The sequence below is a fragment of the Schistocerca piceifrons genome, chromosome X (assembly GCF_021461385.2).
Source record: "Schistocerca piceifrons isolate TAMUIC-IGC-003096 chromosome X, iqSchPice1.1, whole genome shotgun sequence".
Lineage (NCBI taxonomy): Eukaryota > Metazoa > Arthropoda > Insecta > Orthoptera > Acrididae > Schistocerca > Schistocerca piceifrons.
In genome coordinates, this window is record NC_060149.1 from 537,751,780 (window position 1) to 538,905,212 (window position 1,153,433).

Genomic DNA, 1,153,433 nt, shown 5'->3' on the forward strand with positions numbered 1-1,153,433 from the left:
ACCCCAAGATGTGTGGGCCAGGAGGTGGAGAGCGTTAACTTCTGCTTCTATGTAGTCTTCAGCTGGCCAATATGGCGCAGGCATGTCAGCTTTCTATTAAAAATAAGGCCCAAGAAACGGGACTGTGCTACAACATTTAAGAACTGGTTGCCTAAATAAAGTTTTGGATCGGGGTGTACTATAGGTAGACGACAAAAATGCATCGCTTTGGAGGGAGAAAACTGGAAGCCACGGGAGACAGCCCACGCAGAGATCCGTCAGATGGCGCTCAGCAGCCGCTACCAAGTGGGAGCTGCACCAGATGCAAAAATCGTTGACGTAAAACGTCTGGGTAACCACAGACCCAACGGAGATTACAAGTACATTCATAGTTATGAGGAAGCATGTGAAACTTAATACAGAACCCTTTGGGATACCATTCTCCTGAATCAGACGTGTGCTGAGTGAAGTGCTAACTCGAAGCTGGAAGAGCGGGTGGGATAAAAACTCGAAAATATAAATCGGAAGGGGGGCCGGAAAAGCCCCAGCCATGGAGTGTAACTAAAATGTGATGGCGCCAAGCCATATCGTATGCCTTGTGTAGGTCAAAGAAGACCGTGACAAGGTGCCAGCAGCTAGTAAAAGCATATCGGATTCCAGTTTCCAATGTGAATAAATGATCGCTTGGAAAGCGTCCTTCCCGGAAGCCACAATGATAGGGGGACAAAACCCCCGAGATTCGAGTACCAGACATAATCGGAAGCTAACCACCTCTCAAGAAGTTTACAAAGTACGCTCGTCAGGATAATTGGGCGGTAGCTGCCGAGAGACGTTAGCTTAACCCCAAGCTCAAGGACGGGGCTAACTGTACAGTCTCGCCATTGAAGGGAAGACATCCATGAGCGAAATGCATTTGAAGACCCTGAGTGGATATTGCCTCTGTGTAATGTACAAGTGTTGGAACATCTGGTTGCGGATGGAATCCAGATCTGGGGCCGTGTCATGTGACGATGCAAGAGCCTGTAAGAATTCATATTCAGTGAAGGGTTCATTATAGGGTTCAGCTTTGTGGGAGTTGAAACAGAGGGACTCGTTCTACTCTGCATTTCTGCTGGAGAAAGGTAGCAGGATAGGAAGAAGATGCTGATGTTGTCGCAAAGTGTGCCAGTGGATCAGTATGCATAGCAACATGGAGGCTAAGGCCCTGGACAATTGACTGTCGCTGGATGTCCAGAAGGCTACAGAGCTTGCACCAAACCTGCGATGAAGAGGCATACGTCCCCAGAGAGGAAACATAGCGCTGCCAGCATTCCTTTTTACTCCACTTAATAATGTAACGAGCCTTAGAACGGAGATGTTTAAAAGCGAGAAGGTTGGTCTGTGAAGGGTGTCATTTAAATCGCTGCAGCGCCCGTTGGCGGTCCTAGATAGCGACTGCTACGTCCTTGATCCATCACGGTACCTGTCGACGACGAGAGGTACCTGTGGATAGGGTGACAGCAGTGCCAACAGCATGAAGAATAGTGGCAGAGATGCCCTGCACGACCGCATCAATGAAGTTCGAGAGAGAGGTGTTGAGTTGCACAGCAGATGTATATAAAGGCCAACTGGCACTGCAGAATGCCCAACGTGGGGGCCTGTCTGCCTGGCGGCGGCAGGGGAATGATACAATCACCAGAAAGTGGTCACAGCCACAGAGATCATCATGGGGTGACCAATGTAGAGAAGCCCCGAGTGCAGGGGAGGAGATTGTAAGACTGATGGCGATAAAGGTGCATGAGCAGCATTAAAATCGGTAGGGGAACCGTCATTGAGGAGAGACAAATCAAAGTCTGTAATAAGTTGGTCAGGTAGAACACCCCTACCTGATGAAGTGGCATTCCCTCACAGTGGATGATGTGCATATATGTCCCCAAGGAGGAGATAGGGGGCGGGAGTTGCTGATTAGTGTAGACAGTTCAACATAAGAAGTGGCCTACCTGGAGGGAGGTAGACATTGCAAGATTCATCTGCACTCTAACTGCTATCGCTTCAAGGGTGGTATGAAATGGTAGCCAGTCACTAATGACATCAGCGTGAAACAAAGAGCAGGCCCCTCCAGGCACTATCTCAGAGCCAGAACTTCTCTGACAGAACGCTCGAGAACCACGAAACATTGGAGAGTGGTCGTCACAAAAGTGCGTTTCTTGAGGAGCAAGACAGAATGAAGAGTAGGAGGAAACAAGGCATTGTATTTCCAGGAGGTGACGAAAATGTCACTCGGTCGGCGGTCGTCACCAACGAGAATAGGAAAAAAATCCATAATAACTGGGTCTGGTTCGGGATGAGGACGAGGGGGCAAAGGCCCCCGGGAAGACAGGCAAGCTTCATCTTTTGAGTTGCACTGCCTCTTCTTCTCTCTTGGAGGGAGGGAGGAGGTGTTATCAGTAAGGGAATAGGTGGCTCAGGATCAGGAAGAGAGAGAGTGGCTTTGGGGCCCTCAGAGTCTGGGTCTCTCGTTTGACTCGAGGGTGCAAGCTTCCTGTCCTGAGAATGCCAGGGAGGGGTGTTCCGTGAGAGAGCCTGATCTCTAGCAGGAGCCAGAGAAGAGGATGTCTTCCCTGGCTGAGGAGGAGGAGGAGGAGGAGGAGGAGAAGGTGGAGGTGGAGAAGGAGGAGGGGGAGAAGTTCCTGAAGGGGAATGGACAGGAGCCGCTGCACGTGAGGAAAGGGAAGGGGGCCAGGGTGAGAAGGGGAAGACATAACTGAGGCAAAGATAAAGGAGAGATTTACAGGGTGAAGTCTGTCAAACTTCTTCTGGGCTTCAAAGTAGCTGAAACTGTCAAGAATCTGTATTTCCTGAATTCTTTTTTCCTTCATTTATACTGGACACTCCGGTGTGCGGAGAGTATGGAGATCAGAGCAGTTAACAGAGTTTGGCGGTGAGGTGCAAGGGATCCCCACATGAACAGGACGGCCAGTCACCACAGTCGGGAGTGGTATCACATTGCGAGGACATATGGCTAAAATTGAGACAACAGAGGCGACACATGAGAGGTGGAAGTACGGTTTCACATCGCATCTTTACACTATTTCCTCGACTTTCTCAGGCAGTGTATCTCTATAAAAATACCACGATGTTCCTTATGGTATTTCTAGACATGCCGAACGAAATGAACTCCACGTTGTTCCAGAGAAGCCCTAGGTTCACCATTGGACTGGAGGAGAAGGTCCCTATGGAAAATTACACCCTGTGTCAGATTGAGAGACTTGTGAGAAGTGATAGTCACAGGGGTGTCTCCTAAATGGTTGCAGGCACAGAGGGAGGCTCACTGACTGGCAGAAGTTGTCTTTATAAGTAGAGAACCAGATCTATTCTTGCTTACCGACTCAACTTAACCAAACTTGTCCTCAATATGTTCCACAAAGAAAAGGGGTTTGGTGGCAGCAAAAGTCTCCCCGTCAGTCCTGGTACAGACCTGGACCTGTGGAAAGCCGGCAGGCCTGGCGCTCCTTCCAGGGGGGTAGGTAAGGAAGGTAAGGTCACAAGGACAGAAACAGGAACTGAGACAGAACTATGTCGAGGAAGAGAGGCGGCTGCAGAGAAGAAGCAGCGAGAGAGTTTAACACGTTTGATATGCCAAGCGTCCGCCCTGTTACCACCCCTTCCGAACAGGAGCTCGCCATGTGGGCGCCACCCAGCCACAGCAACAGCCGCCTGCCAGGTCGGTCGTTGCTGGGAGTTCCGATGTCCCAAAAAGATGGGCAACCACTCGTAGGCCTGCACAATGCGTTCACAGTACCGGTACCAGCAGTGTGACCCTTGTGGTGTCAGGGGGCTCAGCCAGATGGGTACATAGCAGCCCCACCACACAGACTGGCTACTGAGCTGGTGACCTAACAAGGAGGAGAAGGGGTATGGCGGGGATGGAGGGAAAGGGGAAAAAAGGAAGAGGGAGAGCAGGAGGAGGAGGAGGGAGAAAGGAACCGACGCCAGAGACGCTAAGGACGGAGTTCTTCCCCATCTGGCTCACACTACAGATTTCAAATTTAGAGATGAAGGTCAAACCACTGAGGGGGATCAAAAAAGAAAAACCAAAAAGGAGGAGGAAATGCAACCAACCAAAATCACAAGATGAAGCAAAGTCATGAGAATAGCTGGGCTGACATAAAGAAGAACACCATGAAAGGGAAATTAAGGGACAAAGGGAAAGGAATAAGGACAGGGAAGGAAAAGGAAGTGGAAGGTAAAGTAGCCCAAAAAAGAATACAGGCTGCAATAGTTCTGGGACCCGTGCACCCCTAACGCGTACCCGAAAAAGAGCTGTGCGCCCCCCTCCCCCAGCAAAATTTAACTGCTGTCAGGTACTGTGAGGAGATCTTGGCATCTCATGTGCAGTTGTTGCGAGCTGCTGTGGGCCCAGACTTCGTATTGATGGACAATAATGCTCGACATCACAGAGCACCGGTGGTTGATATTTTTTTGGAAATTGAAGATTTTGCACGCATGGGGTGGCCTGTTCGCTCTCCCGATTTGACGGCTGCATCATGTCAGCATCCACCAATCACTGTCCAAGACTTGTGAGCAGCTCTGCAGGAAGTATGGGCGTTATTGCCTCAACACAATATTGATGACTTTGTTCACAGCATGTCCGGTCGTTGTCAAGCCTGTATTGGTGCCAGAGGTGATCATGCCCCATACTGAGCAGATTAACCAGTTGTCAGAATGTGTGTGCAAATCCGTTAAGTTGGAAAAAACGAAGAATATTTCTGTCTACCTGGACTGAGCGGCTGGTCCCGGCGGAGGCTCGAATCCTCCCTCGGGTAGGGGTGTGTGTGTGTTTGTCCTTAGGATAATTTAGGTTAAGTACTGTGTAAGCTTAGGGGCTGATGACCTTAGCAGATAAGTCCCATAAGATTTCACACACATTTGAACATGTGGAGGTGGCCTTGCCTGCGGCTATCGAGCGTACGGGGTGCAGTCGTCTGCAAGTAGTTGTTCACGTCGGTACCAATGATGCCTGTCGCTTGGGTTCTGATGCGACCCTCACTGCTGGCCTCGCACGCGGGGTGCAAGCAGAGCTCTCTATCTGCAGCACCGTTCCCAGAGTGGATCGAGGTCCTTTAGTTTGGAGCCGAGTGGAGACTTGCGCTATTGGGCGGGGAATTGTAGGACGCCCCTAGATAGGTCAGGGGTGCACTACACAAAGGAAGCGGCTACTCGGGTAGCAGAGTACTTGTAGCGTGCACATGGGGTTTTTTTAGGCTAGGCAGTAGTGCGAGGTGTCCTGATGAACACTCACCAGTCGACGTGCAGGCAGGGGAATCAGGACGCTCTCAGTGTAAATACACTTCAGCTATCAAGATATTAGCAGTAAATTTTTAGAGTGTTCGGAATAAAGTTCCTGAATTTACTGCCCTCCAGGAAGCGTGTGGCGCGCAAATTATTCTCGGGACTGAGACCTGGCTGAACCCTGAGATAGGAAGTTCTGAAATATTTAGTGAGGGTTGGAACGTGTATCGGAAAGACAGATTAGACACCGTAGGTGATGGTGTCTTCATTGCAGTTGACAAAAATATTGTGTCTACTGAGATCGAAGTAGAGTGTGATTGTGAAGTTATCTGGACACGTTTAACAGGGCTAGGGGAAATAAAGTTAATTGTGAGGTGTTATTACCGGCCACAGGTTCCACCGTGACAGTTCTAGAATCATTCAAAGGGAGTCTACATTCTGTATCGCAGAAGTACCCGGATCATTCAATATTAGTCGGAGGCGACTTCAACCTACCTAGTATAGACTGGGACGTCTATGAATTCATTACAGGTCGTACAGACAAGGAGCAGCTAAATCGAAGTATTTTGGATCTGGTAGCCACGAACAGACCAGACCTCATCGACGGTGTCAGTGTTGAGACAGGGATTAGTGATCATGATGTTGTCATTACGACTATGGTTACGAAAGTTAAAAAGTAGGTCAAGAAGGCTAGGAGAGTATTCTTACTAGAAAGAGTAGATAAGCAGTCGTTAGCATCCCACTTAGTAAATGAATCGACTTCATTTACTTCCGGTACGATGGACGTGGAAGAATTATGGGCAAATTTTAAACACATTGTAAATCACGCATTGGACAAGCATGTGCCGAAAAAGTGGGTTACGGACGAAAAGACCCATCGTGGTTTAACGGCGCAATTCGGAGAATGCTCAGGAAGCAAAGGCAGTTACACTCGCGGTACAAGAAAGATCGGGAGAATGAGGACAGGCAAAAGTTAGTAGAGATTCGTGCTGCTGTAAAAAGAGCGATGCGCGAAGCATTCAACCACTCCCACCTTCATACCTTAGCAAACCTTGACATCGGTTTGTTGCAGGATTCTCGAACATATTCTCAGTTCGAATATAATGAATTTCCTTGAGACAGAGAAGTTGCTGTCCATGCATCAGCACGGCTTTAGAAAGCATCGCTCCTGCGAAACGCAACTCGCCCTTTTTTCACATGATATTTTGCGAACCATGGATGAAGGGTATCAGACGGATGCCATATTCCATGACTTCCGGAAAGCGTTTGACTCGGTGCCCCACTGCAGAATCCTAACTAAGGTACGAGCATATGGGATTGGTTCCCAAGTATGTGAGTGGCTCGAAGACTTTTTAAGTAATAGAACCCAGTACGTTGTCCTCGATGGTGAGTGTTCATCGGAGGTGAGGGTATCATCTGGAGTGTGGTAGGTCTGCTGTTGTTTTCTATCTACATAAACGATCTTTTGGATAGGGTGGATAGCAATGTGCGGCTGTTTGCTGACGATGCTGTGGTGTACGGGAAGGTGTCGTCGTTGTGTGACTGTAGGAGGATACAAGATGACTTGGACAGGATTTGTGATTGGTGTAAAGAATGGCAGCTAACTCTAAATATAGATAAATGTAAATTAATGCAGATGAATAGGAAAAAGAATCCCGTAATGTTTGAGTACTCCATTAGTAGTGTAGCGCTTGACACAGTCACGTCGATTAAATATTTGGGCGTAACATTGCAGAGCGATATGAAGTGGGACAAGCATGTAATGGCAGTTGTGGGGAAGGCGGATAGTCGACTTCGGTTCATTGGTATAATTTTGGGAAGATGTGGATCATCTGTAAAGGAGACCGCATATAAAACACTAATACGACCTATTCTTGAGTACTGCTGCAGCGTTTGGGATCCCTATCAGGTCGGATTGAGGGAGGACATAGAAGCAATTCAGAGGCGGGCTGCTAGATTTGTTACTGGTAGGTTTCATCATCACGCGAGTGTTACGGAAATGCTTCAGGAACTCGGGTGGGAGTCTCTAGAGGAAAGGAGGCGTTCTTTTCGTGAATCGCTACTGAGGAAATTCAGAGAACCAGCATTTGAGGCTCACTGCAGTACAATTTTACTACCGCCAACTTACATTTCGCGGAAAGACCACAAAGATAAGAGAGATTAGGGCTCGTACAGAGGCATACAGGCAGTCATTTTTCCCTCGTTCTATTTGGGAGTGGTACAAGGAGAGAAGATGCTAGTTGTGGTAAGAGGTACCCTCCACCACGCACCGTATGGTGGATTGCGCAGTAGGTATGTAGATGTAGATGTAGATCTGTCTACCGTTATGCATGTTGCAGTTGATTATCATGTTGTAGTTGATTACGTTATGCATTCTTTACATTATTTTTACTTTACTATCACCTGTTTATATTGATTTGTGACAAAATAAACGCAACCTTGCAAAATTTCCGTATGTTGCTTTAATTTTGGACACCAGTTATAAAAGTTAGGTTATGAAACAAAAAAAAACAAAAAAAGGGATTAGATTGGTTAGGAACGGACGAATGCCACATCTCAGTTTCAGAATTCATCTTTTGAGAAAAAGACTCCCTGCGAATATTCTAGCAATGAAACTGTCATAAAACACGCACGCACACACACACACACACACACACACACACACACACACACACACACTGGGTGGAATGGTATATGGGAAAGGGCAAAAAATTGCATGCTAATCAATACTTAAATCTCTGAAGAGAAAAATACAGCTAAAAGGCAAGCCACTTCCAAATAGCCTGATCGGCACTGAAAACCAGAGTGACACTGAGACCAAACCAATCACAAACGTAACTACGTCACTTGCACAAGAAGAATCGTGACAACCATTTTGAAAATAGACATTAAAAATAAAGAAACCATCTCTAATCGTACTACACATTACTAAGAATTACACAAATATTCTTAGAACGATTAGTTCTACAACGAAAGGATCTTAGAAAACCGCAACTGGAAGTGGAAACTGAATTCTTTACTTCACAGAAGATTACCGCGTGTTCCATATATGCTGAAACGTGATCAAATGCAACTCTACACCGGTGAAATAAATGTCATAGACTGTCTACAGAGACGACCCAGAGACAACAGCAATACATTTAAGAGATGACAGCCATGTGGACATTAAAATGTATAACATTAATTACGAGGGACATTTCATAAAAAATGCTCAAGTTGGTATTACTGTGGATTATTTGATGCAAAAACAATGGATATTACGTCAGATATAGATGGGAGCTTGAGGAAGAAGTCCGTGTTTTTGTATTTTCTCTGTGTACTCTAACATAAAGTTGGTGAGAGCTAGAAACGGACGCGGCAGTAGTCTCGGGTACTGTGACTGTTGAAGAACAGAGGTCGTACAGCAATATCGAAACTTTACACGGTAAAAACCCGACAGCGATCCGCAGTGCGTTACGTGAAGCTTGTTGTGATTTAACAGTGAACCATCGATACAGTTTCACTTTAGGTTAATCAATTTCGTGGTGGTCGTGTGAGCATAGACGATAATCCAAGACCTGGAAGGTCAAAAACGATCACAGTGCGACTTGTGAGGACCTCTCTGAAGCCACGAGAATTCTCACAACATGAATTTTTCGTATTCTGACAAATGATTTGAAGAAGAGAAAAATTTCTGTGGGATGGGTCCCATACTGTTTAATTGCGAAGAGAAGCAGAAACGCCTGGACATTGCAACCTTGTTCAAACAACGATTCGACTGTGAAGGTCAAGGATTCTTATGTCGAATTGTCGCTATTGGTTAAATATGGATGAGAAACTTTGAACCGGAGTTGAAATCACAGTCCAAGGAATGGAGAGCTTCCGATTCTCGATGCCCAAAAAAATTTCGACGCGCTCAATCAAAACTCAAGGAAATGATGGTTTTTGCTTATGATCACCAAGGAATCATCATGGCAGAGTCCTGTGTGTAACAAGTGTTAGTGCAGTGTATTAACGCAACGCCATGCAAAACCTGCGCAGAAAAATGCACAAAACCCGATCGCAGTTGCTCGAGGCTGAGCCACTCATTATTCATTCTCCACGACAATGCTCGCCCGCATATCGGCAGTCTTGCAGCCCAAAAAATCCGCAAATACGGATGGGAAGTGTTTCCACATGCCGCCTGCAGATCGGACGTTAGTCCGCCAGGCTTCGGCTTGTTCTCGAATTTGAAAAAAACCTATGCGTGGACGTCGTTATCTTTCTCTGGAAGCGTTTTCTACCACCATTTCCAAAAACATTCGACAGATGGACAGAAGTGGTGTCCTAGATGGAATAATAGAGCTTCCGAGACGTTGTGGTTCACTCGTTGAGAAGCAGGGAGACTATTTCGAAGGACTGAAACGAGACATCGGAATAATACTGCGTAAGAAAGAAAAATGAATGAACATTATTTATGAACTGTTCCTCATAACATCAAATTAAGAATGTTATAGGCAGTCACATTTTCAACCATAATGTGTGGCTCCTGTGTAAGTACTCATCACATAACTTGGCCGCAGAAGATAACCATGGAACCACCGCAACCGCAACGGACTTATCTGCTCAGATTAATTTCTATAACTGATAAAAGAAAGCCGGCCGCGGTGGTCTCGCGGTTCTAGGCGCTCAGTCCGGAACCGCGCGACTGCTACGGTCGCAGGTTCGAATCCTGCCTTGGGCATGGATGTGTGTGATGTCCTTAGGTTAGTTAGGTTTAAGTAGTTCTAAGTTCTAGGGGACTGATGGCCTTAGAAGTTAAGTCCCATAGTGCTCAGAGCCATTTGAACCATAAAAGAAAGGTCGACAGTTCGATTAAAATCTCCATGGAAATTAGGAAAGAAAATAAATTCCACGGTGATTAAGGTTTTCGACTATGTCTCAAAATATCGTCAGTTCGTGACTGCACAAGAGTGTTTCAGGAACATAATGGTACGTTAGTTATGAGGAAAATATAGACACTTTTGATCAAAATATCACTTTCATTCAAAACAGACTAGCTCTTTTCATTTTGTTACGTTTACTGAAACCATTTACACCATTAGGCATGCCAATGTTTACACCCTTGTTATGAGGAAACATTTCAACAACTAAAACAATTTAAAAGTTTGATGACGATTAAAAACAAACTGCACTCCTTAGAAACATTAACTTTACTTGCATTCTAAATATAATCCTTCATACACTCTCTCTTTTGTGCTGGAAAAACCTTCGGAAACAAAAAATTTACGACACTCACATTATTACCTGGCGAAGCGAACTGGAGACAGCGGCTTCGTGCTTACACTTGAGAAAAAGGGAGAAGGTGTGGGGAGAAGTATAGTCGGATCAATGTATTAAGATCCCTAATAGCTCGCAGAGCTGATGCCAAGTTTCAACTGCGAAGCGTTACGTTATTGGTTGAGGCAGTCCCGCGAAGGTGCAGTGCCCAGCCCACAGCAACTAACCCGTCAGGGATCAATTCACGCCGACTCCACTACAGTAGCAGCGTTCACTCCAGAACTAGGTGAAGCGATGTCACACGCTGCATGTCTATATATCGAAACCTGTTCAGTGTCACTTTTGTTTCACCATATTCTTCGCACACTATCGCTGTGACCACATTTATTCACAATATGATGTGCATAAATCCAATCTCTTTCATACGTGACTACACGTTTATGCAGTTGCCTTTTAAAGGAAAATCCCATAGACTAATTTCTTTCCATAATTTTCTTGCCATGAAGCTGCACCACAATAGCTGTGAAGTTCTTACAAAGTTGGTATTTGTATGTATTGTCCATAAGATTGCGGAAAGTGTTGCAACTAAAACATTTCTAAGTATTGTCAGTGGCATATTTACACTGCCTTATAAAAAAAAGTGAAGCGCCCATAGGGCTCAAGAAAACGAAATGATACTTCACAGGTGGAGAGAGCATGTGATGCTATTGGAGTGATACAAAACTGAGTCAAATTTACAAAGAGCTTAGCAGTCCGAGCCCACTTATCAGAATGGCGTTGCAGCCCCTCTGGCTTGGATGCTTGCACTGATTCGGCTGGGAAGGGTGTCATAAGGCCGTTGTATCCTCTCCTAAGGTAAGCTGTGCAACAACAGTTTTAACTGTCCATGATATCCTGCGACGAAGTTGATATTAGGGCTCATCCCACACATGTCCTTTGGGGGACAGATCTGGAGATCTTGCTGGATATGGGAGTTCTTCAACATCACGCAGACAATTCATAGAGACAAGTGCCACGGGTGAACGAGCCTTGTATTGTTGAAAAATTGCAACACTATGTTGTCACATGCCTAAATAAAATAGCTTCTCAAATCAGCCGGCCGGTGTGGCCGTGCGGTTCTAAGCGCGTCAGTTTGGAACCGCGTGACCGCTACGGTCGCAGGTTCGAATCCTACCTCGGGCATGGATGTGTGTGATGTCCTTAGGTTAGTTAGGTTTAAGTAGTTCTAAGTTCTAGGGGACTGATGACCTCAGTAGTTAAGTCCCATAGTACTCAGAGCCATTTGAACCATTTTTCTCAAATCATGCGGCTGTTTGGCGATTTTCCTTGGTAAATATTATGAAATTCTTGTTACTTTTCGTGTGATACTTTGTATTAAAATAGTAGTAAACTTGCAATGATAATAGTTTTCGTCAGTAAATGCTGACTTGATAGCCATTTAAAAACTTGTCTCAAGGACAACGAAGCCTAATTAATTGAACTTTAAACCTTTTATTCAAGTCATTAGAATACTGAATGTCCGATCTTTTCTTACGAACCTACAGATGCTGCCTACAAGCTCGAGTTATGCGGCTTTTGTTTGGTAGGTATTGAGCCGTTGTTTCTTCAACGCTGCTTTTCATCAACTAAACCAATACCTATCGACACAGAGTGAAGAGGTGGACTCCATGAAGACTATCGAGATAGGTGGACTGAAATTTCTCCACCTAAACCCCAAACTCGGACTTTTAGTTTGAACTGTGATGTGAAGTAGGTACAGAAGGTTAAGTAAGGGAAGAAACCGCCCCGTCGCAATGTCATCATGATTTCTTACCGTATTCTTCTTGGTCGCACAGAATTTTGAACGTACGGAGCTTAGAACGACATACTTTAATAGAGGTCATAATTTAACTTAATTTATTTTCCGCCACACTGGTAATACTCCATTATTTACGCGATAGTGACATATAAGAAATGAAAAATAACTCTAAAAATTGACAGTGTCGTGCTTTCCAGTTATTGCTAACTTTCTATTAGACGTTGCAGGTGTTGAAAATGCTGTCAAAATACTGTAGCAGGAGGTTTCAATTTATGGCTGTTTTATGACTTTCGTTGATTGTAAGTATAGCGTCGTAGGAATGCATCGCTGCAGTATTCCGTCGACGTCCTGACTGACGATAACGCAGTTTTCATACTCGAGATGTAGCGCTGGTATGTCAGGATGGATGCCTCATCTGTTGGTACGGCAGGAATTCCTTTTTGCGTACTTCAAAGTAAAATTATACATGCTGAAAAAGTTGGCCAAGCAGTCAGTGGTGGCAATGCGCCAAAGTAGGCTGTGTTCAGCAAACCCCTGGCGGAAACTATCTGCTATGTGATGAGAAGCTGGACAAGGAAAAAGATAATGGCAATCAGATGTGAGGAAAACGAAGACAGTAGCAGAAGATGTGAAGGCAAAGCCAATTACGTGGTGAACCAGGAAGAAGGAGCAACACTCAGTAAAGCTGTCGGGTGCTCGATCAGACTTTGGAGATCTATGTGATGTTCAAAAAATGGTTGAAATGGCTCTGAGCACTATGGGACTTAACATCTATGGTCATCAGTCCCCTAGAACTTAGAACTACTTAAACCTAACTAACCTAAGGACATCACACAACACGGAATCATCACGAGGCAGGGAAAATCCCTGACCCCGCCGGGAATCGAACCCGGGAACCCGGGCGTGGGAAGTGAGAACGCTACCGCACGACCACGAGCTGCGGACTCTATGTGATGTCCCATGTTTTCTGTTGTTGAAGGTGTCCATTGCGACCACGAATTGGAGGCATCTCTTTGTGCGTAAGCGCGAGAGACGTTCCAAAAGTGAAACCCTCGGCCCTGAGGTAAACAATAAAGGCGTCGACTTAAACGTATAAGGGGTGATAAAATGTTTCCGTTCGAAGGCCGAACAGTCCAGGATCGGCATGCCAATCAGGCAAAATCGCAGCGACCATTGAGGCAGGCATCCCACCGACGCACCAGGTTGAAAATACCCGTTCAATAAAACACCGTGTCCTGCTGCGTGAGGAAATCCGTAACTGTCTGCGGTACATCCTTATCCGACATGAATCGTCGACCGTTGAAGGCCTCTTTTAAGGCATCGAAGGTGTGATAATCGCGTGGGGGCAAACCAGGACTATAGGACGGGTGCTCGAGTGTCCCACACTGTAGTTGGCGTTACGAAATTTGCGATGTGGGACTTGCGTTGTCATGAAGCAGCAGCGCTCTTGCACCGAACTTGGCACACAATTCCACAACGGTGGTTTTCGATAGACATGTTGCCCCATACACATTCTTCATTATCAGATGGATTTCTACCGGTTTTTCTCCTCCGGCAGCTAAGAAAAAAATAACAGCACGTTGGTTTTGTTTGCAGGCATTTGGTAATAACTTCGCCGTAGTTCACGTTTCCGCGTTCAGCGCACGCGCACAGGAAAGACACGAATGCCACACTAATTCCTTGCCTACATGTCGGTGTTTATATACCTGCATCAGAGTCGCGCTAAGTTGCATATATGCTGCACGAACGCCCTCAAACGGAAACTATTTGAGCGCCTCTTACAGAATGGAAGACATCGGACTTTATTAGGTTTAAACAGTAAACATACAAGGGACGTTATACAAGCTCCTGGCCTGACGCAGAGTGATCAATTTGGGGTGTGATCAAGTTTCAGAAACGAACGTTAGCCGCCAGTATGTGACAGTCGTTTAAACAACCAATTGTTAAGACATCTCTGAAATATTTCTAAAGCTGAATTACTAACTGTGATTATAAGGTGAATTTCAACGATTCGACAATATCGTAAGAGCACTGTAGCTCCTGCTTAATTCATTCATTCATTCAGTATGTAATGATCAGCCAGGGCCACCCCTAGACGGACATTCCTTACACTTCTGTAGTTGTCTTCACCGTCACCGACCGTCACCGTGTCTTCGCTGACGTTCTCTGTCTCAAAGTCGCCGTCACTTCCTATGCCATCTTGCGTGTTGTTGCTATCGTTAACTTATGTCGTCGCTGACATCGCCGCCTGTGCCGTTTGCCCCCATGTTCACTGTTGTTCTTGTTTCCTGAGTTTCCCATTTTCCTCATTTATCTCGCTCCTACTAGGCCTTCCCCTTAAATTTGACAACGGCCAAGACAAATGCCTTTTCCATTGCAGTTGCTGCACCAATAGTGTGCCTCAAAATTCTACTACCACCACCAACTGCACTTCAACTGCATCAGTTAAAGACATCTCAATTGCATCATCACATTCACACGATCCTTATCAGCACCGACTTTAATATAATCATTTTCGTCATCTTGGCAGACTGACCATACAACAGGAAAGACATCTTGCTGCACTAAGTTCTGTCTCACAGTCGAACCAACATCCTTACACTTTTGCTCAAGAAAAAATCTCTGTTACTACCTAGCATTAACTACCCCTCCCCACAGAAAAACAATGACCTCGAACCATTCCTCCTCTTTCGTTTCGGTGGTTAAGAAGTGGGCTGTGGAATTCGAGTATGGACTTGTATCCACTGAAAATGATGAGCGCTCAGTACGTCCGCAAGCCTGCACGGTCCGTGAAATTGAGGCAAAAAATCGCAATACTGTACTCTGGTGAAGGTAAGCGACGTTGTTAAGATCTTAATAGGTTGCTCGACCACGCTGTACATGAAATTCGGAGCTAGAGAGAATATTTCACTTAACAATGAATGCTGCAACAATCAACCTTCGATAAAACACACTCTCAAGGATATACTAACTTAACACGTTCTCAAGAGTGTACTAACTTTGTAAAATGCAGTTCCACTAAGTTCCTTCGACGCTCCGAGACAGCAAACAAGTGGATTTATCCCTTGTCATGGCTAACTTTGTTTGGATTTCTGGGTAGGAGAGTGGTCATAAGTCACCTTTACAGTGGCTGGGTCGTCAACGGGGAGAACTAGACTGAAAAACCTAAGGGAAAGTTTTGAGGCTAAAAATCCACGTCCTGTAGAGAAGAAAGTTTTCCTCCAAATAATACATCCTCGTGTGAGCCTCTGAACGTTACCTCAGAACTGAGTGTTGTTCTCACACATATTCAGCAGAGCTGCCTTCTATAAACTACATTTTCTTCCAAAACCTGGACAAAGGGCTTTTGGAGGGAAATTACTTCAAACAATGATGTCGAAAACTAGACCTTACGCTTATTTTCCATAGTAGGACGACGTTGCTATGTCGTAAGAAGCACGTATTTCATTTCTCAGTTATAAACGTTTTAGACGTTATCATATTACGGACAGATCGCGAGTTTAGTCGTGTTCCGCGCGCAATTCGTTAAGGATAGATCTCGTTATTCTGTGTACAGTGTATGTAGATCCCATCTGTTGTGATATATTTTAACTACTTTGTCTATTTAGGTGTTTACAACAGTAGTCAATGAATAAAACTTGATTCCCTTGTACCTTTTGCTTGTTAAGCATGTTGACTGTATTTTGATATTTCAGAGAGTTACTATTTTGGTCCTGAAGTTCGTCGTGTTTTTACAGATAGCGCTATTCAGAAAACGGAAGTAAATGAACGAATCTAAAATAGTTTCGGATATTTTTGAGCTTGATTATTCAGATGTTCCTAGAGAAAATGAAGATGTAGATGATAGCATCAATGAATGTTTTTTTCATTCTCAGAACTATTCCAGCGACAGTGAAATGATCAGATTTGTAAAAAAGCGTAAAGTAGCGGTGTTTTCAAGTGATTCCGACAGTAACGATGATGGTAATTCTATTTGTGAAAATGACTCGTTTTGTCATATTGTTACTCCTTTTGAGACGGCACTCGTGTCTCACTCGGTCACTGGCTATGCCATTGCACGTGTGACACTTGGACGCCGTCTCGAATGTGTTGACTACCAGCACAGGTCTCGCTGGTGGTCGGAAATCCTGGTACGAAACACCTGTTAATTTTTATCACATGCGAATCAGCGGTAGCAAATTGCGTGTTTCTAAGTTCCACACTGTCACGGAACTGGCGGAGAAATGGAACGCTTTGAAGAATCAATAGAGTGCATACTGCTCTAGTAACAAAACCTAGCGATGCGTGGCTGCCAACAAAATGCGACTTTAGGAGAGGCCATCCTACATCAGAACTGTAGAGGCAACAAGGCAACGAAATATTTCTCAATGTGCAGAGCGTCTTTGACAAAATGGCCTTCTATTACAATTTTCTTGTAAGGACAATTAATTTTTTGTGATAGTCACAGCGCATCCTTTAGCGTTACAAAAAGGTCCATCGCGCATTTTTATAACTACGAAGCACTCCAGACAAAATTTCTTTCTCTGTTTAGATCTTTTGCCCTAAATATAAACTCTCAGCCACTGGTTCTATGACTTAAGTCGATAGACTTAAATAAATACAGTTATAGCTGACTATTGGACTTTTCATTCAGTTTTGTATTTTAATAGTTTTAATACCTGTTTTTAAACAACTATTGTACTGTATGATGTCAATTAGTCATTTATAACTATTTTAGCCGTGGCTGCCCCAGGTTTAAAACAATCGTCTATGACTTAATTGGTAATTTGTGTTACTTGCTATTGAAATTTTTCCTTATACTTAATTGCAGTGTTACTGTAATTGTAGTTCAAGCCTACTTTCAAACTTACGCTTATTATGTTCTACCATTCGTTGCTGGAGCTTCTCTGTATTAAGGACAATCCGACCAGGTTTATTGGTTAAAAGAAACTGGTTCAGATATGTTCCATTTACACGTACCTCTTCTTCGTGTTCTCGGTGTAAGGATCCCAAAACTTCCTCTACAAAAGATGAAAATGGTTTTGGTGATACGGAATCTCCTTGCCTGGGCCTTCTTTCTTTTGTGGATTTCTTACAATCCTAATGAAGTCTAATGGAACTAAAAACGAAACCTACCACATTTTATCAAATGATGATAAAAACTACATAAAATATGACGGTCGTAAACCATTTTGTAAATGTAATTTATCATACATGCGGAACATACAGAGAAAAACAGATGAAAGACTAAAAAGAAGACACTGATAAGGTAGGAAGTCATACATTTAGACTGCGAGAATTTATATAACAATAGCAAAATTTACTATGTTAAACCAGTAGCTTAGATAATGTCGACAGAAGATGGGTAGATATCTTAAAAAGTACTAATGCAAGTGGCACGAAAGAAAATTCTGCGTATAAACATGCCCCCACCAACTACACCAAAGTTCGAGCAGAAAGGAGGTATTAGCAATTATATGTGCAGTACTTGTACGGGATGAGGTTTCTTTTGGTAACAGACCAGAAATCGTGAAGCCCTTTTTAGTTTTATTTCTTCCTTACCAGACCGAATGACGTAACAACCACAGAGGTGTGGTTCGTTTCTTAGTTACTATACATATACGATCCAGTAAACGTTAACGAGCCGTCATTTTCACGCTACTGCAATATCTCGCCTTATAAAAAGCCCTAATCCCGAGCTTCACGGGCAGGAGGTTTTGTGTTGGTCGTTATATGAAGCAGCCTGTCATGCACTTCAAGAACTGCCAATAACAGCACGGATAGTTGCTACATATTTCTCAAAAGGTTCCGACGTTACGAAACGTCCTACGTTGGGTGCAAAACGGTTAGCGACGCCACGTAACTACTCGTATGGGTTCCACGTGCAAAGCTTATTTTTCGCTTAAGTAGCGGTTGTCAGTTACACAAGGGGATCTTCTGACGACTGACCGAGCGAAGTGGCGCAGTGGTTAGCACTCTGGATTCGCATTCGGGAGGGTGGACATCCAGATTTAGGTGTTTCGGGGTTTTCGTAAGTCGCTTAAGGAAAATGCTGGATACTGTCTTTGTAAGGAAACCTCCTAATTCCCTCCCACCCCCTTTTTTCCCCAACCGAAGCTTGTACACCGTCTGTGATGACTTCGTCCTTCAACTTTTCTGTAGAGAAGGAGAATGATACACACCGTGTGGTGACTTCGTCCACGCTTCGTAAGAAAGTACTTGCACTACTGAATATTGAACACTTGTGTATCTCCAGAAAGAAAACAGTAGCATGACGCCATGCTTATTAGCCTACTATAGACAGGGACATTCACAGATGAGTCATAACATGACCACCTGCTTAATGGCGTCTTGGTACACTCTTGGAACGGAATATAGGAGTAATTCTGCGTGTCCTTGGTAGGTATTCGGAGGTAGGCTGCACCAGATGTCTACGCTAAGGTCACGTAATTCCCGCAAATTACAGGCTGGTGCTGTGCATGTGGAGCTGGCGCTCCATAGAGTCCCAGATGTGTTCCATTAGGCTCAGATCAGGCGAATTTTGTGGCCAAGACATCAGCGCGAGAACACGATCATGCTCCTCAAACCACTGTTGCACCATTATGGCCTTCTGACATGGACTGTTATCCCGATTGAAGCTGCCATAAAGCATGAAAGAATGCAGTCGGCCTGCAATAATCTTCACTAGTCCATAGCTGTCATGGTGTCTTCGGTTACTAACATAGGTACCATTGAAACCGAGGTGAATGTCACTCATACCATAACACTGCCCCCACCGGCCTCTTTCTGTGGCGCAGCATTTTTCGAGCAACCGTTCGCGTTGGTGACGACGTTTCCAGACACAATCGTTGACCTAGTGTAACAGGGTCTGTGATTCATCCGACCAGGCGACACGTTTCCATTGAAACACGTTTTGCTGCCCACTGCAATCATAATTGACGATATCATTGGGCCAACATGCGAATATACGGGGCCACATGGTCAACAATGTATGCGTTATATATCGCCGCCTATCCTGCTTTACAGAGTGGGCAAGCCTCCTACATCCACGTTGTGTGATTAGGTGTGGACGTCCAACAACTTGTCGCCTGCTCGTGGTTCCTTCAGCCACTTCCTCACGACAGTAGCACGCGAACAGTTGACCAGCTTCGCCGTTTTGTAATTACTCGTTCCCAGTTGCTGCGCCCTAACAATCTGTCCTCTGTCACAGTCGTATGTGTTATGCAACTTTACCAAGCGGCATTCATTCTAGCGGTGGGCATTCTGTTAGGCTCATCAGTGTGCAACGCCTGGTAAGGGTGTGCCAGCAGTGTTCAGAGCAGCAAGCAGCTCCACATAAAGTATGTCCACATTCTGTTTCACAATGAAAAATGGTAACAGTGGTAGATTCATTTTCCAAATTAACCTACGCATGCAAACTACAGTCAGTAGTAGTAGTAATCGTGGATGAAGCTGAGTCCGATGCCAGCACCTCTGTACATTTGGAAATGTCACGAGATGCACGCAGCGGTCCAGCGTCTTGGCCGTAGTGGGGACCCTTCTCAAGAGTACGCTGAAACCTCGTGCTCAAACTGCCTAAACCTATTTGTGATAGATGATGCCCTTGTTGCGTGCTTGGTGTCCACGGAAAGTCACACCTTTACCGGCGATGGTACTGGATGTATAGCTGTTCAAATCAGAGATGGGGGATCCACTCCTGAACTAATTCATAGAGTTGAATCTTTCAAAGGAGTGAACAATCAGTGATTCAGAAAAAAAGAACGGTAGCTCCAAACGTTTCCCACAGCGGAGAGAGAGAGAGAGAGAGTCGGAGCAGACCAGTGGGGCCTCTGCTGGTCAGAGCACACTGCACACCACACAACACAGCCAGCGCCGGCCTCTACCCTGCTTCTGCCTTGGCTGCCTGCATTGTGCAGTGCCCCATTGGATATTGTGTTTCACACATGCCGTGCCGTCTCTGTGCTTCCTCTGCCGCGTGCAGTGTCTGGCGCACCTGAACTCCGTCAGCGATCGTTGCAGTCGCACGTCCTGCCCTCTGGGCAGTTGATGCGAGCAACATGACAGAGAGCCTCCTAGCGGAGAACATAAGAACTACTTGCAACAACCTGCTCGCAAGAGAACGGACGATTTGTCTCCGAGCGGGTGAGTGGTGGCCGTTCACCGCTCCCCCCACCCTCGGAACTCGCCCGCTCAACGCTCACCCCACCGTTCTCGACTCTGCCAGAGCGTTGAGCAAAGCAACTCAGGTGTCACTCTGGTCTCTGGGGTCTTAGCTCGCGCAGTAATACAGCTCGCGGCTCGACCTGCTTGACTCAGCGCCTCTGCATCGGAGTTAGTCTCTACTAGATATTGTTCTTCGTAGTAATACCGTTATGTATATTACATAATTATGTTATGTATACATCATTTGTTTTTATTTTATTTTTATTTGTTTAAACTGATCAGATTAGGTTCCTGATGGCTCCTCTTACTATAGGATTTTTTATTATGGTCACTCGAATTTACACTTTAATTACGAGCGAACCGATAAATGTATAGCAAAAGTGATACACCAATTTTTCCTTGTTTTATTCTGCGGAAGGCTATATGCAGCACTTTGGTCTTACAGTCAAATTTATATATTTTTTTCTTATTGTAGTACGGATTTTGCGATTTCAGGCGTCTTTGGAAGGAAATGTTCACTTTAAAAATATATGGCTTGCGATGTATTTGTACGAGGTTAATGAAGTTTTAATACATTATAGCCAAATATATTGTTAATGTAAATCTCAAGTTACAACATTTTCCGATCACCCAAAAAACCACGATAGTGCAAAATAAATCAATAATCAAAAACTTTGTCATATCGTGGAAATTTCAATAAACAATACAAAATTCTTACTCTTTATCTGTGTTACTTCAAAATAGGATCAAATAAGATCAGAATACAGGTATAGTACTGGAATAAACCAAGTTTAAAGGGCAATGTGCCTTCCATTTATTTTCTGTTGTGAATGAGTGGTGAGTCATGAAAAAGAGCCAATTCATTTCAGGGAGTGAACAGTTCTGATCCGATCTCTGAAAAGAACAGTTTTGCCCATCTCTTGTTCAAATATGAAGCAAGCATTTCGTGAGAAGCCGCGGACTGCAATGGTTTTTTCATCTCAGATCTGAAAATCCTTACTAATATTTTTGCCTCTCCATCTGATTGTAGGTGAAAAGATTCTATTAGGAGGTTGTGAATACAATGTGAAGAGCGAAAATCCATAAACGTTGTGAGGTAAACTGTAGCCAGTCTGTAACTATTGCGCTGGCCGATGTGGCTGAGCGGTTCTAGGCGCTTCAGTCCGGAACAGCGAGCCTGCTACGGTCTCTGGTTCGAACCCTCCCTCGGGTATGGATGTGTGTGATGTCTTAGGTTAGTTAGGTTTAAATATTTCCTAAGTCTAGGGGACTGATGACTTCAGATGTTAAGTCCCATAGTGCTTGGAGCCATTTGATTTTTTTGTAAATATTGCTTTCCTATTAAGCCTTTATGAAATGGCATTTCCTAAGAATTCTAGTCAATAACTAACTACTGGTCTATTTCACTGCAATGGTGGTGGTGTGGTGATGGTGGTGGTGGTGGTGGTGGTGGTGGTGGTGATATGTCTAGAGTGTTTAACAGCGAGGTCATTAGCTCCCTCATTCAGTTAATTGGATACGGATGTGTTCTTTCGTGAGAAATATACCTAAAAAGGTAAAGTATAAAATGTAATTCTCAGTTACAAAATACACGAACTGTAGCTACAATATAGCTAAAATAATGTAGCAGAGAACTGTGCCTGGTTGATCACTGGAGAAACGGAAGATGAAACAATCACCCTGGAAATACATTAAAATCTTCTACCTAAGAAACTACTGACAAGGTTGGACAACACAGAATCTGAAAAAAACGCATATCACATTCGATTCATCGTCTCCTAAAACAAAGAATGTCGGTCAGCTGGTAATCTGGATGCATCTCTCAAAGCTTGGTATAAAATGCATTCTATTAATATGTGATATACATATAACTGTACATCACAAGCACTGCACACTACTGGAATCCACGCGTTAGAGGACAGTGCCCTGTCGGGAGACCCGTTTCGAGTGCTTCCTCCCGCCGCAGTGGCCGGAAGGAGGAACTCCATGGCCGTGTAGTTTGTTCCATCTACAGTAGCTTGTTGTTCCTCAACCCTAACCACTCCTCCTCCCACAGACGCGTGATCCTGTGCTTCAGTAGCGATGCAACTTTATGTACAAGGGCAGTACGATCGGAAATTGTATTTTCCGAGCCAGCCGGGGTGGCTGAGCGGTTCTAGGCGCTATAGTCTGGAACCGCGCGACCGCTGCGGTCGCAGGTTCGAATCCTGCCTCGGGCAGGGATGAATGTGATGTCCTTAGGTTAGTTAGGTTTAAGTAATTCTAAGTTCTAGGGGACTGATGACCTCAGAAGTTAAGTCCCATAGTGCTCAGAGCCATTTGAACCATTTTTCTGTATTTTCCGAGCAGGCATTCTTTTAGCTGCTGTATCTGCTGCTTCATTACACTGAATTCCCATGTGCCCTAGTATCCAGCAGAATGACACCTTTTACTGCAGTCGTAGAGAAGTACATATTTAATATGTCAATCTAATCAGATAAGATCCCCACATTGCAGAGTAGTGACTTGGTATTAGAAGCAATCTTTAAAATTCGTATACCATATAACTGTGCAAATGGGTTGTGAGAGTAGTTGACCATTTCCAAACTTTTATTAATTTAGTTTTCATAAGAACAGCAGTAACGAGCGCAGTGTCCCACTGTGCTACAAAGGATCAATCTCAAACCCAACACTATTAGGCATTTAGGCCTACCGTTCAATGAGATTATAATTTATGCTTGTCTCTGCGCTTTGTATGAAAATTTAATTGACATGTTGTGTAATGAAGACGGTACTATGTGGGCCGATATTACTATGAACTATCTGAGTTGTGTATAGGTCATGATTGTAATTTTACCCGATTTGAAAACTAAATTGTTTTGGATTACAACATCTACCTGAATTTGCGCATCAAATTCTGCTCTGCAGGCCGTCTACTGCGGGATATCCGGTAGTAGTTTTTTCTACCCTCTAAAACTTTCGCATTTGCACACACACTAGCGGTAAGCGCTAAGAATTTACAGAAGCCAATTATTCACAGAGACCTGCACTACTGGCAGGCGTCAATGTGATGTAGTCTGGCGCCACGTTAACCACAAGTAATCAGTCGATTGGAAAAAGAGTATACCGCGCATGTTACTCGCTGATGGTACCTTTCTGTAGCGAAATAACGTCCTTGGACCCCTCAGAATGTCCTCGATAAGCCCCTGAGATACGAGAAATTGGAGCACAAACATTACCGATTAGCACAGGTTTTTGACACCTGAAGAGCACCACTTCAGTATATGCTACCTTTGGGCTGTAGATCTTTCATCTGTATGAAATAGTATGTTTATAATGGTTGAAACATTGTTACACAAACTTAGCCCAATAATGTGGACGCCTTAAAAATCATACTCTATAAATTCTGCAATATGCACCATAATCGGAATGTTTTATGCAATTCACTTTGTTTGGGTGACCTCTGAATACTTCCCGTCACACGTGCATGTAGGTGCTTGCTCTATGCAGACTGCAATAATTCTTAGTGTTCAGCTCTCTTGGTAATCGTAACGTTAGAAAACCTGAGCGAACGCTTAACAGCATCAACACCCTACTGGTTGCGTGAAATTGGGCACACAAATAAAGTACAATCCCAATGTGACATCATACTTACTTTCCATTTTGGATATGTGGAGCACAGAAACCTGACAGTCCACTTTGATCCAGACGTTTTCCTTGTATTACGAAAAATCGCAGGCTGACAAAAGGAACATGATGACAAGCATCAATTACGATGAAAGGTTGGATTGGTAGTCAAATTCTGATAGAATTTGTTTCTTCACCTAAATATTTGGAACTAGACACGAAATACATATGTGTCCTCATATGAAAGAAATTGATTTTAAGCCAGTGTTTCTTTCTAGAGATATTGCTGACTCATAAGATTTTCCTGTTATTTTTCTCACTTTCAAAATAACGAAAAATAAACGTTTCGAAGACTTTTTTTTTGCAAGAAACCTCACACTTTTCAATGGTAGGCGTTCCTTATTGCTTTTATTACGTCTCCACCATGAAGAAGTGTGACTTCCCCAACAATATAATACTTTGTAACGGGGAAATTTGTTGTTCCTATTTGCCGTCTTGGTCTCAGTGCCAACTCTTTGTAACAGATCCTTAGTCAGTAAAACCTTCTATTGGTAGTTCTCCCAACGCTGAAGTCATATAATCTTCTAGGGATATTTGATTTTCACATTTTCCTCGCTATATATTTCTCCTAGAACGCTCGCTTCTCTAATGTTCAACTGAGTTACATACGAGTTCTGGCAATGATAAGATGACTGTTTATGTATATTGTATCCAAGATATTAAGCAAGATAAAGTCAAAAATGTTACTGCATTTTGCCCTCAAGATATTTACAAAGATAAACGGCAATTACAGTGACAGAAGCAAATGTTGTGCGATGAAGTAATACTGTAGCACCGATGTATGGATGAAGCAGTAAGCAGTCTATGGTATTAATCTACAGGCACCGATAAAAGCGCACTTTATGAACCTTCTACCAACTGTGAAGGAGCGAATGCGAACAGGCTGGTTGACATCTGCTAATAAAGCGAAAACAGGGCCAAACAGCAGTCAATTCACAAAATATGCATGATTTAGTTGTATGTAATTAACACAAGTAGAAATGCGCACTCTTTCCTGAGGAAAACTTTTTGGATACAGGGCTGCCGAAACCTCAAGCACCATTCGCATAAACAGTGGCAATCTTCGTTAACGTAGAACCTAGAATAATGTAGGAGAAAAATTGCAGAAGCTTGGCTTCATACGATTTACAATAGATCCGCATGCGATATCGTCTGTAAGAGATCCAGTGGTGAGCATAGTAGCTTTTCTTGCCCTTTATTTCAATCGATAACAGTTTGTTTTCTTGTTTAATTCATCAGAACGGTAACCTACTGTCCGTGACGGTGTGAACGGACTTCTTGGTCCTCAGGTTATTTTGTTGTTTTCAAGCTTCCCCCAGAGCCATATTTCGCATGTCCATATTTGTAGACTTCCGCGTAGTCCGCTAATGTCGGCACACAGCGCCGAGAGCTGCTTCTTGAATCAGTCCATTCACAGTACTGCTATTGTTATACGTAGTAAAATTACTATTCTGGTCCAATGGAGAAACATATACCATTATCGGAATGTGGAACATAAAATGACTTACGGATGTAAAAATAATTTGTGTCCTACAAACGATCAAAAATACGTGAGAGACGAATCTGAATGTTGTAGCTGCCGTCCACGTGCTAACTCAATAAAAATATAGATCAGTGCTGCGAGTTAGAAGCAGAAAGATCAAGTCGTTTGACGTCATCAGACTCAAATGTTTAACACTATGTGGTAGAACCGTTTAAGTACCGCAACGATCATTAAAAGTTGTCAAATAATTTCTATGAGTTTCAAGACGTATGCCGTAACAGACGGACTGAACTGTAGAGGGCTCTTCCAACATGAGAAACTAACAGAATACTCGATAAACTAGTCTGTGTTATTGTATTCCTAATCGCTAAGAATACTTTGCTATAAATTGGCAATAACGTAAGGTATTCTTTCCTACTAATTACTGTCAGACTTGTACACAACTAAAGAACAAAAGCGTAGAACAATATATGCGTAGAATTTCCTGTTTATCTTACTTGCTTCTGCAGGTGATCATTCGAGTAATGCACTATTCAAAGGTAACTATATGTGAAATCCGATTACTTCTCAAATTACATGCGCGCTGTTCTTGGAGGAACTGGGAATAGTAGTTCTCTTCACAGCAATGTTTTCTCGCAAGCATCTGCCTATTCATTTCCCGAAGGATCTGCCTCTATAATCACTGGAGCTGTTAAACCTGAAGAACTTGACATTTATCAGGAAAAATTTTTTTTCTGTTAGAAGAAATGAACATTTTTCTGGCGTTGAAGTCAGTGCAGCATTAAAGGAAAATCGTAGGTGTGTTCTCCCACATACTTTATTCTGCTCTGTAGAGACATCGCCTGTTTTGAATGTTACGGTGTGTACTGGATGTCTACTTCTCAGCAACATTACTGTGCGGATTGGCGTTCTCTTCCCGTGTAGTATGTCACTGGCGTTGCATTTAAAAGTTGATTAAGGACGTTTGCATAAGGGCAGGTTAATTTTTATTTGAAGGCAGTGTTGCACCGTCAGGGAAATCAATTCGACACCGTAACATATACTTTTTGCAGAGCCCTGCGCAGACTGTGAACAAAAAGAGCCAGCTGATTACATCTCCCCGTCTCGGGATCGATTTCCTGCAGCCCCGTTGGCTCGCTCCCAAACTGCCCACAGCGAACCAGGGATTTCCTGCGGAAATGTTTACGATAGGATACTTGCACACACTTTGTGCTGACATTTTGGGACTGTCCTGTTACTGAAAAAGGTGAACGAAGACCGGTCCTTCTTTTGACCTTGGAGAACATAGGTTGATTGTCGGTCTAAATATAATTTTTAGGTAATTTCGAGCAACATGGCCTACTAGCAAGGTATAATCTGGGCGTGATTCTCGAGTATACAGACACCTGTATTCTAACATGAAGGCTTTGTTTAATTATTAATTCGTATCATTCAGAACCGAAATGTAACTGCCGCAACCAGCTCTCATCCCCAGTGCAGTTTCAAGTTGGCGGCTGCCATTCTAAATAAAAATGTGTCCTAACAATTAACATATACAACAGCTGGTAACTAAAGATTACTGTTTGTTAGATGAAATAGCTTCATCTAGTTTTAGATGTCATAATGTTATCAGTAGCCAAAAATGGTTATGTTTGGACTAAATAAATGTTACAATTTTCAAAGTAGCAAACTTCCACTTGCGTCTCGAGCAATGGACGAACTCTAGGAATCCACTTTCTTTTGCTAACTTTTGACCAAATTGGCATTGGGCTGACGAACCCCATGAAGACGGCTCTATGTGTCTGCATTCCGGGATGTGTGACAAATGTATACAGCGTGTATCTCCTACGAGCCGTCAGGTACATTTTCTCTATTGTTTCGGCAGATACTTGAAATATTGTTTTTACAACGTGTAGGCGGACTAACCCCAAACAAAAACTGTTCATCACATGTTTCATGCGACGCCCAGCGTCGATGGAAAGCGTCAGTTTCTTTCCAGTTACAAACAAAATAATTTTTAAAGTTAAATTTTACGTGCCCTTTCGGCAGATCAGTCCCAAATTAGTCTAATGTGATATTCTTTTTTCCAATATGTATTAACAGGAACAGTAAAACACGAGGAATAATGAGTACACCAGCAGGGACAGCACCGCTTTGGCCCGCGTTGACTGCTACCGCCATGCAGAAGCGCGCTGCTTGGTCGCTGCTGGAGTACTGGTTGTTCTTCGTGTTTTACTGTCACTGTTAATGTGTGTGTGTAAAACTAATATCGCACTACACTAATATGGTAGCGCTCTATCTAATGGGCGTGTAAACTTTTCTATCAAAAATCATTTTCTTGAAATGGGGAAACAAACAGACGAATTACGTCGACACTGGGCTCGTATGAAAATCGTGATAAGTAGGATTTGTCTCGGCTGACACCAGGTGACGTTGCAAAAATGAAATTTTTAATATTTTTCGAAACACTAAAGAGAATTCGCCCGGCGACCCGTAGGAGAGGCACCCGGTATATCGATATCAAGTAAGCTATTAAGGTTTTTGCCCCTGGCGAAACTGAATTGTATAAACGGATACTTGCATCATAGAAATGTTAAGAAGATAACAAATACGGCAGTTGTTAAAGATGACTTAACACTGAAACTAGCGTAGAGTCACCAGAATTCCCCTGAAAATTATGCTACTCATTCTTCTCACGTGATCTGAATTTAAAAAAAAATGTATGACCATCTTCTAGGTTGGAAAACATGTTCTCTATTTCAGTTCGTAATTACAATGTACCGGACATAGAATATTTTTATTTCTCTTCTGCCAGAGAAAGTAACCGAGAATTTCTAGGAATCAGCTTCAATCTTAGACTTGGAACATGCGTAACCGAAGAAGACCAAGGACGTGAAATAGACCCTGATGTACAAGTATTTCCCGGAAACTATTCTCTTCAAATCTCCGTCTCATTTATATCAGAAGTTTCTTGAATTAATTTTTAAAGTGTAGACAATGATTTATGCGATTACTTGACGACAGTTACCTCGAAGAAGATAAAAATATTTTTCTTCCTAACTGACATGTGACTCTGTTGTTTCGATGTTGTTGCTTTTTATTCTCCCGTGATATGTAGAGAAACTTAACTTCTAATTTTAAGAGAATCTTCTGAGTCACGTGCGCTAGTACTCACGACATAGGCTTTTCAAAAACCCTTCAGAGAACCATACAGGTTTTCGTCTGTAACTCTACTTTATATGCTCTTGTGCTATTCACAATGTCCTGCTGTTACACCATCATAAAAATGATATAGAAAACGAAAACTTGCGAACATTTTGTCAGTACGTTAGTAGTTCATGAGCCTAGTGTTGACTATGTAGTGGAATGTACACACAGATAACAGTTCAAAAAGATGACAATAGAAATGCGAGAAAGACAACCAGACACGTGCAAAACACAACAGTATCGACTACAGTTACAATGCACCACTCCTGTATGATACATTGGCAATAACAACGAATAAAATTACCGTTGTCTTCTATTTGTGGATGGGTCGTAGTCTTCTGAAGTCAAACTGCATACCAGAGTCTGTTCTTTTTAACAGTTTGCCACTCACTATCTGAGGATTTTGCTGCTGACATCAACTTCTAATGAGCAAAACCATGGCGTTCTTTAAAGCTGCTGAGCGCTAATGTAAAGCTGTCTGGCAGAGAGTACTTACCCGTGCGATTGCTGGCTGCTACTGCTGCTGACTGCTGATAGCTGGCTGCCGGTTGCTGGTACCGGTGCTGACCTGCGGGCGACCAAGCGACGACTGCACGCGGTCGCACTGCCGCGTGCCACTCGCCACCCACGCAAATCAATGGAATAGCCACAGTGGCGCCTCCGGCCGGCCGACTCCACAACTATCAGACAGCAAGACGCTTTCACTTTCGTCTGTTTCGAACGTGTTGTTCAACCTGCCTACTCACCAACTACAATTGATCCCTGCCTTATTGCAACTACCAGTGAGATGGGGAAGTAAGAGATTGCTTGCGTCCTTCTGCATTGTAACTCTACATTTCTCACTTGAGTGTTTCCCACAGGGCGCACAGAACCACTTGCAGACTATTTATCGACCGTTCCACTCTAGAACAGCACGTGAGAAGAATGAATATCCAAATCTATCCGTGCGAGCTCTGATTTCTCTTATTTTATCACGACTGTCATTTCTCCCTATGTATAAGATGCAGTCAAATAAAAACGAGACAGATGGGAAAAAAGTAAGTAAACTGTTAATTATTTCAGGATAATCGTCGTAAGTATGACTACATTTATCCCATTGTGAGACAAGACGATATATGCCTTCCTGGGAAATGTCTACATTTGTCAACGGAACCATGTTTGTATCCAAGCGTGCACCTCTTCGTCCAAAGCAAATAGGCGAACATGAGTGTCTTTCTTCGGAGCTCTAAAAATATGGAAACGCATGTGGAAAGATGGGAACTGTATGGAGGACGTGCAAGGGCCGGCCCACATGTTGCCAAAGTTGTATCGAATACGCTTCTGAACTTTCGGTGGGAAGCCTTTACACATACAGTTCCTATCTTTCCCCACGCGACTTCCATATTTTTGGAACCCTGAAGAAAAACATTTGTGGCCGCCGATTTGCTTCGGACGAAGAAGTGCGGGCCTGGGTATAATCAAGGTTCCGTAGGAAAGCGCAATTTTTCCCATGATGGCATTGACCGTCTTGTCTCGCACTAAGGTACGTGGATTAACAGTTATGGCTGTTACTTTTGAAATATTAAACAATTTAGGCCTTTTCTTCCATCTGTCTCGTTTTCATTTGACTACCTCTGATAGATGGGAGTCAACAAAATATTTTAGCATTTGAAGGAGAAAGTTGGTGACTTAAATTTCGAGAAATGATGTAGCTCCAACGAAAAACACCTTTGTTTTACTGAATACCATCATAACTCGCATATCATATGCGTGACACTCTCCCCTGTCTACCGTGACCTGCCTTTGAACTTTTTCGATGTCTTTCGCCAAACCTGTCTGGAAAGGCTATTATAACGCGCAGTAGTACTTCAGAAGAGGACGGAAAAACGTAGCTTAGGCAGTCTCTTTAACAGATTTGTTACACCTTTTAATGTTCTACCAACAAAATGCCAGATTTAGTTCACCTTCCCTCAGCATTTTCTACGTAAGGGTGCCAGTTTAAGTTGGTCGTAATTGTAATCCCTAAGTATTTAATTCAATCGACAACTTTTAAATTCATGTGGTCTATAGTATGACGGAAATTTAATACATTTTTAAAACTCATGCAGAGGCCTCACACTTTTCATTGTTCAGGGTCAATTTCCACTTTTGCAACCATACAAATATCTTGTAAAAATTATTTTGTAATTCGTTTTGATCTTCTGATGAGTGTACTAGATATTAAATGACGGTATAATCTTGAAGCAACCTCAAATGGTCTAAGTCATTTATGTAGACTAAGGACAACAGAGGACCCATAATGCTACCTTGATAAACCATAGGTATACCTTCGTTTCACTAGATGACTTTCCGACACCTTTGAGTGAAGCGAAAGGCTTTTCTATAATGTCATCAGACAGAAAAGGGTTATAATCTTATAGGGGTGTTTTAAAGTAGGAGAAGAAAGAGGGGATACTCTTTTGGTCCACTACTTCTCTAGGTATGAAAAATGATTAAAATATTTTTCTGATTTATTTTCCGATGACATAAATGTCTTTGATAAAGATGTACAGTTTAATGCAAATGATTTATGAAACAGAGTTGCGGTTAAAAAAAATTAAGAGAGAACAGAAGGCGTAATGTGTCTGATAGAGAATTTTAGTAAAAGTGACATTTTATTGTCATAGTCAGTGAAGCTAAACACTTTGAGTTATTCGTATTTCCGAATGGATTTTTCCATTAACAAATATTAATTGTAGAAAGGGAAACAGAAGTCAGAATGGTCTGAGGTGACACTTCTCGAAGTTAGTGCAGGCTGACGTTCAAGTATCTCGGAAAATCTAAGTCTGCAATTCCCTTGTGAAATTGGCGATTAAAATTTATTTAACTTGAGGAATCACTCTGCGTACATCATACATAGCAACTATTGGTAATGGATAACGCTTCCTTAATCACTGTGCAGAAATATGTATACTATTCTGAAGGGCACATTATAATTGGTCTTCAAGCTTTATTGAAATATGTGATTGATGAACATTACATTTTCAAATTGAATTTGTAGGTTGTGAGTCATCCGATAACTGAATACGTCTGTATCTGATAATACCACGGAGTTTTTAGAAAATATAACATAAATCTCATTTTATGTAACTCGCCATTGAACCACCCGGGCTTGGAGTATTTTCCGTTAGTCTCTGAAAGAAAACGCGTATCCCATCTACACATCTTCAATTAAGACAGACTCCGTCCTTCAAAACATCGTTGGAGAACAGACTGTCATCTTCAACCAATCTTCCTTCTCCTTACTCAATAGTAAAATATTCTTCATATGTTCCATTTCTCGCGAAACAACGGTCGTCTTACTAACAATTCTTCAATTTCGGACAGTTCAACATTTCTTGCATTGTATGAGCGCTTTCCATATCCACAGTCAATTAATTTTGTTAAGTTCCTGAAATTGTAGTACTACTACAGACTGTGTCCCAAGTGTTTTCGAAGCTCTGTTATTCGTAGTTAGTTTTTATTTCTACAGTTGTCAACTTGGAATGAAACGTGGTATTTGATTCATATATATATCTACATGTAGAAATGGCATGACCTGTTGTGTAATGAAACATTATTAGAGCTCCATTCTTATATCTGTTCACCGATTTCTAATCTCAGTCACTATAACATGCGATTATCAGTACAGAAACACTGTTCCAAATGACTTCGCTATCTTGACGTTAAAACCTACAATTGGCAAGAGGGTGCTAACAGTCACACAGTGGACCCATCTGGATTTGTGTCAATCGTCCACATTTTCCCTGTGCAATCATTAAAAGAGCTGGTATCAAGAACTCTGAGAGATGTGTAATTCTGTAGTTGTGCCGAACGATATTCGAAATATGGTCTGTTCCACTGGTAAACTCATTTTCTGCAAGCATGCATGGCGTGATACTTTCAGTAGTTGTAATAATTCACCTCATATCTGTCACTACGTATTTATGGACAGGGCATGGCGTACTCTTTGTCGTGGACAAAACAAGAGAGGAAAAAGTCAAACACCGAGAGATCCGTCAAACACGGTGGTCCATGGGTGACGAATCCATCGACCTTGCAGGTGTCACTTTATGTAATTTGAGACGTTTGAATATCAACGTGTTATAACTCAACCTTGTTGTACAACCGATATTCCAGCACGTACGGATACACTTCTCTTTTGACAGCTCACTCAACGAATAAATGAACTGTGTAACAAGGAATCACTTGAGTGCAAAGTCGCAAATTCAATCTTTAGTAAGGCTCATTTGAAAGTGTTACGTTAACAATTATGACAGGAAAAATATTAGCTGTTAACGACTCACCATTTGCATCAGGAGGACAACAGAACATGAGTCTCTGGGAGGTGCAGAGATCAACCTTCAATGGGATGTAAGTATTACACTTCATAAAATGGACATCGTCAACATTCAAGAAACGTTCAAACCAAACCGTTAACTTGCACCATGAACATCGAGTAAAAAATATGACGTCACAGTGACCACAGAGGCTCACAGCATTAAGATCAAAGGTGGACACTTAAGGAGTTACAAATCGTGTTAGGTATCCACTCTTAATGAACGCATGTAGAATCACATTGGTGTATCGGGGTGATGAGAGCTGGTGGAATTGTAGTGCTTCGAGAATTTCGGGGTAAATTCTAGAAACACTTCGTTCTCCACCGTCTCGAACACCTGATATTTTAATGGCAAGGGTGAAAGAGCCTTTTTACTGCGCCACACATGTCGGTGTGTGCAGGAGGGACAGCAGTCACGAGGAGCCAGGAGCTGCGTCAGACGAGCAGCCCCGACAAGTGGTTACCAGCAGCGCCTTGCAATTTAATCAAAAAGTCTAACAGTGTTTGTATAATGTTGCGTGTTTTGTGGTGTCATGAGGATTATTACAGAGAAAGGTGAAGCGTGTGTTATATAGAGACTCTTACTTCATGTTCTGGCTCTGCATGAGGAAGAACGTGTGTAGGTGTATGAGTGTTTAGTCGATTCTAACATTTATCTTCGAACCAGTTGGCTTGCTGGAGTTTGTACAGAATAATTGTCGCTTTGGGATGAGGGTAGCAAATATATTGTGGTTGAAATCACAAGAGTCTACGAGTACTTGATTTATTTCAAGAATAGAGAGTTGGTTAATATTATTCCCTTTAACTTGATACTGTCTTCGGAGAAGAATTAAACGGTGAGAGCGACGTAGCTGATGACCCAAAGAAGAGGATCGGCTGCACGCACAATGTGTAAGTCAACTGGAAGAGGCGTGTGAGTCGTGCAACCCAACACCGCACTGTCTCTTGTCGTCCAAGAAAGTGTCAGAGAATGTGAAGGCATACAGCCGAATGCGAAACAGTCTGTGGTGGAGCTTATCGTGGAACTGGCAATCCTTTGAGGCACAATTGCAGGTGTTGTGATAATATGTTTTATAAGCACGGAAAAAACAGATATCCAAAGACTGAATTTGTCCAGTGGTTCCAGGTGGTATCAACTGCCACGTCACACACTTTTCAGGATGGATAGTTTCCTTTAAAGGACTATGACTTTTATGCGCAGACCAGAAATCAAGCAAAAGCAAGTTATTTTACCAGCTGTTGGCCAAAACCAGTGATCATGACTTAGTTGTACTTCTCTTACGCCCATTCTCCCACTCTTGCTTGTTTTGACGTAAATATTCCGTACTGTCCTTGCAAGATCGCGCATACGAGAAAGAATCGTAGGGGGCAGAGCATCTCTAACTTCTCGCAGCACAATAAATAACTTTCCAGTCAATTAAGCATCCAGATTAAAAGTCGGCATAACTGTACAGAATGCGTGAAGGCATTGATGTTAGCTGGTCTTGATTCAACTATCTTGGTACCTCTAACTTCTAGGGTTCCTTTCATATGCATATCCTCTTCAAATCCCGATTGGTCAGAACTGAAAACAAATTCCTTACCGAACGATGGGATAAGTTTGTTTACCTCTTCTACAAAATTTCGGGCTGAATCCGCAGTTTGCTGTGCATCGTCAGGTTGGCGCTTTGTTTGAAATTTCGTTATCTTACGTCTTCCAATTTTATTCTACTGTTTCAAGTTTTATAACCATCCACTCCCTCCCTTGAAATCACAGTAATCTACGTCACGCGCAATTTGATGCACATGACGTAATAGGTCACTATCATGCACATCCTGTAAACTGTATCAAGCATTCTTGAAACGCTCAAACGTCTGTTTTTGTAACAAGTGCGCCCTGTCCTCCCTTGAACATCCGTAGTTTTTCTTCTGCAGTACACGGTCGTATTGCTGCGTACTTATTTGAAATCTGATAGCAATTGTTTCTTTACTATGCTACGGGTAATCTTCCAAGTACGTAATTATATTTAATAGCCGCTCCTTGGGCAACAATTGCCCTTTACTACGTTTCTCTGTAGACGGGATTTGTGGCTCCCTGACCAACATGGATGATGAACAACACGGCTCAGCACCTGTTTCAATATCACTTTCCCTTGTTAAGCACGTATCGTCATCATTGTACTCCTCGTGTGCATTGTCCACACAGTTGAGCGTATACAACACAACACTTTCCACTGAGTAGCTTGCAGAAACGCTAATATTTCATCTGCCATTTCTTTCTCACCCAGCGAAATTCCTTGGGTTCCTATCCCACGAAATGTCAACTTCGGGAACTGTCGTTGTAGATTTAATGTAATGATTGCTTTGTTTATCGTTGCCATGGCTCTGCTTTGTGTCAACACCACTGACACTGCAGTGCTGTTGAGAGCTACTCGTTCACCAAGCCGTTCAACTACGTTCCGTAACCTCATGCTGTGCTCACCATTGAATACCTCCAGTGCCACCCTCTCTTGCTATTAGCAACCAATATTGTGGTTGCATGGTAGACAGTAAGTGGGGCGTCGAATGTCGTAAACATCAGAGGTCTTTTGCGACGTCGCACTCAAGGGGCTCGTTGTATACTAAACGCATTTGCTTCATGACTGTCTCTTTCGATCTCAATGACAGCTCGGATATCACAGTATATCTCTTGACGGTAGTAACTGCGTATGTTGACTGGTTCCCAGACTGTAGGAAACTTTCGTATACTTTATCGACAGTATCTTCACAGCCTCTGTCTGCTTTTTTAATTTTTTTTTATTTTTTTTATGGCAGTTAGGTCTACATTGCATGTGCCCAAGATGCTCATCCTACTTTCGAAGTGACGTCGCAAGGGCATCATGGCGTCCATATCGCCCTCTAAATGTCCACAAATCCGCAACAACACTGCTTCTTCTCTTCCTGTGTATTCACATACGATCGGTTGAAAACGTTGCATTACTAAAAGCACTGTGGACGTTATATGCTGTCACCATACCAATTTACGTAAAGAATCGCCACTGAACCTACTAGATCAAAAACAGTAGCACTTCTTGTAAAGCAAATGTCTGTTCAATCTTCGTACTGAAGACTGCATAGTAGAACCAACAACAGTGCTGACAACAGGTTCAGTCAATATCCAAACTGGCTGTAACCTTAGCGGAATTCGCTCTCAAAACACATTTGAATGAAACCCATCCTCATTATCAACCAAGTACAATTCTGTCTGCTAAAAAGTAACGTAATATATTTAATGACATAAAGGGAATCAATAACCGACACAACCATGCGCTACCTATTGCCACATTCCGACCCAAGAAACATTATTAAACAAAACTTAAACGGAGCTCGCCTCGCAAGTCATTCACATTCGACTGAGCGTAGGATTGCACTAACATACAACGAGAGTACAGCCAGTGGGCAATCAGAAACCGCCCGTTCCTCTCCAAATAGTCACGGTTCCTGCTAGTTATATCAAATTTTAGCAAAGCTTGCTGTCTCAAATACGTCAGTCATAACGCAGGTATCTATTTAATGATGTTTTGGATAGCGTACAACATTTGTCATTTCAATTTATTAACATTTCTAGAAAACTGGTCTCTGATACGATGCTTTGTTTGGTGAATGAATTTTTGCGCTGGATAATGTTTGGAGTTTCTTATTTGTGTCAGAGATTCGCCATTTAACAGATCTGGCGTTCCTTCTCTAGAACGTTAATCTTTTTGAACGAAGGAAAGTGTTGTCAGCTTGAACGACTGGTCTCCTGTTACGAGAACTTTGCTGGGCGGACTGGTTAACGAAACCACCTTGTAGCAATAATTCATGTAGTGTCCATCTCGTCATAATGCTCCGTACACCGACAGTCTTGTTCTACTGCGCCACCTTACGCAGCATTTGCTGAAATAACCTGTCTCCTGACCGACAGCCACAGTGAAAAGGTCCGAACCAATCTCTAACATCCAACAAACATTTGTCGCCGTCAAACACGTCCGGAAACAATTACTTTTCGGCAGCTTTCCAGGCTACTGCAAGTGGTGGAGCACGTTCTCTGTCGCTTGAGAAGGGTTTATTCCTGTTTGACTGTGCTCTAGCTGTAAACGATGTGTTCTATAAAATCATAATTCAAGTGTTCGATGGCACTTATTCTGTAATATTTTTATATCATGTTTCATCTGTGTATTAAAAGTATGTGCTTCGTGAACGTACTATCATTATCGTAAGTATGCTAATGACTTGAATTGTGTTCCGCTCGAATTGTATGCATGCAAATAACGTAACTTTCCTGCAGGACCTCTAAACTCTTTCCGATACAGTCGTTTGACTGTACAAACTGGGTTCTACAAGAGACCACTTGAGGAGACTGCTCTGTACGGCTATCAACCCAAATGTCAATTAATACCACGATAATGCAAATATCAGGAAACACGTTATTAGAGATCGCACAGTTTTTAACCATTATAAACTCCAATTTAGTGCAATAGAAGACTAATCAAAAAGCAAGCTACAACGTGAAATTACGTGATGAATGTTTTTGTAATAGACAGGAAAATGGGACTCCTATCCAGCAAGTATGGTCCCAGTTAATTATCCACGAAAGAGCTTACGTATGATTTCAGTCACAAGTAACAAAGTGTGCGCATGTTGAAACGACATGAAGTAAAGTTTGCGTTGCACGCGGATTAGAAACCAGTACCTAATCGAATTGTTAACTAAGCACACTCAAATGTCAGATATCGAACTTTTTTCAACAGTGGCAAGATGACAAACTGAAATGAGGAGGTGGAAAAGGTTTGCCTTGCCGAGATTCGAAGCTGGAACCTACCGCAGTCGTTTCCTAGTCACGGTTAGGCCTTAAATATCGGTTTATTTCACCAGTAGCGAGCTGTGCGCATGTCTGAACTGGAAGTAACGGGACAAAAAGTTCTACTTCTGACTAGGAGTCCCGACAGGTGCCTATCATTTCTGTTGACAACACACGAAGAGAGTAGGATATCACTGATGGCTCCGCCAAATATCGCATATGTTAGCACTTTTTGGTGCCAGCTTTCATGTAATCTCAATGTCTGGGTTTTCCTGGAATTTCCTCTTTTTCCCCCTGTCCCTAACCCTCTACCCGTGGCCAACTGCGTTATGTGCCTTTGTCGACGTCATTGTGCTGCTGCCAACCGCTGTGCGGCCGCGGGGCACTGACGTGTCGGCAAATGATGTGCAAAATGTGAAGCAGCAAGGGCATTTTATGAAATAGACGAGAGTTTGGCTGGCATTTATCCTCAGCGGCTTTTGTAATCGAGCAAGCGTGAGCAATTCAAATAGGGCTCCACCAAAAATAAAGTAAGTGTTTATTAGCTGAAATAGTGGTACGATTCTGGTTTCGGCTGGAGCATTTTTTTATATTTGACGCACACCAGAGGGGTCGTGCCGCGACGCCAGTCTCCATTCGACGTACTTGCGTCATCAACAATATTTCCACGGAGTCTGCCACTCCACGTGCCTCAAAAAATGGTTCAAATGGCTCTGAGCACTATGGGACTTAACATCTATGGTCATCAGTCCCCTAGAACTTAGAACTACTTAAACCTAACTATCCTAAGGACATCACACAACACCCAGCCATCACGTGGCAGAGAAAATCCCTGACCCCGCCGGGAATCGAACCCGGGAACCCGGGCGTGGGAAACGAGAACGCTACCGCACGACCACGAGATGCAGGCCCCAAAAGTAGTCACCAAGTCTTTGATGTACATCCAAAGAACTGGGGTAGTCTGCACAGACAGCGTGTACAAAGCTACCAGATTTTAAAGTCCACTGAAATACTGTTAATAAGTTATTCTGTGGATAATAAATCCAGTCAATGTTCGGCATTTGGTCTGTCAAATCGAAGTCAGTTTCATTCCACGAATATTTTCCGGTATTTGCGGAGCTCTTTACGACTCGCGCCAGGGTCAAACTTCAAGAAATTTTAAGCAACACGGGATTCCGCGCAAAGTTCAGTCCCCGACTCCACGACAGACTTTAATTTTCGTAATTCGATTGCGTGAGCGTAATAATTTGCTGTCTGTAATTCGTATTTTTGAAAGGATGGAATGCTGGAAGCAGCAGCGATCGGGCGGGCATAATAAGAAGAAAACTATCAGTAAGTACAGTGATCAGTCAGAATATTATGACCACCTACTTAATAGTCGGTATGTCCACCTTTGGCACGGATAACAGCGGCGACGCATCGTAGCATGGTAGTAATGAGACCTTGATAGTTTGCTGGAGCGAGCTGGCACCACATCTACACACACAAGTCACCTAATTCCCGTAAATTTCGGGAAGGGGAGTGATGAGGTATGACGACACGTTAGTTCACATCCCAGATGTGTTCTATCGGGTTCAGATCTGGTGAGTTGGGGTGGAGGGGGGCAGCACATCAATTGGAACCCGCCACTGTATTCCTCGAACCTTTCCATTGCACTCCTCGCCTTGTGACATGGGGCATTATATTGTTGAAAACTGCCACTGCCGTCGGGAAACATGATCGTCATCAAAAGGTGTACTTGGTCTGCAACCAGTGTAACATGCTCCTTGGCTGTCTTAGTGCCTTCCACGAGCTCCATTGTACCCATGGATGCCCACGTGAATGTTCGCCAGAGCATAACGGAGCCGCCGCCAGTATGTCTCCGTCCCGCGGTACAGTTGTCAAGGAGCTTTTCCCCTGGAAGACGATGGATTCGCTCCGTCCCATCGGCATGATGAAAAAGGTATCGGGATTCATCAAACCATGCAACGTTCGGCCACTGCGCCAACGTCCAATGCCGATGTTCACGTGCCCGTTTCTGTCATAGTTGCCGATGTCGTGGTGTTAACGTTGGCACGTGCATGGGTCGTCGGCTGCGGAAGACCATCGTTAGGAGTGTTCGATGCACTGTGTGTTCTGACACACTTGTGCTCTGCCCAGGATTAAAGTCTAATGTTAGTTCAGCCACAGATAGCCACCTGTCCTGTTTTACCAGTCTGCCCAGCCTACGACGTCCGAAATCTGTAGTGAGTGGGAGCCGCCTAACCCCACGACGTGTGGACGTGGTTTTACCTTGGTTTTGCCACGTGTTAAAGACACCCAACACAGCAATCCTCGAACACCCCACAAATAGTGCTGTTTCGAAAACGCTAGTGCCTAGCTTCCAGGCCATCACAATCGCCGTCGGTCAAACTCACAAGGGAACCTCCCCATCGCACCCCCCTCAGATTTAGTTATAAGATGGCACAGTGGATAGGCCGTGATAAACTGAACACAGATCAATTGAGAAAACAGGAAGAAGTTGTGTGGAACTGTGAAAAAATAAGCAAAATATACAAACTGAGTAGTCCACGGGTCAAATAGGTAACATCATGCACAATGTGAGCTCAGGAGCGCCGTGGTCCCGTGGTAGCGTGAGCAGCTGCTGACCGAGAGGTCCTTGGTTCAAGCCTTCCCTGGAGTGAAAATTTCACTTTATTTATTTTTGCATAGTTATTATCTGTCCGTTCGTTCATTGACGTCTCTGTTCACTGTAATAAGTTTAGTGTCTGTGTTTTGCGACCGCATCGCAGAACCGTGCGATTAGTAGACGAAAGGACGTGCCTCTCCAATGGGAACTGAAAACATTTGATCGCAAGGTCATAGGTCAACCTATTCCTCCACAGGAAAACACATCTGATATATTCTATACGACACTGGTGACGGCATGTGCACCACATGACAGGAATATGTTGTCGACCCACCTAACTTGTACACTTGGCGATTCTTCTACCTTGCCCGATTTAGGTTTTCTTGTGGATGTGATAATCACTCTCAAAAAGGTGATGAAAACATAAGAGTTTGTCACATAAACTGAAAATGAAAAATAAAGATTTTCACCCAATGGAAGATTTGAACCAAGGACCTTTCGTTCCGCAGCTGCCCACGTTACCACAAGACCATGGCACTACTACGATCTTACTGTGCTTGATGGTCTATATGTTACCATGAACTACTCAGTTTGTATATTTTGCTTATTTTTTCTCAGTTCCACACAACTTCTTCCTGTTTTCTCAATTGATCTGTGTTCAGTTTTTCAAGGCCTATCCACTGTGCCAACTTATAACTAAATCTGAGGGGGGTGCGATGGGGAGGTTCCCTTGTCAGATAGATCGCGCCCCTTCCCCATTCTACACACGGACAGCACGCTCACGTGCACCGTGCGTGCGTCTGACTAGCAGTCATTCCTTGGCAGGTGACGCTGCTATCCTGGATGGGTTTGTATTGATTACAGACCTGTGGTCAATGTCTTGGCTGATCAGTGTATTTTGTCCATCCATTTCTAATTATTATTAGACTGTCCAGTTGCATTAAATGGCGACCCTTCAAAAGTCTGTATCAATAACTTTTGCAGCGCGAGACGTGAAGGAAGTGTATTAGTGATGGTTCAAATGGCTCTGAGCACTATGGGACTTAACATCTGAGGTCATCAGTCCTCTAGAAATTAGAACTACTTAAACCTAACTAACCTAAGGACACCACACACATCCATTCCCGAGGCAGGATTCGAACCTACGGCCGCAGCGGTCGCGCGGTTCCATACTGAAGCGCCTAGAACCGCTCGGCCACACCGGCCGGCTGTATTAGTGATGTTCTGGAAGGTACCCGACAGGGATATGGACCCATGTGATCTCCAGTGCCGTGGCCAGCTTCCCTAGGTGGTCCCTCAGACTCTCGATTGCATTGAAATCCGAGGAGTTTGGTGGTCAAGGGTGTACGGTAAACTCATCCTAGTGCTGTTTGAATCACGCACATACACTGCGAATTGTGTGACATGTTGCTCTGTCCCGCTGCTAGATGACATCGTGCCGCGGAAGTAACCAACTGCATGTAGCGGTGGACATGATCCCCAGGGAGAGATGCATACTTGTGTTAATCCATTTTGCTTTCCAGAACGACGAGATCACCCAGAGAATTCCACGGAAACATTTCCCAGACCATTACATTCCCACCTGGATGCAGGGTGTTTGCTGCGATTTGTAACCTTCATAGCCAACAAACAGCAGCCAGTGTATGACCAGCCAACTGCTGCGCAGGCCCATACGTAGCAACGTCCGTTGACCGTTCATTGAGAAGATACTTTTGGTAGCTGCTTGTTTCATCTGTGCGGTCCGTTATTCGACAGTTGCACGTATATTCACACATACACATATCTGCAGTTGTCGTTCACCACTGTCATCTATGGCCTGTGGTGCATCACATATGCCTTGGTGTCGGTTCTGAATAGCTCCGTTTTGCCAAGCACGGTATACTTTAATCACGGCGGCATGAGAAGAGTTTCCAAACTTAGCAAATTCGCAAAGGTTTCCACCCTTGGCCCGAAAGCCAATGATCACGCCCTCTTGGACGCCAGATAAATCACTCCAGTCCCACATTACGTCAACGAGTGCAATTTTTCTCTGCATACCCCCGACAACCTTTACAAAGAGTGTTCAGAAGTTCCCGTTACAAACTTCTAGGACTTCTAGAGGAGACTGAGTACATAATGATTTGAATTAGAGACCATGTTCGGAAACGTACCGTTTCCGCGCTACAGTCATTTGAAAACGAGTTGGTAACGCGACACTTGTATAAGTAATTGATTAGGTGTGACCCAATACATCACTTGTTCTACAGTTCCACTCCTTAATAGCCTAATAAATTACTCGTGTACTCGTTGATGGATTCTCTCCAACGTGAAGCAGTCTGTACTCTTTTCAGTTCGGGTGTGCAGCGTCTCCTTGGAGCACAACCGTCACTCCTGCTGACGGTGAAGATACCCTTCCTCGAAGCCTTTGCGTAATTGTGGCGAAAAGTTTGCGAAGGAGTCGGACGTTGTCGAGAACGATCTTGATAAAGGCGACGAGCAGCTCTTCTACACACATCAAAAAAAGTTTGGCATCACCCCGGTTCTCAGATCTCCTGGAGATAGACATTGACTGTAGATATTGTATCACAGACACAGTCCCTTTCACTGTTCAGAGATGTCACCACACCCGCCCAAAGATGTAAACAATCATGCATGAGCAGCGCCTATTAGATGGAAGGGGTCCGGCAGCCGATCAGTTCCAGTCATTTAACCAGGAAGAAGGTACGCGGCTCGTGTTGTCTGTAGTTCAACCATTCCTAGACGGTCAGTACCGCGGTTTGATCGCGTCCGCATTGTTGCTTTGTGCTAGGAAGGGCTCTCAACAACGGAAGTGTCCAAGCGTCTCGGAGTGAACCAAAGCGATGTTGTTCGGACATGGAGGGGATACAGAGAGACAGCAACTGTCGAAGACATGCCTCACTCAGGCCGCCCAAGGGCTACTACTGCAGTCGATGACCGCTACCTACGGATTATGACTCGGAGGAAATCTTACAGCAACGCCACCGTGCTGAATAATGCTTTTCCTGCAGCAACAAGACGTCGTGTTACGACTCAAACTGTGCGCAATAGGCTGCATGATGCGCAACTTCACTTCCGACGTCCATGGCGAGGTCCATCTTTGCAACCCCGACACCATGCAGCGCGGTACATATGCGCCCAACAACATGCCCAATGGACCGCTTAGGATTGGCATCACGTTCTCTTCACCGATGAGTGTCGCATATGCCTTCAACCAGACAATCGTCGGAGACGTGTTTGGAGGCAACCTGGTCAGGCTGAACGCCTAAGACACACTGTCCAGCGAGTGCAGCAATGTGGAGACCCTCTGCTGTTTTGGTGTGGCATTATGTGGGGCCGACGTACGCCGCTAGTGGTCATGGAAGGCGCCGTAACGGCTTACGTTACGTGAATGCCATCCTCCGACCGATAGTGCAACCATATCGGCACCATATTGGCGAGGCATTCGTCTTCATGGACGACAATTCACGTCCCCATCCTGCACGTCTTGTGAATGACTTCCTTCAGGATAACGACATAGCTCGACTAGAGAGGCCAGCATGTTCTCCAGACATGAAATCTATCGAACATGCCTGGGATTGATTGAAAAGGGGTGTTTATGGACTGTTTATGGACGACGTGATCCACCAACCATTCTGAGGGATCTACGCCGAATCGCCGTTGCAGAGTGGGACAATCTGTAGCAACAGTGCCTTGATGAACTTGTGGGTAGTATGCCACGACGAATATACGTATGCATCAATACTAGAGGATGTGCTACTGGGTATTAGAGGTGTCGGTGTGTACAGCAATCTGGACCACCACCTCTGAAGCTGTCGCTGTATGGTGGTACAACATGCAATGTGTGACTTTCATGAGCAATGAAAAGGGCGGAAATGATGTATAATTTGATCTCTATTTCAATTTTCTGTACTGGTTTCGGAATTCTCGGAACCGAGGTGATGCAAAACTTTTTTTGATGTTTGTATTACCGTGATCTTCGCCGTTCGGAAAGATCTTGTAGGTGTGTTCTACAAACGTGTACTCAGTCATGTTGCTCTAACACATTCAGACTCGTGAATGCGTCTCGAAACAGGATAGACGTCAAATGACATCAGTCGATCCGAAGTAACCTCCTCCCACCATGACTACCCTTTTGCATACCCGTCTAGCAAACATGTTTTTAAACGGCAGTGGCACGGGATCGGTACGTTTCCGGACGTAGGTTCCTGTTCAAAATATTATGTACTCACTTCCCTATACAAGTCCTAGAAGTTTATAATGGGAATCTCCGAACACTCTGCTACCCTTCACTGCTAGTGCTGCCACGTGCCGTCTCTGAGTGGTTGTTGCACCCTGACGTCGGAGATAGGCGGTGGTTAAATTAATGTTACTGGAAGCTGTGTTATCATTATGTGTGTGTGTGTGTGTGTGTGTGTGTGTGTGTGTGTGTGTGTGTGTGTGTGTGTGTGTGTGTGCGTGCGTGTCATAATACTTAGGTATTATTATTGTTACAGACCGTGATCCAATGCTGGCCGAGGACACTCTGGTCTTCCACAACCTACTATTGCCTTAACCACCATCACATCAGCAGCACTCACTGTCCACACCTGAACTGGGAATGTTAGAAGAAACAGAGAAGATCCAAAGAAGAGCTGCGTGTTTCTTTACGTTTTCATCTGGTAAGCAGGAGAGCATCACAGAGATAATCAGCCAACTCCAGCGGCAGACGATGCAAGAGACGCGTTCTGCATCACGATGTACTTTATTGTTAACCCTTTGCTGCATGATTTTCACTGCAGTGGACGTCTTTTAATAATCACTTCTCTGGCTTTTTCAGTGTGTCATGAGGCTGCAAAAGCATGAAGCACCAGTAGGGAGTGTCCACTGTAGTGGACTGTATGCATTTGCACCCTCACGACTTATTTAAACGCCTAAGAAGCAACCATTAACAGCTGTCCACTGTAGTGGAAGCTATGCGCCAGACGGTTAAAGTGCCGAGAGCGTACATTCCTAGAAAGGTCAACAAAATATATTGCTTCCTCCTAAGTAGCCGCGCGGAATTAGCCGAGCGGTCTAGGCGCTGCTGTCATGGACTGTGCAGCTGGTCCCGGCGGAGGTTCTAGTCCTCCCTCGGGCATGGTTGTGTGTTTAGGTCAAGTAGTGTGTAAGCTTAGGAACTGATGACCTTAGCAGTTAAGTCCCATAAGATTTCACACACATTTGAACATTTTGATTTGAACCTCCTAAATACATCTCGCGAATAGACCGTGAAAATAAAATTAGAGAACACACGGAAACTTGGCCATTATTCCTCCCGCGAACTATTCGTGACTGAAGCAGGAAAGGGGGAAGTGACAGTATTACACGAAGTATTCTCCAGCACACATCACGAGGTGGCTTGCGGAGTAAAGACGTAGATGTATTCTGTGGTGTCACCGCCAGACACCACACTTGCTAGGTGGTAGCTTAAATCGGCCGCGGTCCATTTAGTACATGTCGGACCCGCGTGTCGCCACTGTGTGATCGCAGACCGAGCGCCACCACAAGGCAGGTCTGGGGATACGGACGAGGACTCGCCCCAGTTGTACGACGACATTGCTAGCGACTATACGGACGAAGCCTTTCCTCTCATTTGCCGAGAGACAGTTAGAATAGCCTTCAGCTAAGTCCATACCTACGACCTAGCAAGGCGCCATTAGCCTTACATAGTTTGATAGTTATCGTATAAATGTCTCAAGAAGAACGTTGTAAACCAACAAAGAATTAAAGTTAAGTATTCGAGGAGCTGCATACTTTTCTTATTAGCATTCAATAGTTATCCTGTTCCAGACTTCACGCCAGTCGGCGTGTGTGTACGCGTGCCTTTCTTTCGGTTACCCGTCACTGTGGACTGGCTGCCTTAACAGTCCACATCATATTCATGGTACGTATGGGACTATCCGTGCAATTTGAGTTCGTAGAGAGAAAGATGATGACTGAATACAACCCATCACATACGCCTATTAACATCTGTAAGTTAAGTGGTGAGGCAACAACTGTCGATATGTATGGAGAGAAAGTACTCGAAGTAAAATCTAAAGATGCGGTCATAAACATTAAACATTCAGGCATCGTGAATTTAAACGGCATGTACAATGCTTTACTGACTACGACAGGCAGATGAGCCACTGTATCCTAATATTAGAGGTGCATATTGTGACTTTAGTGGCTATTTGCGTGAGCACGGTGTGAATATAAATCAATTAGAGCAGTGTATAAATACTTGTATTCATGTAGCAGCAAGATATGCTTCTGAAAACCCTGTAGGCATAAAATATATGGAAGTTGAGCCGCGCGTGGTAGCTGCGGGGTTTAGGGCGCCTTGCCACGGTGCGCGCGGCTCCCCCCGTCGGAGGTTCGAGTCCTTCCTCGAGCATGGGTGTGTGTGTTGTCCTTAGCATAAGTTAGTTTAGGTTAAGTAGTGTGTAAGCCTAGGGACCGGTGACGGCCGCAGTTTGGTCCTATAGGAACTTACCACAAATTTCCAAATTATGGAAACTGAATTTACTGAAGGCCTATGTATGTTGCACCTACAGACCTGAATACGTTTCGGGCTGAATTCAAGGCACATAATAGAAAACGATTATCCGGATAGTACTGAAAAACTGGATGACTGTGACGATGTAAATGTGCAGGGTGTTACAAAACTATACCGGCAAACTTCAAGGGGTCGTAAAGGGTGTCTTGAGGAAAAATTTAGGGTAACAGCCCGTGTCTGGAAACGTCATCCAACGACTCTAAGAGTGACAAAGTTATAGGCCCCGGTGCCTGCAGTTAGGCCGACCCTTCGGCAGTGGGTGTGACTATGTGGCTTTTTGCGCTGACGGCCCGTAGGCGGAACGTCTCGCAATGTTGTACGGTACTTAGTGATCGTGACTGAATGCCACGATTCCCGTAGGAGGAGATCGAGCTAGCTGCCGCATAGATAAGCCTTGTCTCCTGTGAACGTGATGCTCTGCTCCCTTGGTGGATGTCAGTTTGAGGCATAGGTTTACATACACAGTTTGCTGTTCTCCTGGAACCTAAAATCTCCAACGTTTTTCTGTATAGAAGAGAAAAGTAAACGGCAGATGGAAACCAGTGTCCAGAAGCGTCATCCACAGAGTCAATAGAGCACCATTATCAAGGGAGACAAGGCCTGTTCGTGCAGCAGTTAGCTCCATTTTCTCCACTGGCGATTGTGGCATTCAGCCGCGATCACTAAATAATTATTCCGCGTATAGTCCATCAGTGTACAAAGTCACGTTTTCTTCCGAAAGGAGGGCCTAGTGGGAGGCGCCGGTGTCTATAACTCCGTCGTTCTGTAGCATTATTGGATGATGTTTCTGGACATAGGTTTTTTGTTCCTCAAGACACCCTCTAAAGCAACTCTAAATTTTTCCGTGTTATTTTGTAACACTCTATACAGGGTGTAACAGTAAGAGCGTGCAAAAATGTAACAGGACATAGAGAGTCCTCCACTGAACAGTTTGAGGTAGGCAACCTGGCGGTCAGAGAAGCCAGCTTATCTAGCTGCCGCATAGATAAGTCTTGTCTCCTGTGAACGTGATGCTCTGCTCCCTTGGTGGATGTCAGTTTGAGGCATAGGTTTACGTACACAGTTTGTTGTTCTCCTGGAACCTAAAATCTCCAACGTTTTTCTGTATAGAAGAGAAAAGTAAACGGCAGATGGAAACCCGTGTCTACACTTTGTCTAGCATTAGTGTTTTCCGGCTTATTTACAACTGACATGCGTACGTGTTTACATGTACTGAGCTGTTTATTTATATGTACATTCTTTATTTCCTGCAAGGAAACAAGGAGGACGAGCCCGATTATTAGAAAGTCATGATACAGTGTTTGTTTACTTTACTTGTCCATAAGGCGGCTCTGTTGTGTCGTATTTACATTGCCCCATGACACAACGTGCTATGAATCAACGACAGACCCACTCATTACTCAGTGCTATTCACAGACGTACAGTACAATACCATGAAGTAGCTCCAGTTCAATTTTGCAGAACTCACCGACATGCGCCTTGTGTATGGAGGAGTACGTTGCAATGCTCTCGAAGCTGAAAGGCTGAACAGGAAACGATTTCCGAACAGCCATCATCCGTCACGATGAGTGTTTATTTCTCTCGATCGACGTATACGGTAGACTGCTTCACTGTAAGGAAGAAACGAGGGACCTGGCAGCGTGAGGACCACTCGCACACCCGCTTCTGAAGAGGAGGTGCTGGAATGTGTTGCAATGGACCCCACTGCAAATACTCGTCGTAGTGCACATGAAATGGGCGCTGCACACACTAGCGTGTGGTGAGTACACCACGAGCAATAATTACACCCATATCACCCACAACTAGTCCATGCAATGCTTGTGACTGACGTTGCACCAAGGGTTGCAATGTGTCAGTGGTTGCTCCAACAATGGACTGATTGACCATATTTCGTCCAAATCGTGTTGTTTACTGACGAAGCCTACTTTGATCGTGATGGTATTTCTAACAACAGGAATAGACATGTGTGGGATGAGGAAAATCCTCACGCTGTAGAGGAGTCTCACTCTGAAGAATATTTTGCTGTGAATTCTTGGACCGGCATTGTAGGCGACAATCTCACTGGGCCATATCTTCTACCTGGCCGTCTGAATGGCCACCTGTACTTGAGGTTCGTGCAAAGAGTTCTGCCAGAGTTGTTGGAGAACGTACCCTTGCCTGTTCGTGAGAAGATGTGGATACAACACGACAGTGCACTGCCTCACTTCAGTGTGGATGTCCGCAACCATCTGAATGCTGTGTTTCCTGGTCGCTGGATTGGAAGTGGAGGTCCTATTCCACGGCCTGCGAGGTCACCTGACTTGAATCCCCTTGATTCTTTCCTATAGGGATATCTAAAGACACTTGTATATGAGACCCCAGTGGATACGGAGATGGAATTAGTCGCCAGAACTGTACCTGCCTGTGATGTGGTTCGAAACCTGCAAGGGATATTTGTCAGGGTGCGTCAGGAACATGTTCACCGATGTCATACTTGCATTGAGGTTGATGGCCGTCAATTTCAGCACATTTTGTAAGCTACAGTACAAATGATATGTTCATTGTGCCAATGACGGTATTTGCCGTAAACTGTAACCAACGTAAATAAAAAAGTAAGCAGTGACGTTATTATACTCTTATTCTCTTCTTAAGCTGGCTTCTCCGATCCCAGGTTCCCGCCCTCAAATTGTTGAGTGGAGTATTCTATGTCCTGTTAAGCTTTTGCATGCTCTTATGGAAACATCCTGTATATGTGTAACCAGGAAATGTTCAACAAAATAAATTATTCTTATTTGTTTTCACCTTACCCTATGAACAATAATTTTCTTAGTGAAATAATCAGGATATTTTATAAATAATGATACAGATATCAAACTTTCAAAGCTGTTCACAAACAATTTTTGATAATTATTCCATTAACAATAATTTTTTTCAAAAATCTGTTGCTTGTATGCGGAGATACATTTTCATGCTTAATACTTAGAGAGGAAGAGAAGAAATCTAAAACACTACTATTCCACACACAATTCATTGCTTTTGTATCATTTTTCTCCATATACAGTTGCGTCTTTCGAAACAATATCGCTTATTTGCAGGAGGAAGACTCTGAAGTTCTACTACTGTGGATTTTATGTACAATCCAATGTCTTTTTATCATTGTAATTTTTTCTGTATATACAGTTTCAATCGTATACAGTATTTACACTGTAGGGAGGGACTAGCAGCAACAGGTGAAGGAAAACCGCACACGAACACAGTGTGTGTGTGTGTGTGTGTGTGTGTGTGTGTGTGTGTGGGCGCACATAGTACACATAACACATAGAATCTTTTTTTGTAACAAGCACGCACAGTGTTAAATTATTCACCCATACGCATACATTCGACTACAAACGATTCATCTAACTATTCCATATACATTCATACATTCACACTCTATAAATATACATCCACATATTCAGTCACCCTCGAACCAATAGTGTGAGAACGGGTGGACTCGATCTCCTCCACACAGACGAATAGTTTGTCCTCAGACACGACAGGCTACTGTGCAGTGTGCTCTTCATGAAAAAAAAAGACTACTTCACACACCACATGCGGAGAAACATCTGCACGTTCAATGCACAGGCATACCTTGTAGTCTTCAGTCACGAAAGCCTGTGAGGTCGCAAGATACACACCCTCAGTTCACCTTTTGGTGGCACCTACATCCATACTGTACGCATATATTATGAATCTGAGCCCGAAAAACTCCACAATATTCATCAGGCCGATAACGTTATTCGGAGGCATAATGTCATAAGGATTATCAGCCGCATATTCAGACGTGTAGAATTCCTCGCGATTATATGTAATTACGAGGGCTCTTCGTTTATTAAGGCCCAGTAGGCCGGGAAATGGAAACCACAGCCAAAATCCGATGAAGCTTTGCACAAATGTGTTGGACAGTGTCTCTAGCATGCCTGTCGATTGCGTCACGTCGCTCTTTTCAATTCTGAGCGCTCAGTGTGACACGTCAAGTATGAGTGACTTCTGACAGATTACGCCTGATTTTATGCATCCCACATAACGTAACTGTCATGCTTGTCATTCTTTATGACAATTCTCCACCGCATACTGCAGAGGCAATGGAAAAAATCCTGCAGCGATTCTGATGGTTCAAATGGCTCTGAGCACTATGGGACTTAACTTCTCAGGTCATCAGTCCCCTACAACTTGGAACTACTTAAACCTAACTAACCTAAGGAAATCACACACATTCATGCCCAAGGCAGGATTCGAACCTGCGACCGTAGCGGTCGCGCGGTTCCAGACTGGAGCGCCTAGAACCGCTCGGCCACCCCGGCCGGCCGTTTCTGATGGGAAGAGTTTGATCACCCTCCATATAGCCTCCACTTGGCTCGCTCTGAGGTTAATCTCTGCCCACATGAACCGTTGGCTATGAAGACAACATTTTGGCACAGACATCGAGCTGCAGATCAGCGCAGAGAATGAGCTGAAAGCACAGACGGTTGTCTGCTATTACGAGGGTATTGGAAAGATGGTACAACGCTACGATACATGTCTATATGGGAGTGGGGACTATTTAGAGAAGTAGCTGGAAGCTGTAGGTAGCTGTTGCCAATTATAAGTTTCTGATTTGCAACGTGGTTTCCATTTCGCGACCGCTCGAACATAAATGAATAGTCTTCGTGCATCATACGGATCGCAGGCTTTTACGTATTTCATGAAACTGTCCGCATACAGATAAAGTAACTTGGGATCAGTGAAGTTTGGTTTAGCGAACTCATAGTGGAATCGGTACATGTGGAGTGTGTAGAGGTCCAGAACACACATGTCGATATATAGTGCAGCTTTGTGAGCTCTACTGAAATCTCAGTTATCTCCACTGAAGATCGTAGCTCACCTAAAATTTGGCCTGGTGAAGTAATCTCTTGCGCCATAATGCCAATCCCATTGATAAAGTAAATGAATTTCGAAGTGGTTTCTAACATTGTCCATGGTTTTGCTGAAAACAGAATTAGTCATTAATTTATAAAAATTATTTTCAAAATCACACGTCGTGAGAGACCGCTTTTCAATATCAACATCAATATACTTCTTCAGCCAGGATGCTGCTTGAAAGAAATGGCACGGGTGATTCTAATAATTCGCATCCCCAATCTGAGTTATTGCTGGAGGTTTCTGTAACGTAGACTGTGTCTCTGTTTATCCTCTAGTGTTGTCGTCAGCTTGGGGAAGGAACCATTTTGCGCTACTTTGGGCTCTGGACACAGCGACAAGTCACTGGGCGCGTCATGCAACCGATCGGTATATGCCAGGTCTGCCAACAACGCATATCCCTGACAAGAATCCGCAAAAATACCTCGGATCTCTTTTTCCAGTATGGCGTCTTTCTCTTTGGACAGCCATAAGAACCCTCCAAACACCATAGATTGAGGCACCTGTAGAGATTCTTTATATTCAATTAAAGTATGTAACTCAAATCTTCAGATGGCCTGTGCTCTTCCTCACTCAGTTATTTGCTTTGGCATTCCTGTGCAATCACTGGTAAGGCCTACCACGAATCCTAGTCCGCAGCTCGTGGTCGTGCGGTAGCGTTCTCGCTTCCCGCGCCCGGGTTCCCGGGTTCGATTCCCGGCGGGGTTAGGGATTTTCTCTGCCTCGTGATGACTGGGTGTTGTGTGATGTCCTTAGGTTAGTTAGGTTTAAGTAGTTCTAAGTTCTAGGGGACTGATGACAATTGATGTTAAGTCCCATAGTGCTCAGAGCCATTTGAACCATTTGAACCACGAATCCTACGTTCGAAAATTGCAACATATCAACATCGGTCAACCGTTTGATGTTGATGCGTGTATTTTTTAAACATTATGTCCTGCGAAAGCCCTGGCATAGTGTAATACAGGGCAGAATCTAAAGTGTACATGTCCATGCATGCACTTGAAGTTTCTCCAAAATGTTTGTGAGCAGGTGTATATCTGTGTCCATACATCCCTCTAAGCATTCACCATGAGCCTATACAGTGCCTATGAGTTTGCTGATGAATGCTGTTATATTGGGCAACATTTTTACATGTTGCCTCTCCGTTGAAACAGCTACTCGCAGGGAAAGACCCCCTTCTTCACCACAAGCTGAAACTTAAAAACGCCGGGATGTGTGGCTCTAGTGATATGCATATCCTCTAGACGCAATGTCTCAGCAAATAACTGGAGAGATACGTGCATGAATCGTAATGAATCCAAGAAGTATAGTGTTATTCTTGACACGATTAGGTTGGAGAACGAAATGTAATTCTCTAGGTTGTTGGCGACAGAAAGTGCAACCAGCCATCCTTTAACAAAAACATTGTCAAATCCAGGTTAATATGCCGACTCTGTAAAGACACTGGATAAAGCCAAGAAAAAGAAGACGAAGAAGAAGACTCATTGTGTCGATTGTTCCCGCATCTTTCTCCAGATGTATAGTTCTTAATGTCTAAGAACTGACATTGAAGTCTGAGAGTTACTTCAATCTTTAACGACGCTTTCTTATTTTTATTTTTATTTTAGGTTGACAGATCTCCCAATATAATTCGAAATAGTAAATCACGAGAGGAATCATTGTAGACATCTCTGGGATTTTTTTTTGGTCAATTTAGTGGTGTAGCGAGAAAGGAATACACCCCGTGTTTCGTGAAGTATTTTAAAGAAATCACAATTTGGTGTTCGAACTTTTGTATCGGCACTGCTTGTTGAACTGTGACGGTTCACAACAACACAGTGATTAAGTCGAGTCTCTAGCAAGAGTCTATGTTCACATTCAAATTCCGCTATGAGAACTTGCAACCGACACTGGGACGTTTCCAATTTGAAACAGAATGAAACTATATAACTGCTGAGCAAGAAACAATCTTTCTGATTCCAGTAATCGTCTACGTGACTTAACGTATGTAACGGCTACACACGGCCGTTATAGGTTCAGTTACGACTAAACTACTTCTTCTTCCTCTAGAAAGGGCGAACTATATCCCCACAGACGTCGCGTCAGTACTCTCGGCATTAACGGTGTGTATCCGGTGTCCACGTGCCGCCATCATCTGTAACAGAGAAATTAGAAGAATTGTCAAATAGTAGCAAAGCTCAACAAGGCAATATAGATAAAGTACACGAATTGTCGAAAAAGATTACGAACCATGGTCAACCAATAGACCTGAGTCAAATTACCTAAGGAATTACAGTTTGAAACAGAAAACCAGTATGATTTAGTCTGGAAGGAGGTCCAAGAACAATTTGAAGAGGTAGACGATACAATGAAACGTATAGAGGAACAGTCTACCCGAAAGTTCGAAGAAATACATAATCATATCTCAGATACACGAAATCGCGTAGAGATATTAGAGCATAATAATTTTAATGAAGTTACTTGCGGCGAAAACGCTTTAACTAGTTTAGAGGAACACCTACATGAAATAGATGAAGCAAAGGTACATGAGAAACTTGAATTCAATAGCACTATCACCAGTTCTTTGGACGATATTGTAGTACACAAGAAAGAATTCCTAAAGTTCATACCAGATGGTTCAATGCACCTGGTAGAATTTTTGAAGCAGCTTAAGGAATTGTCGGCCAAAGGTTGGGCAGATACTACGTAAATTAAACTTATTGTTAAACATTTACAACAGGAAGTCGTCGATTGGAGGTCCAGTTACTAGTATAAGTTAAATACATTACTATTAATTTGAAACAGCATTAAAAGAGAATTTCTATCTCCTAGTGAGCTTACTAAAGTCTATTCCATCGTCAATTTCATTATGAAATATATTTATGCTATAGCGAATACATTAGTGGAGAAATAATTTTTTATTTTGGCGTACGTCAGGAAGGTACACTTACTAGTAAAGATATTCGTCACTATCGTAAAGTTAAATTTTATGGTAATAAGTGTGGAAATACAAATAAATATTTAACGGAAGCTTTAAGCTGTAATGAGTTTTCTAAGGAAGATGTCAGCTTTGACTGTTGTGTAGCTTACGAAAGTATAGCTATGAGTAGAAATACAGGAATATAGACTAGTTGTAAGCTTTGTTGCAGAAAGAATATGAGTTTGCACGAATATATGGATGGATTATTAAGTTATGGACATATTTACGTCAATTGCCAAGTCATTTTCTGTTAGTAGAGAGATTTACATTTATTGATAGGAGACATTGTGTGATGTCAGGCAGCCCACGTTATGTAAATGTGCTGTATGTAGTGCACATTGAGTGCACATCGAATCATTACGTATGAGGTGTTACATAATGCGTTTCAGAACGTAAAAGACTTGTTTACTCTGTGAGTTGATTACTATAATCATTAAGTATTCGTTATTATACACTAAACAGCCAAAGAAACTGGTACACCTGCCTAATATCGTGTGGGCACTCGCGAGCAGTCAGTAGTGCCGCAACACGACGTGGCATGGACTCGACTAATGTCTAAAGTAGTGCTGGAGGGAACTAACATCATGAATCCTGGAGGGCTGTCCACAAATCCCTAAGAGTACGAGGGAATGGAGATCTCTTCTGAACGGCACGTTGCAACACGTCCCAGACATGTTCAATAATGTTCATGTCTGGGAAGTTTGGTGGCCAGCGGAAGTTTAAATTCAGAAGACTGTTCCTGGAGCCACAATGTAGCAATGCTGAAAGTGTGGGGTGTCGCATTGTCGTGCTGGATTTGCCGAAGTCCACAGGAATGCACAATGGACATGAATGGATGCTGGTGATCAGACACGATGCTTACGTACATGTCACCCGTCACAGCCGTATCTAGACGTATCAGACGTCCCATGTTACTCCAACTGCACACGTCCCACACCATTACAGAGCCTCCACCAGCTTGAACATTCCCCTGTCAACATGCAGGGTCCGTGGATCCGTGAGGTTGTCTCCATACCCTTACACGTCCATCCACTCGGTACAATTTGAGACGAGGCTCGTCCGACCAGACAACATGTTTCCAGTCATCTACTGTCGAATGTCGGTGTTGACGGTCCCAGGTGAGGCGTAAAGCTTTGTGTCGTGCAGTCATCATGGGCACCTGAGTGGACCTTCGGCTCAGGAAGCCCATATCGATGATATTTCGTTGAATGATTCGCACGCTGACGCTTGTTGATGGCCCAGCATCGAAATCTGCAGCCATTTGCTGAAGGGTTGCACCTCTGTCACGGTGAACGATTCTCTTCAGTCGTCGTTGGTCTCGTTCTTGCAGGATCTTTTTCCGCCCGCAGCGATGCCGGAGATTTGATGTTTTACCGGATTCCTGATATTCACGGTACACTCTGAAATGCTCGTAAGGGGAAATCCCCACTTCATTGCTACCTCGAATATGCTGTGTCCCATCGCTCGTGCGCCGATTACAACACCACGTTCAAACTCACTTAAATCTTGATAACCTGCCATTGTAGCAGCAGCAACCGATCTAACAACTTCGCCAGACACTTGTCTTATATAAGCGTTGCCGACAGCAGCGCCGTATTCTGCATGATTACATATCTTTGCATTTGAATACGCGTGTCTATAGAAGTTTCTTTGGCGCTTCAGTGTAATTACTAACCTGAGGTGAAGTTAACCTTATCTAATATTTTATTGGTTCTTGAATAGAAGGAAATGCAAAATTTAACGTATTTGCGTAACGTAGGTAATGTTATGATGTGTCATTTATTGTAGTTTGCTGTGGCAAAAACCTTAACGCTAAAGATAACCGTTGGTTAAGTAATAGTTCATCAGATTAACATTGAACAAATTTCTCACAGGCGATAAAGCGATGCTACGTCATAAATTAGTGTTCATTTAATTGAAGATGAATATTAAATAAATTATAAAAGTGCTATAAAGTATTTCAGTGGAGTGTAAGGTACACTAAGCTATATTTAAAATACAGACGTGTTAAAGAAGTTTAGCTCTCAGTAGAATCTGCTACTTTTGCAGATTAGGTCGGTTGACGAACGCCAGGTTCCGAGCTAACTGTTTCATTACCTCGTATTTAATTTTCCATGGAACGGTTTCTTCCTCATCAACTACCCTATTGCCTATGGTTTAAATGTATGACTAACATACATCTGCAATGAAGATATATACTTCATTTGAGTGTATTAAATGTAATTTTCTATGTTTGTTCGTCGAATTTTATACGTTCCTTCCTACACATGGAAAATGGTCTGGTTTCCCTAACCATTTGTATTGGAGCTAGGAAATATACAACATACTGTACTATGAATTCGTTAAGTACGTAGGCACTTACTTGAAAATACATACATTTTACAGCGGTGAGATGCTATAGACTGACGACTATATAAAACTGATTACTACTGACGATACGATTGACGTGTCACCACCTGATCTCTTCTTGCTGTCCATAGGGATGGTGTAGAAATCTGTCTTTAAGGGGGGGGGGGGGGTTGTCTCTTTTTCATCTTCAATCCTAAAACGCGTTTTATTGTTTGTCATTTTCTTTCTTCTCCAACAGGAGCACCAGTTCTATTTTCCCTGTTTCCATGTTCCTGCCTTTCTATCGTTGAAACCCTTCTTTTACCCATACCATATTCTGGTAATTACAACCTATTTTCACAGGTAACGCCTAGAGACGAGACAGTAACACAGAATAGACATAGACAATTTTTTTGACACATAGACGAACATGGCGTTGAAGTTATGATAATGCCAAAATGTTAGTGACGTCAGTGAAATAGAGGGAGAAGGAAGGTCCAACAGTACCACAGAAATTGAAAATTGACTCACGTACAAGTATGCGAGCATGCAACGGATTCGCCGTTATTGCAATAGATGGCAGTAGCAGTATTCCAGAGAAAACAGCGTTAATGACATGATATACAAATGGAAATGGAGTCCCATGCTTCTTGACAGGCCGTAGGGGAACGATGCCGTACTAGTCAAGGCCCTAATGGAGGTGGTTTGCCGTTGTTTTCCTCCGACAGTAATGGGGATGAATGTTGATGATGAAGACACCCAGTCATCTCGGGTCTGGTGAAAATCCCTGACTCCGCCGGGAATCGAAACCGGGACCCTCTGCTCGAGAAGCGAGAACGCTTCCGCCAGACCACGAGACCACGAGGAAAGAAATTTAACTAAAAGATTATCTTCGGTGAGCACACTAGCTTGTCAAATATTTATGTAAGTAAGAAAAGGGAGATAGCTACAGACATTACGTGTTTTACCGTAAAGTGGAAAAATTTGGGAGCTATTAAATGAAGGTTTTGTAAATAGAAATTGATAAAAAGATTAAACAGAAATTAATAACAACTGTAGAAAGGTTCTCAGCAGGAAATGAGAAGCTACCACATCACATACAGGGTGGGGCAAATAAAAGTGGCCCGGACGAGTGCATACCATTTGTGACAGCACTAACGAGCGAGGAAGAGACCGACAGTTACTTCCAACAGGATGGAGCAACTGCCCGTAGAGGCGCCCGAACCTTTGAGCACATGTACATAATCTTCACGCCTGACAGTTAGCAGATGTCAGTCTAGTCGCGGCCCTAGCTGGCCATCCATTTCATCTGATCTATCAGTGTGCGATTACGTTGTATGGGGTGCCCTCTAGTCTTAGGTGTATCGCAAAAACGCTCATTGTCTTCAAGAACTGCAGCAGAATATTTCGGACAAGATCGCAGCAATTCCAGCAGTCCAGCTTCGATCCGCTTTCGGCAACTTACTGACCAGAGCCCAAAAGTTTCAAGAGATGAACATCTGCTATAGTCAGGTCAGTGCTGTATTTCCTCCTCTCTGCTGTGTGTCTTTGTACACTGGAACTCTGCTCTCCGGGCCGCTTTTATTTGCCACATCCTGTATATATAGCCAGTATTTGTTCATGTAATAGAAAGCAAAATTAACAAATTGAAGGAAACTATCTCTGTATTTTCGACTAGTTCTTCACGGTTTTAAAGTGAGCGTTTTATAAGCATATTAATAATAATAAACACATCAAAATATTACTATCTAGTAACAGCAAATAAGGTTTTAATGAACTGCCTGTAGTTATGATTGCGCGGGATTAGCCGAGCGGTCTTAGGCGCTGCAGTCATGGACTGTGCGGCTGGTCCCGGCGGAGGTTCGAGTCCTCCCTCGGGCATGGGTGCGTGTGTTTGTCCTTAGGATAATTTAGGTTAAGTAGAGGGTAAGCTTAGGGACTGATGACCTTAGCAGTTAAGTCCCATAAGATTTAACACACATTTTTTTGTAGTTAAGATCAAGCGTATATGAGAGAAGCATAATATAGAGGAAAAATATAATATAGAAGAAAAGTAAAAGTACAGTAAGAGTAATAGAAAGGAAGGAGGGTGGAAACATATGTTTTAAGTAACCGGGTAAAAGTTAAACAGAAACAGACTATGGACAAACTTCGGTGTCGACAGAGGCTGTGCATCCAGTTATAATTTTTAGGGTTGAATGGACCCAATCTTATGCATTGAAGTGAGGTAGATAGACGGCGGGGGGTTAGGGGGAGGGATGGGGATGGTCTTATCCGTGGTTAGATAAACCCATAGAACGATTGATCTGTACTGTTTTTGTATAAAGATATAAAAGTAGAGACACTCACATTGCAAAAAGGACACTGTAACTAGGCATTGTCTGTCGAAAGAAAGAGGTGTAAACGTTCCTGCTATAAGGATAGTAAACTGTAATGTGACGATGAGTCGCGCTAATGAAGTAGCCTCCAAAATAGTCAAAAGCAAATAGACTTACCTGGGAAAGAATTAATGTTTTAAATATTGGTTCCGTACATGTTGAGATACCCCAAATCTGAGATCTGAAGTCGTGGAATGCAGTACAGAGTAACTAACGTAGCAGCATGCATCTCCTTACGATAGAGAAACGTTAATCTGGTTCCATCTAAATATAGCTGAAAAACTACGTGATTTCGAAATAATCACGTATGATCATCCTTCACTGGGAATATTAAAGCCCTGATAGAGAATGATCGATTGTAACAAGAACTTCGAAAACGTGTGTTTTTACATCAATGAAATATAGTATGAGCCGAATAAATAGCTATAGAGAGAAATATACTAAGAGTCGTCTACTAGTTGATAATAAGTGAAACAACTTCATACTAAAATAAATATTTACTATTATTTTTGACAGGCTATGTTAAGAAAAACACAAATGATTAAAGAGATGTGATGCTATTTTCCAACTAACCTTGAATATTTCAAGTTAATATACAAAAATGGAAAGGCACGCTATGAGACTTAACCATGATAAACCGAACTGTAACCGATTAAAAATGATTCAACAGAGGAACATGTTCGCCCATGTGATATGTTGTGAAATAATGCTTATTTTTGTTAGACCTTAAATTAAGGAAAAATAATCATTTGATGAAACTTTTATATCATAAAAAATTGTAATTAGTTATGCAAGTTGAGTTTCACGACATCTTTCGCCGAAGTGGAGGTATCTGTAGGGTAACATGAGATTCTTCGAAAAAACATGTCCCATTATCATATTTTAGACTAATAAAGGACCTTCGTGAGTGTTAAAAAGGTGTTTTAAGCAGTTAGTAAGTGTGAGACGGCCGACTCTGCGCGTCCTTTGTGGTGTATGTGCAGATCCGCGGAAAGAGAAGTGAACTCCAAACATCGGCAAGGCACAGCAGCGACTGCGCGTCTCCCCCTGCTTCGAATGGCCGTTTATGTTTTGAAGTCACGGCTTGACGGTGGTTTGGAACTCACGGAGAAAAGAGGCTCTGGCGACAATAGCCAGGTCCAGAATCAGAAGGAAAGAGTTTGCAACTTGTTGACTATTCTATCATAACATGTTCGAATGAGAGCCGCTGTTACAAGCCTAACTACAAGAGAGTAGAAGCAGAGCGATCTGTATACCCCTAAGTATGAGAGGAGCAGAATATAGAAGAGCTTTTTAAAAGTGGATACGTCATTTCGTAGCGAGTTGGGGTAGTTTTGTAGTGGTGGCACAAGAGGCAACACCGTGTTACTAGAGAAGGCCGAAATGCACGCGTTTTAGCTCACGCAGGCGGGCGTGAGGAGCGAAGGACTATACTGACGTGAGGTCTGGGACATGACAAGGAATTAGAATTCAGAAAGCGGACGGAACTAGTTTGATACTTAACTTTAATCCATTAATGATGAACGTCGCTCTTGACGGTACATGAGTCACAATATTATCTGTTCAGAAGACGTAGTAACTGAATATGGCGCCTTGCTATGTCGTAGCAAATGACGTAGCTGAAGGCTATGCTAAACTGTCGTCTCTGCAAATGAGAGCGTCTGTAGTCAGTGAACCATCGCTAACAAAGTCGGCTGTACCACTGGGGCGAGTGCTTGGGAGTCTCTCTAGACTAGACCTGCCGTGTGGCGGCGCTCGGTCTGCAATCACTGATAGTGGCGACACGCGGGTCCGACGTATACTAACGGACCGCGGCCGATTTAAAGGCTACCACCTAGCAAGTGTGGTGTCTGGCGGTGACACCACATTCCTCCCCCGCAAATCGACGGACGGTTGTGGTATAAGGCCTCCGCCCGCCGTGGGGAGGACCCCATGTTGACGTATGCGACGAGGTGGGGAGCCTAACAACAGGCGAGGCTGTGCCACCCGCACCCTGCCATTCGGATTGCGGGGACCTAGGAAACGCCTGAAAACCTGCTCCAGGGTGCACGCCAAAATGCGGTGTATGCGCCCGTAGAGAGACAGGAGGGGCCGAAGGGTCGATCTCCATCGGGCCGGGGCACCCGACGGGCGAAGACGACATATGGTCCGGAGCGGGCAAGAGTTCCATGTAGGAGGACAATTGGTCCCGTGGAGCGATCGGCGGCGCGTGACCCAAGGGGGCGCCCGACGGCTGCAGCGACGCGTCCACTGCGGTCGTCGCCGGCGGGAGAACAGGCGGCGGCGGCGGCGCGTCGCCATGGGGCAAAATGGAAGGCAGCGTCGGTAACACCTGAGGCTGAGGCGAGCCAGTAGATGGGTCCCCGGGGCGCTGACTGGACGACACCGTCGCTGAAAGCAGACGGGGAGTGGCAGATCCCGTGCGACGACAGAGGCGCAGCTGATTGAGATGCCGGCGCACCTCACCAGAGGCCCCCAAAACCAGATACATAGCGCGTCCGAGACAGCGAAGAATGCGCCCTTCGAGTCAACGCCGTGAACCTCGATAGTGGCGGTAGCAGACAACGTCGTCTGGGGCAAAAGCAGGTGTCTGCCGCTGCACAGGAACCTGATGCGGCGGATGTAGCAAAGACATCAAGGTTCGATGAGGGCGACCGTGGAGCAACTCAGCCGGCGAGCGACCATCCCCGGGGCTCAGAGGGATACGAGGACAAAAAGAGCAATAATGCGTCCTCCCGAGAATGCGACTCTTTCAGCTTCAACATCTGTGACTTGAAAGTCCTGACAAATCGTTCAGCGGCACCGTTTGACTGTGGCGAAAACGGCGCGGACGTCAGATGTTGAATACCATTGGCCTTGCAGAATGACTGAAATTCTGCGGACATGAATTGTGAGCCATTGTCGGAAATAATTGTCTGTGGAAGACCTTCAATGCAAATGATATCAGATAACGCTTGGATGGTGGCAGATGATGTCGTGGAAGACATCCGGACACAAAAGGAAAATTACTGAATGAATCTATCACAACAAACCATCGAGCATTCCAGAATGGACCAGCAAAATCGATGTGTAAGCGTTGCCAAGGGAAAGTTGCTTTTGGTTATGCAAAGAATTTCCGCGGTGGTGCTGATTGTTGTTCTGCACACACCATGCAAGAAGAGCACATATTCGTAATCGCGGCATCGATTCCGAACCAAGTACAGTGCTGACGAGCAAGTTGTTTCGTTCTCACTATACCCCAATGTCCGTGGTGGAGAAGCTTTAAGACAGAGGACTGTAACGAACGTGGTACCACCACCCTGGACTGATCATTATCAGAACGCAACAGCAAAACACGACGGCGAATTAAAAGTCTCTCCTTGCGAGCAAAAAATCGGCGAACCAACGGTTTCCCGATCTGTGACTTTGACAAGGGCCATTGCGTAGCAACAAAACGCAGAACGGTAGCAAGGACAGGGTCGGCAGTTGTGGCTGTAGCTACACGACGAAAATCAATCGGAAACTATTCGACCACGTCATCGGTTTCCGACTCAATGAACATGCAAGCAAGTTCGGAGGAATCGAATGCCCTATCCTCAGCAACAGGCAAACGGGACAACGCATCGGCATTTCCGTGCTTAGCAGTGGACCGATACAAGATATCGTAGCGCTACTACGAGAGGAAAATAGACCAGCGAATGAATTTCTGCGCTGTACGTGGAGGTACATGCTTGTTCGGATGAAAAAGCGATGTCAGAGGTTTGTGGTCTGTGATTATGGTAAAGTGACGACCATACAAGAAGTCATGAAACTTTGTAACACCGAATACGAGAGCCAATGCTTCTTTCTCGATCTGTGAATAATTTCTTTGCTCAGACGAGAGCAATTTGGACGCAAAGGCAATAGGGCGATCGTGCGAGTCATCTTTGTGCGCAAACACAGCACCGATCCCGAAATCCGACGCATCCACCATCAACAAAAGGGGCTTCTGGGGATCGAACGGCGTAAGGCAAGTATTGGAAAGCAACGCCGATTTCAACTGGCGAAAGATGCGTTCACGTTACATCGTCCAGACGAACGGAGCACCTTTACGGCGTAAGCGATGAAGCGGAGCTGAAATGTAAGTGGCATGCGGCACATATCGGTGATAATAGTTGATTTATCCCATCCTCGTCGCCATTGTAGTGGTGGCAGAAGAGCCAACACCGTGTTACTAGAGGAGGCCGAAATGCACGCGTTTTAGCTCACGCAGGCGGGCGTGAGGAGCGAAGGACTATACTGACGTGAGGTCTGAAACATGACAAGGAATTAGAATTCAGAAAGCGGACGGAATTAGTGTGATACTTAACTTTGATCCATTAATGATGAACGTCGCTCTTGACGGTACATGCGTCAGATTAACGAAAATCTTGTCACCATTGAATTTCGCAGACTAAATGCCGTCAAACCAAACGTGGCTGGAATGGGGATTTTAGATATTTCGAAAATGCTCGTATTTAATTCTCATTGTGGATATATACTGGACAAATTCCCGCCAAATTGTGTGAAACTGTGCTACTCAGACACTGACAGCCCCATATACCACATCAAAACTACAAACATATATAAGAATATCAGGAGTGATGTTCGTACAAGGTTTGATACTTCGAGGTCAAAGATAAACAGAATGAGTAGTCTATCGCAGAATTTATAGGCCTCCACGCACAAATATATGCGTTTGAGACCGAATCTGGATGCATAATGCGCAGAGCAAATGGTATAAAACAAATAGATGAACCATCCAAGCTTACAGGCAGAGCGTCCTGGATTCAGAAATTAAAAAAACTGAGAATCTTGTCATGCACTCGATGCAGTATGTTGTCTCGACTATAAATCAGCTTGAAACCTATTTATCTGACCAAGGTGACAAACGGTATCTACTTATCGATAAGCTACATACACTGACAAAAAAAGAATCACAGTACCAAGGAGGAGTTGTACGACATAAATGAAAGTTGACAGATGAGTTTGTACATCTGCAAGATGATGTCTACTCAAATATCACGCCAGTACCATAAGCGGCTGGTACCGCCGCTATGACTATGCAAATCAGGTTTGCTTTAAATAAAAGCTATAACGGTCGTGAGTGTTAGTTATCTTTGAGATTGGACGTGGTGAGTTGATGTTAGTGAAGAATGCCTTTAAGGTGACAAAGACGCCATGACAGGGATCTAGCCCCTGTACATGACTCCTGGCTGCGGTGGACACGAAAATGTGCGGTCACAAGAAGACCGAGCTTTGGGCACGGCCACTTGGCATTATTGAGAGGGAAGACCATCGTGTCAGCTTATGGTTCTGTCGCATGGTACTCTATCTGCAACAGCAATTCGTGCAGCAGTTGCCACCACGTTGACACAACGAAGTGTTCAAATCGGTTACTTCAAGAACAGCTCCAAGCCAGACTTTCTGTAGCGTGCATTCCACTTATCCCCAACTTCGGTAGTGTCAAGCGAGATCTCAATGGAGAGCAAGGTGAAGGTCTCTTGTGTTTTCTGATGTAAGCTGATTCTGCCTTCGGTGCCAGTGATGGTCGTGTGTTGATTAGAAGGATGCCACTCGAGTGCCTGCAACCAAACTCTCTGCACACTAGACACTGGACTTACCGCCTGTACGTATGGGCTGGGGAGCATTTCTCGTGACAGCAGCAGCTCTCTCGTGGCACCCTGACAGCAAATTAGTGCGTCTATCTGGTGATTCGACCTGTTGCGCTGCCAGTTATGAACAACATTCCAGGGGGTGTTTTTGAACAGAACAACGCTCGGCCACCTACCGCTGTTGTAACCCGACATGTTCTACAGTGTATCGACATGTTTCCATCGCCTGCCCGAACACATATGGGACCTCATCTGACGACAATTCCAGCATCATCCACAACCAGCATTTTCCGCCGCTGTATTGACAGACCAAGTGCAACGGGCATGGAACGCTATCCCACAAAGTGACGTTGTGCACCTGTACAACACAATGCATGCAGGTTTGCATTCTTAGTTTTCAACATTTTGGTGGTTGCATTGGTTATTAATGTATCAGCATTTCACATTTACAGTGGCTTATCTTGTGGTTACATTAACCTGCGATCTTGCAATGTTAATCACTTAAACATGTTACCCAGAGAAATGTAGACCCGAAATTTCATTGCTCTACATCAATTCCTTTTTGGTGTTGCCATTTTTTCCGCCAGTGTATAATGGCCTGGAGACATTACCGAATCAAAAATAATGATGATTCTAAATAATTGGTTGGTTTTTATTTAAAAAATGTAAATACTTGGATAAAGATGATTGTACATACGTGTAAAATACCAGATAGTTCATGTTGTGATAATATAAATACTTGAGAGATGCATAAACTGTTAATACCTGAAAAATGGTGATTTGCATATAATAAACCCGACCGATTTGTTGTAAAATGTAAATCCGTAAAAAATATAATGTGAATATTATAATAACGTAAATAATGGATCTATATGAAAAAAATTGTATGAAAAAACTTGTTTTAGCATAAACTTTATTTGTAGCGTACTTTTTCTGTACGAGTTTTATTTTCTACTACCTCTATACTTAATTTCCTTCTCGCAATGTATGCGAGTGACACTGTCTCTCAGATGGTCTGCATCTTATCAGGATAGGTGAGACGTGCAGATATAATGCCCCCTCTCTTCCTTTCCACTGGACCTTCCTCTCTCTCTCTCTCTCTCTCTCTCTCTCTCTCTCTCTCCCTCCCCCTCCTCCGCGCTTCGCAACACGCAACAGCAGGTGGCGACGTTATTTTAATAACGAGACATAGATGTGCACAAACAATATGTGAGATTAGGTTTAATGATTAAATATTTTAATTTATATGACGAGACAGTGCAGAGAGTATTTTCATGGGAAACTAGTTGCAGTTTCTGGGAAAACTGACAAGAATTGATTACGGATCACACGTATGTTTAAGGTGTAACGTATATATGACGTATGAAATAAGAGGTATAATTGCTTATGCGTCATTTTATGTATGTAAATGTTATGTTAAGAGGTGTGTGTGTAGGTAAATAACGCATTTCTTTGATCTTGGCTGCACTTTAATGTAAAGTGAAAGGTAACAGAGAAAAATGAGTACTTTTTCACAAGTGTGTTTAAGAAGTGCAATATTTTTGACGTATAACACACAGAGAGAACACAAAGAGTATAGAATCTTTTGATCTACAAACACGTCATTTCTACGTATCTGATACCTATCTTTGGTCTTTGAGTCCTTTGAATATTGCGCCAGAGGTACGTATGAGCATAATTCAGACCTTTACTTCACTTTAATATAGAGATAGAGGTATGTAACATTCATGGGTGTGTGTGTTTGTCCTTAGGATAATTTAGGTTAGGTAGTATGTAAGCTTAGGGACTGATGACCTTAACAGTTAAGTCCCATAAGACTTCACGCACATTTGAACATATGTAACATTCACGGAAGTAATGGATATATCTTTGACTTTAAACTGAGTGTTACGAAGTTTTTACTACGCGTACTACGCTCTGATTCGTTGGAAAAAGAGACAGGGAGGGGTATAAAGTACACAAGTGTTCCGATTCCATCATCTCTTGCATTTTTAATACAGGACTACGATTTCTTGGACATGCGAAGAGGAAGGTGGCGTGACTCTTATGTTTACTCAGAAGTAATGCAACTGATTTAATTTTTACGCATCATTTTAATACTACACTCTGATTGGTTGGAGATAGAGGGACATGGGGTATAAAGCACTCAATTTCTTGGACATGCGAAGAGGAAGGTGGCGTGACTCTATGTTTACACAGAAGTAATGCAACTGATTTAATTTTTACGCATCATCATTTCAAGGAGAAAAGTGCTGGGAGGAGGGATTGTGCTTTTCATTTCCAATTATTGATTGAATGACTGACGATGTCGTATGTTCAAGGTCATTGATGGTGCCATGCATAATCTTCAGGATTAGGTGATAGCCAAGAATGACATTTCAAGGTCAAAGTAGATCAGCTTGTCCACAGCATTACTATTGTCATTGGTGCTCTACACCTAATCAGTGAACTGGAAGTTGTGAATGTTCCAAAAAAGAGAGGCCTCAAGCTCAAGAAGAACTACAATGAATTATTGAAAAAAAGAGAAACAAAAGAGTTATATTCTTAAGTTTGTATTCATATATCACTGTAAGTTTCGAGAGGATAAAATATGTGTTTATCAAAGAATAAGGAGTTGTAAAAGAAAATTTGATTTTCACGTAATATTTGCTTCAGAAATATTGTACATTTTAGTGGTATAGCTTAACCTGTTAAAGTTAATACAAAAAGTTTACTAATTAAGTTTAAAGCAATTCAGCCGCGCTGGGTAGCCGCGCTGTCTCAGGCTCCTTGTCTCGGCTCGCGCGTCTCTCCTCGTCGGAGGTTGGAATCCTCCCTCGAGCATGGATGTGTCTGTGTGTGTGTGTGTGTGTGTGTGTGTGTGTGTGTGTGTGTTGTACTTGGCGTAAGTTAGTTTAAGTTAGATTAAGAAGTGTGTAAGCCTACGTACCAATGACCTCATCTTACCGCAAATTTCCAATTTTTAAAGTAATTCGTTAATCAACTTCAGTGTAATATTTCTTGAGATAAAAGGTAAAAGAGTTTTATGTGACTATTTCTTTTCAAATGTAAGACCCTAGGAGACTGTTTTCCCAATTTCTATTAAGTCAAATCTGCACACAACTCATTTTTTGTGCTATGGAATCATAAAAAAGAAAGAAGTTAGCTAAAGCTTGAAAACTGTAAGCCATCTTAATCGAGATATTCGATTTCTTGTAGGGCGTAATTTTAATATACTGCTTGAGAAAGCGTCAGTTTTTATGAATGGTTTATAACATTAAATAGTGCATGTAAATTATTTCTTGTAGAAAAATTATATAATATTATGCAAATTTAAACATGACAAAGCAGATAGATGTTGTTTGTTCTTGTAGTCTTCAGCCTGAAAACTGCTTTGATGCAGCTCTCCATGCTCATCTGTCCTGTACAAGCCTTTTCACCTCTGAATAACTACTGCAGCCTACATGCTTCTGAATCTGTTTACTGTATTCATCGACCCGGCGGTTCTAGGCGTTTCAGTCCGGAACCGCGCGACTGCTACGGTCGCAGGTTCGAATCCTGCATCGCGCATGGATGTGTGTGATGTCCTTAGGGTAGTTAGGTTTAAGTAGTTCCAAGTTCTAGGGGACTGATGACCATTGACCATAGATGTTAAGTCTCATAGTGCTCAGAGCCATTTTGTATTCATCGCTGTCTCCCCCTAAGAATTCCCCCCCGCCAACACTAAATTGGTGATCCCTTGATGTCTCAAAATGTGTCCTATCAACCGATCCCTTCTTTTGGTCAGGTTGTACCACAAACTTCTTGTCTCCTCGATTCTAATCAGTACTTCCTCATTAGTTACGTGATATACTAATCTAATCTTCAACGTTCTTCTGTAGTACCACATTCTGAAAGAATCTATTCTCATTCTGTCTAAATCGTTTATCGTCCATCTTTCACTTCCACACGTGGGTACACTCCAGACAACCGCCTTCAGAAAACACTTCCTAGCACTTATCTTTATATTCGATGTTAACAAATTTCTATTCTTCCGAAATGCTTTTTTTCTTGTCATTGCAAGTACAAGAAAGATAAGCTGATCCAAACATTAAATATTCAGACCATGATCAAAAGCTCTTCGATAAGAAAGCTAGAAGCATTTCGGGGAATCTAGTTAGTATGAATGAATACCAGGTACCACAGAAAAGTCAGAAAAAGATTTATCAAGGAAAGCAGCTGGCGTGAGCGAGTCACAAGAAGAACTGCCAACGAAAGTAGTTAGCACTGAGTCCCAGAAACGTATTTCAGTGAAGGTGGAAATTATTTCAGAGCACTACGTAAAGTTAGAAGCAACTGAGGAAATTCTGACATCAAAATTTAAGTATCATGTACAAAGTTTGGGCGAAAAGTTTCAGGAAATTGAACCCGCGATGGAGGAGAAATTTGACAAGTGTGCAGAGCAAAAATACGAGCAGTTAATGAAAGTGTTCGACAAAAAGTTCAAGAAATGATGCAAAGTACACGGTAAAACATTCTCCAAATGCATGAAGGCACAAGTCGAGGCATTACATGATGATTTTCAGGAGGAGTTTGAAGATTACAAGGTAAGAAGGGACGTGCGCTTTGCATAAGTTAATAGAACGCATATAGACGCACTTTAAAACGAAAGAGAGAACCGCATTCTCAAATTATCAGCAAAATCGGGTAGGCTGCAGAAAAGCATTGCATAGAAATTGAAAATTGTCAAAGATGCAATCACAGGTAATATGGGCAATATAAAACGAGCTGTCAGTGAAATTAAACCTTAAGAGAGAGAAATAGGTACCGCAACGCATAAGTTGACGATTCGATAGTTCAAGATATCAGATTTGAAGTAAATCGGTTGAGGTTGCAGGTAAAAACTGCCATAAATAGTGAAAATGTTGCATGAACTACCACTAGTATGAGGTCGGAGCTACTTGTGATGACATACTTGCTGGGGAGCAGTATGTTACGGCATCATCAATTTTGCACATTTGTACCCAGAAGACTAGAAGTACACCCAATGGTTCAGTAAAAGCTTTTCGCAATATATTGCCACGAAACTGGACTGAAAATCAAGAGATTGGATTGGTCGGAGCTTATATGCAAGCACATACGACATTATGGGCAACAAAAGCCGCCGACATATATGAAACATATGACGAATTCGAGTGGTCTCCTATAGTATCACTTCATAACCTGAATATCGCTTTCGCTGCGAGAGCGCAGCATTGTAAATAACATCATTGGCTTGTTGGCGTTCAGTGATTTTTAACACACCTGAGTATTCGGTGACTTTATTAATAATTTTTTTCTGATAGTAGACTTGACTGCGGAAGGACGTATTTTCAAAGGACTTCTATTGTTAAAAAGGAAACGACAGCCGCCATTTCTGCGAGATATAAGAAAATATTAATTTTTGTCAGTATACGCTCTTGATAGATACTGTAATAGTTGAGCACTGAGAAGAACGTTTTTATGAAATAATAGTTGTTACCTTAAAAAAAAAATTTTGATTTTTGAAGTGAATATTATGCTCATCTTTCCTCTCCTAGTAATTACGATACAAAGCGCAAGCAAGCAGAAGACTTAGGATTTTGAATGCTAGGTAGTACTGTACGATCCCTGTTTAATATCACAGTCTTTTGAAGTGAACAGATTCTCTTTTGTGAAAAGCGAAAGTTTGTGGAACTTTCCCTACCGACACAGACTACCATAGTTGTTCAGAATCGTATCCGTCTGACTTGATCTTCAATTTTTCAGAGCTATATTACGACGCAGATCTCGAAAAGATGTTTATTACGATGGCTACTAAGAAGAACTTCAACCTTGAGTGCGCTCGATTGCACTCCACAGACGCCACGCATTACTGAAAAATTAATAATTTACATTTTTTTCAGGCAAGAAGACAGTAATTAAGATCCACAGCACTAAATATTTAATTTTTGATGAAAAACTCAGTTTCAATTTTCAAATAAAAAAGTACAACCAAAGGACAAATTTACTTAAATCATTTAATACTAGGAAGCAAAGAGGACCTAGTAAGAGTAGGGCACAGTAGTTACAATTAATTTTGCAGCGGAAAGTTTCGAGGCTGCCTGTCTGTTTGTTCTTTTTACTCCTATCAGGAATACTTAATAATTTTTCTAGTGGCCAAGGGAGGGTCTTTAGACTCCCTAAAGTCATATTGATCACACGGAATTCAGAGAAGCTCCAAAGGCGACTTTAAATCCTGAAACACACAACTTGAGGCCAGGAATACTTCGTAGAGACTTTTAAAGGTATTTGAATAAATCAAAGTAGTTGGACCAGTATATGACGCGAGTCGATATTTTGGGACTCCTCAGTGGGACACGCTCTTTTTAAATTATGGAAAAGTTACTAAATGTACCGGTAACTGATCTGGAAGAATTTTTGCCGTTCTTAATAGCGTAGATAATCTCACTGGACGGACTAATAACCATCGTATGAAAATACAAGGGTTGCTTAGTTAGGAGCACTGAATATATGTTACTAAGTGGATATGAGTCTTCACTCTTGATTTTAGTCATGGCAGTGAAGTAGTATGTATGTACCAATTGATTTTAAGGAGTAAGCGTCGTAAAATGGTTTGGTATGAAGGAGGCATCCATTGACAGAGAGTGGCTATCATATGTAGATGTGCCCATGAGCATACCACGAGTGCAGTTGGGCAGAATGTTGGTGTATCATTGTGAACTCTCTGACATGTCTATCAGGAATGGTGTTACACTCACAGTCATGTAACATGGAATTAGATTAGTGGTCGTAAAAAGATCCTAACCGATAGGGTCTGGAGACGCCATGACAATGACAAGCAGTTTGAAACCAGACAGAAATTGTTGCTTTCAGTGAATGCAGCTCCATATCAAACAGTTTCCGAACGAACTCTACAAAGATTATCTACATACAATGGATTGGGTACATCGAGTGACTGACGGCGTAATGAGGCATTAACCCGCAGTTCGCAGTGTACGGAGGGCTGAGGTGGTCCTGCTATGTTTAGGTGTTGTTTTCAACCTATTACTTGGTCTCACTCATCCAAGTTACCGTTAACATGAATCAGTAAATTTATTTCCAGCACTCTCGGTGATCAAGTGTTGGGTTCTCTTCCACGCGTTTCTGATGAACTGTGGACGCTCCCGTCTTTCAAGACGACATCGATCGTGTTCAGTGAGTTGCACGGATTCTTTCCTGGTTTGATGAACAGTAAGGCACCACTTCGTACCTCGAATGGCTCGATAAACCATCCAATCTTTATAACATAGAAAATGGTTGGTATTATTTGGAACAGTGAATGAAACATAGCAATCAACATCTTCACAGGTCACTAGCTTTACGGTATCCAGTCGTGAGTTAATGGCTTCAGCTGGCTATTACATACATGATGTAACATTTAAACTCAGTTTCGCTGCGAATTGAGGCCATTATCAAAGCTAAAGGCTGTGTTACATGGTATTTGCGTGATGTCTCCTCGCGGTGGCTACTTTTATGTCCTGTGTGATTATAGTGGAGGAACATCGCAGAACATCAAATTGATGAAACTCTTGAGCGATGCGAAATGACATCAGTAAAGTTGGAAACAGTAGAAACACAGTAACCACAATGTCGAACGATGGAAATACATGCCGTGAGAACGGGAAGGGATACATACTAGAGACGACTATACACGTCAATAATGCATAAGACAATACGAGGCATTGGCAATCGTGATATGACAATACCTATCAGCGAAAATATAGAACTGGAAATCACTTGAGGGATAGACAGAGAAGACACCATGTAATAGCGACAATTACAACTAGCAACAATGAGAGTACATCATTGAGAACCAACAAGAATGGACCAGTGCTAAAAGGATTCAAAAGCTACAGACGGATGTGTATGAGGGAAGGGAGAGGGGGGCGGCGTGAGGGAGCGTAGGAACAGGAAGCAAGGTCTGCCCACTGACTCAGAGCACAACTCAGGGCGATGCATGGGAAAATCCGCGCCTACGTCATGCAATGCAGACACCGTACTTGCACTCACATACCAATTAATCCTTCAAGTTGCACTGACAGTGCCATACTAGCTGTGAGCTGCTACCTATTACGCAAGTACGAAAGTAAAAATTGATGTAAGGCAGGGGCATAACAATAGCTAACAAAATGGTTCAAATGGCTCTGAGCACTATGGGACTTAACACCTAAGGTCATCAGTCCCCTAGAACTTAGAACTTCGTAAACCTAACTAACCTAAGGACATCACACACATCCATGCCCGAGGCAGGATTCGAACCTGCGAATGTAGGAGTCGCGCAGTTGCGGACTGAAGCGCCTAGAACCGCTCGGCCACAGCGGCCGGCAAAAGCTAACAGGAATCGTGAAATGAAAATCAACAGATTCATGCTAAATGGTGGTGCTTGTTGCTAGTCATTCCCAATAAGCTCTCACAAACAATTCGACATCAAAAGAGCCAAAGCAGGACGGGAAAGCTCGTTCAGCTTCGGAAATTAGTTAATGGGTGAAATTTCCTATTTGGGAAGCATTCATTTTTACTCGTTCATCATTTCTTTTTATCAAATTGTGCACGCTACATGGATTTTACACAGCTCGTTTCTACGTGAAATAATGGGACCCAACGGGAAAAAAAAGGCGGGGGGAGGGGGGGGGGGGAGTAAAACTCACATTAGTCAGGCGACCAGACTGGCCAGTGATCGTAAGCCAGGTAGAGAGAGAGGCCAGAGCAGGCTGAATGGAAGAACGGATTAAGGAAACTGTTTACAACCTAGCGTGTGCCAGTGTGCCACCCGAGTCGTCATTCACTTTCGAAGGAAGCTAGTAGACGTAGCAAGTACAATGTCTTCGTTTTTAGTTGGTTTATAGAAAATAATATATATTTGTGTGGACATTAATAAATCCTTGATGAAGAAGCACACATAATTGATCTGAAGATCATTCCCATCGAAAAAGGTGATCAGTTTTTCATAAGTCAATAGCTGAAAGGGTGCCAAAATTTATGCATGGAATCAATCATCAGTTATTTGATGAAGAATTTTTGAGACAGTACAGGCAACCATTTAAAAAAATGTATAATGTGTTTTAATTCCATGAGCACCATGTAGGCACTAAAATTTTAAGGTTTGTATTACCCCATATGAACATTCGGAGGAAGGCAAAGGCAAACCACCTCCACTAGGACCTTGCCTAATACGGCGGTGTGGGTGTCCCGTATCGTCCTCAACGCTCCTCGGAGTATGGGACATCATCATCATCATATGAACATTCACTACAATTGTGTGGTTTTTGAGTGAGCATGTACTTAATAGTACATTGTTATTGCATTCTGTCCCTCACACAGACATTTGTAATTTTGTAACGTTTTTAACATCTGTAAAAGTTTTATTGCAATTTTACAACTGGTTTCGTTATTTACTTGTTCATGGCAGCTGCTTTTTGTATGCTTTATCCATGTCGTACTTGCTGATTAACTTTTAATATTACCGGTGTTTACCACAATACTGCTTAGCTAGTAAGTGCAGTAAGCATCATAGTATTGGAAGTGATTCGGATGGCCCATATTACATGTTCAATAATTTTAATTTTCATTACATTTTAATTTTAATCTAACAATCCATCTTACGCAGCATAGGGTAATCAGTCCCATATTAGACTTGTCTGTAACTTAAGATACTAGCGCCATCTGTTGTGCTTTCGTTCTACTAACGCGACTTATATGCGGCTATTCGTCGTTTACTAATTTTAATGCGGTTAGACCGCCGAGCTGTTTGGCATCAAGGCCAATGTAATATGCGCGTAGCTCAACGCTATGCTCTAGTTGCTACTATAAAATTTCAAAGATAATTGTAATTTTTCATTGGTTTCCTTTACCAGTTTGACAGAATTTGTTTCCTTCGTGGCTGTAAGTTGATTTCCGAAATTTTTCCGTCTAGATTCCGACAGTTCCTTTTAATTATTCTATCGACCGGATTTTCGTCCAGACGGTTTTATGTGTGTGTGGTTGAAACAGACCTCTGGTAGCGGCACAGTGAACTTCAGTTGACAGTTTTATGTGAGTATTGCTCTCTGTTTTAATTAAATTATTGGTGCAGCTTAGAAGCATGCCTTATAGTGTTCGTAGGATAGTTATTTAATTAGCATACTTTTTCTTTTAGATTATCTGATGATGCCTAACCACAGCGAAACGCGTTATTTTTAAATAAAAATAATTTGGAGATCGCGACTGTTTTATTTTCAGTGTAACTATGAAAATCGGTTGCTGCTATTAGTCATCTAACGATGGAGTGGAATGAATACCACTATTTATACTTCAATCATCTCACTAACGAGATTCAGTTTTCTTTCAAATTGTTTGAGATTCGGAGACAAGTGGACTAGTCCTACCATATGTGATATGGATAATTTTACAAATATCCGATATTTCTGGAACAGTTTTTCCGCACGCTGCAAAGAGTACTGCAGACCATCAGTCGATTGCACCACTGATGAGTAGCTTTTCGGATTCTGAGTTCGCTGCAAATTCCGGATGTATTTTCTTAATAAAACAAGAAGAAACACCATCCGAATTGGCCTTGAAGACCCAATGGCACCGACATGCCGCCGTGCCATCCTCAGTCCTGCGGCATCGCCAGACGTGGATACGAAGGGGCATGTGAAGCCTGACAGTGCCTAACATCGGTGATCTGGCGAGAACCGGTCTTACCACTGCGGCAAGTCCGTCAGCAATAAACCGGAATAGTACAGCCTAAAACTTGTGTTCATCCCTAAATATTTGGTCACAGGAATACCGTACGTAGGGAAAAACATATAGTTAGTGAAAGGACTACCGAAACCAATTTACGGCTCTAATTCAAACGTAGCCATAGATAATTGGTTTACATTGTTCGCTCTTTTGTCGGAGAGGTTGACTCATGGTATAACTATGATTGGAACAGTACGAAGGAACAAACAAGAAATTCTCATGAAGCTCCTCAGACTAAACTACATCAGTATCTACAACAATGTTGCTCTTTCACTCTAATAACTCTAATACAAAACAACAGTTGATATCATTTCACCAAACAAAAGTAAAATTTACTTCGTATTTCTTCTTTATGGCATTTCGATTCCCCCCCCCCTCTCCCACAGAGGGGGCGGGGCGGGCTGGCAGCAGCGTAATAGACCGCTCTACAGCCTACATAAAAGTTGAAAAACAAAGAATAAAAGCAGATGATAAAACGGTGACATTGTAAAAAACTGTAAAATGGCGGAAAGTTATGGGATTTAAAACATAAAAACACGACGTTGAAGATGACTCACAGTAAGTAGACAGACACAATTAAAAAAAAAAAAAGAAAAACCACGGCGACAGTCTGGTTTCTGTTCGCACGAGATAAAAACACAACTAGCTACAGTATGGTGGCAGTTCACAACCCTGACAGGGGACACACAACACTGAACATTCACTTTAAACAGCACTTTAGAGGCGAAACGGCGGCAGATGGTGGCAGGGGGATTACCCGGACCAATGAGGGGGAAAAAGGGGGAGGCGAGGAAAAGGGGGGAGCCAATGGAGGGAGAGGAGATAGAAAAAAGGGGGCAGGGTGGATGCAGAAAGGATTGGGGAAGGCAGTGGAGGAGAAAGCAAAAGGACTTGGGGGAGAGAAGGAACTCAGAGAGAGGGTAGGTGGGGAAAAAACAGGATGGAAGGGGGGTGAGGGAACTCAGGAAAAGGACAAAGGGAGGGAGGGGGAGGTGAGGATCAGAGTTGATAGAAGGGATAAATGGAGGGAAAGAGGGCATCATCCGGGAGGGGAAGTTGATGGAAGCCACCTCGGGAAAATGGTTCAAATGATTCTAAGCACTATGGGACTTAACATCTGAGGTCATCAGTCTCCCAGACAGAACTATTTAAACCTAACTAACCTAAAGACATCACACACATCCATGCCCGAGGCAGAATTCGAACCTGCGATCGTAACAGCAGCGCGGTTCCGGACTGAAGTGCCTAGAACTGGCCACAAAGGCAGGCACCTCGGGAAAGGAGATGAAAGGTGTAGAGGTGGAAAATGAAATGAGCATACGGCATTGTGGCCAGGAGTCCCCCAGTAGGAGGGAGTTCGGCCGCCGAGGGCAAGTACTTATTGCATTCGACGCCACATTGGGCGACTTGCACGCCGGAGATGGGGATGAAATGATGATGATTACAACACAACACCCAGTCCCTGAGCGGAGAAGGACTGCAAGGAAGGAGGGAGGGCAGTGTTTGAGATGTCAGTTGGTAACGCGGTCGTGGCTGGGAGCAGTGCTCCGTTTGGTGCGGAGTGTGAGGCTGATGTCCAGGTGTAGTGATGGGAGCGTTAAGTTCAGATAGTGGTGTGTGGCCCAAGTACTGGAAGCTAGGAGCAAGGGGAGGAGTGGAGGTATCCGTACATTCCATAACGTCGGGGAAGAGGGATTAATCAAATTGGGGATCATCTGGAATGGAAAAGACATTGGATAGGTGGGAGGCAAAGTGGTTGGCCTTATTGAGGTTGTCAGGAAAGAGATGGTCATCAAGGAGGAGAGGGTACTGCGGGGTGGGGCGGTCGTAGGTGGTGCAGTTGAGTGGCGTGAAGTCTGAAGACGGCGGTGGGGCGACAGCTAAGGGTGAGGGAGAGGTGGGGGACGTGATAGCCGAGAACGACGCAGCATTGGGGGGGGGGGGGGGCAGGGAGGGAAGAGAGGTTTGGGGGGGGGGGGGGTAGATGAGCTCAATGTGATGGTGGTTGGAGCAGCTGAGGGGGAGGTGAAAGTGATGGAGGTGGTGGGTTGGGACATGGTGGTGGTGTGCAAGTGGTGGGTGAAGACGGTGACTGTGGGGACGGCGACGGCAGCAAGGACGAGAAACGGCGGCGGCTGCGGCGGCGAAGGACGGTGGCGGCGTTGGAGCCGTCAGCTACAGGGGGCGGGAGCCCCTCCGGCAGGCGACGAAGGCGGTAAGGCGAATGCCTCCAGGCAGCGGCTGGACGACGACGGCAAAAGGAGGGTGGGCCAGGATCCGCGGGTGGCTACGGCGACGACGACGGCGGAAGCGGCGAGCACCGGGCGGCGGCGATGGCGGACGGACGACAGTGACCGGCCGGCAGGCAGGCAGATAGGCAGACGGACAGTAACAGCAACAGGCGCCTCGAAATCGTTGATTGCACCCTGAGGGTAGCCTTGGCTCTGTTATCTGTCGACTTCGATGTGTTCTTCGTATCTTCAACTATGCATTACATGCTAGCTATTTCTCAAACTGTGATAAAGAAAAAGGAAAAAGAAACACAGAAGCACTAAATATTACAATGAAACCAAACGTGGGGTCGACTCATTTCACCAAATGTGCAAGAATTTTCCGTGCAGCTCACGACGCTGCCCTTTAGCTGTATTTTATGGGTTACTGAATGCAAATGGAATTACCGTGAAGTGACAGGTCATGACATAGCGCTATGCACATATACAGATGGCGGTAGTATCGCGTACACAAGGTATAAAAGGACAGGGCATTGGCGGAGCTGTCATTTGTACTCAGGTGATTCATGTGAAAAGGTTCCCGAAGTGATTATGGTCGTACAACGGGAATTGACAGACCTTCAACACAGAATGGTAGTTGGAGCTAAGAGCATGGGAAATTCCGTTTCGGAAATCGTTAGGAAATTCAATATTCCGAAATCAAGAGTGTGTCGAAAATACCAAATTTCAGACATTATCTCACACAACGGACAACGCAGTGGCCGACTGCCTTCACTGAACGACGGAGAGAAACGGTGTTTGCGTGATAATGGACAAGCAACACTGCGTAAGCTAACCGCAAAAATGAATGTGGTGCGTACGCGAACATATCCGTTAGGACAGTGTGGTGAAATTTGGCGTTGATGGGCTATGTTAGCAGACAACCGACGCAAGTGCTTTTGCTAGCAACACGACATCGCCTACAGCGTCTCTCCTGGGCTCGTGATCATATTGGATTGATTCTAGACAACTGGAGAACCGTGGTCTAGTCAAATGAGTTCGGATTGCAGTTGGTAAAAGCTGATTGTAGGGTTCGAGTGTGGCGCAGACCCCAGGAAGCCATGGACCCAAGTTGTCAGCAAGTCACAGTGCAAGCTGGCGGTGGCTCCATAATGGTGTGGGCTGTGTTTGCGTGGGATGAAGTGGGTCCTTTGGTCCAATTGAACCACTCATTGAGTGGAAATGGGTACGTCCGGCTACTTGGAGACCATTTGCAGCCATTTATGGACTTCATGTTCCCAAACAACGATGGAATTTTAATGGATGACAATGTGCCATGTCCCAGGGCCACAATTGTTTCAATTGGTTTGTAGAACAATCCGGACGATTCGAGAGAATGATTTCACCACCAAGATCGCCCCACATGAACCCCATCGAACATTTATGAAACATAATCGAGAGGCCAGTTCGTGCACAAAATCCTGTTCCGACAATACTTCCGCAGTTATGGGCGTCTATACAGCATGGCTTAATATTTCTGCAAGGAACTTCTAAAGACTTGTTGAATCCACGCCTCGTCGAGTTGCTCCTCTACGCCAGGTAAAAGGAGGTCCAGCACGATATTAGTAGGTATCCCATGACTTTTTTCACCTCATTGTAATACGTATGTAATATGGCAATATGTATGTGCAGTTCGAGGAGTGAAATTACCTGGAAGACTGCAGTTTCTTCACAAACTTGGGCTTTATTTAGCAGAAGAACTTATGCTTCGGAGATCGACCATCAGGAATTTTCCAAATGGCCTGTGCATGACGAGACAATCTGTACTGAAGGAAAATAATTCTTTGCCGGTTAACTTATTGAAGGAAGACAAGAAATCACTAGATTTTTGAAGCAGCCCGTCACGAATTCCTCTACTGTGCCAAGCTTTTCATCTCACAGTAGCACTTGCAACCCACGTCGTCAGTTACAAGTATGTGCTGGATGTAGTCAAATATTTGTCTTCCTCTACAGTTTTTAGTCTCTACAGCTCCTTCTAGTACCGTGGAAGTTATTCCCTGATGTCTTAACAGATGTCCTATCATCCTGTCCCTTCATCTTGTCAATCTTTCCTGTATACAGTGTCCTCTCGATTATTCGCAGTAACTGGGAACTTGAAAACCGTGGATAATCGAATTCCGCGGATAAGCCGCAATTAAAGTACACGATAATATATTAGAATCGTTCAGAAAAAAAATAATTACAATGTCATAATTAAAATCACCTAACTAATGTGTGAGAATACAGTACTTGAAAGAAGAGAGTAAAAGCCTATTCATATTACACTACACTACTTTGAAACAAAATAGTCTTGAATTGATTTGTGTCTGAGTGAGATAGCTTGTATTTTACGTAGGAAACGACGAATTTTATGCAACACCAACTTTTCAGAGAGGTAGCATCTTCTTGCTGTTCCAGGCATTCCAGTAACCCCTCGACCAGTTGAAGTACTGATGCATGACTAATTATTGTTTCTGGAATTCGAGGAATGTTGTCAGCTTCGCCACTGACATTCACCTCCCCGGAATCCCCTTGTACTCGTTGAACAATAGCACTGTCACTCAGCATCTCATGACCTGGCTCAGTGCGGACCACGTCGAACCATTCAGGGATATTTCCTTTGTCAACAGTTTCACACACTAGAGTACTTTGCAAAAGAACAGCTAACGTTACTAATGGGCAGTCTTCTTCGTCATTGGAATCACTGTTTTCATAATTTTAATGATTAATGTTTTTCCATGACTTGCCTATGGTTGATTGTTTTATCTTGCTCCTCGCCTTCGCTTCTTCATAATTGTGTGTAGTACAGTCAATTGTTTCCCAAATGTGTAAAGATTTTTGCCCTCGTCCATACGTTTTTGTAGTAGATTTCCTCTATAAATTTTCTTCATGACGGCAATGACACCCTGATCCATTGGCTGACTTATGGCTGTCACATTAGGGGGTAAATATTTTACAAATATCACCCCATCACTGGATTTCTTCACTTAAGATAGCAGTGTCATACCGAATCTTATCATTGGTATCCTATCACTTTAAATTTTAATCCCAATCTTGAACCTTTCTTTTATTTTTGTCATTTTTTCTTCGACGTATGGAACAGTAGGGGCAAAAAACTCCATCCCTGTCTTACACACTTTCTAATCCAAGCACTTCGTTCTTGGTCTTCCAGTCCTAGTGTTCCCTTCTGGTTCTTGTAGCCGGCCGGGGTGGCCGAGCGGATCTAGGCGCTACAGTCTGGAACCGCGCGACCGCTACGGTCGCAGGTTCAAATCCTGCCTCGGGCATGGATGTGTGTCATGTCCTTAGGTTAGTTAGGTTTAAGTAGTTCTAAGTTCTAGGGGATTGATGACCTCAGCAGTTAAGTTCCATAGTGCTCAGAGCCATTTGACCCATTTTTTTGCTTCTTGTGCATATTGTGCATTACCCATCTTTCCCCATAGCTTACCCCAATTTTTCTCAGAATTTCAGACATCTTGCACCATTTGACGCTGTCATACGCTTTTTTCAGGCCGACAGATCCTATGAACGTCGCTTGATTTTTCTTCAGTCTTGCGTCCTTTATCAACCGCAATGTCAGAACTGCGTCTCTGCTGCCTTTACGTTTCCTAAAGCCAAATTGATCCTTATCTAACAGACCCTCGAATTTCTTTTCCATTCTTCTGTATATTGTTCTTGTCAGCAACTTGGATGGACGAGATGTGAAGCTGATTGTGCGATAATTGTCGCACTTGCCGGCACTTGCTATCTTCAGAAATGTGTGGATGATGTTTTCCCCGAAGTCTGATGATATATCGCCAGTCTCACACATTCTACATACCAACGTGAATAGTCGTATTGTTGCCACTTCCCGTGATTATTTTAGAAATTATGATGGAATATTATCTATCCCTTTTGCCTTATTTAATATTACGTCGTCCAAAGCTCTTTCAAATTCTGACTCTAATACTGGGTCCCTTTTCTCTTTCCTGTCGGCTCTTGTTTCTTCTTCTATCACGTCATCAGCCAACTCCTCTCTCTCATAGAGGCCTTCAACGTACTCTTTTCACCTATCTGCTCTTTTCTCTACATTTAAAAGTCGAACTCCCATTGCACTCTTAATGTTAACGCCCTTGCTTTTAATTTCTCCAAGGGTTGTTTTGGCTGTTCTATATGCTGAGTCAGTCCATCCGACAATCATTTCTTTCAGATTTCATCACATTTCTCATGTATCTATTTCGCCTTAGTTTTCCTGCACTTTCTGTTTATTTCATTCCTAAATGACTTGTATTTCTGTATTCCTGAATTTCTCTGAACATTTTTGTACTTTCTTCTTTCGTCGATCACCTGAAGTGTTTCATGTGCTACCCTTGGTTTACTTGCAGTTACCTTCCTTGTACCTATGTTTTTCTTTGCAGCCGCTCTGGTTGCCCTTTTCAGAGAAGTCCATCCTCTTCAGCTCAACTGCCTACTCAGCTATTCATTATTGCAGTATCTATAGCCTCAGAGAACTTCAAGCGTTTCTCTTCATTCCTTAGTACTTCCGTATCCCAAAGCTTCATCTTTAGTAAATTGTGATCTGAGTCTATATCTGCTCCCGGGTACGCCTTACAATCCAATATCTGATTTGGGAATCTCTATCTAACCACGGTGTATTATAACTGGTATCTTCCGGCCTTTTCCAAGTAGACCTATACCTCCTTCTCTTGTGATTCTTGAACTGGGTATTCGGTATTACTAGCTGAAATTTATTACAGCACTCAATCTTTCTTCTCTCTCATTCTTACTACCAAACCCATATTCTCCCGTAACTCTTTCTTCTGCTCTTTCCCCTACAACTACATTCCAATCTCCCATGACTTTTATATTTTGATCTCTCTTTACATACTGAATTACCCTTTCAATACCGTCATATACTTTCCCTAGCTCTTCATCTTCTGCTTGTGACTCAGCATGTATAACTGAACTATTGTTGCCGATGTTGGTTTGCTGTCGATTCTGATGAGAACAACCCTACCACTAAACTGTTCATGGTGGTGACCGTAGGGAATTTATATATAAAAATAATTGCATGTCATAAACTACTGTAATTTGCATTTAAATTGCAGTAAAACCAAAACTGCTTTGCCAGATGTTTCTGATTTTTGTCCTACAACGAACGTTGATATTAGTTACATGGGGTTTAATTTCCAACACCCTGTACCATTGCGCCGGCCGGAGTGGCCGAGCGGTTCTATGCGCTACAGTCTGGAACCGCGCGACCGCTACGGTCGCAGATTCGAATCCTGCCTCGGGCATGGCAGTGTGTAATGTCCTTAGGTTAGTTAGGTTTAAGTAGATCCAAGTTCTAGTGGACTGATGACATCAGAAGTTAAGTCCCGTAGTGCTCAGAGCCATTTGGACCATTTGTTAAAAACTAGTCGTTAATTAGCGCAGATGAAATCTAAAAGACTACCACAAAAACCTTGCCATGTGATGAGTGTGTGTTCTACAGATGATCAAAACAACAAAGAGATAACCAGACTTCTCTATTTGTTGCCCAGAAGAAGTACATATTACATACATCTTAATCTTTGTAGAAGTTATGTAATTATAAAAACGTTATAAATTACTAGTTATGGACGCTGAATGGAATACGCATAGAACCATAAGACAAGATTTCGAGAACAGTTTGAAACAGAACGAGAACAGGTGATCCCAATGAGAAAACCGAACAACTCGATAATGAATTAGGAATAGTGGAACTTGAACAAAGAAACGAGTGGCTACCCGAAAGAGACCATCTGGACGAGATCTAGGTGGAAGTGAGGAACGCAGGTACTAGAACGAGGAACGACTCCGACCGAACGAGGTCGGCCACAGTGAACAGGGGACGATCGTTCCAGGAACGACAGCGGCCATGACTGAAGTGAACCGCGAACATCCTTTCCTTAGAAGTCGCCCCTTGGTGGTTACTTTCACTTTCATGAACCATTGCTTTCGACCCGTTTGTACATGAACGATTCATCTCTAGCCATTAGTAAAGCTTATTTTATGGTAATAAAAATAATGATTAAAATTTTGAACATTTATTTACATACACTGTCTGACCCTCAATGACTGTTTGAGTGGCACCAGGTAATAATATGTGCGTACCGAGGGGTTGGGTTGTAGTGTTAGTGATTCATTTGTCACAGTCATCGGCCATCAGAGGCGCTGAAAATGCCTGTCAAACACCCTCTGTATCCTTTGTTTTGACTATGCAGGCGGTAATTGCGCTGACTTCAGAGATGAACAATGTTTTAAACATTCGATCTGGGGTACAATAGGCTAACCAGACATCCAGGTTTTCCTGGGACAGTCCAGTTTTTCACATAAATGTCCTGGTGTCCCGAGAAAATCATTTGGGACATATAATTGTCCCGGTTTTCAATCGAGGAACAAAATGCTTTCAATAATATTTTTGATTTAATTAAATATTTTTGAAAAGCAAGTTTCCTAGAAGTAGAAAATTATGGAAATATATATTTTCACCGCATTTAGCTTAACACGTCTCATGCCTAAATGAAAGAGTAAGAGGTGTGTTGAAAAGAAAAGCAGGTATTATCTACCCACGCCTCTAACTTGCCGACCTTCCACTTTCTCGCCCTCGACAAAAGTAAAAACAAACCCAAAAGAGATATAAAGGAGCATCAGTTAACTTGAATCATTTCTCCTAACGGGACTGCAGCCATATGCAAGTTAATTTTGTGGAGAATATGAACGATGCGGCGTGTGTTAGTAGTGCTTATTGAATATTCTTTGTCAGGCATGCGCGCTTGCCTTAACAGTCTGAAATCTTAAATTTTAGTGCGAAATGTATAATTTGTATCTGATTACTGATCAGTAATATTACATGGTTTTTGAATTAACAATTTGTACCTAAGTAACTAAACATTGCCAGGGTATTACAATGAAGACCCACATATTACTCGCTTTTATTTCTGAAGAAAATAATGTTATTTATGTGTCATGTACCTACATTTGACTTTCCAATTTACAAAATAAAGGTACATTCTCGCTATGTGTTTTTCAGCTGCTGCGTCGTCACGCATGTCAAAATGTTCGCATTGTCCGAGCACTGGTGTTCGATTGAACACCATCCACTGAAGAAATATGGGCACATTGCTATGTCACCAAGGACAATTTGGAACCGCTTGCTTACAGCAAAACTAGCATTACATGTGTCTCTGACCAGCCTACCACTGACACTACTACATCGCCAAGCACGGCTACTCTGACATCGTGAAAGAATCGACCGGAGTGTATTCGCCCACGACACACACTTCAAATCCTAGGCTTCATGCTGTGGGGACTTTCAGTTACAACTCATGGTCCCATTTGGTGTTTATGTTGGGTAAAGTAACCAGTGCCCACTACATTGCACAGGTTGATATCTCCGAGCTACTGCTAATTCTTCGACAGGAAGGTGATGTGCTTTTTCAGCATGACAGTGTACGCCCACATATGGCTCTGTGACGCAACGTACTCTTTCTGGTGTACAGCAACTGCCCTGGCCAGGCAAGCAAGATCACCAAATATTTCGCACACTGAATAAATGCAGGACATGGTGGAGTAGGAACTTACCTGTTTTCTATAGAGCTTGCAGCGGAATTGCAACAAGAGGTGCAAGATGCTTAGGACAATCTATCGCAGGATGTCATTTGACATGCGAAAATTCACGCCCTCGTCGTCACCAGAGAGAGAGGGGGGGAGGGAGGGGGAGAGGCTGTACACTATGTATCGATGTATCTATTTGGGCACTCTTTACTGTGATATATGTGTTTCATTTGGTCGGAATTTGTCATCATATCCTCCACAATGATGAACTACCTGTTACATTGCTTTTCAGTTAATGACCTTGTCCTTGAGGGTGTTGCAATTTTTTTTTTCAGCTGTGTATGTAATGCTGAATTGTAAGTACACATAAATCGCCCAGAGTCAGTTTCATTATGTTCTTAATCTATGCATAATTCTTATTAGCGTCGATACTGTCCTAGGCAGCAGCACTGATAATTATTTCGCGTACTGCGAATCCCACGACACCGTCGCACCTCCAGTAATCTTCTTCCAGTTGTTGGAGCTTCCTACAGTGCCACTCCCAGTCATCAGTAGTTACTAACAGAAGGGATTCAGTGGGAACATTAAACAGATTATCACTGGGCATTTCCCCTGAAACGTTGCCTCTCCTTAGCCATTCGTCGACCACGTACGGCTTTTTGGCATGTCTAGGTTCTCAAATTAAAGACAGGGAAACCTGTTTCCTCACGCTCTCATTGCAGGCAACACACATCTTTTAGACATTGCAACATCTTCGCTTTTATATCATACCTTGTGGGTGTTTTGTCTTCTTGTCTATTATGATATGGAGCGTTGCCCATCACAGTGACCGTCTTTGTTGAGAACCGTATTAGAAACAACATTTCAAAGTTTTCGGAATGCATCTGACCATGGTGGATTTAGCCCAGAAATTTAGTTGGGCCTTCCTAACGAACCTCTTTCTCGATCCAACGTTTCCAGTAATAAGTCTTTTATGGGAGGTTCCCCATCCCATAACGCCGAGAACATCATCCTTCGGCCAACATTTCACAACCTTCATATTACTGTCTGTGCAAGTTTAATCGAGATAAAATATTTCTACGGCTGCTTCCCTAATACGTTTCATTTCTCCAATGAAACAAGACCGCCAGTCCAGTGTCCACGCTCTAGCAATAAAGACGTCTTGTTTTGCACTTTTTCCGTTTGAATCCTATGGACAAAAAATATTCTTCAGAGATATAACACCACAAGTGCAGTTAATAATTTTGCCGAAGATTGGTCGAAGTTTCCGCCGAGTGAGAGCAACCTACTCCTGTCGAATTATCCAACTGAATTCTTCCAGTAGACCTTGGCCAAAGTGGAAGAGAATTAAAGACAATAAGTCAGGAAGTAGGCCTGCATTCTACGCAGAATGTGTAGTTACAACTAACAAGGAGAGGTTTCCAGGGTCAAACACGGTTAATGATTGCAGGGTGTGATACAATATCCGAGACCTTGAGCCACACAACAGCATGTGTGGTATCAAGAAGTCGATTCTATCTCTGGGGATCTCTCGTTGTAAGAGAAAGATTACCAGGAGTTCGTACAATAAATAAAGAAATAAATACAGAAATAAAATGACAATTTTGAAATAATCAAAGATGATGGCGGTTTCAAAACACTGTCAAACTGAAAAATGTGAATTGTAATTTACCTCTTTTTGACGTTAGTTTCTGGTGATTGTCTAGAATTACCTTTGCAAAAATTCTGAATTATTTACACCGAGATGAAACTTGCTCTTGTGTACGTCACTGTCCATCTTATCAGCTGAGAGAGAGGCTGGAGCAACTCTTTATTATTGCTCACTTCCTCGCAAAATTCAGCAACATTGTCAATTTACTACCCCTTCTCCTTTTCCGAGGAAAGGAACTAGCATTTGGCACTGCCCGTGATGGGCCGGAGCCACTTCGTCACTCATCGAGAGCTGTATCAATTTGCGACGCAATACAGCACGGCACAAAAATCAATTCGCATTGGCTACATATACAATGTTCTGTGTTATATCACTGAGGTTGGCAACGACTGAACACAAGAAACGAGTGGGCCAAGTTTGACCAAATTCTACCGGCTTCTGTAGTTCCAGAACTAGGGAGACCTCGTTCATCTCTTTGCGAACAGACTATAGGTAAGGGCAAAAGAATAATAATAAATCTATTGCACTAGCGTAATTAGAAAAAGACAGAATATGAACTAAGAAGGTAACGAACATGTACCCAGCGAATCAGACGAAGCAGTTGTAAGTAGGCTGTTTATATTTTCTTATTGGCAACGTTACGTAGCGCTCTGTATGAAAATCACTGGCTGTGCTGTGTGCAGTCTGTGGCTAGTTTGCATTGTTGCCTGCCATTGTAGTGTTGGGCAACTGGATGTGAACAGCGCGTAGCGTTGCGCAGTTGGAGGTGAGCCGCCTGCAGTGGTGGATATGGGGAGAGAAATGGGGGAGTTTTGAAATTTGTAAGACTTGCATTGTTGTCTGCCATTGTAGTGTTGGGCAGCTGGATGTGAACAGCGCGTAGCGTTGCGCAGTTAGAGGTGAGCCGCCAGCAGTGGTGGATGTGGGGAGAGAAATGGCGGAGTTTTGAAATTTGTAAGACTGGATGTCATGAACTGCTATGTATATTATGATTTTTCAAACCTATTAAGGTAAATACATTGTTTGTTCTCTATCAAAATATTTCATTTGCTAACTATGCCTATCAGTAGTTAGTGCCTTCAGTAGTTTGAATCTTTTATTTAGCTGGCAGTAGTGGCGCTCGCTATATTGCAGTAGTTCGAGTAACGAAGATTTTTGTGAGGTAAGTGATTTGTGAAAGGTATAGGTTAATGTTAGTCAGGGCCATTCTTTGCAGGGATTTTTGAAAGTCAGATTGCGTTGCGCTAAAAATATTGTGTGTCAGTTTAGTGTTGATCAGAATAGGTAAAGAGCGAAATGTCTGAGTGCGTTCAGTTCTGCTCAGCTGTTTGAAAAACAAATAATGTAAGAGATTTATCAGCACAGTAATTCAATAATTTTTCTAAGGGAACGTTTCACAGTCAGCTACGGAAGTCATCATAACAAATTAAATGCTTGTAGCTGTTTTCGACACAAGAGTGGAAGAGAATTTGAGTGTTCTTTATGCCGACTTATTTCACAGCATAAAGAAAAGAGAGGGGGTCTTGATCTTACCGGTATGTGTCGTGAAACTGATCGGAACCGTTGGACATAGGGCGAAGGTAGTTGTCTTGCAAACCTGTACAGACTTGGTATTGAATGACAAGTGGGTGGACCATTCCATTTTGGTAGTCTGAAATTTGTTGGCACTACATTTTCTGACTTGAGTTTTTACTGAAAAAGGGTGCACAGGCCGAATTTTCGACTGGAAAGATACATATATGCGTTGAAAGAGAAGCAATTGAGGATAATTTACTGAGAACCAACACCACACATGGTAGGTTCTGGGATCAGCTCAAAGTACGAGTAGCAGATTATGAAGTACATTTTGAACAAGGGGCAACAATGAACGTAAGGACACCAGTCCACACCAAGTAAATGAATCATATTATTTAAATGCAACATGCAACATAGAATTGAAAAGTAACCTGTGTAGACATAACTAAAAAATTTGATTGAAGTTTCACGAAGCTTTTCCCCCTTTTTAACCTATACCTAGCGTCAATGGACTGAATTAAACAATCAAATGCAATTTCCTGGCAGATTCAGGAGTTAGAAAAAGCCCTGTTTCTAAATACTATAGGAAAGAAAACTCACTGGAGCGGTCCAATACAGAACTAAACATGTTCATGAGATTATACTACATACTAAAAGCAATGAAGGTGGTTTGACAATTTATACCATTTTGAAGAAATTATGACCAATTGACTGCACTCGTCAATGAACTATACACCTCACAAATTAATGGACGAAACCTGTCCCAAAAAGTAACTGTGTTGGACTTCCGCTGAAAAAAAGTCAGAGCAGCTGACATCACACTAAAAAAACGACCGAATGAAAGAAACATTTATTTTGACAGAATGCATAATGTTGAAACGTTTTTATCATGTTGTATCTTAAGGACGTGTTGAGTGACTTTATTCATATTAGGATTCGAAAAGTTTTAACAGTTAGGAAAAGGAGAGAAAAAACAGTCACGCTGAGACAATGATTAAATACGCATATATCTTTATATTTTTCTAGCGTGTTAGAGATAGTTAGACAACTACTGTATTTGACTGAATTTTCATTTACAACTTCCCTTAGGAAAAATGTATAGTTTGATTAGTAATTTAGTTGTTTAGGTGTACACTACCGGTCAGAAGTCATCGATCACGTATCAAAACTATGGATTTGTGTTTAAAATAGGGATTTAATTTCGATTATTCTGTGAAGATTGGTTTGGTTGTTTGCGGGAGGAGACCAGACAGCGAGGCCATTGGTCTCATCGGATTAGGGAAGGATGGGGAAGGAAGTCAGTCGTGCCCTTTCAAAGGAACCATCCTGGCATTTGCCTGGAGTGATTTAGGGAAATCACGGAAAACCTAAATCAGGATGCCCGGACGCGGTATTGAACCGTCGTCCTCCCCAATGGTGTGCTAACCACTACGCCACCTCGCTCGGTATTCTGTGAAGACTAAGCGCCTCTGTTGTGTATTTAAATGGTTGTTCGCATAGAAGGGCGCTGCAGAGTATCCACAACAATGCTGACGTGCCTTTAACTAAGAAGGTTTCGCTCAAATAGGTGTCGTTCACACTGCTGCATCTGTAGCAATCAGTTCGCCTTAATTTGCAGTACCCTGTGTGCATCTTGCAGTGTGTTTTTATACCTGACCAAGTTTATACCATATTACCTCTTAATGGGACGGTAGCAGGAGACTGGAATTGAAAAACGTGCTGTAATTGTAGCTCTGTATCAGTAGCAACATAAGTTGGCGTAGCCCAATTTGCAGTGGTGTAAGCATTACATTGGTAGAAGCAATCAGAGGCGAATGCCCCGGCCCCAGGTAACATATACAGGGAAAATCAGTTCATATTCGTACAAAGTAAACGTCAGAGGACTCGTTATGCACCTGAAATTCACAAGGAAGTTAATAGTATTTAAACAGCTACAATCTCTGTCTGAACAGTGCAACAGAGTCTTCGTGAACAACTTTTAAAGGGGTTGATGGCGGTCAAAAATCTTTTATCAAGCAAGCAAAATAAAGTGAAAAGTTTGTAATGGGCATAGCAATATTAATGTGGAGCGTACAGCAATGGTCCAAGGTGTTATTCGCTTACGAACCTAAATATGAAATATTTCGAAGCCATCTTCGAATGTGTATTCGTCGACTTCGTGAAGATTGTATGAAGAGTCAGTATGTGATGGCAACGGTGAAGCATGGTGGAGGGCCGGTCATTATGCGAGAATGTTTTTCGGGTGATAAAGTCGGTAATGTAACCAGAATTAATGCATCATTGAAGGAGGAAGAATGTCAAATCAAAATGTTCAAAATGTTCAAATGTGTATGAAATCTTATGGGACTTAACTGCTAAGGTCATCAGTCCCTAAGCTTACACACTACTTAACCTAAACTATCCTAAGAACAAACACACACACCCATGCCCGAGGGAGGACTCGAACCTCCGCCGGGACCAGCCGCACAGTCCATGACTGCAGCGCCTAAGACCGCTCGGCTAATCCCGCGCGGCAGGAAGAATATCACAGGATACTGTTCAACAATGCAGTTCCACTTGGCAAGAGATTTATTGGGCGTGGATATGCTCTGCAGCGGGACAATGACCCCAAACAAGCTTCTAAACGGAGCAGAGTCCGACCCCTTAGCTGAGTGGTCACCGCGTCTGACTGCCATGCAGCGAGCCCGGGTGCGATTTCCGACCGGCACGATTTTCTCTACTCGCAGGCTGGCTATTGTGTTGTCCTCATCATCATCGACTCGCAAGTCGCCCAATGTAGCGTCAACTGAAAAGATTTGCACCTGGAGGCCTAACTTCACCAGGTGGGGTCTCCCGGCCATCAGTGCCATAGATCATCACCTTCGTCATCATCATTATCAATTGACCATAAGGTATGTGAATAGAACAGGAAAATGTGGTGAACTGAAAAATATGATTCGGCCAAGTTAGTCACCTGTCTTAAATTCCATTGAATTCATGGCTGATGGGATGAACATGATAGGGAGGTCAGAAAACTGAGGTCATCGAATGTTGGAGAATTATGGAATAATTTACAGACGCGTTGGACTGCAATATATGCAAAAACACCACAAAATCTTATCTGCAGAATGTTAAGATTTTGTGCACCTGTTCTGAGAGCAAAACCTGGATGCTTTGTAGAGGCTAAAATCTAAACCACATTGTATTGTATTTAATGATACAGAGAGAAAGCATTTATTTTGTTGGTCTATTTGTACGATGTGTTTGTATGTACATTGAAATAAAGTATATAGTTTTTACAATGGGTGATCGAAAACTTTTGACCGGTAGTATAATAGTATTTTCTATCATAGATAGGCTTCACCAATGACTGGATGCAATCTCATTATTGGTTTCTTTATTTCCTGAGATAAACTGCAAGTGTCAGGTGTAACTGTGAGATGTAATCGTTATGTTAACGTATAGTTAGGGAAGTAAAAACAGTAGTGAGATGGATCCAAAACTTGACTGTAGTCCGTCATGTAGAAGGAAATGCTTTAAGTCAGATATGTGTTAGTTTAGTAATGTTTTCTTTCGTTTGTTATTAGTGACTAGTATTTGGTTAGGAAAGCGAGTTACAGTTTCAAGTGCTACATACACAGAAACTATGGAGGTGTAATCTGAACTATTGGTGCGACGTCAACATAAAAATAGCGTCTGCTAGGAGGCGGTTCGAATTTTACGAAATGGTGGTGGACCAAATAAATGGTGTCTCGCGTGTTTGATGGTAGACTGCTCGGATTTCTGTTTATGACTGTGGAACCGTGTTTTGATGATTCTCTTGACATATACGAGACGATCTGCACCCCTAAGATAACTACTTATTTTGACTCACGCGAAAAGGTTCTCATTATTAATTGCTGATTTTGTTATTTCCTTGGATGATGAACTATATATGACGAGAGATTTTGTATTTCATAATGTCAGTTTTCAGTTTCAGGAAGTAGACCACCGTCAATGATTTATCGACAGTTCATACACTTCTGTAATTGTTTCATGTTCACATTCCTCATGAGGTGAACCCAGTACGACGTTGCAACAGGGAAGCCACGATCCGTCTGATCCAGTACATAAATATATACTACATGCTACGGACAGCTTGGGTCGATGCTCGCCTACGATATGGCTTCTGGAGGCCTCGTTTTATGTCGGTAGTAGTGTAACGATCCAAGGAGACCACGAGTCCCTTCTATCAGTATACTCAGAAAACATCCCGAAATAGCTTGGGAGTTTGCGTTTAACCAGTATAGAAGCATGTTACAGAACTAATACAATTCTTTTTCAAACAAAGAAAACACAACTCAAGCAAATACACTATAAATCGAAGAGTGGAAATGGAAAATAAGCTAAGTGCCGAATCTCACATTTGTCAGGAGGACCAGAAAACAATGGATCCCTGCTTGTACATAACTTATTTCTGTCCAGAAAAACTGAGAAAGTATTCTGATACCACATAATTATTCTACCCACCTCACCACTTTCTAAGTTTCATACAAGGAAACTGAATGGTTCTAATTGTCAGTACGAATGTTGTTGTTTCAAATTCCATTAACACAGAGGCACTACGTTTTGTTTGTGATAATAAACTACAGAAATACAGCAGCAAAATTTCAACTAATAAAACTGTAGTCATTAAAAATGTTTCTCGTTTCTTTTAAATGTTGTCAAGAGAATAACAAAAATAAATCGAAGGAAAAATCTCTCGGTATTGACTTCTCTTCCTTACACAATCCGATTACTGTGATCAGATGTTGGAAAGTTTGTTGTAAGGCTTCCTCTGCTGTTGAAGAAGTAATGGCAACATAATCAGTTTCAAACTGATAAACATGGCTGGACTTTCAGATGAAGTACATCAGGGCAACCATCTTCCATGATGTTTCATCCTTTGAACAGAATGACATTTTTCCGTTCTTCTGTTTCAGAGAAAAAGTATTTATATATGTAGCTATTTGAGATGGGTGAGTGTGGGACACTTTGATCACGCTGCATTTGGAGATCTTGCACGCTTGCATTGGCAACACTGCTTCAGCAGTATATCATTACTCAAAAAAGTCAGTTATATGCATTGGAATGGATTTATAGCTTTACCTGATTCGACAGGCTTCTGTAAATCTTGCGGCACAAAGGTCTTGCTTATCTTTCTTCGTTTCTCTATCATCGTAAAATCTCTGTCGCAGTTCAAAAAGCTGTGCCCATTCACTATAAACATGTGTGTTTTCTGCTCAAACCATTCCATGCTAAATGGAGGAGATTTTGACCAACTGCACCTGGAACTCCATTGAGAAGCACTGCTTGGCGCATGGACCATGCGCCATCTAGTAATAAATGTTGAAAACATTTTCTCTGCGATTTCGCGCTTGGAAAAAACGTAGTGACACCTTCGGGACACCTTCAGGCTACCGAAAACACGATAACACTGAAAACATGTTTTGTGAAAAAAATGGCAGTTTGACCGTTTTTCATTTCTGCTCTTCAGTTAATTCTTCTAAGTGATTTATACAATAGTTGGCGGCTCTGTAATGCTACCTACACCCCCTCCCCCCTAATTCGTTTAGTTTCATAATGTACGCCAAAATTCCTATTTATTTCGTGTTGACGTATTTTGTTACTCATTGCTTGACCATTTATATCTCGCTCAGACCTCAATTTCATTTGCTATTAAAAGCAGAGGAAGAAGAAACGACAGAAGAAGGTTATCTAAAATGTTGAATCTACCTCTCTGCAACCAAGGGTCAGACTGGCAGGAAGTCCGAAAAACCTGTAAGAATCTGTGCAATGCTTATCAGACAACTGCGAAGAAAGAAATACGAGAGTGAATTCACAAAATATCTACCGAATCGCCTACATGATTTCATGATAGTATTTTATATTATTTAATATTTCACTCCAATTTTGATAGATTCAGATTCGCAGCACAGCAACAAAGATATAATATGTCTGCTTGCTCCAGTGAAGGGCCACAGAAAAGTAAATCATTTTCGACAATAAATGCCACTGTCACTCAAAACTAACTACAAATATTAGAAAAAAAAACTAATTGGCTGATCTGGTCCATCAATAATTCTGTTAGTTGTAATTGTCCATGCTCTACATGCATCATCTGTTGCGAAAACTTATTGTTTACTCTTATGTATGTCGTCAGGCATGCAGACACCCTAAATATGTGTTTGTTTGATATGAGTTCTGTCAGAGTCTGTGATCCAGTGGAATGTAAGGCCCCTCCTTTATAACCTGTTCAGTGAACGAGGAATGTGTGCGGTGTGATATAAATCTAGCTAAAAAATAAAGAAAAACATAGAATTTTTTCATATTCTAGGGTTTCGCTAGTTTTTCTATGCCCATCGAATATTGGGCCGGAGGTCATGGTCCTGAAACAGTCTATAAAAAATTAACTCTTCAGTAGGTTATACATATAGTTTGCTTCTTTTAATTAAGACAAGCTTAGTAAATCGCTCGACTACATACACTGCTCGTCATTAAAACTGCACCACCTCCGTGTGAGACTTAACAATTTACGTAGCTTTGAGGTAAATAATGAAGATTATAGGTGATCGGAATATAGTTTACAATCTTTTCTCGGTTTTGGATGATTGGAAGATTTAGTTGCACAGCTGGCAGCTTCTGTGTATTCTTATTACCCCAGTAGACAAATTGTAAAATAATGTTGAACATTACACAGCAACTATTCTGTAAGCTGTCTGATAGTATACACCATACAGAATTATTTGACACAGAGTACAGTGGAGCACATTGTAAATACCGTTTTCGGCATTTAATAAACATAGACAGTTTGCCACAGGTCAAACACATAATCTAATCTGTAGTTATTAATCGTAACTTGCCGTCTGGTAATACCACATTCTTTAATCAAGGAAGACATAAAAGTATCTTGAAGATGCATATCCTAGCAGTTTTCAAATTCGATAGGACGGTTACCAATATATTCCTTCACTCCTGGGATTGTCAGATGACATACAAGTTTGTTGTATATCTTTAGTCTACAACTGGAGGTCACGAATTTTAAATTGTCTATTCTGTCTTATCATTGTTCACAGTCACATTTTTTATTCCAATCTTGCCGGAGTCACCGCGGTTGCCACGACTTGTGGGCAACCGAAGCACATAAATTAAATGAGAGCTCAAAGTTTAATTATATTCTCCAGTATGGAGTAGAACTAGGCACATCATGGTGTTGGCAAACAAACCACCAGCCAATCTGGAGGGTTAATATAGTCGAGCAGTGATGGAACAGAGTCCAAGAAATCATTAGGACAGAGTGAGAAAGTAGAGACGCCAAGCTGTGCCGAGAGCTAGTACCAGAGCCAACCGACACTCTGGTTTTGTCCCTGACCAGCGCCTGATTCCTCCACCACTCAGTCAGCTGGCCGGTCAGCATGCTTTATCACAACAAACCCCATTTATGCTGATGTGATGGTTGGGCCTAGACCATAGGTACTGTCTGAGATAATTTAAGAGTGAAGTAATGTTTTTTAAATCCATACATATTATAAAAAAAGAATGTACGTATATATGTGCATGTTCCACACGTCCCTCTAAAGCACTAGATCGATTTCAACCAAACTTGGTACATTTATTACTTACTGTCCGGAAAGGATCGCTGTGTGGGTACGAACCACCTACCTATCAACGGGGTGGGGTGGGGCTGAAAAAGTAGTATAACCCATGACGCGCGACTAGCCAGACTTCATTCATCCAGTATTTGAGAATGAGAACGCATAGTGACTTGCAACAAACTTTACAAATAATTTGAAACCTTTACGAAACTTTTTCTCGCAGTTTGCTGTTCATGCAGTAAAACTACTGTGTAAATCATTACGTTTTAATTTTTTACTTCTTTACTAGCGACTATATTCGCGACACATTTTTGCAGAGAGTATTCAGTTGTACCGCTAAACGTACGAGCAAAATTACATCACTGTATAGCATAAACACTGAGATGCATGAAAAAATGTCTCATCATTCACGAAGTTTAAATTTATGGCTCCTTTGCTACTGTCTCTATTAGCAACCCTTTTGCAGACAGCATTCACATGTGCCACTGAATGTACCTACAAAAATGCTATTTTACGGCAAATAGCTCGGGAGAAATGATGTCATAAACACTAATCTGCGTGAAAACGAAACTGCAGGGCGAAATTGGCTAGCGATACAGATAGACTATGTGTACAAATACGTGTGCAATATTTTAAATATATGTGTCACGTGCATATGCAGGTAAACTCAGGTGTAAAACGCTCCTCGTTAACTGCTGGATCGATTACAACCAAACGTTGTACACATATGTGACATATGTTTATGCGGGTAAACTCAGGTATAAAACACTCCTCGTTAACTGCTGGATAGATTACAACCAAACGTTCTGCATATATGTGACATGTGCTTGTGCGGGTAAACTCATGTGTAAAACGCTCCTCGTTAACTGCTGGATCGATTTCAACCAAACGTTGTACACATACAGTGTACTATCTGGACAGAAATGTCATTTGGATAAGAACCAGCAACTTCCTACTGAGGTGGGGGTGATAATATGGAGACAGAAAAGGATGGGAGGAGATGGACAGAGAAAAGTAAGGATAACACAGACACAGATAGAGGGACAAGGAGATGGACAAAGAAAGAGGAATGGGGAAATGGACAAAAGGGATGATGATGAGGTGTATAGAGAGAGGGGAGAGGAGGTAATGGACAGAGAATGAAAAGAGGAGGAGTGGACAGATGGAGGGAGAAGGAAAAGATGGATAAAGAGAGAGGGAGGAAGACGTGGAGAGGGAGAGGGGGAGAAGGAAGTAGACAGAGAAAGGGAAGAGGATGAAATGGACAGAGAGAGTGGGAAGATGGAGATGGACAGTGAGAGGGGAATGAGGAGATGGACAGACAGAGGGAGAAGAGGAGATGAACAAAGAGAGGGGGAGAAGCAAATATGCAAAGAGGGGGGGAAAGGAGATGGGTAAAGAAAGTGGGGAGGAGGTGGACTTAGAGTGGGGAGGAGGACAGTGGCAGAGTGGAAAGTGACAGATGGATGGGGGGGGGGAGGGAGGGAGCGAGCAGATGGACACAGAAAGGAAAGAGGAGGAGATGTACATAGGGAGGAGGAGGAGGAAGAGAGAGAGAGAGATGAACAGTGTGAGGAGATGGACACAACAAGAGAAAGGAGATGGACAGAGAGTGGTGAGAGAAGGAGATGGACAAAGAGAGGGAAGGAGGAGATGGATTGAGGGTAGAGTAGCAGATGGATAGAGAAAAGGAAGAGGAGGAAACGGACAGGGAGAGGAAGAGGAGAAGACAGGGATGAGGTTGCCACTGAGAGGAGGGAGAAGGAGGTGGTCAGAGAGATGTGGGAGGAGAAGATGGCCACAGATATGGGGAAGAGGAGATTGACAAAGAGAGAGGGAGGAGGAGATGGACACAGGGGGAAGGAGCAGATGGACAAAAGGGAGAGAAGTAGATAGACAGAGAGAGGGGGAAGAATGTATGGTCAGAGAGAGGTTGAAGGAGGAGATGGACTGATAGAAGACTGGAACACGCATATACCCAGACAAAGCCAGGCACTCAGCTAGTTAACAATAAAAATAATCCCAGTACTTCCTAGACTGGTCCTTCCTTCTTCCGTGGAAAACGTTAATATAGGTCCGAAACTGAGGGTTCTGTGGAAGACAAGCTTCCCTGTTGACGACTTTAAATCTAGGGGTGACTAGTTAAGGGAAAAGGTAGGAAACTGGCAGTGGCAATGGCGAGAAGTATGACCCTGACCGTCTAAATTATTCCAGCAACTAACCGCTGTTGTCGCAGGAGTTCCTTCCAGAGATATCGTATGATAACTCAACGTTGTATAAAAATGAGGATGAGCCCTGAAGAAGTCTTGAAAAGTAATAAAGAACATAGTAAGTAACACGAACATATTTCAACTAGCGTGGCACACAACGAGAGTGGGTAACGTAGCTATCACAAGAAAAATATATATTAATTTTGAGTGGTGGTCATAAGCGCTTAACAAAAGGAATGCAAACGAAATGAGTGTGATCAGCTACTGGTGAGGCGGTCTTACTACCCTATCTACAAGAAAGGGGGAGGGGAATGCCAGTAGAAAGACGATGGAATACAGGATAGATCGTAGCATGAAGACGAAACTGAAAAAATGCCATAATTGTGGTCACTACCCCCACAGCTCATAAGCTATGAGATCCTGGGCAATGACATAGAATTCATATACGAAAGAGAACTAAAATTACAGTAAGAATTATTAAAGATGACATAGCACAGTCCTTCGACCGCAATGTGAATGAGTGTTTGGAGCATAAGGCACATCAGAAGGGTACCAGGGGTGGGACTTTTTACATCTTTTAATGTTTTGGGAAGTACTGGATCAACATAAATTACTCCCAGTAGTGGTGCCAGATGACCGGCTGTGTTCAGTATTCACAAGCAATGTAAGGATGTAAGGACCAAAACAAAATATGGTCCCTCATAAGATGAGGAGAATTTGTTTGTCTTTCCCTATTTTATATCAGGATTTCTAAGTACGACCCAGTCCACCTGGCGGTAAGAAAGCTAGGTGGTATCTTTATTACTCCACGCCAGCTGCTTAGCACTGGCTATGGAATAATTCTGTTGCACATTTCTTCAAATATATTTCCGTCTTCCGAGTAGTCCTTTGACCTTACTTGAATCGGCATCCAGTGATAATTTATCTAATTCAAAAGGAGAACTCACTTTTCAGCCATATTCAACCTCATGAGGTGAGTGCCAATCGATTCATGAATGCGACTGTTATAGGCAGAGCAACAAGAAAGCATCGTTGTGACTGTCTTGTGTCTGTCTGACATTTGCTTTAGAATCAATATGGTTGGTTCTCCATTTCTTAAACCTCAAAAGCTCGCAAACTGGCACAAATAGAGTAGACATAAAATTTGTTCTTTGGTCTGAAGGGCAAAACTAAATTTGTAACAAAAGGTTCGTTACTGTGTCGGGTGTCACGTCAGTGACTGGTACCAAGAATAGATTAACAAGAGAAGTGATGCATAATTCACAATATATATTTGTTCTCTTGCAATTTTTGTGGAAAGCGTACAAGGATGTCCATGGCTAATATCTCAAATGATCCAGAGCCCGTTGGCAGAAATTGTAGTGGAACTCAGGGTTTAGTCTGTTGTGCTCTCTGTGCACAAGAATTGTAAGCGTAAATGTAATTTTCAATATTTCATAGGTTGCCCTGTCACCAGTACCTCGTCAATATAGTTATGCTTTTTTAGCTTGCTTCCTTCTATAACAAGCTTCAATTCTGTCATCAGATTGCGCAATAATATGATTCTGGAGCACTTTTGGAGTAGCAACCAACTCCCTTGTGGAGTTTTATGATACATGATAGCATCTTCTGATACAGATTTTTGAAAAGTAGCGAATTACTGGCATTCTGTAACTCGTTCTTGCACTTCCTAAAACTTGGCAATAAATACATCAATTGCTTGTAACACACAATCTTTATGCTTAGGTTATCGCCATTTTGATACATCTTGCTAGACTTCTGGTGAACCTCATAACCATATCCTCTCAACTCTAAGGCCCATCACGTCTCTCATCTTCTTGGGTCTTTTAAATTTAAAAATGTGATTAGGCAGTATGATGGATGCTACTGTGAATCATCTACCATAGCGGGAGCATTTGAAATAACATGGAACACCTAAGCTAACAACTATTTCTTTGTTGTACTATAACTGATTTCCGCTTTGTTTAGCCTGTGTGATGCGTAACCTCTTGGTTTCCACCCACATGCTGGAGTACATACTGGACAGTGATATGCAGTATCCAGATTATGCTATGTGGTGCTCTAGATTAGATCATGCAATAAGGACCTAGGGGTGGCTCACAAGGGGCGGCACCCAGCAGCCTTCTAGGTTTAGGAGACGTAACTGGAAGTGATGTCATGATTATATGGTGAGAACTGTCGCCATTTTGGAGCTTTAGAGCATATAACAAGCTTTGATAGCTGCATCTGTTATGTACTTCAAGGTAAATCAAAGTCTCAACATGACTTCCTCTAAATTTTTTAAATCCTTCAGCTATTAGAGAAGAAGATGAGACCAAATGACGAATGATTCGGTTTGTGGTTATCACTGGAGTACCGGGACAATCATGTTACTAACGCGAGTGACATAATATACACAGAAAATGCCACACTCCTTAGCAAGAAAAAATAATGTGAACCTATAGTGATTATAGAACCATTTTGTGATACCGTTATGATGGTTAAAATAAGTGACCAAGTGGGCTGCTAAGAACAGTTAGAGAAGGGAAGGTCCGTTATACGGAATAAGAAAACGTGCGGTAGATTTCTCCTACACAGGAATGACAATGCAACAACAACAGGGATATTGGAAAAAATGGCAAGAAATCATTGGAAACCATTTCGAGGAAAAATAACAGTCTTGTGACTATATCATATAAAGAGGAGTTGCCTGTCATTAAAATGGCTGTAATAATGGATGAGCTGGCTCAGATATTGCAGCAGCTTTCTGTAAACAACAGTTATCTTATGGATCTTAATATAATATAGGTTGTCCTGGAATTTTTAACAAAATGGAGATATTTGATTACCTGACATCAAACACGGCTATGGCGTGCAATATATAACGTTATCATATGTCATATCACAAGCCTAGGAGTGAACCAAGATGTTACCAATTTTGATTTTATAAAGTACCCTGATACGTGTATACGAGAAACTTTAATACCTTGCATGTCTAAAGAACATGGTATTACCAGACTGGAAGCTGCAATTCATAATTACAGATTAAATGATGTGTTTGGGGCTATGGGTGACTATCTATGTGTATTAAAAGGCAACAAACAGTATTTACAATGTGCTCCGCTGTACTGTATGCCAATTACTTCTATTTAGTGTAAACGATTGGATAGTTTACAGAACAATTGCTGTGTAGTGTTTATCAGTGTTTTATAATTTATCTACTGGGGTAATAAGAACATACAGATGTCGACAGCTATTCAAGTAAACCTTCCAGACAATCAAGACAGAGAAAAGCTAATACTGCGTTCTGTTTGCCTATAGTTTAATTATTTACCTGTAAACTATGTGGAAATTGTTAACGAAGACTCTCACGAAAATGATATCAGTATTATACGCGGGCGAGTCAAATAAAAACCTTAAATTTGTAATAACAAATCGAAATTTCGCGCCGTTATCCTGTAAGTTGGTAAGCGTGCTATATACAGCGTGCAGAATTGCTTGTAGTTGGCAGCATAGTGCAGATGCACACATACCGTCGCAGTATCAGTATAAAGGTGGCCACCCCACTTGCGACTATCACCAGGGAAGAAGAGCGTTCTGTTATTCGGTTTTTGCGTAGTGAAGGTGTGAAACCTATTGAAATTCATCGACGAATGAAGGTTCAATACGGTGATGCATGTTTGCCACAGCAGCAAGTCTACGAATGGAGTAGGAAGTTCGCATTTGGTGTGACTTCAGTGGAAGATGCTCCTCGTCCAGGTCAGGCACAACGAGTTGTGACTCCATAGAACATTGCAGCAGTTGAAGCCATAGTGAAGGAAAACCGCCGAGTGACACTGAATGACATTGCAGCATGTTTACAGATTAGTCATGGGTCAGCACACCACATTGTGCGTGATGTGCTCCAGTTTCACAAAGTGTCTGCAAGATGGGTGCCACGGCAGCTGACTCCTGAAATGAGATAACGACGTGTTGATGCTTGTGAAGAACTTCTTCGGCGCTTTGAACGAGAAGGTGATTGCTTCCTTGCAAGAATCGTTACTGGGGACGAAACCTGGGTTCACCTCCACCAACCGGAAACGAAAACCAAAGAAGTTTCGAACAAAACCAACAGCAGGTAAGGTTATGCTGACTCTCGTTTGGGACGAAATAGCCGTCATTTTGGAGCATTACATGCCTAGAGGGACCACTATCACCAGTGCGTCATACACAGATCTCCTAAAAAATCATTTGCGGCCTGCAATCAAATCAAAGCGACGTGGAGTGCTGTCAGCAGGTGTCCTATTGCAACATGACAATGCAAGGCCCCACACTGCCCGTACAACAGTTGCAACAATCACAGACCGTCATTTTGAGTGTCTTCCTCATCCACCATACTCACCAGACCTTGCCCCAAGTGATTTCCGTATGTTTGGACCGCTCAAAGACGCAATGGGAGGAAAGAAGTTCCGTTCTGATGAAGATGTACGCTACACGGTGCATGAGTGGTTGTGCGGACTACCAAAAGAATTTTTTTCTAAAGGAATTTATGCACTTTGTAAGCACTGGATGACTTGCATTGAGCGTTGGGGAGATTATGTTGAAAAGTGATACAGCTTTGTACCACTTCCGCACAATAAATAATATTTAAAAAAACATTTAAGGTTTTCATTTGGCTCACCCCCCGTACATAAGTGCTGTATTAAAGCTGGATAAACATATTGTTCTGAAATATTGGTATTAGCAATTTATAAATAGTTGTAACAAATAATACTATTCCCTATGCTTTAAGAAAAAGAGTAAATGTATCGAATAAATTTAAGCCATTCACCTTTAGAGAAATTACTCCTATAAGTGTAAAAAATGCGTTACATTTCTGTCTAATATAACTGGCACTAGAAGATGTAAAGTCAAAAACGCCAAATGGAGTATCTGGCAAAATCAGCTGCCATGAAGGAAGAATATAAAGTGCTATAGCAAAACAACAAACCATTGCCGATGGCCATGCAAGGCTTACAAATAACTTCAGACATAGTTCATGGAAAAATCTGGAGTACAACATTTACAGTAAATAAGTGGCCATACATTGGAGTACTCACAGGGAATTGTGGATTCAAGGACATGTATTACGCAAGAACATATGAAAAAATATCTGTTTATAAATCTCCGTTCCCATTTGAATTTGTTTAAAAACGGTTGTTACATTATATCTATAAGTGGTGAATTGGACATTGTGGATCTAGCAACAGAAAATCCGTTTGCAGAGTTCTAAATTCAAATCCCACAAGAATGTAGAGATGAGTGGGCAACATGTACCCAAGAGGTTATGGAAAGCTTTAAAAATAGTGTATGTAGCACAGTAAATAAAACCCAAAATTAAAATTCCCAAATGTTCTTAGCCGGTGAAAGCGTTTATATGTTGTTTGATTTATGATGCAAGCACTGTGTCCAGCATTGGGCAGGTTCCAGTACCGGGAATCTCTGATCGTCACTTTGTGGGGCGGTGGGTGGAATTAATTTTAATAATAAACGTTTTGTTTTTTTTCTCGGCCGATTAGCCATATGTGAGGCGGCGGGTGGAATTATATGTTGTTATTTAAATGTTTTGTTTTTCCCAGCCAATTAGCCATATGTGGGGTGGCGGGTGGAATATATGTTGCTATTTAAATGTAGAATGTAAAGTAGAAAAGATGCATTTCCAGGCCAATTAACCATATGTGGGACAGCGGGTGGAATTAATTGTTGCTAAATGTTCCTATGATTTATGCAGTCTTTTGCCGTTCTCAACACTGGCTCACTAACTACAATATTGGCAACCAGAAAGTGATTAGCAAAACGTGAAGCCTGTAATTAGAATTCCTAGTGCCCACTTCATCTGAGAAATACACTTCTAGTTACAGCTTCTAGCTCTGAGGAATTAGGAGATTGTCCGGGTTTCATAATCAAAAACGATTCTCTAAAAATGTTCACTATATTCTGAAAGTCACACACCAAAAAGAATCCACACAATCCAACTAACAGAGCAGTTCAGAGTCTAATGCGCTGATACAACTATAACTGTTCAAATTAAATGTTTAAGTGAATGCTCGCCATATTTTGATGATAATGTTCATCAAACGCCACGCTAAATAATGGTAGAATGTCTGTCCCGCGACGGCACATGAAAATACGACATACGAAAACTGAAGATAGATCATTAACGTCATCCCAGAATTAACACTTCACTCGAAAACGATTTCATGGTTACACGTATCCCGAGTAACTTATTACGGCATCCGAGGTTGTTTATAGCAATGATACCGACGCGACGCGACTCCCGGCACAGGTGGTGTGCTATTCAGCGTCTGGAGAGAAGCTCTCTCTTAAGCAACATTATCACTCAAAATTTAAGCAAAATCGATTAAACACTTTGGCATACATATTGCCTTGCTGTCTCGCGCAGCGTTCTTATATATAAAGCCGCGGTGCGGACGGCTAAGGGAACGCCTGATCAATTCCGCTCTCCCGACTAGCCACTGGACTAGTAATGCACCATTTTAAGTTATCGAATAAATCATTGCTTCCTTTGCTGATGGCCGATGAAGCCCTCAATTTAAATGTGCAATCAGCACACAGGTAAGTAATCATAATAAAAGTCTGACGTGGCTAAGTCAAATATTTTGGGCGAGAGAATTAATTTAACTACACTACACGCAGTAGACGAGCTCTGAACTTGCTCTTTGGAGTTACGCTATAGCTATAGTTTTATAGTTGTTCTGTTGAAACTTCTCACATCTTTATGATTATAGCGAATCTCCCTTCGACTTAAATTTAAACATCCTAGCCTTATTTATTCGCCTACTTAATCTATCTTGCTTCCTTAATTTTTAAGACAAAAACCAGAAAATCATGAATTTCAACAAAAATTTTAATTTGTGAGATCCAGAATACTGTTTCTACTAAATTATTATGCAAAAGGAATCTAAATACAAATTTTTAAGTTTCTAGCTCTTTTCTGTTGCGCCAATGATTTTTACAGAACAACGTCCAAATTTCGAAAATGGTTAAAGTTGTTGAACTGACATTCAACACATATTGATTTAGTATTACTCCTGACATGCTAGAAACGTTTCAGGTTGTTTACTTGATTTTTAAAGTATTGCGCAACAGTTATGACGTCAGAGCTAGTTACAGCGGACTAGGCTGGCACATAATGGAAAGACTGATGTGAATTTTGTACGGCGTGAGTAGGCTGCTTCCCTACAACTTGCACGGCGTTCTGATCATCGGACTCCAGGAAGTGATGTTTTCATTTTAGCCTAATTAACATGAGTTAGGAGCGACCTTAGAATTCCGAGAAAACAGTTGCGTCATTTAGCAGTTTACACTAGGTAATAAATAATGTTGATAACTCGATTGTTCAGTTCACAGTCCGATCCTTGCTGCCTACAGCTTCCACTACAAGTCAGTCTAAATGGGTATTACTGGCAGTTATCGTCTTGACAATACGCAGCTGTTCAGCGCATCGCCAGCTCCAGTCAATCTGAAGATAGCCTACTGTATGTGCCGAAACCGGTCACTTTAAATAAATTATATTTTAGGATCATGACTGTTTCTTTATAAGTGATCTTCATAAGCAATATCTAGGCGAACTCAGACTTCTCTTATTTTCTTACGATGATAATTTCTGCCTATGTAGGTGGGCGCCCACAAAATATTGTGGTATTCGGAGGAGAAAGTTGGAGATAAAAATTTTCTGAAAAGATCTCGCCCCATTAAAAAGCGCCTTTAATTTATTGCTTGCCATCCCAACTCGCGTAATCACACTCGTGACGTTCGATCCTCTATTTTGTGATACTACAAAACGAACTGCCCGTTTTTGAACTTTTTTGATGTCCTTCGTCAATCCTATGTTGTTGAGAATCCCATACCATTCAGTGATGCCCCAGCAGAGGACGGACAGCGTACTGTAGGCGGTATATTTAGGGGAAATGTTGCATCTTCCAAGTATTCCGCCAGTAAAACGCAGCTTTCAGTTCGCCTTACCCGCAATAGTATCCATCCGATCGTCCCAGTTTCAGTTGTACATAATTGTTATTCCCAGGTTTTTAGTTGAATTGAAGGCTTTACATTTGTGATTTATCGTACAACCGTAACTTAACGGACTCCTTTTAGAACTCACATGGATAACCTCACACTTTTCATTATTTAGAGTCAATCGCACGTTTTCGCACCATACAGATATCTTGTCTAACTTATTTTGCAATTGGTTTTTACCTTCTGGTGACTTTAATAGACGGTAAATAACGGTATCATCTGGGAACAGCAGGCCGGAGTGGCCGTGAGGTTCTGGGCGCTACAGTCTGGAACCGAGCGACCGCTACGGTCGCAGGTTCGAATCCTGCCTCGGGCATGGATGTGTGTGATGTCCTTAGGTTAGTTAGGTTTAATTAGTTCTAAGTTCTAGGCGACTGATGACCTCAGAAGTTAATCGCATAGTGCTCAGAGCCGTTTGAACCATCTGGGAACAACCTAAGAGGGCAGCTCGGATTTTCTCCTAAATCATTTATGTAGATATAGGACAGCCGAGGGCCTATAAAACTTTTTTTGGGGAGCACCAAATATCACTTCCGTTTCATTCGATGAATTTCCGTCAAGTACTGCAAACTGTGACCTTTATGACAGGAAATCACGAATCCTGTCACACAACTGACGTATACTTCATAGGCTCGCAGTTTGATTAGAAGCGGCTTGTGAGGAATGGTATCAAAAGTCCTCTGGAAATCTAGGAATATGGAATCCGTCTGCCACTCCTTACTCCGTGAGAATAAGGGCTAGTTGTGTTGCACAAGAACGATATTTTCTGAATCCGTGCTGACCGTGTGTCAATAGATCGTTTTCTTCGATGTAATTCGTAATGTTTTAACATAGTATTGGTTCCAAACTCTTACCGCAAATTGACATCAATCATATGGTTCTGTAATTCTGTAGTTACTCCTACTTCCTTTCTTGAGTATTGGATTTACCTGCACAACTTTCCAGTCTTTAGGTACAGATCATTCGTCGAGCGAGCGATTGTATATGATGGCTAGGAATTGAGCTACTCTGTCAGCATACTCAGAACGGAATTTAATTAGTATACGAAATGGACAGAAATTCTTGCCTTTACTAAGTGATTTGACTTGCTCGCTACACCGAGGATACCTATATCTAAATTACTGTAAGATGGCATAGCAATGGTCAGATATCGAACAAGCAGAGCAAGATGTTGGAGCAGTTGTCAGATATCGAACAGCGAGAACAAGATAACAGCGCAGGAGTCAGGGTACGAACTATGAGGGCAACACGGCGGTGTAGGGACGCAGCGAACGAACTATTATACCTTATAAACGCTGTGTGCACACACATAAGTGTGTGTGTGTGTGTGTGTGTGTGTGTGTGTGTGTGTGTTTCTATGTGTAAATACACACAACACACATAACGCAGCCCTCTTCGATGCAGCCCTGCCCTGCATATACATTATGTGATCAAAAGTATCCGGACACCTGGCTGAAAATGACTTACAAGTTCGTCGCGTCCTCCATCGGTAATGCTATAATTCAGTGCTGTGTTGGCCCACCCTTAGCCTTGATGACAGCTTCCAATCTCGCAGGCATACGTTCAATCAGGTGCTGGAAGGTTTCTTGAGGAATGGCAGCCTATTCTTCACATAGTCACTCCACACAACGTTTTTCCACTGTTCAGTCGTCCAATGTTTACACTCTTTACACCAAGCGAGGCGTCGTTTGGCATTTACCGGCATGATGTGTGTCTTACGTATGAGCAGCCGCTCGACCATGAAATCCACGTTTTCTCACCTCCCGCCCAACTGTCATAGTAGTTGCAGTGGATCCTGATGCAGTTTGGAATTCCTGTGTGATGGTCTGGATAGATGTCTGCCTATTACACATTACGACCCTCTTCAACTGTGGCGGTCTCTAGCAGTCAACAGACGAGGTCGGCCTGTACGCTTTCGTGCTGTACGTGTCCCTTCACGTTTCCACTTCACTATCACATCGGAAATAGTGGACTTAGGGATGTTTAGGGGTGTGCAAATCTCGCGTACAGACGTGTGACACAAATGACGCCCAATCGCCTGACGACGTTCGAAGTCCGTGAGTTTCGCGGAATGCCCCACTCTTCCCTCTCACGATGTCTAATGACTACTGAGGTCGCTGATATAAAGTACCTGGCAGTATGTCGTAGCAAAATGCACTTAATATGAAAAAAGTATGTTTTTGAGGATGTCCGGATACTTTTGATCACATAGTGTGTAAGCAACCTAGAAGTCAAAGGTCTCCATGCACAGGCTTTGAAATTAACAAATCCTCTTCTCAAATAAGTGTTAACAATAGCAAAAACTTTTGAAATGTCAGATGCAGCTTAATACTATTTCGAGGAAAGCAACGTGTGTTTTTCCTCTCCCCCCCCCCAGACCCCCCCCCAACCCCCCACGAACCATGGACCTTGCCGTTGGTGGGGAGGCTTGCGTGCCTCAATGATACAGATAGCCGTACCGTAGGTGCAACCACAACTGAGGGGTATCTGTTGAGAGGCCAGACAAACGAGTGGTTCCTAAAGAGGGGCAGCAGCCCTTTCAGTAGTTGCAGGGGCAACAGTCTGGATGATTGACTGATATGGCCTTGTAACACTAACCAAAATGGCCTTGCTGTTCTGGTACTGCGAACGGCTGAAAGCAAGGGGAAACTACAGCCGTAATTTTTCCCGAGGGCACGCAGCTTTACTGTATAATTAAATGATGATGGCATCCTCTTGGGTAAAATATTCCGGAGGTAAAATAGTCCCCCATTCGGATCTCCAGGCGGGGACTACTCAAGAGGACGTTGTTATCAGGAGAAAGAAAACTGGCGTTCTACGGATCGGAGCGTGGAATGTCAGATCCCTTAATCGGGCTGGTAGGTTAGAAAATTTAAAAAGGGAAATGGATAGGTTAACGTTAGATATAGTGGGAGTTAGTGAAGTTCGGTGCCAGGAGGAACAAGACCTTTGGTCTGGTGAATACAGGCTTATAAATACAAAATCACATAGGGGTAATGCAGGAGTAGGTTTAATAATGAATAAAAAAATAGGAGTACGGGTAAGCTACTATAAACAGCATAGTGGACGCATTATTGTGGCCAAGATAAACACGAAGCCCACGCCTACAGTAGTACAAGTTTATATGCCAACTAGCTCTGCAGATGATGAAGAAATTGATGAAATGTATGATGAGATAAAAGAAAATATACAGGTAGTGAAGGAAGACGAAAATTTAGTAGTCATGGGTGACTGGAATTCAACAGTAGGAAAAAGGAGAGAAGGAAACATAGTAGGTGAATATGGATTGGGGCTAATAAATGAAAGAGGAACCCGACTGGTAGAATTTTGCACAGAGCATAACTTAATCATAGCTAACTCTTGGTTTAAGAATCATGAAAGAAGGTTGTATACATAGAGGAACCCTGGAGATACTAAAAGGTATCAGATAGTTTATATAATGGTAAGACAGAGATTTAGGAACCAGGTTTTAAATTGTAAGACATTTCCAGGGGCAGATGTGGACTCTGACCACAATCTATTTGTTATGAACTGTAGATTAAAACTGAAGAAACTGCAAAAAGGTGGGAATTTCAGGAGATGGGACCTGGATAAACTGAAAGAACCAGAGGTTGTACAGAGTTTCAGGGAGAGCATAAGGGAACAATTGACAGGAATGGGGGAAAGAAATACAGTAGAAGAAGAATGGGTAGCTTTGAGGGATGAAATAGTGAAGGCAGCAGAGGATCAAATAGGTAAAAAGACGAGGGTTAGTAGAAACCCTTGGGTAACAGAAGAAATATTGAATTTAATTGATGAAAGAAGAAAATATAAAAATGCAGTAAATGAAGCAGGCAAAAAGGAATACAAACGTCTCAAAAATGAGATCGACAGGAAGTGCAAAATGGCTAAGCAGGGATGGCTAGAGGACAAATGTAAGATTGTAGAGGCTTATCTCACTAGGGGTAAGATAGATACTGCCTACAGGAAAATTAAAGAGACCTTAGGAGAAAGGAGAGCCACTTGCATGAATATCAAGAGCTTTGATGGAAACCCAGTTCTAAGCAAAGAAGGGAAAGCAGAAAGGTGGAAGGAGTATATAGGTCTATACAAGAGCGATGTACTTGAGGACAATATTATGGAAATGGAAGAGGATGTAGATGAAGATGAAATGGGAAATATGATACTGCGTGAAGAGTTTGACAGAGCACTGATAGACCTGAGCCAAAACAAGGCCCCTGGAGTAGACAACATTCCATTAGAACTACTGACAGCCTTGGGAGAGCCAGTCCTGACAAAACTCTACCATCTGGTTAGCAAGATGTATGAGACAGGCGAAATACCCTCAGACTTCAAGAAGAATATAGTAATTCCATTCCCAAAGAAAGTAGGTGTTTGCAAGTAGGCTGTTTAGGTTTTCTTATTGGTAACGCCACGTAGCGCTCTGTATGAAAATCACTGGCTGTGCTGTGTGCAGTCTGTGGCTAGTTTGCATTGTTGTCTGCTATTGTAGTGTTGGGCAGATGGATGTGAACAGCGCGTAGCGTTGAGCAGTTAGTGTGAGCCCCAGCAGTGGTGGATGTGGGGAGAGAAATGGCGGAGTTTTGAAATTTGTAAGACTGGATGTCATGAACTGCTATATACACTCCTGGAAATGGAAAAAAGAACACATTGACACCGGTGTGTCAGACCCACCATACTTGCTCCGGACACTGCGAGAGGGCTGTACAAGCAATGATCACACGCACGGCACAGCGGACACACCAGGAAACGCGGTGTTGGCCGTCGAATGGCGCTAGCTGCGCAGCATTTGTGCACCGCCGCCGTCAGTGTCAGCCAGTTTGCCGTGGCATACGGAGCTCCATCGCAGTCTTTAACACTGGTAGCATGCCGCGACAGCGTGGACGTGAACCGTATGTGCAGTTGACGGACTTTGAGCGAGAGCGTATAGTGGGCATGCGGGAGGCCGGGTGGACGTACCGCCGAATTGCTCAACACGTGGGGCGTGAGGTCTCCACAGTACATCGATGTTGTCGCCAGTGGTCGGCGGAAGGTGCACGTGCCCGTCGACCTGGGACCGGACCGCAGCGACGCACGGATGCACGCCAAGACCGTAGGATCCTACGCAGTGCCGTAGGGGACCGCACCGCCACTTCCCAGCAAATTAGGGACACTGTTGCTCCTGGGGTATCGGCGAGGACCATTCGCAACCATCTCCATGAAGCTGGGCTACGGTCCCGCACACCGTTAGGCCGTCTTCCGCTCACGCCCCAACATCGTGCAGCCCGCCTCCACTGGTGTCGCGACAGGCGTGAATGGAGGGACGAATGGAGATGTGTCGTCTTCAGTGATGAGAGTCGCTTCTGCCTTGGTGCCAATGATGGTCGTATGCGTGTTTGGCGCCGTGCAGGTGAGCGCCACAGTCAGGACTGCATACGACCGAGGCACACAGGGCCAACACCCGGCATCATGGTGTGGGGAGCAATCTCCTACACTGGCCGTACACCACTGGTGATCGTCGAGGGGACACTGAATAGTGCACGGTACATCCAAACCGTCATCGAACCCATCGTTCTACCATTCCTAGACCGGCAAGGGAACTTGCTGTTCCAACAGGACAATGCACGTCCGCATGTATCCCGTGCCACCCAACGTGCTCTAGAAGGTGTAAGTCAACTACCCTGGCCAGCAAGATCTCCGGATCTGTCCCCCATTGAGCATGTTTGGGACTGGATGAAGCGTCGTCTCACACGGTATGCACGTCCAGCACGAACGCTGGTCCAACTGAGGCGCCAGGTGGAAATGGCATGGCAAGCCGTTCCACAGGACTACATCCAGCATCTCTACGATCATCTCCATGGGAGAATAGCAGCCTGCATTGCTGCGAAAGGTGGATATACACTGTACCAGTGCCGACATTGTGCATGCTCTGTTGCCTGTGTCTATGTGCCTGTGGTTCTGTCAGTGTGATCATGTGATGTATCTGACCCCAGGAATGTGTCAATAAAGTTTCCCCTTCCTGGGACAATGAATTCACGGTGTTCTTATTTCAATTTCCAGGAGTGTATATTATGACTTTTGATGACTATTAAGGTAAATACATTGTTTGTTCTCTTTTAAAATCTTTCATTTGCTAACTATGCCTATCAGTAGTTAGTGCCTTCTGTAGTTTGAATCTTTTATTTAGCTGGCAGTAGTGGCTCTCGCTGTATTGCAGTAGTTCGAGTAACGAAGATTTTTGGTGAGGTAATTGATTTGTGAAAGGTATAGGTTAATATTGGTCAGGGCCATTATTTTGTAGGGATTTTTGAAAGTCAGATTGCGTTGCGCTAAAAATATTGTGTGTCAGTTTAAGCACAGTTATGTATAATTTTTCTAAGGGGACGTTTCATATGTCGACCCTTAGCCGAGGATACCTCACTGGAATCTTCTGATTTTTTCTTGTAGTTTGTGTAATTAGTGTAGCTTTTGTTTATCGCTAGCGCGTAATCATAGAGAGAATTTCCTTTGTAGTTGCAGTCTTTCATTGTTGTACAGTAAAACAGTTGTGGCATGCATGTAGATTTGCACGAAGTATTTCTCAGCTGCGCTTGCAATTAACGAGATATTATTTTCAGTGCTATGTTAATGTGTTTTCATATTTTGCTCTTCAAATTGTGCTTTTCTGTGTTGTCGTGTGAAATATTGTGATAATTCTGGCGTGTGAAAAACGTAACACTAGGCTCCAAAGTAAACTGAGAAATAATAGTGACGACGAGCGTAGCTTATCAGCACCACTGTGTATTGAATTAACAGATATTCAAAGTAGTAATTTGGTAATTGTGCATAGGGAAATAGAGCGGGCGACAAATCATGGCATAGACAGTGAAACAAATAGTGAACAGGGAAGCATTATCGATCGCCGGTCGGCAACAGCTCGCCTCAGGAATCCGAAATAACAGGGCACAATCTTGGAAATACTGTAGATTCAGATTTTGCGTCCTCGCCGTTTTCTCAAATAAGTCAAGACACATTTCCTGCTTTTCAAAATGCGAATATTGCCGGTTCAAATGCATTGCCGAATAGCACTGAGGAACATGTTTCAGACACCAGTGCATTGTTATTACAATTAATGCAACAAATGGGACAAAAGCTTCAAAAGTTAGACACAATGGAACAACACCAGAGACAAACACAGCAACAGTTAGACACAATGGAACAAAATCAGAGACAAACACAGCAAAAGCTTCATAAGTTAGACACCACACTTGAACAAACACGTGAAGATTTAATTACTGAGTTACATAACATTGAATCGAAATGTCAAAAAGTCTGTAATGACGTAAAAACACAAATTTGTGAGCATTTTCAACCTATTTTTTCGCGGCATGAAAATGCATTACAGAATCACGAAGCAGCCATAAAGGAACTGCAAACCATTGTTCATGAAAATCATGAGACCTTGTGGGCTAAAATTGACTCAGTTGCATCTACCGATTCGGCTACGCAACTTGCAAAAACTCAGGAAAACTTAAAGGACATAGTAGATTCGATTTCAACACAAATGGCCACTCTGAAACTTGGTTCAGGAAAACACACTGAGGAAATGTGTTCACTATCGAAGAAAGTAGCCGAACTTTCGGATCAGTTCTCTAACTTATCTACAAAGGTAGATGATGATCTGAATGACACAAAACCCGTAGCCTTCACTGACACAGAAGAGTATGAACAAATTAGAAAATTCAAACAAAATCAAATCAATACACAGTACAAAAGAGAAATCCGGGAAGTACAAGATCAGTTGACACAGGTAATACAAAAATTGCATATTTCAGAGGACACTCGCGCTCCAACACGGGAAGAGGAACTTAAAAATACGGAAAAGCCACAAAATAATAACACAGGGCATTTCGGAAATTATTAAAGAAATTGGCAAGGTGCACCGAATTTTGAGGTGGAACCGCCGACACGACGTAACAATGACCGACATGCGACTCGCCGACACGATGATTTTGACTATAAGCTGTTCATTACTATACGTAAATTTAAAACATTTAAGAATTCTAGCAACGACATTCATTCAAAAGCGTGGCTTCAACAATTCTCTCATTGTATATATGGTTCTCGGGCGAGACGTCGGATGTTATAGTGTAAACTCCACAATATTTCGTCAGCGCAACTGGCCGACATCTTCAGGTGCGACGAACACACTGCTAAGGCAGGACCAGGGGCCCCTATTTATGCCAGTTTTAGGCAGGAAGTGCGCATGCGTGGAGGCGCCAAATTCGATGGCCAATAGCGACGATATCAGCTGGTAGCTGGAAGGACAGTAACGCCATCTACAGGATGAAGAACCAAATACTTCGGCGCACGCGCGGAGGCTGCCGCCGCTGCTCTGCGCTGCCATCGGCCGCCCCAGCAGCGGCGGCAGCCTCCGCGCGTGCGCCGAAGTATTTGGTTCTTCATCCTGTAGGTGGCGTTACTGTCCTTCCAGCTACCAGCTGATATCGTCGCTATTGGCCATCGAATTTGGCGCCTCCACGCATGCGCACTTCCTGCCTAAAACTGGCATAAATAGGGGCCCCTGGTCCTGCCTTAGCAGTGTTTTCGTCGCACCTGAAGATGTCGGCCAGTTGCGCTGACGAAATATTGTGGAGTTTACACTATGACATCCGACGTCTCACCCGAGAACCATATGTACAACAAGTCCGTCGGGAAAGCCTCAAGCAACACAATTCTCTCATTGTTTCCCCCCCAACTGGTCATTAGAGCACAGATTAGAATTTGTGTGTGGCTATTTGGAGAATGAACCAGCTGTAAGAATGCGATCGGTCATTCACGATTGCCACAGTGAAGGAGAATTTTATCATGCCTTCCTCTCAGCATATTGGTCTCAAGCTACACAAGACCGAGTAAAACATAGCATCATCATGATGAAACATTCCAACAATCTGAATTTTCCAGTCTTGTGAAATATTTTGAAGACATGTTGCACAAGAATCAGTATCTTTCAAACCCATACAACCCCTCAGAACTCATCCGCATTTGCTTAATCAAATTACCTGAACATTTGCGACATATTATTTTGGCAGGACGTTGCAAAGACGATATTGAAGTTTTTCAGGGACTCTTACAAGAATTAGAAATTGACACAGACAGTCACGGGATGCGAAAACAGGAAAACAATCACTACAGGTCACATCCGTCACAATTCCGTGACGACAGAAACAATAACTGGACACGACAAGTATATTCTTACAACGCAAATCGTGACCAAAACGGACACCACCCATATGACAACCACTGGCAGAGTAATAATAGTTATAGAGAAAGATCGCATTTCCATAGTAATGAATATGACAGAGATTACCATAGAAACAGACAATATGGGAACAAAAACAATTATTATCAAGGGAGACAGAATAACTTCAGACGCAACAGTTCAGCGCACAGTTACAATTCAGGAAGAAATTCCCCGCCACGTGACCGGCAAGAACGAAACTATGGAATCTACCGACATGACGACAGACGATATAATCGTAACGACAGACCTGAATTGCATCAGAACTGGCGAGCTTCAAACAGGGCAGGGCCTTCTCATCAAGGTGAATTTGTAGAAGTTAGGTCTCCTAATCCCAATAACGATGCGCGCCAACAAAGAGATAGCAGACAATGACTCGCACCGCAGGCAGCCACGTGCGCCGGCTGCCTCAGAGAAAAATAACATAGACGTTAACATTGAGAAAAATTCCAGTATTCTTTATCGACGTATACCGCATGATAATTGCGTTCAGGTTGAAACTCTGCGTACTAGGAAGAGTAAAGGTTTACACCACATTTCACATGTAAAACCGTTTATTGAAAGATAATCTGCTTTTTAACTTTCTCTTTGCCATATAACCTTTCTCTTTACATTACTAGTATGCTTTGTCAGACTTAGAATCTGTTAACATGCAACAATGTTTTGAAGTTCACTATCCAGTCTAGAACCTAGGGAACATATTTAGACAGTATTTACGAGTGCATTGTTATAGTGAACAGACGACACAGTGTTATTGTGTGTGTACATTCTTGCTTGTTAGTTGCATGATTACGTAACGACTATAAGGCTGACATACCTAGAACATGCACCACTACTGCTAATGAGATTTTAATGGAACATTTTGGTTTACTTGAAAATACATTCTGGATTTAAAGTACTTTCTGTGAGATACCAGATGACACAGTGGTTAGTTTATTTGACAGCTACACGATTATATCACGACGCTACTAATATGTGACACAACTTACATCGTTGCTTTTGCGGTGTTTCTGTTTTATATCTGCACAGTTTTTCTGAATTATTCTGGAAAGTAAAACAAGTTTTAGTAGTAACTTTTGTGGTATAGCTACAATGAGATAGCTTTTTCCATAGCACAACAATACGTTACATTATAGTACTTTCTTGATCACGGTAAGGTACGTAATAACTACGATATCTATACGCAAAGCATTTCACTTTCGTTTATGATGAGGTAAGTACATTGACTCCAGCAGAACTTTGCTTACAGAGGACGATAACTACGACACTTCTACAGAATTCTCTTACAGCAAGATGCACATTTAGCAGTACAGGACACGCATTTGAGTGATTAATTTTGTACTTAACCCATTTATTTTTCAAGATTTTTGAATTACAAAGAAAGTTTTCCGTGATACATTTCATTCCATTGCTGTAATCTGTAACACCTGAGGCTATAATTACATTAATCCTCAGGGGGGTACACGCTTACTTTGTGTACCATGTGTTTGGCAAGCACAAGGAGCCCTAGCTAATATGGTATTTGCTTATACAACTTTACACATCGGTACCATATTTCTCTAACACACAAATTACACAGCTATCTGATCATTTAACTGAGAGATAAACATTTTTCTTACTACATCAGTGACACATGTTTACGCAGTTACAGTTGGATAACTTCACACTTATGAAACTGTATTTTGTCTGTACTTTGTGAACTGTTCATATTTTTTCGGAACCATTGTGATACTATGAGAGCTTTGAATGATGTATTTGGTATGGGATCATGATTTTTAAAGTACGTTTGAGGTAGATAACACTTTTGAAATGAGCAGAGAATTTTTTTTTAGGTTTTAAAGTTATTAGAGGAAGCTATGACGATTTTGAGATTTGACTGAGGTGTTATGATGTTATTTTTACGACGACGATGTGTATTATGCTGTTGAGGTATGTTTATGATCAATAAGCTGATGTTATATGAGGAATTTGATTATGCTACGTATTTATTAAGATGAAATATTGAAGGAGTGTCGACGAATATGTATATGTGTAATAAGGTAAGGAATAATGAGTAGTGGTTAGGGACTCTGGTTTGCGAAAAAGGTTGTTGGAAACCAAGAATCGTACTTTAAGAGTTATGAAATGTGTGTAAATGTGCGAATGTATCACAATGCCGACGAAAACTTTTTCAACACTGTTATATTCATAGGATTTTGTTTCTACACATTTGCAACGCAAATTCTCAACCTATGAAATTTTTTTATATGAGACTGCCTCTTTAGTGGGAACTGCTGTCGTAAATATTTCGGTAAGGAAGCTAAGTAACCCAGGTGGCGCCCAGCTGTGCCAGTCGCCTGGAAAAAAAAAGCCATTAGTGTGCGCTTTTCAGAAGCACAGGTGGAGAAAAAAGGAGGCCATTATCCTCGCTATTGATATTTCTTTGTTGAAAGCATCGCAAATAGGGCACCCTCAAACTTGAAAACATGTTATTACACTGTGAAGCTCGTAATTTATGATATTTACTAAAATGCCTAATGAAATGAAGAGAAACATTTTACATCTGTTGCCTTTGTAGTTGAGAGATTGCTCATTTTGTTTAATATCTGGTTTCCAGCTGTGTTGCAGCATTGGTTTTATAAAATAAACTTAAATGCATCTGCTAATGTGAACACTTTCTGTCAACAGATCTATTAAATAATTATTTTCTGATCCACATTCTTCGAAAAAGGAGCTCTTGGAATGGAAAGAACAATAAGAAGGGACTAATAACAGTAACTGCATATATAATTTTCTTTTCAAGTACTTGGTAATTTTTTGTAGAATTAGTTTTTGTGGTGCACCACTTTAATTTCATAGACATTAAGATGTGGATAGACATTTCCCTTATCTGCATTGTTGTCTTTAGTGTACTATTTTTTCTGCTTGAGCTTTGTCATGTTTAGGTATAAGTTATTGCATTTGCTGCTGCTGTGTGCCAGGCATATTGCTACTAAATTTAACTTTGTATTACTCTGTTAAGCCAGTTTTACTACTGATTTATTTTTCTTGTTGCTGCACATTGGCTCATATTACTTGTAATGTTGCATTTTATCTGTTGATTTAGATTTACTGCTGCTTGCTTTGCAAATTGGCATTTTTTGTCATTGCTGTTTGCGTTAATTGTTTTGTGCTGCTGCATTGCCTCGTTCCTTAAAAATGGTTCAAATGGCTCTGAGCACTATGGGACTCAACTGCTGCGGTCATTAGTCCCCTAGAACTTAGAACTAGTTAAACCTAACTAACCTAAGGACATCACAAACATCCATGCCCGAGGCAGGATTCGAACCTGCGACCGTAGCGGTCTTGCGGTTCCAGACTGCAGCGCCTTTAACCGCACGGCCACTTTGGCCGGCTCCTCGTTCCTTAGTTTAGCATTTGAGCTCAGTAGATTTAAGTTAGCTTAAGAGGGGTAGACTATATAAGAAACTAACTATGATGGATTGGAAGAAATGCATTGAGAAGCTATAAGAAAATGGTTTGGCCAAAAAAGTAGTGTACAGTGGAGAAAAACTATTTTTGAAAGAGGATGTGAACAGAATATAGAAAGCATTCTTGGATAGGATTTTTTTTTTTTTTTTGGCTGGAGCAAATGTCGACATAAGAGGGACGATCTATGGAATGAAGTTTTGGGTTGGACTGCAGTACCAAATGTTACACTGAAAACAAACCCTGTCCTTTCCTTTTGTGTTATCCCACTATGTGTTTGTGTACCCTTGTGTATATGTTTTCTTCCTGTCTCTGTGTAGTTTCATAGAATTTTTTCTTCTTCTAATACTAAGCTACATTCACTATGATGAGGAATACTGTTATCCTCAAATATAATTGGCATTAATAATATGTTATTTACCTTGTAAATATGCTTAGACATTATTTATTCTGTTTTGTTTTAATGCTCATGTGTAAAGTTGATGTTTCGAAAGTTATTCTGATCTTTTATGTATGTAATCATGTCATAATTCCTGTAACACTGATGTATATGTTATTTCGATTCTTTTGTAAAGCTTGTACTACAAATATTATCTGTATTGTTATGTTCTTTAATGATGTATTTTGTACCTTTGTTATTGTATTCTTATGTTATAAAATTGTAATTGATACCAGTTCATGAAATTAAGTAACTTGTAAGTTACATTTCACAGCACACGTTTCTGTTGGTCATAGTATATGGACAATATGTGAGAAGTAGGGACTCATAGTGTTTGCACGTGTGTTAATAATTCAGCAAGGGACTGGATAACAGCATTGCTGGTTCTAAGGACAATTAAAAAAAAATTTTTTTTGTGAGTGCACAAGTGGTGGTTTATGGACTTGCTATATTGTCCGCAAGACTCTTCGATGGTGATTGTGCACCTGCACAGTCGCAACAGATGGTTGCTGGCTGTCTCTACAAGGACTACAGTGGGTCTGCATCTTCGATGATTCACCAATACCATTATTTCTACAAGGACTGCAGTGGGTCTGCACCTCTGGTAGCCCACCAATACCATAATCTCTACCAGGACTACAGTGGGTCTGCTCTGTGATGACCTACCTACCAATACTCTTCAAAATTTCGACTGACTCTGCTGTGGGTTTGCTCTGTTGTGGTCCGTTACCTGTCTGCATGTCAAGAGTCAGCACTGTCTTTCTGTTGGAAGGACAACACTACTTCTTCAAGATTGCATGGAAATCCACTACTTCCATGTGCATTTTCTTTTACTGCTCAGACTTTGAGAAAAAAAAAACTGCAATTTTACTGTGATGGATGATCAGGACTGTCTTTATGGACTGTGAGAAAATTTTAGCTTTTGACCAACATTGTATCAATAAGTGTGTGCATTTGATTTCTTTATTATTGTAATTGTGAAAAAGTTTAACAAATATGCATTGGCCCATGCCCAAAAAATTTTGTAAAGTTTTTTGTGGGGAGCATGCGGGTTATGTAAGTAGGCTGTTTAGGTTTTCTTATTGCAACGCCACGTTGCGCTCTGTATGAAAATCACTCGCTGTGCTGTGTGCAGTCTGTGGCTAGTTTACATTGTTGTCTGCCATTGTAATGTTGGGCAGATGGATGTGAACAGCGCGTAGCGTTGCGCAGTTGGAGGTGAGCCGCCAGCAGTGGTGGATGTGGGGAGAGAAATGGCGGAGTTTTGAAATTTGTAAGACTGGATGTCATGAACTGCTATATATATTATGACTTTTGATGACTATCAAGGTAAAATTCCATTCCCAAATAAAGCAGGTGTTGACAGATGTGAAAATTACCGAATTATCAGTTTCATAAGTCACAGCTGCAAAATACTAACTCGAATTCTTTACAGACAAATGGAAAAACTGATAGAAGCCGACCTCGGGGAAGATCAGTTTGGATTCCGTAGAAATGTTGGAACACGTGAGGCAATACTGACCCTACGACTTATCTTAGAAGAAAGATTAAGGAAAGGCAAACCTACGTTTCTAGCATTTGTAGACTTCGAGAAAGCTTTTGACAATGTTCAAATTCTGAAGGTGGCAGGGGTAAAATACAGGGAGCGAAAGGCTATTTACAATTTGTACACAAACCAGATGGCAGTTATAAGAGTGGAGGGGTATGAAAGGGAAGCAGTGGTTGGGAAGGGAGTGAGACAGGGTTGTAGCCTATCCCCGATGTTATTCAATCTGTATATTGAGCAAGCAATAAAGGAAACAAAAGAAAAGTTCGGAGTAGGTATTAAAATCCATGGAGAAGAAATAAAAACTTTGAGGTTCGCCGATGACATTGTAATTCTGTCAGAGACAGCAAAGCACTTGGAAGAGCAGTTGAATGGAATGGACAGTGTCTTGAATGGAGGGTATAAGAAGAACATCAACAAAAGCAAAACGACGATAATGGAATGTAGTCGAATTAAGTCAGGTGATGCTGAGGGAATTAGATTAGGAAATGAGACACTTAAAGTAGTAAAGGAGTTTTGCTATTTGGGGAACATAATAACTGGTGATGGTCGAAGTAGAGAAGATATAAAATGTAGACTGGCAATGGCAAGGAAAGCGTTTCTGAAGAAGAAAAATTTGATAACATTGAGTATAGATTTAAGTGTCAGGAAGTCGTTTCTGAAAGTATCCATATGGGGTGTAGCCATGTATGGAAGTGAAACGTGGATGATAAATATTTTAGACAAGAAGAGAATAGAAGCTTTAGAAATGTGGTGCTACAGAAAAATGCTGAAGATTAAATGGGTAGATCACATAACTAATGAGGAGGTATTGAATAGAGTTGGGGAGAAGAGGAGCTTGTGGCACAACTTGACTAGAAGAAGGGATCGGTTGGTAGGACATCTTCTGAGACATCGATGGATCACCAATTTAGTACTGGAGGGCAGCGTGGAGGGTAAAAATCGTAGAGGGAGACCAAGAGATGAATACACTAAGCAGATTCAGAAGGATGTAGGCTGCAGTAGGTACTGGGAGATGAAGATGATTGCACAGGATAGAGTAGCATGCAGAGCTGCATCAAACCAGTCTCAGGACTGAAGACCACAACAACAACAACGTGTGATTTATACCACATTTAAAATATCAAATGCAGGGCAGAAAATTTTTGATGAAATTGAGGCAGATACTGTGGGATCAGCTCTCCCATACGGGCCACGGTAAACGTGATCGGAACTCATCCATTTCATCTTCGTTCTCCAATTCGGAATTCAAATCCGGGCGCCGATTTTAGGACACACTACAGAATACATCTGAGTAGCGGCACGTATTTGACTCACAGACATCATTAGTCTCTCAACCACCAAGCCTCACTTTAACAGGAGGGAGCGGTATCCAGTGTGCCCAGATTGTTTTGCTGACAATGCGTGCACTCAGTGTGCGTATAGGGAAACCCACTGTGCGCAATGCTGTAAACAAAGACATGTGTTAGAAGTTTGAAAAGGTGACGCTACAAGAGAACAGCATCTTATGAACGTATGCCTATAGTCCCAGACACTACAACAAAATTCACTAATACGATATTGCAGTGCCTATGTTCCTATAGTCCCAGATACTACAACAAAATGCGTTAATACGATATTGGTGTGCATGCATGTCCAAAGGAACAGGTACTGCGGCGACTACAGCTGTCATGAATTATGATGCGATGTTTCTTTGGATTCCAATATACGGCTGATGGTTGTCCATACTCTCAACTGCGAATACATTTAATGTATTTCATAATGGCTGTAGTCACCGCATTGCCTGCATCTTTGGACATGCATGCATGACCAAAGGAACATAGTACTGTAATTCGGAATAACACAGGCACTGTAATATGATATTTCTCCACCGATACCGGACAAGCGACTTCCAAGTAAAATATCTCGCCTGTGTGGGAATGTACATAATGGACTTATGAGTACAGGTTGTAGACACATGGTTGACGACATATGGAAGTTGGGGTCTGGCCGTGAGTCGTGCTCGGATAGCTTAATGGCGCCAGCACGGTAGCTCAGCGTGTTCGGTCAGAGGGTTAGCTGCCCTCTGTAAAATTAAAATAAAAATAAAAATAAAAAAAAGAGTGAGCGGATCAACGAAGAACCTGAACGGGTGTCATCGGACGGCCCCTCCGATCAAATTCAACGAACAATTTAGAACAAAATGAGATTAAAAGCAAATGGTAGGGCGACCGCTCGGGATAAGCGGAAAATCAGGGTGCGGCGAGTCCCAGTCCGACACAAAATTTTTGCTGTCGCCATTCCACTATGCAGCTGATAGTTGTCCATATTGGCAATTGCGAATACTTTGCATGTATAAAATGCATTAAACTGCAAGTACAAATGTGCGAATTCCTTGAAGAGCAAGGAAAGTACTTAGGTCAGCTACTGAGGCAAAACGGACTTTAGCGACATGTAGAAGCCACAGAAAAATCAAAATTCCCAAGAACTTATAATTCCTTTAGTTTTTTCTCAGAAAATTGAGTTATTGTACAAAATATATACCACCTGCCGTCAGATCTCCAGATGCCTTAACAATCTACGCATACAACTGGAAAATGTGACTGACTGCAGCAGTGTCAGGAGAATTTTCTTTAGTTTTATCCATATTTTTCAGCTGCGAAATGTAACTGTACTCAATACACGTGAAGTATGAATAAAAACTCCTTCAGTCACAATTTTTTCCTGTTTTATTTTATTACACGATGCATTTTGGACCCTATGATCATCAGGTTCAAATAGTCTTATTATATAATTTCGATTTGATCTTGACTGAGGTGAGATGTATGTTACTGTCATGAGAAGTTTAGATGTTAGGTTTTCGAGAATCAGCTGCGTAAAATATGGCGAGAAACAATGAAGAAACAGTTAAAAACTTAGCGAGCAATCAAGGAAGAACATTCCTTGGGTCGGAAGAGGACCTGCATGTGCCGAGCAAGGTTGTGAGGAAATGGAACAACCCACTGAGGTTCAATAGCCGTGTTAGAAAGTTGCTACGAAAGCAAAGAAAACATAATCATATTTAAGCAAATCAAAATGATGTAGAAAAACAAAAGCAGAACGAAACCAAACTGTGACTGAAGAGAGCAAATTTAGCCAACCGATCGCACCAAAAATCCTACCAAGTTTCGATCGTATGTAAGTCAATAAATGGAATGAAATCATCTACTCAGTCGCTCAGTGACCATACTGGCACCGAGAGAGAAGACTGGAATACTTAATTTGGTCTGAAATTGTCTCGCTGCAGAAGATCTTAGTACGATTCCTGCTTTCAGTCATCGCACGAACACGGAAACGGCAGATATTCAGATGAGCGCTCGGTGAAAAGTAAGAAATAATTCTATCATCAGTTTATCGGAAGTCACTAGAGTAACGAAGGTTTTGAAGCCACTGGAGAAAATCGCAGGTCATTCCCGTTTTCAGGAAAGGTCTTCGGGAAAATGTATATAATTTTGGGCCTATATCGCCGACATCATTCTGTGTTAGAATAATGGAACAAATTTGATTCTCAAGCATTATGATGTTTCTGGACGACAAAAATCTATTCTACAAAAATAAACATTATTTTCGCAGAGAGCTTGAGATATTGTGACAATCAACTCACGCTGCTCGTGCATGAGATCAAATGGTTAAAATTACTCAAAGCACTATGGAATTTAACATCTGAGGTCATCAGTCCTCTAGACTTAGAACTACTTAAACCTAAGTAACCTAAGGACATCACATACATCCATGCCCGAGGGAGGATTCGAACTTGCGACTGTAGCAGCAGAGCGTTTCCGGACTGAAGCGCCTAGAACCGCTCTGTCACAGCGGCCGGCTGCATGAGATCCAGAGCGCCGTAGACATAGGCACCCAGGTTGATGCCGTGTTCCTTAACTCCTGGAAGGCATTCGATATAGTTCCGCACTGTCGTTTTCTAACATTCTGCGTGGTGTTTATTTGTTCTGAGTCGTGTCTCCCTACCACTTTCGCGCAACGACGCTCTGAGCGTGTTTTTTAGGGAATTGACTAGTTTGAACCTGGGACCTGTTGCTGATAAGGAGGCGCCAGACCACATATGACATGTAGAGTTCACAAGAGTTCAGTGAGACTAGCGATGATATAATCAAATACTTAATGATTTCAGCGTCAGCTCCACTGCAGTCCCTGTAAAAAATCTTAATACTAACTAAATTTAGTGGAAGGGGTTCAAGGCTTTCCTATTTTTAGTTAGCTGGTAAAATAATGTCGGAAAAGCAGTTAAGATTACCACTGGAATTTTTATTCTACTCAAAAAACATTGTTTATAAATTGCACTATTGGGAAAAGGAAATATTTTAATACAGAATGACAAAAACCAACTGCGTTCAACAAAAATGTGAACGAATATTCCCTTAATGGGTTTCCAAGTTCTATAATGGATCGAAGGGTGACCTATGCCATATCACATCTATAATCTAGGTTTAAGTTAACTTTCATAAAAGAGAAAACTATCAAAATGGTCTACAGTGACCCTCAATTATCTTTAATTACTTATTTAACTTGTCGTAAATTACAGTGGCTGATGTGGCTTCTCAATAATTATATGACAGAAAAATCATCGCGTTTCAGATTTTAACTTCCCGTAGCAAATGTGAATACCACGAAGTTTAATTGACAATCGACACGAGTATTACGCAAAAAGGGGATGTAACAGATGAGACTTCTGCAGTTTTGAGTGAAGCCTTATGCGCTCTTATGCTGCATCGCGTACGTTCATTACCTTGTCGATGGTTAGGCAGCGTCATGGGTCGGCGGGCGGCGCAGCTCCACACACCTCGCCGTCTCGGAAGCAATGCTCACGAACTTCTCTTTACTACAATATACTGAAATGGGTTTAATAAAAAGGTATCTGGCTGTGTTTTCAACTGACCAATCAGGGTCTCAATGTTAACCTTAAGCTCCGCCTACAAAAATTCTGTCTATCCAATGAGAAACGTTATACTTTTCGTGGTGGGGCAATGTTTTTAATGTTTGCAACATAACAGAGACGCATATAGTCTCACGCTAAAACTTGCAGCTGGTGTGGCCCTTTTAGCGTTATCGTAAGATCTATACTGTTCTTCTGGAGGGCTCTATCTTTTAACATGGCTGGGGGCTGCTCTTGGCGATGGGCCGGCAATGTGGGTGTCCGTCCCCTATCGTAGGGCCTCCTAGCCTACACGGCTCTGCTCTTGGCTTCTGTTCTCGTTTTTCCCCTAGGAACTGATTCTGTTTCACGATGGGAAGGTAGGACATGCATTTAGGTGTTCTTGTGTTAGTCTGTGGTATTCCATTTGCTCACTCATTGATCGTATTACTTTGGTTAATTTAATGTCAGGATTTATTCGGAGTTACGTGACATACTGCCGGATTTGCTATCATGTCAGGGTTTTCATGGAAGGTGTTAGATTTGCCTGACACCTTACAGTTTGAAGAAAAAAACGCACTAGTTAACAGAACACACACATTGCTCCATTGCTCATAACGGGATGAAATCGGCAGATGTAAAGGCAATTTTGGGAGTACCCAAAGAAGTGTTCACAATATACATAAATAATCTAACAGACAATGTGTAATCAGACGACCCTGTTGTCTGTAGGAAGGTTGTGAAACTAATCTGCATTAGTAATGATTTGAGATCCTAAGGAAAGAAGTACCTCACAAAATAAAAAAAAAAGAACAAACATGAAATACTGAAGTTAATTATGTGGGATTTTTATTGACATCGTTTGGAAGACTGAGAGAACAATTCACCTTTTCAAAAATCGAGAAATAGCTAGTGAACTCTACATCCAATATATGCAAACAACGACATTAACGCGAGCTGCTCGGAGTATGGACTCCAAGATATGAAACTAACACGCCATGCTATAGCAAAAAGTTACACATCTTGAAACTGCGAAGTCAGTGAATGTTAATAGGCACGGGAAGACTCCCAGGGAACGAATCATCAGTATTTAAATCACTCTGCACTCAGATCAAACTCTCTTTGGAGGGTCGGCAGGATGCTTACAGCCAATGAGACGAAAGTATATGTGCCTCGAAGCATGAAAATAGAAGTTAAGTTTCCCTGATATGGCGTTCAAATATGCACAGACCATTTCTAAGGTTGGTACGGAGTTTGAACGGTCTCGTGCTATTGGTTGACGAAGCATGCAGTATCTGAAAGGGCAGGCAATACGTAAGACTGGACGAACAGAAATACTGTTGAGATGATACGAAATTTCTCACGTTTCATGGGAACGGAAAGACAGGATTCCTGTTGACATCTATGCCAAACAGAAACTTCTTATTCTACATCACAGATGGGCACTTGGAGGCTAACGCACCGTTGCAGCCGCACATCAGGAGTTAACTCCGGCAAACCGCAGCTTCAGAATACGCCAAACAGGCCCTGGGAACAACCCCAGGATGTCACCCAACTCTCAAGCGATGTTTTTCTGTTGTACATGACAGTGACTACGGGTGGTCCCAGATTCCGCTTCCTTGGATGAGAACCTTTCAGCCGCCATCCAACAGTCTGCATCGCACGCTTTAACTTAAGAAATAAATGTAACTAAACTCTACAGATTTTGTGTATACAAACTGAAGCGGCGATTGAAAATTTGTAAGCGGCGATTGGAAATTTGTACGAAAGCCGGGAATCTAACCTAGGTGTGCTGCTTACTAAGCAGGTGCGTTAGCCGCTAAGCCATTTTGGCACAGTAGTTCGCACAGCTGCATGGATTATCCTTGCACGCCTCCCTCCTGGATCTAAATTTCCCCTTACACTGGGGCTCTGTATATACTGGGATAGCACTTCAGCATCGAATTTAAATGGGGGATCATGCCTGAGACCCAGGTGCAGGTACTTGTACAAATGAAATGACACAATTTCAGAGACTTTACTGGTCTCATACAGATACGATTTTATCTATATAGACTGAAGCGGCGAGTGATAATTTGTACCAAGGCCGGAAATCGAACCCGGTTCTCGTGTGCACTAGGCAAGTGCGTTAGCCACTAAGCCACAATGGCACAGCAGTTCACACAAATGCACAGATTACCCTGGCGCTCCGCTCTCCTCGATCCAAATTCTCACTGCCGCCCCTTGGAACAAATTTTCACTCACCGCTTCAGTCTATATACATAAAATCATATCTGTATGAGACCAGTAAAGTCTCTGAAATTGTGTCATAACATTTGTATAAACTCGTACAGAATTGCGATGTAATGTGTATCAGTTATGTTACAGATGCAATGACAGAAGTCTGTAGCGATACGCGGAAAGACCTGCAGAGGACTGACCAGATCGGTTTGACGGAGGAGATAGAGAAGATCCAAAGAAGAGCGGCGCGTTTCGTCACAGTGTTATTTGGTAACCGTGATAGCGTTACGGAGATGTTTAATAAACTCAAGTGGCAGACTCTGCAAGAGAGGCGCTCTGCATCGCGGTGTAGCTTGCTCGCCAGGTTTCGAGAGGGTGCGTTTCTGGATGAGGTATCGAATATATTGCTTCCCCCTACTTATACCTCCCGAGGAGATCACGAATGTAAAATTAGAGAGATTAGAGCGCGCACGGAGGCTTTCAGGCAGTCGTTCTTCCCGCGAACCATACGCGACTGTAACAGGAAAGGGACATAATGACAGTGGCACGTAAAGTGCCCTCCGCCACACACCGTTGGGTGGCTTGCGGAGTATAAATGTAGATGTAGATGTAGACAATTGTCAGTTACCTCTCAGTGTAAATAAATGGAACTTAATCCGCAGAACCTGGCAAGGATATCCATTACTATTCGGTTACAGTACTGAAGACAAATCACTCTAAACAGTAACAAATATAAAATAAGTAAAAGTAAACGAGAAACCTTAAGAGATATGACCACATAAAAATAGTTGTAGGAAAATCAGCTGCCAGCATGAGATTCATTGGAAGAATCTCAAGAAAATGTCATTCATCAACGACAGAAGTGGCCTACAAAACACACGTTCGACCAATTCTTGCATACTGGTCGTCAGGCTGACACCCTTACCGTATTGGATAATTAGAAAAGATAGAGAAGATACTAACAAGAGAGATACATTTCGTCACTAGTTCGATTAGTAAGCAAGAGAGAGTTACAGAGGTCATCAACAAACTCAAGTGGTAAACGTAACAAGAGCAATTTTCATGTGCATTACGGAGCACTATACAATTAAAAATCCGAGGGCATACGTTCCTGGAAGAGTCAAGCAACATATAACTTTTTCCAATGCAGCTTTTGCGAATGGAATGGGAAATGAGGGGAAACCATAGTGGCTCCAGAAATACCTTCCGTCACACAGCGTAACGTGGCTTACTGAGTGTTGATACAGACATAGATTAAGAAATAATGGGATTAGAGTGTTGACTACTCGTCTAAGTGTCGCTGCCGCGACTTTAAGAACTGCTGATGGCTACAAAGCAGAAACCGGCTTTCACTTCGCATAAAAAATAATGGACTATTATTTCGGCTTTTAGTCCTACACGCCGTTGTTTTTTAGTTAATCTACATAGCAGTATCCTTTGGTCATCTAGTCTGAGTGCCCATAAGCTGCACTCAAACAAATATAATGGATGATTTTTAATGTGTCGTAATCCTGATTTTCGGACTCGGGTTTACGTCCCGTTCCACATTCTAATGAAACTACTAATCGTTCATGCAGAATACATTATTTCGCGAAAAAAATCATTATTTTGATATTGTAAAATGTTTTATTTTACTCTGTAGGTACAGATTCTTATAAAAACGCAACTAAATCCTGTAGTATAATTAGCATATATCAAAGTTGATTCTGAAAGTTGACCCTTACAGCACAACACGGAAAACGTCCCCATGTATATCAGCGCCATTCCTTTACTGCATTTACAAGCACAACGCCGGTTTTATAGCCTGCTATCGGTGTAGGTAATTCACGACCTATTTTGTTGGCTTGACTCGTTTTTATCAGATCGAGTCGTGTACCTTCGCTTTAAATCCAATCCATTCAGTACTGAATTAATCCTTAACCGTTTAAGCAACAAGAAATGTCAGCGAAAGCCCTTTATACATACACATGAAATGAGTGGATAGATCCCATCAAATTAATGATGTTTATGAAAGCAGATGGTTATATTTTGAACCAATCAAATGTTTATTAAATAATGTTCGCCCATATGTCAATCTTGGCCTCACATGAACTGCAGATTCAAATGCAAAATAGTTAATCAATAATTAATAAATGCAGTGCAAACAGAGCACCAAATACAGAAATACTTGAGAGAAAAGTTCATTTAACTGCTCATGATTTTACAAAAATCAACCGTACACATTCCAAGCCCACAGTTTACCACAATCAACTGTAACATAAACTAGAATTTGTTGTTCTGAATAACCAATGTAAAAAACGTGCAACAAGTCAATCACGCACGACCATAAATAGTAATTGCAGCAAATAATTACATTTCACAGCTGTCTCAGACCCCGTAGACAAAGTTCAAGTTCTTAAAGTGACGCAGAAACAATCACTGGAAAAAAGTCAAATAATCTAAGTCCTCAGAAAATTTGAACTATTGAATTCGTACACACAAAAATTACTCCAAGTTCAATATAAAGTTAGAGTACGCGACTTACCCGACCTCTTGACTGCACAGCCACGCGACAGATTCAGTAACTACGACCGACAAACACACAGTTGTGTGTAATTAGCTAAAGCTAACACACATAAAATAATAGGAAATAGAGAAAATTGCTGTGGTCATTTTGCCACCTCTCACTAAAATAACACAATATTGAACGGAATATAAACAAATTTCGCAAAACATGTTATTATCCAGATTTACAATGTGACAAAATTATCGTAAAATTGTAAATGGTTCAAATGGCTCTGAGCACTATGGGACTCAACTTCTCAGGTCATTAGTCCCCTAGAACATAGAACTAGTTAAACCTAACTAACCTAAGGACATCACACACATCCATGCCCGAGGTAGGATTCGAACCTGCGACCGTAGCGGTCTCGCGGTTCCAGACTGCAGCGCATAGAACCGCACAGCCACTTCGGCCGGCTGCAAAATTATAAATACATATGAAATAGTAAATTTCAGATCTCGCAAGGACCTAGGAAACTCGTGCAGTCTGCATATTATGTGTAACTGTGGAAAATTTATACAATGATTAGCCAAAACATTATGACCAGTGCCCACCGCGACGCTGGATGCCGCCTGGTGGCGTTGCGGGCACGTCACTCAGTAACAAAAGTAGGTAAGCGGAGCAGACACAGACGGGGCATCACCCTAGCGAAGATGTGGGCTGCAAATGGGGAGTCCGCAGCTCGTGGTCGTGCGGTAGCGTTCTCGCTTCCCACGCCCGGGTTCCCGGGTTCGATTCCCGGTGGGGTCAGGGATTTTCTCTGCCTCGTGATGACTGGGTGTTGTGTGCTGTCCTTAGGTTAGTTAGGTTTAAGTAGTTCTAAGTTCCAGCGGACTGATGACCATAGCTGTTAAGTCCCATAGTGCTCAGAGCCATTTTTTTGCAAATGGGGAAATAAATCGAGATCAGCTTCTTTGACAAAGGGCAGATTATTATTACGCAGAGCCTGTGAACGAGTATCTCGAAAATGGCGAAGCTGGTCGAATGTTCACGTGCTACTGTCGTGAGCACCTACAGAAAGAGGCAGGACACTGAAACTACCATTACGCGCTAAGTGGATGGACGTCCACGACTCTTCACAGAACGTGGACTTGGGAGGCTTGTCTGCTGCGTAAAGCAGGATACATCTACATCCAAATCTGCGTGATCACTCTGCTATTCACAATAAAGTGCCTGGCAGAGGGTTCAATGAACCACCTTCAAGCTGTCTCTCTAGCGTTCCACTCTCGAACAGCGCGCGGGAAAAATAAGCACTTAAATTTTTCTGTGCGAGCCCTGAGTTCTCTTATTTTATCGTGTTGATCATACCTCCCTATGAAGATGGGTGCCAACAGAATGTCTTCGCAATCGGAGGAGAAAACAAAAGATTGAAATTTCATGAGAAGATCGCGTTGCAACAAAAAACGACTTTGTTTCATTGATTGGCATTCCAATTCATGTATCATGTATTTGGCACTATATCCCCTATTTCGCGATAATTCAAAACCAGCTGCCCTTCTTTGAAATTTTTCGATGTCATCCGTCAGTGTAACCTGATGTGGATCTTACACCGCACAGTACTCCAGGATAGGGCGAACAAGCGTGGTGTAAGCAGTCTCTTTAGTAGACTTGTTGCACCTTCTAAGTATTTTGCCAATGAATCGCAGTCTTTGGTTTGCTCTACCCACAACATTATCTATGTGATCTTTCCAATTTAGGTTATTTGTATTTCTAATCCCCAAGCCCCAAGTATTTAGTTGAATTTACAGACTTCAGATTCGTGTGACTTATCGCGTAATGGAAATTTAGCGGATTTCTTTTAGCTGGCTCCGAGCACTATGGGACTTAACATCTGAGGTCATCAGTCTTTCTTTTAGTACTCTCGTGTTTAACTTCACACTTTTCTTTATTGAGGGTCAATTGCACTTTTCGCAACATACAGATATCTTATCTAAATCATTTTGCAGTTCGTTTTGGTCATTTGATGACTTTACAAGACGGTAAATGTCAGCATCATCTGCAAACAATCTAAGAGGGCTACTCAGATTGTCTTCTATGTCGTTAATATGGATCAGAAACAATAGAGGGCCTATAACACTTCCCTGGGGAACGCCATATATTACTTCTGTTTTACTCGATGACTTTCCGTCTATTACTACGAACGGTGAATACTCTGACAGGAAAGCACGAATCCAGTCGCACAACTGAGTACTCCATAGGTACGCAGTTTGGTTAGAAGTCGCTTGCGAGGAACAGTGTCAAAAGCCTTCTGGAAATCTAAAAAATATGGAATCAATTTGATATCCCCTGTCGATAGCACTCATTACTTCGTGGTGATTTGTGGCTTCTGCCGAAAGAGCACAATGCTGGTTGTAATCAACCCCCTCCTTCCTTCTTCCATCTATTGTCCACATTAAACAATGCCCAGTCCAAGTAATTAATAATTATGAAGATTTGAGGGAAGTGAATATTACAATAAAAATTCAAGTTTACTTAGCTTGTCATGTAGACATGGCTCCAGTTCTTCTTGTCTAGGAGTCTGATTCTTGAAGCTGAAAATCTAACTTCAGATCCTCACAGTTGGTTTGAACTAAATAAATTAGAAGACTGTTGTAGAAGAAGTTTTTACGTAAATATGTTTTCCGCTGATACTCTCACATTTTGGTATATCATACAGTGTTTTGATTTTTCGCTTTAACAAAACCGAAATTACGTTGTTCGCACCTACTATACAAAAATACGTCGATCACATCAGAGGTAAACTTACAGCTCTCACACTCTGCGGAAATAACAACATTCCAAAGGATTTACAATTTTTCTTAACAAATGAATTCCTATTGGTTTTCGTTACATTAGTAATTTCGATTATTTTTTCATAAATGAATCCAGAAATAAACACAGTAAACAGTACAGGTCGTAATTCCAAATGTTTCTAAAAAGAAAGTTAACTGTATATTCAGAACTAGTACTTAATGATTATAACATCAAAACTAAAATATTTTCATAAATTTTAGCTTAAAATATAGTATACTGTGTATAAAATTATATGAAAGTTTTGAGAAAAGCAACTGAGGTAATATTAACCTGACCAAAACTCGAAAAATAATACTAGTATCGACAACCAATGTTGAGGAAAAGTAATGCTCGATGAGGATGTCTCATTACAATATCCCCCTCATATAATGTGGAAACAAGGTGTTTACAATATTTTGTGACTCACTGTAAAGTTTGTCAAACGGTGTTCAAAATGACGCCAAAAGATGGAGTACAGATTGTCAAAGTTAAAATCCAAAGTTACAATAAAATTTCAGGTTGTATGATCATCACTTCCCTATGAACGTAAGTACAGGCTAGCTTACAAAAACCTGCAAAAGATATAGAAGGAAATACATAGCATCTAACAAATTTCTGATTAAAACAGAGTTCTTCTTGCTTACAATTTGTCTATAGTCCAAATAAGTGTGGAATCTGAGTATTGAAATGGAAAAATTAACATATAGTTACAATTTCCAGAATTATGGACAAAATTCACGTGAAGTTGCTGTAACATATCTAGCTTCATACAGAATGGTCTAACATAGTGTAACCTTTTAGTCTCTTTCACCATTGCAATGAGCTTTAAATGTCGATTAATGTAAGTAAAATGAGTAATAAAATATTATAGAAACACGTTACTATAATAACCAAATGTAAATGTACATAATCCAAAAGTGAAACATTGTTCCTAAAAATGTAGTAAATACCGCAAGTGTAAGCATATTAACCATCATAAAGTAGAATTCATATGCATAGACGTATTTGATACCTAACATATTAATTACAAGAATATAGATTACACCAGTTTATAGGTCTCATTAACCAATATACTTAAGACTGATTGACCTCGATGAGTGTGAGTAACAGGCTGTTAATTAAAAATAAAGTTATGCCAGAAACACTGCTTCAAATCAGCAACTGAAGAAGCAAGTACAATTTTAGTGCAATATAGGATTAGATTAATGTGTTACAGAACATAATTACAATGATCCCAAAACCAAAATCTTAACATATTACAGAAAATGTGAGAAAAATATCTGCTATACAAGCCAAAATCTTGAACTTTTTAAGTTTTCACATTGCTGTGCTGAACACAACAAATCATCAGTCACAGAACATCAACTTTTCACAGCATTATATCCAAGTCAAACAAGATTTAAAGTTACATAATATACTGGGAAGTTAATTCTCCTACTTGGAAAAACATACGTCATTGTGGAATAACACTGTCCATAGCAGTGACTTCTTTTCTAAACAAATAGTTCCTTGAAATTTATATAAATACAAGAATTTTGCATATAGGATAATTTCTTGGCTAACAATTTACAAATTTCAGTCACAAGACTGATGTAATTGACAGATGCTTGAGTACATTACGCAGTACCTATTATCTCTTGAAAGTCGACTGGACCAATAAGGTTGCAGCCATACTGGTGTGTGGGAGTGGATCCACCCACATCTTTCATTTTCCTCCCTAGATTTCTTATCACACGCTCCAGCAGATAGATAACTTCCTGTCTAGCTTTCACGTCGAATGCTGAAACATTGTTTTATGTAGTAAGTATGCTGTTCAATACCTCCCTCACATCACATGGCATATGTTTTGCCTATCTATATTAAAAAAATAAGTATCCAGGGTTTATGTCAGAATGGATTAAAAAGTGTTCTGACATATGGTACATTAATAAATAGAGCTAAATGCAACAAAAAATGAACTATTAAGGTAATACACACATATACACTAAAGATATCTCAAAGTAACATTCACTTGGCAATTAGCAGATTAAAAGAAATTATGTATTCAAGCAAGACAAGTTGGAATGCACTGACACACCATCCAACAAATGCCTACAAAATGAGGTATGGACCATAGTCCACGATGTACTGACATAGGAATTCTGTGTTTAACATACACATGTGTTTGGTTTGCACATATGAAATTTCAAGATACTATTCTTAATATTTGCAGTACTTATGAATAAAAGGTGTCTTCACTCAGTTTACCATAACACCTATGACTTTACCCAAAAGGATACCTGACAAATTAAATCACTTTCCGCGGAGTACACAATAATAATAACAGTAATAATAACAGTAATAATAACAGTAATAATAACAATAATAATAATAATATCTAACGCTAATAGCACTCTAAAATCAAAAATCTATCAGTAAATATTTAATGGCACTGTCACATTTCAAAACTGTAAAAGGTCTACCCATTTAGTCACATGGCATATATGTATCAAAATCTAAAGCACAAATCTATTACATGACAGAATTATATAGTTATATGGACCAGCAAATATGGTGCGGCATAGACGTAAACTCAGTCAATAGACAAGACAGAACTTCAAAAATCACATACTACATTCCTGACAAAGGAGAAAGGAAAAAATTAGATACGTATTGATCACGTCTATAAGCTTTCAGTTCAGTGAAACTGCGTAATCTGGACAACTTCTTAGATTTAGGATACACAATTCTGTATAGATTAGGACGCTGATTTTCAAGAATTTCGAATGGTGTTACATAAATATCGAAGAATTTCTTTATCTCAGATGTCAACACTTTAGATTTCCCTTTGGCTTTCACCAACACAGGATATCCTACCTCAACCTTAGAAAATCTGCCTTTAACATCATGTCTCTGCTTTATCCTATCCCTCTGATTTTTTATCACCTCCCTGACACACTCTTCTCTCTCTTGGGGTGACAGGATTTTGCATGATGGACACTCAATATTCTCAGAACCAAAGTTAGCTGGTCTGCGATTAAACATGGTTTCAAATGGTGAACAACCTGTTGAAGAATGTTGTAAGCTGTTCATAATATCCTCAAAACCACTTACATAATATATACAACTCGTATGATTCTTCCTAAAATATGCTCTAAACAGTCTTCCAGTTTCTCTCATATATCTTTCCACAGGATTGCTCGACAGATGGTACACAGATGAAATATGCCTTATTTCTGCATGATCAACAAAGTCTTTCCAAGCTTGTGATGTAAACTGAGAACCACTGTCAGATAAAATTATTTTAGGAATACCCAACTGATGAAAATATGTATTTTCGAACTTAGCAATCGTTTGCTTATTTGTAGCTTTCTTGACAGTAAACAGCCTTATGAACTTCGAAAATGCGTCAACCACCACAAAAACATAACAAGATCCATTCTTAGACTTAGGCAAAGGTCCATAGACGTCCACAGACACGAGGTCTAGGTTACTATTAGGCGGTATGCTTTGAATTTGACCTCTACTTGTCTAGCTACTTACCTTCACTCTTTGACATCTGTTACAGCTGGCATTCTTCTTCAAAAGTTCACACAGTCATGAAGCATTCAAAGCTTGGCTGCTACAAAATTTTATATAGGAACCAGTTAACAAAAAAAATATTTAAGCTGCTTTTTGTTGCGAGGAGTAGGAAAATTAGCAATAGCATCAGGTTTCTCTTTGTCAGGTGCAATTCCTTTCTTAGATATAACATGGCCTAAAAATTTTACTTCTGCCGCACCAAATTTACACTTACCTATTTTCAAAATCGTATCTCCTGTTTCCAATTTTGAAAAAAAATCTCTTAACAGATCCAAATGTTGTACTCAAGTCTTTTCAGTGACCAAAATGTCATCAACATACACAGTTAATTTTGAACTCACTTCACTTCCCAAGACAGAATCCAGAGCTCTTATGAATTCAGCTACAGATACATTTAGCTCAAACGGTACCATACAGTTCTGAAAACACTTACCTCCAAACAGAAATGTAGTATACTTTCTATAATTAATTTCAAGTGGAATCTGGTTAAATCCGGAGGTCAAGTCCAAACTGCTCATGAACTGTACATAATCAGATTTCTGTAACAGCTCGTCCATGTTCTCACGCTGGTCATTCTCTCTGATAAGAAACGTATTAAGATGTCTAGAGTCCAAAACAATTCTCACTCCATCATGTATCTTATTTACCACAACCAAAGGATTATTGTAAGCATGTCTACTTCTCTCAATTACTCCCCACGTTTCCATTTTCTGAATTTCTTTCTCCACATATTTTTTGAAAATGATATACTATATGGCTTGAGAAAGAAAGGTTGATGATATTTGAGGTGAAGCATGCACTGACAGCCTTTCACTTCCTGGTCTTTCACTGAACACATTTCTAAACTCCAATAAGAAATCCCTAAGTTGTTCCTTTTGTTGTTCATTAAGAGTTTTAGGTTCCCTCAGTTTAGAATCTACTACACTTTCAAAATCGTCATCCACAGTCTCATCAGAATTTAAATCGTCATAAATCATTTGGTACTCACATTGGTTGACAATGGTTCGCAAATAGTTACAATTTTTTCCCTCAGTTTAAAATACAGAAATTTGGTTTTCACATAAGTATTACTTTTAGGTTCCAAAATACACAATTCTTTAGTATTCCATCCAAAACAAGCCTCAACTTTCACTATCGAATCCATACTGAGAATTATATTTCCTTCCAGAGTAGGGATCACTAAGCAACCATTTTCAAAGGTCTTGTCTTCTGTACTAATAGTTAAAAGTACCTGAGATTTTACCAATTTGCTTTGCTTACCTGTAGCTTCTCTATCTTTACACCTATAATGGGCATTTCCGCAAAATTCTTACTATTCTCGATCTTGTCTCTAAATTGTTCACATATACCACAAATCAGGCTCCCTGTATCAAACAGTTGCCTTCCCACTGACCAATCTAAATTTTAATGTAAGGACACCCAAAATCTGAATCATCCTCTCTGTTGTCAGAGACCTTCAATTTCATCAAATGCTCCATCCACACTGTCTTCACAAGGTTTTATCAACTTTACAGGTATCATAACGTTACTTTCATTACTCCTGTTGTCATGTAAGGATTGAACACAGTGAATAGATTCCATGGCACAACTACTGTTTGGATCATTACCCTGCAAGACATTATTGAAAATCTGTTTTGACAAGACTGGTATTCCATGACCCCCACTTACTGCATCACATACATTACTTACCTTACCTGTACTGTCAACATAATTTACAAATAGCTCTGACACTTCATTATGCTTAAACTCCCCAAATACCTGGTGCTCATCATTATCATATTCCTCCAAAATTACTTCATCAGCATCACTGACAATCAAGTCCCATCTCCATCAAAGTCACATACGTCACTTACATACATCTGCAATAAGCCACCAGTCTCAGACTTACCAACCACAGTTAGTTCACAGCTCTCATTCACATCTACATCAAAAACATCACCTAGTTCAGACCCAGTATAGTTATCACCTGATTTACATACATTAACACCTCTGTTTTCCGCCCAAGAGAAGAAATCATTAGTACATACTACACCAAAATTCTCATTACTCTCGCACTATGGTTTGTGATTGGCACTTACATTACCATAATTAAACATAGTATCCCAAAACTGTTTATCAAAACATAAATGAGGAATCTAATATTCCCTCTGTTCAATTTCAGATACATGTGCCATATCACTGTTGCTAGTGATTAATTGCAAGTGTAACTTAGTGGTCCTGTGCTTGTTATGTTTCCTCGCCCCAAAACGGCGGACCTTCCTTGAGGCGAACTGCCGTTTCACGAGTAGTTCCTTTTGTGATGGTTTCTTTTGTTAAAATGCTCTTGGTTATTACCATTATTCCTATCCTGCCGCCGTTCAGAATTTCTCTCTATTGACACTTTGGTCCTGATGGAAGTTACCGTTATCTCTGTTCTGTTGTGATATCTATCATTCCTATTGTTATGGTACATACTTCTTTTTACTGCCCTATAAAGCTTGTCAACATATCGTAAAAGCTGTTCAAAACAATCGTCAGGTCCGTACTCCAAATCACACTGCAATCTTTCTGTTGATCTCCTTTTAAGTCCATCAATCAAGGTCATTTCGTCTAATGATTTGTCAAGTAATTTTTTAAGTTGGTTCTTACAAAACTCTTTAAAACTGCCCTCCTATAATTAGGACCATTAAAAAATTCACTTTTGTTTTTCTCCTGTTCAGCTTCCTTCCAAAATTTACTTAAAATCTTTCCTCGAACTCCGGTCTGTTTCCCACTGACTTAAATTTAAATTAACCCATGATAGAGCTTCGCCTTCAAGAAATCTTTTAACAGATTTAATTTTTTGATTGTCAATCATGCCTGACATAAATCTATCCCTGCAGTGGTGCAGAAAATCCACTGGATGTACATTATCTGACGGAAAACTTTTGATAGGAACGTTGGACCACGCAGTACCATTGTGTGCACACAGGTTTTTGCTTATTCAACTTTCCTGAACAGCTGAAATTTTTTAATCTAAAACAGCTACATTAGTTTCTACATTTAAAATTTTTTGGTTGAAATTGGTGACATTTTGTTGGGTGGTAGCTTCCAACTCATACAGTTTTTCCGCTACGGCCTTCTGTTCAACTCTGACGTCATCAATATTCTTTAATTGTTTCGCTGACTCAGCTGCAAACTCATTTTCTAAAACAATAAATTTATTTTCTAAATCATCAACTTTTTCATTCACACTTTTTAACCCACCTGGCAACCCACTTTTTAACTCTGAAACTTGATTACTAAGTTGACCTATCTGATCTTGTACCTTGTCCATTTTACTATTGTTTTCAGTTTTCGAATCGTTTAATTGTCCTTGTAGTGAAGTTTGTAGATGGTTTCGCCTTTCATTATTTTTAGTTAACTGATCACTGGCTGTACTAAATTTGCTATTGTTATCCGTCTTCATTTCCTCTAGTTTTACCAAAATTAACTCCAAAACATCAGTCTTAACAGTCTAGGATTTCACTTGGCTCAAACATGTCCTGACTGGATCCTGCAGCTTCCGTTATCTACCTCACTTTTGCTTTCGTTCCTATTCATTTTGTTAACAAGTACACGAGTCCACAAACCAGTTACCTTCACGAGTAGTTTGTGCTTATCTTTCCGTTTTGATGTCCCTGGTTGTAGTTGTAAGGTCCTCCTCACTCTCATTAGATCCGGTCCACCATTATTGGCAGTGCATCGTCACTGTTGGTATAAAGATCCTTTGTGGGCAGCCTTCAGTTTTGCTCCATGTGATCGAAAATTTATTCCTACATAAATTTCAAAAATCAACGTAATAAAACAACTTCTGCAACAGAGAAACTTCATTATTAGTCATTTAATCACGAACGACGCCCACACTTGCAATCTCCCCCCTCCTTCCTTCTTCCATCTATTGTCCACACTAAGCAATGCCCAGTCCAAGTATTAATAATTATGAATATTTGAGAAGAGTGAATGTTACAACATACTTTCAAGTTTTCTTAGCTTGTCATGTTGATATGGCTCCAGTTTTTCTTTTCTAGGGGTCTGATTCTTGAAGCTGAAAATCTAACGTCGGGTCCTCACGTGTGGTTTGAAGTAAATAAATTGGAATATTGTTGTTGCAGACGTTTTTACTGATTTTCTCACATTTTAGTATATCATACAGTATTTTGATTTTTCACTTTAACAAAGCCGAAATTACATTGTTCGCAACTACTATACAAAAATACGTCCGATTACATCAGAGGTAAACTTACTACTCTCAGACTCTGTGGAAATAACAACATTCCAAAGGGTTTACAACTTTTCTTAACAAATGAATCCTTACTAGTTTTCGTTACATTAGTAATTTCGATTACTTTTTCAGAAATGAATCCAGAAGTAAACACAGTGAACAGTACAGGATTGCTTAATTAATAATAGAAATTTTAGCTGTGCAAATAATTCGTAATTCCAAATGTTTCAATAAAAAAAATAATATTAACTGTACATTCAGAACTAGTACGTCTCGATTTTAATTTCAAAACTGAAATGTTTTATAAAGTAGTTCTTTTTCGTAAATTTTAGCTTGAAATATACTGTATGCAAAATTATATGAAAGTTTTCAGAATAGCAACTGAGATAATATTGACCTGTTCAAAATTCGAAAAATAATAGTGGTATCGACAACTAATGTTGGGAAAAAGTAACGCTAAATGAGGATGTCCCGTTACATGGTGTGTTTCGGAGCACATCGCTCATAGTACACTGTTGAACATGGAGCTCGTCAGCAGAGCACACCTACGTGTTCAGATGTTGACACAACGAAATCGTCAATTACGATTGCAATGAGCACGGGACCATCGGGGTTCTACCGCCGATCAATGGAGACGTGTCGGCTCTTCGGGTGAATCATATTTTTGCTACACTAGGTCAATGGTCGCCCCCACAAACGCCGTTATCGAGGTGAACGACGGCTCGGAACGTGCAGCGTGTCACAGACGCAGTCTGGTGGGAGCAGTAGTTTGCTGTTGGGAGACATTCTGCCGCGCTTGTATGAGACCTGTCATAGTAATCCAAGACACGCTGACAGCTGCGAATCACCTACATCCCCTCATGCTTGATGTCTTCCCCATTAGCGATGTCAGCTTTCTGCAGTACAATTGTCCGTGTCTCGGAGCCATAACTGTGCCACAGCGATTTGGGCAGCATTATAGTGAACTCACGTTGATGTTTCGGAAACCAAATTCTCCTGATGTAAATACTATGGACTCCATCTGGGCCACCATCAGGCGCCATCACCGCGTACACGTATCAGCGGCCCGTTATTTACGAGAATTCCATTACCGTGCGCAGGCATCTATTGACACATATCTTCACAAATCTGCCAACAATCTGCCGAATCCCTGATACGCAGAATCAGTGATGCATTTCGTTCCAAAGACAAACAAGCTATTAAGCAGGTGATCATAATGTTTTGGCTCATTTGCACATAAATTTTTAATAAGCTCACCTGTAGTTATTTATACACACACACATGATTTGAATTGTAGCTTCTTGTGATGTTTCTTGACATCTTCAACTTTAATTTTAAACTTCATATAATCTTATTGCTCCAGTAATTCAGTCATTATAAATTTTACAATCTGTCAGGATCAAAAAAATTTCTTAATATTAGTCCTAGAATTATGATTAAAGAAATTTACAATGGTCTCGTCTCATCGCCGTAGTTCTTCTGGTGTACTTTTTTGTACTTTTTTCTGTATCATGAAACTAATATCCATCTTTCATTTCAACCATGTTAGCCGCCATTCTGTCGTCTTCAGCCTTTAGCCAAGCCAGCACACTCCGACTTAGGGAAAAATCTACATCCAGCTCTCGGGCACATGCATTCTTCACATTCCTCACGTGATCGGCTAGCCACTGTAAACTGTCGGAACACCACAGCTCTTACTCTGTGAGTCGGCCTTTCATAATGAAAATCATCTCCAACTTCATACTGCGGTTGATTGGAATAAGAAGTTGCAGCAGTGGCTGTTGTTATAATACAGTTTGTATCATATTGCCTACTTACGCCATAACTAGAGCTATAACATTTGTAGCGAATGAATCAGCTTGAGTAATAAGCAGGAATCATACATATACTTAGACACAGAATTAAACATAATAGATATATCTAACCTACGTCTAAATGGGTCTCTAATAATAACAGATCAGTTTCTGGGATTATTAAGGGCAATAACTGCCGATGTACCTCTTAACCGACAATATTTCAACATTGAAGCTTTTAGATTGTTTATTCTTTGCAACATTCTCACACGCAACATTGCACTGTAACTGTGTGCCGCTGATGATCGCTGGTGTTATGTGGTGACACCAGATGACTGACCAGTCCCCTGCGTGCAGGCTTCATCATTGTGTTATTACTCCTTCTTCACGCGCCACTTTGTACAGTCTATGTAACATCTCCCCAGCCACACTATATCCTATTAAATATTTAAACAAACTATCCCAGTGAGAGATCGTTCATTTTATTGATCCCATTACTACCCACTGTTCATGCTAGTTCAACCCTTTCCTTGCGCACCTTGTGTCCATTGTAGTTAGTTCTTCAAAGGTATTCATCAAGGCAACAATAAAAGGTAAAACTTTCTGAAGATTAAATTATTATCAAGATTCAACTCCAAATCTCAACCCCATATACCAGGATCAAGCAACAGGTGCCTTTCCTCATCCCACACTTTCTCAATAGCACCTTTTCGAGAAATCTTACAAATCTCATGCTTCCACACATACATCACTAACGAATTCCCCCAAAATTTTCGCTTATGGTATAAATTCACACATATAAGTATTGCTTATGCAGACTAAATTATTCACGTTATACTCTGTCCCTGCGCTCATTCAGGGGAAACTTTGACATTTCGCTAAATTTCAGCAATGCAGATCGTATTCTACAACATATATTCTGCACATCATAACCTCAAAAATCGGTTACAACTAAATATAATAAAACAAACAGATTTTAGTAGCCCACGAGTGAGGGGCCACTATGGTGTAGAGGTTGAGATGTGGCACGATGTGTAGATGGTGCTGCTACCCAGTGCTGGCTAGGAAAACAGCTGGAAGAAAAAATAATTTTATTCAACTTGTGAGGCTGCAGATACGTACACTCAGGCGTGTAGCGTGGAGTCCCCACTGTGACGGTTGCAGAAGCTGGCTGACAGCTGCGTGGCTAGCTGTGACATCTGCGCACAGCGATGCTGACACTTGTTTAACACACCTAGTAACACGTCCCCAAGTTTGCACAGCGTGGCATTATGTGGTAACTGCCAGCGGCGCGTACATCTGCCAGAATTCTCGTGGAGACCGTCAGGGCCCGGGAGGAGAGCTCGCCCCATTGGCTAAAGGTCGAGAACTCGCCTCAGGGTTGGTGTGAAAGCAACTGCACCACCCCAGACATGAACTGGTGCCCTCCAAGGAAGAAGTTCGACTGCTGTTGAAGACAGACTGGAAGCTGCTCATCTATTGCACATCTCTAAGTCTCCAGGGGTGTGCTTAGTACTAGCAGCGGGTCTGGTCTGGATAGCAGTCCAAACCGGCGATGGCTGCTTGTTAGCCCATAATTTGGTGGTGACTTTCAAAGCCTTCGCATCGTGGTGTGTGCCGGCATTCTGTGCATATCTCTGCTAAAATCGACAAGCATTTATACTGGTTAATGGCCCTTTTGTTACCCTGATACAATGCTTCTTACCACTTACGAGTCGAGACCTTCGTGGCTCAACAATGTAATAACACTCTGGTGCACCCGACAGCTGCACTGCACTTTTGCTATATTCCCAGCATTGGGTGAACAGACCTGCTAATGAAATCGGCATTCCAATGCCTCGCCACCCATCAGCTACCCATACTTTCCAACACAGCCAAAGCAGAGTTGCTATTTCGACAGTAGCATCAAAAAACTAACGGTGCGGCTACATACCTTCCTACTTTGCTAAGATCTGGTTCCCAGGTCTCGACCCATGACTGGTCTGCAAAAAAAGACTCCACTTACGTGGCCACAACATTCATTACTTACAGTTTCTTCTTAGCACTATTTAGCTTGAACCACAAGCTTCAGAAGCTGTACACTACTCTATAGCTCTAGCCCATCGTCTGTTAGCTTTTCACATATTATTATGTCACTCTCCACTCTCATTACTAACTACCAACATGCATTAACCCCGTTAAAGAAAGATATAACAACTACTAACATCGTTTCTCACTCACAGTGCTACCACAGCTCTTATCCATTCGAGTTACCAACAGTGCTCGTTCCAACAATCAACTCAGAGCGCGATGTCCTTTGAGTTTTGCACATTCTTAATCTTAGAATAGACATTTCTTGTCACGAAACTTACACTTATCCCGAACTTTCTGTACTCCACATTCCTACTTTACTTAGTAAACCAATCAAGTGATATTTGATGCACTGGAGAGTTAAAGTTGCTGCATGTCAGATCAGAGAAGTTGAGAATAAAAGTCATGACTGTGCTGCACCAAGTAGTGTAGTGGGGGCACGGCAAGTACAACATCGGAAAGATGAATAGATGAGTGCTTTTTGCTAAGCAAGAGAATGTGGTTCTCACTGCTGGACGCACACGAACTGTAATTTGTGATTGAACCCAACAGCACCTCACACCATAAGGTCTCGAGTTGTCTTGTGCGAACACTGACACTGTGATACCGCTCCCCCTGTCTGCGACAAACCTAAATGCGGCCATTACTTTCAAACAAACGGGACCTGGATTCGTCTGAGAACATTATCTGATGCCATTCCTGTCTCCAGTGACATCGTTCCATACACCATTGCCGTCTAGCATGTTTCTGGCGGTCGTCAATGATAGGCAGAGAAGTGGATGACGCACACATAAACCACGCCGTAATAAACGGCGGCGGACTGTCACCCCTGATAACGTACGATGTGTTACACTGTTCCACTGTTTCACAGTGCCGAGGAGGACGCAGATTTGTCCTGCAATGCCATTGGGATGAGGTGACCATCTTCTCGAGGGGATGGTCTGGGTGGTGCGATCTGACTAACCTTGTCATGTTCTACAGCCTTCCGTGAACAATTCCGGACAAATCAGCTGCACTACCAGAACAACGAACAGCAATTTCCCGGATAGATGCAGCACATTCTCTCATGCCAACAACGCGCCCTCTTTCAAACTCACTGATTTGACAGTACGGCTCCCGCATACGTCTGTGAGGCATCCTGCACGTCTGTTGAAGCCGCCCTGATCCATTTCCTTCGGTTTATAGCGATAACAACGAGAGCAGCAGGCACATTTTACCGGTAGGTGCTGTTGCGCTGCGATATAGATGTTGACCTTGAACCTGCGTGCAGACATTGTTCAAATGATGTTGACCTTGAACCTGCGTGCAGACATTGTTCAAATGACATATATATATGAGAGAGAGACAGGATTGGACGAGAGAGACCAAATATGTTACATACCATCATTACCATCGTAATCAGGTTCCTGAGATGGTGTGGTTAAATCACCCCTGTTTACAGGGATTGTCCATAAATCATCCTCATTCAAAAATCATACAACAACGACATTCGATAAGAGAAGTGTGATAAACATACACGCACAGGGGTACAATAGAATGTAGCTGCTACTTACATGTAAGATCTTCCTCTGTAGCATATTACATTCACAGGGCAAGCATGTCTTCTTCATACCAGATGGATGACATGCAATTCCCACATTCACACTGTTGAAAGGAGAGCACTTGCTGCAGCTGCTGCTGTTCCTGCTGCTGAATCTTTTTATAATGATGAAGAGGCTGGCAACATAAATGCCACAATCAGGCTGAGGTGATATATAGGCTGCTAGCTTGTCTTATATAACCAAGGTTAGGGGAATGGTAGTTCGGGTAAATTTCAGCCAGTAGTGTTGCTGCTTTCAGTAATGATCAACGTGTGACACCGTGGCACCTTGAGCTGAGTGATTTTTTGGGGGATGCCGTGACTGCTCAGAGAGTATGAATACGATGAGATGGCAGATTGTTTTAAAACAAATCAGTTACTTATCGCGCTATTTAATAGTAGTTTTTTGCTATCTGATTTATATATGAAACAAATCATCTTATTATTCATACTGTGGGAGTGCAATCGAGGACACCCATATTTCTTCAGATTTCTAACAGCGCTGTTCTTGTAAATATCACTTGTCCATAACAATTTACCATTACCTTTCATGTAAACAATAGAGTTAATACGATCAGTACCACAAAGTGTTGTTCAAATGGTTCAAATGGCTCTGAGCACTATGGGACTTAAGTGTTGGTGTCATCAGTTCCCTAGAACTTAGAACTACTTAAACCCAACTAACCTAAGGACATCACACACATCCATGCCCGAGGCAGGATTTGAACCTGCGACCGTAGCGGTCGCGCGGCTCCAGACTGGAGCGCCTAGAACCGCTCGGCCACTCTGGCCGGCACAAAGTGTTGTCACCATAGCTTCGAAAATCATCCTGTCTGCGTCCCAGTACACTCAATAAAAATGGCAAATTAACTATAGTACATTCTTATGTGTGTTGATGCATTTTATAGTTCTAAAAGGTTTCTTGAAGCAACAACCTTAGATAATGTTGGGATAACTCATCCCTTGGTCGTGAAGGCGATGAAGGCAGTATCTTCAAATACGAAGTGTCCATATTCAGCAAGGAAGCTTGTAGTTTGAAGCATCATCTTGAAGTTATTTGGACATTATAATGCATTATACAACTGTCTGCACGATTTCTGTAACTAGTGTGTAGTTAATGGTGTGTTCATGGAGTGTTAACGCAAATGTGTTTGCGTTTTGTGGCTTCAGCTTGAATATGGACAGCAATCAGTCCACTCTTCAAGTTTCATTCCGTTTCGAGCGTGTTATATCGATAATTGGAGCTAACTTCTTAAGTTCGTTTGAACTGAGCGAACACCCTTCAGTCTGAAACTTCCTGGCAGATTAAAACTGTGTGCCGGACCGAGACTCGAACTCGGGACCTTTGCCTTTCACGGGCAAGCGCTCTACCGACTGAGCTACCCAAGCATGGCTCACGCCCCGTCCTCACAGCTTTACTTCTGCCAGTACTTCTGCCAGAACACTATCCTATTTTGGATTTTTTAATTTCCTGTCATTTTATACACTGGCATTTCCTATGAATACAGTGGAGAGGAGGGGGGGAGGAGAAACATGGAAAAATTGCATGCCATCATTGGTGACATGACAGGGGAGGGATAAATCTGACAAGGGTGAAGATTGTGTTTGGACTGGTACAGCTACTCTACTAATTCTTCCAGATCATCCTTACAGTTCTGATTTGCACCCTCTGACTACCATCTTTTCGCCTGCGTTAAGCGGCAGATACGAGACCTACACTATGAGTCAGCGGACGATGTTCGGCAAGCAGTGTATTAGTGTCTTTAGGAAGCTGGGTTGGATTTCTACCATAATTTTTTTTCTAATGTGGAGAACTATAGGAAAATGGTGTTGGAAAGTGACAAGAATGTAGAAAAAACTATTTACTTGGTTCACCAAAACAAAACAAAAATAATAGTTGCTCAATATTTTCAGTACAGTTCCGGTAATTTAAGACGGATGGCAACTGTTTTATTATCAACTGTGTTGTTGTTCCTTGTATAATATGAACGTTATTTGGGAATTAATTTCTTATGTAAGTATGCTTGTGATACTGTTGTGAAGGACAGAATGATGGGATATTATTCTGGGGAATACAGGAGCAGGATTAGATTCAAAAAGGAACTAATAGGGGGTGAAATGAAGTCACATTTATGAAGAGAATTAAGAGATGTAAACATGTCTTGTCTCAGGTGTTCATCTTGTAGTGGCACCCTTATTTTGTGAGCGCTACTGAGGAAATAGCTACGCTGCTATGGCTGTATAGAAAGTGTATATCGACAGAGCACTGATGAGCTGTGTTTAACAACCTTTAATTGCGCTCTGTGAAGTATTTTGTATAAACAGATGAATGATTTTTTTATGTCTCCCTTGCTGCAGTGAAGGAGACACACTTCTGTTTTACCTCTAGTTACGACTAGACGCCTTTTCCATTACAGATGCGATAACCATTTTTTAATGTATAACATTGAAGTAAATATCGTAAAATATATTGAAGTTAATTCAGTCAGCTGTTCTAATAATTTAATTAACATAAATCACCACTATATTATATACTTATTCATGTTTCCTATTCTGATTTAGATTGTCTATGGGACTGTCGCCATATGCCGATAACAAAGGCATACATTTGGCCAATAGATATTCTCAGTGCTGTTAACACAAATTGCACGCTCAAAATATGTAAGAATCTCGTCTTCTGGAACGTTTAGTTCGGGGATTTCAAATTCCGATGCCTTCAAATTACTGAATAATTATTTCAGTTTCAAATAACACGGTCACGCAGACCTTTGTTAAGCAGGCAATGGCGTAACTGCTAATATATTCTTAATTAGATTACTGTTCATTCGAGCTAGTCCCACACACTTACGCCGTTGTATAAGTAAGGTGCTTCTTAACTACTGATCCTCTCATTTGAGCTAAATTTTATTGCACTCACCAATTCAAAAATCCAGTATCCAATAACTAAACCTTTCACGGGATCGTTGGGTGTAAATCATTGCCCTCTTTTCATGTCATTCTTCCTTAGCAAAAGAGCAGATATAAACTGACGAAATACGCAAGGGAGGAAGAAAGAGTTATAAATTGACGATACCTTGCCAGAACACTATGCTAAATTATATAAGTATTTTTTCTGTTCTATGACCAGTACGTCACTGAAATTATGCTCTATGCTAGGTGAGTGTTTTTCTCTTTCATGAGCAATACGTCATCAAGATTTCTGAGCCACTATCGATGAGTCGGAGTACAAAAGAAAGAGGGGAAAGAAATAGCTTCAGACCGGCCCATGAAATTAGCGGACTTCATTTCCGCAGTTCTCTATAATCGCGGTAAGACAGCAAACTTTCACATAAGAATATATCTTTCATAGATGCACGTTATTTAACATTTATTACAAGTTTATGTCCAGTACCTAATTATTCAGTCTTACAAAATAGAACTTCAATTATTTTCAGTTTAATTGTTGTGTTGTAAATTTTAAAATGACTGCATCTTGGCAGTAGTAATATGTAATGGCCAAGAAGCCAGACTCGATTGTTGTTGGACATAAATATAATTATCAACAAAGGTGCTTAATGTGAAAGATATTTCAAATCACTTGTAGAGATTTTTCTACATCCATAGTTTCAAAAATTTTACAGTAGAATTTTATTTCGATTCTTACGTATGACGAAGATAGGAAAATTTTATAGTGGCTGCGGAAGACAATGCCGATTTACCGATAGGCAATGGCATCGAGTCAGGTAATTTGGTTGAAAAAAATGTTGAACAAATTCTCCGTTCAGAACCTGAACGAATGTCAAGTTCTGAACAGGAAGAAACAGAAATTTTGAACAGTAATCTCATGCACGCACAAATCCATGCCGAAAGCGAGCAGCATGGAGACAGTGTCTTGGTAGACACGTCTCCTTGCACGCAAAGTGCACAAATTACACAGCCCCCACAAGTCGATATAATGGCAAACCTGCAATAGACGTTTGAGAAATTACGAGCAGATAACAACACTGAAAATCAATGTAAATACTTTAAAATCTGTATTGAAAACCTAATTAACTACTCTGATCGATAAAAAGTTAAATGAAAGAAGAAAAGATCTTGCCCCAAAACAACAAGTAGATGATATCCGTACAGAATTACAGACGCACTCCGATGACACAAAAACGTTAAATACAAATTTCGGTAATCTGCATTCTGCAATGTACCACTGTAGGTAAAGAAATCACACAATTACAGAATGTATGTAAGGATCTCCCAGCAACACTACACAACCTTAGTAAAAATCAGAATAAGCTAAGAAATACTGTGAAAAATATGGGAACCCGTACAGAAAAAATGTTGCTGGCAAACAGTAGAGTCAGTTATAACAACAGATTAGTGTGTATTGTCGAACCGTCACAGACAGTTACACTGCTTAGAGCGAAAGAAAAGACGCCGAACTAGCGGAAAAGGTGAACCAAGATTTGAATAAAATAGTCACGGGGAACATCATTGGAATCACAGGAAAACCTAACAATATCAGCGAAAATTTTCAAAAGAAATTTTCTCAGATCAGGGATGTATTACAAAAAGACTTAGCCAAATGGCGCGATGAAGTACACACGCGGTTTAACACAATACACATCGAACTGTCTGTGGCTAGGGAATATATGCCTAATGCATCACGTAGAATTCGCCAAACATTTGGCAACAGTCCAAATCGCGGGGAGTATAAGTCAGATTCTAGTGACGAGGCTGGCACAAATGAAGTCCCTCCGCCATGCAGATATTACAAAATGGACACAAACCCCACACTTTCTATATTATTACTGAAGGAAAGTGTGATAATGCATCGGCAATTCCAAATCTACTATCCACAGAAAGAACTCCGCACCCTCTGATTTTTATAAAATCTTTCCCGGAGTATTACCCACCACCCGGACAGGGTATCAAAAGATTCTGTTCGTGGTTGGCTATGTCCAGGGTGGCGGAGTCATATAGGCAATTGAAACGACTGAAACACACGAAACATATACGTAATTTGAAAACGAGTTCTTAAAAGAAATATTGGTCCACATGTATACAGCAACGCCTGAGGAAACAGGATCGAACCGGTTTCACATAAAGACTTGATAAGAATCCTTAAAGGGTAGGTACCCGTTAGCATAGGTAAAGATTTTCTGTACCCTCCTGAAGACGACCTGAATCAGTTTATGATCACCCTCGATACAATTGATCTGATACACGAGGATATGAGAGCCAGTTATAATCAACATAACATGAATAATAAGAATGGGTCCTTGCAGCCAGGCCAGCCGAGATATGGCAACAACAACGGTGGGCCGGCAAAGGCACCGGGGGCACAGTCCGTGATGTCAACGCCCACGTCACCAAGCTATGACGGCCAGCCTACCGATCAACGACCGCGAAACAACTTTAAAAACAAAAAGAAGTTTAATAACAGATACCACACTGGGTATCAGGGCAGTGACAACAGTCAGTACTGTGCCAACCAAAACTCACATTACTGGAACAGGCGAAAGCAGACCGTGAATATGAGTAACTTTCCGCAAAACAATAGTAACAATAGTCCGAAAGCCGTCATATGCCGGATGCGTCAAGTGACTATGTTAACTGGGTGCTGCATGCGCAACAAAGAGATTTCATAAATATAGTAGGGGTTACAAATGAGCAGACGCCATCCGATGAGCAGTGTGCGTCGACAAACAAGCACCGACCACATTAAGTCCTCGAATGTCGGTCGTAACACGGTCTGGGGAAACAGAACAAGTAAAAACAAACCTACTTAGATGCAGCGATGGTATTGACATGAGGGACGAATTCACACAGAAGTCACACACGTGTCAACATCTACATCTACATCTACGTCCATACTCCGCAAGCCACCTGACGGTGTGTGGCGGAGGGTACCTTCAGTACCTCTATCGGTTCTCCCTTCTATTCCAGTCTCGTATTGTTCGTGGAAAGAAGGACTGTCGGTATGCCTCTGTGTGGGCTCTAATCTCTCTGGTTTTATCCTCATGGTCTCTTCGCGAGATATACGCAGGAGGGAGCAATATACTGCTTGACTCTTCGGTGAAGGTATGTTCTCTAAACTTCAATAAAAGCCCGTACCGAGCTACTGAGCGTCTCTCCTGCAGAGTCTTCCACTGCAGTTTATCTATCATCTCCGTAACGCTTTCGCGATTACTAAATGATCCTGTAACGAAGCGCGCTGCTCTCCGTTGGATCTTCTCTATCTCTTCTATCAACCCTATCTGGTACGGATCCCACACTGCTGAGCAGTATTCAAGCAGTGGGCGAACAAGCGTACTGTAACCTACTTCCTTTGTTTTCGGATTGCATTTCCTTAGGATTCTTCCAATGAATCTCAGTCTGGCATCTGCTTTACCGACGATCAACATTATATGATCATTCCATTTTAAATCACTCCTAATGCGTACTCCCAGATAATTTATGGTATTAACTGCTTCCAGTTGCTGACCTGCTATTTTGTAGCTAAATGATAAAGGATCTATCTTTCTGTATATTCGCAGCACATTACACTTGTCTACATTGAGATTCAATTGCCATTCCCTGCACCATGCGTCAATTCGCTGCAGATCCTCCTGCATTTCAATACAATTTTCCATTGTTACAACCTCTCGGTACACCACAGCATCATCTGCAAAAAGCCTCAGTGAACTTCCGATGTCATCCACCAGGTCATTTATGTATATTGTGAATAGCAACGGTCCTATGACACTCCCCTGCGGCACACCTGAAATCACTCTTACTTCGGAAGACTTCTCTCCATTGAGAATAACATGCTGCGTCCTGTTATCTAGGAACTCCTCAATCCAATCACACAATTGGTCTGATAGTCCATATGCTCTTACTTTGTTCATTAAACGACTGTGGGGAACTGTATCGAACGCCTTGCGGAAGTCAAGAAACACGGCATCTACCTGTGAACCCGTGTCTATGGCCCTCTGAGTCTCGTGGACGAATAGCGCGAGCTGGGTTTCACATGACCGTCTTTTTCGAAACCCATGCTGATTCCTACAGAGTAGATTTCTAGTCTCCAGAAAAGTCATTATACTCGAACACAATACGTGTTCCAAAATTCTGCAACTGATCGACGTTAGAGATATAGGTCTATAGTTCTGCACATCTGTTCGACGTCCCTTCTTGAAAACGGGGATGACCTGTGCCCTTTTCCAATCCTTTGGAACGCTACGCTCTTCTAGAGACCTACGGTACACCGCTGCAAGAAGGGGGGCAAGTTCCTTCGCGTACTCTGTGTAAAATTGAACTGGTATCCCATCAGGTCCAGAGGCCTTTCCTCTTTTGAGCGATTTTAATTGTTTCTCTATCCCTCTGTCGTCTATTTCGATATCTACCATTTTGTCATCTGTGCGACAATCTAGAGAAGGAACTACAGTGCAATCTTCCTCTGTGAAACAACTTTGGAAAAAGACATTTAGTATTTCGGCCTTTAGTCTGTCATCCTCTGTTTCAGTACCATTTTGGTCACAGAGTCTCTGGACATTTTGTTTTGATCCACCTACCGCTTTGACATAAGACCAAAATTTCTTAGGATTTTCTGCCAAGTCAGTACATAGAACTTTACTTTCGAATTCATTGAACGCCTCTCGCATAGCCCTCCTCACACTACATTTCGCTTCGTGTAATTTTTGTTTGTCTGCAAGGCTTTGGCTATGTTTATGTTTGCTGTGAAGTTCCCTTTGCTTCCGCAGCAGTTTTCTAACTCGGTTGTTGTACCACGGTGGCTCTTTCCCATCTCTTACGATCTTGCTTGGCACATACTCATCTAACGCATAATGTACGACGGTTTTGAACTTCGTCCACTGATCCTCAACACTATCTGTACTTGAGACAAAACTTTTGTGTTGAGCCAACAGGTACTCTGAAATCTGCTTTTTGTCACTTTTTCTAAACAGAAAAATCTTCCTACCCTTTTTAATATTCCTATTTACGGCTGAAATCATCGATGCCGTAACCGCTTTATGATCGCTGATTCCCTGTTCTGCGTTAACTTTTTCAAATAGTTCGGGTCTGTTTGTCACCAGAAGGTCTAATATGTTATCCCCACGAGTCGGTTCTCTGTTTAACTGCTCAAGGTAGTTTTCAGATAAAGCACTTAAAAAAATTTCACTGGATTCTTTGTCCCTGCCACCCGTTATGAACGTTTGAGTCTCCCAGTCTATATCTGGCAAATTAAAATCTCCACCCAGAACTATAACATGGTGGGGAAATCTACTCGAAATATTTTCCAAATTATCCTTCAGGTGCTCAGCCACAACAGCTGTTGAGCCAGGGGGCCTATAGAGACATCCAATTACCATGTCTGAGCCTTCTTTAACCGTGACCTTCACCCAAATCATTTCACATTTCGGATCTCCGTCAATTTCCTTCGATACTATTGCACTTCTTATCGCTATAAACACGCCTCCCCCTTCACTGTTCAGCCTGTCTCTACGGTATACATTCCAATCTGAGTTTAGGATTTCATTACTGTTTACGTCTGGTTTCAGCCAACTTTCTGTCCCTAGTACTATATGGGCATTGTGACCGTTTATTAATGAGAGCAGTTCTGGGACCTTTCTATAGACGCTCCTGCAGTTTACTATTAGCACATTAATATTGTTATTCCCTGTTGCATTTTGCCTACTCCTACCTTGCCGCGTCTCAGGAGGCGTCTTGTCGGGCCATAAGATACAAATGGCAGTACAGGCTAAAATAAAGGGTAATTACAGACAAAATACCTACTACTATAGTTCTCGTCACAGGCGCGACGACAATTGTGTCTCACAAACATATTTCAAAAGAATAGGGGAAGCCAAAAAAATCCTATACTCCCAGGACAAGGTTGCAAAGTCTCAGATGCTGTTTGTGCAAAAGCTGTATTAGTGAAATGGCAGACACAGGCGGACATAATAATAGGGGATGGAGTTGTACTGTTCGTATCCCTAGTAATAAGCAGTCTCACTGTGGAATGCCTCTTCGACATTTAATGTTTTAGAGAAAAGGACGCACTGATCGACTTTTACAAAGTAAAATTCTTTTTGATGCACGGGAGTAGACAAATAAAAGCTGATTTATTGATGTAAGAGCAGGAATTTTCATTGCAGCACTTATACAGTCCTTGGTCCTTATCTTTTAGATAAAGTAACTGTATATGTTGATGACATTCTCATTGCTACTGAAACATGATCAGAACATGTTGACGTACTTGACAGAATTGTAGATAGATTTTTCAAAATCGGTGTTACACCTAACTTAATAAAACTTTTAGGGCATATATTTCTCCAGCAGGCACCAAACATGATCCCAGTAAGTTAGTTGCCATATGAAACTTTCCCCATCCTACAACGAAACGGCAATTAGAAACATTTTTAGGCTTAAATTCATTTTTTGTCCTTTCGTTCGTAAACAACTACTAAACAGCTCGTCACTTTTGAAACTCTGGAAAAAGAATGCCATTTGGTGTTGGACGGATGCCTGTAAAAAAGATTTTGAGGCTATAAAGTATGCCTTAGTAAATTCAAATCTTTAATGCCATTCAAATATGAATTTAGATTTTTGTATAGTGACTGATGCTTCATTACATGGTCTTGCAGCTTGTCTGTTCAAAGTAAACACAATAGACTCAAACAAGAGGTCAACATTATTAGTTTTGCTAGTAGAACACTTTCAGAGCGTGAACGTTCATATTTGACTTAGCTGTCCTATGGGCCTTCAAAATTTCAACTATTACATCAGGGATAAGCATATATGTATGTACTGTGCCCACCAAGCTCTATGTTTTGTACTTACATGCAAATTACTACATGCATGAATTGCTACGTGGATTGCTACCCTTCAAGAATACTCAGTTGAAATTGCACATATGCCAGAAAAGGACATTATCACATCAGATGGACTCTCTAGATTACTCTAAGGTCTCAACGATTTAAATGACATTTCAGAACAGATTACAGACCATAGAATTTTGTTAGTGAAAGACATACACTACTGTCAGTATTATTTAGACATGTGCAAAGACATGGCAGAACTACAAAACCCAGATGATAGATGGCGCACTGTAAAAACACGACTTATTCACAACACCTCTGAAAATGTAAAAGCGCAATATAAGATTCATGATGTATTATTTTATTCAAGAAATCCTAAGAAAAACAACTGGTGTGTGTGTATTCCTGGTTGTTGTAAACGTTCTTTAGTATGGCACACTCACTATTTGTGGGGCCACTATGCAGCAGATATATGCCTAAGAATACTCAACAGGTATTGTTACTTTCCAAACATGCATAGGGTCATACACATCCATACCACGGATGCAGTCCCAGCTAGACATGGCAGTAGTAGTATTTATGACGTGTTCAAAAAGCAAGTTAAATTATGTCCATTAAAGTCAGCAATAGCATTTGCCATAATAACTAGATTCTCACAGCACTGTCTACCAATGATAGGAAAACCCGACAAAATTCTCACAGAATATGCTATAAATTTCACTTGTAAAAAGTTAAGAGATTTTCAAAAGGAACAAGGCATTAAAAACATCCTTATCTCAAAATTCCATCAACAGAGCAATTCCGCAGGAAGAATTCTACAAGAATTTAACAGATTTATACGTATCTATGCTAGTTCACATCATTATAAATGGATAGACTTCATCGAGGCTTTTGAGGAAACAGTAAAAAATTTACCCATATGCAATACACCATATAAGTATTGGGACAAGGGGGACATGCGCATACTCTGCACTGTTGCCAGATGTATCCAAAATGGTGGTGATGACGTCATCCAAGATGGCGGCCATGACTTTATTCAAGATGGCGGCTTTTGATGGGAAGTTTGAATTTTGGTAGGAAGGTAGGTCAATTGGGCTACCTTGACTAACCTAACCCCCTCCCCCAGAAAATGGCGGGAAGTTTAAATTCCATAAGGACAATGTAGCCTCTATTAATGTAAGAAAATGGCGGGAAGATAGGTCAATTAGGCTAACTCCACTAACCCAAGTCATCTGACCACCACCTCTTCCTAGAGACTGGCACTAAATTTGAATTTTTGCAGTAAAGAAAGGTCACTTGAGCTATCTCTACTAACCTAAGATAATGACGAGAAAGAAAGTGTAGTTGGGCTACTTCCACTAACCTAAGTCATCCGACCACCAACTCTTCGTAGGGATTGGCGGGAAATTTGAATTTTGGTGGTAAAGAAAGGTCACTTGGGCTATCTTTACTAACCTAAGAAAATGGCGGGAAAGAAAGGGCACTTGGACTACCTTTAGTCATCCGACCGCGACCTTGTCCTAGGAAATGGCGGGGAAAGTGTGTCATGAATTGACCTACGTGTTTCTTCAAACAGAACTGCTGTAAAAAACTAAAATGTTGTTCTATGACGTACATTAGTTTAGTAGATTAAAGAAAAGGTAATATCTCTAGCCTAAGAACAAACTGGAGCTGTAATTTCGAGTTATTTAAAGAGGCTTGCCGGCCGCGGTGGCCGAGCTTTTCTAGGCGTTCAGTCCGGAACCGTTCGACTGCTGCCCTGCAGAAATGTCGTTCTGCTTTGAGCAAACAAAAATGGGCTATTTTCCTATGCTGAAAACATGATTCGGATTGTTTTTGTTCTAGATGATTATAACATTGCCGGCCGTAGTGGACGTGCGGTTCTAGGCGCTACAGTCTGGAACCGAGCGACCGCTAAAGTCGCAGGTTCCAATCCTGCCTCGGGTGTGGATGTGTGTGATGTCCTTAGGTTAGTTAGGTTTAAGTAGTTCTAAGTTCTAGGGGACTGATGACCACAGATGTTAAGTCCCATAGTGCTCAGAGCGATTTGAACCATTTTTAAAGAGGTTTTCTGAGTAATGTGAAAAGACGATTTTATGTATTTCGGAAACTTTTAAAAAGTACAACTTGAAGGAATGACTAGCACAGAAGCTAGAATTTTTCATTTGAAAGAATACCTTGTGTGCGCACGTGCGGTAAACTTTGTGTGTAAATTTTGTTTACATGAACACAGTCTAAATTTAGCCCAATGTGATGCGATGTTTTGTCTGTTAGTTAACCTTGAATAGTTATTAATGACTTAGTGACGGACATTCATTTGGAATACGCTCGTTGTGAACACATTTCTAAAAATGCTAAAACAGAGATTGCGCATTTGGCACAGTCGCTATCCGTTAAATAAACAAGCACAAAGTTTCTTGTCTTATCTTTAAATAGTGACATACAGGAATGACCTGTAACCTTATAGAAACAAAATGACGAGCTATGCTCGAAAAGACCCACTCGTTGAAAACTGACGTGTAAACGATGTGTATAAGCAATATCTGAAAAACCAGTGTAAATCAATATGTAATTATGAAACTACTAAGATCAGTAAAAGCCGTAAACTTAAAACGGTGGGTTCCGCAGTGATGCAAGTCATATCGTGAAGAGAGAAAATACAGTGTGCATGGTTTTAAACCTCCACGTCGGACTTCATGGACGGGAAACGCGTATGTCAAGAATAGACTCTTGAAAGAACAACGTGTTAAATGTGAACATAAATATTAAACAAACAGGGCAGTACTCAATCAAACGCAGACACATGCTAAGTGTTGTATTGGGCAATCTTCATCGAACTACAGTGCCGATGCAGCCGCAGTGAAAAGACATTGAATTTCACTTTTCGAATCACGAACCAGCGACGCTACAATGCCAGCAGCAACTCTCGTCATTTGTCGATGCTGCGTGGGCGTGTGTGGCGGTATTTCAAATAAACACTCAAAGTAAGATCACGGACACAGCAAATGAACATAACTCTCAGGACACTAAAAGTGCGGGACGGAAAACTTCGTACTCCCTAGCACTAACAGCTGTGCAATGCAACGATAATTTAAAAATGTTTCAAGTTACCCTATGTACTGTGTTTTATGTTCACTACAAGGAGAAAACAACGACGATAGAGAAACGAAATCTAATTTTAGCAAAAGCATATTGACTACATCACACCTTAAAGACATATAAGCGGACCCTCGGAAAATTTACAGTAGTTATATATATATATGTTCTATATTACAGAAAATCTATAATTATTTGTGTATGTACGTATTTTAAATGTAAATGATAGTGTGTGCTTTTGTCAAAGGGATGCCAAACCCCTGATACTCCTCTATATCGTTTCAGGTACACGGCTGCCTGAAAATTTTCCCGCTACCATTTGCTGCTGCAACTGAGGTAATGCTGAGGCGCTCCAGACTTCTCGCCAGCGACTCGCAACAACTTTGGCCAACCGGAGTGCAACTTATACGTTCGTGGCGACGAACTATTGTCTCAGACGCTGATGAAATAGGACACTACAGGGGAATAAGGAACTGTTAAATTTTGCGAACGTCAATTAATGTGAAAACTTAGGTTTAAAAGTGCAAAGACCTTTTTTCGAAAGAAAGGCTACTCAAAAAACATAATGTATTTATGTATATTTGTGCCTTAACTTGCAATGTTTATGTTTTATCTTCATGTTATTTGAATCTAATTAATACGAAATAAGTTCTATCGAGAAACATGAACTGTGAAATGTCACCATCTGGTGCGGAGAAACTAAAAGACTCATGAACGAAACAAAGACCGATGCATATGGCCGAATGGTGCTTACAAAACGATATATGTACTGTCACCGCCATTCGAGGGGCATTTGTAACACTCCCATCTCTATAGAGCAGCGATGAACAGTGTTTAAGAACCCTTAATTACGTTCTATGATGTATTTTGTTTAGATAAATGAATGATTTTTTTTACGTCTCCTTCGCTGCCGCGATGGACACACTTCTCTTTTACCTCTAGTTCTGACTAGACGCCTTTTCCATTGCAGGGGAAGTAACCATTTTTTAACGTGTAACATTGACGTAAATATTCTTATTTAAGTTAATTCAGTAGGTTCTTCTAATAATTTAATTACTATTATTCACCACTATATTAATTAATTATCCATGTTTGTTATTACAGCTTTAGATTGCCTGTGGGACTATCGCCATATGTCGATAACAAAGAGATGCATTTGGCCATCAGAAATTGTCAGTGCTGTTAGCACAAATTGCAGGGCCAAAATATGTAAGAACCTCGTCTTCTCGAACGTTTAGTTAGGTGATTTCAAAGTCCAATGTCTTAAAATTATTCTGTCATTATTGCAGTTTCAAATAAGACGGACACTCATCTCTTTGTTAAACAGGTAACGGCATAACTGCTATTATTTTGTTTATTATATTACAGAACTTCCAGCTAGTTCCACGCACTTAAGCCGTTGCGCAAGCAAGATACTTCTCTACAAATGACCCTCCCATTTGAGCTAAATTTTATTGCACTCACTAATTCCGAAATCCAATATCCAATCACTGAACCTTTCACGAGATCGTAGGGTAAAAATAATTACCCTCTTCTCATGTCAAAAATTGTGTGTGAATACCTAAGGGACCAAACTGCTCAAGCCATCGGTCCCTAGACTTACACACTACCTAAACTAACTTATGCTAAGACAAACACACACACCCATGCCCCAGGGCGGGGGGGGGGGGGGGGGGGGGGGGGGAGGCTCGGACGTCCGGCGGGAGGGGCCGCGCAATCCGTGACATGGCGCCTCTAACAGCGCGTCCACTACGCGCGGTCTCGTTTCATGTCGTCCCGCCTTAGTAAAAGAACAGGTATAAACTGAAGAAATGTGCGAGGGAGGAAGAAACAGTTATAAAAGACATGTGCAGCTGATGGCCGCTGAGGCTTTGGTATGCCAATTTCACCAGCAGGCTTGATAACTCATTAGTTAGGCCGCCCCATCTCGCAATCCTGGTGATACAGAAGAAGTGCAGTGCAGCTGTGGGATGGGCCAAGGTACTGAGTCGTGGGAGGTGTTCCTTCACACACGGCTGTAAGCCTTCCTTCAGCAAAATGAAAGGGGCGTTAACCAATATGAATACTAGTTGATTTTAACAGATATATAAGCAGTCTAGTAGCACCACTACTTTAGGGCCACAACAGTCGCCACCAAGTTACGGGCTAACAATCAGCTGACGCCGTCTCCTCCAGACCAGCTTCCAGTAATAAGTCGACCACCAGTGGACTTAGCGATGTGCTACAGATAAGTCACTTTCAGGCTCCCTTCTGCAACAGCTCAACTTCTAACCTCTGCCTTGGAGGGCAGCGGTTCATGTGCTGGCCAGTGAGGCCACCTGCACACTGACACTGGGGCGAGTATTTCAGCATCTGTCATTGTCACCCATTGGTGCTAGCTCTTCTTCCACATCCTGATGGTGTCCACGAAACTTTTGGCAGTCGTATGTGCCACTGGCACTTTCCACATACAATCCATTACTCAAACTGTGTCACACATTGCTGAGCAGGCTAAACAAGTGTTAGTATCGCTGGGCACGGATGTTGCAGCCAGCCACACTTGTAGCACAAGTTGAATAATTTTTTTACCGTCCATCTGTGTTTTGCTAGCAACCACAGGCCAGCAGGGCGAACACCACCGTTTCCAGCCCCTCCTCCCCCCTCTACTGCAACACAACAACTTCACCATAGGGGGCACCTCACCCCACGGCCCTTGTCTGGCAACTGGTGCCAGCAGAGTCGACTTCCACATAGTAGGAGGGCGAACCACAACATGAAGAATCATCACGTGGTGGATGACTGGACAAATTATTCGTGTTTTTGGTTGGCTTCCTGTTTTCGTGTGTAGAAAACATGTGTTCTAGGCCAGAACTTCACAGAAATTTGGGGATGACGTTAGTATGGATATCAGAACTAGCTGATGTTTCTCATTTCCATGGTAATACTAGAAAGCGATGTTTGCAACCCGTGTGATGTAGTGAATGTAATTTGCTAGGTCTTTCAGCACTGTGTACTGATTTAATAGATGCAGCGTGTTTTAACTGCCATACATGTAGCCATGTGGCTAGACAATGCATAGTGTTGGCATGTTTCATGATGATACATATGTTGTAACTGATGTACCATAGTGTATAAGCTACGGCGGATTGTTGTTCAGTTTTACTTAGTGTGTGTTGGAGATTAACGTTCGGCAATGACAGCTGCTAAAATACAGGGTGTCACTAGGCAAAAGGCTATGCTGTTATTGCTTAATGAGGTAGCACAATTAAGGATGGATAAAACAGAATTATTGGGGCAGCTTCCAGCTATGTGTCACTATTGGCATTAACGAACCATCTCCAATTTGATCATTCTCTTTTCCACAAATCAAGCTAAGAATAAAATGTCTTTCTTGGATGATCTGCAATTAGCAGCTGAGATTGGATGGTGGCCACACGATCAGTTAGTGCAAACAGCAAAGTTAAGGATGTAAGGGGAAGCAAAAGCCTATGTCAGCTGCACAAAGAGGTTAAGAAAGGCTCAGATGTCTAATGAGTTGAAATAAGGACTCCTGAAAAGGTGTAAGAAACGAAACAGCACGAGGTTTTTCCGCAGGGAGTTGAGTATTTTAGCGAAGAAGGACAGTGAGAGGTGGAATATTTTGCACACAAAATGCATAACGATTGCGTGCGAGAAGGGGGAGAATGATGAGGCGGAAAGAGCTGTACTCCAGGGAGCCGAACATAGGGCTTTATATACCTTTCTGAGGGACCTGCCACCCTATCTGTTAGGAGCGTTAGGACGGGTACTAAGAAAGGCGTGTACTCTGCTTTCAGAGTGGCTACTGAATTGGAGAAAGTTGATACCGAAACGGGAATACGTGATAAGTGAAAGGATTTTTCCGTTAACTTAAAGTGCTGTAGACGTGGACGAACAGAGCACTCCAGAGGCAATGTTGGCCGTCTCAGCATAGTAGGTGTGGTGTGGTTCGATACCATCAATGCGACTGTTTGTGCAGTAAGAACATGCAAGCGGGAAATGAACAAGTGATAAACTCAGGAGGGCACCCACATCCACTGAGGTGTGTTGACGATAAATTTTGATGCTACATGTGTGTATGCAGAGGCGGCGTGTGGCGTAGTGGGAGTTCTGTGAGGGAAGAACCACAAGTTTTTGTTGGACACAGTGGCTCATGTGTCTGCGGCAAGTGTGAATCTTGTACGTCAGTGGCGATTGAACCCACCGCACTAGAATTTGTGTAGGGTTGTTCACAGTAATGTAGATTCTTTAGATTCAGCAACATTGTGTTTTCATGTTAAAGCAGAATATTTTAAACAACATGTAGAAGTTTTGCCTTGTGTAAGCAAAGGTTACTGTATGATCCTAGGGTTAGACGTTCTGATAACAAGTCATGCCAAAACTGAACTTAGGTGACGTGTGGTTAAGCTTAGATGGACAACATTCCAACCAGGGGAAACTGTCGCCGAACTGCAGACAACAACACTAAGGCTTAGTTTGCGTAATATTGTACCACAAGGCACCTGGGTGAATATGGATTAAGACTGGCCTGTTAACATTTGGTGTATGGTAGAGCCACTTGCAGAAATTTATGTATGGGATGCAACACTTTTCTTTGTTAGAAAAAGTATTGTACACATACGGGGGAATGGTGACGGGAAAAGACTACCCAGAAATATAGATAATTTTAGGGTCGATGAGGTAAAGCAGACCAAGCACTTGTTAGTAGCTAATCTGGATATCCTAGATGAGGATGATTGAGACACGCCAAGTGTGCACTGTGATCAGACACTGTCTGCCAGACAGCTTCTTTATGTAACTAGGTAGAACTTCTAATAGGAACAAAAAGAGTTGAAATGGAGAAACTGTAAGTAGAGTTTGTGGATTTGTTTTCCCTCAAAGTCCATTGCCTGCAACATCGAATTCCTACAGGGAGTGAAGCACCAGTACACCGTAAACTGCATCGTATATCTCGATATTTACAACTAGTTACGAAAGATTCTACTAACCAGAAGTTAGCAGATTGGATAACCGAGCACAGTAGTCCATGGGGAGCCGCTGTAGTGGTTGTGCTAAACAAATCACCAGGTGGGTCTAGAAATATAGTTTCTGCTATTTATTTAGCGTATGGCATCTAAAGAGTAAAGTTGCACACATACTATTAATTAATGTAATAAACTAATTACAAATGTATTATTAAATGATTGATTGCAAACAACAATATGCGAAAGATTAGGGAGACAGCCACTGCAGCTATTACAGGTCCACGTCTAAGCAGGTCACCCACTGAACCGCACGTGGAGTAGCATTCATGGTATCCCTCCATTCTCCTCCAAACCTCCTCCTAGGGCACTCGAAGATCAGGTGAGGGATTGTTTGTTCTTCTGCACCATAGTTGCATCGTGGGTCATCAGTGAGTTCCCATTTGTGGAGAATGGTCTTACACCTGCCGTGGTTAGTCCTCACACGATTAAGTCTGCACCAAGTTCTTCTGGGCATTTGCATTCCTTCCACCGGCATCGAAGGATCAAAATCAGTGATGAGAGGACGGTGATTAATGAGCGACCAGTATTGCCTCCTTTCCTATGCTATGTCGTACCTTTCTGGTAATTTGAGGACTTCGTCTTCCCATATAGGTTTCCTGGATTTTAGGCGGGTAGTTCGTAGATGGTCCAATATTTTTCGGATAGGTATATCTTCAGAGATAGAGGGGTCATTAATTTTCTTCCATTCTCAGATAGCTGCTTGTTGCCTTCTGAGGGAGGGAGGAGCTATATTGCAAAGGGCATGAAGTGGAGTTGATTGCAGAGTTCCTGAGACAATCCTCATGGTGGTATTAAGCTGGACATCTATTTTCTTCGTGTGTGTGCCCTTGTGCGAGACCGGGGCGCAGTATTCTGCCACCGAGTAAACAAGAGATTGTGCTGCGGTGCGTAGGGTGTTAGCTTGAGCTCTCCAAGAGGTTCCAGTCAGCATTCTTAATATGTTATCTCGAATTTTTATCTTTTGACGGTATTTCTAGGTGTTTTTTATAGGTTAGTGGCCGGTCAAGAGCGATTCCTAGATATTTTGAATGGCTATTGTGCGTCAATCGCTCATTGCAGAATGTTACTTGTAACTCTCGTCTTCCCTCATGATTGTTCAGGTGGAATACGCATACCTCTGTTTTATCTGGATTTGGGCAGAGCCTCCATTTCGTATAATACTGGTTAAGAAGTTGAAGGTCCGTTGACAGAGTAGCTTCCCCCTTTTCGAATGTCTTGCTCTGAGTGGCTATTGCAATGTCATCTCCATAGCAGAATTTTTGCGATTTAGTTGCTGGCATGTCACTCGTGTATAGGTTGAAGAGAAGGGGAGCCAACACTGATCCCTGTGGGAGCCCATTGTTTATTGAGTAGGATTTACTCGTAGATTGACCTACTTTCACTCTGAAGTAGCGATTTTTAACTTGTTTTCCAGGAGCTTAGTTGTCTTGCGGCAAGGGATCGCTTTTTTCAGCTTGAGTATGACTCCGTCTAGCCAGATGGTATCATAGGCGGCCGAGAGGTCCACAAAAGCCACACGGGTTTTTTGGACCCTTTGAAGGCCTGACTCAGTGTATGAGGTTAAGGCAAAGACTTGTTCACAGCAGCTCCGTTTGTACCTAAATCCTGCCTGGTCTGCGGGAATTAGTCTGTCTATGGAGTCAAATGTTCTGTTGTACAGCAGTATTTCTAATACCTTGTAGCAAATGCTCAATAGGGCTATTGGTCGATAGCTAGCTGGGTCATCCTGTGGCTTTCCTGGTTTTAAGATTACGAGGATTTTGGCTATCTTGAACTTATAGGGGACCCGGCTGGTGTTCATGATGTCACAGTAGAATTGTCTAAGCCATACACGGGCGGAGGAGCTCAGGTGTCTGATGAATTCAGGGAATATTCCGTCTAGACCGGCGGCTTTTCTCAGTTTAAGAGATTTTATCGCGTTATTCATTTCCAAGTCTGTGAACGGAATAGAGAAATCCGTATGTTCTTCGAGTTGTCTATCGATAGTTTTAATCTCTGCTTTAATCTCTTTCTGTAAGATATCATCTACTGGGACATTTCCCGCCCGTCGTTTTATCTGTAGTGCTACTTGTGAAGGAGATATTTTAGGGTTGTTATTGATTAGGGGTGTTACTGTTCCCAACTGGCGTAAGAGAGACCATGCCTTCCTGCTAGATCGGGTGAAGCTCAGGTTTGTTGTATGTTCCCATCTTTCCCTTCTGCCTTCATTTATGGCGTTTAGTATCTGGTTTCCTATGTCAGGATCTCCAGTTCTTTGGAATTCGTTTCTGCTATGACTATAGACATCTTAAGAGTAAGACAGTGACAGACATGTATCTGACACCAAACATCAATCTCGACAACTTGGGACAGTGCAATACTTCCTTACCATGGATCTATAGAGTGGGTACCATGAGATATAGGTATTTCATGAGGACTGACAGAAGACGGCATTCTAGATCTCCCGGTGTCCCTATCAATATAGAAGGATGGCATTCAGGTTTAAAAAAAGTGCGTCAGCAACATTTTGGTGTTTGTTGGATGGGGTTCTAAGAGGGCTGAAACCATGACAATGTCCTTGATTGCATATTTGTTTTTGCAAAGGATATGATGGAGCATATGCAACGGTTGCAACAGATTTTTAAAAGGTTATGTGCAGCACATTTTACGTTAAGTACTGAAAAGTGTCATTTTACTTTGGAGAAGGTTTCATGCTTCAAGTAGCGCCGGGGTGAAAACGAACACGAGGTTGGTAAAGGAAGTGCACGATTTTCCAGTTGCTAGGAATAGTAAGTAGCCGCAATCATTTTTCGGCTTGTCAGATTGTTATTATTAAAGTTTTAAGTTTTGTAAAAAGGTTTGCAGATGTGGTGAGGCCATTTATCCAGCTATTAAAGAAAGGAGTAATGTTTGAGTTGGCAAAGGAATGCCATGGGGCATTTGACAAATTGAAGAGAGCATTATCACCGTGTCCACTGTTAGTGTTTCTGGACTATGAGGAAGAGTTTGTGCTTTCATCTGATGCCTGCAATCCGTTGTTGATGACCGTTTTGAGTCACATGGTGTTCGGTGATGAACATCCTGTAGCCTACGCTTCTCGACACTTGAACAGATCTGAGACAAACACGACAGAAAAGTATATGCTAAGTGTGACACGTGGGGTTACATATTTTCGGTGTTATTAATTCTGAACGAAATTTAAGGTGATAACTGACCATGGAGATCTTAAAAGGGTGTTATGGTTAGATGAGCATCCTAGTTACCTCGCGAGCTGGCTATTAAGATTGACTGAATTCGAATATGAGGTTGTACATAAGCCTAGTAAGAAACAGGGATGGTTTAAGCAGAAAGGTAGCGACAATATAGGCACTGACACTGCCTACAAGCTACATGTGACACAGTCACACTGTCTGTTATGCGCCCACGTGCAGCAGCAACAGCTAAGTTGTAGGAAGAAATTCTGAAGGAAGGACACGATCACATGCTGCCTATGCATGGATGCTGTAGAACAATGTATAGGAGAGTAGAGGAATGCTGATGGTGGAAGGTAAGGCAGGAAGTATTGGACCATCATGTAAGAAACTATATACACTATGTGATCAAAAGTATCCAGACACATCCAAAAACATACGTTTTGCCAGGGACACGTACAGCACAAATGCGTACAGGCCGACCTCGTCTGTTGACTGACAGAGACCGCCGACAGTTGAAGAGGGTCGTAATGTGTAACAGTCAGACATCTATCCAGACCATCACACCGGAGTTCCAGACTGCGTCAGGATCCACTGCAAGTACTATGACAGTTAGGCGGGAGGCGAGAAAACTTGGATTTCACGGTCAAGCGGCTGCTCATAAGCCACACATCACGCCGGTAAATGCCAAACGACGTCTCGCTTGGTGTAAGGAGCGTAAACATTGGACGATTGAACAGTCGAAAAATGTTGTGTATAGTCACTAATCACGGTACACAAAGTGGCGAACCGATGGCAGGGTGTGGGTATGGCGAATGCCTGGTGAACGTCATCTGTCAGCGTGTGTAGCGCCAACAGTAAAATTCGCAGGCGGTGGTGTTATGGTGTGGTTGTGTTTTTCATGGAGGGGGCCTGCATCCCTTGTTGTTTTGCGTGCCACTAACAGCTCAGGGTACATTTATGTTTTAAGCACGTTCTTGCTTCCTACTATTGAAGAGCATTTCGGGGATGGCGATTGCATCTTTCAACATGATCGAACACCTGTTCATAATGCACGCCGTTTCGGGGAGTGGTTACAAGACAATAACATCCCTGTAATGGACTTGCCTCAACAGAGTTCTCACCTGAATCCTATAGAGAACCTTTGGGATGTTTTGGAACGCCGACTTCGTGCCAGGCCTCACCGACCAACATCGAAACCTGTCCTCAGCGCAGCACACCGTGAAGAATGAGCTGCCATTCCCCAAGAAACCTTCCAGCACCTGATTGAACGTATGCCTGCGAGAGTGGAAGCTGTCATCAAGGCAAAGGGTGCGTCAAGACAATACTGAATTCCAGCATTACCGATTGAGGGAGTCACGAACTTGTAAGTCATTTTCAGACAGGTGTCGGGTTACTTTTGATCACTTTGTGTACATCGTGTGCAGTGAGCAGATATGAGCCATATGCTAGTGCCATAGCAAAGGCTGCCAGAGGCGACTGAAACTTTTCAATTGATTGCAATGGATATCTTTGTACCATTTAACCAGACCGTACAGGGAACCTTTTTGTATTAGCTATTATTGATCACTTTTCTAGGTATGTTGAAATGAACACCTCTCCTAAACAACAAGCAGCAATAATGGTGCAATCATTAGTCAACAGCTGGTTGCTCACATTTGGTGTGTCAGAAATGATAACCAAGGAACAAGAGACGTATTTTATGACATATTTGATGAAACAAATTTGTCATTTGCTACAAGTTTAAAAACTAAGAATTAGTCCGCCACATCTGCAAACTAATGGTAAGATAGAGTGTGCGCATCGTACTACTGGTAGGATGTTCAGTCACTACATAATCTCACACCGTAATGACTAGTACTTGCATTTAACATTTCTTGTGACAGCATATAATTCGAAGGCCCATACTAGTAGTTGTCTATCTTGGTATGAGGTGGTTTATGGAAGGAAAATGCCCTCACTGTTTAACAAGGTCAGGCCGGCCAGAGTGGCCGAGCGGTTCTAGGCGCTACAGTCTGGAACCGCGCGACCGCTACGGTCGCAGGTTCGAATCCTGCCTCGAGCATGGATGTATGTGATGTCCTTAGGTTAGTTAGGTTTAAGTAGTTCTAAGTTGTAGGGGACTGATGACCTCAGAAGTTATGTCCCATAGTGCTCAGAGCCAAGTGAACCATTTTTTTTTTTACAAGGTCAGATTGAAAATTGGCAAGGGTAGTAAATATGTTAAGCACTTTGTCAAAACCTTGACAGAGATAAAGAAGCGTGTTTGAGTGGGGGGGGGGGGATGAGAGGGGGGCAAACACCAAAGTCCTGGAACGCCAAGAGCAGGTAGGGAATCGCACGAGGAAACTACCGCAATATAGCACACAATGGGTAATGTTATCGAAAAATTATATTCCGAAGAGTAAGACTATTATATTAGGTTGAGAGGCACCCACATGCCTTGCTCATATTGTGGCATCAAGCAGTCAGGCCTGCATGATGAGTGGTCTGCCAAGCGAGTGGATTCATTCTTATTTATCGAGTAACATGAACTCTCGTACTCACAATTTAGTTACAAATTATCCTCCCGTATGAATAATATGCAACGGCAACACGCATCTGACTATCAGTAATTTACAGAACTCTGACTGTTCACTACGCACTGGCAATACCACATTTTCTTTCCTTTTTATTTAACGGCTTTTATCAACACGTGGCCATCGCACTGAATATGAGTGGCGCACACATTATAAATTCTGGATATCATGACAACATACAATTCGAAGGAAAAGGCCACCAATCTTTTCCTTTTCACTATCTTATTTATTCCGATAATTTCTATAACCTAAACACACAAATTCTGTAACCTACAACTATAACACATGAGAAATTCCGCCCAGTGGGCATGGCTTAACATTGGTGATTCTCTACCTTATGGTCTCGTAATTATTTAACGCTACAGTGCACTTTCTGGACAGGATGGTGGATCTTTTATTATTTCTCACACTTCGACTCTCACAATCATCATCACGAAACTTTCCTCCAGACCGAGCAGTACAAAAGGAACACGCATAACCCACTAATCTTTTGAAACTACCTCGCTAGTCTCCCATGCAAACCACACATACCCAAATTACATGACATACACCACACTACAATATGAAATACTACACAGGGAATAGTCACAACATTATCACTTTCAGCTTTCCCACTTCAATTAATATTTATCCCAGTTTCACACGACACAGCCCCACTTCGTAATTCTACTTTCCCACTGTGAACTCTGGAGATATATGCACGTCTTCCTGTGCAATGCAAGCCAAGTGGCGTTGCCGGATAGACGGCCGACTCACCTTGCTTCTCTCTCAGAGTTTGAATCTAGCGTCACACGGAATCATATCACGCAAAGTAATATTAAGAACGTATTCATCACACACGCGAGTCCTCAACTGATACCATGGACGAGTACTTCTCTTTATCTTTTGTCTCATACACAGTTTGAGACACACACAGTACTCACCACGTGGAAGTACTCGTCTCTAATTTCAAGTCCTGCACACGCCATTTCTTAAATATTTCAACTTATGGTATACACGCTATTTCTTAAATATTTCAACTTATTGTACACACGCTAGTAATTCAGCTTAAGTTAGCACACGGAAGTATTTCAACTTATTCCTACACGTGGTTTCATTGTGACCATCGGTCACTTCCGAAGATTACTACGATCCCATTAATATTACCTGCCTGACATTTAATTCTCCCCACAAAAGTTCCTGAAATAGAGAAATTATTATTTCAAACTACTCTTAAATATTCCACATGCATACCATATCTCCACTCTTTTGTCTTTACGGAGCACAACTAAGACAGGTCTTAACAGCACAAGATCCAGCGGCAGAGTCCTGAAACATGGCCGTTCTTCAGGTCATCTCGCACCTCTGTCGAGGTGGGGGAAGACCATGCTACCGTATTGGTCAGCCACATTTCAGGCGCTCAAAGCTCCGGTAAGTTTCATCTCTTTGGTTCCACCAAAGGTGGCCAAAGGATCGTCTCAAAGATGATCATATGTTCACATTCACTATCTGCAGTTAGCAGACGACCATACATTCATTCATTTCACAGATCTCACCAAACTGGATGTAGGGATTTATTTTGTGGGAGTGCACATGTGACCAATTAAATAAATAAATTGTCATTCTTACCCACACAGGTATCCGGCTTCGCTGTATTAATTGAAACTGAGTTATTAGAAGAAATGTGTTGTTCTGGCAAAAATAATGAAGTATGTTGTACCTAGTTTCATTGTCGGGCGGTACTGTACCCTTTCACCACCGGCTACCCATGCAGAAAAAAATGGCACGGTACTATCCTTGCAATGCGAGGGTAGTTCCGAACATTTTTTTAAGAAAACTGTATTAGAACAAACGTAGCAAGTCATCAAAATAACCAGGAGGACACCTTAGCCCCTGGTGACCTCAAATAGACGACCAAATGGTGTTACTTTACCAAATTATTGACACAGTTGTTGCATCATTGTACTCTCCACAATTGGGAGTAACGTACACATACAAATTTACATCAATCCAAATGACAAATAAAACATTACATCATACAAATAAAAAATTATGGTGAGATAAAAATTTGCTTAGTTACCAGGATCTCCGTTATTTTTAGGAGTAATCCAAACTTCAATAATTCTAAAACAAATAAAAAAATACTAATTGTACTCATGAAATTTTAAATAGCTCACCGTCCAAACATAGAACAAGTAATCTGACATTCATAAATTGCGTTGTAATAATCTTTACACGGCAATGTCTAAATACAAAACAAAATCAACAAAAGAAAAAAATTGCATACACTAGTTACACATAGAAGTCAGGCTCCATATCAGTACTCTAAAATATACATCAAACCTACAGAGAAATAAAACTGAGAAGAAAAACAATGAAATATACCAGAAGTTACATACTGGTTACGTAATATACACTCCTGGAAATTGAAATAAGAACACCGTGAATTCATTGTCCCAGGAAGGGGAAACTTTATTGACACATTCCTGGGGTCAGATACATCACATGATCACACTGACAGAACCACAGGCACATAGACACAGGCAACAGAGCATGCACAATGTCGGCACTAGTACAGTGTATATCCACCTTTCGCAGCAATGCAGGCTGCTGTTCTCCCATGGAGACGATCGTAGAGATGCTGGATGTAGTCCTGTGGAACGGCTTGCCATGCCATTTCCACCTGGCGCCTCAGTTGGACCAGCGTTCGTGCTGGACGTGCAGACCGCGTGAGACGACGCTTCATCCAGTCCCAAACATGCTCAATGGGGAACAGATCCGGAGATCTTGCTGGCCAGGGTAGTTGACTTACACCTTCTAGAGCACGTTGGGTGGCACGGGATACATGCGGACGTGCATTGTCCTGTTGGAACAGCAACTTCCCTTGCCGGTCTAGGAATGGTAGAACGATGGGTTCGATGACGGTTTGGATGTACCGTGCACTATTCAGTGTCCCCTCGACGATCACCAGTGGTGTACGGCCAGTGTAGGAGATCGCTCCCCACATCATGATGCCGGGTGTTGGCCCTGTGTGCCTCGGTCGTATGCAGTCCTGATTGTGGCGCTCACCTGCACGGCGCCAAACACGCATACGACCATCATTGGCACCAAGGCAGAAGCGACTCTCATCGCTGAAGACGACACGTCTCCATTCGTCCCTCCATTCACGCCTGTCGCGACACCACTGGAGGCGGGCTGCACGATGTTGGGGCGTGAGCGGAAGACGGCTTAACGGTGTGCGGGACCGTAGCCCAGCTTCATGGAGACGGTTACGAATGGTCCTCGCCGATACCCCAGGAGCAACAGTGTCCCTAATTTGCTGGGAAGTGGCGGTGCGGTCCCCTACGGCACTGGGTAGGATCCTACGGTCTTGGCGTGCATCCGTGCGTCGCTGCGGTCCGGTCCCAGGTCGACGGGCACGTGCACCTTCCGCCGACCACTGGCGACAACATCGATGTACTGTGGAGACCTCACGCCCCACGTGTTGAGCAATTCGGCGGTACGTCCACCCGGCCTCCCGCATGCCCACTATACGCCCTCGCTCAAAGTCCGTCAACTCCACATACGGTTCACGTCCACGCTGTCGCGGCATGCTACCAGTGTTAAAGACTGCGATGGAGCTCCGTATGCCACGGCAAACTGGCTGACACTGACGGCGGCGGTGTACAAATGCTGCGCAGCTAGCGCCATTCGACGGCCAACACCGCGGTTCCTGGTGTGTCCGCTGTGCCGTGCGTGTGATCATTGCTTGTACAGCCCTCTCGCAGTGTCCGGAGCAAGTATGGTGGGTCTGACACACCGGTGTCAATGTGTTCTTTTTTCCATTTCCAGGAGTGTAGTTCATCTAAGACACCATGTCATACCTCGTTAACTATCATCACTTAAGCAATTGCCACCACTACTCGGCTGTGAGTTTAACCTTATCCTTGTTCACCAGTACAAATACCTGCTGATGAGCCAGTCAGTCCATCAACTTTGATCAATACACGCAGTAAATAGTTTAGCAATAAGTGCTTGAATCCACCAGTAGCTCTCGTATCTTACTCTACTGCTCATTCCTCTGTTGTTACACATTTGGAAGACAAGAACTTGCATTTCGACAAACCGTCGTTACACTTTAATGTGAAATATCACCACTGTGATAATGAAAATAAGTGGCTTCAGTCAACACACCAACAAGATCATTACTGTCCACAACATCAAAATGCATCAATTAATTCCGATATTTGTTGTGCAGTGCAAACTCTTGTCCCCTGTGACAACCTTACTGACCAATGCAACAAGAGCCGCTACGTTAGTATTACACCACTGGCTAATAATTAAAGCATCATTGTACCAAATATTCTAATAAACATGTTACGTGTACTTGATAACCCAGAACAAACAAAAAAAACACACTAACTATTCTAAACACAAATGTTAATAAAATACAATTACACTTGCTGTCCCTTCAGGTATGAAACATATAAAAAAATTTACACAATTACAAGTACAAATACATTATTCCCTATCTTGCGAGTCACACGGAATCATTTCATTCTGTGATTTTCTTGGGGTCAAAAAAGTTGTTGACATGGTTCCCTAGAAACACTGTCTCGGTGTCAAAGCTCTCCCATGGTTACTCGGACGAAAGTCTTTAAGTCACTCAAATCGGCATTTTGAACACGCACTGAACAGTAAACTGTATTTCACATTAAACACAAATGTCATAGTCACTCTCAGAGTACCATCCACACGAATCTGGTCGTCCAAAAATGGCCCTACAACTACTATTACCCACGGTTCTGTCCTTTCAGTTCATGGTGTAATTAAAAGTCGTAAGTTCCAACAAACAGCACTTATTCCCGCACCAATTAAAGAAATGTCTCCTACTACAAATGCAAATGTCAATGTCCCACTTTAGTTTATTGTGTTCATACAATAATTAGTCACCAAATGACAACTGTCCTCTTTAAGTATACCAAGCGTCCCACATGCAATTCACAAAGCACACTTAACAAGTCACTGCCAAAAGTTTATGGATCCCACGGTTCAGTGGTCAAGACAAAACAAAACTATCGCTCTGTCTGCTAAAGACAAAATCTTTTCCACCACTCACAACAAGGAAACACCAGTCCTTCACTTTCCACCTTATGGAGACATACGAGCAGTCATCTTGTTTCACAGCTCCACAGTCCAGTACTAGTTAATAGTTGCTGGTAAAAAATGCTCGCCGGGCTCTGCCGCGCGTCGTTCATTCTGCCGTGGCGCCGCCGCGCGAGCCGTTCAGCAGAAGAAACCACCCGCTGTTGCCTCCGCGGGATACTTTCCCCAGTCGTAAGGATGGTGGAACTTATGAATGGCCAGTGGTACGTGCGTGTCGCCCCAGGCCGTTGACCTGCTGTAGCGGGCGCGTGGAGTGTACCCCGACCGGCAGTGGCATCCTACCGCAGTGAAAATATTAGAAACTGTTTATTCTAAAACTACAATATACAGTGAACCTTTGTGCTTGTGAGAGACTGAAATTAATACCCCTTGAAAGTGTTCTAACAAAAAAAAAAAAAAAAAAGAGAAATAATCTACACAGCTCACAATTACCTACCACATGTTGTTAAATAGTAAACTACTTTAACATCCTAACACAATAAACATTTTAGAAACTGATGACTCTAAATCTACAACGTACACTGCACCTTTGTGCTTGTGACAGACTGAAATTAGTATCTCTTTATTTATTTTACCTTGTTATTTTATATAACAACATTTCTAGGACATGTATGAACCATCCACATGATGTTAGATCCTGACCTGCCATCGAGGTTCATCCAAATCAAACAATAAAGCACAATAATGTTTTAGTTATGGATCAGTAGCATCCCCTTTACAGGAGTGTGCGCATTGATCACACTACTCTACGACTCTCACTCACCAGACATCACATTTTCCTTCTCATTCAATCCATTAATACAGTAACAGAATAGGTCTAGAAGTCAGCTAACCTTAACACCACCACACTCACGACAACATACCATACCTTTGCTCCCTTATACTCAACCACATAACACATGAAGCAGTTTCGGAGATAGCATTCCAGTCTCCAAATTCGTCCTTTCACTCTGGCACCTCTCTCCATCGGCTTACCTCTGCATTCACTTTACCGATTATTCATCCTGCTAAATATCAACTTAGAATTGCGATATTTCATCTAAGAACAAAAAATACACAAATTATTCATCCTGCAAAAATAACTGTACACATTCGTGGTACCGTTTTGATTAGTTATACTGGTACCAGGCTTCAACAACAACAAAAAATATTATTTTTGCCAAATTGCAAATGTTATGATAAGAATTACATTTACACTTATATTACATCTTATGTCAGTATTCCACAAAGTTCACCATCTGGATCTCATACTCCCTTTATGTCCCTTCACGCTGTGCAGTTGTCCTCATCTCGTCATTTGTATTTCGGCTCTCCGTCTGTCCACTACATCATTTCCTTGTTTTCCTTCGCCATTGGCATCAATCTCTATTGCAGCATACACAGGCCTCTCTGTAACATACATCTAAGACATCTCCACATTATTAATTCTACTCACCTTTATTTACCACTGTTTCATCACGTCGAATCTCTCTTTATTAATCACACTGCTTCACGTCGCTTCTCTCCTTAAATATCACTTCTATCAATTACTATTTATCACGTCGCTTCTCTCACTATCTACCATCTTTATCCTCTCATTACTCATCACGTCGTTTCTGCTTGATCCTTATTCATATGACAAAAAATACGTACATACACCACTCTGTCGACTCCTGTTCATGACTCATTCGACCAGTCTATTCCGTCATACTTCCTGACATCCCGCCTGAAAATTCTTATGTTCGATTTGACCCTGCACCACGTTACACACCACAAATAAATACACTGACTATCTACCATAAATTGCCTACTTTCGATCTATCCATAACTTTTCCATAATTTGATGTTAGAAATGTGACGAAGCCCACACGATTGTTTTCCCTTGATCGTCTCAATTGTGACAATGATTGTCCTGTCGTGAACGCAATGACTGCCTATCCTCTCTTCGCCCATCATTTTGATTTTCCCTTCTTCTTCCATCTCTGTCCCATCTTCTATTTTCCCGGTTTGACGGTCGATATTCCCATGAATTCTGTCCCCTATTTCCTTGCCATCTTCCATTCCTGTCATTCCTCTGATTCCATGCTCTCCTGCCATTCTGATAGTTTCTGCCATTCCTATCCTCGACTCTGTCTGACCTATGAGTCGTGTCTCCGTTCACAATGTTCCTCTCATTACTCAGTTCCTGTAACAAGTGCTGAAATGACGCAGAATCGTCTAAGCCTCTGCCTGCTATCGCTATATCTCTGCGCAATCTCACTGGCAACTTCGTTATACAGATCCTAATGAGCTCCCCAGGTTGGTATGGCACATCCAAATACCTATTTCGTCTCAGCATTTCCTGATAGCACGCCACTGGATCTCTTATACTACCTTCGTTACAATTTGGCATCATCAATATGCTTTGCTTAACCTGGTCCTGCTAACTTTTCGGCCAGAAGTCATTTAAAAACTGGTCACAAAATATCTTGTAGCTACTACAGTCTTTAATAACTTCCTGCATTTTTGCTCCAGCCTCGTCCCTCAAATGGTTACACACAAACTTCATTTTGAGGAGTGGTCCCCACGATGCAGGTAATGAATCTTGAAATTGAGACAGCCACAGACATGGATGTTGGTAGTCATCAGGATCCGGAAAACAAGTGAACTTTTGTACCGACACGAAGTGCCTCCTATAGTCTTCTTCCGCATTTATGTTTTCCGACCTTGGGCTATACCCAGTTGGGTTTGCCACCTGTTTTATCCGACACAACCGATCTTCTAACTCTCTGAGTTCGTCTTCCTCTTTCTGCCTATTTTCTTTTTTTGAATTTATCTCACTCTCCCTCTGCAATCTACCTGGTGGTGTGTCACCTCCGCTACTGCATGCTAATTGCAACTGTGCTAGTTCTTCCCTATGTTTCCTATTTATTTCTAATTGCGCCTCTTTAAACTGTAATAGTGATTGTTTCTCTTCCAGCTCGGCATAAACCTCTCGCTGCGTACTGTCAGAGCCTGTCTCGCCTCTTATACTGACCTTTTCTACATCTGCACTAATTGTATTCATTCTGACCACTACCTCCGCAACTTCATCCCAGTATTTATTTAGCGCCCCTTCCTGCCGGGTGACTTGAGCTTCCACGCTGTCTAATGCCCCTTGTTTATCTGCAAGTAAGTCCTCCACTATTTCTTTGATTCGCTCATCCGGCAACATGTCCCTACGTTCTGTAATATCGCTCTATTGCACTTATTCGTCCCTCCAAATTATTGGCTTTTTCTTTCACGGCGTCACATACTTGCTTCAACACACCCAGATTCTTCTCCCCCTCGTCTAACCGATTATTATCTGCGGACAGACGCTCATCGATAACTGAGAGTAGCTTCCTCATTGCCTCTTTATTTCCCTTATCCATTGCCACCAATCTTTCCTTATTATCTTTATCCATCACTTCCAATCTTTCCTTATTCTCCCTATCTCTCTCCTTATTATCTCTATCCATCCTCTTCACCAAGGGTAGCTTCACTTTCACTGCATACCTGACCTAGTCCCGGCTCGCCCGCGTCGTCGGGAAAAGCCCCCGTTTGTGGACAAAGCCCGCCGTATAAAAGATCACCTAGCCGCCGTCCGCTGAACGATTCAGCCCATTCCGAGTGTTTGTCGTTCTCGCTCATTAACCCATGGTCAACAGCTACTTCCTGCTGCACTGCTACGTTCACCCTAGAATCACTATTCTCCATGCTGACTACACTTTTCGACTGCGACCTAGTTACTACGGTATTTACGCAACAAAAATTATACAACAATCTTCCAGCCTTGTGCGATATAGTAATTAATTACATAAAAAAAATAAAAGATCCTCACCAATCCAGAAAGAAATTGCAAACAAAAAAAATTTTTACTTCTTAGCGCTATCACAATATATTCCATCAAATAAATTTTCTTAACAGCAAACCCTAACAGCAAAATATCCTGGCAGGGTCGAAATTATGAGAGGCACCCACATGCCTTGCTCATACTGTGGCATCAAGCAGTCAGGCCTGCAAGATGAGTGGTCTGCCAAGCGAGTGGATTCATTCTTATTTATCGAGTAACATGAACTCTCGTACTCACAATTTAGTTACAAATTATCCTCCCGTATGAATAATATGCAACAGCAACACGCATCTGACTATCAGTAATTTACAGAACTCTGACTGTTCACTACGCACTGGCAATACCACATTTTCTTTCCTTTTTATTTAACGGCTTTTATCAACACGCGGCCATCGCACTGAATATGAGTGGCGCACACATTATAAATTCTGGATATCATGACAACATACAATTCGAAGGAAAAGGCCACCAATCTTTTCCTTTTCACTATCTTATTTATTCCGATAATTTCTATAACCTAAACACACAAATTCTATAAACTACAACTATAACACATGAGAAATTCCGCCCAGTGGGCATGGCTTAACATTGGTGATTCTCTACCTTATGGTCTCGTAATTATTTAACGCTACAGTGCACTTTCTGGACAGGATGGTGGATCTTTTATTACTTCTCACACTTCGACTCTCACAATCATCATCACGAAACTTTCCTCCAGACCGAACAGTACAAAAGGAACACGCATAACCCACTAATCTTTTGAAACTACCTCGCTAGTCTCCCATGCAAACCACACATACCCAAATTACATGACATACACCACACTACAATATGAAATACTACACAGGGAATAGTCACAACATTATCACTTTCAGCTTTCCCACTTCAATTAATATTTATCCCAGTTTCACACGACACTGCCCCACTTCGTAATTCTACTTTCCTACTGTGAACTCTGGAGATATATGCACGTCTTCCTGTGCAATGCAAGCCAAGTGGCGTTGCTGGATAGATGGCCGACTCACCTTGCTTCTCTCTCAGAGTTTGAATCTAGCGTCACACGGAATCATATCACGCAAAGTAATATTAAGAACGTATTCATCACACACGCGAGTCCTCAACTGATACCATGGACGAGTACTTCTCTTTATCTTTTGTCTCATACACAGTTTGAGACACACACAGTACTCACCACATGGAAGTACTCGTCTCTAATTTCAAGTCCTGCACACGCCATTTCTTAAATATTTCAACTTATGGTATACACGCTATTTCTTAAATATTTCAACTTATTGTACACATGCTAGTAATTCAGCTTAACTTAAGCACACGGAAGTATTTCAACTTATAGCTACACATGGTTTCATTGTGAGCGTTGGTCACTTCCGAAGATTATTACGATCCCGTTAATATTACCTGCCTGACATTTAATTCTCCCCACAAAAGTTCCTGAAATAGAGAAATTATTATTTCAAACTACTCTTAAATATTCCACATGCATACCATATCTCCACTCTTTTGTCTTTACGGAGCACAACTAACACAGGTCTTAACAGCACAAGATCCAGCGGCAGAGTCCTGAAACATGGCCGTTCTTCAGGTCGCGCTCAAAGCTCCGATAAGTTTCATCTCTTTGGTTCCACCAAAGGTGGCCAAAGGATCGTCTCAAAGATGATCATATGTTCACATTCACTATCTGCGGTTAGCAGACGACCATACATTCATTCATTTCACAGATCTCACCAAACTGGATGTAGGGATTTATTTTGTGGGAGTGCACATGTGATCAATTAAATAAATAAATTGTCATTCTTTCCCACACAGGTATTCCGGCTTCGCTGTATTAATTGAAACTGAGTTATTAGAAAAAAATGTGTTGTTCTGACAAAAATAATGAAGTATGTTGTACCTATTTTCAATGTCGAGCGGTACTGTACCCTTTCAAGGTAACTCAAACGATGTCATCAGTTAACGTCAAACATCAGTCATTGACTTCAGCAACAATACGATAATCATGGACCAAGAGACGAATTTTATGACATATTTGATGGAACAAATATGGACAAAAATGGATGTCTGTGACGTTTCGAGGTACTCTAGATACACTGGCGTAAGTATCGCCATCTTCCAGGGAGAAATTGAGGGCAGAAGGGAGAAGGAAGAGTGCAATAATATTGTGCGAACTGCACTCGAAACTCCATATGGATTGAGGTCAAGGAAGTAGTAAAGGATATTTAATATTGGGTATTGTGTTGTGTACTATTGGGGGGCTAAGTTGTAAAAGAAATTCAGACCTCAGCCGCAATCGGGCAGTGAAAAAAGTCCAGTGGGGACAAGGGAAAATTTATGCCAGACCGGGACTCGAATTGTAGGTTTAATTTCGTTATACAATTGTGTAATTTTCAGGAAACTAATGTGTTGCTACGTGTCAAAATTTTGTTATGTGGGTTTGGAGGATACGTCTCCTTGCGTGTTGTGAGCGAAGTTTTGTAGTTTTATGTTAACTGAATCTTCCGTCGGTTCTTGGTACAATTAGAATTAGAGCTAGACTGTGAGCTAGATGTTTGTTAATTGCTTCCCCATCCACTGTCTGTAGCAGATGGTGTACATTACCATGTCTAGGAGAGGTATCACAGATTGTAGCCAAAGCACTGAAAGCCTGCAAGTATAGGCTTTCCTACAATGTGAAAAACACGACAGCCCAGTATATTTTCAATAGCAATGATAAGATCCAGTTATTAGCCAATAGCGGGGTATACAAAATTGCCTGTTCTGAGTATGACAAGTTTTACAATAGCCAGTCAGGCAGAAACATATCAACTAGATTGGCTGAAAACGAACACAGGCGGAGGTTGCAAAATTCTGACTCTGCATTTGCTGAGCATGTATTGAGTGAGGGTCACAACTACCAGCCAGCGTCCTATGTCCTTCACTTAGCAAAATGGTTCAAATGGCTCTGAGCACTATGGGACTTAACTACTGTGGTCATCAGTCCCCTAGAACTTAGAACTACTTAAACCTAACTAACCTAAGGACATCACACACATCCATGCCCGAGGCAGGATTCGAACCTGCGACCGTAGCGGTCGCGCGGTTCCAGGCTGTAGCGCCTATAACCGCACGGCCTTCGCTCAGCAAACAAAGGCCATAAAATCAGCCTGCTGGAAGACCTGGAAATTAACAAACATCTAGCTCACAGTCCAGATCTAATTCTAAACAACCAGACACAGCTCACATTTACCTTCTCCTAAACTTCACATAATTATCTCTGTTTTTCATTACTCCCACACTGTCTGTTCCTTCATATTCCCATTTTCCTGTATTCATTAAGTTCTTTTATTTTATTGATATTGTCTATGTAGTCCATATAAACTGTAGTTTCAATTGTTAAGGCTTTCTTCTAACTGGTACTTGTATTACTTTCCATGTTTAATACCTCTTGTAGTCGTCTCATCAAATATTGTATATTTTACTTGGTGCATTTATTTAATGCAAACTGTTACAGAGTCAGGGTTTTGAGTATAATGTTGGTGTTATTCCTGTTTGCTCCTTTTCTATTTGCGTAATGTTCAGCCTTTTTTACCTTTTAAAATGCAGTACCACTACATTCTCAGAGATTGCCTTTACGGTATGTTCCATCACACTCCTCCATTTTCCTGTATTTATTAATTTCTGTGTATCTTATTGATATTGCTTAAGTTTCTTATCTATTCCGTAGTTTCATTGATAATTCTGTCTTCTTTTAATTGGTTTGTGTATCACTCTTCATGTTTTATACCTCCTGAAGTAACCTTGTCAACTACTAACTTTCATTTTATTTTGTTAGGTTTGTTTATTAATAGAAACTGTTATGTAGACATGCTGTTCCCGTTTTGTGTTAAAGTTTTTTACTGTCTATTCTGTTTTATTTTTATTTATTTACTTTTCAATTTTTTTACTTTTAGATTGCACTATCACAACACTGTCAAAGATGTTACTTACTGTATATTTATGCTGCAATGTAAACATGTAACTTCTCTTGCAATGTTGTTTACAAACACTAACTTCTTTGGTGACAATACTCAGTAAATGTCTGACGATGGCCTTGTAAGCCGAAAACCGGTTAGGATAATGAAAGTAATACTGTAGAACAAAAGCAAACGAATGCTTTTCATTTATTATTGCAGTTTTGTTTTTGATGTATATTATTTAGGCATTTGAGTGTGTCTTTCTGTTTCTATTGGGTGGTAGACGTTTTCAAAGTGAGGAGGGAGAATGACGATCTCACTGGTGCCAGGTTGCCGCATGTCACGGTAGAGAAGAGGAGAATACCAGTCATGATTGTGCTGCACCTCTCTCCAAGTAATGGATTAGGGGCACTGCAAGTACAACCATTGGAAAGATGAAAAGATGAGTGGTTTTTGCTAGGCAAAAGAATGTGGTTCTCACCAGTCATCGTTGGATGCAGGAACTAACTTTAAATGGATGGAAGATGTATAATGAGATGAGAAGGTTGGATTTCAGAGAGAGGCAGAAAATACGGTATTTAAAGAGATATCATGCGAGTACAGTAAGATGCTTGTGTCTTATGAGCGGTAATGGGTGCAGACGCAGCATACAGTGGAAGTGGTATTGCAAAACTTGCGTCGACGCAGGAGAGGTTGGTTAGAAGGTAAGGAGAGAATAAACTGAAAACGAGATTCGGGACTGCAGACGTTTATGGCATCTGGGAGGTAACTAGTACCATGGAGAGAGTGTTCATACAATGTACCTAGTCGTTCCCAATCTGACATTATCGCTTCTACATCATCCTTTCGAATCGTGAGTAACTTTTCCTGAACTGCTACAGGTAGTTTATATATGATTCATGATACTATCGCCTCTGTCTTGATTAGTTCGTCTACGTACATGTTTCTTTCATGATAACCTTGGAACTTCTGTCATTTCTGGCCATGCCCTCTGTCGAACCTTCTGCCTTGGTATACGATATTTCGAACATCCTTCTGCTTTCGTGAAGCACCTTATGCTTACACTCCTCTTCCCTGTACAGTCTGTCAAAATGTTCATCGTAAGACCAACCTTACCTCTAAGCTCCTGTTTTACTTCAGTGATTTCAGAGTGGCCTTCTCAGAACGTTTTGAATAATCTTCGACCTTTTAGTCTAAATGAGCAATGAGCACGTCAATCTTTTGATTACACTCACCCATTTTCTTGGTTCAAATGGCTCTGAGCACTATGGGACTTAACTTCTGAGATCACCAGTCCCCTAGAACTTAGAACTACTTAAACCTAACTAACCTACGGACATCACACACATCCATGCCCGATGCAGGATTCGAACCTGCTACCGTAGCGGTCGCGCGGTTCCTGACTGTAGCGCCTAGAACTGCTCGGCCACTCCGGCCCGCCCCATTTTCTTTATACCTTACTAATTTTGTCAGTCTTTGCCGGAAGACTTGTTACACTGGTCTATTTTACTAGCGCTCTCTTCAAAGCCCTTCTTCAGCACTTTCATTAATATTGTGAACATTTCAGACTACGTTCTTCTCGTGTGGGTGTGCCCCGGATACGCGACGATTCGGCACCTGGACTACCTATTTCTATTGACAAACTATAGCCCCCTACACCAGAATCTCTCGACATTTCACTGCTGCTCTCTTAGGCTTTCCCTTCTATCGGATTATTTAACGAATTTACATCTGCATCCCTTATCGTCGCAGCTACGTTGATCTCATTATCTGACATCTTGCACAAAAATCTGTCACGCAAACAAGAAAAGAAAATATAATTGGAAAACAAAATCGCAGCAGTCCTCTTACACAGTGCACAAAACAGAACAATAAGTCCGTTTGCAACGCTGTATCTCTTCAACGGCCGGCCGGAGTGGCCGAGCGGTTAAAGGTGCTACAGTCTGGAACCGCACGACCACTACGGTCGCAGGTTCGAATCCTGCCTCGGGCATGGATGTGTGTGATGTCCTTAGGTTAGTTAGGTCTAGTAGTTTTAAGTTCTAGGGGACTTATGACCACAGCAGTTGAGTCCCATAGTGCTCAGAGCCATTTGAACCAATCTCTTCAACGCCGCATTTTGTACTGAGAAGTACACCAGACTTATGAAGAATCAAATGATAAAGAACTTATATCTACACAATGGATTCAATTCCGATTTAGCATTGTGTTAACAAACCTGTGTGGGCTACTAAGCAGAGACGCTCAACAACGTTTTCTTTGTTATAATAACTGACTGACAAATGACAGAATAAAATACTAGTATTATAAGTTGCCTCTACTAGACTCAGTTACCACTATTTGCATTTTAATTAAACTGTCGAAACAAGATTTGTATAACCAGTCAGTTACGCTCTGGTGCTTCAATTGCGCAAGGGTGCGCAGCGCTACGTAACACATGTTGTCTGCTGAGCGGCGTACGTAGCCCTGACGTCACATCAGCTCATGGCGCCAGCACTGCCACCCGTTGGCCATTCCAGTAGTTATTAGCTTTGCTGATAGGTGCCGGTCGCGTCGCAGGTGACAGGGCATGCTATAGTAGACTTTCTCAACACGGGTTCTTTGCACCGCTCTCCGTCACAGGATCACGGTAACTTAAAAACTCCTTTGTCCGTCCGCACCGCGCACAGTCTGTCTGATGGCACACAGCAATACGAAATACGTTCGCTGTTTGTACAAAGTTTTTCACAGTTTCAGTTTAAATAATCGACACCTCATCGTCGGAGATCACAAGTCCTGGTGTGCGGTATATATTTTTTGCAGAAGTACTCGCTAAACACAGATATTGAGGCTAGATATTTAACGATTGCGTGCCTAAACGCGACGTACCTAATTTTCCTGTGGTGGGTGCTCTTCTCTCCTTACACTGTCTTCGATGTGCCCTGTAATGATGATTATTTAACACGGTGCAAAGCCACTCACACAAATAATACCAACTTAGTCTGGTAGAGATCAGTATATTGTGTTAAAAACACACACTCACACTCACACACACACACACACACACACACACACACACACACACGGTTGAGCTACAGTGTTCATAATCAACATTATTCTACAACTGATGTACTCAGTATCTGCATTCCAATCGCGTAATGCGTGTGACGTTCTAAGGTTGTTGTTGAAGTAATACTATCCAATTAAGATATATGCAACACACAACACGCAAGAAATTCGCTGCTCAGAAAGGAGTTTTATAAGTTGACGAAAGCAACAGTTCTTTCCGCAGTACTATACAAATTCTTCGTTCATTAAACGATCGTGAGCGCGACCGAATAGCGACTCGGATGTTTCAAAAAGTTGGTATGCATTACCCGAAGCGAGAAAGAACCTACGCTCATGATACTCACACAGTCCAACCACACATATTCCTTTCACTTGGAATTTGTAACTAGAGTAAATCCAATCCACGATATCTTCCCGACACGACAGACGAGATCGAAAATCGTCACCTTTTGGATAAACATTAGTACTGAGCAGTGAACACTGATATTAAGTGTACAACTTAGCGTGACAAACATTTTTAATTACATTACAATAACTTGAGAGATGCATGGTGCAGCCATCGCATCAACACAGCAAAATACACGAGTTCCACGATAATTAAGCTACGACAAGTCATGAATAAATAAAGGCAACGTCGTTCATTCAAAAGTTATTTCTACTTTGTAATGTACAGAACGCCGAGCGGCATATGGTATCGATGGAGTCGGTGACAGAGATTTAAATACAGTCAAAGAAGTCTGCATTTATTGAAGTGATAATGTTTACCTTGGGGACTTCATGAAAAGAGATCTTAACCGAAACGCTGGTCTCATGGACAACATAAAATGGCTCTGACCACTATGGGACTTAACAGCTGTGGTCATCGGTCCCCTAGAACTTAGAACTACTTAAACCTAACAAACCTAAGGACATCACACACATCCATGCCCGAGGCAGGATTCGAACCTCCGACCGTAGCAGTCGCGCGGTTCCGGACCGCGCGCCTAGAACCGCGAGACCACCGCGGCCGGCATGGACAACATAGGTGATTGGCGAAAGTTAAAGATATTTGAAGGGAACAGCGACATTTTTAGGGTAAATTAGGATAATAGTGGGAGAGCAGAACCTGTATGCTATGTAGCAGAATCAAACTAGAAGAGCTAGAACGAGACAGTCGCAAAACACAAGAGAGCGACAACAGAGACAGATGAGGCAGAAAGAGAGGCAGAGGCAGATTACGTAAACTAAAGCACTGGACAGAGAAAATCACAAGCTTCCCTGACCAGAGAGACGAGCTAGACAGTCACGTGGCCTCTCTCCCACACCTATAGTTTGCTCACTGAAAGGCTATTGGATGGGCCGTGTTTTCGTAGCGACTCTATACTGCCTTTGGGCATTGGTTCATCGATTCAGCGCTCATGCAGAGGCACTAGTACTCGGAAAAAGCACCTCGATACTGGAGAAACAAGAAATGGTACAAAATAGTTGAATATGAGGGATCCACTTATAGAATTACAATCTGGGTTGGTACCGTAACAGGACACAGGAGGCTTTCAGGGCTTACAATATTAAAAAACATCAGAAGAACCGTTCAGACCTACGGCTGCCATAGTTTGCTCTAACAGTACTTCCGGGTTTTGCCACAACAGCTAAAGGAAAACCTGGATCTCTTCAGCACCACTCCCGCTCCCGCCCCGTGCTATTTGTAGCAAATGTTTCATCCTTCGAAATTTAGCGAAACAATCCATCTCCTCCTTTTTTTCCTTATTGTTGTTTCTTCCCACTTTCCCTATACTGCGGGGGTGGGGGGGGGGGGGGCTGCCAGCGTTACAAAAGTCTTATAAAATATAAATAAGGGCATTAAACAATCCATCTCCTCCTTTTTTTCCTTATTGTTGTTTCTTCCCACTTTCCCTATACTGCGGGGGTGGAGGGGGCTGCCAGCGTTACAAAAGTCTTATAAAATATAAATAAGGGCATTACAACGAGGTTTATGGATGCAAAACGTATTTTTTTTTAGTTTATAAAAAGACGATTGTATGATGGACTTAACAAAACTACTTAGTTTTTTTTTAATTTACGTATTTAGAAAAGAAATAAATAGTCTAAAATGTAAAGACGAAAACACAAAATAGACATCTAAAAACCGGTAAAAATAATTGCGACATTCTTTAAAAGAAACACTGCACTTGCAGTAAATAGCTGAAGGAACCGCAGTGGATTAAAATTTGTGCTATCTTAATCGTTGGGTGCTCTGTAGCGAGAAAAGGTGTGGGTGGATACATATAAGACAATGGGTCGTATCTGGAAATGAAGATAGGTAGTGGGATGGACAGCGATAAGGTGGAAGGGAAGAAAGAGTCTGGTGCATGGGTAGAGACATGGTATCAGAAGCGGAAGTGAAGATGGAGATGGGAACCATGATGTGGAGTAGAAAAGGTGAGAAGGAATTATAGTTGGTTTTACGGATAAATTTCGGAGCGAGTTTTACTCTGTGGGAGAGGGAGTCGGTTGAAGTTACATTGGAATAAGGTACGCATGGTTTGTAGGTTTAGGGGTGGTGGGATCTATTTGTAAAGGTGCAGCAGTACACCACTATTGGTGATCAGAAATAATGGAGTTATAGAGTCAAATTTGCGGATAACATAGGATCTGCAGAGGTTGCGACACTATCTGCGTAAAACTTAATTAAGTCAATTTAATGCTGGGCCCTCCTGTTGTTAGCCTTTGATCGAGAAGTGGCGGCTCTGGTCACGGAAACGGACTACGGCCGGGGGACCGGTGTGCTGACAACATGCCCCTCGAGAACCGTATCCAGGGACGACTATCAGCTTTGGATGACATGGCGGTCGGTGGTATAACATTATAAAAACATCGATGGTCAGTGGCAGACGACATCATAGAGGCTCTTTGAAATAGTGCAAAGATACTATTTCCACATGTTGGTTATTTTCCTAGGATATCAGTATGCTTACATAGTGTATTCATGCACCATATGTCTTACAAGAATTTTCCATAGAATTAAAATACAATAGTTATATTTTCTCGGGAACAGTGACACATAGCCATAAAAATAGTTTTAGAATGTCAGAATGTGGGAAAGTTGTAGAGATCTTCGTTATTTTGGACGGACTACTTTGTGTGTCGGAATTCGGTGGAAGCAGCGCAAGTGGTGAAGGGCCCAGACACATGTTACATGGGGTCTTTACCGTTGGCGCAGCGCTGGTAAGGTTCTATGGGACCAAACTGCCGAGACCATCGGTCGGCAGCGCTGGAGTGTGGAGGTGACCACTTAACTGGAATAAAGTAATATGTTTTAAAACAGATTTTTTATTTAGCCCAGCCAGCTGCATTAAGTGAAAAAATATCACGTATCGCTAGTATTGGCAAGATGCTAAGCGAAATCGTCCCTAGAGAGAACAATAAGTTAACAGAAGACAACGACGAGATTTTTTGTAGTGAGCAGGGCCGTTTAGCGTTACAGTGGGTTGCGATGGGCCTTCCGAAACATATTCGGACACAGAGTTTCTGCATCTGTTCGGAGCGACGCAGCTTTTACTACCTAAAAATTTAAAATAAAACTATAGACTGATTACTGACAACTGGTCAGAATCCCATTATCTGCTAGGTTGGAACACAGGCGCAGGTTTTAAACCACTAACGCTACTAAAAGTAATTCAAATTTTCTCAATTCAAATTTCATTGTCCACTCAATACACATTATAGTACTCTGCTGATCAACACAAGCTATTGTGCAGCAATAAATGATATGACTCAAGCTACCTATGGTAGGTAACAACGCACTATAAACATAATAAATTAATAAACTAGCTGGACAAACACCAGATTGTGCTCGCAGCTACGAATTATGATAAACTATCCTTACTCAAAGCTAGCTAAGCGACACAGCGATGGATTGTTCTGTAGGTCGATTTGAATTTCCATAAACGTTGCCAATAATTGCTGTGGCACACTGATTGTGCCAGAAACTAAGTCGATAACTGCACAAAATTCGTCAGAGCCCTCACGGAACGCGAAATATTTTCAAACACCTAACTCGTGACGAGACCACCTCTCAAACCGATGGTCTTCAACTCCCAAATTCAGACCGCCAGCCGTCGAGGCTCCGAGAGACATACAGACAGGCCACGAGAGCCTGTTTGAAAGCCTCTGTCACCTCAACCAGAAACTAAAGCTTCCTCTAACTCTCTGCGCATCCCACCTGCGAAAAATGCACCAAATGACGTCACACGGGTCCCTCATGTAGAAATTTACGACTTCTTATACATATATTTCGTACACTGAGGTGACAGAAGTCACGGGATAGCGGTATGCAAATGTACACATGGTGGCAATATCGTGTACACATGATATAAAAAGGCAGTGCATTGGCGAAGCTGTCATTTGTACTTAGGCGGCTCATGTGAAAAGGTTTCCGACATGATTATGACCGCTTGACTGTGATTAATAGACTTTGAAAGGGGAATGGTGGTTGGAGCTAGACGCATGGGATATTCCATTTCAGAAATCATTAGCGAATTCAATATTCCGAGATGCACAGTGTCGAGACTGTGTTGAGAATACCAAATTTCAGGCATTACCTCTCACCACAGACAACGCAGGGGACGATGCCCTCCACTTAACGACCGAGAGCAGTGGTGTTTGCGTAGAGTTGTCAGTGCTAACAGACAAGCAACACTGATTAAGATAACCGCAGAAATCGATGTGGTGCGTACGACGAACGTATCCTTTAGGACAGTGGGGCGAAATTTAGCTATGGCAGCAGAGTACCAGACGACCGAGGCAAGTGCCTATGCTAACACGACGACATCGCCTGCAGCGCCTCTCCTGTGCTCGTGATCGTATCGGGTGGGCGCTAGGCGACTGGAAAACCGTGGCCTGGTGAAATGAGTTCGGATTTCAGTTGGTAATAGCTGATGATAGGATTCGAGTGTGGCACAGACCCCAAGAAACCACGGTTCAAGTTGTCAACAAGCCACTGTGTAAGCTGATGGTGGCTCCATAATGATGTCGGCTGCATTTACATGGGTCCTCTGGTCGAACTGAATCGATCATTGGACTGTCTTCGGCTACTTGGAGACCATTTGCAGCCATTGATGGACTTCACGTTCCCAAACAACGATGGAATTTTTATGGATGACAATGTGCGATGTTACAGGGCCACAATTGTTCGCGATTGGTTTGAAGAACATTCTGGACAATTTCAGCGAATGAGTTCGCCGTCCTAGATCGCCCAAAATGAATCCCATCGAACATTTATGGGACATAATCGAGATGTCAGTTCGTGCAAAATATCCTGCACCGGCTACATTTCCGAAATTATGGATGCCTATAGAGGCACCATGGTGCAATATTTCTGGAACGCACTTCCAACGACTTGCTGATTCCATGTCACGTCGAGTTGCTGCACTAGACCGGGCAAAAGGAGGTACGACACGATGTGTTGAGGTGTTCCATGACTTTTGTCATCTCAGCGTGTTTCGCTCGTAAATCAGAGTTTAATCATTCACAATTTGAGCTTTCTTGGCGGTTTTTTTTGTTTTTTGTTGTTTAGTTAACAATTACAAATCGTGTATCATTTTCGTGAGATTTTTTCTTCGCTTACCATGGCTCTATTTAGAATTTATGTATCATTGAGGAAATTTGAACTACTAGCAAAAGTATGTACATTTAAAGTTAAACAATAAAAATAGTTAATAGGACATAATAATCTTACAATCAGAATACTGTATGTACTTTCTAGTATTCACTGCCAATACATGTTACCATGTAGCTGCCTTCGTACATAAGTTACGATGAATTTAATCACTTTCCAATTAAATTGATTCTTTCACCTTAACTATTAGATGTGTTTATCACATAATTAACTCTGTCGACATGGCTCATCAAAAGCAAGAATTTCATTACTCAACCACTTTGGTGCCATGATTACATTAATAGTTATAAATTACCAAGTGCACATGTTATAAGTAAATCTATTTCTCTCTGTAACTTCATTTTCATAAAACACTCAGATGATATTTGTATATTATCAGATGAGTAATTAAACCGTCTTTCATATGACACCTCGTGGATCTGCACAAACGCAGATGATAACAAAGCAACTGAGACTTTCCGACGGCCACTAGTTGCTATTGTCACAGGCTCACGAAAAAAACCAACACGAGGTCCGCGCTTCGTCTGAAACCACGCAGACGGACAAATTGGCGACCATGCGGCGTGAGTCCTTAACGGCTTCCAGCTGAAAGAAGATGCCCTCGGCCAGCGGCCAGAGGCAGCCCGCGTGACCCCCTTCCCTTGCATGCCACCTGCGCGTGTAATTCAAACGCCGCGCCCGACCAAATTGCATTCCAACAGGCCTACACAGATGTGCTTTGTCCTGTTACAAGGTGCTCGATGTGAGAGAGGAGGCTTAGTAATTTGATGCGATGATAGGGGATCCGTGTGGGGGATAGTAAACGAATGCAGAAAGCAAAGCGGAATGCATGACGTTCAAGAATTTGGTGGGACTGATAAAACTTGGGAGGAGCGAATATCTATGCGTTTGCATAGGAGAGGTTGTATTGAATCAAGGTTTTGTTGGCTTGGAGGATACTAGTTTTAGTCTACTTTGGGCTTTCTGTTGAACGATTAGTAGATGTAATTTCCATGTTGGTCGGCAGTCATGTGTTAATCTGAGGTAATTCAGTGTGTTGGTTAATTGGATAGGATGGTTGTAAACGGAGAGGTAGAAATAAAGTCGCAACGGTGTTGAAAACCATTCATGTATATCTGGAAAATACGACACACTTAGTTTTAAATCGTTTAATACCAGATATTTGTTAGAGTGGTAATTTCAATGAGCGTAACGGAAAAAAATTTATCAAGAATGTTGCAATGGGTCTTTTACTTCTTAGATACATTCCATAGTTAAAATATAGAAATAGATTGTTGTTCGATATGTAACTCCAAAACCTGTGTAGACAATATTTGAAATATTAGGAACACAAAGTACATTATAAGAAAAAATTGTCAAACATCAACCTCATATGGGCCACTGCATATGATAGCAAAATATAAAGAAACAAGTTTCATTGCAAATGCGCAACAACGAAGAAATCACCATTTAATCTCTGGAACAAACATAAATATACACTACTGGCCATTAAAATTGCTACACCACGAAGATGACGTGCTACAGACGCGAAAATTAACCGACAGGAAGAAGATGCTGTGATATGCAAACGATTAGCTTTTCAAAGCATTCACACAAGGTTGGCGCCGGTGGTGACACCCACAACGTGCTGACATGAGGAAAGTTTCCAACCGATTTCTCATACACAAACAGCAGTTGACCGGCGTTGCCTGGTGAAACGTTGTTGTGATGCCTCGTGTAAGGAGGAGAAATGCGTACCATCACGTTTTCGACTTCGATAAAGGTCGGATTGTAGCCTATCGCGATTGCGGTTTATCGTATCGCGACATTGCTGCTCGCGTTGGTCGAGATCCAATGACTGTTAACAGAATATGGAATCGGTGGGTTCAGGAGGGTAATACGGAACGCCGTGCTGGATCCCAACGGCTTCGTATCACTAGCAGTCGAGATGACAGGCATCTTATCCGCATGGCTGTAACGAATCGTGCAGCCACGTCTCGATCCCTGAGTCAATAGATGGGGACGTTTGCAAGACAAAAACCATCTGCACGAACAATTCGACGACGTTTCAGCAGCATGGACTATCAGCTTGGAGACCATGGCTGTGGTTACTCTTGACGCTGCATCACAGACAGGAGCGCCTGCGATGGTGTACTCAACGACGAACCTGGGTGCACGAATGGCAAAACGTCATTTTTTCGGATGAATCCAGGTTATGTTTACAGTATCATAATGGTCGCACCTGTACACGACATCCAAGCTCTGTTTGACTCAATGCCCATGCGTATCAAGGCCGTTATTACGGCCAGAGGTGGTTGTTCTGGGTACTGATTTCTCAGGATCTATGCACCCAAATTGCGTGAAAATGTAATGACATGTCAGTTCTAGTGTAATATATTTTTCCAATGAATACCTGTTTATCATCTGCATTTCTTCTTGGAGTAGCAATTTTAATGGCCAGTAGTGTACTTTCTGGTAGTCTCTTAACAATATATTAATCAGCCTCGTCTTCTCACAATGATCAGAATGTTTCGATTGCCTGTGGTTCCACCCATCCCATGCACCTGAGGTTCGACCGCACATCGAACAGTTTTTCAGTTGTACCTGGAGACAGTCTGTTTCGTAATGGAGTGAGAATTCGTCCGTGTGTTGACCAATTACGCTCACTTGCTGCTGAGGAAGGTGGCACATTAAAAATTCCAGAAGCAAGTGAACATGGAGGTTTTTTAGTTCATAAACCTTCCCACCATACAGAAGGAGATTTGTGTTTTGCTGCTGCCCATAAAACATTCTGTTGGAAAAGGCATTCGGCTGTCCAAAATGACGTCAAATTTTCCATAATGACTCCACTGTCATATCTCAATACTTCACTCATTGTTGCGATGAAGTCTGGAGCCAGTTTTTCCCCGTCTGATTGATTTTACTCCTTGACACGTGAGTCCAAGATAATTAGCGCGGCATGAACAGCTTTACATGCATACTTGCGCTTCACGGTCTCAGCATCTTTAATGGAAGATTTGTCCCCTGTAGAAAGTGTATTACATTCTAGGAGCTCTGCGTCTGCTTCCCTAGAAATGCTGTTAAAGTGTTCATGTACATACTATAGTACAGCATTATCGGCTTGAACCTTGCGTATGGCTTCTGGCACTGGTCACAAGAGACGCCATACGTCACTAAATTGCTCCCATATTTCGTCTGCTAACATCAGCTCCTTTACTTTTAAGTAAACTCTCCACACAAATCACCATAACTGTTCATCGGGTTGGTGATAGAAGTTTCATTGTAACAGAGGTATGAAGTATTTCTCTTTCTTCTTTGTTTTCAATAAAACATAGGGGATACGACGTTTCTTTAAAAAATCACTATTTTCTTCGCTAGATGGAAGTACACTTCCAGCATTCTCAGTGACACGTGTCCTTTATTGGAAGATAAAATATATGTGGTGCACAGCCTATGCCGTCAGGCAGCAGCAGCCGACCGAGACACAAGCGGCAGCAGCGAAGTAACCGATTTTGTGACATTTTACGAGTTTCTAACCAGGAGCGAATTATATAGTTCCATCTGTGTGTTTAGCTAGTTTAGCTTCTTGAATTTTTGCGGGTTAATTTAGTATTTAATAGACAATATTACAAGTTCCTATTCAACAGTGAATTTTTTAGTCTCACCTGAGTGCACTGATAGTTTAGATTTTCAATTTCTGCTTCTTAATCTAATTTATCAGACACAGTTCTTGCCTTTTCGTCAGTGTCTACAATAGAGTTCCGCAGCGCGTGTGTTGATTGTCCTTGTTTGTCTGTGTAGTGTAGTTTTCCACGGTCTTTACTATGGATAGGGACTGTGATAGCTGAGTGCGGATGCGAGCCGACACGAGTTGACACTTCACACTCAGCTCCACACTGAAATGGCTTCTGTTACACAGCTTGAAGCTGCAGTGGATGGGCATCACTGTTGTGAGTTGGCCATGAGGATCCAACGGATGTCCAACATGACTAACGAGTCCGCCGATTGGTCCGCACCAGTGGCCAGTTCGGTTACAGCTCGCACTAAGGTTAACCACTTACCTGTGGTCGAATGAGAGGTCACCTCGGGGCGTGGCAGGCGGCAAAAGTCTTCCCATGGGGCCGAACACAAGAGCTCCCCAGTTAGTCTGACAAACAGGTCCCAGGTGATGTCTGTGGCTGACACTGTCCTTCTGCCAGTTGCAGTCACTTGTCCTGTTTCCGAGGAAACCTCTCAGCCTCCAAGATCTGGGCAGTCACAGAGGGTGGGGTTATTGATAGTTGGGAGCTCCAATTTTGGACACGTTATGGGACCCTTAGGGACATGGCTGCCATGGAGGGGGGCAAAACTAATGTGTGCCCCGTGTACATACCAGGTGGAGTTATTCCAGACGTGGAACGCGTCCTTTCGGATTCCATGAAGAGAACTGGGTGCAGTCATCTCAAGTGGTGGTGCACATTGGTACCAGTGACGTGCATTTCCTTGGATTGGAAGAGATTCTCTCTGATTCGAGCGGCTATCAGAAGTGGTAAGGGCTGTCAGTCTTCATTGCGAGATGATAGCAGAGCTCACCATTTGCAGTACAGTCGAGACGACCGATTGCGGTCTTTTGGTACAGGGCCGAGTGGAGAGTTTGACTCAGACGGTTCTGCGAACGTGCAGGCTACAGATTCCTCGACTTTCGTCACGGTGATGAGATTTTGGGTTCCACAAAGTAGGTCAGGAGACGATTACACACAGGAGGCAGCTACACGGGTAGCAAGGGTTTTGTGGCGTGGACTGGGCGGTTTTTTGGGTTAGAGCGTCTTGGGTAAACACAAAAAGGGCTTCAGCCTGAAAGGGTGCAGGTCGAACACAGGAAGAAAGTAGATACAGAAAACATCGGTATAACAGTTGTAAATTGTCGTAGCTATGTTGGGAAAGTACCAGAGCTCCAACCGCTAATAGAAAGCCCTGAAGCTCGAATCGTTACGGGCACTGAAAACTGGCTAAAGCCGGAGATAAGTTCAACCGAAATTTTTGCGAAGGGTCTAACACTGTTCAGAAAGGATAGGATAACCACACTTGTTAGTGGCGTGTTTGTTGCTGTTAAAAGTAATCTTGTAGCGAAACTGAAGTGGATAGCTCTTGTGAGTTAATGTGGGTAGAGGTCATTCTAGGCAACCGAAATAAAATAATAATTTGATCCATATGCCGACCTCCAGACCCAGATGATACAGTTGCTGAATGGTTCAAAGAAAACTTGAGTCTAATTTCAAACACGTACCCGACTTATGCAATTATAGTTGTTGGTGACTTCAATTAACCCTCGATATGTTGGCGACAATACATGTTAAAATCTGGAGGGACGCATAAAACATCATCCGAAACTGTGCTAAACGCATTCTCTGAAAATTTTTTCGAGCAGTTAATTCATGAGCCCAGTCGAATAAGTAAGCCAGTGTGAAAACACAATTGACCTCTTAGCAACAAATAATCCTGAGCTAACAACGAGCATCGAAACGGATACAGGGATTAGTGAACACCGAGTTGTCGTGGCGACACTGAATATCGTAAGTCCCAAATCCACCAAAAATAAATGAAAGATATGTCTCTTCGGAAAAGCAGATAAAAATTCGCTTGATGCCTTTCTAAGAGACAATCTCCATTCCTTCCAAATTAACAATGTAAATGTAGATCAGAAGTGGCTTGAATTCAATTAAATAGAATCGACAGCAGCTGAGAGATTTATACCAAATAAATTAACAAACGACGGAGCTGATCCCCCTTGGTGCACAAAACGGGTCAAAATACTGTTGCAGAAACAATGAAAGAATCATGCCAAATTTAAACGAACGAAAAATCCCCACGACTGGCGACCTTTACAGAAGCTCGAAATGTAGCGCGGACTTCAGTGCGAGGTGCTTATAATACTTTCCACAACGAAACTTTGTCTCAAAACCTGGATGATAATCCAAAGAGATTCTGGTCGTATATAAAGTATGCTACTGTAAAGACACAATCAATGCCTTCTGTGCGCGATATCAATGGAAATGCTATCGACACTGCTGCTAAAGCAGAGATACTAAACAGAGCCTTCCGAAATTCCTTCATCAAACAAGACGAAGTAAATTTCCAGAATTCGGATCAAGAACAGCTGTCAACATAAAGTAACTTCGAAGTAGATAACCTCGGTGTAGTGAAGCAACAAAAATCACTTTAAAAAAGCAAGTCTTCCGGTCCAGACTATATATCAGTTAGGTTCATTTCAGAGTATGATGAAGCCATAGCTCCATACTTAAGAATCAAATGTAATCGCTCGCTCGAAGGAAGATCCGTTCTAAAAGACTAGAAAGTTGCACAGGTCACACAAATATTCAAGAAAGGCAATAGGAGTAATCCACTAAATTACTGGTCCATACTGTTGCCGAGTGGTTCTAGGTGCTTTAGTCTGGAACCGCGTGACCGCTATGGTCGCAGGTTCGAATCCTGCTTCGGGCATGAATGCGTGTGATGTCCTTAGGTTAGTTAGGTTTAAGTAGTTCTAAGTTCTAGGGGACTGATGATCCCAGATGTTACGTCCCATAGTGCTCAGAGCCATTTGAATTTGAATTTGAACTGGTCCATATCATTAACGTCGATATGCAGCAAGATTTTGGAACATACACATATTGTTTTCGAAGATTATGAATTACCTCGAAGAGAGCGGTCTATTGACACATAGTCACCACGGACTCGTAAAACATCGTTCTTGTGAAACGCAATTGTCTCTTTACTGTTGAGTGCCACTGGCAAGGGATTTCAAATTTATTCCGTATTTTTAGATTTCCAGAAGGGTTTTGATACTCTAACTCACAACCGGCTTGTAATCAAAGTGCCTGCTTATGGAACATCGTCTCAGTTATGCGACTGCATTCGTCATTACTTGTCAGAGAGGTCACAGTTCGTAGTAATTGAAGGAAAGTCATAGAGTACTACACAAGTGTTTTCTGGCGTTCCCCAAGGTAGGGTCACATGCCCTCTGTTGTTCTTCATCAATATAAATGATTTAGGAGGTAATCTGAGCAGTCTTGGTTGTTGCAGATGATCCTGTCGTTTATCATATAGTAAAGTCAGCAGAAGATCAAAACCACTTAGAAAACTATTTAGAAAAGATATCTGCATGGTGCGAAATATGGCAATTTAACTTAAATAATGAAAAGTGTGATGTCATTCACATGAGTGCCAAAAGCAAACCGTTCAACTTTAGTTACAAGATAAATCAAACAAATCAATAGGCCGTAAATTCAACTACATACCTAGGAAATATAATAACCAACAACTAAAATTGGAAAGAACACATAGAAAGTGTCGTTCGAAAGGCGAACAAAAGACTGCGATTTATTGGCAGGACACTTAGAAGATGCAACAGATCTACTGAAGAGACTGCCTACACTTACGTTTGTCCGTCCTCTTTAGGAGTACTGCTGCGCCGTGTGTGATCCTTACCAGATAGGATTAACGGTGTTAATAGATAAAGTGCAAAGAAGAGCAGCACGTTTTGTATTATCGCGAAATAGGGCCGTGAGCGTCACGGACATGATACAGGATTTGGGGTGGAGATAATTAAAACAATGGCGTTTCTCGTTGCGGCGGAATCTTCTCAAGAAATTTCAATCACCAACTTTCTCCTCGGAATATGCAAATATTTTGTTGACGCCGACCTACAAAGGGGGAAACGATCGTCATAATAAAGGAAATCAAAGCTCTCACGGAAAGATATAGGTGTTCGTTCTCTCCGCGCACTGTTCGAAAGTGGAAAAATAGAGAACTGCTGTGAAGGTGATTCGATGAACCCTCTGCCAGACACTCAAGTGTGATGTACAGAGTACCCATGTAAATGTAGACGTATATCTGTGTATATAGCTCTACTGTTATTTTCCATGCAGCACGCTTACTTCGCGCTTGTCTGTGGCCAGTGCTACGAACCTCTCTGCTTCTGTTTCACTAATAAATTCAATTAATTGCGAAGCAATATACTGTGAGGTTTCCCTTTCCTCACCAGGTGGTATACGTTTATAGAATACTGGCTGAGATGCTATCACGATAAAGTTCACGACGTTATTTCCTGAGACATCAGTCCATCTATCCGAAATCAATGCAAGAACTGTTGAACAATCCAACGTCTTTGTGACAAATGTCTTCACACGATGATATGCGGCAGGAAGCAAATATGTGTTAATCAGATGATGAAGAAGTTCGTAGCCAGGCCGTATATTCTGAAATGCTTCCCACCAATATTTTTAATTCAGTATAGACAGTGTAGCAGTTGAAGATCATACAGCCCCAGCAATGGTTTTGTCTAAGTCACTATGAATTGCTTGATTGGTTTCCTTATGCCCGGATTAAGACGGTTGTGGTGAATCTGTCATAAGTTATTCACTGAGGGAAGAACCAGGAAGAATTTATAATAGTGTAGATGAAGACTCCGCCCTTGATATTTCAATGTTCTGCATTCCATATTTTGTTGACGTATTTAGCTTTTCTTCCTCTTTACCTGCGAAGCAACATTCGAAGCTACCCGTTTAACAGACTGTGGGAGAAGATCGCAACTCATGAGATGTTCTTTTACTTGAGACGACAGGTCGTTACAGTTTCACAGCACTTATACGTTGCCTCTGTCTTACCATTAACTTGTCTTACACCGAAGAGATTCCATACCTTTTATCGAAGACACATTCCACTATCTAAACTGTCCTGTTTGTTTGTGTAAGACAGCTCAGGGTAACGTCAACTCAGACGTGTCAGCACCGTCTGGCTTTATATAGATATGTAGACTGTGACCCTAGTTCTCTTCTAGGTGTTTTCGGAGTCATTCCGTTCATTCCAGTATGAGAGCCCCTGATGCGTATGCAGTACACGTTGCTGTATGATATAGCAGATTGCATGACAAGCGAGGTGAAAAGAATCATTCCTACCATTCTTACACTGTCTTAAATGGGATAAAACAACACGTTTATCAATTCAACGACATTAAACTGTAATTTTTAAACCTCTAGGTAGAAATCACGGAGGCGGAAGTTGCGGTTGGTTCTTTCTATTATTAGTGCTGGGTTTTGGAAAGGCTGACCTTGAGGAGCCATTGGTTACACCAGGAGGTACACTGATTGAGGTGGATTTGAAGGGCTCTTTGGGTGTGTGTAGGGTAGAGGGCGAGGAAATTGGTGACATTAGCATACCGAAGCAGAGGGATTGATGGAGATGGTTTGTTCACATCGGCAGTGTAAAAGACGTCCGGGGACGAGAGAAGACGAAGCCTTGTGGCACACCTATAGTGGGATGGAAGATATAAGATTTGTTACTCTTAAAAGTGAAAAGGATGAGCGATCAGGCAGAAAGATGCGATAAGAGGGACATAGTTAGCTGAGTGTGAATAAAGTTGGAGTTTGGATACACAACCACAATGCCGTACATGGTCATAGGTCCTTCGAACCCGGCAACCGTCCATTTCGTCAATAAACTGTCTTAAAAACGGTTTATCTTATTTTACAGAATGTGTAATCCTCGGTAATAAAACTGACTTTATTCAGGAAAACATATCATTTATCGCAAGTCAAATTAATTGCTTTTCTTTATTAACATTGGAATCCTACGCGGCTAATGCTTGTCAGGGGTCTTTTGGACCCGTTAGCAAACAAGCCATCTTTTGAATAGTTTATTTAGTCTTGGTCTGAATGACAATTTATGGTTACAAGATTACCGACGATTAACAGTTCGGCACACCCACATTCATCATTGAAAAGTCAGAAGTACTGCAAAAACTATAAGAGAGTACTGTTTTGAGAATTAGCCTATGTGTATTTCTTTCTCCCAGAATTGTTACAGGTGAACACAAAATTTAGCTTCATGAACAGAATTATGTAAGATTCTTTCATCCTTTACTTAGAACATAAATTATGTATTATCTGTTAGAAACAAAAGAACATCACCTGAAGTCAACACATGTGATCAGAATTTTGAATCATCAATTCCTGAGTGGCTTGAAGATGAAGCTCTCTTTGATCACGTAGATGACAGTGATTTAGACGCTGACGATCACCACGATAATGAATCCGCGTCTTCTAGCATTACAAGTAAAGACAGACTACAGCCAAGGCGATTTCTTTAATGGTCGTAATGGAGCTCAGTGGAAAAAAAACCGCGACCATGCAGCAGAATTCGAGTACACAGTATCATGAAAATTCCGCCTGAACCAGCAACAGGTAATGTCATCGTCACTCTAAGAATGTATGGGACTCCTTTATCTCGCAAATGTGTTACAGGAGAACGTGTATGGTGTTAATTTAGCAGCTAGGTGCATTGCTAGTATTAAGAAAAACATTGGCAGAATGTTATGTCTGAAGAAATGAATGCATTTTTAGGCTCGGCTCAGACAAACAAATCAGTGTTGCTCCTATTACAGTAAAGGCAGTAAGAAAGCCACAGGGAGGAACCTCGACAAATATTACAATGGATAATTTTTTCACAAGTGTCCCGTTATTTGAAGAACTATTGCAGAAATTATTACAGCAATGGGAACTTTGAGACAAAACAACAAGGAAATTTCACTAGAAATGAAGGCTTCCACGTTCAGAGATGTTTCATCATCATCTTCCTTCAAAGACAATTTGACAACTGTACGTTATGTACCAAAAGAACAAAAGTATCATACTACTCAGTCTATGCACTAAGTACTACCGTAAATAATTTTTTCAGAAACTAAATCAGATTTGATTCTCTTGACAAGAAGGCACGTACATAAAAATGCAAAAGACCATCAAAACGACTGTCATCTGACATATGGACAAATTTAATAAATATTGATGAAGCATCCATAAATATTTGGTGTGTATTTCCGCAGCAAAGTCCCAACTACTAGGAACTCAAATCTAATAAAAGGATGATTTTTCTCAAAGAACAAGGACAAGAAACGATAGGGCCTCGTACAGAGTAGAGATTCAACAACCCACGTCTCCAAAAGAATATTCTACAAGCCGTGGCACGCTGTAGAATTACTCTTCAACAGCTGAAGAGTGTGGGAACTGGATGATCGCCAAAATGATATGACAGAGAAAGGTATCAAACAGGCAGCAAATGCACAACAAACAACCAATATTTGAAAAAAACATAGTGTAATTACTTGTAAGGTGAGTAATTTTCATTCGGTGTAAGTCTAGTGAACCTGAAAACTTATTGTTTAATCTTAGAAAAACTTTTGAGATTTCATCTTAACTCCCAAACATTCCTGTTAAAATCACACTCGTAAATACATACCTCATCCATTGACTTGCCAGTTTCAGTTACGCCTCATTTTCCAGTTCCAGTGGCTAAAAAAATCGCTGTTTTCGGTAAGCAACGATGTTTCATCATGGTCGATAATGGGATGTCTCCAATACGTACGGATGTCTTATGGATGTTTTACTGTACTATGCAGGATTTGTCATGGCTCCTTATTGAAAATGATCAGTGGCGGCTACTATGAGAGTAGAACTAAGTGTAAGGAGACCTCAGCTTCCCATTACCTAGGTGAACAGAAGAGTCGATCTGAAATACAATGATCACAGGAGACTAGTTGGAAAAGAGATGCAAGTTTGAGAATCACTGGAAGAACCTTACGAAACTTAAACTCATCCATGAAGAAGTGGCTTACAAAACACGACCGATCCTTAGCACTACTTATCAGACTGGAATTATTATCACGTTGAATTAATAGAAGAAACAGAGAAAATACAACCAAGAGCGGCGAGTTCGTTTAGTAAGTGCGATACCGTTACGAAGATGTTCAAGAGACTTCAGTGGCAGACACTTAAAGACAAGCAAGGGTTTCACTGAAAAGCGCATTGCTACAATTTCTAGAGCGTACGATCTAGGACCCTCCCACATCCGTCTTGCAAAATAACTACGACGAGAATATAACAGAAATTAGAAGTTTACGGACAGTCGCTCATCACACACGCTGTTCCCGTGTTGAACAGGCAGGGGGGAAATGCTAACTTTCCTCTGCCACACACCTTACGGTAGCTAACGGAGTACAGAGACTGATGTACATGTAGAAGAGTGCCCTCGTCAATACGTAGAGAAGTGCAGACATGTCGGTTGTTCGTAGGACGATTACTTTTCACATTATATGTAAACTATCGAACCCGGCAATGCTTCGAAAATCCTAAATATGCATGGGAATTGGATGTACGTCCTAATCTCCGTCTCCCCCATCTCTCTGTGAATCTCCTCCTCCTTCCTCTCTTTGTTCGTCTCCTCCTCCAACCCTGATTCTCTGCCCATCACCTCCTCCTCCTCTCTCTCTTTCTCTCTGTCATTCTCCTTGTCCACCTCCTCTCTGTTCACTTCCTCTTTTCCCCTCTCTATGTTCATGATGGATCCAACACCTGGAGAAGTCTCTCTCATATTCCAAATCACATCAAATACTGACGAATCGATTCCACAGACCGAACGTGAGGAGAGGGGCTAGTGTAATTGGTTAATACAAATCATAAAAAAATGCACGGAAGTATGTTTTTTAACACAAACCTACGTTTTTTAAATGGAACCCCGTTAGTTTTGTTAGCACATCTGAACATATAAACAAATACGTAATCAGTGCCGTTTGTTGTATTGTAAAATGTTAGTTACATCCGGAGATATTGTAACCTAAAGTTGACGCTTGAGTACCACTCCTCCGCTGTTCAATCGTGTGTATTGGAGAGCACCGAATTGCGTAGGGATCCAAAGGGAACGGTGATGGACCTTAGGTACAGAAGAGACTGGAACAGCACATTACGTCCACATGCTAACACCTTTTTATTGGCCTTTTTCACTGACGCACATGTACATTACCATGAGGGGTGAGGTACACGTTCGACGGGCGTTTCATAGGACGTGGAGGACGCATAAATCGGCCAGCCCGTTATCCTGATCTTACACCTCTGGACTTCTTTCTGTGGGATACGTTAAAGGAGAATGTGTACCGTGGTGTGCCTACAACCCCATATATATACATACGCTTAAAAATATAGTGACTGTCCAAATTTTATTAGAGTATAGTGTGAAAATATGAAATAAATCGATAAAAAACTTTTCGAGTTTTTGCTAACAACGTTTCCTCTTTATATAATACATATATATCCACATACAATAAATATTTAAGAAATATGTACCCTATGCCCCTCCTAACGTTTATTAGACTAACGTATAAAAACCTAAAGCAAATCGCTTAAAAACTTCCAAGATTTTTGACGGTTTCCCTTTAAAGATTATACATATTTTTATATACCATGTATATTTTCAAAATATTTAGTCCTTGTCTCTCCGAACATTTAGTAGAATATTGCGTAAGAAGTTGAGGTAAATCGCTCAAGCACTTTTCGAGGTTTTTTGGAACAACATTAAACAACAATGATTCAAATGGCACTGAGCTCTATGTGACTTAACTGCTGAGGTCATCAGTTCCCTAGGACTTAAAACTACTTAAACATAACTAACCTAAGGACATCACAGACATCCATGCCCGAGGCAGGATTCGAGCCTGCGACCGTAGCGGTTGCGCGGATCCAGACTGTAACGCCTAGAACCGCTCGGCCACTCTGGTCGGCCATTAAACAACACCATATGTTTATTTAGTATTTTAGACATATTACGTATATTAAAATATATATATAGCCTATGTCTGCCCAGATGTTTACTAGAGTATCATGTAAAAATATGAAGTAAATCAGTCATGGAGCTTCTCTTCATTTAGAAGTGTAGAATGTTACGTATATTTATATAACGTATATATTTTAGAAAATGTAGCCTATGCCTGTTCGAACGCTTATTAGAGTATTGAGTAAATATTTGACGTAAATAGGTGAAGAACTTTCTAATATTTTTGGTAAAAACCTTTCCCCTTTGTACTGTATATGTTTATATTTATATACCCTATAAATTAAAAAATTGTGGAGTCTATATTCGTCAGAATGTTTATTACAGTATCGTGCAAAAATCCGGAGTAACGGTCGAGAACTTATCGAGTTTTTCGGTAACAATGATAAACTACAATATGTCTATGTATAGTAGTATAGATGACCTAGTAGATAATGTCGGAAGATCCATGAGGATATTCACAGATGATGCTGTTTTATATGGTGATGTCGCGACGATAGAAAACTGTAGCGAAATACAGGAATACCTGCAGAGCATCGACGCTTGGTGCAGGGAGTGGCAATGAGATCTCAAACATAAACAAATACATAGACAGAAAAACCCTCTATGGTTTGATTACACGCTTGCAGAACAGCCACTGGAAGCAGTTACTTCCACAAAATGTCTAGTAGTATGCGTACGGAGCGTTTTAAGGTGGAACGACCGCACAAAACTAGCCGCAGGAATGGCGGATATCACACTAAGATTCCTTGGCAGAATCCTTAGGAAATGTAGTCCGTCAACAAAGGAGGTAGCTTATAAAACCGTCGTTCGACCAATACTTGAAAATTGCTCGTTAGTATGGAAACCGTGCGAGACAGATTTATAGAGGAAATAAAGAAGATCCAATGAAGAGCAGCCCACTTCTCTACAGTTTCGTATAGTAAGTACGAAGCGTCCTGGAGATGCCAGTCCAACCCCAGTGGCAGACGCTGCAAGAGACGTGCTCTGCATCACAGTTTGATTTACAAAATGGCTCTAAGCACTGTGGGACTTAACATCTTAGGTCATCAGTCCCCTAGACTTAGTACTAATTAAACCTATCCAACCTAAGGACTTTACACACAACCATGCCCGAGGCAGGGTTCGAACCTGCGGCCGTAGCAGCAGCGCGGTTCCAGACTGAAGCGCCTAGAACAGCTCGGTCACAGAGTTTGATTTACAGTTAAGGTTCTGAGAGCGTACGTTTCTAGAAGAATGTACCAGTATCTTGCTTCTTCCAACGTATATCCTGCGTAAAGACCATCTAGATAAAATTAGAGAGATTCGAGCCCACACGGAGGCTTACCAGCAGTCGTTCTTCCCGCGAACCATACGCGACTGGAACACGAAAACGGAGAAGTACACTCGTACACAAAGCAGTCTCCGCCACACACCGTAAGGTGGCTTGCAGGGTGTAGATGTAGATGCAGATGTAGAAGGTACGGTATAGCCCACCGTCGTAATTGGCCGTTGCCAACTGTCAGTATACATCATTTATTCTCACAACAGCGATTGCACCCTTAAGGCCGTTATCAAGTGGTATACTCACAGAACACCAAAATATGAGAAGTGCAAGACCCTTGTTACGATATGGAGACAGAGAAGGACAGCTGCGTTCCTAATTTCCTGGCAGTGAACTTTGAATATTAGAAAATATGGCGGGAAAATAAGTATTTTTAATTCGAAATATGTGATTTAGATGACAGTATTTTCCATTTATACTTTGGGGAAGGGGGCTTATGTTCTAGTAGTAAACTGCTTTCCTGGGAACGGAAAGGTTTTTTTAGCTTTGCAAAGCAATGCATTCTAGAAATCTCAGTCAAAAACTAAGATTAACTTCTCTTAGCTGGAGCTCAGAGTCATTTAAAATTTTGTAAATGACTTCGTGGCCGTCTTTTGACTGTAATATTACTTATTTCGAAAATCACAGATAGCAATTTCGACTGTGTGACCTTTATCAAGTGGAAATAACTGCACCTCAAAATCATCTGTATTACATGACAGAGGAGTTGGTTTCGTGGCATGTTTACGACTTTTTGTGTGTGTTGCACTCTTTGAATTGGACTTGGAATATATTGCTTGTACTCTAATTATTTTTGCACGCATCTATAATACTGCGTCGAGTAAATGATTCTAAGTTTGGTTTTGTTTCGTAAAAAACAGAAGCTTGATTCGTCGCATAGTGTTCTGTAGGCACGTATACATTTGTTTCTACTTACGAATCGTGTGTGAACTACTCAGGCTACATGCGTTGTAAGTATATTGTTCGTATTCAATGGATGGAGATTAAGAGGATTACCAAAAACCGTTTGACACGGTCCCCCACTGCAGACTGTTAATGAAGATACGACGAGCCTATGGAATATGTGAGTGGCTCGAAAACGTCTTAAGTAATAGGAACCATTACATTGTCCTCGACAGTTAGTTCAAATGGCTCTGAGCACTATGCGACTTAACTTCTGCGGTCATGAGTCGCCTAGAACTTAGAACTAATTAAACCTAAGGACATCACACACATCCATGCCCGAGGCAGGATTCGAACCTGCGACCGTAGCGGCCGCTCGGTTCCAGACTGTAGCGCCTTTAACCGCTTGGCCACCACGGCCGGCCGACAGTTAGTGTTCATAGACAAGGGGATCGTCAGGAGTGCCCCAGCGAAGTGTGACAGTACCGCAGGAGTGACCCAGCGAAGTGTGACAGTACCGCAGGAGTGCCCCAGCGAAGTGTGACAGTACCGCTATCATTCTCCATATACTCGTACATAACCGATATGACGGCCAGGATGAACAGCAATCTGCGGCTGCCTGCTTACGGTGCAGTCGTGTATGGGAAGATGATGTTGAGTGTCTGTAAGAGGTTACAAGATGACTTGAACAAACTTTCCAGAAATTGTGATGCACGGTAGCTAGCTCTAAATGGAGAAAAATTAAGTTAATGTAGATGAGTAGGAAAAACAATCCCGTAATGTTCGAATACAGCATTAGCAGTGTGCTGCTTGATACAGTCAGATCGGTTAAATATGTAGGCGTAACATTGCAAAGCAATATGAAATGGAACGAGCATGTAAGGGCTGTAGTGAGAAAGGTGAATCTACATCTACATCTACATCTACATTTACATTTATACTTCGCAAGCCACCCAACGGTGTGTGGCGGAGGGCACTTTACGTGCCACTGTCATTACCTCCCTTTCCTGTTCCAGTCGCGTATGGTTCGCGGGAAGAACGACTGTCTGAAAGCCTCCGTGCGCGCTCTAATCTCTCTAATTTTACATTCGTGATCTCCTCGGAGGTATAAGTAGGGGGAAGCAATATATTCGATACCTCATCCAGAAACGCACCCTCTCGAAACCTGGCGAGCAAGCTACACCGCGATGCAGAGCGCCTCTCTTGCAGAGTCTGCCACTTGAGTTTATTAAACATCTCCGTAACACTATCACGGTTACCAAATAACCCTGTGACGAAACGCGCCGCTCTTCTTTGGATCTTCTCTATCTCCTCCGTCAGACCGATCTGGTACGGATCCCACACTGATGAGCAATACTCAAGTATAGGTCGAACGAGTGTTTTGTAAGCCACCTCCTTTGTTGATGGACTACATTTTCTAAGCACTCTCCCAATGAATCTCAACCTGGTACCCGCCTTACCAACAATTAATTTTATATGATCATTCCACTTAAAATCGTTCCGCACGCATACTCCCAGATATTTTACAGCAGTAACTGCTACCAGTGTTTGTTCCGCTATCATATAATCATACAATAAAGGATCCTTCTTTCTATGTATTCGCAATACATTACATTTGTCTATGTTAAGGGTCAGTTGCCACTCCCTGCACCAAGTGCCTATCCGCTGCAGATCTTCCTGCATTTCGCTACAATTTTCTAATGCTGCAACTTCTCTGTATACTACAGCATCATCCGCGAAAAGCCGCATGGAACTTCCGACACTATCTACTAGGTCATTTATATATATTGTGAAAAGCAATGGTCCCATAACACTCCCCTGTGGCACGCCAGAGGTTACTTTAACGTCTGTAGACGTCTCTCCATTGATAACAACATGCTGTGTTCTGTTTGCTAAAAACTCTTCAATCCAGCCACACAGCTGGTCTGATATTCCGTAGGCTCTTACTTTGTTTATCAGGCGACAGTGCGGAACTGTATCGAACGCCTTCCGGAAGTCAAGAAAAATAGCATCTACCTGGGAGCCTGTATCTAATATTTTCTGGGTCTCATGAACAAATAAAGCGAGTTGGGTCTCACACGATCGCTGTTTCCGGAATCCATGTTGATTCCTACATAGTAGATTCTGGGTTTCCAAAAACGACATGATACTCGAGCAAAAAACATGTTCTAAAATTCTACAACAGATCGACGTCAGAGATATAGGTCTATAGTTTTGTGCATCTGCTCGACGACCCTTCTTGAAGACTGGGACTATCTGTGCTCTTTTCCAATCATTTGGAACCCTCCGTTCCTCTAGAGACTTGCGGTACACGGCTGTTAGAAGGGGGGCAAGTTCTTTCGCGTACTCTGTGTAGAATCGAATTGGTATCCCGTCAGGTCCAGTGGACTTTCCTCTATTGAGTGATTCCAGTTGCTTTTCTATTCCTTGGACACTTATTTCGATGTCAGCCATTTTTTCGTTTGTGCGAGGATTTAGAGAAGGAACTGCAGTGCGGTCTTCCTCTGTGAAACAGCTTTGGAAAAAGGTGTTTAGTATTTCAGCTTTACGCGTGTCATCCTCTGTTTCAATGCCATCATCATCCCGTAGTGTCTGAATATGCTGTTTCGAGCCACTTACTGATTTAACGTAAGACCAGAACTTCCTAGGATTTTCTGTCAAGTCGGTACATAGAATTTTACTTTCGAATTCACTGAACGCTTCACGCATAGCCCTCCTTACGCTAACTTTGACATCGTTTAGCTTCTGTTTGTCTGAGAGGTTTTGGCTGCGTTTAAACTTGGAGTGGAGCTCTCTTTGCTTTCGCAGTAGTTTCCTAACTTTGTTGTTGTACCACGGTGGGTTTTTCCCGTCCCTCACAGTTTTACTCGGCACGTGCCTGTCTAAAACGCATTTTACGATTGCCTTGAACTTTTTCCATAAACACTCAACATTATCAGTGTCGGAACAGAAATTTTCGTTTTGATCTGTTAGGTAGTCTGAAATCTGCCTTCTATTACTCTTGCTAAACAGATAAACCTTCCTCCCTTTTTTTATATTCCTATTAACTTCCATATTCAGGAATGCTGCAACGGCCTTATGATCACTGATTCCCTGCTCTGTACATACAGAGTCGAAAAGTTCGGGTCTGTTTGTTATCGGTAGGTCCAAGATGTTATCTCCACGAGTCGGTTCTCTGTTTAATTGCTTGAGGTAATTTTCGGATAGTGCACCCAGTATAATGTCACTCGATGCTCTGTCCCTACCACCCGTCCTAAACATCTGAGTGTCCCAGTCTATATCTGGTAAATTGAAATCTCCACCTAAGACTATAACATGCTGAGAAAATTTATGTGAAATGTATTCCAAATTTTCTCTCAGTTGTTCTGCCACTAATGCTGCTGAGTCGGGAGGTCGGTAAAAGGAGCCAAGTATTAACCTAGTTCGGTTGTTGAGTGTAACCTCCACCCATAATAATTCACAGGAACTATCCACTTCTACTTCACTACAGGATAAACTACTACTAACAGCGACGAACACTCCACCACCGGTTGCATGCAATCTATCCTTTCTAAACACCGTCTGTACCTTTGTAAAAATTTCGGCAAAATTTATCTCTTGCTTAAGCCAGCTTTCTGTGCCTATAACGATTTCAGCTTCGGTGCTTTCTATCAGCGCTTGAAGTTCTGGTACTTTACCAACGCAGCTTCGACAGTTGACAATTACAATACCGATTGCTGCTTGGTCCCCGCATGTCCTGACTTTGCCCCGCACCCGTTGAGGCTGTTGCCCTTTCTGTACTTGCCCAAGGCCATCTAACCTAAAAAACCGCCCAGCCCACGCCACACAACCCCTGCTACCCGTGTAGCCGCTTGTTGCGTGTAGTGGACTCCTGACCTATCCAGCGGAACCCGAAACCCCACCACCCTATGGCGCAAGTCGAGGAATCTGCAACCCACACGGTCGCAGAACCGTCTCAGCTTCTGATTCAGACCCTCCACTCGGCTCTGTACCAAAGGTCCGCAGTCAGTCCTGTCGACGATGCTGCAGATGGTGAGCTCTGCTTTCATCCCGCTAGCGAGACTGGCAGTCTTCACCAAATCAGATAGCCGCCGGAAGCCAGAGAGGATTTCCTCCGATCCATAGCGACACACATCATTGGTGCCGACATGAGCGACCACCTGCAGATGGGTGCACCCTGTACCCTTCATTGCATCCGGAAGGACCCTTTCCACATCTGGAATGACTCCCCCCGGTATGCACACGGAGTGCACATTGGTTTTCTTCCCCTCTCTTGCTGCCATTTCCCTAAGGGGCCCCATTACCCGCCTGACGTTCGAGCTCCCAGCTACCAGTAAGCCCACCCTCTGCGACTGCCCGGATCTTGTAGACTGAGGGGCAACCTCTGGAACAGGACAAGCAGCCATGTCAGGCCGAAGATCAGTATCAGCCTGAGACAGAGCCTGAAACCGGTTCGTCAGACAAACTGGAGAGGCTTTCTGTTCAGCCCTCCGGAATGTCTTTCGCCCCCTGCCACACCTTGAGACGACCTCCCACTCTACCACAGGTGAGGGATCAGCCTCAATGCGGGCAGTATCCCGGGCAACCACAGTCGTAGTCCGATCAGGGGATGCGTGGGACGAGCTGGCCGTCCCCGACAAACCCCCATCCGGACCCCCACAGTGATGCCCATTGGCAACAGCCTCAAGCTGTGTGACCGAAGCCAACACTGCCTGAAGCTGGGAGCGAAGGGATGCCAACTTAGCCTGCATCCGAACACAGCAGTTGCAGTCCCTATCCATGCTAAAAACTGTTTTGCAAAGAACGTCTGAACTAATCTACAGAGAGCGCAAACAAATCAACAAAATTTAAACGGTTATTAAAATACAAGATTGCCTAGTAAATGCAGTAATGCTGCTACTTGCGCACTGCTGACACTGCTCGGCGGCGGAAGGAGACTACGCGAATTTACACTATTCAGGTACTAAAACGCGATGCTACACTCTCAAATACTATAATACGCCAGAAATTTATGAATTAAACAATGCAAGTACCAAAAACACGCAAAGAAATTAAGAATTAAACTATGTAACAAATGAGTGAGCTAGGAGTATACGACTTGCTGCTCAGCTGCTTATCCAACGGCGTCAGGGAGCACTTCGGTGTATTGGGAGAGTTTTAGGAAAGTGTGGTTCATCTGTGAAGGTGACCGCATATGCAACACTACTGCGACCCATTCTCGAGTACAGCTCGAGCGTTTGGGATCCCCTTCAGGCCGTATTAAAGGAAGACATCGAAGGAATTCAGAGGGGGGCTGCTAGATTTGTTACTGGTAGGTTCGATCAGCTCCAAGTATTACGGAGATGCTTCGAGAACTCAAAGGGTAGTGCCTGTAGGGAGGGTGGCGTTCTTTTAGAAGAATGCTATGAAATAATTTAGAGAACCGGCATCTGAAGCTGACTGCAGAATGATTCTACTACCTCCAACGTACATTTCGCGTAAGGACCACGAACATAAGATAGAGTAATTAAGGTTCGTATGATGGCATATAGACTATTGTTTGTCCCTAGCTCTATTTTCGAGTGGAACAGAAAGGGAAATGACTGGTTGTGGTGAAACGTATCCTCCACCACGCACCATACGGTGGCTTGCGAAGTATGTATGTAGACGTAGATGTAGAAGTATTTTAGTTTCCATTCGTTTTTCGTACTTTGTCGTGTTTAGAGGAGAGCTCACTGTTAGGAGTTTTTGACAGAGTTGCTATTCAACATTATTACATCTTGTTACGGAGTTAGTATGTATTTGCGCTTTTATTAGTGCTGCTACTTGCCACTGAGTAATGCCTTGTAGTTTTAGTGACAAAGGTATCCTCTCTTGCATGTGCCGAATCCGCAAGAGTAGTTACGCAAATGTGTTCAGGCGTTATTAACAGATGTTACGAACAATGCATCTGAACAGAAATCGTTTTACTACAACCATCCCCACTCAAATGAAAATTGAAAACCAAATAATACACACTCCCATCCTTTCGTCATTGGATCTACTAGTGAATTCTGTATAACTAGAGTTTACTAAATGCAATAGCTTCTTTGCGGTGGGACTACGTACATACTACACTGAAGTGCCAAAGAAACTGGTTTAGGCGTGTGTATTCAGATACAGAAGTACGTAACAGGCAGAATACGGCGATACGGTCGGCAACGCCTACGTAAGACAAAAAGTGTCTGACGTAGTTGTTAGATCGGTTACTGCTGCTACAATGGCACGTTATCAAGATTTAAGTGAGTCTGAACGTGGTGTTGTAGTCGGCGCACGAGCGATGAGACACAGCGTCTCCGAGGTAGCGATGAAGTGGGGATTTTCCCGTATGACCATTTCACTAGTGAACAGTGAATATCAGTAATCTGGTAAAACATCAGATCTCCGAGCGGATGGACATGTAGGGCAGTGGTATCAAGAGGAGTGGGAAGGAGAGAGATGGCGAGGGAAAAGGAGATGGGTGCTTTGATGTGTAATGTAATAGGTGGGGAAGAGTTATAGTTTGAAGGACGGATAAATATCAGGATGGATCTCAGTGTCTGGGAGAGGTAGTCGGTTTAAGTTGCGTTGGGATGGGATATGGAAGGTGTGTAGCTGCAGGGACCGTAATATGTGTGTGCAAAGGCGCGGCAGCACACCGGGATTTGTTATCAGATGGAAATCAATGGTGTTATCGGATTCCAGTTTGAGGATAGTGTACAAGATGTGGAGGTGTACGATGAGGGGAAGGAGGAGTGGGAATTTTATAAAATGGCAGACAATTCATTGAGGGAAAGTAAACGGATATGGAAAGCGAGACGTAATGCATACGCTCCAGGATTTGGAGGGACTTATAGAACTTTGGTAAGGCAGATATCCATGCAACATTAGCGTAGGAGAAGATACGTTGTATCCAAATGTTGTAGATGTGGAGGATTGATAAGATAGAAGTCATGGAGAACGAAGGTGATAGTGGTCCGTCCTATAATTACTGCTTTGGTTTTGGCGAGTTTGATCTTAAAGAGCCATTCGTTGCACCACAAGGTGAACTGATTGAAGTAGATTTGGAGGGATCTTTCAGCCACTTTTACTTGCCACATATCGGCAGGCCAAGAGCTTTCTTCGAAGAAGTGCATATACAGGTGTTTCTGTGCTCACAGGTCACCCATAGAACGTGTCTGTCATATTCTTCATAAACAACTCATTAGTTCTGCTCGTCCAGTAACCAATCTTAATAAACCACTGGCCATTAAAATTGCAACACCGTGAAAGTGGAACGCATTAAACGTCAACCTGGGTTGAAGCGTAGTATGCGCTTGGATATGCAAATGATTAGCACTTCAGCTCATCCGTAGAAAGCGGGTTGGTTTGTAAAAAGATCGTGTTATGCTTTGTGTAAAAGGGAGAAACATCCTACCATCATGTATCGGAATTTAGCAGTGGCAGGATTGTCACCTATGGAGACTGTAGTTTATCGTTCAGTGATATTGCTCGTTTCGTTCGCTTAGATCCCACAACTGTCATTCGAATATGGAGTAGGTGGGTTCAGGAGTGCCATACTCAATGCTATGCGCGATCTCAATGTCCCCAAGCGCCTAGCGCTCGAGAGGACAGATATATTGTTCACTAGCCGTGAAGGACTGTACAGCCAGTTTATACACCTTGAGTCAGGAAATGGGCTTCTTTGATGAAACTGTCACAAGTATCCACACGGACAGTGTGACGATATCTGGAGCACCACAGACTGGCGAACATTGTTGTGGCTTTACGACCTGCCAACCTAATTTGCGAACTACCACCTGGGTAGGGAACTTGAATGCACGACCGGATTAATATAAATGTTTATGTATCAATAATCATCGGTTCAGAGACTGATCGCGCATCAGTGCAAAACGGATCATATTTTTGATCATAACAAGTTTATACAGTTCTCTGCATACTTGTTAACTACATCAAAAGTAAAAAGAGAAAACGTTTAAAATAAGCTAAACAACAGTAACAATTCACCTTTAAAAGTCAGTTGTTAATCTAACTATAAAATCAACTGTAATGCAGTGGCAATTAGATTTATTTCGTAACACTATCTAGTAGCTAATTCCACAAAAGCCACTGATATGTCCAACACAATAAAAATAAAAATTCAGTGCCACGATCCGCATTGTCTGTCTTCACTTACCTCTAAGATTTTAATGTTCATAAATGTGACCTTAAATGTACAAATACTAAATACCGTTGTAGACTAGACTCGAGAGAATTTTCATTTCTGGAATTCTTCGGCAGTACATGGCCATATGCTGTCCCAAAACTAAGTTACACTACTTCCGAAATGTTGTTGTTCTTGTTGTTGTCTTCATTCCGAAGACTGGTTTAATGCAGCTCTCATGCTACTCTCTCCTGTACGAGACACTTCATCTCCGAATAACTCCTGCAAGCTACATCTTCCTGAATCTGCTTACTGTATTCATCACTTTGGTCTCCCACTACGATTTTTTACCCCCACTTCCCCTCCAGTACTGAATTAGTGACACCTTGATGTCTCAGAATGTGTCCTATCAACCGGCCCCTTGTTTTGGTCATGTTGAGCCAAAAATTTCTTATCTCCTCAGTTCTATGCAGTACTTCCTCATTAGTTACGCGATCGACCCATCTAATCTTCAGCATTCTTCTGTAGCAACATATTTTGAAAGGTTCTATTCTTTTTTTTATCCAAACTGTTTATCGTCCGCGTTTCACTTCCATAGATGGCTACACTCCATACAAATACCTTCGGAAAAGAATTCCTAACACTTTAATCTGTATTCGATTTTTTAAAAAATTCTCTCCTTCAGAAATGATTTCCCTACCAATGCCAGTGCACATGTTATATCCTCTCTACTTTGGCCATCATCAGTTATTTTGCTGCCCAAATAGCAAACACATCTAATACTTCAAGTGTCTTTTCTCCTAATCCAACTCCCTTAGCATCACCTGATCTAATTCGATTACATTCCATTCTCCTTGTTTTGCTTTCGCTGATGTTTATATTGCATGCTCCTTTTGCTGATGTTTGTATTATATCCTTCTTTTAAGACGATGTCCATTGCGTTCAACAGCTCTTCCAAGGCCTTTGCGGTCTCTGGCAGAATTATAATGTCATCGGCAAACCTCAGAGCTTTTATTTCTTCTCCCTCAGCGTTAATTCTGACCCCAAATTTCACTTTGGTTTCCTTAACTGCTTATTCAATGTGTGTTGTAAATGACATCGGGGATAGGCTACAAACTTGTCTCAATCCCTTTTCAACCACTGTCTCCCTTTCACGCCCCTCGACTCTTATAACTGCCGCCCGGTTTCTGTACAAGTTGTAAATAGCCTTTCATTCTGTATGTTTTACACCTGCTACCTTCAGAACTTCACGGAGAGTATTCGAGTCAACATTCTCATAAACTTTCTCTAAGTCTACAAATTTTACAAACATAGGTTTGCCTTTCCTTAATCTACGTTCTGAGATAAGTCTTTGGGTCAGTATTGCCTCGCGTGTTCCTACATTTCCCCGGAATCCAAAGTGATCTTCCCACAGGTCTGCTTCTACCAGTGTTTCCATTCTTCTGTAAATAATTCATGTTAGTATTTTGTAACCATGAATTATTAAACTGATAGTTCGGTAATTACCACACCTGCCATTCACTGCTTTCTTTGGAATTGGAGTTACTAATTCTTCTTGAAGTCTGAAGGTATTTAACCTGTCTCATACATCTTGCGCACCAGATGGAACAGTGTTGTCGTGGCTGGCTTTGCCAAGCCTATCAGTAGCTCTGACATAGTATCGTCTTGCCCAGGGGCGTTGTCTCGACTTAGATCTTCCAGAGCTTTGTTTAATTCTTCTCTCAGTACCATATCTCCCATATCATCTTCACCGGTGTTCACTCCCTTTCTGTAAGATTCCTTTCAAGTTCATCTCCCTTGTAAAACCTTCTATATGTATTCCTTCCACCTTTCAGCTTTCCCTTCTTTGCTTAGGAATGGTTTATGATCTGATCTCTTGATATTCATACAGCTGCGTCTCTTTTCCCCAAAGACCTCTTTAATTTTCTTGTAGGAGATATCTGTCTGTCCCCTAGTGAAATATGGTTCTAAATCCTTCATCTGTCCTCTAGCCATTCCTCCTTAGCAATTCTGCGCTTCATGTTAGTCTCATTTTTTAAAACGTTTGATTCCCTTTCGCCTGCGTCATTTAATGTGTTTTTATATTTTCTCCTTTCGTCAATTAAATTCAGTGTCTCTTGTGTTGTGCAAGGATTTCTACTAGGCCTTGTCTTTTTACCTACTTGATCATCTGCTGTCGTCACTATTTCATCTCTTCTGAATTACGCGATTTGAAACCCTAGATCCTTCGTCTTCTGCATCTAACCATGAAGTCCGTACGCTATGTGACCTTCCTCCTCGGGGTCTCGACACTAAGTCTCCATCAACACTGCTAGCTTGATTGCCAAGGACTGCGGCAGTCACCAAATTAAATACGAATAGATTTGCTGAAAGTAAACTCAAACGTAAATCATAATAACACCAAGCGCTTTATATTTTAACAATTTATTCCCAGCAGAAGTTAAGTTATACTTCTGCCACATCAGCTACTTTACAATTATACATCATTTAGTCATTATACAACTATTACAGTAAGTCAACGATTTGAAAAGAACATATCTAAATCTAATGTAATGACACTTGGTACTCCTGTAATTTAGTACTGTGCTGTTTTATTAACACAAATATTTCAGCAACCAAATTCAACACGTAATGTGCACATTCTTTACATTAAAGTAGGGGTGCGCGGAAAAAATGTAAACAAGATAACTTATGAAACTTCCTGGCAGATTAAAACTCTGTGCCCAACCGAGACTCGAACTCGGGACCTTTGCCTTTCGCGGGCAAGTGCTCTACCATCTGAGCTACCGAAGCACGACTCACGCCCGGTGCTCACAGCTCTTCAAGATAACTTATTTTGCATGCTTTGGTGTGTGCGTTTGTAAACTTCATATGATGAAATTTCCTCCTCAGTCGGTTCCGGTGAGAGCTGCATCTCCACGCTAGTGAATATATTTCGCTGCCTGCTCGCTTTCCTCGCGAACAGGCGCAGCTCGACTGGAGCGGTAGCTGCTCCGGCCGCAAGATAACTCATACCACTCTATTGTACGCCAGAGAGCGTTCGGTATAACAGCATGCCTTTCAGGTATTCCCTTACTGCAAATACCTCAGTCCCTTTCTGCAGTCTTTTTAAAGGGAACCACAAATTACCTTTCTAATGACAGAAGCAGCACAAGTTCCAACTTGTTCTAACCAAATGTTATCTATTCAACTTTCTTGCCGGAATTCCGTAAATTACTGAAGCTCCAATCACAGGAGTTCCTCAAGAAACTTTATCCCGGCAAAAAAGCGTTTTGGAACATCATTCTTCACTCTGAATTCATACTGGGGAATTTTCAAGTTAAGTTAAAATAAATGCAGGAGTTTCAGCTGTAATCCCTAAGTTTCACTTGACGTGGCAGCAGGGAGAGATGACCCAACGTACACGTCACCTTTTACGACAAGTCCCCGTTCTTAGTACAGTAGTGCAATGGAAGTAAGAGTTTGTAGAGGCTCCAAGTTAATTGGATGTTGTCAGGTTTCATTCATTATTGTCATACGGGAGCATCACATGGCGTGATAGTGCTGGGTGCCAATGAGTACACGTCACTATGTCCTTTGCTTCGAACGGTCCATAATTTGAGGCATAGTCGTTTCATTTGTGGTGTGGCTGTGTCCTATCTTCTAGGTCTCCATGACGTTATCTTTCAACAGGGTAATGCAAGACAGCATACTGCTCTGCTATCCTGGTTCAAATCAATACAGGTTTTCGACTCTTGCCCTAGTCAGCATGTTCTCCACATCCTTCACCCAATGAAAACACCAGCCAGGTCAGAGACGTCGTTGCTGCCAGAGGTGGCAGTTCTGTGAACAAAATTTCGCACTGTTTATACCCCAAATCACCTATATGTTTAACCGTATATGCTTCCTACTGTAATGTGTATGCACAATAACTAAAATTTCATTATTTACTACCATCCTTGGTGCTCCAGTTTTAATAGCAAAGTGTACACTTCACAGATCCGCATACAAACCGCATGACAGAAGACTCCCACCTCATGACATTAGAACTCTGAGGCAGAGATAATTAATTATGTATAATTCTTGCCATTTGTGCATCGTGATGTATCTGATCGGTGTTATAAACATCATCTGACTCACAAGTAGCATTTCTTACAAATTCAGTTTTCACAAACGTTAGGGAACATAAGACCACAAGTAGTGGTCCTTTACTGAACTTGATCTACATGCAGAAGAGAGATTAAATAAAACCCATCCAGACCAGCAGTGCACCTGCAGCTACAGAGAATAACGTATGATGCGTTTTATACGAGATCGTTTTTTAGGTCTGATAAATCGAAATGGGGAACGTCAAGCCGATAACAGCATTTAATTTCCGTGGAGTTTGGCGTTGCCGCCTGTTTCGCTCGTCTCCTCGTTATTCTGTTATCTTTCCAATTTGCTGGAAACCTGGTACGCGGATGTAACCTTTCAATTTTGTTGCGAGTTCGACAAAGTTATTAAAACGAGATGGATCTCAGGATGGTAAGGGTACAGTGCAGCCACTGATAATGCTTTGCTGCAATCAAATTAGTTTCGGTAACAAGACATTCAACAACATATTGTTCAATATATCATCGGGAAAATAATTTCTCCCCCCTCCTCCCCCTCCGCCTCCCTTCACCAACAAAAAATATACGGTGCTACTTTATTATTGGTAGTATTTTAACTTATCTTCATTTATAAAGTATTTAATTCATGATTTTGGACGTTTATAAAGTTTTCTAGTTCTCGGGGAAACTTTGTCACTTACATATTTGTCTGACTGTATATCAGTAGTTACTTATGCTACGATATGAAACCCTCAAAATTAATTTTCCAATATATGTCGGTAAAAACTTGTGAAACACAATATCACTTTCATTTTAAGTTATTCATGTATTTATGTTTGATTTACAATCCATATCCGATTAACAACTTAACATAAAGCCGATAACTTCAGAAATATTTACTCTAATTTTACAATACTGTTATTACCAGTCAGTGTCATAAAACTCTAAAAGAATTTACATTTGGGAAATATAAACATCAAATTGGAAATATTGTTAAACTTAAAACCAGAAGTTGCCTACCTAGTAGCTTGATCTATAGAACTTTTCAGAAGCTTCCATAACGATGCATAAGGTATATACCATTCTTACCTGGTGCCAATTGCGTCAGACTCGTTCTGCATCGGAGAGAGTGAACATGATGTGAAGGTCTTTGACTTGTTGTGGTTAGAAAGACAACAGGTCTCTTCTTAACTTTTATGTGCATTCCGAGTTTATATTTTCCTTGTGATTTTGAGCAATATATATATATATATATATATATATATATATATATATATATATATATATATATATATATATATATACATCTACATTTATACTCCGCAAGCCACCCAACGGTGTGTGGCGGAGGGCACTTTACGTGCCACTGTCATTACCTCCCTTTCCTGTTCCAGTCGCGTATGGTTCGCGGGAAGAACGACTGTCTGAAAGCCTCCGTGCGCGCTCTAATCTCTCTAATTTTACAATCGTGATCTCCTCGGGAGGTATAAGTAGAGGGAAGCAATATATTCGATACCTCATCCAGAAACGCACCCTCTCGAAACCTGGCGAGCAAGCTACACCGCGATGCAGAGCGCCTCTCTTGCAGAGTCTGCCACTTGAGTTTATTAAACATCTCCGTAACACTATCACGGTTACCAAATAACCCTGTGACGAAACGCGCCGCTCTTCTTTGGATCTTCTCTATCTCCTCCGTCAGACCGATCTGGTACGGATCCCACACTGATGAGCAATACTCAAGTATAGGTCGAACGAGTGTTTTGTAAGCCACCTCCTTTGTTGATGGACTACATTTTCTAAGCACTCTCCCAATGAATCTCAACCTGGTACCCGCCTTACCAACAATTAATTTTATATGATCATTCCACTTAAAATCGTTCCGCACGCATACTCCCAGATATTTTACAGAAGTAACTGCTACCAGTGTTTGTTCCGCTATCATATAATCATACAATAAAGGATCCTTCTTTCTATGTATTCGCAATACATTACATTTGTCTATGTTAAGGGTCAGTTGCCACTCCCTGCACCAAGTGCCTATCCGCTGCAGATCTTCCTGCATTTCGCTACAATTTTCTAATGCTGCAACTTCTCTGTATACTACAGCATCATCCGCGAAAAGCCGCATGGAACTTCCGACACTATCTACTAGGTCATTTATATATATTGTGAAAAGCAATGGTCCCATAACACTCCCCTGTGGCACGCCAGAGGTTACTTTAACGTCTGTAGACGTCTCTCCATTGATAACAACATGCTGTGTTCTGTTTGCTAAAAACTCTTCAATCCAGCCACACAGCTGGTCTGATATTCCGTAGGCTCTTACTTTGTTTATCAGGCGACAGTGCGGAACTGTATCGAACGCCTTCCGGAAGTCAAGAAAAATAGCATCTACCTGGGAGCCTGTATCTAATATTTTCTGGGTCTCATGAACAAATAAAGCGAGTTGGGTCTCACACGATCGCTGTTTCCGGAATCCATGTTGATTCCTACATAGTAGATTCTGGGTTTCCAAAAACGACATGATACTCGAGCAATAAACATGTTCTAAAATTCTACAACAGATCGACGTCAGAGATATAGGTCTATAGTTTTGCGCATCTGCTCGACGACCCTTCTTGAAGACTGGGACTATTTGTGCTCTTTTCCAATCATTTGGAACCTTCCGTTCCTCTAGAGACTTGCGGTACACGGCTGTTAGAAGGGGGGCAAGTTCTTTCGCGTACTCTGTGTAGAATCGAATTGGTATCCCGTCAGGTCCAGTGGACTTTCCTCTATTGAGTGATTCCAGTTGCTTTTCTATTCCTTGGACACTTATTTCGATGTCAGCCATTTTTTCGTTTGTGCGAAGATTTAGAGAAGGAACTGCAGTGCGGTCTTCCTCTGTGAAACAGCTTTGGAAAAAGGTGTTTAGTATTTCAGCTTTACGCGTGTCATCCTCTGTTTCAATGCCATCATCATCCCGTAGTGTCTGAATATGCTGTTTCGAGCCACTTACTGATTTAACGTAAGACCAGAACTTCCTAGGATTTTCTGTCAAGTCGGTACATAGAATTTTACTTTCGAATTCACTGAACGCTTCACGCATAGCCCTCCTTACGCTAACTTTGACATCGTTTAGCTTCTGTTTGTCTGAGAGGTTTTGGCTGCGTTTAAACTTGGAGTGGAGCTCTCTTTGCTTTCGCAGTAGTTTCCTAACTTTGTTGTTGTACCACGGTGGGTTTTTCCCGTCCCTCACAGTTTTACTCGGCACGTACCTGTCTAAAACGCATTTTACGATTGCCTTGAACTTTTTCCATAAACACTCAACATATATATATATCCTATGACGTCCGCGCAGACCAAACGCAATGAACATTACCGAGAAAAAGATGGATAGAGCGTCTGCCATGTAAACAGGAGATCCCGGGTTCGAGTCCCGGTCGGGGCACACATTTTCAACTGTCCCCGTTGACTTATATCAACGCCTGTATGCAGCTAGGTGTATTCATTTCATTGTAATTTTGTTTGTGACTATGGATTGATTAATGTTAAATGGAAATAATGATCATTATCTGGGAAAAAGTTATTAGGTTTCTGCCAGGGCACTTCAACAACACAGGATCTAATGAGTTGTATTCAGACTATGCTGTTATCATCACTCCTGGGTACTAATTCAATTTGAAAATTAAGTAATAAATAATAATATGTGTGAAATTTGTGCAGATTCCGCTCTTGAACTTTATCGAAGATCATTGCACATGAAGTGTTTTACACTTAAAAGCAGTGTCATTCGAAATTTATATTTTCGATGTTGAGAATTAAGGGAAGATCGTTATAAGCTCTATAATTCCATAGACAAACCGGAATTCACTGACACACAGAATATCTCGTCAATTGACTATAAATAATAAATAACTGAAGACTAAGCCCGGATTGCTCTACATATTCATTAGAAACCTACCGGCAGCTGGTGACTACGGTATTGAACTCTGCAGCTGATATCCACCTGGATGGCATTGGATCAAGATTGGAATTGCATGGGGGGGAGGGGGGATATATAACTATGGTGTAGAGTTTCCTGAAACAGAAATGAGTTTTGAGTTTCTTACAATATTATAGAAACATTGTCTTTGGCCTATATAATATTCTACACTCTTCCGACCAGAAAGAATTACTCGATTGAATCCATACTCGATGGATGTAAGTGACAGGTAAATGTGGGCCACCCGTATCTATCCCATGGTTCGCAGGTGGCCAGTTTGTGGCCCGCGGTGATTTCTGGGAACACGACATGTAACCCACAGAATTTTTATCGAAATCCTAAAGTAACACATCTAACACAGGTGATAGGGAATTCAGATCATGATGAAAGAAAAACTAGATATTTATGACATCAACTGTGACTTTCTAAAGCGCCATCATGTACAATAACAATCGCTAGTTCATTGTTGAATGCTCGTTAGCCCACGAAAATAAGACGTTAGGGATCTAACTCTTATACAGTCATTGGCTATAACGACAAAGCAGCTTTCAGACTGAAATTGTTCAAAAAATGGCTCTGAGCACTATGGGACTTAACTTCTGAGGTCATCAGTCCCCTAGAACTTAGAACTACTTAAACCTAACTAACCTAAGGACATCACACACATACATGCCCGAGGCAGGATTCGAACCTGCGTCCGTAGCGGTCGCGCGGTTACCGACTGTAGCGCCTAGAACCACTCAGCCACCCCGGCCGGCACTGAAATTGTTGTCTGATGCCGTAGTTTTAATTTTGTTAAGTTACGGAAAGTTTTGTTTTCGACTGTCTTTCGTGTTCGTGTTAAAGTTAGCTGATTATCGCTTCTGAATGTAGGTAGAAGAAAAGAAACGTTTCCGAGGAAGGTAGATGATTTCAGGTCACGTGTTCACATCAGTGTTTCGTTGCTGAACTGCTGTTTTAATTTGCAACGAAACAGTTTCATTTCACAAGAAACATAATATCAAGTGACATTATTACAAGAAACATGCTTCATCTATACCAATGACAAAACTGTAAAACCTTTGTGTCTGTCTGTTTGAATACATTAATCTCCAAAACTACTAGACGAATTTTCATGAGATTTTTACAAGTAACTTCAACATACTTTGGGGCAAAATTAACTTGAGCGTATTTTGGAACAACATATAGGCTTTATTTCAACAAAATCGGATCACGGAAGGAAAATATTGTGTTTTAAAGTTTTATCAAAAACCGTCATTTCTGTCTGTTTGTCCATTTGAACACACTACTCAACAAAACTACTAGCCGAATTTTCATATGGTTTCTCAGGTATTTTCAGCATATTTTGGAGCAAAATTAATTGTTCATTCTATCAATATCGACAGTGTAGTAAACCAAAGAACCAAGAGATGGCGGCTGTTAGTGTTTTTTAACTCAGTGACAGATGTATTTTCGGAAGTTTACGTCAGTGGCAGAATTAAGCACCACAATCTTATCTTTACGAATACACACTAACAGCGAATTTACTTGTCTAATATATATAGGGTTACTGATTTCGATCTTTTTATTAAAAACTTAACGATACTGCTTTGCATCTTTCTATAGGTTTTATGTTCTTTACTAGGAAAAACGAATTTATTACGTTTGCTTCGTGATTTAGGTGCCCACTCATTACATTTTTATTTCGTTTTGTTTATAAATAAAAATGCCTCAAAAACGATGGAGTTTTATGAATATCCAGGACGACTAAAACATGAGGACTGTGAGGTCTTAAGAATACAGTGAAGGTCGTGTGGGGAAATTACGCAGGCGAGCGAGTTTTTATACCCCAAATCCCGCTTATTTCTCGAAATTTACCATTTCGCTTTAAACGTGTACAAGTCCTAGTGCGCTTACGTTATGTCATGACCATAAGAAAGCACGAGGACAGATTATGCGTTTTGCGGGCGTGGACCTTATTGTCAGTTGCTTTTCACACAGCCACCTCTACGTGGCTCTGTCCCTTATTATGGAAGCAAACAAGCCCTCCGTTCACGGCCCCAAAACTACCATTTCAACCGTTGCACACAAAGAAGCTTTGTACATCGAAAATAAATTCCACACGTTTGAAGTCTTGGGAACAGCTACAAATAAGTACACGGGCAAAGCCAGGTTTCTAAAGTAATCTTGTGATAAATCTAATGGCCATTTTTGTGAAAACAAAGTGTTCGGACTTTGCTTTTCTAAACAGCAATTACTCATTAAAATGAGGGTTCCCAAACTTTTCCGCTGACGGCACACTTTTATAATCTTGGTACTTCGATGGAATGCCTCGTTTTCTTTAGATTAGTAGCATTAATAATTTTTTAAAACTGTGTAATACTTGTTTTATTCGGTGGTTACTTTAACTTTAAAACGTAATTAGTAACACAGAAATGATAATAAAATCTTTGAAAAATAAGAATATTGGAAAAGAAACAGCCAGGTTATTAATAGTCCTTCCTGGAGCACTGACTCACTTTCCGCGGGACGCCACCGTTCCACGGAATACAGTATGAGAAACCTTGCTTCAAGAAAACGACTCGCTCGTCAAAGCGAGTAATGTCGTTGCAAAAATTATTCCAAAGGAATCAAAACCATTTCCAGATTGTGAGTTTGTCAAAGATTCCTTTGAAAGCGTTGCTGATGCTTTATAACCCGCCAAAAAAGCGCAATTTACTACGAGGGCGTGCTGAAAAGTAATACCTCCAGATTTCTTATTTTGTTCTCAATATCGGTTGAGCTATTATATGTCATACATGTTACTCGGGCGACTTTCCCGTTTCTCTAATGCAGGCTGCAACTTGAGGCCTCCGAATTGTAGCGTGTAACATGGTGTTTATCAGGAGAAACAGAACTGGCGTTCTACGGATCGGATCGCGGAATGTCAGCTCCCTTAATCGGGCAGGTAGGTCGAAAAATTTAAAAAGGGAAATGGATAGATTAAAGTTAGGTATGCGAGAGGTAGTGAAGTTGGGTGGCAGGAGGATGATGATCATGATGATATTCGGTTTGTGGGGCGCTCAACTGCTCGGTCATCAGCGCCCGTGCAAAGTCCCAATTTTTTACACAGTCCAATTTTTTCCACAGTCCAATCTAGCCGCAGTCACAAATGATGATGATTATGATGAAACGATAAGGACAACACAAACACCCAGTCTCCGGGCAGAGAAAATCCCCAACCCGGCCGGCAGTCGAACCCGGGACCCCGTGATCCAGATGCAGCAACGCTAGCGGCGGCAGGAGGAACAGAACTTCTGGTCAGGTGAATACTGAGTTATAAATACAAAATCAAATAAGGGTACGCAGGAGTAGTAGTAGTAGTAGTAGTAGTAGTAGTACAAAAATAGGAACGCGGACAAGCTACTACGAACAGCCTAGTGAACGTATTATTGTAGGCAGGACATACACGAAGCCCACACCCACCGCAGCAGTACAAGTTTATATGCCAACTATCTCCGCAGACGAGTAGGAGATTGAGGGAATGTATGATGAAATAAAAGAAATTATTCAGGTAGTTAAGGGAGCCAAAAATTTAATAGTCATGGGCGACTACAATTCGATAGTGGGAAAAGGAAGAGCAATTGATGAATATGGACTCGAGGAAAGGAATGGAAGAGGAAGCCGCGTGGTAGAATTTTGCACAGAGCATAACTTAATCATAGCCAACACTTTGTCTAAGAGTCATGAGAGAAGGCTGTACACGTGGAACAAACCTGGAGACACCAGAAGGTTTCACGTTTATTATATAGTGGTTAGACAGAGATTTAGGAACCAGATTTTAAATTGTAAGACATTTCAGAGGCAGATGTGGACACTGATCACAATTTATCGGCCGGCCGGTGTGGCCGAGTGGCTCTAGGCGCTTCAGTCCGGAACCACGCGATCGCTACGGTCGCAGGTTCGAATCCTGCCTCGGGCATGGATGTGTGTGATGTCCTTAGGTTAGTTAGGTTTAAGTTTTAGGGGACTGATGACCTCAGATGTTAAGCCCCATACTGCTCAGAGCCATTTGAACCATTTTTGAACAATGTATTGGTTATGAACTGCAAAATAAAACTGAATAAACTGCAAAAAGGTAGCCATTTAAGGGTATGAGACATGTATAATATCAAGAGCTCAAATGGAAAACCAGTCCTAAGCAAAGAAGGGAAAGAAGAAAGGTAGAAGGAGTATATAGAGGGTTTATACAACGGAGATGTACTTGAGAGCAATATTATGGAAATGAAGAGGACGTAGAGGAAGATGAGAAGAGATATGATACTGCTTGAAGAATTTGACAAAGCACTGAAAGACATGAGTCGAAACAAGTCCCTGGGAGTAGACAACATTCCGTTAGAGCTGCTGATAGCACTGCGAGAGTCAGCCATGACAAAACTCTTCCATTTGGTGAGCAAGATGTATGAGACAGGCGAAATGTCCTCAGACTTCAAGAAGAATGTAATAATCCCAATTCCAAAGAAAACAGGTGCTGACAGGTGTGAAAATTACAGAACTATCAGTTTAATAAGTCACGGCTGCAAAATACTAACACGAAACCTTTACAGCAGAATGAAGAAACTGGTATAAACCGACCTCGGGGTAGATGACATTGGATTCCGGAGAAGTGTAGGAACATGCGAGGCAGTACTGACCCTACGACTTCTCATAGAAGATAAGTTAAGGAAAGGCAAACCCATGTTTATAGCTTTTGTAGGCATAGAGAAAGCTTTTGACAATGTTGACTGGAATACTCTGTTTCAAATTCTAAAGGTGGCAGGAGTAAAATACAGGGAGCGAAAGGACATTTACAATTTCCGAAACCGGATGGCAGTTATAAAAGTCGAGGGGCATGAAATGGAAGCAGTGGTTGAGAAGGGAGTGAGACAGGGTTGTATCCTGTCCCCGATGCTGTTCAATCTGCATACTGAGCAAGCAGTAAAGGAAACAAAAGAAAAATTTGGGGTAGGAATTAAAGTCCAGGGAGAAGAAATAAAAACGTTGAGGTTTGCCGATGATATTGTAATTCTGTCAGAGACAGCAACAGACATGGAAGAGCAGCTGAAAGGAATGGACAGTATGTTGTAAGGAGGATATAAGATGAACATCAACAAAAGCAAAACAAGAATAATGCAATGTAGCCGAGTTAAAAGGAGTTCGAACGCCCTATCCCGACAATGTTAGATTTAGTGAGTTGGCTTCCCTGTATTTCGGCAATCATTGTAGTCATTGACATGAAATTGTTGCAAGACATTGAACTGTATGTTCTGAGTCTACTGAACTACAATAGTTGCATTTCAGCCACTGCTTTCGGAAATACAATTTTTTAATTACACTGTTAAAATTCTGTGTACTTTTTTGTACGTAATCCTAAATAATTTTAATTATACATAATATTATGTTCTTCTTTTAGTTCAGTAGACTCAGGCTATGTATGTTATCACTCCCTGAAAATTTGAATACTCTACTCGAAGTGGTTTCTGAGATTTAGGGGAAAATGCAAGAGAAACTGTAAATCTTCAGAAACGGCTTCTAACTTTTCAAAAGACTGTAACTCACTTAACATATGTTTAATTTTTTATTTTTAGTCACTCAGAATCACGCTGCACCTTACTGTATTTCATCCTCTTGATCTTTTCCGAAGTTTTTTCTTCTTTTCTTCTTCCTGGACTCCTTAGTGGCCAACTGTGCTGCATACTCTGCTTTATCAATGCGAACCTTGTCCATCCGTTCAAATTCTCTGATGCAGTTTACTCCATGATTAATTCCCATATGCTGTAGCACTCTCACCCTACCAATGTTGTCATAATTAAAAGCAATAACAGCATCACTAACCCCCCACTTCAGTGTCTTCATTCTAACAAAAACATTTTTGGTAAGCGAGCCCATATGAGATTATTGAACGACTCATTGGCATTTTGAGTTGACCATGCAGACACTTTTTCAGTAATTCAGGAGTTACCTGGTCTCTGTAAATAGGTTTTATGATATCCATGTCTGCTACTGGGATGGAATGTTTATGGCTGTATGAACTGTTTGAGTACTCGGTATTGCGGTAATTGCACCATGAATCAGGTTCAGGAGGGCAAAGGTGGTGTGCTGGTTTGTCATCAGGTGACAGTCTGTGGAAGAAGGTAGCCCATACTGCCTGCTTCATTTTCAACAAATCCTCAGTATTACGTCTAATGGCCATCCCATAATACTGCTGCAGTTCATCAATCATCATGTCTATCAGCCTGCCTCTTATGGTTTAAGGGGGGTAGGACGTCAAACGGGACGTCTTGGAGCAGGAGAGACACCACAGGACATTTTAATTTCCACTGTCTATACTTTTAAAAATAAATTCATACAACTTTGTCAGAATGACCAGAAAGGATACAGGATTTACACTTATAGTGGTGGAAGTTCGAAAATATAAGAAAATAATTTTTTTTACATTTGTATTTCACCTTTTTTTCACCTACCATTGGCTGCATTTGTTGCTATAGGTACACATTTCTTCATAAGTAATAGAGATTCTTCGATGAATTTTGCACAGCATACAAACCATACTTACAGGTGTATGAAACTCTTGAATTTTCCAAATATATTAATAACTATGGTAAAAATTGAGATAATTAACTATACAATTTGAGTTTTTTCTAAACATGAAGGTTAAAAATATAACAGCACATTCATTTTTTCATAAATTAAATAACTTCTAGAGTTTCATACACCTGTAAGTATGGTTTGTATACTGTGCAAAATTCATCGAAGAATCTCTCTTACTTATGAAGAAAAGTGTACCTATAGCAACAAACGCAGCCAATAGAAATGAAAAAATGATGAACTTTCACACGTAAAAAAAACTATTTTGTTATGTTTTTGAACTTTCACTGCTATGATTGTGAAACCTGAATCCTTCCTGGTCATGCTGACAAAGTTTTATGAATTTATTCGTAAAAGTATAGACAGTGGAAATTAAAATGTCTTGTGGTGTCTCTCCTGCTCCAAGACGGCCCGTTTGACGTCCTACCCCCCTTAATCATCAGAAAATTTCTTGTCTCTCAAACTTTGTTCAAATGGTTCAAATGGCTCTGAGCACTGTGGGACTTAACTACTGAGGTCAACAGTCCCCTAGAACTTAGAACTACTTAAACCTAACTAACCTAAGGACACCACACACATCCATGCCCGAGGCAGGATTCGAAACTGCGACCGTAGCGGTCACGCGGTTCCAAACTGACGCGCTTAGAACCGCACGGCCACACCGGCCGGCTCAAACTTTGTTTCAACTTCCTCAACCTGGTGCTCTTCTGGACATGACTTTTATAACACACCAACTCACAGCCTTCTGTATAAAAAATTACCCATTTTATTAGATCTTTAAGTAATGCACGTTAAAATTTTAATATTTGCAATCGGTGTATATTATATTTAAAAAATAAAATAAAATACTTCCCATGTGAGTTAATAAGTGATATATATATATATATCATTTTATTCGGAAAACTGCAAATTTTGCAATGAGATAAAAATCCGAAAATGTGGAAAAAAATCCCTTTCTTACTCCCCTTAAATCAGGTGATGCTGAGGGAATTCGATTAGGAAATGAGACACTTAAAGTAGTAAATGAGTTTTGCTATTTGAGATGCAAAATAACTGACGACGGTCGAAGGAAGAATGCTGAAGACTAGATGGGTAGATCACGTAACTAACGAGGAGGTACTGAATAGAATTGGAGAGAAGAGAAATTCATGGTACAACCTGACTAAAAAAAGGCATAGGTTGAGACACAATCTGAGGCATCAAGGTATCACTCGTTTAGTACTGGAGGGAAGGGTGGGGGTCAAAAATTGTAGAGGGGGAGTAAGAGATGAATACAGTAAGTAGATTCAGACGGATGTAGGTTGCAGTAATTACTCGGAGACGAAGAGGCTTACACAGGATAGAGTGCATGAAGAGCTGCATCAAACCAGTCTTTGGACAGAAGACCAAAAAACAACATGGTGGTGTGTAACGTAACCATGTAAGTGCGTGAGAAGCAGAGTGCAGTAATCGAGTTTATAATAGCAGTTGAAGTCCATAGGGGAACGAAATCTGTGTACGGGGATGATTCTATCGACATCGTTAATGTGCGAGGTTGGGTTGTTTGTGCTCGTAATGTAGGAAACGGTTGTGCTAACAGAGCTCGGGGTGGCGGCCATGTACGGTATCCGACGACATTCGTCGGACTCGACTTAATCAATGCATCAGAGAAAATCGTCGGATAAGTGTAGCATATTATGATAGCGTGTACAAGCCATCATTGCAGAACTGCGGTACAAAAAACTGGGTGTATTGTGGTTCCCTTAAGTGTTAACTCCTGACATGAAACAGAAGAGATTGGACATTTGTCAGCAATATCAACAACATTGTAGCAGGTGATGAAAACAGTATTCACCATTTTGATCCCGAGAACAAGAGTGTATCAATGGAGCTCCACTACAAAGAATCACCGACACCAAAAAAGTTCAAGATAATGCCATCAGCAGGCTGCATCAAACCAGTGTTCACAGCGTTCTGGGAAGTTAAAGGTGTGTTGCATTTGGGATTCATGCCTAAAAGCACCACCACAATCTCTACAAGGTACTGTGAGACCCTCAGAAAACTAAAAGCACGAATTCGAAGAGTTTTTCCACACATGCGACACCCTCTCCTGCAGCATGACAAGGCCAGACCGCATGCGAGCTCTGCGGCAAGTGCAACAATACGACGCCATGGGTTGACTGTAACCGATCGTCCTCCGTGTAGTCCCTACTTGGCCACATCTGGTTTCTATCTGTTTACAGAAATTAAAGAACACTTTCGAGGACTTCACTTTGATAGTGATGAAGCGGTGCAAGCAGAGGTGAGGCTTTGCCTCCGTCAACAAAATCGAACACTCTGCAGTGACGGTATCAACAAACTGGTTTGTTGTTGGCAGAAATTCGTTGGTCGCCAGATTTCCTATGTTGAGAAATAAATATGTAGACTTGAAGAATAAAGATATAGGATGTTAATTAAGTTTGTTTTATTTAAAAAAAAGCTTTAAGAAATTTCACATGACAAAATTCTAAGGTATTGCTTTTCAGCACTCCTTCGTAAATTAAGGTAATTGCTACACACTGCAGCTCGCTGTCTTGATCAATTAGTGATCAGTGTTGAGAACACTCTAAAACGGCAAACCACTGAATTTTATCCACACTGAAGAGACAAAGAAACTGGTACACCTGCCTAATATCGTGTAGGGACCCCGCGAGCATACAAGAGTGTCGCAACACGACGTGGCATGGACTCGACTAACGTCTGAAGCAGTGCTGGAGGAAACTGAAACCATTAATCTTGCAGGACTATCCATAAATTCGTAAGAGTACGGCGGGGTGGAGATCTCTTCTGAACAGCACATTACAAGACATTCCAGATATGCTCAATAACGTTCATGTCTGGGGAGTTGGGGGCCAGCGAAAGTGCTTAAACTCAGAAGGTGTTCCTGGAGCCACTCTGTAGCAATTGTGGATTTGTCGGGTGTCACATTGTCCTGCTGGAATTACCTAAGTCCGTCGGAATGCACAATGGACATGAATGGATGCGGGTGATCAGACAGGCTGCTTACGTAAGTGTCACCTGTCAGAGTCGTATCTAGACGTATCAGGGGTCCCATGTCACTCCAGCTACATATGCCCCACACTATTACAGAGCATCCACCAGCTTGAACATTCCCCTGTCGACATGCAGGGTCCGTGGATTCATGAGGTTGTCTCCATATCCTTACACGTCCATCCACTCGATAGAATTTGAAATGAGGCTCGTCCAACCAGGCAACATGTTTCCAGTCATCTACAGTCTAATGTCGGTGTTGACGGGCCCAGGTGAGGCGTAAAGCTTTGTGTCGTGCAGTCATCAAAGACGCATGACTGGTTCTTCGGCTCCGGAAGCCCTATCGATGATATTTCGTTGAATGGTTCGCACGCTGACACTTGTTGATGGCCCACCATTGAAATCTGCAGCCATTTTCGGAAGGGTTGAATCTCTGTCACGGTGAACGATTCTCTTCAGTCGTTGTTGGTCTCGTTCTTGCAGGATCTTTTTCCACCCGCAGCGATGTCGAAGATTTTATATTTTACCGGATTCCTGATAGTCACGGTACACTCAGAAATGGTCGTACGGGGAAATCCCCACTTCATTGACACCTCGGAGATTCTGAGTCCCTTCTCTCGTTCGCTGACTGCAACATCACGTTCCAATTCAGTTAAATGTTGATAACCTGCCACTGTGGCAGCAGTAACCGATCTAACAACTGCACCATACACTTGTTGTCTTATACAGGCGTTGCCGACCGTAGCACCGTATTCTGCCTGTTTGCATATCTCTGTATTTGAATACAAATGCCCATAAAGGAAGAATTTTGGTGCTCTAGTCCACCATAAATGCACGAAAAAAGCAAATGATGTAATGAAGAGTGTTACTTGAACAATAAGTAGGCTTGATTTGGATATTACAAATCTGTGAGCAGGAACAATTGACGGAGCTCTTTTATTTGCAGGAAAGCGGGATGTACTAGTGAAATTACTCCATACAGAACCAGCTAAGGCGAAAAATTGTTCGTAATAAAGTATTACTGGTTAATTAACGAAGAGAAATTGTGTACTAACTCTTTAAATTTTTTTTAAGGTTGAACAACAAGTATACTTTAAATTTAGATAAAGTCTTCAAACTTGCCACTAAAACAGTGAATTTCACTCATATTCATATTTTGTCACAGAGAGACTTCCATAACTTTTTACAGATTTTCGATTCAGAGTGAGTAGACGTTGTTTATGATACCAAAAAAAGTGGTTCAAATGGCTCTAAGCTATGGGGGTTAACATCTGAGGTCATCAGTCCCCTAAAGTTAGAACTACTTACACCTAACTAACTTAAGGACATAACGCACATCCATGCCCGAGGTAGGATTCGAACCTGCGACCGTAGCAGCAGCGCGGTTCCGGACTGAAGTGCCTAGAACCGCTCGGCCACAGCGGCCCGCTTATGATGCCGACATCAGGTGGCTTATCCTCGGCAAGATGTTGAACTGTCAAAGCGAGTGTTTGATTTCTAAGGTGAAATACTAACATTCATGACGGAAAAGCGAAAACCTGTTGCTGAATTTGAAGACGCAAAATGGATATGTCATTTTGATTGGTAGGTATATTATCCCACTTGAACGAACTAAACGTTCATCTTCAGTGGAAAGGTCAGTTATTGATTACTACGTATGATCATGTGAAGGCATTCGAAATAAAATTACGAGTTTGGGAATCACAAATAGAAAATAACAGTTCAGTGCATTTTTCTTGCCTGCAGAAACGTAATAATAAAAATTCTAAAAGTATTTAATCATATGTCACCTAAGAGTCCAATTAAATAGTGGATTTCATACGTCCAATACAATATAGCAAGCATCAGCCGCTTTTCTTCCCCTCTCTCCATAAACGTTGATGAAGCGTCCGAGAATATACAGATTGAATTTGTCAATTTTAAGTGCGATTCAGAGCTGAAACACAAGTTCAGCAGGGCCGTTCGTTTTCCATCACTAGTTTGGTAGCATACTGCATGATAAAAAAAACTGAGCGCCCAGAAAACATCGTCGGATATACGTACATACCATCGGCAGGTACGTAAATGATTAGTATTTCAATTCTCTGTGACAGGTAGAACGGCCACCAGAGTGAATTAGTGTTGTCCGTGATAAGTGTTGCTACGAGACGTATAGGGGATATTAGAGGCGCGATTAGCGTCGGATGTTGGGTGAACACTGAACGATACGGATATGCCGCTTACTCAAATGAGACAGCGTTATCAACAAGTGAGAGTTTGAAGTATATCAACTGGTCGAATAATGCAGTATCCAAATTTGTTGGGCATTCGGATGTGACAGTGGCCCAATGTTGGACTGTCTAGGAACGTAAGGCAGGCATACTCGCCGTCACTGTTCCGCTCGAGCACGTCTGGCCACCACAAGGGATAATCGCTGTACTGTGCACCGAGCAGATCGAAATGCCTTCAGATCTGCAACTGACGTATAGGAATAAGTAATGGACTTCCTGCTACATTCTGTGTAATCCCAAACCATTGATCAAAGACTAGCAACAGCTGGACTAGGGAATTGCCATTCTATGTGTACGCTACCGGTAACACCACAAACGACTACTTTTGGATTGGTGCTATGACCAGAGAACTATGGAATGCCGTCGCATTGTGTTTAGCTATAGCATGAGATTATACACCACCCCGTATGTCTATCATCGGTGAGTATGGCGAGAGCAAGTGCTTTTTTGCAATGAAACATTTAAGTAAGTAACGAGATCCCGTATCATTGATAGTCCTCTGGAGAGTTCACTTCGATTTATCACTACAAGTATCAAACCCGATATTGGGACCTTTGCTCGAGACATCAGTTCCAAGTCTGTAATTGTCAACAAAAAGTCATTATAGTTTACTTAGCTTCTTCCTAGTACTTTTTGTTGAGTTAGACTCAGTAGTAATCATTTAATTTAAATTTGTTCTCTCCTAGTCAGAGCATGAACTGACAGAAGAAGCTTCTCTCACGTAGGCTACAAAATTTTGCCACACCTCTCCAGTCTCTTCATTTAGTTGTTTTGAAATCACAAATATCCTTAAGATCACCAACTGGTCCTGATAATAATTTTTTACATTGATGAACCAAAATACTACGACCCCTGTCCACCGCGACATTGAGTGCCACCTGATGGCGTTGCGGACGCTTGACACGGTAAGGAATATACAGGGTGGTTATAATGAAAGTGCAGCTACTCTCAGAGGCCCAGTGTGAGCTGTAAGTAGCGTATGGCAGCGAAATTGGTAGAAATGCTTATGCGTTAATGCGGAACTGATTTACACTGGATAAAATTGATTCCAGTTTTGACCACCTGATGAAAACCTGGCGCTGCGAATGCAAGAAAGACGTATAGAAATATTCCTGTATGTCACGTATTAGGAACTGGACGTGGGTAGGAAAGGTCAAACAAGCGAGAAAGGATCAATGTTGATTTTATTATTAAACGCCACTTACACAATTTGTTCAATATGAGCACCGGAGACGCCCACGAGATGCTGCATACTTCAAACGACGTGATCAACAGTTGCTTGTAACAGTTTCGTTGGAATCTGAGCCACGTGTTCCTGTACACTGGCCTTCTGATCAGGTAGAGACATAATGTGTTCTTGGTAAATGCATTCGTTTAGATATCTCTAGAGCCAAAAGTCATGGATTCAGATCAGGTGATCTTGCAGGCTTTGCATCTGGAAAACCTCTGGCGATAACACGTTCGTGGTAGGTTGCATTAAGCAGATCTTCCACTGGGCGAGCGACATAAGGTATTATCCCATTTTGAATGAAACAAGTGGTTTCCACACAACAGTGCTCTTCCAAAACATGCTGTACAAGGGTGTCTCGATAACCTGCAGATGTCAAGGTACACCTAACAGGACTTCTGTGTATATTTTCTTCAAAGAAGGAAAGACCAGAATAAAGGTGCCTGTGAATTCACAGCACACAGTCACATACACCGTGATAAATGGCTCTTTGTACACAACACGCTGTTTAACAGTATTCAAAATTCGGCGGTTCTGTATATTCACTGCACCCTGGAGCGTAAAACGTGCCTCTTCACTTCACAGTGTCGGAAAACGTAAATCAAATTCAGAACTTTGCTGGATATCTTGAGGTTTCAGTTTCTGCACCGTCTGGATCTCGTACGGGTACCAGTGTAATATAGACCACAAACCCTTCCGTGCTGTTGACCACGGGATGGACAATTCTCGAGATCCTGCACGAGCACTAGCACTAACCGGGACACAAGCTGCATGACCAGTTACAGGAAGAGCAACCTAGTCAATAACATCCCCATCCAGGAGCCACACCAAGTTCACCCGTGTTTTCGAGCTTCATTATCTTCTTCTTTAAACCATTTAATGGCGTTGGGCCTCTCCTCAGATCTTTCAGTCAGCGATGCTCTTTCAATGCAACACTGAAATTGTTCCCGTTCACATAAAACAGTTTCACTGACAGCGCACTGTCTCTCGGCTCGTAACCATAATGTTCACTCACGTTATGACTTGTCAAATGACAGCGTGTATGTCATACTGCCATACAAACAATGCAAACAATGCACAGCGCCAGACTTGCACCTGGTGGCCAAAACTGAAACTAATGTTTTCAAGCGTAAATCGGCTCCGAACTAGCGCATTACGAAGTTTCGTAGTCATACGATAACACGAGGGTTATTCGGAAAGTGAGGAACGATCGGTCTCGAAATGGAAACCACAGTGAAAATCCAATGAAGTTTTGCACAGGTCTGTTGGGTAGAGTCTCTAGTATGCCCGCCGAACGCGTTACGTCGTTCTTTTTAGTTCTGAGCACACAGGGAGCACATAAAGATACCTAGAACAATAGTGTCTCCCGCCAAGTACGATAGCCTGATGAGAAATTTCGCCTGAAGCTATGCAGCTAACATTACATAACTGTCGTGCGGCTTCTTCTTCAAGACAATTCTTAGCCGCATTCTGCAGGTGCAAAGAATATGCTCCTGCATCGTTTTCAATTGGAAATGTTTCATTACCCACAATAAAGGCCGTAATTGTCTCCCTCTGAATTTCATCTCTGCTCATCTCTGCTCACATGAACGGCTGGCTATAAAGACAACATTTTGGCACAGACAACGAGCTGTAGGCCAGCGTAGAGAACTGGCGGAAAGCACTGGTGCCTGCCTTCTATAACTAGGTTACTGAAAAGTTGGTACAACGCTACGACAAACATCTAAGTCGGATCGGCGACTATGGAGATAATTAGCTGGAAGTTGTAGCTAACTGCTGCAAATAAAACAGCTTTGATTTTCACTGTGATTTCCATTTCGCGACCTATCGTTCCTTACTTTCCGAATAGCCCTCGTATTACAAGCGACACTGGACGTCCGTGAGTAGCTGCATTTCAGTTGTAACCAGCCGGTATGCAAGCGGGTCAGAAACAAATGGGGAATCATTCTAGCAAGATACGGGCCGCAAGTAGGGAAATCCACTGACATAACCGACTTTGGCAAAGAGCAGATTTTTATGGACCATCACCTGGGAACGAGCATCACAGAAACGGCGAAGCTGCTCGGTCGTTCGTCTTCTACTGTCGTGGGGATCTGTGGAAAGTGGCTGAAGGACAGTAAGCGACAAGCTGTTGAACGTTCACGCTTCATCACAGAAAGAGTCGGTAGGAGGCTTTTCTGCTCTGTAAAGGTTGGTAGGTGGAGATCTGTGACAGACCTAACGACAGTACAGTGCTCGTGCATGTACCAGTGTTTCGGAGGACACCGTTCAGCGCACATTGTTGAACATGGGCCTCCGCAGCAGAGATCCTTTACGCGTTCTCACGTTGGCCCAACATCATTAATTGCGATTGCAGTGGACACACGACCATCGGGATTCGACCGTGTATCAATGTAAATGTGTCGTCTGATCAGATAAATCACGTTTTTTGTTAGTTTAGTGTCCAGATACGCCATCATCCCGGCGAAGGCTGGTTGAAACATGCGTCACACCACACTATATATACCGCATGTCTCTCCTAAGAGTCATCAGGAGCATTTTCTCAGGAGTTTCGGCAGATGTGTGCAGTTTCGTTTTTACATTGTGTAGCTGGAGTCATCTCAAACAATTACTGCTCGTCACGTCTTTCATGCGACGCCCAGTGTCAACAGAGAGTATAGGTTTTTTCCAATTACAAACAAAATTATTTTTAATTCGGAATTATACGTGTCCATTCGATAGAGCTCTCCTAAATTAGTCTGGTCCGATATTCGTTTTATCGATACATATTAATAGGAACAGCAAAACACGAAGAACAACCAGCAGTCCAGCAGCGATTGAGTAGCGTTGCATGCTTGGCGGTAGCAGTCAGTGTGGGTCAGGGCAGTGCTGTCGCTGCTGGAGTACTGTTTATTCTTCGACTTTTACTGTCGCTGTTAATATATATTCAAAAAACGAATATCGCACCAGACTAATCTTGGACTGATCTGTAGAATGTGCAGGTAAAATTCCATTTCAATAATAATTTTGTTTCTAAAGAGAAACAAACCGACGGTTTCCGGCTACACTGGACATCGGATGACAGACATGATGAGCACTATTTTCGTTATCTGCACCTGGCAGAGTTTGAATGAGGCCTCATTGCGGGTCTCCAGTCCGTTGGACAAGCAGAAGGCGGACTAGAAAATTACTGAAATCCCTTATCAATTGCATTCAACACTTCGTGTGAGTAAAGAGCTAGTTGTGTTCCACAAGAATTATGTTTTATAAATCCGTTTGGACTGCGTGTCAGTAGACCGTTCTCTCCGAGGAAATTCATAATGTTCGAACACAATATATGCTCCAAAATCTTGCTGCATATCGATGTTCAGGACACGGGCCAGTAATTTAATGGATTACTCCTATTGTTTTTCTTGAATATTGGTGTGAACTGTGCAACTTTCCGGTGTTTGGGTACGGATCTTTCGTCCAGCGAGCTGTTATATATGATTGTTCAGTATGGAACTACTGCATCAGCGTACACTGAAAAGAGCCTAGTTGATATACGATCTGGATCGGACGACTTTTAATTAGGTGATTTAAGTTGCTTCACTACTCCGAGGATATACACTTCTAAGTTACTTATGTCCGCAGCTGTTCTTGGTTCGAATTCTGGAACTTTTTTTCCTCTTATCTGATGAAGGAATTTCAGAAGTCTGTGTTTAGTAACTCTGCTTTAGCAGCACTGTAATCGATAATGCAAGGTGGGGCAAGTAAAAGTGGCCCGGACGCGTCCGTACGATTGGACGGACACACACACCAGCTATACGTCCGCCACGTGATCCACAAATTTTCAGAGCGTAGTGTGGGCTGTGTCAGTCTGAGTGGAGCCGAGCACAGGGGAGGATGGTACTCACAGTGGAGCAGTGGGTTTTCGTTGCGGAAAGTCGCGTGACAACAAAGTCGTGGAAACGGTGTGGTCAGTTGTTTGCTGAGAAGTTTAATGGTGTCAAAGTACCACGCAAGGCTTAGTCCGAAAATGCCGTCAGACGGGATCTGTTTTGAACAAATCAAAACACATTCCGAAACATGCCCACATACCAGAAAATCTGGTTGCAATTCACCAAAAAATGCTTCAGAGTCTTACCAAATCATCCGACACGTCGATCATGCGGAAGAATACTCTGCCTGGAGCTGCACATGCATCCCTACCGAGTGTCTGTTGTTCATGCATTAAAACCAGCAGATGGTCCTCAGCTACTCCGGTTTTGTGAGTGTCTGTTCACTGAGATAACAGTGAAGGGCTTGGACATGTTCTTTGTGTCTAATGAAGCCTGGTTTCACCTGAGTGGTTATGTCAACTCAGAGAATCGCAGGTTCTGGGCAGCGGAGAGTAATCATAACTTCCATGAAACATCATTGCGTGATCAGAGCCACTTTTATCTGCCCTACCTTGTATTTCCACTGCTAATGCGCAGATAAGGTATTGATCGCGTCTTGCCGTTATGATAATTCACATAAGACCAGAATGTCCTTGGATTTCCTGCCAGGTTTCGAGACAAAGTTTCGTTGTGGAAACTATTATAAGCACCTCGCACTGAAGTCCGCGCTAATTTTCGATATTTTCTAAAGGATCGTCAATCTTGGGGATTTTGCGTTCGTTTAAGTTTGGCGTCCTTTTTCCGTTATTTCCTCAACAGTGTTATGACCTTTTTTGTGTATTGGAGATCAGCTCCGTTGTTTGTTAATTTATTTGGTATAAATCTCTCAATTTTTGACGATACTATCTGCCTGAATTCAAGCCACATCTGGTCTACACATACATTGTTAGTTTGGAAGGAGTGGAGATTGTCTCTTAGGAAGGCGTGAAGCGAATTTTTATCTGATTTTCCGAATAGACATATTTTTCGTTTATTTTTGGTGGATTTGGGGGTAACGATATTCAGTGTCGAGACGACAACGCTGTGTTCACTAATCCCTGTATCCGTTTTGAAGCTCGTTATTAGCTTAGGATTATTTTTTGCGAAGAGGTCAAGCTTGTTTTCACAACCGTTTGCTATTCGAGTGGCTCATGAACTAACTGTTCGAAATAATTATCAAAGAATGCGTTTAGCACAATTTCGGATGATGTTTTATACGAACCTCCGGATTTAAACATACTTTTTAGTTTTTCGTACTAGTGACGTCAAAGTGCACCATACGGCACCAGGTAGTGTGTGTTTCATGATGTTTTCTTGTTATCTTTTCTACCTTTGATGGTGTTGTTTGTAATATTACAGTTTTGTAATTTTAATTTTGTCGCCTGGTTTTCATTTTCTAAATTAGACATGAATATTGCCCGCAGGGCACATCGAAACCTTTAGTTGTGAATTAAGAAACTGTGTTCCAGACGGGGTTTCTTTGTCTGTTATAACAATTGAGATCTTAGATCCTGAGACATGGCGTCATTTATGAGACACTTCACTGTTACGTTTCTTGCTTCTCCCTTCGACTTCTATAAGGACTTTTCCATTGGAACTTCAAGCTGAACACTTCTGCGTGCCGGCCGGTGTGGCCGTGCGGTTCTAGGCGCGTCAGTCTGGATCCGCGAGACCGCTACGGTCGCAGGTTCGAATCCTGCCTCGGGAATGGATGTGTGTGATGTCCTTAGGTTAGTTAGGTTTAAGTAGTTTTAAGTTCTAGGGGACTGATGACCTCAGCTGTTAAGTCCCATAGTGCTCAGAGCCATTTTGAACCACTTCTGCGTGAGTGTTCGGGGCAGCCGTTAGTGAGACATGTGTTAGCTTATGAGATCCCTCTAGGTCCAGCAGACAACTCACAGATGCCAGTCCTTGTCGACACACAGGGGCACCACAATCGCCGCCCTTGGCTAGTAATAAAATTAACTAACGCATCCAACTGGAAGTCTGCCCGTCAATGTTCCGAGTTTGAACAGTGCACAGATTTATCACCTGACGAACCCGACCATTCATCAATAACATGATAATATTGTTATTAAATATTGATTTGATACAACAAAATTTCGGCCATTTGAAAATTTGGGAAGTAATCTGTGCTGGATTGTGGTGTTCTGAAATGGGCAACCTTAATATGATTCAGTCGTCATTTAAATACCATGTACTTACATTTCATTATTGCAACTAATATACTTCATGTTACTTACAGTGCATGTCTTTAATTACGTATTCATTAATTAAAATTTATTAATAATATCCCAAATTCATCCGGTAAAACACACAACTGGTTACTAATATCTCCCCGCCGTGGAGTTGGAGGCAAGGCAAGAAAACCTAACTCAGCCATTTTCTTCAGTACTCTTGCGCACTCACTTACACTTTGTTAGTGGCAGATTTGGTGATACCACTTACGAAGGATAAATAAAATAATAAATAGCGTTATGTGATTGTTGTGGCCTTCCGTCCAAAGACTGGTTCCTTAGAGCTCACCAGACTATCCTATACCGTCCAAGCCTGTTCACCACTGTATAACTATTGCACTCTACACCCATTTGTCAGTGCTTGGTGTAGACAAGCCTTGGTCTCCCTCTACAATCCCCGCCCACACACACACACACACACACACACACACACACACACACACACACACACAGAAATTGTATATGTGTGTGTGTGTGTGTGTGTGTGTGTGTGTGTGTGTGTGTGTGGGCGGGGATTGTAGAGGGAGACCAAGGCTTGTCTACACCAAGCACTGACAAATGGGTGTAGAGTGCAATAGTTATACAGTGGTGAACAGGCTTGGACGGTATAGGATAGTCTGGTGAGCTGTAAGGAACCAGTCTTTGGACAGAAGGCCACAACAATCACATAACGCTATTTATTATTTTATTTATCCTTCGTAAGTGGTATCACCAAATCTGCCACTAACAAAGTGTAAGTGATTGCGCAAGAATACTGAAGAAAATGGCTGAGTTAGGTTTTCTTGCCTTGCCTCCAGCTCCATGGCGGGGAGATATTAGTAACCAGTTGTGTGATTTACCATCTTTGGGATGGTACATATAGTTTCTGGCTAGGGGGTCTGTAGGCAGTCGGTCGGTTGTTGCGGACGAGGGAAGTTATCTCCGCGCGGTGCAGTCGGCTGGGTCCGTTGGCAGCCCCTGCGCCGTGTCGGAGCGTGTGTGGAACTGTGTGGTGGTTCACCGACCCAGAACTTCAAAGTTGAGTAGTGGTTTCAACTACCCAAGCAACGTCCTTTCATGATGTGATGGTTCGTTTCGGTGGTTTGCTGTTGGGGAGGTTTTCCTGCGAGCAACACCGAGTATTTCTACTGCTGAAATTTAGCCGCCATGCGGTGCAATTACCTATTTTGGTTGACTACAATTCGAGTGCACCAGTGGAATTTTCTGCCTTGTGGCCGTTAGTGTTCTGGTTACCTGCCCTGGACACTGACGTAAATTCAGGCAGTGTTGTTTTGGGTGAAGTTACCTATATTACCATGTTTCAAATTAAAATGTACCAGCGGAATTTTTGTGCCTAGTGGCCGTTAGTGTTCCGGTTACCTGCCCTGGCCACTAACGTAATTGTAGGCAGCGTCCTTTCCTCACCTGTTGTCGCTGTCCAACATGGTGTGCAATTTTGACAGCTAATACATACTCCATTGTTGATTATGACGTTTGTAACCTTGTCTGTTTGAGTTCTCATGTACTGATTGATGGGAAGCAAGTCGTTGTGTAGGTCGGTCGGTGGCTGTCCCCTGGTTGGGTTCCGACAAATCAAGTGTAGTTAAGCTCACTACCTGTCTCGCCTAAGTGAACGAAGGCAGACCGACCTCCCTGGAGGCTTCTGAGTGCCACCGGTGCTTAATTATCTGTTTTTAAAATTTAAGGCTTATGGTTATTTTTATCCTTTTTTCTTAACATTTTTGCAAAATTAATTCTTTAATTTATCTTTCAAGCTTAAACATTGTGGCCTTCTGCCTTTAAAAGATTATGGTAATATATCTTGAAATTTTGAAACTTAATTGTGGCCTTCAGCCTTTGGTATTGCACCTTGCATATGTTTATTCTATCTACTTTGCTGTGATGTTTTTTTAATTATTTTATTGCTGTCTTAAGTGGACTTTTATCTTGTTGATTTATTAAGATTTCGTGTTTGGAGGCCTTCAGCCGTGAAAGAGTTGCAAACAGTTAAGGTCCGGCTATGTGCCGCTTTGTTTGTAAAAGTGTTATTAAATTAAGATAAATTACAATTAGAAGGTGAAACTGGCCCCACCCTTATTTAGCCCTTTCCACAATCCTAACTACCTGTTCTGCCCAGCGGGTTTAGCGGGCGTATCAAGTACCTTCTCATTACATATGCAGTCTGCCCATTCAGTATTCGGTAGTCTCCTATAGCACCACATTTCAAACACTTCTACTCTATTTTGTATAAACTACACTCCTGGAAATGGAAAAAAGAACACATTGACACCGGTGTGTCAGACCCACCATACTTGCTCCGGACACTGCGAGAGGGCTGTACAAGCAATGATCACACGCACGGCACAGCGGACACACCAGGAACCGCGGTGTTGGCCGTCGAATGGCGCTAGCTGCGCAGCATTTGTGCACCGCCGCCGTCAGTGTCAGCCAGTTTGCCGTGGCATACGGAGCTCCATCGCAGTCTTTAACACTGGTAGCATGCCGCGACAGCGTGGACGTGAACCGTATGTGCAGTTGACGGACTTTGAGCGAGGGCGTATAGTGGGCATGCGGGAGGCCGGGTGGACGTACCGCCGAATTGCTCAACACGTGGGGCGTGAGGTCTCCACAGTACATCGATGTTGTCGCCAGTGGTCGGCGGAAGGTGCACGTGCCCGTCGACCTGGGACCGGACCGCAGCGACGCACGGATGCACGCCAAGACCGTAGCATCCTACGCAGTGCCGTAGGGGACCGCACCGCCACTTCCCAGCAAATTAGGGACACTGTTGCTCCTGGGGTATCGGCGAGGACCATTCGCAACCGTCTCCATGAAGCTGGGCTACGGTCCCGCACACCGTTAGGCCGTCTTCCGCTCACGCCCCAACATCGTGCAGCCCGCCTCCAGCGGTGTCGCGACAGGCGTGAATGGAGGGACGAATGGGGACGTGTCGTCTTCAGCGATGAGAGTCGCTTCTGCCTTGGTGCCAATGATGGTCGTATGCGTGTTTGGCGCCGTGCAGGTGAGCGCCACAATCAGGACTGCATACGACCGAGGCACACAGGGCCAACACCCGGCATCATGGTGTGGGAAGCGATCTCCTACACTGGCCGTACACCACTGGTGATCGTCGAGGGGACACTGAATAGTGCACGGTACATCCAAACCGTCATCGAACCCATCGTTCTACCATTCCTAGATCGGCAAGGGAACTTGCTGTTCCAACAGGACAATGCACGTCCGCATGTATCCCGTGCCACCCAACGTGCTCTAGAAGGTGTAAGTCAACTACCCTGGCCAGCAAGATCTCCGGATCTGTCCCCCATTGAGCATGTTTGGGACTGGACGAAGCGTCGTCTCACGCGGTCTGCACGTCAAGCACGAACGCTGGTCAAACTGAGGCGCCAGGTGGAAATGGCATGGCAAGCCGTTCCACAGGACTACATCCAGCATCTCTACGATCGTCTCCATGGGAGAATAGCAGCCTGCATTGCTGCGAAAGGTGGATATACACTGTACTAGTGCCGACATTGTGCATGCTCTGTTGCCTGTGTCTATGTGCCTGTGGTTCTGTCAGTGTGATCATGTGATGTATCTGACCCCAGGAATGTGTCAATAAAGTTTCCCCTTCCTGGGACAATGAATTCACGGTGTTCTTATTTCAATTTCCAGGAGTGTATTTATCATTCACGTTTCACTTCCGCAAAAGGCTACACTCCAGAGAAATAACTTCAGGAAAGACTTCCTGAAGTTCAAATTTATATATGGTGTTAAATAACGTCTCTTTTTCAGAAAAGCTTCTCTAGCATTTTGTGTTCTCTGTACTTGGACCATCATCAGTTGCATTGTTGCTCAAATAGCAAAACTCATCTACTACTTTTAGTGTCTCATTTCTTTATCTAAGTCTCTTGGCATCGCCTGATTTAATTCGACTACATTCCACTACCCATGTCTCACTTTTGTTGATGATCGTCTTGCGACCCCTTCTCAAGACACTCTCCATTCCGTTCAACTAATTTTCCAGCTCCTTTACACTCTCTGACAGAACGAAAATATCGGGGAAGGGGGGGGGGCTCAAAGTTTTTATTTCTTCTTGCAGAATCTTAATTCCCTTTTCAAATTTCTCCTTGTTTTCTTTCAGTTACCTCAACGTAAAGATTAAATAACATCTAGGATAGGCTATAACCCTGTCTCACTTTCTTCTCAATTACTCCTGTCCTTTCATGTAATTCGACTCCCATAAACGTAGATCTGTCTTATTTCAGTCTATCTTCAAAAGTAAGTCGTAGTAGGTCGGCGCTGCCTCGCGTGTTCCTATATTTCTCCGGCACACAAAGTTATCTTCACCAAAGGTGACTTCTGTCAGTTCCCTTTCATAGCTTGCTCAGTGTACAAATTATGTTACAATCGTAGATGTGTCTTACTTCAGTCTATCTTCAAATGTAAGTCGTAGGCTCAGCATTGCCTCGCGGGTTAGTACATTTCACCGGAACACGAATTTATCTTCCTCAAGGTCAGCCTCAGTCATTTTTTTCTACGTTTCTATAAATAATTTGCAACCATGATTTATGAGTCCGACAGTTCGGCAATATTCACACCTATCTTCGTTGAAATGGGAGTTAATATATTCATCTTTAAATCTAAGAGTATTTCGGTCTTGTCATACAACTTGTATACCAGGTGGAATAGATTTGTCATCGTATGTTCCCCCAAAGATCTCAGTAATTCTGAGGGACTGTCGTCGTATCCAGGTGCGTTGTTTCGACTTCGGTCTCTCACCGCTCTAAATGGCTCTGAGCACTATGGGACTCAACTGCTGAGGTCATTAGTCCCCTAGAACTTAGAACTAGTTAAACCTAACTAACATAAGGACATCACAAACATCCATGCCCGAGGCTGGATTCGAACCTGCGACCGTAGCGGTCTTGCGGTTCCAGACTGCAGCGCCTTTAACCGCACGGCCACTTCGGCCGGCTCTCACCGCTCTATCGACATTTTCTCGTAGTGTCGCAATCCCTCATTTCATCCGCATCCATCTCCTCTTCCGTTTCCATAAAATAGTTCTCAAGTTATTTCCCTCACACAACCGTCCTGTATATTCTTTCCATCTTTCAGCCTTCACTTCTTTGTTTAGCACTGGCTAACCATATGAGCTACTAATGTTCATACTGGAGCTTCTCTTTTCTCCAAACTCTTCTGTAGATGGCATCAATATTTCCCACAGTCACCCATACTTCGACAGCTTTGCATTTCCTGTTTAGCTTATTCTTCTTTGCCATTTTGCACATTCTGTCAATATCATTTTGTAAACGCTTGTATTTCCTTTTGTCTGCAACATTTACCGCATTTTTATATTAATTACTTTCGTCATTTAAATTCAGTATCTTAATTATTTCGTTAAAAGTATCCGGATACCTCGCTGAAAATGAATTACAAGTTCGTCCCATGCTAGAATTCAATGTGGTGGTGGCCCACGTTTAGCCTTGATGACAGCTTCCAATCTCGCAGGCATACGTTCAATCAGGCGTTGGAAGATTTCCCGGGGAATGGCAGCCCATTCTTCACGGAGTGCTGCACTGAGGAGAGGTATCGATGACGGTCGGTGAGGTCTGTCAGGAAGTCGGCGTTCCAAAACATCCCAAGAGTGTTCTGTAGGATTCAGGTCAGGACTCTTGCAGGCCAGTCCATTGCAGGGACGTTACTGTCGTGTAACCTCTCCGCCAAAGGCCGTGCATTGTGAACGGATGCTCAATCGTGTTGAAAGATGCAGTCGCCATCCCCGAATTCCTCTTCAACAGTGGGAAGCAGGAAGGTGCTTAAAGCATCAATGCAGGACTGTGCTGTGATAGTGCCACGCAAAACAACAAGGGATGCAAGTTCCCTCCAAGAAAAACACGACCACACCATAAGACCACAGCCTCCGAATTTTATTGTAGGCACTATACACGCTGGCAGATGACGTTTACCGGACATTCGCCATACCCACACCCTGCCATCGGGTCGCCACATTGTGTACCGTGATTCGTCACTCTACACAACGTCTTTCCACTATTGAATCGTCTAATGTTCACGCTCCTTAAACTAAGCGAGGCGTCGTTTGGCATTTACCAGCGTGATGGGTGGCTTATGAGCAGCCGCTCGACCATGAAATACAAATTTTCTCACCTCCTGCCTAACTGTCATAGTACTTTTCAGTGGATCCTGATGCAATTTGGAATTCCTGTGTGATGGTCTGGATAGATGTCTGCCTATTACGCATTACGACTCTCTTCAACTGTCGGCAGTCTCTGTCAGTCAACAGACGAGGTCGGCCTGTACGCTTTTGTGCTGTACGTGTCCCTTCTTATTTACACTTCACTATCACATCGGAAACAGTGGACCTAGGGATCTGTAGGAGTGTGGAAATCTCGCGTACAGACGTACGACACAAGTGACGCTCTATCACCAGATCACGTTCGAAGTCCGTGATTTCCGCGGAGCGCCCGATTCTGCTCTCTCACGATGTCTAATGACTACTCAGGTCGCTGATATGGAGTACCTGGCAGCAGGTGGCACTACAATGCACCTAATATGAAAAACGTATGTTTTTTGGGGTGTCCGGATACTTTTGGTCACATATTGTCTGTTTCCTCTAACGGACAATTTCTTTTAACTATGTGATCCTCTGCTATCTCCATTATCTCATATATAAAAGGTACTCATTTTTCTTCTATTGTGTTCCTCTCTCCTGTTTCAGTCCAATGTTACCTAACGGTTCAAGTCCTAATAAGAAATGGTTCTTTCAGTTTATCTAGATCCCTTCTCCTTAATTTCCTACAATCATACAATTTCTCGAGTTTTAATCTGCAATTCATAACCAATAAGTTACGGTCACAAATCACGTCTAACCTTGGAAATGTTGTGCGGCTTATATCTGACTTTGAGATCTCTCTGAATATACAAATATTTAGAGACATTTCTCGTACAAACTGCATAATGTTGGTTCCTGGACTAATACCGGTAACAGTCAGCTTATATACTTATGAACTAACTAATGATTTGAAAACGTCAAAAAATTCCTTTTAGACCTTGCTTGAATCTACGATAAATGACTATACTTATCTACTTTACATTGTGCACTGAAAACAAATTCAGACTCAAATAACATTTGAAAAACAAACTACTGAAAACCATTACACTATCGGTCGATTCTCTTTTCCTAGTGCACGATCTACTCATGGACTTTATATGGTTTTCGTCTACGCACTTGTCCGTGGCGAAGTCGAGATTTTATCTGCGCGTAAAACATGCGTTTACATGTTTTGTTCCTAATTATAGAGGGAGAACGAAACTCATATGGGGGTAGTTCAGCTCCTCAGCTTACGATCCATCCCAAGTATTTAGATCTACGTCTGTACTGTTCAAGGACTTTTTGAGCTGATCTTAGTAGCACCTTAAGTGAGCTCCATAAACTCTTCTGTCAGCACTAAAACAATTAATGAATATTTATCCAAGCAGTTTAACAACCCTTACACGCTGGACGTGAAAATGCATTTATGTGAGTGATGGCTTCTAAACAGGTCAGCCGAATTTTCGATATTACTGTGCATTAATTTACACTGTCTTCCACTTTCATTTTCACAATAGACGAAAGCTTCGTCTGATTACTGCTCTTTTGTTAAGATAATGATGCGGTAGATAGTGGTGGCAACCGGTAATCATATTTGTTCATGTGCGCCAGTAACAGCTTACGGAGAGACTGAAATATTGCAACTTGAGTTTTTACACGCTACAACGTTATCACCCGGCATATGCAGTGCTTCTACCAACTGAAAGTAGTCTTTTGCAATGGTGTACAGGCGGATTTTGAAGTACATGCTTCTATCCGAAGTAGCCTTCCTTCATTCCGCACATCACACATCTACATGCTTCTACACATATTTGGCATCGTGTCGTTCTCTCTCTCTCTCTCTCTCTCTCTCTCACACACACACACACACACACACACACACACACACACACACACCTACACAGTGGTTAAGACAGCTGACACGTATTTGAGTGAAATGACCTTTAGATCCACATACCCGCCTTCCTGGTGTCCGTTTCTGTGTTTTCTATAAATGACTTAGGCTAATGCCGTGATGACACCTCACTCGCTGTCCAATCGAGACAGTACTAGCACCAGAAGTTTCTCATTTAAAATGCGCAATCGCTTTCTTGCTAATGTCCTCAAACGAATAACGGTCAGAGCGGAAGCCGTAGAGGTCGTCGACGCCACTGGCGATGTCCCGGCTTCTGCACTTGATCGGTTTCGCAAGCCGTGACAGCGACACGTGCTCTACATGGGCCCATGTGATCCCAGGAATAACCTAGTCATCTGAACGACAAACTCCCTACTGGAACTCCGTGGGTCGCTGTTTGCTAGTTCCGCCGCCGCAGCCTCAAACAGAATGACGCTACACACTTCGAAGCAGACTTGTGTCAGTACTTTAGCGCCATCATGACTGGGTTTACTTCCATGCATGTCTGAAAGGACAGACATTGTTGACGATCCCCAGCTGTACGAAATATTTCTCAATTTATTCGCTGACAGCGAATTCCTTGACATCAGCTGTATTAGGTATTGATCTACTACCCAATACAATATAAAGATGACATATAGACGTTTGAGTTGATCCGAGTAGCGTGCACTGATAGAAGAAGTTATTAATGTGACTGGTCGCAATGAGCGGGAAATCAGGGTCCGAGTCCCGATCCTGCACATATTGTCTTATGTCACTTTTGGGTAGCAGAACCATACCTAAGACGACTGATTTCAAGGAATTCGCAATCAGCGAATAAATTTCGAAACAGCGGTTTTTTTTACCTCAAACTGTAAGCTATATTGAAGAACAACTACTTAGAAGGTGATGAGACGCTGTCCTCCGTGCGAAGATTGATTTGGTAATCACAGAGCTTTAATAGGAAACATGGTCCTCCTGAACGTGATATGTCCATGCCTTCTTCTAATCTATGAACTGACTCTCCCACAAGGTTACAGGGAGGCTTTTAGTTTTACGTGGACTCCGAGGTACAAAGCACCAAATTATTACCAAAATCTAACAACGCTGATACTGAAAACTTGACCTTAGTATTTGTATTTGTAGTCTGACACTTAGGCACAGAGCAAATCGTTACAATTTCGACTAGAAATGTTTACAAGGCCTGCACCTTAGCTCCACATTTTCTTGTTTATATGATAGTTCGCCCTGGATGAAACAGAATTGTTTTCTCTGTACTGTAACATCTACTACTAAAAATGTCTTTAATTTAAAGTACTTTTGTGACAAAATGTACGTATAAACTGCAAATTACTCTAATGAAAGGATTTAGGGTACTATATTTTACATTAAGTGTTGTGGGATGTTAGTTTCCACTGTGAAGTTATTGCCTAACTGACCTGTGATTGTCAACGCGATTGGTTTTGCGTGAGTTCATGCTTACACACTACATGACAAAAAGCATCCAAATACTCCTGTGCAATGAGAGAATTACCAACAGATACCACGAGAGGCGGACCCGTCGGTGTAAAAGGAGGCGGGAGGTATTGTGTTGTCACCAGAGAAGCAGTAACAACAGGAATTATGTGTCAGGAGATCTCAGTGGAAACGTACAGCAAGAAAGCTTTGAGATTTAAGCTTAGTAACAGTAAGATGGACGTGATACTTTGTATCAACATTGTTCTATTCCTTTGACAATGGCGAAATGACAAAACACGTAAGGAAGAAGAAAACAAATATTTTGTGGTCAAGACGAGAGTTTCAGTATAAGAGCCCAGTAACTTTGAACGTGGACTAATCATTGGATGTCACCTGATTAACAACTCCATGCGGGGCGTTTCAGCCCTTCTAATGCTGTCCTAAACCGAGAAGAGACAGGCCTCAAGTACTGATGAACAGATACCATCGAGCATTGCGGAGGGTGATCCTAAAACATTGCATGCAGTCAACGGAAGGAATTACTCGTGAGTTCCAGAGTGCTACCGACAGTACATCTAACACAATTACTGTGCGTAGAGAGTCAAATAGAATGGGATACAATGATCGGGCAGCTTATCACAAATTACTCATTTGTGTAATCAGTGTTAGGCGACACTTGAGGTGGCGCCAGTGAATAAGCGAACATTGGATGATGGAAAAGAGTTATTTCGAGTGATGAGTCATGTTATATCCTAAGGCCACCTGATGGAAGCGTCTGGCATTGACGAATGCATGGAGAAAATTACCTGCCATCAGGTACAGTGCCAACAGTGAAGTACGGAGCAGGTACTGGTATGGTATGAGGGTGTTTTTCGTGACTATGGCGTGGTCTTCTTGTTGCGTTTAAGGAAACGCTAAATGCATCTTTGGGATGCGTTACAACGACTGCTTCCAACTCATTCTCTTCTTTCGGCTCTTGTGGAAAACTGGGCTGCCGTTCTCCAAAGACATGTAGACACCTCACTGAAAGTGAGGCGAAAAGTGGACACGTCCCCTATTAATGTTCACTAATATACGTCTGGACTCTTTTGATCAGATAGTAAAAAATGCATTATGTACGTCGAAATTGTGACAGTATATTTTGACACAGACTTACATTTTAATAACTACTTCTTAAAAATGAAATGTGTGTGAAATCGTATGGGACTTAACTGCTAAGGTCATCAGTCCCTAAGCTTACACTCTACTTAACCTAAATTATCCTAAGGACAAATACACACACCCATGCCTGAGGGAGGACTCTAACCTCCGCCGGGACCAGCCGCACAGTCCACGACTGCAGCACTTTTGACCACTCGGCTAATCCCGCTCGGTACTTCAACTTATTTTTGTTACTTTTTCTCTTAATTCGGTTGCCGGCCGCGGTGGTCTCGCGGTTCTAGGCGCGCAGTCCGGAACCGCGCGACTGCTACGGTCGCAGGTTCGAATCCTGCCTCGGGCATGGATGTGTGTGATGTCCTTAGGTTAGTTAGGTTTAAGTAGTTCTAAGTTCTAGGGGACTGATGACCACAGCTGTTAAGTCCCATAGTGCTCAGAGCCAACCATCTTAATTCGGTTGCAATGATAACCACAATTATGATGTCTACTCGAAGATCAGTTGCTTCGGTTTTCTGTGCACCGAGAAGATATTTCTAAAATATGACTACAGACAGTCCCACATGAGTGTAAGTGTATGTATGCTAGAGGAAAAAACAGTTTTGTTTTTTCATTGAAAAATTTATGTGCAAAGTTGCAAAAATGTGATAATCTTCAGACGTTGAAAATGAGCAATTTTTAAAAACTTATTGTACTATGTATATCTCACATTGAATTGTTCACTTATCTCTGTACAGATGTTAACATCAATTTTGGCATGTGAACTGACAATGTGAGTACAGGGTCACTGTGGGTTCTGGCCAAATGTTGCTCACATCAGCATTAGCCATTCCTTGACTTCTGACATCTTTGCATCTGTCCATGTGCATTGAAGCCATGACATCATGGTTCCCAGAATTCTGACATCAACCATCTAGCCATGTGCACCAAGGCAATGATATCATGTCATTGCTCTGTGAGAGCTATCCTCACACCCCACCTCCACTTCCCAGCTTCCTAACCCCCCAACCCCTCACCTGACGTGATCCTGACCCCACACCCATGCTTGTCATGGAATTAATTTGCATGCAGTGCAGTTTTACCACTGCTGTATTGTTGTGAATTGGAAGCTGGTGGAGCCTAACATTGTGAAGACACCCATATTTTACACACATGTTTGATGACTGCCTACATTGCCAAGAGCCTCATTGCACGTTGTTATAAGTAATATACAGAGGTTAGGCAAAATAATGTGAACACCTGTATTTACTTGGGAACAGTTTATTAATAAGGGGTTGGACCCCCATTTGCCCATAATACAGCTGCGATTCTTCGAGGAATACTGGCATATAATGATTGCATAGTCTCCAGTGGAATGTTATGCCACTCTTCGATAAGAACTTCTTCTAACTCATGTAGTGATGAGGGAGACGGAAATCTGCTCAGGGGTATGCGCTCCAATGCCACCCACAAGTTTTCGATAATGCTCAACTCTCAGGACTGTGCTGGCCAGGGTAGATGCTGCAGTTCAGTTGCATGCTCCTCATACCACGATTTTACTGCCCTGGTTGTGTGAATGGCTGCATTATCGTCCTGAAATATGGCATCATTGTTGGAGAACAACATTTGAATCATGGGGCGCACCTGATCACCTAAAATGTTCACATAATCGTTGGCTGTAACACGGCCTTTGAGAGTAAAGATGGGACCAGCAGAATACCATGATATGGCTGTCCACACCAATCCACTTCCACCTCCATGCTTAACTGTAGGAATCAAGAAATCAGGATTTTAGGCTTCTTTTGGCGTTATCGAGATGTAAACCCGGCCAGATGTTGGAAATAAAGAAAACGTTGAATCATTGGACCATATGGCGTGTCTCCACTGATCAGCTGTCCAGGATTTACTCCTGACCCCATGTTTTACGCTTCTTTGCGTTGGTTGTCGTCACTAATGGTTTCGGTATAGCAGGTTGTCCATGAACATTCGCTTTAACGTTGACTCAATGGACCATATGATGTGTCTCCACTGATCAGCTGTCCAAACGGTTCAAATGGCTCTGAGCACTATGGGACTTAACTGCTGAGGTCATCAGTCCCCTAGAACTTAGAACTACTTAAACCTAACGAACCTACGGACATCACACACACCCATGCCCGCGGCAGGATTCGAACCTGCGACCGTAGCGGTCGCACGGTTCCAGACTGTAGCGCCTAGAAACGCTCGGCCACTCCGGCCGGCATCAGCTGTCCAGGATTCATACTCCTGACACCATGTTTTACGCTTCTTTGCGTTGGTTGTCGTTATTAATAGTTTCGGTATAGCAGCTTGTCCATGAACATTCGTTTTTTTTTTTTTTTGAGTTCTCGGCGGACAGTGTCGATAGATATGGGGCCTCAAAGTTGGCTATTGAGTTCTGCAGTCACTTTAGCCGCCATAGTTTTGTATTGTTTTGACACAGTTCGTGTTAGCGTACTGCAATCTATGTCATTTAGTTTTGATTTGCGCCCACTATTATGTTTACACGATGAAGTCTTTCCATGTTTTGTGCAGGCTGTCATGACTGTTGAAACAGTTGCTCTTGAAACATTCAATAAGTTAGCTTTCTTGGTTACTGATGCTCCCGCTAATCGGACCCCCACAATCTGCCCTCTTTGGAACTCTGTTAGATCTTTCACTGCACGTCGGCCTCGACCTCTGCATGCAAATGCGAAGCGTGCACTAGTCGTAAACAATCTTCACTGATGCCTTCTCCGTATTGAACACGCACAGTTCAGCGCAAATCGTGCCTTAGCTGCATAGTTGACCGTCAAACACAACCATCCCATTACTACCACTGTTCAGATTATATTACCTATCCCCTGTGTTTGATATTTGTAGACACATAGAGCAAACAGCAGAAACTATAAATGAACAGCTATTAATGTCAGATCGAATCACATGACATATGTAGTGACTGTCATTGCACTATCACGGTGAACATAGCTAGCCAGGATGCTCTACAGAAATGTACAATTACATTAACCACAATGATGTTTTACATACTGTCAACAAAGACACGACATTCATTAGCACTTGCCGAATAATACAGTAGCTTGTACACATTGCAAACTTCACACATAATTGTCACAATACATAACAGATGCAGGATTGCTGTCATTTCTTCACTCCTGTATGCATTTCCAGGACTCATGGGTTCAGTTCACGAGATGACTGCACAGAAAAAAAAGATTTATCAAGTCTATTGTTGTGAACATCTATCACAGAATTGTACTCAAAGCTTTATACATTAAGAATGGAAAGGCATAATAGCAAAGGATCATATGACTCTAGACAAGAGGAATATCGTTCAACAAGTAATGTATTATAATTGTTACAGTTCATGGACGCTGACGTTTCACCTGAAGAAACCAACGGGGATTGTCAACAGACCAATAGTGCATATTTCGGTGGTTTAGCTGGCCATGATTGGTAAATGTGGCTTCATCCTTAAACAAGATACATGATACGTCTGGAATATTCTGTATTAACGGCGGCCATGTACAGAAGTTAACACGATTCTAATAATTATTTCCATGCAGTTCTTGGAGAGAAATGTGACAGGGTGGAACTCATGTCGATGGTGAAGATGTAGGACACTTGCCTGAATCGTGCCGCTTCCTTCTCTGATAAAACGGTAACCAACGTGCGGATTAACTGCACCAGCGTCAAGAACATTGATTTCTTCCTCTTCTGTCGTCACTTGTTTCCTTCTGTTATGTTTTCTATGTGTTACTCCACCACTTTAACATAACTGTTTGAGGAGGTTGATAAATAGCTTCCGAGATAGTTGACGCCTATTGGGATATCTTGCCGCATACACCGTACAAGAACGAACTGCATTCCTCCTATAATCTCTATACACAATGAACATGACGGCTTTTTCTGCATTGGTAAACCCCATCGTCCACTCACGACCTACTGCTTGGACTGTCACACACTAACTGCCTAGCAAGACGCAATGCAATCAAAGTAAACAAGCATAACAACATCGTACCTAGGAACTGCATAGGTTGAATGACACAAACAAGTGTCGGCGTGGGAACTTTTCAAAATACGATACCTCGTAAACGACACCTGCATTCTAACAAACACCACTGACATTCTAATTTTCCGCACTTTTAGTTTGTCAATGTCAACAGGCATTGTTCCAATTAAAAAAATGTGTATATGTGCACAAAAGGTAAACTTTCTAAGTATTAATACAATCTGTTTATTTGCTAACTATACGAGCTTCTGACTACCAATCCATTTTTTGGAGACCGGACATCAATAGCACTTTCCATTTCCCAAATACTTGCGGTGGAGGCCGGCCGGTGTGTCCAAGCGGTTAAAGGCGCTTCAGTCTGGAACCGCGCGACCGCTACGGTCGCAGGTTCGAATCCTGCCTCGGGCATGGATGTGTGTGATGTCCTTAGGTTAGTTAGGTTTAAGTAGTTCTAAGTTCTAGGGGACTGATGACCTTAGATGTTAAGTCCCATAGTGCTCAGAGCCATTTGAACCATTTGAACTTGCGGTGGAAGTTGTAGGTGATTCATCCTGTATATGTGTCGCACAAAGTTTGGTCAAGAGGAATCACGGTTAAAAAATGGCTCTGAGCACTATGGGATTTAACATTTGTGGTCATCAGTCCCCTAGAACTTAGAAGTACTTAAACCTAACTAACCTAAGGACATCACACACATCCATGCCCGAGGCAGGATTCGAACCTGCGACCGTAGCGGTCACGCGATTCCAAACTGAAGCGCCTAGAACCGCACGGCCACGCCGGCCGGCGAATCACGGTTAAGCTCCGTAGCGTCGTCTATCTTATTGTTACGTAAAACGGCGCAACCTGCCATGAAAGTTCCACTTGGCAATGTTTACACCGCAACGGGCTATTCCGTCTGCCTTGCTTATCAGTTTTAGTTCATTTCTCCGATACTTCTACGAAAATTTTCAATGCCAACATTTACAAACGTGATATCATTCTTCTCACCTTTCAAAGAGCTTGCGAATGCTCTTTAAGATAAAATTGCTCCTTTTAAAGAAGTACTTGTTTCAGTAACACGGTTGAAACAAGAATTAAGTGGATTAAACGTGCAGCAAAATTACGTGTCCCTCTATGTACTACTACATAAAGCAAATCACATTTCGGAATTCTGAACGGTTCAGGGAATAAAAGAGGTGCATGTTTCGGTGATTCATCTTGTATAAGTAATGTGAAGGCTTCGTGAAGCTATTTGTCGATGATAACGTTGTTTGTGAGGAAGCTCCGAGGTCGGTAGCCGCGTGGTCTAGGGCGTCTTGTCACAGTCCACATGGCTCCCCCCGTCGCAGGTTCGGGTCCACCCTTGGGTTGGGCCTGGGTGCCTGTGTCGTCCTTAGGGAAAGTTAGTTTAAGTTAGATTAAATAGTGTGTAAGCTTAGGGACTGATGACCTCAGCAGTTTGGTCCCAGAAGACCTTACCACAAATTTCCAATTTTTTTATAAGGAAGTCGCAACGCTGGGAAATTGTAGCGAAATCCGAGAAGACTTTACAGAGAATCGGCGCTTAGTGCAGCGACTATCAGTCTGCCCTCAATACAAACAAACGTAACGTATTGAACATAAAGAGAGAGAAAGTCTCATTATTGTTCGATCACAGTACTGACGATCAAGCACTGGAACACTCACAGCCTTAGGAGTACGTGTCCGGAGCGAGTTTATTAACTAGGGAAGAGTGTTGTACCTTGGAACAATTTTCGGATAGAAGTTTAATAGAAGTTTAATAAATTTTTTATTCCATTTTAAATGATGGCACACACTTTTTGTGCACTGCAGTTTTTTACAGCAATTACAAAAATTACTCCAGAAAAGGAAGGTTTTTCCGAATGTGAAAAATGTTTCGTGGTAGGGTGTACAACATGATCATATACCTTGGAACATATATTCTATTGAAATTTAAAAGTGTTGTGATCGAGAAAATTTTGTCAACACTGTATATTTAACAATCTATCTGTTACACACACTAGTAAGTAGAAACATATCTGAACTGGTTGCAAGTTAAATGCATTTTGAAACAAAAACTATTGGATACTAACGGAAATTTTCGTTTCCAAAACAGATAAAATTGTTAAGATATTAACAAAATTTAGTTCACTTGCAAATATGACATGTTCAATGATAGAAGACGTCCTTCTGTTTCGAGATACAAGATGATGCAAGAACGACGAACTATGTCTTAAACGTCCTCAAATTACATAACTATTTTTGAAAAATGTACTGAACTTTACTCACCATGCAATTCAGTAACTGACTAATTAACAATACACTATGTGATCAAAAGTATCCGGACACCTGGCTGAAAATGACTTACAAGTTCATGGCGCCCTCCATCGGTAATGCTGGAACTCAATATGGTGTTCGCCCACCCTTAGCCTTGATGACAGCTTCCACTTTCCCAGGCATACGTTCAGTCAAGTGCTGCAAAGTTTATTGGGGAATAGCAGCCTACTCGTCACGGAGTGCTGCACTGAGAAGAGTTACCGATGTCGGTCGGTGAGGCCTGGCACGAAGTCGGCTTTCCAAAACATCCCAAAGGTTTTGTATAGGATTCAGATCAGGACTCTATGAAGGCCAGTCCATTACATGTTATTGTCGTGTATTCACTCCGCCACAGGCCGTGCGTTATGAACAGGTGTTCGATCGCCCCGAAAGATGCAGTCGCCATCCCCGAATTGCTCTTCAACAGTTAGAAACAAGAAGGTGCTTAAAACATCAGCGTTTGCCTGTGCTGTGATAGTGGCACGCAAAACAACAAGGGATGCAAGCCCCCTCCATGAAAAACACGACACCACCATAACACCACCGCCTCCGAATTTTACTGTTGGCACTACACACGCTGGTAGACGACGTTCACCGGGCATTCGCCATGCCCATACCCTGCCACCGTATCGCCACATTGTGTACCGTGATTCGTCACTCCACACAACATTTTTCCACTGTTCAGTCGTCCAGTGTCTCCGCTCCTTACACCAAGCGAGGCGTCGTTTGACATTTACCGACGTGATGTATGGCTTATGAAATTCAAGTTTTCTCACCTCCCGTCTGTCTGTCATAGTACTTGCAATGGATCCTGACGCAGTTTGGAATTCCCGTTTGACGGTCTGGGTAGATGTCTGCCTATTACACATTACGACCCTCTTCAACTGTCAGCGGTCTCTCTCAGTCAACAGTCGAGGTCGGCCTGTACGCTTTTGTGCTGTATGTGTCTCTTCACGTTTCCAGTTCACTATCACATCGCAAACAGTAGACACAGGGCTGTTTATGAATGTGGAAATCTCCCTTACAGGCGTATGACAGAAGTGATATCCAAACACCTGACGACGTTCGAAGTCCGTGAGTTCCACTGAGCGCCCGATTCTTCGCTCTCACGATGTCTAATGACTACTGAGATTTCTGATATGGAGTACCTGCCAGTAGGTGGCAGCACAATACACCTAATATGAAAAACGTATGTTTCTGGGGGTGTCCGGATACTTTTGATCTCATAGTGTATCTTCAAAATAATATATTACACAGCACTTAAATGTGCAGTACTCAGAATATAAGGGGCTTTCAAATGAAAACTGGATGGATGGAAAAAAGGTAAGTAACATTTTTATTGTTCAAAAGTAATCGCCATATCTATTAATACAGTCATCCCACTGTGAGACGAGACGGTGGATGCCTTCATGGAAGAATGTTTGCTGTTGCGTACGGAACCACAGTTGTACCCATGCGTGCACCTCTTCCTCCGAAGTACATTTTCGCTACAAATGTCTTTCTTCAGGGCTCCAAACATATGGAAATCTCATGGGGAGTGATCGGGACTGTATGGAGGAACTCCCAGTGAAACTTCTGGGCGGGTCCACATGTTGCCATGTTTGTTTGGACCACGGCGCAGAAGTTTCGCAGGAAAGCCCTTACACATCCTCTGCACAGTCTCGATTCCTCCCCATGTGATTTCCATACTTTTGGAGCACTGAACGAAGACTTTCGTGGTCGTCGACTTGTTTCGGACGAAGAGCTGCGCGTCTGCGTATAATTATGGTTCCGCAGACAACTGCAGACATTTTTCCAAGAAGCCATTGACCGTCTTGTCTCACAATTGGACAAATATATTTACAATAATGGCGATTACTTTTGAAATGAAGAACAGTTTACTTACTTTTTCCATCTGTCTCGTTTTCATCTGAGTGCTCCTTATATTTACAGATTCATCAGACATCGGAAACTTATGTCTCACAACATAAAGAACAGTAGAAAAAGCCGGAAACTGCACATGGTGGCCGCTAGTGCGCAGTTCTTCATGTAATTCTACAATCAGTCACTAAATTGAAGTGTCGACCAGGAAATATGACGTGTTCCTAGGTACAGCACTCCCCCTACAACACAGACTGACTGAGAATATCTCAAAGAAATGTAATTCACATACGAAAGAGGCAGCTTAATAATCCTTCATTCGACTGATTCCTGTGCACTACTCGAGATTCATGATCCCTTACAGTTTGAACGTTAGAAAAGTAGAGAATATCCACAGAAGAACAGACCATATCACCGCAGGTGTGTGTAGTAAGCTCCAGGGTATCACGGTAATTATCATCAAACTCTAGAGGCACACACTGTAAGTGAGGCATCGGAGACTGTTAAAATAACGTCCCAAAATGATCAAGCAAAACATTAATTTTTCCCAAACACATATTTGTGAAATGACCACGTCGGTAAAGTCAGAAAACGTCGAGCATTTGCTGACAGTCGTTCATACGGCACACAATTCGCAAATGGAACTGTAAACGAGGAACTGATGCTGCACCCCAATTATCCAACAATGTAGGGCCTAACATATTTTGCCAAGTACAAATACGAATGTAAATAGAGTAGTCTTTCTAACACTTATTGTACTCTCGAACGCATTGCGATTCTATAGCAATGGATTTATTAAACAACACAACATGCGCTACTGGAGAGGCAGTAACGCCCGCTGGATAGAGCACACCTCTTCCCAGAAGCAAGTACGTGCAGATAAGAGGTATGGCTGTATGGAAAAGTGAGTGACAACCTCGTTTGTCCTAATTTTTATTGATACTTGTGGGGCAGGAATATTTTAGTCCCACTCCAGTCCAGCTCTATAACCTACGTCATCATACGGTCGGCACTTCTCAGGGCCAAACAAAACGAACATAATGCTCAGAGACCTTGCTGCATCCAAAGCAGAAGGCGATAATAACAAAAGGAAAGAAGAAAAAGCTGGAGCTGCTCGGGCTGCCTGCAGTACGGTATCTTCGATCGCGCCCCCGGCCAAATGAGCTGTCGCGCGACCTGGCAGCCCGCCAACAGATGCCGTTACTGCAGCTTCTCTCCCTTGTCCTCGCATGCGCGACGCGGTCTGATGCACTTGTTATTCGTATTTCTGGTTGATGTATGAGGCTCTTCTGTTAAATTAATTGTAGCGCTAACGACTTTTGTTTTTTCTCTAGCATGTAATACTTCTCATCGGGATATACAGGGTGTTACAAAAAGGTACGGCCAAACTTTCAGGAAACATTCCTCACACACAAAGAAAGAAAATATGTTATGTGGACATGTGTCCGGAAACGTTTACTTTCCATGTTAGAGCTCATTTTATCACTTCTCTTCAAATCACATTAATCATGGAATGGAAACACACAGCAACAGAACGTACCAGCGTGACTTCAAACACTTTGTTACAGGAAATGTTCAAAATGTCCTCCGTTAGCGAGGATACATGCATCCACCCTCCGTCGCATGGAATCCCTGATGCGCTGATGCAGCCCTGGAGAATGGCGTATTGTATCACAGCCGTCCACAATAGGAGCACGAAGAGTCTCTACATTTGGTACCGGGGTTGCGTAGACAAGAGCTTTCAAATGCCCCCATAAATGAAAGTCAAGAGGGTTGAGGTCAGGAGAGCGTGGAGGCCATGGAATTGGTCCGCCTCTACCAGTCCATCGGTCACCGAATCTGTTGTTGAGAAGCGTACGAACACTTCGACTGAAATGTGCAGGAGCTCCATCGTGCATGAACCACATGTTGTGTCGTACTTGTAAAGGAACGTGTTCTAGCAGCACAGGTAGAGTATCCCGTATGAAATCATGATAACGTGCTCCATTGAGCGTAGGTGGAAGAACATGGGGCCCAATCAAGACATCACCAACAATGGCTGCCCAAACGTTCACAGAAAATATGTGTCGATGACGTGATTGCACAATTGCGTGCGGATTCTCGTCAGCCCACACATCTTGATTGTGAAAATTTACAATTTGATCACGTTGGAATGAAGCCTCATCCGTAAAGAGAACATTTGCACTGAAATGAGGATTGACTCATTGTTGGATGAACCATTCGCAGAAGTGTACCCGTGGAGGCCAATCAGCTGCTGATAGTGCCTGCACACGCTGTACACGATACGGAAACAACTGGTTCTCCCGTAGTACTCTCCATACAGTGACGTGGTCAACGTTACCTTGTACAGCAGCTACTTCTCTGACGCTGACATTAGGGTTATCGTCAACTGCACGAAGAATTGCCTCGTCCATTGCAGGTGTCCTCGTCGTTCTAGGTCTTCCCCAGTCGCGAGTCATAGGCTGGAATGTTCCGTGCTCCCTAATACGCCGATCAATTGCTTCGAACGTCTTCCTGTCGGGACACCTTCGTTCTGGAAATCTGTCTCGATACAAACGTACCGCGCCACGGCTATTGCCCCGTGCTAATCCATACATCAAATGGGCATCTGCCAACTCCGCATTTGTAAACACTGCACTGACTGCAAAACCACGTTCGTGATGAACACTAACTTGTTGTTGCTACGTACTTACGTGCTTGATGCAGTACTGTAGAGCAATGAGTCGCATGTCAACACAAGCACCGAAGTCAACATTACCTTCCTTCAATTGGGCCAACTGTGCTCTAACATGGAAATTAGGCGTTTGCGGACACATGTCCACATAACATCTTTTCTTTATTTGCGTGTGAGTAATGTTTCCTGAAAGTTTGGCCGTACCTTTTTGTAACACCCTGTATGACCTTGTTCTCTTGAGAAGATATATGTTTATACTAAATATACAAACTGCGGGTTACATGAAATGTATTTAAAAGGACAGATGTCACAGAGATATAGGTCTAACCACATTAATCAAAACACCTAAATATTTCACAATATGCTCAAGCCATAGAAACTAAATGATAGGGAAAGGACCTTACTCAAAAGTGCTAGTTTTTTAATGTAAGGTTAATAAACGCAATTGTATTATCTAGCGAGACACTGAAGCAACTGTTTCCTTTTACATAAAATCAGCGAAGTCTCTGTTGATATACAACAGACCGATAGAAAAAGAATAATAGTCACGTTAGAACCATGAACAAAATGAGGAGCCCGAGATTGCCAGCAAAGCACAGTGTAAGCTGTTTTAGATTATTTTGACGAGTAAACTGAACTGAAACTCCAATGTGGCATCGAACTCTGATCACACCAGTTTTCATATATTTTGCGTAAAGTTTCACTGTAGACCTTCATATTTGCTACATGGCACCACTATATTCCATAAAACTATAGAATGTCATTACAAACGGTGCTTCATCCTGTTCAGAAAAAAATGAACTCTGACGCTTCAATATATTGCTACATACAAATGTTAAAATGTGCTGACTTCTGACTGTACATCAGTGACGAAGTCTGGAATTTGCACCCAATTCCCCAACTGGACGTCAACTGGGTGACGACAGATGGCTTTTTCAGGTGAATCACGTTTTATACTCCATCGTGGTGTGTACTGCTTGAAACGCCTGAAAGTATACACACCCCAACAGTTATGGTCTTGCGAATGTTTTCGTAGCATTCCCTGGGCGTTCTTCTCATTCTGGAAGGCACAATGGATCAACACAATTATGCATCTATCTTTGGGAACCATGCCCATCGCTACCTGCACCTTTTTTTTTCCTTGGCACCAGCAGGGCAATGGTACATGTTCCACAGCTCGGAGCGTACGTGCGTGGTTCGAAGAGCACGAGAATGAATTATCCGTAATCACATGGCCACCGAACTTCCCAGATTGAAGCCCAATCCGGAATCTGTGGAACCACCTCGACTGGGCTGTTCGCGTCATGAATCCTCAACCGAGAAACCTATCGCAGCTGGCCATGGCATTGGAGTCGGCCTGGTTCCAGATACTTCACATCCTTGTCGGTACCTTCCGGAACCTCTCTGATTCTTTTTCTGCACGTCTCGCAGCGTTCCGCTCTCCAAAAGGTGGTTATTGAGCCTTTTGACAGGTGGTCCCATTAATGTGACTGGACAGTGTATAAACTTCGTTTTCATAAATTGAATCGATTGTGAAATACTTGGAATCCACACCAACATATATGAAGACTACTTTTTTTGAACCTCCGATCGGTCGCAAAATTAAAACCATAGTGGAAACTTGGCGAAGCTTTGCGCAGATGTGTCGTGTAGTATACTATGCCCATCTATTGCGTCGCGTCGCACTTTTCAGTTCTGAGCAAATGGGAGCACGTAAAAAAGCCCTAAAATTACTGTCTCCCGCTAAATGCGAAGTCCACATAACTTAATTGTCATGTGTTTCCTTCTTCATGACAATTCTCGGACGACAATGCACATACAACGAAGAAGCTCCTGCAGCGTTTCCCATGGGAAGCGTTTGATCACCCACCATACAGCCCTGACTTGGCACCCTCGGATTTTCATCTCTTCACTTACATGAACCGCTAGCTATGAGGGCAGGATTTTGGAGCAGAGAACGAACTGCCGATCAGGATAGGGAATTGGCGGAGTGACGACGGTATTGTAAAGTTGATACCACGCTATGACAAATGTCTAATTCGGAGCGGCGACTATGTAGAGAAGTAGCTGGAAGGCGTAGCCAAGTGTTGCAAATAAAACATACTTGTTTTTCACTGTGGTTTCCATTTCGCCACCAATTGGAGGCTTCGTACTCCGCAAGCAACTATACCGTGTATGGTGGGGCGTACCTCCTACCAATATTATCGGTTTTCTGTTGTACTCCATTTGCGTATGCCTTTGCACATGCTCTAATATTACTTAGCTTATTGCCATGATTCCTACGCAAGAAACTGGATAGCGACAGCACAATGGTCGACTCTAAATTTTCCCAATGAGGTTTCGCGAGAGCCATGTCGCCTTTCCTCCAAAATTCCCATTTAAGTTCGCTGAACACATCTGCCACACTTCAGTTTGTGCTTTAGCGACCGTTTATGATCCCATCAGCGCATCACTGAATTAGTTCGATGTCTGTTGTCAGTCCTACTTGATAAAGATATCAAACACTGAAAAAGGCCAATGTTGGGGCGTAGATGATTCACTCTGCATATATTAGGAAGCGATCAGATTGTTCTAGGTCGAAAACACCCCTGAAGCTACAGCATCATAGCATCCCAGACATACTTAAATTTACCGTACGTTTTTTAACGCCAGAGGACAGTCCTATACACGAAAGCAACCACTGGTGAGCTTTTCCCCTAATTCCTAAGATTCCATCTGGTTATTATTAAGGCGCAGCTACTCAAGGAGGTCCAGTGTGGGCTATAATTATCATATGACAGCAATACCATGGCATTTCCCATAACGGGCATTACCAAGAGAGGTGGATAGGGTGCCTAACAATTCCTCCAAAGTTTTCAGCTTAGTTGGCGAAGACAGGCTTTATGGTCTTCTCAAAATAAATCCCGTTAAGTATCCGAAAATTAGTATCAACCGTCTTAAAGCCTTAAACCGACAGGAAGCAAAAATATTTCTTAACCATTTGAGAGCTGTGATGATAAAATTTGCTTTCACGCCGGATCGTATTTTTAACATTGACTAAACAGGAGTTACAACTATCCAAGACCCTGGAAAAGTGGTTAGCACTAGAGGCTGTGGTTAGTTGGGAAGGAGGGGAAATAATAATCGTGATTTTCTTCATGAATGTTTCGTGGGGCTATATTCTGCCTATGTTTATATTCCTCCGAAACAGAGTATCGCCAGATATGCAGAAGGATGGCCCTCCATGTGCGTTGTATAGTTGTTCCCATAATGGTTGGTCAAACCAAGATTTATTCGATATTTGGCTTAAGCACTTCATTCACCACTCAAAGGCTAATGTAGAAATTAAAGTGGTTTTCTTATTGGACAAGCATGGTGGTCATGTCACCCTACAGTCGTTTCATTTTTGTCGTGATAATGGCATATTTATGCTCTGCATCCCACCACACACGTCTCATCGGCTTCAGCCGCTGGACATCTCATTGTATTCACCTTTGAAATCTGCCTTTCGACGTAAATGTGATATAAAAATCAAGTCCAGCTACCTACAGAAAATAACACCGTATGATATTTCTGTTTATTTAACACTGCGTATTCCAAAGTAAACACTGTTATACATATTGTTTCTACGTTCCACCAAACAACAAATTTTCCTATGAACCCAGATATATTCACAGATAAAAATTATTTGCCTGGTGAAACCATCCTGCAACGTGATGAAATTCCAGAAATAGCCGTAGAAAGTGATGAGCCAGTGAGCACATCATCTGCGAGCAACACGAAGTCGAATTACTCGGCTCATTCAGCACTCTGTTTGGCAAGTAAGACATCCACATCAATGTCCAGTAGTAATGTGGCTCCAGTGACTCAACCCAAAGAAACTCTTGATATCATTCTCAATCAAAATGTACGTATAATTCAAGTTTTGAAGAGTTAATCCGCATACCATCTTCAGAAGGACAAAACGGTGCAAAGAATGAAAAAGGAAGACCCAAACAACATTCATAAATTTTGAACGTAAATCCTCAAAAGAAAAAAAACTGGAGGACGAACTACTAAACAAGAAGTCCGTTAAGGAACGTAGGCCGAAAGAGACAAAGCAAAAGAAACCAACAAAGACCATGAAAACTCAGAAACGCAAACGTAATTCGAAGTTTGGTTCAGATACTGAAGCCGGCCTTTGTGGCCGAGCGGTTCTAGGTGCTTCTGTCCGGAACCGCGCTGCTGCTACGGTCGCAGGTTCGAATCCTGATGTGTGATGTCCTTAGGTTAGTTAGGTTTAAGTAGTTCTAAGTGTTGGGGACTCATGACCTCAGATGTTAAGCCCATAGTGCTTAGAGCCATTTGAACCATCAGATACTGAAGACAGTGATATGAACATAAATGGAGATGAAATGTGTGATGATGATGAACTTAATGATTTGCAGGGCAACGAACATGAAGATATGTGCTTCGTTTGCGGAGAGATTGGGCAAAACGGCGAAGAGTGGTACAGACGTACAGGCTGTTCGCTTTGTAGCCATTCTCTTTGGAGTGAGGCTAATTCAGCTGTAAACTATTTTTATGGCATTTTCTTCAAGAAATAGTAGGCCTAAACTTAAGTTTAAATCAAAAAATTGACTGAAATGTTTGTTTCCCTCAGATAGGCTGAACGCATTGTTAACTGTTCAGTTAATTTTTTTGCAAGGCTTATTTACTTATTAATATTTAAACTATTATAACCACTATACTCTTAGTTTTTAAGATGTTTTTATCGGTTAATAATTTTTTTGAAAGCCATAAATTTAGTAGTTTTACCCTAACAGTTACAGATTAGTCAGATATTTAAGTCTTCTTGTTAAAATGATTACCATTGGTATTATTTATAAGAATTTTTAACTAAATCGATAAAAATATGTATATAATAATTAAATTTCAGCATTTCCCATATAAAATACATCGGACGAATATATGATAGGTATCACACAACGGGTAGGAGTGTTATTGTTTTGCAAATTCTGTGCTGGGGGACAGAACTTATGCAACACTTGATTTTTGACCACAGGCAGTTGGATATATTTATCTGTCGTTTGTCGCAAAATTTTCAGATGGATACATTCTATCTGAGTGATAAATTACCTTAAAAAAAGTGATCGAAGCTTCCCAATTGTCCTCTACTACCGACTTTATGACTACCGTAAAAAAATATAAAAAATACAGATTTCTTTCATCGTTGTTTTTATCCTTAACATACTTTTTAAAGAGATATTGATGTGCAAGTGAGACCAGAAACTCGAAATACTGAATACGACTTTCAATGGGGAAAGCGACATCTGCTACTGAGACTTAAATTTTTAGGTTAAGTGTAACTGAAAAGTTAAAAATATATGGACTCTGGTAGAAGAATTAAAAAAAACAATAAATATTTTTTTCAGAATTTTAAAGTATGGTTCAAATGGCTCTGAGCACTATGGGACTTAACTTCTGAGGTCATCAGTCCCCTAGAACTTAGAACTACTTAAACGTAACCAACCTAAGGACATCACACACATCCATGCCCGAAGCAGGATTCGAACCTGCGACCGTAGCGGTCGCGCAGTTCCAGACTGTAGCGCCTAGAACCGCTCGGCCACTCCGGCCGGCATTTGAAAATATAAAGCAACGGACTAAACCACAATACTTTTAAGTGGCGGCCACAAAGTAACCCCCCACCATTTAGTAAATGTGACGGTTAACCGATTAATGCTGGAAAATAATTAGCTGCAAATTTTGACGATAAGGTGCAAGGCTGGCGCTGTGCCTCATTTGTATGACGGAATAAATCCACCCTGTGATTGGATAAGTCATAACGTGAGTGAACATATGGCCATAGAGAAGAGAAACCGTGTGCTGTTAATAAAACTGTTTTATGTGAACGGGAGCAGTTACAGTGTTGTTTTGAGAGGATATCGCTGACTGAAATGTCTGCGGAGATGGCCGATGTCATTAAATGGTTTAAAGAAAAGGATAACGAAATTCGAAAACAGGGATGAGCTTGGTGTGGCACCTGGAAGAGGAAGGCGTTATATCCCGGTGGAAGTTATTGACAAAGTTCTGTTGCTGAAACTGATCATGCAGCACGTGCCCCGGGTAATACACTCCTGGAAATTGAAATAAGAACACCGTGAATTCATTGTCCCAGGAAGGGGAAACTTTATTGACACATTCCTGGGGTCAGATACATCACATGATCACACTGACAGAACCACAGGCACATAGACACAGGCAACAGAGCATGCACAATGTCGGCACTAGTACAGTGTATATGCACCTTTCGCAGCAATGCAGGCTGCTATTCTCCCATGGAGACGATCGTAGAGATGCTGGATGTAGTACTGTGGAACGGCTTGCCATGCCATTTCCACCTGGCGCCTCAGTTGGACCAGCGTTCGTGCTGGACGTGCAGACCGTGTGAGACGACGCTTCATCCAGTCCCAAACATGCTCAATGGGGGACAGATCCGGAGATCTTGCTGACCAGGGTAGTTGACTTACACCTTCTAGAGCACGTTGGGTGGCACGGGATACATGCGGACGTGCATTGTTCTGTTGGAACAGCAAGTTCCCTTGCCGGTCTAGGAATGGTAGAACGATGGGTTCGATGACGGTTTGGATGTACCGTGCACTATTCAGTGTCCCCTCGACGATCACCAGTGGTGTACGGCCAGTGTAGGAGATCGCTCCCCACACCATGATGCCGGGTGTTGGCCCTGTGTGCCTCGGTCGTATGCAGTCCTGATTGTGGCGCTCACCTGCACGGCGCCAAACACGCATACGACCATCATTGGCACCAAGGCAGAAGCGACTCTCATCGCTGAAGACGACACGTCTCCATTCGTCCCTCCATTCACGCCTGTCGCGACACCACTGGAGGCGGGCTGCACGATGTTGGGGCGTGAGCGGAAGACGGCCTAACGGTGTGCGGGACCGTAGCCCAGCTTCATGGAGACGGTTGCGAATGGTCCTCGCCGATACCCCAGGAGCAACAGTGTCCCTAATTTGCTGGGAAGTGGCGGTGCGGTCCCCTACGGCACTGCGTAGGATCCTACGGTCTTGGCGTGCATCCGTGCGTCGCTGCGGTCCGGTCCCAGGTCGACGGGCACGTGCACCTTCCGCCGACCACTGGCGACAACATCGATGTACTGTGGAGACCTCACGCCCCACGTGTTGAGCAATTCGGCGGTACGTCCACCCGGCCTCCCGCATGCCCACTATACGCCCTCGCTCAAAGTCCGTCAACTGCACATACGGTTCACGTCCACGCTGTCGCGGCATGCTACCAGTGTTAAAGACTGCGATGGAGCTCCGTATGCCACGGCAAACTGGCTGACACTGACGGCGGCGGTGCACAAATGCTGCGCAGCTAGCGCCATTCGACGGCCAACACCGCGGTTCCTGGTGTGTCCGCTGTGCCGTGCGTGTGATCATTGCTTGTACAGCCCTCTCGCAGTGTCCGGAGCAAGTATGGTGGGTCTGACACCGATGTCAATTTGTTCTTTTTTCCATTTCCAGGAGTGTATTAGTTCTCGTGCAGTGTCACGAGAACTGTGCATCCCATGGTCAACAGCACGAAAATTTTTGTACTTTACTCTGGTGCCAGTGCAAGATGCAGAAGATGCAAAACCTGAAACCTTCTTATCCGCAGCAACGTTCCGAATTTGCTCTTCGCTTTCGGGCACGGATCGAAGTTCATGAGATGAGGTCGGGCAATGTTCTGTGACGATGTACATCTTACACTACAGAGTGCAGTGAATACACAAAAATGCCGAACTTGGGGTACTGTTAAACCGCGTGTGGTGCACAAAGAGCCACTGCACTCGCCTTATGTGACTGCGTGGTGGTGTGGATTCACAAGCACTATTACATTCGGTCCGTTCTTCTTCGAAGAGAATACGCCGGGAGGCTATCAGGTGTAGCGTGACGTCTGCACGTTATCGAGAACTCGTTGTACAGCGTTTGATTCCTGCTTTGGAAGAGCGCAACTGCGTGGAAACCACTGTTTTTATGCACGACAGGGCACACCTCCTGTCGCTTGCCCAGTGAAATAACGTGTTATCTCCTGGGGTTTTCCAGATGAATAGCCTACAATGTTACCCGATCGGAATAAATGTGACATTTGGTTGTGGGAGTATCTAAGAGAACGCTTTTACGTTTGGTCTCCACGTAATCCGAATGCCAGTATACAGAAACATGTTGCTCAAATTCCATTGGAACTGCTGCGAGCAACTGCTGATCACGTCGTTTTACGGATGCAGCGTCCCGTCGACGCCACTGGTGCTCATACTGAACATATTTTGTAAGCGGTGGTTGATAATAAAATCAACATTGTGCCCTTCTCACTTCTTTGACCAGTTCTGCCCACACACTGGATCTCTGTGAGTAGCTGAACTTTAATTATAACCACCCAGTATATGGCCGAGCGATTCTAGGCGCTTCAGTCTGGAACCGCGCGACCGCTACGGTCGCAGGTTCGAATCCTGCCTTGGCCATGGATGTGTCTAATGTCCTGAGGTTAGTTAGGTTTAAGTAGTTCTAAGTTCTAGGGGACTGATGACCTCAAATGTTAAGTCCCATAGTGCTCAGAGCCATTTGAACCACCCAGTATAATTATGGAAATGTGACTTTGCCTTGAGCAAATAGAAATTCCTCTTTTTTAACACCCAAACATGTTTTGCTGAAGTATTACCATCTTCTGTGGATTCTCTTAGGATTGCATACTGGTGTCTACGTGGTCGTCTGACATTGCGATATGACTGATATTTTTCTCCAGTTTGTCACTTTTTGTTGATTTCGCCTCTTTCCTATATAGGTGTGTAAATCGTGCTTCCTAACACCAAATGTGTCACTGTTTATCAGATATTGATAAGAAGAATAAGATATTTGCTTGCTATAAATCATCTTAAACGATTAATCATGTTATTTTATGCTTATAACATTCTTTTTCCTCATGAAATTTAATATTTTTTACAAAAGTGGGAATGAAATTCAGACAAAATGAAAGCCCTTTAAAACATTCCATTTGAGTCATGTGATGCCTGTGACGTCACTGGCTAGCACGCTGTTCCCACTGTCGTAAAGACACATTCACAGTCATGTCTTGTTTTCGCATTTATGTTTCGGAAAATGAATTGCAAATAGTGTTTAGTACCATATTGTACAAATATATCCATAAAAGAGCTTGAAAAAACGTTTTTGAGTGTTCCAAAAAATGAGAAGGTTTATAAAATATGGTTGCAGCACGCTCGTGTGTCAGAATTCTAATGCAATTTTCGCATGATCGATCTTTCTCCAAAGCAAATTCTTCGGTTAATACGACTGTGATGTTAATACTTTTATTCGTAATACTGCTATATCAGAGCTGTAAATTCTATAACGTATTATATTTTAATGTCAATTTCTATTTATTAGCTTCATTTTACATCTGTTCAATTTGAGATTAATCATAAGGAACTGTATTTCATGCGTAATGTAGCTCTTATGCTGAAACCATTTAACAATTTCAGACCACATTAATCTTTCCAAACAAGTCGTGAGGACAATAATTTGCCACTTCCAACTGTCTACGTTAAGCTATAAGTGTGTATGACTTTTATAAAGAGATAAATTGAACACTGCTTGGAACCTACAAGGAAATGTAGTAAGGCCAGGATATTACGGTAAAATGAACGTTGGTCCTTCCTAAGTACTTTCAAATCACAGTGTTTCAGCAGGAATTAAGTTTGCAGTACTACAACAGATACTTTAAAGTTCTGCTGTATCAACTGCATGTTTTATAGATATAATTTCCCGTTGGTTTAAATTAATGAACTGGAGGAACAGAAAATCTGTAGTTTGTAAAGCTATTGAAGGCAAAAACGATAACGCTCTGCAGCTCCCCGCGATTGATCTTACGCCGTCAGAAAATTTGAAAATTAAGAAAAGTGGTACCCGGAAAACAGTAGTAGTTCTGGCAACAACGACAGCGGTTAACAATCAGAGTTATTTTCTGAATTAAAAATTTTTCGCTATGTTTTATTGTGCAGGCTTTCACAAGTTGCCCTGGGAAACCTTTTGAGCGACGTTCGAGCAAATAATCAAGTTTAAGGCATTTGCTGCTGTGTCACAGTACTTTCATCCCAATTGCCATGCACGTTTCTTATTTGCAGAACATAAAAATTCGATTTGTTCTGAGAAGAACGAAGATACCATACATGCATAAAATTTTGGAAGGTTTCCACTATCAGCTTTCATAAAATTCCTTTCCACTGTTACTTAAAACCTGTAAATGCGTTCTCCATCACTAAACAAATAAACTGCTTCCAGAAAAAGTACGGAAAGAATACAAGTAACTTTGGCTAAAGCTCCCATAAAACAGGTATAGCTTTGTCTTACTCCTAGCCTGTGACGTCGCCAGACCTTCAGCCAATAACAGAGAATTTTCGATCATGTGACCAAGTCTTGAAATTTAATGATTTTCAAGTTTTAATTATATAAAAGTTAAAGACACTTTTTGAGAATATTGACCGAAAATACTATCTGAATGTTATAATCATCCAGAACAAAAACAATCCGATTCATGTTTTTAGCATAGGAAAATAGCCTATTTTTGTTTACTCAAAGCAGAACGACATTTCTGTAGGGTGTTCAGAAATTCCCGTTACAAACTTCTAGGTGAGTGAGTACATGAGATTTTGAATAGGAACCTATGTCCTGGAACATCTTCCAACAACGCTACAGAGCGTCAAAGTTATAGGCGCCGGTGCCTGTAAATGTATGTACACACACACACACACAGAGTGATTGCGTGGTGAAAGTTAGAGATTTTCTAGGGTGATGGATAAGGATAGATGTATCAGTTTCATGTAAGAACCCCTGCAATGGAAACGACGGAGTCGAAACTTATAAGCGAAAGCGTTCTGATACCTCTGATGGAATGCATGCACTCGTACTGTTTTTGCCAAGATTATAGGGCAGGCAACTTTCAGAGGTGGTAGTATGGACCAAAAAAAATAAAAAAAATGTGTGGTAATCATAGGCTCTAAATGCATATTTAAGAGCAGTGAGCACTTGCTCAATAGAGGAGACCTGTTCCACAGTAGTGAAGATGAACAATTGCTCTTAGCTCCTCAGGTATGCATTTAAGAGCCCATGTTTACTCGACATTTTTTCCTTGTTTGGTCTGTACTTCCACAAATGAAAGTTGCCTATCCTACAATGCGAGCAAAAACACTACCAGTACATGTATTCCACTGTCAGATGCAACAGAGCCGTTTTCACTTATAACTTCGACTCTTTCGTTTCCGGTGTCCTTACGTCAATGGTACCTTTATCCTCCTCCATAACCTAGAAAGTTTGTAACATCGTCACGGAATCACCCTGTGTATACATACATGTACAGTCGCTCTGTAGCATCGCTGAATGACGTTTCCGGACATGGGTTCCTATTCAAAATATTATGTACTCATTCCCCTCTACAAGTACTAGAAGTTTGTAACGAGAATTTCCGAACGCTCTGTACAGTTATTTACAAGGTAGCAAACACGTCCATAAGAGAGCTTCGACCATAATATCAGTAATTTCGTACTGTTGCAACTTACGCCAATGTACAGCACGGTTGACACAGTAAGATGTGTTTGTTTAAGTCTCAGTTTATCATATTTTCCCCTCGCAGTGCTTCTCACGCTAAAGGCGAGTTGCTCTTTCCTTAAACCGTACTCCGATCTACTTTACCTGTGGAGCTGGCAGTGACATTATCATTTGCGGCCGCGTATCATCAGTGCGGGTGAGGAAGGTCACGTGCGGTTCGGAAACGGGAGCACGAGTGCGGGCGAGAGGTGAGGAGGGAGCCGGGAGCGGGCGGCCCGGAACGGGGTCGCTGCGGCAGCGCTGGGCGCCGGGATCAATGTCGTCATGTCGTCTCCAGGCAACGCGCCGCACCGCATCCCGCAGCCCGCAGCCCGCAGCACGCGCGGCCGCGCCTGCGCCTGCGCCCGGCTGCGCCTCTCTGCATGCCAAATATATCTGCACAGCTCTGCTCCTCTCGCAGCTTCCTCGACTACCTATCTCAGAAATGGCGCTAACGCCTGTACGAAGCTTCTCTCAAAGGATTACCACGGATTCATAAAAATCTATTCGTGTGAAACACGGCCTGTTTTATTGATATACGACATTTTACAGACAATAGATGCATTTAAAAATACAGATTCCGTCTTCCTAGGTTTCCGAAAGGGCTTCCGCACTCTACCATAACTTCTACTAACAACCTAGATACGAACGAATGGAGTATCTTCACAAAAATATGAATGGCTAGAGAAATATTTAATTGATAAAACCCAGTCAGCTATAATGGACGACGAATATTCCACAGAAAGAACTTCGGCACTTCAGTACATAAGGTACACATTACAAACTGAGGTCACAAAAGTCATGGGGTGGCGATGTGCATATATACAGAGGGCGATAGTAGCGCGTACACAAGGTATGAAAGAGCACTGTATTGCTGTTATTTGTACACAGATAATTCATGTGGAAAGGTTACCGACGTGATTATGGCCGCACAAACTTTGAACACAGAATGGTAGTTCGGTAGTTGGAGCTGGAAGCACGGTATTCTCCATTTCGGAGTCGTCAGGCTTCACATCACATCGATAAACCATAATCTTTACTTTCTCATGGAGGGTATCCCCTTCAAAGGCCAGGATAAAGGCACCAGTATCAATGGGATTATCCTTAGGACCCTTCTGAACACGCCGAACAAAGTGAACACCCCGCCGTCCGAGATTGTCCCGAAGTTCCTCATCAGTTTGAAGGATGAGGTCCCTGTGAAAAATCACACTTTGAACCATATTTAGAGACTGGTGGGGGGTAATGGACACAGTAATTGTGCCAAGATGGGTACAGGCACGAAGGGCCGCAGACTGGGCAGCTGAAGCAGTTTTGATCAGCAACTAACCCGACCGCATGTTGCTCAGGGAGTCCACTTCGCCATACTTCTCTTCAATGTGTCCCACAAAGAATAAAGTTTTGGTATTGGTGAAAGTATCCCCATCAGTGGTGGTGCAAACCAGATAGCGGTGGAAAGGTTTCGCCCCTAACCGACGGGCCTGACCCTCTTCCCAGGGGGTAGCCATGGAAGGGAAGGCCGAAGGGGCAAGAGAAGCAACACTCGAAGCATCAGTTCCACGCAGAGAGACGGCCGCAGAAGAACGGCCAGAGTTCTGGACCCGTATGCGTTTCATTTGCATAGCGTCCGCCCTGATACCACCCACTCTGATCAGGGGCTCTCCTCGCGGGCACCAACCAGCCACAGCAAGGGCCGTCTGGCACGGCGGCCATTGCCGGGAGTTCCGATGCTCCAGGATGACGAGCAACCACTCCAAGGCATGCATGAGGAGGTCATAGCTCAGGTATCAGATGTGTGATCCCTGTGTGTTCAGGGGGCTCAACCAAAAGGGTACATAGCGACCCCACCACATGGGCTGGCTACCGTGCTGGCTATGTACCCTAGCATCAGACAACAACGTGAGAGAAAAGGTGGAATGTACTAGGAGGGCACACGTCGGAGACACTATGTAAGGTGCTCTTCCCCAAATGGCTCACACTACGGAGGAGAAATTTAGTAATGGAGGTCAAACCCCATAGGGGGACCAGGGAGTGCCAAAAGGAGGAGGTGATTACGCAACAAAGCCAAATTGGAAAATCCAGGAGGATAGCGGGGGCCAACATAAGCAAGGACATCAAGAGAGGGAGAGGAGAGGGCGAGGGGGAAGGAGCAAGGAGGGGAAGCGGAAGGAAATGCAGCCCTGGAAAGAAGGAGGGCTGCAATAGCTCGGGACCCCGTGCTCGCCACGCACGTATCCACGAAAGAGTTGTGGCCCCCCCGTGGGGGAGCTGAAATTTGGTATTATCGGCACATTCTTGATACTATGGATCCCGGAATACCGAATTCCTTCACGATCTCCGAAATTGAATGCCCCATGTGACAAACTGCTGTGTCTAGGAATCCTGCATACACAGTTCGCTAGACAAACAATCAACCAACTCGTATTAATGGCCGGCCAGTATGGCCGAGCGGATCTAGGCGCTACAGTCTGGAACCGCGCGACCGATACGGTCGCAGGTTCGAATCCTGCCTCGGGCGTGGATGTGTGTGATGTCTTTAGGTTAGTTGGATTTAAGTAGTTCTAAGTTCTAGGGGACTGATGACCTCAGATGTCCCATAGTGCTCAGAGCCATTTTTTACATATTAATGACTTTTATTATAACAAGACAAGATACAGTTATTTAACTTTGATAGATATGCCGCAAGCCAAGGGCGACATACAAAATGATCAGGCTTCTTCAGAATAAACCAAAACAAGTGTAGAGAGTACTAATGATAGAGACATAATGGGTCGGCTAACGAAGTGGCTAACGTTGAAGCTGTTGTTGAAGTGGGCTGCCACCAGTCAAGCGCGGCGCAGTATTATCTTCACATAGGGGTCGTTGCTGTTGCGTTGTCGTCCTGGAGGGAGGTCGGTCAGCGTGCGTTTCGCTGATCTCTTCTTACATGACAAGATGTAGAAGGTGTCGGCCACTGCGCCGTGGGAGGGTCCAGCTCCATCGGTAGGACGAGAGGAGACGGAAGAGGCGAAGGCTCCGTCTCCATGGAGTCGTCCTGCGGTGTCGTCATGACACCCTCTAGCGGCTGCTGTGGCCGCGCCGCCCTCGGGATCCGTGAATCTGGGGGAGAGATACAGAACGATCACCTTCCACATGACAGTGGCTAAATTGACTGTGATGTCGGCGCTGCATTCCGTCTGGGCCTGAAATGAGATACATGTATGCGCCAAGTCAACGAAGGATTTCGCCTCGCGCCCACCATCTGATGCAGCCAAAAACCCTGTAAAACACAATATCATGCGGCCCAAAGCGATACTTGCGGCCTTCCTTCGGCATCGGATGCTGAGGAGGGTGGAGCAGGAAGAGCAGCGTCCGATGGCGGCGTCCGTGAAGCAATTTCACCGGCGATGGTCCATCTCGTGAATGCCAACAATAGGAGGCGACAAACATTTGCAATACTTGCGCCTTGGTGTGTGCGGTGCGAAGTTTGGCCATCTGCTGCTTGAAGGTTCTGACAAAACGTTCCGCTTCACCGTTTGACTGTGGACTGAACGGTGCACTAGTTAGATGCTGAATGCCATTGCGTTCACAGAATGTTTCAGATTCATTTGACGTGAACTCAGGGCCGTTGTCCGACACTATGACTTCAGGCAGACCTTCAACGCAAAAAATACAGGACAAAAATTGAACTGTTCATTGGCACAGCTGTAAGAGTCTACCACAATCAGCCAACGAATGTTCCGAAAAAGACCCACAAAGTCGATGTGCACACGTTGCCATGGTGATTGCAACGAAGGCCAAGCAGAGAATTTTTGCTTACTGATTTTTCATACATGCGTGACACTGACGTCATCTGCTTTATTTGGATGTCCATACCCTGCCAAGTACAGTTTCGATGCGCATACTGTTTCGTACGAACAATTCCCCTGTGTCCTTGGGGAAGTAACTGCAATACTTGTTGAAAAGATTTGCGGATCAACACACGTGACTGTCCACTGTCACTTTGCACAAGAATCACACCGTTCTGTATAGCGAGGCTATGCCGACGTGAAAAGTATCGGCGCACTACAGAGTTCTTTATGCTATGCAGTGAGCAAGGCCAAGATGTGCGAATGTATTTTAGCAAAATGTTCAAATCTGAATCAGCTTCCGTGGCCTGTGCAATTTTCCTATAGGTCAGAGGAAAGGACTGAAGCAATTCAGAATCGTGAGCATCGATGTGACAACAAGATACAGCAGAAGCGTCAAAGTCTGTATCAGGGCCAATCGGAAGACGTGACGTTGCGTCCGCATTACCTTGTTGAGCAGTCAGACGATACACAATCTCGTACTAGTATTGAGACAACAATAAAGCCCATCTTTGCCATTTTGGGGCAGTTCGTACAGGAACCGGCTTCATCGGATGAAACAAGAACTGCAGTGGCTTGTGATCCGTTAGCAAGTAGAATTTTCTGCCATACAAATAGTGGTGGAATTTGGTGACACCATACACAATAGCCGACGCCTCTCTCTATTTGTGAATAGTTACACTGAGCTTTGGACAGCACTTTTGATGCGAAAGCAACTGACCTGTCTTTATCACCGAATCTGTGCGAAAGCACTACACCGATTCCGGAAGCGGAAGCGTCAACCTGCTATACAACTGGTTTGTCAGAATCAAAGTGAACCAAGCATCGATCACTCAACAATGCATCTTTAAGTTTGTGAAAAGCTTCTTGGCACTTATCCGTCCAAACAAAGGGGACGTTCTTGCAACGCAAGCGATGCAATGGAGCTGCAATTTGTGCAGCATTCCGTATGAATCGAATATAATAGTTCATTTTTCCTAAAACTGACGGCAACTCTGTGATATTGCGAGGAACTGGCAGTTCACGTATGGCTAACAAATGTGACTGAAGAGGACATGACCAAGACACTGCAACTCAGGTTTAAAAAAAATAAAAATAAAAAAAACACTTGTCGAGTCTACACTTTAGTCCTGCATCAGATAACTAATGAAAAAAGCATGCAAATTTGCAATGTGTTATTCAGGTGTATGACCTGCTACGGCGATATCGTCCCAATAGTTTGAACAGTTCGGTACTTGAGCAGACAGTTATTCCAAATACCGTTGGAAACTGGCGGGTGCAAGCACTGTCAAAAGGCAAACACAAATATTTAAACGAGCCCAAATGTGTGTTCAGGGCAACACACACGGTTTGAGATTCTTCATCTAGTGGTGTCTGAAGATATGCACCACGCAAATCAGTTTTTGAGAAGTAGCGAGCAGCGCCTAATCTGTCCATGAGATCCTCTGGGCGTCGCAATGGATATGTATCAATCACAGTTTGTGGGTTCACTGTAGACAAAGTGAACACAGAGGCGAATGCGACCTGAAGGTTTGGGGAGCGAAACCACTGGACTTGCCCACTGGCTAGTTTGTATGTGTGCAATAGCTCCGCTATCTTGCAATTCTTTAAGTTCAGCAGCCACATTGTCCCGTAATGCAATGGGAATAGTTCTGGCCCGGCAAAGTTTAGGACGGGTATTATCCTTCATAGTAATATGTGCAACAAAATTGTTAGCCTTGCCTAAACTTACAGAAAAGAGTTCAGGGAATTCTTTCAGCAAGCTAGCTACACTGTCTTTGGCATTGAATGCAGTCACTGACAAAACATTGTCCTGAGTCTGAGAGCCAAATAAATCAAACGAATCAAGGCCAAATGTGTTCTCACAATCGCGTGATTGTAGTAACACAGGCATAGCAGGCAAAGTAAATTTTCCGAGGATGGGAATGTCTAGTCCATTGTAAGCCGTCAGGTGCGTGCTTGTTTTAAACAGGCGTGGGGAGCCTAACAGTTCATATGTGTGGCGATTCAGCAACGTAAAAGAGACACCCGTGTCCAACTGAAATTTCGCACTTTTGCCACTAAGATGCAAATGAACAACATGTTTGTTGGACTGGTGTAGCATTGGAGAAACAGTTTGCTTGCTAGTTTTGTTAATGCCTGCAGCAGGCTTTGAATACACTGAATTAATTACATGGGCCTTGTGACTAGATTTCGGAGAGTGGGCGGAATTCTTATGTTTGTTCCGTTGCCAACATACGGATTCAACGTGACCTACCTTGCCACAAGCGTAACACTGTGCCTGTCTGGACGGGCAGTCTTGGAGTTCGTGCCGTGAACAGCACCGAGGACGTGACTTAATTCTGTTCACTGATGTAGCCGCCTCTTTAGAGAACTGTTTACGCAGATTGGCACGCGCGTACTGTTGTTGCCTAGTGGGCCGATCGTGACCAGGGGACGACTCAACCCAACAAATTGGTGGCTGATCCAATTTATCTGCCACTACGGCACCTGAATCATACTGATCTAGAATTTGCACTACGTGATGAAATGATGGATTTGACTGTTTCAGAATCTGATCTCTAAGGTTGACATCAGTTACACTGTACACGATCGCATCACGCAACATAACATCTGAATATAAAGCACCACAAGCGCATTTGAATTTTCATCTCCTCGCCATACCCTGCAAATCTGTTACCCACTCGCGATAAGTTTGTTCTGACCTTCTCTTGCAACGAAAGAATTGGTACCTAGCTGCTACCACATTCACTTTTTGGTCGTAATAATTAGTTAGAGAACCGATAACCCGATCATAGGAAAGTTCACTTGGAGTGGCGTTAGGGAACAATTTCTGAATGAGGCGAAAGACTGCACTTCCTACTGTTGATAGGAAGTAATGTAGTGTCACAATACTTGATACTTTGTGAGCAATGATGTGAGCTTCATACTGTTGCAACCACTAGAGTCTTTCCTCTTCTTTTTCGTTAAACCGGCGAAAAGGCGGTATGGCACTCGGAGCTATAGTTGATGCATTTTGGTCTGTTGGGCGCGCTGCGATGGTCGCTTGGTTGGCCAGTAACTGCTGTTCCGTGTTTAGAAGGGTTGCAAACTGCTGCGTCTGAAACTGAAACATCTATGTTAGCTGCTTAGAATCTTTCGCTTGCAGCTGAGGCGCCTGACCAGAGGGTGGGAGAGGTGGGTTGCTCGTTTTGGAACAGGCAAATGTAATAAACAGACAATGCAAACAATAAAAATAAGCACGCAAGCAAAGAAAATTTCTGCAACGCCTACATGAAAACACTGAATAGAAAAATCACTATAAGAGACAGCAAAACACAAAAGCCCCCGCCAAAACAAAACAGAGACAATCTGTGGCAGCTGACGGCTCAGGGTTCGAACGTTAACAGCATGTTACTATGTTATTTGGACATCTTCGTCACCATGTTATTCTTACACCCCATTCTTGTAGCCATGTTGTGTCTCGGAATCTTGCATAGTCGATTCGCTAGCGAAGGAATCAAACAACCCGTATTAATAAGTTTTATTATAACGAGACAAGATACTGTTACTTAACTTTCATAGTTGTGTCGCAAGCAAAGGGCGACGTGCAAAATAATCAGTCTTCTTCAGAACAGACGAACACAAGTCTGTGCTATGTAAAGGGTATACAAATGATAGAGGCTACGACGTGTCGGCCAGCGAAGTGGCTGAAGTCGAAGCTGTTATCGAAGTGGGCTATCACCAGTCGTCTTCACGTAGGGGCCGCTGCTGTCACGTTGTCATCCTGGAGGGAGGTCAGTCAGCATGCGTTTGCCTGACCTCTTCTCACAGCCGTCTCTTCTCTTTCGTTTCCAACTGGCGTGCCGTAACACTAACTCCAACTACCATTCCCATCGTGCGGCAATAATCACGTCGGAAACCTTTTCATATGAATCACCTGAGTACAAATGACAGCTCTACCAATGCAGTGCTCTTTTATACCTTGTGTACGCGATACTACCGCCACTTGTATACGTGCTAATTCCATGACCTTCGTCACCTCAGTGTAAATGAATCTGGGTAAAAATTAGGAGCTATATGAAATGGAACGATCACGTAAAATCTGTTTTATGGATGGCTTAGATCTGTTGGAAGTGTTCTGATAAAGTGGGGTGCATCCGTACACGAAATCGCACACATGATGCTTATGAGACCATTTCTAGAGTTTTGGTCTAGTGTTTGATGTCTTTGTAAGGCAGGATGACAACATACATGTAACCACTTCGGAGACGCGTTGCAAGAATTGTCGTAGGCACCCCATACGAAAGAGTGACAACCATGCCCGTGGAACCTAAATGGAAAACATAGGAATACAGGCTATGTAGTTCTCGCGATGCTCTGTTGGATAAATTGAGAGAACTTGTATTCCACGAAGACTGAGCGACAATTATGTTGCCATTGAAATGTATCTTGCGTGGGGACCATGAGAATAAGACAGATTGGAGACATAAAGAGGTGTTTAGGCGGTCATTTTTCTCTCACTTAACAGGGGAATTAAATGGAAAAGAAATTCGACAACATACGACCGATGTACCCTATGCCATGCACAGCACAGTGACTTGAGGAGTAAATCTGTAGACGTGGATGTTGAACAGGAAAACGTTACGTTTCCTGCAGCGCTCACACTCCCACTTACCGAACAAGGTACAAATCTTCGTTTCCTCTCAGGGTTTACCGTCCCGTCGACGTCGAGGTCAATGCAGAACGAGCATAAGCACCAACTGAGGAAGGGTAGGAAAGGAAATCGACTGTGCTTTTTCGAAGGATTCATCCCGGAAATTGCCTTGAACAGTTTAAGTAAACCACGGTAAATCGAAATCTGAATGGCAGCACGGAGATTTGAAACGCCTTTCTCCAGAATGCGTATCCACGACGCCAACTCACGGGGTTTTTGTGTTGTTGTCCTAACCCGTCTGCTGCAGCTGGAATAAATCAATCCCTTAATCAACACTCAATGTACAGGATGAGACCGAACTCTGCCTACAGATTTCCAGAGCCTGTTCAGGCTCTTTTGATACAAGTAAGCTCAGATGGATAGAGCGTCTGGCATGTAAGCAGGAGATCACGGGTTCGAGTCCCGGTCGGGGCACACATTTTCAGCTGTCCACATCGAGGTATATCAACAACACCAGTCGGCAGCTGGGGTTTTCGGTTAGTCATCATTTATTCCAGGGAAAAGCTGCACGGTCATCAACAGTAACTGTTCTTTCGAGAACAAGTTACTGTCTTCGTATATATAGTTAAAGGCTACCCAGCCACTGACCTTCGTCTGTGCGAATGCGCACAGGTTGCCCAAACTCTTACGGGAATCGCCAAAGCGTGCGCGAGTAATGAGTGGTTGGGCAAATGTCTATAAGGTACAATACATATGTAGAATTGTGGAGAGTTGGGAATGTGAGTCTCACGGGAAGCGTGCAAGGGATAATTCCCTGCAGTCGCGCTATTCATCTGTGTCCTCGGTGGCTCAGAGGGATAGAGCGTCTGCCACGTAAGCAGAAGCTCCCGGTCAGGGCACACATTTTCAGCTGTCCACATCGAGGTATATCGACAACACCAGTCGGAAGCTGAGGTTTTCAGTTAGTCATCATTTAAGCCTCTTTCTCCAATGGCTCTGAACGAAATAACATGTATTATTTTTGCAATCGCATTGCCCTGCCGGTACCCAAGTTGTCCTAGATAAGGTGTTTTCTCTCTAACTTACAAAATAACAGATGAAAGGAGAATTTATTTAGGGACGTAAACGTAGGGAACGTTACAGTTTCTGCAGAGTAATGAACATAGATTGTTCATTTATTTTCTTGAAAGTTGTAATTTTTTAAATACACTCCTGGAAATGGAAAAAAGAACACATTGACACTGGTGTGTCAGACCCACCATACTTGCTCCAGACACTGCGAGAGGGCTGTACAAGCAATGATCACACGCACGGCACAGGGGACACACCAGGAACCGCGGTGTTGGCCGTCGAATGGCGCTAGCTGCGCAGCATTTGTGCACCGCCGCCGTCAGTGTCAGCCAGTTTGCCGTGGCATATGGAGCTCCATCGCAGTCTTTAACACTGGTAGCATGCCGCGACAACGTGGACGTGAACCGTATGTGCAGTTGACGGACTTTGAGCGAGGGCGTATAGTGGGCATGCGGGAGGCCGGGTGGACGTACCGCCGAATTGCTCAACACGTGGGGCGTGAGGTCTCCACAGTACATCGATGTTGTCGCCAGTGGTCGGCGGAAGGTGCACGTGCCCGTCGACCTGTGACCGGACCGCAGCGACGCACGGATGCACGCCAAGACCGTAGGATCCTACGCAGTGCCGTAGGGGACCGCACCGCCACTTCCCAGCAAATTAGGGACACTGTTGCTCCTGGGGTATCGGCGAGGACCATTCGCAACCGTCTCCATGAAGCTGGGCTACGGTCCCGCACACCGTTAGGCCGTCTTCCGCTCACGCCCCAACATCGTGCAGCCCGCCTCCAGTGGTGTCGCGACAGGCGTGAATGGAGGGACGATTGGAGACGTGTCGTCTTCAGCGATGAGAGTCCCTTCTGCCTTGGTGCCAATGATGGTCGTATGCGTGTTTGGCGCCGTGCAGGTGAGCGCCACAATCAGGACTGCATACGACCGAGGCACACAGGGCCAACACCCGGCATCATGGTGTGGGGAGCGATCTCCTACACTGGCCGTACACCACTGGTGATCGTCGAGGGGACACTGAATAGTGCACGGTACATCCAAACCGTCATCGAACTCATCGTTCTACCATTCCTAGACCGGCAAGGGAACTTGCTGTTCCAACAGGACAATGCACGTCCGCATGTATCCCGTGCCACCCAACGTGCTCTAGAAGGTGTAAGTCAACTACCCTGGCCAGCAAGATCTCCGGATCTGTCCCCCATTGAGCATGTTTGGGAGTGGATGAAGCGTCGTCTCACGCGGTCTGCACGTCCAGCACGAACGCTGGTCCAACTGAGGCGCCAGGTGGAAATGGCATGGCAAGCCGTTCCACAGGACTACATCCAGCATCTCTACGATCGTCTCCATGGGAGAATAGCAGCCTGCATTGCTGCGAAAGGTGGATATACACTGTACTAGTGCCGACATTGTGCATGCTCTGTTGCCTGTGTCTATGTGCCTGTGGTTCTGTCAGTGTGATCATGTGATGTATCTGACCCCAGGAATGTGTCAATAAAGTTTCCCCTTCCTGGGACAATGAATTCACGGTGTTCTTATTTCAATTTCCAGGAGTGTAGAAAATTATTTTTCTATAGCGTGCCTGATGTATTTAAATCAGCTATGTACAAATAACTTTAAATTAAATTTCTATCAGTTTTAGTTAGGAAGCTACAAATGTTCAAAGCTTTAGTAGTGGAGGCAAAATGCCTTGCATAACTGGCTATATTCAGATGCATGTTCTGGTGGCAGAATGTTCATTTAAGTGAAGTGCTAAAACGAACTCCAGTTTTCTTTGACACACAACTCATTGCGTCTTCTAAACGATCTCTGCCGCGCGGGGTAGCCGAGCGGCCTGAGGCCCCTTGTCACGGTCCGCGCGGCTCCCCTCGTCGGAGGTTCGAGTCCTTCGTAGGGCATGGGTGTGTGTGTGTGTGTGTGTGAGTTGTCCTTAGCGTAAGTTAGTTTAAGTTAGATTAAGTAGTGTGTAAGCTTAGGGACCTATGACCTCAGCAGTTTGGTCCCATAAGACCTTACCACAAATTTCCAAATTTAAAAAAAAAATCTAAAAGATCTGTGGCCGAGATGTAAAGTTGCTGGTATCAGTGAGCAACAAGCTCTACCAAACGCTTCCACATCACCATCTCCTCCCGATCTTCGTCTCTTACCATCGTGTTTTCTCAAACTATTTGTTTCTTGAAGTCGTTGTTCAGCACATACGAACTTATTGGGTAATTGAGTTCTTGAAACATGATAACTCTTGGCACAATCCATGGTTGCTTCATTGGCGTCATGTCGGCTTTCGTCGAGCATCAGCAACATGTCAACGTGCCCGATAAATGTGTTTGCCATTACACTGATATGACAAAAGCCACGGGATACTTCCTAATATCGCGTCTGACCACCTTTCGTCCAGCGTAGTGCAGCAACTCGATGGGCCAAGGACTCAACAATTCGCTGGAAGTCTCCTGCAGAAATATTGAGCCATGCTGCCTATATAGCCGTCCATAATGACGAACGGATTCCCGGCGCAGGATATTGTGCTCGAACTGACCTGCCGATTATGTCCCATGAATGTTCAGTGGGATTCATTTCGCGCGATCTGAATGGCAAAATCATTCATTTAAATTGTCCAAATGTTCAACAAAGCAATCGGGAACAATTGTGGCCCGGTGCCATGACATCGTTATTTGGGAGCATGAAGTCCATGATCGACTACGAATGGTCTCCAAGTAGCTGAACATAACCATTTCCAGTGAATAATCTTTTCAGTCGAGCCAGAGGACCCAGTCTGTTCCATGTAAACACAACCCACACCATTATGAAGCCACCACCAACTTGCACAGTGCCTTGTTGTCAACTTGGGTCCATGGTTTCGTGGAGTTTGCGCCACATTCAAACCCTACCATCAGCTCTTTCGAACTGAAATTGGGACTCATCTGACCAGGCCACGGTATTCCAGTCGTCTGGGGTCCAACCCATATGGTCACAAGCCCAGGAGAGGCTCTGCAGGCTATGTCGTGCTGTTAACATAGGCACTCGCGTCGGTCATCTGCTGCCTTAGCCCACTGACGCCAAATTTCACCACACTGTCCTAAAGGTTACGTTCGTCGTACTCATTTGTGTCGTTATTTCACGCAGTGCTGCTTACCTGTTAGCGACTGACAACTCATGCAAACGCCGCTGCTCTCGGTCGTTAAGTGAAGGTGTCGGCCACTGCGTTGTCCGAGATATTGCCTGACATTTGGTATTCTCTTGACACCCTTGACACAGTGAATCTCGGAAAGTTGAATTTCCCAACGATTTCGAAAATGGTATGTCCCATGTCTCTAGCTCCAAACACCATTCCACGTTCAAAATCTGTTAATTTCCATCGCCCGGCTATAATCACATCGAAAATCTCTTCATATGAATCAACTGAGTGCAAATGAGAGCCCCACCCATGCACTCCCGTTTTGTATCTTGTGTACGCGATACTACCGCTATATGTATATCGCTATATGTATATCGCTATCCCATGACTATTGTCATATCAGTGTATTTCTTGTCAATATCCGAGGCAGATCGAGCGTCGTTTCTTTATGCATTTCGACCTGCGTTGTGTACGGCAGTCAAAGGACACATTCTACGATTCAACAGAACATGACTTCAAAATCAAATGGTTCAAATGGCTCTAAGCACTATGGGACTTAATACCTGAGGTCATCAGCCCCTAGACTTAGAACAACTTAAACCTAAGGACATCACACACATCCATGCTCGAGGCAGGATTCGAACTTGTGACCGTAGCAGCAGCGCGGTTCCGGACTGAATCGCCTAAAACCGCTCGGCCACAGCTGCCGGCCAACATGACTTCAAACAAGGGCATCGAGGAAACTTGTTGGTCCATGACAACAGCAAGTTTAACCTCGCCCACAGGTCGCTGAAAAGATGCACTCAGTTGTGTACTCAGGAAAATTGGGACTCTTTGAAACACTTACTTAAATTAACATTCTGCCACCAGAACATCCATCTGATCACAGCTAATTACGTACAGCATATCGCATCCACCCATAAAACTTTGAACGTTTTCAGCTCCCTCACTGAAATAGATAGAAATTTGATTTACGTTGTTATGTAAAGGTTTTATTTAAATACATCAGCTAAATGATGGAAAAAATAATGTTATACTTAAAGAATTATAACTCGTTACTGCTGTTGTGCCACAGGAAGATAGACTAGGCGAAATTAATATCTTTTTTAAGTTTTCCCCAGCCAGCACTGAGCCACGGGAAGGCAGCCTCAACCACAGTTTTGCAGCTGGAATGTCAGACAGGCACGAGAGCCGATATCGCAACATCATGGCGCACACAACCCAGGTCATTGCCTCACATCTCTTGAGTGAGAGGTATCACCAATTCAGTAGGGTGACCTCACTGTGGAAGGACCATAACCTCATTTTGACAGCGCTGCAGGGTGCTGTAAGAAGGCGTAAATGCTACACAAGAACGCCTTTCAACCTGCTGATATTGCAGAAAAGCAACATGAAGCGCTGAAAGCCATCGTTGAGACACCGAGATACAGTGAAGACTGAAGACGGACGAGGAAAACGAAGCAAACTGATGGTGCTTGACGCACTGTCACCCTATCGCTGTACTTGGGAGGCGCGCTAGCTCCTGTTGCCCCTGACTCCAATCTGTGAGCTGTCTTTGGCGTCCAGGATCTTACTCAGTTGAAAAGGCCATGCCATAAATACGCACCACCATCTCCCTCCCGTACAGAGCTGCTGAAAGCTGGCTGGGTCACACCCTATGAGATCCTAGAGTGTACTTCAGTCAAAAGCGTAGTCGAGCTGTTGGTTATCGGCTCAGCACGAGCAACGCCTGTAGCCAGCTGGGCGGGCTACCCTGCACAGCGCCGAGCTGCTGTGTGACCCGCCGTGACCTCACGAGCGCGACTGCTGGCAAGGGAAACCCTCCAACGCACTCCCTTCAGATTAAGTGCCAAAATGGCAGAGTGGATAGTCCATTAATAGCTTGACACAGATCAAGCATGAAAACTGGAAGAAGATGCACTGAATTTTGAAAAGAGAAGCAAAATATAAACAGGGGACAGTCCAAGGATAACAAGGATAAGATGAGCAACATCTAGGGTGTTGCAAGAGGAATGGCGTCGTAGCTATGTGGACCCGGTGTTGGACCACAGAGCAGGAGATCTGTGTTCAAACCACCTTCGTATCTTTTTTTTCCTTTACAAATTTATGAACTACCTATCAGTCCAGCCATTGACGTATCTGTTCTCCTTCTGCACCTTTGGCAATTGTCATACAATATACTCGATATAGAATATGAGTCTTGCGGTGAGAATATACACACATCAAAAAAAGTTTTGCAACACCCCGGTTCCCAGATCTCCTGGCAATAGACGTTGACTGTGGATATTGTATCGCAGACACAGTCCCTTTGACTGCTCAGAGATGTCACTAAATCCGCCCAAAGATGAAAACTACCATGCATGAGCAGCGCCTATTAGAAGGAGAGGGTCCGACAGCCGATCAGATCCAGTCATTCCACCGGGAATGAGGTACACGGCTCGTGTTGTCTATAGTTCAGCCATGCCTAGACAGTCAATACCGCGGTTCTATTGCGTCAACATTGTTACTTTGTGCCAGGAGGGGCTCTCAACAAGAGAAGTGTCCACGCGTCTCGGAGTGAACCAAAGCGATGTTTTTCGGACATGGATGAGATACAGAGCGACAGGAACTGTCGATGACATGCCTCGCTCAGGCCATCCAAGGGCTGCCACTGCAGTGGATGACCGCTACCTACGGATTATGGTTCGGAGGAGCCCTGACAGCAACGCCACCTTGTTGAATAATGCTTTTCGTGCAGCGACAGGACGTCGTGTTACGTCTCAAACTCTGCGCAGTAGGCTACATGATGCGCAACTTCACTCTCGAAGTAAATGGCGAAATCCATCTTTGCAACCACGACACCAAGCAGCGCGGTACAGATGGGCCCAACAACATCCCGCTCAGGATTGGCATCATGTTCTCTTCACCGATGAGTGTCGCATATGCCTTCAACCAGACAATCGTCGGAGACGTGTTTGGAGGTAACCCGGTCAGGCTTAACGCCTTATACACACTGCCCAGCGAATGCACCAACGTGGAGGTTCCCTGCTGTTTCGGGTACCATCATGTGGGGCCGACGTAAGCCGCTGGTGGCCATGGAAGGCGCCGTAACGGCTGTACGATACGTGAATGCCATCCTCTGACCGATCGTGCAACCATATCGGCATTCGTCTTCATGGACGACAATTCGCGCCCCCGTCGTGCACATCTTGTGAATGACTTCCTTCAGGATAACGACATCGCTCGACTAGAATGGCCAGCATGTTCTCCAGACATAAACCCTATCGAACATGCCTGGAATAGATTGAAAAGGGCTGTTTATGGACGACGTCATCCACCAACCACTCTGAGGGATCTACGCCGATCGCCATTGAGGAGTTGGACAATCTGGACCAACAGTGCCTTGGTGAACTTCTGGATAGTATACCACCATGAATACAGGCATGCATCAATGCAAGAGGACGTGCTATTGGGTATTAGAGGTAACGGTGTGTACAACAGTCTGGACCACCAGCTCTGAAGGTCTCGCTGTGTGGTGGTACAATATGCAATGTTTGGTTTTCATGTGCAATAAAAAGGGCGGAAATGGTGTTTATATTGATCTCTATTCCAATTTTCTGTACAGGTTGCGGAACTCTCGGAACCGAGGTGATGCAAAACTTTTTTTGATGTGTGTATTACCGTCGGAAGTAAGTGTAATGTAGAGCCAGAGCAGGCAAGATGCCGCATGGACCTCTCACAAAATAAAAACAACAAATAAACGGGTGGGAACTATGTTACAACAAACCAATCGACGAGTCAAAACTTCCAAAACGGAACGTAAAAGTCGTAACATATGGTACTTTCTTGGAACAAACACGACGTACACTATGTGATCAAAAGTATCCTGGCACCCCCAAAAACATACGATTTTCATATTAGGTGCATTGTGCTGAAACCTATTGCCAGGTACTCCATATCAGCGAGCTCAGTAGCCATTAGACATCGTGAGAGGGCAGAATGGGGTGCTCTGCGGAGCTCACAGACTTCGAACGTGGTCAGGTGATTGGGTGTCCCTTGTGTCATACGTCTGTACACGAGATTTCCACAATCCTAAACATCCCCAGATCCTCTGTATCCGATGTGATAGTGAAGTGGAAACGTGAAGGGACACGTGCAGCATAAAAACGACAGGCCGACCTCATCTGTTGACTGACAGAGACTGCCAACTGTTGAAGAGGGTCGTAATGTGTAATAGGCAGACATCTATCCAGACCATCACACGGGAATTCCAAACTGCATCAGGATCCACTGCAAGCACTATGACAGTAAGGTGGGAGCTGAGAAAACTTGGATTTCATGGTCGAGCGGCTGCTCATAAGCACACATCACGCCGATAAATGCCAAACGACGTCTCGCTTGGTGTAAGGAGCGTAAACATTGGACAACTTAAAAGTGGAAAAAACGTTGTGTGGAGTGACAAATCACGGTACACAATTTGGCGATCCTATGGCAGGGTGTGGGTATGGCCAATGTACGGTGAACGCCATCTGCCAGCGTGCGTAGTGCCAACAGTAGATTTCGGAGGCGATGATTTTATGGTGTGGTTGTGTTTTTCATCTAGGGAGCTTGCAGCCCTCGTTTTTTGGCGTTGCAGTATCACAACACAGGCCTACATTGATGTTTTAAGGACCTTCTTGCTTAGCACTGTTGAGGAGCAATTCGGGTATGGCGATTTCATCTTTCAACAAGGTCGAGCACCTATTCATAATGCACGGCCTGTGGCGGAGTGGTTACACGACAGTAACATCTCTGTAATGGACTGCCCTGCATAGAGTCTTGACCTGAATTCTACAGAACACCTTTGGGATTTTTTGGAACGCCGACTTCGTGCCAGGCCTCACCGACCACATTGATACGAGTCCTCAGTACAGCACTCCGTGAAGAATGGGATGTCATTGCCCAAGAAACCTTCCAGCACCTGATTCAACGTATGCCTGCGAGAGAGTGGAAGCTGTCATCAACTCTAAGGGTGGCACAAAACCATATTGAATTACAGCATTACCGATGGAGGGCGCGACGAACTTTTAAATCATTTTCAGCCAGGTGTCCGGATACTATTGATCACATAGTGCACGTACATATGGAGGTCCCTTTCTTCACTGTTTGAAACGAATGTTACATCACGACACAGACACAAATTTATATACAGCGAACAGTGACGTCAATGACCAGACGGACAGTTCACAATATTGTGGGAAAAAGAGAGAGAGAGATACGAGCGAGATCTGAACACGGATGCGCCGGCCGTTGTGGCTGAGCGGTTCTAGGCGCTACGGTCGCAAGTTCGAATCCTGCTTCGGGCATGGCTGTGTTTGATGTCCTTAGGTTAGTTAGGTTTAAGTAGTTCTAAGTTCTAAGGGACTGATGACCTCAGATGTTAAGTCCCATAGCGCTCAGAGTCATTTGAACACGTTTGCCCCCGTCGCAGTCTAACACCGTGACCACGTAACCACGACGCCAGGGCTGTTCAAATTCGCTCGATGTTACTTATCTTCAGCTTGGACCGTTCACTGTTTATATTTTTGTTTCTTTTATCACGGTTCAGTACACCTTCTTCCTATTTTCATACTAGATCTGTGTTCAGTTTTTGACGGGCTATCCACTGGGACATCTTGCCATTAAATCTGAGAGGGGTACGATGGGGCGTTCCCTTGTGAGTAAGTGTGTCAGCACGTACCACTGTGCGTGCCGTGTCTAGAGCCCCCTCACTGCTGCCACGGAGAAGACAATTCAATTGTAAAATACCAAATTTGCTAATACTGTCACGATAGCGCCTACGGTACCTCACAGCCCTCCTCACCGCGCTCCACGTTTCGTCGTCCTGAATCCTCAAGGGCCATAGCCTACAGTATAGCTTGCACGTTTCGTCATCCTGAATCCTCAAGGGCCATAGCCTACAGTATAGCTTGTACTTCTCTGGAATGTATTATTTTATCCATAATGCATCTCATGAACTCTGCGGCCGTAAATGATTGTTGGTGCATAACATAGCCAGTCACAAACACTTCTAAAATGCCTTACTTCTTTGCCATAGCTAGTTTCGGGCATTCGTGCCTGTCTTTTAACTTTTCAAATCACGTTAAAATTTTCATCAGCAGCACGTCGTCAACTCCAGCACTGCACAAGAATATTTGAATATATGGCGCCATTTTGTAAGCTGTTTTGGTAGTAAAATCAATCTAAAGTTCCTGCATTTACGTAGTTTTAAGCTGACACAGTTGTACACTCTTACGTATCTTCCATGGATAGTGCTTTGTGTTGCTATGGTCTTATGCTTTTTCAGGACTGTGTATAAGCTGTTGCAGTGGAAACAACACACATATTCTGACTAAATAAATGTGACACGTAAAACACGTCACATAATCTACATCTACATCGTACTCCGGGATCCACCTAATGGCAATGTTGCCAGATGCCCTCATTTCAGCGGACATGCCCTCAATTTAGACGTTTAATGTAGAGTCCGCATATATATTTGAGATTTTTGCTAACGTCCACATTTTCGAGTTTTGGAAATGAAGATATTTTGATTTCTGTTTTCATCTCGTATCGTCGATAATTTATATAGTTTTTACTTCGGTCCAAGAATTACATAATTTGTTATTAGCTTAAAATTGATGTGTTACGCTCAGAAAACTGAAAATATCGGTTTATATTGCGTAAAAATTATGTTTCCATCTTTTTAGGTGGTCCAAGGATAGCTGTGATGTCTATGCGCTCTTTGTTTTGTGTGATACACGTGTTTTTAGCGAACTTGTTGATCATCCAGCTGTATCTTCTCTTTCCGTATTCATCTTACTGGGTAAGTTTCGTGATTTTCAAAATATAACACAGAAATATAGTTCAGTTTTGTAAGTGAAGATTTTTTCATGAGGTAGCTGAACAATGCGTTTTAATCATTCTTTCTTTCACTTTTGTGTAAGATAATTTCTCATTATGCCAAAGAGGAAATGTGGATTTACGTATAAACTCCGAGAAAAATATCTGAGCTTTCGCCCTGGAAGTGTTCAACGGGAGGCACAATGCATGATTTGTTGCCCAGGGACCTATGTATCTGTAGCAAATCATGGCACCACCGATCTGGATGTGCATATGGAAACAAAAAAAAAAAAAAAAAAAAAAAAAAAAAAACATTAAGTGTGTCAGAGATGCAAGTTGGTCAGGTAAAATGAGCAATATTTTTTACAAAACTCTGGGCTGAACTGGAAGTAAGTGCTGCTGAAGGATCTCTTGCTTACCATACTGTGTTTCACCATAGCAGCTATAAATCTATGAACTGTACCAGGGGGCTGTTGAGAGAAATTTTCCGTGACTCACCCATATCATCAAAAATCTCGTGTGGACGTACCAAAAATGAAGCAATAGTGAATTCAGTTCTAGTACCTCATTCTGTGGAATGCATCACGAAAAATCTGGAGTGCATTCCTTTGGTGGTGTCTCGACAGATGCTAGGAACCATGCGAATATTAATATGATCCCCATTATAATTCGTTACTCTGATCACAGGACTGGAGGGCTGCAAATTAAATATTTTTATATAGAAAATAGACCAAATGAAACTGCAGAAACTATTTCAATATGTATCACTGATACACTTGAAACGTCCCCTTTGAAAAATTATGTATGACTGTCCTGGTAAACTTCTACGTTATTTGATTTTCAATGAGCTGAGCAAAACTGAACGTACTCAGACATTTCTCTCTTTACTTATTCTGATCATCACTTGACTAATACACAATATTTTTAGAGCAACGCAATCTGACTTTCAACAATCCCTACAAAAGAATGGCCCAGACTAACAATAACCTATACCTTTCATGAATCACTTACCCCACAAAAAACTTCGTTACTCGAACTACTGCAATACAGCGAGCGCCAGTACTGCCAGCTAAATAAAAGATTCTAACTACTGAAGGCACAAACTGCTGATTGGCATAGTTAGCAAATGAAAGATTTTTATAGAGAACAAACAATGTATTTACCTTAATAGTGTTCAAAAGTCATAATATATATAATTTTGTGACATCCAATTAAACAAATTTCCTTTTTCTGACGGACACACGTCCAGATCATCCGCTCAAAACTCTGGCATATCTCTCCCCACATCACCACTGCTGGCGGCTCACCTCCAACTGCACAACGCTACGCGCTGTTCACATCCAACTGCCCAACACTACGCAAGCAAATAGTCCAACAATGAGTCCAACCAGCCACAGACTGCACACAGCGCAGTCAGCGATTTTCATGCAGAGCACTAAGTGGCGTTACCAACATAAAAATCTAAACAGCCTACTTACATAGCCTCCATGTTCCCCACAACAAATTTTTGGGTAGTGGCCAATACTTATTTGCTAATTTTTTTGTAATAACGCCAATAAATACATCAAATGCACACAGTTATTGATAGACTGTTGGTCAAAAGCGAAAATTGTCCTCACGGTCCATAAAGACAGTCCTGATCATTCATCACAGTAGTAAAAAGTACGAGCAGCAAAAGAAAATGCATACGGAAATAGTGGATTTCCATGCAGTCTTGAAGAAGTAGTGTTGTCCTTCTAACAGAAAGACAGTGCTGACTCTTGACATGCAGACAGGTAATGGGCCACAACAGAGCAAACCCACAGCAGAGTCAGTCGAAGTTTTGAAGAATATTGGTAGATAGGTCATCACAGAGCAGACCCACAGTATTTATTGTAGAGATAATGGTATTCATGGGCCACCAAAGGTGCAGACCCACTGTAATCCTTCTAGAGATGGCCAGCAGCCATCCATTGTGACTGTGCAGTTGCACAATCACCATCGAAGAGTCTTGCGAATAATATAGGAAGTCCATAAACCACCACTTGTGCATTCACAAACTTTTTGGAATGTCCTTAGAACCAGCAATGCTGTTAACCATTCCCTTGCTGAATTATCAACACATGTGCGCGCACTAACAGTCCTTTTTTTTTAACTTCTCATGTATTGTGCATACACTATGACCAACAGAAACGTTGCAGTAACCCTGCTATAGACTTAATTTGAAGAACTGGTGTCTATACAATTACAAATATACGACATAAGAATGCAATTATAACGGTACAGAAAACATCACTAAAGATCATAATAATACAGATAACATTTGTAGTAATACAGGCTTCACAAAAGAATGGAAATAAACAGTGTTATAGGAATTATGACATAAGTAAATAAATATATAAATGGGAATAGCTTTCGGAACATTAACTTCACACATGAGCATTAAAAACAGAACAGAATAAATAATGTCTAAAAATCTTTACAAAGTGAATAACATATTATTAACGCAAATTATATTTGAGGATAACAGTATTCCTAATCATGGTGAATGTAGCTTAGTATTAGAAGAGAAAAAATTCTATGAAACAGCACACAGAGACAGGAAGAACACAAATACACAAGGATACACAAACACATAGCGGAATAACGCAAAGAGAAAGGACAGGGTTTGTTTGTTTGTTTTCAGTATAATATTAGGTACTGCAGTCCAACCCAAATTTCATTCCACAGATCTTTCCTTTTATCTCAACATTTGTTCTCGCAAAAAAAAATCCTATCTAAACATGCTTTCTGTATTTATATGTTCACATATTTCTTACCTCATTATTTGTTTTTCATCATTTTTTCCAAGAAAATCCTACCTAAACCTGTTGTCTCTAAACCTTACATTTTTGTTCATATCCTCTTTCAAAATAATTATTCTTCATTGTGCACTACTTTTTTGACCAAACCTTTTTTTATAGCTTCTCAATGCATTTTATCAATGCTTGTCAATGCATTTCAAGTTCGAAATATTATTTTCGTTAAAAAATGTAGGCAATAACCAAAGAGCAACCTTTGTCAGATTTAGCTATTAAAGAAGAAGCTTCTTTAAGTTCGTTATTAACAGATTTAACCAACTTCCTATCGTTATGCGTAACATTTTGAACACAGGCTGTGTTTTTACTGAGAATATTAGCTACGTCAAAGACAATTCTAGTTTGACATGAATTATGCATTTTATACAATCAAGACCAATTTTTAATTCGACAAGCATCATTTCTATCACATTTTTGTCTGCCAAGTTTGGCATGACATTGTACTTTAGGCCTTTTTCAAGTAAAAGAGTTTCATTCTGTGTACAAATAATGTTAGTCTTATTTAAGACTCTTTTTTAAATATGTGACTGCTTTTCTTTAAAGTACTTTGAGAACGTTTTTCAGCAGGAAACAGACAAAACAGTTTACTAATCTTCTTTTGGTGCTTACGCAATATGCCTTGTTTTCAAATTTCTAAATGTTCGTTAATCTGTATCCAGAAATCGCCAACGTTAAAATTGTAATTAATACGGAAGAAATTTGTGAGCTTTAAATATAGATAATATGCCTCTTCATTGAGAACATCTTTTCTAGCATATAGCTTTTTAACACGATCAGAAATGAGATATTTAACTACAGGTCTGAAAACCTTGAGATCTTTCTTACAATTTGCGAAATTAATATAGGCTTTTACATAATTAGGGACTAGCCCCCTTTTTCCACATTGCGTATTAAACTGAATGGCCATACCTGTACTTAGCAGTATCTTCTTTATATCCTTATATTTAGAGGCAGCCTTAGTTGCTTGGGCAGGTAGAAATGTTTTTCGTAAAGAAACAAATACCGATCAGATCGTACTTGTGTCTTCCATGCATGCACTATCTCATAAAAACGCTTTGTTTCACTCTGCTATTCATAGAGCTACTTCTATTCCACTCTCGAAAGAAAAATTTGATGGAGAAATTAATTTAATCAAAACGATAGCAGTTAATAAGGAATATGAACCTGGCATAGTGGATGACAGCCTTAAAAAGAAAACTGTTAAAGAGTTACTGCACGCGGCACCTCTATCATTGAATCCAAGCTCAAGAAGTTTTTTTTCTATTCCTTTCTTGAGGTCCATCTACTATCAAATTCGATGCCTTCTTAGTATGAATACAACTGTGATGTCGCCTTTCGACCAATAATAGTTTGAAAAAAAATGTTATTCATAATTTAAAATCGACTCGTTTCGCTTTGGAAAGTTCTGGTGTCTATAAGATTTTCTGCGACACCTGCTCTCCTCACTACATAGGACAAATAGGACCTGCCTTTGCAGTCAGCTACAAAGAACATGTTTTAAGAAAAAATGGCACTAGCACCCAAAATTCGTCTTTTGTCGATAACCTTCTGATTACAGGTCGCGCACCTAAAGCTGTTCACGGCATCAACATTTTGCACACCGAGAAGAAAGGGAGTAGATTAGATATACTCGAAGAATTAGACATTTTGAAACACGTTTCTCGAAATGGAGGCCTCATACTTAGTGAGCAGCTACAATTACGTAATAAAAACTTCTCCAACGGTATAAAGCCGTTACTTGATATTTGATTTCGTATTACCTCGTGCAGTTACCGAAATGTTTTTTGTATCTAAGTCGACTCTGTTTATTAAATGTTTTATATTGGCTGCATCTCATGGTATATCGTTTTTCTACACGCTGAGACACTCGGCCCCCTTTGTAATTCTATGCTGGCCGATGTGGCCGAGCGGTTCTAGGCGGCTTCAGTCCGGAACCGCGCTGCTGCTACGGTCGCAGGTTCGAATCCTGCCTCCGGCATGGATGTGTGTGATGTCCTTAGGTTAGTTAAGTTTAAGTAGTTCCAAGTCGAGGGGACTGATGACCTCAGATGTTAAGTCCCATAGTGCTTAGAGCTATTTGAACCATTTTGTAATTCTATGATGGCGTTTTCAGCCTTTAAACTGTACTTCTAAGCTCTTATGTAGCCAAAATGTTACCATATCTGCTGCTGTCAGATAAAGTATTGCCTTTTATTTCATGTATTAAATAATGTTCGTCATAATATTCGTCTATCTATATTTTGAATGTTAAGTTAGTTAGTATTTGCGGCTTCTAGATGGCATTCTTGGTGTAATGTTCACCTGCCCGCAATTGCTAACGCGGGCGCCTCATTCTGATGCTACCTGTAGCTTGACATGTGTGAGCAGCCCATAGTGGCTTCCCTTCCACGTATTCTACTTCAAAAATTTTGTGACTAAAGCTTTATCGCTTGATATTTATTTTACACGTGACATGTAAGTACTGTTTCTTTCTTGTACTGTTAGTCAGTACTTACAGTTACATAAACAAAATTTTCTCATAACTTTTGCGCATATGTTATAGGCCAGTTTGAATGTTTTACTTCTGATGAAGGCACTCATAGTAGTGCCGAAACCAGGGCAAAATACTTAATTTTTGCGACCGAGGGCTGTTATTGCTTTAATTCTACTTCGTAAACGGTTGCTGACTACGGTGCCGTGTTTAAAACTTTAAAAATTTATTGTTGCGTCTGCTAGACGAGTATGTTAACAAGCTCATATCGTACACTCGCTTGAAGAAGCGTATTTTGCACTACGTAAATGCTTCAACAAGTTACGAATCCATATATTTTAATGACATGGAGAGGTGCATTAGGAAGGTGTTGAAAATATGTGTATCTTTTCAAAAGCCATAGACCGGTGCTCATTGCTCATCATTCACCAACGTAACCCACAATGCCAAAGGGTTTGCGTGAAAACACCACCTAGGATCATTTCGGCCCTATTCTGTGTTCGCGTAGTGATCACAAGTACATTTTAGTTCCTGTCGAGGTCACTTGAAAGTTTGTGACGCTCAGAACACTGAGAAACGCCATAGGGAGAACAGTAACTGGGGCTTTCAATAAGCATTTTCTACATGGAGTCAGACGAGTGAAGAAAATTATGACTGACAATGGACCAAAATCCCTCTCTCTGGGATATCTATACAGCAAGCAAGAAAATACGAACGATTTACGTATCACGCTGTCACCTGGCGTCTAGCGCCAGTGAAATGTCCTGAGATGACCATTTGACAAACTTTCGGGATATCATCAGTAGTCTGCCTCGTGAAACAACAGGGATGGCGCCAAGACTTGTACTCATGAATCAGCGTTCCATCGACAGAATAAGGTAGAGAGTTGACTGCGTATCTCTCCGATGCAAACGTCATCAGGAAATAATGCACTTGGCACTAGAACAAATCACGGAAATGGCTAAGAAACGCAAAGAAAACCAGCAAGGCGCTATAAGACAAATCCATTTCGCAGTAGGTGATAAAGTTTTACTGAAGATAATGAAATGATCGAGCAAGAGCAAGTTTTTGAGTCATAAATTGTTTTACATCTGTTGTGGATTGTAACGAGTTAGAAAGATAAGACACAACAACGTAGTAGTGATCGAAGCTCTCACGAGTCACACATCAAAGGGACAGCAACATATTTGACACCTCAAAAGATTTATTGGGTAAGCGACGATAAAGACCAAACAACAAGTCTCACAACTGTGGGCACGTGTACGATGAAAAATTAGGGAGGGTGATACGGTGTAGCTTTGCATTTGGACGAGTTCCCTGTAAATTTAAACCGTTGAAACAGTATGAAATATGGGGAAGGATGATAGCATTGGACAAGACATAGGATAAGTTAACCTATCATTCGAACCTATAAGTTAACCTATCATTTGAATCTTGTATTTTTGTTTTAGGAGCCAGTAGCGGAAAGCACTGTCCGATAACTGCCGGTAGCATTTTAGCACCGAGCTTTTTATCTTTTTCTAGACGTGATGGAGAGCCGAGTCTGTGAAGATTTTCTAAAATTGTGTTTCAAGTAAGCAGTTGCAAGGGATACTGAACAATGAAATAGGAAAGGATAGAATCATGACTCGCCACATCACGTAAATGTATGTGATTCCGATCAACTGATAGTGCGGGACTTTTATGTGTACTGTGTTGATATTGTATGCAGAGGATGCGACTATCATCTGAAGGAAGTACTTAATACTAATACTGAACAAAGAGAGGTGCAGTTCACAGACGTAATGATTTGCTAAAGGATAGTATATCTTGAAATTAGGGGAAATGTAAGGTCACAAGTTCAAATATGGAAACAATCTACGTAACTGTATAACTGTTGTAGTGAATATCAAAATAGAGTGTTTTGTGTGCTTTTGTACTGTTCAACATATTTTATGGTTGTGTGTCTTACGTATGTTTCAGAAAGGTCATCCAAGGAATAGAATGACCAACATGTTCTCAGAATTCAAGGGAACTAAAGGATAAAATGGTTCAAATGGCTCTAAGCACTATGGGACTTAACATCTGAGGTCATCAGTCCCCTAGACTTAGAAACTACTTAAACCTAACTAACCTAAGGACATCCCACACATCCATGCCCGAGGCAGGATTCGAACCTGAGTCCGTAGCCGCAGCGCGGTTCCGGACTGAAGCGCCTAGAACCGCTCGGTCACAACAGCCGGCAACTAAAGGATAACAGCGTATTCGTAGAAGAGAGGAAATTCTATCGCCAAGTAATGGAGTACATCTGCACACGCTATCTGCACAGAAGTTAGTCACATCACATGTCAATAGCTATCATAACCTGCATGATCAGCAAGGCAGAGAGGATTCCGATAAGTGTCTGCGGAAACCTCAGAGACTATTGAAATTTACATGTAATGTGTATTAACTGCATGTACACGAACTTATGGCCATGCAGAAATAAAAATTTGTTGTTGTTGTCCGGTGTTCGATTATATAGGGTAGTTAAAATTTAACTTGTACCTCTATGTTCATCCGTGAAAGCCATATTTATGTGTTAATTATTAATTCAATTGTTCATTTTCAAGAGATCAAGTAACCTGATTATTCAAATTGTTTACTTTTAAGAGTCATGGAACCAAGATGTTCTTGTAAAACATACGCTTTACAACCTTAATGATCAGCAGTTTTTACAGGCGGAAGAGCCAAGATATGCAATTGTTCATTTTTGAGAGGCCAAGGAGCTGTAATGTATTTGTAATATAACTGTAAGCTGCCAGTTATTAATTTTTATAGGAAGGACCATTAAATGTTATGGTGCTCATGCGAATTTTATTTTCGTATTTCTAATGCCCCTATGTAACACTGTTTGAGGGCAAAACCATTGACTTGGCCAACGTCATGTGCACGAGAAGACGAGATGGTTCACCGTGAAGGCAGCTGCCCAGAGGGAGCGAGACGACCTTGACACACTGTCGCTGGAAGAGGACGGGTGTCCTACTGAGCGGTTCCTGCCGAGGGGTGCCGCCAACATCACACCAGCTGGGGTCTCCGCTCAAGGGCGTCTACCAGTTTCAGCAGGTGGCTCTCACCACCCGTGCCAGCGCTGGCAGTCACACCGGCTCAACATGTGACCAGGCAGCCTACAGTCATTCCCCGAGACCGCCACGAGAGGAGCTTGCTGCTAATCCAACTTGGGATAGCCATGTTGGCAGCGGACGGTCTGTCAAGAAGCGACGCCTCAGAGATCAACTTATCCTCATCCATAAAATAAAAGATCAGAGAGGCTGTAAGTCGAACTGAGTCCTTAGCGAAACTGTGTGTGGGGTCTGCACATGGAACTACTTATGAATTATTACTGTGTTTCCTACACAAGGACATGCTATGCAATTTGACCAATATTCATAATAAGAGTAAATGAAACAGATCAACTGACACCTCACACATGAAATTCTCATAGAGATGAAAGTTATCATTCCAATATTTTTATTACTATCAGCGACGTCGCCCACGAGCTGGAAGATACTACTTGCAGAATGCTTTTTTTTAGCGTTGATATAGTTCGCTAACTTCTTCTTTTAACACAATGGACATGAAGCATGCTCGATAAAGACAGCAGCTCTTGATTCTCATTGTGCTATCATGTTCAAAAGCATTCGAAAGGCCTGAATTGTGTTCTGGCTGATTCGTATGCGTCCCATATAACGTAATTGTCTTGTAAGTCGTCTGCTCTCTTTCCTATGCAGTCGATAGAATATACAAATTAATTGAAAGTGTTGTTAATAAAAATTCTCTATTTAAACTATCGACATTTTTCACTGGCATTATCCTGATCGAATCTCAGCACATACCTTTCATAGTTACTACAAGAGCCACTAGAGAAATCTGAGCTGTATAATTATCAATCCAGATTCAAATGATTACCGCGATAATGCAGATGTCAGAGAACACGTTATTAGAGATGACGCAGCCTTTACCGCTTGTAAACTCAAATATATTACAATAAATAACTAACAATAAATAACTACAATAAATAACTACTTTCAACCTGAAATTATATGAGGAAATTTTTTGTAGTGGACTGGGACTCGATACTATAACCCAGCAACTATTGTTCCTGTTAACTAACCACAAAGACCTTAAATATTGTTTCAGACACAAGCAACAAGGAGTGCGCATGTCTGAATTCTAAATGGCGTGACAAAGTTTTCTGTTGGACGGGGATTCGAACCAAGCACCTAATCTGATAGTTAACTAAGAACAATGACATGTTAGATATTGAAAGTTTACACCGAAACTTAAATGACAAAACGGAAAAGTTTTGCCTTACCGGCATTTGAACCAAGCAACTGTCGTCGGTGTTTTCTAGTCACGAATAGACGTTAAACATCGGTTTCTTTCAGCAGTAGCGAGATGAGCAAATTTCGGAACAGGAACTAACGTGATGAAAAGTTGTGTGCTGACAGGGAGGGGAACACTGCACATATCACTGTCGTTGGCTGTACACAAAGATGCGTCGGCTATCGATTTCTTTTACACCAGTAACGAGGAGTGGTATGTTTTAACGATAAATGATATGACGAAAAGTCATTTTTCTAACTATGGTACGAATCCAGCTCCAATAGTTATTATTGACAACGCCTGGCGAAGTATTAAAAGTCAATTATTTTTAACCTGTAGTTCGGTGTGCGCATGCTACAACTTGAAATGACACAATGAAAAGTTTTGAGCACGAACTGGATTAGAGACCAGACACGCGTCTTTTGTGGAGACCTTGAGGATTTGGGAATCTTGGAGAAACAACGAAACGATCGAAGGGTTTAAATCCCTGAAAGGGAGATCAGAGTCCCAGTCCAACACTAGTATTTTCAACACCTCATTTTCAAATGCAATAAGAATTAAATACCCTGTGACCTTACAAGTCGTCTGGCTCATTTAATAAAATAATATTTCTCGTGTAGCAAGGTTTACTGGTGACAGTTTCAACTTACCGCGACTTCCTTCTCTGGCCCAGCCTACACCGACTATCCTTCAGCAAGTAGCGATATGACATCATATTTAATATGTATTTGTAAACACATTGCAGCCACAACTCGTTCTACTGGTGGTACCAGAGGTGAAGAGCGTCTGTTAGGACTTGCTGAAAATGGTTGGCTGATGTGTGAATCGAATCCAGTTGTTAAGCACACAAAGCTAGAATCTTTCCAACAGACAACCAAACTACACAGATCGTTGCTTCTTGGTTTTGTCGCAAAGAAGTACGCTCCACACTGAAAGAGTATTCTGATTCCATGGAGGCTGATTACAGCTTGTTCAAAATTTTATTTTCTTGTTCGTCAACATCGATATTGAGTAGCTGATTTGATTTCCCAATGCTAACTTATGACTTGATTTTGTTATCACTGAAATGAAATCACGTAACAGCCATCTGTACGAACTGGCAACCAGGTGGGAATCGAAAATATTTGCAGGAAGATTTTCTGTCCACAGAAACTTGTGTGCTGGTGTATGTAGCTCTGGTTTAGTGGTAAATCAAGCGCAGGATATACGCAGATGACTGATATCGAGCACACCCTCTTATTTACTTTTTTAAACAGATCGTACTCTCATATAGTTGAGTAAGTAAGGTCATAATGATCCTTTCTCCTGCAGCACGTTATACGAAGGATAGTACGTGTGTAATCCACCAGGATAAAGTTTTCTTTAAAAAGTAGGTTACTAATTAGGTTTGTGGAGGTTTTTTTTGGCGTCATGCAAGTTTCTTTAAGTATATCTATCAATTGCAATTTTTTATTTAAGTTTCTAAATTGTCCTTAGGTGCCTTTCTGAAAATTGCGTATTTGAGGGTTGTGAGCATTATTGTTTAAGCGTCTGAAAATAGGAAGTGAAACTGGAAAAACTCTGACTTTTGTTCTGACATTTTGATCTCTTTGAATTTAATAGAGGACTGCAAGCAGTGGACGCAGCGCCAAATATTAGGGTCGTATATGGGTTGAATGCATAGCGGAAATCACGCCAGAAATAGTTTTCGCTTTTCAAGTAAGATCGTTTGGTCTTATGTGAGTTATTCACCACTTTCAAGAAGACCAAACATTTCGAAGAATGACGCTTTTGTGGTTTACCGACGTGTTCCGCCCAATTACTCGCATATGTCATAAACTGAGACCTTTTAATCATTTTCATACACGTATAGTCAGTGGGGAATGTGAGGTGAAAATGAACGTACCGTCGACTACGACACCATTAACGACGAAGCAGTAGCAACGAAAGGGAAATATGGTGAAGGAAATCGACTGTGTTCTTTCAAAGGAACGATTTCAGTACTTGCCATTAACGGAAAACGTAACTCAGGATGATCAGAAAGTGATTTGAACTACTATGCGTTAACTTCTTGAAAAGAAAATTATATCTGAAGCTTAGGTCAGTATATGTTTTCATAATGCAACGTTACGCATCTGGTGGCAAAAAGAAGGTGTTTTGTTTCAAGAACTGCATTCCAAGGGTGAGTCATCGCAGTTGTAATCTATTACCAACAACTGCGACGCTTTGTAGTCGCAACATACGAAAAGCTGCCAAGGAAACTGCAACGAGTACTGCTACTGTACGAGAACGACCGTCTACACTGGTGATGTTACGCATAATCCCCCCACGTTACCCCATGCGGAGACTGTATTGCCGCGAACAAAGTTTTCAGGCGAAGCGTGCGGCGACACGAAAAAATTAGAAGCACAAAGAATTTGAAGACTTTAGAGGTGGGGGCGCTAGCCCCTTAACGTCCAGTTCGTCCATGGACTCCACCATGGCCGGAACCGTGCGACTGCTACGGTCGCAGGTTCGAATCCTGCCTCGGGCATGGATGTGTGTGATGTCCTTAGGTTAGTTAGGTTTAAGTACTTCTAAGTTCTAGGGGACTGATGACCTCCGATGTATACAGATGAAATTCCCTTGCTTAAGGAAACCTTGGATGTCTTTTGTCATCTCTCTGGAGCCTTCATTAACGAAAGGAAATGCAGTATGTTGAATTTACGGGGCTTTGCTGAAGCTGCGATCCCATGGGCCATTAATCGTTAGATGTCATCTGTCATTGTTGCGCTATGAAAATGGCTACGCTCTATTGGAGATTGGTTATCGATAAAATACAAGGGGTGATCCTCAAGCATGAGCGCCACTCCCTTGCATTACTTCAGAAATTCGGGATCTTAGCTACCTATGTTTTGTGGAAAGCGTATTACGTCACACAAATTTTTCCGCTTCCCGCAACGGTAGCCCGTAATGTAAAGTGATTACTTGGACGATTTCTATGGAAACATCACATTTTTCGAGTACGATATAAAGTGATGTTAGGCCCCTTCCTCTTGGAAGGTTGGGGCTTCCTGACATACAGGCGAAGGCTTCGGTATTATTTATGTGGGGTACTGTCTTAACATGTACTCCAGTCGCTCATTTGATCACGTCTCGACTGTTTTCCTGTCACCGGCTAGTCAGTTTAACTCCCCCTGTCGATGTTGGCCGGCCTAAACACTTTGTCTGCTCTCTACTTAGCTTACTGAGCTTTATTTAAGTTTCCATATCAAACCATTAAGGAAATCTCAATACTACCATTTCACTGTTAGTGTGCTCTGGAACTAAAGGCGAAAATTCTAAGAATTTGTGACATTTCATTGTCAAAACATATTTTTCAACTTATACCGATACCCGCCACTTGACCTGGTGAGTTTTAATTCATTGGTATTAGAACAATGAATATTTTTATAGCGTTTTTCGTTGGTTTATTGAATATATCAGAAAAACATAAGAGAGAAATGAATCATCAACAATATATTCCCTCACATTAAATACATCAGTTTGATGATGCTCAGGCAGTTTCTGGATTCCCTGACGGCAGAAAGCCACTGCCTTAGAGATAAAGATGTCATCAATCCGAGTATCAAGTGCATTTTCTTCCACAAGAAAAATTTCTTGATGCTTCTACGTTTAGAATGGAGAAAGGTAAACGTTTAAAGATGATAGATAAGAAAAATAAATGTGGTAGAGATTGATTTCTAGCCAAGATTCTGGAAATCACCAGAGTGCAGACGGGCGTTCTCGTACTGTAGCAATACTTGGTTGCAGTTTCCTGGGTCATTTTTCGTACGCTGCGACCGCAAGGCGTCTCAGTTGTTCTCAACAGGTGCCAGTTGCGAAGAACACACCCCTGGAATGCTTACTGTTCTTAAAACAAAAATACCTTTTTTTGCTACCAGATGCACATCGTTATATTATGAGGACATACATAGACCTTAGCTTCAGGTATTTTCTTTTTAGGAAATTGATGCATGATGATTCAAATCCCCGTCTAGCCATTCTAATTTAGGTTTTCGTTATTTCCTTGAATCGATTAAGCCAAATGCTGAGGTCTTTCCTAGGATAGGACACAGTCAATTTCTCTCTACATCTTTCCATCTTTCCCAATTATAGCTTTTGCCTCATATATAATGATTTAGTAGTACCTGGGATATTTAACCTTAAGCTTCTTTTCTTTCATTTTCACCTTATATTGCTCATTGAACGCAAATCTCTCACGAATGTGAAATGGTCACAGTTCATCACAATTGTCAGTAATCGAGTGGAACATATTGCTAAACAATAGAAACAGCATTCATCAAAACCAGTCGATCTTCTGGAATTTGGCGAATAATTCACGTCGAACGATCCTACTTGAAATCAAAAAACTACTCTCTTACATGATTTCTGCTATGGACTTATCCCATACACTGCACAAATGTTTACAGCTTTCTCCGCTGTCTGCAGACCACTACTAAATAAAAAAGAACAAAATTTCACAAATATTAGACTTTTTTCCTGTATTGCACTGCAGTTAATAGAACTGAAAACAATGGTCCTGATTACATTGAAGTATGCAGCATTCAGTATCTCACCACAATATCAATTTAGAACCTCGAATTAAAAGTGACCATTGGTAAATATACTTGTAGCAATCTCCATGACAACATGCCAAATAAAATCTCAACGAACCAACCTATTTTTTTTTAGGTAAATTCTGCCCTGATGCTGCATGAGAAAAGGTCACTACGCCCTTGCTTACGCAATAATATGAGACTAAATTCTGCTTAAAAAAAGTACGTAAGAGTGTGTTCTCAGCATCTGCGCCACATTTATCATTAGACCATAATTATTTACACCAGAACAGAAGCTCAAGTTGAAAGCAACACTAGCTACAGACACTTCCGCAACCTTCCACAAAACCTAACTGCTCGCTTCTGAATTGTTTCGATACCTTCCTTCAATCCGACCTGGTACGGATCACCAACAATCGAGCAGTACTCAAGATCGGGTCGCACCAGCGTACAGCTGGAAGGTATATGATATTATTTCAGTGGTTACAAAATTAAGAGAACAGTACGTATTGGGTAGCCAAGGCGCATAGTGAATATCGATGCGGGTGAACAACGAAAGGAATGTTTTGTACAGGCTTTTTAATTAATATCCAGGGAGTCATAATTCTCATTCAATGTGGAGCATTGCTCATGGCAGTATCATAGCAGACAATAACAGACCCATCTCACCTCTTGTAATCTCAGTTGAACAATTTATGGTTGTACCGTGGTGCCAATCCCACATTAAACACAACATCTGTTCGCATCTACGTCTACATCTACATAGATAATCCGCAAACCACCGTACGCTGCGTAGCGGAGGGTACCTTTAACCGCTACTTGTCATTTCCGTTCCTATTCCACTCGCAAATAGAGCGAGGGAAAAACGGCTGTCTGTGTGCCCCCGTATGAGCCCTAATTTATCGTATCTTGTCTTCGTGATCCCTACGCGCAGTGTATGTTGGAGGCAGTAGAATCGTTCGGCAGTTAGCTTTGAATGCCAGTTCTCTAAATTTCCTCAATAGTGTTTCTCGAAAAGAACGTCGCCTTCCCTCCAGGGATTCCTATTTGAGTTCCCGAAGCATCTCCGTAACAGTTACCTGTTGTTCTAACCTACCAATAACAAATCTAACAGCTCGCTTCTGAACTGCTTCGATACATTCCTTCAGTCTGACCTGGTACGGATCTCCAACAATCGCGCAGTACTCAAGAATGGACCGCACCAGTGATCTATGTGCGGTCTCATTTACAGGTGAACTACTCTTTTCTAAAATTCTCCCAACAAATCGAAGTAGACCATTCGCCTTTACTAATAAGTTCTCACATGCTCGTTCCGCCTAATATCGCTTTCCAACGTTACGTACAGACATTTAAACGACTTTACTGTGTCAAGTAAGACACTAATAATGCTGTATTGGAACATTACAGGTTTGATCTTCCTACTCATTCTCATTAACTTACATTTATCCAGAATTAGAGCTAACTGCCATTCATCACACCAACTGAAAAATTTTGTCTAAGCCATCTTGTACCTTTCTACAGTCACTCAGCTTCGACACCTTACCGCAGAACACGGAATCGTCAGCAGACAACCGCAGATTGCTACCCACCCTGTCCACCAAATCATTTATGCATATAGAGAACAACAGTGGTTCCATCACACTTCCTAGGGGCACTCCTGACGATACCTTTGCCACTGATGAACACTCACCGTCGGGGACAACATACTGGGTTCTATTATGTAAGAAGTCCTCGAGTCACTCAAATATATGTGAACTTATTCCACGTGCTCGTACCTTCATTAATAGCCTGCAATGGAGCACCGTGTCAGATGATTTCCGGAAATCTAGAAATATGGAATCCGCCTGTTGCCCTTCGCCCACTGTTCACAGTATATCACGTGAGAAAAGAGCAAGCTGAGTTTTGCATGAGCGAAGCTTCTAATACCATACTGATTCGTGCACATAGGCTTCTAAGTCTCAAGAAAGTTTATTACATTCGAACTGAGAATATGTTCAAGGATTCTGCTGCAAACAGGAAGTAGGGCAGATATAGGCGCACTCAGATACAGTAGTGGCTGTCGCAGAGAAGATGCGCTGCGGTTGAGTTGCTGTTGCCTTGTCAGGGCTGCAACCCGCAACACTCTGCTGCGTGGCTTGGGCTAGATCGTAAGGAGCCTGTCACAGTAATGTATACACTGAAGAGCCAAAGGAACTGGTACGCCTGCCTAGTATCGTGCAGGACGCTGCGAGCATGCAAAAGAGCAGCAACACGACGTGATACGGACTCGACTAATGTCTGAAGTAGGGCTGGAGGAAACTGACTCAGGGATGTCCACACATCCGTAAGAGTACGAGGGGGTGGAGATCTCTTCTAAACAGTAAGTTGCAAGACATCCCAGATATGTTCAATAATCTTTACGTCTGGGGAGTTTGTTAGGCAAAGGAAGTATTTAAACTCAGAAGAGTATGCCGGGAGACACTCTGTAGCAATTATGGCCGTGTGGGGTAGCGCATTGTCTTACTGGAATTGCCCAAGTCCGTCGGAATGGCTCAAATGGCTCCAAACACTATGCGACTTAACATCTGAGGTCGTCAGTCCCGTAGACTTAGAACTACTTAAACCTAGCTAACCTAAGGACATCACACACATCCATGCCCGAGGCAGGATTCGAACCTGCGACCGTAGAAGCAGCGCGGTTCCGGACTGAAGCGCCTAGAACCGCTCGGCCACAGCGGCCGGCCAGACTGAATGCACAACGTACGTGAATGGATGCAGGTGTTCAGACAGGATGCTTACGTACGTGTCAGCCGTCAGAGTCGTATCTAGACGTATCAGGGGTCTCATATCATTCGAATTGCACAGCCGCTACGCCATTACAGAGATTCCATCAAATTGAACAGTCCCCTGCTGACACGCAGGGTCTATGGATTCATGAGGTTGTCTCCCTACCCGTACACGCCCATCCTCTCGATACAATTTGAGACGAGGCTCGACCGGCCAGGCAACAGGTTTCCAGTCATCAACAGTCCAATGTCGGTGTTGACGGGACCAGGTGAGTCGTAAAGCTTTGTGTCGTGCAGTCATGAAAGGTACATGCTTGGGCCTTCGGCTCCGAAAGCGGTATCGATGATGTTTCGTTGAATGGTTCCCACGCTGACACTAGTTGATGGCCCAGCATTCAAATCTGAAGCTTTTGCGAAAGGGTTCACTTTTGTCAAGTTGAACGATTCTCTTCAGTCGATCTTGATCCTGTTCTGGCAGGATTGTTTTCCGGCCACAGCGATGCCGGAGATCTGATGTTTTAGGGGATTCCTGATGTTCACGGCACGCTCGTGAAATGGTCGTAAGGGAAACTCCCCACTCCATCGCTACCTCGGAGATGCTGGGTCCCAGCGCTCGTGAATTCTTAAAAGAAGTCACACTGACGCAGGTTAGCTAATAGTGTGCCGTCAGGTTTCATAACTCCATCCATATGAAGCTCCCACAAGCGATAAAGACGAAATAAATCTACATAATCGTACAAACCACTAGTATTTTGTGGACCTGAATGCATGCTTTTCCATTCTTCTTTTATCAGCATAGTAATCTTAAATGGGATTCTCTCTGAGCATCTTCTGTAATCTCTGCAGTAGTTTCAAAACAGCTGAGTAGCGTGTCTTTTGATCTGTCTTTTACACACACAGTCATTGGGCGGGTTAGGGTGCAAGGGACTCATTTAGCTGAGGTGGCAATAGCCGTACCTGAGGATCTATTTGGGCAGTGAGCGACCGAGTTGCTAAAGGTTCCGCACGTGTGGCCCCAGCTCATTGTCGGAGAATGCTTTGCAAACCGGTGCGTTTTCTATATCTGTGGGTGCTGTCTAACCACCGTAACGATATTTTCTTTTATCTCACAGGATAGAGAATGTATTTTGCTTATTATTGTGATATAAACTGCTGATTTAATTGTTTGGTATCATGATAAATTCTTTGCGATGAACCACTGGATATGCTTCAGGCTGGATACGTCTTCTTTCCTCTTTGAAAAGCTACAGGTATATTTTGTTTCTATTCTGTGTTAACTGTTGAGTCACTAATTCGATTTTGTGATACTTCCTTTTTATGTTGAAAAACTTGGGTGTTTATCCAGCTGGGAGTCACCTATATTGAATATACACTGAAGCGCCCAAGAAACTGGTATAGGCTTGCGTATTCAAATAGAGAGATAGGTAAAAATGTAGTATACGGCGCTACGGTCGGCAACCCCTATATAAGACAACAAGTGTCTCGTGCAGTTGTTATATCGGTTAGTGCTGCTACAATGGCAGGTTATCAAGATTTAAGTGAGTTTGACCGTGGTGTTAAAGTCGGCGCCGGCTAGTGTGGCCGAGCGATTCTAGGCGCTTCAGTCTGCAACCGCGCGACCGCTACCGTCGCAGGTTCGAATCCTGCCTCGGGCATGGGTGTGTATGATGTTCTAAAGTCTAGGGGACTGATACCTCAGATGTTAAGCCCCATAGTGCTCAGAGCCATTTGAACCATTTTTGATTTGTTGTAGTCGGCGCTCGAGCGATGGGACACAGCACCTCCGAGGTAGCGATGAATTTTCCCGTACGACCATTTCACGAGTGTACCGTGAGTATCAGGAATTTGCTAAAACGTCGAATCTCCGAGATCGCTACGGCTGGAAAAAGATCCTGCAAGAACGGGACCAACGACGACTGAATAGAACTGTTCAACGTGACAGAAGTGCAACCCTTCCGCAAATTTCTGCACATTGCAATGCTGGTCCATCAACAAAAGTGTCAGCGTGCGAACCATTCAACGAAACGTCGTCGATATGGGCTTCCAGAGTCGAAGGCCCACACATGTATCCCGGATGACTGCAAGACACAAATCTTTTCGCCTCGCCTGGTCCCGAGATTTTATTAGTGATGACTGGCGACATGTTGCCTGGTCGGACGAGCCTCGTTTCTAGTTGTATCGAGCGGATGGGCGTGTACGGGTATGGAGACAGCCTCATGAATCCATGGACGCTGCTTGTCAGCAGAGAACTGTTCAATCTGGTGGACTCTCTGTAATGGTGTGCGGCGTGTGCAGTTGAAGTGATATGGGACCCTTGACACACCTAGTAACGACTCTGACAGGTAACACGTACGTGAGCGTCCTGTCTGATCACCTGCATCCATTCATGTCCATTGTGTATTCCGACGGATTTTGGTAATTCCAGCAGGACAATGCGACATCCCACACGTCCATATTTGCTAAAGAGTGGCTCCAGGAACACTCTTCTGAGTTTAAACACTTCCGCTGGCCACCAAACTCCCCAGACACGAAAATTATTGAGCACATCTGGAATGACTTGCAACGTACTGTTGAGAAGAGATCTCCACCCCGTCGAACTCTTTCGGATTTATGGACAGCCCTGCAGAATCCATGGTGTCAGTCCCCTCCAGAACTACTTCATACTTTATCGAGTCCATGTCACGCCGTGACAGCCGCTTTGGCCAAGCGGTTCTAGGCGCTTCAGTCTGGAATCGCGCTGCTGCTACGGTCGCAGGTTCGCATCCTGCTTCAGGCATGGATATGTGTGATGTCCTTAGGCTAGTTAGGTTTGAATAGATCTAAGTCTAGGGGACTGATGACCTCAGATGTTAAGGCCCATAGCGCTTAGAGCCATTTGAACCATTTTTTTTTTTTTGTCACGCCGTGTTTCGACATTTCTACGTGCTCGCGGGGCCCTACACGATGTTAGGCAGGTGTACCAGTTTATTTGGCTCTTCAGTGACTGATTGGCTGAAAAATAGCATTTTATCACACAGAGAATATATGAAGAACTTTGAACTAGCAGAGTTGATTGAAATTTTTGGAAGTCATGAAATGAAAAGTCATGGATACATACATGTATATATGTTAAATGAACGATATCGAGATTGTCCTGGAGGGAAATTAAAATAAGAATGCGGAGCACAGTATACAGGGGACAATTAACTAGAAAAGTTGCAAAATCGACAAATAACACCGCTGCATCTGTGACCGTTGGTGACTGGGAGAAGTTTGATGAAAATTTTCCCAAGACAGATAACGTGTTTTGTGAAAATAGTAAAGTAATATGTGAAACGATGGACGCCATTATCATGTAATACCACCTCTAACCCTTAAAAGTTGCTTAAAATCCGCGGGGATAGTCGTCATCAAGTTTTTTCGGGTATACCATATTCAGCCGAAGCCGCTCTTTGATCATTAGATCCGGTACGGCTACTAATTGTTGATGCTACATTTCACTCACAGTTCCAAATAATCCCAAATCATTTCTGTGGGATTAAGATCGAGTGATGCTGGTACGATCTGCAGGTGAGGAAGCCAGGTGTCCACCATAGATTAGGCTCTTCGTAGAAAAGCAGATGGATTAAAGTAAAATTCTTTATTGATGCAATGAACTGGAGTGGAGACAGCAGCGTGCGCCTTCATACGGTGAGTGCAACTTGGCATCGACCCTCAGCGTCTTCGTATCTGGTGTAGTGGAGGCTACCGTGACTATAACCCTCTTAAAACGCTAGTAGGAGACGCGATGACGATATAACATGGTAGCAGTCAGCTGGTGCATTCTAGAGATCGTAACGGAGCAAGGAAGGGTCTAATGTTAAGGGTTGCATGTATCATAAATCAAGGTGCCACTATTACCTCAGTGCTAGTCTTACTTCCTTCCTTCCTTTCCACTACAGTTCCGCGATTATGACGAGTTTCGTCACATGAAACACAAAATAAGCTCTGCGATATTGAAGGAGAAATTGCGATAACCTTTGTATCTCGGTAGTGCAGTGGACAACGCAAGTGCCCCGTAAGCAGGAGATCCCAGGTTCGACTCCCGGTCTAGGACACATTTCCACTTGTAGCCTCTGATGCCGCAAAAACTTCTGGGGCAGTTGATAGAAGTAGTCCTTTTCCTTTTCTTTCACCTCACTTCTCCTTCAGTTTACATAATATGAGTCACAGCTGCGGTTTCCGCGTGGTGTCTGTTCTTTTGGACATGTCCGAAAGAATAGACGCCACGCATTTATATAACTGATTCTCCTCGATGGGCAATGAATCCACCACATTTAGTGTGTATGCACAATTACTTCCAACCTCTTGCGGGAATCTTAAAACAGCGAGCACGGAGGACATGTACAGGGAATGCGGATAGGTGGTGATAGGTGAGACTGTAGGGTCGGCCAAGAGGCTTGCCGAGATAGTCCGCGCAGGTGCGGTAAACACTGTGTCACAGTGGCCCAATTGTTAACGCAACTGCCCTGTAAGCAGAAAATCACAGGTTCACGTTCCGGTTCACTCGTCGCCGCTGATGCCATACAATGTCCTGATGCTGCTGCTATCAATAGTCCCTTACTCTTCCTTTCCTTTCTCCTCTCTCCTGCTTCAGTTTATATAATATGTATCACAGCTGCGGATTCTGCTTGGTGTCTGTTCTTTCGGCCATGTCCGACAGAACAGACACCATGCACTCATATAAACTGTATGGTTTGCGAGAAAAATAAAGCCGCTGAGAGCACAAAATCACGTTAACCATATCGTCACGTGTGTCGACAGTGCTGTGTCTCGTGACGATCAATGTTTCGTCTGTGATTTCTTTTACTAAAATGATGTGGAACGAGTCAGTTTATGGGCTATGTATTAATGATCATTGTTAACATCAATGAAGATATCATTATTTTTAGTCATACTCATGGAACTACACGTTAATTGTTTTTATTATTTACTGGATACTAGTTTCAAGTAAAAATTCATCAATGGAATAGGAGTCGTCCGTGAGAAATGATTTTAAATTAGATTTAAAACTTTCTTCGCTTCCTGTCGGACATGTTCTTGGGTACATAATCAAAAATTTTTCTTGCTGCATGTTGAACTCCTCTCTGAGCCAATGGCAGCTTTAACAATGTGTAATAAAGGACATTTACCCCCTAGTGTTGTAAGTATGTACATCACTGTACTTTTCAAATTGTGGTGGATTATTTATGACGAATTTCAGTACTGAATGAACTCTGAGGTGACAAAAGTCATGGGATAACGATATACACATATTAAGATGGTGTTATTATAGCGTACACAAGATATAAAAGGGCAGTGCATTGGAAAAGCTGTCATTTGTATTCAGGTGATTCGTGTGAAAACGTTTCCGACGTATGGCCGCACGACGGAAATCAACAGACTCTGAAGGCGGAATGGTGGTTGGAGTTAGACGCATGGGACATTCCGTTCCATTATTCCTAGATCCACAGTGTCAAGAGTGTATCGATAATACCGCATTTCGGGCATTGCCTCGCACCACGGACAACTCAGTAGCAGGCGGCCTTCACTTAATAACCAAGAGCAGCGGCATATGCACAGAGTTGTCAGTGCTAACAGCCGAGTAACACTGCGTGAAGTAACCGCAGAAATCAGTGTGGGACATAGAGCGAACGTATCCGTTAGGACAATGCAGTGAAATCTGGCGTTAATGGGCTGTGACACAGAAAACCGGCGCGAGTGCCTTTGATAGCAGCACGACATCGCCTGTGGTGCATTTCCTGGGCTCGTGACAATGTCGGTTCAGCCCTAGACGACTGGAAAACCGTGATCTGGTCAGCTGAGTCCTGCTTTCAGCTGGTAAGAGCTGATGGTAGGTTCGAGTTGGCGCAGACCCCACGAAGCCATGGACCCAAGTTGTCAACAAGTCACTGTGCAAGCTGGCGGCGGCTCCGTAATAGAATGGGCTGCGTTTACATGGAATGAACTGGGTCCTCTGATACAAATGAACCGATGATTGACTGGAAATGGTTATGTTCGGCTACTTGGAGACCATCTGCAGCCGTTCATGGTAATGATTTTCCCAAACAATGATGAAATTTTTGTGGATGACAATGTTCCATGTCACCGAGCCACAATTACTCGAAATTGATTTGAAGGACATTCTGGAGGATTCGTGCGGATGTTTTGGCCACCCAGAACACCCGACATTAATCCTATCGAACATTTATGAGACCTAATCGAAAGGTCAGTCAGTGCACAAAATCCCACAATGGTAATCCTTTCGTAATCACGTACGGCTGTAGACACATCATGGCTCAGTATTTCTACTGGGGTCTCCCAACGACTTGTTATGCCCATACCATGTCGAGTTTCTGCACTGCACTGGGCAAAAGTAGGCCCGACACTATATTAGGAGGTATCCTATGATGTTTGTTTCCTGAGTGTAAGTATTATGACGGCGTAGTTAAAATACCTAGCGCCTTGAAGAGGTACCTACATGACGTCCATTGGTGAACACCACATATATTTCTACTGCTCGCATTTATGCAATCAATACTTTCTTTCTAAGTGATGAGCTACACCAGAAAATTATTCCGTGGTATATTAATGAGTGAAAATATGCAGAATATGTCAAGAGGGTAGCCGGCCCGTGTGGCCGTGCGGTTCTAGGCGCTTCAGTCTGGAACCGCATGACCGCTACGGTCGCAGGTTCGAATCCTGCCTCGGGCATGGATGTGTGTGATGTCCTTAGGTTAGTTAGGTTTAAGTAGTTCTAAGTTCTAGGGGACTGATGACCACAGATGTTAAGTCCCATAGTGCTGAGAGCCATTTGAACCATGTGTCAAGAGGTTGATACGTTTATTTCCGAGGTTAGCAATTGTTCGAAGAGCAACGTAGCTTAAATTAATTGTTTGAGATGCTCAGTAATATGTTTCTTTCAGTTCAAGTTTTCATCAATATATACATCCAAAAATTTGGAGCATTCTACCCTACTTACTGACTGCTGCTCATGTGCTACATCATTTCTTGGTATGACTGTGTTGTACAGAATTGGACGTAATGTGTCTTTTGTTTCTTCAAAATCTAAGGAGAGTCCATTTTCAGAGAACCACTTAATAATTCTTCGGAAAATATCATTTACCAACTCCTCTGTTATTTTCTGTTTAATGGGATCTATTACAACAATAGTATCGCCTGCAAAAAGTACCGGACCAATTTTGCTTGTTGACTGTTAAGTGGAACATCATTCACACATATAAGGAATATGTTTGACCACTGTGGGACACCGACTGTGAGTTTTCCTCAGTCACTAAAATTTTCTACCTTCCTGACATTGTCTGAATTATTAAGAACAACATTTTGCTTTCCGTTTGTCAAGTATGAGTCAAACTAGCTGTGCGTAAGGCTATCATTTCCATAAAACATGAGTTTTTCTAGTAGAGTATCATGATCTACACAGTCAAACGCCTTTGAAAGATCAGAAAAATTACCACCTAGCGACATATTACTATTTGAGATTTGTACTATTTGATGACTGAATGTGTAAATAGCATTCTTAGTGGAACAACTCTTATGGGATCCAAACTGTGATATGCTAAGTAACTTGTTCCCACTTAAGTGTGCAACCGCTATTGAGTACATTGCTTTTTCGCATATTTTGAAAAAAGGTGTCAGTAAGGAAACTGGATGATAATTGTTAGTGTCTGTCTTGTCACCTTTGTTGCGAAGTGGTTTAATAACTGCATATTTTAACCTGCCTGGAAAAATTCTCTGCGACAGTGATGCATTGTATATATGACTAAAAACATTATTTATTAAGTTGGAACAATCTTTCAGAATTCTGTTTGAAATTCTATGAACCCCACATGAGCCTTTGTTTTTTAGAACGTTTATATTTGTATTAAATTCAGTGAACGATGTTGGTGCTAGTTCTAGCTTCTTGAAGTTTTATGGGATGAAGTTTTTAATATACTCTCTTGCTCCTTCAGCTGAAGCACTTAATCCTATATTTGTTGGTATGTTTAGAAAGTGATCGTTAAAAGTGCATGCGACTTGAGAATTATCAGTCACAATGTTTACATTTAGTTTAATCGTTACACTGTCTGGCTGTCCAGTCACCTCCATACAGGGTAGCCACCCAAGAGTGTTGTATCTGTAGTGATGAGCAATCCCTCTCCGAATTTACTTAAGGTCTCACAGCGGCCTTCGCAGGCCAAATTATTCTCTCCCCTTGTCCAGAAAGAGATCTCTCTTATTATCGACATTATTTGTTTGTATCAGGACATGTATGTCTCTGGACATTTTAATGACTTTTCTTAAAATACTACAGATGTTTTTGTAGTGTGCAAGTAATATCGGATCCTGACTTACTTTAGGCTTTAAATTTCCAGTTTCCCCCTTCCTCTTACATGAGATTTTAATTCCCTTAGTTATCCACAGCTTACTTTTTTGTGGATCATCTGAATAATTTTTTAGTAAAGCAACTTTCAAATATTGACACAAATGTAGTATGGAATAAATTCAATATGACATTAGCATCTCTATCTACATATATCCCATACCACCCCTTTTAAATTATTCTTAAAATATTCTATCCTGTTCTCGTTAATAAGCCTCACCGCTTTGTATGAACCTGCCTCTGAGTTGTATGGTGTCCTGCGGTATATTTCCATTAATTGTGCAACAAGATCAGACAGTCCATTAGCAACTGGATACACATTAATTATTTCCATATGAGCACTGTCTGCAAACATGCTGTCAGTCAGTGTCCTACTATTTTGCTGTACACGAGTTGAAAAACTGAAACACACAAATAATAATTCTAGTTCATTATTCCTGTCCATATTTTTCAAAAATCTACATTGAAATTTCCACAAACTAATAACTGTTTCTTTTTATCTGAAAGGTGGCTCAATAATGCCTCTACATTGTTGTCCAAAATTAAACCAACGAACGGGAATTTTTCAAGGTTGCGTTTATTTTGCTACAAAACAGTATAAACAGGTGATAGAAAAATACACTAAAGAGCCAGAGAAACAGGTACACCTGCCAAATATCGTGTAGGGCCCCCGCGAGCCTGCAGAAGTGCCGCAACACGACGTGGCATGGACTCGACTAATATCTGAAGTAGAGCTGGAGGGAAATGACACCATGAATCCTGCAGGACTGTCCATAAATCCGTAAGAGTATGAGGGGGTGGAGATCTCTTCGAAACAGTAAGTTGCAAGACATCCCAGATATGCTCAATAACGTTTCCTTCTGGGGAGTTTGTTAGCCAGTGGAAGTGTTCAAACTCAGAAGAGTGTTCCTGGAGCCACTCCGTCGCAATTCTGGACGTGTGGGGCGTCGCATTGTCCTGCTGGAATTTCTCAAGTCCGTCGGAATGCACAGTTGACATGAATGGATGCAGGTGATCAGACGAGCGGTCTCAGGCGCTGCAGTCATGGACTGAGTGGCTGGTCCCGGCGGAGGTTCGAGTCCTCCCTCGGGCATGGGTGTGTGTGTTTGTCCTTAGGATAATTTAGGTTACGTAGTGTGTAAGCTTAGGGACTGATGACCTTAGCTGTTAAGTCCCATAAGATTTCACACACACATCAGGTGATCAGATAGGATGCCTACGTACGTGTCACCTGTCCGAGTCGTATCTAGACGTATCAGGGATCCCATATAACTCCCACTGTACACGCCCGACACCATTACAGAGCCTCCACCAGCTTGAACAGTCCCCTGCTGACATGCAGTGTCCATGGGTTCATGAGATTGTCTCCTTCCCCTTACACGTCCATCCGATTGATACAATTTGAAACGAGAATAGTTCGACCAGGCAACATGTTTCCAGTCATCAGCAGTCCAACGTAGGTGTTGACGGGCCCAGGCGAGGCGTAAAACTTTGCGTCGTGCAATCATCAAGGGTATAAGAGTGGGCCTTCGGTTCCGGAAGCCCATATCGACGACGTTTCGTTGAATGGTTCGCACGCTGACACTTTTGTTGATGGGCCAGCATTGAAATGTGTAGAAATTTGCGGAAGGGTTGCACTTTGTCACGTTGAACCGTTCTCTGCAGTAGGTCGTGGTCCCGTTCTTGCAGAATCTTTTTCCGGACGCAACGATGTCGGAGATTTGATGTTTTAGCGGATTTCTGATATTCACGGCACTCTTGTGAAATGGTCGTACAGGAAAATCCCCACTTCATTGCTACCTCGCAGGTGCTGTGTCCCATTGCTCGTTCGCCGACTATAACATCACCTTCAAACTCACCTAAATCTTAATACCTGCCATTGTAGCAGTAGTAACCGATCTAACAACTGCGCCAGATACTTGTTGTCTTGTATAGGCGTTACCGACCGCAGCGCCGTAATCTGCCTGTTTACATATCTCTGTATAAAATACACATATCTGTACCAGTTTCTTTGGCTCTTCAGTGAAGAAACAGTGTAATGAATACAAAACGTGAAAAGCTGCAACATGCATAACGGTAGACAAAAATGGCCTTCGTTTTTTCCAACTTAACAGATTCGCACACACTTCCCAGCAACTGGAAAATGTGCTCAGTATGTGGTGTAACCACCTCTGGCAGCAATTCAGTCCTGACAATGACGGAGCATGCCGTGAATGATATCATCAGTATCACGTTGAGGCAACGACGCCCATTCTTCCTGCAGAATTGCCTCATGTTGAGGCAATAAGGCACATTCCTCTTGCTCGAAAGTCTTGGACAGTGTTTGGTGGATGATGACGTGAAGCAAGCTGTCTCCTTAGTACATCCCACACATCTTCTATGGAATTCAAATCGGGAGAGCTAGCAGGCAACGCCATGTGTGCAATATCTTCCTTTTACAGGAAAACATCAACCACCCATGCTCTATGAGGTCCAGCATTATCGGCCATCAATACGACGTCTGGGCCCATAGCACCTCTCAACAAGCGTACGTGAGGTCCCATGATCTCGTCACGATACCTAAAAGCAGTTAAGCCTTGCCGATTGAATCGTAAAATTTAGTACAGAGGTGTTAGAATGGATGGCCGGCCGCGGTCGCCGAGCGGTTCTAGGCGCTTCAGTCTGGAACCGCGTGACTGCTACAGTCGCAGGTTCGAATCCTGCCTAGGGCACGGATGTATGTGATGTCCTTCGGTTAGTTAGGTTTAAGCAGTTCTAAGTTCTAGGGGACTGATGACCTCAGATGTTAAGTTCCATAGTGCTCAGAGCCATTTGAACCTTTTTTTTTTTTAATGACAAAAATCAGATGTCGGCAATATCGGGTACAAAAGGTATAAAAGGGCAGTGCATTGGCGAAGCTGTCATTTGTACTCGAGTGATTCATGTGAAAAGGATTCCAACGTGGTTATGGCCTCACGGCGAGAATTAACAGACTGAACGCGGAGTGGTAGTTGGACATGGGACATTCCATTTCGGAAATCGTTACGGATTTCAGTATTCCGAGATCCACAGTGTCAAGAGTGTACCGAGAATACCACATTTCAGGCATTACTTCTCGCCATGGGCAACGCAGCGACCTATGGCCTTCACTTAACGACCGAGAGCAGCGGCGTTTGCGTGGAGTTGTCAGTGTTCACAGACAAGCAACACTGCGTGAAATAACCACGGAAATCAACTTGGGATGCACGACGAACGGATCCGTTAAGACAGTGCGGCGAAATTTGACGTTAATGGGCCTTTGCTAACAGTACGACGCCGCCAGCAACGTCTCTCCTAGGCTCGTGACCATATCGGTTGGACCCTATACTACTGGAAAACCAAGGCTTCGTAAGATGAGTCCCGATTTCATTTGGTAAGAGCTGATGGTAGGGTTCGAGAGTAGCGCAGACCCCACGAAGCCATGGACCCAAGTTGTCAATAAGGCACTGTGCAAGCTGGTGGTGGCTCCACAATGGTGTGGGATGTGTTTACATGGAGTGAACTGGGTCCTGGTTATATTCGGCTACTTTTAGACTATTTGTAGCCACTCATGGACTTTATGTTCCAAAACAACCGCGGAATTTTTATAGATGACAGTGCGCTATGTCCCCGAGTCATAGTTGTTCGCGACTGGTTTGAAGAACGTTCTGGACAATTGGAGCGAATGATTTGGCCACCCAGATCGTCAGATGTGAATATTTACGGGAAATAATCTAGTGGTCACTTCGTGCACAAAATCCCACGCTGGCAACACTTTTGTAATTATGGACGGCTATAGAGGCAGTATGGCTCAATATTTCTTCAGAGGACTTGCAACGACTTGGTGGATCCGTGCCACGTCGAGTTGCTGCCCTGCGGCGGGGGTAAGGAGGTCCGAGATGGTATTAGCAGGTATCTCATGACTTTTGTCACCTCAGTGTAATTGCAGCGCAGACCTGCCTTCGGATATTGGGTAGAAGTATCTGCCCTTACTTGTGATGCCGTTGTTCTCACACTTTAGTCCCATACATGAAACGTGACTGAACTTTGCATGAATACAACAATACTCCGGAAGGAAACGTTACCCCGTTAATTAATGAACGGACTAGACTGGTGATAACAAATATATTTTTGTGGCCTTTGTCCTCCAATTAGGTTGGTGTACTTAAGTTACAACTTTCCTGTAAAACTGAGAACAGCGCTCATCAGAATTCATGGAGCTTGAGAGACCGAAACTAATTCCGACTGACAAATCAAATATGTCCTACCGCATTAGCTACTCACACATACCACTAAAATCAATATGCTGCTCTGTTAGGCGTGAACCGCCAGCATAGTAGTGGATCTGCTGGCAAACACGATTTCTCCAAGGCACCAAATACCCTAATCCCACAGTCATGACCAGACGACGATCAGTGACAGTCTATCGCAACGCTGAGACAGTACACAGACAATCAACATCGTCCAACTAACCGACTTGTGATTGAGTGATGATGTAAGACGCGCGATAATTTTTTTTTCATTTAATCTATCTCCATCCAAGTCTGTAAGTATCATCACCATCCAGTCCGCCCCCGGTAGCTGAGTGGTCAGTGCGACGGACTGTCCATCTTAAGGGCCCGGGTTCGATTCCCGGCTGGGTCGAAGATTTTCTCCGCTCAGGGACTGGGTGTTGTGATGTCTTAATCATCATCATCATTTCATCCCCACGTCAAATCGAAAGACTTGTACCGGGCAGGCGGTCTACCCGACGGGAGGCCCTCGTCACACGCCATTATTATTATCACCATCCAAATGTACTTTGAAGCATCAATTAAATGCACTGCCCACACGACTGTATGTATTCAGACTTAGACAACATCAAATGAACAGATATAAAGCTAATGAAGTAACTAAGGTAGACTGCCATCTGATATAGATCTTACGTTAGTCAAGCCCCGACGCATTCTCCTCTGTACAGTGGTCTATCACCCCTACTTATAACATTTTGGACATCTGTGACGTCAGATAGTCCACTTTACTAATAATTATCCTACCGAAATTGTAGCGTCCTACGTTGGTTCTTCCAGTGGAAACTATAGTGGACTTACTCTTACAAAATTTGCTTTTCAGGTGGGCTACTTTTCTTTCCGTGGCCCTCAATTACTTGGAGTCTTCCACCTGCTTGTTGCTGAGGGGTGTCTGCTCCCGCAAATTGTGTCCAACTTTTACTTTTTGCACCTTCATATTCTTACTCCAGCTTCCCAAAAACTGTCCGCCAACACGCTCTATACATCGCTATAATGACTTAGCGTCCTTCGGTGCTCTGTCGCTCCGCCTCGCAACGATGAATGGTTCCGGCCTCCACGTGCTATCATGAATTCTGATTTCAGTACTTAATTGAAATTGAAATATCTTGTCATCTAAAACTCTGATCACCATGCGATTTTCACATTACGCTCTTTAATAAACGACTAATCGCATACAAATTCTATTCCAACCTCTTTCTCCTGTTACTCAACTGCTATGATTCCAGAGCTAAGTGCATGAGCAATTAGTCAGATCAGTAAGTGTATCTACCACTGCTACGTCTCAAATGCATTTCCACATTATTCAGAAATATGAAAGTATTCGAATGAAATCAGGTGATGTTGAAGAAATTAGATTAGGAATGACACTGTAAAAGTCGTAGATGAATTCTGCTATTAGGACAGTATAATAACTGATGATGACCTAAGAAGGTAGGACCCGCCAGGGTAGCCGAGAGCGCTAACGCGCTGCTTCCTGGACGCGGGTAGGCTCGCCGGCCCCGGATCGAGTCCACCCGGCGGTTTAACGACGAGGGCCGATGTGCCGGCCAGCCTGGATGTGGTTTTTAGACGGTTTTCCACATCCCACTAGGTGAATACCGGGCTGGTCCACATGTGTCGCCTCCGTTACACGGCTCGCAGATATCTGAACACTTTCGCACTATTCCATGGATTACACTCGACGCAGACAGTTGGGGTACACTAATGCCATCCCGGGGGGTACAGGGTGACTGCAGGAAGGGCATCCGATTAACGATGGCTGACATTGCGGGACAAGGCTCAAGCGATAGATAGATGGCCGAAGAAGATAGGATAAAATTGCGGGCTAGCAATAACAAGAAATGAGTTTTGGAACAAATATATTTTGACATCTAATATAAATTTAAGTTTTAGGGAGTCTTTTCTGAAGGTGTTTGTGCTGGATGTAGGTTTATGTGGAAGAGAAATTCGGTCGATGAGCAGTTCAGATAAAAAGAATATAGAAGCTATTGAAATGTGGGGCTACAGAAGAATTCTGAAGATAAGACGGATAGATCGAATTACTAATGAGAAGTAACTAAATAGAATTACAGATAAAGGAAATTTATAGGACGACTTGATGAAAAGCAGGGATCAGTTGACAGTACATATCCTAAGGGAGCTATGGTTAATCAATTTGGTACTGGTGGGAAGTGTGTCCGGAGGCAGGATGGTTCTAAAACTTATCAAGGGAGACCTAGCATTGAATACAATAAGAAGATTCAAATGGATGTAGTTCATAGTAATTATTCAGAGATAATGAGGCTTGCACAGGATAGACTAGCGTGAAGAGTTGTGTAAAACCAGTCATCGAAGTAAAGTCCACAACAACAACAACAATCGAGTTAGAATAGAACAACGGTTACTCACAAGGAATTTTGCAAACAAAAGTTACAAACTAAAGATTAAAAAAGCTCTTTCATAAGAATGAACAGTTACGAGAGGCTAATTCTATCTTTTACTGTAGTGTATATTTGGCAGTAACCTGAGACCCTCTCTGTCAAATGTTTCAAGAAGTATATTGGCAGTCTATCTCTTTCCCAAGGCCCGTGCGGAACTATGGAGAATTCCTTGGTGGTGGTCGGTAGACTGCGCCCCAGACATGTCCTGCAGCGCTGACAACGTTGGACAGTCCGAGTTGTCGGTATTTTCACCTGTTGAGATATTCGTGGACATGAGAAGCAAGATATGGGAAGTCATTAGCATCCACGAAGAAGAAGTCTGGACTACGAGTGCATTGGAAAACTCGCACAGGTATTACAGTAGTTCATGTCCGTAGCTCTGAGCATCAACAGAATTCTTCCAACCACGAACGTAAGTACGAGTATGACGCTTCGCACACACATTCAATGCCATTACACCTCACTGTCGGCCCCCTGCACCCCTCTTCCTCATATGATGTCCCTGTTATTGCACTGACCACCACTCTTCGTCCACATAAATGTGAATCCCTTTATATACTTGCTCCATTTATTCCTCGTCAGATCTCGATGTTTCCGACTCTGCGTAAACGTGTTTATCTATGCTGCCGTTGTCGAAACAAACTCTTCCGGAAGTCTGAGTAACAGACCAAGACTTATATGCTTTTGCTACACAGCTTATAAGGAAATTATAGCTCCTGAGCCAAAGGGAAACTTCTGACACTCTTGCATTCTTCTTTAATTTTTGTTCTCCTAATTAAAATGGAATAAAACCTATTTTTCGTGGCATACGCGTTTCGCATATATTATTTGAAAGGCAACATCAATGGCTTGCAGTGTATAAGTTTTTTTGTTCACACTATTTTGTTTCACATACTGGATATTCTTCAATGAGGTTACCAACAGTTCTGACACCTTCTGATTTTCTATGACGTGCTACTAGTTAAAATTTATGCTTACAATTTTCGTATATGCTGCTGTACATGTGTCCTTGTTCCGGTTTTACAGCTGTTCTTCTGCATACTGCCCTCGAAATTCCATTTGCACAGCACTAGGAATAAATACTCAGTCACTTCATATTTTTGGTGTTATAGTCAACTATTGAATGTTATTGCCAACTATCTAATATGTGTCTCTGATCTCTCTCTCTCTCTCTCTCTCTCTCTCTCTCTCTCTCTGTGTGTGTGTGTGTGTGTGTGTGTGTGTGTGTGTGTTCTAGTATTGTTAGGTGCATATAAGGGTACTGTTTCTTTATTTTTAGTTTTTTATCTTATCATTCAAAAAATGGTTCAAATGGCTCTGAGCACTATGGGACTTAGCATCTTAGGTCATCAGTCCCCTATAACTTAGAACTACTTAAACCTAACTAATCTAAGGAGATCACACACATCCATGCCCGAGGCAGGATTCGAACCTGTGACCGTATACCTTATCATTTCTTCTGTTAGGTTTAGCACACAATTTGTGGTGATATGTGACTGGTCGTTTGTCACTCGTTTGTTCTCTGCAGTGGTTTTCTGGATGTGGTATTTTTCCTGCATTGAGTTGAGACATTTATTGTGATTATTTATTCTGATGATTTTCATACCTTGTTCTAAGTTGGTAGGATTATGTTTGGGGAATGTGGAGTGGTTTGTTTCATACTCCCAGTGCTTGTGTGTTCTTTGTAAGATGCTTTAAAATTCCTGCATGTTATGCCTTTGTGTAATTTATGACAAATTTGACTTTCAAGTTTGTATACTCTTGGTCCATGGAACTTGTCCCTACTTGAATATTAGTTGGCTTAAGTTTGTCGGAAGAGTTTATAAAGTTTTGTTATATGCAAGTCCTGTTTCTTTAGTACATTTGCCACTGTGTGTGTTAATTTATGTGTGTAAGTCATAGTATACAATGTACTTTGTTCCTGTGTGCTGTTGTCAAAGTGTATGGGCGTTGTGTCCATTCGCAAAGCACTTAAAACACCGTAACCATAATGCCACCAACTTACATCAAGACATGAAAAACTTCAGAATCAATAACCACAACAAACGCCTTATTCCATTTCAGGAATACCACCACATCCAGAAAACCATTGCATAAAACAAACAAGTGATGAACAACCAGACACATATCAACGTAACTTCTCTGTTAAACTTAAAAAAATTATAGGGTAAGGAAATCAAAATGTATAAAAATAAAAAGACGTATCCATACAGACACGTAACTATGCTAAAACAAATTCAAACACACGCACACACACACACACACACACACACACACACACACACACATACATACATACATACACTTGCAGATTACAGATCTCACAAACACACATTCAACAGTTGGCGACAACGTCTAAAACATAAAATGAAGAGATGAAGTGACTGAATGTTGATTTATTAGTGCAGTACAAATGAAATCACGAATGGCAGTAGGCAGAAGAACAACACTAAAACCAGAACAACAACATATGTAAAGCTGCATCAACGAAATTTGTAAGCAAAAATTTGGAATTTTATTTCGCAACAGAAGATTAGAAAATGTCAGATTGTTTATAACCGCAATGTAAAATGTCGAATATGTAGAAAAAATATTATAAAAATAAATTGCATAATTTCAGGTCAGCGATGATGCCTTTCAGATTATAAAGGTGAAACGTGTATGTCATGAAAAATCCGTTTTATTCAGTTGTAATTGAACAGAAATAAAGTGATAATTATGATGGCCAGCGGTCCTAGGCGCTTCAGTTTGGAACCGCGCGACCGCTACGGTCGCAGGTTCGAATCCTGCCACGGGCATGGACGTGTGTGTCGTCCTTGGGTTAGTTAGGTTTAAGTAGTTATAAGTTCTAGGGGACTGATGACCTCAGATGTTAAGTCCCATAGTGCTCAGAGCCATTTGAACCATTTTTTGATAGTTATGAGCATAACACCTGGATTTCTTTGCACAGTTAAGTCCAGATACCGTTCCTACGTTGACAGTTCACTCTTTCTCAGCCTTACACTGGCCTTAGATGAACATTTCCTACACCTCGAGACAGTTGCCTGGTTTATCCGACACAGGGAGCCAAGAAAGCGTTATCTAGGTCATAGCACAGGAGGTGTTTCAGTCCAGATACCGCTCCTACGTTGACAGTTCACTCTTTCTCAGCCTTACACTGGCCTTAGATGAACATTTCCTACACCTCGAGACAGTTGCCTGGTTTATCCGACACAGAGAGCCAAGAAAGCGTTATCTAGGTCATAGCACAGGAAGTGTTTCAGTCACCATACTCGTACCACGAGCGGCGCGCAACGCAATTTTCATGCTCCGCTGGCGACAACCTCTGCCGCAGAAGCGGTTAAACGCGGCGCCACACATGCGGAATTCTCGGGGCACAAAGGAAGAGCCCGCAGATGCGTCGATGAGTTCTCGCCAGATGGCGGCGCCTTCAACCGGATATGAACACAGTGCATCGTATCGAGCCACCCTGGGAAAAACGCATATTCGCCGTTCACTAGCTCGATACAGTGGAAAATGATTTCTCACTCGTAATCAGTGTTGCTGTTTTTGTAGTTCCGTCAAGTGGCAGTACGCTTATAAAAAGGAGAAGAAACCGAGAAGATGAACGGCGGATGGTATCACTTAATTGAAACAGAGAAAACTAAGTATTTACTAGTGAATAGTGAAATTCTGTTCATAACTTGCTTTTTAAACTTAAATTTATTGTTTCATTAATGTTTCGAGTGTATTTTCGAATGATGTTGAAATTTGTTATTCTTACTGGAGGTATAGTAACAGTTAATAATGACTAACGGTACAGATACCATGGAAATGTTCGTTTTTATTTCAAGCCACTAGTTTGGTCAGAATCGACTTTTCAAACGTGGCCCTCTCGAACTGGACTCATGGCGTCTTGGCGTAGGCAACCATAGCGTATGACTTCATTTGTAAATACAGAGCAATTCTAAAATAATGATAGGTTGATTCTTGGCAAAGTCTACGGGGATTAAGTGAAAAGGAAATATTTGCTATCTCACAAAACATTCGCGAGAAGAGTAACTGTGAATGATTATTCAGTGACTGCTCTGATCGTGCCAGGAAGGCGTATGGAAACAACATGCACGTAATATAAATTGACAAGTCATCGGTGAGCCCTCAGCTGCCTATCGCAATGCAAAAACTGCAGAACCTAATCCAGTCAAAACCATTTGCCTACTGACACCTAACGACTTGCACTCCAGGACCATGTGCGCTACAAATTCTCACTATCATTCATGAGCAGCAGAGTCAACCGTTGCATGTGGATGGTCATTTGGCCACGGGTACGCATCAAACATTGAATACTGCACCCTCTGTCCAGAAAATCTGTCTATTTTCCACCACAACTCCCAGGCAGAAGCTGAAGTTCACCCATGCATGCTTAGCGTCCGAATCCGTAGTCCGCAGTAAAGTATAGACAAGAGTGAAGCAAAGACCCAAAACAAGTGCCCCCAAATTTGTTATTCCACGTAAAGCCAACTTCGCCAATCAGAAGGCTCCACCAGACGTTGACCAATAAAATTATTTTTACAAACTGTTAAATTCTGCTTCTGGGGAAAGTTTATTACTTCTGCTAGCGGACTGTCTTCCTGTGTGCAAAAATCTGATAAGCTTCCAGCCCAACTCCTACTCTCTCATATTTCTTAAGAACAACCAATGAATTACTTCTGCACTGTTCCAGAAAAAAACTGTCCTATCTCCACCTAGAGTCACCTCTGTCTGATGCAGTTCCACTCTCACAGGGGACAGGAAAATATTTGAACAAAGCAGAGCTGCATAACTTCTCGCAATAAAAACAGAGACCACTGTCTTATGGCTGTCCCCTCTCTCCCTTCCCTTCTTGGATGATGTTGGTCGGAAAAAAGTAACTCCGTGAAACTGTGCTTTGTAAAACGGCAATTTATTTTGCACCGTTAATACTCATCTCATGGTTTGTTATTCAAGCTTATTAGCTAGTGACTAGGACTGCACATCACGCCAGCCATAGTTGTCGGATAACTCGTGGCGGCCGTCTGTATGGCGCCCTGCCGTGAATAGACGTAGGTCTACCTATAGCTACAGGACGAGACGCTCGCACCTGACTCCTCGCGGCCTATCTTTTGAAAGTACTCACACTCAGTGTTCCTTCCTCTCACGCCTAACCGCTCTCCTCGGTCTCGTCGTCGATCTTGCCGCAACGATGCCGCACCTTGGCTGCAAATTTCATCTCCAACATGTGACAATCTTACTTTCCTTACATCCTTATATTACGCTATCAAATTTACAAACATTAAACAAATTTTTTATATGACTTTACAAAAACTATCGTTAATTGTATCATAAATTAGCTCCCCCTTTTTTATTTAACTTAATTCTACTATAAGATAAAGGTCATGGTTTCCTCATCGTCTTCGTGATGGATAGTAAGAGTGAGATTGATGGTCATGACGGTTAGTATATTTGTAACTACAGGTATATTATGTTGTTTTGAAAACTTCGCACCTTGACTCCGACTTCAGCTTCTTTTTCTATACAATCTCTTCTTTTTGTCCTTAGCTGTAACAGAACCTCAAAATACACTTTTTATTTTTTGTTACTGCCCTTCAAAAACCGTCTTTATTGATCTGTTGTATTGTTTTTAATTTCGAACTTCTTCCTATTTTTTCGATCGCAAACTTTTACATTCCTATCTTCTCTCATTGTACTGTTCCATATAGAAACCTTTTCTGGTGAATGTAACATTCTACTGCTCTACCACCTTCCACGAAATAACATGTTTCTTGCTTATCTTAATATTTCAATTCTCTTTCCTAATAGTTACCTCCTAACGACTTCTTATACGTATTTCCCTCATATTTTTATTTCAGTATCAGATTGTGGTATCTTCCACAAATCCAATATGCTTCACATATTCCCCAAAATATCTCTTCAATTATTTGTTCACCGTCCTTGACGGAACAAAAAGAAGATAAAATGCCTATCTCCTTCCCCCTTAATAATCTATTTCCTACCTACTTCTTCACTTCTTTTCTTCTACACAAATCAACTTTCTCCTCCTTCACTCTACGTCTTTAAGAGAGAATCTACTATTATTTCGTTAAACTATCCACATGCTTATCTCTATTTTTCTTCTTACGTTCTGTTCTTTCCCCAAAACACATTTCGTTTGCAGAAGAGTTACCTTACTTGTTACTTTCCTGTCTTTTCATCATCATTATTATTTTACCTCCTTACAAAATTTATTTTATTTAATTAATCGAGATAAGTACAAGTTAAAAGTTTTACTTGTGTGCATTTTGCTCTCTTCCCTATTTTTTTGATTTTTCACTTCTAACTAGGTATCACTATTGGTGTTATCAATGGTGCTTTATCCTCATGGCATATTATTACTTTCTCCGTTTCGTATACACGCGCTACATCTTCTACAGTTTGGTCATCATCATCAATTTTTGTCCTACTGTCTATATTCACCGTTTCTGTCTCCTGTTCCTCACCATCGTAGGTCGATTCCCAGTCAATTGAATCCCAGCCTGCTGATGTCTGTATTCGATCTCTCCTTAGACCTACTTCAAAATCTGGCTTATCAAAACTAAGTCTATTTACATGTTTGATTATACAATTAACTTCATTGTTCAATCGAATTACTTGTGGCTGGTCTTCTTTCCTTCCATCTCGTCAATTTTGTCTTTTACCTGGGTTTAGTGGCCTCACCTCGACTTCCTCTATCGGTGCATTTCTCATGTTTTGACCCGCTGAAGCTTGATTTTCCCAACCTTTCTGCCTTCTGGCCATTCCATTTCCATCTGAATAACCTGGATTTTGCTGCTGAAAGCCTGTAAACCTTCCGCCTTCGTTTGCACGGAGATTGTATCTCCGATCATAGTTACCACCGTAGTTTCTAGGACCAAATCCCCCATTATAATTCCTCGGTCCCCCGAAGCCATAAATGTTATTTGCCCTCTGTGCGTTACCAAAACCATAGTTGTTATTGTTCTCAAATGTTCAAATGTGTGGGAAATCTTATGGGACTTAACTGCTAAGGTCATCAGTCCCTAAGCTTACACACTACTTAACCTAAATTATCCTAAGGACAAACACACACACACCCATGCCCGAGGGAGGACTCGAACCTCCGCCGGGACCAGCCGCATATTGTTCTCCCATGGGCGACTACCACTCCTTCCAAAACCATCACCTTTCCCTCCGTTACTATTACCATTGGAGTTATTATTAAAACCTGATCGGTTACTGTTACTCCCCCTACTAGTGTTGTCTCTGATTGTGCGTTGTTTTTTTGCGTCATCTTCACTAAATAATACTTCAAGTCCTCTTAACATTCCTTTAAATGCTTGTATGTTATCTCCTGCCCTACCAACCAATGACTGCTGATAACGTAACGGTAACTTCATTGTGCACATCTGTATCAGTTCCCCATCACTGTATGGATTATCTAAACACTGATTTTTCTTTGTCATATCTTTGAAAAATCTAACGGGTTTCTTTCCTCCGGAATTTTCGAACAACTCTTTCTCCAACAACTCATACATCATCCTGTTTTGCGTTTCTGTCGAACAGGAACGCACCAAGAATGCAGTTTTAAATTGTTCATATGAATGACAGTTCGCCGCTACTCTTTGCATGGTTTCCACTATTGCTCCGTCCATATGCCCACAAATGGAGTCAAGTTTATGGCTAAGCGACCAGTGCTCTGGTAAACCTATCTGAAATTGACTCATGAACGTGCGTGGATGTAAGCCGTTCCCGCTTTCTTTGTAATGTTGGAATTTTCTGACTGTCAAAAAGTGATTATTGTCAAATTTTTCTCTTCCCCCATACGGCGTTTGAGTTTCCACAACATTACTCGTTTCTTTCAATTGTGTCATATTCTCTTGTACTCGTTCTACCACATTTCGACCTTGAGTTGACATATTTATGTCCCATTTAGCATCGTATCTATGCAGTGGTGTGCAGTTGTCTACATCGTACCGTTCCTCGTGATCGGACTGAAAGATTCGTTTACATTTCCCGTTACTGGTTCCGTGTTTTGCCTTTCTATTAGATTTACATGGGCTTGCGGTCTGTAACCTGTTGTGCTGTAACTCGGCAATTGTGGAATTGGTAGATGTGTCGTCGCAATCTGCTCCGCTCTCGCGTCACCCGCGTACTTTTGAAGGGTCGGCTGCCGCTCTGCCGGAATGCGCGCGTCTACCGTTTCTCGCTCCCATGTCAGGTGTGACCGCACGTTACCTACTTCTCTCCCCTGTGTTAACTGTTCCTTTCCTATTTGTTTTTGTTTCGCTTCGGTGATTACTGACGCAACCTCCTGTGAATAAACGACTGGAATTTCATGACGTTTTTATGTTCCCGCTACTGCTACAGAAGATGCTTTACATTGACGAAGCGCTACCTTTGAAACCAATTTACCCGTTAAAAACCTGCGTAGCAGTGACATGTAAATAATTTTCCTCAGAAAAAAACACCTAACCACACTATATATTTCGCTTTCCCTGAGAGCCAAGGGAGGGCCGCTCTTCCCTCCCTCCCTACTGCCTCTCTTGCCGACTGGTATGGGTGACATTGCTAGCGGATATTCGCTGCTTATAGAAATTTCAAACTTGAAGCGCATTAAAATAACAGGCGACACGAAAATAAATTTTCCCGATGTTTCCACAGCTCTGACACTTTCGTTTATCATTTTTTGTACAGTTCTCTTGCTGACACGTGCTTCTGCAGTTCGCTCTTGAGCCTTCATAATGCGAAAAGTAGGAGTTTCGCTTTCAAATTCACATTTTAAAAAGTTGTAGTACGGAAATTTTATGAGAAGATCCTCCCGCAACAAAAAATGCCTTTTTTTTATGACTACCACCAGAATTCGCCTATCATATTCGCGGAACTCTCTCCTCTATTTCGCGATAATACAAAACGAGCTGCCTTTCTTTGAACTTTTTCGATGTCCTCCGTCAATTCTATCTTATGTGGATCTCACACCGGATAGCAATATTCCAGAGTTCTGCCAATAAATCGCAGTCTCTGGTTTGTTCTCCCCTCAACATTATCTGTGTGATGGTTCCAGTTTAAGTTATTCGTAGTAACGACTGAGTATTTAGTTGAATTTACAGCCTTTAGATTTGTGTGTTTTATCCTGTAATCGAAATTTGGCGGATTCTTTTTAATATTCGTTGGATTACTTCACACTGTTCATTATTTAGAGTCAACTGCCACTTTATACACCATCTTGTTTAAATAATTTTGCAATGTGTTTTGATCGTAAATGACTTTATAAGACGGTAAATCACAGCATCATCTGCAAACAATCTGAGGGCTCTCAGATTATCTTCTAACTCGTTTATGTAGTTCAGGAACAGCAGTGTGCCTATAACTTTTCCCTGGGGAACGCCAGATATCACTTTTGTTTTACTCGATGATTTTCCGTCGGTTTCTCGTACCTTCCTGACAGGTAATCACGAATCCATTCGCACAACACAGACGATACTCCATAGACATGCTATTTGATTAGAAGTCGCTTGTGAGGAACTTCACGTTCATTGCCGTCACGTGGCACATTTATTTGGAAATGGCAGTATAACATTTATAGACACACATTCACAGCTATACTGCTACAAGAAAGTAACATCGACAACTGAATGAATAATTCAGTTACTCTGAGAATCAAACTGCTCTGTCGCGAAGTATGGCAACAGCGCAGCATGCGGAAGGGAGATTCTCACGGTCCTGTTTGTAGCTCGCGGCTAGCTTATTGTCTGCTAGTAGTTAATGGAGGGGGATGCTCCGAATCGCTGAAAATTGGGCCGCCTTCCTACATGAAGCGAACTTTAGTGTCAGATTATAAACTATCTATGCTTTTCTCAACTGTTTCTATCTCTATTTCGTATTTCTATTTTCTTTTAATCTCATCAGATTATCTCACCCTTATATTTTTCACTCTACGTTTGTGCATCTTTGTTGCCTAAACATACAAACAAAGCGTTCTGTCCGCGTTCGACTGTGCGTATGATGCCGTTGGTTCATTGTCCATCACAATCACTTCAGGCAATCCTTCCAGGCAAAAAAATCGACGACAGAGTCTGAAGGGTACAGCACGTCGTAATCGAGGATATGGGAATCACAAAAGGAATCTTGCTGAAAGCATCAGTGATAATAAGCCAACAGGTATTTCAATAAGGGCCCACAAAATCCAAATGTAACCGCTGCCACGTTTCCCCAGGGTTAGGGCTGTCAAAGAACTGTTGAGTTGGGGCTGACTAATGTTCTGCACATGCTTGACACTGTGACGTCATCCACTCATTGAGCAAATCCATCCCCTACCACCTACAATCTCATTGTGCCAATTGTCTGGTTCGAACAATGACCCAATAACCTTAGTAGAGCAAGCAAAGCACGTGTTGTTGAAGAGCTTAGTGAATTACCACCAGCGACTGGTCATTGTCAGTCAGCAAGAAAATCACCCCCTTTCGGACTGTGAGGATGTGCCGATGGGCAAAGTATCGGGCCTCCCACACGCGGGAATATGATCTGTTGCTCCTCTTGACAATGAGCTCGTGGTCGTGCGGTAGCGTTCTCGCTTCCCACGCCCGGGTTCCCGGGTTCGATTCCCGGCGGGGTCAGGGATTTTCTCTGCCTCGTGATGACTGGGTGTTGTGTGCTGTCCATAGGTTAGTTAGGTTTAAGTAGTTCTAAGTTCTAGGGGACTGATGAGCATAGATGTTAAGTCCCATAGTGCTCAGAGCCATTTGAACCACCTCCGTGGCGGCCGGTGCCCTCTCCGCTGTGATAGTCTAAAAGGGAACCCCTTGAGTGCGAGGTTGCAAGTTCAGTCTTTAGTATGTCTCATTTGAAAATTTTATGTAAACAATTATGACAGGAAAAATATTAGCTCCTAATGACTCACCATCCGCTTCAGAAGGCGGCAGAAAATAACTCTCCAGGAGATGCAGAGATCAACCGCCCATGGGACGTATGTATTACACTTCACCAAATGGACATCATCGACATTCAAGAAATGTTCAAAACAAACCGTTAATTTGCAGCATGAAAACTGAATGGAATAAGACACGCGACAGTGATCACAAAGGTTTGGACCATTAATAGGCGATCTCCTTGGGAGTTACCAACAGTGCAGGGCGTCCAGCTAGCTATCCTCTTTTAAAAATTGCATATAGAATCATACTGATTAAACGGGGCGATGAGAACTGACGGGATGTGGTGGCATGCAACCTAATGTGAAACACTTTGTCGTGGAGCCTATCGTCAAACTGGGTATCTTTTAACGTGTAGTTGCAGATAGTGCGATAATATGTTTTATAGCCACGGAAAAAACAAACATCCAGAGGCTGAATTTGTCCAGTAGTTCCACGTGGTATGAAATGAAATGTCACACACTTTTCAGGACGGATAGTTTGCTCTAAATGAGCATGACTTTATACACAGACCAGGAATCAAGCAAAAGCATGTTATTTTAACAAGCTATTGGCCATAAACGGTGCTCGTAACATAGTAGTAGTTCTTTTACGCCCATTTTCCCACTCTTGCTTGCTGTGACGTGAACATTCCTTACTGTCCCTGCAAGATCACGCACATAAGGAAGAATCGTAGGGGACAGAGCACCTCCAAATTCTCACAGAATTTCCCAGCCAATTTACCATCCAGATTAACAGTCGGCATAATTGTATCCGAATGCGTTAAGGCGTTGATATTAGTTGATCTTGATATATCTCTCTTGGTACCTTTAATTTCCAGGGTTCCTTTCATATGCATTTCATCTTCAAATCCTGACTGGTCTCAGTTGAAAACAAATTCCTTACTGAACAATGGGATAAGTTTGTTTACCTCATCTAAGAATTTTCGGGCCGGCCGAAGTGGCCGTGCGGTTCTAGGCGCTACAGTCGGGAACCGAGCGACCGCTACGGTCGCAGGTTCGAATCCTGTCTCGGGCATGGATGTGTGTGATGTCCTTAGGTTAGTTAGGTTTAATTAGTTCTAAGTTCTAGGCGACTGATGACCTCAGAAGTTAAGTCGCATAGTGCTCAGAGCCATTTGAACCATAAGAATTTTCGGCCCGAACCCGCAATTTGCTGTACATCGTCAAATTGATGCTTTGTCAGAAGTTTCTTTATCTTACGTCTTCCAACATGGAGTACTGTTTGAAGTTATGCAGCCATCCTCTGCTTCCCTTGAAATCATTATAATCAATGTCGCGCGCAATTTTATGTGCATGACGTAGTAGATCACTATCATGCTCATCCTGTAAACAGTATTGAGCATCTTTGAAACCTACAAACGCCAGTTTTTGCGGCAAGTGCGCCTTGTCCTCCTTTGAATATCTGTAGTTTTTCTTATGCACTACAGGGTCATATTGCTGCTGACTTACTCATAATCGGTTCATAATTGTTCTTTTACTACGCTGCGGATGATCTTCCAAGTGCGTAATTGTGTTTAGTACCCGCTCCTTGGACAACTATTGTCGTTTACTACGTTTCGCTGGAGACGGGATATGTGGCTACCTGTACCACAAGGGTGACCAACTACATGGCTCGACACCTGTTTCAGTATGGCTTTCACTTTTTAAGTACACATCGTCATCATTGTATGTAACACCACACATCCCACCTACGCCCCGTAGCTCATGCTGCGCTCACCATTGGACACCTCCAATCCCGCTTGTTATTAGCAGCCAATATAGTGGTTGCATGGTAGGCAATATGTGGGGCCTTCGAATGCCGTAAACATCATTGGCTTTTTGCAACCTCTGACTCAATGCATTCCTTGTAATTATCACGCGCGGGATTAGCCGAGCGGTCCGAGGGGCTGCAGTCATGGACTGTGCGGCTGGTCCCGGCGGAGGTTCGAGTCCTCCCTCGGGCATGGGTGTGTGTGTTTGTCCTTAGGATAATTTAGGTTAAGTAGTGTGTAAGCTTAGGGACTGATGATCTTAGCAGTCAAGTCCCATAAGATTTCACATACATTCTTTCTTTTTTTTTTTTTGTAGTTATCACATTAACGATTTGGTCTTCTTCAATTTGTTTGACAGCGGCAAGCGATAGGAGCGGAGCACTATTTTTCAGCTGCTAGGCAACTCCATCTTTTTGATCCAGAGTCCAGGCAGTTTGCTGCGGCGACATCAGAATCAAATTCAATTGCGTAAACTGCGTGATCCTGCAGCAGACTTTGTTCTTGCAGATTCTGTGCCTACCCAGTTCTCAAAGCCCCCGCCATTTTCAGCCCCGTGGGATCCTGCGCCATCGGTGCAGGACCAGGAACCGATGAATTTGGCCATCCCATCGTACCCGTCGTAATGCCTAAGGCCTCTGTCGGCAGGGATGGGCCGGCCGCCCAAGAAGCCACTGTAGACACCTCTCCAGCCGTCGCGTCCCACTTCTCCTTAGCTGGAAGCGTGCCCTGCAGTCGGTTTTTCGGCTGGTGTTTCCGATCGGTCGCAAGGCCTATGCCGGGGCTCAGCTTCAGCTCCTGTCTCCTTATTGCCACCTACATCTTACTCTCCAGCCTCGTCGTCAAGGCAATCGCCACTACACGACGACGAGGAGGAGGTTTGGCGGGGAGGTGTGTGTTATCGTTGCAGTCGATACCACCGGAGGTGGCGCCCGGCGACAATTGGCAACACATCGCAGGAATCCCGCGGACGCCGATAGCGGTCGCGCAAGACACGCCGCGGCCGATGATGCGCGTGCCGGGTTCGGACTCCACCGGCTGCTGACAAGAGTACCCTCTGAGGACTGGATAAAGGACTACCCCGCGGCAACTAAAGTTCCGTTCAGTTGGCCGTGGGCTGGAAAACAGATTACATCGTGTCCTGCCTTGTAGATTGTGTGCTTTTATGATGATGTATTTTGCTGATTTGAATTGTACTTCAGGACTGACTCAAGTTAAGTACAGATACATTCACCGACTATTGATGGGGATTAATTATTTGCCCTCGTGGAGATCTCTGAGGGCGACAGTTCGCTGTTCTGAGACTCCTGGCGACCTGTCTTAATATGCCGGTATTCCACGGCGGGGTACCACATTTAGAAGTAAGAAAGGACCCAAAGGCCCTAATCTTACCAGATTAATTGATTACATTAATTAACAAATATCTCAGAGGAACAATAGTTCCGTTCAGTTGGCCGTGCGCTGGAGAACAGATTACATCGTGTCCTGCCTTGCAGACTGTGTGTTTTATGATGATGTGTCTTGCTGCTCTGAGCATATAATATTTTGCTACTGGTATACAGTAACAAATCGTGCCATGAGCAAACAATGGTGGGCGCCAATTATGCAGTGATGATTTTTTTAATTATGTTTAATTTATTGTTATTTAACTTCCCTTGAGTTCGGAATTTTCTGGAATGTAAATATGTTATATTACAATGACTTATTTTCACAACAAGCTGTCTGTACCACGGTCATAAACTTCGGTTGCCCTTCACAAGTCGCTGTTACAAAACAATTATTATACAAGAGCAAGCATTGCCTGCCGGGGGAGCGACTATTAAACTATGTTTTTGAAAACAGCCACAAGTTTAAACTGTATATTCCGATGATTCTGTTGTTCATTTGAAGAACGAAACCGGTAAATAAAAAATACAAACTGCGACTTATGGCTGTTTTCAAAAACTTAATTATTATACATCCATGTCTACATAAAAACAATAATTACTCCGCTATATTGATGAAAGTATGTCAGGGTCGTTCCCACACTTTTTAGTTTTTTTCTACGCACGAGGAGAACAAGGTAAGTACCATCACCGATTTCCCAGGAACTTCGCACAGTGGAAGAGGAGTGCAAATAAACGAATACTTGTCTCGGCTTATCTGCAGATACGCGTCTGTTTCTGAAAAAGCGACGTCAACATTTTCCTAGGTATTGTTGAGGTTCTATACGTGTCTTTTCCCGGGTGATATTCTCATGCGAGTCCGTGCGTCGGCGGTTAGCGTAGTGGCTCATTACTTCTACGTTCCCTGTTCGAAACCCAATTATAGTTTTTATTTATTTTAACTGTTTCCATTTATCTTCTCATGTCCGTAGAAGGTTACTACACGGATGTTTCTTATCAAATTAGGGGATACAAGGGCGTTGCATTAGTTGTAAAATTACAACTGGATTTCACAGTGTCATACATTTATATATATATTTGCGAATGAGTCCATTAGGACTACGCAAAGTACTTAGTGGCGTGCATTTGCCTTTCTTTGTGCCCATACTTCTTTCATTCTTTTGCTGTGGGCTCCTTTTCTTTCTTGAGACCACGTTGTTCCAGTCTTCTTCTTTGCTTTCTCCTCTTTGTCAACTTGCCACTGGTGAATTTTGGATCTGAAAACTTCCATGTTTTGGGTATCCTCTGGTGTAATTCAAACATTTATTATATAATATGTATGTTTGGTATATTGAAGGGTAGAAATCTGTTTAAACTCTCGTAGTCTGATATTTCATTCTCACACCAATTTTTGTCTTTTATTCATATGTTTATTCTTCAGAAAGATTTTCTGCATTCCCCTGAATGATACCGATTGTAGATACATTCGAAACACAGATGTTCCGAAAACCACGACCATCGTGCGAAGGTAGGTTTGCCACAATGACATATCTTCGTATGAATCTCACGCAAGAAACAAAGATCGTCAACATTTCTGAAGCCAGCCATGCATAACGGATCACTTTTCCGAAAGCTGGCACTTGCAATTGATTATGAATCAAGGTACATTGCAAGAATTTCACCGAAAACAATTTCAAATAACTTTTTCTTTTTTTTTAATTCATTCATCTGACATACAATTAGTAGGCAAATAAGGGCAACGTTATATCAATATACAGAGGAAAACATTCGTGTAGTAAACTTGTACAGACATGGGTACATAAATGAAAAACAAAAATAACAGTAATAGTCGGGTTTCGAACATGGATCGCAAAGTTAAAAAGCCGCCACGCTAACCACTGTGCGAGCATTTCAACAGAGGACATAAAGTACATAAAGTACATAAAGTACTTTGAAAGTAGGCCCTACCTCGGAAACTTTGTCTTTTTTCAGAAACGGTCGAGTATCTACGGATAAGCCGAGACACGTCTTCGCTTACTTTGACCCCACTTCCACTGAGCGAAGTTTCTGGGCAATCAGGTTATGGTACCTGCAGTGTTCTCCTCGTCAGAAGTAATCGGAACATTTGCAAGCAGACTGAAAGGTAAGTGCTTGACTGCATTTTGTAACGAGACTGCATAAATTGTCTTGAACTAAATTAACCTACAACTTTTTGTCCATTGTTCGTTACTGTAGTGACTGGTGTGTCATTTGGGATGCAGGCGGGCGGTGGATGGTCAAATATCGATGTCAGTGATATCTCCTGCTGATTTTTCTTGTTGTTGGTTTTGTATGACATCACAATCTGCATAGGATGACGATAGTTTCGCATCAGTTGTGAGTGCCACGTAAGGACTATAACTCTCCCAGCATTATACTGAGATTATTATCAGCGTGTCCATTTTCTGACTGGCCAGCTGATGTTCATGCCAATCGAATTATTCAACAGTAACATAACTGATGCGCACCTCCCTGTTTTTCCAGGATACGGTATGACCGCACACAAATCGCCAATAAAGTTTATAGAGGAAAGCATTCCTTTTGTTACCGCAAGTTACATATTCTCTGATACCTACAAATTATATTTTCCACAGCTTTTCTTTTCTTTTTCATTTTGTAGTGTAAGTTTCCGAACCAAAGGTCCTTACACCCAACTATATAACCATATGGTATAATTAGCAGAACACCATTAGAATGGAGAAAAATATTTACGATGGAGGCAATAAAAACCGCACATCATGACAAGGTATAGATGAGTGTAAAAACACTAGTTTTAACTTTTGTGTCACAAGGACTAGGTCAAAATTAAATTGTAAATAATGGTTGGTTTACAAGGATACTTATGTAAGCACTGGACAAAATACAGTTTGTATTTTCTCACTGTTTTCCGACGTAATTCACTGCACAACTTGTTTCGACATACATGTAAACATACTTAATACAAGATGGCGGACTTGCTACTTGTGAGTCAGTATCGATTATCGAGATTTTTTATCGATATTATTGGTGCTGACGGATTTGTAGTCTTTTATTTACATTGGCACATTGAGTTAGAACTGGCTTAAGACTGATACAGTCTTGGTAAATGTGACAAATCAGCAGTAGCAACTCACATTAAAGACACAGGCCACCCTTGGAAAATCGAAGACAATCTCGAAATTTTACACACAATAGGAAAAAGTAAAAGAATGGATATCAGGGAAGCCGGCCGTTGTGGAAGAGTGGTTCTAGGCGCTTCAGTCCGGAACCGCGCGACCGCTACGGTCGCAGGTTCGAATCCTGCCTCGGACATGGATGTGTGTGATGTCCTTAGGTTAGTTAGGTATAAGTAGTTCTAAGTTCTAGGGGAGTGATGACCTCAGATGTTAAGTCCCATAGTGCTCAGAGCCATTTGAACCATTTTTGATGTCATGGAAGAAATGGGAATTTTCATTCATAATACAAAACATGGAGATAACGTTCTTGATGAGATAACCGAATTCAAAAACTCAGAATTCTTCAACAGGGGGCTCCCAACGACTTGCGAGTCCATGCCACGTCGGGTTGCTGCAGTATGCCGGGCAAAAGGACAAAAGGAGTTCTGACTCGATATTGGGAGTGTCCCATGAATTTTGTCGCCTTATTGTACATAGTGACTATAAAAATAAAAATACATTATTTACCGTTTACAATACCACAACATTACAATTTACAACACTACAAGCATTATTTACAATGATGTGTGATCTGTACCATGCATAAAAATGTGAAAACGATGGTTATGCCGTTGTATGTTGTATGTAGAGTTCTAAAACTACTATAGGCTACCGTAGACTGTTACAAGTAAGCGTAAGTTAAGGTAGTTTTACAAATATCTTTGGTCAGTTAAGATCGCAACCGCATTACCTTTATGTTAGGTATGTTGCACACCTGTCGTGTGTTACCTCATTTCCATCGCTTTGTTTGTGTATCAGTGTCTTTCCAGACATCCGTAGAAACTGGACGCAATGAACCGTCTAGAAACTCAGTAAAGATACGTAAGGACAGTGTAACATATGCAATATTTTTGTTCTACACAGCTATCCTCCAATCTGCTACTTAAAACATACAGTATTTACGGAAAAATAGAAGTTGGCGATATTTAATTCAAGTTGTATTCGAAAGTTGTTGATTTGTAACGGGAAACAAAAGGATGTTGTAGTACAAATTAAAAAATACGGATTTATCATATAGCACTATGAAACACAATTTCCTAAAAAAAAGATGAAATTTAAAATAACACAAATCAAAAACATATCAAACATTGCTTCAGTACTTCGTTCAACTTTTATAAAATACGTTTCTGTTATTCATAAATAACTTCCACACTTCTCAACAATAACAGGAAACTCTTGGCTTTGATCATGATGAACAACGTTCTACTGAGTAAAAAAAAAAAGAAACAAAAAAAATAATATAACTTTTTATGTTTGTGCATGTAAACTGTACTTCCACGAAAACTAATTGCTTTGACTACATAAAAGCACAGAAGTGACGCAATCAACTAATTTTTATTACTTATAAAATGCAAATTATAATTTGTAAATATATAGAATACGTAATTTTCACTGAACGATGTGCGGCTCCAGTTATGAGCAAAACAAACAAACAGAAAACAAACAAAAAACAAAGAGAAGCCGTCGGCTCTCAGTTTCTCTGTCACACATTCATTTACGTTTCTTTCCCAACCAATGTTACCAATACTATAGCTAATTTTACTATTCACTACGTCATTTACGTATTGTACCAAAACAACCGAATCGTAGTTTTGTATTACCGACGTGGTAACAGTACCAGGTTAGTATGTTTATGTTTGTGCTGGTGACTGATATCATACGTGGATAGTGGACGAATGAGTATGTTGATTGGGTAAGGAGGTTTGGTGTAAAAGCTTTCAGATATGGAAAGTATCTCATCTAAAACAGCTTCAATTTGTAATTCATTGTGAACCGTTCGATCATTTTATACTATTCACAGTTTCTTATTCTGGACAATCTGAAGTTTGTTGAGATGCGTAGACGCTACATGTCTCGATTGTGGCAGGAATACAACATGGCTGGTTGTATTATCGACTTATAAAGTAGTTGACTGTTTTTCCTACTTACTGACGACATTCTTTTTATTAAGGAATATAAGGCAGCTAATACACTGTTTGCTTTATTCGCTGCGTCAGTTATATTTTTCTCAAAGTTAAGACTTTTTCCAAATGAACTCCAAGATATCTGGCGGAGTCAGTCCAAGGAATGCTTTCAATGAATGACAACAATGGAGTCTTTTTTTTTATATAACGTAGCCTGGCTTTTACCCCCATTTATTTGGACCAGCCATTCCGTAAACCACTTTTCAAGCACCGGTACAGACTGTTGGAGTTAGACATGAATGATCGGTACGTTGCTGACGGCGTAAAAAATAACTGTATCATCGGCGAAGGAAGCTCTGATTTTCTGGATGCACCTACATCTACATCTACATCTACATGGATACTCTGGAAATCACACTTAAGTGCCTGGAAAAGATTTCATCGAACCACCTTCACAATAATTCCCTATTATTCCACTCTCGAGCAGCGCGCAGAAAACGAACACCTATATCTTTCCGTGCGAGCTCTGATTTCCTTTATTTTATTATGATGATCGTTTCTCCATATGTAGGTTGGCGTCAACAATACTTTCACATTCGTTGGAGAAAGTTGGTGATTAAATTTAGTGAGAAGATCCCGTCGCAACAAAAAACGCCTTTGTTCTAATGGTGTCCATCCCAAATCCCGTATCATGTCTGTGAAACTCTCTCCCCTATTTAGCAATAATATAAAACGTGCTACTCTTCTTGGAACTTTCTCAATGTACTCCGTTAATCCTACCTGGTAAGACCCCACACAGCGCAGCAGTACTCCAAAAGAAGATGGACAAGATTAGTGTAGGCAGTCTCTTTAGTAAATCTGTTACATTATCTAAGTGTTCTGCCAATAAAACGCAGTCTTTAGTTTACCTTCCCCACAACATTTTCTATGTGTTCTTTCCAATTTAAATTGTTCGTAATTGTAATTCCCAGCTATTACGTTGAATTTACTGCCTTTAGATTAGACTGATCTACCGTGTAACCGAAGTATGCAAGTCTAGTATGTCGAATAAATACGAGGGCTATCCACAAAGTACATTACGTTTTGGAATTAAAAATAAATAAAGTATTGGAATTTTTTTTATTATATAAAGATGAAAGCCACCCTTCAGTACTACTTTTCTAGATAGTTGCCATTTAAATTAAGGCACTTATCGTAGCGATGGACGAGCTTGGAAATTCCTTCGTCGTAAAATTCGGCCGCCTGCGCCATCAACCACGTGGTTACATCTTCTTGAAGCTGTGCGTCGTCATCAAAACGCTGCATAGCCAACCACTTCCTCATTGCTGGGAATAAGTGGAAGTCGCTCGGTGCCAGGTCGGGACTGTACGGTGGATGAGGAAACAACTCCCACTTAAAAGATTCGAGAACTTCACGAGTGGCATTTGCCGTGTGGGCCCGGGCGTTGTCGTGAATCAGCAAGATCTTTGAGCCCAACTTTCCCCTGCGCTTGTTTTGTATTGCTGTTCTGAGGTTGTGCAGAGTTTGGCAATGCCTTTGAGAGTTTATTGTAGTGCCTCTTTCCAGGAAATCCACAAAAATCGTGTTTCTACCGGGTTACTGATTAACCATGTGGTTGAAGACGCAGGCGGCGGAATTTTACGACGAAGGAATTTCCAAGCTCATCCATCGCTACGATAAGTGCCTTAACTTAAATGGCAACTATGTAGAAAGGTAGTATTTAAGTGTGGCTTTCATCTGTATATAATAAAAAAATTCCAATACTTTATTTATTTTTAATTACAAAACGTAATGTACTTTGTGGATAGCCCTCGTATATATTAAACAGTGTACATTGTGATACGCTAACGATTATAAGGTAGGCATAAGAAGCAGTCTCACCGATGAGTACACTAAAAGTACAATCTTTAAGATACGAACTAATTAATCTGAGAACATAGCCGGGACATCTAATTTTATTAACTTGTACAGTAAACCATTATGCCATACGCTATCGAAGGCTTGAGCAATGTCCTGTGCTCGCTTTCACTAGGCGCAACAACGGTAGTGGAGCTGAATGTTTCGGATGAAATCCGAACTGGGTATTTGGTAGAATAGCTTTGTCGCTGGATGTTTTGTGAAGTCAAATAAGTATGATCCGTTCAATTACTTTCGAAATGGATGAAAAGAGACTAATTGGCTTGTAATTAATTTTGGATACGTATGATCTTTGTTTGTTTTATCATGCTTACACTGACTGGGAAAATTCCTTAGTTTTAACATTGAATTAACTATGGTCACTACCAATCTTGGGATACTGGGAGTTCAGTTTCTTAACATTGTGTTGCTTATTCCATCAGTACCGTGGGATTTACTTGATTTCGGTTGAGACAGAACTTCGTTAATTTTCTGCACATGAATGTAATCGATGCGCTCATTATCGTCATCGATGTGATGGGCGACAGTATCATTAATAGCAACAATGTCGTATGGATTTAAGGGTGCAATATTTGAAATAAAGGATGATGCAATTTCTTTTGCCACATCCTGTGCTGCTTCTCTTGGTGAAGTAGCGATAGTAGTGATGGGATAACGATTAGCTTACGTAGAAGATTTCGAGTGACGCTCCAGACTAAATATGAACCTGGGTGTTTCATTTTGAGTCTATAGTGCTATGTGTCGTTTGCACATTGCTCTGTCTTGTGGCTGAGTTCGCTAGTTAGCCTATTTAATTCTTTTTTTAATGCTGAACCACGCGTCCATTGCCAGAGTTTCCGTGTATAGTTCTCAGTTTTCTTTAACCGTTGAAACTCAGAAGGAAATTCAGGGACATAATTTGTGTGACGGAAGGGGCAAAAATTGCTGAGGTTAGCCGCTGCGATTAAAAGATCTGTAAATAATACAACTTGCAGTTCTGGCTCTTCGATGGTTTGTATATAGGGGGGCAACATCAATCATAGTTTCAGTTTGTTGCTTATATAGGGTGGCTCAGGAGGAATGGTCAATATTCAGGGATATGACAGAGACGACCACTCGAAGCAAGAAGTCTAGTGAACGCACACCATAAGAGCTATGATCAATTCTTCGTCTTTGATATTGTGAAGCAAGTCTCTTCTAATGTAAGCTCTTTGCTTTCCATATTTTGAGAGATGATAGTATGAGCCAAAACAAGGGGAAACTGTCCAATAAATATCGGATCGAAAGTGCATACCTTAGGAGCTATGTGCACTTGTTCACATTCGCTACTGTGAAACCCATCTCTTTTACTTAACGGGTCGTCTTAGCTCTTAAATCATGCAGATTAGACCCCATATTTGCTATACCTTTTCGCTTAGAATGATCGTTCATGTCATATCCCTGCATACTGACCATTCCTCCTGGGATACCCTGTATAGTTCCCAGTTAATATTCCTGTGTGTCTGAAATATATCTCTGACTGGCGACGTTACCCCAAACAGATATTAATACCGAGTTATGACCAGAAGAACGTGCGGTAGCGTTTGGGTTCGATTCCCGGCGGGGTCAGGGATTTTCTCTGCCTCGTGATGACTGGGTGTTCTGTGGTGTCCTTCGGTTAGTTAGGTTGAAGTAGTTCTAAGTTCTAGGGGAGTGATGACAAAAGATGTTAAGTCCCATAGTGCTCAGAGCCATTTGAACCATTTTATGACCAGAATTTAGCGTACAAAAGGGTATTTACATTGATAAGGTTTGGAAAATTTTTATATAGCACAACATCCAGAATGTCCGATAAGAAAACAGTATTTGTAGGACAATAAGTTGGTTCATCTGGTGAAATAGTATCTAGATTGGAGTTACTGTAGTAGGTAAACAAGACATTCCTGTCTGGGTTGATGTTCCTTGAATGCCACATGAGACGTCTAGAATTCAGTTCACCTGCTACTATAACGGGTTCATAGTCCACTATGACACTAGTGAGATCACCCGGTAGAAATTTCCTTTGGATAGCTGACACACAGACTAACTTTATGTCACCGTGAAACGTTTGTACCTTTACAGCAGTTACTTCTAGGTTGACTGTCTGAGGTAACAGAATTTCCCACAGGTGTATATTTTGCCGGTCTAGTACGGCTGTGCCGCCACATCGTCGAAGTTGTATGTTAGTGCAATAGTGTTTAAATCGTGGTAACTTGAAAGTTCGTGAATGAGTTTCATTGTGTAAGATTACGTCAGGTAAGATTTCATTAATGAAAAGTTTTAGTTCAGGAACTTTGTTTACTTGCCGTTTGCGTACCAGGAAATGACTTTAGGGTTTCTACTGCAACAATATTTACCGTTTAAGATTCCTGATGTTAACGTATTTTGTGGTGAATTTATTTTGGCTGCTAGGCTTATACAGAACCAATTTAATAGATCTTTTACTCTGGAGTGCACTAACGTTTGTAAAAGCTTTATTAATTTGGGCATTACATCTCTATAATCTTTAGGCGGAGACATTGAAGAGTGTAACAGTTCCAGAGAGCGCAAGTTTGGCCGTGGTATTTGCTGGTTAACTTATCGTCGCGGGAGAGTGTCTGTCACTATGTCTGCATGTGGTGCACTCTTCCTGGAGAAAGAGATGTAACATGGTTGGACAGTTGGAACGGGTGCGTCTTGTTTGTCACTGGCGGCTGTTTGTGTCAGCGGGGCTGGCCACGGCTGCGCAAAATGTGTTTACTCGGCGGCGCTGGCGTGAGCGTATTTGCTGATAAACAACGCAACGTTTGAATTATGTGGCTGGCTTCCGCAACAGTTAATACAAGAGGCTGGAGCTTCTCCACTGGATTACTTACGAAGTCATTGCCTTCGATTCCTTCCATAGTTTTTCTACGCTTTGCTGTTGTATTGCACATGCGCCGGCGCGTAGTTATTTAGACATCCTGGCGGCGTGCTCCATCTAGCGATGGAATGAACAACCTTTTAGTGAACGATGTGCACCATACGGCTGCAAGCCTCGGACTCTGACACGAGTGTCCAGTCCCCCGTTGGTCGGAACTGCAGTCGTCTCGTCACCTTCTTGTGACCATATCCTAGCCATTAGCGGAATCGATACAGTGACAAATGTGAACTAACATCTAATCCAGGTACTAGTCAACTTTTTACCTGTGCGTTTCAAGTCCATCAGTCTATGCTCTGATTTGTAGTAATCAAAGAAATTGTTCAGGAATCTATTCAAATTTTCACAATGCATACTACAGTCGAAAACGTGGATCTGGGTTTCTTTTAGGGCGAATGTCCTCGAACTTTTACAGCAGTGTTGCGGTTGTATGCTGAAAGATATCTTGGATAGTGCCAAGCCCTTACTGTCTGTATTTGCAAACCTTATTAAAAACTCTCGAGCAAATTAAAGTGGGAAAATAAAATACACGAACATAAAAGACCAGTAACTGATAAGAGAAATGCGACTAATATTTTAGCAGCAGTAACACGCATTCAACATGCCACCGTGAGGTGGTTTCAATGCGTGAGTGGGAAGTGCCGAAGGAGTATTATGTGAATACTATATGCCAAACCTTTTCATTCTTTTCACATTTCGCTTCGTGGTAATGATTTTCAGAATCGCATACACTGAGGTGATAAAAGTCATGGGAAACATCCTAATATCGTGTCCAACCTCTTTTTACCCCGCGTACTACAGCAACTCGACGTTGCATGGACTGTTGGAAGTCCCCTGCAGAAATGCTGTCTATATAATCGTGCATAAATGCGAAAGTGTTGCCGGTGCAGGATTTTGTGCACGAACAGACCTCTCGATTATGTCGCATAAAGTTTGATGGGATTCATGTCGAGAATCTGTGTGGCCAAATCTTTAACTCAGATTGCACAGAATGATCTGACATGGCGCATTGTCATCTATAAAAATTCCATCGTTGTTTGGGAACATGGAGTCCATGGTCTCCAAGTAGCTGAACAGAACCATTTCCAGTCAGCGATCGGTTCAGATGAACCAGAGGACCCTGTTCATTCCATTAAACACAACCCACATCCTTATGAAGCCATCACCACCTTGCACAGTGCCTTGTTGACAACTTGGGTCCATTGCTTCGTGGGGTCTGCGCCACACTCCAACTCTACTATCAGCTCTTACCAACTAAAATTGGGACTCATTTCATCAGGTCACAGTTTTCCACTCATCTATAATCCAACCAACACGATCACGAGCCCAGGAGAAGCGCTGCAGACGGTGTCGTGCTTTTAGCAAAGGCACTCGCGTCGGTCGTCCGCTATCATAGCACATTAACGCCAAATCTAGCCGCTCTGTTCTAAGAGATACGTTCGTCGTGCGTCCCTCACTGATTTCACGCAGTCTTGCTTGTTTGTGAGAACTGACAACTCTACACAAACGCCGCTGCTCTCGGTATGTAAGTGAAGGCCGTCGGCCACTGAGTTGTCCGTGGTGAGAGGTAATGCCTGAAATGTGGTATTCTCGGCATACTCTTGACACTGTGTATTTCGAAATATTGAATTCCCCAACGATTTCCGAAATGGAATGTCCCATGCGTCTAGCTGCAGCCACCATTCCGCGTTCAGTCCGTTAATTCCCGCCGTATGACCGTCCATAATCAGGTCGGAATCCTGTTCACATGAATCACTTGAGTACAAAAGACAGCTCCGCAAATGCACTGACCTTTTATACATTGTGTACGTGATACTATCGCCATCTGTTTAAGTCTATGTCACTATCCCGTGACTTTCGTCACCCCAATGTAAAGTTCTTCATATGGTGTCTACGATAACTGCAAAGTTCAGCGATGTTCCTGTGCATGATTTTTTTGAGGATGAAATACCGTTGACAAACCAAGGGCAAACCAGTCCTCGCAGTATGCAATAGCGTACAGTTAAAAATTCACTTTGTAAGAGAGAAAGCCGGGCGGTGTGGCCGAGTGGTTCTAGGCGCTTCAGTCTGGAACCGCGCGACCGCTACGATCGCAGGTTTGAATCCTGCCTCGGGCATGGATGTGTGTGATGTCCTTAGGTTTAAGTAGTTCTAAGTTCTAGGGGACTGATGACCTCAGACGTTAAGTCCCATAATGCTCAGAGCCATTTGAACCATTTTTGTAAGAGAGAAATGAATAAAAAGCGAACTTGATCCGTCAACGTGTGATGCGGGTTATTGACGACTCGCATCATTGGACCCGGTTTTATTTGTGGTATTCTAAATAGCCACAATTATCTATAGTGCCTAACAGATATATTGCCAAAGTTATTCTAAGACATCTCACTAGACATAAGGCAATCTATGTTGTACCAACGGAAAGAAGGTCTCGCCCATTCCGCACAGATAATTACAGATATTCTTAACAGAGCATCTGGAAGTCGTTGGATCGGTTGTTCGAGAAACACAGAGAGGCCTACAGGCTCACCAGATTTAATACTTGTGTACTATGGGGACGATTACAGCAAGAAATCTACAAGAAAACGTCAACGACTTCCGAAGCCGTGAAATATCGTATAACGCGGGCTTGTGCTGCGATAAATCCAGAAGAAATTCAGAGTACAGTATTGTCTGTCCGGATCACTTTACAGCATGTAGCAGTGCTCAAGTTCAATATTTTGAGTACTTGGTATGACGGTCATAACAGCAAACACTCTAAACGTAGTTGAGTTGCGAGTTACCTTACTTTTGATAGATTAGGGCACACATTTGTGGGACCTCTTCTCCTGATAGCGGGACTGTTGTTTACGGAACAGTTATCTTGTTACTATTTGGTCAAGTTCCACGCATGTTAAGTAGTCGAAGTCCTCTTTGAAAGCACTTTTTAATTCCACAGGCAAAAGTATAATATATTTCTATTAAAAACATATTCAGTGTCATAATTCAGCAGCTATAAACTTCAAATTTACGTTAGGAAATTCGCTATGTTGTCGGCTATAGCTTAGCGAAAACCGCGTCTCGATATATGAAGTTCTCCACCAAAGTAGGTAGTATCTCCACCAAAGAAGGTAGTGAATCACAATTTCATAAATTTTCAGGAAGTAAAAGTTGTTTTCCTTTGGTACTATTTATTTGTATATTTTATTATGTATCATCAAGTGATACAATATGTATTGTAGAACAGCGGTGTGTATTTAGCATATTTTGCCGTACTTAAAAAGTTATCTTAATTTTTACGGAGCCTTCCATGTAAGAACGCTACATATCCTGTAAAAACAGTTTGAAACAACGTTTTACGTAAAAAAAATATTAATTTCCTGTTACAGTGGTAGAAATAATGCAATTTATTAATAAAATATACTATCTGACATACTGTAATAATAAATGTATTTATTTAATTAACTTCCAGACTTTAAAAAGTCTATTTCTGTATAGGCCAAGAAACAACAACAACAAAGGAAAACGTTAAACAGAGAAAAAATAAATTGATTTCTTCTGTCAGAACGTAAGTTACATCAAGATATTTACGCATACCCAACAAGGCCTTCATTATCCCGGACGATAGAGGACGAAGCTCTTTATACAACAAAGGATGCACCAACAATTAACCCACAATCGTATTCACTTAGCTCCGACATGATGCACTCACAACTACACAGAAAACTGTTATGATCACGATTGACACTTGCAACGTATAGAGGAGATTGCACAGGCAGGGATATTAATTTGAGGTTGATTTTCTCTGTTGTTCTGAGTAGAGAATAACATACCCATGGTTGAATGACATTGTGACTAAGACGCAGATACAATGCATTTGGATCATTTGCATCAACATTCAACCGTGTAAACTAGTAATTTTCAGGTTTGGGTCAGACTTCACAGTTACTCCAAGGAAAGTCACAGCTGCAAAATAATTCTGGCTAATTTCCTTTGCAATGAAAGGTGCACTTAAACAGGCTTCAGACACTACATAGTTCTACAGACGTGTTCAAATTATTGGACTAAAGGATTATTTTTGCTACTCTTAAATTTTCTGGTGTAAAATAGGAGAGAAAAGTGTAATAATTGATTTGTTTTAATAGTTTTATTGATTCCACGAAACTTCCCTTCCATGTAACTCACAGATCGTGAATTTTTCACAGTTGGTGACATTTGTCATTTTCCCTCGAAATCGTGGTGAGGTTAGTTGTCTGTGTACATGCTTTGAAACTGTATTTGCAGTAATGTTTTATGTTTCTGAAGTGTACTTCAGCTTGTTATCTATTCTGTCAGCTTCTTGCGACAACCGGCCGGAGTGGCCGTGCGGTTCTAGGCGCTACAGTCTATAACCGGGCGACCGCTACGGTCGCAGGTTCGAATCCTGCCCCGGGCATGGATGTGTATGATGTCCTTAGGTTAGTTAGGTTTAAGTAGTTCTAAGTTCTAGGCGACTGATGACCTCAGAAGTTAAGTCGCATAGTGCTCAGAGCCATTTGAACCAATATTTCTTGCGACATTAACAAGACATTATATACTATAGCTCGTGAACTTGCGTGTTTTTAGCTATTGGAATATGGGTCAAATGGCTCTGAGCACTATGGGACTCAACTGCTGAGGCCATTAGTCCCCTAGAACTTAGAACTAGTTAAACCTAACTAACCTAAGGACATCACAAACAACCATGCCCGAGGCGGGATTCGAACCTGCGACCGTAGCGGTCTTGCGGTTCCAGACTGCAGCGCCTTTAACCGCACGGCCACTTCGGCCGGCGCTATTGGAATAAATCGTGGAGTTTCCAAAGAAAGTGAGATTATGGGGAAGACAAAAGATATTTCACATTGGGAAGATTTGGCTGTGATAGCACTTCTTGCTGAAAATCGTTATACACAGCAAGAAATTGCTAACAGAATGAGAATACCACAGAAAACTGTCAGCAGAATCAAACTTTCAGTGCAGAAAGGTGGTGAATACAAGCCAAACAGGAAACGAAAATGTGGACGTAAAAGAAAAATCAGTCCTAGAACAATGAGAAGAATTACAAACATGGCAACAGTGAACCGTAAACTTACTTCTACAGACGTGAGCCATCAGCTGAAAGGTTTTGGTGTTGAAGTTTCACATGTGACAGTGAGGAGGAGGCTGTTTGTATGTGGTTTAAAGGCATGCCGACCAAGGAAGGAACGGAAAATCACACCTGCCAAGAAAACCAAAAGATTGCAATGGGCTAAACAACTTCAGGAGTGGACAAGTGAGGATTGGGGTAAGGTATGTGCAATAACATAATAAATTAAGTGGGTATGATATCTAAAGTTAGGAGTTTTGGCTTGAAATTGTGATCTGTAATGTTTTTTGATACTGCAGAAATGCACATTTGAAGTCTGGGACTGTTGAGGTCTCCTTTGCTACTATTCTCAACTTTTCTAACTTGCAATTTTGTACACATACTTCAGGTATGCCTCAGTGATGAATCTGTATTCACTGTGATGGAAGAAAGCAGACAATATGTTCGTCGCAGACCTGGAGAACAGTTCAAAGCTGAGTGAGTGCTGCAATGTTTCAAGCATCCAACCTCCGTTATGGTCTGGAGTTTGATGTCCGTGAAAGATCCTAGCAGATTACACATTGTTAAAGGGACAATGAGGCAAGTACAATATAAAGAAATCTTTGAAAAGGAACTTTTCCCCCAAATAAATGAGTCGGTTCCTAATAAAGATGCCATTTTTATGCTTGATGGGGCAGCTTGCCACAAAGACAAAAGTGTTCCCAAGCACTAAGAAGAAAAGCAACTGAAAGTGTTGCTCTGACCAGGGAATAGCCCTGATATGAACCCAAATGAAAATTTATGGGCTATTGTGAAACAGAGGATAAGGAAATTTACAATAACCACCAAAAAAGACCCCATGGAGAAACTAAAACCTGGTACCATGACAATGATATTAAAATATCATGATGACAATGATATTAAAATATCACGTGAACGTTTAATAAAAACTGTGCCCAAAAATGTTGGTTAAGAACAAAGGCATACTTACAAATTATTGAATGTACAAATACAATCTGTATGTGGACGTAAACGTGTAATAAATGTAAAGTTTTGGAAAAATGTCTTAAGTGTAGTAATTTGAACACGTCAGTTAATGGAAAAGTGCGATCCCACGGCAGAAAGCTATGCCCCGAAACGATAAACTTACGCTCTACTGTTCTAAAATATCCTATCAGACCAAGCAAATTATTCAAGTGTACGTTCTTACATGTACAACTTTTGATGTGTTTTTCGGCACTCTTTAGCAGCTTTAGAAATAAAAAACTTTCCACTGTTTTCTTGACATTCTGCTTCCAGCTTGAGGGATCAGTTTTCCTTCCCATGCTTTTCTATAACGATAAAATATCCTTTGTAGTGAAACTTACTTCACTCAAGTCGATCATTTCATTGATATACAACGGTCTTCCAGGATGGTCAACTTTTAAAACTATACGAACAGCTTAACTTGTAACAGAATGAAAGACATAAGTTGCTATGGTAGCATATCTCATGTGATCATTTTATTCTACTGAAAACTTCGCCAAAAATGTGACACATAGTCATCTTTGAAGAATAACTTCGTATCTGCTCTTCCGGATGCACTATGCTGGGTTGCATGTCTTAACTATCTCACCTTATATAGCAGCGTCTCTCACATGCGGGAAGTCACGCGCGTGTAAAGTTAGTTGCAGAGAGTGTTTGCACGGTGTATTGGTCCAATTCGGCTTAATTCGCCTCAACTCAGATTTTGTGGTGAAGTTGCCATGGTGCACTGCCGAGTGCGTTGATAGACAGCCTATTGAACACTTAAATAGATAAGCAAATGACAATTACCCGAGTAAAGGAACAATCTGCTCCGAGAAAAAGCAAAGTTTTCCCAAATTCCGTTTAAACCGGAGGGGGAACTTACTTATTTGTTTGTTAGTTGTAACTATAAAAGCTAATGTCTAATCTCCGGTGCAGTAATCCACTATCGAAAGATCCTACAGCAAATTGCATTCAGAAAAGTATATTGAAGTCATAGGGGATGCCAGAGAAGAAGAACTGAGGAACTTACAAACTCTTTCAGGTGAGAATTCTGTATCCACAAATGAGTTTCGTACCAGTACTTTAGCATGTTTATTTTGATTAAAAGTCCAGCGAAACTAGTTAAAGTTTATTTCTATTCCTCTCAAATGTGTTTTCGTTTTCGTTTGTATTATTCTTAACACAATCTTTTATCACTAGTTTACGATGAAGTTGATGAAGGGTGCTGCGAAAGGACTGTTGGAGCTAGTTATAAAGTTGGTTTACGTTTAACAAGAGCGGGGCAGCCTTTTGTGGAAGGGCCATTAATAAAGAATATTTTGCTGGAGGTAACAGAGACAGTGAATCCCACATTAGCTCCCGCATGCAGCATAATGCCACTTTCCAGTGTGACACCTCAGCTAATCAGCAATATTGCCCGAAATTTGCATGAATACTTGGCAGCCAAAATAGAAAACCTCCTAGCGTACTCTATCACACATGATGTGTCCACGAATATTAGCGACACGGCTCAGTTAGCTATTTTTTATTTTTTATTTTTTTTTGCGTGGCGTGGACGGACGACGACCTATATGTAACGGAAGAGCTCCTGGATGTGATTTCGATGAAGGACACTGCAACAGGGGCCGTCGAAAGGGCATCTGAAGGAATAGGACCCGAAGTAATAGGACCCACTTGGGGAAAGCCGTGTTCCGTAACCACAGCCCGGGTGCCAGCAACGCGCGATAATGTAAAAGGGTTTATTGGTCTTTTGCGGAAAGTGCTTAACATGCTGAATTTACCTTACGTTCACTGTCTTGAACACCAAGAGGCTCTTTCTGCAAGACGTGATGAACTTAACGGTGCGTATCGCGGACTACTATGTTTTTTCTCACGAGCTCATTCATCGTCACTTCAAAGAATTTTTGATTTCTTTTGAAGAGGAGTACCCAGATATCCCCTACCATGGTGAGGTACGCTGGTTCGCCAAAGGTAAAAATGTTTTCCTGAGTTTTCCGACTACGCCACGCCGTGCTTCAATCTTTGGAGGGTAAAGCACGTCCGGAACCACTTTCTCATCACCTTGAATGGGTAGCTTATTTTTAGTGGATATTGTGGCTCTTCTAAAACTCCAAAAAGAAAATAATATCATCATCGAAATCGACGGAAAAATAAAAGATATTCAACGTAAACTTCAGCTCCTCAATAACAAACTTTCAGAAAAATGTATACAATACTTTTCTGATCTAGGTGAGCCTAATAATAAGGCATCCTGATATTTAGGAATGCTTTATTCAAACGCTACAATGATTTTGTTAGACAGCATCTGTGCGGGAAGTGGACGCGCCTTTAAAAATACATCGAGGTGCTCCAATTCCTTGAAAATTAGTTTAGCTACCAATTCCAGGTAATGTACCGGGATATCATGAACAACAAAATAAGGTCGATTTTATAAAATGTACAAGTGTAACATTATATTAAAAACAATAGTCCATAGTAACTGTTTCTTAAAATATATCACCTTTTAGTAATACAAAGCAATTTTATACATCAGTACAACGAAAAACAACCAAAGTTGCAAATTTAAATTTTTTTCTTTATTTGATGACTAATTTCGGAGCAGAACCTATTTTCAAATCATCCAGACAGTCAGAATGGTATTTCCAAAAATACAAAATCCATCTCAAAAATACACACATCAAAAACAGTTTTGCATCACCCCGGTTCCCAGAACTTCTGAAGATAGATGTTTACTGTGGATATTATATCACAGACAGTCCCTTTGACTGTTCAGAGATGTCACTAAACCCGCCCAATTATGTAAACAACCATGCGTGAGCAGCGCCTATTAGACGGAGGGGGTCCGACAGCCAAACAGTTCCAGTCATTCTACCAGGAAATAGGTACACGGCTTGTGTTGTGTGTAGTTAAACCATGCCTAGACGGTCAACACCGCGGTTCGATCGCGTCCGCATTCTTACTTTGTGACAGGAAGGGCTCTCTACAAGGGCTGAATGGTTCAAATGGCTCTGAGCACTATGGGACTTAACATCTGTGGTCATCAGTCCCCTAGAACTTAGAACTACTTGAACCTAACTAACTTAAGGACATCACACACATCCATGCCCGAGGCAGGATTCGAACCTGCGACCGTAGCAGTCGCGCGCTTCCGGACTGAGCGCCTAGAACCGCTAGACCACCGCGGCCGGCCTCTCAACAAGGGAAGTGTCCAGGCGTCTCTGAGTGAACCAAAGTCATGTTCTTCGGACATGGAGGAGATACAGAGAGACAGGAACTGTCGATGACATGCCTCGCTCAGGCCGCCCAAGGTCTACTACTGCAGTGGATGACCGCTACCTACAGATTACGGCTCGGAGGAACCCTGAAAACAACGCCACCATGTTGAGTAATGCTTTTCGTGCAGCCACAGTGCGTCGTGTTACCACTTAAACTGTGCGAAATAGACTGCATGGTGCGCAACTTCACTCCCGACGTCCTTGGCGAGTTCCATCTTTGCAACCACGACACCATGCAGCGCAGTACAGATGGGCCCAACAACATGCCGAATGGACCGCTCAGGATTCGCATCACGTTCTCTTCACCGATGAGTGTCGCATATGCCTTCAACTAGACAATCGTCGGAGACGTGTGTGAAGGCATCGCGGTCAGGCTGAATGCCTTGGACAAACTGTGCAGCAAGGTGGAATTTCCCTGACGTTTTGGGGTGGCATTATGTGGGGCCGACGTACGCCGCTGGTGGTCATGGAAGTAGCCGTAACGGCTGTGCGATACGTGAATACCATCCTCCGAACGATAGTGCAACCATATCGGCAGCATATTGCCGAAGCTTTCGTCTTCGAGGACGACAATTCACGCCCCCATCGTGAATATCTTGTGAATGACATCCTTCAGGATAACGACATAGCTCGACTAGAATGGCTTGCATATTCTCCATACATGAACCCTATCGAACATACCAGGGATAGTCTGAAAAGGGCTGTTTATGGACGACATGATCCACCAACCAGTCTGAGGGATCTTCGCCGAATCGTCGTTGAGGAGTTGGACAATCTGGATATCTGGACCAACAGTCCCCTGATGAGCTTGTGGATAGTATGCCACGACGAATACAGGCATGCATCAGTGCAAGAGGCCGTGCTACTAGGTACTAGAGGTACCGGTGTGTACAGCAATCTGGACCACCACCTCTGAAGGTGTCGCTGTATGGTGATACAACATGCAATGTGTGGTTTTCATGAGCAATAAAAAAGGGCGGAAATGATGTTTATGCTGATCTCTATTTCAGTTTTCTGTACAGGTTCCGACTCTCGGAACCGAGGTGAAGCAAAACTTTTTTTGAAGTGTGTATATCATCATCATCATCATCAGCCAAGTCAATCATTAGATGATGTGGCCTCTTCGAGTTGTGGATTCAGGTAGGCTTTCAGAAGTCTTCTCCAGGTGGGACGGTTTGGGCAGTTCTCTGCCAGGTGTTACCAGCGATCTTCTTGATGTCTTTGTCCCATCTGTCTGGTGGTCTTCCTCTAGGCCTCTGCTGCTCTCTCGGACTCCACTCCAGTACTAGCTTCGTCCATCTGTTGTATTTCCTTTTTGCAACGTGGCCAGCCCACTGCCATTTCAAGGAACCTACTCTTTCTAAGATGTCAATAACCTTCGTCACAGACCGGATGTCATTTGCCCTTTTCCTGTCCTTTCTTGTATAGCCCAGCATTGATCTCTCCATGGCTCTCTGTGCTGTCCTAAGTTTCCCCTTTGTGAATAAGTTCAGTGTCCATGTCTCGCAGCCATACGTCATCAAAGGAAGAATGCATTGATCAAATACTGCTTTCTTCAGATTTACTGGCATTTTTGATCTGAATACTTTTGAATTCTTCCCAAATATGTATTATAAAATGCAAATGCAGATATCTGCATACAGATATTTTTGGAAACGCTATTTTGATTATCTGATATGAAAATGGGCCCCGCCCCGGAGCTAGTCATAAAGTAAATAAAAAAGTGACATTTGCAAGTTACCTGTTTTTTAGTTGTAGTGATTAACGAAAGTTGCTGACCTGCAATTATTCCAGCATGCGGTAAGTTCGTGACTTTATACCTTACTTTTATTTCTTAACTTTCGGTTTTATTTTTGGTACACTAAATTACTAACTTGCAGCCAACAGCTGATGTGTTTGTAAAGCTCTTTTCGGTAGCAACTGAAAGTGCGTCACCCGATTTACATTTCAAACTAATCGATTTGCTAACCGATGATCACCGAAATAGTTTATTTTACTGTACCAAACGTTTACTCGATTTCTACCAGAAATTATCGAAGGAAGAATTTCCCAAACTGCACAGAGAAACAACGAAAATTATTTCTATGTTATGTTCCACATGTGTACGTGAAAGGTTCTTTCTGTTCTTTCTTGTACGAAAACTAAATTGCGTGGAAGTATTTCTGACTGTAATTTAAAACATGCTGTGAGAATTGCTGTCGGCCGATCCCTTGTTCCAGACCTTACTAGCATTTAATGCAAATGAAAAAAGGAAGTTTTGGAAAAGGTCGAGATAGGTGAAGCAAGTGAGACAAACGTAAGGAAAGAGAGAGACAGAGCTATTGCGCGATGTTAAGGAGTGGGGATTTGCACCGTCGGCAACATAGCGAAGCCGTCTTCCACAAACTGCGCTCTGCGATGCGCTGGTGAAAACACCTTCAGAGGTTCAAATGGTTCAAATGGCTCTGAGCAATATGGGACTTAACATCTGTGGTCATCAGTCCCCTAGAACTTAGAACTACTTAAACCTAACTAACCTAAGGACATCACACACATATATGCCCGAGGCAGGATTCGAACCTGCGACCGCAGCAGTCGTGCGGTTCCAGACTGTACCGCCTAGAACCGCACGGCCACACCGGCCGGCCCTTCAGAGGTCCTGCTCTGTTTTATGTACTACGGCCCTACCCGGCTTTCCACAAGTAACAACGGCCACACGACTTGCCTGGCGTAGCAGTAATAATTTATAGACAGAACGTGTTTATAAATATTAAATAGGAAAATTTCCTGATGTTCAGCTAAATTCTACCTATTTGGATACGAACTAGCTTTCTGCATCTTCCACCATCTTCAGGTGACACAGATATTACTTACACAGAACATGTAAAAATTATGTCATGTAGAGTATTTACATACGACAGCATTACATTTTTTATCACGTAGAAATACACTGAAGAGCCAAAGAAACTGGTATACCTGTCTAATGTCGTGTAGGACCCCTGCGAACACGCAAAAGTGTCGCAACACGACGTGGCATGGACTCGACTAATGTCTGAAGTAGTGATGCAGGGCAGTCCATAAATCCGTAAGCGTATGAGGGGTTGCAGAGCAAGGCATAGCAGATATGCTCAATAATGTTCATGTCTGGAGAGTTTGGTGGCCAGCCAAAGTGTTTAAACTCAGAAGAGTGTTCCTGAAGGAACTCTGTAACAATTCTGGACGTGTGGGGTGTCGCATTGTCCTTCCGCACGCACAATGGACATGAATGGATGCAGGTGATCAGACAGGATGCTTAGTACGTGTCACCTGTCAGAGTGGTATCTAGACGTATCCAGGGTCCCACATCACTCACCCCCACACCATTACAGAGCATCCACCAGCCTGAACAACCTCCTGCTAACATTCAAGTCCTTTCTCTGCCTCGTGATGACTGGGTGTTGTGTGATGTCCTTAGGTTAGTTAGGTTTAAGTAGTTCTAAGTTCTAGGGGACTGATGACCATAGATGTTAAGTCCCATAGTGCTCAGAGCCATTTGAACCATTTTTGAACATTCAGGTCCATGGATTTATGAGGTTGTCTCCATACCTGTACACGTCAATGCGCTCGATACAAATTGAAACGACACTCGTCCGACCAGGCAACATATTTCCAGTCATTAACAGACCAATTACGGTGTTGGTGGGCCCAGGTGAGGCGTAAAGCTTTGCGTCGTGCAGTCATCAAGAGTACACGAGTGGGCCTTCGGCTCCGAAAGCCCATATCGATGATGTTTCGTTGAATCGTTCGCACGCTGACACTTGTTGATGGCCCAGCATTGAAATCTGCAGCATTTGCGAAAGGGTTGCACTTCTGTCACGTTGAACGATTCTTTTCAGTTGGTATTGGTCCTGTTCTGGCAGGATCTTTTTACGGTTGCAGCGATGTTGGAGATTTGATGTTTTACCGGATTCCTGATAGTCACGGTACACTCGTGAAATCGTCGTACGGAAAATTCCTCACTTCATCGCTTCCTCGTAGATGCTGTATCCCATCGCTCGTGCACCGACTATAACACCCACGTTCAGACTCACTTAAAGCTTGATAATCTGCCATTGTAGCAGCAGTAACCGACCTAACAGCTGCGCAGACACTTATTTTCTTATATAGGCGTTTCCGACTGCAGCGATGTCTTCCGCCAGTTTACATATCACTGTATAGGCATGCCTATACCAGTTTCTTTGGCGTTCCAGTGTAATTACGTTAACCGAAAAAAAGGAAACGAAGTTTTTCGTACAGGTACATTTAACAATTGAAAAAAAGTAATTTTGAACATGCAATTTCAATGTATTATTTATAACTGAAACTTCATTTCAAAGCTCGGAGAAAGGAAATTTAGTTTGATCATTTAACACTAAGCTGGCACTCTGTGACTTACGTTCGTTGATTACCAGTATTTCCAGCAGGGTCATCTTCCTACTTTTCTTTACAGAATATAAAACTTCTCTTTTTTTTTTTTGTTAAAAGATGATCGGCAAAGGTTGAACATTTCTTTCTTTATATCCAGCTTCTCTAATGTTCAGATAACTTAATTACCGCAGCTTTACCTGACTGACCAATAGTGCTTGCATGCAATTTTACATGCACCACTCTGCGTCAAACGTTGCCGATTGTCTTTATTATTGGTTAAAAATTCTGATATGCTGTTGGTGTGTCCGCAGCTCGTGGTCGTGCGGTAGCGTTCTCGCTTCCCACGCCCGGGTTCCCGGGTTCGATTCCCGGCGGGGTCAGGGATTTTCTCTGCCTCGTGATGACTGGGTGTTGTGTGCTGTCCTTAGGTTAGTTAGGTTTAAGTAGTTCTAAGTTCTAGGGGACTGATGACCATAGATGTTAAGTCCCATAGTGATCAGAGCCATTTGAACCATTTTTTTTTTTTTTTTTTTTTTTTGCTGTTGGTGTTATCCGAGGGCGACTGAAAAGTAATGCCTCCGATTTTTCTATGTGGAAACTCTGAAAGATTTTTAAATAAAACAAACGTCATTAACATTTCACATCTTCATTCTTCATGTCTACATATTTTTTTCTCAACACAGCCACCCTGGGGAAGAACACATTTCTCCTGACGAGGGATCAGTTTGTTGATACCGTTGCTGTAAACTGTCTGACTTTGTTGACGGAACCACAACCTGCCTGCACTGTTTTATCATTATCAAAGTGTTGTCCTCGAAGGTGTTCTTCAAGACGGAGGACGATCGATGATAGTCAACCCAAGACGTCGGACTGTAGCAGATGTCGCAGAGCTCGTGTGTGGTACGGCGTTGTCATGCTGAAGGAGTGTGTGTTTCAGAAAATGTAAAAGTACTTTTATGTTGGATAATGAATAAATTATACTGTATTGTTTTAAACGATTGTTTTATTTTTGACATTATTCTCCTTCTCATCCTCTTACACGGTTCAGGTAAGTATTTATTATACACTGTCTATGCGATTCGCTGAGTATTGGACTTATAATTCTTGAAATGCTCTCAACCATTTCTGTCACCAACAGCCTGCACACAGAGACCCACACGAGCCTCTGTGTATGTAGTAAGTGGTCACTCGTCTAATATGTGAACTGAGGTGGGTACCTGTTGCAGAAAATAGCAAAAATTGCGAGCCTTGTGCACCACGGTCAGAGCCAGAAAGCGATCGCCGCTATCGCTCTCTGGTTTCAGACAGAGGACGGCTCCTGGCCGGTGCAAGCCGCAGCTCGTTGAAGTTATCAATTCGTGGGTATAGAGCGTGTCAGCCGCTAACCGCCACAGCCTCGTGAGTGGCAATGCGGGGATATATTCCACGAGTAACCATGCGACAGATAAATGTGTTGCATTCAGAGCACCAGTTGCATGGCAGCCTACACATGCCCTAGAATTTCATATGCCGAGCACCTGCGCTGTTATATAACAATGCCGACGCTGGAGGCGAAAAATAATATTCTATGGAACACAGGATTTGCTCACGGCACTTCCTTGATAGTGCTGCCACAATGAGGCAAATGGTTAAGCTATTCCTTAGCTGAGGACAGGTCCTGGCTCACCCGCGCCTATGCAGACACAGGTGTTGGGTTGGGTTGATTTCGGGGGAAGAGACCAAACTGCGAGGTCATCGGTCTCATCAGATTAGGGAAGGATGGGGAAGGAAGTCGGCCGTGCCCTTTCAAAGGAACCATCCCGGTATTTGCCTGAAGCGATTTAGGGAAATCACGGAAAACCTAAATCAGGATGGCCGGACGCGAGATTGAATCGTCGTCCTTCCGAATGCGAGTCCAGTGTGCTAACCACTGCGCCACCTCGTTCGGTATGCAGACACAGGAATCGAGTTGTATATGTAGCAATAAGCGTTCCTGGAATAGAAGGCGCTCGCGTGTATAAAGAGGCGCTTCCGAACAGGATCTCATTCGGGTCTTGTCCGTGACAGGTGTCCCTTTCTTGCGATAGTGCGTTAGACTGGCTAAAGCTAGTCTTTGATGGTTCTCGCTTGCATTCCTGTCCCTCAGTCTCCACTGAGTAGCATGTTTCAAAATACCCACCTCCCATCTGCTGTTACCTCTATCCTTCTTCATCCCAAGACCCCTTCAAGCGCCATGGAGCACTGTGTTGCCTCTGCTGACGACGACGATAGTGTCGCAGATAAGTATCCCAGAATGACGTCTAACGACACAGGTGAGGTCTGGTTTCAGGCAGAGCCGTCTGAAAGTAGCTGTAATCTAAAAAAATAAAAAATAAAAAAAACTGCGTATACGCTTGAGTGACTGGGATATGTGCTGGACCGCCACTGGCGCCATTTGAGAAACTGGTGCCTAGTTCTTCTATTAAGATTCCTGTCAGACAAGTCTGATGTCTCCACAGTTTTAACAGTGTGCTGGTATATAGTGCCACCGCTCGATCACGAACATAAGCAAGACTATGTCCACCCCTACTAAGAGGGAGGGTAAGGGCGTCATATCTTACTGTAAATAGTAGACCTGCACTCACAAAGGAACCAAACGCCACCAGTATTCGTCGTGCTGTCATCACCGACATTGGGAGTACTTGAGAAAAGTGCAAAACTCGTGACGCCAGGTAGAGGTTAACAATATGAGACCCGTTGGATCATGTCTAATGCCCGTATGATGTAGCACACTCTTATAGCTGTACGCTGGTGTGCGACATATGTCGTTGGGAAAAACAATACCTAGGTGGTTCATATGGCTCTGAGCACTATGGGACTTAACTACTGAGGTCATCATTCCCCTAGAACTTAGAACTACTTAAACCTAACTAACCTAAGGACATCACACACATCCATGCCCGAAGCAGGGTTCGAACCTGCGACCGTAGCGACCACGCGGTTCCAAACTGACGCGCTTAGAACCGCACGGCCACACCGACCGGCCAATACCTAGGCATTTCAAGTTATCCATGAGCCGTAAAGGTACTAGACATTCTTCCAGTAGACCAACACCAATATTCATCACTACGGACTTGTCCATATTTAGAGACTGCCAGGGGCCGCTCCATATTTGTGTATTCAATCTAAAGCCACAGTCATATCGTTTTCATCCCATACTATCAGCACCAGGCCATCCGCATATGACCTGCACGTACATATGTATCCTCGCAAAGTCAGTCGTGTCAATCGTTGTCGTAGGCTGTAAAATAACAGGCTGCAAAATAACGGATAGAGAGCCAGTGCATATAATGCCGTTAATAAGGGACATCCTTGCCTGACCAATCTCGCTACGACGAGAGATTTTCTCGTGCGTCCACCGACGAGGACTTTGGAGGAGGCATTGCTGAGTAGCCGCGTCACGACAGTGATAAATGGTCGTGGAAATCGCATGTGCGTCAGGACTTCTGCAAGATTTGTGTGTTACTCTATCAAAGGCTTGGTCAAAATCTATTGACGCTAATGCTGCACGAAAGCGGCACGGTTTTGCTCGGGCGAACAAATCACGATATTCAACAAGCCCCGTCTGCATGTTGTTATCTCCGCCGAGCGAAGTTTGACTGAGTGAGACCACTTGGCGCAATACTCTTCGGAGGCGTGCTGCTAATAATCTGGTGACTATTTTAAAGTCGCAGTTAAGGAGCGTCAGTCGTCAGTATTCCCGTATCCGTGTACCACCCGAGGGTTTGTGTATCGGAATAATCAGCTCCTCCACAAAAGCCGGCGGTAAGGGCACGTCAGGAGACATTAATTCGCGGCAGATAGTAGTCCATCGTGACGCTATAACATAGCTAAAGGTCCTGCAGAATTCCAGAGGCGGCAATCTGGTCCTGGCGATTTCTTCACCGATCCTCTACCAATGGTCTCCATCACTTACTCGTCTGTAATCCCCTCCATCAGGTGTGCTTCGCTTCTGGTTCCATGGTGCCTAAAATCGTACGTGTAACTTCGTTAATGGCCGCCATATCGGTGTCCGTTAAGGTATAAAGTTGAGTGTACTGTTCTACAAAGGTATTGCCTATTTCTTGTTGTGATGTTAGGTGTCTGCCATCATCCGTGTCCACGGTGTGTACTAGGACTCTTCGTCGTCTTTGCTTTCGTTGATGATGTGATACATCAATGGGCGTTCTCCTGCAACCCTCTGTCTGTACCGGACGATGCATAGATGTTGGGTCGTACGTCAAGTACTGTCATTGCTAATCCCCGCTCCGACAGTAGATACGGTACATCCTCTGCCATGATGCCTTCCGTAAGAAGTATTGCTATGCAGCTGCTGATTTCGGAGGCGTACATGACAGGAAATTCATCAACGCATACTTCTTGTAGGACGACGATGTCGATGTCCGCTGCTTGTAGCATATCTTTGAGTAACGACATCATAGTCTGCGACCGTATGTTATTGATATTGATAAAAGGAAACCGATATGCTTTTCTTCGTTCCGTCGCATATACATCGGCCATGGGAACTTACGCCGTCTGCTGTTGTACTGGCACGTTACGTGATCCTGCCCTGCCTGCCGTCGTTGGTTATAAGGTTAACTTTAGTGGGGCGCCGCCCCGGAGGTATCGCCTGTTGCGACTGTCGGTGAGTCCCCTTCTCAGTCATCAGCCCAGTCTCCTTGGGACAAGTCTTCCCTCGGCCGGGGATCGCCAGGGCCGTCTCTCTGTGTCTCCTCTTCTACTACCTGGAAGTGGCAGTGGACTGCTGGTTGCCGTGTGTTGTAAAATTTTTGAGGTCTTTCTTGATGTATGCTGCTGTCGTCGGTGGTGTTCTGGATGAGGAGTCTCAGGACCCTCTGTGAGGTGGCCGTCCTCCTCTGTCGTTCCTTGATCGTCGTCCTGCGTACGTATTAAAGAGCCGTCCGACGGGGTTAGACGTCGTTTCTTGCGCCGTTTCGGAGACGATTGCTTACGCTTGTGCGTTTCTGTACCTGAATATGGGCGAGTGTCTCTGTCGCCACTGCAGTCTGACACGAAGGCAGTCGTTGGCACTATTTGACTGTCGATGACCATTTGCTCTTCCGATCTCTGTGTTGGTGGTATCGGTCTGTGCCGCTCAGTGGGGGCGTCGCTGCCGTCATCATGCTCGCGTCGTCATCCGCCATCGTCGGCTTTTCGACTGGCCTGTCAAGCTGGTGGGAGATGCACTGTTCAGTGGGGCGTCCTTCCGGAACACATTTGCATATGTGAGAAGGAGAGACGTCGCCATAGGTGTTGCTACAGCTTCACCTCCAGGTATTTGTACAATTCTTCGAGTGAGACACGCTGAGCGAACGTGACCTTCCTCACCATGACCTGGGCAAGTTTTCAGCTGACCGTCGTAAACGACTATCACTCTGCAGCCTCCAGTTGTGAGATGAGATGGCACATCTTTTGATAGCACGATCCGAATAGTCGCACACCATTAAGTACCGCGTTATCCGTTTTTCTGCTATGTGACTAAGTACCCGACCATAGGATCGTAGTGCGTTAACCACGATCTCAGCCGGAACCTCAAATGGTAGCTCAAATACTCTGACAGTTCTTAATCCAAGCTCCGCATGATCAATAGCTACCGTTCCGACATGGCTGTCAGAATGTTTAAATTTCAGTCCATGTTTATGGTCGCGTACTGTCTTGTCACACACCGTGTCGTTGATCAGTTTGACGTAGACCACACTTCTTGTAATGGAGAAGTGGATGCCAATCATACTTTGAGGTTCAATCTTAATTTCTCCACGTATAAATAGTTCTACTTGAAATGCCTTCGGTAGTGCAAATTCATTATTAAAGCGATCTTGATAGTAGACTGTCGGTACGAATAAGCCATTCTAGTTCGAAAGTGCAAGTACTAGCGAAGGGTAATACGAAGTAAACAACCGCGTGAGCGCGAAGCTCCGTCCGAGCCCCACGACTGCGGAAAGTGTATCATTACACTATACAGCCCTTCCAACCATTTGGCTATTCGTGCAAGACTCAGGACCAGACCCTAATTTCTTTGTGGCGTCAACCACGCATCTACGACCTGGACTCGTACATCCATTACGTATACTCCCATACATATCAGACATTGTAGTTTGAAAGTCGCTTGTCGGTATCGGCAGAGAGATACGATACTGCAGTGCCTGTGTTATTCTGATTACGATGCAAAGTTCCTCTGGACATGCATGCATACATGCATGCAAGCGACTTACAAAGTACAACGTCTGACCTGTACGGGAATATACATAATGTATGTACGAGTCCAGGTCGTAGACACATGGTTGACGACATGTAGAAATTAGGGTCTACCTGTGAGTTGTGCACGGATAGCCGAATGGCATGGCGACCGCTCGCGATAAGCGGGAAATCCGGGTTCGAATCCTGGTCCGTCACAAATTTCCATTGTCGTCATTCCATTCTACAGCTGATGGTTGTCATTATTCGCAATTGGGAATGCATTTCATGTATTTCATAACGGCTGTAGTCGCGGCAGTGCCTGTTCCTTTGGACATGCATGCATGTCCAAAGAAACTTTGCATCATAACCAGAATAACACAGGCACTGCAATATCGTATTTCTCTGCCGATACCGCGCAAGCGACTTTCAAAGTACAACGTCTGACCTGTACACTAATAATGGATATACGTGGCCGGCCAGGGTGGCCGAGCCGTTCTAGGCGCTGGAACCGCGCGACCGCTATGGTCGCAGGTTCGAATCCTGCCTCGGGCATGGATGTGTGTGACATCCTTAGGGTAGTTAGGTTTAAGTAGTTCTAAATCTAGGGGACTGATGACCTCAGAAGTTAAGTCCCATAGTGCTCATAGCCATTTGAACAATTTTTTGGATATACATGTCCAGGTCTTAGACGTATGGTTGACGACATATGGTTGTTTGCGTCTGGCCGTGAGTCGTGCACGGGTAGCTAAATTCTAAGGCGACAGCTTGCGATAAGGGGAAAATCCGGGTTCGAGTCCTGGTCCGGCACAAATTCTCATTGTCATCATTCCATTCTACAGCTGATGATTGTCATTATTCGCCATTCCAAATACATTTCATGTGCATTATGGCAAAGTGGTCATCAACGTGGCCGAAAAATGGGCCACGTTTACAACGTACCCAGCCCTCAAAGGGGTACGACAGATTAAAATTGAGTTGACAAAGTACGTGCCGCCCCACCTCGTCATCGGCAACTGCAGGACGATTATTATATACGATGGACAACCACGCACTTGTTCCGGTTGCGGCCAAGAAGAACACGTCAGATCGGCATGACTACAATGCCGACTAGCTCAAATTCCTGCAGTTGAATCTGTGACTCCTTCAGGAGGTTGCATGGACGGCTGCCCCATCCGAAGTGGACCACACTCGTCATAGAGATGCACCTGACAGGACGATCTTGGTAGAGTCAGAAGTGCTGGACCTGTCCACTATGATGGTGCCCACTCCAGAAGACAATCAACAGCCAGCCTTGCAGGAGGGATGGATGAGAAGATGACGCATGGGTGGTGCCGACTGCAGCCGTTCTTCCCAACAACAGAGCAGTCGAAAAGATCCGCCTCCATCTGGATATTGAAACACACGTCTGCAAACAGCATTCCTCTCGAAGACACAAGAAATGGCGGTGTCCTCTGTTAGACGACTGCGTGCTGCTAACGTCTGAAAAGGACTGTGGGCAGCCTGACAGCGGTACAGAGGTCACACTAGCACCACACACAGTAGATCGCATTGACAACGGATTCATTCGTTCCGATCCCTCTGTAAGGCAGGATGGCATGGAGCTTTCCGCTGCAGACTACCAACCTGTAGTGACGACGAAGCCCGTTCCGAGAGCCGCAGGTGAGATATCCCATCAATAGTTGATGGAACCTCATGGCGACTGGGCAGACGATTGTGAAAAAGGCTTACTGTATGTCGTGTCAGACACCATGCGAGGGATTTCATCTCATCAGTGTTAATCCCTTGCTACGATCAGTGACTGCGAAGAGGGATAGACTTCAAACTTATCGTTTTGCGACTATTAACACTAACACTATATTGATGTGCACTAAATTACCCTTGCTTCAGGACGTGCTAAACGCTGCTGCCAACGATATAGCCTTTCTCCAGGAAATATATGCTGGCAAGTTCCCAGTCATGTACGGCTGTGACACACGCGTGTCTCACACCTCTGCCACAGGCAGCGGTGTCACTATACTCCTGCAGGAAGGAACAGTGGTGGACGACATTCACTATCTCCCATGGGCTCGAGGAATGGCACTCACAATGTAGGGTATAAGGCTTACCTACATCTACATAGGTACTCCGCAAGCCACCGTACGGTGCGTGGAGGAGAGTATCCTGTACCACTACTTATCACCTCCTTTCCTGTTCCACTCGCAAATAGTGTGCTGGCGTACACCTTCTCCAGCACACCAGCCAGCACTAAGAAACATTGTATAGCAGGCGCTGAACTAGGCGCGCCTATGACAAGACGAAGAAACTCTCCCACGCCACGTGCCGATAACGCCCCCTGGGCAGCGTGTATATAGGCCGCCGCCGACGACCGTACTCAACCTCTCAATCAGTACCTCAGTACGTCGCATCGGGACTCAGTTCGTATTGCACCTCAATACGTTGCACTGTACTCTAGTCTTCCACAGGGATAGTTGTCGCCTCACACCTTAGCTAGCTGTGAGGAAACGTTATTAATTGTATATAGCTGTGATATGGACACGGACAAGATTCAAGAATTAGTACCTGTTATCTTATTGATGTTAACCACAGAATTTCAGATTGGATATCATTGAAGTTAAGTACTCAATTGGTCCCTGTAATAAAGTGTATCTTAAACCTATGTGCATTTTGTGTTGTAGTGAGAGGAAACCAACCACCCGCATATCATACCACCCTCTTCTCATCCAGCCAGTAACCACAAAATATTACGAGAGGGCACAGCCACAACAAATAGAGCGAGGGAAAAAAGGCTATCTACATGTCTACATGTCTCCATGTTGTTGTTGTTGTGGTCTTCAGTCCTGAGACTGGTTTGATGCAGCTTTCCATGCTACTCTATCCCGTGCAAGCTTCTTCATCTCCCAGTACCTACTGCAACCCAAATCCTTCTGAATCGGTTTGGTGTATTCATCTCTAGGTCTCCCTCTACGATTTTTACCTTCCACGCTGCCCATCGTCCTCAAAATGTCTTCCACGAATGGCATCCTTTAATGGCCCAAACAAGTGGAAGTCTGAGGGGGGTAGGTCAGGGATGTAGGGTGGATGGGGTAGCACTGTCCAACCCTGTTTTGCGATGTGTTCAGCAGTCCTCAGACTTGTGTGGGACCGAGTGTTATCGTGTTGTAACAAAACATCTCTTGGGTTGCTGTGGCATTGAAGTCGCTGGAAGCGCATCTTGAGTTTTGTAAATATGTTGGCATATGCTTCTGAATAGGCATCACATCAATGAGAATCACACCTTCACAGTCACAGAACACAGTGATCATGACCTTACCGGCAGAAGCAGTTGCTTTGAATTTTTTCTTCTGTGGGGAGTGAGAATGGCGCCATTCCATCGACTCTCGTTTTCTTTCGGTCTCAAAATGGTGAACCCAGGTTTCATCACCTGTCACAGTCTGGGACAAGAAGGCCTCCCCCTCAGCTTAAAAACGTTGCAACAAATCAAGAAAAATGTTTTTTTCTGTGCAGTTTGTGATCCACCGTTAGACGCTGCGGGATCCATGTTGCACACACTTTTGAATATCCAAGAGTGCAGAAAATTGCATCCACACAGGGGCGATTCTAGAAGTCGGTCAAGGGATAGGCTAATGGGAGGGGGAGGGTGTTTGGGGGCATGGAATATCGCTTAACAAAAGGAGACTTCCCTTGTTGAGAGGCCGGCCGCGGTGGTCTAGCGGTTCTAGGCGCTCAGTCCGGAACCGCGCGACTGCTACGGTCGCAGGTTCGAATCTTGCCTCGGGCATGGATGTGTGTGATGTCCTTGGGTTAGTTAGGTTTAAGTAGTTCTACATTCTAGGGGACTGATGACCTCAGATGTTAAGTCCCATAGTGCTCAGAGCCATTTGAACCCTCCCCTTGCCACCACCCCTGCATGCACACTGCCTTTGCTGATTGACAGATGCAGCGCCAACTGCCGAATCGTAATGCGTCTGTCCTCGCGAATGACAACATCAGCTCGCTGCAACATGTCAGGTGTGACAGCTGTGGACGGTCTCCCTGACCGCTGCAAATCGTTTAACTCCGCCGAACCACCTTCTGATGACCTCACCCTCCATGCCCAGCGACTAACTGTACTTCTGTCATAGCAGATGCTTCATAGACTTTGCACGAGTGTTTGAGAATATTTCCCACAGTCTCTTCTCTGCAGTGAGAAATTCAATTATGGCTCGTTGTTTGTAACGTGCATCACCTACAAACGCCATTTTCAAACTGTTCTGCAGCTACGCTATCTGCCGGAAGTGATGGAAACTTGGCGCGCTTACTCAAAAGACTTCAAACAATACATACGTAAGGTTTCGCATTCTTAGTGTTGTTTTCGACTGAGAAAAAAAATGCGGTGCATTATTTTCTGGGCAATCCTGGTATATAGAGAACAACAGAGGCCTTCTCACACTTTCCTGGGGCACTCTTGACGATATGCTTGTCTCCGATGAATACTCGCCACCTAGGACAATATACTGGGTTGCATTATTTAAGAAGTCTTCGAGTCACTCACATATCAGCGAACTTATTCCATAAGCTTGTATCTTCATTAACAGCCTACAATGGGGCACCGTGTCAAATGCTTTCCAGAAATATGGAATCTGCCTATTGGACTTCATCCATAGTCCTCAGAATATCATGTGAGAAAATGGCAAGCTGAGTTTCGTACAAGCGATGCTTTCTAAAAACATGCTGATTCGCGGACATAAGCTTCTCAGTCTCAAGGAAGTTTATTATATTCGAAATGAGAATATGATCAAGGATTCTGCAGCAGTATCTACATACATTCCGACATGGATAGATGTCGCGAACGTCCACATCGCTTTGAGGGAGAAGTTGCGCCGCTCTTCGAAGGTCGCCATGACTATTTAGTTTTCAGATGTGCCTTGAGTTGCATCCTGGCATTCAAAGATCAGTTTCTTCGACATAATCTATGCCTGGAACTTTTGACACTAATCCGGGATCTGCAGATGGTGGACACTTCAGAAAATATTCATGGACATCAAAAATGGTTCAAATGGCTCTGAGCACTGTGGGACTTAACTTCTGAGGTCATCAGTCCCATAGAACTTAGAACTACTTAAACCTAACTAACCTAAGGTCATCACACACATCCATGCCCGAAGCAGGATTCGAACCTGCGACCGTAGCGGTCACGCGGTTCCCGACTGAAGCGCCTAGAACCGCACGGCCACACCGGCCGGCTATTCATGGACATCAACCTGGATTCACACAGTCCACGAATCACTCTTCCAGTCGCATTTATCGGATTTACATTTCACATACTTCCGCCAGTGAGACACAGGATGCAAAATTGTGGCTTGCAGCCTTCTTGGACCACTCAGCGTACTTATGTGCCATCACCCTTCGTGGACAACGAGTGTGGAAAAGCTGCAGTCACTGGAAGTTAAACGTCGTACACCTGGCTTTCACGGACTGTCACCAAACCATCGAGGATACGTGGAATTCGTGTGAAATCCGTCTCCGTTTTTATCCTATGAAGGTCCGTTGGTGGTTGGACTTCGCCAGACCTGCCCTAAGACGAACGTTGATTAACAATGGTTGAGGCACGCAGTTGGGTGCAGACATGCCCCTGATATCTGCTACAAGGTACTGCGGGACTGTGATATTATGGCGCCATCTCTGGAACGACAAACAGCGACTCACCCTGCTAAGGCTCAAATCACCGCCCACACGCAAAGCCACCTAAAGGGGGCGGTAGTCCGATCGCGGATGAAGGGTAGGACAGCAAGTTGAAGCCCGTATATGTTCCACGTACTTCGTGAACATAAACGACGCTGAAATGGCGCTGATACACTCATTCGAAATGAAGGGCGGTCGTCGCCTCTTCTCACAATACGACACAGGCACCACATTGCACGACTATTATTCCCAGGTTTATTTAGCTCAAATTACTGATCCAACGGTATTGCAGACGTTTCTCAGACGATTTACGGCATCACTACCCTGACAATGGTGGTAGCTTTGCTGGAACAAATTTCGGAAGAAGAAGCGATAGATACCATTGGTAAAGGGGGCGGCAAACAAATCTCCGGGCCCTGACGGCCTCCCCTTAGATTTTTACCAGACCTTTCAACATTTGTTAGCCACCCTATGGGCGGACATCTGTCACGAACTACGATCTACAGACGTGCCATTCCCTGGATACTTCTGGAAGGGATGATTATACCAATTCACAAACCATCTCACAGATACAGGATTACCACCCACTGATGATCCTGATTTGTGATATCAAGACTTTTTCTGTACTGTTGGCGACATGCATACCTCAGACCCTTACACCAAGTTGTTTCACCCAGTAAAACGTCGCTAGGAAATGACAACATTCAAACAGCGCTCAGTGAATACCGTGAATTGATCACACTGGCGAGGGGATGCTATCTGAAGTGTGCATCAGCGTCAGTTGATTTTAGTCAAGCCTTCTATCGGGTGGATCATTACTATTTTTGAAATAGTTCTCTGACATATGCGTTACCTGTGGTCATTTATCACTGTCGTCATGGAACTCCTACGTGACGCGAACTCTAAGATGATCGTCAACGGACGAACAACGCCGCCCCCTCACGATTTCTAGATGGGTATGCGAAGGCTGCCCTGTGTCTGCATTGCTCTATGCCAGTGGTTGGCAAACTGCGGCTCGCGAGCCGTATGGCTCTTGGACCTGTTGAGTTTGGCTCTTTCAAAAGAAATTAAAACAGTGAAAGCTACAACAATCGAAATGTCTTGGAACATAAGCAACCAGCAATAAAATTGTTTCAGCTTTATCAACAGCGGTTGTCGAGTCTTGGAACACAAATAATACAGCGCCAATTTCACTTTTTGTATGATTTATTTCATCTGCAAGTTCTAAACAAGAACTTTTGGGATTATAGCCACACAAAGATGCAACACGCAGGGAGGATACAGAAAATACTGTAACTGTGTGCATTGAAAAATATCGTATTCCACTCTATAAAACTGCCTCAGTTTCAACAGATGAGGTGATAAGTATGACCAGCGTAAGAAATAGGTTTGAAGATAGTTACTTACCATTACTTTGTGTACAGACATTTCCAGAAGAAATTCGCCAAGTTATGAAGTTCGTAACTAAAACTACCAACTCCATTGAAGCTAAACCTCCTAGTCATGGCCAATTTAAAGAATTTTTAGTTGAAATGGAGAGAGAGAACACAGGTGTTCTGCTGTGTATGGAGGTGTATTGGTCATCAAGAGGAAACGTTTTGAAATGTCTCGCTACCTTATTAATTTCTTTTGAGAACCAAAGGTTTCAAACTTAAACTATACGGGTAGGTTAACTTAAACAGAGTATTCCTAAGTTGGCCTTCGATAAAAGCGTTCTCAGTCTGATTGAGGTATGTTCGCTGAGATCGGCTCCTTTCCAACCTTTTCTCAAGGTTACCAAGAGATATGATTTCCTTGCCTGATACAGCTGATGTCAAAAACATAAGCAATTGTAACAAAATTTCCAAAAGATTTTGTTTCTTTACTTAAGGATTTGCATTAATTCTTTTAATTGTTTCCCTTTTGTCACATGCAAACTGCTCTCATTTACTCTATTGGAGGATTACAAGACACTTCCTATCCCGATCGCTGCATGCCTTGTTCATTACCTTCCACAAATATATTTGGTTCTCATATATAACTTTAAATTCGGCAATTAACTTTCTAGAGCACTGAGTCATATCACGATTCTTAGTATTCACTACTCATGTGAAGACGAGAAACATTAGACTGAACAAAGACAAGTCCAACATATTCCACGCAACTTTGCTCGATATCTGACTTTTCTCATAATCGACTTCCAGTCCGTGATTGTTTTATCTGTGAGACATAGTTGCTTTGCTCGTCGTCTGCTGAGTGAATTGTTCCGATGGCTGTCTGTGGTCGATGGTGATGTGTGGTTGTATGTAAAGTGGGCGTGTAAATGTTGTTGCTTATGAACAGCTGTGTGTTGTGAAATGCTTGAGTGGGAAGCAATTTTAATGTGATTCTGCTGTCAGTTCATATGTGTTGAAATAAAATGGCAACTTCAACAGGAGATAAAACTGTTAACAAAGTAGCATTATGTTCCGCAATTTTTGCTGGATTTGCTTATGTGGGATATTCTGTTGTACGCACAGCTTTTTGTCGGAAACTTGGACGACGTGATGGTGATGGTGAGTACAACGCCTGTGTATGTAGTTAGTTTTTGATTCGTATTATATTTACAGACGCTGCTGTTACCGGCATTTCATTTAATAAGTTTCATAATTTGACCTATATAACGCGGAACTGTCCTGAGGTTTTCTTTTAGTATAGCCGCATAATTTTATTCTTCAGGTTATTGTTAAAGACATGCGAATACTCCAGTGGAAAGGTTTTAATATGTGATGGGATGTGTATGGGGAAGGTGCTGTCTCCAATCTTTACCAAACCTATGTAGGTTAAACGCTAGCATTTTTTTTTTTTTTTATTTTATGTAAGTTTACGTTTTAAAACAATGTTAATGGAAGGCGCGCAGCAACTAACTTTGTACAATATGTGGCATGTTTTGTTGTATGATACGACTCAATAACTCGCACATTAATTAGTTGTGTTATTGTCCAACACCTGCTGGGCATTACTATAAACGAGTTTAGTTCCAAGCTACTGTATTTGAATATATTGTCATTGGTAGTAGTGGAACAGCATACAATAATTATCAAATAAATCATGTGCAATCATTATGTATATGGTGCTGAGCACATATTGATTGCAGTGTAAATATGAACTTGTTTTATAGAGTTACCTAGTAAGACAACAAGTGTTGCTTGCACTTTAGTTATTTAGCTATGCAAACAGCTCAAGAGCTGCTTTGACAGTTTGCCCTTGCTATTATGAACTTTAAGTTTTTAATCATAGAACACTACATTCATTTGCAAAATATTGACCCTTATCGGTCATAATTAGGAACCGAAAGCCTTTTTAATGCACTCTAATTGGGAAATTTCAGTACCAGTGTACTATGACATTCTTCTCTGTAAATTGTTAATTCACCCACAATTTCTACCATCACAATGTTACATTCGTTTTAATATAAAGCATAATAATTTTAAGAAACAAAGATTAGACATTTCAGTTTCTTTCTCCTTTCACTGTACTGATATTAAAAGAAAATCAGAGTAACTGTCTTGAGTTTGAGATATGAAGACTTCACACCTTCATGAAAGAAGGAAACTAAATTCAAGTTTAGTCAGTCAAATACTGTTCCTTGTGTGTGTTTTCTTGGCATTGAACACAACTAGGTCCAGTTATGGTGTCAGTGCCCCAGCTGTATAGTGACTGCTAACCTACACTCTTTCCATTAATTATGTTCTGCCCACAACTTCTTGCATGAAGTATATAACACTCCTCATTCACCTCACCTCGTCTAGTGTCACTCAGTAATGTACTAAATGAGTTATTTTTGTCTTCCTATTTTATAACTCTGGCCTGTCATTCTGTTATTGGCAGTTAATATGATGGCTGTTCTAAGGTATTATACTTTTGTTAACTGTGTCTGTCGCATCTCTTTAAAGGTCTTAAGATTGGTATTTAAGACAGTAAAACTTGCATGTCATGATTCATTGGTCATTGTGTGACTAGTTTACTCTTCCTTGTCTTAATACTATGAAATTTTGAACTGAAGTAAATGACTATCGTAAAACATGCATAGTTTTCCAAGCCAGTGAGAAAAAATATGATGGCAATGGTCAGTTAGTTAAAGAAATATGGTAATCAGTCACTTTTTAACATTTTATTTTCCTGTGGTGCATTTCAAACTTGTGGCAACACTACCTAGAGAACAAGGTTTTAAAACTCCCTCATAAGTTGACAATAACATCATGTGCCTCAGGCAAAGAGGTCACCACATGAAATATGGTTGCATTCATGCATTTGTTGGAGGTTTAAGTTGATTGCTAAATCATACTATTCTTCTGTGTTTCATGATAGCTGCTAATGTATATACTATCTTTAGCAGTTGGGTGTTAATATCTAGTGTTGCACAATTGTTGTGTTCCTTGGTGTTGGTAATTATGACAAACATATTTTTTTGAGTAGATTTTCTTTGCGCGGAGCAAACACAACAAAAGCTTTTGCAAATGTCAGAAATAATAGTACAATAGTAATTGCACTTTCAAAATATGTTACATATTACAATTGTTGCATCTTATGTTTATTACCTTAGAGCTGGTATTCTACTGCTTAATATCACAAGTAGTGTCTTAAAATTCATTGCATGAAATAAACATAATTTTTTATCAGAAAAGATTTTAATTTTGTGTTAAAATAATTGCCCTTACACTTTCTTAGGGAGTTTGGTAGTTTGTTAAATCAAATCAACCCAGTGATGTATCAACTTCAATCTTCCATTTTTAATTTTGTTCTTTTCTTAAAGTAGTTTTATTTCATTATGGTGGTGAAGTCAATTAGATCACCGTGCGTAATCACTTGAACTGGCTGTTGTATAACAAATGTGTATGAAGAATATATTGTTACATATTTGTGCTGCACAAATCATTTTTGACATTATTTGCTGTGGCGTATCCCATGTAGGGTCTATAAGTCTGATTCATCAGCTGTGCATAATTCAATTCCATAGTTAAGAAAGGACTTCTGTAGTATATTATTGCAAGTGTTTGACTAGGAACTATCTTTGCAAGTTGGCTGTAATATTTCCATGTGCAAAATGGTTTGTTTGGCAACCATAGATTTTCATCTATGTACATACCCAGAAATTTACTACTACCAGTGTCTGTTGCCAATATTATGTGTGATGATGTTGCAAGTACTGCCTGTTTTAAATAGCAATACTTAAGATTTGGTGACATTCACCACAAGTATTTTATTAGCTAGTTCTGTTATCCCACTAGTAGCAGCACATTGTGGCTCCTTACATTCTTTTCCATAGATTAAGGTTGAGTTGTCATCTACATAACTTATAATAAGAGAGTTCATGGGTTATTCTGCAGTGTCATTAATAATGCCTAGGCCTATATATGAGGAAAGGAGAAGACTGTAGTACTACCCATTGTTTGTTACCCATGATGTCATCAAGATGGCGCCCGCCTCTATTTGAAGTGTATACAAATGGCAGATGTGATGTGACGTTTTACATGTGTGAACAGACAGAAATAAAGCAGAAAATATTTAACTGCAGAAAGAATGAAACTAATGGGACACCCACAGGAACTATGCTGTTATGGGTGGGGACAAACTAAATAAAGAACAATCCTCATAATGAAGACATGACACTTCACATACGCTGCAATCAGTCCAAACAACTGTAAGAATTTAGTTGTGGTCAACATGCCATCCCTTATTGTGACATGCAGCAACCTACTTGTGAACTACCATTTTCATATCCATGAAAAAAGGAACGTAATATTAAATCTCCAACCACACTAACAGTTTCAAATTTCAGAATTAATCTATTGCCCATGACTTTCTGCATCGCTCTAACTCACTAACAAACCACAACTAATACCTTAAATCTTATTCTTGCAAACAGCACTAAAGCAGTCCAATGAATTACTAACAACATTCTCAAACAAATTAAAAACATGGACATACCACACTAGAGAATGCCACTGCAAAATTCAAGTCGCTCTCTGCCAACACATTCTGTTTCATGTTCGCCACATCATCTAGGACGTCACAGAACATAATAATGAGTTAAAGCAGATGGGTGGTACTGTGAACTTCAGTTGACTTAAGGAAGGGAAAGGGACTTAGAACTGAGTTCTGAGGTAGATGGTGTGCTACTGTTTCAGTAATGGATTGAAAGTTTTTAGTTTTACCATTTAATTTGCAAGTCAGTCAAGTGCATTGCTCGTGACTCAACAGTTATGTTGCTATAAGTTCCTTGGTTGAATCTCCAGAATGGCATGACTTCGGTTTCTTAGAGGTAACGGATGAGTTCTAGTGTTGAAAGCTTTTGTCAGATCTAATGTTGGTCAGTAGTTGGAGACTTCTGGCTGACTTCCCTTTCTGTACACTGGTTTCATAGCAGTCATTTTTAGAACATTTGGATATGTCTCTAATGCTGCAGTTAATCAAGTGCATAGTCTTACCATAGTAACTGCACTGGATATGCCACCCCATCCAGGTAATTTTTTTCTATTTAGTTTATGTATTACCTAGCGTATTTCATGTACATACACCTTCATAAATTCAAACTCAGCAGATTGATTGGGGTGTCTTGGAGTCTCAACCTGTACATCTATAATGTGAGTCAGTTGGCCACTAAGGGTAGTGAAATAGTTATTAATGTCTTACATATAATATTTGGGTTTTCCACAATGTTAGTACCATGTCCTAAGCTGATTGGTTTCATGTTCATCATCTTGGGCCTTCACAGTATATGGCAGTTAGCTCCCAGGATATTTTACTTTTGTTAATGCTTTGAAAAATCTGCTTCTGTGGCTAGCAATTTAAGTTTTAAAAGTTATCTTTGCCTGATTGTGTTTTTCCTTAAAAATCTGCAGAGAAATAGCTTTATGAAGCAGCTATAGATCACGCATACTCTGCCTGAGTCTAATAATACTTTGTGGGTGTTTGTATGGCATTACTTACATTGTCGAAATGTTTAACTACTTTCTGGATTTCAGTGAAAGGGGAGTTTTGGTCCTAATATCTGAACAGGGTGCAATAGAACTCATTCCATGTGTCATCAGACTCATTCACTTGGTACACAGAGTTCCACTTCTCCACTACCAGTTTGTACTAGAAAGCACTAACATATTATCTGTTCAGAATTTATTTCTGTAGAACACTTTTTGTTGCTTTTGGCACAGTTGAATTTATATAGGCCTATCTATCTCTAGACAAAAATAGCAAGAATAAAGAAAATTTAAGTTCATGTAATTTTCCTTATTTATAACATTTCTGCTGGTTATAGCATAATCTGTTGGAGCATGTGTCCATTACTCTAGTGTCTGAACTTGTATGTAAAAGATTGTTTGAGCTTAATACACTGGTGAGCTTCAAGTTCACTATACTGTTTGAAGAGAGATCTATGTTAAAATCGCCACATATAGTAAGGCCATAAGGACCAGCCTGGCTGGCAACACTATTAAGCCCACCCAAAAGGCACATTACATCAGCATGTGGTGGGCAACACAGCCTAATCTTTTTATATTTAGGTAACTTAACACGCGTCTCAAAAATTAGATGAGATGGGCAGGAAGTGTAAAATGGCTAAAGGACAAATGTAAGGATGTAGAAGCATATATCTATAGAGGTAAGATAGGTAATGCCTACAGGAAAATGAAGAGAGACCAATTGGAGAAAAGAGAACCACCTGTATGAATATCAAGAGCTCAGATGGAAAACAAGTCCTAAGGAAAGAAGGGAAAGCAGAAAGGTGGAAAGAGTATATAGAGGGTTTATACAAGGACAAGGCACTTGAGGGCAGTATTATGGAAATGGAAGAGGGTTTAGATGAAATGGGAGATATGATACTGCGTGAAGTACTTGACAGAGTTGAAACAAGGCCCCAGAAGTAGACAACATCCCACTAGAACTTCTGATAGCCTTGGGAGCGCCAGCCATGGTAAAACTTTTCCATCTTGTAAGGAAGATGTATGAGACAGGCGAAATACCTTCAGACTTCAAGAAGAATATAATAATTCCAATCCCAAGGAAAGCAGGTGTTGACATGTGTGAAAATTACCGAACTATCAGTTTAATTGGTCATAGTTCCAAAATTCTACCACGAATTCTTTACAAACGAATGGAGAAACTGGTAGAAACCAATCTCTGGGAAGATCAGTTTGGATTCCGTAGAAGTGTAGGAACACTCGAGGCAACGCTGACCCTACAGCTTCTCTTAGAAGGTAGGTTAAGGAAAGCTAAAGCTAGATTTCTAGCATTTGTAGACTTGGAGAAAGCTTTTAACAAAGTTGACTGGAATACTCTCTTTCAAATTCTGAAGGGGCCAGGGGTAAAATACAGGGATCGAAAGGCTATTTACAATTTGTACAGAAACCAGATGGCAGTTATAAGAGTCGAGGGGCACGAAAGGGAATCAGTGGTTGGGAAGGGAGTGAGACAGGGTTGTAACCTATTCCAGATATTATTCAATCTGTATATTGAGCAACCAGTAGAGGAAACAAAAGGAAAATTCGGAGTAGGAATTAAAATCCATGGAGAAGAAAAAAACTTTGAGGTTCGCCGATGACATTTTAATTCTGTCAGAGACAGCAAAGGACCTGGAAGAGCAACTGAGCAGAACGGACAGTGTCTTTAAAGGAGGATATAAGATGAACATCAACCAAAGCAAAACGAGGATACTGGAATGTAGTTGAATTAAATCATGTGGTGCTGAATGAATTAGATTAGGAAATGAGCCACTTAAAGTAGTAGATGAGCTTTGCTATTTGGGGAAAAAATAACTTACGATGGTTGAAGTAGAGAGGATATAGATTTAAGCGTTAGGAAAACTTTTCTGAAAGTACTTGTATGGAGTGTAGCCACATATGGAAGCGAAATATGGACAGTAAACAGTGTTGACAAGAAGCTTTCAAAATGGTGCTACAGAAGAACGCTGAAGATTAGATGGGTAGATCACATAACTAATGAGGTGGTACTGAATAGAATTGGGGAGGGGAGGCATTTGTGTCACAACTTGACTAGAAGACGAGATTGGTTGGTAGGACACTTTCTGAGGCATCGAGATAACCAGTTTAGTATTGTAGGGGAGCATGGAGGGTAAAAAATCATGGAGGGAGACCAAGAGATGAATACACTAAGCAGGTTCAGAAGGATGTAGATTGCAGTAGTTATTGGGAGATGAAGAGCCTTGCACAGGATAGAGTAGCATGGAGAGCTGCATCAAACCAGTCTCTGGACTGAAGACCACAACAAAAACAATAACAACAACTTAAGACTATTACCGTGGAGCACAATGCCTATCACTTCAGTTGATCCTTCTTTGTTGTGATGATCAAGAAATTTCTGCATATTTACTAACATACATTGCCACACCACCACCCTTATGGCACTGTCTGCAATCACTGATTGCAAATAAGTAACCTTTGAATCTGCATTATATTATTTCACTGAAGTTTAGTCCATGTGCACCTAGTACTGACACATGTAGTTAGTGTTCCTTCACAAATATTTGCAATAAGTCTAATTTTTTTGTGAGATATTCCACATTTAATCTTTGAGGACCCTTCTTGTTGATTTGCCATTTTGCACACCACACATTTACAGAAGTTTTAATTTTTACAATATGTGATTGTATTAACTGGATCTTAAGTACTGTGTTGCAATGACTGGCCACTTAGTGCATAGCATGACATTTCTTCAAGTGATTATGACTCGAGCACACCAGATCTACATCACTGAAAACTATTGTGATGACCAAAAAAAGTTTTGTGGTTGAAGTCCAAGGCAATTGGATCCTCCTTCGTACTAACATTTTTCGTACAGTTCACCTAACTGGGAAAATAGCTGGTCTTTCCCTTCCTTCTTATTTGCAGTCTATGCTCTGTGTTTTTTCATCATAGTCCATTTTCTTTTGGCCCAGCTAATGTACATTGTTCAATGTATCCCAAAACTTTTTTGATCTCAGAATTGTGAAATTGTAGTGCTTCGCTTACAGTTGATCAGTGTGACAGATCATATCATGCTGACATGTTTATGATGATTACATTTGTGTTAAATACTTGTGGCAATAAGTTTTGGAAACATTGCAGGTTTGTCTTGCTTTCATTTTTATATACACTAGCTGATCAAAAGTATCCAGGCATATGTTGGTGGGCAGTGATGTGGAATGTGTCCAACCTTCACCTTTATGATGGCTTGAACTATGCTGGGGGCACTTTCAATGAGGTGAGGTGAGGTGTCTGAATGTCTGTGGAGGAATGACAGCCCATTCTTCCCCAAGAGCTGAAACCAGGGAAGGTAGTGGTGTAAGACACGGAGGTCTAGAGTGAAGTCACATTGTATCATGTAACTCATCCGAAACGTGTCCCATTGTGTTAAGGTTGGGATTCCTGGCAGGCTAATCCATTTCAGGATTGTTACTGTCCACAAGCCATTGCTTCACAGAGGCTGCTATATGACAGGGTGCACTGTCATGCTGATACAGTCAATTTGTGCAAACAGTTCCTCTTACGTACTGACTACTGTAAAAAGTGTTAGCATTTCATTAACTGCAGTGAGGGGTCCATGAAAAATGTCCCCATACTATAACTCTTCCTCTTTCTCCTCCCCTATGCCTCCCTCCTTCCCCTTCCCGCTCACATCACTGTTGGCACTACACATGATGGCAGGTAAAGTTCTCCAAGCACTTGCCATACCCTAACCCTTCCATCAGACTGAAACAGGATATAGAAGGTTTCATTTCTCATAGTCACTCGTTTTCAGTTATACACTGTCCAGTGGCATCACCCTTTACACCATCTCAGTTTTCACTTAGCATCAACTAGAGAAATATGTAGTGTTTGAGGAGCTGCTCGACAATTGTACCCTATTTTGTTTTCAACTCTCTGCACACATTACCTGCGCTAGCTGGACATCTGATAGCACTTTGGAATTTACGAGTTATTCCTTTCACTAATGACACATAATTTCTTTTTTTGCCTCTACCCTCTGCAATGCTTGATGGTCTCCATCTGTTAGTACATGATGTCTGCTTGGTCTTAGTTTAGCTGTGGTTGTCTGTTCACATTTCCACTTCACTTCACTGTCACATCACCAGTAGTCGACATGGGCAGGTTTAGAATTGTTGTAATGTTCCGAAGGAACTTGTTACTCATCTGACATTCAATAACTATTCCACTTTCAAAACCATTGAGCTTTCCAGATCAACCCATTCTGCTGTTATTGTTTCTCTATTGATAACACCTTACTCCCCACCTCCTTTTACATTGGCAGGTCCGCCTCCCGTCACATGTAGAGGTCAATTCTGCATTACATAGTGTCCGGATACTTTCAATGAGGTAGTGTAAATTATTGTGACCTCTTATAATCACAGCATGATCATATTTTTTTTAGTTAACTTCACCACATTTTTATAGAATCCTGTGACTTTCACAAGGACAATTTTGCTAATCCACTAAGAAGTAAAAAGTTTAAACATTATGCTTAATACAATTTTGGTAAACATTTTTGGAATACAGTGATCAATAGATTATTATATTTTGACTAAAGTTCAGTCTTGATCACACCATTTATGTTTCAATGACATATGTAACCGTTTTCGGTTATTTTTACATAACCATCATCAGACCTGTGGATTAATTTTAGGAAATACTAGAAACCAATCTATAATAAAATGAAAGTGTCTAAAAAAATTTTTTTAACAAGATAAAATAAAATTAATTATACCCATGGCTCCCTTAGGATGGTCGGCGGAGCTCTCCTCAGCTGCTACGAAGTCAACTGATGGTTATGAGTGCTGAGCACGAGCTTAAATACGCAGAGGCTCCGCCTACTTCCTGTCACACTACTTCATAACTGCCAATCAGCGTTCATAATATGACGCCATCGTCAAAGTATAAAAATAGGAAATACACTAATAACATAAAATTGATTCATTTAAAATGTCTGATTAACAGATAGTTAGTATGTGTACAGCTTATTTATATTTTAGATAAAAACGGTAAACTACGATGTGTAGTAGTTGTGCCCTCTATAGGCAATCTGAATACTATTACAGTGTCAGTTACATCAAAGATGTGAAAGTCCTTGGAGTTGTGGTATATATCGATTATACCGAGTCGCCTAAATCACAATTGCATCTTTGTTGGATGTTGCAGAATCGTCTTACTTTAACTGTAATTTTCATAGTAATATTCTTTATAGCAGTAGGGTAGCAGCCAAGAGTATGTTCCGCATTATGTATGTCTGAATAACTGATGAGACCGCTGATTAAATTTTTAGAACTCATCGATCTAATAGTTTTTATAATAATCAATGTCAATTTAATAAAATTTTTTTATATGTTGTACAGCATATTTTACATACATAGCTTTTGCCATGGGTATAACTAATCTTATATTTTAAAACAAAAGAGTAGGTGCTTTTATTATAAAATTTTGTCAAAAAGGTCGTAAAAATATTTTTTGCGAAAATCTAATTGTTCATTGAGCAGCATTGATGATTTGGTTTTCAAATGAGCATATATCTCGATTTCTCCTCTGATACTCATAAGTAAGCCTTTATTTGCATAATGAAGAACTTGTAAATTCTGCTCTACTGTCCCCTCAGCATGATTATTGAATACTATATGATGGCCGAATACAGACTTTGTTCATGAGGTACTTGACGTATGTTCTTTGTACCTTACTGCAAAATTTCGACCTGTTTGGCCGATGTATATTTTCTCACAGTCTCTACATTGGATCTTGTACACTCCTGATCTGGTGAATTTTCCATTATTTTTATTTACAGTATGTCTTAATTTTTTTTGTAAAGTATTGTCAGTTGTAAATGCTATTGTTATTCCAGAATTTTTGAATAAATTAGTAATTCTATCTGATATGTTTCCCATATATGTCATCTTCATGTATTTTGGATTACCTATTAGTGGAGTACTTTGTGATTGGTGCACTTTATTAAAAATGATATCTACCTGTTGTGTGTCGAAAGAGTTGGTTTTTGCAATTTGTTTTAAGATGGTCATTCCCTTTCTGATCTCATTAGCTTCTAGCAGTAATTTTAGTATTCGGTGTATCATAGACTTAAAAAATGCTTTTTTATACTTGTCAGGATGACATGATGTGGCATTAATAATAACATGAGTGGTTGTAGGTTTCCTGTATATGGTGAAGAAATGTTTCCCATTGTTATTAGTTATAGTGAGATCTAGGTAGTTAATAGATTTTCGATTTTCATGTTCAACCGTAAATTGTAACTTTGGATGCATAGAGTTTAATTTTATAACAAGCTTCTCAATTTCATCTTTTGAACCATTATATAGCAATAATGTATCATCTACATATCGCTTGTAATATATGATTTTATTTGCAATATCAGGGTTATTTTTCAGGAATTGCTTCTCAATGTGGTTCACGAAAATATCTGCAACTGTCCCAGCCAAAGAATTGCCCATTGCTAAGCCATCTTTCTGGCAATAGATTTTAGTATTAAAAGAGAAATAATTGTAATCTAAAGTGCATTCAAGCAGTTCTATAAATTCGATTATTTCGTCTTTAGTCATATTTTTGTATTGTACTAAGTTATCCCTAATTATATTAATCATCTCACTAATGGGTATATTTGTATACAAATTTTTAATATCTAATGAGGCGAATCTTGCACTAGTTGGAATGTCTATATTGTGGATTTGTTGTGCTAGTTCATAACTGTTTTTGATACTGAAATTGCTGTCATATATATAGAATGCTTCCAAAATTTTATTAAGTTTCATATTTAGTTTATATGAAGGATTACTTTTGTAGTTGACAATAGGTCGTATAGATTTCTCTTTTTTATGCAGTTTAATCTGTGATCTTAATTTAGGTATTTGGGGGTTCATATTTTTCATCATATTCTTTTCTTCAGGGGTCAAGAGGTGAATATTTTCATCGACTAATTTCTTGATCTTTATCTGGAACTTTGGAGTGGGGTCTTTATTTACTTCGATGATCCCATTTTCATTAAAAAATGAGAGTGTTTTAAATATATAATCGTCTTCTTTAATAATAACAAGGGTATTTCCTTTGTCGTCCTTTACTACAATTTCTTTCTCTGCTAGTAGTTTATTATTGATATTGTTAAGTGTTTTATCTTCAGTTTTTCTATGCAGTTTATTTTTCTCTTTTAGAATTAAATCTTTCGTTTTTAGGGCTATCTTACATGCTTCGGGTTTATTTATTTTCGATATTTTGCTTGTTGCTATAACATCAGCAATTATGTGTTTAACATTCGTATTATTTAGTGGGGGAGTTAGGTTATATTTTAAGCCTTTGTCAAGTAGCGACATTTCGGACTTTGTGAACTGAATATCTGTAAGATTCATTGTCCTTGGATAAAATTGATGTATATTGTTGACCTTTTCTAAAAGCTTATTTTATTGTTTAGCTATGAGTAAATCAATTTTTCCCTGATGTCTTTGGGTAATCGCTTTACGTAAAAAGTCTATTTTCTCATCAGGCAATTGGAAATTACAAAAGCTTTAGAAATATTAGAACCAAAATTATGAAACTTGGTATGAAAATAAAATTTAATAAAACGTGCCTCATGGAACATATCATACCAAAATATGCTATAATCAATATCCAATCCAAATCTAGTAATGTAACATATGTACACCAAAAGAGCAGTGTCTTATGGATTAAATCTGAAATTAGAGAAGCTTTTAAGATAAAAGATCTTTTAAATGTCGAAATGTATAGTCTGCATTTATTGCTAAGTAATGAACTCTCACCTTTGATTTTTTCTATTTTACTAAGCAGCACTGATGAGAAAATAGACTTTTTACGTAAAGCGATTACCCAAAGACATCAGAGAAAAATTGATTTACTCATAGCTAAACAACAAAATAAGCTTTTAGAAAAGGTCAACAATTTACATCAATTTTATCCAAGGACAATGAATCTTACAGATATTCAGTTCACAAAGTCCGAAATGTCGCTACTTGACAAAGGCTTAAAATATAACCTAACTCCCCCACTAAATAATACGAATGTTAAACACATAATTGCTGATGTTATAGCAACAAGCAAAATATCGAAAATAAATAAACCCGAAGCATGTAAGATAGCCCTAAAAACGAAAGATTTAATTCTAAAAGAGAAAAATAAACTGCATAGAAAAACTGAAGATAAAACACTTAACAATACCAATAATAAACTACTAGCAGAGAAAGAAATTGTAGTAAAGGACGACAAAGGAAATACCCTTGTTATTAATAAAGAAGATGATTATATATTTAAAACACTCATTTTTTAATGAAAATGGGATCGTCGAAGTAAATAAAGACCCCACTCCAAAGTTCCAGATAAAGATCAAGAAATTAGTCGATGAAAATATTCACCTCTTGATCCCTGAAGAAAAGAATATGATGAAAAATATGAACCCCCAAATACCTAAATTAAGATCACAGATTAAACTGCATAAAAAAGAGAAATCTATACGACCTATTGTCAACTACAAAAGTAGTCCTTCATATAAACTAAATATGAAACTTAATAAAATTTTGGAAGCATTCTATATATATGACAGCAATTTCAGTATCAAAAACAGTTATGAACTAGCACAACAAATCCGCAATATAGACATTCCAACTAGTGCAAGATTCGCCTCATTAGATATTAAAAATTTGTATACAAATATACCCATTAATGAGACGATTAATATAATTAGGGATAACTTAGTACAATACAAAAATATGACTAAAGACGAAATAATCGAATTTATAGAACTGCTTGAATGCACTTTAGATTACAATTATTTCTCTTTTAATGCTAAAATCTATTGCCAGAAAGATGGCTTAGCAATGGGCAATTCTTTGGCTGGGACAGTTGCAGATATTTTCGTGAACCACATTGAGACGCAATTCCTGAAAAATAACCCTGATATTGCAAATAAAATCATATATTACAAGCGATATGTAGATGATACATTATTGCTATATAATGGTTCAAAAGATGAAATTGAGAAGCTTGCTATAAAATTAAACTCTATGCATCTGAAGTTACAATTTACGGTTGAGCATGAAAATCGAAAATCTATTAACTACCTAGATCTCACCATAACTAATAACAATGGGAAACATTTCTTCACCATATACAGGAAACCTACAACCACTGATATTATTAATGCCACATCATGTCATCCTGACAAGTATAAAAAAGCATTTTTTAAGTCTATGATACACTGAATACTAAAATTACCGCTAGAAGCTAATGAGATCAGAAAGGAAATGACCATCTTAAAACAAATTGCAAAAACCAACTCTTTCGACACACAACAGGTAGATATCATTTTTAATAAAGTGCAATAATCACAAAGTACTCCACTAATAGGTAATACAAAATATATGATGATGACATATATGGGAAACATATCAGATAGAATTACTAATTTATTCAAAAATTCTGGAATAACAATAGCATTTACAACTGACAATACTTTACAAAAAAAATTAAGACATACTGTAAGTAAAAATAATGGAAAATTTACCAGATCAGGAGTGTACAAGATCCAATGTAGAGACTGTGAGAAAATATACATCGGCCAAACAGGTCGAAATTTTGCAGTAAGGTACAAAGAACATACGTCGAGTACCTCATGAACAAAGTCTGTATTCGGCCACCATATAGTATTCAATAATCATGCTGAGGGGACAGTAGAGCAGAATTTACAAGTTCTTCATTATGCAAATAAAGGCTTACTTATGAGTATCAGAGAAGAAATCGAGATATATGCTCATTTGAAAACCAAATCATCAATGCTGCTCAATGAACAATTAGATTTTCGCAAAAAATATTTTTACGACCTTTTTGACAAAATTTTATAATAAAAGCACCTACTCTTTTGTTTTAAAATATAAGATTAGTTATACCCATGGCAAAAGCTATGTATGTAAAATATGCTGTACAACATATAAAAAAATTTTATTAAATTGACATTGATTATTATAAAAACTATTAGATCGATGAGTTCTAAAAATTTAATCAGCGGTCTCATCAGTTATTCAGACATACATAATGCGGAACATACTCTTGGCTGCTACCCTACTGCTATAAAGAATATTACTATGAAAATTACAGTTAAAGTAAGACGATTCTGCAACATCCAACAAAGATGCAATTGTGATTTAGGCGACTCGGTATAATCGATATATACCACAACTCCAAGGACTTTCACATCTTTGATGTAACTGACACTGTAATAGTATTCAGATTGCCTATAGAGGGCACAACTACTACACATTGTAGTTTACCGTTTTTATCTAAAATATAAATAAGCTGTACACATACTAACTATCTGTTAATCAGACATTTTAAATGAATCAATTTTATGTTATTAGTGTATTTCCTATTTTTATACTTTGACGATGGCGTCATATTATGAACGCTGATTGGCAGTTATGAAGTAGTGTGACAGGAAGTAGGCGGAGCCTCTGCGTATTTAAGCTCGTGCTCAGCACTCATAACCATCAGTTGACTTCGTAGCAGCTGAGGAGAGCTCCGCCGACCATCCTAAGGGAGCCATGGGTATAATTAATTTTATTTTATCTTGTTAAAAAAATTTTTTTAGACACTTTCATTTTATTATAGATTGGTTTCTAGTATTTCCTAAAATTAATCCACAGGTCTGATGATGGTTATGTAAAAATAACCGAAACCGGTTACATATGCATTGAAACATAAATGGTGTGATCAAGACTGAACTTTAGTCAAAAAATTTTGCTTAATAATTACTGTAAAATAAAAATTACAAGGTGAAGCAATTATTAAACAATATATAACTGGAAACTGTTTAAAAATGTTTTATTTTAAACTGTGAAATTAAAATGAGCTGTACATAATTTTATATAGTATAATTTCACTGCCACCTATAAGAAGATATTGCATTTATGCCTACTTACTTAACCTGCAGCAGGTAGTATATATAGAAAAAGTTTTGCTCTGTGTATTTGGCTATCATTTGTGGTAGCTTCACTGAAGAGTAAGCTGTCTGATGTTACCAGCTGTGGTTGTTCCCATCAGTTTTTCACATTTATGAATGTTGTATTTGTATTGTGTGTTCCACGAGGTGTCAAATGGGCTGTTTTGCAATTCCATTACCTGATGTGTAATTTTTATATTGTGAAAGAAGTTCTGCTACTTATTCATAGATATATGTCCCACAGTTCTGATAGCTTAATTGGCATATACCCAGTGTCTTAATTTTGGTGCATGCTTCTTAACCGTCATTTTGTAACTACTTCATATTCTCCTTACATAGTGTACTTTGTGTAGTGTTTTTATATGTTGAAGTGTTACTTGTTTGTCATTTCATTTTTATTGTTTTATCTTCTGTTGGCGTGTACTGTAACTGTGTGTGCATAGTTGTTGGTGTTAGTTTTAGGGGTGACTGATGTATCGATACTTTTGTTTCTGTTTTATTTTTAGTAGTGCTATGGCTTTTTGCATGTGACTTTTAAACTGAATTGCAGTTACTGTGTCAGCAAATAGGCAGAATGTAATAGTTACCGGCCTGATAAGAACACCCAGTATATAGTTCTCTTGATGTCTTGGTTAGAGATTCTCATGTATATCATAGCTTTATTATATTTGTCTTAAGATTTTAGTTATTATTCCCCTCATTGTTTTGGGGGGGGGGGTTTAAGTGGATGTGAATCACTTACATGATGTTTGTAGCAATGAAAACTACTTTTCATATATATATTATTTTATGCCCATTTGTGTAAATGAAATCATACTTGTAATATGTAGGAGCTTTTTGTGCAATGAACCTAACCCAGTAAAACCATAAATTTGAAATGGTACTAGTAATTATCTTCTTATTCATGCATTAGATATTAACAAGCTTTGCCAGTAGTATGCATGCCTGTAATAAAGGGTAATTACTAAGTGAAAAAATGAAATTCCATTTGAAATTTACTGTTTCTTATGAAGTTTGCTTCTTGCTATTGTTTCCAAAAGGATGATACTGAAGGAGTGCTCAGACTGTTTTCTTTGCTATGAACAGTGTGTTCAGCTAATTCACCGGTGTAGCCTATCTGTAATCGCCTAACGTAGCCTGTTTGTTGTCGAAGTTGTTGCTTATGGTGTTTTGGTTTTTAATTTCATGTCATCATTGAGCAGCATATCTATTGTTGTTGTTGGTTTGGTCTTCAGTCAGAAGACTGGTGTGATGCAGTTCCCAATCCTGTGTGGGCCTCTTCATCTCTGAATAACTACTGCAGACTACATACTTCTGAATCTGTTTACTGTATTGATCTCTTCGTCTCCCTCTACAATTTTTGCCCCCCCCCCCCCTCCTCCTCCTCCTCCTCCTCCTCCTCCTCACACTTGCCTCAAATACTAAATGGGTGATCCCTTTATGTCCCAGAATGTGTCCTATCAACTGATCCTATGTTTTGGTCAAGTTGTGTCACAATTTTTTTTTTGTCTCCCAAGTTCTGTTCAGTACCTGCTTATTAATTACATGACCTGTCCGTCTAATCTTCAACATTCATCTGAGCTCCACATTTCAAAAGCTTCTGTTCTCCTTTTGTCGAAACAGTTTATCAGCCATGTTTCATTTCCAAACATGTCTACACTCCAGACAAATACCTCCAGAAAAGACTTTCTAACACTTAAATCTATATTCACTATTAACAAATTCCTCTTCTTCAGAAATTCTTTTCTTGCCATTGCCAATCTTCATTTTATATCCCCTCTACTTCAATCTTCATCAGTTATTTTGCTGCCCAAATTACAAAACTCCCCTACTACTTTAAGTGTCTCGTTTCCTAATCTAATTCCCTTACCATCACCTGAATCAATTTGACTACTTTCCATTATCAATGTTTTGTTTTTGTGGATGGTCATCTTATATCCTCGTTTCAATACACTGTCCATTCTGTTCAATTGCCCTTCCTAGTCCTTCGCTGTCTTTGACAGAATTATAATATCATCATCAAACCTCACAGTTTTTATTCCTTCTCCCTGAGTGTTAATTCCTACCCCAAATTTGTCTTTATTTTCCTTAACTCCTTATTCAATGTACATTTTAAATATCATCAAAGATAGGCTACAACCCCCCCCTCCTCCCCCCCCCCTCCCTCTCTCTCTCTCTCTCTCTCTCTCTCTCTCTCTCTCTCTCTCTCTCTCTCTCTCTCTCTCTCTCTCTCTCTCTCCTCCCCACTCCCTCCCCTCAACCACTACTTCCCTTTCATGCTCCTTAACTCTTATAGCTGCCATCTGGTTTCTGTACAAGTTGTAAATAGCCTTGTGCTCCCTGTGTTTTACCTCTGCTATCTTCAGAATTTCAGAGAGTATTCTGGTCAACATTGTCAAAAACTTTCTCTAAGTCTACAAATGCTATAAACATAGGTTTGCCTTTCCTGAACCTGTCATCTAAGTTAAGTCGTAGGGTCAGTATTGTCTAGTGTGTTCCTACATTTCTCTGGAATCCAACTGATCCTCCCTGAGGTCAGCTTCTACCAGTTTTTCCCCTTCTTTTGTAGAGAATAGGTGCTAGTATTTTGCAATCATGTCATATTAAACTGGTAGTTCGATAATTTTCACTCCTGTCAGCAACTGATTTCTTTGGAATTGCAATTATTACATTCTTCTTGAAGTCTGAGGGTATTTCACCAGTCTCAAAACTTTGGTTCAATGATGCTCATAATTTACAACTGATACAATATATTTAAAAAAAAAAACTTTATTTTAGCAGTAGAAAAATGTAGTTCTCAGTAATTTCATTTATATCAATCGGGTCATGATAGTGAAATTTAGTGCCAAATAGTTATCATTCAGCCAGCATTTGTGCAACAACTTTGCCAGATACTTATTTAGTGCTAGTGCTGTAAACTGATGTGTGTATTATGCCTAAATGGTAAGGCTTTGTCCTGTAGATGGTGTTGCGTGTGCCAATTTTCAGACAGTTCAGTGCAGTGCAGTGACATAGCTCTTGTTAATTTGTTGGCAGAATTTTAAATTCAGCATTGTCTTGAATGAAAAATAGCCCACAGTTGCACTAAATTATGTTTATTTTAAACCTTGACCATGGTTTCTGCTATAATAATATAGCCTCCTTCAGACATCCTAAAAGTGATCAGAATAACATCTAGACCAGTAATACAATCTACACAAAAGCTTCAAAATTAGTTACGTGATAACATATTACATACACACTAATAAATGAAAAATGTCTTAGCTTAGTGGCTGCGTCAAGACCAATAAAGTAACTTCAACAGACATAAGCCTGTTTTGAACATAAGGAAAATTACATATGGGCACCGTGTGTCCTCCACCACTACCACTGTTATACTGGGCACACAGTTGTCAAATGTGCTGCACCACAGGTGACACTCACCACAGTGAGATACGTCACACCGTTTATCAGGCAACTAGTCAATATGTATGACAATTAATTAATAACAACCCTACATGTGCAAATTATGGACCATATACTATTAATACGAATGTTCAACAGATGAAATACTTTTGCATGCAATCATTAGAGTAGTAAAACATTAACAATTTCATATAACAAAGTTTGTCATATCACTATTTGATGCGTGAATCAGAAACAAGACTCTTATATGCAAATGTAACTTCAGCTTACATTATACCCTCTAATAGCTTAGCAATTAGAGCATATAATCTAGTTGAAGTTATATTTTCATATGAGAGTCTCGTACATTATACGCTCTATAGCTCGTTTCTGAATCGTGCATCAAATAGTGATACGACAAACTTTGTTATATGAAATTGTTAATGTTCTATCACTCTAATGATCGTATGCAACAGTATTTCATCTGTTGCACATTTTTATTAACAGTATATGGTCCATCATTTGCACATGTAGGCTTATTATTAATTTGTCATCAATATTGACTAATTGCGTGATAAACGATGTGACATATCTCACTGTGGTGAGCACCACCTATAGTGCACGAGGGCACGGGGTGCAGCACATTTGACAACTGTGTGCCCAGTATAACAGTGGTAGTGGTGGAGGACATACGGTGTCATATGTAATTTTCCTTATGTTCAAAACAGGCTTATATCTGTTGAAGTTATTTTATTGGTCTTGCAGCAGCTGCTGGGCTAAGACATTTTTCATTTATTATTGTGTATGTAATATGTTATCACTTACCCAATTTTGAAGTTTTTGTGTGGATTGTATTACTGGTCTAGATGTTATTTTGATCATTCTTAGGACTTCTGAAGAAGACTATATTATTATAGCAGAAACCATGGTCAAGGTTTAAAATAAACACAATTTAGTGCAACTGTGGGCTGTTTTTCATTCGAAGCAATTTTTAACGGTTGCTGTTGTCGCTTCAATGACGATCAGGAAAGGCTATTAGTTGGCTCCCACAGTGTGTGATTCATAGCAATTCATGTAAGGTTTAGGGCATAAAGGATTTTCCATATCCAAATGCAGCACATACTTTTTATGACAACCTTATGTGTTACTACTGCTGCTTGGTCTTTCCACAAAGAACTGTTTTGTAAAGGACGTGTCTTCTCTGTTAGGTGTGGTGTAACACACAGTAGAAAATAAAAATCTTGTGCCCATTGTAAATATTGTCCTTTGTCATTTAGACTAGAGCTTACAGTCCTGAAAATGCAATGGATGGATGAAATAGTTGTAAGTCATATAGAACACTCAACTGAATACTTTTTGATGAGCTGAAGACAGACTAATTAGGTATTAAGAATCTCATTTAAAGAGGCAAAACAATTGTCACAGTCTGATAAGACAAAACCAAATATAAGTTTCCATTAAGAGAAAGGAGGAAGAAAATAATTCAATACCAGCAAGTTGATGGGCTTCACAGGCAACAAAACAAGCCCCTCTGACACACTTTCTTTCCCCCCGTGCCAATTATTGCAATTACTAATTTTTGTAAAAGCATTCGACAAGTTTTGCTACATGTCTTTCGTGTTGCAGCTGCTTGAATAACCATTTTCCAAAACTTTTTTTTTTAGAATTTCAGGTCATTGTACACAATGCTTGTAAGTGGTGGTGGTGGTGGTGGTGGTGGTGGTGGTGGTGGTGGTGGTGAAGGTGCTGCTGGTGATGGTGCTGCTGGTGATGTATTCGCTACAATGACTGTTTGCCAATAGTGACAATAGTTCCACTTGATAATTTCTGCAGACCAGTGAGGCCTTCCATATCTTGCCGTTTGCATATGTAACACGCTGCATGCGTCGCAAGATTTCGTGTCTCGTCTTGATTTTTTATGCATGTGTGACAGGCAGCGACTGTTGTATCTTCAATAAATATACCGTGGTAATAAAACGGGGAGGGGGAGGGGAGAGAGGGAGGACCGCCGCGGCTGTGCTATTCGATATACCGTACGTGCCTCGAGGGTCGTACCAAATGGCGATCACTTCCGGCAGCTGTCTTCTTTGACTGGGTACGGGTTTGGAGAGCCTCGAGTCCCTGAGCTGGGGAGTGTCATGTCAGAAAGAACAGACACCACGCATTCATGTAACTGGTTCGTCTCGAAGGGCGATGAATCCACAACCTTCAGTGTGGATGCACATCATCGGTCGGCTTTCGGCGCCAATCTAAAATAAGTGAGCATGGAGGACATGGACTGCGGATAGGTGGCGCTCGTTGGGAATGTGAGTCGGCCGGAGAGGTTGAGATTGTGCATTTGCGATGAGAAACTGCTGGGAGTCCCGGTCCGGCAAAAATTTTCGCTCGTTGGCGCTGCTTCCCTATGCAGCTGATCTCAGTTCCTTCCCTTCCCTTCCCTCTTCAGTTTACATAATCTACAAATTGTGCTCAGTGTGTTGTACCGGTAGAAAATCGCAGCACTCCCAGCCTCTGTAAGGCTATCGTAAATTGTAGGGATATAATTCACATGGGCTCTGCTGAACTGCAGAAAGATGGGGAAATGGAAGGCGGACAGAAGTTGGAATAGCGACTAAGAGTGAATGGCGAATTGCTGTAGACTGACACTTTCATCCCAACTTCCAATTCGCCGAACCTGCCAGAATACATCAGGACCGGATTTATTTGACCGCAGATAAGACCTTACGTATCCATTTCGATGCGGTGCTACAAGTGTCAGGAAAGGTACGGCACACCATAATACAGTGTATAATGGCTAGGTAACATGTGGCAAATTCAGGACGGACGTCTATCAAGCAGGACCATGGCTTTAAAGGCCAGACTTCTGTATAAACTGCTCAGGTAATTGCGCTACTTGGAGCAGGAATAGCGTGGTGTTTTAACAGAAAATTCTAGAAATTACAGTGATCAAGATAACTCATGATGTCGTCGTCTTCTTCTTCTCCACCCCGATGACTGGTCTGACACAGCTCGCCGCGCTACTCTATCCTGCGTAACCTCTTCATCTATTTGAACTTGCTTAGTGTACTCATCTCTGTCTGCCTTTGCAATTCTTACAGCCCACACTTCTCTCCAGTACTGAATTGACAATTCCCTGATGTCCTATCAACCGATCCCTCCTTTTAGTGAAGTTGTACAATAAATGTACTTTTCCCCAATTCGATTGTATATAGTCTCATTTGTACCAGGGCGCCAGAGTTGTTCGGTGTGTCAGGGAAGAGATGCCACTGCTACAGTCGTTTAAGAGATATACCCGTATAATCTTCAGCATTTTGCTGTAGCACCACATTTCAAAGACTTCCGTACTCTTCATGTCTTAACTGCTTATCGTCCACGTTTTAATTCGGTACAAGGCCACACTCTAGACAAATACTTACTTAAGTTTGTACTCGATGGTGACAAAGTTCTCTTCTTCAGAAACGCTTTTCTTGGCATTCTACATTTCATATTCCCTTTACTTTGGCGTTAATAAGTTATTTTACTGCATAAGTAGCTAAACTCATTTGCTTTTAGTGTCCTTTCCTAACCTGATACCCTCAGTATCCCCTGATTTAATTCGACAAGATTCCATTACCATTGTTTTGCTTTTGTTGATGTTCATCTTACATCCTGCTTTCAAGAAACTGTCAATTCCGTTCAACTGCACTTCAAATCCCTTTGCTATCTCTGACAGTATTACAATGTTATCGACAAACCACAAAGTTTTTACTACTTCTCCCTGAACTTTCATTCCCTTTCCAAATTTATCCTTGCTTTCCATCACAGTTTTCACCATATACAGATTGTATAGCATCAGGGATGGGCTGCAATCTCATCTCACTACCCTCTCAACCACTGCTTCCCCTCTATGTCTTGTAACTGCCGTCTGATTTCGGTACAAGCAGTGTATAACCTTTCGCTCAGAATATTTTACCCCTACAACATCGAGAAATTTAAAGAGCGTATTTCAGGCGACAACATTGTCAATTCTCAGTATGTCGAGGCATAAGACGGTTTAAGGCCCTGCAACCTATTTTCTCAACTTCCTTGTTTACACTTTGACAATAGCTGTAGTCAAAGACAGAGCTACCAAGAAAACGCAGGCAGTAGATACTGGCATATGCACATGGAAATACACATGCAATAACGCGTATGTTATTAATCCTGAATATTTCAGCAAATGGCGATACCAAGCTGCAGAGACTACCTTCAGCCACAAAGCTGAATGCACAAAGCATATCGCCTGTTCGCATCACAATAGAAGGCGACGTGTACGCCCAAAATCAAAAGAAATCCGGCGCAAAACTATAGCAAAGGAAAAGGTTAGTGTTAATGAACGAAGATAATTCTGAAATGGAGCTGGGTCAGAACCCGTTATAGAGGGAAGACTGTGCGCCCGCTTAGTGACGTCACGAACAGTCTGTTGCCGGTTCCCACAGTCCGTTTGGCCACAGCAATAGACTGCAAAGGGATCCGGACGTCGAAAATTCGTAAAGAAATGTGATATACCTCTCATCAATTACAAGATTTCCTTTCGTAAATGACTCAGTTCTTTTGTCTAACTTATTTCTGTATACTTTTTAGCCCCGACCTAAAAAACATCAGAACTCTCAAATGGATGAACCCATTTGATTGTAGTTTAAAATAAAAAAGTTTTTTTAATGGGGATTGTCACGACTTGTTTGATGAGAGTCTTGGTTAGCCGTTCAAAGATCGTCACTGATACAAAGTAAAAGTGTTTGCCGCCAGTGTGCTCTTTTCCAACACCATTCCTTAACTGCAACTGCCACATCATTCGCTGTAGTATAAATTGTACATCTCGAAAAGACCTACCTAAACCGCCTGCAACAGTATGTATATCTTATGGCTGCCCACCATTAATCATTCTTCCGTTTTGTAGTTGCTGTGAAAGACGACTTTAATGACAAAAATTTTGATTGAAAGCCACCCGACAAAGATACTCGTATGCTCCTGTGGACTTTTTTTTCTTTTAAATTTTCAATTAAATATTGCATCATTTTGACGCGCAGGTCTAATGGTGTGGGGAACGTTTTGCAAAATGGCACACTGGCGGCTATCATTTCACGGACTTTAACTATTAATGGCGCTGCTTATTCCTTATGTTACTGAAAGTAGCAAAATCTGTTTTAAAACCTGGTCAGAGAATATACCCGTAAATTAAAAAAGAAACAAAAAGTGGGCAAGTAGTGGTCGAGTTTTAAAAGCACCTCTGTAGAGGGGTGCTGGTAATAAGCAGTTGTATGAGTCGTTTTGAAAACGAACACCTGCCACGGGAGGAATGATCTACATATGTTTATAGTCCACCATTCAGCAAACTCGTATTGATGCTTTTTTAATTTGAAGAAATTTCTCCTGGTAATAGTTTCGAAATGAAATGCAGTTGTAATAAAGGATTGATATGATTTCTCTTCACAGTTTGTGCACCTTTCCCTAACTTTTTTCCAATACAAAAAAAAAGGAAAAATCTCACTGGCTCAAGGTGAGTATGTAATGTTATTGCCAGAAAGTTTCAGTAGGCCATTACAAATTTCAGTGGATTTTCTTTAAGATAACTAAATTTCAATCAGTGTATTCAAATGATATTAGGTCTCAAAATACACATCAGGTTAGAATTTACGTGCTCTAAACTGAATACCTTTGAAGAAAGAATGTTCTCATTTTTAAAACTGGACTAAGAAATATATACTTTTGAAACAAACTGTTTGTGTGAATTACATTTCAACTACAAAGTTAGCTTTAGTTTCATGACCTGTGATGAAATGAACATTAAAAATAAACACCCACATTTGGGCTGCACTGGTCAGTGTAGATACTTCTTTCATAAGTTGGGGGATGGGGGTGGTGTTTCATCTATTGCAATACATCATCAGATAATCATCCCAAAATACACTCCTGGAAATGGAAAAAAGGACACATTGACACCGGTGAGTCAGACCCACCATACTTGCTCCGGACACTGCGAGAGGGCTGTACAAGCAATGATCACACGCACGGCACAGCGGACACATCAGGAACCGCGGTGTTGGCCGTCGAATGGCGCTAGCTGCGCAGCATTTGTGCACCGCCACCGTCAGTGTCAGCCAGTTTCCCGTGGCATACGGAGCTCCATCGCAGTCTTTAACACTGGTAGCATGCCGCGACAGCGTGGACGTGAACCGTATGTGCAGTTGACGGACTTTGAGCAAGGGCGTATAGTGGGCATGCGGGAGGCCGGGTGGACGTACCGCCGAATTGCTCAACACGTGGGTCGTGAGGTCTCCACAGTACATCGATGTTGTCGCCAGTGGTCGGCGGAAGGTGCACGTGCCCGTCGACCTGGGACCAGACCGCAGCGACGCACGGATGCACGCCAAGACCGTAGGATCCTACGCAGTGCCGTAGGGGACCGCACCGCCACTTCCCAGCAAATTAGGGACACTGTTGCTCCTGGGGTATCGGCGAGGACCATTCGCAACCGTCTCCATGAAGCTGGGCTACGGTGCCGCACACCGTTAGGCCGTCTTCCGCTCACGCCCCAACATCGTGCAGCCCGCCTCCAGTGGTGTCGCGACAGGCGTGAATGGAGGGACGAATGGAGACGTGTCGTCTTCAGCGATGAGAGTCGCTTCTGCCTTGGTGCCACTGATGGTCGTATGCGTGTTTGGCGCCGTGCAGGTGAGCACCACAATCAGGACTGCATACGACCGAGGCACACAGGGCCAACACCCGGCATCATGGTGTGGGGAGCGATCTCCCACACTGGCCGTACACCACTGGTGATCGTCGAGGGGACACTGAATAGTGCACGGTACATCCAAACCGTCATCGAACCCATCGTTCTACCATTCCTAGACCGGCAAGGGAACTTGCTGTTCCAACAGGACAATGCACGTCCGCATGTATCCCGTGCCACCCAACGTGCTCTAGAAGGTGTAAGTCAACTACCCTGGCCAGCAAGATCTCCGGATCTGTCCCCCATTGAGCATGTTTGGGACTGGATGAAGCGTCGTCTCACGCGGTCTGCACGTCCAGCACGAACGCTGGTCCAACTGAGGCGCCAGGTGGAAATGGCATGGCAAGCCATTCCACAGGACTACATCCAGCATCTCTACGATCGTCTCCATGGGAGAATAGCAGCCTGCATTGCTGCGAAAGGTGGATATACACTGTACTAGTGCCGACATTGTGCATGCTCTGTTGCCTGTGTCTATGTGCCTGTGGTTCTGTCAGTGTGATCATGTGATGTATCTGACCCCAGGAATGTGTCAATAAAGTTTCCCCTTCCTGGGACAATGAATTCACGGTGTTCTTATTTCAATTTCCAGGAGTGTATATTCTGGTAAACTATCAGAAACTGTTTCATTGAAACTCAAGTTGCATCTACTTACCATTCTGATACAAAATAATGCAATTGAAAGTAGAAAAATTTGGTGTATGAATTTATTTATTTATTTTCCATATATCCTTGTCAATAATCACTAACCATGGAATGAGAAAAATTTTAGATTATAGTGGTTTACAATGCAAAATTACAGATGTACAGCATGAATACTATGTAGGTACAAACTAAAACTTACGGACATTAAGTCAAAATATGAAGAATAAGCACATTGTTGAGACAAGTTTCACAATTTTAATAATAATAAATGGTGGACAACATTAATTAATAAACAGCTATTTTATAATCTCCAAGATAGCAGTAGAAGCTCTTTAAGTAACTGGAACATTAAAGGAATGCAAATAAAACACTGCAGTATACAGTTTTGTGTAGGAAAGCACTGTAGTAGAAAATGGCAATGCATTTAGACATTATAGTAGATCACCCTGTAAATTGCAACTATTTACTCTCTTTAAGCGTATGTTACATGGCAAAAATGTGTCAAGTGGTATTGGAATATGCTCAGTAATGCAAAAGTTGGATCTGGACACATTACTTAGATTAGATGAGTGAAAAGCAATTGTGATAGGCTTAAGCTTTTTCAGTATTCTTTTTATAAACAAAGATATTCCAAAAGCCAACAGGAGGGCCTATCTGCCAGTAAGAAAGCACTTTATGGCACAGAGCAAGCATCTATTTAAAGAGCTGAATCATTAGTCAGCCTGAGGATTAGTGGCACTGAATAGTGCTTCCCATAAAAGTGAAAGCTGTTAGTCAATTACATTACTGTTAGAGGAGACATGCCCATCATCATCCACAAAGAAGGCCAGCTTCTCCATTTGTAATGGTAGTAAAATATTCACAAACATGATCTACAGAAGAAAATGTAGAGTGAAAAACAGTTATAACAGCTGCAGAAAAAGTAGTAATCTCAGAAGAAAAAGAGTAAATTGTCACATCTGCACTCATAACAATGACATTAGTAGAAAACAGAGGAAACAAATACAATGCCTGCACCCCATTTGAAGGAATTTTTTATCCAAGAAGAGGAAGCCACCACATTAAGTAAAACTAGATTCTTAACAGTCTTTCAGCAAAATGTGAAAGCATTATAAATTAGTATTCAACTACTAGATACAGAATAAGAATTGCAAACACTAGTTCAGTTGTATTTATCACTGATGACTGGTGCAAAGGAAAGTATATGAAGTTGTATTTTTAACCCTAAACTCAAAGTTGGTTGTTCATGTATTTATATGAGGACAGGTATTTTAATCAAACATAGAAACTCCCATATTGCATTAAGTGGAAGTAAACATTTCGAGTCATCTGTTTATATAATGGAATGTAGGTTGGATGTACTGATACCCTAGTAATAATTGATTTTTTTAAACTCAGAATGTAGGCAAGGTATCTAGCCCAGAAATTAACACACTCATCTGCAGTGATGTAAAAAATCTGTGCAAGGGATCAGGTGAAGTTAGTAATATCTACAAAATATTTTGTTGAGTTGTGACATCTCATCTTCACACGCAAACAGCCAAACTAGAGCAAGGAAATCATCTTCTCCAATTAAGGGCCATGTGTCAACAGTATTGTCAGGCATTAGAAAAAAGTTACGTTGAGAATACTAATTTGAATACATTAGGTCATCTCAGAATGAAATATATGAAAGTTTAAATCCCCGTTAAAACATGGAGAGTGGGACAAAGTGGGGGCAGAAGTGTGAACAAAATGCTTCTTAAATTCATGTCAGTATTTAAACTATACTTTGAATAAGCAGTACCCAAAAGGCTGCATTCGACTGGAGCATAAGAAAGAAAAATATCGGTGATCAACAGTTTGAAAAATCCTATGAAACACTTAGCGAGACAGCAGGAACAGTTATTGACTGCAAAAGCAAATAAGTTTGGAATATTGCCAAATAGTAAACACCAAATGTCAGGCAGCAACATCTGAATTCACAAATAAGGAACAATTATATTTAAATAAACCACCCAAAGCAATTATTGAATTGTATGTCATCACTGCAGGACTGGAAAGAAATTACAGGAGAAATCTCCAGACACCAGGATCAGATATCAAACAAAATTTTGCTGTATCCAACAACATAGAAAGATGTGGCATATGTAGTATGATAATTTAAGAAAACCCACATGACTAAATGAAATCAAAGTTTGTGTACTTAAGGGGAGCTGGAACGCTCTACCCCAACAATGTTAAGTTTAGTGACTTTGCTTCCCGTATTTCATAAACCACTGTAGCTATTGATGTGAAACTCTTGCAGGACATTAAACTCAATGGTCTGAGTATACTGGACTGCAATAATTGCTTTTCAGCCACTGATTGCGGAAGTACAATTTTTTAATTACACGGTTTTGTGGACACCAGTCCCCACTTCTCAGCCGGAGAATTGCAAGTTGTCTTCAGCTCCTGTCGCTAGGAAGGGGTCTCTCTCTTCCCAGGTTTCTGTTAATGGGAAAGATGACACCTGCCAGTGACTGAAGTGCCCAAAAGCAGCTGGTCATAGGGCTTCACAATCATCCTCAGTCCCGTAGACTGAATCAGTGAAGCCCTCACAGCCAGAGAAATCCAAGGAGCAGCGAGAAAAGTCCAGAAATAAGACCCTTAAGACCAATGAAATTGTGGTGGCACCCACACCACCACTACCTACAAGCTCTGCGTCTGGGAATAAGGTGGAGATTCTGGCATCTGCTGAGGACCTAGATCTCACTGGACCCTCAGACACAATAGATATAAACTGCTCAGGGAATAAGTCGGTGGCAGCAGAGGAACCTGAGGCATAAACTGCCTCATTGAATGTTCCATGCCTTCCCAGTCCCACGATGTCATCCTCTAGTGAAATTGCGGCGGTTTTTTTCCACTGCCTGACTGAGCTACGGCAACTTAAGTTTTATACCTGCTTTCTGCATTGCCCTCCAGGAAACATGGTTCCCGGCCATGCGGACCCCTGCCCTCTGTGGCTATAAGGGATATTACAGGAACCATAGTGACTATAATCGAGTGTCAGGTGGAGTTTGCATTTATGCCCTAAACTCAGTCTGTAGTGAAACTGTGTCCCTGCAAACACCTCTTGAAGCTGTGGCTGTCAAAATAAGGATGACACAGGAAATAACTGTCTGCATTGTATATGTTCTTCCAGATGGTACAGTACCCCTGAATGTATTAGCTGTACTGATCGATTAACTCCATGAACCTTTCCTACTTTTGGGAGATTTTAATGCCCATAACCCCTTGTAGGGTGGTACCGCGCTTACTGGTCGAGGCAGAGATGTCTAAACTTTACTGTCTGAGTTTGACCTCTGCCTCTTAAATACTGGGGCTGCCACACATTTCAGTGTGGCTCATGGAAGTTACTCTGCCATTGATTTATCAGTTTGCAGCCCAGGACTTCTCCCATCTATCCACTGGAGAGCACATGACCTGTGTGGTAGTGACCACTGCCCCGTTGTCAGGCCCACAGATGCCTATCCAGATGGGCTTTAAACAAGGCAGACTGGGAAACTCACCTCTGCAGTCACCATTAACTCTCCCCCACATCGATCTGATGGTTGAGCAGGCGAGTACAACAATCGTTACTGTGGTGGAAAACACAATCCCTTTGAGTTTTACCTACCGACGCAAACGCAGTTGCTGAGCACTTAACTCGAGCCTCTGCATCTGAGAACTACCCCCTAGCCTTTCGCACCCTCAAACCGCGGATGGAAAGGAATATGCTTTCTTTCACTACACGCCCCAGTGAACCCTATAACACCACATTTACAGAGTTGGACCTCCTCAGTGCCCTTCCACATTGCCCCGACACAGTGGCCCAGGTCAGGGCTTACAATTGCAGTTTGTGTGCAATTCCCTCTCTCCGAACAGGAGTCCTCGTCTTTACCACCTACACTTGAGATTTATTCATCAACACCTCCATGGAGTACACCTAGGCTGCGGCTTCACCTAGACCTTTCACATGGTCCTAAGAACTAAGTTAACCCTGTGACTCTCCACTGTCACTTCCTCTCGATTCTCGACATATAGTGGGGCCAGGAAGTGGTTTACACTGATGGCTCGATTGTTGATGGTCACTAATTTTGCATATGTCCATGGAGGACATATAGAACAGCACTCCCCCGTAGGGGGCCGACAGTCCCTTTCTTTTGTGGGTATGGGTGTGGCATGCATGGGGTCCCAAGCTGTTGTAGCCTCCTTCCTTTTTCCAGACTGCATTCCCGTCCCTGTTCCTCTTCTTCCCTGTCCGTGCTCCTTCCTCCCTGCCCCCTCCTTTCCCTCCTGGTGGATTTCTTTATACTGACCTGGCTATCCTCCCGGCTTTGTTTTGGTATGTGCTATTGTTTGGTTTGCTGTTTCCATCTGCGTTTTTGGTCCCCTTGGGGTTTGACCTCCATTTCCAACATTTTCCGTTCAGTGTGAGCCATTTGGGGATGAACTCCCAACCTAGTTTCGATGGTGTAGGCTCCTCTCCCCCTTCGCTGCCTTTTTCTCTTGCACCCTGGTCCCCTTCCTTCTAGGTCACCAGCACGGCAGCCAGTTCATGTGGTGGGACTGTTAAGTACACACTTGGCTGAGCCCCCCGACAACACAGGGATCACACTGCTAGTACCTGAGCTGTTAACGTCTCATATATGCCAAGGAGTCGAAGCTCATCACTTTGGGGCATTAGAACTCCCGGTAATGGCTGCCGTGCCAGGCGGCTCTTGCTGGTGCCCACGGGGCAAGCCCCCAGTCAGAGTGGGTGGTACTAGGGCGGACACCTTGCACATGAAGCGACAAAAGCTTCAACATCCTGGGCATTCTGTGGTCGTTTCTAAGAGTGATAGAAGACATGACACTCTCTGATCCTTCAGCCTTCCCCTCCCTGGTCACTCCCTGGGAAGAGGGTCAAGCTCGCCGGCTTAGGTTGAAACCTTTCCCTCAGTACATGGTTTGTACCAGGACATATGGTGAAGGTTTTGCCACAACCAAGCCTTTGTTTTTCGTGGAGACAATTGAAGATAAGTATGGCAAAGTGGAGTCCATGAGTAAAATGTAGTCCCGTTCTTTGCTCATAAAGAAATCGTCTGCTGCCCAGTCTGAAGCTTGTGACCATCTGTCGCACCCCCCACTCTTTGAACTCTGTACAGGGCATCATTTTCCACCGGGATCTTCTTCTCCAAGCAGATGAGGAGCTCCGTGCAAACCTCGAGCAGCAAGGAGTCCGATTTATCCACCATGTACAGCAATGCCCTAAAAACAGTCACCTTTATCGTGGCCTTTGAGGGGGATACCCTCCCAGAGAAGGTAAAGGTGATGGGCTATTGGTGTGGTGTAAAACCTTGCATTCCACCACCGAAGAGATGCTTTAAATGCTTACCGTTTGGACACATGTCTTCCTGCTGCACCAATGATCCCTCTGCGGTGACTGTGGGTGCCCTCTCCATGAGGGAAGTGCCTGTGTTCCCCCACGAGTGTGTGTAAATTGTAATGCACATCATCCTCCACACTTGCCAGCATGCCCGGTGTATGTGAAAGTACGTCGGATTCAAGAGTTCAAGACTTTAGATCTACTTACCTACAGCGAGGCTTGTCAAACGTATGACCGGCTCCATCTCGTGCCCATAAGTTCTACTTTTGCTTCAGTTATGTTTATTCCCACTCCTCTTCCCAGCCCCACCCCCATGTGCCTCACTCTCCCACCAGAGAAGCGCTCCACTTCTTCGGTAGCCGCTGGTACTGGAGCTCGCTCCCTCCCTGGGCTCCTCTTCCCGGCAACCCCCTGAAAGGCAATCTGCAGCTCCACATCAACCTCGCGATCTGCAGACTGTGGGCGCCAAGATTGCCAGGTGTAATTCCATGCCCGACCTCGCTGCTGTCTGCCCTTCTCTTCCTTCACAAGAGAAGAAGCAGAAACACAAGGGCAAGGCCCCTCCAGTACCACCTTCCTCTCCTCCAGCCAATGAACCAACAGTGTCTGACCCCACCTGTATGGACATTACCCCATTCTTATCGGGGACGCATTGCGACTCAGCGGTGTGACCGGCTCTGGCCATTTGGACTCCACCATTAGAATCCTGTAGTGGAACTGTAATGGCTATTCGCATCACCTCACGGAGTTGCAGCCCCCTTCTTTCCTCCCACTCTGCTGCTTTCATTGCTCTCCAGGAGACCCATTCTTTCAATTCTTACTCACCCACCCTTCATGGGATCCATGCTTTCTGTCTAAACTGAATTGGCCCTTGTGGGCTTCTGGTGGTGTCTTGATCTTGGTCTGCCAGGACATTGTTAGTAAATGTGTTCCCTTCCATACCACTCTGGAAGCAATTGCTGTCAGGGTCCATCTGGCCACTCCAATCACAATCTGTAATCTCTACCTGCCACGTGACAGGCTGACCACATCCCTTGCCCTAACCACCCTTCTTCAAAAACTCCCTCTTCTATGGGACCACAACCCTCTTTGGGGTACTCACACGACTACTGACCTGGGCAGGACAGTTGAAGCTGTTCTGGCAGGGCTTTACCTGTCTTCTAAACACCGGCACTCCCACACACTTTAGTGTGGCACACAGCACTTTCTCTGCCATTGATCTCTCCATCTGCAGGCCTGGTCTTCTTCCTCCATTCAGTGAGGTGACCACAATGAATTATGTGACAGCAATCATTACCCAATTGTTTTGGCCTTCCTTCAGTATACCTCACTCCATCACCCTCCCAGGGGGGCCTTCTCTGCTACCATCCCCCCTGTACTACCACGCAGTATTATTGATGAGTCTACACAGACTGACTGCCGCCATTTTTTCTGCAGCTGTTTTGGCCATCCCTCCTTCCTCGGGTTCCCCCGTCGGAAGATGGTCCCTTGCTGGACTCTGGAAACTGCTGCGGCCATTAAAGATCGCCAACGTTGTCTTCAACGCTTCAAGCAGCACCCTTTTACTGCTCTCCTCCTGGTATCTAAACGATTCCTCACCCTGGCCTGTTACGTAATCAGATTTCGGAAACGGATTTGCTGGGAACAATATGTGGCTGCCATAGTACCACAGACCCCTCTTCGCAAGTCTGGGTGAAACTGTCGATTTTTGGCCATCGTCCTCCCACAGACGTTTTAGGAATTTCTGTGCATGGTGTTGTCCTTACCCATCCAGACATTGTCACAGAGCATTTCGCTCAACATTTTGCCCAAGCCTCTGAATCGACTCAGTATCCGCCCACATTCCTCAATCTGAAAGAGCACTCGGAACGACTGTGTCTTTCATTTCTTGCTGCTTGGCACCTTATAATGCCCCATTTAGCAAGTAAGAATTCGCTTATGGAGATCTACTTCTCTGAAACTGATCTGCATTCAGTATTACGCTGCAAGGTTTTGTGCATTTGGGAGACGGAATGGCATAACCTCAGTATGCACAACAAGCTGCATGCTATTAAGGAAACAATGAATGTATGGAAGACCTTCGTGCGTGCCTCTCGTGGGGTCTCTGTGGTTTGTTTTTTATTACTCTGAGAACAACTTATGCAAACTGTGCTATAGCAGACTCCACTTCTTTCACAAACAAGGTTAATTTGATTAATTATAGTTCCCATTCTTCCAGAAATGGAAGGCAAGAGTGAAATTAGTCTACAGGTTGGTTTAAATGGGGGAGGGAAAGGGGGAAATGGACCAAACTAATAAGAGGTCATCGGTCCTTTGTTCTGAAGGAAGTAACGGCACTAGGGTGAGAATGAGACAACACAAAACAGAATGGAAAGAAAAACCACAACAACGACTGAAGGGCAAGAAAACCACAAAGACACGAGAAACAGGTAGAAGAGTTTACCATGGCTGGCTGAACAGGTGGATAAAAAGGAAAAGCCAGCCACTCTGCATCACATGAAAGCCTCCACCCTGAAAGCACTAGGGTGGAGGATATGCAAGGACAAAGGCCATGTGCTAAAACCTAGAGCAAATGATAACTCACCCTGACGAATAAAACTTAAAACTAAAGCTGCTGTTGAGGCAGTGCTGGGAAAGTTAAAAGTCCGCTACAGAGCAGCTAAAAGTGGACAGTCCAGGAAGAGATGGGTGACCGTCATTTGTTAGCCACAGCGCCACACAGGTGGGTCCTTGCAATGGAGGAGGTAACCATGCATTAGCCATATCCAGCAGGAAAGTGACAAACATGGCACTTTCCTGGCTTTGTCAAAGGCATATGGCATGTTGGGCTACATAACTTTATTACACTAATTAGAAATACTATGAATAAGATGTGCAGCAAAGGTGTGGTTTAAGTCATACTTGAAAAACCAAGTGAAATGATTTTTAGGTTTCACATACTATAAAACGACTACTATTGGACTTCTCTGCCAACCACCCCCCGCTGCCCCAGTATGTATTGTTCGCCACCCCAACTTCAATTGAGAAAGAATTAATGTAAGATTCTTTATATTAGATTAATACCTTCTATAAAAATTTCAAGTTAGGCTATCACTGTTGATAGCTGTTAGCAACTGTGTTAAAATATTTATACAAACTCTCAGCCATAAGGTGCAATTTGGTAAGTTTTATTGTTTGACTAGTTTCAGATTAACCTAAGCAGTTCAGAAGCATTTGTTGATGGGGAAGTACTGCTGATAAGTTTTATATTAATGATTTAAAGAGAATGTAAGTTAAAGTTTCAAAATTAAGAGTTTGCAGTTTTCACTGAGTGTTTTTTGAAATTTTCTTCATTGACCTCTTTGGAGTAGTTATTTAAAAATATGTTGACACTAACCCAAACAACACTGTCTGAGATGAATGTCCATTGCAGTGAATCCAATCAAATAAGTAGTTTTCTTCCAGAGTAGCAATTGCTACTGCACAGGATGGCATGTTTATTCTTGCAGGCAAGAAAAATCTAGTGTTCTTTGAGAAGTTTGCTGATGACAATATAAGTGTAGACAAGCATTTAAAATAGTGTCTGATGGGTATTTTAGTCCACCATGGTAAAGTCTTTATATCAAACTAGAATGTTCGTTTATTGACAACTCCTTTTCAATCAATCTTCAGGCAACTCTCTCACTTCAGCTTAATTACTACATGAGTATGGCAGCCTGCAATGAAAGTTAAAGACATTGCAGCATCTTTCACTGAAAGAACATCTACATTTACGTTGACTTATGTGTGTTTCTTCAACTTCAGAAAACAATTTTTTTATGGCCCCTACTGTGATATTGCCATAGGAAGGAGAACCTTAAACTAAAGTATTATACTATGAATGCAAAGTGTTTTTTTTTTTTTTTTTTTTTTTGTTTTTTTTGCTTCATAGACTTGTCACAAGCATTGTATCGGGAACCTGCAAGCTGTCTATACTTTCCGAAACACTGCTCAAGCACATCTGTTTGAAGCTTGGCTGTCAGTAAATAGCTCATACATACTCTTCGGTACAATATCGAGCAATTTCTACAATGGCATATGTTGTATGCTGAATAGCAAAAAATGTTTCTTTTGTGAGAAATGCAGGTGACAGACCCTTTGCTTTCCACACATCTAGCATGTCTAGAAAATCTAGAAAAAATGCATAGAAACACTACCAGCTGTCACTGGATTCATATAAGGATTCTGCTTATGTTTCCCTTTAAACACTGATTTCACATTCATGACATCTAACCATTTTGTTATTTAAATGTATTCCACTGTTGGTGGCCCATGTCTTAAATTTATCACTAGCTACCTCAAAGCCCTCTGACATATCAATTGAGTATCTGCAACACCAGTTTGATGGTCTGTTTCTCTAATGATTTAGGACCTTTTAGGACAAAGTGATTTGAGAGAAAATGTGTGACAATATTTTACTAAATAACTGGAATCTATGTTAAATCTATTTCAGCATTTTAAAAGAAGCTACAGAAAACATTTTCTTCCACTTCTTTTCTAACTATAAACTGAGGATAAAATATCTTTACTAACTTTTTTGGTTCAACCACACATTTCTGATGCATTTAGCATTGTGTACAGCAGCAATTAAAAAGAAAAATGGGTGATTAGGTCAGATGGACATTTAAAAACAATATGAACAGCCTTATCCACAGAAAACATGGACAGTTTTGCTATTGATTTTGCTGCTGTCAGTTACAACACAAAAAACCATATATCCTACTAGTTCAAGGCCATTTATTATGGCCAGCTGCACATTGTATAATAAATTAGCTGAAATGGTTTTTACTGATAAAATATGAACAACATCCCTGTATTCAGACTTGACACGCTACAACATAAATATAAATGGCGAATTTGCAGCATGTTCAGAGTTATATGACATGCCTGAAATGCTGCCTCCTCTGTATTCCAAGTAAGAATTTCGATGAATTTCATCTACACTCAAAACTGCATTGTTCTTCAAGTACTGAAATTTGTATTGCACATGACAGGAAATTACTTACCCCAAGCCTTTCATGAGATGGACTCACATTAAATCTGCTGCAGATCCTACACAGAGTGCTTAGATGTTGCATTTTCATTAATGAACTGCTACATAAAAATTTATAAGCCAACAGTATCAAAATGTAGAACTAAACCTATAATTAAATTTCTTGACATTTATAAGACCAACTTTTTCATATATAAAGTCTAATGTCTTCTTTTCACACTACTGTACACCATCTTTCAGCACTCTTAGACTGTCTTTTACTATGTCTACAATACTGTCTATACAAGTTTGAGTGCCCACAATCTGTCACTGAAAACTCTTGCAGTACACTGAGTGTCATGGATATTAATTATAATTAGAGGAAAAGACCTTCATCCTAATGTCTTAATTTGCACATCTTTCTTAAATAACGAATGATGTAAATTACTATGGAATGTGCAATGAATGGTGCTGGTTTTCTTGTTATCTACAAAAATCACTTTTTCCAATGAAACCACTCTTAGGACAATTTCACTTCCTTGGCATGTACATCAACTCTAAGGAACTGAAGCTGAAAGTGTCGTCATAGTCCTCTTGGGAAGCTAAACGATATTTTACTGCTGCAGCTAACTGCTCATTTTCAAGCCTCTGCTTTTTCTCCTCTGGCTCTTCACATCTGCTCTCTTCGTTTGAAAGTTAGGAAGGACAATTTGGGAGTAGGGTTGGAACTGCATCTGGTCTCAAACATGGTTTTGAAAGGGTGGTGCACCCTTCTTTCCAGTTCTTTCATACACAATTTGTGTTTCCCAGATATCATCCTTGTGAAAGTAAACATGATATACTTGTAATTAAAAATGAATAAAAATGAAAAAGTGCCTACAGATGAATGTAATGACAACACTAATAGTGTGAAAACAATATAGGCATATAAAGTTAATTTTGAGTTGTAAAATACAAAGAGACTCCCAACTCAAATGCAGAGAAATACGTGATAAATGTGGCCATGCCACAGTAACTCCATAAAACAGTAATACTAAAACATCACAACACATGCAGTCACACATCATGGCAACAAGCTCTTTAACACATGGTGAAATTAAGAAAATATTTGCCCCATCAATAATTGACTAATGTGTGTAGCAGAATTTAATAACAGTGATAATTTTTTTGTAATTTTGCCTTTATGCTTATATTTACTAGAGGGTTGGGATTTTTGCTTAATCTGTTGCTCTATTAAAAGTCCTCACACACACAGGTGTGGCCCATAGAAGCAACTTTGAAACAGAGTAACAGAATAATTCCAAGTAATTCCCAGGTTGTGTGTATCCTGTAGAACTATGAAATACTTAGTGGTCGTGCTTTTTATGAGATAGTCTGTTTTGTTTCTGTGTTTTAGCTGCTATTCTTAGTAGAAATATCAGATCATAACTTACATAACAACTGACAATATAATTAAGCTAATACATTGCCAGTTATGTACTACCCAGTAGGCTAAACATGAGAACACAGTTGTATCAAGTACTTTAGTTGTGTATCTAGAAGACAGGAGTGTAGGCCACTGGCATGTATCTGTAATTCCAGACCCAGAAAGTAAGAATTTGTAAAATACACAAGTACTTTAATTTTTGAATGTGTTTTCGCAGTTTCTTCCTTTGCATTTTCTGATGGGCTATTAATCCATTCATGTACCTATTCATTTCTCCTTTCTATGATTTTAAAGCAGAAAGTTTATTTGTGCATTGTAGAGTCTGAAGCTTAGTATATTCACTAATAGTAACATTCCCTGCATTGAACTTCAAGTAACTATCAATAATTTATGAAAATAAGCGAATGAGACACTTTTCACTTAATATTCAATTTCAGGGTATACCACAGCTTGTTTTTTAACAGGCAACTTCCTGAAGACTTTTACAGCAGGAAAAAAATACAGAACTAAATATTAAAACCAGAATACATCAAAACAAGCCTGTATCTTATGTGCATTTACTTAATCATAAACAGACTTATCCCAAACAACAAACAGCAGAAAGGGAAAGATATACTGAGGTATTAAACTACCTTAAGTATGACTGTGCTTGGGCTATACTGCTTGAACCTGCGGAATACAGAATTCATAACCTCTTAAGAAATAAACAAAAATACTCACCCTTTAACTTAGAGTTGCTTCATCTTCCGGAATTTTAAACAGTTACTTTTGGTCCACCGTCATAATTTCCTCTACAATTCGGCACAGAGCAACGAAATGGCATTTTGCAAGCAACTAAATTTTCACAGGCAAGAAAAACAGATCACCAGTTTGGTGCGCAGAAAGTAAACAACCAAATCACGTACACCGAAGCAGGAACACAATTCACTATAATAGTAAACTGACGTGAAACTCGCCGCATGACTGTTCGCGAGCACTGTTCCATGAAACTGTTGAAGACTTTTTAGACTACATGTGTAGCAATGTTGTGACGTCACGCACAACGTGTACAGGCTTTCTTTTACAGGGGGAAAGGGGGGGGGGGGTTGCTGGCTGGATGCGTGTCTCCTCTCACTGTCCAAAGCGTGTCATGAAGAAAAAAGAAAAACATCTCATTAATGGCTACTCTACCGCAGTGGAATGTGAATAGATTAAAAGCATACGTGGACAGTAACACTTTTAATATAGGATAAGCCATTGTGCCATTCCATACAAGGCACGCATTTCAAACCTTCAGACAACGGTGTGTTTAAAGGCGACACCGTCCACGAAGAATGATCACGAAAGGGCCACGGGTTGAGTTGCACTATTTGCCCCACCATACATTCCATTCTCCACTTGTTAGCCTCGCCACCCACCTTCAAGCAGTAACTGTTGAGGTTTACACACCATTAAGAACAACTGTGCTACCACTGTATGTTGTATCTCATGAACGCGTCTATAATGAGGCCAGTGGGGAGCTCATACACCAACTCACCCACCCCCTTTCTCTACCTCAGAGACTGGAGTGCACATCACATGCTGTGGGGCTCTACACACACTTGCCCTGGGGTCGAGTTGTAGCCATGTCCCTCTTGTCTAATGAAGGCTGCATATTTAACACAAGGAATGCGACACACTCCAGCTATGAAACCGGAACATCGGCAGCCTTTGAATTATCATTTTGCTCTTCTCTCATGTATGGAAAGATCGTGATCGCACAGTTCCTTTCTAAGTATTACGCGTTTCAAAATTTCATCCTCAGACAGAAACTGTGGGATAAAGTGAACAAAGGAATTAACGATAGCAAATATATACATAACTGACATACGTATGCAGATTACTGATTCACGTACAGAATGTTCAGTTAATATCATAATTATATTTAAACCTAATTTCAGTAACAGGCTCACGAAAGTGAGCACATAGACTTAGCATAATACAGGTCTATCTCATACAGGCGTATTGGACAGTGCCGTTGTCTGTTCGAAGACAACCAGTGCCAAACTATGGCGCTTAAGCTATCTAAGGAGTAAACAGAGACCGGTAGGTGGCGCTTGCATCGACTATAGAAATAAAATCAAAGAGTAAGGCAACAAAGAAACTATAGATAACTGCGAACTACATGTTAGAACATGGAGAACAACTTGACAAAGATACATTTATGCTGGTGATATAGAGAAGCAGCTCATATTAACAATAGATAAAATTTAAATTGCTTGAAATGTTCGTCGTAACATCGTGAACGACGTAACAGAGATACTCGTTAGTCAAAGTCAATAATCAATATATAATAGCTGATATACAATAGAACCATGTAGGTAAGCTTAGCTGAGCGGCAACAACTTGAATTAAAATAGAAGCTAATATTACAGTTAAATGAAACAAAATATTAATAAAAGCATAATAGTATAATACAGTACCATGTAAAGGTCTAGCTTGAGAATGCAGAGTTAGGATCATTAGTTGTCCAAAGTTGATGCGTTGTCATGCATAACGCAGAATAGCGGTCATACTGTTTCGAAAATAATGGATACCGTTTGTACATTCGTTATACGTAACGTAATGTAATGCAAACGTATATAATAGTATGGAAATGCAGAATTATGTAACAAAAAATCAGCTCTTAGAACTAGTAGTCAACCCAAACGTTCACACTGTTAACCAAAATGTGATACAACTATATTCAAGACGGGAAGTTATAGGAGGAAGAGAGTGGTATTTAACGTCCCGTCGACATCAAGGTCATTAGAGACGAGCGCAAGCCCGGATTAGGGAAGGAGCCACCCCGGAATTTACTGGAAGCGATTTAGGGAAATCCCGGGAAAATGTCCGGACGTGGGTTATAACCGTCGTCCTCCCGAAAGCGAGCCCAGGGTGGTAACCACTGCCCCACCTCGCTCGGTACGGGAAGTAAAATTTATTGTGCCCAATGTGAAACCCACGGAGTGGAAGCATACGAGTGTTGCGATGATAAAATGGTAAAAATCGAGTCAAGTGGATAGCATGAAGTACTAATGTTAGCGCAATACAAAGTACCGATGCGATACTCAGCGTCTTTAATTAATGGAGCAGCACAGCAAGGCAGATACAGCAGTATGGTGACGGCTTGCGAGAACAGTGGCGCCATCTCTAGGGGCGGAGAGAATCTACAGAGGAAGCCTGGCGAGATAGCCACATCAGAACGGCCCCTGAAAATGGTGGCACCATCTAACAAGGCCGAAGATAACTAACGAACATTCAGCTGTAATGGTTGCACCCTATATAGCTCACGAAGAACAGATGATTATGTCAAATCCAAGCAATGTCAGAACAAGTGGATCGAGTCCAAAATACATTTCGTATTGTGTTTTCAAATAAATCTAAGAACCATTTCCTGCTGTGAACTACTCCTGCTCATTTAGTAACAGATGCGATTGACAGATTCGATGTATATGTACACGTACTTGAAAAAAGAACCCCCCCCCCCCCAAAAAAAAAGAAAACGCAACACGCAAGGAAGTATCCGAATGTGATGCAAATCACTAAATGTGATGTACATGTATAGACAAACGTATGGTTACAATTTCGGAAGAATTGGATGATTTATTCAAGAAAAATAACTTCACAAATTGAGCAAGTCAGTTAACGCGTTGGTCCACTGCATAAGGGTCATAGGTGGACCTGTGCGTTATTGACTTGCTTTGAGAAGAATTCGTCATTAAAGGTAAAAGCATTGAAAGACAAGGACAGTTGTAGTAAGTCAGTTAATTCCACAACCTCACCCTGGGGAAGCATATTATGGGCCACTAAATTCTGTCTAATTATATCAATATTCATTAATTTTCGTACATGAGTACAAGTTGACAATATCCAGTGAAGCTAAACGGGTACCATCTGGGACATGAATGGTTTTGATTTTGTCCATCAATTCATAGGCTTTTTCTTACACAAAACGACTCTCGAAAAGTATAAGGTTCATTTAATTTTTTCTTTTAAAAATCTATTAAGTTTATAATTGGAGCTGTTACCACCTACCACGCAAGGGGGCCTGGGTTCCGATTCCCGGCAGGGGACTGGGTGTTGTGTGTCCTTTATTATCATTGACATGGTGGTCGCCGAAGTGGCGTCAACTGAAAGGACTTGCAATACGGCGGCCGAACCCCGAAGGGGATATCCCGGACAATAAGTGCCATACGATCATTTCATTTTAGGGCTGGATTAACAGCCGGTCTTATTAGCAATATTTCCGTATGTAACTTCACCTGAGATCTAAGATTTGGTATTTTTAGGCTCATCATAATAAAGCTTTTCTTCTCAAAATTCACTTGCTTGTACCCTGGCAGAGATTTTTGTCAATCACTTGGGATGCAAATTTTTTGAATCCCATTCAGACTTCGAACCAAAATTTAAATCATATAATCGTTACGTAGATGACGTATTGTATGAAGAATTTGATGGGGACATTTCCAATTTCTTTGCCCACTTTAGCTCCATGCACTCTAACATTGAATTCACTTTTGAAGTGGAAGTGAACGATGCATTAAATTACTTAGATCTGTCTATTACAAGGAAAGTCAATAACCTTCTTTTCAGAGTATTTCTTAAACTTTCTTGCACCTATGTTGCAATTAATAAAGATTCATCTCATCGTAGCACCTACTAATGGGCGTACTTTCGCTCCATGACACATAAGACTTTCCAGTTACATATGAAACTAGAGGCCATTGTTCAAGTAGGTGTAGCAAATGGGTATAAGGCTAGAAGGATTCGTAAACTATTTTATTCTATAGAGAAGAAGAAATCCAAAGTATTAAAAGAAGAGGATAAGAAACATCCCTTTGTTAGTCTAACCTACAATGATCTCCGCTGTGAAAAAATTGCGAAAGTTATGAAAAAACTAATGTCTGTGTTTCGTTTAAAGCCAGAGGCAATTTACACGTGTGCTTAAAGGATGACATAGAACAGAAACCAAGAAGTATTTTTGGTAATCCAGGTGTATGTAAGATACAATGTGGTAATTGCTATAATTTCTATATTAGTAAGACTAATACAGAAAGGCCGGCCGAAGTGGCCGTGCGGCTCTAGGCGCTACAGTCTGGAACCGAGCGACCGCTACGGTCGCAGGTTCGAATCCTGCCGCGGGCATGGATGTGTGTGATGTCCTTAGGTTAGTTAGGTTTAGTTAGTTCTAAGTTCTAGGCAACTGATGACCTCAGAAGTTAAGTCGCATAGTGCTCAGAGCCATTTGAACTAATACAGAAAGAATTTATATCCCACTAACGGTAGCGCTCTGGGACAGCATTTAAAAACGAAGTAGCTAGTTGCCGATAGCTGATAGGCTTGAGGTTTTGCACGTCGCGTCTCATAGTCTATAAGGCATTTTGGAAGAATTTGAAATACATACACATCGAATTTGTAAGTCGCATCTGTTACTTAATAGCAGGCGTATTTCAGTAGGAACAGGTTCTTAGATTTATTAGAAAACATTATGCGAAGTGTATCTCGGACTCGACCCAGTTGTTCTAACATTTCTTAGATCAGCCATAATAAACTAGTGTTCGTGAGCTATATGCGATGTGGCCATTACAGTTGAATGTTCGCTAGTTATCTTCCGCCCTATTAGATGGTGCCATAATTTTCATGGGCCATTCTAATGTGGCTATCTGGTAAGAGGCTTCCTCTGTAGATTCTCTCCGCTGCAATGTATGGGGCCGCTGTTCTCTCCGGCTGTCACAATGATGTACGTGCCTCGCTGTGCAGGTCCGCTACGCATCGCATCGGTACTTTGCATTTCGTTAATATTAGTACGTCATACTATCTATTTTACTTACTTTACCGTTTTATCGCAACACGCGTATGCTCCCATTCCATGGATTTCAAATTATGGGCACAATAAATTTAACTTTCCGTCTTGAATACAGTTCACCACATTGTGGTTAACTTGATGGACGTTTGGGGTTAACTACCAGTTCCAAGAGCTGACTTTTTGATACGTATAATTCTGCATTTCCATACTGATGTATACGTTCGCTTTACATTACATTACATATAACAACATGTACAAACAGAATCCATTGCTTCCGAAATAGAATGACTACATTCAGCATCACGCATGACAGGGTATCAGGTTTAGACAACTAATGATCCTAACTCTGCATCCTCAACCACGATATACATGGATTTTTTTTTTTTTTTTTTTTTTTTTTTTTTTTTTTTTTTTTTTTTTTTTTTGCGTGTCCTGGCGCATCTACTTCAAGCTAGACTGTTACCGGTCCTGTATTATACTATTATGTTTTTTAAACATTTTTCTTCTTAATTTTAATATTACCTTCTATTTTAATTCAAGATGTTGCCATTCAGCTAGGTGGTTCTATTGTATGTCAGCTATTACATGTTCTACTGTTGTAATGTGACTACAGTTGGTCATGTTCGTGTAACATTTTAGCTTGTGATGGCTGTAGACTTATTCTTTCACTACTTTTATTTTAGTTTTGATTTATGTCGGTTTTATGTTTACATTTTACTACACCAGTTAGTCGCTGCAAATATGTATTCTGTTCTGGTTACTGCTTTAACTAACGAGTATGATTTCTGCGTACAGTTAATCTTTTATTTTATTTCTATGGTTACTGCAAGCGCCACCTACAGGCCTCTGTTTGGTTCTTAGATAGCGTAATCGCCACAGTCAATTTGGCGCTGGTTGTTTTCGAGGCCGGCCGAAGTGGCCGTGCGGTTAAAGGCGCTGCAGTCTGGAACCGCAAGACCGCTACGGTCGCAGGTTCGAATCCTGCCTCGGGCATGGATGTTTGTGATGTCCTTAGGTTAGTTAGGTTTAACTAGTTCTAAGTTCTAGGGGACTAATGACCTCAGCAGTTGAGTCCCATAGTGCTCAGAGCCATTTGAACCATTTTGTTTCCGAACAAACAAAGGCACTGTCAAACACGCCTGTATGAGATGAGACTTGTATTATATTCAGTCTATGTGCTCACTTACGTGGGCTGTTACTAAAGTTTGGTTTAAATGTATGATATTAATTGAATATTGTGTACATGGATCACTAATATGCATACTTATGTTAGTATGTTGTATTTGCTATCGTTAATTCCTTTGTACACTTTGTCCCACAGCCTCTGTCCGAGGATAAAATTTTGAAACGCTTAACGCTTAGTAAAGAATTGTGCGATAAAGCTCTTTCCGTATTTAAAAGTTGTGCCAAGTCTGCATATAGTCGCCTGCCTCTACCATATACGTATTTCTCCACCAAGTAACAGGATTTTGCTCTCCTGCAGTAGCTGATATTTTCCTTAGGCATTGGTGAGGGAGTTAAACTCAAGTGACCATTTTTCAGTTTGGATCCATTTAACAGATTTATTAATGCTTTACGACAACCTAACTGTACTCCAACAGAAATTCACCATCTACAATATGGTCTCAGAGCATAGAAGTACTCCTATGCTCTGTGGGCATGGTGGAACATGTAATTTTGTCATTCGCTGGAACATGTAATAATGTCATTCACAGGGCTACTGATGTCTGTATGCCGAAGACGTGTGTTAAACCTGGCTGACGGGGCAAGGAATGTCATTTAGTTATCTGGGACAGGCGGGCGGCATTGACCACCTACTGACAGCAGCTTCTGCATAGATCAGGCAAAATCTCGGCACATTGTCAGACAGGGCAAAAATCAGTCTTGCTAAGTATTTTTACAATGTAATAAACGTTTCAAACTATCAGCAGAGGTATGGGAGACGATGAGAAGCTTCAGTGTCAAAGGCAATGCGTACGCCGTAGTGTCCATATAGGACAATGGTGCTCTAAGAATTAGCCGTATCCCAGACAATGACGAAATACTTCGAATACATTAGGTCTAATATCAATCAAGATGACGCATTCCAACGAAGGAGGGAATTAGCATCACGCACATATTTGGACTGTAGCTCCAGTAACAATGAAGAGTACAACCGTCCCTCTTCTATGGAGAAGTTAAAGCATACCTGTGGCTCGCTATCCAAGTCTAGAGGCACACCGGCCGCGGTGGTCTCGCGGTTCTAGGCGCTCAGTCCGGAACCGCGCGACTGCTACGGTCGCAGGTTCGAATCCTGCCTCGGGCATGGATGTGTGTGATGTCCTTAGGTTAGTTAGGTTTAAGTAGTTCTAAATTCTAGGGGACTGATGACCACAGATGTTAAGTCCCATAGTGCTCAGAGCCATTTGAACCATTTTCTAGAGGCACGCAAAGTGCGCTATGACACATAGCGACTTTTAAATATTGAGTCGAAGAACTACCTTCTCACGCTTTTTAACAAAGCCTGGTCTGAGAGACAATACCCTGTTTCTCGGAGGGAAATAATGATATCCCCCTCCAGGATTCCGGAGGGATGACAGCAGCCCAAGTAATTATCCCAGTGTGGCACTTACCAGTTGTCTAAGGAAGAAATTGTAACGAATGATCACCAGCTTATCCTGAACCGTAGCAGGGGGACACTAATCTTAGTTTTAAGGAATCTGTTAAGTTACTGCGCTTCATCTCGAGAAATCCACCTGGTTGCCACACGCGAAGCGTCTCAAAGCAAAAACTAGGAAGGATCTAAACATCATGTGCTTTAGTGTTAGTTACTGAGGGGCAGAATAGTTCTCCCTTTTATTATTTTGCAGTACCTTTGCTTGGTTGCGGCTGGGCCGTGTCTACAGTGTATATGGTTCGGTAGGATCATCCCAATTAATGACTCTGTACTCTGTGCACCATGAAAGAATTAGAGTAGCGACATAAGCCTTCAGTAGAAGCACTATACCCATCGTCTTTCTTAAGACCGGGGAACCGCACCTGTATATGCGCATATCGCTATCTCATGACTTTTGTCACCGCAGTGTATACCCAGCAGACAGATTTATCCAAAACACACAAGGGAGGGAAGTATCTATTTTGCTGGGTAGCGGACCACGTGGTGAGTCTTGGGAAATGAACAAGCTGACACGACAGCAAGGAGCGCATGCAAGAACAGTAATAAACTGTCCCATGCTGCCCCTTTGGGTATTATTGTCTCGTTGTCGAGGCGAAGAGTTATATGCTAGTGGTAGAATGTGTGGCTGGAGATCCATGCTGAATATCGATCTAGTCACACTGATGTAAAGAAATGCCTTAACACAGTTGAAAATCTCACACTCAGATACCCCCTTGGCCGGGAGATCCCACCAGTATGCGCTCTTTATGGCGCACTAGTGTCGGTCTGCCACATTTTACACGTTTGCGTTTTATATTCTGACAAAAGAGCAGCAGGTTTTCTGTCTAACGCTTTATCCCCTGTTTTAAATAACCATGAGACGAGTGTAGAAAAAGTTTAAACATTTTCTGTACCAGGAATCCAGCACGTATTATTTTGTATATAATTTCAATGTATTTCATAGTGTCTTGTTCATCTATTTGTGAGTCATTGATAGATTATTTCAATCAGATTTACAATTGTGAATGTGTGCCCATTTCCTTTTTAATATTTATTGTTAAAATAAGACTTAGGTTTTTATTTTAGCACTTTTTCAACCATATGTAGAACTATCATGTCAGTGTGTGATTAATTTGTGTGGGGAACCCTCAAGTCTAAGGCGTATCGCAACAACCCTCATAGTCTTCAAGAACTGCAGCAGAACATTTCGGATGGCACTGCAGCGATTCCAGCAGTCCAGCTTCGATTCGTCTTCAGCATCTTGCTGACCAGGGCCCAAATTGCCAAGAAATGAGTGGTGATCATTTTCAACATCTGCTACAGTCAGATTAGTATTGTATATCCTTTCCTCTGCTGTTTTTCTTTGTACGCTCGATCTCTGTTCTCCGGGCCACTTTTATTTGCCCCATCCTGTATTTCTGTGTGGCAGTTTTGTAGGTATATCAGCAGTTTATAGGTTGTGTAATCAGATTTCAGAAGTGTTCGTCTATTTCTCAGTGACTTGTATATATATCGCTTAATCGTGTTATGTTTATAACAAGTTATAAGGTTTATGAATTATTCCCTCTGTTTTCGTAAGAAATAAAATATAAATGGGAGAAACTGAGATGGAACAGACTTAAGCCTCTTCATTAAAATCTAAGTGTGTGTTCTATTGATGACACGCAGAGCGCACCCAACTCCACAGACAAAATTTTCAGAAGCTGTTAAAGCATATATTCCTAATATTTGGTATAAGACCCCCGTGGTCTCTGGTTACTCGTTACAGAGTAATTATATTTCGTTTGATTTATACCCTATTTATTTTTGTATGTTTACTGCACTGAAAGTATCTGGACAACAGTGGAAACGTCGATGCTATGCGGTGTGTGTCTTGTTTGGAAACAGTTATTCCATTCTTGCTGTCGCCAACAGTAACAGATACGAAAGTAGGTCGCTCTTCCGTTGCATTCAGTGAACCCATACATGATGTGAATACCGACCAACTCTTTATCAGTAAACCTGTCCATAGTACTTACTATCACTGTTAGTGTTCTACCAGTACTGCCGGAAAAACAAACTCATGAAACCGAAAAATTAATATGCCTACTTTTAAGTCAATATTTCGCTTTAGATCATATTTCACCGGAGTGTTATCGATGTGCGGTATAACAAAGACTGTGTAGAGCGTGCATTCGAAAGGTCTGTGCCGTCAAGGAGAGGACAGCACCGTGCTAAAACGTTCTTTGCTCGTTAGCGCTGCATTCAGGTCGCCACGAGCACGCCCTAGATGCTCGCTGCAGGCAGGCACATTTCTGCCCTCTTGTTCATTCCTTTGGCTCAGCGAATAACGCCGAGGCAACGTAGCCCAGCTCTCCGTCTCAGATCCTACACGCAAATGATGCAGAATGGTACAGGTAGAAAATGCTACTCGTCTAGACATGCAAAAGCTACAGTTCAGTAGGATCCCTAGGATCACTGAGATATTACACTCCCTTCTAGGCTCGTGCTGGACAAAACTGTCCGCGTACAAGCAAATTTAGTCTAATAACAGCACACACAGAGGCTTTCTAGTTACGCGAATTGAAGGAGAAATAACGATTAACTTGGTACGATGGTAAGTACCCTCTGCCGAGCGCTTCACAGTTGTTTACACAGTATGGATGTAGAAGCGTCTCGGTTCTGCCACCATCTTTCGATGTACGGTAACCCATCTACAAGATCTCTCTGTCGACAGGAATTAGCAGATATTAGGACGGGAAAAATGTGAATGGAAAAATAACCTACACAAAGCTGTTCTGGGTGAGCAGACTGTAGTATTTGGTGGGGATGGCGATGCAGTCGTCCTGTGATTTCTCAAGACGTCTTAACACGTAACCACTGGATAATAGTCTTTGGGACTCAAATTGGTCGTGAGATTTAAAATAACAATAAAAGTGCAACTGGTGCTGTCATTTTATTCCAAAGCAGAACATTTGCTTAGTTCCACATTTGAAGTTACTCTGCGCGATATTAAATTACTACTGTTGTATTTCTCTCACGGGATCTATTACACTACACACTTTTTAAAAATCCAATTTTTCTACTTCCCTCCCCCTCCCCCCCCCCCCTCTCTCTCTCTCTCTCTCTCTCTCTCTCTCTCTCTCTCTCTCTCTCTCTCACACACACACACACACATAGCCATAACGTATCTCAGCACATGGTCGGTCTTCATTCTTGTGGTTAATTCCCAATACTGTGAATTCCTGAACGATCAAGAAGCCAAATTAACTTACGACGTAACCACTAATGGTGCTGTGGGACCCACGGAAATCTGAGCTGTAAAGGCGCGTCCACACTGCGGCGCTCGTCAAAGTCAGCAAAGCCACAACATGCAATTTCAGTCGCCGCATATACCTTTGTCTATACTCTGTTCATAATAGGAATAAACCTGAAGTAAACATTACGCCATGTATTCTTTCGCGTTTGTTTGAATGTCATTCGATTTCGTTTCACGTGGAGCGGAAGCCAAGCTGTGAGCAGTACAGTCGAGTACGACCATAAGAATACTTTTTATGCTGTGTTATGCGCACATAGACTGCGCGATAACGCGGGACAACGGCTTTACCGGCGCATTAAACTTTGATAGCACTGGCCAGCCAGCGGTCCAACTAATCTGCAATGGTGTGAGCAGTTGCAGTTCAGACGTAAAAAAAGAGACGAGCAAAGAAACAATATAGCTTCGAAAATCTCCAGCGCTACCGCGCGCTTCTCATCTGACCAGTTGGAAAGCATAAATTGCCCTCGTTCTCACCGTACATAGTAATATTCTAGTTTCAAATAAGAGTGATGATGAAAAGTTCTAACTTAAACAAAGTGTAATTTTTCTGAGCGAGCTGTGTGTGATGCCAAAGCGTACTGCTGAATACTGAAGTCAGTGAAGATATTAATTACTGTCAGTCGTCAGGTAATCTCTTAGCTCCTTCCATATCCGAATTCGAGAAATACGTTTCTGTTCTGGAACTGTCATCTGCTACGTTGATAACGACTCAGTCAACAACAGAAACTACGAAGCCAACCAGGCGCCGCGTTTTATCCTCTTGTTTTATGACTTGCCATTCTGTATCCCGCCAGCGATCGGCAGTGACATGTGAAAAAGCTGCGTGTGTTAGTTCCAGTATGTCTGGCAGCTTAACAGCCTTGTTATTTCTCGGGCCAAATCCCTTAACGTGGCTGAGTTAGGTCCATATTGTAATGGTACAGTGGCAAATGTAAAAATGCAGCATTTGTATGGTATGCTCGATGCTGTGAAAATGATTGTTTTCCATGTTTCTACGACACTTACTGGATCTGTGGTATAAAACAGTGGACATAGTCCAAAAAAGAGTATTTGGTTTTTCATTTTTGCCTTAAAAAATTAAATTGTTGTGTTTTCTTAATTTAAGCAACATTTATTAACAGTTTTTCATAAAATATGGATGATTAAGAATTTATATTTGAAACGAAAGCAGGAATTTCGCGTGCAATATCGGTATGCAATTAAAAACAAGAAGACGTGCATTATTTATTAAAAAATGATGACTGATTTTACAATTACGAGGTGTAAGTATTTCAAATTGAATGAGAAAAAAAGACTCAGACAAAACTTGAAACTGCAAACCATGAACTGCACTAAATTTGCGTCCTGCTACGCTACCGTCAGAGCTAGACCTACGTGATGATTTTGTGTCTCAATTTTATGTAATACAGTCCCTTAAAAAATTTCAAAGCCGACCATTTCTGTAAATTCATGAAAAACATTAAGGATACAGGGTACTTATAAATGGTGGAAAAATCGAATTTTTTAATGACTTTATTAAATTCTATAGTTTTTCCTGATTACATTGATACATACATTATCGGGTTTCAAATGAAAAATGACCTATATACAGGGTGTTACAAAAAGGTACGGTCAAACTTTCAGGAAACATTCCTCAGACACAAATAAAGAAAAGATGTTATGTGGACATGTGTCCGGAAAGGCTTAATTTCCACGTTAGAGCTCATTTTAGTTTCGTCAGTATGTACTGTACTTCCTCGATTCACCGCCAGTTGGCCCAATTGAAGGAAGGTAATGTTGACTTCGGTGCTTCTGTTGACGTGCGACTCATTGCTCTACAGTACTAGCATCAAGCACATCAGTACGTAGCATCAACAGGTTAGTGTTCATCACGAACGTGGTTTTGCAGTCAGTGCAATGTTTACAAATGCGGAGTTGGCAGATGCCCATTTGATGTATGGATTAGCACGGGGCAATAGCCGCGGCGCGGTACGTTTGTATCGAGACAGATTTCTAGAACGAAGGTGTCCCGACAGGAAGACGTTCGAAGCAATTGATCGGCGTCTTAGGGAGCACGGAACATTCCAGCCTATGATTCGCGACTGGGGAAGACCTAGAACGACGAGGACACCTGCAATGGACGAGTCAATTCTTCGTGCAGTTGACGATAACCCTAATGTCAGCGTCAGAGAAGTTGCTGCTGTACAAGGTAACGTTGACCACGTCACTGTATGGAGAGTGCTACGGGAGAACCAGTTGTTTCCGTACCATGTACAGCGTGTGCAGGCACTATCAGCAGCTGATTGGCCTTCACGGGTACACTTCTGGAATGGTTCATCCAACAATGTGTCAATCCTCATTTCCGTGCAAATCTTCTCTTTACGGATGAGGCTTCATTCCAACGTGATCAAATTGTAAATTTTCACAATCAACGTGTGTGGGCTGACTAGAACCCGCACGCAATTGTGCAATCACGTCATCAACACAGATTTTCTGTGAACGTTTGGGCAGGTATTGTTGGTGATGTCTTGATTGGTCCCCATGTTCTTCCACCTACGCTCAGTGGAGCACGTTATCATGATTTCATACGGGATACTCTACCTGTGCTGCTAGAACATGTGCCTTTACAAGTACAGCCGGCCGGAGTGGCCGAGCGATTCTAGGCCTACAGTCTGGAACCGCGCGACCGCTACGGTCGCAGGTTCGAATCCTGCCTCGGGCATGAATGTGTGTGATGTCCTTAGGTTAGTTAGGTTTAAGTAGTTCTAAGTTCTAGGGGACTGATGACCAAAGCAGTTAGGTCCCATAGTGCTCAGAGCCATTTGAACCTTTACAAGTACGACATAACATGTGGTTCATGCACGATAGAGCTCTTGCACATTTCAGTCGAAGTGTTCGTACGCTTCTCAACAACAGATTCGGCGACCGATGGATTGGTAGAGGCGGACCAATTCCATGGCCTCCACGCTCTTCTGACCTCAATCCTCTTGACTTCCATTTATGGGGGCATTTGAAAGCTCTTGTCTACGCAACCCCGGTATCAAATGTAGAGACTCTTCGTGCTCGTATTGTGGACGGCTGTGATACAATACGCCATTCTCCAGGGCTGCATCAGCGCATCAGGGATTCCATGCGACGGAGGGTGGATGCATGTATCCTCGTTAACGGAGGACATTTTGAACATTTCCTGTAACAAAGTGTTTGAAGTCACGCTGGTACGTTCTGTTGCTGTGTGTTTCCATTCCATGATTAATGTGATTTGAAGAGAAGTAATAAAATGAGCTCCAACATGGAAAGTAAGCGTTTCCAGACACATGTCCACATAACATATTTTCTGTCTTTGTGTGTTAGGAATGTTTCCTGAAAGTTTGGCCGTACCTTTTTGTAACACCCTGTATACCAAATTCTAAAGTTACGGTCATGTATGCTGCCACACCCCCTTTATTTCTGTTACAGAAACCAGTAACATTTCGAAAAGAACTATTTCTAGCGATTATACATATGGTACATTGTATATTTTGATAACAGTGCAGGTTTCTAGTGTCTGTAAATGATTCTTTGCTAGTATTTACTTTTGTTTCGCTGAAGTAGTTTGTTCACGTGTTACTGAATGTTTGTTGCCGAAGTCCTACATATATTTGTGGAAGTCCATATCCTTTAGTGTGCAATAAATACCAACTATACCACGCACCAAGAAATTTAATAAAAGGAAATTCCGTGGTAACCAGTTCACAAACAAAGCAAGCCACACTGTTGAAAGTAGCCTATGTATCAGTTCTTCAGGGAAGAAACTCCGACATGGCACGCCTCCTGGTGATTCAAATCTTTGTGTTAACAGTGACGCCGTTTGTAGTGGATTTGTTGTTGTTGATCTGGGAATCTTATCTTCTTTGATAAAGGATGTGGCGAAATGTAAACAATGTGACGGTGTAGGCTGTCTGGAAATAACTGAACAACAAAAGAGCAGGAAGGGCTTAGCGTCAAAATTAGATGTTCTGTATAGATCCTGCAATAAATCTACCTCGAAAATGACTTAAAACATTGTGCATAATTCATATGATGTGAATTTGAAGTTAGTATATGCAATGCGTGCAATAGGAAAACGAAAAAAAGGCTGCTCTAACGTTTTGTGGTTTAATGGACCTTCCTCCTACTCCCAGTAGGTTCAGCAAGTACATAAAAATACTTTTAGGTGCCTTGACGGTTGCGTCTAAAGCATCTATGAAACGTGCAGTAGAAGAAACTGTTAATATTAGTGGAACCAGGGACTTTGCTGTTGCACTTGATGGGACATGGCAACGTCGAGGACATCGTTCCTCGAATGGTGTTGTAAGTGCTACTTATCTGGAGAATGGAAAAGTTGTTGATGTTGAGTGCTTATCTACGTATTGCCACACCTGCCATGGTAACACTGAAGGACATATTGAACATCAAGAATTATGATGGTTACAGTGGAGGTATGGAGTGTGATGGAGCTCTAAAAATATTTCGGAGGTCGGTGCACGTTTATAACGTTAGATATACGAAGTACCTAGGCGTTGGGGACTCTTAAGCTTTCGATAAAACCTTGGTGACAAAACTGGAGTGTTGTGGACATGTGCAAAAGAAGATGGGTGCTAGATTGAGGAAGCTATGAAGGGAACTGAAAGGAAAGTTGCTGTCTATTGGAAAATCTCTGTCTGGGCGAGGCAAATTAACAGAAACTGAAATAGACCTTCTTCAGAGTTATTATGGACTGACCATTAGACGAACTGCACCACTGAATAATGTTACAGCAATGGGAAAAACTGTATGGGCCACCTACTTTCGTAAGTTGTCCACAGATGACCACCCTGTTCACGGACTTTGCCATAAAGGAGCAGATTCCTGGTGTGGTTACCAAAAAGCAAAATAAAGTGACCAAATATACCGTCATAAGCATTCTCTTCCTGAGCCTGTTATGAATGAAATAAAACCAATTTTTAGAGACGTGAGTGACCCTGTTTTGCTTAGTAAATGTCTTAATGGGGACACTCAGAATACAAATGGAAGTTTCATCCATTGCATATGGGAAAGATTAACCAAGAATGTTTTTGTAGGACTAAATACATTAAAAGATGGTTACTAGACGCAGTGATATGTTTATGTGGTGGAGTGATAGGAAGGTTGGAAGTGCTGAGAAATTTAAGCATAAAATGTGGCTCTAATATGGAAGATCAATTGATTGCGTGTGACAGACAACGGGTGCATGAAGCTGAAAAATTGACTCTACAAGTTACCAAAGAAGCAAGAAGTGCTAAAAGGAATGCCAAGAGGAAGCTCGAAGATGAAGAAATGCTGCACGATAAAGACTATGCTTCAGGAATGTTCTGAGGCACAGTTTAATTGGACTCATATCTTCATTCGCAATTTTCCGCAAGTTGTATTTTTCAGAATTCAGGTACAAATATGTCCTAAAGCGTATAAAGCACTGGTCTAATTTTTTTCTGTAACTTGCAATAGTCCATACTTATGTAGTAGACCTAAGCTCTATTGCAGAATCAACTAAGTTGTATAAAAAATAACATTTTTATTAGGAAAAAAATTATAAAAATTAAAATGTAAGATGTGGTATTTTTATCCTTGTAATACATATAATCTGTCTAAAACTTTCTACAAAATGGCAAAGGAAGAGAGAAAGAATAGTTCGACATGATAAGAACAGACTTTCAAATGAGGAAGTAAGACAGCGATACCAAGATCGTCACTGGCTCGCTTTTTGTCAACAGAGGCCCTAGACAATGTAGAAGGAATGTGGACACAGTTGAAGGAAGTGGTTATCCAGAGTGCAAAGGAAGAACTGGGACGACTACCTATACCCAAAAACAAACCATGGTTTGATGATGAATGCCAATCGGCTGTTAAAGATAGAATGGAGAAGAGATTAGAGTGGTTAAATCACATGTCGGAAGATACACAAGCAACATACTCAGAAGTGAGACGACTGACAAAGACAGGCTCATTAGAAGGAGAAAAGATAATATGGGAAGAAACTATTGGTGGCAGTTGAGGAATCGAAGAACACACCGCACTCTTTTTCGAGTTAGCAGGTTTTGTTCGAGGCAATTATAAACAGCAAACTTTAATCCTAACAGATGAAGAAGGGAATGTGGTACCTTCTATGGAGCAAGCAGATCAATGTGAAAGGCATTTCAGAAAATTGATAGATGTAGAAACTCCAGAAGAAAGTACAGAACAGGAATGGGAGTTAAATACAGAGGAAGAAGTAGTACCTGAACCTCCAATGGAAGAGATAAGGACAAGTGTAGAGTCACTTAAAAACAAGAAAGCGCCACGTGGTAGTGGTATTAGTGCAGAACTGATTAGAAACGGATGGGCAGTTTTATTGGAGACGCTAAGACAGCTTATTGTCAAAATCTGGTCATCAGAGGAGATCCCGGTTGAATGGAAGAGAGCAATTATATGCCCAATTTTTAAAAACGGAGATGCTACAAAAGTAGACAGGTATCGAGGAATCTCGCTACTAGAGATGTGTTATAAAGTCTTAATCTCGCTGTTACTTAGTCGCATGAAACCAGCTCTTCAAGAGATCACAGGATCATATCAATGTGGATTCATGGCAGGACGTTCAACCATAGATCACATCTTTACGCTACGACAGCTATTGGAAAAGTACTACAAATCTGATAGAGAATTACACCTCATATTTATTGATTTACGACAGGCCTATGACAGCATTAATCGGGCGGTTATTATGGAGGATAATGCGGGGGTTGGGAATCACAAGAAAATACATCAAAGTGATTGAAGCATGTTATCCAGGCACAAGCTGCCAAGTATGGATTGGAAACAAAATGTCAGAGCCTTTCACTGTTCAACACGGTTTGAGACAAAGAGGTCCTTTGTCCCCAGTGCTATTCAACATTGCATTGGAAAAGGTACGACGTGAATTTGGTAATGACGGGGAGACGGATATGATTGGAACTGACACGGTCTTGGCCTTTGCCGATGATGTGGTGATTATGGGAGACTCACTTAATCAGATAGTGTCTGACACCACTAGGTTCATGAAAGAGGCAAGCAAAGTGGGATTAGTTGTCAACGACGAGAAAACCAAACATATGATCATCTCACGCCCACTATCAATATGACAGACATAATTTTGAACGAGTAGAGAAATTTAAGTACCTGGGATCGATTCTATCTAATAAAAGCGAGGTTGAGAAAGAGATTCAACAGAGAATAATTAATGCTAGTCGCGCTTTCTTTAATCTCAATAACTTATTCAAGTCACGCTTGGTCTCACAAAACAGCAAGCTCAAACTTTACATGGCACTGGTAAAACCGGTTCTGTTATATGGCTGCGAGACATGGGCTACTTCACAAACACTTGAAGAGCGCATTTGCGCATTTGAAAGGAAAGTGCTCAGAAAGATCTATGGGCCTACATTCAACAGAGAAAATGGAAGATGGGAAAGGAGGCAAAAAGAGGACGTGTACCAACGTTTTGGGAAAGCTGACGTTGGTAGGACCGTCAGAGGACGACGACTTCAGTGGTTGAGACATGTCTTAAGAACTGGAGAATCTATCCCCAACCGAGTGTTCAATTCCCAGCTGATTGGAAGACGTCCAATAGATCGTCCAAGGACTAGGTAAAGATAGAAAGATAGAGTGATGAGGGCGTTACGGAAGGTAGAACCAACAGCATCCCTGGAAGATACAATGGCTAGAAGAAAGTGGAACAACATCTGCCGGAAATACCTGCAACTGTGGTCAGGACAATGCTCCTTCCTGTCTCTTTGATTGTGTTATTGATCTTCGTGTAGTGTGTTGTCCTGGTTTGCAATATTTCTTTTGCTCTCTGTCATGGGCCTTTATGGCCTGTTATGTACAATAAATGATGATTAACATACATAATAGGTGGGATTAAATAGGTCTAGTACCTCAGTCATCATGTCATGCATATCTTGTAAAATTTGGTCCCCTTCAAATATGTAACATTGGATTAAATCGTACCTCAATTTGAAGAAGCATTTTGGCAGAAAAATTGCATCAGTTTCTTTGTAATTTTTTTAAAATAGCCCTAAGCAGATTCAAAAATATTCAAAATACTTCTAATTTGTCTAGAAAGTGTGCTGCATTGCCTGATATCAACAAAAAATCTGTAAAACATATACATTATAAACAGTGCCTGAAAGAAATAGGTGTCGAGTTTTACATAATATTGAGCCGGAAAAGTACCCTGTATCCTTAAGAACAACATATTTCTCGGCTCTTTTTAACCATGTTCCACACGCGTGTTTCACTACGGAACAGTACGCAGTCTCAGCCATTTTCATTCTGCGTATTAACAGCGCGACAATCAGAGTACAACAGTGCAGAGGCTGTGACTGTACACGATTTTTTAAATAAAAGCTACTTAGCTAAAGCGTGACTAAGAAATACATTGATGCCTGTTAATACATTTGAATATCTTAAAGTTTCATTTAACGTAACTTAGTAATAACGTATCTCATACACAAGTAGGACCTACTTCCAAGAGCGTAACAACACCACTGTACGTATACTACGGTTTGTAACCAATCATCGTGTATGTGTTTGTTTACATCAGGTTTATTCTTATGATAAACTGAGTAGAAGTCGAGCTCGATTTGAAACGAGTTATATTAGGAAAGATTTAATACTGGAGGACTTTTACGAGTTAAATCGTTAGTTCTCATATTAGAAACATACATGCTGAGCACTGTCAAACAAATTATAGAACAGTCAAATCTTCTCTACAGTCACACTGAATGTTGTTGACTTCAGTATGGGCCCATCTTGCAAGATTAAACCTTGATCTGCTCATTTCCACTGTCAACCTATTCAGAGTCTCTAAGTCGGCCTCTCGCCACTGTCGCCGGGAGGTAACGTTGCAAACGGGCTTTTTCAGATGTAGTTCTAAGTTCCTTCTGTGTCTTTAAGAAACTCTACCTTGGCTTCTGTCGTTGTGGGTTCTATTCATTCACATACAGGTGTGGGTTCTTTCTTGTTACACCTTCCTTCCTTCATAGCAATAATTTCTCTTCAAATAGAAGGTGGTGCTGTTCGTGATGGATAACAGACCGTCGACGGTATTTGTGAGGGCATTTTCTACTCACTCAAAGGTTGTTCTTTGGCTAGCTAGAGCACTGTCAGCAGCATACAAAAAACTCGTGGCATTTAGGGCTATAGATTGGTATTTTATATAACTGAACAGAGCTGGTGCAAGAACTCGTAAGACCATTTTTGTACAGTCTCAATTTAGGCCCATACTCGTTCTCAGATATGCAAACTCCCCCTTTTTTTCAGTCTGTTACCGAGTTTAGGTGTCGTGTGGTATAGAAGTAAAATACCGTGTTCTTTCTCTAGTAAAAGTTAAGACCAAACCTGAAGCCAAAATGCCGTTTTTGAATTCTGTCATTTCTATCAAGTAGGTTGTATCCTCATTTTGTTTCGTTGAATATCCTATTCGTGTTTCCTTGGTCTCTGTATGTTAACAACTGTGAGGTAGCTCACAATAAACAACGGCACATTTTCCAGTGCCTCCAGAGACACTTATATCACATACGTCCTAAGATATTCACTATGACTTGATGTGCTTGATGTCACCATATGTTTTAAGCCGTGATCTCTAAACCACACAATTTTTTTTTTTTTTTTTTTTGTCATCAGTCTACTGACTGGTTTGATGCGGCCCGCCACGAATTCCTTTCCTGTGCTAACCTCTTCATCTCAGAGTAGCACTTGCAACCTACGTCCTCAATTATTTGCTCGACGTATTCCAATCTCTGTCTTCCTCTACAGTTTTTGCCCTCTACAGCTCCCTCTAGTACCATGGAAGTCATTCCCTCATGTCTTAGCAGATGTCCTATCATCCTGTCCCTTCTCCTTATCAGTGTTTTCCACATATTCCTTTCCTCTCCGATTCTGCGTAGAACCTCCTCATTCCTTACCTTATCAGTCCACCTAATTTTCAACATTCGTCTATAGCACCACATCTCAAATGCTTCGATTCTCTTCTGTTCCGGTTTTCCCACAGTCCATGTTTCACTACCATACAATGCTGTACTCCAGACGTACATCCTCTGAAATTTCTTCCTCAAATTAAGGCCGGTATTTGATATTGGTAGACTTCTCTTGGTCAGAAATGCCTTTTTTGCCATAGCGAGTTTGCTTTTGATGTCCTCCTTGCTCCATCCGTCATTGGTTGTTTTACTGCCTAGGTAGCAGAATTCCTTAACTTCATTGACTTCGTGACCATCAATCCTGATGTTAAGTTTCTCGCTGTTCTCATTTCTACTACTTCTCATTACCTTCGTCTTTCTCCGATTTACTCTCAAACCATACTGTGTACTCATTAGACTGTTCATTCCGTTCAGCAGATCATTTAATTCTTCTTCACTTTCACTCAGGATAGCAATGTCATCAGCGAATCGTATCATTGATATCCTTTCACCTTGTATTTTAATTCCACTCCTGAACCTTTCTTTTATTTCCATCATTGCTTCCTCGATGTACAGATTGAAGAGTAGGGGCGAAAGGCTACAGCCTTGCCTTACACCCCTCTTAATACGAGCACTTCGTTCTTGATCGTCCACTCTTATTATCCCCTCTTGGTTGCTGTACATATTGTATATGACCCGTCTCTCCCTATAGCTTACCCTACTTTTTTCAGAATCTCGAACAGCTTGCACCATTTTATATTGTCGAACGCTTTTTCCAGGTCGACAAATCCTATGAAAGTGTCTTGATTTTTCTTTAGCCTTGCTTCCATTATTAGCCGTAATGTCAGAATTGCCTCTCTCGTCCCTTTACTTTTCCTAAAGCCAAACTGATCGTCACTTAGCGCATTCTCAATTTTCTTTTCCATTCTTCTGTATATTATTCTTGTAAGCAGCTTCGATGCATGAGCTGTTAAGCTGATTGTGCGATAATTCTCACACTTTTCAGCTCTTGCCGTCTTCGGAAATGTGTGGATGATGCTTTTCCGAAAGTCAAATGGTATATCGCCAGACTCATATATTCTACACACCAACTTGAATAGTCGCTTTGTTGCCACTTCCCCCAATGATTTTTGAAATTCTGATGGAATGTTATGTATCCCTTCTGCCGTATTTGACCGTAAGTCCTCCAAAGCTCTTTTAAATTCCGATTCTAATACTGGATCCCCTATCTCTTCTAAATCGACTCCTGTTTCTTCTTCCATCACATCAGACAAATCTTCACCCTCATAGAGGCTTTCAATGTATTCTTTCCACCTATCTGCTCTCTCCTCTGCATTTAACAGTGGAATTTCCGTTGCACTCTTAATGTTACCACCGTTGCTTTTAATGTCACCAAAGGTTGCTTTGACTTTCCTGTATGCTGAGTCTGTCCTTCCGACAATCATATCTTTTTCGATGTCTTCACATTTTTCCTGCAGCCATTTCGTCTTAGCTTCCCTGCACTTCCTATTTATTTCATTCCTCAGCGACTTGTATTTCTGTATTCCTGATCTTCCCGGAACGTGTTTGTACTTCCTCCCTTCATCAATCAACTGAAGTATTTCTTCTGTTACCCATGGTTTCTTCGTAGCTACCTTCTTTGTACCTATATGTTTTCCTTCCCAACTTCTGTGATGGCCCTTTTTAGAGATGTCCATTCCTCTTCAACTGTACTGCCTACTGCGCTATTCCTTATTGCTGTATCTATAGCGTTAGAGAACTTCAAACGTATCTCGTCATTCCTTAGTACTTCCGTATCCCACTTCTTTGCGTATTTATTCTTCCTGACTAATGTCTTGAACTTCAGCATACTCTTCATCACTACTATATTGTGATCTGAGTCTCTATCTGCTCCTGGGTACGCCTTACAATCCAGTATCTGATTTCGGAATCTCTTGTCTGACCATGATGTAATCTAATTGAAATCTTCCCGTATCTCCCGGCCTTTTCCAAGTATACCTCCTCCTCTTGTGATTCTTGAACAGGGTATTCGCTATTACTAGCTGAAACTTGTTACAGAACTCAATTAGTCTTTCTCCTCCTTCATTCCTTGTCCCAAATCCATATTCTCCTGTAACCTTTTCTTCTACTCCTTCCCCTACAACTGCATTGCAGTCGCCCATGACTATTAGATTTTCGTCCCACTTTACATACTGCATTACCCTTCCAATATCCTCATACACTTTCTCTGTCTGTTCATCTTCAGCTTGCGACGTCGGCATGTATACCTGAACTATCGTTGTCGGTGTTGGTCTGCTGTCGATTCTGATTAGAACAACCCGGTCACTGAACTGTTCACAGTAACACACCCTCTGCCCTACCTTCCTATTCATAACGAATCCTACACCTGTTATACCATTTTCTGCTGCTGTTGATATTACCCGATACTCATCTGACCAGAAATCCTTGTCTTCCTTCCACTTCACTTCACTGACCCCTACTATATCTAGATTGAGCTTTTGCATTTCCCTTTTCAGATTTTCTAGTATCCCTACCACGTTCAAGCTTCTGACATTCCACGCCCCGACTCGTAGAACGTTATCCTTTCGTAGATTATTCAATCTTTTTCTCATGGTAACACTATATAGCTCTCTAATTCTACTTTTGTGATAATGACTGAACCAGGCCTTAAATAATTTAGGTTCTTGTTTTGGTAATTCCACTTTTGCAGCTTCTAGTAGCATTTTTCCGAACATTTATAAATATTACATACATATTCCTCAAGCCACTGTAAAATTCATAGGGTAGGATGCCTCAAATCAGTATTAGTGACTTTCCATCGTATTCCATTTGCGTATGAAACGAAGGCAAAAACCTTTATGCCACTATACACGGCTAATCCTTCTTATACTCGTGATTGCTAGTCGAAGGATGCCATGGTGGCAGTAGGATTGTCATAGTCTTCGCTGAAGATTAGCTCCCTAAATTTTCTAACGGGGTTTCGCGAGCAGAACATCACATTCGTCCAAAATCTTCTTAAATCTCTCTGAAATACTTATACTTTCGCTTTATTGACCTGTTAAAATCTTAATAGTACGCCTTTGTATTGGTTGTTGTTTGCTGTCATGGATGCTTGATAAGGAATCCAAATGCAAGACAGTTGTATAGAATCGGTCGCACTAAAGTCTTGGATACGTTTCTCGTGACAGATGCACCATTCTCTCCCAATATCTCTTAAGTTTAGGTCTTGCTTTTGCCTGTTTTCTCTCGATCATCCCATTTCGTACTGCTTCGTAGTAGAAAGCGATGCGACAAGTCTCCAGAATTTTCCCAATGATCTTGTGATAGGGTATTATCGGGCTCCTCTTTGTTATGGACATTATCTTGCGTTTTTCCACATTACAGGGAGCAGCTTGAGTACACCAAGTGTATAAAAGACTATAGTGTTACTGACAAAAATGCTTTCTTCTAATTCTTTTTACAGTGTGATATAGCTCTTTCTTTGTTTTTATCAGTAGTAAAATTCGGGAAGTAGCTAGCAAAGAAAGGAAAAGAAAATCTTTGAGGTTGCTATAATAATGGAATAAGTAATGGAGCGAATCCTTTTCAGTAATGGTGTATAAAATGCTGTAGATGAGGAATACTCAAATTCCGCTTTTCACCACTGGCTCATTGCTAAACAGCCCATACAAGTCATTCTTTTAAAAACTACCTGTATATGTTTCTGCATGTACGTGCGTATCAGATTGATTATAGTGGCGATTGTTCAACATATTATAAAGCTGAACTACAGTGGAGTTCGGAAGCTCCTGTCTCTGCTCTTGTTTTCAGTTATCATATTGCTCCTACTTTTATCCACAGGAGACACTCAACCTTTTGAGTACATAAGCGAGTCTCGCAGAACCTTTTGAGTTTCTGCAGTACTACTCTCGTTTAAGTTTATTGTCTGACCGACCTACTTCTCCGTTCAATTGGCTGACGGGCCTGGGGTTCCCGAGCTCGGTGTATATTTGCCACATGGGTGGACTGTTGAAGTGAAACAATCATTAGCGAGCAACCTCCGGGAAATCTGCGTCGCCTCTGTTGTATGAGATTTACCTGGGCAAGTGCAGCTCTGCTATAATGGATTGTATAGAGCCCTAGCTGAAGATGAGAACAACGTAATCTTCAATCCCAAAACTGAAAGCATTGCCAACAGAAATCGTACATTGTCAGGGGAAAAAATACCCAAGCGAACAAGATAGCTTAAGTAGGTAGGTAGGTACGTAGGTAGTCATCGTCATCATCTTCCCTTCTCCCCAGTCAAATTTCTCCTAAAAATGTAATAGGATATATTCTGTAATACTTACCATATGCAACCAGGTTCATGTAGATTTCAATGTTATCCAGTAAATCATTTATATTTACTGTGAAGGGGAATGGTCCTATAATAAATCTGGCCTATGTGCTGTGACTGACTAGCAACCACTCTAATCGAAGCGGCTTTTCCTCACTGTGAGACTTGTAATTACCACATTCATTGACTTACAGGGAAGTCATTAATCCACTTTTTGAGCGGATGTTTGAGACAGGCAGCATATACCAAAACATTTGGGATCTGAATACAAGAATGACTTGCGGTATTAGGAGAGGCAGGTGTTTACATTCTGAACTGGATATGGTACATATCACCACCTGGCGGTGAAATAGTCCAGTCCATTTTCAGAAATGACACAAGAAACTGTGTACCTCTTATAAAGCTTCTAACCATATTTTAAAGGAATGTCAGTATTTTATTGTTGTAAGAATTTGTTATGTGAAAATTCTTAAACCTGTTTAAATAAAACAAAGCTTGTTAACATTTTGCATCTTTATGCTTTGTGTCTTGCTTATTTGCAGCTCTCTGCTATTTGAAGACTCAGAACTGTAGTGTGTAACAAGTCATTGTGTAACGTAACTATGCATGAGGAGATCACGAATGTAAAATTAGAGAAATTAGAGCGCGCACGGAGGCTTTCAGACAGTCGTTCTTCCCGCGAACCATACGCGACTGGAACAGGAAAGGGAGATAATGACAGTGGCACGTAAAGTGCCCTCCGCCACACACCGTTGGGTGGCTTGCGGAGTATAAATGTAGATGTAGATGTAGATGTAGAAACAGCGTGCTGTAATTGAGCTTTGAATTCAGAGAGTTTGTCCGCACTTTTTTTGAAGCACCCTCTTCTTCAGCATGACAATGCAGAAAATTAACCATCAGTATTACTCTTATAAATGTTAACAATTTTAATTGTAATGGTATTGAAAAATATATATGAAAGTGTATAATATCTGTAGAACTGGTCATATATTGTAGATTTGAAGAAATTGTCAATACTGGGGCTCAAGTAATTAGAGTGCGAGGAAAGCAAACAAAATGGTACACTAGTGATCAAAGAGGCATTGTAGTAGCAATATTATTTTTTTATGAATCTTTTATTTATTGGATTCATATGTAAGATTTGCCATCTAGTGTCTGTATGAACCTTGTAAGCTGCTACATAAAAATTGTATCGTAATACAATCTCTGTTGCTACATAAATTGCAGCATAATATATTAAACATCTACTTCAAATTAAGCTTTATAAATTGCTTCTATGAAATTAAATGAAACCTACATTTAATGTCTAATTATACTTGTTATCTCTAATGTGTCCTTGTATCAGCAGACACAGATGTGTACATCCAGAGCACACACAGCTGAACTGCTCCTGTTAACTGCATCCTCCATCATCCCTGACACACAAAATCTCCTCAGCTACATTATCTAATGATACAGGGCTGGAAAAAATATGGAAACACCAAAAACACAACACAACACTGTGCCTAATATGGTGTATGTAAGAAAACCATTGGCATTCAAAACAATTCCAGTTTTCTCAAAATGGATAGAGGTCCTGTTGGTCTTCAGTGGAATCTTACACCACTCTTCCTGCTAAGTAGTTGTAAGTTCAGGTAATGAGGATGGAAGTGAATAGTGATCATGTATCCTTTTCTCGAAAGTAGACCACAAAGACTCAGTGGTATTGAGATCTGGTAATTGATAGCCAGGGGAGATAGGACAGTTCATCCTTCTGCTCAGAAACCCATTTCTAGATGGTGTGAGTGGTGTTTGAACATTCCCTCTGTCGTCTTGGAACACAGCATCACCATTTGGGAACAAACATTGTATCATGGGATGGACCTGGTCAGCCAGAATGGGCACGTAATCCTTGGCAGTAATGCAGCATTTCAGAGCAACAACAAGGCGCGTGGAATCTCAGTTCATCACCAAACCTCTGCCATTTTCACTCTTGTGAAATAAATTTGGCCAGAAGTTGAACAGTGTGCAACAAAACTCATCTAATTAAATGAATTTCTTCTGTTGCTCCATAGTCCAATTTTTATGGCTTCAGCACCACAGTATCCTTTTACAGGCATTTGAATCATTGACGAGTGGTTTAGGAATTGCAGCTCGCCCTGGACGACATTCAGTTCTGGATTGACTGTTACAGTTATCGTCCTCTTATTTTTCGTCACAATCCTCTTCATTGATAATCCATCTTTCGCCAGTGTTGTGATTAGCAAATGCTGTTTTATCCACTTTCCCTCTATGGGGTATAGTTTTTTGTTTACAGAAGTATCCGCCACGTGAACACTAGCAATTTTCTTACATTCAAAATCACGTAGCTCTGTCATAATGTACTCACAACTACACAAAACACTATTCTCACAATGACTGACACTTGCAACTTATTGAGGACTTTGCACGGGTACCATTCATGGTCACATACAACAGCATAATCCACATCTACATTTATGCTCAAGCATGCATTTCTCGCAGTGTTTCCATATTTTTGTCCAATCCCTGTGTCTAATTCCTAATTTCTACTAATTCTTATAAAATATTTTTCATAATCTGGTCTGTCCATTTTGTTTTAATTTAATTTATTAATGTTGCAGTGTGAAAGGAAATCACTTTTGTGTCCAGATCTTAACAGCAGATATTTTTATCAACTATTACATATCTGAGTCTCACGTCATGGTATCAGCACAAGAAATGTGTAAAGCAAGAGCAACGCTGAACTGGCACTTCATTATACATATCTCCTATGTGCTGCTTCCCTGATGTGATTTTACCTAAATATTTCCAGTCACTTTAACAGTTTACAAAATAAAATATTGTTACTTCAGTTTGTTTCTTGGGCATGCATAGTGTGTCAGACCAGTGAAGCACTCTCTGTTTGTTCACATAGCTGACACACATCAATAGATTTTTATTGATAACGCAAATTGTTTAGTAAATTAATATGCTTTGGGTGGTTAGCCATGCGGTCTAACACACTGCTTTCCGGGTGGGAAGGCGTGCCGGTCCCCGGCACGAATCCGCCCGGCAGATTACTGTCGAGGTCCAGTGTGCCGGCCAGTGCGTGGATGGTTTTTAATGCAGTTTTCCATCTATCTCGGCGAATGCAGGCTGGTTCCCCTTATTCCGCCTCAGTTACACTATGTCGACGATTGTTGCGCAAACACTTTCTCCACGTACACATACATCATAATTACTCTACCACGCAAACATTGGGGTTACACTCGTCTGGTGTGAGACCTTCCCAGTGGGGGTCCATTGGGGGCCGAACCGCTCTGGGGCGGCGGTGGGGTGAATGCACTGCTGTAGCCTGTTGTGGGGCTGTAAATCACAGAGTGCTACGGCGGGGACGAAGCCTCTACGTCGTTTCTAGGTCCCCAGTTCCATACAATACAATATGCTTTGGGTAATTTTATGGTGTTCAGCTGAGTTATTGATAACTACCTTTACAGTATATGAATACAATTTATCATCCGTTGTAGGGCATTTGTCGTTAGCCATCCTGTAAATTGGTGTGGACAGAATGCTGCTGCAGGCACATTAAATTTCTCATTGGTCTGAGAAAGGGGTCTCGTCAGTTGGAGACAAGGATGTATGCAGAGTGAGGCAGCGATACGGGCCACTCCAGATACATCCAGGATCAGTAAATATATCGAGGTATGCTTCTCATAAAACTATTGTGGAAAATGAGGGGAATTTTCTGATGTACATAAATAATTTTTAACTTTTACAGCTGCCAAATTGATGCATATTGTTTTTTCTTGTAATGGAAATATATACAGGGTGTTACAAAAAGGTACGGTCAAACTTTCAGGAAACATTCCTCAGACACAAATAAAGGAAAGATGTTATGTGAACATGTGTCCGGAAACGCTTAATTTCCATGTTAGAGCTCATTTTAGTTTCGACAGTATGTACTGTACTACCTCGATTCACCGCCAGTTGGCCCAATTGAAGGAAGGTAATGTTGACTTCGGTGCTTGTGTTGACATGCGACTCATTGCTCTACAGTACTAGCATCAAGCACATCAGTAGGTAGCATCAACAGGTTAGTGTTCATCACAAACGTGGTTTTGCAGTCAGTGCAATGTTTACAAATGCGGAGTTGGCAGATGCCCATTTGATGTATGGATTAGCACGGGGCAATAGCCGTGGCGCGGTACGTTTGTATCGGGACAGATTTCCAGAACGAAGGTGTCCCGACAGGAAGACGTTCAAAGCAATTGATCGGCGTCTTAGGGAGCACGGAACATTCCAGCCTATGACTCGCGACTGGGGAAGACCTAGAACGACGAGGACACCTGCAATGGACGAGTCAATTCTTCGTGCAGTTGACGATAACCCTAATGTCAGCGTCAGAGAAGTTGCTGCTGTACAAGGTAACGTTGACCACGTCACTGTATGGAGAGTGCTACGGGAGAACCAGTTGTTTCCATACCTTGTACAGTGTGTGCAGGCACTATCAGCAGCTGATTGGCCTGCACGGGTACACTTCTGCGAATGGTTCATCCAACAATGTGTCAATCCTCATTTTAGTGCAAATGTTCTCTTTACGGATGAGGCTTCATTCCAACGTGATCAAATTGTAAATTTTCACACTCAACATGTGTGGGCTGACGAGAATCCGCACGCAATTGTGCAATCACGTCATCAACACAGATTTTCTGTGAACGTTTGGGCAGGTATTGTTGGTGATGTCTTGATTGGGCCCCATGTTCTTCCACCTACGCTCAATGGTGCACGTTGTTATGATTTCATACGGGATACTCTACCTGTGCTGCTAGAACATGTGCCTTTACAAGTACGACACAACATGTGGTTCATGCACGATGGAGCTCCTGCACATTTCAGTCGAAGTGTTCGTACGCTTCTCAACAACAGATTCGGTGACCGATTGATTGGTAGAGGCGGACCAATTCCCTGGCCTCCACGCTCTCCTGACCGCAATCCTCTTGACTTTCATTTATGGGGGCATTTGAAAGCTCTTGTCTACGCAACCCCGGTATCAAATGTAGAGACTCTTCGTGCTCGTATTGTGGCAACACCTTCTGATACACAGGCCTCACGGCGGAACTCTGACGTCATCAGCGCTAGGCTAACATCTGCCGCTGCAAGACAGCCTGTGCGCTAGAGCCGATGAACGTGTATTTCTTTCGTGAAACCATAGCAAATTCACTGATCGTTAAATTTGCACTTTACAGAGAAATTGTGCCGCCCTTGTATGATATCGCGCGCAATGTGGCACACTGATCACAACACAGTGTGATCTCCTTCTGTTGTGTTTAAAATCGTATGCAAAATCTGACTTACTTGTTAAGAAAAACGTCGCTACAGAAACCTAGATCCATTAGTCAGTAAATGACACTAACGGAGATACTTCGTAACAGTTAACAGACAGCATGACGAAATTATTGTAGTGATCATAAGTTTATTACTGGGGCAAAAATGTAATTCACTGCGGCATGAATGGCTCATCAATGATCGCATAGATATTGGAGATATTGTCACAGTGAGAAGTTTAATTACAAACGCTCATTTAGCCAATGCAAAAGCGTGAAATAACTCATTTGTGGTGTACATTGAAGAACATAATGTATAAACCTACTCAAAGAACTGGTTATTTTAACCACTGCTTCCCAGTATATTTATTCCTTAATGCAATCTGTTGCAAACAATATGTCTCTACTTCCAACCAATAGCTCAATACATAGTACCAATACTAGGAATAAGAACAATCTACATAAAGACCTAAAATCACTTACCTTGGTCCAATATTCAGGAATACATATTTTCAATAAATTACCAGCAACCATTAAAAACTTGATTTAAGATAAAGCACAGGTTGAAAAGCTTCTTGGTAGGTAACTCCTTTTGTACTCTATAGATGAATTTTTTAACAGGGACTGTTAGAACAGCTGAAGTAAAAATGTCTGTCAGATTTAAGCTCTGACAGCACTTGGCCACAACAGTCAATATTAGGTAATTTGTGTATGAGATATTTAGTAAAAGTGTATAATTATGTTTCGTTCTGACTGTGTACATTCTGTAGAAAATGATTCAAATGGCTCTGAGCACTATGGGACTTAACATCTGAGGTCATCAGTCCCCTAGAACTTAGAACTATTTAAACCTAACCAACCTAAGGACATCACACACATCCATGCCTGAGGCAGTATTCGAACCTGCGGCCGTAGCATTCTGTAGATATTAGCAGTTTCAGTTTATTGTTAAGTATCTGGATATCTTGACAATCTACTGGCAAAATGATCAGGGAAGCGAGTATTATATTAAAGTGTCCTATGTTTTTATGTTATATCTTCTGACATGTCCCACACCCATGAGACTCATATCATCTTTGAGTCTACAGTACAAAAACTGAATCTACTCTAACCTTTAACCCACAAAGCAAAATCAGGGATTTTGTAAGTTTGACACCTTTGTCTGTCTCTCTCATCAAAACTCTCAAATATTTAACAGAATATTCTTGATAATGATATGACATCATTGTAAATAGAATATAGGCCTAATTTTATGCACATTCATTTTAAGCAATGCAGCTACACACATCAAGTAGAGAAAAGTAGGAATTAGGAGAGAATGACAAATGTAAATGTTTGTTAACCTGTCACAAAATTTATTCTAAACTACTTTTTCATTTTACTGCCAATATGGCTGTCATTAATTTTTTTAACATAATTATTGAGAAATATATTACATGCTACTTTTACTACAGACTGAAGAATTTTGTCATCAGTGTGATCTACCTGACTACAAGAAAATTCCCTTAGGAAAAAGTCTTCCCTTTCAATTACATCAACAGCTAATCTTATAACTAGATTTCTCTGGGATGTACATCTCATGAAAGAGAGCTCATGTTCTCCAGACACCAAGTTTTTAACAATCAAATAAGTGAAAATAACAGCATTAATGACCTCATTATTAGGGCAATACAATCCGCCTCTATATACGTTTCTTAGAAGTCCATAGCTTTCATCACTTTCTATTACTGATAATGGTTTATCAAGCACTAAGTACGTTTTACATGTTTCACACCTCAGCTTCTTAAGAACAGCTCTGGCACAGTATCCTGACAAGTATGTGAAAACAGGCAAGTATTCCTGAACAGACTGAACTTGTTCTTCACTGAAATCCATTATGCTCTGAAAGTTTGATGGTGGTGGTAAGGTAATATCATCTACACAATCACTTTCAAAAGAATCTAAATCCATGCCAACTTCACCAAGAGCAGAGGATGAAATTTTCAAGGAAAACAGAGTCTGAATTCTTAGCTTGGATTCAATTTCAAATACCTGTCTCATTTAATTAAGTCATTTAAATGGTTTATAGTTAAAGGGAACTTTCTTGTACCAAGTTTTGAGATTACACTTTTACCCTCATATAAATACATGCTCAGGTCAGTAGTCACCACAACAGAACACAAAAGTGTAGGAATACCTTTGACGTCTATTAGAACAAAAGTTATTGAACTTTCTGACTTTATCAGATGCCAGTCATTAGGCAGCTTGATACCCTCTAAACACTTAACAAAACCATTAAAGTCCACAAAATGTCTTTCCTGTTCATACTGAGCATGAGTTGCTACACTCGCTGCAATAGCTATTTCTAAGTCTCTATTTTCCAGACGCTTTCGTCTCTCATCTCCACTTTCCCTCGAACAAGAAGCTGACGAAAGATACTTCGGACAGTTAGGCAGAATGGATGGTATGGCTCCTGTTTTAAGGCGAGGTTTTGGAAGTGGCACAGAATATTTCTTCCCTGTGGAACTGTCGAAATATTCACTGTGTTTCAGAATGAGGTCTTCAGTGAAGTGGAGCTCGCAGACCTTGAAATAATGAGAAAATCTTTTATGAGCTACATGTAATAATCCCGAGGGGGTACTAATGCTAACACATGGGATTAGTGTCAGTTATCTTCAGATCAAATCGATTATTGTTCACTCGGTATTTTCAGGTTAAAAGGCTAAAGCTATTCTTGCATAAGTAAATCACAGTTTTCAAGTGACTCAGTAATGTATGTAATGCAGTTGATCTTCTAGAGAAGGACATCAAGTCAATCGAATTCAGCTGTTAATGAACATCCGAAGAGCGTGCTACTTAAATATGTGATTAGTTGCTCCCGCTCTCTAAATTAAAGAACACACACCCTGAGACAATCTAACTGAATTGTAAAGAACCTGAGCTTACCTTCGAATTCTGTGTAACCTGGAAATTTTCACGATGTATTGCAGATATCCATTTCTGCTGTAGTTCAGTGCTTTTAGGAAAAGAAAACACCGCTACTCGTGGCTTATTTTCGTAATTTCCTCTACAACGTGGAACACAACACTTATACACCATTTCGAACGATTAAATCAAATCTCAGAGTTAAACGGAGATGTAATTTCGACGAATCAACCACTATACTTTGAAAGTAAACAGAACACAAGTTTTGTTTCCCGGGTAGGTTAGCCAACATAAACACAGAATTTCGAATTGCTTATAAAGGTAAATCCATACAAATTAAGCACAGCATCTCACGGTGCAGATTTCTTATCGCATATTGCTTTGTAAACGGTGCTACTTTTTCTTGCAGTGCTTCATATACTCATTTTCAATTAAACGAACAATGTATTCTACCGGTGCCTTTTGTTGCATAGTTGGTATGGCTATTAGATCCAGTTTTGGCCACCAGCAGCGCTAGTTGTAGCAAAATCTGTCTTTTCACCACTGGCCTAGTGAAAGTGACGTCACATGGCCTACTCGTCTTGGCTGGGAGGCTTGTATGTTAGAAGGTGTTGATTGTGGACGGCTGTGATACAATACGCCATTCTCCAGGGCTGCATCAGCGCATCAGGGATTCCATGCGACGGAGGGTGGATGCATGTATCCTCGCTAACGGAGGACATTTTGAACATTTCCTGTAACAAAGTGTTTGAAGTCACGCTGGTACGTTCTGTTGCTGTGTGTTTCCATTCCATGATTAATGTGATTTGAAGAGAAGTAATAAAATGAGCTCTAACATGGAAAGTAAGCGTTTCCGGACACATATCCACATAACATATTTTCTTTCTTTGTGTGTGAGGAATGTTTCCTGAAAGTTTGGTCGTACCTTTTTGTAACACCCTGTATATTTGTGACATTGGAAAGAGCTTTTGAAGAGGACATAAACAATGTAGCACATCTATAACTTGTTCAAATAGTGGCAATACGACAATGCCACAAATCACTGCCCCATCATCAGAAGACAAGATCCCACATTGAATCCCAGGGGGCTCACATCTCTTTTGTGAGAATATCCATGCCCACCACAGGGCCCGAGCCCTTGCAGTACCAGTTCCCTTTCAGTGCTGCAAGTCTGTGTTTCTATTACTCTTTTTTCTCGATCTGCCTTTCCATTGGATGGTCTTCTCGATGCCGATCATAGTTAGATTTGGTTTATGATTTTGGACATTGATTTTCTCTGTTACAGCTGTTACTACAACTTTTCAAGTACTTAATTTAAATAATTGTTACTACAAAAATGCTTATACTATATCTACTTCTACTACAATAAAGTCCTTTACATATTACCCCACTACTTAATAATACTGTTTTTACTACAGGATCGGTTCTGTGTTGTTCATTTATTTTGGCATGTTTAAATTGTAAATGGTTGTTTCCACTACTGCATCCACCCTCATCCTGCCCCGCTCAACAGCCATTCTCTGCTGGATTCCTTGGGCATGGGGCAGAACTTTAACAGCGTTTTCAGTACAGAAAACGATTCTACAATTCACTGTTATGTCTTAAAACCACACTTCTGTGATCACTGCACCAATGCAATGTAAATTCTTGAGAAACTATTTCATTCAGTGGTGCTGACCTCAATTGTCGTCTTTCCATTTGCGAAGTATGATGTCTAGCTGAGATGGCAGCGTTCTGATGTGTGTTTTAATGCCTCATGAAGTCTTTGTTGGCTTCCTGGATACTGCTGCTGCAGTATCATCCAAGATGCACCAAGTCGACTCACTGCTCAGTTCTGCTTTGGGATCCAGGATCCTTAATACCTGATAGCCATTACCCACCACGTCTTTGTAGAATGCACAGTCCCACATTGTGTGCTCTGGAGTGCCCACGCTGCCGCAGGCGCAACTGTCATTCATCGGTCTTGTGTATAGATACAACACATCTTATGTTAGGGAGAAATTCGTACGATTTCCTGCCTGTGCCGGAAGTGACCCATTCATTCTGCCTTACTTGTAACATGCGATCGTGTATTAACTTTCTGGTATTGGCCTCAGTTACAAGTATTATTCGTGCTTTCATTTGATTACCTTTCTTTAACCAACAAAGGGCGCCCCTTTTCCTAATTTCCAAGTCGAATGGTCATATCCTACAATTACTAACAATGCTTCATTTGGCGTTGTGCAGTAGGCATCCATTAATCTTAGTGACATTCCTCATTGAATTCTTATCACTAATGAGGCTGGCTTCACAAGTGGTAATCAATGAGCCCAAACGCACATACCACATTGTACGACTGATGCTAATATAGTTTGGTGGTATACTTTGATTGTTTTCAAGTGAAGCCGAAATTGCCTATTTCCATTGGTTACAATTTTGTTTATCCTCTTTGTACCTTGCATGTCTGCCTCCTCTATGTGATGTGCAAAGTTAAGGCGTTGGCCCCATAGTTATCTCATTACTTCTTGTCATTCTTACATTATTTTTTATTTTGGGACTTCTTCCTAGGTCCCCTTTCAGCAGGAGGTATGTAGTTTTATGACATAATAGTGACAATTTGACACTTCAACAGCATCCTTAATGTTCATGTAGTGCAATATTACATTTTTCTTCTATAATTCTTCTAGAGTCACCACTTAACAGTGAATAGCAAATGGAACCATTCCACTCACATTATCGCTGTCATGTAACTTCTGTAGTATGAGCTCCAGTGCTGCATCCCAAAACTTAGGACCACACACTGATCCTTGCAGGCAGTCTTTTGTTATTGTCTTCGTTATTTCCTTTTCTGGGCACATTAAAGCTGCATGTCTCCATGGCAACAGTCTCTCAGGCTGTTGTACAGCTCCTCGGGACACTCCAACTCCCTAAGGTGACCAAAGAAATCCGTCCGCCATAGGTTATGGGAAGTCCAGCAGTATCAGTCATAATTGCTAGAGAGTATGTAGAATGAATAACTGTCACTACCGAGATCGCATTATTAATTGTGTCTTCAGCTGACTAGTCTCTTCTAAACCCATACTGGTGAGTGCTCATCCCGTGTAGAAGTAATCTCTTGCATATTAGTTTTTCACATATTTTGTCGACAACATTCAAAAGAAAAATTGGTTTGTAGCATTTGGCTGTCGTCGGATCCTTGTGTTGTCCTTTACTAATTATCAACACTTAAGCACTCTTCCACAGTGTATAGACTCTTCCTTGGGAGAGACACTCGTTGTACAGTTCACACAAGTAAATATCTAATTGATCACATAAGCGTTGTTTCACTTCAGCAGGGATCCCATTCAGTCCTGGAGATGGTTTCTTTTCCAGTCTTAAAATTATTTCCTTAATCTCTTCTCGACCGTAGGGGTTCACAAGTTTATTGTTTCTATAGGCTTCCCATAATATTTTTCGCAACCCTTCCTGAACTTCTTTCTCGCCTTCCCCTCCGTCATCAGGAAACAGTGTTTCCATCAGCATGGCAGCTGACTGTTCCCAATGTATGTTACCGTCCCATCAGTCCTTTTAGCGTGGATAAGACTGTTGGCGACCGTCTTTTCTCGCAGGCTATCGTGTATGGTATACCGCAGGGATTGGCTTCTAAGTTAGTCTGTACGAATTACTTCCATCAGTTAATTTTTGTTTTCCATAACGCTTCCTTAAAACGTTGTTTCACGTATCTGTATTTCTGTAGCTTTCGAATTCTTTCTTCTTGGGTCATGTTACTCTGGTGTAGCTTCCTGACTCATCTTGCGTCACATCTTAATTTCTGAAGCGCCTTTGTCCAGATGCACAGTACTCCTCTAGAAGGACTTCTCCTGATAGTTATCATCGCCTGCGTTACTCTTTGTAGCCTCAGTCAGTTTTTCCACTTTAACAGTGACATCATTACCCAGCGATGAACTTCCCAGACACTGAAAACCCTTCTCAGTTCTTCCCAGTTGGAATTTCTTGATGTTGTATTACGACTTCAAGTACATGTTTTCTGTGGTGTTTTGGAGTTCTCTTCCAGTGATTTGACGTTGCTCCAACACTCCTTTCGTAGGTTGGCGGATTGTGAGGTTTATTAAATATCTCTTGCTTGAATTCCAAAATGGCTTCATCTAGTTGCCTTCCACAGTCATCATTCAGGCAGCTATGCTTCAGTATTGAAACCGCATTTGCGCCAATGGAGTACACAACAGGCTTAATTCTTCTTAAGTGACTAATACTCTTTAGCCTTACGAAATGCTTGTCGATATTATCACTAAATTGAAAATACACTGCGGAAAAAAGCGAAACACCAAAAAACTATTTAATGTAGAATAATGAATTTTCGGGAATACGTTTGTCTAGGTAACTTATAGAAGAGATCAACATTGCAAGATCAAAGGTCAAAGTAAGCATGAGATAAGCCATTGCAAATGTGAAATACTGGTACATTAATAACTGGTGTAACCGCCAGAGTGTTGAATGCAAGAATGCAAACGTGCATGCTTTGTAGTGTACAGGTGCCGGATGTCAGTTTGTGGCATGGAGCTCCATGCCTGTTGCACTTGGTCGGTCAATACAGGGATGGCTAATGCTGTTTGCGGATGATGCTGGAGTTGTCGTATGCTGATGTCCCGTATGTGTTTGACTGGAGACAGACTTGGTGATCGAGCAGACGAAGGCAACATGTCGACACTCTGTAGAGCATGTTGCGTTACAACATTGGTGTATGCGCGAGCGTTATCCTGTTGGAAAACACTCCCTGGAATGCTGTTGATGAATGGCAGCACAACAGGTTGAATCACCAGACTTACATACAGTTTTGCGGTCAGGTTGCATGGGATTACCATGAGAGTGCTCCTGCTGACATACGAAATCACATCCTAGATTACAGCTCCAGGTATAGATCCAGTGCGTCTAGCACGCAAACAGGTTGGTTGCAGGCCCTCAACTGGCCTACTCCTAACAAACACACGGCCATTACTGACAACGAATCAGAACCAACTTTCATAAGGAAACACAACAGACCTCCACCTGCTCTCCAATGAGCTCTCGCTTGACACCACTGAAGTCGGAAATGGCGGTCGTTTGGTGTCAGTGGAGTGCACGCTACAAGTTTTCTGGCTCGGAGCTGTCCTTGAAGTAACGTATTTGTAACTGTTCATTGTCTCACTGTATCGCCAACTGTTGCTCAGATAGCTGCTGCAGATACAGTGTGATTGCCAGAACCATACGCTAAACATCTCTCTCGGTAGTACCACGTGACCGTCCGGAGCTCCATCTCCCTGCAGCGGTAAATTATCGTGACCACCGCTGCCAGCAATCGTGTGCAGTAGTTACATTCCTGCCAAGTCTTTACGCAGTATCACAGAACAAACATCCAGCTTCTCATAGTGTTATAACACGACCTTGTTAAAACTCAGTGATGTGTTGATAATGGCGTCTTTGTCGCATTAAAGGCATTCGTGACTAAGATCAACTCACCACGTCCAATCTCAAAGGTAACTAACGCTCAAGATCGTTACAGCGTGTATTTAAAACAAACCTGATTTCCATCCCCGTAGTGGCGCTAGTAGCGCCACTATTATGCGACTGGTGAGCAATTGGAATAGATATCATCTTCCAGATGTGGAAACAACTTTCGTTTATGCCGCCCAACTCCTTCTTGGTGTTGCGATTTTTCTCCTCCAGTGTACATGGAAACCAGGATGCAACTCTCCTCTCTGGTTAACATATCCTGTTCTGAACTGTACTGTGATAAAAAGCACATTCGGCGTGAAGTCTTGTAGCCTCATTAATACACTTGCCACTTCTCATGGCATTAAGCTGTCCTATTTTTGTCTCCGTTAAAAAAATAGTATATCCTACTGGCCTGCCGTAATTTGGCCACCTTACGGCGAAATATTAAATTTGCTGACACGCTGCTGCCCCTTCACCTTCTCCGATGCAAGGGGCGCATGGTTTCCCTTGTTTCGTGTCCCAGCCTGGCTCCTGCCCATTGCCACCATTTTTAATTCTTCATTACATTCGTCGTTGGTTTACTTTCTTGTCGTCGTTCTCTTTCTGGAGACTTTATCAACTTGTCTAAGTCGCTAGTTCTTTCGTGGTAATGGATGGGGAGGAAATGCCGGTCAGATGCAGAGGGTGCATCTTCCATGGCGCAACGTGTCCCTGGGGCTATCTGTAGCCCTTTTTCCTATGTGAGGTACAAATTTTGTGGAGCTTTGTTACTTGGCAGTGACACATCACACGAAAGTTACTTTCGTCCATCAGTTTCGCACACCATTGTACATAAGGTGTCTCATTCATACATTTGAAACGTCTCCTTAAAAAAATTATACAAGACTGTGCTTATCCTGACACACAATATTTTTAGCGCAACGCAATCTGACTTTCAATAATCCCTACAAAAGAGTGGCCCTGACTAACATTAACCTATACGTTTCACAAACCGCTTACCTCACAAAAATCTTGGTTACTCGAACTACTGCAATACAGCGAGCGCCACTACTGTCAGCTAAATAAACTACGGAAGGCACTAACTACTGATAGGCATAGTTAGCAAATGAAAGATTTTGATAGAGAAGAAACAATGTATTTACCTTAATAGTGTTCAAAGGTCATAATATATATAGCAGTTCATGACATCCAGTCTTACAAATTTCAAAACTCCGCCATTTCTCTCCCCACATCCACCACTGCTGGCGGCTCACCTCCAACTGCACAGCGCTACGCGCTGTTAACATCCAACTGCCCAACACTACAATGGCAGACAACAATGCAAACTAGCCACAGACTGCACACAGCACAGCCAGTGATTTACACACAGAGCGCTACGTGGCGTTACCTATATAAAAACCTAAACAGCCTACTTACATAGCACCTAAACAGCCTACTTACATAGCCCCCATGCTCCCCACAAAAAATTTTACAAATTGTTTTGGGCAGTGGCCAATACAGATTTGAAAAAAAATTTCATAATTACAATAACAAAGAAATCAAATGCACCCACTTATTGATACAATGTTGGTCAAAAGCTAAAATTTTCTCACAGTCCATAAAGACAGTCCTGATCGTTCATACAGTAAAATAGCAATGTTTTTCTCGAAGTCTGAGCAGTAGAAGAAAATGCACACGGAAGTAGTGGATTTTCATGCAATCTTGAAGAAGTAGTGTTGTCCTTCCAACAGAAAGACAGTGCTGACTCTTGACATGCAGACAGGTATTGGTCCACAACAGAGCAAACCCACAGCAGAGTCAGTCGAAATTTTGAAGAGTATTGGTAGGTAGGTCATCACAGAGCAGACCCACTGTAGTCCTGGTAGAGATTACGGTATTGGTGGGCCACCAGAGGTGCAGACCCACTGCAGTCCTTGTAGAAATAATGGTACTGGTGAGTCATCAAAGTTGTAGACCCACTGTAGTCCTTGTAGAGATGGCCAGCAGCCATCTGTTGTGACTGTGCAGGTGCACAATCACCATTGAAGAGTCTTGCGGATAATATAGCAAGTCCATAACCACCACTTATGCACTCACAAAGTTTTTGAAATGTCCTTAGAACCAGCAATGCTGTTAACCAGTCCCTTGCTGAATTATCAACACACGTCCAAACCGTAACAGTCCCTACTTCTCACATATTGTCCATATACTATGACCAACAGAAACGTGTGCAGTGAAATGTAACTTACAAGTTACTTAATTTGATGTACTGGTGTCAATTACAATTTGATAACATAAGAATACAATAACAAAGGTACAAAATACATCGTTAAAGAACATAACAATACAGATAACATTTGTAGTACAGGCTTTACAAAAGAATCGAAATAAACAGATACATCAGTGTTACAGGAATTATGACATAAGTACATTCATAAAGATCAGAATAACTTTTGAAACATCAACTTCACACATGAGCATTAAAACAAAACAGAATAAATAATGTCTAAACATCTTTACAAAGTAAATAACATAGCATTAGAAAATTTCTACAACATAACTCTCATCAGCTAAACACATAAAGACAGGAAGAACACAAATATACAAGAGTACACAAACACATAGCGGAATAACAGAAAGGGAAAGGACAGGGTTTGTTTTACTGCAGTACCTTGCAAACAAAACTTTCTTTACATCTTGGAGATCTCCCTTCGCTGTTCATTATTTCAAAAAGTGCTATCTATACCTGCTTTCTGTACGTTTTTTGTAAAACTTCTCAATGCACTTCTTCCAATTCATCGCAACTCATTCTCATATAGAGTCTACCCCCTCTTAAGCTAACTTAAATCTACTTCACTCAGATGCTAAACTAAGGGACGAGGCAATGCAGCAGCATAAAACAATTAATACAAACAGCAATTAAAAAAATGGAAATTGTCAAAGTAAGCAACAATATTACAACTAATATGAGCCAATGTGCAGCAACAAGAAAAATAAATCAGTAGTAAAACTAGCTTAACAGAGCAATACAAAGTGAAATTTAGTAGCACTATGCCTGGCAAACAGCAGCAGCAAATGCAATAACTTATATCTGAACATGACATGGCTCAAGCAGAAAAAATATTACACTAAAGACAACAATGCAGACAAGGGAAATGTATATTCACATCTTAATGTCTATGTAATTGAAGTGGTGCACCACAAGAAGTTATTCTACCAAAAAAATTGCCAAGCAGTTGAAAAGAAAATTCTGTATGCAATTCCTGGGAAGGGAAATGTCTTTTTATGCTCCTTCGTTTTTTTTAATAGATCATAAAATTATTTACTGGATCTGTAGGCATAAAATATTTATATTAGTACATCTATTAAATTTTGTTTTAACCAATGCTGCCGTGCAACTAGAAACTAGATATTAAACAAAATGAGTAAATAAATACATAAAGCAAGCCATATGGCATTTCTCTCAACTAGCAAGACAATAGCCGTGAAATGTTTCTCATCGTTTCATTAGGCATTTTAGTAAATATCATAAGTTAAGAGCTCCACAGTATAATCATATGTTTTCAAGTTTGAGCGTGTCGTATTTGCGATGCTTTCTACAAAGGAATGTCAATAGCGAGGATAATGGCCTCTTTTTTTTCCACCTGTGCCTCTGAAAGGCACACACTAATGGCTTTTTTCCAGGCGACTCTCGCGCAGTTGCCCAAGACGCATTACGTGCAGGTGGTCACTTAACTTTCTTACGGAAATATTTACGACAGCAGTTTCCGCTACAGTGACAGTCTCATATAAAAATATTTCACAGGTCAAGAATTTGTGTTACCAATCTGTAGAAACAAAATCCTATTGATATAACAGAGTCCAAAAAATTTTCGTCGGCATTGTAATACATTCACGCATTTACATACATTTCATAACTCTTAAAGTACGATTCTTGGTTTCCAACAACCTTTTTCACAAACCAGAGTCCCTAACCACTACTCATTATTCCTTACTTTATTATACATTTACATATCGTCGACACTTCTACAATATTTCATCATAACAGATACGTAGCATAATCAAATAACCCATATAGCATCAGCTTATTGATCATAAACATACCGCAACAGCATAATACACATAGTCATCGTAATAATAACATCATAACACCTCAGTCAACTCTCAAAATCGTCGTAGCTTCCTCCAATAATTTCAAAACCTAAAAAAAATTCTCTGCTCATTTCAATAGTGTCATCTACTTCAAACGTACTTTAAAATCATGATCCCATACCAAATACGTCATTCAAAGCTCTTGTAATATCATAATGGTTTCAAAAAAATATGAACATTTCACAAAGTACAGACAAAATACAATTTCATAAGTGTGAAGTTATCCAATTGTGTAATTACGTAAACATCTGTCACTGATGTAGTAAAATAAATATTTGTCTCTCTCAGTTAAATGATCAGATAGCTGTGTAATTTGTGTGTTAGAGAAATATGGTACCGATGTGTAAAGTTGTATAAGCAAATGCCATATTAGCTAGGGCTCCTTGTGCTTGCCAAACACATGGTACACAAAGCAGGCATGTACCCCCCTGAGGATTAATGTAATTATACCCTCGGGTGTTACAGATTACAGCAATGGAATGAAATGTATCACGGAAAACCTTTGTATCATTGTACTTCAAATATCTTTAAAAATAAATGATTTAAGTACAAAATTAATCACTCAAATACGTGTCCTGTAGCGCTAAATGTGCGTCTTGCTGTAAGATAATCTCTGTGGAAGTGTCGTAGTTATTGTCCTCCGAAAGCTAAGTTCTGCAGATCATGATAAACAAAAGTGAAATGCTTTGCGTATAGATATCTTAGTTATTACGCTTATTGCCATGATAAAGAAAGTACTGTGCTGTAACGTATTGTTGTGCTACGGAAAAGGCTGTCTCATTGTAGCTATACCACAAAAATTACTACTAAAACATGTTTTTACTTTCCTGAATAATTCAGAAAATCTGTGCAGATATAAAACAGATACAGCGCAAAAGCAATAATATAAATTGTGTCACTCATTAGTAACGTCGTGATATAATCGTGTAGCTGTCACATAAACTAACCACGGTGTCATCTGGTATCTCACAGAAAGTACTTTAAATCCAGAATGTATTTTCAAGTAAACCAAAATGCTGCATTAAAATCTCATTAGCAGTACTGGTAAATGCTCTAAGTATGTGAGCCTTATAGTCGTTACGTAATCGTGCAACTATCAAGCAAGAATGTACACAGTACACACACAATAACACTGTGTCGTCTGTTCACAATAACAATGCATTCGTAATTTCTGTTTAAATAAGTTCTCTTGGTTCTTGACTGGATATTTAACTTCAAACATTGTTGCATGTTAACAGATTCTAAGTCTGACAAAGCATACTAGTAATGTAAAGTGAAAAGTTATATGGCAAAGACAAAGTTAAAAAGCAGATTATCTTTCAATAAATGGTTTTACATGTGAAATGTGGTGTAAACCTTTACTCTTCCTAGTAGGCAGAGTTTCAACTTCAACACAATTATCATGTGGTATACGTCGGATTCTGTAAGGTCCATTGTAAACTAGAAAGAATTTGTGACTCAAGTGTTTCTTCTTATGTGACAATGAATGAGCTTTAATGAGAACTTTCTGACCAATATATAATTTCTTTGCATTTGCTTTACCGTGTAGTTTTCTCGTTTTGTCTGCTGCAGATTTTATATTTATAATAGCCAAATCAGTTATGTCTTTGTGTCGAAGTTTACGTGTATTCGGGAAAGGTACAAGCTCTCTGATTCTGTTCGGTGGTTCTTCATTCTTCAGTACAAGAGTAGGTGGTAAAGCAGTGGAGTCATGAGGCATTTCATTCAGCACGTTTTGAAATAAGTGTAAATATCTGTCCCAATGCTGATGCTTTCTGTGACAATAAAGTCTGCAAGGCTTATTGATTTCTTTCATAATCCGTTCGGAGGGGTTACAATGTGGTGAGTACAATGAAATAAAAACAGGTTTGATTTTATGATTCCGAAGCATGCGTGACCAAACAGCAGATCTGAATTGCGGTCCGTTATCTGAAATGACTTTACTAACGTGTCCAACTTCACGTAAGAAATTTTTAACAAAGGCGTTGGATACAGACCGTCCAGTGGCTTTACGTAACGGAGTGAAAGAAACAAATTTTGAAGTAAGTTCAACAGCGACTAGAACGTACGAAAATCCATTCGATGTTCTGACAAGGGATCCCAAGAGATCAACAGCAGCAAATTCTTTTAATTTAGAAGGAATAATAGGAAACAACGGAGCACGATGTGAGATAGTAGATGGTTTCACCTTTTGACAAAGTTTACAAACAGACAAGACTCTTCGAATTCTCTTTTCCATATTGTTAAAATAACATGTCGTTCGAAGAATATGATAACATTTTCGTGGACCAAAATCTGCGTAGCTGAAATGAATGTACCAAATGAGCTTATTAACAAAATCGTCTGGAATGCAAAGTACCCATAGCTTGTCATCAACAGTGCAGCGTTTGAAGAGTATGTTGTTTCTAACCAGGTAATAATGCCGAATCTGAGTGTGTGTCTTTTCATACCATTTACTTTTGATGTCTTTCCAAATCGGATCTTTATCTTGTTCATGAGCAATGTCCTTTAAAGATGTGGAGATGAAGTTTTCAAACGCGACTTTCTGAATGTAAAGAATACTGAAATTTTTCTCGAGGTTGCCTTCTGTGTTACTTTTCTCAAGCCCAGCCGGTGCGCGTGACAGTGCGTCCGCAACACTGTTCTCCTTGCCGGGAATGCAGACTATTGTGAAGCGGAATTCTTGCAGAAATAATGCCCAACGTTTTAACCTGTCATGATTTAATTTTGAAGACATAAGAAATTGTAATGCACGATGATCACTGTATACTTTTACGTGCTTACCAGAAAAAAAGAAACGAAATTTGTTAAATGCCCAAACGATAGCTAAAGCTTCTAATTCAGTAACGGAATAATTTTTTTCAGATTTTGTTAGCACTCGGCTAGCGAAAGCAATGGTTTTCTGAACGGGAGTGTCATTTTCTATGGCTTCTTGAAATAAATTGGCACCAAGACCGACTTTAGAAGAATCCGTACTAAGGCAGAAATCTTGTGACAGATCTGGATGAGCTAGTATTGGCGCGTTAAGTAGCGATTCTTTCAAAGAATTGAATTCCAACTGTGCTTGTTCGTCCCAGTTCCAAATAGTATTTTTTCCAGTGAGAGAACAAAGTTTTGGTGTAACAAGAATTTGCATATTCAGAAAACGGCGGTAAAAATTTACGAGACCTAGAAAACTGCGGACCTGTTTTTTTGTGGATGGAACTGGAATGGCTCTGATTGCTTTTAACTTTTCGGGATCCGGCTGAATGCCTTCAGAAGAAATAATATGTCCCAAAAACTTCACCTTTGTCCTACCGAACTCAGATTTTTCGAAGTTAACTGTAATTCCAGATTCTGCAAAAATATGTAACACGCTGTTGAGGATGCGATTATGTTGTTCCCATGAGGCTTCTGCTATCAGAATATCGTCCACATATAAGGTGACGTGACGTTTTAAGAACTCAGATAATATGGAATTTAGCCCGCGTATGAATGCTGCCAAAGAAATGTTGAAACCAAAAGGAAGCTTCCGAAACTGATAACAAACGCCGAAACAAAGGAAAGCTGTGTATTTTCTACATTCTGGATGAAGTTCGATCTGATAAAAGCTGGATCTGAGATCAATAGAAGACAACACTTTTACGCCATTAAAATTTTGAAGAAGTTCTTCCATCGTTTGCGGCCTGTCTGTTTCAGGAATGATGATAGTATTGATTTGTCTCGAATCTAAGACAAGTCTGATCGATCCATTTTTCTTCTCAACAACATGTAATGGATTGTTGTATGAGCTTACTGCAGGCTCAATAATGCCTTCGTCAAGCATAGATTGTATTTCTGTTCTAACACGGTCCCTATAATGTGCTGGAATTACGTATGGTCTAACACAAAATTTAGTATGCTCACGAACACGAAATTGGTATTGAAATCCCTTGATTGTTCCTGTTTTGTGAGTAAAAACTGTGGCATGTGCTTGTAAAATCTCAAAAAGGTCCTGCCTATCAATGTCATTACAGTTCTCAATTGTTTGAATTTTATTCTGAATTAACTCATCAGTATCAAATACGCCGTCGATATCATCCCTGTCAGTACTTGCAGAGTGATTGTTAGTGACTAGTTCCGCAGAAAATTCCGAACTGTTGTCTAACAGAAGGTAAAGCCGATTAATTTCCTCGTCATGGTTTGAGAGCCAATCTTCAAATTTCAAAGCTATTGACTTGCCTTCTTTCTCTAAACTTATTTCAGCATCATGAAAGTTTAAGATTGCTTTGTATTCATTCAAAAAGTCTACTCCCAGTATAATTTCCGTCGACAATAATGGAACCATAAGAAAGTTCATAGAGAAGCTGTGGCTTTGACAAAAGAATTCTAAATTGGTTTGTTGGCGTACATCTATACTTTTTCCAATGATTGCACCTTGTAATTTAATCTTACGTAACGGAAGTGTGGGGCAATCGTTCGATTTGTTGGATTTGCTAAAAGCTGTTTCACTAATTACTGAAATGGGACTGCCAGAGTCAAGTACTGCCGTAAATTTTATGTCATTTACAGTAATGTGAATCACAGGATATGCAATGTTGTTATGTTTTACGTCGTGTTCCTGGAGTAAGATGTCCCTAATGTCTTCCATTTTTATGTAATCACTAGCTACGGCAGCTGCGTCGTCAGTTTCATAAGTACGTTTTGTGGCTGCCAGCGGTATGAGTCATTGCCTAGTGTGTCTTTGTTGGCGCGCGTCGTTATTGGGATTTGGAGACCTAACTTCGACAAATTCACCTTGTCGAGAGGGCCCTGCCCTGTTTAAATCCCGCCAGTTCTGATGCAATTCAGGTCTGTTGTTACGATCATATCGTCTGTCGTCATGTCGGTAGATTCCATAGTTTCTTTCTTGTCGGTCACGTGGTGGAGAATTTCTCCCTGAATCGTAACTGTGCACTGGACCGTTGCGTCTAAAGTTATTGTGTCGCCCTTGATAATAATTATTTTGGTTCCAATATTGTCTGTTTCTCTGATTGTCTCTGTGATAGTCATTACCGTGGAGAGGTGATCTTTCCCTGTAATTATTACTACTCTGCCAACGGTTGTCATACGGGTGGTGTCTGTTTTGGTCACGATTTGTGTTGTGAGAATAGCCTTGTTGTGTCCAGTTATTATTTCTTTCATCGCGGAATTGCGGCGGATGTGACCTGTAATTGTTGTGCTCCTGCTTTCGCGTTCCGCGATTGTCAGTGTCAATTTCCAGTTCTTTTAACAGTCCCTGAAAAGCTTCAATGTCGTCTTTGCAACATCCTGCTAAAATAATATGTCGTAAATGTTCAGGCAGTTTGATTAAGCAAATGCGGATGAGTTATGAGAGGCTGTATGGGTTTGAAAGATACTGATTCTTATGCAACATGTCTTCAAAATATTTCATAAGACTGGAAAATTCAGATTGTTCGAAACGCTTCATCATTATGATGCTATGTTTTACTCGGTCTTGTGTAGCTTGAGACCAATACGCTGAGAGGAAGGAATGATAAAATTCTCCTTCACTGTGACAATCGTGAATGACCGATCGTATTCTTACAGCTGGTTCATTCTCTAAGTAGCCACACACAAATTCTAACCTGTGCTCCAATGACCAGTAGGAAGGAAAAAAATGAAAGAATTGATGAAGCCATGCTTGTGGATGAATGTCGTTGTCAGAATTCTTAAATGTTTTGAATTTACGTGTAGTAATGAACAGCTTATAGTCGAAATCATCGTGTCGGCGAGTCGCACATCGCTCATTGTTACTTCGTTTCGGCGGTTCCATCTCAAAATCCAATGCGCCTTACCAATTTCTTTCATAATTTCCGAAGTGTCCTGTGTTATTATTTTGTGGTTGTTCCGTATTTCTAAGTCCCTCTTCCCGTGTTGGAGTGCGAGTGTCCTCTGAAATATGTAATTTTTGTATTACTTGTGCCAACTGATCTTGTACTTCCCGGATTTCTCTTTTGTGTTGCGTATTAATTTGATTCTGATTTTGTTTGAATATTCTAATTTGTTCATACTGTGTCAGTGAAGGCTACGGGTCTTGTGTCGTTCAGATCATCATCTACCTTTGTAGATAAGTTAGTGAACTGATCCGAAAGTTCGGCTACTTTCTCCGATAGTGTACTTATTTCCTCAGTGTGTTTTTCTGAACCAAATTTTCAGAGTATCTACTGTGTCCTTTAAGTTTTCCTGAGTTTTTGCAAGTTGCGTAACCGAATCGGTAGATGCAACTGAGTCAATTTTAGCTTGCAAGGTCTCATGATTTTCATGAACAATAGTTTGTAGTTCTTTTATGGCTGCTTCGTGATTCTGTAATGCATTTTCATGACGCGAAAAAATAGGTTAGAAATGCTCACAAATTTGTGTTTTTACGTCATTACAGACTTTTTGACATTTCGATTCGATTTTATTTAACTCAGTAGTTAAATCTTCACATGTTTGTTCAAGCGTGGTCTGAAGATTTTGTTCCATTGCGTCTAACTGTTGCTGTGTTTGTCTCTGGTGTTGTTCCATTGTGTCTAACTTTTGAAGATTTTGTCCCATTTGTTTCTGATTTTGTTCAAGCGTTGTGTCTAACTTTTGTAGCCTTTGTCCCATTTGTAGCGTTGACTTTAATAACAATGCACTGGTGTCTGAAACATGTTCCTCAGTGCTTTTCGGCAGTGAAGTTGCACCGGCAACATTCACATTTTGACAAGCAGAAAATGTGTCTTGACTTACTTGAGAAAACGGTGAGGACCCAAAACCTGAATCTACAGTATTTGCAAGATTGTGTCCTGTCATTTCGGATTCCTGAGGCGAGCTGTTGCCGAGCGATCGATCGATAATGCTTCCCTGTTCACTAATTGTTTCACTGCCTACGCCATTGTTTGCCGCCCGCTCCATTTCCCTATGCACAATTACCAAATTACTATGTTGAACATTAGTTAATTCATTACACGGTGGCGCTGACACACTGCTTTCGTCTTCACTGTCATTTCTCAGTTTACTTTGGAGCCTAGTATTACGTTTTTCACACGCCATAATTGTCACAATATTTCACACTATAACACAGAGAAGCACAATTTGAAGAGCAAAATAAGATAACATAGCAGTAGAAATAATGTCTACTTAATTGCAAGCGCAGCTGCGAAATACTTGGTGCAAATCTACATGCATGTCACAACTGTTTTACTGTACAACAATGAAAAACTACAATTACAAAGGAAATTCTCTCTATGATTACGCGCTAGCAATAAACAAAGGCTACACTAATTACACAAACTACAAGAATAAAATCAGAAGATTCCAGTGAGGCATCGTCGGCTAAGGGTCGACATATGAAACGTCCCCTTTTGAAAAATTATACAAGACTGTGCTTATCCTGACACACAATATTTTTAGCGCAACGCAATCTGACTTTCAATAATCCCCACAAAAGAGTGGCCCTGACTAACATTAACCTATACGTTTCACAAACCGCTTACCTCACAAAAATCTTGGTTACTCGAACTACTGCAATACAGCGAGCGCCACTACTGTCAGCTAAATAAACTACGGAAGGCACAAACTACTGATAGGTGTAGTTAGCAAATGAAAGATTTTGATAGAGAAGAAACAATGTGTTTACCTTAATAGTGTTCAAAGGTCATAATATATATAGCAGTTCGTGACATCCAGTCTTACAAATTTCAAAACTCCGCCATTTCTCTCCCCACATCCACCACTGCTGGCGGCTCACCTCCAACTGCACAGCGCTATGCGCTGTTAACATCCAACTGCCCAGCACTACAATGGCAGACAACAATGCAAACTAGCCACAGACTGCACCAGCACAGCCAGTGATTTACATACAGAGCGCTACGTGGAGTTACCCATATAAAAACCTAAACAGCCTACTTATATAGCACCTAAACAGCCTACTTACACATTCAGTTGTGTTTCCATTATTCATATAAAACCCAATTGCTTGGATCTTGCCCTCTCTTACAGTCATTCTTTGTCGAAGCAAAATGACATGTTTTTATGAAATATTTCTATTGCTTGTAAAAGATGTGTGAGCTGTGTTAAGGCATATAGTTGGATGTGATCCACGTGCATAAGGTGACATAACTGACAGCTTAACTCGTTGGCAATTTTGCTGTCAAGACAATATCAGGTTCAAACATATATTGATGGAGGTGGGTTGATTGTTAAATAGAACGGTAGCGGGCTTAAGCTTTCCACTTGAAATATGCCTCTCTTGATCTTACATTTCTCTATTGTTATTGTTTCTCGCCATTTTGGAGTAGATGTGTCTTCTGTTTGCTTGTGTCCAAGAATGTTTTCTGACAGAAATGAAATGCTTGTCTTACAGATCTGGTAGGTTTTTGTAAGGTACATAAGTGGAATGTAATAAGATGCTGTTCTGTAATCAATTTAGGCCGTAAATATGGTATTTATCTGCTGTTTTCTCTAGTATGATAGAATTTATGGCCCCCTGTTATCTGTTTCTCGCAAATAAGCTTCTCTACCCTTCTGCCATTACCTTACAACAATTGTTTACATCTAATATTGCGTATGCAAAATGTGAAAAATTTGGTAATGTGCATAAGCATTTTGAGAAGGCTGCATTTTTTGGGGGGGGGGGGGGGGGGGTCGTTTTCTCCTTTTAATGAAAGGTATGTTAGGCGCTGTATTAGTTATTTTAGTACAGTATCTGGTCTTTCAATGAAATTATTGAAATAATTGGTGAAACAGACACGAGTTTAACAGAAAAGTTTAAACTGCAGACTCATACTAAGAAGGAAATTTAGGAATATATCAATAGTAAATGCACATGCACCAACAGAGGAAAAAGAGGATATAATTAAAGAGCAGTTCTACGAAGACTTGGAAAAAATCTCGTGCGCAGTACCAAAATATCACCTGATGCTAGTAATAGGAGATTTTCATGCGAAAATAGGGAGGAATGAACGTCGAAGTGAAGTTTGTCGGAAATATTCGTTACATAAAGAAAACAACGAGAATGGAGACTTACTATGCCAATTCACAGCAAGGAATAATATGATGGTTATAAGTACCTGCTTCCCACACAAAAGGACTCGTCTGGGTATGTGGATGTCTGCAGTCAGTGGAGTAGTCAATCAGATTGACCATATTCTAGTGATAGCACGCCACTCAACATCAATTATGGATGCACGGAGCTGCAAAGGACCAAACTGTGACTCAGACCGCTTTGTGATAAAATCAGTGTTGAGAGAGAAACTGTCATTAACAAAGGGCAACAGAACAGAAAAGAAGATGAACTGGAATAGTGACAAACTGAAAATCCGGGGTGAATTAAAAAAAATACCAAGTAACACTAAGCAAGAAGTTGAGCAATGAGGAGACTGGAGTAGTAGACGAAAGATGGAGCGATTGAAAAAAACATTGAAGATGCTGCAGAAGAAATAATAGGCATGAGAAGGAACAGAAGAACCCAGGAATGGTTTGATGAAGATTGCTGGTCAGCAATAGAGGAAAAGAACATGACAAGAATAAAAGTGCCACAGAGAGAAACTAAAAATAATGTGAAACAATATAGAGAATTAAAGAGACAATCTAATAGGTTGTGCAAGAGAAAGAAAAGAGAGCGGACTAAAAAGAAATTTCAAGAACTAGAAGAGTTAGAGGTACAGAGTGAAATAAGAAAGTTTTATCATGCTTTAGACAAAATAAAAAGCAAATTCCAGCCAAAAATAATGGCATGCTCCAGTAAAGATGGGAAAATGGTTCAATTGGCTCTGAGCACTATGGGACTTAACATCTGGGATCATCAGTCCCCTAGAACTTAGAACTAGTTAAACCTAACTAACCTAAGGACATCACACACATCCATGCCCGAGGCAGGATTCGAACCTGCTACCGTAGCGGTCACGCGGTTCCAGACTGAAGCGCCTAGAACCGCACGGCCACAGCGGCGGGAAGATGATAAGGGAGGAAGAACAAGTATGGGAAGATGGGCAGAATATTCCAAAGATACACTAGATACCAGCCTAGAAGATGAAGAGACAGCTGCACAGTAGAAAAAAAGTGGAGCTGGAAGTAGACAGTGTTGCCAGTGAGGCAAAAAAGCCAACCCTACAATAGATCTCCCTGGCTGTACAAAAGACGAAAAATAATCAAGCTCCTGGGGAAGACAGCATAATCCCTGAATTAATAAAAACTGGTGGAGTGTCTGTAATAAAGGAAATGCACACATTAACATCAGTTCTATGGGAAACGGAGACTATGCCAGTTAACTGAAAAACTAAAATAATAATTCCCAATCATAAGGAAGGGGATAGAACAACATGTGAAAACAATAGAGGCATAGCACTCCTAAGCACAGCTTATAAGATCTTCACAAGTATATTAAACGAGAGGATACAAAAGTGTGCAGAAGACATACTAAGGGAATATCAGTGTGACTTTCGACCAGACAGAGGAACAACTGATAAAATATTTGTCATAGGACAAATGGTGGATAAGTTTCATGAATATGATATAGATCTGCATTTCCTATTTATCGACTTCGAACAAATCTTTGACCGCATAAACCGGCAAGAATTAAACAGAGTACTGGAAGAAGTTGGCTCTTGTGCTAAACTAATAAGACTAATCAGAACGACATTGACGGACATAAGAGCAAAAGTAAAAGTCTTTAGCAGAACAAGTGAAAGCTTTGACTTTAATAAAGTCGTGAAGCAAGGTGATAGTCTCTCCACTGCCCTATTCAATATAGCCGTGCATAGTGTAGTAAATAAAATCAACAAAAGAGGCACTATATTTATGAAAACTAACCAGATACGTGCGTACGCTGTTGACCTTGCTATAGTAGAAAGAGATATCAATACACTCCGAGAAACATACCAAGCAGTGGAAATTGACCTCATAGTAAATGAAAAGAAAACAAAATATATGGTAATGTGACAATCCGAGGCCAGAAAAACCTGTAAAGACCTAAACATCGATGGGAAATGCTTCAAAGGAGTGTCCTTTTGTAACTGCTTAGGAGCCCTCATAACAATATTGTATTGTACTTATAACAGTATTGTAAAGGCTGCAAGGGAAAGAATACAAGCAGGAAACAGATCCCACTTTGCAAATATGCGACATTTCAGACATAACCTTGAGAAAAACACAACTACTAATATATAATTCCCTAGTCCGACCCAGTTATCACAATGGATCAGAGATATGAACATCGACAGAACATGACAAAAATGCGCTAAGAAGCTTTGAGCAGAAAATCATACGCAAAATCTGTGGTCCAATAATAGAGGAAGAAGGCGGGAGAATACGCTACAGCGCCGATTACAAGTATTAATACAAGGTAAGGACATAGTAAAAGTTGTGAAATCACAGCGAATACTACGGCTAGGACATGTGGAGAGAATGACAGAGGATAGAATTCCAAAGAAAATGATGAAAGGTGTGATCCTTTCAGCTAGGCGAAAAGGGAGACCTATAAGAAGATGAATTGACGTCATAATAGTGGATCTCACAAGTATTGGAGTCTGGGGGTGGAAAATAGCAGCAAACAATCGAGACACGTGGAGGAAAATCATCGAAGAAGCCAAGGCTCAACAAGGGCTGTAGCGCTGTCAAAGGAGGAGGAGAAGAAGAAGGTGTGTCGTCTGTTTCTTCGTATCTGAGAATTGTTGCTGATGGAAATGAAATCGTTGTCGTATAGATCTGCAAGATTTTTGTAAGATCCTGTTCTGTAATCAATTTAGGCCATAAATATGGTATCTGCTGTTTTTTCTAGTATGATAGAGATTATGGTCACATGTTCTCTGTTTCTTGCAAATAAGTCTCGCTATCCTTCTGCCATTACCTTCACTTTCAACAATTGTATGTATATGTATATTGCTTATACAAAATGTGAAACATTTACTAATGTGAGATGGCTGTATTTGGGGGGGGGGGGGGGGGCCTTCTCCCCTTTTACGGAAAGATATGATAGGCGCTGCATTAGATATTTTAGTACAGTATCTGGTCATTCAATGAAATTATTGAAATAATTGTTGAGACAGATAGGAGTTTAACAAAAAAGTTTAAATTTTGTTGGTGACCAGGACCTGCCTTTTTCAAATTTATCAGTAAAGATCTTGACCCAGCGGTCTTCATGGCAGTGATAGTGTGGTTTTCAGTCCCTTGCGTGTGTTTTGTTCTTACCACTTCACGTTTATTCCAAGAGTTATTTGGATTATTATATTAGTATTATCTACATACCCTATGAAGAGCAACGTATGTAAAAAGAAATTTCAGAATGATGCGTAGTGAAGTGTATATGTAACGGTTTCAGTAGTGCTAGTAAATATAAATGTAGAAATAGATGAAGCAAATACTTGTTACTGTTTTTGGCGGTAACGAACGGTTAGACGTGGTAGCAGTGGTCGTGTGTTACTTGCTGACCTCTTAGTTAATGGTTAATTTTTTCAATTAAAGTAGATGTCTGCGGTGTATAATTAATAGGTCGTTGGTCTGAGTCGTGACCGGCATCGTTACTTCACTTCCATTATCCCTCAATTACTTCATAGCTCCCCTCCGGACCCAGTCGTAGCAACGCGTAACTCATTACGCTGTGTATGACCATTAACCACCTGAACTAGCCTGTCTTGGAGATCTGTTTTCACCTTTGTGTTTGCCGCTGTCTATGTTTATATGTGGAATTGCAATGGTAGAATGTAGTCATGTTTAACGATGGAGAACCAACAGATAAACACTCACTAAAGAAAACATCGTAACCATTGTAACCCTTTAAATTTGACACTGCATATTGCTTCATTTACTGTCTAGATGTTAAAACTCAGCATGCTTCTACACCTTACAAAGGCGCTCATGGTGTCCTACGACGTGCAATATTGTACGTGAGACAGCACAGTACATCACAGAATCTAACGCACTGAATGTATGGTCGGGAGGAGCGGCTTTTAAATTCTCTAGGTTTTCCGTGTCCTTGGTCTCCGCGCCCTTCCCAACAGATGTATGCTTCATGTTCACACGGACGAAATGTTAAGCTCTAAGCTTAGTTACTTCTTTTGTTGTTATCAGATGTGCTATGTTTCCATAGATTGATGGCGTAGTGTGATGAAGTGCCAACGTGTATTCCAGGGCTACGTAGCCGGTCTGAGCTGACGTTAAAGTACAGTCAACAAGATCATGATTGTCCCAAGAATAGCGCCATAGACGCTACACCGTGATTGGTTTTTATGGGTTATATTCATTTTGAGATTATGTTCTTTAGGAAAGTTCCTTGTAAGTGTTCATATTTGCTTGAACAGTACGATTATTTTGAGTGAAACACAATTTCTCAATGTATGTTTGCATGTGGGAATATTCAGGCACCAAATAATTGTTAAAATTCATGGTGAACCTTCAGCTGCCCTTTATTCTGCACAATGCGCTTCGCTACTAGTTTCCGTCAAATGACCATTATCAAGCATAAGCCTAAAACGAATAAATCAAATCAATAGTGTGTCCACTGTTTACAGGTAATTAGAAGGTTAAATATCGTATTACTTAGTGGCATGAACGGCTGGAAAGTTATAAGAAGAGTAATTTGCTCTTTTCAGCCCACCGTAGTAGTACAAAATCTTTTACAATAATAGCTGTGTACAATAGTTTTCATAAAGAAGCAAAGTTCACAGCGACAGCTAGTCACACACTGTCAGATGTAATCAGGCAAACATTGAAGGATACAGTCAAAGACAACGCCATGTCAAAAATAGAAACTATTGTACATGTCAGCAGTAGCAGTATCAGCATAAGAAGACGTACATTATAGTCTTTTGTTCCATTTAACACTGTACATTAGTGAGATAGATCGTGAAACTACAAACGTACGAACGTAATATATCAAGGAATGCAACACTGGCGACTTTTGTAATCTGAAATACATCGTAAGTGCCGAAAAGAATTCGGCTTAAACCATAGAAAGCCATTTATTGACATAAGAAAAGCCACATTGGCGAATTTTGTAAGTTACAAAAGATAGTAACTGTCGAAAAATAAGTCCGCTAGGACATGTTACTGGACCAGGATGTTGCTAAGGTAACAGATAAAAACCAAAATAGCATATAATAGCAAATGAACATCAGCTCACAAAATAATGCATCGTAAAATTCCATGTACAGTGTGAATAACAACAAAGCTAACCTCACACAGTATCCTATACCAAAATACATTATGACAGTAACTCCAATCCTCGTGAACATACAGATAAAGACTTTATCATTGTTTTAATACTACATACTCAATGGAAGATGTGGGGGGAGGCTTTTGTAAACAGAAGATTATTACTTATTTATTTACTTTTTATAACTTTTTACTTTACTCTTATTATGGTATAACTTTCCAGCCGTTCATGACAGTAAATAATACCGAAACTAGTAGCAAACCAAATTGTGCAGAAATATATGTATATATTGCATTTTGTGTTTATTATTATCATCAAAACACAGAGTATCTCTAGGAACTGCCGTCCAAAATAAAATGTTACGTGACATAGGATACCAGGGGGTTGTCCTGTTACTAGGAAATACTCTGTTTTCAAAGAACAAGTTGAAAAACCTGTATTAGAAAACACATAGTATATTCAAAAGAGTTATAACACAGTTTGCTCAAAGTGTGTAAAACAAAGCTAAGAACCATATAAATGCTTAAAACTTATGCTCAATATTGGGGCCTAATAAGATAAGTCCTGGTCACCAAATGTCTCCACAATCACAGTAGACACTTTCAATCTGTATGCAATTACAAAGCTTCACATAGAATAGACTACTCATAAGTAATTTGAACAGACCATATCACAAATGAGACCATATTGCAACATTACAGAAGAATCTACAGCATGACCTATATGAGCTTTATATTTGCATTATCACTCTTTTGGCTGTAGAAGGGTGGGGAAGGGGGGGGGGGGTGACATCACCACTAGAGAGTAATGCATGTGAGATAATGAAAAATCATTATGAAGACTAGAATTTATAAACATACATGATAATTGCTGGAAAAACTGACATATTTTGTGTGTACCTAAAAACCTATGGTCAATACAGGTGCCCACAGAGAGGGACTGTCAGTCTCCAAACACTTCTATCCTTACAGGAAAAGTCCAAAGATGGAAATACATCCAGACATTCTACCCAGAATACACTTTATCTAATATGCCCCATATAAAATCGTATCAGAAATTAGTTGGTATACTAAAAACCCAAGTTACAATATTACAAAAGCATCTACAATGTCACACTTATACACTTATATACTTACATATTGGATCCAAAAAGGGGGGCTGGGGGAAGCCATTGCAGAGCTGGAGAGTGTATGTTTTAACTTTCGAGGTTGTTATAATTAGCATCCATTAAAGTTCTTCACTCTCCAGCCATGACTTGTCACGGAATGCTTTACAGGAGCAACCGTGGAATTTCGAGTGTTAAGAAACCAACAAACCCCCCATCCAATCGACCAGCTGCCACAAGCTCACCAACTTAGAAGAACTCAAAAACATCGCAGCTAAAGTGGCTTTTCTACTGCAGAGGAACGTTAATGGGTTCAAGGAATGTACGGAGGAATTAAAACACTTAAGGCAGAAAAGAGCTGCCGGCCGTTGTGGCCGAGCGGTTCTAGGCGCTTCAGTCTGGAACAGCACGACGCCTACAGTCGCAGGTTCGAATCCTGCCTTGGGCATGGATGTGTGTGATGTCCTTAGGTTAGTTAGGTTTAAGTAGTTCTAAGTTCTAGGGGACTGATGACCTCAGGTGTTAAGTCCCTTAGTGCTCAGTACCATTTGAACAGAGAATAGCTCTGTCTCTTTGCCTGCAGGATATTCATTTTAAAGACACTGAAATGCTTGATCTAAATTGTTACGAAGGCGTGGTGCTGAAAAGTAATACCTCCGAATTTTTTGTGTGAAAACTCAAAACTTCTTAAATAAAACAGTCTGTTAACATTCTGCGTCTTTATTCTTCTTGTCTGCATATTTATTTCTCAACATAGCCACCCTGGCGACGAACACATTTCTCCCAACGAGTGACCACTTTGAAGATTCACTGTAGAATATTTGATTTCGTTGACTGAGCTACAACCTCTTGTCTGCTTGCAGCGCTTCATCGTTATCAAGGTGAAGTCCTCGAAGGCGTTTTTTAAGTTTGGGATACAGAAAAAAATCGGATGGGGCCAAGTTGAGACTCTGTGGAGGATCCTCGGTGATAGTGAACCCAAGACATCGGATTGTTGCAGATGTCGCGGCGCTCATATGTCGTTTGGCATTGTCATGCTGGTTCTCCATGTGTGGATGAACTCTTCAGATTCGTGCTTTCAGGTTTCTGAGAGTCTTCCAGTACCTTGCACAGTTTATGATGGTGCCCTTTGGCTACCGCATTCACATTCAAAACACGGAATAAATTGTTGAAAAATCTCTAATCTCCTCTTTTCATATCAAAAATGAGCTTTCTTGCTACCCACCGTGCGCAGTTTTCTGTACTGCAATTCTGCATTGATGGCCTATACACGCTTTCGTGATATGCTGCACTTACCTGAGGCCTGTGTCTGTGTTACCCGACGATTTACTCTGATGAGTTCATTAGCCTGATTCCGATGAGTCTCGTCGATTTCCATGCTTGGCCGTCCAGTCCGAGCTCCGTCACATGCATTTAGGTTAGCACCAGCGTTTTCTTCATTACAAGCACGAACAACCTAACGTCGTATATTACAGATTTCGTAAAATCATCACCGTACACAGCTTTCGTTCTTCTGCACACTGTTTCTCATTCACTGACATGCGAGAGTCGTTCAATAAATAATGCAACGCACTTTTTTTTTTTAAAGCAGGTTGGTTTTATTCAGGATCCCAATACTCCATATTATTCCCCACTCTTTTGCCTACAAAAATCTGTTTTTCAATGTAATCTCCTTTCAACGCGACGGCTTTACGCCACCTTACTGAGGAGGGGGAAGGGGAGGGGGTTGTATGTTCACAGGGTATCACGCTACTGGTTACTAGTCGACATCGTAGCCAACGTCTTGCTTCATCAATTATCATCCACGTACGGCTTCCCGCGGGGTGCATCCTTCATTGGGCAAGGAAGAACAGTCAAATGAAGTTTTGTGAACACTAACAACAGAAACGTCCAGTTAATCAGCGAGGTGTTTCTTTGTCATCGGTCGATCACCTTGAATGAGGGTGTCCGGACGTTCCAACATTGCAAGAATCAGCTGCGTGCGGCCGGCCGGCACGCGTGACATCGGATAGGATTGTGCGACCTTGTTGCGATGGTGGCGGACGCCTCACCCAACAACTCGCTGTGCTTTTGTTCACTGCCAGGTGTACGTAGATATTCTGCAAGCGCCTATGAATATCTGCTGTGCTCTGGTTTTGCGCTACAAGAAACTCAATAACAGCTCTGTACCTGGAATGCACCTCCGTTACAGGCGCCATTTTGTAGGCTACATACAGCGCTGTTGCATATCTGAACGTCGGGAAACTATAGGGTCTGAAGCAGGGAGATTCTACGATGTCCCACAACAAATTCCTTATTTTTGCAACCGAAATTGGCCGAGAAAAAGATGTGTAGCACTACAAACTGAACACCGCCATGTTACACCCTACAATTCGGAGGCCCCTAGTGGCAGAGGGCTACAACTTGCGGCAGCGAAACGGCAGAGTCGACGTAGTAACATGCGTGACGCACAATACATCAACCAATACTGAGAGAATACAATAATAATAATAATAATATAATAAATTATAAATGTAGAACAAAAAGGCTGTTGCAAAGGAGCACGAGGATGTAAAGAGCAACTGATAATAGATGCAGAGGTGACGTATCAAGCTAAAACTAAACAAAGGTCGCTACACTATGCATACATTGATTACCAAAAAGCTTTTGATAGTGTACCCCACTCATGGTTATTACAAATATTGGAAATATACAAAGTAGATCCTAAATTGATACAGTTCCTAAACATAGTAATGAAAAATTGGAAAACCACACTTAATATCCAAACAAATTCAAATATCACATCACAGCCAATACAGATGAAGCGTGGAATATACCAAGGAGACTCATTAAGTCCTTTCTGGTTCTGCCTTGCTCTGAATCCACTATCCAACATGCTAAATAATACAAATTATGGATACAATATTACTGGAACATACCCACACAAAATCACACATTTGCTATACATAGATGATCTAAAACTACTGGCAGCAACAACTCAACCAATTACTAAAGATAACAAAGTATTCAGCAATGATATAAATATGGCTTTTGGAACAGACAAATGTAAGAAAAATAGCATAGTCAAGGGAAAATACACTAAACAAGAAGATTACATATTGGATAACCACTGCCACTGCATAGAAGCGATGGAAAAAACAGATGCCTATAAATATCTAGGATACAGACAAAAAATAGGAATAGATAATACAAATATTAAAGAAGAACTAAAAGAAAAATATTGACAAAGACTAACAAAAATACTGAAAACAGAATTGACAGCAAGAAACTAGACAAAAGCTATAAATACTTATGCTATACCAATATTGACCAACTCATTTGGAGTAGTGAAATGGAGTAACACAGACCTAGAAGCACTCAATACACTTCCACGATCACAATGCCACAAATATAGAATACATCACATACATTCAGCTACTGAAAGATTCACATTAAGCAGAAAGGAAGGAGGAAGGGGATTTATCGACATAAAAAACCTACATTATGGACAGGTAGACAATTTAAGAAAATTCTTTATAGAAGAAGCAGAAACTAGCAAAATACACAAAGCAATCACTCATATAAATACATCGGCTACACCACTGCAATTTCATAACCACTTCTACAACCCTTTAGATCACATAACATCAACAGATACGAAGAAAGTAAATTGGAAAAAGAAGGCACTGCATGGCAAGCACCCGTATCATCTAACACAGCCACACATCGATCAAGATGCATCCAACACATGGCTAACAAAAGGCAATATATACAGTGAGACGGAAGGATTCATGATTGCAATACAAGATCAAACAATAAACACCAGATATTACAGCAAGCATATTATTAAAGATCCCAATACCACAACAGATAAATGCAGACTTTGCAAACAACAAATAGAAACAGTAGATCACATCACAAGCGGATGTACAATACTAGCAAATACAGAATACCCCAGAAGACATGACAATGTAGCAAAAATAATACATCAACAACTTGCCATAAAACATAAACTAATAAAACAACACGTTCCCACATACAAGTATGCACCACAAAATGTACTGGAGAATGATGAATACAAATTATACTGGAACAGAACCATTATAACAGATAAAACAACACCACATAACAAACCTGACATCATACTCACCAATAAAATGAAGAAATTAACACAACTAATCGAAATATCCATACCCAATACAACAAATATACAAAATAAAACAGGAGAAAAAATTGAAAAATACATCCAACTGGCTGAGGAAGTCAAAGACATGTGGCATCAGGATAAAGTTGACATTATACCAATTATACTCTCAACTACAGGAGTCATACCACACAATATCCACCAGTACATCAATGCAATACAGCTACATCCAAACTTACATATACAACTACAGAAATCTGTAATTATTGACACTTGTTCAATTACCCGAAAGTTCCTAAATGCAATGTAACGTATACCGTACAGTTAAAAGGAAGTCACGCTTGATCAAGGTTCGCGTCACCTTCCATTTTTAACCAGACATAATGTCTGAGACAAGAAAGAAATAATAATAATAAATCGGAAGCACAACTTTCCAGCACACCCTCGTACAAAACACATCGTAAGGACGACCTCACTGGGGAGCAGGCTAAAGGTGGCGACGACAAATACAACTCATCTCTTCCCCTCAACACAAACTCACCAGCAGTAACCTCGTATATTTCACTTTCTGAATAAAGTAACGATATTTAGCCTTTACTTATGTCTCCCTCCCCATCCCCCTCCCCCCTCCAGTGAAACACTAATTTTGAAACTGAATATATATGTATAACTGATTCAGAAATGAGGAAAAACATTTTTGTAAGTGAACCACATTTTTATTTCATTAATGAAGAAATTTGTATATAATAAACTAACATTACTGAAATCATCGATTTGCCCAACAATAAATAAGTTACCTTTCTAATGAGTTTTTCCAAACGTTCATTTTTGAGCTGAGACATTTGAGATCTGTCAGATAACTGCTGAGTGCAGTTCATGTATGTTAACTAAAGTGTTTAACAGCTAGTTCATATCGATATTTATATTCCCGAAAAGTATTTTCTCGCCTTGCAGGTGCGAATTGCTAGTCAAAGGTCGACCTCTTTCTAGCGTACTTCGAGATTCCCCTTCTTGGAGTCTCCAACGTTCATGGTCTTCAGTACATTATACTGTAGGCAGCCATTTGATGTAGCAAGCGCTCTAGCAACAGAGCAAAGGCTTCTACAGCTATTGCTGTGATCTTCTGTCTGATGACTGGTTTGACGCACCTTTCCATACTATTCTGTCCTTTGCAAGTCTCTCCCCAAATAATACTGCAACGTACATTCTCCTGAATCTGCTTACTATATTCATCTCTTGGTCACCCTCTGCAATTTTTACCCTCCACACTTCCCTCCAGTACCAAATTAGTGATGTCTTGATGTCTCAAAATTTGTTCTATCAGCTGATCCCTCCTTTTAGTCAAGTTTTACAATAAATGTCTTTTTTCCCCATCTCGATACAGTACCTTCTCTTTAGTTATGCGATCTACCCATCTAATCTTCTACATTATGCTTTAGCATCACATTTCAAAAGCTTATGTTCTCTTCTCGTGTGAACTGCTTGTCGGCACCATTGCACTTCCGTGCAAGGCCACACTCCAGACAGATACATTCAGAAAAGACTTCCTAACTCTTACACCTGTATTCGATGTTAACTGTAATAGTGGGGGTTGCTGTTCCTGGGACAAGGGGGCATGTTTCCGTAAGTGAATAAACCAGCCCCTTGCGCTAGCCTAATTTTTTTTGTCTCATATGTAAACAAACTGTCCACTTGGGTGCATATGTTATTAATTCACGTCGTAATCAATGGACAATAACCGCACCGCACCTTACGCTCCTGAATGCTTGTCTTCGTATCATGAAGACAGTGGAGAGAGGACCAGATTTACTTATTTATTTAAAATTTTAAAAAATGGAGCACGACTTCTGTGGCGAAGTGTGACTCAAAAAATTTACACCCCAGTGTACTGCTATTGGAAACGCCCCCACCACTTCCCCCACCCCTCCATAGTGTCCTCTCAGCGTTCTGAGACTGTCATTTTTCATCTGGACCTCAAAGGAGCAGCAGCAGCATCAGGAAATTCGGGTGACATTGCAGATTTCCTGGATAGCTTAGCACCCAGCAGTACTACATTAGGTTTGGCGAATAATCAGCACGTAACGCTATTTTCTGAAGCATACGATACTGTGTACAGTGCTGTAGCTAATTTATACACTACTGGCGATTAAAATTGCTACACCAAGAAGAAATGCAGATGATAAACGGGTATTCATTGGACAAATATATTATACTAGAACTGACATGTGAGTACATTTTCACGCAATTTGGGTGCATAGATCCTGAGAAATCAGTACCCAGAACAACCACCTCTGGCCGTAATAACGGCCTTGATACGCCTGGGCATTGAGTCAAACAGAGCTTGGATGGCGTGTACAGGTACAGCTGCCCATGCAGCTTCAACACGATACCACAGTTCATCAAGAGTAGTGACTGGCGTATTGTGACGAGCCAGTTGCTCGGCCACCATTGGCCAGACGTTTTCAATTAGTGAGAGATCTGGAGAATGAGCTGGTCAGGGCAGCAGTCGAACATTTTCTGTATCCAGAAAGGTTCGTACAGGACCTGCAACATGCGGTCGTGCATTATCTTGCTGAAATGTAGGGTTTCGCAGGGATCGAATGAAGGGTAGAGCCACTGGTCGTAACACATCTGAAATGTAACGTCCACTGTTCAGAGTGCCGTCAGTGCGAACAAGAGGTGACCGAGACGTGTAACCAATGGCACTCCATACCATCACGCCGGATGATACGCCAGTATGGCGATGACGAATACACGCTTCCAATGTGCGTTCACCGCGATGTCGCCAAACACGGATGTGAACATCATGATGCTGTAAACAGAACCTAGATTCATCCGAAAAAATGACGTTTTGCCATTCGTGCACCCAGGTTCGTCGTTGAGTACACTATCGCAGGCGCTCCTGTCTGTGATGCAGCGTCAAGAGTAACCACAGCCATGGTCTCCAAGCTGATAGTCCATGCTGCTGCAAACGTCGTCGAACTGTTCGTGCAGATGGTTGTTGTCTTGCAAACGTCCCCATCTGTTGACTCAGGGATCGAGACGTGGCTGCACGATCCGTTACAGCCATGCGGATAAGATGCCTGTCATATCGACTGCTAGTGATAAGAGCCCGTTGGGTTCCAGCACGGCGTTCCTTATTACCCCCCTGAACCCACCGATTCCATATTCTGTTAACAGCCATTGGATCTCGACCAACGAGAGCAGCAACGTCGCGATACGATAAACCGCAATCGCGTTAGGGTACAATCCGACCTTTATCAAAGTCGGAAACGTGATGGTACGCATTTCTCCTCCTTACACGAGGCATCATAACAACGTTTCACCAGGCAACGCCGACCAACTGCGGCTTGTGTATGAGAAATCGGTTGGAAACTTTCCTCATGTCATCACGTTGTGGCCAGTAGTGTATCAGTTCTTTTAAGATGATGTACATTTAATTGCTACTTTTCTCATTTTCACCAATTGTTTAAAAAAATGTATGTAAATATGGGTTTCGTGACCAATTTTACCGATTTTTAGACACAACGCACATAAATACTGATTTCGTTGTTATTTTACCGATTTTCAAGAAACACACATAAAATACACAGTTTTAAATGTTTAGTAACTAACACAGTCAACATATGACACTGTTTACAGTTGTTAGGCAAATTTTATCGATCTTCCATCAGTTTTGGAGGTATGTATTCCTCTTTGGTATATATTGATACTCAAATGTTGCACCAGATGTCATTGTGCTTTTGTTTTACTCGACATTAAATCCTGAGCTTTCTGTGGTCGCGATTTGTGTCGACAGACCAGCATTTACCTTGCCCTGCCAGTAAATGTCACACTTAGCGAGTCGTTCTTTCCCAGACTTGTGAAAATGACCACAATGTGTTTGAGTTATTGTCGGATGTGTTTGCACTCTGGTCAGCCAGTAGGCTCCATAGATTATACGCCTGTGACAATATATACGAGCTTTTATCTGGCAAGGGGACCTTATGTACTGGTCCTGTTTGATTTTCTTTAAGTATATTTAAAGGATTTGAAATTTTGTGCCCAAAAATCAATTTCCTAAAGCAGTGCTACACAATTTTAAAAAAGAAAAACACAAAAATCCTCTAAAAATGACATGATTTTCTCTGCTGTTAACTGCAAACATTTTGTATATTGTTCGTAGATGCTTGTAGCTGAATGCGTAGTGTTGAAGACTGGTGATGAAAAGAGTCTCTGCTTCGAATCTCCTTTTCAGTTTTTTACTTTTATTTAAAATTCTATATTTTTTTGTCAAATGGAAATTAAAACAAGAAATATTGAATCATAAGTTTCTAATGCAGGAAACAAAATCTGATAAAGATATTTGAAATTACTTGTATACATCAATAATACTCCAGAATGAATTTCACTCTGTATCTCCTCTGTTTATCACTAATGCCCACTTATTTCTTCTTTCTTCATTGCACGGAGAAACTAGCATACGAAATGGACCAGTACTATTGATGAAATCTCCTATAAGATTAATCTAGGTTTAATCTGTGAGGAACTTTCATTTCAGTGCATACTTTGCTTCAGAGTAAAGCTTTCTTCTGGGGTGTTATTCATGTATATACGTCATTTCACGTTTGTACCATATTTTGTTTCATATGATCCATTATTGAAAATATTTTTTTCCATTAGAAAATTATGATTCAGTATGTCTTCATTATCATTTACATTTCACAAAAAATACAGTATTTAAATAAAAGTAAATGGTGTGAAGGAGATTCGAATCAGAAACTCTTCCGTCACCAGTCTTCGACTCCACACTTTTTTTTAATTCAGTATAATTTACATACTTATTACGTATACAGTACTCAGCTACAAGCATCTACGAAACAGATGCGAAATGTTTTGCGGGTAAGAGTGGTCGGAAATCATCTCATTTTTACAGGCAGCTTTTTCGAGTTTTTCTTTTTTTTGATTGTGTCGCACTGCTTTACGCAATTGTTTTCTGGGGAAAGACTTTCAAATCCTTTAAATATATTTAAAGAAAATCAAACAGGGCCATTCCATAAAATCTCCTTGCCATGAAAGCTCATATATACGCTCAAAAGCGTAAAATCTATATAGCCCGCTGTCTGACCGGAGTGCAAACACATACAGAGTACGTAACAAATCTGACAATAACTCAAATACATTTCAGTCATTTTCACAAGTCTGGAAAAGAACGACCCGCTGAGTGATCTACTGTCAGCGCCAGGCAAATGACGGTCTGACGCAACCCCATATAGCTCAGGATATGAGGTCGAGTCTTCTTTTTGATTCAAATTGCGGTGTGGAAGTGTTACTGTTGTGGATTTCCATGAAGGTTTATTAGCTTAATTTTCCAGTACAGAGATGTTTTTGTCATGCCAAGACCTAAAGCTTGCTCTCGGTAACGGGAATTCACAGGTAATGTCCATAGCAAAATGGTACCTTCAGTAAAGTAGCCATTTGGTTAGAAACATAATTTCTCAACCTCGTCCGATATACTGCGTTGTGATGGAATAGGCTGATGAACTGTTTTGTACGTCAGGTTATGGGTTGATAAATCAACTACTTTCTTAGGCTGTTTAAACCTCGAGTTTTTTTTTCTAAACTGTAAAAATGTAATGTGTCTCAGTGTAACAAAATACGGTATGTTTTGCCAGTGAACTGAAGATTGTGAAATCTGTGAACATCTCAATTTTGGCACGTCTACGAAAGCAGTGTATGGTGTTTACGTCGATAAATATTCTCTTACGGATTGAGATGTATGGAAAAGACAGGGAGGCATGTAATTTTCTGCGTGGTATAATGAATATACCGCCACCGTTTTCAAGATTCGATAAGGTGAACAAATAAATTTTGCAACATGTTAGTGGTGTGGCAAAGGAGGGTATACTGTGATCGTTAAAGAAATTGCAAAAGACAGGAGAATAAGTATAGAAGCTGGAAGAAAAGAATGAAGTACCAAGTTATCTTTGTATTTCAGTAGATGGCTCATGGATGAAGCGAGGGCACAGTTCACTGTATGGGGTCTCATATATTATTAGTATGGACTTAGCCAAAGTTACATATTTTGTGACAGTGTCCAAGTATTGAGTGTGCTGTTAGGAAAAAAAGAGGAAGACATAGAAGCAGAAAACGCCTGGCAAAGAAAACATGCACAAACATGCGACTAAAAGTTGTTGCCTTGCCCCAAGAACTTTTCCAGGTGCGTATCCACAAAACATCAATCTCTTGGGTAGAGTATGAAGTGATTAGTTTCGAAAGTCATGTGCGTCCTGACATCACGCCACACTGCCGCAGTCCACTCTTTGTCTTTGGTTTCTGTCTGCTGTGGTAGCTTCTGACATGTAGAATTCTACGATTCTTTGCCTTTGGTTTATGCCTGCTGTGGTAGCTTCTGACATGTAAAATTCTACGATAGATCACTAAACAAACATTTCCATATAAAAGCACATCCATTGTTATGTTTGTAGGAAACACCGTTACATTGCCAACAATAGCATTTAACCACAGTTTATGATATGTGGAAAACTCAAGACGAGCCTTTGCAACTGTCCATTTCTTGCACTTAAATTTCCTTCCAGTATTAATAGTAAATTTGAATATTTATAAATTAATGTCGTATTTGAATGCACGATGATTCGAAAACAGATTGTACAGTCGTAGTCCGAGATTGCTATTGCTCCAACTGGTGACACCAATTTCATTAAACTGTTTTGCACGTACAATTTTCAATCGATTAAGGAGTATAAATAATATGAGTGCGCACAAAATGACGGGAAAATTTCACTTGGAGTGGTATATAAGCCCTACAAAATTTGCGTTATCTTCGGGATGGTGAATACCCCGACGAGGTAAACAATAAGTGGATGCCGGCTGCATGGCAGGAAGTGTGCAACAAATTCGAAACAGGCAACGTTTGTGTGTGAGTGCAGCTGCCAAGAGCGACAGACAGCTAAGTAAATGATCCCTCTCATACTACCGAATGCTATGATGTATTTTTAACTGAAGAATGAAAAAAAAATCTCTTAGGATAAAGAGGCGAGGTAATAAAGAGACAATTGTAGCATAATCGCTGCGTGACTTATGATGATGAAGTTCGGTGCAGCAAGTAACTGACAAACAAGTATGTTTCAGAGATGTTGCGAGGCTAAAAAATGTGCTGTGCTTTGAATGAGTTAGCACATAAATTCTAGCACCCACAACTTGAGCATTACTTGCAATCGTCACCAAATAAAACAAGCGCAGGGCCAACCAGGGGCAGAAAATTCTACACTATGCTAGTGGACTATTTACGTGACATTAATATGAGTTCTAATCCAGGAATTTATTCATTTCCCGCGACTTCACTACCATCTAACGTTGAAGAGAGGACTCAGAACTATGTTAAAAGCTGATGTGAAAACAAGTGAAGCAATTGCAACACTTGAATGCCGGAAAAGGTATCTCCGACAGCCACTCTTTTAAAAAGAGTATTATCTCGATGTAGTCGGTTGTTGCTAATTTGTCTTCCCGAGGCGTTATCGCGACAAAAGGAGTGGCTGATGCTAATTTGTCTTCCCGAGGCGTTATCGCGACAAAAAGCGTTACCTTGGTTCTTAATCTGTACACAGCTTGTGTAATAGGCCGATGCTGCCACATAAAACACTTAGCCGTTCATGAAGCCTGTATATAGCCAGCGAAAACGGTTGTGACGTAATTGGAAGGACACAGAGCTGTCCTGATCCACTGCTCGCACAATAAACCAGCGTTCGTACCATGTCAGTCCCTCCAGTTGAATGGTGACCGTTTCGGTTGTTCTTATGCATGATCCCGCTCTAACATCACGATAATACGGTAATGAAAATGTGACGCTGGTAACCTTTCTTCTTGTCTTCGCGGGTCGAGACCGTCAAATCCAGATGACTTCGACTTGGGGTAAGTAGATAGCAGAAAGAATTCTGATCACCAGAATTTGCTTTAAACAGAAGATATGGCTGTGGAGATTTCTTACTGTACACACTCAGCATCAATGCTACTACAAATACGCGACTTGTGGGCGGGTTCACTTAACCCGCCTACCTGTACATTTAACGTAGAAAGACACTCCATTCCGTGAAGCTTCGAAAGGATCGTACTAGTCTCTACTTAAAGACGTGAATCAAGGAGTCAGTTCTATAGCCATCAATTGAGGTTTAATCATGGGGTGCGAGAGAAGAGGAAGGATGATACAACAGTCAAAAATCCGTAAAGAACCCAAATTGTACTCGAAAACTGAAATATAACATACACCAGAAATTTACATTTTAGTAAGCAAATAATTATTTTGTAGTGAAATCAGCGGTAAAGAATGCTGCACCAGGTTTCACAGGTTAACAAAAACATCGATACATCGATCTGGAAAAGATTGCAAGATGAATTTCTTCCCATACTAAGACAGGCACCACAGGATGGAGGCCGGCCGCGGTAGTCTAGCGGTTCTAGGCGCGCAGTCTGGAACCGCGCGACTGCTACGGTCGCAGGTTCGAATCCTGCCTCGGGCATGGATGTGTGTGATGTCCTTAGGTTAGTGAGGTTTAAGTAGTTCTAAGTTCTAGGGGACTGATGACCACAGATGTTAAGTCCCATAGTGCTCAGAGCCACAGGATGGAGACGACCTAGCAATGAGTAATGGCCATGACAAATCGCAAGGAATTACCTGGCATGTAAGCAGCATCATGTGACTTTTATTAGTAGCTGCAGATATTCTGATCGTGTAAAGCACGAAAGTAATTTACGCCTCCAGAACGGTAAATGTTGCGATATATATTATAGGCTCTTACCTTCACTCAGAGTGCGTGATCTCTCAATACAAGACTGTCGCCAACATGGCACCTCAAATTTAATGACTTGGCACTAGCAACAAAACAGCGTATTGTCGTGACTGCCACTATTTTGTTTTGTTTACGCTAAATGGAGAGTCCTACAAAAAGAAACTAGATTACTTCTAGAAGCGAGTTCTAGGGGATCTCTACAGATCAGTTAGGTGGCTATTACCTGGATGGTTCTAAACCTTCCAGCAAAGGTATCCTTCTTCCCATGTCACTAGTAGGAGTAACATGTATTCAGTGCCATGCCCTAATTACTTTAATCTACTTTTGACCTTTAGGCAGTTATCCTAGGTCATAAACAACAATGATGTAATCCAGTGTAAAATGTCGTTGATTTCACAAGATTGTCAAAAAGCTTTGTAGTCAGAAGGCAAATCTCAGCATGTGTAATTTTCCTAAATTTCATCAGGTTTAAGTTAAATTTAAATATCTACTCACAGATATCTAGATAAAAATATCTACGTGCACCTAAGCACAGCCTCCACTCTCGGATCCAACCGCTTGTCTAAAGCTTTGTAGGTGGAAGCTTCTTGATTCGGCCACACTATGTCTAATCTTCGTAAAAGTCAACAAAAATTTCACAATTCCACAAGGTTGGTATGCGTTATAAGATTCATTTACGTCGATGAGCTTCTATTCTGTTCATGAAATTTCGCCCACATATGATGTCTATGACAATAGTCCAATACAGGAGACATTTTTCCCAGTTGTTGTATATGTCTATGGAATCAGCTACAACCGTGTGCCATCTGTTCCCATGGGGCAATATATGTAGTGTGATAGGCAAAATGCCCCCCCTACTATTTCGTGGACTGGTACAATTTTCTGCAAACTGCACTTTCTTATTATTTGAAACAAACTGTGGAGTCGTGGCTTAATACCAGTGTTGGTGGTCGACACATTCCTTGATTCAAATTCCCATCACATGAATGAAACATGGATATTATACTAGAATCTGACAGGACCAGCACACACACACACACACACACACACAACAAATTTCCAAGGCTATACGAAATCATACTTGTTGTATAAACGCCAATGTAGCATCGCAGGAGGTTTTGATTCAAAATAATGTTCAGGTATTACAACTGGATTGTACGCTGCTACCCGTAGAACCCCCAGTGCAAATTATTGTCACAACCAAAGTCAGTCTCACCCAGTGCTGGTTTATATCCTAACCACGTCCTGGGGAAACGTCTGTACGCATCAGAATTCAGTCTCAGCCAGTATTGATGAATACTCAAATTACATCCATGAGAAACATTGGCTTTACACAATGAACATCCTTCTAACATGGTACTGATGTATACGCTAAGTGCGTTATTGACAACTGTTTTTACAGCACTATTGGCTGAACTCCACGTTAACGACATGTTACCGAATGTGTGACAGGTGTCGTGATGAAATACACCTTTAAAAGCGGTAGCAGCATGTGTGTTCCCGATGCTGAAATTCTAGCTAAAAGATAGCGCACATTGCACCATGGTAGATAATTAACAACAACCATTAATATGAAAAGTTCTGCATGCAAAATGCAATCACCAACCTGAGATACACACTCAACTAATATTTATGTGAAAGTGAAAGTGGCCGGCACAGCTGCTACCTAGGCCCACCACGATAAACTGTCTTGCATTGTGGAAAACGAATTTCATTTAACAGACACACACACATGCTTCAGTACAATAATTCTAAGCAATAACATGTGGCTGTAATTAGGAAATCTATACTATTATGATCGAGACATACAATGGTAACTAGGAAGAGAATGTGTAAACGTCTAGCAATAACACATTCTAGAGCAAATATAAAGTATTTTAGTCACTTTACAGTTTTTCAGCATACTACAAATCAAGTGGTTCATCATCCCCACACAGGAGGAATGCGTACTTTGAGCACTGAACACATTAAAACTTACCGAATCAGAAATATAACAGCACACACTTTGCAGCCTTGCAAGATTTGCTATCACAGAACCCTGCACATGGTATGCTATGGAAGTAACTGGGCCCGCTATAATTATAACTGCACATACACTTTTTTAATAGTTATGATTTAAACAGTTGTGAGTCTGTCCCAGATTGCTGAGTGGTCAGTGCGACAGAATGTCAATCCTAAGGGCCTGGGTTCGATTCCCGGCTGGGTCGGAGATTTTCTCCGCTCAGGGACTGGGTGTTGTGTTGTCCTAATCATCCTCATTTCATCCCCATCGACGCGCAAGTCGCAGAAATGGCGTCAAATCGAAAGACTTGTACCTGGCGAACGATGTACCCGACGGGATGCCATAGTCACACGACATTTAAGTTTAACAGTTGTGCGAGGGGAGTAACACTTGCATAGGGTTCCAGTCACTGATACATGTCACTTTGACTGACTTATATTGTCTCCCTAGCACTCACAACTGTACCATCATCATTACAAAATTACCAATGGAATACATTGGAATATGAAACTAGTTTGCCCGTTGCGGGTGTACATTGTGTAAAAAATACACTCACAGTTCTGTGTACATTTAAATTGTGTACTGTAGAATCTCCTTTGCAAGAATGGACGTTAGCTTTATTATTTATAGAGAATAATCACTGATTCCTCCTTATAAAGCAGTAAAACCCACCCACACACACTCACACACACACACACACACACGTCGAAAACCCACTGTCTTTCGAATTACATCTTCATGCCAGGACAATTTACAGAGTAAATGTATAGCATCCCAAATATTTAAGCTAGAAGAAGACTGAATCTTTACAGAATTTTAGTCATACTTGACATACTACTGTGACGTAGGTAGTATTTCTGATTGGACATTGAATAGATGTTTGAAATTCTAAGAGAAATAAGCATGAGCTGTAATAAGAAACTGGTTTGATTTTTTTTCCATCGAAATCAGTCAGTTATGGATCAAAATCGTCAAATCTTGTATATTAAAAATCATTTCATATAAAATATTGTTGTAGGATTTCTAGTAGTATTTGCAGTTATAGATATCCAATAAACAAAACAGCAGCAAATTACTCCGTGTTCAAAATGTTTTCTCTTTGCTAGTCTTCTTGCACATCAAAGTCATAGTTTGAAGTTAGGTTGTCATATCCCAGCTAAGTCTTGTGTTATATACAGGCTGAGGTCCAGGTTCATACGGAAATAGTTGTCTACACAGAGTTGCTGCAATACCCGAGGCAGTTCATCCATTAGTACAACCATTTTAATGATGGCCAGCTTCGTTTTGTGTTGGAAAATTTAAATAGTCATGTTACATTTATGTGGCATAACGTGACACTGAGTGCAAACTTCCAGGTGTCAAACAATATTCTTACACCAGAAGCTGACAGTTTACACTAGATACCAAAAGCATCCCGACACCCCTATTCCATGAGGAATTGACCATTAGATGTTACAAGAGGTGAACTTGTCAGTATAAAAGTAGGCAGGGGGTCAGTAGAGAAGCACCAATAGCAGAATGGTTTGGCCAGTAGAGCTCAGTGATGTAACTGCTAAGTGACACTTGAGGAGGTGTAAAGAGTGACGCCATTGGACAGCAAATGGTTAGAAACAAGTGATGTGGAGTGGTGAGCCACTTTATACATTGTGGCAAATGATGGAGAATGTTTCTGCCATCATCTGTTGCTGACGAACAAGAACAAATTTTACAGCATTGTGTACTGCATACAGTAGAGGAACAGTTCAGAGAAGATGACTGAGTGCATCTGCATGGCAGTGCACACTGTCATAAAGCAGCATCTGTTAGTCAGTGCTCTGTGGACAGTAACATTCCTGAAATGGACTAGCCTGCCCAAAGTCTCAACCTGAACCCTTCGAACACCTTTGAGATGAGTTAGTTCGACGACTTCACTCCAGGCCCTGGCATCCAAAGTCACTACCGTCTCTGGTTTCGACTCTTGTGGAATAATGGACTGCCATTCCTCCACAAACATTCAAACACCACAGTGAAAGCATTCGGAGCAGAGGTCAGGCTATCATAGAAGTGAAGGGTGAACATATCACAAAAAAATGGCTCTGAGCACTATGGAGACTTGACATCTGAGATCATCAGTCCCCTAGAACTTAGAACTACTTAAACGTAACTAACCTAAGGACATCACACACAACCATGCCCGAGGCAGGATTCGAACCTGCGACCGTAGCGGTCGCGCGGTTCCAGACTGAAGCGCCTGGAACCGCTCGGCCACACCGGCCGGCGAACATATCACATATTAATATCCACATATAGGTGTCCAGATACTTTTGATTTGATTCTGTATGTGTTATAACCTGACATTAAGTGACACACACACACTACTGGATCACATATGTATTCTCAGATACAGATAAGCAAGAAACAAAATTATTAGAAATCACCCAAGGCTAAGAGTAAAATTGTAGCAAATAGCCCCATGGTATGTAGATACAGTTTTATAACCTGAAGTCATAGGTGACGGGAGTTGAAGGGAAAAAAAATTAAAAGAAAAACAGATACCTTGAGGAATTTTAACTTTCCAAATACCATGTCATTCTTACATTGGTCATTACCAAAAACTGATCTTCAGGAGTATTGAAACATTTCTTCAGTGTTCTCAGTGATAGACAATCATGAGATTGCATGTTAACTCCGTTTACAAGATCCACACCTGATAGAGATGATAACGATTTTAGTATCTCGTCATACTGTGGTACTATATCTATGTAGTACCTACAGCGTATTTCTCACACTAAGTACTTGCACTCCATCCACCCCCAATGCTATTGGTGGTGTTTACATTTTACTGTTTTAGCTACATAATGGACAAGACCAGTCCAAAGTAACCCAAATATGGCTTTATTGATGAAACATTCAACTACAGCGGGAAACAGACTCCAGTGAATACACACGTAACACGACACAGTACTCTGAAATAAACGGTACACTGGAATGACAAACAAGAGGGCCAGTTAGCGCCGTGCATAAAAATGCGTGAGTCAGCGGTAGACGGCGTTGTGGAGACCTCACCGCGCACGCCTCCCACAGGCGCCCCCCAGCGGGTGGCACTGTTTTTGTGTGTTAGCTAAATAAGAGTGCATACTATGCACCAGTGCCAACTTTTTGTTAACTCAAGATTGTACAGTTACAGGGGCAGCATAGTGACCAGCTATTACAGACACCTCAAACCATGTTTCATGTAGCAGACTTGCAAACGGTGTTGTCAGTCAATAAATCTCACGACGATGTAGATGTTACTGAACATAATATGTAAGCTTCAGCTATTTCGTAGCACAGGGTGGGCAGCCGTACCTCCTCCAGTTCTCCTCCTCCTCCTCCCCCTCCTCCCCCCTCCCCCCTCCCCCCCTCCCACCACTCCCATGTTCAGGTCTTCCATAGCCCGAAGTCTTAAGTTTCGTACTAGTAAGTCCTGTCCTCAGCACACCGCCCAACAGATCCAAACAAGGATACCTTCCATGGTGTTTTCATGCACATGAGCAGGCACAGTGGCTGTGCTGGCAAGCAACATGTTTTGCATGTGGCAAACAGGGCCACATTCAGTGTGCCCTCAACAATCCATTGCCGGGCAGTTTGCGAAGGTGAAACGTAGTTCTGTCCCAGTGAAAGTGAAAATCGCCTCTGCCGAACTCAACCGGATTGCCAGAACAAACAGTTTTCAGTGATCAGCCGGTGGGCAGACAGATTATCACTGTGTTGCGTGTGCAGTTTTTGCCTGCTACTTCTGGTAATGCTACAAAAACAGTTCTCTTCCATGTCTTATGTTCACGAGACAATATTTTTGAAATGGACAGTTTTGATTTATGCGATTTGTCAGTTCAAGCAAGTAAATTAGGCTCTGCCGCTAGCTAGTGTCAACATATTGTGTGAGAAGTACAGTTCCTTGTTCGATGATTGGTTGGGTAAAGAATCGAGGTTTGAGGCCCATATTAGTTTGAAAGACAATGTACAGACAAAATATTTTCAGGCTTGGCATGTCCCTCGTATTTTATAGCACCAGGTATCACAAGAACTGTTGTAATGGCGGGATTGTGATGTGCTTGAAACTGTGTCAGCGAGCCAGAGGTTGCCCTCCTTGGTCGTTCTTTCAAGATAATCATGTGAATTAAAACTGTGCAGTTTTAAAAGCTCAGTCAGTCCACAAACTGTTGTTAATTCCTTCCCCTTACTACCCCACCCAGAGGAATTAATGGACAAACTTAGTTAAAATCATTTTTTTTTTCAAAATTTACGTACGGGAGGCTTATTTGCAACTGCCTTTGAATGAAATGTAAAAAAAGAAGAAATTTGTGATCAATACCCAAAAGGATCTGTTTCAATTCCAGAGGTTACCATTCAGTAGTGCATCACCTGCAGCAGGTGTACAATTAACCTTAAACACCTTACTTCGAAAGTGCCAGCTATTTGGGCAATAATAGTTGCCTCTGGCCATATGCAAGCTGAACATTTGCAAAACTTAGAAGCATTCTTGGTGATTTTGAACAGTTGATATACGTTATTGCATTGCTGTGGCCTTTTTGCGAGGCTGTAGACCTGTTGAGAAAGTAGGAATCTGATGTTGGTCAGTTTTTTCGATGAAAGTGTATGAAACTTTAATATGAGGCTGTAAATGTAGCAAATATGTTGTGAATGTAGTTATTATTATTTATCGTATGGCAATAGAGACACATAAGAAAGAAACAGACAAATCACTAATATAACAAACGTTAATAATTGCAAACAAACATTACTAATATAACAAAGTTTAAGGATTACAAACAAACATCAAGTCTATTAATATAATCTATCGACTCTGGAGTTGCGAGCAGGAAGTCGTCGGGGCTCCCATTGTAGGCTCTTCTGGAACACACTTCAGCAATATGGCTGACGGTCTGACTTTCCTCGCAGTCACACTGAGGGGATAGTATTTTACCCCATTTATACAGGGAGTAAGCACATCTGCCATGACGAGTTCTAATCCTATTTAGAGTGGACCACGTTTTGCGTGGCAGGTCAAAACCAGATGGTTTTTGTGTGATGCAAGGCATGTTATGATTTTGCCATGCGTTCTATTTTTCAGTCCATGCGTTTGTGATACTGAAATCTTCTTGTACACAGTTCCTTGGTGTTCTTGTTGGCGGGTTCCTAGATCGAAGCCTATTAGTGTTTGCATACTCAATGTCTTCGGTGGATTGGCAGGCTTAGATTTCCCATGATGTTTTTGTATTCACGTACAAGGGCGTCAGTACGTCGCAGATGTGGTGGCGGGATGTGGTTTAATATTGGGAGCCATTGCGTTGGAGTGGGTTCAATTACTCCAGAAATCATCCTTAGAGTGTTATGCAACTGGACATCCACCTTTTTTTACATGTGGGCTGTTTAGCCAAATCGGAGCACAGTATTCGGCAGCCGAGAATACAATTGCTAAAGCAGAGGTGCGGAGAGTGGAGGCCGTTGCTCCCCAGGTAGTACCACAGAGCTTTTGAATAATGTTGTTTCTTGTCTTTAATTTTTCGGCAGTCGTTTTTAGGTGCTCTTTAAAAGATAGTGTTCTGTCCAGCGTCATGCCCAAGTACTTCGGAGTTTTATTATGGCTGAGAACGGTGTTTTCAAATCGAATGTTGAGTTCCTTTCCAGCGAGTTTGTTGTTGAGATGGAAGCAACTAACCTCTGTTTTGGAAGCATTTGGTTGAAGTGCCCACTTACGGAAATATTCAACATTATCTTCAGGTCTTTCGTTAGGATATCCTCAGATGCTTCAATTGTGCTACATCTTGTAGCAAGGGCCCAATTGTCAGCTTACCCGAACTTTCTTGATTCTGTTTCCGGCAGGTCTGCAATATAGAGGCTAAACAGCAGTGGTGAATGTAGTAACCGAATGCTACTCTTACTTCAGCCCAAACGTCCACAGTAGCAGAAAATTGCTATAGTTCATTAAGGTAGCCATTGCACCCTTGCTGCTAAACACTTGTTTGATGGGGTGACACTTAAACAGAAATGTAGCTACACAATAAGAAATAACAAATATCATTTATGACGAGTATATAACAAAATGTTCCTTTACTTTGATACAGTTTGATGTATGGCACTGATGTCCTAAACCTAATACAATATCTAAGTAATTTTGCTGTCTCTTTGTAGTCTATGATTTCTCACTCTAACTGAATGTAATTTTGCTGACAGTTCATTGTAAGAAAGTCTGCTAAGTTGGAAGGTAGTCCTCAGAATATTGTGCTGAGCTGACTGCAGGCACAGAAATAAGCTGTCTTAACTGCTGGGGGAGAACTGTGTGTGTCTGCTGCGCATTGTGTTTTGGTGCCTGTCAGCAGAAGGATTTGCATGTCCACCAGTACAAGGCGTAAACGAAGTAGTCCACGGTTGACAGTGCTCTCCATAGCATCTGTCCACACCGTCGGCAGACGTATGCGCCACGCTGGGGGATGTGGTATGGCAGCAGGAAGAGATGCAGGATTGTGAGTGCCCTCTGGAGGCTGCTGCATGTAACTAAGAGATGCCAGATGAGTGGTTGTGTCTGTGTGGTGATAGCCTCTCACGGTATTTGTTGTGTACCTGTTGCTTAATACGCGATATAATGTCTTAACAGTATTACAATTCAGGGAATATAAAAATGCAAATGGATGGTATTTTTTATCCCTGTGGAACACTAAGTATATTAAATGTTACCAAACCGTTGTATTGCGGTGCGATAACATGGCTAACACCTGTCTGGCAATTCTGTAATATTCTTGTGCTGTGGCTGTTAAATCTCTGATTCTTAAGTGTTCAGCTGGTATTTGAAACTTTTTAAGATCTTGAAGTAAATGTAGCTGACATGTTAAGGGTAGAGAAAGATTTTTAAGGCATGATTCTGGTGTCTTAGTAGTTTTCAGCTATTAAGTTCTTGTCTATATTTTTACAGAATATGGAGTAAATTTTCATTGTCATATATATGGTATCATCTCCCTCTTATATTGTAGGTTGACATGTAGTGTTTACAGAAGGACTCATACCTTCTGTTGGAAATTCCAATTACTTCCTTTGTTTACTATTTTTTTCAAAGTGCATCTATAATTCAGTGCCATATTAGTGAAGTGAGAATTGTAAATGATTCTGGTATGGGTGTAAGCACCATTAATGCCACAGGGAAAAAATGTAATTGTTATGGTAACAACAGTTTGTGCGGTAAGAGAATCGGAAATTTTCCATGCTATACGAAATCTTCCCGTAAACCGTTTCATGAGCAAGGTGGCACAGTGATTACCACACTAAACTCACATTTTTGGAAGGACAACAGTTCAAATCCCTGTCTGCCCATGCAGATTTAGGTTTTCCATGATTTTCCGAAACTGTTCCAAGCAAATGATGGAACGGTTTCTTTGAAAAGGCACAACTGATTTCCTTCTCCCATCCTTTGGTAATATCCACGCTGTCAGTGGGATGTTAAAGTCTACTCTTCCTACCCACCCACCTTCCTTCCTTCTAGTTGTTTTATTCCTGATTTTTTGCCAGCAACTTGACCAATTGTGGTATGGGATACTTAGGTTCCGAATGCTGTAGCACTTTTTCTCAGTGGCAGCGAGATGTGACTCATATACATTTGAAATATATCACATAACATCGCATTTGTTTGCAGACGATATGTAACTTTCTAGTACTGATCTAAATACCTTAACAATATTACTCATCAGGAAATAAATTGGCGTTATTCAACTATTTTGAAGACAGTGTACACAGACGAACACTAATCAGTTGTAAAATGAAAATAACACAAGTTCGTGTGTGTGTGTGTGTGTGTGGGGGGGGGGGGGGGGGGGTATTTAAGCCATTTATAAGGAAAGTAATTGGTGACAGTTCTCCCTCTATAAATAAAACAGTTCACTTTGATTCAGACATTCTACACTACACACTTTAAATGAACACAGAACTTAGACTCCTACCAGCACACAATGTACGCCCGCAGCAAGTACACTGCCTTCGCATTCCAATGCCCTCCATCGCTTGTGTCTTAATGGTAATGGCTCGGTTGTGAATGCTGTAGATGATACCAGTCAGGTTGTTGCGAAGTGTGTGTGTGGTGCCGGCCGTTGTGACCGAGCGGTTCTAGGCGCTTCAGTTGGGAACCGCGCTGCTGCTACGGTCGCAGGTTCGAATCCTGCCTCGGGCATGGGTGTGTGTGATGTCCTTAGGTTAGTTAGGTTTAAGTTGTTCTAAGTCTATGGGACTGATCACCTTAGATGTTAAGTCCCATAGTGCTCAGAGCCATTTGAACCATGTGTGTGGTTATTATTGTAGTGATACCAATTTCATCTGCCTATTTTGATAGGTCGCCCGTCGGCTTGCGCATGAGCGTTGTGTTTAGGGTTCTGAGATTGGCAGCCTAACGTGGCTGTGCACTTTATGCAGTGTTTTTTTTCTGGTTCGGTAAGTTTTGATGTTTTCAGTGCTCAAAATATGCTCATTTCCCATCTCACTGTAACGCAGAGCTTCATTTGTGACCGTACGCATCAGTACGCCTACTGTTACCTCTTTAAAAAAAAAGTCAGAACCGCAGATTTTGAGATATGATATGACAGAACTTCTGCTGCGATTGAAGTGATTTAAAATAAATACCCTGGAAGGTCACAGTACCGGAGTTCTTTTACAAATCAAGCACTGAGCACTGCTGTAACGTAAGTGAATCCACTGACATTTCTGTTATGAGGAACAAGGATCGTGCATGCTTCATATGCCAAGACGTGAACTGCCATCTTTTGTGGCATCTTACGACGCGTCTAGATGGTGTACGGAGTTGCCGGTTAATTCTCTGAATTGAAACTTCTACCCTAGGACAGCTGCTTTGTGCATTTGCATTTCACAAACTTTTTCCTTTACTGTTTAGTTTGTGTAACCTAAAAGCTACCACCTGTGCCGAACACCGGCATTTTGTCTCTGGTTTCCTATCTTGGAATAATCTAGCTGGCTTCCAAAAGCCTCAGGTATAATAATGGATAAGCCAAATAGCGATCAATACGTTACAGTATACCAGTACCGCGTGAGATCGAATTTCGATGTGTGCGGGCAGTGTTTTTCCTGGATATGGTTAGAATATACACTAGTACCAAGTGAAATGGACCTTTCTTGTGATGATAATTTGCATCAGGGGATCTCAGGGCAGCAGCAGTGTATTAAGCGATGGTAACGTCTGAATTTTATTTTGAATCAAAACATCATGCTCATGCAGTAGTGTTTATACATCAAGTATGATCTCGTATAACCTTGGACATTTGTTTTCTGCACGATGTTCCTATCAAGCTCAAGCATGACATCCATGTTTCATTAATGTGGTGAATCGAGGATGGTGTCGGCCACTACCACTGATATTAAACCATGACTCCACATTTTCCTTCATATAATAAGAGAGTGCAGTTTGCAGAAAAGTGTGTGACATTTCACAAAATGTTAGGGTGTCATTTTGTCTATCTGCCGCACGTATTAGACGTAATGTGCCCGTGAAATTTCATGAAGAATATAAAAGTTCAGTAGATATTATATGCCTTGTGACATTGTGAAATTTGGTTGACATTTACGGAAATTAGGCGTGGTGAGGTGGAACCAAGATCGTTCAGACTACAAAGACTCAGACAAGCGATTGAATTTGAAAGTAGGGGTGGCACTCCGGTGTATGCAGTTATGTGCATTGCGAAATTTGTCTTCAATCTGATGAAATTAAGGAAAATTACACATGCTAGAAGCCGAACCCAAAGCTTTCCGATTACAATACTGTGTGACAATTCTGTGGAGTCATATAGCCTCAGGCTGTCTTAGGACATTTTGTATCGTATTACATCATAGTTGTTTGTTTGTAACCTAGGACAACAACCTAAATGTGAAAGTAACTTAGGTTAATTGGGGTACGATCCTTAATTGCGCTGAAAATACAAATTACCCATACTGTAACTCTCTTTCATACAAAGAATTTATTTAACGGCACTGCCTTTTTGTTGGAAATTAATAATTCTCAGTTGAAAACAGTTACATCAAAATTAAATCTATCTAAAAGTACTTCCTCATCTAAGCAGTAACATTTTTAGATAAACTAATATCAGTCTCAGGAAGACGCAGAAAATCGTTATGGAACTTTCATCAGTTATTAATTAATGACTTTATGTGCCAAACAAAATATAACACATCAATTAAGTGTCCTTCGTTTATATACTCAGTGCTGTGTAGCTCACACAAAACTCAGGAACTATATTTTCGCTGACTTAAATTGTTGACATCAGCTGCATAAGACTTGTTTTTAAAATTTTGTTATGCTGGACCAGTATCACGTCACACACCCATCTTCAGCATCACACTAAGTATCATTACGCCATATGAACTGTTTTTAAGAGATTTACCGGAAATGATCATACGTAGTTGTGTGACAATACATGCCCTAAGTTGTTGAAAGCAAACGGTGGTCAACTACGTGAACATCCACAAATAATGGGCCAGACACAAAATATTAAAAATTAGTGGCATGTTGTCGATGTCGACATATCAGTCTTCATAGCTGAAATTCCTAAGTGTCCTCGCATTTTGGCCATATGACTATACATTGGTGTGCACAATTTAAGTACGAACGTGAACTTCCACATTAGATGTCACTGCCATTTAATGTAGATCGATGAAACTTGTATCTGACAGAAAGAACTGCTACAGTATTGTGTAGTACAGAAGGTAACTGAAAGAAATACTTAATGAAACCAACATAAGTGACACTTGTATTCAAAGAAAATAATTATTATGTTACTTAAAATCCGTCTTGATTGCAAATTTTTTATTCATATGACCGGTTTCGGTTCATTCAGAACCATCTTCAGATCTGATATTTCAGTTACAGGAGTAACCCGTCCAAATCCAGCAACTTTCACATGCTACGTCACATCAAGTACGAACGTAGCATGTGACGTAGCATGTGAAAGTTGCTGGATTTGGACGGGTTACTCCTGTAACTGAAATATCAGATCTGAAGATGGTTCTGAATGAACCGAAACCGGTCATATGAATAAAAAATTTGCAATCAAGACGGATTTTAAGTAACATTATAAAATCACTGATTGCTGCTATCCCATAAGACATTATGTCTGTTTTTGCAAAGAAAATAATTATACTCTCGCCTCGATTCATTATAATCCCCCGGACATTATAAAACATGGGACCTGGTACTTAATAGGGTGTGTGATTACCATGGACAACCCCACGTTTGGTAGGGAGTTCTTGTGGTAGGGCGTTCCATTCTTCCATAAAGGCGGTTGACAACTGTGAAATGGTCGTTGATGCATGTGGATGTGCTGCAATATGTCGCCCCGACTCATACGACAAGTGCTCGATGGGATTTGAGTAGGCGGCGCCGGCAGGCCAGTCCACTTACCTTATGCACTCTCGGTCCAAGAACTGCTCCACCAGAAAGTTCTTTGATGCACTCCAAGACCTAGACGACGAGCTTAAGGATGGTGGATAGATAACATCAGCAAAACAGGGTAGAAATGCATGAGCCCATAATGCGCGAAAAAGTCTGGAGTTGGTCTTTATCTAGTAGCGAAAGTTAAATAGCTGGTGACAATACACCGTTGACCATGAAGACATCGTAAATAAACAAGAAGAAAAACGAAAAAATTGTAGCACTAGCGAAAGTGAGACATAAGTCTGGATTCAATCTGACTGCACAATGAACACGAAAAATGATTTACACAGTCGTAATTATTTCTTATGTGTCGTAGAATTGAGAATGACGTGCGAAATTTTGTGGTGACTTATAATACTGCGTAATTTGCGTCGAATAAATGCCGGTGGAGAAAATATCCCTTAAATGCAAGTCAGATTAACAAGCACCAGCTAAACATTGCGTGAGACCCCGTAATATTAACTGTAACACAGATAATTTTGGATTGTAAAGTCGTATCCCATAATATCACGGGGTCGGCATGTTTATGTGGATTTGACTGTGTTGCAGGTAGTGGATGGCTGGATGCCTTTTCTGTACATGGTGTATCGTCCAGCAGTGAAGTGTCATTTGTTGTGTTGTCGCGGACGTGGGGCTGGCTGGCATGCTTGCAATTCCGTTGACTGACAGCTGTGATCGGGAAAAAAAACCCTACCTTCGATTAGATACGTACTTAAGGTGCATCTGAAGATGGGAACAGGGAACGCCGAAATCGACTATGTAATAAAGTTATAAAACCGTCCTGCAGCCAGAGCTATTTCATTCATAACTCCATCCTCGTATCCGTTTTATTCTCTTCTTTTTGTTTTACCACCTCACATAGAATAGGCAATGTTGCAATATTTATCGCTCGATTCGCTGTATGCTACACAGCAGTTGACACTGAACCACTAAGTAAAACGTATCTGACTGCACACTCGAGCATTGCCTACTTCCTCGTTTGGCAGAATCGCAAATCACGCACCATTGGACTACATTACCGGCATAGAGCGAATCAATTCTCTCCGGATCTTCCTCTCCACAGGAAAACCACCACACCACAAAGTACATCTTTGTAATGATGTCCCGTTTTTATTAACTAGAACGGCAGCAACATGTAATACACTATATGATAAAAAGTATCTGGGCACTTATCTGTGGACATTAATATATTGTGTGCTCACCCTTCACGTTTGATTGTTTGAACTCTGCTGAGGACACTTTCAATGAGATGTCTGAATGTGTGTGGGGGAATGGCAGCACATTATTCCTAAAGAGCCGAAACCAGAGAAGGTAGTGGTGCAGGACGCTGGGGTCTGGTGCCATTGCGTTCAGACCAGTCCATTTTAGGACTGTTATTGTCACAAGCCATTGCCTCATAGATGCTGCTTTATGATAGGGTGCACTGACATGCTGATATGATACAATCATCGTCCCCGAACTGTACACAGTACACAATGCTGTAAAACGTGTTCATATCCTTCTTCAAAGCGTCATTAATGTTTTCTTAAGCACAATAAGTGAACCACACCCGAAACACGAAAAACACCGCCATATCGTAGCACTCTACTTCACTGTTGACACTTCAGATGATGGCAGGTAACGTTCCCCGGGCATTCACCAAACTCAAACCCTTTCATCAGACTGCCACGGGGTATAACGTGATTCATCACTGAAAATCACTCGTTTCTAGACATGCACTGTCCAGCAGTGTCGCTCTTTACGCCACCTGAAGCGTTGCTTAGCATTGAGTACAAAATACGTAGCTTCTGGATTACTGGTGTCACTTTGAAACTCGCGAGTGGTTCCTTCTGCTGATTTCGTGGTATTATTATTATTATTATTATTATTATTATTATTATTTTTTACAACCAGCCTCCGCAACGCTCGGCGGGCTCTGTCAGTACATGAGGTCTTGGTTCAGCTGTGGCTGTTCGTTCCCGTTTCCACTTCACATTCACATCATCATCATCAATCGACTTGGACAGCTTTAGAACGGTTGAAATATCCCCGATGGCTGTGTAACTGCAGTGACATTCTACGACTAGACTGCGCCTGGAAGTCACTGAGCACTTCTGAGTGATCCAGTCTCCTGCCACCGCTTCTCTTCTGCCAACACAATACTCACCAGCTCCTTTTATACTGGCTCTCGTGACATATAGTGCCTAGTTCCGTTTAGGATCATAAAATAATTTCTGATCATAAGCGGAATTGGGCACTATATGTCACGAGAGCCAGTATATAACATTTTCCACGTCAAATATTACTCGTAGGGCTGTATTGAGGACATACAGACCCCTGGGCTGAATATGTGGTGCGGGCAATAGCAGCTGAAATTTTGTGTTAATTAACCTGCAAAGGAGCATTTTAGAGCAACTTGCGAATTAAAATAACACAGTATTTAAAGTTTATTATTTAATTGTGTAAAATTTTTGATTTAATGACGTGATGAAGTGAAAAAATTTAAAACCGAAATCACGAAGTTATTCAACTCGATTTATTAATATTGCTACGAACAGCTACGTTGTTGTGTGGGTCTTGCTTTGTATGAAACAAGGTTTAGTTGAAATCGATTTTCCATTAAATATAACTCACTTTAAACTGTTTAAATTCCGCTAACCATTTCTTCAAAAGTCTAGCGATTTTATCAACAGACGTACCATGTATTTTTGTGAATTGTACTTGAGAGATGAATACTGTCCCCATTCATATCAGCTAGTCATGTAAAAAATCAGCCGAAAATCATATAAAAAATAATTGCGTCTATGTCTCTTACGTTTATGAGATCCCACACCACAGTATTTTAACAGTGCTATTTTTAAATTTATTTGATGTGGGCTACTTTGTGGTTCGGGCACTTTCGCTGTGTCTTAAATAGTCTGCGTGGAAATGTGACCCTGACTACTCCCACTGTAACTTTTGTGTTGTGCCCTTGTCTGAATAGTGGCAGACCGCTTCCCGTTGGTCCGGGCCCCTCGAGGAGAGATAGGAATGAAAAGAGAGGGGGGGAAGAATGGAAATGGGAAGAAGGTAGTGTGTAGGTAATGGAGCAAGTGCTTGCTTGCTTGTTGCAGACTTCCCGCCAGAGCACCGGCTGTACTTTCGGCGGCTGTCACAGACGACACAGACAGACGTGCTGCTGGGCAACCTGGACGTGTCCGGGTCGGGTAAGGTGATCCTGCGCCCGCTGACGGTGCAGGAGCGCATCCGGGAGCTTAACCTCCGCGCACGGATGTTCACTGACACAATGCTCGCCATCCAGACGGGTGGCGCCTCTGGATCATCACCACGTCACAGCCCGCTGCCAGGCCCACGCAGCCTCCAGGTATCAAACTCTCCTATATTCGCGGCATCTTTTCATTTTCCTGGATTGTAATCGCTGAATCGTGTGCAAGGGCCTAGAAAAGTAGATGAAAATAGTGTTACACCCTGAAGCATGAGTCCAATATTTATCAATTTTTTTTGTAAATGTTTTTCGCATAACATGTGTTAAATGATTAAACTTTCATTCCATTCGGAACTGACGTCCATCATCATCATCAGCATGAGTTTTGAGTCACATGGGTACGAGTACACTTCTGTATTCGTTCTGCAGTGCCATGTTGAGAAATTTCATGCCGTACCTGAAACACATGGTTACACGGATCACACTTCTGATAACTGAGCTGTGACCTCATGTAAGCATAGGAGTGGTTGCTTGTCATCCTGGAGCATCAGAACTCCCGGCAATGGCCGCCATGCCAGATGGCCCTTGCTGTGGCTGGGTGGCGCCCGTGGGGAGAGCCCCTGATCAGAGTGTGTGGTATCAGGGGGGAAGCTATGCAAATGAAATTCATACGGGTCCAGAACTCTGGCCGTTCTTCTGTGGCCATCTCTTTGAATGGAAATGATTCTTTTAGTGCTGCTTCTTCTGCCCCTTCAGCTGTCCGTTCCATGGCTACCCCCTGGGAGGGGGGTCAGGCTCATTGGCTAGGGGTGAAACCTTTCCCCGGTATCTGATTTGCACCGGGACTAATGGGGATACTTTCACCAATGCCAAACCTTTATTTTTTGTGGAACACACTGAAGACAAGTTTGGCGAAGTGAACACACTGAGCAAGATGCGGTTGGGTTCATTGATCAAAACTGCTTCAGCTGCCCTGTCTGTGGCCCTTCGTGCCTGTGACCATCTTGGCACAATTCCTGTGTTCATTACCCCCCCCCCCCCCCACCAATCTTTGAATATGGTTCAAGGTGTAATTTTTCACAGAGGCCTCATCCTACAAACTGATGAGGAACTTCGGGACAATCTAGGACAGTGGGGTGTTCACTCTGTTCGGTATGTTCAGAAGTGACCGAAGGACAATCGCATTGATACTGGTGCCTTTATCCTGGCCTTAGAAGGGGATACCCGCTCTGAGAAGGTCAAGATTATGGTTTATCGATGTGATGTGAAGCTGTACATTCCACCAACTATGAGATGTTTTAAGTGTTTGCATTCTGGACACGTCTCCCACTGTTTGCGGACCCCTCTCTGCAGTGACTGTGGATGTCCACTCCATGAGGGGAGTTCCTGTGTTCCCCCTCCTGTGTGTGTTAATTGTCATGGCAAAGTATGCACGTCTTCATCCTGTGTCAATGACGTCTAGCTATGCTTTAGTTACATCTTCACCTCTTCCTCCCCCATCCTTACCCCAGTCCCCCCTCCTCTCCTCCCCCCTCCCTTGCAGTTCCCACACCCTCCCCTCTGGGCGCCGCTCCCCCTCCCCAGCCGGAGAAGTGTCCCACTTCTTTGGCGTCTGCTGGTCAATGGCGCCCCTCCAAGGACCCTCGTTCCCGTCATCTTCCATGCGAAAGGTCTGCTGCCACACGATGACAATGAGAACCACAGTCTGTGGGCCCCCAGGTCGCCCACTCTCTTTCTGATCCAGATCTTGCTGCAGCTGGTTCCCTTTTACAGTGCAGCCCTCCTCGATCTCAAGCAGAAAAGAAGAAGAAACACGAGTCCCTGGACAAGGAGCCTCTGGTGTCGCCAGAGGTCCTGTCCCCACCTTTGCAACATGACTCTGACGTGCTGTTCATGGATGTCGCCCTCTCCTTGTCGGTGACTGATGGTGACCCAGCGGCATGACCGGCTTTAGCCTGTTCACTCCCCATTTTAATCATTGTTTTGTGGTTATCCAGGGGAATTGTAATGAATATTACCCTCACCTTCCAGAGTTGAAATCCCTTATTTCGTTTTACTCTGCAGCTTGTTTAGTTCTACAGGAATCTCATTGTACTGATCACAATCCAACCCTCCGTGGGTTCCATGCTTTCCGCTGAAATCGGGTCGGCCCCCTGTGGGCGTCTGGTGGCGTTTGTACATTGGTCTGTACGGACATTGCTAGCATGTGGATTCCTCTTCAGACTACATTGGATGCAGTTAGGGTCCACCTGGACTCTGGGGTCTCCCTCCTGACAGGACTCTTATACCTGCTGCCGTAACTGCCCTTCTTCAGCAACTTCCTCCTCCTCGGAGATTTTAATGCTCATTATCCCTTGTGGGGCAGTGCATTTCCATTTAGTCATGGTCTTCTCATAGGCCAGTTTCTTGCAGACCACGACTTGTGCCTTCTTAATGATGGCTCCCCTACCCATTTCAGTGCCAGTCATGGTACCTTTTCTGCCATTGATCTTTCTCTTTCTTCTCCCTCCCACATCCCTTCATCACACTGGTCGCCACATGATGACCTTTGCGATAGTGACCATTTCCTGTTGATTCTCTCGCTATCTTCCCACTCCCCGATGGACAGCTTACCTCGTTGGTCTCTCCAACGCGCCGATTGACTTCTATGTACTGCACAGGTCGTTTTTTCTCCCTCTTTGTCGGGTTGTATTGATGGCGTCCTACATAACATCTCTGATGCGATTGTTCACGCTGATAGCCTTGCTATCCCACGCTCATCTGGACCATTTCGCTGCTGGCAAGTCCTGTGGTGGAGTACGGCCACTGCCATTGCCATCCGTGATCGCCATCGAGCTTTGCAACACCTTAAGAGGCATCCATCTGCTGTCAATCTTGTTACCTTTAAACGCCTTCGCGCCAAAGCCCGTTACTTAATCAAACATAGCAAATGGGTGTGTTGGGAATGCTTTGTTCCTTCCCTCGGTTCTACTGTCCCTCTGTCACAGGCATGGGCTACACTTTGCTCTCTCTGAGGTTGCCATCGGCAGTCTACCCTCCCGGGATTTGCCCTCCCAGATGGCCTTTACACGGACCTGTTGATTCTCGCAGAACATCTTGCGACTCATTTTGCAACAGCGTCAGCATCAACCTCCTATCCGGCTGCATTCCTTCACCAGAAACAGCGGGCCGAAGCTTCTACCTTATGTTTTTACCCCTTGTCAGTCAGAATCTTACAACAAACCTTTTACTGAATGGAACCTTCTTTCTACACTTTCTTATTCTCATGATATGGTCGCTAGCCCAGACTCCATTCATAACCCATTGCTTCAACATCTCAGTGTTCCACAACATCATCATCTTCTCCAGGTGTTTAACCGTATTCGACTCCAGGGTGACTTCCCTTCTCAATGGATGGATAGCATCGTGGTTCCCATCCTTAAGCCTGGTAAGAACCCCCTATTTGTCGAAAGCTATCGGCCAATTAGTCTGACAAACGTTGTTTGCAATTTACTTTGAATGGATGGTAGCCCGTTGGCTCAATTGGGTCCTCGAATCTTGGGATATATTGTCCCCTTACGAGTGTGGCTTCAGAGAGGGACCGTCTTCGATCTATCATTTACTTCGCTTGGAATCCGCAGTTCGGCAGGCTTTTTCCCAGCGCCGCCATTTGGTTGCAGTATTTTTCGACCTTCGCAAGATCTATTACACGGCTTGGCGCCATCATATATTACTTACATTTCATGAGTGGGGTCTTTGGGGCCCACTCCCGATTTTTATCTGCCAGTTCCTGTTCCATCAGTCGTTCAGGGCTCGGGTTGGTACTGTTTTTAGTTCTCCACGGACCCAGGAAAACGGCATCCCACTGGGTTCCATATTGAGTGTCTTCCTCAATGCTATAGATGAACTTAGGGCCTCTGTCGGACCTTTGGTCACCCCTGCTCTGTATGTGGATGATTTCAGCATTTTGGTTAGATCCTCTTCGATGGCCTCTGCAGAGCGGCAGCTCCAGGGTGCTATACAGTGTGCCTCTACATGGACCCTCTCACAAGGGTTTCAATTCTCTCCTTTAAAATCGCGGGTGGTCCACTTCTGTCGCTGTACTACGGTTCACCCCGATCCAGAGCTCTACCTCAATGCACAGCGATTACCTGTGGTCCCACAGTTTCGTTTCCTGGGTCTTCTTTTCGACCACAAGCGCACTTGGCTGCCTCATATCAGACTTCTGAAGATAGGATGTTTCCGTAATCTCAGTATCCTTCACTTCCTTGCCCACACCTCTTGGGGTGCGGATCGTTCCACTCTTCTCTGCCTTTAATGGACTTTAGTGCTGTCTCACTTGGGCTATGGTTGTCAAGTTTATGGTTCAGCTGCTCCTTCCACACAGCACCTCCTGTATCTGGTCCACGATCGTGGTATCCTTTTGGCCACCAGTGCCTTCCCTACTAGCCCTGGTGATAGTCTCCTGGTTGAAGCTGGGATCCTCCCCTTTTATGTTCGGCAGTCCCAGCTTCTGGTTTCTTAGGCAATGGCTGTCCGTTCCTCTCCCACTCATCCTTCCTATTGTATACTGTTCCCAGACCAAGGACGTTGCCCACCTGATTCCCACCCTTGGGCAGGTTTACTGGTTAGTCTCCGCCTTGCGTCTCTTTGCTGTGATTTTCAGCTTCCTTCTTTGTCCTGTCTCTCACGTTCCCTCCCCAACACCCCTGCCCCCCTCCCTTGATTAGTTCCTCAGCCCCAGATGTTCCCCTGATGGTGTTCCGTAGCTTTCCCCGCTGAATTTTATGGGAGTTTCAGGATACTGTTGTTTTTTACACTGATGGCTCTAAATCTGCTGATAGTATGGGATAAGTCTTCACATCCTCTGCCCGCATCTCGTGGTCGTGCGGTAGCGTTCTCGCATCCCACACCCGGGTTCCCGGGTTCGATTCCCGGCGGGGTCAGGGATTTTCTCTGCCTCGTGATGGCTGGGTGTTGTGTGCTGTCCTTAGGTTTAATTAGTTCTAAGTTCTAGGCGACTGATGACCTCAGCAGTTGAGTCGCATAGTGCTCAGAGCCATTTGAACCATTTCACATCCTCTGTTGGCATGGAAAATCATCTCCTGCCAACTGCATGTAGGGTGTTTACTATGGAATCCATGGCAATTTCCCAGGCACTTACCTTCATTAAACAGTCCCAACTCAACCGCCTTTTGTTATATAAGGACTCAATGAGTGGCCTTCAGGCTATTGACTGGTATTTTTCCCGCCATCCCTTGGTCTCAGCCATCCATGACTGTCTCGCTGATCTTCACCATGCTGCTTGTTCCGTTGACTGCCTTTGGGTCCCTGGCCATGTGGGTATCCCAGGTAATGAGCTTCCTGATCGTTTGGCTGGGGGAGCAGTCACTTACGCTTCTGCGGCGGATTTACGGTTTCATATCAAATCCTTCTTCGCACAGTCATGGGCCAACTCTTGGGAGGCTACCTCCCTGTCTAATAAACTTCGTGAGATTAAGGTGACACCTGGCCTGTGGAGTTCTTCCTTCTGCCTCTTCCAAAAGGACTCAACCACCCTGTGTCGTCTCTGCATCGGCAATACCTGGCTGACCCATGGTTTTCTTTTGCATAATGAGCCACCCCCACTTAGGTTGTGGGGCCTCCCAGTCAGTAGCCCACATTTTGGTGGAATGCCCCCTTCTCTTGGCTCTGCGTACTAAGTACGGACTTCCCCAAACTTTACCTTTAATATTGGCATATGATTCCCGGATGGTGGAACTCATTCTCAATTTCATCCGTGAAAGTGGTTTTTATTTTCAGTTCTAAGGTTGTTAATCTCCCTCTGGAGTAGGGGAAGGGCGGTGAGGGTTGGGGTGTCCCCCACTGTAAGCTATGTTTGGAAATTCCTGACTCCCCTCCCTGGCCCAGATCCTCTTTTCTCTTCCTCTTAGTCTGTTTTTATCACTTTTTAGATTTGGTTAGTCTCCTTTTACAATACACAATTTTACATTTTAGTGGTTGAATGCTTTTAAATAGCAGTTGGTCTTGCCTGTACTGCATCAGGGGTGGGATATTCCCTGCCTCTAGCAAAGCCTTGGGGTTGTCCACTTGCTGACTTCCCTCCTTTTGTTTTCACCATTGACAACACGAATGCACTTTTACGTTTTTTAGCCTTTTACCTTTTATCATTATGACTCTTGTGAGATATAAATCTGTCCAAATGGATCACTTTTAAAACAAGGGACTGTTGACCTTGCTGTTTGGTCCCTTCAACCCCAATCAACCAGCCTGGACTCTATAATAGAACATTTTGCTTGGTATTTCGTCCAGGTGTCAGTGTTGGTCGACTGTCTGGTTGCTTTCTGTTTCTCAAACATTGTCTGAAGTGTTTCCCTTTATCTTTCGTTCCCTGTTGCCTGGAACCTAATAATGCCCCATTTAGCGAGTGAGAATTTGCCAGTGACCTTGCTCTCTGCCCCGTCCCGTCACGCCTCCAGGTGCGCAACCAATCGCTCCAATGCTTATTGGTGGCTAGCCAATGTCATATACTCGCCCTTTTCAACTGTTTCTGGAGCAAGGGCCGATTCCCTTCCCAGTGGCGAGAAAGTGTCATCATTCCAGTTTTGAAATTGGGTAAACCGCCTTTTCAGATGGACAGCTATCATACAATCAGTTTAAATAATGCCCACATCAAGTTACTTGAATGTGTGGTGTGTCGACAGCTGTACTGGATCCTTGAACCCCGAGACCTTTTTGATGTGGCCCAGGGCGGTTTTCGCCAAGGCTGTTCTACTACAGATAATCTAGTCTACCTGCAATCTGCTATCTAAACAGCTTTTTCCCAGCATTAACAACTTGTTGCAGTCTTCTTTGATCTCCATAAAGCTTATGATACCACTTGATGCCAATACACCGTGGCCATTGTACACAAGTGGGGCCTCCTTGACCCACTCCCCATTTTTATCAATAACTTTGCGTCCCATAGCTTCTCTCATTTACAGGCTGCAGGATAGTGGGGTTCCAGAGGGTTCTGTTTTTAAGTGTCCCTCTCTCTGCAGGGGCTATCAGAGGTCTGGTGGCAGCTGTGAGACCTACAGTGTCCCTCTCTTTGTATGGTGATGACTTTTGCATTTTCTTTTGTTCATCCGTGATGGGAGCTGCTGAATGCAGATTGTAGGGAGCAATACACAGAGTGCACTCTTGGACTCTTACTTCTGGCTTTCAGTTTTAGGCTGCAAAGACCTGCATTATGCATTTCTGTTGTTGACATGCAGTGCATCCTCATCTGGGTCTGTACCTTGATGGTGAGCCCCCAATGTGGTAGACTCATGTCGTTTTTTTGGGACTGGTCTTTGATACCTGGTTGATGTGGCTTCCCAGTCTTTGTCAACTAAAGCAGACATGTTGGTCACACCTCAGTGTTCTTAGATGCCTCAGCAATATCATATCTACACTGCTATGGTTCTACAAAGCACTGGTCCAGTCTCGTCTAGATTATGAAAGTCTCATGTACAGCTCAGCATCACTTTCTATGTCACAGATGCTGGACCCGATACACTGTTGCGAGGTATGACTGGCATCTTGGGCCTTTTGGACTGGCCTCATGATCAGCCTCGTAGTGGAGGCAGGGGTTCCACTGTTGCGGGTTCTGCCCCTACTGAAGTTGATTGCTTATGCATTATGTATCTGCAACTCCCCAAAGCAGCCAAACCACAGTCTCTTCTTTCGAGTTACAGAGATCTTCCTCCCGTAACATGGCCCAGGTATGGGGCTATGATTGCCATCCACATCTGCTCCCTTTTTTCAGAACTCTAGCTTTCCCCTCTACCACCTCTTATCCAATCCCACTTATGTACACTTCCATTGTGCATCCACTTTCCACATCTCTGTCTTGATCTATCACAAGTTCCAAAAGACTTTGCTCTGCTTGAGGCCCTCTGCCACCATTGTTCTCCATTCTCAGCCCATTTCAGTGTTCAGAAGTAGTCTGTGACTTGATGGTTCCCAGTCATACTGGCTTTGCATATGTTCATGTGGGATGTAATGAACTTCCCTCCTTGCTGGATAGCTGCAATGTTTCCATTGCAGAGTTGGTAGCCATCTCTCATGCCCTTGAGCATATCTGTTTCTACGCTGGTGAGTCCTTCCTCATCTGTAGTGACTCCTTGAGCAATTTACAAGCTCTTGGCCAATGTTAACCTCGCTATCCCTTGGTCTCGATTGTGGAGGATTCCCTTTTCTCCCTCAAACAATGTGGACACTCAGTGGTCTTTGTGTGGATCCCAGGTCGCTTTGAGATCCTGAGGAATGAACTCTCAGACAGGCTGCCCAATTTGGCTACTGGCATGCCACCTCTTGATATCTGTATTCCAGCACTGGATCTTTGATTAGTGTTACACTTTCAAGTTCAGAGGATTTGAAATACGGAATGGTGTACCCTGACTTCTGTGGGTGATAAAGCCGACCACGTGGAGGTCTTCCATGTGGGCCTTTCGCCAGAACTCCGTTTTACTTGGCTGGCTCTGCATTGGCCATACTTGACTCATGGCCATGTCCTCAATTGTGAGGATTTGCCCCACTGTTGTTGTGGTGCCCATTTGACGGTGGTCCACATTTTGCTGGACTGGCGTAACCTAGCCACCTTGCAGCAGACTCATCTTCCTGACTCACTACCCCTGGTGTCTGAGCAGCTGACTTGGTTTTAAAATTTATTTGTGAAGGGTTATTTTATCATTTTCTCTAAGGGAGGGTGCCTCAGCCTTGTCGGCCCATTTTGCGGTTGGTAGGACGCTCTACTGTTTCCTCTGCTCCAACCAGGCAATAGCTATCTGGGCTTGATGGTGTGCCCCAGCCCCTGCCGTACCCCTTCTTTCCCTCTTCTTCCATTTTTTTTTTACATGTTCTGTGTGACTTGATGTTCTTCCTTTGTTTTCCTGTGCTTCTCATAGCTTTTTAGGTCTATAGTGTTACGCTTTCTGCTAGAAATACTGTCTGCAATTTGGAATCAATTGTCTCTCTTCAACTACATACTTGGGTTGGATCGTATGGAGATTCCTTTCAATGATTACAGCCACCGGTGAATTAGTTCGTGGCGTTTTCGTAATTCAAAATGAGTCAGCTTCTTTGAACCTGTCTACTAAGGACCCCTTACAGCAAAACTACAGTATGGTTTTAGGCAGTCACTGCATCTTGTAACTGTTCCTCAGTCTATGCACCACTTTCCCTGCAGCTTTGCACATGTGATCATTCCAATAAAAATTGGAACTGAGTGACAGTCCACGAGCACTTTATCTACCACATTCTGCATCCCGTGGAGAAATATGAGTTAATGTGACAGGACCATGTTGACCATGCTTCGACCTGTTGGTGGAATTGGGAACATGCTGTTGTAGCTCCACCAACTGTGTGCAGTGTGTAAGGCCAACACCAAATCAAACTTTCTTCCACTATGCGAGGTAGTAGAAAAGACAGTATGAGTACTTATGGTGGTGCTTCTTATCATAAAAATTAGGAAGACTGCACATCATATGGGAACTGGAAGAAGGGTGAGGATTTTGCTACCACATTGCAGTGTGTTTTCAGACTGCATACAGGTATTGTAGTCTGAAGGTGATCTGCATCTCTCAGGATGAATACATGTCTCATTATTTTGTATCATCCAACAGAGAAAAACTATAACAGCTCTGCTAACATCACCCTGTAAAGAACTCGATAGGATATTACAGTGTCCCTCTCTTCTGATATACTGTCTGCGTGCTGGCATAGACCATATGTGATGATCCCATTAAATATACATGTATTAGCCCACTGGAGCAGGTGACCAGTGATCGAAGTCTTTTCCACAGAGCAGGGTCTAAAGTTTTGCTGCCCATATTCTAGGAGGACCATATCCCACAGACTGTCAATCACAAAATAGGATCCGTGTGTTGTTGTCTGATGCCTTTACCTTTTTTGCTGTAACACACACAAGCAGTGTGTGACTACAATCATTGTACACCTCCAAATATTTTGTTTTTCCGCCATGATTTTGAAGACTGTGTCAGATGCTAAACCGACAGTAACATGTTTCAATCCACTGGCTCTCACAGGAAGGTAGACATTGCATGGTGTAAACTATGCTGCTCCCACAACACACAGGATGGTTGAAATAAAAGACAGAGGTGGTGTTTCCTACATGTAGTCCCACCTTCCACAGTGACAGGGCAGTAGATGTCTAGGTATTCCATCTCAAAGAGACCAACAGCGCTGATTCCTCGTATTGCATCTATGTACACGACCACAGCTTCAGTGCTGGCTGTCACCAGAAGGTGTTGCTCCCACCAAACCTCTCTCCATCTCAAAGTAGTAGTGTCAATCACTCATTATGTGGTAATCAACAGAATACCAGTGTACAGATGGGGTGGAAGAGACATTGTCAATATGGGACGATTTACTGTAATATGCACCACAGTTGCTAGTGCAATCAGTTTTACCAATTTTACCAGTTTTTCTGCAATTTCAATGCCAATGAATGACACATCAGCATGGTTCCCAACTCCTGTATCATAGCAAACTACCCCTTCACTACTTTGTGTGTACCATATATTAGAATGTGAATGTAGATGGATGACTTTGCAGTATGTTGTATTACAGGTTGGACATATACACCAAAGTATACCAGACAGTGTACAACACCAATGCAGTTAGCATTTCCTCATTTTTTTAAAACCTTTGATAATAGTGCAGAATTTATGATTACAATTTCCCATCTTTCCGTTTGTACATGGGAGTCACAGAGTATTCTCGCATTCAGAGGATAAAGTTGGAGATTGAAAAATACCCCCGATTGGCTCTGCGACACTGTCACCAATTGAATTTTCAACTGAAGTAGGAGGGTGCTATACCAATAACATTCCACATCTCATGAAGGAACAGAGCAAGCAGAGTCCATAACTGCTGTCGAGCGAAGACTGTTCCGAGTGGACAAGATCTCTCCAGATGGGTACACGTTGAGGGGGGTTAGAACCCCTTATTGGTGGATAATAGATATGAGAGTGTTTTGGTGATTTAACAGATGGTTAAGAAAGAACGTGATTTACGCATGAGGGAGTTCCAAATGGACAGAGTTTGAAGCATTTTACGTAAATCAACTGTGCTATCAATTCAGAAGTACTGTTCTTTTGTCTGGGGTCAGAACCAAGAAGGTATTGGCATGAGAGAAATGATCATCGAACATACTCCTAAGCCTACATGGTTCATCACTTAAACACACTATAATGTAAAAGCCATGTGGTTTCCAAACTATTAGTCATGTGAAGCGCAACACTCTTAATATTCTATTGCAGGACATACATGTCCAACATCTGGCATACATCCACCCTGAACGTTCTATATCCCACTCACTACTGTGATAAATTTTAAGATGATAAAGCTCCTTCCTTCTACTACACCAGAGAAAAACATAGGTACTTCATGATACATGCACAGTATAGCTTACTGGTGGTGCATAGTGCCCACGGTTCACATCTGATTATGGTTGTGCAGTTATACTAGTTTGCATCAGTCCTATAAAATGATCATCAGCAGTGGAAGATACATGTTACATAGAAACAGACAAATGCACAGCAGTGGTGTTTTACATGTGAAATTACAGGCTATGCTGCACTAAACCTATAAACAGTAGAACTGGCAAGCAAATGTATCTACAGGGTTTGCAATACCTCAGAACCCCATCACTAACTTAAGAGCCACTGCAATTATGAAACTGAAGATTCAATTTATGTCCATGATGTGGCAGAGAAATGGAGTACTTCACATATATCTTTGTTTGTCTAGAGGAGGGTGTTGAAATTGGTTTTCCATTAATCCACATGATTCATCACATATGCATTGGAAGTCCTCTGCTGAGTGTGGTATGCAGAGGTTTGCTGTTAACAATTGGAGGTAGGTAGTACTGTAAGTCACACACAGAACATGCAGTTGTATACACATCGAATGCTAGTTATACCACACAACTGATGTACCCTGAGAGAACAACAGAAAAAAATGGTTAAATGCATCCTAAATTATCCACCGCAACATCTCTCACCCTCTAGAATACATCATCAGTCTACCATTAAATCATATCTCGTTACAGCACCTCACAACTAATCACTCCATCTACTTTCTATCGTCATTTAACGTAGATTCATTTCAGTTTAGAGGCAGATGGTTCTCTTTTCCAGGAAAGAGTCAAAGACAGCAATCAACCTGCATGTATACCTATTACCTCAATATACATACAGCTGACTGTTGTTAAAACCATGGAATGGAGCGGTCTAAAGTTCTGGTGATTCTCATGTATGACTGTGATGGTGTTATCCTAACGCATTATGTTCTTCCATGGCAGACCATCAATGCACAGTAGTACTGTTCATTTTTGGAGCATCACCTGGGACCAGCTTTGCGGAAGAAGTGAAAACACCTTCTGCACAACCCACACATCATTTTGCACGACAATGCACGGGTACATACAGTGCAAACTGTGGCTGCTCTGTTCGGTTGATGGGACTGGGAAGTACTGTACCATCCACCATACTCCCCGGACTCAAGTCCTTGGGACTTTGATTTGATTCTGAACCTGTACGCTTCAGAACTGTTCCAGAGATTCGAAAGGCAGTAGACTGCTCCATTCACACCGTCAACAGAACGGGCTCTGCTAACAGTATACTATGCATTCCACATTGCTGGCAATGGGTTCTACACAATGCTGGTGTTGCTCAAACATAATTCGAATCGCGCGCCAAAACGAAGACAACCAATCAGAGACTGTACTCGACATCTATTGAGCATCCCAGAGTACCCCAGGGTGCCCCAGAGAGCATCCCAGAGTGCCCCAGGGAGCTAAAACACCAAGAAGAATCGCTTCTCGGTTTTTGGCAAGATCAATGTGTAGTATTTGTGACCCTTAAAAGGACCAATTTGAGAACTGCTTCAATGATTATATAAAGTACAATCACCAACAATGCGACAATCTTCCAAAGATGTAGGACCACTAGCCTTCACCCATAGGTGAATACTAGAATCGGAATTTATCTTACAACGTCTACGACAAGACAAAAGACAAACTCCCATGTGGTAAAAGGTAGGAACCCTCACTAGAAATAATAACCTCAGAAACAGGTATAGTACGGTATGCGAGAATTTCCCTAGTTTCAAAGGATTCCAAACCTGCTCTTCCAGCATTGTTACAGGCAGCGAAAGCTACAGTTATCCATCCGTTACCCAAACTGGAAGAAGAAGAAACTTTCATTAAAGAAAAATTTAACTTCGCACCACAAAATAAACTAGGTCCATTAAGAAGAACAAATTGAGTAGTTTTACCTACTCCTCTTACTTCATTCTTTTTACCCTTCGCAGAAGATGTCGAAGCACCAAGAGTGCCGTCCACATTGACAAGTGATTTGTAAACCAGCAGTAACAGGTGCAAACATGTAACTCTTTTGTATTAGTTGTGAATAAATAGTTGCCACAATTTAAGTTCCAACCCTCGTATAATAGTTAGCGTTTAATTCACCAGCTCTTTTTTTCCTTAAGAGCTACGAAATAACATTGCTTGACTGTATTGTGGTGGTACTTGGTCAGTACTTTTAGCAGTGGCGTAAAATAACATGTCATGCTGGTGTAACGCCGCTGTTAAGAAAACATATGCACTGCAATTATGGGTTGACAGGGTTGCAAAAAGGAGAAGGAATTTATAAGAACATATGTATCTATATCTAAATCGTCAATTTACAGTATGTTCACATCATAAACGCCGTATTTCATTCCTCTTGGTAGAGCCAGCCACATACACTCATGGCAGTCATTCACCAGGTGGCCTTGCCTCCCACATATCCTGCAAACTGCCCCCCTTTATACTCATGTCACTCCAGGACATGGTAGCTTTTCCAGATTACATAGTGTGCATCTTATGGAATACAGGCCGCCATTCACCTCCCCCATATTGCCTCCAAATTACAGCACTGGATCACGGGCTGTAGCAATAAGAACAAAACCTACATATAAACAGCAAAATGTCATGTTGTTGTTGTGGTCTTCAGTCCTGAGACTGGTTTGATGCAGCTCTCCATGCTACTCTATCCTGTGCAAGCTTCATCTCCCAGTACCTACTACAGCCCACATCCTTCTGAATCTGCTTAGTGTATTCATCTCTTGGTCTCCCTGTACGATTTTTACCCTCCACGCTGCCCTCCAATACTAAATTGGTGATCCCTCGATGTCTCAGAACATGTCCTACCAACCGATCCCTTCTTCTAGTCAAGTTGTGCCACAAGCTACTCTTCTCCCCAATTCTATTCAATACCTCCTCATTAGTTATGTGATCTACCCATCTAATCTTCAGCATTCTTCTGTAGCACCACATTTCGAAAGCTTCTATTCTCTTCTTGCCTAAACTATTTATCGTCCACGTTTCACTTCCATACATGGCTACACTCCATACAAATACTTTCAGAAACGACTTCCTGACGCTTAAATCTACACTCGATGTTAACAAATTTTTCTTCTTCAGAAACGATTTCCTTGCCATTGCCAGTCTACATTTTGTATCCTGTCTACTTCGACCATCATCAGTTATTTTGCTCCCCAAATAGCAAAACTCATTTACTACTTTAAGTGTCTCATTTCCTGATCTAATTCCATCAGCATCATCCGACTTAATTAGACTACATTCCATTATCCTAGTTTTGCTTTTGTTGATGTTCATCTTATACCCTTCTTTCAAGACACTGTCCATTCCGTTCAACTGCTATTCCAAGTCCTTTGCTGTCTCTGACAGAATTACAATGTCATCGGCGAACCTCAAAGTTTTTATTTCTTCTCCATGGATTTTAATTCCTACTCCGAAATTTTCTTTTGTTTCCTTTATTGCTTGCTCAATATACAGATTGAATAACATCGGGGATAGGCTACAACCCTGTCTCACTCCCTTCCCAACCACTGCTTCCCTTTCGTGCCCCTCGACTCTTATAACTGCCATCTGGTTTCTGTACAAATTGTAAATAGCCTTTCGCTCCTTGTATTGTACCCCTGCCACCTTCAGAATTTGAAAGAGAGTATTCCAACCAACTTTGTCAAAAGCTTTCTCTAAATCTACAAAAGCTAGAAACGTAGGTTTGCCTTTCCTTAATCTTTCTTCTAAGATAAGTCGTAGGCTCAGTATTGCCTCACGTGTTCCAACATTTCTACAGAATCCAAACTGATCTTCCCCGAGGTCGGCTTCTATCAGTTTTTCCATTCGTCTATAAAGAATTCGCATTAGTATTTTGCAGCTGTAACTTATTAAACTGATAGTTCGGTAATTTATACATCTGTCAACTCCTGCTTTCTTTGGGATTTGAATTATTATATTCTTCTTGAAGTCTGAGGGTATTTCGCCTGTCTCATACATTTTGCTCACCAGATGGTAGAGTTTTGTCAGGACTGGCTCTCCCAAGGCCGTCAGTAGTTCTAATGGAATGTTGTCTACTCCCGGGGCGTTGTTTCGACTCAGGTCTTTCAGTGCTCTGTCAAACTCTTCACGCAGTATCATATCTCCCATTTCATCTTCATCTACATCGTCTTCCATTTCCATAATATTGTCCTCAAGTACATCGCCCTTGTATAGACCCTCTATGTACTCCTTCCACCGTTCTGCTTTCCCTTCTTTGCTTAGAACTGGGTTTCCATCTAAGCTCTTGATATTCATACAAGTCGTTCTCTTTTCTGCAAAGGTCTCTTTAATTTTCCCATACGCAGTATCTAGCTTACCCCTAGTGAGATAAGCCTCTACATCCTTACATTTGTCCTCTAGCCATCCCTGCTTAACCATTTTGCACTTCCTGCCGATCTCATTTTTGAGTTGTTTGTATTCCTTTTTGCCTGCTTCATTTACTGCATTTTTATATTTTCTCCTTTCATCAATTAAATTCAATATATCTTCTGTTACCCAGGGATTTCTACTAGCCCTCGTCTTTTTACCTACTTGATCCTCTGCTGCCTTCACTACTTCATCCCTCAAAGCTACCCATTCTTCTTCTACTGTATTTCTTTCCCCCATTCCTGTCAACTGTTCCCTTATGCTGTCCCTGAAACTCTGTACAACCTCTGGTTTACTCAGTTTATCCAGGTCCCATCTCCTTAAATTCCCATCTTTTTGCAGTTTCTTCGGTTTTAATCTACAGTTCATAACCAATAGATTGTGGTCAGAGTCCACATCTGCCCCTGGAAATGTCTTACAATTTAAAATCTGGTTCCTAAATCTCTGTCTTACCATTATATAATCTATCTGATACCTTTTAGTATCTCCAGGGTTCTTCCATGTATACAACCTTCTTTCATGGTTCTTAAACCAAGTGTTAGCTATGATTAATTTATGCTCTGCGCAAAATTCTACCAGACGGCTTCCTCTTTCATTTCTTAGCCCCAATCCCTATTCACCTACTATATTTCCTTCTCTCCCTTTTCCTATACTTGAATTCCAGTCACCCATGACTATTAAATTTTCGTCTCCCTTCACTATTCGAATAATTTCTTTTATCTCCTCATACATTTCATCAATTTCTTCGTCTTCTGCAGAGCTAGTTGACATATAAACTTGTACTACTGTGGTAGGCGTGGGCTCCGTATCTATCTTGGCCATAATAATGTGTTCACTATGCTGTTTGTAGTAGTTTCCCCGCACTCCTATTTTTTTATTCATTATTAAACCTACTCCTGCATTACCCCTATTTGATTTTGTATTTATAACCCTGTATTCACCTGACCAAAAGTCTTGTTCCTCCTGCCACCGAACTTCACTAATTCCCACTATATCTAACTTTAACCTATCCATTTCCCTTTTTAAATTTTCTAACCTACAAAATGTCATAATGTTATTAATTTATCACCACAGGTCAGTACTTCTGTAAAAATACACCTGTAGTAGTTCTCTATTAAAGCAGTGTAATGTAAGGTACTGCTCTCATGCAAAACTCGACTTTTTTAATGATAAAAATAATTTACAAATTCTTATTGTCAGACTACTTCTGTCTGACTGATTGACTGCTGCTGGTGGTGCTTCGAAATGGATGAACATATAGGTGGTAAGTGACAGTGCACACCCAATCAAAATATAAAAATTAAAATTGCTAGAAGGGTGGGGGCCAAGCTAGCATGCCACGGGCCCATCAGTGTAATTCCGTTGGCCATGGGAAAGGAGAGTTCTGGATGCTAGCATCAGCGATTGTGAGAAATTTGATGCTGATGACCGCAATTTGGGCCAGAACCTGCAGTGACACTCTGTTGATGCCTTCTTCGAAACTTGGTGACCAATTTTGTATTTTACTTCCTGGAATACCGAGTGCTTATTTTATCTTTAAGTAGCGCATTGGAGGAAATGAAACTCCTGCCTTGTCCCTTTCAGGTATTTATCAACTGCAGAGGACCTATCAGCATAGTCTGCGTATAAACTGGCTGACAAAATGGTAAACCGTAAAGGAAATGAAGATGGTGCGTGCACATGTAAGACAATGTTGCCGACACATGACAGAGTTTAAAAAGGGCCTCATTTTATGTCTCCATTTCGCCAGGTGGTTGAATCATGCAGTATCTATATTTGTGCAGCATTCGTATGTGACAGTGATCTGTTATTGGACGGCATGGTAATATGAGGACAGGCATTCTTGTAATCAAGACTCTGATCAGTCATGTCTGACCACCACAATGGAGGATCATTGTGCACGAAGCACATTGTAATTCCTTCACATCTGTTCCTGTCATTTGAAAACAGGTAATGGACACCGTTATGTAAACTGAAGGTGGAGGAACTATTGATGTTGGCTGCATTGGGACCTTATGCGGAATCAGCAGTGACAAGTGAAAATGTGTGCCAGACGAGGATTCGAACCCGGGATCTCATCCTTACTAGGCGGTTGCATTAACCACTGTGCCATCCACACATAGTTGTACAGACTATCTTTGCATGCCCCTCAGTCAATCCACATTCCCACCTAGTGCCACCTATCTGCTGTCTCCATCCATGTCCTCCATGCTCACTACTTTTAGATTCCCACAGGAGGCCACACTTAATTGTGCATCCCCAGTGAAGGAGGTGGATTCATTGCCCATTTAGGTGAATCAGTTGAATATGAATGCATGGTGTTTGTTCTTTCAGACATGTCCAAAAGAACAGACACCACACATTCATACACTAAAGAGCTAAAGAAACTGGTACAGCTGTCTAATATTGTGTAGGGCCGCCACGAGGAGGCAGAAGTGCCGCAGCATGACGTGACATGGACTCAACTAATGTCTGAAATAGTGCTGGACGGAATTGACACCATGAATCCTGCAGGGCTGTCCATAAATCCGTAAGAGTACGAGGAGGTGGAGATCTCTTCTGAACAGCACGTTCCTAGAGAAATGGAAGAGGATGTAGATGAAGATGAAATGGGAGACAGAGCACTGAAAGACCTGAGTGGAAACAAGGCCCCGGGAGTAGACGACATTCCATTAGAACTACTGACGGCCTTGGGAGAGCCAGTCCTGACAATACTCTACCATCTGGTGAGCAAGATGTATGAGACAGGCGAAATACCCTCAGACTTCAAGAAGAATATAATAATTCCAATCCCAAAGAAAGCAGGTGTTGACAGATGCGAAAATTACCGAACTATCAGTTTAATAAGCCACGGCTGCGAAGTACTAACACGAATTCTTTACAGACGCATGGAAAAACTGATAGAAGCCGACCTCGGGGAAGATTAGTTTGTACAGAAACCAGATGGCAGTTATAAGAGTTGAGGGGCATGAAAGGGAAGCAGTGGTTGGGAAGGGAGTGAAACAGGGTTGTAGCCCCTCCCTGATGTTATTCAATCTGTATATCGAGCAAGCAGTAAAGAAAACAAAAGAAAAGTTCGGAGTAGGTAGTAAAATTCATGGAGAAGAAATAAAAACTGTGAGGTTCGCCGATAACGTTGTAATTCTGTCAGAGACAGCAAGGGACTTGGAATAGCAGTTGAACGGAATGGACAGTGTCTTGAAAGGAGGATATAAGATGGACATCAACAAAAGCAAAACGAGGATAATGGAATGTAGTCTAAATAAATCAGGTGATGCTGATGGAATTAGATTAGGAAATGAGACACTTAAAGTAGTAAAGGAGTTTTGCTATTTGGGGAGCAAAATAACTGATGATGGTCGAAGTAGAGAGGATATAAAATGTGTACTGGCAATGGCAAGGAAAGCGTTTCTCAAGAAGAATAGTTTGTTTACATCGAGTATTGATTTAAGTATCAGGAAGTCATTTCTGAAAGTATTTGTATGGAGTGTAGCGATGTATGGAAGTGAAACATGGACGATAAATAGTTTGGACAAGAAGAGAATAGAAGCTTTCGAAATGTGGTGCTACAGAAGGATGCTAAAGATTAGATGGGTAGATCACATAACTAATGAGGAGGTATTGAATAGAATTGGGGAGAAGAGAAGTTTGTGGCACAACTTGACTAGAAGTAGGGATCGGTTGGTAGGACATGTTCTGAGGCATCAGGGGATCACAAATTTAGCATTGGAGGGCAGTGTGGAGGGTAAAAATCGTACAGGGAGACCAAGAGGATAGAGTAGCATGGAGAGCTGCATCAAACCAGTCTCAGGACTGAAGACCACAACAACAACAACAACAACAGAGTCACTTTGTAGCAATTCTGAATGTGTGGGGGTGTTGCATTGTCCTGCTGGAATTGTGCATGTCCGTCAGAATGTGCAGTGGACATGAATGGATGCAGGTGACCAGACAGGATGCTTATATACGTGTAACCTGTAAGAATCATATCTGGGCATGTCAGGGGTCCCATATAACTCCAACTGCACATATCCCACACCATTACAGAGCCTCCACCAGCTTTAACAGACCCCTGCTGACATGCAGGGTCCATGGATTCATGAGGTTACTTCCACACCTGTACATGCCCACCCATTCGATACAATTTGCAACGACACTCGTCCAACCAGCCAGCATACTTCCAGTCACCAACAGACCAATGTCAGTGTTGACAGCCCCAGGCAAACATAATGCCTTGTGTCACGCAGTCATTAAGGGTACACGAGTAAGCCTTTGGCTCCCAATGCTCATAGTGATGATGTTTCGTTGAATGGTTCACACTCTGGCTCTTGATGATGGTTCAGCATTGATATCTGCAGCAGTTTGCGAAAGGGTAGCACTTGTGTCACGTGAAATGATTATCTTCAGTCATTTTGGGTTCCATTCTTGCAGGATCCTTTTCCGGCTGCAACCATGTCGGATATCTGATGTTTTACTGGATTCCTGATATTCACACCACACTCGTGGAATGGTCATACGGTAATACGCCACTTCATCGATACCTCGAAGATCCTGTGTCCCATCACTCATGCGCCGATTGTAACACCATGTTCAGACGCACTTAAATCTTGATATCCTGCCATTAGCAGCAGTAACTGATCTAACAACTAGTTGTCTTATATAGGTGTTGCCGACCGCAACGCTATATTCTGCCTGTTTACATATCTCTGTGTTTGAATACTCATGCCCATACCAGTTTCTTTAGCGCTTCAGTGTGTATGGTCAGAGAGTAGCAGCAGCTGGAGTTGGAAACTACCATGCCATGAGTAGGCTGCCATTGACATGATAGCACAAATGATTGCATGTGGAGTGGTGTCCAGACTAGTGATCATCGACTGCTGATGACTGATGTCATGTTGGGTTCAGCGATGAATTGTGCTTCTGTGCTACCCAAAATGACCATTATTGGTGCGTGTGGTGGTGATGTCGGGAGACGTCCCATTCTCAATGTTGTGGAGAGGCACAGCGGTGTTACTCCTGATAGTATGATGGGGATGCCATCGGGTATGACTTCAGATCAAGCCTGGTAGTGAATGAAAGCATGACAGTACATTACAGACCTTTAGTGTCCTTATGTGCTGCCACCCATGTGGCAGTATTGTGGTGCCATTTTTCAACAGGACAATGGACGTCCACGTAAGGTATTTGTCTCTGCAAACTGTCTATATGATGTTGAGTTACTCCTGTGGCTAGCGAGATCCTCAGATTTGTTCTCAGTAGAACATGTGTCTGACCAGTTCAGATGTCAGCTGTCCAAGTGCCAGGATGACGATTTACAAGAGTAGGGCGCGAGCTTGATTTAGGAGGATGCAGTGGCTTTATGACACACTTCCCAACCGAATCAGTGCATGCATCCAGGTCAGAGGGAGTGAAACATCGTACTGATAAGTGAGCTCGTTCTGCCAAGTTCTTTTTAAATTTGACTCCATTTTGTAATCTTTGAAATAATATCACAAAACCTTTCAATTGTAAGTTCCATATCGCATCCTCTTCTGCTTCCTCCTCCTCCTCCTCCTCCTCCTCCTCCTCCTCCTCCTCCTCCTCCTCCTTTTGAATGTTTCAATCTTTTTGCCAGACAGTGTATATTTATGCTCTAGGAATCAGTTTAAATTTGTGGCAGAGTTAGCCTACTTTTAATTGTTCCTAGTATTGCTGCTTTCCACTCCACCAGCTGTTGGAGCCCTAAGGGGCTCAGCATTCGTTTGGTGGCCCCAGGGTACCTGAGCTGGGGCTGGTAAGTGCCACCAGTTCCCTGTCACCGTAATCTCTGGGCATGCTTCAGCGACCACCATGCGGTGCGACAGTGCAACGTTGTGTGTCTCAGGGAATGGGGATCTTGGCTTGACTGCCTGGATCGCGAGAACGGAATAAACCTCTATAAAAAAACCTCAATCTCAAGGTGTGCTGCACACTGATGGGATGCATGGCTGTTGAGGTGGAACCGTCATTAGTAGGCAACCTCTGGGGAACTTGCCCACCTCAGTTGTGTAAGGCTTACTCAGGCACGTGGGGTTCTGTGTGAGTGGAACCTTATTTCCCTAGCTGCTCGTGGGACCGAGATGGAACCCTCAAAATCATCTTCTTCTCCCAGTGGGAAGGGTGTACTGCCTGGGAGTATTCATACCCATTCATACAAAAGAATGAGAGAGACTAGTTCTCCTGATAATAAGAATACTTTGGACTGCAGTAACAGGGCTCATGGACTTGTGAATAACAGTGTGTATCTGGTGATAAAGAAGAAGGAGGGGACATTTGAAAAAGTGTCCCCCTTTTATATCCACAAGGGTTTGGAAAGACTTGCTGGAACATTAAAAACGATTGCGTAATGATTCATTGTTGGTCGAAACTAACAGATGAAAGTTGGCGGAACTTCTTAAGAAATCGCAGAAACTGGGTGACTATGATATCGTTGTTGAGATGCACACCTCTCTCAACTCCAGTAAGGCTGTTGTCATGTGTCGAGATATCTGGACACAGACGAATTGAAGCAAGAATGGACATCCCAGGGAAACGTCGCTGTGGAGCAACGAACGCACAGGAATAATGGAGCAACTGATAAGACTGCCACTTTTATTGTCACATTCAATTCTCCGACACTGTCTGAACATATTACGGCGGGGTTCTTTCGACTTAATGTTCGGCCTTACATTCCAAACCCTATGTGGTGCTATAAACGCCAGCTTTCGGCCATACAACCATGAGTTGTGGAGGTGAAGTGATCTGTGCGAACTGCGGGGAAAGCTGCTCATGACGCTGGGACTGACTGCCCATCACCTGCGATCTGCATCAACTGCTCTGGGAGCCACCCAGTCTCGAGCCGAGACTGCCCCTTTTTGGTTGAGGAATGCAAAATACGGGAGATAAGTGACTAAGCAGATCCCCTATCCACCACAAGCACCTGTACCTGCACATGTACATGCCAAGGAAAAAAGAGTAAGGATGAAACAATCCAGGCAGCTGCGCCAGGAAAGACCAACAACAGTTCCACAGCGAGCATCCAGAAGGTATAAGAAAAGCAGAGTGTATCTCAACGACCCCTTTCCCCCTCATCCTCGAAGGGATGGGGTGCAGGAACAGGCTCACCATGTTTGGGTCAAAAGCTATGCCGAGTGCCGTCAGACATAATTCTTTCCTGTCTGATTGATGAGGAGGACATCATGGAGTTAGATGCCTCAGATCCACGCAGCCCCTCCACTCCCCCTCGCCCTTCAAGTGCTTCGCCTCCCCAGTGCAAAGATAGGGGTAAATTAAAACCGTACCGATGACATGGCTTCCATACTACAATGGAACATGAGTGGGTTCACGACTAATGTGGAGGAACTGAAACTCCTAGCACAGGCATGCCCCTTGTGCTTCTGTTTACAGGAAACACATTTTAAAGATACAGACATTCGTATGCTACAGGGATATACGCTATACCACAGTGACAACCTATCAGGGGAAAGGGTCAAGGGAGGTGTTGCAGGTTTAATCACTAATGTGTACCACTCCTCTGCTCTTCCCATGGCTACTGAACTGCAAGCAGTTGCAGTTCAAATTCATGTGTGTCGTAGGATCACTGTTTGCTCACTGTATTTATCTGTGCAAGATGCAATATACTCTGAGGCTCTTACAGATCTTATCGCGTCCTGTAGGGCTTTACCTCTACTTGCCCTCAGGATTGGATTTTGAAGGGCCTCATGATGTCTCACTAGGTGTGCATCCTCAACATGGGTACTAGCACACATTTCTCTACTGCTACTGGGTCATTCTCAGCCATCGACCTCTGCTCAGTGGGAGGTCATTGACGACCTTCATTCCATGACCACTTACCAATCCGCCTTCACCTACTAAATGGCTCACCACCTGAAGTTAAGTCACCAAAATGGATATTCAGCATGGCTAACTGGATGCATTTCAGCCAGCTGGCTGTGTTCGAACACTGCAACTGTGTCAAAGGATGGGTGGACCACATCACATGAGTGGTCCATCGTGCCGCTGATCTCTCCATGCTACAGTCCTCAGGACATCTTCGGAGGCGACCAGTACCTTGGTGGACAGATGAGTGCCATTCCGCGATCCGGGAAAGGCATGCGGCTCTTCGATATTTTAAATGCTGGCTGACAGCAGACAACTGTAGGGACTTTAGAGTCGTAAGAGCCAAGGCTCGATGCATCATTAGGGAGAGTAAGAAAAGGTCATGGCAAGCGTTCCTGGACTCCATCAATCGTTTCACTTCGTCTATAAAAGTACGGGAAGCCACCCAGAGCATTTCCAGTAAACACAGCCGTTTACCGATAGCAGCAGTGCTGAAAAAGGGGTGCCTCCAAACAACAGCCAGAGACATTGCTCAGACGTTGACCGAGCATTTTGCGCAAACTACTGCCAATGCAAGCCGGGATCTGGCGTTTCGTTGCTACTGTGAGACTGTAGAGATGGAAAAGTTGGACATCAGGTTCAACAGTTCTGAGGCCTACAACTCCCCTTTCTCCATGTGGGAGCTCGAATCGGCACTGACTGACACTTAGACATTGCACTCGGTCACGACCACATCGTGTATTGCATGCTTAGACATTTCCCAGGGGCGTCAAAGGAAACCCTTCTCGAATGTTTTAATCTAATATGGCAGACAGGCAACTTCAACTCGTGGAGGGAGGCTATTTTGATCCCTCTCCTCAAACTAGAAAAGGTTTACACACGTCCCAGTAGTTATCAGAGTATCACCTTAACGAGCTGTACAGGAAAGACCATGGAGCGAATGGTTAACCGTCGTCTGGTCCGGTTGTTACAGGCCAGGAAACTCCTTAGCCGCTCTCAGTGTGGATTCCGAAGATTTCGGCCCACTGTCGACAATCTGACCTTCTAGAGGCGGCCATTCAGCAGGCTTTTCTTCGTAAGCACCAGTGTATTGGCAAATAATTCGATGTAAGTAAGGCATACGATACTATCGGTGGACTATGGGTGCACAGTGTATGGGTCAACAACGCCCTCATATTTGCGGATCATTGACGCTGTCCACTATATTTGTTCGGCTGGCCAAGGGTGCTTATCGGATCAGTCCCATACCCAGTCTCTTTGCTGAGGTGGCTGAACCGCCACTTGACTTCCGGCGCCAGCTCCTCATGGTGAGTCAGGCATGTAAGTTCCTTGCAGCTTCAACTTCACCCGCACACCATACTGTTGTTAGTCCACCTCTGAAGCGCCTTTTTTCTAACTGTCCACGAGCCACGATGCCATTTCGGATCCGCATGCAGCATGTGCTGGAGTCACTCAGCGTGGAGCCAGTACGACCCCAAATCCAGAGTTTTAACCTTTTGCCGCCCTCGTTACTGGAGAGGCCCAGGCTGATTTTAGATTTGGTGCAGTACAGGCGAGATAGCACTTCTGCTTCCGTTTTTAATGTGATATTTTCTGAAATTTTATCTGAGCACCACAACCTTGTAGCTGTTTTTACGGATGGGTCTAAGCAGAGGACTCCATTGGTTGCTCTGTCGTTTTCCCGGATCGTGTCCTCAAGGTCAGACTGCCTCCAGAATTTACTATCTTCAACGCAGAATCACATGCGATCTTGTGGGCCCTAGAGCAGATGAGACATTCTCCCAGTGTTAGATTTTTCATCTCTTCAGATTATCTGAGCGCCCTTTACTCCCTCCAGTGTTTGTACCCAGCAGATAAAGTAACCTAGAATATCCAGGATGCCCTCCTCCAACTACAACAACTGGGGAAGGAGATGTTTTTCGGCTGGGTGCGAGGGCATTTGGGGATTGCGGGGAACGAAAGGGCTGATCGAGTAGCCAAGGGATCGTGTCGTGATCCTCTGGTATTTTGTAGTGCTATCCCCCTGCATGCTATCACCTCGCTGTAGAGGTACAAAGTGATACGTCGATGGGAAGACAAGTGGCTGGAAGCGTCAGACAACAAGCTCCGTGTCGTCAAGCCCACAACTCGGAGGTGGAGTACTTCCTTCGAGCCATGTTGACGGGACGAAGTCCTCCTTACTCGTCTTCGCTTAGGCCACAGCCCTATAACACATGCTTTTTACTCCAGCGAGAGGAACCTCGAATGTGTGGCGCTTGTGGCATGCAAAAAACGGTGCACCACATTTTATTGGACTGTATTTTATTTCCTGGCCAGCGGTCTGCGGCGTAATTGCCAGCGGATCGGCAGTCTATTATCAAACGAATGTGGTTCGAGTTTTAAAGTTTTGTGAATTTTCCAATGTTTTTAACAAGATTTTAGGGAGATCTTTTTAATGTGTCAACAGGGTGTCTGGCTCACCTAAGTTTTATATAAGTGGTCAGCCAGTCACATTTCCCTGTGCTTTTCTTTTAGCTCTTCTATGTTTTGTTTTCTATATGTTTTAATTTCTTGATTAGCTATCTTCTCTCATAATTGGTTTCAGTGCATGCGAGATGGAATGACTATGTGGTCATTTCGAGTGCACGCATGTACAAAAATTGTAGTTCATTTCCACATTTATTTGTTTTAATAAGTGTAAGGGCGCTGACTACCTCGCCGTTGGGCGCCCGCCCATGTGATACACACACACACACACACACACACACACACACACACACACACATTCTCTCTCTCTCTCTCTCTCTCTCTCTCTCTCTCTCTCTCTCTCTCTCTCTCTCTCCGCTGTTGGAGCACAAAAGGTGTGACTGCTGGGACACTTCTGTGCTGTGCAAGCTGTTATTTGCCTGATTCTGATTTTTATCTGTACTTTCTCTGCAGGACAGATGCATAAGGGAACCTAAATAATATTCAGTTACTCCCATAAGAATGTTTATAAACAGTGCCCTACGAGATCTGTGTTGTCTTCCATAAAGTGTATGCTAGTTAAGATTTTTCTACATTTCTGTGTCGCATTCTCGCCAGTCTGCCTTGCTCTGTATGCACTCATTGTCCCCTTTTAATTCAATCTGATGAGTCTCATACAGACCGTACTTGAATACGGTACTGTTGTAATGTATGCTATAAGTATTTTGTGTATAATATCATTTGCAGACAAACTTAAATTTTCCTAGTATCATTCAATTGAGATACAGCCTACAATTTGCCTTGCTTACAACTGGTCTTACGTGGTCATTCCACGTATATCAATACACGTTGTTATTCCCAAACATTTGGAGGACATAACTGATTTAGTTGTGACTCGTTAATCTTTTAGCTAGAGGATACACTCTTTTTCGTTTCGTGAAGAAGCAACTTTGCATTGTTCTACATTAAGAACTAGTTGCCAGTCTTTGCACCAAACTAATATTTAACGTGCTGTTGTTGTAATTTTTACCATATAGAATTCTCTGATTGCTAACTCTCTCGTCTGTGAAGAGCCAGAGACTGCAACTAATACTGTCTGTTTAGTTATGGATGTAGAATATGAACAAGTACTGTCTTATTACTATTTAAAAGCTGTTAGCCCGTCGTTGCCTATTACTCTCTCCTGGGGCACACTAGATATAACGTCACTGTCTGTAAATGACTTCTCATTCAAGATAACGTGCTGTGTCCCGTCCCTCAGGAAATTTTGGACCCAGTCACGAATCTGTTTATACGTCCAACAGAAAAGTATTTTCTTTAGAGAAATGCGTTGTTGTTTTACTGAATAAAAAGCATTTCAAAAATTTCGAAACACCGAATCATCTTGGTTTCCTCTATCCGAGGCACACAGAAAATTGTGTGTGGAAGACACTTTTGGAGTTTCACCGTATCAATGTTTTTGGCAATGCTGTTTTCAGTGAAGGATGTGAATTTGTTCTAGATCGATCATGATGTTTGAACTCAGAATACATTCCAGTACTCTACATCGAATGATGTGGTATGGGACAGTAGGTCTGCACAACAGTTCTATTTCATTTTTCGTAGGTGATTGTGATCTTTACTCTTTTTCTTCGTGGCAACATATCTCTGTTCAAGGGATCTGTGATAAATCATTGTCAACAGCATGGCAAATTCACCCAAAAATTCTGTATAGAATTTAGCAGGACCATGAGGCCATACTGAGTTTAGTGTTTTGAGTTGCTTCCCAACACCCCTCATTCGGGAGGACGACGGTTCAATCCCGTCTCCAGCCATCCTGATTTAGGTTTTCCGTGATTTCCCTAAATCGTTTCAGGCAAATGCCGGGATGGTTCCTTTGAAAGGGCACGGCCGATTTCCTTCCCCATCCTTCCCTAACCCGAGCTTGCGCTCCGTCTCTAATGGCCTCGTTGTCGACGGGACGTTAAAACAACACTAACCCTAACCCTAACCCTAACCCTCACCCAACACCCATAGTACTGGTTGATATGTCAGTCATAGTAGGGGCATGGCTGTTGAATGATTGCACTATTTCTTGATTTTCCTTTGTGAAGGAACGTTTAAGTACATAATTCAGTTTTCTTTTTCATGTTTTACTATTTTATGTTTAAATTTCTGCCTCCTTTAAAAAATCTCTTGGTACTGCTTTTGTGGCACTGACTGTGTTAACATGTGGCCAAAATTTCTTGAGTTTGTGATAGATGCCGTTGTAATATTTGCTTTGTTAAAAGTTTACACATTGCCCTTCTGATAACTGACAAGGAGAGAACGCCTACTCGTCATCACCCAATACGTCCAAATTCATGATTCAGGTAGGGCGTGGTGAAACAAGAAAGTGCCTCAAGTGGAAACTTCAGATGGTCTAGCGTTTAGCAAATAAAAGGAATTTTGATACGGATCTAGCACTATGTGCACCTTATCAATTGTCCCTGTGACAGTGTGTTTAGGAAGCGGTGTTTGGCTCAGAAAGAAAGAGCAATGTTTCCAAACATTGATTGGACTGAGATTTGGAAACATATTAGTTCTAATGTGCTCACGTCTAATATAAAAACGTCATGGTAAAAGAAAGTTAACAATATAGTTAGCACCAATGAAAGACTGTACGCAGTCGGACTCTGTGGAAAAAAATTATGTCAACAGTGCCGTCTAGTGGACATAATAATTCATAGATACACTTGCAGCGGTCACATGAATAGTTGGAAGTGGATCCGAGAGCAAATAGCTCTGATTACAAGGACATCCCCTGAGATTATATCGCTGTCATTGATACACAGGGCCGGCCAGTGTGGCCGAGCGGTTCTAAGCGCTTCAGTCTGGAGCCACGCGACCGCTACGGTCGCAGGTTCGAATCCTGCCTCGGGCATGGATGTGTGTGATGTCCTTAGGTTAGTTAGGTTTAAGTACTTCTAAGTTCTAGGGGATTGCTGACCTCAGATGTTAAGTCCCATAGTGCTCAGAGCCAATTTGATACACAAGCCTGAAGCACGCTATTTCCCAGAGGCAAAAAATAACACTGTGTACTGGTTGCTGGGAAATTTTGTTAATTACGTCATTAACAAACTAGGACCCGACAGCACCATAGAGTTCAAGATACACATGCTGTGTGAATACTACAAAATTAGAAGGTATTCGAATGAAAAGAAAAGTTCGGTAATATGTTAAAAATTATATTTGAAAGAATGGGCATTGGTTAATATAAAAAAGAAGACTGTGTTGACAGTGATGTATTGTAGTTACCTTAAGTACATTATTTAAATTTGTGCTGTAAATTTTTGATGTAATCTTTTTCTACTTCAGAAAGTAGTTTTTGAAATTTTATAAGCTAAGGTACAGAACTTACGTGACAGTCAGATTGTGTGTTTAATAGTGTCAAAACACAAAACATTAAAGCTGCATTACTGGTTTATAGTATAAATATGAAAATTGACATTTTTTATTGAAATGTCTTTGAAAATGTGTGGCAAGGTCTTATGGGACCAAACTGCTGTCATTGGTCCCTAAGCTTACGCACTACTTAATCTAACTTAAACTAACTTAAGCTAAGGACAACACCCATGCCCGAGGGAGGATTCGAACTTCCGACGGGGGGTGCGGCGCCTTAGACCGCGCGGCGGAAATGTCTTCATCGATTGGTTAAAACCATAAGATTGTATCTGCTATAATGTAATATTCAATGGCAGGAAAATTGCCCTGTTCATTTTTGCACTGTATTGTTTAAGTCAGTTTTCCAGTGAAAGATGTATTATATAGTTCCGATCACTTTGTAACGCCGGAAATGCATATCCTTCTATTTCCATCTATTGTACTATAAATGTTTTCCTTATTTTGTTACCTGAAGATATGACATTTCTGTGTCTTTATATACTGTAATTGTTTTACTGTTTGTATATATATATTTATGCACTTATGTTGATTTGTTTTGTGAATATTATTTGTATTTATACGCTGGCTCTGGCCTAGGGAAAACTATGCTATCGAACAAATACATCGATGTGTCGTGTGGAGAACAAAAGTGTTTAGGATCTTTGGTAGTGTTAACTCTGTCGCGTGGAGCGCGGGCAGAGGAAAGTCTGGCTGGGGTGGTGCAGTGGAGCAGGTGTGTTGTGTGACTCTCCCGCGAGTTGCCGCGCTTTCGGGGTTGGGCAGCATGTAATTGCGCTCGACTTGCTATGATAGTTTCTGACACGGTGTTGCGGACGGGAAGCATTAGCTGCCGCACATCAAGAGCCCGTTTCGCCTGGTGACCGTGTCGAGAAGAAGGCGCGCCAACATCCAGCTTCTGCAACAGCGACGGCCGACAATGAGTGACTGTCGCCACCTCCTCGATCGACGGCTTCAAACCTTCAATCAAGCAACAAGGAAGACTGGAAGCACGTAAAGTTTTAGAACGGTATGGCAGACCTCAGCTTTTCAAACTGATCCATTTTCATAACTAAATGACAGCAACGTAGCATGAACCTTTGTTGCTCATTGTCCCAATTGCATTACCAAGCAGGGTCCCTTCCTTTTCCGGAATGAACCCGAGTGTCGTTGAAATTCAAACGCCAGCATCATTCGATTTCACTGCTTTAATTTCAAAGTTCAGTTAAGGTATTCATAGCTGGCTACAATATTTATATTACACAAGCACAAATTAAGAATGCGAGTTTTGTTACCGCATTTTAGCTTACCTGTGACTGCAGCTCAGCTTGGTACGTACTAAATTTTACTATTGTTAATCGTTCAGAATCATTTAATTCAAGTTCAAAGTTAAATCTCTTATTTCTAAATTGCGTGGATTCAAGTTGCTTTTGAAATGATTGTTGAGGTAGTCCAAGACTAACCGTATTTTACTGAATTTCGATGTGGTTCAGAAAGAAAGCTCGCTATTAATTTCAGTCACTAAATTAACTTTCGATTTTCCGGTTTTATTAATTCTTTTGCTAAATTAAGTCAGTGTAGCGAAATTTATTACTTCTGACAAACTTTCAGTTTTCACACTACACATGTCAACCTTCAGTTGCCACGCTTCTAGTGCTAATTATATGTGTAATAACCTTTCTTTTTCAGTTACTATAGTAATTGTCCTTAGGACTGGCGACCGTAATTTCCCCCAAATCTCAAATATCTGATTACCGCTAGTTAATTGTTAACGTAACGGCCGCACATTTACTTTCTTTATTAACTTTACCCCTTTTCAAAATTAATTTCCACCAGTTTCATTTGCATTTTTCCTTTTCATTTAGATGTAACCCTTTCCTCCCTCTTTACCGACAGATTAACTTCGGTGACGATTGCTTTTCCCAAATTTCCATTAGGTACACGCGGTTTAATTTTTCACTGTCATTAAGGTCGGTAAGTGAGGGGGAGGTTACAACTTCAGATAATTAACATTCCATTAACGTCCAGAAAGTGTCGTTGGAAGGCTAGTCAACTTTATAACATCTCTTTTCCGCCATTCTTAATTATTTAAGAGATTGTCTTATAATTTTTTTTTTTTCAAAGCGGTAAGAAATCGGATTTCTTATTGAAAGGGTCGCAGGTTCGACTCCGCCAGGCGGCAAATATTTTTTTGCTCCTTGGCAATGCGTACAGCATTGACGTCACAAATAACTGCAAAATCATATAGGTTTTTTTTATTAATTTGCATAAGCACAAGAAGTACACGCACAGGATGAAATGCGGGACTCTATTAAACATTTAAAAAGCGATTGTAGATAACGCTTTCACGGTAACGTCGTGTATGTAAATCGGCGTTCCCGTGTTGGATGTCCGATCTCTTTCCGCTGAGCCAAACACCGCTTCCTAAACACACTGTCACAGGGACAATTCATAAGGTCACATGGTGATAGATCCGCATCAAAATTCCTTTTAGTTCCTAAACCCGTGGCCATCTGGAGTTTCCAAGTGGGGCAATTTCCTGTCTCACCATGCCCTACATGTACCATAAATATGGAGGAATTCGGTAATGACGAGTAGGCGTCCTCTCCTTGTGAGTGCTTTTTAGTTGACATCTGCCTGCCTGCAAATTTTGCTTTGTTTCGTTCATGTCGTAGGTGGAGTTTTTTAAGAGACTTTCTGATATACTTCTTTATATACCGAGGGGGATTAGTGCCATCTTTAATTATTCTGCTAGGTACAAGCTTTGACAGAAAACCGCCACCCTTCCTCTGGAGTGACCTACGGGGAAGTAGGATAGCTCTGGGCATCTGTAGGCCTTCAGTCCAAGAAAACAATCTTATCACATCCTGTGTCATGTTATACATCCCGTGTCAGGTTAGCCACTTGGGGGTTCTTGGCACCCCCACCGGAAATTGATCAAGGTCACCCAGGGGAAGCCTGGGAATTTTGCGACTTAAGTTCCAGGTCATGATTTAACTCGATACTGGTCATGTGATATAAAAATGATGCAATCCCCTCTATCCCTCCCCTCGCCTCCCCTCCCCTCCCCTCCCCTCCCCTCCCCTCCCCTCCCCTCCCCTCCCCTCCCCTCCCCTCCCCTCCCCTTTGGACCAATGAGAATCAAGCATCCCCTCTACACCTTCATGTTTTATAACTGTAGCATTTGAGTGGGCACCATAGGGAGAGGTTGTAGGTTGTCGCTATTTGGTAATAACAAATGATGTCACTTGAGGTCTGTTTGTTAATATCAAATTAATATTTCGTCATTAGAGGCGCTAGTAGAGGTCACACCCAAAAAGTTATATAATTACTCTCAATTATCGATATTTTTCACAATTTTCCACATTTTACTCAATTATTAGAGTTATGTGTCAACATCAACATAATGTCCTGTCATGATGTTGCTCGGCATAATGATACTCTCAGCCAATCAAAATTCTGCATGGTCCCAATTTATTTATCATCGCTATGACATCATTCCATTACTTGTGTGTGTGTGTGACATCGAAATGAACACACTGGAAGAAACAATGACGCCATATCAATAACATTGTAGAGAATTCTATAAACACTTCAGATTTCTAACCAAAGGTACTGTATAAGAAACACCATACTGTGGTAGATAAACCCCTGCCAAACCACCACTAGTTTACTATATTGTATGATGTCATAGTAAAATTCTGATGCTTCCAACCAAAGAAACTGTATTTGTAGCACAGCGCTTAAAAAATACGCCTCTAGAGAGCAAGCAGTATCTGCAACAACCCCATTTAAAAGCATGTAGCCTGCAGTGTAACCCTTACTCTCTGATGTGTAGGTATAGCTGCAAACACTGCCATCCTGAACTGCCAATAAGCGAGAACGTTATTGTGTAATACTCTCCAGCCTGGTAGGTGACAAAGCTGCGATATCAGTTCTGGCCAAGGGAGCTCTTACGTGCTGTAATAATGGCATGTTGGGATCTGTTTGCCATTTGGTCTAACAACAAATACACACCTAGATTATGAGGAACTCTCACCCCTGCATTCACCAGTTAATGAAAGTGTAACATTTCAAGTGAGATGCTGATAGGGTATGGAATTTCTCGAGCAGCCACAGCCATTACCAGATCCATTACCCCAGACAAGAGAGCTCTACATATCTACTCAGAACTAAGCCAGGCCATCTCCGCAGTATGCTACAGAAGTATGCACTATGTATGTGTAATCATCTCCAGTCTGGTGACTGGCACAAAAGACACTCTATCATTATGGAAGGGGGCATCGCACCACAGCAAACCATTTGATACTCACTGACACCTTTGCAGATAAACGTTGCTACCAGTTTAAGCACCAAGCACATTCCTCCCCTCAATCCTTTCTCTATGGAACAATCAGAAAAAAACACCCCTCCTCCCCAACTGCTATGCTTCTAAAACTATCGTGGTTCTCAAGTGGAATGATGACCCATAGTTGTGATATCTAAAAAACGTAAACCCTACCACAGTCGTAGTATATGTGACATTACTATGAGGGTCATTCAGTAATTAAAAAGACTAATTGTTCTGGAGAAAAAAAGCGTTTCTTTGTACAAAACAATACTTTTGCTACTTTTCAACATAATCCCCTTGAACATTTATGCACTTGTTCCAACGGGCTACAAGCTTTTTTTTTATTCCGGCTGCAAAGAACTCTTTATCTTGATGTTTGAACCAATTTGCCACAAACTTTTTCACGTCCTTCCTGTCCTGGAACCTCTTCCCACGTAATGCCTCCTTCAGTGCACCAAACAAATGTAAATCACTAAGTATTAAATCAGGACTGTAAGGGGGATGAGGCGGAACTTCCCAGCCCATTTTGTCGATGGTTTAACGGGTTAGTTGAGCAATATGAGGACGTGTGTTGTCTTGCTGGAGAATCACACCTGTCCTCTGAGATCCACGTTTCTCTCTCTCTCTCTCTCTCTCTCTCTCTCTCTCTCTCTCTCTCTCTCATGGCTGGCTTCACCATGTGTTAAAGCAAATCCGAGTAGTATTGGCTGTTCATTGTACACTGCTCTTCCAGATAATCACAAAAACTGGACCTTCAGCATCCCAAAACATTGTCAACATGATTTTTCCTGCTGATGCTTGGGTTTTGAATTTTTCCTGACAGCTGAGTTGGTGTGCTTACATCCCATGCTTTGTCTTTTTGATTCTGGCTCATAATAGTGAACCCAAGGTTCATCACAAGTTAAAATTTTGTTGAGGAAGTGCTCACCTTCTCTTTCATAACGTTCCTGTTGCTCTGTGCACACTCTCAACCTTGTTTCCTTATGTAGCCACGTCAACTGCTTGGGGACCCATCTTGCACATGGTTTGCGCTACTTCAGCTTGTTACAGATAATGTTAAGAACTATACCAGTACTAACTGGAAGCTTATCAACTATCATTTCCACAGTCACACGGCAGTCGGCACGAAAAATGTCATCAATTCGACTTTCAAGTGAGGGAGTTGAAATTGCAACTGGTTGGCCAGAATGGTGTTTGTCAGTCACTGAGTGTCAACCATTTTCAAACTGCTCTACCCACTTGTAAAATTTGCACGGTTCATATAACCTTCACCATAAACTGTAGATATTCTACAGTATATATTAGTAGTAGGACAAAGTATGTACCATCCCAATCCCCATTTTTACCAAAATTATTAAAGATTGGCAGTGATAGATATGGCAACATCGCAATGATGTCATGGCGGGAAGTTCAAATTTTGGTGGGAAGATAGGTCAGTTGGGCTACCCAAACTAATCTAATCCCCTCCCACCACCTCCCCTCCCCTCCCATCCCCAAGAAAATGGCGGGACTTTCATAGTCCAGCAGGACAATGCAACACACCATGGCTACCTACACTAACCTAAGAAAATGGCGGGAAAATAGGTCATTTGGGCCACCTCCACGAACCTAAGTCATTCGACCGCCACCTCTTCCTAGGAATTGGCAGGTAAAGGACTCGGCCTGTATTAGATAGGATGGACATAATTCTTTATTTTGCAGGCAGTCCTTATTTAAACAATTTGAGGCAGTACCTCCATTCAGTGTGTTCACCATGAGGCCTGGCGTCCAGCTGGCCTAGTGCACAGTGCTGCCACCAGAGGGTGCCGTCGTCCCTCCAATGACGTAATCCAAGATTTTGGTCTGGAGGGTAAAAATGGCGGGAAAAGGACTTAGTCTGTTCTAGGCTCCTGGAGACAGGAAAGAGTGTACTTTATTTATTTTGGAACAATTTATTTAGTGACGGATTTCACGCAGTTCATTTACTACGCTGATACAAAACACTCGCCCTGACGTGTTTGGGGTCACGCTACACAACATAGTAACCTGCAAACCACTCGTAAATCACCGAAATAATGCAGTACACTGATGTACAGACATGCAAACAACTCATAAATTACCGAAATAATGCAGTTCATAGAATACAGACCTGCAAACTACTTGTAATCACCGATATAATACAGTACACTCATGTGCAGACATGAAAACAACTTGTGAATTCCCAAAAGATAAGGCATATGGAACGCTATGCAAATATGCTCACAATGCTTGAACAGCCGAAAATAATGCACTGCACAGACACCATTGCAGGTAAAAAAGGCTTTCGAACTATTTTCAACTGCAACTATCAGAGGTTCAAATACACGTACGTGCTTTGCAGGGCCAGCTGGACACAAGCCAGCGCCGGAACACGAGCCATCGATCTCACGCCACTGCAGACAGCAGGTGAAAGTCTACAGTTAGAGTTCTTAGAGTGTTATACTGACGTCACATGTCTATGTAAATAAGCGCCAAGTCACCCTCTGGGGTGCGCACACGTGTTTACCATTGCTGGCGTGAAACCTCTCTACCTGTGGATACTGTCGTCACAGGTCGCACTATAGAAATCTGTTCCAATGCTTCCCAGAACAGCATAGGGTGATTGTTCCTAGTGATCCTAATGGGACATGCAAGTCGCCTCCGGGCGCATATGTGCTTACCCAGCCACCACGCGTACCTGCCGTTCCAGCGCAAGCTTAATTGCGAAGCAAGAGATGTCTGCATAGCGACTAACCAACACAGGCGTATTTAAATGCTCTCACTACTCCATGTCTGTCAATAACAGCCAAGCCCCCCCCCCCTCCCCCACATCTGGACGTGCTATAGAAATCTTCTGCAATGCTTTCAGATCTGTACAAAATAGTTTTGCCACTGAAAGTCTCGTCTGCAGAAAGAAAAAGGTGGACAGTGCTTCCACACCAGCAGCATCAGTAATTTGGCAGGTAAATTCAGTAAGAGCCATTTAAAATGCTCCATTCATTCACAAGACATCATTTGTGCCAGGACATGGGAGCTTCTACATAGCAATGAAAACGTTTGTGTTTCGGAGGTGTATGTTGAAAGCAGGACTTAATGATTTCTAGGAAGGGTAACACGTGATGGATGGGGAGTGGCACATTAGGACCATCAGGAGGAATGCATTTGGCGTTATTCTGGGCTATTTTCGTAAACAGCTCCTGTTAGGGCAAGAATTTCCATGCAGATATGGTGAGACATCACGAAAGCTCCTAAAAAAGCGACCGTTAACTATTTCTGGATCATTTTACGATTTCCATGACGGGCTGATATGTGACGGTCAGGCTCTGCCATTAGGAGCATCAGGAAGAAGGCATTCGGTGTTACTCTCTACTATTGTCGTTAACAGTTTCTGAAAGCATTGCAGAAGATTTCTATAGCACGTCGAGACGTTGGAGGGGGGGGGGGGCATGGCTGTTATTTACATAGTCATGAGACATCAGTATAACATTGAGACATTTTAACTACCCCTGTGTCGGTATGTCGCTATGCAGACATCTCTTGTTTGGCAATTAGGCCTGCGCTGGACCAGCAGGTACGCGTGGTGGCTGGGTAAGCACGTATGTGGCCGGAGGTTTCTTGCATGTCCTGTTAGGATCGCTAGGAACAATGAATCCTGTGCTATTCTGGGAAGCATTGGAACAGGTTTCTATAGCGCAACCTGTGACATCAGTATCCACAGGTAGAGAGGTTTCGCACCAGCAATGGTAAACACATGCACGCGGCCTGGAGGGTGACTTGGCACTTATTTACATAGACATGTGATGTCAGTATAGCACTTGAAGAAATCTAACAGGACTTTCAACTGCCGTGGCAGCGGCGTGAGAGTGATAGCTCGCGCTCCAGCGCTGGCTTGCATCCGGCTGGCCCTGCAAAGTGCGTGTGCGCATTGGAACCTCTGATAGTTGCAGTTGACGATATTTCTAAATCATTTTGTACCTGCAATGAGTGTTTGTGCAGTGCATTATTGTCGGCTGTTTAAGAATTGTGAGCATGGTTGCAAAATGTTCCACATGCATTATTTTTTGAGAATTTACGAGTTGTTTTCGTGTCAACACATGAGTGTACTGCATTATGTCAGTGATTTACACGTAGTTTGTAGGTCTGTATACTGTGTACTGCATTATTTCGGTAGTTTAAGATTAGTATGCAGGTCTTTATGCTGTGTAGCGTGACCCCAAACATGTCAGGGCAAGTGTTTTGTATCAGTGTAATAAACGAACTATGTGAAATCCGTCAATAAAAAAATTGTTCCAAAATAAATAAAGTACACTCTTTCTTCCCCCCAGCAGCTCAGAACAGCTTGAGTCCTTTTCCCACCATTTTTCCCTCCAGTCCGACATCTTGGATTACTTCATGGGAGGGACAACGGCGTCCTATGGTGGCAGTACTGTGTACTAGGTCAGTTGGACTCCAGGCCTCATGGTGAACACACTGGATGGAGGTGCTGCCTCAAATTGTTCAAATTAAGACTGCCCGCAAAATAGACTTATATCCATCCTATCCAGCACAGGCTTTGAATTGAACAGCAATTATGCTGCCCAACGGACTGGTTTTCCGGCTCACGTGGTCACCCTAGCGGTCGGTGGAAGTCCAGAGACAACTCCATCTTTGGAGCATAGTGTGAAACTGGCCCTCCACGTACTCCTGTCAACCTGATTTCAGCTGGCAACTCGAATATGACCTAATCTTAGCCGCCGCCTGTGCGTCCTCGGTCAAGTGTTTGTAACTGAATAAAGTGTCACTTCCCTTTACAAAAGGCTGTCGATTTACAGCTGTATTTTATAGCTTGGTTTTAATGACGTGCCGCTACAGTGGGTTGCCAACTAAAAATAAGAAACAATAGAACAGGCTTTAAGCACATTACATCTCTACCAGAAAAAATTTAAACAACAAAAACAATGATTTTCATGGGTTACTCGCGCTGAAATCGACTCGCTGTGCAGCATTGCACTTGTTTAGGTCCGTCGACTTGTTTTCTCTTTCATCGCCAACTAAAGATTTAAATTCCTTAGGCATTGTGGTGTAGTGCCGTTCGATATCATATTTGCCGTGCCTGGCGATTATGGGACTTATATTTAAATGCTCGTGACAATATGTCTCTAGATTGCCTGTCTTTGAGAATGTGTGACATTGCAACAGCCACCGTTATTTTACACTACCTTTCGCCGGCCGCGGTGGTCTCGCGGTTCTAGGCGCGCAGTCCGGAACCGCGCGACTGCTACGGTCGCAGGTTCGAATCCTGCCTCGGGCATGGATGTGTGTGATGTCCTTAGGTTAGTTAGGTTTAAGTAGTTCTAAGTTCTAGGGGACTGATGACCACAGCTGTTAAGTCCCATAGTGCTCAGAGCCATTTGAACCATTTTACACTACCTTTAGCCACATGTAAACAGCAAGGAATACCCAGCGCTATCACTTCAAAAAATAGCGCTCATATCCGGAAGAAACAGTGCCTCAGCGCATTACTGGATGAAATGTCGCGTCGTACCAAGAATGACCGAGCAAAGCCGTGACAGAGCGCCCGCACACCGCTCATGCATACAGTTAGGCATGCTGCGGCCGATCCTGGCACAAGTTTCTGTATTCAAAAGTTACATGTGAGAGATGTATGAGGTCTGTGCTTAGGCAGCATGAGTCACATAAATCATAAGAGAAGTGGTAATAATCACTTGTCACTTAACAATGCTGTGTTCAGCTTGTGCGTATTACCAGTACCACTTCTGTTAAGGTTTATGTACGGTACCCAAGCACGAACATATCGTAAGTCGACTCATGTAACTTTAGAAAATGGATGGTTTATGCAAACCGAAAATGGTTTAACAATACCGTATTATTTTTTGTGTGTATGTTACGCTTCCTAAACATGCACAGCAAGGAATATTTCGTTTCATTCTTTGGAAACAAACAGCTAGGCGAGCCACCTTTCTGCTGGACTTCATAATTGAAATTTTCCAAGGCACAGTCACCCTTTAAGGACAGGAAGCTCTGAGGAGAGGCCATTGTCTCGGTAATAGCAAGCGACAGTGACACACCACGCAAAAAATTTTTTGAAACGCAGATAACATTAATTAGAACCTGTTCATCACTAACTTTCAGCTCGTTTGTTTCACGAGGTAACTTAAAGCCATTGTCACAGTACATACGAACAACTGAAGTATACAGAGAATTCGACTGTCCTTATTTGTTAACGTGGATGATGTATTTGTTCGTTAAAACGTGTATTTATTATAAACTGACGTGAAAAAATCGCAACACCAAATAACAATTAATATAGAGTAATGAAATTTCAGGACTGAATTTGTCTAGATAACCTGTTTAGTGACTGACATTGCAAGATCACAGGTTAATGTAAGCGCAAGACAAGCCATTGAAAATGTGAAATGTTGGTACTTTTATAACCGGTGTAGCCGCAGAATGTTGGATGCAAGCATGGATGTGTTGTCCAGGTGTTGTGGGATGGAGTTCCATACCTGTTGCACTTCATCGGTGAGTACAGGACGGTTAATGCTGTTTGTGGATGACGCAGGACTTGTCGTGTGATGATGTCCCTTAGTGCTCGTTTGGAGACAGATCTGGTGATCGAGCAGGCCAAGGGAACGTGTTGACATCTGTAGAGAATGTTGGGTTAAAATAGCGATATGATGGACGAGCGTTATCCTGTTGCAAAACACCTCCTGGAAAGCTGTTAATGAATGGCAGCACAACAGGTCGAACCACCAGAATGACGTACAAATTTGCAGTCAGGGTGCGTGGGATAACCACGAGAGTGCTCATGCTGTCCCTGGACCATAACCACAGGTGTAGATCCAATGTGTCTAGCACGCAAACAGGTTGGTTGCAGGCCTTCAACTGGCCTTCTCCTAACCAACAGACGGCCATCAATAGCACCGATGCAGAACCAGCTTTCACGATAAAACACAACAGACCTGCACCCTGCCCTCCAGTGACCTGTCGCTTGACACCGCTGACGTCGCAAATGACAGTGGTTTGGGGTCAGTGGAACGCACGCCACAGGCCGTCTAGCTCGGAGCTGAACTTGAAGTAACCTATCTGTAACCGTTGGTTGTGTCACTGTGGTGCCAACTGCTGCTCATATTGCTGCTGCAGATGCAGTACCATGCGTCAGAGCTATACGCCGAGCACTAAGGTCTTCCCTCCCCGTAATACCACGTGGCTGTCACAATCATGTGGCTACATTCCTGCCCCGCCTTTCTGCAATATCGCAAGAGGAACATCTAGCTTCCCGTAGTCCTATTACAAGACGTCATTCAAATTCAGTGAGATGTTGATAATGGCGTTTTTTGTCGCTTTAAAAGCATTCTTAACTAACATCATCTCACCGCGTCCAATCTCAGAAGTAACTAACGCCCACGACCGTTAGAGTGTGTATTTAAAGCAAACCTGATTTGCATCCTTATAGTGACGCTACTAGTGCCACTCCTATGAAACTGGCGCGAAATTTTAATAGATATCATCTTTCAGATGTAGAAACAAGCCTGCCAATTTTCATTTATGCCGTACAATTCCTTCTTGGTGTTGCTGCGATTTTTGCCGTCAGTGTAAAATGTGTGTTCAAAATCCTGCAAATAAATATATTTTGAATGTATGAGGTTCATTATACTAATTGAGAATTTTTTACGTACGTGTATCGAAGACCCAAAAAATTAATATGCCTCGAGGAGTTCATACATCTAAAAAATAAAAAAGTGGATTTCAGAGCATGTTTGGAGCCATCTTCAAATATGTTACAACAGCTGATGATAGCCAAAATTCATCAAAAGAAACTGATTCTCACTTTGATGCAAGGAATGATTCAGATAATATCAGGTTATCTTCAGAAAGCAACAGCGACGATGAAGAAATAACCTCTGAAGAAGACAAATCCTAAAAAATACTGAAAATGACTCTGTTAATGTTGATAATGTTACTGCTATCAAAGATTGTAATAATATAAATGACTCACTTCAGGACTTGAAAGATGTCTCTCATTGGAGCATACCCATTCCTAATAATGTTCGCTTTGCGATCATTAAAATAAGGTGGTAAACATTTCCAAAACAGAGAAAGGCCATTCGGCACTGTAACTAGGCATAGATCAAAAACAAAAGGTGATTTGGATGTTATATTATGTAATTCTCAAGGTTGTCGCAATGGAGCTGTTATGAGCGGCGTATATGGGGGAGTACAAGCTAATATGATAGCAAAAGACAATAAAGCCGTTTTTGTTGGACGTATTAATCATTCAGTTTATTTAGGTTGCCATCACTGATTTGCTCAAAGTGTAACTAGCGTAACATTTTTCGGAACAGTGGTGACCATTTTTACATTTTACTCTGCATCCACGCGCCACAGGGCCTAACTTTTAAAGCAAAACATTCGTTAATCTCGGCAATTAGTTGGAGTGCTCATTGTGCAGCAGTAGAAGTACTGGCAGAAAACAGTTATGGGGTTGTCGCTGCAATTGAGAATTATGTGATTAATAAGAAAATTTGGGCACCAGAGGTTCTGCCCAAAATTCTAAGCCTGCTGTACGTGAATTCACATTTATTTACTATATTTCCTTTTGGAATGATGTACTAAGGGAAGTAAATTGTATTCAGATTGCATTGCCAAGTAAAGGTTTCATTTTAGGTCAGTTAACTATAAAAAAAGGAGCACTCAGTCTTTATACATATCAAAAGTGACGTCACATAGTAGAAGAGGAATTCGTCGTAAAAAAAAAAAAAAAAAAGAAAAAGAAACACGAATGTCTGGTGAATTGTCCACCGATGTAGGACTCAGATAGAGATCGCAACAGCAAAATGATATTTTGGAACGTCTTGACCGATTGTAGGTTGTGCAGCCAAATACTTCGGCTTTGGCGAACACGGAGGAGTTGAAATTAGCTATTTCAAAATTTCCTGTTTTTTATTATGAGATATCAGAATCAGGACACACCTATGCCATAATTTAATGTGAGCTGTGAGTGCGTAGCAGAAATAAGTAGGCCCTTTTTGTCATAAAGAAAACTGCAGTCAGAATATTGTGATAAGCTGATGATTGAAGGTCTTGGAACAGACCTTCTGAGACACAGTTGTTATTACATCTCTTTTACTCGGGGCCGTCTTTAACCTATCGGAGTCCTTGGGAATATTAGGATAATGGGGTCCCTATGGCCTTGACAGAGCATCGTTTTGTTGGAATAGACAAAGTAGATAAGCGAGGTTCTAGATATATTTTTATTTCAATACATTCACAGTAAATGAATATATAATATAATCCACAAAAGTAACTCTTTTAGCATTCACAGGTTAGTGCTAAAAAACTATGTTGATTGAAGAGGTACCCTTCTAAATTTGAGATGGGCAAAATCGCTAATCCCGTCTTCAAAATTTGTATTTTTGAGCATATCACATTCTATGGACAACAGTGATAAACTGGTTAATCTCTCTTGAGCATTGTGCTTCTTAATTCATTTTTTATTCTTTTCGATCTGGAGGAGGAGCGATCCGCACCGCAATCGGTTATCAACATGCTTAAAAATATTCTCAGTGCGAGTTCCACATTTGGAAATGTCTTCAGTTTTGTTTTCTTTCAAAAGGTGATATATTTCCAGTATACTATTAGTTCTCCCATTTTTACTATGAACAGTTTTCAAGTATTCTGTTAAATGCAGACATTCCGTTTCCAACTCTTGCTCGTTAACGTCTTCATAATAAATTTCAGCGAATACTTTGCAACTTTGTCTCAGCTCTTCGGAATTCAGTGTCTTCAAGCGAAAAAATAAACCAAAGATTTGGCTAATGTTCTCATACGAACTTACTAGCTGTTTTAGATGAACGCTCAGGGTATCACTTACGGGAAGAAACGTTTCTACTTTGAATTGCTCTTTTCCATTCAGTTGGACTGACGGTGCAGAGACATCAAAAAGCTCTGACGTGAGCTTCTACGTTTTGTTCTTTGAGACAGGTCCTTGTAATCAGATTCCGCGTTTCTTTCTCTGGCGGACGACTCCAAGTCATCGAATTTATCCTTGGGGTTAATGATAAAATCACCAAGTGACGTGAACAAATTAGTTGGAACATGCAGTGTTATTGTTTCTTTCTTAAGATAATTACTTATTTTGTCTATTCTGTCCAATATAGAGCTCCAAATTTTCGTTAGTATAATAAATTCTAGCAATGTCATTTTCTGGACAGACTAAGAGCTTTGTCTCTAGTTTCTGTTGCCTGTTCTGTATCTTCTGCGATGAACGTCAAAGTTTCTATAATTTGTTTATGACCTTCATGCAAGGCGCTTATTGCATCAGCTCGGGCTGACCATCTGGTTTTTGAAAGACTTCTAACAACGTTTTTTTAACCTAATAGTTCTGTCAATGTATTCCATCGGTGGGTAGAGATAAAAAAAGTTATACACTTTCTGAGTCATTTCAAAAAACTTTGTTGCCTCTGATACACACCCAGCAGTTTGGTCACCTACCAAGTTTAGTGAATGTCCCGCATAGGGTACAAAAGTGACAAATCTACATTTCTCCTTGATTCTTGCTTGTGGACCAGTTTACTTCCCTGACATATTTAAAGCATTGTCGTAACTTTCTCCTCGGCAATCTTTTATGGGAATATCACGAGTCTGTAAAAAAATTCAAGATGGTTTCCGCTAAATACTCAGATTTATGGTCTTTGATAGGTATAAACTATAGGAATCTTTCAACGAGAATACGGTCTTTAATGTATCGAATTATAAAAGTTAGCTCAACATGAGACAGATCGGACGTACTGTCAACGCTAATGGAAAAAATATTTTGCCAATTTAGCTTCATTTATAATTTTTAGGACCTCTTCTCACATTACATCAATAAGCCCATTATAGATATTCGCCGCCGCGCGGGATTAGCCGAGCGGTCTGAGGTGCTGCAGTCATGGACTGTGCGGCTGGTCCCGGCAGAGGTTCGAGTCCTCCCTCGGGCGTGGGTGCGTGTGTTTGTCATTAGGATGATTTAGGTTAAGTAGTGTGTAAGCTTAGGGACTGATGACCTTAGCAATTAAGTCCCACAAGATTTGACACACATTTGAACATTTTAACAGATATTCGCTGATAAATAAGAAGTGTTACCTTTGTCAGGATTCCCAAAATTTTGTAAGTGATCTGCAAAAAATGTATAGAATTCACTCAATAATTCCACACATCCCAAACAATTTCCATTGTTGGGAGATGCTAGGATTTCGTTGTCACCGCGAAATGGAAGCCCTGTCGATGCACAAAAATTTTACAACAGCTATAATCTGTTTAAGTACATTTCTCCAGTGACCCACTTCTTTTTTATATTGAGGTAATAAGTCTGCCTATTCTACCAACCGCTTTACTTCGAGCCAGATAAGTCATCATAGATTGCCTATAAGCTGGGCTATTTTCATGTGTTAAAATTATGTGATTATTGTTACATCCACTCGGAGAGTGTAGATTTACATCAGAAGGATTTAATAACCAGCATGGAAAACAATAGAGTTTTTGGAAGGCGAGTACAACAACAATTTTCTTTTAACACTTTCTGTTGTGTTGGCATAAGAGCCAACACCGTGTTACTAGTGGAGGCCGAAATGCACGCGTTTTAGCTTACGCCGGCTGACGTGAGGAGGGAAGGACTATACTGACGTGAGGTCTGGAACATGACAAGGAATTAGAATTCAGAAATCGGACGTAATTAGTTTGATACTTAACTTTAATCCATTAATGATGAACGTCGCTCTTGACGGTACATGATTCTGTTCAGAATACATTCATATTCATAGTAACTGAATATGGCGTCTTGCTAGGTCGTAGCAAATGACGTTGCTGAAGGCTATGCTAAACTGTCGTCTCTGCAAATGAGAGCGTATGTAGGCAGTGAACCATCACTAGCTAAGTTAGTTAACTTAACAACTGGGGCTCCGACTAGACCTGCCGTGTGGCGGTGCTCGGTCTGCAATCACTGATAGTGGCGACACGTGGGTCCGACGTATACTAACGGACCACGGCCGATTTAAAGGCTACCACCTAGCAAGTGTGGTGTCTGGCGGTGACACCACACTTTCATTGTTCTTTAATTTGTGAATAAATAGTTCTTTGTTGAAATACGTAGTTACTGATTCATTACCATCTTTGTAGGTTCTGGATGCCTCGAAAAAGCCAGAATCTTTATTTTGAAAAATACGGGTCCCTTACGAATCAAAACTTCACGATTTCTTTCCGTAAAATTTTTATGAAAATGATTAGCGGGATCGTGTGATATTTCTCCTGGTTGGTAAACTGTTGTTCAACTGACACAGTTGTCGGTGTTGGTGAAGTCATCGAAGTTGTTGCCCTTTCGTCAGAGGGACGGTCGCTTTCTGATTCAGTCTCTTTTCCTGAACTGGTAGAAATCTGAAATTGGTATAGGACATGAACATTCAGAAATTTCCGCAATTTATGATCGGCACGTCTCATCACGTGGAAGATTTATTATTTGATTGATACTTACCTAAGTTGCTCCAGTAGTAGTAGTAAAATATGCTGTTACTTTTGGCAACTTTTTCAATTACTTCCTTCTGATGTACAGATTTTTACTTTTTGCAGAGCCACAAGGATATGATCGTTTCGACATTTTATATTCAGTATTTATTTTTACACCGAAAATAATCGCTAACACAAAACGAAACAGGCAAACTACGATTTAATCAAAGAATACTCCAGAGCACAGTCAGTAACAAGTACAAACAAAACAAACGTCGCAAACTGCAGTCAAATACAGAGGAAACAAAACAAACGTCATAAAACCGCAGTCAAATACAGGGGAATTTCCGATCGTCGAGTCGAATTATTTAAGTCGGTCGGTCACGTTTAATTTTACGTCTCTATTCGCTCCGTGCAGAACTGTGCAATGCGCAAAGCTAATAGTAGATATTGTAGTCAGTCATTATTGCTCGATTTTTCAAAATAAATTTATTTTTTTGGTAATAAATTTCGGTTATTGTTTGATGATTTGGCAGGAACTAGGGGGCCCATCGGTCGCGGGGCACTAGGCACGTGCCCGGAGTGCCCAGTGGGAGAGAGGGGCTTGCTTTTACCTCGTAGTATAATATGTGGTTCATACCAAGAGTGAATTAGAGGTGAAGTGAAAAATTCCCTACCACAATAGCAGAAGTGAAACTTGCCAGATATACAGAATGGAATTGTAAAAGTTTCCGGTATACTTCAGACAGGGAACTGGAAGTCTCGACTTAGAAACAAACTGAACTACAGCTCATTGACCACGTATATTACATCTAAGAATATACTGTGTCTCAAATATGCCTAAAACGGTAAAAAATTGTCGCTAACTTGGCGGAAATACGGTACAGTACTTTACTTGCTTTCATGAAGTCATCCTCCAGCACAGCGTAGATAGCTTCGCGCAATGCAGCTTTCAAAACTGCCGTAGAAAATCCTAGATCCTTGTAGCTGCTATTGCCAGGAATCCTATTGCCAGGAATCTTATACAAGATTTATATACTGGGAGCTGCGTCAAAAGACAATTACGCATTTCTAAATTCATCCTCAAATAATTACGCCAGTTCTTGAACTTGCCCTCGTGAAGTAAGTTTATTTGCTAAAAAACGCCTTCGCTTAAGCAGCCACCGGTAGAAAATTTTGATGTTTTTCTGTTTCTCGTATTTTGTTTGCACTTATTAGAAACACAAGTTGCGAACACAGACCGTAATAAAACTGCCTACATTTCTGAATAAATGAAATAAACTTTGATATTACTGTACGAGAGTTTGGTCGCTTGGTACAGAAATTTTTCTACATAGGCAGATGGCGGGCGAGCAGTAGACTGGGATTAATATCGTGTGAACAAACCACGTTTGCAGCGATCTGTTGCATGCACAGACATTTACGCAGATATCTGCGAAGACAGATCGTTGCGTGTGGATGGGCCATTGCACCAAAAAATAATTAATGTAAAGAAATGAAATTTCGGGAATATATTTGTCTAGGTAACATACTTAAAGGATTATCATAGCAAGACTACAGTTACTGTAAGCGCAAGACAAGCCATTGAAAATGTGAAATTAGAGTACATTAAAACAAGTGCAGCCACCAGAATGTTGAATGTAAGCATGCAAACGTTCGTGCATTTTGTTGTACAGGTGCCGGATGTCAGTTTGTGGGATGGAGCTGTATGCCTGTTACACTTTGTCTGTCAATACACGGACGGTTAATGTTGTTTGTCGATGACGTTGGACTTGTCGTCCGGTGATGTCCCTTATGTGCTCGATTGGAGACAGATCTGGTGATCGAGCAGGCCAAGGCAACATGCCGATACTCTGTAGAGAATGTTGGGTTACAACAGCGGCATGTGGACGAGCCTTATCATGCTAGAAAACACCCCGTGGTATGCTGTTAACGAATGACAGCACAACAGCTCGAATCATCAGATTAACGTACAAATTTGCAGTCAGGTTGCCTGGGGTAACCATGAGAGTGCTCCTGCTGTCATACGAAATCGCACCCTAGAACATAATCCGAGGTGTTGGTCCATTGTGCGTAGCATGCAGACAGGTTGGGCGCAGCCCTCATCTGGTCTCCTAATCAACACACGGCCATCACTGGCACCGACTCAGAACCAGATTTCATGAGAAAACACAACAGACCTCCACCCTGCCCTCCAGTGAGCTTTCGCTTGTCACCACTGACGTCTCAAATGGCGGTGGTTTGGGGTCAGTGGAATGCACGTTACAGGGCGTAAGACTCGGAGCTGTCCTTGAAGTAACGTGTTTGTAACAGTTCGTTATGTCACTGTGGTACCAACTGCTGCTCGGATAGCTGCTGCAGGTGCTGTACAATGTACCAAAGCCATACGCCGAACACGATGGTCTTTCCTCTCGGTGGTGCCACGTGGCTTCCTGCAGCCCGGTCTCCTAGCAAACGTACATTTTCGTGACCACTGCAAAAAAATGGTTCAAATAGTTCTGAGCACTATGCGACTTAACTTCTGAGGCCATCAGTCGCCTAGAACTTAGAACTAATTAAACCTAACTAACCTAAGGACATCTCACACATCCATGCCCGATGCAGGATTCGAACCTGCGACCGTAGCGGTCGCTCGGCTTCAGACTGTAGCGCCTTGAACCGCACGGCCACTCCGGCCGGCGTGTGACCACTGCAGCCAGCAGTCATGTACAGTGGCTACAATCCTGCCAAGATTTTCTGCAGTATCGCAGAAGGAGCATCCAGCTTTTCGTAGCCCTATTACACGACCTCGTTCAAACTCAGTGAATTGTAGATAATGACGTCTTTGTTACCCTAAATGCATTCTTGACTAACATCAATTCACAATTTCAAAGGTAACTAACGCTCACGATTGTTACAGCGTGTATTTAAAGCAAACCTGATTTGCATCCTCATAGTAGCGCTACTAGTGCCACACTTATGAGACTGGCGCGAAATTTGAATAGACATCATCTTTCAGATGTAGAAAACGCGCCTACCAAGTTTCACTTATGTCATACAACTTGTTCTTGATGTTGCAATTTTTTTTCTGTCGGTGTACAACACCCCTAGTGGTACTGGTACTTATTAGAGGAGACGTCGTTGCCGTGTGTCATGGAAACCAATATGGTGGTTGAAATTCAAAGAAGTATGCCAATAGGACGTCCAAAGTTGTCATAGAAGCAGTATCTGTCTACCTGTTACTATATATTCGTACTTAGTTTACGATAACTTCGTACATTTTGCGAAGCGTTTATCATTTGCTGGGGCTGATGTAATTCGTTTTCTGCGCGAATTTTGCGATCCCGTGACTCTGCAGCCATCAGTCAGCAGTTATGCTACATCGCTAATTCGTTATTCTTTCGTCTGACGCTATACTCATCAGACTTCCGGTAACTCTGCTATTCTTGTTCTTATGGTGCTCATTTTCGGAATATGACTTTTACATGAAGTCGAAGCCCATTTTAATGAAATTATAGACTGTTGTGTTAACCCAATTGTATCACCAGATCGCTGTTCTCCTCTGGACCATGTTGTCCAAATTTATGGTTTAAAAGTCTCCAGTCAAGACTCGACAATTGATGGAACCTTGAGTTGAGGCCCACCCCCTGTCGGCTTTTCAAATCGGAGGCCCTCAATCAGTTGTTGGTATGAAACTGCAAATGGTAAGTGCCTCACATGCAGGGTCAGTGTTCACCATCGCTTTAGCTAAATGCTTGCAGAAACTGCGAGTGACCTCAGAAACCAAGCAAAAAATACCACTGTGAAATATTTCTGTGTGGTCTAACACAATAACCCAAAACTTCCCTTTTAGAAAATGTATTGGCAATTCGCGTCACGTTTCATGTCCTTATCGATAAAAGGTGATCGGTCCCAACCACGAGGTTATTACTTGGTCACGAAGTTCACCCTAATTCAAAAAACCGTATATTGCAGTGAAATAAACCAAGAAGTTACAGCATGGTATGTGGTCCTCAGTTCCTAACATCTCCCAATAACATTACAATGAAATAACAATAGGACCAAGTATAACAGTGTGTGCTAAGTTCATCGTAGAGGAAATTATCACTCGTAAGACATTAGAGGTGCCATCAGTGTATACAAAAAGTACTATAAGATAAGTGTATGTTCGCAGTGTTAAATATTAATCAAAGCAATACTGTACATTAAATACCTTTCAGCATAATTACTTCTACTGTCATAGTTCATAAAGTAAATGACTGTACCCATGAATGGACAATTACGCACTGCTGTGTTATGGGTCATGAACAGTATTTCACCTACAACTAAAATTATTCTGTTCATATTTTAGACAAAGATAACTCATTAACTTTAATCTGAAAGAAAAATATACACCACACAGCACAAAGTAGTACCTTTGAGAGCAAGTGATTTAACAGTGTTGATTAGTAATCAACTTTACTCAGTGAATAGGCAAGGCAACTCCTACCTGCTTGAACGAATGCATGTTTTCACAGCGATATGTACTGATGATTTTTTCTTGAGCATCCAACCGCGTCAAGTGATTAAATGTCCACAAGCTTTCGGTCGAGTGCTCCTCAGCCATTGTCAAGTTTTGAGTCCCATGTGTCTTATGCTGCCATCATAATAGAACATGCTGACTTTGACACGAAGATCAGGTTGATGCTGGAAGACGACATATACCAAAATTTTTCACAGAATCCAACATCCACAATAATGAGGAAAACGCCGGAGCTTCTCAACCAGTCATCACTGGAAAAGAATGTCGTTAAGAATCTCCTCCCCCTTGCACCCCTAAAAGTTCATATACCGAGCTAGGTGACGCAGTGGTTAGCACATTGGACTCGCATTCAGGAGGACGACTGTTCAAACCCGCGTCTGGCCATACAGATTTACGTTTCCCGTGTGATTTCCCTAAATCGCTCCAGGCAAATGCCGGGATGGTTTCTTAGAAAGGGCACTGCCGATTTCCTCCCCCATCCTTGACACGATCCGAGGTTATGCTCCGTTTCTAGTGACAGCAATGTCGATGGGACGTTAACCGAATCTTCCTTCCTTCCAAAAGTTCATACGAAGGGAATAACTCTACAGCTCATTGTGACCACCATTGCATCGCTGGGTTACTGACTGACGAAACATCTGGCCAGCTTTCTTTCTACATATGTTGGTCACTGTGTGCACTACATCAAGAATACGATGGACATCATGAGCCGAATTAAATTTGAGCACTGTAGATAAGGAGATATGATGGTCCTCTTTGATTGGCTTTCAATATTCATACGCATTGCCATCAAAGACTCCATAATAGATCTTCTCTCCCAGTTCTTCGACTGCACTTTTGAGGATTTATGTCATGAAACTTTTTTCCGTTGAATGGTGGAGAATATTTCAACCAGAGAAAAGGTAAGGTGTCACAGTGGGAAGTCAAATAAGTCTAGTTATTGCCATCCTCTTAATGGAATTCGTAAACACGGCTAATGCAATGTCTAGTAACTTTCATCATCGTGTCGGCACATTTGTTGTGTGGCCTTATGGACGTGAAAACTAGGGAGAGTAGTTTGACCACATGAACAACATTAAATTGACGTGGAGGTAGAGACAGACGCTGTTTTGCCATTCCCTGTCGTTCTCATCTGCCCAAAAGTAAATGGATGTCTCAGCCACAGTGTTTACCGGAAACTCACGCATACTGCCCGTTATCTGCACGCTGCCAGCTACCATCACCCATCACAGAAATGTTCTCATCTGATGACCTTGGTGCATCGAATAGAAGCCGTTTCAAATGATGAAAACTTGTTGAAAAAAGCGAGCCACTTACAGAAACTATTAAAGGAAAACGGCTGCAGCAGCTGACAAATTTCACTGAAGGCACCAATGCGGATGCTCCCATCCTCCCCCCCCCCCCCCCCCCCAATGGAACTGTGGGTGTCCCAGTCTAGTAAGATAAAATTATGCAGATCATAGAGGATCCTAGATGAAGTACTATGAATTACAAAATAAAAAAATTAATGGTCAGAAATGAATATGTAGTTTTCTATTCATGTAAATAACTGACACTCTACAGCAACAACTTAACCTAAGAAAGCTATGTGAAGTGATGACCACCAGTCTCAATGCATTATACTGACAGAGAAAAAATCGGAACACCAAGGAGTTCTGCGACATCAGTGAAAGCTGGTAGGTGATTTTTTCTACATCTGAAAGATGATGTCTATTCAGATTTGGCGCTAGTAGCGCCACTATGAGGATTAAAATCAGGTTTGCTTTATATACACTCTCTAACAGTCATGAGTGTTAGTTATCTTTGAGATTGGACTTGATGAGTTGATTTATTCACCTTTGAGGTTGGACGTGATGAGTTGATTTAGTCAAGAATGCCTTTAAGGCAACAAAGACGCCATTATCAACACCTCACTGAGTTTGAACAAGGTCATGTAATAGGGCTACGAGAAGCCAGAGGTTCCTTCTGTGATACTGCAGAAAGACTTGGCAGGGATGAAGCCACTGTACATGATTGCTGGCTGCAGTGGTCACAGGAATGTATAATCTCAAGAAGACTGGGCTTCAGACAGCCATGTGGCACTACCAAGTGGAAAGACCGTCGTGTTCAGTGTAGGGGTCTGATGTATCGTACAGCATCTGCACAGCAATTTTAGCAGCAGTTGGTGGCACCCCAGTGATGCCTAGTTGAGGACCAGTACCCAACCTGTCTGCTTGCTAGATACACCGGACCTAGACTTGGAATTATTGTAAGGATATGATTTCCTACGACAGCAAGTGTACTTTCATGGTTATCTCAAGCATACTGACTGCAAATTTGTATGGCAGTCTGGTGATTTGTCCTGTTGTCCCACCATTCATGAATAGTATTCCACAGACTGTGCTGTTTGTGTTGTTCTTCCCTTGATTTCCAACATCCTATATCATGGTACCAATGACCCTGCTGTTTGGTCGTCTCTCCAAAATCAACCAACCAACAGCATTCCAGGGGCTGCCTTCCAACAGCATAACGCTTGCCTACCTATCACTGTTATAACCCAACATGCTCTTCAGAGTGTCGACATGTTGCCTTGGCCTGCTTGATCATCAGATCTTTCTCCAATCGAACATATGGGGCATCATTGATGACAACTCCAGTGTTATTCACAAACAACATTAACCATCCCTGTGTTGACCGACCAAATGAAACAAGTCTGGAACTCCATCCCACAAAGTGACATTTGGCACCTGTATAACACAATGCATGCACATGTGCGTGCTTACATTTAACATTCTGCCGATTACAGTGGTTGTTAGTGACCAGCATTTTACATTTACAATTGCTTATCTTGTGATTACATTAACATGTGATCTTGCAATGTTAATCACTTAAATATGTTACCTAGACTAATATATTCCCAAAATTTCATTACTTTACATTAATTATTTTTTGATGTTGAGTTTTTTTTCTGTCAGTGTATTACCACATAACCCATTGTCAAAGCTGAAATCTGGGTTCAGAATCATTTGTTCCAAGTTTGCATGAATTGTTTTTGATATTCTAGCTCTCTCTCTCTGCATTGTATTCTTCATAGTGTGCATTTCACGTGTAGTTTGATTGGCACTTATTGATGAATCTTCTCCTGCCGAATTCAAAATTATCTTCACAAAATTTATGTGAACAATTCTGTATTAATTCAACCTGCATAGGTTCCAATATGGGCTACAGTGCTCAGGAATCAGGCAAACCAACTACTATTTTCGTGTGTTACTTTGTGTGGCATCTGCCTTTTCTACAACTAGTTTCATGTGGTTGCTCTACCCTAAACGTCCTTGGACAGATATTCCTAAATACTTCATAGCTGTCACTGTTTCCATGTATGATCTCCAGTTATTTAATCAATAAATAGTGGGACACTCTGCATGTTTATTCATAAAACATTCAAATCCACATAAGTTGAGGCCAGGTGCCATTGGGTAACATCCTCATCTTGAAAAGTCTTTCATCAACTGAACTGTGTGGGAAGAGCATTGTAATCCATGAAAAGGAAAAGGAAGATCAAAGTTTAAAATTGTTCAGATGTTACGAGCTTGAGAGACAGAACAGAAGATTTGATTGGGCAGGAATTGAGTTCAAATAGGCCAGGCCTTTTTGAATGGCCATTCTGGTATTTTCCTGAGAGAATTATAGAATCTGCTAAAACCTAAATCAGTATGGTGGGATGTTCCCTGAAGCCCACTACTCTTGAAAATGAGTTCAATGACTTCAGGTGCCAGTTTTCACTGATAAAATGGAAAGAGACCTAAATGACATCAGTCTACTAGATGGCAAATCAACAATGGAACTGTTACAGCTTTGTCAGGCCAATCAAGATGGCTGAAGATGTCATCTGGATTCACTTGACACAGCTGCAACATTTCTGTTGTTGCCGAGAACAAATTACCACATGATACTCCTTTTTATCAATGGGTTGTGCCATTTTAGTTTGGCGGCTGTAACAATATGCTACAGTACTGTCACAAAGGGATATAAATGGCATGTACCTACAAACACACACTTGATTAATTAAGGAGATGTGTCACAGACAGGCACAACAAAAAGACTACTATATATATATATATATATATATATATATATATATATATATATATATATATATATATATCTGTGTGTGTGTGTGTGTGTGTGTGTGTGTGTGTGTGTGTGTGTGTGTGTGTGTGCTTTAGAAGAGGACCTTTTGGCAGTCTTTTTGTTGTGCCTATTGCAATTCAACATCCTCTCTATAAATAAAGTTGCACTCTGTCCTTTTCATAATATTGTCATTATTCCATCCTAGATTTTCCATTGTGTGTCTTCCTTAATTAATCAACTATTCAGTAGTAATTGAAATTTTGTGACTAACCTTCATATAGAGTTCATGCATCTTTTACTCATGGACAAGCAAGCACATGAAAGAAAAAAAATTATAACTTCTGTGTTCCAAGTATTGTTCAGTCATCTTTAGGTGGCATTGCAGTCTGGACAGAGTCAATGCACAGAAAGTGTAGATTTCATCCCTTGTCTTGTGTGATGTATGCAAAATTGTGTGCAATCTAAATGTAACCATGAAGGGAAAATGCATGTTAGAGGATATGCACTAAGGAAAGGAGTTCACTTTGTTAATTGATCCTTTCTCACACTTATTAGAGATCATAAAGGATTGGGTTCACAGAAATCTAGCATGACTAATCACAAATTAATTTTGCTGCAAGGCTGAATTTGATATAGGAAGGTATCATGTACACTTTAAACTGGTTTCTGAATGAAGTCACTGTAACTAACATCTGAAGCAGAGTGGCATATAAAAAGCCCCCACTGTTTCCTGCTTGTAAGGTTGCGTTATTATGGTGGACTCAGCAGTGTTGATTGTTTTTAATGAAGTCAATCCACTTTCAGCTATTAAAATATTATTTATAGTGATTGCAGTTTTGATACATGATCATTGTAAAGCATCGTGAGATGATGTGACCCACTCAACAATGTAAAGTTGTGATGTGCTGGAACATAGTTCCCAGCAGGGTAAGAGCAAATACATGTGGTGGTTTAAATCTATTCACTGTTTCATACACCATGTGAGCATACATCACAGTGCTGACAGAATAATGACAAACAGCAGACAGGATGATAAAAACAACATCCACAAGAAACACTTAAGTCAAAATCTCATGTAGCAGATGTGGTAGATGTATTTGATTTTACACTTCTGGGTATTATGTTCCAGCATCTCACAACGTTGTGTTTTTGAGGGGTCCCAACATTTCACAATGCTCAACAATGACCATTTGTTGAAGTTTCAATTGCAGTAAATAATTCTTTAACAGCCTAAAGCGGAATGACTTCATTTAAATTTTTCAGGAAGGCTGTGGAAGCAGTGCTCCTCAAAATGCAGAGATCTGTTAGACCACTTGGAATTGTCACAAGTCTTGAACTGCATGCTCGATCTCTGGTCAAACTGTGAGAGAGCTGTCTGCTTCTTCCAGAAACTTGTAGTCTACACAAGAGAGAATAGCAGCTTGTATGAAGGGTCAGGGAACAATTTGATACTTTAAGGTGGATGCATAAGTAATATTAGGTCTACTTTACATAGAATGAAATTTTTTTATTATGAATATTATAATATTCGAAAACAGAATTAGCAAACTCTTTGCTCCTGTATAGGGACAGACTACTCCTTAGATCACAAAAGCATGATTCTTGACAAAATATTTGATGACATGAGTAAATTTGCCTAAACGGTATCTCAATTGTACAGGATGGATTTTGGTTGTGTGGATTTCATTGGAAGTGTATTGAAAAACAGAAAAATCATTATGTTTAATGATTGACCATCAGTAGAGTCAAGATCTGTTTTCTTAGAAAAACAATGGACGTCATAATTCCACATTTTTATATTTATTCTAGAGTACTTGCAGACCTGTGTTGATGACTACAATCTTTCATTTATTTTACTTTATTAAGAATTGTTGACTCTTTTGTTTCTTCATTGCCTTCTGATTTTTAAAGTGCTGTGTACTTTTAAAAGCCTATTAAGGAGGTACATTACTCTTTTTGAACTTGCTCCCCTTTGTGACTTTGTACTGTTCTGTGTGGGAGTGTGGATTGCCTGTTGCTTTAAAATTTCTTCCGTTATTCTACTGATGTCCTGGTTCTTTTAGGAGATGACTATTAGTGTTATGTTAAAGTTTTAGATACACTAATAGAATCAGTTAAGTGTCAAATTGGTAATCAAAAATTCTAAGAATTCAGTTCCCAGTAGATCTTAGAATTCTCTTCTGTGACACAAAAAAGTATGACACTAGTAAAAATTTTGTGAATGTGGAAGTCATGCATTCTCTTGCTGAAAAATGACTTCTAGGGCGTTCTGTAGAAAGGGTATGGCTACAGGTCACAGGATGTCATTCACATAGGTCACTCTCATCACAGTGCTCTGGACATGCATCAACTGTGATTTCTGGTTGCACCCACACCATAAGGCCCTGAATTTGTGCTGTGTGTCTTGTACGAATGTAGTCACTGTGATGCCACCTCCCCCTGTCTGTGGTGATCCAAAATGTGGCGATCACTTTCGAACAAACAAACCTTGGTTCATCCAAAAACACTGTATGTTGTCGTGCCTGTCCCCCCAGTGACATTGTTCCATATACCACTGTCGTCTAGCATGCTTCTGCACATTCGTCAAAGGTAGGTGGAGAAGTGGATGATACACACGTAACCCATGCCGTAATAAAACTTTGGTTTATAGTGACAAGGAGAGCTGCAGGCACATGTTACCAGTATGTGGTGTTGTGCCGTGATATCAGTCTTTACCTGGAACCCGTGGGCTGACGTGGTTAAAATGCAAACCATTTCTGCAGAACATACTAGTGCACATGTCCTGTGAATATGAACATCCTATCTCTAGTCATTCAAGGTGTTTTGTTATTCTTGAACATGAGTGTATAAGAAGTTTCTCACTAAATGGATAATGAGGAGTGATAAATACACATGAGTGTGATACTGTTGTAGCTGCAATGTTAGAGTTTCATCCTATAAATACTTTCATATTTCTCTGAAAACATAACCACAAACTGAAACTGTCAGTTATTCTACTAGCATAAGTTACAGTCCTATAAATGGGTTCTATATGCTACTTGAAAATTTACTGATAAACCATTCATGTACTGTGTTATTTAAAAGCAATCTGCTCAATTGAGAGTGATAAGTGTATGGTGCCCAGATTCTTTGTCATAGTTGTTTATGACACATGGACATCATATGGTAGTTAAGTTTTCTTATTTATAATGTAACATTCACCTTTTATGGAATTTTTAAGCATGGTTTTGTTTTTAATGTCAAAAATTGTCACAATCTTGTTAATATATGTTTCAGATTTTTTTCCTGTGTGTAGTGTATAACCTGATACCATGTATTTTTAATTTGAAGTTATCATTGCAAACTTTTTCGCTTAATATGTTCTGAAAGTGACTTACTTAACCATACTTGTCTCATTCATAATGGAGCAGTGCTCACCATGGAGCTCTCCACGCATTCTCAGTCCAGTGGATGTACGACACATTCTGGCCAGCCGATCGACAGAGAATCTCAGTGCGTTGCACATCCATGGAGAGGCAGAACTCCTGGGATCCCCCATGCGCAGACGATGGGCACGGCGTTCTCTTCGTGGTCGCCAACAGACACAGTCACGATCCAGCTCAGCTGCCTCAGAAAAGGACAAGGAGGAGGACACGAAGAGAGAGGCTGAGAAGCTGCTCAGGGATGGCGAGGAAGAGCTTCGTTTGCGGCTTGACACGCTCAGTGTGAGACACAGGTACTCTCTGTTTAAAACATTTTATCTTATATATTTGTTTGTTTGTATTAATTTGATCACTGACTGAGTATCACTCTTGTATCAGATCATCTTATTTACAATATCTTTTTATTTTCCAGAGCCTGTAACATAGAATGTAAAATCTCCAGGTTTTGTAATGCTACCCTTTTATGTATAAAACAGATTTTTCTGTACAACTTTACATCATTTACACAGAGTATCTTGGTGTGTACAAAATTGTGATATAAAAAAGTTCTAGTTATGCTACTAGAACTATTGTGCTGTACATTAAATCCATTGGTATAACTGATTACAGGAACTGATTGAGGTTGTGCAGTGGTTAGCGCAGTGAACTCGCATTCAGGAGACAATGGTTCAAGTCCCTGTGTAGCCATCCTGGTTTAGGTTTTCCATGATTTCCCTAAGGCAAATGGCTCGTTTGAAAAAGGCATGGCCGTTTTCCCTCCCTTCCTTGCGTAATCTGAGCTTGTGCCACATAACTAATGGTATTGTTGAGAACTCTAATCATCCTTTCCTGCCTTCTTTCCTTTGGCTAGAGGAATAATTTATTGTGTTCATCATTATGTAAGCTGCCATAATTAATTTTAATGTGAAATATTTCTCTCCAAAACATATGCAAGTCAGTGGTTGAGAACTGATTTTATTGTCATAATTTGTTCCCCTTGGGTTTTATCAAACAAAAGTGAAGCTTGGTTCATGCAAAGATACAGAGCAGGAGGAAAAAATCTAGTAATAGAAAGCTAGAGAAATCTGAGTGTTAAATACCTCATTGATCAAAAATTGAGCTGCAGTCACAAATCACGTTAGAAACTTTTTCCACTAAATGTTATGTCTGTATGTACAGTAGATATCCCTGTGCAGTATACCTTTTTCATTGTGTCAGATGCGAGCAGAAGATGCTAAACACATCATTCAGTAAAATTATTTTGTTTTCTTCACTACCAGTAACTGACTATCTCATCTGACGAACTAACACATGCTGCAGTGACCATATACTGCTGTTTGGAATAGAGCAGAAAACAGACGTAAACAAACATTTAACATTGACCAAAATGTCAGCCAGCATACAAGACTAAACCTTCCAAAAATAGTGTGCATTTTGGCTAGAGTTAGTCACTAAATAAAAATGTACACCCTGAAAAGATTGTTGAAAAAACATAAAACATGCATCTATTGTTACTCATTGAGGTAGAGCATTGGTTTAGTGTCATGAAAAATCAGAATTTTGTGAAGCCAGCTGCTTGTATGTCTTATGACACTGAACCAAGGAAACACTGGATTTTTGTTTGGTACTGCTTCATTTGTACTGACTTGTGCAGAACACGGATAGGTCAGTAGTCAGTAACTGCTGTGTGTGTGTGTGTGTGTGTGTGTGTGTGTGTGTGTGTGTGTGTGTTTTGTCGTATTGTTCATAAGTCAATAAATCAATGTGATCACAAAAAAGTAGGCTGTGAAATGAATGTCAGTCACATGCCTTTGAATCTATCTCTACTTACTTATGTCTAGTACCTGTAACACATGCAAAGGCTATAAGGGACTGCCACAGGCAGAATTATGTCTGTGGTCGATTATGTACTATTGTACATGTCATCCATTTTGTTCACTGATGAGGCCTTATTGGGACAAGATGGCATCATAACTTACCCTACAGTGTGGCTACCACTAATCATCAGTTAGTTAGTTAGTGCTGGTTCAGATTCAGTGGTTCAGATTCAGTGTACAGTATGGCGTTACGAGTGACCATCTACAACTGACTGGATCAGTATACTTCACCTTACTGAGAGATACACTGTCTTTTCTATTACATAATGTTCCCCTGTCAGTTGAATCGTGGGGTGTGTGCATGATGAGGATTCAGTACACTTCCGTTTGTTGTCCAAAATTCCAGACACATCCAATGTCCCATGATGTTGGATATGATGTCGAAGCCCATTGCATTGGCTTTCCCAGTTATGGATGTAAAAAAACTTGGACTTGCAGTGAATTGGGGACTATAGGTGTATTGTAAGAAAGGAACATGTTTGAAGGGGCAATGCCTATTTGCAGTGTTCAGTGGATCTAATGCTGGGGTAGATGACCAAAATGGCACAGGTACTAAAGAAGCTGTTGAAGTCATTGATATTGTGTGCAGCATGTTCAGCATTCAGGTTGCAGAATTTATGACTGGCCACAGAGCAGATTAGTTTTTATCACTTTATAACACAGCACACAAATTGCAGCACAGCTGTTATATGGCATTCGTATTTTCTCATCTGGTCATACATTTGTTCACATCAGAAATACCTGTGACTAGACTGCAATAGGGAGTTGTGTGAGGGTGCATAGAGCTAATCTTGCACCTAGGTTGACCATAGGTGACTAACTGTTGCTTTGAATCCCGCACCTCACTGATCTTCACTTTCATGTAATTGATCTTACCCTACTCCAGTCTCAAGTACCTTATATTTGATGATAGATACTGCTACTTATGATGCTATTATGTCAGCCAAGAGGTGGCTTAAAACTCTTTGCGTGTGTGTGTGTATGTGTGCGTGTGCGTGTGCGTGTGTGTGTGTGTGTGTGTGTGTGCGTGTGTGTGTGTGCAGCAGATACAGCATCCCAAGCATTTGCTAACCAATTACTTACAAATTGAAAGATCATTTGAATGATTCTTTTGTTGAAATGATGTGGAATGAATCAGTTTACAGGATATGTATACATGACTGGTTTTAACATTAATGAAAATATTTTTCATACATACTTGTGCAGCTACACTTAAAAATAGGATCTTGCACTTACAGGCTGCCAGGTGTTACTCTCCTTTCCATGCTGCTGTAAGTTTAATTTCTGACTTGTCTTTTTACTACTCCCTCAGAAGCTCAATCTGTGATGACCAGGTACCATCATATCTCTGGTATCTTGATCCAGAAACTTTGAAAACCTGTGCCAAACAGAATGGAATTGGAACTTGGGCGTTTTACAGAGCTGTTAATACACCAGCATTAACATCACCTTCACTCTCTGGGTTACTTGCTGGATTTGATTATCTGTAGTGCCATCTCCACTTGCCCATTTCCTCATCGTTGACTTCCATCCACGCTAGGTGACGTGCTGTTGACAGCCTCATGGTGGTCAGCACAGCCTCAGTGAGTTCATTGAATCAGATCTTTCAAACTCCAGTCACAGTAATACTGAACCTGTTGTTCCCAACCTGTGGGCTGGTCAGTGCTGCAGGTTATCTGTCATTGCAAACTCTGAATGTGCCCAGTCCAATGTAGTGCCATAAATGCTAGAGATGTTGTCACTTCTCAAAGGTGAAATGACAAGGCAACATATGGCATATGTGTGAAAGATAGTCATTGAACAGATTCATCTTGTTCAGTGTTAAACCTCCATGTAAGTTCCGTAGGTAATCACCAGAGAAAATTCTTGGTCACAAAGGAAGATGCACAAAGTAGTTGAACATTTTCCAAACAACCTGCTTCACCAACAAAAAAGGCAAAATCCACATCCAGATCAGACAAAATACAAAGAAACCTTGCACTAAACCTGAGCCTATGCATACGTGAGATGTGTTTCAAACTTTCAGTCATGTATTGAAAGGTTACCCCATCCACTATAAGGATTATATGTATGGTGAGAGAGCAATATTCATCCACAATACACACCATTCTTTACCTGTTACCCTCACCAGCCACCTTTGAGCAGTAAGCATTCAGGCTTACACACCATTAAGAATAACTTTGTACTCCCTGACCTGGTACCTCATGAATGTGTGGATAATGAAGTTCCTGAGGACTTCATACATGATCTCAACTATCCCCTTTCTCTTCCTCAGGGATCTATTTGTCCCAGGGCTTGAGTTGTGGAGAAGTTCCTCTTATCAAATGATATCTGCCTACCCAGTACAGGGAAAGGAGCACACTTCAGCACTCCACACATATCACCCATAGCTGCACAGCACTTTCCTCTCTTATGCTAGCTAATACTGTTGTCTGAGACATGGCAGAGAACTTACACTCTAGTGACCACTTTGCCATTTGAATTCCCATACCGGATACATCAATATCTGCCACCAAACTAAATAAACAGATATTTAACGAAACCAGCTGTACACTGTACAGAATCTGGCTGTATTCAAATACAAATCCAGAATTCATTACATGATAGAATGTGTCAGTACTGTGATCTAGAAAACTGCTGATGTCCATAGCATGAAGTTGTGTGTTGAAACTGGCAGATGGCCAGGCCCATGGTGGAACAAGGAGTGCTATTTAGCTGTTAGTGACAGATGGGTAATAGTTTGTACTCTTCAGTGTTACTGTAGATGGAGTCCAAACACCACTCTTTTATGTTAGAGTTTGAACCTGTGCTGTCATTGCCTGGTAATACAACGCCAGAGCCAAAGTGGTGTGCAATATGTAGCAAACTGTGAATTTTGACCTAGAGAACTACTTTTTAGGCTCTTTAATAGAATCTGATTTGTGGAACAATATAGTGATTTTTGTAGAGAAGCAGTCGTGATCCCCATTCTAGAACTCAGGTAGGATCACATCAGCTGTAGTTGTTGTCACAGTGTAACACTTACCAGTTGTATATCAAAGACAACAGAACAAATGCTCAACACATACTTAGTATGGACATTCTAAACCAGAAAACTTTTCAGTCATCTTCAGTGTGGTTCCCTTAGGTATCACTCTATTGTTAAGCTGGAGTAGAAACCTTTACTGTTGTGGGTTGCAGTGGTGCAGTGTGGACTGGTTCGAGCCTATCAGATGCCTCATGGTGCTAATAAAACATTATTAACAAAGTAAACATTTGTTGCTCAGAAATATACAGTTGTCTTGATTCACAGGCTGCCCCCAACAGCAGAGCAGGAGTGGTGTGCATGATGCTGGGAATGTACCAACATCTGTGCATGGTGTGCAGTGCTGTTGTACAGTGGCAAATGAAGCTGTGTCAGGCCCAACAACATCACGAGGCCACTGACCACATTGCGCAGGTGGCAGCATCTGCTCTAGACATGGCTGCTAGCAGCTCTGAAAAGTGGGTGACGAGGGTACATATGATCATACTATGGACTGCACAAATTGCTTGAAGTCCTGGAGTCATGCTGTGGCCATTTGCCAGAAGAGTAGCCAGCACCATCAGAGTCTGCCCACAGTAGTGGAAGGCGGGCAGTGGAAGCTGCATGCCCCCACAGTGAAGTATGATGGCCTTCTCTTTGAACTCACTGGTTAGGCCACCAGAAGGCCCACTGAATGATGGTGCCCATAGCTTCCTGTCAGTCTCAACTTGGATGGTGATGCTGCAGCTTGTGGCAGCTAAGTGATCAGGTGGGACTTGCTGTTCCATCAAAGGTTGTAGACAGCTAGATGAGCAGGGGATAGACCATCAGAGCTCTGATTTCCAGGCTGGATGGCTGACAATTGAGTAGTTCCCCCCACCAGAATAGGAGTAATATTTATGCGAGACTTGCTCATGTGCTTTTGCTGCAGTGAGACAGCATTGACATTGCTTGGCCTGCTTTTCTTGCCAGGTCAGGTCCTCTGATCACTCTGGTTGAAGCTGAAAGTTGTCTCAACTTCACCTTTCAGGAGCAGCAACAGATTTATTTTACAGAGTTGGCATACCGAATAGTTATTCTTGTTTCCAACTTACACCTTCGTACTCCATTCTGCGTGGTCATCAAAATGACTGCATTCCTCTCTCCCTGTGATGTCATTCTGTTGCAGTGGCATCTTGGACACCAACTCTTATGGTGTGCAGCGATTAACTCTGTCTTGTGGCATATTACATGTGACATCAGTGATCCTCCCTTGTCGGCAGACTGCCCTGCTTTCCTCACCTTTTGCTCTGGCAGGGAAGACTTCAAAATTTTATGCCTTATGCAAAGGCTGCTATTTCATGGCACTTCACTAAACTCAACACTCCTGGTGGCACTGATACAAGAGACAACACCTGATAGGAAAACACCTATGACACTGATGTGTCTGGAGTCATATGGTACGCAGCAGTATCACAAGCGTGTGCCACCATTCAGGTATTCTTCACACCAGGTGCCTCAAGGTTCCAGTCTGTCACCACACAGATGGCACTTATAAACTGGAACCAATTTATGCTTCTGCCATGAGACATTCAGATAGTGAGCTCCATCTGCCTATAGTTATGTCAGCTGCCACAGAGGGTACTGATAACTGGAACTAATTTGCAAAATAGTACACAGGTTTAAATCATTCTGGTGGTCACTGAGAAATGGAGACATGCACCACACACATCCAACCAACCATTCCTACAGCTTGCTCAGCAACAGTTCAGACAGTTCCAGTTTACAGTTATCTTCAGCCAGTCCAGATCAACAGCTACTACCACTGTAGCTAGCTACTATACATGAGTGATTGTCAGACAGTAAATGCAGAGTATTAAGTGCCTAAGTGTTCTTCAGATTAGAGCCAAACATGTAGCTGGATACAGCAGTCCATACTGAGTACCTATAGATTAGATTGTTCTTTTTTCAATGTGTTAGGTTAGATTAGTGTATAGGACATTAGCTACAGTGCCATGCACCACCCAGTGCTCATAGCTGAGTGTTTCATTCTGTATAAATTCTTTTAATAAATGTTTATTACTCATTTTATTTATTTTTTCCTATATTGTGTATATTTTAGATATAATGCTCTGTGATTACATCTGTGGCAAACAAGCAAGCCAGCTACCTTGTTCAACCACAATTATTCTGCAGTAGGGCGCGTCACTTCTTGCTACCTTGGATGTTGGGTATCAGAGTTATTTGGATGAATACAACAGACACTACATGGAGATTCAGTAATATCCAACAACTGTTTGAATGGTACTGCCAGGACACTCTGTCCATCATATTGTGATCTTTCTTTTCAGGTATTTTATGTTTTAAGTTGGCAATATACTCACAGTCCAACACACCTAAGAAAATGGTGTCCTTTAGGAGTGTGAATTAAGTGTCGCCCTTAGTGCAATAGCCATTATGAGTACAGTGTCTGCAGTCTGGTAGATTTTGTCACTAAGCCATTGTCAAGCACATGAGCTGTGAGTGAAGAACTTACTTTGTGTCAGAGTTTTCCAAAAAATGCATATTATCCACTATAGTGTCCTGGTCCTGTTATTGTGATATACTACAACTATACCCAAACCTGGTGTGACAAACCTTCGATCAGTTTCATTCCTTGTGGGTCCTTTGCTAATATAAATTTTCTGGAAAATAACATTCCACAGTGGACTGATTTTATAACATATTTCTTTTGTTTCAATGGCCAAAACTATTAGTAGCAACAAATAACAGCTTTTATAAAAACAAGCAGCTGTGGAACAATGTTATCTTTCAGAAAATCTATATTGGCTGAAGACCCAGCACACAAACACCCAAAATTGATATGTATTTGACTCATTAAGCTTTATTATCAGCTCTCAACACCTCAGAAATATTGAGACATGAAACATTCATATCATAAACATAATACATATTATGAACTTTCTTTGTATTTCATCAAACCAAATACATCTTGTTAAGGCACTAACGTACTACCGATTTCAATCCATACACCACAATTTAAGTGGGGGTATATAAAACATGGAAAGAGGAATGGAAAAAAACAAGATAGTAGAGAGGCCACTAATACAGTAATGTGCAAGCTGCTCATCCCGGAAGATGATTGGTTACAGATTAGAAATGGGGTAGATGGTATCTAACATCAGTGATAAGGGTACATTTCTGTCGTGGAAACTTTCTTAAACACCTCCACAGAATAGTTTTTAGATACTTCCCAAGTTGTTTTTGCTACTCAACATCAGAATGTTTAATTGGACAGATAAAAAATCTACTAACCAAGTGGCAGCAGAAGACACACACAAAATAAGGTTGTAATTAGGCAAGCTTTTGGAGACAGTGGCTCCTCTCTCAGACTGAAGGGTTGAAGGGGAAGGAAGAGGGATGAAAGAAAAGGAGTGAAGAGGTCTAGGAAAAGGGGTAGATTTCGGGAAAGTCAACCAGAACCTGGTGTTAAGGGAGAAACCGGGTGTCAAGGGAGACTTTCTGCACTGGATGAGAAGGGTGACTTTCCCAAAATCTATCCCTTTACCTAGACCTCTCCAGTCATTTTCCTTCACCCCTCTTCCTTCCCCTTCAACCCTTCTGCCTGAAGAAGGAGCCACTGGCTCCGAAAGCTTGCCTAATTACTACCTTCGCTTTGTGAGTAGATTTTTTGTCTATCCAATTGAATTATTTTGTCAAAAATTGATTGTTTTCAGTATCAGAATGTTGGTTAAATCACGTAGACTTTCCTTTTGAATGTTATGTTGATCCGTAGGTAACTTTGTGTAAGAGACTAAGCAAACTGAAACACCATTATATTTCTAATATCACCACTATGCTTGTATCAGAGAATGCAAAAACTTACTGAATCATCAATGATATTTGTAAGAGGTTGTAGCCTACACATACAATTCTTAACTACTATTTGCTCTGTATGTACTAACAAAAATTTGCGTAATCATCAGATGTACTACAACTGTAATATGTTGGTGGCTGCATGGTATGTACACCAGATACCAATAAAAAAGGAAACAAAGGAAACTGTACAAATTCAGATAGTGATTAAATGAAGTTGCAGCTTAGTGTTTGAGTTAGTAAAGGGATGAAATTGCAAACTGCACAGAGTGATTAGAAATACTGGAAAAACTAAGACCCTGCAGTGGTGGCAGGTATAGAAATGGTGATTGGTTGGAGACATGCGATTGCTGAGAACAGTGTGGCAGCTACCAGCTTGGAGTGAACTGCAATCCCATTATTCAGGAAATTATTTTTCTTCTCCTTTATAACTATGAACTCAGTAAAGCCAGTTCTCTAGTTTATGTGGTAAAATAACAGGCACATAATGAAGTTAATATATTCAAAGATCAACGAGATAAGCTAATTGTTCTAATCAGAATTAGAGTATTTATCTCTTCAGCTCATTGAAAACTTATTTAACGTTTTTATCCTGTAATTTTTCCCAGCCCAAGATGAAGCAAGAATTCATCACAGACTCTGCTCATTTGCTATGGCTTAAAGAGCTTGGTCGTTTGACCAAATTTTATGTCATGTCTGTTAACCACATGGAATAACAAAACCAATTTATATTTAATTTTAAAGTGCTGAATTGATAAATTAATTTCATCTCCATTGAAAACTTCTGTGACTTTCAATATTGACTATAATGATATTCGCACCTGTTACAGACAGTTTTTGAAGTATCTCATTGTTCAGTTGTATTTGGAATGGTAGAGCGTACCTTCAGTAGCATCACATAAAGTACACACTTGCAATGAACTGCAGCTGTGAAATCAACGCTAATGGGTGACTTTCCCTAAGCTATTCACCTAATAGAAAAAGCATCCCAGTGTGAACATATAAAAGCCTCCCTCTCTGGTTGTCCCTTCTACCACTTGATGTGTGTGTGTGTGTGTGTGTGTGTGTGTGTGTGTGTGTGTGTGTGAGAGAGTGTGTGTGAGAGAGAGAGAGAGAGAGAGAGAGAGAGAGAGAGAGAGAGAGAGAGAGAGAGAGAGAGAGAGAGAGGGGGGGGGGGGGGGAGAGAGGGAGGGGGGGGGTTATGAAATGGGGGCACCTATTTGGTGATTGACGTGCAATATCTGGCAGGCCACAATGGCATGAAACAAGTAATGATAAAATCTTGGGTAACAGAAGTGGAAGACCTGCTATTAAAAATCACAGAGAATATATGGTAGACAAAAAAACACTAGAAGTCTTCAAGGCAAAGTATTGAGTCCTGCTTTTAAGAAAGGGAGTAAATAATGAGGAAAAATTCGTTGAGGCATTTCACTGCTTTAGATACCTGGAGAGAGCTAGTCAAGGATCTTATAAAATAGATGAAGGAAGATTGAAGACAAATTAAAAGGTAGAGAGCATGTTTTGCGCAGAGATACTCACAGTTTAACCTTCATGCTTAGGATGTCCAGGCAAAAACTGAAAAGAAAATTAAGTACTTTGTGTTTCATTTGTGGATCTAAAAGGGTCATTCAGCAGACTCCCAATAGCCGAACTCTGGAATTTTGCAGAGGAATGTGGAGTAAGCTAGACTTTACGTAGATCCATCAGCACCTTGTATACAAAATCTGGGAACTATGTGAGAACAGGAAATTAGAATTTGTCGAATTCATTATGTGATAAGGAGACTGACTAGGCTCTAACATCTGACACATCTTCTTTTGTTATGTAGTTCCACTGGATAGTGAAGGCATGCAGCAGCAAAGTTACAAAACTGACTGTTGGAAATTACTCTACGAAACTGGTTCAGTTGATCTACTTGGCTCTTGCAGGCAACCTTTAGAGAACAAAACATGAAAGAAATTACGAAGAAGGGAGTGGAGGTAAATGTTGTAAAAGTCAAAACCATTATTACAAGCTAAAGGGAAGAAAGGCATGATATCACATTTGAAAGAATGCCATTAAAACAGGTTTGTTAAATTAAGTAATTGAGTTCTCTCATCAGTGCAGATGAGAATATAGCAGAAATGGGGCAACAGGACATCTGCTTAATGCAGTCACACAGAACTTCCTCAAGAAAAGACACTTGATATAGATAAATCTACCTTCATCCCAATGTTAACGTACCTACAGTAATGTGAATGTGTAGGAAAAACAAACCTGTAATATTCAGATACAGCATTAGTTGTGTTCTGCATGAAACAGTCATATTGTTTAAATATCTTGGTGCAATGTTGCAAAACAATATGAAATGGAATAAACATGTGACAGGTGTGGTTGGGAAGGTGACTGGTCGAATTTGGTTTATTGGGAGAATTTAGGAAAGTGTGGTTCATTTGTAAAGAAGACCGCATGTGGGACACTAGTGCAAACTGTTCTTGAGCCTGCTCAAGTGCTTGAGATCCGCAGCAGGATGGATTACAGGAAAATACTGAAGCAATTCATAGGTGGGCTACCAGATTTGTTACTGGTAGGTTAAGATAACAAGTGGGTGTTACGAAGATGCTTCGGGAACTCAAATAGGAATCCCTGGAGGGAAGGCAACATTCTTTTCAAGGAATGTTATTGAGAAAATGTAGAGAACCAGCATTTGAAGCTGACTGCAGAATAATTCTACTGCCACCAGCATACATTTGGCACAAGGACCATGAAGATACAAACAATTAGGTCTCATACAAAGGCATATAGACAGCGGTTTTCCTCTTGCTCCATCTATGAATGGAACAGGAAAGGAAACAATTAGTACTTGTGCAGGGTACCCTCCTCCATGCACCATACAGTGGCTTGCAGTGTGTGGCTGTAGATGTAGATGTAGATATGGCTGCTAATCTTGTATAGTGTACAAATGAACAAAAAATCTGATCCAAGCAACACCAAATTCTATCAGTAGAAAACAGGACCAGGATCAGAAATACAGCCATTCAGAAAAATAAATTGAAACACAAAGCCTCTGAAACCTATTATCCAAGTGCAGAAGCTGAACTGGTTCAGAAACTTTCAGTGAATATTGAAAGATCAGCTACCATGATTAATGGAGGAGGAAAGACTAGAAGGCAAAAAAGTGTGAGGTCAGCCAAGAAAGACAAGGGAGAATATAATAGAAGAAGTACTTCAGGAATAGGATTGTTGGTTAGAGAAGCTGTACCTGTGACTGCAGACATGAAGAGATGGGGAGCCCATGTATCTTCCACACCAAGAACCTATGTATCTTCCACACCAGGTTGTTCGATCTCACATGCCCATAGATACAAGTGAACAGGTAGGGGCAAACACCTGATATGCAAACAGTCAGGCAGCTGGGCTGTAGTGTACACAACACCGGCCTGGAGCCCGTGAGCAGTGGTGGCCAAATAGCTAGTGTATGTGCAGAACATGAGCAATAGGGCCATGTGGTGCATAGCCTACCCAACCTGCATCTGCCCAAAAGTGAGCTGATGTGCAGCCAGGTGTGCCCATGTGCTGTGTGGCACCTATGGTACAGCTTACTCTGCACTGAAATGTAGATGGGGATCAGATTAAGTATGGAAGTATGTTGTAACATTGCTAAAATTATACAATACAGTATATGCATTTAAAGTGCACGTCATTTATGTTGGCGGCCGAGTTTAGGTTCGTTCTGCGCATCTGACGTCACAAAACACAGTCAGCCAATGAACAGAGAACGACGTTGCCACATCTCGACTGCAGTGCAGAGCATGGACGAGTGTCTTCAGTTTTAGAAACGTTCAGTCATAAATAAAGTAATAGAACAAAAGCAATGTCTTGATAGCAGACATTCTTTTATAGAAAGTTTGGAAAAATCATTCTTTATACCAACTGCTTAATATTCTATTAATTAATTAAACCAAACAAGCAATAAGACTCCTAATTCAGACGATAGCAAGGAAAGGTGTTTGTATCACTCTCACGAACAGCTTTTTCGCAATAAAGAACAGCGGTAATTGTTTATTTCCTATTGTACTTCGACGAAGCGTGAGTAATTCGTAGTCATACCAACAGTGTTTGTCAATATTTTGCATGACCTATTATAGTCCTCATTGCGTTATGTACTCACTTATGGCGTTACGTAGTCAGACGAGGTGCGTTAGCGTAACGGTTAAGGTATTAGGCTGCTAACCGAAAGGTTATGAGTTGAAACCTTGTGTGGTGCTCAAACCTTGTGTACTGCTTAATATTTTCATTATTTAAAAACAATATCGAAGTGCCTTACTTCACGAATTATATTCGTTTGAATGCAATTTTTTGAAATTTCTAGTGCTTTGTCTCTTTATTAACCCTTTCGCTGCTGCAGACACGTGCTCGTCGCATTCCGCGCTGTGCGCGATTTTGTCACTGCACTGCTCGCCTGTGCAGACACATGGTGTTCCGACTGCTTTGACTCTCTTATCATTCGATTCCACAAAAACTATTTGGCCCAAAAATTAGATTTTTACACATCTTCTTGACTGATACCTTCCCCCCATAAATGACTTAATTTTGTTTCGATGTTCAACGTAGTTATTATGCAGCATTAAATATAGTAAACCATTGCACGAAATTTTGAAGAGTTTGCAGGGTAGAAGTCCATAGCGTATACTTTCCGTATGGTCGATTTTAGTTGCCACAATGTTGAGAGTGAAATGTGGACAAGATACCTAAATTTCATATAAAATTTACTGTATACTCTATGGACTTTTACCTCTGCGAACTCTTCAAAATTTCGAGCGATGGTTTACTATATTTAATGCTGCATAATAACTGCGTTGAACATCGAAACAAAATTACGTCATTTATGGGGGGAAGGTATCAGTCAAGAAGATGTGTAAAAATCTAATTTTTGGGCCAAATTGTTTTTGTGGAATCGATTGATAAGAGTGTCAAAGCAGTCGGAACACGATGTGTCTGCACAGGCGAGCAGTGCAGTGACAAAATCGCGCACAGCGCGGAATGCAGGGAGCACGTCTTTGTAGCAGCAAAAGGGTTAATGCGGCCGTGGTGGCTTTACTTCATGAACTGTGCGCTCCCCCCTACAGGTAAGCTTGCGAACTATGCTATACTTTGGCGCTGCTTCTATTGGCGCGTGCGTCGTGTGCAACTAGCAACGCAGCAATCTCCCGCTTCTGGGCGGGCATGCGCGAGCCGCCAAGATAAAAGAATTGAACTATAGTATACACTTGAGCTTTAATGAAAAAATGTGCTTTTTCAGTCTATATTCAGGGAAAAGTATGCATTTTTCAGAAATTAGCAAATTGAAAAGCTGTGCAAAATTGATCTATCAAGCACTTAAACTTTATCTGTATTGTTCATTGAATATTAAATTTTGTCAACTATAAGTGATACAATTTTGAACTGGACCTACTCCTTTGTTTTACTTACTCAGCTCTAAAGTACACAGATTTTGCACTAAAAGTAAACTATGTGTAATGTATAGTTCAAAGTAATCATTTCAATATTGATAGTGCATTTAGGGACAGGGAGTGGGGCTAGTGATATAGGTCTTGTATGACAATCTGTTATTGTACCAATGCTGCTGTCAATAAGTATTGGCTTTTGGTTAATGGTCATTCTTTGATTTACAGGGTTATTACAGCAAATGAGGCTAAAAGTCTGGTTGCACTTCTTCACACTAATGATGACCTGCTACTGGAGAGAACTCTTATGACAATTGGAAATTGTGGGACATTCTCTGCAAATCAGGTATCATTCCTCTCAACGTGTATTGAATGGTTGTTTTATTGTTATTGCAGTGTATACATTCTGCATGTTTACAGAATTATCTTAGCTTTTGTTTCCAGGATTTTAAGAGATAAAAAATTAACATTCCTTCACAGGAAAGCAGTGTGTAACTAAATGTATGAGGGATAATACACTATTCATGAAAGCAATATATCCACAGAAGTTACTTGTAGTTCAGAGAGTTGTTCATTAAGGCCTTACACACATCTATTTCCAAGGCTTGAAACAGTGCTATGGATCATTTCTTTCCCCTTGGGAAGAAAGAGAACTTCCAGGGTTCAGATATGAGCTCAAAACTGAGTGTGCAATTGATTGGTTTGTGGACTCTTCAATATATGCATGTGTTTTTAATGTAAGTTTATGCATTTTTTGTGAAATGGAGGTGGCAGAATGAAGTTAGCACTCTCATCTGACAGAACTGGGCAGTGCCACACAAAGTCAACATAAATTATCAATATGAAAAGATATAGCACCAAGACATTTATTTCCCCCCTTCCTTTTCCAAACCACACTGTAAGAGGCAAGCCAAGACATGAGAAAAGAAGTGAAATATGTAGAATACTTATTGGGATGTATCAGGACAAATTATTAACCTTCCTTGACTTGAAAAACCATTTTTCTTTGTGAATCAAGTTGAAAACAAATTTGGAGAAGTTATTTTGACACACAGAGTGTGATGTATATCTATATTGATGAACACAGCATCCCCCTCTGTCACATGCATTACTCTAAGACAATAAACTTGGTGATATCTTGTTGCAGTCACTCCTCAACAGAGCCTTGATATGTTTCAAAGTTTATTTTTTCACAGTGATCACATAGTTCAAGCAGTTTAATATTTATGTGCAAACCTAGGAAAACATGGTGTTTACTTCATCTGCCATAGTCATTGGGGAATGAAAGGAAGTAGGAAAGACTTGAAGGGTGATTATTACCAGAAAAAGTGAAAAATGGTATATCAGTGCAAAGTTGCACCTGAAGTATCACCTCCCATCAGGCATTCCAAATGAAAGTGCTTTGCCCATATGTTATCACACTGCAGATATCATCCAATCTGTGGAGACTGCAGCCATTACACTAGAATACCCATTTTGAACAGGCACCTGATTACTCCAGTTGCAGGAAGTAGCTTAACTGGCTTGCCAAGTTTAACAGAAATCTTTGACTGCCTCATGTCCGAAGAAGCCAGAAAAAAGTATGTATGTCTCCATTCTGTCCATAAGACAGTAAATGTTATGCAAACAGTAACTAATCCACCATCTACAATCAAGGTAAATAGTCTCACCTATCCTCCACTATGAACTGTGGTGACCACCCACACCTGTTACTTTTCAATTAAATTCTCATATTAGAAGGTGCTTGGAGACACTCCATTGTTACATACCTTATGCAAAAACCTGGCTGGATCCTACCCTTGACCAAAAGGATGTGTTACACCCCTCTGATGATTGCTGCTTTCAGTACTGAGTGAGTATCCCAGGTTTTAATCAGTTACAGTAATGGATCAAGTGTTGAAGACTGTGTGGGTTATGCATTCATGTACATTTGGGGCAGTGAACAGCACTTCCTTTGAATGAATACAGTATTTTCACAGCACAACTGGTAGTCATCAAACATTCTCTTTGACACATCATGACCTGTTTACATAATTCTTTCTTAATTTGTACTGACTCCTTGAGCGTTCTACAACCTAAAACTTGCTGTACTGCCCTCAACACCCATTGGTGCTAACCATTAACAATCTTCTCTCTGACTTCCACTATGACTTCCTTTCTGTCTCTGATTCTTAGGCCGGCATTCGTCTGATGAAGTTTCTGACATTTTGCCATCACAAGTTGCTGGCATTGTCAAAGTTTCACCCTCCATTGCAGGTGGTGGGCTGAAGCTGAGCTCGCAACCACAAACTATATGTACCTGGTGCGCCAACGTCTAAGGGCTTCTCCATGGTCATTTCCAGTGCCGTTATGTTGCTACCTGTAACGTTTGTTCACTACAGCACAGGAAGTGAGGATCCATTTACCCTGAGGCTTTCTTCTTTCATGTTGAAGCTATTCTTGTGTTTATGTATTTATATGTTTTCTATGAACAAGTGTGCTCTATAGCCAGAGCTTCCATGTTGGCGAATTTTAGTACATGGTGCATCTCACACAGCGCTTGCTCTGCAACAGCCAATTTCTCCACCTGCCCCAACCTGCAATGTCACTTATGTTCTGCAATCGTGGTGTTGATTGATCACCTAGTCATTCCAACATAAACTTCTCCACACATGCAGGGTATGCCGGATATTCCGGCCATTACATGTGGGTCCCTTTTCTCCTTTGTCGATCTAAGACACTCTTTGATCTACTTTGTTGGTTTGATAATTGTCTTTACACCATGTTCGTGCAATATACGGTTGATTCTGTCCGTCACTCTGGGAATGTAAGGCAGAAAGGTCATACCCGACATTTCCTTTTCTGATTTGTCACTTTGCCGAGTTTTTGGCTCTGTCATACTCCTAATATAACTTATGGAGTACCCATTGCTCCTGTGAACACTTTCCAAGTGCTGTATTTCATGTCTGAGGTGCTGCGGCTCACACATTCATCTTGCTCACGTTACAATCATATTAATCATGCCTCTTTTCTGGCTCCAGTGGTGATTTGAAAGTTTGTGCAGCAATTGGCCTGTGTATGTTGGTTTTCGATACACGTTGTGTCCCAGACTTTCACCATCCCTTGTGACCAGCATGTCGAGAAATGGTAGTTTTTTGTCCTTTTCTACTTCCATGGTAAATTTTATGTTGGCATGGAGCCTGTTGGAGTGTCTTAGGAAGTCACCGAGCTGTTCATTATCATGGCTCCACACGATGAAGGTAGCATCAACGTATCTGTCCCACACCTTAGGGTTACAAGGTTACAGTGCCTGAGCTTTGAAATGTTCTGTGAAGAAGTTGGCCACTACTGGGCTAAAAGGACTACCCATGTCGACTTCTTCTAGCTGTTCGTAGAAGCTGCCACTCCAAGTGAAATAGCTCATGATGAGACATGTATGAAAGAGCTTTGTTATGTCTTGTGGGGAAAATGGAAGCGATGTGCTCCAGAGAGTCACTGAGTGGCACTTTCGTAAGCTAGTTTTAGTTTCTTCAGCTTCTCAATTAAATGTCCTGAGTCCTTTACGTATGTGTCAGCCTTCCCCATATGCAGCTGGAGCACAGATGCCAAGTGTTTTGCCAGTTTATACGTCAGTGAGCCAGGAGCACTAACAATTGATCTTAGTGGAATGTTATTCTTATGGATCTTAGGTAATCCATACAGGTTAGGTGGTAGCACTTCTGTGTTGCGCAGGTTCCTCAGTACGTCCACCGACAGAGAAGACACCTTGAGTAACCGAGGTGTATTTTTTGTGATACTCTGTGTCAGATCTGTGCTTAGTTTTCGGGACATCATTGAAGCTATTGGGTCTCGGATCCTCTGCTCATAATCTTCGGTCTTCATTACGACGGTCACATTTTCCTTATTGGCATGCAGTACCAATGTATTCTTGTCATATTAAGGTTCTTAACAGCGTGTACCTCTTCTTTCTTCAGGTTCCGAGCTGGTGGTTTTGCTTGGAGCAGTATCATGGCTGTTTCAGTGCATATTTCCTCTGCTCTTTCACAAGGAAGGGTCCAAATGGCCACTGTGGTATTAGCAATGATGTCTTACAGAGGTATAGTTCTCGAGATGATAGCAAAATTCCCTCCTTTTTGAAGGACAGACACTTCCTCTTCAGTCAGTTGTCATTTATTTATCTCTTTAAAAGGGGTAAATATTTTAGTCAGTGTCAAGTCAATTTTTATATTTTTCTTCGGAAGGAATGTGTCAAGAACAAACATTTTGTTCTTTCAATTTACAAGGGTGTGCTGAAAAGTAATACCCCCAATGTTTTTATTCTATTCTCAATATCATCTGAGGTATTACATGGCTTGCATATTACTCTGTCAGAGTTCCTGCTTTGCTGACCAAAGTTTCAAGCCTCTGCCACTAGAGGCCTCCAAATTGTAGTGTGTAACATAGCCGAGTGTAATGTTACTGTTGGTGTACAGCGAAACCCTCAGAAAACTGAAAGTGTGATTTCAAAGAGTTCGTCCACACACAGTGCACCCTGTGCTTCAGCATAATAATGCCAGACCACACACTAGTATTGCAACATCTGTAACAATAAGATGCCTCGGATTCACTGATATCAGTTGTCCTCTATACAGTCCCAACTTGGGCCCATCCAATTTTCATCTACTTCCAAAACTTAAAGAAAACCTTCAAGTAAACAGATGCATTCAGTCAATGTTTTTAAAAGGTACAATGTTGTTACTCCTTGTGTCATACTCTGGGGAGCCATCAGCTATGACTTCAAGTCATGGCTGATAGTGATTGAGGGAACTCTGGGAGCACAACAGTTTGTCATCCACATCTTGAGTTACCTCTCATGTGACAGTATTGTGGTGCCGTTTTTCAACAGTGAGATGTTCAACGACACATAGCAAGTGTGTCTGTGAACCATCTGAATGATGACAAGGTACTCTCATGGCCAGAAAGATTCCCGGATCTGTCTTCCACAGCACATGTGATGGTCCAACTCACCACTTTGTACCAGTGCCAGTATCTGGGCTATCAAGAACCAGTTAAAACATTTATGGGCCAGCTTGGCAAATCAGGAGATGGTGCAGAGGCTTTGACACCCTCTCTAATCAAATCAGTGCACCTATCCATGTTAGAAAGAGGGCTATGTAATACTGATATGTGAGCTCATACTGCCAAAGTTCTTTGTAAATTTGACTTGAATTTGTGATCACTGAAATAGCATTACATACACTCTCAACCCATGAAGTTTTATTTCATTTCCTTCTCCTTCTAGGCGCTCACTTTTTTTGTGAGGCAGTGTATATTTTAAGCCATTTTTAGTAGATACTGTGCTGTGATGAAGCATGATCGGAAGCTGAAACTGATCATGGAGTGAAGTAAAGAACATATTAAACATTGGGCCTGCTATTCGTTAATTCAGTACGCAGTTGGATAGCAGGAGCACTCTCGAAACATGAAGAAACTAATAATATTGACCAGTGCCACTGAAGTTTTTGACTGTCTCTTTCCAGTATGAATTATCAAAAAATGTGAAAGATTTCCATTTATTCTTGAAATGATGTGCTATCCTTGTAGAATTACTTTCTGCAGCTCGTGTAGAACATGCATTTTTCACAGTGTTTCCTGGTATAAACAGTGTGTCAATTGTACCAATCCAGAATATGATGGTGAAGTCTACTTTAAAATTGTAAGACAAGCAGCTTATTCATGTACAGTATAACTGGGTATTTTTATGACAGAACTGAAATATTATGGAAGAATGGACATTTGTTATTTGCTATTATAATTGTGACTTTAAGCTGCCCATATATAATGTGTAGAGACCAGTGCCACAGAAACTTTCTTTTCAACTTGCAACAAACCAGGTTGTAGTAATGTATTACAGAAATATAATCACTTTTGTGGTTTTGTTGTTTGATAGCTTTCATTTCCGGAAGTGCATCAATTTTTAATTGGAGTATTCCTCTCCACCTCTGAAGAATTTATACGTACTTGATTGCTTATTAGTCTTAAATTTCAAGTGTTATATTACGTTTTTAGCCATTGAAATATTTATTTATTTTTCAGGATACTCTGAGGGAAGCTGGTTGCCTCTTCAGACTTCAGAATCTCCTTACTCATCCCAGACTTGCAGTCAAGCTAGCAGCCATTAAAGCTCTAGGGAATCTTGCTTTGAACCAAGAAAATCAGAAGGAATTGAAAGTACTGTCACCTTGTGGAACATGTGTTTGATGATATGTTGTAGCATGCTTTTTATGTTAAAGTTAACAGAAATGCAAGGATTATGTTATGTCATGTTGCCGTAGAGATCTATTCTTGTTCATTATTTGCATAGATGATTTACCCAAAGTTGTACCCTGTGCCACAGTGCTTATATGCAAATGACAACACCCATCACATCTTGTACCAATCTTGAAAATATGTGACACAGTTTCGTGTTAGCAATGGAGATACACAACACTTTGCTTCGGCACTTTCACTGCAGAAAAATGTCCATAAAACTGAAGACATTATGTGATTCTTTAACTTCTCCCATTATATTGGATGACAGAACTGTCCATAACTGTATTGCCAGTACCTGATGCCAGGAGGCAAATATTTTGATGAGCAAACCGTAGCCGTCATGAGGCATGCACCAGATAATGGAAATAGGGCTGCTAACTGAAATATTGTTCCCATTGAACACGGAATATCAGCTTTATACCTGTACACTGTTATGAAGCCATTATATTTAATCTGAATTCTCCCAGTCATGATACTAAACTTTGACAAATGCAGCTGGGATACACACAAAAAAAAAAAAGTGACAGACTATCATGTGTGATCTGTGTACTGTATGAGCTGGATCTGTCTGCTGTACAAGCTGAGGAGCAGTGTCGACAAATAAGTCCTATTACATGCCAATATTTCACATTTTTCCACTCCTGCCAGAATTAAGCTCAAAATTAATGTTTAAATGACATAAAAAAATCCATCAGGTGCATTGCAGGCCTTTTTCAAATGACCAGATATAATGACTAGTGTGTAAACTTGTAGTGGCCTTGTCTTTGCTAGATGAAACCTAAGTAACTACCAGTTAACAAGGTCATAACTCAAGAACTGGATGTGATACAGTTAACATTCCATGAAGAGTAGACAAAATTGTCAGTGTTGCCATGGAAGTATAGGGAGCAGTAGTGTACATAGTCAGAAGCTTGGCCAAAATCAGTTTGTGTTCCATGGCATTTGTGTTCTGATATGAGCTTTTCATAACAGCTCACAGCCAGGATGGAAAATATTGAAATCAATGGAATGAATAACAGTCATACCATTATGCAATTGTGAACCCAAGAATCAATAAATTCACTCAGTTGGTAAAAAAATAGTGACTATTGCCATTAAATAAATTTCCAGGGACAGTGTAGTACTAGAGCGACAGTCAGCACTGAGTAATCCAGAAACGGCAGGTAAAAAGATGTATTTAGTGGGCAGGTAGTAGCACCAAATACTACGTTAACATTGGTGAATATATGTAAAGGCACCAATGTTGTTTTTGAAAGTTTTATTCTTGTAACATGTCTTATACTCGGGTGATCTTTGTCACAAATAACAATTGAACCAAAAATGATCCTTTCCCAGTAGGGTTAATACCAGAAAATCAAACAGCAGTTGTACCGATAGTTTTATGCAAAGATTTCTTCACTGAGCATGCTTCATTAGTTGGACAGGGGGCGGGCCAGACAGTGGCATGTACTATCTGATGTGCTCTGGTTGGCTGAGTCCCACCTTCAAGTAATGGTCATGGTCAGTTGAGCTGGACCCATGTGGTGCGAGCTGTCACTCTGTCTGATGTACCAATGCAATGTCACTTCATTAATGGAATAGAGTTTTGAGTTCATGACTCTGCTCTCAGTTCATGATGGGTTGCATCAAAATATTTTACAAGGTATATTGCAAGTTTTTCCATTGTGCATTAGGTTTTACCGATCCTGTTTTATTGTACTTCTCAGCACTAGTGAAAGCAGAACTTACCGTAGGTGATTTCTTAATTCACAAAAGCAGGTATCTCTTATTCAGAAGAGATATTTACTGTCTGTGGAAAGGCCTGACCAACACTAAATTGTTGCACTGTGCACTGTTCATTACTTATAAAAAGATCGGAAGTTGTGTTGATTCTTTTGAGTTGATGTTTCATAGTCGGTTTCCTAAATGGTTCACATGAGTGCAGTTGTTCTACCTGATTCAGTCTCAAAGGTAAAGTTTTGAATTACTGTTCTATTCCTTGCTGGTCGTTACAGATGTGTGTGTGTTCATCTGTGTTATAGTTAAACAAAACAGGTGATCCTAATAGTGTAATTTCACCACCTCAATACTCTATGACTGCTCAGTAACATTTCCCTTAATTGTATAATAAACTTTCTGATAGCAAGTAATCACTTTTCTGTAAGATGGTTTCACAAATGCCAAATTAATGAATGAAAGGCATGAAAATTTAGTCTTCTGCCTCTATAGAACAATTTTTTGTTCAACAACATGTCATTAGCTTACCACAAAATGAAAATAGTATGTTTCCTGCTTGTTCCTGATGGTTGCAAGTGAGAAACAAACTCGGAAAAATCTTTGATGGGGGTCAACACATAGTTTCCATGTATAGAAGGATACTTATGTGACAACAAAATATATATATGTCCTTACGTTGATTTGGTCTTCGGTAAGCACTTGAGAGACGCTACACTTCATGTTCAGATGATTACATTCTCTTAGGATTGTACAGTAAATTGTTATTGCCAAGTATTTGCCATTTCAGAGTTACTTTCTCTATCACACAATGATTGATCATCTATTCAGATGTATCTGTAATAATGCAATTGAATCTTTTGAAAACATGGCAGAATAAACATACACAAATTAGAGTTAGTGCTCACAGCAATTCCCTATTCCAGCTTTAATAGACTGCTTGCTCCAGATGTATTCATGGGTCAGGGTGTAGTAACCTCACTATCAGATTCAGTTGATTCCCTGGGTAGACAATCAATTATCTCATTCTCAGGGATCCTGATATCATTTGGGGTCCAAAGAAAGACAGTTAAGAGGCCAGTGTGGCTGAAATCATGGATAGTGGACAACATCAGTGGTGAGGTTGTATTGATTAATTGCCTGCAGACTAGTTATAAAGTCAGAGTATATCAGAAATTGGTTGGGGTCTTTCTTCATGATAAAACAGAGGGCTCTGACAATAGCCAACAATCCACTGTGAAGATAATACAAGCTTTCGGCAGAGAGTGCGGTTTGTGGCCATTATTATATACAAAAGTGTATTCTGTCCTTGTATTTTGAGAGCCATTGATATAAATGACTTTGGTGTCTTGGTACTTAAACATAACATTGAGAAAAGTGTGTTGATGGATAAAGAGGGAAATGAAAGTTTTATGTCCATTGGATGGATATAGCCAAATCTGCAGTCAAGTACACACCAGGAAGGGATGAGCGAAAATTTTGAACTGGATCTAGTAGTCTGATGGTACCACTTAACCACATACTTGGCATCTGGGTTGTCACACCGTGATAAAACTAGAGCGCTGTAGAAATGTAATAGAGTGGAACAATCCACAGCCCCAGAGGTATGACTGAGGAATCCGAGTGCATTCTGTTTCCAGATGCAACTTCATTTGAGCTGATGGATGTCCGGCATCCATAGCAGTTTATCATCAAAGAGTAAGCCCAGAATGGGTGATGGTACAGGTGCTTTGAAACGCTGGATTCCTAGGAAAAGTTCTGGACCCAAGTGAATCATTATATGATGAGAAAAGTGTGTAACCCTTTGTATGGCTTCATGGAGTTGACCTACAGATGGCAGGAGTAACCATCAGTTCTGCAGAGTCCATTAACAGCTATATAGAAAAGGGTGACACTGAGAACAGATTTCTCAGGTACATCATTCTCCCAAAACTTTCAGGAGCTGAGTTGTGTTAACCTTGAATGATCCTGCCGTGGAGTGAGATCAGTATTTGATGATGTCAAACAGTGTCAAATGCTTAATATATGTTGGGAAAAAAACTGCAAAAAGATTGTGACATTTAGTAAAGGCAAGTCATTTTGCCATTTCTAAACTGAACAGGTAGTTGGTTGTGACCAGACCTCTCAGAAATCACACTGGTAGGTCAATAAAAGGCCATGTGGCTGGAGGACCCAGCACAGTTAATGGGCCAACATCATCTCGAGTAATTTATGTAGCAGACCAATAAGGCTGATTGGTCAGAAACTATCAGTGGAAGTTGGATCTATTCCTGGCTTATGGGAATTCATCTCTGAACCGGACACAATTAAGAACTATTAAGGTAATTTTTGTGACCCTCATACAGGTGTTGGATCATTTAATTATGGATCTGGTCAGAGTATGGGCCATGTTACGTGATTAATCAAGGACACAAAGCAGTCCCTATTCTGTAAATAGTTTGTTACATGGCTCAGAATAGTGTGCGTGCCTGTGAAGTGGGAGAATAAGAGGTGGTAACTGATACGAATAGAGTGGACCACAAAATGTTCCATGAAAGCTGAATTAGTAGAAATACAGCCATTAAGCTAAAGACTCTGAATATACATGGACTCTTGAAGAATGATTTCACTACATAAGTGGCATTGCTAATTGCTGCAGTGGCATTTGGAAGAACATTATCAGTAGGTCCAGGTTGTGGAAACAGCAAAACTGACATTTAAAGTGTAGGTCTATCAGTTTGCTTTCCTTGAAAGCCTGGTGAGTCAGTTTGTGTGGTGTGGGGCAGACTGAGAATGACAAAAGCAGCAGAGTGTGGTCACTGTTAAATAGTTTATATGCACCCCTTGCAATATGGTGACTGAGTTGGGCAAGCAAATTATAAGATCAATGGTCAAGAATGAGCCATGTTCTGAGCTGAAATGGGTAGGGTATCTGTCATTGATATAACACAATCCAAATTTCATTGCAGCGATGCAAATGTTCTCATTCATCTCGTGGTGAATTTTTCTGCAGATATTCTTGATTAGAAAAGCTATAATAAAAACTAGTCACACTACACATGTCAGCACGGTGCAAAAATGTTTTCAACTTCTGGCTCTAACGAAACTATCCATTGAGTGAAAGCCACTGAATGAGAACTCATATATTTTCACTTTTTAAGTACACATTTACTCCACCAAGTCTGTGCCATATACAGATTGCAATGCAACTTCCTCACATGCAACAAAATCATTAAGAAGCCGTTTTAACCCTTTCATAGCTGCTGGGACATGCGTCCTGCCTGTCCTTTCAGCTAACGGTGGCAAACATGTTGTGCATCTCATCGGCAGGCAGCTGACACACCCAATGACCACTGCAAGCTACAGCCACTGTCAGCCGATCTCACATTCCAGCAAGCATAGAACCACTCTGCAATAACACTCATCATAAATTGTGTATCACACTTTGTGGTCACATTGGTTGCAGTTTTTGATAAACATGAAAAAGAACTTCAGAACTAAGCCAAGCTTCCTGTTATAAGTTTGTTATGGACTGAGAAATAGTTAGGTTAGAAAATTATAAGAACTTTTTTTACTTGTGATTGAAAAATTCTGTAACTTGAGATTTACACTACCAATATATGTGCCTGAAAACCTATTAAAATCTCATTAATATTGGACAAACATATTCAAGATATATAGTTGTAAAATAAGCTGTTTCTATAAAAGATACCAAATATGATGACCGTCATGTGTGCCACGCGTCAGCAGATATTGTTGAGAAAATGCACGTATTTTGCTTCACTTATCGGCTTGTGAGGCATTTGATACATCAGTTCTGAAGCATAATTTGTGCCCTTTCACACTGTATATCTTTGTATCATGCAACTGAAAACCTCCAGAATTTGCATAATTGTCATTAAGGTTGTACGTAGTCATAATCTTAGATGTAGCAGTCTTATAATTTTGGCAATTAGTCAGGACTAATGCATTTTATAGAGCTCAGTGCAACCTCCCCTACTGTCACAATAAATAAGCTCCCTAAATTCTGAAGACCCAGATCCCAATCCCACTCACAGACCTAATGTGTGAAAAAATCATGCTTCTGATTGGCTGAGTCCCAACGTAGCCAATCAGCATTCAATTTAGAGCTGTACAATCCCATGTTTTCAGCCAAAACACTTCCATTCTGAAGTAACTTTAACGAGATTATCTGATAAAGTTCCAGAAAAACAAATAAAACTAAATTAAACTTTTCATCACTTATCTGAAAGGCTGCATAGGTATTATGATGCCAGCATATCGTAAACTGGCTGTTTCACACTCACAAAAGCAACTAGCATTCAGGTTCCTATGCTTGTATATTCTTTATTACTTATAATTGCAAAGATTCGTACATCACATATACCATATTTATTCCCTCATTCACTTAAGCAATAAAACAAATGACATTGGCATTATTTAGCATAAATCATAGTGCAAATAAAAATAAAAAATTATTATGTAAAAATAAGTGCTTTACAGAAAATAATTTTGTTCTGATGCTGAAAAGCTAGATATATAATCAAACATCTTCATTGGCTTTTAGCTAATACTTACAAACTTGTCAGCAAATTACTTAGTCAGGGAAGTTCCAAATTCTGTGTTTGTGCGATTTTGCATATCGTCAAGATTACTGTAGATATGAGGCCGAAATTACCACAATTGTTAGCCATTGACAGTACAAAATGTCCCCCCCCCCCCCCCTCCTCATTGGTGTGTTTGTGCTTGGCTACCATGGGGCCCCAGCCGCTGCAGCACATGCTGCATGTCTATCCTCATGCTATTCTTTTTCCCCTCCCTTAGGGAACATGTCTTTGGTACATTCAGGAATGTGTTCCGAAATTTTGGTAGCCCAGTTTTGGAACAGTCCTTCATCTACTGTTTTTTTCCTCCTTCCTTTGTTCTCCATCTCTTCCCCTTCCTCTGCTTTGGCATTTGAGGTGTCTCTTTGTTTCTTCTTTCTCCCTGTGCAGTCCTGAAGGCCGACCCACATGTTTTATGCATAATAGGTGACTGGGTAACACGTAATTCCCAGCCCCAGGTCGACAAGTAGGGTTCACACATACCTCCTGATAAAGGCCAGGCCCAGGAAGGGGTGACTGCATGAGCTGTTACCTCCCAATCGTCAGTTGGTCCCACCGTGTGGAGTTCGGGAGGTGTGACATGAGGTGTGAACCATCGCTTAAGGTATGTGAGCTCCCCTCTGAGGGGCCCCCGGTTGAAAGGAGTGTGCAATCGGAGACACTGGCAGTCATAAGAGATTTTATCGCAATGATCCAATCATCTTCATCTCAGTTCATGTCCAATAGACGTAAATGGAATAAGGCTAAAGATTCAGTGACTCCCCCAGCTGCACCTCAGTTCCTCCTGGTGTCACATACCAAAGGAGGTGAGTCTTTTGCTACAGTGAATCTGTCTGTTATTCAGAAAAGTGGTGATGAAATTGCAGGCCTTGTAATATCCTGCTCTCGCTTACATAATGGGACTTTGCTTCTGGAGACCGACTGTGATTTTCAAGCCCACCTACTGTTTACAGTTTCACCCCTGCACAAATATCCATATGCCAAATTCTTTGTGTTGCATGGTGGTGTGATGGAGGGAGAAATCCAGCATTACCTCTCTGATAATGACATCAGTGCAGTACATTGGGTAGTGAAAAAGATTGATGCAAACTTAGTGCCTGCATGCTCTCTTTTTCTCACATTTGATTGAGTAGTGCTTCTATCAAAGATTAAGACAGGACGTAAAGTCATCACAGTCTGACCATACATTCCAAATCCGAGTGTCAACTTAATAACCACACTTGCATGTCCTGTCAGAACACAGCCAAATATGTTATTTGTGGTAGAGATGCTCATGAGGGCTATTGCCGGCCTCCTCCTCCTCCTCCCCACTGTATCAATTGTAATGATGACCATACCACTTCATCCCATGAGTGTCCTGTGTCTTGATGAGTAAGCTGTTCAGGAAATCTGGGTGAGTGAAAAAGTACCTTACCCTGTTGCTTGCAAGCCTTGCATTTTACCATCTGGCTATTATAGTGCCATTTTTGCTATTCCTCGCTTCACGAACAACATGGCTGTGCAGACTTGTGACCTCCACTTCAGAATTGCAGGTTTGAAATCGCCCATTATCACGGTAGCATACCAGTCTCCTTCTCCTCCCCCTGCTGTGAAATCACCTTCTACACAACCAGCAGGCCAGAAAGAACAAAAGGAACACTCCCACAAAGATGTTTTACGTCCCTCCAGCCAACAAACATTTGGGTCTTCGTCTGCCAATCGTAAAGGTTCTAATAATCGAATAAAGGCAAATAGTCTTCTCCTTCTCCATCTCGGAGGTCCTCTTAAACAGTATCGCCATGTTATACCCTCACCCAACTGGCCTCCATTTAGCTGGTGTGCACTGCCTATGGTTTTTCTGCCCTAGAGTCCACATACTGACCAAGGGAGAATGCTGACACCTATGTAAATTTCATGGTACAGGATTCTCTATCCCCAGCAACCTGTAGTAGTGAGTCGTCGAAGGCTGGCACCCAGCAGCTGCCGAGGTGACTGCCCTTAGTTTGTTCCATCCTACTCATTCCCCATCGTGACCCTTTTCCAATGGAATGTTCATGGCATTAGATCCAACAAGGAGGAATTACAGCTGCTCTTGGAATTGCAGCATCCAGTTGTTTTCGGCCTCCAAGAAATGTAATTGCATCCTCACAACCACTTTGACCTCTCATATTTCCTTCTGGTACAGTTTGGCCTTCCCCCTGAGGACAGCATTCCATGTCTTGGGGAAGGCATGCTGCTCATTCTGGTTGACAACCATAACCAAATATTCTCGTTGAACACCCAGCTGCAAACTGTAAGTTCGCATTTCCCTTCCTCATTTCACCTTTTCTATTTGTAACCCTTCATCATTTACTGTCACCAGAACAGATTTACTCGAGCATATTGGTCAGCTCTCTCACCCGTTTTTGCTGATTGGTGACTTAAATGCCCACCACTACCTCTGGGGCTCTTCGAGAATATGTCAGAGAGGCTCCCTCTTGACTGACCTTCTCGAACAACTCCACCTCATCTGTCTCAACACTGAAGCACCCACATTCCTTTCAGACTCCATGCACACCTATTTCTATTTGGACCTCTCATTCAAAATGGTTCAAATGGCTCTGAGCACTATGGGACTCAACTGCTGAGGTCATTAGTCCCCTGGAACTTAGAACTAGTTAAACCTAACTAACCTAAGGACATCACAAACATCCATGCCCGAGGCAGGATTCGAACCTGCGACCGTAGCGGTCTTGCGGTTCCAGACTGCAGCGCCTTTAACCGCACGGCCACTTCGGCCGGCTGGACCTCTCATTCTGCACTTGTCTGTTGTCTCTGACACATACTCGAGTGACCATTTCCTGTGCACTATCTGTTTACTGACTCCTACCCCATCTACATGTAAACCCAATTGCCAGGTCAAGGCCAACTGGAGGCTTTACTCCTCCGTGATGACCTTCAGCAAACAACAAATCCTCAGTTGTGACAACCAGGTAGAGTATGTTATGAACGTTTCCATACAACCGCAGAATGTTCCATGCCTCGCAATCTTTCTTTACTGCACTGTTTTCTGGCTTTCTGGTGGACTGAGGCATGCGGTGATATGATTCACAGTAGAGACTCGCACTCCCACTTCTAACCATCACCTCATGATGGCAAACTGTATTTGCTGTAAACAGTTGCATACACAGTATCGTCACATTCTTCAAGATAGCAAAAAAGCTAGCTGAATTTCCTTTACTTGTTCTGTTAACAGTTCCACTCCCTCTTCCGACATGTGGGTCAACCTCCATCAGCTCTCTGGGACCAAGGTTTATTCTCTGATTTCTGGCTGGACTGTACCATTGTGGACCCGTGGGCTGCTGTTTTGTGGAGTTTTTGATCTCTACCCATTATCGCCCCACCTTCCTCCCTGCAAAACGAATGGAGGAGGTTGAGGTGATATCCTTCCCCTTTCAGAATCATGAATGCTACGATGGTGCTTTTACTGTAATACCGTGAGGGAGCTTGGCTATGCTCTCACCTCATCCCAATCTTCCACCCCAGGACCAGACGATGTTCACATTCAGATGTTGCAGCACCTCTCTCTTGTGGGTAAGCACTTTCTCCTTCATACATACAGTTGCATTTGGGCAGATGTTGCATTTCCCAGATGCCAGCATGAAGCCACTGTCATACACATACTCAAGCCTGGTAAGGACAAACGCCCTCCTTTTAGCTACTGCCCCATTTCCCTCACGAGCTCTGTTTACAAGGCGATGGAACATATGATTCATCGCAGACTGGTATGGTGGCTCGAGTCTCACAATCTACTAACCACTGCACAATGTGGATTTTGTGCACACCATTCTGCAGTTGACAATCTCATCGCTTTGTCAACCCATGTTGATGGTTTTCTGCAGAAATACCAGACTGTGGTCGTGTTTTTTTATTTGGAGAAAGCCTAGGACTCAAGCTTATCTTCTTTAATATAGCCATTAACCGTATTGTGTCCTGTACCAGGCATCTCCACAGACTTGTCTCCTTGAGTGGTGTCTTAAGCAATATCTCAATTGTCTTTACCTGAGCATTGACAATGGCTTTTGCTTTTCCAATGACAAAACCATTTGTATGAATTTCTGGTGGTGCAATGGGTTTCTTCCAGTGTCTATACATGTCGAGCCCATTGCTCTTCCATTTGCTGAAATTACGAGATTCCTGGGGCTCATGCTTGAACTTTCTTGGTCCTTGAAACTTTCTTGATCCCCCCATGTCTTAACTGACTGCACACTGTACCCGGTCCCTCAGTGTCTAAGCAGTACTTCCAAGGGAGCGGATTGGACCACCTTCCTTCATTTATACCAATCCCTTGTCTGTTCAAAACTAGACAATGGATGTTTTGTTTGTTCATTGGTATGTATCTTGGACTTCATTTGCTTCCCAGGGACACTACTCTGTATTTGATCTGTCACTGTAAGTTTCACATGCAGCTTAGCGATAGCAACTTAGTGTATGCTGATGGCTTCAAAACTGACCATTGTGTTGGTTGTCTCTTCATCATTGGCAGTGACTATTTTTGGTATCAGCTTCTAGAACACTGCCCGATTTTTACAGTAGAGCTCTTTGCCATCTATCAGACCACCCAGTACATCCGGTGACACAGGCTTTTTAATCTGTCATATGCTCCGATTCTCTCAGTGGCCTTCAGAATCATCCCATAGAGCAGTGATGCCAAGAAAGTTGCCACTTGTTCACTGTTGAGAGAGACACCATGATGTTGATGTGAGCTCCTGGTCGCATCGGACTGAAGGGAAATATGGCTGCTTACACAGCTGCCAAAGCCGCTGTCCTACCACATCAGCCTGCTAGCTCTTCCATTCCTTCGGGCTATCTCCATGTTACTGTATGTTGACAGATGGTGTCAGTTTGGCATCACCACTGGTCTTCTCTTCGCAGGAACAAGCCCTGGGGAACTAAACCTCTCCTGATGGCTTGGCCAATCTCCTTTTGGCCCTTTCATCATGAAATCATTATTTTAGGTAGGCTGCATATTGGGCACTGCCTTCTTAGCCATCATCATTTGTTAAATGGTGATCCCCCACTACTTTGTACTCATTGTCATCAATCTTTGACGGTTCACCATTTCCTGACCCAATGCCCTTTTTTTAACTGCTTACATTTCAGTGTATGTTTGCCATCTGAGTTATTGGCTGTTTTAGCGAACAATGCACAGGCTGTCGATCATATTTTACGTTTTATCCACTGTACCAATATGGCGAAGGACATTTAATCTTGGGCAGGGCAGGGGCACTACGAATGTAGTGTGTGAACATTAAGATGGGAATGTGGGTCTCGCGGGGAGCATGCAAGGGATAAGTCCCTGCAGTCCCACTGTCCTCTGTGCCCTCGGTGACTCAGATGGATAGAGTGTCTGCCATGTAAGCAGGAGATCCCAGGTCCAAGTCCTGGTCAGGGCATACATTTTCAACTGTCCCTGTTGATGTATATCAACATCTGTCAACAGCTTAGGGTCATGATTTCATTATCGTTTCATTTAATCTTTGGTTAGGGGCCTCTGCTGTCTCTACAGTGTATTTTGTGGACCTTTCTCCAAGGGGGAGTCCTCGTTTTTAGCACTCTTTCATTCTGTCAGTTGGGCTTAGCATATAGTTGCTTTTAAATTTTTTTTTCTTATTAACATTCTAATGTTATGACATGGGTGCTTATGACCTCAATTGTTTTTGCACCCTAGAGGAAGAAAAAAAAATGGTGTACCAAGTTCTGTCGCATTTGTTGCATTCCAAAGGTGGAATTTAATTTATAATAATGGATGCTATATTTTGTCACTTGGATGGTAGAAACAGCTCTTGGCTGAAGCTGTTGGTTGGCTCATGTGAGAAACATCTGTCACAGTGAGGTCGTGACTCACCACGTGTATGAAGCTAGCTTCTGTCTGATTATGTGTGGAAATTGTATATTGCTAAGCTACACTACCAGTATTCTTAATTTTCCCCCTATTTCCTGCTCTGATTTTCCCCCTAACAAAGGAGCAACTTTTGGTGCATAATTGATGTGCCTAAATCTGATCTGTTACTCCTTATAAATGCACACACCTTTTCAGCTGGAAATATTATTAACATTCATCTTTTACTAATGTCAAATGACAAACATATTCATTAGCATATTTGCACCACAAGCTGGTACATTGGTATATAGCATATTGCACAATAGTTTTGACATATTTCTGTTTAGCATTGCATACTGATGTCAAGTATTTATTATTCTCTTTTACTTGTATTACTTACAGTTTTTCTAAGTTGTCACATAACATCGTCTTTTTGGAGATATAATTTTCATAAATGTGAGAAGTGAATAGGTTCAACTCACTCTTTAGATACAAAAGAAAAAGCTGTTGTTATTAAATCTATGATCAAATTTTGTGAACAGTACACTAACATTTTTATTTTCAACCTGCTGCTGATTGATCCTACCATATTTCTTACTGGCCACTCTTGGCTCCTCTCATGCACTATTATCTTGTCAACCTCGTATCAGCTATTCTCCTCCATGACCAATATGTCCTGCCTTTCATTTCCTTTCCTTTAATTTTTCTCTTCCCTTCCCCTTCCACCTTTCTTACCTTAATATATTTTTATATCTAACACTTTGTTTTAAGGAAAACATTGATTGCTACTCACTGGAAAGATAACACGTTAAGTTGCAGACAGGCACAACAAGACACTTACTCATAGCTTTCGGCCGAAATCTTCTTCAGTAAAGGAAACACACACACACACACACACACACACACACACACACACACACACACACACACATTCATTCACACAAGCAAGTGCACATCACACACACATGACTGGCATCTCCAGCAGCTGGGACTGGAATGCATTCTGGTCCAAGTTGCCAGAGATGGCAGTCGTGTGTTCGTGAAGTGTGATTGCTTCTGTGAATGTGTGTGTGTGTGTGTGTGTGTGTGTGTGTGTGTGTGTGTGTGTGTGTGTGTGTTCCTTTATTGAAGAAGTCTTTGGCTGAAAGCTATGGAGTTTCCATTGTTTAACACTTTATTTTATTTATTACAGATGCTTTAAGTTTAGATTGTAATGTTTCATCCTTAGTAGTGAAACTTTTTTGTTTTATCATCTTTTTTTATTTTTATTTATTTATTTTTCAGGGTGTGATTCCTATTCTACTGAGTTATGTACTCAGAGAAAGGCAGAGTGAAAAACTTGTTATGAGTTCACTAGTGACGCTGACCAATATAGCAGCTCTTCCAGATTGGCATGATGAGTATTATTCTTTGTTACACACTCTCTACAATCTTGTGGATTCAGCCCCCCCTCAGATGAAGCTGCAGGCTCTTAAACTTCTGGTGAATCTTTCCTGCAATGAGGATATGGTGCCTAGTCTACTTGCAGCTCAGGTAAGCCATGTGCATGTGCCAGCATTGCACCCATGATTTAATTCAGCCCAAGGTGCTTCTATGCATTTTGAGTGTTATTTATCAGTAGACTGTAATATAACAATATATTCACATTTTGGCAATCCTCAGATGTTTTGTGTAAAGTTTATCATTCTTTCAACATTTTTTTTATGAAATGTTGTCAAAATTAATAACTTTGTGTTACATATGGATGTAGACTGTGCCTGCAGTTTTGGCTAATGAGTGTCACTCCTTTCTCTGCAGCTTGAACTGGTGAGGTTTCATAGCTATTGGTGTCTGTTTGCATGCTGATTGGTTGCTGCAGATTTCATTCATGCATTTGGTGCAAAAGATGATGTTTATTGATGTGAAGAAGTATTATTAACTTTTGGTGGACCGCTTTCCTTTCTGTTTCAATTATTAGCATGTTTCTGAATTTTAATGGCTTATTTAAATAGTAAAGCCTCATAATTATAAAATTTGTATTGAGCTTGCATCTCTGCATATTTCACCATCCTGAATATTCAACAATAATGTTTCAAGTTCAGCTGTAATTTCACATGCAAAATTTTCACTGACAGTTAGTAGATACATTGAACTTTTGGCATTTCATTACTAAATCCTAAAATGATCAGTGTATAAAGAGTTTACATTTCACTCAATGTTCAGTATGTTATGCTCACCAAACATACTACACAGTCTGTTATTGCAGAAAATGGCAGAAAATACAAATAATCATCTCAGATTTTTGAAGATGATGGTCTTATCTGTAATGAAGCACACTCTGAAAAAGCTGAACAAATATCTAGTCAGGTTTCAAAGTGATGCAAAGACAAGCAACTTCTTTAAAATATCCAGGGAGTTGTTATTGTGCACTTCACAAAATGCAAAAACCTATTATTGTGTTATTACAATATCAGTGAGTCATATCTAGAATTAGTCAACTCACAAATACCTGTTTGTAACAACTTGTGAGGATAAAAAATGGGATGATCATGTGAACTGAATTGTAGTTTATGCTGTCTACAAAGGAGAGAATATTGCAAGTGTTTGTGGGACACCAACCAAGTTGGTCTAATGGGAGATATCAAACACATACCAAGAAGGGCAGAAGAAATGGTCATGTGTTTGTTTGACTCATGGGAGAGTATCCCAGAAATGCTGAAAAATCTGAACTGGCAAACCCTTGACAATATGCATCAACTATCCCACAAAGGCATTTAAGCAGTCAGTTTTCCTGTGCGACATATGTGGATGGAATGAATTGTAATAGAGAATAGGAAACAATTTGGATGATGTCCTATTTTTGCATACTGAAAGGAATGACAGGTGTTCTAAAATATGTGGTTTTTTGATTGTAACTATTATCATCAGTTAAGCTGTCTAATAACAAACAGTCTGAAAGAATATTCAATTACAGCTGTACAGAATTCCTATGTAAGAAGAGGCTCCATGATTTGCAGAGAATTTATAGACTTCACTGCTGTAGGTCTAAAGAAGAAACCACACCATTAGGGAGTCTCTCAAATAGAAAACATAATTAAATGAGTCATTGGTGTATTAGATAAAACAGGTGCTTTTACATTTACCTTCAACTCAGGCAGTTTTTTATTTATTTATTTATTTATTTATTTATTTTATTTATTTATTTATTTATTTATTTCCTGCAAGGAAAAACACTGTTACATCTGACTTATGGTATGATGACACATGCTAAACCCAATGACATGCTTTAAGGACGAGTGTATGAGAATATCGAGTTGGCCCACAAGGGACAGCCTACTGGTGGGAACTGTTGTATGGCCACATATGAACATTATTCATTATGCTCATTCTCTCAGGATTCTGTTAACTGCTCAGGAAATCACCCAGTGTATATCAAGAAGTGTCCATTGTTTGTAAAAGAAACAATTATCCAGTAATTTCAATTAAAAAAGTGGATTTTTAATTGCTGAAGAGAAAAAATTGTTTACATCACTGTAACTCCCCAATGTTCATGTCACCATGAAAATTACAGTGAGGAACACATACATATTCACACAAACTGTGCTTGTGCAATCAATAAAACATGTACTTACAAATGACGTGATGGATACCACGTTGTGCACAAAAATCTTGGTAAGTCTGTGAGATAAAACTGTGGACTGTGTGAGGTCCCATCTTTAGGCGTAAGAGAGCATCAACATTAAAGTGCTAAACCATGGTGTGGTAGTGAATCTTATAGTGATACGTACTGAGGAAAGAGGCCCAACCTTGAAATCAGTGGGCCCTCTTATACAGCAACTGTGGATTGAGACTAAAGACAAAAATTAATGGTTTGTGATCAGTCGTTATGTGAAACTTGTCACCATATAGAAACACGGAAATCTTCTTGTCAGCATAAATAATTGTGAGGATCTCCTCCTCTGTTTGAGAGTAATTCTTCTGTGCTGCATTAATTACCTTTGAGACTAAAGCAGTGTTGCTCAGTACCATCTGTATTATGTGGAGACAGCATGGCCTCCGTTGAGGCAGAACAGCCTCCACGTCATACTGACATACATCCATAGCCACAACAAGCTGATGACCCGGCTGTTATGTAGCCAGGCATGGGACAGGATGCCAACCATATTCCAATTTCCTGGGCTTTTCCACATTAGTAGGAGTACTTCAATAGCCACAACACATACTTCCTTGGAGGTTGTTCTCCAGAGTTTACTGCAGTAGTAGCTGGAGAGCCAGAGGTGGTTGGAAATGGAGCAGCAGAAAAACATGGCCGTGTCGGACAGAGCATCGACAGGCCTGTTAATATGGCCTCAAAATTTGCTGGCCTTTCCCTGCCCATGACAAAGCTGTCAAAGACTGTGAATCATATGAGAAGCACCTACAGCAGCACTTCACGGCTTTCAGAGTAACAGATGCTGACTCTCTTAAAGCTCTCTTTCTGTTTTGGATCTCTCCCCAAATGTATTACTTGTTATGGAAGTTAGTGTTACCCGCCCTCCTCCCCCCATTCAGGATCATGTGTCTCTTTCATTTTATGAAATGTATCAATTGCTGACTTCCTATTATTTCAAGCATACCCACATGATTTCTGTGAGAGTTCTGTCAGTGCAGAAAGCAATCCTATCAATCTTATCAGACATGCAGAGTTGTGAGGTTTAAGTTGAAAGTGTTGTTTCATTACATCTTAGTCTAAAGAATCGTAAGCAGACACAGTAGTCCAAGAAACTATCATTACGTCAGCCCCTCCAATAAGGAGATCCACCAATGGGCACTGCAGTTTGGAGATTTAAGGTAGCACATGCATTTGAAGTTTCCAGAGATTCAGGCCATCAAGTAGATTCCTGGGGTGATGTGAGTGGTGCAGTAGGCACAAGTGTTCATGCATGCCTTTGAAGGTGAAAGTCAGGGTGGTACAGCATGCCCGTCTGCTGTGCTCCACAAAAACGTGAGGATAGCAGACAAATTTCTGCAAGCCTGTGCCTCCCTGCCCCCCTTGTTTTGTTCAACATCATTGTCCACAATGACATTCCTGCTAGTCTTCTTGCCATCACTGTTGCAGGAAAGGACACACAGCAGGATTCTAGGTCGATGCCAGCTGTGGCTTCAAACCCTCAAGCTATGAACATTAATGTTGTTAGCAATGCATGTGACAATCCTGAAAATGTTTGTAACAAACTGTTCATCAATGGGTGTTACCAACAGCATGCTCCTTCAATTTCAAGTTGATAAGAGCGCGAGAACATCGCTTCTGAAGTCTAACACTTACCTGCACTTTGGTTCCCTTTTGCTCTCTGCTGCTTCACACTATCTTGTCAGTTGTAACTGCCAACAAATTCCTATTCTTGGACAGTTTATGCCAGAGATGACACACAAGGCAGTGGTGTGCTCATTGATAGCCCTTGTGGTGGGAAGTGCCTTTATGGGAAATTTGTTTTGCTTGGGTGCTTTTTTGGTGTTAGGATTCATGGTCACTGATTCGATAAGGTTCATGTCTGACCTCATGTCCTATCAAGAACTGGATGACCTGTGAAAGGAATATTTTGTCTTTTTTTTTCACCTTGGCTACACAAGGCCACTGACTACACAGTGTTAATCACCCTCGAACCCACAGGCCAGGCCTGGCACTTAATGATCAAGTAAAATAAGAACTAGACAGGTGTCATGGGACCAATATTGTCCAGTCAATGTTCTATACTGTTAATGATTAAGAAATCAGTGGGCAAGCTGTATCTTTGTGATGATTTCAGTGTAACAGTCTATTCACAGTCTGTAGGTGACATGTACCCTGTCCCCCGCCTGGAAGAACTCATCTCTGCAACCTTCAGTTTCAGACAGTGCGGGATGTGGATCTCAAGTGCTGTTTTGGTAAGTTATATCAGGGGCACATCGTTTCCCTACATGGGATATAGCTGACCATTGGTCATATTCCGGCTATTGTGGTCCTCCTATGAAGGAGCTCCCAGTTTATAAGTTCAATACAAAATCTGTGTTACATAGCTTGACTGAATCCAAACGAATTGCAAGCATCCCAAGAGTAGAGTCACGTCAGCACACAAATGAACCACAACGGATGAGAAAGAGAGCCCTCCACTCTGGGACTGTAATAGATAGGTTGCTAGTCCAATTTCTGACCAAGATGAGCCAGTGCCACATGTTTTATTATCTGCATGACCGTCATACCACCAGTGTGGAGAATGTTATAACATGGGGTTACCACAAATATCATTCCCAAAATTGTTTGCCAAATTGCTGTCAACTTTAATGATGATAGATGGTTATTATATGTCACTGGACATGTAAGCTGAGGATTGTTATAGAAAATAGATAAATATTGTAGCAATCAACAGTTTATGTTGATAATATTAAAATTTTAGAAGATAGATCGATAGTGTAGCAATCCACAGTCTGTGTTGATAAATATGAAAATTTTCTACCATGAAGCAATTGACTTCCTATAATAAGACAGAGACTGTACAGTTTCTGTAGTAAGAAACACACACAATTAAGCATCTAAATGTGAAGAAAATTAACATCTCACACAGGGATGCAGAAGGAAATTAAGACCCTGTACCTCTAGTTTCCCTGCTCATTCACTCCAGCTCAGAAAATAATTACACACCAGCAGTGACTGCCTGAATGCAAACACAGTACACAAGTCGTTAATAAACACAAATTAAAAACTTTGCCTCTGAAACCTTATGTTGCATCAGGATGATGACTTATCTGGAAATTTGAGACTTTTTAGGCAAACAGAATTTATTGGTAAAGTCGGGAAATTTTGTAAGATTAGAGAAACCTGAGAGAGTGTTCTGGAAGTTGAATTGTTTGTTAATGGAAATATATATTCCATGTCATTTTGTTACAAATTATTCTGAGCTTCTGCTTTAGAAATGATCTGCTCTGTAGTCATGTAAGTAAAGGCAAAGAAGACCAGTGAATTGTTGTAATGTGTGTTGCTCGATGACTGTCACCTGTGGCATCCTCACTGACCTTGAGAATCTTTGTCTTTGCCATGTGTTTGTGTATGTATGTATGTATGTATGTATGTATGATTATGTGTCTGATGTCGTGCATAAATAAAGTCTATTTATTATACATTCCATTGACAACAGTTTGTAGCATGTCCCTGTGACAGATCCTCATATGCTTGAGATTATCACATAATGACACAGTGTGGCACTGAATAGTAATGGGTGACAATAATGAAGGAATTTACAGGGATGAAAAGAACTTGTAACATACAAAATTGTTGATAAATTTGGAAATTCTAGTTGAACTTGGAATACAATGAAGGCTTTCACAACCGGATGGACCACGGCCATATAACCCGGAAGAATTATCAACAACAGAACTTGGAATAATCACTAATAAGTGTCATGGCAACTCAAAAACTTGCATTGTGGCCATGAAAAGTAGTGAATTGAAACTTACTCTCATCTCCAATGGAAGTTGGGTCAGGAAAATGTGGAATGTCATCATTGAAAAGCATAGAAATTTCAGGTAATCTTTGGATGAAACAAAGTTGCCAGCCTGCATCAAAGCCTGTAGGATAAGTATGTTTGTGTGGCTGAAAATTCTCGGTTGATGACTGGATGTGCCCACACTACATCTACCTATGTCACACTGGAAAACAGTAGCAACTTAAAGACTGCCGAGGATTTTGTTACCTATTACACCAACTAAATCATTTACTCATGTGGTTTTGATGTTGTTTCCAATAGAGTACTAAAAATTTGTTCTCATTATAATAAGCCCAGTCTAATCTGAAGTATAAGGTATTTCTCCAGAGAGATTGAAATATGTCATTGTTAAATCCCTCTTTTAAGGATACAGGGTACTTTTCCGGCTCAATATTATCTAAAAATCAACACCTATTTCTTTCAGGCACTGTTTATAATGTATATGTTTTACAGATTCTTTGTTGATACCAGGTAATGCAGCACACTTTCTAAACAGATTAGAAATATCTTGAATATTTTTAACCTGCTTAGAGTTTTAAAAAAATTACAAAGAAATTGATGTTTTTTTTTCCAAAATGCTTCCTCAAATTGAGGTACCATTTAATCCAATGTTATACATTTGAAGCAGACCAAATTTTGACCATATATGTATGACATGATGGCTGAGGTATTAGACCTATTTAATTCCACCTATTATGTATATTACAAGGATTAAAAAATATCACATCTTACATTATAATTTTTTCATAATAAAAACGTTATTTTTCTATAATTTAGTTGATTCTGCAATAAAGCTTAAGTCTGCTACATAAGGTGGACTATTGCAAGTTACAGAAAAAAATTAGAGCAATGTTTTATAAACTTTACAAAATATTTGTACCTGAATTCTGAAAAATACAACTTGTGGGAAATTGCGAATGAAGATATGAGTCCAATTAAAATGTGCCTCAGAACATTCCTGAACCATAGACTTCATCCTGCAGCATTTCTTCATCTTCAAGCTTCCCCTTGGCATTCCTTTTAGCACTTCTTGCTTCTTTGGTAACTTGTAGAGCGAATCATTCATCTGCATGCACCCGATGTCTGTCACACGCAAGCAATTGATCCTGCATATTAGAGAAACATTTTATGCCTAAATTTCTCAGGCTTCCAACCCTCCTATCTCTCCATCATTGAAACATATCACTGCATCTACTGCACCAACTTTTAATGTATTCAGACCACAAAAACATTCTTGGGTAATCTTTCCCATATACAATGGTTGAAACTTTCATTTGTGTTCGGAGTGCCCCATGAAGACATTTACTAAGCAAAACAGGACCAGTCAGGTCTCTAAAAATTGGTTTTATTTCATTCATAACAGGCTCTGGAAGAGAATGGTTATGATGGTATATTTGATCACTTTATTTTGCTTTTTGGTAACCACACCAAGAATCTGCTCCTTTAGGGCAAAGTCCAGGATGATCATCTGTGGACAACTTATGAAAGTAGATGGCCCATACAGTTTTTCTCATTGCTGTAACATCATTCAGAGGTGCTGTTTGTCTAATGGGCTGTCCATAATAACTCTGAATAAGATCTATTTCAGTTTCTGTCAATCTGCCTTGTCCAGATAGAGACTTTCCATCAGATAGCAACTTCCCTTTCATTTCTCTTCATAGCTTCCTCAATCTAGCACCCATCCTCTTTTGCACATGTCCACAACACTCCAGTTTTGTCACCAAGGTATCACCATAAACATTGAACTCATTAATTTTATCGAAAGCTTTAGAGTCCCCAATGCCTAGGTACCTCGTATATCTAACATTATAAACAGGCACCGACCTCTGAAATATTTTTAAAGCTCCACCACACTCCGTTCCTCTACTGTAACTATCATAATGCTTTAGACACAACCACCAAGGCATCTAAAAGTATTTTTATGTACTTGCTGAACCTGCTGGGAGGAGGAAGAAGGTCCATCAAATCACAAAACGTTTGAGCAGCCTTTTCTCCTTTTCGTATTGCACACATTGCATGTACTAACTTCAAATTCACATCATATGAATTATGCAAAATGTTCGAAGTCATTTTCGAGGTAGATTTATTGTAGGATCTACACACAACAACTAATTTTAATGCTAAACCCTTCATGATACTACATCATTACATTGTTTACATTTTGCCACATCCTTTATCAAAGAAGATAAAGAGTTGAATCAGCAGGAGGTGAGCCATGTGGGAGTTTCTTCCCTGAAGAACTGATACATAGGTTACTTTCAACAGTGTGACTTTCTTTGTTTGTGAACTGGTTACCACGGAATTTCCTTTTATTGAATTTCTTGATGTGTGGCATAGTTCATATTTATTGCACACTAAAGGATGCGTACTTCCACAAATACATGTAGCACTGTCTGCCCCGATAGCTGAGTGGCCAGTGTGATGGATTGCTGTCCTACAGGCCCGGGTTCGATTCCCGGCTGGGTCGGGGATTTTCTCCGCTCAGGGACTGGGTGTTGTGCTGTCTTCTTCATCATTTCATTCCCATCTGACACGCAGGTCGCCCAATGTGCCGTCGAATGTAATAAGACCTGCTCCAAGGCGGATGGACCTGCCCCTCAATGGGCCTTCCGGCCAATGATGCCAAACGCTTGTTTCCATTTCCAGGTAGCACTTGGGCAACAAACATCCAGCAACATGTGAACAAACTGCTTCAGTGAAACAAAAGTAAATACTAGCATATATATACACTCCTGGAAATGGAAAAAAGAACACATTGACCCCGGTGTGTCAGACCCACCATACTTGCTCCGGACACTGCGAGAGGGCTGTACAAGCAATGATCACACGCACGGCACAGCGGACACACCAGGAACCGCGGTGTTGGCCGTCGAATGGCGCTAGCTGCGCAGCATTTGTGCACCGCCGCCGTCAATGTCAGCCAGTTTGCCGTGGCATACGGAGCTCCATCGCAGTCTTTAACACTGGTAGCATGCCGCGACAGCGTGGACGTGAACCGTATGTGCAGTTGACGGACTTTGAGCGAGGGCGTATAGTGGGCATGCGGGAGGCCGGGTGGACGTACCGCTGAATTGCTCAACACGTGGGGCGTGAGGTCTCCACAGTACATCGATGTTGTCGCCAGTGGTCGGCGGAAGGTGCACGTGCCCGTCGACCTGGGACCGGACCGCAGCGACGCACGGATGCACGCCAAGACTGTAGGATCCTACGCAGTGCCGTAGGGGACCGCACCGCCACTTCCCAGCAAATTAGGGACACTGTTGCTCCTGGGATATCGGCGAGGACCATTTGCAACCGTCTCCATGAAGCTGGGCTACGGTCCCACACACCGTTAGGCCGTCTTCCGCTCACGCCCCAACATCGTGCAGCCCGCCTCCAGTGGTGTCGCGACAGGCGTGAATGGAGGGACGAATGGAGACGTGTCGTCTTCAGCGATGAGAGTCGCTTCTGCCTTGGTGCCAATGATGGTCGTATGCGTGTTTGGCGCCGTGCAGGTGAGCGCCACAATCAGGACTACATACGACCGAGGCACACAGGGCCAACACCCGGCATTATGGTGTGGGGAGCGATCTCCTACACTGGCCGTACACCACTGGTGATCGTCGAGGGGACACTGAATAGTGCACGGTACATCCAAACCATCATCGAACCCATCGTTCTACCATTCCTAGACCGGCAAGGGAACTTGCTGTTCCAACAGGACAATGCACGTCCGCATGTATCCCGTGCCACCCAACGTGCTCTAGAAGGTGTAAGTCAACTACCCTGGCCAGCAAGATCTCCGGATCTGTCCCCCATTGAGCATGTTTGGGACTGGATGAAGTGTCGTCTCACGCGGTCTGCACGTCCAGCACGAACGCTGGTCCAACTGAGGCGCCAGGTGGAAATGGCATGGCAAGCCGTTCCACAGGACTACATCCAGCATCTCTACGATCGTCTCCATGGGAGAATAGCAGCCTGCATTGCTGCGAAAGGTGGATATACACTGTACTAGTGCCGACATTGTGCATGCTCTGTTGCCTGTGTCTATGTGCCTGTGGTTCCGTCAGTGTGATCATGTGATGTATCTGACCCCAGGAGTGTGTCAATAAAGTTTCCCCTTCCTGGGACAATGAATTCACGGTGTTCTTATTTCAATTTCCAGGAGTGTGTGTGTGTATATATATATATAGGTCATTTTTCATTTGAAACTGTATAATGTATATATCAATGCAATCAGGAAAGACTATAGAATTTAATAAATTCATAAACAAATTTCAATTTTTCCACCATTAATAAGTACTCTGAATCCTTAAGAAAGGTGGTAAGAGAGATGTCAATAACTACAGACCTGTTTCACTGCTGACATCATGTTCCAAAAGTTTTGAGAAGGGACTCTGTTCTAGAATAATATCTCACTTAGCAACAATAATATCCTCACCCAATCATAATTTGGGCTTCAGAAGGTTTGTTCTACTGAGAATGCCATTTGCATGTTCACTCACCAGCTTTTACAAGCATTAAATAATAAAATAGCCCTGGTTGCGCATTTTACTGTGTGGATCACAGTATTCTCCTAGGTAAATTGAAGTTTTATGGGATTGGAAGTGTACCCAACCAATGGATAATGCCATATTTAACCAAAATAATGCATGAAGTTGTACTTACTAATTCAACAAATATAGTCTGCTGACATAATTCTGACTGGAGAGAAATTACGTATGTGGTTCCCCAAGGCTCAGTCATAGGTTTTTTGTTGCTCCTCATGTATGTAAACAATCTTCTGTCTATTATACAACAAGCAGAATTAGTTCTTTTTGCAGATTACACTAGACTGTAATCAGTCCATGAATACATAAAGAGACATAAGATATGATAAACAAAGTTCTTAAAAGTATCATTGACTGGTTTCCTGTGAATGGTCTCTCCCTCACTTTTAAAAAGACACAACATATTCATTTCTGCACTTCTAGTGGTACTACACCACTGATAAACATAACACATGGGGAGGAAATAATAAACAGAGTGAAAACTTCAAAATTCTTAGGGGTCCATATTGTTGAGAATCTACATTGGAAAAAACGCTCTTTGGAACTCCTAAAACAACTTAATTCAGGCATATTTGCACATAGAATTATTTCAACTCTTGGAGAGAGACAAATCAGTAAGTTGACATATTTTGCATTTTTCATTAATTAATGTCATATGGAATATTGTTCTGGGGTAAATCAACTTAAAAAATTAAAATCTTCATTGCACACCAACATACTCTAATATGTGGTGCTCACCCATGAGCGTCGTGTAGACATTTCTTTAAGAAGTTGGGCATTCTGTCTACTACTTCACAGTATATTTACTTCCTCATGAAGTTTGCTGTAAATAATCCTCAACAATTCAGAAGAAACAATTATGTACATAATTACAATACCAGAAGGAAAAATTACATTCATTACTTCACATTAAGATTGTCTTTAACACAAAAAGGGATGCACAATGCCGCAACAAAAATTTTTGATCATTTACCTAGTAATGTAAAATGCCTGACAGACAGCAAAGCAAGCGAAGTAAAATTTGAAAGCAAACTGAGAAAGTTTCTCCTTGACAACTCCTGTTATTCCATAGAACAGTTTCTATTACTGTAGTTTCTAAAAGGTGGTGGGCAGGACTTACTAGCTCACAACATATGTATAACTTTTCTCTTTTTGGAAAAGAAGAAGAAACAACTTAGAAATGTTCTGATTGCAACCATATGCACAAGTTAATTTGCAATGTGAATTTGAAATGACTCATTCCTCATCATTATGATCTATCATGCAAAATGATCCATGGAACATGAAACTAATTAACTAACAGGCAGGATTAGATTAGATTAGATTAATACTAGTTCCAGGGATCATGAATACGATATTTCGTAATGATGTGGAATGAGTCAAATTTTCCAATACATGACATAATTAAGTTAATTTAACAACATAATTAAGTTAATATAACAACTTTTTTTAAATTTTTTTTATAATTTTTTTGTTTGTTTTTTTTTCTTTTTTTTCTTAATTTATATCTAAAAATTCCTTTATGGAGTAGAAGGAGTTGTCATTCAGAAATTCTTTTAATTTCTTCTTAAATACTTGTTGGTTATCTGTCAGACTTTTGATACTATTTGGTAAGTGACCAAAGACTTTAGTGCCAGTATAATTCACCCCTTTCTGTGCCAAAGTTAGATTTAATCTTGAATAGTGAAGATCATCCTTTCTCCTAGTATCGTAGTAATGCACACTGGTATTACTTTTGAATTGGGTTTGGTTGTTAATAACAAATTTCATAAGAGAGTATATATACTGAGAAGCTACTGTGAATATCCCTAGATCCTTAAATAAATGTCTGCAGGATGATCTTGGGTGGACTCCAGCTATTATTCTGATTACACGCTTTTGTGCAATAAATACTTTATTCCTCAGTGATGAATTACCCCAAAATATGATGCCATATGCAAGCAATGAGTGAGAATAGGTGTAGTAAGCTAATTTACTAAGATGTTTATCACCAGAATTTGCAATGACCCTTATTGCATAAGTTGCTGAACTCAAACGTTTCAGCAGATCATCCATGTTTTTCTTCCAATTTAATCTCTCATCAGTGGACACACCTAAAAATTTTGAATATTCTACCTTAGCTATATGCTTCTGATTAAGGTCTTTATTTATTAATGGCGTCATACCATTTACTGTACGGAACTGTATGTACTGTGTCTTATCAAAATTCAGTGAGTCCATTTACAAGGAACCACTTAGAAATTTCTGAAAGACGTTATTGACAATTTCATCAGTTAATTCTTGTTTGTCAGGTGCGATTACTATACTTGTGTATCATCAGCAAAGAGAACTAACTTTGCCTCTTCATGAATATAGAATGGCAAGTCATTAATATATATTAAGAACAACAAAGGACCCAAGACCGACCCTTGTGGAACCCCATTCTTGATAGTTCCCCAGTTTGAGGAATGTGCTGATCTTTGCATATTATGAGAACTGCTTATTTCAACTTTGTGCACTGTACCACTCATGCCACGGTACTTGAGCTTGTCTAGTAGAATTTCATGATTTACGCAATCAAAAGCCTTTGAGAGATCACAAAAAATCCCAATGGGTTGTGTTCGGTTATTCAGATCATTCAAAATTTGATTGGTCAAAGCATATAAGGCATTTTCTGTTGAAAAACCTTTCTGGAAACCAAACTGATATTTTGTTAGTACTTCATTTTTACAGATATGTGAAGCTACTCTTGAATACATTACTTTCTCAAAAATTTTGGATAAAGCTGTTAGAAGGGAGATTGGACGGTAATTGTTGACATCAGATCTATCCCCTTTTTTATGCAAAGGTATAACAATAGCATATTTCAGTCTATCAGGGAAAATGCCCTGTTCCAGAGAGCTATTACACAGGTGGCTGAGAATCTTACTTATCTGTTGAGAACAAGCTTTTAGTATTTTGCTGGAAGTGCCATCAATTCCATGTGAGTTTTTGCTTTTAAGCAAGTTTATTATTTTCCTAATTTCCAAGGGAGAAATGGGTGAGATTTCAATTCTATCAAATTGCATAGGTATGGCCTCTTCCATTAACAGCCTAGCATCTTCTAATGAACACCTGGATCATACTATATCCACAACATTTAGAAAATGATTATTAAAAATATTTTCAACTTCTGACTTTTTGTTCGTAAAGTTTTTATTCAATTTGATGGTAATACTGTCTTCCTGTGCTCTTGGTTGACCTGTTTCTCTTTTAATAATATTCCAAATTGTTTTAATTTTATTATCAGAGTTGCTGATTTCAGACATGATACACATACTTCTGGATTTTTTAATAACTTTTCTTAATATAACACAGTAGTTTTTATAATGTTTGATAGTTTCTGGGTCACTACTCTTTCTTGCTGTCAGGTACAGTTCCCTTTTCCAGTTACAAGATATTTTTATACCCTTAGTAAGCCATGGTTTGTTACATGGTTTCTTACGAGTATATTTAACTATTTTCTTGGGGAAGCAGTTTTCAAATGCATTTACAAAAGTGTCATGAAATAAATTATATTTTAAATTGGCATCAGGTTCACAGTACACCTCATCCCAGTCTAACTGCTGTAGGCTTTCCCTGAAATTTGCAATTGTTAAATCGTTGACTGAACGTACTACTTTGGAGGACTGTTTAATACTGCTGAATGGAGCTATATCATGTATTGTAACTAGCTGTGCACCATGATCAGAAAGACCATTCTCAACAGGCTGAGCATTTATCTGGTTAAACTTATCTTGGTCTATAAAGAAGTTATCTATCAGTGAGCTGCTATCCTTTACCACCCGAGTAGGAAAATCAATAACGGGTGTCAAATTGAAAGAACCGAGTAAAACTTCAAGCTCATTTTTCCTATTACCCTCTTTCAGAGAATCTGCATTGAAGTCCCCACAAATAATAATTTGCTTCCCCCTGTCTGACAGATAGCACAACAAGGAGTCCAAATTTTTCAGAAATAGATGAAAATTTCCTGATGGGGACTTATATACAGTTACAATTATAAATGTGCCTTTATTTAATTTAAGCTCACAGGAACATGCTTCTATATGTTTCTCTACACAATTTTTTTTTTGTTTCTATACTTTTTGCACAATGATAACTTTTGACGTGTATGGAAACTCCTCCTTTCTCCATATTTTCTCTAATTACATGTGCAGAGAGCTTATATCCACTTACATTTACCTCATATCAGTAACAATGTGATGCTCAAACAGGCATAGTATATCTATTTCATCCTCAGCTTTTACATCTTCTAAACAAACCAGAAGCTCATCTGTTTTATTCTTTAAACTCCCAATATTTTGATGAAATATACTTACATTATTTTTAATTATACTTTTATGAGAACCTTTCCTTATTCTAACATTTGCAGTACTCTCCTGTCTGAGTTTCTCATTGTGCTTAGGCCTAGTTCCTATACCAGTGGTCACATGGTGTTCAGAGAGGCAGATTATGTCAACTGGGTTGGGTGACTTTAATTCATCAATGCAATTACCTAGGACTGAGATACAACTTGGTGAAGATAAAATTTCTGGTGATTGGTGAAAATTTATAATTGACAGCTGTGATTGGTGATCCAATGTGCTAGAATTGTGCTGTTTAATTTCTTTCCTAAACTGAAGATTTGTTTCAATCCTGACCTCTCGTAGAACTTGACATCTTTCTGTCTTACCTATCCTAAAAAAGGTACTGCTCCAAAACCTGTAACCACTGGTATTTTACCATTCATGGCAGTGCATCCCCCCGCCCCTTAAATTTCCTGCTATTACCCCAGCCAGTTTACCCTTCCCTTTCCTGTTGAGATGTAGGCCGTGCCTGGTATAGTCCCACCTACTGAGAGAATCAACGGGAACCACACCAATATGAGCAAGGCAATGCACTTGTGTATAAAAAAGAAGTGTTGAAGTTTTTGTAATATCTCAGCATATGAATGACAGAGATCAGAGTTCAGTACCTTGTATGACACACAGTTGTAATACACCACTTATACCCATGAAAACTCACTTTATGCAAGTAGCAAACTGACTCATGCTAAGCTGTGAAAATGTAGGTGTTACATGTTGGTGCACTAAGTAGCAGTGTTTGGAAACATCCAAGTTGTAAAAAAAAAAAAAAAAAAAAAAAAAAAAAATATGTAGAGTTATCACATGACCTTATTTGATTACAAGCTCAAGCTCAAAACTCGTGAAAGAGTGGACCATGGGGGAGAAGGGAGGGATGGTGTGGGGGGGGAGTGGTATTCATACAAAATGAGAAATAATTATAAATCATTTTCTGTTTCAGGCTCCTCGAAGGCTTATCTATTTACTCGACCCATCTACAAATGAAGAAATACTGCTTCGAGTAACAACTCTCTTAGCGAATTTGACAACTGTTGCAAAGGACCAGAATTTGGATCCAACAATTGATTTGCCAGCAGAAGATAAAGCAGCTTCACCAGATACAATGTTAGTATTTTTAATACTCTGTGGCAGTGTAAGTTTGAATATTTATAAGTTATATTATGGAAAATCTACCATCCTCTACGGGCAGTGGACAAAGTTAGCCATTTTGAGATTTCATTCTTTATATCTTATTCGTTCCTTTCTGTGAGGCAGATGGAACAATTTTGGCATCACATTTCATTGTGGAGCACTTAACCTTCTGTGTGATTAATCAGCACCACCATACGTGTTATTTGTTATATATTATTGTTATATTTTATAATCTCTTTATAACAATAACTCCAGAACAGGCAATAGCCTAATCCTTGAAAGAAACGTGACAATAACCTTTTCTCGTAAAGATAATGTGGAAATTCTCATATTTTTGGAATACACCGACACCATCTTTTGTTTTCACAGTTAACTATCACATTTCTGAAAGTATTCTGAGCGAGCGGTATCTGCAGTCACTGTGGTGTTCTGTTGATGTATCACAGTGTTGAACATTAGAGACTTCCAGCAAAACTGTGTGGTAGTAACTGCATAAAAAGTTTATGATAAAGCAAACTGACTCATGCTAACCTGTGAAAATGTAGGTGTTACATGTTGGTGCACAAAGTAGCAGTGTTTGGAAACATCCAAGTTTACGAGAAAAGGTTATTGTCACGTTTCTTTCAAGGATTAGGCTATTGCCTGTTCTGGAGTTATTGTTATAAAGAGATTATAAAATATAACAATAATATATAACAAATAACACGTATGGTGGTGGTGATTAATCACACAGAAGGTTAAGTGCTCCACAATGAAATGTGATGCCAAAATTGTTCCATCTGCCTTGTGTAAATCCAGTGGTTCAAAGAGTGCAAAACCTGTGCTACTGACCAATGGAAATATGTAATATGTCTGAACTACGCTGTTCTTATAATATGATGTTTTTACTTAGATGGATCTGCTTGGAGAGACAGTGAGGATGAGTTATTTGATAACGATATTAGTAAGAACTCTTTCACAGGTTACAAAAGCAACTGTCTTAAGCAGCGTACATCAGCAGGTGTAACACTACAGCATTATGGTTGAAAAGAGATGTAATTGATAGTTTGTCTGAACCCAAAGGATTTGAAAGTGATATTGAAATACCTAGAAAAAATAATGGTATAGACACAAATTTGATTGAAAAGAAACTGATTTTCGTCCACTTAATCACGCATTTGATGAGTCACCTTCAGGACGCAACCATCAACAAGAGTGTGATCGAAGCATCCTGTCATTCTTCATGTTATTTTTCATAGAAGATACTGTGCTGATAAGTACACAGACTGGAGGTTTTAAGTGCCTTGATTTCTGTTTCATATATGAAGTACACAAAAAGTAAAAATATAGCATACACATCAGATAGATAAAAATAATAAGTGAGCGTCAATTTATTTATTATACTGAATTGTTCGTGTATCAACAAAAAACATTCACACATCTCGATTTCTATTGCCTTGAAGACTTTATTGCACATATACACGCTAAAGGTACTGTTTCACACATTTCCAAAAATGGTTCACACCAATGAACATCTTCTCTTTGTGGCTGTCGACGGACGAAACATACATGAAAGGATGGACATTTCAGATTATATACACCCGATTTTGAAAGTTACATTAAAATTCTGAAATATTACTAACTGTGTGACAGAAATATGTTAACTGTGTCTGATGGACAAGAAGTTATCAAAATTTCCTACAGAATGAGAGCTGTTCTACAGATGTACTGTTTATCGAGTATCTGATGGTGATTCAGATTCCCTACCTAGCTCGAGCATCGATAAAGGGAACTCATCAGAGATAGTCGGGCTCCAAACTACAGCCACAGCTTTTGTGTGCATGAGGCACCACAAGAAGCACATCAGGTGGGGTGGTCATGCCCGTTGACTAGGGTGTGCTGCAAAAATATCGTGGCCTGGCTCACCTCAGTCAGTGTGTCATTAGTACCTGAAGCATTTAGTTACACACCAGTGAATAGTAGTCTTGAACTTGCCTGATTTATGTTTGTGAATTGTACTTCTCTACTTCTCCTTAAATTGTTGTATACGCTTAAGATGACTTTGCTACACTCTGAGCTTCTTTTTGTTGTCCATTCACTTCTTGAACTACTATGTGAAAGTTGTTATAAACTGTGTTCTACCCAAACAGAGGATAGAAAAGTGGCAATGAGAACTGTCTCACAGTGCAAGTAGTCCAGTGAAGCATTGATCATGAGTTTCTATAGTTGTGGCAGCAGCAGTTGCGACAACAATCTCAGCAGCAGGAAAAATGGTGAGATTTATAGCAACAGCAGTAAAAACAGTGAGAACTGAAACAGTAGGTGGTTGCATTTTGCTCACCTCCCCCTCCACCGTTTGCTTGTTTCGATGAGGCAAATGAGACTAAAGAGGTCTGTCACATCATTTTATTCTTTAATGGGAGGCAAGTCAAATAACTGTCCCTGAACATCACTATGCACTCTTATTGTCTTCTAGTAGTAAACCGTATGAAATAAAGTAAAAACTATGCTCACTCTCCGATGCTAGTAGTTTGACTTTTTCTGATGATGTTTGTGGTTTATAGACTGACTATTGTGGTTACCCAGCTCACACTGTTGCAGCTAGGCTCAAGTTCTGTCAGTGTGTTAAACAACATAATCAGTTGTATGCAGCATAGTCAAATGGTTCAAATGGCTGTGAGCACTATAGGACTTAACTTCTGAGGTCATCAGTACTCTAGAACTTTGAACTACTTAAACCTCACTAACCTAAGGACATCACACACATCCGAGCCTGAGGCAGGATTCGAACCTGCGACCGTAGTGGTCGCGCGGTTCCAGACAGTAGCATCTAGAACCACTCGGCCACCCCAGCCGGCGCAGCATAGTCTTTTGGTGTTGTCATTGTTGGTAGTATTAGTCACCATAGTGTTCTCCGATCAACTAATGACTTCCAGTCGTCATCTGATTTATTGCTCGAACAGTCCACGGGTATACTGCTGGTTCATAGTGTCCAGCGGGCACAATATTTCGGCGATCAGACATGTCGCCATCGTCAGGTGCACTGACGAACTGAGCTCCTGAGGGCGGGTGGCCGATTTAAATCCTCTCCCCCCGCGGGCCGCTCTCTTCGCCATCCGCACCCGTACACTGGCGGTCGCGAAGACGTGGGCGTCGGAATCTGTCGTAGCGTCGATGTGCTTGCTACGTCTGCCCTGGTCACCAGTTCGTACTTCTTGCTGAGAGTCTTCTTAATTACATTCAGTGCCGGATCCCAAGCCTTGCTGAGATTGTAGCTGCAATAACAGTTGATAAGATCGTCCCTGGTGCGAATTTCGATAGCCTCCCTTATAACGCTGTCCAAATATTTAGAGGTTTGAGCCAGGATCTTGGTACGCTCATAATCCGTCTCGTGTTTCTCAGACAAATAATGCTCTGCTACCACCAACTTATTTGGATATTTCAGGCAAGTGTGTCTTTGATGTTCTCGGCAACGATCTTCTATGGTGCATACTGATTGTCCGATATAAGTCTTCCCACACTCACAGGGAATTTGGTATATGGCAGCTTTCCTCAAACCGAGGTCATCTTTCACACTTCCCAGTAATGCCCATCATTTTATTGGGTGGGCAAAAGACGGTTTTAACTTTGTGTTTCTTTAATATACAGCCGATTTTCCCCGATAGTGCTCCATTGTACGGAATAAAGGCAGTGGCTACCTTTTCTTCCTTGACTTCATCAGTCTCCACAGGTTGTGCTGTGGTGGTGGGATGGAGAGCACGTCTAATCTGCCATTCCGAGTACCCGTTTTTTCGGAACACGGTTTTGAGGTGTTCCAATTCCTGGGGCAGATTCTCTGCATCTGAGATGCTGCGCGCCCTGTGTACTAGTGTTTTTAGTACTCCATTCCTCTGAGAAGGGTGGTGGCAGCTGTCTGCATGCAGGTACAGGTCAGTGTGTGTTTTCTTCCTGTACACACTGTGACTCGGGGTACCATCAGCTCTTCTCTTGACCATGACATCCAGGAATGGTCATCTTCCTTCTGCTTCAGTCTCCATAGTGAATTTGATGTTTGGATGTATGGAGTTTAGGTGCGTAAGGAAGTCCAGGAGCTTGTCCCTACCATGGGGCCAGATGACGAACGTGTCATCGACATAACGGAAAAAACACGTAGGTTTCCACTTGGATGACGCCAAGGCTTCCTCCTCGAAGTACTCCATGTACAAATTTGCGACCATTGGCGAGAGTGGGCTGCCCATTGTGACTCCATCTGTTTGCTCATAGTAATCCCCATTAAAAAGAAAATATGTTGAGGTCAAGACATGCCTAAAGAGTTCGGTGGTCGTCTCGTCAAATTTCTGCCCAATTAGCTCGACTGACTCTCGTAGAGGCACCCTGGTGAATAGTGAAACCACGTCGAAGCCCACTAGGATATCAGTGTCTTTCAGTCTGAAGTTGTCTAGATGTTTCACGAAATCCACGGAATTACGGATATGGTGAGGGCATTTACCTACATAGGGGCTAAGTAATTCAGCCAGATATTTTGCCAGCAAGTAAGTAGGTGCCCTAATGTTGCTGACAATCGTGCACATAGGTACCCCCTCTTTGTGGACTTTAGGGAGTTCATAGAGTCTTGGTGGTACAGGTCCTTGAGGTGACAATTTCTTGGCGTCGTCCTCTGGTAGATCTGCGTCCTTGAGTAGAGCCCTGGTCTTGTTCTCCGCCTTCTTCATGGGGTCAGCGTTGATCTTCCTATAGGAGTCGTCATCTAGCAGGCGCTGCATTTCTCAATGTAGTCCTTACGGGAAAGAACAACAGTGGCATTGCCTTTGTCAGCAGGTAAGATAACAATCTCAGAGCACTCTCTTAGGTCCCGAATGGCCGCCCTCTCTCTACTGGTAATGTTAGTCTTTGTAGGTTTAGTTCTGGTCAGAGCCCGACAGGTTTCCTGATGCACTATTTCTGCTGCTTCAGGTGGTAATCACGCTGCAAACTGTTCCACTGCACTGACGATGTCCGTGATCAGCGTGAACCTAGGGGTGGGAGCAAAGTAGAGTCCCTTAGGTGCCTCATCTTAGAGTTAAACAAGCTATTTGCAGCTTCACAATATGTATATTCATCATAAAATTCATCATAAATGGGCTAAGTCAATTTGAAAATGGTAGTGATGCCTGCAGGTAAAGCAATAGGAGCTCTTTATTAGCTGTGACCTTAAGTTTTTAATAGCTCTCAATCTATGATGATGTGCCTGGTATCATAAAATATCTACAAGGTAGGACAGCAGATTTTAAATAAAAACTGAATTGTGTTCTCTGGATAACTGCTTCCTGTCACTGGAGGGTTTTTAATCAGAAATTAGTGGCATGTGTAGTATAGAAGACAAGAATGTTTACTCTTATTGTTTCACCAGCACAAAATTGTTACATTTTAATAAGTTTGAGCTTCTGTGTCATTTAGTAATCATAACAGGCTTAATACATTTTAAAATACAAAATACGCCAAATTGTAAGCTGACTGGTATTGTGTGTCCATATACAGATTATGAGTTACCAGTCGACATTATATTCTGGGTACTTGCAAGCAAACCAAACAAGAGTAACACTAATATGTTTTCCTTCCTAATAATTATGATACCTTTTTTCCTCATTTTTTTCTAGTCCACAGTTTTTAAAAAAATGCATACATTATTCATTTGTGTTGAAATAAATTATATAAATTATAAAAGAAAGAACAAAAAACTTTTATATACAAAAATTTGTTCCTCAAACTTCATTCTAGAGTATTCTCAGCAAATAAAAACATGTGTCTACATCCTTACTCCATAAACCACCTTACTGCCAGTGGTAGAAGCTAATGTATATACCACTCACTATAAGTATTGAGTGATAGTCTACAGACCATATGTGTAGCTTCTGTACAGGATGCAAGAACAAGATTAGGCTATTTATAGAATTAAAAAAGTTATTTAGTAATTTTTTTCCTGCACTCCATATGCAAGCATAAAGGGAGAATTCCTAATGTGTGGTACATCTGAGAGTACCATCTGCCAGAGTATATATGCACAGTACTGCAGAGTATATATGTCAGTGTAGGGGATAAGATGTATCCCAAAATGGAAGAAGATCCAGCAGTGCCAGTTAGGGGAACATAGGAGATCCAGTGCTAGAATCAGAGTCTGGCAGAGGTTTGGAAATTCTGCAGTCAAACAAGGCAGTAGATATAGATAACTTTTCCACAGGATTATAATAATCACTTAGGGAAGTGGCAATCAAACAATTATTCAGGTTGGTTGTAGGACCTACCTAACTGGAGAAATGCTGTCCAACATTTGGTACCACACCATCCAAACAATTTTGCAGTTAGCAATGACAGATAAATGTAAGTATAATCACACAATCTACTTGACAGATCATGCATCCCTGTTGACAGCCAGAATAATATGCTGAAGAATGGGAAAGGAAATTTAGAATCTCTTATATGCTTGTAAGTTTGGATTTAGGAAATGCAAAGGAACCAGAGAGACAGTTCCAGTGCTATGATAAATAATGGAAAAAAGGAAGGTCTGGGTTTAATGTACCATCAACATAGAGGTCATTAGAGACAGTGCATGAGCTCAGATCGAGAGTGTTGGTGGGAAGGAAATTGGCTGTGCCCTTTCAGAGTAACCATCTTGGAATTTACCTTAAGTGTTTATGGAGACCATTGAAAACCTAAATCTGGATGGTTACATGGGGATTTGAACTGTCATCATTCTGAAAATGAATCCAGTCTCAACCAATGCGCCGCCTCACTTGGTGTCAATAATGGAGGCTAAACACATTCAATGTAAATACACATTCAATGTAAAGTGTAGCAAGATGTTTGAATACTCCACAAAAAATAGGTATATGCTGTAGGGTGAGGTGGGAAATATACAATATCTGTAAGAAGCAAGAGGAAACATTAAGAAAGGAAGATGAAGAGTGAAGTGCTAAGATACAAAATGGAGTAAGGCAGCGATAAATGATAAGATGTGCTGAAGGCATTACTGTCCTTAGTAAAATTAAGGAACAATTGTGGGGCCTGTTAATTGAAAGTAACAGGTTGTGGAACTCGAACATGCTCTGAGAGTAACCAGAGAAAGACCAAAGCAGTAGAAATGAGATTAGTGATAATAATAGTAACAGAATTGTGGATCATACAGCATAAAAGTGAAGGAATTTTTCTTGCAGCAAAATAACACATCGAAGAAGGCATTAACATGTCATAAAAGGAATTGCTGCCGTCCAAATAATTGGCTGCATGAACCAGAGATGAATGTGTTGGTTACCCATTTGCACCCCATATTGCCACCCATGTATGACGACGACTACTGCAATCTGGCAATGTTTGTTCTCTTTGGAGTCTTCACACCTGGATATATCAATAATGATGCTGTACACAGAGCTGGGAGTCATCTGAAAAGGCAATGTTGTGCCACATTCTAATGTCCAGTGTCATTGTTGGGTGCATCACTGTTGGGCAGCAGTATCGTGGAACAATGTCAGTTACAGATTAGCCACAATCCTCCTCCTCCTGCTGCTGCTGCTGCATCTCATTTCTGACATGTGTTGGTAGACATTTCTTTTCTTACATTCAGCACACATTTTATCACAAACAACCAACATTCAAATTAAATTTCTGAATTAGGAGCGTACCGCACAATCTTTCCTACTATGCAGAATGTAGCTGGTGTTATCTCTGCACATGGTGTGCAATTGTACTGAAATTCTCATGATTTGCATATCCAAGCATGTAGTACACTTCGTGGCAATTTGACTTATATTGGTTGCCGCTGTTGTGGTGTTGAAAGTTTAATGACCAGCAGTGTACTGGATCTCAATTTGAGAAAGCAATTTCTGAGAAAATATGCCAGGACTAGAGTCATAGACTGTAAGAAAACCACAAAAGAAGAGAATTACAATGTTTCTGATGTGATGATGTAGAAGGAGGCTAAAAATTAAGTGAACTGACAAGATAAGGAATGACAAACTTCTTCGCAGAATTGGTGGGGAATCGAACATACAGAAAATACTAATTAGAAGAAGAGGCAGGATGGTGGGACAAATTCGAAAAAATCACCGTAGAAAGTTACAAAATATTTGAACTTCCATCATCATCAGTATTCTGCCTTAGGGCAGGTCTCTCCATGCAGTCCTGTCACTTGATACCCTCTTCATTTTCTCATATTTGTTTCCTATCCTTATACTATCCACCACATGGTATCTTCTGCTTCCTCTTCTTCTTCTTCTTCTTCTTCTTCTTCTTCTTCTTCCATTCACTGTTCCTTCCACAGCATCCATCAGTAAACAATCTCTTCTCATCCAGTGTCCAAGCCAATTGTGTTTCCTCCTCTTGATTACCTTTAAAATTTCTCTGTCCTTACTCCTCCAAATCCACATCTCAGATGCTTCTATTCTTCTATCTTCCTCTTTCCTCAGTGGCCATGTCTCAGCTCCATGTAATGCCATGCTCTGTATGAAGCACTTAGCCAATCTCTTCCTCAGGTCCCTGTCGATCCACCAACATAGAAGCCTGCTCTTATTAAATGCCTCTTTGGCAGTTGCTATACATGTTTTCACCTTCTTATTACATTTCATGTTGTCCATAATAATGCTTCTCAGATATTAGAAAGCTCTAACTTGTTCTATATCTTTCTGTCATAACTTTATAGCTGTTCTTACTCTTCTTGCACTTATCACCTTACGTTTTGTCTTTTTCTTATTAATTCTCATTCCAAATACCTCACAGGTCTTTCACTCTCTGCCATTAACTCCATATCATCTGCAAACTGAATACGTTCTCTCCTCCTACCACCCACCTGCACTTTTCTGTTTTGTTTCAAACATTTCTGAATATATGCTCCAAATATTTTAAACAGTATTGGAGAGAGACAGGATTCTTGCCTCACTCCTCTTTCAATTTTGCTTTCCTCTGTCATCTCATTTGCAATCTGTACTCATATATTCTGCTGTAGGTATAGGTTTTTATCATTTTCAGCTTATGCATGTAGTACCCGATAGCTGAGTGTGTAGTGCAGGACTTCTATAAAGCTGAGATTAATATTTCAGGTCTGGTTAGCAGCAACATTTTTTTAAAAATTTTTTATTTAAGTTCCAAATTTATTAATAAATGGCTATTTAAGTAAATATTGAATCATATTTTTTAATAAAAATAGTAATTTTAATTCTTGCACTGCTCATATGAAAATAAATTAAAATTTATTTTCTATTTGATTTTTTTCATTTTTATACCAAAATTTAATTTATTATGAATACAATTTTTTTCATGCAAACAGCTGCTGGCAGTTCTGTAAACCTGAAAATGTTTTGTACGTAAAAGAGCTTGAAAATCTTGTAATCTTAAAAATGGAAATTTTTTCAGTATTTTTGATAATTGCATCTTACTGCTTTAGCATTTCATGTCTGGGCACTGAGCTTCAAACCCTACAAGCATGAAGGAAGTTGATGAGTGCCTGTGTGTGTGATCCATTTGTAAATAGTTCAGTTTTTAAAACCACACCTTTTTTATTCTGTATATATTCTTGCTTTTTATTGGAATGGAGTACATGTCACAAGAGAGAGTTTTCATTAGAAACATTTTAAGAATTTTAATTTAAAAAGATTTTGATATAAGTTTTATCCAGTCTTCTAAACCATGATTATAAGGCACTGGCATACTCAAGTGCAACGCCTCTCTCCCTTTCCCAAAATAGGAACAATAGCAATGCGACCCAGAATCGTTTGTGGTGAAATCTCATCTCAAATATCGCCTTACACCATGAAACTAATATGATTCTCCTCCTAGCGCAGAACCTGGATATTCTCTTGCTATTGCATACTGCACTTCTGGTTTTCAGTTTGGACTTTTTAAAACCAATTACAAAAAAAAGTAACAGCGAACAAGTAAAAATGAACATGTCTCAAAAAGGACTGGTGAACAGTTTGCCAAAGAGAAATGAGTTTGTCTGTCTCTGCATACATGAAATGAGGATACATCATCCTCATTAAACATGCATAGTTGAGTGTAGCATGCTCACCAAAGTGAGTGCTAGTGGTTGTGAGAACTATAGTATTAACACATAATTAAAAAGCCACACGTAACTTGTAACAACGAGAAGACAAACCTCATTATGGATAGCCACAAAGCATACCTTCACATTTGTACGGCTCTGGGTGGAAGTGGTTTGTGGCTATGCATCACAACGTTGGTCTTCTTGTTGTTATTGGTTATATGTGGCTGTTAATTGTTTGTTAACACTGTAGTTCTCCCAATTATTATCACTTAATACATTTTATGTTTGAAGTCGTGCACGGTGATCACTGTGCTATGCAAAACTATATGTGACACACAATTTGTTTTATGAGGATGAGGTATCCATTTTTGGTGTCGGTAATAACTGTGTTTGAGAAAGCACTACATCCAGTGCAGTTGAATAGGCTTTTATATTGTGACTCATTTATAATGCATTTTTATATTTTTAGATGCACTTGACAGTGAGCAAAGTTGAAAACAATTAGTGCTTAATAAAGTACAATTTTAAAATATAGCCTGTTGGAACAGTGTCCTCCTTTAAAATTGTATCTGGTGACATGTTTAATGACATATTAACAGATTACATTTGTGATTATAGCTAATTAATTATTTTTCAGCAGGTATGCAGCAATTTATGGTGTCAACATACGGGAAAAGGTGTTAAGTAAAGTATTTGTTCTCATGAATCAACATAAAAATGAAGACATCCGCTTCCAGGCGAGGAAAATTTATGATGTTATAAGATCCTGAAAGAGGGTTAGGTACAATGTATTTGAGGGCATCAGGTATCCAATGATCATAGTCACATCTCATTAAAGGTGTAAAGTGTGTGCTGCTTGTAGACTGCACAGAATTGAAGTAGACATGTAATAGATATGTTGAAGGTGTAATGCATTATAAGCAGTATACAGAGATTGCCTAATGATGTCTCTTAAACACTATTGTACCAATAATTGCTGGAATTGAATTGGTGTAATATCACATTGAATGTTGATGTCTGAACCATTTTTCTCGTGAAACTTAGCAGAATTTCTGGTAATGTAACTGTGTAAAGAAAACACTTTTACTGCTGTTGAAAGAACAGTGGTTCTTTCTTTCGTATTTTCATGTGTCATTGCTATTTAATGATTCAAACAGAGTAAATTTTTCTGTGGCAATGCCTTTTATCAGAAGTGAAATAGTATATATAAACCTGGTATGAGAAAAGAATGAATGTTTCATATACACAAATTACTTGGTTGTGAATATTTATTAGGTGTACTTAGTTTTAATATGCTGCCAAAGCACCATTCATTTAGTCAGCAGTGTTGTAGATGGTGTAAGTGTTCCTAATTTGCTTAAATGCTGATGCATTTATGAAGTATGTGTGACTGTAGATTCAGTGTTGTTCAGAGAGAAAAAAAAGATCTGATGCTAAAATCACCATTAATAATTTGCAGACTGGATAATGTTATTTCCGCTTATAATACCAATAATCAAATTCACAAGTTTGTGTGTTACTCACTTAGGTCCTTTCTCCTTCTCTTTTATCATATTTCACTTACCTTCAGAATTCCATTTTTATATTATTCTTATTTACCAGAGCTACTGCATTACTGATGATGCTATACATAAATTTAACATACACATTTTATTTATGATAAACATGTTTTTGTTATTTCCTTAACATATCACATAGTAACAGCTTCTCTACATTCCACCAATTGTGAAAAATAAAACCACAAATGTAAATAAATTATGAAGGTGCTTTTCTCCTAAATCCTTCCATCCGCCATTATCCATTTGAAGCAGTGCTGAATGTAACTGAAAGAGAGATTTCTGTGGAAATTGTACATTCCTGAATACTGTTAAATGTGTGCGTAGTACACCACTTGACACCTGCACATATTAATTGAGCTTTTTTATTGCTCCAATAATATAACTTGTTGGTTTTAATTATGTGCTTCATCTTATGAGAGGAAAACTATAGTTTGTTATTTTGTAGACAGATGTTGGTGAATATTCAGTGCAATCACACACAGCCAGACAACTGGTGAATTGAATTGCCCAGAGCTATTTTTGTAATTATTGTTGTAATTATTGCAGGTAAATTTAAATTAACATTACTCACTATTTTGTAATATGCACAATTTGATCTGATATGTATGTAAATTTGCATAGATTCTGTCCCCTGATATCGCTTATTTTCTAAATAAATAAATATATATACACACACACACTCATATATAAAATAAAATTATCGTGTATTCTTAATGTAAATATAATCTTTGTGGTTGAATTGATAAGAGTCAGCCATGTGAAACTAATGTAAAGTAATGTTTATGACCTGACAAGATATGAAAAATTCCATAACACATGTGGTTTTGCTTGACTGACACACAATGTTCGCTTCTTGTACTATGACTGATGGTGCTTCTGTGTTGCGTATTTAAATTTTGACTATAATGCTATTTATCTGTCAATTTTTGTATGTAAATAGTTCATTTTATTATTACTCTGTTATATGTTACATTATTTGGAGTGTAACATATCAGAATTACTTAAATTATGATTTTTTGTTCCAATTTTCTGCCCATATTACAAGGCAGATGGTATCAGGTCCCAATAATGGGCAAATGAAATGTACAAGTATCTTGTACTTATTGTGTTCTGCATTAATACACATAATTTTGGTTTACTTTACTTTGTATGATGTGAATGAGTGCCTCCTTTCCTAAAAAAAATGTGAAGAATAAAGTAGTATAACAAAATATTTAAATAATAAAATATTAATAAAACGCAATTGCCTGCCTCACCAGGTGTGCACTCAATGTCTGTTTTATAGTTTTAGTCATTAACAACATTATTGTCATATTCTTGTGAAGAAGTGTTTTTTCGTGTTCTGTGGAAAAGACATGGTAGTTTATGATAAAACTTATGTGATGCATGAAGGTACTTTGCCGAACCTAGAAATAACCATTCGGTTTTCAAATACTCATGTGTTTACAATCTCCATTAGGGGGAAAAATGTAACAGCAATGTAATTATTTATAAAAGATGTGGAATTTGTTATCAGAAAATATGTGACAAATGCTTTCTTCTATACATATAGCATAAGAATTCTATAACAAAAGAGGTTATATTGCAATATCAATATATTTCATTTCACAGAACAGTTATTTCAATTTTTAGGTATGTGGATATACAATGGGACCTGTAACACAGGTCATTCAAATTTCATTCATATCAAATATTCTGAGGTTGCTGTTTAATGTATAGTGAGGAATAATAAAGACAGTGTTGGCAAAAAGAGGGTTGATCAGTGTTGTGTGTTGTGCATGAAAGCAACATGATGGTTCAAACAAACAAAGAAAAAATGTATATTACAATTTAACAACATACTCTACACAACAAGTAAGATACACTGAAGTGACAAAAGTCATAGGATACCTCTTAATATCATATCGGACCTCCTTTTGCCCAGTGTAATGCAGCACCTCGACTTGTCAGGGACTCAACAAGTCATTGGAAGCCATCCATAACTGTGAAAATGTTGTCAGTGCAGGATTTTGTGCACAAAAATGACTTCTTGATTATGTCTCATAAATGTTTGATGGGATCCATGTCTGGTGGTCTGAGTGCTCAGGTCATTCACCTGATTTGTCCATTATGTTCTTCAAACCAATTGCAAACAATTGTGGCCCAGTGACATGGCACATACTCATACATAAAAATTCTAAATTTTGGGAACATGAAATCCATGAATGGCTGCAAATGGTCTCCAAGTAGCTGAACATAACCATTTCCAGTCCATGATCAGCTCAGTTCCATATAAACACAGCCTATGCCATTAAGGAGTCACTACACTAGCTTGCCTTATTGACTGCTTGGGTCCATGGCTTCATGGAGTCTGTACCACTCTTGAACCCTACCATCAGCTCTTACCAACTGAAATCAGGGCTCATTTGACCAGGCCATGGTTTTCCAGTCACCTAATGTCCAACCAATATGGTCACAAGCCCAGGAGAGGCACTGCAGGCAATGTCACAACGTTAGCAAAGGCACTCATGTCAGTTGTTTACTGCCATAGCCCATTAACACCACATTTCACTGCATTGTCCTAATGGATACATTTGTCGTACTTCCTAAATTGATTTGTGCTGTTGTTTAGTACAGTGTTGTTTGTCTGTTAGCACTGGCACCCCTGTGGAAACACTGCTGCTCTCAGTTATTGGTGAAGTCCGTCAGCCACTGTGTTGTCTGTAGTGAGAGGAAATGCCTGAAATTTGGTATTCTTGGCACACTCTTGACACTGTGGAGCTTAGAATACTGAGTTTCCTAATGATTTCCAAAATGGAACATCCCATGCGTCTAGCTCAAATTGCCATTCCACATTCACAGTCTGTTAATTCCCATCATGCGGTCATAATCATACCTGAAACCTTTCACGTGAATCACTTGAGTACAACTGGCAGCTCTGCCAATTCACTGACCTTTTATACTTTGTATACACAATTCAACCGCCATCTGTATGCGTGCATACCACTATCCCATGACTTTTGTCACCCAGCAATTCTGTGTTGTATGGATTCTATAAGTCTTTGGTAGGTGATCCAGATGTGTTCCATTAGGTTCAAATTTGATAACCAAGACATCATGTGAGTTCATTATCATGCTTCTGAAACTACTTTAGCATGATTCTGGCCTTGTGACATGGGTAGTTATCCTGCAGAAAGATGCCATTGCCATCAGGGAAGACATCAAGCATTGAGAGATGCAGGCGTTCTGAAATAATGCTCACATTGACCACAGGTATGACAAAACCTTCTATTACTACCACAGGTTCTGTTGAAGTTCAGGTGAGCGTCCCACACAGCAATAGTACTGCCACCACTGGTCTGTGTAAATCATTGTGTCCAGCGGATTTCATGCAGTCACGATAGCTGTGGGGATAACAGCCAAAATATCAGAAGATAAAATATTGTTGTCCTGAATGCTTGCCCAAAAGATGATGGAATATTCTATCTGCCAGTAAAACTTCAAGAAACATACATCCAATACCTTGTTGTATACTGATCGCTTCACTGTCCCTCAGCTACTATCCATAGATGCTCACGACAGTAGGACGCAAACAGCTGATCAGTTTTACTGTCTCTCTGACGCTTATTCACAGGTTCCGGGTCATAACAATTTACTCATTTTTAAAGTTACTTATGGCAGTGTATTTCCCCATTTGCAGCCTATACTGATACTAGAACAATCCTCCATCCATCTTGCTCCACTTATATACTGTCTTTACCATTTCATGAGCCCACAACATCAACAGATGGCATTCAGTCTTGAGTTGGGCAGTAACCATAATGTTTTGACCCAGTGCAAAAACATGAGAACAACAAACTGTACTTATGTAATAATGTCTGACAGTGGAAAATGCTTGTAATAAGCTACTCATGAGCTCTGCTTGGTAGCTATGGAGCACAATCATAATATTTCGACAAATGAGAGGACCATAACCTGTTAGATGTGTAATGGAAAATACGGTTGTCATTACAAGAAGAAGAAGAAGACACAAAAAGCAAATGAGAAAATCCATCTACATTAATCAGACATATTAAAGAAGTTTAAAGTGAGAAGAGGGGAGGGGGGGGGGGGGGGGGTTGAAATTTTACTAAACCATCCTGTTTCATACTCTATTGTATGGGTTATAAAAAATAGAAAGAAGCAAGATTACAGAACATAAATTACATTTTTGAGGAAACCAGCAGGATACACTAGAATACACATAGCCAAAGTACAGGGTTACAGTTACAGAGTGTTATATTCAAAATGCTTATAATGAGTGCAACACCCATGCATTCCAAAAACAAAAGATACATGTTTATCAGCCAAGGGAACAAAGATGATTATACCAACAGAAGAAAATAAAAAAAACACAACATTATTGTTAGGAAGTAGAAATCATAACAGGCTACACAGCTTAAAATGTAAGAACAAAACTTAGGAGAAGCATACAAAATTGAAAGAAAACATCATTTATTTGGGAATACAGACAGCAGTCATTAAATGGTTGTTGAAAATTATAAATTTGTTCAAGGCAAGATTCAGAGAAATCTGATATACCTCTATGATTGCTCAAGACCACCTAGTCTAATCAGTCCCAATGACAGGAAATAATTCAACATTCAGTCTACAGCTAGATTTGTGAGATTAACTGTGAGAGATTACCGTAGTTTGTCTAAATTGAAACAGGATGGTGGTAGAAATATTTTGGACTAGAATCATCATCTTGTGTACATTGGGGTGAAATTCTTATATAGAGATGAAAAAAATATCACAAGATCGAAAAGCTGGAGTACAGCATCAAAGCAACCATAAGATCGATGCTTGAAAAAGAGTTATTGTGTGGTTTCCAAAGGTAAGATCCAGTGATGCCACACAAATGAGATATCGTACCTCTGTTGTGCAGGATGGAGGTGACAATGTAGTAATGATATATGATAGAGGAATGTTAGGGCTTTATAATGCTTCCTGCAATAAGGCAACCAAAGTATGGGTTGGAGCTATATGACAATACTTGTAACATGTAAGAAGAGGCACTCCTAGAAATGCAGTTGGTTCAATGACAAACGCGTAGTGTGCCATTATATACTGAAAGTGCAATAGGTTGTAATTACTTGCCAGTGGTTACAGAAGAGTACTAATATCAGGTCTTGCAGACCACAGGGCAAGTAATTTTAATGCTCTTCATAGTCTCCTGCGCCTTTCCTAACTTGATGTAAGGTGGCCCACACTTTGTTCCTCATGGGCAGTCCCCACACACCACACCATCACTCTGGCTGCTACTCTGTGACTTTGGTCAACAAAGTTAATTAGAATTGGAACACTTTCAAAAACATTTTTAAATCGTTAATAAAAAAATTAAAATCTGAATGATATTTTCTCTGATAGTACCATGCAGAGCTATTCTTCCACACATCATTGAACATAACAAGTACAGCACATTTGTCAATGTAAATTTTTATAAAATACGAAATAAACTGTTTCCTGAGAATCTGTATTTAAGTAAAAAGAAGCAGAAAGTAACTGTATCACAAGGAAAATTCAGTTGAGAAAATATGCAGGATAAGGTGACAGTATACTCTGATGCACTGAGTCTGTTTCAAACAGTACTTCACTAATTGCTCCATCACTCATACTTTCACTGACACTTACACTGAATGTGCTGCCTGATTCAAGCAAATATTATGGAGTTCCTTGCTGTCTGTAGAGGTATTCGTTGCCGAGTTGAAAGGAAATGGCATCTTCCATGCTGTTCACAGTCTCCCATCTCTCTGTCTTCAACAACAATATTTAACCAGTTTTCTAGTATCATTTCTAGTTTTTGTAGGTTTGTAATGGACTCTGGAATACAGTTTGTTTTGGGAAACCAATCATTCTGCATTCGGATACTCCTCCCTCTTGACATTGGATTCCTGATAGCTGCTAGGGATAAGGGGCATATTCAGTTAACAGTTTAACCTTAGCTCAGCAAGATAGATTAGCCTCCCCAGCAAGTGGACTCTTTATAGCAGCAACAATAAGTGTAGTGAGTTCGTATGGACAAGGGTAACCAAGTAGGAGACTTATATTGACAATTGGATTCAGAGTCAAACAATTTGGTCAGAGTTTTTCAAAAATATCCTAAACCTAGCAGCATGGGAAATTCTTCTAGCATACTGATCAAGAAAATATGATGGCAAATCATGTATTTGCAGGAAGGGTTGTACATGAAATGCGAGTGCACAGAAATTTATCCAGAAAGGGACAAGATTCTAAAATTGCCGTATTTGAGATGCGTTATTCAGTGAATTGCAGAATATGTCATATCCTAACAACTAAATTTGACGGAAATGACACAAAACATACTTATCAAAGGATTGATAGTTTCGACTCAGTATTCTTTCAAAGGTATATTATTTTAGTATCTAAAACATAAACATATTTCAGTAGCATAAACAAAGTACACCTATTTATTTTTAATGTCAATTATCTGTTAATCCTCAGTTGCTAATAATACTATTATTAATAATGTTTCTTATTGATTCACCTACACTTCATATGTCACTCTAAATGTAGTATTCTAAAAGAGAAAATGGCATTTCTTGTGGTAGAAGAGAGGAAAATGCATGTAGCATTGTGTTGCATCAGTAGAGATTGGAAAGGCATCAACTCCTGGAGAGGACATCATTTTGTTCTTCGCACTTTTTTTCCTCTCTTCTAGGGAAGAGCCCCCTGAGAACTGATGACACTTTCTGCATCTGAGTGATGGACCAGTACATTTCTGCTGCTGATTAATGGCTCTACAAGGATGTGATAGAGGAAAGATGATCAGGAATCATGTTTTGACAATGTTCAGTTAATATTCACATTGGCTTTGGTGACAGGACAATGCCAAAATTGCAAACATGCCAAGGAAATGATACAACTTCTTGTCATCAGCATGACAAACATAAGTTATGTAGGAATTGCTAAAGCCATAATATTTTTTGTTGTGATCAGCAGTCCTAAATCTGCAGTTCACTTCAGTCACATACAATAATTTCAATAAATATATGAGAATTCTGCAGTGGATTAAAAGTCCATACTCCAAATCCCAGAAGGGGGAAAATCCCCTCTCTTGCCCCCCTTGTGGATGCCTATGGTGTGAAACCACAGTAATTTCTGCGGTGAGATAATCAATAGCTGAAATATTAATCTGACATGTAAAAGTTGTAGGCAACATACAGGTAACATAAATATTAAATTCCACATTTTAAAATGTAAATATTCATGGGTATACTACGATTCCAATGTCTGACCACTGCACACGTACATAAATGACAAAAAATGAAATAATAAACCCTGTATTGAGACAGAATTAATACAGCTCAAAGTGAACATACCATCTGGCCCAGGCAGAATTCCTGTTATATTTTAAATTGAATATACTGCAGAAACAGCCCCATTCCTAGCTAATTTCTGTTGAGTATCTCTTGTGCAACCTTTTGTCCAACATGACTGGAAAATACCACTGTCTATGAAAACATTCATTTGTTTCAGTATCATAGAGAATATTTTAAGCTCAAGTGTGATGACATTCCTGGAGCAAAAGAATACTGTGTCAAAGGATCAGCACAGATTCAGGAAGGACCACTTATGTGAAAAACAGCTTGCCTTATTAACTCACAAGTAGATGTGATTTAACAGGTAGATTCCATTCCTAAATTTTCAAATGTCAATCAACTTTGCACCACACTGTCAACTGATAGCCAAGGTGTGATCATACAGAATCTATCACAAATTTAGAGGTGGCTCAATTTTTTACTAGTGGAACTGAATATGTTATACTGTGCAGCAAGGTTTTGACATAAACAAAAGTAGTATAGGGTGTGCCCAAAAAGAGAGAATAGTAGTACTACTAACATTCACAATATATGTGAATTTTTAAAACGATACGAGTCCGCAACGCTGTTAGTTTGACTGGCAATAATGCTGTTGTTTACAAGGAGGTCTGTGGCTGTACAGTCTGAAGGTGATGAGCAGTGAGTTTGTCATCATTTCTACTTGATTTAATGTATGACAACTGACATTAAATGTGGATAACTGCAATTTAATTTCCATAATAAGAAAAAAGAAACCAATAGTATCTGATTTTAAGATTATGTGTGAATGTCTGGGGCATTTCACATTATCTAAATATGTAGGTATTGAAAAATATGAAATGGGACAAACACATAGTATCTATAATATGGAAGGAGAATGGAAGGGTTACATAGTTTGAAGGGATCTGGGAAAGTAACTGTGCATCTATAAAGAAAATCACATACTGGACACTATGAAACCAACTCTAGACTACTGCTCTAGTATTAGGAACCATTGTCAAGTACATGTGACAGCAGACATTGAATTAATCCAGACACATGCTGTTAGGATTGCAACAGGTTTTTATAGCTCCCTCAAAAGTATGACACAGAAGCCTGAAGAACTTAAATGGGAAGCTGTAGAAAGAAGATGACACTGTCCTTGTGAAGTCCTATTGGGTAAACAGAGGACTGGTGTTCATGGAAGAATGTGCAACAGTTCTCTCTACTACCGTCATGCATATTCTATGATTGTGGGAACAAAACAAGAGAGACTAGGGTACATACAGTAGCTCATAAACAGTAATTTTTCATGACTCAATATGTGAGCCATCACAATATCTGACTAAAGGAGAGAATCTCTTCTTGCTCATATTTCTCAAGAAAATGTTAAGAGTGCTGTTCTCCCTGAATATCTGTATGAAGCAAGCAGACAATACAGCATCATGTTGTAAGATCCAATAAACACATTTGTAATGGATTTGCTTAGAACGCAGAATTATTTTGAAGACTTTTATAGGCACTATCTACAGTATACACTTTCATCAATATAAAGTTTTTTTCTAAGTTAATATACAAATTCACTGATAACTTCAATGACCTCTGGTAGTCTCCTTTCCTGTCCTAACCAGTTTTAGATATCTTTCTTTTCTGTTTTATCTATTTTAGTGATTTACAGGCAAGAATGGAAAAAACTACATTTTTATTGACTGGAAATGATCCCCTGGTCAAGTTATTGTTGCTGCCTCTTGTCCAAATGTCAATAAGGGTACAAGACATGTATTGTACAGGTTAGTCTTGGAAGCCTGTGGAATGTTTGATCTTAAAATACCTGACATACTTCATGGTAGAATTTGAAAACTTTCTTATTCTATTGATGATCTATTGGTATACGGTATTTGTAGTGGCATACTCCAGGTTCAGTGCAGAAAAACTAATACTCAAATAGATAATGAACAACAAGTTTACCACTAGGGAAAAAGTTCAGTCTTGTCCACCTAGGGGCATAAATTCAAACTTATGAAACACTGCTGATAGTTCAAGTCAGAGTTTAACTGTTCATTGGGATTGGCTAGATTCCAAACAATATGATAGAGTCCAGGTTTTAAGGACCACATGGTGAGATGACTGTCTCTAACACAATCACTATACAAACCCAGATACTAAAGTCTGGGAGGTCCTGAGCATTGAGAGGCCAAGTCTCTTAAGTTTCCAGGAAGAGGACTTGCTGGTGGCTCCACTTAGTTCTGGAAGGTTCCTATCTCAGGCTGGTTAGCTGGCTGGCTGCAACTTCTGGATATAACCTGGGGCAGTGACTTAAGTGCCAGAGGGTGGATGAATTGCTTGTGACCAAGTGACAAGGCAGAAGCAAATAGGACCACACTTTCTGCAGCTTGTAGGATCAATACTGCTGCCTTCTGTCAGTGAGGTGAGTGCCTGGTGTAATTGTGGTGGTGTCCAAAGTTGTTCACCATAACATGGCTTGTTATTGTCATTGTCGTACAGACATACACTGTTCTGCTTGTGCCATCATGGTCTCTGAGCTCTTGCGCATATGCAACCCATGGTGCAGTACTGTCATGCTGGAATGCTATGTGCTTCAACATAATGACATAACATCCTTCCCCTCATCCCATCCCCCACCTCCCAGAGGGGTGATGTTGGCACATCTGGGCATCCAAGAAGTGAGCATTGCTGCTGCTGCTGTCCTGAGGACACAGTGACCCAGAGGGGCTGATCTCAGCAACCATGGTGATGGGGATATCAGCTGCTGAAGAGGTGCTGGCTGGGAGACGTATCTGTGGGGATTGTGGCTGTTGGGTCTGGAGGTTAGGGCAGTGTTTTGTGGCAGCCACCACTCCCAAGGGATGTGTGGACCAGATCTGGAACAGAAATCAAGGAGAAATCCTCCACTGGGGCACCCGGAACCTTTTGAAGGTGTACTTGATTGATGTTCTTATGGGAACTGCCAAAGAGGAATGTGACGTGAGGTGGCCTCTTGAGAACATCAGTGCCCACATATCATCCTGTAAGGTATACTGATGGCAGTGAGGATGCTGGGGAGGAAGCATGTGAGTGGTGGCATGGATTACGGAGAGCTGGGACCATTGTGGTGGACCATGTTGTCTTTCTGCCAGGCATGATGCATCCTGTGGCATGAAGTGGCATGAGGCAAGAAACAAGGTAAGTGTCTTCAATACCTACATATTTAGATAATGTGACATGCCCCAGACATTCACACTTAGTCTTACAATCAGATACCACTGGTTTCTTTTTTCTTATTATGGAAATTAAATTGCAGTTATCCACATTTAATGTCAGTTGTCATACATTAAATAAAGTAAAAATTATGACATGATGTTGGTGCAACTTTGCCATCTGGATCTTGAAAGTGCAGACAAACTTTTCCACCATCCTGCTGCATGCCAGATGGAATAGTGCCATATGGATCAAAGTGATGCCATTCCTTTCACAAAAGTGGCAAAATTCTTTTGTTAAGCAGATAGAATGGTGTCATATGGACCAAAGGAATTCCATACTCCAAAATCGGAAAATTCTGCCAATGATTGACATCTGTTGTCTGCTACATTGGCTTCTGACAATCTGTCTATGGAAATAAAATGTATATTAAAGTTCATATGGTATTTTCTGAGGAAGTCAGGAAGCTAATTATGTCCAAGAGACATAGGGGAATTTGCTTTCTGCCTCAACCAAATGGAACCTGGAAAAAGTGAAATCCAGATGACTCCGAGACCATGCCTTGGGCCATGGCAAATACCAATGTGCTCAGGATGGCCTGCTTTCTCTGTCACATATGGCGTGCCACGATCATGTGTTCGATATCTTTGTCAATGCCTTTCCAGAAGATGTGTGACCATCTGCCAATGACCTTGGTGCAGCAACATCAATACTCAGCAGTTGAGTGCCTTTAAAGTGATTACTCTGTTGTGACTTTTGTCTCTTAGCAGTAGGAGGATGTTTCTGAGTGTGGATATTCATGTCAACAGTCCAGTATGCCTGGATCTTAGAGTGCATGATAAGTTTGTATTCTTCCAGCCAACAAACTGGTAATGGAGGACTGGGTCCTTTGGTGATCTGTGGATGATGGTTGTGGCATCTATTGGCAAATGGGTGATGGCAGCCTCTGCCTCTGTGTCTGTATGGAAGCAGACCACCAGTGCAGCATCAAAGTCACGGGTCTGCCATTCTGGGAGATGGGACATTGTGTCTGCATTTGTGTGCTGTGCTGTGGAATGATAATGTATATTGTAGTGATACACTGAGAGGAACAGTGCCACTGTTGCAGGCACCAGGCAGTCCTAATCGGCATGTTAGCATGAGAGTTAAACAATAGCAGCAGTTATGTTTTTAGCACAAAGATGATGGCCAAAGCTTTGTTTCTTATTTGACTATAATTGCGTTGTGCCAGTGTCAGAATTTTGGAAACAAATGCAATTGAGCACTTACACTGTTGATTTTGTGAGAAACAATAATCCCAAAGCCATAGTCTGATGCATTTGCCACAACAATCAGCAACTGCACAGGTTTGTAAGCCATGAGATAAGTTGGCTGGAGTGACACTTATTTTCAGTTCCTTAAAGCCTTGTCACAAGTGGGGGACCAATGCCATTCACCATTTTTGCAAAGAAGTTGAATGAGTGGTTCACCAATGGCCGCTTCATGAGGAATGAATTTTTAGTAGTAGTTCAACTGGCCCAACACTGCTTTTAGTTGTTTGGTATCCCTTGGGACCAGTAATTTTTGTATGGCTTCTGCAAGTGATGTGCAGAGGGACACACCCCTGAGGATGTTCAACTTGTGGTGAAAAAAACAGCATTTGTCATTGTTACACTTCAGTTTTGCTCATTGGAACATGCCGAATAAGTCTTCCAAACTTATTGCAAGATCTGGTTTTTTTTTTTTTTTTTTCCAGTGGCAATGATATAGTACAGAAAACTGGCCATACCCGGAATTCCCTGTGTTAGGTGTTCCAAGTGTCTCTTAAATATAAGTGGTATGCAGGTGATGCCAAAGGATAGGTTATTTTATTGGAAAAGGCCAAACAGCATCTTAATGGCTGAGATAACCTTGGAGGCTTCATCAAAGGGTAGTTGCAGGTCAGCATCACTAAGCTCAATTTTTTAGAACAGTGTGCCACTAGCACATTTTGCCAAGATGAACTCAATCTTTGGGACAGGATAATCATTGATGACATGCTATGCATTGACAGTAGAGTTAAAATCCCCACAAATTCTCAAAGATCGATTTGATTTCTTAACTATCACAATAAGAGTAGCCCACTGGCTGTTGGTGTCTAGTTTCAGGATTCTTCTCTCTTGCAGTCTCCATAGCTTGAGGCAAAGCTGTGCGCTGATAAATCTAGGCATCACTGAGGGCTGCAGCGAAATGGGTACTTCAAAGTCAGTGATGCTGGTCATCTTGTGGGAAAACACCAGGGCATAATTTGTAAAAAGCTCTTGAAGATAGGTACCTAATATGAATCGTAGGATGTGGTTCGTTGAATCATGGACTTTCAAACCCAGAGCATTAAAAGACTCTAAGCCCGAGATGTTAGTAGCCCACATAAAGTTCATGAAAAAGCTGCAGGCCAACAGGGATGCTGCATGATACTGAATCTGAGCACTGAACTGGCTCTTCACATTAGTGGTGTCATAGCTGTAGCTTTTAAGATGCATAGAAAATGGCAGGAGTGGTGGTGAACCAAGGTGTCTCTTTGTGTCCTAGTGCACAATAGTTGTGGAGGACCTAGAATCTATTTGAAAGGTGATGGTGAAGGAGTTGATGATCACTTCTAATGTCAAAAGCTTATCAGAGGTGGGCAACATGGCCTTTACATGGAGGACACCCAGGCTGTGTACATAGCCCACATCATCCAAGTCAGAGTCCAGGTTGTCCATATGAGTATTATTCCCATTCATTTTGAGGGAGGACCAGCAAAGTTCAGCCTTATGTCCAGTTTTACCACAGGTTTTGCACTTCACCCAGCGAAAGTAGCATTTCTGGTGCTGATGCGTGCAGTTACTGCATGAGGTTAGCTTCAGGTCGTGGCTATTATCTCCGATGCCCTGCCTAGAGGAAGACTTGACCAATGGATCAGGCAGGCTTGGGGATGAGGCTGAGCCTGGGCCTTATGGGTGGGGTGGATGGTAAACATCTGTGATGGGTTTTGTTGTGCTACTGAGCACCTGATGGACGGTTCAAAAGCCCAGATGAGGAGGAGGTACATGGTGAACAATGGGCCATTTAATTTGAGTAGGACTCTCATCTGGAAAATGTATGAGGGTCATATCGCTAACCAATGATTCAGCATATGACTGCTCTGAGTACTGGAACATTGAAAACAATGATATTGGGAAAGTCCTTGCAGTTGTTCTATCCACTCCATGTAGTACAGTCTGTTTAACTTATGAAAACTAAAAAGTTTATACCTGGTGGTTGCTACCTGAACTTGTCAATCAAACTAGTCCAGCAAATATGTTTTCATATGTGCATAAGGAACACCATGTGATTCTACTTAGGGTTTTAACTGCTGCTTGATGCTATAGACATAAGCCCCTACATGGGTCAACAAAATAGTATACTGCTGGGTATCACCTGAGATCCCAAGTGTTATGAAATGTTGTCTAGGTGTGTGATGTAGTTGGTCCATAGTTCTCCTTCCATGTCAACTGCTGGAAATGGTAGTGGTGATGCCATGAAGCCCTTCACCATGGAGTTATGGGGTATAAGTAGGTACTATAATACCGAATAATATACCCATTACTAAAAACACTGATGTATTGTACTTGATGGCATAACATATACAGCACAAAGACAAAGAAAAGGGTGCCAAGACGTGGGTCTCTGCTTGACGCTCCAAAGAACATGGCAAAGAGAAATCAAACCTTCGTAGCTGGTGACTGATGTTTAACTACTTCTGTGAACGTAGCCACATAGACACCCCTACCCCTTGCAGTATGGAGTACTCATTGGTGGGTGGGGGCAGCAGGCCGACAGGCAGATGCATGATTGGTAACTCCTTGGCATCATCTGGGATCGCCAGCAATGGCTGTGCTCACAGCTCAAGGGGGGGCCACTGGATGGTGTAGTCGTCGAATCTCTGAGGGTGGCAAAGGTGTCGGCTGTCCCTGGCGTGTGGGTGTGGTGAGGAGATCTGTGACGCACATGGCACACGGAGGAACACGAACTCGTTAGGGCACACAAATGCTCTGACAGTACGTTAGCAGAATCACTTTGGATGGTGATAGAGAGGTTTGTGATGTCCTCCAGGGAAATGTCCACCTGCAGTTCAATCATGCAGGTCTCCGGTGGAAGGCCTTGGTCAGTTCTGGGTAGGGGTGCTGAGAAACCTCTGAATGGGGAGATGGAAGGGGTCAGGGGTTTGTGCCGACCTGGTGAGGGGGGCACGGCAGTGTGGGGATAATATGTACTTGGTTGGGAGTACCTTGATGTTCCCGGCGTGGGGGGAGACGTCTGAGAGGGGCTAAAGAGGTTGACAGAGAGCTGTTGGTGTCACTGGACTCAGCTCGGGATGAATTGGACAGTGAAGGTTGGAGCACGAAACCTCGGAAGGGTGAGCCGGGAGTGCTGCAAGTTGCACGGAGCCTAGAAGTGGTAGCAGCTGGGGGGAAATAAGGGAGCTCAATTGTGGGCTGTGGATGTGATTAGAGGAATTTGTGTCCTTGACAGGAAGGGGTGGGGACGTCAGCTCCACATACGCTGGTTTTAACCGGTGAAGTGATACAGTGACTGGGTTGCCTTTGACCTCGATGTCTAATGTCTAGTCTGTGCATTTAATAATTTTATGTGGGCTAGTATAGGGAGACTTTAGGTGAGTCTTCACTGTTCGCGGGATGTATGTGTGCAGGGGAGTGTAGCTGGTGGCAGGGGGGGGGGAGGGGAGGGGGTGTAGAAGTTTAGAGCAATGCAGTTTGATGCATTCGAGTAAGGTGGGTAGCTCGGAGAGGATGGGTTCAGATGAGGGATTGACTAGCTCACCAAGTAAGACGAGTGTCTGTCCGTACACGAACTTGGCAGTTGTGCCCTTCAACTCTTCCTTGTAAGTGGTGTGGAGGCCAAGCTGTACAAATGGCAGTGCCTCTGTCCATAGCTTTCCGTGGCATCGAATCACATTCTTTAGCGTCCTGTGCCATCACTCAACTAATCCATTGGATTGGGGGTGGTAGGCTGTGGTGTGAACATGGGCAACGCTGCAAAGAGCGCAGAGTGAGTTGAACAATGTGGACTTGAACTGGCGACCTTGGTTGGTGGTGATGGTGGCAGGGGATCCAAAACGAGCAATCCACATGGAGAAGAATTCTCGTGCTACAGTCTCTGCAGTAATGTTCAGCAGGAGCCCTGCTTCCACCCACCGTGTCGTCCTGTCAATTACTGGAAGGATGTACCTGTAGCCTTCGGAGGGGGGGATGGGGCCCACTAAGTCTATGTGGATATGTTGAAACCGGCTTGTGGGTGTAGGGAAACTATACAGTGGGGGTATGGTATGGCAAGATATTTTGTTCTGTTGGCATGGTGTACAGTTGCGGGCCCACTCTTGGCAGTTATGCTTCATGTTGTGCCAAACAAAATGTTCCGTCACGAGTCTTGTGGATGCGCAGATGCCAGGGCGTGCTAAATTGTGGAGCTTGAGAAACACTTTGTGCTGTAAGGCGCGCAGGATGAATGGTCGTAGGGTCCTGGCAGATTCATCGCACCAGATCTCGCCAACTACGCCCAGGGAAGTAGTGCGTACTGGTTTGAGTGACGAGTTTTGGTCGGATATCAGTGTCAAGAGTTCCTCGTCCACTGCTTGCAAGGTAGCAAGGTTCGGTATACCAAAAAGTGACGTCACCGCATCCACTCGCGATAGGAAGTCTGTGACGACGTTGTCGGCGTCCCTGATATACCGCACATCAGTGATAAACTGTGATATGAAGTCGAAATATCGAAAACGGCATGGGGGCGGGTCTTTCGGGGGCTTCTGTATGGCAGCAGCTAACGGTTTGTGGTCCGTGGGTACATAGAGTCCTCGGCCCTTGATCTCTGGACAAAAATGTTTGATGGCCCTGTAGACCGCTACTAGTTCATGATGAAGGCAGAGTACTTCTTCTGCACATTGTTCAATTTCTTCGAGAAGAAACTCAGCGGGGAGGTAGGGTCGCTGAGCGTTTGGCACAGGACGGCGCCTACCGCGTCTGTAGTTATGAATAATTCTGCGGCCAGGTGAGGGTGTGCTATGGTAAACGCTGAGGCCAAAAGTTTTTTTTAATTTCTCGAAAGCGGAGTTCATTTCTTCTGTCCAAGGGACGGGTCGTGTGCCTGAAGTTAACTGTCCTGCGAGCGCATCCGTAAGCGGAGCCTGGACTTCTGCCACGGCAGGTAGGTGCTTCCTGTAATAGTTTATTGTTCCTAAGAAACGGTGCAGTTCCTTGTAAGTAGTTGGACGTTGCATCTCTAACACTGGTTGCATTTTAGCGGGTGGAGGGGTAATGACCGCTGATGACACCACGAACCCGAGGAAGTCGACGGAGGTCAGGTGTAACTGCACCTTCTTATTGTTTGTTTCGATACCTGCTGCCTGCAAGGTATCGAGTACAGTTTTTACATGGGTCTTGTTGTCCTCTAGTGAAGGGCTGAACACGTGGATTCGTCTAAATAGGTGAAACAGAAATCGAGGTGACAGAGAACCCCATTTATGAATTGCTGCCAAGTCTTGGCTGCGTTACGAAGACCGAAAGGCATCTAACGGTATGCAAAGAGGCCAAAAGGTGTGGTAATGGCCATCTTTTCAACGCCTTCAGGTGCCATAGGTATCTGATGATACGCACTTTTGCAGTCGATGACCGAAAAATAACTACAGCCGGACAGTGCATGTGTAAAATCGGCTATGTTGAATACAGGGTACTTGTCAAGAATACTGCAGGCACACATTCTCTACTAAATGTATTGGTGTAGACCACATGCTGGAGGAAGGCTCCAGGACTTTGGCTTGTAAAAGCTCAGTAATTTGCTCCTTTGCGGTCTGCATGAGTTCAGGTTTTAAGCATCTAGAGATTGGAGATCTGTCGGTTAGGCGCAGTTTGTGGATGGTTCCGTTTGTAACGACCGAGACTGTTGGGTCGATGCATGCGGCCACGTACTTGTGAGCACTCGTGTGTTGTGCAGCAGCCTGTTGGAGTGGCGTGAGGTCAATGTGACTAGTGTGGTTTGGCAGGTCCGAAGTATTCTGAGGGTGCTGTTCGGTTGTCTTCGTGTCAGCTGTTTGTGTCCTTGCTGACGTAGTGTGCTGTGTGGCCGTAATGTGAGTTGGTGGCGCGACGGACGTTTCTAGGGAAGATGTCTGCCACACAGGGGTGACAAACGCTTCCAGAGTCGGCGAAAAAAGTGCGTTATGCTTGCGTGTAGTGGAGGCCTTGTCTTTAGTTAGCGGGTCCGGCACAGGAGGCGTCACTGGCAGGGAGGGAGTACGAGCATCAACCACGGTGTTGGAAACTGGTGCTAGTGGCGATGTGACAACTGCTGCGCATGAGACGTCACTGTTTGTGCGCGTGGTTGTCATGGTAATGGCTGGATATTTACAAATATCCATATCTGTGGGTTGCAGCTGTGCAGAGTCTGCCAAGGGAAGATTAGCACTGTGTGTGGGTGGCTAATCACTGTTCGCGCACTGAATCAAGGCACTGGTACTAACCTTAGTATCGTGCTCTGTGATGCATTGCTGTAGCGTCTCGATGTGGTGTCTGGCAGCCGTAAGCTCAAGCATAACCTTTTCCACGCGACATTTGATCTCGTGCTGTTCCTGTCGTAAACGTGTCCTCTTGTGTCTCGGCGAACAGTTTGTCACTAGTTTGTCGTAAAGTGGTTGAGAGCATGTCACGCAAACTTATTAGGTGGGAGTATGAACCCAAGTTGGTATCACACGCACTCGCAGTGGCGCACTCTAAATGTTCACCTGAGGGTTCATGAAAAATAGTGTTGCACCCTATGTTAGGTGAAAATACATGGTGTTTAAGAAAGTCAGTGCCCAGAATCGGTTCTGGAATGTCTGCCACCAGAAAAGTCCACTTAAGCACGCACTTGGGGGAAAGGTGTATGGAAAATGACGTCGAGCCTACACACTTTAGACGCGTAGCATTGACCACTCATAATTGTGTACGGTGTGGTTGGATGTTTGCTGGTTTCATCAACAATGGTAGCAAAGACACGTCTGTGCCCGTGTCAATGAGGAAACGAATGCCTGTTACACAGTCTTTGATGTACATGCGAGTGCACTTAGGGAGTGGCGCCTGGCCTTTTCATTGCAGGTGGCGGCACCTAGACCAACCTGCACAGTGTGTTTGGGTGGTAGTAAGGAGGGCTGCAGCTCTTAGCGCCCAATCCGAACTTGGTATGGTAGTAGCAGAATGGGTAGTGTTGTGGGTGCTCTTGGGGCTCTGGATCATCGGAAGTGTTGAGACTAGGGGGAAGGGGCGGAGGTGGTGTAGTCACTGCTGTTTGTGCGGCTTGTAGCTGGTTCGGCTGGCCCAGTGAGTTGTGCCCGGGGGAGGGGGGTGGGGGGTGGGGGGGTGGGGGGGAAGGTTGTAGCGCGGGGGGTTTTCTGGGCGTGGAGTTCAGGCTGGAAAGTGGACTGTGCTCGGTCAGCGGCGCGGATGCTTTCTTCAGTTGATTGATCTTCGTGGTTGGTGATGGCAGTTTGGACAGAGAGAGGCAGTTTCCCAATCCATATCAACATGAGGGTGTCATTGGGCAGGGCCCATTCGTTGACGAGGAGTCGTAAGCATCACCACAGCTGTGACGGAGTTTTGTCAGAGGTGCTCCTCGTAGATGAGGTTCTTTTCCGTTGACATCTGGGTGACACGTTCCAATATTATCTCCTTGGCAGTTGTGTATTTGTCTACCTGTGGGGGTGCGCTTACTAAATCATGGATCAGGTCTACACGGTCGTGGAGGTTGGTATGTATCTTGAGTCATTGTTGAGCGAATAGCATTGAAAAGTTTGTTCTGCGAGAGCAAACCAGAATTCGGGGTGCTCTAGTGTGAACGCTGGTAGTTTCGGTAGCCTCTCGGGTGGCGGCAGTTGGGAAGCGACCGATAGCTTAGGTGCAGGTGCGGATGTCAGGTCCCATGCGGGGGGGGGGTTACTGTATCTTCGTGGTGCAGACGGCATGCTTGGTGGCAATGTAAAAACAGGTGGTTGGGCATTAGGGTAGCTCGGCACAACGAAGCAGTCAACTGACATGGCTGGCACAACAAGTGTTATGGTACATGGCTGAGCATTAGGCCAGCATTCACAATTGATGTTACTTGGTCCCCTGGCGGAATAGTTCACTGTGCTCGACTGGAGCGGGGCGGTACTGCATGACCACAGTGCATTGTTTACAATGTTCATATGGCGCATATAAAAAGAGGTTCCATGAACTGGTACAAAAGAGTCCTGAGGTACGTTCACTGGCGAAGGTATGGTAGCACTCACATTATTAGAGTAACTCCCTGACAAGTCAACAGAGGTGTTCGTGAACTGTGCAACTTGTTGCTGTGCCACATTCGTGGAAGGATACTGTTGAAGTCTATACGGGACAGAAGCAGGTTCATCTACAGAATTAACACTGTCTGCTTGCACACTGTAATTAATGTTTTGTTGCACTGCTGTAGATGTAGGAGATGTGAAGGGGTTGTTCCGCTGGTGGGATTCATATTTCGGCATAACATGGGGGAAGCATGGCGTCACAAAACTAGAGTCACTCGGAATGTTCTCTAGGTTATGAACTCAAAGTGGTGTGGAAGAAGGTTCCAGTGATGTAGCATGAGCTGATTTCACTGTTGCATGGTGTTGGAAATCCAGCAGGTTAAACACGCTTTCTTCATTGTGCTGGTCGATGCTGAACTAGGAGTGTGTGTTGCCCATGGTCATGGTCTCTGTGAGGCGGTTGAGTCAATGGATGTAAATAGTGTTTTTTGTGATGCGGTAGTCCCGAACACTTAACTCATGCGAAATGGTGGAATAACGAACTCAGGGTCACCAATATGGGGTATAAGTAGGTACTATAATACTGAATAATACACCCATTGCTAAAAACAGTGATTTATTGTACTTGATGGCACAATGCATACAGCACAAAGACAAAGAAAAGGGTGCCAAGACGTGGGTCTCTGCTTGATGCTCCAAAGAACATGGCAAAGAGAAATCAAACCTTCGTAGCTGATGAGAGTCGATGTTTAACTACTTCTGTGAACTTCACCACAGAGTCAATGCAACACAATCTGTTGGAGACCTCAGGTGACTTGGTTATGGCAGCCATCTTATTCATCGTCAGTTCATGTGCCTGCTGCATGGTCTGCAGTGCCCGTTGCATGTTTTTGGTGGTCATGTCCTAGTGGCCACTGACATTCTGAAACAGAAATCTGATTTAAGCGCATCATGTATGTGGAAAAACACATAAAAGCACATTCTGGCTGAGGTACGGCACAAAAGTACAGGCCAATTCACAAAGAAAGTGCATCACCAACTGAAGTGGCCAACACCTGGTTTGATGTGGAGAAATTAACACTCGGATGCAAAATGAATAATAATTCTATTGCAAGAAGTAAAAATTCATTCTTGTCCACCTTGAGGCATAAATTCACAAGATCACAAAAAAAATTGTTAAATACTCAAAGTCTCTGTCTTATTAAATGCTGCTCATAATTCAAGTCAAAGTTTATCTGTCACCTGGGATGGGTAAGTACAAACTGATATGATAGAGTCAAGGTTTTAAGGACCATGTTGTGAGACAATTGTCTCTAATAAAATCAAAATATGAGCTGAGATACTAAAGTCAGAGAGGTTTTGGGAGGTCAGGTCTCTACAATGCCAGGATGGGGAGTTGCTGGTGACTCCACATAGCTCCAAATGGCAGTAATCCCATGTTTGCTGGCTGGCCACAACTGCTGTATATGAGGCAGAACAGTGGTTTAAGTACTGGCAATCAGGTGAATTTCTTGCTAACTATATCTGACTGAGAGATATTGCAGAACCAAATAGGTCTGCACTGGCTATGCCACCTAAGTGCAATGTTGCTAACAGGGCTTGTTATTGTTATTGCCATAGTGACACACTCTGTTTTCCTTGAACTGTCATGGTCTATGTACTCTCAGGCATATGCAACTCATGGTGCTGTAATGTCATGCTAGAACGCTAAGTGCCCCAATATAGCAGTACAAAGCAAAAAGACAATGCTACAAAAAAATTAGAAGTTGTCCACAATCTGTTTCTTCATCTTCAATTTGTAGATGGCATTTTGAAGAAGATATATTAAACACTAAATATACTACCTGGGACATGCTGACTCATAGACCCAATGATACTAACTTCTTAATGTCAGAGATTTATTTTAGTTTTCACTGCCACTCCCATCTCATCTCTACCATAACATCACTGGAAAAGGCTAAGGCATTAGATATAAGATTCTTCATTTTAAAACTTCATCCATTATTATGATGTATAGTAGTAATGACAGAGAACAGCCTAGTTGGAACCTGTTCTTCATTTCAAACCAATTTGATTTTCTGTTGTGAACCTGTACATTATGTAATGATTGTATGCTTTGCATGATGTTTTTACACACTTTTTTACATATCAGACATTCTCATATATGCTTGGGTCGTCCATATGATTTCTTAACCCTTTGCTCTACATGATGCAGACACAGTGTGTCTTTGTGTGCTCTCCTTTAAAGTGCCACCAACCGGGCAGTGAGTGCACCACAGAGAATTGCTAGATGAGTCCACAGACCAACAATGGCATGTGCATTAAAACAAAAAGTATGCTTTCATTCAAATATGTTTACATAACATTCACAATACAAAATGTTTCATTGTTGATATTTTTTGAAACTCTGCTTCTGTCATCATTTCACTCACATTGTTTACAAATGAATCACTGTCATCATCAAATTCATTGTCACTATTGTTTTCACTTACATAATCCTCTAAAAGCACTAAAAATTCTTCCTCAGAAAGGACTTTGTGTGAAGAACAAGCCACTTTATGTCTACTAACTTGAATGCAATATGTACAAACTTTCAATTCAACTGCTACATTTCAACATCAAGTTAACACAGACTTCCCTAGATGACAGTACTATGCAGCATTGATGCCTAGTTACAGTCAGGTTTGAGAATGGATCATATGAGACCTACAAAAAAATTGTGTCAAATTGAGGCTTGACATCAGAGTGGAAAACAAAGTTTGCAATGTTGAGCACCACTCTTCATTGGAGTGGAAAGGCTTAATGTCCACAAGTATTTTATTTTGCGCCAAGTACTTCTTGTAAAGAACTATTGTGATATAAGCAAGTTCAGTAATTAACATACAAGATCAGAACTCATACTGTTATGTTCTCAAGTTTGGGTTCAACAGATTTTTTTGTTCTACCCTCGAGGATTACAGGATGTGACAGAAAAGTTAAATTTTATTAGTTGGGGCACTTCTTCCTGTCACCTTCATAACTACTGGGATGATGATTCCTTGTTTCCAGTTGCTGGATACTACTACATTTTCTTTCCATATTCTTTTGAGCACACTGTACAGTCATTGCTGATCAATCCATCCTACTGTTCTGATCGTGTGTGTGTGTGTGTGTGTGTGTGTGTGTGTGTGTATGCCTGATACCTTGTTGTATTTCAGTTCATAATATATGGCTGTCTTCACTTCCTGGTGGGTCATATTATCTGAATTTGTGCAACCAGACTTGTGTAACCCATCAGTTAAAAAATTGTTATTCCCTTTGCAATTCAGTAGTCTCAATGTATCTTTCAAACTCATTTGATGTTAAAGTCTCATGTCTTAACTTCCATCACCAGGAAGCTCAGCTAATTGGATAGATTTGTTATCAAGCCATCTCATCTCAGTTATGCTATATGGTTAGTTTTATTAGTGTCTTGTGTTATTTTTGTAGCAATCTCTTCTTTGCATTTCTGCTTAACAACAGCAATCATTAGTTTTAACCATTTTCTTTTATTTTGTCTGTAATCAGACTGTCATACTCACCAATAACTAAGGATGCCCAACATAAGGTAGCAGGAAGCAAACCCCCAGCTACAAGCTCTGTGGCTGAAGGAAAATGGCCTGCTTACATGCTTGCCATGGTCACATCACAATACAAATGACAAGTTGGGTAATTTCCAAAATAGAACCACAAAGGGTTTATTCATGAAAAGGGATGTACATTTGAGGCACCAAGGGAAAAAACCACTGCACGTTAGTTGGTCAGGTGCCAGCGAGCAAAAGAGACTAGCATCTTCACTCAGGCCTGTGCACCACGACGTCTGAGGCACCATGTGACCCTCTCATGCTGCCCCATTGGCCAAGGTGGGTGAACAAAGTTTACCGAAGGTGTGCCTTGTTCAGCACTCCATACTGTGAGAACTTTAACAGGAAGACATGCCTTGTTCATCTCTCCTTACTGTGAGAACTTTAACAGGTCAGCGTCATGTGCTAAAGCTATGGGAGACCGTAGCCTATTTTCCCAGCATTCAAGCTTGTAGCATAGAATTACAAAATCTCAATTAAAAATGTTTAAAATCCATTGGTGTTACCCTCTCCAAGTAGGGGGTCCCTGCACACTTGCTTGCATAGAATGTGTGACACAGATGTAAATGCTCTGAACTGGATCCAACCTAACACAGTGGATGATGCCTAATTAATCTTACCATAGCTTGGTTTGGACTGCAGTTTAGAGAGTTTATAAGTTCTGTCTCTCAGCAGATAAACACATTTACTAATCTTCAAATAACCTTCAACACTTTGTGTTAACTGTTTGATGACTGGAACTGCCTGAGCACTGGCTTTCGGCTGCTTAAATATTGTGTTGCATTACAAAATCTCTGAGAGGATCTGGGCATAGTGGTACTGAAGGATGATAAAGGTAACTCAACTGTTTTGTTACATTATAGTCTGTATTTAGAGAAGGTGTATGGCCTGCTTAGTGATGCTATGTACAGGAAGATTGATCATGACCATACAGCAGATGTGCAATGGAAGATGTGTACACTCCTGTATTCTTCCTTGATACCTCCAGAGACCATCAAGCATTAAGACCATAAGGCAGCATACCACCAAGACTGTATGGTTTTCTTAAGGTGCACAAAGATGGTCTTCCATTATGGCCTATAGTGAGTAATATTGATGCCCCTATATATAATTTAGCCAAATATCTTGCTTTCTTGCTGAGACCGTTGACTGGCAAATTTTCACATAATATACGGAACTCAACTGATTTTATCAACAGACTGGAGAATCTCCACCTATGTAATTCAGATCTTTTAGTGAGTTTTGATGTAGTATCTCTGTTTACAAAGCTACATCTTGCTGATTCCTTGGCACTAATTGGTAAACAGTGTCAAGTGGGCATCACTGCTTTGTCTCAGTACACACTTTCCTCAACCTATTTTATGTTCAACAAAGAATATTTTGAACAGATTGATGACATCACATTGGGCAGCTCCTTGTCTCTCCTGATGTCTAGCTTTTTTATGGAGGATTCTGAGAAACAAGCACATGAATCAGAGGTTCTTAAACCAACTGTTTTTTCAAGGTATGTGGATGATATTTACACATTGTGGCCCCATGGTGAAGTTAAGTTAAGGGAGTTTTTACATCATCTTAACTCCATTCATGATAACATTTGATTTACTATGAAATTAGAGAAACATGGTTGTCTCCCATTCCTGGATGTTTTGGTTATGTGGAAGAGTGGTGACTCTGTGGGATGTTCTGTTAATGATAAGCTCATTTACGCTGATTTGTACTTATACTCTCAAGTTTATATCACCCATCCCAAACCTTGGATGTGCTCAAAATCCTTGTACACAGAGCCCATCAGTAGGATGCAGATAGTTTGCCTAAGGAGCTTCCGCATTTAAAGACAGTGTTCAGAGACAATGGTTACTCTACCCGACAAATTAACATGCATTCTCAGAACTAGAAATGGATAAGTGGATAATGTGCCAGCAAACTCCCCAGCTTTCTTCCCTTCACACCGAGTGGGGTAGCACAGTGGTTAGCACACTGGACTCGCATTCAGGAGGATGACGGTTCAAACTCGCATTCGGCCATTATGATTTAATTTTTTCATGGTTTCCCTAAATCATTTAAGTGAAATGCTGGGATGGTTCCTTCAAGTGGGCATGGTCGCTTTCCTTCTCCAGCATTTTGTAATCCAAAGTTGTACTCTGTGTCAAATGACGTCATCGTCAACAAGATGTTAAACAATAATCTCCTCCTCCTCTTCCCTTTGTTGGAAATATTTACTTCAAAACAGGAAGAATCCTTAGTAATTTTCAGGTGAAAGTGATTTTCCATCCATCATCTATGATTTCAGGGATCAGTGAAGGATAATCTGTAATTGCGGAAGGTAAGAATCAAGAAAATACCTGGACAGTGTGGTATGCCCCATACAAGACAAACAACACACATAGTGGAAGAATGCTACACAGAACACAAACATTGCGCTCTCCTTTCACAACCCAGCAGACCTGCAATTGCAGAACATTGTATCTCCAATGGACTTTCAATGGAGTGTGAAAAATACATTAATTTTGGCCACAGCAACATCTTTTTGGGACTACATTATACAATAGTCCATTGAAATACGCATCATGGAAAATCTAGTACAGTGTGATGGCAGTTACAAGATGGATAACGTGTGGAGTCCCGTCATCTCCAAGATTTGCTCGAAACAAAGACAGACTACTCCTATGGCTGTGGTGAGTGGCAACACCAAAGACAGCTCATCTTCACAGTTCCATCCGCAAAGGTGCTGCTGTCAGGCATTGTGGTCCACCTGTTACCCTAACTCTGACACATGCGCGGGAATACTATCAGTGTGCTACATAGGGCAGAGCAGAGAACGTCTTTGTCTGTCTTCGATGGCTCACCTGAAGATGATAAGCAGGTGTCCAACCAAAATATCATGAGTGAAGCTTAAAATTACCCAATGCAATCCTGAAATCTCTTCAAACATTTAATTCACTGGGAAAATTTTTAATTTCACATGATGAAGGACATTCTACCGAGTAACAACAATAATTATATAGATTTATTTATCTTCGTGCATGTAAACTGTACTTTGGTTACATAAAAGTGAGTGACTTAGGTAACTGGCCTATATTTATTACTTATTCTGTATGTATATAAAACATGTAATGGTCTAATATTGAACTATGTGTGGCTCTAATTATGTCCAAAACACACAAAAAAACAAAGAAAGAAAAGTTGTCATCTCCCAGTTCCTCTCTTTACACATTCATTTATGTTTCTTTCCCTACTAATCCTACCTATGCCACCAACAATCCTACCATTTAATACAACATTTATGTACTGTACCAAAACAATGCAGAGCACAACCCTACACACAAGTTGATAAAAGCATTATGTTACTCTATGTAACATGACAAACTTTTAATCAAAACACATGTTATTACTGACAACTGAACTTAATTTAACTTTAATTTGAGCACAGGACTTCAATAGCATTTCCTTATAATTTCACAGTTGTCACTTCACTCAGTACCTGAAACCTCTCTTTACTGCTGCTATACAAATTTCTTGACATATTCACAGCTTTCTATTGGATAATGTGTCAGCCTGCTCCCCAGTTTTTTAAAGGTGGGCAAATCTTTGGCATGTCTATGGGAAATTTAATTCTGTACTCATATTAAACTCATCTGATAGACGTTGAATCCAGAGTTATTCCCATTACTTCCTTGAATGTCTTGTCGCAGTAAAGTGAGCAGAAACTTCAGCCTCCCTCTCATTCTCTTGGCAGTTCCTTGCTGGATAGCAGTTGGTAGTGCACTCAAATCACCAGCAGGACAGATACATGCAGCTTAGCAACATGCAGCCCTGGCTTTTATTAATTCATCATGCTGCTCCATATATTTTCTACTGTAGTTTTCGTTTTTACAACTGCTGCATTTGAATTGATTTATGTCTACTTTTTTTAAGTCCAGGATTTATTACCATATCATAGGTTTATGTGGTTATATTTCACATCAAATGTTTGCTAATTAACACTTAAATGTGTACAATGTATCTCCTCAACACGCCAATAAAGGTCTCCATCGCCGTTTCAAAACTCCAGACGATCACCTAGCTGCCTCAACCTGGAAAGCTAAAGGGTGCGACCTTCCTTGGAGGTGAGGCCGCCGAAGAGAAAAATTCTCCGCCATCAATCACTACAAAAATGATAGGAAACTACATCGATATCCTCATGGATGGCCGACCAGCCCGAGCTCTTGTGGACTCTGGAGCATCATATTCAGTCATTTTGGAGAAGTACCATACAACAAAACATCTCTGTTGAAGCTGGCTAATGGGAAATATGTAAACCCTACTGGAAGATGTACCATTCATGTGGGTATAAGTGGTCATACACAGCCCTTAGAATTCATCGTCTTAGAAGAGTGTAGTCATGACGTCATTCTCGGGTGGTACTTTTTGAAAGCTTCTCAGGCCATTATAGATTGTTGTCGCTTGAAGATTATACTAGACGAGATGAGATACTGTGGATAGGAATATGCACATCTGAGTGTGTGGAGACTATGTGTGCTGTATGAAGTGATCATTCCTGCAGTCAGCACTAGAAAGGTAACTGTCACATGTCATGCCACGCATCAGCCCATGGACCTTGTAGTGGAGTGTAAGAGAAGGATACCACTGAAGAATAACTTGGTCATCCCAGCCTCTGTCATCTCATTTAAGAACGGATTCAGTGAATTGTGGATAGATAACTGTCGCTAAGAACCGCAGATGCTTCCAAGATGCATGCACATAGCAAATCCTGAGCCATTAATTGAAGAACAGCTGAGTGTCATAGAAACCTCCCATGCTGAGTCTGTGGGCGAAATTAGCGCTACCACATTGAGACAAGATCTTCTAGCTCGACTATCACCAGATCCCACTAAGGAACAACAGAAGAAGCTACTTGTCATTCTTCAAGAGTTCTCTGAATGCTTCAATCCACAGGTGAAGAGCAAATTGGACAAATCGATGGTGAAGCACTGGATTAGCACTGGAGACCATCAACCAATAAGCCAGAGAGCATATGGTGTGTCAGCAATGGAACATCAAATAATTCGCGACAAGGTAAAGAAAATGATGAAGAATGACATCATTTAGCCTTCCCAGAGCCCATGTTTGTCACCAGTAGTCCTCGCGAGGAAGAAGGATGGCAGCTGGCACTTTTGTGTTGATCACAGGAAGCTTAATAAGATAACTAAAAGGGATTTTTACCCTCTTCCATGAATTGACGATACACTAGATTGTCTGAAGGGGACTAAGTTTTTCTCAACCATGGACATGTACTCAGGATACTGGCAAATCAAAGTAGATGAAGCTGATCGTGAGAAAACCGTATTCATCACCCCTAAGGGCCTGTATGAGTTTAAGGTAATGTCGTTTGGTTTGTGTAATGCACCAGCAACTTTTGAATGGCTGATGGATAATCTTCTATGTCACCTGAAGTGGACGATGTGTCTTTGTTATTTAGATGACATTATAGTGTTCTCAGAGACATTTGATGAACATTTAAAAAGACTGACGGCCGTTCTTAAGTGTCTCCAACAAGACGGACTGAAACTTAATTGAAGAAAGTGTCTCTTTGGAGCAAAAGAAATCAAAATACTTGGACACCTTGTGTCAAATGAAGGTGTGTGGCCAGATCCAGAAAAGGTGAGATCTATAATGGAATTTCCAATTTCTAAAAGTATTAGAGATGTGAGAAGCTTCCTTGGATTATGTTCTTATTATTTTCGTTTTATCAAAGACCTTTATATCAAAGCCAGGCCACTCCAAGAGTTGTTAAAAGCTAATGCTAAATTTATCCGGGGTGGTGCTTAACAAAATTTTTCGATGTGCTGTGAAAAACTCTGACAATTGACCCTGTACTTGGTCTGTATGATGAGAGAGCACCTACAGAACTACACACAGATGCCAGTGGGTATGGGATCGGTGCTGTTTTGGTGCAAATTTCGGATGGAAAAGAGAAGTTTATAGCCTATGCTTCTAGAACACTTACAAAAGCCAAGAGAAACTACTCAACTACAGAAAGAGAATGTCTTGCTGTGATCTGGACCAAGTGCAAATTTCGACAGTATTTCTATGGAAGGCCATTCACAGTTGTTACAGACCATTATTCACTTTGTTGGTTGACAGGTTTTAAGGATCCAACAGGACGACTCGCCAGGTGAGCACTACATCTTCAAGGGTATGACATTACCATAGTGTACAAAAGTGGAATAAAACACCAAGATGCCAACTGTCTCTGAAGAAACCCTGTGATAGACCATCAAGACTTTGATGAAGATAGTGACTGTCTTGCTGCACTCCAGATGAGCAGGAGAAGGGTGCCAAGATATCTCAAATTATGCTTGCCTTAAATCGGTCAGAGGATGTGAAAGGACAATTTAAGGTAGTTAATGGATTACTTTGTAAGAAAAACTTTGATCCATTTGGAAATAGGTGGCTACCAGTGATTCCTAAACACATTCACTTAGATGTTCTACAGAAATTCCACGACACACCTGAGGCTGGACATTTAGGATTTATTAAGACCTACGATAGAATCCACAAGAGATTTTTCTGGCCAGGTTTATTCAGGAGTGTCCATCATTATGTGTCACACTGTAGAGAGTGACAGAGGAGAAAGGCAGTTCCTCAAAAACCTCCTGGTCAACTCATACCAATTCCACCAGCCGAAACACCTTTCCATTGTGTTGGGATTGACCTCCGTGGACGATTTCCAATGTCTGCTAGTGTCAACAGATGGATTATTGTTTGCACTGATTATCTGACATGCTATGCCATTACGAAAGCCGTGAAAACAGCCGAAGCATTTGAGGTAGCCAAATTCATCATGGAAGACATTGTATTAAACATGGTGCCCCAAGGTCATTAATTATCTATCAAGGGACATTTTTCCAATCTAATCTTGTGACAGGGATAAACCGTCGGTGCAACATTACTCATCACATGATGACTGCCTGCCATCTGCAAACTAACGGGCTTACTGAACACCTTAGTAGGATCTTGGGCAACATGCTATCAATGTTCATCAATGTTGATCAGAGCAACTGGGATAAGGTGTTACCTTTCGTGACGTTTGCCTACAACATCGCCAAACAAGACCCCACATGATTTACGCCATTTTTCCTGGTGCATGGGCGTGAGGCAACTATGGTGATGAACACTGTGTTTCCATTACATCCTGATGACGTGGACGATGACTACATCTGCCAGGTGTTAACCAGAGCTGAGGAAACTCGGCAGTTAGCTTGACTGCACACGCTGCAGGCTCAAGAAAATGATCGCTGAAGATATGATGTGATCCACTGCCCTGTTGTCTACCAGCCTGGTGACCTCGGCTGGGTCTTAACTCCGGTTCGGAAGGTTGGCCTCTCTCAGAAGCTCATCATGTGCAAGTGCTGAATAAACCTTCATTAAGTGAAGTTAGTTCTAAAATGTATATATTAATGTTGATGTCTCTTCTAATTTTAAGTAATTGCACTGAGCATCTCAGATGTGAATGACACTGGTTGTTAGGCGCTCTCTGGATTTATGAATCAAAAAATATACCTGTTTCATATTGTGATGCATCTTCTGTCACTGCCAAGTGTTTTCCAGGCATGCAGGTTGCTAAAAATGGTGCTGGATGCAACTAACTCTAGTGTATTTAGAAAGTTTGCTTACTGACGAGGGCTATTCAAATTTTACACCTTTGAGCCTTTTAAAGTAAAAGGCCTTAATGCATCCACAGCCCCTGGGATAAACTTTACATAGTAATTACATTTTTCTAAGAATGGTTGTAATTCTATAATATTTCTATGGCATGGAACCACAGAAACACTACCCACTGTTTAAGTGATCTAAAGTTGGAAGCACTAACCCATCCCACAAGTAAGTAACTTCCTTTAGAAGCACTCACATTTGTTGATTTTAATTTATGTCTGTCTACTGAAGACAGCAGAGTGCTGTTTGTATATCTTGGAGTTGTTGCTTTAACAGTCTGCTTGTTGTTATTATGTTAGCAATATATTAAATACAACAAGGAATGGATGCAACCAGTTGTTCCAAACATCTTTGAAACATTGCTGGTGTGTTTGCTACTTCACGTGGTAGTTGGTTGTACAAATACAACCAAAAGGGTGTACATACAAGGTCAGTCACATGTTTGATCTCAACATGCAATAAACACTCACAGATGGCAGGTGGCAACACTAGCAATGGAGTGTATCTAAAGAGTGTCAGGGAGACGTGAAAAATGACACAGTTATTGCTGTAATGCAGAAACAGAGTGATTAATCTGAAGTCGAGAAGTGAATGATAACTGGCTTTTGGGCCAAGGGTGGAAAAATTTCCAAAATGGCTAAGTTTATAAACTGGTCATATACCACGCATTATGCAAATATAGTACAAGGGAAACTGTGGTGCACCATGGGCCATAGATGACAGGGACAAACAACAGTTGTGGAGATGTGTATGAGTGAATAGACATGAAAATACTGAGCAACTCATTGCAACTGATCAAGGGGCTACCAACAATATCCCCTCAGTAAATGCTCAGAGCCAATATTGATGCACTGCACTTCTGCATGTGCCTGGTTCTTGCAACCATGCTAACTGCTGTTCATTGGCATTGAAGGCTGGAATTTTCACACCAGTGCCACAACTGGACATCCACTGAGTGGTGACAAGTGGTCTTTTCAGAGGAATAATGTTTTATGCTCCATTGGCACGAAATGTCTGAAAGCAAGCACCTTGCAACAATCATCAGGAAGGTCCAGATGGAAGGAGGGAGTCTGGGGAATGCTTTTGTGGCAGTCTCTGGGTGATTTCATCATTCTGGTAGGTGCAATTGGTCAAAAAAAATATCCATTTATCCTTGTTGACCATGTCCACCGCTAAATGTAGTTTGTTTTTCTTTGGCACAATGGCACCCACCATCAGGGCAATACAACTTGTCAAACAGCTCTCAGTGTATGTGCATGGTTCAAAGAGGACCAGGATGAGTTTATCACATTCCCCTACCCACCAAATTTCCAAGATTTAAATTCAGTCTAGAATCTGTAGGAGCATCTTTATTGGGCTGTCCATGCCATTGATACTCAACCAAAAAACCTAGCACAGCTGACCATGGCACTGGAATCACCACTGCTCCACATTGCCGTTGGCATCTTCCTGAGCCTTTGCTGACTCTCTCCCAACATGTGCTGCAGTGGTCCATGCTGTGAAAGGCTTTTGACTGGTGGCCACATTACTGTGATTGAACAGTGTACTACCATTATGTACAGTGATTCTTTATAGAATAGCAACTGCATTAGCAGATCCCATTTTGATAAATATGTTCTGCTTGCTAATTTCAGGAGTACATCTTCTGTTCTGGCCTGGTCTGGTCTTTCAACAGTTTCCAACTAAACACACACTGCATCTCATCCTCAGAACTGTCAAATTGCTATTCTTTTTCTTTAAGTACCCTTATTATCCACATTACAATTTGCAAACTGCTGATTCTAATGATATATTTAGTTTTATCAGAAATCTTTTGTATTAAGAGAAATCAGTACATGACAGTATCCCCATACCTCTTATTGGAGAAAATATTGTGAGAGCTTATCCACAAAAAGACCTAACTCAGTAGAAAGCCCCAGTTTTGTGCTTTTAAGTAACCAGTTATACTTTTTAGGAAAACTCATTAGCTAAGTAATAATCCACAATTAAATTTTTGTTATACCCAAAAATACTTTCATTGTTTGAACTCTTAAACTTGTTGATTCCCAATGTTTACTTTATATTTTTGGTGCCCTAATTTTTCTAAATCAGAAAGTACCTTTGGTTATCCAAATAAGCCACTAATTAAATATTTGAAAACAAAGATGATGTGACTTACCATACGAAAGCGCTGGCAGGTCGATAGAAACACAAACAGACACATACATACACACAAAATTCAAGCTTTCACAACAAACTGTTGCCTCATCAGGAAAGAGGGAAGGAGAGGGAAAGATGAAAGGAAGTGGGTTTTAAGGGAGAGGGTAAGGAGTCATTCCAATCCCGGGAGCGGAAAGACTTCCCTTAGGGGGAAAAAAGGACGGGTATACCCTCGCACACACACACACATATCCATCCACACATATACAGACACAAGCAGACATGACATTTGATGACTCACTACTGAAGCCAGTAAAGAAATCACAGGTAAGATATATATAATTAAATATTTGATTACATTAGAGTAATTATGACAGTAAGATTTTTACATGAAACCCAGTAGTTCACTGTGTAGTTGTGCACTGCAGCAACCAAGTAGTGCATTGAACTTTAATACCTTTCTAATTATTTAGCATACAGTTAAATAAAATTATTTTTGGACTCAGTAGGTTGGTATCACTCCTACATATGATCCTTGCAGTATTATAAACTAAAATGTAGTTACTGAATCCACAAAATATTCATACACCAGTCTTTATATATTCCCTTCAAATGGTGAATCCTCAGTCTGCAATAAGCTAACAACATGTCAACATCTATATGTCAGTCAGCTACAATGTTGACATCTATTTTTGGTAAAGCACTTTAGGGCCCACAGACAGGATTCAAGCACCTCATGTAATAACGTGCATGAAAGTCTGTGCTTGGAAACCATCATAAAAACAACTATGTGTAAAAAGTTTATGGCTGGAATATACACAATTAACATATATATGTTTTCGTTTCTATATGCGTTCATGCAATCACCAGTGTTGCTACCAGCCATCTGAAATTCTACTGTCCTCAGTACCTATGCTATCAAAACCATCTTTATGATGTTAAACAGTCAGGACTCCCCTGTCTCACGTGAGCATGAGTGACAACAAATGTGAGAAGCAGCCATGTTAACCAAATACTGTGTTGAGTCCATTATTTAGGAACTATTCATAACACCAGATTATAGCAAGAGGACTGACATTTGATGACTCATTACTGAAGGCAGTAAAGAAATCACAGGTAAGATATGTTCCACAAAGGCATTTTTCATTTCAGTGAGATCCTTTCAAAAAATTTTAATCACCAGTTTTCACCTCCAAGTGTGAAAATATTTTACTGATGCCCACTTATGTAGGGACAAATGATCATTGTGATCAAATAAGAGAAATCAGAGTTTGCACAGAAAGATTTAAGTGTTCATTTTTCTTGCACACCATTCAAGAGTGGAATGGTAGAAAAATAGCCTGAAGATGGTCAATGAACCCTCAGCCAAGCAAAAGTGTGAATTACAGAGTAGTGACGTAGATGTTGATGTGGACACTTGATAGTTCTGACATGCGAACTCATATTTGCAGGTTAGATAGTACATTTGCTCATTAATGATTTTGTTTGCTCATGATAAAAACCAGTTTCAGGCAATTTGTGATTTGCACAATCACTGCACATGAAAATAATTTTCATGTAGATTTTGCACCTTCTTGTCTACGGTTCAGAGTGGAGCCATGTACATTGCTACAGAGGTCTTAAACAAGCTATGATCTAACACAAAAAGTTAAATGTGGACTCACTATAAATTTAAAGACATGAACAACTTACTTACAGTTTGTTCACAAAGAGAAAAATGAGGACTCACTAGTTCTGAATCAGCAGAAGTGGGTAGAAGTTGGTCAACTTACAACCACTCGTGTTGCATCCAGCCACTACCAACCACAGTAATCTAATACAGAACTTTGTATATGCAGCCACTGTGCACTGACCGTTGTGCTGTGTTGTGTCACATAGTAAAGTAATACGTCTCTTGATGAGAGACAATGTAGTTCTTGGCTCATCACAGGCAATGCCAGATACTCCTTCCATTCCTCAGAGAAGGACAAGGGGCAGTACATTACAGAGTGGAGCAAGAAAAATAATTAATAATGTTTCTGCATGCTATGAGCAGAGGAGAAAAAATAAAGAGGTGCTCCACCAGTTCTCTCAGCTGACAAGATGAATAGTGATGTGCACTGGGGCAAGCTTCAGGTCTGTGAGAACAATGTGCAGATTTTGTAAAGATAATCCTGGGAAAATTAGCAGAAATTTCTGGCAAAAAATCGTAAATTTTAGTTTAAATTTTTCAGTTCAACAGTGCTTTTAAACTGCCTTCCCCTTTGTCTGCATTACTTTAAAGTGGCAATGTTGTTTGTATGTGTAAAAGAACTTCTTGTCATCAAGTAGGTAGTTAAGGCTGCAATAACAAAGTAGATTTTTTAGAAACTCCCATATTGTGTAGTAGTTAAAATACTTAGATGATATGCTGAAGCTAATAAGCATGTGCCCTGTCACATGTCAGTTTTTTAACATCATAATAGAAATAGCTGTCATCGTTATTTTTATTCAGTTAATTGTGGTTGCATAGTGTGATATCTGGGACCATACACAAAATTACGACACAGGTGGCTTAAAAGGTCGATCCTTCCCCTGGGAACTTCTCCTTGTTACCTGTAACTATACATTCTGCATAGAATGCAGTCCTATTTCCTGACATTTTTTTAAATTCTCTTTTCACTGGTCCCACTCTGCGGTAACTTCGAGCAATGCTCGAGAAAAAGATTGGCTGGACTTGAGGTGTCACATCTCTGTGGAATATTTTGTTGTCCATGGAATTCACATGGACAAAAGTGCAGAATAAGAGATCTTTATGGCTAGAGCATGGAGACATTCTTGATTGGTGGTTGGTTTCATTGTAGAAATGAAATATATTATGGAAGTAGGCACAGAAACATTCTATCTGGATGAAACCTGATTAGACAGTAATATGACGGTTGGTAAATGTTGGCAGAATGGTGACAGTGTCAGTTTTATGGGATGGGGAAGCTCTTCTAAAGAATTTATTACTGGAAGTTTTGGATTGAGAAAGGGATTTGTCAGGAAAGCCCAATTAAAATTCTGGACTAACTCCACAAAAGGTGATGATCAAATCAATTCTGGAAATTTTGAAAGGTAATTTACCAACATGGTTCTCCCAAATCTTCCTCCAAAGTCAGTCACTGTGAAGGCCAATGCTCCATGCTGTAACAAGCAGGAGGATAAAACACCCACACAGTAACACAGCAAAGTGAGGCTATTGGAATGGCATGTTGCATGTAACGAGAACATAAGGAAGCAGACTCTGTTCATTTTAATTCAAGAACAGAGCCCTGCTAAATAAATGTATGTGACTAACTAAATGGAAAAAAGAGAGAGACCACATGGTTGTCTGCTTGTCACCCTATAATTGTGCTTTGAGTGCAGTAGAACAGGTATGGGCAAAAGTAAAATGGTTGTTTAGGGAGGGTAACATTTCAGTGGACATGTCAAAAGACAGTCTGTTTACAAACCATTCTGTCAGTAACTGCTGATGACTGGGAATCAGAAGGCTATAGCAGAAGGGTCCAACAACTGTAAGAAGATTGCTAGAGGTGTGACAGTGTTGTTGAACTCACAACTGATGAAATCATTATTAATACTACTGAATCAGACAATAACAATGATAATGAATCATGCACAGACAAAGAATATAATGAGACTCATTCTGAGTGATTTACTGTACATACAATTCAGCATTAAATAGGTAAGAAATGTTCAAAATTTTACTCTTTCTCTATTTATTGCCACAATATAAGCTTTACTACTGGTTCTTTTTAATTTTGATTTGTCTATGAAAACTGATATGGAATTAGTAGCAACAAGCACCATCATTCAAGATGAAATTGAAATTAACAATTCTGATTTCATGAATCCTGTAAGCTTTTATTATGCCCCTTTCTCAATTTTTACTTTTGTGTAAGCGCAATATGTAGCAGTTCACAGCTGTTATGGTGGCAGCTAACAGATAACACTGTCATCACCACTTGAAGCATAAATTTTATTCGAATGCAAGTGTGTTGCACTGCATGATCTAAGCACAAATTACTGCCCCCACACTACCCATCATGCCTTGGCAGCTAATATGCTGGGAGTTGGTGGGCCAAGCTTGCTTCCTCTGCTTCCCCCCTCCTGGCCCCAAGAAATTAATTTTTCTTCTTGTAAACAGACTGTAACTAACAACTCTCACAAATTATCTGATCATCTAGAGTCAAAGACTGAACATCCCTTAATGTTCTCCACCTTGATGGGATCCACATAATGTGATGGATGAATGGATGGATGGATGGATGGATGGATGGATGGATGGATGGATCGATCGATCGACCGATGGATGGGAATTGGATGTACATCTGTCTCCTTCCCCTTCTCTGTTGATCTCCTCCTCCCCCCTTTCTTTGTCCACCTCCTCCTCCTCCCCCCACTTTCTTTGACCATCAGATCAGCTACTCCTCTCTCTCTTTCTCTGTTCTTCTTCTTCTTCCGTGTCCGGATGCACCAATTATATCTTCCCTTCCCAGTAATTAGCAACGTAGATTGCTTTGTCATTGACTTTCAAAATATCATCTTTAGTGCATGTTATAGACATGTCTGGGCAGATCAGTAGGTGGTCCAAGTCCTGTATTGCTCCGCATTCACACCTATCGCTACCACTGTAACCCCATTTAAATAGGTTTGATTTGCACCCAGTTACTCCAGTGTGCAGCCGGTTTAATAACCTCCAAGTTGTAAAAGGTAGTTGAAATCCTGCAGATCCCTCCTCAAGTAGTTCCATATTGGAGAGTGGCACCATTTCTTTCCAGAGAGATAGTCGCCTTGCGATGGGCTTGGTGGCGAGCTCTTCAGTAGTTTCCATGAAACTCCTGCGGGATTTCAGCCGGACACGTTGTTTTCGGTGCATATACATCGGGTGTCGAGGATCATTCTTTTGTTTTGTTCTTTCGATCTCGGCGGCTACTTGTCTGCGGATAGTGGGTGGTGTTATGCCTGTGATGGGGTAAATGATGCCTGTGGGAGTTGGTTTGAGGCATCCTGTGGCAATACGTATGGTTTCGTTTACGGCGACGTCAACTTGCTTAGCGTGGGCAGAGTTCCTCCAAACTGGCGCCGCATATTCCGCAGCTGAGATACTCAGCACCAGACCTGTGGTGCGCAAAACATGTGGTTGAGCTCCCCACGATGAACCTGTTAGCTTCCGCAGTATGTTGTTCCTGGCACAGACCTTTTTGTTAGTGTTGTGACAGTGCTGCTTAAAAGTAAGTGCTCAGTCCAATGTTACTCCCAGGTATTTTGGGCTGTTTGTATGTTTCAGCTCTTCCCCTTGCCACATGACTCGGAGTTTCCGTTTGGCTTGTTTGCTCCTAAGATGGAAGGCGGATACTTGTGATTTACTGGGGTTTGGTTTGAGATTATTGCTGTCGTAATAGGTAGCAAGTTCTGTTAAGGCTCCTGTCAGATTCTCCTCCACTTGTTTGAAGGTTTTATCCTGAGTGGCCACTGCTGCATCATCAGCATATGTGAACATTCGTGTCTGGTGGCTGATGGGAAGATCATTGGTATAGATGTTAAATAATATTGGAGCCAAGACACTGCCCTGTGCAAGTCCATTTTTCTGTGTCCTCCATCGGCTGTTTTTAGATTGTAAGCTTACATAGTAGCGTCTGTTCTGTAGCATACATTGCACGAACATAGAAAGGGTGTAGTCCTTAGTGACATTATACACTTTCTGGGTAAGCAACTTATGGTTAACTGTGTCATATGCAGCACTGAGATCCAGGAATGCGACCCCAGTTACTTCTCCTCTCTGATAGCCGTCTTCGATGTACTGTGTGAGATTCAGGATTTGGCCACAGCATGATTTTCCTGGTCGGAATCCAGCTTGTTCGTTAATGAGGGCTTTGTCCACATAATCAGCTATGCGTTTGAGGATCATTCGCTCCAACACTTTAAATAAATGACAAAGCAGTGAGACAGGCCGGAAATTTTTAGCTTCAGCTGGGTCTTTCCCTGGTTTTAGTAACGCAATAACCCGGGCTTTCCTCCACGGTTTAGGAATTTGCATTGTTGTAATACAGTTATTCATTAGCTCTAGGATCCATGCTTGTACTCCCGGTCCAAAATGTTTAATTTGCTCAGATCTCAGATCGTCGAGGCCAGTGGCCTTATTGTTTTTCAAATCTTTGATGGCATCTTGTAGCTCCTGAATGGAGAACGGGTGAGCTAGGAAGCTAATCTCCTCGTTCAATTTTCTTTTAATTTTGCCATTCCTGATCTTCCTTTTAGTTTTTCTGTTCATGAGTAGTTGGTGAGCTATCTGATCAGGTGTAACTTCACTGTAATTTGGTTGTGGTTCTGTTGGGTCGTTGTTGAGACTTTTGACCAGTTTCCATGCCTTCCTACTGCTGTGCTTCATGTCCGTCTCTTGTAGAAGGTTGCACCACTTTTCCTTTCTCGCTTCGGAGATACCAGACATCAGTACCTCACCTGCCTGGATCGTTTCCTCTGAGAAGGGGTCCTTATTGTACAGTTCTTCATACTTTTTCAGAGCTTCCTTGCTGCTACCATTGAGTCCAGCGATATACTGGGTGCGGCACATTCTAGGTATGCGCCGACGAGAGATTTTCTTGACAAGGTCTATAAAAGTTTCATATGTTTGTATCTCTGGTTAAATTTCCAGGATCTCCTTATCAAGGTCCTCTGTGAAAAGTTCCCAATGAGCTTTTTTGAAATTGAAGCGTCTCTTGAAGGGCATTACATCTGATTTGATTACTGCAGTAATGCAGCAAGTTATTACTCTGTGTTGCGATCTTGGAATTGGGTCCTCGATTTGCTTTACAGTTTGCAGGGATACCTTTTCGGAGACAAAGATGTTATCTGGATTATATCCTCGTTTCCATCTTCCGCTGTTGAATGATGCAGGCAACTTTGGGTCATGTATCAATTTCAGTTTAGTCTGGTCTGCCCAGGTCTCCAGCATTTCGCCATCGTCATTTGTCTCTTTATAACCCCATGTGAGACCGTGACAGTTAAAACCTCCCAGTACAACTTTCATGTTTTTTGAATGGAAATTTCCAGGCTCCGTAAATTTGAACCTCGCACCGGGTGGTTTGTACACGGATGTTACAGTACATGAATGTAGCTCAATAGTTAAAATTTCTATGTTTTCTTCGCAGGTCATAGCACAGGAGCGTACGTCTAAGTTCGGTTTCACAAATATAGCACTTCCGTACCTTTCGTGTGGTCTCTCAAGAACTAATTTCATGCCCTGTATTTTTGGTCTATGGCTAGTTGGTGCTCTGTGTGTTTCTTGTAACACTAAAACATCACAGTTGTTTCATTTGCACATGTCAGGTAATAAAATTTCTTTGTTTACAGATAAGCCTTCAATATTGCAGGAAGTTGTCATTAGTGATGGTCTTGATAAAGGCCTTTTTTGAGTCTCTTTGGAGAGTTGTTTTGTCATCTTTGGTTTTGGTGCTCCGGTGTTTGCAGGATTGGCCGACTAGGTCGTTTCCAGGGGACGCCCGATTGCTTGTTGTTCGAGTGGTGAACACAATCTTCGTGGAGGCTCCTGCAGTGTCCCTCACGGGAAGTTTCTCTGTCATTCTCCTCTTCCTCCCTCTTTCTGTCATTCTCCTCCTTCCTTCTTTCTATGTTCATTTGCTCTTCCCCCCACCCCCTCTGTCTATCTCCTCTTCCCCTTCTCTCTGAGAGTGAGTATTGTTTATTGGTGTTTTGCAAAGGAAATCTGGAATGGAAAGTGAAGTCACTTAAAATGAATGGGTAAAGCAGTTGGGATCATTGGTATATGGGCCATGAGAGAGACCTTTCTTTCTGCTGAATCTGTGGGGATAGCACCTACAATGACAGTATTTTGCATGGTTTTAATCTGTGAATGGGTAGAATAACAAAGTTTTGAACGATTCAGATCCATATTAGTATTCTAATTATAATCCGATAAGTCATATGTAGAAGTTTCCCATTTTCTGCTAATACCAACTGCAAGGAATAAAATGATGGAGCACATTGTTGTGGATGCAAAATTTGTTTAAAATTATATATAAGGAGAAAGAACACACAGGGTGAGGAATTTAAAACTGTTTGTCAGAATATTTGCCAAAATACATAAGTGTATTAAATTATAATTTTCAATGCAATAGGACCCACAGCTGCGATGAGTTTCTTTAATGCTTTCTTGAAGCCCTCAGCTGCCATTTTCTTTATTTCCTGTATGACTGTACAAAAAAAAAAAAAAAAAAAATAGTGTGAACACCTCAAACTAATTTATGAGCATAACATGATGTCATAGGAGCAAAGATTTATATGACATAATCTGTTACCAAAAAATCATCCATAAAATACTTGAAAATGACCTAAGGCCAAAATTGAACAATTGTACAGGAAGTAAAGAAAATGAAAGTTGAAGGCTTCAAGAAATCATTAAAAAGAAAAAGTGTAGTAAATGTTGCTCACCTTGAAGAGGGACAGCCATTAACATAACACTTGACTGCCCCTGCACCACCCCCGGGAGTGGGAGGCAGGGTTAACTTTGAAATCTTAAATAGGAACCCCTATTTTTTATTACAGATTTGAATTGTCCATGAAAAAATAGACTGTGTGTTCAAAAGTATCTCGACACCCTCAAAAAGAGACATTTTTCACATTAGGTTCATTGTGCTGCCACCTACTGCCAGGTACTCCAAATCAGTGACCTCAGTATTCATTAGACATCATGAAAGAGCAGAATGGGGTGCTCCATGGAACTCATGGACTTCGAACGTGGTCAGGCGATTGGATGTCACTAGTGTTATACGTCTGTATGTGAGTTTTCCACACTCCTAAACATCCCTAGGTCCACTGTTTCCAATGTGATAGTGAAGTGGAAATGTGAAAGGACACGTAAAAGCACAAAAGGGTACAGGCTGACCTCATTTGTTGACTGACAGAGACCGTCAACAGTTTAAGAGGGTCGTAATGCGTAATAGGCAGACATCTATCCAGACCATCACACAGGAATTCCAAACTACATCAGGATACACTGCAAGTGCTATGTCAGATAGGCAGAAGGTGAGAAAACTTGGATTTCATGGTCGAGAGGCTGCTCATAAGCCATGCGTCACACTGGTAAATGCCAAATGACACCTCGCTCGGAGTAAGGAGTGTAAACATTGGAAGAATGAACAGTGGGAAAATGTTGTGTGGACTGACAAATCATGGTACATAATGTGGCGACCCATTGGCAGGGTGTGGGTATGGCGAATGTCCTGTGAATGTCATCTGCCAGCGTGTGTAGTGCCAACAGTAAAATTCGGAGACGGTGATTGTATGGTGTGGTCATGTTTTTCATGGAAGGGGCCTGCACCCCTTGCTGTTTTGAATGGCACTGTCACAGCACAGACCTACATTGATGTTTTAAGTACCTTCTTGCTTCCCGCTGTTGAAGAGCAATTTAGGGATGGCGATTGCATCTTTCAGCAAGATCGAGCACCTGTCCATAATGCACGGCCTGTGGCGGAGTGGTTACACAACAATAACATCCCTGTAATGGACTGGCCTGCACAGTGTCCTGACCTGAATTCTACAGAACACCTTTCGAATGTTTTGGAATGCTGACTTCGTGCCAGGCCTCACTGAGTGACACTGATATATCTCCTCAGTACAGCACCCCATGAAGAATGGGCTGCCATTCCCCCAAGAAACCTTCCAGCACCTGACTGAATGTATGCTTGCGAGAGTGGAAGCTGTCATCAAGGCTAAGGGTGGGCCGACACCATATTGAATTCCAGCATTACTGATGGAGGGTGCCATGAACTTGTAAGTCATTTACAGTCAAGTATCTGGATACTTTTAATCACATTGTGTATATAACTTCTGTATGAAACATTTATTTCATTTCATTATAGATGGTGCCGTAATCGATACACATGAATATGGGGTGACAATTGTTGCAAAATGATAATATTTCACAAAAATACACATCCGATTAAGAAAATCAAAGTACATTATTTGATACTTGGGAAAATGCTATCATGTGACACAATCTACCCTCCTGCAATGTATTCTTAAGTTATATTTAGTGTTACCCAGGAATGACAATGTAGACATAGTTGTAATGTGTTTCCTTTGGGGTGCTTGACTTTGGTGAGTCCCCTTGCCTCTCACTATCTCGGGTGCTTGATTACTGTGAGTCCCCTTGACTCTCACAAGTATTTCAGTGCAGCAAATGTTCAAAATGTTGACAGTTGTTTCCAATGCACATTGCAACTCTGTGCCTGAATGACAATCTGACATGTATCAGTGTGTCTGCACTAATGTTTGCAAATTCATTGCAAATATGCTGCCACATACTTCGGGGGTTGTTGGTACATCCATGTAAACTATCTCTTTTAGCCATCCCTACAGGAAAAAATTGGCAGAAGTTAAATCAGGTGAACGCGTGGGCCATGTCTCAGGACTCCATCGGCATTGATATTCAACTTGCCTTACCCAATGGGAATTCTCCACTGACCAATAATGCATATTATGTTGATTCACCTGACCACAATTCATAAAATTTGATTTATCGCAGAAAAGTATCGGTGAAATGAAATTGTCATTGACTACTGGTTGTTCCTGTATCCAGGGGCAGAAATTCAGGCAATTGTGAAAATCATCACCATGCAGTTATTGATGTAGTGATAAATGAAATGGATGCCATTTGTGTGCATGCCGTAAGCATAGAAAACTTCTTTGCAAAATTCCTGAACCCATGTCATTTGCCATGAAATAATGTGAGGATTTGCAGCAATTACAGCTAAAACATTTAATGCATTATTTTGATTTGTCACGGGCCACTGTTGGACACTTTCTCTCGGTTTAACACTTCCCATTTCAGTAACCGTGTGGACAATACTGCCAAACATCATTGCAGACGGAACATTCCTATCAGGGAACAGAGCTGAATACCTTCGACGAGCTTTGTCAACATTTATTTGAGCCTCAAAGTATGCAGCAATGATATTGACCTTCTCTACAATTTTTAACATTATGGAACAATTGCGACAAGATGTGTCGGTCCGAATCATTGAAGTAACATGCACAGTCTGACCACGGACTCAGGCATGATCATGGTCTGTGCTTCATTCAGTTGTGGGAGGTGTATATGATATCATTATCAAAAATATCAAAAAAGTACTTCAATTGTCTTAATCAGATGTGTATTTGTTTGAGATAGTACCGTTTTGCAACAATTGTCACCTCATTTCCATCACAACGCCATCTGTCATGAAAAGAAAGAAATGTTTCATATAAAATTTACATATTTTTTCATGGAAAATTCAAATCTGCCATAAAAAATAGGGGTTCCTATTTAAGATTTCAAAGTCACTCTCCCTCCAGCGTCCAGGTATGGTGCAGGGTGTCGAGTTTTATGTTAATGGATGTCCCTCTTCAAGGCAAACAACATTTATTACCACTTTTTTTTCACCTAATGTATATTTCACCAAATATTCTGACAAACAGTTCTAAATGCCTCACCCTGTATGTAGGAGAAACAATGTGTCTAATGGTTCGAATGCCTTGATATCATAATAAAAATTGACTGTGAGAACAAAGCTATGACACACATTCTCACAGTGCAGCATTCTTTTTCCTTGCAGTCAGATTTAAGAGAAAACTTGTACAATGTTGTTTAAGAAATATATAACACATGTCCATCCAAATGTTTATTAAAGTATTGTGCAAAAATTTTAAGTAAATCATTCAAGAACTTTTCAAGTTCTTTGCCAACAATGTTTGCCTACTCTATGATAAATATACAGGGTTATTACAAATGATTGAAGCGATTTCACAGCTCTACAATAACTTTATTATTTGAGATATTTTCACAATGCTTTGCACACACATACAAAAACTCAAAAAGTTTTTTTAGGCATTCACAAATGTTCGATATGTGCCCCTTTAGTGATTCGGCAGACATCAAGCCAATAATCAAGTTCCTCTCACACTCGGCGCAGCATGTCCCCATCAATGAGTTCGAAAGCATTGTTGATGCGAGCTCACAGTTCTGGCACGTTTCTTGGTAGAGGAGGTTTAAACACTGAATCTTTCACATCACTATGCGTGAAACTTGCACGCACGCGTTCAACCGTTTCTTCGCTCACTGCAGGCCGACCCATTGATTTCCCCTTACAGAGGCATCCAGAAGCTTTAAACTGCGCATACCATCGCTGAATGGAGTTAGCAGTTGGTGGATCTTTGTTGAACTTCGTCCTGAAGTGTCATTGCACTGTTACGACTGACTGATGTGAGTGCATTTCAAGCACGACATACGCTTTCTCGGCTCCTGTCGCCATTTTGTCTCACTGCGCTCTCGAGCGCTCTGGCGGCAGAAACCTGAAGTGCGGCTTCAGTCGAACAAAACTTTATGAGTTTTTCTACGTATCTGTAGTGTGTCGTGACCATATGTCAATGAATGGAGCTACAGTGAATTTATGAAATCCCTTCAATCATTTGTAATAGGCCTCTATATTTATACACTATATATATTTTTAAAAAATATACAGTCTGTGGCTGCCCATATTTTGTTAGAGTAGCATGTGAAAGTTTGAAGTAAATATGTGAAGAACTTTTGCTAACAATGTTTCCTCCTCAAATACTACATGTATATATTTATATACAATACATATCTAAAAAAGTTCGTCCAAATGTTTAGAAAAATATAGTATAAAAATTGGGAATTGATTGTTTGTCCAAATGTTTATCAGACTACTGTGTAAAAATCTGAAGTAAATTGGTCAAGAATTTTTTGAGATTTTCACTAATGATGTTTCCCCTTTATACAATGTAGAGATATTAATACATTATATGTATAAAAAATTCATCCTATGTCTTTCCAAATCATTATTAGAATATTGTGCAAAAATTTGAATTAAATTGATCCAGAACTTCTTGAGGTTTTTTTTGTTAAAGAGAGAGAGAGAGAGAGAGAGAGAGAGAGAGTGGGGGGGGGGGGGGGGGTACAGGATGTGGAAAAACAATTTGTCCAAAAGTGTAGGACAGAAAGACAGCATCATACAAAGTAATCTGAGTATAGGAACTGGGGGTGACAGCTGCATATTTTCAATACTACAGGAACATAACTGAAATCTGACACATGGTCATCTATACTCGAAATGAAATGTTTCTCATGAAATGTATATTTAAACAAAATGTTTGGATCAACCAACACTATTGCTATGAGAACAAGAAAAAATTAAAGCATCACATATACATATATTGCACTTAACTGATGTACCATACAGAACTTCTTTAGTAATGTAAACAATATGTCCACATTTCATCATTCAGTATGTCTTGAAAATGTCAAAGTAAATGAAAAATGAGTAGGCTCTTGAACACAGACATACCACTACTTAATTAACACAAGTATATTGTAGTAAATGCTAAAACTAACCACCAATTTCATGCAGCCATAGTGATGTAAATATTCACCTGCAACACCTAGCTCCTATACTCTAATTCCTTCATTTGATGCTACCTTTCTGTCCTATACTTTTCGTCAAATTGTTTTTCTACACACTGTATTTAAAAAATGCATAATCCCCACATTTATCAGAGTAACAAGTAAATATAAGAAGTAAATTTGTCAAGAACTTCCCAAGATTTTTGGTAATTACACTAAACTGTGACTTGTCTTATAAAGTAGTATAGACATACTGTGAGACATGGGCAAACAGTAAGAAGATGGAAAGATAGTACACATTCCTTCTGAAGCATCGCAGGCTCACTGTAAATTGATGCAATTAAAAACTTGAGAAGATTTTACAGTAGGACAAGTAAGATGTTACATAAGGTAAATCCAAAGATTATTGGGTTTTGGGAGTTAAAGGAAGTGAACAAGAGAGTTCTGCAGAATAGTAGCTAAGAATGAAGGATGAAGACCAGGCCATTTAAGTGGATAAACTAGAGAAAGAAACAAAAATCTGTTCCTCTCTTCAGTAATAACTAAAACAACTGATTGTAAGTTGCCAAGTCAATGTCAACTTCATCACAACAAGAAGTTACAGGAAATTTCAGGTATTTAATGTGGAAGATTCCACTTCTTATTAATCAAAGCAAGTTATTATTAATGAAGGTAATATGCAGTACAACAAAATTTATAGTAATCTAATATACAAGATGTTCTTGTTCCCAAAGATTTCTAAAATTATTACCTTACCTTAGGTTGCAGTACATTCTGGAATGTGGATCCACAGTTGGGTTGTCATTGTAGTGCCAAGTGCCACTAAGTGTTGCAGACTGCTCAAAAACCACTACCTTGAAGTGAGGAGTTGGACTCAGAAGTCTTGCTGCACACAAACCAGCAGCCCCAGCCCCCACGATGCACACAGACTGCATCTGAATAATAAAACTAATAATCAGCTTTGTACACAACAGTTTAACAAAATGTATTGCCTCTTAAAGATTCTCAACACTTGAACAATATGCTATGAATTATTTATACAATATCATAAATATTTATGAACAGAGTATATGTGAAACATTTACTTACTGTTATGAAAACAATCACACACCAAAAAGCACCATTAAGTCACTGAAAAGAATATATGTAAATCTAAGATGAAATAATTACATTATGAAATCTGCAGTCAGCAGAGCACATGGAAAAGATGCGAGAGACATGTTGCACTCCATTACACAAGTGGCCATCAACAAGACACTAAATTCTAAATCATTCTTTTCAATCACACATAACATAATTGCATCAGATGCATATTAATTAAGTTTGATGTTGAAGTTTCAGGTTGAAATTATGTTTATGCTAGGGAGGTACAAAGATTAACTTGTATCTGAGAAACTATAACATCAATCCCATGTTCTGTGACAATACACAAAAGTACAGTGAAAAATTGAAAAATTAGCAACATCCAAAAATGCGGATTGAGAAGGATATTGCATTGTTTAGGCAGCAATAGAACAGGAATAGCCAGATCTGTGTCCAACACAATTAAGAAAACAAAAAATTGAGAAAAAAAGCCACTGGAACAAATAAAATGGGAACTGTTTATAGAACACTAAGTAAAGACCATAATTAGTTGCACAACAGTTAACAGAACATCTTGACAGGTTGCAATTTCTGCTGGACCAGGACTTGAATCAGAACCTTTGCCTTTTGCAGACAATGTTCTTGGCAGCTGAACCATTCTAATATGCCTTAAAGTCCACTTCAGTTGCTCAGTGTTGGTCCAGCAAGCAACTCAAGGAAGACTCTGTGATATTTGGAAGAGAAAGTGACAAGAATCAACCCAGAATACAGAAACTTTCAGTTAGGTCATATAGCAAACTCTAATTACTTAATCAACAATAACAATCTGTGAAAGATGCAGGACAAAATTGGAATCCTGGTCCAGTACACACTAGCAATCTGCAAGGAAGTGCCACCCAACTAAATCAGATGGAAAAAATGTAGTTTACCAACCTTAGTGCAGAGGCTATGAATGGGATGAGTTCAGTACATAGAAGTAAGAGTACCAATCTAATGCTCTCAGGGTAAATGGTATCCAAGACCCTGTTAAGCTTGTGGCGCTGATGAAGTCGACACCAACATCGATGCATCCATCTTTGAACCAAGCTAAGACTGTCTTTGGACTCTGAGCATTGTCTTTGGGCTGTTCGGCCATGTTCAGTTCTTTGTGAGCATTGCTTGTGTTTATATGAATAAATGAACTACTGCAAAATGGAAGTGTTGTTTGGTGTAACTGGCCCGAACTTCCCCCTCACTGGTGACCCTGAGTTGTAACGTCTTCCGTTTTCGCCATTTTACTGTGTCCATGACCTCTGCATCAGCTATTTTCGCTTGTATTACATCAACACAGCATTCAAACAATGACTTCGGCCCAGCGCCTAATGGCGGATTTCGTGATCGACATGCATCGTATTGCAGGTGATGTACACCCACCAGGACTGCAACACGATGCCTCTCAATCAACGAGTACGCCGATTTCGTCGGACGTTTTCGAACCTGCAACAATAAGTGAGGTTAGGAGTGTGCACGACTCCGGCTATCAAACGCCTTTGTTCCCGCCACATGTGCCCTCCCTCATCAACGGTGCAGTTACCTCTTACAGATCTCCTTGCAGTGTGGGATCAATGCCAATTTCTGCAAATGCTCCATTGGATAACCTACCACCGCCAGGACAATGGTTTGCCATGCCGCAATCCATGCAGTAGCACACGGATACCTGCCACATGGCTGGAATTGCTTCGTTCACAGGCCTATCTCCTCAGTATCTGACCACGCCCGTGCCTGCCTCAGTTCAGCATCAGCACATGCCTTCCTACTTTGATACCTCGGCCTGCAACAGGAACAATAACTTGTTATCTGTGCCTGACCTCCACCTCTGTCCCACTGCTACGCCTCAGTGTTTTGTGCCACGACATTCTCCTTATCCGCACACCGTTTTGAGTGGAGTAACTATGAACAGTGAATATTCACACATTCTGTCCCACATTCGACATCATTTCCCACACTGTGCTTCTGGACAGCCCGCATATCCGCAGCCTCCCTGCAACACAGGTGGCCCCGGCTCTGATCATACATCAAGCTTTCTGCAGACTAACACACATTCTCAAACTTTGAACATTTTCTCACCTGTCGCCCCTGCGCTGGCTCCAGTTGAGCTTCCGCTACCGTTCTCGACACATATTGGTGCCTCATCCACGTCGGTCTTCCATGACACGTCAGTTTGAACACACCCACAATGTGTTGAGCTTCCGCAACCGCAATCTACACATTACGGTGTCTCACCCGCGTTGGCCTTCTGCGTCGCGATGGATCGCGCTCAACCACAACATGTCATATTCACGCTGCCACCCGAACAGCTGTCATTGCCACATCCCCTGGAGGCACACTCTCCTGGAATATTACAGCAACAGCTCGATGCAGGCAGTGCCCCGACGAACTCAACTCAACCTGTTCTTCCGAACATTCTACAATGCTTACCAATGCTGCCACTGTTTAATCCCGACAGAGCAACAACCTGGTTTAAAATTATGGACGAAGTGTTCAACCATTACAATCTTGACGAGTCAACCTGGTTTCTGTGCCTCATCACCCACCTGCACGACCAGGAGGACTTGATTGCTGACCTGGTCGACGCCCCAGACTCATCTACCCGGTACACTCTAGCCAAAAAGACAGTTCTACATCGGCTTGCACGCTCAACTGAGGCAGCAATACAGCAAGTGCTCCACATCAAGCAACTAGGCAACAACAAACCTTCCCAGCTCTGGAGACGGCTTCGTGCCCTGTTCAGCGCCAATCTATTCTCTGACACAGGTCTCCTCGCCATCTGGTCAGATAAACTATCTCCTCACATCCGCTATGTTCTGGCTCAAAGGTCTCCTGAACCTGTCAAGCAAAGAATGACAATTGCTGACAAGCTACACGATGCATAACTGCTCTATTTCGCCAGCCACTGCCTACCTGACATGTCCCAGGTTCAGGCTCATCATCCTGCCGCTGGATGCGGCCGGGGCCGTACTGTGCCGTCCGTTCTGCTTGCTCCATGAAGCAGTAAACAAGCAACTGGGACATCACCGGCTCTGCCCACGGTCATGCCCCCTCCTGCAACCGAACCTGCTGCGGCCACCGAACCTCGGCCACCACCACTGAAAACGAACTTTCCGCAGGAAATGCAACTGCACTACCCGTACAGTGGCACAGAACTGCAGACCACCCTGCTACTTCCCAAACGCCAATCGCAGGTAGGTCCGGGTGCCACCTCCTGCGCACAACATGACAGGCACCCCCCAGTGCTACGTTCTGTCCCGGAACAACCGGATAATTGCGGACGACTTTACATTAAAGACATTTTGTCGGGATACATTTTCCTAGTGGAAACAGGTGCTGATATTTCGCTGCTGCCGACGTCCTTAGCATCATCGAACATTCGCCCTCATCATACTTCACTGCAAGCCGTGAATTCAACTAAACTACAATGCTCAGGTTCGACCGCACACGTCGCCTCACTCTCCACAAACTGCAGACTCGAGTGGACTTTCTTAGTGTGTGAAATTGACGAACCTATACTAGGCATTGACTTCTCGCGACACCACAAACTTTCACCGGACCTAGTGTGAAACACCATGTTTCATCATCCATCCAAGACTCACTTCCCCTGTACTCCGTCGAGCAAACCCCCCTGTGACACATCGGTCCGGGATAATCTCATCCGTACATGCTCACCTCTATCGATGACATTACGAGAAACCATGCACAAGTGCCTTGTCGAACTTGAACACGTCATTCGCCTACACAAGGAAAACTTCGACCTCTCCCTCCAACTCCACGAAACACAGCTCAATCTCTCCGATGCAGCAAAGGAATTACAGACACTACAGCAAGGACAAAGCAAGGTCAGTAAGTGCGCTGAATCTGCTTGCAATCCCAGCAATCGAGCCTCCATGTGTTTACCTCCTGCTACCCCTCGCAACTGTGCTATCAAGACTGCCATAACGTGTACTGACAGTTCCGCAGGACCACACCCTCCTAACATGGCAGCATTTGACACTCGGCCGGACACAAGTGCGCATGCGCGATGTGTGTCACGTGTTCCCGAACTGACAGCTCCTACCCTGCCCCTTGTGGACAGCACCTCAAACTATGCAACTTCAGCTCCTGCGTGCCACCATGTGACCACCGCTGACAACACAAACAGTGCACTCGCACCAAGCGTTTCGCACGCGACCGTGCTGCCACAGGCCGCGCCCTCGGACAATGGACTCACTAACAGCTCACGAGCTCTACCGAGCTCACCTGACATGGTGCCACTGCTTCGGGCCGGCGGCCATCTTGTCACGTTGACTCATGGGACACTTCGCGGCCTCAGCTCCCGTCGTATCCACCGAGTGGTTCCAAACACCAGAACCACGCCTTGCCTACCCTGCCCGCCACACATTGTAAACAAACCGCCTCCCGTGCCGCCGGCAACATTTCTGTCGTCACCAACGGCACGGTTCACAAGCTTCGCCTCACGCCAGGTCTCACGATCTCCAGTAAACCACGTCGACTTTGTCCGAGCGTCTCTCCGACCTTAAAAATCAGATTTCTGATCTACTAAGCTCCGGCGTCATTGAACCCTCTGCCAGTAGTTGGTCTATGCCCATACACATGACACCCAAGAAAGACGGGTCCTGGCGCATGTGCAGAGACTACCATCGACTAAACGCACAAACAATTATGGACATCTACCCCATACCCAACATTACCGACTTTACCACTTCCCTCGCAGGTGCAACCACGTTCTCTGTTATTGATTGCAAACGGGCCTACCACCAGATCCCCATGGCACCTGAAGACATCGAGAAGACAGCAATCACCACCCTGATCAGGTTATTTCAGTTTTGATTCATGCCCTTCAGTCTGAAAAACGCAACCCAGACCTGGCAACGCTTCATCAACGAAGTGCTATTCGACCCAAAATTCTGCTTTGCATATCTTGATGACATTCTTGTGTTCAGCTCCTCCGTCGAGGACAACATTCGACATGTGCAAACTGTTATGAACACTCTCGCGGCAGCAGGCATCGAAACCAACCAGGACAAATTGCAGCTACATCAACCTGCTGTCCCTTTTCTTGGTTTTCGGGTCTCTGCCGACGGCATTTCACCGCCCCCTGAGAAAGTACAAACAATACTAAACCTACCCAGACCTTCGTCATTCAAAGAGCTCTGGCTCTTTCTGGGGATGGTTAATTATTATCGTTGACATCTCCCTCGGGCTGCGGAGATTCAGGCTCCACTGACAGACGCCTTGGCAGGCGCCAACACTTCTGGATCTCGGCCCGTTCCATGGACCCCTGCCATGACTGACTCTTTCACTACCCTCAAAAAAATCTTCTTGCCGAAGCCTGCACCATCGCGCATCCTCATCCCAATGCACAACTTTTCATCACCACAGACGCGAGCGAAACCGCCATCGGCGCTGTCCTTAGCCAGACAATCGACAGCCAAACTTCGCCTCTGCAGTTCTTCTCACGCAAGCTCACCAATGCACAACGGAAATATTCTGCGTTTGACAGGGAGTTGCTCGTGGTCTACAAAGCAATCAAGCATTTTAAGACTGATGTTGAGGGACACCTTTTCTATGTTTTAACAGACCACAAACCCCTGGCTACAGCCATTACAAACCCGCCAGCTGACCCGCCTCCTCACCGCTTCAGATACGTGGACTTCATATATCAGTTCACCACCGATGTCAGATACATAAAAGGTGCTGACAATATAGTTGCTGATTTCCTTTCATAAGTCGACACCGTCTGTTCACTGTTAGACCTCTCAGAACTGCCTAACCTCCAACCTGCCGATGAGGAAACACAAAACCTGATTTCAGACTCTACTTCTTCACTACACTTCGTCTGCACCACCTTCCCTGGCATTTCTGGTGAGATCTGGTGCGACAACAGTACAGGCACGTTACGCCCCCTCATCCCAACCACGCTCCGTCGAGCTTTCTTCAACACATTGCATAATTTAGCCCACCCCCGGTGTTCGTGAGTCCGCCCGCCTCGTAGCGGAGCGCTTTGTGTGGAGAAATGTCAACAAGGACTGCCAGCAATGGGCACGCTCCTGTGTTGCGTGCCAACGCTGCAAAGTACACAAGCACACTCCACACCCCCCCCCCCCCCCCTTGGCGCCTTTTCCATCCCTCCTGGGCGTTTCCAGCATATTCATATTGACATTGTCGGCCCTCTCTCCCCCTCTAACGGCTTTCGATATGTTCTCTCGTTTATCGACTGAACAACTCGCTGGGTTGAGGCTGTCCCCCTCCCCAATATTACAGCAGAAACTGTTGCTCAAGCTTTCGTCAAGTCATGGGTATCGCGTTTCGGATGTACAGCTATCATCATGACTGACCAGGGCAGGCAGTTTGAGTCGGTCCTGTTCAACAAGATTTGTAACATTTGCGGCATCCAGTGCATCCATACCACAGCATATCACCCGCAAAGTAACAGGCTAGTCGATTGCTGGCACCGCACTTTCAAGGCGGCTCTTTGATGCCACGACTCTCTATGGATGGAGGCCCTTCCCTTTGTGCTACTCGGCATTCATGCAGTCTATAAGGAAGGCCTCAAAGGCACAATAGCCAAGTTTGTATACGGTCAGAACAATGTTCTCCCTGGCGAACTTGTGAGCCCTTCCGCTTCTCTCCCTCAGCCTGACTTACCTTCCCTCATGGACCGCGTCAGACGCCACTTCATCAACCTCCATATCCCTCCGCCATCCAGCCATTCCCGCCATAAGGTTCATGTCCCGAAATCTCTGGACAATTGCAAGTACGTCATGCTCCGAGATGACACTGTCTGTGCTCCCATTCAACCTCCATATACTGTCCCGTACAGAGTTCTCCGGCGCTCAGCCAACACATATGACATCCAGATGAAAGATTCAGCTGTTACAGTCTCTCTCAACAGACTTAAGCCTGCTCATGTCGAGCCTTCTTCTACCCCCCTTCAGGCCACGACCACGCCACTCACTGTCATGGCTCATGACACTCCGACCACTCCCTCCACGTTGGACTTACACACTCTGTCGAGTGACTTTGAGTTCCAATCGTCGAGCTCTCCTCTGACCTCGCCCTCTACTCCGGTTTCATGCACTCCATCAAGTGACCACATGTTCCCCACATCTAGCTTACCCACGATCATGCCCTCGCCACCGGCCCCTTCGCCAGTCCCTTCGACCTCTCCACCATCGCCTGCCACGCCCTGTTGAGGTTTCTCACTCCCCCCATCTCGAACGTGCCCTCACTCGAGGTATTTGTACCTGTCCCCCCCAGACATAATCCACAACATCTCAATAATACTGCACGATGATACACTGTTCGTCATGTATGTCCCTTCATTCAGTGCTCATGATACAACCTCTGCCATTCCCTGCCGCCTGGTGAAATGTGTTCCCCTCCCGCCCGACATCGACCTGGACATGCTTTGAGTGTTCACCACGCCCTCCGGAAACATCGTCGTCATCGCTCCATTCCACCCACGAACCGCAGGCCTACCTGTGGCCACACGACCAGCATGCCCAGTATGGCGTCCGGTTCGCTTCAACGACTTCCAGGTTCGGTGGCCAAACCTTCCTTCATGACATCTATCCACACAGCTCCCCAATTATGCTGTCGAGCTGACTGTGGTCCGGCTCCCATGGACCACTCCTGCCAACGCTATAGGCACCCCCCCCCCCCCCAGCCTCTCAAGATTACGCCATACTGTGTGTGTGTGTGGGGGGGGGGGGGGGGGCTATGTGGTGCCGATGAAGTCGACACCAACATCAATGCATCCATCTTTGAACTAAGCTAAGATTGTCCTTGGACTCTGAGAATTGTCTTTGGGCTGTTCTGCCATGTTCAGTTCTTTGTGTGCCTTGCTTGTGTTTAGGTGAATAAATGAACTACTTCAAAATGGGAGTGTTTTTTGGTGTAACCAACCCAAACTTCTCCCTCAAGCTATATGCATTACACAATTATACTCAAAATGGATACAGATAAATCAACATAGGCATATAGTTCAATTTGTATTACAGTTATTGCCACCAAGAGTGTTTAAAGATCTTGGGTGCTTACATAAATCCACATTTCAGGTTAGGTAGATGTTGTCACATGGAAACCTTAAATCAAAGATGAGGCTCAGGCACATGACTGAAGTTCTGAAGTTCATAATGCTAATAAAATTCTAGTAAAGTAAAGGCTCAATATGATCAATTGGAATACACACAAAGAAATTTTTCTACAGAAAAATTTGAAACTAGCCATATCAGTCTAGTCCTAAGGCCTTCACAATGTCAGTTGTTGCATACAAACAGTGATTGTGGGACTGGTGGAAGATCAGAACACAGAAAAGACATTGACAAATAATGAACACTGAATACTGTAACATTTTATTTATAACTATAATAAACAGAGTAACACTTAGACAAGTACTTTGGGGATCACCATTTTGTTGACATGATTGGTCTCAGTATGTCTTACCAACTCAATACCAGAGGTACAATTCTGCAAGCAAAAGAAGGAAGGAAGGAAGATTAGAATTTAACAGCTTGTCAGCATTGAGGTCATTGGAGATATACCACAAGCTCACACTGATTCAAGTATGGGGAAGGAAATTGCCCATGCCCTTCCAAAGGAATCATCCCAGCATTTTCATGGAGTGATTTAGGAAAATCACAGAAAACCTAAATCAAGATAGTCAGATGTGTATTTGAACTGGCACCCTCCCAAATGTGAGTCCAGTGTGCTAACCACAGTGCCACTTCACTTAGTAATTCTACAAGGAAGAATTGTATCACCATCTGTAGATGACCATGGAACTACCTTTCACAGAATTGATGGATGACATTAACATCTCTAGGAGGCATCATGGATGTTTTTCTGTGTCCTCACCCCTACTCCAACTCCTCCTCCTCCTCCTGTGTTACTATTACTACTACTATTACTAATTTTGTTTTTAATTAGGTAGAAATTTGTGTTCACAAAGCAATCATTTACATGCTTCTGTTGGTATACCCATATTTTGTGTGATATGTAAGGATACCCACATTAACATTCATTTCCCAGCACCAGAAATATCACCAAATCAGTTTCAAGAAAAAAGGATATGAGGATATAAAAGCTTGGCCAGAGTTCATTTCCATAAGATTATTCTAGGTGTGTGGCACAGTTATGATATGAAAAACTACCAACGTTCCATCTATTACTGCAGGCAGGCCTCAACAGGATAACCTTGAAGAAGACTACATGCAATAATCAATAACCTAATGACCACAAGCAGTTTTCACTGTCACAGAAAATATACCTTAGTGATCTTACTACTAATACACTCTGAGGTAACTGTTCTGTAGGTAGTTAGGTCACATGCTTAAGACAGAGTTTCAAAGAGATCTAAATATGCAACAGTTTATAATACTGAGATAATGGTTGTAGGATTAAAATAATTCAGCAATTTTGAACACATTGCTCATCACACATGAAACTTCACAGGGTGCATGTTTTGAAAAGCTGAGAACAGAATACAAATCCCTCTGAACTGAGTCATTATATTCATTGTTACATTTTTGAAAATGCACAGAAAAATTAACAGGTGGTGCAATTAAGGAACTTATCACAGTGTAAATGCTGAAGATAAAAGCACAACAGAAAGTAGGGTGATCATTTAGAAGTTTAAGGGCCATATTACCTAAATAAATAAGAGTGTGCTCTTTTTTAACATGGTTAGATACAATAAAGTTTGACCACATGTGAAATTATGTCATGAATTACATTGAAAACTGTTGATGTTCCAGCAATTGCTACGTGATGCTTCCATAAGAATTACCCTCATGTTGTACAGTAAAATACAATACTTTGACTATTGTTGCTGATGGTCTTCACTAGAGCACTTTCACTATAGCAAAACCAATCATGTATTGAGGCCTCTTGGATTTGTTGTGAAGACTGCTAATGAGACTGCCACTGACAAAATGTGTCTAGAATCTACATGTTAATAGTTACTGCTATCCAATGATTTGAAGCTGTTACAAATGAGTGTGTTGGAAGGCTACCAACAGATATATACCCAAGGTATCAAGGTACCTCAAGTACTGTCCTCTCCTGGGAATACCGTTTCCCCTGTAAGACGTACAGGACCTAACACCACTCGTCCACTAGATTGTGAATGGCATGTCAGTGGTCCTGTACAGGGGAGATAGTGACATGCGAGAACTCATGGTATTACAGGCATCCCCTTAACCAATAAGTCTGAAATGTTGTCTTTCACTGAAAATGAAACAGAGCCAGAGAGACTCATTTGACCTGTTGGGAATCTGCTGTGCCCCCATCAAGGGGAGACAAATGTAAATGAGTAGGAATCTTGACATCACCAGCGGTTCACACACTAAAGAGGCTATTCCAGCAGCCACTGGGAGAACAGGGTGCAATCAGCTGCAAATTGTGGTGCACAATGGAATAAATTAGGCCTGTCATCTTGCTCTGAGATCACACATGGATCATTCTAGTGACAGCCGAGAAGGTTGAGAAGATCAGCCTTGCTTAAGGAATTTTAACAAAGCTCAAATCTAAAGAACTGACCCAGAAATATTCATGGCCACCTTGCTCTAAGTCAAGAAGAAGGTTTCAACCACAATTTCATAGGTTCTGTGACTATCTAGGCAGCAACTTCCTAAAACTGCACCACAGAGCTGAGAACTGTGGTCTACATCTACATCTACATCTACGTCTACACGGTTACTCTGCAATTCACACTTAAGTGCCTGGCAGAGGGTTCATCGAACCATTTTCATACTGCTTCTTTGTCGACGGGACGTTAAACACTAACCACCACCACCACCACCACCATACTACTTCTCTACCATTCCACTCTCAAATGGTGCACGGAAAAAAGGAATACCTAAATCTTTCTGTTCGAGCTCTGATTTCTCTTATTTTATTATTATGATCATTTCTCCCTACGTAGGTGGGTGTCAACAAAATATTTTCGCATTCGGAAGAGAAAGTCAGTGATTGAAATTTTGTAAATAGATTTCGCTGCAAAAGAAAATCACCTTTGTTTCAGTGACTGCCACCTCAACCTGCATATCATATCAGTGACACTTCACCCCTATTGTGCGATAACACGAAACGAGCTGCCTTTCTTTGCACTTTTTCGATGTCCTCCGTCAATCCTACCTGGTAAGGATCCCATTACGTGCAGCAATATTCCAGCAGAGGACAGACAAGTGTAATGTAGGCCATCTCTTTAGTGAGTTTGTCGCATCTTCTAAGTGTTCTGCCAACAAAACGTGGTCTTTGTTTTGCCTTCCCCACAATATTATCTATGTGGTCTTTCCAATTTAAGTTGCTTGTAATTGTAATTCCTAGGTACTTAGTTGAATTGACAGCCCTTAGATTTGTGCGATTTATCATATACCCAAAATATATTGGATTTCTTTTAGTACCCATGTGGATGACCTTGCACTTTTCTTTGTTTAGTGCCAATAGCCACTTTTTGCACCATACAGAAAGTCTCTCTAGATCATTTTGTAAGTGGAATTGATCGTCTGATGATTTTACTACACGGTAAATTACAGCATCATCTGCAAACGACCTAAGGGGGCTGCTCAGATTATCACCTAGATCATTTATCTAAATCAGGAGCAGCAGAGGGCCGATAACACTACCTTGTGGAATGCCAGATATCACTTCTGTTCTACTCACTGATTTACCATCTATCACCACAAACTGTGGCCTCTCTGAGAGGAAATCATGAATCCAGCCACACAACTGAGATGATGCTCCATATGCACGCAATCTGATTAATAGTGGCTTGTGAGGAGCAGTATCAAAAGCTTTCTGGAAATCTAGGAATATGGAATTGATCTGAGATCCCTTGTCAACAGCACTCATTACTTCATGGGAATAAAGAGCTAGCTGTGTTGCACAAGAATGATATTTTCTGAATCTGTGTTGGTTATGTATCAATAAGTCGTTTTCTTCAAGGTGATTCATAATGTTTGAGTACAGTATATGCTCCAAAATCTTCTGGAAATCTAGGAACATGGAATTGATATGAGATCCCTTGTTGACAGCACTCATTACTTCATGGGAATAAAGAGCTAGCTGTGTTGCACAAGAATGATATTTTCTGAATCTGTGTTGTTTATGTATCACTAAGTCACTTTCTTCAAGGTAATTCATAATGTTCAAGTACAGTATATGCTCCAAAATCCTACTGCAAATTGAGGCCAGTGATATGGGTCTGTAATTCAATGTGTTACTCCCATTTTCCTTTCTTGAATACTGGTGTGACCTGTGCTACTTCCCAGTCTTTCGGAACAGACCTTTCGTCAAGTGAGTGGTTGTATATGATTGCTAAGAAAGGTGCAGTTTTGTCCCTGTAAGTGCATCATGGTTGTGATAAACATCAACAGACCTTTAGATTACATGAACCTCAATTTAGTCCACATAATAATAGCTGTAGAAGACCCCAAAGCACATGTGTAAAGTCTGAAGAAGCGTCCCTTAGGGACAAAGAAATTAAAATCCTGGTGACCAACTTCCAAAGCCCCCGCAATGAAGTGCCAGAGTTTAATGCACTCCTGAAATGCAATAAAGCTCATAAAATACTAGGTGTGGAAATATGGTTGAAACCTGAAATTGATGCTAGTGAAATTTTGGGGGGAAATTAACCCTCAAGTGGGTGTGTGTATTTTTCTTGTGTTAGCAGGTGCACAGCATACTTTGTGCTTCATACCAATCCATCACATATCCATCACTGCAATGGAGCTGTATTTAATGATTACCTCATTTATTAGTATTTTATTATTATTTCTAGTTGTTTAATTTACAGCCTTTGCTACATATGGCATGCTTCTAGTAGAATTATATATAAGGGTCCATAATACATAAAAGTCTGTCAACTTCAAGAAATACAAAATTTTTGTTTTTGTGTAAATTAATTGGTTTCCTTTGTTAAGATTTGCAGTTTATAAGTCTATGATAAGTAACAAAATTGTTTTCACAATGTTTTGTTTTCTTTTACTTTTACTGACATTGCAGATTTTCTTCAATTATTAATAGACCACTTGCATACAAAACCAGATGCAAGACAGTAGCTACATTAGAGAAAGTAGGAAAACTAAACAGGAGAAATTTTACTTATAAGACATGGCGCATGGTCTGTTTTCTACACCAAACATGACACACTCACTTTTTTAACTTCTCACAGATGTACTAAAGGTGTCTGACAATGGGGAAAAAAGAGAGAGAGAGGGAGGGGGGGGGAGAGGGGGGGGGAGGGGGGGGAGGGAGAGAGAGATAGAGAGAGAGAGAGAGAGAGAGAGAGAGAGAGAGAGAGAGAGAGAGAGAGAGAGGGAGAGAGAGAGAAGAAGAAGATGATGAAGAAGAAGAAGAAGAAGAAGAAAACACATGTCAGCATGGTAGTCCAAGCAATAATTAAGGGATAGATGTTTGCCCTGACACAACGAAGGATCTCAACTTGTAAAAATTAAACTTAATTTGCATTTGGCATACTTTATATGCCAGGATGCCCACTGGAGGGCTAAATGTACATGAAAATGACAAGCTAACAGAAAAATTACATGGTGTATTTGTCATAGCAGACCAGAAACTCACGTTATATGAGACTGGAATTTAAGCTAAATATGAGACTGTCTGGGAAAGACTAGGGATAAATTTATAATAGGATCAAGCAATTGAACACTGAACTCACCCCCAGATGTATCAAAAAACTTTTTGTCATCCAACAATTATAATCCAAGTTTTGAAGCTAGTTGGCTTGACAAGACATTCTTTTAAAAAAGAAAAAAGAAGAAGAAGTAATTGCCTTCTCCAAAAACTACATACAGCACATAGTTGATAGTTTGGAAATCCACTTGTGATGTGAATACATTGGACCTAATAGCAACAAACAGATCTGGTCTTTTTGAGGATTTCCCCTGTGAGACTGCCATCAGTGACAATGAGGAAGTTGTAGCAACAATGATGACCCAAATGAAAGGTCAACTAAACCAAGTAGAAACATTTACATGTTCAGAAAACTATACGAAGAAGCAGTAGTGTCATGTCTCAATTTGGAATTTGAAACACGTTGCTCTGGAAAGGATCATGTAGAAGAACTGTAGCTCAAGCTTAAAATAATAGTTGACTGTGGTCTGGATAGATAGGTAACTCACAGAACACTTCATGATGGTAGTGACCCGCCATAGTATATAGTCACTGTAAAGAAACTTCTGAAGAAACAGAGACTACTGTATAAGAGGTGTAAAAGAAAGCATAGGGCAATAGATAGGAAGATTGTGAACGAAATATGTTTGGTTCTCATGAGGGAAATGAATGAATTCTTCAATGATTGCCTTAGCAGAAACTTACTGGAAGACTGCTCACAAAATCCATAGAAATTCTGGTCACAGATAAATGACACCAAAGTTAGTCTCAAGACACTCAAGGATGACACAAGAACTGAAATTGGTGGTAGCAAAGAGAAAGTAAAAGTAAAAATGCTGAACCCCTTTTTCAATTGTTCCTTTACAAATGAAAACTGATAACTACTGCTCCAGTTTAAATTTTGCACCACTGAAAATGTGTGTGATATACATATCAGTTTCAGTGGCATTTTTTGTAGAGGACTGACATAACTAAAACTGAACAAACTATCAGGGACTAGTGGATTCCCTATCAGATCCTATACAGAATCTGCAGCCAAGTTAGCCCCTATTTTCACCATTTTAACCACAAATCACTGTAGATCCCTCAACCAGAAAGCTGTGCCTGACATTTGTAAGAAAGCACAGGTCACACTCATCTACAAGAAGGGTCACAGAAGTGATCCACAAAACTTCTATCCAATTTCATTGGCATCTGTCTGTAGTGGAATCTTAGAGCACATTCTGGATTCAAATGTAATGAGGCATCTTGAACACAATGAAGTCCTCCATGCCAATGGGCACAGATTCTCAAACCATTGGTCATACAAAATTCAAGTTATGCTTTTTTCTCACATAACATCCTGAAACACATGGATCAAGGTAGTCAGGTAGATGCAGTATTTATTCACTTGTGAGTATCGTTTGACTCAGTACCACACCTACACCTATTACTGAAAGTGTGATCATATGGGGTATCAAGTGAAATTTGTGAATGGACAGAGGATTTTTTGTAGAGAAGACATAGCATATTATTTTGGATAGAGAGTGATTGACAAATGTAGAAGTAACTTCAAGTGTGTTGTGACCCTTGATGTTCATGTTGTATGTTACTGACCCAATGGACAATATTAACAGTAATTTTTGGGTGTGACATAAAATTGCACAAGAGGTCTGCAGTCATGACATAAACCTGAGAAAACTTATATCAACACTGAATAGGTTGCTATAGATGAACTAGTCACTTATTCAAAAATTGACACATTTCGAATCTTGTTTTGCATATGGTTGCTCTTCTTACAGTATGCTGCTCTCTCTACCCCATCTTCCCTTCCCCTGTTATCCCTTCTTCCCCTTTCCTACTGGTCATAACTGAACCTTGTATGTTTTTCTAGTAATATGCTATCTCTGAACACTTTGGCTTTATGGCTCAACACTGGCATACTGTGGGAAGCATGCCCTTGGCCCAAAGGCACTATTCCTTCAGAGTGTGTTTATGCAGCTCACTAGAACATCATCTGTTGTGGACATGGTACTGATTACAAACAATATGTTGACAGGCTAAATTATAGAAGGTGCCACCTATAGCACCACCATCATTCATAGATGGTGTGCAGAGCAGCAACAGCAGTGCTGCTATCGAGGAAACTAACTTGCATCTGTGGAACAAGTCCACCTTCTCTGAGCTCTGGTCCAAGAGCCAGCCACACCCAGTGGCCCATCCATCACAGCTACCTACCAAGTCTACACCAAACTGCAGTAGCAATGTCACTCTCCCCACTATCAGGGACAATACTCCACTATGAGACTACTATTGCTACAACAGACTTTGACTGTGTACTTGTGTTAAGTGTGGTCATCATGACGAACATAAATATGGACTTTGTCTCTGTCAAGGGCAATTACCTCTGTTGTTACTCCACTTTATGTTCAGCTTGACTGTGCCATGATGCTGTATTAAAAGTCTATTTGACAGCTACCTGGAATCATCACACAATCATCAAGCATGTATACATTTAAAGTATACAAAAGTACTACGCACTGCTGTGTATACTTCTTTGAATTTTTGTGTGTAGTTTCAAATTTATGTTTTTGTTTCCTACTGAAAGATTCCACAGCCACCACAGGAGACGTCCAGCATAAAGGGATGCAGGTGGTCTACAAAAATGTTACATACCTCACAGCTGTCATGGTGCCTTTGATTATGACTACACGTCCCATGGAAACCCAGGTGAATGCGCCCCACTGGACTACGCCTATGGCACAAAACACATTTCAAGAGCCTGGGTTACTTGATATCCAAATGTGAACATCAACCTATTGTACCAAGAAACATGATTCATCCAACCAGATGACATGTTTCCATTGCTCTACAGTCCAAACTTGATGGTCTTGTGCCTAGTGCAATCATAACTAACAATGTTAGGGCAAAATGAGAACACATAGTGTTCGTCTGCTTTGGAGCCTCATGTTCAGTTATGTGCAGTGAATGGTGTGCTCCAAAACACTTGTGCCTGCACCAGGAATGTTCTTGTGTCATCAGATTTGCCACAGATCATCACCTATCAAGCTTTAGTATGTGGGCAAGCATCCAGCCTCTACACTCTGTGACATACAACACCTTCTTGTCTACTTGTGGTTTCACACTCCATCAACTGACAGCTTTCCATGGATTCTCACAACAGTAACATGTGAGCAGCAAGACATATCACTGTTCCCCAGATGTTAATTCGTGGACTTGGACCATAACAGTTCTACCATTTGTCAGATTCACTTATTTCAGTTGATTTCCCCATGTGTGGCCATAGTGGCTGTAGTGCCACCAGGCGACATTCAGTCTTGTGGTCAGCAGTTATCATAATATTTTAGCACATGATTGTATCTTTTCTGTAAATATATCTACAACTTTCAAGTTTCCTCATGCCAGTACCACTTTTCAGTTTTCCACTTTCTTTCAGTCTCATTTTTTACACAACTGTATTCCCTTTTAATTGCTTCATTTGGTTCATTTTTTGTTTTGTCTTTTCATCAATTACATTCCAATTATGTTATCCAAGAAAGTAGGATTTTCACCTTGCTGTTACTTTGTGGTCTTCACTGTTTCATCTCTCAAAGCTATTCATTCATTATTTACTGAAATCATTTTATGTAATCTTTCATCCAATGTCTCTTTGAAAACCTTAATAATCTTCACATGTTTCAACATATCCAGGACCCAACTCCATAATTTCCTTCCTTATTGCAGTTTCTTCAGCTTTAATTTGGATTTCATAACTGCTAAGATACAAACAAAGTCCATGTCTCGTACTGGAAATATTTTACAGTATGAACTCTGGTTTCTAATTCTCTTTCTTACCATTACACACTTATCTCAAACATTCCAGTGTCTCCAGGTCTCTTTCTCATATATAGTGTCCCTTCATGATTCTTAAGCCAAGTGTATGCAGCATTATTGTTGATATCTATGGAAAATCTCCTTCTTTCATTTTTTTTCAGTCAGCATACCTATAGTATTAGTTCTTTTCTTCCTTTTCTTGCTATTGAATTACAGTCCACCATCACAATTAAATATTCATCTCCCATAATCTACTGAATAATTTCTCTTACCTCAACATACATTTCAGTATCTTCATTTTTGGCCAAGGTCACTGACATGTATACTTGTACTACTGTGGTGGGTTGTGGCATTTGTCTATCTTGGCTGTGACAATCAATTTGCTCAGCTGTTTATAGTCACTTATCCGCTTTTCTAGTTTCTTTTGTTTATTACTGGACATACTTCTGAATTACCCCTGTTCAGCTTTGCGCTGGTAAATCTAGATTACCCTCACCTTAAAACCTGTACTTCCTGTCACCAGACTTCACTACCTCCCACTAGATATGTCTTAAATCTAACCTCTGCTCTTTTCAGTTTCTCTTACCTACATACATGATTAAGGGATCTAACATTCTAAGATCTGACCTGCATAATGTTAGATTCCCCCCCCAATGGTGATATTCTCCAGAGTAGTCTTTGTCTGGTAGTTCAAACAAGGGACTATTTTACCTCCTATATATTTTACCTCAGAGTATGTCATCATCATTGAACCATACCACATTTCCTAGGGGAAATACAATGGCTGTAGATTCTCCTGACTTCCAGCCATCCTCAGTAACAATATGGCAAGGTCCAGATTGCTAGTGGAACATGGCAAAATCAGTCAATCCCTCAGACTGTTAACACTCTAACTAGTATAAAGACAGTTTTCTCTCTTCAGGAAGGATATGTTACTCTGGCCTCTCCATAGATTCTGCTCCACTGTGGTTGCACCCATGATACAGCTATCTGTATCACTGAGACACATAAGCCACTCCACTATGGAAAGGTCCATGGTTTGTGAGGAAATGTAGACTGTAATGTTTATTAATTTCTTCAACTAATCCCACCAGCAGTTGACATATGTATCAAACCAGTGACCTGCCAATTAGAAAACACAACTGAAATCAGTCTGCTAAAATGCTGCTCAGCTTACCTTTGCCATCTTTCTAAATCCTGGCTTGCCCTGTGGCGGCAAAAGTTAAGTTACCCTCTGAAATAACACTACTGTGACATTATAAGCAGCAGGAACACCAAGTCCCTCTCTCCTAAGGGCTATACTGCTGGGATCCTGTACTATGGTGGAACCATAAAATTGCTCCAGCTGTTAAAAATATCAGAGAGGTACCCCATCAGCATACATGATAGCCATGAAGGCATACACTTACCACTTTCAAAAACACTGAGTTGCTATCTAACTAAAAAACACAAATAGGAGTTAGGGGTTGGTGAGATAGACTTCCACTAGCACCCACTCTTAAAACTTCGAAGTATGGAACAAACTACCATGCATTTACAGGAACCACTGATCCTCTAGTATTCTGGGCATTGATCAGGATGGGACCATTCAATTTGATGCCTCCAGTGTTGTTGAACAGTTGGCAGCACACTTTAGCCAAGACTTAGCATTTGAAATTTACCCTCCTACTTCAAATTCTACAAAAGATGAGCAGACTGTATTTACCTATATTTCAGTTCCAGGCAGGTACTTTCCCTGAAGCACTGAAACTTTCTAAAGTAATTCTTGTCTTCAAAAAAGGTGAAAATAAAGATGTGAATAACTAAAGGCCTATCTCAATCTCATCCTGCTTTTCTAAAGTTTTTGAAACAATAATGTACAAAAAACTGATGGTCTTCCTTGGGAAAAAAAAAGAAAAAGAAAAAGATTTAGCTCACCATGGGTTCAGAAGCACCAAATCTACTGAAACTGCAGTATATGATTGCATAAATACACTATTAGATCTGTTAGATAAGAAACAACCCATAATAGGCATATTTCTGGATCTGTCAAAGGATTTTGACACTGTTGACCACAAAATATTGCTGGAAAAAATAGAACACTGTGGTATCAGAGGAATTTCAAACAACTGGATTGCTTCATTCCTAACTAGTTGGATGCAAAGAGTCAGCATGAAATACACTAATAGACAAACCAACGCAGTAACTGAAATCCTATTGAGTAATAAAACTGTAAAGCAAGGTGTACCACAGGGCTCAGTATTTGGACCCCTACTTTTCCTCCTGTATATTAATGACTTGAGCCTGAATGTAGATGCACACAAAACAATAATATTTGCTGATGACATCACTGCACTCCTCAAAGGAGAGAATATAGATGCTGTGCAAAAAGCTGTGAACTTGGCCACTGAACAACATAACAACTGGGCTAAAATCAATAGATTAACAATCAACACCAAAAAGACAGCTTCCATGAACTTTCACACAACACAAAATGCAAATTCCTCTTAGCCACTTGTCACTGTAAGTAACCAGCCAATAGATACTGACACTGTTTTCAAATTCCTGGGTCTGTGGATTCAAGATAACCTGAAATAGAATTCACATACATGAAAGATAAATGCCAGAATTAGTACTGGCTTTTATGCACTGAGTGTACTGAAATCACGTGCTAGCCTGGAAACATCAACCAGCGTGTACTATGCTTACATACAAGCCCACCTAAAATATGGTGTGATACTCTGGGGAAATTCTCCAAGAAGTCAGAAAATCTGTGACTGCTCTTATTTTCTCTGGACTAGGAAAGACTCCATTGCTGTTAACTAGGTGCTCATTTTATTTTATTTATTGTGCAACGAAGAGGCACTATTTGATATCCAGTTGGAGACCTGCAGTCTGAACACACTTCAACGCAGTTGTCAGTTGAAAAAAAAAAATGACAGTGTCAACCAGACAGCAAAGACATATTGCCCAGTTAAGGTCTTGGAGCCAATTGTCCATCACACATTTGAAATTGGTTGGACTGTTAGATGGTCCAAACAGCATAACTTTGAACTCACAGAGAGCAACATGTGTTATGAAGGCAGTCTTTTTCCCAGTTAGCCACATCAACCTCTATTTGCCAGTAGTCTGACTACATGTCCACTGTTCAGAATTACATTTTTTCCTTTCATGCAGTCTAGGAAGCCATCACTGCATGGCAATATATAGACATTTTTCTTCATGGTTTTTTTAGCCATTGGTAGTTGCCACAGGAATGACATGTGCCATCCTTCATTTTCATAAGAACCTCAACAGAGGACCAAGGACACTCTGAAAGTTCTATGATGTCTTCTACACTTCCTTTCAAATTGTGTGTCATTTAGCCAGTGACACCCGCAGAAGTGCTGGCTAATTGGTGGGTGATCCTCAGTGTTGATACATTGTTTTACCATTGGCCACCTGGTCTGTCTTTTCCCCACTCTTGGTTTAAAAGCATCTGAAAATGGTTTTTAGAACAGCTACCATTCACAGGTGTTGTTCCACAGTGAACCCAGAACCTACTGGCAGTTTAATAGTAACTCCCTCCACTGCATTGTCTGTCAGTGGCACTGAGTTCTACATCCTAGAGTGGTTCAGCCTTTCCTATGTACATACTAGTACCATTAAGGACGAATTGTGCCTGCTCATGACAATGAGTGATTCAAAGTTCTTCTTGATCCTCTATAAGCCTTGTGATTATAGTTGATGTGTAGATTTCTGTTGTGAGCCTGAGTAGCTGTAGGAAATCAACAAAAGCATTATAGTTTAACTGAGAATCTAGATTGACAACAGGGAATCACCTCATTGATAACAGTGGGATAACAACGTCTTCAGTGGCAAACAGTTGACCAGAGTAATCTTTGTTATGTTTGCTTGTTGGTTTAGCTTTGTCAATGTGGAGCTCTGATATTCCATGAGTATGATTGCTTCTGATTCCTGCAAGAAGTCCTATTGGGAACAACATTGTGACTACATTCTGCTAAAATGACAATTGATAGCTATTCTTGCAATACATGTTCCTGTTGGCTGGACATATTTCCCATTTGCAAACTTCAGCACAATCACTTTCATACTGTGGACAATAGTCATCTTGAACTGGGAAAAATAGGCATTCAACATTACAAAAAAAGTGGAATAATGCCAGAACATGTTGGCCATTGACAATGACATTGATGAGATTTTGTGACATCTTAGTAACCATCATCCTTTGAGGATGTTCTTCTGCGGTTATCTCATCTCCGTAGATGGTTGCTTTCAGTTTTCCTGAATTTGATGGGTAGGCAAGCAGCTGGTACCTCTGTACAGTGCAGGGGAGCAGCTGTGTCATGTCGGGTTGTCAGTTGTCCAGTAAACAGTAATGGGCTTCATTCCACAGGTCAACTATAATTATCTGCAATTGTCTGACATAAACAGAACAGTTGTGATTGTTAATGACTTGCAGCATAGTATTCATTGAAAACTTGTCATCTTTCTCTGCAGTATTCTGCAATGTGTCCATGACATCCACAGTGGAAACATATCAGTGTGTTGTCCTCTGTCTTCTAGATGTCTCTTCTTCTATGGAGCATTATACTTGGCAGAGGCATTGTTTGCACCTGTGTTGGTCAGATGCTTTGTCATTGATAGCTGTGGCATAAGTGCAAGTTGGCCAAGTCCATTCTTCATGGCATGTTCAACTTGTAGTAGAGGTCTGTGCTAAAGATTGATACATCTCTTCTTCAGTATTTTTTATTACCTCCTGAGGAATGGTGTTGACATTCATAATTAATATCTCTTGTTTACCTGATCTGACAGTTCTGGCTGCCATAAACTGCTGAATTTCTTCTCTTACTACCTAGCATATCAGAGAGGTGAGATTGTGGTGGCCTTCCACAATTGCCATAGGGACCACATTCGGGAATCAGTTATACTTCTTTCATCTGACTGTTTTCTGTTGCAGTTCCTTGATGTGCTGCCACTGTCTGATGAGTTCCTCAGTTGCTGTGACATCCTGTACCAGGAGAGCTTGATACGTGTCTGCTGCGACCCCTTTCATCATATGTTCTGATTCACAACGTGGCATAGGGGCAAAACATTGTGTATGTAAGACTGTATTAACTACCAATGGCTAAAAAAATCATGAAGAAAAATGTCATATATTGCCATGCACTGATGGCTTCCTAGACTGCTCGAAAGGAGAAACAGTAATTCTGAATAGTGGACATGGAGTCAGACTACTGGCAAATAGAGGTTGATGAGGCTAACTGGGAAAAAGACTGCCTTCATAACACATGTTGGTCTCTGTGAGTTCAAAGTTATGCTGTTTGGACTATCTAGCAATCCAACCAGTTTCAAATGTGTGATGGACAATTGGCTTCAAGACCTTAATTGGGAAATATGTCTTTGCTATCCAGTTGACACAGTTTTTTTTTTTTTTTTTTTTTTTTTTTTTTTTTTTTTTTTTTTTTTTTTTTTTTAACCTGCCTGACAACTGTGTTGAAGTGTGTTCAGACTGCAGGTCTCCAACTGGATATCAAATAGTGCCTCTTCACTGCACAATAAATATAAAAAAAATGAGCACCTAGTTAACAGCAATGAAGTCCTTCCTAGTCCAGAGAAAATAAGAGCAGTCACAGATTTTCTGACTCCTTGACACATCCAAGATATGCGAAGTTTCATACAGGATGTGATTGTAATACTGGCGATTCATAAAGAACTTCTGTAATAAGTGCCATCCCTTGCAAGAACTGTTGCTGTAAGATGCTGAATTTTCCTAGTATGAGGTGCAAGACAGATATTTACATGTCCTTACAGAGGTGCTAACACCTTCTCAAGTCCTTAGACAAGGACGCTGTGACAGAACTTCACAATGATACAAGTGATTGTGCGACAACAGAATTTCTATTAAAAGTCAAGAAGTTGCTGAAAAGGTGATAGCTTATACTTCCAGAGTACTCCCCACATCTGAGATGAAAAACTATACAACCAACAAGCCATCAGTAAGTTCCAGACACATTTATTTGGAAAATTGTCCACTGTTGTCACAGTCTACCATTCTCTAGGTTGCTTCTCTAAACAGAGGGCTCCATAGAGTTGATTGGTGAGATGGGCACCGATGTCATAACAACAATGTATATACTGTTCCTGTTTCAACTGCATCATACTCAGGATGATTACATAAAACACCTCATCACCATGGCCAAAGACGCAAGACAGATGGCTCTTACCTAGGCTCTGGTCACCCAGGAGTAGGACCAAGAGTGCTATAATTCCAAGCTCCAACCATAGAGATACAGCCCAGGAGACTTGACTTGGTTTGGATTTGTACACCTGTGCAGAAAGTGGGTCTATTGGAATAGTTACTAAAGCACTACTGGTTTATATCATATCTTTCCCCGCTTCTCAGCTGTTACATATAAATTCAAGGCTTATGGTGCTTCACCAATAAGATGAAAGCACAGAGATGTCATCCATATCTGCCATTTGATGCCCTACTACAGTCATGAGGAGCAGACCAATGACAATGGCTTCTCATTCAACAAAACAGAAGGCCTGCTCAGTGATTGTAAAGTTTTGACAGGAGGGCTAACGTTGATGCTCATCGTAATGAAAAGAATATGACAACATGACCGGAGCATGAGAATCCTGCAGCACTGCTGTAAAGAGGACCACTGACACAATTTAGATGTAGTGTGCTGTAGTCAGCTCCAATGGAAACTTCTGAAATAGTGAGTTGCCAGTTTATGCCAAACGACCAGCAATTATTTGTTTTTTTAGTATTTATCATTTCTGGAAGGTTCTTAAAATTCATCTTTTCATTCTTTTACATTCTGGAATATTTGATGTTTGCATAAACAGCAGCACACTCCATCCTGGGGTGTGGATCTCTTCTACCTGCATGTTGGCATTCATAATAAAAGGGCTTTCAGTGCAAAGTGTTGTACTTCATTGAAGACTCTATGTTCAGATTCTATCTCAACTGTGGTAACAATGTGATAATATGAGAGCTTAATAAAGTTGCCAAAGACTGGAAGAATCAGCACCCCAAGAAGTCTTGCTGAGGCAGTGTACAGCCTTAACTTTTGTCTGGCTCTTCTTTTTTAGCTGGCATAAGTTTTCAAAGTAGTGAATTAGAAGACATGGTAAGGGTCCTAGACCATACCTTCATTGCGGCACACTATAGTTTGAATTCTGCAATATTTATGTTTGAAGAATTGTAGTAAATCCAGAAGTCATCAAATATGGAGAAGGTGAGATTGTAGGGTACACAGCTTGTAAAAGTTTGGAATGGAGCCTTCTGAGACTCAGTTTTCCTGTGTGTAGGAAACTCTGTGATGAGTACCTAACTGAACATGGAAGGACTGATAAGATAAAAAGCGCCAGATAAATAACAGGAGAGCACTTCAGAAGCTCCATCCATGCAAAGTAGTAAGAATATGGTGCCACCACATGTTGTCGTAGGCTTTTTGCAGGTTGAAGGAAAGGGCAATGAGATGCTGGCAGTGAGTGAGGGCCATTCTGATAGTAGATTCCAAGAAAATTTAATGGTCAGTGGTAGACCAGCACTCCCAAAATCCATGCAAAAATTTGGATAGAAGTCCCTTCATTTCAAGATTCTTAATAAGAAATCCATTCACCATCCATTTGAACCATTTGCATAAAATATTTGTATGACAAATAGGGTAATAGTTGCCTAGCTCATGAGAGTTCTTCCCTGGTTTCAAATTAGGAATTGCTATGCTTTCACTTCACAAACTCATCCTCATGCCAGGTGCAATAAGAAAAGTGCAACAGCATGATGTTTGTACTCTATAGGTGAATAATGTAGCATTTGGTTATGTATGTGATGAAGGCGTAAGGCTGTGCCATGGCATTGTGCCAGTCACTGAGGAGTTTGCACACTCTGCATTGGTCATTATATACTTCAGAGACTTATTTATTTTTTATTCCATTTGATGTGACGGTACACAGCGTGTTACAGATGTCGGAAAATATCAGTTAACATTGTTAACATATATTAACATATAGTGGCCTTATGTATTATTTTGCAAAGATTGGTTAAGTTTACTTCACTCTATTACTCAATCTTTTCAATTTAATATACATAGCAAGATTACTGTTGTAGGTATTCATTTATAGAGTAAAAACAGTGACACAACAAATATGACTTCACGGCTTTGTATATTTTACGTTGTCTTCGATGGACTTAATACTAGTGGGAAGATTGTAGAACAGTTGGAGGCCCATGTGGAAAACTCCCTGTTTACACAGTTGACTATTTCTGCATAAAACATGCAGATTTGAGTTTTTCTTGGTGTTGTGTTTATGAATTTCATAATTTTTTACGACTCTGGAGTCAGTTGGCACTATGTTGTTTCTGAAAAATTTTAGAGTCTCGAGAATGTATAGGGAAGGCAGTGTAAGGATTTCCAACTTTCTGAAGATGGGTTTGCAGGAGTTTCTGGGTTTCCTCACAGTAATAATCCTCATTGCACTCTTCTTGATTTTGAATGGTCTCAGGGCAGTTGGAGAATTTCCCAAGAATATCATACCATATTTTAGGTGGGCTTGTATGTAAGCATAGTACACCCTGGTTAATGTTTTCAGCCTAGCACATGATTTCAGTACACTCAATGCATAAAAGCCAGTATTAACTCTGGCATTTATCCTTCCTGTATGTGAATTCTATTTCAGGTTATATTGAACCCACAGACCCAGGAATTTGAAAACAGTGTCAGTATCTATTGGCTGGTTATTTACAGTGACAAGTGGCTAAGAGGAATTTGCATTTTGTGTTCCGTGAAGGTTCATGGAAGCTGTCTTTTGGTGTTGATCATTAATCTGTTGATTTTAGCCCAGTTGCTGAGTTGTTCAGTGGCCAAGTTCACAGCTTTTTGCACAGCCGATGTGCAGTGATGTCATCAGCAAATATTATTGTTTTGTGTGCATCTACATTCAGGCTTAAGTCATTAACATACAGGAGGAAAAGTAGGGGTCCAAATACTGAGCCCTGTGGTACACCTTGCTTTACAGTTTTATTACTCGATAGGATTTCAGTTACTGCGTTGGTTTGTCTATTAGTGTATTTCATGCTGACTCTCTGCATCCAACTAGTTAGGAAAGAAGCAATCCAGTTGTTTGAAATTCCTCTGATACCACAGTGTTCTATTTTTTCCAGCAATATTTTGTGGTCAACAGTGTCAAAATCCTTTGACAGATCCAGAAATATGCCTATTATGGGTTGTTTCTTATCTAACAGATCTAATAGTGTATTTATGCAATCATATACTGCAGTTTCAGTAGATTTGGTGCTTCTGAACCCATGGTGAGCTAAATCTTTTTCTTTTTCTTTTTTTTTCCCAAGGAAGACCATCAGTTTTTTGTACATTATTGTTTCAAAAACTTTAGAAAAGCAGGATGAGATTGAGATAGGCCTTTAGTTATTCACATCTTTATTTTCACCTTTTTTGAAGACAAGAATTACTTTAGAAAGTTTCAGTGCTTCAGGGAAAGTACCTGCCTGGAACTGAAATATAGGTAAATACAGTCTGCTCATCTTTTGTAGAATTTGAAGTAGGAGGGTAAATTTCAAATGCTAAGTCTTGGCTAAAGTGTGCTGCCAACTGTTCAACAACACTGGAGGCATCAAATTGAATGGTCCCATCCTGATCAATGCCCAGAATACTAGAGGATCAGTGGTTCCTGTAAATGCATGGTAGTTTGTTCCATACTTCGAAGTTTTAAGAGTGGGTGCTAGTGGAAGTCTATCTCACCAACCCCTAACTCCTATTTGTGTTTTTTAGTTAGATAGCAACTCAGTGTTTTTGAAAGTGGTAAGTGTATGCCTTCATGGATATCACGTATGCTGATGGGGTACCTCTCTGCTATTTTTAACAGCTGGAGCAATTTTATGGTTCCACCATAGTACAGGATCCCAGCAGTATAGCCCTTAGGAGAGAGGGACTTGGTGTTCCTGTTGCTTATAATGTCACAGTAGTGTTATTTCAGAGGGTAACTTAACTTTTGCCGCCACGGGGCAAGCCAGGATTTAGAAAGATGGCAAAGGTAAGCTGAGCAGCATTTTAGCAGACTGATTTTAGTTGTGTTTTCTAATTGGCAGGTCACTGGTTTGATACATATGCCAACTATTGGTGGGATTAGTTGAAGAAATTAATAAACATTACAGTCTACATTTCCTCACAAACCATGGACCTTTCCATAGTGGAGTGGCTTATGTGTCTCAGTGATACAGATAGCTGTATCATGGGTGCAACCACAGTGGAGCAGAATCTATGGAGAGGCCAGAGTAACATATCCTTCCTGAAGAGAGAAAACTGTCTTTATACTAGTTAGAGTGTTAACAGTCTGAGGGATTGACTGATTTTGCCATGTTCCACTAGCAATCTGGACCTTGCCATACTGTTACTGAGGATGGCTGGAAGTCAGGAGAATCTACAGCCATTGTATTTCCCCTAGGAAATGTGGTATGGTTCAATGATGATGACATACTCTGAGGTAAAATATATAGGAGGTAAAATAGTCCCTTGTTTGAACTACCAGACAAAGACTACTCTGGAGAATATCACCATTGGGGGGGGGGGGGGGAGGGAATCTAACATTATGCAGGTCAGATCTTAGAATGTTAGATCCCTTAATCATGTATGTAGGTAAGAGAAACTGAAAAGAGCAGAGGTTAGATTTAAGACATATCTAGTGGGAGATAGTGAAGTCTGGTGACAGGAAGTACAGGTTTTAAGGTGAAGGGAATCTAGATTTACCAGCACAAAGTTGAACAGGGGTAATTCAGAAGTATGTCTAATAATACACAAAAGAAACTATGAATGTGGATAAGTGACTATAAACAGCTTAGTGAATTCATTGTCACAGCCAACATAGACACAATGCCACAACCCACCACAACAGTACAGGTATACATGCCAACAACCTTGACAAAATATGAAGATACTGAAATGTATGATAAGGTCAGAGAAATTACTCAGTACATTGTGGGAGATGAATATTTAATTGTGATGATGGACTGTAATACAGCAAGAAAAGGAAGTGAAGAAGTAATAATACAAGTATGCTGATCATCATCATCACCATCATCATTTAAGACTGATTATGCCTTTCAGCGTTCAGTCTGGAGCATAGTCCCCCTTATAAAATTCCTACATGATCCCCTATTCAGTGCTGTCAGTGGTGCCTCTTCTGATATTAAGCCTATTACTTCAAAATCATTCTTAACTGAATCCAGATACCTTCTCTTTGGTCTACCCCGACTCCTCCTACCCTCTACTGCTGAACCCATGAGTCTCTTGGGTAATCTTGCTTCTCCCATGCATGTAACATGACCCCACCATCTAAGCCTGTTTGCCCTGACTTCTACATCTATAGAGTTCATTCCCAGTTTTTCTTTGATTTCCTCATTGCGGACAGCCTCGAGCCATTGTTCCCATCTACTAGTAACTGCAATCATCCCAGCTACTTTCATATCCGTAACCTCAACCTTATTGATAAGGTAACCTGAATCCACCCAGCTTTTGCTCCCATACAACAAAGTTGGTTGAAACATTGAACAGTGCACAGATAACTTAGTCTTGGTACTGACTTCCTTCTTTCAGAAGAGAGTAGATCGTAGCTGAGCGTTCACTGCATTAGCTTTGCCACACCTCGCTTCCAGTTCCTTCACTATGTTGCCATCCTGTGAGAATATGCATCCTAAGTACTTGAAACCATCCACCTGTTCTAACTTTGTTCCTCCTATTTGGCACTCAATCCGTTTATATCTCTTTCCCACTGACATTCCTTTCGTTTTGGAAATGCTAATCTTCATACCATAGTCCTTACATTTCTGATCTAGCTCTGAAATATTATTTTGCAAACTTTCAATCAAATCTGCCATCACAAAAGTCATCCACATATGCATGACTGCTTATTTTGTGTTCACATATCTTAATCTCACCCAGCCAATCTATTGTTTTCAACATATGATCCATAAATAATATGAACAACAGTGGAGACAGGTTGCAGCCTTGTCTTACCCCTGAAACTACTCTGAACCATGAACTCAATTTACTGTCAACTCTAACTGCTGCCTGACTATCTATGTAAAGACCTTTAATTGATTGCAAAAGTTTGCCTCCTCCTCCATAATCTCGTAGAACAGACAATAACTTCCTCCTAGGAACCCGGTCATATTCCTTTTCTAGATCTATAAAGCATAGATACAATTCCCTGTTCCACTCGTAACACTTCTCCATTATTTACCGTAAGCTAAAGATCTGGTCCTGACAACCTCTAAGAGGCCTAAATCCACACTGATTTTCATCCAATTTGTCCTCAACTAATACTCGCACTTTCCTTTCAATAACACCTGAGAAGATTTTACCCACAATGCTGATTAAAGAGATACCTCTGTTGTTGTTACAATCTTTTCTGTTTCCATGTTTAAAGATTGGTGTGATTACTGCTTTCGTCCAGTCTGATGGAGCCTGTCCTGTCTCCCACACCATTTCAATTATCCTGTGTAGCCATTTAAGACCTGACATTCCACTGTATTTGATGAGTTCTGACTTAATTAATTATCCTGTGTAGCCATTTAAGACCTGACATTCCACTGTATTTCATGAGTTCCGACTTAATTTCATCCACCCCAGCCGCTTTATTGCACTGCAGTCTATTGACCATTTTCTCCACTTCCTCAAATGTGATCCTATTTCCATCATCATTCCTATCCCATTGTACATCGTAATCTGAAACATTACTGATTGTATTTTCACCTAAATTGAGCAACTCTTCAAAATATTCCCTCCATCTGCCCAAGGCATCAACAGGATTCACTGTCAGTTTTCCTGACCTGTCCAAAACACTTGTCATTTCCTTCTTACCTCCATTTCAAAGACTGCTAATTACACTACGGGATGGTTTTCTAGCAGCTTGACCCAAAGTCTCCAACCTGCTTCCAAAGCCTTCCCAAGATTTCTTCTTGGATGCTGCAATTATCTGTTTGGCTTTGTTTCTTTCTTCAACATAACTTTCTCTGTCTACCTGAGTTCTAGTATGTAGCCACTTTTGATATGCCTTCTTTTTCTTTTTACAGGCTGCCTTGACTGTGTCATCCCACCAAGCTGTTTGCTTCATCCTACCTTTACACACTACTGTTCCAAGTCATTCTTTAGCCACTTCTAGTAATGTGTCCCTGTACCTTGTCTATTACTTTTCCAATGACTGTAATTGACTACATTCAACTAACTGGTACCTTTCCGAGATGTCAGTTATGTACCTGTGCCTGATTTCCTTATCCTGAAGTTTCTCCACTCTTATCCTCCTACATGTGGACCTGACCTCCTGCACTTTCAGCCTCACAATACCAATTTCACTGCAGATTAAATAGTGATCAGTGTCATCAAAGAATCCCCTGAAAACATGTGTGTCCCTCACAGTCTTCCTGAATTTCTGATCTGTTATTATATAGTCAATGACAGATCTGGTTCCCCTGCCTTCCCAAGTACACTGGTGAATGTTCTTATGTTTAAAAAAGGAGTTTGTAATTACTAAGCCCATACTGGCACTGAAATCCAAGAGTTGTTTCCCGTTGCTGTTGGCCTTCATGTCCTTTCCAAATTTACCCATAACCTTTTCATACCCTTCAGTTCGATTTCCAATCTTGGCATTAAAATCACCCATGAGCAGAACACTGTCCTTGTCCTTTACTCTACCAACTATATCAAAGAGTGCGTCATAAAACTATTCATCTTATCTTGATCTGTCGCTTCACAATGCGAATATACTGACACAATCCTAATTTTCTTGCTAGACACTGTAAAATCAACCACATCAGTCATTCGTTTACATACCTTATTGCAACTACACTGGGTTCCATTTCTTTCCTGATGTAAAGCCCTACACCCCATTGTGCTATTCGTGCTTTGACTCCTGACCGGTAGACCTTATATTCTCCCACTTCCTCTTCTTTCTCACCCCTTACCTGAATGTCACTAACAGCTAAAACGTCCAAACCCACCTTACTTGCAGCCTCTGCCAGCTCTACCTTCTTCCCAGAGTAGCCCCCACTGATATTAATAGCTCCCCATCTCGTTACCATTTGTTTGCCAAGTCATATCTTAGGAGTCCCTGGTTTGTCAATTAGAGGTGGGACTCTGTCACCTCCAAAGGTCCAAAGCATTGCTCTGATTGTCGCCAGCATCAATATTTAAAGTACCAGGTAAGCAGGTCGCTAGCCTTACTTGCCCCGGGTCCCATTAAGTATTACCCCTAACAGTTGAGGGACTAACAGTGGATTTGGTAGTCTTTGCCATCTGAGCACAAAAACGAGGGAGATTTTGCGTAGATATCAATTTAATGCTGCATACACTTGGCTTAAGAATCATGAAGGAACACTATATATGAGAAAGAGACCTGGAGACACTGGAATGTTTGAGATCAGTGTGTAATGGTAAGAAAGAGAATTAGAAACCAGAGTTCATACTGTAAAATATTTCCAGTACTAGACACGGACTTTGTTTGTATCTTAGCAGTTATGAAATCCAGATTAAAGCTGAAGAAACTGCAATAAGGAAGTAAATTATCGAGTGGATCCTGGATATGTTGACACAACTCAAGATTATTAAGGTTTTCAGAGAGACATTGGATGAAAGATTACGTAAAATAATTTCAGTAAATGATGAATGAATAACTTTGAGAGATGAAACAGTGAAGACCACAAAGTAACAGCAAGGCGAAAATCTAAATTTCTTGGATAACATAAGAGGAATGTAATTGATGAAAAGACAAAACAAAAAATGAACCAAATGAAGCAATCAAAAGGGAATACAGTTGTGTAAAAAATGAGACTGACAGAAAGTGGAAAACTGAAAAGTGGTACTGGCATGAGGAAACTGGAAAGTTGTAGATATATTTACAGAAAAGATACAATCATGTGCTAAAATATTATGATAACTGCTGACCACAAGACTGAATGTCGCCTGGTGGCACTACAGCCACTATGGCCACACATGGGGAAATCAACTGAAATAAGTGAATCTGACAAATGGTAGAACTGTTATGGTCCAAGTCCACGAATTAACATCTGGGAAACAGTGATATGTCTTGCTGCTCACATGTTACTGTTATGAGAATCTATGGAAAGCTGTCAGTTGATGGAGTGTGAAACCACAAGTAGACAAGAAGGTGTTGTATGTCACAGAGTGTAGAGGCTGGATGCTTGCCCACATATTAAAGCTTGATAGGTGATGATCTGTGGCAAATATGATGACACAAGAACATTCCTGGTGCAGACACAAGTGTTTTAGAGCACACCATTCACTGCACATAACTGAACATGAGGCTCCAATGCAGACGAACACTATGTGTTCCCATTTTGCCCTAACATTGTTAGTTATGATTGCACAAGATCATCAAATTTGAACTGTAGAGCAATGGAAACATGTCATCTGGTTGGATGAATTATGTGTCTTGATACAATAAGACGATGGTCACATTCGGATATCACGTCATCCAGGCTGCTTGAAATGTGTGATGTGCCATGGTTGTAGGCCAGTGGGGGGCATTCACCTGGGTTTCCATGGGACCTATAGTCATAATTAAAGGCACCGTGACAGCTGTAAGCTACGTAATGATGTTGTAGACCACTTGCATCCCTTCATGCTTGATGTCTACCGTGTTAGCTGTGGCATCTTTCAGCAGGGTAACTGGCTCTGTCACAATGCCAGAATCTTTCTATAGTGGTTTGGAGAGCATGATAGTGATCTCTGTGTCACCAAATTTGCCTGATCTAATTCTGATGGAACACACTGGGTGTCCACTTTGCACCCACAAAGCCCCAACCCATAATTTAAGGAAATTTCTTGACCTGTGTAAGTATCTGGTACCACGTGCTTCTGAAAACCTAAAATAGCAAGGTGTTGTCTAACACATGTCATGAAGTATCCCTGCTCTATTTTATTCCAAAGATGGACCAGCAGGCTATTAAGTAGTGCTACATAATGTTTTGGCACACTGGTGTAGATGTCCTACAAAGTAATTCAAGAAACGTTTAGAAAAATGGAAAACAGCTCTATGAACATCAAGACCTCAGGTGATGATGCAATAGTATGCAAATAGGGGAAGACTGAAAGGTGGAAGGTATAAATAGAAGATAAACCTGAAGACAATATTGTGGAAGTGGAATAGGTAGTTGATGAAGATGAGATAGTGAATGTGACACTAAAAGAACAACTTGGCAGAGAACTGAGAGACCTAATGTGCAACAAGGCACCTGGAGTAGACAACATTCCCTTAAAGTTATTGGATCCCTTGGGAGAAACAGCCATAACAGGACTGTTCCACCTGGTAGGTGGGATGTATAATATATGCAAAGTTCCTTTAGTCTTCAAGAGAAATGTGATAATCTTAAAACAAAAACCTCAGGTTTGACGGAATTGAGTACTGCCAAACCACCATTTTAGTGAATCGTGGATCAAAACGCTAACACAAATTATTTGTGAAAGAATGGAATGGGTGATAACATCAACATAGGGGAAAGATCATCTTGAGTTGTGGAAAAATACAAGAACACATGAGACAATACTGAACTTACACCTTACTATAGAAGATAGGTTAAAACAAAGGTAAATGCACATTTATAGAGTCTTCTATTTACAAAAAGACTTTTGACAATTTTGACTGGAATACACTCTTCCAACTTTGAAGTTATTAGGGATAAAGAAAGAAAGGATATATAAAAAGAAGAGTGAGGAAGAGTGGGCAGGGTGGGGAGATAAAATTCATGCTGCTTTATTTAACAGAATTCCTTTCAAATGTGTTTGTTCCTACAAGCCACTACAGGACTTTAAATTAGGTAGTTTAATATACAGGACATATCATTATGACTAACTACATACAGTTCTTTTGTTCTTGTTTAATGTGTGTCTCTTTAAACAAGTATTTCCTGTTCACTTCCTAATACCCAAAGTTATGTTGTAACTAATGAATGGTACCTGTAAAGCTATGAAATATACAGAAATGTGCTTTCATGAATATGGAATAACATCACTGCTTCATGTTTCAGCTAAAAATTACTAATAAGAAGAGACAGAAACAGGCAAAGAGTAAAATATGGAACTGGCTATGACAGCCAAGCCCCTTCAATGAGAATTCCACTATGATCATTCTTCCTGTAGATACTGAAGTCTCCTAGCACTTGTCTCAAAAGCTGGTGTTAATTGGTAAAGTTTTTTCACAAGTATTCTGGAGTCCACTTTGGTTTTATTCCAATGTGTATGCCATTTTCATAATGAGATTACTTCATCCCTTCCACTGAAGAGCTTATGATACACATGGGAGGGAACTGAGAATAATGTCAATCTCCGTAACAACCGCCCCCATAAATATGATCTCAAAAATATTGTTTTACCAGATGGGATAACCATTATCTTATTTTGTTTATGTGTTGAATTATCATGCATAAGGTGACATAGAGGAAATGAATAATTTGATTTTTAAAAAACCTTCATACAAAATCAAAAGTTCACACCTTTTATTTGATTTATACAGTCAGTTACAAAAAATCCAAATAGCATGTAGTCTCTCAAATACAACTGTCAACTTTCTGCCTGAAGCTGCCCATAACTCAGACCAACAGGTGCTGGTCAATCCAAATCACCACTTCTTTAATGGCAGCTTTCAACTCCATTAAACTTTGGGGTTTATTAACATAGCACACTCTTCCAAATGCCCTCACAAGAAAATCACAAGTGGACAAGTCTGGAGATTTTGGTGACCAAGTCACATCACTGAAATGAAAGGGAGCATCCATGGAAAATGTAAAAAGTACCTCATGACTAATAGACATGCATTTGCAGAAATGTTGCTCCATCCTGTTGAAAATAAACATCCTTGTATCTGTAGTTCTAGAAGAAAGAATGTATTCAGATTATATATGTAATGTTAGTTTACCTTGACTTCGATGGAGAAAAAAAGAAGAAGAAAGGAGGAAATGGTGTGGGGGGAGAGGGATTTCTCCAATGGCAGCTACAACATGCAACACAGTGACACAAGGGGGGGTGGAGAGATCTTTCATTAACTACACAGGGCTGTTCACTGGCCCAAAAATGATAGTTCTATTCATTAACTGACTCATTTAAGTGATATTGTGTCTCATCGCTCATAAATACTATTGCACTTGGATCATCTTCAAAAATCACTTACATAAAATCATCAAAGTGTTCTCATTGTTGGAAGTCCCTATCTTTGATCTGCTGAACAACCAGTATTTTATACTGATGAAATTTTATCTCTAAACATAACATTTTTCTCACAGAATCAAGGCTCGTCCACAGACAGTGTGGATGTTGACATGCAGATCACCTTGGACTCCTGATGATTGTCCCTCTAACAATGTTGACATTTTCAGATGTCCTCAATTTCTCACAAGGACCTGGTGGGTCCTTCTTAAGAATATTTTCTGTTGGTATGAAAATTGGAACCAGTCGTAGTACAGTATTGCAACTTGGGGCTGTGTGATTAAAATGGCAATAATGTATCCATAGTGTTGAAGCATTTAGGACACAATTATCCTATGTAAATGTGCAATGTTCTATCATCACCTGTTCCATTGCTATAAAAATTGTGGACAATACTGAAGAGAATGACATATGCATAGTCCAACTTTCACCACTGACAGCAGGGTACTAATCAGTCTAAACACATCCATTTTCTATAGATCACCCTGTACATTTTCACTTCATTTAATTTTGCTACAGTATCACATTATCAATTATCATAAATTGAAGCAAATGATGAAGCACATAATGTTGCAGCACCTTGTGTGTCTTTTTGGCTCCTGCATATGACATCCATCTCATAAACCTGAGCCCTTGCATACTATCTCCTATAATCGAAACTTCCTAACAGATTAAAACTGTGTGTCAGACCAGGACTCAAACCTGAGACTTTTGTCTTTTGTGGGCAAAAGGAAGTATGAAATCACTGCACACTCTGCTGCAGAGTGAAAGATTCCTTCTAGACCTCTCATGACTATTGGCATTTGAAGTATTTGATACATTTCAATTTATAAAATCAAATTAATGTCTTAATGTGTTATAACCACAATGATATTGTTATGAAAGCACAATATTTTCCTACAAAAACAATTAAAAGAAGCTTTTAGTAACCATTTTTCCCAGCCCTCTCATTGTTCAAGAATGTTATTCTCCAGATAGTATTATATGCCATCTAAGTTCAAAAAGTGATAGCTGTTAGGAAATTGAACTGTATACTTGCCTTCAACAGGGTCATATTATCAATGTTTCAATGGCACTTTCAAAATTCTCACTGAAAGTGCTTAAGAAGCTGTCTGCGTTCTATGATGCAGATAAGGTAGTGGTTGACAATCCACTTTAAGGTCTTTGCCATTTAATTACTGAAGGCAAGACTATGACAGTATTGCCAATCTTTCTCTTGCTTAAGTATGGCTCTTAAAGTAGCTTCCTCCCATCAGTAAGGAAATTGTTCTGTTTATGAAATACGTGTAAAAAAATTTAAGGACTTCCTTAGTATTCCAAGTGACATACCTCAACATGCTACAATCATTTTTTTTGTAAGCTAGTGCTATGCCACATTCTGCAGTCAGTGTTGAATCCAGTATCCACATACAGAACCTTCACACAGCTGCATGCCTTTCCCTGGTTATAAAATGACATCTTGTAACTTCACCAATGCAGAGGTGGTCTTCTGGATGTCCAGAAAACTCTGATGTGTATGTATTTAGCCATATAGTGGATTATTTTGATAATGTGTGCCACTCAACTGTGGACACACTCTCCATGTATAAATACAAACAGTTGGCTAACTGCTACCTCCTTGCCTTGCCAAGCACCCATCTGAGCTACTGTATTTTGGACACTGCTTGATATGGTAGATGTATCCAGATTGGGAAGTGGTCACTGGAGCACAGATCACCATCCACTCTCCACTGATCAGTGCATGTGAAGGCTTGGGAACATAATGGTAAATAGATGGAATGGACAGTAATGTGGTAGTGCTGAAAAGTTTTGTTGTCTCTAGGTTCGTAAGGGAGCAAGTGTATAGCACATATGATCATCCTATACGATACATACAGCACTGCTGCAACTTCTAGCAAGCTGATGTGTAGGAGGAGGTGTCAAGCTGTGGTATTCATCATCCCCAGAGACAGTGGCATTTTTCAGAGGAGCCTCTGAAGAGAGACACTTAGGCCTCTCCTGTGCCATGAGATTTGGTTCCTCGTGACACATCCTGAGTCTACTGATGTTCTATTGGAGTATGGGAGCACCTTATCAATGAAGTTGTTTACTTCTGTCCATGTGTCTTGCTGCCAGTACTGTGAGTATATAATCTTAGGGGGCTGGGAGCAGGGACTGGTTGCTTCCCTTCAGCAGGCTACATACTTCTTTGCTTCTGCAGATGAGCTATCTTCGATTTGTCTCATACCACTAGTGATGCATTGTCAGAGCCCTTTTGGACCTCTTTTTTTTCAATTTCTGGGTATTAGTTTAGCAGTTTCTTTTCCGGGGGAGCTTTGGTGGTACTGAATGCTTTGATACACTGCTGCTTGGGAGTTTGCCTTTTTTCTGTTGGTACTACAATGGTTTGCCACAACTGATCTGGCAGTTACAGGAGAGTGCGTAATGATCTTGTAAGTGCATTGGCAGTAACATAAATCTGTGGTTGTACTACTAGTTTGCACATTTGTGGTTGTATCACCTTTTGTCGCCAACTTCTTTCTTATGGTAACGAACAATGAAAAGAAGTTCAGCAGCTATAATGAATTGAATCTTTGCTTTGTTTCATTATGAGTCACTCTCTCAGTGATTTTTAATCTCTTGTTCCTTTTCTTCAATGAATATGGGGCATTTACATCTACATGCAACATGGCTGTTTGAGAAATTCACACAGACTGTATGAGCTTTGCATGTGACTCCTGTTTTGTAGGTATTCTTACCACATTATTGGCACACATAGCCTCTTGCTTACATGCAAGCCTCATTCTTGAAACATTGAAAGGAATTTGGAATATATGGTCTTACATCAAACACAGGAAGCCTGCTCTGATGTAATCATGTAAGGCAAGTGAATCAAGTGTTGTTATAAAGGCAGCAGATTTTCAAGGCCACTATTAATTTGTTCCACTTTTTTCCATTTCCTTCATACAATCATCAACAATCATCAAACAATTCATGCTATAGTTGCTTTGTGTTGATACTAATTATATGTTTACATTAACAACCCCTTTATTAAGTGTGTGTGTCTTCAACAATTGGTTGTTCTAAATTTTGGCATTTAAGTACCCATTCTGTTTGTTTGGCAGATGTTTCTTGTGTTCCATTCCACTTATAGGAATGGCTCATAACGATTTCTGGATTTGTAAGGTTGACACCTTCTCTGAAGTTCCTCCTTTCCATTTAATTACAATGAATACATTTTGACACAGCTGTTATTGTTGATGTTTTTAATATTTTTAATTTTACTGAGGACTAATGCACCAAACTCTCTTGGTTGCACATTGCTATGAACTAGTGTTTCACCCAGCCCACTGGAGGTTTCCTGATTTCGAGAGTCATGAGCCACATCAGTCATGTGAGAAGCTGAAGAAATACATGGCCACATTACTGATAAAGCCTTATACAATTAAGGAGAAAAACATACCCCAGAGTAGGTATGGGAAATGAGAGAGTATGTCACTCAACAGTCAAGAACTTTTCGATGCATTTCTCATAAAGCACACCTCATAAGACTCTCAGGAATGTAAACACGCTTCTGTGACATTCTGAGTGTTTGAGGACAGCAACAGGCTCATACTCTTGACGACTGGACCAACAGGCTGAGTCATAAATGGAGGTATGGTCTTCTCTTCACAGTGAATAATATATGTGCAACATAGTAAGCATGTAATGCCAAACACCACACAAAGAAATTTCATTTGTGCAATATCACCTATTTGTTATGAGTGGAAGTGTGTTTAAACTGAATATTTTTAGTGCGTATTGATCACAGCAAAGAGAAACTCATGGACCAGACAATATTTCATGGGAGCCCCAAAAAATTAAGTGCAATGTTATATTTGCACCTCGTGTATAAGTTTCAAATTGCAAAATACAAGGGCATGATATTCTATTTGAAAAATCCTGAAATAATTCTATGCAGTGAGGCATCAAGTAATTGTTCTACTTTGTAGGTTACTGGTGGAGGTGTGATTAACAAGACAATGTTAATCATTAAGAGCAGACTAAATTTGTTATAAGTAATTTAGGGATAAAATGAAGCATTAGATATTTTTAGTATCATTATGTAATTACTTCATTACTTACCAAACTCTGCTTTAGTTTCAAGTACATCAAGTGTAAAACATACCCAGTTATACAAGCAAATATTTTGGCTTTAAGTGAATCAGTGTTAACAAGAACATATGTCAGTGACAATTGATGGTGTAATCTGTACTTTACATGTGAAAAACATCATTTCAAATAAAATAAAGCATTAAGAAGCCATCAATTTTAGTGGTGTATCAAGTATTTGGGCACTTGCGGTTTTCTTTTCATCATTCCTGTGACCAAATGCTAGGGCTAAAATTGAGTGATTGTATCATGAAATCTACAAAAACCCTATAGCATGAAGGCATATTAATATTATGCAGGGCTGGATGAATGTGACAGTATTAAAACACAGAAAAGGCAAAAATGACTGTACATTAAGTCATACTAAGCTCAGTTGTAAATAGATGCCTCCTTTCTCCTGTAAAAGTACTCTTCGGAAACATTTGTTAGTTTATTCTATCAGTTTCAGTGTCTCCTCTGATGATATTTTGCCTTCACTTCTACAAGTGGCTTCATCTTATATCTCTCATTGGCAAGATGATTACTTTTTGTTTGGATTTCTAAGACATTCCACAAATTTTCAGTGTGTATAAATCAGGAGACTAGAGTGTTTTTAGCTGTTTTGGAATATTATACAGGAACAGCATTATAGAATTTGTGGTAATATTCTTAGCACCATTGTCCTTTTTGGAAAATATTATAATTTGCAAAATCCACAAATACAAGGTGTTACAAAAAGGTACAGCCAAACTTTCAGGAAACATTCCTCACACACAAAGAAAGAAAATATGTTATGTGGACATGTGTCCGGAAATGCTTACTTTCAATGTTAGAGCTCATTTTATTAGTTCTCTTCAAATCACATTAATCATGGAATGGAAATACACAGCAACAGAACGTACCAGCGTGACTTCAAACACTTTGTTACAGGAAATGTTCAAAATGTCCTCCGTTAGCGAGGATACATGCATCCAGCCTCCGTCGCATGGAATCCCTGATGCGCTGATGCAGCCTTGGAGAATGGCGTATTGTATCACAGCCGTCCGCAATATGAGCACAAAGAGTCTCTACATTTGGTACCGGGGTTGCGTAGACAAGAGCTTTCAAATGCCTCCATAAATGAAAGTCAAGAGGGTTGAGGTCAGGAGAGCGTGGAGGCCATGGAATTGGTCTGCCTCTACCAATCAGTCGGTCACCGAATCTGTTGTTGAGAACCATACGAACACTTCGACTGAAATGTGCAGGAGCTCCATCGTGCATGATCCACGTGTTGTGTCGTACTTGTAAAGTCACATGTTCTAGCAGCACAGGTAGAGTATACCGTATGGAATCATGATAATGTGCTCCATTGAGCATAGGTGGAAGGACATGGGGCCCAATCAAGACATCACCAACAATGCCTGCCCAAACGTTCACAGAAAATCTGTGTTGATGCCGTGATTGCACAATTGCGTGCAGATTCTCGTCAGCCCACACATGTTGATTTTGAAAATTTACAATTTGATCATGTTGGAATGAAGCCTCATCCATAAAGAGAACATGTGCACTGAAATGAGGATTGACACATTGTTGGATGAACCATTCGCAGAAGTGTACCCGTGGAGGCCAATCAGCTGCTGATAGTGCCTGCACACGCTGTATGTGGTACGGAAACAACTGGTTCTCCCGCAGCACTCTCCATACAGTGACGTGGTCAACATTACCTTGAACAGCAGCAACTTCTCTGACGCTGATTCAAATGGTTCAAAAGGCTCTGAGCACTATAGGACTTAACATCTGTGGTCATCAGTCCCCTAGAACTTAGAACTACTTAAACCTAACTAACCTAAGGACATCACACACATCCATGCCCGAGGCAGGAGTCGAACCTGCGACCATATCTGACGCTGACATTAGGGTTATCGTCAACTGCACAAAGAATTGCCTCGTCCATTGCAGGTGTCCTCATTGTTCTAGGTGTTCTCCAGTCATAGGCTGGAATGTTCCGTGCTCCTTAAGACGCCGATCAATTGCTTCGAACGTCATCCTGTCGGGACACCTTCATTCTGGAAATCTGTCTCGATACAAACGTACCGCGCCACGGGTATTGCCCCATGCTAATCCATACATCAAATGGGCATCTGCCAACTCCACATTTGTAAACATTGTACTGACTGCAAAACCACATTCGTGATGAAAACTAACCCATTGGTGCTACGTACTGATGTGCTTGATGCTAGTACTGTAGAGTAATGAGTCGCATGTCAACACAAGCACCGAAGTCAACATTAACTTCCTTCAATGTGGCCAACTGGCGGTGAATCGAGGAAGTACAGTACATACTGACGAAACTAAAATGAGCTCTAACATAGAAATTAAGCGTTTCTGGACACATGTCCACATAACATATATTCTTTATTTTTGTGTGAGGAATGTTTCCTGAAAGTTTGGCCGTACCTTTTTGTAACACCCTGTATACACAAGAGGCCACCAAATAGTGGATGGTACTTCACATGAACCATGTTATTTTGGACGGAGAGTCAGCCACAGTTGCTGAAGTAACATCAGGTACGCCCCAGGAAAGAGTGTTGGGACACTCGCTGTACATGTTATATATTAATGATTTAGTAGGCAACAGAAACAGTAACCTCAGGCTTTCTCCAGATGGTGCTGTTTTAGGTCTGATAAGTCTGGTGTTTGTTGTGCGGAAAGAAGTCTAAATATTTTTTATTGCTTATTTGTCAGGTACGGATATGACAGTGAAGTTAACAAGTGTATCAGTACGTTCTGAGATGGGTGATGATATGATGTCTTTTGGTAGCTGTGGTTGAGCTATATAGGTCAAGGGAAACGTTTGATTCCTGTGGTTTTGTTGGTGTAGCGGAATGCCATCATTTACGTTTTTTTTATATTATTTGTTTTGGGATGGTGCGGTGTTCTTTTATTGTCGTATATTTAGCTTGTCCCTGCCCTAAACCTCCGATTTTCCATGATTGTCCCATTAGTTTCATTTTGATTTTGGAATGAGACATTATTGTGTCATTTTTATTTTTGAAATGATAATTAAATGGACACCCTAGCTGCAAGCAGGCGTTGATATACTTCATTGGGGACATGTTGAAAATGTGTGCCCCGACCGGGACTCGAACCTGGGATCCCCTGCTTACGTGGCGGACGCTCTATCCATCTGAACCACCGCGGGCACAGAGGATAGTGCGTCTGCAAGGACTTATCCCTTGCACGCTCCCCGTGAGATTCACATTCCCAACATGTCCACACCACTACATTCGTAGTGCGCCTAAGGCGAAGCGTCTGCTGCAATGTCCACGCTCAGCTAACATAAACAAATCGCGGCGGCATTGGGCATGCTAATCGCTGCACTTGTCGCGAGCCTCAATAGCAAGAGCACACTGTCTCTGCCAACGATACTGTGGAGTTAATACAGGGCTATTACAAATGATTGAAGCGATTTCATAAATTCACTGTAGCTCCATCCATTGACATATGGTCACGACACACTACAGATACGTAGAAAAACTCATAAAGTTTTGTTCGGCTGAAGCCGCACTTCAGGTTTCTGCCGCCAGAGAGCTCGAGAGCGCAGTGAGACAAAATGGCGACAGGAGCCGAGAAAGCGTATCTCGTACTTGAAATGCACTCACATCAGTCAGTCATAACAGTGCAACGACACTTCAGGACGAAGTTCAACAAAGATGCACCAACTGCTAACTCCATTCGGCGATGGTATGCGCAGTTTAAAGCTTCTGGATGCCTCTGTAATGGGAAATCAACGGGTCAGCCTGCAGTGAACGAAGAAACGGTTGAACGCGTGCGGGCAAGTTTCACGCGTAGCCCGCGGAAGTCGACGAATAAAGCAAGCAGGGAGCTAAACGTACCACAGCCGACGGTTTGAAAAATCTTACAGAAAAGGCTAAAGCAGAAGCCTTACCGTTTACAATTGCTACAAGCCCTGACACCCGATGACGAAGTCAAACGCTTAATGGTGAAGTGAACAGACACAATGTGCGAATCTGGGCGGTAGAGAATCCTCACGCATTCGTGCAGCAAATTCGCAATTCACCAAAAGTTAACGTGTTTTGTGCAATCTCACGGTTTAAAGTTTACGGCCCCTTTTTCTTCTGCGAGAAAAACGTTACAGGACACGTGTATCTGGACATGCTGGAAAATTGGCTCATGCCACAACTGGACACCGACAGCGCCGACTTCATCTTTCAACAGGATGGTGCTCCACCGCACTTCCATCATGATGTTCGGCATTTCTTAAACAGGAGATTGGAAAACCGATGGATCGGTCGTGGTGGAGATCATGATCAGCAATTCATGTCATGGCCTCCACGCTCTCCCGACTTAACCCCATGCGATTTCTTTCTGTGGGGTTATGTGAAAGATTCAGTGTTTAAACCTCCTCTACCAAGAAACGTGCCAGAACTGCGAGCTCGCATCAACGATGCTTTCGAACTCATTGATGGGGACATGCTGCGCCGAGTGTGGGAGGAACTTTATTATCGGCTTGATGTCTGCCGAATCACTAAAAGGGCACATATCGAACATTTGTGAATGCCTAAAAAAACTTTTTGAGTTTTTGTATGTGTGTGCAAAGTATTGTGAAAATATCTCAAATAACAAAAGTTATTGTAGAGCTGTGAAATTGCTTCAATCATTTGTAATAACCCTGTACTTCTTACTTGACATAATATGCAGGACGTGGGTTGGGTAAAAATGCAGTTTGTAACTTCCCATCGCATTAAAATACTTTACAGTCCTATTTGATGCAATGTTTATTGTTGGTTGTCGCTCTAATGTTAATAGTATTGATTCAGATTGTGCGTGAACACGAAAACCCACACACACACAGTCATTGATTCCAGTGAGGGTGACAACTACTGTGTGTTGAACAACACATGCACCAGTCAATTCCTCAGTTGGCGTCGAGTGGATGAGATTTTTCAATTACCTTGCATTGCAAGAATTGTAAGGAGGAGACTGGAAGTAAATGGACTTGTATGCTAAAGAGCTGCCACAAAGCAAAGCTTGACCGATTATCAGATAATTGTCCACGTGGGTTTTGTGGACGAGTATACTTTTAGTAACCAACCCATCCACGATCATTACGTAAGATTTCTCGAAGGCGTAGGGAAATTGATTTCATTAAGTCGTCGACAGGGTAGCGTGATGGTTTACTTCCCACCATACGTTTTCTACGTTCGTCCAAAGGTCGCTTACATTTGTAGGTCCACATGGCACTGCTCTGCTATGATGGATGGAGCTCTGTCCCTGTAAATAAACTGTTATCTCGTTAGTTCATTTATTTATATTTAAATAACGTATTTGTAGTAAGCACATTGGATTATTATTTTCCACAGTGTTTAAGAATTCAGGCCCTGTCATAGATAAGTGACCTAGATTCAACAGTCCGATTAAGAATGTGTTTTACCCAGTCTATCACGTGATGAGAGTCGTAGTCGGATATCCACTGACTGGCTGAATCCGATTAGAACGATCTGCTATCGAAATGAAATTACAGAAATCGGATAATTTGAACGTCCGTTTTGCAACAATGCTGCGCACATAAATTCCTACGATGGAGTAACAGGGAGCAACTGTCTAAGAAAAAGTGAGAAATATGTCTACTAGCAGCAATGTAACGTAATTATAACCCATATTTATATGATGGAAATTCTGAATCGCACAATACACATCTATTTCAGTGGTGGGAAGATACACCATATCGGATTTGCTGATGACATAATGACAATAATAATAATAATCATCCTGTTTGGCGGATAGGGGAAACCCTCCCCCATATGGGTGGTACCGAGGAAATCAAATACTTGGGGTGAACCAAATACTAAAACAATCCTGAACGGCTTCTCAATCCGTTGAACCCAAAATCCAGACACGTCAGAGTGAAAATCATCGCTACTCTGGTCACCATCTGTTAGCTCAAGGAGCTTGGCTGAAAATACTTGCTTCCAAAGGCTTCAACACCCTCTGGTGCTGTCCGGTCCTGGTATCACCCAAGCCAAACCAATGAAACACAAGCAAACATGAACTATGCAAGCAAAGTCAACTTTACCCCAGGTGGGGCACAACCCGGCTGTCGACTGGCGACAGTTGGATTTTCGGATTCTGGGGATTCCAGGTTAGCACGACAGAGAATACCGAAGATCTCTGGCAAATTTCCCTACAAGCAGAAAACATGCATTTGAAAACTAAACATCGATATATTGATCCAAACTCGAAAACTAAATAATCTCACAATAGAAATCGACCGACAAAAAATTCTGATCCTTGCTCTTCAAAAACCACGACTAATTGACTATGAAACCTTGCATTACGGAAACCATTGCATCTTCAAGAGCAAAATACAACAAAAGGTAGTGAAAGGCGTACCAATCTTCGGCATTGCATTTCTCGAACACAGATCTATCATCAACTCTGTCAAAGAAATCACACCCATCAACAATCGAAAGGTTCAAATGGCTCTGAGCACTATGGGACTTAACGGCGGAGGTCATCAGTCCCCTAGAACTTAGCACTACTTAAACCTAACTAACCGAAGGACATCACACATATCCATGCCCGAGGCAGGATTCGAACCTGCGACCGTAGCAGTCGCGCGGTCCCGGACTGAAGCGCCTAGAACCGCTCGGCCGCCGCAGCCGGCCCATCAACAATCGACTTATGACTATGATCATTCAGAGCCCCAGTAAAAAAATATACACTCATCAATGCACATGCCCCCACCAACATCGAAAATAAGAAAAACACCGAAAATGTCGAAAAATTCTGGAACACACTCGAAAATACTAAGAGCAAAATTCACCAAGATGACGTGAAAATACTCATGGGAGACTTCAACTCTCTATTTGGGTTCAAATGGCTCTGAGTACTATGGGACTTAACATCTATGGTCATCAGTCCCCTAGAACTTAGAACTACTTAAACCTAACTAACCTAAGGACAGCACACAACACCCAGCCATCACGAGGCAGAGAAAATCCCAGACCCCGCGGGGAATCGAACCCGGCAACCCGGGCGTGGGAAGCGAGAACGCTACCGCACGACCACGAGATGCGGGCTCTATTTGGGACAGAAAAATCTGTAGAAAAATCATTGGTACAAATTCAACACACTGAAACGCTTAGACCAACGGCACACGTCTGACTGACATTTGCCAAGAATTCAACCACAAAAGGATGTCTTCCCACTTTAGGAAAAAGCCAGTTCCCAGGTAACATGCTTGGCTACCAGATGAAAGCTGCTTTCGTTCGCCTTTCGAGACTCGCTGAACGCCAGATTTTTAATTCTTTTGTAGCAGAGCTACAAGCAGGCAGATACAAATTCAATAAGGAAATCGTAAAACAACGCTCGAGCAAAATTCGTCTTGCTACTTTCAATAACCCTTAGTGTCAGAGCGAAAACCTTACGGTATTGCCTAATTCACAATGCCACTTTTGTTTTCTGCCGACATATTTTTGTCGTTGTGAATACATAATTTTATCTATTAAATGCCACATTTTCATAATACTTGCGAATGATACAGGAAATGAAGTAAATACAGATCTTTTAGAAGTCAAAAGTGGGTAATATACTACTAATTCTTGTTTAAATAGGCTCAATCGTCTTACAGACACTTAATGCTTTATTAAGAGAGACTGCCGTCGTGATGTTTCTGTAGTAAGCTGAATGTAATTTGTATTAGTACAGTGAATTTTAATTGCATTTTCCATTAGTTTAGGCCGCGGTGGTCTAGCGGTTCTAGGCGCGCAGTCCGGAACCGCGCGACTGCTACGGTCGCAGGTTCGAATCCTGCCTCGGGCATGGATGTGTGTGATGTCGTTAGGTTAGTTAGGTTTAAGTAGTTCTAAGTTCTAGGGGACTGATGACCACAGATGTTAAGTCCCATAGTGCTCAGAGCCGTTAGCCATTAGTTTACTAAACGCAACAGTAATCATCAAAGAGAAATTAATCAGCAGCAGAATTTTCTTTCACGATATTAAAAACTATCTGACAATGCTAAAGTTGTTTACAAATTCTACGCCAGTAGAAACCTACTGTTTCAAACGATGTCATTAAACCAGAATAGTTTTAAGAGTATTTTCGTCTAGAAATGAATTGCCTTGACGGTTGATCGATCAAGAGCGGGAAAGGTAAAATTTTACAGATATATGACGAGAGGGACAAGTGCTCGAGAGAGGACTTCCCTATCAATAAAAGTGCCTGAGAGACGACTTTCCTATCAATCTCCTGGATAGTTTTGTTTCTCAAGTCAACAGAGTGCGTTATCATGCAGTAGCACAGGTGATGTAGTTTTGTTGCTCGATTTTCTTACACTGCGACCGAACGGTGTCTCAGTTGTTGGCAACAAATTCCAGCTGTGTTGCACACACTCCTTGGGGCAGAATTCGTAGCCCAAAACACACTTTTGGAGCTATCAGATGTAAAATATTATGTTCACGCCTCTCTTTGCTCGAGTTTACGTCTTTTGGTGGGGCTCAGCCTTTCATTTTTTCTTAGGAAGTTAACGATAAAGGCATCATAACACGTTACCAGTAACAGTGCTGCATAGGAATGCTCAATGAGTGACCTGATGACGTTCAATAATAGTCACTCCGTTGATTTTTGTTGTTTCGAATTAGAGCATGCAGTACTCCTACACCAGACTTCTGTACTTTGCCTGTTGAATGTAAATGTCTCATGATGGTAAAATGGTAATCTATCACATATATCAGTAGTAGAGACTTCCTTAATGCGGAAAATCATTCATGCCAGAACGATCTTTGTTGAAACAAGAATATCTTTTTCTGGCGTATTTTTCCCAAAGGCACTCGCTCCACACGAAGTTCAAATCTTTCTAGCTGCCTCCTCTGCATTCACCCCTCTGTTATACCAAAAGTAAACGTTGTGTTGCAGATGTTACACCTTTTTCCACTTGCGACTCAATTTTACAATGCTTAACTGTAGTTCATGATTTTCAAGTTTGCAAAAACAAATGCTTATCTGCAAGATGGTAAGTAGAACTTCAAATTCGAAAATGACAGTTGATACATACACTGACAGCGTCGCGACGCGTTCACCTGAGCAGCGCCGGATATCAGGCGGCGGGTGGTGTCTGGCCGGTAGCCGGTAGCCGCTGCAGCGCGTAGAAACGCTCGAGCGTAAGCTGTTATAACCGCGACGCAGCCACGAGCTGCCCTGCGGAATTGTTTCTGGAATACTTGTCATTGCTGGTGGGTAGAATGTTAAGCGAATTATCTTCGATGTTCAATCAGACTCATAACTTTAGACCGAAATGTCGTTAAAAAAAATACAGTTGGACGCGAACAGGCGACTATGACCTTAGAATGCACAACGAATACCACTAGTTCACGAGCTCACACAGCCCGACAACATCTCGGAAGTAGATAACACTTCCTCCTAACACTTCTACATCTTACAGTGTTGCCAGATTGTGCAGATGGCCGCAGTTGTCAGGGGCGGTCAGTTTTATTGGCCACCTTAAGTGAACGACTTGGACTTGGTCTCTGTGGCGGCCGGCCTGCGGTCAGTTTTTACTATGTACATACGTACACAAACTACAAACACGCAAGGAGGTGGGGGTGAGCGGGAGACCTAAGTACCTTTTGCAAATGCATAAAACAGTTCTAGGTTTTGGAGAAATTATAGTAGAGCTGAACAGGTTTTACAAGATTCGATCTTTGAAATTTTAGTAACTGGCTTGTCTCAGTCATGTGACAACTAAAACAGAATACAGTGAAATGTCCGCACAGAACTGTCTTCATTACTTTTCATAGTAAACTGCTCAGTAATACACTCCTGGAAATTGAAATAAGAACACCGTGAATTCATTGTCCCAGGAAGGGGAAACTTTATTGACATATTCCTGGGGTCAGATACATCACATGATCACACTGACAGAACCACAGGCACATAGACACAGGCAACAGGGCATGCACAATGTCGGCACTAGTACAGTGTATATCAACCTTTCGCAGCAATGCAGGCTGCTATTCTCCCATGGAGACGATCGTAGAGATGCTGGATGTAGTCCTGTGGAACGGCTTGCCATGCCATTTCCACCTGGCGCCTCAGTTGGACCAGCGTTCGTGCTGGACGTGCAGACCGCGTGAGACGACGCTTCATCCAGTCCCAAACATGCTCAATGGGGGACAGATCCGGAGATCTTGCTGGCCAGGGTAGTTGACTTACACCTTCTAGAGCACGTTGGGTGGCTCGGGATACATGCGGACGTGCATTGTCCTGTTGGAACAGCAAGTTCCCTTGCCGGTCTAGGAATGGTAGAACGATGGGTTCGATGACGGTTTGGATGTACCGTGCACTATTCAGTGTCCCCTCGACGATCACCAGTGGTGTACGGCCAGTGTAGGAGATCGCTCCCCACACCATGATGCCGGGTGTTGGCCCTGTGTGCCTCGGTCGTATGCAGTCCTGATTGTGGCGCTCACCTGCACGGCGCCAAACACGCATACGACCATCATTGGCACCAAGGCAGAAGCGACTCTCATCGCTGAAGACGACACGTCTCCATTCGTCCCTCCATTCACGCCTGTCGCGACACCACTGGAGGCGGGCTGCACGATGTTGGGGCGTGAGCGGAAGACGGCCTAACGGTGTGCGGGACCGTAGCCCAGCTTCATGGAGACGGTTGCGAATGGTCCTCGCCGATACCCCAGGAGCAACAGTGTCCCTAATTTGCTGGGAAGTGGCGGTGCGGTCCCCTACGGCACTGCGTAGGATCCTACGGTCTTGGCGCGCATCCGTGCGTCGCTGCGGTCCGGTCCCAGGTCGACGGGCACGTGCACCTTCCGCCGACCACTGGCGACAACATCGATGTACTGTGGAGACCTCACGCCCCACGTGTTGAGCAATTCGGCGGTACGTCCACCCGGCCTCCCGCATGCCCACTATACGCCCTCGCTCAAAGTCCGTCAACTGCACATACGGTTCACGTCCACGCTGTCGCAGCATGCTACCAGTGTTAAAGACTGCGATGGAGCTCCGTATGCCACGGCAAACTGGCTGACACTGACGGCGGCGGGGCACAAATGCTGCGCAGCTAGCGCCATTCGACGGCCAACACCGCGGTTCCTGGTGTGTCCGCTGTGCCGTGCGTGTGATCATTGCTTGTACAGCCCTCTCGCAGTGTCCGGAGCAAGTATGGTGGGTCTGACACACCGGTGTCAATGTGTTCTTTTTTCCATTTCCAGGAGTGTAGTTCGATTTGCCGATCATCAGTCTTAACTTATAGGCCCTAAGTATCTTAACACCAACGCAGACCATCTTATACTAAGCAAACTTTTCGCCATGTTTCACTGCAACAACACATTCAAGCTATACAGATCCAATCAAATCCATGCAAAGCAGACTTATCAAACTGACTTCCAATAAACAGCAAGCTTTTCTCGCAAAGCTAACGCTAGGAAAGTCATCCAACGATCTTACGATTATTACACCTCATTTAACAAAACATGCGAGTCACAATACCAATAATAAACAGAAAACAAACAACTTTTAACTAACGAACTCTGTCCGTAAAAACAGTTTCGTTTAAATTGCATCTTTCAAATATATTACCTTCAGCAATTAGGTGAACATTCCTATTGACAAACTAGGAACATACGCGTTGAGTTACGCTGCTCATCGAGATACACTCTCTTACCATTGTTGTTGTGGTCTTCAGTCCTGAGACTGGTTTGATGCAGCTCTCCATGCTACTCTATCCTGTGCAAGCTTTTTCATCTCCCAGTACCTACTGCAACCTACATCCTTCTGAATCTGCTTAGTGTATTCATCTCTTGGTCTCCCTCTACGATTTTTACCCTCCACGCTGCCCTCCAATACTAAATTGGTGATCCCTTGATGCCTCGCCGGCCGAAGTGGCCGTGCGATTAAAGGCGCTGCAGTCTGGAACCGCAAGACCGCTACGGTCGCAGGTTCGAATCCTGCCTCGGGCATGGATGTTTGTGATGTCCTTAGGTTAGTTAGGTTTAACTAGTTCTAAGTTCTAGGGGACTAATGACCTCAGCAGTTGAGTCCCATAGTGCTCAGAGCTATTTTGATGCCTCAGAACATGTCCTACCAACCGATCCCTTCTTCTGGTCAAGTTGTGCCACAAACTTCTCTTCTCCCCAATCCTACTCAATACTTCCTCATTAGTTATGTGATCTACCCATCTAATCTTCAGCATTCTTTTGTAGCACCACATTTCGAAAGCTTCTATTCTCTTCTTGTCCAAACTATTTATCGTCCATGTTTCACTTCCATACATGGCTACACTCCATACGAATACTTTCAGAAATGACTTCCTGACACTTAAATCAATACTGGATGTTAACAAATTTCTCTTCTTCAGAAACGCTTTCCTTGCCATTGCCAGCCTACATTTTATATCCTCTCTACTTCGACCATCATCAGTTATTTTGCTCCCCAAATAGCAAAACTCCTTTACTACTTTAAGTGCCTCATTTCCTAATATAATTCCCTCAGCATCACCCGACTTAATTAGACTACATTCCATTATCCTTGTTTTGCTTTTGTTGATGTTCATCTTATATCCTCCTTTCACGACACTGTCCATTCCATTCAACTGCTCTTCCAAGTCCTTTGCTGTCTCTGACAGAATTACAATGTCATCGGCGAACCTCAAAGTTTTTATTTCTTCTCCATGAATTTTAATACCTACTCCGAATTTTTCTTTTGTTTCCTTTACTGCTTGCTCAATATACAGATTGAACAACATCGGGGAGAGGCTACAACCCTGTCTTACTCCCTTCCCAACCACTGCTTCCCTTTCATGTCCCTCGACTCTTATAACTGCCATCTGGTTTCTGTACAAAATGTAAATAGCCTTTCGCTCCCTGTATTTTACCCCTGCCACCTTTAGAATTTGAAAGAGAGTATTCCAGTCAACATTGTCAAAAGCTTTCTCTAAGTCTACAAATGCTAGAAACGTAGGTTTGCCTTTCCTTAATCTTTCTTCTAAGATAAGTCGTAAGGTCAGTATTGCCTCACGTGTTCCAGTGTTTCTACGGAATCCAAACTGATCTTCCCCGAGGTTGGCTTCTACTAGTTTTTCCATTCGTCTGTAAAGAATTCGTGTTAGTATTTTGCAGCTGTGACTTATTAAGCTGATAGTTCGGTAATTTTCACATCTGTCAACACCTGCTTTCTTTGGGATTGGAATTATTATATTCTTCTTGAAGTCTGAGGGTATTTCGCCTGTTTCATACATCTTGCTCACCAGATGGTAGAGTTTTGTCAGGACTGGCTCTCCCACGGCCGTCAGTAGTTCCAATGGAATATTGTCTACTCCGGGGGCCTTGTTTCGACTCAGGTCTTTCAGTGCTCTGTCAAACTCTTCACGCAGTATCATATCTCCCATTTCATCTTCATCTACATCCTCTTCCATTTCCATAATATTGTCCTCAAGTACATCGCCCTTGTATAGACCCTCTATATACTCCTTCCACCTTTCTGCTTTTCCTTCTTTGCTTAGAACTGGGTTTCCATCTGAGCTCTTGATATTCATACAAGTCGTTCTCTTATCGCCAAAGGTCTCTTTAATTTTCCTGTAGGCGGTATCTATCTTACCCCTAGTGAGATAGGCCTCTACATCCTTACATTTGTCCTCTAGCCATCCCTGCTTAGCCATTTTGCACTTCCTGTCGATCTCATTTTTGAGACGTTTGTATTCCTTTTTGCCTGTTTCACTTACTGCATTTTTATATTTTCTCCTTTCATCAATTAAATTCAATATTTCTTCTGTTACCCAAGGATTTCTACTAGCCCTCGTCTTTTTACCTACTTGATCCTCTGCTGCCTTCACTACTTCATCCCTCAAAGCTACCCATTCTTCTTCTACTGTATTTATTTCCCCCATTCCTGTCAATTGCTCCCTTATGCTCTCCCTGAATCTCTGTACAACCTCTGGTTCTTTTAGTTTATCCAGGTCCCATCTCCTTAAATTCCCACCTTTTTGCAGTTTCTTCAGTTTTAATCTACAGGTCATAACCAATAGATTGTGGTCAGAGTCCACATCTGCCCCTGGAAATGTCTTACAATTTAAAACCTGGTTCCTAAATCTCTGTCTTACCATTATATAATCTATCTGATACCTTTTAGTATCTCCAGGGTTGTTCCATGTATACAACCTTCTTTCATGATTCTTAAACCAAGTGTTAGTTATGATTATGTTGTGCTCTGTGCAAAATTCGACCAGGCGGCTTCCTCTTTCATTTCTGTCCCCCAATCCATATTCACCTACTATGTTTCCTTCTCTCCCTTTTCCTACATTCGAATTCCAGTCACCCATGACTATTAAATTTTCGTCTCCCTTCACAATCTGAATAATTTCTTTTATTTCATCATACATTTCTTCAATTTCTTCGTCATCTGCAGAGCTAGTTGGCATATAAACTTGTACTACTGTAGTAGGCGTGGGCTTCGTATCTATCTTGGCCACAATAATGCGTTCACTATGCTGTTTGTAGTAGCTTACCCGCATTCCTATTTTCCTATTCATTATTAAACCTACTCCTGCATTACCCCTATTTGATTTTGTGTTTATAACCCTGTAGTCACCTGACCAGAAGTCTTGTTCCTCCTGCCACCGAACTTCACTAATTCCCACTATATCTAACTTCAACCTATCCATTTCCCTTTTTAAATTTTCTAATCTACCTGCCCGATTAAGGGATCTGACATTCCACGCTCCGATCCGTAGAACGCCAGTTTTCTTTCTCCTGATAACGACATCCTCTTGAGTAGTCCCCGCCCGGAGATCCGAATAGGGGACTATTTTACCTCCGGAATATTTTACCTAAGAGGACGCCATCATCATGTAATCATACAGTAAAGCTGCATGCCCTCGGGAAAAATTACGGCTGTAGTTTCCCCTTGCTTTCAGCCGATCGCAGTACCAGCACAGCAAGGCCGTTTTGGTTATTGTTACAAGGCCAGATCAGTCAATCATCCAGACTGTTGCCCTTGCAACTACTGAAAAGGCTGCTGCCCCTCTTCAGGAACCACACGTATGTCTGGCCTCTCAACAGATACCCCTCCGTTGTGGTTGCACCTACGGTACGGCTATCTGTATCGCTGAGGCACGCAAGCCTCCCCACCAACGGCAAGGTCCATGGTTCATGGGGGGGCTCTTACCATTAACTACTCTTAATGATATCTTCATATCAGAAAATGAGTGGTTTCCCCCCCCCCCCGACAGCACCACAGTCGCCGCTGGGAAAGTTGTTAACCGTACTGAGTAGTGAGCGACTTGTGACAGTTACAACGAGACTAGCGCTCGTAGCGGCGAGATGGCAGCTGTGAGATTAACGTTTGTTTTTATTATTATTATTATTATTATTATTATTATTATTTTCTACGTAATTAACGAAATTGTGATTCGGGTTTGGCGTTCCAAGCATTAGTAAATTAGCGGGAGAAATACAGCCAAATCTCACTAATTCAGTGCAATAAGTTACAACTTATTCATGAAGAAACACTTTTGAGTGCTTGTGTAGTTCCAGATTAAACACTTGGATTTAAGCTGGGTTTACACAAGCAAGTCGCTTGCAGAAATTATTGCTGCAAGTTATTGCGATCCTCTTGCAGCTGTGTTTACCATGGAGGTATAAGGAGTGTTTACACTACAACGCAAGAATTAAGCAAGATTCTTCCGCAAGTTCTTTGGCGAGAAACTTGCGTCAGTAAGTTGCTGAATGCTGATACTGTTTACATATGCTTTCAGTACTACTACGAGTGTCTGTTGAAGTATAAAAATGACAAGTAGGCGGGTGAGATATGCTGCAGCTCTTGTAATTGTAATGAAAAACGTGAAAAGAAAAATGAGAAGTATTTGGGTTAGAGAGTGGATAATGAGAAGATCGCAATATGGTGCCTATAATAACCTTTTGCAAGAACTTAGTATCGAGATCATGGATACTTTTGAAAACTTTTGCAGAATGTCCTCAAATGATCTGGAGTGTTTGTTGACGTTAATAGCGTCCGTCGTATCAAAACGAGACACAAAGTTCCGTACTGCTACTTCAGCAAAGGAACGTTTGCTTGTCACTCAACGATTTATAGCTACAGGTGAGCTACGAATAAAATAGGCCTTTTCATTTATTTGTGTGAAACATACAACCAAAAAAAGTTTAAATTTTGAAATCTTTTCTTTGTAGGAGACTCATACAAGTCCTTGATGTACCTGTTTCGTATTCCGATCAGCACGATTTCTCTGATCGTACCCGACGTATGTAGAAGCCATTTTTGACGTATTGAAAAGGGAAAATTATTTGAAGGTATGTGAAAACACAACAATGAAATTAAATTTTTATTGAAATAAACTGCATTTTACAGAATGATATACTTATAAAATGTATTTTTCTAATGCTCATAAAATGGAAAGCGACAAGCTAATTAAATAGAACATGTAATAATTACACATCATCTGTTTCTAGACTCTTAAAACAACAAACGAGTGGATGCAGGTGGCAAAGGGGTTTGAAGAGAACTGGAACTTTCCACCCTGCATTGGGGCATTGGATGGGAAGCATATTGTGATGCAAGCTCCAAAAGACAGTGGAAGCTATTATTATAATTATAAACATTGTCACAGTGTTGTTTTATTGGCACTTGTAGATGCCAGTTGCAAGTTGTTATACATGGATGTAGACTGCAATGGAAGAGTTTCGGATAGTGGTGTATTCAGTACCTGTTTGCTATCTTCAGCCTTGGAACAAGGACATTTTGACATTCCTCTGCCCAATCCACTCCCTGGCAGAGAAAAAGACACCCCCTATGTAATCACTGCAGATGATGCATTTCCAATGAGGTCATATTTAATGAAGAAGCCCTATCCCTTCCATAACCAACCGGGTCCAAATAGAGAGTTTAATTACAGTCTATTGAGGGCCAGAAGAGTTGTGGAAAATTTGTTTGGACACATTGCACAACGGTTTAGGATATTGAGGCGTCCATTGTTACTAGGTCCTGAAAAAACTGTAACAATAGTTTCAGGTATATGTGCTCTACACAATTTCTTAATGGACAGGAAAGATTGCAATTATGCAAACCGAAGTAATTTTGATGTAGAGGATGTACAGAATGGTGAGGTAATAGGAGCCTCTTGGAGGAATGAAGAGCAAGGAACACACAATTTAATCCCCATTTAAACAGGACAATGTAACAAATTCTAATGATACTAGAGCAATTCGTGAAGAATTCATGAATTACTTTGTATCACCATTAGGTGAAGTACCTTGGCAGTACAAATACATTTAAAATGTAAACTGTAGACTTGAAACATGTATTTGCTGCCTGCGACTCATCAATTATAGCCTTACCATTCAATTCAATAGTGATGTTCTCCTTTTCTTTGGCTGGATGACCCAGCACTCATTTCACTACATTCCATATGGCCCTAAGCATGTTTTCAGAATTACTGATTTCTAACATTACATACATGTTCCTGGACTTTATTATAAAGTTTCTCGGTAATTTTGAGTATTTTTTGTAATGCGCAATTACTGCAGGACCAGTTGAACACTTACTTAATGTTAGATTGCAAAGATTGGCTGCAGTGAAAAGAAGTATAAAGCCTTCCAATATCTGCCAAGAAGCCTCACAGTAAGTAGCAGTAATATAAGCACATATTTCATGCATGAGAAGCATATACTTCTGTTGTTGTCTATTCGTATTGTGATAGGCATTTTCTTTTACGTGTAACAATTCTGTATGGAGTGTACGTTAATGACTGGCACATTCTTACGGTTCACTCGACTTTCCAATGCACAAATATTTTTGTAAATGTAACTACTTTCGCTTCAAAAGTGACTGTTGAATTGGATCTCTTCTGTGTTGGGGAACAGTTTTATTATCTTCTCTGTGTTTTTCCCGTCAACTACAATTGCGGTGGCTTATTTGAGACGTGAAATACTGTAAGTATTGCGTATCATACAAGTTCCTACATTTCACGTTCAGTAATATGGGTGGACGTGTAGAGAACAAAACTTCACGCTGTTTTGTATGTATACGTCTTTCTGCAAAAGATCAGGTCTTCTGCTGTTTACTAGCCATTTTTGTCGTTGAAAGCAAACGAAATTCTTCAATAATAAGAATCGTAAATAAACTGCTCTGTAATATAGCGTTGCATGCCTTCCAGGGTTCTTAGGAAACTAAAGACAGACAAATGAGGTGTCATTTTTTAGTTACTTTCGATTTTTATGGCACTACACATGTTCTCCATTGTAAAAAGTATGTTACGAACTAATATAAACGATACAATTAGCACTCATCTGATATCGTATACAGCAACAGTGTAGTTAGCTGACTGCATAGAGTGCTACCGACGCAGAGTATAACAGCAATGAGAAGGAGTGTCATGACTGTATTTATGTGTCAGACTACATGTTAGACTGTGATGAACAATCGAAGTATAGAAAAGTAGCAGTTACAGTTGAACATAGGGCAGATGCCATTCACATGCGTCTAGCGCCAACAGAAATGGACACGCTAGGCTGAAGGCAGTGAAATAGGCTTGGCCACTGTTTCTATGTTTCGATACAGTGTATCGATACGTGGAACTGTTTCAGTGTTTCGGAACGGCTGTGGTTCACTGTTTCGAAACGGTGGTGTTTCATTCCGCTCCAGTCTCGGATAACCGGACCAGATTCGATCTCGAGCCAGACACAGAAACTGTATCGATGTTTCAAAATAAGGCTGTTTCAGTCCACCTGTGCTTGGAACGGACTAATTGTATCGAAAGAGTGATGTTTCATTCCGCTCTATGTCGGACGAGATTCGGGCTCGGCACAGGTACTGAAACACAATATACCACTTCGTGAAACACTTTCAAGAGTGTCGAAATCTTTTTGACAAGCAATAGCATGAAGCTTAAGATATCCGAAAATAAAGCTTCGTTTCTAGCTGACTGTCCTATCCCGAAATGGCGTAACATCTGCTTTATAAACACTAACCAAACAATAAAACAACGCATACTATTCACATTCAAAATAATAAATATGTGAAAATCATTCAGTTAAATAACACTTTTTTTATAACATACGCTTCTCTGTTCTTGTACAGTAATCATATTAAGAAACGCAAGTAAGCCTACAACATTGTGAATAAAAAAAAAGGCGTAGAGTGACAGTTATTAGACATATATACATCTTTGATGTAGGTATAATTGCAAGCAATCTGTTTGACATATCACTGATAGTGTAATGGTGAACGGGAAGGGCTGGGAAGCATGGTGAATTTATAGTAACGGTTCGAAACACCTTGAAAGACAAAATTTTTTTCTGTTATATTTTGTTATTTATTCGAATTATTTGGCATTATTTGTAAGGCTATAGTCACTGTGCCTGTTATCCACAATGATTCCCTTTGTGTGCATGGAAATTAGCAGGATGGGTATATTACCCATACTAACGGAATGTGGGAATACCAGTAGCATATCCGTTGTTTCTGCAGTTTGCTCCCACCTCCAGTTCCGTTCGTGGTGGTTCTTCTGTCTTCAGCTATGGCTGTCCTCAGCCAATTGAAAAGTATGAAAGTCACACGACACGAAAGCAGCGCATTTGCTGCATGAAATACGAAACTGCCAAGGCGCCTAAGTGATAGTTTCATACTTTCTGCGATATGATTAGCGCTCTCGCACCTCATTCGTGTTTATATGGACATACTTATACAGTAGACATTCAAGATGATAAAATGTGTAGGTTTATTAAATTACAAAACACAAACTGTTTCACTGTTTCGAAACAGCGTATCGAAACATTACATTGTACTGTTTCATTTGTTTCGAAACAGTTACGTGTTTCAGTTTGCCCATCTCTACAGTGAAATATTATGTAGCAGTCATTCTAGCAGACAAAGTAGAATCTGACAACTTCGTACACATTATTTACACATGTATCAAGAAAATTAACAATGTGCACCCCAAGTTGTGTTATTGTGTTAAGTGGCCTGCACACGTTCAATATGTATTGGCATTACTAGTTGGTCAAGCCATCAATATATTGAAGCGACCTCACACCATCAATAATAGTGATAAAAACTCTCAGTTGGCAACGTGATTTCACGAGGGTAGGATGTTGAATGCCCAGAAGAAAGCGTGTGCTGCAATTTTATTAGCTATAGCTTGCAAGCAGCAGGAAACTTCGAAAAAGAGGAAATGGGTACGAGATTAGTTGAAAAAAAAGGAGCCGCATGTCACATGTTAACTTACTGACTGAAATCAGAATCAGGGACCCAAAAGATTCTATATATTATATTCCGATGAGTTCTGCATCGTATGACAAGTTGTTATTGTTGGTACGTTATAAAATAAAAAAAGTAAAACACGTTAATGAGGAAGGTTGTCGCATTCGAAAAAGAGAGTAGGAGTAACTTACAGATATGTGGCGACAGACACATCATTCTAATGTTCGAAGTTTAGCTCTATAATATCAGCAAGCACAATTAGTAAAATTCTATGGAAACCTATGAACCAGTTATATCTGGACGGTAAGGACCTGTTCAGGAAATTAACGTCAAACGTTAGCGCTTTCTGATAATTTGGTGAAACTGATACGCATTTCCCAGACGTCTTACTAGTCACTGCAGATATATGGCGTATTTTTCGTAATGAGAGCATTTTTCAAAACTACTATGCAACACAACAATCTATACTATATTTTCAAATTAATGAAGTAAGCATTGTCACAGAGAATTCTCCGTTAACCATACTAAAGTGGCATATGCAACGAATACTGTTGCATACGCATATTAAAATTCTTTTGTGTTAAAACACTCCTTAAAAATAAAATCTAAGGTATGATATACACCACAGCGAATTGAAAAAAATAAACAGTGCACACTAAAGCAACGTGACTGGTTGGTGAAGCTCTGGCATCATCTGAACGGAGAATAATGTCAAACAGTCAATATGTGACCTCACAAGTTCAGTGTGTGTTATTGATAATACATTGAGGTCCGTAAATATTGCTCATCAGTATTTCTAGGATTGACAGTAAGTCAGTACATACCCTCAGACAGTCAATACGTTGACAGTTTGAGAATATTATTGAAAGTGTGAGGGCCTCTTTACAGACCTCGACCACAGATATTGACACTCTGGGCATGACGTCATTTTCGTGGCACTCATATATACCTCTATACCCCGTAATTAGTCATAAAACAGTCGTGGTGTCATGTAGTGTTCACTGTTGTACAAGGCGTTTTTCGAAGGGAAGGAACATTAAATGTTCCTTGTGAAGTATCATTAGTTTAATACAGCAGCATTTCGCGAAAACTGCTAATCTAACTTTTTTATAATCAGAAAGACACTGTCATATAAATTATCAGTTCAAAGTGATGTGTGTTTTTCCAAGCGCACACTACAGTCTGGAATATTTGTAGGATTAAGGGTCACAAAGGTGCTTTTCTTCTTCCCCAATGAAAGCACTCCGTCTTTAGGCCACGAGTGGCCTACTGTGGCCATCCGACCGCCGTGTCATCCTCAGCGGAGGATGCGGATAGGAGGGGCATGGGGTCAGCACACCACTCTCCCAGTTGTTATGATAGTATTCTTGACCGCAGCCGCTACTATTCGGTCGAGTAGCTCCTCAATGGGCATCATGAGGCTGAGTGCACCCCGAAAAATGGCAACAGCGCATGGTCACCCATCCAAGTGCCGACCATGCCCGACAGCGCTTAACTTTTTGTTCGTTAAAGACGGAGGCAGCTATGGACACAAGGGCCGACATGCAAAGATTTCAAGCCAATTGTGCGCACTAGCATCTGTTCCAAAGTCTTCGCAGAAGATTGTTTACATAGAGGAAAGACTGAAGGGAATTAGCTTCACAGTGATGCCTACCAACAAAATTTAGTTTTCCGAGCACCTTAAGGCAAAAAGGTCCACACTCTGTAAACCTCCAAGTAACAGAGGTTCATTAGATGAAGCTTAACATGCTGAAACTTCTCATAATTCTCTTAAGTCTGGATAATTGCGTTATATTTGTTCGTGGATGTGAGGAGGGAGAGCTTAAGCAATAGTTGTAAAGATATAAGTGCAGCAATGTAGTATTTCTAGTGGCGTAACATGCTTTGGACTATCAGAAGAAATTCTCTTTTGTGTATATTTTCGTTTAGTGGACTGGTGCAGCAGAAAAGTACTTTTTTGGTTTCAGTCACTACACCAGATTTTGGAAATGAAACAGCTGTCGTTACATGTAATGAGGTCAGATATGTTCATATTACAGGTTTCCGATTTCTGTAGTCATGAAATCTAAATATGGAACTGTTTAGCCGTTTATAATAAACATTTTCTCAGACCAATGCTCTATTTATAACCGATGTACAGAGCGCTCAGAAACAGTCTAAAAAGCTTGCAAGGTTGTTCCAGGGTAGGTTGTGCTGAGGAATTATTGTGAAGAAAAAATTTAATTCCGTTGCGCCGTTACCGATTTAGTTTGCAATGACGTTAGCCAATCAGGTCGTTGCGCACGCAAATTCAAGCATTTGCACTCCCTAAAATGTGGTAATGCACAGAAATCTGTGGGTCTGTGAGTTACCAGTTGTGAGTTACCATTATCAGTCAAAATGTGCCTATTTTGGAAGTGATAAATTGAAGCTAGGTGAGGAAAAGCTACGTTTGTTTAGTTTGAGGAAATCAAACGAAGAACAGAGTAAGTAGAGGACCAAACTTTGTACAGGCAGTCTGCATTGTTTCCAAATTAATCCAAGATGGGGGCCACCCCTTCCCCTCCTGATGGGCAGTAGATGTGGCAACATTACAATAAAATTGGTATCAAATTAATTAAATATTTTATTAAACTGGTGTGCAAATTAATTAAATTAACTATACAAATTAATTAAATTCAAAATGGCGGGAATTCCAAAAACTGGTAGGAATTTCAAAATGGCGGAAAATTGAAAACTTGACGGTAATTTCAAATTTTGAAGCCCAAGTTCAGCATATCACCGCCAAGGACGTCGTTGCTCTGCCCCTCCCCCCACACCCCTGTCCCCTCCTCACTTGTGAAGAAGCTTCAGTCTGTGCTGAGCAGTTGGAGAGAGAATACATAAGGTACATTAATTATTTTTTAGGGAAAAGTTGAGCTGTTGGCATGTGAAGTGCACATATTGCTAACTACATGTCATAATTACAGGTCATTATATGATTCAAAAACATCACTAATTTATATTTAAAACAAACAGCAATTACCACCTAACATGATCACAAACTGAACAATATACATGCACCCATCACTACCAACACTGAGCAGATGAGCGACACGCCATTACTGCAGCTCGCTAGCACTCCGACTTGACACAGGAATCCTGTGGTGTCTGCAGAATACTAGCACCATGTAACCCCCTCCCATCTCCACCCCACAGCTGTAGCCCACTGTCTTGTGTATTGGTGGACTGCAAGGGCCTGCGACAGTGCGGCAATGGCGTGTTTGTGCAGCTGGTCGGGCAACTAGCTGCCCACAGTTGACTGATGGCAGTATCTCCTCCTGACTCTCTGTAGGGGAGGGGGGGGGGGTTGTTTCTCCCTGCACAGCAGACCCCTGAGGCAAGAGCTAACAAAGGGGATGCTTTGGCAGCTGTAGACTGCCCAAATGTGCAGAGAGTTGGGTAGATTGCAGGAGATACAGCACCTGCCGCTGTAACGAAGGGTGCGGTAGAAAGTGGGTGTGGAGGGGTGGCAGTGTGATTTTGTGTCTTAATGAAGCTCTGTTATGTTGGTAGTTTCCTTTGACAGTTGAGAAACTAAATGGTTCTTGTGTCTTAACAATGCTTTACTATGTTAGTGGCTTCCTTTGATTGTTGAGAAGCAAATACTGGAAACCATTATGATGTTGGTCTTTGGAACAGCCCCACCCCTTTGGTGGTGGTGGTGGTTTCAAAGTTCCCCTAGAAAAAGAGAATGGTGAACAACGCCAAAAACCGATGCTTCAAAGGCATTCTTCGAACTGCAGCGGAAAAATACAAGGTCTGTGGCTTTCCAACAAAGCGGTAGTTTAGACAGGAACTGTCTGACCCTAACAGCAGCATCACCTTCCTAGAAAACAAATACATAGTGGCAAACACAGGCGAAAAACAATGCTTCCACTGTTCAAAGGCGTTCATGGATCTGACAAGGGAACCTCCCCATCGCACCCCGCTCAGATTTAGTTATAAGTTGGCACAGTGGATAGGCCTTGAAAAACTGAACACAGATCAATCGAGAAAACAGGAAGAAGTTGTGTGGAACTATGAAAAAAGTAAGCAAAATATACAAACTGAGTAGTCCATGTGGAAGATATGCAACATTAAGTACGTTGTGGGCTCAGTTGCGCCGTGGTCTCGTGGTTAGCGTGAGAGGCTGTGGAACGAAATGTCCTCGGCTCAAGTCTTCCCATGAGTGAAAATTTTACCTTCTTTATTTTCGCAAAGTTAAGATCTGTCCGTTCGTTCATTGACGTCTCTGTTCACTGTAATAAGTTTAGTGTCCGTATTTTGCGACCGCACCGCAAAACCGTGCGATTAGTAGACGAAAGGACGTGCGTCTCCAATGGGAACTGAAAACGTTTGATCGCAAGGTCATAGGTCAACCAGTTCCTCCACAGCAAAACACCTCTGGTATATTTTATACGACACTGGTGACGGCATGTGCGTCACATGATAGGAATATGTTGTCGACCCACCTAACTTGTACACTTGGCGAATGGGTGAAAAGATTCTTCTACCTTGCCCGATTTAGATTTTCTTGTGGATGTCATAATCACTCCCAAAAAAGTGATGAAAATATAAGAGTTTGTCACATAAAATGCAACAAATAAATGCAACAGTTTCACAGTCGCACAGTTTTCCCTGTGCTCTGTCAAAACATATGTTTTTAACGCTTTCAAATCCTTCCGCGTGTAGACCGTCAAATCCTGCATATGTCCAAGCAAATCTGAACATGAACTGGAATTTTGGAGAGCGAAGTTGATTATGTGTGAGTACCTGAACTTTGATAATTGTCTCAAAATAAGAAATTAAACTTCTCACTCGAGGGAAGATTTGAACCTAGCACCTTACGTTCAGCAGCTGCTCACGCTAACCACGGGACCACGGCGCTACTAACCCAAGATTATACTTGATGTTGCTTATCTTGCGCATGGACTACTCAGTTTGTATATTTTGCTTATTTTTTTCATAGTTCCACACAACTTCTTCCTGTTTTCTCGATTGATCTGTGTTCAGTTTCTCAAGGGCTATCCACTGTGCCAAATTATAACTAAATCTGAGGGGGGTGCGATGGGGAGGTTCCCTTGTGAGGAAAGTTGTAAAGGCCGACTGAAGTAGATAACAACAGACTCACCTAGGAGAGGTGCAAAATGCCAACAATGCACCTCTTATAAGCGACCATCTATTAAAAAAGCACAATCACGAAGATAATAAAACAGTCCTGTTTCCATCAAAATAAGTAGTCAATTTCTTTTAATTTTATAAGAAAAACCGGTATAGTTTGCTAGCATTCCTCATGTTCAAGTTATAAATTGGAATGCTCAACAGCATTACACTCATTTCTGAAAATTGAATTATCATTATAGAATGCCATCTATACAGTCATTTTTGCATTTGACTGCAGGGTACAATTCACATCTCTCACCCCGCCTCTCATTTTTTGTGACATCCAATGATGTGAAAAAAACTACAGCACTGCTGCCAATTACAGATGAGCAAGCTGTAGTGGTACATCAGTCAGATGTATTAACTTATCTGCTATCTGACCACCCTGTGTAAAATCGAAAAATCTTCCGTTACTTTGCTGTGGAAACTACCAATCACTGCAGAATGTCCTCGTTATTTCATGAAAAGTGAAAACTTTAAACTATGAAGGAAAACAAACATACAGTCTAACGAAACATATGTGTTAACCAACAGTAGTAGGGCAAAGAGAGTGTGACCCTACGTTGTACTGATGCCAAATTTATTCAAGATGGCGGATCCAAGATGGTAGCAATAGAAGTGGTAATGTCAAAATGACATCATGGCAAGAAGTTCAAGTTTTGGCGGGTAAATAGGTCCTATGAAAATGGCGGAAAAATTTTGTCAAGAAAATAGGTCACTTTGGCATTACACTCATTTCTGACAGTTGAATTATCAATTAGTCATTTGACTACCACCTCTTCCTTGGAATTGGCGAGAAAAGAACTCAGGCTGTGGTAGGCTTCTGGAAATGATGGACATAAGTCTTTATTTTACATGCAGGGCGTATTTAAACAATTTGAGTTTGCAGAGGCAGTAGCTCCATCCAGTGTGTTCACTATGAGGTCCATAATCCTTCTGACCTAGTACACAGTACTTCCACATGAGAGAGCTGTCATCCCATGGTGGTCTGGGGAAAATGGCAGGAAAAGGACTCAGTCTGTGTGCAACTGCTGAGGAGAGGAAGGAGTGGCTCACTAATTACAAACTGTCGAAATAATGCGTTGCACAGCACACAGACATGATCACAAAATAATGCAACAGACACGTTCACTATGCGAAAAATTGGTGAAATAATGCATGTATAAGGCTCTGCAAACACGCTCACAAAGCTTAAACAGCAGTGCACAAACACTCATTGCATATAAAAACGCTTTCGAACTATCATTAAGAAATTCAACCACGACGTATCAGCAAACTGTTCCCTACAGAGGCCCCAAGGCACACACACTGGCGGTGGAGGGGGGGGGGGGGGGGGGGAGGGGGGGGGCGCATGCACGTCTGAACAGCCTGCGAGATGCCTCCAGCTGCACACATGTTTACCTAGCCACCATTGCTGACACAATGACGCAGAGATGTTTGCCTAGCAGCTCACCATCTCAAGCGCAGCTAAAAGTTTGTCAGTGTTATACTGATGTCACATGTCTATGTAAATAAGTGCCAAGTCTCTCTTTGGACGCGCCATAGAAATATTTGCAATGCTTTCAGAAACTGTTTATGAAAATAGAACAGAATAACACTGGTTGCATTCTTCCTAGCAATCCTAACAGGACAGCCAGTCCATTACATATCAGCCTCTTCCCGGAAATCGTTAAGTGTCGCACAAATAGTTAATGTCCGCTTTTGTTGTTGTTGTAGGAACTTCCGTGATGTTACAGCTTTTCTGAATGGAAATTCCCATCCTAACAGGATCTGTTTACGAATATAGCCCAGAATAACACCGAATGCATTCTTCCAGATGGTCCTAATGAGGCACCACGTGTTGCCCTTCCTGGAAACAGTGACGTCATGCTTTCAACAGATGCCTCCGAAATGGTAAACATTCTCACTGCTATGTTGAGGCTACTATGTCCCAGCACAAAGGATGTGTGGTGAATGACTGTAGCACTCTGATTGGCTCTTACTGAATTTACCCGTCAAATCACTCATGCTGTCGGTGCGTAAGCACCATCTGCCTTTTTTTTCTGCATCGAGACTTCCAGTGGCAAAATTAATTTTTACAGATCGCCATATTGGACTGACAGTTAAACCTTGCAAAAGTGGTCTACAAATCGTCAAATACGGAACGACACTTCCGAAATTGCCGCCGCCGACAGAAACTTTAATATTTCAGCGTGAAACTGACCTCCAACCCGGCTATATATCACCACATACCATGTTGATGTACAAAATAAAAAGTTCGTATCTTGTGACCTACAAAACCACCACTTCCCACAGCACCCTCAGTGGACCAAGGTCACTCTCCAAACTGTTGTACAAAGGCTGCATCAGTTCCCCTCATCACGAAGGTGTTACTGTTTCTGGCCCCAAACTTCCTGCTTACTTGCTTTCTACACCCATCTCCAGACTCTGGGATTACAAGAACGTCAGTATTTTCACATGGTTTACCAGAATATCGTACCATTTTCACGATACTTCTCGATATCAAGCACTTAGCAATATCGCTTGCATATCAGTATAATTTGCACAGTATAATTCCAAAGATATAGAGTGGATATTTTTGCTCCAGAAACCCGAAACTTTATCGAGGTGGAACATGCTTTAAACTACTGAGTAACTAGAAACTTATCTCGTCTGCGAAGACCTTAGCGTGAAAACTCGAAAAAATAGATGAAACTGATATTTGAACTCATGAATTCCAATGTCAGTGATATAAGAGATTCCACCATGCTTGTAATTTACGAAGTCAAATGAGGTTTTTCTCATCTCTAGAGAACCAGCAAACATGTCTACGTGTCTTTCACCCATCTTTCACCAGCTAGTAGCACACAACACACTCCACAATCGATGTTCTCTCAATGAAATAAAGATGGGAAATGTGCAGAATCAATCAACTGGACAAATTACATGGGAGGGAATAATGGTTCCGCATAAACACAAGTCCATGTTATATCTTCTCAAATTTCCGTGGGGAACACATGAAATCATGAAGGCTGTCCAACACATACTGAGTATTAGTTCGCTTTTCAGCTGTGTAGAGGACGACACAGTTAGTCAGCTATATTCCGGCAACCCAACAGGCCTTCCGGACATCTCCTGCCGTTAGCTGAAAACGTGAATCAATCCCACCACAGACCACGCACCCCCAGACAGAATCATCCTAGGAAACCGGCTACATATATATATATCTCAATTGGACGATATTCGACAATGAGCGAAGTATCGGAAATAGCCCCTGCTGAAGGCTGTGGCTCTGAAAATAGAAGTATCCCTACCGTTCTTGCGACTTGATATACTTTGAAAGTAAAAAAAAAAAATCTTCCATTCCCTTTGCTATCACAGTATTCCACGTCAAACTCATACCTTCCTTACGACTGTACATAGTCATTTTTTTTTTTTTTTGCACATGTCGGAACACACACACATACTTTATAAGTCTGATGCTCAAGACGAACCTGTCGCACATCCCTTACTACTAAGTGTAATACTTCTCCAATAACTGATTGCCGCCGAAACGAATCAATATTGAGCATGAATGAGCGATGGATGAACATGTCTTATGTTTGCCTCTGAGTGATACCACTTTGTGTTAGAAAGAGAGGCGTAATCATCTTACAAACAGCCAGATGTTACAAACCACGATCGCAGCAACCATGTTAATTTCACAATAAGTCATGGTTCTACAAGTGCTCACAAGTATCGCTAACCATTTACACCCACTAGTGAATCATATTCGTGCCACTTTCATATCTCAAAACGAGTCACATTTTTCGAACCAGTCTGTTACAGTGAAATTCCAACATGGCTTTTTAGGCAGTACCTATTCCTCTTGCTACTGCTGCCATTCCTGCAACTTTGTGCATGTGATTGTTCCACTTTAAGTCGGAACTGAGCAGAAGTCAGAGAGAGCTATATCTATCACCTTCAGCAACCTTTGTAGACACGTGACGTTGAGTTATTTAGAAACGTGACGTGAGTTATTGCGACAGGGCCACGTTTTGAGCATTCGGTGAGAATGGGAACATGTTGTCGTAGCTCTGCCAACAGTGTTCAGTGTGTGAGGTCAGCACCAAATGAATCCTGGAGCTAAAACATGAGGTAGTATGAAAGACAGTATGGGAACTGTGGGAAGGACGAGAATTTTGCTACTGCATTGTGGTGCGTCTCCAAACTACATACAGGTACAACAGTCTAAAGCAGATCCACGTCCCTCAGGGCCCATTCACGACTATCACCCCAACATGCTATCATCGATATTCTGTACCATTCAACACGGGAAAATTATGAACTATAATAGCTCCACTAACTTCATCCAGTAAAGAACTTGATAAGATTTTTACTGCATCTATCTCCTCCCATACAACGGAAAAAAATACCGTTTGCGTGCTGGCATTGAGCACATGTGGCAGTCCTATTAAATATAGAGGTACTGATCCATTGTACAGACTAGTCTGAAGTTTCATCACCTGTATTGTAGTAGGATGACTGTATTCCACAGACTATACCATAAGTTGCAAGAGACGCTCCCTTTGACCCTATGTCATTGTTTGAAACATTGTTTTCTTCTGTTGTAATACGCTTTGTACACTGCCATACATTTTGTTTTTTCCGCCACTACTTCGAGGTCTGTGTCAGGTTCTAAACTGACATTAACCCGTTCTGATCCATTGCCTCTCGCAGAAAATAGATGTTGCATGGTGTAAATTATGTTGTTGCTGCTGCTACCATAACACACACACACACACACACACACTGGATGATTTTAAATAAAAGACAGTTACAGCATAAGGAAACTGGAAGTGTTTTGCGGCGTTGTGGAGCGTTTCCAAACTGCTCTCCGAAGGTGATTGTCGACTTCTACATATAAACTCATCTGTCACAGTGTCGGTATAGTTGATGACTCTGTGTTCCATTTTGATTGATTCCTCGTATTGCAATCATATACGCGATCACTGTTTCCATGCTAGCCATCCCCAGAAGGTGTTGTCCCTCCACCAAAGCTCTTTCTCCATCTCAAACAAGCGATGTTACTCAATCATTATGTGGCAACCAACAACCTACTAGAGGACGGAAGGGGTGGAAAAGATACTGTTGATGTACTGTAGCAATAAGCATCACAGTTGGTAGTGCAAACAGTTTTAGCAATTTTACAGTAATTTCAACACCGACCAATGATGCGACAGCATGCTTCCCAGATTCGGTATCATCGTTAAACCACTCCCTCCTCTACCTTGCGTGTACCATTGGGAATGTATATAGATGGCTGTGCAGTACGCCCATTCATTGTTAATTCTCGAACATATACATCATCAGAGTATTCCAGACAGCGATCTACCTATTTCTAGCGCCTTGAGCGTAATTTACGATCTTTCTCTATGTGGATGGGAATCACAGGGCGTTCTCGCATTCTTAGGATGAAGTTAGAGACTGAAAGATCCCCTCGCACTGTCTTTGGCCAACCAACCCTGCTGCGCTGTTACTGATTTAATCTGCAGATGACCAGAAGTAGACCTGTTCTGCAACCAGCCAAGTGCACAAGATTTATACAGATGCATGCATGTCGAGGAGGTTAGCACTCCTTATCGTTGTATAGTAGTAGATTAGAATGTGTTGCGATGTAATAGCAGACGGTCAAGAAGAACAAGAAACAGGTGGTTTTTATGCATGACGGAGCTCCATACGGATGGAGTTTGAAGCATTTTTACGTAAAGGGGAAAATGACCATGAAAGGAGACGTGTTTCCAGCAGATGAAAAGCTTCCATTAACTGACATCAAGATGCCATTTGTTATAGTATGCGACGAGGCATTCCGCTTGCGAAAGAATATTCTCAAGACTTACACTCGCTCGTCTGCCCAGCATGATAAATCAAAAGCGACCTTCAACTATAAACTGTCACGAGCGCGCCCAGTTTCTGAAAACGCTTTAGGACTTTTGTGTCAGGTATTTCGAGTGTTCTACACAAATCTGAATCTGCAACCCAACACATGTGATAAACTCGTTACAGCTTGTTGCTGTCTACACAATCTCCTCAGGGACGCCTATTTAGAAAAAAGAGGACGAGATTTTTTTGAACTTGACCATAACGTGAGTTTACCACAGAACATTATTCCCCTGCCCCGAACAGGGGAATTCTACTTCTGTGAACCTACAAATCAATGATTGCAACCCGGAAAAGAACTAAGGCGCAAATAAAGGAAATAAATTATTGTTACTACTCGTAACAACTATTGTTGTAATCGTTTGGTGACAGAAAGAATGGAAGCATTGTTGTAGCCTCCATATTGTACAATTTGTCACAGTAGGAAAAAAACATAAATAAATGAATGTGTATATACAAAACACTTACCATCTTTTTTCATTGCTTCTCCTATCTTCTTCCACACCTTATCCTTTGCCATCACATTTCTGAAATCTGTATGCTTATGATCATACAGTATAGAGTATCTGCTCACATACTCCACTAACTGTTCGTCGTCGTCATCGTGAAAACCTTTCTTCGACATAGCGCTTCGTTGATTTCTGCAGTCGTCACACACCTGGCAGTCGTTGGCCCAACTGCTTGACTGCTTCTGCAGCGGCCGAGGCGCGGCAGTCGCAATGACGTCACGACCGCCGACTGCCGAGCAGTTACAACGACAATGTTACATTGCTTTGCCTAAGAGCAGTAGTCAACTGCCTGCAGTCACTGCCGGCCGCTACGGCCGGCAGTTGCAGCGAAACTACCTTAAGATGATTCTGTCTGGGGGCGCAGTGGTGGTCGCCGTGGCTTGTGGTGCAAAATCATTCACGTTTCCGGCTAATGGCAGGAGCTATCCGGATGGAACGGCCTGTAGGGGTGTCGGAATATAACTGACCTAACTGTGTCGTCCTCTACACGGCTGTATAGCGAAATAATACACAGTATGTGTTGGACAGTCTTCGTGAGTGTGTGTTCCCTACGTAAATTTGAGAAGATTCAAAATGGCCATGTGTTTGCGCTGCACCATTATTCCCTCCCATGTAAACTGTCTGGCTGATTGCTTCTTCACATTTCCCATCTATATTTAGTTGAGAGAACATCGATTTTGGAGTGTGCTGGGTGCATCTAGCAGGTGAAACATGGGTGGAAGACACGTTTGCAGGTTCTCTAGAGATAAGAGACACCTTAATTGACTTTGTAAATTATAAGGATGATTTGGGATCTGTTATATCACTGACATTAGTATTCACGAGTTCAAATCTTCTATTTTTTCGAGTTTTCACGCAAAGGTCTTCGCAGACGAGATAAGCTTCTAGTTACTCAGTGGTTTAGAGCATGCTCCACGTCGATAAAGTTTCGGGTTTCTAGACCAATAATTTCCAGTTTATATCTTTGGAATTGTACTGCGCAGGTGATACTGCTATGTAACCATATTGCTATGTGCTTGATATCAAGAAGTATCGCGAAAATGGTACGATATTCTGGTAAACCATGTGAAAATACTTATGTTCTTGTAATCCCAGAGTGTAGTGGGTGTAGAAAGCATGCAAGCAGGCAGGTTGGGGCCAGAAACAGCAACGCTTTTGTGACGAGGGGTGCGACCCAGCCTATGTACGACTGTCGATAGCTATACGCAAGATGCAGAACTGGTGGTTTTGTATGACACAAGATATGAACTTTTTGTTTACTCTATCAAAACGGTATGTGGTGACATATAGCCGAGTTGGAGGTCGGTCCCACGCTGAAATATTCAAGCTTCTGTCATCAGCGGTAATTGTGGAAGTGTCGTTCCGTATTTGACGATTTGTAGACCACTTTTGCAAGGTTTAACTGTCAGTGCAATATGGCGATCTGTAAAAAATAATTTTGCCACTGGAAGTCTCGTCTGCAAAAAAAAAAAAAGGCGGACAGTGCTTCCACACCAACAGCATGAGTGATTTGACGGGTAAATTCAGTAAGAGCCAATTAGAGTGCTCCGTTCATTCACCACACATCCTTTGTGCTGGGACATAGGAGTCTCTACATAGCGGTGAGAACGTTTACCATTTCGGAGACGTTAGTTGAAAGCATGACGTCACGATTTCCAAGGAGGCTAGCACGTGATGGACGGGGTGCTTCGTTAGGACCATCAGTATGAATGCATTCGGTGTTATTCTGGGTTATTCGCGTAAAAAGGTCCTGTTAGGATGGAAATTTCTATGCAGACAAGCTGTAAAATCACAAAAGCCTCTACAACAACAACAAAAGCGACCATTAACTATTTCTGTGACACTTACTATTTCCCGGAAGGGGCTGATATGTAATGGACTGGCTAACCTGTTAGGATCGCTAGGAAGAGTGCAACCTTTGTTATTCTGTTCTATTTTCGTAAACAGATTCTGAAGGCATTGCAAAAGATTTCTATGGCGCATCCAGAGGGAGACTTAGCACTTATTTACATAGACATGAGACATGTGACGTCAGTATAACACTGACAAACTCTTAGCTGTGCTTGAGATGGTGAGCTGCTAGGGAAACACCTCTGCGCCATCGTGCCAGCAACAGTGATTAGCTAGGCGCTCAGTCCAGAACCGCGGGACTGCTATGGTCGCAGGTTCGAATCCTGCCTCGGGCATGGATGTGTGTGATGTCCTTAGGTTAGTAAGGTTTAAGTAGTTTTAAGTTCTAGGGGACTGATGACCACAGATGTTAAGTCCCATAGTGCTCAGAGCCATTTGCACCATTTGAACAGTGATTAGGTAAACACATGCGCGGCTGGAGGGATCTCACAGGCTGATTGGATGTGCTCATGCTGCCCCAGCGTGTGTGCCTTGGGGTCTCTGTAGGGAACAATTCACTTACCTTTAGTTCAAATGGTTCAAATGGCTCTGAACACTATGGGACTTAACATCTGAGGTCATCGGTCACCTAGAACTTAGAACTACTTAAACCTAACTAACCTAAGGACATCACACACATCCATGCCCAAGGCAGGATTCGAACCTGCGACCGTAGGGATCGCTCAGTTGCAGACTGAAGCGCCTAGATTTATGGTAGCACGGATTATGCATTATAGAAACAGAGAGGGAGAAGTTGCTGCAGGTCATTTGACCATTTCTTCCTGATGTTTCGTCAGGATGTGTGGCATAGGTTGCATTCAACTTGTATTCAACCGATTGTTCTGTGTCGGTCTTACAGCAGTGTCTACTTGCGATCGTTAACAGTAAATCTCTCGGTCGTCAGAGGACTTCCATCTCACGTGTGATGAAATGTGACACTTTCCTCTAAGCGAACGATGATTTATATGATGTACTCCAATTCCCTGTCGCATCTTCAGTGTAAAATCGATACTTCAGTTTTATAACGAAGTTAGCGATAGGTGTTTGTGAGTCACTGCAATCCCCTGTCTATACATCTGCTTGACAGATGTGCTGTTTACAGAGTTAGTGGCGGCATGACTTGTAATTTCACATGTCGGACGCCGCTGCAATGCATTTATCTGTTTCCTTGTAACAGGTATTCTCCGTTAACAACGATCATTTTATATAGGACTGATGTGAGTATAATATAATTTCTGAACCGTGATTGGATGTGGACAGTGGACGCTGTACATCTCTGGAAAGCTATATTGTGCATGTATCACACAGAGCCACTATTTTAAGGAAGTAGTTTTCTCGTTTTACGGTTCGATATCATAGTTTATCATAGAGAAACCTGCAAGAAGGATGTATGTCATGCACTGGAAATATATATTTCTTACATTGGATTATGAACAGCGCTGCATTCCACACGACCGATAGGTTGGAAACTCAAGTGATCTAACATTATAGCCTGTTTTAAGTTCGGAATGTTGTAGCCTTAGGAGTGCGTGTGTTTATATTCTCTCTTACAGGTACTGATCCTAGACTCTAGAACAATACTTTAGAGTTGATAACATAGTTGATTTACGTGAAATGCTTCGAACTCCATCCATCTGCAGCTCCATCATGCATAAAAATCACCCCTTTCTTGTTCATCTTATTCATCTGCTATTACATCACAACACTTTCAAATCTGTTACTATACACCGATAAGGGGTGCTAACCTCCTCAACATGGGTTTATCTGCAGAAATCTCGTGTACATGGGTGGGCGAGGACTCGATTAGCTCCATTCATTCACGAGACGCGGAGTGTAGCGGTCAACTTCTGGTCAGCTGCAGATTAAATCGGTAATGGTGCTGCAGGGTGGGCTGGTCAAAGACAGTGTGGGGGGCATTTCAGTCTCTAATTTTATCCTAAGACTGCGAGAATGCTCTGTGACTCCCATCTGCATAGAGATAGATCATAAATTATGCACTATGCTCGAGGTGCTAGAAATATGTAGAGTGCTGTCTGGTATACTTTGATGATGTATGTGTTCAACAATTAACAATGAATGAATGTACTGCATAGTCATCTACCTACATTCGCAATGATACTCGCAAAGTAGAGAGGGGGCAGTTTAGCTATGATACTGAAATTGGGAAACTTATTTGCTTATGCATTAAAGAATGAAATAGAGTGGTCGGTTGTGGTGGGGTTGTAACGAGGTACAATTTAATAGTAGACTGATGATGGATTCTAGGGACAGAGAGGGAGAAGTTGCTGCAGGTCATTTGACCATTTTTTTCCTGATTTTTCGTCAAGATGCATCAGTTGTGTGACCACTTGTCCTGTGTGGGTCTTACAGCAGTGTCTACTTGCGATCGTTAACAGTAAATCTCCCGGTCGTCAGAGGACTTCCATCTCACGTGTGATGAAATGTGACACTTTCCTCTAAACGAACGATGATTTATGCGATGTACTCCATTCCCCCGTCACATCTTATGTGTAAAATCGATACTTCAGTTTCATAACGAAGTTACCGATAGGTGTTTGTGAGACACTGCAATCCCCTGTCTATACATCTGCTTGCAGATGTGCTGTTTACAGAATTAGTGGCGGCATGACTTGTAATTTCACATGTCTGACGCCGCTGCTATGCGTTTATCTGTTTCCTTGTAATGGGTATTCTCCGTTACCAACAATCATTTTATGTAGGACTGATTTGGGTGTAATATAATTTCTGAACCGTGATTGGATGTGGACAGTGGACGCTATACAATCTCTGGAAAGCTATAATGTGCATGTATCACACAGAGCCACTGTTTAAAGGAAGTAGTTTTCTCGTTTTACGGTTCGATATCATAGTTTATCATAGAGAAACCTGCAAGAAGGATGTATGTCATGCACTGGAAATATATATTTATTACATTGGAGTGTTAACAGCGCTGCATTCCACATGACTGATAGGTTGGAAACTCAAGTGATCTAACATTATAGCCTTTTTTAACTTCGGAATGTTGTAGCCTTAGGAGTGCGTGTGTTTATATTCTCTCTTACCAGTACCTTACAGGTACTGATCCTAGACTCTAGAACAATACTTTAGAGTTGATAGCGTAGTTGATTTACGTAAAATGCTTCGAACTCCATCTGCCTGGAGCTCCAAAAAAAATGGCTTTAAGCAATGTGGTACTTAACATCTGAGGTCATCTGTCCCCTAGACTTAAAACTAGTTAAACCTTACTAACCTAAGGACATCACACACATCCATGCCTGAGGCAGGATTCGAACCTGCGACCGCAGCAGCAGCAGCGCCGTTCCGGACTGAAACCCCTAGAACCGCCCAGCCACAGCTTCCGGCTGGAGCTCCATCATGCATAGAAATCACCCCTTTCTTGTTCTTCTTAACCGTCTGCTATTACATCATAACACTTTCAAATCTGTTACTATTCACTGATAACGGGTGCTAACCTCCTCGACATGGGTTCATTGGAGAAATCTCGTGTACATGGGTGGGCGAGGACTCGATTAGCTCCATTCATTCACGAGACGCGGAGTGTAGCGGTCAACTTCTGTACAGCTTCAGATTAAATTGGTAATGGTGCTGCAGGGCAGGCTGGTCAGAGACAGTGTGGGGAGCATTTCAGTCTCTAATTTTATCCTAAGACTGTAAGAATGCTCTGTGACTCCCATCTGCATAGGGATAGATCATAAATTATGCTCGAGGTGCTAGAAATATGTGGAGTGCTGTCTGGTATACTTTGATAATGTATGTGTTCAACAATTAACAATGAATGGATGTACTGCATAGTCATCTATCTACATTCGCAATGATACTCGCAAAGTAGATAGGAGGCAGTTAAGCTATGATACTGAAATTGGGAAACATGCTGTCGCATCATTGCTCAGTGTTTAAATGACTGTAAAATTGCTAAAATTCTTCACACTATCAACTGTGATGCTTATTATTAGAGTACATCGATGGTGTCTTTTCCACCCCATCCGTCCACTGGTACGCTGTTGGGTATGACATAATGATTGACTGACATCGCTTGTTTGAGTTGGAGAAAGAGTTTTGGTGGAGAGAAAACACCTTCTGGGGATGGATAGCACCAAAACAGTGATCGCGTACATGACTGCAGTATGAGGAATCTGTCGAAATGGAACGCAGAGTCATCAGCTATTCCATCATTGTGACAGATGCATTTAAATGTAGAGATCATCAATCACTTTCGGACAGCAGTTTGGAAAATCTCCACAACACCGCCAAACTCTTCGAGTTTCCTTATGTTGTAACTGTCTTTTATTTAAAATCATCCAGTGTGTGTGGCCACGGTAAAAACATGATTTACACCATGCGATGTCTAGTTTTCTGCGGCAGCCAATGGATCAGAACGTGTTAATGTCAGTTTAGAACCTGACACAGACTTCAAAGTTGTGGCAGAAAAAAACAAAATGTATGGCAGTGTACAAAGCATGTTACATCAGAAAAAAACAATGTTTCAAACAACGACACAGGGTCACAGGGAGCGTTTCTTGCGACTCACAATATAGTCTGTGGGATATGGTCATCCTCCTACAGTACAGGTGATGAACCTTTTGCGCAGTAGATCAATACCTGTATATTAGTAGGATCATCAAATGTGCTCACTGCCAGCATGCATGCAGTATTTGTTTTCGATATATGGGAGGAGAGAAATGCAGTAGAAATCTTATTGAGTTCTCTATTGGATGAAGTTAGTGGAGCTTTTATAGTTCATAATTTTTCTCCAGTGGATGGTACAGAATAACGATGATAGAATGTTGGGGTGTGGGACATGGACCTGTAACATCCGCTTGTAGTTTGGAGAAGCACCACAATGCAGTAGCAAAATCTGTCTCCTTCCCGCAGTTCCCATACTGTCTTTTATAATACCTCGGGTTGCAGGATCAAGCTTCGTTTCCGTCGAATGGTCAAAACATAGTTCTGTCACAGTAACTCGGCTTCGCCTGTTTCTACACGGGTTGCAGAAGGTGGTAGACATAGCTTTCTCTGACTTCTACTCAGTTCTGACTTACATTGGAACGATCACATGTGCAAAGCTGCAGGGACGGTAGTGTAGAGTCTAACGGGTAGTTGCAAGATGCAGATAGGTTCGAGAAAGGTGGCTCGTTTTAAAATATGAGAGTGCCAGAGATATGATTCACTTGTGGCTGTAATCATTAAAAGACTTCTCCATATGATTTAATGCAGGTATGTGGTTGAGTGGAAAGACTTGATTCAAAATCATAGACATCACTTCTACCTAAAGCATAGCACTAGAGATCTGAAAAGCTAGTGTACATTTCTTACGACCTCAATAATCACACCATCTACTGCTGTTTGTTATCCTTCTCAATCAATCATCACCTATAATTCAGTGTATATGTCGCAGAGCCTCTGACATGGCATCGAGACACAATGTGTTACAAATACTGGAGAAATATCTAGTAGAGGTGGCGTGAGGGAGTTGCAGATACTGTTTCATACCACGCTCCTTAGCCGAATCACTTTCAAAATTCGGTAATTTTGTAACGAGGGTGCACTGTCGGCAAAGTGTAACTGCACTGCTGGTCTGACAATATGCACTCCGGTGATCACCATCTATGTTCAGTGTCACAGTATTTGTCTGGAAAAACCCTGTCATTTGTAGGTAATGCCATACATGGATTTATAAAGCTGGTGTAGCTTTGAACATGGATAGTTGTGTGCACCTGTAGAACCAAGGTCGCTTGTGATGGTAATATGGTTGTGTTTTTTTTTAACATATAGCGGTTTGTAAGACGATTACGCCTCTCTTTCTAAGACATGGTGGTAGCACTTGCAAGAAAAACTTATGAGATATGTCCACCCATCGTTGATTTTTGGTCAGTATTATTTTGTACCACCAGCAATCAGTTATTGACGAAGTATTATATTTAGTAGCAGGGGGTGCGTGATAGGTTCGCTTTGAACATCAGGCTTTTAAAGTATGTGTTTGTGTCCCGACATGTGCACAGGAAATGACTATTTCCAATCGTAAGGAAGGTATGGATTTGATGTGGAGCACTGTGACAGCAAATGGTATGGATATTTCTATTTCCAGAGCCACAGCCATCAGCAGAGTGTATTTCCAATACTTCGCTCATTGTTGAATGTCGTTCAACTGAGACTGCAATCGTAACAGTTAGTTGTACATACAGTGATAAAATATATGTGAGGCCGGTTTTTTTCCTAGGACGATTCTGTCTATGCATGCTTGGCGTGCAGCGCTGGTGACCTGTGACTGGAATGATTCACATTTCCCATTAATGGTAGGAGCCTTCTGAATGTAGATGGCTGTTGGAGCGTAGGAATGTAGCTGACTTAATCGTGTTGGCCCCTAGACGGCCGAATAGGGAACTAATACTTAGTATGTGTTGGATAGCTTTCTTGATCGTGTGGAAATTTGAGAAGATTCAATATGGACGTGTGTTTGTGCTGGACAATTATTCCCTCCCATGTAAATTGTCCAGTTGACTGCTTGTGCACATTTCGCGCCTTTATTTAGTTGAGGGAACATCGATTGTGGTGTGTGCATATAGCAGGTGGAAGACACGTTTGCCACTTCTGTAGATATGAGAAAGACCTTATTTGACTTTGTAAATGATAAGGGGGTGATTTGGAATCTGTTACATCACCGACATTGGTATTCGCAAGAGGAAATATCAGTTTCCTCTATTTTTTTCGAGTCCTCACGTAACATTTTTGGCAGATGGGATAAGTTTCTAGTTACTCAGTGGTTTACAGCAGAATCCACCTTGCTAAAGTTTCGGGTTTGTAGAGAAATAATTTCCAGTCTATATCTACAGAGTTACATTGCACGAGCGAACGGTAGGACACTGCTATGTGCTTGATATCGATATGTATCGCGTAAATGGTATAATACTATGGCAAACTATGTGACAATACATGTATTCTTGTAATCCCAGAGTCTGGAAATGAGTGTAGAAAAGCAAGCATGCAAGTGGAAACAGTAACGTGTTTTTGCAGACCCCAAACTTATGGAACAGATCTGAGAGTGACTTCGGTCCACTGAGAGGGCTCTGGTTATGCTTTGGGAGGAAATATCTAGTGCAACGAGAAGTATACCTATGGTGCATATACTTATGCTGTCTGTCTTCGCAGTATATGTACGAGTGTCTGGCGGTCGATAGCTATATGAATTATGTAAAAGGGGCGATTTTATATGGTCTAGGGTACGAATTGTATGTTTACTACATGGACACAGTATACGGTGGTACAGTGCCGTGTTGGAGATCAGTTTAATGCTCTAATATTCAAGCTCCCGCCCTCAGTGGAAGTGCGGTGTAATTGAGTAAGAGTCGTTCCGTATTTCCCGATCTGTAGGCCACTTTGCAGTATGTCCCCTCATTGGCACCCCTAAGTGTCCCCTCGCATTTCTCTTGTTGTTCTATCGATAGTGATGTTGATTACAGTACACCAACCCGTGTCGGTGATGTCTTTCCATGCATTACGTCGGTGGGTGCGGCATTCACAGTGCCTGACGCCTGTCCTTCATAAAACTTGTATGAGAGAATCTTGGCAGGATGCAGCACGTTCCACAAGCGCTGATTCGAAGACTCTGTTAAATAATTTCCTAGGACTGAGGAGATTCGATACATATAGCCACTGTGAGTATAGGCACATGATAATTTTTTTGGGCATTGTACAGATAAAATAACTGCACATTTGTGTAGAATGTGTATATATTGCAGTGTAATGTTACTGTGGCTTATGTTGTGGCATGACCAGAGAAGATGAGTGTGTGTCCTATCATGAGGGATGTATAGATTCAGCACATCGATGACCACGAGGGTATGAGAGAGTTTTTTATGTGGAAAATTATGTGCACCATAGATACTAAGATACGTTCCAGAACCACAGCTGTCAAGAGGAGACATTACCTTTACATCGATCAGTATCCGACTGCATCAGAAATCGTAATATTTAATTGTAGTTACACTGGTAAATATGTCCCTTGCTCCCAAGACAACTTTTGCAGGGTTTAACTGTGAGTGCAATGTAGTGATCTGTACAAAATAATTTTGCCACTGAAAGTCTCATCTGCAGAAAACAATGACGGATGGTGCTCCCACACCGGTAGCAGCAGCAGTTTGACAGGTAAATTCTGTGACGAAAGGACTGTTCCGTTACATCGTTAGGAACAATGCACCCTGTGCGCTGCTGGGAGGCATTGGAACATCTCTCTCAGCGCTGGACCCGCACCGCAGCTAAGCATCATCGCGCCAGCAACGGTGCCTAGGTGAACACGTATTTCGATAGGAATTTCTCAGGTGTCAAGTATGAAAGAGATGCTGCCCTCTCATCCTTGTGGGACCCAAACTGACACCTACGCTTCGCTTGGCAGCTGACGACCGTGTCGTCACTCTGCGGGGACCGCTGGTGCATCCCGACTCCTGGGGGACGTGTGCGGAGTCAGCGGTAACGGCGCCGGGCGTCGAGGTGCGAGATGTGTTTTTTATTCGCGATCTTTTGTTTAAACTATATTCCATCGATTCCACTGACAAATAGGATGCTGCAAATTAAAAAAAAACTACCCCATACATGTGAAGAATATTGATTTAATTAATTTGCATTAATTTTTTACAGCAAGGCGGTGTTAGAGGTACAATAGTTAAGGGGAAGGTGTGCGTGAGTGGATGACATGGAGCAGAACAGCAGGTTAAATGCAAATCACTAGGTTGAGTTGCATAATGTTTATATAAAATGCAGTACAGTAGTTTAAGAGGGTGGGTGACAAAGAAGAATGAGCCAGAAATGGCGCTCTACAGCATGTGACATGGGAAAAGTGTACCAGAAAATGGTGAGAGGATATAACTAATTACTTAATTTGGTATCAAAGGCGGTACAATAGTTTAAGGAAATGGGGTTACATGGAAAACCACTTGACAGAACAATAGGTTAAGTGCTGACAAAGGGCCAAATATTAGGTTAAGGCACCAAGGGTACAGTGCCGAACATTAGGTTATACAACATGTAATTATTTCTTACAAGACGTACATGATGAGCAAGTGAAAACCAACCTCCACAGACCGATTTTTTTAAATAAATAACAATATACCCTTTAATTCCCTGTTATGAGATCCTTCCTCTCCACCACCAGACCGGGACCTTTGTTTATGTCACAGAAGGGACGACAGTGCCCTGTGGTGGCAGTAGTGTGTACTAGGTCAGTTGGACTCCGGACTTGTCCTGATGGACTTCCTGGCATTTTCTAGGAGAGGGGGGGGGGGGGGCGGAGAGGAGGATTTATCAGGGGGGGGAGAGGTTAATTAAGTAGTCAATCAAATTGATAAGAGTGCGAGGGGCCTATTACAGTATCTCAGACCTGAAAGTGTAGCTGAAGCAGCGAGGGGGGAGAGGGTTGGGGGAGGGGTTGGGATGACAGTAGGATAAGTTTCTGTCAATCAAAAGGAAGGACCCTTTTAGCAGAACAATAGGTTAAGTACCTGTCAATCAAAGGAGAATAATAGGTTTGTCCCTGAGGGCATACTTGCCCCTGATGTAGGCAACCCGCACTAACGAAATGCGCTGATGCCCGCCTTGTCCCCCTGGTGTAATATACCACTGGAGGATGCGGAAATCCAAATGACTATTCAAGTTGGTTTGTTACTCTATGAAACAGGAGCTATACCATCAGAGTTCTGAAGAAATATCATCAACACAATCCCAAAGGCAGAAGAAGTAGATAAGTGCGAAAAATATTGCACATCAGCCTAACAGCTCTTGCATCACATTTGCTGACAATAATAATATACAGGAGAATGCAAAAAGAAAATGGACAATTTGTTAGACGTCGAACAACTTGGCTTTAGGGTAAGTAAAGGCATCAGAGAGGCAGTTCTGGCATTCCACCGGATTATGGAACCAAGAATTAAGAAAAATCAAGATAACATCATAGGATTTGTCTATCAACAATGTAAAATGGTACAAGACGTTCAAATTTCTCAGAAAATATCAGTAAACTATAGGGAAAAAATGCGTAATATACAATATGTATAAGAACGAAGGGGTAACAATAAGAGTGAAAGACCACGACAGAAGTGCTCGGATTAGAAAGGGTGTAGGACAGAGATGCAATCTTCTGCTCCTATTGTTCAGTCTGTACATCGAAGAGGCAGCGACAGAAATAAACAAATGAGAGTTTCCACAAATTACTACAATCAGTCGCATAATGGATAAAAGTTTTAGTACAAGAATGGTTCAAGAGTGGGATTATAATTCATGGTGAAAATATGTCAGTGTTATAAGGGCCGATCGAAAAGTTTCAGTCTGAGTTACAGCGTATATGCCACGTAATGCATCTCCGTATGTGGGTACATAGGCACCGACATGTAGGCAAAGGATTAGTCTACAGTGACCAGATTTTTCATGTGAAAAAACGGGACATTTGCGAAAAATTTGAGTAAGAAAACCGGACAATACGGGACACTAGACAAGAAGAAAATATTCTGTGTATATGACTGCAACGCTTTACTAAAATGAATAAAAACTAGAGTTTATACATATAAAACTGCGCGTATTTAAATACGACACTTCAAAACATGCTTGTAACAGTAGTGCATCATTTCATAATTCGTTGTTTTTCCAAGAACTGACTATTATTCAAAATACTGAGAAACTGATAGAATTATTTCTAACAAATGAGCACTTATGTAGACATCAAAAATCTGTAGGCTGTTTAGCTATTGTATCAGGAGCGCCGATACTAACTTCAAAGTTATCAGAAGACCTAATATCTTTCAGAAGCTTTGACTTGGTTAACAGAAGGTAGCAGAACTCGTTGCAGTAAGGTCTTCATAATGGGCCTTAACTATTACAATTGTTTCAGCAGTTTCAGTGGTAAAACGGTTTTCTTCATCAATCCAAAGGAAACTAACAACTGAAAATACCCTTTCCACAACAGCAAGAGCAACATTTGCAAGTTTCTCTATATTTTTACATGAAGTACCTGTACTTTTAGATGTATGGAATACATCACACCATCTGTTGTCTGTTTCCAAATTAGCTTTGTCCCATTCCTCAAGTTTCTTGGATACAAAATTGTTCATACATCCTACCTATTCAAATAATATATTTCCTCTATCGGAAATGTTGCATCTGAATCTACTACTCTAAGAATTGACAGACAATTGAAAATGGAGAAGCCCACATTTCTAAATAAGTCACAAAAGTGGCAGAAAATAAATTGGTAATCGTCTCATATTCTGACTGAGTGAAAATGCCTTCCTTTTCCAGGTTTATTAAAATTGAAGAAATAACTTAGGTTTGAAATTTACTAAATTTCCTGTTACTGAGTTTTTTCTTTACACACCTTTAACTCCTCAGTTGATTCAGTAGCTGAAATCATGGTTCTTTTCAACTTTTGGATTGAATCTGAAAACATTTTCAATTGACTTTGTGTGAAATGAATCCTAAGAAGTAACTGTGGTTAAAAAAAATGTTCCAGTGATCTAGAACACCTAACCTGAGACAGAAAATTAAATTTCAAAGGTTCATACATATCAGTAACTCTTGTAACTTCTGGCAACAATGACAACCATCTAGTTTTAATACTACCTAGAACATGCTTGTATTCAGTATCAGCAAAATCACAGAATGATTTCAGTGCCTCCAGACACACAATGAGAAACATTTTATTTACTACTGCTTTCGTGAGATTGGAAAAAATGTCTTCACTTGTTTGAACTCCATTGTGTACCTCATGGGTTGCACGATCGATGCCTTGAATGTTCATCTTGAGAACACTGTTCACTTTGGAATAAACATTGTTTGTTTCTGCACTCTTGCATCCATCAAAGTTGTTAGTACAGTTATCTGCACAACATGTGACTATTTTGTTAACTATATTTTGCTTTTTTCAAATATACAGAATATAGCTAGCTAATAATTCTGCCGTTTTTCCACCAGTGTTCTGAAGACAGATTGTTTTACACTGAAGACCTTTGGTAGGAATGAAATACGTAGCTGTAGTCGGCACCAGCTTTAAGCTTTTGTGGTTTGATACATCCGCCATCACAGAGACATACTTCGTATCTGTAAGTTCTGTTAAACTGCATGCACTGCGTACGGCGATAAACGTTCACTAGAATCGACCCGCATTTTGTCCTGTAATATATGAATTTCTTCTCAGGCCTCTGATGAGAAGAGCCGTCCATTGAAAGGAAGAAATGATTGCGTTTTGCGGAATGGAACGCAAACGGTTCTTCTTCCGCAGTGATGCGTTTATCTTCGTCTGTTTGTAGTTTATTCGTATTTACAGAGCAAGTTACCCTGCTAGAAGTTCTCGCAGAAACTGCCAATATGTGCTTCTTTTTTTTTTTTTTTTTTTACGTGATGCGCTATATCGGCACGTCCTCCGTCTTCAATAGAAATAGCTTAACGACACAACGTACATTCTACCTTCATACTCGTGGTTTTCTTCCAGAAAGGGTACTCTTCTTTCATGGTTTGCTAGAAAGAACATTTTACCTTCCCATATTAACGGGTACGAGTTAGTTTCACGCACAGCAAACAACAGACAATGGAGCGCACCAAAGCAAGCTTGGCGAACTCAGTGCTGAAACTGCTGCCTACTTCTCATTTGTCTGTAACAGTCCGAAGATGTCGTGTCGGCTGCATCTACTACAAATTTATATCATCTAACAGTGACTAGGTAATTCGTAACTACAATTACAACTGAACATTGATAGCCTTATTAGTTCTTTAACGAAAATTGTCACATCCGTCCTTTATTTCCGCAGTAGCAAATAATCGATGCGGATCGCGAAGCTCAGGTCACTGGCACAGAGCATAATGACGGAAAATCTGTTCACACCTCACCTCATCCCATGATCAAAAGAATGCTTCCTTATTCCATCTTTGCGTTCAAGACTAAGCAAGACTCAAAAAAAATGTTAAAAAGCTATGTCTATGACACTAAATTGACGTTAAAAATAAATAAAAACACAAAATGAAGCAGAAGAAACGGTTACTGCTAATTGCAAAAAATGAGACATTTGGAGTCCCGTTGAATATCTTGCGGGACAACAGGTCACAGAATGAAAATAAGGACAGTTCCGTTAAAAACGGGACGTCTGGTCCCTCTAGATCAATGTGGCATTTGTGTCTTTCCGACGTGCGTGGTTATACTGAAACAGGAACTATGGCGACATTATCACCAAACGCTTCCAAACAGGACCAACGAGCTGTTATTCTTTTCTCGTGTGCTGAAGGACAAACACCGGCAGACATCCACTGGAGAATGAAGAAGGGGTAGCATAGATGATGAAATCCATCACTGTGGAATGGTGCGCGCCAAGGGATGCTGCTGCTTCAGTATAACACACCTCCCCAAATCGCAGATATATGACAGAAGTTACGCCAACTCAAGTGGGAGACACTCGAGCACCATATCCATAATCCTGATATCTCTCCATGTTATCATCACACCTTCGATCCCTTAAATAAAGCCTTGAAGAGTCGACGATACCTGTCGGAGGAGGCATGCAGCAAGAAGTTAGGACTTCATGCAGCAGGTCATGGTGTTTTACCAAACGGGTACCTTCAGCCTGGTGATCGGTGGGATGATTAAGGTCACGGCGATTTTGCCCGATTGGTGTGCCGATTCTGAACTGTACGGCCTTGAATGGAAACTTTTTGATGGCTCCTTATAAAACTCGCTGATGACACTGGTGTCCTCTGTGTAATTGCAGAAGAACTACATGACCTGTTGAATGGAATTAACAGTCTAATTGAGCACAGACTACGAACCGGCAGCAAATCTAGGAAAGATAAAAAGCGATGAGAAGTAGTAGAAATTCTGCTATCAAGCAACATAACACGTTTAGACGAAGCAAGGAGGACTTACAAACCACATTAACACAGGCAAATAGGGTGCTCCTGGCCAAGAGAAGTCTACTGGTATCTAACGTCAGCCTTAATCTGAGGAACGAATTTCTGAGACTGTATGTTTCGAGCACAGCGTTGTTTGATAGTGATCGTGGACTGCTGGAAAACAATAAAATAAGAGAACCGAAGCAGCTGAGATGTGGTGCTATAGAAGGATCTTGAAAATTATGTCAGGTTACCATATCCTGAAACCTCAAAATGAGGACACCTTCAGCGGAACGACTCATCACGCTTTTAGGACGATTCTAGTCCGGATCTCGATAAGAACGTAGAATAAGGTGAACATCGGTGACAACACATCATATACAGAGTATTCCAGGAGAAGTAGTAAATATTCAGTGATGTGAGAGGAACAACCATTCAACGCAAAAAAGTCTAGTAAACGTGAGTCTAAAATGCCTGCCTTTAAAGCTATGTGCACTTTATCTTCGATACTGTGAAACAAATCTCCCCACTTTGGTCTCCGTATTTTCGGAAACGGTAATAGGGACTAAAATAAGAAAAAATTGTCTAGTAAACATGGCCTCTAAAATGCATAAGTCAAGAGTTATGAGCACGTATTCAGTAGAAGAGATGAGTTTCATGGGTCTGAAGATGAAAGAGTGTTCATAGTTCTTAAGGTATGCGTCTTAGAGCCTTCGATTACTATACATCTTTCCTTCGAATGATCGCTCCTGTCATATCACTGAATATTGACCACTCCTCTTTGGACATCCTGTATAGCGGTGCTAGAAGGTTGATTCCACTCCCTCCCTCCCTCCTCTCTCTCTCTCTCTTTTAAATGAAAAGGTATGACTGTATTACTGGTACCTCTTGTCTGTAGTGTAACCCAGGTAACCTAATCGGTACTAATTTGGGGTGTTTTTTGTTTTAAAGTGAGAAAGTATGATTGTGTAAAACATTGACTATCATGTTACTATCGAAATCCGGATCCCCTTTAGGACAAAGAATGATCACTGTGCGTTACTCAGCAATAAAAAAATCTTAACTTATAAACTAAAACATGTTTCTGCGTCATGAACTCCATTCTGAAAATCATCAAAGTGTTGTTTCATCTTATCATATAAGTTGATTTATTGCGTGTGGAATATTAATTTCAAGAAGACGCAGCTGGATGAATACACTAGTTCGCTAGAAACAGGTGTACTGCACAAAACTAAAAAAGGTTGACATTAGCAGAAACTGTTAAAATGTATGCAGATGCTACATTAATTATAGAAAATGTGGTCATGTACATATAAATACAGATGTAAAGTAAGCCTGAAGCTATGTGTAGTGATAAGACAAGAGACAAGGAGGTTCTCTGTAGAACTGACAAAGAAAGGAAGAAGAGCGTACTTTGACAAGATCAAACAGGGTGATAAGGCATCTGTTAAGACATTAGGGAATAACTTCCATGATATTAGAGGCAATTGTAGAGGGTAAAGATCGTTGGGGGGGGGGGGGTGGAGGCAGAGGTTATCCAACAGACACTGTAGCTGAGTACTGTATATCAGGCATACTTTGCTCCACTTTTACACAGATCATGTAATGCAAAGTAGGTTTGTCAAATAACTTCTAAAAATGAGGTTAGTCTTTCGCAAAACAGTGAAAAAACCATCAGTAACATAAAACACATCGATGATGCATGTTTTAATATTATAATGTTTTAAAAATTGGAGCAAAGCAGCCCCTGTAGTAAGTTACTTTGCCCTACATAATATAAAACATTACTTTAAGACAGTATAATAGCTAGGGGCAATGTTGCCCTCTTTAAAATTTATTGTGTTACTTTATAGGACCATAGTAAACCAATATGTATGTAATTTTTGGTACTGAAGGGACAACTGTTTTTAATATATTAAAAGGTAACAGGTATGACCAAGATTCAAATTTATTTTGTTATCAAAGAAAAAGACAATGTTCCATTAGGTATGTTGGTGTGTCAAAATGTCAGTGACTACACCAGGAAAATATTTTACCCAAATTCATCACCACTGACTAACTCTGGCACTGAGAAAATGCCTCTTTCCATTAACAATTTTAAGGGGTTTATACCTTCAACTACATCATCTCATTTGTGAAAAAGTACATCTTTATTTACAGGCCATTTCCATCTATCAAGAGATGGAATCATGGTATTTATGGTTCCACCATTGTTGATAAAACTTTCAATGATTGGTCTCAGTTTTTCCAGTGTTTTTGGTAGCCTCTCTTGATTCTCAGAAGATGCTGCTAACATTCCCATTTGATTTCTTCTATATGATTCACAATCTTTGTCCAAACTTACATCAATAATTTAAATAATCAAACACTGTCTGAATTTACCCCTTCTTAAATTGTTTACTAGCACCTGGCACTGATTTAGAAGCATGTTGTGACATTTAAAGCAAATGCTCCATTTCTTATGGATTCCAGGCGTTCTTCAGGTTTTTAGTGCTGCAAATGGCAAATTGACAAGATCATAGCTACCTTTTACACACAAACCATACAATAATAAAATTAATCTCTTAGCAGTAACCATTTTCAACATAATATGATTCATCCTTTGCTGAATCAGGTCTAAAACAAAGTAATGGAAATGCTGTGGACTTACTTTGTTCTACTTTTCCAGTGGTACAAAGTTGTCCCATTTTCCCCAGAAAATAACCTTCATGGCTGTTTTCGATCATACAGTGATAAATAACTTGCTGATTACAAGTTCATGGGTATGATATAGACGATAACTAATTTCTACAGATAAATGAATCTCATTTGGCTTCTGTTTATGCAGTTTTCTGGTAGCAAAATACCGCTTCTTCTTGTCAAAAATTACCTAAAATTCATTATTACAGACTTGGTTTGCAGAAAATATGCAAGCTAGCTAGTGGCAGAATAACTCAAACATGTGAGCTAGTAGAAACTATCAACTGTTGAGCAGAATCAAAACTGTTTCGAAATGTTTATTGGAATTGGTGCTAAGCAAGATTGAAGCTTTTTTCAGAGTTGGAGAAAAGTTACCCCCTTAGGGGAAAGTAGCTCCACTTTATGCTGTGTTGGGAGCAAATACTACCCTGAGGTGAAGATGATGGCACACAGGAGGAAGTCGTGTGGGCCACATCAGACCAAGCACAAGACTAATGATAAAAAGAAGAGAAACCAAATGTGTTACAGACATGGAAGTTAGCACCCCTACCTCCAGACATAGAAAGAAAATCTGAAAATGAAACTAACTTCAACCAGTTATGAACACATTTATGTTTAGTTTTTATATTTGTACTATTTATTAAAATATATGGCAATTCCCAACTGAACTTCACTTCAGAGTGCTTTGTGCTGCCTGAATAACTATAAATTCTAATGTAAAGTTCTTGAATGCAAAACTTCTAGGTTAGGCTACACTATGAATTATTGACAGCAAATGAAACAACACGTTTACTTTTGCCAGTCACTGTTTATTTATATCCACAACGCGTTTCAAAGGTTTAACATCTTTGTATACAAATCGTGACAATTCATATGATGTATTACAACAGAGGAACGAGCCTCTAAGCACTGGAGACAGTGCCACTAGCTACCCTGAAGTTGTAACGCAACACACACGTCATATTAACATGTATAAATCCACCTTATGATGGAGGTTTAATCCTTTGAAACGCATTGTGGATATAAACAAACAGTGATTGATATACATTAAGCATGTTTCATTCAGTATAGGTCTTATTTAACGAGGGATAAAAAGGGAAATTAAACGAAACGACGACCAACCACAATAACTGGTGAAACGAGTCGCAGCCATGTTTTTACATGCAGAGTTGCCACCAGAACCAGCACCCCCTATAGGGGGTGCTGCCAGAACCCACTGGATTTTTTCGTGCATTTAACAAAACCAATATAGTGTTATTTTTTAAGCAAAGAGTATGATGAGTAGCCAAAAAACATTATAAATTAATTTTATCCCTAAAATTTAAAGCTAGTACAGTATTATGATATATGTCTCACTGAACTCACCTAAGAAAAAATAAACAGCTCGGGGTCATCAACGTCTTCTTTGACAGAAGGTTCAACACCAGAGGCAGAGGTAGTAGCAGGTGAAATAAATTCAGGTGTTTTATTTCCGTAACAGTTCCTATCTGTTTCAGCATGTCTGTTGGCAGTTCATAATTGTGGCAAATTTGTTTCTTCCTTCTCATTCCTGATCGAATCGACTACAGCGAATTCGTCATTTTGGATTTCACATCATTCTTCACTTTAGTTTTTATAACATATTTTGCACTAAAAAGTCTTTCCATTTCTACATTCGACCATGGTGACACTAGTTGTGAAAATGCAAATATTGTCAATTCATGGAATGGGTTGCTGTCACCTGCATCTTTATATTTAACGACTTCCCACCAGAAATTAACAGTGCCTGTGGTTTCAGACCATTTGACAAGAGTTAAATTTAGCCACTGAGAATCAATTTTTGTTACGGTAGCAGGATCAATATCACACGTTTCAAGGATAAGAGCCTTGGACACTGAAAGGAGTGAAATTTTCCTCAAAATTTCAGTGTTGTCTGATACTCTTTGCAACAACTGAATTATTAACTGGTAGACAAACTGCATGCATCTCTAACATAAGACATGTTCTTGTTGTAGGTGTAACTGAGATTTTCTCAATTCATCTACCTATTTTCGAATTTATGTCCTAGATATAGTTTAGGCTCTAAGTGATTCTCAAACTCTAAATTAAATTTAATTTGCTTTGCGCAGGATATGTGGGGACAACAATTTTTATCCTAAATGACTCTATTAACACATAGCATTTAACAATTTGCATGGATCCCCTGTGCTGGATTCAAAATGTCTATTGGCCATCTGCAAATCAGAAAGAATGAGTTTTAAAAATATAAAATATGCTAAACTGCATTCACCAGAAAACAGTGCATAAAGCGTTTCTGCAGTGTAACACTTGTCTTCGATTCGAGTTAATTCAAAGTGTGTCCTGAGCTCCAACCACTGATTTATAATTCTTGTAACCACAGGCTTTACGGACAACCATCACGTATCAGATACACGTGGAATTTTGAGTGATTCTACTCCTTCATTGACTGTCTGATAAATATCACGATACAAGTGTTGGGGAGATGAAGAATTAGATCGCTTTTGAATTCCTGAAGTGTATCTTTATTGTTCTTACAGTAGACTATGCACTACAATGCTCGAGGTTGGCTACTTTAAAAAATGTTGAAATCATCGATTATTGTTATTCCTAAAAATTTGATCATGTTAATGTCTGTTGATTCATCAATTAAAATGCTATACATGGTGTCACCAGTATCATGCCGCAAATTTTCATGAAACAAGGCCTTCGTACATGTTTCATAACTGCACCACACTTTGTTCTACGTATTTTAAGCTTTCTGGTGACATCACTGTCTGTGAATTTACTCTTTCACAAATCACTTGAGCGATCACATGACATGATCGCACAATGGTTGGAAACAAGTAATGGACGAGACCTTCAGCTTGATTCACTTCTAAAGATTTTTTCACGGTTTTGAAAGGTATTTTTGTTTGTCTTACGCTAGAAAGTGCTACAGCTCTCTTGTGCTTTTTGGTGCTACCATGGCTCAATATGTCAGCACAACGTGCCGACAGAGTACAATGACAAAATTTACAATATGACCTTGTGTCATCAACCTGCTCTTGTGTTAGCACCTTCAACTCTTTCTAGCCACTCTGAAAATTTACTACCACGCAGGCATTCAGCAGGAAATTTCTGTGTACACCATGCCTTTACTTTACCCATTTTTAGCAGTAAAAAAATTCACTGACGTACAAAAACAGCACCACTTTAACACCGGCACTGCAGGTATAACTCACACGCCGTATTTTGGGCCCTGGCAACCGGCGGCAGTGATAGTAAACAAACGAGGACTTTCCCGCATGTCTGGGAGCCAGCGCTCGTGTTCTCTGCTTCTGCGAAAGCTGGACTGATTTAATGGTCATATAAGTCGCTGGTCTCTTCTGGCGTTGTGAGAGTCGTATTTGAACACAGGAACAGATCGAGATTAGTCTCTACACTCATTTCAAAACAATGAAAAAATAAGAAATGGAAACACTGAGTAATGCATAACACAAAGCAAAGTGGACTGCACAAACCATTCGGTAACGGCTAAGACGCAATTGTTTCTTGAGGTTGGCATTGTCGTAAATGTAGTAGTTTATGCCCGACCTCTACCGGTATCTTACGCAACCATAGACGTAGATCGAGACCCCCCCCACCAACCCAATCTAAAGTGCCACATAAAAATGTGCGCATATGTACTATGCATGCAGATGGAGATTTATTAATACTATAGTGCATAACAATACGGGTGTACAACATTATGATGACTAAGGCAGAATAACATGTATTATAAATGTTTAGCTGATAAAAATTTAAGAGCTACTAGACGTTATAAAATTAAACAGTCCTGTTGCTGGTGTCAAGTAAAATAGCAAGTGATGTGAATGTGACTAAAAGTTATAGTTTTACTGTAGAAACAGCAGTTTGTAACAACTGTAAAAGAGAAATCGAGACGCTGAACGAACGATTACAAAGCCTTCAGCTAGTCGTTCATATTCTGTGGCGAGATATCAGTAATCTTCTAAACGAAAACCGCGAGCTACAAGCAGCAGCTTCAAGTAACATCCAAAGCAAATTACCAGGTATAAACGTGATACAGAAAACTGAAGCAGATCTAAAATCCATGTGCACAACTGCTTACAATGCATCAGTGGGAAATAATAGTCAAAAGTGCGTAAAAAAACTACTACGACTTCCGAGTGAAAATAAGGGCAAAACATATCAAACCAGTCTCAGGACTGAAGACCACGACAACAACAACAACAACAACAACAACAGTAGGCGTATCAGTGTAAACAACAGTGGACAATGTATAATAATATCTAACACGGAGTCTAAAGTAGGGAAGATATTACCTGTAGGAAATGTGCAGAAACATTACATTGCTTCTGGGCAGATACATGTTTCCATAACATCGAGTGCAAAAAAAAAGTAAGAAACGATCTTTGTGTGGTAGGTGATAGCCACAGACGTGGAATTGCTACACTGTTGACAGAAAACTCCACTTGGGACCTGTGGAATGGTACATTAGCTTATTTATTTAGTTGTAAATATTTGTCATGTATTGTTGTTTTTCTGACATGTTCCACATCCTGGAGGACCTCCTCACTATGGATTAATTGGAATGAAAGTAAATCTAATCTAATCTAAAAAAACCACAATCTTGTAAGCAGAAGCAGATCTATCTCACCAACATGAAGACATATTATGTACTGATGCATATTATGTACTGATGCAGCAGGAGAAACCATCCCACCATCAACCAGCAGCAGAAACCAATTCACCACGAACAGCCAGTACGACAGCAACAACCACTCGACTCCCAAATAGAAAAATCAAACACCTATTGCACTTACAGGATTTTTAGTGCTAGTGAGCGTAAGGCAAATACAAATGTAAGAAACGTCCTTATTCATGATTGTACTGGTTCCCAAACATTTCCGACAAAAACTGTAAATAAGGAAAAAGAGAATAGGAAGTGTAAAAATCATATAACGAAAGCTATTTTTGAAACCTTGGGCAAAAAACAGCACTTTTCTAATGCACTTGAACGTAAATGGCATGGTTACAACCCATCAAAATGAAAGAATGAATAAAATTGATGAACTAGAAACTTTACTATCAGAATGTAAAAATATTGAAATTGTTTGTTTAAATTAGCATTGGCTTACAAAAGATAGTATCATAATTTTAAATAAGTTAAAATATTTCAATGTAGTTTCAGGTTTTTGTAGAACAAATAGTACTCAAGGGGTTCTCTTGCATACTTGTAAACAACTCTGTGGAGTATAAAGTAAAAGACGATTTCAATTTTCTAAATGAAGAAGAGTGTATTAGAAAGCTGCTCAACTGAATTAGAAACACAAATAATATTATTGTTTCTATATACAGAATCCAAAGTGTAGAGATAACAAAATTATTTTTAGCAAAATTAAAAAATCTTTTACAGAAAGTCATCAATGAGAAAAAGAAAAAGGTTTTAATAGCAGCTGATTTCAATACAAATTTATTAAATCAAACAAATGACTCAATAAAGTTTATGAACTTAATCAAAAAAATTGGTTTCAAGGTAAAGTTCATGGAAATCACAAGAGAAAACGAAAATACAGGAAGCTGTATTGATAACATTTTAACAAATTATAAATTTGATGATGCAAAGATGTTATGTGTGGAATTAGGGCACTTGGACCACTCTGCTCTGTTAATTGACATAGCAAATGAACCAAGTACTAAAAATACTTATAGCAAAAGACATTTTACTGCTGAAAATTTAAAACAGAAGATGTGGAGTGGCAAGTTGAAGATGACACTCCAATCTTTGTACAATTTAACAGGGTTCTAGAAAGTTTCTTACATGTATTTAATGCAACATTTCCACTTAGAGTATTCCACACAAAGGTGTCAAATAAGCTAAATTAGATCACCACTAGAATAAAAATATCCAGTTGGAAGAAAAGACAACTGCACAAGGAGTTGAAATACAACAAAGATCCTGTTCTCATAAATTATGTCAAACAGTATATAGGCTTATTTAAAAGGGTAGTGAAAGCTGCAAAAGAAATGATAAATAATAAATACATCTTGCTCATGAAAACAAATCAAAGGCAGTCTGGCCTGTCATAGAATCAGAACTGCGGATGAGAATTAACAGCAAAGTTATCTCAAAAATGAAGGTGGGAAGTAAAACTATGACAAATCCTGCTATGATTTCAGAATCTTTTAACAATTTTTTTTATAAATATATCAAAATCAGTTACAGATGTAGATGATTATACCGAAAAAGTACAATTAGGTCAGAAGGCAGAAGAATGCTTTAACAAATTTAAAAAAAATTCAGCCAAAGATGTGGAGAACACTATATTACAGCTCAAAAACAAAACTTCCGCAGGGTGGGAGGGCATACCAACTCAAGTATTTAAATCAGCTGCCAGGATAAAAGCTCACCCCCCTTTGTTCAATAATCAATAAATCACTCGAAGAAGGCCACTTTCCAGACACCCTGAAGCATGCAGAGGTAAAACCTTTGCTCAAAAAAGGCTCAAGAGAATATATGGGGAATTACCGCCCAATCTTTATTCTCCCAATTTTATCAAAAATATTTGAAAAAGTGGTAGTAATGCAAATCAAAAAAATTATAGAAAAATCAGACATACTCTCAGATAATCAATACGTCTTTCAGAAAGGCAAAAACACAATAGACGCTATAAATGAGTTTGTGAAAAAAATTTGTTCTGCCTTAGACATGTCTAGTAAAGTTGCAGTATTGTTCTGTGACCTCACAAAAGCATTTGATTGTGTAAATCATGAATTGCTCCTGTATAAAATGGAAAAATACAGAACTGGAGGTCGTGTATTAGAGTGATTCAGGTCATACCTCACAAAGAGAAAACAAAGAGTAGTTATTTCATCAAAAAAGGGAAATTTCTTCTCTGAATGGATGATTAATTCAAAAGGCGTTCCGCAAGGCTCAATTCTGGGTCCAGTTTTATTCTTACTTTACATAAATGACTTGCCACTAAACATAAATTCACTCTTAATTTTATTCGCTGATGATACATCTGCCCTCATCGAAAGGAATCACTCACAACAAATTCCCTCAACTGTCACAAATATACAACACATTTACTACAGTTTAAAACTGAAAACTCTAAGATTAATTAAATTCATATTACCTGCAGAAACCAGGAACTGAAAGATTCAGATTGTGTTAAATTTTTAGGAATACATTTGGACAAAAATTTATCCTGGTCTTCACATACAGAATAATTAGCAAATAAGTTAAACTGCCTGACCTTTGCTATGAAGATTTTGTCATATTCAACTGGCATGGAGATAAGAAAAGAGTTTATCACAGCTATTTTGAAGCTGTTATAAGGTACGGCATTATCTTTTGTGGTAATACAAGCAAAATCATTAGAATATTAAAATTAAAAAAACCAGTTGTTAGAAATATGTGTAACGCAAGACCAAAAGAATCTTTTCGCCTACTGTTAAGTAATCTAAAAATATTAAATGTCCCCTGTTTTTACATCTATGAACTGATTATTTTTGCATACAGTGACCGTATGTTATTCACAGACAACAATTTAAAGCATAAATACAGCACTAGGAATGAGACAAACTTCATGCTTCCTACTCACAGGTTAAAGTTACACGCACAAGCCCCAGAATATATGGGCATGAAAATCTACAACATGCTACAAAAAATAAATAAATAAATAAATAGCATGGAACTAGGACAACTGAAACCAAAGCTGCACAAGTTATTAGTGGAGAAATGTTATTACTCCGTAGAAGAATTTATGACTGATGATATGGAAGTCTGAGCAACGAAACATCATCTGTAAATTAAGCTAAGCAGTTTTGTGTCAAATAAATGATTGCAAAAATCAATATGTAAACGCTGTTGTTATACAGGGTGATTCAAAAAGAATATCACAACTTTAGGAATTTAAAACTCTGCAACGACAAAAGGCAGAGCTAAGCACTATCTGTCGGCGAATTAAGGGAGCTATAAAGTTTCATTTAGTTGTACATTTGTTCGCTAAGGCGCTGTTGACTAGGCGTCAGTGTCAGTTGATGCTAAGATGGCGACCGCTCAACAGAAAGCTTTTTGTGTTATTGAGTACGGCAGAAGTGAATCGACGACAGTTGTTCAGCGTGCATTTCGAATGAAGTATGGTGTTAAACCTCCTGATAGGTGGTGTGTTAAACGTTGGTATAAACAGTTTACAGAGAATGGGTGTTTGTGCAAAGGGAAAAGTTCTGGACGTCCGAGAACGAGTGATGAAAATGTAGCACGCATCCAGCGAGCATTTGTTCGCAGCCCAGGAAAATCGACTCGCAGAGCAAGCAGAGAGCTGCAAATTCCACAATCAACTGGATGGAGCGCCACCACATTGGCACTTATCTGTCCGTAACTACCCGAGGCGATGGATCGGCCGCCAGGCAGCCCGTGACAGAGCACTTCATCACTGGCCTCCAAGAAGCCCTGATCTTAACCCCTGCGATTTTTTCTTATGGGGATATGTTAAGGATATGGTGTTTCGATCACCTCTCCCAGCCACCATTGATGATTTGAAATGAGAAATAACAGCAGCTATCCAAACTGTATGCTGATATGCTACAGAGAGTGTGGAACGAGTTGGAGTATCGGGTTGATATTGCTCGAGTGTCTGGAGGGGGCCATATTGAACATCTCTGAACTTGTTTTTGAGTGAAAAAAAAACCTTTTTAAATACTCTTTGTAATGGTGTATAACAGAAGGTTATATTATGTTTCTTTCATTAAATACACATTTTTAAAGTTGTGGTATTCTCTTTTAATCACCCTGTATATTACATTGTAATACATGTAAAGTGGAGTGTTGATATATTGTTTTTGTAATACTGTATATACAAATTGTAATTGTAATGTAAATGTAATGATGACGAGTCCCCAGTACATGAGATCTGTGATTTGACTTTGTATGTTATGGGTACACAGTATGGTTTGAAAGTAAATCGGAGAAAGACGAAGGTAATGAGAAGTAGTAGAAATGAGAACAGCGAGAAACTTAACATCAGGATTGATGGTCACGAAGTCAATGAAGTTAAGGAATTCTGCTACCTAGGCAGTAAAATAATCAATGACGGACGGAGCAAGGAGGACATCAAAAGCAGACTCGCTATGGCAAAAAAGGCATTGCTGGCCAAGAGAAGTCTACTAATATCAAATACCGGCCTTAATTTGAGGAAGAAATTTCTGAGGATGTAAGTCTGGAGTACAGCATTGTATGGTAGTGAAACATGGACAGTGGGAAAACCGGAACAGAAGAGAATCGAAGCATTTGAGATGTGGTGTTATAGACGAATGTTGAAAATTAGGTGGACTGATAAGGTAAGGAATGAGGAGGTTCTACGCAGAGGAGGAGGAGGAGGAGGTTAGTGTTTAACGTCCCATCGACAACGAGGTCATTAGAGACTGTGTGCAAGCTCGGGTTAGGGAAGGATGGGGAAGGAAATCGGCCGTGCCCTTTCAAAGGAACCATCCCGGCATTTGCCTGAAACGATTTAGGGAAATCACGGAAAACCTAAATCAGGATGGCTGGAGACGGGATTGAACCGTCGTCCTCCCGAATGCGAGCCCAGTGTGCTAACCACTGCGCCACCTCGCTCGGTTTCTACGCAGAATCGGAGAGGAAAGGAATATGTGGAAAACACTGATAAGGCCGGTATTACACTATCAAATTTCTTTGTCAATGATTTGATCAAAGATGTGATCCAATATTCCGTCCAATATATTTGACAAAGATCTGTGACGTAGCGCTAGAAGGGGTATTACACTGTCATCAAATTTTTCGTCAAAGTTCAAGATGGCTGACAACAACTTGTTATTAACTGCAGCAGTTTTACGTACTCCAGTTGTATTGTGTGCACACGCGGAAAAGAAGTGGGGGGAAAAAATGGAACCATACATACGAGGCTGACAGTCTTAAAAGACCTGGGATTACAACTTGATAATAAATTCAGTTGGGAGGAGCACACCACAGAACTGCAGAAAGGCCTTAACAAATCTGTATTTGCAATTCGAGTGTTAGCAGACATAGGCAACACAAAAATGAAAAAGCTTGCATACTGTCATTCCATAATGTCATATGGGATAATATTTTGGGGTAAATCTTGAAGTCAAACAAAAGGTTTCAAGGTCCAAAAGCGTGTAATACGTATTATTTGTGGAGTAAATTCACGGACCTCCTGCAGAAACCTCTTCAAAGAACTGGGTATACTAACTACTGCCTCTCAGTATATTTACTTCTTAATGAAATTTGTCGTAAATAATATATCTCTTTTTCCAACAAACAACTCAGTTCATACATACAATACCAGGAACAAAATTGTCTGCACAAGGACTTAAAGGCACTTACTTCAGTTCAAAAAGGTGTCCACTACTCAGGAACACTTATCTTCAATAATTTGCCAGGAAACATAAAAAAATTTAGTTAGAAATAAAGATCAGTTTACAAGGAGCCTGAAAGACTTACTAGTGGCCAACTCTACTCCATTGACGAAATTTTTAATACAAACAAATGATGTATTGTATTTGTTCATACTATTACTATTGTTATTTCAGCTTAAAAAAATTGACATGTTCCACATCCACCAGGATCTCCTCAGCACGGATCTATGGAACGAAAAACTAATCTAATGTGGGTGAAGCCGTGGGTTTTATGACGACACGATAAAAGCATTCAACAAAACTTGTTACGTGAGCTTACAGTGGAAGACGTCAAGCCGTACATCAATTACGTAAGAATGGATGAGCATACATTTCTGTATGTGCTCAATGAAGTGTATCCTCATATCACAAAGCACAATATTCACTTAAGAACAGCTACATCTTCAGAAGACAGGCTCACTATAACACTCCGATTCCTTGCTACTGGAGAGGGTTATGTTAGGTTAGGTTAGGTTAGGTTAGGTCAGGTCAGGTTAGGTTAGGTTAGGTTAGGTTAGGTCAGGTCAGGTCTCCAATCTTCTTAATCTATTTTTGTATTCAGGGTGCCTCACGTTGTAAAGCACCTCATCAGCTTCAGACATCTCTATTAATTTTGTAGTTGTCGGCACATACCAATTGTATTTACCAGCAATGGTTATAAAAACACTACAGATGACAGAACGCTGCAGCGATGCTAGCGGTCCATGTGGTAAGTGGTAACATGTCACATTGCAGTGAACAGAAGACAAGCGGTTTCTTTGATCAAATATACAGCGAGGCGCTAGATTTGATCAAATATTGGACGACATTTGACAAAGTCCCTATTACACTATCAAATATCTTTGACAAAGATATTACAGGCGTCTAAAGCTAGCGAAATGAGGGATGCTCAACTACCGGACCTACCGATAGATGGCTCTACCAGCTGATTACTATCGTCTGTATTGCCCGCCATATTTGAATTTGCCAAGAAGTTTCTCTCGGTCTGTACGGTGTATAAGGAATTAAGGATTATCGAAATGGTGATTTCTTGTTCCGCTTTCAATTGTGCGAAGCGATGGAGTAAGGAAAGTGACTTACCATTTCACAGGTGATAAGACTGCCGATACAATACGACAACAATACAGACTTAGTGCGTTTGCTAATTCGATGTTTTTGAACAGGTTTCCTCTAAAGCACCCAGAGCTGCTAAAGAAGTGGATTACTTCCGTGAAGCGGAAAGATTTTAAACCTACGTCTTGCAGTTTTCTTTGCGGAAACCTTTTCCCACAAGATGATTACGTAGTGAGCCCTGGAACGTGGAAGAAACGTCTCAGATCCGAAGCAGTGCCATCAATTTTTGACTTTCCGACACATTTGATGCCACCAAATAAGCAGCCACGACGACATTTTAGGATTTTGAGTGACAACGATGCTTCTCCATTTGAGGTAGCTAATTAATTTCCTTGCTATGTGTGTGGTTTTGACTTTTGTGAATTTATCTCGTACGGACACAAATGGGCTACATAGGTCTAAGCAATGTTGTAATACAGTTCCATATTTTTGTTTTTAGCGTTCTGTCCTGGAATCCGTGCTTGATTTGCCCTCTGCAGAAGCAACTGATTGCGTGGAGAATGTTGTCAATGAGAATTCTTCCGTGGAAAGCATGTCCCATTTATCCAATGCAGAAGCTACGAATTGTGTCGAAATCGTTAGTATAAGGATGTTTTCACACCCCCAAAGTTTTCTTATAATATTTTTTCATCAAGCCTTGAGTTATTTCAATCATATAAAACGAAATTATTTCTTTATTTCAGAGTGCAGTTGGTTCTCAAGTAATTGATTGTGGTATACAGCCGAAAGTAGAAATGGAAGACAAGCGACCGAAACTTGCAATTTTTTCTCAGACATTGTGCACAAATTAAAACGTAAACTGAAGTGTGTCCGTGAAAAACTTCGAAGAAGAGAGAAGAAAGTGTTTTCCATGGATGACATCATAAGTTCATTGAAGGAGAAGGGGCATCTTCCTGAATAGTTACATAACTTCCTCAATCATCAGAAAGGAACACAAGTGGAATTAGTGTGCAATTTAGTGGACAACTCTCTCTCGTCAAAGGGTAATAGATACACAACAAATGTGAAAATGTTTGCGATGACTGTGTACTTTTATTCACCAGCAGCATATGAATACCTGCAAAAATTAATGCCTCTGACCCATAAATCATTGATTCCCAAAAGGGGGGCAAGTGTCGACTGTGAAACTGGCTTCTTATAAGATGTTTTTAAGTACATTGATTCGAACCCAATTGTAAGGGACCAGTTCAGCGATTCATGTCTAATTGTAGACAGTGTGGCACTCAGGAAGCAAGTAGTTTGAGACCAAGGAACTAAGCAATACACAGGTTTTTTTGAGTTTGGTGGGGAAGTGCCTCAGTCAAAAGAAGTAATAGAGGCATCTGAGGCTCTGGTTTTCATGCTTGTCTCTATTAAAGGCAAATTTATATGCCCGATTGCATATTTCTTTATCAACGGTGTACAGGTAAATAATCAGGCCACACTGATAAAATCCGCTTTAGAGAGGCTGCATAGTTCTGGCATTAGGGTTTGGTGTGTTACATGTGATGGCTGCAAGGTAAATATAAGCACTTTACGTACACTTGGCTGTACTTTACATTTTTCCAAGGGTGATTTTAAGAGCTACAATGTTTATTGTATCTTGGGCATGTCATATGATTAAGTTTGCCAGAAATGCTCTAGCAGAAGTATATGCTATTGAGTCTCCAACTGGCATTATTAGATGGCATTTCGTTGAGCAATTGAACAAGGTACATCATCTGCAACCAGCGCTATTAGATGGCATTTCGTTGAGCAATTGAACAAGGTGCAACAAGAAGAAGGTATGACATTTGCCAACAAACTATCAGGACAACATATAAGTTATGTAAATAGAAAAATGAATGTTTCATTAGCTCCACAGACTTTCTAGTGTGGCAGATAGTATAGAGTGTTTGTGGAGGGTTGGTGATCCAAATATTAAAGGAAGTGAAGCAACAGTAATATTTTTGTATAATATTGATAGGATTATTGATATTCTGAACTCCAGAAATCCGTTAGGTAAAGGGTATAAGAGCCCCCTGAGACTTGACAACAAATCTTATTGGCTTGGCATTAAAAAAAAAAAAAAAAAAAAAAAAAAAAAAATTAAATTAAAAAAAAATGGTTCAAATGGCTCTGAGCACTATGGAACTTAACAATTATGGTCATCAGTCCCCTAGAACTTAGAACTACTTAAACTTAACTAACCTAAGGACATCACACAACACCCAGTCAACACGTTGGTATTTTCAGACACACTGAAAATTATATCAAAAGCTTAAAAATCATTGGTGTTCCATTGCTGCTCCATGCAAGAAATATTTTTGCTTTTGGGATAATTTTCAATGTGCAATCAGTAAGGCACATAGCTCTGACAAGTATGCTTCGTGTTGAATCTCCTTTGAAGTATTTGCTAACATATAAACTATCACAAGACCACATAGAGCTTTTTTTCCCCTGCATTCGGTCCAGATGTGGTTGGAACAACAATCCAAATGCATACCAGCTCAAATGTGCCATGAGAAAGTTGCTCTTGGGTAACAGTGTCACTGCAATGAATGGGAATTGCTCAAATTTTAATGTGTGTTGTTTGCCACCTGTTTATGATTTTCATGCAAGAAAGCATGTAGTAGAAAGTGATGAAAGTGCTGCAGAAAATGAAGTAGAGGAGTGGTGTGCACTTCTTGATGATAAGATTAAGTTCTCATTTCACAAGTAAAACATACTCAATTATATTGCAGGGTATGTGTCATTGCGCCTTTCAAGGCAGATCACATGCAAAGACTGTCTTCACATACTGAAGCCACCAGTAGTTAAATCTGCATTAGAATGTGATTCTCTCTATGCTTTTCCCAATATGGCCAATAAAAATGCATTTGTAAATTTTGTTAAAACGGGGAAAACTGGTTAAAACAAGTGACTGCGTGTACTCTGTTGTAGAATACTCAGAAACTGTTTCAGATGTTTGTCACTGCTGGGGATATGTGACAAACATATACAGGCCAAGATTTTGCATTGTGTTAAAAATAAATTTGTAGATTACCCATTTCCTGCCCTTGGTCATGATTACAGTTATGAAATTAGGATTGAGGACTTATATCAGACTCAACTTGTTTGTAAGATTGCATCCCTATACTCCTGCATACGCTTAAAAACATGTGGAAAAAAAGCCTGCTGAGAAAATTTTAAACAACAAATCAAATATAAGGCAGAAGTTAAATAAACTCATATTGTTTAATCATGTATAGTGCTCAAATTGGAAAAATTATGTAATGGGACATTCCATGCAGATGGGTGCGACATGTTGACAGATTTTTTAAAACTATTTTGTCCATAGATTTGTTGTTGTGTAATGATGAACTTCAAAAGATGAATCACATTGAAGTAAAATTAAGTCTTTACATCCTGTGTAGATATTGTAACAAAATTATAATTGTTTATTATACAAGCTTATTTTAAGATGTTTGGTGTTACAAAATAAGCACTTGCATTAAAAATGGGTGATTTTTGTGAAATTAATGAAAAAAAATGTGCTGAGACTTATTTGACAGATGGCTTTCAGTGTGAGAAAATATGTCCCTCAATAACTATGTTAACTTGAATTTTTCACTTTAAGAAAACAGTTTAATCACAGGATGGGTGTGATCTAATGAAGTATGCAGTGGCCCTATGTTTCAAACAGTAATGTTTGTGGATACTCTGCAACATAAGAGCAATAAAATTGTTACTCTGTTAATTCATGTTTTAATACTTCCTATAATGAACACAATGTTCCAGTTGATCATAAGCATTCTTATTACTTTATAACCATTCTAGAATAAGGGGAGCTGAGACAGGCAAAACCTAATTTTCTGAATTTTGTCCTTATTTTGTTAGGATGTCTTTCTATTATATTTTCCTGTGTAAAGGAGGGGGTGGGGGGAAGAGAATGCAAATAATCATATAGAATTATCTTTCTAGCATTACAAAGTACAGAATACAGAGATTACAGGTACACGTGGAAATCTAGGAAATTTCAGTATTTATGTTACATGCCTAATTTTCATCAACATTTACCTTAATTATACGGTTACACTTTTTGCTGATTTGAACTGTGTACTACATGTTAAAAAGATTTTGTTTGGTCATAGTAATAAAAGCATTTCATTTTGTTAGTTCTTATGTCCCATACGGAACTAAAATTATCGAGTTATGATGACAAAGGAAGGAAATAACATTAAGGAATCTTACTTCACAGAAATTATGTAACAAGGGTTACACTTTTTGCTAGTTAACTTTAACATAAACCATTTAGTTTTCCATTAAGAGTGAAAGCAGTTGCACGAGTCACATAAAGAACAAAGTTTCCCATAGGGAACTAAAGTATTTTACGTTTGAGTTATTGCAGACCCAAAGTATTGTGATCTTCATATTTCTATTTAAAAAAGTTTGTAACTCAAATTCACAGACATTTTGGAATCTGTACATACATGTGTGTAGCAAGGTACTTTTCATGTGCCATGTGGAACCTTTAATTTTCTGGCTTAAATATAATTTATTTCATGAATTACCTTTAATACCAGCACTGTCTGAATGCATTATTTACCATTTAGAAGAAGAAATATTAGTGTACAGAATAACAAACCTCATGAAAAATGCGAGAGATTGTTCTGTACAGAACTTGGAATGGCTCTTAATCAATAGCAGGTAAAAAAGAAGGCTTCTATTAAATGTTCAAAGAAACCAGTCAGTACCTCTTAATTCTCCATAGAGGTGATACAGTAATAAAACAATTTACTTTTTTCAGAATTTCTGCTAAGTATTAAAAGTGTGAAGACGTATTCAATTAGTATTTGCTTTACCAATAACCTGTAGTACAAGCACACGTATAAGCAGATAATTATGGGAGTCAAGAGTTATGTTAAAATTAAAGATACTGACTATTATTACTTGCTCACAAAGCACTGTAGTTGCTGTACAATTTATGCTGTATGTGGTGTACCCAATGTGATTCCTGGAGGACATAATATTCTGTTATCCTATGGGAGTGCACTGGTACCACACCTACTGAAAGTACGTTTTGTTGTGGAATAGTTGTATCAGGTGTCTGTACCAGAAAACAAATCTCCACTGTGACACCCTCATGTTCTTGGTATGCTATTAGCTATTATTACAGGAATACTCTTCACATGGAGGAGGAAGCATAGTGAGATTTTCTTTTTCATCATTTCCAACATTGTACACAACTTTCTTGCACTTTTATGTTATCACATTTTTCCCTTGATAATCGAAAAGAGAGAGGGGGGGGGGGGGGGGGAATTTAAGCGAGCTTTCATAACTGAGAACTCTACTTGCGTCATTTGTTATTTTCAAAATGTTACTCTCTTTCCCAATACTGTCCTATTTCTTCAAACCAATTTTGAATTTCTCAGATTATTACATATTATTTACTGTACATTGTCCACCAATACTTCTGTTGTTACCAGATAGTTTGTAATGTGGCACTACCTTTGTGCCACTGGTATTGGCTAGTGTACTTTTGCAGATAAGAAAATCGACTGGACTAGATTGTCCTGTCAGTATAGGACAAATTCAGACAATATGGAACTTTTTACAATAAATTTGCAATATAATGTTACCCTTGTCTCACACTGATTGTAGCAGCCTTTGGGGTGCCTGTCTGGCCAGCTTCTGCAGCTTTCACTTTCAGGTTTGTTTTTTGCTTGGGCCGTATACTGACAATCACTCATTCCAGTGATTGACACCATGTCAAAGACTGGAACCAAGATTCACAGAAATAGAATTCTGTGGTTGTAAGTCAAAGTGTAATTAATTTTGCTCACTGACATGTTTTGAATTCAATTTTAAAACTGTTAGGGTGTCAGACTGGATAATTACAGTTTTAAGACACGCCAACCTTAAAATCAACAGCTGTGATCAAGGTTATTTTCAACAACTTCCTTCACTTCCTACATCATCATGGATCAGTCAAATACAAGTCATGCATTTAAGAGGAGCCTTAATGTTGGGCTTTGTGTTTATCTCATTTAAATGTATTTCTTGTCTCGTATCAAAGACTGAAGCACTGTTAAATACTGGTGCTTCTACCATATCACTCAGTTTAAATACACCGTGTCATGTACAGGCGTTAATAAAATCATGGCATTTAAATTACTGATCAAAGGGAGAGCCAAATTCGTAAGTGCATGTTGCAAGTACAGTGTCAGCATATATGCAGATCGGCAATGCATCACTTCAGATAAAGAAAAATAACAATTTTTTCTGTTTATACGTAAGTAATACTTTAATAGTTCAGTTGTAATTTCTGTTGTCAGTAAAGATACCCCTCAGCAAACGATGTCAACTTTTTTTCAAGAGATGTCTTCACTGTTGTCCACACTTGATTTTCCGAATTATACCAGTAGTTAAAAGTTTCGGCAAGTAAGGTAATTTGTTGACCTCCATTGAATCTTAAATAGTGTTTTAAAACGGGCAAATAAGTAAAGCACTCATAAAATAGTAAACAATTTATAGGTCAGCTTGTCAAACTTTCAAAACACACTCGAATTTAGGAATTTCATAGCAGAACTGTCACTGTTTTTTCTCGCTAGATTAGAAACACTTCATTATGTTGATGTGTAGATATCTAGAACATCCAATATAAAATACTTACGAGGGCGCAGAACGAAAAACATTTTCATCCGTGTTTTGACACTTCGTTTGTTTGCCAAATTCAGATATGGCGGACACTCAATTAGTCAATTATATAACGTCTTGCCGGCACGCGCTAGAGCCATCTATCGGTAGGTCCGGTAGTTGAGCATCCCTCATTTCGCTAGCTTTAGACGCCTGAAAGGTACTACGGAAACAAAGAAAGCTTCATCATAGGTTTAAGAGTAGTCGAATCATAGCTGATAAGGAAAAGCTGAACGAAGCGAAAAAGAGCGTAAAGAGAGCAATGAGAGAAGCATTCAACGAATTCGAACATAAAACATTGGCAAACAATCTAAACAAGAACCCTAAAAAGTTTTGGTCATATGTAAAATCGGTAAGCGGATCTAAATCCCCTATTCAGTCACTCGTTGACCACGATGGCACCGAAACAGAGGACGACCGAAGAAAGGCAGAAATACTGAATTCAGTGTTCCGAAACTGTTTCACTGCGGAAAATCGTAACACGGTCCCTGACTTCAGCCGTCGCACGGACGCCAAAATGGAAAATATTGAAATAAACGATATCGGAATTGAAAAACAACTGCTATCACTTAGTAGCGGAAAAGCATCCGGACCAGACGAGATACCCTTAAGATTCTACAGTGATTATGCTAAAGAACTTGCCCCCTTTCTATCAGCAATTTATCGTAGATCGCTGGAAGAACGTAAAGTACCTAGCGACTGGAAGAAAGCGCAGGTCGTTCCCATTTTCAAGAAGGGTCATAAATCAGATGCGAATAATTATAGGCCTATTTCGCTTACGTCAATCTGTTGTAGAATAATGGAACATGTTTTGTGTTCTCGTATTATGGCGTTCTTAGATAATGCAAATCTCCTTCATCATAACCAACATGGATTCCGCAAACAGAGATCATGTGAAACTCAGCTCGCCCTATTTGCCCAAGAAATTCACAGTGCCGTAGACACTGGCGAGCAGATTGATGCCGTATTCCTGGACTTCAGGAAGGCATTTGATACGGTTCCGCACTTACGTTTAGTGAAAAAAATACGAGCTTACGGAATATCGGACCAGGTTTGTGATTGGATTCAGGATTTCCTAGAAGAAAGAACACAACATGTCATTCTTAACGGTTCAAAATCTGCAGATGTAGAGGTAATTTCGGGAGTACCGCAGGGAAGCGTGATAGGACCTTTATTGTTTACAATATACATAAATGACTTAGTTGACAACATCGGTAGCTCCGTGAGGCTATTTGCAGATGACACGGTTGTCTACAAGAAAGTAGCAACATCAGAAGACTCGTACGTACTCCAGGAGGACCTGCAGAGGATTAATGCATGGTGCGACAGCTGGCAGCTTTCCCTAAACGTAGATAAATGTAATATAATGCGCATACATAGGGGCAGAAATCCATTCCAGTACGATTATGCCATAGGTGGTAAATCATTGGAAGCGGTAACGACCGTAAAATACTTAGGAGTTACTATCCGGAGCGATCTGAAGTGGAATGATCACATAAAACAAATAGTGAGAAAAGCAGGCGCCAGGTTGAGATTCATAGGAAGAATTCTAAGAAAATGTGACTCATCGACGAAAGAAGTAGCTTACAAAACGCTTGTTCGTCCGATTCTTGAGTATTGCTCATCAGTATGGGACCCTTACCAGGTTGGATTAATAGAAGAGATAGACATGATCCAGCGAAAAGCAGCGCGATTCGTCATGGGGACATTTAGTCAGCGCGAGAGCGTTACGGAGATGCTGAACAAGCTCCAGTGGCGGACACTTCAAGAAAGGCGTTACGCAATACGGAGAGGTTTATTATCGAAATTACGAGAGAGCACATTCCGGGAAGAGATGGGCAACATATTACTACCGCCCACATATATCTCGCGTAATGATCACAACGAAAAGATCCGAGAAATTAGAGCAAATACGGAGACTTACAAGCAGTCGTTCTTCCCACGCACAATTCGTGAATGGAACAGGGAAGGGGGGATCAGATAGTGGTACAATAAGTACCCTCCGCCACACACCGTAAGGTGGCTCGTGGAGTATAGATGTAGATGTAGAACTATTAAAGTATTACCTACGTATAAACAGAAAAAATTGTTATTTTTCTTTATCTGAAGTGATGCATTGCCGATCTGCATATATGCTGACACTGTAATTGCAACATGCACTTACGAATTTGGCTCTCCCTTTGATCAGTAATTTAAATGCCATGATTTTATTAACGCCTGTACATGACACGGTGTATTTAAACTGAGTGATATGGTAGAAGCACCAGTATTTAACAGTGCTTCAGTCTTTGATACGAGACAAGAAATACATTTAAATGAGATAAACACAAAGCCCAACATTAAGGCTCCTCTTAAATGCATGACTTGTATTGGACTGATCCATGATGATGTAGGAAGTGAAGGAAGTTGTTGAAAATAACCTTGATCACAGCTGTTAATTTTAAGGTTGGCGTGTCTTAAAACTGTAATTTTCCAGTCTGACACCCAAACAATTTTAAAATTGAATTCAAAACATGTCAGTGAGCAAAATTAATTACACTTTGACTTACAACCACAGAATTCTATTTCTGTGAATCTTGGTTCCAGTCTTTGACATGGTGTCAATCACTGGAATGAGTGGTTGTCAGTATACGGCCCAAGCAAAAAACAAACCTGAAAGTGAAAGCTGCAGAAGCTGGCCAGACAGGCACCCCAAAGGCTGCTACAGTCAGTGTGAGACAAGGGTAACATTATATTGCAAATTTATTGTAAAAAGTTCCATATTGTCTGAATTTGTCCTATACTGACAGGACAATCTAGTCCAGTCGATTTTCTTATCTGCAAAAGTACACTAGCCAATACCAGTGGCACAAAGGTAGTGCCACATTACAAACTATCTGGTAACAACAGAAGTATTGGTGGACAATGTACAGTAAATAATATGTAATAATCTGAGAAATTCAAAATTGGTTTGAAGAAATAGGACAGTATTGGGAAAGAGAGTAACATTTTGAAAATAACAAATGACGCAAGTAGAGTTCTCAGCTATGAAAGCTCGCTTAAATTTTTTTGCCCCCTCTCTCTTTTCGATTATCAAGGGAAAAATGTGATAACATAAAAGTGCAAGAAAGTTGTGTACAATGTTGGAAATGATGAAAAAGAAAATCTCACTATGCTTCCTCCTCCATGTGAAGAGTATTCCTGTAATAATAGCTAATAGCATACCAAGAACATGAGGGTGTCACAGTGGAGATTTGTTTTCTGGTACAGACACCTGATACAACTATTCCACAACAAAACGTACTTTCAGTAGGTGTGGTACCAGTGCACTCCCATAGGATAACAGAATATTATGTCCTCCAGGAATCACATTGGGTACACCACATACAGCATAAATTGTACAGCAACTACAGTGCTTTGTGAGCAAGTAATAATAGTCAGTATCTTTAATTTTAACATAACTCTTGACTCCCATAATTATCTGCTTATACGTGTGCTTGTACTACAGGTTATTGGTAAAGCAAATACTAATTGAATACGTCTTCACACTTTTAATACTTAGCAGAAATTCTGAAAAAAGTAAATTGTTTTATTACTGTATCACCTCTATGGAGAATTAAGAGGTACTGACTGGTTTCTTTGAACATTTAATAGAAGCCTTCTTTTTTACCTGCTATTGATTAAGAGCCATTCCAAGTTCTGTACAGAACAATCTCTCGCATTTTTCATGAGGTTTGTTATTCTGTACACTAATATTTCTTCTTCTAAATGGTAAATAATGCATTCAGACAGTGCTGGTATTAAAGGTAATTCATGAAATAAATTATATTTAAGCCAGAAAATTAAAGGTTCCACATGGCACATGAAAAGTACCTTGCTACACACATGTATGTACAGATTCCAAAATGTCTGTGAATTTGAGTTACAAACTTTTTTAAATAGAAATATGAAGATCACAATACTTTGGGTCTGCAATAACTCAAACGTAAAATACTTTAGTTCCCTATGGGAAACTTTGTTCTTTATGTGACTCGTGCAACTGCTTTCACTCTTAATGGAAAACTAAATGGTTTATGTTAAAGTTAACTAGCAAAAAGTGTAACCCTTGTTACATAATTTCTGTGAAGTAAGATTCCTTAATGTTATTTCCTTCCTTTGTCATCATAACTCGATAATTTTAGTTCCGTATGGGACATAAGAACTAACAAAATGAAATGCTTTTATTACTATGACCAAACAAAATCTTTTTAACATGTAGTACACAGTTCAAATCAGCAAAAAGTGTAACCGTATAATTAAGGTAAATGTTGATGAAAATTAGGCATGTAACATAAATACTGAAATTTCCTAGATTTCCACGTGTACCTGTAATCTCTGTATTCTGTACTTTGTAATGCTAGAAAGATAATTCTATATGATTATTTGCATTCTCTTCCCCCCACCCCCTCCTTTACACAGGAAAATATAATAGAAAGACATCCTAACAAAATAAGGACAAAATTCAGAAAATTAGGTTTTGCCTGTCTCAGCTCCCCTTATTCTAGAATGGTTATAAAGTAATAAGAATGCTTATGATCAACTGGAACATTGTGTTCATTATAGGAAGTATTAAAACAGGAATTAACAGAGTAACAATTTTATTGCTCTTATGTTGCAGAGTATCCACAAACATTACTGTTTGAAACATAGGGCCACTGCATACTTCATTAGATCACACCCATCCTGTGATTAAACTGTTTTCTTAAAGTGAAAAATTCAAGTTAACATAGTTATTGAGGGACATATTTTCTCACACTGAAAGCCATCTGTCAAATAAGTCTCAGCACATTTTTTTTCATTAATTTCACAAAAATCACCCATTTTTAATGCAAGTGCATATTCTGTAACACCAAACATCTTAAAATAAGCTTGTATAATAAACAATTATAATTTTGTTACAATATCTACACAGGATGTAAAGACTTAATTTTACTTCAATGTGATTCATCTTTTGAAGTTCATCATTACACAACAACAAATCTATGGACAAAATAGTTTTAAAAAATCTGTCAACATGTCGCACCCATCTGCATGGAATGTCCCATTACATAATTTTTCCAATTTGAGCACTATACATGATTAAACAATATGAGTTTATTTAACTTCTGCCGTATACTTGATTTGTTGTTTAAAATTTTCTCAGCAGGCTTTTTTTTCCACGTGTTTTTAAGCGTATGCAGGAGTATAGGGATGCAATCTTACAAACAAGTTGAGTCTGATATAAGTCCTCAATCCTAATTTCATAACTGTAATCATGACCAAGGGCAGGAAATGGGTAATCTACAAATTTATTTTTAACACAATGCAAAATCTTGGCCTGTATATGTTTGTCACATATCCCCAGCAGTCACAAACATCTGAAACAGTTTCTGAGTATTCTACAACAGAGTACACGCAGTCACTTGTTTTAACCAGTTTTCCCCGTTTTAACAAAATTTACAAATGCATTTTTACTGGCCATATTGGGAAAAGCATAGAGAGAATCACATTCTAATGCAGATTTAACTACTGGTGGCTTCAGTATGTGAAGACAGTCTTTGCATGTGATCTGCCTTGAAAGGCGCAATGACACATACCCTGCAATATAATTGAGTACGTTTTACTTGTGAAATGAGAACTTAATCTTATCATCAAGAAGTGCACACCACTCCTCTACTTCATTTTCTGCAGCACTTTCATCACTTTCTACTACATGCTTTCTTGCATGAAAATCATAAACAGGTGGCAAACAACACACATTAAAATTTGAGCAATTCCCATTCATTACAGTGACATTGTTACCCAAGAGCAACTTTCTCATGGCACATTTGAGCTGGTTTGCATTTGGATTGTTGTTCCAACCACATCTGGACCGAATGCAGGGGAAAAAAAGCTCTATGTGGTCTTGTGACAGTTTATATGTTAGCAAATACTTCAAAGGAGATTCAACACGAAGCATACTTGTCAGAGCTATGTGCCTTACTGATTGCACATTGAAAATTATCCCAAAAGCAAAAATATTTCTTGCATGGAGCAGCAATGGAACACCAATGATTTTTAAGCTTTTGATATAATTTTCAGTGTGTCTGAAAATACCAACGTGTTGACTGGGTGTTGTGTGATGTCCTTAGGTTAGTTAAGTTTAAGTAGTTCTAAGTTCTAGGGGACTGATGACCATAATTGTTAAGTTCCATAGTGCTCAGAGCCATTTGAACCATTTTTTTTAATTTAATTTTTTTTTTTAATGCCAAGCCAATAAGATTTGTTTTCAAGTCTCAGGGGGCTCTTATACCCTTTACCTAATGGATTTCTGGAGTTCAGAATATCAATAATCCTATCAATATTATACAAAAATTCTACTGTTGCTTCACTTCCTTTAATATTTGGATCACCAACCCTCCACAAACACACTATACTATCTGCCACACTAGAAAGTCTGTGGAGCTAATGAAACATTCATTTTTCTATTTACGTAACTTATATGTTGTCCTGATAGTTTGTTGGCAAATGTCATACCTTCTTCTTGTTGCACCTTGTTCAATTGCTCAACGAAATGCCATCTAATAGCGCTGGTTGCAGATGATGTACCCTGTTCAATTGCTCAACGAAATGCCATCTAATAATGCCAGTTGGAGACTCAATAGCATATACTTCTGCTAGAGCATTTCTGGCAAACTTAATCATATGACATGCCCAAGATACAATAAACATTGTAGCTCTTAAAATCACCCTTGGAAAAATGTAAAGTACAGCCAAGTGTACGTAAAGTGCTTATATTTACCTTGCAGCCATCACATGTAACACACCAAACCCTAATGCCAGAACTATGCAGCCTCTCTAAAGCGGATTTTATCAGTGTGGCCTGATTATTTACCTGTACACCGTTGATAAAGAAATATGCAATCGGGCATATAAATTTGCCTTTAATAGAGACAAGCATGAAAACCAGAGCCTCAGATGCCTCTATTACTTCTTTTGACTGAGGCACTTCCCCACCAAACTCAAAAAAACCTGTGTATTGCTTAGTTCCTTGGTCTCAAACTACTTGCTTCCTGAGTGCCACACTGTCTACAATTAGACATGAATCGCTGAACTGGTCCCTTACAATTGGGTTCGAATCAATGTACTTAAAAACATCTTATAAGAAGCCAGTTTCACAGTCGACACTTGCCCCCCTTTTGGGAATCAATGATTTATGGGTCAGAGGCATTAATTTTTGCAGGTATTCATATGCTGCTGGTGAATAAAAGTACACAGTCATCGCAAACATTTTCACATTTGTTGTGTATCTATTACCCTTTGACGAGAGAGAGTTGTCCACTAAATTGCACACTAATTCCACTTGTGTTCCTTTCTGATGATTGAGGAAGTTATGTAACTATTCAGGAAGATGCCCCTTCTCCTTCAATGAACTTATGATGTCATCCATGGAAAACACTTTCTTCTCTCTTCTTCGAAGTTTTTCACGGACACACTTCAGTTTACGTTTTAATTTGTGCACAATGTCTGAGAAAAAATTGCAAGTTTCGGTCGCTTGTCTTCCATTTCTACTTTCGGCTGTATACCACAATCAATTACTTGAGAACCAACTGCACTCTGAAATAAAGAAATAATTTCGTTTTATATGATTGAAATAACTCAAGGCTTGATGAAAAAATATTATAAGAAAACTTTGGGGGTGTGAAAACATCCTTATACTAACGATTTCGACACAATTCGTAGCTTCTGCATTGGATAAATGGGACATGCTTTCCACGGAAGAATTCTCATTGACAACATTCTCCACGCAATCAGTTGCTTCTGCAGAGGGCAAATCAAGCACGGATTCCAGGACAGAACGCTAAAAACAAAAATATGGAACTGTATTACAACATTGCTTAGACCTATGTAGCCCATTTGTGTCCGTACGAGATAAATTCACAAAAGTCAAAACCACACACATAGCAAGGAAATTAATTAGCTACCTCAAATGGAGAAGCATCGTTGTCACTCAAAATCCTAAAATGTCGTCGTGGCTGCTTATTTGGTGGCATCAAATGTGTCGGAAAGTCAAAAATTGATGGCACTGCTTCGGATCTGAGACGTTTCTTCCACGTTCCAGGGCTCACTACGTAATCATCTTGTGGGAAAAGGTTTCCGCAAAGAAAACTGCAAGACGTAGGTTTAAAATCTTTCCGCTTCACGGAAGTAATCCACTTCTTTAGCAGCTCTGGGTGCTTTAGAGGAAACCTGTTCAAAAACATCGAATTAGCAAACGCACTAAGTCTGTATTGTTGTCGTATTGTATCGGCAGTCTTATCACCTGTGAAATGGTAAGTCACTTTCCTTACTCCATCGCTTCGCACAATTGAAAGCGGAACAAGAAATCACCATTTCGATAATCCTTAATTCCTTATACACCGTACAGACCGAGAAAAACTTCTTGGCAAATTCAAATATGGCGGGCAATACAGACGATAGTAATCAGCTGGTAGAGCCATCTATCGGTAGGTCCGGTAGTTGAGCATCCCTCATTTCGCTAGCTTTAGACTCCTGTTAAGATATTGGACAAAGAAATTTGATAGTGTATACCGGCCTGAGAAGGGACAGGATGATAGGACATCTGCTAAGACATGAGGGAATGACTTCAATGGTACTAGAGGGAGCTGTAGAGGGCAAAAACTGTAGAGGAAGATAGAGACTGGAATATGTCACACAAATAATTGAGGACGTAGGTTGCAAGTGCTACTCTGAGATGAAGAGGTTAGCACAGAAAAGGATTTCGTGGCGGGCCGCATCAAACCAGTTAGTAGACTGATGACCAAAAAAAAAAAAAAAAAATGTTATGGGATAATAAAAATTCTGATTCTGATGTAAGGTGCATGGATCAAGCGTTTTTAAAAAATAATTTTACTCTAAAGCTACCCAAATATTTTTAAAATCCACCATAATTCACACTACCCACTAGATGCAAAATTTTCACACCAAACAGGTCCTCAAAACCACCAGCTTTAGTGGAAAAACCAGTGATTGCCACGTCTTGGCCACATACGTGAGATCTGCGCGGAATGCGGACCCACCGCACTACGTGACGGAAGAATGCGGCGTTGCGCTTGTTGGAGTGTCGTCGTCAATTCACCAGTCGTTGCAACTTGTAGTGTAAACACTCAGTAGTGTAAACAGTGGCTATCCAAACCTCAACTGATAAACTGTAATCTCGTATCACGTGTTCTCTGAGAAAATATATTTTCAATATATAACCCGTATTTTAGGGAATGTCATTAATAACTTATTTTAACGTAAGAAACAAGTGCAAAAAGGTTATACATTATCTGCCAAGAAAACGTTAAGGTATATACCGCAACCAATTTTATACCAATCACTTAACAAAATGTTACATTTGGCCGCGTATTTGCTATTTGCACTCATTCTCTACAAGACTTTTAAGTTATTGTACGGAAGGTTGTTAGACAAAATATACCTGAGTAGTGTAGTCGAGGAAATATCTTGGGTCCGATGATTACTATGGTTGACAACAGCATTGTATAAATACCATTAACGATTTGATGGCGCCAAAACTTTTTGTCGAAGAGTATTAGGTAGCCTACGTAACAGTTAATCAGTGTGAGATTCCCAGTGCATAAAAACTTTATTCGTCTGTGATCATACGCCATGTAGTTTTAGTGTAGTGTAATATATGTGTCCTGTACCAATGACATATCCCTGACATTTTAGACGAGCAAGTGACTTCTAGACCTTTGCCTATCATATCGTAATTTTTACAATTCAGTTATGAATTGCTTATTTAGCTGTGTATTTGTGCACAACCCACCATGATATATACTCGCTTATATCCAAGGGAAAAAGAAAAGTTGTATTACGTAAAATTTCATTCAGTTTTTGGCGTCTCGGTATTGGAAATTAAAGTACTACAATGCTTAGTTGACGGTCTGCTGCCATATATTGGATTTCATTTTATCTCATAACTTGTACAGTGTGTCATTGTAGAGCTCCCTAGTTTTTCGACATGCTTTTTGGACCGTTGTTACACATGTGATCCCATCAGTTTTTACATTTGGAATGTATGTTCTGTGGTAGTTGATCCTAAATTTTGTACCATTCACAGTGTGGTGAAAGGCATGATACAAAATAGATTTGTTTATATGTTACTTCTGTTGATCAGTTTACCCAGCCAGTTCCAGAAAACCATGTAGTTCAAAGTGGAATCTGAACCGTGTTGCAACCTGAAAATATGTATTTGTATGGTCTGTGTTCCTGACAGTAAAGTATAATTATTCTGCTTGAACAAAATGTGACATCAGTTCCCTTTTGGGTTGATTACATCATACTTTGTAAGATTGTTCACTATCTAGTGTCAAAATTTAGTTGTGTAGTTTTGAGCCCTGCATAATTACTTATCTGCTAAAAAGAAAGTTCAGTATGAGCATAGCCATGTTATGCAATCCAAAATAAGTAACTGTCCTCAGGAATTGAAACTTAAATTACAATGCTTCTGCAGAACATTAGGAAGTGTTTCTGAGCTAAAATCATCATTAAAGTATTAATATTCACTGCTTTGAGAAAAGTGCCTGAATGCCTGGTTTCTGCTATGATACTAAAAATTGATGTTAGTATTTCAAATAGTGTTGTGAATAGAACCACACTCGTACATTCTTACAGTATGTTGAGAATTGTTTCCCTTCATGACAAATACTTTGTCAGTTGCAAAGACTGCCGATGTGGGTCCCCTGTGGCTCTGTATTGACTGTCCTGCAAAGTTACTAGATGTATGTGGAACCAGATGTCTGCACAAGCCACACAATTCCTGTAAATTAAGGGCTGGTGGTCTGTGGGCATGCAGCTGATGCCCAAGTGTGTGCCAGATGTATTCAGTTGATTCACATCGCATGAATGTGATGGCCATGTCAACATGAGTTCGCTTTCGTGTTAGTTAAACCATTGTAGCATTATTCTGGCCTTGTGACGTGCATGTTACCCTGCTGGAAGTTGCCACTGCCGTTGGGGAAGATGTCAAGCATGAAGAAGTGTAGGTGTCTGGCAATAATGTTCTCATAGGCCATAGCTATTATGGTACCTTGATCATTGACATAGTATAACAATAAATAGGATTGTTCTGACCTTGCAACACATTTCCATTTTGTGTCAACATGGGCTCACACATGGATTGTCTGCTGTAAGGTCCCATGTGCAGCAGTGTGTGCCGAACGGTGTGCTCCAAAACAAGTTTGCCTGCACCACCATGGTATTGTCATCAGATCTACCACATATCACATGTACTACTTTACAAAGTTGGCAAGCCTCTGACCTTCATGTTCTTTGATGAGCATAAACCTCCAACACCTTGTTGCCTACGCATGGTTTCATTGTCCTTCAACCACCTTCCATAGATGTTTGCAACAGTAGCACTAAAACAATCAACCAGCTTGTCATTTTTGAAAAGGCCATTCACAGGCTCCAGGCCATAACAATCTCCCTTTGTCAAAGTCAATAATGTCAGCATATTTCCTCTTCGCTAGAATGATTCCACATTCGTCTCAGCTCCTCTTATATACTTTTTTTTACAGCATCATGTACCTGCAACACTGCTGGGCAGCATTCAACCTCGTGGTGGGCAGTGATCATAATGTTCTAGCTCATCATTGTATATGTAAATATTCTGGCACATTTTCTTTTTTCTGTGCTATTAAAGTTATGAAAAAGGGGGTGCCAGAAGATAAGTGTTTCTATTGAAATGATTCAAACTGTAGGAACATTAATACAAAATGAACTTTCTAAATTATATACAGAACAGATGCAGAACTTAAAAAAAAAAAAAATACCCAAAAATGGAACAATTGTGCAGTTGTTCTACTTTACAAGTTCACATAATAATCACCAAAATAATTTACGATAACATGCAGAAAAAAATTAATTTTAATCTAATAAAGGAACAAGTTTTGTTGGAATTTGATGTCGTACAATAGATCATTTGCAAAGTGGTAACAAAATTATAGAATGAATTAGAGTATGACTCACCACTTTGCCTGGGATTCAAAGGTTTTGAGGTAGCTTTTGACTTGATTTTGACAAAATGGGTAACAATAAAAATCAGTTAAATAACACATTGATTTTACTGTATTATTATACACAAGTAATAACGTTGGTGTAGGATGCTTTCTGTGCAGAGAGAGACTGAGTATACAACGGCACCAGTGTGCCCAATTGTCCCACACCACACGTTCATGCTGTTGCCTATCCTGGTAACTGCACTGGAGCATCACATTGAGCCACTGTTTCTGTTTCTGACCTTCCTTAGAAAAATTTATTTGCTAAGAACTAGCACTGTCATATGTAAACATAATATTTGACATGCTTGCTTTATGCTACCATAATGAATGATACAGCGACCAAGTACATGAACTGTAACTTAAAACCCGTGGAAAATGTTGTATGCACACCTTGAAGTCCATGCTACTGGCAGTGATGGCAGAATGATGCTCGTGGCAGATGTATCATGCAGAACCTTGCCTCTTGCTACTGTACAGTGACAACCACCCTTGTTACATGCTCACCACATTGGCACCTTACTGCAAGAACTTTCTAAATGTCACCAGATAGTGAAAAATCTTTAACTGAAATGGGAGTCAGGTGAGGAGAGACCATATCATCAAAACAGTTCTTAGCTGTTGTAAAGGAAATTCCAAGACCCATAAACTAAGAAAATAGACATATTGTAATGGAACATACCTGAAGCACCAGCATTTTGCTCACATTGCATGCTCACTTCTTTCTATTTTAGACACAATCACATCATATGATAACAACCACATCCAGTTTCGGCCACACATTGATTCAGATTCTGTATTAATCTTATTTTTATTATTGGTGCCACAGGAGGCCTGATTTTATGTAGCCAGATTATGATCATTTGAATTGAAACTGGTTTGTTTTATCACAGCACTTTGTGTTATGACTTTCTCCAAATGTAGAAGTGGAAAAAAAGCTGAAATAGTGTGTAAAAACAAAAAAAGTTACACATGAACAATGACCGAAATTAAAAGTGAATTGTGACTGATTTCCAGTAAACTTTAGTCATGTACAAGGGTTGCCCAGAAAGTAATGCACCACATTTTTGTTTAACAATTCTTTACTGAACATAATGAGAATTACACACACAAAAGAATGGTGTTCTATCCATACATCCTGTTTTCCCACATAATCTCCATCCAGTTCTAAGGCCTTCCTCCAGCACGAAACAAGGGTATGCCCTTTCGGTACCAGACCTTGTACTGGTGGCAGAGCCAGTATTACACTGTGTGAATCACCTTCTCATCGTCCTTAAACTGTCTTCCATGAATGGCATCCTTTAATGACTGAAACAAGTGGAAGTCTGAGGGAGCTAGATTAGGTACGACACCTGTGGATGGTCTCCCCGACCACTGCAAATCGTGGAGCTCCACCGAATCGCCTTCTGATGACCTCACCCTCCTTGCCTAGCAATTAACTGTACTTCTGTCAACAGCAGATGCTCCATGGACTTTGCGCATGTGTTTGTGAATATTCCCCACAATTTCTTTCTCTGTAGTGAGACATTCAATGACGGCACGGTGCTTGTAACGTAGATCACCTACAGATGCCACTTTGAAACTGTCCTGCAACTACGCTGTCGGAAGTGACAGAAATTTGGTGCATTGACTCACGAGACTTCAAATAATACACACGTAATGTTTCGCATTTGAAGCATTGTTTTTGGCTGAGAAAAATATGGGCTGCATTACTTTCTGGGCATCCCTCGTGTATTATATGGATGTTCACTTCTAAGACATTTTGTGTTATACTGTGAATTTTATATTAATTCTGGAACACTGATGAATAAATAATTCAGTTTATTGTCATCTTGTGTTAGTGATAATATATATGGTATCCTCCGTGTACCTGTGGTTATAAAGAATTTCTTTTAAGTTTGGATGTTTGAACTTGGGAGCACATATTCTAGATTCCTAATAAATATTTCATCTAGCAAGGTATGTTGGGATTGGACCTCTGTGTTAGGCTCTCTCTTCATAAAATTTTGCTTTCAATTGAAGCAAGTCTATGAGAATGTAGATTCCACTAGCGCCGTGATTCTGTAAGTCATATTGATAGGATATTTTTATGCTACGTAATTCGACATTTTTCCATTGGCTCTGAAAAATTGGGTTTTAATGCCAAATGATAGGTTTTTAGTGCCAAATGAGAGAGGTGTAGCACCATCCGAGGGCAACTCAGTGTGCGATTCATTACTGTAATGTTCCCGGTTTTCTGTGTAGTAACTAAGAAGTTTGTTGTTCAAAATTACTTTTACCTCTAGTTTTTTCATTGCAATGTTGTTGCTCTCGTCAGCTATAACAACACAAGTAACCTAAATGTCAGAACAAAAGAAGGGTAGAATGCCGGATATACACTCCTGGAAATTGAAATAAGAACACCGTGAATTCATTGTCCCAGGAAGGGGAAACTTTATTGACACATTCCTGGGGTCAGATACATCACATGATCACACCGACAGAACCACAGGCACATAGACACAGGCAACAGAGCATGCACAATGTCGGTACTAGACAAGTGTATATCCACCTTTCGCAGCAATGCAGGCTGCTATTCTCCCATGGAGACGATCGTATAGATGCTGGATGTAGTCCTGTGGAACGGCTTGCCATGCAATTTCCACCTGGCGCCTCAGTTGGACCAGCGTTCGTGTTGGACGTGCAGACCGCGTGAGACGACGCTTCATCCAGTCCCAAACATGCTCAATGGGGGACAGATCCGGAGATCTTGCTGGCCAGGGTAGTTGACTTACACCTTCTAGAGTACGTTGGGTGGCACGGGATACATGCGGACGTGCATTGTCCTGTTGGAACAGCAAGTTCCCTTGCCGGTCTAGGAATGGTAGAACGATGGGTTCGATGACGGTTTGGATGTACCGTGCACTATTCAGTGTCCCCTCGACGATCACCAGTGGTGTACGGCCAGTGTAGGAGATCGCTCTCCACACCATGATGCCGGGTGTTGGTCCTGTGTGCCTCGGTCGTATGCAGTCCTGATTGTGGCGCTCACCTGCACCCCGCCAAACACGCATACGACCATCATTGGCACCAAGGCAGAAGCGACTCTCATTGCTGAAGACGACACGTCTCCATTCGTCCCTCCATTCACGCCTGTCGCGACACCACTGGAGGCGGGCTGCACGATGTTGGGGCGTGAGCGGAAGACGGCCTAACGGTGTGCGGGACCGTAGCCCAGCTTCATGGAGACGGCTGCGAATGGTCCTCGCCGATACCCCAGGAGCAACAGTGTCCCTAATTTGCTGGGAAGTGGCGGTGCGGTCCCCTACGGCACTGCGTAGGATCCTACGGTCTTGGCGTGCATCCGTGCGTCGCTGCGGTCCGGTCCCAGGTCGACGGGCACGTGCACCTTCCGCCGACCACTGGCGACAACATCGATGTACTGTGGAGACCTCACGCCCCACGTGTTGAGCAATTCGGCGGTACGTCCACCCGGCCTCCCGCATGCCCACTATACGCCCTCGCTCAAAGTCCGTCAACTGCACATACGGTTCACGTCCACGCTGTCGCGTCATGCTACCAGTGTTAAAGACTGCGATGGAGCTCCGTATGCCACGGCAAACTGGCTGACACTGACGGCGGCGGTGCACAAATGCTGCGCAGCTAGCGCCATTCGACGGCCAACACCGCGGTTCCTGGTGTGTCCGCTGTGCCGTGCGTGTGATCATTGCTTGTACAGCCCTCTCGCAGTGTCCGGAGCAAGTATGGTGGGTCTGACACACCGGTGTCTGTGTGTTCTTTTTTCCATTTCCAGGAGTGTAGTTACTGAAATCTGTATTTCCCACATAATTTTTCCCTTTCTTCATGTTTAACAATTAATTATTTTCTGTATAAAAAAGTTTTGAGGTTTGTTTGTGATAATTTGACCAATGTGCTCATGTCTCAGTAACATTTCAAATTACACAATTTAAATGTGGCAGCTAAAGTGAAAATGTTTTGCTAGTTTGTTAAATGGTAGAAATTTCAACATAAACACAACTATTTTCTTATGTTTTTGAAACCTATGAATGAAAACTCCCTCCCTCCCTGCTGCCACCCCTACTTACTACTCACATACCACTACTAATGAATAACCAGCATAAAATACTCATTGTTGTCAATATTAGTTTAAAATTGGACATCCATACAGACTACTGTTAACAGTTGCCATTATGATTGAAATAAAGTTTGTGAACGATAACTGTTTACAACATGCCAAGGTAGTGTAGGGGTAGTCACGACGAAAAATTTGATCTAGGACCCTTACAGTGTGTCAAGCTGTAAACAACCTCAAATTAGCCAAAAAAAGAGCCACCTAAAGTGCAGATCATGTGTACCACACTAGATTTTCTATATCCTTATGCTCCCTTGTCGCCATTGTAGTCTTATATTTCATGAATATTAATTTTTACATGCACAATAGCTTTGCAGTGAGAAGGCTAGACAAACAAAACTATTTGTTACTTTTACACTGTTAAAATTCAGAAAATTTGAGGTAAAATTTACACAAAACATTTTTACGTTTTGTAAGGGCAAGAAAAAGGGGTTCTTAATATTCAAGGATTATTTTGATTTGATTTGATTGTTTGTTGGTCCAGTTTTATCATATAGCACAAATTGTACAATTGATACTGGACAGGTCAAAGATAAGTTACAATAATACATAGTATTAGCAAAATAGTATGCAAATTAAAATTAAGTACCTATTACAATTAATTTTGTTACTTATTCAGAAATTCTCTGACAGAATAAGAAATGCCTTTAGTTTAGCTTTAAATATTGGATGAGTAGTATTTTTTATTTCCTCTGGTATCTTATTGTGCGGTATTACACCAATGTTAATTATGCTCCTCTGATAGGTGGTTGTTCTGTGATATTTTTGATGTATATTTGATTCCCTTCTGGTACTAAGTTGTGTACATTTTTTTTCTGTATCAGTTTGCCAATTTTCAGGAGGTAGTCCCTAGTGAACATGATAGTTTCATAAATGAATAAACTTGGAACATTTAGAACACCAAGCCCAGAAAATGGGATTTACAGGACTCCATCTTTTTAAGGCCACAAATTATTCATAAAGCTCTTTTTTGCATTCTAAAAACCTTTACACTCTGAGTTGAGTATCCCCAGAAAAGATCCCATATCGGATTAGTGAGTGGAACTGTGCATAGTATGCCTGCAGTACTGTTGTTTTGCTTGTTGTAGCCTTTAAAATTCTTAGGCCATAGCACACAGGTGATAGTTTTCTACACAAGTTATTTATATGTGTGTCCCACTTTGTCTTGCTGAGCCCAAAGACCCAAGAATTTTGTGACACTTACATTTTCTAGGGGATCATTTTTTAATTGGGCTTGAATAGACATTTGATTAGTTGGAGGAATTAAATGAAAATTGACACACACAGTTTTTTTCAGTATTTATAATGAGTTTGTTTTTTGCGAACCACTCAGAAAGTCTTTTCATAGAACTTTCTGCTGTGGACTGCAAAGTTCCTGGACTGGATCCAGTGAGCAATATGCTGGTGTCATCAGCAAACAGGATAGTTTTTTTGGGACTCATATATTCAACTAAGTCGTCCACAGAAATCAAGAAGAGTAGTGGACCTAAGATTGAGCCCTTTGGTACCATATTTTATTGGTAATTCCCTAGAAAGAAAGGAGTTGTTTCTTGTTTTATTTATTTTGTTGAATTCATACTGAAGTGATACTTTCTGCCTGCAGTTTTTTAGGTATGAACACAACCAGCTATGTGGTACACCTCTTACTCCTCGTCTTTCTAATTTTTCGAGCAGAATGTTATGGTCCAGGACGTCGAAGGCTTTTGATAGATCTAGAAAAATACCTGCAGCTAATCTATGTTGATCAAGGGATTTTAAAATGCAGTCTAAGAATTCGAAAATTGCTGTCTGTGTAGATTTAGACTTTCTAAAACCATGTTGTTGTACTGCAAGAGGTGCATATTTATTTGTGAAAGTTAAAAGACTGTCATAGAAGAGTTTTTCTAGAATTTTTGAGAAATTGTTGCTCTTGTCTTCATCTTTACTATGTTGTCAGTGGTAATAGATTACACCCTGTATATGTTGCAACAGCAGGCTCATCTGAATAAAGAAAATAATGTGATCATAAGTGATAAACATGCTACTAAAAAAAAGTCACAAAAAAATTCAAACATACTCATGCCAAACAAACTTTTACAAAGATTGGATACAAAATAACTATCCCGCGATATGGTTCCATTTTGTAGCCTTTGTTGACAGTTCGAATTATGATGTATGTGTCACTCTTTTTTTGTTTTTTGTTTTACATGTTTGTTCTGTTTAAAATATTGAGTAAATATTGGTACTAATAATTTTTACTACCCGCTGTTGCGTGCTTCAGCGATACAGATGGCCGTACCGTAGGTGCAACCACAACAGAGGGGTATCTGTTGAGAGGCCAGACAAACGTGTGGTTCCTGAAGAGGAGCAGCAGCCTTTTCAGTAGTTGCAGGGGCAACAGTCTGGATGATTGACTGATCTGGCCTTGTAACACTAACCAAAATAGCCTTGCTGTTCTGGTACTGCGAACGGCTGAAGGCAAGGGGAAACTACAGCCGTAATTTTTCCTGAGGACATGCAGCTTTACTCTATGAATAAACGATGATGGCATCCTCTTGAGTAAAATATTCCGGAGGTAAAATAGTCCCCCATTCGGATCTCCGGGCGGGGACTACTCAGGAGGACGTTGTTATCAGGAGAAAGAAAACTGGTGTTCTACGGATTGGAGCGTGGAATGTCAGATCCCTTAATCGGGCAGGTAGGCTAGAAAATTTAAAAAGTGAAATGGATAGGTTAAAGTTAGATATAGTGGGAATTAGTGAAGTTCGGTGGCAGGAGGAACAAGACTTTTGGTCAGGTGAATACAGGGTTATAAATACAAAATCAAATAGGGGTAATGCAGGAGTAGGTTTAATAATGAATAAAAAGATAGGAGTACGGGTAAGCTACTACAAACAGCATAGTGAACGCATTATTGTGGCCAAGATAGACACAAAGCCCATGCCTACTACAGTAGTACAAGTTTATATGCCAACTAGCCCTGCAGATGATGAAGAAATAGATGAAATGTATGACGAGATAAAAGAAATTATTCAGGTAGTGAAGGGAGACGAAAATTTAATAGTCATGGGTGACTGGAATTCGTCAGTAGGAAAAGGGAGAGAAGGAAACATAGTAGGTGAATATGGATTGGGGGGAAGAAATGAAAGAGGAAGACTCATTGTAGAATTTTGCACAGAGCATAACTTAATCATAGCTAACACCTGGTTCAAGAATCATAAAAGAAGGTTGTATACCTGGAAGAATCCTGGAGATAATAAAAGGTATCAGATAGATTATATAATGGTAAGACAGAGATTTAGGAACCAGGTTTTAAATTGTAAGACATTTCCAGGGGCAGATGTGGATTCTGACCACAATCAATTGGTTATGAACTGCAGATTGAAACTGAAGAAACTGCAAAAAGGTGGGAATTTAAGGAGATGAGACCTGGATAAACTGACTAAACCAGAGGTTGTACAGAGTTTCAGGGACAGCATAAGGGAACAGTTGCCAGGAATGGGGGAAAGAAATACAGTAGAAGAAGAATGGGTAGCTTTGAGGGATGAAGTAGTGAAGGCAGCAGAGGATCAAGTAGGTAAAAAGACGAGGGCTAGTAGAAATCCCTGGGTAACAGAAGATATATTGAATTTAATTGATGAAAGGAGAAAATATAAAAATGCAGTAAATGAAGCAGGCAAAAAGGAATACAAACATCTCAAAAATGAGATTGACAGGAAGTGCAAAATGGCTAAGCAGGGATGGCTAGAGGACAAATATAAGGATGTAGAGGCTTATCTCGCTAGGGGTAAGATAGATACTGCGTATAGGAAAATTAAAGAGACCTTTGGAGAAAAGAGAACGACTTGTATGAATATCAAGAGCTCAGATGGAAACCCAGTTCTAAGCAAAGAAGGGAAAACAGAAAGGTGGAAGGAGTATATAGAGGGTCTATACAAGGGCGAGGTACTTGAGGACAATATTATGGAAATGGAAGAGGATGTAGATGAAGATGGAATGGGAGATACGATACTGCGTGAAGAGTTTGACAGAGCTCTGAGAGACCTGAGTCGAAACAAGGCCCCGGGAGTAGACAACATTCCATTACAACTACTGACAGCCTTGGGAGAGCCAGTCCTGACAAAACTCTACCATCTGGTGAGCAAGATGTATGAGACAGGCGAAATACCCTCAGACTTCAAGAAGAATATAAAAATTCCAATCCCAAAGAAAGCAGGTGTTGACAGATGTGAAAATTACCGAACTATCAGTTTAATAAGTTACAGCTGCAAAATACTAATGCGAATTCTTTATAGACGAATGGAAAAACTGATAGAAGCCGACCTCGGGGAAGATCAGTTTGGATTCTGTAGAAATGTTGGAACACGTGAGGCAATACTGAGCCTACGACTTATCTTAGAAGAAAGATTAAGGAAAGGCAAACCTACATTTCTAGCATTTGTAGTCTTAGAGAAAACTTTTGACAATGTTGATTGGCATACTCTCTTTCAAATTCTGAAGGTGGCAGGGGTAAAATACAGGGAGCAAAAGGCTATTTACAATTTGTACAGAAAGCAGATGGCATTTATAAGAGTCGAGGGGTATGAAAGGGAAGCAGTGGTTGGGAAGGGAGTGAGACAGGGTTGTAGCCTATCCCCGATGTTATTCAATCTGTATATTGAGCAAGCAATAAAGGAAACAAAAGAAAAGTATGGAGCAGGAATTAAAATCCATGGAGAAGAAATAAAAACTTTGAGGTTCGCCGATGACATTGTAATTCTGTCAGAGACAGCAAAGGACTTGGAAGAGCAGTTGAATGAAATGGACAGTGTCTTGAAAGGAGGGTATAAGATGAACATCAACAAAAGCAAAACTAGAATAATGGAATGTAGTCTAAGTAAGTTGGGTGATGCTGAGGGAATTAGATTAGGAAATGAGACACTTAAAGTAGTAAAGGAGTTTTGCTATTTGGGGAGCAAAATAACTGATGATGGTCGAAGTAGAGAGGATATAAAATGTAGACTGGCAATGGCAAGGAAAGCGTTTCTGAAGAAGAAAAATTTGTTAACATCGAGTGTAGAGTTAAGTGTCAGGAAGTCGTTTTTGAAAGTATTTGTATGGAGTGTAGCCATGTATGGAAGTGAAACATGGACGATAACTAGTTTGGACAAGAAGAGAATAGAAGCTTTTGAAATGTGGTGCTACAGAAGAATGCTGAAGATTAGATGGGTAGATCACATAACTAATGAGGAGGTATTGAATAGAATTGGGGAGAAGAGGAGCTTGTGGCACAACTTGACTAGAAGAAGGGATCGGGTGGTAGGACAATGTTCTGAGGCATCGAGGGATCACCAATTTAGTATTGGAGGGCAGCATGGAAAGTAAAAATCGTAGAGGGAGACCAAGAGATGAATACACTAAGCAGATTCAGAAGAATGTAGGCTGCAGTAGTTAATGGGAGATGAAGAAGCTTGCACAGGATAGAGTAGCATGGAGAGCTGCATCAAACCAGTCTCAGGACTGAAGACCACAACAACAACAACAACCCGCTGTTGTGTAAACACCCTTATCAGATTGTATAACATTGATCTTTGAGGCCCGGGGGGGTGGTGGTGGTGATGTTTATAGTGTTATAATTTGTACATTGGATAAAATTAGATTGAAAATGAGCAGGTGGTCAACTCTGTACATAATTTAGAACAATAATTCATGTATTATTACATTCACAAAGAAATTGTACTAAAAAATTGGAGTATCTTACTGATGGTAAAACGGTACTGTTCACATTGTAGACAACAGGTATATAATCACAACCTAGGTACAACATACTCAATGTGACCCCCCTGCCCCCTTCTTTTCCAATTACAGAGCACCATATATCATTTGTTTTGATGTAAGCTCTGACTTTGCCACTACTAATATGTGCAGTACTACAGCAGAAATTCCTTTTGTACATTTCAGGTAGTACTTTCAATTCCAGCTGTATCTTGTTTCTGGTTTGAAACGAGATCGTTACTGACTGACTCGAACACGAATTTCAGTATGTGCAATTGTTATGCAAGAACGATACCCTCAAGAAAATAGGTGTAAACTGGAAACTGGTAGTGCATAACCAGACTATTCATCTCTTGTTGGATTCTCATTGTTATTGGCAATAAGTCATCATAGTCAGTAAGAACTGTACAAATATTTAGGGACTACCACACACAGAGAAACTTATAAGTGGATGTCTACATAACTTAAGTTTCAGACTAAGAGCTCGAATTTGGGGGTATAATACATCTATGAAATTGTTCACCTATGGAACTCTCTTTTGACTCAATGTCTGAAATATTTTATCACACAGAATCAGCAGAGGAGTGCAACCAAAAGCATTGTGCATTGTGGTTAGATTTACATACAAAATATGAATAACCACCTTCAGGAGTTAAGAACAGTATTATTAACTACCATTTAATTTAAAAAAAAAATTCTTTCTCTTTGTTACTACAATTTTGATTTTTGAACCATCCTCTTGGTATCTGTGTATATTAAAGCAAAGCATGAAACACTTAGAAGTGCATAAAGCCCAATCAGTTGTACGAAGGTGGTGTGTATTAATACTTGCAAAAAATGAAATAATATTCAAATGTCATGTCATACATCAATATGCTAATCCTATAATTACTGCCCCATCTGAACTGCTGAACATATTGTATAAGGATAGCTGTATGATCCTGTAGATGTTCAATGGTTCAGATGGGCAGTAACTATATGGAATGCCATATTGAATGATATGCAAAGACAGTCTGTGAGCCCTTTAAATAGAGAGAAATGCTTTCCTGAAGTGCTGGGTTGCCCGTCTGTTTTTACAGTAGCCTCGTTTTATTTGTCAAGTAATTACTGTTAGAACTTTCTGGGTTTCTCATGGGTATTTAAAAATTCCCCTCAGTTATGATGATATTGATAGATGTTACCTCTGTCAGATGGCACTACCACAAATTATCAACACCATTAATGAAAAATTGGTCACTTTATGCCAGATGCCAGAAAGTGACAGCATTTTGGTGTATAATTATGCTGGTTCTTTCTTTCTTGTATGTTTTTTTGTTTCCCTATGAAACATGCTACCAGAAATAAGTGGAAAGCATGACTTTTTTTTTTTTTTTTGCTGAACTTAAGAATTTAACAGTATACTTGCTTAGGAAGTGGTAATTTTATGTATGTTGTTAGTGACAATTCATAAGGAAATGGTAACCAAAATTTTCTAAATTTAAACAGCCGGTGATAGTCAATCACGCAAAATTATCAACAGCTGCCAGCAGGAAGTGTAAACATTTCAACTCCATTAGTCAGGAAGACAGGAACCTCTACACTCTCTAGCAAGACTGCAAAAAAGCTCAGCAGAAAATTGTTAGCAGAGTTCTGACCGAACTCCATTTGTAACATTATGTTAGAGACATTAGGCAGGATGTAACATCGCCTAGGAGTGGTTTGACTAAGTAGTAAAGACACTGTAACAGATTCGTTAAGCAAATGATGTGTAACTGAAGACTGCTGATGATTCATGAAGAACAGAACCAATTCAGTCATTTCGTATGACAACATGGAGCAGAGTGTCTCCTTATGACATAAATATCCCACCCCCACTAGCCTAGACCACTTGTCAGTAGGATTAATTCTCTGGTTTTGGTATGGTTACATCTTGTGTGTGTGATTGTATGTGTTTGTATTACACTTGCTGCCTAACAAGATGATCAGCAATCTGTGGCCACAGATAATGAATTCCAGCATTCAGTACTGAAGTCTGCACAGCAGCCAGCATCGATGGGTAGTCCAAAGACCTAGCAACACAACTCTCCTCCAGGGCAGAAGCTGCACTAAAACTCAAGTAACACACAAGTCTGAGAGCCCACCCTACTGGTGGGCCAGTTTCAGAATGGCGTCAGACATCGTGGTCCACTTAGTGGGACAATGTGAGCAGTGATCTGGAAGGGACTGAGTACTATTGAAAACAGCATGTGAATCAAATCCCCTTGTTGCGGTCCCACCATCTGCAAGCAAGGCTACCGACAGGGTGTGCCTACCTCGCTGGTAGGTGGCAGACCTCTGCACCAGGGTGTCATAGACTTACTCTCTGAGCTGATGGAGTGTCTTTGGCAGCCATGACTCCACTGTTGGATTCAGTGGATTCCTCTCCAGATTACATAACCACTAGCCATCCCAGAAGACACGGCAGCGTGTTGTATTCTGAGTAATAAATGTAATAATCTTGAAAACAGTTTTATTGTGTCTAATGATGCCACACGGGTCCTCGGTCTGCAGCCTAACAAAATAGGAGGGGTTTCCAGCTCCAGTGGATGACCCCTACAATGCCATGAATTTATGAAAAATAAAGAAATACTGCAGTTAGAATTATAATAGAATGTTGATGGGCCTACTAAACTGTGGGTTATTTTGTATCATGTGTAAATGCATAGATCTCATATTTCTAAATTGTAATCTTTTAAATTACAGTATTTGTCATTAAATTTATGAGTAATCTGTTTCCAAAATGAGCGAGAAAATTTAAATAATTTGTTTTTACAACATATTTTGCATAATAATTGTATATGCACTGCCTTGCCTCAAAGTAATCTATCTGAAACAAACATACATATGAAACTTGAGTAGATAAACAAAGGAATATTACTTTTAGTTGGTTGGTATGGTATGGTATGGTATGGTATCTGTTGACTGATGATGCAAATAAAAAGTAGCACAAGTGTGCTTGAGGTAGCCTTAAAGCTTTTGCTAGTTGTGAAAAAAATATTTTGCTGTAAAAATGTAATGCTGACAAAAGTTACTTGGAGAAAATTGTTGAGGAAAATGATGTGATGGCTGTCAGTTTTGCAGAAAATTATTTTCTTTAAAATAAGAACTCCTTTTTACTAAGGTAGTGACATAAGAATGGTGTTTTCAGTAGTTTTGTGCTACAACAGTTCTGAGGATGTATACTTTAAAGATATTTTATGTTTATAAACATCTTCAACATGACTCACTTGTAGTTCATATATTCCAAAAGAAACAAGTCTTGTGTTTCTGAATGACACAAATTTGGAATTTTTTTCTGAAATTCTTCCATAGCACTCTTTAAATGCCTCTGAATTACAAGTGTTTCACTCTGAATTGTATATTAGTTTTCGTATTTATGTCCTGTTCAGGTCTTGAATAGTTTCATTTGCCTACCTGTCCACCCTTACACTCAGTACCTTATATTAAAAAATTGTATCCAATGCTAGTTTGAATCTGAGTCTCTTGTTTGAACATGAACAAGTAGAATATGGTGTGACACAAAATTTGTAAAGGTTCACAATTAAAGCAAGTTTCTAATGACCACCTTAAAAGCAAATTCTGATTCCATTACAGCTCCTTAAATTACACCCACTACTAAATGCATGGTGTCACTTTTCTTCACAGCTCTAAAATGTCTATCCACATTTTATACAGATACCTGGTATCTGTGAGTTTGACAGTTTTGTTCCTGTCAGTATTCATCTAAATAATAATAATAATAATAATAATAATAGACAATCCACCAAACATAACAGACACGGAACACTTCTGGAGCAACATATGGTCAAACCCGGTACAACACAACAGACATGCACGGTGGATACAAGCAGAAACAGACACATACAAGATGATACCACAAATGCCTGAAGTGATAATTTTGCAACATGAAGTCACCCGAACAATTAATTCTACGCACAATTGGAAAACCACTGGAAAAGATAAAATAGCAGATTTCTGGCTAAAGTAATTCACCTCAACACATTCGCATCTACCTAAATTATTTAACAGTTACATTGCAGACCCATACACAGTCCCTGATACACTTACACAAGGAATAACGTATCTGAAACCTAAAGATCAAGCAGACACATCAAACCCAGCAAAATATTGCCCCATAACATGCCTACCAACAATATACAAAATATTAACTTCAGTCATTACACAGAAATTAATGACACATACAACACAGAACAAAATTATAAATGAAGAACAAAAACACTGCTGAAAAGGAGCACGAGGATGTAAAGAGCAACTGATAATAGATGCAGAGGTAACATATCAAGCTAAAACTAAACAATGGTCACTACACTGCGCATACATTGATTACCGAAAAGCTTTTGATAGTGTACCCCACTCATGGTTACTACAAATATTGGAAATATACAAAGTAGATCCTAAATTGATACAGTTCCTAAACATACTAATGAAAAATTGGAAAACCACACTTAATATCCAAACAAATTCAAATAATATCACATCACAGCCAATACAGATGAAGCGTGGAATATTTCAAGGAAACTCATTAAGTCCTTTCTGCATCTGCCTTGCTCTGAACCCACTATCCAAAATGCTAAATAATGCAAATTATGGATATAATATTACTGGAACATACCAACACAAAATCACACATTTGCTATACATGGATGATCTAAAACTACTGGTAGCAACAAATCAACAACTCAAACAATTACTAAAGATAACAGAAGTATTTAGCAATGATATAAATATGGCTTTTGGAACAGACAAATGTAAGAAAAATAGCATAGTCAAGGGAAAACACGCTAAACAAGAAGATTACATATTGGATAACCACAGCGACTGCATCGAAGTGATGGAAAAAATAGATGCCTATAAATATCTAGGATACAGACAAAAAATAGGAATAGATAATACAAATATTAAAGAAGAACTGAAAGAAAAATATAGACAAAGACTAACAAAAATACTGGAAACAGAATTGACAGCAAGAAACAAGACGAAAGCTATAAATACTTATGCTATACCAATATTGACCTACTCATTTGGAGTAGTGAAATGGAGTAACACAGACCTAGAAGCACTCAATACACTTCCACGATCACAATGCCACAAATATAGAATACGTCACATACATTCAGCAACTGAAAGATTCACATTAAGCAGAAAGGAAGGAGGAAGGGGATTTATCGACATAAAAAACCTACATTATGGACAGGTAGACAATTTAAGAAAATTCTTTATAGAATGAGCAGAAACTAGCAAAATACACAAAGCAATCACTCATATAAATACATTGGCTACACCATTGCAATTTCATAACCACTTCTACAACCCTTTAGATCACATAACATCAACAGATATGAAGAAAGTAAATTGGAAAAAGAAAACACTACATGGCAAGCATCCATATCATCTAACACAGCCACACATCGATCAAGATGCATCCAACACATGGCTAACAAAAGGCGATATATACAGTGCAGTGAGACGGAAGGATTCATGATTGCAATACAGGATCAAACAATAAACACCAGATATTACAGCAAGCATATTATTAAAGATCCCAATACCACAACAGATAAATGCAGACTTTGCAAACAACAAATAGAAACAGTAGATCACATCACAAGCGGATGTACAATACTTGCAAATACAGAATACACTAGAAGACATGACACTGTAGCAAAAATAATACAACAACAACTTGCCATACAACATAAACTAATAAAACAACACGTTCCCACATACAAGTATGCACCACAAAATGTACTGGAGAATGATGAATACAAATTATACTGGAACAGAACCGTTATAACAGATAAAACAACACCACATAACAAACCTGACATCATACTCACCAATAAAAAGGAGAAATTAACACAACTAATCGAAATGTCCATACCCAATACAACAAATATACAGAAGAAAACAGAGAAAAAATTGAAAAATACATCCACCTGGCTGAGGAAGTCAAGGACATGTGGCATCAGGATAAAGTTGACATTATACCAATTATACTGTCAACTACAGGAGTCATACCATACAATATCCACCAGTGCATCAACACAATACAGTTACATCCAAAAAGAAAGTTCCTAAATGCAATGTAACATATACCATACAGTTAAAAGGAAGTCACGCTTGATCAAGGTCCACGTCACTTTCCATTTTTAACCAGACATAACATCTGAGAAAGGAAAGAAAATAATAATAATGGTGGTGGTGGTGGTGGTGGTGAGCAGGTGTAAAGCTGAAAGTTAACTTGAAATTCACCGCACTTTAATAGGTTTGATCCTCTGAGAGGTGGTATGCCATTGCTTTGACCTTTCAAGTAACTTACCCCCTTTGTCGTATCAGACACAATTTCTTTTTACAAAAAGCTTTGAAACCACCTCATTAGCATTAGAACTAAATGGAAATGCAAATGGGGGACATTAACAGTCTGAGGCCTTATGTGAAACTAGCTAACAAAAAGATGAATAGAATACGCAAGTGAAACTTCTAAACCTTACCCCTCCCCCCTCCTCTCCAAAGGTCATTCTCATGCAATTATTTGCTCAGTGGATCTGGTGCAGATACTCAAATTTTATTGCCCAGAATCGTATACTAATGAGTAACATGTGCCCATCTGGCTGCAGATTAGGCATACGTAACTAGATGAGACATTGATCAAGCACAGGCTATGTAATGTCAATTCAAAAGAAGTATTTATAATATTGTTTGCTTGGTGCTCTCTAGCATATAAATATTTGTTAAAAGAAACCTTGCTATACAACTTGTACTCCATGTAAAATATTTTGCATGCAGCTTATGGTCTACAGTAAGATGTCTTTTAACATTTTTAGTATTATGTGTGATGCATAAAGTTAGGTTGGTAGAATAGTTATGACTTTAACAGCACATGACAATATTTTTCTCTTCTTTAGCACACTAATGCCACCCCCCCTTTTTTTTAAAAAAAAAGTATTTTTGACACTAAATTACAATTTCAGTGTGACTGTTTGTCATTATGAGTGTTGTTAAACAGTAACTTAAATATGATGTGTGTAAAAAATCATTTTTTTTTATTTATTTATTTATTTATTTATTTATTTTTTTTTTTTTTATTTTAGAAACAGACAGGTGGATTGATCAAAACATACTTCAGGAGGCAAATATCCCAGTAGAGGCTGTAGAAACACATGTATAATACATCAACTGCTACTGCTACCTAACATTCCTTGTTAAACAGAGAAAATAGGAAAGAATTAAAGACAGTTGTAAACAGGCTCGAATCACTCAAACCCTGTATTAAGAGAGAATTTAAAGATATGTTGGAGAAGGAGGGTAATGTTTTATTTCTAGTTGGTTCCTGTTTACCTGAGTTCTGAGTGATTTCTATGAATTATATTGACAGTATTTATTTACACAATATATAATCTTGCACAGTGATTATGACCTTTCATATGAGAAGAGTTGGTTTCAGATCCCCGCCAGCCATTCAAATCTAGGTTTTTGTGTGAGTTCTCGAAATCAGCTGTACACCTACATACATACGCTGTAAACCACTGTTCGGTGTAGGGCAGAGGGTACCTTGTACTACCACTATTTGTTTAGTTTCCTTTCCTGGTCTGCTCGCAAACGAAGCGAGAGAAAAGTGATCGTTTATGTGCCTCTCTATGAGCCCTAATTTGCCTTCACAGCCCTTATGTGAAATGTGCATTGGTGGCAGTAGAATTGTTCTGCAGTCGGTCACAAATGCCAGTTCTCTAAATTTTGTCAATAGTGTTTTGTAAAAAGTTCATCATCTTCCCTCTAGGAATTCCCATTTGGGTTCAAATCTCATCTCCATAGAACCAACATGTCGACTGAACCTGCTGGTAACAAATCTTAACAGCATGTCTCTGAAGTATTTGATTGTCTTCCTTTCATCTAACTTGGTGGGAATCCCAAACACGTGAGCAATACTCAAGAGTTGGTCACACACGTGTTCTGTATGCAATCTCCCCCTACTACTGATCTTAGTCCGCCCCTGGTAGCTGAGTGGTCAGTGTGACAGACTGTCAATCCTAAGGGCCCGGGTTTGATCCCTGGCTGGGTCAGAGATTTTATCCGCTGAGGGACTGGGTGTTGTGTTGTCCTAATCATCATCATTTCATCCCCATCGACGCGCAAGTCGCCGAAGTGGCGTCAAATCGAAAGACTTGCACCAGGCGAGCGGTCTACCCAACGGGAGGCCCTCGTCACACGACATTTCATTTTTTTAATCTTACATACTCATTCCATTTCATATTGCTTTGTAATGTAACATGTAAGTATGCAATAGCTGTGACTGTGTCAAACAGTATGCCACCAGTGTGGAATTAGAACATTACAAGGTTGTTTCTTTTTGTACTTGTCTACATTAATTTACATTTTTCTATGTTTAGAATAAGCTACCATTCATAACACCAAATAGAAATTCTTTGTCAAGTCATCCCATATCCTCCCACAGTCACACAACTGTGACACTTTGTCATACACTACAGCATTCTCAACAGACAGTCGCAGATTGCTGCCCGTTCCATCTGTCTTAACATTTACAAATATAGGGAACAAGAGCAGTACTATTGCACTTCCTTGGGGCACTCCTGATGATGAAGGTGATTGCTGGCATGATTTATTTGAATATGACACAACCAGTTACTTTCCCCAACCTTTTCCTACCAGAACTCATGCTTTGTCGGTAATAGTTTTGTTGACTGAAACTTTCCACATGTAATGCCAAGATAAAAGATATGAATTCTGACATTGGAAAAGATTTTTTTTCTCTTAATAAATGGTTATTGTTAAAGTAAAGATAAAAAATTGAAACACTTTGTGAAAATTTAAAAATATGGAACAGTAGCTACTTTACACATTGTATTAAAGGATTAAAATAACACTTAGTTTTCTGTTTCACCTACCTTTCTGTAGTATCTGAAGACCAGCTATAATTTGCCATTAGTCATTTAAATCAGTTTTTTCATTATATCTTGCTATATATATTTTTTATAAGCGTAAAGCACTGTGTAACCATTACATTGAATAGAAGATAATGGAAAGTAACAATGAAATCATAAAACCAGTTGATGATTTTTTGTATTGAAAGTAGTTTAAGACTTAGACAGCAGAAGAAATAACTGAAAGAGTAAACATCACCAGAAGTACTTTTGACAAAGGAAAAAGAATTTTCAGAGCTAAGTTTCTAATGTGTATGAAACAATAACTTTGCAATCAGTGTGTGTTGTTATTTCCCACTTACAGCAGTGAGACATGAAATATTTTGTGTGACATGTTTCAAACCTGAGTCCTGCTTAGTAGACCATGGAGAGATGTGTAATGGAGATTACTGGTGGAGATGGCAAAACAGACAAATGGACCAGGGAGAAGGCTGGAGTGAAAATATAATTGCGGAAATGAAATGGAAGTGGGCTGTATATATGTTGAGATGAAATAGTGAAGTCATAGTTGCAACAATTGTTAACTGATGTATTTCAAATATTTCTATGCAATAATTTACAATATGGACATCATTTCCACTGATACATTAAAGATGGTGATTCGATCTGACTGAAGCTTTCACAGCAGCATTTTACAATAGACATAGCTTCAGAGATCTCCTAGTGCAAATCTCTCATCTATTTTTTCCTCTTTGAGCCCTTTAATGCACATTATAAGGTTCTGTGTACATTTACTCCATGGGATGAATCTTAAATATACTTATTTTCGCAAAGAACGTCTGTATATTTTAATAGAACACATGTAACTGATTGCAGTACAGTAATGCCATGGACTTGCCCACTGTTGTGGAAATTGCTCTGGTAAAGGTTGGTAATGATTAACATGATAGTGGTAGTTTCCCAATACTGATTCTCTCACTAGAATAAGCAGCACCTGAAATAAGGTTCTATTCTTGTTCAGCAGGGTGACCTAGACAGTATTATAGCCAGATGTTCATTTTTGAAAATGGCATCAGTGTTCATCATGTCATGGTTTACATTACCAGTTTGATGAACCAGAGTACTGAATGGTCAGTCCCAAAATCACCTGATCAGATGAGAAAGCAACCTTTGTTATATTGAAATGAATGATGTTGCTGTAAGATTAGGAACAGACAGGCCCACACTGGGTTGCAAGAACAAAATCCCAAAGAGTAAGTCAAGATGGTAGTAGTGGTAGATAGTCACAGCCAGAGTTCCTAAATTTGTTCAGTATCCACATCAAGTACAGCAGTATGGGTATCCAATAGAAGGATCAATGGCATTTTAACATTTCCTGGTGAAATGACCTGGTATATGACACTGTCCACCTGCTTGAGTGTATCAGTACAAACAATGGAAAAATCATAGTGATAACATGAAACAGAAAAAAAGGCTGGCTTAAAAATCAAAATTCAGAATACAAGTCTAATTTTTCTCAGATTTAAAAGAAATTTGAGACTCTTTGACAACCAGTATGTTGTTTTTCTCCAAATATGTAATGCAGTGGAAATGTGTTAACTAATGAAAATTTGAACCAGACTGATTTCTGAAACTGAATTTCATGCTTTTTGTGAGCAGTCACTTTTACCATCAGGCTATCTCAGCTAATATTGAACCATGACTCAAAGTTTCATTGCCACTGATATTTGCACTTACTATCTGGATTCAAGCCTGAAACTTAAAAAAATGGCTCAAATTATTGCCAAATACAGTGTTTCATAAAGACGTATTTCAGCTTTGCACATTAATCCAAATTGAGTTACTTTGCAACATTAAATACTGTTGGATTTTTCTTCTGCTTCTCACTTGCAGTTGCCACTATGTATTATGCATTGAAGAATAAATATTCAGGAATAATCATATAAATGTAGAACATTTTATTTACTCCAGCAAACCTAATTCAGTTTGCAACCACTTGCTTTCTCAACTGTGAGAGACCTGCATCCAGTCATCCTGATTTAGGTTTTCTGTGGTTTCCCTAAATTGCTTAAAGCCAAAGGGCATGGCAGCTTCCCTTCTCCATTCTTCCCTAATCTGAGCTTGTGCTCCATCTGTAATGACCTCACTGTCCACGGGGCATTAAATACTAATCATCTCCCCCTCTTCCTCAACTGTGAGAGAGTGACACATGTTCAACTGACAGCCAAATATTGGTCTGCAAAGTGGTATGTGAAATCCACAATGGGAGTGGAAGCAAACTGATATATTATCAAGTTCAGTGGCTTTTTCTCCATACATGGAGAGTGTTTGGAGATAGTCAGAATCATCAAAAAACACAACAGATGAAAGTGATCTACTAGCTGGCTTCAGTAGCAGCTGTTCCAGGTACCGTATGCAAATGTGGTAAATGCTGTATAGTACAAATAATGTGCTGATATGGGAAAAGTGCCATGAGTATCAGCAGTACAGCCCTTTTTCAGTTTTAATATTTCCTGGCAGAACATTGTATTTCATGTGGCCTTCTGATAAATTATATCATCATTCATATACTGGTGACAGCCACATCATCTTGAGATTTGGTGCTCAAGGACTTGTGTGATACTTCAGGTCATGAAATCTTTCACTAAACTCTTTGGTACTCTTGATTATTGGAAATGTTAGTTGCATTTCCTTGTATTTTGTGATCACAAAAAAGAATTATGTTCATGTGTTCTTGTGATATTACGCAGACAAGTCACATTAATGTAACCACCACATGTGTTCAATGTCAGTGTGCACTAACCACTCAAAGACAGCAGGTGGCAGCACTAGCAGTGTAGGTTATATAAAGCATGTCAGGGGATGTGGAAAACAGTGCAGCCATTGTCCTAATGCAAAAATGGACTGATTTATCTGCTGTCCAAGACGGCATGATCATTGGCTTTAGGGTCAAGGGTGGAAGTATTTCCGAAACGACTAATTTTGTAAAATGTTTCCATGCCACCGTGGTTAAAGTATGCTGTGCATGGCAAAGTGGCACTATTCAAAATCAGCACCAAGGCTAGTTTGGTGCACAGAGGGCCATAGATGACAGGTGAATGATGGCTACTACTTTTAGGTTTCCTTCCCTGTACTGAAAAATGCTGATTGCTTGCCTATTCTGCAATCACTTTTCTTTAATGTCATTTTTGAGCTGCTGAGAATTCTTCCAGGTTGTATGGCCATGGTCCATGGAACTCTTCTATCCCTGACATTTCGTCCAAGGCTGTGTTGGACATCTTCAGAGGTAATCCTGGTTGTGCTGAGTCTTGCTGACTGACGGAGTCGGACGTCAGAGAGCAGCCTAAATGCCGTGGAAATTGGGCGTGGCCTAGATTTCACATGATAGCCTTGGGCGAAACTTCAGGGATAGAAGAGTTCCATGGACCACGGCCATACAACCCAGAACAATTCTCAGCAGCTGAAACATCCAGTCATGAAAGCCTTCATTGTATGAATGTCATTTTTTGCGCCTCTACATCTTTTGATATGAGGATCTTCATTACAACCTCCTTCAGTGAAACATCATCACAATGTAGAATTTAATGCTTTCACTACTGAGTGTACTATAACAGTTTGCATATCAATGCATGGTCTGGATGCTTCACACGGCAGTGCCTACTGTGGTGGGCACTATATGGTGCTGAGTGCTGCAGCACCTGCTTTGCTGAATCGCTATCATAAGCTCCTCTGTATTTGAATGCATGGTGTCTGTTCCTTTGAAATAACAGACATGACACAGATCCCCCAGCTGTGAAACAGAAAATGTAAATTGACGGGAGATAACTGCCATCAGCTGCAGCAGTAAATTAAGCGGAATCAACGGCGACTTGCAAAAATATGTACCGAACCAGGATTCGAACCCAGGATCTCATGCTTAGTAGGCAGGTGCAGTAGCCACTGTGCCATCTGGGGGACAGTGTTATCGCAACTGCATGGACTGTTCATGGTACCGAGACCACCACCACCACCACCGTCATCATCCTACTCACTAACATGTAATTGTCTACTATGTGTACAGATACTAAAGGCTAGTGAGTGCTTTCTTAGGTTTCTTTAGTTTCTGTAATTATCACAGAATCATGGAATTTAGAATGAAAATTGTAATGAAACATATGTATGTGTCATATTTATCCTCAGCCTTGATCTGTGAAAAATCAAACTCATAAACTAACTTACTGAGTGACATAGCTGTTTGAATTTCACATATATAGTGACTACATTGATTTTAGTTCATGTTGCAGATATTTAAAGAGCTGTTGTCATCAATTTTTGTTCAGGGATTACTCTTGTGTATGGATCCAACAGGACAGAACAGCAATTAAAGAGATCAAATCACGTTGTTGATTAAGGATGTGCGATGTATTTGGTTTTGGAACAAGATCTGATCTACACTTCTTGCAACAAGAGTTTATCACTTAACACTGTTAAATCTGATTATTTGTAAACTGTTAAGGAACTTATTAATGTTTGATCAAAAGTTGTCGCACTAATGAATGAATTAGTGTTTCACTGTAGTGCTACATAAGCTTGCACGCTGCTCATGATATTCATGCATTTTTTGGCAAAACTAAATATCACAATTATGAAAAAACATGTTCTTCTTCTTCATTACTAAGTTGTTCACTTATATACATTGAGCAATTATTGTATTCATTATTTGGAGTAAAGAACTGCGATACCTCATTGCATTATCTTCCCAATTGTGTCAAAATGTTGTCGCTTTGTTCATTTTGCCTGCTTACTATTAATTAAAATTATACTTGGATTTGATTGTATTCCATTGCTGTTTTTATTGCCCTAATTTTAAATACTATGTTTTTGTTTGCATTATCTTCCAGGAGCTGAATAACAGAATTGAAAATTAATTAAAGTTCTTCCACATTTCTTCAAGAAATTGTGATGGATTTTCTTATGTTTGTGGGACTGGTGACAGTAGTATATTTTATGGTTTATGTAGCTGCAGTTTGCCTTTCAGACTGTGATTTGGAGTTGAAGTGGAATGAAATTTTTGGAAAACCTGTTGGTGAGCTCATAACCCCATTATAACTTTTTGATGAAAGAATTTGGTATAATAACAATGTTTATGTATTGAAATAATGCAAGGCAATTTTTGCATTGCTTCCAAAGCAACCATCCCAAATATGAATCAATTTTGGAGGTATGTGATTCCAGGCATTAAAGTTGCAGCACAAGGAACACAACATGCAACAAACACCAAACTGACATGCAGTGGATTGCATGATAGGATATGCAAATGATTACTGTTTCAGCCCAAGGACAATAAGTAGAAAGGAGTAGCAACACCTGCATTCTGTGCATAAGGAAAAATTGCACAGTAGGTTTCTCATTCAGAAGCCAAGTGTATATGGTCATAATTTGTGAGAAGACTGCATCATGCCTCGTGTAAGGGGATGAGACTTCTACAAGCATGTTTTGGAATTCGACAGCAACAGGATCATGGCTTATTGAGACTATTGTCTATTGTTCTGCTATATTATTGCAAGTATTGGTTGAGACCCCACAACTGTCATGCAAATTTGGAATCGATGAGTTCAGATTGGCCTGACTTAATGTTACATAGGATGCCAATAGCCCCACGCAAGTAGTGCCTGAGCAGACAGATATATTGTTTGCTTTGCAGTGCAGGCTCGTGGAGAACAGACATAGTCAGATTGCATTTGTCATTGTCATACAGGTCCAACACGAGGCCTGATGGTATGAGGTGTCATAGGGCAGACATTACAACCACCAGTTTGCATAGCCCCTAATTTTGGCAATGGGTATAAAATTTCGTACATGTTAAGACAAATGACTGTACCCATTGTTACAATCTGCTACAAAATTGGTGTAATAATTTGAGGGTTACATTTAAATTTTTTTACATTTAAATTTTGTATTGGCTTCAAAATAGTTACAGAAGCATTTTACAAGTACCAATGTAATAGTAGCAAATGGTTGCTTGGCTTTTTTCTCTCAGTTCATAGTCAGAGCGCTTGTTAAAACTTGTTTGTGTGCAGTTTAGGTAAAATTGGTTCTTCGTGGACGTAAGATGTTAGATACACTCTCTAGTTAAAAAGTGTACACTGATTTTTGATCGATTTTCACTATATCATAACTTTTTACAAAATAATAATTATTTTGCAAATGAACTTGTTCTTCATGCTGCTCTGTTAACTCAGCTGAACTGAATGAACTAACTCCAGTACTAACGCACTTGTACTAACTTGGTCGGCTCATGTGCTGTGATATTATAACAGGTAACAATGACAATTTTCACTTGTCTTTATTAATGCAATGGATAAATAAATTTACAGTTAACATTTACAACTCTTTAAGAATACAATTATGCAATTTTGTTCTTAAAAATATAGTAACATATTTTGTGAAAACAAAAATTTGACACACTCATTTTTCATAAGAAATTTAGCAAAATATCTATATGAAACAGTCAAGGGGGAGAGTGTCATGGAAATGGTACACAAGTTGGGGATGCAGTTATTTAAAAAAGTCATTTTTCATTGCACTGACATCTTTTCATTAAAGTTTAATCATCAACTTCCTCCTTTGAATGTGGCAATATTTTTTCCGCACTCATCTATATGAGGAGAAATGATCAGATATCAGTGCTTGCATGGAAAGACTTAAGTGTTTATTTTTCTGCACGTTGTGCGAGATTGAAGGTAGTTCAGTGAACTCCCTGCCAAGTTATTAAGAGTGGAATGCAGAGTAGTAATGTAGATGCATTTAGTAGGGGGTTGAAATAAGGGCAGCTACAGTAAAAAAAAAAAAAAAAAAAAAAAAGGTGCTTTTGTCATTTGAAGTTGTGATGTACAATTTACACAAAGTCATCTTGGAATACAGAATTTTAGAGAAAATGGCCTTCAAATTATGAACTAGATTGTAAATGCTAGAATGGGATTCGACTGGTCAATTAAAAAAATTAGTATTTAGTAACCAAAAGAGTGAAATTTATTCAAAGACAAAGTTAATTATGCTGAATAACACAAACAACAGTAACCAAATCGGGGGGGGGGGGGGGTTTATTTATGCAAATGAGAGAGGATATTTTGAGGAAGATAATGATTGTATTTAAAATAGTTTAGGTGATGTCAATTATCATAATGCGCAGAAGCAAAAATTGGAGGAGGCAGAAAAGTTGAATCCTTAACAGAAAGAAAAATTTGGGGAACAGTTGACTTTTTGATGAAAACCCAGGAAAAGTAAAGGACTGAGTACAAATTACATTTACAAGTATGCAAAACATTTTTTAAATTAGCCATGTGGTGTACCATTAGCAAAAAGGCTGTAGAAAAGGGATTACAGGAAAAGAGAAGTTGGAGTAAAACCGAGAGGACCTGTAGTCAGTACAACCCCCCCCCCCCCCCCCCCCCCCCCCCAATTGTTGTTTACAAAGGGAGGGGAGGATTATAAGTAGTCCTTGGTTCTAGACATATATTTAGAGCTTTTAGAAAGAGAAATAGATCATTTGGAAAATATACAAGGGCATACTGAAAAGTAATGCCCCCCAAATTTTTTATTCTGTTCTCAATTTCTATTGAAGTATTACATGTCACTTAAATTACTTGGTCAGCTTACCTACTTTGCTGACGCAACTTGCAGCCCTCTGCCGATAGGGGGCTCCAAATTGTAGTGTGTAAGATAAATATGTATCTGTGTGTGAGAGAGACCCTCAGAAAACTGAAAGCATAAATTTGAAGAGTTCATCCACACATGGAGCACCCTCTCTTTTAGCATGGCAATTCCAGACCACATGAGAGTGCTGTGACATTTGAAACAATCCAATGCCTTGGATTCCATGTCATCATTTATCCTACATTCAGTTCATCTGATTTTCATCTGTTTCCAAAACCTGAAAGAACACCTTCAAGGACTTCACTTTGATAGTGATGAAGTGGTGCAAGCAGATGTGAGGTTGTGGCTCCGTCAACAATGCCAAACATTCTACAGTGATGGTATCAATAAACTAGTCTGTCATAGTGAGAAATGTGTTGGTCACCAGGATGAATATGTTGAGGAATAAATACACTGAAGTGCCAAAGAAACTGGTATAGGCACATGTATTCAAATACAGAGAGATGTACATAGGCAGAATATGGCACTGTGGTCAGCAACGCCTATATAAGACGACAAGTGTCTGGCACAGTTGTTAGGTTAGTTACTGCTGCTACAATGGTATGTTATCAAGATTTAACTGAGTTTGAATGTGGTGTCATAGTCTGTGCACAAGCAATGGGACACAGCATCTTTGAGGTGGTAATGAAGTGGGGATTTTCCCATATAACTATTTCACTAGTGTACCGTGAATATCAGGAATCCGGTAAAACATCAAATCGCTGACATCGCTATGCCCAGAAAAAGATCCTACAAGAATGGGACCAACGACGACTTGAGAATCATTCACTGTGACAGAAGAGCAACTCTTTCACAAATTGCTGCAAATTTCAGCGCTGGGCCATCAACATGTGTCAACGTGCAAACCATTCAATGAAATACCATCGATTTGGCTTTTCAGAGCTGAAGGTCCACTCATGTACCCTTGATGACTGCACGAATCAAAGCTTTATGCCTCACCTGGGCCCTTCAACACCGACATTGGCCTGTTGATGACTGGAAACATGTTGCCCCGTCTGATGAGTCCCATTTCAAATTGTATCAAGTGGATGGATGTGCATGGGTATATGGACAACTTCATGAAACCATGGACCCTGCGTGTCAGCAGGAAACTACTGAAGCTGGTGGAGGCTCTGTAACTGTGTGGGGCATGTGAAGTTGAAGTGATATGGGACTCCTGATACATCTAGATATGACTCTGACAGGCCTGTATCCTGGAAGTGGCATTCTAACACTCGGGGATATCAGCTGGATGATGCAATTTTGTTGAAATTTAAATTGATTTGTTAGCTTGTAAACAACTGTGGTGTTTTGTAAGACACTGGCAGTACATACATAATTATTCAAATTGTTCATGTGTATATCATTACATAGATACTGCGTGTCTTGTACCCATCACATAATTAGTTTTCTTACACAGGTTACAGATACTACAAATCAGGTTGAATGCTGTAAGTTACAATTTTGTTTGTTCACAATCACATTTAAAGTGAAAGGCTGTCAATTTTTTCATTATATAGAATTTTTTATGTTGTAGAATGCTTTTTCTGTCAACCATGTCTCTGCCACCATTTTAAATTTATTTTTGTTCAATGCCCTTGGATGAAAGAATATTTTTGTCTTTACTTAGGTGAGTCCAAGGAATGTCCAGTAAGTTCCTGTTTGTAGTTTTGTATGAGTGCACATCTGATCTTCTTTCATACATGTGGACATTCTGTTTGGCGCTTATAAATACTGTGAACATGTATAGTCTGAGGACTGTAAGTATTTTGGCTCAACAAAGTATTGTCTACAGGAAGTTATGTCGCTTAAACCAAAAATACATCTATTGGCTTTCTTCTGTCAGAGGAAAACTTATTTTGCTCTAGCATTTTCCTCCAAAGTCATATTCCTTTATGCATGTGTGTGTGAAAAAATGCATAGTATACTATGAACACAAGGTCTTTGCTCATGCAATCCTTCAGTTTCCTTAGGACTCTTGCCAACTTACTGCAGACTTTTCTGTATGGGCATTCCAGCATAATTTAGTATTGAGGTAGATGCCTAAACAATTTTACAGAATGCTTGATCCCATTTTGTCCATTTTTAACAGTTCTTAGGGAAAAAGAGGATTTGTTCAGTTTTGTTGTTATTTAATGTCAGCTTGTTTTCTTGGAACCACTGAGCTGCCTCTTCCGTCATGGAGTTGTTAATTTGTTTGACAACATTCACACATTATATGATGTGATAAAAGGTGTGTCATTGGTGTACCTCACAGATTTGTATGGCATTAAGTTTGGTAGGTCATTCACATACAAAATAAATGAGAAAGGTCCCAGCACAGATCCTTGTGGCGCTACGTATTTTACTGAGAAGGTCAAATTTTGTTATTTGAATTTACAGCTACTGATGGGTTCTGTTTGTCAAATAAACTTTCAGTAGTGCTAGTTCTGTTGTTCTGTATCTTTTAAGTTTCTAAATTAAAATGCTATGTAACCCAGTGTCAAATGCCTTGATTAAATCTACTATAGTAGCTAGGTGTGCTGCCGATTTCAATACCATGTAGTGCTGATCGTGTCGTACTGATAATACAACTTCTTAACTACTTTAACTTTTTTAATACATCTTACACAAAACACTTTTTTACAAGGAAGACTTAAAAAAAAGAAATTAAATTGCAAACATGGAAGAACACCAAGAGGAACTTCAAAACTTAGCAAGATGATTCTTGAACTGCCTGAATTGTACATAGCTCACTTTGGAACCCTTATTTGGCCTTACTAAATACACTCCTGGAAATTGAAATAAGAACACCGTGAATTCATTGTCCCAGGAAGGGGAAACTTTATTGACACATTCCTGGGGTCAGATACATCACATGATCACACTGACAGAACCACAGGCACATAGACACAGGCAACAGAGCATGCACAATGTCGGCACTAGTACAGTGTATATCCACCTTTCGCAGCAATGCAGGCTGCTATTCTCCCGTGGAGACGATCGTAGAGATGCTGGATGTAGTCCTGTGGAACGGCTTGCCATGCCATTTCCACCTGGCGCCTCAGTTGGACCAGCGTTCGTGCTGGACGTGCAGACCGCGTGAGACGACGCTTCATCCAGTCCCAAACATGCTCAATGGGGGACAGATCCGGAGATCTTGCTGGCCAGGGTAGTTGACTTACACCTTCTAGAGCACGTTGGGTGGCACGGGATACATGCGGACGTGCATTGTCCTCTTGGAACAGCAAGTTCCCTTGCCGGTCTAGGAATGGTAGAATGATGGGTTCGATGACGGTTTGGATGTACCGTGCACTATTCAGTGTCCCCTCGACGATCACCAGTGGTGTATGGCCAGTCTAGGAGATCGCTCCCCACACCATGATGCCGGGTGTTGGCCCTGTGTGCCTCGGTCGTATGCAGTCCTGATTGTCGCGCTCACATGCACGGCGCCAAACACGCATACGACCATCATTGGCACCAAGGCAGAAGCGACTCTCATCGCTGAAGACGACACGTCTCCATTCGTCCCTCCATTCACGCCTGTCGCGACACCACTGGAGGTGGGCTGCACGATGTTGGGGCGTGAGCGGAAGACGGCCTAACGGTGTGCGGGACCGTAGCCCAGCTTCATGGAGACGGTTGCGAATGGTCCTCGCCGATACCCCAGGAGCAACAGTGTCCCTAATTTGCTGGGAAGTGGCGGTGCGGTCCCCTACGGCACTGCGTAGGATCCTACGGTCTTAGCGTGCATCCGTGCATCGCTGCGGTCCGGTCCCAGGTCGACGGGCACGTGCACCTTCCGCCGACCACTGGCGACAACATCGATGTACTGTGGAGACCTCACGCCCCACGTGTTGAGCAATTCGGCGGTACGTCCACCCGGCCTCCCGCATGCCCACTATACGCCCTCGCTCAAAGTCCGTCAACTGCACATACGGTTCACGTCCACGCTGTCGTGGCATGCTACCAGTGTTAAAGACTGCGATGGAGCTCCGTATGCCACGGCAAACTGGCTGACACTGACGGCGGCGGTGCACAAATGCTGCGCAGCTAGCGCCATTCGACGGCCAACACCGCGGTTCCTGGTGTGTCCGCTGTGCCGTGCATGTGATCATTGCTTGTACAGCCCTCTTGCAGTGTCCGGAGCAAGTATGGTGGGTCTGACACACCGGTGTCAATGTGTTCTTTTTTCCATTTCCAGGAGTGTAGGTTTTTACACTCAAAAAAATCATTTACTTTGTCTTTCATTAAAGTTTCAATAATTTTTGGTATTATGCATACTATTGCTATAGGCCTGCAATTTTGGGGTTAATTTCTGTCTCCTTTTAATTATATATGATCAAGACAATTGTCAGTTTCAGGCAGTTTGGAAATGTTGCCCCTCTAAACATCCTGTTGACAGGGTATGATAGCACATGGTATCTATTATTTTTTAGGGTAAAATTAGAGAAACATTGTATAACGTCAGTTCTGAAGTCGCTCATTGATCTGACTACAGTCAATATATCCTTGGGACAGAGTAGCATTCACTCCACTCCATTGTTGGTTGATTGATGCAGCAACTGCGAGGAAACAGAGTTCTCTGTCCAGATTTTGGCAAGCCTACCTCCAGCTCTGCTTTTTGTGAATTTGGAAGTCTATCCACATTGTCATCTAAATTCATCTTTCATGGCTAATTTCCTAGAATTTATGAAATTATTATTTAGCTCATGTGCACTTAGAGGAACAGGTGACTTTTCTGCCATGAACCATGTTTCTGATTTAACTTTTTTCCAAGCTACTTTTCATTTCTTACAAGACTATCACATGTAGTTAACATTGGCTTTTTTCTTTGTGGGAATGATATCTTTTCTGTAAATCTTTTTTTTTTTAATTTGACATACAAATGCCCCAGTTTCAACACTCATTATCAGTGCAAGATTTGCCACAGTAAATTTTTAACAGAATCCTTATTATTCAAGAAAGTTGTATATTAATCAGTTACATTTCTCTTGTGTTGCTTACTTGCATTCAGTCCGTCATGTTTAGTGACAAGGAAAAAGGATTCATTAAAGATAGTGGTAATGATGTATCACAAACAGTCAAAAGCGTCTCTGAAAGACTCATTCTCCATGACATTAGTTCACCAGTCAGTGCTCAAAAGTCTTTGTGTGAGATTTGTTACATTTTGTTGTTTCAACTGTCATACTTTTGTGGGTTCTATTGGTTAGTCATTATATTTTTTGAACTCCATTAATTTTAAGAATTTTCCATCATGGTCAGAAAACATAGTTTTAACAACTTTTAAAACTACATCATCCTTGCAAAAATCTGATATAACATTATCTAGACAGGCAGAACCAGGAGGATAGCAGGGCAGATGGAGTGGCTGCTGTGCTGGCTATATAGTGTGCAAAGTAAAAAGGCATCAACTAAAATATGGAAGAGGCAAGAAGGCCACATGCCAAAGACGCTAAGTAAGGTGTTCTTTACCAGTTGGCTCTCACTACGGAGAAAAATTTAGAAGGGGAGGTCAAACCCCAAAGGGGGACCAAAAATGCCAAAAAGGAAGGGTGAAAAAAGAAAACGAGTGGAACAAAATTGCTGTTGATCAAAACTACTTCTGCTGCCTAATCTGCAGTGCTCCAGGCCTGTGACCATCTTGGCAATACCCAGTGTCCATTATTCCTCATCAGTCTTTGAATATGGTTCAGGTTGTCATTTTTGATATGGACCTCATCTTTCAGACTGATGAGGAACACGCCTGGCCAGTCTGGAATGGCGAGGTATTCATTTTGTTTAGCATGTTCAGAAATGCTGCAAGGACAATCACATTGATACCAGCATCTTCATTCTGTCATTTGAGGGGGGGTCACCCTCCCAGAGATGGTGAAATTTATGGTTTATCAGTGTGACATGAAGCCTTATGTCCCACAACCCATGAGGTTTTTTTGGTGTTTGCATTTCAAACATATGTCTTCCCACTGTACAGTGGACCCTCTATGTGGAAAATTTGGACTCCCACTCCATGTGTTCTGCCGCCTGCGCGCATTAATTGTCATTACCATCACTCTCCCCACTTGCCAGATTGCCCGGTTTATAAGGAAAAGAAGATACAGGAGTATAAGTCCCTTGATTATTTATCCTACACTGAGGCTCATCGGAAATATGACTGTCTTCAGCTTGCATCAGTGACATTTAACTTTGCCTTTGTTACTTTCTTTCCCCCTTCTTGTCATCCCAGTCTCACCCCTCTCTCTTCGACCCCCCCCCCCCCCCTCCCAAGTGGTTCCCACTCCCATCCCTCTGGGTACCGCCGCCCCTACCCAGCTGGAGAAATATGCTCCTCCTTCGGCATCTGCTGGTGATGGAGGTCCCCTTCCAGGACACCTCCTCTCTGGTGTCTCCCAGACCTGTGGTCTGCTGCCACACATGGGCTAAGGAGACAAAAGGTATCAAGATTCAAGGACCCAACAGAGCTGATGAGCCACCATCCATTTGTATAACTTGCAGGGGACATTCGTCAGACTGATTGGCCAGTAACTATTGATGGATGCCAGATCCTTACTGGGCCTAAGGACAGGTGCCACAATACTGTCCCCACATTTAGAGAGAAAAACACCTTGAAGCCGAGTACTGTTAAACACAGGGAGGAGATGATGTCACTGTGGAGTATTGAGGTGTTGAAGCTGTTGGTTATGGTGGAATCAGGGCCATGGTCTGAATCATGTGAAGAGGAGAGGGCCAGAAGTAGTTCCCATTCACTAAAAGGTTCATTGTATAATTCTGCATGACAAGGTGTAAAACATAAGTGGAGAGCTTCAGCCCGCTGTTTTGAGAGTAGGAAGACTGCTGGATAGGTCATCCACTCTCTCTCAGTTCCACATCTCATTGAAACCTGCTATCTTTCTGGGCCCTTGCCTCCTCTACCTATAAAAGAGAAGAAGAAGAAGAAGAAGAAGAAGAAGAAACATAAGTTCTGGGATGAGGCCCTTCATACCACGTTGGAAGCAGTTGCCATCTGGGCCCACTTGGACTCTGCAGTCACGGTCTGCAATCTCCATATCTCTCCTGACAGAACACCTATACCTGGTGCCCTAACTGTCTTCCTCCTCGTTGGTGATTTTAATGCCCATCAGCACTTGTGAGGCAGTGCTTTTTTGTCTAGTCGGGATCTCCTCATAGACCAGTTTCTTGTGGACCACAACCTTCCTAATGATGGTTTCCCTACCCATTTTAATGCTGGTGTTGACAGTTTGTCTGCCCTTAATCTTTCACTCACTTCCCATCCCCTTCTTCATTCATTACACTGGTTGCTGTGTGATGACCTCTGTGATAGCGATCACTTCCTGTTGGTTCTCTTGTCCCCTTCCCACCTCCTGATGGTCAGGTTACCCCATACAGTTTTCCATCACACTCATTACTTTCTATATACCTCCTAGGTTGTCAGTTGTATTGATGAACTCATCCATGACATGTCCAATACAATTGTTCATGCTGCCAGCATTGCCATCCGCCACTCAACGGACCCCTTTCACCGCCGGCCAGTCTTGTGGTGGAGCACGGCCGTTGCCATCGCCATGTGTGATCACTTTTGAGCATTGCAACATGTTAAGCAGCACCTGCCCTCTGCCAGTCTTATTACTTTTAAATACCTTCACACCAAATCTAGTTTCTTAATTGAGCAGAGCAAGTGGGTCTGTTGGGAATGTTTTGCCTCCTCCCCAGGTTCTTCTGTCCCTTTGTCATAAGTGTGGGCTGCACACTACACACTCCAAGGTGTCTTCCATCCCAGGCCTTGCCATCCCGGGTGGGTTTTGCATGCATTCGTCGGTTCTTGTGGAACATTTTGTGGCACATTTTGCAATGGCTTCGGTGCCAGCTTCCTATCTGGCAACCTTCCTCCTCCGGAAACAGTGGGCCACAGCTTCCCACTTATGTTTAACCCCTAGCTTCCTATCTGGCAACCTTCCTCCTCCAGAAACAGTGGGCCCACAGCTTCCCACTTATGTTTTACCCCTTGTCAGGTAGAAACCTACAGTGACCCTTTTACTGAATAGGAACTTCTTTCTGGTCCTATCCTCTTCCCACAATTCAGCCCCTGGCCCCAAATTTCATACACAACCAATTGCTTCAACACCTCAGTCCTCCATGGCGACAACATTTCTTCTGGGTGTTTAACATAATTTGACTCCAAGGTGTTTTCCCCTCTCAATGCAGGGATAGTATTGTGTTTCCTGTCCTTAAGCCCAGTAAGGATTCATCATCCCTCAATAGTTACCAGCCAATCAGTGTGACCAATGCCTCTGCAAGTTATTTTAATGGATGGTGTTGGGTCCTCCAATCTCGGGACCTTTTGTTACCTTACAATTGTGGCTTTCAGGAGGGATGATCTCTGATCAGCTGCTTCAGTGGGAAATTGCAAATTCACAGGCCTTCTCCCAGTGCTGCCATCTTGCCACAGTTTTCTTTGGTCTTCAAAGATGCTTATGACATGGCTTCGCCAGTGACCGATGACCTCAGCAGTTTGGTCCCATAGGAACATACCATCACCACATGGCTTGCCACCATCTTACTTACACTTCGTGAATGGGGTTTTTGGGGCCCTGTCCCAATTTTTATTCGCCATTTCCTGTTCCTGTTATTTGGAGTTTGGGTTGGCACCATTCTCAGCTCTCTGCAGACCCAGGAGAATAGTGTTCCACAGGGTTACATATTAAGTGTCCTTCTTTTCCTCATTGCTATTAAATGACTTGGGGCCACCGTTGGTCACCCCTGCTCTGTATGTTGATGATTTCTGTATCTGGTCTAGTTCCCACTCGGTGGCCTGTGTGGAGTGACAGCTTCAGGGTGCCATCTGGTGCACATCCATGTAGACTCTTTCATATGGTTTTCAATTCTCCACCCTTAAATCATGGATGGTGCATTTCTGTTGCCATACTTCCATCCATCCAGATCTGGAACTCTATCTGGACACTCAACACCTGACCGTGGTCCACCAGTTCCATTTCTGGGGTCTTCTTTTTGACAACAAGCTTACTTGGTTACCCGATATCCAACTTCTGAAGATTGGCTGTTTCTCTAAACTCAATGTCCTTTGCTTCCTTGCCTACACCTCTTGGGGTGTAGATTGTTCGAATCTTCTCTGACTTTATTGGGCCTTGTTCTGTCCCATCTGGACTACAGCTACCAAGTTTATGGCTCAGCTTCCCCTTCTACACCACTCGTCTTGGACCCAGTCAACTATTGTGGTATCCATTTGGCCACCAGTGTCTTTAACACTAGTTCTGTCAATAGTCTAATCACTGTCTCCTCTTTCCCTACTCACTCCTCCTGTTGTATTCTTTTCACAGCTCTGTAACATCTGCTGCATGCCCTTGGGTGATTTACCAGTTGGTCTCAGTCTCGCTTCTCTTCACCATGATTTCCACCTTCCCTCTTTGTCTGTTCTACACATTCTCTCCCGATAACACCCTTTGGTTAGTTCCTTGGTCCCAAATTAGGATGGATCTCTCCTGGTGTCTGAAAGCCTCTGTCACTCTGATGCTGTTCCTTTGTTTGTTCTGCTGATGTTTATGGGGGTTTTGGGATGCTATTGTTTCCTACACTGATGGCTCTAAATCAGGATCATGTGGGATAACTATGGAACTGATTGCCATTTAGCAGGCTCTTTGCTTTATTAAACAGTCCTCCCTCACCCAAGTTTTGTTATGTACGGACTCGATGAGTGACCTTCAGGCTATCGCCTGGTGTTTTTCCCAACACCCTTTGGTCTTTACTGTCCACAGCCTTCTTGCTGATCTTGACCACACTGCTTGTTCAGTTGATTTACTTTATGTTCCCAGTCATATGGGTATCCTGGATAATGACCTTGCTGATCATATGGCTAGTGTGACACTTTGGGGCCCACACCCCTGTCTAATAAACTTTTTGCAATTAAGGGGACTCCTTCATGTGGTGTTCCTTTTTCTTCACTCTCAGCAGGAATCTACCACCTTCTGCTGTCTTCATATCGGCCATACCAGGTTGACTCATGGCTTTTTACTCTCCCTTTGTAGTTGCAGGGTCTACATCACTGTGTTAGATATTTTGCTGGATTGCGCCCAACTTTTGGCCCTTCACACTAAATATACCCTCCCACACTCTTTTTCATGGATGTTAGTGAATGACCCTTGCACCCTTGCATGGTTACATATGTTCTTGGCTAACCCCCCCCCCCCCCCCCCCCTCCAGTTCAAGTACCTGAATTTCCTTCCAGAACTGGAGTCCTTAGTTCTTTATGTTTTGTCTAGTCTTTTGTACAGTTTTGTCCTCCTTTGTCTTGTGTCTTCTTTCTCTGGTGTCTTCCTTGTTGTGCCACGATCATGGTGTGGTGTGAGGTTTGGACACATTGGTGCCACCTCCTGTTCTTGCCTCTCTTCCCCCCTTTCTGTTCTTTACTCTTCCTACCATCCTGGCAATCTTTCTGTCTCTTTGTCCTTTTTCCTTTCCCATTGATTGAACTGTGATGTTGGTGTTGTTCCTCCCTTAGCCACCTTGGATCATGGGACCAATGACCAACGACCGATGACCTCGCTGTTTACCAACCATCCATTCTTCCTTAGTTAGCCCAATTTGAATGATTATTCTGTGGGTCATGTGACTACAGTTAATGTGCTCTCACATGAGTGAAAATATTTTCAAAACATTGTGTTACATACTGTTGCTTCTGATGGCATATCTGATATTGTTTATGAGATATGAAATTGCTTGATACCTGTGTAGATATTATTCCTGATCTTTGACTACTGCAGCCTGCAGACTAAGAAGTTGTCTAGTGAGAAACACCATTTGCAGTTGAGAAAAGCCCTGTTAGTGCCTTGCAGTTTAACTTTTACATTGTTCTGCCATAGACATTAATCACTTATTACTCTGTTATTACTTAATTAATTAATGGATTTAATTATTTTGTGGTATAACTAACACTGAACTATGAATACTATTTGCTTTTGCTTCACTTGTGGTTATGTAGGATTTTATGTTACAGAGGACTTGATGTTATGATTTTGGAGAACATTAATGGGCTTATTGATAGCTAGAGCAAGGAGCACTTCAATTTACACAATGATGACTTCATTTGTATGATTAATATGTAGTGATGTTAGCTGCTATTCACTTTCAATGTCTTGATTATTCAGCCTGCCACTAAAACAAATCAAAGTAAAACTTATGGAAAAGATACAAATGCCACACTAATTAATGATAATTAACTTGAGTATGACTATGGAAGGGAAGCTAAGATAACCTGGAAATTTGGAAATGTGAAATCAATTTGAGACCCCCTGTTGTTAGCACTCATTACGTGGTGTGAATAAAGAGCTAGTTGTGTTTCACAAGACCTATATTTCTAAATCTGTGCTGAGTGTGTCAATAGATCGTTTCCTTCAAAATACTGCATATTGTTTGAACCCAGTATGTGTCACAAAATTCTACTGTAAATTGACATCAGTGCATGGGGTCTGTAATTCAACAGACTACTTTTATTTGATTTCTTGTTTATTTGTGTGACATGCAACTTTCCAGTTCTTATATACGGATCTTTTGTCGAGCAAGTCATATATGATTGCTGAGTATGGAGCTATTATATCTGCAGACTCTGAAAGGAACCTAATTGGTATACAATCTGGACTGAAAGACTTACCTTTATTAAGTGCTTTAAGCTGCTTTGCTACACCGAGGACATCTACTTCTAAGTTATCCATGTTAGCAGCTGGTCATGATTCAAGTTCTGGAATATTTACTTCAACTTCTTTGATGAGGAAATTTGAGAAAACCATGTTAAGTAATTCTGCTTTAGTGGTAGTGCCATTGGTGTAGCTGTCACTGCCAAATGTAGATGTTGGCGTGCTGTGGTGAAATGTTGGACGGGGATGGAAACTGTCAGGATGTGCCATATTAAAACTTGGCCATCATCTTCAAGTGTTTTATTATTCCCAGCTTCAGTGCCGCATTCCTCCCTGTGCCGCGATGCCAAGGATGCCACTTTGCTGTCTGCAAAACAGCTTGGCACGGAAGGGCTACCTCAGCGACCTCTGCAACATACTGCGGTGTGCTGGCTGTGTACAGTCGTGGTATTTTGATAACATCAAGATGCTCAGGCAGCCGGCTCAGCGGCCTTCATCCCCAAGCGCCGCTCACTGGAATCTGCAGGGCGGCCCACTGCGTGCTTCTTTGCCGTCATGCTTAAGATCAAGGGCGACAACAAGCACCTATGATCTGACAGGCAAATCTGCGGCCGTCACCTCGGTATGCCTATGGCGTGTGTTGGGAGCCAACAAGACTGCTCGCGGTAGCGAGCAATTGAGTGGCCCATCACTGGCTGGCTACGGACCCTGTGTTGGCCTCAGAGGGTCAAACCAGCAACCCGCCGTGGACTGGAATGCTGGTGCCCCATCTGCTGCTTCGTGCAGCTGGTGGTTTGCCATGCCCCACCATCCAGGAGAGCTGCCACACTTGAATTCCCCTCGTTAGAAAAACCAGCACCTATTTATATGTGGCTGTGCACCCCTGTTTTACTAATGCACTGCCCCGAGTCATGTACTCATAACACCTAAGTTGGGCCAGTGGGCCCATTCTGCCTGTAACTTGCACCATGCAAACCACTGTGTTTACTCTTTTCAGCAGTTCTTCAACCCTGTGGATACTTCTCTTTATCTTGCATTCATTTTTATTACCTTCTTCATACAATAAGTCATCCTCAGTTTCTCTGAAACCCATATTTTGTCCCAGATCTTTCTCTGTGAGTGCATCCTTTGCTGTTTGCAATGCACTCACATGCATAACAGATTCCTGCTCACTGTCCTTAGTATTATTCATTTCTTCCCACCAACCTGGATGCATTTTCTCATTGTCATCACATCCATTACTCTATTGTATTAGACATAACTCCTCGGTGCTGGCCAGCTGTAGCAGAGACTAGGTCTGAGTCATTCACTTTAGGGGACCAATAAAACTGGCCACCCTTCAGAATTTTAAGTATGGTCATATGCACCATTTGGCAACACGGCAGAATGTGAAATTGTCTGGAGGAAGTGTTATCACCTTCTCAAGCTATTACAGCACTGTCTGAGCTAGTGGTCTAGAGGTAAACATCATGAAATATAACACAAAGTCGTGAGTTTGAGTCCAAATAATTCTCTTATGTTTTAAACCACATTTCGGCTGTCTGCTGAAGTTATCAGTCTCATGAAACCTCAAAAATAGTTCACTTCACTTTCCAACTCGCCAGTAACAGCATAAAATTGTGGGAACAATTCCACAACAGAGCTCATGGCTGCATCAAGATCAGAACAAGTATGTGGTCCTTACCATACCCCACCACCGTCTAGTGTCAACTGCTCACAACCTCACCTCACCCACCGCCTCACGTCAAGAGCTGTCTTAACAGATGACCACATCATTGCACTATGAGTGTATTTATCAGCTGCCATTTTCTTGTTTTAAGTCATAGTATTTATCTTGCACTTACATATTGGATTTTGCATGCTTGAAACTTACGCTCTCTTTCTTAGGGGGGTGTCCATTGCAGCTGGCATTTGTTGCCAACAACTGAGGTACCTTTCAGTCACAGTATGAGAAAAATGACTGACAAGACTGCACCTCATATTGCTACTACTTGATAACACACTCCACTAATGTCACAAAGAAAGCTATGAGTTTGTTTGGGAAGTCATCCCTCACACACTTATTCTTGTGATCTTATGCCCTCAAACATTTACCTTTCCCACTCCTTATTGAGCAACTGTCAAGAATATTCTCATTTGGATGAAAATGCAGTTCCAACATGGTTTGTCAACATCTTTAACTCAGAAACAGTAAGTTTTTACCGACATGGAATCAGTAAACTACCTTAGAATTGTCAAATGGTTTAAATAATGTGAAAGAATATACAGGGTGTCCCAGGTCAGGGAGGGATATGATAGGAATGATTATTCAAAGCAAAAGAGTCTAGTAAATATGGGCTCTAAGATGCATACCTTAAGAGCTGTGAGCACCTGCCCAGTAAAAGAGGTGTTCGACAGTAGCGAAGATAAACAAATGCTCATATCTTTTAAGGTTTGTACTTTAGAGCACATGTTTACTGGACTTTTTTTCTACTTTTGGTGCATACTATCACCCCACAAAATAAGGACAGCAAAGAGCTTGCAGTACAAGAGATATGTTCTGCAGTATCGAAGACGAAAGAGTGCTCACAGCTCTTAAAGTGTGCATTATAGAGCCCATGGTTCCGTGGCTCCTTTGCTTTGAATGATCATTCCTGTTATATCCCTGAATATTGACCATTCCTCATCAAAGAAGCTGTATTGTTGATAATTTCTGTCTGATGTTTACTTTTGTGTTCAATATAGTAAGGGAAAATGCTGTTAAAATAAATAACACACATGAAATAAAACTTACCACAAGAACCTATATAGGCAAGAATTAGTACGATATTTCGCACTTTGGACTTTGAAGTCATCTATGGTCAATTACTACCATGTGCCATATTCAAGCAGAATGAAAGTGATGCATTTCATAAATAAAGTTGTGTGTTCACAGTTACCAAAAGGTATGTACACTGAAGAGTCAAAGAAACTTGTACACCTGCTTAATATCGTGTAGGACCGCCATGAGCATGCAGAAGTTCCACAACATGACATGGCATGAACTTGACTAATGTCTGAAGTAGTGCTGGAGGGAACTGATACCATGAATCCTGCAGGCCTGTCCATAAATCCATAAGAGTACAAGGGGATGGAGATCTCTTCTGAACAGCATGTTGCAAGGCATCCCAGATACGCTCAATAATGTTCATGTCTGGGGAGTTTGGTGCCCAACAGAAGTGTTTAAAACTCAGAAGAGTGTTCCTGGAGCCACTCTGTAGCAATTCTGGATGTGTGGGGGTATTGCATTGTCCTGCTGGAACTGCCCAAGTCAGGCGGAATGCACAATGGACATGAATGGATACGGGTGATCAGACAGGTTGCCTGCACATGTGTCACCTGTAAGAGTTGTATCTAGACATATCAGGTGTCCCTTATCACTCCAACTGCACATGCCTCACACCATTACAGGGCCTCCACCTGCTTTAACAGTCCCTAGCTGACATGCAGGGTCCATGGATTCATGAGGTTGTCTCCATACCTGTACACAGCCATCCACTCAATACAATTTGAAACGAGACTTGTCTGACCAGGAAACATATTTACAGTCATCAACAGTCCAATGACGGTGTTGACCAGCCCAGGTGAGGCGTAAAACTTTGTGTCATGCAGCCATCAAGGGTATACAAGTGGGCCTTCATCTCTCTTAACTTCTGTACAACACTCCACCTCTTCTCAACCCTTCACTGGACCAACAAGAGAAGATACGATCCAAACTTTGCTTGAAAGAAAAGGGAAAACATTAAAACGAGCATGCCCTAAGCAAGTAGATTTGGAGGCTTGGAATCTCACACTGAAATGTCGATCTGCCACGTGGATTCTGGAGGAGGAGGAGGAGGAGGAGGGGGGGGGGGGGGAGGCAGCAAAAATTTGACTAATCAGTTTATAGAACAAAACAAACCCCAAGGAAATAAATTCAATCCGAACAAAACTCTCTGTACTGCCATTATGAGTAGTAGTAGTAGTAGTAGTAGTAGTAGTATTAGTATTAGTAGTATGAAACTTACAAACAATTGGCTCTTTGGAACATGAATTGCAAAACATCAAATGGAGTCAGTGAAACAATGCCCAAAAGTGAAGCGACTACTGTCCTCAAGTGTGGGATCCTCCTATTTCAGAATAACCTAGGCATAAATTCACTTATTGTCAGAGTAGCTCTGCTAATTCACAGCAGGAGGGAACACCTCATCATCAAGACCATATCCATTTCAGAACGATCTACGTGATCCTTTGCTAAAGTTAACCTTCTAATCATTTGTGCCTGTGGACCAGCTTCCACTTCAACTGATGAATAACCAGCACATTTCTATGAAAATCTGACAACAGCAAAACATTCAGAAACCATCACATTTTCTTTAATATTTGGTGAAATTAAGATTAAGATAGGAGTGAAGACCACAGAAAACCATGCCTGTACTGCAAGCTTCGGACTTTTTATGCAAAACCAGAGATGACAAATAATAATGAATTTTATTAGCTACCAACACAGAGGCTAAGAGGAATGGAAATGAACAAACTCATGACCAAAATTATCAGCGATATTTGAACTGCGGTGAAGAAAGTGACTACATCCTAAAAACAGAAAAATCCTAAATTCAACTGCAAAACCCAACAGCTTATAGAACGAAGGCAAAATACTGATAAAGACACACCCAAATGCAGAGATCTCAACAAAAATGTAAGAAGGCGATCAGAAGAGATCAGTGAATGCAAAATACAAGACTTACTGAGGAGACCATCAAAATCAATGTGAACATGAGAGTCCCTCACTCCAGTCAGTGAAAAGGCAAGCTTATCATCCACAACCTTTGGAACAGCCAAGGAGAAGTTGTTACTGAAAGAGCGAAAATTATAAAAGTTGCTGAGGACTTTCATCGGAAGATCTGTAGTCAGGCACTGTCAAACCAAAGCCTACGTGATGAATCATGAAAATTTGTCATGAATGTTTGATCAGAAGACCTGGAACCTATCAATAAAAATGAAATAAAATCAGCTCTGAAACAACTCAAGGATTGTAAGGCATCAGGAGAAGATTGGATCACATGTGGGATGCTTGAAAGTGGGGAGAGGTGATGAAAGTTTCCTAATTGTTAAGGCTTTCGTGGCCACTTGTTGGCAAACTGCCTATTGGCTTCTGTCTCGGGTTCTTCGGCTGACGTTCATCTAATGATTTTTCTGACGTTTCGCCAGCACGAGTGGCTGGCATTGTCAAACCTTCCATTGCCGGCAATGGAGGGTGAAGTTTCGACAATGCCAGCCACTCGTGCTGGCGAAACGTCAGAAAAATCATTAGATGAACGTCGGCCGAAGAACCCGAGACAGAAGCCAATAGGCAGTTTGTCAAAGTTTCCTAAGTCTATTACATAAATATCTTGAGGAAGGTAAGATTGCTGAGACATTGTTAAATGCAGACGTCATTCTCCTCTTCAAAAAAAGGTGACAACATGAGCACCAAGGATGGCAGACCTATAAGTTGTTTATTTATATTTTACATGTTACTAACAAAAATCCTGATGAATTGCCTGAGTTGAAAATTTGATTTTTACCATACAGTCAAACAGGTGGGATTCAGAAAAGAATCAGGACTGTTTACCATATCCAAGCAGTACACACACACTGAGAGAGAAATGTATGTCCCATGTCACATGGCCTTCATACACACCTAAAGGTGTTTGACATGATCAGAACCTGGCAGTTATTGAGGATGATGAACAGAACCTACATTGGCTATAAATAAACCGAATTAACGCTCCACATTTACAAGAATGCCACTCTACATGTGAAAATATACTGGATCACTGGAAAAGTTCCTGTGAGAAGCGGCCTCAGATGAGGAGACACAATCTCACCTAAGTTATTCCCCTTTGCTCTGGAGGATGTGTTAAAGTGTCCATGCTGTGGACATAAAGGTATCAACATGGAAAACATGTCAACCAACTCTGTTTTACAGGTGATAACATCCTCTTCAATGATGGCACAAGCAAACTGTCAAAAATCATCTGAGGACACGAAGATGCTTCCTAAGCTGTAGGCTTCAAAACCAAGCTTCAAAAGATCATAATCATGTCCTACCAGAGTTGGCAGTCAGTGTGCATGAGGTGTGCTTGCTTGTGTGAATGAATGGTGTGTGTTTCTCTTTTTCTGAGAAAGATTGTGGCCAAAATCATATATGTAAGTGTCTTTTTAATTGTACCTGTTTGCAACTTAGGGTGTTATCTTTACATTTTTTAGAAATCTGTCTTTTCATACATTGTTACTACATTACTAATTCGTGCTCATATAGGCACACTCATGTTACAGATACGTTATGTTTTGTTAAAATAGATTTTTGTCTTAAGGTTGTCATGGTAGGTTGTATTTCATGTATAATAGTACAGTGCATAATGTAATACAGTTTTCCATTCATTAATTGACATGACAGTAAACATCAGAGGGAAATTATTAGCTATACGGGCTGTCCCATGAGGAATGGTCAATATTCAGGTATATGACAGAAACAATCATTTGAAGCAAAAAGCCTAGTAATCACGGGATCTAAAATGCATATCTTAAGAACTAAGAGCATTACTTCATTTTCAATACAGTAAAATGAATCTTATCGATTGCAACCTCTTTGCTTTCAATATTTTGGGAGGTGATAGTATGCACCAAAACAAGAAAAAGATGTCCAGTAAACACGGGCGTTGAAGTGCGAACCGTTAAGAGATATGAGCAGTTGTTCATTTCCACTACTGTGGAACACATCTCTTCTACCGAACAAGTGCTCATAGCTCTTAAGGTATGCATTTTATAAGCTATATTTACTAGATTATTGTTTCTGTTTTTCATCCTACTGCCTCCTCCCAAAATATGGAAAGCAAAGAGATTACAGCAGAAGAGATTTCTTTCACAGTATCAGACATAAAGGAGAGCTCATAGTTATTGAGGTATGCACGTTACAGCCCATGAATATTAGACTCTGTGGCAAGCAGATTTATCTCTAAGATTATACATTACTTTACAGAATTCTCTGTCAATATTTAATTTATTTGTGTGGTATGCTCCCAAGCTATTTTACCCATAGGATCCTGAATTTCTTTTCCACTGTAACCTTTTTCTGTAATTGTTAGCCCGATTTTAGTTCTGTTTCACACCTCAGATTGACAGGTCCTCAATGGGACAAACTTCAGTTCTCCTGACCATTTCCCCTGTTACCTAGGTTTCTGTTTTCTTGTGGTCTATTATTTCTGCCCCTTGGCCTACCTCTTTTTTCAAATTCTCTGTTTCCATTCTCATTACAATGAAAAATCCTCCTGTTTCCACCTCCCTGATATTTGTTTCTTTAATGTCCTACACCTCTTCTCCTATGATTTTCCCCATTGTAATAGTGGTTCTGCCTTCATGGTGATAAGCACCAAAACCACTCTGATTAAAATTCTCTCTCTCATTTTACTGTGAAGTAACTGCACTGCCAAATTAGTCAATCTGTGAGGAATGCAAAGCTCAGGCATGCCCACTAACTAACAGGACTTTCACAGACCTGCTGTCCTGTGTAAAAATCTACAATTTCTGGAAATTAGTGAACCCAAATCTGCAACTAAACCTCTACTTCTCATTGAGGATCCACACTGATATCTTTATGTGATGAATACACTAGGATGCAGACCATTGATCTACATCTACGTATATAATCCTCAAGCCACTGTATGGTGCATGGCTGAGGGTACCCTGTACCACTACTAGTCATCTCCTTTCCTGTTCCACTCACAAATTGAGCAAGGGAAAAATGACTGTCGATATGCCTGTGTATGAGCCATGATTTCTCATATCTTATCTTCATGGTTCTTACGTGAAATGTATGTTGGCAACAGTAGAATTGTTCTGCAGTCAGTTTCAAATTCTGGATATCTGAATTTTCTCAGTAGTGTTCCTCGAAAAGAACACACCTTCCCTCGAGGGATTTCCATTTGATTTCCCAAATATCTCCATAAAACTTGCATGTTGTTCGAACTTACCAGTAACAAATCTAGCAGCCTGCCTCTGAATTGTTTCGATGCCTTCCTTTAATCTGACAGGGCGCAGATCCCTAGCACTTGAGCAGTACTTAAGAATAGGTCACACTAACATCCTATATGTGGTTTTGTTTACAGATGAACCACACTTTCCCAAATTTCTCCCAGTAAACTGGAGTCAACTATTCGCCTTCCCTATCACAGTCCTCACATGCTCATTCCATTTCGTATCACTGTGTAATGTTATGCTCACATATTTAAACAATGTGACCCTGTCAAGAAGAACACTACTGATACCATATTTGAAAACTGTCGGGTTGCCACTCCTCCTCATTTGCATTAACTTACATTCTTTTACATTTAGAGCTAACTGCCATTCATCAGAGCAACTAGAAATTATGTTCAGTTCATTTTGTATCCTCCTGCAGTCATTAAACTTTGACACATTCCTGTACCACACAACATCATCAGCAAACAACCACAGGTTGCTGCCCACTCTAAAGTCATTAAACTTTGACACATTCCTGTACCACACAACATCATCAGCAAACAACCACAGGTTGCTGCCCACTCTACCCACCAGATCATTTATATGAAATGGAATACAAACAGTTGTAAAAATTTGGCAATGTTTCTTTCTTCTTTATATACCCCTAAGAGAACATTTAAGGTTGCTCAACTTTGTACTCCTCAATGAAGTTTTATTACCACAAGGATAAAATGTCAGTCATCAGCTGCACAAGACAACCTTTATTTGGTTCACCAAAAGGTTCAGTTCATCAAATAAAGGTTTTCTTGTACAGCTGATCACTGACCTTGTATCCTTGTGGAAATATTCCGCAGCTGCTGAACAGCAGCTATGAACAAAACCATGAAGTTTTATTAATTACTTGTTAATTACACCTGGAACACTTAAATGTACAGAGACCTATTTATCAGTTTTAAATGATGGAAAGAAGAATTAGTATTTCAGTTCATAATTAAATGAATATGTATATTGCTTATTTTAACTTTGGTGTACCCACTGAGATGTTTTTGCATACACGTAGGGGTGGGGGTTACCATCTGGGGGTGTGTGTACTCTGGTTTGTATTGTATACGACTGCTTTACTTCACCTAATGAAAGTACTGCAGACTGATTTCACTCAGAAGAGTAACTGGATAATTCAGTGAACTAAAACACTGAACAGTGCTTTCTGCTGAATGAACGAATGAATACTTCCTTCAACTGACAAAAAACTAAAGACTAGTTTCACTCAAGAAGAAAGAATGAATAAGTCGGTCAGTAAGCAAAAAACCACTGGATTGTGTCAACTGTTTTCATTCGTTTCCTCCCAGAGACTGGTTTCACACAAAAGAAATGAATGAATAATAATCCAACTGATACATAAAACTACAGCCGAATGATACAAGTGTTTCCATTTGGTTGCTCCCATACATTGATTTCACTCAAAAGAATGAATGAATAATTCAACCAACATGTGAAGCTGCAACCGAATGAGTCGATTGTTTTCCAAAAACTGACTGAATCAATTGTTTTCCAAAAACTGACTGAATCAATTGTTTGTACTCGGACATTCCCATCCCTAGTGTGTAGTCCCAAACGCCAATGATTATGAACACGGTGCCCAGCAATTGCTGACAAAGTTGCAGTTCAGAATGAGGTTTTCACTCTGCAACAGAATGTGTGCTGATATGAAACTTCGTGGCAGATTAAAACTGTGTGCTGGACCGAGACTCGAACTCAGGACTTTTGAGTCTCGGTCCGTCACTCAGTTTTAATCTGCCAGGAAGTTTCAGAGTTGCAGTTGGTGTTTGGTTTGTGGGGCGCTCAACTGCACAATCATCAGCACCCATACAAAGTCCTAATTTTTACAAAGTCCTAATTTTTACACAGCCCAATTTTTACATGGTCCACTGTCATGAATGATGATGATGATGATGATGATGATGATGATGATGATGATGATGATGATGACAAGGACGACGACGACGACGACGACGACGAGGACGACGACGACGACGACGACACAGACACAGACACAGACACGCAGTTCCCAGGCAGAGAAAATCTCCAACACGGCCGTGAATCGAGCCCGGGACCTCGTGATCCAGAGGCGGCAATGCTGACCACTAGACCACGAGCTGTGGACGTTGCAGTAGGTGCCTATCATTTCTGCTATATCAATTTTGGCTGAGAGATCTGGTACTCACAGTAATAACAGCAAAAATATCCCAAGTCATAGATGGAAATATCAAAGACTAGTGCAAATATGCACCACTCTCCCACTATATTCTCTGGGTAATGCCAATACCTAATGGAACTCCTCATATAATTGTGGCCACCAGGTCACAAATTAGAGAGAGCCATCTGTCTGACTAACACTATGCCAGACCATCTCCACAGGTGTGGTAGAAATATTTGCACAATGTGTAATCACCTCCAACCTAGTAGCTGACACAAATGACACTTGCCCAAGAAAGGGCATTCTACCACAGCAAAACCTGTCGGAAATTGTCAGCGCCTTTACAGATAAACACTGCTAACACCTTTCCATAATTTCTCTATGTAACAGCTGGACAAAGCAGTCGTAACTCACCTGCCCATCACCCTTTCCCTGGAGCAATCTGAAACGTGCGCAGCTCCTCCTCCCACCCAACTATTATGCTTTTAAAATTAGTGTGGGTGAATCAATTTACGGCTAGGTGGCCTCAAACACGGAATGAAGACTCATAACAAAATAAATCCTACAAGTATAAGAGACATCACTATAAGCCTCGTACATTAACCACAGGGGAGTACAGTACATAAGTTTGACTGATCCACGGATTCCAAAGACACATGCTGGACAGCTAGCACACTGACTGATTTGCCACAAAAATTCGTCTGTGCATTAATAATGAGAATCCCTCGAATGTGAGCAGGATTAGTGCAACAGACATCCCCCCTCTACACGTGACCATGCCTCCTATATCAGTGAAAAAAATTTAGCGACTAAATACAATCCTAGGACCACATTGATGGTAGGCTAGCTCTGCCAGATATGTAACTCTTGCAATATTACAGTGTGGCATCACTAGAAGACTCATAAATAGATGCGGGAATAATCATATACGACATTGCTACATGCTACGGTCGCAGGTTCGAATCCTGCCTCGGGCATGGATGTTTGTGATGTCCTTAGGTTAGTTAGGTTTAACTAGTTCTAAGTTCTAGGGGACTAATGACCTCAGCAGTTGAGTCCCATAGTGCTCAGAGCCATTTGTCATTGCCACATGCAAATGAGACTGGGAAATAGACACAGTCTAGAAAAAATAAATAAACTCTTCGTACATACAAAGTCATAGACTCGCAGAGGTCATGATACTATAAAATGCAACTTAAGAGACTGAGCACTGTATACCAATAAACCAATTCTCCAAAAACAAATTACCAACTTGATTAAAAAATATGAACAACACACACACACAATGATTGCTGGAAAAGCGAGTTGCACATACCTGATAACTGTGCAGTCAGCACAATATTTATGATGAGATGCTGCTCGTATCTGCCAGCCCTACAGATGTACGAAGCATGAGATCCAACATTGCCATTGTTAGCCTGCAGACAGCGCTGGGAGTACTGAACAAACCACAGCTGTGCAACACATCCCTGTATATATGCCTGCCAATCATAGGGAAAGACCATCTCTTTGGCTCCAAGTAACCACAGGAAGAATCGTAGGCAAATTGAGAGAAGGGGGGAATCACCAAGCCATGTGTGGATATGAGTAATGGTCTTTTCCAACAGTTTTAGTTTGGTAACTAGCACCACTTCAGTCTCAATGCAGTAGCGGAAACCGTAGCCAAGGATCATGCATGCGCCGGCGGTAATCTCCAGAGCCCTGCTTGATTAAGCTACCAGCATATCTCCTGTCAAACGAAGCAGACAGCATAGACTGTTAGACTGTCAGAATAAAAAGTTCTAAAATTAATTATGTTACACATCTGTGATCTGCTGCATACAGTCTTATGAAAAAAAAAAAACATGATTGTGGTGTGCGTACTGTAAGACCTTCGGTACACACACTATCAGATTATTTGACTTGTCGCTTTAACGAAGTAGGCGAGTGTCAGCAATATGTCTCGTGGTCTTATCGTGGCGTGTTTATCTTCTGCCATTAGGTCAGTCGATAGAAATGCCACTTGCACGCTTAGAGTAGCAGATGGACAGCGACCAACTTTAAACAGAACTTGATTAATTGTCACACACATTTATTAAAATAATAACAATCATAATTCTTACTTAACTTGATTCTGGATGCTATTTACAATTGACAATCTGAAGTTCCTTTGGTCTTGGTACATTAATCTTATTCTCACACATCTCTGATACTTGACAAAGTGTCTGTTCATTTATCTTCATGGCTATGTACAGGAATATGATAATCTTATTAGGCGCAGACTAAGACTTGACTATAGACTAATGCAGACTGCCTAATTGGAGGTCTGTACACTAGTTATAATACCTCGCACGTTCAAGTATCACTGCGCGAGTGTGATCCGCGAGGAGAAAAGGTTCTACGTTAGCAGCAATCTCATTGGCTGTGTTACATATTAATACGCGGATCGGCGGAAGCAGAATTTGGTGCATCTGGAAGACAGCGCCATCTCGTAGTGCGGATACAGACGAGCGCTGCGCGTGCGCTGTTGTGCTTAGCGGGGCGTGCTTTAGTGGGAAAGTTGTGTACGCACTGACTACGCAGAACTATGTACACAACAATGATTTAGCATTAAAAACAATCCATAGTTGTACTGGTTACATTAATATCAGCAGGTGTTGAACATTATGATTCTATCAGTAATCCATCTCTCAAACATTGGTAGACCCCCAACACCAACCTACCCTGTATACGACAATGCTGTCATTGACAAAATGGAAATCAGGAGCCTAAAGCCCCTATTACATGATGCAAGTAAACTGGACACCTATGCACCAGCGCCCCAAACATGCATATCTATAACTATAGACTGGTTCACATAGACCTATTACACTATCCACATGGGGTATACCTGGCCCACATGCACAGTAGACAGTGATAACGTGCAAAATGCAAACAGAACTGTCTGATCTCTTGTAAATTCATTTATTCAACCATGCGAAACATAAGGGGGACTGTGTGGTATATTGGAACATCATTCATTCAAATTATTTCTGTGACTCAAGGTTCCTATTTAACAAGAAATTGTTTTTTTATCATTATTTATTAAGTAACTGTTATGATCGTATGTAGGTTACTACTGTTCTGAATTAGAGACTTAACAGTTATTTTTTTATTATGACACTTGGTTAGACAGGTATATGTATTTATACAGCATTTTGCACATGGAGGACCCACTTGTTTCTGGAGCTATTGCCCTGGCAGTGACAGTAAATCTTTGGGTTAGGGCAGAACGGTGACAAAAACAAAAAGCCAGATGATGTTGAATTTGACCCTGGCTGAAAAGATGGTACAAACGCAGGGGATTATATTCACTGCTTATGAAAGAACTGAGGCTCGTAGATCTGCGTGAATTTTGGAGCTTCGTGAGGGTGGACATGGCCTGTTTTGAGCAGCTGCTGTCTATGACAGAAGATGGAATTAGCAAGTGTGACACAGTCATGAGGGAGGCTGTCTCACATTCTCGAAAGTAAGAATTAAATCATATGTTTATACGTTTTGTGATCATACCAGCCTAGATCATGAATAAAATACTTATAAATGCCTGTTACATTACAGGCTGATTGTAACATTATGTTTCCTAGCTACTGGGAAATCTTTTAAGTGTCTGGCTTTTAGCCACAGAATAGCACAGCCCACCATTTCAAAAGTTGTTGTGGATACATGTACTGCAATTTGCAACACTTTATAGGACCAATACTTAAAGGTGAACTTGTGTTATTTTTCCAAGTTTAGAGTCCATCTGCTTAGCTGGGTGGTTATGTGCTTGCCTCCCAAGCAGTGGGCCCGGGTTCAGTTCCCAGCCGGGTTGGGGATATTCTCTGCTCGTGGTCTGGGTGTTGTGTTGTCATCATCATCATTTCATCCTCATCACCGGTACGCAAGTCACCCAATGAGGCGTCGATTGAAATAAGACTTGCACTCGGCGGCTGAACTTCCTTGGATGGTGCCTCCCAGCCAACAATGCCATACACTCATTTCCATTTTTTCCAAGTTTGGAATGCTATATGTGCTACTCAGAGTTGTGCAGTCCTTGTCTGTTGCACAGAGCCTAGCTACATGGACTTTCTCCCCTATCACTGCCAGTTTCTCTTTTCTGGCTTGTTGAAATAAAGCAAGATATGCAATCAAACCAATCATGAACTTTTGCAAACTAAGGCATTATGATACAAATCGAAAATCACTGTATAAAGTTATATGCATATTACTCAGAAAGAAACTATTACCAACATACCTTATTATGATGCATTGGGTCATACATACACCTTTCCTCACTGTGTGCCTGAATTAAGATGCATAACACCTCTTTGCTCAATTTCATTTCTAGAATATGAAGCAATCAATAAAAAAATTGCTTTCACAAACAGCTAGTGTAAAAGAGAGTCTACTGCAAAAAAAAGTTTTTTTCTGCATTTATGAAACCTCTTACTGCAGGGGGGAGGGGGGGGGGGGGAGTGGAAAATCACCAACACGAAAATCTGAAATTAGCCACTAGCTGCCTAAAAATAAGCAAATAACAAGTAGAAAGCACTGTGGTACCCCCTTTTGTGCATGCACGAGTTATCGCTGCCTACTGCACATGCATAGATTGACAGAAATGCAGAACTGCTCTCTATTCTGGCGCGCAGATAATTTGTCTGCTAACTTTCATAGTTTCACCCATTGTACTGCTAGATGGCTGTCATGCTAGACCAGTACCATTCGCGGCAGATCGTCGTGTAATATCCACTGAATACTTGTGAGGGCAATGGCGGCTGTCTACATACACAGCGAGATTTCATTAAGTCAGTTGTACATGGAGAAAAACATTGAGACTTGCATCATGTTTGCCATTGTGGTGGGATTCATTAAAAAAAAGCATTCTAACAACACATGTAGTGTTACATTATGATAAATGTATCACTAGACAGACACACTGTTCTGTGTGAAGAAGAAGAAAAGCTACAATCAACCAATGTGTTATATGAGGTTGTTGACCAGCTTCGTGGGAATGATTCTTTTGTCACTGTAACACTCTCTTTACTGAGCAGGTGACTTCTCCAAAAAGCCAATAGCAGAATGCTGAATTGTGACTGGTAGGATCAATCAACATTCTCAAAAACACTATTGAGAACCAACATTTGCAGCCAATAAAATATAAGGGAAAATGGACTTTGTACAGATAAGACATTCCTCTCTCCAGCTCTGGATTCTGTGAGTGGCACATGGTACCATAAGAGATATGTGTTGGCGTGTGTCCTAAAAAAATTAGGATGATGCATCATTATCAAATGGTCCTCTTTATAAGTGACATGGAGTTTGGACACCCATTAAAAAACACACACAACCACAACACTGCTGGAGAGATCATGATTTTACCATCCGTAGCTGCAAGGACATAAAAAGCATGTTTCCCAGTCTTGCATCTATAGGAAGTAACAGAATAAGTGAAATGATTTTCAATAATCTGACAGAGTAAATTTGTTTGTACTGTTCTTGGGTCTCCATCTGGGTGCATTCGTTTTCAAACCACAATATTTTGACAGCTTTCCTTGCCGTCATCTTCAGGTGATACCTGCAGACTGAGCGTCTCCGCTGAATCTCCTCCCCTTTATACTCTGATCGCTCCCCACCCCTTCCCCCGCGTCTTGCTCCCCACCCCTTCCCCTGCGTCTTGTCGCATGCAGCGCTGTGTGGAGGGGTGGTGGGGAGGGGCGGGCTGCTGGATGCGAACTGTGGACCATCAGATGTCCTGTGGCCTTCGTCGGGCACAGAAGTCACTTTGGGTAGGCACTGTGCTTTTAGTTGGCTGAATGCTGGGTCTGAGGTTGAACCTGGCATCTCTGTTGATCAGCCCATCAGCTACACGTATTTCAATCGCCTCCTTCAGAACACAGTCCCAAAAAGATGAGGCCTGCCGTAAAACTTCCATTTTCACGTACTTCATAGTATCTCCAGTATCCGTGTAATGTTCCGCAACCACACATTTTGTAGGCTGCTTCAGTTCAGTGTGCCTTCTGTGTTCCTGGCATCTTTCTTCGATTGTCCGTACAGCTTGCCTGATGTATGCCTTACTGCATTTACACAAGGAGAACTTAACCACCTTAAGGATGTTTTCAAGAAGAACGGATATAACGAGAGTCAAATTCGACGAGCCTTCAGGCAGAATGCACAAGCCCAGCAAAGAGAGAACGAAGAGGACGAGAAGACAATGGTGTACCTGCCTTATGCTGGCAAAGTATCCAACAAAATTGGCAGAATTCTGGCTTGATGTAACATGAAATCTGTCTTCCGCCCACCTCCGAAAATGCATGCCCAGCTAGGTACAGTAAAAGATAACCTGGGTCTCCGCAAACGGGGTGTTTACCATCATCATCATCATCATCATCATCATTTAAGACTGATTATGCCTTTCAGCATTCAGTCTGGAGCATAGTCCCTTTATAAAATTCCTCCATGATCCCCTATTCCGTGCTAACATTGGTGCCTCTTCTGATATTAAGCCTATTACTTCAAAATCATTCTTAACCGAATCCAGGTACCTTCTCCTTGGTCTGCCCCGACTCCTCCTACCCTCTACTGCTGAACCCATGAGTCTCTTGGGTAACCTTGCTTCTCCCATGCGTGTAACATGACCCCACCATCTAAGCCTGTTCGCCCTGACTGCTACATCTATAGAGTTCACTCCCAGTTTTTCTTTGATTTCCTCATTGTGGACACCCTCCTGCCATTGTTCCCATCTACCAGTACCTGCAATCATCCTAGCTACTTTCATATCCGTTACCTCAACCTTATTGATAAGGTACCCTGAATCCACCCAGCTTTCGCTCCCATACAACAAAGTTGGTTGAAAGATTGAACGGTGCACAGATAACTTAGTCTTGGTACTGACTTCCTTCTTGCAGAAGAGAGTAGATCGTAGCTGAGCACTCACTGCATTAGCTTTGCTACACCTCGCTTCCAGTTTTTTCACTATGTTGCCATCCTGTGAGAATATGCATCCTAAGTACTTGAAACTGTCCACCTGTTCTAACTTTGTTCCTCCTATTTGGCACTCAATCCGTTTATATCTCTTTCCCACTGACATTCCTTTCGTTTTGGAGATGCTAATCTTCATACCATAGTCCTTACATTTCTGATCTAGCTCTGAAATGTTACTTTGCAAACTTTCAATCGAATCTGCCATCACAACTAAGTCATCCTCATATGCAAGACTGCTTATTTTGTGTTCACACATCTTAATCTCACCCAGCCAGTCTATTGTTTTCAACATATGATCCATATATAATATGAACAACAGTGGAGACACGTTGCAGCCTTGTCTTACCCCTGAATCTACTCTGAACCATGAACTCAATTTACCGTCAACTCTAACTGCTGCCTGACTATCCATGTAAAGACCTTTAATTGCTTGCAAAAGTTTGCCTCCTGTTCCATAATCTCGTAGAACAGACAATAACTTCCTTCTAGGAACCCGGTCGTATGCCTTTTCTAGATCTATAAAGCATAGATACAATTCCCTGTTCCATTCATAACACTTCTCCATTATTTGCCGTAAGCTAAAGATCTGGTCCTGACAACCTCTAAGAGGCCTAAACCCACACTGATTTTCATCCAATTGGTCCTCAACTAATACTCGCACTTTCCTTTCAACAATACCTGAGAAGATTTTATCCACAACGCTGATTAAAGAGATACCTCTGTAGTTGTTACAATCTTTTCTGTTTCCATGTTTAAAGATTGGTGTGATTACTGCTTTTGTCCAGTCTGATGGAACCTGTCCCGATTCCCAGGCCATTTCAATTATCCTGTGTAGCCATTTAAGACCCGACATTCCACTGTATTTGATGAGTTCTGACTTAATTTCATCCACCCCAGCTGCTTTATTGCACTGCAATCTATTGACCATTTTCACCATTTCCTCAAATGTGATCCTATTCCCATCCTCATTCCTATCCAATTGTACATCGAAATCTGAAACATTACTGATCGTATTTTCACCTACATTGAGCAACTCTTCAAAATATTCCCTCCATCTGCCCAAGGAATCCACAGCATTCACAAGCAATTTTCCTGACCTGTCCAAAATACTTGTCATTTCCTTCTTACCTCCCTTTCGAAGACTGCTAATTACACTCCAGAATGGTTTTCCAGCAGCTTGACCCAAAGTCTCCAACCTGTTTCCAAAGTCTCCAACCTGTTTCCAAAGTCTCCAACCTGTTTCCAAAGTCTTCCCAAGATTTGTTCTTTGATGCTGCAATTATCTGTTTGGCTTTGTTTCTTTCTTCAACATAACTTTCTCTGTCTACCTGAGTTCTAGTATGTAGCCATTTTTGATACGCCTTCTTTTTCCTTTTACAGGCTGCCTTGACTATGTCATTCCACCAAGCTGTTTGCTTCATCCTACCTTTACACACTACTGTTCCAAGACATTCTTTAGCTACTTCTAGTACTGTGTCCCTGTACCTTGTCCATTCCTTTTCGAATGACTGTAATTGACTACATTTGACTAACTGGTACCTTTCTGAGATCATTGTTATGTACTTGTGCCTGATTTCCTTATCCTGAAGTTTCTCCAGTCTTATCCTCCTATATATGGACCTGACCTCCTGCACTTTCAGCCTCACAATCCCAATTTCACTGCAGATTAAATAATGATCAGTGTCATCAAAGAATCCCCTGAATACACGTGTGTCCCTCACAGCCTTCCTGAATTCCTGATCTGTTATTATATAGTCAATGACAGATCTGGTTCCCCTGCCTTCCCAAGTATACCGGTGAATGTTCTTATGTTTAAAAAAGGAGTTTGTAATTACTAAGCCCATACTGGCACAGAAATCAAAGAGTTGTTTCCCGTTCCTGTTGGCCTCCATATCCTTTCCAAATTTACCTATAACCTTTTCATACCCTTCGGTTCGATTTCCAATCTTGGCATTAAAATCACCCGTGAGCAGAACATTGTCCTTGTCCTTTACTCTAACAACTATATCAACTATTCATCTTATCTTGATCTGTCGCTTCACAATGCGAATATACTGACACAATCCTAATTTTCTTGCTAGACACTGTAAAATCAACCACATCAGTCATGCATTTACATACCTTATTGCAACTACACTGGGTTCCATTTCTTTCCTGATGTAAAGCCCTACACCCCATTGTGCTATTCGTGCTTTGACTCTTGACCGGTAGACCTTATATTCTCCCACTTCCTCTTCTTTCTCACCCCTTACCCGAATGTCACTAACAGCTTAACGTCCAAACCCATCTTACTTGCAGCCTCTGCCAGCTCTACCTTCTTCCCAGAGTAGCCCCCATTGATATTAATAGCTCCCCATCTCATTACCATTTGTTTGCCGAGTCGTATCTTAGGAGTCCCTGGTTTGTCAATTAGAGGTGGGACTCCGTCACCTCCAAAGGTCTGAGGCATTTTGCTCTGATTGTTGCCAGCGTCATATTTAAAGTACCAGGGAAGCAGGTTGCTAGCCTTACTTCACCCGAGACAGAAGCCAATAGGCAGTTTGTCAAAGTTTCCTAAGTCTATTACATACAGGGTGTTTCAAAAATGACCGGTATATTTGAAACGGCAATAAAAACTAAACGAGCAGCGATAGAAATACACCGTTTGTTGCAATATGCTTGGGACAACAGTACATTTTCAGGCGGACAAACTTTCGAAATTACATTAGTTACAATTTTCAACAACAGATGGCGCTGCAAGTGATGTGAAAGATATAGAAGACAACGCAGTCTGTAGGTGCGCCATTCTGTACGTCGTCTTTCTGCTGTAAGCGTGTGCTGTTCACAACGTGCAAGTGTGCTGTAGACAACATGGTTTATTCCTTAGAACAGAGGATTTTTCTGGTGTTGGAATTCCACCGCCTAGAACACAGTGTTGTTGCAACAAGATGAAGTTTCCAACGGAGGTTTAATGTAACCAAAGGACCGAAAAGCGATACAATAAAGGATCTGTTTGAAAAATTTCAACGGACTGGGAACGTGACGGATAAACGTGCTGGAAAGGTAGGGCGACCGTGTACGGCAACCACAGAGGGCAACGCGCAGCTAGTGCAGCAGGTGATCCAACAGCGGCCTCGGGTTTCCGTTCGCCGTGTTGCAGCTGCGGTCCAAATGACGCCAACGTCCATGTATCATCTCATGCGCCAGAGTTTACACCTCTATCCATACAAAATTCAAACGCGGCAACCCCTCAGCGCCGCTACCATTGCTGCACGAGAGACATTCGCTAACGATATAGTGCATAGGATTGATGACGGCGATATGCATCTGGGCAGCATTTGGTTTACTGACGAAGCTTATTTTTACCTGGACGGCTTCGTCAATAAACAGAACTGGCGCATATGGGGAACCGAAAAGCCCCATGTTGCAGTCCCATTGTCCCTGCATCCTCAAAAAGTACTGGCCTGGGCCGCCATTTCTTCCAAAGGAATCATTGGCCCGTTTTTCAGATCCGAAACGATTACTGCATCACGCTATCTGGACATTCTTCGTGAATTTGTGGCGGTACAAACTGCCTTAGACGACACTGCGAACACCTCGTGGTTTATCCAAGATGGTGCCCGGCCACATCGCACGGCCGACGTCTTTAATTTCCTGAATGAATATTTCGATGATCATGTGATTGCTTTGGGCTATCCGAAACATACAGGAGGCGGCGTGGATTGGCCTCCCTATTCGCCAGACATGAACCCCTGTGACTTCTTTCTGTGGGGACACTTGAAAGACCAGGTGTACCGCCAGAATCCAGAAACAATTGAACAGCTGAAGCAGTACATCTCATCTGCATGTGAAGCCATTCCGCCGGACACGTTGTCAAAGGTTTCGGGTAATTTCATTCAGAGACTATGCCATATTATTGCTACGCATGGTGGATATGTGGAAAATATCGTACTATAGAGTTTCCCAGACCGCAGCGCCATCTGTTGTTGAAAATTGTAACTACTGTAATTTCGAAAGTTTGTCTGCCTGAAAATGTACTGTTGTCCCAAGCATATTGCAACAAACGGTGTATTTCTATTGCTGCTCGTTTAGTTTTTATTGCCGTTTCAAATATACCGGTCATTTCTGAAACACCCTGTAAATATCTTGAGGAAGGTAAGATTGCTGAGACATTGTTAAATGCAGATGTCATTCTCCTCTTCAAAAAAAGGTGACAACATGAGCACCAAGGATGGCAGACCTATAAGTCATTTATTTATATTTTACATGTTGCTAACAAAAATCCTGATGAATTGCCTGAGTTGAAAATTTGATTTTTACCATCCAGTCAAACAGGTGGGATTCAGAAAAGAATCAGGACTGTTTACCATATCCAAGCAGTACACACACACTGAGAGAGAAATGTATGTCCCATGTCACATGGCCTTCATACACACCTAAAGGTGTTTGATATGATCAGAACCTGGCAGTTATTGAGGACGATGAACAGAACCTACATTGGCTATAAATATACCGAATTAACGCTCCACATTTACAAGAATGCCACTCTACATGTGAAAATATACTGGATCACTGGAAAAGTTCCTGTGAGAAGCGGCCTCAGATGAGGAGACACAATCTCACCTAAGTTATTCACCTTTGCTCTGGAGGATGTGTTAAAGTGTCCATGCTGTGGACATAAAGGTATCAACATGGAAAACATGTCAACCAACTCTGTTTTACAGGTGATAACATCCTCTTCAATGATGGCACAAGCAAACTGTCAAAAATCATCTGAGGACACGAAGATGCTTCCTAAGCTAAGAGTAATTATGTAGCTGTTTGGATGTGGCATCAGCTAGTGCCTCGAAATATTAAACAAATAGGCTTCAAATGACATAATTTGTTACTGACAAACAAACTAGGCCTATAACCATGCCACCTGGCACCAGAGTGTACTAGTTGTAAAAGGTGGAGTTAGGCAGTTGTGCCTTAATATCATTGATATCTAATTCTCCATTATGATTGCGTGAGAGCAGCATGATGTTGAAGTGGTATTGGGATCAGTCTTAGTTTGTTGGTAAAAATATGTAAAATTGTGGAAAACTTGGTAAAAATATGTAAATTTGAGGAATATATGTAAAAATTTGTAAAGTTGAGAGTACACATATATCAGCCTAAGCAAGGTCTTCGCTATTGCCGTGTAATATTGTTATTAACAAATAGACCTAGACTGACATAATTTGTTATGATGAAATAGACACAACCTGTCCCTATGCTCCTGAATGTCTCTAGTTATAAAATAAGAAAATGGGTGAGAAATATAGAATAATGAGAGTACTTACATATCTGTCTGGTTTTGGTCTCTGCTGACATCATGTAATATTGAGATTAACAAATAGAACTCCAGTGATGTGACTTAGTGTAATATTTTATTAACAAATAGACACAGCCTGATCCCCTCCCAATGCTGTCTAGCTGCAGAGTAACCCCTCCCACCCTAGTGTCCGAGTTATAAAAGATGAATTTGGGGAGGGGTGCATAATCCTCATTGGTCCAGAGGGGTGGCAGCTATTATTTTGTCACATGGCAACATGACCTTGAATATAAATAGCACAGTTGCCTGTGTGATTACCCTGGGTGACCTAGATCAATTCCTGGTGGTTCCCTGGGGCACAGTGAGTGGAAGAACCAAGGAACCTAAGTGTGTAACCTGACACCAGATGTGTAACATGACACCAGATGCAGTACAATCATTATCTGTGCTTGGACATACACTGCTATCCTACTGAGCACTCTTTATGAAACTGAATAGGGATTCCATCAAGACCTGGTGGCTTATTTGCTTTCAATTCTTTCAGCTGTTTCTCTGCACCAGTTCTATGTCCTCCATATGGGAGTCTGTGTGATGGTCAAACAACAGTATATTTGTACAATTCTCCTCCGTGAACAATTTCTTAAACGTGAAATTTAAAACTTCAGATTTCGTTTAACTGGTACTCCAGACTGGTCAACAAGTGTCTGAATGGAAGCCTTAAACCCTCTTAGTTATTTTACATGGGACCAGAATTTTCTTGAATCATCAGTCAGATCTTTTGCTAAGGTATGAAAGTTGTATTTGTATGCTTTGTGCATAGATCTTTTCACAGACCAAAAATCTCTACTAACATTTGCCTATTGTAATTTGCTTATTCTCCTTTGAACTGAGAGTGTAAGAGCCTGGAGGATCCTTCCTACCCATAATCCACTTACTAAGCACGTAGTTCTCCGGACTGTGATTCCTCCTTCCTTCTTGATTGGCTGATAAGTTTTTGTCACCATAGTCACTATGATGGCATCACGATCACTAATCTCCATCCCTATATGAGTACTGATGGTTTTGATAAGGTCCAGCCTGTTTGTAGTTACAAGGTCCAAGATATTTCCATTGCATGTGGGTTGCTGAACTAGCTGCTTGATTCCCTTATGTATCACGAATTGGTACAAATGAGAAAACTTTTTCTGCAGCCAGTAAGCCACAAGACGGTCAAGAAGTCAATTGTGCAAATTCATTCAGTAGCTGCAGGACATGCTAATATTACAGTGCAAATGATCAGTTTTCTCATCAAACCACACTGCCCACAATATCGGACATTTTTAACCATTTTATGTCCTCTGGCATCATCCCTCTAGCCTGCAAACAGGGATTCATAAAACCATTACCAAAGAAGGAATCTGTCAAACAGCCTTCCAACAGCAGGCCCATTTGCTTTCTACCAGCCTTATCCAAGGCTTTAGAATATATAGTTCACTAACAGCTTATTAATTATTTCACATCAGATAAACTTTTGGATGAATACCTGTCTGGTTTGCAGCAAAACTACAGCACGATGGCTGGTCTTATAAAAGTTACTGATAAACTGAAACAAGCTATGAACAAACAACAGTTGCCTATTATATGCTTTTTGGATTACACCAAAGTTTTTAAATACTGTTGACTCTGACATTCTATTTGCTAAACTCACAAGTCAAAATCTTTTTTCAAGTGCTATACAGTAGTTACACTAATACCTAACATCTTGCCAACAATGTGTAATGATTGGGAAAAAAAATATCACATTGGAAGGATGAAATAGCAGGGTTCCTGCAACGATCGGTATTGGGCCCATTATTCTTCACATTACATGTTGATGATTTGTCAACTATTCTCTCCCATTGCGATATCACCTATACACTGATGGCCTTCAGTTATATCTAAGTGCAAGTCCAACAAACCTGTGCACAGCCATCGAGCATATACAGTGTGATTCACTAACTGCAAGTAAAACTAAAGAAACAAGTTCATATAAATATAGGACCACAAATGTTTAGGCATGGAGTTATGGCTAATAAAAGATTTTGCCTGCAATTTAGCAACTTTGCTAATATGAAGCCATAGCAAAACTGTAGAGACAGTTTTGAACATTTATTGTGAATGTATTGCGAAATTGTATGTACACTGTACAACTACCTTAACACTGAGCTTTTTTTCTGATTTAACATGAATTATTGTGTGCTATGGTATTAATAAAAGCAGATTATCTGACACATTCATACAGTTTCAGTCAATGGTATTATCATCATTTTTACAAAATGAAATTCTCTACAACTTCTGTTGAAAACTTTGTCTGGAATTTAATAAACAAATTGGGCCAAGTAGTTAATAAATTAAAATTTTTACGCAATTACTTCTTTGCTTCTCTGAATGTTCTGGAAAACTACTGCAGATACACGTCTGGGACATGTTTTATTAGATTCAGCAGATCAATAACAACAAAATGAATGGAAATCGTGCTTTACTTTAACCTCGTACAGTTTTGCGATGGCTTCATATTAGCGAAGTTGCTAAATTTCAGGCAAAATCTTTTATTAGCCATAACTCCATAACTAAACATATTCGGGCCTATGTTTATATGAACTTTTTTATTTAGTTTTACTTGTAAAATAACATATTAAAGTGTTTGCATACCTTCGTGAACCACCCTGTATATGCCGATTTACATGCACTATCAGAGTAGGTGCAGAACCTAAGTTTGAAACTTAACCTGGCTAAAATGCAAGCAATCTTAGTCATTCACAGAAAACTTTTTACCTCTCAGTTCAGAAAATCTCCTTCACCATTAATCCCAGATGGCACAGAAATAGCTTTTTCTTCTTCTACAAAGAATTTGAAAATAATTCTGGACAATCGCTTAGATTGGACTGAACACCCAACTACAGTCTGTAGAAGTAGTAGTAGAAGTTTCAGTGTTACTTCACTCATTACAAAGATATAAAAAAGTAATTCCTGTTGAGCTTAAAAAGAATCTTATAAAGATGGTAAAATTCCCCATACTTGACTATGATGACACTATTCTCCAAGGCTTTCATATGAAAGCTCACACCGGGTGAAAGTGGTGATGAATGCTTGTGAACGGTACATTGTGATGTATGCTTTTATATCATTCCAATCTATGAACAATTATCATGGTTAAGTGCTGATAAATATAGAGGCTATCATACTCTATGTTTGCTCTATTGTCTTCGCAAACACTGCCCTCCCTCTTACCTGTCTACAACTCTTACACTACTATCTGAACAGCACAGAAGAAATATTCATTCTCAACAAAGTAAAATTCTCTCTGTACCATCACATAACACTTCTGTCATCTCTAAATCATTTTGTGTATCAGAGAAATTAAATTCCTTCCAAACTTCAAAAGACAGCTAATGGCCCACCATCTATCACAATAACCATCTCTCTCATATTTGTGCAACTCACTCTCATCAGTCCCCATCCCCATAGCTTTTCTTTCACCCTTGTTGGAAGAGTTCTGTGTTTATTTTCTGTTTTTTCCTAACACCCGCTGTCACTGTCATTTCAAACTTCTCCTCTTTCTTTATCCCTTCCCCTTGTTATAATACTAAACATGACCTCAAATGTGCTAAACTAATTGGCATCATTCTAAATGCTCTTTACTACTACTACTACTACTACTACTACTACTGGGAATGTTTTGTAATATCTTTGGTATTTGTCATTTCTGGTCGGATGTAAGAGCTGACCTTAAAGCCCTAATCTGTGCAGGCTAAATAAGCAATAAATGTATAATTAAATTCAACTCTGTCTAACTTTCCTATATATTTTATCAGTTCCTTAGCAGAGTTATCAGATCCATAAACTAAGCACTGCTGTATTGTCTCTGTTTATCTCCTTTTTAGTGCCTCAGTTTGTGTGAATGTGTCTGTGTAAATGAATTAAGCTGTTTCTCAGAAAAGTACTTTTTACTCCCTTTTCCCTCTCTAGAGTACTGTTTACTCCCTTTTCCCTCTCTAGAGTTTAGTCTATTCAAAAATTTTCTTTTGATCCTATCCTGTTCTGATTATGCTTAAAATGAGATTAGAAAACTTTTTTTTTAATGCTATAAGACATATTTCAACTAGTATTTTGGTTTACCTGCACTGTTTCATGGTAGTTTATGAATTGTTTCAAAATTCTGTGCATTTTTTTATTTAGTTTACAAAATTTGATTCGACATTTGCAGTCACAGATTCAACTACATCCACCAGAGCATTAAGCTGTTTCAGCCCAGATTCCACAGTTTATTTTACTTTGTTATTTACTTTATTAGTTTTGCAACCTGAATACTGTTATTTAGCTGTTCAGAATTTAACTCACTTGCAAGTGGTGAAAGCTTCTTGTCAATTTTGACATTGTTTTCATCAATTTTACTATGTGGTTCATTTTTAAGTCTTCAGTTTTGTTATTTTCTACTACCTGATAGCCTAATTTACTCAGTTCATTGTTCACTTTGACTGCCTAATTCAGTGTATAGTTTATTTATCATTTTCATATTCTGTTCAAGCATCAAATTTCCCTCTTCAGACAAACCACTGAATAATGTGAATCCTGCCTCATCCTATACCCTTAAATTGGTTCCTCTTTTCACACTTGTAAGACTTTTCCAGTTAAGAGTAAAAAAAATAAAAAATCACACAGAAAGTCCTACAGTCAAAAACAACTATGCAATAATAAAAACAATGGGTAGATGGGGGTAAAAGTGTGCATTTTTAATTTTACTAAATATTTAAAGAATTTTCTAGCAATGTTATATCAATTATACACGCAACAAGTAGTTTGCAATCTTGGTAACATTGTGTAATATTTTCACTGTTATCCAGTTATTTCTAGAGGAGTACTGAACGTTCTCCTAAAAAATATTTTTGGGTACTTTTACCCCCTGCTGTAGGGTAAGAGTATGCACACCTGAGGGAGAGTACACAGTGCATACTCTTGCCCCCAAATGAAGGAAATGAAAAGGATTACAAACAAATGAATGGGAAAATACATTAGGAACTCTTTATTTTTCAACAAATTCATAAATGAAATATCATAATTACCTAAGAGTAAGGTCGAAAAGTCATTTATCGAGGGAAATGCAGTGCTGCAGTATTGGTTATTCTTCCACCAATCAAAAAGTTTTTGTGAAGTGGCCAAGGTTTCTTGAGGCAGCCTCTGAAATCCAGTAACTTTGGGTGGTTGCTGTTTTGAGCTCCCAATTTCAGTAAGGCCAAGAGTTTGATGGTAGGGCAGCTCTGTTAACGGCTGTGGAGTTGATGTTCTGGTCAGTTTCTGAGGGGGGGGGGAAGCCGAAATGCCACTATGGAAGACATGATTATGTTAGAAGTGAGTTTGAAAAACCCACTACCCAGTAAAAGAAAAACCACAGGAAAGAAAAATTAATTTAAGTTCTCTAAGATTAATGAGGCATCTAAGGTAAATAAACACTAACAAGAAATTTGCTTGAATATCCTAGAAGGAACTACACAAGTCAAAGTACAGGTTATGGGGTAAAAGTTCACGAACTGTTTCTTAATGGGGTAAAAATATGCCACGCAAGCTTCTACCCCATTAGATCAGCGTACTTTTTCCACATTCCACTATTTTGTTTTCTGGCAATCTACAGGTAGCACACACATCTAAAGTTGTGGAGATCACGGAGGATATTGGAAGCTTATAGCTGCCAGTTGTGGTAACAAGTTTATTTTATTCTTGAATAGATTTAAGTTGACTTAACACTTAATGAAAACTATACAAATTTTACATCACAAATGTTCAACAGTGACTTACTGCATGTTCTTAGGCTGTAAGCATGCTACTGCCATAAGGTCCAGAATAGAACTGAGTATATGACCATGTATCCACTGTCTGGTGGGGGAATGGTGAACATCTGCTTTAGGAACCGGAAAACTTGATGCATACTCTTGCCCCATGCGTACTTTTACCTCCACCCATCGTGCTTATCTTTCTTCATTGTGTGTGTTGTTGAAGTCCCAGTCTGATCTGCAATAAATCACTTTGTTCCGGTTTGGTTCCTTAGCCTTATGACTGGCAGCTGGTACCTTTCAGACTAGCCCTGTGATCAGCCTCCTAGCAGAGGTATGGGTTCCACTGTTGTGGGTTCTGTGCCAACAACAGTTGATCGCTTTTGCATTATGCATCTGCTGTGCCCCAGAACACCCAAACTATCATCTCCTCTTTCCAGATACAGAGATCCACCTTCTGCAATGGTGGCCCAGGTCTGAGGCTATGATTACCATCTGCATCTGGCCCCTTTCTTTCTGAACTCCAGTTTTCCCCTCTACCACCTCATATCTGGGCCCACTGATGTACAACTCCATGGTGCATCCCCTGCTTACAGCTCTGTCTTGACCAGTCATAAGATCTGAAAGACTTAGCTCATCTTGAGGCCCTCTACTGCCAATTCTTCTCCATTCTTGGCACATTTCAGGGTTCAGGAGTAGTCTATACTGATGGCTCGATGGTTGCTGGTCACATTGGCTTTGCTTATGTTCATGTGGGATGTCATGAACTCTGCTCCTTGTTGGATTGCTATAGTGTTTTTACCACAGAGTTGGTAGCCATCTCTCGTGCTCATGAGCATATCCATTCCTGCACCAGTGAGTCCTTTCTCATCTGAAGTGACTCTTCGAGCAGTTTACAAGCTCTGGACCAATGTTATCCTCACCGTCCCTTGGTCCTGACTATCCAGGATTCCCTTTTTGTCCTCGAACAATGTGGACTCTTGGTGTTCTTTGCCTGGACTCCAGGTCACATTGGGATCATGCGGAATGAATTCACTGACAGGCTGGTCAAATTGGCTACTGGGAAGTTACCTCTTGAGATCAGTATTCCACAATTGAACTGTCAATCAGTATTACACTGTCAAGTTCTATGGATTCGGAAAAAGGAAAGGCATACTCTGGCTTTGCCAAACAAACTAAGGGTGATAAAAGAGAGGTCGTCCATGTGGGCCTCTCGCAAGGTCTCCATCGTCCTTTGCTGGCTCTGCATCTGCATACTTGACTGACTCAGGGTCATCTCCTCCATTGTGAGGATCTTTTGCATTGTTGCTGTGGTGCCCATTTGACAGTGATCCACATTTTGCTGCCTTACGGTGGACTCTTAAACTCCCTGACTCACTATGCCTGGTGTTAGCAGATGATGCCTTAGCGGCTGACCCGGTTTTATGGTTTATTCGTGAAAGGAGTCTCTCCTACTTTCTCTAAGGGAGGACACCTAAGTCTTGTCAGCCCATTGAAGGGTTGAAAGGATGCCCTGTTGCCCCCTCTGCCCCAAATGGGCAGCAGCTGTCTGGGCTTGGTGGCCTGCCCCAGCCATCACCTTACCCACTCTTTTACTCTTCTTCTCGCTTCTCATGTGGTCTGTTTGACTTGATGTTCTTCCTCTGTTTTTCTGTGCTTCTCTCGCTCTGTCTGTGTCGTTAGCCTTTTCTGGATATTGTTGGATGGGGTGCCTCTGCTAAGTGGTGAAGGATGGCGGGGGGATGGGCATGGTATGTCCTCCCTCGCACTTTCTGTATTTGGGTGCCTCTGGCTGCTCCCATGATGGGATTCCTCACCTGCCTTTCTCCCTTTTCTTCTTACTTGTTCCAATCTGTAGCCTTGTTGACCTTTGGTAGACCGTGGACTTTTCTTTCCTTGGGTTTTGTGCACTAGGCCCTTCTTTGGCATGTAATTTTGTTGACTTGCCTGTCCCAGGTAGGAAGACTGGTGACTAGACCTTCAGGTTTTCTTTCCTTGGATTTCACACATTAAGCCCTCCTTTGGCATGTAGTTTTGCTGAATTGCCTGTTCAGGCAGGAGGTACTGGCAGTCTTGTCATTTTGTCCCTTTTTATCATTCAACCTACCTACCTACCTACCTTTGTCGTCTTGTATTTTCATTATGCAGTGTTACTTTTGTTTTTACAGATAAATCTCACTCGTCATTGCAAAGTGACTAACAAAACTATATTCGAGACACCCTGCTAAGCAGTTCCCACATTTCACCACTGTAGACATTTTCTATGGGACTGAGACTGGGTAATTTAGCGGACGAGTCACAGTGCAGTAGGATACCTGAGTATTCATCGAACTAGGAATGTATAAGGGCAGTCCTGTGAACATGTCTGTTGTCATATTGGAAGAAGGGATTTTCAACAGTGTACTAATCATGAAGATGCAGAAGAAAGGACAATGTTTGATCACTGACAATGTTGAATTAAATGCCTTGGTTCATGTTTACTCTAACGTGGATGAGTTTGCTCAAGACATGGTACGAAATACACCCCATGACCGTACCAACTTTACAGACTCAGTTCCAGCCTGGACTACATCATCCACACCCTGTGGGTTAAATGCCTCTTAGGGCCATTGGTTCATTCAGTACCTTGTATCATATCATTAGGGGAAAAATTGCGGCTCATTGATTTCCAGTGAGACAATCCATTGAGATGCTATACTTATGATGTACAGGTATTGATATGTTGCATTTCAGCTGATATTATTTTTAATTCAGATGGCGACAGTGTCATTTCAGCCCTCAGTGTGAAAACAGAACCTTTGGTATGAATGTTGAGTCACTATGAAATATTTAATCTTGTTTCAAAATTAATAGATTTAGTATTTTATCTGGGTGACCACCTATTACATATTTCTATGTACATAATCACCATACTTGTAATTTTACATCTTGTGTAATGAGATTGAATTTGGACAATATAATGAGCAAAGGTAACCATTACCTACAGTGAATTAATTGAGCTGAGTGTAGTCACATAATCTAAGCTATTTTTACTGCATTTGGCTTTTAATGGCATGAGACAACCAATTCAGCACTGTTATTGGGATGTATGTGATGTTACTGTAAATTGACACTTGCTTTGCAAGGTAGCCAATAAGATCCATGATCATTACAAAAACCAGAATAGAACCATTCCACTTTGTGTTGCAATGGTCAAACTGTTGGCCTCTTATTTTTAGGAGCCATATAGCAGAAGGCCTCATCCACTCATTCCAGTTTAGGTTACCATGATCTTTCTTTATCCAAATGTAAAGATGATTACTTTGAAATAGCATGGCTCTTTTGTGCCTTCTGCATTTCTTGAGCTAGTATTTTATATCATATATTATGACTAGATTCTAACCTTTGTTGAATTCTTTAATTTACAGGATCTTTAGTTGGGAAAGTCATCTGGATAACAGGTGCTTCAAGTGGCATTGGGGAATCCCTAGCTGTCATCTTGGCAAAACATAATGTCAAACTTATACTGTCAGCACGAAGAGAGAAGGAACTGGAACGAGTGAAACAGAAGTGCCTTGGTAAGTTACATTGAAAATTAAAAAAAGGTGACATTAACTCTCAGTAGAAATTGGTATTCTTATTTACTTCATTCAGTTGGACCTGTGAATCAAGAGTTGAACTTTTTTTTTTATCAGCCTTGTATCTTACTGACAATCATGTAGACTTCTTTCTCAGTTTACAATCAACTGAGGTGCAGGAGGTGACAAGCATAGTTGATATCTGCAGTTAAAAGATTAATGTTGTTAGCTGTGAAAGTGTATGAATTCAGTAATGGTGGTGCAAATGGGATTTTCTAGTTGTCGCATTAATTTCGTCATCTACATCTACATGGTTACTCTGCAATCCACACTTAAGTGCCTGGCAGAGGGCTCATTGAACCATTTTCATACTGCTTCTCTACCATTCCACTATCGAATGGTGCGTGGGAAAAAGGAACACCTAAATCTTTCCGTTTGAGCTCTGATTTCTTGTAATATATTATGATGATCTCTTCTCCCTACGTAGGTGGGTGTCAACAAAATATTTTCTCATTCGGAAGAGAAAGTTGGTGACTGAAATTCCGTAAATAGATCTCACCACAAAGAAAACCGCCTTTGTTTCAGTGACTGCCACCCCAACTCGTGTATCATATCAGTGACACTCTCACCCCTATTGTGCGATAACACGAAACGAGCTGCCCTTCTTTGCACTTTTTCGATGTCCTCTGTCAATCCTACCTGCTAAGGATCCAATACCACACAGCAATATTCCAGCAGAGGACAACAAGTGTAATGTAGGCTGTCTCTTTAGTGGGTTTGTCGCATCTTCTAAGTGTTCTGCCAACAAAGCACAGTCTTTGTTTCGCCTTCCCCACAATATTATCTATGTGGCCTTTCCAGTTTAAGTTGCTCATAATTGTAATTCCTAGGTATTTAGTTAAATTGACAGCCCTTAGATTTGAGCAATTTATTGTATACCCAAAATTTATCAGATTTCTTTTACTACCCATGTGGATGATCTCACACCTTTCTTAGTTTAGTGCCAATTGCCACTTTTTGCACCATACAGGAATTCTCTCTAGATCATTTTGTAATTGGAATTGATCGTCTGATGATTTTCCTAGACAGTAAATTACAGTGTCATCTGCAAACAATCTAAGGGGGCTGCTCAGATTATTGCCTAGATCATTTATATAAATCAGGAACAGCAGAGGACCTATAACACTACCTGGCAGAATGCCAAATATCACTTCTATTCTTCTCGATGATTTACCGTCTAGCACTACGGACAGTGACCCCTCTGAGGGGAAATCACGAATCCAGTCACACAGCTGAGATGATACTCCATATGCACACAATTTAATAGTTGCTTGTGAGGAACAATATCAAAAGCCTTCTGGAAATCTAGGAATATGGAATCGATCTGAGATCCCTTGTCAACAGCACTCATTACTTCATGGGAATAAAGAGTTAGCTGTGTTGCACAAGAATGATATTTTCTGTATCCGTGTTGGTTATGTATCAGTAAGTCATTTTCTTCAAGGTGATTCATAATGTATGAGTAGAGTATATGCTCCAAAATCCTACTGCAAATTGAGGTCAGTGATATGGGTCTGTAATTCAGCAGGTTACTCCTATTTCCTTTCTTGAATATTGGTGTGACCTGTGCTACTTTACAGTCTTTAGGAAGAGACCTTTTGTCAAGTGAGCAGTTGTACAGGGTGTTACAAAAAGGTACGGCCAAACTTTCAGGAAACATTCCTCACACACAAAGAAAGAAAATATGTTATGTGGACATGTGTCCGGAAACGCTTACCTTCCATGTTAGAGCTCATTTTATTACTTCACTTCCAATCAAATTAATCATGGAATGGAAACACACAGCAACAGAATGTACCAGTGTGACTTCAAACACTTTGTTACAGGAAATGTTCAAAATATCCTCCGTTAGCGAGGATACATGCATCCACCCTCTGTCGCATGGAATCCCTGATGCACTGATGCAGCCCTGGAGAATGGCATATTGTATCACAGCTAAGCACGAAGAGTCTCTACATTTGGTACCGGGGTTGCGTAGACAAGAGCTTTCAAATGACCCCATAAATGAAAGTCTAGAGGGTTGAGGTCAGGAGAGCGTGGAGGCCATGGAATTGGTCCGCCTCTACCAATCCATTGGTCACCGAATCTGTTGTTGAGAAGCGTACGAACACTTCGACTGAAATGTGCAGGAGCTCCATCGTGCATGAACCACATGTTGTGTCGTACTTGTAAAGGCACATGTTCTAGCAGCACAGTTAGAGTATCCCGTATGAAATCATGATAACGTGCTCCATTGAGCATAGGTGGAAGAACATGGGGCCCAATCAAGACATCACCAACAATGCCTGCCCAAACGTTCACAGAAAATCTGTGTTGATGACGTGATTGCACAATTGCATGTGGATTCTCGTCAGCCCACACATGTTGATTGTGAAAATTTACAATTTGATCACGTTGGAATGAAACCTCATCCGTAAAGAGAACATTTGCACTGAAATGAGAATTGACACATTGTTGGATGAACCATTCACAGAGGTGTACCCGTAGAGGCCAATCAGCTGCTGATAGTGCCTGCACACACTGTACATGGTACGGAAACAACTGGTTCTCCCGTAGCACTCTCCATACAGTGACGTGGTCAACGTTACCTTGTACAGCAGCAACTTCTCTGACGCTGACATTAGGGTTATCGTCAACTGCACGAAGAATTGACTCGTCCATTGTAGGTGTCCTCGTCATTCTAGGTCTTCCCCAGCCGCGAGTCATAGGCTGGAATGTTCCGTGCTCCCTAAGACGCCGATCAATTGCTTTGAACGTCTTCCTGTCAGGACACCTTTGTTCTGGAAATCTGTCTCGATACAAACGTACCGCGCCATGGCTATTGCCCCATGCTAATCCATACATCAAATGGGCATCTGCCAACCCCGCATTTGTAAACATTGTACTGACTGCAAAACCACATTCGTGATGAACACTAACCCATTGGTGCTACGTAGTGATGTGCTTGATGCTAGTACTGTAGAGCAATGAGTCGCATGTCAACACAAGCACCGAAGTCAACATTACCTTCCTTCAATTGGACCAACTGGCGGCGAATCGAGGAAGTACAGTACATACTGACGAAACTAAAATGAGCTCTAACATGGAAATTAAGCATTTCCAGACGCATGTCCACATAACATCTTTTCTTTATTTGTGTATGAGGGATGTTTCCTGAAAGTTTGGCCGTACCTTTTTGTAACACCCTGTATATGATTGCTAAGAAGGCAATATTGTGTCTACATACTCTGAGAGGAACCTGATTGGTATACCATCTGGACTGGAAGACTTGCCTTTCTTAAGCGATTTGAGTTGTTTCGCAACACCTAAGATATCTACTTTTGTGTCACTTATGCTAACAGCTGTTCTGGTTTTGAATTCTTGAATATTTACTTCATCTTCTTTCGTGAAGGAATTACAGAAAACTATATTTAGTAACTTCTGCTATAGTGGCACCATCGTCGGTAACATTTCCATCGCTATTGCGCAGTGACGGTATTGACTGTTTTTTGCCACTGGTGTACTTTACATACGACCAGAATCTCTTTGGGTTTTCTACCATATTTTGGGACAATATTTCATTGTGGAAACTATTAAAAGCACCTCGCATTGACGTCTGCACTAAATTTCGAGTTTCTGTGAAACTTAGCCAGTCTTGGGGATTTTGCATTCTTCTGAATTTGCATGCTTTTTTAGTTGCTTTGGCAACAGTGTTCTGACGTGTTTTGCATCCCATGGTGGATCAGTCCCATCTCTTATTAACTTATGCAGTATGTATCTATCTACTGCTGTCGATTCTGTATCTTTGAATTTGAGCCATATCTGGTCTACACTTACATAATTAGCTTGGAAGGAATGGAGACTCTCTCATAGGAAGGCATCAAATGAAATTTTATCTACTGTTTTAAATACATGTACTTTGCGTTTATTTTTAGGGGTTTTGGATGATATGGTTTTTAGCCTCGCTACAATGACCTTGTGTTCACTAATCCCTGTATCTGTCATGACGCTCTCTATTAGATCAGGAGTATTTGTGGCTAAGAGGTCAAGTGTGTTTTCGCAGCCATTTGCAATTCGTGTGGGCTCATGAACTAATTGTTCAAAGTAATTCTCAGAGAAAGCATTTATTACAATTTCAGAAGATATTTTCTGTCTACCACCAGCTTTGAACATGTATTTTTGCCAACAAATTGAGGGTAGATTAAAGTCTCCACCAATTATGACTGTATGAATGGGGTACTTATTTGTAATGAGATTCAAGTTTTCTTTGAAGCATTCAGCTATTATATCATCTGAGTAGTGGGGTCATTAGAAGGAGCCAATTATTATTTTGGTGCGGCTGTTGAGTATAACCCTGTACCCATAGTAATTCGCAGGAACTATCTATTTCAACTTCACTACAAGATAAACTACTACCAACAGACACAATCACACCACCACCTACTTTATTTAATCTATCCTTTCTGAACATGGTTTGCGCCTGTTTAAAAATTTTGGCAGAATTTATCTCCAGCTTTAGCCAGCTTTCTGTTCCTATAATGATTTCAGCTTCAGTGCTTTTCTATCAGCACTTGAAGCTCTGGTACTTTTCCAACACAGCTATGACAATTTACAACTACAGTACCGAGTGTCGTCATAACTGCCGTCTGCGTCACGTCTGCTGTGCAGCGAGCTACATTAATTTAAGTATTAACTGTATTTTTCTTACTTGTCACTTATTCTTCCATGTGTTTTTGCTTTTAGGAAGCTTTAATTGTCGAGTGCTAGTAATAGTGTTCCATAGATTTCGTGTTTGTTTTGAATACAGTCAGAGAGAGTCCCTTTAGTCAGCCATAGTGCCAGTAGTGCTTGTGTTTGTTTTTAATACAGTCCAGACACAGGTAGTGCTATTTTCATTGTTTTCTACAAGAAGTGTCTAGTAACCACAGTTTAGTCAACTATCAGCCGCCTTTAGTGAATTAGCAGTCTAGTTAAAAGTTGATTAACTCTCTACAGTAAATTGATTTCTTAGGATGGATAGAATGTGTGACTGCTGTGTACGGATGCAGGAGGAGCTGGCCACTGTTCACGAATAGCTGAACGTGTTGATGGCTGCTGTCAGCCATCTTCAGTCTGCTGCCTCGGAGTGTAGCGGTAGTGTGGAGTCTGGTGCATTGCACGGTACACCCCAGGTGTTACATGCTTCACCCACTGTCCCTGCTGTCGAGACATCTTCGCGGGTACCGGTTGCGGTTGGGCCACCCTGTCCCCAAGGGGAGTGGTGGGTTCAGCGGTGTTCGCGGCGCACGAGGCGGAGGGTCAATGTGGAGGCTGGCCATGTGGCATCGCCCGCTGTGCCTGTGAGTGGACATGTGACCGCTCCTTCAGCAAGGTCTGAGCAGGCACAGGGGGGGGAGGGGTTTATTAGTTATTGGGAGCTCCAACGTTAGGTGGATGATGGAGCCGCTTAGGGAAATAGCAGAAAGGTCTGGGAAGAAGGCCAGTGTTCACTCTGTCTGCTTGCCGGGGGGTCTCATCCGAGATGTGGAGGAGGCCCTGCTGGCGGTGATAGAGAGCACTGGGTGCACCCAACTGCAAATTGTTGCTCATGTCGGCACCAATGACTCCTGCCATCTGGGTTCAGAGGTCATCCTCAGTTCATACAGGCAGTTGGTGGAGTTGGTAAAGGCGGAAAGCCTCGCTTGCGGGGTGGAATCTGAGCTAACTATTTGTAGTATCGTTCCCAGAACCGATCGCGGTCCTCTGGTTTGGAGCTGAGTAGAAGGCTTAAACCAGAGGCTCAGACGATTCTGCGGAGATCTGGGGTGCAAATTTCTCGACCTCCGCTATCAGATGGAGAAATGTAGGGTCCCCCTGAATAGGTCAAGCGTGCACTACGCACAGGAAGCATCTACAAGGGTAGCGGAGTACGTGTGGAGTACACATGTGGGTTCTTTAGGTTAGAGAATTCCCTCCCTAGACCCGACAAGATGCCTCCTGAGACGCGGCAAGGTAGGAGTAGGCAAAATGCAACAGGGAATAACAACATTAATGTGCTAATAGTAAACTGCAGGAGCATCTATAGAAAGGTCCCAGAACTGCTCTCATTAATAAACGGTCACAATGCCCATATAGTACTAGGGACAGAAAGTTGGCTGAAACCAGATGTAAACAGTAATGAAATTCTAAACTCAGATTGGAATGTATACCAAAGAGACAGGCTGGACAGTGAAGGGGGAGGCATGTTTATAGCAATAAGAAGTGCAATAGTATTGAAGGAAATTGACGGAGATCTGAAATGTGCAATAATTTGGGTGAAGGTCACGGTTAAAGCAGGCTCAGACATGGTAATTGGATGTCTCTATAGGCCCCCTGGCTCAGCAGCTGTTGTGGCTGAGCACCTGAAGGGTAATTTGGAAAATATTTCGAGTAGATTTCCCCACCATGTTATAGTTCTGGGTGGAGATTTTAATTTGCCGGATATAGACTGGGAGACTCAAACGTTCATAATGGGTGGCAGGGACAAAGAATCCAGTGAAATTTTTTTAAGTGCTTTATCTGAAAACTATCTTGAGCAGTTAAACAGAGAACCGACTCGTGGGGTTAACATATTAGACCTTCTGGTGACAAACAGACCCGAACTATTTGAAACAGTTAACGCAGAACAGGGAATCAGTGATCATAAAGCGGTTACTGCAGCGATGATTTCAGCCGTAAATAGAAATATTAAAAAAGGTAGGAAGATTTTTCTGTTTATCAAAAGTGACAGAAAGCAGATTTCAGAGTACCTGATGGCTCAACACAAAATTTTTGTTTTAAGTACAGATAGTGTTGAGGATCAGTGGATAAAGTTCAAAACCAGCGTACAATATGCGTTAGATGAGTATGTGCCAAGCAAGATCATAAGAGATGGAAAAGAGCCACCGTGGTACAACAACCACATTAGAAAACTGCTACAGATGCAAAGGGAACTTCACAGCAAACATAAACATAGCCAACGCCTTGCAGACAAACAAAAATTACGCAAAGCGAAATGTAATGTGAGGAGTGCCGTGCGAGAGGCATTCAATGAATTCGAAAGTAAAGTTCTATGTACTGACTTGGCACAAAATCCTAAGAAATTTTGATCTTATGTCAAAGTGGTAGGTGGAGCAAAACAAAATGTCCAGACACTCTGTGACCAATATGGTACTGAAACAGATGATGGCAGACTAAAGGCTGAAATACTAATTGTCTTTTTCCAAAGCTGTTTCACAGAGGAAGACTGCACTGTAGTTCCTTCTCTAGATTGTCGCACAGATGACAAAATGGTAGATATCGAAATAGACAACAGAGGGATAGAGAAACAATTAAAATTGCTCAAAAGAGGAATGGCTGCTGGACCTGATTGGATACCAATTAATACACAGAGTACGCAAAGGATCTTGCCCCCCTTCTTCCAGTGGTGTACCGTAGGTCTCTAGAAGAGCGTAGCGTTCCAAAGGATTGGAAAAGGGCACAGGTCATCCCCGTTTTCAAGAAGGGACGTCGAACAGATGTGCAGAACTATAGACCTATATCTCTAACTTCGATCAGTTGTGGAATTTTGGAACACGTATTATGTTCGAGTATAATGACTTTTCTGGAAACTAGAAATCTACTCTGTAGGAATCAGCATGGGTTTCAAAAAAGACAATCATGTGAAACCCAGCTCGCGCTATTTGTCCACAAGACTCAGAGGGCCATAGACACGGGTTCCCAGGTAGATGCCGTGTTTCTTGACTTCTGCAAGGCGTTTGATACAGTTCCCCACAGTCGTTTAATGAGCAAAGTTAGAGCATATGGACTATCAGACTAATTGTGCGATTGGATTGAAGAGTTCCTAGATAACAGAACACAGCATGTAATTCTCAATGGAGAGAAGTCTTCCGAAGTAAGAGTGATTTCAGGTGTGCCACAGGGGAGTGCCATAGGACCGTTACTATTCACAATATACATAAATGACCTTGTGGATGACATCGGAAGTTCACTGAGGCTTTTTGCGGATGATGCTGTTGTATATCGAGAGGTTTTAACAATTGAAAATTGTACTGAAATGCAGGAGGATCTGCAGCGAATTGACGCATGGTGCAGGGAATGGCAATTGAATCTCGATGTAGACAAGTGTAATGTGCTGCGAATACATAGAAAGAAAGATCCCATATCATTTAGCTACAATATAGCAGGTCAGCAACTGGAAGCAGTTAATTCCATAAATTATCTGGGAGTAGGCATTAGGAGTGATTTAAAATGGAATGGTCATATAAAGTTGATCGTCGGTAAAGCAGATGCCAGACTGAGATTCATTGGAAGAATCCTAAGGAAATGCAAAGGCAGTAGGTAACATTACGCTTGTTTGCCCACTGCTTGAATACTGCTCAGCAGTGTGGGATCCGTACCAGATAGGGTTAATAGAAGAGATAGTGAAGACCCAACGGAGAGCAGTGCGCTTCGTTACAGGATCATTTAGTAATCACGAAAGCGTTACGGAGATGATAGATAAACTCCAGTGGAAGACTCTGCAGGAGAGACGCTCAGTAGCTCAGTACAGGCTTTTGTTGAAGTTTTGAGAACGTAACTTCACCGAGGAGTAAAGCAGTATATTGCTCCCTCCTATGTATATCTCGCGAAGAGACCATGAGGATAAAATCAGAGAGATTAGAGCCCACACAAAGGCATACCGACAATCTTTCTTTCCACGAACAATACGAGACTGGAATAGAAGGGAGAACCAATAGAGGTACTCAAGGTACCCTCCGCCACACACCGTCAGGTGGCTTGCGGAGTATGGATGTAGATGTAGATGTAGATGTAGATGTAGACTGTTGCTTGGTCGATTCTTGTCTTTTCTTTGCCCTGTACCCTTTGAGACTGGAGCCCTTTTTGGTCTTTCCCAAGACTGTCTAACCTAAAAAACTGCCCAGTCCACGCCACACAGCCCCTACTACTCATCTAGCCACCTCCTGTGTCTAGTGGACATCTGACCTATTTAGTTTAACCCAAAACCCCACCACCCTATGTGTTATCTTTGTAGTTGTGTTAACCAATTAACTAAATCCTGAACATACAAGTCATGTACATTGAGGTCACTGATTCTTCATATTTGACTAAATGCTTGTGGGTAGCTTTAAGATTGTATCTTTATTTAAATCTTAAAATTGTGTACAATCTGTGAACTAATTATAAGCCATTTCCATTATTCTCCTGGCTATGCCATCAGCAAACAACCAAGTTTTCTGAGAGTCCCCCAATGTTCCTGGTAAATCTTTTGTATAGGTCAAGGACAGAGGCCAAGCACCAAATCAGGTAAGACACTGTATTTGTTGTTTCCCTCTTCCATTATTAGTTTTATTCCTGTAATAAAATTTCTTAATCTAGTCCTTTATATTGTGTTGTTATGACATGACTCTTTTGATTCTATAAAATTTTACTTTCCCCAGTAAGTTTTATGAACATCACAATCAAAAGCCTTAGCCAAACTGAGTAGTTGTTAAATATTATCATAAGGAAGGTGGTTCAATATTCTGTTATAAGCTGTTTTCTAAAAAACTACTCAGAACACCGAAAAGAGGGAGATGGGTCTATAACTAGAGAACACTTGCTCATTTTCACTTTTAAACATTGTTGTTATTACTACATGTATCAGTCTTTCAGGTAATATGTCTTGATTACATTTTACTGAATTAACTCAAGGAGGGTGCTATCAAGTCAGCACAAGATTTTAGTATTTCAGTTGAAATACTATAATAACCAGTAAATATTAAGTGACCTTGATTAGAGCTGATCAAGATAAAATCAATATTGAAATCACCACACCTAATTACTTGCAATTCAAAAGATGATATTTTTTACTCAAAGAATGATAATGTCACAAATTTTTATATTTATAACTTCCTTTTAAGTGCCTCCAAACATATTAATAAATGAGTAGTGGTTCCTTTACAATATTTTATCCTAAAATTGCTAATGGATTTATTGACTCAAATGTAGTAACTTGTGTGTCTCTAAAAATATGCACAAAACACTGAGTGTGCAATCCACAGAAGTGCAGCAAAGCTGCCATGAAGTTCACAGTCTCCTACTAAACTCAAGTGAAATTAACAGCTTAATAGATAGCAGTGAAATAGATTGACTGTGGCAATCGCCCTGCTTAAACAGCAAGAGGTACTGCCGATCTCACACTATGTGGCTTCAGCATTCAGTGAACTCGGCAGACATAGCAGAAACCATTGTCAGCCCAAATCAACCCAGGTTCAGTTACTCTAGCAATCGTGTGTTCACTTCCTCCTCACTGGCCACAGAGATACTGTGTGTGTGTGTGTGTTGATGATTGACAGTATTAAAATCCCATCATTATTATTACTGTGTCATTTCCAAAGCTGATTCCGTCTCCATTACCTGATTGAATCTGAAGATGTATTATGACCATTCTTTTATGTTTGTTGTTATTTATCCTGTAAGTTTATTTCAAGACTCTCCATTCTGTTCAATTGATCTTACGAGTCCTTTGCCATCTCTGTCAGATTTACAATGTCATTTGCAATCATAAGAGATTTTATTTATTCTCACTGAAGTTTAATAACCTTTCCAAATTTGCCCATGACTTCTCTTACTGCTTGCAAAATGTAGAGATTAAATAACTTTGGGGATAGTCTACAACCCTGTCTCACCCCCTTCTCAATTACTGATTTTCTTTCATGTCCTTTGACTGTTATAACTGCCATCTGCCTTCTGCTGAAGTTGTAGATAACTTTTCCCTCTCTGTTTTGAATTCTTCCTACTTTCAAATTGTCTAACAGTATGTTCCAGTCAACACTGTCAAAGGCCATGTCTAAACCTACAAATACTGTAAATGTAGGTTTGCCTTTCTTCAGTCTTCTTTTAAGATAAGTCATACAGTCAGTACTGCCTTGCATGTTCCTGCATTTCTCTGGAACCCAAACTCAATATCCGTGAGATTGGTATCCAGTAGTTTCCCATTCTTCTGTAACATATTCATGTCAGTGTTTCACAAGCTTGATTTATTAAATTCATAATTTCTTTGAGACAGGAATTAACTGAAGAGCCAAAGAAACTGGTACACCTGCCTAATATCATGTAGGGCCCCCATGGGCATAGAGAAGTGCTGCAACACGACATGGCATGGACATGACTAATGTCTGATTTAGCGCTGGAGGGAATTGACACTATGAATCCTGCAGGGCTGTCCATAAATCTGTAAGAGTACGAGGGGATGGAGATCTCTTCTGAACAGCTTGTTGCAAGGCATCCCAGATATGCTCTATAATGTTCATGTCTGGGGAGTTTGGTGCCCAGCAGAAGTGTTTACAACTAAGAAGAGTGATCCTGGAGCTACTCTGTAGCAATTCTGGACATGTGGAGTATCGCATTGTCCTGCTGGAATTGCCCAAGTAAGGTGGAAAGCGCAATGGACATGAATGGATGCAGATGATCAGGCAGGTTGTCTACGTATGTGTCACCTGTCAGAGTTGTATCTAGACATATCAGGTGTCCCATATCACTCCAGCTGCACACTTCCCACACCATTACATAGCTTCCACCTGCTTCAACAGACCCCTGCTGAAATGCAGGGTCCATGGATTCATGAGGTTGTCTCCATATCTGTACATGTCTATCTGCTTGATACAATTTGAAATGAGATTTGTCTGATCAGGCAACATGTTTCCAGTCATCAGCAGTCCAATGTCGGTGTTGACGGGCCAAGATGAGGCATAAAGCTTTGTGTCATGCAGTCATCAAGGGTACACAAGTGGGCCTTCGGCTCTGAAAGCCCATATCGATTATGTTTCTTTGAACGGTTGGCATGCTGCACTTGTTGCTGGCCCAGCATTAAAATCTTCAGCAATTTTTGGAAGATTTGCTCTTCTGCCACACTGAATGATTCTCTTCATTCATCATTGGTCCCGTGTTTGCAGGATCATTTTCCGATGTCAGAGATTTGATGTTTTACTGGATTCCTGATATTCATGGCACACTCCAGAAATGGTTGTACAGGAAAATCCCCACTTGATCACTACCACAGAGATGCTGTGGCCCATTGCTGCTGCGCCTACTATAACACCATGTTCAAACTCACTTAAATCTTGATAACCTGCCATTGCAGCAGCAGTAACCGATCTAACAACTACGCCAGACACTTGGTGTCTTATATAGGCATTACCGACCGCAGTGCCGTATTCTGCCTTGTTTACATATCTCTGTATTTGAATATGCATTCCTACACCAGTTTCTTTGGCACTTCAGTGTATTACATTCTTCTTGAGGTCAGAGGTTAATTTACCTCTCTCATATATCCAAGAGGTATATCCAAGAGATGAATACACTAAGCAGATTCAGAAGGATGTAGGATGCAGTAAATTCTGGGAGATGAAGAAGCTTGCACAGGATAGGGTAGCATGGAGAGCTGCATCAAACCAGTCTCAGGACTGAAGACCACAACAACAACAACAACAACAACATATATCTTACATATCAGATGGAATAATTTAGTCAAAGTACGTTTTTCTAAGGATCCAAGGGCATCATATGATGGTTTGTAGGGGGGAGGGGGAGCTAGACATGGGAGTATTGAGTAGTTTTAATGTTGTGGAAGATGAATGGTGACTTGTAAGCAGCCATAACAAAGTTCCAGTTACAGCTCTGTTAAAAACTTATGTAATGCTGATGCTTAAGTCATTTTCTTGAAAGAAAAACACCTTACTACATTATATTTTTTTCTTTGCCTGAGACCGTGGAAGGGGGGGGGGGTCTCACCCCACTGCCCTGTTCCCTCCCCCTCTTGGTGGTGGTGGGGGGGGGGGGGGGTAAGGAGTATTGGAACATTATATATCTTGATGTAGAATTCACTGAAAGGTCAGCTCTTTTCTCATGTAATATTGTTTCAATTAATGACAATAATGGGCATTGCTGTGACTTTTGTGTGTGTGTGTGTGTGTGTGTGTGTGTGTGTGTGTGTGTGTGTGTGTGGGTGTGGGAGGGGGGGGGGGTGGATTGTTACTCAGTTCAGCTGTTATTAGTGACTTCATATAAAAATACAAGATGAATGCAGTTAACATAGAATGCACAGTACATTAGAAAATGATTGCAAAACAGGCACACACATGCTGATGTATGATTTCACATCATACATGATATCATTTCAAAAAGAGAGCTCGAAAAACATTGTTGAATGGACACTTAAAATTGAACTGTATATTTGTGTGCGTCATTGCTCAGATATAAACCAGCCAGTGTACATGCAAATATCTTAAGCCAACTGTATTCACACCCATAAGGGAAGACAGTTTTGAGAGCCACTAAAAAGCACGTGTGTTTTTCATGGTGAATAATGTCATGTGTTCCTCCTGGTGAATAATAATTCCTAACCACTCTGGGCTGCCCAGGTGGACCAGTACCAGCAACACCATTTGTTCTCGGGGTGTAAATCAAATTGATCTTGCACTAAGCGCTCTCCTAAAAAGCCACCAAAGAACGTTTATGATGTTGTCTAGCAGTAAGAGATGTTGCTGCAGGTTTTGTGGACAGCTTGGTCCACAGTACAGGGAGACAGTGTGAACGCCGTAGTGTTGTGTGGAGGACATCACTCATTGTATTGGCATTCTGATGTGTCTAGCTGAATGACAGTGCACACCTATGGGCCACGAATGTTTTTCTGATATACAGTGAAACCTCTATATAATGTTTTTCAAGGGACCACAAATTCTGAACACTGTATAGAGGAAAACACTATAAAGAGTAAGGCTTCCAGATAATAATTATAGGGCATTACTGAAGATCGGGATACCACTAATCAGCTTTGACGAATGGTGCCATAGATGACATTTCAAATTTTCACAACACTATAATGTGATATTCATTGTAAATGATCAAATGATTAGTGTTTTGTAATTAAAACATAGGGCCCGATAGGTGAATGGGTGAAAGTAAATGGATCAGTTTGTACCATAAAAAGTTAGAACAGATTCTTAAGATATGCTATCATTGACCAAAGCTGACAGGTGGTATCCCGTTCTTCAGTTGACCCAGTTATAGAATATGAGCCAAATTTTGTTTATGATATACTGAACATATTACATAAAAACACAGTAAATGGTACAGATTAAAAAATAATTAATTACAAAAAATTACTTTAATAATTAAATTATGAAACGGAACTTAAATTTGCACAATACTCTAGGAACCTGTGCAATCTGAAAATCACATACCTATGATTTTTTAAAATATTCAAGCAAGCATGTTTGTTTTCTATTTCTCCTAGACTCTATAGCAATCATTTCTTGCTCCAAATGAGCAAGTTGAACAACTGTTCTGTCCTCGAGTATATGGGCCATTATATATCTCCCGAATGTTTCAAAGGCTTCAGCTGCCTTAGTATATGAGGGCACATGGTCATGATGAAAGCTTTTGTTTGAAAAAAAAAAATTATACCAAAGACACACTCTCACTAGACACACGAACTGTTTGGTGCTCAGCTCACACAACACGCTACAAATACAAAGCATCGACTGAAATGGCGCCATAAAGATCGCAAGCAGAATGTGTGTCACATGTCACGTGACCAGGTTCTGCCACTGACATATGAAACACACCGAGTGCGGGCTTTCTGAGCCGGTGCAAACTGTGAATCCACAGAATGGAAAACGATGCATCTACATCCAGTTATAAAGAGGTAAATAATTGACCAGGGTTCCAAAAATATGAGTGTTACATGGAGGAAATTGTAATATAGAGGCAATGCAGTAAAGAGGAAAATTCAACATTGTTTATATGGGCTTTTAGTCGGGACCGAAAAAAACGGACGTATCATAGAGGAAAACATTATATGGAGGAACGTTATAAAGAGGTTTCACTGTACCTCATATATGTATCAGTCATGTGCAACAGTGTCACAAGGGCACCTTTTAGTACCTATATTCTTGTAATGTCTCGTATTGACCATATGCTTTCATGTTTCTAGCCAAGTTGGAAATTTCATTTTGCGTACAGTATTTAGATGACTGACCTAATACTTCTTTAGGTGTTTTCAGTGCTGCTCCCATGTGCTTGCTTCCTGTTCTCCATTCGTAGTGTGAGATATTGTTGGTATTATTCTCCTGTGTAAGCCAAGATTGACTGCCCTTTCATGTGTGTTTGTTTTCCTTCACTTGTGCCATTGTTCTGTGAAATGCACATATCCTCCTTGCTCTCCAGAACTGATGGATACCACCACCAGGGAGATCTCAGTAAGATACCTTGTTTAAATTGATACCTAAATCTCAGTTTATGATGTTTTTCAACATTCGTATTTAAACATAGACAGAGTCCTTAATTACAGAGTCTCAAAAACTTTGACCCTGTGGCACAGTACTGGTCTTGTTGTACCATATCTCACGATAACACACCAGACAAGACTTGGGGACAGCTGACTTACTTGATTGTTTGAACTGAGTGTGATGCTGATATTCCTTACATAACTCCTCGACTGTCGGACAGAACAAACACCACTCAGATGTATACAATTCTGAAATAGACTGTACCTCAATGTTCATTTCAGTGTGAATGCACAGATAATGTCCGAACTCCTACACGAATCAGGATTTGCAAGTAGAGAGTTCAATGGACGAGGGAAACTGCATGCAGTGTGCAATAAGTTGGAAATTTGAGTTGATCAGGGAACATGTAGGGATGGCCAAAGGGGTTAAGGCAACCTACACTCGAGGCCTGGTCTGGCATCAGATTTTGCTATTGCATTACCACAGTGTCCTGTGCAACTAGCCATCACTATTTCCCACTGATCCTTTCCCTTTCCTTTCATTTAACTAACCTCATTGAGAAATTGTTAGATGAAGTTACTGTGAAAGTATGGGGCATTTTACATGTAGTTCAGCTGCTGTGTCCAGCATTGTGCAGGCACCAGTACCCCCTTAGGAAGCCTCAAATCACTGTACACTCTGACACGTTGCTTTGACACTGTGGCAGGTAGTTTATCGGTTTTAGCCAAGAACAAACTACAGTAAAAGAATTAAGAGCAACTTGGAAAGAAGTTTAAGAAAATCATTGAGCCCTTCAGTGCCTCATTGTGTGTCAGGAGCATCAACTCACAAAGCTCTGCAGATACCCAAACTGAAAACCTTACAAAGTAAAAATAGTACACTGATGAGGATTTCAGATTTTCTGGACATCAGCCACTAGTTATAGCAGTCTGCACATGAGGGACAGGTTGACCATGTGCTGCTCTCTTTTTTTTCCCCCGAATGAATCATGACTATATTTATCAAGGTACATTAATTCACTGAACAATTGTCATCGAGAGCATCCACACAGTATGAAAACAGGAATATGGTGTGGAAGTAATGCAACACACAGTTTTGGTCTGATCTTTTTCCACCATACCATAAATTTGATAGGTGTGTGAACAATATACTGCAATCTTTTTTTAGGGAACTAACAATGAATAAAAAGACCCAAGATTATTTCATACAAGAAAATGCAAGTGCACACACTGCCAATGTGTCAATGACAGTATTAGAGGTTTCCAGTGTGTTCATGATGTTGGTCACACTCCTCGTTGCATCAGGATTGCGATGAATATTCTTGGGATCCAAGAATGTGAACGGCTGAACTACAACAAGTGTATGGGCATTCAGAGGTACATATCTCCTTAGACCAATTGTTGACCACATTGGTGATTCTGCACAAGTGGCAAAATACAGTGTGTTCCATTTAGCTGATGACCACATGCACAACACAGTAGCTGGTGGGCAGCGAGTGTGCCATTGCTCGGCATATCAGATGTCACATTGCCCATCTACTACAGCGTTTCCAAATTTAAAATATGTGCAAATAAATTTTGTACTCACACATGTCGTGCGAGGAGATGCTGGAACTGCCTGCGTGTCATTGTTTTTCATGCATTTGTGACATCTACTCAAGAAATTATTCATCACATGATGTAATTCTCATTGAGAAATTGAATTAACGAACTTGTGGATATTGTCCTTGAGTTCCTGTAACGTGTTCAGATTTGTCATATACACTTTATATCCTTTAGTGCTCCCCACAAATAGAAATCACACAGGGTTAAAACAGGACTTTTAGTGGGCAGGCCATTAGGAACCTTTGCTGAATGCTGTTAAAAAAATGAAGCTTTGTTCTCTTTCACTCAGTTCATTAAAAAATGGTTGCAAAATATTTTGCACATATCTTTCTCTGTTAAGTGTATCATTGAAAACAATTGGGCCTATTTTTCTGTCCCCATTAACTGCGCACCACGTTCCTATTTTCTGATCATAAAGGGGTTCCTCATGAAGCAGAGTGGGTCTGTCAGCACTCCAGTGTTGACAGTTTTGGGAATTTACATACCCATGTAAATAGAACCAAGCCTCGTCTGGAAATAGACCGAGGTAGCGATCCATTTCACTGTCATCCACTTGTTTCAAAATCCATTCGCAAAACCTAACTCTGTGTGTAGGATCACAAGGTTTAACTTCTTGCACTACTGTTACTTTATAGGGCCTTAGCCCAAATAACTTAACAGATTTTTGTTCAGAGCTGCAAGAAATTTGCATTTGCTGTAAAAGACATCGAAGAGACTATTTAGGGGCATTTTCCAGGTAGTATGCAATGTCATTGAGATGAATCTCTGTGAGCACTGTACATCATCATTTATGCTTCTTGTCATAAAAACTTCCCATTACACTAAATTTATACACTAGTTTGTGAATTGCATCATGACACAGAATTCAAACACCTGGAAACTTCTGCTCAATCAATATCCAAACAATACAAGTGGACTCTGTACACACATACAAATTGTAAACAAACACTTGCTGGTCTTGCCATTGTTGTCTTTGCAGACTTTCACTGTTACACTTGAGATTTTTGTTTCACTGTTCGAATGACAGTGGTCGAAAAGGTGTACAGTGCAGCATTAACAGGGAGAGCAGGACCCCTTTGATCAGCCTGTGCAGTCGCAAACACAACCCTGTGCATGGAATCATCAGATAAATGAAATACCCTGTATTAAATACTTTCTCAGCCACTTTATGATGCAGTAAGAACACCACATTCATAGCTATGTCGAATTTGTATACCATCTCAGTCAGTTGTGGCTCTGGAATACACATATTGTTCTCAATTTAAATCTAATTTTCTCTTTTTAAAAGTCACACCTTGAAAATCTTGCAAGCTGTGTCAACTTCTTTCCTGTTTGATGGAAAAAATTTTGAATGCACCAATGGGGTGACAATGTGTCACATGTAGTCTCATATAGTGGTGAAGCTATAAATGGAACTATTTTAGACAAAAACACTAAAATTTTTAAGTTCAGGTCAGTGTGGTTCTATCAATTGCATGCTCTACATGTTTATTGTGTCGCCACATGGGAAGGAAAAAACTCTCAGTGTACTGAAACACAAAAACTCTCATCTATCTTATTGTAATATTCATAGTACATCTTGAAAAATATGGCCAGCCACCTGCCTGATGGTTGGTCCTTATGTGCGCTCAACGATGAGGTTATCAGCGGCCACCTTCCTCATTGTATTAGTAGAGAAAAGAGTACAGAGTGAAAAGAACTGCACTGCAAGAAATACGAGGGAAATGACAAGGAATGATGGGGGAAACCTATACTGATGTGTAGCAGAGGGGATATAGGTCATCATGCTACCAGTTTTCTGATACATAGATCAGTGAAGGCAAGTGTAATTAGTTTCACAGCAATTACTCATAGGATGTGTTCTTTGAGATTCAGTGCAAAATATTTTAATTTTACGATAATGTGTACCTGTGTCACTAGAGAGAATGCAGATGAAGATGAAAAGGTTGCATTTTACTCCAAACTGGAGAAGGGAATCAGCAAAGTTCAAAGACATGAGGTGATACTTAGGCATCTGAATGCAAAACTTTGGGAAGGAAAAGTGTATACAAATGTAGTGGGAAAAGAAAGACTGCATGAAGTCAGTAAAGATAATGGACTTAGGCTGACAAACTCCGCCAGAGGGAAAAAGATGGTGATAAAAAACATATGGCATCCAAAGAAAGATATTAAGAAGGGCACTTGGGCAATAGTAGATGGAGTTACATGAAACCAACTAGACCATGTAATTACCAAGGTGGTTTGATAAATCTGGCAAAGTTCCATGAAAGAATGTAACAATTTTGTTGTGTCTTGTTAGTAAGCTTGATTATTCCAAGGATCGTACAAAGGATTTCAATAATGTACATTGTACAGTTCATTGCGAACAGCTCTTTAAATTGGTCAGTGCGTTTACTGTGATCAAAAATGAAGAAAATCAAGTTTCATGCTGTTACTAAATATTTTCATTTGGTGGGTTGGACACCCAGCACAAATCAAAACTGGATTGTATGAAGTTCATACAGACTCTGCAACATCATTGAAGACTATTTACTTTTGGATTAACAAATTTAAATGTAGTCAGACAAGCACCGAAGATGGAGCATGCTCTGGCCATCCAGTTGAGGTCACCACAAAGGAAAACATATACAGAATCCATGATGTGGCAATGCAAGACAGCCAAATAAAAATTTTTGTATTTGCTGAGACTGTAGGCATCTCAACTGAGTGAGTGCATAATATCCTGCATGGAAAATTTGGTGTGAATAAACTGTGTGTGAGATGCGTGGTGCGATTGCTCAAAGTCTACTGAAAGTGCATGCGGCACACCATTTCAGCATAATGTCTGGTGGTGCGTAATCGCAATCTGCAAGACTTCTTGCATTGATTTGTGAGTGTTGGTGAAACCTGGATCCATAGTTACTCACCAGAGACAAAATAGCAGTCAAAACAATGGACAAAGGTTGGTGAAAGTGCACCGAAGAAGGTGAAGATGATTTTGTCACCTGGTAAGATGATGGCCAAGGAATAATCCTCATAGATTACTTGGAAAAAGGCAGAACCATGGCGGGAGCATCTAAACTTGTGTTGGCTCATCGAAGGCAAGTGTTCATCGAAGGCAAGGGTATCGTCAGGAGTGCTCCGGGGAAATGTGATACGACCCTTATTTCTCTTTGTGTACACTGATAAGCCAAAATATCATGATAACTGCCCACCGCAACATTGGGTGCTATCTGTTGCCTTTGTGGGCATGTGACACAGTAACGAAAGTATGTAAACAGAACAGGCACACATGGGGAATTACCCTAGAGAGGATATGGGCTGCAAATTGGAAAATCCATAGAGATAAACAACTTTGACAAAGGGCAGATTATTACTACTCAGGGCCTATGAACGAGTATCTCAAAGACAGTGAAGTTGGTCGAATGTTCACGTGCTACTGTTCTGAGCATCTAGAGAAAGAGGTAGAAGGATAGTGAAACTACCACTAGGCACTAAATGGTTGAATGTCCACAACTCTTCACAAAACGTGGGGTTTGGAGGCTTGTCTGCTCTGCAAAGTAGGACAGAGTGAGATCTGTGGCATCTACTGAAAGATTACAATGCTAATGCATGCACAAGTGTTTTGTGGCATATCATTCATCGTAAATTGTTGAACATGGAGCTGCACAGTAGATAACCCCTTATATGTTCATATGTTGACCCAATGACATCATCAGTCATGATTGCAGTGGGTATGGGACCATCGGGATTCGACCATCGATCAATGGAAACGAGTCGGCTCTTTGGGTGAACCACACTTGCTACACTAGGTCAATAGTCGTCTCCACAAATGCCATCATCGAGGTGAACAGCAGCCCAAAAAATACAGTGTGCCATAGTTGCAGGGTGGTGGGAGCAGTATTATGCTATGGAAGACATTTTCTCGTGCACTTGCATGGGACCTGCAGTAGTAATCGAAGACACATGACAGCTGTGAACAGCGTGCATCCCTTCATGCTTGATGTCTTCCCCGATGGTGATGTCATCTTTCAGCAGTATAATTGCCCATGTCTTGGACCCAGAACTGTGCTATAGTGGTTTGAGGAGCATTATAGTTAACTTGCTGTGATGTCTTGGCAACCAAATTCACCTGTTATAAAACCTATGGAACCCTTCTGGGTGCCATCATCACCTATGCAAATCAGCAGCCTATTATATATGCGAATTAAGTGACCTGTGCTTGGACATCTAATGCCACATACCTCCATAAACCTACCAACAAACCGTCAACCCCTCCGAAGCACAGAATCAATTACGCATTTTGTCCCAGAGATGTACAAACAAGCTATTAAGCAGGTGGTCATAACATTTTGGCTCCTCAGTGTAATAAATGATTTGGCAGACAGGGTGGGCAGCAGTCTGTGGTTATTTGCTGATAATGCTGTGGTGTACTGTAAGGTGTCAAGTTGCGTGACTGGAACAGAGTACAAGATGACCTAGACAAAATTTGTAGTTGTTATGATGAATGAAAGCTAGCTATAAATCTAGAAAAATGTAAGTTAATGCAGATGAGTAGGAAAAACAAACCCATCATGTTCAGATACAGCATTAGTAGTGTCTTGCTTGACTCAGCCATGTCATTTAAATATCGGGATGTAACACTGAAAAGCGATATGAAATGGAACGAGCATGTGAGGATTGTCATAGGGAAAAGTGAATGGTCACCTTCAGTTTATTGGGAGAATTGTAAGAAAATGTAGTTCATCTGTAAAGTAGAATGCTAGGAGGATGCTAGTGCAACCTATTCTTGAGCACTTCTTGAGTGTTTGGGTTCTATACCAGGTCAAATTGGAGGAAGATATCAAAGTAATTCAGAGGCAGGCTGCTAGATTTGTTACTGCGAGGGTCGAACAACACACAAGAGAACCGACATTTGAAGCTGACTGCAAAATGATTGTATTGTCTGCAACATACATTGTGCGTAAGGACCATGAAGATAAGTTACAATAAATTAGGGTTTGTATGGAAGCATATAGACAGTTGTTTTTTCCCTCATTCTTTTTAAGAATGGAACAGGAAAGGAAATGACTAGTGGTGGTAAAGAGTATCCTGTGGCACACACCGTATGGTAGACTGCGAAGTATCAGTGTAGATGTACATGCAGAACCCATACTTCAGTGATAACAAAGGCGAAAGTGGGTGAATTGGGTTTCGAATTGTTTCCTTGTCCACCCTATTCTCCAGACTTAGCTCCGAGTGGCTTCTTACTGTTCCTTAACTTGAAGCTTTGGGTTGCTGGGAAGAAATTTTCATCAAATGAATAGCTGCAGTCAGTGAGTGTTCTGCAGAGTTCAATAGAATCTATTTTTTCAATTGAATGAAAAAGCTGGAGGGTCACTGGACCAAGTTTATAACCCTTGAAGGAGACTATTTTGGGAAGTAAAGTGAGTTGTTTATAAAACAAACTTTTTTCCTTGCTTTTTTACCAGACTTATAAAACCACCCTTGTATAGATAAATGACATGCACCAGGAATTGTGAAAGTTAGTAGCTGTAGAGCAGTAGATGGCAACAGATATCATTAATTAGTGTGGCTCAGACATAGACAAATAAAAAAGACCTGACAAGAAATGAAAACAGTAGGAAAAAGTGAAACACAATATAGAAATACAATGGAAAAACAGCCAAAGTTGCAAATTTAACTTTTATTTGCTTGGTGACTAGTTTCAGGTCACAGCCCATTTTCAGATCATCCTATAGGACAGAAAACCAAAGTTACAATCATGTACAATACAGCTGTTACCAAATTATTAAATACAGCTGTTACCTAATTATTAACTGCACATCAAAAATACAGAATGTATTGTTTCAAGATATATGTACCAGATAGTCAAAATGGTATTTCTCAAAATATAAGAACCATATCAAGGTAACAACATATATGGATAGCAAAGTGCAGATAAACAGTTACACTACATACTCATAAGTGGTAGTCTACTGCTCCCCCTGCCATAAGGAAACCTCGCAAGGGGGGAAAGATATAGGAAATACCATTTTTATTTATTACAGTGTTCGCCAAGCATCAAAAATACAACAATTAATACAATAACAGGACGAGTAACAATAAAATTAATACTTAAAAAAATTCTGACATACTGGAAATTTGACAATATACAGTCTCCTGATTGAAGGAAAGTAGGAAGAATACAAGAAGAAATTAGAAGAGAGTCTTGAGAGATGAAAGAATGAAGGGAAGGGAGGGGACATGGAAACTAAATGGTAGATACTGAAAACAGCCAGATACTGAAAACATTGGTAACAGTGTAGCTGCAGAGGATCCAATGGGGAGAGTAGAATACAAAAGAACATTTAAATGGTTTGATGATAATTATTCACTGGTAATACAAGAGAGAAATGAAACGAGGCAAAAATGCTCCACAGGAAAACAAGTCTGTGGGTGAAAGAGTATAGAGAGAAGAGGAAAAGAGCTGATAAGTTATGTAGGGTGGAAAGAGGGCATTATGAAAGGAGGAAGATAGATAAGTTGGGTGAAATGAAAGATAATGATGAGGTACCCTAGTTCTATGGAGAACTGAAGAGAGCAGGCTCCTGCAAGGGTAAAGAGGAAAACATAATTGGAGATAAAAACAAAGTGTTGGAAAGTGGGAAGAGTAATTTGCTGAGTTATTCAATGGAAAAGGGGGGGGGGGGAGGTGACAAGGAGGAAGCCTTGAATGAGGAAGAGGAGGAATCAGACTTGGATATAGAAGCTGAGGAGCAACAACTTGAACCACCAGACTTTAAAGAATACTAAGACAGTAGGAGAAGATAGCATAGAGACGAAATTATTCAAATTTGGGGAAACAGGATGGAGTCAGCTATTAATGGACTGATAAAGGAAAGATTAACAAAGAAAATATGGATAAAGGAAGAAATGCCTAAGGATTGTAATGTGAGAAAGGCAGAAAGTCAGAGTGCACAATTATTGTGGGATTAATCGCCTGGTTACAATGCACCACCACATGTGAAGAAAAAATTTGCAGTTTATTTGAACACCAAAAGTCTATCTTATTACAATCTTCAAGATGGAACTTGGAAAAGATTGCCAGCCATCATCCTCATTGTATTAGTTAAGAAAACTGTGGTCAATCCATTGGCCGTGGTGCACGAAGAAAATCCACACTCACTGACCTGCCTCAAGCTGCTACGATCTATCTCAAAGTAATGCTGTGCTTAGGACTGGTCTTTCTGGCTTGTACATTGTCACAGAAGGAGAGCTTCACTGAATAACTAAGATGTCTGAAAATAGTGTTTAAAAGAATGGGTACCCATATCAATAAACTAAGAGTGCAATGAAGCCAAAATCAATCATGCGTGTAGAAGAGGTAGTGACAGAGAAAGGTAAAGAAACATCAGGGGCCTCTTACTGCATTATACTGACCCAATCACTACAAAAATCAACAAACACATATGGAACAAAAGGCATTTCAGTGCCACGTAACAAAGATCATCAGTTTGGTTTCTAATGTTACATATGATTTAGAACTCCATCACCAAGCGTAAACCGTATTATGTGCCAACTTGGAGTGTCATATAGAGGACAGTCCACTCGAACAGTTGAAAGTTCTGGGAGCACCAGTGATACAGCCAAGCAAATCAGCAGTCACTGAAATTTGTCTGGAATGTAATCAAAAAATGAGATACATCCTCACAAGTTTTCAGTGCAATAGGATGTGCAGCTGCAATGAATTTTTTGAAAGATTTGATGATGCCATCAGCTGCCATTCGCTTTATTTCATGTATGATTGTACAATTTCGGCCTTAGGCTGTTTTCAAGTATCTAAGATGGAAGCATTATACATTGGTTACATTAGTGACACTTGTGATTTTGATGTAGGAACAAGTCGCACTATAACTTAAATAATTAAATATAATTAAGAACAAAAGCATATTCAGGTTAATTAACAAATATCTGTAAAATAATTATAATTTTTCTAGTGTTAAGTACAGTGAAACATGGGCCTTATATATATGAACTTTGCAACAACTACTCGAAAGTAATGTGCTCCTAAAATAGCATAAAACATCTTGGATATATTTTATGAGCATAAAATGGAGTCCAAGGAGCAACAACATGCGTGGCATAATTTACTACTAAAAATCATCCGTAAAGTAAATTTTTATGTGCCTAGTATATCTACAGATATGACTTGTTTCTACATCAAAATCAAAAGTGTCACTAAGTATCCAATGTATAATGCTTCTATTTTAGATACTTGAAAACGCGCTAAGGCTGAAATTGTACAATCACACATGAAATAAAGAGAATGGCAGCTGAAGGCATTATGAAATCTTTCAAAAAACATCATCACAAGTGTTGTGGTGAAGGATCCAAGATTCTGGAACAGCATAATTAAGGACTCTGTTAAAAGGAAGGTGACGAGAAACCTTATAAACAAGGCCAGAGGTATCAATTTGAGCAAGACATGGAATACAGCAGGTAATTTATTAAGTGCTCACCATTCACCTCAAATGCCAGATCTAGAAAACATCAAGAGAGATAGCAAATGCCACATGTTGAACTCTGGTATAAGTAGGTGTGTAACACCAACAGTACCTGAAATACTGGTTCAAATCCAATCAATGAGCATGCATAAGTAATTAAAATTAAGACTGAACATTCACTGACAAGTGGGTGATTAGAAAAATGTAGCATAAAGGAAGGAGATCAGCTGTCCCCATTTTCAGAGATACTATCATGACACTCATCTTAAGTGATTTACAGAAAGCATAGAAACCCTGAATCTGGGGTGGCAGATCAGGATTTGAATTCAGTACTGAGGGTTATGACTGCAAGTAATGTGAGCTCAGGTTAGTACTAATGAATAATCAGAGTTGCTTTAATGAGACCACGCAGAACCAGCCAAGTTCAGGTCCAGAAAGTGAGGTAACAGAAGAATTATGATATCAGGATACCACAGGTTCTGGAGTTGGAAATGTCTACTGCACAGGTACTATTGCCATCGCTATGTAAGTCAGTTCCTATAAGACTGGAATGGTAGTATATTTGACCACCTCATCAGTGAGCACACATTAAAAATTGTGCATATTCATGAATTATTAGCATATTCGTAGTGCAGAGCATAAAAACTGCTTTCATCAGAAACATCTCAGACTATTTAGCCATTACGAGTTACTGCACTGCATGTCAAAGCAAAGTGCCTACAACTGTAGGTGGAGGAATAACATGGGCGCATGATCAAGTGATAACAGAGACCTACCTTTTTAATTCTCTGTACTGATAGTCCATCCACACATGTTGTACCTGTTAAATCTTACCTGCTCTTACGTGGTACACAGTTGGGTCTGGCATAACTAATTTTTGCAATAACACAACTCTGGAAGAGGTTCATTCACTGAGAAATAAGTAACATGCTACTCTGATAAAAACATGCTATATTGCTGAGGCCATATGTCCTCCAGTTGGTTTGGTGTACATTAGTACCACGAAAAATGCAGAGATCCGATTTCCACACACCACACCACATTTACAGAGCCTATATGATAGAAGCTAATTCTGTGATTGACAAGAAACACTTTTACATTTAATTCAGTAGTGACTCCCATTTAAGATCACAATAATAATGCTGCTGCTGCCCCCCCCCCCCCCCCCCACCACCACCACCACCACCACAAGGGAATTGGAAAATGAAACTCTGGGACAATTCTGAAACTGCTTGACGACAAGATGCACAGTATTTACTGAGATGATAAAAATACTGACCCTCGCAGTCACTACCAGAAAATCATCAGTGAAGATTTAATACAACACAGAGAAAGTACAGGGTGATTGTAATTAAAGTTATACTTTCAAATCGCTGTAGAAGTAACACCACTGGTTAGAATGATGTCAAATTGCAATGGAATGTTATCGGAGAAGGGGGAAAATGTATGGCAGAAGAAAATAAATAGTTACAAAATGCAGCAATAGATGGCACTGTAAACATCATAATTTAATAGTGGTCAACTACAAATGGCAAATGAATCCTACAACAATGCCTAAGGTGTATGTTTGACATTAAACAAACTGTACTACTCAGTGTGCATCGGTGTACAGGTGTGACATTGTTAGTTTCGTAATCCTATCCACCATGGCAAGGTTATATCACATCGGATGGGGAAAATCAGTTTTAAATGTTCTGAGGCCAAAAACTCCCTAAAAAGCAACAATTAAAATAAAATTGAATCATTAATTTCTGTGTGACTGGCACAAAACATGTTCAACATGCTGTCCACGGTTTTCTGCAACAAGTTGAAATTGAGAAGCAGCATGTTCCCCAACTGATCAAAGTATTTCCAGCGTCACATTCAGAATGTATTGCACAATGCGTGCTTTCAATGCAGCTCAAGTTCGCAATCGGAACACTGAACACGACATAAAGCTAAGTATTGCTAAGTACTGACAAAGTTATTTGTGCATTGTTACACAGTTATTAAATTTAATAGTTTTCAGCGGTGTTTCCTGCATTTTGTGGTGAAATAACAATTTAATAAACTTTTGGAGAGGTTTGCTCACTGTGTGGTGTTTTTTAAATAGAGTTTTTCTGTGTGTTGAAGTCATTTAGGGAATTTCGTGCTTTAGTTTTCAGCCAACATTTCTTATTGCTTCTAGTGAAATATTTCAGTAAAATTTTCATTCAGTGGTTTAGCTTCGTTGAGTGTTCCAGTGGCTGCTTGAATTTTTGGTTTTAGCTAATAATTTTGTGTAGTTCTGTTGGTACTGGTATTAGTTGTGGTTTAGTAATATTAATACAAGTAGTTGCTTTCTTAATAGAGAGAGAATTTTGATACCACTGCAAGACTCTACATTCTTACAAATGTATTTTAATTTGATTTTAAGCTAAATACAAAAATGGAGTAATTGTCTGCTACATCTCAAGCTTCCTTGGCCTGGATGGTTGATTACTGTATGTTAATAATTCATTGTCAGAAGCTGGAAGTCTGAATGTTGTAGAGAAGCGAGGAAATCTGAAAATGGAAATGCAAAAGCTCCACCTAGAGGGAAAAAGGGCATCAAGGAAGTGAAATGGAAGGATGATACGGATTTATGGTCACATGAAATATGCTACTGTTAAACCATTGCTTAAAAAAGGAGATAGATGTGATGCTAACAAGTACCGCCCAATCTCACTTCTGACAGATTTATCCAAAATTCTTGAAAAAGTAATGTATTCCAGAGTAGCATCACGTATTTGTAAAAATGAAGTTCTAACAAAATGTCAGTTTGGTTTTCAGAAAGGCTTCTCAACAGAAAATGCTATATATGCTCTCACTGATAAAATATTAAATGCAATGAATAACTGAACATCAGCCATTGGGATATTTTGTGATCTCTCAAAGGCTTTTGATTGTGTGAATCATGAAATTCTTCTAGATTGTGGTATTAGTGGGACAGTGCACAAATGGTTTTCATATGTAATTGGAAGAATGCAGAAGGTTGACATTAACAGTACAGATAGTCTACAAAAACCAGCAGAGTCCTCTAACTGGGGAGATATCAAGAATGGTGTCACACAGGGTTCAGTCTTGGGTCCCTTATTGTTCTAAATATATATTAACAACTTGCCACTCTATATCCATGAAGATGCAAAGTTAGTTCGTTTTGCTAATGATACAAGTATAGTAATCACACCCAAAAAGCAAGAATCAGCTGAGGAAGTTGCAAAGAATGTCTTTCAGAAAATTATTTAGTGGTTCTCTGCAAATGGACTCTCACAAATTTTGAGAAAGCACAGTTTATACAATTTTGTAGAGTAAATGGCATAACACCGTTGATAAATATAGACTATAAGTGGAAGTCTGTTTCTAATGTAGAATACTCAAAATTTCTGGGCGTATGCATTAATGAGAAATTGAATTGGAAGAAACACATCGATGATCTGCTGAAATGGTTAGGTTCAGCTACTTATGCTATTAGGGTTATTGCAAATTTTGGTGATAAGCGTATCAGTAAATTGGCCTACTATGCCTATTTTCATTCACTGCTTTCATATGGAATCATATTTTGGGGCAATTCACCATTAAGAGAGAAAGTATTCATTGCACAAAAGCATGTAATCAGAATAATAGCTGGAGCCCACCCAAGATCACCTTGCAGACATTTATTTAAGGAACTCGGGATATTCACAGTACCTTCGCAATACATATATTCACTTATGAAATTTGTCATTAATAATCCATTCCAATTAAAAAATAACAGGGAAGTGCATAGCTACAACACTAGAAGAAAGGATGATATGCACTATTTTGGATTAAATCTCACTTTGGCACAGAAAGAGGTGAATTTTACTGCCACAAAAATCTTCGGTTATTTGTAAAAGTTTGACAGATAGCCAACCAACATTTAATAGCAAATTAAAAGACTATCTGAATGACAACTCCTTCTACTTAATGGATGAATTCTTAGATATGAAGTAGTAACTGTAAAAAAAAATTGTGTAAAGAAAACTTATGTTAAAGTGACACGTTCCACATCGTTACGCTATGTCGTATTCATGATCTATGGAACAAGAATTAATGTATGTATGTATGATGTCAACAGTAGCAGGAAATGGTATAACAGGAATAGGATATATTATGATTAAGAAGATGTGACAGTGAGTGAGTTACTGTGAACAGTTCAGTGACAGGATTATCATCATCAGAATCAACAGTAAATGGACACCAAAATAATAGTTCAGCTATACTTGGTGATGTCACAGGCAGAAGATGAAGAGATAGAGAAAGACGTAGAATGCATAATTTAGTGTGTACAGGAAGAGGGAGAATTCTCAGGAAGAATCAATGTATCAACATGGAAATAAGTACAATATAATAATGATGTATGTTTTTAAGTTCTCTACTGTGATAATGAGTACCATGCAGGCTGTTCAGCTGAAGAGGAACTGATATTTCTGGAAAGACCAGTCACAGAATTTGGACAGACAAATATAGGTACAAGGAAGATGACTGTGAAGAAACTTTGAAGAAATATTTCAATTGATCGGTGAAAGAAGTAAGTACAAAAAATTCAGGAAAAGACAGGCAGTATATAAATTTCTTAGGAATGAAATTAATAGGAAGTGCAAGGAAGCTAAAGTGAAATGTTTGCAAGAAAAAAATATTCAACTTCAGATTATGACAAATCCACATCTGGTCATCCTGATTTAGGTTTTCTGTGATTTCTCTAAGTCACTTCAGACGAATGCCAGGATGGTTCCTGTGAAAGGGCATGGCTGACTTCCTTCCCCATCCTCTCCTAATCAAAAGAGAAATAATCACTGGAAGGACAGTTTCAACATATAGAAAAGTCAAAACAACTTTCTGTGAAATTAAGAGAAATGGTGTTAACATTAACAGTTTAAGAGGAATTCCACTGTTCCACTGTTAAAAATGAGAGAGTGGTTATGTGGAAAGAGTACATTGGAGGTACTGTCTGATGATGTGATAGAAGAAGAAATGTGAGGTCGTGTAAAGAACTTATGAGATCCATTATTAGAATCAGATTCATAGAGATTTGGTAGACTTGCAGTTAAATAAGGTAAAAGCATAGATAACACTCCTTTGGAATTCCTAAAATCACTGAGGGAAGCAGCAACCAGATGACTGTCTATGCGACTGGAGACATACTGTTGTGGAAAACTTGGCATTCAGTGGGAAAAGAATTCAGTTGAGCTACATGATACCCAAATCCAAATACCAACTTCTGCCACTCCAAAGGCAGCCAATATCTCTATAGCCAAATGACAGTAAAGCAAATAAGTATTCCCTTTGCCAAAATATTCCCCTTCAGATTACAACAAACCCGTGTCTGGTCATTCTGATTCAGGTTTTCTGTGATTCCCCTAAATTACTTCAGGCAAATGCCAGGATGGTTCCTGTGAAAGGGCATGGCTGACTTCCTTCTCCATCCTCTCCTAATCCAATGGGACCAATGACCTTGCTGTTTGGTCCCCTCCCCCAAATCAACCAATCAGATTACAAATTGGGACCCCTCACAATTGATACCTTCAATTAGAATACACAAAGAAGATAAAAAATAAAATCCACACATTTAAAAAGGCAATGATATATTATCAAGAACAAAAAATATACATGTAATATTTCTTGACATTGATGAGGTAATAAATGAATCTTTCTACTTACAATAAACTGTTGAACCTCGTCACAAAATAGCTCATTATTGACATCTCCTCATTGGTGTATTTAGAACTTTGCTGGATGTTTAAAGATAGGTATCTGGAAATAAATGTGACATTAGACATTTCTTCTGTTAAGTCACTCAGCTGTGTATTGTAGCCTCGTTACAATTGTATCATCAGAAGGAGAAGACTGCTTTATAATAACCAACAATGAGACTATGCTTTCTCAAATTCACCATTACTTCATGTCCACAAATTTCATCACAATATGCAGTATCATGAAAATTAAATGGAGTTTGACTTTAGCCCCTTTGCAGATTATGGACGGTAACCATATATTATACCAAATAATGAAAATAACCCATCAGATCATTATCTATGCCTTGTAATTTCTTGTCACTCTCACTCTCTTGCTTCTCCTTTTCATTCACTCACTCCCTAATGACCCCTGAATGGTTACCTGTGAAATCACTCTCATTTGTCATCTTATGCTGCACCCCCCCCCCCCCTTCCTGACACACTCCCTCCCACAGTGACAAAAAAAAGAGTCATCTGATTGTGATTTACGAAAATCTCGTTCCGTAAAATATCATCCACACAGTCATAAAGATAGCAAGGGCAGATAAGTGTGAGAACCATTGCACAATCAGCTAAACAGCTCATTCAACCAAGTAACTGTTAAGAATAATGTAAAGAAGAATAGAAAAGAAAAGAAAAGTGAGTCTCTGTTAGGTGAGTGTAAGTTTGGCTTTAGAAAATGAAAAGGCGTGAGAGCCAATTCTGATTTGTGCTTGATAGTGAAAGCAAGACACTTTCATTGAGATCCACACCTACAGCACTAGAGGGGAAAATTAAATTTAATACCCATTATTAAAGCTGCCAGTGGCTCAAAAAGGAGTTCAATATGCAGCAACAAAAATCTTGGATCATTTGCTCAATAACATAAAATGTCTGACAGGGAGCAAAGCAAATTTATATCCAACCTAAAATCATTGCTTCTAGACAACTCCTTCTATTCCTTGGATGAATTTCTATTTAAAAGCTTGTAGCTTCTATAAAAAAAGAAATAAAAATAAACTTCTTTTTAAGTGTAGTTGCATGAGTAGGATTAAAAAATAAAGTGTTCATTAATGTTAACACTAATCATGTATACGTATTCTGTAAACTGACTCATTCCACATCATTTTGATAAAAGAATTGTTCAAATGATGTATGTAACCTGTAACTAACTAACTAACTAACTAACTGACTGACTGACTAACTGACTATCAAAATAGTAAAAATGATCAGCAATGTAAAATTCTGCAGATGTTCAAAATTCTCAGAAAAATGTGTAAGCTCTATGGCAAGACAGGTTATATACAGTACATACAAGAACCAGGTGGGAACAATAAAAATAGACCAAGAACAAAGTATTTGGATTAAAAAGAGTGCCTTCTTTCAGCCCCACTGGTCTATCAATACATTACGAAAATAAAAGAAAGGTTGAGGAGTCAGATTAAAATTCAGGGTGAAAGGAGATAATGATAAGCTTTGTTGATGACATTGCTATCCTCAGTGAAAGTGAGGAAGAACCACATGATCTGTTGATTAGAGTGAACAGTCTAATGAGTACAGAATATATATTGAGTGTAAAATAAAGGAAGGCAAAAGTTACGAAGAGGAGCAGAAATGACATCAGTGATAAACTTAACATTAAAGTTGAGAACCACGAAGAATTAAGTGAAGGAATTCTGCTGTGTTGGAAGCAAGTAACACATGACAGGTGAAGCAAGGAGGACATAAAAAGCAGACTATTACAGGCAAAGAGGACATTCCTGACTTAAAGAAGTCTGTTAGTATCAAACATCAGTCTTAATTTGAGAAATCATGGAGAGTGAGAAAAACGGAGAAGGAGAGTCAACATGTTAGAGATGTGCTGTTGTAGAAGAATGTTGAAGATCAGATGTACAGATAAGATGAGAAATGAGTGATTCTCGACAGAACTGAAAAGGAAAGAACTGTGGAAGAAACACAGGCAAGAAGAAGAGACGAGGTGGTAGGACGTGTGTAAGATGTTACAGAATAACTTCCACAGTATTAGAGGCAGCTGTAGAGGGTAAAATCTGTAAGGGAAGACAGAAATTGGAATATATCAAACAAATAATTAAGGATGTTGGGTGTAAGTGCTGCTGTGAGAGGAAGAGATTCACACAGGAGAGGAAGTCATGGTGGGCCATATCAAACCAGTCAGAAGACTGATGACAAAAAATATATCAACATGGACTCATGAATGCAGTTGTGTTAATACATTAAAAACCTTCCTTGAGTTTGGAGTCATTAGCCATGATTAAAAGCAAAAATTCCTCTCCCTGTTGTGGTGCTGACAGGTAGACTTCATTGTCCACAATTTCAGTGTAGTCAGCCAGAATGTTGTAAAGCTGTTAGGCAGTTGATTACCTGATGCATTGTCACTTCCAGAGGTGTGCATCCTCAGTGCATGGCTACAAGTCAGCTAGTAAAGAACTATCAATGGATGATGATGGCTGTATTGCTCTCAGATGGCTGTGCAGATCAGTGATAAGCAGGTTTAGACAGATAATAAATTAAAAGTTAAGTTACATCATTATTTATAAAACCCATTTTAATTGTTCAGTTTATAAGAACCTTACCTATTGACATTTGGTATGTGGTTGTCTCTTACTAACTAGAGGAACTTTCAAACTGCAAAGGTGGGCTGAGCTATTTTATGGCACTGAAATACCACAGCTTGTGTGCTTTGTTGTTGGGACAGGTAGACCTCTCTTACATACACTATTTTCCCTGCGGGTGTTCTAGTTGGAAAAAACAACAGGTATCACAAGTGATCAAGTGGTTGAAAAAATTCCTGTCAAACAAGTTTACAATTATAAATAATAATTTAATAGTTATATTCAAGAAAGATCATTGAGGACAGCCAGCACTAAAGATGTATGGGTAAATTGAAATCAGCTATTTATTTTTCATTAATTGCAATCAAACTTAAGGCTGGTGGTCTCACAGTGAAATCAATAGTGGATATAATTGGTGTGCTGTTTAAAGTGTGAAATATAACCAGTGCAGTGAAAGGTTGCATATATGTGAACACATGCTAGCAAGTGCCTCTTCAACTTCTCACAGGGTGATTCATAATAAAATAGTTCACGTATGTGTGGGTGGATGTCAGTCTCCAATGGGCACAATACAGGGTGTACAAAAAGTCCAGGAACATTTTCAGTTATTTATTGCACAAGAACCAAACATTGCACAGATATCATACATATGTCATTTTGAAGAGAAACCGTGAAAGTTTTTTTTTTCATGTATACCACCACAGCGTAGTTTGGTAATTTGCCTATAGTCAGCACTAGTCACAAACATGGTGAGTTCAGGTGCGGAGTGAGCTTTGTGTTTTGGAGTTTGACAAAAACAGGTGTGCTACAGCTATTCAACAAATGTTTAGAAGCAAGTACGGTAAGAAGCCACCAACAAGGAAGGCCACTTACCACTGGCACAACAAATTCGTTGTGCCTGTAGCACAGTTGTTTTTGGTTTCAGGAATCACTGCAACCAATTGCCATTTTTTTTTTAACTCCAACACACAGAAAGCTCACTGTGCACCTGAACTCGCTATGTTTGTGACTATCGCTGACTATCGGCAAATTACCCAACTACATTGTGGTGGTATACCTGAAAAAAAAAACAAAAAAAAAAAAACAAAAAAAAACTTTCAGGGTTTCTCTTCAAAATGAAATATGTTTTGGTTCTTGTGCAATAAATAAATGAAAGTGTTCCCGAACTTTATGTACACCCTGTATTGTGGCCAGTGACCAAGTTGCCATTATCAAGTGTGGTGTGCTGATGAACTAATTGCTGAAGGGCTGGTGCAAGATTTGTGTCTCTCACCCACCCCCTGACCACATGGCACTCTCTCCATGATCCATAGCCACTCATGGACATGAGTCCATCATCTCCCCCTCCCCCCCCCCCTCCCCCCCCCCTTCCCCCCTCAACAAATCGCTCCATATTGGAGTAGTGCCCAGGAATGCGTGCTGCTGGCAGCATCTCTGCTGTTGCACCCCCAGCTGCCATAGGTGGTTCACTGTGGGATATTTCCTTCCCCTTCTTAATTTAAGTGCAGGTTCACATGCCCTACTAAGAATGTAGGCAATACCATGATTCATCAGTGGTTCCCTTACTTGAATCTATAGATTGTTTTATGACACAGCCCCAGAAGTTAGATAAATGTGTCAGTCAGAACCATAGTACTGTCACAATCAACAGTACATAGTTTGAAATGCAATATTCTGTGACTCTCCTGACATGTTGGGCTGCTGCAATGTGGTGTGCTGTTGGTATTCTCAGCAATGACCTTCAATAGTGTGCACTGTCTCACCTGTGTATGTCATACCACATCAGCAAGAGATCTGATAGACCCCAGACTTCTGTAATCCAAGGTTGTCTGTGACACTACCAAGCATGTCCTGTGTTTTTGCTAGTGCGCAGAATACAGTCTTCACTTGATATTTCCAAAGAATTAGACTGTCACCAATCTCACAGCCAAGTAGCTGGATGAGGATGAGTTTTCAGTTCTTAAAAAGGACTTAATTTGGCGCCTACTCTTAAATCTGTACCTATCATGGATACTATCAGTGCAATGGAACCACAGCTGCACAGTTTCCACATTAAGCACCAAAAATAGTATGTCGCAAAACTGTCGCACTCTCATGTAAACAAGACTTATAAAACTGAATATCTCTAGCAGGGAGAGGGCGAGCATACACAAACAGAAGATCCACATATCCTGATATTACCAGTCAACAAAGGCTACACAACTGTGGTCCTTTATACCATGATTACACTGAAAAGATAAGGGGACTGCTTTAAGACAATGCATATTAGAAGATCGACACTGATCCTACCAAGAAAGTGGACAGGAAGACTATGGTGTTTGTCAACGAATCCGTCTTGCTGGACAAAGTTCTTAGGAACTTACAACAGAGAGTATAATATGTACAGTTCTTTATTGACAACAGCAACACACAAATATATACAGTGGTGGCAAGCCAAGCACTGAAAATACACAAGAATGAGAGAGCATTAACCAAAGAATACAAGTCCAGGTCAAGTTCAGTCACATGCAGTGTCTGTTCTACAGTAACATGTAACTTCAATTCTGTAAATGGAGACTTCACCTAGCACAGCTAAAGCACAAGAGAGTGAGGTCACACTGGTGGAATACCACTGTAAACACTCGTTCGCAAGTGGCACTGCCATTGAGTGAAGCAGGCATCCTTGTATTGCCTTCTCGCAGGTGGTGCTTAATATGAACATTGCGGTTTTGAGTGCATCGCCACAGAGAACACTGGGTCCACTTTAGACATTACGTTGTTAGCAAAATTGGTGCTTTGACGTACTCACTAGCTAAATATGTAAAGGATATGCTTAGCCCACACATCACAAAATGTCCACATCATAATTGTAACTCCATTTATTTTGTTGGGCACCTTAAAAACTTTGAGCTTAAGGATTCTCTGATATCCTGTGAGCTTCAATATTGATTATCTTTTCACCAGTACCTTTAAAAGAATCCTAGGAACTTATTGGCCAGAAATTTGACATGGAAATGCTGACCTTCTAACAAGGAATAGACACAGAGTGTGCACTTTCACCAGTTTTTTCTAACTAGTATAGGGAACATTTCAAGGAGGAAACCCAATGGAAAACTACCTCTTTTTTCACATTGACCATACTTTCATCATATGGCCTCAATGGAAGAGAGAAGGTGAATTATTTCCTCTCACGTATCAATCCCCTACACCAGAGCATCTATTTTACCATAGAAGTCAAAGTGCAAGGGGTGCTTCCAGGTTTTTTTTTTTCCCCCATAGTAAGATGCACACCAATCACTGCTTTCACACAAAAAGCTTCCTCTACCAGGTACAGAAGAACAGTATGCTCACAACATTAGTGTGGAGGGGTTGCACCCTCTCCAACAATGAGAGCTTCAACCAAGAACCTAAAAAATCTGAGGACAGTGTTTTGGAAGAACAGCTACACAGGGTGATGGATTTGGAGAGCCCTATGTCATACAGCAGCTGCACAAGCAATGAAAACAACAGAGGAACTCCAGGAGACTGTGGCCATTGCATTTATTCCATTTTGTGATTTATTATCTGGAAATATAAAACAAATTCTTTGGAAACACTATGTGCAGACTGTATTCTGTCTACCAGCTACAACACAGGTACCACTTGGTAGGGTCAAGGACAGTCTTGGACTGCGGAAGTGTGACTTCTATCAGATCCCCTGCCAGTGTGGCACAATATGTGCAGGTCTGACACTGCATACTGTTGAAGATTGTTATTGAGAACACCAACGGCACACCAAATTTCAGTAGTGTAACAAGTTGGCAGTCACGGAACATTATCTATCAGGACAACATGCTACCAATCATGACAGTACTGATGTTCTGACACAGTGTATAACTTCTGCGACTGTGTCATTAATGAATCTATTGAGATCTGAGTGAGGGAACCACCAAGCAATCATAATAGTTGCTACATCCTTAGTAAGGCTTGGAAACCTGTACTTGGTTAGGTTAAGAAGAGAGAGAAATAGCCCACAACAAACTGACTTTTGGGGCTCACAGAGCAACAGCAGACACACTGAAAACACATGTCTGTGGGCATGAACCTTGTATGGAGCAATGTATCAGCAAGAGGAGAGGCGAAGCAGATGCAGCACTCATGCCCACACCTGAGTGCGACTGCAGAGAGAGTGCCAGGTCGGAGGGATAGGGGGAGAGGAGGAGATGCAAGCCCTGTGCCAGCTACTAGGCAATTAGTTCATCTGTGCACCTGATGATGGCAACATGGTCACTTGTCAAAATATTGTGCCTGTTGGACAGACATCTGGCCATTCACCCATGATACATTTTGTCACATGCTAACAACTTTAGCAACTATTTATTTAACTGGCACATAAATGTCCCAAAGCACCTCAGCTTCACTGAATACCAACAGTATTTGTTGTCAGTAGAGAAACAGTAACAGCAGAATGGATCAAACAGAAGAACTCAGTGACTTCAAATGTGGTGTAATGATTGGATGTCGCCTTAATAACAAATCCATCAGCAACATTTTTGGATGGCACCTTAATAACAAATCCACCATAACATTTCAACCCTTCTAAATCTTCCCAAGTTGACTGTTGCTATTGTTAAGTGCAAATGTGAAGAAACAACCAAAGCTAAATTGAGACAAGGAAAACTTCATGTACGGACAAATATGGACCACTGAAAATTGCAGAGGGCTGTTGTGCAAAATCACAGTTAATCACCTGAAAGAATCACTCATTGGTTCCAAAGTGCTATCAGCAGTCCAACTAGTGCAGTGTGTGTGTACAAAGGGAGTGTAGAAGAAGGGGGTATAATGGTCAAACAGCCCATGAGAAGTAACATATTTCTGTAGTCAGTGCTAAGCAATGTCAGTAGACAGTGGATGGCTGGAACCGAGTGATTTGGAGTGATGAATCACACTACATCCTGTGGCAGCCAGATGGGATGGTTTGGGTTTGACGAATGCCTGGTGAACATTACTTGTCATAATGTGTGACAACAGTGAAGTACAGAAATGATTGTGTTAGTGAATCAGAGTGTTTTTCATGGTTAGGGTGTGTTCCCCTTGTTGCACTTAAGGAAACACTAAATGTTAAACGATATGACAAATTTTACAGGATTGTGTACAGCATACAGTAGAGAAGCATTTATGGGATGATGGCTGTCTGTATCAGCATGTCAGTGCATCCTGTCATAAAGCAGCGTCTTTAATATAATGGTTTGTGGGCAGTAACATTCCTGAAATGGACTGCCCTGCCCAAGAGGCTTAACCTGCCACTGCACCAGACCCTAGCATCCAACATCATCACCTCCTCTGCTTTTGACTCTTGAGGAAGAATAGGCTACCATACCTCCACAGATATTCAGACACTCCACTGAAAGTGTCTAGCTTCTTGTTATGCTTCAGTATTCTCTGTAGTTGCAGTTCCCTTTACTTCCCTACTTTTTACGCTATATATGTTCTGCCATCCACCCAACTTATGCAATACTCTTGTGCATCCCTACTCCACCACTGCTCCCAACCCCTTGCCTCATGGATCTATCTCTGCTATAGACCTAGATGCAAAACCTGTCCCATACATCTTCCCATTACCACCTACTACAGTCCAGTTGGAGATATCTCCTACCCCATCAAAGGCAGGACCATCTGCAAAAACAACCAAGCGCTACACCAACTTAGCAGCAACTGTACTGCATTTTATCTGGGTTATGACAACTAATAAACTGTCTGTCCACATTAACATGATGTGCTTCAATTTAATGACTGTTTCACAGTCTGTGCCCTCTGAATTCTTCCTACCAACACCAGCTCTTCTGAGCTGCGCAGTGGAAACTCTCCCTGCAACATATCCTTTGTTCCTGTTACCCTACGTGGCCTCGACCTTCACTAGTCCCTGTGCTCCACCTACTTATTCCCTTCCTGCTCCCATTCTAGTACTACACATGCCTTCTATCCGCCAGTGCACCTAATAGTCATTTCCCCTTCTCTATTGCTCTCCTCCTGCCCCCTCCCCTCTTCGAGCACAGCCACCAGGGGCTGCACCTAGCAACCATATCATGTCTCCACTTCCCTGCATGCTTCAACAGGCAGCACCAGTGTCTTCACCAACCCTTCCTCCCCCCTCTCCTCCACACCTCTTCTGTAACCCCACTGTTCATCCGAACTAGATTGCTGCTCACATCAAATGCATTCGCAGTTGGCCCTTAGCACCCAAAGATGACAGGGACCATGTGTACGAGTTGTGAGTGTGCGTGAGTTTTCTCCTTCTGATGAAGGCGTTAGTCCAAAAGCTGTGCCTATCTGCAACTCAGTGCATCCCATATGTGGTGACTAGCAGTCCACACTTGTCATATTGTTCTTAAAAAAAAAAAAAAAAACCACACACGCACATGCACACGCAGGGCATGCTAGTGACATGCCCTGCCCTCACACAGGTAGCACCAAGTATCTACAGCCAGATGACTTGTCTGATGTAGTGGTAATAAATTATGTACACAAAATGTCCTGTCTATTTATTGGTGAAAACCACATCAAATTTCCTATTGCTAATGGTTTTCAACCTTTTTGAGTTTGTGGCTCCTCTCACCAACCATGTTGTTTCTGTGGCTCCCTGATGGGATACATTATAAAACCTGAAATAATTAATAAAAAAAAGTTACAAATAAAATACTACTCACCTCAGTGCTACACTTAGAGCTTACTTATTGTTACATAGTTTATCAGATCTTGGCACCAAATGAGATATAGCTACCCACATTTCCTTCTCAACAGAGTCTTGATCTGTACTTGATTTTAATGACAGCCACTACCAAAAACCTACTCTTGCAAAGATACGAGGTTGCGAAAGAAATGAATACATTCACTATTTCCTTGTTCAAGCTTGGAAACTCTTTTTTTCGTACTGAATACCAAAATGTTGACAGTGTCATTGATGAAAACTTCATTTTTTGAAGAATCTAATGAATGTTCTATCAACTTCTCCTCTTCTGTAGTATTGAACACAGAAGGAGAATCATTACTGAAGGAATTTTGAACCCACAGAAACTAGTGACTCTTTCCAGGAAAGTATTTTTCAAAGTGAAGTTCAGATAAATGTCCTTCAAGCATAAAAAAATATCTGCAGTAAGGTCTATCTCATTGTAATTTATAAAACGCTGCAAACACGGAAAGTAGTCAATTTCTCCTCCATAATTCTGTTTCTCTTCCTACAAAGAAGCTACTTTTTGAAGGCTGAAACTTTGTCAATAAGCTGAGTGAAATTAGTTTCCCTTCCTTGAGGAGACTTATCAGTGTGTTTATACCACATAAGTATGTGACCTTTAAGAGAAAGTTAGTGTGTGAAAAGTGCTTAGCACTGATAAGAAGTCCGTTCTTATCTGGAAGAGGAAAATCATATGTAAGTTCAAAAACATTTGATATACAGTTCCCCTGGAAAGCCAATGAGTACTGTAAAAAAATAAGAGAGATGTATCTTCAGTCCCCATATTGTGACACTTGTCTAAAAAAATCTAGCTTTCTGAGGACAAGTTTTAATAAACTCCACCACATTTTGACAGTTTGCAGTACTTGATTCAGATCAACTCTTGAATGTTGTGAATGAAGAGCTTCTCTATGGAAAATGCAATGGGTACACATAATATCGGGAACTTTGTCATGGATAAGTGCTTGTAAACCACTGTAATGTCACAACATGGGTCTCACACCATCAGCACACACACCAAAACAATGAACCCAGTTGATTTTCTGTCATGCAGTTGTCCACTACTCTGAACAAATCTTTGCCTGTCATACCTGCATTTATTTCCTTACAAAAAGATCATCTACCATCATAATCCGTCCGTCAAATTTTTTCTGTAATTTGTTCATGAAGATCCTTTCCTAAATCATGAATTCAATGACTAATTGTAGCATCAGATAAAGGAATGGGAAAGAATTGTCCCGCGGTGGACTCTCCAAGCATAGTGGACACCTTGTCAATAGCACACGGTAGAATCAGTTCTTCTGCAGTCATATGGGCTTTGTTACATTTTGCTACTTGGTAAGCTGCATTGTATGACACTAGAAATGTTTTATGCTTAGAAGATGATGCCTTTTGTTCTTTCCTTTGACATTTGACTCAGTTTTCTAGAAAAATATTTTCTTGGCATGTTCTTATGAACACTTTCTAAATGATGCTTTAATTTGTTAGGTAGCATAAATTTAGCAGAAATTACTTTCAAACAGAAAAAACATTGTGGACGCTCTTCATTGTTTGCAAGGGAACACTTGAAACCAAAATCTAACTAGCTATAATTGTATTTTCCATACTTTGCATTTCTTGTCATCATTACCACTTTCTTTGTTGTCCTCTGCAAGTTCTGTATTTTTATTTCCACTTTATGAATTTAAAAACTTTGCCATGTTTTATCATCTTTATAACAAAGTCACTGTGTAATAAAAACGGTTTGAAAATACAAGTGGTAAGTGTAATGCACAATAGTTCAGCTTAGAGGTTATGACTGCTTACACGACATCTAAAGTCGAATTTCTCTGAGACTACCAGAAATGAAATTTCCCCCCACTGTCTTCCTCACCATTAACTATGAAACAAATTCATGGCACTCCAGGCAGTCACTGATGGCACACCAGGTGCCACAGTACACAGGTTGACTACCTGTGTACAGTAGTGCCAGAGATTAGCCTTCATCTACATACAGAAAAACATGGTAAGGGACTTTAATTTGTAATGTGAATAGATATAATTATCAATATATTCTGGTCAAGTTTCACTGCTCTCTGGAGTTGCAGCAGCTGTTTACTTTACTCCTTTTCGCACCAGGTTTCATGTATACCTGACCTGCACATAGCTCCCATCGTTGCCATGAGATGTCACCCCAAGTAAATATGTAAATAATAACAATCCATATATTATACAATAATCATTACTATCATGTCAAGCCTGGTGGCCTAGTGGTAAACTGCATGCCTGGAAACTAAAAGGTCATGGATTTTTCTGTCTGCCTGTCAAACTAGCATTCACCTCTCAGTGACATGGAGATCCCTCAGAAGTGACATGTGGTAGATCCCTCAGAAGTGACATGTGGATTCGACTCCTAGTTACTCTGTGTATCCCCTTTTTCAGCTGGATAACTGGGGTAGGTTAAGGTTAGGAACAAGCAAGTCACGGAAGTGATGTCCAATTGAAAGACTTACACCAGGTCATTGTGCCACACAATTTTTTTTTTTTTAATTATAAATTATATACACAAACCATCCTCATGAGTCAGTCCATCTATTTACGAAAACTGTATCAAAATCCATATAGTGATTGCAGAGATCAGCCTTCACACACAGACAGACAAATGCAAAAGGAACTTTATTTAGTAATATTTATAGATACATACCTACAGTTGTCTGCAATTGGTGGTTTACTAGCCCCAGTTGTTGTAACCTTTAATTAACCTATAAATATACACTCCCTGCTCTTGTTCTTTTATGTGCTGATTATGCACTTGTATTCTGGTTTTCACTTAATTCACATATTTAATTGCAGTCAATTTTGTACTGGGATGGTGTTCTCTGCATCTGCAGTATTTTAAATTGGGCTACTGACCTCTAGACGATTGAAGATTTTTATCACAATGGGACAAAGAATGTCTGGTCATCCACTGGTTAATGTTTTCAAAAAATTATGAAGTAAATGTGTACCCCTGAAGATGTGGTTCTAATGCCACAAAACTAGTTGGATCATAAATAAATATTTATCATACAGCTGATGCAGTCTTCTTCATTATGGGACATATTCAATCTCCGTTTTCCCATTTTATATATCTGTTGGTATGTTTTTGTTTATATTTTCTCATTTTTATGTCTGGTCATGACTGCAAAGTTGAAATTGGTTATCAATTTTAATAGAGTAGCATGTGATCAAGACAACAACTTTTATAATCTAGTGAGACAGTATTGTTGCTCTGTACTTACCTTCAAAAGGCGAAATATTTACTACTGTGAATAAACACACATCAAAGTACACACACCACCCTTTTATACGTTTACATTTGTCTATTGATCATACTAAATATTTCACTTCTGTTGCATATTATACCCCCAGAAGACATGCTTCATAACAGTACTACATTTGTTAGGTGGCTGCAGAGCATTGTGTAATAGGAGTTCACCAATAACTTGGCAGAATGTTTTTTCCCCATTATTTCTGAAATTATTCATTTTATAAATTGAAATACAAACAAACTTGCTACTTCTGCAATTATACAACACAGAATACACCCATCACAGTAAATGACTACCTTTGTCTCTATGGATTAACTTTGCTGGCTACTGGCAACGATTGCAATGCTAATGGCCACACCAGACATTTCTGGTATAGGAGGGTCTCTAACTGCACCTACTCAGCGTTTTGAGTCTAACAGAGCTGCTGTTAATATTAATAAGTAGCTTAACCTGTAACTTTGCCATGCAGGATCAGGAAGTATAAGGGGTGTTCAATAAGTGATACAACACACATTTTTCCCAGCCAGTTTTGGGACATCATGGAATGTTCCCACTTCAGCTCCTATAGTTTCATGAAGTTCCTATAGGTGGTGGCACTATACGTAGCCTTCAAAATGTCGCTTGTAATGGAGAAGCTTCCAAGGGGACAGCTGTCACTGAGTTTGTTTTGGCAGATAACCAGAGCATCACAGTTATTCATAAACCCATATAGAATATCTACAGAGACTTTGCAGTGAACAAAAGTATGGTGAGTCATTGGGCGAGGCATTTGTGATCATCACAATAAGATCATGCAAACCTGTCTGATGATGTCCTCAATGGTGAGTGTTCATCGGAGATGAGGGTATCATCTGGAGTGCCCCGGTGAAGTGTGGTAGGTCCGCTGTTGTTTTCTATCTACATAAATGATCTTTTGGATAGGGTGGGTAGCAATGTGCGGCTGTTTGCTGATGATGCTGTCGTGTACGGGAAGGTGTCATCGTTGAGTGACTGTAGGAGGATACAAGATGACTTGGACAGGATTTGTGATTGGTGTATAGAATGTCAGCTAACTCTAAATATAGATAAATGTAAATTAATGCAGATGACCCCCATGAACCATGGACCTTGCCGTTGTTGGGGAGGCTTGCGTGCCTCAGCGATACAGATGGCCGTACCGTAGGTGCAACCACAACGGAGGGGTATCTGTTGAGAGGCCAGACAAACATGTGGTTCCTGAAGAGGGGCAGCTGCCTTTTCAGTAGTTGCAGGGGCAACAGTCTGGATGATTGACTGATCTGGCCTTGTAACATTAACCAAAATGGCCTTGCTGTGCTGGTACTGCGAACGGCTGAAAGCAAGGGGAAACTACAGCCGTAATTTTTCACGAGGGCATGCAGCTTTACTGTATGGTTAAATGATGATGGTGTCCTCTTGGGTAAAATATTCCGGAGGAAAATAGTCCCCCATTCGGATCTCCGGGCGGGGACTACTCAAGAGGACGTCGTTATCAGGAGAAAGAAAACTGGCGTTCTACGGATCGGAGCGTGGAATGTCAGATCCCTTAATCGGGCAGGTAGGTTAGAAAATTTAAAAAGGGAAATGGACAGGTTAAAGTTAGATATAGTGGGAATTAGTGAAGTTTGGTGGCAGGAGGAACAAGACTTTTGGTCAGGTGATTACAGGGTTATAAATACAAAATCAAATAGGGGTAATGCAGGAGTAGCTTTAATAATGAATAAAAAAATAGGAGTGCGGGTTAGCTACTACAAACAGCATAGTGAACGCATTATTGTGGCCAAGATAGACACAAAGCCCATGCCTACTACAGTAGTACAAGTTTATATGCCAACTAGCTCTGCAGATGATGAAGAAATAGATGAAATGTATGACGAGATAAAAGAAATTATTCAGGTAGTGAAGGGAGACGAAAATTTAATAGTCATGGGTGACTGGAATTCATCAGTAGGAAAAGGGAGAGAAGGAAACATAGTAGGTGAATATGGATTGGGGGGAAGAAATGAAAGAGGAAGACGCATTGTAGAATTTTGCACAGAGCATAACTTAATCATAGCTAACACCTGGTTCAAGAATCATAAAAGAAGGTTGTATACCTGGAAGAATCCTGGAGATAATAAAAGGTATCAGATAGATTATATAATGGTAAGACAGAGATTTAGGAACCAGGTTTTAAATTGTAAGACATTTCCTGGGGCAGATGTGGATTCTGACCACAATCAATTGGTTATGAACTGCAGATTGAAACTGAAGAAACTGCAAAAAGGTGGGAATTTAAGGAGATGAGACCTGGATAAACTGAAAGAACCAGAGGTTGTAGAGAGTTTCAGGGAGAGCATAAGGGAACAATTGACAGCAATGGGGGAAGGAAATACAGTAGAAGAAGAATGGGTAGCTCTGAGGGATGAAGTAGTGAAGGCAGCAGACGATCAAGTAGGTAAAAAGACGAGGGCTAATAGAAATCCTTGGGTAACAGAAGAAATATTGAATTTAATTGATGAAAGGAGAAAATATAAAAATGCAGTAAATGAAGCGGGCAAAAAGGAATACAAACGTCTCAAAAATGAGATCGACAGGAAGTGCAAAATGGCTAAGCAGGGATGGCTAGAGGACAAATGTAAGGATGTAGAGGCTTGTCTCACTAGGGGTAAGATAGATACTGCTTACAGGAAAATTAAAGAGACCTTTGGAGAGAAGAGAACCACTTGTATGAATATCAAGAGCTCAGATGGCAACCCAGTTCTAAGCAAAGAAGGGAAGGCAGAAAGGTGGAAGGAGTATATAGAGGGTTTATACAAGGGCAATGTACTTGAGGACAATATTATGGAAATGGAAGAGGATGTAGATGAAGACGAAATGGGAGGTAAGATACTGCGTGGAGAGTTTGACAGAGCATTGAAAGACCTGAGTCGAAACAAGGCCCCGGGAGTAGACAACATTCCATTAGAACTACTGATGGCCTTGGGAGACCCAGTCATGACAAAACTCTACCATCTGGTGAGCAAGATGTATGAGACAGGCGAAATACCCTCAGACTTTAAGAAGAATATAATAATTCCAATCCCAAAGAAAGCAGGTGTTGACAGATGTGAAAATTACCAAACTATCAGTTTAATAAGTCACAGCTGCAAAATACTAACGCGAATTCTTTACAGACGAGTGGAAAAACTGGTAGAAGCCGACCTCGGGGAAGATCAGTTTGGATTCCGTAGAAATGTTCGAACACGTGAGGCAATACTAACCTTACAACTTATCTTAGAAGAAAGATTAAGAAAAGGCGAACCTACGTTTCTAGCATTTGTAGACTTAGAGAAAGCTTTTGACAATGTTAACTGGAATACTCTCTTTCAAATTCTGAAGGTGGCAAGGGTAAAATACAGGGAGCGAAAGACTATTTACAGTTTGTACAGAAACCAGATGGCAGTTATAAGAGTCGAGGGGCATGAAAGGGAAGCAGTGGTTGGGAAAGGAGTGAGACAGGGTTGTAGCCTCTCCCCGATGTTATTCAATCTGTATATTGAGCAAGCAGTAAAGGAAACAAAAGAAAAATTCAGAATAGGTATTAAAATTCATGGAGAAGAAGTAAAAACTTTGAGGTTCGCCGATGACATTGTAATTCTGTCAGAGACAGCAAAGGACTTGGAAGAGCAGTTGAACGGAATGGACAGTGTCTTGAAAGGAGGGTATAAGATGAACATCAACAAAAGCAAAACGAGGATAATGGAATGTAGTCAAATTAAATCGGGTCATCCTGAGGGAATTAGATTAGGAAATGAGACACTTAAAGTAGTAAAGGAGTTTTGCTATTTAGGGAGTAAAATAACTGATGATGGTCGAAGTAGAGAGGATATAAAATGTAGACTGGCAATGGCAAGGAAATCGTTTCTGAAGAAGAGAAATTTGTTAACATCGAGTATAGATTTAAGTGTCAGGAAGTCGTTTCTGAAAGTTATTTGTATGGAGTGTAGCCATGTATGGAAGTGAAACATGGACGATAACTAGTTTGGACAAGAAGAGAATAGAAACTTTTGAAATGTGGTGCTACAGAAGAATGCTGAAGATGAGGTGGGTAGATCACGTAACTAATGAGGAGGTATTGAATAGGATTGGGGAGAAGAGAAGTTTGTGGCACAACTTGACTAGAAGAAGGGATCGGTTGGTAGGACATGTTTTGAGGCATCAAGGGATCACAAATTTAGCATTGGAGGGCAGTGTGGAGGGTAAAAATCGTAGAGGGAGACCAAGAGATGAATACACTAAGCAGATTCAGAAGGATGTAGGTTGCAGTAAGTACTGGGAGATTAAGAAGCTTGCACAGGATAGAGTAGCATGGAGAGCTGCATCAAACCAGTCTCAGGACTGAAGACCACAACAACAACAACAACAACAATGCAGATGAATAGGAAAAAGAATCCTGTAATGTTTGAACACTCCTGCATCAAATGGAGATTATGCTGAAAAATAGGATTTTGTAGCTGAAAGAGTGGGGAATAATATGGTGTATTGGAATCCTGAATAAAACCAACCTGCTTTCAGAAAAAAATGCATTACATTACTTATTGAATGCCTCTCGTAGCACTGTATTGCAGGTTGTGAACTACATGACATCACGGTAAATGGCGAAGTTGTCTTCCAGATAACAGTTTCATAAATGCCTACACATGAGGGAAAGTCATAAAGATTTAATTGTTACCTTGAAAAAATAATGTTACATAATTCATACTTGACTTGCCGATAAAGATCTGCAGTCCTGGTAAACACCGAAATCCCTTCATCGCATTACCACTGCATGCCAATACAGCAATGAAAACAAAATGGTGAAACTGATTAATAAAATAGAGTATGATGCAGTAATTCATTTTCTGCTTTTGAAGTGGAATAACTCCGCAGAAATCCATGCTGAGTTGGTGGAAGTGCAGAGCAACAATTCACTTTCATTTGACACAGTGGTTAGCTGGTGCAGACACTTCCAGTCTGTTCAAACAAATCTGAATGATGAGATACAAAGTGACAGACCATTTGTCTGCTATGAGCCAGTAATTGCAAGCAAAGAGAAGTAGAGGCCCTGATGCTCAAAGACTGGCATATCACAGTGAGGTAATAGTGGAAAAAGTGAAAGTCAGTCATGGATCAGTTTTCAGTACCTTGCATGAACATGATGGAGGTTCTTGTTTGGTTCTGCAACTGCTCGTACCCATTCAAAAATTCCATTGAACTAAGTCAGCAGCAAAAATGGTGCAGCTGTGTCAGTCCAGTCTAGATAACTTTTTAGCCACCTAATCACCATGGGTCCACAGCTCGTGATCTCGCAGTAGTGTTCTCGCTTCCTCAGCACGGGGTCCCGGGTTCAATTCCCAGCGGGGTCAAGGATTTTCACCTGCCTGAAGATGACTGGGTGTTGTATCGTCTTCATCATCATCATCCATGTGCATTACGCTCAGAGGAAGGCAACGGAAAACCACCTCCTTCAGGACCGTACCTAGTATGGGGGTGCGGGCCTCCCACATCGTTCCTCTACGCTCTGTCAAGAAGTGTGGGACTTCATTTCCATTTCCAATCACCATGGATAAATGCTGGGTGTTTCACTATGACCCTAAAACAAAGAATCAGTATAAGCACTTGAAACATGTGGATTCACCCCTGCCAAAGAAGGTAGAAGATTCAGCCATAATTGGACAAGGATATGTTGAGTGTTTTTTGGAACTGTCATGGCGTGTTGCTAACAGATTATGCTTCTAAAGGGGCAAACTATCTCAGGAGCATACTACCAAAATCTCTTGACCAGGTTACAAGAGGCAATCAAGACAAAGTGTTGCTACAGGCAGCTCAGGAGAGTGCTTTTTCTCCATGAGAATACATCATCTCATTCTGTGCAGGACAGTCTGCTTCTTGAGCTTCCATGTTTTACCTCACCCCCTATATTCTACTGACATGGTACCCAGAGACTTCTTCCACTTTCTTCTAATGAAGAAACCATTGTGTGGTCGGCTTTTCTAGAATTATGTTAAGGTGATTTTTGAGATGCAGATTTGTTCGATTGAGCTCCCCACTAAGTCATCCATCATGGGGAAAAAATGTTGAATGATATATATGTACAGGAGGACTAAATCCATCAACAAGAGGCAATTATTTAAACTTTAATTCTATCCCTCATAGCAGAGACATCACTGGTTCAATTAAGGTAACTTTGATGTACAAACCTGTGATCCAGAGCCTAGAGCAATCATTCTCTCTGTTATTTGTATCCTCTTCTCTGTATGATGTCATAGTGAATATTTGTTTAAAAACCTAGTTTTGTTGCATTAATTTTGTTCTCTTCAGCTACTGCTAGTTTTGGTTAATGGTAAGCAGTTGACCTTATCATGTCCTGTTTTCAGTTCTTTATTTCATGTATTAATTTGCTATTTTTTATTAGTCTATTATGTAGATACAAGAACAGACCAAATGTTGCAGATGAATTGGCTGAATACAGCATACAATATTTTAAAGTAATTTCAGATGTGTTAGTATAACTAAACATTATCATGTCCTACATACAGTATTTACCAATTTCTGATGAAATCCCATTTCAGAATGTCATGTCCATAATTTATTATCTGTATTTTGTTCAGTCTATATTGGCCAATGTGAACTGGCTGCTATTGTTGTATTTTTCACATGTATTGATTTTTAGGATTTCTTACTCTGTCCTTGCAAAAATTAATTTTATTGTCTTTGCAATGGAACATAACTGAAATCTAAAAATTATCAGGTAGTGTAGAGGCTTTGTAACGTACTTTAAACAAGTAGTTTACAGAAAGCTAAAAAAGCGTTGTGCAAAATGCCAATATAGATGCACATGTTACAGAGTGGGGAAATCTTAATCCACATGATGTACTGGTTCTCCCTTTTGATGTCACTGCAGTGAACACACATGATGATACTTTCAGTAAGGTTATCCATCACTTCGGTAAGGTATGTAATCTTCTGATACAGCTAAAATAGTATTCCTTTTTAAACAAACAATGAAATTATACAGCTCTCTCTTCTAATAGAAGACAAAAAAATCTTCATCTTTTACTTGGAATTTTTTAATTGTGTTCTGGTGGCAGTCATAGAATCGTGTCTATGGTTTTCAATTACTCATTTATCTCCTCTGTTCTGTGACTTCCGTAAATCACTTCAGGCAAATGCCAGGATGCTTCCTTTGGAAGGGCACGGCTGACTTCCTTCCCCATTCTTCCCTGATCCAGTGGGACTGTTGATCTTGCTGTTTGGTCCCATCCACCCTCTCCCCCATCAACCAACCAACCTACCTATCTACTCTGTACTGAACTTCATTTTTAAGAATGAAATGATTATATTGGGGGTCAATCAATGTGTTCTTTTGGGACAATAGACACAAATATTTTTTAAAAATGATGTGATTTACAAAATGTTAGAACATATGTGCTACATCATGATTCCAATTCAATTTTGGCCCCATTAATGAAATGTCACACATACATTTATCAAGTGACAACTGAAATACATAATTGTACTTATGCAAGCACTATAAAATGTTGTTATATTATTAGATGTACAGATACAGCCAGAATTATGATTTTATTCATAGCTGTTATTTTCTCAGCAACTGCAATATGGCATATATTTCAGAATAAAATTCAGTTGTCAGTTGCACAGTTATTTTTACTTTGTTGCACTGGTTTTGACAGATTAATCTGTCATCTTCAGAAGCCTACAAAATTTGGGGTAATATAAATCGCAAGTAAATTGCCATGTGTATTTATGTAAAGTATAAGGAGTGTATTACAGAAATTTAATAATCATGTGTTCCATGGATCAGTTTGCATGATAGACCATAATGATGTGAAATAAGTCATTTTACATTCACATCACAAATTAATTTGTACATAAGGTTACATTCTGAACATTTCTAAGGTTAATTATAACCACAGATTAATAATTTACAGTAAATGTATCACATTTATGTGCATATGCTTCTTTCACACTTGATCAACCATCTGTGCTTGAGGTCCTAATACCTTCTGCTATTGCTACTGAACTTAAAGTATATGTCGTTGTTGTTGTTGTTGGTGTTGTTGTTGTGGTCTTTGGTCTTCAGTCCTGAGACTGGTTTGATGCAGCTCTCATGCTACTCTATCTGTGCAAGCTTCTTCATCTCCCACTACCTACTGCAACCTACATCCTTCCGAATCTGCTTAGTGTATTCATCTCTTGGTCTCCCTCTACGATTTTTACCCTCCACACTGCCCTCCAATACTAAATTGGTGATCCCTTGATGCCTCAAAACATGTCGTACCAACCGGTCTCCCTTCTCCCCAGTTCTATTCAATACCTCCTCATTAGTTATGTGATCTACTCATCTAATCTTCAACATTCTTCTGTAGCACCACATTTCGAAAGCTTCTATTCTCTTCTTGTACAAACTATTTATCGTCCATGTTTCACTTCCATACATGGCTACACTCCATACAAATACTTTCAGAAACGACTTCCTGACACTTAAATCTATACTCGATGTTAACAAATTTCTATTCTTCTTGAAACGCTTTCCTTGCCATTACCAATCTAGATTTTATATCCTCTCTACTTCGACCATCATCAGTTATTTTGCTCCACAAATAGCAAAACTCCTTTACTACTTTAAGTGTCTCATTTCCTAATCTAATTCCCTCAGCATCACCCGACTTAATTCGACTACATTCCATTATCCTCATTTTGCTTTTGTTGATGTTCATCTTATATCCTCCTTTGAAGACACTGTCCATTCCGTTCAACTGGTCTTCCAAGTCCTTTGCTGTCTCTGACAGAATTACAATGTCATCGGCAAACCTCAAAGTTTTTATTTCTTCTCCATGGACTTTAATACCTACACCAAATTTTTCTTTTGTTTCCTCCACTGCTTGCTCAATATACAGATTGAATAACATCGGGGAGAGACTACAACCCTGTCTCACTCCCTTCCCAACCACTGCTTCCCTTTCATGTCTCTCGACTCTTATAACTGCCGTCTGGTTTCTGTACAAATTGTAAATAGCCTTTCGCTCCCGGTATTTCACCCCTGCCACCTTCAGAATTTGAAAGAGAGTATTCCAGTCAACATTGTCAAAAGTTTTCTCTAAGTCTACAAATGCTAGATATGTAGGTTTGCCTTTCCTTAATCTAGGTAAGTCGTAGGGTCAGTATAGCCTCATGTGTTCCGATATTTCTGCGGAATCCAAACTGATCTTCCCCGGGGTCGGCTTCTAGTAGTTTTTCCGTTCATCTGTAAAGAATTCACATTAGTATTTTGCACCCATGACTTATTAAACTGATAGTTCGATCATTTTCACATCTGTCAACACCTGCTGTCTTTGAGATTGGAATTATTATATTTTTCTTGAAGTCTGAGGGTATTTCACCTGTCTCATACATCTTTAACCCTATATTCACCTGACCAAAAGTCTTGGTCCTCCTGCCACCGAACTTCACTAATTCCCACTATATCTAACTTTAACCTATCCATTTCCTTTTTTAATTTCCTAATCTACCTGCCCAATTGAGAGATCTGACATTCCACACTCCGATCTGTAGAACGCCAGTTTTCTTTCGCCTGATAACGACGTCCTCCTGAGTACTCCCTTCCCGGAGATCTGAATGGGGGACTATTTTACCTCCGGAATATTTTACCCAAGAGGATGCCATCATCATTTAACCATACAGTAAAGCTGCATGCCCTCGGGAAAAATTATGGCTGTAGTTTCCCCTTGCTTTCAGCCGTTCGCGGTACCAGCACAGCAAGGCCGTTTTGGTTAGTGTTACAAGGCCAGATCAGTCAATCATCCAGACTGTTGCCTGTGCAACTACTGAAAAGGCTGCTGCCCCTCTTTAGGAACCACACGTTTGTCTGGCCTCTCAACAGATACCCCTCTGTTGTGGTTGCACCTACGGTACGGCTAACTGTATCACTGAGGCACGCAAGCCTCCCCACCAATGGCAAGGTCCATGGTTCATGGGGGGGGGGGGTTAAAGTATATAGCTGTCAAAAATGGGCATCAAGCCAGCCTTGTACAAAGACTTTATAAAAATAAAACCAATAAAAATATTAATCCCCGATACTCTACAAAAATAGCTTTACTGTTAAAAAATACTGTTAAGAAGTACTCTACAGTCTAGGTGACTTTTTATATCATATAGCTAATTTGTTAAAAAAATATGACTTCTCTGCACCCTTCACCACCAGTAATGTAACCAAATACATAATGATAAGCCACCAACAGATGAATTTCTCAAATCTGGTGTATGTAAAATTCATTGTAATATATGGCTGAGTTTTTATGTATGACAGACTGGGAGGGCATTGAAGATATGTTTATGTGACCTTCTGCTCAACAAAGACAGTGAAAATTTATTTAAGTCGACTTTTGCACAATATCTCAAAATCAAGAAATGCACTCTTCCTTCTCCATCTTTCTTTAACATGGAAATTTTGCTTATAGTTGACAGGACTACAAAGTGAACCTTTTGCAAGGGTTTCAAACATATAAATATTCCTTCCGAAAATCAAAATATTTATTTAATGATCGGGTTGCATTGAAAAATGCACAATTTCAACTGTATAGCATCTCTTACAAAATAGTGAAAATTAGTCCATTCTTTGAGGATATTAATGTTAGCAATAATAGCTGATGTGGAACTATGTGAAATATCTTTCTAGTTGTACTTTTTGTATGCTTTTTTATGTGTTCCTTGCTGCTAGCACAGCAACTTGACTATGTCTGCTGGCGTAAGCTGTTGCCTCACGCCGGTCAGCAAAGAGGTTGCGAGAAGATCGACAATAGGCACAGGAGCAAGCGCATCTATCAGGAGAGAGGCCAAAGACAGACTTGCAGGTAATGCGCCGCCAATGCCCTCTGGACCGCAAGTATTTAGATCACTGCCGTGGACCGGAGGGTCCAGTCAGTGCCAGTCCGTCACAGACAGTCAGCCCATTCGCAGTCGGTGAGAGTCACAGTTTCTAGCTCAGAGTCAGTCAGTACCTAGTGACCATAGTAGAGTACATAGTGGGACTTGTCCTTCACAAGCAGTGATGCTAATGTGGACTATTACGGAAAAGCTTGTACTATGAAACATGGACTAGCTTGAGATAAGTAGCTTTCTGTCCTAGTAATAAATAAAGAACACTAATAATACATGTGTGCAGTTTGTGTGGTAGAACTAGGATACTGGCCACCAAACAACATCCTCTTCTTGCTTCCTCTGGTACAAGACTCTACAGTGACAATGAGATGACAGTAAACTGTTTACATAAATGTGATACAGTTACAGTACATTATCCACCTTTGGTTATGATTGTCAAATACAATATGTGGGGACTTTGTAAATTGAAATATCGTCAGTATCATATAGGTTCACTAGATCTGCACAACAGTTGTCAAAATCACATTCTTCATTAAAAACAGTCAGAATCATTTATTAATTTTCAGTTTGTGCTACAATGAACAAGTTTGTAATAGCTTTCACATGATTTATTTTTCCTACAATAGTCAGCAACTTCATATAATTTTTCAGTGTTAATTAGACAGTGGAAACCCCAGGTTGCAATATCAACAAAAGGAGAAGGGTGACACGTTGAACTGCACATAGGGGACACACACACACACACACACACACACACACACACACACACACACAAATGACCGCTATCTCAGGCTGCTCAAGCCAGACTGAAACTGAAAAAATGCCTTGAACTGGAACAATAATTCATTGTGGAGTGGGGAAGGGGGAGGTATAGTAGGGTACGGGTGGGGGAAGAGGAAACAGTGCTGCCTGGCAGAGAGTGCAGGTGCTTGAGGTGGCAGACAAGGCTACCACATGCAGTGTCAGGAGGCTGTGGGGGAGGGAGGGAAGGGAAAAAAGGGAGCAGAATGGAAAGGAGAAGGGAAGGGGAAACAATGAGTGGGTTTATTGGCAGAGGGCTGTGGGGCTGTGCACAATGATTGTGGGGACATGAGTTGTGAGGAGTTGATAGGACAGAGGGGCCAGAAATTGTTGGGAGGAGGAGGTGTGGGGATAGTAGGTTTACTGTAGGTTGAGGCCTGCATGCCCACCAGGCAGTACTGTTTCCTCTTCCCCCACCCATACCCTGCTAGCCGTCCCCCTTCCTCACTCCATTATGCATTGTTTTTGTAAATTGGATCACTGGTAGAATACCTGTTTGAAAGATATGTGAAGGATTTGGGAAGAATGTTTCCTTACTTATGGGCATGATGTTTGGTAGTTAAAGCTAGTTAAGTCTGGAGTGATAAAGCAAATATAACAATGAAAATAATAAATTATTGATAATATAATATAAATGGATAGATAAAAAAAATTACTCACCAAGTATGGCAGGGAGAACGTACACACAAAAGGATTTAACTTTTACAAGCTTTCGGGTCCAGTGGCTCCACCTCCTGGCCAAAGAGTTGAAGAGGAAGGAAGAGGAGTGAAGGAAAAGGACTGGAAAGGTGTAGGGAAAGGGGTACAATTCAGAAAAGTCACCTAGAGCCCCAGGTCAGGGAAGACTTACTGGACAGACTTTCCTTCTCATTCCATGCAGTGTCTCCCCGGACCCAGGGTTCTAGGTGAGTTTTCTGAATTGTACCCCTTTCCCTACACCTCTCCAGTCCTTTCCCTTCACCCCCTCTTCCTACCTCTTCAACTATTCTGCCAGAAGATGGAGCCACTGGCACCAAAAGCTTGTAAAAGTTAAATCCTTTTGTGTGTGTATTTCCTTGCCGCCACTCGGTGAGTAGACTTTTTATCTATCCATTTATATTATGTGATCAAGTAAATAATATGGAGTGATGAAAGTATGGCAGCTTTTGGAACGTTTCCTACAGTGCACTGCTTGTAAAATTGAATCCATGTTGTGTGGATGTAACAATTAAACAGCAACCTGTAAGTTGCTTTTTTTTTTTTTTTTTTAATCAACTGTTTAGATAGTGAGAGTAGTCAGTAAGTACTCAAAACTGCAAGGGCAGGTTGTGAGTCATGTATGGATAACTCAGCTGATAGAGGACCTTACTGCAAATGCAAAGACGCTGATCCAAGTCTCGGTCCATCACACAGATTTATACAGTCATAAAGTTGCAAACCATGAGAAATATCATCCACTAAGTGAACATTTTGTGTGGTTTTTTTTATGTCAGAGAGATATTAAAAATAAGACACATTCAACAACACTGATTACCGTTGATAATACAACAAGTGGACTTGTACAGCTATATCACAGTCTGATTTTATTATCTAGGTAATGGGCCACCTATCAGTATAGGCTCTACATGTATTCCATATCTTTAAACTAAATTAAATTTGTTCATTCAGTAAATGTCAGTAAACCATACTGCTCATGACTGAGTGCTTTACCTTTTAAATATCCTTCGTGTCTGCCTGACATATTTTCTTTCTCTGATGATGTTTCTCAAAGGAGAAATTTAACTTTTGTTACCCCTTGCCATTGGTGGGGAGGCTTGCGTGCCTCAGCAATACAGATAGCCGTACCGAAGGTGCAACCACAACAGAGGGGTATCTGTTGAGAGGCCAGACAAATGTGTGATTCCTGAAGAGGGGCAGCAGCCTTTTCAGTAGTTGCACGGGCAACAGTCTGGATGATTGACTGATCTGGCCTTGTAGCACTATCCAAAACAGCCTTGCTGTGCTGGTACTGCAAACAGCTGAAAGCAAGGGAAACTACAGCCATAATTTTTCACGAGGGCATGCAGCTTTACTGTATGGTTAAATGATGATAGCATCCTCTTGGGTAAAATATTCCGGAGGTAAAATAGTCCCCCATTCGGATCTCCAGGCAGGGACTACTTAGGAGGATGTTGTTATCAGGAGAAAGAAAACTGGTGTTCTACGGTGGAATGTCAGATCCCTTAATTGGGCAGGTAGGTTAGAAAATTTAAAAAGGGAAATGGATGGGTTAAAGTTAGATATAGTGGGAATTAGTGAAGTTCGGTGGCAGGAGGAACAAGACTTTTGGTCAGGTGAATACAGGGTTATAAATACAAAATCAAATAGGGGTAATGCAGGAGTAGGTTTAATAATGAATAAAAAAATAGGAGTGCGGGTAAATTACTACAAACAGCATAGTTAACACATTATTGTGGCCAAGATAGATACGGAGCCCATGCCTACCACAGTAGTACAAGTTTATATGTCAACTAGCTCCACAGATGACAAAGAGATTGATGAAATGTATGATGAGATAAAAGAAATTATTCAGGTAGTGAAGGGAGACAAAAATTTAATAGTCATGGGTGACTGGAACTCGCTAGTAGGAAAAGGAAGAGAAGGAATTGTAGTAGGTGAATATGGAAATGGAGTAAGGAATGAAAGAGGAAGCCGCCTGGTAGCATTTTGCACAGAGCATAACTTAATCATAGCTAACACTTGGTTCTAGAATCATAAAAGAAGGTTGTATACATGGAAGAAGCCTGGAGATACTGGAAAAGATTTAGGAACCGGGTTTTAAATTGTAAGGCATTTCCAGATGCAGGTGTGGACTCTGACCACAATCTATTGGTTATGAACTGTAGATTAAAACTGAAGAAACTGCAAAAAGGTGGGAATTTAAGGAGATGGGACCTGGATAAACTGACTAAACCAGAGGTTGTACAGAGTTTCAGGGAGAGCATAAGGGAACAATTGACAGCAATGGGGGAAGGAAATACAGTAGAAGAACAATGGGTAGCTTTGAGGGACGAAGTAGTGAAGGCAGCAGAGGATCAAGTAGGTAAAAAGACAAGGGCTAGTAGAAATCTTTGGGTGACAGAAGAGATATTGAATTTAATTTATGAAAGGAGAAAATATAAAAATGCAGTAAATGAAGCAGGCAAAAAGGAATACAAACGTCTCAAAAATGAGATCGACAGGAAGTGCAAAATGGCTAAGCAGGGATGGCAGGAGGACAAATGTAAGGATGTAGAGGCTTATCTCACTAGGGTTAAGATAGATACTGCCTATAGGAAAATTAAAGAGACCTTTGGAGAAAAGAGAACCACTTGTATGAATATCAAGAGCTCAGATGGAAACCCAGTTCTAAGCAAAGAAGGGAAAGCAGAAAGGTGGAAGGAGTATATAGAAGGTGTATACAAGGGCGATGTACTTGAGGCCAATATTATGGAAATGGAAGAGGGTGTAGATGAAGATGATACTGACAGCATTGGGAGAGCCAGTCCCGACAAAACTCTACCATCTAGTGAGCAAGATTTATGAGACAGGCGAAATAACCTCAGACTTCAAGAAAAATATAAGAATTCCAATCCCAAAGAATGCAAGTGTTGACAGATGTGAAAATTACCGAACTATCAGTTTAATAAGCCATTGCTGTAGAATACTAACATGGATTCTTTACAGACTAATGGAAAAACTGGTAGACGCCGACCTCTGGGAAGTTCAGTTTGGATTCCATAGAAATGTTGGAACATGTGAGGCAATACTGACCCAATGACTTATCTTAGAAAATAGATTAAAGAAAGGCAAACCTACGTTTCTAGCATTTGTAGACTTAGAGAAAACTTTGGACAATGTTGACTGGAATACTCTTTTTCAAATTCTGAAGGTTGCAGGGGTAAAATACAGGGAGCGAAAGGCTATTTACAGTTTACAGAAACCACATGGCAGTTATAAGAGTTGAGGGGCAGGAAAGGGAAGCAGTGGTTGGGAAGGGAGTGAGACAGTGTTGTAGCCTATCCCTGATGTTATTCAATCTGTATATTGATCAAGCAGTAAAGGAAACAAAAGAAAAATTCGGAGTAGATATTAAAATCCATGGAGAAGAAATAAAAACTTTGAGGTTTGCCGATGACATTGTAATTCTGTCAGAGACAGCAAAGGACTTGGAAGAGCAGTTGAACGGAATGGACAGTGTCTTCAAAGGAGGATATAAGATGAACATCAACAAAAGCAAAACGAGGATAATGGAATGTAGTTGAATTAAGTCGGGTGATGCTGAGGGAATTAGATTAGGAAATGAGCCACTTAACATAGTAAAGGAGTTTTGCTATTTGTGGAGCAAAATAACTGATGGTGGTCGAAGTAGAGAGGATATAAAATCTAGATTGGTAATGGCAAGGAAAGCGTTTCTGAAGAAGAGAAATTTGTTAACATCGAGTATAGATTTAAGTGTCAGGAAGTCGTTTCTGAAAGTATTTGTATGAAGTGTAGCAATGTATGGAAGTGAAACATGGACGACAAATGGTTTGTACAAGAAGAGAATAGAAGCTTTCGAAATGTGGCGCTACAGAAGAATGCTGAAGATTAGATGGGTAGATCACATAACTAATGAGGAGGTATTGAATAGGATTGGGGAGAAGAGAAGTTTGTGGCACAACTTGACTAGAAGAAGGGATCGGTTGGTACGGCATGTTCTGAGCCATCAAGGGATCACAAATTTAGCATTGGAGGGCAGCATGAAGGGTAAAAATCGTAGAGGGAGACCAAGAGATGAATACACTAAGCAGATTCAGAAGGCTGTAGGTTGCAGTAGGTACTGGGAGATGAAGAAGCGTGCACAGATAGAGTAGCATGGAGAGCTGCATCAAACCAGTCTAGGGACTGAAGACCACAACAACAACAACAACAACCACCACCCCCTTTGCCCTTGTTTTGCTTTTCTAACACTTAATGTACTACTGTGGTTCATTTATTGTTGTAATGCATTGCAGAAAATTTTCACATATTCTTCCATCTTTTTCAGCTGGATATTCTTGTGAACAATGCTGGTAGATCACAGAGAGCAATTTGGGAAGACATTGATCTGGGAGTGGATAAAGCTGTATTTGACATTAATGTATTTTCAATAATCTCCCTGTCACGTATTGCAGTGAAATATTTTCTGAAGAGAGGGGAAGGACACATAGCTGTAACTTCAAGTTCTGCTGGAGTGTTTGGTGTACCATTTTCAGGATCATACACTGCATCAAAGCATGCTTTACATGTAAGTATTTTTGGCCAATCAGTGTGCTCACATTGTAGCTGGAGTTTTGGGAAATGGCTCTCCATAAAGTAACTGCATAGCATATTGTCAGGCCATGACTTTAATTTGGTAAGCTATTGTCTTATTATTTTAATTCTGCTTTCACTTTAAGTATATGTTTCTGGAGTGTGCTGATATAAATTGTTTGGATTTGCATTATGGAATTTGTGTGTTTTAACACTAAAAGAAGTTCACAGCAGAAAAATGATGCAGGAGGTTCTTTGAACAGTTCTTTTAATTCTCATAATGTATGCCAATCTTAACCTTAAGATGCCCAGTATAGTCTCTCATCTGTTCAGTTAACAAAGTTTGGAACAGAACTGTTCCATCCCTCTGTTTCCATCCCTTTTTATGAATGAGCAAGATGGGGCAATGGTAAGATATTAGACTTGCATTTGCCAGGATGATGGCCAAGTTACCATCTAAGCACCCACATTTACGTTTTATGTGGTTTCCGTAATTTACTCAAGGCAGATGGCAGGGTAATTTCTTTGAAAAGGTCATGGCTGATAATTTTCGCAATTGGGGCCTGGGCCCTGTCTGTAAAGGTTGCATTGTCAACAGGATATTAAATCATCATCTTGCTTTCCTCCTTTTCTCAGGCAGTTGCCTATGTAGCAATATTTGTTATACCCCTGCTCTGTCTCTATTGAAGTCGCTATAAATTTGTACAGTGTGTCAGTGTTAACTGAGTCAGTATGGTTTTCTTAATTCATTGAACAGTTGTATCCCATAGTACACTTTATAAATCAAAGGTTTTGTTAGAATCTTAAATTTACAATGTAATAAATGATCAACAGTAGTTGCAATCTGCACATAATTAAGTGCCATAGTGAAACGTCCTGGCATACTTGGTCTGTAGAATCCTTGTTTAAATTATGTGAATTATATCACTTTCCCATTTTGACTGCCATTGGATGAGTTGAAATATCTATTTATTTGCATACATTTTTGTGCAGTTTAGGCCATGTAGTCATTGTCATATAACTATCTGAAATATATATCAGGAGAGACCTAGTTAACAACAATTGATTATTTAGTTGAAAGGGTACAATGAGGTCTTACATAATATAACATCTCAAATCATCATATAGGAGTTACAGTAAAGCATTCATCAAGTCACATAATGGTAAAAATGTAGGGATCTGGCCTAGTGTGTAATAAAATGAAGCACAAGAAAAAAAGAAATTGTAGTATTAGGAGTCTTGTAGACTCACATTAGGTGTGCTGGGGTTAAAGAGCTGGTATTGGGGGAGTGGGGGCGGGGGGGGGGGGGGGGAGTGTATCCAGATGCATAGGTTTTGAAGAAGTGATTGAATTCAAGCATGTTGTGCTCATGCCAGTGTGTGGCAAACTCTCCTGGTGGCTACGGTAGACATGTTTCGTGGTCATGCTCACTTACAAGGCTTTGCCAAGTATACAGCAGATCTGGTATATAAAATGACTTCTTTGACAAGTGGGCCTGCCCCTTATCATGCAGGACTTGGCTATGGCCATGTAATAATCACTTCTGTGGCATGGTTTTAATGACTTATAAGTGCTGTGACTTTTCTGGTACAAGTCCTGTTACACAAAACACCACAAGTAATATTCCCTCACTTATACTTTCACTACAAGGCAAACACTTGTAATGCTAATCATGTCTTGAGCAAAAGTTTCCCTTTACGTATCAGTTTTATTTATGTTTTTTTTTCGAATTTTGACCATAATCATATTACCTAAGCTGTAAATAAAGTGTCAGTTTTCCTTCCAATAAAGAATTACCTTATGAACATGATTCCCTGATAACTCTGCAAAATAATTTCAAGGTGAAATACTGTTCATAACAGAGGATAACGAGGGTAATATGTTTAAAATTAGGAAGACAATTTTCATGGCATTAATTATAAACAACCACCAGTCCAAACCAGACATACTCTTACTGTAACCAGTGGGTTACACATTTCTTCTTTACATAGGTACAAAGTTTTATACAAGGGTCAAAAATATGCTTTCCATATGCTAAATAATGTAAACAGTCAGAACAAAACAAAAATAAATTTTGAACAGCTACGGAAACCATAAATAAGACTATGTCCTCATAGTTATGTTGTACTTTTCATCCACATACATTTTCAGATAACACTTTGCCTGATTTTAATCTGACTGTGAAATAGCAACAGAACAACAGAATCTCATATACTATGCAAGTGAAATCATTTATCAATTACAACATCAAATACTAAACATACATGAATAATTTAGTCAAGAAACAGTTTCAAAACCTACACTGCAGTAGTACATGAACTTTCGAGAAGTTTTAAAACTCTACTTGGTAGGGTAGCTTCTTTTCAGCATAAATAATTAGTATAAAATTCCACAATATTACTCAGATTAACTGTGAATAAAACATGCATTAAACATCTTGAGCATTCTGAACAGATGTTAATGTAGAATTCCAACTTCATACAGCACAACTCTAAAATAAGAAGTTATGATATGAATAAGGAATTGGACCTGATTGCATGTAATTGAGTAATCTTAATTTTCACACACATATGAAAATTCACATGCAGTATTTACAGTCAATAACATGAAAAGGTGATCTATGCATTTACATAACTGGAATGTATTATACTTGAAGGTGGTAAGCTGCAGTGTCAACCTGAAAAATGTCCTTTGTTCCACCATACAGCTGCTTTCCCACAACAGCTCACACTTGGCACATTAGATCAATTTACAACTCTTCTTTCTGGTACTGCCTGTATAATCTTGCCATAGAGTTAGCTGTGTCAGTCTTCCATACTTTCAAAAATGATATCATTGAATGCTAATATATGAAACAACTTTTACCAACCTGAGTGGTTCATATGCATACACTAGCCTCCATCCAAATGTGTTTCCTGCATGGTAGCTTTTCTTTGCACATAGAATGCCATTTGATAGGAAATTAGAATATGATGTTATGGGTGGGTCATCAACCATGTCTTGCTCTTGTATCTGATTGAGAGATATTGCAAAAGTGGTAAGGAACTTGAAGAAAGTTTGACATAAGGATGGACCAAGATATTTTGTAGATTGTATGGTTTGTGGAATATCACTTTGGGAGTATTGGGGAGGACTGAGAGTGAGATGTACCTTCAAGCCCTGATGAAGAACATGCTTAAGTTGTTCCAAACTTGGGTGGTATTGGGTAGTGAGTCTGGTGCTACTCTGCAGACAGTTCAAGTGGATAGCCAGAATATAAGGAACGTATGGATATTGCATGGAAGGCCTGTATAGAGACCAGGTTTGGAAGGTAATGCCTCTCTATAAAGGCTTTAATAAAACCTTCAGCATACTGTACAATATTGGAAAGATAAAATTTTAGTGATTGGGGAGAAACCACAAAAGGCGTCCCACGGGGTTCAGTTGTGTGGCCACTCCTATTCCTTCAATATGTGAATGGCCTTCCACTTAACATTCAACCAGGATAATTGGTACTTTTTGCAAATGATACTTGTGTTATAATAAATCTCATTAGACAGAAAGCAAAAGAAGAGCTGGTAGATGGTATTTCGCAATGCATTATAAAGTGGTTCTTAGAAAATGAACTCTCCCTTTTTTTGGGCGGGGGGGGGGGGGGGGGGGGGGGGGGGGGGGGGGGAGGAGAAAAACACACACCATATTCAGTTCTGTACAACAAATAAGAGTCATACCAGCAACTGATGTAGCACATGAGCAGGAGTCAGTAAATAGGGTAGAATGCTCAATATTTTTGGGTGTTCATATTAATGAAGACTTGAACTGGAAGAAGCATATTACTGAGCTTCTCATAGAGTTAAATTCAGCAACTTTTGCTCTTCATATATTTGCTAGTCTTGCAAACAAACAAACCAACCTCCTGACATATTTTACATATTTTCACTCAATAATGACTTGTGGGATAATTTCCTGGGCTAACTCATCACTTATAAAGAAAATATTGATTACACAAAAGCAAACAGTAAGAATAATGTGTTGTGTTCACTTATAGGTGTTATGTAGATACCATTTCAAGGAGGTAGACACTTTAATTGCGCCATCACAGTACACATCTTAGTTAATGAAATTCATCATAAATAAGCCATCACAATTCCAGAAGAACAGTGATGTCTATACCTACAATGCTAGAGGGAAAAATGATCTTCATTACCCATTGTTAAAGCTGTCAGAGGCTCAGAAAGGAGTTCAACATGCAACAACAAAAAGTTTTCATTATTTGTCCAGTAACATTAGCAAAGAAATATAACTTGAATTCATTTCTCCTGGACAACTCCTTCTATTCCACTGACAGGTTTCTGTTTAAAAGCTGATAGCCATGGGGAAAAGCCTAGTTTTTAACTGTTGTTGCAGGAGTAGGACTAAGATGATGATATGTTAATTAATGTTAACACTAATCATTTATACATATCCTGTAAATTGACTCTTTCTGCATCATGCCCATAAAAGAATCATTCAAATGATCTATGGAACATGTAACTAACTAAAATAATATACGGAAAAGGTAGAGTGCAGCTTATCATAAAGATGACATGTTAAGGTGCAGACAGACCCAACTAAAAGACACTTTTACTTTAGCTTTCAGCCACAGCCTTTGTCAGAGAAAGAAACACACACACACACACACACACACACACACACACACACACACAGTCATTGACACAAGCAAGCACACCTCATGTATGTGCACGCACATGACTGCCATCTCCAGCAGCTTGGACTGGAGAGCCATCTGTGCGTGAAAGGGGGGGGGGGGGGGGGCGGGCACGCGCACACACGTGCACGCACATTGACAAAGGCTGTGACTGATAACATGTCATCTAAATGGTAAGTAGCAACCTATCTTTTCCTTATGTTGTTGATGTGGTGTCACAGCCAGACACCACACTTTAAATCGGCCGCGGTCCATTAGTATACGCCGGACCCGCGTGTCGCCACTGTCAGTGATTGCAGACCGAGCGCCACCACACGGCAGGTCTAGAGAGACTTACTAGCACTCGCCCCAGTTGTACAGACGACTTTGCCAGAAGGGGATCACTGACATACGCTCTCATTAGCCGAGACAATAGTTAGCATAGCCTTCAGCTACGTCATTTGCTACGCCCTAGCAAGGTGCCATAATCCTTTGCTATATATATTGTGATGCCTGTACCGTCAGACCAATGTTCACCAATTATGGATTAAAGTTAAGTATTACATCAACTACGTACTTTATTTGCTACTACACATTTCCATGTAATGTTCCAGACCTCACGCCAGTCTGCATGTAATTAACACGTGCATTTCGGCCTCCTCTAGCAACACAGTGTTGGCTCTTCTGCCAACACTTCAGTTGATACTCCAACCTGGAGTTTCCATTGTTTGACTGACTAAAATGTATTACTCGTCATTGCAGATGTGCTGTCCATGTCTAATCGAACTGTATGGGAGAGATTTTTTGGTGTATTAGAGATGTTCACTATCAGAATGTGGGTTATGTTAGAGGTTAATGGGCTTTAAGTTTTTGGCTGTATATATTGCATGTGAATTTTCATATGTACACAAAAATTAAGAATACCCGATTACATGCAACTTTGGATAGGTTCCTTTCTCCCATTCTGATTTCTTTCTTTAATGTTGTAATGTTTGGAGCCACAGAAACGTGCACATCAATGTGCAGGAGGGTGCAACACTGGATTGGGAGGAATAGGTGAAGACGATAGGAAAAAAGGTGTTGTGGCTGTGTGAGAATGATGATTATGTTTCTCCCTGGGTGCAGTTTATGGAGATCTCATCAATTCACCTGAGCTAGACAGGGTGTTTAGGAGCTTCAGTGACTAAGAAGGTTTTGTGTAGGTAGGTATATGTGTATCATGTGGGTGCCCATGACTATGTTGCAGATTTGATAAAACATCTTACCCTGGAAGGAGAAGTAATTATGGGTAAGAATATATGGTCAAGTGTACAGGGAATGAGGTGGCAAAATTGGAGTCTGCAAGACATTGGAAGAGATAGTGTTCGACAGTGGTAAGACCACGAACAAGGGGAATATATGTATATAGGATAGTGGCACTAACAGATTGCAAATGATTGTACTTTCTCTGTGGTATAAATTTTATCCATTGTTATTTTGGAAGACAGGTTCTTTTGTAAGAACTTCCCCTTTGGTATATGAAAGCCATAAATCTTAGGAAGCAGACAGACTGTGTTGATTATGGTTTACGGAGATTTTTCACATATCTTGCTCTGTTGTTGTCCTCGTCATCTTCAGTCCAAAGACCAGTTTAATGCAACTCTCTGGACTAGTCTCTCCAGTGCAAGCCTCTTCATTTCTGCATAACTACTGCAGTCTATGTACACTTGAAGCTGTTTATTGAGTTGGGTCTAGGTTTCCCTCTATAATTTTTACTCCCACACTTCCCTCCATTATCATCTTGACAAGTCTTTGATGCTTCAGGATGTGTCGTATAAATTGAGCCCTTAAGTTGTACCAAAATTATCTTTTCTCACTGATTTGATTGACTACATTTTCATCAGTTACCCACTTTATCCACCAGAACTTCAGCATTCCTCTGTAGCACCACATTTCAAACGCTGCTATTCTCTTCTCATTTGCATCATGTTTCACTTCTGTTTAAGAGTACACACCAGGCAAATAACTTCAGAAAATATTTTCCAACACTTAAATTTATATTTGGTGTAAACTAATTTTTCTTTCTTACAAGTGTTTTTCTTGCTACTGGCAGTCTGAAATTAATATCCTCTCTACTTTGGCCATTGTAACTCTCTTTGCTGCTAAAATAACTAAAATTATGTATTGCTTTTAGTGTCTCATTTACTAAACCAATTACCTAAGCATTGCCTGATTTAAGTTGACTGCATTCTGTAATGATTGTTTTCCTTTTGTTGATAATCATATTATTAAATCTTTTCAAGACATTACCCTTCCAAGGCCTTTGTTGTCTCTAATTGAATCACAGTGTCATTCACAAAGCTGAAAGTTTTTATTTCCTCTCCTTAAAATGTAATTCCTTTTTGGAATTTCTCCTCAGGTTTCTTTACTGCTTGTGCATTGTGCAGATTGAATAACATCAAGGGCGGATCACAGCCATGACTCAATACATTCTAAACTGCTGCTTGCTATTCAAGTCCTTTGACTTTTATAACTTCAGCTTGTTTTCTGAACAGGTAGTAGATAATATTTTACTCCCTTTATATCATGTCTGCTCTGCAGTTGGCACTTGAGTGCTCGGCAGAGGGCTCATCAAACTCCTTTCAGACTGTTACTCTACTGGCCCACACTCAAACAGCATGTGGTGAAAAAGAACACACAAATATCTGTGTGTGAGCTCTGATTTTTCTTATTTTATTATAATGGTCATTTCTCATATTTTAATATTCAGACAAGTAATGCGGCAACTGAAATTTCGTGAAAAGACCCCACCGCAGTGAAACATGTCTTTGTTTTAATGATTGGCACCCCAATACGCATACCATATCTGTGACTCTCTCTCTCTCTCTCTCTCTCTCCTCTAGTTTGTGATAATACAAAACCAGCTGCCCTTCTCTGAACTTTCTTGATGTCCTCCATCATTCGTATCTAGAAAGGATCCGATAGCACACAGCAATACTCCAGAAGAGTACAGGCAAGTGTAGTGCAGGAAGTCCCTTCAGTAGATTTGTTGCATCTTCTAAGTGGAGAACCTTTGCAGAATCTTGTCACAGTCATTTTTCAATTTTTTTTTTTTGGCTTTACTAGATGGTAAACAACAGCACCATTTGCAGCAATCTAAGAGAGCTGCTCAGATTATCTTCTAAATTGCTTATATAGATTCGGAATCGTAGAGGGCCTGTAACAATACTTTGGGGAATTCCAGCTGTCACTTCTGTTTCAGTCAATGACTTACCATCAGTTGCTATGAACAGTGAACTTCCAGACAGGAAATCATGGATCAAGTCACACAGTCCATAGTCATGCAGTTTCATTAGAACCTGCTTCTGAGGGATGGTGTCGGAAGCCCTCTGGAAATCTAGAAATATGGACTCAACTTGAGAGCCCCTATTGATAGCACTAATTGCCTTGTGTGAATAAAGAACCAGTTGTGTTTCACAAGAACAATATTTTCTGAACCCATGGTTATTGTGTATCAATATAGCTTTTTCTTTGAGGTATTTGCTAATATTCAGACACAGTATATGTTCCAAAATCCTATTGCAAATTGATTTCAGTAATACAGATCTATAATTAAGACAGAGCACTTCTATTTTCTATGAGTTATGATCTTTGAACCACTAGTTTTAACTTCATATCAGTTACTACCTGCCTTCCGCATGGAAAACACCTGTCTCACCACTGACAACTAGTTGAGACACACATGGGTACTGTCAACAAGTATGGGCCTGAAGATGATGATGTAACAACATCGAAACTAGTTGCCAATAAAACCAACACCTTAATACAGCTGGAGGAATTAAGTCACTTTTTAACATGTTCCAAGTCGTCCGTTTTAATTATGGGTATACAAAGACTTCTATTTCCATTCTTGTGTATTTGTGTGACCTGTGCAACTTTCCACTTGTTAGGTATGGATCCTTCATTGAGCAAGCCATTGTATACAAGTGCCAAATACAGGGCTGTTTCATGAGCATACTCCTAAAGGAACCAAATTGGTATATAATCTGAGCAGGAAAATATTTCTTTATTATGTGATTTAAGTTGCTTCGCTTACCCTAGCGTATCTACAGCGAAGTTATTCATTCGTGATTTGAAAAGTAGAATATTTAGTGCATCTTCTTTGGTTAAGGAACTTTGGAAAGCTGAGTTTAGTAACTAGTGGTGCTATAACATAATGAAAATATTTATTGTGGCTTGCCACTAGCTTACTTTAAATATGAACAGAATCTCTTGTGATTTTTTGGCAGATTTAGTCTTACAGTAAACTTGGTGGTACACAGTCCCTGTATCTATTATTATGCTCCCTATTTTCTCAGGATTATTTACTGCTAAGGTGCCTAGTATGTCATTGAGACCAGTTACATTTTAAGTAGGCTTCTGTTCTAGCTGCTCTAAATAATTTTTAGATGATGTTTTATGCGTTACATTGACTTTAAACATATATTTTCATCAAAATATTGATGTTAGATTGAAGTCACCAACAACTGTAACTGTATAAGTTGGGCACCTATTCTAAATGACACTCTAGTTTTCTTTGAACCTTTTAGCAACTATATCATCTGATGTTTTGTGTATTTGATGCTCTGCAGCTTGTAGAAATTGTAGATAAGTTGGTATTAGTTTATTTTACTGGACGAGTTTTTGGTGCTGCTCATCATCAGCAGTATCTGCAGTAACATACTTCTTATAATACTCTACTTATGGTATACATAGTAGTGTTATATGTGTATGTGTTTTTTCATCTCATTATAATGTGACTAGCTATATGCAGAATGCTTCTTTAGCAAATGCCAGTGATAATACCCTACTGGCCATTAAAATTGGTACACCACGAAGGTGACATGTTACAGATGAGAAATTTAACCGACAGGAAGAAGATGCTGTGATATGCAAGTGATTAGCTTTTCAGAGCATTCACACAAGGTGGATTGAGAAGGGTAATACGGAATGCCGTGCTGGATCCCAACGGCCTTGTATCACTAGCAGTCGAGATGACAGGCATCTTATCCGCATGGCTGTAACGGATCGTGCAGCCACGTCTCGATCCCTGAGTCAACAGATGGAAAGTTTGCAAGACAACAACCATCTGCATGAATAGTTCGACGATGTTTGCAGCAGCATGGACCATCAGCTCGGAGACCACAGCTGCGGTTACCCTTGACGCTGCATCACAGACAGGAGCGCCTGTGTTGGTGTACTCAACAACGAACCTGGGTGCATGAATGGCAAAACATCATTTTTTTGGATGAATCTAGGTTCTGTTTACAGCATCATGATGGTTGCATCCGTGTTTGGCGACATCGCGGTGAACGCACATTTGAAGCGTGTATTCATCATTCCCATACTGGCGTATCACCCGGCGTGATGGTATGGGGTGCCATTGGTTACACGTCTCGGTCACCTCTTGCTCGCATCGACAGCACTTTGAACAGTAGACGTTACATTTCAGATGTGTTACGACCCGTGGCTCTACCCTTCATTCGATCCCTCCGAAACCCTACATTTCAGCAGGATAATGCACGACTGCATTTTGCAGGTCCTGTACAGGCCATTCTGGGTACATACTCCAGATCTCTCACCAACTGAAAATGTCTGGTCAATGGTGGCCGAGCAACTGGCTCGTCACAATACGCCAGTCACTATTGTTGATGAACTGTGGTATCGTGTTGAAGCTGCATGGGCAGCTGTACCTGTACACGCCATCCAAACTCTGTTTGACTCAATGCCCAGGTGTATCAAGGCCGTTATTACGGCCAGAGGTGGTTGTTCTGGGGACTGATTTCTCAGTATCTGTGCACCCAAATTGCGTAAAAATGTAATCACATGTCAGTTCTAGTATAATATATTTGCCCAATGAATACCCGTTAATCACCTGTATTTCTTCTTGGTGTAGCAATTTTAATGGCCAGTTGTGGACTTATAATAATCTGGTAATAGCACAGTTATACAATTTAAAAAATATACACATATGCAATCAGCATAATGCATATTTTACAAAATTTACTTTATTATAATTGACTCTCTCCCGCGTGGTCCATTGATAGTGACCGGGCCAAATACCTCATGAAATAAGCATCAAATGAAGAAACTAAAAAGAATGAAGCTCATCTAGCTTGAAGGGGGACACCAGATGGCGCTATGGTTGGCCCACTAGATGGGGCTGCCATAGGTCAAATGGATATTGACTGTGTTTTTAAAAATAGGAACCCTCATTTTTTATCACATATTTGTGTAGTACGTAAAGAAATATGACTCTTTTAATTGGACCACTTTTTTCGCTTTGTGATAGATGACGCTGTAATAGTCACAAACATATAAGTACATGGTATCACGTAACATTCCGCCAGTGTGGACGGTATTTGCTTCGTGATACATTACCCATGTTAGAATGGACTGTTTACCAATTGTGGAAAAGGTCGATATCGTGTTGATGTATGGCTATTGTGATCAAAATGCCCAACGGGCGTATGATATGTATGCTGCTCGGTATCCTGGACAACATCATCCAAGTGTCCCGACCGTTTGCCAGATAGTTACGTTATTCAAGGAAACAGGAAGCGTTCAGCCACATATGAAACGTCAACCATGACCTGCAACAAATGATGATGCCCATGTAGGTGTTTTAGCTGCTGTCACGGCCAATCCGCACATCAGTAACAGACAAATTGCGCGAGAATCGGGAATCTCAAAAACGTCAGTGTTGAGAATGCTACATCAACATTGATTGCACCCATACCATATTTCTGTGCACCAGGAATTGCATGGCGACGACTTTGAACGTCGTGTACAGTTCTGCCACTGGGCACGAGAGAAATTACGGGATGATGACAGGTTTTTTGCACGCATTCTATTTAGTGACGAAGCGTCATTCACCAACAGCAGTAATGTAAACCGGCATAATATGCACAATTGGGCAACAGAAATTCCATGATGGCTGCAACAAGCGGAACACGAGCGACCTTGGCGGGTTAATGTATGGTGCGGCATTATGGGAGGAAGGATAATTGGCCCCCATATTATCAATGGCAATCTAAGTGGTGCAATGTATGCTGATTTCCTACGTAATGTTCTACTGATGTTACAACAAGATGGCAGAATGGCGATGTGCTTCCAACATGATGGATGTCCAGCACATAGCTCGCGTGTGGTTGAAGCGGTATTGAATAGCATATTTCATGACAGGTGGATTGGTCGTCAAAGCACCATACCATGGTCCGCACGTTGACCAGATCTGACGTCCCCGTATTTCATTCTGTGGGGAAAGTTGAAGGATATTTGCTATCATGATCCACCAACAACACCTGACAACATGTGTCAGCGCATTGTCAATGCATGTGCGAACATTACGGAAGGCGAACTACTCGATGTTGAGAGGAATGTCATTAGACGTATTGCCAAAGGCATTGAGGTTGACGGACATCATTTTGGGCATTTATTGCATAAATGTGGTATTTACAGGTAATCACACTCTAACAGCATGCGTTCTCAGAAATTATAAGTTCACAAAGGTACATGTATCACATTGGAACAACCAAAATAAAATGTTCAAAAATACCTACGTTCTGTATTTTAATTTAAAAAACCTACCTGTTACCAACTGTTTGTCTAAAATTGTGAGCCATATGTTTGTGACTATTACAGCACCATCTATCACAAAGTGAAAAAAGTGGTCCAACTAAAACATTCATATTTCTTTACGTACTACACGAATATGTAATAAAAAATAGGGGTTCCTATTTTTAAAAAATGCAGTTGATATCCATTTGGCCAATAGCAGCGACATCTAGGGGGGGCAGCCGTAGCGCCATATGGTTTCCCCCTTCAAGCTAGACAAGTTTCGTTCTTTATAGTTTTTTCGTTTGACGCATATTTCATGAGATATTTGGCCCGGTCACGATCAATGGACCACCCTGTATATAAAAGGAAACAGTTTAGCAATGAAAATCTCCATGCTGGTACACTAGTTAAAACTCTTCTTCACTATATCGAGAACAATTTTTGAATAATAATAATAATAATAATAATAATAATAATAATAATAGTAATTCAAAATGGTGTAATTAAATTCAGTATGATCATAGATATGTAAATGATACATGAATTTTATTTGAAGAAACATAAAACTATCTTCTACTTGTAGTGGAATAGCCTTCATAAAATATCACCATTACATGTAGAGGACAAGAACCTAAACTTTCTGAATCTCAAAATCAAAAGAAATGGACCAATGCACAAATTCAGTATCTGCTGAAAACAGATATCCACAGACTGTATACAGTAATATTCAACAGCTCGTCATCTGAGAGCACACAAAGAAGCATCACATTTTCAAACCTGCATAGAGCGCCTCGTAAAGTATCCATTGACTAAAGAAAACATAACATGTGAATTAAAGGCACTACAAAGAATAACAAAAAATAATTGTTACAACTCCACCATACTAAACAAAATTTATACCAGAAAACTACACACAAATGGAAAGAAAATAAAAGAAAACGTTACGTCAACAAGGACAAAGTAAAGCAAAAATACACAGTTCACTATCATACCATAATGGGGAAAATTTTCAAATAAAATGAGACTTGCACTTCAGAAAACCAGTCAAAATATAGGCTTCAGAACACATAACACATTGCAGTCACAAATTTCTTGTAACATAGACTAATCCTGTAAATTTGCATGTTACTGTGTTTATAAGTTTGTTTCTGTAGCTGAATGGTCAGGGCAGATGGCAGCCGTCTTTAGGAACCGGGTTCAATTCCTGGTACTGCTAAGCAATTTTCCTTGGTAGGAGGACTGGTATGAGCTGCACTCAGCCTTGAGATGCCAATTGATGAGCTACTTGACCGAGTAGTAGCAGCTCCACTATCTGGAAAGTCTGCAAAACAGACAAGACAGCAGTGTGCTGACATCATCACCCTCCATACTGCATCTGCATGCCATTGCAAGGCAGAGGATGACATGGCAGCCTGTAGAGATCTCTTGGGCCTTCACAGCCTGACAAGGAGTCGTTTTTTAGGTGTCATTATACAATAACTGTGAGAAATTTACACAGGACAAACTGGAAAAAATTTCAAAACAAGATTTAAAGAACATCTGAAACACGACTGGCACGAATATATCTTCATTTAGCACACACGTAAAAAAAGAAAATGACACGCCAGTGGCAAGACAGTCTGCCCATCAATCCTGAAGATTGGTGAAAATGGCAACTTACTAAATATATTAGAAAAATAGAAATTTTCACATATACAGGGTGTTACAAAAAGGTACGGCCAAACTTTCAGGAAACATTCCTCACACACAAAGAAAGAAAAGATGTTATATGGACATGTGTCCGGAAACGCTTACTTTCCATGTTAGAGCTCATTTTATTACTTCTCTTCAAAGCACATTAATCATGGAATGAAAACACACAGCAACAGAACGTACCAGTGTGACTTCAAACACTTTGTTACAGGAAATGTTCAAAATGTTCTCCGTTAGCGAGGATACATGCATCCACCCTCCGTCGCATGGAATCCCTGATGCGCTGATGCAGCCCTGGAGAATGGCGTATTGTATCACAGCCGAGCACGAAGAGTCTCTACATTTGGTACCGGGGTTGCGTAGACAAGAGCTTTCAAATGTAAATGAAAGTCAAGAGGATTGAGGTCAGGAGAGCGTCGAGGCCATGGAATTGGTCTGCCTCTACCAATCCATCGGTCACCGAATCTGTTGTTGAGAAGCTTACGAACACTTCGACTGAAATGTGCAGGAGCTCCATCGTGCATGAACCACATGTTGTCTCGTACTTGCAAAGGCACATGTTCTAGCAGCACAAGTAGAGTATCCCATATGAAATCATGATAATGTGCTCCATTGAGCGTAGGTGGAAGAACATGGGGCCCAATCAAGACATCACCAACAATGCCTCCCCAAACGTTCACAGAAAATCTGTGTTGATGACGTGATTGCTCAATTGTGTGCGGATTCTCGTCAGCCCACACATGTTGATTGTGAAAATTTACAATTTGATTACGTTGGAATGAAGCCTCATCCGTAAAGAGAACATGTGCACTGAAATGAGGATTGACACATTGTTGGATGAACCATTCACAGAGGTGTACCCGTGGAGGCCAATCAGCTGCTGATAGTGCCTGCACACGCTGTTCATGGTACAGAAACAACTGGTTCTCCCGTAGCACTCTCCATACAGTGACGTGGTCAACATTACCTTGTACAGCATCAACTTCTCTGACGCTGACATTAGGGTTATCGTCAACTGCACGAAGAATTGCCTCGTCCATTGCAGGTGTCCTCGTCATTCTAGGTCTTCCCCAGTCGCAAGTCATAGGCTGGAATGTTCCATGCTCCCTAAGACGCCGATCAGTTGCTTCGAACGTCTTCCTGTCGGGACACCTTCGTTCTGGAAATCTGTCTCGATACAAACGTACCGCGCGACGGCTATTGCCCCGTGCTAATCCATACATCAAGTGGGCATCTGCCAACTCCGCATTTGTAAACATTGCACTGACTGCAAAACCACATTCGTGATGAACACTAACCTGTTGATGCTACGTACTGATGTGCTTGATACTAGTACTGTAGAGTAATGAGTCGCATGTCAACACAAGCACCGAAGTCAACATTACCTTCCCTCATTTGGGCCAACTGGCGGTGAATCGAGGAAGTACAGTACGTACTGATGAAACTAAAATGAGCTCTAACATGGAAATTAAGCATTTCCGGACACATGTTCGCATGACATCTTTTCTTTATTTGTGTGTGAGGAATGTTTCCTGAAAGTTTGGCCATACCTTTTTGTACCACCCTGTATAACGAAACGTCTTGACATTATTTTAAATGAACAGACAAATCATCAAAATTTTCACCAGTGTTCTTTACAGACAATACATTTCTTTGTTCTACTTACATATAGTATAAAAATTAGCAATTGCATTATAAATGTTTTATGACATATAATAAAAAATAATCATTGAATTGCCAATGACGACTGAATACATTTTTTGAAAAATAATTTATGCTGACTGCATATATGTACATATATAAATAATATAATCATATTATTACACAATTATCATGAAATATCGTCATTGTCATGTGCTAAAAAGCATTACATATAAGGCAAATCACATTACAATGATATGAAAAACTGCAAAAACATAAAACATATAGTGTATGCTTTAAGTAAAGTATTATAACAACTAGCCGAGGTCTTGGCTGCCCAGATATGTATTCTATTAACTAGGTTTCACATGATCGATGGTTTAGGAACCCATGCTGATTGACATGGAGTAGTTCATTCTATTCAAGATACCTCATTATATTTAAACTCAGAATATGTTCTAAGATTCTACAACAAACTGATGTCAAGGATATTGGATGGTAGTTTTGTGGATCACTTCTACTACCCCCATTGTAGATGGGTGTGACCTGTGTTTTTTTTGAACTACTGGGCATTGTCTTTTGTTTGAGAATCTATAGTAGATTATAATTAGAAGGGGCTAACTCAGTTGCAGTTTCGGTATAGAAACTAATGTGGATTCCTTGGGTCCCTTGAGCTTTGTTCAGTTTTAATGAATTCAGCTGTTCCTCATCACCACCGACACTAACACTGAGAATTCACTCATCTTTTTAGTGGTACAAAGATTAAACTGGGACAATTCTCCTAGGTTTTCCCATGTAAAGGAACATTTGGAAACAGAGCTAAGCATTTCAGCTTTTGCTTTACTATCCTCAATTTCAGTTCCTGTCTTATTTGTTAGGATACTAACTTTGGTGACTAACAGCCTTTACGCAAGTCCAGAGTTTCTTTGGGTTTTGTGAAAGATCATTTGACCATATCCCATTACAGTAGTCACTGCAGGCTTCATGCATAGCTGTCTTGACAGCCAAACATGTTTCTTTCAGCACCTCTTTTTCTATAGTCCTACGCTTTGTTTTACACCTATTATACAGTAGTCTGTGTTTCTTTAAAAGTTTCTTTACAGTGACTGTCTACCGCAGAGGTCCCTCCCATTATGAACTTTTCTGCTGGGTACATATCTCTTCAGTGCATGGTCAACTATTCTTCTGAACTTGTGGCATAGTTCCTCTACATGCTCCTACCCTGTGCTGAAAGCTTCAAGTTGAGATACAACACTACTTATTTTTTATCTAGTTTATTGGACATATATACCTTTCTGCTTGTTTTAGGGTCCTTTGTACTTTGGTAATCATTGTTGCCACAATTGCACCATGGTCACTGATACCAGTTTCAATGTGGAATTCCTCAAAGAGGTAAAGTCTGTTAGCTGTCATTAGATCCAATAATATTTCCGTCATGAGTGGGATTCCGGACTATGTGTTCTAGATAGTTTTCAGAGAAAGTATTTGGTAATGTGTCACAGAATGTCTTAGCATGCCCACTAACAAAACTGTAATTTTCCCAATTGATTGTTGGACGATTAAAGTCTGCGCCAATTATTACAGTAGATTGGGGAACTTGGGTACAAACGAACTGAGGTTTTCTCTAAAGTTTTTGGTTACATTAGGAGATGAGTCAGTTGGGTGATCCAATTACCATTTTATGCACACCACTGATACTGAGTGTTGTCCAAACAATCTCACATGCAGCTTCCATTTCTAACTCAGTGGATTTGAGTTTATTGTCTACTGTGACAAATACACTACCTCCATTTCCATTTGCCCATCCTCAGATTTTCTCCAAAAATCTCACTGCTATTAATTTCAGATTTCAACCAGTTTTCTGTACCTAGTATTAAGTGAGCTCCACTGCTTTCCGGGAGCACTTCAAACTCTGGTATTTTGGTGCAAATACTTTGACAGTTAACCACTAGGATTTCAACACTCTCATCTGTGGGAGGCATTGCTTTCAATCTTACACTGATACTTCAGGGTTTCCTATAGCTACCATTATCTGAACTGGATGGAGAGTTACCTAATCTAAAAAACCCTTATGTGCACCCCATGTGCAGTCAGGCTATTTGGAAAGCAGCCTCAGATGTGTAGTGCACACCTGATCCATTTAGGGGAACCTACAGTTCTCAACCCTATGGTGCAAGTCCAGAAAGTCACAGCCTAGCTTGTCATGGAACCTTCAAAGTCTCTGGTTCAGTCCTTCCACTTGACTCAGAACCAAAGGGCCTCAACCACTTCTGGGGACAATACTGCAAATTGTGAGCTTTGTTGAAACTCCATGCCTAAGGTTGGTCTTCTCAACCTTATCTGCCAGTTGCTGGCATGCTTGAAGTACGACCTTGGAGCCCAGATGACAGGAATCATTTGATCCGACATGCGCCGCAATCTGCAGCTGGTTGCACCCTGTTTCCTCAACAACTGCCGGAATAGCCTCTTCAGCATGTTGAATGAGGCCCTTGGTGTTGTTCCTGTCCCTTGGTGCCATTTCCCTAAGGGGTACCATCTTTCGCCATATATTTGAAATGCCAATGATTAATAGATGCCTATCCTTTTGCATTTTCCTTTGCCTTCATTTGACACAGGATAAAACAGATTTCCGCAAAACTGATGAAGTGAGTCCCACTGGCCCAGTTTCAGTTTCAGTGAAATACAGCACTTTGAACTTGTTGGTTAAGGGGATCGGCATCACACCCTGAGTGCTCTCTGGTTCCCATCAACCCTGTACAGGATGCCTAGATCTACCATTGAAATGCCACTCACAATCAAGTGGATGACCAACAACAGATCCTGTACTTTCTGCAGAGGAGACAGGACCACAGGAGAGGATAGTACTTGAGCTACCTTTGGTACTGCTACAGAGGTACATGACTTGCAGGAGCTCTTCCAACATGCTGATTCGGAGCAGCTGCCAATCTTTGACAGTAGTCAGGACAATTTCCAGCTGCTTATGGACGTCAACCAGTTCATCCCATAATAGAGAACAGCATTCACAGTGGGACTGCATTTTGGCTCGCGCAATGTGTTACAGGCTAGTGAACAAATAACTTTAAATTAAGCCTGCTAATTATCTTTTAATATCCTAAGCTAAAAAATTACTAATTGCCCATAAGAATTGAAGCAAATACCCAAAATGGAGATTTCTATTGAGGCATCAGAGAAACTGATTGTAAAAATTAATAGTTTCCTAAAACTTTTTTGGGTTAGTTACAGTTGTTAGCAAACTCAAAAATAGAGTTAGTATACGATAAATATAGATATTAATACCACTCTTTAAGGGCAAACTAGATGTAGCACAATATGTTAATTACAAGATCTGCTACTGTAACTAAGTCATTAACACCTATTTACTACAGATTAGGTTGTGCACAGGGCAATGGTAACTTCCAAAAATTCTCAAAAATGCATATTTATTTGTGTTGATATATGAAATTCAGGGTGATCTGTTCTTTTGCTGTAACTGAGAATGACAAAGGCTGATTTGTTGCAAAATAAGAATGCCAAATTCAGAACAACGCAAAATCCCCAAGACTGGCTGAGTTTCACGGAAGCTTGAAATTATTGGGGATATCTATGCTAGATGCTTTTAATAGTTTCCACAATGAAACATTGTCTCAAAATATGGTTGAAAACCCAAAGAGATTCTGGTGGTATGTAAAGTACACCAGTGGCAAAAAACAATCAATACCGTCACTGCGCGACAGCGATGGAAACATTACTGATGATGGTGTCATTAAAGCGGAGTTACTAAATACAGTTTTCTGTAATTCCTCCACGAAAGAAGATGAAGTAAATATTCAAGAATTCAAAATCAGAACAGCTGTTAGCATAAGTGACATAAAAGTAGATATCTTAGGTGTTGTGAAACAACTCAAATCACTTAAGAAAGGCAAGTCATCCAGTCCAGATGGTATACCAATCAGGTTCCTCTCAGAGTACGTAGACACAATAGCGCCTTTCTTAGCAATCATATACAACCGCTCACTTGACGAAAGGTCTGTTCCTAAAGACTGGAAAGTAGCACAGGTCACACCAATATTCAAGAAAGGAAGTAGGAGTAACCCACTGAATTACAGACCCATATCACTGACCTCAATTTGCAGTAGGATTTTGGAGCATATACTCTACTCAAACATTATGAATCACCTTGAAGAAAATGACTTACTGATACATGACCAACGTGGATTCAGAAAATATCATTCTTGTGCAACACAGCTAGCTCTCTATTCCCATGAAGTAATGAGTGCTGTTGACAAGGGATCTCAGATCGATTCCATATTCCTAGATTTCCAGAAGGCTTTTGATACCGTTCCTCACAAGCAACTATTAATCAAATTGTGTGCGTATGGAGTATCATCTCTGTTGTGTGACTGGATTCATGATTTCCTCTCAGAGAGATCACAGTTCATTGTGATAGATGGTAAATCATCAAGTAGAACAGAAGTGATATCTGGTGTTCTGCGAGGTAGTGTCATAGGCCCCCTGCTGTTCCTGATTTACATAAATGATCTAGGTGATAATCTGAGCAGCCCCCTTAGATTGTTTGCAGATGAGGCTGTAATTTACCATCTATGAAAATCATCAGACGATCAATTCCAATTACAAAATGATCTAGAGAGAATTTCTGTATGGTTGCAAAAAGTGGCAATTGGCACTAAACTAAGAAAAGTGCGAGGTCATCCACATGGGCAGTAAAAGAAATCTGATAAATTTTGGGTATACGATAAATTGCTCAAATCTAAGGGCTGTCAATTCGACTAAATACCTAGGAATTACAATTACTAGCATCTTAAATTGGAAAGACCACGTACATAATATTGTGGGGAAGGCGAAACAAAAACTGCACTTTGTTGGCAGAACACTTAGAAGATATGACAAACCCACTAAAGAGACAGCCTACATTACACTTGTCCGTTCTCTGCTGGAATATTGCTGCACGGTATGGGGTTCTTACCAGGTAGGATTGACAGAGGACATCGGAAAGTGCAAAGAAGGGCAGCTCGTTTCGTGTTATCGCGCAATAGGGATGAGAGTGTCACTGATATGATACGCAGGTTGGGGTGACAGTCACTAAAACAAAGGTGGTTTTCAGAATGAGATTTTCACTCTGCAGTAGAGTGTGCTCTGATATGAAACTTCCTGGCAGATTAAAACTGTGTGCCGAACCGAGTTCGAGTCTCGGTCCGGCACACAGTTTTAATCTACCAGGAAGTTTCAAAGGTGGTTTTCTTTGCAGCGAGCTCTATTTACGAAATTTCAATCACCAACTTTCTCTTCCGAATGCGAAAATATTTTGTTGACACCCACCTACGTAGGGAGAAATGATCATCATACTAAAATAAGAGAAATCAGAGCTCAAACGGAAAGATTTAAGTGTTCCTTTTTCCCACACACCATTAGAGAGTGGAATGGTAGAGAAGTAATATGAAAATGGTTCAATGAACCCTCTGCCAGGCACTTAAGTGTGGATTGCAGAGTAACCTTGTAGATGTAGATGTAGATGAAGTTGTTCAGAACACTTATACTGATAAAATATAGTTTTGTAAGCATATGAAAATTCTCAAAAATAACCTATTTCTCACATAATTATACAATGAAATTAGAGAACAATCATTTTGAGGGAGGACAGGCCTGTCTGTCTCAAAAATTTTAAAAAAGCACAAATAAGTTTAAGTCTACAATTGACAATAGGAGTACAAGTTCATTGCAGCACACATGAATGTTCAAAATTTCATAATATATCACAGTACAAATGGGTAATGATACAATCAATGGAAGATTATGCAGAAGTGATGTGAACAGTAAAATATGTGAATCCAGAATTTCAAATCAGCACAGAATCTTGTACATGTGGTCTCATACAAAGGAAAATTCCAGTCAGCTTTTACATAAAAATAAACTTGTGAATTGCACAGAATTTTTACTTAGCTGTTTCTGTGCCAACTACTACACTGGCATGCCAAAGAACAATACTGCAGCGTGAGTTTATCTCAGCCAAAATCATGAAAACAGGCAGCACCAGCAAAGCATGTTTTCTGCCTGTTGCAGCCAACTATTCACAGTTATTTAATGAGTGGGGAATATGTTGTAAACAAAGCTGTCATCTGCACACTTCAGAAAAACTGGTAGTGGAGGGGAGGATCCAGATGGCCTTGTTGCGAAGCAGCTGTTGAAATCAAGCATGTTATGTACAGCAGCATGTTGTGCCACAGGGTGGCCCACTTTGCTCATGGCCATTCATCCTTGTGGACAGCTAGTTGGTAGTCATACCAATATAAAAGTGGAGCAATGATTCAAGCAGAACTGGCATATGACGTGGCTGCTTTCACAAATGGCCTGGCCTCTGATGGAGTAGGACAAACCTGTGATGATGGGATGGAAATAGTAAGAGCTATACTCTGTTCATCATAAGAATAAACCTGATGTAGACATTACACAATGTATTCTTCCGTGTTTGCTGGACCCTCATTATATTTCATTTCACATGGAGCAGAAGCCATGTTTTATGCTGTGCATTATGCGCACATCAACTCAAGCGATAATACGGGGCAACAGCTTTACTGGTGCATTTAACTTGGGTAGCACTGGCCATGCAAGTGATCCAACTAACATGCAGTGATGTGAACAGCTGCAATAAAGATGTAAAAACAGACAAGCAGAGAACAATAGAGATTTGAATGTCGTTTAATTTTGAAACAAAAGGAAATGATACATGGTAAAACTCAGGCGATGTTCTTCTTGGTGATCAGATGGAAAACAATACACTCTCGATCTTAGCTAACATAGTATTGTAATTAAAAACAAGAGTGATAAGAATTCCTGATTTTAACAATGGTAATTTTTCTGCATGACCTATGTGCAGTGCAGAAGTGCACTGATGGAATTTTACCACATTGTTAAATACTGAAGCCATTGGAGGTATTACTGTCATTTGTCTGGTAATCTCTGAACACTTTCTGGATTGGACTCTGAGGAATACATTCAGTACTGCTACATTGATAACAAGGCGATCAGGAACAGAATCCCAAGCCACCAGAAAGTCCACATGTCCTCCTCCACTTTTATGACAGGCTGTTCTGCATTTTGCCATCGTTCAGCAGTGATGTGTCTCAAAGCTTTGTGCATTAGTTCCAGTATATTTGGAAACTTAAATGTCTTGTTATGTGTCACAACAAATTCCTTAACATGGCTGCAGATCAATTCTGTTGGGTTCAGATTGCAGTGTTAAGGTGGCAACTGTAAAAATACAGCATGTTTGCAGTGTGGTCGATGCCGTGAAAATTATTGTTTTCTGTGTTTCCATGATGCTTATCACTCTGACTCGTGTAAGACCACATCTGTCCTACAAAAGAATGGGCATATTCAAACAAAGAGTATCTGATTTTTCTCCAAACACTTTAATTGTGTAATGATTTCTTAACTTCAATTTTTTATAAAAGATCGATAATTAAGAATGTGTATTTTCAATGAAAATCGGAATTTGCGTGCAATATGTTATTAGAAACTAGAAGATGTGCATTTTTCTTGATAAACGATGTTAAGTATGAGTTAATTACCACGTATTTGTTAACTGTGTTCCACTTGCGTGTTTCACTATGAAGCAGGAAGCATTGTCATCCATTTTCATGGTACATATGAACAGTGGGACAATCAGTACACAAGTAGCACAGAGACTGTGACTGTACATGATTTTTGAAACAAAAATTACATAGCTAAAGTACGATTAAAAAAGCGTTCATGGCTGTTAATGCATCAGAATCTATTAAATTTTCATACACAGTGACATAGTAATAAGATTTATAATACATAAGTTGGACCTACTTCCATGGGCAGAACAACACCAGCATTCGAGAGCTACGGTTGCTGACCAGTCATCACATTTGTGTTTGTTTACATCAGGTTTATTCTTATGATGAACGGAGTATAGGTGGGTGGATTGGGCAGGTCTTGCACAGAAATGTGATCCCTGTGGCAAGGGGCTGGGATTAGGAGTGGTGTAGGGATTGACTAAGATGATGTGGAGGTTTCATGGGTAAAGGAACACCACTTTAGGGGAGATGGGAAGGATCATGAGTATGGAATGTCCCTACTTTCAGGGTGTGATGGTAGATAATCAAAGCCCTGATGAACGATGTGGTTCATTTGTTCTAGTATGGAGTGACAAATGGGGCACTTCTTTGTAGCTGGTTCTTGGGGATGGTGGGAGGATTGGTGGTGTGTGGGAACATGGTATGGGAAATCTCTTCTTTGGTTTGAGGGATAGTGCCTGTCTTTGAAGGCTTTTGTGAGACCTTCAGCATGCTGGGCAAGGGAGTTCCCTTCACTGCAGATTTCCCATCCTTGGGTAGTCAGGCTGTATGGGAGGTATGTTTTGGTGTGGAAGGGATGACAGCTGTTGAAATGCAGGCAGTGTTGGTGGTTTTAATGTGGACAGAAATATGAGTGGAGCCATCAGAGAGGAGGAGGTCAGTGTCTAGGAAGGTGGCATGCTGGGTTGAGGAGGACCAATGTAAATCGATGGGAGAGAAGTTTGAAGTTGTGAAGGGATAAAGATAGGATGTCATGGCCCCGAGTCCAGCTCAAGAGTCCACATCAAAGATACCATCCATTTCCTTCACCAACTCTCCACCATATCCACCTCTGTACCTCCTGGATCCCTACTCGTCACTTTTGATACAGCTTCCCTATACCCCAACATCCCTCATGCCCATGGTCTTGCTGCTATTGATCACTACCTCTCCCCTCAGACCCCAAACCTACTACATCATTCCTCATACACCTTACTAACTATATCGTAACCCACAACTACTTCTCCTTTGAAGGGAAGGTATGCATACAAATCCACGGCATAACCATTGGCACCTGCATGGCACCCTACTATGCCAACCTGTTTATAAGCTATCTAGAGGAAACTCTCCTAGCCTACCAAAACCCATGATCCGAAATCCATGGTCTGGTTCAGGTTCATTGATGATATTTTCATGATCTGGACTCAGGGCCAGGACTCCCTACTCTCATTCCTTCACAACCTGAACACCTTCTCTCCCATCCATCACCTGGTCCTCTTTAACCCAGTGTGCCAACTTCCTGGCTATTGACCACCTCCTCGCTGATGGCTCCATCCACACCTCTGTCTACACTAAGCACACCAACCACCAAGAGAACCTGCATTTTGAGAGCTGTCACCCCATCCACACCAAAAAATCCCTCCCACGCAGCCTGGCCACCCAGGGATGTGTATATGCAGTGACAAGAACTCCCTTGCCCAGTATGCTGAGGGTCTCACATATGCCTTCACAGGTAGGCACTATCCCACAGATCTAGTCTACAAACATATCTGCCATGCCATTTCCCATCACACCCTGAAGAACCAGCCTCAAGGGAGTGCCCCCTTTGTCACCCAATACCATCCGGACTGGAACAACTGAACCACATACTTTGTTAGGGCTTTGATTATCTATCAACATGCAGTGAAATTAGAGACATCCCACCCAATATTCTTCCCACCCCTCCTGAAGTAGTATTCCATCAACCATGCAACCTCCAGAATATCCTAGTCCACCCTGTGCCACACCCAATCCCAATCTCATAACACAGGGATCATTTCCCTGCGGAAGACCCAGGTGCAAGACCTGCCCAATCCACCCACCCAACACTTTGTATTCCAGCCCTGTCACAGGCTTAGCCTACTTCAGCACAGGCCAGGTCACCTGTGAAAGCAGCCATGTTATATACCAGCTGTGCTGCAATTATTGCACAGTTTTTTGTATTGGTGTTACTACCAACCAGCTGTCCACGAGGATGAATGGCCACCACCAAACTGTGGCCAAGAGCAAAGTGGACCATCCTGTGGCACAACATGCAGCTGTATATAACATGTTTGATTTCAATGGCTGCTTCACAATCTGGGCTATCTGGATCCTCCACTCCACCACCGTCAAAGATGGGAGTTATCATAATAACACATTATTCGCTTCCAAAATCATCCCGGCCTCAACCTATGGTAACCTACTGTGCCCACACCCTCCACCCAACTGTTTCCATCCCCTCTGTCCTGTAACCTCCTCACAGTTTGCCTGTTCTTACCTTCATTGTACAGTGCTCTCTGCCAGTACACCATCAGTCATTTCATCTTCTGTACTCCTTTCCTTTTTGGTCCCTTCCCCATGCCCTCCTCCACAGCCATATGATGATGTGCTTGGCAGCCCTGTCCCGCCACCTCTAGTCCCTGCGTGCTCTACCAGGCAGTGCTGATTGCTCTTCCCCCAACCATACCCTGCAACCTCTCCCTCTTCTCTGTCGCACTCCAGATTGTTAATATAGTTCTGGCCCTTGAACAGCCCAGATCGGAACCAGCTCAACTACTATGGTTGGAGTATAGTCGAAAGAGTTGCCAGTAAGATGAGGTACCGTAATATGACATCCCTACGCACCGCTATCAAAGCAGCATTCGCGAATACGGACAATGCTGTTTTAAGGGGTGCATGCGATCGCTTCAGAACAAGATTGGAGGTGCTCAATGCGGCTGAAGAGGATTGCTTCGAGGAATGTTACTCTTGAAAGATACCACTACTTATATGTAAAGAATTTTCATTTGTATTTTGTTTCAGTAAATTTGCTTTTGAAGAAAAGTTTCACTTGTCTGGATTTAAGTGTTGCACCCTGTAGACTCATACAGGAAACTGGTGGTGGAGTCTCTGGTGTCGATCACCATATCTGTAAGTAGCATGCCTTAGCTCAGTGCATCAAGTAATATCTGTGATGTGCTGGTGCGGCCAGTGGCATATGTGGCCAGTGCAGTGTACTGATCTGGAGCGAGAGAGGTAACTTAAAGTACCGGTATCTAAAAGCTTAGCACAGTTTGGGGATATACTTCACCTGTATCACTAGTGAATTTGACTCTGCAGTTTCGTTTTCAGGCACCTCAACATTTCTGAAGTCATATCTCCTGAACTGTGGCAAACAATTGTATAATTTTGCAGGTACATATGTTTCAAATAGAGTTTGTAGCAATGATGCAATAAATTAAAAGATCATACTTGGTGCAACAGCTTTACTGCATGAACAGCGAAAATATAGTAAGCGATAAACTTACTGGCTGTGAAGATAATGCTCTGCAGCAAAATATTCCTCCGAATTTGACAATAGTAATGGACAATGCACAGTACCACTCAGTCGTGATGGATAATGCTCCAACAATGCATCGGAGGAAAGTGGCTACTTTTCTCTGGGTACAAAGAAATGTTCTATTGGATAAAGTTGAACCTAGCTTGTGTAAGGGGAAGTTAATGAAGCTTTTAGTACTGTACAAGCCAAAAACTCCACACTACCTGGTCGACAAACTGGCTAAGGATAATGGGCATAGTTTAATGAGGCTTCTCCATATGCTCATTTAAATTTGACTGAGAATATATGGGCCTAGGTGAAAAGTAATGCGGTAAAAAAAAAAATAAATAAATTTACAGTTAGTGAGGTTGAAATGTTGACAGAAGAAGTAATTACAAGTGTGACCTCATAGGACTGGCGTCAAGTAGTGAGCCACACCTGTAGTTGAGAAGGCAAGGATTCATGAAGGACTGTGTAGAGTTTTGAGTAATACATTACTTCTCTTGTTGGTGTGTTAACATCTGCTTCTTTTGCCGTGACAGAATGCTGAAACATTGTATTATTAAACTAGCAGCTGAGGGTGAGACATGTCAATAGTTATGAGAAGTCCCATTCTCAGTATAAAAAAAAAAAGAATCCTATTCTTGATATAAAAACAAATATGCAGCTTCTTCACGTATATTGTTACAAAACCCACAGCAGTTCTCGTTTCACATGCTATTGATGGTCCTTAAAAATTACATTATTTCATTTTTAAAAATCTGTAGTTTCTTGAATATCATGGTAGGTATGGAAGTTTCACATATTAATCATAGGGCAAAATAATCTCCTCTTTCCATGCTATCATTTGCCAAAATCTTGTTTTGATCTCAGACCAGTTATGAGATATGAGGAATTTATGAATATTTCTTTCTGGCTTTTTCACTGTGTATTTGTTCATGACGGAGACTTTATATACATTCCATTTTCTCGACATTGGATACAGATTGCGATATCCTTCAGTGTTTAAAGAATAATTCAGTATGTTATCTAAATTTTATATGCAGCAACATATGACCTAACACACATTAAATGCAAATTCATAGTGGTCCCTGTTCCTCGCTGCAAATTTTAAGAATTTCGTGCATTAGTTTAGCTAATACCAGAATATGACAATAACTATGACCATTAACAAAATGATAGATAATTGATCATGAGGCTGACTGATGAAGTTATAAGATGTGCAAGATTCAGAGTTTATTACTGTATACTTTCTTTAAAAGCATTTGAGAAAAATTGCAGAGGGCCCAGCTTGCGCAGCTGACAGGTTACACGCTGAGCAGACCTCGCATTATTGGCGCCTGTTGATGTGTTCAGCACACATTGACAACTACACATCCCTCCACTCACTCCCTACTGACCTGGCAAAAGATGCAACTAATTTTAAATGCACTATAAATACTCTTATGCTCAGATACTGGATGAATATATTCTGGCTGTTTGCATGTTGTGAGCTTTGCTTCTTTTTCCCTGCACCCCCAGCCCCTTTGAGAGGTAGATGGTTCTTACACCCACAGTGGTTCTTTCCAGACAGTAAGTGATATGTACACCAAGTTAGGTGGAAATCGATCCAGTGACTTAGGAAAGAAATGTGGAACATACATACACCCACTGTTATAATATATGTCTTTTTTAATGCAGATACTGCTGATGATGGGCATTGTCCAAAAGTAGTCTGGTAAAATAACCTAATACCAACAAACAGCTAACAATTAATTATTAAAATAAATATTTATTATATCATATGAGTTGAGTTGGGTGTGTGTGTGTGTGTGTGGGGGGGGGGGGGGGGGGGATGTAATGTAGGGGTCAGAAAAAGGAAACAATTGTTAATTTATTCCAGTTGTCAAGTGTAACTTCTGCCGGTACAAACTTACGGCAACTGTCTACTTCAATTTCATTATAAGGTAAACTACTTCTGACAGCAACAAACACACCAGCACCAACTAAATTTAATCTATCTGTTCTTTACATCATTACGTCCTTGGTAAAAATTTCAGCTGAACTTATATCTGGCTTTAGCCAGCTCTTAGTTCCTATGATGATTTCAGCCTCAGTGTTTTTTATTAGTGCTTGGAGCTATAATTCTTTCCCGACACAGCTACGATAATTTACCAACAGAGCTATGACAATTTACAACTAAAATCCTAATTTTTTCCTGTGTGTGACCTGCACTCTTTGGAAGCTGAACCTCTGTTTGTACTTTTCTGTGATGCTCTAATCTGATAAACAGTGCAATTCACTCCACACTATGTAATCATCTCCAGTGTAATTAAGCGAATCCTGAAACCTCTCTATTGTATGGTGCAAGTCAAGGAATCTGCACCCTATATGCTCACAGAACCATCTGAAACTTTCATTGGTTTCTGCACCAAAGATTCTCAGTTGATTCTGCCGATGATGTTGCAAATGGTGGTCTCCACCATCATCTTGTAAGCAGGACTGGCTGTCTTTACCACTTCAGGTAGCCAATGGAATCCAGAGAGAATGTCTTCCAGTCCAAAAAGTCATATATCATTAGCACTGAAACGATCCACCACTTGCACTTGACTGCCATTCTTTGCTCTTCGTGGCATCCAGAAAGACCTGTTCCACATCAAAGATGATTCCAATCCCCTGCCCCACCCTCCCCAACTCCTCCCACTGGCACCAGTATACCTAAGTGACTCTACCATGCACATGACATCGGAACTCCCAACTACCAGTAATCGCATCCTCTGTGAATGCCAGGACCTCTCAGGCTGAGACGCTTCCACTGAAGTAAGGCTATTGACTGCAGCTGGCACAGGATCTTTATCCACCATGCTTTCACAGGATCTTTATCCACCACAGATAGCACCTATTTGTCAGACAAAACTGGGAAGGCCTTTCGATTAGTCCCTGTGGAAAGTCTTTTGCTGCCTGCCACACCTTGAGATAATCTCCCACTTGAGCACAGGTGAAGAGTCAACCACAATGTGGGCAATAAAAGCACTGACCACAGTAGTGGACCAATTGGAGGACATGTAGGATGTGTTGGACGTCCCTGGCATCCCTATGTCCCACACGTCACAGTGGTGTCCATTGCCAACAGTCTCCAGCAGCACGAGCAAAACCAGCGCTGCCTGAAGCTGCTATCTTCAGAATACTGAGAATATTACAGCCAACATGATCCAAATCAACAAATGTTATAAAGTTAGTTTCGTCCTTAAATCTATCAGATAATTTGTAGGATGATTATTGGCTTGGTTGTTCCCCCTGTACCCGGAAACAAAACTGATCTTCCCCAAAGTTGGCATATACCAGTCTTTCCATTCATTTGTAAGTAAGTTATGTCATTATTTTGCAGAGAAAGTAATGTACTCAAGAGTGGTTAGCCTTCTCAGCAGAAGTGGAATGCTTAATAAGTCACAGTTTGGATTTCAAAAATGCTGTTCTACTGAAACAGCAATATGTAATTTCACTGCCTACATAATACAGTCTTTAAATTGTAAAATGTCACCAGTGGGAATTTTCTGTCATTTGTCCAAGCAGTTGATTGTGTGAACCATAACATTATGTTACAGAAATTACAATTCTTTGGTATAAATGGAACAGCATGTGAGAGTGGTTTAAGTCATATCTGCAGAGCAGGAAGCAAAAAGTTTCTTTATATGTTTTAAGTGATTTAAGGAAATTTTCCACTTCATCTAACTGGTGTGAAATTACTTTAGGTGCCCCACAGGGTTTGATCATATGTCCCCTTCTGTTCTTGATATACATGAATGACCTTCCTTCTTATCTGAAACAAGAAGCTAAACTGATGCTGTTTGCTGATGATACAAGCATCATTATTAATCCAGTAAAAGAAACTCAATAGAAAATGATACAAATAACATCTTGGAAAAGTTTTTAATTGCTTTTCTGCAAATTGGTTTACTCTGAACTTTGAAAAAAACACAGTACATCCAATATTCTACTGCAAGGAGTACAGTTACTTCAACAAATATACCACATCAACAGAAGACAGTAGTCAGGGTAGAGCATACTAAGTTTTTGGGTGTACATATGGATGAGAATCTTCATTGGAAAATTCATATTTTGGATCTCCTAAATTTGGAACACGTGAGGCAATACTGACCCTACGACTTATCTTAGAAAATGGATTAAGGAAAGGCAAACCTACGTTTATAGCATTTGTAGACTTAGAGAAAGCTTTTGACAATGGTGACTGGGATAGGTAATAAAAATTTTAAGCTTCTCTCTCTCTCTCTCTCTCTCTCTCTCTCTCTCTCTAATGCACTTGGCACATTCCACATCATAATGTTTACTGTGAGGTTAATCAATGAAACATGTAACTGACTAACTAACTGACTTGTTAAACTAATTGTTTGGTAATATTAACACATGTCAGCACCTGCCTTCTTTGGGATTGTACTTATTACATTCTTCTTTAAGTCTGCAGATGTGTTTCCCGTCTCACACGTCTTGTGTACCAGGTGGAATAGTTTTGCCATGGTTGGCTGTCACAATGATTTCAATAATTCTCAGGGAATGTTGCCTACTCCAGGGGCCTTGTTTCAGCTTTGGTGTATCAGTGATCTGTCAAAGACTTATTGCAGTATCATATTCTCCATCTCATCTTCGTCTATTTCTATAATATTTTTGTCAGTTTGTTTCTTCTGTATAGCTCTTGTGCAGCGGTCTTTTAAACACACATTGTGAATGTATGCCAGTTAAATACTATACATTTTGGTCCAGTTTTCTGTCTCAATCTAATTGGAGTAACTTCTGTAGAAAGTTGTGTTTAAGATGTCTGTCTTTGGCTTATTATGTGAGTTTTTATTTATTTACCTTTTTAGTGTTATGCTTTCAGTTGCATTTCAGTATTTATTTCAAAAATTGACATACTGCTACCACTTTCAGTTCAAAATACCCCAATATTTTGCTATATGGAGACCTAAATATAGCTTTTTTAAAAATATGCTGTTGGCAATAAATAGTGAATACAATATGTTGAAATGATATAATATGGAAAACAGTAACAACAGACCTAACACTTCTGATGGTATATCCAATCACATCTGTTTGATATTAAGTACAATTATGTCAGGTATAACCAAATATATAGAAACTTTGCAACATGTAATGATATGTAAAGGACAGATGGATAACAAAAACAATATATGTTTTTGTTTTGATGACTGCTTTAAAATATATCTCACAGGAAGTTCATTTTAAGTGAACATCTATATTTTAAACATAATAAAGCACTATGGTTAACAAATTCTGAAAATTTCCTGAATTTTTGCCAAATAATTTGTGTGCTAGAGCAGTTTAAATAAAATGCCAAATTCCTGTAATTAGCATATACCTGTAATTACCATGTTGTTGTTGTTGTGGTCTTCAGTACTGAGACTGGTTTGATGCAGCTCTCCATGCTACTCTATCCTGTGCAAGCTTCTTCATCTCCCAGTACTTACTGCAACCTACATCCTTCTGAATCTGCTTAGTGTATTCATCTCTTGGTCTCCCTTTACGATTTTTACCCTTCATGCTGCCCTCCAATGCTAAATTTGTGATCCCTTGATGCCTCAGAACATGCCGTACCAACCGGTCCCTTCTTCTTATCAAGTTGTGCCACAAACTCCTCTTCTCCCCAATTCTGTTCAATACCTCCTCATTAGTTATGTGATCTACCCATCCAATCTTCAGCATTCTTCTGTAGCACCACATTTCAAAAGCTTCTATTCTCTTCTTGTCCAAACTAGTTATCGTCCATGTTTCACTTCCATACATGGCTACACTCCATACAAATACTTTCAGGAAAGACTCCCTGGCATTTAAATCTATACTCAATGTTAACAAATTTCTCTTCTTCAGAAACGCTTTCCTTGCCATTGCCAGTCTACGTTTTATATCCTCTCTACTTCGACCACCATCAGTTATTTTGCTCCCCAAATAGCAAAACTACTTTCCTATGTTACGTGGCTCATTTCCTAATCTAATTCCTTCAGCACCACCCGACGTAATTAAACTACATTCCATTATCGTCGTTTTGCTTTTGTTGATGTTCATCTTATATCCTCCTTTGAAGACACTGTCCATTCCGTTCAACTGCTCTTCCAAGTCCTTTGCTGTCTCTGACAGAATTACAATGTCATCGGCAAAACTCAAAGTTTTTATTTCTTCTCCATGGATTTTAATTTCTACTCCGAATTTTTCTTTTGTTTCCTTTACTGCTTTGCTCAATATACAGATTGAATAACATTGGGGATAGGCTACAACCCTGTCTCACTCCCTTTCCAACTGCTGCTTCCCTTTCATGCCCTCGACTGTTATAACTGCCATCTGTTTTCTGTACAAATTGTAAATAGCCTTTTGCTCCCTGTATTTTACCCCTGCCACCTTTAGAATTTGAAAGGGAGTATTCTAGTCAACATTATCAAAAGCTTTCTCTAAGTCTACAAATGCTAGAAACGTAGGTTTGCCTTTCCTTAATCTATTTTCTAAGATAAGTGGTAGGGTCAGTATTGCCTCACGTGTTCCGATATTTCTACGGAATCCAAACGGCTTCCTCTTTCATTTCTTAGCCCCAATCCATATTCACCTACTATATTTCCTTCTCTCCCTTTTCCTACGCTTGAATTCCAGTCACCCATGACTATTAAATTTTCGTCTCCCTTCACTATTTTAATAATTTCTTTTATCTCCTCATACATTTCGTCAATTTCTTCGTCATCTGCAGAGCTAGTTGGCATATAAACTTGTACTACTGTAGTACGCGTGGGCTTCGTGTCTATCTTGGCCTCAATAATGCTTTCACTATGCTGTTTGTAGTAGCTTACCCGCATTTCATGATTAAACCTACTCCTGCATTACGCCTATTTGATTTTGTATTTATAACCCTATATTTACCTGACCAAAAGTCTTGTTCCTCCTGCCACTGAACTTCACTAATTCCCACTATATCTAACTTTAACCTATCCATTTCCCTTTTTAAATTTTCTAACCTACCCGTCCGATAAGGGATCTGACATTCCATGCTCTAATCCATAGAATGCCAGTTTTCTTTCTCCTGATAACGACGTCCTCTTGAGATAGTGGACTATTTTACCTCCGGAATATTTTACCCAAGCGGACGCCATCATCATTTGTAATTACCATATTTTTACAAAAATAGAGGTAACTGCCATCATCATTGAATCCTTCATGTCAGTGGCACATTTACAGTTGATCAGTGGCAGCATAAAGAACACATTAGTGTAAGGCATATGGGGACATTTCTGTACAAGCAGCTAGTTGCAGTTTTAAAATACATTCAGAAAAGTTTCAGTCCCAAAAACAAATAATTGTTATAGGAACACTTATTTTCCACTGTAGATGAACTTATGAATGCTAGTATAAAATAATGAAGTTCAATACCTCAGACACTGCACCAGTTCACACACATGAAGTTTTATGCCTCTGAGTAAGTGTCTGTTTCTTTAATTTTTACCTGGTTTATTCATTTCATGTGAGAGCTTTAACTGTTGGTTTTTATTACAACTCTTTTACAAATATGACAGCTTAGAATAATTAGTGTGAACTTGTACAGAGCATGGCATTGCAACTTTCTACCTGACATACCTGAAGGCTTCATGTAAAAAAGTATTGAGTAACAAGTGTCTTATATTACCAAATAATGGAAATATGTACAGGGTTATTACAAATGATTGAAGCGATTTCACAGCTCTACAATAACTTTATTATTTGAGATATTTTCACAATGCTTTGCACACATATACAAAAACTCAAAAAGTTTTTTTTAGGCATTCACAAATGTTCGATATGTGCCCCTTTAGTGATTCGGCAGACATCAAGCCGATAATCAAGTTCCTCCCACACTTGGCACAGCATGTCCCCATCAATGAGTTCGAAAGCATCGTTGATGCGAGCTCGCAGTTCTGGCACGTTTCTTGGTAGAGGAGGTTTAAACACTGAATCTTTCACATAACCCCACAGAAAGAAATCGCATGGGGTTAAGTCGGGAGAGCGTGGAGGCCATGACATGAATTGCTGATCATGATCTCCACCACGACCGATCCATCGGTTTTCCAATCTCCTGTTTAAGAAATACCGAACATCATGATGGAAGTGCGGTGGAGCACCATCCTGTTGAAAGATGAAGTCGGCGCTGTCGGTGTCCAGTTGTGGCATGAACCAATTTTCCAGCATGTCCAGATACACGTGTCCTGTAACGTTTTTTTCGCAGAAGAAAAAGGGGCCGTAAACTTTAAACCGTGAGATTGCACAAAACACGTTAACTTTTGGTGAATTGCAAATTTGCTGCACGAATGCGTGAGGATTCTCTACCGCCCAGATTCGCACATTGTGTCTGTTCACTTCACCATTAAGAAAAAATGTTGCTTCATCACTGAAAACAGGTTTCGCACTGAACGCATCCTCTTCCATGAGCTGTTGCAACCGCGCCGAAAATTCAAAGCGTTTGACTTTGTCATCGGGTGTCAGGGCTTGTAGCAATTGTAAACGGTAAGGCTTCTGCTTCAGCCTTTTCCATAAGATTTTCCAAACCGTCGGCTGTGGTACGTTTAGCTCCCTGCTTGCTTTATTCGTCGACTTCTGCGGGCTACGCGTGAAACTTGCCAGCACGCGTTCAACCGTTTCTTCGCTCACTGCAGGCCGACCCGTTGATTTCCCCTTACAGAGGCATCCAGAAGCTTTAAACTGCGCATACCATCGCCAAATGGAGTTAGCAGTTGGCGGATCTTTGTTGAACTTCGTCCTGAAGTGTCGTTGCACTGTTATGACTGACTGATGTGAGTGCATTTCAAGCACGACATACGCTTTCTCGGCTCTTGTTCCCATTTTGTTTCACTGCGCTCTCGAGTGAAGTGCGGCTTCAGTCGAACAAAACTTTATGTGTTTTTCTACGTATCTGTAGTGTCTCGTGACCATATGTCAATGAATGGAGCTACAGTGAATTTATGAATTCGCTTCAATCATTTGTAATAGCCCTGTATCTAACTTTCTAACTTTAATGTATATAGATTTCCTGTAACTCTTTCCACATCTGAGTGTGTTAATCCACTACAATAATGAATGAAATAGGTGATGGGCTGAAGCTCTTGCAATAAGGTGTTGCCATAAGAATTCACCAGCTACCAGAAGAGTTTACAGGACACTGGGCAGTAAATATTCATCTTCATCCTGCCATTTTTGCAGGATATTATTGAAGATTCATTCATTCAGTAATTCATTCAATCATTCATTCATCATGTTCCATAAATCCTATTGTGAAGCAGAGCCTTCAGGAATGTGGAACAAGTAAGGCTGTACGTTAACAAGCAGGAGCAGTCACTGCTGGCTCATCTGTAAAGTGTGCTGACAATGAAATGTGACTAATACTAATCTGCTGAAACTGATAACTATGGTAATCACTTCTAAATCCATACAGTTATAAAACTGTATTTATGAATGTATATACCTCATCGCCTCCTAAATTGCTGGATCAAATTTCAACCAAAAGTGGTACACATATCACTTACTTTCTGGAAAGAACCAGTGTGGAGGTAAGAAACACCTACCTCAAAGGGTTGGGGGTGAAAAATAAGTGTAGCTCATGACACACATATAGCCAGACTATATTCATCCAGTATTTAAGAATAAGAGCACTTAGTGACTTGCAAACCAACTTTACATGTAATTTCAAACTTTTACAAGACTTTTTCTCACTGATACACCCCCCCCCCCCCCCCAACACACACAAAATGATGAAAGGAAAAAAGAGTTTATCCCTTACTGCATTTTCATGTTCATGCAGTAAAAATGCTGAATCATCCATGACATTTTAATTTATCAGTTTTCCAGTTTTCACATATGCCACAGAATGTACCTGCAAGAACATATCATTATATGACACATAGATCAGGAGATACATTATCGTAAACACTAAACTCAGAGAAAAACTGTGGCATCCTGCATAATTTATTATGTCTTTATTACTAAACACGTCACAGACAGTATCCACATATGCCACTCAATATACCTGCAAAATTATATCATTGTATGACACAAAGTTCATTAGCTGTGATGTCCTAAACATTGACTTACATGAAAACAAAAGTGCAGGGTGAAATTTGCTAGAGGTACATGTGAAATTTGGGTATGAATATACACAAAACATATGTGACATGTATAAACCCAGGTGAAGCAGTGGATAGAAAGCTTCTCGTAAATCCACCTGTTAATACACATGTTAACACAACTGCTTCCAGAACTGGGAAGTACACTGGCCCCAGATTGAATCCACCCAGTGGATTAATGATGATGGATCAGTATGCTGGCCAACCTGGATATGGTTTTTAGGCAGTTTCCCACATCCCGCTAAGTGAGTACTGGGCTCGTTCCCATGTTCTGCCTCAGATACACACTACACAAACATTTAGAACACTCTCTCACACTTGTGCCCAGAATTTACTGTATACACAGTCAGACTGGGTACAGTGCTACTGTCCTGGAGGTGAATAAGAGACTGATGACCTATGACCTTCACAGTTTGGTCTCCTTAACACTAAATCAGCATCAGCAGAGAGAGTGAGCGAGAGAGAGAGAGAGAGAGAGAGAGAGAGAGAGAGAGAGAGAACCACCAGCTTCCTATTGGAATCTGATTGATAAAGTGGTGATGGAGAGAGAAGGGGAGAGGAGGAGATGGACTAATAGGAAATGGGACAATGCTGGGTCCTCAGCTAGTTAGAAATAAATTAAAAATTTGAAGCACGAGATTGGCTACATAACCTGCACAAGAAGCAATTTAAACTACATTTCTTGGCTAATCACATGGACATAATCCCAGACAACCATAACGTTGTTATTGAGAAATATGTGGATGGTTCCAAGTGGACATTTCTCAAAGGGAAAGTGTTATCAAGGCAAATGAAATGCCTCGATGTTGCCCAATTACAACTAAACCTTATGAGAAGACATTCCTTGAGCAAAGTATCAGGAAATCAGAAGGATGTTTTTTTATGAATGTTTCTTCACTATTCTTTACTCTAACATTGCTCATTTCTTTGAGTGTTTTGTGTACTGATACAGATTTCATGACCATTTCAGATTTAAACTCTTGTGGTGAGTGTCATTTTCCAGATACATGTAATGTATAGGCTCTTGTGAGAGGGGAAAACAGTTTTCTAAGTCAAATATTATGAAACAGATGGGAGTAATTTACAGTTATGAAACTTATCCCAAGATTTTTTTTGTTTTGGATTTTTTTTTTGTTTTTTTTTTTTTTTTTTTTTTTTTTTTTGTTTTGGATTTTTGTGTTCTAGGGATACTTCAACTCCCTCCTGAGTGAGAAGATGGGAATGAACCTACACGTCAGTTTATTATGTCCAGGTCCCACATTCAGCAACTTTCTTTCTGAATGTTTCACTGGCAGGCCAGGTGAGGTGAGTGCCACTATTTAGGATTACATATTTTCATTATTGTATAGCTTCTTCCAGGTGGAGTGGCAGAAATGTTATAAAAATGATTAATACATAGAAACTCAGTTACAAGAACTTTCTTTGATGTAGCAGTGAACAAAAAACAGATGTGGTAGTGAACAAGTAAATGAGGCTGCATCACAGAAAATATATTTAGAACAGAAGAAAGGGAGGATATTAAGTACTGGCAAGATTACTGCAGATAGATTGAGGAAAAAACAATGACTTTCACAATCATTTGGAAGTTTATAACCCAACTAAACCATCACAAATGAGCAAAATCTTATGAAATAGTAACATTTTTGCCAGATGACTCATTGTGGTGCAATATTCACTTTATTCCTGTATCGATCATGACCTGGAGCTATTTGCAGATGGTTCGGTAATACCATGATGTATTAGTCCACAACTAAAAAAATGCAATTCTTGCACTCAGAACCTTATTATTGAATATCTGATACTGTGAATTGCAGAGTTGCCATGTAGGTGTAGATTAAACTTACTTCAAACACTAGTGCATGACACTTACTAAAATGCCAACATGCCAAATACTATCTAGTCAAAACTGCACCAAATTGTGAACAAAAAACCTTTAGTCTATCTTAGTGCAACATATCAATAACAAAGACAAAACAAGTCACCAGCAGGAAAAGAAAGGAAAGCAGCAAGAACCATCTGAAGATGGATTTGTAATAATTCCGAAACTGGGCATTGTTTGACTTAAATAAACTTTTTAAACCATACTTGGGGCTGGTTACTGCTTAAATGGTAAACCTTATAAATGTGCCAAATATTTGATATTGTCAGCATTAATTGTTGTTTACAGGAACTATGTAAAGTGGAAACATATTGTTTTAGGGATTGAAAACAATGTATATGACTTGGGAACCATTACATTTTTACATTACTATGAGACACATACAGGGTGCTAAAATTACATCTATCCGTGCTTGTAACCTTGTGCATATTATCATTGTGGAGGCAAGTGAAACTGTCCATACATGGTACTACAACATGAATAGAGTGATAGTTGTAATTTGGCAATGGTTCTGGCAGGTTCCAGAGGATGGGTAAGTTCTCACCTCACTGTGTCAATTGAAGGGCTTATTTAAATAGTTGTACAAGTCCACTTTTGTTCATTCTGAGATACACAGTCCTAAAGTTAAATGAGCGCTGAAAAATCTGCAGTTAAGATACCAGATATATTCAAGCATATGGCTTCTTGCTAGAGATGAACCTTTCTTTCTGTTTGTTTGGACCATTAATGTCAGATACGTTATAGACAGAAATGTGGAGGTAATGGACTTGTACCACTATTGAAATAAGCCCTTAAATTGGCAAGAGGTCTGGTGATCCTGATGGCCAGGGCAGTTGGTATATACCATCAACACCACATTATGTCACAGCTGTAATATGTGGATGTGCACTGTCCTGCTAAAAAAAATGGATGTAAAAAAAATAATAAAATGCAGATCACCTTCCTGTGGAAGAAATGGGAATAGCTTGGGGATAACAGCCTGTGTGATGTGATTTAGCAGGCAAAAATCTGGTTACTTTTCCCTACAGACATGCCAAATGTAACTATAAGTTGCCACTGATGGCCACCACACATCGTGAAGCCTGGGGTGGGACCTGTGGGCGAATGCACTCTGGAATAAGCAGCTAACCAGCTCCATGCCATACACATGTACATCCATCACTCACATATAGACAGAACCTATTCTAATCAGGAAGAGAACAGATCACCATTCCACTCTCCAGTTGACTCTTTCATGACACAAGAGTAGCCATGATTGGCAGTGTCATGGGGTCAGTGACAGCCTGGCCAGATTCACATATGATCTGAATTGCGCTGCAAACAGATTATTCTTAGTGGTCCTCAGTGACATAGCAGATGCAACATGTGCCCACATTTCATCCCTGGATGATGTTCAGTTGGCCTCTAATGCTTGCACAGTGCATCTGTTTTCATTTGCGTCTGTACGACATGGCCATCCAAAACCTGATCTGTAGGTGTAAAGTGTTCCACAGACCACTGTTTAGAGCAGTGACACACCACTAATACATTGTGCCCAACATCCAACAGCCCCACTATGCAAGCACATTCAAATGGCTTAACTTGTGCAAAAGTTGTACATATTTGTCAAGAGGGCATTATTGCTCCCTACCGTGAATGTTGCAAACACTGTTCAGCTCTAACATCCGCAGTTACTGCTCACAGAGTTGAAACAGAAGGTGCACAGCCAGGCCTTCTGAGTGCCATCTGATTGCTAATGACAGTAATAAATGAATCACTAACACTGCAACCCCTCAATAAACTAATGGAGTGGTTAGGATTCTTTATTAAAATATATGTCTTGACAATCTCCAATGCAAGTAATCACACTTGATAACTAGTTTTAGTCGCATGTGATGGTCATTGTCAGATCTAAAAATACAATAAATTAATATCTTAATAAATAACTGTATCTGTAGGTTACATGGGCTGAAAATATTTAAAATTTAAAATTCTTAAAATTTTACCTGATTAATCATGAGTTGTGAAGAGTCAAAACTCTTTAATAAGTACATAATCAAAGATATAAAACAAAGGTAACAGCACAGTAGTACACTTGTTACAAAAATCCATGGCATCTAACATTTTACTAAACCCACTAACAATCTTAGAGACCCATGTATGTTGTGGATCAGTTTGGGAGGAAAGAAGGTGAAACGGGGAGAAGAAAAGTACTGATATTGTATGGTGTTAAAATATAACAAAGAACTGTCTAAAAGGTGTAATACAATTATTTGGTTTAAATAAGAAACAATTTAGATAATGCACCTGACATTAATATCTGAAACATCTTGTTAAAATTTATAATTTAAATGAAAACATTGATCTAAAATACTGTGTGCACTCAACTTTCACCTGAGTGTGTCAGGTGTGTTATGCTTGTGTGCACTGGCTCAGTTTGCCTGCAGCCATGCTGCCACTCAGCCACACTCTCAGCGAGTGTGGCAAACTGCCAAGGTGTTCTGCTTAGTGGGGCTGTAGCAAAGCAGAAGAGTTCCTGCAGACTGGGGCACCTGAGTACATCATCAAAATTCCTGAAGTACACTGTATTTTTGAAGTCACAGTGGAGACTGATTATTTTATCTGTTTCTTTCAGGTGATGTCCATATATTTCAAGAGGGCAGGTACTATTACGATAAAAGAGGAACATGACCACAATTACTATCTTCATACATTTTTATAGACTATAGAGGAAAGGTACCAAATACAGTAGCACAAGTTTCAAAAAAATTTGAAACTCTTCTTTTTCAGCTAAAACATGATACAGTTAAATTAATTTGTAACTTTAGTGCTGTTGGTTTATATAAAATTAAGTGCAATGACTTTCATAAAAATATATAGATCAGACTGGTAGAACTTTTGACACCCAATTTAAAGAACACACTGTGCTATAAAATAATAAGACAGCATTTAGGGATGACCTAACTTGAACAAAATGCTTAGTAGGAACAATAGAGACTCATCTTCAAATTTTACACATGGCTGTTAACGAATACCTTTTGAAGTTGTTGGTAGAACATAAAACATATGGACATTACCTGAAACAACCAGATAAAATACTCAGTCTACAGTGTTACTTCAAGAATTCAGTGTGTTTCAACAAATTTCAGATGGTCCAGTGAGCAGCTACTATCCAGCTTTGCTACAGCCCCATTCAACAGAAAAACATCTTAGCAGCTCAGCATACTTGCTGGCAGCATGGCTGAGGGGTAGTGTGGCTGCAGGCAAACTGAGCCCACTGTACACAATCATAATACATTTCAGACACGCCGTAGTGCAAGCGGTGTACACTCATTGTTTTAGTTCAACATTTTAATTTATTTATAATTATTTTCAAAATTTTAACAAAATGTTTCGTGTATTCATGTTAGGTGCAATATTTTAATTGCTTCTTAGTTTTAAATTAATTGTATTACGACAGTTAGACAGTTCTTTGTTAAATTTTAACACTGCACAATATCAGTATTTTCCCTCTGCTTCTCCCAGCTATCTCCCTCCCCTACCCATCATCCATGATACATGGGTCTGTATGGTTAGTGTGTTTAGTAAAGTGCTAGATGCCATGGAATGTTCTCACAAGCATACTATTGTTCTGTTACCTTTGTGTCACAGCTTTTAAAGAATTCTGACTTTTCAGAACTCTTGATTAAACAAATACAGTCTTAGGAATTTCAAATATTGTGAATCTATGTTATCTGCTTATTCAAGTACAATTTTAAATGTTTTCAATAAATATTTTCACAGAAATAGTTCTTTATTCATGTTGTAACGTATTTTTATTTTTAGATGATCATTACATGTGATTGAATCTAGTGTGACTATTTGCAATTGAGATTGTGAGAATAAATATTAAAAGAAATTGAAGAGTTGCAGAATCTCTCATGACAATATGTTATCCATTGTGATGATTATTTATTCAGTTTTGATTCTGGGACAAAATATATAACAAATTATGTAACTTATACAATAACATAGAATATTCTTGTGTGAAATATGTAAAATTCACTATGAGGCATTCTACACTTGTTATTGTAATACTAACTGCTAACTTATCAAATTATATTGGCCAGGGTATGCGGAAGTGTATGCCACATGGCAGTATGACACAAGCCACAAGATGAAAGACCTTTATCTAATTTGCACCTTTTTACAAATAAAAGAGCAAAGGCCTTATTTTGCATATTTAAAAAAATCCATAGTATCATAATTTCATTAACAAGCTATGCCAATAATTCAGACCTCTGAATATGTTCTAAAATTGCACAACAGACAAAGTCAGCGATAGTGATCAGTAGTTTGTGATTCACTTATACTACCTTTCCTGTAGGCAGATATGACATGTGCTCTATTCCAACCATTGTGCACAGGATTTTGTTTCAGGGATCTACGGTACATTATGCTTAAAGAGTGGCTAACTAAGCTGCAAATCTCTCTTAGGCTCCAGCCTGATTTTATTGCAGCTCTACACATCTTTATTACCACAGTAGGACTGAAACAATTGTTATTGCTAGTCCCTGCAATAGTGTCTATTCATCATCTAATTTTTCCTGAATAGTCTCTGTACTAGTGCATGAAAGTATGCTTTCTTGTGCATGGATGCATGACACAATTCATTATGTATCTGGGAATCAGTTGTGGTTGCCCCCCCCCCCCCCCCCCACACACACACACACACACACACAACAGCTGTGTTGTCCACCTGTATTTTCTGGGTTAGTGTCTACAAAGCTTATTGAATTACAAACTTCATTTTATTTCATGAAGTCGATTCTATGATGGAAACTTTTTAACTGAGCATGTGTGATGCCTGTTTGTGATGTGTACTGTCTAAGAAGATATGGGTATAATCCACATATCTGTTGTAGTACTTCAGTCTACCAGTGGTCTGCTTGAACTGTGTAAAGAAATTTCATTCTAAAGTAGTAATAAATATATCTGCTAGGTTGTTTGCTAGGCAACAACTCATTGCCATCCATCTTTCTGCATGTCTGTATCCTCTCTAGAGCTGAAAGAATTAAAAGACTTATGAGTTTAAGCAGATCAGTGATACTATTAATTTTCGTATAATTTTTCAAGTTATGTTCTGTAATATTGATGGTCTAAGTGACTGGCACATTTGGATAAAGATTAGTAATTTCAAAAGATATAAACATTTGTATAAAGACTGGTAACGTCAAAAGATACAATGCTCTCATTGTTAGAAAATACTTGTTGGCCAATATTAATATCGTAAGGCAATTGGCAAAAATATTGTCATTTCATAAATACAATGTGACTGAGTTCTGAGTTCTAATGAAGTAAAAGGTGGTAGTAAAACTCCTCCTTTACTTTAGGTAACCTGGTACATCAACATATACTATCTGATCAAAAGTATGTGGACATCTGAAACTTCCTGGCAGGTTAAAACTGTGTGCTGGACCGAGACTCGAACTCGAGACCTTTGCCTTTCGCAGGCAAGTGCTCTACCAGCAGAGCTACCCAAGCACAACTCATGGCCCGTCCTCACAGCTTTACTTCTGCCAGTACCTCATCTCCTACCATCCAAACTTTACAGAAGCTCTCCTGCAAATCGTGTAGAACTAGCACTCCTGGAAGATAGGATATTGCAGAAACATGGCTTAGCCACAGCCTGGGAATCTTTCCAGAATGAAGATTTTCACTCTACAGCAGAGTGTGCACTGATATGAAACTTCCTGGCAGATTAAAACTGTGTGTGTAGAGCTCTTTCCCGCGAAAGGCAAAAGTCCAGAGATCGAGTCTTGGTCCAGTACACAGTTTTACTCTGCCAGGAAGTTTCATATCAGCACACACTCCACTGCAGAGTGAAAATTTCATTAATTATGTTGACATCCATGAGGAAAACCATGATACCATGACACCTCCTTCTTAGTGCTGCACCTCTTGGCACTACACATGATGGCAGGTAACATTCTCCTGGAATTTGCAAAACTGAAATTATTCCATTGGATTTCTACAGAGTTTAGTGTGCTTCATCACTCCAAATCACCCCTTTACATTCATACACTGTCCATTGGCATCACTCTTTACACCCCCTGAAGTGTTACCTAGCATTGACAACAGAAATGTTTGGTTTATGAGGAGCTGCTCAACTGTTATACTGTGTTTTTTTAAGTCCCTACACACATCTTTGCACTTGCTGAACTTTGGAACTCATGAATGATTCCTTCCACTGATTACAGGCAAATTTTCTTACAGCCATCCTCTGTGATGTTTGGCAATCCCTGTCTGTCAGTTCATGGGGTCTGCCAGGTGTTGGATTAGCTGTGGTTGTTTCTTCACATTTCCACTTTTCAGTCACACCACCAACAGTGGACTTGGAAGGATTGAAATGTCACTGACGGATTTGTTAATCACTTGACATCCAATGACTAGTCCATGTTCGAAGCCACTGAGCTCTCCTTTCGGATCTGTTCTGCTGTTACTGTTTCTCTACTGACAATGCAATGTTCCATGCCTCCTTTTATACTGTTGAGTCCACCTCTCGTAACATCTACTGGTCAATGCCACATTACGTAGGACTGTTCAGATATGTTTGATCAGACGTACCTCTTTACTACACATTGCCTGACAAAAAAACTGAAGCATGCAGAAGGGGAGTTGGAAATAAATGAAGCTTCGTGGGTTGAGATGGTATGTGATGTTATTTCTATGATTACAGAATCTAGTCAGATTTACCAAGAATTTGGCAGTATGAGCCCATTTATCACTATGCCATTTAACCCCATCTTGCACTGATTCAGTAGGGAAAGGGGTCATAAAACTGTGACATCTGCAACAATCTGACACCTTAGGTTCACTGTCATCTATACAGTCCTGTTTTGGCTCCATCCTAGTTTCATTTGTTCCCAAAACTTAAGGAACACCTTTAAGGACTTCACTTTGGTAGTGATGGAGCAGTGCTAGCAGAGGTGAGGTTGTGGCTTTGTCAATGAAGTCAAATGTTCTGGAGATGAAGAATAAAGATGCAGAAAGATGATAACATTTGTTTTATTTAACAAGCTTTAAGAGTTTTTGCATAAATACACTCCTGGAAATGGAAAAAAGAACACATTGACACCGGTGTGTCAGACCCACCATACTTGCTCCGGACACTGCAAGAGGGCTGTACAAGCAATGATCACACGCACGGCACAGCGGACACACCAGGAACCGCGGTGTTGGCCGTCGAATGGCGCTAGCTGCGCAGCATTTGTGCACCGCCGCCGTCAGTGTCAGCCAGTTTGCCGTGGCATACGGAGCTCCATCGCAGTCTTTAACACTGGTAGCATGCCGCGACAGCGTGGACGTGAACCGTATGTGCAGTTGATGGACTTTGAGCGAGGGCATATAGTGGGCATGCGGGAGGCCAGGTGGACGTACCGCCGAATTGCTCAACACGTGGGGCGTGAGGTCTCCACAGTACATCGATGTTGTCGCCAGTGGTCGGCGGAAGGTGCACGTGCCCGTCGACCTGGGACCGGACCGCAGTGACGCACGGATGCACACCAAGACCGTAGGATCCTACGCAGTGCCGTAGGGGACCGTACCGCCACTTCCCAGCAAATTAGGGACACTGTTGCTCCTGGGGTATCGGCGAGGACCATTCGCAACCGTCTCCATGAAGCTGGGCTACGGTCCCGCACACCGTTAGACCGTCTTCCGCTCACGCCCCAACGTCGTGCAGCCCGCCTCCAGTGGTGTCGCGACAGGCGTGAATGGAGGGACGAATGGAGACGTGTCGTCTTCAGCGATGAGAGTCGCTTCTGCCTTGGTGCCAATGATGGTCATATGCGTGTTTGGCGCCGTGCAGGTGAGCGCCACAGTCAGGACTGCATACGACCGAGGCACACAGGGCCAACACCTGGCATCATGGTGTGGGGAGCGATCTCCTACACTGGCCGTACACCACTGGTGATCGTCGAGGGGACACTGAATAGTGCACGGTACATCCAAACCGTCATCGAACCCATCGTTCTACCATTCCTAGACCGGCAAGGGAACTTGCTGTTCCAACAGGACAATGCACGTCCGCATGTATCCCGTGCCACCCAACGTGCTCTAGAAGGTGTAAGTCAACTACCCTGGCCAGCAAGATCTCCGGATCTGTCCCCCATTGAGCATGTTTGGGACTGGATGAAGCGTCGTCTCACGCGGTCTGCACGTCCAGCACGAACGCTGGTCCAACTGAGGCGCCAGGTGGAAATGGCATGGCAAGCCGTTCCACAGGACTACATCCAGCATCTCTACGATCGTCTCCATGGGAGAATAACAGCCTGCATTGCTGCGAAAGGTGGATATACACTGTACTAGTGCCGACATTGTGCATGCTCTGTTGCCTGTGTCTATGTGCCTGTGGTTCTGTCAGTGTGATCATGTGATGTATCTGACCCCAGGAATGTGTCAATAAAGTTTCCCCTTCCTGGTACAATGAATTCATGGTGTTCTTATTTCAATTTCCAGGAGTGTATTTTGGGTGCATTACTTTTCAGCACACCCTAATAAGATATAAATATTATAAAAAATCATATTTTGTGTAAATTTGTATTAAATAATAAAATGAAATAAAAGTGGTATTTATGTCAAGAATGACAGCAAAGCAAGTGGAGCTATTGCACTTGACTAAGTTTCATCATCCCATCCACTGTTGCCACTCTATTTTCCCCTGACCTTATTTCCACAAAAAACTGATTGCTCTGTCTGTTTTCTTGCTGTACATTTCCCCATTCGTATCCAGTTTAAAGAGTTTGTGTGTCAATACAATACACACTCCACTTGCTCACACCATAATCTGAGAGGTACATGACATACATCACAATTTCAGTCCATTAGGAACTGCAATTTGGTCATGTTACAATGGTGTTGTTACTACTGCTTTCTGGAGAAGTATATTGTGACTGTAGCATAAGGCATTCTAGTATTCATCATGCATTATACTCAAAATTTTCAAAATGTTTCACAGAAATTCAACAAGGCAGTAAGCAAGGATGATAAACGTATGACAACAGAACGCTGTGCTCATCTTTGTGCTGTTGCTCTTGCCAATAAACAGTGTGAGGCATGGATGGGTATATTTCCAATCATACCTCTACTCTATCTGTTGTATTTTCCCAATGTGGGGAAGTTGTAAGTATTTGTGCATCAAGTATCAAATTAAGTACATTTCCTTCTATAGCAATATAATCAACTGCTGACGTTATTTTCAGTGTTTGGAGGCGCCTTGGACCAAAGTGGCTGTTAAAATTGAGAGACAGCAAAGAGTCAATTAAAACAGAATAGTGTTGGGGACAAAGTAACTACAGTAGAGAAATATTTTTAGGGCCTGTAAACAAGAGAAAAATAATGTAACTAAGTAAAAAGGCATAATTGTATTTTGTGTAATAATCAGGAAGACAATATATTATGCATTATATTGTCCTGAAAGCAAATAATGGAAGGAGTTAAGGTAACCATTATCTTTTTTGTTTGCCAATTTATTACGTATTGTTTATTATGACTTGTGTCTACCTCACTGCTCCTTTTTTCAGTATATACCATTTTATTGCAATTAGAGTGTCTGAATATAGTTACAACTGTAACAATATTTAAAGGTAATCAAGACTTGTCCCACCCATGAATGGATAAGATATTATGCAGTTACTACTCTCAGATGGAAAAGCTTGTAATGTTGTACAGTCAATGAAAATTTTATAAAGTTAGAAGAAATGTGACAAACCAAAACTTATGGGTTATTTGTAAAGGTCATTGTACAAACACCAATTTGTGTCTTGCAGGCCCATATTTAACATATCATATTTTTAATAAGTCCTACTTTTTATTATATTTACTTCAGTGTCTGTATTGCTGGACATTTAATAAAGATAAATTATGGGTCAGTAACCATTAAGTTCCACGTGTGAAACTCTACACAAGATAATAAATATAGGAGTAACACAAATCCTTTCATAAATTGTGTGGAGACTGGAGCAGAGATATGTATTTGAGTTTTGTTAATCTTTGCTTTATGTATAAAACCTTGATTTTTGAAAGCAGATTTAGTGTAATGCTATTAATTTTCTTCATCATAGCTTATTTGATTTTTAAAATTTTTTTAAATTTATATTTTACCTTTAGAAAAACAAAAACAGTTGTGTTTTACTTTATTTTAGTTCAAAAGTAAGGGCTTGAACAACATTAATATTTACTTAACTGTGTTGATTTGATAACAATACAGCAGAAACTTAAATAGCATACTAGATACAAATGGATGGATAAGGTACTTACACTGTAACAAACTGAAACATAAATCGTAAAAATCTTAATGAGGAAGTCAAGCAACAAACTTACGTACAAATCATGCACCACTCTCACAAGGAAAGTGTCCAATCTGACATGTTGAAGCCATGTCTTGAAATTTTTTATATGGGAAGAATGTCAAAATTTTAGCTGCTAAGACTCAGTGCAAGTTTTTTTTTAAAAACCGCTAAAAATTGCCAGATTCATAGCTCACAGGTGGCTGGAAGAATGTATACACCTGCTGTAGCTGTGTGGCAGACAGTGCACGTGCAACAAGGTTAACAGAAAATCAGTTAGCAGGTAACATGGCACAATGCAATCGTAATTTGTAAAGTGAATTTCAGTTAACATTAATAGTTTCTCTGACACTATTGTTCATAGTTACTATTTACTTGAATTTGCAACTCATTTAATATCCATAATAATTATGAGTTGCTTTGTGGTATCGTTAAGTGTTAACAATGAAGATAAAAGTGAATTAACTTTCTTTGTGGTTTCATTGTATATGCCAGCTAATAGCACTTGTCTTTGTGCAGGTTAGAGAGTTTCATAGCAATGTGGAATCCAGTTAATGTTTTCAACCTTGCAAAGATGAAATATGAAGGAAGTGGCATGCAGTGAAAACGATCTATTTCTCTTAAGACCTACATATATGTTATTTATTAGTTAATTTCTTGGACATTCATTAGAAAATGTGGAAACATTAGAAGAAGCAGGAAATAGCTGACTGTTCTGTGAACTTTGATTCAAACAATGATTGTTGTGCTAGTTGAAATCCAGAACAAAAACACAGTACTTTTCTAGCCCAAAGAAAACATGTATGGTAATAGCTTTCAGTATCAAAGAAAGGCTGTAAATTTTTTTGATTAAATGAAGGAGGGAGAAAATACTTAAAGTTAAACAATGTGCAAAGCCAGTTCTGTTTCATAAAATCTGAACATGAACTGCATAAATGGAACAAAGATTTACACAAAGTATGAAATATTTTCCAAAATGAAACTCTCAAAATTGTGAAAGAAAAACTATTCGGAAGATTTAGAACTCCTTGTGAGAGTAAATGCCCCATTATCAAGGGGGTGTATGTGACTGGATCCTCTGAATTGCAAGTGAGACTAACATTACTGTTTTCCATGCATCTTCAACCTTGTTAAACAGTTCAGGAAATCATATGGAAAAGAAAGTCAGAAAATTATGAAGTTTATGTCAAGTAAACACGTGAAGATGTGATTCATAGGTAATACTATAAAAAATCATAGCTGATGTAAAGACAGAACCTCTTGTTATCCACTAAAATGATGTGTATAAAGCCAGTCAGTCAGATTTCATGCAAGGACTGCATGCAAACCACACTTTATCATTCTGAACGAGAAAAAGACAATGTCACTTGTGCAGTCAACGAATACTATGACACATTCATATACAAAATACCAGTGATAAGTACCTGTGGATTACTGTTTCTGCAGCTTTACACCTGTCTTCAGGAACCTCAAGACAAATTAAGGAGAAAAAAAAAAAGTTTAGTAGGAAAAATTTTATAATCAGCATAGTAAAATCTGGTGGAAAAATGGAAGAAAATAATTTCCAGTATTACATCTGAATCGTCTTGTTACCAGTTACAGAAAGTAATTGCTTTTGTTAGGCTCTTAGCCTAAACTTAAAACATCACATCTGTCTTTACGAGTATGACGAAAAGATTCTGCCTGTCAATAAAGAAATGTGTCGACACTGTAAAGAATTTTTCAACAGGTTGGTGGACAGTATAATTTCTGATAGCTCTTTGTCATTTCAAGTTTATCAGCGGATTAATAGTGGTGTACTTCAATCATTTGTGCAATGTCAGTTTGCATAACCAAGTCTTATGAATTGATCAATTATGCCTAGTACACAGCACAGTATGCAGAACAACAGCCTTGACAATTTTTTACTCCCTCTCAGTTCTCTCTAAATAAAGCTAGTAATTTCTGTGATGTGCCTACATGCATTAATTTTTCTTTTATTGGATGTGCTTAGTGGAAAGAAAATGTTTGTTTTTGCATACAGTAGACACATCACATTTTTGTGGCTACTGGAAATAATCAAGTAATGTTTCATTGTTAGTAAAATAAACATTATTCAAAAATTATCATAAGAATGGTGCTACAGGAATTGTTATAAAATATTTCATGTCAACGTGTTAAAAGTCTCAGTTGCTGGAAGTCATCTGTAATGTAACATCATTGACTGCCTTGATTTTATTTCATCTGAGAATCACTTGTATAACAATTATATCTGCGACAGTTTAGCTGACAATAAGAACTGCAAGTTATTCAAGAAGTTAATCATTTGAGCCAGTTTTGGTATGATTTAAGTGCTTAAAATATGCACTTGGGCACTTTTGACTTCACACTATGCCATGTGACATGCTCTTGTCATGGATGCATCTGCTTATTCACTGATTCCCACACTACGCAGAAAGGGCTGTACAAACTGCTGTTATAAACTGTTCTTTGTGCAGCAGAATGGGTAACTTTTTCAGTGTATTCTTCCTGTGTGAAAAATTTCTGAAATTCTGGATTGGACTATTCCCTTGTCAGCTGGAACATAAGAGGTGTGTGTGTGTGTGTGTGTGTGTGTGTGTGTGTGTGTGTGTGTGTGTTTGTGTGTGTGTGTGTGTACACATCTGCTCTCTTGTACAGTGTTTACCATACCTCAAACAGGATTCCCCTATTTGAGTTGAAGTTGGTGTTACAGTGACCAACAGGTGGAATATTGTAGTCAGGCCTTAAAGAGCTCAGTTAGCAATGATCACATAAAGATTTTATAATTCTTGGGTTTTTCATTGGAGAATTGTAACTGTTAGCATTTCTCAGTCTTCTTTTACGATATCCTCTGGGGATGTTCAGCAACCACCATTTACCGTGAAGATGTTGGCTTAATCTCCCAGGTATAATGGATAGTGAAATATGTATACCTTTATACTGTATACAGAAACCACATCGAGTGACTGACTGACTGACTGTTTGTCTGGCTGTACAAGATTTCTTCCCAAACCTCTGGATCAATTTCATCTAAATGTTGCATACAAACAGCAAACTTCACAAGTATCAGCACTGTGGGGTTTATGTACTCCAAACAATAGATAGGAGCAGAGAGATGGGCAAACGCGAGTCTCTTCAGCCCCTGCCATGTAGGCTGGACTGCATGACAGGTGTGTTGTCTGGGAATAATATCAGTCTACCATATCAACCTGCTTTGCAGGGCAGCCTACACCTCAAGGACAATAAATGTTATCAAGCCTCTGACATGTAGGTTGCCTGGAACTACAAGTGTGTTGTGGCAGCAGTCTCGCCTGCTTTATCAACCAGTTTTGTAGGGGCTATAAGTCTATATGGGCATAAGAGGGGAAAGTTCAAGATGGATATAGAAAGTGATGGATATGGGTTGAGAAGGTAAGATGGGCTGGGCAGAGAGGGGGAAAAAGGGGATGGGCAAAGTGCAGAAGGCAGGTGAAAGATGGAGAGAGGTAGTGGGCAGGTAGATAGGAATATAGTGTGAGAAGACAAATGTGTGCAATATACACAGTGTTAGGGGTATAAGTACAGATATTTTTATTGGTGACTGAGGACAGTGTACTGAACAACATTACATCAGTATTTACTTCATTTGGAGACTAATAATTATAGCTGTTAGGAGTAGTATATTTTTAGATTGGTTATTACTTCCAAGTACATATGACAAGAACAAGCCATTAATACCTATATTCCCCTGGGCAGCAGGTCAGGTGTGGAAGTGTGCATGCGTGAACACAAAATGGTTAATTTGTACTGACAGATGTAGCAGTTATGACCATGTAGCAAACAGGTAGTAAATTATGTTACACGTTTGCAGGAAGGCTGTTTGATACAGAGAAAAAATAACTGACATGCTGATGTGGAGGCATATTAAGGTACCAATGATTACAATATCTGTATTTATACCACCAACACACTGTAAGTGACATTTGCATATGTGGGTGAAGCTGCATGTGGAAAGCTAGTATCTTTATCTGTTAAACACTCTTAAGACAAAAAAGATGCCACACCAGGAAGGAATTATCTGAATTGGGTGGAAATTGGTGGATGTGACATACATGTACTGACAAACAAATGATTACAATTTCAGAAAAATTGGATAAATTAGTTATTATTAGTTATTATTATTATAACTTAGCAAGTTATTAACTTGTTAGTCCACCTCTAGCTTTTATGCAGGCAGTTATTTTGCTTGGTATTGATTGACAGAGTTGTTGGATGTCCTCCTGAGTGATATCCTGTCAAATTCTGTACAACTAGTGTGCTAGATTTCGACACCTCAAGCTGGTGAAGGGCTCTGCCCATAATGCTCCATGTACTCTCAATTGGGGAGAGATTCAGCGACCTTGGTGGCCAAGGTAGGGTTTGGTGAGCATGAAGACAAGCAGTAGAAACTCTCCCCATATGTGGGCAGGTATTATCTTGCTGAAATATAAGCCCAGGATGGCTTGCCATGAAGGGCAACAAAAAGGCATATAGAACATCATCGATGTACTGCTGTGTTGCAAGGGGCTGCGGATGACAACCAAAGGCCTCCTGCGGTGAAAAGAAATGGCATCTCAGACCACCACTCCTGACTATCTGCATCCTGGTCAAAGTGGGACACTTTGCTAAAACAATTCTACTCCAGTCAATGGTATCCCAACCTGAAGACGTGTCTGGAGACACCCCGGACAGTGGTGAGATGCCCACCTTACTTTCACCTGCCATATGGCCCAACAACAAGAACTGATGCTCTGAGTGCCATTTCATTTCGTAGCAGGATTCCTTTGGTTGTCATCCGCAGCACCCTTACAATGCAGCAGTACATCAAGGATATTCTGCACTCTGTTTTATAATGTATAGAAAGTTCTAGTTGAGAATAGAATTATTTAGGGATAAAGGAGATGACTCGCTGAAGGGCAGAATGCTGCGTCATTGATAGGTACACGAACAAAAGGTCCCAAACTCCTGGATCAATTTCAACTAAATTTCCACAGAAACAGCAGGTCTCTCAAGTATCAGCATTGTGGAGTTAATACCCTCCTACCTCCAATAGGAGTGGGGCTATGGTCAAAAAATGTTTTTTCTGCCCAAGGCATACAGGCTGCCCTGACCAACAGGTGGGTTGTGTGGGAACAGTATTGCCTGCCAGATCAACCTGCTACATTTCAAGGGCAAGAAACACTTCTCTGGGCCCTGTCATGTAGGCATGATAGCCTACACATCATGGGACAAAAAGGGTTTTGAACCCCTTGGCATGCAGACTATTCTGCAAGAGAGGCATGTTGTGGGAGTAGTACCAGTCTGTTCTCTTGACATCTTGTGTAAGGGTTATATGTGAAGTTGGCATACTGGGAGGAGAGTGGAGCTGGAGAGAGAGAGAGAGAGAGAGAGAGAGAGAGAGAGAGAGAGAGAGAGAGAGAGAGAGGGGGGGGGGGGGGAGGAGGGTCAGGTAGCGGGGGGAGGAGATGTGTGAAATATGTGTGTCTAGCACATACATGAGCAAAGACACCCCCCTCCCCCCACTCCATCTGTCTGACTGCTCCGCACTGTGCAGTGATGTGGGTAAAGGGGCGATGTAACCAGCTCCTGCTGTATAGGTTGACCAGTAAGGCAGATGGGAAGTGTGGGATTAGTAATAGCATACTTCATCATCTGTCAACAATAAGGCTTATCCATGGATACGTGCACTACACCATCACATCTGGTGTCATATGTCTTGTATGGTTATTCTGTGCTGCTCACTCCACAGCAATCCTATGCCTCTGCAAGAGCACTATTACGACCAAGGTAAGAAATATCTAGTTCTATACAGTTATCAATTGCAGCAATAAAGTCCTATACCTGCAACTGAACATGGTTGTGTGTTACGTAAATGCTGGTCAATGTGATTGAGGCTGCCATCTCATGTGGGTAATCAATCTGTCGTGTATAACAAAACTAAGGAAGACAGATGTTTTCAAAAAAACTTTTCGCCTTCCACCATGCATAGTGTGTTAAAGGGTCAGTGACAGCTGTCAAAGTAAACAAACTGTTAAATTACACATTCTATATAACTGATGACACACACACACACACACACACACACACACACACACACACACACACACACACAGAGAGAGAGAGAGAGAGAGAGAGAGAGAGAGAGAGAGAGAGAGAGAGATAGTGATGACAAATCAGCCTGCCATGTGTTTTTCACATGGACAGTTGTACACTGCATGGTCTAGGTTTAATTCACCATGAAATTTATAAATCTTTGCATCAGGAGGTGTAATGAGGAACATTACTGCAAGGACATTAATGCAACTTATCTACAATAATGGCAAGAGTATGTTACCTTTATTATCACTTGTGATGTACAAGTTACCAAAGTACACTGGTGCAGCTTTCATCCACCTTTAAGGTAGTGCTTATATACCAAATCCTAAGCACTGATTTATGTTCACAGATGTGATGTACAGTTACCCAGAATTGTTAATCATGTATTGATTAACTTTCCGCTCATCTTTATTTTCTTAGTATGACAATTCATGTCGTGGGATTATATAATCCCATCTTCAGACCTATGTATAGGCCAGAATGCCTCGTGGGACTCTGATAATTTTGTAGACTCCAATGTAATATGAGTAAATGACAGCTGAATAGAAATTTCCCCAGTGTAAAAAATTCAAAGTGCAGCTGAAAGGTCCACCATATCAGTCTACATAGATGGAGTATACAAAATTGTGAACAGATGTGTGGTGTCTCTGACTCAGCTGCCCATAAATTTAGTATTCAAATTTTCTGCTCAGTTGATCTGCATGAATTACACCAGCAAACATCCAGTTTTGAGCAGAGAATGTCAAGTATTCATCAAAGAGAAAACTACCAAGGAAATCAGCGTTACTCAGTACATTTCATACTCTGATGGGAAAAAGGCGTTTCAAATCCTTCAGCCCTATATTTTCGCAAATAATCTGCCTCAGTAACAAAGCAATTTATTGAAAACTTGTCAGCACTCAAATGGTGATGACGACAACAAATACAGGAACCTTACATATTTGTGCTACCTAATAAACGTTCAAGTTTGCTTCGAATAGAACAAACATTGGTGGTAGAACGTACACTTGACAAGAGTAATGAATTTTCCCAGGTAGCAGACAGGAACAAGTGAAACTGTTGTGCTTTGCAAACCACTGTATTGCACAGTTCACATTGGAGTAATGTTGCATGGCATGAACACCTGGTAGTGTGGCATGGACAGGACATGGTGAGAGTAAGGTGCAGTGCATACAGAAATGATGCAGATGCACAGCAGCTGTGACATAGGGATTTGGTGTAGGTGTGATGTGAGAAAGGCAGACTGGAGTGGCACATTGAAAGTGATGCAGGACAGTGCTTCTATGAATAGTATCGGAGTATGTCATCTTCATTGAAAGAACTCACCATGTATCATGGTTGTACCTAGAATCCTTACAGAATGTCTCCACGTTGTTCCTGTATTATTAGACAAAGCAACAATTTCATTCTTTTATGGGCACTGTACTACTGGATGTTCATTCAAAGCAATTTAATTTTACTTTCTGAAAAGCTATTCCACACACTGTGGAACCTGATCGTTTGTGTCGATAGTGTGGATGGTAAACATATAATAATAGAGGCACCCCCACATTCCAGATCTGTCTTTGTGTCCCACAGAGGATTTTTTTCAGTTGTGTTGTTAGGTGTTGCAGATGCAAATGGCTTATACACTGGTAAGCCAAGACATTATGACCACTGCCTACAGTAATGTTGGATGCTGCCTGGTGGCATTGTGGGCAAGTGCAGGGTAACAAAAGTATGTTATCGGAACAGACACGGATGGGGAATCACCCTAGCGAAGATATGGGATGCAGATGGGGAAATCAGGTGAGGTAAATGACTGAGAAATGGCAGATAATTATTGCACAGAGCCTATGAACAAGTATCTTGAAAATGGCGAAGCTTGTCAAATGTTCATGTGCTACTGTCATGAGCATCTAAGCAAGACGTACCAGAATAGTGAAACTACCAATAGTCACTAAATGGCTGGGCATCCACAACTCCTAAATGGTTTTATGTCCGTGACTATTCACAGAAGGTGGGGTTCGGGGTCTTGTCTGCTCTGTAAAGCACAACAAGTGGGGATCTGCAGCATCTCTGCCAAAAGAGCACAATGCTGGTGCACTCACAAGTGTTTCGAAGCACACAGTTCATCGTACATTGCTGGACATGGAGCTCCATAGCAGACCACCCCTACATATTCATCTGTCGACCCAATGACATCATCAGTTACAATTGTAGTGGGCACGGGACAATCAGGATTCGACTGTCGATCAATGAAAATGTGTTAGTCAGTGGTCATCTCCACAAACAACATCATTGAGGTGAATGGTGGCTCAAAACATGCAGGCTGGTGGGAGCAGTATTATGCAATGGGAGACATTCTCCTGTGCTTGTAAGGAAACTGTGGTAGTAGTAGAAGACACACTGACAGCTGCAAACCACCTGCATCCCTTAATGCTTGATGTCTTCCCCAACAGCAATCATCTTTCAGCAGTATAATTATCCATGTCTCAGAGGCAGAATTGTGCTGCAGTGGTTTGAGGAGTATTATAGTTAACTCACGCTGATGTCGTGGTGACCAAATCCAACTGATGTAAATTGTATGGACCTATCAGCATGCAAATCCACAGCTTGTTATTTACGTGAATTACGTGAGCTGTGTGTAGATATGTAATGCCACATACCTCCACCAACATACCAACAAACTGTTGGATCCCTGCTATGCAGAATCAGTGATGTATTTCATTCCAAAGATGGACAAACATGCTATTAAGCCAGTAATTCTAATGATCTGGCTCATTACTATATGTAATAGTGGAGATAGTTGAATATAGATGCATCAGCAATGGACAAGCTGTTGAGAACTGTAATTCTGATAGAGCCGTTGCAACTAGGACACCTGAATTTACCAGATCCAACTTTGTTACCAGGTGAAATCTCCAAGGTTCCTTTTTATTTCATAGCAGATGAGGCATTCCCCCACTGCAAAAATTTAATGAAGCCCTTCTCACAGTTTGACAAATGAGCAAAGAATATTGTCATGTTGTAATACAATCATGCCCAAATCCAAAAGTAGGGTCATCAGTGAATTATAACACTTAGCACTGAAAGCTTGTTTATTAAGAACACCAACAAACAGACAGAAAAGAACTGCCTCCTGAACAGGGTGTTCTGTTATTATACAAAATCAAATATTTCAGAATATGTGAACTTCGTTGGTGTGATCTTCAGTCAAGAGACTGGTTTGATGCAGCTCTCCATGCTACTCTATCCTGTGCAAGCTGCTTCATCTCTCAGTACCTTTTGCAACCTACATCCTTCTGAATCTGTTTAGTGTATTCATCTCTTGGTCTCCTTCTATGATTTTTATCCTCCACACTGCCCTCCAGCACTAAATTGGTGATCCCTTGATACCTTAGAATATGCCCTACCAACTGATCCCTTCTTCTAGTCAAGTTGTGCCACAAATTTCTCTTTTCTCCAATTCTGTTCAATACTTCCTCATTAGTTATGTGATCTACCCATCTAATCTTCAGCATTCTTCTGTAGCACCACATTTCGAAAGCTTCTATTCTCTTCTTGTCCAAACTATTTATCATCAATGTTTCACTTCCATACATGGCTACACTCCATACAAATACTTTCAGAAAAGACTTCCTGACACTTAAATCTATACTCGATGTTAACGAATTTCTCTTCTTCAGAAACGCTTTCCTTGCCATTGCCAGTCTACATTTTATATCCTCTCTACTTCGACCATCATCAGTTATTTTGCTCCCCAAACAGCGAAACTCATTTACTACTTTAAGTGTCTCATTTCCTAATCTAATTCCTGCAGCATCACCCGATTTAATTAGACTACATTCCATTATCCTCGTTTTGCTTTTGTTGATGTTCATCTTATATCCTCCTTTAAAGACACTGTCCATTCCGTTCAACTGCTCTACCAGGTCCTTTGCTGTCTATGACAGAATTACAATGTCATCGGCGAACCTCAAAGTTTTTATTTCTTCTCCATGGATTTTAATACCTACTCCGAATTTTTCTTTTGTTTCCTTTACTGCTTGCTCAATATACAGATTGAATAACATCGGGGAGAGGCTACAACCCTTCCTTCCCAACCACTGCTTCCCTTTCATGCCCTCAACTGGCATCTGCTTTCTGTACAAATTGTAAATAGCCTTTTGCTCCCTGTATTTTACCCATGCCACCTTCAGAATTTGAAAGAGAGTATTCCAGTCAACATTGTCAAAAACTTTCTCTAAGTCTACAAATGCTAGAAATATAGGTTTGCCCTTCATTAATCTATTTTCTAAGATAAGTCATAGGGTCAGTATTGCATCATGTGTTCCAACATTTCTACAGAATCCAAACTGATCTTCCCCGAGGTCGGCTTCTACCAGTTTTTCCATTCATCTGTAAATACAAAGCTTTGAAAACCTTCTAGAAATTATAAATACTAATTAACAAAGATTTGTTGGTGGTAGGATATGAACTGACAACCCGCAGCACACCAGCCAACAACAATAACTGCTACACATCAGTTCATGCAGAACAGTAGAAGTAGAAGTAGAGGTTTATTGTCTCATAACATACAATTTCAAGCATTGAGTTAAAAGTACAGGAGACTCATCAAAACACAAAAATTGGTTTACAATATGTGGCATTACATATCTACACACAGCTCACATAATTTGCGTAAATAACAAGCTGTGGATTTGCATGCTGATCGGTCCATACAATTTACATCAGTTGGATATCAGTTGGATTTGGCCACCACGACATCAGCGTGAGTTAACTATAATACTCCTCAAACTACTGTAGCACAATTCTGCCTCTGAGACATGGATAATTATACTGCTGAAAGATGACATCGCTGTTGGGGAAGACATCAAGCATTAAGGGATGCAGGTGGTTTGCAGCTGTCAGCTTCTACTACTACCACAGGTTCCTTACAAGCACAGGAGAATGTCTCCCATTTCATAATACTGCTCCCACCAGCCTGCATGTTTTGAGCCACCATTCACCTCAATGACGTTGTTTGTGGAGACGACCACTGACTAACACATTTCCATTGATCAGTGTATAGGAGACTCATCAAAACACAAAATCTGGTTTACAAGTTTCCTTATAATGCCAGTAATATAATATTCAGTACTGGATAATTACTTAACTAAGCAGTTATTAATTTTTCTTAAAAAGTAACAAACTTTTAAGATTAACAGTCCTAAGTACTTGCTCTCTCCTACTCAAATTTTCAGGTTGTCATTTATGAATTCTTCTACTGAATAGTAACATTTCTGCACTAGTTTCTAATATAAGGATTTTGTAAGTGTTTCTAAATTAATGCTGAGCAATTCTCTTCCTTTCATTGTGTTATACATTTTCATACCCATATGATGTGGAGTTTGAGCGTAAAGCTTTAAATGGTGGCTGGGCAGCATAAAATTGATTTCTGGTGTTGTAATCATGTTGAAAATGATTTGCTACAAATAAATCAGGGTCACTGAATACAAAGATAATCAGCTTATACATTCTTTGCCCTACATTGTGCATATTTCTAATGATGGTTTTCTGAAGTTCTAGTATTCGACACATATGGTTTGAGGTAGCCCAAAAATACAATTCCATACCTTATTACTGACTCAAAGTAACTGTGATATACTACTTTTCTTATGCTCATACTGGTAGCATTGTACAATATTTTCATTGCATATGCTAGGCTATTTAATTTATTTGCAAGGTACTGTATGTGTGACCCCCATGATAGATTTTTATCTAGTTCCATTCCTAGGAATTTCTCACAGCAAATCCTGGTTTCTGTGACTGACCTGAATATCATTTAATTTTGCTTGTTTTGTTTTAAATTGCATTAACTGAGTCTTTTCCATGTTTAATTTTAACTCATTTAAATGAAACCAGGTATCTAAGTTTTCTAGAGTATTTAATACAGTTTGTGTAATTTTATCTGTAATGTTACTTTTAATGATTAAAGATGTGTCATCTGCAAATAATACTGTGTGACAATCAATATTAAGTGGCAGATCATTTATGTACAACAAAAACAGAATGGGACCTAAGGCAGAACCTTGGCGTACTCCTTGTGACAAGGTTTACCATTTCGAAGTATAAGTTCCTATCTCTGATGTTATAACCACTCTTTGTCTTTGGTTGGTTAGGTGGGATTTAAACCATTCTAATACCATGCCCCTAATTCCATACTTTTCCAGTTTACATGGTAGCAAGGAGTGATTCACACCATCAAAGGCCTTTGATAGGTCACAAAAAATTCCTGTAGCATGCAGTGAGTTGTCTAGAGACGAGCTGATTTTATCAACAAAATTATTTATAGCAGATATTGTGGTTTTGACTTTTTGAAATCCATACGGATTTTTTGAGATTATTTTAAATTTTTCTATGAAATTTTGAATTTGTATGGTGACTACCTACTCAGATATTTTTGACACTGAGGGAAGAAGAGAGACCGAACGATATTTTCCCATGTGTTCTTCTGTGCCTTTGTTGAGTAATGGCTTAACTACTGCACACTTCAGTGTGCCTGAAAAATAACCTTCTTGAAGACACTTGTTAACTATAGTAGTTAGTGGCTACGCAATTATTTTAGAGACTGTTTTTAACACTTTTGTTGGTATCCCATCCCATCCCACTGATGTTTTACTTTTTAGTGACAGTATCACATTTTCTATATCTTTTACTGTAGTTTTTGTAAAGGAACTGAAAAATTCACCGTCAAGTTGCTCACCGTTGAAGAAATTTACCATGTCTGGATACTCTGCTACATTGACATTTGATTTGTTTACATTTATAAAGTATTTATTAAGCAATTCAGAAATTTGAGCAGGATTTACAATAGTTTTATCCTCTATCTTGATTTCAGAAATATCGTGGCATCTACCTGTGGCACCTGTTTCAACTTTGATCACTATCCAGTATAAATCTGTTATTTGCCAGTTCTTTGGCTGCTTTTACAACTTTTTTAAAAATATTTTTGTAATCTTTTACATAGGTAACAAAATCAGGACTTTTATTATGTTTTAGTTCCCTATGTAGCCATCTTTTTCTTGCACTCGAGATTTTTATTCCTTCAGTAATCCACTTTACTTGATTTTCTACTGTTTTATGATGTACAGTAAGGGGGAAAGTTTCATTAAAAACGAGCAGGAATGTTTCAAAAAAAAAAAAAAACCAAGGCAAAATTTTCAGAGCACGACCACTCCACCTTATTTAATCTATGATAGACTAAGTTTATATTTTCTTTGCTGAACAGGCGTTTGGTGTGGGTTTTTTCGAGCATGGTTCTATTGTTTTTGGTAACTCCATAAACAGAGCACAATGATCAGAAAGTCCTAAATCTAAACAAAACTTATTTGCCTCATTATAAGTGTAATTGGTTAAAATATTTTCTATACTTGCTGCAGACACTTCGTTTACTCGAGTGAAATTTGCGCTGAAACCCGATGTTTGAACTATATCAATGAATTCTGTTGAGTTATTGGCTTCACTGGCTAGATCTATGTTGAAATCGGCGGTTATTATGATTCTTTTCTTAGTTTCTTTTTGAAGTTTTTGCAATAGACACTGGAATTTCGACAAAAAATGTCTCGTTATTTCTGCGCCCGGAATTCCGTACACACATAAAATTACAATATTTTGCCCTAACACGTACCATAGCTTTCAAATATACATTCTTCATTAACCCTAGGATGCATATACAGGGCCTCCGAGACCCTTGCATGTCTTCATTTTTAACAAAATTCTGTAACTTTTCGTTTGATTTCAAACTGCTTCCCAGTACTCTTTCACTAACACTGTGACATTCCTCTTATCAAGTCTGAGCGAGATACCTTTTTAAGTTTTTTGTATAATTCAATACGTTTACCCATACACCGTGAATGCATAAGTAGGGCTTCAGAAGCCCTCGCACATTTATAAATGTTCTTTGCCTATATTGTCTTCAACATTTGTTTGGGTGCAGTTATTAATTCAACAAGAACTGTAGTGGTATTTCCAGCAACAGGAGTGCCAACAGCAGCAGTAGCTGTAGTAGTAATAGTAAACTAAAAAATAATATACACTAATTTCACATATTGGTAATGTCGGTGTATTATTGATCTTTTTGCTATCAAATGTTTTATTATTGCATAGTATTGTTATCCTGTGTTACTTTTGTCAGCCTCATTGTTACTGTAGTTTGTTTGTTGTTGCAAGGCCCATATTGTTACGAGTATGACTCGTTTAGTGCTGCACAAACTGCTGTTCGAGAGACACGCCTTTTACTATGGCTTCGAAACACGAAGCAAGAGAGTCAGTACGTGCAAATGCAGCTAATTTTGAATGTGTTGTGGCTCAGTGGTTTGAAGAAGATTATTCTTACGAGGAAGGAAATATTTTTGAAGATGCAAGTAGTAAAGAATCAGCCAATGAACCTGCAGATGTGAATGTGTCCTTCCAATAATATTACTTCATCAGAGTCTGAAAATTAAGAACCACCACAAAAAGGTATAGAAGACCACACATACATTAGTCGGAATGGAACGATTTGGAAATTAGATCCTCCTGCAACTTTTCGTACGCCTGTCCATAATATCGTAAAGTAGGCACCTGGTCCAGGTTTGAAAACCTGTAAACCTAAGGATACCTGGGACTATTTCATCTCCCAGGAAATACTAGAGGAAATCATCAACTGCACAAGTATTGAAGGCAGAAGAGTGGCTGCTTTACGTGGTAAAATGTGGAAAAACGTTTTGCTTGCTGAAATGGAGGGTTTTCTTGGTCTTTTACTGCTTTCTGGTGTTGAGAAGAGTTGGGATATCGCTATTAGAGAATTATTCTTAGATGAAAAGGCAAATCCTACATATAAGGCCACTATGTCAGTAAATAGATTGGAGGATATAAGGAGAATGATTAGATTTGATGACAGGCATACCCGTGAAGCTCGATCTGCAGATGACAAACTTGCAGCTGTGCGCTATGTATGGGAACTATTTCTTGACAAGTGTAGAAATAGAATGATCCCCAATGATTCGTTCACAGTTGATGAACAGCTAGTCCCATTCCGTGGAAGATGCAGCTTCACCCAGTATATACCCTCTAAACCAGCCAAGTAGGCCATAAAAATATTTTGGTCATGTGATGCTACATTTGCATATGCTTTAGACGGAATTGTTTACACGGGAAGGAAGCCCCATGAATCTATTCAGAAAAATCGTGGAGTGAATGTAGTGAAAGATCTTGCTAAAAGCATTGAAGGATCATCAAAAAATATTACTGTTGACAACTTCTTACTAGTGTGCAGCTGGTAGAAGAGATGCTTCAGAAGCAAATTATAGTGGTGGGAACAATCAAACAAAATAAACCAAAAATTCCTAATGAGATGAAACCATCTACCTCAAGAGCGATTCATTCCTCTTTGTTTGCATTTAGAGGTGACATTACAATGGTGAGTTATGTTCCCAAAAAGAAAAAGTCTGTAGTTCTCATTAGCACAATGCATCACGACAGAAACATTGATGAAACTCATGCAAAAAAGAAACCAGATATAATAAAGTTATATAAATCTATGAAGGTTGGAGTAAATCAAATGGACCGGAAAATTCTTTATTAGACTTGCAACAGATAAACCAGAAGATGGCCATTTGCATTATGGATGAATATGATGGACGTCGCAGCAATGAATAGTGAAATTTTATTTCCCACCCAACGTCTGACATCCCATAGTGGAAGAAGTGATAAAAGGCGTTTGTTCCTAAGAGATTTAGCAGAGGAAATGGTCAGACCACTAATGGAAGTTCGCATTCAGACTCCTAATCTTCCAAAGAAAATCGTTGATGTCAGGCAAAGATGTGGTGTTCAAAAAGATGTCATATTGCCGAACCAACTACCTGTTTCAGGAAAAAGAAGAAGATGAAATTATTGTCCGTATCATAAACACAGGAAAAGTGCTATGACATGCATTAAGTGTAAAACCAACATTTGTAAGGAACATAGTGGCGTTCGTAGTGCTTCTTGTTTGTCACGTGTTGAAAACGATAAAAAATGCAATTTTATATGAACAATGAATAATAACTTTCAGTCAAAATATTGCCTAATACATAATATTGTGAATAATGAGTACGTTTTAATTGAAGGAATTGGTTGTAATAAATGTTATAAAATGTAAACTGCAACTTATAAGTGAATTAACAAAATTATTTGTATATGTTGTATGTAAATGGATGTAAATAATAAAAATTCACTCTTAGTTTTTTTTTAAATTAATAAAATGTTAATCAGACCCACCAGATCCTGTTACTGTATCTTAGGAATCTTTCAATATGACAATAAATTTGACAAAAATAAATTTAATTCCAAAGAATGATTATAGGAAAAGAGGAAAATTTAAAATTAGAGCAGGGCCTTGGAGGCCCTGCGTATGCATTCATGTGTGTTTTCGGCACCATGCATCCTAGAGTTAAGGGAATCGAAATCGAGTCTTGCTTTATATTCCATTGATCTTTCCACTAGTATGCACGATCCTCCTCGAGTTAAATTATTTGTACAAAAGCTGCTGAAAACATAAAAATTATCATGGCCATTTAAGATTTTGATACTATCCTTTGTAGGCCAGTGGTCATTCAAGCATACAATCTTGATATTTGGTATTTCCGACAAAATGATTTGCAAGTCGTTAAGTTTAGTTTCTCTACCATTTGTGTGATTTGAATTTAACCCATTTATGTTCAAGTGCATTACGAAAGTATTGTTACCTTTTTTAATATTCCTAATGGCATCTGGTTTGAATCACTGTTTGTGTATTTTTGTTTCAACTTCGTTATCAATTTTTACACTCCCATCTTTGCATACTATTTTCCCTTATTAAGAATGATCTTACATATATCATTATACATATTGCTGCATGTTGTCGATCCTAGCCTGTTCAGATGCAGTCCATCTTGTCCTAATTTATCACTAATAAATTTATTCGAATCCAAAACTGCATCAAGTCTGTTGTACTGGTCTCTGATCGATTGTTTATCCTGTCTATGTATTTATTACTTACCGATCCTTTGTGCAGAATACTACTAATAATTAACTTTGATGCTGGGTACACGTTTTTCGCCATCCGGATTAGATTTCTTGCTCCGTTTACCATATCTTCTTCACTGCTGTTTTGCAGCGAGTTCGTCTCCACGTGGATGAATACACCTTTGTAGTTTTCATTGCGATGTGCCGACGGGAATGCATTTTGTTTCGTTGTCTACATGTTCTTGAGGTGACTATTTAATTGATGTATACCTATCTCTGGGCGGACATCAGCTTTAGTATTCGATACAGCAATGTTTTTAATTAGTGAATCACCAATTATTAAGAAGTCATTTCCGGTGCTTTTTTTTGCCACGTTCTTGATACTTCCTTCCTTTGTTTTTGTGCGTCACTGCAACCCACTTATATTTATTTCTAGGTTCGACATATTTTGTATTTCTTTCTGTGCGAGTTTCGTCATTATCATCGCTTTCTTCGGTTTGCTTATCGCTTTTAACACTTTGAGTCTCACCATGTTTTTGGCCAATTTCCTTCACTGATTCGCTGTTTCCACCGGTCCATAAACGTTTTTCATTTAATAGTTTCGCGTTTTCTTGCTTCAAGATTACAATTTCTTTTCTGAAAGTCTCAATGTTTGCAACATTGCTCCATCTCCTGTAGAAACAGGGACCCACTGTTTCAGAATCTCACACTGGAGCAAACTACAGAATCCTAGATGTAGATATTGTCAGTGGTCATCTGTATGGCAGCTCTGGAGCACTGCCATTTGTATTGTGTTGTCACATCCTCTTCACTGTGATGAGCATCGAAGCTAACGCCTCATGTTGAAGCTCTGCTACTATCAAGAGGTTCTTCAGTTGAATGGGAACCTCTCATCATTGAGCTGCACCTCAGTACAGTAGTAGGGCTTCATGCATAACACATGGTTAACATTTCTGACTTTTTTGTCTTTCTTATGAAGTGTCATAATCCTCGACTTCATATGTAACGCCCAACAAGCGATGAAGGATACAATACAGGTAAAAACAGCTGTTTAGTAAGACCTTAGTTTCTCCCCGAATATAATATGTTCAAATAACTTACAGAAATGCAGCCAGCAGACGTCGTCAACAACTGTTGATATTTCGACAAGAGCTCACCCCACCATTTTCAGGGCAAAACTGCAGCAAGTAAGCACTGCAAGCAAATTTAAAACCTCAGTTTTCAGAGAAGTACACACACACACACACACACACACACACACACACACACGTACACACGTTCTCTCTCTCTCTCTTTCAACAGCTCGTTAATAACACTATCCCAATAGCTGGAAGTGCATACCAGAATCACCATGTTGTTATACCCGTAAGATGACCAATGCCAAGACAATGTTCTGCAGTGGCAGATTTGCTCAGCTGTTGTAAGCATGTGAGCCACTTATGCACAGTATACCAGTCCTCCAGTCTTGATAGTCTGGCCAATATGTTACAGGCCACAACTGTAAGGAATACCGTAGGCACCCATCTTACACAAACATAGATCATCGTTTACAGAACCTAAAAGGACCTTGAATTTAGATGGTGCTTGAGAAACACACTTCACATCACATTTCTGCAAAATAATACCAGTCCTGTTCGAAATGCTACCTGTATAAGGGAAAAAAGCCATAGACTTTGGTGCAACCTCGATATTATCATCACTCACATGGTGCACAGTTGGTTGATGTTGCAAAGCATGTCTAATCTGTCTTTCACTATAACCTTTCTGACAAAAGGTGACTTTGAGATTACTGATTGCTCCAACATATTGTGTAGCAAAACACATTGCTACTCTGTTTAGCCCTACAGCATTTGAGTGATGTTCTAGTAAGTTTTGATGTGACCTCTCTCTTCATTTGTGTTCCTCTGTCTGATTCGTTGTGGTTGATTGAGGTAAGGTTTGGTGTTGAATTAACAAACCTATTTTGCCGTTGTTGACTTTCACTTACTTTTTATTCAATGACCAGTATAATGAGCAGATTGATGGAGTTGCAATGGGAAGCCTGTTGTCACCTATTACTGCCAATTTGCTTATGGAATACTTTGAGGAAGTTGTCTTGGAGTCCATGGCTTTGAAACTTGCATCCCCCCCCCCCCCCCCCCCACAATAAGTAGACAATTACTTTTGTTGTTTGGCCTCATGACAGTGAGAATTTTAACGCCTTTTAGAGCCAGAATTCAATCCAACTGAATATTTGTTTCACAGTGGAGGTGGAAAAGGATGGCTGTCTTCCCTTCCTTGATGTGACAGAAGGAAGGGGTATGGTAGGTTAGGACATGCTCTTTATAGGAAGCCTACTCACACTGACTTCTACCTGCAGGTTGATAGTTGTCACCATCTAGCTCAACGTGAATGGGTGCTTCATACCTTGCTTCACACGGCCCACGTCTTCCTGGTACCTGAGAGTGTGTTAGCTGAGTTAGCCCATCTCGAAGTCACTTTTCATCAGAATGATTATAGTGAAAGACAGATTAAATGTGCATTGCGCTATCGACCAAACAGGTTTGCTCATATTTTGTGAAAATATGATTTGAAGTGCGTTTTTTGACCACTGTCTAAGATCAGGGTCCTTTCAGGTTCCATAAAAAGAATGATCTTGGTTTGTGTAAGATGCGTGTCTACCGTATTCCTTGCAGTTATGGCGTGTCATATATTGGCCATAATAGCAGGACTGTGGAGGACCAGTGTACTGAGCATAAGTAGCACACATGATTGCAACAGCCGAGCAAATGTGCCATTGCAGAACATTGTCTTGGCATCGGTCATCCTACAGAATACAACACGGAGACTCAGGCATGTACTTCCAGCTATTAGAATAGTGTTATTAAGAAAGCTGTTGAAATTAAATTAGCAAGTAACCTTATAAAGAAAGATTTTTTTTTTAAAATTCTGTGTGGATCTTGCTCTCTCACTTGTCAAAAAACAAAGGGGAAGAGTTTATCCTACCTCAGTGGCTGATTGTTAATTGCACTGTCGACAACTTCTGACGTCTGACACCTTTGCTTTGTGATGGTGCTAGTGTTTGGAGAGAGAGAGAGAGAGAGAGAGAGAGAGAGAGAGAGAGAGAGAGAGAGAGAGAATTTTATACCTTTACAGAATTTCTGTGAAAACCAAAGTTTTAAATTTGCTTGCACAGCGCTTACTTGCTGCAGTTTCGCCTTGAAAATGGCAGAGTGGGCTCTTGATGAAATATTGACAGTTTTCGAAGATGTCAACAGGCTGCATTCCCCTAAGTAACACTGTACATGCTGGGAGGAACTAAGGTCTTACTGAAGAGCTGCTTTTGACTGTATTGTATTCTTAATCGCTTGTTGGACATTACATATGAAGTCGTGGATTACGGCCCTTCACAAAAAAGGCAAAAAGGTCAGACATGTTGTCTGCGTTCTACATATGAAGCCCTACTACTGTACTGAGGTGCAGTGCTTACTTGCTACAGTTTTGCTTTGAAAATGGCAGGATGTGCTACTGTTGAAATATCCGCAGTTGTCCACAGTGTCACCCGGCTGCATTTCTGTAAGTTATTTGAGCTCTTGAGTAAGTTTTCCAATAGTCCCACTTTCTGTGCAGATGAAAAAATATGGATACTATGTCTTGTGGTCTGACTCTCACTGGTCGATGCTTGGTGTAATAGCAGTTTTGGTGCTTCTCCTGGGGGTCTAGGGACTATGTAAGAGCCAACTTTCTTGCTTGTTCGGTCTTAGAGATGAGGTGTTTCATATCTCCTCTAAATCCGGGCCTGCTGCGCACGCGTGAATCTGGCAGCTTGGGCGCGCCAGTAAAATTTTTTCGGTTACCCCATGTCGCTGGTTACACAGCCAACAGCCACATTACTGCAGCCAGAAGCGGGAGAAGGTATTACCACAGTCTAATATATTAGACTGTGGTATTACTCATACGCGACTCAACTGCGCGTGTGCGTGAGCCCGCTCGTAACTTCTTAAATGAATATAACGTAAACAGTTGTGACGTCACGCTCATCGGAGACAATTTGTTGTTATAAAGCGTTGCATAGTCTTCCTAAAGCCTTTGACACGTTTTGCTGATGGCAGACGCTTGTACGTGTACTGTATAATTTTTATATGGCGCATTTCCTTTGCAATTTAAGTTTTATTTTCATTTTTTTCTCTCGTTCATGTTCTAATGCTGCAGTATTATTCCGCACTAGCGGGGTACAGTAATATCCTTTGTAGGAGTATCGGTTCTTACCAGTCAAAAGTACAAAAATTTAAATGAAAACTAAAACAACGAAAAATTCCCGTATTTCCAAAAAATTCCCGGTTTTTTCCGGTTTTCTCCCGGTTGTCGCGAGTCGTATACACCCTGCTATTCGTCTATGGGTAGTAGGCAGTTGGCATATGTTGGCATATCGCAATTTTAAGTTCCCTCTGAGACTAGACTCAATTGGAAAACTTTTCCATGATCAGAGGTCACCACTCAGGGTGCTCCACGCTTCAAAATTGTGTCTTCTAAAATGGACCTTGCAATTTCCATAGCTTTGGCGGTTGATACAGTGTAGTGGTCCAGTAAGAGTGTATGAGTCAAAGTAGTCAGTGCAGACTATTATCCATTGAGTCCCATTTGTCAACTTTGGAATCAACCCTTCCAGGATGTTCCCAATCTGGTGGAATGCCACTGCTGCGCACTGCATCCAGCTGTTTTCTAACAAAGGCTTGCTTGAAAGGCAGTCAGTATTTCGTGTTTGCATCCACTTTTGTACATCACTTTGACATCATACTCCTGAATCTTCAGTGCCCATCTTGTCAGTGGAATTGGTATCAGGTGCCACAGAGCTAATTGTGGCACGCCCAAATTGCGTGTGTAGGAGGAGGTAGGTCTCCACACCACGTGCCGCAAATATTTCGCCTGAGCGGGCCGTAGGAAAGGAGAAAATGCTCTAGATTGTTTTTCGGTGGCACTATATACCTTATTCAGTACTCTGTTCGTCGTTAACGGCGTAGCGTAACGGTCAAGCGAAGCTGGCACGGTAGCTCAGCGTGTTCGGTCAGAGGGTTAGCTGCCCTCTGTAATTAAAAAAAAAAAAAAAAAAAAAATACTGAGTCAACGGCTCAATACTGAACTTGAACGGGTGTCATGGGACATCCGCACCGAGAGAGAGAGAGAGAGAGAGAGAGAAAGAAAGCACATTGCTTACGAAACAGGCGACCTGAGATCAATCCCAGGTGCTTCCTAATTGTTTTTTCTCATTGTTATTTTACTTCGTTTCTTCAGATTGTTCAACTATTTACCGTAGAATTTAAATACATTCAAGTTTTCGAATCAAATATAAAACAATCATTCGTAAATGACGTACAAATGGTTAGAAAATAAAATAGTATTCTTATGATGTATATGACGCTAACAGACGTTATCCTAGCTGACCGCTGGAATCGAAGGCCTCGCGTCAGCGATCAGACGGTAATGCATTTCTCACGAGTGTCGCGACTGTATGTATCAGACTGCTTCTATTGTCAGTTCGCAACGATTCGTGGAGCTGAGAGTATCGTCGCGCCAAAATCAAACATGGCAACCCAACAAAAAATGACTGATAATCTCGAAACGTTTGATGAAGATTTCAAAGCAAACTTTAACAGTGCTCTTTCCTACGCTTTTTCAATTTATAAATTAAAAGGGACGATCACTGACAATCCCCCTATGTCCTTCAGTCCTACAGTAATATCCATAGGTGAAGCAATTTAAGAGGCAGTTATCGACGTTATGAATACGCATTTCATCGAGCACGACTAAGATCTGATACTATGCACAGAGCCTGATGAAGAAAATTTTTATGAAAAGGTACGTAGAACATCTCTCCCTCCCTCTCTCCCCCCTCCCCCCCCCCCCTCTCTCTCTCTCTCTCTCTCTCTCTCTCTCTCTCTCTCTCTCACACACACACACACACACACACACACACACAAGTACAGATGAGGATTATACTTCCGAAGATTTCTCCACGAGTTCCTCACGTACATCAGCAACATTGGCTGACAAGAAGAAGGTTCTGGAATTTGCTGACGCTCATCCGAAATGGAAATTTGCAACATTGCAGTCTAGATTCCCAATCCTGAAGAAAAGGGATTATCTTAAAATTTGGAGGAAAGAAGTACACCAAGGTGGCACCAGACTTGAAAAGTTGTTCATAATTGACTCGGAAACACAGTAAAAATTTCAAGATGCACGACACTGCTATGAACAGGTGACGACTACAACCCTACAGCAATGGGCAATGACCGCTGCATTCCCGTATTTGTCGGAGAGTTTTCACTTCCGTGCTTCTAATACTTGGGCAAAATCTTTCAAGAAAAAATATTCGATAAGGCAGCGAAAAATCACGAAATTCGTCAGCAAAAATGATGTCGCAACTTTGGACGAAACAGTGGCAGCAGCAGAGAAGTTTCGTATGCAGATGAGACTTTTTATGCCACGTTTCAACATCGACTACATAATTAGCACCGACCAGACCGGATGCCAGTATGAGTCAACGTACAACAGGTCTCTGGATGTCAAAGGTGCAAAGACTGTTATGGTGAAGAAACTCAATGTATCGAAGACCACCCACTCTTAAACAGCACAGTACAGTTTAACCGCTTCAGGGAAACTTTTACCACTTTTGTTTTTATGTTTGCAAGAACCTGCTAATGAATTCGGTCCTCGGGTTGCCGCCACTGTCAAAAAATTAGAAGACGAGTACGAAAATGTTGTCGTTACTTGTTCCCTGTCAGGGAAACTAACAAAAGAGAAGATGCTTGGAAACAACATTGAAGCCATTCGTCGCAGACAACAAATTTCTTCTGTTGGTGGATTCTTGGAGCGGCCAGACAGATTCAGCATTGTATGATGAGACATTTACGAATGAGCTAGGTGAGGCAATGTGTACCATGAATGTCATCCCACCAAAATGTACACCGCTGGTTCAACCATATGATGTATATTTCTACCGCCAAGTCAAAATTCTTATTAAAAGACTACAAAGTGCCCCTGAGTTGCTCCAACAACAGCGAGAAATATCATCAAGAGAAGATGCAATTAAAATACATTCGATCATGCAGCATCTATTCAGTGCTCCTATTTTCGCCCCTATCATCCAGTGCGCTTGGTTTGCATCCAAACTGACAGCGGACAAACCGCCGTTTCAAAAGATGAATGAAGTGTCCTTTCCAATGACGCGTGTTTCGGCAACTGCTCAAACAATGCCTTCATAAAATGTGCCTGGTGTGAAACGTACATGTTTCACATGTTTCTATGACAGATGTCACCAACAAAATTAAAAACCTTCTACTATAATAATGAATAAAAAGTAGCGCACGTAATCACAAGAATCTTTGGAAAGTTTATTTTTATTAACACTTTCAATTATATAAATATACCGTCTGAATGTGTTTAATTTCAACGGTAAACAGTTGAACAATTAGAAGAAGCAAAATAAAAGAACGCTGCATAAGGTAAACAGGGTGGTCCATTAATAGTGACCGGGCCAAATATCTCACGAAATTAGCATCAGACGAAAAAACTACAAAGAACGAAACTCGTCTCGCTTGAAGATGGAAACCAGATGGCGCTATGGCTGGCCCGCTAGATGGAGCTGCCATAGGTCAAACGGATATCAACTACGTTTTATTTAAATAGGAACCCCCATTTTTATTACATATTCGTGTAGTATGTAAAGAAATATGAATGTTTTAGTTGGACCACTTTTTTCGCTTTGTGATAGGTGGTGCTGTAATAGTCACAAACGTATAAGCGCGTGGTATGACGTAACATTCCGCCAGTGCGGACGGTATTTGCTTCGTGATACATTACCCGTGTTAAAATGGGCCGTTTACCAATTGCGGAAAAGATCGATATCGGTTGATGTATGGCTATTGTGATCAAAATGCCCAACGGGTGTGTGCTATGTATGCTGCTCGGTATCCTGGACGACATCATCCAAGTGTCCGGATAGTTACGTTATTTAAGGAAACAGGAAGTGTTCAGCCACATGTGAAACGTCAACCACGACCTGTAACAAATGATGATGCCCAAGTAGGTGTTTTAGCTGCTGTCGCGGCTAATCCGCACATCAGTAGCAGACAAATTGCACGAGAATCGGGAATCTCAAAAACGTCGGTGTTGAGAATGCTACACCAACATCGATTGCACCCATACCATATTTCCATGCACCAGGAATTGCATGGCGACGACTTTAAACGTCGTGTACAGTTCTGCCATGGGTACAAGAGAAATTACGGGACGATGACAAATTTTTTGCACGCGTTCTATTTAGCGACGTAGTGTCATTCACTGACAGCGGTAACGTAAACCGGCATAATATGCACTATTGGGCAACGGAAAATCCACGATGGCTGCGACAAGTGGAACATCAGCAACCTTGGCGGGTTAATGTATGGTGCGGCATTATGGGAGGAAGGATAATTGGCCCCCATATTATCAATGGCAATCTAAGTGGTGCAATGTATGCTGATTTCCTACGTAATGTTCTACTGATGTTACTACAAGATGGTTCGCTGCATGGCAGAATGGCGATGTGCTTCCAACATGATGGATGTCCAGCACAAAGCTCGCGTGTGGTTGAAGCGGTATTGAATAGCATATTTCATGACAGGTGGATTGGTCGCCAAAGCACCATACCATGGTCCGCACGTTGACCGGATCTGACGTCCCCGTATTTCATTCTGTGGGGAAAGTTGAAGAATATTTGCTATCATGATCCACCGACAACGCCTGACAACATGCGTCAGCGCATTGTCAATGCATGTGCGAACATTACGGAAAGCGAACTACTCGCTGTTGAAAGGAATGTCGTTACACGTATTGCCAAATGCATTGAGGTTGACGGACATCATTTTGAGCATTTATTGCATTAATGTGTTATTTATAGGTAATCACGCTCTAACAGCATGCGTTCTCAGAAATGATAAGTTCACAAAGGTGCATGTATCACATTGGAACAACCGAAATAAAATGTTCAAACGTACCTATGTTCCATATTTTAATTTAAAAAACCTACCTGTTACTAACTGTTCGTCTAAAATTGTGAGCCATATGTTTGTGACTATTACAGCACCATCTATCACAAAGCGAAAAAAGTGGTCCAACTAAAACTTTCATATTTCTTTACGTACTACACGAATATGTAATAAAAAATGGGGTTCCTATTTAAAAAAAACGCACTTGATATCCGTTTGACGTATGGCAGCGCCATCTAGTGGGCCAACCATAGCGCCATCTGGTTTCCCCCTTCAAGCTAGACAAGTTTCGTTCTTTGTAGTTTTTTCGTTTGAAGCTTATTTCGTGAGATATTTGGATCGGTCACGATCAATGCACCACCCTGTATAGTGCTATCGGAAAAACTTTCGAGAGCATGTCCCGAGCCGGCCGTGGTGGCCGAGTGGTTCTAGGCGCTACAGTCTGGAACCGCGCGATCGCTACGGTCGCAGGTTCGAATCCTGCCTCGGGCATGGATGTGTGTGATGTCCTTAGGTTAGTTAGATTTAAGTAGTTCTCAGTTATAGGGGACTGATGACCTCAGAAGTTAAGTCCCATAGTGCTCAGAGCCATTTTTTAACAGCATGTCCCGATTGGCGACCTCCTCTTGTAAATTTTTCACGAATCCCATGTGACCAGAGGTTGGAGTGCCGCGAAAATACTTGAGGACAGCTAGCCGTAGATGAACTGTAATGAGGAGCAGTCATATCTGCCTCATTATGTCTTAGTTCCTCTTATACAATGTTCTTTCTTTTTATTAACTGGAATTCTTCTTTGGTCAGTTCTTCCTCCTTAAAGGCTTCTATGGTTTTCAGCAATGTTGTGCCTTCCCCTGTTCAGCAGCAATGGCATTCAATGCATCAATGACTGATACATCTTTGTAGCTGTTTCCTGACAAAGGGTTCTTTGAAAGACAGTCAACATCTTTGTGTTTGCATCTGCTTTTATTTACCACTATGACATCATATTCCTGAATCTTCAGTGCCCATCTTGCCAGTCAACTCAACGGCTCCTTCAGGCTAATCGGAGAGTGTAGATAATGGTGGTCCATCACAATGGTGAATAGTTTGCCAAGTAAATGACGATAGAACTTGTTGTTGGCCCAAACAACTTCAAAGCACTCTTTCTCAATTGTAGAGTAGTTCATCTCATACTTGGAGAGTATTTGCAAAGCATAAGTTGTCATCAAAGAGCACCTTCCTGATTTTGCTTTAGAACTGCACCTATCCGATAACCATTACCATCAAGTTGGAGTTCTGTCTTGGAATTCTTGTCATATAGCGCTATGACATGACAGGATATAAGCACCTCCTTAACGGTAAGGAAAGATGTTTCTTGCATCTAGTTCCAGGAGTCTTTAGCACTTCCCTGCAGCAGATCTTTGCAAGGGATGTGCCTTGGTATAGAGGTTCTTTACAAATCACATGTAATACGAGCACATTCTGAAAAGGCATCTCATATCATGAATGTGCTGAGCAGTCACAAAATCTTTCACTGATTTTATTTCTCTTGATTGCAATGAAACCCATCACCATTAACTAGGTGCCCCAAGATTTTTATTTCTTGGATGGCAAAGGAACACTTTTTTGGATTCAGGCAAAGGCCTGCAGTCGGAACACTCTTCAAGACATTTGCCAGGTTACTTAGATGTTTTTCAAATATCTTCAGAAAAACTGTAATGTCATCCAGACAAAAAAGGCAAGTTGTCCATTCAAGGTGTTGAAGCAAGTTGTCTATCATATGCTCGAAGATGGTTTTGAGTGATACATAGTCCAAGCAGCATAACTTTGAACCCATAGAGGCTATCTGGTGTTATGAAGGTATAATGTGATTAAAATAACTTTGTGACCGACATATTGGTGGGACTGGGGAGGGGGACAGCAGTGTTGCCAGTATGCAGTCGCCATGCTTCAAAAGGCACTGCACGTACCTACGAAGTAGGGAACACTGTGAGCATGTGCTGCTCTAGAAAGAATTTACTGCCAGCATTAATCTCATTGAAATGTCAACCACAAAGTAATTTTAACTGGAGGATAGTCTTTTATCAGTCAATCTCGAGTTGCCACTAGCTTGTCTACAGGTCCATAGTTGAGAAATACTTTGCTCCTTTGGGAGGGCGTCACACGCAGCAATGGATCAACATATTTTTTTTCATGATTTTGTTCAGTCGTTGGAAATCACAGAAAACTTATGTGCTGTCCTCCTCATTCGCAAGGGCCATAGGAGAGGACCAAGGACGCTCTGAAGGTTAAATTACGGTATTGGCAGTTCAATAGTAGCTTCCTCCATTGCATGTCTGTAGTGGTAGCGAAGCATGATTCGCTTTCAGTGGCAGTAAGCTGCCTTTTCTGGACTTGTTTGGCTTTTCGTATACACACAAAATTCCGGAGGAGTTGTGGCTCCGCCTGACAATTAGAGATCCAACATTGTCCTCGACCACCTGCAATGCTTATGATCATCTTTTGTGAGCCTGAGTAGCTTTTAAGCTGCCTACAAAACCTTCACAGTTTCACTGAGCATTTATATTGGCAACTGGATCTCGCCTCATTCATGACAGTGGTAGAACAATGTCTTCAGCAGCAAACAACTGCTTTGAGCAATCTTTGTTGTGGGCGCTTGTTGGAATAGCGTTGTCAGTTAGGAGATCTGATCTTCAGTTTATGCCTGCTTGTGATATGTGCAAGAAGTCCCATCCACGAATAACATTACGACTACATTCTGCTAAAATGACAAATTTGAAGGACTTTATTCTGTCAATGCAATGCAATATTCTTGCAGTCCATAATCCTGTTGGCTAGATGTATTTTCCATTTCTGACCTTGGGCACAATTGCTTTTGTAACATGGAACGTAATCTTCATTACTTCATAGCAATAAGCATTCGACATTACACAAAAAGATGCCCCTGATTCGAATAGTGCCTCAACAAGTTGGCTGTTTATGATGCTCTTGATGAGTAACTGTCATCCATGGAGGATTTTCTTTTGTGGCAGCCTCACCTCCATAGATGGTCACCTCGCTTTTCCTGAAATTAGTGGCTAGGTGAGCAAAAAGTATGTTTGTATTGTGATGTGGAACAGTTAGGGCTTGTTGGGGAGTACCTTTATCCAGGGCATGGTGATGGGTCAACTACAGACATCTGCATTTGACTGTCATGCATGTGACTATTATGGCTGCAGCGCAAGTGCAAGTTGTCCAAGACCATTCTTCATGGCTTGTTCAACTAGTGGTGGACATTGATACTAAAGATCAATACACACCTTCTTCAACATTATGTATTACCTCTTGATGAATGGGGTGGACATTTCTGGCTGCTTATCTGTTGCGTACTTGATCCAACATTTCTGGCTGCCATAAACAGCTGTACCTTTTCTTTTTTCCCTGGCACATGTGAGAGATGAGGTCATAGTGGTCTTCCTGATCTACCATATGGACCACATTCGTGAGTTGATGATATCTCTTTTGCGAGGCTCTTTCCTATTGCATTTCGTCAATACACTGGCACCATTTGATGAATTCCTCTGTTGTAGTGACATCCTATACCAGAAGAGCTTAGTATATGTTTTCTGCAACTCCCTTCATCATGTATGAGATTGTGTTGGCCCCTGTCGTATTTGGATTCACAATGTGGCATAATGCCGGAAAATTCTATATATAATATATAATTCTATATAATGTGTCATATCCCCATGACATAGGTCTGTTTCTTCAATTGTTCTTCTTCTAAGCAGACTTGCTGTTGATTGTCACAGAATTTTTTCTTCTGTTCACCCTAGAATTTATCACAGTTATCTAGCTTCTCCAAATTATTCTTGAACCACTGCTGGGCCATGCCGTCAAAGTAAAACTACACACTTGACAAATCCCTTGCGTATTTAGGAACTCAGTCACATATTTGTTGGTGACCGGTTTAGAGCTGGCACCCTGCAGTACACCAGCCATTGATGCTATCTGCTACTCCACACTGCATCCAGCACAGTTCACAGCAATATTTAATACGAGATCATCAAGGGGGATGAGAATCAGTGGGATGAACATTTGGTATGTTGACAGCTACATTCAGAGCATTAAATATGCCATTGTGTTGCAACCCTTCCTAAGTTGAAGTTATCATTCATACAATGTGCATGTTACACAAAACTGTGATGGAACATTCTCAAGACCTCAATTTGGCCATACCACAGTAGGAAACCAAATGAACAATAAATGCAAGAACAATGGCCAAACCCACAGTATATTAGAGAATAATAGCATTCACGAAACACTGAGCAGAACAAGTCAATTGTGATATGTTAACTTTTATTTCCATGATGTAACATGAACAGTGCTATTTTACAAATGAATAACAGTGACATTTTTGATTGTGATAAGCATTTTTTAACTATGTGAAACTACATTATACCTTTAGTTAGGTCTGTATCTTACCAACCACAGTCGTGTGCTAGATATTACACACTTCAGGTTTGTGATCTGTCAGCCCTTGTGGCACCACATCTGACTCATGCAAAAGGGTGCTGTCCAATTGAGGAGCTGTTCGAATAGGTGTCACCAAGAAGGAAAGGGCAGTTTGGGGCATCCTGTTCCAAAAGTTTGCTACTTAACTTTAAATGGTGGCCCAATATCAGCTAGGCTCTCCAATGCTAACTTAAAATGCTTATTTTGAATTTCTGTTTTTGTTGAGGCATCACTGCCTAAACATCTGGAAGCAGACTTTGAAGAAAAATCACCTACTGTCGAGTTTTTGTTTCTGCAACTATGTCTTTTCCTGAAAATACCTGCATGTTTGTTAACGTTGCTTTGGGCAACTACAGGCGCTATAGGTAATATATACAAATGATGTGGTAGAGAGTAGAATCCTGACAACGAAGAACAGGAATCTGCAGTGAACAGTTCATGATCTCCTGCATCACCTGAAAAACTTCTTCAGCTGTTGATTTTTCATTGGCATGATTGGCCTTTGTAAGTCATGATCTTAAAATCCTGTCCAAGAATTGAAGGTGTGATATCAAGTTATACTCTAACTTGTTAAGCTCCACAACCTGAAGGAAGAAATGCAGCTTTTTTTATATTTGATGTAATCATTTACAAGATTATCAATAATAATGAGATTTATTGTGTAACTGGTAGTCTATCCTGTTTAGTTCTCCATTGATATTCTGATATTCTTTGTCCTGAATGCTGGTGGAATGGTACTTTCTCATTTGGGCTATAGTTAGCGTTAACCCTAGCATTACCAAGGTAATTTTTGTTACATTTAATACCAGAAAGAAAGTGGCAATGTAATTTGTCATAACACAAGTTTGTTTACTTCTGATACCACTGAGAGCACTTAGAACTTCTTGGATATTATTTTTGTATACTGGATAATAAAAAATTAAATTATAATAGGAACAAAATCAACAAATCATAAAATTCTGTTTGTGTATTTTTTCCAGTAATGTTCATAATTGTGTTTTCTTCTAAAAAGCAGCTATTTAATTTCAGTCCACTAAATGAAGCACATAGAATTTACTGTCTCATTCTAAAACACATTTTTCAAGCAACACAGATATGTTTGTGGAACTGAGAGCAGGTAACAGCTGATTTTCCCAACTTGTTGTCTTGATCTTTTTAGATGCATCTTCTTGACAGCATGGCTGGCACTGTCCATGTGTTCCTGGCTATGCTGGTGATAGTGAAGCTTCCATAGTGCAGCTAAGCTTCTGTTGTGTGATGCTTCCCATTGGCATTATTACTGGCTTCAGAAGTCTGTGCAAATTTTGAGCCTATTTATCTACATGAGGCCTTACGAGTTCAAGAATAAGTCAATTTGAAAAACTCTTCTCTTCTCTTTACCAAATTCTTTTTCCAATTTGGAAAGTTGAGAAAGAAGATTGAATACACATTTTTTGCTGTTAGATCAATGTGTGTGTAGAAAAGGGACATAAACCATCTTCTTGTTCTCTCTTCACACTGTAGTGCCTTGCCATCTGGTCTATGGTGTCCACGCCTCCCTCTGTAGAGTTATAAAAAACGATTAATGTTAAGTCTTTTTTTGAGTCTTTACTAATCACCCCTTCTGAGTGATAAGTTGAAAGCATCAAGAGCAATCACTTTGGTTCCTCACGGACTAGAGTTGATGGGTGTCAGTTACGTCAGAGAGAGTGGATCTCTAGTTGCTGCTGCTACTAAGGCAAGTACACCGTTCGTTTATTACATGTTTTTACGAGCTTCAAACAGGAGGAGTGCAGTAATGGATAGGAACTGTGATTGTTGTGTACAGATGCGAGCTGAGCTGGCGACCCTTCGCTCACAGCTTCAGGCTGCGTTAGCTTACGTCACACAGCTTGAGGCTGCTGCCAAGGGGCGTCACTGTGGGGGATCGGATGCGGTGATGCGAGGGACGTCGAGCGTGTCCCACGTGACCTCCCGGGTACTGCCTGCACTGAGGTTGACCCCTCACCCGTGGTCGAGTGGGAGATCATTCCAAAGTCTGGCAGGCAGCGAAAAACTTTCCGTGGGGCCGAGCATAGGGCCTCCCCGGTTCGTTTGACGAACAGGTTTCGGGCGTTATCTGTGGCTGACCATGTCTCTGAGCTGGATGCAGTCATACACCCCGTTCCAGAGGAAGCTTCTCGGCCCGTAAGCCCTGGGCATTCACAGAGGGTGGGTTTTCTGGCAGTTGGGAGCTCCAACGTTAGGCGCGTAATGGAGCCCCTTAGGAGCATGGCTGCCAAGGAAGGGAAGGAAGCCAGTGTGCACTCTGTGTGCATTCCAGGGGGTGTCATTCCGGATGTGGAAAGGGTGCTTCCGGATGCCATGAACAGTACAGGATGCAGTCAATTGCAGGTGATCGCTCATGTCGGGGGTACCAGTGACGTGTGTCGCTTTGGATCGAAGCAGATTCTGTCTAGTTTTGGGCGGCTAGCGGAAATGGTAAAGACTGCCAGTCTTGCTCCAAGATTAAGGTGGAGCTCACCATCTGCAGCATCGTCGATAGAACCGACTGTGGTCCTTTGGTGCAGATCCGAGTAGAGGGTCGGAATCCGAGGCTCAGGCGGTTCTGTGACTGAGTAGGCTGCAGATTCCTTGACTTGCGCCATCGGGTGGTGGGTTTCCGGGTTCTGCTTAATAGGTCAGGAGTCCACTACACACAGGAGGAAGCTACACGGGTAGCGGGGGCTGTGTGGAAGGGACTGGGTGTTTTGATTTACGTTCGAGGGTCTCAGGGAACCACAGAAGGGGCGTCCGTCAGAAAGTGGGCAGGTAAAACACAGTAAGGCTAGGCGCAAATTGAGACGCGTATAGCGCGTGTGGCGCGACGTAGCGCAGCGCGCGTTTTTTGTAAGATCACAGGTTCAAATGGGACCGCGCAAATTGCGACGCGACGCGACTGGGACGCGACACGCGCCTGCGCCAGGTCGCGCGGCATTGTGGTTGAGGCACAGTTTCTTGCGTAGCGCGTGCCTCGCTAGCACCGTGGGAAATTTGAGGCGGGGAGCGGAAAAATAGCCCAGCCATATGCTCACATCGGAACGGCGCATATGAGCGGTGGTAATATTGCCCATACAATAAATTATGCCTTACTGTGTACTAAATTTTATTGCCTTTGGGTAGTGTTTCGTTTTTCGCCATTTAAACGCTCCAATTTTCTTCGTTAGTACATTATAATCTTCTGTTATTTATATCTGTATAGTTTTGTTTTGTTTTTCTTCTGTCAAGAAAAATGCATACTTCAGTAACTGATGAGACACTGGCCGTTGGAATTGTATCATATGCCTCCGCGATGTTTTCAGATCGCAAGAAGTGACAGAGGGTAGTGAATATGGAAGCAAGGAATATTACGAAATCATGTGATTAAGAATCAAGGCAGGAAAGGAAAAAAAAAAGGTTATCTTCTTGCTGCCTAGAATGCTGGCGTATCTGTACGATCTGTTACAAAAATTAGAAAGAGATAATCTCCACAGGTGTGATCCCTTTGTGCGCCTGGTAAAAAGCGTCCGCCGGCCGTTGTGGCCGAGCGGTTCTAGGCACTTCAGTCTGGAATCGCGCAACCGCTACGGTCGCAGGTTCGAATCCTGCCTCGGGCATGGATGTGTGTGTGATGTCCTTAGGTTAGTTAGGTTTAAGTAGTTCTAAGTTCTAGGGGACTGATGACCTCAGATGTTTAGTCCCATAGTGCTCAGAGCCATTTGAACCATAAAAAGCGTCCAAGATCTGAAGTATAGAAGTCTCACTGTGATTACTCTGATATGGATATAATAATGTAATACGACACACTGTACTACATGCATGTGAACATCACATTTCCACTGCAAGCTAGAAACAGTCGAAAAGCTGTCACAAATAACAATGTTTTAATTGGTTCGCCGTGAAAAGAAAAAGCATTTCAATTGTTGCATGCACATTATCAGCTTTAATAAACTAATTATACAACAAGCTACACATATGAAGAAAATGGTCGGTATTATTACGAAAGTAGGAATATCCTAAAAGAGTATTATGATTAGATATATTTATTTTGTTGAAATGTACTGCTGACAAAGGCAGATTACTTTCACGACAATGTTTTTCGAACTCACAAGGCACACATAGCTAGCGTGTGGATTCCTGTCGTGCGAATTATCCTCCGCTGCTAACAATACACTGACCATTGTGTTGTGCAACAGATCAATTGTTTATTTTTCTCAATAACAACTATTTTATTCACGATCACACATTGTCAGTTTGACAAGCCGTAGGTGAGTAACCAGTATCTGGCATTTGCCTATCATTCCGCCTGAAGGAACGCTCGTCATTATTTTAATACTGCTCAGATCAAGAGAAGGAATAAAATCCTTTGGTAAGTTTCCAGTCCAGTCGCTCAGTGTTAAAAATACGGTGGGATACGGGGATTCCACCAAAATTCCAAGAGAATTGGCAATCTATTTTTGTGTGAGTTGTTAACCTTTTTTCATTCGAAGAAGCATCACCGTTTGTGAGTAACGGCCACATTTCCCTAGGTGACTGGTTTAATTGTACTTCCTTTGTCACAGTGTAATTTGCGAAGCGCACCTCACAGCAGCTATTGAGACAGAATTCCGAAACCGAGTGCCTTACTAAAAAAGTAATTGGCATTCCCTTGGTGACTGGTTTAATTGTACTTCCTTTGTCACAGTGTAATTTTCCAAACTCATCTCATAGCAGCTATTGAAACAGAATTCCGAAACGGAGTGCCTTATTAAACAAGTAATTGGCAATCACACACCTCAATAGCTTACGAAAAACCTCATAGTGTCCGTTTGCAGAAACAAAAAAGAAGAAATTCCGTGTTTACTTTCATACTAGGAAACTCCTGTTTCGCTAGCTGTCACTGGAGTGAAATAAATAAGAAGGAAAGTATAAGTACTGATATATCGCCATAGATAAGAAAGTTCCGTGTGTTTAAGAATTGGCAAAACACTCTCCTCCTTGTGTGCTATCATTCGCCAAACTTTCGTTTCAATGTCTCGAGCGGTTTAGGAGATATGAGAGATGTTGCGAGTATTTCATTCTCGCGGGCGTGAGATCGGAAGTGAGCGCGCTACATGGGATCCATTTTCTCGAGATCGGAGGCAGATAGAGACCTCCTCCCAAGTCTAAACAAAAATTCATCATGTTAGCTAAATTTCATACACAGCAACATATGGTGTAATACGCACCAAACGCAAAATCACACCCATAATTTTCGTTGCAAACTTTTTGAGTTTTGCGTAGTGTCTTACTAAAATGTGTAGCCGGCCGAAGTGGCCGTGCGGTTAAAGGCGCTGCAGTCTGGAACCGCAAGACCGCTGCGGTCGCAGGTTCGAATCCTGCCTCGGGCATGGATGTTTGTGATGTCCTTAGGTTAGTTAGGTTTAACTAGTTCTAAGTTCTAGGGGACTAATGACCTCAGCAGTTGAGTCCCATAGTGCTCAGAGCCATTTGAACCATTTAAAATGTGTACATCACAATAAGAACGGTCATTAGCGAGGTGATGAGCATTTCGCCACGAAGCTGACATATAACGCTACAAGTAAGGAAAAAATCATATATTTTCAGTGAATAGTGTCTGTAAAATCGTTTGAAAAAGGTTACAGGTTGCGCGCGCTTCGGTTGTCAGCGCAGTGTCGCCAGTTGGCGCGAGCTATTAGTATGGTGTACGCGTCGCAATATGCGCTGCACCCGCGCGACTCGTGCGGCACGTACGTGTCGCGCTGTAGTGTCGTGTCACGTCACACGTGTTATACGCGTCTCAATTTGCGCCTAGCCTAAGGTAGTTGTAGAAACGATTGGTATTGTAGTTTTAAATTGTCGTAGCTGTGTTGGGAAAGTACCAGAGCTCCAAGCCCTAATAGAAAGCACTGAAGCTCAAATAGTTGTAGCTGGCCAAAGCCGGAAATAAGTTCAGCCGAAATTTTTTCAAATGATCTAACGCCTTGTAGCGAAATTGAAGTAGATAGTTCATGTGAAATTGTATGGGTAGAGGTTATACCTGAAAATCGGACTAAACTATTAATTGGATCGTTTTACCGACCCCCCGACTCAGAAGACATAGTTGCTGAACAGTTCAAAGAAAACTTGAGTCTCATTTCAAATAAGTACCCAGCTCATACAATTATAGTCGGTAGTGACATCAATCTACCCTCGATATGCTGCAAAAATTATACATTTAAAACAGGCGGCAGGCATAAAACATCATCCGAAATTGTACTGAATGTTTTCTCAGAAAATTATTTTGAACAATTAGTTCATAAGCCCACTCGAAGCGTAAATGCTTGCGAAAGCATACTTGACCTTTTAGCAACAAATAATCCTGGACTAATAGTGAATGTTGTGACGAATACAGGGATTAGCGACCACAAACAAGGCAGTTGCTGCTAGGCTGAATACCGTAACACCTAGAACCATCAAAAAGAAACGCAAAGTATATCTATTTAAAAAAAAGCTGATAAAAAAAGCTATTAACGCCTTTTTAAGAGACAGTCTTCATTCTTTCCGATCTGATAATGTAAGTGTAGAAAAGTTGAGGAATGTTTTCAAAGAGATAGTATCAACTGGAATTGAGAGATATATACCACATTAATTAATAAGTGATGGTAATGATCACCCATGGTACACAAAACGGGTCAGATCGTTGTTGCAGAAGCAACGAGAAAAGCATGCCAAATTTAAAAGAACGCGAAATTCCCAAAATTGGCAAAGTTTTACAGAAGTTCGAAATATGGCGCGTACTTCAATGTGAAATGCTTTTAATCATTTCCACAACGAAATTCTGTCTGGAAATCTGGCAGAAAACCCAAAGAGATTCTGGTCATACATAAAGCACACCAGTGGCAAGATACAATCAATACCTTCACTGCGCGATAACAACGGTGAAGTCACTGATGACAGTGCCACTAAAGCAGCGATATTAAACACGGTTTTCCGAAACTCCTTCACCAAAGAAGACGAAGTAAATATTCCTGAATTCCAATCAAGAACAACTGCCAAGATGAGAAGCATAGAAATAGATATCCTCGGTGTACCAAAGCAGCTTAAATCACTTAATGAAGGCAAGGCCTCCGGTCCAGATTGTATACCAGTCAGGTTCCTCTCAGAGTATGCTGATAAAATAGCTCCATATTTAGCAATTATCTATAACCACAAGCTCACAGAAGGATTCGTACCTAAAGACTGGAAAATTGCTCAAGTTACACCAATACCCAAAGAGGGAAGTAGGAGTAATCCGCTGAATTAGAGGCCTATATCACTAACGTCGATTTGCAGTAGGGTTTTAGAACATATACTGTATTCGAACATTATGAAGTACCTCGAAGAAAACGATTTATTGACATATAGTCAGCACAGATTCAGAAAATATCATTCTTGTGAAACACAACTAGGTCTATATACTCATGAAGTAATGAGTGCTATCGACAGGGGATGTCAAATTGATTCCATATTTTTAGATTTCTAGAAGGCTTTCGACACCGTTCCTCACAAGCGTCATCTAACCAAACTGCGTGCCTACGGAGTATCACCTCAGTTGTCCGACTGGATTCGTAATTTCCTGTCAGACAGGTCACAGCTCGTAATAATAGACGGAAAGTTTTCAAGTAAAACATAAGCAATATCTGGCGTTCCCCAACGAAGCGTTATAGGCCCTCTATTGTTCCTGATCTATATTAACGACATAGGAGACAATCTGAGTAGCCGTCTTAGATTGTTTGCGGATGATGCTGTCATTTACAATCTTGTAAAGTCATCAGATAATCAACACGACTTGCAATATGATTTAGATAAGATATCTGTATGGTGCGAAAAGTGGCAATTGACCCTGAAAAAAGAAAAGTGCGAAGTTATTCACATGAGTACTAATAGAAATCAGCTAAATTTCGATTACGTGATAAGTCACACAAATCTAAGGGCTATGAATTTATCTAAATACTTAGGGATTACAATTACAAATATTGGAACGATCACATAGATAATACTGTGGGTAGAGCAAACCAAAGACTGCGATTCATTGGCAGAACACTTAGAAGGTTCAACAGGTCTACCAAAGAGACTGCTTACACTACGCTTGTCCGCCCTATTCTGGAGTACTGCTGTGCGGTCTTGGATCCGCATCAGGTGGGACTGACAGATATCGAAAAAGTACAAAGGACGGCAGCTCGTTTTGTATTATCGCGAAATAGGGGAGATAGTGTCACAGGCATGATACGTGAATTGGAGTGGCAATCATTAAAACAAAGGCGTTTTTCGTTGCGACTGCATCTTCTCATGAAATATCAATCACCAGTTTTCTACTCCGATTGCGAAAACATTCTGTTGGCACCCACCTACATAGGGATAAATGATCATCACGATAAAATAAGAGAAATCAGGGCTCGCACGTAAAAATTTAAGTGCTCGTTTTTCCCGCGTGCCGGTCGAGAGTGGAACGGTAGACAGACAGCATGAAGGTGGTTCATTGAACCCTCTACCAAGCACTTTATTGTGCATAGCAGAGTAATCACGTAGCTGTAGATGAGAGAAACTGAAGGCCTCTGCGTCTGAAGGTCAGTATATGCAAAGACGGATGAGCGTACACTGCCCACCGAGCATAAAATCAAATAAATGTAAAATGGTTCAAATGGCTCTGAGCACTATGGGACTGAACTGCTGAGGTCATTAGTCCCCTAGAACTTAGAACTAGTTAAACCTAACTAACCTAAGGACATCACAAACATCCATGCCCGAAGCAGGATTCGAACCTGCGACCGTAGCGGTCTTGCGGTTCCAGACTGCAGCGCCTTTAACCGCACGGCCACTTCGGCCGGCTCAAATAAATGAATTTTAATTAACAAATTCTATAATGCTTCAATTGCAAATACAGTAATAAGCAATTAGCTTCAGTTTCAGGTTAATATATCAAAGGTTGTGGATACAACATATAAATATTAAGTTAGTGGGACCTATGATAATGCTAGGGTTAATGAGGGTACCTATTCCTTGCGACAACCTGTCACCTTGATGGTAGTGGAAATGTCAATACCACGAATATATTCGTACCGTTGCCTTTTCGCCGATTCTTGATAGAGTGGTGCTGCTATGCAATTATTCTGTCGGACATCGTTCCAAATGCTGCAGGTCAAGGGCTGTAAGGGAGTTCATATTCTCTCTCAAGTAGCCAGGAAATCACATAACGACATTTTCAATACAGGTAATTCTTCTGTATTTTAACGCTTCTCATAAACTTTTATAACATCAGCGAACTAGAATTCTTATTTACAATCTCAATGTAACTCATGACAACTCTGCAAGTGACAAATCGAGAGAAAGGAAATAAAGAACAAGAATAAGAGCGTCAAGATCGACGAAGAAGAAAACATGATAGACCCCCAAAGACAGATTTCCGTCACAAGCCCCACCACAAGGTTCTCTTCCAGATGAGTAGCAATGCCGGAGGATGACATGGCCTACAGAACAGCTTTGCCACGGTTCCACTCACACTCCACATATTGGTCAAAACAGCCCTGTGGATAGCCAGTAGAGATCGGGTAGTCGCTCGTCATTGAGTTGTTGTTGTTGTTGTTGTTGTTGTTGTTGTTTTTGTTGTGCGTCTAAACGCCAATGTCACTTGTGATGCTACCTAACTGTTATTGCTTAGTGTAGTTGATCTTCCAAATAGCACTCCATATGAACAAACCACTTGCGTCTTTACCCGTGTTTATTCGTACCATAGGTACTGGGACTCTGCATGCCTCTACCTAAAAAGAATAGCTCGATGTAGTCATAGGGTCGAGCCGTGCACGTCTGCTTTCATGCCCTGCAGCTAATTCTCGGCAAATAATAACCTATAGCTATAATCCTGCAATCAAATAGTCTATGCATTGGCTAGAATTGCGAGTTGATAAAATATTCAGGAATATAAAATAAGAGATAAGCGAGTAATTTAATAAAAATGGTGCTATTCTAACGACTGTAACTAACGAAGTCGACAGAGAACTATGTTGAATAATTTTTACTCAAGAAAGGACATCTGAAGTAAACGGGAAATGGCCATACGATATTCAGTTAAAATACAGACTGGAAATACCCTTATAAAATGCAGTAAAGTTACGTTGAGAGCAATACGAGAATGGTAGCATACCCCCAAACTAAAATGTCGTCAAACACTCGCGAAAAATAAATTTCATGATCACAATACATGAAAGATTCAACAGCTCAAAATATTCAACATGATGATTCACAAATTAACACACGCAACACAAAGAATAGTAACTCATACTCTGTCTGTTTCCAGTTCCGTAAATCAGGTTGAATAAGTTAGAGTCCTACCCTGGAGCACATCCAGACCTCTCGGAATACAAAGTCCCTTGAGTAATTAAAGTATGATAGGGGCCACTCACTGCCCATAGTCAATCACCTATACCACTTAATCATCCACCTTACCTAAGGCAGGTCTGCCTACTTCAAGAAGTTGACATAGTGTCCAGTATTGCTACCTTGAGCTCTTCACTCGAAAAGTCCTAGTCTCCAGCAGTGTTCCGCCTCTGTCCAACTCTCATTGGCTGAAGGCCATCCCCCACCAAAAATACATTATTCTCAAGTTCTACAGACATGATTTGACTCGTTTGACCAATTTCCTGCACTAAATTAATATATTATAACATTTACTTAAATAAAATAAACGTCTAGTTACATTCAGACTATTTACAATAAATATATGTAATAGCAGGTTCATAAAACAATAATCCAGCATTCTTGCACCAGTGTGCTCATGTTACATGACAATGAATTGTCGTTAAATATATTTTAAACAACTATTTAGGCCTGCTTGTCAAGAGTGTCTGCTAACACACGCGATTGACCACTTTCAAATTAGCCCAGTTTTTTAATAGTGTAGTGTCACGGAATAGTAGAGAGTTGGAAACGTGGAATATTGTCATGAATTAATAACGTTACTTTGGCGTTTCTGACGCGTTCATAGTCATTTCCTAGCATCCTGACAACTGGAGAGGTCACCGCTCGGCCTCCAGTCCACCGTAGGCGACCGGGACCACCGGGGCGCCTACAATAGCACTTGCAATCAACATTTAAATAAAGTTACTGGCAAAATAGTAAAATATTCATTAAATTAAAACACAAGTATGACGAAATAAGAGGTATTCATGCAGGATTCATTTGCCGTATAAATATGGAGAATACGATGTTCAGACAAATATTTGCATAAAGAGAAATATGTATGAGACATTGTAAATCAATAAATTATATAGATATAGATACAGATACGTAGCTTTCAGGTATGGTAGTTATGGTGCAATGCCGTCAAGCTGAGGTAACTTTTGTTGAAATTGCATGAAGCAATTAAAAGTTGTTAATTCATGGGGTCATTGTGAAAATGTTTATTCGCTGTGAAATATTAGCTTCTGTAGTTTTAAAGATATTGAAACATTGTTGTGTCACTGGATGTATCTCATTTTTCTCAGATAGCAAATGTATTCAGATTTGCATTAATATTTGTGATGTGAGTTATGGTCGAATCTCAGAGCTGTAACTTGGCTATCTTTAAGATTGTCTGACACTCCGCCATTTCCTAGAGCATCATCTGCACACAGGCAATGCGAGCATCAGCCATCCAAATTCCCATTTCTAGCGACAGTTTCATTGTCTCTGTACCTTAACTCGCCGTGACAGAACCAGTCAACTAGCCAGGCTGGCCATGGTGTGCCCCATGCCCTGGGCTCACTAGCATTCAGCTGTGCAACACATTAATCTTTTCTCCTACCAATTCTATGTGGCTGATTAGCTCGCTTATGTACGCTTAATGTTAAAACAAGAAGAAGAAGAAGGGAAGAAGAAGAAGACAGTTGCACATATTTATAATACCTATTCTCTTATGTCATAAGTATTTCCTTACATAATTATGTACAGGATGACAATTATTGAACTATTTGAAATAAAATCATCATAGCTTCTTAACGGTTTGCGTTAGGACGTTCAAACTGCATGGTTGGCTGTGGGGCATGATGGGAATTAGTATGTACATGCATGGTTTGATTTAGTGACGAAGCCCACTTACATTTGGATGGGCTCGTCAGTAAGGAAAATTGGTGCTTTTCGCGATTCAGAAGTCTCTTCACCCTCAACAGGTGACTGTGTGGTGTGTGATGTCCAGACACAGAACAATTGGTGCAATAATCCTTGATGGCACGGTGATTACCGAAAGGTACATGGAGGTTTTGGAAGATGATTTCATTATCCAAAGAGCCCGTAATTTCGATAAGATGTGGCTCATGCAAGACGGAGCTTGACAGAATCGAAGCAGAAGAGTGTTTGATGTCCTGGAGGAGAACTTTGGGGATCACACTCTGGCTCTGCGTACCCAGAGGCTACTGACATGGGCCTCAATTGGCCGCCATATTCTCCGGATCTGAATATATGTGACTAGTTTTTGTGGGGCTTTATTAAAGACAAAGTGTACAGCAATAACCATTGCTGAGCTGAAAACAGCACTTTAGGAGGTCATCGACAGCATCGCTTTTCTGACACTTCAGTGGGTCATGCAGAATTTTGCTGTTCGTCTGCACCTCATCATCGTCAATGATGGCAGGCATAACGAAATGTCATAATCTAAATCAGAATATCTGTTTACATGTTGAATAAAATGTGTGCACGCTGTAGTTGTAACTAATTTACATTTCTTTTCATATAGTTTAATAATTGTCACCCTGTATATTACCCATTCTTGTACATAGCCTCCCCTGTTAAAGATATAATAAAACCAACCATTTCGTGAATGAAAGAAACAAAAGAAAAAATGTATAGAAGTTTTTTATACATAAAACATAAAGAAAAATAGATTTATCAGCCAAATGCACAAACAAATGTATTTGCAATTATCCTGCATGTGCTTAAGTACTTCATTTTAATACTCCCAATAAATCTTCACCATCTTAAAAAGGCTTATGATGGTTCATTATGTTATCCCATAGCAACTTAATACATTGCTTTATCTTCCTGAGGGTAACTGCACGGTAATTTCTGTTTTCTTAATCATCTCTTGTAAGATAACCAACTGTAATATAAGACAGTAAGAGATGTTTGTGGTTGAAAGACAACAGAATAGTTGAAGTCGAAGAAATTTTCTCATGGATAACTAAAGCAGAAATAAAGAAGCAATTATCCTGGCAAATGTACTATGCTTAATCTGCAAAGAAGGCAGAGTGTCCTGAGGACTACAGTTCTTTACTGCATCAATGCCATAAAGTCCTTTTTCTTTCCCGTTTGAGGACAGAAACATTGCTGTGAGATGTGGTATAGGGTCTACCTATTAGTTTGAAAGGTCTACTATACCTTAAAAAAACTGACTCAACTTTTTATTTATATTATAACTCCGCCAAAATTCTTTCACTAATACTGAATCGTTTATATCAAAGAAAGGTATATTTGCCACTGCCAGTCCCAAGCCCGGGGCCTCATCTCGCAAGTGATGAGGAAGGAGGAGGGGGAGGAGTAACACCTCGTAAAAAAAAAAAAACCTGGGTCCATCTGGCTCAGGATGGTAGCACCCTGTTAGGGCCCCTGCATAGGGTTACATGCGAAGCCCCAAAATCCAGACACGTCTGCGTGGCAGCCACCGGTACTCTGGTCAGCGTCGCTTGGCTCTGTGAGCTCGGCTGTAAGTTAATCTTCTGGAACTCAAAACTCCAGTCGAAATTATGTGATATCCTTCGTGATTTCACCACCAATACCTCAACACAAACCAATAATCATGACGGAACAACGGGAAAGAATCCACTACCCTGGGCCCCAGTCAGTAAGGCTGGGTAATAGACCTGACCATCGGATTCCAGGGGATCAGGCATGTCATGAAGAGAAGAATCGGACCCTCTCAAAAACCCTCAAGATGAAGAAAGTATTTTACATGGGAACACTCAACACCAACACACTACTGAGGCCAGGTAAACTGAAACAATTAACAAACGCCATGGATAAATACAACATCAAAGTTATGACAATACAGGAAACACGATTTGAAGATGAGAACCACTTTGATTCTGAAAATTACATAATATATAAGGGGAAACCAGCCATAACCATCCCAGGAAGAAATCTCAAACTCTTCGGAACTGGTTTTGTAGTACATAAATCGATACTGGACTCCTTAATAGATTTCACCTCAAAATCAGAAAAAATGTCGACACTCACGATAAGATCTGGAAACAAAGCCTATACATTAATCAATGGACATGCCCCCACAAACAATTATAACAAGAAGAACCTAGAGATGATAGAGGAATTCTGGGACGATCTGGAAGAAACTACCAGCAAAATCCCCAAGAATCACATAAAAGGGTTACTAGGAGACTTCAAAGCCCAGTTAGGCAAGAAAAGAAAATTCCGAGACACGACAGGGAAACACACGGCCCACATGACAACAAACAAAAATGGAGAGAACTTGATAAACTTCTGCAGAAATTTTGATCTGAAAATCATGTCAACGCAATTCCAGAAACCACACAGAAAACTTGTGACTTGGAAATCCCCCAACCATGCTCTGGAGAATTTCAGATAGACCACGTAGCAATATCCACAAAAAACACCAGAGAAATAATGAACGTAAGAACAAGGAAAGGAGTTTTCGAATCTGATCATCACCTTCTCCAAATTAAAGTAAAATTTATACCCAATAGACAAATCAAGAGAACCAACAGACCTTTCAGAACAGATCCAGAGTACCTACAAATAAACAAGAAGGAAATAATACAAGAAATTACGAAAATCAATAGTAACAACTGGACAGAACTGTCAGAAATAATAAAAGAACATAAAATTGGGGCAGCCACCGAGAAAAAGGAAACACTGATGGTGGAACATGACATGCGACAGGGCCATAGAAGACAGAATACAAGCCGGGAAAAAATTTAACAGCCATAAAACATAAGAAAAATGGGAGGACTTCAACAGGATACAGAAAAACACTTCAAAAATGATCCGAAGAGAAAAAAGAGGTCACGAAAACAGCAGGCTGAAGGAGATAGAAGAAGACTTCACCAGAAACAACACACGAAATTTTTACAGAGTATTCCGAGAAAATATGACAGGACATCAGCCACCAAGCTTTTCCTTCAAAAGACAAGATGGAACACTGGAGACAAATCCGAAGAAAAACTGTGAAATATTAGCCAGATACTTTGACACGTTACTTAACTGTGATAAACCAAAACAGAGAATACAGTTTACAAAACCAGAACCCAACTGGGACTCCGAACCCCCAACATATGAAGAAATCGTGAAAATAATAAAATCATTGAAAAATAACAGAGCATCAGGTGAAGATGGACTGATTGCAGAAATCTGGAAATTAGACCGTGAAAACATTACACCCAAAATTCATAGTATAATCAAAAACATCTGGGAAACAGAAAAGATACCAAAAGAATGGAAGTCAGCCCTAATACACCCCCTTCACAAGAAAGGAGACAAAACAGACCCTAATAACTATAGAGGAATTTCGTTACTGCCGGTGGCATACAAAATTCTATCTAAGGCTCTGTTAAATCGCCTAGAACCTCAGATAGATCCACAGATCGGAGAATACCAAGGAGGGTTCAGGAAGGGAAGATCATGCAGTGAGCAGATCTGGTGTCTGAGAACATTATTAACAACGAGAAAGTCCAGAAACACCACAGTAACATTTGTTGATTTCAAGAAGGCTTACGGTTCCATAGACAGAGAAACACTTTTTAATACACTAGGGGAAATGAAGGTAGACAATAAGACCAGAAAACTAATGCAGGAAACATTAACAAATACAAAGTCAAAAGTGAGGTTCATGCGCGAGATCTCAGAATCTTTCGAAATCAGGACAGGAGTGAGACAGGGAGATGGCCTGTCACCCATTTCATTTAACGCTGTTTTAGAGAAAATGATCAGGACGTGGGACAAAGGAGTCAATGGGGGTAAAGATGGGGAGAGAGAAAAATAGAACCGTCAACATAAAATGTCTGGCCTTTGCCGACGATATAGCCATCATTACAAATGACAGAAAAGAAGCCAGAGAAGCCCTAGAGATACTGCATGAAATCGCAGACAGAACAGGACTACAAATATCATATGAAAAAACCCAGTACGTAAACACAAAATCTACAGACAGAAGCCCATTGATAAAGTACGGAAAGAGAACACAAGTAGAAAGTTTCAAATACCTGGGAGAGATTATACAGAAAACAGGAATGAATTCAACAGCCAATGAAGAAAGTGTTACAAAACTACAAAAAGCATACAGACTTGCATGGAACCATTACAATAAAAGAAATACACTCCTGGAAATGGAAAAAAGAACACATTGACACCGGTGTGTCACACCCACCATACTTGCTCCGGACACTGCGAGAGGGCTGTACAAGCAATGATCACACGCACGGCACAGCGGACACACCAGGAACCGCGGTGTTGGCCGTCGAATGGCGCTAGCTGCGCAGCATTTGTGCACCGCCGCCGTCAGTGTCAGCCAGTTTGCCGTGGCATACGGAGCTCCATCGCAGTCTTTAACGCTGGTAGCATGCCGCGACAGCGTGGACGTGAACCGTATGTGCAGTTGACGGACTTTGAGCGAGGGCGTATAGTGGGCATGCGGGAGGCCGGGTGGACGTACCGCCGAATTGCTCAACACGTGGGGCGTGAGGTCTCCACAGTACATCGATGTTGTCGCCAGTGGTCGGCGGAAGATGCACGTGCCCGTCGACCTGGGACCGGACCGCAGCGACGCACGGATGCACGCCAAGACCGTAGGATCCTACGCAGTGACGTAGGGGACCGCACCGCCACTTCCCAGCAAATTAGGGACACTGTTGCTCCTGGGGTATCGGCGAGGACCATTCGCAACCGTCTCCATGAAGCTGGGCTACGGTCCCGCACACCGTTAGGCCGTCTTCCGCTCACGCCCCAACATCGTGCAGCCCGCCTCCAGTGGTGTCGCGACAGGCGTGAATGGAGGGACGAATGGAGACGCGCCGTCTTCAGCGATGAGAGTCGCTTCTGCCTTGGTGCCAATGATGGTCGTATGCGTGTTTGGCGCCGTGCAGGTGAGCGCCACAATCAGGACTGCATACGACCGAGGCACACAGGGCCAACACCCGGCATCATGGTGTGGGGAGCGATCTCCTACACTGGCCGTACACCATTGGTGATCGTCGAGGGGACACTGAATAGTGCACGGTACATCCAAACCGTCATCGAACCCATCGTTCTACCATTCCTAGACCGGCAAGGGAACTTGCTGTTCCAACAGGACAATGCACGTCCGCATGTATCCCGTGCCACCCAACGTGCTCTAGAAGGTGTAAGTCAACTACCCTGGCCAGCAAGATCTCCGGATCTGTCCCCCATTGAGCATGTTTGGGACTGGATGAAGCGTCGTCTCACGCGGTCTGCACGTCCAGCACGAACGCTGGTCCAACTGAGGCGCCATGTGGAAATGGCATGGCAAGCCGTTCCACAGGACTACATCCAGCATCTCTACGATCGTCTCCATGGGAGAATAGCAGCCTGCATTGCTGCGAAAGGTGGATATACACTGTACTAGTGCCGACATTGTGCATGCTCTGTTGCCTGTGTCTATGTGCCTGTGGTTCTGTCAGTGTGATCATGTGATGTATCTGACCCCAGGAATGTGTCAATAAAGTTTCCCCTTCCTGGGACAATGAATTCACGGTGTTCTTATTTCAATTTCCAGGAGTGTATTTCCGTCAATGCCAAATTAAGACATTACAAAACAGTAGTCTTACCTGAGGCCTTGTATGCCTCAGAAACAAGAGTTATGCCTCAGAAACAACAGTAATCAGAGGAAGAACTAAAATCAAGGAAATGGAAAAGCAAGAGAGGAAAATTCTGAGAAAGATCTATGGGCCAGTTCAGAGACAGGGGATCTGGATAAAGAGACCAACAAAGGAATTGTACAAACAGGCAGAGACAATTACAGACAATATCAGAAAAAGCAGGGCAAAATTCTATGGGCACATTCATAGGATGAATGAAAATAGGCTGACCAAGAAGATTTTTAACATAGTGGTGACGAATAAGGTGAAAACTAACTGGGTAAAGGAAACCATGGAAGGCCTCAAAAATCTAAACATCTCCACAGAAGAAATATCAAACAGAGGAAAATACAGAGAAAAAATCAACAAACAGAAATTCGAAGAAACACCGAAAGAGAAGAAATCAGGAAAGAAGTGGACAGAAGAGAGGAAGAAGAAACACAGTGAATTTGTGAGAGGTTTTTGGGAAGAGAAAAGAAAGAGACAGAAAAAAGTGCCATGAATTTGAAATGTACCAATTTATGTACCATATTGTCATTGTGAATACTGATTGTGTTTTAACGCTCTCCTTAATGGGGAATTAACGATAATAATAATAATTTGTCATTTCACTGTGTTCCTTTACTCTTAATCGTGCCTTACGCAAGATGAAGAAAAATTCTCATACTCTGACTTCGCAGCGTGATTCCTCACACAGTAGCAATACAAAAATGTATCTCACAAAATTTCGTCCTGCGCATATTTCCGTCAGTAAATCGTCGTCAAAGACTGGCAATCTGGCAACACTGTAATCATATGTACGGTAACTATCGCATGGCAGTACAAACCAGTAGTTCTGTGTAGTTGGTTCAGCGGTTTGGTTTGGCATACAAAAGTTCGAGGGTTCGATTCTGGATTGGGATGTGTTCGATTTTAATTGCTAAATGTACTGTGTGTGACAGCTGACTTCTTAATCGTCATAGAGCGATTATAGTGGATCTGCTAGAAAACATTTGCCCTTTCGTACCATGAACACAGAAATTGAAGTACAATCGTTTTCATTGCTCAGCTTTTAGAGAATCCTTTTGCACGTCATTGATGCAAATTGTTTAGCACTACTGCATCTACTAGATTCTTTATCGGTTTTCTGTGTACCCTCCTTCAATGATCCATCGATTAATACAAACTATTATGCTTGCCACATTCATGTCCTTTACATTTCGTTAAGGCCTTACATCACCAGCAGGGCTAGCCACATGCTTTGTAAATAATTTCCATACTCGGTTACCATCTGTATGTTGTATGTATTATCACCATGGAACCACTAATTATGCCTTTCAAAATTGTGTGTGATCAGTGCATGCTGTTTAATAAGTATCTTCACACATTACTATTATATAGTTATTATCTGTATTATTATCATCGATGGAATCGTGGAAACGTCATGTCAATTACCACTTAGGAAACAGTGTAAATGACGGGTACGTGTGGCTTATGGAATGGTGTATATTACAGTATTTCGCAGATGAAATTGGCAAATAAAAAAAAAAGCATGCCTCGACTCTGAATTGAACCCTCATCCTCCTGCATGCCAGCCCAAAGTGCTATTCACTGCACCAACTGCACAGAACTATTGCTGTTTGCTGACACAGATAGTAACCAAACATGTGATTACAGTGTTGCCAGATTGCCAATCTTTGACATTGATTTACTGCCAGAAATATGCGCAGGACTAAATTTTGTGAGACACATTTTTGTGTTGCCAGCCTGTATAAATCATCTATTCTATCTTCCTTAATGCTGGCAAATTAAATAGTTTTAACAGAGGATCATCAATAAAATTCTTATTTACTAGTTCAACAGGGGATAACCCTGTAGACATATGCAACAACTATTGTAAGATCACCTGGGACTCTGGCATCATCTGAGTCCAAGTTGCATGTAATTGTCCTATCTCTTTCATAAACAGTTCACACTTATTCAATTCGGAACGGTATTTCGAGACACATACATGTTTAACATCTTCCCATGGTAAGAATTCTTTAAAAGTGTCTGTTGTGAACTCTTCCTTTCGGTAACTGGCCAAAAAAATCTGCAGTTGTAAGATCATGTAGAGTCTTTGTAATTATAGGTTACATCTTGTATGATACATGAATGTTATCTTTTGTAACTTTTTGGCACATCTTAAATGTTCTTATTACTTTTATTACCTTTCTGTAAGATATTTACTCATTTGTTTAATATATTTCCATATGCTGAAATGTCCATATTCTTTATGTATGAACCATATAATTTCTTCCACTCGGCTTTGTTGTCTCATTACTTCCAAAACAACGCATCTGCGTCTTGTTCATGTAGATTTCTCTTCTAGTAGCAGTGTTGTCTTTCTGCATAGTTATCGCTTCTCTCTAAATATTCATCTGCTTTTACATCTTGTTATATTCACAATGCCAATGTCCTTATGTCAACAAATTAATGGACAAAATAACCCCTGGTCCTCCAGTTCCTTTTATTTCACTCATGCTAAATGGTAGTCATGATAATGCATCTCGTACTATATTTTCTGACACTATGTGATTAATGTCTATTTGCTATTTCTGCAGGAATAATATCCATCACATTAACCTAATATGTAAGAATCTGCTTTCCACGAAGAAAGCTAAGGTGTGGTGGTCAAATGGCTCTGAGGTCATCAGTCCCCTAGAACTTAGAACTACTAAAACCTAATTAACGTAAGGACATCTCACACATCCATGCCTTAGGCAGGATTCGAACCTGCGGTCACGCGGTTCCAGGCTGAAGTGCCTCAAACTGCTCGGCCACACCGACCAGCAAGGTGTGGTGATTTGTGTATAATATAATCTTTGAGCCACAAATGACCATTTGAAATTTTTGTATCCTCCGTATGATAGTTAAAATCTCCTTCTCTGTTGCTTTATAGTTAAGTTCATGTTTTTTGAGACTTTTGCTAGCAAAAGCTATTGTTCTATGGCTCCCTAACAAAGGACTCCATTCACTTTGAAATAGTTTACACACAATACCATACTCAGAAGCATCAATTGATAACTTACAGGCCTCCTTTTGTTTAATGTTATGAAATGCTTCTGATGCTCCTTCATCCCACATCCATTTAGTCTCTTGTTTTAATAATGACAACTACGTGGGGTCATTCATTGGTTGACCTCGTACGTAGCGACAATAAAATCCGTCCATTCCCAGAAACGAACGCAACTGTTTTACATTTTTTGGTGCAGGACAGTCTATGTGGCTCTCACTCTAGTGGGTTTGGTCTTATTCCCTCTATTCCCACAAATGTCCGAAAAATTTGAGTTGTTCTCTTTCAAAATGCGATTTTGCTAATTTGATTCTGAGGCCCTCTCCATGAAACTTATCTAACATTTTAGTTAATAATGTACAGTTACTTCCCATGTTTTGGATAGAAGAAATATAACATCCACATAAATGAGTAATTCTTGTAATAACCCTTTAACTAGCTCTTCATCCAGAGCTCGTATCAACTCCGATACATAAATGTTTAATCGAATGGCTAAGACTCTGAACTAACAACATTTCCCATGAAACTGGAATGCAGTTTATTTTCATGAATCCTCTAGAACTTTACTTGTTAGTATCCAGTTGGCAGATCCATCAAGGTAAAATACTATCCTTGCTCAAACTTGGCTAACAAGACATCAGTACACAGAGGTCTATCTCTCTGTGTTTCTATTTTTGTGTTTAACGTCCTTGCATCTAAGACCAAGCGTGTCACTCCTGTGGCTTTCTTAACGACTAGTATATGGTTATTATAAATGCGTACACTTATTTCTATTACTTTATTTTCTACCATTTTGCTTATGATTGGTCTTGAACTTATTGGAACTTGATGTAAGTTGTAAAAGAATGTTTCATTATTTTTTCACTTAAATTGACAAATGTATTAACCAGTCACTCCTGGCTTATCAGAAAATACAACCCTGCATTTCAATATAATCATACATAAATCGTATTATTGTTGTTCTGTTAGTTGATAAGATTCTTGAACTTTGATCCTTATTTGCTCATTTAGTTCATCAAGATTACCTGCTGCTTCCTCATTACTCAATATTTGAGCAGTAGCAACTATTAACAAAGTCAATATTACCGACTGTGCAGTTTACCTAAAAAGCTGTATCATACTTAGTACCTTCATTATTCCAGCATAATACTCTAGTATTAAAGTCAATCTTCACTTTATGCTTTAATAACCCATCAGTGCCTCATAACATCTGGAAATTTGCGTTTGGCACTACCAAGGAGTCTGCATAAAACTTAAATTACACTAAAGCAGCAAAAAGAAACTGGTATGGCCATGTGTATTCAAATACAAAGATATGTAAGCAGGCAGAATACGGCACTGAAGTCCGCAACACCTATATAAGACAACAAGCGTCTGGCGCAGATGCTAGAGCGGTTGCTGCTGCAGCAATGGGAAGTTACCAAGTATAAGTGAGTTCGAGTGTGGCGTTATATTCAGTGCACGAGCTTTGCGACATAGCATCTCCAAGGTAGTGATGAAGTGGAGATTTTCTCGTACGACCATTTCACGAGTGTACCGTGAATACCAGTAACCTGGTAAAACATCAAATCCCTGACCTTGCTGCAACCGAAAAGCAATGCTGCAACAGTGGGGCCAAAGACGACTGAAGAGAACTGTTCAACTTGACACAAGAGCAACCCTTCCGCAAATTTCAATGTTGGGCCATCAACAAATGTTAGCTTGCAAACCATTCAACAAAACATCATCGATATGGCCTTTCGGAGCCGAAAGCCTGCCTGGGCCCATCAACACCGACATTGGACTGTTGATGATTGGAAACATGTTACCTGGTCGGACAAGTGTCATTTCAAATTTTATCCAGCAGATGAACGTGTACGAGTATGGAGACAACCTCATGAATCCATGGAACCTGCATGTCAGCAGGGGACTGTTCAAGCTGCTGGAGTCTCTGTAATAGCGTGCAGTTGGAGTGATACGGGACCCCTGACAAATCTAGATACGACTGTGACAGGTGACATGTATGTAAGCATCCTCTCTGATCACCTGCATTCGTTCTCGTCCACTGGACATTGCGACAGACTTGGGCAATTCCAGCAGGACAATGTGCTGCCCCACATGTTCACGATTGCTACAGAGTGGCTCCAGGAACATTCTTCTGAGTTTAAATACTTCCGCTGTCCACCAAACTCCGCTGACTTGAACATTATTGAACATATCTGTTATGCCTTGCAATGTGCTGTTCAGAAGAGATCTCCACCGCATTGTACTCCTACGGATTTGTGGACAGCCCTGCAAAAGACTCATGGTGTCAATTCTCTCCATCACTACTTCAGACATTAATCGAGTCCATGCCACGTCATGTTGTGGCACACGATATTAGGCAGGTTTACCAGTTTCCTTCAGTGTACTTATTTCTATTGTATTGTATGTTAACCGGGGACGTAGAAACGACAGAAAGGTTCCTTCCCTACCGCAGCTGCAGTGGTCCACAACCCCACGATGACTACCACAGTCCACTTCACCCCTCCGCTGCCCCACACAGAACCCAGGGTTATTGTGCGGTTCGGCCCCCGGTGGACCCCCCCCAAGGAATGTCTCACACCAGACGAGTGTAACCCCTATGTTTGCGTGGTAGAGTAATGGTGGTGTACGTGTACGTGGAGAACTATTTTGCGCAGCAATGGCCGACATAATGTAACTGAGGCAGAATAAGGGGAACCAGCCCGCATTCGCTGAGGCAGATGGAAAACCGCCTAAAAACCATCCACAGACTTGCCGGTTCACCGGACCTTGACACAAATCCGCCGAGCAGATTCGTGCCGGGGACCAGGCGCTCCTTCCCGCCCAGAAAGCCGTGCGTTAGACTGCATGCCCAACCGGGTGGGCTACTTAATTATATTGGTAGCTGTATTCTTCTCTAATTCGCTTTCCTTTACTTCCAGTATTCCTAGAATGTATAGTCCCGTCACAGGTAAAATAGGGTACTTTAATATTCTGCTAGGCACTCCATCATAACCATGAGAGTCCTTAGTCTTCAGTGATTTAATTATTGACTCAATCTCCCTCTTGTCTGTATCACAGAGGAGTATTTCAGAAATCAATCTCGGAAAGCATTGCCAAGAAAGTTATATGATTTCCTGTAGAAACTAAGTATTTATTTAATGCACCAGTAATGCTCAGAAAATGATTGTTAAATACCATACATATATCTGTTTTATCAGTAACAGAAATATTTTTACTGTGAACTGACTTTATATTGTTGACCTTGGGCTGCTGACCAGACACTTTCTTCACAACTGACCATATGGTTTTAATTTTATCCTGTGAACTTGCTATTCTATTTGCGTACCACATATTATTTTGCCTTCCTAATAGCATTTTTAGGCACCTTACAATACTGTTATCTATCTTAGCTTTATCTGTGGTCATATCACTAGACATTTCTTCTAATGTTTGATTGTTTTCAGATAATTAATCTAGTTTTTCTGCTTGAATTTTGCTCTTTGTTTTAACTGTTGTCATATCAAACTTCGAGGCAGATTAAAACTGTCTGACAGACTGAGACTCAAACTTGGGAACTTTGCCTTTGGCGAGCAAGTGCTCTACCAACTGAGCTACCCAAGAATGACTCACCACCCGTCCTCACAGCTCTACTTCCGCAACTACCTCATCTCCTATCTTCCAGATTTCAATCTGTAGTCATATCGTACACATTATTGTCATATCATTAGAAATGTTGTGATACTATTAGACATTTCGTCAAATTTTTGTTTGTTTTAATTTGTCTAAACTTTCTGATAGAATTTTGCTATCCATACTATGGGTTGTGACAGGTGTACAGTAAAGATGCACTACCGAAAACAGTTGGGAGTACACGGTACAGCTCACGTAATTAGTTGTTTAAATAGCTGCAGAGCTGCTGACGCAGTCCTTTGTGTGCCTGGTGACGTCATGATCAGCCGCCATGCAAATGTTGGCACAGTTATCTGCACCGCCGCTGAACTGCAAAGTGCACGCAGAAATCTTCTGTCTTGTCTCCTCAGTTCCTCACGACTTATGTGCTGAGAAATTACTCAAACACATAAATAATCCTTGTTCTTGGCTGCATTGCTATGGTCAACTGATTTTCCTTAGGTCAGATTTTGTGACAATTCAAACTTATTTGGCTGGTACCCAACCAGAAAATTCCTCTTTGTCTTAAGCATTGTAATTACTAGCAGCTCACTACAGAATGTGCACTTTTATTTCTTCTTGACTTCTTTACTTATGTTGCTCTTGGCAAGATCGTACTTTCTTCTGATATGTTGCAAAAAATTCTTCTTTTTAGCATACAAAACTCCTTTACTTCATAACGTCTTTCACCAGGGGTGCCCAAATGGAATGGTACCATCTCGTTATGGGTGTAGTTAGAATGAATTCCTATTCCATGCTACAATCTGTCACCTTGACGTCAGTAGAAATGTCAATTATCTTGAATATCTACTTACAGCTGCCTTTTCGTTGATTTTTGATGCAGTGGTCCTGTTATGATGTGCCACCAGTTATTCTACAAGACTTCGTTCCAGCTGCAGCAGACCCAGGGTTGTACGGGAATTCGTATTCTCTATCGACTAGCCATGAGATCACATAACCAAGTTTTCAGTACTGGTAATTCTTCAGTATTTTAACGTTTTCCATAAACTTTTATAAAATCAATTAAAAGGAACTCTTATTTACAATGTCAACATGATTCATGACAAATCAGAGAGAGAGAGAGAGAGAGAGAGAGAGAGAGAGAGAGAGGTATGGGTAAGTGAATTGTCATCCAGAGGTGGTCTTCTCTAGGGACCCCAGCATCCCCAAGCTGCGACAGCGAAATGTACATGACTTTTTCAGTGTATGACACTTGCTCATTGTCCAGTCTTGTTGATGATCTGTGCCCACATTTCTCCTTTCATATGTGCACATAAATTCAAAATGAAACATGCACTGCCGGCCGTGGTGGTCTAGCGGTTCTAGGCGCTCATTCCGGAACTGCGCGACTGCTACGGTCTCAGGTTCAAATTCTGCCTCGGGCATGGATGTGTGTGATGTCCTTAGGTTAGTTAGGTTTAAGTAGTTCTAAGTTCTAGGGACTGATGACCACAGATGTTAAGTCCCATAGTGCTCAGAGCCATTTTCTTTCTTTTTTTTAAACATGCACACAATAGGCATCCCTTTCCATACTACTAACTAAAATCAAATTTCTCCACAAACATATACTACTGGTATAGCAGGAGACAATGGGTCATGTTGCTAACTGTAAATAACAACATGTACCACTGCACTGCGATTGCAGTAGTCGACATAATTATGATGGTATAAATGACTACTTATCTACTATTATCTGCTGACCTAGTAGATAGTGTCGGAAGTTCCATGCGGCTTTTCACGGATGATGCTGTAGTATACAGAGAAGTTGCAGCATTAGAAAATTGTAGTGAAATGCAGGAAGATCTGCAGTGGATAGGCACTTGGTGCAGGGAGTGGCAACTGACCCTTAACATAAGCAAATGTAATGTATTGCGAATACATAGAAGGAAGGATCATTTATTGTATGATTATATGATAGCGGAACAAACACTGGTAGCAGTTACTTCTGTAAAATATCTGGGAGTATGCGTGCGGAACGATTTGAAGTGGAATGATCATTTAAAATTAATTGTTGGTAAGGCGGGTACCATGTTGAGATTCACTGGGAGAGTCATTAGAAAATGTAGTCCATCAACAAAGGAGGTGGCTTACAAAACACTCGTTCGACCTATACTTGAGTATTGCTCATCAGTGTGGGATCCGTACCAGATCGGGTTGACGGAGGAGATCGAGAAGATCCAAAGAAGAGCGGCGCGTTTCGTCACAGGGTTATCTGGTAAGTGTGATAGCATTATGGAGATGTTTAGCAAACTCAAGTGGCAGACTCTGCAAGAGAGGCGCTCTGCATTGCGGTGTAGCTTGCTGTCCAGGTTTCGAGGGGGTGCGTTTCTGGATGAGGTATCAAATATATTGCTTCCCCCTACTGATACCTCCCAAGGAGATCACGAATGTAAAATTAGAGAGATTCGAGCGCACACGGAGGCTTTCCGGCAGTCATTATTCCCGCGAACAACACGCGACTGGAACAGGAAAGGGAGGTAATGACAGTAGCACATAAAGTGCCCTCTGCCACACACCGTTGGGTGGCTTGCAGAGTATAAATGTAGATGTAGATGTAGACGGTACTCCTCTATTATTTCACTGAACTTTGTTACTCTCTAAATTAGCATATATTTTGACATCTGAAATTGATGCAAAACAATAGTGTGCCATCTGACTGTCTCCACCACACACCTCTTTCGACAGGCATTCACGGCTACAAATGGATATAGCGCAGGCCACAAAACAACATGTTTTGTTGCCGATATGCAACCTATGTATGCATTTATTCATTATTTAACATGAAGGTGGCTTGAAAACGTATTGTTCCACAGACCTCCGTGCCATACCCGCTTGTTTGCGAATTACACCTATTGTGTACGGTGGAGAATACACAATGCATCAGAATCATTTCCTCCCTTCCACTTTAGAGACCATGTTTACTAGACAGCTTTTTTCTTGTTTTGGTCCATACTGCCATGTCTCAAAATACAGAAACCAAAGAGCTTGCAGTGGAAGAGTTCCACGGTATTGAAGATGATGAAGTGCTCATAGCTATTAATGTATGCTGTTTAGAGCTGATGCGCTTCGAATGATCATTCCTGTCATATCCCTGAATATGCCCATTCATTCTGGGGCACCCTGAATTGTTATTCTTCCATGTGAACAGGCTAAAAAATGGGTCAGGGATAATGCAATATCAGACACTTGAGCTGCAATTCCCTATATGAGTACAGATAGGGAGATATAATGAAAGACACAGTGTACTATAAAAGAGTCACTAATAAAATTTTAAAATATCTTTCATTCCAATAAAGATGATTGATATTGGCAGATAAGGGGGGGGGACACCAAAACTCATGGGAGTACTTTTTTAGGCTAAGATCAGTATCCAATCATCCTACATTGATTGAAATTAAGCTTAATGAAAAGTTCAGTCAGGCAGGTACTAGAGATGTGAAAGTATTACAAAATTCTCATAACAGTACAGTGAAAAGTAATGTTAGTATGTCACAAGATTCAAATAAAAGCACAGTAAAAAATAATGTTAATATATTGCATCAGAATATCAGGGGATTAAAAACAAAGTAGATGAGCTTCTTGTTTGTATAGAAGATTTAGAAACTGAGGGTGGAATAGATGAACTATGCCTGTCTGAACATCATATAGTCACAAGTATGGAAATGGTAAATGTAGGTGGATATAAACTTTCAGCACATGTAAGTAGAGACACTATGGAGAGAGGAGGAGTTGCCCTATATGTTAAAATCAGTCATAGTGTGAAAAATTTGGAAACTAAAAAATTTGGAAACTAAAAAATTTTGTGTAGAGTAACACATAGGAGCATGTGCATGTGATCTTAAAATAAATAAAGGCACTTTTATAATTGTAGCCGTGTATAGGTCCCCATTGGGAAATTTTCAACTATTTTTGAAAAACTTGGATTCTTTGTTGTGCTACCTGTCAGACAAAGTATAGCAAATTTTTGTTTGTGGGGATTTCAATGTGGATTTTCTGAAACAGTCAGATAGAAAGTTGACCTTGAAGTATTACTTGGTTCTTTCAGTTTGACATCAGTTACTGATTTTACTACTCGGGTGGTGCAGGAAAGCAGCACACTGATAAAAACTTTTCTGTCTGATCATGAGGCACAACTAATTACAGTGTATAATATAGCTCCATACAGTAATGCAAAACAGTCCTGCAAAATAGTGTGTTCCATTAACGATTTAACACTTCAAAATTTTTGGGAAAGCTTGCAACAGTTAGACTGGGATGAGATGTACGGGGAACATGATGCTAATTAAAAATTTAACCTATTTTGTGATACTTTTGTGAGTATATTTGAAGACAGTTTCCCTAAGAAAACAGTGAAATATAATTGTAAGAAACCATGTAAAAAGCATGGCTTACTAAAGGGATAAAAGTATGTTGTAAACAGAAAGTGGGAAATGCACCTAACAGCCATGAGGAGTAATGAACCCCAAAACAATGAAACATTATAAAAACTACTGCACTATATTAAAAAAAGTTATTAAAAAGTCCAGAAGTATGTGCATTATGTCTGAGATTAGCACATCTGATAATAAAATTAATACAATTTGAAATATTGTGAAAGGGAAACACAGCAATCTAGAGCACAGGAAGATTGTATTTCTATCAAACACAATGAAAAGTTTGTTAACAAAAAGTCAGAAGTAGAAAACATTTTTAATAATCATTTTTTAAGTGTTGTAGAGAAAATAGGTTCCAGCTATTCATTAGAAAATGCAAGGCAGTATATTGAAGAGCCAGTACCTACGCAATTTGATAAAATTGAAATTCAGCCCACATCTCTTACTGAAATTAGGAAAATAATAAATTCACTCAGAACAAAAGCTCACATGGAATTGATAGCATTTCCAACTGAGTACTAAAAGCTTGTTCCCAACAGATAAGTAGGATTCTCAGCCACACATGTAGTAGCTCACTGAAACAGGGAATTTTTTCAGATAGACTGAAATATGCTATTGTTAAACCATCGCATAAAAAAGGGGATAGATCTGATGCTAACAACTACTGAACATCACCCATTGGAATATTTTGTCATCTCTCAAAGGCTTTTGATTGTGCGATCATGAAATTCTTCTAGATATGCTTAAGTATTGTGGTATGAGTGGGACAGCACACAAATGGTTTGATTCATACTGGAAAAATGCATAAGGTTGAATTTAACAGTACTGATAGTCTACAAAAACCAGCAGAGTCCTCTAACTGGGGAGGTATCAAGAATGGTGTCCCACAGGGTTCAGTCTTGGGTCCCTTATTGATCTTAATATATATTAACAACTTGCCATTCTATATTCATGAAGATGCAAAGTTAATTCTTTTTGCTGATTATACAAGTATAGTAAGCACACCCAAGAAGCAAGAATGAGCTGAGGAAATTGCAAACAATGTCTTTCAGAAAATTATTAAGTGGTTCTCTGCAAATTGACTCTCACTAAATTTTGAGAAAACACAGTTTATACCAGTGGCGTAGCGTGAGGGGAGACTTTGAGACTTAGTCTTCCGTGTATTCCTGCTTAAAAAAGATGCAATAGTAATTCATAACAAAAATATAAACAACTGTCTACTAAGAGCTCTAAATGTACGAAGACGTCAGCTTTGTAGCCCACGCCGCATCCTGAGCATTAGTGTATTTGCCTGTTTGAGACTCAACTGCTCCCAGTCTCTACCTCCCTTCGCTTACCTGGCTGTGTGCGCCTGCGCTTTAGTGGCATTCTCGGCTCCCCTCCACCTCTCCTCTTCCACGAAGGCTGGTGCGCTGCGCTTGCTAGCAGGTATCGAAACTAGTCTCTGCTGCTTCTATGTTGGCTTTTAACACGGAAGTGAGCAGTCGCACGGTTTGTGTTCATAGTCATGTGTGATTTTAGTGCATATTTTCGTTGTGTCGCCAACATGAGTGAGCCAGCAACTGAACACCTTATAGAATTTTTATTGAAAACGCCTTTTTCTACATTAACGAACGAAAAAAGTGGGAATTGAAGGACAAACGACCTACTCCTAGTTTTAAGTGAAGCCAAACAAAAACGCACTTTTCAGACAGCCTGGTACGAAAAGTATACTTGGTTGACTGTGAATGCAGTTATAATGTTATTTATGTCTTCTGCTTGCGGTGAAAAGGAGTGGTGCAATGAGGGCATTTGTACAATAAAGAACTTTGACAGCAAAGCACAAAAGCATCAGATATCAAAACGTCACCTGTGGAACAAAGAATCATTTCAGTTATTGGGTAAAAGTAGAAATGAGCACGCCCTTTCTGAAGCCGCTCGTCTGACAGCAACAAAATACAACGAACAAGTTGCACCCAGTTGGAGAGTATTGGCTCGTCTTATTCAGGCAATTCTATTTATTTGCAAACAAGAACTAGTCTTTTGCGGCCATCGAGAAGACGAATCCTCTAGCAACAACGATAACTATCTGGAATTGTTGGATTTACTAGCGCCCGGGTTCGATTCCCGGCGGGGTCAGGGATTCTCTCTGCCTCGTGATGGCTGGGTGTTGTGTGCTGTCCTTAGGTTAGTTAGGTTTAAGTAGTTCTAAGTTCTAGGGGACTGATGACCATAGATGTTAAGTCCCATAGTGCTCAGAGCCATTTGAACCATTTTGATTTACTAGCTCAAGGAGAGCAGTTAATCCGAGACCATCTGTCATCATCTGCAACCTTTAAAGGAACTTCTCCAGATATACAGAATGATGTAATAGAAATGATAACCCTTACAGTTAATGAGAAAATAAAATCTGAAATTCAGAACTGCAATTTCATTTCGATTCAGGCTGATGAAACATTAGAGTCAAATGATTATAATATTCAGGTACTGTACTGCAGACAAAACTGAGGAAAGATGCGTTGGATTTTACGATGTTTCTGGAGATAAAACTGCTGAAGGTTTGTTAAACATTATTCATGCAGTATTGAAAGAATGGAATGTAGAAGGAAAAATGGTTAGTCAAACATATGATGGCGCTTCAGTAATGGCGGGCAGAGAAAGAGGACTACGACAACTGGTAAAGCAGTTCTGTTTCTATGCGCTGTTTAGTCATTGTTACGCACACCACCTGAATTTGGTACTGTTACATGCCTCCAAAATCATATGACAAGTACGCAAGTTTGTAAGTGATCGTACTACATTCCATTCGTGTTTCAGCAAATTATCAAAACGAACTGTTTTGCAAACTGAGAAAGGATTTTAACTGCCACATGCAAGCAACACTCACTGAACCTTTCGTTCCAGGGCAGTTTCAACAATATCCAATCATTTCTCATAGTTATATAGTGTTTTTAATTATATTTAATTATATAATTGATGATACAGACTCTCAATGGGACCCACAATCTTTGAGCTCTGCTGTGGGAATGAAACGAAGAATGGATGATCCTACGTTTGTCTACTTGCTTTGCTTCTACCGAGGGTGCTTTGGTTATGTTAATAATCTCTTTAATGTTCTTCAGTCAAAATCTGTCAGTACAACTGCCCGCCACGACTAAATAAGAATTGTTTTGAGAAACTTAAGACAATTAAGAACTGAAACATTCTTAGATGAATGCATTAAATGCAGCTTGTGTTTGAATGGCAACTTATCATTCTATGACAATCAAAAGACGTCTCTCAGGGCACTAACTTACAAGAACTGGATTCGCAAATTGTTCAGATGGAAAGAAGATTTAAACACTTTATCCCAAATTTAGTTTGTTGAACTTCTGAACGAAAAGTGTTCCCCAAACTATCGAAAAGAATTCCCAAAGTTGAAACAGCTTCAGTTATTAGAACAGTGCCCTTTTTACGAACAAGTTGAGAATGATCTGTTTAACATATACGCTGATGAGAAAAAACACTTATCTCCAAGAATCCTCTTAAAGTACATTGTCAACAATGATTTAAACTCTGTTTATGACGAAACAACGAAGTTTCTGCGTTTGGTTTTGACCCTACCCGCAATTATTGCAAGCATAGAACGAAGCATGAGTACTCTTAAACGAGTGAAGAATTACTTAAGGAATTCAATGTCCAACACCCGGCTGTCGAGTCTGAGCACGTTAGCAATAGAAAAGACACTACTTGGAGAGCTATGCAGTCATCAGATCTTTGTAGACCGAGTTATAGACTTAGTCGTGTAAAGAAAAGACAGACGCATTGTACTTGTGTACAAGAAAATATAAGTGCTTCTTTTCTTGCTGCTGGAGTTCTGCAAATTTGTCATCGTTTCTTGAAAAAGTTAGTTATTAGTTGTTGTTGTTATTGTTTTATTTGATGCATTTTGTTTCATTTGTTTAAATTATTATTTATTGTACTATTTTGTCTCCCTATAATAAGTGTAGTCTCTCCCCAACCTTTACAACCACATTACGCCACTGGTTTATACAATTCTGTACAGCGAGTGGCATAACACCATTGATAAATATAGACTATGAGTGGAAGCCTGTTGCTAATGTAGAATACTCAAAATATCTGGGTGTGTGCATTGATGAGAAATTGAATTGGAAGAAACACATCGATGATCTGCTGAAAGGGTTAGTGTCAGCTACTTATGCTATTAGGGTTATTGCAAATTTTGGTGATAAGCGTATCAGTAAATTGGCCTACTATGCCTATTTTCATTCACTGCTTTCATATGGCATCATATTTTGGGGCAATTCATCATTAAGAGAGAAAGTATTCATTGCAGAAAAGTGTGAAATCAGAATAATAGCTGGAGCCCACCCAAGATCACCTTTCAGACATTTATTTAAGGAACTCGGGATATTCACAGTCCTTCGCAATACATACATTCACTTATGAAATTTGTCATTAATAACCCATCCCAATTAAAAAATAACAGCGAAGTGCATAGCTGCAACACTAGAAGAAAGGATGATATTCACTATTCTGGATCAAATCTCACTTTGGCACAGAAAGAGATGAATTATGCTGCCACAAAAATCTTTGGTTATTTGCCAAATAGTATTAAAAGTTTGACAGATAGCCAACCAACATTTAATAGCAAATTAAAAGACTATCTGAATGACAACTCCTTCTACTCAATAGATCACTTCTTAGATATGAAGTAGTAACTGCAAAAAAAAAAGAAGAGTGTAAAGAAAACTTATGTTAAAGTGACACGTTCCACATCGTTACGAAATTTCGTATTCATGATCTATTGAACAAGGATTAATGTATGTATGTATTATTAGCAAGTTGTCCAAGTGTAAGTTAGCTTGGCTTACTGGATGGGCCACTTGTTCTCCATTTCTTAATGTGCATCAGTTACACTGAGACAGCAATGAAGATGAAATGGGAGGTTTTTCCTGTTCAATAAGTTGTTACGATTTTAAGATGGAACTGAATACAAATCTGTGTTTGTGCATTTGCCTTTGGTGACTCTTCACCTTTCAAAGCAACAGTCTGCCAAGGATGTAACAAATTCAGACAAGATAAACTTTCTTAAGGGGAGGTTTACTGTCTTTGACCCGAAACAAGCATGTTCTTTGAGAATTTTTTTCTCAGGATGTGTTATAGATACCAATGTCAAATTTGGTCAAAATGTTTATTGATATTTCCTCTACAAACTGGAATTTTTTGGACCGGAAATGTCGAAGAACAAAGCCGGAAGTGACGTCGGAACGAAACAAAATTTCGATGTAGACCTCCATGCGCGGTATGTCACAGGTCAGCAGCTCGTCTGAAATCAAAATTGAGTTGACGTTAGCAAAGTATGTAAGATTCTTTAGGAATTGTACTTCGATTAAGTTATTTGAACCATAGGAAACAAAATGGCGGCGATTTGAAAAAAAAAGGTTTTTTCATCGATTTTTCGACTTCGTCGGCCAAGTAAAAATATTTATTGTTGATGGATCGGAATAAAAATGGTACAACTCCTAGACAATTCAGTTAGCTTCGTCGGATACAAAGAATCATGCCAATCGGTTCAGTAGATTTGAAGTTACCATACCGCGCGATAAAAAAAATCGTTACGAGAAAAACCCAGTTTGAAGTTTTGACTACATACGAGGGCGGTTCAGAAAGTAACCTCCGATTGGTCACAGTGCGGGTTGTGGGGGGAGTAGCTACGCCATCTGTGCGTTCACGCACTCAACAGGTCAGTCGGCATCAAGCCGTGGTCGAGTGAACGTCGTACCTGCGCTAGTTTAGTTTTTGTGGCAGTTTGAAATGTGTGCTGCAATAGAAAACCCCGCCAAATGTGAAGTGCGTGCTGTCATAAGGTTTTTTACAGCCAAAGGATATTCTGCAGCTGCTATTCATCATGAGCTTTGTGCCGTGTACGTACCAAGAGTTATGAGTGAAGAAGTTGTCCGTGAATGGGTACGTTTATTTAAAAGTGGACGAGAAAACGTTCATGATGAAGAGAGGAGTGGTAGACCATCTTTGGTGACTGACGAACTCGTTCAGACAGTTGATGCAAAAGTTCGTGAAAATCGACGTTTCTCAATGTAGGAGTTGTCTACTGGTTTTCCACAGATTTCTAAGACTCTCTTGTACGAGATAGTGACAGCAAGATTGGGTTACCGTAAGTTCTGTGCACGATGGGTGCCCAAAATTCTTACCGACCACCACAAAACTGAAAGAATGGCCTCTGCATTAGACTTTCTGTCACGTTATGAGGACGAAGGAGAACCATTGTTAAACAGAATCGTGACCGGTGACGAAACCTGGATTAAGTACATGAACCCTGAGACAAAAGAACAATCAAAGATGTGGGCACATTCAAATTCGCCTACCAAACCAAGAAAAGCCTCGCAAGATTTTTCTGCCAGAAAACTGATGGCAACGGTGTTTTGGGATGCCAAAGGGGTGTTGTTGGTTGAATTCATGGAACGTGGTACGACCATTAATCAAGACGTGTTCTGTGAAACAATAAAAAAGTTACGACGGGCTATACAGGACAAACGCCGTGGTATGCTGACTTCCGGTATCGTTTTTTTGCACGATAACGCCCGTCCTCACTCTGCTCGCAGAACAACGGCCCTTCTTGAGTCCTTCAAGTGGGACCTTATCAACCATCCACCTTACAGCCCAGACCTGGCGCCAAGTGATTATCACCTCTTCATGCATTTGAAGAAATGGCTCGGGTCACAGCGGTTTGATGACGACGAAGAGCTCAAAGATGTGGTCACAGGCTGGCTCCAGGCACAAGCGGGTGATTTTTTTGCAAAAGGAATTTCAAAGCTTGTGAAGAGATACGATAAGTGCCTCAATCGCTATGGAGACTATGTAGAAAAATAGTGCAAAGATGTAGTTGTAAGATGTATATATTAAAATATTTTTATTTAACTTGGTGTATTTTTTTAAATCAACCGGAGGTTACTTTCTGAACAGCCCTCGTATAAACGCAATATTATGCAACTTACGTTCAATCTGCTATTCCAGGTCCATAAACTAGTCCTTCCTCTTCCTCATAGAGGGCGTTCTGCTCGATCTGGCCATCCTGCGCTGCTCCAGAGACGCTAGTACGGCTGGTGACAAGCGGTTTTCGGCCGCTTGAATCCGGTGGTCGTCCGAATGCTTGGTGAACTGCGTCTAATAGTATTCCAGTGTGACGTCTATCGTTGTCATGGTCTTCAGAATTGCTGAATACCCTTCGCTGAAGCTGCTCACTGCCAGGAAAGTCGCAGTCTCCACAGTCTTCGCACCAAGATGCCAATGCCTTGGGGCTAAATTCCAAACACACGCGTTCAAACTTTCATTTGAATTTTGTGTGTTTCCTCCGAAGCAGCGGTACAATAACTCGTCTTCCGAAAGAAAAAAGCTGCTGCGTGAAAAAGGCCTATTTCAGGGAGGTGCATTTTTTTGTTCAACCGCGAATAACAAACATTTCCTTCCGTATTCGGAAAAAACCGTTTCAGGGGTGGATTCTAAACATTTTTATGGATCCAAAAATGCAATTTAAAAAAATCGATTTTTTGAACAGTAAACCTCCCCTTAAAACAATCTAAATCGGACAGCTGGTAACCGCCACTAATGAAGATAAGTATGCTAAAGTACGGTATGGATGCTGACTGGAGAGGATCCCCAAAGCACCTCTTGATTAGTATTAGGCACACTTAGCCTCAAATTGCCAACATGTTTAGATGATCCTACATGAAAATCTTTGCATTAAAATGGTCTGCATTTGTTGGATATCACATCTAAGTCCTTACATAAAATTTCTGCTTGTTAAATTCTGATTGCAAAAGTTAATTCCTAGAAGTCAAAAACAGATTTTAATATTCTAGCTAGTAACAAAACAAAGATATACCAATTTCACTCTAAAATAAAGCAGTAGTTATGTTTGTTTCTTCTCGGAGATGGTCCACCAAGCACATGAGAAATTAGCACACAATGTGGGGAAAAGAATGATCTGCACATTCTTTGTGTCAGATGGCCTCATTACTATCACTGGTTTGATGAATACAAGACAGTAATTTCAGGTTAATACTCTGGAATTTGCTACCAAGGATCTTCTAATACACCAAGCATTTAGAATCAATCATGCAAGTGATACTGTTCCTGAAACTACTGCATATATTCCATACTACTTGTGAAATCAGACAGTCGTACTGCCTGCACCTTCTGAAGTTAAACAGGCAAGTTGCAATCCTGCAATACACTCTAAATGTTTGTATAATTTATGCACATAGCTCATGCCACAGCAAGTGTACATATATCTTGAGATTCTCAAAAACCAGTGCTCTCAAATAAATTCTTCCATTGCCAATTTGCTTAGGTTAGTAACTTCTTATCTCAACAGAACCAATAATTTGTAACAAGATTACGTATCTGTGGATATCTCCTCTTACAAAACTGATGATTGTCAATATAAAAAGTGACTCATCCACTACCATGCCCCCCACTCCCCTCCTCTCTTTCTTTACTGAGTAAATAAAATTATGGGATGTTGGACAAATGTGCGACCCTAATTATTATTATTATTGTCTCCTCTGTCATACTTAGGTGTGGATAACACAGCACTTTCATTCATGACCTGCAGCAAATTCATAAAAGTATGGCAAAGGTGCAAAATTATATGAATGTCACTGCTAAGGTCTTCAATGCAAAGACTGGTTTGATGCAGCTCTCCACGCTAGTCTATTCTGTACAAGCCTCACCATCTCTCTGCAACTAATGCAAGACACAGCCATGTGAACCTGTTTACTGTACTCAGGCCTTGGTCTCCCTCTACAATTTTCAGTCTTGATTACCAAACTGACGATTCCTTTATACCTAAAGGTATGTCCTTTAAAGTAATTCCTTGCTTCAGTGAAGTTGTGCAACAAATTTCTGTTTTCCCCACTTCAATTACATATCTTCTCATTAGTTATTCAAGTTGCCCATATTATCTTCAGCATCCTTCTGTAGCACTTCATTTCCAAAGCATTGATTCTCTTTTTGTCTGGACTGATGTCATCACCTTTCATTTCCATACAAGGAAACATTCCACTCAACCAACTTTCAGAAGAGACTTTCTAACACTTAAATTTATACTCAATGTTAACAAATTTCTAATTTTCAAAAATGCTTTCCTTGCTATTGCCAGTCTGTATTTTATATCTTAGTGTTTCATTTCCTAATACAATTCCCGCGGCACTGGCTGATTTAATTAGATTACATACCAGTTTCTCTATTCTCCTTTCGTTGATCTTCATTTTATAACATCTATTTAAGACAATATCCATTGTGTTCAATTGTTTTATGAAATTCCATACTGTCTCTGACACAATTACGTCATCAGCAAACATCAAAGTTTTTATTTCTTGTACCTGAACTTTAGTTCCCTTTCTAAACTACTCCTTTGTTTCTTTGTTGCCTGCTCAACACATACATTGAATAAGAATGAGGGAGGGCTACAGGCCTGTCTCACACTCTTCTCTATTACTTTACTCTTTCCCTTTCATGTCCTTTGAGCATTGCAACTACAGTCTGGTTTCTGCACAATTTGTAAATAACCTTTTAGCTTCCTGTATTTTGTTCCTACTACATTCAGAATTGCAAAGTGGTTATTCCAGTCAACATTGTCAAAAGCTTTTTCTAAATATAAAAATGTTTGCCTTTCTTCAACCTACCTTATAAGGTACGTTCTAGTGTCAATACTTCCTCTTCTACCAGTCTTCCTATTCTTCTGTAAATAATTCACGAGGATTTTGTCACCATTATTGATTAAACTGATAGTTCAGTAATATTCACACCCATAAGCACCTGATTCTTCTGGAATTGGAATTATTATATTCTTCTTGAAATCTGAGAATGTGTCACTTGTCTCATACGACTATCTCTCTCTCGAGTACTTCAATAATTCTGAAGAAATATGATCTATTCCAGAAGCCTTGTTTCCAATTAGGTCTTTCAGTGCTCTGTCTAATTTATTCTTCTAATATCATATCTCCCACCACATCTTCATCTTCACTGGCATCCTCTTCCCTTTCTATAATATTGTCTTCAATGTCATTTGCTCTTGTAGAGCCCTTCTATATATTCCTTCCATCTGACCTCTAGACATATCTCATTAGCCATTTTGCACTATCTATCCTTCTCATTTTTTAGACACCTGCATTCCTTTTTGCCTGCTTCCTTTGAAGGTCTCAACAACCTCTGATTCTTTCAACTTTGGTCTTAGTCCATATCTGCCATTCTTTCATGATTTTTGAACTAAATAGTAACAATGTGTTCACTACCTTTCTACACGGTCGCACAAGCCAACACCACACCACTTCACCAGAGATTGCTGCAAAAACCTTTAGAGAAGCAGGATGGGAGAAGGCCACTGAGACATTCTTTTGAAAGCTTTTCATTCCTCCTCATCCCCCCCCCCCCCCCCCCAGTCCATGTTCTCCCCTTCTCTTCCCTTCACTGCTATCAAATTTCAGTCCCTCATCACAACTAACTTTTTGTCACCCTTAACTATGTTAATAACTTCTTTTATCTCATAAAACATTCTTTCAATTTCTTCATCAATGGCATACCATAATAAATAATTTTTCTACCCATTTCAGGGATATTCAAGTAATTTTAAAACAAGCCTTTGTCATTTTATTAATAATGGTAAACATTACCCTAGTGAGTTCGAGTGAAAGCAATGGGACTATGATACCATTGTTATATCCTGGATTCTGGCCCATGTTTCAGGATGTTGTCCATTTTCCATCGCTATTATAGGAATATTACTAGTATCTGTACTTCGTGTAGAACAAGATACATTGTGCTTTGCTATACTGACACTGGTATTTGTGTTGCTAGGTACAAATACTTGGTTCTTCTCCCTATTAATTTTCTTACTACCTTTTCCATTATAGGTTCTCCTATCTGCAGAACAAAAATTACTTTCTTTTCTCTTAGGAAATTTCGTTGGGTAGTGATCCCCTTCGCTATTCTCTGTCTGCTTATTTCCTAGGTTTCTATTGTCTCCAGGACTGAAGTCTCCTATTTCTTTATTTAATGTATCTAAACCTTCTATAAATGCTAATAAGTGGTCTACTCTAGTCCACTCACTATATAGGATTTCTTTCCACATAAAATATGGCAATCTCATCACGAGAATCTGAACGAAACATTTTTCATCTAGTGGGTTGTTCACGCATTCAGATCTAGTTAAACACTATCCAGTATATCTCTTATAGGTACCCCACAAACTATGAGAGGGTACCCAAAAGAAAGCGGAATTATTTTTTAAAAGCTATATATTTTCAAATCGTTTACAAAAAAACCTTATCCCCTTCAAAACACTCTCCATTACAACTAATACATTTGTCCCAACGGTGCTTCCACTGTTCAAAACATTTTTGTAATCATCTTTAGAAATGGTTGACAGCTTCTCCCTCGTTTTTTCTCAACTTCTTCAATGTTGTCAAATAGGTGTCCTTTCATGCCCCTTTTCATGCGCAGAAATAAGAAAAACTTGCATGGAGCCAGATCAGACAAGTAAGGTACGTGGGGTGGTGGAAACATGCCATTTTTAGCCAAAAACTGTCTAACAGAGATGGCTGTGCACGCAGGTGCATTGTCATAGTGGAAGAATCAATCTCCTGTCTGCCACAAATCAGGTATTTTTTGATGAACACTGTTGCACAATCTTCTTAAGACTTCCAAATAAAATGTTTGATTTATAGTCCAACCTGGGGGAATAAACTCTGAATGAACTTTTCAATATTTTTGTTGATTTGGGCAGTTGATGGATGCCCAGAAGACGGTTTGTCACCATTTTTAAATTTAGCAAACCCCTCGTACAGTTGGGTTTTTCCCATAACATCATCTTGGTAAGCTACTTTCAACATTAAAACAGTTTCAGCAGCATTTTTACAGTGTAGAAAACAAAATTTCACAGCTGCTTGTTGTTCACTTAAACCTGCGACCATAAAAAACAAAACAAGAACAAAACAGTGATAGCAAGAACAATTCCTGCAGATGAACAGAACGAGCCAGTTCAAGAACACTGGCAGTACTGAATTGGCAACTATTTGTGCTATAGATGCCTAGCGGCAAAAATGCGTAATACACAAGCTCGGCCCACGTCAATGTTATTCCGATTATTATTATTATTATTATTATTATTTTTATTTATTTATTTATTTATTGTACCCCCTTGCTGCCACTTATAAATCTCTGATAAAGCTTGGTGGGTGCTGTTAAGGTTGACAATACAGCCTCTTGTAAAGGTTGCCTACATTTGTGAAAAGGGTGGATGACAGAAATCAAAGCACAGTGGTGGCCTGTGAGATGAACCAGTGACGAAACTGTTGTCACGGAGGCCATAACACTTTTATGCGTTGTAAATTATACGAATAGTGGCAGTTCTCATGGAGAATATTCCACACAGTTATCTGGCTTACCCAATGCTGACAGGCCACCTGCATGGTGATGATACTGGGGTCACTGTCACAGATTTTTTATCTCCACCTTCAAATGGGACTGCCTCCATTGGCATCATATATCCACGCAATATTTTTTCCCTTAACCTCTCAGGAAAAGTTTCCTGTAGTGTGTCCCCAATTTGCAAAATCACCCTGTAATGCCGCTGTAACTGAGACAAGATTGAATTAGGGCCTTACAAAATATTGAGCATTCTGACAGACTTGGGCAATTCCAGCAGGACAATGTGACACCCCACACGTCCATAATGGCTACAGAGGGGCTCTAGGAACACTCTTCTGAGTTTAAACACTGCCACTGGCCAACGAACTTCCCAGACATGAAGACTGTTGAGCATATCTGGGATACCTTGCAAAGTGCTGTTCAGAAGAGATCTCCAACCCATCGTACTCTTACGGATTTATGGACAGTTCTGAAGGATTTATGGTGTCAGTTTCCTCCAGCACTACTTCAGACATTAGTCGAGTCCATGCCATGTCGGGTTGCGGTACTTCTGCGTGCTTGTAGGGGTCCTACACGATATAAGACAGGTGTACCAGATTCTTTGGCTCTTCAGTGTATTTGGAACTGTTCTTCGTGATACAGCCAAACACACATTATTATGCAGACTGAAATCTGTTAAAACATGAATGGTGGTGGGACTTGGTCAGTTTCATAATAGAAGAAGGAAAGAAAGAAAGAAACACATATGTTGAATCAAACACTGAAATAATTTTAGCAGCTCGTCTGTATAGCTGAGGATATTGCTCTTGGGATAACATTTTATAAAAGTCTTTCAAAGCCTTGGATTTGACAAACAGATCCTTGAGCTGTGTGCTACACCGTAGATCTACCAGTTTAAGCTGAAAGTAATGAGCTACAACAGCAACCAAAAGTGAGAATGGTCTGACAAAAAAATCAAATTTAGTCTTCATTCGTTTAAATTCTTGAAACACCTTTGAGAATACATGATGAAGTGTCTCAATAACTGAAACCTAGTCAGTCGTGTCTGGTCCACAACTGACTGCCTTTTGTTCTGGGAAATACTCCACATTGTGTGCAAGAAGCTGACTTTTCCATAGGTTTAATTTTTGTCTGAAAGCATCAATTTTGTCCACCAAATCTGTCACTAAATTGTTCTCTCTTTGCACTGAGACACTTCATGTATTCAGATAATTGGTGATGTTGGCCATAAATGCGAGATCAGTAATTCAATGAGGATCATCGAGATGCTTGTCCTCTTTTCCATTCACCTCCAGAAATATTGCGATCTCTTCTCACAAATTAACCCGGATATGGCTGTTGTCAATCTGGAAGGATTTTTACAGTGGCGCGTAAAACTGCTTATAGCACTTAGTTATTCTGCTTGCCAATGCAAGCATTAGTATACACTTCATCCAATAAACTCTTTCCATTGCTTAAAACATAATTTAGCTTCCATTGTCGAGTCACACTTTTTCTGTGTGCATGTGAAAACTTGCTGGCTGAAAATGGGTTATCTGTCCGACCTTCTTGTCGATGGATAAGTACATGGAGTTTATAAATGAGTATCGGGGTTTTAATGCTTTATAATATTTATTACATTAAACTTACAGTTATAAATGATATGTCAAATGAAAGAGCAACTCAGTTTTACCAAGAACCTTATAAATGTCCAATGTGAGCACCATTTGTCACACAGCACACATCAATTCTATAGCCGAGTCCTAGGCCACAAGGGGCCCAATGACAGGGCTTGTTTCACCCAACCTAATGCCATGTGATTTTTTTCCTTTGGGGCTTCATCAAGGATCGTGTGTACGTGCCTCCGCTACCAGCAGAACCCCCCCTCCCTCCCGAGTTAAGAAACCGGATTGAAGCACCTATTGCTACAATCACCGAAGACACAATTATCAACGTTTGGGAGGAATTCGGCTATAGACTTGATGTGTGCCGTGTGACAAATGGTGCTCACAATGAACATTTGTAAGGCTCTTGGTAAAACTGTTTGAGTTGCTCTTTCATTTGACATATGATTTATAACTTTAAGTTTAATATAATAAATATTATAAAGCATTAAAACCCCGATATTCATTTATAAACACCCTGTATAATGTCTATGTGAATATATTTCTTAGAGATATAACTATTCACATATTATCTCAGAATGGCGTATTAGCATACTAAAGGATAATATGGATATTTCTTTGCCAACTATCAACTCCATGACCGTCTATTTAAACACAGCCTTCTAGAAAGACATTAGTTTACTGCATACAAAAATCAGACACAATGTTTTCTGGGACTCCCATTTCACTGCAATGTAATTATATGTGCCTATACAAAATTTTCGTGACAAAGGTTGAGGTTTTAATCACTAAAATGTATAAAATATGCTCTTAAACATGTTTAACATCACATTTTTTTTTAAATTTTCATTTTTTTAATATCAGAATTGAGAACCCAGTCTTTTGTACAAACCACGCTTTTGAAGAGGATTGCTCTTATTTAGTTATATGAAAATAAAGAGCAACAGTAAGAGTAAATACTATTAAAAGTATCGCTAATATAAGCAAATAATTGCATTTCCTGTAATTGCATTTCCTGTACAATTATTTGCAGGGAATGGGTGACATTAGATGAACCTCTTGAAATTCAAGAGTACTGATGATGGCATTCCTGAAAATAGTTTGGATATTGCTTTGTTACCACCCACAAACGCCAGATGATCTGCTGAAAGCTCCAGCTGCAATTTGCAGTAATGCTATGCCTAAAAACATTGAAATTCCATCTATCTCTACCAATGATACAGATACTGACCTTTTAACAAGCAGAGATTCTCTGCCTTCCACATCCACTGCTGCAGTATCCTATGCAATACCAAAGAAATCCATTGCACTAAAATGAAAAATCAACTAAACTGTCTTGTACATACAACTGGGCAAAACAGACACTTTCACCTACAACCACAGTCTTGCCACAAATGAGTACTGAAAATATTCATTGAGGTCACCATTAGAATATTTTGAACTATTTTTGACCATCATGTCATAAGCATGATGGTGAAATACACCAACCAATATGCAGCGAAGAGGAACCAACTTGGAGATTGCTCTTAAGAGGAAATGAAATTTTTTTTTTTTTTTTAGCTATTTTGCTTCTTAGTGGATACGTCGTCCTGCCAAGGAGATACATGTATTGGCAGATGACAACAAATGTAAACAACATTTTAGTTTCTAATGCAATATTCAGGGACCGCTTCAAGTTCATTATGTCAAATATTCACGTTTACAACAATGATGATGGTGCTGACAGATTTTCTAAGGTCCACCCCCTTACAAGCACGATAAAGAAAACTGCAGAGAACGCAATGCAGAGAACATATGCCTAATAAGCAAAATCATTCAGTCGACGAAAGCATGGTGCCTTATTTTGGGCAGCATGAGGCAAAACAATTTATTCGAGGCAAACCTATAAGATATGGGTTCAAGTTCTGGTGTGAAGGGCCAAGTAATGGATATTTGACATGGCTTGAACCATTTCAAGAGTTGGCACACTGCCAGTAAAATATGTTCACAATGATCTGGAGTAGTCACGACTTATATCGACCAGCTGGAAGAGATGCCATATAGACCGTATTTTGACAATTTATTTACTTCGTTTCACCTTCTGTCTGAGTCGCATGTACGAAATATCCAGGCCACAGGTACTATAAGAACCAACAGAATTGGTAAAGATTGTCGTTTATAGAAGGGAGAAGATTTGAGAAGGAAACTTAGAGGGGCATTTGACTTCAGGTTGGACAGTTCAGCTAATACATTAGTGGCTTCATAGAATGACAACAGTGTGGTGACAACAGCAACAAACTTTGACACTATACACCCAACTCATGCAGTAATGCGGTATTCATATCCGGAGGAAAGCCAGACAGTAATTCAACAAACAAGAGTCATTTATCACAACAATGAGTTTAAAGATGGAACTGACAGAGCTGACCAAAATATTTCACTCTACAGTGTATCTATCAGGGGTAAGATATGGTAATTCCCCATAATTGCACATTTAGTTGATGTAGATGAACACAATGCATGGCAGCTCTACAGGATAGCATTTCGTCGAAGAATCATCACTCAATTCTGGAAACAACTGCTGTTGCTACGTAGAGAGGACGACCATCTAAAATGGCAAAAATTGATTTTAGTTATGACAAGCTGGAACATTATGTTGTACATTTGCCACTTGAACCACAGGAAAGAAGAAACAACTTCACTGTTGCTAATGTAAAAAAAAGTCTAAAACACAGTACATTAAATGTAGTATACCACTTCATGTATCATGTTTCATACTGTTCCACAAAAAATAGTAAGCAGTATTGTTTGAATTATTAAATAGTGACATTGTGTTAAGTGAATGTATATTCAGTCAAAATCCTTCCAGAAGGATAGCCCGTTTTTCAAAATCCATGCAAATTAAAATTGTATAACTATTATAAACATGTAAGTTTCATTATAATTAAGTGATTATTTTTATTAAAATGCAAACAAAAAATAATTCAGCCCTATCTGGGTTAAGAAATCTCTTCAGGACTTGTCCATGACTTAGGCACCTAACTTCAGAGTGAAGTTGGAACTTCAGCATATTCAGCATCGGCCAAGACTTCCTGAAATATACGCTGTCTCAGTCCGTGGGACCAAATGTAGTTCACTGAATGGACAAATACCTCAATTACATCATTCACTTTAGTTGACTAGGCACACAGCACCTCTTGATGTATCAGGTATTGAACTGCAGCTGTTGATGAGGCCCCAACAGATTCCAACTTCTTCCCTGCATTGATGGCCCACTGTTGTAATACTGACCAGCCGTTTCCAGTCCACTCCAAATGAATCAATTGCCACATCCATCACATCAAAAATGATGTAGCCAGTAGTAGTACCCTTACATGAGATTAAACTGAGAAGCTCCGCCATTACTTCTAGCTTACTCCCCGCACAAAAATCCCCAGCTTTGCTGTGACCAACATGTCAGTGGAATCGTCAAATGCGATGGAAAATGCTATGAACTTGGATGCCCTCCGAGTCAACTGACCCTGTACGTCTGCAGCTGCAGCAGCAATGCGGTGTTCCACATGTGTTGAGAAAGAAACAATCATCTCTCTTGTAGTTTAGGTCAGAGTGTCAATGAGATTGGAATTTAGTGTTTCTGTCCTTGTTTACTGACAGTTTCAGTAGAGTAGCACGCACGTGCCCAGAGTTTTCCGTGTCTGGCTACACCGGGTGCTTGGCTGTTCCATGACATGTATTGAATACATCAGCATCTTCGCAGTGTATTGCATCAGCAGACACACATTTGTTTATATGACCAAATCAATAGCAGACAGTCTTGTAAAGAGGGGTTCATTACACTACGCAGGTCTTTCTTTAATTTGTTGTGAGGGGAGTGCATGATAAGCATGTCACGAATTAGTGAGTATGTGTAAGATTTCTTACATCGATGATTTTCACAATAAAATTCACATTTCCAAGTCAGGCCCCGTAAATGAGTGAGTTATTCTTTATAGTTCTGATTTGACTTCTTGAAACATTGAAAAAATTCGCTATCTGCCAGTAGCAACATGAAGTTGTGGATCAAATGATTTCACAAGAATTTCTTTAATGTCAAAATAAGAGTGAGTCACAGTTCACTAGCATGTGATAATTTCTGGAGAAGTTGAAATACAGTGGGGCCTCCTCATACTAAAAAAATTAGTTTATTTCTACATAACCTTATATCTGATGCATGAGGATATGATGCTCCAGATGCTGGATATAGTTGTTTCAGAGCTCAACTTTTTGATTGAATGCTAGAAATGCTGACAGTGGCATCCTAATTGTCAGTGGTTCTTTTTGGTCGTCGTTCTTGCTTTCTTCAAATCAAGCCAAGTGCGCCATTATCAAGTCCTGTTGTGCTGACAGTTGTTGCAATAAGTTTAGCAGGGGCTAAAGGATGAGTTCTGACTGGGCCATGTGTGAAAAATATGCTCAGAAGAGTTTACAATATTCCCATAAATCTTCCTGGAAAGGAAACGAATTTGCAGTCCTAGAACCCACTATATACAAACTATTTTAAGAAATACAATGTTTCCACAAAAATCAATAAAATTAATTATGCACTTAAAATTAAGTAATATTAAAAATTGTCCTGCTTAGGTAGGCCTTTTTACCCCTCTGCTTGTCGCCCCTATTGGCAAGAATGCTGTGGGTTTGCACTGTCTTATTGTCAGTGTTGGAAGTGACGAAAATTTTTGTTTCACCATCCTGTAAACTTCTTCCTTGTCACAGAATATTAGGGATGTTGTAACTGAACCTTACTATTAATTCAGCCCAGACATTTCTGGTAGCAGAAAAGTGGATTTACTGCTATAGTTCTTCGAAGGTGGCCGAGTGCATGCTTACTAGTTAAACACTTGCTTGACAGGGTGGTACTTGAACATAAATGTGACAACACAATAAGAAATAACAAATAACATTTATGAAGAGTGTCTTACAAAATGGTAATTAACTTTGGTAAAGTTTGATGTGTGGTACTGGATGCCCTAAACCTAATACAATGATATGTAAATAACTTTGCAGTCTCTTGGCAGTCGTATGATTTTGTTACTATGACTGATAGTAATATTCCAGACACACTTGATTTTTCTGTTACTCCATAAATAGCAACTGCACAGTTGGAAGGTAGTCTTCAGGAAATTACACTGAACTGGCTGCAGGCACTGAACTGAACTGTCATTTTATAACTGTGTGACTGTCTGCGATGTGTTGTGTTTTGTGCCTGTCAGCGGAAGAATTTCCATGTCCACCAATACAAGACAGGAGCAATGAAGTCCATGGTTGACAGTGTTCTCTTTGGTTACTGTCCACACTATAAGCGGATGAGTATGATGCACTTAAGGACCCAGCACGAAAGAAGAAAGAGGTCAGAATTATCTGGAGGCTGCTGCTCGGAACTGAGAGGCATCAGCTTAGTAGTTGTGCCTGTGTGGTGTCGTCGTCTTGTGGTATTTGATGTGAACCGGCTGCCTGGTAGACAACACACCTCAAGGCACAGAATTTGTCAGCTCCTTGACTAGGCTCTCCAAAGATTTGTACCCATTCCAGTTTGCTTCTTCACAAAAAGTGTATTGTCCAGTGCTTCTTACTTGTGTTCAATATTTCAAGTCTGCAGATGGACTGTAGATTTAGGGGAATATTTATTGATTTTTAATTCTCTTTTGAGTAAATAGTTTGTGTTCATTTTCATGATATAGTCTTAAGGCATGTGTCCACTACCAAGTAAACTTCAGCAAGTCGCTTGCAGAAGCTACTTCTGCAAGTTATTTGACTTGGAAACACCCTCAGCAAGTCAACTTCCACAAGTTCTGCCTACTTGCAGAAGTAGCTTTCGCAAGTTAGTGGACACAGTTTCTTGGTTCTTGCTGCAAGTGCTTGCCAGTTGCTGGAAGTTTTTCTCAAACTTGCAGAAGTTTTGTGTGTTCAATACTGGTATGACAATGTCAGTGTTGAGGAGGAGAATGACACAAAGACAGATGAACTGAAACAAATGAACTATGGGAACCCATAAACATGTATACTTGTCGATCAACCAAGGAAGTACGAAAAAATTGACTGATTACTTTGTTTCACCAGAAGGAAATGTAGAATGACAGTAGAGACTTCTTTAAATTGTAGCTGATTTTTTAATATTAGTATCACCATAAATGGATTACATTTGTTATAAATAATATTTACAAAAGATGGATGGTAATTAAAAGGTGATTCAGCCACAGCAGTTTTGTATCCTGGTTTTGAATATTTTATTGTGCAACACACAAGAGATTTACGAAAATGTGACATACAACATTCTCATAAAGTTTTTAATCTGAGTGAAGTCCTCTCATTTTAAATTATTCAGTAGTGTTTCTTGATAAATATGTAAATCTCTGTATCTATTTCTTTTCTTTTTTATTTTCATCACAATTTTTCTTCAATAATAATAATAATGCAACAATGATGGCAGCTGTTCTGGATTTTAGCATGGCACTGTGAACATTCATTCGCCAGTCTTATGACATGACACTATTGGAAACACTTCTGCAAGTATTTTCAGCAAGTTGCTGAAGTTAACTTGCCCATGTGACTTGTAGAAGTAAACTCACATAAGTTTTTGTTCTGATGTAAACACCCCAGCAAGTGCTTCCTGAAGTTACTTGCTAGTGGACTCGCGCCTTTAGATCAGGCCTGGCCAAACAGCATTCCGCGAACACTTCAGCCACTCTCTTGCCTAGCGCTCTGAGTACACCAGCGAATGGGACAGAATGGTGAGGAGGGAGGAGAAAGAATGCCTCTAGAGATAGATAGTAGCCTTGAGACTTGTCAAGCAGTTCATTAATGACACAACCTGTGTCAAATTAGATTTATGTTCAGAATCAGGAGCACTATGGCGTCTACACATTTGCACAAAAAGAAAAAGGAAGTGCGGAAGCCACAACGTTCAATGAGGAATGAGAATTACATTACTTTTTCATGTTGTTTGAAGGCTACAGAAAGTGCTTATTATGCCACCACACTGTTATGAGCTGGAAAAATCACCCATTGGAACACCATTACAACAACAGACACAAAGACGATACATAATGAGATCAAAAGTATACGGACACCTACAAAAACATACGTTTTTCATATTAGATGCATTGTGCTGACACCTACTGTCAGGTACTCCATATCAGTGACCTCAGTAGTCACTAGACACAGTGAGAGAGCAGAATGGGGTGCACGCCGGAATTCACGGTCTTGGAATGTGGTCAGCTGATTGGATGCCACTTGTGTCATATGTCTGTACGCAAAATTTCCACACTCCTAAACATCCCTAGCTGCACTGACAGAGACCTCCAACAGTTGAAGATGGTGGTAATGTGTAATAGGCAGACATCTATACAGACAATCACACAGGAATTCCAAACTGAATCAGGATCCACTGCAAGTACTATGACAGTTAGGGGGGAGGTGAGAAAACTTGGATCTCATGGTCAAGCAGCTTCTCATAAGCCACACATCACGCCGGTAAATGCCAAACGGCACCCCGCTTGGTGCAAGGAGTGTAAATTTTGGGTGACAGAACAGTGGAAAAACGTTGTGTGGTGTGACGAATCACGGTACACAGTGTGGCGATCCGATAGCAGGGTGTGTGTATGGCAAATGCCCAGTGAACGTCATCTGCCGGTAACATTCAGGGGCGATGGTGTTATGGTGTGGTCGTGCTTTTCATGGAGGGGACTTGCACCCCTTGTTGTTTTGTGTGGCACTATCACAACACAGGCCTACATTGATGTTTTAAGCACCTTCTTGCTTCCCACTGTTGAAGAGCAATTCGGGGATGGCGATTGCATCTTTCAACATGATTGAGCACCTGTTCATAATGCACGGCCTGTGGGAGAGTGGTTACACAACAATAACATCCCTGTAATTGACTGGGCTGCACAGAGACCTGACCTGAATCCTATGGAACACCTTTGGAATGTTTTTGAACGCCAATTTCATGCCGGGCCTCACTGACCGATGTCGATACCTCTCCTCAGTGCAGCACTCAGTGAAGTATGGACTGCCATTCCTCAAGAAACCTTCCAGCACCTGATTGAACGTATGCCTGTGAGAGTGGAAGCTGGTATCAAGCCTAAGGATGGGCCAACATCATATTGAATTGCAGCATTAGTGATGGAGGGTGCCACAAGATTTTAAGTTATTTTCAGCAAGGTGTCCGGATACTTTTGATCACATAGTGTATGATGCATTTGTCCTCTGATGAACAACAGAGAATATTGAATGCGATGAAGGCAGCCCATTTGGAATAAACCATATTGAGGGTACATGAAGAAGTGACGAAGTTTTATAAATCAAAATTTTGTTTCTACTTGGGTCTACAGCCTCAAAATATTTTACAAATGGAAACATGGTCCATTGCAGGCTGTATATTAAAGTATTTAATTTTATTTTTGTGATAAGCTAATTTCAGCATTGCATCGTCATTAGGCACATGTGTAGCATCAACTTAACATGTATCACATTTTACAGTGTGTGCCTCCACTGCCTGTATGAGTACTTGTAGTTACAGCTAGAGTGTGACGTGATGATGTAGCAATATGATTTGGATTCCGTCTTCATATATTTACGGATTACAACATGTGGCCATATACGTGTAAGATGAACCCGACATTTACACAATGTAAATTGCATTGTACATAATATAATGTCACACATGTGCCTGATAATGACACATTATCAAAATTAGCCAGTTGCATGACTTAAATAAAAAACTTTAACAACAGAGCCTACAATGAATAATGTTTTTATTTGCGTTATAAATTGTATGTTATAGAGATTTAAAGAAAAGAGTAGGTTACAGCAGAGCCATAAAAATAATTTCAATTTACATAATTTTTTCCCAGTAAATTATTAATTACATTTTCCGTTTACGCATGTAGTAATACTTCTATGTGTGTACCTATCCTATCTGTAAAAGGTGGTTGTACAAGATTGTCAAACATTTATGATATACTGTCTTTTGATTTACCCTCTCGATTGGACAAAAGAGCATTTGAATGGGGCTATTGGGTAGTGATCAGGGCTATTGAAGAAGGTTAATTATGGGAAGATAAACAATTAAATTATGTGGTGTGTAGTTCAAAACAATGCTGATTTTTATTTAATACAGATTAGTCCTAATAATACAATAATATCACATTAATATAAATTATCCTCTGTAAAATGTTTCTGTTGTTGTATAAATCACATGCAGCAACCGCAGAGAAATTGCTTGCGACCTGTCGCACCAACTTGGTACACATCTAGTATTGTATCCACACACTTTTATCTTCGTGTGCAGGTGCATCACTTGACCATTTTACCTGGCAGGATCCACATTCCCACTCCGTCGCTTCTTCATTAGAATTATTTATTGGTGCATCATCATCGAAACTGCAATCTGAATAAGTGTCAAAATCTTTTCTTTTAATTTTGATAACTGTCTTTATAGCAGCCTTACACTGACTCTCTTTCTTGCACTGGTACTGTAATACATTGGACAAGTAAGTTTAAAGATGTTGAGGTGGGACCATCTGACCTGTGTGACAAACAAAGAGTTGGACGTCCTGTGACAGCAACCACAGAGTTTCACAAGCAAAATATTGACAGATTGATTCAGACAGAAATTGCAAGCACAATCGGCATTTCACAAGAACGTGTGGATCACATTATTGCTTTGCTTGGCTATAGGAAGATCCGTGCACAATGAGATGCTGACTCCTCAAATGAAAGTGCACAGACTTCAAATTTGCCAGGAACTACTCACGCGTTACGAGAATGAAGGTGATTGCTTTTTCCATTCAATTGTAACAGGAGACGAAACGTAGGTACACCATTACGACACAGAGACTAAGCGTCAGTCTATGGAATATCGACACAAAGACTCGTCCCAGAAAAAGAAATTCAAGACTTAGCCCTGGAAAAATCATGGCCACAGTGTTCTGGGATGCTGATGGTGTTATCAATGTTGATTTCCTTGATCGTGGAACAACAATAAATTCAGAGCATTACATCACAACGCTGCGAACTCTGAAATGATGGCTAACAAGGGTCCAAAAGGAAAAGGGAAATGTTTTCCTACCATGTGACAATGCCAAACCACACATTTCACATGCCACCACAGCAGGACTTCAGAGACTGAATCTCACCACCGTACAGCATCCTCCATACAGTCCAGCAATCCAGATTTAGCACCATCTGACTTCCATCTGTTCCCGATAATGAAAGACGATCTGCAAGGACATCATTATGCTTCTGATGAAGCCACTGAGAGAACTGTGAGACTGTGGTTGCAGAAACAGAGTGCCGACTTCTTTCATGACATCTTCAGAAAACTTTTTCATCTTTGGCAGAAATGTATCCAATTGGCTGGTGATAATGTGGAAAAGTGAATATTGGTAATTAAAGATCACATTCTAAGGATTATTACAGGATTTATTACAATATTCCCATCCACACCCAATTAACAAAGGTGGAGGCATTCAACCCCTGTCAATTCCATATTAGGGTGAATAAATTATTATCGGAAGTTCCCTCCTCATGCAGTTTCCATCAGTAAATCACTGCTTAAGCTGTTACAAAAGGACACTAAATGCAACTGAATCAGGGGATGCCAATACACATTTAACAAATTGCAACAACATTTGCTTGCTGCCAAATGTCATACAATCCAAGCAAAATACTCACGATTGGTACAGATGCTTCTGGCTCTGGCATAGGTGCCACTCTGTCACATTGACATGATTTTAAATGACCAACTGCATTTACTTCAAATACTCTTACAGTTGCACAAAGAAATTACATACAAATCAAGGGGGCGGTTCTTGCGATTATATTTGCAATCAAGACATTTAATGACTACATTTACAGAGATAAATTCAGCTTCCTCACAGACCACAAATCTTTAGTGGCTACATTTGGACTGAACAATACAGTTCCTACATGGACAGCTCAATGATTGCAGCACTGGGGCTGCTTCTGCACCTATCAACACCGCCAGCTGATGAAGTGGGACATTAAAGAAGCAAGCTGATTTCATCAGCTTCCTCCCCCAGTGTTGTGCACAACAAATACCACAAGAGGCTGCCACCGTGCAGGAACAACCATTCACCTGGTGCATCTCAGTTCTGAGCAGCAGGCTCCAGATGGCACCCATAATCCGGACCTCTTTCTGTTTCCATGCCACATCCTCAAGCTCACCATACTCATCCACTTACAACGTGCCAAAGAAAACACTGTCAACTGTGGACAACACTGCTTCCACCTTGTAGTGGCAGACATGGAAATTCTTCTACTGATAGGCACAAAACACGATGTGCCACAGCCAGCCACACAGTTCTGAACCAACAGTTAGATAGTTCACGTCAGTGCTTGCAGTTAGTTTAGTTTAATTCTCTGGAGACTACCTTCCGCCTAAACGGTCATTAATTATGGAGTATCAGGTCAACCAAGAATGTCTGCAATATTACTATCAGTCACAGTGGCAATATCATAGAATGCCAAGAGACAGCAAAGTTATTTAGATATCATCATATTAAGTTCATGGCATCCAGTGCCACACATCGAATTGTACCAAAGTTAAGTACCATTTTTCTCATGTCTTGGTTTTTACTTTTGTCTCAACTCAATTTGTCTTGTACCATAATATGTTACTTGTACATTCAGCATTAGTGCAAAGTTCTTGTTAATGTTAACCATCATTTTAATATATTTTTATCACTTGCTATAGTGAAAATAATATAACTGTTCTTTCAATGCAAGAATTAAAAAAAAAAAATATGACACATTTAAGGTTTAAATAATAAATACAGAAATATTACTGATAACAAAAATGAAACATATTTAAAGTATCATTTCAAAATGCTACTCTATTGTTTAATTCCCCAAATATACAAATAGTAAATCCCAGTTGGATAAATTAATTAATTACGCTTATACATGGGTATAAAACTGATAAATTGTTTTACTTAGTGCTGGGCCTATCTTTCTACGTGTCTTTCCATATAAAATGTTACTCAGAAGGTCGTCTCCTCCTCCTTGTGCATATGCCTTCATTAATTCTGATGGAGATGGATAAATCTGCACTACTGCAAGTGCCTTGATCACAGACATTCCATATAACTGCACAAGCTGTTTGATGAACATCTCCTTCACTGTGTATTGCTGAAAAACAAATAAAAATAAAAAATTCCAATAGTTTCATATTCATAGCACTGTTTCACACAGTCTAATATTTCTACAAAGAACAATAAACAAAGGTAATATGCACAACAGGAATGTGCCACAAATAAGGAGCATTTCATAACTCCTCCATGAAGTAAGAAAACTGCTGCGTGAAATTTATGCAGTTCACTTTTCCTGGTGTTGATGTCAAACAGTATCTTTTTGTGTGATTTTTTTAGGTTTTTGGCAATTAACTCTCACTACTAATACGAAAGCAATGGTCAATAAAAAAGAAAGAAGGAAGAGTTGACTGCAAGGTCATATAGAGATGGAGTACAAAGTTCGGGGCAGGGTTGTATTAGGAAGGAAATAGGTTACGCCCTTTACAAAGGAACTATTCTGGCATCTGCCTGGAGCAATTTAGGGAAAACACGGAAAACCTTAACCTAGATGGTCAGAAGAGGACCTGAACCATCATCCTCCCGAATGCAAATCCTTTGTGCTAACCATTGCACTCCCTTGCTCCAATGGCCAACAAATTCACTGTTTTAACTACAACTGGTGCAATAATTTTGGCTCAGTTATGTCAAGGCCATTACAGACAAGATGTCTTCAAATTTAGAGACAGATAGCATAATAATGGAAAAACATGGTCCAGAGCACTGATCATTCATGTGAGGTTATTTCTTTTGTTATTTCAGTAAATGTAATTATATTGTGGTATAACAAGCAGTCTAATACAATTTTTGTGTTGTATGCCAAATATAAGTGACACAAAAAGGAAACCAGACAGAGTTCCAACAATGGACAGTTGGAGCAAAGTTCATTGTATCAAACATATCAGGGTATGATGGGATTGACAAACATAATTTACAGGACGAAAGTTGCAAAATACAAAGAACTATAAGTGACTGTTGTATCAAAAGCTGAAAGTTATATTAACTTTGAACTGTACAGCTTGTGCAATACAGGTGATGCCAGAATTTTATAGGAATTTTAAACAATCTGTTCTGCAATTAGAGTCCAATAGGAACTGCACAAACTGAACACCAGCTGCCAGCTTGCAATTGCAACAAAACCTTAGCACAAGACAGACAACGGAAGTAAGGAGAAAGGTAAAGGTTTAGAATTCTTTTGATAACAAGGTCATTAGGAATGCAGCACGACCTCAGATTAGACATACGTGGGAAGAAAAGTGCCAGTTTACTTTTGAAAGGAATCATATTGGCATTTGAATTACCTTTAATAATTCAGAGAACCCACATAAAATCTCAGTGGTTACATGGGGAACTGAATCCCCAGCCTCTTGAATGCCAGTTCAATATCTCAACCTCTGTATCACCATGCTCAGTAATGATCAAAATAATGACCAATGAATCATCCTTCACCCTTTTTGCAGCGACAAATCTGATAGACATATGGTGGTTACTGAAGGAAGCTGAAAGGTTGCATTGCCTACTTCTTATAGTTCAAATGTAGGTGAATCAGTGATAGTATGGGCTATATTTGCCTGGAGTAGCTTTAGTACCATTTTCATACATTGAAAACAAATTACAATCAAGGAGTAGATCAAAATTTTAGGAAATCAAGCATACCATTAGGATTGAAATGTTGTTCCCTAACATGGAAGTTATCTTCAAAGATGACAATGTCACAGTTACTACTGTTAGCTCCATTCAGAAATGGCTTGGCTAACATGTAGATGAACTACACTCACCACATGGTCCATCACCAGACTTGAACATTGTCATTAATATGTGGTTTTGTCATGGCAGAGAAACCTTGCCAGATTGCTTCCAGCAGTATCACTAAGTGTTCTATTTTGTAACAAACACCTAAAACAATTCAGCCATTCTAGAAATAAGAACTGAAATGTGACAGGCTGAAGACAGTCCTCAAGCACAAAAACTGATGGCAACACATGTGAAGTCTCATAAAAAATAGTCCAAGTGGCAGTGGTTCTTATTTTGAGGCTGAAGGTGTCTGTTGATACTGTTGACATCTATGAAGATGTAGTCTACAGTACTCAATTAGAATACTACACTAAAACCAATTTTTCTAATGGCCAGTAGAACCTTAGCAGACCTACATTACAAAACTGAGTATGGGGGCCCAAAAATGCTAATTTATCTTACATAAGCTCTAAGTTTTAAGTTCAGAAAGTGTACCAATGACTGAAAATTTCTGATGGAACAAAGGAAAGCTTTTGTAGGCTACACACATTTATTGCATACTGAGGACAACAGACATGTATGTGATTTACATGCATCAAATAAATAAATTTGGTATGACTCTAAGAGAAAAACAGTGGCTTGTAAGTATCTAAACATTGAGGTGGCCCACAAAAGTTTCATACTAACTGTCACGCTAATTTCAAGGCTCCAAGGTATCCAATTTTATTTAATTCAATTCAACAGATTCCTTGGCCATGGAACAAATTCACAGAAAGCTAATAAGAAAATAAAAAAATTATCAAAAATATTTATAGTTGTATATACAATGAATAATACATTACAGTGACAAGCTGTAAGCTACTGTGAGGAAAGCTTCTACATATTAAATGAAGTGTACCACAAGTATGTTTTCCAACTGAGATTTGAGCTTTTCGAATTTATCACTCAAAATTTTCTGCTTTTCCAGAGAATATTTTGAAATACATGCATCTATTTTAAAAATTTGTTTGGTAATAACCTGATGCACTCGCTACAAGAAGGCTGTATTACTGCAATGGATAATGATAGCTATCATTCAATGCACATCTCGAAGCTAATATCTTTGAAGTGGTGTAAAGCGTAAATTGCAAACTGGCTGCATAAGATGCTCCATTTTCACTGGCTGGAATTAGAAACAAACTCTTGTTCAAGCACAATGGATTTGAAAGTAGGTATATGAATTAGATCATATTACAAAAGAAGTGGGAAGTGAAGTGCTGTGCCTTCTGCCTCATTATTGCCAACATAATACAATACTTATGTTTACAAGTTAGAATATGTGTTAGAAAAGTAATGGCCAGTAGACAACAAAAATTTATAATAATCAGAAAAAGATTTTATTGGTGGTTTTAGTTTCCTACAAACGTACTTCAATTTGCTAAAAAATAGCCACCTTACTCAAAGCACTTTTAATAATATGTACACTAACTTATTGAATCTTTTTGTACTAACAATCCCTGCCTGGAACTGAACTACTTGACCATGGAGGCCTACATTTCTTCATTACCTCCAAACTGTTGTCTATTGAGCCATTGTATTCAAGTGGAAGAAGAGGTAAACGGTTGTTAGATGTGAAGTCATGACCATAGGGTGGGTTGTTGAAAAATTCCCCATTTGAAAAATCCTGTAGCATAAATGGTAACTGCTCCCACAATGCAAATAATACTTTTAGAAGACACTGGCTATCAGGAATCCCCACAGGGGAACTTTCACTATCTATTCAATTCAAAGGCAGTGTCCGAGGGACAAAATACTTCAGTCAAGATTTACTTAGTCAAGTAAATTTTCCCAACAGCTCCATGATATTTTGACAGGACACATGCAATGCTTAGTTGTCTGCGTTTTCTATAGCCACTGGATTACGTCCACTCCCAGAGACACTTAACAATCAGTTGCAACTGTAGCATGACTGCTACAAGACCAGAAGAAGAAGAGAATGTGAAAAAAATATTACTACATTAAGAGCAGCTGTACAAAAATGATTACTGTGAATTTTTAATATTGACAGTCTTCTTTTTTTGTGCCTTTGCCCCATATCGGGACACAGTCAGCATGGTTAATTAAAGGGATGGCCGGATTCCGTTCATGTGGCCACAACATTACTCCTTGGGGTGCTATATGTGTATGTCAACTGTCTGCATGTAGTGATATTCATGTAAAAGTTTTCGAATGTCTGAAAATCATGTAACTTAGGTGGTGCTTGGATACCTATCTGGCATTTACCTAGCAGGATGTGAGGAATTTGCCTAAAAAACAACACCCGTGATGGATGGCACACTGATCCTCATCATTAATCTGCCAGACGGATTCAATATGGGGCCAGCAAACCTCCCCACCTCAGAAGTAGCATCTTAACATGCATAGCTATCTGCGCAGGTCAATTTTAGACTTCTGATAATAATGCCACAAAACATCATACACTTAAATGTGATAAGTATAATTCTCTGGTCCAAAGTGCTTTTATCAAGGACACCACAACTGATGGATATTTTGGTTCTACCAGGAAGATCACAACTATTGCAGTTTTTATCAGATTACCTCTTGATGAACCAGATAAGAGCAGTAGTCAATGTTCTTATGGCTATGCCTAGATATCCCCCCCCCCCCCCCACACACACACACCAAGAAAAAACTACCTTTTTTAAATATATCTCCCTCAACAGTGACGGTAATAATATGGCTCCAGGTATTTGCCATTGGATTCATATGAAAATTGCAAAGTCCATAACTGACTTACAGTTAGGTGGGTATTTCATCATGACAGAATCACACTATCAGGAAATTCAAAGGAAGGAAGTTCAGAGTTTAATGTCCCACTGGCATACAGTTCAACAGAGATAGAGCACAATTTCAGACTACATATACAAGGAAATCAGCCATGCCCTCATTTAATGAACTACTCCAACATTGGTCTACTGCGATTTTGGGAAACTATGGAAATATGGACTGCCAAGCCCAGTGTCTTAACTATAGCATCATCTCACTCACAGCTGAGAAGTTCTTATAGCCACAGGGTGAATCTACAAATTTAAAACAGGGTTGTGCACATGCACATTGGAATTATGGTTACCTTTTTAATTACTGAGCCCAAATGTAGCTATAGGCCATCATTTTAGAAAAGTATGCAAATAAACTAACCCACACAATTAATTCCACACTCGAGAGGAACACCCCGGAAATGTTTTGAACTGTGTATTGGTGTATTTATTTATTTATTTATTCCATGTGATCTGATGGTACACAGTGTGTTGCAGATGTGGGAAAATATCAGTTAACATTGTTAACATATATTAATATAGGCCTATAGTATCCTAATGTATTATATTGCTCAATGTTTTCAATTTAACACAAATAGCAAGATTACTGTTCTAAGTATTCATTTACAGAGTAAAAACAGTGACACAACAAATATGACTTCACGGCTTTGCTAAATTTTATGTTGTCTTCGATGGACTTAATACTAATGGGAAGATTGTTGAACAGTTGGAGGCCCATGTGGAAAGGTCCCTTTTTACACAGTAGAATGTTTGTATGTAAATTGTGTTTTTCCTGGTGTTGTGTTCATGTATTTCATTATTTTCTACGACTCTGGTGTCAGTTGGCACTATGTGGTTTCTGAAAAATTTTAGTCACGAGAATGTATAAGCAAGGCAATGTAAGAATTTCCAACTTTCTGAAGATGGGTTTGCAGGAGTCTCTGGGTTTGCTCCCAGTAATAATCCTCATTGCTCTCTTCTTGATTCTGAATGTGTTCAGAGCAGTTGGAGAATTTCCCCAGAATATCACACCATATTTTAGGTGGGCTTGTATGTAAGCGTAGTACGCACTGGTTAATGTTTTCAGGCTAGCACATGATTTTAGTACACTCAATGCATAACAGGCAGTACTAATTCTGGCATTTAGCTTTCCTGTATGTGCATTTCATTTCAGGTTAACTTGAACCCACAGACCTAGGAATTTGAAAACAGTGTCGGTATCTATTGGCTGGTTATTTACAGTGACAAATGGCTGAGAGGAATTTGCATTTTGTGTTGTGTGGAAGTTCAGGGAAGCTGTCTTTTTGGTGTTGATAGTTAATCTGTTGATTTTAGCCCAGTTGCTGAGTTGTTCAGTGGCCAAGTTCACAGCTTTTTGCACAGCCTCTGTATTCTCCACTTTGAGGAGTACAGTTGTGTCATCAGCAAATATTACTGTTTTGTGTGCATCAACATTCATGCTCAAATCATTAATATACAGGAGGAAAAGTAGGGGTCCCAATACTGAGCCCTGTGGAACACCTTGTTTTACAGTTTTATTACTTGATAGTATTTCGGTTATTGAGTTGCTTTGTCTATTAGTGTATGTAATGCTGACTCTCTGCATCCGATTGGTTAGGAATGTAGCAATCGAATTGTTTGCAATTCCTCTGATACCATAGTGTTCTAGCATCTCTTTCATCTGAGCAGGGTGACAGGAAGTGTTCCCACCAAGACACAGTTCAATATGAATTTCGTAATACAGATGATACATTTTAATTTGGACTTATAACACAGGAGCACATGGACAGTTCATTGAACCCATCTAGGGATGCAAATGGTCAAAACTGCAATTTTTAGATGTGATATTTGGATATACAGTATTTGATCTGTTTATCTGTTCTGATTATTGCAAGCAGACACATGCAGATTTGACTGTGGAGGCATGAAAGATCTGTTTGTAGGGAGAGCTGCATGGCAAGAATTGAATGCCTAAATCATAATTCGGGACTTGCTTCCATTTGATTACATACATTAATCTACGCAGCAGCAGTTAACAGTACAAATCAAGTCGATTACCTGGAACACAGCTAAAATTATCAATGCTTTGATGTGTAATGCTACAGTGGACAGTGACACCTCACATGATATTGGCATGGAGTTGAAGCATAAAAAATTATCAGTTATCACAACTCAAAAACAAATTACAGAAGCTGAAATTGACTTATACAAAGAGCATGGCTGGCACAGGAACCACACAATAATGTTAGGATTGTGTCTCAAGTCTTTAGCACAAGTTTTTCTTTATGAACTAAGGAGAAAAGTTAAACGCACAGATTTTCCCGGTCACTTTTATGTTGCAATCTCATATGCAAAGGTGGAAGAAGTTGATAAGCAAAAACTGTCCAGACCTATTAATTAGATAAGTTATAATACGTTGAACACAGCCACAGACGTATACTGGGACACACACACAAAGTTGGGTAGGGATGGGGGAAAGGGGGCACGGGGTAGGGAATCACAATTTGGACACAAGCCAAAGGCAGTTCTTATTTTTATCCTAACTTGTAAATACCATTAACTTAATTTGACATGATCATGAGAAGAATTTGCCTTTTAGTAAGTTATTAATTTCAGGAATGTGTACTGGAGCCACCAACTCCCAAACAATCCCTTCAGTTAGTTATTTTATTGGTGTAAACGTGATAAAGAATCACTGGAAGCACGGATGGAGATCTCATGAGAAGTATACAACACAATACAAAATTTACATAATGTAAAGGCACAAATTAGATCCAAATTATCATAAGATGGGTCTTGGCAAGTATTTCTTACAAATTCAGATGCACAGTAATAGTGGTGCTCTTGCAAGAGTTTATACTCACTTCTAACAACATTATCACAGCTTTCAACATATTTCTGCTGTCAACCAGAAAGTTTTGATAATTACTCTGTTCTGATCCACTGTTACATTTCCAAGAATGTTAAATCCATTGTTGCACATCCAAGAATGTTATGCGATAGCAATAATCTGCCAAATGTATTGCTGAAGGGTCCGGCTGACAACAGGAAGCGAGGTAAGGGCACCATTGTCACACTCCACATATTATTCAGTCACTGTTGGTATGAAGTTGAAAAGTGAACATTTTCATTAAACACATTTAATGCTTTGGCTGGGTTTGAGGTTAAATCACTGCTTTGACCAATTACATTTTCCATTTGGAGACTTGCTCCTCCAATGACCACCTCTTAAAGATAATTGTGTGTGTGTGTGTGTGTGTGTGTGTGTGTGTGTGTGTGTGTGTGTGTGTGTGTGCGTGCGCGGAGAATAAGTGAAAAGAACACTATCCCCATCTTCCAACACATTTAGCATCCTCTCAGATCTGGATCAACAGCTACCATTATGACCTTACAAAAGTGTCCTCCTATCAGAAAATTTGACATTCTTCAAAACCATACCACCACACAACAATGAATCAATATTTGGAGTTCTGTGGACAAATGGTTTAATGTAGCACATCTGAATAGTTATGCGTAACTGTATAACTGCAACTGTTGATGAGACATGAGTGTACCAATTTGACTACCCAGATGTGAAACTAAATCCTGGATCTCCAACAATGATCCTTATTCAGCAAAAGTGAAGATATATTTCTTTACAGTAGGTCATCTTACCTACAACATTAACGGTAGATTGGTAGGCCTTCCAAAGAAATTCTGCAGAAATCAATGGAAGAAGTCAAATATTGTCCAGCATGAGTTCTTGTGATGCCACGATGAAGCTCCTGTTCACAAAGTGGCCAAACTACGTTCATTTCTTGAGGAGACCCAGATATAAACACTTCTACATCCACCTTAAAACCAATATCTTGCAGAACAATTATTTCATAATTGAAAGAAACCACCAGCAAGCATTATCTTGTGTGTTCAGAAGTAGCTGTCTCCCCTCTGATGATCAGTACTTAAAACATGGGAGACAGGTGGTGGGCTGCTATTAAAATTGCTCTCCACTTTTTTAAAATAGTTTTAGGTTTCAAATATTTTTAGTGACTGTTTGTGATAATTTTTCCTCTAAAAGTAATTGATTTGTTGATTTGAATTCATCTCTACCTTGTTCTGTTATTGTTCTGAACGGTCTGTTATCCAGGTGTGTTTACATTTTGCATCGAAGTAACTCAGCTGACTGAGGTGAGCAGTTAGCAGTTGAAGCGGATCTGAAAGCTAAGAGCTGATAATTTGTTTATGCATTGTAGTCCACTATAAATTTTTGTAGTTTTAAACTGGGATTTCTTATTATTTCTTGTGAAATAACTGTAGACATAACTTTCAGAAAATTTGCTCATTGTATAGTGTTCAATTCTGATGAGTATTCCAGTGAACATGTGTCACTTTTGTTTTAGGTAAGTAATCACGTGAAGTATTTGTAGTGGTAGTATAAACAGTGGAGAAGTAGTGTTAGTAGCTGTAGTTACATTTGTTCTACGGAGTAAAATTTAAATCATTGCAGTTAGCTCATAAAACCGTTTTACTGCATTAGCATAACTTAGGTAAAGTAGACATTTCTTTTCAATAACAGTAAAATTTTTACCATGAGTGAGAAGTGCAGGCTTTGTCATAGGTTTGACCATAATTGGTTACAGTGTGAGATTTGCGCAACATATTTTCATGGGGGTGGGGGGGGGGGGGGGGGGGGTGACGCATGGGGTAGGGCAGTGTGCATTCTAGTTAGATCATCTCCAAATCTCCAGGAATTGAAGGATATATAGCAAAATAGGTTAATGAAGGAGCAGGAGCTTAAGATCTGTGCCCTTCCGGTGCAGTTAGAAAACACATGGGAGGAACCAGACAGGATGAAGAGGGAAAAGGGGGCTGGAGACTGGAAACTGGCAGTTGGTAAGGATGCTGCTAGGAGAAGGATATATTAAGATAGTTTCATTTTGTGTATCACCAACACATTTGACCACCTGTCATAGTTTATACAGACGACTCTCTTGTGGTTATAGGTGTAGGTGCAGGAAATATGCAGCACACCTGAACAGTTAAGAACCCTAAGTGAGTTGTAAATTCAATAACAAAGAAGAAGGTTTTGCTGTTAGCTAGTTCTCATGTCATAGGTGTGGGCACAGGTTATGGATAACACAGGTGAGTTACATTGGAATTTCACAAAAGAGGATCAGATGGTGATCACGAGTGGAGTTGGAAATAGTATTGACAGAGAGAAGGAGTATGGCATTGGGGATGATCTGGAAAAGAAAGCTACTCAAACTGGTGGTACAAATTTGCACCTCTCACAGCTGCTTTAGCATCATGACTTCTCTCACCTTAATATAGCAGTCAGACTTTATTACAGGGGCTTGGGATGGCACAGATGACTTTGGGTATGACTCTCATGCAGTGGTGCCAGTTGAATCTATCAATACATTGAGTTTCACAAGGCATAGCTTGCACATCAATAGGTATAGGAAGGGGAAGCTGGCAAAGCTTATAGGTGACAGTGTAGTGGTGGGTGATGAGATCACTCATGGGAAAAGTCCTATAGCAATTGGTATTAGAGCTCCATCTTTTTTAGATTCAAGCCAGTTGATGGGTATTCTTGCTTAGTGAAAGTGTCTCTAACAAAGGAACCACCTTCAAAAAAGGTCAGGTATCAAAGTAATGAAGGATTTACCAAATTTCACCAAAATATAAGTGTATTAGAGATAAAGTTAGTGAACTGAACAATATTGGTATATCAGAGCACAACTTGAACAATGTGACAATTCAGAGGATTCCTATTTTGGGATACAGATTAACTGGCTATATTTCAAGGAGCTGTTTGCAGAGTGGGGGAGTAGCCATGTACATGAAAAATGGTATACCATTTGAATCTACTGAACAGGTCATTGGAAGTTGTTCAGGGTCAGTTGACTTTATTGTAGCTAGACTTCTATTTACTGTTATCTATATGTACCCAAAGTCTGATTTCAGGACATTCCTGACATGTGATTCTAAAATATTTCTGTTCGCTGATGACACCAGCTTTGTAGTGAAGGATGTTGAGTACAAAATACAAATACTGCGTCCAAGACATAAGATCATGGTTTGTAGAAAATAAATTGATGTTAAATCACACAGAAACTCAGTTTTCACAGTTCTAACACACAATCCAACAAGAACTTACATTTAGATTATGCAGAATAGGCATATAATTAGTGAATCTGAACAATCCAAATTCCTAGGTGTTCAGGGCGATGGTGAGCTGTCATAGAAAGCCCATGCTCAGAATCTTGTTCAGAAACTGAATGCTGCTACATTTACCACTAGAAGAGTATCAGCAATAAGTGATATTCCAATACAAACATTAGTCTACTTTGCTTATTTTCATTTGGTTATGAAATACGGCATTATATTCAGGGGTAACTGTTCCCATTCACAAAGGGTGTTTTTGGCTCAGAAAGGGCGGTTTGAGCAACATGCAATTTAAGTTTGTCAACCTCTTGCTGACCCCTGTTCAGGAGTTTGGGACTTCTGACATTGGCCTTTCAATGTATGTTTTCTTTACTGGTGTTTGTTAACAATATGAGCTTATTTTCAAGAATTAGTAGCTTTCATTCAATAAATACAGGCAGAATGATTCTTGTGCAGACAAGAATACAGTATTAAGCTGTATCCATTTTCAATATGTTACCACAAGAATTTCAAAACATCTTAGCAGTAATTCTTGCACTTCTGTGTCTAAAACTGAAGAATATCTTCATGGTACACTCCTCCTTATTTTGTCGGTGAGTTCCTGGAAAAAACGGAGTCAGATTCATGCATTTGTTGTATTGTTGAATATGCTAATATATACTAGCAGTGTGTCATCTGCGTAGTATACATCAGGGTGTATACGTGGACAAGGAAAAAAAAATTCCCAGGTTTTTCCTGGATTTCCCGTTCAAAAATACACTTTCTCCTGGGTGAAAACACACTTTTTTGTGTTAAGTCTCAGTGTATTTTCCCTCAAAACTGCAAAACTTATCGATCCTTTGAATGGTTATGGTTTTACACACGGGCACAGACTTTCCCGGCGCTTTAGAAAACGAAACTCAGGGAAAAAAGACATGTTTTGGAAATATATTTGATGTGCAGCAACATGTACGCTGCATATTTTCGTATTATGAAAGTATACATTGGAATTCCATCAATCACCGCAGGTTACTTTCTGAATCATTGAAATCGAGATTGTGATGAGCTTTTGTAACCCAGTCATAGCTCATGTCATGTGATCTTGCCAGCCAATGACAGCGGACATTCAGAGCAAAGGACACGTGATGTAGCCAGCCAACAGCAATATCTCTGTTAAGTAGCACAAACACACAAACAGGGAAAGTTAATAGTTTAAATTAATATACATAGTGTTGCTACAAGAAAAGCAAAGCTTTCACATATAATATTGGTCTCTAAGGTTAATAAGCTGTAAGAGAAGCTAAGCTTTCACATATAATGTTGATCTTTTTTGTGCTTGTTACACTTTAAGATATATGACACAAATGCGCCAGTAGAATTTTTAATAATGACATAAATGTCTGATCTTCAGGGTTCAAAATTCTTTTAAATGGCTCGTAATCAAAGAGTAGATTTTTCAGTGAGAGTCAAACGCTCTGTGATTTATGAAATTCATGGTACATTCTCGCACATAGTTCAACTTACAAAAAAGGATATTTACTTTGAAAGTAACGCTTTGCAAACCACCATTGGCAATATTTTCCTGTGACCTGTTAGAAACAGGTTCGTTTCAGCAGTTGCCAGAGAGCACAGATAACAGGCGATGCCGCACTTGCGCAGCTACCATGACGTAGGAATCCCGTATGTACGTACATGTAAAACATTGAAAGATCATACATTGTCATAAAAGAAACAAGACATCAGAGGATACTCCAAGAGCATTGGAATTTCGTGAACCTTACTAAAACGTGCACATTCGTATGTCCAGATTCCCAATGAAGTAGACCTCGACCTGATATTAAGCTTTTCAGTATGGCTTTCAGGATGTAAATTTTCTTGAGCATCAGTACTGTATTATATCATCACTAAATGTAAACACGGGTCACGTGGAGACTACCCGCTATAACTCAGACTGCTTTGCAGATCAGCCATGGATCTACGATATTTGTTAAGCGGGTCAATACTTAAAAAAAAAAAAAAAAAAAAATAAAAAAAAAAAAAAAAAATCGAATTTTCAAAAATATGTTCATCTTGTAGCACACATACATCTGAAAAGTCTGAAACATAAAACATATGTGTTCGAGGAAACCTAAGACATGTTATTTGGTCTAAGTGTGCCAAAGTGCAGTGCCATGCCTCTTCACACAGCATTCTTCTACCACACGTCACTGTATTTCTATCTGTGGAATTGAAATGTGTGTATTTTCTAATGGATGCCATCAAACTATATTCAGGACAGTGGAAACTGAAATGTCCTGTGGTGCCTCTCCTGCTCCCAGTTGGTCGATTTGACAGCCTGGCCCCTCTTTTTTTTTAAAAACAAAAATCTCGCAGTTAATAGCGGATGGGATTATTTGTAATAGGAAGAACAAGAACTATTCAGAAAATTTGCACTCTTTATTGCCTATTAGCTAATAACTTGATGTTTTGTGTGACATAAAATGAAATATAGGATACATAAAATAAAGACAAGAGACAAGCAAGAAAGTACACATTTCTTCAACCCTTAGCTCCTAGCATTTTTCTCTCTCTAATTTTGCTACAGCTTTACATGTCGTGCTTTCCTTTCTGCGAAAGTTTGTCAAACATTTTGCTACATGAAAAATCAAAATGTCATTATCTAATACTGAAAAAGCTGTTAATACAAATAAAATACCCAAGACTGGTGTGGTTTCTCGATATTTTTATGTCTATTTTGTCACTTTCTGCTAGATAAAAAAAAAGGCCTTTCTAATATTGCAGCAATTTTGTAACACACACCAAATAAACGAGACTGTTTTGACACAAATAGTCATTTTTATAACATGACAGAATATAATTCACGTAGGCCTATTAGGCCTACTACAAGCAAAAAGCTTTATGTCAGGAAATAGTTTCACATTTCATTTATACTCACCAGTTTCTCAAGCATGAAAGCAAAAAGTAGTATTACGAAATATTTATATAAATTTGGAATCGTCTTAGTCTTCCACAATTTGTGAGACGTCCCTGTTTTTTCTCCTTCCTCGTTCTAACATCTTGTCATCACCAATTCTGTAGCTATTCCTGCCATTGTCAAAATTTGTTCGCCGATTAACTTCACTAACACTGCCAGAATCACAATTTTAGTTTTCTCATGATTATTCTCCGGTTAGTCGTTGGTACATGTTCGTACAACACATTTTCCGCGTTACTTCCAGAATAGAATTTAAGAGGCTGCGAGCTGAGGACTGTACAACTGCTCCTTACTAGTGTAGCGATCTGGCCAAAAATTTTCTGGCAAAATTTCATTTTCTTGGATACACCGAGAAGATAATACATAATCTTTCTCACCTGTTATTGCTGTTAGTCGTTTGTTTTCATTCTGGTAGTCTGAATCTATGGATTTCGCTAGTAATTATAACAACGCTGATCATTCGCGAACCCTATCAACCACATAATCAGACAGCAATTGGCAGTCATCCGTTCGGCTTTACCCCACTCAGCTCGTATAGCCCCGTCCCCTTTTGTCTGCAGAAAGTTTATTTCTAGATGCGACGAAGATTCTCCTGACAGAGACATCACGTACACTATGCATTCATTCAAAAATCAACTTATGATTCATTCAGAAATAAACTTAAAATGTGTTCAAGAATGTTCAAAAGCCGGCCGGTGTGGCCGAGTGGTTCTAGGCGCTTCAGTCTGGACCCGCGCGACCACTACGGTCGCAGGTTGGAATCCTTCTTAGCTTAATTAGGTTTAAGTAGTTCTAAGTTCTAGGGGACTGATGACCTCAGATGTTAAGTCCCATAGTGCTCAGAGCCAATGTTCAAAAACCAACAGGGATGCGTTTCAAAATCATATGAATAATCGATAGACCAAAGTGCGCTGGATGCTAGGCACTTTGTGAAACAAGTTTTTTTTTCTCAAGAATATGAATTTGGCGCCCCCTTTTCCCGGTAGCATCTAGCTGCTTGCTGCGACTGCTTGCATAGCCAACAGCTACACTCCTGTAACCAGAAGCGAGAGAATCTACTACTCAAACCTGACTCAACTGCTCATGCGCATGAGCCCACTCGTAACTGGTAAATCGAATCTAATGTAAATAGTTGTGACCTCACACTCATCGGAGGCAATTTGTTGTTATGAAGCATTGCATTGTCTTCCTAAAGCCTTTGACACATTTTGCTGTTGGCAGACGTTTGCATGAGCACTGTGTGTCGTAGTTGTATATGGCCCATTTCCTTTGCAATTTAAGTTATTTTCATTTTTTTCTCTCGTTTACATTTTATTGTTGAAGTATTATTCTGCAGTAGCGGGATACAGTAATATCCTTTGTTAGAGTGTCAGTTCTTACCAGTCAAAATTACGAAAAATTTAACAGAAAACTGAAACAATGAGAAATTCCCGGTTTTTCCTCGATTTTATCCTGGATGAAAAAATTCCCGGGTTTTTCCCGGATCTCCCGGGTCATATACACCCTGATACATGTAAAATTAATTTTATTTATTATTAACTTTTCTTATGTTAATTTCAGTTACTGATGTGTTCCATGACCATGGAGATATGCTGTTCAATTTGGAGCTATGTAAGTAGATGTGACAAATAAAATTAGAAACTTTCTGGTTGATTAAGACTGTCTGCTAGATATGGAATTCAACACAGAGCAATCCAAGCACAACTTATGAGTTGCCCTCTGGATAAAGAAGATAACCTTTAAAATATGTGGACATAAGATTGTGGAAAGCTAGGATTTCTATTACTCTCAATACCTTTCAAATGACCCGTGTATTTAAATAATGACTACACGTAAAGGTGACAGTTAATGGTAGGGGTTTAGGTGCTTGGGAATATCAGTAAGTCACATGGATCCAAATCTGAGCTGTGACACGACTGTGAGTAAGTATCAATTCTCTTTATCAGTGAAAATATCGTTTGTAAACCCCATAGTGATAAAACAGTATTTTAATTAGAACTAATGAATATAGTGATTTTTAACTGTGACTGCCCTTATTGGGAGAGTTAATAAGTTTTATGGATTCAAATCTGAGAAGTGAAGTGACTATGCACAAGTATCAGTCCTGTATATCAGTGAAAATCTCATTTGTAAACCCAACAGCGATAAAACAGTATGTGTATTAGAAGTAATGAATGTATTAATTTTTAACTGTTATTTAACTTGGCAAAAAAATAATGTGTGTTACTAGGACATTATAGTAAACATCTCTTCTAAGACCAGGGACAGGCAAACAAAGACTTAAAAATGGTGTTACTTTCAGAAGTTGGCAGCATGAGGTTGAACTTCTGCAGCACCTAGATATTGTCTTGATTTAACTTGATTTTCTGTCATGTTTGTAATAAGAATCATAGGGCATCTACTTCAAAATACTATGTATAATTAAGAAGTGATCCTTTTAAGCTGACAGCAGTGTGTAGACTACGATAAATGAATTGAATTAAATTGGTTTTGACAGTGACAGATTACTTAAAGTAACTAGAAAATACATAATGCAAATCTATTATTATATGTTGCGTAATCACCATTTTCTTCCTTGCAGCACCATTGAAGTCACTGAATGCCATAAGCGATACAGTGTCCGATGCGAGGAAGAGTGGAGGTAGATGTTCCTTGGGACAACTGACAATCATTTTGTCCTGTGTAAAACAACAAAGGTAATTAATACAAAGAATTGAGGAAAAAATAAGTTTCAATAGCCAGTAAGGATAACTTGTTGCATCGTAAACACAATGGTAAGTGATGAATCACGAAGTGATGAATCACAACATACATTACTCATAATGACAGTAGTAGAAGCAGTGAATTGGATGAATTATTCCTTAATTCTTACAGTAATATTCTGTGGCTATGGTTTGCACATTCTACTTATTCAAGATTTTCTCAGGGACAGCAGATGATTGTCTCAATGCAGAATCCTCAGAAAGTGCACACCAGTGGTCACATGGAATGTCATGCAATTTTCTCCACTTATTGGCATCAGTTCATTTATTCAAAATTTAATGTGAATGTGAAACATCAAACCACAGACAAGTAAAAACTTGTTTCAATGTATTGTCATTCTCAATAGCACAATTTTAACTAATTTGCTATATGGGCTGCAACAGCAGTCTTCCACTACATTGAAATCACTTTCCTTTGGTTTTGGTTTGTTTTCTATGATTTCCTTAAATTGCTTGCAGGACTGTTGTGATACTGATGTCTCCCCAAACCCTTTGTAATCTGAGGTACTATATTCACAGTCCAAGAAAGTTCTGTCAGACGGCTGACAACAAAATTTGAAGTGATAGAAACTGAATGACACTGACAGGTATCAACTACCTGCTGGTTGTTGCCAGTGTTGGGTACCACAAAAAACTACATTTAAGGTGTCTGCATCTACAAAAGCAGAAATTACACACTGAGTTAATGATCTCTGAAATGTTTTATGGAACTGTGTTTGAAAAACTGATATCCGTTGAGATGTCAGACACATTAAATAATTGGCTAGTTAAAACCAATGCCAACTGGAAAGCATTTAATGGCAGTCAATGCAATTTCATTTTTATTTATTCAGCTACATCCATCAGCCATCTCGCTGAAAATCTTCTTTTAGTGAACTGAAGCTACATGGACTGACAATCATGAGAAACACTATGCAAGTAGTATCATGTCAACAGAACAAAGTGAAGGCTGAAATTGTGAATTCTGGTTTTCAGGATTTTCTACTAAGCAAGAACTATTATAACAGTGAGACAGATATACACAAACGGAAAATAAAAAATGAATATGCTAAAGCCATGGCCCTCAAAAATTAAGTTTTACTCACATATTATAAAGATTGTATATTTTAAGTGATCAAAATTATATACTCATCCACCTGGTGATAAGACTGTTTCAGGCAAAATTATTTTCTCTTGTATAGCCTCCCTAACTGGAATGCATTCCTGTATAGGCATTTACTAACCTTGGGAAACAGTTTCATATCATTTATGCTTGTTGATGTTGTTGCAATTGATTGATGGATGTGAGTGACTTCATTGGACAATACAAGAAGTGGCTGCACTGGCACTGTCTCACTAGAAGTGCACGTCTTGCCACAATTGTAGGAGCAACAGTGAAATGGCTGCAAGTGTCCTGCTCTGTTTATTATTCTCCTGATAAAGGGCAATGTTGTACAGTCACTGTAGACTAGAGCTTCCCACACCATGATACCCAGAGCTGATACCATATGTTGCTGCCATATACACAGCAATTTCCACTATCTTGGGCAATATGTTACAAACAATGGTCAGTGACATCAAGGCAGAATCTGTTCACAGGACTAAAAGTAGCTAAGATGCACAAGGAGTCATGAAAGATGCAAGCTTACTCAATGTCCAGATTCAAATAAATGGTCCGTGATGACTGCGCCACCTCATTCAGTAACATTAACAACTGAAATGTCATGTTAAACATGTTGAGAAATTCCTAGGCATTACTACATGGTCTTTCACTGGCCCACAATACCATCTTACAAAAATTAATTCAACTGTATTATTTGCAACTGGTGAACCACACAAGTATGTTTACTACATTTGCTAATCCAATGTGATGCAAATATGGTGTTCATTTTTCATTTCCCATTGTGTATCTGTACATGTGAAACTGTAAGGTACTGCATATTTCTACACAAAAACAATGTACTAAGATTAAATGGATTTTATGCATTGCATACCCAGTAAAGCTGGCCCCTGTTCCAACTACTATTTAGCACAGAAAACTTGGGCTACAGTGTCCCACCGACAACTGCAAGGGGGTCACACACCATTCCCTTATTCAAGACAAATTTCAAGAACAAACCTAACTACAGACTATGGAGGTACCCAGGCTTGGCTGAAGTATACAGGTTCAAATGAATGTTGGTTATAGTTGTTATGCACAGATCTGGAAGCTTGTACTGGATACACTGGAGTGGACAGCTGCATCAACTGGAGACTGAAGATTCCAACAACAGCAACAAAATATATCTTTTACTGAGGCTATAACAACATCATGGAAATGATAGATTGCTACTCACCACATAGGGGAGACACTGAGTCACAGACAGGCACACAGGAAAAGAATGACAGAAATGGTCAGCTTTCAGACAAAGCGCTCCTTCAGAATTAGAAGAAACACACACATTCTCTCTAGCGCAACACGCGCTCACGCACCCGCATGCGCACACCTGCACGCCTCTGTGTGTGTGTGTGTGTGTGTGTGTGTGTGTGTGTGTGTGTGTGTACGCGGGCACACCCGCGTGCACGCGCGCACACACAAGCGCGCCCGTGCGCCCACACACACACACACACACACACACACACACACACACACACACACAAGGTCCAGAAATGACAGTGGCCATGTGAATTGTGTTAGTGTGAATTTGTGAGAGTTTTCTACTTCTGGTGAAGGACTTTGTGAGCCAGTGTAGAGCCCACAGTATGAGTGAATCAAAGGGAGAGTTGAACCAGCAGTGGAAAGGAGAACCAAGCTGGAGGTGGAAGGGAGAGCCATGCTGCCGACTAAGGGGGCAGTTCCAGACGTGAGCTGTTTCAAATGAAGCAAAATGAGAGCTCACAGTTCCAGCTAGAAGCCAGCAACAGGATTATACGTGAAGAGACAGGAAATGTTGACCATAAAGCACAGTGTGGAATGGGACACTGTCAATGTGGCTGGACAAAGGCTGTCTGGTGAGACGTCGCCAGAGCTCTGGTGGCTGTTAAGAGACAGGGGCTCGAACGAAGGGCAGCTGCTGGAGATGCAGTGGTACCAATAGGCTCGATCACAGCAGCAGCTTCTAGAGAAGACAGCACCAGATGAGTAATTGGGAATGCTGTTGTAAGCCTAACTGCCTGTCCTGGATGTTGAGCCACCCTTCAAAGGAAGGTGGCCACGAATGCAAGTTTGGGCCAAAAGTGCAAGCAAACTCAGTTGTGGCCAGTGGAGGGCAGGTGTCGGGCAGGACAGTGGCGATGGATGAGGTGAGTTGTGTGGGATCATAGTCAACAGTCTTGTCACCAACTGGAGCACTGTGGCAGGATTGGACCATCCCATTCCCAACTTTTATGTCTTTTGTCCTTATGTGGTGGCAAAGACAGCATAAAAAAGTCTTTCAACTGCATTCCAGTTCAGGGTTCTGGTTTGGCATCCAGTCGAAGATCTAGGTGGTGTCTGGCTTGGTCGAGGAGCAGGCTGACCATTGGGATGTTGGCAGAGTGCTGATTGCCAATGGGAGACTCGTGTTCAACTCACCAGCATCTGCCAGGTCATGAGAGTGCTGATGGTCTCAGCAGGTGGTGACGTTCTAGGCAATGTTCCGTCAGGTGCAGGCAGGCCGGTTGGCAGTTGATGGGAGATTCATGCTCAAACTGACAGTGACTGCTGGGACATAAGGGTGCCAATGGGTCCAGTCAGGCAGCAATGTCCTAGGTGGAGTCTGGTTAGTATCTAGGTTCAAGTCCAGCTGGAGTCATAAGCCGCACTGGGTTGATGTTTTGTCAGAATCCTGGGTTAAAATGGAACTGCTGCTGGTGAACACTATCGACAGATGGGCTGCAGGACGCAGGTGGCATACAGTCCGGAGTGTGTACAAATGCCGTCGAGTAGCAGTCCTGCAGTGTCTTAAATAATCCAGTGGAACGATTTCTGTGATGTGTCACATGATTTGCAGATGTAGTGTAGTACCATGCTCTCAGTGCCGTAGATGGATGCACACGCTGCTGGAGGGTGATGCTGATTCCTCTAGTGGAGCCTGCTGGAATCTGTGTACACAAATCAGTGAGTTGCTGTTGTGATCTCCAATTTTAGTAATCACACGGTGCTTTCACACATGTAGGGTTGGCTTTGGCAGAGAACGCCAGGTGTACAGCAACCCGCCAGATAAAGTCTGGATCGGGCTCCTGACTGCTCAGAACAACTTATGAGATACATCGTTATAGGAGGAGTCGGCACTCACGCACTGCTTCATATAAGGCTATTGATAATGTTACTTTTGCTAAGCTTACAAAGAATAAAGTGACACTGAACAGTATTGGATCTTTCACTACTGTGGATGGACCATGTTTTTTTGTTAGTGCTGTACTGAATCTTATTATTAATAAAGCTGATTCTTTTTTGCATGGTAGTGGTTGGCTGACTGTTGCTATAGTACGGTGTGGAAGTATTATTGAAATTGGTGGACCTGAAAGTTGCAATGATCATAATGTGATTACTTATAGTACTTTTAATGTTTCTGAAGTTTTTGATAGAGATATTGGCATATCTTATATTAATGGTACTATGCCTTTTGTTGTAAGAACTCGTGGTAGGAATAAGGTTCGTCCTGATGAAGCAATTTATGTACGGTGTAAAGGACATGGTGGGTGTGAAACTGTAAATTTTGTTGGTGACATGACTTAATATTTTCATAAATAAAGAGTGTGACGTTGAGGGGGTAAGAAAAGCTGCACAATGATCTTGTTAAAAGCCGAGACGTGATTTTTGCTGTTGTAGCTCTCAGGGACACTCCGGGGTGCTCTCTGTGTAAGGCATCCCTCTGCAACTCTGTGAGGCACAGCTCTATTGCATGATAGCGCTACACAGAGCTATGATGTAGCGTGGCTCTGTGGGTTGCCTATGTGGGTTATTGTCCTCGAGGCGGCAGTGACCCCTGGCAATGATAATATAGAAATCCTACAGTGTTGTCTAAGGAAAGATTCTAGCTTTGATGGTTTTATATCACCTTTCTCTGACCTGTTGTTAACTGGTGGTGGTTATTTTTATAGTTTTAGGTGCTAAACCGCTGGGTTGTCAGTGCCTTTATATAAAACAGAGAAAATGTGGTTAAAATTTAATTAAAACATCAATAAGGACGTACGGAACATTCTGGTTGAAAATTAAGGAATAGTCCGCAGCTCGTGGTCTCGGGCTAGCGTTCTCGCTTCCCGAGCATGGGGTCCCAGATTCAATTCCTAGTGGGGTCAGGGATTTTCCTTGCCCCGAGATGACTGGGTGTTGTGTTGTCTGCATCATCCTCATTCATCCCCATTATGGTTGGAGGAAGGCAACGGCAAACCACCTCCATTAGGACCTTACTTAGTGTGGCGGTGCGGGTCTCCCGCTTCGTTCCCCTACGCTGTCAAGTAGCATGGGCCTTCATTTCCATTCCATTTAGGAAAAAAGGAGATGACTCATCAAAGGGCAGAAGTGGATGAAGAAAAGGTACAGAGCTTGGATAGCTTTCAGAATGTGGTTTCTTTTTCTAGCTGTAGGAATAACAGGCAGGCACAAGTACATGCACATGCACACACGTGCATGGGTGCGCCCCCCCCCCCCCCCCCCCACACACACACAATCCCAACAGGCACGCACCTATCTCCCTAAACTGTGCTCTAAATGGTGCGAAGGAGTCATTGAAATATCGCATGTTGTGCTCGGCTGCATGTTATGCAACTGGCTGGTCCACCTTGTTTTGGGCAACAGTTAGGTGGTGGCTATTCATTCTAGTTGTCATCTGGTTGGTTGTCATGCCAATGTAAAATGCGGTGCAGTGGTTGCAGCAGAGCTGGTATGTAACATGGCTGCCTTCACAGGTGGCCCGGCCTAGGATAAAGTTGTGATGGAACTAGAGTAGCCGATGCTGGGTGGGTGGACTGGGCAGGTCTTCCACAGGGGTATCATCCCTGTGGCAAGGTATTGGGCATGGGAGTGACATAGAGCTGGAGGTTGGGTGGGCAACAGAACACCACGTTGAGAGAGATTGGAAGTAGCTTGAGTAGGAAGCCCCTCATTTCAGGGCATAATGGGATAATCAAGAACGTCATTCAGTTGTTCCAATCTGGGGTGGTATTGGATGACAAGGGGGGGGCACTTCTTTGTGATTGGTTCTTGAGATAGCTGAGAGGATCGCGCGCACGTGTGCATGCGTGCGTGTGTGTGTGTGTGTGTGTGTGTGTGTGTGTGTGTGTGTGTGTGTGAGGATATGGCATGGAAAATTTGTTTGTGAATTAGATACAGAGGTTATTCCCTGTCTGCGAAGGCCTTTGTGTGGCTTTCATTGTACTGGGAAAGGGAATTCTCATTACTGTGACCACGCTTGGTAGCCATGCGGTCTGAGGCGCATTGTCACGGTTCCAGTGGCTCCCCCCATCAGACGTTCAAGTCCTCTCTCAGGCGTGTGTGTGTGTGTGTGTGTGTGTGTGTGTGTGTGTGTGTGTGTGTGTGTTCCTTAGTGTAAGTTAGGTTGTGTAGTGTGTAGGTCTAGGGGCCGATGACCTCAGCAGTTTGGTCCCGTAGTGCAAATTTACCATGGGTGGCCAGGCTGTTTTTGGTGTGGAAGGAGTGGCAGTTGTCAAATTGCAGGCTCTGTTGGTGGCTGGTGTGTTTCATGTGGACTGAGGTGTGGCTGGTGCCATCTGATAGGAGGAGATTGATATGTAGGAAGGTGGCATGATGCATGGACGAGGACCAGGTGAAGTGGATGGGGGAGAAGGTGTTGAGGTTGTCAAGGGATGAGAACAAGGTGTTCTGGCTTTGGGTTCAGGTTATAAAGATGTCATCAATAAAACTAAAACGGACCAAGGTTTTCGGAAGCTATAGGAATGTTTCCTCTAGGTGGCCCGTGAAGGAGCTGACATAGGAGGATGCCATGCGGGTGCCCATGGCTGTGCCACGAATTTGTTTGTATACCTCCCCTTTAAAGGTGAAGTTGTTATGGGTTAGGATGGAGTCAGTTACGTGTACAAGGAATCAAGTGATAGATTTGGAATATGCAGGGCATTGAGAGAGATAGCATTCAATCGTGGCAAATTTGTGGGCATGAGGGATATTGATGTATAGGGAGGCTGCACCAACAGTGACGAGTAGAGATCCATTAGGTAAGGGTGTGGGGATGGTGGAGAGCCTGTGCAGGAAGTGACTGGTATCTTTAATGTGGGAAGCTGTGTTTCGGACAATTGGTTGGAGATGTTGATCAACAAGGACCAAGATTCTTTTGGTGGGGGCACTGTAAGCAGCCACAATACAGTGCCCTGGATTGTTAGGTCTGTGGATTTTGGGGAGCATGAAGATGGTGGGTGTGTGGGCTGTTGTCGGAGTGATTAGGGAGACAGATTACGGGAAGAGATTCAGGGAATCGCCCAGGGATTAGAAGTAATGTTGGATTTCTGGGATAGGATCACTCTGGCAGAGCTTGAAGGTGGAGGTGTCGGACAACTGGCGGAGACCCTCTGCCAGGTACACTCCAGTTCATCACAACAGTGGTGGAATCTTCGTCTCCTGGGACAATGATAGTCAGGAACCACTTTTAGGTTGTCTAGGGCAATCCTTTCTTCTGTTGAAAGGTGTTACTTCTTAGGGATGGACCTGGGAAAGGGTGGTCTGATTCAGGTTTACTGATGACATCTTTACAACCTGGACCCAAGACCAGGACACCTTATCCTCATTCTTCCATAATCTCAACACGTTCTCTCTCATCCACTTCACCTGGTCCTCCTCTACCCATCGTGTTATCTTCCTAGATGTCAATCTCCTCCTCTCAGATGGCTCAATCCACATCTTGGTCCACATGAAACCCACCAATCACCAGCAGTACCTGCACTTTGACAGCTGCCAACATTTCCACACCATAAAATCTCTCCAATAACAGCCTGGCTACCCATGGTAGATGCATCTGCAGTGATGAGAACTCCCTTGCACAGTGGGATAAGGCCTCACAAAAGCATTCACAGACAGACAGTACCCTCCAGGCCTAATCCTCGAACAGATTTCCCATGCCACACACACACACACACACACACACACACACACACACACACACACATTATCCTCTCAGATATCCCAAGAACCAAATCAGGGCTTTGATTATGTATCATCATGCTCTGAAATGAGGGGCATCCAACCAAAGATACTTCCAATCTCTCCCAGTGTGGTGTACTGTTGCCCACCCAACCTTGGCAACATCGTTTTCCATTCCTATGTCACACTCACCCCCAATACCCTGCCACAGGGATGATACCCCCTGGAAGACCTGCCCAATCCACCCACCCAGCACCAGCTACTCCAGTTCCATCACAGCCCTATCCTACACCATCAGAGGCCGGACCACCTGTGAAAGCAGCCATGTTGTATAGCAGCTCTGCTGCAACAACTGCACAGCATTTTACATTCGTATGGCAACCAACCAGCTGTCAATCAGAATAAATGGCCACTGCCAAACTGTTGCCAAACACAAGATTGAGCACCCAGTAGCGCAAAATGCAGCAGGGCACAACATGCAAGATTTCAATAGCTGCTTCATAACCCACACCACCTGGATCCTCCCCAGCACCACCAGCTTTTCTGAGCTGCACAGATGGGAGCTATCATCACAGCACATCCTTTGTGCCTGTAACCTTCCTGGCCTAAACCTAAGGTAACTAGTTACCCCCCCCCCTCCAACTCCCCACCCAATAGAGAGAGAGAGAGAGAGAGAGAGAGAGAGTGTGTGTGTGTGTGTGTGTGTGTGTGTGTGTGTGTGTGTGTGTGGGCGCGCGTGCATACAGAATCCCCTGCCCCAGTACCCCCACCCAGTTTGTGTCCCCACAGTAATCTCCCTCCCCCTTCCTAATTCCAGTTATTGTCCACATTAAGCAAAGTCTTTTATGAAAAATTTGAGAGGAGTGAAGATTACAATAAACTTTCTAGTTCACGTAACTTTTCGTGTAGAGTTGGCTCCAGTTCTTCTTGTCTAGGGATCTGATTCTTGAAGCTGAAATTCTCATGTTTTAGGTCCTCATGGTTGAAGTGATCTAAATAAATTTGAAGATTGTCGTTGCAGAATTTTTGTAGTTACATTAATATATTTTGTCACATTTTAGTATATCGTACAGTCTTCTTAATTTTCACATTAACAAAGACAAAATTACATTGTTCACCCAAAATACAAAAATATGTCTGATCACATCAGAGGCATGCTTACTACTACTTCACTCTGTGGTAACAACGATATTCCAGAGGGTTTACAATTTTTATTGACAAATAAATTTCTGCTACTTTCGATTACTGTTTCAGATACGAATCCAGAAATAAACATAATAAACAGTACTAGATTGCGTAATTAATAACAGAAACTTTAAGTGTGCCGAATAATTCATAATTTCAAATGTTTCTAAAAAAAATAATTTTAACTGTACATTCTGTGCTAGTACTTATAGATTGTAACATTGAAAATAAAGTAATTTCTTCTCATAATTCTTTTTAGCTTGAAATATAACATACTGTGTATAAAATTATATGAAAGTTTTCAGGAAAGCAGCTGAGATAATATTTACCTGTCCAAAATTCGAAAAATAATACTGGTATTGACAAGTACTGTTGTGGAAAACTAATGCTAGAGGACGATGTCCTGTTACACCACATCAGCTAGTTGTGTGCTGTTATCTCATGCCTAATCTATGAAATCACATGTCTAGCTAGGGCTCTCCACTCTCCCATGAGTTAGCATTTAAGGAGGCCAAACAGCTAAGGTAAATAGTCTCCTATTCCCCCCCCCCCCAAAAAAAAAAAGCACAGAATCAGTGTATCCAATCTGTCTGCATTTAGGATAAATTCCGAGTGCAAGTATGAGATGTGTACTTATGCTGAGACAGCATGTATATCAGGTGGAACATGGGAACCAGCTTGGTATTCACCTAGTTGGATGTGGGCTTCAACCATTAATACAACTGTCAGTTGTTTTAGTATGCTGTATGTTATCAGGAAGTGTCTGCTGCAATGCTACGTGCTGCAGACAATGCAGCTCCCATGGGGACACTGCATGCCTAAAAGTTTGTGGAACAAAACTCACAACCACCCTATCCTGTGGATGGAAAGCTGGATTGTGTCCCTAGTCAGCCATAATATTTGTATAAAATTCAGTCCATGTTCAGGCAATGCCGCCAGTGTTGCTAGGATATGACTCTGATCTTTACAGATGCTATTGACAACTGTGAATTCTGCATGTGAATCCTAATAGGTTCTCATATGTTACTTCAATATGCGATGGACTGCAGAAGCTCTTGCTGTGACCTCTTCTTACTTTCTTTAATTATTCTCCTCAACTATACCCTTGACACTTAAAAGAAGCAGTGCTAAAATATGTAACATGAATTAGTTAGATATATGATGTTTGTGGATCCTAGTTGCAACTTCAAACAAACATAATGGCAACATATGAACCGTTTACACAACTTCTTAAAGATTTTTTTCTTTTCTTTTTTTTCCTAGGGAGATTTATACTTAGTTATGAGTTATGTTCAATCCCCCCCCCCTCCCCCCCGTTCCATTCTCTCTCTCTCTCTCTCTCTCTCTCTCTCTCTCTCTCACACACACACACACACACACGACTATGTTACTACACATTCCGTAGTAAATAGTACTACACATTCAGCAATAATTCTATTGAGTAGGAGTAGTTGTGAGGTGGATATACTTTAGTATGTGTTTTGTTATCTATTAAATTCTTTTCATCAGTGCTTAGGTACAAAAGATTTTTATGGCTGCATACTACACTCCATTCTGCAGCACACAGAGAATGTGATGAATATTGTACACAATTTCTTATGTTAATTGATTCTTCCATCGCTTCTTGGTAAAACTAGATAAATATGAAAAACACAATACTGTATATGTTCTACAGGATTAACTTATTTTGTTAACCGGTTTTTGGCTTACAAGACCACCATCAGACTAACTATCATTGTCAAAGAAAATACAATATTTGTAACCAAACAACACTGGAAAGGTGTTACTAATCTAGACTGAAGCACAAACACAGAGTAAATGCCATCTCTAGCAGTGCAGTGGTAACGCAATTAAAAAAAAAAAAGGAAAAAGTTAAACAGTAAATAAATATAAAGGGATCAAACCAGAAAAAACATTAACATTAAGCTTGAAAAACAGTGCCTGTATCAGAATTTAAATTATGTTAACAATCCCAACAAAATAAAATTAGTACTTGACAAGAATATTAAAGAATGTCTATGAGGTATTCACTGCGAAAAGTGACATGTACTGAATAAAAGATAGAACTGACAGTTGTAACATAGGCATCCAAAAAAAATAAACACAGTAAAGTGGACAAACAGAAAAAAGCATACAGTATGGATAGCATTTGAAAAACTATGAGGGTTAATTGAAGCTCAGAAAAGTGAAAGTGCTTAGCTGTTTGGTCATTTAATATTACATCAGGACAGTGGGCCAGATTTCAGAGGCTTTCAACTGGGTGAGTTTTTGGACTTTTGCTAAGTGAAGGACATGGGCCTGTGTGTGATAGCTCACTCACTACATGCTCAACAAATGTAGAGTCATAATTCCATGCCGTGTTCATGTTCAGCCAACCTAGTCGCTATGTCTGCCTGACCGACAGGCTATACCTTCTAAGATGAAAAGCAGTTAATTAAATAGATTAATATAGTAGAACATACACAATATTTTGTTGAATAAAATCTACTTGGACTTCCAGCCACGCCAGGTGTTTAAAAATCCACAAGCTCTTCACTGCGCTCTCCTTGGCCCATGTCTGGTGGTAAACGACAGTCATTTCGCTGTGGCCTCACTATTATAAGCCACGCTCCTGGTTGGAACATTACTTGTGCCCTTACCCTCACCAAATATAGTAATGTTTTAATCCCGTGTCTATTGCCCCCACTTCAACCTCATGACGGCTGGATCCCAGGCTGTGCTGAGATACAACTGCTGTCCTTTCTGATGGTGTTTTCAAATATTTTTATTTCTACGGCTTCTTTTACAATGCTATCCCAAAATCCCTTTGCCTTCATAATGACAGGTGTTTTGTTGAATACAATTCAGTGACTGTTTTCTAAAGTGTGTTCTACCACAGCCAATTTATCAGGGTAGCATGGGCATATACACCTCTGATGTTCCTTCTGGCACTGCTCCACAATGCATACTGTTTGGCCGACACAGTAGCAGCCACAATGACATGGTATCTTGTACGCTCCCAGCATTCTAAGCCTTAGATTGTCCTTCACAGGCCGCATGAGCTGTCATATGTTTGCTGGGGGCCTGAACACTGCTGAGATGATGTGTCTCTTCAGGAGTCGGCTAATCTTTCTCAACACTGTGCAACAGAAAGGCAAAAACGCAAGTTTCTTGTTCTGGTGGTGTTTTTCCCACGCATCTTACCAGAAATACCCTGTGATACCTGGTGGTGATTGTACCCATTTTCCCAGAAGGCTTTTCAGAGGTGGCTTAGTTCTTGTGGCAGATTTTCAGCATCTGAGATGACTTTAGTATGGTGGACGAGGGTGCTTAGAACACCATGTTTTCGCACTGGATGGTGGTAGCTGAGAGTGTGCAGATAGCCAATCCATGTGTGGAGGATTCCTGTAGACACTGTGACTGAGGTGCCCATTGGTTTTCTGGTGAATGAGGACATCAAGGAAGGGCAATGCACCATCCATCACTACTTACATCATAAACCTAATATGGTTATGAATGCCATTTAGATGTTCTAGGAATTCTCCCAGTTTTTCATGTATATGGGGCCAGATAATAAATGTGTCACTGACATAACAATAAAAGCAACTTGGATTATCTGGAGCCATGTCCAAAGTGATGTCTTCAAATCTCCCCGTAGAAATACTGACTATGGGTGGAGCTAATAGACCTCCCATCATCATTGTGCCCAACTGGTCAAAATACGTCCATAAAGTGTAGGTGGTTTCGCCGCTAGTGGGAGGAGATTCTTAATAATGGCCTCTTCCAGTGATGAATGTTTGAGGAGCTCTGATGTATTCTTCATTATTCTTGATGTTGGTTCTCAATTCGGTTTCCGGTAGGTATACTCCTTGAAAATCAACTGAATTTTACCATTGTAGTCCACTTTATTCAGAATGACGGATGCATTGCTCTTGTCAGCTGGCAGAACCATGATATGGGGGTCTTTATGGAGTGCACGATGTCCTTTGATTTCAGTCCTAGTCAAGTTAGACAGTGGTGGGTTGGATTTTGAAATAATCTGGGTTTTGTGATGAAAATCTAACCCACTTCTGTCTAACTTGACTAGGGCTGAGTCCAACGGACTTCATGCACTCCGCGACAACACCCTCATCGTGGTTCTGCCAGCTGACAAGAGCAGTGCATCTGTCATTCTGAATAAAGCTGACTACGACGCTACAATTCTGTTGATTTTTGAAGAGCATACCTACTGGAAACTGCCATGGGACCCAATGTCAAGAATAATGAGGAAGACATCAGAGCTCCTCAGTCATCACTGGAAGAGGCCATTATTAAGAATCTCCTCCCTCAGGCACCGAGGCCACCTATGCTTTATGGGCTACCGAAGATCAACAAAATGGATTCTCCTCTTCACCCCATTGCCAACATCATTGGGTCACAAACTTACACTGGCAAAACGTCTGTCCAGTCTCATTACACCGCATGTGGGGCACTGTGTGCATCACATCTGCATCTTGTGCAAGGTGGTACAAGGATGAGTTTTGATGTGGTGTCACAACTTACTTGTCTTCCTTTCAACGACTGCAAAGACCTCCTCTCCCAGTTACTTCATGGTACATCTGTGGGATTGTTTAAGCACATGCTGACATCGTTTTATTTTCTACATGGCAGCCATAATTTCGACCAGCTGGAAAGCGTGGCGATCAGAACACCATTAGCTCCATCCATAGCCAACATTTTTATGGAGGAATCTGAAGACATGGCTTCAGATAAGCCAAGTTGCTTTTATAATTAAGTCAATCACACTTTTATCACATGGCCCCATGGACACGAGAAACTCGGAGAATTTTTAGAACATCTGAACGACATTTGCGACCACATTAGGTTTATGATGGAAGTAGAAATAGATGGTGCATTGCCCTTTCTTGATGTCCTCGTTTGCTAGAAAACCAATGGGCACCTCAGCCACAGTGTCTACAGGAAACCTACACACATGGACCAGTATCTGCACTCTCTCAGCCACCAAAATCCAGCAGAAAAACATGGCTTTCTGAGTAACCTCATCCACTGTGCTAAATTCGTCTCATCCACCATGCTAAAGTCATCTCATATGAGGAATATCTGCCACTAGAATTAAACCACCTCTGGCAAGTCTTCTGGGAAAATGGCTGCAATCACTGTCACATATTATAGGCTATTTCTGGTGAGGTGCACGAGAAAACACCAGTGAAGAAGAGAACAAGAAACCTGCATTTTTGCCTTTCTGTGGCTTCTGAAGAGACACACCATCTCATCAGTGTTCAGGGCCCCAGCAAAAATATGACCGCTCATGAAGCCTGGAAAGGACAGTCTAGGACTCAGAGTGCCTGGCATGTACAAGATACCATGTCAGTGTGGCTGCTATTACGTCAGACAAACAGTACACACTGTGGAGCAACACCAGATGGAACATGAGAGATACATATGCCTACACTATCCTGAAAAAATCAGTTTTGGCAGAACACACTTTAGAAAATCGACACAGAATTCTATTCAACAAAACATCTTTCATTATGAGGATGGAGGGATTTTGGGACAGCATTATAAAAGAAGCTGTAGAAATAAAAATATCTGAAAACATCATCAATAACGATGGGTGTTTGTAGCTCAGCACAGCCTGAAACCTGGCCATTGCGAGGATGATTGGATGCAAAAGATGCTGGATGAAAACATTACCATATGGTAGACATTTACCACTTGACAATGGCCAAGAAGAGCTCACCCAAAAGGTCATGGGATTTTAACCACCTGAAGTGGCTGGAAACCCAAGAAGATTTTAGTAATTCATATGACCATGAGACCATACATTCATACTATATTTTGATTTTCATTTATAAATAATGTCTTGTGCTAATATTATATCTACAAATGTTATCCTTTTTTAAAACTGTGATTAATTTTGTAAGGCTGTGATGGATTCTCAGGGTTGCTCTGCAGATGCACTGAGAAGGGTTCCATTGCTTTAGTATGCAGCTGTATGTGCATAAGGTAAGTATGCCTAATATGTATGTGACATAGGACTACAGCTTCTCTTTGAAAGGGGTGAAGTGATATTCCATGTATTTTGGTGAAGTCTTTCATTATTCAAAGTGTGTTGGATAGGATATTGGTCACCCACTCTTCTCCTCATTTTTTTTAAGACGTGGTCTCTAATATGTACCTGTAAGTCAGCTTCTGTGATTTGTAATGGTAGCAGGTTCATTGTAGAGGTTTTCTTATATTATGTATCAGCACAATCATTGTCTGGGATGCTTACATGGTTCAGAATACATAAGAATACTGTGGAAGTCCCTGTATTGCTGAGGTGGTATAAAAGTTTGTGAATGGAGGAGACCGAAGAACAATTCGGTGAGTAATTTTCTTGTGTTAAAACTACTGAGGGATTCACTGTACAGGAGAATAATTCTGGCAGATTGAGGTTGTACATGTGTGAGAGCTCTGTGTATTGCCACTAAATCCATCATGTGGATGCTTCATACAGTAGGAAGGGAGTGTTGTTTATAAACATTTTTGTCCTTGGAGTCATTAGTATACATCAGATTAAAGGTCGCATGGTCGTGATAAACTGAATAGAATCTATGGTGATGAAAGTTAAGGTTTGTGTGATCCTTCTATCACACTGGAGACCTATTCGCAGTACAGGACATGGAATACACGGCACAAGGGGGAGTCTATATTTGTGCAGTACGTGAGCCAGTTATTACAAGAGTCCCAGAGGAGCATTGCATTCACCTTGGCAAAACTGAGCGAGTGACTCACTTTGAATGGGTGAGCATCACTGAGTGCAACTGAAAGGCATGTGGTCCCATCCACGCAACTAAGGAAACATGGCGGTTAGCTATGTAGCAATGCAGTATGATCCGCGTGGCTCTGCAAACTGTGCAAGTTGCAGTGTGATTAGATGAGATGATGTCAGTCACATTCAGCAACTTCTGTCGAGCTGTGGAAAGTGTATTCACTTTCCCTCTCACACACCACAGCTGAGAGAACTCCACATGGATAGGGCACTCATTTGCAGTGCTCTAGTTCCCAGTGAGCATATTTTAGTCTCCTGGCTTTCACACAACTCACAAGGAGATGGATACTGGAGTTCTGGAAAAAGCAACATATAACAATGGTATTGTGGCCTACAGTACCTTTTAACCACATCATTAATTAAGAGTTGTTGTTGGTGTACCTTTCAAGGTCAAATACCTACTTCAACAAGAAGACTATTGAAGGGACTTGTGTAGAAAGTTCCAGCTCCAAGATGGACTCTACTAATGTATACAGGGTGTAGTAGCCCTAAATCAGAAGGTGCTGTTGACCTCAAAGCAACATATTATTGTCTAATCAAGCTAAAATCAACAGTAAAATTTTAATAGAATCTGTTGACATGTTCCACAAAAAGTGTTTCCAAGAGAGTGCACAGAGTTTAATTTCTGCTTACAGGTTGTCAAAAACTGTTTTATGTATAGTTGACAAAACAAAACTGTTCACATGTCTTGATAAGCTTGGGTACCTTCAGTTGTGTACATCTCACACCAGTGGTAATGCAACAGACACTGGCAGCACCGGAAGCACCATGCTTAACACACTTTTAGCTGTGTTTATGTTCCCTTCTTATTGTAACAATTTCACTTACAGCCTTTTTGATTTTCTGTGATTGCATACAATTATTGCATATTGTTTTACATATAGTATACTTCATAACATTTACTTTTATCTGTTTGAAATGCTGAGATGTTTCTGCTTTGAATAAACAAATAACAGCAAATCTGATTGCTGTTTGGCAGTGTTCTGCTGTGGGAAGAACATAATGATCTACAGTATGTGGAGCTACGTTCACAAGTTGGCCACATCACAGTCTCATGCTGGGGTGGATGTCATCAGTTGACGCAGTGATACTTCATCAAATTTATGGACAACTCGCAGTGAATCAGTATATGCACATCATGAAACATGCTAGGATGCTGAGTGTGAATATGTGCAGTTTTCTACGTAACTGAGGAGGCACAGTACCTGATAACCTCAAAGTGATGACTAAAGTGCAAGAGACGCAGGACAACATATATGCAAACACCACACGAAATACTTATGCACATATTTGCAATTGACAACGAGAAAAAATTCTCAAAACGTGTGATGCTAAGAATGAAAAAAATGCAAAACTGTTGCAATGTTTCATTATTTAAATAATGAATGACCTCTGCAGGCTTTCAAGTAACATCGATTACGATGTATGAAATTTAGTCAAACGTTTCTACTTCCCAGACAGTAACCAGTTCGAGCTACATCAGTGGTTTTTATTAGATAATAAACCTTTATCAGATAATAAACAAGTACCTGACAAGTATTTTGATGCCTATTATACAAATGTATTAAACATAAGTACGAAAATGCAAGGGGGGTAACCAATACATAACTTTTACAGATTAAAACGTTATTTCCCACATTTTACATTTTCCAATATTTTACACCATTTTTTTGAAGTCCTTTGAAAAGTGTAATAGTAGAGTTTCACTGTATTTTCCATTGTTACTGCTCTCAAGTATGCCATTCCAAATAACCTCATAATAAAAAAAATTAGGTAACTACTTGACATGGGTTATCTGCCCACCAGGTATCCATTTCTTAGGGATAATGTTTTCCCCTGCTTTATCCATCACGCAAATGTAATATGTTGCCCATCAATTAATTGCAAGAAAGGGTCATTACAAGATGGCTCCACAAAGTTCACAAAATTGTCAAACTACCTAGTAAAAACAGGAGTCTGAATACGGCTACTATGGTGGAAAGCTGAAGTTGTACTCATATCAGATAGTGCGTCCTAATAAGCGATACTGTTGCGTATTAGGATACCCAGGTACTGCATATTAGAAATAAGCCATTTTGTGCTAGAACCCTAGCCCCACATATTTATGCTGTTTGGTCTGAAGGGGAGTTCATTATAGCAAATGAAGGAGTACTTTGTGAAGAATACTATCATATGGATATTGCTGCAACAGTCAACTTTAGATATTAAAGCCCTACAAGCACACACTCAAAACACTTTAAATTCAACACTTTTAAAATTGAGGATTGCCGACAATGTCCAGCTCTGTAATGGTCTTATTGTCGCTGCTCTACACTTCACGCACTGTGGTAACTAAGTTTAAATACTTCACAACAGAGATGAGCACTTGCTTTAGTTAGAATCCAGCTATCACATATTAGTGAACTCTCCTACAATAGGCTTCTTCCCTCTACATTCAAAATAATTTTCAGTGAAGTCAGTATCTTTTTGGTAAATTAAAAACAATGGCAAAGCACAACATAAAGTCATTTTCTCAAATTCAATTTTAACTGTAAAAATGCAAAGCATAGCACCTTCGGTCACCTAGTAGTTGTGCCACCAAAATTACTCAGTCATTGAAAAGTATGGAGAAAAGAATAATGATGTTCATTGGAAAAGCATATTTTACATTTGTACTGTAAATTGTAAGGTTGTGCTATTTCATATCTGCTCATATCTTTCAGATCATTATACACGTCCAGCCGGCTTTTGATAAATATTATCTGACAGAATTTAAACGTCTTCTTCAGACCAATTTACACTGAATAATTGTTATTTTTCCCAAAGTATTTGTAATATTATTTTGAGGCCCAAATTTATGAGAGCACCATTAAGCATTTATTCTCTATTATTCAATTTTATCTTTATGACTTTTTCTGCTGCTTCTGCTTTCTCTTTCTGTCTGATATTTCTGTGAACAGTTTTATGCATACAGACAAAACTTTATTTTTGGGCAACTTAATTTGGACCTGACTGTTTTTGAAACAGAGTGATGGTGATTTATAGTGCTCCCAAATAAAAGGGCAAAAGGATTACTGTTGAGCTTGGCACTTAAATCTGAGTATGTGATTGGAAAAAAAAGTATATCATTACCAGTTTCATCCATGCCAAAGAATTAAATAAGTATTTGATTGGTAACTGTATCTCACATTTGAAATATGAGCTATGTAAAAGATAAAATTTTGCTAGATGTCTGATTGATCTAAAATCACTTCCTGGCACTCCTCAAAGCAGTATATTCTCTTACTCAGTATATTCTCTTACTCCCATAAAATGAATTCCCTTAAAATAACTTGGATGATTTTATAGAAAATTTTGTGCTCTGTGACAAAGTTTTTGTTAGCTTGCACTATAGTTCACGTCATGTAGAAAGGCGGCTCAATTTTCAGCCATTCTGCACATCCCCCTCCATTACCTGTTAGCAGCCAATAAGATTCATTCTCTCTCCGAGCAACCAGCCACTATTTACAAATTATACTGCGAAAATCTCTCTCCTACATGCTGCGCTGTTGCTGTACTTTTTGACAAAGCAGTTTCATTCACAGAGGGACCACATTATACATTCATATGTTGATATTACTTTCTTGTAGCAGTATAGCTGTGACTGTGTATTTGTAAATTTTTTAGTGTGATTTCCAAATAAATATGTCAGGTGACAGCAATAAACATGACACTCCTCACAGGTGACTTTTAATCTAATTGTGTGCAACTGGATTCCTGATTTTATGTCAGAAGGGTCACAGTATATAGTAACTGATGGAAAATCTTTGAGTAAAACAGAAGTGATATCTGGTGTTCCCCACCTGTGCTATTCTTGATCTACGTAAACAATTTAGGGTACAATCTGAACAACCCTCTTAAATTACCTGCAGATGAAGCTGTGATTTACTGTTTTATAAAGTCTGCTGATGATCAAAACAAATTGCAAAATGATTTAGATGTGATATCTGTATGGTGCGAAAAGTGGCGAATGACACTGGATAATGGAAAGTGTAAAGTCATCCACATGAGAGTACTAAAAGGAATCCACTACATTTGTTACGGGATTAAAATGCAAATCTAAAGGCTGTAAATTCACTAAACACTTAGGTATTACAATTATTAATAACTTAAACTGGAACGATCACATAGATAACGTTGTGAGGGAGGCAAACCAAACACTGTGATTTATTGGTGGAACACTTAGGAAATGCAATAGGTCTACTAAAGAGACTGCTTCTCTATACTTGTCCGTTCTTTTCTGGAGTATCGCTGTTCGGTGCAGGATCCGCATCAGATAGGATTGATGGAGGGCATTGAAAAAATTCAAAGAAGGGCAGCTCATTTGGTATTATATTGAAGTAGGGGAGAGAGTGCTATGGATGCAATAAGCAAATTTGGGGTGGCAATCATCAAAACAAAGGCTTTTTCATTGTGGAAGCTCTTCTCATGAAATTTCAACCACCAACTTTCTCCTCGGAGTGTGAAAATATTTTATTTGTACCCACCTACACAGGGAGGAATCATAGTCACAACAAAATAAGAGAAATAAGAGCTCACACAGAAAGATCTAACTGTTCTTTTTCCTGAGTGCTATTTGACAGTGGAATGGTAGAGAAATAGCTCAAAGGTGGTTCAATGAACCCTCTGCCAGACACTAATTGTGAATTGCAGAGTAATCACATATATCAACATGTACATGTAGATTTAGATGCTTGACAAGCAGCTGAGGAGGTTTATGTACCACATTTATAACTTTTTCAAATGTAAATCTGAAACCGAAACTCCTATTTTTGACATTTTGAAGACTCAAGAACGAACTGCAGAAGCATGTGTTGGCAAGAGAACTGTACAGAGAATAGTAAATAAAAGTGTCAGAGTTGTAGAAACCCCAGGAAAATTTGTTTTCATGTTGACTGGAAAGCATCGAAATTGCAAGAAACCTGTAACACAAATAGACAGTTTGTCAACGATATTTTAAGGTGCTCCGTATTTGAAATGTAGACAATACCCAATATCACAAAAACATGTTATAATTTTGCATGAGCAAACTGACTTCAAAGGTAGCGCTTCATCAATGCAAGAAATTTTAAAAAGAAATTAGTTTCAAATATGTTAAGAAGAGAATTTTTAATTTAATGAAGTGACATAGGTGCAGCACATATCATATCCCTTATAAAGATGCACTATACGAGAGAGGAGGTAGATCTTTAGTGTATTACCTTGATGAAACGTGGGTGAATCGGAATCATTCCATGAATACCTGCTGGAACTTGAATGATGGTACTGGCGGTTTTAAAGTTCCCATAGGAAAAGGTTCTGGGGTAATTATTCTGCATGTTGGCTCTTCTTCTGGTGTTGTTCCCAAGACTAAACTTGTATTTGGGTGTAACAACAGTGACACCATTTGGAAATGAATGCTGTCTCTTTCAAGAAGTGCTTCACTGAATAATTCTTGTCATATCTTTCTTCAAAGTTGGTCACTGTAATCACCATGCCAATACAGAGAAATACCTGGTACAAGCATCAGAAAAGTGGACATTGTGCTCTGGGTGAGAAATAAAAATATTCCATACAGTATAAGTCAGACTTGTGCTGAATTCCTGCAGCTCGTAAATTTATACAAGTCACGTGACTGAACATACAAATTTGACTTTCTTGCATGTGAATGTAATCACACATTTTTGCGTTTATCCACATATCGAAGTCAGTATAATCCAAGAGAATTAGTTTGGGCACAGGTTAAGAGCTATGTGGGAAAAAAATTCAAGATAACAGACATTGAAGCACATGTGCATGAAGCAATAAACATCCTCCTTCAGCATGGGCACACTGTGTGCTGCATGCTGAAAAGTTTCAGAAAGAAGACTTTGATAGGGATGTGCAAGATAGATTTCAGCCTTGAATAGATCATCCTAAATTTACAATTAGATGGTATGGACATGCTCTTTGATAGCAGTGCCAATGGTGGTATAATGTGAGACTCTGGAACAAAATACAGTAATAATATGTCTTGGTTTTAAAGACTCATGGTTTGAAAAATGTGCTTGTCAACATATCAGTTGCATGAGTAGTATATGAGAACTTCCTAGCCTTTGCTGATTAAGAATTTGTAGCCTATGAAGTGTTCCGACTATAATGTTCAACACACTGCCTAAGGAGAAGTTAAGCTTTTCTCAGCATGTTGTACACTCCAATTACTCACAAAAATGCGGCTGGATAAATTCGCCAAAACTCCAATATTTCGACAAGTAAACCCCTGTCATTTTCAAAGCACATATTGGAAAATGTCTTAAAATGAAAGGGGGGATCACCTGGCAAGCTATCAGTGATTTTCAACATTATCAATCAAAATTCTGTCACGTTATTTACAGATAATGGTTAATTGTTTGCTTGTTCAATGGTTCATTAATGTGCTCTCTCACCATAATGTCGAACAGGTTAATTTACACTCATAACACCCGTTCACACCAAAAAATATGATAATATACTGCCAGTTTTTATGATAGCCTTTTGCACTTGTCTTTGTTACCAGTAATTCTTGTTTACACACAGTGATTTACATTGAACTGCAATCAAACACACCCACGACCATGCATTATACACATTTAAAAAACTATGTGGAGTAGAAACAGTTGTCCAGCAAATGTAATTATTTCGGTTTGAGTTTGAAGTTAATTTCATTGCGTATTACATTTTTACTTATAATATAGACCAAATCACAACAAACTATAATTATTGCAACCATTTTCGATAATCTCGTTACTAGACAATCATTATTTTGAGAAAGCACTTGAGGTCTTCACAAAGGTGCAACAGCTGTTCTCCCTTTCTGATGTCACACAGACAATATGCCGTGGAGCAGTGGACACAACGTCAAGACGTGATGCAAGTTTCTCTCATGTAGATGATTGATCAAAATTGGTTTTAAACAGTTTTATTCCCTTCATAGATTTCAATGTATAATACAATCTACCAAAGGCACATGAACCTGACTGTTGTTCACAGAAACACAGTTCCACAACACTGATTTTGCCTGCTCTCTGCTACCATGCATGCACAGACGTCATCCCCTGCACACTTCCCTATCACTCAGTCTCTATGCATGGAAGCACTGTCCCACGTGACACATGCTCTACAATAGTTCTCTTAAAGTCTGCAATTAATATGCACCAATGTTGTACTCACTAAGACAACAGATGCTACCACATGCACAGTGACACTAACACTCCTTCAGATCGCATCTGGTGAAGTCGGTCAAATCACTGCATATTTCACAATCACTGCAGACCTCCTATACTTCCATGTACAATGTTTAATTGGGATTAATTTGCAATGTTGTGTATAGTACATTTCACTACCATCCTAATATGCTGATGCAACAGCCAACATGGGCATTAATGTGCCAAATCTATTGCCACAATTTGTGAAATGACCGTACACGCCAAGAATGCCTGATGTGGGACTTGCATTTTCTGAGCAAACAGTTTTATTTTGTCGACTTTATATCAGTCAGTTTTTGGTCAAACAGCAGTCTTAAAAAGCAAAAGTCATCTAATACTTCCACCCTTTTTTGTCCAGATACAATTCAGGGCGTAAGTGGATGGATCAAATTCTGCAAAAGTGCGTGACCCAGAATTTTGTAGATGATAAACTATGTCCACAATTTTAGGTCCATACCCATGTCTTCTGACTGCTGTCTGAAAGTGACATTCTGCTGCTGAGCACAATGACGTAGAACTTTAGTACAGACAGAAGTTTTTGACATACAAGACTGATGATACATTTGGTCCTGTAATGCCGGTAATTCCATTTTCGGCAACTGAATAGGATAAGATTAGTTTAGTTCATTTGAGAGGTTTCCATCATGAAACCATATAATTTGGTGAAATGGCTTCCCTACAGGTGTTAAACACCCACTGCAATGACCACCTGGCTTGATTGTAACTGCTCAGAGTCCTGGTACCCATAATGAATAGGCATCTATTCTTTGACTTACATGAAGAGATCAGCTTAGGTATCGTCTGTGAGAGCCCTGAGTTACCAGGGAGGCCAACAGTTGACAGGGTACATGACAACGTCACTATGTCAGACTAGCTGCCATCTTATCTTTTTGGCAGGAGTAGTTGCCCATGTACTGGGGATATGAAGGTGGTTATCATATCTCACAGATAGGATGCCACCTAATGTACCCTTCCCTCAAAGACCCACAATAGTGCAAAAAATGTGAGTGAAACCCAAAAGTGGGGACTAGACTTTAATTTTTCAAAAGGATGAGAGAAGATAGCAAAATGAGTAGCCTGATCTAGAACCAAATTGGGATTGACCAAGTATCTTATTTTGAGACTGGTGCACTGTGGTTCTTGCATACATAATGACGACATGTTCGACAACATGTGCTGTTTGTGTGGCACCCTCAATTACTCTATGCCTGGAGCCGGTAGAGGTCATTCCCCACAGCACACTGTGTGCCAAAATCTCCTAAAATGAGAAAGAAATGGGGGAGTTAAACAATACATTGCTTTAAGGGTTTCACCATGAATGGGCTCATTTAGATGAGAGAGATGCAGAGCACACTGACATAAATATACACCTGAACCATGACACCCACTTCTTACAGTGTTGTGGTTAATAGCATAGGTGAGGAGTGGCACGTGTCCCTGATGAACAATACCACCCAAACCTCACACTATCACCAGTAAGGTCATCTGTTCTGTGGAGCCTACAACCTCTGAGTACAGGTGCATAGTAATTTTTAAAATGTGTCTCTTGTACACATGGGCAGAGAAGTCTTTCCTATGAGATCAGTCTTCATTCCTCCACATGTCCTGAACCACATGAACTTCCACTGGAGTATGAGAACCATCTTAGTTCGGAGGTTTTCATCAGCTTTTCTCCTTCTCTCTTCAACACATTGAGAATTTTCTATTAATAAGTGACTGGTGAAAGTGACTTGTGGTGGTGGTGGTGGTGTCTCCACAAATTTGAAGCACACAAGGAATTTGCATTTTGTCTGCCTGTTCAGATGAGGATGGTGGACTGTTCACCACAGATACAGCACGTTTAGTTATCTGCCAAGAGGAAGTTACCTGCTTTGCTATTGGTGAGCTTCTGCAACTAAACTTGCAGGACATAAACTTATGTTTGCATTTGTTACCTGTGACTGTTGCTGCGGTTATGTTTGCTAACTGTTTCTTCACTACTGATGTGAACAACGTGGCAAAGGCAGGCAGCTGCTGTGCTTTGATCTCCATCTTAGCTCCTCTGAAAGATGCACACTTTCTGGTCTTCATTTCCTGGATTTTTCTTGCCTCCCACTATACAAAGCAATCTCGACTTCAGCTAGTGTGATTTTTGTCACAATGAAGACAGGCTGGCTGAGATGGACATTGTGTTTCTTTCTCAAGGGTTATATTATCGTAATTTCGGCAATTTTATCTGTCCCTTACATGTCAGCATAGTGTGTCCAAATTCTGGGCAGAGCTTCTTAAAGAATTAGTCATATTTTTATGAGGATGAACCCTGCTTTTAAGTACTTCAGAAGCTCAGGTGCGTTAAAAGTTTGGATAAAAGTGGTCTTCATCTGCAGCTTGCTATTAACCCTCTCAATAACATTCATGATGTCTATAACACCTTCACTCTCCCATTCTTCCTTCAGTTCACATATTTCCTTATTTAAAAGAACCTTGCATGACATAACCCCTTGGATGTATAAGAGTACTGTGCAGCTTAGTCAAAACGGGATCTTCTCCAAGATGCATGACATTTAAGAGTATAGTTGCTAGCCATGTGGTAGAGGCCTCCATTAACAAAGTGCAATTTCTGAGCCTTTTAACCAATTTCAGGTTTCCAGCCATGCAGACTATGCTTTCTGAATATAAAAGGATGACAGTTTTTCAAAATTTCCTTTTGTCCCTTTAGTATAAAAAGCGCCATCTGAAATTCTGTGTATCATTGTGTATTCACCCGATCCACAAAGTGGTTTTAATATAACAGGTAAGCTTCATAGAAACTTTATGAACAGCTAGAGGAAATAAGGTCCATACAGAGTAAGTCCTGGTTGCCTGGACAAATTTTGTGATCAGGTCAGTTATGTCAATGTGCACACTCAAAGAGAGAGACAAATTCCACTGTCAGACCACATAGTGGTTGCTGAAGCACATAGAGAGTTTATGTCAGTAGAGGACTGGTGGTGTAAATCAACCTGCAGGTCAGGAGTTCTGGATTCACCATACACAAACTCAGCCAACAAATACTTAACTCCCTAGGGTGCACTCCATTTGACACAACCTACAAGGCATGTGCAGCTTATCGAATGCTAAGGAGGACACAGTGAGCATTACCCCCACTGAGCTTAATGTCTTTATCTAAATAAACAAATTCTTGTCCCATGGCCCTTTCCAAGGGACACTTTAGAGTAGTCTGTCACCTATTCTCCTCTCCTGGCCAGCATAATACAAGTGATGAAAATTTCTCCTAAATGAATTCTTATGCATTATGAATTAGTATTTAATACTTTATTATATATTGTTAGTGGCTTCTAAAATCATTCACAGAAAGTATAATCATCAATAATGAAGAAATATGTACGAGAAATGCTATTACATTCTGGCAGATTTGTGGAAAAGAAGAGTGAAGTGCCACAACTGGAAGATGGGTGACAATCTAAGCAGTTGCAATGTGATTTGCATACTTAGATGAAAATCTCTCTGAATTTGTTTAACTGCAGAATCAACCATCAACTTTTATAAATATCCTGATATTCCTATGGAAGAATTAGCTAATAAGGTGGTTTAAATATAAGATTCAGCCCTTAGTGTTACAAACTGCCTGAGCTCTTGGCAAATCAGAATAACAGAAGCAAGTTAAAAATTACACACAAACATTGGTGAGGTTTTTTTTTTGTTTTAGGGCGCAAAACTGCTATGGTCATTAGCGCCCGGTCTGTCACTTAGGAAACAGTAAAAATCCGAAAATGGAAACCAGCAGTAATGGGAATGAAACTCAAAAAATTGGAGAAACTAAAAGCAGAAGGAAGGCTTAAAAATCCACTACAGAAAGGGGTTGGTTGTCCCCAAAAAAAGCGTCAAATGACTGACGTCATTTCACTGGCACTAATAAACTCGAGAACGCGATTGGCCGAGCGCGTGTCATCTGCTAAAATTGACAATATATCAAGCGACAGCTGTAGACGGGCGCGTAACGGAGTAAAATAGGGGCACTCAATTAAAAGGTGTCTTACCGTCCACAGCTGAGAGCAGTAGGGACAGAGTGGGGGAGGATCACTGCTTAAAAGATGTTGATGGCTAAAAAGACAGTGCCCTATCCAGAGTCTAGTTAAAATTACCTCCTCCCGACGACGGTTCGGGAGGAAGAGGTCCAAGCACAAGGAAGAGCTTTCACGTCCCACAATTTATTATGGGGAAGTGTTGACCAATGTGCGTGCCATAAAAGAACAACACGACGACATAAAACGCTCCGTAGATCGGCGAAGGGAATCGATTGAATAGCTGGCTGAAGAAGAGAGACTGCAGCTTTGGCCGCTATATCGGCCGCCTCATTTCCACAGATACCAACGTGTCCCGGGAGCCAGAGGAACGCCACCGAGACGCCCCCCAGGTGGAGCAAGTGCACACAGTCCTGAATCCAGTGGATCAGAGGGTGGACAGGGTAGAGAGCTTGGAGACTGAGGAGAGAGCTGAGAGAATCTGAACAGATAACATACTGTATCTGCTGATGGCGGCAGATGTAATGGACAGCCTGGAGAACAGCGTAAAGCTCCGCAGTATAAACCGACCTATGGTCGGGAAGCCGAAATTGATTTGGGGTGTCGCCAACAATATAGGCACTCCCTACACCAAACGATGTTTTTGAGCCATCAGTGTAAATAAATGTGGCTTCCTTCATTTGTGCACATAGAGCAGAAAATGCCCGACGATAAACAAGTGAAGGGGTACCATCCTTGGGAAACTGACAAAGGTCACGGAGCAGGCAGATCCGGGGACGGAGACAAGGCGGTGCTGTACCCCGAGTTGTCAAGAAGGTTTTAGGAAAGCGGAAGGAAAGAGAATGGAGCAGTTGACGGAAGCGGACTCCCGGTGGTAGTAGGGAGGAGGGGCGGCCTGCATACCCTACATCAAAGGAGGCGTCGAAAAAAATGTCATGGGCTGGATTAGCAGGCATGGAAGACAGATGGCTAGCATACCGACTCAGAAGGACTGCTCGCCGATTGGACAGCGGAGGTTCAACAGTCTCAGCATAAAGGCTTTCCACAGGGCTGGTGTAAAAAGCTCCAGACAGTAAACATAATCCACGGTGGTGGGTAGAGTTGAGACGCTGAAGAATAGACGGCCGAGCAGAGGAGTAGACTATGCTTCCATAGTCCAATTTCGAGCGCACTAAGGCGCGATAGAGGCGGAGAAGGACCACTTGGTCCGCTCCCCAGGAGGTACCATTCAGGACACGGAGGGTGTTGAGGGATCGCAGACAGCGAGCCGAAAGATAGGAAACGTGGGAGGACCAGCACAGTTTTCTGTCAAACATAAGACCCAAGAATTTAGCGACGTCCGAAAATGGAAGGTTGACAGGTCCTAGATGTAAGGAGGGTGGAAGAAATTCCTTACGTCGCCAAAAATTAACACAAACGGTCTTACTGGGAGAAAAACGGAAGCCGGTTTCGATGCTCCAAGAGTGGAGGCAATCGAGACATCCTTGAAGACGTCGTTCAAGAAGGCTGGTCCGTTGAGAGCTGTAGTAGATCGCAAAATCGTCCACAAAGAGGGAGCCCGAGACATCAGGAAGGAGACAATCCATAATTGGATTTATGGCAATGGCAAACAGTACAACACTCAGCACAGAGCCCTGGGGTACCCCGTTTTCTTGGGAGAAAGTACGGGAGAGAGTAGTGTTCACCCGCACTCAAAATGTGCGCTCTGCCATAAATTCGCGAAGAAAAAGGGGCAGCCGACCTCGAAAGCCCCAAGAGAACAGTGTGTGGAGGATGCCTGTCCTCCAACAGGTATCGTATGCTCTCTCCAGATCAAAAAATATTGCTACTGTTTGGCGTTTCCGGAGAAAATTGTTCATGATATAAGTGGAGAGAGCAACAAGATGGTCAACTGCAGAACGATGCTTTCGGAATCCGCATTGGGCAGGTGTTAAAAGACTGCGGGACTCCAGCCACCAAGCTAAACGGCAATTCACCATATGCTCCAAAACCTTACATACAGTACTCGTGAGAGAAATGAGGCGATAGCTAGAGGGGAGATGTTTGGCCTTTCCAGGTTTCGGAACAGGAACGACGATAGCTTCCCGCCATCGTCTGGGAAAAGTGCTGTCGGTCCAAATTCGATTATAAAGGTGAAGGAGGTAACGCAGACTATGGGTTGATAAATGCAGCAACATTTGGACGTGGATACCATCCGGTCCTGGGGCGGAGGAACGAGAAGAAGAGAGTGCATGTTGGAGTTCCCGCATGGAGAAAACAGTATTGTAGCTTTCGCGATTTTGAGAGGAGAAAGCAAGAGGTCGCACTTCCACTGGACGTTTCTTTGGGAGAAACGCTGGCGGGTAATTTGAAGAGCTCGAAATCTCAGCAAAGTGTTGACCCAATGAGTTAGAAATTGCGACGGGGTCCACTAATGTATCATGTGCGACAGTGAGCCCAGAGACCGGGGAGAAACTAGGCGCGCCTGAGAACCATCGAAGCCGACTCCGAACTTCCGACGAGGGAGTGAAGGTGTTAAATGAGCTAATAAAGAATTTCCAGCTTGCCTTCTTGCTATCGCGGATGACGCGAGGCATCGCGCACGGAACTGCTTATAGCGGATACAGTTGGCCAAAGTAGGATGGTGGTGGAAAACGCGAAGAGCACGTCGCCGCTCACGTATTGCGTCACGGCACGTCCCCACTGGGGGGCGCCGGTGCGTGGTATTGAACGTTCCGCAGCTGTAAGAATAACGTCGGTAATATGTGTGACCTCATCGTCGACGCTGGGAAAGTGACGGTCATCGAATGTCGCTAGAGATGAAAAAAGTGTCAAATCGGCTTGGGCAAACTTCCAGCGTCGCGGGCACATATATGGAAGTTGAGGCTGCAGTCTAAGGACACATGGAAAGTGGTCACTCGAGTGTGTATCATCAAGGGCGACCCATTCGAAGCGCCGAGCTAGCGGAACAGTACCGACCGAAAGATCCAAATGAGAGAAATTTGTCGTGGAGGCAGACAAAAATGTAGGGACCCCAGTGTTGAAGCAAACTAGATCCGCTTGGTGGAAGACGTCTAGCAACAGTGAGCCACGTGGACAAGGATGTGGAGATCCCCAAAGCGGGTGGAGGGCATTGAAGTCCCCAATCAGCAAATAGGGGGGGTGGAAGCTGACCAAGAAGATGAAGGAGATCAGCTCGTGCCATTGGTGTGGACGATGGAATGTATACAGTACAAATAGAAAAGGTATATCCAGAAAGGGAAAGACAGACAGCGACAGCTTGGAAGGAAGTGTTTAAGTGGATTGGGTGATAATGGAGAGTATCATGGAGAAGAATCATGAGTCCTCCATGGGCTGGAGTGCCTTCAACAGAGGGGAGATCAAATCGGACGGACTGAAAATGGGGGAGAACAAAGCGGTCATGGGGACGCAGCTTTGTTTCCTGAAGACAGAAGATGACCGGCGAGTAGGATCGTAAGAGGATCGACAATTCATCCCGATTGGCTCGAATGTTGCGGATATTCCAGTGGATAATGGACATAGGGTGAACAGAAAATGGAGGAATGTGACCAAGGTCGCTGTCAACTCAGTGACTGCTCAGAGCTTGCGACCGACAGCATGGAATGGCATTCAGCCGAAGGCAGAAGATCCTGATCCATAGGTTGTTCAGGAGCAGCTCCTGCCACCAGCGATCGGCCGGTTGATCGGCTGCCAGCAGTGCGCCTCGGCGACACAGAAGACGGCCAAGGGCGATTTCCGCCAGGTGGTGCTGTAGATGGGACACGCCTTGGCGGAGAAGGAGATGAACTGGGTTTCTTAGTAGCCTTCTTGGAAATATGATGTTCAGATGGAGGAGGAACCGATGGTTGTGAAGTTGGGGTACGTAAAAAATCTTCACGAGTATGCTCTTTTTTCGAAGTCTTGGTGTCTGATTTTTGGGCTCGAGATTTAGCAGAACCCGATGAAGTGTGAGCCATAGAGTGGGCAGGCGAAAGTGGTGAGGTTGAACAGGTGATCTTTGCGCTGGCCGATCTGACGACCGTGGCACTAAAGGTGAGGTCGCAAGTCTGCGTGGCCGCCTCCTTTGTTGGCCGAGGAGAAGCACGGACAGTGCTGTATTTTCCTGTCTGAGGCATGGTGGGCTGTCGACTGGCGAATAATTTTCGAGCAGCAAAGGTCGACACCTTTTCCTTCACTCTGATTTCCTGGATGACCTTTTCGTCTTTAAAAACGGGGCAATCTCGAGAGGAAGCAGCGTGGTCACCCATACAGTTGATGCAGCGAGGGGATGGAGGTGGACAAGCACCCTCATGGGCATCCATGCCACACGTAACACATTTGGCCGGATTGGAACAGGACTGGCTGGTGTGATTGAATCGCTGACACCGATAGCAACGCGTAGGGTTTGGGACGTAAGGGCGAACGGAAATTATCTCATAGCCTGCTTTGATTTTCGATGGGAGTTGAACTTTGTCAAATGTCAAGAAGACAGTGCGGGTTGGAATGACGTTCGTGTCAACCCTTTTCATAACTCTATGAACAGCCGTTATGACCTGGTCAGACAGGTAGTGCTGAATTTCTTCATCAGACAATCCATCGAGGGAGTGTGTATAAACGACTCCATGCGAGGAATTTGAAGTGCAGTGCGCTTCAACCCGGGCAGGGAAGGTGTGGAGCAGTGAAGTACGCAGCAATTTTTGTGCCTGGAGGGCACTGACTGTTTCTAACAACAAGGTGCCATCCCGTAATCTGGAACAAGACTTTACAGGACCTGCAATTGCATCGACACCTTTCTGAATAATGAAAAGGTTGACCGTGGAGAAGTTGTGACCTTCGTCAGACCGAGAAACAACAAGGAACTGTGGCAACGACGGAAGAACTGTCTGTGGCTGAGACTCAGGGAACTTACGCTTGTGAGCAGACATAGTGGAAGGTGAGGAAACCATTGCGGAAGAATCCCCCATGATTACCGGTGTCTCCGATGGCGCGCTCCTCCCTTGTGGGGGCCACTCTGAGGGCACTCCCGCCTTAGGTGATTGTTCACACCTCAGGTCACACCTCCCGACAAACGGATGGAGGGACCAATCGGCACTTTCGGAAGGTATCAGCTCGGGTAATCACCCCTCCCTGGGCCTGGCCGTTACCAGGGGGTACGCACATGTCCTACCTGTCTACCCGGGGCGGGGAATTACGCGTTACCCCGTCACCGGCTACGCACAAAAATGCGTGGGTCGGCCTTCAGACACGCACAGGGAGGAAGAAAGAGAAAGGGAAAAACAAAGAAAGGGAAAAACAAAGGAAGGGAAAAACAAAGAAAGGGAAAGGAAAGAAGAGAGGTCTCAAACGCCGCAGCGGAGAAAAGGGGAAAGAGAAGAGGTAAGGAAAAGAGAAGGACAAAGGAAGGATGAAGATATACAAACAGAGAAGGTGAAGAATGTGTGACATTTATGAGCGTCCGTCTCCGGATGTAGGCACAAACCATACTCCCAGAGGGGGAGAAAGGGAAGGAAAGAGCTAGAGGTGAGGCGAGGGGGGGCGAAGATGGGGGATAGGGAAGGATGCGGAAAAGGAAGGTATGCAGCCCGGAAAGGAAGGAGGGCCACATTAGCTCGGGGTCCCGTGCTCGCTACGCACGTATCCACAAAAGAGTTGTGGACCCCCTGAAAGGTGGTGAGATTGTGATGGATATATTTGATTGCCACAACAGCATCACAGAGATTCTTGAGCAACTCCCATGGGAGGTGGCAAGACATGTCATGTACAGAATGAGAGGCAAATTTCATTTTCCAAAAATGGACTCATTTTAAGACGAATTGTTGAAATGCAGTTGACACTTGATTATTTCTGTAACTGTGTATTTGGCACATCTACCTGCCACAAGCCCCAGCCAAGCTTGATCTCTGGTGTTGTTGAGTATTGTTGGTTGGTGGGAAAGACAGAGCAGAGCCCATTCAATCTTTTGAGAACAATTCAGGAACTGCTTTAAAGAGGAATAGCAGCTCTGTTGCAGAAACTCATGTGCTACCATATTGCCCCTCCAATGCATACTGTGAACTCACTAATTAATTTTTTGTACCTTCAATATTCTTTACTTAAGATGCTTTTTACCCTTACCTTGAATGTCCTTGTAATAAAATTGGTGACGCAGCTAAGGTATTTAATAGTTCCCAGTGGCCCTGGTGTTCTTGTGATGATGAATTCGTCTACAACATGTGTGTTGGCAGCAGCCTGCTCAATAGTACTGAGTGGCAGTCCGAGATGCTGATTATTTCCATGGCTTTCTACTAGATAGATGCGATTCTGAACACCACATTTTTTAAGTCTAAACTGAAACAAAAATTAAATCAATTAGCCATATTGAATGTTATGCACACATAACAGTTATTTCGAATTTCTTATTCTAATGACTTGTGTAGAAAATCAAAACTAGTGTCATAAAAAAGAAATCACAAGAGGAATTCTTTCAGAAATGGCAAGTGACTGAAGTAAGGAGCTACAAATCTTGCAAGTGTTCTCTCACTCAATCTATGTCAATATTCCTACAAACCCCCCATTAATTCTAAAATGTTTTTGCTATTCTCTGCATGCATAGGGTGGGTATAATTAAACTTTTACTACTTGAGAGGGCCCCCATGAAAAACAAGTGATCGTAGGACAAGGAAACAGTGAAAACATTTGTAAGGACATGCAGAAGGCACACAAACCACCAAACGAAACATTTTAATTGTCATATGAGTGGGTAACATTTCAAACAATGGAAACTCCAGGTTGGAATTTAAACAATATTAGGGAAAGGACAGATTACTACTAACAATAAAATTGACATGATGAGTTGCAGACAGCCACATGAAAAGAGTGTTAGACGCTTAGCTTTCAGCCAAAACCTTCTTCTGAAACGAAAAAATGGGGGAGGGAGGGGTGAGGGGAGAGAGAGGGAGGGGTGGGGGGAGAGAGAGGGAGGGGTGGGGGGAGAGAGAGGGAGGGGTGGGGAGAGAGAGAGAGAGAGGGAGGGGTGGGGAGAGAGAGAGAGAGAGGGAGGGGTGGGGAGAGAGAGAGAGAGAGGGAGGGGTGGGGGGGAGAGAGGGAGGGGTGGGGGGGGAGAGAGGGAGGGGTGGGGGGGGGAGAGAGGGAGGGGTGGGGGGGAGAGAGAGGGAGGGGTGGGGGGAGAGAGAGGGAGGGGTGGGGGGGAGAGAGAGGGAGGGGTGGGGGGGAGAGAGAGGGAGGGGTGGGGGGAGAGAGAGGGAGGGGTGGGGGGAGCGAGAGGGAGGGGTGGGGAGAGCGAGGGAGGGGTGGGGGAGAGCGAGGGAGGGGTGGGGGAGAGCGAGGGAGGGGTGGGGGAGAGCGAGGGAGGGGTGGGGGAGAGCGAGGGAGGGGTGGGGGAGAGCGAGGGAGGGGTGGGGGAGAGCGAGGGAGGGGTGGGGGAGAGCGAGGGAGGGGTGGGGGAGAGCGAGGGAGGGGTGGGAGAGCGAGGGAGGGGTGGGAGAGCGAGGGAGGGGTGGGAGAGCGAGGGAGGGGTGGGAGAGCGAGGGAGGGGTGGGGTGGAAAGAGGGAGGGGTGGGGTGGAAAGAGGGAGGGGTGGGGTGGAAAGAGGGAGGGGTGGGGTGGAAAGAGGGAGGGGTGGGGTGGAAAGAGGGAGGGGTGGGGGGAAAGAGGGAGGGGTGGGGGGAAAGAGGGAGGGGTGGGGGGAAAGAGGGAGGGGTGGGGGGAAAGAGGGAGGGGTGGGGGGAAAGAGGGAGGGGTGGGGGAAAAGAGGGAGGGTGGGGGGGAAGAGGGAGGGTGGGGGGAAAGAGGGAGGGGTGGGGGAAAAGAGGGAGGGTGGGGGGGAAGAGGGAGGGTGGGGGGAAAGAGGGAGGGGTGGGGGAAAAGAGGGAGGGTGGGGGGGAAGAGGGAGGGTGGGGGGAAAGAGGGAGGGGTGGGGGGAAAGAGGGAGGGGTGGGGGAAAGAGGGAGGGGTGGGGGGAAAGAGGGAGGGGTGGGGGAGAGAGGGAGGGGGAGTATTGGTGGAGGTGGTGGTGGTGGTGGTGGGTGGGGGGAGTAGTAGGAGGAGACAGAAGAGAGAGGGAAAAAGGTAAAGTGAGGCACCAGGAAACAATTTAGCGGAGGTTCGTGCTGGTAGGATTGTGAGAGTCGAGGATATGCTGGAGACACAAATTCCACCTCCATAATTCAGAGACTAGTGCTGAAGGGAGCAGCCAAATGACTTCTGTAGTGAAGCAGCTGTTTAAGACATTTGTGTTATGATGAACAGCGTGTTTGGCAACTGGAAGTGTATTTTTGTGCCAACATACAATTTTTAAGTGGCACAATATGTATTAACATTAACAAACTAAAAGTAGGGTAAAATTAGAATGTCAGTGGTATTTCTTGTAGTATTATAGTGTGAGTTGTTGATGAGATACTGTATTTTGAAGAGTTACCACACCAACACTTGTACAATACCTGTGGTAGCACACACTAAAGAACACACGTGCATACACCAGTTATGTAGATTCTGACCAGTAGCAATACAATTAGCCATCACAGGTTGTGTTCCAAATCACCACTGGCAGCAGCAATAAACATTTCCAGTCTGGTATGGAATGACGGCTGCACACGTGTTAACATTTCAGTGGAGATGTCCAAGCAGGCTGCAGTAATATGTCATTGTATAACATCGGGTGTGGTTGGTATGTCCTTTTAGACAGCTTCTTTCAGACTTCCTCACAGAAGAAAGGTTTACACTCATAAAATCTGGGGAACAGTCTGGACAAGGTACAGGTCCTCTGCATCCAATCCAATGATTTGGTTGGCTGGTTGGGTGGAGAGGGGACCAAACTATGCGGTCATCACACCCTTCGACCTTAGATTAACTAAAAGCTATAAAATCCCACATTAAAAGAGGGAACTACAATATCCATAAAATGATAAACTATTAACAGGGAAGGAAGGAAAAGGATGGAAGAAGAGGTGAGGGAAAGAAAGTGACTAATGACAGGGGCATGAAGGAAGAAGCACAGGAGACAAAGAGATGCTCAAGACATAACAGACCGCATAAGGAAAGGAGTGGGAAGTCAGACAGCCGGGGTGAACCACCAAGCCCAGTTGAAGCCAATCCAGTCAGGGCAAAAGGGGGAGCTAGGGCCTGCCATCCCTTCCACTCACCAATAAGGTGGAAGGTCCCTCCCTTAAATAAGGAGATAATAAACCCCCATCATGAATAAAACGTAAAACGAGATCCACTCTTGAGGCATTGTCAGCCAACACCAGCAGTAGTGAGTCTGAAAAGCTAGAAGTCCGTCGCAGGGTGGCTAAATTGGGGCAGTCCAGTAAGATGTGAGCCACAGTCAATATCGATCCACAATGACAGAGAGGTGGGTCCTCAAGACGGAGGAGATAACCATGAGTCAACCAAGTGGGGCCGATGCGGAGCCAGCATAGGACGACAGAGGCCTTATGAGAGGCCCAGGAGGAGGACCTCCACGGAGTTGTAGAAACCTTAATCGCCCTGAGCTTGTTCGGCAAAGAAAAAGTGTGCCATTCTGCATTCCAAAGGCCCAAAACCCGATGACGCAATGCCAAGCGGAGGTCTCTTTCCAGAATGCCAACAGCAAGATATGGTCTGGTAGTAGCTAACTTAGCCAGTCGATTGGCAAGTTCATTGCCAAGAATCCCAACATGGCCTGGGTTCCAAATGAAAACCACCGAGCATCCACGCTGAGCAAGGATAGAAAGGGAGTCCTGGATAGCAATGACCAATGGGTGGCGAGGGAAGCACTGGCCGATAGCCTGCAAACCGCTCAATAGCTACAGATAGTGAAGGACAGTCCTGAACAGGAGTGGATATGATCCAGTGCATGCAAGATGGCTACCAATTCTGCAGTAAAAACGCTACAGCCATCTTGCAAGGAAAGAAGTTCTGAGCATCGCGCATAAGTGTAAGCAAAACCAGTGCGGCCAGCAACCACAGAGCCATCAGTATACATCATTTCTGAACCCTGGAATGAACTGAGGAGACAGTAGGATCGGTGGCGAAGAGACAATCAGAGGGACAGAATCCTTTGAATCGATTGAGAGATCAAGACAGAGCTGTGGCCAAGAGATGCACCAAGGAGGGGTACATGCGTGAGCAGAGAAGAGAGGCGGTAAAGGGAATTGCTGGAGTTCAGAAAAGAGTGTCTGAATGCGGACAGCCATGGTAAGCCCACATCATGGCTGCCGCTGCAGCAGGGTGATCTCCGTGTCTGGGTAAAGGAGACCATAATTAAGGTGCTTGAGATGCAGCGAATGCGGAGTGCATAAGATATCAGCTGTTGTTGGCGCAAAACTCACAGTGGTGGAATCCCTGCCTCTGCAACAATGCTAAGTACGAGGCTAGGCCAGAAGGCACCAGTCACAAGTCGGACCCCACAGTGGTGGATGGGGTCTAGTATCTTGCAGCATCGAAGGCGACGCAGAACCATAGACAGGACTTCCATAGTCTAAACGAGACTGGACCAACGCTTGATACAATCGCAGGAGAACAGAGTGGTCTGCACCCCGGGTGGTATTGCACAGACACCTCTTCAGTTGGCAAAGATGAGGTAGCCATGTCATCCGGGCATCGAAGACCAGACCGAAGAAGCAATGGGTGTCCACTACTATGAGGGGCTGGCCATCGAGGAACAGTTTTGGATGGGGATGGACCGTACGGTGACGGCAGAAATGCATGACACATGTCTTGGCCACCAAAAACTGAAAGCCACGGGAGAGAGCCCATGAGTGCGCCCGGCAGATTGCCCCTGTAGACGGCGTTCTGCAGTGCCCATTATGGAGGAAGTGAGGTAGATACAAAAACCGTCAGCATACAAAGAGGGGGACACTGTCGGCCAAACAGCTGTCACCAGACCATTAACAGCTATGAGAAAGAGAGGGACACTCGGCACGAAACCCTGTGGAAGCCCATTTTCTTGCAGATGGGGAGTGCTGTAGGAGCAGCCAACTTGGACCCGAAAAGAGCAACAAGAAAGGAAGTTACGGATAAAAATGGGTAGAGAGCCTCAAAGGCCCCATTCATGAAGGGTGGTGGTGATATGGTGGCACCAGGTGGTGTCATAGGCTTTATGCAGATCAAAGAAGACTGGAAGGAGGTGTTTTCGATGGGCAAAAGCCGACCGTATAGCAGACTCCAGTGGACCAAGTTATCCACCCTAGAGCGGCCACAGCGAAAACCACTTTGAATTGATGACAAAAGGTCGTGTGATTCAAGGATTCAAAACAGCCGCCGAATCACTATGCGTTCAAGGAACTTGCACAGGGTGGTAGCTATCAAACTGAAGGGGTGGTTTCCCTGGCTTCAACACCGGAACAACAATGCTTTCCTGCCACTGGGTAGGAAAAACCCCCACACTCCACAGACGGTTGAAGAGGGTCAGTGTATGATGGTGGCCAGCCACCGATAAGTGTTGGAGTATTTGGTTATGTATCCAATCCGGTCCAGGAGCTGTGTCAGGACAAAGGGTGAGGGCACTGGCAAATTCCCACTTGCTGAATGGAGCATTATATGGCGCCGAGCAGTGAGAAACAAAAGACAAAGGCAGTCGTTCTGAGCGCTCTTTCAGGAGAAGGAACATGGGCGGATACTGAGCTGATGCCGAAGCTTGAGCAAAGTGTTGAGCGAAATTTTCTGCTACAAAATCCGGATTGGTAAGGACAACACCATGCACAGAAATTCCTGCAACCCCGGTGGGAGGACGGTGGCCAAAAATTCGCCTGAGTTTCACCCAGACTTGTGAAGAGGGGGTGTGTGGTCCTATAAGCAGCTACATATCGTTCCCAGCAAATCCGATTCTGAAATTTGATTAGGTTGCAGGCATGGCGCAGAGTCGTTTAAAGACCAGAAGAAGAGCAGTAAAATGGTGCCACTTGAAGTGTTGAAGAGCACAGCGGCGATCTTTTATGACTGCAGCAATTTCCGGAGTCCACCAAGGGACCATCTTCCGGTGTGGGGAACCTTAGGAAGAGGGGATTGCTGAAACAGCTGCTGAATGGATGGCGGCAGTCAAAGTCTGAGTAGATTCATCAACACTGTCGTGTGGCAAGACGGGGGGAATGGGAGCAACGGAGAAGGCACCCCAATCAGCCTTAGATATGGCCCACCTGGGAGGGTGATGGAGCGAGAGACACTGAAGGAAGGTCAAAACAATCGGATAATGGTCATTGTGGACTCCCAACTGAATGGAGGGAAGAAGGCTGGGACTGCAGATGGAGAGGTCAGTGGTAGAGAAAGTGCCGTGCGCCACACGAAAGTGTGTGGGAGCACCTGTGTTTAGTAAACAGAGGTCAAGCCCTGCCAGAACAGCTTCAACTGTCCTGCCCAGGACAGTAGTCGTATGACTATGCCAAAGAGGGTTGTGGGCATTAAAGTCTCCTAATAGCAGGAAGGGAGAAGGGAGTTGTTGAAGAAGAGTGGTGAGGGCATGGAATGTGGGTGGCCAATCAGGTGGGTGGTAGAGATTACAGATTGTGATTGGAGTGGCCAAACGGACCCTGACAGCAATGGCTTCCAGAGTGGTATGAATGTCCTTGTAGACCAAGGTGCAAACACCACCAGAAGCCTGCAAAGGGCCAATTTGGTTCCGACAGAAAGGGTGGAACCCACAAAAGGCAGGTGAGTAAGAATTGACAAAATGGGTCTCCTGGAGCACAATACAAGCAGCAGAGTAGAAGGAAAGAAGGGGCTTCAACTCTGGAAGGTGATGCAAATACCCATTACAATTCCACAGGAGGATTCTCAAGCCGTCAGACGCTGTTGGTTCATTGATTGGGGGAGGGGCAGGCTGCACCTCAGGCGGTACAGGAGGGGCCTTGTTCTTGTTCTTGTTCTTGCATTTCTGCTTCTTCTCTTGGGAAGAAAGAGAAGGGCAGACTTCAGTGAGGGCAGGCACGGAATTACACGGGGCAATCTTGGCGCCCACTGGTCACAGATCGTGCTGTCGATGTGGAGCAGTAGATTGCCTTTCAGGGGGGTGCCAGGAAGAGGAGTCCCAGGAGGGAGCTCGAGTACCGGCAGCCACCGAAGGAGGGGGAGCAGCACCTGAAGGGGTGGGTATGGGTACTGAGGGGGATGGGGAGTGGGAGAGGGAGGAGGAGGCTGAAGGCATGGGGTGAATGGGATGGGTCTGGGAAGAGGAGGGGGTAGGAGGGGGAATGGACGTAACTCAAGCAAAAGTAGAAGTCATACACACGGGATGGAGCCGGTCATACTTTTAATGAGCCTCAGTGTAGGTGAGCCGATCTAAGATTTTCTACTCTTGATTTCTTATTTCTTTCACAAACACCAGGCATACAGGTGAGCGTGGAGAATGCTGTCCATGACAATTTTCATACACTGGTGGGGGAGCACAGGCACTGCCCTCATGGAGGGGGCGCCCACAGTCACTGCAGAGGGGATTAGTGGTGCAGCGGGAAGACGTGTCCAAACCGTAAGCATTTAAAGCACCTCATCGGTGGTGGACTATAAGGTTTTACATCATGCTGATACACCATTACCTTGACCTTCTCTGGGAGGACATCCCCCTTGAAGGCCAGGATAAAGGCAACAGTAGCGGTGTGATTGTTTAGAGGGCTTCGCTGCGTGCGGCAGATAAGACGAACCCCCTCGCTGCTCGATGTCAGCACAGAGCTCCTCGCCAGTTTGGAGAAGATATCTATGGAAAATAATGCCCTGTACCAAGTTCAAAGACTGGTGGGACGTGACGGAGACTGGGACATCACCGAGACGGTCACAAGCATGCAGGGCGTCAAGATTGGGAAACAGATGTCTTCATTAGCAAAGCATTGGACCGCATTTTACACACCGATTCCACTTCGTCATCCTTATCTTCAATCATCTCCAGGAAAAACAAAGGCTTGGTCGTGGCAAAACTTCTGCCATCCGCCCTGGTACAAACCAGGTACCAAGGGAAAGGTTTCAACCCAAGCTGGCAAGCTTGACCCTCCTCCCAGGGGATGGCCAGGGGGGGGAAGGCCAAAGGATCAGAAGGTGGAGAATCACATCTGCTACAACTCTTCGAGATGGCCACAGAATGGCCAGGGTGGTGAAGCTTTTGTCGTTTCATGCGCAAGGCATCCGCCCTAGTACCACCCACTCTGATCAGGGGCTCGCCCTGTGGGCACCACCCAACCAAAGCAAGGGCCATCTGGCACAGTGGCCATTGCCGGGGGTTCTGGTGCCCCAAATGATGATCATCGACTTCTGGGCATACACGAGGCATTAACAGCTGAGGTACTAGCAGTGTGATCCCTGTGGTTTCAGGAGGCTCAGCCAAGTGGGTACTTAATAGCCCCACCACACAGACTGGCTACCATGCTGGTGACTTAGCAGGAAGGGGACCATGGTGCAAAGGGAAAGGGGGGGGGAGGACGTGCACTATGGAAGCTAGGTAGGGAGTTCATCCCCAAATGGCTCACACTGAACGGAAAATTTTGGAGATGGAGGTCAAACCCAAAAGGGACCAAAAACGCCAAAAAGGAGATGGAAACAGCAAACTGAACAATAGCACAGACCAAAACAAAGCCAGGAGGATAGCCATGTTGGGTTGGACAGCCATCATGTTGGTACCACAGATTTCTACGAGTCTGCAGAGGAACATCTTCTAGCATACGTAGAAGATGGTCTGTTAAGAGGCTGCGATTCTTGTTTGTGTTCAGTATACCAAAAGTGGGCCTATGAGCTGATTGTTCACTATCCCACACTACACGTTTATACTGCATGGACACTGATGTTCCATCTGGCGAAGTCAATGGGGATTGTCAACAGACCAATGGTGCATGTTTTGGAGGTTTACCTGGCCTGATTGGGATGTGTGGCTTCATCACTAAGCAAAATACATGATACATCTGGAGTATCCTGTCTTAATGCTCACATACCAAAGTTAAAACAATTCTTGTGAGTGTTTCCCAGCAGCTCTCGACGGAGAGAGATGTGATAGGGATGGGACCTATGTCGATGTAGAATTCATAGGCACTTGCCTGACTCATGCCATTTCCTCATACAATTGCACATGAGCTGCAAGAACATTAATTTCTTCCTCTTCTGTTGTTAGTTGTTTTCTTCTGTTATGTTGTCTTGGTGCTACACTACCACTTTCACATAACTGCTTGAAGAGGTTGATAAGTAACTGCCTAGATGATTGAATTCTATTGAGGTATTTTGCTGCACACACCACACAAGAATAAACAATATTCTTCCTACAGTCTCCACACACCATGAACATTTCACTGCATCGCTAAATCCCATCACCCACTCATGACCTACTGCTTGGACTATCACACACTAACTGACTAGCAAGTCACAATGCACTCAAGGAACGCACAAGCATGCTGTAAGCAAAAATAACATCGTACTTAGCTACTATGCGATTGAATGGCACAAACAAGTGGTGGTGTGGCCACTTTTCAAAATACGATATCCCATTAATGACTTGATCTAGAATTATGCAACAAACACTGCTGAAATTTTAGTTTACTCCACTTTTAGCTTGTTAATGTCAATAGGCATTGTGCAATTTAAAAAAGTTACGTTTGTACAAAAAATACACTTTCTAAGTATTGTTACAATTTGTTGATTGGCTTACAATATGAGCCCCTGATTACCAATCCACTCTGTGAAAACCGCACATTAAAGGCACTTTCCATTTCTACAATATTTGCAGTGCAAATTTTAGCCGACTGACCCTGTATCACATGGCTGCTTTCACACACAATCCTGTTTTTTACAAGATAGGAAATGCATGCAACTGGATGACAGTAGGATGCATAAGACAGGTTTTGCATCTGGGTCAACCATGAGGGAATTACCCATGGGGTGTAGTATTGGAAGCAGGATTGGAGTAGGAATGGACAAGGGTATTCTGTAGGTTGGGCTACTGGCAGATCACTACTCTGAGTGATATGGGTACAATTTTGGGTACAATATCCCTCATCTCAGGGCATGGTGAGAGGGAGTGTAAGTCCCGGTGAAGGAAGAGGTTGAGCTTTCTGTGGCCAGGGTGATACTGGGTGATCAGGGGAGTGCTGATCAGAGGCTGGTTAACAGGTTTACTTATGTCAGAGAAGATATACAGAAGATATGATTGTTGATGAGCTGGATAGGATACTGTCATTAAAGGCTCTGGTAAGGTTATCAGTCTATTTTGACAGTGCCTGCTTTCCACTGCAGGTGCAGCATCCACAAGTGGTGAGACTGCAAGGAAGAGACTATCTTGACATGGAACAGGTGGCACCTGTCAAAATGGAGGTACTGCTTGTGGTTGGTGTGCTTGATATGAACAAATGTATTTATTGAGCCATCTGAGAGATGGAGAGCACTATGAAGAGTTTGTGAATGGTTTAATAAAGCAGTGAAGCTGATTAACGATAAAATTACTGAAGATTTTAAAGAAATCTTAAAAAATGATGACTGGGGTGAAGTTAACAATGAGCATAATGCTAACTCTAAATTCAACATATTTCTTAATGAATTTTTATCCATTTTTAAAAACAGTTTTCCTAAAAAATAATTAAAAGTAATAATGGCAAGTCATTAAAGAAACCTTGGATCACTACAGGTATCAAGGTCTCTTCACAAAGAAAAAAAGGACTTGTACAAAATAGCCAGAAAAAGTAATGACCCATAAATATTTTATTATTATAAACAATACTGTAACATATTTACAAAAGTTGTAAAAAAAATGTGGCAGTATGCACAGCTAGTCCTAAATTGACAGATCAGGTAACAAAATCAAATCAATGTGAAATATTGTTAGAAGAGAGACAAAGAAAGAAGTCATAGAAGCTGACATTTCTGTTAAAGAGAATGGGAGCATTGAGAAAGAAAGATCACATGTTGCAGCTTTTTAAAAACAGGTGAACAAATTGATGCAAATAGTTCAGAAGAGAAAGCAAAACCTGAAGAAGCAGTACAGTGGAAATTTAGTGAATTAAAAATTAATATCAAATCCCCATCTGAAACAAGGAAGCTCATCATGACTGCAAAAAGTTAAAGTACATATGGGATGGAAAACAACTCCAACAAAACAATAATAAGTTGTTGTCCTATACTGTGTAAGGTTCTTAGTCACTTAGGTAATGCATCATTAACTCGGTGTGTTTTCCCAGAAAGATTGAAATATGCCAGTGTTACAACTCTCTATACAAAGGGCGACTCCAGAGATGTCAGTAACTACCACCCAATGTTACTCCTTACATATTTATTTCTCAAATTTATGAGAAAGTAATGTAGTCCAGCATTTTCACCCACCTGTGCAGTAATGGGATACTTAGCCAATAACAGTTTCAATTTCAAAACGGCCATTCTACTGAGTCAGCTATTTATATATTTACTACAGATATAATAAACTCTTTAAATGATACGATATCATCAACTGAAATCTTCTGTAACTTATTGAAGGTACTTGATTGTGTCAATCATAATATTTTAGTAGAGACATTAACATTTTATGGAAAATGTAGTTCAGTGACACCAAATCATCTGGACAGGGAGAAATTGCAATGGGAGGCCCATAGTATTCCATTATTGGCTCACTACTGTTCTTGCTTTGTGTCAATGAGCTGCCATTTTATTTGAATCAGGAGGTAGAATTAGTCCTGTTTGGGGATGATACAAGATCTGTTGTGAAGATGAACAAAGAAACATCAACAGAGAAAATCGTAAATGGCGTTTTTGTGAAAGTTACTGAATGGTTTTACAGAAATGGGCTAGATTTAAACTTTGTAAAAATGCAGCTCACCCAATTTTGTACTGTCAAAAATGTCCCACCTCCAATTAATGTACTATAGGAATAAGTAATAGCAAACAGGGTAGAAAATTGTAAGTTCTTAGATGTGTGTACTGATGAAAACTTAAACTGGAAAAACCATATACACTGACAGGAAAAAACAAAAATCGCAACACCAAGGAGTTGTGAAACACAAAAAAAAAAAAAGGTTGGCAGATGTGTTTCTACAGCTGAAAGATGACGTCTATTCAAATTTCAGACCACTTACATAAGAGTGGCACTCGGAGCGCCATTGTGAGGATGCAAATCAGCTTTGCTTTAAATACACACTGTACCTGTTGTGAGCATTGGTTACCCTTGAAATTGGATGTGGTGAATTGATGTCAGTCAAGAATGCCTTTAAGGCAGCAAAGATGCCGTTATCAACAACTCACTGATTATGAACAAGGTCATGTAGTAGAGCTATGAGAAGGTGGATGTTTCTTCTGCTTTACTGCAGAAAGACTTGCCAGGACTGTAGTTACTGTACACCACAACTGCTGGCAGTGGTGATCACAAGAACATACAGTCACATGAAGACTTGGCTCCTGAGAGTCCCGTGGCACTACAGAGAAGGAAGACCATTGTGTTCTGAGTATGGTTTTGGGGCATCAAAATCCATCTTCAGCAGCAATTTCAGCAGCAGTTGGTACCACAGTGATACAATGAACTGTTAGAAATCAGTTACTTCATGGACAGCCCTGAGACAAATTCCCTGTAGCGTGCATTCCACCGACTCCAAACTACTGCCATTTTGACTTCAGTTGTTTCAAGCAAAAGCTCATTGGAGCACAGCGTGGAGGTCTGCTGTGTTTTCTGATGATAGCTGGTTCTGTCTTGGGGCCAGTGATAGCCATGTGTTGATTAGAAGGAGACCAGTTGAGGGCCTACAACCAACCTGTCTGTGTGCTAGACACGCTACACCTGAAATTATGGTCTGGGGTGTGATCTCGTATGACAGCAGGAGCACTCTCGTGGTTATCCCAAGCAGCCTAACTCCAAAATTGTATGTCAACCTGTTGATTCGACCTGTTCTGCTGCCATTCATGAACAGCATTTTGGGGGCTGTTCCACAAAAGGATAACGCTTGCCCACATACTGCTGCTGTAATTCAATATTTTCTACAGAGTGTTGACATACTGCCTTGGCCTGCTCGATCACCCGATCTGTTTCCAACTGAGAACATATGGGACATCACCAGATGACAGCTCCAGCATCATCCACAAACAGCATTAACCATCCCTGTTTTGAGCGACCAACAGGCATGCAACTCCATACCAGAAACTGACATCTGGCACCTGTAAAATGCAATGCATGCATGCTTGCATTCAACAGTCTGGTGGTTACACCAGTTTTTACTGTACCAGCATTTCATATTTGCAAAGGCTTATCTGGCGCTTACATTAACCTGTGATCTTGCAATGTTAACTGCTTAAATTTGTTACCTAGGCAAATGTATTCTCAAAATCTCATTACTTTATATTAATAATTTTTTGGTGCTGGATTTTCTTTCTGTCAGTGTAGTAGACCTACTGCAGCATTTGGGTTCGGCATCTTTGGGGATATAGAAATCAGCAAATAGACATGTTTCGTACATCCATTCACTGATGTCTTATGAGATAATATTCTGTGGGAACATCTAAAAGTGTTCATTGAACTAAGGAAAGTAATGAGAATTGTGTTTAAAGTTCAAACAGGTTCATCTTGCAGATATCTCTTTAAGCATCTGGGAATAACAAACACAGCCTTATTCACTAACAAAATTTGTTATTGACAATCCATCTGAATTTGAGAGTAAGAGAAATATTCGTAAGTACAAAATTACCAGCATTGCCTTTTAATGAATCTAAGTTCAGCACTACTCTTTGACAATCTAGCCACGGTATCTGACAGATACCAGATGTGTTTTCAAATTTATATTAAAGAGGTTTTTCCTTCTATTCCAGAGATGAATCCTTGATTGAGATAGTGAGTCAATTTTTTAAAAAAAAAAAAAAGGGGGGGGGGGGCTATCAGGCAGTCATATAACTGTTTTCTTTTCAATTTTGTTATTTAGTTGTCTATAAATGTTCTATGTTTGTCCTATTGACACGTTACACATTTTAACGCTTATTACGAATTTTATTTAAAGAGCAAGTAACTATCTATTTAACTAAGAATATCACACATACCTCCACTGCAGTCTAACAGCATGCTAATCTTAGAGATATTTCAGCATTTCAAGATGGAGGTTTCTTTACCGAACACACCACTAAGAAATTACACTTAATTCTCTAAGATGTAATCTTTAATTTTATCAAAACAGTAAAATTTTGAAAGGAACCATACTTTAAATTATTTCTGGATTCTCTCACTACTGTTTGTACAATGGAAACAACCTATGCTTAAATCCAAGAAAAGCAACACAATACACCACTCTATCTTCAACAATGCAGGCACGGGACAAGTGTATTAGAGAGATTCACTGAAATAAAGCTAGTCTTAGTGATGATTTATTGTTTGGAAATTATGCATCAAAAGAAATTACACATTAAATTATGATGTTTACTGAAATTACTCCACTAAGATATTAAGAATGTCGCAATTAGGAGGTCCTATAGCCTTGGATCAAACCAAAACCTTTGAAATAGCTGTTACTATAGATGGACCATATTTTACAGCGATCTTTGGCTGCAATAGTGTTGCAGTCAACACTGCTGCAATAGACGGCAATTTTGTGGTATGGTTGGACAATATTGCTGATATTGCAGGTCATTGCCAACATATTGCTGAGGGGATAGTGGTGATCTGCAGCAAGGGTTGTGAATATTTTTGTTTGCTGGGCAATATCTATCTCTGTCCTTGTCTGTAAATGCTTCCCTCTCACCTTTGTTTCATACTTCTCTCACTGACAGTGTTGCAGCCATGTGTCTGATTGAAAACAATATCATTTCTCTTTTCTTCAAAAGTTTACACATTTGCTTGTTGACATGAGCTTGTATACAGCAATGGTAAAGTGGACAAATGAGAGAACTATGAATTTAATAAATGTGATCCATTTACGAGAAGAGCTGTGGGACGTCAAAAGTAATTCATGCAAAGACCACAATCTGAAAAAACTGGTGGCAAGCTACCATATTTACTCGAATCTAAGCCGCACTCGAATCTAAGCCGCACCTGAAAAATGAGACTCGAAATAAAAGAAAAAAAAATTTCCCGAATCTAAGCCGCACCTGAAATTTGAGACTCGAAATTCAAGGGGAGAGAAAAGTTTTAGGCCACACCTCCAAATCGAAACAAATTTGGTCCATTATAATATGAGAAACAATTTAGGTCGAATGAATGACTATACAGCTACAGTAGTTTGGTTCGAGTCGTAAGCTTAGCAGTTAAGCTTTACCAGGTAGCCATTGCTATGCAGGTGCTCCGTCCGTATTTATACGGGTACCCTTCCTTTTTCACGTGCTTCATCTGGTTTGAATCGATTGCTTAATTTCCTTTGATCTGATAAGTGCCGTCTTCTTTGTTATAGGTGTTTACGTCACTCTAAGCTGAAAATGCATTACTATACTGTGTCATGCATTGTTTGTCGCATTCTGATAGTGCATGTTTACGGCCTGTTGCCGCTCGCGGCATGGCTTGCTTTTGTGCGCGCTACCGCTGCTTACAATTTTTTTTAAAAAAGAGAGAGGAATCGTCTCATTATCGAAACAATGGCAAGAGACTGCTATTTGTTGTTACTTACACTGCTGCTTTCGTTGATAATGATAAACAAGAACCAAATAATAGACTGCGTATGATAGAACATGTTCTGAACGAGAGTTAGGTGAAAATTTTTCACCGTTTGAAACTCTTTGAGGCCGCTTCTTTAGTACATCAAATTCTGCATAGAAATTAGTCATCTTAGATTTAAAAATCTAGTCAGTTGCTGTGCTTCATTTCTGACTGTATCACTACTAGGCATAAGAATAATACGAATATAAACATGACATGATACGTATATTCTTCCGCGTTTGCTGTTGTCTCACTCTAGTTTCGTAGTTTATTAGGCAGACAGGATTTAAATGAGATAGCAGCAAACACGCAAGAATACATGGCAAAATGTTTATATTCATATTATTCTTATGGTGAAGAGAATACTGCATGTGATTCACATTTCATCAGGTTCCTATTAGCAACCATCTCTTTTCACTGCTAGGAAAAAATTCAGAACGTAGAGTTGGCCATATTGACAAACATCCCAAACAATCTTGCCAGTCGGATTTTCGTAGTACATTGAAATTCTGCTACATTCTAAGATGAACAACACGGAATTTGTATTTACTTCGTTGGGTAATGTATGAAAATGCAGTGGTCGAAACTCGGGGCGGAGAAAAAAAAGCTCGTCTTCCGCCTTTTCTTTTAAATTTATTTACTTACGCAGAGGTTTTGGCGCCAATATTTATCTTTGTGCCTACAAAGCATGCCTGTGTAGCGCTACATATATTTGATGGCAGAAGTTAGTTGTGGTGGGACCTACCAACATTTTTCAGAACTTCCGCTTGCTTTGCACTCGATTCTAAGCCGCAGGCGGTTTTTCGGATTACAAAAACAGGAAAAAAAGTGTGGCTTAGATTCGAGTAAATACGGTATTGCCGGCGAGCTTGGAATTGTGGTTGACAAAGCATACAAAAAGTTCTGAAGTCTTCGAACCAATGCTAGAGAAGAAAGTTGCATAGGAAATGTGGAAGTGCAGGTGGTTCTTCATCCACATGGTTTGCATTTGATATCACAAGTTCCATACTATCTCAAGATGTACCTGAAGAAGGAATAGATAGTGTAAAAGGTGACGTGTGCTGGTGAAAAAAAGAAAGTAAGAATAGTGTTCTTATTTCAAATTTCCCTTAATGAAATCTTTCAGTCCTTCTACCAAAGCATAGACACTTCTGGTAGCATGAAGCTTATTGATGAATAGTGAACTTTAATGAGATACATTATACTTTTGTACTGATCACCAATAGCTAGTAACCAAAGAGTGATCACCATTCAGATTGTAATTGGTACACACTCTCTCATATTTGTATCAGTTTTAGCTATTGTTGCACCACTTGCTTGAAATTATGTTTCAACATTCTGGTAAAGTTCTGTAACAGGTATGCATACAGCATCAGTTCACTAGTTAAAATTTTCTGCAGCATTCCGCTTATTTAAAAAGCTATGCACCCACAAAGCCCAATTTCTCTTGCCCTTTCTAACTTGAATCTTTGTGTTATGTAAAAGCAGTAGAGCCATTCGCATGTCCACTAGCTTGCATTTGTCAATTTGTTGCAATAGTGTGGCATTTTGCAAACACTTCTGGGCCAGAAAAATATTGTCGCAAACATTACCAGGCAAGAGTAGCTGGTAATGTTGCTGTACACGTGGCTGCAATTCATGTGACAGCAATGTTGCCAGACAAAATTGTCAGGATATACTGTCTGCAATATGCAATTTTTACTGATCATGTCAATGTACCTTAGGTTAAGCATCCATTGTAATGTAGAACAAATAGTGTGTTTAATGATCAATCATCCTGTGCAACTAAAAGTTGTAATCAACATTTAAATCAGTGATATACAAGCTCACAAATGATACCGAAAAAAAAAAAAAAAAATTATCTTTCTATCACTATTATTCCTAGAGTTAATAATTCAATGTTTCAGTGAACTGTCATATGTCATAAACAATGAATTGTAAAATCTATGTTTTAATTATAACCACAGTAGACATATTATACAAAAGTACAGGAAATGACCTATAGTCACACCTTTTGTTCATGAAAGCGCCCATCCTTTATACTTTTTGCAAAATCATCTGTCCGTTTCCTTTCTACAATATATGGTAGAACTGCTTCATTCTTTGAATTATCTTGACATATCCATGCAAAGTCTCCAACATTAAGATGGCGAACTTCAATGTTGACTTGCAAACGTTTCAATTCAGCAATTAATGCACCTTGAGATTGTTTAAGATGATTTCTGGAATAATAAAACAATCTATTGTTCGCACTGTCAACAATTTAAAACATGAAAAAATATATAATTTGTTTGTTTGTCAATCAATATGCAACAGTTTTCCAGGTCTATAAAAAATTATCATATGTAAGTGGAAGCCTTTCCACAACTAGTGACCGACAAGATATAGCTAATAATTCTTTCCTTTCCCTTAGGTATTAAATGGCAATTCCCTTTGTCTATTAACAGGGAATGGTCCAATCCAACATGTCGAAACCTACCCTGAAAATTTTCACAAATGAAGAATACACCAAGAGAAATGCACTGTTGGAATTTTAACTCATAAGGCACACTGCAAGTATTTTAAAAAAGTTACTCATTTTTTCACACGAAGAGCTTCTTATAACAGCTGCCTAGCACAGGAATCAGTGAATAAGCAGATGTAGCCACAACAAGAGAATGTAGCACTGTATAGTGTGAAGTCCAAAGAGCACACACACAAATTTCAAGCACTTAACCATACCAAAAAATCTTAAAATCATTAATTTTTTGAATAACTAGCAGTTCATATTGACAGCTAAACTTTTGTACATGTAATTGTTACACATGCAACTAGTAGAGGAAAGAAAATCAAAGCAACATATAATGTTACATTATAAATGATTTACGACAATTGGGTCTTAAAATTTCTCGACATGAAATATTTTATAACAATTCCTGTAGCACAGTTCTTATGATAATTTTTAAATAATGTATATTTTATTAACAATGAAACATTTACCTAATTGTTAAGGCTTTCGTGGCCACTTGTTGATAAACTGCATATTCACTTCTGCCTCGGGTTCTTCGGCCGAAATTCGCCTGATGATTTTATTGACTTTTGCCAGCATGAGTGGCTGGCATTGTCAAAGATTCACCTTCCATTGCTGGTGGTGAACTGGAGCCAAGCTCGCAGCCTCAAATGATATGTACCAAGCGCGCCAACGTCCAAGGGCTTCTCCGCGGTCATTTCCTGTGCAGTTCTCCTCTTACCAGCGACGGTTGTTTGCTGCAGCATGGGAAACCAGGATCTGTTTACCTTAAGGCTTTCTTCTTTTTTGTTGAAGCTTTCCCATGTTCTTGTATTTCTATAGCCTCTCTGTACAAGCAGGTGTGAGAGTGCTTCTCTACAGCCAGAACTTCTGTGTCGGCGAATTTTACTATGCTGATTTCTCCACCTGCCCCAACCTGCAATGTCGCTTATGTTCTTTGATCCTGGTGTTGATCGATTGTCCAGTCATTCCGACAAACTTTTCTGCATGTGCATGGTATGCGGTATATTCCCAACATTGCAAGTGGGTCCCTTTTCTCCTCTACAGATCTAAGACACTCTCTGATCTTCTTTGTAAGTTTGAAATTTGTCTTTATGCCATGTTTGCGCAATATACAGCCAATTCTGTCCGTCACTCTGGGGATGTATGGCAGAAAGGCTGTATCCAACATTTATTTCTCTGATTTGTCGCTTCACCTAATGTTTGGCTTTTAATATAACTTCTGGAGTACCCATTGCTCCTCAAAACACTTTCCAGGTGCTGCATTTCGTGTCTGAGGTTCTGTGGCTCACATATTCATCCTGCTCACATTATGAGAGTATTAATCATACCTCTTTTCTGGCTCGAGTGGTGGTTTGATAAATTGTGCAGGTACCAGTCCATGTGTGTTGGTTTTCGATACACGCTGTGTCCCAGGTTTCAGCCATCCCTTGTGACCAGCACATCTAGAAATGGTAGTTTCTTGTCCTTTTCTACTTCCATGGTAAATTTTATGGTGGCATGGAGGCTGTTCAAATGTCTTAGGAAGTCACCGAGCTTTTCTTCACCATGGCTCCACACAATGGAGGTATCATCGATGTGTCTGTACCACACCTTAGGTTTACACGTCACCAAGTATAGTGCCTGTATTTCAAAATGTTCCATGAAGAAGTTGGCCACCACTGGACTAAGAGGGCTACCCATGGCGACGCCTTCCAGCTGTTCATAGAAATTGCCATTTCGTGTGAAATAGCTCATGACGAGACGTGATGAAAGAGCTTTGTGATGTCTTGTGGGAAAACGGAACCGACATGCTGCAGAGAGTCACTGAGTGGCACTTTTGTAAGCAAAGAAACAATATAAGAGCTGACCAGGATGTTGTTTGGTGTAAGTTTTAGTTTCTTCAGCTTCTCAATTAAATGTCCCAAGTCCTTTAAGTATGTTTCAGTCTTTCCCACGTGCGGTTGTTGTTATGGATCTTGGGTAATCCATACAGCTGAGGTGGCAGGGCTTCTGTATTGAGCAGGTTCCTCTGTATATCCACCGGCAGAGAAGACGCCTTGATTAAGCGACTTGTATTCCATGTGATATGCTGTGTCGGATCTGGGCTTATTTTTCGGTACATTGCTGGATCTAACAGCTCGCGGATCTTTTGCTCATAATCTTTGGTCTTCATTATGACGGCCGTATTTCCCTATCGGCAGGCAGTACTAATATACTCTTGTTGGCGTTAATGCGAGCTGGACGAATATGTGAGCCGCAGCATCTCAGATGCGATATGCAACACCTGGAAAGTGTTCTGAGGAGCAATGGGTACTCCACACGTTATATTAGAAGGGTAACAGAGCCAAACACTCACCGAAGCAACAAATCCGAAAAAGAAATGTCGGGTATGCTCTTTCTGCCATACATTCGCAGAGTGACCAGCCGTATATTGCACAAAACAGTGTAAAGACGATTATCAAACTGATGAAGACGATCAAAGAGTGTCTTAGATCAGCAAAGGAGAAAAGGGACACACTTGCAATGTCGGGAATATACCGCATACTATGCACCTGCGGAAAAGTTTATGTCGGAGTGACTGGACAATCATTAAATGCCAAGATCAAAGAACATAAGTGACTTTGCAGGTTGGGGCAGGTGGAGAAATCGGGCGTAGCAGAGCACGCATAGTGTGAGACTGACACGTAGTAACCAATACGGAAGTTCTGGCTGTAGGGAAGCACTATCACACCTGCTTGTTCAGAGGGGCTATAGAAATATCAGAATATGGGAAAAGCTTCAACAAGAAAGAAGAAAGCCTTGAGGTAAACAAATTCTGGCTTCCCGTGCTGCAGCGAACGATCGTCGCTGGTAGCAAGAGGAGAACCACACCGGAAATGACCGCAGAGAAGCCCTCGGACACTGGAGCGCCAGGTACATATAGTCTGCGGCTGTGAGCTCGGCTCCAGTTCACCAATAGCAATGGAGGGTGAAGCTTCGTCAATGACAGCCACTTGTGCTGGTGAAACGTCAGTAAAATCATCAGACGAATGTCGGCCGAAGAACCAGAGACAGAAGCCAATAGGCATTTTTTCAATGAAACAGTTTATTGTTTGTTATCTAAAGTCATCTCAAAAGTGCTTAGTGTCTACTGGAAGACAAAAATAAACATTTCCTTTATACCAGGCATACCTGATAAAGTAAAAATCAATGCATTCAGGCACTTCACAGCAATTACTAGTTTTATTTAGACAAAATTGAAATGGAGGAAGAAATGGTTGTGGCTGTTGTTCTGAATACTGTGTTGCGCAATAGACATACTTTATCAATTTCATATAATGTGGTGATGTAAACTGATAATGCACAAATGTCTGATGTTTAACAATACTGTTCCACTGATATACCAGGAATGACAAACTGCTATAATCAATTTTATGAAAAATGTTTTCCACTGTAGAAATTTTTTTTTACTGAGAGTCTGTATTGCAGTATTAGTTCTCAGTGGAATCTGGATTGTATCAACAATCTTTTTGTCATCTTCCTAAAGACAGAGGTGTTTTTATGTCCAGGCCATGTGTCCAACAAAAGAAATGAATTATTTTCTGTGACTGGAAAGTAGACGTTTCAGTTGCAATACTGAAACTTATTCTCTCCTATTTTTCCCCAATTCTTCTACAATGATTACAAGATTTCTGTAATTAAAAGATATTCTTTTTTTAAATTTTTGATCCTAACTTGCCTTCAGGTACCTGAAGAAACACACAGAGCTGTAGAACAAGTAATCCACTTATCACTGACATTGCCGTATATGAATGTGTCATAGCATTCATCGACTGCAAAGTCTGTCTTTTTTCATTCAAAATTATAAAGTGCATTTTGCGTGCAGTTCTTGCATGAAACCTGACTGATTGGCTTTATACACAGCAGTTTCGGGGATAACAGGAAGCTTTGTCTTAAATCAAGTACAAATTTCTCTATAGTATTACCTGTTACTGACATTTCCTCTACAAGTTTTCTTGAAGTAAACTTTTTAATTTTTTACTTTGTAATTTTGTGACTTCCTTATCCATATAATTTCCTGAAGATGTTTAACTACATCAAAGAAGCCTGGAAATCATTAATTTTCATCTCAATTGCAATTCTGGGGGCCCAGTCGCTTAGATCTTCCTCCAAAAAGGTGCACTAACTCTCAAGAGCAGTTCTAAATCTTTAGAATAGATTTTCTTCAACACTTTTGTGGATTTCATTTCAGCACATATTATGTAGTTTGTGTTAATATTTCTTTATTTATACAATTCATGTTCAGATTTTGCTAAATGAAACATATTTTACACACTGTCATGCATTTAAAACAACTTGCAACTTTTGGCAGTTCAATATGCAGCGAGTGGAGGGAAGCGTAGTTGCCAGCGTGTGCAGGGCGCATCAGCAGGTGTCCGCAGTATAACGCCAGGCCTACTCGGCGTGGTGCTTGACTCTGTAAGGAGCAAGTCGTCTGAAGAGCGATATTTCATGAATGATTTTAAAGAAACTACTCGATAATAAACTCTCATTCTCACACGTCTTATAGTTTATTTCGTTAACTTAATGATAAACCACCTATCATTTCATTAACGGTCATAGTTATTGTGATATTTCGATAGTAGCTAACCTACTGCAAGAAATTCTTAGTTTGCAGTGAAAAATAGGTATCGCTTTGAATTTGTGTTTGGTGCGTGTTAGGTCACGCGTTGCTGCATATTAAATTTAGAATACAGTGAAATATTCATTTAACTTGGAAGGATGAACTCGTGTGTCAGCGAAAACTAGAGTGAAATATTCAAAAATTCCTCATGTCTCATAAATGGTCTGAGATATCCAAACACTATTCTGCAAAATGACAGCGCGTAAAGACGAGTGTCTTTTGCCATATGATTAATATGCGAAACTTCCATATCTACTGTGACATTCAAGTGACTACAGATTTTTTTAGTGAAATAATTTGATTATTGAGGGCCATCAATAGCTGATGAAACGTGAACTGCTGTGGGTTTTGTAACAAAATAAGCGAGACGTTACAAGTTTAATTTTATACTGACATGACTGGCACTCAGTTGTTAGTTTAATATTACACTATTTCAGGATTCTGTTGCAGTTTCAACTGAATTAGAATGTTACTGAGATGAATATTTCTAAACTCTGCTGTGTTGATCATACAATGTAGTGTTTCACGGCCGGTACTGCCTGTACTTAAAATTTCCGGGCAGATAAGCTGTGGTCGATGTATCAAACTCTCCCCTGACAATTCATCTCCGACTGCAGGAGGATGTCTCCCGCAGTCGGAGACGAAACGTCAGGGGAGAGTTTTATATATCGACCACGGCCTATCAGCCCAGAAGTTTTAAGTGAAGTTCGCTGTGTTAAGTTACATATTCCTCAAAACTCATCACAGTCCTTCATGAATCGGTGTCTCCTTAACTACCTTTTTGGTATGGCCGACAACTCAAGATTGATCCTGTTGTGTAACATTTACAGTGGCTTCTATTGTCGGAGGAAGCCCGATTAATATATTTCCTTCACCATTAGCAAGTTCATTGACATGGTAGCGTGGAGTTTTGGCTTGTACAGCACTACAAGTTCCATTAACTTTGCCTTATACAGGTTCAAATATTTCATGGAACATTTCTTTGTACCCAGAGCGAAATATCCGCTTTCCTCCACTGCATTGTTGGAGCTTTATGGATCACAAGAGAGTGGTATCGCGTTTTGTCCTTTACTACTGTCGAATCCCGAGGAATGTTTTGCAGCAGAATGTTATCTTCCCAGCTGGCGAACGTGTTCTCGAACGACACTTTCATTCCGGATTTCGTATTCAGCTATACTGCACTCTTGTTATTAATGCAACACCAACGCAGAAAACTTGTTCCAAATGCTTGTAGACTACAGAACACTTCAACGCCAGAAAATACTACTTTACGAGAGCTGTCGAATGTTGATTCATCTAATGCATGACACCACGTGGTACTGTTTGCTGATGGTGTGGCAACAGGGGTGCTTAACCAGCCAAGCTGCTGGCGGCGTGACAGGGAAAGCCAGCTCGCTATTGGTGTTACCTGGGCCACGGCATCACATCCCCCTCCGGCCAGCCAAATGTCAAGGGTCACAACTAATTTTAAACACACTATAATATTGACATCATTATAATGAATGTCTAAGAAATTAACTGCTGAATAACACATACGTATGTCTTAATGTGAAGCATGTGATTTTGATTGTATATCACTTTCTTCACATTTCATCTCTGCAAGATTGAAAACATTTATTGGAGTCCACATTATTGTGAAACTCTGGAACCTACACAAAGACAGTTGTTATTAGCAAGCATATACAAACAAAACAAAAAGAGAATTAATTCAGTTTCATCTCCATTGTGAACACTTATTAATATTGTAAAGGCAACTGCTAAATATTTTGGATATTAAGTTAATTGCAAATTCAAGCAAATGGTAACTGTGCACAATTCTGTGAGAGAAAGTATCATCGGAAACTGAAATTCACTTTACACATTACGATTACATTGTGTTGTGTTATCTGTTTAACTGCCGCACTGTCAATCAAGGCTATACACCTGCCGTGTTGTGGTAGGGTACCACGTACAGTTCTCAAGCCCCCTGGTACGCTATGAATTTGTCAATTTTCAAAATAAAAATAAAAAAGAACTTGCAGTGTGTCTTACAGCTAAAATTTTGACACAGTGTTTCTTTCAGTGTATTCTTCATGTATACAAAGTTTCAGGGCATGTTTCGACATGTCTGATTGGTCCATTCTCTTTTAAGTATACAACTTTCTTCAAAAATTAAGTTTTTCCTATCATCTAATGAAGGAACCACTGGTTATAAAATGTCAGTGATAGATGTTTGTTGCATTTTGTGCATTTGTCAAGCTGGAGTCATCTGTATCTTTTGTTAGTCAATAAATACACTTCTCGTATCACAACAAAAACACAACTTCACTGATAGCGCTTTCAAAAATCATGTGATGGCTGTATGGAGATGAAACCTAGACTGAGCATTTGGATGGGATGAACATGCTGGTCAACGCAAGTAGAACAACACAGCATTGCACCATTGCTCACAGTGCTGTCAGTCTTATTACTTTTCTCACACACCTCATATTTGTCTGGAGTGTAGCCTTATATGGAAGTTAAATGTGAACCCTACATAGTACAGACAAGAGGACAAATACAAGATTTTGAAATGTGGTGTACAGAAGAATGTTGAAGATGAGATGGGTAGATTGAGCAACTCATGAAGAAATATTGAATCAAATTGGGGAATAAAGGGTTTTATGGCATAGCTTCACAAAAAGATGAAACAGGTTGATAGAACACACCCCGATGCATCAGGGAATAGTTAATTTTGTAATGAGGTGTGTGTGAAGGGATGCTGAGGGAGATGAAGGCTTGACTACAGAGGCAAATTTAAGTGGATGTAGTATGCAGTAGTTATGCAGAGATGAATTCACTTACACAGGGTAGACTAGTATGGAGAGCAGCATCAAGCAAGTCTTGACTGAAGATCGCAACTACAACGGATCAATTTTTCTTGACAAGTTAGAACATGCAGCTTTTACAAGTCTATTTCAGGTGTTACGGCATTCCTGTAGTGTGGTAAAGTGTTCACTTCACGTAAATATGCAATTTATTTTGGCAATCATAAAAGATATATTCACTCTTTGTAACAAAGAAAACCTCCCAATAGTGTCAAGCATTGAGGTACACATATTATGATTTCGACAGCAATGCCTAGCAAACATATGTCCTATTCATTTTGGTAGTTGAGTCCCATCAAAAGTTCTATCTTGCTACATTGAGGAGCATTCTGCTGGGCAGTTGGTGGTTTCTACAGGGTGAAGTTTGTGTAACTGAGTGGTATTAAGTGTTAAACACAACAGGACTCAGCCTCAGTTGATGCCAAGATTTTCTGTCACTTGAGACTGTTCACTTATACAATTCATCAATGCTGGTGGAAAGGGTGATTAGATTCACAGCAGTTTGGTGTACATGAACTTGTGCCCTGTTAACAAGAAGAACAGGCTTCAGTGGGCTAAGACACACCAACATCGGACAGTGGGGAATTGGGAAAGAGTCTTAGTCACTGATGAATCCAAGTTCAAAATATTTGGAAGTATACGCCGTCAATTTGTATGCCATTTACCCTATGAACGCTTGAATCCTCAGTGCATAATTCCAACTGTAAAGCATGGAGGGGTTTCAGTGATGGCATGGGGATCCTTTGGAGGGAATAAAGTTGGAGATTTGGTGAAAATAGATGGAAAAATGAACCAAAAAGATTATCATGCCATTCTCCAGCGACATGCTAAGACATCTGGTTTGCGTCTGACTGCTATAGGGCTTGTCTTGCAGCAAGACAATGACTCGAAACATACATCTCGCTTGTGTCAGAACTATGTGAAGTCTCTAGAGATTTGTAAAATATTGAAAAACATGGAATGGTTGCCCCAATCCCGATTGTAACCCAGTCGAGCTGCTATGGGTTGAATTAGACAGGAGGATCCAAAAATGAGAAATCATGAGTGGGTCACAATTGTGGGAGGTCCTGCAGCAAGAACGGAGATTAATTCCAACTGAAACCTTGGCAAAACTGATGCAGCGGATGCTGAGAGTGTGCAAAGCAGTGATGAAAGCAATGGATGACTATTTTGAGGAATCGAAAATTTAATTGTTGCATCTTCCTGTGTATCATTTGAGCTCAATAAACATTTGGAAAACAACAAAATGCATTTTTATACTGTATTTCCTTTACATTATCTGTAATTACTAGGTGTTTTCAAATTTATGGAGGACAGTGTAGTTGTGTCGTCTTTCAGGAAATTATTGCGTTCCATATGTTTTAATATTTATCAACAAACTCCACTTGAATATTCTGGGTGCTTAAATGTTAAGCATCAGCTAATATTGTCCACCTGTACTAATACATGGAGAAACCTAGTAAGTGATGAGTCTTTGAGCCAGCCTGTGCTTATATTCTGAGGGAGGTATGAGAACTTACCCAGTAGTTTCAGATACATCGACAAGCAGTACAATACGAAAAGATCCACCAGGCAGTTTGAATGTAGATAAAGCAGGCAGTACTGGCTCATCAAGTTGCCTCCATTCTTCCTGCACTGTTTTCTACAAAAAGAGGTGGGAAATAAAATCAGTGCTAAATCAAGACCCTCAATAATTAAAATAGTTTTACAGTCACAGCTCCTATCATTCAGAGATATCCTGAAGTATAATGATTTACGTAACACAGTAAGTCATGGACATCTGTCACAGTTTAACATATTATATGAATTCAGACTACATATATGGGGTCACAGCCCTTGTGAAGTTGGCCAACAGTCTGGTTTTTGACATCTCAGATTTTGATGACTTTTGTGCGTTGTTAGTAATTGTATTTTTCATGAAAATTACCAAATTAAATTTTTTTGGACCTTTCATTCTTCAGTTACTAATTTTTAAAGTTTTCAAAATAGTATGATTTTTTTCACATTTTGAAACTTTAAAACTTTTTGATGCAGAGACCTACAATTTGTGCCATTTTATTCAGATTATTATAAGCTTTAAAAATGTCTGTTACTTGCCCATCTTCATAAATATGCTGAATTTTCTCAACCAAAGCTTTGTTAATATTCTTAAAAATTTTATTTTGGGAAAAAGATTGTGAGCTGATCATATATTATTTGCAAATGTGTGTGCCCAAGTTCAAAATATTAAAATAAAATTTATTTTTTGATATGTACAGTATCCACTGCATAGTCTGTAGGATTTATTACCGAGTTGTAATGGAAATCTTAAATGTCAAAGACCAAATAAAGCTGTCAAATCATCATAATATTTTTGTTTATTTAGTGACAATCAATGTGTTGCATTGAATTACACATTTGAATTCAGATTTGGTTTTCCAAGCCAACTGCGAGGATCATTACTGTACATCGTAACAATACATGCTAAATGAAGACTATGAATGATTTCCTTAGTACTGTAACCTCAATTTTAAACATACATTGATGTTAATTAATATTGTTAATTAAACATTGGTGCAGTTGATGCTATTTAACAATGGGTTATCTGAGTGCCTTGCAATGAGGAACTTTCTAATCATCTGCAACAAGAAAAGTTTCATGTTGACCAAATTACAGTCTTATTAGAGTCTAAGGTAATATACTGCAGTCTTCCTTTAATTGACATCCCTAGTCCTCTCAAGCAATATTCTTTGATCAATAAAATACCTTTTAAATGTCAAGCTGTCAAACCAACAAGACAGCATTTATGAGCCAAAACAAATAGAAAACACAAATTTAAAGACACTGACATTTCAATATGTAGGGCATAGTTTTCTATTGCAGGTAAATGTATTTATAACACTTTTTATTATCTTCTTTACATTTCTATTCATGGAGGTAATACAGTATGTGATCAAAAGTATACGGACACCAGGCTGAAAATGACTTACAAGTTCACGGTGCCCTCCATCGGTAATGCTGGAATTCAGTATGGTGTTGGCCCACCTTTAGCCTTGATGACAACTTCCACTCCCGCAGGCATACGTTCAATCAGGTGCTGGAAGGTTTCTTTGTTCTATAGGATTCAGGTCAGGACTCTGTGCAGGCCAGTCCATTACAGGGATGTTATTGTCATGTAACCACTCCACCACAGGTCGTGCATTATGAACAGGTGCTCGATCGTGTTAAAAGATGTAATTGCCATCCCTGAATTGCTCTTCAACAGTGGGAAGCAAAAAGGTGCTTAAAACATCAATGTAGGCCTGTGCTGTGATAGTGCCACTCAAAAAACAAGGGTTGCAAGCCCCCTCCATGAAAAACAAGACCACACCATAACACTACCCGCCTCAGAATTTTACTGTTGGCACTACACATGCTGGCAGATGATGTTCACCAGGCATTCGCCATACCCACACCCTGGCATCGCCACATTGTGTACCATGATTCGTCACTCCACACAACATTTTTCCACTGTTCAATCGGTCAATGTTTATGCTCCTTACACCGAGTGAGGCATCTTTTGGCATTTACCGGCATGATGTGTGGCTTATGAGAAGCCACTCGACAATCAAATTCAAGTTTTCTAATCTCCTGCCTAACTGTCATAGTACTTGCAGTGGGTCTTGATGCAGTTTAGAATTCCTGTGTGATGGTCTGGATAGACATCTGCCGATTACACATTACGACCCTCTTCAATTGTCGGCAGTCTCTGTCAGTCAACAGACAAGGTCAAGCCTGCATGCTTTTTTGCTGTACGTGTCCCTTCTTGTTTCAACTTCACTAACACATCAGAAACAGTGGACCTAGGGAGATTTAGGAGTGCGTAAATCTCGTTTATAGACGTATGACACAAGTGACACCCTATCACCAGACCATGTTCAAAGTTCGTGAGTTCCGCAGAATGCCCCATTCTGCTCTCTCACGAATTATAACAGGGTGTATACGTGGACGAGGAAAAGAAATTCCTGGATTTTTCCCGGATTTCCCAGTTAAAAATACACTTTGTCCCGGATGAAAATACACTTTTTCCGTGTTAAGTAACAGTATACTTTTCCTCGGAGCTGTAAAACTTATCAATCCTTTCAATGCTTGTTGTTTTATACACCGGCGTAGAATTTCCTGGCACTTTAGAAAATGAAACTCGGGAAGAAACAAATGTAGGAAAGATTTTTGATGTGCAGCAACATGTACACTGCATATTTTCGTATTACAAAAGTATAAATTCGAATTCCACCAAACACTGCATGTTACTTTCCGAAGGATTGAAATCGAGATTGCGATGTGATTTTGTAAGCCAGTCGTAGCTTATGTCAAGCGATCTCGCCAGTCGATGTCAGCGGATATTCAGAGCTTCGGACACGTGATGTAGTCAGCCAATAGCAACATCACTGTTAAGTAGCGCGAACACACAAATAGGAAAAGGTATGGTTTAAATTAATGTACATAGTGTTGCTACAAGAAAAGGAAGGCTTTCACGTATAATATTGGCCTCCGAGATTAATAAGCTGCAGGAAAAGCTAAGCTTTCACACATAATGTTTATCTTTTTTGCACACACAAATGTGCCAGTAAAATTCTTAACAATGACATAAATGTCTGATCTTCTGGGCTCAAAAAGATTCTAAATGGTCATCCTCAAAGATTTGAATTTTGAATGAGAGTCAAACGCTCTGTGATTTAAGAAATTCATCGGACATTCGCGCGCAGAGTTCATCTTGTGTGAAAGGAAATTTAATTTTCTTGAAAGTAACGCTTTTCAAATAACCATTCGGAATATTTTTCCGCGACCTTGTAGAAACAGATTCATTTCAGCAATTGCGCTAGATGACAGGCATCGCCACGCTTGCGCAGCTACGATGACGCATTAAGCCTGTACGTTCGTATGTGTAAAACATTAAAAGATCTTACATTATGTCATAAAAGAAACTCCAAGAGCATGGGAATTTTGTGGACCATACTAAAATGCACCATTCAGCTTAAAGTGCACATTCATATGTCCAGATTCAGATGTAAATTTTCTTGGAGTACCAGGACCGCATTATCTCATGTTTGGTCCTTTATTATGGCATAATGCTATACATGCTAGAAGATGAAAACACGAACTTGAAATGTAGCGAACAGTTGAAACTAGCCAATGGTGTGGAATTAAACACTTTGTTTCAAATAAATTGACTGTCTCAGCAGAATAGATTAATAAAAGTCAAATTTCTTTAACAAACCAACAAAAATAACTTCATTGCTCAAAGGCAATTAATGCTTGACGTGTCAGGAAGGTGGAAACAAAATAAAATCTGAAACTAATAACATATTTTAGCCTTCCATAATTATGTGAATTTATTTTAATTCACTTGATAGCTCCCAGCCACAGAAATCCGTTTTGCTTTCATTTGACGTGAGAGCTACAAACGAAGAGGAAACAGCAAAATCACTAAATGTAAACACGGCTCACGTGGAGACTATCACCTCCCCACTACAACTGAGACTGCTCTGCGCATCAGGTCCGGATCTACGATATTTCTGAACCAGGGCAGTATTAGATAGTGGCGCTCCCCCTCCCTCGAGCATTTGAGGTAGGATGCCAAAAATTTTAAAAATAGACTTTTCAAAAATATCTTCATTTTGTAGCGCACATCTTTCTGAAGAGTCTGATACATAAAACATACATGTTCGAGGGAACGTAAGACATGTTATTTGGTCTTAAAGTGTGCCGAAGTGCAGTGCCAAGCCTCTTCACACAGCATTCTTCTATTGCACGTCTCTGTATTTCGCTCTGTGAAATTCAAACGTGTAGTATTTTGTAATTCAAGCCGTCAAACTATATTCAGGCCAGTGGAAATTAAAATGTCCTGTGGTGCCTCTCCTACCCCCAGTTGGCCGGTTTGACATCCTGCCCCTCTTAAAAAAATTTCGCAAATAATAGCGGTTGGGATTATATGTAACTGGGAGAACAAGAATTCTTCAGAAAATTTGCAGTCTTTACTGCCTATTAGCTAATAACTTGCTGTTTCGAGTGACATAAAATTAAATATAGGATACATAAAACGAGTAAAGACAAGAGATAAGCAAGACAGTACACATTTCATCAATCCTTAAGTCCTAGCATTTTTTTCTCTCTAACCTTGCCACGGCTTTATATGGTGTACTTTCCTTTCTGGGAAAGAATCTATTACCTCATCAAAGTTCGTCAATCGTTTTCCTACATGAAAAATCAGAATATTGTTGTCTGCTGTTAATACAAATAGTACCCAAGACTGGTGTGGTTTCTCGATCTGATTACGTGTATTTTGTCACTGTGTGCTAGATAAAACGAAACAGGCCTGCCTAATATTGCAGCAATTGTTACACACACACCAAATAAACGAGACTGTTTTGCCACAAACGGTCATTTTTATAACACGACAGAATATAAATCACGAAGTATCAATATCAAATGCCTATTAGGCCTACTACAAGCAAAATGTTTTATGTTAGGAAATAGTTTCACATTTCATTCATACTCTCTAGCTTCTGAAGCATGAGATTGAAAAGTAGTAGTACAAAATGTATATAAATTTGGAATCGTCATATTCTTCCGTAATCTGTGAGAGTCTCCGTTTCTTCTCCTTCCTCGTTCTAACAAACAATCTTGTCATCACTAATTCTGTAACTATTCCTGACAGTGTCAAAATTTATTCTGTGGTTAACTTCACTAACCCTGCCACAATCACCGGTTTAGTTATCCTGCATTTGTTCTCCGATTAGGCGTTATTACGTGTTCATACAATGTGTTTTCCACGTTACTCCCAGAATAGAACTTTAGCGGCTACTAGGCGGCGACTGTATAACTGGCCCTTAGTAGTGTAGCGGTCTGGCCAAAAATGTTTTGTCAAAATTACATTTTCTTGGATACACAGAGAAGACAATACGTAATTTTAGTTGCCTGTTATTCCTGTTAGTCATTTATTTCCGCTCTGGAAGTCTGAATCTATGGAATTCGTAAGTAATTATAACAATGCTGATCATTTGCAAACCCAGTCAACCACATAAACAGCGATTGTCATTCACCCTTTCAAATTTTCGCTCAGCTTACATAGACCCGTCCCCTTTTGTCTATAGGAAAGTTTATTTCTAGATGCAACCAATGCTGGGCGCTTTATGACGCAAGGTCTTTTTCCTCAATAATATGAATTTGGCGCCTCCCCTCCCTGAAACTGCCTCCGGGGGCAGATACCCTGGTTTGCCCCCACCTGTTGCGCATACGTGGATCTGTAGCTTAGGTGCATCAGCAAAATTTTTCCGGATAGCATCTGGCTGCTTGCTGCACCCCCTTGTACAGCTAACTGCCACACTTCTGTAGCCAGAAGTGGGAGAAGGTACTACTCATACGTGACTCAACTGCACATGTGCATAAGCTCACTCGCAACCGCTCAAACGAATCTATTGTAAACAGTTGTGACGTCACGCTCATCGGAGGCAATTTGTTGTTATGAAACATTGCATAGTCTTCCTAAAGGCTTCGACACATTTTGCTGTTGGCAGACACTTGTATGAGCACTGTGTTTTGTTCTCGTATATGGTGCATTTCCTTTGCAACTTCACTTTTATTTTCGTTTTTCTCTCTAGCTCGTGTTTTATTGCTGCAGTATTATTCTGTATTAGCGAGATACAGTAATATTCTTTGTTAAAGTACTGGTTCTTACTAGCCTAAGTTACAAAAATGCAACTAAAAACTAAAACAATGAAAAATTCCCGGAATTCTAAAAAATTCCTGGGTATTTCCCGGTTTTCTCCCGGATGAAAAAATTCTCGGGTTTTTCCCGGATCTCCCGGTTGTCCCGGGTCGTATACACCTTGTATAATGACTAATGAGGTCACTGATATGGAGTACCTGGCAGTAGGTGGCAGCACAATGCACCCAATACGAAAAACGTATGCTTTTGGGGGTGTCCGGATACATTTGATTACATAGTGTATGCATTGTCCAGTCACATTATTGTGAACACCTGTGAAAAGCCTGGAATGACCAGCTTTTGCAGCACAGATTGCTGTGAGATGCATAGGAGGAGTCAGTTAGGTTCTGGAATGTACCATCAGGGATGTTGAGCAATGTTGACTGTAGTGCAGTGATTAGCTGTGCCACATTTCTCAGCTGAGTGTTCATGGCACAAACAGCTCGATTCAGGTGGTCCCACAGATCCCTGATTGGATTTTAATCCACAGAGTTTGGTGGCCAGATGAGTATGATACACTCATCCTGATGCTCTTTGTACCACGCATATACACTGCAAGCAGTGTGACACACTGTATTGTCCCTCTGGTATATGCCATCATGCCTGGGAAAAACAAACTGTATGTAGGAGTGGAGATGGTCCCCAAGGATAGTTGCATACTTGTGTTGATACACTGTACCTTCCAAAATGATGACATCACCCAGGTAACGCTATGAAAATATTCCCCGGACCGTAACGTGCCCGTTTATGGCCTGGATCCTTCTGACAGTTGTTGCAGGGTGTTTGCTTTCACCCTTTTCACACCATAGATGTCAATGGCTGTCTGTCAGATGGAGCATAAAACATGATTCATCTGAAAAGATCATCCGTACCCACTCAGTGGATGTCCAGTTGTGGTGTTGGTGTGCAAATTTCTGTCTTCATCGCTAATGAACAGCGGTCAGCATGGGTGCATGAATCAGATGTCTGCGATGGAGGCCTATATGCAGCAGTATTTGCTGAATGGTCACTGAGGAGACACTGTTGATAGCCCCTTGGTTCATCTGGATGTCAGCTGCTCAACAGATACTCGTCTATTCACCCATACACATCTCTGCAACCATCGTTTCCCCTGTCGTCTATGGCCTGTGGTGGACCACAATTGCCTCAGTGCCAGTTTTGGATAGCACCACATAGCCATGCAAATGCCCTAGAAGGCTGAAACTACTTGTGAAGAAAAAAAATTAATACTGCAAAAGTGGAAAATGCCACCTTATTTTACAACATTTTACTTCACTAACTTTGCTCGGTACTTGTCATATTTCAAATGCACCTTTCGAGATTTTATTTGGCAATTACATATTTTAAATCTCGATACAGGCACATTTTTGTCGCTTTGTCACCTAAGCTCCAGTGCTTAAAGTAGCAACCATGCCAATAAGAGTGAATATTTTGTTTTATTATATATTGTTCTTTTGTTCTGTAAGCATAAACTACACCCAAATTACACATTATAAGATATGAAAAAGAAATAATGATCATTGCATTATTCATGTTAATTGTTATTGGGGGTAGTTTGCTACAGTTTAAAAAAAAAAAAAAATCAAAAGCCAAAACATACTTGATTAACACTATGCCGTCCGGCGACACCACAGTGGTGTTGTGTGCGAAACAGTGGTCAATGACCCACGACACCACAGTGTTTACTGTCCGCACGTCTTGTACAAATTTCTTCACTTGGTGTTGGCAGTGCTAATTTGGATTACTTGGCTTGTTGCCGGCCATTCTTGACATAATCGGGAGCTTATAAATTGTTAAGTTTTACTAATCTCATTGTTAGTGCTCTTACATTCTCAACCCTGTTCCCCTACTTTCATGAAATTTCGAAGATATACATACGTAAATAAATACAAAATTTGTTTGTTTCATATATTTGTTTATTTGCATTGTCTTTGGTACTTGGTATCTCTCTTTCATATGATATGCAGTAAAACAGTCTCCAAGATGTAATCCAACTCCACAAGACTTGCACATTAAGTTTGTTGTCCTTTTTTGTTTTTGGAACATACATGGCAGTTTCTCTCTTTTCGTTTACTCATTTCAGAAATAAGTATTAGTTTGTGTTGCTTTATGTGCCCGGAAAATCTGTCAACCGGATCATGATGAGATGTACGTGATGTAGTGGCAACCTCCAAGTTTTGCTCACAAGGGAACCTCCCCATCGCACCCCCCTCAGATTTAGTAGTAAGTTGGTACAGTGGATAGGCCTCGAAAAACTGAACACAGATCAATCGAGCAAACACGAAGAAGTTGTGTGGAACTATGGAAAAAATAAGCAAAATATACAAACTGAGTAGCCCATGCGCAAGATAAGCAACATCAAGGATAATGCGAACTCAGGAGCGCCGTGGTCCCGTGGTTAGTGTGCGCAACTGTAGAGCGAGAGGTCCTTGGTTCAAGTCTTCCCTCGAGTGAAAAGTTTCCTTTTTTTATTTTCGCAAAGTTATGATATGTCCGTTCGTTCTTTGACGTCTCTGCTCACTGTAAAAGTTTAGTGTTTATGTTTTGCGACCGCACCGCAAAACCGAGTGATTAGTAGACGAAAGGACCTGCCTGTCCAATGGGAACCGAAAACATTTGATCGCAAGGTCATAGCTCAACCGATTCCTCCACAGGAAAACAGGTCTTATATATTCTATACAACACTGGTGACGGCACGTGCGTCACATGACAGGAATATGTTGTCGACCCACCTAACTTGTACACTTGGCGAATGGGTAAAAAGATTCTTCTACCTTGCCCAATTTAGGTTTTCTAGTGGATGTGATAATCACTCCCAAAAATGTGATGAAAACATAAGAGTTTGTCACGTAAACTGCAAAAAATGAATGCAACAGTTTCACAGTAGCACAGTTTTCCCTGTGCTCTGTCAAAACATATGTTTTTAACGTTTTCAAATTTTTCGGTTTAGGTGTAGCGTCACAATACTACGGCACAGTTGCCTCACAACGGACGGACGGACAGATAATAATTGTCTGAAAATAAAAAAATTAAACTTTTCACTCGAAGGTGGTCTTGAACCTAGGACCTCTCGTTCGGCAGCTGCTCACGCTAACCACGATGCTCCTGAGCTCAGATGTCCTTGATATTGCCTATCATGCACATGGACTACTCAGTCTGTATATTTTGCTTATTTTTCTCATAGTTCCACGCAACTTCTTCCTGTTTTCTCGATTGATCTGTGTTCAGTTTTTCAAGGCCTATCCACTGTGCCAACTTATAACTAAATCTGAGGGGGGTGCGATGGGGAGGTTCCCTTGTCAGAAGCAGGTACATGGTCTTTTATCCACGAATCAGACACTTTCAATAAAAAAAATTTGAAATCAGAGAGTCTTGTGTTCTGTATTGGAATTCTGACATGTATGGCATGCACTAAATAATGCGCAATTAAAGATGTACATGCAAACCGTTTTTGACCATTTTATAGTTTTTCTGTATATAGGGTAATAACTCAAATATTGGTCTGCCCGATCCACTCCTTTCATGCATTTGTTGTAGTCTAATACACTTTCAGGTGTTTTTTATTGTATAACTGGTTTATCTACATTTTCTTTGAGTGTCAGTCAAAGTGGCATTATGTACTGTACAGATCATTTGTATTGATTAGATTAGATTAGATTAATACTAGTTCCATGGATCATGAATACGATATTTCGTAATGATGTGGAACGAGTCGAATCTTCTAATACATGACATAATTAGGTTAATTTAACAACATACTTAAGTTAATATAACAACTTTATTTTTTTGTGTTTTTTGTTTTTCTTTATTTTTTATTTTTATTTTTTTATTTTTTAAATATTTTTTTTCTTTTCTTTTTCTTAATTTATATCTAAAAATTCCTCTATGGAGTAGAAGGAGTTGTCATTCAGAAATTCTTTTAATTTCTTCTTAAATACTTGTTGGTTATCTGTCAGACTTTTGATACTATTTGGTAAGTGACCAAAGACTTTAGTGCCAGTATAATTCACCCCTTTCTGTGCCAAAGTTAGATTTAATCTTGAATAGTGAAGATCATCCTTTCTCCTAGTATCGTAGTAATGCACACTGCTATTACTTTTGAATTGGGTTTGGTTGTTAATAACAAATTTCATAAGAGAGTATATATACTGAGAAGCTACTGTGAATATCCCTAGTTCCTTAAATAAATGTCTGCAGGATGATCTTGGGTGGACTCCAGCTATTATTCTGATTCCACGCTTTTGTGCAATAAATACTTTATTCTTCAGTGATGAATTCCCCCAAAATATGATGCCATATGAAAGCAATGAGTGAAAATAGGCGTAGTAAGCTAATTTACAAAGATGCTTATCACCAAAATTTGCAATGACCCTTATTGCATAAGTAGCTGAACTCAAACGTTTCAGCAGATCATCAATGTGTTTCTTCCAATTTAATCTCTCATCAATGGACACACCTAAAAATTTGGAATATTCTACCTTAGCTATATGCTTCTGATTAAGGTCTATATTTATTAATGGCGTCATACCATTCCCTGTACGGAACTGTATGTACTGTGTCTTATCAAAATTCGGTGAGAGTCCGTTTACAAGGAACCACTTAGTAATTTTCTGAAAGACAGTATTGACAATTTCATCAGTTAATTCTTGTTTGTCAGGTGTGATTACTATACTTGTATCATCAGCAAAGAGAACTAACTTTGCCTCTTCATGAATATAGAATTGCAAGTCATTAATATATAATAAGAACAACAAAGGACCCAAGACTGACCCTTGTGGAACCCCATTCTTGATAGTTCCCCAGTTTGAGGAATGTGCTGATCTTTGCATGTTACGAGAACTACTTATTTCAACTTTGTGCACTCTTCCAGTTAGGTACGAATTAAACCATTTGTGCACTGTCCCACTGATGCCACAATACTTGAGCTTGTCTAGCAGAATTTCATGATTTACACAATTTAAAGCCTTTGAGAGATCACAAAAAATCCCAATGGGTGGTGTTCGGTTATTCAGATCATTCAAAATTTGACTGGTGAAAGCATATATGGCATTTTCTGTTGGAAAACCTTTCTGGAAACCAAACTGACATTTTGTTAGTACTTCATTTTTACAGATATGTGAAGTTACTTTTGAATACATTACTTTCTCAAAAATTTTGGATAAAGCTGTTAGAAGGGAGATTGGACAGTAATTGTTGACATCAGATCTATCCCCCTTTTTATGCAAAGGTATAACAATAGCATATTTCAGTCTATCAGGGAAAATGCCCTGTTCCAGAGAGCTATTACACAGGTGGCTGAGAATCTTACTTATCTGTTGAGAACAAGCTTTTAGTATTTTGCTGGAAATGCCATCAATTCCATGTGAGTTTTTGCTTTTAAGCAAGTTTATTATTTTCCTAATTTCAGAGGGAGAAGTGGGTGAGATTTGTTTTAGTTTTCGAAGCTCTCCATACCTGTGCGAGTACTTCACCTTTCCACTGATGATAAGCTTCAAACACAATGACTTTTGCGTACTTTAATTTTTCTGGAAATCCTCCATTTTGCCGTATTGTTCCACGAACTCGAATTTTCTTTTCAAGAAACTTCTCTGCAAGTTCTACACTGTTATAATAATTATCTACATAGAGGAGATGCCATTTTCCATAAGGTGTCAATAATTCGATCACTGTTTTTGCTAAAGGCTGCCCAGTGCTGGGATATGTCTTGCATGAGGAAATGTATCCCGTACTCAAATCACACAGCATCCGAATGAGTATGCCAATTTCGTAATTTTCGACAGATTGTAAACTTTAAAATTTAACCGTCCACGCCACAGTATCATTCATTCATTCATTCATCAGTTGAGATGTTTTAACTTAGATGAACAGTTTCTTTAAACTTCTTGGAAAAATAATCAATTACGAATTGCACTTTGAAAAGCCAGTCGGTATTATCTGGTTTATTGCTGTTGTCAGAAAAATGTAAAAATGATCATTTTTGTCTGAATTCGTTGCGGGACATCATTTTGCGAAATATCGGTGTGCCTATCAATGGATTCGTTGATCAATAATCTTTGATCCTTGCTTTTTTTGCAACTCCCATAAGCATAGCATGCCCAAACCCTTTTCTAAGTTTTGGTCCTATAACATCGACAAATTTGGCATTTCTTTTAGTCAGTTTCCTTCTATTACAATTTTGGCTGTAGTACTTGTTGATTTCATTGCTAATATATTCAAAGAGATCGTTCCCAATATATAATTCTATGATATCTTTGATGCTCTGTGCATCTTTGGGAAATATGTTTGGACCTGGAGATCCTTCAAATTTTTTATTGGTCCGCAGTAAATCAAAGTCTGGCCACTGTGCATTGTCTTCTTCATCCGATTCATCCAAATCATTTGGTAACTATAGCATTTGCTGAATTCTTCTTGGATGTATTTCACTATCTTCTGACGATTCTGCTTCACTTTCACTCTTTGATATCCAATGTCTTCTTCCCAATCGGCCACGTCATCCGGAACATCAGACAAGACGTCCGTGCAGTCATCATAAATAATCGCATCGTCTCTTTCATCTGCCATGTTGAAAGGGCACAAGTACTTATAAAAACAAAACACTTGTTGATGTGTGTAACTTATTGTTACCTAAACAAAACAGCAACACAATGCAAAAGATACTAAAGTACTGTTGCTGGCCACTGCACGATACTATGCTCATTACACCACTGTGGTGCAAATGGCCACTGAGCGATACTATGTACATGACACCACTGTGGTGTCGCTGGCCATTGACCGCTGACCGCTATTTCGCCTACGACACCATTGTGTTGTTGCCGGATGGCATAGTGTTAATAATAAATAATTTCACTTTAACCTAAGTTTTATAAACCAAGTAGCAAACCATGCACAGTAGTGTTGTTATTGGCAATACACATGGCAGTAAAATAAAATTTATTTCTACATGTTTCCATTAGAATATAATCATGAAATCTGTCTGGCACACACATTAACGAATAATGTATGACTGATATACATTTCTGTTCAATACAAAAAATTCTGATTTTCAAATTTCAAGAATTTTAAAAAATGTTTTGTTTGGAAAAATTTCATGTTTTAATGAATACGGTCCAATAGTATCCATTTTTGAAGCTTATAAAAAACTGAGTAAAACTGTATAGATTTCATGTCTGTAATGTAAACAGTTTTTGAGATATTGCCATTTCACTGTTTCAGATGTGACAAAGCTTGTATAATTTTGAAAACTTCAAAAATTAATAACTCAAAAACAAAATGTCTACAAGATCTTGAATTTTGTACTTTACCTTATTAGGATAGGTAGAATAAAATGATAAAAATTTATGAAATTCTACATCATCAATGTTCAGACTGATTTTGTTATTGGTTCACTTCACGAGGGATGATTCATTTCACGTGGAATACCCCTATGTGAATACAAATCACAAATAGATGCTTAATGTTAATAATAATGGAACTACATATAAAACTATACAGAAAAGTAAATTAGAGAGAGATGAATCAGTTAATTTTAGACAATGTACAACAAATGAACAAACAGGCAAATACAATAGATGGAAATGATTTTCATGAATCCTGACTTCAATCAACAGTTAAATCTCCGGGCCTCACTGAAGCTTGGAGTATTCCAGTGAGGGTGTGAGGGGGTGTGTGTGTGTGTGTGTGTGTGTGTGTGTGTGTGTGTGTGTGTGTGTGTATAATTGTTCCATATACTTTTAACTGGTTACATATGTTAAAGGGAAAGGGACATTGTGTAGTAAGTAAAGAAACATGTCCAACATCTTACCACTCCTAAGCATAGAAAACAACTACCATGAATGACAGCAACATATTGAACACACACATGAAATTGTCTTATTTTATACTCACAAATATTCATTCATGGTAAAGGTGAACTGAAAACTACATGGCAGATAATACATTGTAATGAATAAGAGAGGTTTTACTCCTCAACTAGTTTCTCCTCATTTGGACAATAATTCTTATTACGTGGTATATGGAATATCAGTTTCATAAATGCAGTTCCACATTTTTTCTTGATAGTGGCTCGATAACACCATCACCATATATTATGGTTCTGAAGCAGAGAGCATTACAGTTTGCCATTTGCATGAATTTCATGTAATATTGCCTTTTGATTAACAGTAAAAAGTAACAATTCTTCTGAATAATGGCCAAGTCAGCATCACAATATCAAGTTTTTTCTGTGGAATATTCTTTGGTGAAACATAGTTGCCTTTTGTTAGTTTCCTGAAGAAACCTTAAAATTAGTTTCACATCTATCTAGTATCAGTTTTATGGATCAGTGCAGCACTGGTTGAACTTGTTTAAAGCAAATGAATATACAGTCGTGTCACTTGTGCAGTACACAGCAGACATCCTACTGCTTGTCTATACGGTATGTTCTCTCTTCTTTCAGTATGATTTTCATCAAATTTTTCCTTCACTTCAATGGGGGTTCTAACAAGTTTAGATTCTGACATTAAAAATTGATCAAATACTTCACTGACATGCTTCCTTTTGTAAGCTCAGTCACAACTGGCCCACAATTTATGATCAAGTACATATAAAGATATTGCTTCATTCTGCCAATATTTTTCATGTAACATTTTCCTTGTAGCTTTTCTTTGACCTCCAGTTCATTTTCCTCATAGCTAGGAAATATTAATATACTGTGTACCACATTGTGTGAAATAACATCATTAATTTGCCAACAGAACTACATATACCAAGAAGCAATTCTTGAGCCTTCCAGGTCTTATTTCAAGCATCATATTATCCAATTTCAAATTTCAGTGTTGGCTAGCCTACTTCATAAGATAAGAATACTTATACAACAAATATATCTGAGCACCTGCTTCTACATGTCAGGTTGTAACACACAAACCTCAGTATCAATGTCCACCAGCAGGTACACACTTACTGCATGCATCTGATCCTTGATGAGCTTGTCTTTGTAGTGGGAGCAAATAAACAAGAAACCAAAGTGAAACTTCCTGGCAGATTAAAACTGTGTGCCCGACCGAGACTCGAACTCGGGACCTTTGCATTTCGCGGGCAAGTGCTCTACCATCTGAGCTACCGAAGCACGACTCACGCCCGGTACTCACAGCTTTACTTCTGCCAGTATCTCGTCTCCTACCTTCCAAACTTTACAGAAGCTCTCCTGCGAACCTTGCAGAACTAGCACTCCTGAAAGAAAGGATGGTAGAGCACTTGCCCGCGAAAGGCAAAGGTCCCGAGTTCGAGTCTCGGTCGGGCAAACAGTTTTAATCTGCCAGGAAGTTTCATATCAGCACACACTCCGCTGCAGAGTGAAAATCTCATTCAAGAAACCAAAGTGTACTAGAGATGGGTAGTTTGCAAACGAATGGAAGGAACAGTTCACCAAGATGAACAAAAGGACCACGGAATGAATTCCAAGGAGCGATTGGTTCATAGTTCACTTCGGTAGTGGCGGTCTACTTATAGTTCCCGGGAACGAAGCACAATCAGTTCATAGTTCACTTCGGTCGTGGCAGTCTACTTATAGTTCCCGGGAGCAAGGCACAAGCGGTTCATAGGTCAGCAGTTCACTTTGGTCGCGGCAGTTCCCGTTCCAGCCTCGGTCGCATGCTCGTCTCAATCTTGGTCTCCCTCGGTCACACTCATCGTTCTTCGCATGTCCACCTGTCTCAGTTCCACTGCCGACTGCTCCTAGATAGTTCAGTATCCGGTTGTTCGTTTCGTTCACTGCGCTCGCCTATTTTACATGTGTTCCAAACTGTTCTTGCACTTGGTTTTGGCTATTCAGAGTCCATAACCGGTAACCAAAAAGTATTTTATAGTTACGTAAATTATATAAAAATTACGTTGTATGTAATAGGTACGCCTTTCAGGTAACAAAAGGGCATATCAGCTCACTTCATTATATCGATGAACAGCAGAAGACATACTTAGGGGTGTGGGAGGGAGAGGGGCGGGAGGGGGAAGGGAGAGAGGCGGGGGGAGGGGTGTGGTAGGGGTAGGGGGAGGAGCGGAGGAGGGGGAGGGGCAGAGGGAGGGGCAGACGGAGTGAGGGAGTGAGGGAAGGGATGGTAAGAGGGAGGATGGTAAGAGGGAGGGATGGTAAGAGGGGATGGGTAGAGAGAGGGACGGGGAGGGGTGAGGGGAGGGAGGGGGGGAGCTGTGAGATGGAGGGGATGGCCAGAGGGAGGGGAGGGAGGGGCGAGAGGAAGGGGAGGGGAGGGGCGAGAGGAAGGGGAGGGGAGGGGTGAGAGGAAGGGGAGGGGAGGGGAGGGCGAGGGGCAGGGGAGGGGAGTGGAGGTGCGAGGGGGAGGGGAGGGGAGGGGAGGGGCGAGGGGCAGGGGAGGGGAGTGGAGGTGCGAGGGGGGAGGGGAGGGGCGAGGGGGAGGGGAGGGGCGAGGGGGGAGGGGCGAGGGGGAGGGGAGGGGCGAGGGGGATTGGAGGGGAGGGATGAGAGGGAAAGGAGGGGAGAGAGTGAGGAGGGAGAGGAGAGTGGGAGAGGAGAGAGGGGAGAGAGTGGGGGGAGACGAGAGGGGGGGAGAGGAGAGGGGGGAGAGAGTGGGGGGGGTAGAGGGGGGAGAGTGGGGGGGGGAGAGTGGGGGGAGAGGGGGGGAGAGTGGGGGGGGAGAGTGGGGGAGAGAGGCGGAAGGTGAGAGAGGGGGGAAGGTGAGAGAGGGGGGAGGTGAGAGAGGGGGGAAGGTGAGAGAGGGGGGGGAAGGAGA

General features: G+C 41.1%; 3 protein-coding genes, 1 long non-coding RNA gene and 1 other non-coding gene across 13 annotated transcripts in view; 2 read left to right on the plus strand and 3 right to left on the minus strand.

Annotated features, from left to right (window-relative positions):
- Window positions 1-148,456: 148,456 nt before the first annotated feature.
- Window positions 148,457-148,531, minus strand: Trnas-uga. The gene has a single exon. It is a non-coding gene; the product is annotated as a tRNA-Ser (tRNA).
- Window positions 148,532-379,954: 231,423 nt separating this feature from the next.
- LOC124721611 lies at window positions 379,955-628,377 on the plus strand. Of its 4 annotated transcripts, none has more exons than XM_047246664.1 (8): window positions 379,955-380,241; window positions 506,648-506,898; window positions 565,026-565,333; window positions 579,410-579,527; window positions 585,236-585,370; window positions 598,874-599,122; window positions 614,898-615,061; window positions 625,717-628,377. In XM_047246664.1, exons 1-8 carry the CDS (start codon window positions 380,106-380,108, stop codon window positions 625,847-625,849), a joined length of 1,494 nt encoding a protein of 497 aa, XP_047102620.1. In that variant the 5' UTR covers window positions 379,955-380,105; the 3' UTR covers window positions 625,850-628,377. The 4 variants fall into 4 exon arrangements, with proteins under 4 accessions (XP_047102620.1, XP_047102622.1, XP_047102621.1 ...); XM_047246666.1 differs by having other exon boundaries at window positions 625,720-628,377; XM_047246665.1 differs by having other exon boundaries at window positions 565,029-565,333.
- Window positions 628,378-647,043: 18,666 nt separating this feature from the next.
- On the minus strand, window positions 647,044-792,184 carry LOC124722983. Of its 3 annotated transcripts, none has more exons than XR_007006472.1 (3): window positions 792,094-792,184; window positions 674,057-674,235; window positions 647,044-647,366 (listed from the first exon to the last, which is right to left on the minus strand). It is a non-coding gene; the product is annotated as an uncharacterized LOC124722983 (long non-coding RNA). The 3 variants fall into 3 exon arrangements; XR_007006474.1 differs by lacking the exon at window positions 792,094-792,184 and adding an exon at window positions 791,665-791,789; XR_007006473.1 differs by lacking the exon at window positions 792,094-792,184 and adding an exon at window positions 745,957-746,156.
- Window positions 791,663-973,816, plus strand: LOC124722982 (dehydrogenase/reductase SDR family member 7). Of its 2 annotated transcripts, none has more exons than XM_047248151.1 (8): window positions 791,663-791,963; window positions 818,341-818,525; window positions 864,400-864,549; window positions 915,054-915,160; window positions 924,936-925,175; window positions 963,222-963,341; window positions 972,893-973,056; window positions 973,137-973,816. In XM_047248151.1, the coding sequence occupies exons 2-8, from the start codon at window positions 818,402-818,404 to the stop codon at window positions 973,207-973,209; spliced, it is 978 nt and encodes a 325-aa protein (XP_047104107.1). In that variant the 5' UTR covers window positions 791,663-791,963; window positions 818,341-818,401; the 3' UTR covers window positions 973,210-973,816. The 2 variants fall into 2 exon arrangements, with proteins under 2 accessions (XP_047104107.1, XP_047104108.1); XM_047248152.1 differs by lacking the exon at window positions 791,663-791,963 and adding an exon at window positions 792,219-792,236.
- An 85,765-nt stretch (window positions 973,817-1,059,581) lies between these two features.
- LOC124722035 (crossover junction endonuclease MUS81) overlaps window positions 1,059,582-1,153,433 on the minus strand; it is a 203,342-nt gene continuing 109,490 nt past the window's right edge. For all 3 annotated transcript variants that reach the window (XM_047247225.1, XM_047247226.1, XM_047247224.1), the window contains 5 exons: window positions 1,136,486-1,136,607; window positions 1,126,977-1,127,187; window positions 1,109,554-1,109,766; window positions 1,076,008-1,076,121; window positions 1,059,582-1,059,875 (listed from right to left, as the gene is read on the minus strand). In XM_047247225.1, coding sequence (XP_047103181.1) covers window positions 1,059,645-1,059,875; window positions 1,076,008-1,076,121; window positions 1,109,554-1,109,766; window positions 1,126,977-1,127,187; window positions 1,136,486-1,136,607 — 891 coding nt within the window. In that variant the 3' untranslated portion in view covers window positions 1,059,582-1,059,644. The remainder of the gene's footprint in view (window positions 1,059,876-1,076,007; window positions 1,076,122-1,109,553; window positions 1,109,767-1,126,976; window positions 1,127,188-1,136,485; window positions 1,136,608-1,153,433) is intronic.

Excerpts from the sequence above, each read along its gene's own strand:
- LOC124721611 (XM_047246664.1), top strand. The coding sequence starts at position 380,106 with ATGGCAACTTCAACAGGAGATAAAACTGTTAACAAAGTAGCATTATGT. Across the intron at positions 565,334-579,409 it reads ACGCTCAGTGTGAGACACAG|GGTTATTACAGCAAATGAGG; the intron begins GTACTCTCTGTT and ends TTTGATTTACAG. Across the intron at positions 579,528-585,235 it reads GGACATTCTCTGCAAATCAG|GATACTCTGAGGGAAGCTGG; the intron begins GTATCATTCCTC and ends TTTATTTTTCAG.
- LOC124722982 (XM_047248151.1), top strand. The coding sequence starts at position 818,402 with ATGGATTTTCTTATGTTTGTGGGACTGGTGACAGTAGTATATTTTATG. Across the intron at positions 818,526-864,399 it reads AATTTTTGGAAAACCTGTTG|GATCTTTAGTTGGGAAAGTC; the intron begins GTGAGCTCATAA and ends TTTAATTTACAG. Across the intron at positions 925,176-963,221 it reads CATCAAAGCATGCTTTACAT|GGATACTTCAACTCCCTCCT; the intron begins GTAAGTATTTTT and ends TTTGTGTTCTAG.